General features: G+C 41.2%; 2 protein-coding genes and 2 long non-coding RNA genes across 7 annotated transcripts; 1 reads left to right on the top strand and 3 right to left on the bottom strand.

Annotated features, from left to right (window-relative positions):
- Nucleotides 1–44,223: 44,223 nt before the first annotated feature.
- LOC142073275 (uncharacterized) lies at nucleotides 44,224–126,836 on the top strand. 2 transcript variants are annotated; one of them, XR_012670078.1, is made up of 4 exons: nucleotides 44,224–44,345; nucleotides 46,079–46,166; nucleotides 125,719–125,865; nucleotides 126,662–126,836. It is a non-coding gene; the product is annotated as an uncharacterized LOC142073275 (long non-coding RNA). The 2 variants fall into 2 exon arrangements; XR_012670079.1 differs by lacking the exons at nucleotides 125,719–125,865; nucleotides 126,662–126,836 and adding exons at nucleotides 88,090–88,243; nucleotides 88,518–89,833.
- Nucleotides 126,837–177,613: 50,777 nt separating this feature from the next.
- Nucleotides 177,614–186,743, bottom strand: TRIM42 (tripartite motif containing 42). The gene is made up of 5 exons (XM_048864600.1): nucleotides 186,388–186,743; nucleotides 183,677–184,383; nucleotides 181,270–182,102; nucleotides 180,339–180,566; nucleotides 177,614–177,700 (listed from the first exon to the last, which is right to left on the bottom strand). Exons 1-5 carry the CDS (start codon nucleotides 186,741–186,743, stop codon nucleotides 177,614–177,616), a joined length of 2,211 nt encoding a protein of 736 aa, XP_048720557.1.
- A 92,068-nt stretch (nucleotides 186,744–278,811) lies between these two features.
- Nucleotides 278,812–973,041, bottom strand: CLSTN2 (calsyntenin 2). 2 transcript variants are annotated; one of them, XM_048863731.2, is made up of 17 exons: nucleotides 972,728–973,041; nucleotides 657,983–658,105; nucleotides 420,463–420,658; nucleotides 417,963–418,171; nucleotides 404,961–405,110; nucleotides 389,030–389,215; nucleotides 378,448–378,696; nucleotides 377,753–377,874; nucleotides 325,285–325,447; nucleotides 304,380–304,546; nucleotides 296,938–297,086; nucleotides 294,286–294,509; nucleotides 289,906–290,076; nucleotides 289,076–289,221; nucleotides 281,168–281,291; nucleotides 280,187–280,371; nucleotides 278,812–279,329 (listed from the first exon to the last, which is right to left on the bottom strand). In XM_048863731.2, exons 1-17 carry the CDS (start codon nucleotides 972,792–972,794, stop codon nucleotides 279,135–279,137), a joined length of 2,826 nt encoding a protein of 941 aa, XP_048719688.2. In that variant the 5' UTR covers nucleotides 972,795–973,041; the 3' UTR covers nucleotides 278,812–279,134. The 2 variants fall into 2 exon arrangements, with proteins under 2 accessions (XP_048719688.2, XP_074988333.1); XM_075132232.1 differs by lacking the exons at nucleotides 657,983–658,105; nucleotides 972,728–973,041 and adding an exon at nucleotides 471,055–471,112.
- On the bottom strand, nucleotides 498,366–500,594 carry LOC125642406 (uncharacterized). Of its 2 annotated transcripts, none has more exons than XR_007358390.2 (3): nucleotides 500,309–500,594; nucleotides 499,466–499,615; nucleotides 498,366–498,824 (listed from the first exon to the last, which is right to left on the bottom strand). It is a non-coding gene; the product is annotated as an uncharacterized LOC125642406 (long non-coding RNA). The 2 variants fall into 2 exon arrangements; XR_007358389.2 differs by having other exon boundaries at nucleotides 499,466–499,634.
- Nucleotides 973,042–1,153,433: the final 180,392 nt, after the last annotated feature.

A 1,153,433-nucleotide genomic window follows, 5' to 3' on the forward strand; every position in this document is an offset into this window, starting at 1 on the left:
TTTTATACACACAAAGCATGAAAAAAAACGATGGTCACATAAACACCTCCCTATACCGGAAACCTACTGACCACTATTCCTACCTATGCCACAGAGTGTGAGCAGACCTGCTCCACAGCTGTAACTCCTGTGTAAGACCTTGGGTAGGCTCTTTGGCCTTAGTGCCCCTGCCCTCGAGCAAGCGGAAGGAAAACAGGATCCATCTAGCAGTGGATCCTCTGATCCTGCCCCGAAGTGTGACAGCACTCTGGGATCCTCCACACAGACTCCCCAAATCATGTCCTCTGTGCACTGAGTGACCACACCAGTTCTGATGCATAGGTGGACATCTACTACTGCAGGTGGAAAGTGCAGGATTTGCCCTTAAAAAAAGCCCACCTGACTGGTTTGGACTAGTACTGTCTTAACAAAATCAGTGATTGCTGCAAAAATGTAGTTCCAATGACACGATCTACAGCTCTTGTGCCTTTCCCATTACTTCCGCCTGAGAAAAGGGGACAAAACAAAAAAATTAGGAAAAATGCTTAAGGAAATTGAGCAAAACCTAACATAAAAATTTTAAAAATAGCAGAACACATCTGAAGGAGTAAAAATGTTATTGAAGTTAGTGCAATAAAATTGCTTATGAGAGCAGAGACCTTGGCAACTAATTTACCTCCTTTCAGGCTCCACAGCTGATCAGTAGTATTGTTAAGATCAGCAGTCCACTGCATGAGAAGATGGCTGTTGACTAACATCAAGTAATCAGCTCATCATATGCAAAGCATCATTTATAGTGCCCCCGCATGCCTTTATTTCCAGCTCCAAAGGCTCCAGATAGGATGATCCTGGAACTCTGAGTCCTGGATGTTTCTTAACAAAGTGTTGAATCCTGTGAGTTGTTGAGCACCTCCTGCAAGCTCTGATGTCAATGGGAGCAGTAGCTATTTAGCACTTCTGAAAATCTGGCCCATTGTCATAAGAAGAGTGCAAAAATACTTAGTACTCTGCGGTATGCAATAAGTTTCTTTGTGGCAGTATATATAACTCCTTGAAAAAGCGCAACTTGCAGGAATGATTATGAAAAAAACCACTGAGCAATGGTGATGGAGCAGCCTGTATACACACTTTTTGTCACCTTGAGACTGTAGGCCAAATGAGCTGTGGTGTAAATAGCTGCAAACTTCAATTGAATTTAATGTAAGTTCAGTTTGCTTATGCCACAGCTGATTTTGGCCCTATATCTTTCATATATTGGGCCAAGGACTGCTCTTCTTTATACTGATGCAATTCGTTTGAAGCCAGCAGGGTTGTATCAATGTAAAAGAGCAGAATTTAACACCCTGTAGTTTTTTTTCTCTCTCTCTCTCTCTCCCCTTTTAAATACAGGTCAGACTAGATGATCACAATGAGTCCTTCTGGCCTTGAAATCTATGAAATAGTGCCATAGACTGCACTGCCATTTAAAGGCAGGCTTAAGCCCGTCATATCCCTATTCAAAATTTGGGCCTTTTATGGAACCAGGGTTCTGGGATTTGTGATTCCCAGAGGGAGCATCTGATAGCCTTCTGGAGGAAGAAACAGATTGCAATATAGAGAGGCTACAAGAAGACCACAAAAACCAGAAAGGATAAACTATGGCATAGGATTGTCCTGCGAACCACTTAGACCTATGTCACTCTGGCCATCAGTCACATTATTCAAAGATGACTTACAAAAAGCTTCAGCAAAAGGAAAAGGAATCTTCCATGTATATACAATGTACGCTTTACTGTAAAAAGAACTGATGCTGTTATACCAGTAAGTAAACACTCAAATTTAAACATCACCAACTTCTTTCTGTCTAACTATTTAACTCTTACTACATCAGAAAGAATGCAATTTTTCCTGGTTGATGATACATTTTCCATATTTCTCCATACTTCAGACATGACCCTTTCTTTCTGACTTATTGAAGTGGAAGTAACTATCAATGTTTCACATAAAGACAGAGAAGCCGAACATGAAAATTAAATGAAATATAAAATGCTTTAACAATCTTCAAAGGTGGCTCAAATTTGCTTCACAATATAGTTTCAAACCACAAAGTAAGGTTATCACAAAGATCTGAGCCATCTAAATGCTCAGACAAACCCAAACCTTTCTGATTTAATATTATTTTCACAAAACTCCATGTTTTCTATGAAGAATTGCATTATGCTTAATCAAAACACTTACTAGCATCTTAGTGCTGTCAGACAGCTTTTCTCCTTCAGCTTTCTGTTAAAATTCTCTTCTTTAAAAAGGTAGATTTAGAGACTACTTCTCTCAATTTGATCAAAATGTGTTCTAGTGTTTGAAAGGCAAATAAAACTATATTGAGTGATTGTATTAGAAGGCAAGAGAAACGTGTGGTCAGAGGCCAATACAGTGATGAGAAAAAGGGAATCCCTTCAGGTTTCTTTTTCACTGTAGAATGTCACAGAATCTGAAAATATATTTTCTACATCTATTTTTTTTTCTTTTTTGGTTTCTTTTTGGAAACATACTACAAGCAAAAGAACAGAGTAGAGAAAATGAATAAGATTTGTTTTAAAGCTCAAAACCATTTCAAATTCCTTAAAAATATCTTCTGCATTCTATTCCTCTGATAAATTATACACCTTTTGATCATCTGCATCTGCAGGCTTCTCTTTAATCTAGCACACAACTATCTACTGTTCTTTGCAAAATCAAATAAATTTCTTGCCTTGCTTTGGTTATCAGTTTTACCCCAAATAATTCAGTCTTTAAATTATCTACCTGTTTAGCTGTTCATTTTGTGTGAGTTTTATCACAAGGGTGAAACCCATAGAAAGGCTGGCAAGAGCTTGCTTTTTAATTTAATGGCTCCAGTTAATACATGTCAAGATAACAAACGGTTTTGCTAAGATCAAATGACCTGGGTTAGGGTCTGCAGGCTTCTGAGGTAAAATCCAAAATGTTCGCCCTATTATATATGTTTCATAATTTTCTCTTGACCACTTTGTATTGTGGCATCCTATTGTCTAATCATATCACATTCTTAATCAGACAAAATGTGGTAACTTTTCTTTTCTTTCACTCTGTAGGCAAATAGGTTAACAGTGAAGAATATGTCAGGAAAATGCTCTTCAGAACTGATCACCAGCCCCCGCCCTTTCATGAATTTTTCTAAAACTTACTGCAAGCTTTCTGTTGGCTTGCCTCATAAATGAATAGCTCGCTGCCTTTAGCCATTTCCCCTGTGAGTTTTTTTCCATTCTTCTTGCCATTTATCATCACTGCTTTCTACACTTGCACACATTCTTCTACAGTTTCTTTTTCTGTTCCTTTTGCTCTCTTTCCTTTCTTTGACTTAAAGTATTTCTTTTCATATTTAATTTATTTTCACTCCATATTTCACTTTGTAGTTTTACTTATCACTGCTAGAAACGACCATATTTTATTATAATAATTCCTTTTCTTCTTCGATGCCATTCACATTAATCCCCACAGCTCCTATTCCAAGTGCCCCAGTAATCTTTTGATCACTTATTTATTATACTTTTTTATTTTATATTTTACTTACTGCATCATTTGTTTCCTGATTAGATTCTCTGTATGTCTTTCTGTTGTTTTCCATTACCTCCTTCTGGTATTTCTCTTGCTCTCTCTGCTATCTTGTCAAAATTCACTCTGTAAAGTTTACTAACCCTTTAGATTTTTTTTGAAAATATCCCAGATGGTAACCAATTATGAACAGTGAAGTTGGCAGCTGTTAACATAACCACAATCCCTTTTGCTCTTGTCTGCAGTTTGACATAATTAAGCAGAGCCTGATTTGTCAGACAGATCAGAAAGTATTGTTTAAATTAAAAAAACAAACAAAAAAAACTATTACCATAGACTTACTGGACACACAATCCTTTCTAGTTCAGTTGAACAGTTTTTGTGCATTAGAAACCTTTTTACAACAAAGGTTTTATAATCAACTATTGATACTGGTGTGTGTGTGTGTGTGTATATATATATATATATTACCTACCCCACCCCCAAAAGTATTTTTTGGCTACTACTCAATGTAGCCAACCTAATTTTTTCTTTAAAATGTTATGATTAGGAAGACTCCACCCTGCTTGTACATGGGTGACTTTATTGAAGAGATGAACCCAAACCGATACTCTGGATCTGAACATTTGCAGAGTTAGCAAAGTTCAGGTCTGAATCTATAGACAAACTCTACATTTCACTACAGTGTACATATAACAGTCAAATGAACATTTATGGTTTGAACATTCCTGAACTTTGTGGAAGTTTGGATCTGGACCTGAACTGCACAGCTTTGCTCTGGCTGTGATGTATTAATTTACTGGACTCTTTTATTCGACTGGTGAAAAGCATATTTTTTTCCATAGCAACTTATTCATGTGACTCCTGGGAAACTAATGCTGGTGACAGGGAGAAAATTAAAGGCATTGAGATGTGGTGCTGGTGAAGACTCCTGTTTATTGCCTGGATGGAAAAGAAGACTAACATTATGTTAGAAATATTATTGGAGAGAAATGGACTCTGCTCTCAGAAATCAACAGGCTCAAACTTATGTACTTCAGTCACATCAGGTGTAGTAATGGATATAACTTTGACAAAGTTTATCATAGTAGGAATAGTTGTGGGTCACTGTGGTAGTGGACAACCAGAAAGGTAATGGATAGATGGACTGCAGCAGATTCGTGGGAGGTTAGCTGTGCAAAGTTAGCAATGGATCTAGAAGGCTTCTAAAAATTCTGCCAATAAGTCACCAGTAACCAGACAGGAATAAAATAAAGTCCATTCATTCATATCTGTTGTTCTTTATCTTGATTATACACTGGATGAGGAACCTTGTAAAATGCTCAACATTGTATGTTGAGCAAATATGGAGTGTCATTCTATAAAACACTTGACTGGTATATGCAGAGAGAGAAATTGCTATAGCAAATGGAAAAAATTCCTTAATCCTTCACTTATTTCTGAGCTCTCTTATTTTCTCTTACCCATAATTTCCCATCCTTTATTTCAACGCTTTTCTTTCTCCTCATCCATCTGACTATTCTTTCTTTTTGTGCTTTTTTTTATTGGGGAGTTCAGTCATCAAAATGTGCTTTTTTAAACTACTAAACAAGTTGTCCAGACAGATTGCTAGGTCCTGATTTCATTTGCATCAGGGAATCTTTGGCTCTGCTGATGTAACTGAGACCTGAATCTGTCCCAAAGATTGAAGGATTTTCCCCATCGTTTTGTTTTGGGTCCCTCATTGTCTCTCATTTTCTACTTCTCAACCCACAGGTATCTGGTAATCTTCAGGGATTTACCTCTGGTCAAAAGGACGATATTACAATCAGTGCTACTAACCCAGATTGCACTGCGCTGCTTGTCTGTAGCCCAGTAGAGTCTGCCCATCAGCCCACGGTCACATGGTGTTGTACTGACTTAGTACAGCTGAAGGTACTTTTGTGCTTTCTCCCACTGACTGATTGAAAGTGCTGCTTTCACCAAATGAATTCAGCTAAATGTATATAGAGAAGTCAGGGGCTAGGAAAAGCATCTGTTCTGTTGATTGCACAAAGACAGAAGACAGGTTTCAGAATGGTAGCCGTGTTAGTCTGTATCAGCAAAAAAACCAAGGAGTACTTGTGGCACCTTAGAGATTAACAAATTTATTTGGGCATAAGCTTGAAGAGTTTTGCAAAAGAGGGACAATAGCTTTTAAAAAATAAACCAAGACAAGATGGCAGGATGACTTTTTATAAGTATGGACACTACCTACATACATATTAGCTATTTTTCAGAATGGTGTTTAATCAATCGCACAAAACCCACCAATTTCATGTTACAGTAGAATTTAAATCATAGTTATTGAAACAAAAGTGAATCCGCTCTGAAGGAGTTATTACATTGTCAAGGAAACACACAATTCAATATTATGATTACTAAACTGGGGGCATCTTAATATGAAAACCTCTGGCCAAAATTTGCAAATGTGGGTGCCTAAAGTTGGACATCTTAACCCATATTTAGGCACTTAAATAAGTAGTCACCTTCAGAGGTGCTAAAGTGCTCTGCACTAGGTGTCGTATTCAGCAAGATATTTAAGCACTCATCTATCTTTAAGCAGGAGCAATCCCATGGACTTAAGGTCCTGTTCTAGTCAATAGGACTACTGTGCTTAAGTATCTTACTGAATTGGGACTTATATTAGACCACTTATTTAGTGGATTTAAATACTTAGTATTAGGCAGTCATGTATGAGATCTTGACCTATGTTTAAATCACATTATGGTTATAATTTAAGTTTGTGAAAGGAACTTCAGAGTTATTATCTCTATCAGACCAGTAATCATATATTTTAAAAAGGCATGCTTCCTTACTTTGGTAACATAGGAATCAGTTGGGCTGGCTTAAACACACTCGTGATCACTTAGTCATGCAAGCAGCTCTATTCACATTAATGCAAATACTCATCTGTGTAAGGGCTCCAGGACTGGGCAGTTGTGATATTAAAAGGGAAAGCACTGTAAAAAAAAATCTCATTTAAAATAATTTTCGTGTTTCTCTACCATTTTAATGATCTGTAGCAACAAAAACTGTCTAGTATATTTTATTTTGGTTTATGGTGGGTTTCTAGTTTCCTCATCAATTTCCTTGTTGTTTCTTTGATCTTTATACAACTTTAATAATAATAATACCTATCTCTTTTATATAGTGCTTTTCATCCATAGATCTCAAAGTGCTTTACAAAATGGTCAGTATCATTATCCCTATTATTCTTCATACTATGAATAAGAGGAAACACATTGACACAGGTGGGTTCCAAATAACTGCATTTATTAACTATATGCAAACATAGTTTGGCAAAGTTATAAACAACTGATATTGTGGTGTTACAAAGAGAAGTGTTCAGCAGCCTTAATAATAGTAGACCATGATACCAGCCTCTCCTTTAATGTACTTTGTCCTTTATGATGTACTCTTATCTACTGCAGGTTGGTGACGTAACTAGCAGCCTGCCAGATAATGAAGTAATAAGTTCTACACAAGTGGCTACTGCTCCTAATTGATTCTGGGATCACAGACTAGTGCATTGGAATTATAAATCTTACCCATGCAATTATTTAAACATATATCTTGTATTTTATAACCTATTTGTTCTGCAAATAACTTCCCTGTGTACTATAACTAATCCTGCAGTGTTTTTTCTTCTTTCCTCTTTTTTGTTCTCAGCAATCTCTCTCTAATTAAACATTGTTGGTTTGTTTGTTTATTTTTGGAAATATTCTGATTAATACACAACCTCCTTTGCAGACATTAAATAATGTGTAGGTATAAATGAAGCAGTATTTTAAAAACTGCTTAATAATGTCATGCAATTGGGCCGCCTTTGAGGGTGTTGCTCTGCGTACAGTCTGCTCTTGACATATACGGCATGACAGTCATTTGTGTATAGTTTTGCAGATAAATTTGTTTTATATTATTTGCAGGGAAACTAATGAGTTGCTCAGAATGCCAAGGAAGATAGACTGTCACAAAGGGAAGAGATGGTACTGTTTGCTCTCAGAATGTCTTTGCATACTTTCCCAATGCTGGTATAAAATTCAAATAACAAGCAGAAGCATTCTTACAGTCAGTCAGATGTACTGGGGGGAAGGAAAGAGGTCATGGGGGGAGGAGATATTGATTTCTGAAGATAGATTAAAAGAGTTATTTCCAAGCATGTTTAACATCCCAGATATTGAAGTGGGAAGGAAGGCAATATGATCCAGAAATAAACTAAAGCCAAATAGCATAGTTAAAAGTAGTACAGTTCTGTTTTCATAGGGTTATTTCCTAGCTCATATAGTTGTGCATAAATTGTCCCATAAAATATGTGCAGCCACGATCTCCACCACTACAAGGAGATGGTTACACAAAATAGTAACAAAAGGATGAACATATAAAGTGGATTTTCTTCTTGGTGTAAATTAGCAGAGTTCCACTGAATGAAGAATCTGTGCCATCTTACACTAGCAGGTAATCTGGCCCATTGTGTAGTGCCTGCAGTAAGATTAATGCTCCACATGTTTCCAAGAGTGCTTGGCCTCAATATTAGCTTCAGGATTTGGCATGAATTTATATCACAAATAATTAATGATGACCAACTTTCATCAATTAAAAACATATAATTCCCTCTAGCAATTAGAATGATGTGCCATGTTTTCTTAATAAATTTTAGTGATGGTGAACATCCTTGTCCTTCAGCTATCTTCTTCAAAAGGAAGAAACAGAGTAATAAATTGTCAATTGATTTTTCTGGATGGCAGAAGCTTGAGGTAGAGGGCTTTTTGGGTATTGGTCTGGTTTATATCCTTTGATATGGACTTGCAGTCTTTATTAGAATGTTCACAGATTCTTGTTTTGCAATATTCACCTCGCTCTACAAAATCCTTAATTTTACCAAATCCACATCAAATCCAAAAACAATGTACAGCACTAAATAGAGCTGGTTTGAAATTTTCAAGTGGAATGATTTTCCAATACAAAATCCAGTTTGGGATTTTGCTCTAAATTTTCAATTTTCCATTGGGAAATATCAATGAAATATTTTGTTATGAGTCTGTTCAACCTGAATCACAACATTTCAACATTTTATTGAAGTGGCCCGAAACCTTTTATTTCAAATTAATTCAACAAAATATTGACCAACATTTCCTTATCAGTGTATTGTTTTATAGGAGTTGCAGTTGGGCTCCCATTCTCTCCTGTGTCTGGGCTCCTTCGAAGACTATTATCTCACATAATGCAATGTGTTTTTCATCTGACCATGTGGTGTGCTGCATCATGGTAGTCATGTGACACTGGGTGTTTCATGAGCGATGGAGTCTGGACAGATAGTCTGAGGCATCGGGCTCCTGAATTACTATTCATGTGAGGCAATTCATCACCACGGAAAAAAGATGTTTAATGTGCAACTGATTCAAAATGAAGCATTTTGGGTCAGTTCAACAAACTGAATGGTAACTTAATTCTGATTTCAGAAATGTACCTAAGAACATAAGAATGGCCATGCTGGGTTACACCAAAAGTCCATCTAGCCCAGTATCCTATCTTCTGATAGTGGTCAGTGCCAGATGCTTCAGAGGGAATGACCAGAACAGGGCAATTATTGAGTGATCCATTCCATGTCATCCAGTCCCAGCTTCTGGCAGTCAGAGGATTAACAACCCCCAGAATATGGGATTGTGTTTCTGACTATCTTGGCTACTAGTCATTGATGGACCTATTTTCCATGAACTCATCTAATTCATTTTTGAACCCAGTTATAGTCTTGGCCTTCACAACATCCCTCTGGCAAAGGCTGACTGTGCATTGGTGAAGAAGTACATCCTTTTGTTTGTTTTAAACCTACTGCCTACTAATTCATTGGGTAACCCCTGATTTTTGCCTTATATGCAGGTGTAAATAACACTTACTTTCTCCACACCAGTCATGATCTTGTAGACCTCTATGTACTCTTCTTGTTTAAACTGAACAGTCCCCATATTTTTAATCTCTCCTCATATGGATGCTGTTCCATACCTCAAGTTATTTTCAGAGTAGCAGCCCTGTTAGACTGCATTCGCAAAAAGAAAAGGAGTACTTGTGGCACCTTAGAGACTAACAAATTTATTTGAGCATAAGATTTCGTGAGCTACAGGATGAAGTGAGCTGTAGCTCACGAAAGCTTATGCTCAAATAAATTTGTTAGTCTCTAAGGTGCCACAAGTACTCCTTTTCTTTTTTCTAATTATTTTGTTGCCCATCTCTATACTTTTTCCAGTTTTAATATATCTTTTTAGAGACGGGGCAAGCAGAACTGCACACAATATTCAAGGTGTGGGTGTACTGGTGATTTACATACTGGCATTATGATGATTTCTGTTTTATTATCTCTCTCTTTCCTAATGGCTCCTAATATTGTTAGTTTTTTTGACTGCAGCTGCACACTGAGCAGCTGTTTTCAGAGAACTATCCACAATGTCTCCAAGATCTCATTCTTGAGTTGTAACAGCTAATTTAGACCCCATCATTTTGTATGTATAGTTGGGATTATGTTTGCCAATGTGCATTACTTTGCATTTATTAACATTGAATTTCATCTGCTATTTTGTTGGCCAGTTACCCCGTTTTGTGAGATCCCTTTGTAACTCTTCATAGTCTGCTTTAGTCTTAACTATTTTGAGTAATTTTGTATCATCTGCAAATTTTGCCACCTTACTGTTTACCCTTTTTAACAGATAGTTTTTGAATCTGTTGAACGGCACAGGTCCCAGTACAGATCCTTCGGGGTCCTCTCTCCACTGAGAAAACTGACCATTTATTCCTTTGCTTTGTTTCCTATCTTTTAACCAGTTACTGATCCATGAGAAGACCTCCTCTCTTATCCCAGGACTCTTTACTTTGCTTAACAGCCTTCGGTCCTTGTCAAAGGCTTTCTGAAAGTCCGAGTACACTATATCCACTCTCTTGTCTATATGTTTGTTGACCCCATCAAAGAATTCTAATAGATTGTTGAGACATGATTTCCCTGTGCTGTCTCTTTACATATTGTGTTCATCTATGTAGAAATATATTGCTTTGATTTGATCAAAAAAGTAAAAAGAAAACATTTTGACATTTCTGAATTAATTTTGTCAGCATATACATTCCTCTAAAAATTTCAAACTTTTAGCTTTTCAACCCAGTGAGATCTAGGGGGCAGGGGAGGTGAAATGTTGGAATTTCCCATGGGACAGAAATCCCAATTTGTGAGAGAAGTAGTCAAAATATGCTGCAATTTTAAATTAATTCTGGATAACTAGAGCTATGACATTGTTTTGCCTGATATTGCAGACCTAGCCTTATTTGAATATAGTTTATTGCATATGTATTGGAAAATAGAATGGGAGAAGATGCATTGGGCTTGATTTGTTTTGCACCTTGTATAATTATTTACACCTGTGCAAACTTGTACCAAATCTGACTGTGATAGCATTTTACCCCCATTTGCACTCCCTTTACTCAGGTGTAATTGACTGCATAAGGTGCAAGGGCAGGAACTAAATGTAAGGTTCTTCATCCATTTTTAGGAATTTGAATACAAGTGACCTAATTTTTTTTAAATCTTGGAGAGCCTCAATGTCAATGCAACCTGTAGACTCTTAGTACCTTTAAATAAGACTACCTTTTGGGTGGCAGGCATCTAGGAGCCTAACCTGAGGCATTCCAATTATAAAAACATGTCTTAAAGTATTAGGACAAAATTATGTCTTCGAGCACAATAGTTGCGGGGTGTGTGTGTGTGTGTGTAGTTGCAGGTGTGAGAGGGAGAGAGGGAGGATTGCAGTAATGCCTGAAAGCTGGTGGTTTAAGGCAATCTTCTTATGCAATAAGAAATGGACAGACTGGCTCGGGGATTTGGGATGAGGACAGCACTATAGTGAGTGCTCACTACACATCCTTTAAAAATATGGCCAGGAACAAGTTCTTGTTGGAAATGAGAAGAAGGTTTCTAACTGTCAGAGGTGGAGGTTCTGAAACAGCTTTCCAAATGTTGGAGTCTGTAAAAACAGTTAGTGAGGAATATGTACTATTCCTAAATACCATGAAAACAAAATGTATGTAAATTGACATGGGAAACAAAAACAGGATTCAAGTGGACATCACAAATAACGGACAAGCTGTAGAGTCAGTAGATGAATTTAATTATCTGGGATTATATATCCAACCAAGGAGGCTGTTCAAAAGAAATTGGAAAAAAGGCTAGGGATTCCTTGCTCAGTTATGGCTTTCCTTAAAGTGTGGAAAAACAGTAGCATGTCAAAATATACGAAGCTGCAACTGCTGGAAAGCCTAATTTTTCCCCAGGGTGATTTTTGGATGTGAATTGTGGGAAGTCAATGTTGCTGATCGGAAGAAAATTGAATCTTTTGAAATGCGGTGCTGGCAAAGACTCTTTCATATCTCCGGGACAAAAAAAACCCCAAATGCCTATGTTTGAAATATTATTAAAGAGAAGCAAACCCCAATGTCAGAAATCAACAGATGTAAACATATGTACTTTGGTCAGATTAGTGTAGAAATAGAAGTAACCTTAAGAAAGTTATTTTGGAAGGAATAGTGGAGGTTTATCATAGTAGGAGATGACCAGCGAGAAGATGGATGGATGGTGGATGGGCAGGTCTATGGAAGGTCAGCTATTGATTGGTAAAATTAGTGCTGGATTGTGAAGTCTCTAGAAAATTCTGCTGTGATATCACCAATATTCAGTTATGAACAGAGGTGAAAGAAAGCCGGTACACCCCAGTATGGCATACCGGCAAGAGCCCGAGTGCCGTACCAGGGCAGATCGACTTCCCCAGGCGGCAATTTAAAGGGCCTGGGGCTCCCAGCAGTGGCTGGAGCCCTGGGCCCTTTAAATTGCCACCAGAGCCCTGCTGCCAGAGCCCTGGGGAAGTGGCGGCGGGGCTTGAATGGTGATTTAAAGGGCCCGGGGCTCCTGCCGCACCTACTAACCCGGGCTCTTTAAATAGCTGCCAGAGCGGCAGCAGGGCTCCGGGGATGATTTAAAGGGCCCTGGACTCTGGCCGCCGTTACCACCCCAGGCCCTATAAATAGCCGCCAGAGCCCCGCCGCCACTACTCCAGGGCTCCAGCAGGCTCCAGGGACAATTTAAAGGAACCCGGGGTGGTAGCAGCAATCGGAGCCCCGGACCCTTTAAATCGCCACCCAAGCCCCGCTGCTGGAGCCCTGGGGTAGCAGCAGCGGGGCTCCGGCGGTGAAAAGGCCCCACCTCTTCCGGTTGAGGCCCCTCCCCCTCCTAAGGACTCCGGAGTACCGGCAAGTCCTTTAAATTACTTTCACCCCTGGATATGAATACATGGATTTACTTACTTAAAGAGCTAAATTTTGATCCCGCACATGCCAATCCCTCCCCTGCAGAGGAGACAGATCTTGCTCACTCTGTGTCTTGTTAGCTTCAATCATTTTTGACCCTAGGTTTTCACTTTGAGCAGCAAGAAATGATAAAATCCTGTTTTAATATAAAGAGAGAAAATGGGCCAAATGTGGGTCTAACTACAGGTTGTGATTTTGTGGATCCCAGTTAAGATCCAGGTTTTGGTTGGAGCTCATATGTAATTCTTCAGAAGACTTTCCACTGTACCTGTCTGAACTTTATGCAATGGGTTGTGTTTCTTGCTTCAGTGGAAAGAAAAGGCCAGCTCACGAAAGCTTATGCTCAAATAAATTGGTTAGTCTCTAAGTTGCCACAAGTACTCCTTTTCTTTTTGCGAATACAGACTAACACGGCTGTTACTCTGAAACTTGCTTCAGTGGAGAGCCTTCGCCCTCTACATGCTCTCCATCCCTTACAGGAGTTAGCCACATTTGCAATCCCTCTGTTCCCTTGAATGCAAAGACTACTTTGTGCTAATACCACCTTGCTGAATGAGTCACCCCAAAAGGGGGTCAGAATAAGGAAGGATGATTACCCTACCATCCCTCTACAGTGGTCAGCAATTTTCCATGGAGAGAAACATACACAGTTCCTTCCTAAATGGGGGCACATGACACATTTCCCCAAGTGTGGGGCTCCCATAGTAGTGCCATAATTTAATTTTCCACACAATATGGATAGAATTACAGTAAGTTTGATCAAACTCTCCTCTCTCCATTTTCTGAACCCAATTTGCTGTCCTCTGTGCAGGTTTCCCATGTTCTTGGGCAGCTTGCTCATCCAGAGTCTAAGTATTTTTCTCACCCCAACAAAAATAGGACGTAAACTAGATTATTTTTAGAGTTATCCGTGGCTTTTTTCAATATCGCTGCTGGCAGTGAATGAAGGCTGAAACCCTGGGCTGTTTGTGATAAGAATGGAACTAAGTTACAGCTCTGATAGCTAACAAAATCAGATTGGGACAGGACTGCCGCAGGCTTTTTCTACTCTGTTAATCTTCCTACTTTTCTAGCTTTCTAGCTCTTACTTAGCTTCCTCTTATCTCTCTACCTTACATATATTTCTAAGATACATGCCCCCTTGGTACCTAACCAACAAGAGTGCTCACTTTCCCTAAGTGATTGGCTCTCAAATATACTGACTAGTTAAAGAGTCTAGTCAAAGTCCTGTCTTTCTTTGCTAGTTTTCAGCACCCCATTTGGGCAAGTTTCTATACATCTGGCACTACGGCTTTGAAGCTGCATGACAGATTTCTAAGGTACCTTTATTGTTTTACTAACTGACAACAACAGCTTTGATCTGAAAATAGCTATTAAAATTACCCAATGGAAAGTGTAAGCCTGGTGGTACAGGGGAAAACCAACAACCACACACTGGCCCAGTTTGGAATACTAGTATCCTTAGGAATCCTGCTTCTTAGAAGTCTGATTGTGCTCGTATAATTACTTTTCACTCCTGTGAGTATTCCCATTGAAGTCTAGGCTTTCAGCAGCTGTGGAATGCTTTGGGAACCACTAGCAACTCCCCCACAATTTACACAAATAGAGATGAGAGAATATTCAGCTGTTTGTTGATACCTTGATCCTACAGTGGAAAAAGACTCGAATTCTTAAAATTCAAAATAACAGAAAATCGTAACATTGAAAAATAATAATCTTGCTCTAATGATGACACACTTGCTAACATGGAAGGAACAAAGAGATAAAGGCTATATTTTCTCCATAGTTGACAATCACTGGTTGATGTACTAGAATAAACAAACTGTTTTTAAGTGTTGGAGGAAACTACTTTTTAAGTTTACTACCATCCCACTGAAGATGGGGAACAAAAGTGCTATGTAAGCTTTTCAGAAAGCAACCTTACCATTCCACCTTACTTTCCAAACTCGCCTGCCATCAATTTAGTTTTATTCTTTATAAATTACTTAAATGATTTATAAATCAGTGGCATGCTTTATGAAGCTGTTGGGTAACATATATTTTGTGAATGACCAATAAATTAGTTATCTGACCTATAAATTATTGCTATGATTTATAAATCAGCTGTATATTATATAAATCAAAAACTTACATGTGTGGTAGACATTTAAAAGTTCTGATTTATAAATCAGGGTATGATAAACTGGACCACATCATAAAGAGGAAAGCATCAAATATCAATCACTACCTGCCCTTACTTGTAGATATTCAATACGTGGCAGACTATGGAAAAGAATGGCAGCTAATCATTTAGGTCAGAGACATACAAATAATGAGACAAAATATGCTACTGGATTCCGTAAAACAAATTATTCATGAGCATTTTGACTTTTATCAACCTGCATTGACAGGATATAGGATATTAGCTGGAGTAAAATTTATATATCTAGTGCAATAACTTACAGTTCTTATCTGTTTTTCTTCCAGTGACTCAGATTAGCCAGTCACCATAGTTATAACTGTACCAAATTGTTAGGATGTGTTTTTTCTCCCCTCTTTTCTGATAACTCTACATTTTCTGCAATATCATTTTAACACCCTACTAGTTCCAGCATTTCCAGTTTGTGAGTCATTCTAAATGTGGTGCTTTCCATTAAAAATCATTTTATCAATTGCTCATAGATTGCATATTTTATATTAAAATATTCAGTAATCCTAATCCTCAAAGTTGTGCAGCAACACATGGCTTCTTAAATTACTGACACAGGGTGCATGCTAAGCTCCATTATGCTTTATAATCACCCAAGGCAATAGCTTTTGATGGCGCTATATAAAGTGTAACCATCATAATTAAATATGAAAATTTACTGGTTAGTACCATAGTGGCATGACAGTAATTATAAGCAAAAATACATGGTTAGAGAATAGCTCAAGATGCAGAACTGCTAGCCAACTATAAAACAAATTGCTGTATCACCCTTGATTTTCCAGGAGCATGTGCTTCACAGAGCTCCAGGATCAGGCGGTAGACAATATTAGATTGATTCAAGGTGGACCTTCTGACAACCATCTCAAGATAGGAAGAAGCAAGGCATTGCTAAACTATTAAAGAAAGGCATGGGGGGAGGTAAGGGGAACAACCAAATTTCCATTCTGGTCAGAGAAGAGGTTAAAAATGAAGTGAAGTCTTCACAGTGAAGTCTTCTGTCTCTAGCAGTAATCAATATCAGATGCTTTCAAGGAAGATGTCCATGCCCCCATAATACAGTTAATGGAAAAACCTGCCCAACCAAAGAAAGAGGAAGAAACAGAAATAATACCTGTGCACTGTAAAGAATCCCATCATCTAAGACTGCAGTAGCCAATTATATCTAGATGATGATGGGTATTAACATGTATTGTTTACTGGCAGTTATTAAGTGACAGCTATCAGTGGTATGCTCAGAAATGCATATGTAATTAAAAACTTTATTGTGAAATACATTTCATAGTTCATTCATGCTGGACTGAGCCAAATGAGTGCTGTTTTCTTGTGTTGTTCAAAGCACCATTTACAAGACTCACAGTAAAATGGAAATTGCTTATTCAAAAACTGGTAGCATTCATTATCAAGAGATCAAGGTCATAGATGAAATCTAAAACTTTGTTACAAGGGGAAATTAACTTGTGAATGATTGGTGTAGAAAGAGTTTAAGTTCAACTATTATACAGTCAGACTGCTTGAATTAAACAGTGTATATATAACTCATGATTCTGAGTCCATCAATAAAATTTGAGTCTTTGGGAAATTGCCTTTATTGGCAATGGCATTATTGTTGTTTATTGTTTCATTATTTTATAATTATATTATAAGTATATCATAATTATAGTATCTTGGCACACTTTACAGGGATGAGATTACCTACAACCAAACTGCCCCCCAAAATAGTGAGACAAGATGGATGGGGTAAAATATTTTATTGGACCGACTTCTGTTGGTGAGAGAGACAAGCTTTCGAACTTCTGCAGGTCTAAAGAAGAGCTCTGTGTAAAGCCTGAAAGCTTGTCTCTCTCTCCAACAAAAGTTGGTCCAATAAAAGATATTACCTCATCCACCTTGCCTCTCTAATATTCTGGGACCAACACAGCACACCAAAAAGAGTATGCAGTCAAAGAGGAGCCTACAGTATGACTTTCGTCTGCTAATAGTCTGTACTTCCTTATGTACCAAACATTCAGAACCTTTCCCATATAAAAGCCTGGGAGCTAATAATTTTATACTGGGTCATGAGAGATCTATTCCACTTCTGTGCCTGGAGGAACATTCATTCAAATAATGGGAGTTACCCATGTAAATACATTTCACATTGATGGGACAACAGACTTTTAAATATGTACTATGTAGTTAATCTAAAATATGTTTCTAATAACTCGTAGACATTTAAATAACACTCAGTAGAAATCCTGTCAAATGGATATAAAATGAGCCTTGTTTCAAAGGATTTCTTTCTACTGAATAAAATTAAAAATGATCACAAATCATATCCAATTGATCAAAGTGAATGTTAAGCAGCAAGTATATTTTGAAGTAAGTACATGTTGCCAACTGCACATTACAATGCATTTCACATTTTTTCTTTTAACTCTGCCAGGTGTGTACGTGATTACAATACATTTTTAGTCTTTAAAATAAACACAAAATATATAGGGAAAGGATTCCATTAAGTAAAAGAAACCTTTCTTGTTTTTTTAAAAAGCATTGCCCTTCTAAAACATTAACAGTCAAATTCACATGAACAAGTAGATAACATGTCAATACAGTATGTCACTGTGCAGGCTGATCCATTGTTTCTGGAACAAAATAAAGCTACTAAGTGAGCCTTTTGTGTAAATTAAACTTTACTTGTAATTACATGTATTTACAATTACATGTACTACAATTACATGCTTTGCTGGTGTAGAAAATGGCATTTTTCTTTGAGCTAAGTTACTTTTGAAAATTATTTGAATAAGGGTACCCTTGTACATCCAAATCAATTTCTTGTTAGAATAAAACATTCTTGAAACATAGTTTACTTGTATAAACATGTTTAATCATGGTGGAATATTCTCCCATTTTACCAGCACCATTCAGCCATGGAGTTCAATGATTAAATTAATGAACATGTCTGTGATCCTTTTTCTGGTGTCTAGAAAAATGGCAATAAATTTGTATAGCAAACAGTATAATATTTACCTTTGTTGTATCAAGAGAAAGTAAATAATAAAACTTCAATAAAAAGGAGGGTTTCTATACAATATTTTATATACATTTTTGTGAGAAATTGGAATATGTAATTGATAACTTGCAGTTGGTAATTGTATTATTTGTACTGCATTGTCAATCTCTCTGTCTAAGATCTGTTTATCCACTCTATCACAGTACTAACTATTTACTGATCTAATTGTAGAGACATTAAATTCTGTGGGTATTGAAAGTCGAATTAATACTGAAAACTCCTAGGGTGGAGAATAGAAATAAAATTAGTATATGACCACAGATAGCTTTCTAAGTGGTATCTGTTTTGTGTAATGAGAATGAGGTGCTTTCTTCATAAATGGCTTTATAACTTATTACATATATTTGGGGAATTTTTGTTACTATTTATTATAATTCATTTGATATCATGGTCGTTCTTAAACTGCTTATGTATTTTTGTTCTTCCATGTCTGTCAAATCCAGTAACATTTTTCAACTTTGAAGACGATGTGATGTGCTTCTTTGCTGTCCAGACAGTAAGGATGAGCTATCAAAGGTGGTGCCTGTCTTCGTAATTTATCTGAGAAACAGTACTAGCAAAAGTCAAAAGAATAGTACTGATGTGGGGTTGATGTGTCAGAGTGCAGACGGGTTTGTATAAGCATATAGGTTCGAGATAGTACTGTATGTTTAAAAATGATTGTACTGGTCTCTTAGGATCGACTACCGATAACCTTATTAATGCTGATTACTATCTCCCTCCACAAACGGTTCCACTGAAGTAACTGAGACAGTTTTGGAGTAAAATACTTATCCAACACAAGTAAAGGTAGCAAAACCTGGCCTCAAAATTTATTTTATTGTAAACTAATTTAATGCTTCTGAAAGTTGCCCCACTTGCTAGCCACATAGACTATATATACATTGTGATTTGACAAAGAACTTCTATTGTGATTAAACAGAGGACCTTATTGCAGCAGTTAGTGCAAGTTTACTTACATCATTATCCCCTCAGTTGTCTTGTCTGGCCTAGTGAAGGCACTATCTTTGGGAGTATGCCTACATTTGAGCTGGGAGGTGCGAATCCCAGCTGGTGTAGAGGTATCCATGCTAGCTCTGCTTGAGCCAGCACCTAGAAATAACAGTGTGTCTGCAGTGACACTGGCAGCCCCATATGCTAGCCACCCTGAGGATAATCCTGCTCAACCCCCGGGTGACTACTTGGGTGGCTAGCTCGAGCTGCTGCCTATGCCACCACTGACACACTGCTGTTTTTAGGTGCTATCTTGATCTTAGCTAGCATGGGTATGTCTATGCAAGCTGGAAATCAGACCGCCCAGCTCGAAATGTAAATGTATTCTAAAATGCACAGCGGCCAGTTCATTCTCTATCCATGCCCATTCTTAGCCACTCTGCTGAGTGTTTAACTTAGAGTGAATTATGATGGTGAGTTTTAGATGAGAACGCCTGCCCAGTTGGGAAATGGAATGCAATTGCCAGCTTTCATATAGTGTATTGAACAGCTATCAGTTGGTAATGACTTCCCATTGCTATTGAAATGAGATGATGTTGCACTGGTCATTTTCACCATCACTGGTATCTTGGTAATATCTAATCCATGAGAAATGGTCTGAAGAAAGAAAACCATTCAAAAGAAGTTCATATTTTGGTCCTAACAAGTATGATGATATGCCTTTTAATTTAAAAGAAAAGTAATATTTAGGGGTTGCACCTTAGTGTAGATAAAGATTTTTAATTCTTTTATTTTTGCATTTTGCAGAAAGACTAAGTTGTTGAGATTTATAAAACTCATCTACTGCAAATGCCTAGCATAGGAGCAACAGTAGTCTTCTTAATATTTTGTGGTGTTGACAATATGAAATCCAAGACATCAAGGCCTTCTAACTGGGGAGGCATTACAGTATCCACAAATGTGTCTGAAGTAATTGAAATGATACACAGTTTCATTGATAAAGTCAATTTCAGTGTCCTATATACTTTCAATAACATCGTAATGGCTGCAACGCTGCAACTGAGCCATTACAAGGTAAGTCAGAGTATTTCTTAAAGTGCTTCATTGTAACATCATTGGCAATATCCCCTATCCTTTATACTACATATAGTTTAATATCCCATATCATCTTAGAAAAGCATTAAATACAAAAATGCCTTGAAAATGACATTAAGGTTACAATTAAATAGACAAAAGCGAGGTACTGGATGAATATGCAGATCATTCATCATTTGGAAGTCCTTTACAGAAGATCATAGGAACTGCATTATAGTCTCACAAGAGGTGGAATGGATTTCGCCCCTATAAACCTCAGGTAATCTGGTATGCAGCTGAGTGCAGCGAGGCTTAGAAAAAGAAAACCACCCGCCAATCTGGGCCCAAAGCACATGGTTGCAGGGCTGTCCCATGATGCAAGCTAGAATAGTGGCTGCTGCTTCTCTACACCTGTTACATAGATTTTGTGTGCTATTGGAGCTATAAACATGACTACAGTGGTCCTCACCTACAGGTCACGTGCATTGTAGTTGGCATTGAGACACCTTCTGTAGCATGCAAAAAGTGCACCAGGTACCTCTGCAGGATATATGCAGTCTTCCTCTGTTGTTTCTTTGTGCAAAGGGCTTTGCATAGGGCATGTCACCCAAGAAGAATTACGGATGAGTGGCAGTCTCAACTATAAGTCTTCTTACTTAGTCATTTTAAATCAGTACATAATTTGCTTTAATATGGATTAGCCACCACAGTGATGGCTTCCATTATACTACTGTAATGTTATCGTTTTTGCATATCTTTTTTGTGGTCAAGCATGAGAGGGTCAGACAAAGTCTATAATTAGATAAGGGGTGATCAGTATCAGTTAGTAATATGCTAAATGCCATTTATGTACTATGGTATTTAAAAGGGGGCATTTTTCAGTAATACACTCAGAGCAATATTCTCTTGCAGGGGAAGAAGAGCAGAGGAGGTACCACATAGGAAAAAATAAATAGCAATGATATTTCTGGAGGTCGATAACTTCATTTGTATGGCATTTGGCTTATGGCCACTGAAAGTACAGTTCATCTGTTGTAGACTGATAAATCTGAACTAATGGAATGGAAAGAGGCTCTCCATAAGAATTAGCTGATGAATTTATATGTGTAATGAGCTAAGACCAAGATCAGGAGGGAACAATATTTTTATGTGCTATACTGATCCCATTCTGTCCTCCTTTTACAGTGAAACTTTTTGGGGGGTGAGGGGGAGGCAGGGAGGGAGAGCGGGAAATCCGTGGTCTTTATACCTGCAATAGTTTCCATAGAAACTCACTCTTTATAGTCCTTGACTGTTGTTTTCTTTGCAAAGTTTGTCACTTGTCAAGATAGGTTTCATTTTAAAACACTTATCCTTTTTTTTGTAATCCAATTGAGTGGATGGGTTCCCTAAAGAAGGCAAGAGATGAAAAGTTGGAACACTGAACTTCACTCGTAGACTAAAATTAGCCAACGGGTATTTGGGGGGTGGAGGGGAAGAGTTCTAAAGTTAGATGACTGAGAATATATAAAAATTACTTCTACGCTTGAAGTACTTCAAGTAAATCAAAAGCTCAGATGTTAACTGACAGCACTGTGAAGAGAAACTAATCTTTTCTCTGGGATTGAGTTGACCTTCAGAGTTCAGGTTGGGATATTGCAAATGAACTGGGATATTTAATCGGTCTCTCTCTTTAAATTCCAATACACTTGGTGAGATGTCCTGCACTAAGACCTGAAGTTTTACAGTAGGGATATTTCTCTTAATTAAGAGTGAGCATAAGGGAAGTGGAAATATATTACACTGACTTTTTCTCCTAATTAGTTGCAAAACACCAGGAGAAAATTCCTTCCAGCAAAGTGCCAGGTCCTGTCTTTTTACTCTGAACTTTTCCCTCGTAAATTTCATTTGTTGGAATCAAAAAGTGAAACACTGTGATTTCTTTAAATGAACAGGAAGAACTAAAATGTTTCATCATCATGGACTGGCGTGAGTGTTCAAGCTAATATGAGCTCTTTAGCCCTGCAGTTTTCTGAACAGCAGATTTTTTTTTAAATGAATTCACTTTGGTATTCATGAAAATGTCTTTGGTATTTCCATAGCTCTTCATTGTAATTCAGCATCAGTGGCTATGCCATTCAAATGAGTTACAGAACATTGGAAACAGCAGCCAAGCAAATAAAAATTATTTACTTCTTTGTGCTACTGAAATGCTTCTTGAATATCTGTGGAACAGCACTTCAGCACTCCAAGGGAAGATACTGGTATTGTCCTTAGTGATGTGAGGCCTGTAGTTGCTTGAGTTATCACATTGAGAAGTTTCATAACACTCAAATTAGCAGAATGTAACATATTCCACAGATGTTTCCTCATTATTTCATTTGTTAATATGGTAATAGGCATCTTAATACCACCTGGATAGATTAAATACTTATTTGTTAATAAATTGCATATCTTGATGAGCAATATGCTACCAAGGATCCATTAATACATCTCCAGCTAAAAATGGTTTAACCTATAGGAATAGAGTACTCTATTATATAAAACTCAATACAATTTCATGTTTGACCCAATCAGTGGTTTTCAATGGAGCCACAAATACAGCACTGCAGAGTAGTACAGAGATCATTGCACCTGGAACACTCCAAAATGTTCCAAAAGACCAATCACATCCATACAACACCTGCATAGGCACCTGTTTGGGAGGGCTATAGTGACATATTGGTATAGTGACATATTGGCTATAGTGACACATTGATATAGTGACATAGGTGTCACGAGAGAACCATAGCTTGGTTTGTCTGGCTATGCCGAAAGAATGACAGGAAATATTAGAAATGGATTTAATCAGGTAGCAACTTTATTATTAGATGTCTGGGACTAACCCGGTGGATAAAATGTGCAGTGCAGGTGAAAACCCCCACAATTCACTGGAGAAGGGGGGGGTGAGTGCTTTTTTCACCCCCCCCCTTCAGTTCATGTCTCTCCAGCAGATCCATTGCTGGGGATCCATTGCTGGAACCTGGGTGCAAATTACATTGCTGGTGCCTCACTGGGAAGTAATTCACTTATTTTGCATTGTTTTGGTTATATTTGTGTTGTTTTGGGTCGGAGATCCAACTTTGTAAGCTAAATCATAGAATATCAGAGTTGGAAGGGACCTCAGGAGGTCATCTAGTCCAACCCCCTGCTCAAAGCAGGGCCAATCCCCAATTTTTGCCCCAGATCCCTAAATGGCCCCCTCAAGGATTGAACTCACAACCCTGGGTTTAGCAGGCCAAAAAATGTGGCACAAGATCCTATGGACTTCAATGGGAGGCGAAAAAGAAAAAGAAAAAATGCGCAACCTTAAATGTATTGGGTTTTATATATTTCTGCCTAGCTCCCTTTCCCCCAAGTGCCTCCTGATTTTTGGCTCAGTTACAGAAGGAGAAAACGAACAGTAGTTTGGTTTTTACTAAACCTGTTGCGCAGTTTGGATCCAGGTCCTGTTTATGAAAACACCACAGCAAAAAGTTGAGTGATGAGAGGAATAATTTGAAGTGGAAACTAGGAAGATGTTAGTGCTTACTTGCACATAATCAATAGAATAAATAAAACATGCTGATTTACAGCATTTTCTAGAGGCATCACATTAGCTATCCTACAGTCATCTGGTACTGAAGCTGATTTAAATAAAAGGTAACATACCACAGTTAGTAGTTCTGCAAGCCTCTATTATGAGCCTCTTTTATGGTATTTTTTTAAAAGTTTCCACGTAGCTTGCAGGCGTCACTCTGTGAAGCACATACTCCTGGAAAACCAAGGGTGATACAGCAGTTTGTTTTATAGTTGGCTAGAAGTTCTGCATCTTGAGCTATTCTCTGACCATGTATTTTTGCTTATAACTACTGCCATGTCACTATGGAACTAACCAGTATGTTTTCATATTTAATTATGATGGTTACACTTTATATAGTGCCATTAAAAGCTATTCCCTTGGGTGATTATAAAGCATAATGGAGCTGAACATGCACCATGTGTCAGTAATTTAAGAAGCCATGTGTTGCTGCACAACTTTGAGGATTAGGATCACTGAATATTTTAATATAAAATCTGCAATCTATGAGCAATTGATAAAATGATTTTTAATGGAAAGCGCCACATTTAGAATGACTCACAAACTGGAAGTGCTGGAACTAGTAGGTGTTAAAATGATATTGCAGAAAATGTAGAGTTATCAGAAAAGAGGGGAGAAAAAACACATCCTAACAATTTGGTGCAATTTTAACATGGTGACTGATTCACTCGAAGGAAAACGGATAAGAACTTTGGCATTCCCCCTTTCCCCTCAGATGTTACATTTAATTATATTATGGTTGCTATTTCTGAGCAGTTCAGATATGTTCACCTCTTAGACCAGATACTGTGCTCCACTTAAGACTAAATCAAGAATAGCCTCTTCCCTTGTGGGTTCCAAGTGTAGCTGCTCCAAGAAGCAGTCATTAATGGTGTCTAGAAACTTTATCTCTGCATCCCATCCTGACGTGACATGTACCCAGTCAATATGGGGATAGTTGAAATCCTCCAGCATTATTGGGTTGTCTATTTTTATACCCTCTCTAATCTCTCTGTGCATTTCACAATCAGCATCACAATCCTGGTCATGTGGTCGGTAGTGTGTTCGTACTGCTACACTCTATGCAAGCAGGGAATGTCTATCTCTAGAGATTCTATGGTACAGTTTGATTCATTTAAGATTTTTACTGTGTTTGGCTATGCTTTCTTTCACATATAGTGCCATTCCCCCACCAGCATGACCTACTCTGTCATTCCTATATATTTTGTACCCTGTATTACCATGTCCCATTGATTGTCATCATTTTGACTAGCTATACCTATGTATATATTGAATAGGGATGAGTCAGAACCAAAAAGCTAGTTCCAAACTGTTCCAGACTTCAGGGAATTTGGGGTCCAGTTCTGAACTCTGTGGCTCTGGCACCTAATGTTGAGGGTTACAACTAGGAAATAATAGTTGAGATAAATATTGTCACACGTTTATTATTCCTTTTAGAACAATTATTGATCTTGGTAGACTTGAATGTCAGAGGTTAGTTTTTTTATGCTCTTTATTTTTTCCTAATGGAAAAATAGATATTTTTATTAAACAAGTGATGACATTCTCTACCTCTGAGCAATTATAAAAGTAAAGGAAGTTTTAAAGGTGCTGAAAACTCATAGAAGTAAGGACTTTAAAAGCTGTGCTACTGAACACAAAAGAACCCCCTAAGTCTCAACCACCTGTTTTCAAGCTATGCAACCAAAAACTGGAAAAAACTGAGACAGTGCATCACAACTTAATTGATCCCATTGTGCTCAGCTGGTGCAGAGCAGGGGTCATTTTTTGTAATATTTGAACAGCACCATCTAGACACAACTGAATAAACTAAGCGTGAAGTGGCGACTTTCATTCTGAATTTCCTTGCTCTGGTGGGTGAAGTCTGAACCTTAACACTATTTTAATATATTTTTGACATTACATGGATATTAAATTACATCCATATCCAGCTAGAGCACTAAGATTGTGAGGTATGGGATGCCTGGATCTTAATATGAGCATTCTGAGTCATGGGCATAATGCAGCGAAGGACAGAGTCTATGCTGAAGGCTTATTCATGTTTTTCTTGCATATTTGCAAAAAGAAAAGGAGTACTTGTGGCACCTTAGAGACTAACAAATTTATTTGAGCATAAGCTTTCGTGAGCTACAGCTCACTTCATCGGATGCATTCAGTGGAAAATCCCAAGATAGGACAGATTCTTCTGCTGAGCTAAGAGTATAGTTGGATAGATTAACAATATTGCTGGGTGGGTTAAGGGAACCACTGTTGTGGCCCCTTGTGGAATGTAGTAGTTTAGATAGTTTAGAGTCCTTTTTCTTTTGTAGAGAAGCAAAGTGTGTGTTGTAAATGGCTTGTCTAGTTTTTGTAAAGTCCAGCCACAAGGAAGTTTGTGTGGAAGGTTGGTTTTTTATGAGCGTATCCATTTTTGAGAGCTCGTTCTTAACCTTTCCCTGTTTGCTGTAGAGGATGTTGATCAGGTGATTCCGCAGTTTCTTTGAGAGCGTGTGGCACAAGCTGTCAGCATAGTCTGTGTGGTATGTAGATTGTAATGGATTTTTTACCTTCAGTCCTTTTGGTATGATGTCCATCTGTTTGCATTTGGGAAGGAAGATGATGTCTGTCTGTATCTGTACGAGTTTTTTCATGAAGTTGATAGATTTCCACTCCATACAGCTAAATGCAGTGCCTTGCATAATGACAGGTTTCAGAGTAGCAGCCGTGTTAGTCTGTATTTGCAAAAAGAAAAGGAGTACTTGTGGCACCTTAGAGACTAACAAATTTATTTGAGCATAAGCTTTCGTGAGCTACAGCTCACTTTATCAGATGCATTCAGTGGGAGGATGCATAAGCTCATGAAATCTTATGCTCAAATAAATTTGTTAGTCTCTAAGGTGCCACAAGTACTCTTTTTCTTTTACTGTAGCAGCAGTAGAGGTAAAATGACCTGACTGAAGTTGATGATTACTGTTTTGTCTTTTTTGTAGAAGGCATGACAGAGCTGAGCCTTAGGCACTGCTGGTTTAATAATAGCAATGGGCATTGCATTGCCTTTTGCTGTTACTTCTGGCTCATGCCTTGTTCCTTTTTTTTTTTTTCATTGGCAGTTTCTCTGCTCAAGTGAGGGCAAGGAGTGCAATAATTAGGATGATGTAGGTCATGATTGAGCTGCCCTGGCAGAGCTGTGTAGTGAAGCTTGAACAGCATCTACTTATACTATAACTGGCTCAGATAAATGCTATTTATCCCTCCATTTAATAAGAACTATATTCATGCACAATATAAAAATAAGCACATTATTTTTCAGACAGTTTTTTAAAATGGTTATGATGCTAATTCTATAGTACCAGGACCTGAACATGACAGTGACTCACAAGGCAAACTACATGGTTGTCCAGGAATTTGCCAATCCTCTCTACCAGTATGGATACCCACTCTCCACCAAAGAAAGTAGAACTCAGATAAAGTTTTTGAAGCTCTGTTCTAGCTTGTAAAAGCTTCTCAGAACATTGTCTAGTTTTCCAAGTGATTTTTCCAAATAAATGCAATAGGGCATACTTTCAGCAGGAGCATGCAAATTTTGAATGTTCACCAATTGCATGTGCATATTTGGTTACTCAGTGTGCTGTTACCCAATTGGTCATGCAGGTTTTCTGTACACAAATCGAAGGCCACTTGGAAATACAGCCCAAACTCATAGACTGTCAAATGAGGCCTGGAGACAAGAAAGTGAGTAGCCATAATGTGATTTTTTTTATTGCAAGATATCCTGAGACCTATGGGTCAGCTAAATTCTTCTGCTGATAACTCTGCATGTGCCTGAGTTTTTTTCTACAGAACCTTAGTGCAGAACTGAGGAAAAAAACAAAAAAAAAAATTGGGAGGGGGAGGAGGAAGAGGGCTTCATACCTGGTACATGAACAGCATCTGCTGTGAAATGCCAGCTGTCAAATTTTTTCTTGCTTATTTGGATTATTAAATTACAGATGGCTCGGCGAGTTGCAGGGCTCCATCTTCTTTCTCTGGTTTTAGTTTTAGTATGTAAATTTGTTGTCAATTTCTTCACACATTTTACAGGTTGCCAGAATGTATAGTTCTCGTACCCTTTTTTTAAATCCTACCTCACTGTAGGACACATTTCTGTCCCCATCTGTAATCAGTTGTACTGTCTTGTTGTAAGTAAATTCAGGCACATGTGCAGGAACAAATCCAACACAGTTTCACTGGCAGAGTCCCAGTAGCCTAGGCTACATTCAGCAGCAGGCTGTGCACTATTAACTGATTCTAGCAGAATTGCTGGGGTTCTCAGCTGTAGCTTGGTGACTTTAAAGAGACACACCATTATAAAATGCTGACCTCCTGTTGGCTCTTGCCTATATTTTCTCTTTCATTTTGCATTAAAATGTGCATTGATGTGTATAGAAAGATACACTAACAGATTTGCCTCTCCCGCTTTATAGCTCTTCCTCCTAAACTGGGGCATACACAAGTAGGGGCATGACTGCCCCAATATTCATCTAAAATATGTATTTCTGCATATCAAGTCACTGCCTTTTGTGCTTTCTATCACTGGCTCTCACAAACTGAAGTAAATGTATTTCCTCAATAACATGCAGCTATGAGCACGTGCAAACTCAATTAGGTTATACATGTGAGCTTATGGAAGTGTGCACACTTGGTTTGCACACATTCTCTCCATAATGTTAAGGATGTGGGCATTCATGGTCTATTTCATGATAGAGATCAGTTGTAGGGCAGAATGTGAAGAAAAATAAAAGAAAAAATCACCACAATGGACATAAGAAATTCTTTAAAATTGTGTCACCAACATCTGAGTTTCAGCCATCTGATTATCAAGAGTCTGGACCTTCCTCAACTTCCACTGAAGAAAACCAAGAGCTTTGCACACATGTTTCAGCGGAAGGCAGTGCTTCAACTAGCAGCTTCAGTGAGAGAACCGAATGTGTAGCAACTGAAATGACATTAATTACAGGGACTGAAGGCTTCTCTGAAAGTGAGTATTTGAGTAATTCTCATCATGGGCTGCCCTTTTCATATAACAAAATAGAACTCTTATGCATTCTAAAGCAAGGGCCACATCAGCTAGCGCTGAAGAGGTATCTCCAACAAATGTTTAGAAATAAAGTACAGTCATTTAATGCAGCATGATCTAAAATACCAGAAGCATCCTTTTGGTTTGAATATTCCAAAAAAAATGACAGAATGTTTTGTTTTTCATGTAGATTGTTTTCATGCAATTTAACGAGCAAAAATGACCTAGTTCAGATATCGATATCATCTGGCCGCTGCAACTGGAAAAAGGGACCTTAACGAATTAAAGAGCATGTGTCAAGGTTCCTTCCCCACTCTGAACTCTAGGGTACAGATGTGGGGACCTGCATGAAAACCTCCTAAGCTTACTTTTACCAGCTTAGGTTAAAATTTCCCCAAGGTACAAACTATTTTACCTTTTTCCCTTGGACTTTATTGCTGCCACCACCAAGCGTCTAACAAATATATAACAGGGAAAGAGCCCGCTTGGAAATGTCTTTTCCCCCAAAAATCCTCTCAAACCCTATACCCCCTTTCCTGGGGAAGGCTTGATAAAAATCCTCACCAATTTGCATAGGTGAACACAGACCCAAACCCTTGGATCTTAAGAACAATGAAAAAGCAATCAGGTTCTTAAAAGAAGAATTTTAATTAAAGAAAAAGTAAAAGAATCACCTCTGTAAAATCAGGATGGTAAATACCTTCAGGGTAATCAGATTCAAAACATAGAGAATCCCTCTAGGCAAAACCTTAAGTTACAAAAAGACACAAAAACAGGAATATACATTCCATTCAGCACAACTTATTTTCTCAGCCATTTAAACAAAACAGAATCTAACGCATATCTAGCTAGATTATTTACTAAATTCTAAGACTCCATTCCTTTCTGTTCCCAGCAAAAGCATCACACAGACAGAGAGAGCCTTTGTTTCTCCCCCCCCCCACTCCAGCTTTGAAAGTATCTTGTCTCCTCATTGGTCATTTTGGTCAGGTGCCAGCGAGGTTATCCTAGTTTCTTAACCCTTTACAGGTGAAAGGGTTTTTCCTCTGGCCAGGAGGGATTTTAAAGGTGTTTACCCTTCCCTTTATATTTATAACAGGGCTACTACTGAATTGGATCTGCAAATGCCAACTTACAGGAAAAGGCAACCGGCAAAACTCGGGATCATTTTTACAGGAGTTGCAGAGAATCCTACCTTTCTGAATCTTTAGAAGAGAAATATAAAGTCAATTTCTTTTTCTCTGTACTCGATGCTTCAAATAAGAGAAATCAACAGAGGATTTAATCAGAAAAGTACACAAATACTCAAAGCTGCAAAAAAAACTTGCTGCAAAAAACCTGAAAACTGTTAATATACCAAAAGGAAAAGAAGCACTTCTGATACTTTCGGTGTTGAGTTCCTGAAACATAGTACAATTTATTTGTATACCATATTGAGCCTATTTAAAATGCTCGGGGATTGGACAGTGCAATATCTTTTCTGGAACTCATGAAGGTCTGTAAAGAACATGACACTGAACTTTTGTATCCTGATGTATTGACCTTTTGGTGCTTTTGGCAATGCTGCTTGTTACAGTTGCAATTGCAGAAAAATGTTTTAGTGCTAAAAAGCATATCCTTAGTAGACTTCACAGCAGCCTGACAGAAGCTTGTTTTCAGCAACTGTTATTTCTTGCAGTAGACACTGACTTAACCAACACTGTTAACATAGAAGAGGCTGTGGATATCTTTATTTAGATGGCTCCATGGCGCATAGATTTTTGTTGAAATGGTGAGTGTACTGCTGTCTATTTCTATGCATATGATGAATGTGCATTTTTTATATGGTTTAATGTGTATAATATGTGTGTGTTTAACTTGGCCCTCCAAAAGAGGTCAAATTTAAATTCCTGCCCATGCCCCTGCTCCTAAAGGTAGTTTATTATTTTGAGGGCAACTGCTATACCTAGAGTGACCAGACAGCAAGTGTGAAAAATCGGGACAGGGGTTGCGGGTAATAGGAGCCTACATAAGAAAAAGCCCCAAATATCGGGAATGTCCCGATGAAATCGGGACATCTGATCACCCTAGTTGTATCTGGACCTTTCCTGCTTTTACCTTGAAAACGAGGTAGTGGCAAAAAAGCATGCCAGGAGTTGGAGTCCATTCCTCTCTAATGAGAACCTCACAGCCATAATCCATATGTTTATCACACCAAGACTGTATTACTCTAATTCCCTCTACCTAGGGATAACGATCAAAGCTACTCAGACTCCAATATGTGTAGTGGAGTCATAGGGTGGCAAGAGAATAGAGTAGTTCTGATTTTATTTTTCTGCTACTAGGCATGTTGCATAGATATTTTGGCAATTGGTCTCCTATAAATAGGATAGAGAGATGATTATATAATTAGTACTGAACAACCAAGAATTAGTCTGAGCCAATCATGCCTTCAGCCTGCGCTTCACTGCACACTCTACGGTGTGCACCTTATAGTCGTTAATTCATTAGGAGAGAACCTGTTCTATTTCAAAGATACTTGCCATCATTTATTGGACTGTCACGCAATCCAGCTCTTTTAAGATTTGATAGATGTTAGTCATCCTTTAAAGGAGCATTTTACTCATTCACCAATGTAAGTTTCATCAATGACTGTGGAAAATATTTGTTTCTAAGAGTTGGTATATTTTGAAAATGCGTAGTATTACATTTTTTGTTTTCCAAGTATCATTGGAAATATATTGTCTATTTGCCAGCTGATGCTTCATTTCACAGTCAAGATTGCCTAAGATGGAAATTAGCTTAGCAGTTTTCAAATGTTGCTCTGGGGACCAGTACACTTGGCAACTTGAATCCTTGCATCATTAGATACTGCAGAAACTGGAACTGGTGCAGCAAACAAAGGTGATTCCTCACTTGCTAAAACACCTTCTTTCATAGAAATAGCACATTCATAGTGCCCATATGGCATAAAAAGGAAGTACTTTGTCAGTAGGTTCCATGAGATAATTAGATTTCTTGGGTAGGGCTTCAAGGACAGTCTTTTCAGTATTTCTTATCTTTTGAGAGAGAGAGATTTTCAAGGTTTGTTTTCAGCATCTTACATGGATGGTCAATAGTTGTGATTTTTTCCCCCAAATTCAGCAAATCAACATATGAAACATGATTTTTCATTAGTTTTGTATATTGTGATAAGCCATCTCCATTTACTGTACCAGTGAAAATGGTGTACATGAGAACAGTTTGGAATGTTTGTGGTTGGTTGTCAAGGCAATGCAATTAGTAAATTGTCTTATCAAGTGGAAAACCAAAATTCCTTCCAGTAAAATTGATAAAATTAAAAGGAAAATGAGCTAATCTCATCCATTAGCTAAAGTTAATAAGAAAGTGAACCTGATTTTCAGAAGTGCTGAGCACTCACAACTTCAGTTGACATCCATGGCAGCTACAGGCACTCTGAAAATCAGGCTAAAATCTTTTAACACTACCATTAAAAGGTTTCTAAGAGTTCCTTGGGCATCTGAAAGAGGGAGCTGAAGGCCAGACTGCAGAGCCTTTACTTACATGGCTGAGCATCTACTCACACAAGTGGTCTCATTGAAGCTAATAGGTCAACATGTGTAATTGCTCACTAATGTGAGATAGGGCTCCTCTACTGGCCCAAACAAATCAAATCCTGGTTATAATGGACGGAAGAGCTAAAATTGCAGCCACTTGATGCCAATGTTATAAACGGAAAGCATGTAACCATAAACTAATCAGAGAGAGTGTGAAAATTTGGGGTTAGTAGAGGGAATAGAGCAATTTAAATGTAGAACCCAGCCTAAATAATATATATATTATATAAACTATATATTATTATATATATATTATTTAGGCTGGGTTCTACATTTAAATTGCTCTATTCCCTCTACTAACCCCAAATTTTCACACTCTCTCTGATTAGTTTATGGTTATTATTATTTATTACTTATTAGTTTATAGTATTCTTGTATACAATGGTCTTGGGAGAACTGCAAGAAAGTCTGATCCAGAATGGAGACATTCTAGAATTTTAGGCAAACAATCTTATACCATTCCCTGCTGGACTATATACATAGAGGAAATGCCTTCATTGCAAAATAAACTCATTGACATTCAGGGAGTCAGTGGAGTGACTGTAGCGCAAGAGTAATAAGTTCATCAAATATCATTGTTGTAAAAAGTCTTCCTACCACTAGAGAGACGATAGCATCAGGACCCGTTCACCATCTGTACTGGTGTTAAGCAGGGCTGTGTTATTGCCCCAATGCTTTTTTCCATCTCTCATGCTGTAATCTTCATTTCTTATTCATGATCGCCTTTCTTCTGGAATTGAGATTGAGTATCTCGTGGATGGCCAGCTCTTCAATCTGCAAAGTCTTCATTCTAAAACTAAAGCCACCAGGACTGTTATTACTGACCTCCAGTATGCTGATGACTGTGCTATCCTTGCACACACTGAAGCTGATTTGCAGTCCACCCTAGATCTTTTCTCAGGTGCCTATCATATCCTAGGACTTCCTCTCAACATTGGGAAGACTAAAGTGCTCCACCAGCCTGTCCCAGTACAAGTTGCCCCCGTTCTCCCAATAATTGTCATTGGTGGTGAACCTATGCAAAACATTGCGCCAGAGCAGCTGGCCCTGGGTTGCTCCAGCAGAAGCTGGTTGTGAAGTCAGCTGCACCAGCCACTGGGGAAGTCACAGAGGTTGCAGAAAGTCACAGAATCTGCGACCTCTGTGAAAGAATCACAGCCTTACCTATAACTCCATTGAAATCAGTTCCGTGAGGAAGTTAGGCACTCAGTTGAACATGTATTATTCAACACACAGTATGTACAATCTAAAATGGTTACTGCTGGCTTCCTTAGAAAAGTGGCTATGTTCTATTCACCCTTTCCTTAGAGTTAAAATAAAAACAGCCAGCCAAAGTCTCCTCTCAGTTATGCTGCTGCAAATCCAGAATGACCCTGTTGATATGAACAGTTACTCTATATTTACACCAGAATTTGGCCCATAATTTTAAATAAACCATGCTTCTATTTTTAAATAACTCTGGAAAACTGCTGTAGTTCATGGAATCTATAAATGCACTGATGCATGGGACTGAGTTGAAACACTAAACTAGTCTGCTACAGTTACAGGATTAATAGTATGAGCCAGCATATTTTGTATAGAATAGGGAATACCACTGATATTTTAATGGTAAAAAGGCATAACGATATTTTTGGATATACACTCTAGCATGGCAACTCTTAAATATGAAGTGTCTACAATGGTTCCACAATTGAAAACTAGAGATGGACCAGTTTGGATCCATATACAAACTTGCCCAAATTTCAGTAGTTTTGGGTTTGCGTTTTGGGTCATTCCTTAGGTTTTGTTTTGATTCTATTGAGTCACTTTGGCTGACTCTGTTAAAGGTAAAGACATGCAAAATAGGGCTTAGGAAAATAAAGTCAAGGAGTAATATAGATAGATTCCTTTGTGGATAATTTGTGCTAAAGAAGATATTTAAGATTAAACACAAAAGCACCCATACCTGCTGATGCCATATTGAGCATTCCAAAGAAGACTGTGAGAGTACATTTAAACTGTAACTAGAATGGGTGAGTCTTGTTTCATTTACCATTCTTACTAAAAGCTTTGCTGGAAGATTAGATTCACTTGGTACCAACTGCAGTTTTCATCACAATCTTCGATGAGGGGATGAGACATCAGAATTTCAATATCTAACACACATTGTGAAATATTTTTGATTATACTCTGAGATTTTTTAAAAAACATTTTATATTTTGACTGTTTGGCCTTTCCTATCTGTTAGCTGTAGTTTAGTAAGGCTGAAACATGAGAAAAGAAGGTAAATAGCCTTGGCAACAAATGAAATTACAGAATATTGAAAAGGTCAAAGCAGTACAGCACACCACAATAATTTACAAAACACATGAGGTCTTCAAATTCGAATGCATTATTTTTGTGACAGAAATTGCAAAGAGCACAGCAAATGACACAAAATGAATCCTTAGTGATTGACATAAGAATGGGAAAGAGTTCAAACTTAACCCATTCCTGATAAAAAAAACCATTTTGTATCATCCTCAAAAGTGAAACTTGAATTGCTGAGAAAAACAAAATCAAAACGAACCAACCAAACACTCCACACAATTGCCATTTATATTTGTATTCTCTTCAGTGTTAGCAGTCTTACTATTGTTTTATTCTATAGTGCCCTAATGTGTCATATAATACTTAATAAAAGTTTACTCTGAAACAGATGTCTAGGAGCAGAACAAAGTAATGCTGCAATTCTAGATGATGCTGACATTTCGGTGGGCTACACTTGCCTGCTAATCTCATGTTTCCAAATTAATTTCCTTAGCTGATTGCACTTCAGTGATTGGTGAAAACGTATGAGGTGGAAAATGTCATTTCTTTGTGAGGACACTCAAAAGATATGAACAGGAAGTGATAAGGTCAGGAAAATACCAAGGGGCAAATTAATATGGGGAGAGAGATGAAAATCACTGTCCGAATTGTTCTGTCAAGAGCCATTATGCCTTTATAGGGCACAAGACCTCCAGAGGCAACATGGAGATGAAGGGAAGAAGTTCTGGGCAATAGGAATTGCTACACTGTTAAAGCATGTAGTCAGGGATCCCGCCAGAACCCTCCCCCATGTGTTGGCTAGTACACAGGTGCGGGAGTGTTGTAAGCAGCACGAACTGGAAATCACTTGTGCTCCCGCACTTGTATGCAAATTATTGCTCTCTTTGTGCAATGCACTATAAGGGGATAGGGCTCCCTGCACTCTAATGCACCCTGGAAGACCTAGCCATAATTGGGTTCCATGATTTTAAAATCAAATGGGATATCATTTTTAATTGATCTGTAATGGCAAGTACATAATAATGGGTAATATTCTACCACCTTTATCCACAATGAGTAGGAACTTATTTTGTAAGTAGTCCTCTCACTGGGGCTACTCACAGAGTAAAGTGCTACCCCAGGTAAGTGTGGTTTAACATACCCAAATATTAGTACATGATGATGATATATTTACTGTGCTCAGCACCTGAAGACCTGATTTTTTTAAAAGTTTGCACTCGGATTGATTTGCATGATTCATTGATTGCTGCTGTTGAGGTATTATACTGCCTTCTTCGAGGAAACAGTTCTAGGTTGTTTCTTTTCCTAATAAAAAAATTTGTATCCATCCATCCTCTAATAAAACTTCAAGATTGCTAGGAAGCTGAAACCCTTCTGTAGAGATTTCTAGATAAATTTCTCTCTCTGCGTTAGATCTATATTTGCTAATTTGTGGGTGAGTTTTTATTTCCAGTTGATTTACGCATAAGCCCTTTCTCTGTTTTACTATCCAATTTCTGCTTCCAAACTACATATCTTTGTGTTACAACTAAGTGGCATAATTCCCCAAAGTACTCACTAAATAGGCTCCACTTTTTAATGTTATGATGGTTTTTAGGGGTATCTTTTTATAAGTATGTTCCTTAAACAACTGTCTTGTTGCTGTCAAATTTATTGGAAAGTCTCATCCATTTTCCAGTCATTCATTGCTAGGGATTGAACTAGTACTGCCTTTTGACATTAGCCTGAATAAAAAATGATCAGATCTCAGCTGGTATAAATTGGCATTATTCCATTCAAAGTTCTATGCCAATTTACACAATCTAAGGGCCTGGACCAAAATCTTTACTAAAATTAATAGTGACAATGTAACATAAAAGTAATGATGTGCCATACAAATTATTCCTTTTTTTTTTTTACAATATAAATTATACATCATGTTCTTCACAACTGGTGCATCACACTTTCAAAAAAGAAATTCAAACACTAGTTTAGTTAAAAGAAATGCATTATTCAGTTCATCACTTCAGAGAAAAAAAAGTACAAAGTATGGAGTAATCAATAGCTGGAGATGGGCAAAGTTGTATGGCGCTTAAAATTAGTTGTCTCATATATTTTTAAAGGAGAGCAAGCCTGTCCTGGAGCCCCATTGCAGGGCTCTCTAAAGAAGAGGAAAACTACCCATGCTACACTTGTTCTAGGAATAAACAGCACACTTCAGACACCAGAGTTCTTTGTCCAGGTAAAAGGTGCCAGAGTCAATACTCTTGATTTTAAAGGCATCTCAAACAACCCCTAAAATCTGAAGCATTTAACATGGAAGTAGCAGACTGTTTGATATTAGGCAGGACTGAAAGGAAGCAAGCGACGATTCAAAGAATGACACAGTTCCAAACTGGTTTGGGCAGACGATGATAAAATAATATGTCAACATCAGAACCTTTAGGCCAGGAGGAGGAGGTGCTTTGGGGAAGATAAAGGAGTTAGCTTTCCCCATAAAGCTCATAGACTTTGATGGAACAGACACACACTGGACCTGGACGTGTAGGGTGAAATTCTGGCTCCACTGATTGGCCCTCTGTCATTCATAGGTTTCTAAGGTATCAGACATTTTGCAAGATGGATTCAGAAAGTATGTGAAGTAAGATAAAAGAAGTGGGTTAGCCTCTTGAGAAATGTTTTTTCCTAGCAAAGTGTTGCTTCTTTATTCAATGGGGAATAGTGGTGTCCATTGGTGGATACAAGTGAATTCCTGAGTTCACCAGGATTTATAATGACAGGTTTCAGAGTAACAGCCGTGTTAGTCTGTATTCGCAAAAAGAAAAGGAATACTTGTGGCACCTTAGAGACTAACCAATTTATTTGAGCATGAGCTTTCGTGAGCTACAGCTCACTTCATTGGATGCATGCTGTGGAAACTGCAGCAGACTTTATTTATACACAGAGAATATGAAAAAATACCTCCTCCCACCCCACTGTCCTGCTGGTAATAGCTTATCTAAAGTGATCATCAGGTGGGCCATTTCCAGCACAAATCCAGGTTTTCTCACCCTCCACCCCCCCACACAAATTCACTCTCCTGCTGGTGATAGCCCATCCAAAGTGACAACTCTTTACACAATGTGCATGATAATAAAGTTGGGCCATTTCCTGCACAAATCCAGGTTCTCTCACCCCCTCACTCCCCTCCCAAAAACCACACACACAAACTCACTATCCTGCTGGTAATAGCTCATCCAAAGTGACCATTCTCCCTACAATGTGCATAATTAAGGTGGGCCATTTCCAGCACAAATCCAGGTTTTCTCACATCCCCCCCTCCCCCATACACACACAAACTCACTCTCCTGCTGGTAATAGCTCATCCAAACTGACCACTCTCCAAGTTTAAATCCAAGTTAAACCAGAACATCGGGGGGGGGGGGGGGGGGAGGAAAAAACAAGAGGAAATAGGCTACCTTGCATAATGACTTAGCCACTCCCAGTCTCTATTTAAGCCTAAATTAATAGTATCCAATTTGCAAATGAATTCCAATTCAGCAGTTTCTCGCTGGAGTCTGGATTTGAAGTTTTTTTGTTTTAAGATAGCGACCTTCATGTCTGTGATTGCGTGACCAGAGAGATTGAAGTGTTCTCCGACTGGTTTATGAATGTTATAATTCTTGACATCTGATTTGTGTCCATTTATTCTTTTACGTAGAGACTGTCCAGTTTGACCAATGTACATGGCAGAGGGGCATTGCTGGCACATGATGGCATATATCACATCGGTGGATGTGCAGGTATACGAGCCTCTGATAGTGTGGCTGATGTTATTAGGCCCTGTGATGGTGTCCCCTGAATAGATATGTGGGCACAATTGGCAATGGGCTTTGTTGCAAGGATAAGTTCCTGGGTTAGTGGTTCTGTAGTGTGGTATGTGGTTGTTGGTGAGTATTTGCTTCAGGTTGCATTTGCATTCATTTGCAAATTGGATACTATTAATTTAGGCTTAAATAGAGACTGGGAGTGGCTAAGTCATTATGCAAGGTAGCCTATTTCCTCTTGTTTTTTCCTACCCCCCCCCCCGATGTTCTGGTTTAACTTGGATTTAAACTTGGAGAGTGGTCAGTTTGGATGAGCTATTACCAGCAGGAGAGTGAGTTTGTGTGTGTATGGGGGTGGGGGGGGATGTGAGAAAACCTGGATTTGTGCTGGAAATGGCCCACCTTAATTATGCACATTGTAGGGAGAATGGTCACTTTGGATGAGCTATTACCAGCAGGATAGTGAGTTTGTGTGTGTGGTTTTTGGGAGGGGGGTGAGGGGGTGAGAGAACCTGGATTTGTGCAGGAAATGGCCCAACTTTATTATCATGCACATTGTGTAAAGAGTTGTCACTTTGGATGGGCTATCACCAGCAGGAGAGTGAATTTGTGTGGGGGGGTGGAGGGTGAGAAAACCTGGATTTGTGCTGGAAATGGCCCACCTGATGATCACTTTAGATAAGCTATTACCAGCAGGACAGTGGGGTGGGAGGAGGTATTTTATCATATTCTCTGTGTATAAATAAAGTCTGCTGCAGTTTCCATGGCATGCATCCGATGAAGTGAGCTGTAGCTCACGAAAGCTCATGCTCAAATAAATTGGTTAGTCTCTAAGGTGCCACAAGTACTCCTTTTCTTTTTGAGGATTTATAATGTAGCTTATAACAGAATTTTTTATATAATTTCTTCACTGACCTCCTTTTACTTTCTGGGTAAAGTTCAAGTTACTCAGCTTCACTCTTATTGCTCTGTACAGCTTAGTCTCATATGCATATTCATCTGCCACGTACACTTGAATGTTACTATACTACTGCCTAGGATTGTTTTGACAGCCTTTTTTCTGTGCACCAAACATCCTCAATCTCCATTTCAAATTCCTCCTCAAAACTTCACTCCTTTTGCCTGGCTTCCTACTGTTGTTTCCTCTCCTGCAGTGCCTGCTCCTCCCCTCTTCCATTACCTGATTCTCCTTTATAAACTATGTGAACTTGTCAACTTTGCTGGCAATATCATAAGAAGATTCTCACGATAGTTATCTATTTTAACGTGACCTTCCTTTCTTTCCTATTTCTTTTAGTGTGTGACTACTTCCTTGTTTAGCTCATACTATGTTTGCCTGTTTTTGACTGTAAGGTGTTGGGTGTGACTTTTAAAATTATCTGCACACTGCTGTGCAAAGTTATTTCATTATGTTAGGGTAAGATTGTGTCTTCAGGCACAGTCCCAAGTAGTAGGTCATGCATTGGCCCAGGAGGAATACAAGAGACTTTATGCCTCAGAGATATAATGCAGTGATGAGCTGGAGCCGGTTCGCACCGGTTCACTAGAACCGGTTATTAAATTTAGAAGCCCTTTTAGAACTGGTTGTTCTGCAAGGGACAACCAGTTCTAAAAGGGCTTCTAAATTTAACCAGCCAAAAGTGGCGCCTTAGGCACCGACTCCATGGGTGCTCCAGCCCTGGAGCACCCAAGGGGAAAATTTGGTGGGTGCAGAGCACCCACTGGCAGCTCCCCGCCCCGCGCCTGGCCCCAGCTCACCTCCGCTCCACCTCCTCCCCTGAACGCACCACCCCGCTCTGCTTCTCCGCCCCCCCAGGCTTCCCGTGAATCAGCTGTTCACGCGGGAAGCTGGGGCAGGCTGAGAAGCAGGCCGTGGCTTCCCACTCAGGCCCAGGGAGGTGGAGGTGAGCTGAGGCGGGGGGCACGAGGGCCGCCCGCACCGCAGCAGGTAACCCGGGGGGGGACACATGCAGGGGAACCGCTCCCCGCCCCAGCTCACCTCCACCACCCTCGGCCTGAGTGTGAAGCTGCCGCCTGCTTCTCAGCCCTCCCCGGCTTCCCGCGTGAACAGCTGATTTGCGGGAAGCCGGGGGAGGGGGCGGAGAAGCAGAGAGGGGCAGCGCGTTCAGCAGAGGAGGCAGAGCGGAGGTGAGGTGAGCTGGGCCCAGGCGTGGGGTGGGGAGCTGCCGGTGGGTACTCTGCACCCACCAAATTTTCCCCATGGGTGCTCCAGACCCAGAGCACCCAGGGAGTCAGCGCCTAAGGCGCCACTTTTGATGTGATCAGTGGGGGAGCGGCCGCTTCCCCTGCTCCCCCCCTAGCTACGCTCCCTCGCCCCTACGAGCCAGAGGGACCTGCCGGATGCTTCCTGGGAGCTGCCCCAGGTAAGCACCTCCAGGACTCCCCACCTCACCCCCCGGCAGGTCCCTCTGGCTCTTAGGGGCGGGGTGGGGTGGGCACCCACTACAGTGGCCCACGAGACCCTCCTGCCCGGTTCTGGGGGCAGTCAGGGGACGGGGGGGGTGGATGGGGTAGGGGTTCTGGGGGGGGGGAGGCTTCAATGAACGCAGGGGGGTTGGATGGGGCAGGAGTCCCGGGGGGTGGGGGTGGGCAACGACCCCCTCATGGGGTGAGGAGGGAACCCGTTGTTAAGATTTTGGCAGCTCATCACTGGATATATGTCATAGTTATAATCCTTTTTTCAATATGTAACATACTTCCCCAGAGCAGCCAGTCATTGGAACAATGCCATGGCTGCCTGCCTAGTACTCACCCACTTGCTCTTGAGCTTCCCTCAGCACCTGAAGCTAAGTTCTGGGTATCCCTAATGCAGCTGGGAAGCAGAGGGGGAGGATGTCCTTCCTTTTGCCTGCTTGCACAATCTATCCCTAAACATTTAATATAATGTCATTGTTACTTCTCATTTGGGTAAATGTCTTACTCACTTGAAAAGGAGTTTGTGTCTGAATTAGGACATCTGGATTGGTTCATGTAATAAACTCGTGCCATTGTGTGACTGAATGTGCAGTGTACATGAATATAAATTAGAAACTCTTTTGGGTAGATGAGGATAGAGTCAGATACACATGACTCATTAATGTTGAGGTATTATATCTCTGTGCTTTGTACTGGGAGTTCACAACATTGTGATGCATTTGTTATTTTGTTTCAGTGGGAGGAGGATGCTTTCAGCTGTCACTCTGAATTAAAGAAAGGGAAATCTCTCATCAATCTGTTTCCGTCCTCTAGGGACAGTAAGAATTGACTTTGAAAATTTCTGTACTTCATGGTGAATTGTTCTGTTGGGGCTGGAGGAGAGAAAGAAGAAAAAATGAAAGGCACGAGGAAGAGATCTAGATAAAAAGATTATGTAGTTCAAAGTAGAGGAAAACTGGAATCAAACTAAATTTGTTTTCTTTTTCCTCTCTATCTTAAGCCCAGATTCATCAAGGTACTAAATACGTGCCTAACTTTATGCATGTGAAGAGTCCCATTGACTTCATTGGGGCCACTCATGCTCAGAGTTGGGCATGGGCTTAAGTATCTTGCTCTACTCTCATGTCTAACAGAGGGTTTTTTAATTGTTAATAGTATTTAGTCCAGGCTTTGCAATAAATATATTTAAATTTCCTTCCCCCCTACTTTGTAATTCAGATTTTAAAGCTACCTGAAATTTATATAGAATGATACCTTTTCAGGTGTGAAACAATCATGTATTATGGACAGCTGCTAGAGTTTAATGACCGTAGGACTTGAAGATGATTGGCTGTAAGATGCATAAGGGGTATAATTAGTTTTCCATAGAAATTAAATTATCCCTTTTTTAGCACCCGACCAGATGTGCTCAGTAATTTCTCTGTGCATGTTTGATATATTATTTCTTGTACACAGATGGAAGCACTAAAATGGTGTTTTGTAAGATCATATTCCATAGGCAGTTCCTCAAATGACACATTCCTGTCTAGATCTTTAAGAGTCAGGCACATTTTTTGACTGAAATCACGATAGCATTTTGGTCCCATGCATGCTATCAGCTAGTGTTGTGTTGCACAGAGTAGGTTATTAGGAGAGAGTTTATTTTAAGGATGATTTAAAAAATATTTAATGGAAGAATCTTAGCTGACAGGACAGGACATGTCTTCTGTTTATATTTAGGGACAAATCCAGGAGCCTTAACTCAGTTTCTACTCCGTCCTTTCTCAGGCAAAGTCAGTGGGAATTAGATCAAGTAAGAACCACTAGCCCTTAGAAATTATGCCATCTAGAGTGAAGAGAAGGAACAAGAAGAGATGGGTAAATAATAGGTTTTTTTTGGTTTGCTGACAATTTAGAAAAATCAATCCGAATTTTTTGTTTTTGTTTTGTGTCAAACCAAAAGGCCAAACAGATGTTTTGTTTTGATTTAACCTTTTAAACTTTTTTAAAAGTTAAAAAAAATGAAATCAAGGGAAATTACTAAAAACAACCCCTCATTTTTCAAACAAAATTTTCCATTTAGAACATGTTGCAAATGCAATTATTTTAGGACTTCTCTTGTTTCAATAAAAAATATTTTTGTTTTTGCAAAATTGCCAAAAATTTGTGAGATGTTTCAGCAACGATGAATTGGCATTTTTTTTGCTGAAAAAGGTTTTGGTGAAAAAAACATTTGCCATGCTCTAAAAACAAGGCTCACTGAGCTGTAAATCTGGAGTAACTCCATGGAAGTGAGCAAGTTTTGCCATTGACTTAACTGGGGAGCAGGTTCAGCTCTCTGGGATATATTCTACCCTGGACCGGTGTAGAGCGCTGCACAAATATAAACACAAAGTCAATAGGGATGACTAGGATTTAGAGTAACTCCACAATCAATTCCTTAGTGAGTAACAAAAATCTCATGTGTTGTATATAAAATATATACACTTTTTTTCAGCACTGCTGGTACTGAAAAAATATTTTCTGTATGAAAGTTTTGATGTGAAATATTTCTATTTATATGAAAACATTTTGTATTTGCTATATTGTTTTTTATTGCCTTTAAATAGTAGGTATGAGCAAAACCTTAGCTAGAGAAAGGATCCTTTAGGAAGGAAGGTAATGCAGATATTGCCAAATATTTGATTGCAGCAGTTTGCTGCTACCTCCAAGTTTTCTTTTGAATTTCATCTTTAAAGAAACCCTCAAAATCAAAGTGACACTTATCTGAAACCAGCAGGTCTTGCCTGGTTTTATATCAAAACCAGAACTGAGGCAAGTTCTTTTGAAAACAGGCCCATGGTTACTCCAAAGTTCTGCAAACTTAAGCTTCTCTTTCTACAAACATGGAATTTGTGTGTAACAAACTAGAAAATATCCCCAAGAAATACAGTAACTCCTCATTTAACGTTGTAGTTATGTTCCTGAAAAATGTGACTATAAGCGAAACGATGTTAAGCGAACCCAATTTCCCCATAAGAATTCATGTAAATAGGAGGGGTTAGGCTTCAGGGAAATTTTTTTTTTGCCAGACAAAAGACTATATACACACACACTAAGTTTTAAACAAACAATTTAATACTGTACACAGCAATGATTATTGTGAAGCGTGGTTGAGGTGGTGGAGTCAGAGGGTGGGATATTTCCCAGGGGATGCCTTACTGCTAAATGATGAATTAGCAATTGGCTGAGCCCTCAAGGGTAAACTCATTGTTGTTAATTTAGCCTTACACTCTACAAGGTAGCACAAATGGAGGGAGGGGAAACAGCATGGCAGACAGAGACACACTCTGTGTGTGAGAGAGAGAGACACATTGTCCCTTTAAGTAAGCTGACCCACTCTTAAGTACACTGCCTTGTCAAGTTAGTCAGCAAGCTGAGACTGCAGCAGCTGCTGCCAGGAAGCTCCCTCTGTGTCCTGAGCCCTGTTGTGTGTCCCCTCTGCACTATGGAGAGGAGGTAAGCGGGGTGCAGGAGCAGGGGGAAGGGGGACACCCTGCCATTAGCCCCCATCTTTCCCCTCCCCCCCAGCAAGCAGGAGGCCCTGGAGAGCAGCAGTGGGGGGAGGGACAGCTGACGTGCTGGCAATTGATAGCCTGCTGGGCGGCTGCTGCACAGGGAACTTAGGGGAGCGGGGACCTGATAGGGGGGCTGCCAGTCCACCCTGGTTGCAAGCCCACACCAGCTAGCTGCAACGGGCTGCTCTTTCTGCAAGCAGTGGACAAAGCAGGCAGCTGCCAAGTTATAAGGGAGTATTGCACAAGTTGAAAGGAGCATGTTCCCTAATTGATCAGCAACGAAACAATGTTAACTGGGACAACTTTAAGTGAGGAGTTACTGTATGTCCAAATCCAAATCCACCTCAGATAGCTAGTTTAGGATCTGGATTTTGTAAATGATCCTTAATGTTATTTTGGGGTAAGAAACAATCACATCCTCACATCTGAACACTGTGCAAACTCTGGAATAGTTGAAAATGAGATATCTGTCTTGTAATTTGAGCCCATTTCCACAATAAAAGAAATCCAAAGCCCGGTAGGTTTTGCATGGTTTGGGGGTTTATTTGAGACATCTTGCACAACCCTTGTAATTGCATACAGATGTATTCATTTGCATGCACAACAGGTATGGACAGTTTCTTTTAGGGGCACCATGGGAATCCTCATTTCAAAACGTAGGCCTCTATATGACTATGAGACAGCATATGATGAACTTTTTGAACACTTCATATTGCATTAAATGTAATGCTGAGCAAAGATCATTTATACATTATGTATGATAATGCCTCAGGAACATTATTATGGAGTAAAATCAGAAAGGAGTGCAGAAGAATACTAAGAAATCATTTCAGATTAAATTCAACTTTATCACTTGTGGGAGATGCCTCCCACTTAGGTGAACAATGTTATCACACCATTAAATTTATTTCTGCCAACCTTTATGAAAAGTGTTCTCATGATTGCTTGAGCCACCTCTGCCTGTTCTATCTTTATGTATATATCTTTGCTCACATTTTTTCTAAAAGAAAACCACAGCCATGGTATGCTCTAGGGAGATGGTAAATGGATTTTTCAGGACTTTGGAATCCATTTCACTCTCTTTCTGTAGCACCACAAACAGATGGCCTTTCAGAGCCATCATACACTTCACCTTGACTTCAAAACAAAACAAAAGCAAGCAAACAAAAAATACAAGTGAAATATCTACTAGAAAACTCCTTGGAGGTTTACTTTACTCCCCTGACTGCCTCCTACCCTTCAGACCTTTTACATGCAGACATTTCTTACTATTCTGAAAACCCAGAGGTTTATTTTTTAGTGAAGATTGCTGAGTAGTAAGTGGCATTACAGGTCATATCATGTGCAAAACCCTAAGCACTTAATAGCAAGGAAAGGAGATAAATAGTTAAGGACATAATAATTCTTCCACTGAACACAATGGGCCAGATTCTTGGCCCCAGCTGCTTTGTGCTATTGAAAATTGCCCTATGTGGCAGGTGAGGATTCCTCCCTTAACCTCTCCGTTCATATGTCAGGGCAGGGACATGCCAGGAGCTGGCAAGGCAGAGTCATGCCTAATGCCCTAATGAGCCTGGTCTAGGGTCAGCACTGTTTTGGTCCAGGGAAAAGAGGTGATTTGGAAATGTTTAGAAGTTTATTTAAAATATACATTTTTTTTTCTTTATTTTACAGTGGAATTTAAAGAAGAAGAAAAATCGGCTACAGGATTGTCCTATTACACCGTACTGTAAGCAAGGTTTAGAAAGTCTCTTGCAACCAGGTAAACCAACCACTGTACAACAGCACCGGGAACAGCTTCTCAGGGAGCCCTGCCTTAGGAAATCTCCACTGTTACTGTGTCAGGAGACCGTCCGACTATAAGCAGGGCTCAGAGACAGGCCTGCATTTGCTAGGACGCAGCTGAGTCGGATCTATTTCTGCTCTGTAAGGCTCTGTTGAGTTTGTTCACTGTAGCCCCTGTTGTGAGCAAATCTAGCTTGTACAGAACTCGTGCCCGGAACTGGGTTACTGCCTTAGCCCTTCATTGTGTTGTCTTGTACCTAGACCACTTGAGAATGGTTTGTGGGAGGTCTTCCAGGTGGTCAGTGAGGACCTGGAACTGCACCATCATGTTGCTAGGCTAATAGGATATATAGCTGAGACTGAGGCATTCCTGTGAGACGTTTCCTTTAGTGACAGCTAGGGAGGTTGGCACATCCATTCTGAGCCACACTCATTGATTGCCTAGGGCTTTGAAGTATGAAGCCTAATGCTTACTTTTAAGTGATGGTATTGCCCTTAAATGGGAAAATGCTTTGGGGAAGAATTAAATAATGCCAAAATGTTCCTTGATCTCTCTCAATCCCAGCTCTCAAGCCTGTTTTGCAGAAATGTCCTCCAGGATATTCCGTGAAAAATTGATTTGTTTCACCAGGGAGTTTTCATTTCCTTGCTTTTGCAAGGTTGCAGCAGATGTGTAAAATTACCTGAACATCATTGTATGGCTGCATAATAGGCTGTATTGAGAAAAACAAGAATGCAGATTGAATCTTTTCAAAGCAAGACATGACCAAATTTAAAACAATATAATCCAACAGCATCTTTTAAAAGTTTTCACTTTAACATGTTTAATTCCTTCTGGTAAGCTTTTTCTAATGCAGATATTATCACCTGGTATAATATTTCCACAAGGTCAAATCTGCACTGAAGTTGAGAAAAAAATCAATATTTGTTAATAGATGTTATTGTTTATTCATCCTTTAATCAGTTAAACAAATAATCAGTATAGCAGCTTAAGCAGTTGTAGAAGGTTATCTCTTATTGCAGTCTACTCATGAGTGATGGTCTTTCTAAAATGAGAAAGCACAAGGAGATAAGAGAGAAGGGACACAAGAGAAGGGGAAATTCAGAAGCTGATGGAACATTTTCCAAATACTCTCAGCAACAGGATGAACATTATAAAAATGAGTTGTTTCTGGTTCCTGACTCTTTAAGCAAAGGTTTTTCAAACTGTGATGTCCTAGTAAAACTTGCACATAAAGGAGAAGCACAATGGTTTCCAGTCACACTATAACATGCCAGTAGTGAGCCTGAGTTCCATTATTTAGAACTTGGCTGATCACAGTAATATAGACCAAGGCCACTGGGCAGGTAACAAAATATTCATCTCCACTACTAGGTAAAAGTTGTCACACTTTGTTTTGAGCTCTATATAGGCGGCACATTAGATCTCTGTGGAAGGGATTTCAGAATTATCTGGTAGAGCCCCTTCTAAAATGCTCTCTTCCCCCGCACGGGACAGTAAGTGGTGTCACCCTAGTGTTATTAGTTTTGATATTAAATTCATTCTGCCATCAAATTGAACTCTAGGTTAAATGTTTGCACTTAGAATACTGGGGAAATCAGACTATGCAAAATTTGCTGACTTCTAACTGTTACCTTCCTCATTGAAGCATCTGGCTTTTCACCGACATTTTAAAGTTTTGCTCCTGTTTGTGCATTTGAACAACACTTCCTTCCTCACTCTGCCCTCTTTGAGCCCTAAAATCTCAATAGAGCAAAGCACTTGCTTAACTTTAAGCGCTTGGTTGGATTAGGATTTAAGTATGAATTTGGTATGAAATTCCTCTTCCACCTCATTTGATAGGAAAACTGTGCCACCACACTTTGATTTCTTCTCTCAGCAGTGCCAAAGGACCACTCAAAAATGAGGCCCCATTGTGCTGGGGCTGTACAAACACAGAATAGTAGACAGTCCCCTCCCTGAAGCACTTACAATCAACATAGGCAGGAGAGATGAAGAAAGTGATATAACATTGTTGGGAGGCTAGCCGGGGCTCGTCTCTCTCCGGGGCAGCAGGGAACCTTTGAGAATAGCTCTTGCGGGGGATTAGTCTGGCCACAGGAGCCTTCTTCTACGGCCTTAGTGAAGGTACGAATAATCACAGTGAGCCCTGGCCCTGGGTCAGGGTGGGGCACTGGTGAGTCAGGTACTCAGGCCCTCAGGCAGGGGCTGAACAACAACAGTATACAGTAACAGGCCCTAGGTCAGGGCGGGGCACTGGTGAGTCAGGTGCTCAGGCCCTCAGGCAGGGGCTGAGCAGTAACAGTATAGAGTAACAGTAGGTCCAGGCCCTACGTTCCAAAGGGCCCGGGAGAGGGGGAGACTGCCACCCGTGAGTTGGGTGGCATGGGGGGACTCAGGCCCTCCCACTCCACTGCATCCCAGCCCGGGACCCTAGCAGCAGCAGAAGACCCGTTGCTGAGTCAGTGGGGATCCTGGCCACAACACACTGACATGGGTTCGAGCAGGGCTGCAGCCAGACTAGGGTCAGCTGCCCCTGGGCTACTTGGACTCCCCGTCTTGAGGTACCTGGGTCAGGGTGGTGTCCTCAGGGGGATCCAGCACCATGGGTTCCTCGGGGTAGCTGGCCAGGGACAGACTCAGTAACTCCTCTGGGTAGCTGGCACGGGGCAGGTCGGGCCAGTCCTCAGGTCTTCCTCAGGCCACTGGGCTTTCCCACTTGTGAGCTATGCCAGAGGCGTCTGGCCTCCCCGGCGGCTGCTTCACCAGTGAGCCCTGAGGTCGGGCCTTTATACTCCCGGGGCAGCACCTGACTCTCTGAGGGGCAGTCCTCAGAGCTCCCTGGCTCCGCCCACTCTGGTGTCCAGAGGGGCTTGTCTCACTCCAAGGCGACAGGGAACCACGGCGCCTCACTACACACACACACCCCTCCTCAAGTCTGGCTCCCGCTCATCAGGGCCAGGCTCTTCCATCCCTCCTAGGCGGGACAGGACGTCAGCATTCGCATGGTCTTTGCTGGCTCTATGCCAGATGGTGAAAGCGGAGGGCTATAATGCCAGGTACCCACGCAGTAGTCTAGTATTGTTGGTTTTCATTCTTGTTAACCACTAGAGTGAGCCATGGTCCGTGACTAGTGTAAATGGGGCCCAGAGGAGGTAGTACCGCAGGGCATCACAGGCCCATTTCACCGCGAGTGCTTCTTTGTCTATTACTGCATAGTTCTTCTCGCAGGGGAATAATTTCTGGCTAAGATATAAGACCGGGTGGTCTTCTCCATTGATTTCTTGGGACAGGACGGCCCCGAGCCCTACCTCCAAGGTGTCCGTGTGGAGGATAAAGTCACGGTCAAAGTCCAGGCTATATAGGACTGGCTCCTGACAGAGGCACTCCTTGAGTGTCCAGAAGGCATCTTCATATTCTTGGGTCCACAGCACGCGCTGGGGGCTGTCCGTGGTTAAAAGTCCCATCAAGGGGGCTGCGATGGAAGTGAACTGGGGGATGAATCGCCGATAGTAGCTGGTGACCCCAGGAATTGTCGCACTTGGCGATTCGTGGTGGGTGGCGGGCAGGCCACCCGTGCTTGAACCTTCCCCACGATGGGTTTCACTCGTCCTCCCCCTATGGTGCATCCAAGGTACGTTGCCTCTTGCCACCCAATGCGATGCTTCTTTGGATTGGCCATTAGTCCTGCCTTTCGCATGGATCTCAGGACCGCAGCTACGCGTTCCAGGTGGTCCTCCCACTGGCGGCTGAAGACTATGATGTCATGCAAATACGCCACTGCATAGTCTTGATAGGGCTGTAGAAGGTGATCCATTAGTCGTTGGAACGTCGCTGGGGCCCCATAGAGGCCGAAGAGCATCCAGGTAAATTGATAAAGCGAATGCCGTCTTCTCCTTAGAGAGGGGTTGAGCGGGATCTGCCAGTACCCCTTACTGAGGTCGACGTTGGTGATGAAACGGGCCTCCCCTGGGTCTGGTCTGGATGGCATGATGGACCAGGGTCATGTTACCAGGTGAGACTGTAAAGGTTCTCCTGAAAGCCTGCAGGCCTGCTTTCACTGCTCCCCCATGAGCGTGTCGCCGAGATGGGGGCCTGCGGGGTCCTCTGTCAGGGGCGTGCGGGGACCCAACTCTGGTTCCGGTGGGTAGGGGTTAATTAATAGGCCCTCCCGCTCCCCTCATAGTTTCAATAGATTCACATGATATCGCTGCGTCTTCTTGTCAGGCTGGTGGACCTCAGAGGTGATGGGCCTGATCTTCTGGACCACCTCATAGGGTCCCTGCCAATGGGCCAGCAGCTTTGATTCACTCGATGGTAGGAGGAGCAGAACCTAATCACCCGGTTCAAAGGCACGGACCTGCGCTTCTTGGTTATAGGTTCATGCCTGGGTTTCCTGCATGGCTTTTAAGTTTTCACGTGCTAGGGCTCCGGCCTGAGAGAGGTGCTCCTGGAACTGGAGAACATACTTCTGGAGGCCCTGGCTTGGAGACAGAGACTGCCTCAATGTCTCCCTCATTAAGTTTAATAGGCCTCATGGGCGGCGGCCATATAGTAGCTCGAATGGGGAAAATTTTGTTGATGACTAGGGTACCTCATGGATCGCCAGCAATAAGGGCGGGAGTAGCTGATCCCACTGGTGTAGCTCCTCTGCAGGGAACTTGCGCAGCATCTCCTTCAGGGTCCGATTAAATTGTTCCACCAGTCCATCTGTCTGTGGGTAGTAGACAGAGGTGCATAACTGTTTAACTGCCAGGAGCTTGCATACCTGCTGCAACAGCCAGGAGGTGAAGTTGGTGCCCTGGTCCATTAAGATTTCACTTGAGTGGGCCTGCCCTGGGAAGTTTGCCGGCGATGGTCTGGGCGGTGGTGCTCTGCAATGGTAAGGCCTTGAGGAAACAGGTGGCATAATCAACGATGACCAGCACATACTGGAATCCAGCAGCACTTTTCGGAAGTGGACCCACTATAATTCTGTGAAGTCCATGGGCACCCACTCAAATGGCATCTCCACTATGGGCATGGGAACCAAAGGGGCCTTGGGTACCCGTGGGGGAGCTGCTAACTGGCACTCCGGGCAGGAGCTACAATAGCTCCTCACCTCCTGGTGAACCCTGGGCCAAAAGAACCGCATCAAAATCCGGGCGAGGGTCTTTTCATGGCCCAAGTGCCCTGCAGCAGGGATGTCGTGTGTGAGCTTCATTACTGCTCATCGGTGGCACTGAGGCACCAGCAGCTAGATGTGTGGTTCTCCCATGCTGGGATCCTGTTCCACCTGGTAAAGACAGTCACGGTGTAGCTCAAACTGGGGCCACTGATTTGCGCGATGCGGATCGATCACAGCCCCATCGACAGTGGCTAGTTGTCCATAGGCCCGACTAAGGGTGGGGTCTGCTCTTTGATTGTGGCAAAAGTCGGTGTTAAGTCAGGGTTCGATAGCCGACCCAGATGGGGCATCCTCGGGTTCCTTGGTACCTCCCTCAGGGTCTAGGGTCTCCTCGACCTCCTCCAGTTGGGCCTCAGGGCAATCTCCTTCCAGCACAGGGGTCAAGTGGAGGATCTCCTCGAACACTGGCCAGTCTCGCCCCAGAATCACCAGGTCGGCTAGTCAAGGAGCCAGGCCAACAACCATCCATCGTGTGACCTCGGCCACCATTAGTGGGACCCGGGCACTGGGGTATGGCTGCACATTGCCGTGGATACATTGCAGCCAGATTATCCCCAGGTGGGATTTGGCCCAGGGCACCAAGGTCTGATGGATTAGCATCTGTCCACAGCCCGAATCGATCAGGGCCAGGGTTGGATGGGCCCTGACAATTACCGGAACCGTGATCTTGGGGACCTGTGGCAGCCGGGCCCGGGTCTCTCCCGCACAGACATGGCCGAAGCTGCAGTCCATCTCAGTGAAGTCACACTGTAAGTGTCCATATTTCACACATACAAAGCAGGCCCTGAGTTCCAGGTGACCACTCCGGTGGGGGCTCCCATCAGGCCCCTGGGAGGATTCTGACAGGTCCTCGGGACACTCAGCACAGGGGGTGAGGATCCTTATCAAGGTGGGAGCTCAGGGCATCTAGCTCAAAGCCCCGAGCGAGCCTCTTGCCCGCGGGGGAGACTCTGCACTTTGGTCTGAGCGCCCCCTTTCTTTTCGAGGTTCGGACGCTCTGGTCCTGGGGGGGTGGGCTCTGGTAGCTGGCCCCATCAGTGCTTTGGCCGCAGGGAAGTCTTCTATCAAAGCTACGGCTGCGGCTAGTGTTGCTGGCTGATGGCGAAGCACCCAGGGCTTTCCTTGCGCCAAGAGGATGTGTACGAATTGTTCTAAAATAATTTGTTCCGTGACCTTGTCCACAGACCTCCTCTCTGGCTGTAGGCACCGCTTGCATGCTTCCTTCAGCTCTTGGGCCACCAACTGGGGTCTGGTGCCGGACGGATAGGTCTGGCTCTGGAACCGCTGCTGAAAGGTTTCTGGGCTGAAGTCCAAGGCATCCAGAATCGCTGCCTTTACCTGGTTATAGTCCTGTGTATCCTCCATAGACAGCCCTCTGTACGCTGTTTGGGCTGTCCCGGTTAAGTATGGGGCCAAGAGAGTGGCCCATTGGTCAGGGGCCCACCCTGCAACCAGTGCTACTCTCTCAAAAGTTACCAAAAAGTTACCAGGGTCATCATCGGGTCCCATCTTGGTCAGCTGCACTGGCGCAGTGGTGCGGGGTGACCCGTCCGCGTCTCCCGGCTGGGGCTCTGTAGGGCACGGCAGCGCTGTCGCCAGCTGCTGCCGGCATTGCCGCTGTTGTTCCTGGTTCTGAACCCCCAGGTCCCGAATCAGCTGCTGTTACTGTGCTCCCAGCCGCTGGATGAGCTCCTGCTGCTGTTGGAGTTGGGCTGCCTGCTGCTGCTGCTGCTGGAGCTGGGCTGCCTGCTGCCGCTCCTGGATCTCAATCAGGAGCAAGATAAGTTTGTCCATATCCATGGCTCATTCTGGGGTACATTCCCCCCCAGACCCCTTCTCACGCAGGTGTTGCGGGATTGTGCCCACGTTCTCCACCACGGATAGGAAGGCTAGTTGGGGCTCATCTCTCTCCGAGGCGGCAGGGGACCACACTGACTCGCTACCTTTGGGAATAGCTCTTGCGGGGAATTTGTCCGGCCACGAGAGTTTTCCTCTACGGCCTAGGTCAGGGCGGGGCACTGGTGAGTCAGGTGCTCAGGCCCTCAGGCAGGGGCTGAGCAGTAACAGTATAGAGTAACAGTAGGTCCAGGCCCTAGGTTCCAAAGGGCCCGGGAGAGGGGGAGACTGCCACCCGCGAGTTGGGTGGCAAGGGGGACACAGACCCTCCCACTCCACTGCGTCCCAGCCCGCTGCTGAGTCAGTGGGGATCCTGGCCGCAACACACTGACATGAGTTCTGGCAGGGCTGCAGCCAGACTAGGGTCAGCTGCCCCTGGGCTACTTCCAGACTTCCCCTCTTCAGGTACTTGGGTCAGGGTGGTGTCCCCAGGGGGATCCAGCACCATGTGTTCCTCGGGATAGCTGGCCAGGGGTAGACTCGGCAACTCCTCTGGGTAGCTGGCACGGGGCAGGTCAGAACAGTCCTCAGGTCTTCCGCAGGCCGCTGGGCGTTCCCACTCGCGAGCTATGCAGGAGGAGTCTGGTCTCCCCAGCGGCTGCTTCCCCAGTGAGCCCTGAGGTGGGGCCTTTATACTTCCGGGGCAACGCCTGACTCTCTGGCTCTGCCCACTCTGGTGTCCAGAGGGGCTCATATCTCTTTGGGGTGGCAGGGAACCACACCGTCTCACTACAAACATACAGTGCTGGTAAATGTCATGATAGTTCCATATTATTATTTTTTTGTGGGAGTGGGGAGTTGATTGGTGGGGGGTTGGCTTTTGTTTTTTTAATTTTTGGGAGGTGATTAGTTGTACGGAAAGAAAAAGGAAGAGAGCGGGGTCATTGAAGGGATTGTGTGCAAGGGGACAGGCCGATGAAAGGAAGTATGGAGAGCAGGTGGAATGAAACAGAGGTGAAGGGAGAGAGTGAGGCAGGGATGGTGCAAACAGCCAATTGGCACAGTGGAGAGAATGTCCAGTCGTAAAAATGTAGGAAGCTGTGTGATGACACCATCTGTGTCTGACAGCTCCTGCTTAAGCTGCTTCTGTAACTGCTGTTTCCAACTTCAGTCTCTGGCTGGTTCCTCCCTGTAGTTTCTTCCTTTTTTTCCCCCAGGGCCACATAGCTGGTAGGGCCACCATGTAGGTCGTAATGTCCCCAGTACATGGAGTCTCCCCTGCACAGTTCTAGATCCAGAGGATACTAGGAGGAGGGGTAAACCTGGCTGGAAGCCATCTTTCCTTTCCTCTCCAGGTGCTGCAGTATCTGCTTTAATTTCTTCTACACCTGCAGAGATTCAACTGGAGATCAACTCCCCTGAATTTAAGAATATCTTTGTACTCACCTCTAGCTCAGTTAGTAGAAATTTGGCATATTTCTGCTTTATGATATATTAGAGCTACATCTTTGTGTTAGTAAGAGCATTCATTATTGAAATGCCAAAGTTCTAACTACAGTAGTTCCACTGAAAGGCATTTCAAGCAGTTTTAGAGAGAGAAAATGGAAAATGAAGAAAGATAATGAACCTCAGCATTATCTTTATTTCACTGACAGGGAAGACTTAACATCAAGCTACAATCATAAATGGGATGTGAAAGATGTTTCATGAATAAAGACACACACAAATATTCACTTAAACTTGGGTGATAAATATTTTAAAGTTGTAGCATGTTGGCAAATGATTTAAAGCTGAATATATTGTACAATTATTATAATACGGTTCCAATTTCACGCTAAAAATCCAATGTATTAATGTGAATAGAATGAAAAAAATGCTGGAAACTTTAATCATAGCTTGTAGCCCGGAGAAGTTGACAATATTTCCATTTTTAACAAACATTGTGCTGTATGTAGAAAAATAATTTTTCTTATAATAAAATGTTTCCAATATTCTTGAGTAAAATTATAGTTAGGATGAGGTTTTGTATAATAAAAAATTAGTCAATGTGAAATACACTTAACTACAGAGTTGCCAAATTTCTTTGGGACATATTGTGCACTAATTTTTAGAAGTATTTCCTTTGAAGCAGAGAGTTGTTATTAGTAGTAATAATTATGTGCTACAGGAACTCCTTCAGCTAGACACCAAGGCACTGTACAAACCATAGTAATAGAAAGTGAAGAGTTTACTGTCTGACCAGAACAGACAGACAATAACTCCTCATTTTACAGATTGGGGAAGACAGAGGCACAAGAGGTCCAGATTTTCAAAATGTACTTAGATGCGTAAAAATTTAGATGGGGCCTAATGGGGTGTTCAGTGACAGAGCAGCCATTTTTGAAAATCCCACTGGGGGCTTATCTTCATCTGCTGAAAGCCTGGCCCAGAGAGATTAAATGACTTGCCTAAGGTTCCACAGGAAGGCTGTAGCATAGTCAGAAATTGAACCCAAATATCCTAGGGCCTAGTCTGGTGCCTTAATCAAAAGACCATCCCTTTTCTCTGTTGAATCCACTAGAGAGTTCTGCTTACAAAGAAGTTCTGAAATGTGGTTTGTTGTATTTGTTCTATATCCTAAATAGAGCTGTGTGAAATATGGGACTGAAAATGAAAAGCATTGATTGTTTACAAATATTAATAAGTGCCACAACATTATTAGGATTGTGAAATTTTCCATAGCTTGCCATTACATAATGTATCCCATAGCAACTCACAAGCAAAACAGAATATTTTTTTCAAAGACAGGGACTAAGGGTTGAGTGGCTAGACATCTCAAGGGGTTAATTACCAGTTGTTAATGGGAGATGGAATATTTCACTTCTAGGTTATTGATGTAAATCTATAAGAAATGCTCATTATCCTCTGATGCCTCTTCAGTGGTGTGTGTATGAAATGAATTGTTGGGATTGGTCCATTTCCTTCTGGACAGATGTCCACATCCTGAAATTCACTTCTACCAACTGACACCTTTGTTGGCAGTTTCAAGAGAAAACAAAGACCGAAAATGCATGGAAGCCAACTTACCATCTTACCCTTTGAGCTGGTCCCTCTAAGTTAGAGGTGAAGCGCATTCATGGGACAAGTGAGATGATTTCATATTGCTCTGTTAAAATAATATAAAATAAAAAAATGCATCAGGAAGCAAAAAGTTGAGCTTCTAAAATATTAAGTCAGAAACCATCTATTCCAGGAAGGGAATGTGAGATATTGCACACACTCCAGCCTCTTTATGCTGAGTAAAAGGGCCAGCTAAAAGAGATCCCCAAAGCCTTGTTTCTGACCATGGAAGGATTTCCCCAGCCCAGGCACTGTGGAAGATGGTTGTAAGTCTGTCTACCAGAGATACACTTTGCAAGCTATAGCATGGCAGGGGACGGGCCACAGCACTGGAAATACCAAGAAGTGATGAGACCCAGTGGGCAGCTCCGGGAGGCTGTTGTAACTTTTAGACAGGCACAGTGGGAGTTTCCAGACAAGCAGGATCATAAAGTTGGTGCTTAAAGCCACCTTAGCCCTGCCTCCCCCAGGCTGCTTATTCTAAGGGCTTGGTTACTTGGGGACACTCAGAATAGTTAAGATGAATAAACTAAAGGTGTGGAGTTAACGCATGTAAATTATAGTGCATTAAGCCCTTATGTGGACGCTCTCATTCAGAAGTAAAATTGAGTAAAATTATAATGTAAGAGGTTTAAGCTACAGTGAACGAAGGCCACTTTACTTCTGAATGAGATCACCCACACAGGGATTTAATGCGCTTTAATTTAAGCACATTAACATCACATTTTTAGTTAACTCAGCTTAACTTTTCTGACTGTCCCCATGTAGACAAGACCATAGTATTTCCACACTGACCCTAATAAAGGAAGGTCAGGTTATGATTACATTATGTTTACTAGCATCTTACTCAACAAGTTGTTCCAACGGGCCAGATCCTCAACTGGTGTGAATCATTATAGCTCCATTGACTTCATTAGAGCTGTGCCACTTGGAACCAGCTGTGTGGTGCTATTTATGGAGAAAGGTTCTATTCAGTGTGAATAAGAATAGCAGAATCTGTCCTCAAATTAAAAAAAACCTGTCATTTCAGCCACATGGACAACTGGCTGCCACACTCATGCTCCCTTAACTCATCCTTTCAAACGTACAAGAATGAAGTCACTCGAAAGGTATGTCTGCACTGCAGTCAGAGGTGTGACTGCAGCATGTGTAGACATATCCAAGCTAGCTAGCTCTAAAAACAATAATAATGAAGCTACGGTGAACACTCACTCATTCCTGGAATACGGGACATTCTGGTACTTCTGGGAATGGCATGGGCCTGCCCCTACAGGCATGACCTCACATGCACAGTACAGGCAAGGTCACACTGCATGGGGTGGGGAGCACCATTTTGAAAAGTATACTGCCTTACCTGTCTCCCAACCCCCAGTGTGACCTATCACTCTGGCAGGGGTGGAAAGGCATGCTCTCCATCGTGCCATTCCCTCATCTGATACTGGACAAAACCGGTCTGATTTTGTCTCAGGATGCAGGACAAGCAAGTAGGACTCTCTGATTGAAAACTGGATGTGTGGCCGGCCTAAGTGCAGCTGCAGCAGCACAGGCTGTACAAGCCCACCCAGAGCCCTGGTTATATACATGAATGGCTAGCCCCATGCTGCCACCTGCGCTCTCGCAGCTTCACGGCTATTGCTCTTCCGGCTATCTAAGTTAAAGCTAGCTCAGGTGCGGCTACACATGCTGCGGTCACACCTCTGACTGCAGTGTACTCATCCTCTAGAAGTAACAAGATTTAGAGTATGCAGTGTTGAAACCTGCTAAAGTCAAAACATAAGTAAGAAATTAGGGCCAAACTCTACTCTCAGTTGTACAGATGGAATTGAAAGCAGAAGTTGATCCATAAAGAGTGAGATCCATGCCTGGTAAGTGTAAAATGCAGTCATCTGCATTTACGTTGATGCAAGAAAAAAGAAGTAGGATTTTTTAAAAAATTAAAAATTCCATACAAAACAACTACAGTGACAGAACACTAAAAAAAACCCCATTCATATATCAATAAATGACAACATTAAGTTTGCACAGCCTCAGCTCTGCCCCCTTAATGTATGAATGACAGCTTTTAATTTTGTGATTATGTTTTATTTTTTCTTGAGCTCTACCTACACTTTCTCCTGAAGGTTGACAATGGCCCTCAATATAGAGCTAGAGCAATATAGAGCTCAATATGAGCTCTTTGGGTATGTCTGCAATGCAGTGTAAGCCCAGAATTCAAATTCAAGATCACGCCTACCGCTACTTCTATCTACACACAGATTGTGCTAACCAAGCGCTTGGATCCAGGGTCCCAAGACCGCATGAGAGTCGAGGGTCTGAGACTGAGTCAAGCTGGAACTTGGGGTTCAAGCCCTATTGCTTTGCAGTGTAGATGCTGGCCCACTGGACTTATGCTCTGATAGTCCTCCAAAAGCATCCCACAATCTCATGGGTTGACTCTTTTTGTCCTCTAGACAGTCAAGTTCGGTGGACAGTCAAGTTTTCCCACATTGCACCACATTAGAGGGGGAGGGGGCACTTGGTGTATGTTTACATTGCAGTCAAACACCTGCGACTGGACCATATCAGCTGAGTTGGGCTCACGGGACTTGGGCTACAGGGCTGTTTAATTATGGTGTCGAGTTTGGGCTTGGGCTGAAGCCCAGGCTCAGACTCCATCTACACAGCAATTTTTAGCCCTGCAGCCTGAACCCCACCAGCCAGAGTCAGCTGACCTGGGTTGGGCCTGGCCATGCTGCAGGTCTTTTATTCCAATATAGACACACCCTAGGAAATCTGGGATATAGATGGTTGGACTCAGGCCTGCATAATGCAGCATAGATGCTGGGCCCCCAGTTTGGGACCAAGGGTTCAACAATTCCTAACCTGGGTACAAATGAGTGTAGACTCTCAAGCACAAGGTTAACAAACCCAGGGTCTGCTAACTCGAGTTCCACTAATCCTGGGTTTATATTGCAATGTAGGCATACCCTTTATGTAGAACAGTGAGCATCCTCATTGTTTCATGACACCACTTGTCATGAGATCAAAGCCAGTATTTCAACCTATTCTTGTAGCTTCTTATATCATGTATGTCATTGTGATATGTAATTGTATGACTGTAAAGCTTCAAACACACACATGCCAATGTGCCTAAATTTATGGATAAAGTTAAGCACATGCACAAGCGTTTGCAGGGACAGATTTTTAAGAGGATAGAACACAGTTCCTATCTTTATATAGAAGGTGGTATATCAGATCTGCTCTCTTTTATGTTCTTTTCCTTTTTAATAAGAATTAATAATAAAGAATATGAAAAGTTAAATCAAAACCCTTTAAAGTGCTTAAAATAATTAACTTAATGAAAGAAATAACCTGAGTTGAACAAAATAAAATGTGCATCAAACTGAAGCTAACAGCAGGCTCATTGCCCATGGCAAAACTCTGCTAATGAGTGATCTGATGAAGGCAGCCAAATCTGAATCCTAATTGTTGCTCTAATTTCTGTCTACTAAATACATTAACCATGTCATCAATAACCACTGTTCTTCTTTTTGGCTTTGCCTGGTCTCTTTGCCATGGTGGCACCCACAGACTTAGAGGAGATCAGAGAGGGTAGCGCTGATTCATTACGAGTGCAATGGTAGATTTTATTTCTGGAGCCTATATAGTTGACAAAATGAGTGATTGTTCTGGAGGAAAATGGGTGATTGCCTGTGAAACCAAAAATTTAGGGAGTGATGCAAAGAATTCTGATGCTGAGAAAATACTATTAATGATTATGTCTGTTTTGGTCTTTTTACCACCACCAGTTTTCACTACAAAGGCTACTATGCCGGTTGTACTGTTGATTTTCATATTTAATTGGAAACCTACACATTTTCCATTCTGCAGAATCCAGAGACCTTGTATAAAAATTTGGCCTTGCTTGCCTGTGAATACATGGGGCCTTGTGTATATTTATTAACAGTACATCCCATCTTTCATAAAAGAAATAATTACTGCCTATTTTTTTCCCTGGCTATATTTTGGCTCTCATTTTTTGTAAGATATGCAAGGCATTTAATTGTAAAATGGCTCAAAGTAATCCCTGGTTAGATTAAGTTAGTATTTTATCAGATACTTTATCACATAGAAAAATACCAGGTTAATTCAGAAAAGAATCATTAATTTTATCTGCTGCAGTCAATGGACATTTGAAAATTATCTGTGATGTGGTTTTTTTAATCTCCTGCATCAATAATCTTCCTTTAAATGGACTTTAAATAAAATTAATTCTTCTTGGCTGACAAGGGATTCTTGCACAAATATTTGTGTTAATTTAAAAAAAATACAAAGTTAAATTTAAAAAAAATACAAAGTTATGCTTTTTTTGAAGTGTAAATTAAAGTCAGCTGTATTTTTTTCTCTCTTTCTCCTAGTAATTCTTGATACAAGCCCATAAAAGCTCCTTAGGAGACAAATGTCAATGCAGTTTGCCTTCAAACCAGTGTTCCTGGCCTGTAAAAGAAGTTTATCCCAACATAAAAGAAAAGATTCAAAATGTAAGCATACAATCTCCTGGGAACAGGTAGAGTTATTTGCATCCCCTAGGCAGCTCTTTTAATGTCACATGTCAACAGATTAGCCTGACACTGTTCTCAGCAGGGCTCTTTACCTTGCTTGAGAAACAAGATTGGAAACTGACACAAACTCTATCGACCCTTCACTACAGAGCAGTAGTGGGCAACCTGAGGCCCACGGGCCGCACGCAGTCTGTCAGGGTAATCCGCTGGCAGGCCACGAGACAGTTTGTTTACATTGACCACCCATGGCACAGCCGCCCGCAGCTTCCAGTGGCCACGGTTCACTGTTCCTGGCCAATGGAAGCTGCGGGAAGTGGCGGCCAGCACATCCCTGTTTATGTATTGCTTGCTATACATGTGATTTTGTACAGTTGATGCAGTTTTCTTTAAACTTTTGCCTTAAATTTAAATACTGGAGAAGACAGAAAAGAGATGTTGTTGACAGCATTAACTATCCCCTACACTTTGGGCATATTTCTGACACCCTCCCCTGTCCTCCTCTCCACACTGGTATAAATGTTGGATCATATTAAAGAAGTTCTATATTAAAATCACAAATGAGTTTGATTCCCCATAGTTTAAATCCCAGGGTATTACTAATTAAGAGGTCTCTTGGTTTTTGGTACTGTTTCTCTCCCTCTATGTGTGAAACTTGCAAGCTGCTAATTGTGTTAGTACATTCTAAGACAGAGTCTGTTCTCAAAGCAATTCTTTGTAACAACAACTACTCACACAGAGAGAGACTCAAAGCCATAGTCTGTATCAATAGAAACAGCACCCAGAGACTCCCCGCCCTTTTGTTGTATTCATCTCGCTTTGTTAACAATTGTGATTAAAATAGAGATAGAGGTATGTATGTGGATGGATGCTTGGTGTGGATAATAACTGAATGATCAGGGAGGAGCCAGCCTAAGAATCCAGTGTCCATCGGCTGAAGAAGGCGTCAAGTGGAAATAACCAGAGGACCCCCCGGAGGGCAGACTGGAATCCACCCAACAGCCTCAAGAATGGGAGAACCAAAGAACAAGATAACATCTGGCAACACGGAGCAATCACAGGAATGTGACATCTGCTGATTGATTCAGCAACAGCATTATGAAGCAATTCCCATAGACTGACATAGGAAGAAATTCCTATAAAAATGGACTCTGGAAAGTGAGAACTTTGAGGTCTGATTCTGCAAACCAACTTCCAGGAGCATCAGATGAGCATCTGACAAAGCCCTGCTCCCTCCTCATGTCCAGACCACCTGGCCAGTGGCTTGGCATGAGCAACTCTAAGGCTGGTAACTATGATAACAACCTTGCAGAACCTGTGTGTGTGTGTTTGTATGAATGAATGTGTGAATAAATATGAGATTGAATGGAATGTTATAGCTATAACTGCTTACTATGATTCTTTCTGTATTCACAATAAATGTGGTATTTTGCCTTTTCCCCTTTAATAAGATCCTGCTGGTTTTTATTTTATTGGTATAACATTTCTGAGTAACTCCAGTGAAGCCAATGGTGTCACACCATGTCAAAAAGGTGCAAATCTGGTCAGAATCAGACATCTCCTGTTCAGATGGTAGGCACTGAGCTGAAGTGCCATGCTGCATGAGACAATTTTGCACAAGAAGCAACAGGCTGCCTGATAAACTCTTCAGTTGGTGGTGTGGCCATCTTTGGGGTTGTCCATGTGCCTGCTGGTGGACTGTCCTCCTGTAGGCAACAGTAATAACTCCCTGTGACTCACCTTAGATTCTGCAAAATATCTCACACTGATCCTTGAAGATTTATGCACATCACATATATATTTGAAAAATTAAAGATCTTTGGTTTGAAGTACTATATGAAAAGAGCCAGAGATTCTTTGAATAGGGCACTGAACTGGAATTCAGGATACCACAGTTTTCTTCCCTGGGGAGCATGGATCAGCATATATGTTACACTACCCGTCAGTACCCAACCCAAAATTCAGTGATGAATCCTGGTTACCTGTCACCTGAGGCATGTTGTGCATACGCTAATAAGAAGTTGTTCTCTTCCCAGCTCTGTCACTGGCCATCTATGTGACCTTGAGCAAATTACTTTGTCTTGTCTATTTAGATTGTAAGATCTAAAGCAAAGGCTATATTTCACTGTGTGTCTGTACAGCGTCTAACACAATGGGACTTCTAGACGCTACTGTAATATTACTAATAGGGATGTCAAGCAATTAAAAATTCATCACACTGTTAAACAATAATAGAATACCATTTATTTAAATATTTTTGGATGTTTTCTACATTTTCAAATATATTTATTTCAGTTATAACAGACTACAAAGTGTACAGTGCTCACCTTGTATTTATTTTTGATTACAAATATTTGCACTGTAAAAAACAAAAGAAACAGAACTTTTCAATTCACCTAATACAAGTACTGTAGTGCAATCTCTTTATAATGAAAGTTGAACTCACAGATATAGAATTGCATTTTCAGGAGATAATGCTGTCCACTTATTGTTTACAAGGTCACCTGAAAGTAAGAACAGGTGTTCTTGTGGCACTGTTGTAGCCGGCATTGCAAGATATTTACGTGCCAGATGAGCTAAAGATTCATATGTCCTTTCATGCTTCAACCACCATTCCAGAGAACATGCGTCCATGATGATGACAGGCTCTGCTCGATAACAATCCAGAGCAGAGTGGACCGATGCATGTTCATTTTCATCATCTGAGTCAGATGCCACCAGCAGAAGGTTGACTTTCTTTTTTGGTGGTTTGGGTTCTGTAGTTTCCACATCGGAGTGTTGCTCTTTTAAGACTTCTGAAAGCATGCTCCGTACCTCGTCCCTCTCAGATTTTGGAAAGCACTTCAGATTCTTAAACCTTGGGTCAAGTGCTTTAGCTATCTTTAGAAGTCTCACATTTGTACCTTCTTTGCATTTTGTCAAATCTGCATCGAAACTGTTCTTAAAATGAACATGTGCTGAGTCATCATCCAAGACGACTATAACATGAAATATATGGCAGAATGCGGGTAAAATAGAGCCAGAGACATACAATTCCCCCCACAAGGAGTTGTCACAAATTTAATTAACACATTTTTTTAACAAGTTCATCACCATGGAAGCCTGTCCTCTGGAATGGGTGGCTGAAGCATGAAGGGGCGTATGAATATTTAGCGTATCTGGCACATAAATACTTTGCAATGCCGGCTACAAAAGTCCCATGTGAACGCCTGTTCTCACTTTCTGGTGACATTGTAAATAAGAAGTGGGCAGCAGTATCTCTCGTAAATGTTAACAAACTTGTTTGTCTTAGCGATTGGCTGAATGAGAAGTAGGACTGAGTGGACTTGTAGGCTCTAAAGTTTTGTATTATTTTGTTTTTGAGTGCAGTTATGTAACAAAAAAAATCTACATTTGTAAGTTGCACTTTCACAATAAACAGATTGCACTACAGTACTTGTGTGATGTGAATTGAAAAATACTGTTTCTTTTGTTTATCATTTTTACAGTGCAAATATTTGTAATAAAAAATAATAATATAAAGTGAGCAGTGTACACTTTGTATTCTGTGTTGTAACTGAAATCAATATATTTGAAAATGTAGGAAAACATCCAAAATATTTAATAAATTTCAAATGATATTCTATTGTTTAACAATGCAATTAAAACTGTGATTAATCACAATTAATTTTTGTAATTGCAATTAATTTTTGGGTTAATCGCATGAGTTAACTTCTATTAATTGACAGACTTAATTACTACTATTAGTTTACATACTATGGTTTTGGCATAATTTTTATTATTTACTTGTATTACTATCATGCGTGGGAACCGTAATCATGGAGCAGGATCCCATATGATGGTATGATTTTCTTTTTACCCATGCTGAGATAATCTCCTTTTCAACAAAATGTAGTCTTTTAACCAACAGATGTAGAAATGACAAGTGCTGGATCTTGTCAACCCATCAAACAGCAGTTGCAAACATTGCGGTCCGCTCTATCCTCTCAGGATTGTAGAGCCATCATGAGCTGTGAACTTTTCCAAGCTCCCAGGCATACCCTGACTTCAGATTATAGTTAGGTCAAAGCGGTAATGATTTTTATGTCAACATGATGATCATTCCACAAGTTTAAAAGGGGAATGTGTTATAGCTTGTTCATATTTGTTCATAAATATTTTTATTGAAAATTTTCAGTTTTTGCCTTTTTTTGTTTTTCATCCCTCTGTTTTTTTTTTAGATTCCAAGGTCAGACGGGACCATTGTGATAATCTAGTCTGACCTCTTGTATAACACAGGTTATAGAACTTCCCCAAAATAATTCCTAGAGGATGTTTGTTAGAAAAACATCCAATCTTAATGTAAAAGTTGTCAGTGATGGAGAATCCACCATGACCCTTGGAAAGTTGTTCCAATGGTTAATTAGTTTCACTGTTAAAAATGTATTCCTTATTTCCAGACTGAATTTGTCTAGCTTCAGCTTCCGGCTATTGGATCATGTTATACCTTTCTTTGCTAGACTGAAGCAGCCATTATTAAATTTGTTCCCCATAGGTTTTCTGTTCTTTTTTTTCTTCCTCTCACCATTCCTCTTGCCCCCCCCCTTTTTTTTTCCATAGTAAAAAGAAGGCAGGGTAGGGAAATGGAGGAAAAAGGACAGAAATATAAAATCTGAAATTTTGTTGTTGTTGTAAGGTTTGGTTGAAACAAATTATTTATTTTTTAAATTCAAATTCTCCTGAAATTTTTCATTTTGATAAAAAGCTATTTTTTTTTATTTTTTATTAAATCTTTTTAACTAGCTCGAATTCAGAATTGTGGAGGTTTAATTTGTGGAAATGATAGTCGTGTCTCTGCATGACCTGTGTGAATACTTTTTGCTAGCACAAAATGATGGCTTTCTGAAAAGAAGTGCCCATATGTTAACATGCAGAACCAAGAACACTTCAATGAGGCTGGAAGATGTTTCCTGGTAGAAGAACAGCTGGGAATAATAATGATTTAAAAAAATACACCAGAGAATTGTTGGGTGCTTAGTGCCTGATTATATGAATGGTGATATACATCCATCTTAAATAATTTCTCACAAGCTCCTATATTTAGGGATTCAACACATAGAGTCTGCATATGCCAACCAAGCTACAAGATAATGGAAAATATTTGTAAATGAATTGCATTATTCATCACCAATATCAGTTTGATATTATCATGGACAATACAATGCGTATAGCCATTCATTTCTTACCAGTGTGTTGTTTACAAATAGAAGAGCATCTCTAACTAATAAAGACAGGCCAGAGAGAATATGTGAACATGGAGAATGGATTTGAAAACAGACTATGGGTCAGTTGCAGGAACATCTGGAGGGATGGTGTTCTACACAGAGGATGGGGTTTTGATAATGGGCAACAAAGGTTTTTAACTAGGTATCTCAATCCTAACTAATAGGACTAACAAACCAGCAGCTAAAGATCTTATAGCCCATCCTGGGCTATAAGGAATGAGAAGAAACAACGCAAAGTTGTGAGAAGGTCAAAGTCTCAGAGTCCATTCTAAATTCAATAATTAAAATTTCTAAACATGTTGAAGCCTTACAAGACACCACTGGAGGGAAAGTTAAAACACAGTGTTCTGTGATAGTTTAGAACAGGCAACTTGCACCATTTTGACCAAACTGAGGCCAGTGAACTCATCTGTAGTATACTACCAAGGATATGCAATAATGAAAGTATCTACTTCAATAAATAACAATCACATTCTTATATATAACAAGACAGGAGAATCTAATTTAATGCATTAACTAAAATGGAAGCAGCTAGGGCTGTTGTGTATACTGTCTTGTCTATAAGACAGCCAAACTTTCTCTAGTCTTTTTCTAGATGAGTTAAAAAAAAATGTGAACTATCAAAATTTGAACCTTTGCCAGTCCCTGCAAGAAAAAGAATGGCTTTTGATGAAGTATGAGGAGTGCTTAGGAGAGTAAATTCTTCCCAAGAGTACTAGACTGCAGTCTGCTCTCTAAAATCAAACCTTATTGGCATCTATTTTTCAGTCCATTCCAATTGACTTCTAAACCCTAACTTTGGATCCCAGAAGTATTAAAGAAGATCAATATCTCTTCTTTGTATTAATGTTTTAATTGAATACATTTTAATAGTATTTAATACATTTAATACAACAAAGTATCTGAATTATATCACCAGAACTTAATTATGTCATTCTGAGATATTTTGATGGAGAGTGTCAGAGATTTCCCTCCTTTTTGTTAATCTTTCACAGCTGTAAACATTGACCAAAGAGTTAAGATTTCACCAAATAGATTGGATTGCCACTATATATTCCACTAGCCACTTTTTTATTGGAGTGCTTATGGAAATTTACGCCGGAAAGCCTATAAAGTGTTTCAAGATAGTTTTGCATTAAAAGCTATTGAAATGCTAGAGAAAGAATATGTGTAATATGACTTCCTTTGGACTGACACTTGCAAAATCTGTTTCTAAAGAACTGCACTGGAATCAGCCTTTCATAAATTCTTCTCTATATTAATTTTGGGGGGTAAAAATTGGCAGTTCATACATGTTTATCTTTAGTAAAATGCTGACAAAATGTGATAATATTTGATTAATGTGAGAATGTTTGATAGGTTAATTATTGTACTCATAATTGTTGACTGCTTGAAAACAAGTAATTATGTCACTAATTCATAAAATACTTCTAATTATATTTAACACATTTAATTTTTGTTTCAATACCTAGATATATTGATTGTCTTTGGGATTTTTTTGAATATGCAAGTAGTTAATATAGCACTCTTGTGAATTTAGTATGCTTAGAGAGGTTATTATGAATGAAAAAGAACATATTATTTTAGTAAAAACAATGTGCTTTTATTCTATCCCACCAATAGAAAAATAACCTGTTAAAAATAAAACACCAAAAAGCTTTCATGGAAGATGTTTTTAAGGCACAAAACAAACTATTATATTAAGATAAAATGTCACAGGATTTACTGTCATGGCTCAATCAGACATTTATAGATTTACAGTCATAGGCATTTTTCTGAAACCAATAAGTATTTGTTAAGGTAGCCAATGACCAAACTAAGCTAGGTATGTTATGGAAAGACAAAGTGAACTACATTTCATTTTTGTAATGGGCCAGCACTGTTAAATTATGTGAAGGCTTCAAATGGAATTCAGTATTCCAGTGAGTAATAGTCTGCTGTTTGAAAATAGAGTAGATTTCAGCTAGCCACTAACAGAGGAGTACATTGTGGGTGAAATCCTGATCCCACTGTAACCAATGGGAGTTTTGCCATTTGAAGACATCAAGAGATGGAGACTCCTCCACTTCCCTTGGTAATTTGTTCCAGTGGATAATCACACTCACTGTTAAAAAAACATGTCTTATTTCTAATTTGAATTTGTGTGGTGTCAACTTGCAACCATTAGTTCATATTCTGCCTTTCCCCACTAGATTAAAGAACCCTTTATAACCTTGTATTTTCTTCATATAGAGGTGCTTATAGGCTATAATCATGCCCTTCTCAATCCTCTTTTGATAAGCTAAATAGATTGAGCTCTTTAAGTCTTTCACTGCAGTGCAATTTCTCCAACCCTTGAATCATTTCTGCAGCTCTTTCTTGTACCCTCTCTAATTTTTCAATGTTCCTTTAAAAATATGTATATCAGAACTATATGCAATATTCCACTGTCAGTCTCACCAATGCCTTATGTAGAAGAAGTATCACTTTCATACCCCTAACTGCTACTCCCTTCTTTATACATCCAGAGATCACATTAGCCCTTTCTGCGACAGCATCACACTGGGAGATCTTGTTCAATTGCATGTCCACTATAATCCCCAAAATCCTTTCCAGAGACATCACTTTTTGGAATACAGTCCTCCTTTTTACAAGTATGGCCTGAATTTACTCCTAGATCATTGATGAAAATATTGAATAGTCTCATGCCCAGAACTGAGTCCTGTGAAATCCCACTAGAAACACCCCCCTTCAATTGTGATTCTCCCTTGACTACTACTTTTTGTGCTTTGTCAGTTAGCCAGTTCTTAATTCACTTCACATGTGGTTTATTGATGTTCTATAGTGCTACTTTTTAAAAAATCAGAATATCGAGTGCTACTAAGTCAAATACCTTACAAAAGTCTAAATTTATTATAGCTAAACAGTTGCCTTTTTTCAACCAAACTTGAAATTTCATCAAAGAATGAAATCAGGTGTGTTTGACAAGACCTATTTTCTCTAAAACTATGTTGCCTCACATTAATTGTTTTAGTAACCTTTACTTCATTATCAGTTGAATCCTGTACCACCTTTTGCATTGTTTTGCCCAAGGTTACTGAGTTTTGTCTTTTTTTGAACATTGGCACAAGATTAGCACTCTTCCAGTCTTCGGGAATTTTTCTGGTATAGAAAGATTTATTTAAAAATTAATATCAGCAATCCAGAGACCTCCTCGGCCAACTTTTTTAGGATTCTTGGGTGTAGGTAACCAGGGCTATTGATTTAAAAATGTTTATTGCTGGTAGATGTTGTTTTATATCCTCCTTGGTTACTAATTAACAAGAAAGTACTTCATTATCCTCGTGTGACATGACTACATCATCCTGCTTCTTTACAAATACAAAAAAGAAATATTTATTGAACATTTTTGCCTTTTCACATAATTATTAACAGTTTTACCATCTTCATCTAGTAATGGGCCTATACCGGTGTTAGGATTTCCTTCATTTCTAATATACTTCTTAGCCAGCCTCTCATGGAGTTCTCCCATAAGCTTCCCTTATAAATGTTCTATACTTCATAACTCCTAATTTATATCAATTTCTATCTATTTCCTTCTTTTAACATTTGTTAATATATTGCTTATTTATTTCTAATTGTTGCCTTCACCATAGAACGAGGCTAAGCTTTTAACCAGAATTGTCTTTCTTCTTGATTGTCAAATTGTGCTTTTTTGGCCATCCAATAAACTCTACATAAAGAAGTCCCTATTTTCAAATTTTTCCTTCTAAATTTTTGCTCCCAATCAATTTTGCTCATAATTTTCCTCTGCTTTGTAAAATTAGCCTTTTAAAAATACTTAGTAGATCTGCCTCAACTGTTAAACATTGCATCAACAGAGAACAGTTTGTATCATAGGCTTACTAAACACGTGGCAACCTCTGGATCTGCATCACCTTGGATCAGTCATGCCACCAAAAATGTGTACTTTAATGTTGAAGCTGGAATCAGTGTATTGGTATTGAAAGGTGAATGAGGAAATGAAAGGTGAAATTCACTGTAGTGCATAGGGCTCGCGTAGAGCCCTATGAACCATATAAGCCCCACATAAACTTTGTTAAATCTTCATCCTACTGAAATCAATGGCAAAATGTCTACAGTTTTCAGTGGGATCAAGGCTTTGATCCTAAGGGCTTAAATTGATATGCAAAGATAGGCATGCTGGGTTGGATTTTACGACCAGCAGCATCAGAATAAAAAATGGGTTTGACATATTAAAATACCTAGTGCAGTGGTTCTCAAACTAGGGGTGCTGCTTGTTCAGGGAGAGCCCCTGGCTGGCCAGGCCGGTTTACCTGCCACATCAGCAGGTTTGACCAATCGTGGCTCCCACCGGCTGCGGTTCACCAATCCAGGCCAATGGGGGCTGCGGGAAGGGCAGCCAGCACATACCTCAGCCCGTGCCACTTCCCACAGCCCCCATTGGCCTGGAGTGGCGAACCGCAGCCAGTGGGAGCCGTGATCAGCCGAACCTGTGGACGCGGCAGGTAAACAAACTGTCCCGGCCATCCAGGGGCTTTCCCTGAACAAGCGGTGCCCCTAGTTTGAGAACCACTGACCTAGTGTGACAAAGTCAGATTGGACAGCTATAAGAGCATGGTGGAAGGGAGGTATATCAGCCCTAGGTTAGTAAAGGTCCGTTTTCCTATGAGCTGAAAAGAGGTTACTTCAGGTTAGTTAGGGACATCTGAGTCCAATTAAGGGCTGCCTGAGCCCTTTAAAGCCCCCTCTTCTTGTGAGGGAGAAGGAGGAGACATGAGAGACAAGCTGTAGTAGGGCTAGTGGCAGTGGGGAGAAAAGGCATCTTCTGGGTGGAAGGCTGCTCTCCTCCCTACAGGGAAAGCAACCAAGCTGAGTGACTGTGTGGGGAAGGATTGGCACCCCAAAGCCAGCATAACAAGGCAACATCCCATAGAGGGGCAGGGAAAGGTATTCCCTTCTTGTGTTATGAATTTGTTTCTTTTGTTTGGCTGAAGAGTAATACTTAGTTTTCCCTGAGGCCCACCTTGTAATATTGAAAAATAAACCCAGGTGAGGAATAAAAACTCTCCTGAGTGGGACTGATTTATTCCAGCCCCCGCCAGAGGGGGAAACACTGAGCCTGATGAGGTGAAGGAGGTGCCTTGCCTCTCTCGGTGATGTAAACAAAGGGAACATATTTGCTTGGGACATACTGGTGAAAGGAGAAAGCACAAGTAATAGTATCCTAGAAATAAGATGTATGATAAAAAATGCAGGTCTTAATTATTAAGCAATAGTAATTTATTTACATCCCCCAGCATAACTCATCAATTTGGAATTTTAAGGTGTAAATTATAAAGGTCAATTAAAACAAGATCCCAATAGTCAAATAAAGACACTATCATTGCCAAAACTACTCTTCTGAGATAGCCACTAGGCCACTTGGATGATGCCTTTAAACTAAGCAAGCAGTGACACATACAACTTCTGTGTTCCACTGAAGTCCCTGAGACTGTCCTTTGGAATAACAAACTCTATCACTGTCAATTTTCAAGATTGCACAGATCAAACAATTTGTCCAGGAGGGGGATCTTACAAGGGAAGAAAAACTGCTTGTATTACTGACTAATGGACAGCAATGAAGCAGAGCTCTGCTATGTGCAACTGGTAACTTTCTATCATAAATAGGAATATCCATGGGATCTCCTGAGAAAATAGTAGGGAGAGTCTACAAAGGACAGAGATTGGGGCAAAACCATTATTATAACAACTGTCAACAATTTATTATGGTTTGTATCAAGTTGGATTCCTCAGTACTTGTATCCCCACCACTGAGAATCACTCAAATTGCATTTTGTTTTCCCTTAGTGAACTTGCAAATAACACCATTTTTGCATTAATTTTACAGTGATGCGTAACCTACAAATATGACAGATGGATAGCCAAAGATAGCATCAGACCCGGTACAACACCCATTAATGTCAATGGTGTTCTTTTCATTCTCTTCAGTGGGTATTTAATCACTCCTGAATTTATAGAAATACACAACAAATACGAACCAAATATTTCATAGCATAGGAGAGCAGATTGTAGCTCAAGTCCAAAATTAATAGGTCAGCTGGTTTTAACCAACAGAAAAAGGACAATGAGAAATGTGTTAACTTTTGAAAAGTCCATATAGATGCATCCTAACATATTCAGCACTTTACTTGTGGTGGCTTCATATTCTCGTTAGAGATGGGGTAACTCAGTGGTGTCCAGATCCAAATTCAGTTCTAGCATCTGAATCAGAAAGAAGCTGTTCTCAATTCAGTTACTAAGGAATCACACAACCATTTCTGTAGTGGTGTACCTATGTTGGTCCTAGGATATTAGAGAGACAAGGTGGGAGAGGTAATATCTTACATTTGCTCAGGAAGTAGATGTCACTGTAAGAAATAAAACATCCCAAAGACCCAGAGGTCTTACTATCTATAAGACCATTACATACAATTTCAAATATGCCGAACAGCTCTGCAGACACGAAATTGGTCCAATAAAAGATATTAGCTCACCTACCTTGTCTCACAAAAGTTTCTGTGATGTGATTCTGTGAAGTTTTGGTGGCCCCCACTATCAGTAGAAAGTGAACTATATCACTCTCCCTTACCCATGTGTGTGAGATGAGGAAATGGCGAGAGGAAGGTGTGGAAGCCAGACTGGATAGTAGCCACAAAGCAGAAACTAGAGCGGTGGTCAGCTAGCACTCTCTAAAGAACTAAGCAAGGACTGGATGCCTGTGAATCTCTTCCCAGAAGTAAGCAATGATAAGTGGGGACCCCAAAAAGGGGGTTGCATGGGGAGAGGGAGTAGAGTGAGAACTGGCCAGGGCTGGGGCCATGGCTTCTTCTGAACCACGGAAATAGAAATTAGCCACTATAAAATTTGGATATAAAACCAGGAAGGTAGATTTCAATCTATAATCCCAGTTCTGAATGCTTGAAAAGTTTGAGGATGTTCAGTTCCAAGTTTCCAGTTCATACCCATTTCTAATCACCACCACTGAGCCTGCCAAGCTATTGCAGAGCTTTGACTTTTCTAGGTTAATGGCAGGTTAAATATATAGTAGGTATCTGGGGATCTGCTTCAGTGTCTCCAAAGCTACTCAAACTGGAACAGATGGATTTTGGGACTGTCAAGGTTCCTCCCCCACTCTGAACTCTAGGGTACAGATGTGGGGACCTGCATGAAAAACCTCCTAAGCTTATCTTTACCAGCTTAGGTCAAAACTTCCCCAAGGTACAAAATATTCCACCCGTTGTCCTTGGACTGGCCGCTACCACCACCAAACTAATACTGGTTACTGGGGAAGAGCTGTTTGGATGCGTCCTTCCCCCCAAAATACTTCCCAAAACCTTGCACCCCACTTCCTGGACAAGGTTTGGTAAAAAGCCTCACCAATTTGCCTAGGTGACCACAGACCCAAACCCTTGGATCTTAAGAACAATGAACAATCCTCCCAACACTTGCACCCCCCCTTTCCTGGGAAATGTTGGATAAAAAGCCTCACCAATTTGCATAGGTGACCAAACCCTTGGATCTGAGAACAATGAAAAAGCATTCAGTTTCTTACAAGAGACTTTTAATAAAAATAGAAGTAAATAGAAATGAAGAAATCCCCCCTGTAAAATCAGGATGGTCGATATCTTACAGGGTAATTAGATTCAAAAACATAGAGAACCCCTCTAGGCAAAACCTTAAGTTACAAAAAAGATACACAGACAGAAATAATTATTCTATTCAGCACAATTCTTTTCTCAGCCATTTAAAGAAATCATAATCTAACACATACCTAGCTAGATTACTTACTAAAAGTTCTAAGACTCCATTCCTGGTCTATCCCTGGCAGAAACCAGCATATAGACAGACACAGACCCTTTGTTTCTCTCCCTCCTCCCAGCTTTTGAAAGTATCTTGTCTCCTCGTTGGTCATTTTGGTCAGGTGCCAGCGAGGTTACCTTTAGCTTCTTAACCCTTTACAGGTGAGAGGAGCTTTCCCCTGGCCAGGAGGGATTTCAAAGGGGTTTACCCTTCCCTTTATATTTATGACAGGGACAAATATATTCTTGCTATAAACCCACCACTATATCTCTTTCACCTGTTCATGAGGTCTGATGTCGAGGCTTTCTTTTTTACTTGTTGCCTGTTCTGAATTTTTCCATTTAATCTTTATATGCTTTCCATTGCTTCTGATTATGCCGAGTACACCTTTAAAACCTACATTGTCCCTTTACAAGTGAGGTAAACAAAAATGACAAAACAGCATGCAGTAAGATGAAATATTGTACTTTATACAATTGTCTTCATTTCCACTAGAGTTGGTTGGTTAGTATTTGCCACAAACAAAATTTAGAAAAAGTTGGCTATTTTTGGCTTTGTTTCATTATTTTGCAAATACCTTTGATGTTTGAAGATATAACAAGTGAATAAATGTCACTTTATTGATTATTTGTAAAATATCCAGTTTTGTTGTTCATATTCAGGCTTTAAAATTGCTCACACATGTATTCTACTGGTTAGACTGTATTTATTTGACTTTTTGTTTTGAAGAACAGTTACTAAGCTTTGCAAATTTATGAATACTAAAGGGCATTAATACAGTCAAATTGAACCAAAGCCCTAGTATATGTGAAATATTCACTGTTCCCCCCCCTAGTATTCAAACAACTACCTCTGTGAATATCATCTTATATCATTCTGTCTTCATCTCTGTCCTCCCCCCCACCCACATGTAATAAAGGTTGGACACACAACAGCACTGGACACAGACTGCTCTTTATTTCCTGGCCCCAGTCACATGGTATGTGTCAAGGTTTCATACCCTTGTCACATAGCAAAAGGTTATATCCCATGATATGTGCTAGGGTTGCAAAAGGCTATGATCCTGTCATATGGCAAAATGTTATATTCCTTACAAAAGATTATATCTCTGTCTTACAAGACAAGAAAAACTGTCTGTATTACTGACTAGTAGACAGCAATTCAACAGAATTCTGTGCAACTGGTTACCTTCTGTCATAAGTGGATATGGGGCCTGTCACTGAGAAACTTGTGGTGAGAGAATAAAAATGACAAAGGAAGGAAAGTCACTTCAGAATAATGAAGCTGTTGACTCCAGTGGCTACTCTTACAGCTTTGCCCTTAAAAAATTAAATGAAAACAAATCATACTATATGTAACAAGAGCAATCACAATCTAATAAAGCCAAGTGATAAAAATTCACAAATGGTGACTTCTCAGATGAGTGCCGGGGAAGTTACCTGAATGCCCTTAAGAGGTGAAAAGATTATTTTGTCTTAGAAATCCCACTGGCTTTCTGATCACATTTACTTGTTCCCCAGACAATTCCTTTCTGCGGCTGTCTGCCCAGCTGCTGAGAAGAATCTGCCACCTAGGGTCTGTATATGCTGGTCTTGATGTTTTGCATTGCTATGGATTGGCTGGTGGACAGTTGTTTTTGTTAGTGCCACCCTGAATGACCTCAAGAAACAGAGAGCCAGTGTCCTCTTTGATTTTGTTTCTCTTTTGTTTTCTTTCTATTATATGGCTGATCATGGCACTAGATCTTGGAATGCATGGTTTAGCTGTTAATATACAAGCCTGCCAGCCATTTTCTGTTTAAAATCTGCTATTCTCTACACTTGTAAAGGGAGTGACTGATTAGCATTCTTGTCAGAGCATTTCTTCTGTTCTAGTTTCCTAGCATGTTGCTTTGTCCTACCTACTCCAGGATTAATTTTCTTAAGAAGCTCATTAGGTGTGGACACTGAGATTTTTGCCTGTCTGTCAATAAATCAGCTTCCTGCAATCTGATTGTCTGATCGAGGGAGTGGGAAAGTAAGATCCTGTGACATTTCAGCTTTAGAGGGGTAGTAAGGAGAATTATATTCACACCTCAGAAAATTCCTCTTGGAAAATGTTCAGGAGATGGGAAACCCTTTCCAGACCTAGATCTGTTTATTGTCCAGGACAGAGGTTCTCAAATTGGGGGGCCCCCAGGGACACACAGAATGTATTCTTGGAGGGCATGAGAAGGTTTTGGGGGGTGGGAAACGTACTGCACACATTTTACCCACAGCAAAGAATAACAAGCAAAGCTGATTTGTCCAGACATATCAGACACTGTGCATTTGGCTCTATATGGTGCTGTGCATTTTGACTTTTCTGTTAAGCTTGCATAGCATTATACAAAGTTGTTGTCATCTGTATGTTAATCCGTTTGCTACAATGCCATCTGCACATTTAATTGTAAGCACTGACCTCAATCACAGTTTTGCTTTTGCTTTTATTACAATGGATGGTTGGCTCTGTTTGAATCAGCGCCTTACTGTTTTTAATATTTAATTAGAGTTGCATGTTGATTTTTTTTTATTGGTATATGTACTTGGATGGACGTAAACTACTACAGACACAAAGAAGCGGGGAGTGATTAAATAAGTTTGAGAACCACTGGTCTAGGAGTTGTGGGTATGTGGTTCATATGAGGAGATTATTTATTATTTGTGTTGCAGTAGCTGCTAGGCACCGCAGTCATGGACCAGAACTTCACTGCGCTGGTTGCTGTACGGACACAGAACAAAAAGACGGGCTCTGCCCAATAACTGACAGTAGTTTGAAAATTATCTGGTGGTTGATTTTTTCAAATTTTTTACAGGGGAAAAGAGGTGAGTACTTTTGACTGCGGTATTTAAATGACTGGCTTTGTATTTAGGAGTCTTTCTGAGGTGTGGGCGAATTAAAGAGGATTTATTAAATATTTGGCCCACTAGCTTTTAATGGAACTCGGCATTTTATTCTCTCTCTATTTATTTAGTTTGATAGTGCAGAGGGTCACTTTTCACTATTCTAGCAGAGGAAGGAATTTGTTTCCATTTGGACTCTTTGCCTCAGAGGAGACAGCTGAAGGACACAGACAAATACATTTTTGAGGCATATCTTTCTGGCCACAAGGTGCCACCGTAGTGCTAGTGGAGTAACAGAGCTAGAGCAGCTGAAAATGCGTCTCACAGAGATTAGTCTGAATATGAGCGATTTCAACCTAGTTTTTAAGCTCTAATGTTTATACACTGATATGTTATAATCACGTAATGATAATTTGCTATCTTTCAGAGTTCCAGAGGACATGTAATCTATTTGAATTAGGCAAGGCTTTTTCTTCAAAGTGGTCCCCAATGAACTAACAATTTTTTAATCGCTCAGAAACTAATCCTCTGTATTTTAGCATTTGTCATGTAGCTTGGCCCAAGTCTGCACAAACTGTTTATATGCTGACCACAGAAACAGCTTGGCATTTCAAATAAATAAATGTGATTATATACTTGCTGTGAAGTGGCTGTGGCAAAGAATAATTGTAGCCCTGTACACTTCATCATATTACACACAGACTGTAGCCGCGAGAATTAGGTGAACTTGCTCAACTATTATTTGGCTGTTCATTAGTGTTATGAGATACAAATAGTGGGCCAAATTGTGCTATTACACCAGCACAAGCCCAAAGAAATCAATAGGTTTGCACAGGAATACCTGACAGTTGAATGTGGTACAGTGTGTTCAGTTTCTCTGAGGGCTCACTTCTGATCTCAGTTACAATTGTATAGATACAGGGTGACCCTACTGAAGTTAATGAAGTTATTCTGGGTTTACACCTGTATAACTGAGAACAGAATTTGGGCCACATGGGGTGATTTAAATCAATAAAGGATGGGGAATTCAGAAAAGCAGAAAACCCTGGTAGGACTACTTAATTAAGAATGGGGAGGAAGTGGATGGGTGTTTCTAAAGGTCCTGTTTCAGCTTATTGATTATTTGCTTTTGGGAATGCAATTTCAATTCTTGTGTGCAGAAGATGGGGTATAATTCTATTTTAAATCCTTAGGAATACAAACAGACAGATTCAAAACTAAGCAATAGAGAACTTCTTCACACAGGCCTACTTAATTTGCTGGTTCCTATATTATCGGTAGGTCAGTAGTTGAGATGGTAGAACAGATTCACCCAGAATGGCATGTGGACTGTTCTGACATCCCTGGAAACCAAAATGGAGGAAATCTGTTCTAAAATAAAGAAAATGGATGATCACTTAGAAAAAGTGAAGGCCATGCTTGATAATATACCACTCTGACCAGAAAATGACTTAACAGGCTTGCTAGCATATCACTGCCTGACATATCTGGAAACTCATGAACTCCCTCCCAGTAAATAAAGAACATCCTGATTCCCTTTAAATAATTAATACTTCTATATATTCCAATAGTGCAGAAAAGTGCCAGTCAGGATTGGGACCCAGTGTACCAGGCACTGAACATAAACACACGGAAAGACAGCTAGAAAACGAAGTGGGGGAGACAAAGTGGGATACAAAACAAAGTGATTGGGGCAACCATTGACACGTCTCATTAGTTTCATGTATTCTGGTATTTTTGTTGTTAAATATAAGCTGTCTCCAGCTACTTAGCTAAGCAGCCATTGCTGTTGCCTGTATATATCTAGTTAGTTAAATAGGAAAGGTACCAGTATAAGATTATGTACATAGTTCCCAGGTTTTGTAGGACCAATACAACTTGTTGAGCACTATCATTGTCTTCTTCTGGAAGGCTGGGGTCCTGGGCATGTCAAAGTCCAAAGAGATCAGAATCCAACTGCACAAAGTTCCTCTCCCTCCCGCCACAGTAGCAGCTCCTGCTGCCTCCTATCCTCGTCTTGTTGCCTCAATTGCTAAATTTATTGTTAAAGAAAATCCCATTGACACTGAGAGGGCATCTTGGAGTGTTATGAAGAGAAATATTAAGGACAATCGGGTGGGAAGTGTGATCCTGATTGCCACTTCTGACCAATAGGCCACGAGGATCTAATGCACACTGGCCAATTGATTAAAGCAACATTTCCCCCCAGGCACCTTGCCCAGAGAGAGGAGCTTGCTGTTTAGAGAAATAATTTGATGATAAAGGTCTCAAGGCATTTATCCTAGGAACAGCAAAATTGGGAATTGGTCACAAACAGAAGCACTGATTCTCCTGGGTCACACTCCTGAGAGCAACATAAGGAAGAACAAGCCAGCTGGACTTTCAGAGACTAAAGATAATGACAACACTTAGTTTGAACTGTTGCCACAGGTTTTATCTAATGACACCAACCTTTTTCTTTCTTGATTGTGCTACAGTGGTCTCCAACAGTTGTATATCAAAGTAATCTTATGTGTAGTATTTGAGATGGATTGAATAACTCTCCCGTTCAAATTCAACAAAGCTATGACTCTGTTTCTGTTATATACTGTGGTCTTCTTACAGATCAATGCTGTATTGGTAGAAGCTGTGTGAAAATGAAATTAAAAAATGGGTTTTTGCTTTATTTAAATGTGACTTGGGAAATCTGCAGCAGTTTGAAGAAAAGGCTAACCCTTCTCTAACTCTGTATCACTGTTGTTTGGGCCTGGACTCTCCAGTTTGCACGTTGCCAGAGGAGAATCTGACTTGCACAAAGGAACTCTTCAGAGGCCTAAGTCTGGTAAAGGTAGCAGAGGTGGCTCCTGTGCCATCTGCCCTAGCTGCAGGGTGGGTGGTTTGAGGATATGGCAGAGCTATGCCAGTTCTTCACTGGAATTAGATTCTAATTAGATTAGAGACATAAGTTAGGGCAGTACTCAATGTTGGGACAAGGTGAAACAGGAATGAGGAGCTCCAGTTGGCAAGCACCCCAATCCATTGCTGTGAGCGGAGCTCTAGTGTTAGGCAGAATTGAGCCCCTGGAATTTTTAATCCCTTCTGTCTTTTAGGAAGGGATTTTTCTTTGTTATAGGAGCTCAGTGTTATTGAATTGGATTCACCCTATAGGACAGGAACCTCTTTACAGGAGAGCTGGAATGTTAAAGGTTGTGGTTTGTACATGGCTCCCATTCATCTCACACTCAGAACAGGACAGTATTGGTATTGACACTTTCAGGGCTCTTGCCCTGTTGAGGGAGAGATTCTGGAGTAAATTTGCTGACAGCGTGAGGTATATTTTATATGCTCCACTGAATTTTTAGCTGCTTGTTTTAATGCCCCAGCTTGTGACTGCAGAAGGGAGGCTGGCTTTCTGAGAAGTTAAGGCTCCCTGTGTTATAGAGAGGCACGGTCAAATGGTCAGTACCTGATTTCTAATCCTGGGTTTAATTCCTGTCTCAGAGGGGGATTAATGAATAGGAACATAGGATCAGACCTGTGGTCTTGTCTCAGATATTGGCAAGTATCAGGTACTTCAGGGGAAGATGCACGTAACTCTGTAGTAGACAATTGTGTAATAATCTACTCACAGGGAAAGTTTCCATCCTAACCTTGATTGCTTAGAGGTTAGCCTATGCCTGGGAGCATGAAAACCTACGTCCTTTTGAATGCTTATTTATTTTTGTTTGGTTTTTAATTCTTGCTGTTATAGCTCTGGCTGTTATCCATCTAAGTGTCTAGTTGTCATAGGGCTGCCCCAGCTGGAGCTCCTTCTTACTGAAGGCCATGCCATGATAGGTGAGCCTACCTCAGTTTTCCCTTCTTAAGTCCCCAGTAACGCCACTTGAGGCTCTGTTGGTTAAATAACAACTCTCCTTGGGGGAGGTTTATTACAAAAACATTGTGCAAATAGCCTAAAACACATAATCTTTGTATCACCCTAGTGCAAGCAGTCATTAAAATCCAAAGGTATCACATCACTCAGTGCCTCATGTACCACACACCAGTGCCTTTGGTCACACACAGTCTCTCTGTGAGTCCCTCTGCCAGCTCAGCCCCCCACACCTCACCATCCCAAGCGCCTCCAGGTGGAGTGTAATCCTGCTCTTCATAAGAACCATAAGAATGGCCGTACAAAGTCAGATCAATGGGCCATCTTGCCCAGTATCCTGTCTCATCACAGTGACCAATGCCAGGTACTTCAGAGGGAATGAACAGAATAGGGCAATTATCAAGTAATTCATCTCCTCTTGTGCACTCCCAACTTCAGGCAACAGAGGCTAGGGACACTCAGAGGATGGTGTTCCATCCCTGGCCATTTTGGCTAATAGCCATTGATAGATCTATCCTCTATGAATTTATCTAGTACTTTTTTTGAATCTTGTTATCATTTAGCCTTCACAATATTCCCTGGCAACGAGTTCCACAGGTTGACTATGCACTGTGTGAAGAAGTACTTCCTTTTGTTTGTTTTATACCCACTGCCTATTAATTTCATTGGGTGACCCCTGATTCTTGTGTTATGTGAAGGAGTAAATAACACCTATATATTTACTTTCTCCATACCAGTTAAGATTTTATAGACCTCTATCATATTCCCTCTTAGTCATCTGTTTTGCAAGCTGAAAAGTCCCAGTCTTTTTAATTTCTCCTCATATGGAAGCTGTTCCATACTCTCAATCATTTTTGTTGCCCTTCTCTGTACCTTTTCCAATTCTAATATTTCTTCCCAGTGGGAAGCCCCGCAGCCTCTCTGCTGTGAGATCATCTTTACCAGGAGAGTGTCCCTCATTCCCCTGACTCTCTTGCTCCTTCCCGGGTCCAGTTCTTTGGCCCTGGAGATGTCAGTGGGTAAGCTCCTCCACTGCTCCTTCAGTCCTCTCTGGCCCTCAACTTTACCTCTCTGGTTTAGAGCCAGCAGTCACCTCACTCTGCTGCTCTCTTGCCTTAAGCTCTCTTCAGTCCTGGCTCTGTGGCTTTGGGATGCCAATCAGCAAACCTCTCTGCTGCTCTCTTGCTTTCATCCTTCTCCCAGCAACCCTTCCCCAACTGAGTCAATCTGTGCTCTAAGGCAGCTTCCACTCACCACATCTCTCTTGCCTCTAGGGCCCAGGTGCACTCTTAACCCCAACTGGAGTGAAATGATGAGGCATGGGTACAGTGGCCCTGCTCCCACTTACAGGGCCTGTGTCACCCTGTGACACCAATCCTTTTTTGCATCTTGCTTTCTTTGAATAAATCTATATGAAGTGCAGCTAGATATTTAGGCAGGTAACTGCTACACCTGTTTTCCAAACCTAACTGCCTATTTGTGTATGCAGATGTGGGATTTGCACATGTAATCTGAATAGATACTTTTAAAATTGGCACATTGCAGATTAATCACTTGCCAGTTTAATTTGTAATTATTTTTATATATATATACTGTTTTGGAATTTCAGCAGGGAGAGAGAGAAAAGCATCTAAAACCCAATAATTTGGCTTTCTGCTATTTGGCTTGTCATATCCTAAAATAGCTGAACCACATTGTAAATTTTCAGAAAGAATTTACATCTGAGCTAAGTAGCCATTTTTAAAATTCAGCCTGGAGGAACTTTTTTTTATGGCCAAATTATAAATCGGTGGAAAATAGATTTTCTAATGAAAATGCTGATTCAGCCTTCAGGGATGCTACTAGTGCTACTGTACTTTGATTTTCCATATAATAACATAATGAACCATAGATGCCAAGTTTCTTAAAGCATTTCTTGGAGGAACATTTTCTGCGCCGGACATCCTAGGATTTATTATTATCACTGAGCTGAAAGTGACTTTGATAAAGCTTTGACTAAAGACTTTTCTACAGTAGGTAGCAGAAACTCACAGCTACGGTTGACAAAAACTATTAGGTGTAGAGCTGTGAAGTTCAGATCCAGACCTAAACTTGGCCCAGCTATAGGGGAGTTTGGATGAGGTCCCCTCTCTAATTAATTCAAATTTGTCCACCGAAACCTGGGCCACCTGCTTTTTCATTTTGTTCAATTGCCTCTCTAGGGTGTAACATTGCATTTGCTGTCTGTATAAACAAGTGCAGTCTCCAAACCCATACAAATGTTAGTCTCTTTCATGAGACTAGCAACCAGAATGCCAGTCATGGTGGCGGCTTCATGATTAGGTACACTCTCCAGGAACTTGGACAGAAGTCATCAACTAGTTTCACACAGGCCACCATACAGTCATCAGATGGCAATAACAGTTAGTTACTACCTTCTTCAGCTTTGTTTGAATTAGTAACTGAGAAATGAAAGTCTCCATATCTTATATCAATCCCATTAGCCATTCAGTCTCCCATCAGATAGCATACGACCTGTGCAACTTATTGAAATAAATTACTCCTGGGGGAATTTAGTGCCACCGTGCATGTGCAGAATTCATGTCCCCTACAGAGTCTTTGCTTCCCCACCGAAAAATGACTTCTAACAGAGAAGCAAAGGAAGCTGCAAGAGCCAACACATGCAGTGTGGGTGTGTCATTTTGTGTGCCCGGAGCAGCCAGCGGAGAGGTAAATCACAGTGGGGCTAGGGATGCTCTGGCCAGTGGCTCCTACCCTGTGCTAGGCTCATCTGTTAGTCCTGGCTGGGCTGGAAATGGGTGAGGATGGGACTGCCTCTTTCCCAGCAAGGAGTGATTGGGCTGGGTCAGACCCACTCCCGGCTGCAGGAATTTCTGCACTCCCCCACTGCTTCCTGCCCCCCATGGCTCCTCAGCCATAGGAGGAGGGGTCACTGTATGGGGAGCTGTTCCCCCATTTACCCAACCCCTGTGGATCCAGGGCCCCCTGCACCTGGACCACCCCAAATCCCCACCTTCCCTGCATCCGGACCCCCCACTGATCCCCTCTGCCCTGCATCCGGACCACCAGCTCTGCACCCAGACCATTTCTCACTGAGCCCCTGCCTTCAGCCCCCAACCCTAATGACCCATCTCCCTTCCTGCACCTGGACCACCCTGATGAGCCCCCTCACTTGGATCCCCATCCCACTGAGCCCCAGACAGCTTCACCTGGACCCCCACCCCACCAAGTCCCACTCTTCTAGCACCCAGACCCCTGCCGAGCCCCCCACACCCCATCCCCCACACAAGACCCCCCCACTAAGACTCAACCATCTTTACCTAGACTCTCCTGGAAAGTCCAATTGCCCCTGCACCCTGAACCCCCCAATGAACACCCCTCCCCCAGCACCTCTACCCCCCACCAAGCTGCCTGCACCCAAACAGAATCCTGTCACCCCACACCTGGATCCCTCCACATTAAACCTCTGCGTTTTGTCAGAGTTATGTGCAGCTTCAATGCCGAGTCTATGTCCAGGAGGACAGGAGGGGACACTACAGGATGATCTCCCACCTTCATGCAGCCAGTGGCCTGTGGTCCCAACTGCTATGCTAGAGCCTCCACATGTATTTATTGACAAATAATATATGCAGAATTATGCATATAATATTAATATTTAAAATATTGTGTGTAAAAATTTTATTTTTGGTGCAGATTTTTTTTTAAACTCAGGAGTAATAAATAGATCACGCAGCTAAAATGAGCAACTGTTAAAATAAATATTTGTGCCAGTATATGTTTTCTTTCTGATAGCTGCAGAACACCTTTCCTGATTTTAATGGAGTATGATAATATATAATCCGTCCTAGGAGCTATAGGTTGTATCCTATATAGATAAGTGGTTCAACCTCAGAATGATAACTCATGTCAAGATATCAAAGTCATTTCATTTCCTTAAAAATGAAAAGAAGATGTAATTTTTAAAATGTCATATTTGGGGGATATATGAGCAGGATTCCTGTAATCAGTCATCCAAAATGAATTATATTACTTAGGATCTAGTTGAAGGTCGATAAGCCAAAAATATCTTTTTTTTTTCCAATGCCAAATAGGTTTACACATCTAAGTTGATTTTTTTTCATATGCATACACATTGATTTTTGTTTTATATTTATTTTTTACGGTGTAACTCAGCACCATCACAAGGCAGTGCAAATGTTATAGGGAGGGAATATTTTTTCTCTCATCTATACCCCTGCAGCCTCATTGAAGTCAATGAGGGCTACACTGGTGTAAATGTGTGCCTAATTTTCCTCAGCTGGGTGCAGTAAGTGAATGGCATCCAGTAGAGGATAACTATCAGATGAGGGAATACACTAATAAAACTGCTTATATTCATTCAGTGGGAATTTTGACATTGACTGCAGTGGGAGCCTGATCAAGCCCTAACTAGGGCTCAGTCCTGAAGCGTGACTAATCTGTGCATTAGGGATGCACACAGTACAATACATGGTGAACTAACCTCCATGGGTGCTTGGCAGCCTGGAAGAATTGTCTTTGCTCTGGTAAATTAAGGTAATCCCTGCTCCCTATGTCCCAAGCTATCTTTTGTTCTGTGTTTGTACAGCACCTAGCACAATGGGATCCTAGTCCATGACTGCAGCGCCTAGGCGTAACAGGTTACAAATAATAAAGATACATACAGTGAGAGTAGATATCCTAGCCCATCTTCCCCATGAGTGAGGGAAAATGGCTGTTACAAAGTTAGTCTCTCACACTGTGATTCCTCATAGAGACTTTGTAATTATTCCTTTTCTTCCTTTGTTTCCGTTAATCAGTCATGGGCACTTCTTTATCAAAGGGTCATATAGAGGTGCACAGTCCCTAGAAATATTGCATCTAGGGATGATAGGGATAATACAGTCATAACTAATGCCTGGAATATGAACAACCTGGTTTTTTTTTTTCAATTGACCTGTTTCAAAAACCCTTTAATATACATAACTCCTTGGTATCAATGAGTATTACCCTGCTGGGACTCCAAAGCCCCTTAGTTGGGTTTTGGATCCACCAGAGAAATCTCAGCTCACCTCCCTCACCTGATTGTTTATCTCAATATGGCCTCACTGTGGAGATGCCACCAAGAAAAAATACCCCTGTATAAAGAGAATCCTCTGATGGCATAGGGCTGATGGAGCACAGAAGGGATGGTGGCCAAAGTGTGCTAGTGGAGTGGTCCCTAGGTGACTGTGGAAAGCTACTATTTTCACAGGGCTGTTGTACATTGTGCTGGGGCCAGGCCCAATACTAGTAGGTGCAAAAATGATTGAAAACCTTCTTTGTCAACACCTTGTCTGTCTCATGCAACTTGACCTGTGCCAGAATCAGGGCCTCTGCTCTGAAGGCATGTAAAAACAGACAGGGAAGGGTTCAAGTATGTGGGGTATATGCAGCTGGTCTTGATATCCCATCAGGCACAGCTAAAAGCTGTAAAAGATGAAGGAAGTGAGCAGCAGTAGCCTGTAATAAGACCAGTCATTGCGTATGATGCTGGGCTTTCAGTTCAGCATCAAAAACAAATTTGAGAAAGCTTGATTCAATCCAAGCACAGATGTTGTGAATTGCATGTGGTGCCTTCATCATAATGCCACTGTGCGTACTGCAGATAGCTGCAGGTGAAATGCCTATTATTTTTAAAATGAGGCTTTTAGACTTAACCTTTTGGGCTAAAGTAATTGGAAACAGTGAAGTTGGAAACACTAAGCTAATATATGATGAAGGCTGGGAATTATGTGGTCAACATGTAAGGAAAAAACTCAGAATGCCTCATGTAAGTAAGATTAAAGCATGGTCAAAGAATCTGACTGAAAAGAGAAAGGGAGTACTGAAAAGAGTCACCTAAAAGGTTAAAAATCTATAGTTTGGGGAAAATGCATTATAATCGGACAATTATACCTCCTGAGGTAGGTATGAAATCATAAAATGCAATTAAGGGGGAAAGGAGTGTTAAAAGTGCAAGATATCACAAACATATTGATCTGCTATAAGTGGGGAACCTACTGCCAAATGTATACTGACAGCTCCAAAGATGTAAGAACAGGAAGAGTGGAAACAGCATTCTGCATTCCTTCACTAGGAAACAAGAAAGCTATAAGGCTAACAAATTTTGTAGCCATTTTGATTATGCTCCCATTAAATTGAGGGATTATGCTCCCATTAAATTGGATCCTAAATGCGCACCAAGCCAGTGTGGTCACCCTGACTGATTGCTTATCAGGACTACTAGCGATCAGAAATGGCATTTCAATCAGTAGAAATGATATACGTTATGAAATATTACTGTTAACAACAGAATTGATGGGATTGGATATCATCTATAGTATGGATATTAACAGTAATAGCATGAATCTCCGTGCATGTAGGGGTTGTGGGAAATGAGCTGGCAGGCAAATTGGCAAAAACTATGTCAAACAGGAGCAAGTTGATCTAGAGATCCCTTTAAGTAAACTGGAGTTTAAACATCTAGTTAAAAATAAGTTGAGAGGAATGACAAGAAATATGGGCAAAAGAATCATAGGGGAAAAGATTCTATGAAACATGCCTAAGAGTCAAAAATGATGGTATACTCCAAGGCCCTGAAGGAAAGAGTGAAATGGCTCTGTTTAGAATTTTAATTGGTCATTGTGGCTTAAATAGTAATTTGTTTCTAATAAACAAAAATGAAGATGTATTACGTGGGATGTGCAAGGTCCGGGAAACAGCTGATCATCTTCTGTGGGAGTGCAAAGAGTGTACCGTTGAAAGAGGGTATTTATAAGAAAAACGTAGAGTTCTTAGAGTATCACATTTTTTTCTGTAACACATAGTAAGAGCACCAGAAAATGTGGCCCTATTTAAAAAACAACTACAACAAACAATATTGCAAATCTTTAAAAATACTTGGAAAGGTGAAAGACTTTAATTCAAGAATTAATCTGTGGTGTGCAGTGCTTGGCAGTCATAGACGAGCAGATGAGTCTGCTTAGCCATAAAGCACAACAAGAAGCAGCAACAGAAGCCTGACAGATAGGAGAGCCTAGATGTGGGAATGTTGGGCTCTTGTTGGAGTTTAAAAAACGTTGCCTAAATCCGACAGAGGGAAGACTATTTTATATAGACATTCTGAGGCTGTGTATGTGGTGTGGTCTACTTAGTGTCCCCTGCTGGAGTCTTCTGTTGGATATTTGATCCCACAGAGTCTTCCTGTCTGTCTGCTCTGACTCCTCCTCTTTCTCATTGAAGGGATAACCATTGTTGTGCTCAGGGAAGGCCTTTTCTAGGGCCCTTCTAGACTCTTATTGAGCTCAGATAGAAGGAATGGGAAATGGGAAGGAAACATTGTCTATTGTTTCATTGTTGGACTGCCTCTTACATCCCATGCAAGGGAAGACTTCTGAAGTTGTCTTTCTTTTGCTTTGGTGTAGGCTGCTCGCTGCTATTACAAGGATATGTCAGACAGTAAAATGTTAAGAACAGATCGTATCAAAAGGCTGAAGAACAAAAGCTCTGATTATCTCTCCCACAAATGCTGACAGAAAAAATGACCTGTGCTGAATTCCCGCTCCACCCACTTAAGCAGTAAGTCCAACACTCCAGACTTTGTCCCTTGATTCTTCCATGACACCACAGTTAATTGATAATGGGGGAGGAGGGTAAATGTATCTTGATTGACTCAGATTTCAAACTTGAAATCTTTGAATTACTTGACCAGGAAGATGCCATTCAATTTTTTATATCTGTCACCCGTTCTCCTCTGTAACAGAGTGGACTGACATGCAGCAACCTATGTCCACGTATGAAAATGAATTACAAGGAGGTAGATCAAAATGAAAAATTTCCATTCTCTCTGCAGGTTTGAATAGCACCTGGGGACATGGTGGAGGTGCAAGACTCAGCACAGAAGGGCAAAATGGGAAGCAGAATTTCAGAGTGCCACAGTAAACTGAACAGTCAGTCTCTAAATGCACACACCATAACCTCTGCTCCGCCAGGGAGATAAATTCATTCAAAAGCAACCACCCACTTTTCCTACACCCTAATAATCATCTGTACAATGAACTCAAACAGTTTAACCTCTGCTGGAATGGGTAAAGGAAAGTGGCTCAAAGATCCTCAAAATGATGCATTTCCTACAGTGGAATGGTTTTAGACTTACACTACACTGTTTCCTACCTTCCTGAAATGGAAGGCAATACATTTAATCAGATTAGACATTGATTCTAAATTGATCTGTGGAAATGAAAACCGGGTGTACTATGCATGGAAGACTTATACATGGAATGTATATAGGAGCCAAAGTGGGTTGGAATACTGCCTATACTGGGTTAAGATTAGGCACAGCATTGAGCACAGACCATATCCTTCTCCAGATGCAGGTGTAGGAAATGGCAAAGTAACCTAACAATCCCCTGAAAAGTTGCAAATTCTAGTGCTCTGTAAAGCACAGACACACATGTTAGGGCATAAGGGGAATGTACATTGTAACTCAAGAAGGCTAATAATTAGATCTAATAACCTGTCTCTTTGTATGGTTCCAGACCTAACTATGTACACAGTGGGCTTACCTTTACACTAAGCCTCCTTTGCACCACTCTGACAGCGTAAACAGCCCTTAAAATGGGTATAACTGTAATTTATGCCCACTTTAAAGTCCTTTGCACTGCTAGAATGGTGTAAATGTGAATCAGCCCCAAATATGTTGTGTCAGTGACCCAAATTTTCAAAGTTTATGTCAAGGCTCTTGCAGATAGGCAATAAATCTCTGTACAAACTTGTCTATTCAAATATTTAGTTCTCAGCAAGCTGTGTGTGTGTGTGTGTTGGGCGTGGGGTAAATCTACCTCACAGTAGCCTGCTGTGCACTGTGTGTACTATGATCTATGCTGCTTTGAAACGGGAATAGATACCAGTTCATTAGGGAACTTTTACAGTACGTCCCAGCCTGGGTAACCAGACTACTGTAAGCTGGGTTTGAGCTAGTATACTAAAAATAGCACTGGGGACGTTGTGGCTCTGGCAGAGACTTGAGCTAGCCACCTAAGCTCAGACCCAGGGCTGGGTGCATTTATAGGCCTGAGCGGCTGCCTGAGCTGCAACATCCACACGGCTATTGAGGCCAGCTAGCACAAATCTGTCTAGCCAGGCTGGGAGACTTGCTTCTAGCTGCAATGTAGACATAAGTAGATCAAAGCACACTACAGAACTTGTGTGGCAGCAGAGTCCACACAGACACTTAATACGCGGCTGGCTAGTGTGCGGAAGATTTATACCCCAGCTTGCCACGAATTATGTGCCAAATACATTGCATGGGTAAAATCTTGTACTTTCCCACTAGGGATATGGGGATTATCACTTTTTTAAAAGTATATTTTAAAAGCTGTGTTTAACCTCTAGCCTTTTGGTGGTTTGAAGCCAGATTTTGAAAGCTGTTTATAATCGTGTTGGTGCTTTTGTGAAGAGCAATGTGGTGTTCTGCATGAAAGATGTTATGTAAGATACATAATATGTTGAAATGCAGAGTAGACTATGTTTGTTGCCAAAACTCTGATGCTATATAACACAAGGGCCAAAATGTATTTTACTTGAGTTTGTAGATGAGTGATTGGTATCTGAGCCCCTGAAAGCAGCATTAGTCAGAAGCTTAGCTCCGGTTCATTTCTAGTAAGGGCCTGAATGGAAAGAAGGCATCTCCATAGAGCCTTCAGTAGTCTGAGGCAGGGAGGAAGAGGCATTTGTGGGGGAGGGAGGACAGAAAAGGAGGTTTTTCTAAATTCTGAAAGCATTTTAGCCTCTGACTTTAGTGAAGAATGTGTGTCAAGTCTAATGAAACAAGGAGACAGATCTGAAAGAGTCACTTTTTAAAAAGACAGATGACAAAGAAGCTGTCTTTGCTCTATGGAACCCGACAGTAATTTCACTTTTCTCAAAAATGGCAACTTGCTGCAGCAAAAATAAAAATGGTAATGAACATATTTAATCCCAACTGGCTCCTGAAACAGAAACATGAGGAAATGGCAGTGCCGGCTGATTTCCCATCATTTAATAAAACATCATACTTGTCTTGTTTCTTTTTAATTCCATTCTTTTATTTTTTCTTCTGTTTTCTCACTAGTGATCACTTTTTCAACAGTATTTCTCTGGGAAATTGACAGAGCTATTCCCCATCAGGAGATATTATACCATAAATTGCCTGCTTTAAACCAAATCTACATTTTCTTAAAACAGACTCATCAGTAGAATATTTAATCTATAAAATAAGTGATTTTTTTCTGTCGTTCATTCCTTGTGCTCTGTGCATTGATTTACTTTTCTTCTTTACAAATCATTGAAGCTGAGTGTTGCTGTAATATCTGCCTTGTGTATTTCTACCTCTGAGCTGGTGTTACACAGAATTCTTTTTAATACTGCAGTAAGCTCAGTTGATATCAAACAAAATAATTCCTCTGTGACCAAATCTACTAATTCTGCACCCATATCCAAGAAGTGGACAGATTTGAGATCTTGTTAGTCTTTTTAGTTATCTCAAAATTACAACCCACCGATTCTCACTTTTGTTGCCAAACCTTCAGCATTCTGAGATTAGCTGCCACGGAAGAGGCATTTTATGTGAAAGTGTGATCAGAATTTGAGGCCACAAATCTTAAAATGATTCTGAGTCAACAGCTTAGGGCCCTCAGAAATGGAACAGCCCCGAGACAGAAAAAGCCATCGGTATTCTCAGGAAGAGGAGGAGCTAGTGTAGTTCCATTTAAATAAGAGATGATGATTGTGAATAAAGTAACTTTGCTAAACTCTGTCTTTTGACATTAGAGAATAACTCGAGTCAAATGTAGAGAAAAAAAAATGAGGCGACTGATATGAGGGAGACTAATGATGACACTGTTATAAAATAATAGCTTCACTGTCTGATATTTTTCCTTTATGGAAACTGGCAGAAATGTCATTTTTCACAGAAATAACAACTTGTTGCAACCAAAAATACAAATTGTAATTAGAGATGGTGTCAAAACAAGACAAACCCCTCAAACATCAGGTAGGGGAGTTCAGAATAGATTGGGATCCTTTTTTCTTGTTAGCGTCTGAATAACCTAGACTTTGGAGATCCAGGTCTTTAACTACAACAACATTTTTGTGGCCATAATATGTTGAGGGATCAAAAGACATTATTAATCCCTATGTTACCCAGTCTGAATTTATTGTAAAGCCAGTGGACAGATTGATTTTATGAAAATTGACGATGAAGTTAATATTGGAACAATTTGGAAATCCAGCTGGTCAAATATTGCTGGCCCTCTTCCTTGTCTACAGCTATCAAATTGTATTAAAGCTAAAAAAAATGTTAAAAGACAACCTTTACTTTCCCAGGTAAACAGTTGTGTAGTTGCTACAAGAATGCTATGCAATCATGGTGGGTAGAGAAGAGAAGTACTTGCAATCACAAATAGAGATTGCAGTTGGTCCACAAGACAATCTTTCTAGTAAAGTGATGTTCAAGCTATGAAAGTTTTGTGAACCCTTGCTTTAGAGCTAATTTCAAGCTAATATCGGAAGCCTGCATCCCAAGAAAGGGGAAAAAAATCATAGGCAGGAGTTGTAGACCAAGCTGGATGAGCAAGCATCTCAGAGAGGTGATTAAGAAAAAGCAGAAAGCATACAGGGAGTGGAAGAAAGGAGGGATCAGCAAGGAAAGCTACCTTATTGAGGTCAGAACATGTAGGGATAAAGTGAGACAGGCTAAAAGTCAAGTAGAGTTGGACCTTGCAAAGGGAATTAAAACCAATAGTAAAAGGTTCTATAGCCATATAATTAAGAAGAAAACAAAGAAAGAAGAAGTGGGACCGCTAAACACTGAGGATGGAGTGGAGGTCAAGGATAATCTAGGCATGGCCCAATATCTAAACAAATACTTTACCTCAGTCTTTAATAAGACTAAAGAGGATCTTAGGGATAATGGTAGCATGACAAATGGGAATGAGGATATGGAGGTAGACATTACCATATTTGAGGTAGAAGCAAAACTCAAACAGCTTAATGGGACTAAATCGGGGGGCCCAGATAATCTTCATCCAAGAGTATTAAAGGAATTGGCACATGAAATTGCAAGCCCATTAGCAAGAATTTTTAATGAATCTGTAAACTCAGGGGTTGTACCATATGATTGGAGAATTGCTAACATAGTTCCTATTTTTAAGAAAGGGAAAAAAAGTGATCCGGGTAATTATAGGCCTGTTAGTTTGACGTCTGTAGTATGCAAGGTCTTGGAAAAAATTTTGAAGGAGAAGGTAGTTAAGGACATTGAAGACAATGGTAAATGGGACAAAATACAACATGGTTTTACAAAAGGTAGATTGTGCCAAACCAACCTGATCTCCTTCTTTGAGAAAGTAACAGATTTTTTAGACAAAGGAAACGCAGTGGATCTAATTTACCTAGATTTCAGTAAGGCATTTGATACCGTGCCACATGGGGAATTATTAGTTAAATTGGAAAAGATGGGGATCAATAGGAAAATTGAAAGGGGGATAAGGAATTGGTTAAAGGGGAGACTACAATGGGTCCTACTGAAAGGTGAACTGTCAGCCTGGAGGGAGGTTACCAGTGGAGTTCCTCAAGGATCGGTTTTGGGACCAATCTTATTTAATCTTTTTATTACTGACCTCGGCACAAAAAGTGGGAGTGTGCTAATAAAGTTTGCGGATGATACAAAGCTGGGAGGTATTGCCAATTTAGAGAAGGACAGGGATATCCTACAGGAGGATCTGGATGACCTTGTAAACTGGAGTAATAGTAATAGGATGAAATTTAATAGTGAGAAGTGTAAGGTCATGCATTTAGGGATTAATAACAAGAAATTTAGTTATAAGCTAGGGACGCATCAATTAGAAGTAACGGAGGAGGAAAAGGACCTTGGAGTATTGGTTGATCATAGGATGACTATGGGCTGCCAATGTGATGTGGCCGTGAAAAAAGCTAATGCGGTCTTGGGATGCATCAGGAGAGGTATTTCCAGTAGGGATAAGGAGGTTTTAGTACCGTTATACAAGGCACTGGTGAGACCTCACCTGGAATGCTGTGTGCAGTTCTGGTCTCCCATGTTTAAGAAGGATGGATTCAGGCTGGAACAGGTACAGAGAAGGGCTACTAGGATGATCTGAGGAAAGGAAAACTTGTCTTATGAAAGGAGACTCAAGGAGCTTGGCTTGTTTAGCCTAACTAAAAGAAGGTTGAGGGGAGATATGATTGCTCTCTATAAATATATCAGAGGCATAAATACCGGAGAGGGAGAGGAATTATTTAAGCTCAGTACCAATGTGGACACAAGAACAAATGGATATAAACTGGCCAGCAGGAAATTTAGACTAGAAATTAGATGAAGGTTTCTAACCATCAGAGGAGTGAAGTTTTGGAATAGCCTTCCAAGGGAAGCAGTGGGGGCAAAAGGCCTATCTGGCTTTAAGAATAAACTCGATAAGTTTATGGAGGAGATGGTATGATGGGATAACATGGTTTTGGTAATTAAATATCCATGGTAAATAGGCCCAATGGCCTGTGATTAGATGGGGAGGGATCTGAGTTACCCAGGAAAGAATTTTCTATAGTATCTGGCTGATGAATCTTGCCCATATGCTCAAGGTTTAGCTGATCGCCATATTTGGGGTCGGGAAGGAATTTTCCTCCAGGGCAGATTGGAAGAGGCCCTGGAGGTTTTTCACCTTCCTCTGTAGCATGGGGCACGGGTCACTTGCTGGAGGATTCTCTGCTCCTTGAAGTCTTTAAACTACGATTTGAGGACTTCAATAGCACAGATATAGGTGTGAGGTTTTCTGCAGGAGTGGTGGGTGAAATTCTGTGGCCTGCGCTTCGCAGGAGGTCAGACTAGATGATCATAATGGTCCCTTCTGACCTAAATATCTATGAATCTATGAATCTAAGTCTGTTAGTAAAAAACTTGATACATTTTGTTTTTTTCCATATAAGAAGAGAGCTGTAATATTCTTGGGATTCCTCAGATGGTGTTATTACAGATAATGTTGTAAGATTTATTTTCCTTAATGTTTGTCTTAGATCTTGAAGATATGCTTCATTGTCGGCTGGGATGTGGTTGGTTGGTGTGGAGGGTTTGTTTGGTTTTGTTTTTTCTTAATGGCTGATTATCTCTTTAGTAAAATCTGCTCTTCTTTAGTGTATCACTCGACAGCTCATTATTAGAGTGTAATTGCTGCCTACAGGTTATAGTTAAAGCAAGCAAACAAAATATTACAAAACTGTTAAACCATAGTATAATGTCAAAATGATGGTAAATGTTAGACAAAACAAGAACATCAAGCCAATCAATAGGTATTTGTTACAAAAAAGGAATTGTCTGAACAATTAAAAAGTGACCATCCTTCCTGCTCCCACCCTCTACTCTGTCTCTAAAAGCAGTTGTGCTTTTAGTCCTGCATCTACTAAAAGAAAGTTGTGACCTAAACAACTGTTACTCTCACTGTATGGGTATTCATTTTAAAAACATTCAAGATTTAAGACTTTTCTGAAGAGGGTTTAAATGTTCTCAGCAGAATAGTAATATCAATAAACGCTTTGGAAAGAAATTATTACAATTTTTTTTAAAAGTTCAGGAAAAAGGCCCTTTGAGACTTGAGAAAGGACAAGTTGTCCTTAACTCATCATACTCTTGAAGGCTACTCCCTGCAAACTTTTCTCTATCTTTAAGGGCCTAGTAAAATGTACTTTAAAAGAAAATAGATTTTTAATTGTAAGCCCTGATATAGAACAATATTATCAGATATCCTAGAGAGACAAAGTGGGTGATCAGGTCATATCTTTTATTGGAACAACTTCTGCTAGGGAAAGACAAACTTTCAAGCTACAAAACAAACAAACAAACAAACAAAAAAATCAGATATCCTGTCAGTCATCAAACAATTTGAAATCCTGCATGCTTTAATTTCCCAGAACACTGAGTTTTATTTCTCTACTGTTTTGTTACAACATAATTTCTTGTATGAAGATATGCATGATGTATTACAATATTAGCTAGAGATTGGCCTGTAAGATTCAGAAAAGCATGGGTATTTACAGATACAGGACTCTATTCAGATTCACAGGCACAGCTCTCGGAGGACTGGCACTGTCATAAGCAAACCAGACTGACTACTTGCAGAGACAGGAAGTCATACTGAGAGCATATGACATAGAAATGGGATTATAAATCAAATATAAAAATTTATAAGCTTCTTATAGGCTGTTTCCTCATTTCCATAAAGACCAGATTTACCATTGACTTTAATGGGGTTTGGATTAGGCCTTTAAATGAACTAACCAACAGAGCTGGCAATGGAGGAAGAGCATGGGATATATAGACGTTTAATAACTGTGATAACTTTTGTGGTTGCTTCATCTTTATGGTCTTGAATATTGTGGGCTGATAGAATTCAGAGCGACAGGCCACATGGAAGCAGCTGAAGCTGGAGTCTGAACCCGAAAATGAGGTGCGAGGTATGTACTTTGTAAATAAGTAGCCATTCACTGTGCTAGGTCAGCTTAGAATTGTTAGAGTTGTATGAAATCTTTTTACCAAAACTTTCTTTGGCAAAAAATGAATATTCGGTGACTCCAAAACACTTTGTGAATATGTACTGATTTTGCTGAATTGTTTGGATCATGAAATTCACTGTACAAGATTGTCCTCACAAATTTTCACCTTGAATCTGGGCCTATAGACCACGAAAGCCTATGATGATGGCCAAGCTACCAAGCTAGGGCTTAACCAACCAACCAGTCACCTCTTTTAGCTACCATATGAAGATAATAATGAGAAATTTTCACACATAAATAATTCCTTAGTCAACTAGACGTAAAACTATAAAGACACTAAAATGTAACAATTCTCTACCTTTCTACAAAGTTGATCCAGCACCAGACACTAGTAGTGGTTTGTTTATATAATCAGCTGATCTGAGAGGACACGTTCATCATGGTCTAATCTTGTGCCATCAGAACCGATTATTTTTATTAATATTTATGAACATTTTAAACTCTTTAATATGACAAAATCTATATCAGTTAACAAAAAAATTATGCCTTTTACCAAATCGCATCTCTTATTTGCTTAAATTTGCAGCTCTAAGATGAGAGAGTGTGTCACATTTTGGTCCAACAGGGATGTGCATAAAAACAAGTTGCAAAACTTATCAAATGCCAGAAAATTAACAAGTGTCTAAATTTGAGGCCCAGGCCAAATGGCCCTCCTGCACACACACGCACACGCACACGCACACGCACACACACACGCACACACACACACACCCGCCCGATTGGCCCTGGGTCTTGTCTTACAACACAGGAGCAAGAGGAGCTCTTCTATGCCATTTATATTGACTTATGCCATTGTAGTAGCTGTCTGCTGTGGAAAGAAGAAAAATGAAAGTGAGAAAAAAGCAAACCACATCTCAATGTGCCATGGGAGCAGGGCTATTTTGTTTTATTACAATCATTTTATTAAAGTTAGTTGACTTAAAAAAATAAGAGGAAAATTTGATGTCTTTCCTAGGGTCTAAGTCACTATCACTGATTTCATTTCGATTGCTCTGCACAGTTAGAAAAGTAATTTACCTGTAAGTTTGTAAAAAAATAGATTAAAAAAAAGAATCTTTGTTGCTTTTTAAAAGTTCTTCATTGCCAAGGTGCTAGTCATATTGACCCATTTGACTGTCACTGCTTTGCACCGACACTAAAGTTAAGTTACAAAACAAAAAGAATAGAAGAAAAATACTTTCAAGTTTGAAAAATCCTGTTGTGACTATGTTTTTAAGACTAATTTTCATGTAACCTTATCATAACAAGCTATCTTAATGATAATACTATTCTTTCCATGTCACATAAACAAGTTAGCAATAATCACTTGGCCTTCGTCACATATTCTATGCATTCTATGCAATAAGAATATCTCATTTTACCAGTTCCTCTCACATAGCAAAGTTCAGCTGCAAAAAGAATGACAAAAAGAGAAATTAGAAAGTTGGCTATGGGGTCTTACAATACTGCGGTTTGTAGGTTCTACAGATTTTTCTGCTTCAGTCAGGCTCTGATCCATGAATGAGCTCTATGCAGACAGACGCTGAGGACCTCATTGTAACATAAGTTAGAAGGCTCATGTTATCATCACCACTCTTGCCTCTGATAGTGCATTTGTGTCCAGTACTTGTTAACTGTCCATTAAAAGAACATTTCATATGAGACAGTAATGCTGGCTGACAACTGGAAAACATCCCCAAACTCCCAATTAGAGATGAGTGAAACTGGAACCTCATCTCTCCTTTCCTTTGAATTTTTGGGAAAAAGGCTCAAAGTCTAATCGGAGCATCCAACCCCAGACCAGGTAGAGCTAAACTAATAGCCCATGACACATAATTATATTCAAATTATTTGGTCATTGTTTCTGTTGGTGGATTAACCATGAGTAGATTGCAATTCTAACCACTGTATCCATTTATTTATTTAGTGAAAATCTTTGATTTTTTTTAAGGATTGAATCAGAATAGTCAAGTGTTGAGCTCAATTGCTTATTTGTAATTAGATAACTCAGTCTGTTCACTGCAAGCACTTCTATTGTTGCTGTTTGTGTGTGTGTGAATTTAAATTAGTTTCCACAAATCTGCATGTATGGCAGTAGAGCTGGTTGGAAAAAATATGATAACTTTTGTTTGCCAGAATTTGCTAGTTCATCAAAATTGCAGTGTTATATGCTGATGGTTCGATTTTGATGGAGTTCCTGGTTTCCTGAGCAGTTTGCCTCCTGAACTGCCCCAGCCCAGAGAACAAAAGGTCCAAAGGTCTGCAGCAGCCCACCAGCAGATTGCCAAGGAGTTGGGGACCCCAGGACTTCCAGAGTTCACAGTTCCAGGCAGCCTGCCAGGCACAACTCCACAGAGACACAACTCCATTCCTATTTGAAGTTTTTTATTTTCATTCTGAACTGGAACAAAACCAACTTTCAAATGATCAAAGCCCTCCATGAAATGGAATTACCTTTATCTGCATCTTGACATATCACCTTGAAATTAATTTCTTGTAAACATTTATGTCTGCAAAAGTGAAATGGTGAAATGTTCACAGAAAGCAAGCACAAAAGGATTATTGATATGGATTAAAGAAATTTATTTTAAAAGTTGAAATAATAGTCACTGAAATATGTTTGTAGGATCGATCCTAGAACTTGAGCTGGATAAATAAAAGGCTCAAATGGGACTCTTCTACTGATCCAGTTAGAATGGTTCCAGTCAGAAATCTCAGAAGAACAGTTATAATTGTAATAATTGGGTTTGGCTGAAAACTTTAGCTTAAAAGTTTTTTCAATTAATGTTTAAAAAAAAAACTTCAGAAATTTTCATGGAAAATGTTCACGTTCAAAATTTTTCCTCAGAATGAAAATTTTCATATTATTTCAAAATTTTAATTTTTTATTTATTATCCCCTTTGTTCTTTCTTTTTTTCTCCATTAGGAAAGGGGTGTTACGAATTACACCTGATAGGACACGCACACAACTGCTGTGAATTATACCTGGTAGGACACGCACACAAATGCTACGAATTACACCTGGTAGGACACGCACACAAATGCTACAAATTACACCTGGTAGGACACGCACACAAATGCTACGAATTATACCTGATAGGTCACGCACAGTTCGAATCTAGGCTGAGGCACATAAACAAAGTCCACAACTGCAGAGTTCCCAAAAGACACTAAGTTTATTACGCTCGAGCGTGGTGCCCCCCTGCTAGCCAGGAGGGGACCCCGAATACAGATTATACAAAGGTTATATACTTTTTAGCAAAGCATGTTGCCCTCGTGCATCGGAAACCTTAGCCAATAAACAAACCCTTTTCTTATCTACCACCTATCCCTGCTTGGTGCATTCCTCGTGCTAAACTAGTATGTTAATTACACAGCATGGTCCTAAAGCCATGCATCAGTAACTTTTATTATCAGGATGGGAGGCCTCACATCAAAGGCCAGAAGATAGGGAGTTAGAGACTGACAAAAAACAGATACTGGGAGTCAAGGCAGGCTGGAGACAAGGAGGAGGATTTTCACAGGGATGTAGTGTCTAAGGAACACTCCTTCTGGTGCATGATGTGCTTGCTTTTAGACAATGGTGGGCCCCAAACCAAAATGGAGTCACATGTGCTAACTTTTTCTTAACAGAGGGTGGGGGAAAATGGGGGGAATCCAACATGAAAATTGTTCCTTTCAAATCTATCTGAAACTAAATTTTTTGTTTAAATCAAAACTTGAAAAACACTGGAAAAATTCAAGAAAAATATTTTTCCCCATTTCTCTTCAAAACATTGGTTGATGGTACTTAACATTTTTTGACCAGTCCTAGTGATATTTTAGTCCAAGATAAATGTTCTTTTCTCCAAGTTTCCCAAGATTTCCACCATTCAAATTTTCAGGAATTTGCAGTATTTTCAGAGACATTTCTGTCACTGTGAACTGAAATCTCATGAGATCAGCCTACTACATTTCAATATTGCAGAATTCAAACCTAAACCCAAGTCCTATATTGGCTTTGAATGGCAACCACGGAGGGCAAGCTGGAAAATAACAATTCCATTTAACAAAAAATTTTGAGGTTTCAAAATTTGGTTTTAGTCTGAGGCAGAACAAAATCAAGGTGCTTTGAAATTTTTTGCAAAAAGAGAGAGAGAGAGAGAGAGAGAGAGAGAGAGATCACAAAATATCTAGTAGCCTGTTAGGGTATGTCTACACTTCACACTAAGCCTGAGTTCTGACTCAGGTTTGAGCCCAAGCTCCCCTTCCCTCTATATACACACCAGTCTGACTTGGGTCAGCAAGCACTCAGGCCCTAGGACCTTGCTGGGAGGTGGGTCAGAACCTGCTGTGACTCAGGTCTAAGCCCTGTTATCTTGCAGTGTGGATGCAGCTCATGCCGCAGTCCCGAGTCAGAAGGTCTGCATGGTGCAGTGTGGATGTGTTAGAATGGCTGTGAGACCCGGGTCCAGCAAATATAAGCCTGGGTTTACAATGCAACGTGGATGTTGAAGGGCAGGCTTAGAAATATCAAATCCACAAGTGTGGGTCCCACAGACCAGGGTTTACAATGCAGTGCAGACATATCCTTAGTTAGATGCTCATTTGGGAGTGTCCTAACTGCTACACTATAGAGTTGTGCTCTCTCGCTCTCACTGTTTTTCTCTCTCTCTCCTGTTGGAGCTGTCAAGCTATCTGGAGTGGCTCAAAAGCATGGATACCAACCTCAGGGTAGACTGTTACAAACCAGGGCACAAACCCCAAACAGGTTGTGAGTTCCATACTAAGATTTCACCAACCAAGCACCAAGTGTGAACTCCTCAAACACTAGAAAACCCTTAACATGGCATCACAGACAGTCCCGTTGGGTACACTAGTTTATCTTGCTACTTAGGTCAGCTTGCCTACGTGATAGATGGTCCGTTACACCAAAATCACAACAATATACAGGTTACTCCCAGTCCCAAAGGGCCAGTCACTTACCCTAGGACAATTGCACCTTTGATCTCATACCAAAAACAATGCTTAGCGCCAGTCCTATAATAGATTATTTAAAGATTTATTAACTAAGAAAAGGAAACAAGAAAGCTGCTGTAATATGCAAGCTCTTTATTTCCTTTAGGGCGAACCCAGGCTAAGCAGCTGGGGATCCCTTGCTTATGCTTAGACATCTTGCCCTCTCAACATCCAAGCAGCTTGGAGATGCAGTTTCTTCCTGTCAAGGATTTTTATTCCCTTCCCCCAGAGTATGGGTCAAGTCCATATGCATGTCTCTTCTTCATAGGTGGGGCGGAGGAGCAATCAACAAAGTCTTTTGTCCTCTCATGTTCCACAATGGCTCATTTGGTTTCCATAGTCCTTCTTATGGGCAGGACCTAATTCCTTCTGTAGGAAGCCAGCATTTTACGTTAGTTAATGCTTCTTTCCTGTTTGGTGAGTTACACAGTTACAGAGGTTTACCATGCAAACTCTCAGTATAACCTTGTAACATGGGGTACAGATGTTATAAGTGAGATTACTACATAAAGCATCCTACAAGCATTTCCTAATGTCTAAACACTAAACACATTCTTATAAACTTAACATTTATTTTAACTATGCTAACACAGGTGAGCCAAACTGGTTTCCAATTATGCATTGTTCAGTTGAGGCCTAGAGGCCTTGGAATGAGCTGGCATTGCAGGAGCTGTTCTACTTTGTATAAATAATATTCATTGGGCCCAACAGAGAAACTGAGTCTATAGTCTGGTTGTTAGGGCACTCCTGTGGGATATCGGAGACCCAGGTTCAAGTGCCTGTATTTCCAGAATGGTGTTGAATAACAACGATAAAAACATGGCACCAACCTGGGAAGGGTACACTGGGTTAATAACGTAGGTATTAAACTCGCAACCAATAACTTTTTGTGTTTGTGGAGCAGGCAGATCTACCTGACTACCCACTGGTATGTTTTGGTTCCCCATGGCTTTGAAAATAAGTAATTTGTTTGTGATCCATAGTGGCTTGTTGTATAAGTACTCTGCTGGCGTGAAAAAAGAAAAAAAGCAAAATCATGAAGTGATGGAACAGGCTGATGACTAAATATAACTACAGAAAATCTCTTATTGCAGTAATAAGTGTCACTGCAATTCATGGAAATTCTGTTAATAAAAGCAAAGATACTTTAAAACAAAACACTAATGTAATTAGTTTAGACAAGGGAAGTCAACATGAGAGCTCCACAAAAGAAAAGTTTATCTTCATTTATTTTACAATAAATTTTCCGGGCCACTAAAAAATCTTTGGAGCCTGGCAACCTGTGAATCACCTATGGATGTTTCACCTAGATGTTGTACAGATACATTAGAGTGCCAACCTTTCTCTATATAATTCCCCATGGTTTTTCTTTTGAGAAAGGTATGAATAAGCACATGACTGACAGGAAAGAACTCTTAAATCCTAATCTTAAATCTGACACTGGCTTCCTCTGTGACTTTGGACAAATTTCTTAACTTCTGTCTCCGCTTCTGCAAAATAAGGATGCAATTTTGGTTACACTGGATACCTATATCATAATGGCAGGGTGAGGCCTGATCAGATAATGTTTGCAGTTGAACCTTTGCAAAGGAGAACAAAATTTAGCGCAGTATTTGTTGAGCACTTCAAAACATGCACACTGCTATGTAAGTAATACATTTATTATTATAAAGTTGTGGTGGACATACAGTAGCTACTATAATTCCCACTAGTAGTGAGATTTGTATAAATCTCTTTCAGATAAGCCAGAGAAGCAGGAAGTATTTGAAAGAGAGAGTCAAGAAGAGATGTGTGGCATTTTAATTTCCTTATCAAACTTCTCATTGTATTGATTTGAATTTGATTAAGTTACAAGACTCTACAGAGAATGATGAGATCTCACTGTATAATCTCACCCTGGAGTTTCTTGGTATAATTAAAAATAGATCTCTTAAATAAAATCACAGAGGGAAAAGCACAAAATAGTTCCACTAAACATATATATTCTGAGCTGAAATGCTAATGCAAACCCAAGAGAACTTGAACAGCGGAGTGTTTTGCCAATAAAAGTTTCCCAAACTAGTAAGGAGATGTCCTTACGTCAGAATACATAGCAACTCTGAAGTATGGCTATCGAAGGAGCCCAGCACCATATGAAATGTTTATGAATGTTTAGTTATTATTAAATGACAGCAATGTGTTCAGACTGTAAAATGTAAACAGCCACTGGACTAATGTCTGAGAAGGACAAAAAGATACAACAGGGAATAATATGGGACATTTTCCCCTTTCCTCCTATAAATATAATAAAAATAATTTCCTATGGGAATCAAATCAGGGGGTTGTGAGAAAAGAGTCTGTTGGCTGGTTCAGTGATTTGGGATTGAGAAGCTCTTCTGAACATAGAAGGAGAACTGCTCCAGTGGAGTGGCTACCAGAACCTCTACAGGCTACAGCTTCCCTTCAGATCTTCATTGAAAGGTGGGGGAGAGGCCTATGCAGGAAAGTCAGTACAGCCCCAAACTTCATTTGATCTTTTTCTTTATCTCCTTCATGGCCATGGGGTGACTTTGTGTTTTCCATTGGCCCTGTCTATGGCTTGGCCCAGCGCCGGTCAGATCCCTTTCCCTCCCAGCTTCCTTTCCTTCTCCCTATTGATCCAGACCCTAAAGAAGTTCAAAAGAGCGAAGATGGATGTTGCTGCACAGGCGATACAGGACAAAGAAGATGCACAGGCAGAGAGTTGCTCAGTGTGAATCAGCGCAGAAGCAGCTTGGCAAAGAGCTGATTGTATGCACTTGATTATTTGGTGCACTTTTTAAAAAAAAATGAGTGAGCACACTTGCTTGGTGTGTTAAGGTCTTATTTTCTCCAAAATATTTTTATTAGGGTTGTGTCATTAACTTTTTAGGATCCTGACACCTTTAAGAACTACATCTTATTCCAGGCACTGGAAGTTGGAACCATGGGGATGGAATGGGCTCTGCTTTGGATGATAGCTGGAAATGAAGGCTGGAGGCCGCGGCAGGTGTTCGGATGTGATTGTTCTTGGTACTAGCAAGAGAGCATCCACATGCTTCTATGTGCGCATTAGAAATAGAAAAATAAGTCTCTGCATAATGATATCCCTAACATGCTCAAAACCAAACAGTCAATTTATTATTTAGAGACCTTTCAAAATAGCGTGGTAAAATCCATGTATAATGATGGTGTTTGATTGCTTGTTTAACCTTCAGCTTCAAGAGGATTAACTAGTTTACAGTTCAATGCACGCTATGGGTATAAAACCAAAAGAAATGCAAAACATTGTTAAACTTGCAACTTAGTCTTGCAACTTAGTCAGAAATATTTGAATATATGGTGTATTGTTCTTGAATACTTTCACAGCCTCCAAGTAAGTTTATTTATTGCAAGAAAGGCAGAAAGCTGTAAACCATATTGTAAAAAAAATGTAGTGATTTTGTTGAAAGTGTATGAAATGTTAGGATTTGTAAGAGAGTTTGAGGTCACAGATACAGGAGTGCACCCAGCACTGGGCTGGTGGGGGCAAAGTTATCTTCGCTAGGAGCCAGATTCTCAAAAGAACTCAGCATCCAGTAGGTCATGTTGTGACATTTCTGGTCAGAATTTAAAGATGTGAGCACCCAACATGCTCACATCTTTTTAAAATCTGGCCCCTTATTTGGTGCCTAAATGGGAGCTGAGTGGTCTTCAAAAATCTAGCCTCAGCTGTAAATTGAAAACCTGGGTATGAATTACTAAGGATTTGCATGAGTATGCAGGATAAACATGGTGCACGGGCAGTGCAATTTGAGGAAACTGTATCTCTTCTTTGGATAAACTGAAGATTTCTTTGTTCTGGGTTTTCAGTCTGATACCTTTTATGAGCATCAAAATCAGACACATCAAAAGACTGTGTTTTACAAAAGCATCTGAAAAATACCAACAGCCTTTATTTCTTGACCTCTGATAAACTCATACCAAACTGAATTATTTCAACATGACTGTGGTGGGTTTTTTGGGATTGCAGAGCCTTTTGTTTTCCTTTGAGGTTTGTCTCAAATATGTCTCTTCCAACTATGAAAATTGAAGATCAAGATGTTCACAGAAACACTGTTATTTCTTGCACGACTTTGGCTGTCTGTACTATGATTTTTTTTAAAAGCTGAAAGATCATTTGGAAATGTTTCCTTAGAGCTTCTAATGTTAATATTTATACACCCTAGTGAAGAGAGGAAAACTTTTGGGGCCATACATTTTCAGGGTTTGAATTTAGCTGTGGGTGAACGTCAAAGTTCAGAGACTTACAAAAGCTTCCAAAGTTTTGAAAGGGCATTGGAAGGTTATCATACTTAACCAAACTTCCTGTGTCTTAGCAATTTAGAGTGGATATCTTCCAAGTTTAAATTTTGTCACAACATTTTCTGCCTTTGGTGAGGGTAGAACTACCACCAGAACAGCCTTCTTAGGAATATTTTAGTAAATCTGCTTTCAGTCTCTTCCAAATCCAGGATGTGGCTTAAACAAAATAGCATACATGAACTTCTTTGACCTCAGAAAGGGCTTGGGTTCAGGTCTGAATTGAGTTTTTGGCAAATGGTCTTACTGTAGGTAAACTAGTTCATCTAACCCTAGATGAAACACAGCCTAGTGTTTCTTGAGTACCTTACAACATCACTTGGATGATACTCCTACGTACTTTTGCCATGGAATTGTTGTATGTGTTTTGTGAAGGGAATTAATGAAGAAATGGAAGTTCTGGATTCTAGGTTGATGTGGGGTATTGTCTTTCTCACACATTTGATTCTTTGTATTTTGAGTTGTGTTTTTGTGGACCTTTTGCCTGTTACATCCATAGTGGACACTCAACAGGATGCTGATATGGACTGACATCTTGGGTCCCATGTGCTGTGGTCTTTCTGGGGCTGGTCAGATTTTCAGCACTATCTCTCTGACTCTGGGCCTCTAGGCTCATGTGGTGTTCAGTGATCACTCAGTGCTTGCCACTGTTTTATTTGGAGTTTCATTCCATAATATGCACATAACGGGAGTTTCAAAGTACCCTGCCCAGACTCAGTCTAGAAGCTCAGCCCTCAAAGGCACTATCCCCAATACCACTGTACATATGCATATACATACACATGCCACTACACTCCAGGTGCAAACCCCATGCCTGACACCCATCTTGGCATTTAGGATGCTGTGGTCCAATTGCCTAGGCCCTGATATTAGTGTCAGCTCTTCCAAGCCTCCCAAGGTAGCTATTGCATGCTCTCAGAGCTCCATCGAAGCTGTGGACCCCCTGATTTACTGCTTCTGTCTTTGGAGAATATGTGACAATAAAAGCAAGTAACACAGAGACTCTGCAAAAGAATTTCTAAACACGCACACACTTTGCTCTTATGACAGGTTTCAGAGTAGTGGTCTTGTTAGTCTGTATCTGCAAAAAGAAAAGGAGTACTTGTGGCACCTTAGAGACTAACAAATTTATTTGAGCATAAGCTTTCATGAGCTACAGCATCTGATGAAATGAGCTGTAGCTCATGAAAGCTTATGCTCAAATAAATTTGTTAGTCTCTAAGGTGCCACAAATACTCCTTCACTTTGCTCTTTCATAGAATCATAGAATATCAGAGTTGGAAGGGACCTCAGGAGGTCATCTAGTCCAACCCCCTGCCCAGAGCAGGACCAATCCCCAACTAAATCATCCCAGCCAGGGCTTTGTCAAGCCTGACCTTAAAAACTTCTAAGGAAGGGGATTCCACCACCTCCCTAGGTAACGCATTCCAGTGTTTCAGCACCCTCCTTGTGAAAAAGTTTTTCCTAATATCCAACCTAAATCTCCCCCACTGAAACTTGAGACCATTACTCCTTGTCCTGTCATCTGCTATCACTGAGAATAGTCTAGATCCATCCTTTTTGGATCCACCTTTCAGGTAGTTAAAAGAAGCTATCAAATCCCCCCTCATTCTTCTCTTTCACAAACTAAACAATCCCAGTTCCCTCAGCCTCTCCTTATAAGTCATGTGTTCCAGACCCCTAATCATTTTTGTTGCCCTTCGCTGGACTCTCTCCAATTTCTCCACATCCTTCTTGTAGTGTGGGGCCCAAAACTGGACACAGTATTCTAGATGAGGCCTCAACAAAGTCAAATAGAGGGGAACGATCACGTCCCTCAATCTGCTGGCAATGCCCCTACTTATACACCCCAAAATGCCATTGGCCTTCTTGGCAAAAGGGCACACTGTTGACTCATATCCAGCTTCTCGTCCACTGTCACCCATAGGTCCTTCTCTGCAGAACTGTTGCCTAGCCATTCGGTCCCTAGTCTGTAGCAGTGCATTGGATTCTTCCATCCTAAGTTCAGGACTCTGCACTTGTCCTTGTCGAACCTCATCAGATTTCTTTTGGCCCAATCCTCCAATTTGTCTAGGGCCCTCTGTATCCTATCCTTACCCTCCAGCATATCTACCACTCCTCCCAGTTTAGTGTCATCCGCAAACTTGCTGAGGGTGCAATCCACACCATCCTCCAGATCATTAATGAAGATATTGAACAAAACTGGCCCCAGGACCGACCCTTGGGGCACTCCGCTAGATACCGGCTGCCAATTAGACATGGAGCCATTGATCACTACCCACTGAGCCCGACAATCTAGCCAACTTTCTACCCACCTTGTAGTGAATCCATCCAGCCCATACTTCTTTAACTTGCTGACAAAAATACTGTGGGAGACCGTGTCAAAAGCTTTGCTAAAGTCAAGGAATAACACGTCCACTGCTTTCCCTTCATCCACAGAACCAGTTATCTCATCATAGAAGGCAATTAGATTAGTCAGGTATGACTTTCCCTTGGTGAATCCATTCTGACTGTTCCTGATCATTTTCCTCTCCTCTAAGTGCTTCAGAATTGATTCCTTGAGGACATGCTCCATGATTTTTCCGGGGACTGAGGTGAGGCTGACTGGCCTGTAGTTCCCAGGATCCTCCTTCTTCCCTTTTTTAAAAATTGGCACTACATTAGCCTTTTTCCAGTCTTCCAGTACTTCCCCCGATCGCCATGAGTTTTCAAAGATAAAGGCCAATGGCTCTGCAATCACATCTGCCAACTCCTTTAGCACTCTCGGATGCAATGCATCCGGCCCCATGGACTTGTGCTCGTCCAGCTTTTCTAAATAGTCCCGAACCACTTCTTTCTTCACAGAGGGCTGGTCACCTCCTCCCCATGCTGTGCTGCCCAGTGCAGTAGTCTGGGAGCTGACCTTGTTCGTGAAGACAGAGGCAAAAAAAGCATTGAGTACATTAGCTTTTTCCACATCCTCTGTCACTAGGTTGCCTCCCTCATTCAGTAAGGGGCCCACACTTTCCTTGGCTTTCTTCTTGTTGCCAACATACCTGAAGAAACCCTTCTTGTTACTCTTAACATCTCTCGCTAGCTGCAACTCCAGGTGTGATTTAGCCTTCCTGATTTCATTCCTACATGCCCGAGCAATATTTTTATACTCATCCCTGGTCATTTGTCCAATCTTCCACTTCTTGTAAGCCTCTTTTTTGTGTTTAAGATCAGCAAGATAGCAGAAGAGATATACAGATCTATGGAAAAACAACAAAATCTCCACACAAATCCCTGCCTTGGTTTCCTTATCACTGCAGGAGGTCTTTGGGATGTGGTCAGTCTCTTTATCGGCAGTCCAGAATTCCTCTGCTCCTCCAGTTCAGCCTCATCAGCTCCCCACACCTCATCTTGCAGAGGTAAGTCCTTTTTATAATGTTGCAGTCACTGTTGTCAGGTGACCACCTCATTGACTTGAAGTCATTCATCAGACGATCCATTGCTTGGTTATCAGCCTCCTGGAAGAACAACTTCCCCTGGGCATTAGTCAGCTCATTGTCTGACATTGTTCAGTTGTTGATGGTCCTTAACAACTGTCCCATAAAGGGGCAGACACCCCAGATGCCAGTTTCCCTCCCATGAACACAAGAGGTATGATATAATGATACAGTGAAAGACAACCATTCCAGTATAATTCAAAGTTCATAAAATCATACTGGAATTAATAACTTTAATAACTTTTTTAATAACTTTTTTAGATTCTTAAACTGTGCCAGATTCTTAAAGTGTTTTATCAATAAAATTTGTGGTGGTGTTGCAGGTATAGTGTCTCCACCTCCATTATCTCTGGTAGCAGCTTGGGAGTCATGAGTAGTCCTAAATTCACTGCTTTGTGATTTCTATCCATCTGACAATATAATCAGCCAGACTCACTCAGGGCATGATTCACAGCACATTAAAGTCCATGGATAGACTCCCATTGACTTTAAATGGCTTTGGACCAGGAATCTGTAGGACAGATTCTTTCCTTTCTTGACCTTTGGGCCTGTATTATTTTTACTTATTTATACCCAGATTTCCAAAGACTTTCTCCTGTAGAACATCTTCAATAATTTCAGTAACTCAGGCTTTTTTTGTCTTTAATATCTAATTTTATGAAAGGAGGCAGCATTTTGCTTATTACAGAAGATTGCTGAATTTCTTTTCCATACATATTGTATGCTATACAGGTTGTATTTTGTGTGTGCTGTTATTGCAAAGTATTGGCAATTTTCAGTAAAAATAATATTTTCTGGATTTTTTTCTAGGAAAGAACAGTCTAAGCAAACAAACTTAAGTTGCTAGAATAAAGAAAATAGAATACTGTTACAGGGTATTCAAATTTTAAAAAATCAGTTTATTTCTCAAGCAAGACAGCAGCCAGCATGATGCGATCACTTGGCCCCAAGTCAGCCAAAATGTAATGATTAACTCCATTGCTGCCAGTACAATTTCAAAAAATTGCTGAATGATCAATAAACAGACTAATGACATCAGAGGATATCTAGTTACAATAAAAATCACAATCAAGACCTAAATGTACAGTGTCAAACAATGCAATAAATAAATGGTAATAATCTTCCCTTCAGTCATTTTTATTTTAATTAATTATTATTAATATTATTATATTATGTATTTTTATTTATCAATTTACAGTAGTGATAAGTAAAAGTATTGCCATTCTACAGATGGGTAAGACAAGGCATGGAATGGCTGAATACCCTGCTTATTGTTTTAGAGATTTATATTGTGCTCATAACTATAATATCTGAGCACCGATGAACCCATTTGCAGAGTTGGTACAGAACACAGCCTCCTGAGACAAGAGGTCACCAGACCACACTACCCAGCTACCAGACCATCCTAATTTTCACACATTATCTATACCTACAATATTGAATAGAAAAGATCCTTAATGATGGACACCATTCATATTACAATAACCAAATTAAACATCCTGTATCACTGAAGACAAAAGCTGTTGCTAACGTTAATTTACATTAATGCATTATAAGTCTGAAACAGTTATTCTACTGACCCTTAGGGAGAAAATATCCTCTACCCCCAGCACTAATGTAAATAATTAATTATTCACATAGAGAGAGAAATGTTATGAATGATTATCTATAGATAGAGATCAATATTAATATTCCAAGGTAACCATAAAAATGTCACCACTATAATTAATTGTCTGTGAAATTAAAATTTGGGAGGAGGATCATGTTCAGAAGAGCCAGACTCTTTTTTTTTTTCCGCCCTCTGAGAAAAATCTTGTTCAGAGTGGAACAAGCTAAATATGTATGGAATCAAACAGGCATGATTAAATTATTCATCAACTCCACAGGCAGTTTGCTGAGAAAGTGGAGATAAATGCAGGATATTATAGATCTTGCACCCAGTAGTGAAAATAAGAGCACTTGGCAGGCTTGCCATAGTTGTCCTGTGAAGGGTAGGTAAAGCACTTCATGTGAGTAAGCACACTGTAATCCTATGGCACTCAGACATTGTACTGATGAGTGGCTAAATGCTTACACAGACTGATCTGAGTTAAACAATCATACACAACTGTTAGTTATAGTAGGGAATGCCCAGGGGAGTACCAGACAGTTCAGGCTGAGCCCCGACAGGAAGGAAAAAGTACTGGTAAAATAGCCTGGCACTACAAAGGGAAAATCTCCACTCCAAAAGAGAACACTGTATCAGTGTCTCTACCATTCAAAGACCACACTTATGGAAAATGTAGCATGCATGCTACATGCATCCACACCCTCTTGCATTTCACAATTTAGAAGTCCCAGGTCACAGCCTACCCTGATTTAGTAGGCTGATCGCTGAATCTCTATAATCTCTAGAATATCTATCTCATCCCCATCTATCATCACCATGAACTCGTAAGATCTGGTTATGCCTCATCTGCACCTACAACACACCTCTTTCTAAAAGTATGTAGGCTCCAGTCATGTTCCTGAACACAGCTTAGATGAAGCCCAGAATCTGGCCTTTCTTTGTGTCACTTATATCAGTGACTCGTACCCTCCCTAGGTACTGTCGAATACCATGGAAATTGGTGTTGCATAAGAACCTGAATAGAACAGAGCAGCTGAGCTAAATAGTATCTAAATTTATATACCTGGAAGCTTAGAGTCCTCAGTGGAAGACCTTGGATGCTGGAATTCACTTTCTTTGCTGGTCTAACATAGCCCAAAACTCCTGCCCAGAACTGAGAGGCCCACCTCCTTTCTCATACATTTTCCTGAGTGGGAATTGCTTGCTTTTGATGAACATCATCGTATCTTTTCACTTTGATAAAAAGAGCAAAAAATGTGTGTGTGTTATCTTGTGATCTCATAAGTGGAGACATTTTCAATAAGTTACACTTTATAAAACCGAGAAAGTGAAATAAGTATTTATACACTTGCATGGCTCTTAAAGAATATAAAGTCTTTTAAAAATAATACATTCTGCCAGTTTCTAGAACTAGACTATCACAGATTACATGGCCACCTCATAAAAAGACAGTCTAGTAAAACCGGAAGGCTCTTGTCTGGGTATACCATAAGGACAGGAGATGTGTTATGGGTTTTAATCAGGCCACAACTTTATTATATAGATGTTTGGGACTATCCAGCAGATAAAGTGTACAGTGCAGGCAAATCCATGCTTATTCAAATCAATTTTCTGGGGCTTTCACCAGCCCTGCTTTGTTTAATCCATGCTTATTCATGGAGCCCTGGGGTAGCAGTGGCAGCTGGGAGCTCCGGTGGCAATTTAAAGGGTCTGTGGCGGCGGGGGCTCTGGCAGCTATTTAAAGGGCCTGGGGTGGTAACGGTGGCCGGAGTCCAGGGCCCTTTAAATCATCCCCGGAGCCCTGCTGCCGCTCTGGCAGCTATTTAAAGGGCCCAGGTCAGTAGCTGCGGCAGGAGCCCCGGGCCCTTTAAATCGCCACTCGAGCCCCGCTGCCGCTTCCCCAGGGCTCTGGCAGCAGGGCTCTGGCAGCAATTTAAAGGGCCTGGGGCTCCAGCCGCTGCTGGGAGCCCCAGGCCCTTTAAATTGCCGCCTGGGGAAGCCAATCTGCCCCAGTACGGCACTCAGGCTCTTGCCGGTACACCATACTGGGGCGTACCGGCTTACTTTCACCTCTGACCATACTTCAAATATTCACAATAACAGGAAATCTCTAGAGATGAAAATCTTAAATTCTAAGAAAAAACAAAAAAAAACAATAGGGACTTTAAGGGTCCTCGTATTTGGTATGTGTGATCTCTTTTGTCCTTTGTAATACCCCATTGTGAAAACTGAAATAGACAATTTTTTGCCGTCTATCTCTCTCAATAAAATATAGAAAAGAAGAAAAAAATATATGTACTATCTTTAAGAGGCTCCATTATTGACCTCTTCTTCCTTAGAGCTTGACATTTTTCTTAGTTTATCTTGTGCAATATTCCTTCCATTTTCCACCTTTGATTTATTTAAAGGCTGTTTTTTCTTAACTGAAAATAATTGTACATCTGTGTGCTCCTTCTTGGGGAGGCAAATCCTTTATATCTCATATATGCCTCTTTCTTTACCTTCCTAACTTTTTCTACACCCTTTATTTTCCACTATTGCTTTTTATTTTATTTTAAGTGTCTCACATAATCCTCGACACAAAATGAATCTTTTAACATTTTCTATGTCCTCTTTATGTCTTTACATTTGTCATTTTCAGGCTCAACTGAGAATTTCCCATTTAATACTAAAATTGGCTCTGTGGAAGTTTAGTATCTCCCTAGATCCACTGCATAGTTTCCCCTAGCCCCCCATTTTAGTGCTAATTAGAAATGTAGGTCTGGATTCTGGATGCTTCTGGACTTCACATCACAGGATTGGGTTCTTTACTAAATGGTCACTGAGGGCCAGATGCTTCTATCTCCTACGCTGTCAATCACATCCTCTGTCAAACTTGAAACTAAGCGAAAAGATGAGATCCAGGTGTACTTCTAAATTGTGAGCCTTGTGGACAAATTTAAAGAAGCACGTTAATCACAGTGCCAGGTGCCATTCTCACACTAGTATCTGAATTGTTAGAATCAATTATTAATATTAAATCTTCACTCCTGATTGAAACGGTCAATCTGACATTTAATACACATGTTCTGAGATTAGGATTTTATTAGTTCTTGGACTGCTCCTGGATGCTCATCTGCATCTGACAGACAGTGTGACCTTGTCTTTTGGAGGCAGACCTTGCTGCTGTCATCCATGCTATTGTTATCTTGACTTTGTACTGTTGAAATATGCTGGATAGGGGATCATACATTTGCACTACTCAAGGTTGTGTGCTCCCCCTGCCCAGAAAATTAGCTTTTTGTTTGTTTGTTTGTTTTTGTTTTGTAAAACTAGAAACTTCCATAGGAAATATCCACTTTTAACAAAACTTTTTTGGGAGGGAGGGCTTTTTGACAACCCAGACTGAACAATGTAACTGGAAAATAAACATTTTGAGTTGATTTCAATGGGAGTTTAGTTTCTAGGCACTGTTAGATCCCTCTAGAACAGTGGTTCCCAAACTTGTTCCACCGCTTCTACAGGTGTCATAAATATAAAGGGAAGGGTAAACCCCTTTAAAATCCCTCCTGGCCAGAGGAAAAATCCTCTCACCAGTAAAGGGTTAAGAAGCTAAAGGTAACCTCGCTGGCACCTGACCAAAATGACCAATGAGGAGACAAGATACTTTCAAAAGCTGGGAGGAGGGAGAGAAACAAAGGGTCTGTGTCTGTCTGTATGCTGTTGTTGCCAGGGACAGAACAGGAATGGAGTCTTAGACCTTTTAGTAAGTAATCTAGCTAGGTATATGTTAGATTATGATTTCTTTAAATGGCTGAGAAAAGAACTGTGCTGAATAGAATGACTATTCCTGTCTGTGTACCTTTTTTGTAACTTAAGGTTTTGCCTAGAGGGATTCTCTATGTTTTGAATCTAATTACCCTGTAAGGTATCTACCATCCTGATTTTACAGAGGTGATTCCTTTACTTCTATTAAAAGTCTTCTTGTAAGAAAACTGAATGTTTTTTCACTGTTCTAAGATCCAAGGGTTTGGGTCTGTGGTCATCTATGCAAATTGGTGAGGATTTTTACCAAACCTTCCCCAGGAAGTGGGGTGCAAGGGTTGGGAGGATTTTGTGGGGAAAGACATGTCCACACTATGTTTTCCAGTAAACCCATTTAAAGTTTGGTGGTGGCAGTGGAAATTCCAAGGGCAAGGGGTAAAATTAATTTGTACCTTAGGGAAGTTTTAACCTGAGCTGGTAAAAGTAAGCTTAGGAGGTTTTCATGCAGGTCCCCACATCTGTATCCTAGAGTTCAGAGTGGGGGAGGAACCTTGACAACAGGGAAAGCCCCTGCCGGGCCGGGCCAGTTTGTTTACCTGCCACGTCCGCAGGTTCAGCCGATCGCAGCTCCCAGTGGCCGCAGTTCACCGCTCCAGGGCAATGGGGCCTGCAGGAAGCAGCGCGGGCCGAAGGACATACGGGCCACCACTTCCAGCAGCTCCCATTGGCCTGGAGCAGCGAACCGCGGCTACTGGGAGCCGCAATCGGCTGAACCTGCGGATGTGGCAGGTAAACAAACCGGCCCAGCCCACCAGGGGCTTTCCCTGCACAAGCGGTGGAACAAGTTTGGGAACCACTGCTAGAAGACAATCTACATACCTTTGAAAATCTGGTCTTTACTATATTGTCTGTACTAATGCTGTGTAAATAATATCCCAATCCAGAACTTCACTTGAACAAAGACTTCCAAAGTCTAAACTAAAATAGTTCTGCGATGTTACCCACAGTGCACTGGAGACGAGAAAAAGATAATCAAAGTCATTTGGGTCTGCAGAGAAGAATGGCTAGTGAGTTAAGTCCCTGTGCCCGTTAGCTAGTAACCTAGCGTTGTGCAAGCAAACTATTCAACCCTCCACATAAAAGTGCCAAGACCACAATGATTTAGAAATGGATCCAAAGGATGTGTAATATATCACACATTCATAAAATGGACACTATTCAGAGCCTCTCAGCAGGAGTTTGATATATGACATTAGAATCACACTGTGGCATAAATCAGATAATCTACTTGATATCTTGAAAATGCTGTGTAGGTACAATATGTCAGGGAAACAAATAATGTACAGTACTGATGACCCATTTTAATAAGCACCTTTCATCATTCCTACACTGGAAACCTGCACTGCTAAGTGTTTCCATCACCAAGCCACAAAATCTATAGGATTTGATCATAACTGCTACATACTAGGTAGAGAAAACATCTAGATTCCTCAGCATAATACAATTTAGGTAATCAACTACTCAGGCATTTTCTCCAGCCCTCAGACCATTTTTGTGGCTCTTTTCTGAACCCTCTTCAGTTTTTTCAACATCCTTTTTTAAAATATGGACATCAGAACTGTATGGCGCATTAATTTGAATATTAGGAAAAACTATTTCACGAGGAGGGTGATGAAGCATTGGAATAGGCTACCTAGGGAGGTGGTGGAATCTCCTTCCTTAGAAGTTTTTAAGGTCAGGCTTGATAAAGCCCAGGCTGGGATGATTTTGTTGGGGATTGGTCCTGCTTTGAGCAGGGGGTTGGACTAGATGACCTCCTGAGGTCCCTTCCAACCCTGAGATTCTATGATTCCAGTGCCCTCTACAGAGGTAAAATCACCTCTGTGCTCCTACTTGCTATTCCCCTGTCCATACAACCCAGGACAGCATTAGTTGGGATGTAAGAAAGTTGTGATATTTGATTCAAAAGTTGTAGCCACAGTTGTTAAAATTGCAGTTTTGGTGCGGTCAGTTCAGGTACCATATTCTGCCTTCAGGGCAGAGGCATGGGGGTGGAGGTGTGGATGGGTGTCTTGGGAGCTGTAGAACCTAAACTTTTCTTTGTAAATGACTAGATGTCAAGTTGGCAGCAGGGTTTTTCCCAGCAATGGGGGCTGAATACCCTCCCATTCCACCAATCCCCAAGTGGGGTGTGGGGTCCAAGCCCCTGCACCTTAGAGCCAACCCCAGCTCAGAAACTCCTGGAGACTCTGTGTGGAGGGCTGGCACCACCAGGGCTCCTCTGTCTCAGCCCCATGCCCTCTGGGAGGCACAAGCCCAGCCCTCACCCAGCTCCACTCACTGGTAGCTGTGGAAGGTGAAGTCCTCGAGGTTGTGCAGGAGTTGCTTCTGTTCGGCAGGCCTGGCACAGGCTAAACTGCACCTGGATGAAGTGCAAGGTCAACACCAGCAGTGCTGAGTGTAAGTGGTGGCACTCGACCCAGAGCCAAGACAGCTAGCGGGGCAAGCCTCCAGGGGAGCCCAGCCCTGTCCATCTACGTGCCACCTCCAGCATTTGCCCCAGGTTGCCAGGCCACTCTCTGAAATTTGGCCCAGCCACCCCTCCATCAGGTATTGGAGAAAATGTTGCAATGAGCCTTGCAAGCTGAGGTGAATGCTGGAAATTGAGATGAGCATTGGAAGTTGTAGTTTCAGCAACAAAATCATGGCCTGTGATTTTCATATTGCCTTATATATTATGCTACATAATTGCATTAGGAGTGCATGTTGAGTTGCTTGTCCACTATGACCCCTAAGTCTATTTCAGAGTCACTTTTTTCCAGGATACAGTCCCCCATGCTGTAGGTATGGCCTGCATTCCTTATTCCTAGATGTATATCTTTGGATTACTATTAAAGCACATTTTGTTTGAGTAGGCTCTATATAACAGCTGCAGGGGAGAAACCACAGTATTGATGGAAAATAGTTTTGAATTAAATTAGTATTATTTTATTCTTATTTTAGGTCATTGCAAACTTATATGAATCTTTAAGCGATAACTACAATTATGTTTATACCCATAATACTTGGAGAATATCACATACTTCTGTTTTTGGTTACTCGTTTTATTAAATTAAATATCAGGCTTATTTAAAGAAATTCCAGGAGGCTTCTGCTTTCTGTCAACTAGTGACAGGCTCCCAAAGTGTAAAAGAAGATGACACCCTTAGTCATAAAACACAGATGTGTTGTATAGTGTGATGGGGTATCTGCCCCCACAGGTGATGAAAGGGTTAACCTCAGCGGGAGAAGTGGAGCTAAGTCCTCCAAGCTGCCTGGAGAGGCTGTGTGAGGCTCAGCCAATCCGGGGGGGAGTTGCAGAAAGCAACCAATCCAGGTCTGGCCAGCTCAGATAAGAGGAGCTGCAAGGCAGAGCAGGGTCAGGAGCTGTTTGGGGCTCAGGGAGTGAACTCTGGGCTCCCAGCAGGTGGAAGAAGCACTAGCACCATGGACAGCATAATGCTTGAAGGCCCTGAGCTAAGGGTGAAGTCGGTACAGGGGAAATGGGGAAAAGGCCCAGGGAAAAGTAGTGAGCAGTTGCAAGAAGAGCAGCATGGAAGAGCAGAGTTGCAAGAAGAGCCATGGACAGGGTCTCTTGTTCAGGACCTGGAGTAGTGTGTGGGCCTGGTGAAGGGGCATGATTATTGAACTGTGATATTGATCCCCGGAAGGGGAAAACACACATGATGACATGGCCAGAGGGCTGAGCCATGAAGAAGACGTTGCTGTTCTTGAGGCTGCGAGAGTAGATGCTGAGCCAGAGTGACACAAACCACAGATGGGGTACATTAGCTCGAGCTCATCCCCAGTGAAAAGGAGGAGGCACCAGCCCCGCGGTGAGTGTTGTGCCCTGTGATATATAGGTTTAAAAATGCAGTTTTCATAACTTCTGTTAAGTGTGTACTCTATCGTATTTTCTTTTATGCTATGTTTTGAAACTGTATAAAAGCATTGGTGCTTTGTGCTATGTATACAATATTTAATAAGAAATCTCTAGCTGCAAGTTGTAAATACACTGCAAATGACAGGTCTTAAACCCCTGGACACCAAAGGTAACCAAACCCCAAAAGGTATTATCTTGTATAAGATACCAGTTCATGTAGATATTATCTTACCTTGAAAAACAAACTTTGTAAAATATTACGGTTTAGAAAATCCTGAATTTAAAAAAAATGCAAGGTTGTCCTCTTTTAGGAGCAAAGAGGAATGTAGGCATCCTTATCAGAAGCCATAAAACTAAATTACAAAAGTGAGCTTTCTTTTACCACCCATCTCTGCCTGTTGCAAGAGAGAGCCTCTAATTTAAACCTACTCCAAAGGTGCTAAATAACTTTCTTACTGAAAGTAATTTCTTTTGCAAGCAGCATAGAGTCATCTTTAAGAAAAACATTGATGGCTGGAAAATAATTTATGGGAGATGTGGGTTACTTCTGTCTAACTCCTATTTCTGCTTGATGGCGCAAGCCTTAAATGTTTGAATATGGCATCAGAGTCTTTTGAAATATATATTTGCAAATATCTTATCTAAATGCAAAGCTTCTAATGTAGTAACTTCCTAATATCATTGCTATGTAAATAGTAAGTAGCTTCATGTACCCGCATGGACTCCAATGACTTGGTTAGACTGATTACTAACACAAAAAGCAATCATAACATAGGATATTTTATAATGAGGAATTAATTAGTTATCTGATAATGCCTATGCGGCTTCCTTACCAAACTCAAAAAAACAGAGCCATCTTTCCAAAGACTCTTAGGAAGAAGAGCAAATAGCTGGGCACAGTGGCATTTTCATTTAAAGACCCTCTTTAAAATTAAGTTTAAAAAGATTATTTTGAGAACAAAACCCCTTTTATATAGAAAGTAGGAGTGTTTGAACTTACTTGAAACAGAATTTGAACTCCTATTAAACACTGATGTAAGTGAAGGAATCTCTCAGAAAATGGGCTACATAAAAGAGAGAATTAAAAATTTAACACTTTAAAATGTTCTGAGAATTTCCTGTGACAAACCCAATATACCAATTTAAGTTAAGGGGAAAATTACAACCCTGCTGCATATGCATTCACAGACTAAATATTCATGAGCTGAAAATATTACTAAGGCCAACCCACAAAGACATTAAGCCAGTGAAAGGATCTTAAAATTTGAATCAAGACAAACACCTGAAAAAGGTGCAGTTTTTCCCCTTCATTCTATGTGATTAGAGGAAATTGAGGATGTGATGGGGTGTTCACCCTGCACAAGTGATGAATGGGTTAAGGTGGCCAGGTGGGCCAGTTAATTCCCAAGGCTGCACCTGCAGGAGGAGCCAGGGAGCTGGGATTGACTAAATGAAACTCAGCTGGGCAGGAACAGGACTGGCCTGTATAAAGCCCAGGAGCTGAGCACAGAAGTAGTCTGCAGTTACCCCTTAGGAGTTTGGGGCTATAGCAATAGGCAGCCTGCAGTTACTCCCTGGGAGGAGGGACTTTGGGCTAGAAAACCAAGTGACAGAGGAGAGCCAGAAAGGTAAGAAAGGCTTATGGGGAAAGCAGCAAGGTACGGGATTGGGAAGATCTTGGCTGCTGATGAGAGGGCTCCTGAGCTGGAACCTACAGTAGAGGGGAGGCAGGTTCCCCTTCCAGCTACTGGAGAAGTGACATAGATCAGGCAGAGGAGAGTGGACTGCCTAGAACAGTTGCCCCAAAAGACTTTAGTACCCCAGAGTGGGGAAACGCATATAGTGGCTTGGGCAGCAGCTCATGGAGCAAACGAGAGAGAGGTAGAGATGGTGCGCAACCGCGGGAAGGGCTGTAGACCTCGCAAAACTAATCCCCCAAAACTGCCAGAAGGAGGTGCCATCCAGCACTGAGTACAGCATTCTGTGATAATTGGTGAGTGGATGCCATGACAGAGGGTTATAAAAACCCTCTGAATTCAGCATCACTCTCCAATCCATGCAACACCCTCTATCTCAGCCACATAGAAGCTTCAAGAAGCAGTGACCTTCCAAATCAGATGACTGCATCAGCACAACTTCAACATGGATTGGTGAAATGGAAGTTTGCTAAAGCACTGCCAAGAAATAGCAAGTGTGTACTGTGGGTCCCAGGATAAGAGAGACAAGGTGGGTGAGGTAATACCTTTTATTGGACCAACAGACAAGTTGTCTCTTCCATCAAACTTGTCTACATAAAGCTTGGTTTTTCCACCAAGAGAAGTTGGTCCAAGAAAATAAATTAGATTTATTTTTTTCTTGTAATGATTTTTATGGAATAGTGATATACTATTGTAACTTAAGATACTAAAGGCTTCTTCTATTAGACATGAAATAGTTTAGACCATGTATTCTGGAACAAGAGACTTGGATCTATAAAGATAAATAGTTGGATTTAATTTCAGATTTAGAATTCTTAATGTTCATTGATTCATTTATTGACAACTCCTTGAATGGCTTCTTTTAAGTAACGAATTTAACTAAGTCCTATGAAACAAGAAGAAATTTCTAAGAATAAGATTATAGAACACCCCCCCCCCCCCCCACCAGAGGCAGGCCTACTCTCAAAGGTGTAATCTCTGTTAAAAGCTCTCCCCAGTAGCATACAGAACAAACTGAAACTAAAGTAACCATTGCTTAGTATTTGTGTTCTATTCTGTTTTTGTTTTTTTAATTTCTTTTCCTTTCTTTGCTAATAAAATAGTCATAGTTAATTGTGGTTATTTTGCTTGTTTATAATCATAGTTTTCCCTAAGAAATGGGGGGGGGGGAACTTATGTAACCAAAATAGTGGGAGTCATGTCCCTGAAATTAACAGTGAGACAATTATTAAGATTTGGGCCCTACCATTTCTTTTTTACTTAGACTATGAATTTTAGTAATTTGGGGGATGAAATTGCTTGGTGCTCAACCACTTGAAATACCCCTTTTACTCCTACGCTGCCCTGTCCTCCTCATCATTTACCATTCCGTCAATCTTTGTCATATGCAAACTTTAACAGGGGGGAATTTATATTTAGTTCCAGATCATTGATGAAAATGTTTAATCATATCAGTACCTCTACCTCCAAGTGTAGGATGTGCAGCTACACCCTCTGGAACTCCCCTGTTTGTCACTCCTGTTCCGTTCCTTACCTTACAGGGGTGTTGTAAGAATAAATGGAAAGAAGTGCTATTATCCCCATCTTACAGATGGGTTATAGAAGCAAGGCAGACTAAGGCCCAGATCCACAAAGGATGCCTTTGTGGATCTGGGACTAAGTATGTGCTGGAGCAGGGAATTTAATCCAGTATCCCAAGTTAGCACCTCAACTAGTGGACATTCCCTTTCCCTGGTGAGGCAGTGATTCACCCTTTTGCAAACCTTCCTTACTCCTCCCCACAACAGCCACTGTCTTTGTTTCCCTGTCCCCTAGCTTTTTAAAAGTGTCCTGCTACAAGTAGTGGAGACTTGTAGCCCTAGCCTTCCTCAGGCCTCGGCCTGACCTCTATCAGACCCGCCCCCCAAGCCTTCCTGGAGTAGAGGAGTGAGGCATACTGAAATGAGCAGCCACAGGAGAGGATGGGCAATGAAACAAGCCATCATTGATCTCGCTCTCTGGCTCAGAAACAGGGTTAGGACAGGGTGACACTGAGGTTTTATTTCCCTTGCAGTTGTGCTTTCTAATCATTAATTGGCTGCTCTCATGGTGCCTGAGCAATAACTATCTGTCCCCTCTTCTTCCTTCCCTCTCATTGTGCTCCTAAAGACCCCTGTGCAGCATAGTAAGAAACCAGCTAGAGAAGAAAGTATTGCTCATGGTGAGCAGAGCCAGAAAGAGATTTATTCCTGCAACCTCAGTATCTCTCTGTCTTAGAGCAGGGAGAAGAGACCTACTGCTTAAGTTCAATGGCAAGTAATCTTTTTTGAGTAGCACTGCACTAAGGGTGGGATGGAACATGAGAAACTGAGCATCTGTAAATCACTTGGAGGTTATGCTGATGAATATGAGATGGATAGATGACAGATTAGATGCAAAGCCTAGGGATAAATACAGAGCAGCTGAAATGGGAGGAATTAGGATTTCAGCCTACCCTTGGGTATAAATGTCACTTGCAGAGTTGTTGAAGCCATATTGGTCCAGGATATTGAAGAGACAAGGTGTGGGTGAAGTAATATCTGTTGGAGCAACTTCTTCTGGTGAAAGACAAGCTTTCGAGCTTACACACAGCTCTTCAGGTCCACAAGAAAAGCTTGTCTCTTGCACCAACAGAAATTGTCCAATAAAAGATATCACCTCACCCACATCTTGTCTCTACTCTACTTTTTTCCCCTTCAAGTCCTGGGATTCCTCACTTAGGGAAAATACAAATGGTTTAATGTGTGTTGTTAAGTGATTTGAGTTTTACAGTGCTCTTTTGGCACCTGTAAATTCTAGGGAGGGATTTCCTGAGTTTCTAATGAGACAGCAGAGACTTGTTCGTTTCTTTATAAAAATTTATCTAGCTCACTTTTCCTCATAGCGCTTAGAAATACAGCAAAAGTGGTTATTGCTAAATGCTACGTCCTTCCCTGAGGGCTACACTTTGACCTGGTGGGAAGGCTTGTGAGCGCTAATGATCCTGACAGCTATGCCGGCAGGAGTTTAACTCCTAGTAGGGCCACCCCAGCAGACAAGTCAAAAGGTAGGGATCAGACAAAAAGCAATCCATCATTGGGGAAGACTAGACTCCTCAGCCCTGGTAGGCGGCTGTGCTAGGAGAAGGCATGCTCTAAATTCAAACTGGGACTGCCTGGCCCACTAGCCAGTTATGGACTTCAGTGGAGCAGCTGCTTTTTGCTTTAGTCTGCAGTGGCATTAGCAAGCCCCCTTCGGCACTGCTACACAGACTAGGCGGTGGGCTGTGGTCAGCTTGGCCTTCAATGGGTTCTACATGTGACTGTCTTGCAGGCACCACACAAAAGGCTGCATCTTTATTTGTTACCTATTTGTTGTAACTTTCTGCACCAGTGGACAAAATGGCCATGAAGGCTGAGAGGGTGATGGCTCGTGCACAGCCCAATGCCACTTTAAACAACTTTGTGCAGGCCTGGAGTCCTTATGACCCACAATAAGTGACACTAGCTCATCCATCGATCTCAACAGCGTACTCTATCTGTTCCTTCAACTTAACAATCATTATGTGTACAAAGAAACACATGCCTCTTTTTTTCTCTGTGCTAATAAATAAAAGGTTAAGAGCTATCATGTAAAATTACAGAGGAGACGCTACCAGAACTGCTGAATATATATTTGGTTCTCATAGTAGTGATAAACATTTGTCTGAGCTATGGAATATTTAGGTGGATTCATATTACTGGTATAAAGTTTACTTCTAAGATTAACTATTTAAAGCTTCAAATATTTGAAAGATCACAAAAACCAGTCTGTCTTCTAACTTTGCATCTAGTTTCCTGATGGTGAGAGATTATTTCTAATATTCCGAAGCTGGCTGGTTTTTCTTGCCACAGTGTAATTGCAACACACAACTTTTTCCATCTGGCCAGGACCAGCAAATCTCTCTGTAGCACAGCATGCTGCCATGGGGAGGAACTTTGAGCCCAATTAAGAAGGGACATAAATGGTGGAAAGACATGGTTATAACTGGAAAGAAACCAGTTTATGGAAGGCAAAGGAGGCCTACACAACTGATCCTTTTCATAGGGAATAGGGTTATAGGCTATACGGTTACCACTTGGATACTACTGGGTGGTAATAGCCCCCAGTATAATACGGGAAATGTTTGTAGTAACTGTTGGGGGCAAATGATGATTTTATAGCTGACCAATAGTTAGTCTGTCAAAGCTGGCTGCTCCTTAAGGGGAGTCTGGCTCAGCCTTGCTGGTGATGTAGCAGTTGATCCTGGTGCAGTGACTCTACAATTAGTGATTCCATCTGTGAAAAGGTCATTGGGGTGAGGAGACCCAGGAGAGAGGAAACTTCCCTGTTTCCCTCTCTGGGAAGGCCTGGTGAAGGCTGGCTGGAGAGAACCAGGGGCAGGCTAGGCTCCTGTGAGGGGCCCTGCAGATAGGGCCCGACAGAAGTAGGGAGGCCCTGATAGTAGCTTACAGAGTTTCTGGGGAGGAGGGGCAGTGGGGAAATCTGCTAGGAAGAGGGGCCTCCAGAGAAAATGTCCACAGAACTGGAAAGAGGAGACCTGGCAGGAGGGCTGGGCCACAGAAGATATAACTTGACAAACCATTGCAGGGTCAAAGTGGTTAAAAAGGGGTGCTGGTAATGAGCCCTGCAGTGCTCTGATGCTATGGCAGTGAATACAGCCACTTACATAGTCCAACACAAAAGAGAGAAAAGAGCTGCATATATGGTAAGCCATTGCCTATGAGAATAGGAAGTATCCTTACATATATTTAGCTGAAGGCCTCAAATATCTAACTTTTTTTTTTAGGAATTCTGCTTTTCCCTTCCTAGTTGAGAACTTCAGAAAAGTTGTTCTCAGCATATTATTGATCTTAATTCTCCTAAATAAAATCAAAAGGTTTATGTGTAAGTATAGATTAAGTAGTAAAGTTACATAACTAAGCATGAATTTAATTGATCATATTAATCAAGTAAATATGAACATTTTCAAATGGGTGCCCAAATCTAGGAACTCAAATGGAAAAGACCTATTCTTTTAATGTCAGCAATACAAAGTAGACTAACGTAAATGTCGGACTGGATTAGACTATTGCTCCATCTAATTCACTATCCTGGCATCACCAATAGTCAATATGAGCTGCTTCAGAAAAAGGTGCAAAAGCCTGCAGTACAAAATTATAGGCTAACCTTCCCTTGGGGAATATTTCCTCCTATTCCCCCCAATAGCTAGAGGTTGACTTATGGCCGGAAGCATGAGGGCTGATATCCCTCCCAAAACTCTTGATTCTTAATCTTTGGATATTCTTGTTAGTGGTATAAATATCCATTTCATCTTTTTTTAATCCTGCTAAACTCTGGACAGCAGATCCTGAGTTGGTCTAAATTGTCAGTTGAAATGTCAGTTTAAATTGTCTCTTCAATCGAGCTATAGAAATTTACACCAATTGGGACTTGGCCCCTTGGTCTCAAAGACATCCCATGACAAATAGTTTTACAGGCTAATAGTGCATTTTGTGGGAAAAGGATGTATTTTTATCAATTAAATTTGCTTTCTTTTAATTGCATTGCATGTTCCCTTGTTTTGTATTATGAGAGAGGGTGAATAGAAATCCCTGATCTATCTTCTGTGCTATTCATAATTTTGTATAGTTTTAATCATGTCACCTTTCATTTGTTTCAGGACTGTTCACATTGAAGATATTTCCAATCTGTCTTCCTGGAAATTTTAATAATCTCTAATCACTATTGTCACCCGTCTCTGAACCTCATCTGTTTTAAGCCATATCCTTTTGAGATGGCTCTTCCAGAACTGAATCCAGTATTTCAGGTTTGTGTGTACAACTGATTAATATTGCTCCTTTATTATCTTCGTATAGTCTCCATCCTTTCTTTATATGGCCAAACATTCTGTTTGCTGTTTTGACAGCACATTGAGTATTGAAGGTAATCAGAGGAAAACCAATAGCCTTGACTGCTTTCAAAGTGTTAGCTCAAATCAAACTACAATTCAGTTTGTCTATTTCAGACAAAGCCTTGAATGGTCTTTCCCATCCAGAATGTAAGTACGTGCAGCAGGGTTGGTAGAACTTAATGTATTAGGAGTTGGAGGAATGTTTAACTCGTGAGACTGTAAGCCTTTGAAACAATTGAGCAGATGGAGAATAAGATATCAAGGGCAGATCCAAAACTTCAATTTTATTTTCATTTTTATTGTATTATGGTTCTTTTTGTTGAATTTGTTTCATTCACTGTTTCAGTCAAAGATGTATCTTTGTGTTCCTCTGACAGACGTTGTGGTGATTAGATGAGTTATAGAAAAAGAATGGCAACATACGTGGGAAAGTCTGGGTTGGAGCAAGCCAGGAAATGACTTGGGCAGGTGACACTTCAAGATCAGACATGGCCATCAGTGGCTACCTGAATGATGACTTGTGCTTTTTAAAGCTCTGAGTGTCTAGTGTGCCAAGCACAGTTTCATACCTGTTTCTATTAGGAGGGGGATTTTGAAATCTCCATTTTGTGGGTTACATCTTAACAGAAACACTGTCTTCTGGACCAAACTCCCCTCCCTTTCATGATCATACCAGTCACTTTCCCTCCCACCTTGGATCACTTCCTTTCAGATGGCAACCTTGTATCAAGTGATATGGAAAAAGATGATGATGGGAAAATATTTAATGGATCTCTAGTGGTCGTTAATGGAAGTATGCAGCTGGAAACAAAGGAGAGTCAACACAATCTGACAAGCCAGCCCTCCAGAGATCGTCCGACTCCAGCTAGTGATCCTTGGACCGCTGTTTGGGAACTGCTGTATAAAGATACAATGGAGTAATATTGCGGAGAGCAATAAAGTAACTACCATAGATGACTTGTTCTGATTTCATTTTCCCACTAGTGGTACACTAGCACAGGGTTCTCAAACTGTAGGTCAGGACCCCAAAGTGGGTCACAACCCCATTTTAATGGGGGTCACCAAGGGCTGGTGTTGGCGCTGGGCCCCAGTAGGACGGAAGCCCAAGCTCCACCACCCAGGGATAAGGTTACATGCCCTCCTGACCAGGACAGAAGCCTTTGGGTTTCAGCTTTGCCACCACCCCCCAGCCTGGGGCGGTGGGGCTCAGGCAGGCTGGGTCTTCAGTCCCCACTCCTGGGATCATGCAGTAATTTTTGTTGTCAAAAGGGGGGTCACAATGTAATGAAGTTTGAGAACTGCTGCATTAGTATTTAAATTTAGTCTTTTTATATTCATCAACTTTTTAATATCTTTAACTGGCACCTTGAGCAAATTGTCAGGAACTATGTTTAGGGCAGAATGATGGAGGGAGGAGCACAGTCAAAGCCCAAAGGTGCCATGTCATAGTTGTAATGCTTGTCTAACAGCCTAGTCCAAAAGAACCATTAATTTTTGGCGTTCAGATATTTTTGTGTGTATAAACATTTATTGCTGAATGATGATATTTAACAATGTTCTCCACAAACAAAAAACTCAGCCTTGTGAGTCAGAGTGGACAGAAGGTGAAAGTCAAGGAGGGAATATTGGTTGCTGTGGCAGCTTTTCAAGAGTAGAGTCAATGCCTGCATGGTAGCAGGACTCTCACTTCACTGTAGGACAGCAACAAAAGGGAGGTGAAGGGAGAGACTTTGAAACCAGGTGGTAAACCCTGAAATGCCCAAACCAGTGAGTTGTACTTGAAGTGCTTCTTCCCTCGCTCCTTTTCTTTCAGCTACTATCCAAAAACAACAACGATTTGTTTTGTAAGCCAAAGGGAAGGGAAAGACAGCATCATTTCTACTGGCACCAATTCAAAAAAACTGGGGAAAGCAGCTAGGGCAGATGACACTTGTAGTAGCACTAAAGCGATGATTGGATGAGGATGCTGAAGTGGCAGTAACAACTCCTGTATTATAGCCTTTTCACCTGCAACTTGGCAGAGCCACAGATCTACCTTCTTGAGCATTCGCAGGGCTGTGGTTCACCACAGTCTGCTGTGGTGGGTTCTTCAACCTCAGTATCATGCATAGCAACATTACCTTTGGGAGGTGGGGGAGGAGTGGGCAGAGTTCTCTGGATGCAGTTAGGCTGATGCAGGTTCTTACGTTCTTCCTCCAAAACCAGTCATTAGTGTAAGGTGAGTGCAGGGGTCCTAGGTCATTGGGAGAACAGGTTCCTTCACCCTCAAAGGTTAGTCTGGTCTTCTCTTGCTTAGTCAATTGTTCTTCTCTCCCCCCCCCCCCCCCCCCACCACCACCACCACTTTTTTAAATCAGGAGGAGCAGCGGTTGGAAAGAGCAGGTACACATGGTGCATCCTAGTGGGACTCTTCCAGTTGGTTAATCCAAAATGTCAGCCTTCAGGAGTTTCTCAGATTTTTTTCATTTAAAAAAATAGTCCTTATAGTTTTGAAGACACATCCTAAATAGGAGGCAAAGACATTCAGTGGCACAGAATTTCAACTGAAGCAATACCTCTAGTGAATATCCCTCCATCTCAATGGATGATGATTCTCAAGCCTAATGAAGGCAACATAAATTATCAATCTAGCAAGCTAATACTGATCACTTTAGCAGAATCTAGGGCAGATTGGGAAAGCAATTTTCTGTGGGGGGGGGGGGGGAATTAAAGGTTTTAAAATTAGGTTTTGATCTGATGCAGACCTTGCAAATTTTTTTTGTAGGGGGAAAAAATGGCCCAGAGTAGCCAAGGCATGTGCCTGGAATGTGGGATCCACAGCTACAAGTCCCTGCTTTGCCTGAGTTAGCCAAGGGACTAGTCAGTCTGTTAACCTTCCTGACAGAGCTTTTGTCAAAACCAATATATGTCAATGAAACGTTTGTTTTGACAAAATCGTATTTTTAGATGGGGGATGAGGGGAGTTTCTGCTAGAGCTAGCTGATTTTTTTTTTTTTTTTTGTAATGAAACTATCCTGGGAATGTGGGCAGAGCTCAAATAGTGACAGCATTTGTTTCCTCCCTCTTTTTTTACATCTAAAAATGGTGTAATTATCAAGAGGATATACACTTTGGGAATAATTCTGTTCTTTCTTACACTGGTTAAATCAGGAATCTGATGGTTTACTTTTTTGGTTTTGTTTTAAATATGAAATTCAGAATGAGGATTGTCTCCCAATGGTTCTCTGTTGCTTATGGCTCAGTCATCTTGAAATTTGTTTCAGCTTTGTAGAGGCATTGCTTCTTGCCTCCCTCTTCCTGCTGCAGTTGTTGAAGAATTTACATTGTGAATTTTGTGGGCAATTTCCAGTTTACTGGGCTAGAAGAGCAAGTCTCTCTTGTATTTTAAACCATCACTTTAGATCTGTTGGTTACTATTTCAGTTGTTGGACAATAGCTGTAGCTTGTTTACATTTAGAGCCAAATTCTGGTACACTGGTGGCACTTCCATTCATAAAAATGACAGTAGGAGTTGGTCCTTAAAGGATTGTTCTACAATCAACTATTCCTTAGCACTGGGGGCGACAAATTCATCTCTGATATAACTCTATTGACATCAGCATAGTTACATCAAGCATGAATATGGCCTAGTATGACTACCATCTGTTTATCTCAAGCAGTTTTATTTTTAAAACTTCCCCCTGACAATCTATGTCAGCATCTGGTCGGTGACAATTAAGGTTGCTGGAGAATTGCATGAGCTATCTATTCAGCATCAAAGGTCTGACTCTCCTTTAGCCAGAAGGAGAGAGGTTAGGTGGTTGTTGTCCTGTAGTGAGAACAGCTTTATCATGGAGAGTTAGATAAATGTCCTGTATAATCAGAGTTGTCTATGGCTCAGTTCAGCACTGTAAATCTGAGCCTCACCCCTATTTCTTGAGCTGACATGTGTCAGCATTTAATTTGCATTGATTTAATTTTTTGTCTATTTATGGTTTGAATACTCTTAACACATGTACCATTTTGGTTTTTGGCTTATTAATTTTTAATCACTATTCTGAAAGGCATTGTAATTGTTCTGCTGCCAGCTACAGAAATGCATTAAGAGTGCAGGATTCTTATAACAAGCTGATAATTCTATAGTCTACATTCAGAATGACGTTCTTCTACAGAAGGCCTGCAAACCTAGCTGGGCAACAAAAGCATTGTCAAGACTCTGACCTAGTTTCTAAATCAGTAACTAGGATCATGTATACTTGCTAGTATAGGTGATACATTAAACTGGTGTATTGTGTCTCTGAAAGTCAGTATTGTTTCTGATCCTCTTCTACTAAAAACTGTAGAAGGATTTAACACACTAGGATTTGAATTTAAATAGAATCTGCTAAGGGGATTAATCTCCCACTAGTTCTGACACAAATTCTTAATAGAAGGTCTACAGAGACTTCTGATTTCCTTGTTGGATAAAAGGACCCAGACAGCAACCTGACTAGATATAGTCATGTTTGCCTGAAGTTATAGTAACTTTCTCATTCCCAGATATTCTACCAAAATTAAATACCTAAACAAATTGGATACAAGTGCATAGCATGCTAACAAGAAGGCAGCAAAACCAGATTTCCAACAGGTGATCCTCAAACAGCCCCACCAATCACAGGGAGAGAGGAAAGGGCAATAGGTTAGAGAAAAATGGAATAGTTATTTGCAGATTTACTTCTGCAACCCAGTAAAGAGGAAGTGTGACTTTACACAGCTTTAAAGAACATTATCCAAAATTCTCATAGTCTTCAGTGCTAACCTATGTATAAATAAGGTTCTGTATAGGATATTTGACAAAGGGAAAAGAACTCGTGTGTTAACTAATTTAGAACACCTAAGAACTCTGGATCTGATCCTGCCACCCTTAGTCAGGCAAAATGAGCATTAAATGCAATGGGATGATTATCTGATTATTACAGCACTGGATCCTTCATAGATTCAGCTCCTGATCGTGCAGCTGATCAACATACATGGATCTCTGCACCCTCACATTCACCCTGGGTACCTGGACAGATGGGTGTACAGGGTCAGAGGCTAAATTATTTATTTTAAATTGAGCTTAACTCAACTGACTCCATTGAAATTAGACTTGTGCCTTACTTTTATTTGAGCATTCATGCACAAGGGTTTGCCTGCAGAAAGCATGCACTTATGCTTACACTGACTAATTGCAGGTATGAACAGCTCTTAAACTGTAGACATTGTGGACCCTTGGACAAATCTGTGAGATAGATGTTAAGATCACCTTTTGTATTACTTTAGGAGGATTTCTTTTCTGGAACAATTATTGCTTCTGACTGCTTTACCTGAGAGGCAATCAAATTAGAAAATGAAAAGCTGCATTGACAAGTCTTCCTGAGGACATTCCAAGGGATCAAAATGCAGCAAACAACTTATGTGGCCAAAATAGCCCAAGAGTTCCCACGTGGAGAAAGATTGACAGTGTCTCACTAAGGAGTGTATTGCTTGCAGATTACACGTTTTACATATACACTTTTGCATGCTTGTCTCCTTTCAAGTTTGAGCAAGTTTGCAATTTCCTGTTTGCTCAGCCACACCAAACCTCTTATATTGTAATAGTTCTAGCCTATCTCAAAGTCTCTTAATTCACACACAGCCTAACACATTCCTTGCTCCCCACCTTGATTTTTCCCCCTAATTAAAGTTGGTAATATTGCCTTTGCAAGTGTTAAAATTACAAATTTAAGAGGCCTTCAAGAGTCAATGTTAGCTATCTCCATGGCTTTCTAGGAAGCCACATCAAACTTGTATAGGTACACTAACTTTTTGGCAGGAGCCATCGTCCCATTGGCTGAGTCCCCCTGCAGTTGCTAAGCAGCAATCACTGAGGAGACTCTGCTGGAGTTAATGTTGCTTCAAGTAACATCCTGCAGGAATTCCAGTCAGGTATATAGGGGCCTAGCATGGGATAATGTTGTAGAGCCTCGATTCATCTTCTCCCATCCCCAAGCCCCCACAAAGATTCTTCTATGGAGGGGTTTCTGTAAGCAGCAAGGAGCCTCAGAGGGTGATGGGAGAAATGTTGTATCCACCTTTCCATCAGAGCCAGGACAATTTGTGGCCATGTGGGATCCCTTGTGCATGATAGCAGAGAGGCTGCTCTGGCCTTATGATTCTATACAAATAGACTGTTGCCTGAAATCAAACTGTCTAAAAGAAATTTAGTCACCACAAACATATTAGTTTACACTTCCAAGGATGATTAAAGGAATATGAAATACAAAGGACCACACCAAGTTTGTAGTTCAATGCACTGAATACTTAAGCCAAATCCTTTTCCTTTCACCACAGTAACTGATGAAAACACTACACATCGTACAAACAAATGATACAGCATGCTTGAATAATCACTCCCAAAGCCCAAGAAAGCCTCAAATGAACACACCATCTGAGCATACTGATGTGCTTCTTTGTCATGACAAATGAAGTCTCCCCACCACACAAGGTAGTTCAAAGCATTCAGTCGATATCTGCAGAACTATCTTGTGCAGCAGTCAGTTTACAATCCCAAGAAGGAACTGTACATGTAGACAGTGACGGAACAGCAATTCAAGATAGGCAACTTCGTCTTGGTCACTTCCCCTAGGGCACCTTGTTTGCTGACTTGTTAATGTCTTTTACTCTTAACAATTTCACACTTGGGTTACTCTTCACATTTATTACATATATTGAAGTAAAGATAAGAAATATTCCACCCTGCAAAGTTCTAGTCTCAGTGCAGCACTTGAGGATAGATCATTTACTTTAATATTACTAACCATATTTAGCTGTTAAACAGCACTTTTCATTCATAGATGTCAGTGTTCTACAACAGAGGGTAAGAGTCGCTATCCCCTTTTTACAGACAGAGGTTAAGTGACTCGCCTAAGGTAACACAGGAAGTCAGTGGTAAGTGAAAGAATAAAAACTATCTAAGAGAAACAAAAAATAGGTCAAAAGGGTGTCCTCAGAATGGGATGGAATTGTTGGGTATTCCAAGCTATTCATACTGAGCCTGGTGTTTAGTGTTAATTTATTACATTAAAAAAATTTAAACTCATTCAGGTTTCAAAGGGAAATGCTTGAGTTAACAAATGTCAGATTTATGGCTGCCCATGCATCCTTAATTCTGTCCCCTTGTGTGTCCAACCTATGCAATGAAAAGACCAAGGGGTCCTGTGGAAAATGTGATCAAGTAATTAAAGATTAATGTGTACCGGGGCAAATTAAAAATCAACATTTTTACTTGTGTGCAATAAAACATTAAAGAGGAAAAGTATATTCAACAATTGAATCTCAGCACTATATTAATCTCAACCTGAAGAATAACTCAGCTGTATTCCTCTTGCTCAGTTTTTTTGTCCATTCTGTAGCTACCTTAGCTGAGGATTTCCAATATCTCTTGAGGCGTTCCAAGTGTGCCCAATACTCATTTCAGTATATTTTCACTCTGTACTAGTAAGGGCACACTTTGAAGTCAGCTGTGGTTATTGACTGACTTTAGTAAATCTACTGCTTAAATGACATAAGAACCTTCTCTATAGCAAAGCAGGAGACTGATACCTTGGGAATCAACAAATGAGGTAATAAAGTAATTTCTTCAAGTATTGGAAAAACTCTTTCCTGCTAATTAATATCTCCTGATTATTTTTGAGTTCAAATCTTTTTCCATCTTGAATCAGGACAAAAAGTCAATATCTTAAATATTTGTAAACCAAAATCATTTATTTTTGGATCATTTGAAACCCTTAGTTTCTATATTGACCTTTTTTCTTTTCCTACCTTTTTCAGTGCAATAGTTAAATTTCAGAACAAATCATTTTGGACCAGAAAATTGGAATTTATTTAAAAATTTCATAAATAAATAGAGAATGTTAGCCTTTTTCTAGTCTTTTTTTGAGTCCAGAAATTTGTCGAACCTAACCTGGTTTTGGAAACAGTTTTCGTTTCAATGAATTGGCATTTTCTTCAATGAAAATCTATTTTGTCAAAATTCCAATGAGCTCTGTTAATTTTACTTTTTCCCCCTTAAATAACATTTTTGGAAAGAAAGTTCTTTGAAATATTAGGCCAGATCCGCAGTTGGTGTAAACCTTCATTGCTCTGTTGAAGCCAATGGCTGAATCTGAATGGAAGTTTCATTAGATTCCAAAGCCGGAAGGGACTACTGTGAGAATCTAGTTTGACCTTTTTATAACACGGGCCATAGGACTTCTTTAAAATAATTCCTGTTTGAACTAGAACATATCTTTTTAGAAAAAAAGTAATCCAATCTTGGTTTAAAAATTGCTAGTGATGGAGAATCCACCAGTCTTGGGTAGATTGTTCTAGTTGTTGACTACCTTTACTGAAGACCTGAATAACTGACAATATAACTATCATGCATGATATACTTGCATGTGTGTTTTTTATAGGCATGTTGCCCCTTTTAAAATCTATAGGTTGCAAAATTGCCTTCAAAATAGATGCCATTGTGCCTCAGAAGTTACTCCATAATTACATGTAACTAGCTTTCCAGTATGAGCCAGATTTTTATTTATTTGTTTTTGGCCACTCATCCATTTCTCTCCCCTGCCACCCAAAAAGTCATTTCTGATTAAAATCTTGAATATAAACTTCTTACCAGAGGATATTGGGCCAGATCCACAACTATGGCTACACTGAACAGAAGCCTGGTAAGTGGTCAGCAGCTGAAGTTGCTTTTATATATCTTTTCCCCCGATGCTGGTCTTACTGCTGCTTTATGAGGGACTCTGCAACAAGACAGAGCAACCTAAGGGCTTAGTATGGTTTAAGAGATGTCTTGGCCATACCATCTCTCCTTCCACCTTGCTCCACCGGTACCATAACAGGGAGGAGGGGAGTCGTGTAAGAATCCCTACTTTGGCTCTATACCACTGGAGGAGATTACATTGGCTTTTGGGATGATTGCATTTTTAGTGCAGCACAAAGGCAGCGTTGAATAGGAGAACATAGATGAGCATTTTAGTAGACTTTGAAGTGTATTGGTCAAAATGTTTCTAAGATATGGAACTCTGAAAATAGTTCCTTTCATAAGTCCTTTCATGTGTTGTTATGAAGACTTGTCTAAAAAACTTCACCCCAGTTTGGTCTAGAAGCTTCACATCTCTTTTATTTGACTGCTTGAGGTCTAATTCACAAGACTTTTTTCAGATATTCCACCTCACCAAGCTCCTCAGAAGCAAGCTCTCTACTAACCAGCACACACCAACTCAAAGCAACATTAGACTCTTCCATAACAGATGCAAAATCTGTCGACATATTTCTGTTGCTACAATGATCAATACACCCTACAAGATCCATGGGTCCTAAACATGCTTATCACAACATGCGGTGTACCTCTTCCACTACACCTAATGCTCCAATATCAGCTATGTGGATGAAATGAGTCAATTAATATGCCCTTGAATGAACTCTCACAGACAAATATGCTATCACCCATGGGCAAATGCTTTTCACAAAACAATCACTCCATATCTGACTTCTCAGTCCTTATCCTCAAAGGAAATCTACATACCTTCAAAAGATGAACTTGGGAATTTACATTCATAACTCTGCCAGCCACTAACATTCATGGATTAAAGAAAGAGACTGGATTTATGGCTCATTAAAACAACCTGTAATCCACTAACCCTCCTTTGTCCTATGATTGTAGAGGTGTTAACAGCCCGCTTCACCTTGAATAGTCTCTTGCAACATATGTTAACACCTTTATCTGTTTCACCCTTGTATTTGGCTGTGAGACCCTGAGGGAAAGTCTAAACTAAAAATTAAATTGACTTAATTTACATTGATGTACAGTCTCCGTAGCAATTAAATCACTTTTGCATGCCCACACAATGCTCCTTGTGTCGGCAGTGCGCATCCTCACGAGGAGCGCTTGCACCGATTTAACAATCGGCATGGGGCATTGTGGGATGGTTTCTGAAAGGCAGCAACAATCACTGTAAGCAATGCATTGTCTACACTGATACTGTATCGACCTAAATGCTACGTCTCTCACGGCAGTGGAGTTTTTAAGTGAGAGTAGTGGGTGAGTAGTTACATCGGTGGGAGCTACATTTTAGTGTCAATGCTTAGGTCAACATAAGGCAGCTAACTTTGTAGTGTAGACCAGGGCTGAATACCTTTCCCATACCTGAAGAAGAGCTCTATATAAGCTCAAAAACGTGTCCTTTTTTCCACCAAAAGCTTGCCAGTGAAAATGGGAGCATCAAAAGCGTTATTAAATCACTGACCATAATTAATGAAACTTTATCTTGAGATTGCTTGGCTTTAAGCATCAAAGTGAGCAGTAAAATAAGTTTAATTCAAAATGAAATAATTTCACTTTCTTCAAAAATTTTCCCTTGGTACAAAAGGAAACCAAACAATCTCAGCTGGGTAAATTGCCAACTGAGCTTTAAGAAAATCTGTGCTGTTCCTGCTTTTGTCTATATGGAGAAACTAACGTAATTTCAGAGAAACTGAGTGAAATTCTGACCCCGTTGGGATCAATAGAAAAACTCCCATTGACTTCAATGGGGCCACGATTTCACCCTATCTTTCAGAGTAAGCAAAGCATGGTGCAGGGGACTAAGGGATTCTAGGGACTAAGGGTATGTCTACACAGCCAGAAAGAAATCCCACAGTAGCAAGTCTCAGAGCCAGGTTAACTGACTCCAGCTCATGCTTTGGGGCTAAAAATAGCAGTCTATATCAAACCCAGCGACTGGGGGTGGAGGAACGGGAGGGAATTCTTGGAGCCAGGGCTCCAGCCCGAGCCAAGATGTCTACACTACCATTTTTAGCTCCACAGCATGAACCAGTCAGTTGACCTGGACTCAGGCTGGAGTCTGATCTCTGAAACCTGGCAAGGTGGGGAGGGTCCCAGGGCCCGGACTCCAGACCAAGCCTGAGCATCTACATCTCTTGTTTTATAGCCTGCAGCCCAAGCCCTGCAAGTCCCAATCAGCTGACACAGATCAGCCATGGGTCTTGTAGACCTGTGGCAGTGCTTCTCAGGGTGTTTTTGTTGTTTAGATATACCTCAAGAGACTGAAGTAAATCAACTTTTCAGTGCTTGCTTTGATAGCCGTTATGAAGGGCCTAATCCAAGGTCCATTGAAATTGAAGTCAATAGACTCCTATTGACGTCAATGCACTTTAGATCAGACCCTAAATGCAGCTGTTATAAACATGCAGGGACTTAATCAATTGCCATTTAATGAAATTTGAAGACATTGACAAGTCATTTATGAATATATGACTAATTGTGTAAATGTTGGAATGAAACCTTTAAATTTGTTTCCTGTTATAAGATCTACATCAAATGTAATTATCTCTTAATCAATCTGGAGCAACAAAGTGTATAATGGAAAACAAGATCAATTAAAAAGTTGGATCACTTCATCAATACAGCTTTAAAAGATTATTTTAACTCTGATCTATTTTCTTTTGTGTTGTCTACTTTATATGTATGATGCAAAACTGAGGTCAGACCTAAATTATTCAGGAAAATATATTATCAAAATGGCAGTCACTACCGAACCAGCAAAATCAAACTGAACATAATACAAATAAATTCCATGGCATAACTCATTTATTTCTATGTGGTATTTACACCAACCATTTGTTTGCTCTAACCCACAATTAAAATCCAGGAACTTATACAGTACCCAAGTCCATCTTTCTTACCTAGAGCTTCACCCCTTAAAAGGATATATGCAATGTATCAAAGTGTGCCAGGTGGTCTATTAAGAAACAAAGAGATGAATTGTTTGTGAATTAACTGAAAGGTGGTATCTGCTGTTGCATATTAAGGAAAATTTCAAGCAAATGTAATGCTGACTGGGACAAAAGTAGAGCGCTCTGGAAAGGAAGAGATTTTAAATTGCTGCAAATCTGTGAATGGCTTCTAGAACTAATATTGGCAATGACATGCTGTCTCTTTGTATGTTCTCACTATAGTAATTAATCTTATTTTAAAATCCACTGATAACTTTTGTGATGGTTCTTCACTTTGAAATAATTGCAATGACTTCTTTTTTAAAAAAATCAGACATCCAAATTAAATGCAAGCCATATATAACTAAACACATGCACAAACAAACCTACAGGAAAATGTGACATTTCTAGCAGAAACCAATGCAAGTAAGAGAAAAATCAGCTAAGGCAGCAATAGCTGCTATATCGACCAATAGCAGCAGAGGAAGTCTTCTATGAAGAGGTCTTACAACAGTGAGATGCGCCATATATCATGCTATGGGCCTGATTGATTTAAATGGGTTTTCAATGGAAGCCTTTCCATGGACTTCAATGGACTGTGGCTCAGGCCCATATGAATCAAAGGGGGGGGCTTAGTGGGGCTCAGACTTCAGCCCTGGGGTGGTTGGGCAGTGGGGACTTAGGGCTTGTCTACACTACAAAATTAAGTTGACTTTATCTAATTCGACCTCAAGTCCCCAAATTAATTAAGTCGATTGTGCGTGGCCACACCATGCTCATTGTCTTGATGGCATGCATCCTTACTAGCAGCACCTGCAGCGATGCACAAAGCAGTGCATCATGGATAGCTATTCAAAAGTAAAACTTGCCTCTGTGTGCTTTGGGAAGTTTGTGCAATGCCTCATGGGACCAAAACATTGTCACAGGGGAGAATGGGAACATTGCATCAGCATCCCATGATGCACTATGCTCCCTCCCTCACATCAACAGCAAACAACCCAGTGGTTTTTGCACCTTAAAACCACCATGCATATGCCATAACCCCAGAAGCATGGAGCCTGCTCACCTGTGCACTCTTGCTGTGAGCATCTCAAACACCTTGCACCTTCTCATGCAGTATTTCCAGAGCTGATGTAGGGTCTGCCGCGCAGAACACAGCAATGTCCTGCAAGCAGCCTTGCAACAAGCCATTGAAAAAAACAATTCACAGTTACTGATGGCAGTCACAAAGCAGCTGCACTTGAGCACCATTTCTGGTCCCGTGAAACAAGCACTGACTGGTGGGACCATGTTGTTTTGCAGGTCTGGGATGATGAGCAGTGGCTGCAGAACTTTCAAATGCAGAAGGCCACCTTCCAGGAACTTTGTGCAGAGCTTTCCCCTGCCCTGCAGTTCAGCAATACAAAAATGAGAGCTGCTCTGACAGTGGAGAAGTGAGTGGCAATCACTGTTTGAAAGCTTGCAATGCCAGAGAGTTACTGGTCAGTGGGGAATCAATTTGGAGTAGGTAAATCAACTTTGGGAGCTGCTGTGCTCCAAGTATGCAGGGTCATTAATCGACTTCTCCTACAAAGGGTAGTGAGTCTGGGAAATGTGCAAGACATAGTGGATGGTTTTGCCGCGATGGTGTTCTCTATTTGCGGTGGGGCAATAGATGGCATGCATATCCCCATCTTGGCACCAGACCACCTTGCCAAAAAGTACATAAACCAAAAGGGATACTTTTCAATGGTGTTGCAAGCACTAGTGGATCACGGGGCATTTCACAAACATCAATGTAGGACAGTGGGGAAAGGTTCATGACACGTGCATCTTTAGGAATTAGAGTTTGTTCAGAAAGCTGCAATCCGTGACTTTCTTTCCAGACCACAGAATTAACACTGACGATGTTGAGATGCCTATAGTTATCCTGGGGGACCCAGCCTATCCCTTGCTCCTATGGCTCATGAAGCCATACACCGGCCATCTGGACAGCAGTAAGGAACAGTTCAACTATAGGCTTAGCCAGTGCAGAATGGTTGAATGTGCCTTTGGTCACTTGAAAGGGTGCTAGAGAAGTTTCCTAACAAGGTTGGACCTTAGTGAGGAGAACATCTCCATGGTTATAGCTGCCTGCTGTGTGCTCCATAATATCTGTGGGGGAAAAAAGGGGGGGAAATTTTTCCCAGGTATGGGCACTTGAGACAGATCGCATGGCAGCTATTTTTGAGCAGCCAGACACCAGAGCAATAAGAAGAGCACAGCAAGGGGCGCTGCATTTCCGTGAGGCTTTGAAAAGCCATTTCAATAATGAGTCACAACTACAATACCCACCTGCAGAAGTAAAGAAACAGATTGATAGAGCCAGAAGAGTTCCCAGAAGTTACCTACTACAGGACAGGCCTAACAAAGAAAATAACAGAACGCCACTAGCGGTCACCTTCAGCCCCCAACTAAAACCCCTCCAACGCATTATTAAGGATCTACAACCTATCCTAAAGGATGACCCAACACTCTCACAAGTCTTGGGAGACAGGCCAGTCCTTGCCTACAGACAGCCCCGCAACCTGAAGCAAATACTCACCAACAACCACATACCACACAACAGAACCGCTAACCCAGGAACTTATCCTTGCAACAAAGCCCGTTGCCAATTGTGCCCACATATCTATTCAGGGGACACCATCACAGGGCCTAATAACATCAGCCACACTATCAGAGGCTCGTTCACCTGCACATCCACCAATGTGATATATGCCATCATGTGCCAGCAATGCCCCTCTGCCATGTACATTGGTCAAACTGGACAGTCTCTACGTAAAAGAATAAATGGACACAAATCAGATGTCAAGAATTATAACATTCATAAACCAGTCGGAGAACACTTCAATCTCTCTGGTCACTCAATCAGACATGAAGGTCGCTATCTTAAAACAAAAAAACTTCAAATCCAGACTCCAGCGAGAAACTGCTGAATTGGAATTCATTTGCAAATTGGATACTATTAATTTAGGCTTAAATAGAGACTGGGAGTGGCTAAGTCATTATGCAAGGTAGCCTGTTTCCTCTTGTTTTTTCCTACCCCCCCCCCCAGATGTTCTGGTTTAACTTGGATTTAAACTTGGAGAGTGGTCAGTTTAGATGAGCTATTACCAGCAGGAGAGTGAGTTTGTGTGTGTATGGGGGTGGGGGGGATGTGAGAAAACCTGGATCTATGCAGGAAATAGCCCGACTTGATTATGTAAAGAGTTGTCACTTTGGATGGGCTAGCACCAGCAGGAGAGTGAATTTGTGTGGGGGGGGTGGAGGGTGAGAAAACCTGGATTTGTGCTGGAAATGGCCCACCTGTTGATCACTTTAGATAAGCTACTACCAGCAGGACAGTGGGGTGGGAGGAGGTATTGTTTCATATTCTCTGTGTGTATATAAAGTCTGCTGCAGTTTCCACGGTATACATCTGATGAAGTGAGCTGTAGCTCACGAAAGCTCATGCTCAAATAAATTGGTTAGTCTCTAAGGTGCCACAAGTACTCCTTTTCTTTTTGCGAATACAGACTAACACGGCTGTTCCTCTGAAACCTAACAGTAATGTGAGCTGCTTGTTTGCACTGTGCTTTCCCAAACCTTCGCTTGGCTTGTATCACTGTCCCTGCAAAGCCAACCCCTTCTACTCAGTAAAGAACATTTATTTCTCAAATCCATTTAGTTTATTTAACAACCATAAGTAAAGAGAGAGAGAGCAGAAAGAAAAGGCAACCTTGGGGAAAGGGGGTTGTAAAGTTGGAACGGGAGAAACATTTTCAGCTGTGTAACCTAACACCACATTACAGACCATCAAAGGTCTGTGAATGGTTCCTTGTACCCCCTCCACCCACCCCCCTGAGTAAAGAGAAAGGGATAATGGACTTTTTGCCCACACCTCATGGAATGCTTGGGGAGGGTGATTCTGCGCCAGGCGATGCTGGCTGGCTGTCCACCAGACTGCAGAGGAACACTACCCTCCTACTTCTGTTCCTGCAGTTCAACCAGACACCTCAACATGTCTGCTTAGTAACCTCAGAATCCAAAGCATCTCATCCTGCACCGCATGCTCTCGCTCATTGGAAGCTTTCCTGCTCTCCATGTCCCTCTCTAACTTCTCAGACAGTGAAATCCTCCATGCTCTCAGCTCTCTATCAGTTGTCCTGGAGGTGTTCATTATCTTGGTGAACATGTCCGCCCGCGTTCTCTTTCTCCTCCTTCTAATCAGCGAAAGTCTACTTTCATATGTAGACATGCCGAAGGTCACATTTGCAGCTGTCAGTCAGCCGGAAAAAAATAAAGGAGCCATTGTACATGAATAAAATGTTTCCATAGCAAAGCTGTTTTCATAAATAAAACCCCCTTATTACACGAGGTGCAAGCCTTAACATAATCAGAATTCGTAACCGTTCACTGTGCCGCTTTGCTGATCCAGCCACGGTGAGTAGGCCCCCCCGGGTTATCGAGAATCACATGCAGCTCGTCGTAGAACCGGCACGTGTGGGGTTCAGCACCAGAACGACTGTTCACCTCCCTTGCCTTCTGGTACGCCTGGCAAAGTTCTTTTATTTTCACAGGGCACTGCTGTGTAGCCCTCGTGTAACCCTTCTCCCCCATTCCACGAGCAATATTTGCATAGATGTCAGCGTTTCTTCTGCTGGATCGGAGCTTTGCCTGCACAGCCTCTTCTCCCCACACAGCGATGAGATCCACCACCTGTGCAGACCAGGCTGGAGCACGTTTGGGGCGTGTAGTCTCCATGATCAGCTGTGCTCAAGCTGGCAAACTCCCAATGCTGATCAAACAGGAAATGGAAATTCAAAAGTTCCCAGGGCTTTAGCAGGGGAGGGGTTGTTTCCTGTGTACCTGGATGCAGTGCAGCAGTTGAAAATGATCTCCAGAGCGGTCACAGATGAGCATTGCGGGACACCACCTGGAGGCCAATTAAGTCGAATTACACAACACTGCATCTGTTACCTCACAGTTGGCCCATGAAAATCAAACTAAGTGCTACACTTCTCACAGAGGTGGATTACAGAAGTTGACATCAGAGGTGACTTAGGTTGTCGTAAAGGACTCAGTAGTGTAGACACATACATTAACAAGTCGACTTAAGGCGGCTTCCTTCGACCTAACTCTCCAGTGTAGACCAGGCCGGAAGCCTGGCTGCAGACTAGGGCTCCAGCCATGGGGCTTCAGACTCCAACCCCTGGCTGCGCGGCAGCAGCAGGCTCTGATCTCTGGTTTGGGCTGGGTGGTGCCAACCCCCAATCCCACCAGTGGCTGCTGGCCTCAGGTGCTGACCCCCATCTGTGCACTCTGACCCCCAGCCCTAGTCACTGACCCTGGGTGCCAGCCCCAGACGCCAACCCTAAGCTCTAGCAGCTGCTGGCCCTGGGTGCAGATCTCTGGCACTGGCCTTGGGCTCCGGTGAGTGCTGGCTCTGGATGCTGACCCCTAGCCATGGCTGTGAGGCAGCAAGCGCAGACCCCAAGTGCCAGCCCCAAATTCGGCAGCAGTCAAACCTCAACTGCATGCACTGACCCCGGGCACTGCTTCTGGATGTCAATCCTGGGTTCTGCCAGGTGCTGGCCATGGGCACTGATCCCCAGTCATACAGCAGCAGACTCCAACCCCAGGGTCTGCCAGGTGCTGACCCTGAATGCCAATTTCCAGTCTCCGTTGTGCAGCAGCTGGCTCCGGCAGGTGCTGGCCCAAAACTCTGACTCTTAGGCCTGGCTGTGCAGCACTGGGCACTGACCCCAAGCGCCAACCTCCCCAACAGCCCCAGTTACACAGCAGCAGCAGGTGCTGACCCCCGGCTACATGGCAGTGGGTGCTGATCCTTGGCCCTGGCCACACAGCTGTGGGTGCTGACCCTGGGCTCCAGTGAGTGCTGGCCCATGGCACCAACCGCCAGCCCCAGGTGCTGACCCACACTTCTGACCATGTGGTGGTAGGGCCCAGCCATCTATTGTCCCTGGCCTCTGCTGCCTCACCCGCCCCCACATCCATCCTCCCTGGCCCTTGCTGCTGCAGCCCCCACCCCTCCATCCAGGTTTTAACTTGCCAGGACTTGCTGTGAAAAGTGATATTAACAAACATACAGATATTACTTTTCATAGCATTATTTTTATTGAGCCTGCAAAAATCAAAACCCTACATAAATAAATTACAATGATCTGGATGTGTATACATGCATATTCATTTGTTTTTCCTAAAGTTAATTAAGTATTTAAGGAAAAAGTATCAGTGTGGCCACCAGCAAGAGTTGGTGGCCGCACTCTGAGGCCACCAAAAATTTTGTTGTGAGAACTCCTGGCCTAGCACATGTTTGGGTACTATAAAAATAATACCAATATTGATAGCATAGCACCATTTTTAACATTTTTTTTCTTTACATTGTTTGTCAGTAGCAGAGTAAAACTTCCTGTATTGACTTGGATAGAATGTTTCTCATTTAAATGGGTGTTTTTCTTTAGACTTTTTTTCAAATGTTTGGTTCCCTACCTCTTGGTATCCTTACATCATGACATATCTTCATTGGATTATAACAGGGTTCCTTTGGTAATCACACACTTCAACATCTAAAAGGATATTATAAATAGAATTGCCTTAGTTATCTCCTATTTGTACTGTACCTAGGCTTGGCAGGATTAGATTTTTATTGGTAAATGTGAATTTCACCATATTCATACAAACCAATAATACTGAAATTTACACATAGGTCAAGTAAGAAAACTATTGCTTGGGAACTTATCAAAGTTAGATTTAAGCATATTTACTTTGTATATTTTTACATGTGGTGTCAACAGTTTGTTAGCTTATAAACTTTTTGAAGGTCATTAAATATCTGACCCCCCTCGCTATTTTCTGACATCTCCACTAGTTTTCTGCAACTGTGAATTTAAATCCATAGAAGAAAATGCTTAAAAATAAACATTGATATTATCCATCAAAATAATTAAACTAATTCTGCCAAACTCTATCACAGATAAGAAAGTGAACAGGGCCAATGCAGCATGAAAAAGTCCTTCCCTAAGAACCCAATCCAAAACACAAAGCCAAAGCTTCTCAATTGTAGTCAATGGAGATTGGATTGGATTTTTCCATCTGAGGTTCTATCTATATTCAGCTCTGAGGTCTCTACAGCTGTACCCCCACTCAGCAGGAATGGATTCCAGCTCAATCCTCTAATTATGCTCCACCTTTTCATTCTCTTTCTCGGATGAGCTTGAGAGAGTGTTTAATTCTAAGCAACTAACTTGTCTAATTATCATCCAACAGTCTGACCTGATTATCCTAGACAGGAAGTTAACTCTAGCAGGGCTTCAGCACCCTTTCAGGTGTCATTAAAATTCCCCTTCTTAATTTGACACTGAAACACACCGCAGTGAGATCTGTACTATGAAACAATCACAATTGTTTTGTCATTAAACAATAGGAGCTATAGTTATTTTTGAAAATAATATTCCATCTGCTTAAATCTAAGTAACCATTCTCCATAAGACTTGTAAAATCTTAATTTTAATGCAAAGCCACAGCATCCCCCCCAAATATTTAATCTGTGGAAAGGTTTCCTTTTCCAATGTTTATGTGTACAGCTGGTTTATACTGGTGCCTGCACTGCAAAATTCTGGGGGAGGGTGAGGAGAGGTATGAAATAATACCCAACTTCTCTGTACACAACAAGCCCATGATTAAGGGAGTGTAAAGGTGAACCCCTGGGCTGCAGTTTGTCTGGACACCTCAGGATGTGGCCTGGATAAGCAGTACCACCCAGAGGATTCAGGGGGCCTGGGGCAAAGCAATTTTGGGGGCCCCTTCCATAAAGAAAAGTTAGCTTTGCTGCCCGAAGAGGCGAAGGAAAAAAAAAAAAAAGAAAGAAAAACCCAAGTCATGCCAGAGAAGAAAGAAGAGGACAGGAGGACCCGCTGCCAAATTGCCGTAGAAGACTGAAGCGGAGCGATTGAGCTCCCACCAAAGTGCCGCCAATGAGGAAGAGAAGGACTGAAAGACTCGCTGCCGAATTACCGTAGAAGACTGAAGCGGAGCGATTGAGCTCCCACCAAAGTGCCGCCAATGAGGAAGAGAAGGACTGAAAGACTCGCTGCCGAATTGCCGCCAAAATTGCCCCCGCCCTGTTTGCGGGGCCCTGGGCAAATTGCCCCACTCGCCCTCCCTTCTGGGCGGTGCTGTGGATAAGAGGAAGCAGAAGTATTGGCATCCTTGATTAGGGAGTTTAGCCAAAATTTAGGGGTATTGACTGCTACCTGGGCATTTTGTCATCTGCTTTTGATGAAGCTGGTACTTTTTCTTCAGAACATGTACTTTGCTACATGATTGTCATGCTTTTGTCACCTTAGATTAGATTTCTATGATGCATTCTACACAGGGCTGCAGCTGGAGGCAACATGGAAATTGAAGCTGATGCAGAATTTCAGTGGCCTGTTTGGTGTTCCAGTATCTGCACCATTTAACAATGAATTTAGGTCTCAGTTTCAACCTTTTGAAACCCTAAATGATTCATTAAATCATCACCATTGGCCTCTCTCCAACAGACAGCAGAAGCACTTGAGCTGGAACTCCATCTCTGTAAATGGGAGTGGGCTGCTAGCAGGACAGCCTCCATGAAGGCCCATTTATTATGGATCTTCTTTCCCTCTGGGTCTACCTCAGTCTGGATGTGTTAGTTTTCCAGGCACAAAGCAAGGCCCTTCTTTTCTACCAAGTTCTCAGAGAGGAAGCAGTTCAAGGGAGCTGGGATTGATTGTTGGGAGCAGAGAGAGACATTATCTATTTAGCTACCTATGATGGAATAAGCTGTTCTCATACTTGCTGTATTAGATTATGGTTATTTTTCATTAATGTAAGGATGCCCAGAATATAGGATGGATACCTGTTCGTGGGGAAATTATTTCTGTTAAATAAAGCAAAAGTATCAACTACATCAAATCCAAATTCTGTTTTTAAAACCCAATAAACTTTGGATCCAGATGTAAAATTTGAAGTTCTGGCCCATCTCTTATAAACACCCAACCCCAGATTTTATCACTGATATACTAACAGCGCCCTACAGTAGTAGTGCTAGATATGCTTCTAAAATACTGAACGAGGAAATGCTAATTATACGGGGTTCAAGTGTTGTGAGCGTAATGCCTTTTGCTTTCCAGCGTTTTGATCTATTCCAACATTCATTACACTGACAGCATGATGGCCTGTTCAATAAAACCTAATCTAATCCATTCACGGAAATGTAATAATTTGTAAAGACTAAATTACAGGAAACACCATTTTTTTCCTCAGTGAATCACATTTAGTTAAGAGAAAAAGCTTTATACAAATAAAGAATAGTAAGAGTGGTTTGGAACTTGCTGTTGGCTTCACATATGTGTTCTGCAAGCAGAATTATTGAAATGCTGAACAAAAAATAAAGGTAAAACCTACTAAATTAAACCTGGCAGTCAAAGTGCCATGTGACCACATACTATGTGAATGATTTCATTGTTGTGTAGGCTTTTATATAAAGAAAGGATTGGACAACCATGCGTCTAGGAGAATTGACAGACATATGAAAGGAACATATCGAAGTTTACAAATTTGTTTTCAAGAACAGATACATGAGAACATTTTAGATTGAATTTATAATAAAATTATATAGTTGCCCAGCAACATAATACCTTATGAAGTTTGATACCATATGTCACAGACAACAGCTAGCTGGACTCAAGGTTGAATAATATACTGATTTAAACTTTTTAAAAACAGCTTGAAAGCACCCTTACAAAACTGCAAACCGCTCTTATTTTTAGATTTTAATACACAAAGTATGACCTGCCAATTGTGAAGGAATGGGATCCAGAAAGCATTAGCATTTCAGAATGAAATATTCCTCTGAAGATTCAAAATGACAGCAGCTTCCCTTTTGAATCTTATAGTATCCCTGTTAATATAAGCCGTGGATTCAATGATATTAACATTTCAAACAAAGATAAATATTTGAAAGGAAACTCCTACTTCTTAAAATGAGAAACACTGTGTATTATCTTTACCAGTAGTTTGTCAAAGAAATTATGACAAATCACTTTTAGCTCAAAGCAGGAAAGTGTGATTAAACGATCCGAACGCCTAGTGGCAATATCAATGCCAATTACTTCACTCTGTGGCTGCACAGGAACTTGTCAAAGCTCTGCCTGGGTCACAACTTGTTTACAGACCCATAACTTTTATATTTGACTAAAACTGCAAAATGGGGTGCCTAAAGCCAAGCTCCAAAATCCATATTTAGGTACTGAAATAGATGGCCTGGTTTTAGAAGGTATTGAGCACCTGCACTACAGTGTGGGTGCATGGAAACATTAGAAGTCTACATCAACCAGATGGGCCTTCCATTTTGTCCTAAAGGTGGTCAGGTTTGGTCTTATCCGTGGCTTTTTGGGAAGAGAGTTCCACAGTCATGTGCCAACGATTGAAAAGACTGTCTTCCACCCTTACCCGGCCCATTGAGAGTGTCATTGCTCCTGGGGAAGGTGGCTGCCTTGGAATGTCATGGCCTGGAAGGAATGGTGGTCTTTGAGATAGCTCAGCTGCAGCTTATATGCTTCAGCAATCATGACTAGGACTATGAATTTGATGTGATAGCTGGTGGGCAACAAGTGAAATGGGCTGAACATCAGAGTGATATACTCATGTTGACCTGCGTTTGCCAACAGTCAGGGTGATAACATTCTGTACTGGCTGGGGCTTCTTTCATGTTTTGTGGATGCATTTCCAAGTGCAGTGTGTTCCGGCAATCAAACCTGGAGGCCACAAGTACATGAGTTGCTCCAGACAGATCTTTCAGCAGTAACTGCATTTAAAGTAGGCTGTCATCAAGTATATTGGGTAGTGCTGGGCAATCATTTTGCCTAGCCTTTCTGGAGAACCAGCTGGCACTGATGTGATTAAGTGCATTGACATTAGAGCTGCTCAAAAAATGAGATGCAATTTTCACAAAACTTCTCATCCCTCTTTTTCATGAAAAAATGTCAAAATTGCAAACTTCGAAAATTTTCAACCAGCTCTAATAGTGTATCCCTGGTATAATTTCATTGTCAGCGAAACTACACCAGGGATATAAAAGCCAGTCTTATTAGCATGTACTCTTTTATTTGATCTACAGTTTCTGTACATGTGAATGGTGCCATACCCAACATTTGATTCAAAAGTGGTGCAGCCAGTCTCTAAATGGATTCCAAAACTCATACAGGAATGAAATACCATCTTAGAGGCATAGATGTAAAATATACAACAAAGAAAAGAAAAGAAATAATTGTTTGCTGAACCGGGATTACTTGTTGTCTTTGACTTTCTATAAACACAATTTTAAAGATAACATTGAGGTCATCCAGTTATCCTAAATTAATTCCTGGTTTACTACCAAATCTTTCACTGAAGAGTAACTCTCTTATTTTATCTTCCTACTCCTGATGGATTAATCCAAGAAGCATAAATCCAAGTGTCATTTGCCCTATGATACATTGACTAGCATTGCTTGTCATCCTATGACATCTTTTGTCTAAATCTACTTTTTGTTTCTAGTATATGAGTTTGTTGTACTCAAGATAACTTGCTCAGTCCACACTGTCAAACTACTTACTGTATATCATATACATAACATTGGTAGTCACATGGGGGCCTGTTTGCTGTGGTATGTTGACCCCAAATGAGCGCTCTGATTCTTTTTTTTAACTACTGATATCACAAATTACCTGTGCTTGTTGTATCCTTAACATAGCTAGTTACTGCTTATTGTTCCATCTCCCTATGACCAGCTCCGTAACGTTGTATAATAAGTGCTTCGTAAACACTGTAGTTATTTATTAGGTGGTGGTTGTTGCTGAGACCATGTTAGTTTTTAATCCATGATTGGCACTAGTGGCTATATTCACAAGTTTCAGAGGAACAGCCGTGTTAGTCTGTATTCGCAAAAAGAAAAGGAGTACTTGTGGCACCTTAGCGACTAACCAATTTATTTGAGCATGAGCTTTCGTGAGCTACAGCTCAAATAAATTGGTTAGTCTCTAAGGTGCCACAAGTACTCCTTTTCTTATATTCACAAGGGGGATTTGGGTGTTGCAGTGCTCAGCATAGGCAGAAAAGGTGGTTTCACCTGGTCTGCTGAATGCTGTGTAAATGTCCTGCCCTCTGGGCTACTGGGTGGGGGCAGTGGTGCTCCCTCCAGTAAATTTGTGCAGGGCTCAATTTGGTAAGTATATTCTAAGGTGACCTCTGAGCATGCCTACGGACTGAAGCTCACAGGTGGGCAGATGCTTAGTTTGAGGACCTTGCTGGTCACAGGACTTAGCTTTGCATATGCCCACTGGCATTAAGCCACCTGGGGACTTCAGAGTCTAGGGGATGTTCAAGCACCTAAGAAACTTAGGTGCCCACAGGTTTAGGCAGCAGCTGAACAGGAAGGCTTTGAGGCATCTAAATGCCTTCCATGGACCAACCCTATGTGTGATGTCTCTGACAACAAGGTTAAACTACTCTCAGGTTGTACAATTTCAGATTAGGACAGAATAAAGAGAAATATGAGGTTATATGGCATGTTATCAAAATCTATGGTGGCAGTAAGTCATGGGGAAGTTATTTTACTTGTAAAGAATTAGATACCAAATTAAATTAATTTGTAAATGAACCATGTGCATAAACTGTAAAATTACCTCTGAATGCTAATCCTATGGAATTGACTGGAAAATGAGTAACTACTCCATAGCAAACTGAGTTTCTTTTTGCATGAAATGATCAGTCAAAAAACGAGTTGCAAAAGATAATGGAGCCACATTCTTATATCACAGATGTCCTCTTACTAAACTAATATTTTTCATGGTCAGATATTGCTTGATCTGCAAGACTGATTTGAGTTACAGATTAATTGTCACTGAGCTCCATGTACAGTATTTGGGCAGTCTCAGGGGTCAAGCACTGCTGTGCTGTTTTGTGGATTTTCAGATCAACACACAAGAGTGATGCAGCCAACTAGTGTCAATAACTTAACAAATTACCAAATTATAAATCAATTTAGAGGCTGCAGCTCATGTCTGCATCACATCAATAAAACTCTGCTCCAGCCAGTTTGCTGTCAATCTGTGACATGCCCAGACAGCTTTGGCTCAAGCAACGTCTCACAGAATGACTTAACTAAACATTAAATTGAATCTCATTTTTTCTCTCCTTTGCTATCAGGTAATCATTTTTTGCTGTGGGTACAGAGAATTAATTCTTGTTCTAAGGAGGAACACAAACTGTGACCTAAATTAATCAAGAGTTTTGTAGCAAGTGGTGTGCATGGTGTGGTAGAGGTTGGGAGAAGGAGGAGGTTGGTATTTGATGGTTCTGCTTCTTGACGGTAAGTCATGTAATAAACCCAAATATCTTCACCCTTTGTACTCCTGGCTGCTACACAGTAGCCTTTCTGCATTTACAGTATTGGACTATACTTTCTGTCCACTGCATCAGTGTCATCTAATTGATCAAACAATACATTAATCAGTTTCACTGAGTTAGGCCTAATTGCTACCCAGTATGGCACAGACAGGTATATGGTATTGAGCAGTAAGTGAAACTAAGACTGGTTTGGTATCTGCTGAACAGTGTGACCCTTGCAAGCACTTCACTAAATCCAGCTCAGCCTAAACAGAGTACGTGATCTCTAGCCTCGCAAAAGATTTGTGTGGCAATCACACTTTCATTTCTCTGTAAAACAATCCGCAGCCTTATTAGTTAACAGATTGGATTATTTAAACAGTTCAGCTGAGATTGTTTTTGAGATTTTTGATAATTTAAGTAGAATAAAGTGACCACAAGTTGAAGTCAGCCTGAATACTAATATAGGGTATGTCTACCATGTGTTTTAAAAACCTGTGGCTGTGAGTCTCACAGCCAAGGTCTGAAGACTCAGGTTTGCACTACGCTGCTAAAATCAGCTATTTAGACATTGGAGCTCAGGCTCTGAGTCCCAGGGAAAAGCCTGGGTTTCAGTGCCCAAATGTCTGCATGGCTGTTTTTAGCACTGTAGTGCAATCCTGAGTCTGTTGACCCGGACTCCGAGATTCACTGCAAGTGCCACAGGTTTTAAAACACAGAATAAACATAACCGTAGCGGCTTCATCTTTTGCCTTTCATGTTTCTGAAAACTATAATATTTAGACAGTGTATATAAGAGGCTTAGAGTCTTATTCGTTTTGAAAGTTCTTAGGGCTCTGTTTACTAAAAAGGCTTACATAGCTAAATGAAAAGGGTATACGTTCATAGCCTCACATAATAGGATTTGTGTAGAACTTAGGCCAGCACAAACAGCTTAATGCAATCAACATTCAGATCTAGGAACTTTTAAAAAATCCTTCCATGTGTTCAAGGAACAAGGAAGACTGGGGGGAGGTTACAGAACAGAGAGCATATTAAAATAGCCTGGAAGAACTGTTGCTGCTAGTGATACAGGAATTAGGATCTTTTCTAATGTCGCATTGGCAAGTTTTACTTGTAATGCTTTTGAATATGATAACTTAATGTACGTCCCCAAATAAAAACTGGGTATATAATAACACTTTCAATGGACAAATATAGACATTTTCAAAGTGCAATACAGCGTGGCTTTCCCAAGTATGAAGTGACTTTGCTCCCTACTGCACACAATCATCTGTTTGCCATTCTAAATTCAGTCACTGACCATTACACTGGGGAGCATTCCCAGAGGAAACTCCTAGTCCTAGTTTCGCACATCTCTTTCCAGGTTCCATTAATTATTGGTTTTATTATCTATATTACAGAAATGCTTAGGGAACCCAATCAAAATCAGGGCCCTAGTTCATTAGGCACTGCACCATCAGAGATTAAGAGGCAATTCCTGCCCTAAAGGGCTGACATTTTAAACAAACAAGCTAGGCAGACAACGGGCAGGGGGAAAGATGTACAATACAAACAGCATGAACAATGTTTCAGAGTAGCAGCCGTGTTAGTCTGTATTCGCAAAAAGAAAAAGGAGGACTTGGGGCACCTTAGAGACTAACCAATTTATTTGAGCATCAGCATCCGATGAAGTGAGCTGTAGCTCACGAAAGCTTATGCTCAAATAAATGTGTTAGTCTCTAAGGTAGCATGAACAATGTGATGGTTTACAAACATCTTAGTGCCATAGTTTTATTAATAATAATAATTAATACAATAGAGTTTTGTTAGTGATTTGGCTAAACAGAGGAGAGGGTAGGTGTAATTGAGTGGGCAGGTGTCCCAAGCCAGACTCTGAAGTGAAGGGTCCGCTGGGTGTGGGGGCAAAAAATAAATCAGAACAGAAGAGAGAATGACTAGGGTAAAAACTTTAAAAAGCCCTGTTCGACATGAACATCTGTGTTTAAGGTCTCTGCTGCAGCTGCTTGTCTCTGCTCCTCCCAGCTGAGTTTGAGTGTTCCCTTCCAACAGTTTGGTCCATAAATATCATGCATTGTTACCTATTGGCTTATTTTTATTCTTTTGGGGCAAATTCAGAGCAAGTGTGAGTGAGTGCAACTCCATTCAGCTCCCCCAGCTTACACAGGTCTGGGTCTATCAGCAAGCACCAGAGCTCAGCTGGTGAAAGTTGGCATAACTCCATTGACTTTAGTTGCTCAATATCCCTAGATCAAAGACAACATTAGCATTTTAAAATGTAGACCCCCTCCCTGAGATGTGGCACAAGCCCTCCTCCCTGTTGCTTGCACCTGTCCCATTTCCTCGCATGTGTTGGGTCCTGGGTTCCTTTTAAGGGATGTCTGGTACCTCCACCCAAGGTGAGTCCTCTGTGCCCAGGACACAAGGGGTACTGTCCTTTGGGGAAATAAATACTGCTACCACTGCTGGCAAGGAGTATAACATCCAGTACACAATAAAGTACCTCAACACAAACCCCAACAAAGTAATGATACACTCCAAAATAATATAATAAAGAGGGATTCTATTGGAAGCAAGAAAATATGGCTAGGGTTCACTAATAAGTACTAAAATATCAATGTTTCCCATTTCCCAACACTCCAAACTCATCCCAACCCCCCAGACTCCCTGGCACATTCCCAGAATAATGGCATGCCAAGGATGGAGATGAGTGCTGCAGTGCTGTGAACGTTGGCTGGCTTAAACCAAAAGATTCCCCTTACCGTGTCTTTGCCCCTGGATTGAAAAGTATCCTTGTGACGCTTCCTGGGGTTATCCCGGGACTTTGGGTGAGCTTTATTCTACAGGACATGAAGGTATCTAGTTAAGTAAGTACAGGCTCTGGAACGTGTTATGCTTTTACTTTATACATAACCATTTGTTTCCAATACATCTACTTGCTATCACATGAATCTCTATGCTTTGTTAAAACTTATACTTGACTTCTCTATTGAGGTATGTCCATGCTGTGTGTTAAGCGGAGCAGTGATTTGAGCTGGAAATGGTAAACGCAGGAAACATTTCTTTGGAAGCAACCAGTTTGTGAATACTGCAAGTCAGAGACAACCTGTGCCAGTTGGTAGTTGAGGGGGGAGGCGGGGCGGGGCAGCGTGAGGGCAGCCAGCTTCAGCAGTGTTACTGAGATGCTCACTCCATGTGAGCATGCGCCGTACAAGGCAAGCAGCAAACCTAGGAGAGCACATGACTCCCTCATGCTCCTCCCATGCATTGCCTCTGCGGCAAGTGTCCAGTGAATCAGGGGCTGGACACTCCAGGGGAGATGCTCTGGGAGCTTTAGGGTTGGAATGTGCCAGTTTTAACCTGTAGAGAGAGAGTGGGGCTTGGGGAGGTCTGGAAGGCAGTGCTTATGTTGCCTATGGCTGAGGGGGTAGGGACCCTCTAGAGGCTCAGTGCAGCGTTCCAGGAGCTGGAAACCTCTACCTGGGAGTTGCACAATATTCCCAAAGCGGAAACAAATTGGACAAAGCTGATTTCTTTACGTCATGTTCCTTTTCTGTTGAGCCCTGATTCTTCAGTGTCTTCTTCACCACCATTGTGGAGGGTCTCCAACTCTCTCCAAAAGACGAGATGAAGCCAGGAATTTTGCCTTTTGTTGTAATTTTTAATAACTTAGTAATGATTGAGATGGAAAAGGAACACTGGTAAAATATGAAAATTAAGCACAATCAAAGTTACATTTTAAAAGTGTTATTTTATTTAAAGTCTAATTACCTTAACAGTTCCTCTCTAATTACCCTCAAATATCTGCTGGCAAGCTCTTTTGGGTGGGGCCTCGTATAGTGAGGTTCTGGCCCCTGATTGGTGGGCCCAAAAAGCTACTGCAATACTATTACTAATAAATTCACACTTCCTTGCAGCTAGAAGATGGAGCAATACATACATCTTGATAAAAATAAATGAAATACAAATAATTATAAAACAGAAAAAAGCAAAAGCCCATTGTAACAAGGCTTATAGCATAACCAGTTCAATGCCTTGATTCTGTATTTCCTGTACTCCCTCGTTAGGCTAATACATAACAATGCCAGTCTGAAAAGGTTCTGGAGTAATACAAATAATTTATTTGAATGTTAAGCACTTCTCTCCCTTAAAAGCTTTATTCTGTTATATCCTGTTGCAAAAAATCAGTTTGTTCCTCACACTGTGTGACTAACATTTTAGGGCATGAGTGTTATCACTGCATTTTGCATGAAATATCATTTGTCATGATTCATTATTCTCTTATTCCTTACATAAGTGCTACTTCATTCTTCATTCAAATGCTTCATAGTCTTAATAGAGAAGTGTTTTTTGTCCATAGTGCCCAATTTGCATATTCATTTTGAAGAAAGATATGAAAAGTACATTTCTATTCAGGCTATAGAAGCAAAAGCGTGAATGAAAAGATTTTTCCCAAGTTCACCATACTCACAAGCCAGTGCAAAGTTAATTAGTATCAATGGAGAAAGAAAAGAAAGCCTTTAAGGACTACACTTTCCAAAGCTCACAGGTAACTCATTTTCTCCAAGTCATTTTAAAAGAACAAGACCATTATGAAAAGGGGTTTGAAGATCTTACTTTGCACACAACATAACTATCCACTAGGAAACCTAGAGGATAACTGATTGCCCATCATAATGGACTTGTCAAAATACAGATTCTTAAAGGGAAGTATTAGTGGGTACAAAGCTGGAATGACTGCTTCTCTAATTCATGGGCCATGGTGCTAGAATAAACTTCTGTGCAGGCTTCTAGTAAAGTTAAATTTGGTCCAACTGAAACCAATGGGAGTTTTCCCATAGATTAGGAGAAGGGTTGCTGGGGTTTGGGCCAAGGTCATTTATTATTATTTTTGTCATTAAAGTGTAATTTTACCTTGAAAAAGAACTCTGTAAAAATCAGATGGTTGGTCTTTTAATGTCTTCCATATCTAATACACTCAATTTCCAAAGAAAAAGATGGTGTTTTTTTCTGACTCCCAATCCTACAAACATAACCCGGGCTCTAACTCATACTGAGTTCTTTCCTTCTCATTTATAATCACCAGTAATAGAGGGTCTTTGGGTAAAAGTTTGCCCTCAGCTACATCAGTGCAACCTTATTATCAGTGGGGTTGCCCTGGTGTAACTGACAGGAAACTACTGACTGTATAATCTGTCTCTCTCTCTTACCTGTATCAGTTCTTCCATGCTAACAGGAGAAATGAGCAGTACAAACTAATTTTTGTCACTCAAATAAGCGCACTTGCCTTTAAACACTCACAAGAGGCAGATCTGTTTTATTTGTACACTGTCACTTCCCAAAGTGCAACTGCCTCCTGCTAATTTAGAGCCCTACCCAGCAAAGCACTTAAGTATATGCTTAACTTTCCATTAGCTTCAATAGGTCAATTCATGCTTAAAGTTAAACGTGATTTTCTGCTTTAGATGATCAGCACTATAAGTTCTGCAGGGACTGGTCTTAGTGCCGATGCAGTGGTAATCACTCAAAATAATCAACACTTATTGCCAGCACAATTATTTCCTGTTCAACAAAAATAATGGAACATCTTGAATACTGTTGCAGCCTAACTTTGAGGAAATGTGTTTCATGAAGTCCATTGCAAACATACTACATTATGGATGTTTGAGAAGTCCATTCTCTTGACTGTTAGTCACCTTCTGTTGAAATCCAGATCACTCGCATGTGAATTCATCCTTTTCAGAATCATATTGTGCAGTCTGTGTGTTCATTTGTAATGAATTACCTAACTATGTGAAGGACGTTACACTTGAATATGAAAGATCATGTATGTATGGAAAAATCTGTTAGCAACTTGATGCAGTGCAATTCTTCTTTACATTATGCAAAAGCAATAATTTCAGCTTGTTTCCTTTCAAATCACTATTTGTTTTTTGATGATGGATGATAGGAATCCTGTTCAAGCATGACATTTTAATTAAAATCTTCTCTTCATTTTCATGGAATGCAGTGAGTTGAGAAGATTTATCATTTGGCAATTGTTAGCAGATAGCTATAGTGTATTAATTTTGTCTTGTAGAGCCTAAAACTGATACTATATTGTGTGTTGTTACGGATGCCTTGCAATTGAGGTTATATAGCAAAAGGGAAATATGTATTGCGCCATATAATACCCCCTTGAAGGCAAACCTAGTTCAAAATGATCTGTAACCCTTTTAAACACAAATACAAATGGGTCCCATTGAAGTCAATGGGTTTTTTTTGCTGTTGATTTGATTAGGATCCTGAGGCTGTGTGTGACTTAGCAGCTGAGACTCAGGGTAGCTCAATTGTTCTGAACCAAGATTTGCCTCGGACAGAGAACGCTGGTGGACTTAAAAATATTTTGTTTTGAAATATTTGAAGATTTTTTTTCTGGCTTCTTTCTGTTATCTCACGAAATGACTGTCAGTCTCTTGGGCATCCTCCCCCTAGAGAAGTCTTACATCCCCAAGGAGGTTCTAAATTCTCTCTCATCTGTATCCTTTGGGATATATTGTGCCTTGCCATGCCCTGCCCTGCCCTGCGCAGGAGCATGGGAAAGAAGATGCAAGGAGCTGCCCCTCACTGCAGCATCAAATGGGGACACACTACAACTGTAGTCACCCCTAATTCTCATTTTAAATCAGTGGGAATTAGGTGCTTAAATACATTTTGGGGTGTGGGGCCCAAATCTCTGTGCTTACCTACCTCACAGGGGAATTGAAAAGACAAGTTAGTTACTGTTAATGAGGTGATCAGATACAACACTATTGGGGAGCTTGGTAAGTCTCTAGATAGTTAAAAATGAGGCACAGTATAAATTTAAAGTATTGCCATGGGCTTCCCTTCCCCCACTGGCTGGACTGCAGGTGGGAGGGTTTAAGAGACGTTAGGGGAATGGGAATTGACACAAAGCATGTGGGGCTGCCTGTGGCCAGCTTTAAGGGAAACAGATACTGCTGGGAGTGGCTCTGGCTGCATTAAAATTTTGCTGGATTCTTTTAGACATTGAGGCTTCAAGTCCATTCCCTTAGATATCCCAATGTTACAATGTCTATTTGTTTTTTAATGTCTAGATGTCTTATTCTGGTGTCAAAGTACAAAATGGACTCTCTAAGTGATTTTCCTGCTTGAATTTATGCTCATTTTCTTCCTTGCAAGGACCAGGATGATCTGAGTTCAATGTGTATCAATCTGAAATAGTGTTTCATGGCAGGTTCTCTCATATGTACTTATATAATTACCCATCTGTAATGAGAAAGCTGCCTATGGCAGCATAATATTAGAAGGATTACCATGTTCCTTTAGCAGGCCTAGAATGCCAACGCAAGAGGAAATAGGAAACCAAAGTGCTTTCAAAGAGACTTTTGACTGACATTATTTACCTTCAAAAATGTACAAAATAAAGAAAGCAAAATGGTTCTTCCTCCTTCCAGAAAAAGTCAGGAAACTTTTTTTTTAATCGGTTGCTACCCTACATAAAGGATAAGTGCAGCTGTAATAGAAACAACCACTAGAAGTATTTTGTTTTCTTCCTTCGACCAACTCCTCAAGCCAAAAAGCAGCAGGCTGCTTTCTACCAGTCTGGTGGCTTATGCACCACAGAACACCTGGTGACCACTTGCTGGCTGAATATAATTAGCTTTCAATTAGCACCAAGTAAATTGTCACCTGTTCCTTTCCAAATCCCCAGCATTTTTAGCTTTTCCAATTAGTGGTGGTCTGATTCACTCCCCACTGGCAGAATGTGAGGATGCAGCCCTTCAACTAAGGAATGACTATTTATTGAATGCTAATGGTTACATTCTAAATTAGACTGATACAGCTGAGACGCACATGATACAGTAGACACACAATGGCTAGAAACTGGTCGTATCACAAAATGGTAAAGTAATAAATTATATAGCCTACTCTATTGTACCCCTTGTTCAGGATTAGAGACAGGTTCAGGATAGTAGATATTGTGTCAAGGTTCCTCCCCCACTCTGAACTCTAGGGTACAGATGTGGGGACCTGCATGAAAACCTCCTAAGCTTACTTTCACCAGCTTAGGTTAAAACTTCCCCAAGGTACAAATTAATTTTATCCTTTGTCCCTGGATCTCCACTGCTACCACCAAACTCTAACTGGGTTTACTGGGAAATGTAGTTTGGACACGTCTTTCCCCCCCAAAATCCTCCCAACCCTTGCACCCCACATCCTGGGGAAGGTTTGGTAAAAATCCTCACCAATTTGCATAGGTGACCACAGACCCAAACCCTTGGATCTGAGAACAATGAAAAAGCATTCAGTTTTCTTACAAGAAGACATTTAATAGAAGTAAAGAAATCACTTCTGTAAAATCAGGATGGTAGATACCTTACAGGGTAATTAGATTCAAAACATAGAGAATCCCTCTAGGCAAAACCTTAAGTTACAAAAAGGACACACAGACAGGAATAGTCATTCTATTCAGCACAGTTCTTTTCTCAGCCATTTAAAGAAATCATAATCTAACACATACCTAGCTAGATTACTTACTAAAAGTTCTAAGACTCCATTCCTGGTCTATCCCCGGCAAAGATAGAATATAGACAGACCCATAGACCCTTTGTTTCTCTCCCTCCTCCCAGCTTTTGAAAGTATCTTGTCTCCTCATTGGTCATTTTGGTCAGGTGCCAGCGAGGTTACCTTTAGCTTCTTAACCCTTTACAGGTGAGAGGATTTTTCCTCTGGCCAGGAGGGATTTTAAAGGGATTTACCCTTCTCTTTATATTTATGACACATTGTGACTAGGGATGCTCAAATTCTACATGTTAATGTTCCTCCTGCATAGAGTTTGCTAGAAATTTTTTGTGATTTTTTTTGGGGGGGGGTGTCAGAAAATGCCAATTCATTGATGGGGAAACATTTCACAGAAACAGTTTAGCTGGGAAAGGTTTCTCGGGTCCAAGATGGAATTTTGGAGGGAAAGACAGAGACTCCAAAATAACCCACAGAGCAGAGCACCCTAAACACAGTTGTGATGGGGGCAACCCAGGTTCAAGTCTCTGCTCAGCCTATTTTGAACCAGGGACTTGGACATGGGTCCCCTACAACCCAAGTGGAGGCAGTTTGGGCTAGTAGGTAGTGGAAGTCAGGAAACCCGGGTTCTAATATCTGCATTACAACTAACCTGCTGTGTGATCTACTACAAGTCACTTAACCTCTCTGGGCCTCTCTCCCCTTCCACCATCTGTCTTGTAGTATGAGTCTGTTTATATTGTAAGATCGATCTGTGTGCACACTACCTAGCACAGTGGGACCCTTGATCCTGGTTGGGATCACTAGGCACCAGTGTAGTACAGATAATAATAAATGGCCTGAATCTTCACCCAAAAGTCACATTTGAACCAGTTTAACACAACAGAGACCTTCGTGTGCTGGCAGTGGCATTTCCCTGTGTGCATTGGGGGATAGTCCTGGTTGGTATTGCCAGAATTGGAGACCTTCTGGGTCGGACTGTGACACTTGGCTGGTGCATGTGGTTGCCCACCCATGTGTCCCCTGTTTTGTGCTCTTCAAGGTGAGGCAGCCTTGCCCCCTACTTCTCTCAAGTGGGTCCTGTGAGAGGGTACTCTGCACCCACTCTTCACCCTGGTCCTCTGAGTTGCTGCCTTGAGCCCTCACCCCAACCCCCAGCTGCCTCATGGATCACTAGAGCAGGCTGAATGGCATCCAGATGGTCTGTCTCTGAACTGCACTCTGCAAAGATCTCCATATTTTCATGCTCCATACCATCCACTTCCTCGCCCTCATGTTCAACTTAAACACCAAGTGGTTAGATGTGTTGCCCCTGCAGAGGGGAGGGAGCCCCAGTGGGCCAACTCTACTCCACTTGCCAGGCATTTGGCAGCTCTTCCATGGAGCTGAGAGCACGGGTGTGTGGTTGGCATGATTGATAGAATCTCTTGATACCTACTGTGTTTTGCAGTGAGGAGACCCTGGAGCACATCTGCAGAGTGTTCCAGGTTGCAGCCCCTTTTCTGGCTCCTCCAGAACCACCTGAATAGATTCTGGTTGCACTTTGACCCACTTCTCCTTATATTTGGACATCCCATTTGTGCCCCACAAAGGGTCAAGGAGAAAGCATGATGAGGGCATGCTCTATGGCTGTGGGGCCTGCTTCAGTTCCTTCATTGCTTCATGTTTTTGAGTAGAGTTCCTCTGGGTAGCATCTACTGGCTTCTTGGATATCTTTTGAGGAACGGTGGGTGCTGTACAGGTTCTATGTTGGTGTCATCTACTGGATCCCTAGTTCTGGCCCTCTGACCTTCTCTCCTGTCAGTATTACACTTTTTGTCCCCAGAACTCAGTTGTGGTCTGGGCTTTGTGGTCCCTTCTCCTCAGTTGAGTGGGTGGGCCTTTAGGTTTGGGCAGGCCTAGGCAATAGGTAAATAGGCAATATCTGCAATAGGTAAATCACAGGTAAGTTGTTGGGAGTTGTTCTAGTTTGTTTAATGAATTAATTAATTAATTGTTCATTGGGCCAGAGAGAGACTGACGATAGCCCTGTGGTTCAGGCACTCTGCTGTGAGCTGTGTAAGGGTGAGTCAGTTTCTTTTCTCACATTTTTAATGGAAAAATTCCAGAGGGTCTCAGTTTCACCCCAATATGGAATGAAACCAAATGTTGAAACCTTTCCTCCCCAACTTTTTCCCTCAAAATAGGATTCTTGTTTTCTGGCCAGGCCTACTCCTGAGATCCAGTAAGATCCTCCGAACTCCCTCTGCAGCGTTGCTGCTCTGCACCTCACCATTTGGCTGGCCAGCATTTACACAGGGTGGCCTATAGGCCACATCACCCTTGTCATGGTCACAGCATATACACAGAGAAGTTAGATTAACCATAAGGAAGGTTGCAACCTAATGCTACTTTTAATCTTAGAAGCCAGAATGATAGCTCAAGGTAACCCTAAACAGAGAGACAAAACGCAATTTTCCCTAAGGCAAACAGGCACAACTCACTCCACCTGGTACTAGGCTGGCTTTTTCCACAGTGCCTCTGATTGCAAGCTTCACTACACAGCCCCCTAACCAGCAAGTAGGACTAAGACCATACCCCCCCACCCCCAACCTTTAAACTCATAGCTTGCAATTTCAACACAGTCTTTGGTGCACCACAAGCCTGATAATGTAGCCCTAAATGTATCATTTTCAAGTGCTCCATTAACCAAAATGAATGCAGCTTTCTGTCAAATGAATTTGCCAGCAGGGAATAGGATGTGATCTGAGTCTGAGATGGGCAAAAATATCCAGCACTGAGCTGGATTAACTTCAACTTTTCTAATAATGCAGTCTCTTCCACACTCTCAAAAAAACCATATTTAGCTCTCCAGAGCAAGGCCCAGAGCAGATTAGGGGTAAAGAATCTCATTATATAAATCTTCTATCCCTGACTGACTATCTAAAGATGGTACTTATAAAAATGTAAAGCATAACACTTCTGTAGCCAGGCTGAATTCCTGCTGGATTACACAGTGATACGCAGAAATCTATTCTACAGCTTTACATAGCCTCTGAAGACTCCTGCAGTACATAATTCACCACAACAGACCCACCCACTGAGTTAAGAGGGAGCTGAGAGGAGACTTTTGTTACAAATATTTTTAATATACTTAGCTAACTTAGACAAGTAGAGGTTCGTTTGTATGGATGGATATAATCAAGTTTGTGGCTGCCAGGCCTGGATTTAACAATAGAGGTACAGCAGGCAATGAACTAGGGAGCCATTGGTTGGCACCTTTTGAAATTTGTTCATGAGAGGGTGATTCCTCAGAAGAGACTATGATGGGCAAAATCTGCACAGAGAACCCAGCAGAGTTTCCCCAAATTGTTCGGTTGGATAATGGGTTCCCTCATCCCCACCCCCAGTGGACAGGGCACTGTTTCATCCTTTAGTCCCTGAAAGTAGCAGAAAATCACTTTCTCTCTGGCCCTGCTTCCCTGGCAGCATGACTTCAATGTTGCTGTGATTTCAGGGCTTCCCCCTACCGCTGGATCCCTACACATTGGCTCCTGAAGTGTTGTTAGAGTTCTGTTATATTTGTAGCATAGAAATAGAAGTTAGATTTTAAAAAAACATAGTACTCCTTTTGAAATGTGGCAGTATAACACTATTTGCTTTCTTATAACCCAGAAGCATAACATGCTGTAACCAAAAAAATGAGAGAAAGAAAGCAGGCTGCTCCCTAAGGCAGAATGACACAGTTTACCGTACCTTGTTCTAAACTGATTCTTCCCAGACTGATTGCTGTTCCCGCATTGCATGGTTCACTATAGAATCCCTTGCCAGTAAGCAGGACAGGAACACTCTTAAAGTGATAGCTTGTAATTCCAGCACAGTCCTCAATACACCACATTCTCCACTATTGCAGTTTCCCCTCCTCAATGAATACAGCTGGTGCAGGAACATATGCATATCTTCCTGGCTCTGCTCCAACTTTCATCTCCGTATCCCCTTCCACATGCCAATACTAATGATTCCTCCCTCCCAGAGTGGAGAGAGGTATCAATGAGTTATTTGAGCATGGAGGGAAATCTTCACACACAATCTTGGGAGCATCATTGTCTCCTCAGGGTAAGATCCAGGAGGGAGCCATCAGATTCATCAACATTACTGACCTTGTCCAGGATTTTTGTTGGCTTCTTACTGGTCAAGTAAACTGCTTCAGTTGTATGAGAGTTGTAAAATGTTAGTGTCATTCTAGTCTACAAAGTGCCATCATATGCTTTCATGTTTATTGTGATTCAGTGATTTCTAGATCAAGTTTGATCATTTTACAGTTGGAAAAGAATTGTTATGCTTGAATATAAGATGGTGTTATATGTACACATACATATATGTCTATATACACTATATCATATCCATATTATTCATATGTATTAATTATTTGAGAGTGCCTCTAAGGCTCAATCATAAAACTACATTCCCCAGTCATGGTCCTGGGCCTAACTTTCCCAGGCCCAGCATAAGGGACTACACATGATTGGACAATAAAATCTGTCCATCAGTTGTACGAGGGAATGTGCAAACTAAGGGACAGATGGGGCACGAATGTATGGATGGTAAAGTAAGGTGACCACATAACAGTGTTTAGCCCACTAGGTCATCTTCAGTCCATGCATTATGAAGGGTAAACATCCTCCCAATAAAAAGACAAAACATGGGGGGTAAGAAAAGGGCCTGAAATATAAGCCAATGCATCGGAGGCCTGGTATGAGGCCTGGGCTAAAGTAGTAAAAACTTTGCTGATATAAAGCAAAGCTATGTTGTGAGCAAGAGGCAGGCCCTGCTCCCAGAATTTGGCAAGCAGAGGGTTGATATTGCAAAAACACATATTCCTAAGAGGTGCTAGGCACAAAACACTCACACCAGCACATTCCAGAAGGGTGGGACCCAGAACACCCCGATAAGCACATTCCCCAAAGATAACAGGAACACACTGACCCATCCTTAAGGATAAGGTCAGGCTGACAGCATGATGGATAGAGATGTTTTGATCAAACCAACCGCAATGGGTGGCATCCTAATACGTCAGGGATGATACATAATTTGTTTGTATTGATATATAAAGATGTATCTCAGAGGGAGTGTCTTTGTCCAGCCTAAGGGGCAGTGGAAAGTCCCGCCACTGACTGAGCTGCATCCATTGTCACATGTGCTAGTATAACTGTAGACACTGATACGGGGAACTAGGACTGTCCTTCATTGACAATAAACCTGAGCAAGTGCCTTCGTACCTTAACAGATTTTGTGGTCATTGGGCGATTCACTCGAGGTCTGCTGTGCCAGCTGTTTGCACAGAGCTGAGGCAGCACACAGGGAGAACACACACATGCAGCTGAACATCTGATGATATATTCTTTCCGGCTTCACCACCACCAGTAACTAAGAGCTTTAGGTTAAATTCTGCACATACTATGCAGAATTTGTATATATGTATACTGTGCAACACCATTGTCATTAAAAAAAAAAAGGACCAAAAATTTTAACTTTAGGTTTTGATGACAGAATAGCTTATAGGAGTAAAGTATATAAAAGCTTATTATTATCACTGAAATAAGCAGAAGTTCCACTGAATAAACATAGAGATCCACACACTTTTGAAAAGTTGGGCCTAGAGGTATTTACAATGCATGTGTCACCTCTATTGATACAATCACTCTCAACTTTAAAACAATAGGACAAATCTTCAGATAGTGTTAACTGGAATAGCTCCACTGAAGTCAATGGAATCATACGACAGTATACCGTCTAGCTCTTATACAATGCTTCCTACCAGTAGATCTCAAAGCGCTTCACAAAGGCAGTCAATATCATCATTTCACAGATGGGGAAACTGAGGCACTTGACCTGTCTTGGCCAAAGTTACACAGCAGATCAGTGGCAGAGCTGAGAATTGAATCCGGGTCTCTTGAGTCACAGTACAGTGTATGATTCACTAGGTCGCATGGCTCAAATATATGCAGCCCCCCACTAATATTTTTGTTTACTTTTCCCTTAATTTGGACCCTGAAAATCAGTGATGGTTATGGTTTGAGTTCTGAGATTTTATGTATCAAACACTTCTGTAGGGGGATGTATGTGGCTTGGGGGGGGGGGGTTATTTGTTTATTTTTTAATCTATATTCCTTATAATTTTAAAGTGGTGGCAACATTTCCATTGGTCTTGAGTCTAATAAAATCTTCCTTTAGAAAGATTACATTTTGTGTGGATTTTTTTAGCTGCAAAACCCTAATAGAGCTCTACTGTACAATTTTTTAACTGTGATTTTTGTTCAAAAGCTTATAACTAGCTTAAAATTGGGCAGATTTTCACAGGGATGACAGAAGGCACATTGCAGACAAAGGCCATCCTTTGTCCAAAGGGATGAAATTCGGCAGTGTATGGCAGTGCTCAAGCTGTTCAATAAAAAGGTCACCAGGTTTTTTTGTTCACTCTATAGATAAAATGTGTCTTTTTCCTAACCTCATTTCTAGGAATGGCTGAAAAATTCCAAAAATTCCTGAGGCAGATACCTGACATGCAAAATTTTAGTCCAAAAGGTTCGAGCTTGGCAAAGGTTTTTGGGGTTTTTTTTAATAAGCAATTGAATGCAGGTCTTACGATGGGAAGTGTCAGACAATCAGCCCACCTGTGCGCTAGTTGCACTTGTATTAATACATATATTTTGAAATGGCTAGTTTGAACAATTTTTGATTTTTAGTAACCAATTTAAGCTATTTGCCAAATTCATGACTAGTTTTCGGGTATTAGTTATCATGTCCATGGGAAACTCTTGTATTTTACCCCATGCTATGTTTACGTAGAACCATCCTCCAATGCAATTCTAATAAAAAAATATATGGGCTCTGCAATAAAAGTCCATTGAGAAGATATTTTTTACAGTAATAAAATATATAACAAATAAATCACATGCACATAAATGCAGACCTACAGTATGTTTGCTCTTACATAGGAAAATACAATACAAGTAGCATCAACTCTACCTGGAATACTGTGTCTAAGTCTGAGCATCACACTACCTGAAAGATGACAATAAATTGCAGGGAGTTGAGACCTACAGAAATTACATGGCAGGTAGAGGGATTTATTTTTACGTGATGATTAGAATAACCATGGGACTGTTCCTGTGTGATTCAGAGCACCTGCAACTCCCACTGTTTATTTTTACTTGGTGTTGATATCAAGACAAAACTGTGTATAATTTTAATTAAGAAACAACAAAGGGAGGACATAACATCCTACAAGCACTGGAAGGATGTAAACACCAAAGAGGGAAAGGAATTATTTATTGTCACTTAACATTTATATTGTGGTCATGCCTACAGGCTACAATTAGGTTGAGCCCCATTGTGCTAGGTGCTGTACAAATATATAAGTAATCACGGTCCCTGCCCCAAAGAGCTTGTGATCTTGGATGAAAACAGGGGAATAGTTAGAAGCAATGGGATGAAAATTGAGAGAGGAAATTAGACTGAATATCAGGAAACACTGGCTGATAGTGAAGTGTATTAGACAGTGGGAGTTTCTCAAAAAAGTGGTGGCACTCTTAAAACTGAACTGGTCAAAATAGTCAACAATGTACTGTAAAGAATAATGCTGTAGGGCAGGGAACTGGACCAGCTTCTCCAGTGGTTGTTTCATATGAACATAGGAACTGCCATACTGGTCCACCAAGTCCAGTATCCTATCTCCAACAGTGGTTGCTACACTTTGATGTAAGATAATTAGAGACCCTTTACAGTATATTTCCTGTTTGGTTTGGGTAGATATCCCAGTTCTGTCTTCACTGTTAACTGGAATGGAGCAACATACTCACTAACTGTCCTTATGAATCAAATTCTACCACCTATGACAAGCCCAAACAACCAGGCTGGGTGAATGGATTAGGTCCTGTTGTGGTTCAGTTGTAGGAAGAGGAAGGACCTCTTCTCTTCAAGCCATGGAGATAGGCTTCAACATGTGCATCTGTTGATTTGGCAGCCCTCTCCTTCCCCTGAGTCTGACCTTTGTTGTAATAGTACCTAGCTCCTATGTAGCACTCTTCAACAGTAGATCTCAAAGCACTTTACAAATGTGCCATGTGACTATCTCCATTTTACAGATGTGGAACCTGAGGCACTCAGCTGAGAAGTGAGTTGTCTAAGGTCACCCAGTGGCAGAATTAGGAATGGAACCAAAGTCTTCTAAGTGCTAGTCCAGTGCTCTGTCCACTAGGCCACACACAGCCTCTCTATATAGAGTGGACGAGTCTCTGCTGTGTAGTACACAGCTCCCAGGTAGTGTGGGCCCTCTGCTTGGGATCCACACAGAAAACCTGCACTACTTCTGCCATCAATTTATTCTTCTACTTCAGAGGGAATGGTGAAGTTTGATTTGGCCCTGAATGCATAGCCATACACCTTACCTATAGTTTTTGACTTTATTCCCCTACATAATTTCTAGTTTCTTTTAAAGTTGGAAGTTGCATGTTCTCAATTACATAGAATTTGTGCTTCAATCATCTCGTTATTTTACTAGTTTCAAAATTCATAGGGAAATTTGCATCCTTCCCTGCCATCTTTTTGCTATATATATATATGTTAAGCAACCTTTCAGAAGAACAGCTTGAATGTCAGTAACTCTCCCAGCAATGCATCAATCTTTTTAATAGAGTTCAGAGAGGTTTTTTCCCCCTCTACACTAGTAACTAACACAGACTCTATAAATTCTTGGGACTTTCAGGCTACAAATAACAATCTCCTGGATATGCACTTGCATTTATAAAGGTGTTAGTTGCTCAGGGAGTTTCCTGCTATTCAGCATCACCAGCTCATGACAGGAAGAACGCCTCTTACCCATTCAAAATCAAGTTACTATCTCTGCTGGGGCACATTAATGGCTGTTCAAATACTTCAAAAAATGTAAGGACCAAGGTTTTAAAATTGCCCTCAAAAATATGAATACCCATAATCACACACCACAAACATGGGCAGCCACTGTGTTGCCAAGCTATCAAGTGGGGTTGGCTGAAAAATGGTATATTTTGCTGTGGAAAAATTTTGACAAAAACAATTTTTGTTCTCATCATCAACATTTTCCTTTGAAACTTTTCAGGTGTTGTGACTGGAAATTTTCAGCCAGCTCTGCTGTCTGCTCAGTTTTGCATGTGAACGATGTAGCTGATTTGTATGAGCAAATCTTATTTTGGAGGCAAAGAAAAACATATTCATGCAAAGGTACCTGCTTAAATTCTAGGGTGGGCTCTTCTATAGTTTTAGGAGGAGGATGTGGGCATTTGGAAAATATAACCATCCAGAGAGGAATTTTACCTTTAAACACTTTTTGAAGCTTGGAAGAAGATGTAAGCTAAGAGTCTGGTTGCTCCCTGCCCAATCACATTAGTTCTTGGTGCCTCGATCAACTGCTTAATCAACTACACATATACTCATACATTTGTGACGTTGCACTCTATAAGTTTATGGAAATATGTTTCTGAGTATAAATATGACATAACTGGAATATGCTTTGTGCTAGATATGTCATCTAACATATTTTTGCAAAGGTTATGATCTACTGAATATATTCATCCTATTTATAGGCATGTATCATTTTTATATCTGAATTTATGAGCATTTTCTCTATGCTTTTATCTGAAGTGTTTGCTGTAGGAAACACATAAGGGAGGTTTGACCAACATATTGTGAAGGGTCTATTCAAGTAATGGGGAGTACTGAACTAACAAGGGACTTTGGGAGAAGCTAATCCACAATTGCGCTTTCCTGGGAACGTTCAAACTAACATGTAAACAATGGTGTCAGTTTGCAAAAAGCTGAATCATTCATGGACATGTGACTTGCCCAGGTGGCTACAAACTCCATCTTGTTGCTGTGATTTTGCACAGAAAAACAAAGGGTTTCCGCCCACAAGAGGGAGCATATAAAAGACCCTGGAAGCCTCTCCATTTTGTCTTCAGCTGGCTCAAGAAATGGCTTTTCTACTGCAAAGAAATGTCTGAAAGAAACTGGAACAAAGGACCATAACTACGGGGGTGTGAGTGATTGCTGGACCAAGGCCATAAACTACAACGTTGGTCTTTAAAGGATTGTACCTGAGATAACATCTAGGGTGAGAAGTTAGTATGTGTAACTAGATCCTTCTGTGTTTTGTTTTATTTTGCTTGGTGACTTACTTTGTTCTGTCTGTTATTACTTGGAACAACTTAAATCCTACTTTTTGTATGTAATAACTCAATTTTGTTTATTAATTAACCCAGAGTAAGTAATTAATACTTGGGGGAGCAAACAGCTGTGCATATCTCGATCAATGTTATAGAGGGCGGACAATTTATGAATTTACCCTGTATAAGCTTTATACAGAGTAAAATGAATTTATTTGGGGTTTGGATCCCTTTGGGAGCTGGGTGTCTGGGTGCTAGGAGCACTTCTTAAGCCGTTTTCAGTTAAATCTGCAGCTTTGGGGGTGTGGTTCAGACCCTGGGTCTGTGTTGCAGCAGGCTAGAATGTCTGGCTCGACAAAGCAGGATTCTGAAGGGCCAAACCGGCAGAGAAAACAGGCTCAGAGGTAGTCTTGAGCACATCAGGTGACAGTCCCAAGGGGGTCTCTGTGACCGAACCCATCACAGCGTTGTTTCTGACTGAACATATATTCTCCTTCCAAAAAAAATCCTAAAACCAGGTAAAAAGAGTATTTTCATAGATTCATAGATTCATAGATATTTAGGCCAGAAGGGACCATTATGATCATCTAGTCTGACCTCCTGCACAATGCAGGCCACAGAATTTCACCCACCACTCCTAAAAAAGACCTCACATCTATATCTGTGCTATTGAAGTCCCCAAATTGTAGTTTGAAGACCTCAAGGAGCAGAGAATCCTCCAGCAAGTGACCCGTGCCCCATGCTACAGAGGAAGGCGAAAAACCTCCAGGGCCTTCCAATCTGCCCTGGAGGAAAATTCCTTCCCGACCCCAAATATGGCGATCAGCTAAACCCTGAGCATATGGGCAAGATTCATCAGCCAGATACTACAGAAAATTCCTTCCCGGGTAACTTGGATCTTACCCCATCTAAAAACCCATCACAGGCCATTGGGCCTATTTACCATGAATATTTAATTACCAAAACCATGTTATCCCATCATACCATCTCCTCCATAAACTTATCGAGTTTAATCTTAAAGCAAGATAGATCTTTTGTCCCCACTACTTCCCTCGGAAGGCTATTCCAAAACTTCACTCCTCTGATGGTTAGAAACCTTCGTCTAATTTCTAATCTAAATTTCCTAGTGGCCAGTTTATATCCATTTGTTCTTGTGTCCACATTGGTACTGAGTTTAAATAATTCCTCTCCCTCTCTGGTATTTATCCCTCTGATATATTTATAGAGAGCAATCATATCTCCCCTCAACCTTCTTTTAGTTAGGCTAAACAAGCCAAGCTCCCTGAGTCTCCTTTCATAAGACAAGTTTTCCATTCCTCGGATCATCCTAGTAGCCCTTCTCTGTACCTGTTCCAGTTTGAATTCATCCTTCTTAAACATGGGAGACCAGAACTGCACACAGTATTCCAGGTGAGGTCTCACCAGTGCCTTATATAATGGTACTAAAACCTCCTTATCCCTACTGGAAATACCTCTCCTGATGCATCCCAAGATGACATTAGCTTTTTTCACAGCCATATCACATTGGCAGCTCATAGTCATCCTATGATCAACCAATACTCCAAGGTCCTAAACTCCAGCAAAAAATCATGTATTAGTTAATGTAAACCTTTCACAGTGCCTAATAGGAGGACCAAGTGAATCTAGGCATTTCTATTATTAAAAACCTGATAGCCTGAATTTGTTCTGTTATATTAAAATCTGTGTCTTCTTGAGAGAAGAAATAATGATAATAAAAATACGTAAATGCCAAGAACCATGTCCGTTGCTGGCAGTTTCTTCAGCACACTCAGTACTGTTTCATTTCTAGTGTCCTGCACTATGGACTCTGTGATTTCACTAGACCTATTCACATAGTTATAGTTTAGCATGCTATTTGGTGCTTTGCTGAACTGGTGGTAGGAAGCTCAACTCAATGCAAGATTGCTCCCTAAACTGTGCTGCAGTGATGTATGCTGTAATACTATAACATTCTTGATGTTTATTGATTTATTCTAGTGTAACTAACAGTAGAATTTGACTCATGTACCATTTCAATGGGGGGAAAGTGTGTGTGTGTGTGGGGGGGAGTTTACTTTGTTTATTGATAGAATTCTGTATCAGTGTTCTATCATTATTCCTGGGATTGATATCAAGCTAAATGGCCTATCATTGTCTTAGTGAACCAGTTTACTCTTCAAATATTCACACCACTTTTGCTTTCTTTCAGTCTACTGGCACCTTCCCAATTTTCAAAGATTTACTCAAATTTAACATCAATGGTGCAGAGCACTCCTTAGCCAAGTCTCTGAAATAATTACCTTTAATACATGCTGTTATCAACTTCCATAATTACTACTGAAAAAAATATTTTGTCCTCATCATGTTATATGGACACATTGTTCAGATTGGTTCCATTTACAGAAAAGAAATATTTGTTTTACACTTCTGCCATTCTGTTTAATTTTACCATCTCCAGGTATTAATGGACCTATACCATGATTAGGTTTCCTTTTCCTGATTTATTTAAAAAAATCCTTATTAACTGTAACACTATTGGCCATCTGTATTTCATTGATATCTGTAGCTTCTTATAATGACCTGCATTTCTTAACTGTTTATGGATTACAATCTACCACCTCACTTCCATTTGTGGTGTAATAATTTTACTTTTACCAAGGCTTTCCCATCCCCTATATCCCTGGATGGTTTTTTTAACCAAAGTCAAAATTTTTGCAAATTAATTTTGGCTTTTCAAGTATCTAGCAAATATTCTTAACCAATTCCCAGTTTTCACTTTTTCTCTCAATCAATGTTGATAATCATTCTAGTTCTGGGATGTTTTCCTTAAACTGTGGAGTGTGCCTGGGTGCATCCTTCTTTGTTAGGACTGTTTACTGCATAAACGAAGTAATCCCAGGTCATAATCACTTGAGTTTAGGCAACTTTTTAATTCAGTAATCAAGTCATCTTTATTTATTAGCATGTCCGCTAATATGGACTCCCCATATACTGGGTACAATATCAGTATTAGAAAATTATTGGAGGTGTTCGAAGGCACAAGTGACAGTTAGGTACTTAACATCATTGACTTTTATAGCAATTAGGCCTGGTCTACACTAAAAAGGTATGTTGATCAGATACATCACTGAGAGGTATGAAAAATCCACACCGCTAAGCCAACCTAACCCTTAGTGTAGACAGCACTAGTTCAATGGAAGAAGTCTTCCATTAATCTAGTTACCGCCTCTCAGGTGATTACCTACGCTGATGGGAGACCCTCTTCCATAGGCATAGGTATTGTCTACACGGAAGTGCGAGAGTGGGGCTGCTGAAGCATTTCAAGTGTAGACAAGCCCTTAGTTGTGCCTAGGAGAGTTATGCAGAAGTTGTGATAATAGAATCCTTTCCTACTCTTGGCTGTAATGGGGCAGCAGATATGCCCTACTGTATTGTTGAGTTGTAATAGCATCCACAGAAATTTTACTTTCGCCAGTGGATATGGGTAGTCACAGATTAGTCAGTCATATGCTTTCCATCCCACCCTATCTTCCAGAGGCCTTGTAGACTAGGAGAGATGGTGATCCCATTAAGAGTAGCTCTGTGCATAAACTGTGGCTTATCTCACCTACAAAGTGGGGGTCGGGGGGAGACATTGTGAATAGACAAATCTTAAAACTATAAACACAGAACTGAATTCCTCAGATTTATTTTCTTTCAAACTAGTGTTAATTGATTCAGGCCAGCTGTTTCCTCTGGTAAGCTCTTGGCTTTGAAGAAGGTGATTTGACAGCCACCTTCATTACCTGATGTCTTGTTCAGCATGGTTGGTTATAGATATTTCAAATGACAAATGGTTATGAAACAAAACGATGGCTCATCTGATATTCAATTATATATACATCTTTCATTTTTTCACCTTGGCAACTCGCCCAACACGAATGGTTGCTCATTGTTCCCTAAAAAATTACATTGGTTCTAAACTGCAATGCAATTTGATACTTACAGGACCTCTGTGTTTATTTACCGGCACAGACTGCTTTAAAGATATTCAACTTCTGTGTTTCGGCTTCTGTCACACTCATTACCTTGAGAAGTAATTATGTAAATATTGTACTGCATTAAATTCAAATGGGGTTTTATTTATTTATAAATCTAAATTTCAATTTCAGGGCATGCATCTGGAAAACCTGTGCGCAAGATGGGAGAGTGCGCCACTCTCTCCCACCCCCGCTGAAATTGAGCAGTAAGCAGTATATAAGCAAAAGTGTCCCATTCTTTGCCTTGCCTGTTTATAGAGGGAAGGAATGCAATAAATTGGGCTGTAGACATCCAATCACTATGGGATTTGGCTATACTTGCAGAAGGCAGGCACTGAGCGATGTGTAAGGAATTTAACACATTTTTCTATTTAAAAGAGGCAACCCTGGGGAAAAAAAAGAGAATGGAACCGAGATAGAATAAGTGAAAGGTTTTCATTTTTAAAGAAACTAATGCCTCCACAAGCCCCACAAAATTAATCAAAAACATTAAAGCCTGCGGGGTACCGCACATGGGTATAAATCAGATGTGGCTGCTATAAAAATCAGTGGAGTTACTCAGGTATAAAACTGGTTTAAGTTAGCTCAGAATTGGGCCTCTGTTTGGTTGTGCTTTTGCATATTATGTGAGGCCCGATGCTGCAAGGTGCATCTCTTGTGAACTGCTAAGTGCATGAGTCTCTATGGGAGCCAAGGGCTTCCAGGAGCTCAAAGAAGATTTTCAGCATCTTCCAGGCTTGTCAGGTCTTTTTGGTGTAATTTATACACTTGAGTCTCCTAATAAATGATCTCTTACTCTCCTGTAGTGAAATCTGCTCACCTCATTATGTGCCCTAGGCTACAGAAGCTATGCAGTGAGTACCACTGATAAACAGAAGAGATGGAGGGAAAATAGTTTAAAATTGAAGTTACATTTATTTCCTGACCTGTGCATCTAATTGCCCTTCAATTAGCATGTTGTACCCATGCATCTTGGAAAAACAGACTCCCTTCATGTTTGCAGGCTAAAAATCAAGGGGCTATAGCTCCATCGACTTAAAACCATTGAAAATCTGGTGCAAAAAAGTGTTACTGGGTCAGCTTCAAGCTCTGATGGAATGGTTATGTGTTGTCCTTGCTCTTAATGTCCAACTCATCTGTACAAATAAATGTAGTGCACAGATTGAAGAAAAACATGGAACCTGTGGAGTGGATTCCCCTGTTTCCATCTAGCAGTAACATATAAAACAAAACCCATGTCGGGAAAACACTAAGGCTGCAAAGTGAAGCACTCAAGTTAAGAAACAACAAAGTTACAGTTGCATGCTCAATTGTCGCTGTGTCCTATCGTGCAGAGGCATTATAATGCAATCTCTAATTATCTGACTGTATAGCCTTTCCACAGGATACTAGCCTCGTTCATTGCACATAAATGGTGCATAGTCAGTTTTGCCACCTCTTAGCGAAAATGTATTCTCCATCAAAATTCATAAAAAGCAAAAGCTAACTCTTTTTCATTCCTAGTTGTAATTAATATATAACTTAGGCCGAATATATGCACTGAATTACAGGGACATCAAAAGAAATTATAAATGTCTAATTGCAGTACAGAAAAGTACATTGAATTAGTATGATCTTTACTTTTTTTCCTCCCCTTGCAAAAATCACTTTTGAATTTTGTTTTTCAGGACCTTTCTTCTGTGAATCCTAACAGTATGTGGTCTATGCCTTTCACAACATCTTATGCACACACAGCAGGAGGAAAATAATGTTATGGGACTAAAACAAGTATTTTTTTGTTAAATATCCATTGACTTTCAACCCTCTGTAATGGGAACATGCATGTTATTACCAAATTTTTACATTTCAATTCAGCTGTGCAGTACACTCTGGGTTCTGCTACGTGAACTTGAAAAGGAAATGAAGCTTTGTACATAAAATTTACTCCTACTTCTTCTTTTTTATAAAGACATTTTAAAAATATAAAGAGGAAGTTTGGAGAAGGATAGATGTAGATAATTACTGGGGTGGCAGGAACCCGGGAAGTCATATGCCACTGGAGAGGGTAACAAGTAACATCAGTACTGCGGATGATGGGTGCTTAAAGGGTTTTAATTAAAGGAAGGATAGTTATGTTGTAGTATCAGAGGGGGCGGGGGAATGAATAATAGTCCTCAGTGGTCCAGTGAGGGACCATATTTAACACCTCCACTACTCCCTTTGACTTCAAATCCTGCTTCAATGAGGGCTGTATGAATAAGAAAAACCTGTTTTGGCACCTTGTCTTAATATACATTACAGAACATAATGACCTGGTTGATGCAGGTCAAGTGATAAAGAATGCATTCGTATCTTTTATAGGCCTTTAGCCTATATTTTCTAGAGTAATTAGGGATTTTAGAGGCCTCAATTTTTTGGATGCACATCCTGAAACATCGCTGAGGGCAGGTGCTCAACACTTCTTACTGGAGCCTGATTTTTAGAAGTTTTGCAGTGAGAACCCAAAAGCAGAGGCGCTCCAAATTACTAGTCTCTTTTGAAAATGTAAATGTTTGCAAGTAGTATCTCTAGACTTGTCCAAGTTGAAATTATCTGTCAGTAAGGGGATGAGCCCAGATCATGTACATTACATGAAGTATCACTAATAGTTTAGTGACTGGCAAAGAGGATGAGAAGATGGATTTGCTGGGGTCAGTTTTTGGCTTTGCCACGGACCATATGTGACCTTTGGAGACACTTGCGCATGGTTTGCAGCTCAGTTTATACATCTGTAAAGTGGGTATAGTGTTACTGTAATGAAGTGAAGGTAGTTAAAGTTTCACTGTACTTGACTCTGATGAAAGGTGCAATAGAAATACAAAATATTAACCATACATACGAATAAGTTATTGTTTGCCTTAAGGTAAAGCCAGACAGCTGCATGGGATGAAATAGGCATAGTAGATACCTGGGAGTTGTGTACCCGTGTGGTGAATGATATTTGTTACTCCAGTGCTGTAACCTGCTGTGTTAATTGGTGTATAGTTTCTCTTGCTGCTGGTATTTTCCAGGAGTAACTATTTTTTTTTTCAACAATATACTAGTTGCCAGTCTTTTGTGACCCTCAGGTAAAAGACCTTCAGGTAAAGTGAGCATGATCCTCAGCATGTGACTGAAGTGCAGAAGGACATATTCCCCCTTTGTCCCTGCTTTTGTTACTAGGGATGAGTACCTTTGTGGTCATGCGCTTCTACATTCATTAATACCAACCCTGTGTAGCCTGTCACCTTTTATCTTGCACCTAACGCTCTCACTCTGCACTGTGCATGATCAAGGTCCAGGAATAGAGGCGGCAGGGTGAGATATGAACTCCTGGCACAAATTACAGATATTTGTAGAATGGGCTTTATGAGGTGCATTAGTACCATGTAAAGTGTGTTGATGGCCCATATAGCTATTTATAAACAAGTTCAGAATTGGCCGCTTAGGAAGTAATAATCAAAGTATTAACGTAGGAGATTCCTGCGATGAAAATGAAGTCAGTTTGTATTAGTTTTTCTTTAAAGGTGCTATGCACTACAGAGCTGGCTTCTGAGATTTGCACTCTATATTTTCATGTAGAGCACAAAATTTTCTTCATGTTTTGGTGCTATTTCTAGGCTAAAGAAGGCAAAAGACAATGTTGAGATATTTATTTATTAGAAAGATGTTATTTTGAAGAGTTTACTTTCAGATCTTAGGCTGCATGCTAGCTTCAGTCAAAAATATAGTAGATTTTTTCAGACCTTTTCTTTAAAACCAAAACATACTGTCTTGTTTCTTTGAAGCTTAGAGCTGTTTAAAGAAAGCAGATTGAATACTCCGCAGCAAGCCCCATCTGCCTCTGGCTTTCCCATGCCCACCTGGAGTAACTACCTGGAATTGGGGAAAAAGAACACAAATTCAGAGTTAGGAATATTTTAAAATACATACAATTTGCAGGGACTTGGTATCTCAGGTGTTAAATGATGGGGTAATAGTTCTTCAAAATGTGGTCTACATTTTCAGTGGAGCTCAGAGTCAGATTTTCAAGTACTCAGTACCCACAATAGAGGGTAGATTTTTCAGAACAGCTCAGCTATCACTTATGGCCAGATTTTCAAAAGAACCCATTTTGAGCTCTTTTGAAAAATCTAGTCACTTACTTTGCTGCCTAAATGGAAGTGGATCTCTTGAAAATCTGGCTCTCAGGGTAAGTGGAAAGTAAGCAAAAGCCAATGCATCCGATGAAGTGAGCTGTAGCTCATGAAAGCTTATGCTCAAGTAAATTTGTTAGTCTCTAAGGTGCCACAAGTACTCCTTTTCTTATCACCAGATGGTGGCTGTTTGGTAGTCTGTGTACAATGTAATTATTTGTGAGATGTACCTAGCACCAGCCTTTAAGTGCCAGTTGCAAGTCAGCTAGGGAGCGATTTTTAAAAGCACTTAGTCCCAGTTCCCCAAAGGTATTTAGGCACCTATTGGCTATTGAAGTCAATGGGAATTAGGTACCCAAATGCCTTTAAAGCTCTAGGCCCTCTGGCATTTAGGAGCATAAATCCCATTGAAAGTCATTGAGACTTGTGATCCTAAATTCCTGAGGGGCTTTTGAAAAGCTCCTCCCTAGTTCTTCGTGGACAAGTGTCCAATCACAAAAAATACCATCAGAACTCAAACGAATTAGTTGTCAAGTTAGCCGTCTCATCAGTCAAGTTTAAAAATGGGCATGGCAATTGACCTTCATCCCTAGAAGCAGCCTTGCTAGAATGGGGTTGAGTCACATCTGCAGCCTCCCTTACACTACCTTGGGCTGCATTGCAGTTGTTCCGTTCACAGAGCAAAATTAATTTTCATTGTTAACCTAGGAACTTTCTCAAGGACGAAAATAACTTAAACAAGCCACATTTCTAATTAGGGACTAGACTGGGCAATTAAAGCACAGCTGTGATTGGTGGCAATACAGAGTGATCCCTCCCCATGGTTCCTAATGTACAGGGGTAGTATGCAGTCTGTGCCATCCTTCAGGACCCGCAGCGTGCCCAACCTGCGCCATCGGCTTGAGGTGGGAGAGGAATGCCTCACCTCTGGGCCAATGTGCTTCCCAGAAAAGATGTCTGAAAGGAGCAGATCCTGTGCTCCTACAGCTTAGAGACTGTAATTATCTGTGACGCTTGTGTGCGTATAGAGCCTGGGACAATCTGGCCCTGATATAATAATGTCTTTGATCAATTCTTTTTGGATAATTGGATATGTCAGAAAATATTTTATTATTTTGTATAAATAAAACGTCTTATTTAATGTAAATGCACCATGAGAATGTAACTCTTCTGAAGTTTCCATGCAGTTGGTAAAGTAAAACATTCTAATTTTATGCAAAAAGAATGGCGGTAAGTTTTTTTTTTTTTAAAAAGATCTATAAATGTCTGTAAAACATGCTTTCTCATTTTCATTTACCATGGAACTCTTTGCTTATGTAAATTACAGCAGATGTTAAGCAAGCCTGTGTTTCTCTGGAATATTAATACAACTCTGCTGCCTGGAGAAAGAACTGTTTTCAAAAGAAAAATCAATATAGTACTCCAGTGTGTCAGATAAAAAAGAAAATACTGTGTTGAATATGTTAAGTATGGGAAGTAGAGCTGTTCTGGTGGTCCAGAGGTAGTGTTATTATTAGCACTCACGTAGTGAGTTATCTGAGTGCCATTTCAAAGCTAGACTCTTACTAAATCCAGGTGACAAGGGACTAGGAGCCTTGGAAGGATAAAACTCTGTGAAGTGAAACTGGGAAGCAAGAAGGGAGATTGTTCTGCATGGAACTACAGAGTGAAATCCACCCTTTCACAGAGCACTTACGCAAAGGGCTATGTATTGAAGTCCCACATAAACCCTTTATTGGGACTCAAATGGTGCATAGAGCCTTTTACTGGCTCTCTGTGCTGGGATGATTTGCTCTTGTATGTATAATGGTTCCTAGTGGAAAAATAAATGGATTGAATACATGTTTTTGGCCAAGATTTAGAACACAGAGGTGACATCTGTGTGTGGTGCTGGGTGCTCAGCACTTGTGACAATTAGGTGTTTGTTTTTGAAAATCTTGCTTTTTTTTTTTCTTCTTTAAAACCGTAATAAGAGAGGCATTTGACAAGGGTGCTGAGGGACATTCTGAAACTGTCAGTCTAATTCTTTTTGATTGTAAACACTTTGGCGACCGGGACTATCTCTTACTGTATGGCCATACGGCACGTAGGACACTGGGCCCCTCGTCACAGTGTTAGTTAAAAGATATTATGTACTTGCATGAAGATTGTAACCATGGTGCTGCTCTACTGTTGACAAATTTGGATGAGAAAAAATAATCTGTGGAGAAACCCAGTACCTTTCAGGATTATGGACTAGTATGCTGAATCACTTTCCTGTGACAGCACCCCATGATATGTGTTCTTCTTCATGGATAGAGACAAAGAAGAATTGGAATTGAATATAGGAGGATGGAAAGGCAAAATAACTACAGAAAGAGGGACAGATTTTACTGTACCTTACAAATGTCACTCCATTGACCTGGACCATTTATATTGATGGCACGAACTTTAAAGAGATATTCCGTGTTTGGATCCAGATTATGTATCTCAAGGTTCTGATGCTTTATCCCATGCAGTTCTCCAGCTAATTGTGTCTGGACAATGTTATCAGGACTAACAGAAACCACTTCATAGAACTCTACATCAAAGAAATCCACGTCTTCTGTGGGACATGTCCAGTAAATCTATGGAGGAAAAAAAGATCTATATTGTCCAATTATATGTTCTTTGTTTTATTTTCTTACATTTTCATTTCAATTTTTTTTTTTTTTTGGAAACAGGCCACCATCTTACTGCTGCTTCTGCATTTAAAAATTAAAACATGCCTAACAAAGCATGTAATAAGTGAAAGGCAATGACATGTGGGATTGCATTTTGAAAAATGGTAAGCAGCTTCTGGGAAGTTCAGAGCACACTCATCTCTCACACTGAAATTGATGTCTGGTGTAAGCATTTAGCGCTTTCTATGACTTATTTGGCAACTCATTTAATTGGCTTCTAATAGGCGCTGAGAGCCGATTAATATATAAACGTAAAAAAAAAACAATTTTTTTAAATATCACTCAAATAGGACCCAGTTCTGAGAGATGCTAAGCAAAACATAACTTGATTTTGTATAATCCACACCCACAATGCCCTCTTATGCCAGTATTTAATATTAAAATACATCTACTTCCTTTGTACTGGACCTTTCATATAGTAAATACTCATAATGGCCCGATTGACTGCAATGGGTTCAGTGTCTTATTTATTATTTCCCAATGAACTTTATCAGCATTACTCATTCACAAAATAAATGTTTTAAGCTATATTAAAAGGAAAACCAATTTGACCAAGACCAACCAGAACCTAGTCTACATACATTTTAAATATAAACACAAGTCTTACTTTGGCCGCCCTTGGATATACAAGAGTCTGGTAGATGATAACTAGGCCTGGAACCATAGATGATCCATTGTCAAAAGGTTCTGGATTGTGAATGATACTGCAGCTTTGATGGTTTCTTTCTTTTCTTGGAACTTGAGTAGATGCATCCCAAAATGCAAACATTTCATTACGCTCTTTACGATGAGGGGGAGGTGTGGAATTTGGTCTTCCACACATTTCTTTCCTCATCACTCTTGTTTCATATTGTGAATTTAAGTTTGATAAAGATGGACTTCGGAGCATGGTTGAATATTTTTCTGAATGGGTACTGGAAATTTTCTTTAGAACCATTATGTCTGAATTACAGGGATAAGGAGCTTTGTTTGCTTTATCCGCTGATTGCTTCATTCTGACAGGTGATTGGAAAAGATCATGCAAGTTGGCTGAAAGATCTTCAAAGTTGAGTTTAAGGTTCTGAATGGGGTCTTCTTTGAGTCGTGCGCTGGGCTGATAAATATTAGTAACTACAACTTCTATTTCATTTACCAAAAGGTTTGCAGACTGCAGAAATGCAATCTGGTTTTCCTCCTTCAAAGCCTCCTTAGAATACTGAATAAGGCTATCCATTTGAGAGATTTTTCTGGATGTTTGTGCCACATACTCTATAATTCCCTGCTCTTTTTTAAGTTCAATGTTCTCAAGCAATTCCATCATCTCCTTTTCTTTTTCATGGAGAATGTTCCGTAATTTGAGAAATCCATTTCTGATCTCCTTTCTCTTAGTTTCTTTGTAGGTCTTAAAATTGTTCTTTAGCAAAAGGATTTCCATTAGGTCATTATCGACCCCATATCGGACTGTAAAACAAAATCAAGCCAATTATTTCAACATCCCATTGAAATGTTGTGTAGCAGTTAGCAGGACTCAAGCTTGCCTAGTATAGCATAGAGGAACTTCAGGATTGGTAGAACATAAGACAAGGAATCAGAATTCTGATGCTTTACTCTCAGTTGTGCCACTGCTTGCTAAGTGTCCTTATAGTAATGATTGATTACTTTTCAAATTTGAATGGATAAAGTTAGGGGCCTCAATAGACATGACCTACTTTCGAGAGGTGACAGAGCTCGGCACTTCTGAAAATTAGGTGGCCATTTCTTTAGATGCCAAAGTAGGGATTTAGGTGCATAAATTTACATATCCAAATTCAAAAAATTTGGCCTCATCCTCTTAGCGCCTCAATTTGGTCTTCTGTAAAATACATCTGATAATGCTTATATACCTCACCTTCAAGCTTAATTTATGAGTGATCATAAAGCCCAGAGTAATCTTTGTGAAATTTACCACGTTAGTGCAAAGTATTACTTATTATGAAAACCATACTAGCAAACAGCAGCAGTTATCTGAGTTTCTTGTTTTGCTTTTTATTCCACCCGTCTGTCTTTTCAAAGGTTGTTATAGGGATTTAGCCATGCAACTCCCTTTGAATTTAGAATCTGGTGCCAGGGTAATATCCTGGTTAAAAAGTTTATACATATAAATTCACTTGTAAGCAGGAGGGAAAAGGGGAGGGGCAGGATTCTGGGAGAGGGTCTGATGAGGAAAACAGTAACTGGGAGGGAGAGGCATAGAGTATCTGGTCTCGAAGTGGGGAGCACTGGGTAGGCAAAGGAAAGGGATGAATGGAGGGGAATGTCAGAGATGCAGGGTACCTGATGAGGGGTGCTGAGGATTATGAGGTGGATGGAGGGTGATGCAAGGAAATGTGAGAAGGTGGGAAATCCATAAACTCCTATGTCTTTTAAACTGTAAGGGTCAATTTCTGGCCCATACTATAAGCCCTTTGTGGTACTTTGGCAGTGTAAAGTGACTGGAGAGATGCCACACCTGTACAGCTAAAGAGTCCCCCGTGTGAGGGAATATCTGACTTAGCTGGCTCTGGACCACCCCAGGACAGAAGGCACATCTGTGAGAGAGAGCACAGCCATAGTGCTGTGGAACTTCAATAAATCCTGACCGGTACAGCACCCAGGCAGGACTTGCTAATGACTGCAGCAGTGAAGTCTTGTGTTGATTTCATATCTATCACAGCACATCCTTTCAGTGGCTGTCATGTGTTAATGTGCTTTAAACTTGTATATATCTCTATTTTTGTATAGATGGGGTAATATTGTTTCAGCTGGACTCCCCGAAACACTTTCAGCAACAACTATTTTAATGAAGTTCTTTGCATATTTCCTATCTCTCTATCATCTATCAATCGGAAATGTGCAAAGAACTTCATTAAAATCGTTGTTGCTGAAAGTGTGTTTCGTGGAGTCCAGCTGAAACAATAAATATTACACTATCTATACAAAAATCACACAGCCAGTTAAAGACAAACATCAGAGTTTTTAAAAACAGTGCAAACAAGCAGAAAAGCTGACATAGGAACCTTTTTTAAACTTGGCAATAGCACTGAAGAGTGAAGCAGCCTCATTTGAGCACGCCACTGGCAAGGATAGTATCTCATGACCATTGTGCAGGGAGGCACTGCAGAACTCACAGATTAGCTCGTGGTCATCTAGACAGTATTTAGAAAGGTTTGAGTTGGGATGGAGTAAACAACAGCACTCTCCTTGATCTTCTCGATAGGCTTTGGTAAATATGTGGTCTTGAGTGGTGATCTCACTGTGATATAACCTTAGACACTCGTTACAAAAATTCAGCCGGCATGTGAGACATCTCTTGGATGCCTTCTTTGTCTTCTCTTTGCAAACTTGACAATAGATTGGTGCTTGGGTTTTGTCAAATCTCCACCTCAGAAAGCCATGTCTGCGCATGTATCTCCTAGCCAGTTTGGCTCTCAGGTAATTCATCCTCAGATGAGTTTTATTAGTGTAGGGGAGGCAGTGTGCTTTGACACACACTGGGCATACAATGATGAAGAAATTCTCAGTTACTTCAGCCTGGGCTTTGCTTTTACTTATACACTTCTCACAAATGCAGTGGTTGCATGGTAGCATAAATGGGTAGAGATAGAGTTGTTTACACAATGGACAAATGAGTTGGTCACGAAAAGCATGTCCTGATGCGTCCCTCTCCAGTGTAATGATTGATGTGTCACTTTTACTTCCAAAGGTTGGCAAGCTAACTCTTGAACTGAAAACAAAAAAAAAAATTGGATACTCACTAAGAAATAGATTCTAATGTACACAATTCTGCTGTACAACCTCATCCATTTTTATTTTTCCAAGATTTTGATTTCAAGAAACAGGTCATGACTGTGTTCTGTTCTGCCAGCATTGCACACAAGTGAGTGATTCTGTTCATGGTAGTAGTTGCACATTTACTACAGATTTGTACAATGCATGCAAAGCTGCCTGTTTTATTTTTCAAGATGTTAATTTCCCCACCACCACAAGTGTTGCAGCTATTACACAAATGTCACCATCCAGCACCTATTTTTTGCTCCACCTCTTTTTCTTGTTTATATGCTTTGCCTGTTGAATCATAACTCATTATAGTAATTTTATGTGAATAGTAGAATAAACAGGTACCTTAACCACTGTATCTAACTATCCTTTGCCTTACAAGGGGAATCAAAATCGGCCTCCTAATGGAACCCTATTGCCAGCTCAAGGATCTTTGTGGACAAAAGTTTTAAAAAGTGGCTGGTGACTTTGGGTGTCTCAATTTTTGCAGTGCCCAGCTTGGGATGCCTTAACGGGGCCTGATTTTCAGAAAGTGCTCTTTAAATCTCTCTGCTCTGTAAGTGCTTTTGAAAATCTTGGTCAACTGTCTCTCCATCATAATTCCAATGAAGATGACACAAGCTCAAGTGGTTAACATAGTCACCAGAAACATGAGATAAAATCATTGCCTCATCATTCAATTTTTGCTGTAGACCTAGTTGGGTTGGACAGTCTTGTACCCACTCCCTGCTTCCATAATACTGCCTTCACCACTACATTTCTTGTTGCTGCTGTTTTCAATCTCATATCTCCTACTCTACACACTCCAAAACTGCTGCTCCTCCCCCCTGAGGTGTTGCCCATCCCCTCCCCTGTATATAAGTTAATGTGTGTAATATCATTAATTAAATAGATTCTTCCCAGCGCTGCCCTTGTTCTATCCACTTGTCTCCCCCACTTTCAGAGCCAGAGTTACATATTTTAAAGGCAAGAATCACTTATGGGTCATGTATCTCTGAAGATCAATCAGTTCTTCTCCACTCACAGTCTAAATCTTTATAATCATTACCACTTCTTTGGTCTGGCTAGTTTCTTAGAGCCCTAGGCATACCATTGCAGTAATTTCTTTTCACTGTATGCTCTTCAATTTAACCTATATTTAATACTTACATTTTCCCATCCCTCCCCCACCCCAAGATTATTATCATCCCATCTTTCCACTCTTTTCAGAACATTTTTATGCAGTTGACTTTCAGTTTCCTCTACTCCCCTACCCTGACCACCATTTTCCATTAGTCAGCATTTTTTCTCTTACTCTCACTTCACTTTCCTCTTTATCAAGCATGTGTCCCTTCTAATTGTACAGTCCTTTCTTTCCTTTTCTCAGGCTTTTACTCAATTAAAGCTTGTGGGAATTTTTCAGTTAAACATTTTTTTCACTTAAAATGTCAATTTGTCAAAACCAAAACTGTTCACAGATCAATAAATGTCCTGTCTTGAAAAAATGTCAAGAAAATGTTTTGAAATTGTCAAAACATTTCGTGCTTATATTTTCTAAATGAAAAATTCCAGTTTCCTGGAACAAAATAACTTTGTTTTGAAATTTTATGCTTAACGGGGGTTAAAAGAAAGGGGGGGGGAGTCAACAATAAAATGGAGCATTTTGAAATTATTGAAGCAAAACATTTCAATTGATCCAAACTGAATTAAATCTTCAGGGTCTGGGTTTTGGTTTTGGATTCACAAATATTTTTTGATTTTTTTCTTTTTTAACTTTCTTCCTGATTCAGGCATGGACATTTTTTTTTCTGGATGGGAACACTGTCCTCCCACTACTTCAGCTCTACTTTCCATGCCCAGCTTGGTCACACTGAGAATAAGTGACAATTTTTGATCCCCCCCCCCCCCCCCATGCAGCATATCCATTGTAATGTAATATGTAGAAAAAGACTCCTTCTTTGAATGCACTTACTGACGTCTCCTTCTGACTCTGGGAAAGTATGATGCGTAGGTGGTATTCCTGCAGCATCTGCTCTCATAATACTGACAGCTGGTGTTCTCATCAGTGGTACAGCAACAGCACTTGCAGTCTGGGTCATTTGAACAGGAGCAGCAGCACCAACGGCAATTTGGGCTCTCTGAACATGAGCAGTGACAACATTGGCAAGCTCTGCCTTCTGCATATGGGCAGGGGAAACAGTTGCAATTCCGCTCCGCAGTAAAAAGGAAACGCCAACATGAACAGCATCCTTCATTAGTCCTTTCCAGTGGTGGGCAGCAACGGCAGCCCAGACAACATGGCCAATTTAGGCATAAAGTATTGGCCATGGCTCCACAAGACACTCGGAAGAAGGTTCCCTGATCCTTTGAACCCTATCCTCACTTTACACGGTAGCACTTCTAAAACACATGAGACTGGTTTGACGACTCAGGCTTTGTGTTGGGATAAATGGTTCGCATTCCAGTTAGGAATAATGATGTCACAAGGAGCTATTTAACTAAGGACAATCATATTTGCATATGTAAGTGATGTGCTGATTACATCATGTATATGTCACAATTACTAAGATCTACCTTTGCTGTTTCTTGTATTGGCACCCAACACAACAGTCTCTGAGCTGGCAAAAGTTACATCTTCATCCAGCAGCCAATGGCGCTTATGAATTTCCAACAGAAAATTCTCTAGTGTGTTGAAAATTTGGGAGCCACATTAAATAGAATACAGTATAAAATAAACACAAGTAATATTGTGCTGGTTGTATATTCATGCACATATTTAGAGTTCGTAAAAGCCTATATTTTGAAATTTGCCTCAGAATTTTTAAGGTACTGCGGGAACACAGGGTGTCTTGCTGCACAATGTAGATCCAGCGTGCGACAGAAAACATGAGGATTTTCCACCTACCTTCTCAAAGGTATATATGAGAGAAGCATTTTCTGAAGGCTTCTCTTTTTCAGGGCAGATGACCAGCCACTCTACCCCTACCCGACTCTCCAAAAATAAGGCAGAGTCTGATCCTGTTTAACTTCCTCTTCTTGCAGTTTCTTCCCATCACTTTGGATGGTGATATAAAGGCTTTGGAAAGAGAAGAGTGCCCTGCACTTTTCCAGAGGGGACAATTTCAGCTTCTGCCTTTTATATCTGCATGATACCCAGTCATTTCAGTGCCTCATATTGACAATTAGCATTCCTTTGCCATCTATCGAAGAATAATCCCACACACTGTTTGATACCAAAAAAGCAAGGGCAGTATGGTCTAGCCTATTAAAAAATTTGATACAACAATGCAAGGAGCTCTGGAACCAGCCAGCTTCAGTTCTTACAATTTATTGCTTGCATTAAAGGTCTCCTCTAGGGACCACATCCAAATATGGGGCCCCATTATGCTGGGTGCTGTACACATACAAAACAAGAGACCCTGAAGACCTTACAGACTAAATAGGAAAACAGGCAAAGGGCGGGAGAAAGAGATATCAGTATTTTACCTATTTTTACAGATGGAGAATGGCTGGATTTTCAGAGTGATTAAGTGTTTTATCCGAGTTCATGCAGGAAGTCTGTGGCAAAGCAGTAAATGAACGTAGGTCTCCTAAGTGCTGGCTCTGTGCCCTCACCACAAGACCATTCTGTTGTAGAAAACTTTTCCTGGCAAACTTTACAAAGCTGATGATTTTTTATCATAGTTCCCGTCCTGAAATTTGGTTTCTTCTTTAGCTATCCTGCCCCAACCTCCTGGAAGGACCCTGCTGCCAGACAGACCCCGGAGAAGGTCTTCAGTTCTGGCGCAACTTATATCCATTGAGGCTGCAGAAATGTTGTGATTTCACACAAATATTTAACAGATTGATCTACACATTTAATGAATATGCATTCTTTTTTACATAAATAGCAAAGATCCTGATTACCTGCCATTAAGACTGTACTGCTCTTACAAACACAGGAATAGCTTTGCTCCTGACAGGCTCCTGGTCATTATGGTGTCTCCTGAAGACTCTGCACCTGCCCTACTTTTCCAAAATGGATGGAGACCTGTGGCTAGATCAATGAGCTTGGTGAAACATGCTTTTGACAATGTATGATAACTTTGATGCTGATGTCATTCACTGGCATGGGAAGGGAATGGTTGACTTTGCATTGACAGCATCTCTCAGGAAATACAGAAAAATGTCAACCTCATCCCCCATAAACCCATGCCAGGGACCTTCTACTTGCTTCCCAAGATACAAAAACAAGGGAACCCTAGCCAAGACACTCCTACGGAAGGAATATTAGGACTCATAAAAACCATCCTCAAGCCATTCAACACACAAAGGGACAGCTTCCTCCAGGACACAACTGACTTCCTCCAGAAACTCTGCAACATTAACAGCCTCCCTCAGAACACCATACTTGCTACCATGGATGTCTCACGTTGCCAAACTCCTCCATTCCATCCTCACCCATAACAATTTTATATTCAACAACAAACACTTCGTCCAAACCAAGGAAACAGCCATGGAGACTATGATGGCTCCCCAATATGTCCACTCTTGAATGAACTGAAACAAAAAAATGCTAAAAGACCAAAACATCCCATATCACTTGTGGGTGAGTTCTTTTCAGAATGCAATCACTCTATAACTGACTTCTCAGTCCTCATCCTCAAAAGAATCCTTCAAAAGATGGCTTTGCTAGACACTAAAAATCATTAACTGAATAGGGACATTGAATTTATGGCTTTTTACAACAATCTGTAACCCACTCCACTCCCCTTCCCTAGCCTCCCCCACCTCTTTTCCCTCTATGACTGAAGTGGTGTTAACTGGCCCCTTCACCTTGAATGGTCCCTTGAAATGTAACTGCTTGTGCTAAACAATCTGTTCCAACCTGTATTTAGCTGTGACGTGCTGAGTACATTTCCCAGACCTGAAAAGGAGCTCTGTGTTCGCTCGAAAGCTTGTCTATGTCACCAACAGATGTTGGTCAAATAAAAGATATTACCTCCCCCCACCTGGTCTCTCTAGGTAAATACAACGGTTACCATTAAACAATCAATAGCGTCTAACAATTACCGCACAGACATCTGAGATAGCGCCGTCTTTTCCCTTTACTTGAAAGTGAAGACAACAGTAAGAACAGTATAGTATATGTTGATTTTTTAATGGCACCTATTGTGCTGTAGGTAATTAAGAGTTTCTTTTAACATGCAGAATATTCATCAGCTTGGATTAATGGGCTAATGAATAATTTGGGCGTAATTAAGACAGAAGTCTTGACAAAGTTTGTTATTACGGCTACTTTTGAGTCATTGTAGGCTATTTGCTTAAAGCCTAATCTACTTAGAGATTTTTCTGATTCACTGAACCACAACCCAATAGACCATAATGGTGCATCCGTATGGGAGGCCATTTACATGATGGACCATAACTGATCCTATGGAATGATTATGGTCAATTTTGTCAATAGATTTTCATAAATAAGCCTTAAGTCAGCAGCTTAAAAAAAAATCGTTCTAGACTGTGGGGAGGGGTGAGAAGAATGTTGCTACAAATACTTTGGACCGCCCCACTACTAGATATTCCTTCCCTAATGCAATTCAAGCTTCTCATCTTTGCATTCAGGCCCCCATATGGTAACCCCTGCCTGTCTTCCCTTGTCTTTTACTGTTCTACTTTGAATGCCACCCTCTCCAGCACCCCCAGTTTGGTGCAGCCTCCAAAATCATTTAATTTTTTTTCTACCCTAGACCCTGCATTTGGACAACACTTTCTATGATCTTTGTTTGGATATACAGCCAGTTCTGCCAAGAATGGCCCATTTTTGATTAACAAGTTTGTTCACCTCTAGCAGATACTGAATGATCAGATCATTTTGGCTGCCAGAGGAACTGAATCAGAGGCAGCAACTGCAGCCAGGCTGACAGAATTTTAGCAGTTTCCAGCAATGTTTCTTTTTTTCTGTTGTGACTTGGCCCAGCTGCCACTTATATCACATGGCATAGTAGGCAGGCTGTAGTTTTGATGGTTTCACCCACTAATAGGTCCAATCCTGCAAGATGCTGAACACCTCACAGGTTGAGGACTTGCAGGGGGTTTTGTGTGTGTGTGTGTTACCTAGCTATTACCCCAGTCAAGCAAAAAGAAGAGAGGATAATATAAAGGTTGAGAAAACAGAATAGTACAGGAATAGAATTTCAATGTAATTTAAACTAAATGAATTAGGAATAACCATTCATTAAGGCTTCATTAGCTATCAATTGGTTTATTTTAATCTGATGTCTTCCACCCTTTGAATCATCTTGTTCATTGCCCCTCCCCCCCCCCACCACCACTTTTAAGAGTGCTGGTTTTTTTTCTTCCTCCCCAAACATCTCATTGATATTTACAGATGTAGGAAAAGAGGCTGACTGAAATGCACACGTTATCCAGGGCTTTACACATGACCAGTATGTATATTGACATCAGATGAACTCAGCTGAAAAATACATTATTCAGGGGTGTGCCTGCTGTTTCCATGTTTATACAGCTTAGACTAAGCAAAGCACACTAAATAAAGAGGGGAAAAATACTGAACTCAGAATTGCTTTTGATTTTAGCCTGGATTACTTTATATAGTGTAGAAAGACAGCCCAGCATTACTGCCCTTCCACACCTGGGCAAATTTCCCTAATAGGCCCCAGTTTGTTATCCTTTGTCATCAGTCCCAATTCTCAGTCCATGCAGTTCAGCAGGGTTGGCTATTTACATACGACTCTCAGCATTTTTACAGTTGTTTTCCTTGGCCGGTGGTGGTAGGGTGTTAGACGCTTCTGTGTCCTCGGGGTGTGGGACATTTGCCCTTCTTGTTTCAATATTCATCTTATCACCATTTTAACGTGTTTTCTCTAATGTTGTAATGTATGTTTTAGCTTAGCAACAGGGATAGTTGTGGTGGGGCACGTCTGGACAAGCTGTATATGTGCATGTGACCATCACAAGGCACATGAGTAACTTGGGCGAGGGGGAAGGGTGTTAAGAGCTTCTCTTTGGGGTGGAGAGGTGACCGACTCTGAACAAAGAGGTTCATCTGTCCGCAACTGGTACATCTCGCTGCTGGCAGGGAGTGAGATTGTTTACTTTACTTGCTGTACTGTAGCTTACAATCACATATTTGGATTCTATTGTAGTTTTCAATAAATGGTTAAAATCCAGCTGGTCTCTTGAACCTAACTGAATTGCTTGTAGTAGGAAGGGCAGTTCATAATAATTGGTGCCCCACGTGAGGACCAATGGATCTTGCTAGATTTGAAAACTACAACACTTGGAGTCAGGGAATCACAATCTTGCATTTCAAGTGGGGGAAGCTATCTTAATCTCTTGAAGAGAGATGGTGGTGGGCTAAAGCCTGTACAGAAAAGAGAATGGTGGAGGAAGAGGTACACTGTTACATCTCCTTACTGGTCCTTAGATGCCTTCATGGCAGACTCTCAATTATTCCCTTGGAATTTGCTCCAAGAGCAATGGGAAAAGTTGATGGCTACTAAGCCTAAAGGCATCATTAGGAAAAAGGCCCTAATTCAAGGATGCTGGAAAGACAGCTCTGAAATTCTTGAAAGACTGTGTCAGATCCAGGGAGCCTTCAAGGATATACAAGTACAATAGGCAGGAGAACAGCAAGCCCACCAGTTCCTTGATAGCAATCTGCAGACTGCTCAAGCCTCCATCTTGATCTCCTTAGTGACACTGGGAATGGTCACTAATGAAAAGGAGGCATTGTCTGAGAAGTGCCAACAACTTGGGCAAAAAGCAGGGGAATTAGAGAGAGAATTGGAAGATGCTCAATCTGCCCTTCGAGCTGTAAAGCAGGAGAACCAGGAATGGAAAAGGGCAGCCTCCCATGATCACTGCAATTGAATAATTGCTAAATTACATGCCCAGTTACAAGTGAGGCAGGATAAGATGGCTGCCATTACAGGTTGCTGTGCAACTCAGTACTCACCCTTCTCCTCAGAGGAAGAGCTTGATGAGGGAGATTTATGTCCCCTGTATTAGTGTGGTTTATGGCATCATGATCCAGATCAGGGAGATAGGATTAGGGTGAGTATGTCCCTACTCATTAGAGACCTGCCAAGGGAAGCAATCAAAATGGCAATCAAATGGGAAGCAATCAAATGGTAGGTTGCTAAAGAAGTGGTAAATGAAACCACAACTACTTCACTTTCCAACAAACAAATCTGAGCCATTGCTCAGTCCATGGGACCTTCAACAGGGAAACCATTTGCAGCTGGATTCCATAATGGGAAAGGGAAGCTAAAGTAAATGGGTGGACAAATCAAAATCATTGCCACCCAATCTCAAATCACCTATTCCCACCGAGGTTATAGATAAGCATATAGATGAGGAACCACGATCAAGAGAAGCTAAAAAGAACCTAGCTGCCACACTCTTAGGGGAAAATCATTTGTACCCTAGTGTGATGCTGTATGATTGAATATGGCCACTTTTATAATTGATATTACCACTGTTATACAATTGCAACAATTCTTATACAGTGTTTGTCATGTAAGGTATCAATGGAAAAATTGTAATCTGGTAGGTATGATCTTATTTATATGGATGTATCATTTTTGCATCTGAAGTTATGAATATGTATTTGTATCTCAAATGTGCTTTGTTCAAGGGTGACACCCACAGGCTAGTTTAACATCCAGTCTAGCTAGCATCTTGTTGCAGAACCATTAAATTGTTTGATGGACCATTCAGGTGGTGATGGGCCATTAAGGGAAATCAGCTCAATAATGAGTCTTCCTGTGGATGTCTCAGACAGCATGGGGCCAATGGCTATCCCTGTGATTCAGCAAAACCTGTAAAGACATGTGAAGTGGACATGTGACCTAAGACACCATCTTTGCCAGTAACTTTCCATGCACATGGGCTACGGGCATTGTTTGGGACTGTAACTTTCCATGCACCTGGGAGAGGGGGTAACTTGTAACTGGACCATCTCCATTTTGCCTCATTCCTGCTCCAACTCTCTGGACTGTGGATTTACAACAAAAAGGAGTATTTTGAACTAGGGACTGAGGACCTTCCAATCTTTTGGAAATTACCAAAGAGACTTTTGCACGCCAGCAGTCTATTCCATCATTGCTACAAACCTGACCTAAGGCTTTGCAATTATTTGCATGTATATGCTCTTCTAACCATTTTAACTCTATTCTTGTCTTTTATTAATTCTTAGTTTGTTTACAAAGGATTGGCTGACAGCATGATATTTTGGTGAGATCTGAAATCTGTATTGACCTAGATATATATTGGGGTAAGTGTCTGATTCTTCTGGACTGGTAGAACCTCATGTATGGTGAATTGGGTTTTCAGTAACCTCTCGCTGTACAAGACCAATTTGTCTGCATGGGAATCGTGGGCTCCATGGAATGCCTAAAGGGGACTGTGTTTTGGCTTCTTCTCAAGCAGTGTGGTACTGCAGAAGCTCTTTTGTCACTGGTTTGCTGAATCTAATTGTAGTATAAACGACCAGTTTTCAGGTGTGCCTGCCTTGTTTCTTCAGTCTGCCCTGAGTGTGGCATTCTCGGTGTGGTCCATTCTAGACACCTGGTCACACCTAGCATCATGAATATAAAACAAAGGGAGCCTGAGATCTCCTCAGGGTTTTGAAACTCACTTTTTTTGGATATTATGATTTAATCTTCCTGGGTGCCTCACTGTGTGGAGGCATAGTGCTCTAGGCTGCAGTACCTGGGGGAGGGGCTGAGCTGCCCTCAACACAGGGCTATGCCTGACTTTGAGTGCCCAACTTGCAATATATTAGTGTCTCACATTGCATACCCAAAAAGGGAGGCACCCCACATTAGCAGTCACTTTTGAAAACTTGGTTGCCTGTGGCTCACCCTCAGCACCTGTGACTGAGCCAAGAATAGAACCAATGTCTTTTGCCAATAAACAGGATCTCTATTTTTTTACCCTGTCAATTTCACTAATACTTTACCACTGGCGTAGCAGTGTCTGTTACGTGGCTGCTCCCTGGCAATGAGCCTACCTGGAAGATAGCTGGTTTTATTTCATTTGTTTTTAACTTGTTCGCCAGCCCTGCTTGCTTCAGCACCTGATTGGGAACCGGCCCTTTCCTCCCAATATCTGTGATGTGTCAGCCCCATTTAGCTTAACTCCCACATGATAGAAATGTTTTGCTGGCTCAGCTGCTGTTAAATGAGAGAGATTTGAAGTATTGGACCTTTCCAATTTCTTGCTCTTATAATATAAAATTAAAATTCAAGATGACTCAGTTGCCAGTGAGGTGCATTGGAAATAGCTAGACCAAAGTTGGGCTCCTGAGGAGAGGAAGGCTCCAGCTAAAGATTAGCAGCTGGATAAAGCAAGAGAGCAAAAACCATATTGTGAACTTAAGACTGCTTCATTGCCCTAAAGCTACAGCAGGAGTTTGTTGCACTGAGCATCATACACCACTGAGTAAATAAATAGGAGGAAAAAATAACATGGTTTCCTTTACAACATTTTTCCTTCTGGTTACAAGAGAATGTAATTTGCCTCATTTAATGTACAACCACCCAATGGATTAAGTTGCACTATGACACATCTGGCAGTCATTCAGCTTGTCCTTCCCATCAATGTTAATTTCTGAATACTATGTAAATGCTAGAACTGGACGAAGTACCAGGGATAAGTATTTGTCGAGTAATTTATTTGACCGTTATTGCAGTTACCTGCAGAACAGATTATATGCAGACAATGTTCAGCCAGCTTTAAAGCTGGTTGAATCATGCCAAAAATTAATTGTCAAATCATGGCAATATTCATCATGAAAGAATATAATTGACAAATGAGCTTTACTTGTATAATCATGTGGTCATGATGATGCTGTGAAATCAGACTTTCAAAGTAATATACAGGTGATTTATAAGGTTAAAAATATCAAACATAGAAACTGCCATACTGAATTTGATTGGATGGCCATCGAGTCCAATATCCTGTCTCCGACAGTGGTCCATATCCTATGCTTTGGAGGAAGGTGTTGGAAACCCTGTGAGAGAGAAAACCATTTAATAATTTGTCCATAAGGGAAGTTTCTTGCTAAATCCAGGCATTTAGGCATCAGTCCTGCCACATGCAACATGCTCTGGCCTTGATGCACCAAAATACTCATGCACATACTTAACTTTACACATGAAAGTATACGTATTTGTGCTTAAAGTTAAGCACATGCTTAAGTTCTTTGCTGTATTAGGGCTGAGGTGCTCCGTACTTTGCAGGATTGCTCCCTTAGTTGGTGATACATGAGCTGAAGCACAAGGGTTTATGGACCTCCTATTTCTTACCCTATCTTTATATAACTTCATCCGTTTTCATTATGCACGTGTCCAATCCTTAAAAATCTTGGCCTAATGATTTCTTGTGGAGGGGAGTCCTGCATGTTAATTATGCACTGTTTAAAAATGCATTTCCTTTGAGTTTCATTTTGTTGTATTTCAGTTTCATTAGCTGCTTCTTGTATCAATTGAGAGGGTAAATAGAAATACCTGATTTACCTTCTCCATACCAGACATCTTTTTTTTATATCCTACCTTTTAATCCCCACTTATTCCTCTCCTTTCCAAATTAAACAACCCTAATCTTGTCACTCTTCTTACACAGACTGTTTCAGCCTTCTAACCCTTTTTGTCACCCTGTCTATTGCAGCTGTTATTAGGGTTACCATATTTCAGATTCCCAAAAAGAGGACAGGGGAGGGAGGAGGAGCTGAAGGGGGGTACAGTTGGAGGGTGCTAGGGGGGCACCTGTGGCAGGGGTACTCACTGGACATGAGGGGGCAGTTTCGCTCCCTGTCATGGTGGTAGGTCAACTGGCATAAGCCCAGGACACAGCAATAGCTGTCGGTCAGCACCTCCTTGTGGGACCGCCTTCCCAGGGCTTGGAGCTGGCGCCTGGGTGGGCAGGATCCAGCAACGGTGGCTGCAGGGGAATGGACCAATCAGCTGTGGATGCAGGGGAGGGACCAATAAGGAAGTGGACCAATTGGGTCTCTTCTGCAGCGTCTGCTCTTCAAAAAATCTCAGACGTTTCCTGTTCCAAAAATCTGCCCAGACAGAGGATGGAGCCACAAAAAAGAGGCAATGTCAGGGAAAACCTGGACGTATGATAATCCTAACTGTTGTATGACCTAGCTGCTCCCCTGTGTGTAGGAGGCAATCATCCTATGGAAGATGTCCCTCTCTCTGGTGCTGTTGAGGCAGTAAAATGGTAGCATTTTGTGCCTTTCCCTTGCTATGTGTTGGATAGTTGTGCCTCATCCATACTGTAGCTATAAAGAACTTTAAAACCCCTTTTTCTTTCTTCAGTGTTGCCAACTCTTGTGATTTTTATTATGAGCACTGTTCCCTCTAAGCTGTGTGTGAGTGTGCACGCACACAGAGATCCTAAATCCCACGCACACGGCAAAACACCACGCACACAACAATTTGCACAGAAGAAATATTTTGCGCACACAGCCTGTCAAAAATTAGAGGGAACATTGATCATGAGTCTTGCAATATAGTGTTTTTCTTTAAGCCTCAGATGCTGGAGTTATGAGATTGTGTACAGCTTTCATTTAAAAAAAACCCAAAAGGTAAGTTGCTAGCTCTCATGGTTGCGAAGAAAAGCTTGAGAATATGACAAGTGCACCCTAAAGATACAGAAACCAGAAAGCCAATACCAAAAATCTAAATTTTTTTATTAGAAACAAACAAACCCCATGATTTTTAAGCCAGTCGCATGATTTTGGGGGCCTGCCTCATGGTGTTTGAACATATGGGCTTCCCAATAATATAATCCTTCATTTCATAATACCAGCATGATACTACAGGACATAGTAATGCTGTCCATATATCTAGGCTGAAGACACTGAGGCCAAGTTTCTCAAAAATAGGAGCCCAACTTTTAACTTATTGAAAAATCAAGAGTCCACATAAGCATTTAAGGGCCGAACATTTGACACCCAGTTTTGAAATTCTTGGCCAAAGGCTCCAAATTATTTGGTGTTTTTCTGTTTGAGTCTTTCACAGACTGATCCTTATTCATTAGTTGTATTTTCCAAATAGCTTATACAAACAATTGTCAGCCTGTGGTCTGTTTGCAAACTATTGAGTTGCAAGTTCGTTCGTTCATTCATTCATTTATGTATGTGCTTTGCAATAATTCGTCTTTGACATATGTTATAGCTTCTGATCCCTGGTTGGATAATTGAAATGTTAAAACAGAAGACTAGTGAACAGCAAATGTTAATAAAAAAGAATAGCAAACACACTTGCTTGCGTATGAAGCTGCTTATTCTGGTGCAAATGTTGGCATTCATACAAGGAACAGACATTTGCGTGACCACGGACTAGTTTACTCTAATGTTCATTAACAGCAAACAGTAAGGGGTATGAACATGGTCAAACCACCACACAGTCAGAATTCAAATGACCACTCACAAATGCTGTTTTGCAGCTTTCAATCATCTCTATTGACAAGACCTCTTTGATTTCGTGGTATTATCCATCAGCACAGCCGTTTAAGTGTTACTAAGTTACTTTCAAGCAAAAAAAAAAATCATAAAGCAATCTTAAATAATACCAATCCAAAGCTCCCAAACATTTTACAGTAAGATCCATAATCAAGATGTCAGCAAATCCATTGTGTTGTTGTCCTAGAGATAGGAAAGGTTCTTGATGGGACAAATAACTTGTAGATTTAAGCTTTTAAAAAACCGACAGTTACCAGATCATGGTACAGCTACAACACTACAGAACAGCATATAGCCCATACATTTATACAAATGTAATCCGCTATAATAGCAATCGGCTAAAGAAAAACTTAGAGAAGTGGAGAAATTAACTGATGTTATAGTTTGTGAGTTAGTAGTTTGTGGAGAGGGATAGGGAAGTAGGATTCTGGTTTTATTCGTGGCCCTGGGCAAGTCACTGTCTGTGCCTTGGGTATGGTTCTTACTGTTTTTCTCAGTGATGTTGCTGCTGAGGCTTAATGAATTAATAATAATTGTAAATCACTATTAGCTCCACAGATTAAAGAGTCTCTATATGTGCGGTTATAGCATGCGTAAGTATAAATTGTACTATGAAAGTTCCTCATGCTGTTGAATCATCCTCCACCTCCCATATGTAATGATGAATCCAGGCATTAGGCAATTTCATGTAATTAAAATGTTGTGCACTAAAATTGCCCCCTGAGTTGCAGCTCTTGTTTTCATGGGGATTCCCGTGGAAGGCAATAGTCTTCCAATGTTAGCTGAGCACACATGAGCAGAATACCAACAGTGTCATGGAGGGCATTGTCTAAAATAGCACCAGGCACTTTAAGCAGCCACAATTTCAGTGAAATGACAGAGGACTTTTCAAGACTCAGGACTAACCTGTCTTTGAACGGGTGTGAATGCTCTTCTTACCTAACAACCCAGACACATTCAAAGGCTGCATCATGTTGTTTTTTAATATTAGTAGATTGAATTCAGAATTTTGCATTGTTGCGTTTTTTGTTGCTCCATTTATAATCTTAGCACGTCGCACACTATTAAGCAGTTTCACATATTCTTAGCCTTCAGCCATTCCATTTTGTGTGACCCCCATTAGCGCATACAAAAACTGACTAGGTTTGAGTCCAGGGCACAACTAGCTATACATTTGTGGGGGGGGGGGGAGGAATTCAGTTTAACTATATACACCCCCCCGCTGGTCTCCTCACATCACCACAACCCACCAGTCCTTTCTAGACTTTCCAGCAACAAAGGAGCTGGATTCTAAAAGATATGCTCTAGGAATTATTTGTTTGTGTTATGCAGGAGGTCAGATTAGATGATCACAAGGGTCCTTTTCTGGCCTTGGAATCTATGAATTTCCCTTTCCTCCCAAACCATCATCCCTTACCTGACTTTCCTCCCTTTCCTCCATCCAATTCTCAGCCTTAGGCCATACAACACTAATGGCTTCAGCACAGCGTCTGGCTGGTTGACCAGGACTTGTAGCAGAATTGACTGGGATCTGTGATTATTTACTCTTTGTGATAGAAGATTGGCTCCTTACTCCCCTCTGCCATATATCTGTCATATGGGAGACCTTTTTCTTCACTACAGAGGGTGAGGGTTGGGGGTAGGACTCATGATTCCATTAGCAGCAACTCCTCCCTCCCCTGAGTACAGCAGTACTAGCAGTGTGGAGATGCTCTCTCCTTTCCTCACCTCAGTTCCTGTGCTTGGCTAACATTCTCTGATGATGATGATGATGATGATTCCTGAAGTGAGAGCATTGCAGACCAAGCAAAGGAGGAGTCATGGTACTGAGAGAGGCCTCACTAACCCCCAGGCAACAGCAGATCTGTAACAAGGAGGCCTGTCATACTACAAGCCAGTGACTGACATGTGAGAGGTTTATGCTCCCCAAACATTTGATCAGTGCCACCCTCATTGGACTCTGGAGGTCAGCATTTGAATGGGATGCCTCCAGGGGATGCCTACAATGAAGTCTCCCAGAAGCATTGTTGGTGATCCAGGAGCTTCAGACTTCCCTGTCAATAAGGATGGTATCAGCGCTGCAAGACTGAACTCTGCGGCTGAGCCTGCAGTATTTTGAGTGAAATGTAAAGACTACATCTACCCTCCCTTGATTTAGTCATCTACGATTCCATAGCACTGTTAGTCCTGGTCACAATGCCAAGCTGAATAAAATACATTATGCCTATCTAAATTATCCCAGTGTTTTCAGTTGGATTTGTTTTCATTTCATTGTCTAGCATTGATGTATGCCACTGAAAAGCGGCCACATTTCACCCCAGAAATAGCTTCATTTTGATGCTATTGAAGCAATCCCTTTGTATAAGCTGTATTTTAGCATGTAAAGCTCTTTTGGAGCCTGTAAGTTGAAAGCTGCTGCACAAATGGAAAAACAACATGCTTTCATCAATACCCTCATTATCATGATTAACTTGCCACAAATCATCAAGGGAAACATGGGAATGTCATGGAAGTTCTAAGTAAGTCATGATTCTTATGTCAAATCGAATAAGAAGAGCATGAGAGGACAGTTCCGCTAGCTATGATAAAATCACGAGAAGAAAAGACTCAATCCTCATGCTTCATGTGGTAAGAATAGTTGTGGTCAGGAAGACTTTTCCATCTATTGTATAATAGGGCACAATTAGATACATTAAATCTCTGAGGCATTTGATAATAGCCATTGTGGAAAACAGGATATGGGACCTGTATGACAATTTCTGTGGTCCTGCAGTTACCTATCTGGCCTATGCTAGATATAAATATAGACCAATATTTGATCTTCTTCCTCTTCTTTCAGTACTTACTTATTTCTTCAACTGCAAATATTTAATCCCAGCACCGAGGTATCATAAATAACTTATTATTTTAACCAGTTATGTTGGTTACAAGCTACCTTGGTTATATCGTGGGCACTTGGTAAAGAAAAAATTCGCCATCAATCCAAGAACATAAAGTCCTCCTCAGTATCATCATTGTATGGTTCTTGAAGATGAATGTTAGGACAGAGTACTCATTCGCTGACATAAATAACAGACCTAAAGACTGGCCAATAGCAGTAATACATGACTGCCAGAGGCCTTCTTGAAAATGGGTGTGTCTAGTTACCACGTTCTAGTTGGAAAATTAAATAGGTCCAGCTAAAGAAATAGATTGAAATGACTGTTCAGTCACATCTCAGAATTTTCCGAGTCTTTTAGTTATCTCCTTGGGAATAACATACCTGAGGACAGAGGCTTGGTCTACAGTACCAACTTATGTTGGTATAACTAGATCGCTCAGGGATGTGGAAAATCCATACCCTTGAGCAATGTACTTATAACGCTCTAACTCCCAGTGTTGTCAGAGGACTTCTTCCATTGACATAGCTACTGCCTGTCAGGAAGTGGCGTCTTCACTAAGTGCTAGAGCACTGCAGCTGCACCCATGCAGCTGCAAGTGTAGACAAACCCTCCCAGCCTGCAACTGCTTTATTTCTTATCAAACAAAACACACAAACAAGGTGTAAACCAAGAGATCTTTTTTATGCAGAATGAAGTGAGAAGTAAACAGTTGCTCTGCCTCTATAACGCACACCTGCTCTTTGGAAACTTTCAACAGGAGTGGACCAGTTTTAATAGTATCTGCCCATGCTGCTGCTTAAACTGTGCTTGTTTTCCTTCAAAAATGCTGTTTTACTACAAATTTTCACTGTTTATGGCTAAATGGCCCACAAGCGGTTTGAGAATTTTGTTGTTGTTGTCTATAGAAATATACATAATAGCAGGAGGGCACACGGCCTGTCATTCTAAATGAATGACCATATGCCACCCCTCACATGTGGGAAGTAGCTGTCAGTGCAACTGTAGATCTGGTCTCTGGGTTCCTCTCAGAATGTGCTGCCAGTGAGTTAAACTAGCCAGTCCAGAAACGTAAGACTGTCCTTCCTGTTCTGACACAGCACTATTAAGGGACTGGCTGGAGATTGAGTTCAGTTCCCAGCTCTGTCCCAGGCTTTCTCTATAACCATAGGCAAGTCACTTTATCTCTCTGTGCCTTAATTCCCCAACTGTAAAATCTGGATGATCATAAACCCTCCTTTGTCTGACTTGTCTATCTCCTACTGTGTTTGTACAGCTCCTAGGACATTAGGGTCTCTATCTTTGCTATTGTAATACAAACAATTTTTAGCTCCATGCAGAGAAGATAGTGTCCTAACAAATACGATGTATATCTAAAACTGAAAAATATTTGTTTAGCAGGCTATATGTAAAACCCCATGATGAGCTCAGCTGAGGATGTCTTACAGTGTTAGACTGAACCACAGCTGTTCCTGCATATTGTCCTTTCAGAAATCTAATTATCACTTTAAAAACAAGATCTGAATATGGAAAAAGGTAACACTGAGCTGGGTGGCATAGGATACTTCTGCACCATACTTCTGCAGCCCTGTCATTTTTGTGGAGAATGAGAGCTGAATTGTGAATTGTTTTGCAATGTGTGTGATACATAGGAAAACAGCTAATCATTTTTAGGATTTAAATGTAGATGACAGTATTGATAGCAGAGCTGGGCAAATGTTTTTGACTGAAATTTTTTCCACAGAAGAAATGCAGATTCAGGCCAACCAAAACAATTCACAGATTCATGTCATTTAAAAAAAAAAAAAAATCAAAGCTTTTCATTTTGACATTTTCAAAACTAAATATTTTAATTTTTTATTCAAAATGACTTTTCATTTTAAAATTTACTTCAAATTTACAAAAAATAAAAAAAATTTAAAAAGCTAAAGAAGAAATGAAAAGTTTTGTTTGACCCAAAGCAAAATTTGCTACTTTTCAGTTTGCCAAAAAAATTAAACTTTTTGTATCAGGTTGACTCAAAATGTTGTTTTTTCCTTTTTGCTTTTTGTTTTGTTTTTGGAACAGCCACTGAAATGAAAAAAAAATCAGTTATACACATAGCTTTGTTTCTGGAGTTAACGGATACAGGATTGAACAGCCCAGGGTAGAAACATGTAGACAGCTCTTGGCAAGTTCAGGTGCCATCTTCTCATTGTATGTTTCACAGTAAGTTTCAGTTTATGGTACAGAAAACATAAATGTCACTTGTGATACACCATACATCTTTTATACAAATTATTCAAAGGTCAGTCTGCAGTTCTTATCTCTCAAAACAATATAGACATACTAGAGTGGTTTGAAAAGGGGAGAGATTTGAGAGTATATTGGCTAATCTTTGCCAAAAGGAAGTGCAAATTCCAGTGCACTGAGCTATTACAAATTTGTGATAGATTACAACTCTTATACTTCAGCTTTCTATTATGGAAAGTAGAGTAACTAAATTAGGGAATAAGGTCACCTGCTGCTTGAGGAAAACCATTTAGCTTTTCCATATGCTAGTATTTTAATATTAAAAGACTTTATCTGGTCTCCTTAGAAGGTGGGTACCCTTAGGCAATCGTCAGTAAAGCAGTATTTAAAATCACTGTCTACTTTTGTCATTCTCAGATGAGTATCTTTTTTTGGCCTGTGGCCCCAGTTAAAGCTTGCATTACAAGAAAGGAGAATGAACCTAAAGAGCCTAAGGTGTCTTTACAAAACACATGTGACATGCTGGCAGACCAGGTGCCATCTCTTGCCAAATGCTTCAGCCGAGCACTGACAAATTCATTGCTGGAAATCAGTCTGTTATAAATTCAAAAATCTTAACTATACTAACACACGGGTGAAACAATGTGTTTAATTTTTATGAAATACTTGTAAATTGCTGCCTACATTAATATCTTCTCTCAAATCTGTATCTCACGTTATAAGGTAATATTTAAGTTTTTGCTTTATGACTGTAAAAAATGTTTGCTCTGAAACTGTGAACCCAGTCAGGAGGAATCATCTCCTAACCACCAAGAAGGCTGGTTTGGGGAGATGAAAACTGTACATGCACCTTTGTCAGGCTGTCCCTTTGTGACCCAGTGTGAATTCATCTCAAAGGTGGGCACCTGCCTTTCCTGAGGGGTTCTATAAGGTGGTGGCAACTTCAAACCTTCCAGCATTTCCATAGAAGCCATTCTGATGGAGGTCTGGTGGGACAATAACAGAGAAATTTTTCCACTGCTTTCTGGTGTGTTTAAAATTTCATTAACAACAATAAGATAATTCTGAGGAATTGGTCCCACCTTCTGAGTATGGCACCCTCATTAAAAACAGGGCCTTCTGCCTTCCTGTGTGTAAGGACAGGAATAATTGGCATGCCTTAATTTACAGTAAAGAATGCTTAGACACTAGGGCCCACATCTTCAAGTGTACAGTTTTCACCTCCCAAATTAAAAGGAGCTAGGTACCTAATACCTTTTGAGGATCTGGCAAGAGCCAAATTCTACACTCAGCTGCACCGCTGTAACCCACTGATATCAATGGTGCTGGCTAACAGTAATACAGAGCAAATAATCTGATATATTCATGACCAGAGTTTAGCTTGTACAATTTATCCCCAAACCGGGCTTATGGTGAATTGCCATTTTCCCTATGCATTCAATTGCTAAGAAGGCTTTGAAGAACACATACAGATAATTTTAAAAGACCACTGCAGTGTGCAAAATCATCTCATTTATTTTACCTTAAAATGAAATAAATTTCCTGCTTTAAAATAATTTTCATGTTAAAATGGTCATTCATTGCATATTAGTAATTAGGCTACCGGCCAAAATTTTCATATGTGGGTGCTTAAACTTAGGTGCACAAATATGGACTTAAATGTCTAAATGCCTTAGGCTTTGGTTCAGCACAGCATTTTAAAATATATTTAATGCCTATTGATGTCAGTGGGAATAGACTACTTACATTGAGTATATGTTCAGAAGCTTTTGTGAATCAGGGCCACCTTCCTGATTTTGAGAAGTACTGAGCAAGCATTGCTTCCATTAATTTAGGTGCTTAAAAGACATCTAACCCTTTATGACAGTCTGACCCCATTTGTGAGCAATAAACTTTTCTTGAAAATGTAACCCATTGACTTTGGTGGGATGTGGGTGTTCAGCACCTGTGAAAATAATTTCACTTCCTGAGATACCTCGTTGTGGGTTTTACTGCTCAGACTATATACATCACCATTACATTTACTTAAAGTATTGTTACAGCCTACTGAAAATGGCTGCTATTCAGACCAGTGTTCAGTTCACTTTTCTGAAGTATTTGTACAAATACAAATAGCTAGAAAATAGCACAAATTGAATACAGTGACACAAATCAAATACTAATTGAATTTTCTTCCTATCATTACCAAGAAAACAGTCATATTTCTTTCCTAAACTGCTGTCAACTATCTGGCAAGGAGACTATAGACTGCACACCAAACAACTGGAAAAGAGCCAGTTCTGACTTTCCTAGGTTCTCAGACTGTGGGTCGGGACCCCAGTGTGGGTCATGACCCCCTTTGAATGAGGTCACCAGGGCTGGTTTAGACTTGCTGGGGCCCGAGCTGAAGCCCAAGTCCCACTATCTAGAACAGAAGCAAAAGCCCGAGGGGCTTCAGCCCTGGGCAACAGGACGCAGGTTGCAGGTCCTCTTCCTGGGGCTGAAGCCCTTGGCTCCCCCACCCAGGGCAGTGGGGTTTGGGTGGGTTCAGGCTTCGGTCCCCCCTCCTGGGGTCATGAAGTAATTTTGTTGTCAGAAGGGGGTTGCGGTGTAATGAAGTTTGAGAACCCCTGTCCTAGGTATTATTATTCAGCCAGTGGAAACATCTCTGAATGTTAGTGGGGATAGTATGGGGACAAAAGCCCACCAATCATTATTGTACCTGGCTACAGAAGGCAGGAAAGAACATATATTCTGTTTATTTTCACCTATCAAATGTCTTTGTTTTGCACTGAAATGTGTGGATTCCATTCCTTTTGGATTCCATCCTCTGCCCCCCATGATAATCAGTTAACCTGTCTTGGATATTGATGACAGTTTACTTTCCACCAGACTTGATTTTAAATATTTGTCATGGACAAGGGTAAGGCCTGGAGCAAGCTTCACAACAAAACATTTTAGCTTCTAGATGCGGAAGTTCTGATGCCCATTTGTGATGGACATGCTTGTCTGAAATATGTATCAGCTGCTTCATCCAAGCCCAGTAATTCACAACCACAGCGACAGCAGCACTCTCTCTCAGCATTAGTAGACAGTTGTAAAATTCAAACAAACAATCTCAAACTGGAATAAGTCAGCTGAAATATTAAAGATAACCTTTGGCTTTTTAAGCAGGGTCCAAAGACAGGTTTTGACTTGTGAGTCTAAGCTCCTTAGCTTTTAGTGTCTGGTGGTTTTTTTTTTTCTTGTCATCAATATAATTAAATTTGCATCTGACTGAACAGGAGTGAGATCCTGCTTCATTTGCAGATTCAATCCTACTAATTCCTTGTGCCCCGAATGGAACAATATAAGACATAACCTCCCTCTCCCCCTGCAACTGTAGGAGATTCTTTCATAACAGCCTGCATGATGTTTTTAACTTTTGAAAAGTCTTTCCATGTGGCACCCACTGAGTATCACAAGGCAGCTAAGGCCTAGATGAATCTTTGTTATCATTGGTACCACAGTACTGCCAGGAGGCAACGGTGTGAATGGCTCTACTGGGCTAAGTGCTGTACAACCACTTAAGAAAAAGTCCCTATTCCAAAGATCTTACAACCTTAATAGACGAGACAGACAAAGGGAAGTATTATTATCCCCACTATACAGTTGGGAAACAAAGAGACCAGGAGATTAAGTGACTCACACAAGGATACACAGGAAGCCTGTGGCAGAGCCCAAAATGGAATTCAGATCTTCTAAGCTTTAGCCCAGTGCCTTTAACCACAAGATCATCTTTCCTTTTAAACTCTTTACTCTGTTCTACAGCCACCAGTCTGATGAGCAAACAAGGTATTGTAATGTGACTTTGTTATATTTTTGTTCTAATGTAGGTGAGAGAGTGTGTTCTCATGTAGCTGAGAAAATTGAGGAGTTGTTTAAAAATAAAATGCCATTGTTTTCACTTGGATCAATACCATTCCCTGAACCTAAAAGAACCACTAAAAGGGTTTCTCACAATAGAAGGCACAAGTTATTGTTTTGTATTAAGCCCTCTGACGTTTGACTTTCTGTATATAAAAGACCATACAACGTAAGCCACCCCTCCGCATACTCACAAAATGCAGTGGTAAAAAAACAAGGGGGGAGAGAGTAGAAAATGCTATGGAATATAGCTAACATCCACAGTATTAAATACTACATGTACTTTGGTTAATTATATATACACATGTTGCCCGACTATTTTATTTCCATGTATTATAAAAGTATGAGGATGTGTACAGTACCTGCAAAAAACCAAGCAATCCAATGCTACTTAGCATGAATTTAGCCAGGCTATAATTTACATAATACATTTAATCTGTGTTTTGTCACCATTGAACTGTTTCCATCTCCCTTCTGGGTTCATGCAGCTGAGACATTCGACTTATATCCACATAGTCACCAGAAAAATACACTACTAGACATTCAAATCCCAAGTCAATGTCAAATAAAATTAACATGGCACATGTCACATCGAATAAAAGTTGTCTGATAGGTCTCAAAACATAATTGTAAATGGGGAATTTTCATTGAGCGGATGTGTTATTAGTGGGGACCCATAGGGGTCAGTTCTTGGTCCTATGCTATTTAACATTTTTATCAATGACCTGGAAGAAACCATAAAATGATCACTAATAAAGTTGTAAATAATGAAGAGCCCAGGTCACTGATACAGCGCAATGTGGATTGCTTGGTAAGCTGGGCACAAACAAACAAGTTATGTGTTTTAATACAGCCAAATATAAGGATGTGTCTACATTAGGAGCTAGGACAGAGGTGAGCAAACTGTGGCCCGTGGGCCACATCTGGCCCGTGGGACGGTCCTGCCCGGCTCTAAGCTCCCACCCCGCAGCCGTGCCGCCATGCTGGCAGCGCTCTGGGCGGCAGGGCTGCGTGCTCATGCAGGGCAGGACAGCAGCATGTCTGGCTCCGGACAGGCGGTGCGGCAGCCAGACACGCTGCTCTGAGTGGCCTGGTAAAGGGACCAGTCAGGGGACAGGGAGCAGGGGGCAGTTGGATGGGGTGGAGGTTCGGAGGGGGAAGAACGGGGGGGTTAGATAGGGGATGGGGTCCTGGGGGGGGCGGTTAGGGGTGGAGGTCCCGGGAGGGGGGCAAGGAGCAGGGGCGGTTGGCTGGGTCAAGGGTTCTGAGGGGGACAGTCAGAGGACGGGAAGTGCGAGGGGACAGATAGGGGGCAGGGGCTAGGCTGTTTCAGGAGGCACAGCCTTCCCTACCCAGCCCTCCATACAGTTCCGTACCCTGATGTGGCCCTCGGGCCAAAAAGTTTGCCCACCGCTGAGCTAGGATTTGATTCCCCGGCTTTTGTACACATACTTACCCTAGCACTCATGCAGCTAGTGCACATATAAATAACGTAGCAGGAGTAGCACGGACAGTGGCAGTGGACACACAGCTGAGCCATGCTGAGTATATACCTACTGGTTTCCCAATTACATTTCAACACTTTGCTAATAAAAATCACAATAGTTATCCCTTAAAGAGAGTCTTTTTGATTTATGAAGAGCAAAGAAACTGTAGACTGAATCTCAGCGCCGTGATATTGTGGAGTTGCACACAGTAGTAGTTTGGTTTCACCTGTCTGCTCTTTCTTCCCCCCTCTGATTCACTGTAGCTAATTATGTTTTTTCAAGTTAGGATCACTAGATTCTTTGAATGTTTAGTGTTGCTTTCCTGGTAATTTACACGCAATCTGTTCGCTCAAGCTGATAGCCTAAAGTTAGATACAGTAAATTCCTAATTGTCTGCAAAATAATAAACCAGAGCTGCATAAGATTTTAACTCACAACATTTAACTGGAAACAGTACATACATTCTACTTTATCTTCTGACAGAGCTAGTAAACCAGAGCTAAAAAGCCTTTCCTAAGTTACTTCAAGAGGAATTTAACTTCCCTGAGGTTTATGTTTACTCAGATAAATTAAAAACAAACTCTCATTCACGTCTTACTTGACTGAGGTCACTCCTCTAGACCCCATATCATATGCCAGCTACTGCATAGGGAAAAGTGATGTATCTGCCGCTGCTGCTGTGACTTCTGCCCCTGCCTCATGCAGTTTTGAAGACGTTGCTGAAACACTTTCCTCTCTCCTTTCCCCATTCCTACCTGAACTTTTATTCGCTTTGGGGCACAGCCATAGCTGAAGTCCTGGAAGTCAATGGACATATGACACTTTATACCAGAGTGGTGTCCTAGATACACACAGTTCATGGATGAAAAAATAGTCAGTCTGGAAATTAGAGCAAATGTCAGGTTCGCTCCAGGGCCAGAGAGGTAGCTGGATACACAGCCCATAGACCCATACTGTGAACCCAGACTCCCAATAGATTATAGCAAAGCCTCAAAAATCTTCTTATGAGGTTCGGGATCTGAAACTAGATGGCTCTACAGATTGGTAACAAGATACCAGTGCTTAACCTCTTGCTCATCGGCTTCAATCAAGACCAGTTCTCTCATGATCAAAAGTCCTATAAAAGTTGTTTGGGGACCAGTGTGGAATGAATACAACCGGTCACTGGAATTTAAAATGTAACCCTTCTGCCAGGTGGAGTTGGCAGCAACCAGGGCCAGTTCAATATCTAGGGGTTCCTTTTCAACAATATAACACAGAACCGGCTCAAGCCCCTACCCAGTAATCTGGGAAAATTACACACCACGCTGGGTGCATCTGCGAGGCAATACTTCCCCTCTCATAAGCACAGAGTCTGAATGTAGAAAAGTAACTAGTGGTGTTCCCCGAGGGTCAGTCCTAGGACCGATCCTATTCAACTTATTCATAAATGATTTGTAGAAAGGGGTAAACAGTGAGGTGGCAAAGTTTGCAGATGATACGAAACTGCTCAAGATAGTTTTGTGAGATCTTTTTGAAGTTCTTCACAGTCTGCTTTGGTTTTAACTAAGTGATTGGGCAACAAAATGGCAAATGAAATTTCATATGGATAAATGTAAAGTAATGCACATTGGAAAAAATAACCCCAACTATACATACAATATGATGGGGGCTAATTTAGCTACAACTAATCAGGAGAAAGATCTTGGAGTCATCGTGGATAGTTCTCTGAAGATGTCCACACAGTGTGCAGCGGCAGTCAAAAAAGCAAACGGGATGTTAGGAATCATTAAAAAAGGGATAGAGAATAAGACGGAGAATATTTTATTGCCCTTATATAAATCCATGGTACGCCCACATCTTGAGTACTGCATACAGACGTGGTCTCCTCATCTCAAAAAAAGATATACTGGCATTAGAAAAAGTTCAGAAAAGTGAAACTAAAATGATTAGGGGTTTGGAACAGGTCCCATATGAGGAGAGATTAAAGAGGCTAGGACTTTTCATCTCGGAAAAGAGGAGACTAAGGGGAGATATGATACAGGTATATAAAATCATGAGTGGTGTGGAGAAAGTGAATAAGGAAAAGTTATTTACTTGTTCCCATAATACAAGAACTAGGGGCCACGAAATGAAATTAATGGGCAGCAGGTTTAAAACAAATAAAAGGAAGTTCTTCTTCACACAGTGCACAGTCAACCTGTGGAACTCCTTGCCTGAGGAGGTTGTGAAGGCTAGGACTATAACAGGGTTTAAAAGAAAACTGGATAAATTCATGGAGGTTAAATCCATTAATGGCTTTTAGCCAGGATGGGTAAGGAATGGTGTCCCTAGCCTCTGTTTGTCAGAGGGTGGAGATGGATGGCAGGAGAGAGATCACTTGATCATTACCTGTTAGGTTCACTCCCTCTGGGGGCACCTGGCATTGGCCACTGTCGGTAGACAGGATACTGGGCTGGATGGACCTTTGGTCTGACCCAGTATGGCCTTTCTTATGTTCTTAAGGACAAAAATGGGCTTTGAGCTTCCCAATAGTCTACGAGGAATATGAGGAATATTGGAGTTTGGATTTGGGAGCTTGCTGGTTTCACAACAGACCTGCATTTCTTCACTGATCAGAGCAGAGAACTTGATAGTATTCATATTATCCAAATGTGCACAGAAATTCAGAAGAACAATTCATCCATTATCACTGTCTCCGTGAATCCTGCAAAGAAAAGATTTAGGTGTGGATGATTTAATTGTTGTTATCATGACACTGAACCTCATTAGATCACATGGCCTATATTATTTCTAGTTGTTATTATTTGTATTTCAGTAGCAGTTGGGGAGGGTCCAATTGAGATAATGGACTCATTGCGCCAGGCTCTATAAAACATACAGTCCCTGCTCTGCAGCGCTTACAATCTAAATACTGTAGACACGACAGACAACAGGTGGGAGGGAAAACAGAGGAACAAAGAGGTAAGTGACTTGTCTATAGTTATATAGCAGGTATGTGGTAGATCCAGAGTCAGAACCTAGATTTCTTGATTGCCAGTCCAGAGCCCTTATGCACAAGCCCATGGATTTCCTTGTTGAACTCACATCTGAAAAGAGTGATTTGCTGTGCTACTCTGAAATTAGACATTTAAAAGGAAGGAACACTTTTGTAAAATTTCTTGTATTTCTAGAAGAGATCAAAGATTTTTAACTGGGAATGGGAAATCTGTTGATATGTCTGAAAATTAAAAGTAGCTCTTTGATCTTGAAGGGCTCATGGATATTAAATCACATCTATATCAAAAAATGTAAATTTCCCTTTTCAGGGTTAGAATCTGAGGCTGAATTTCAGGTTCAGATCCACCTTCCAAACAAAGCAGACTTATTTCAAGCACACCTTCAGCAGAATGACATTTCTTACTTATGCCTAAAGACTCAAAAATATCAGTGAGATCACACATTCCAATACTGAACATGGATCAACAAGTTTAATGATTCATGTGTTTGATGGTTCAGGACAGAGATAAGAACATTTTGTTTTTAGTGGAATCGGATGTTGTTGAGACCAAAGCAGAACTCAGATACATTTAATACTCTGAAATTTATTAAGGAAATTCACAAATGCTAATCCTATTGGGAGTTATGAAATTCAGTGGGAGGGGACTGGGACCTTAATGAATTCCTATAAATGCCTGCTGAGTACAGATAACAAGAGTTAACATACAGGAGATGCCATTTCTGCAAGCAACTTTAGAAAGACTTGTAATGGTGACCAGGGCTTTTCTATTACAAATGGGAACAAATAAAATCACTGCAATCCCCTAACAGACTCAAACCTACATTTTAAAAAGTGTATAGCCACCTCAAAGATACAACCACATATCAATAAGTTGGTTTCAAAGGAGCCGTGCCAATCTTCCTATCTATACTACTTCTCCTGTCGCCTCCAGCAGCACTGGAGCTAGGCACAAACAGACTAAGCAATTGTTTGGAGCCCCAAGCAGCTCAAAGGGAGGGGGTCCCCTATTCAGTTTTTATGTTGTGGTGTGGGCTGAGGGCCCAAAATATTCCTGCTTAGGGCCCCCAATGGGCTAGCATCGACTCTGGGCTCCAGTCAGTATTTTGCTATTTTGTGTGTTTTGAAATCTTTGTATACTCTTCCAGCTCTTTGAGGTTGCAGGAACAAACCATCTCAATGTGTAGAAAAAAGAGTAAATATGGCAGGCGACCAGCTTGGCTTAACAGTGAAATCCTTGCTGATCTTAAACACAAAAAAGAAGCTTACAAGGAGTGGAAGATTGGACAAATGACCAGGGAAGAGTATAAAAATATTGCTCAGGCATGCAGGAGTGAAATCAGGAAGACCAAATCACACTTGGAGTTGCAGCTACCAAGGGATGTTAAGAGTAACAAGAAGGGTTTCTACAGGTATGTTAGCAACAAGAAGAAGGTCAGGGAAAGTGTGGGCCCCTTACTGAATGGGGGAGGCAACCTAGTGACAGAGAATGTGGAAAAAGCTAATGTACTCAATGCTTTTTTTGCCTCTGTCTTCATGAACAAGGTCAGCTCCCAGACTACTGCACTGGGCAGCACAGCATGGGGAGGAGGTGACCAGCCCTCTGTGAAGAAAGAAGTGGTTCAGGACTATTTAGAAAAGCTGGACGAGCACAAGTCCATGGGGCCGGATGCGCTGCATCCGAAGGTGCTAAAGGAGTTGGCAGATATGATTGCAGAGCCATTGGCCATTATCTTTGAAAACTCATGGCCATCGGGGGAGGTCCTGGATGACTGGAAAAAGGCTAATGTAGTGCCCATCTTTAAAAAAGGGAAGAAGGAAGATCCGGGGAACTACAGGCCAGTCAACCTCACCTCAGTCCCTGGAAAAAATCATGGAGCAGGTCCTCAAGGAAGCAATTTTGAAGCACTTCGAGGAGAGGAAAGTGATCAGGAACAGTCAGCATGGATTCACCAAGGGCAAGTCATACCTGACTAACCTAATTGCCTTCTATGATTAGATAACTGGCTCTATGGATGAGGGGAAAGCAGTGGACGTGTTATTCCTTGACTTTAGCAAAGCTTTTGATACGGTCTCCCACAGTATTCTTGCCAGTAAGTTAAAGAAGTATGGGCTGGCTGAGTGGGCTATAAGGTGGATAGAAAGCTGGCTAGATCATCGGGCTCAGTGGGTAGTGATCAATGGCTCCATGTCCGGTTGGCAGCCGGTATCAAGCGGAGTGCCCCAAGGGTTGGTTTTGTTCAATATCTTCATTAATGATCTGGAGGATGGCGTGAATTGCACCATCAGAAAGTTTGTAGATTATACTAACTGGGAGGAGTGGTAGATATGCTGGAGGGTAGCAATAGGATACAGAGGGCCCTAGACAAATTAGAGGATTGGGCCAAAAGGAATCTGATGAGGTTCAACAAGGAGAAGTGCAGAGTCCTGCACTTAGAAAGGAAGAATCCCATGCACCATTACAGACTAGGGACTGAGTGGCTAGGCAGCAGTTCTGCAGAAAAGGATCTCGGGGTTACGGTGGATGAGAAGCTGGATATGAATCAACAGTGTGCCCTTGTTGCCAAGAAGGCTAACGGCATTTTAGGCTGTATAAGTAGGAGCATTGCCAACAGATCGAGGGACGTGATCATTCCCATCTATTTGGCATTGGTGAGGCCTCATCTGGACTACTGTGTCCAATTTTGGGCCCCACACTACAAGAAGGATGTGGAAAAATTGGAAAGAGCCCAGTGGAGGGCAACAAAAATGATTAGGGGGCTGGAGCACATGATTTATTAGGAGAGGCTGAGGGAACTGAGATTATTTAGTCTGCAGAAGAGAAGAACGAAGGGGGATTTGATAGCTGCTTTCAACTACCTGAAAGGAGGTTCCACAGAGGATGGATCTAGACTGTTCTCAGTGGTAGCAGATGACAGAGCAAGGAGTAATGGTCTCAAGTTGCAGTGGGGGAGGTTTAGGTTGGATATTAGGAGAAACTTTTTCACTAGGAAGGTGGTGATGCACTGCAATGGGTTATCTTGGGAGGTGGTGGAATCTCCTTCCTTTGAGTTTTTCAGGTCAGTCTTGACAAAGCCCTGTCTGGGATGATTTAGTTTGGGATTAGGTTCTGCTTTGAGCAGGGGGTTGGACTAGATGACCTCCTGAGGTCCCTTCCAACCCTGATAGTCTATGATTCTATATTTTGTTTAAATGTGCAGTTATTTTTGCTTAAAATCCTACGCATGTTTAGTTGTGGCCCTCAGACTCTTAGTAAGTTGTCTACACAGCTCTCAGCACTGCCAAGATTGTGCACTGCTGACATAACATATGGATTATTTTAAGTAATCACATTATGTGACTAGAAATAGGATGAAATCTCAAGCATAACTCTGAACCTTTCATCTTATATTATACTCTCTCAGTTCCAACTGCTTTATTGAAACATCAAGGTTAATATATAAAACATGTTGTTTTGTCCAGTGTATATGTGTCTTCATACAATTCAATTGTTTTAACAACCCTTCCTCTTCTAGCAAATTCTAGCCTCTTCTGCTACGTCCTATCTATCTCCATTTGTTACTCAGATTGTGTCCTGAGAATACACAACTTCATACCACTATTGTATGTTTCACCCTTGTAATTATTCCAGCTGGCACACTCAAAGGAGCCAAAGAGAGTTAGATACCCACATACCTTTAAGATTCCATAGAAGTTAGATATCTAGCTACCTTTGGCCACTTCGAAAACCTAGGCCTATAATACTGAATATTACTATTATTTATTAGAGTAGCCTAGACATCCCAGCTGAGAACAAGGCTCCACTGCTCTAGGCACTGTACAAACACATAATAAATTCCAGCACTCCGTAATGTGTAATCTAAACAGACAACAAAGGGTAGGAAAGAGGAGGAATAATTCCCCATTTCAAAGATGGGGAATTGAGGTTGAGATTTTCAAAGCTATCTAGGGGATTTAGACAAAGATTTTTCAGTGGAAATTCATGGAAGATCTGTGCCTAAATACCCTCCTTGTCTTTGAAAATGTCAACATGAGAGATTATGTGACTTGACCGTGGTCACAGAAGAAGCCTGTGGCAGAGCAGAACAGCACCCCAAACTTCTGGGTCCCTTTACCACGCAACCGTAACAATGCAACCATCTTCTCTCTTAGCAGCAGAGCTTTGAATAAAACAGAGAATGTTTTTCTTCATATGTTTACTCTTTAAAAAGGAAACTAAAAATTCCTAATCAATTCCCTGACCAGAACTAATAAAGCAAATATAAAAACTGCAGTGAAAACTCATCTCTTTTAAAATATCTGTGCTTTAGCTACAGAAATGAGAACCAAACCTTCCAAGAAAGGACAGTGTCCCCCATCCCCCTTTTGTGTGTGCATGTGGCAGGGGCAGGGGCAAGGGCCGCTTTCCCTTTTAGAAAAAGCAGTCAAAAAGGTAAGTCCCAGCCATCATGATAGCCAATGAAATGGATACTTTCTTAGACCAACTCTATTTTATTGCAATTGCAATTAATACCGTTATAATATTATTATCTTAAAATAATCTCTGAGTGAGGAAATAAATGGTGGCTACAGATGGCATCACTGTCAGTGGAGTGACACGCATTCCCTCTTCTCTTTTCAGGCTAATTGACCAGCTTGTGCCTGTCTCTCTTGTGGCAGCTCAATTGTTTCCCTATTGCTCTCTGACCTTTCTTTCTCTATGCCTGCTCTCTCTTCCTTGCTTGTCCATTTTTTCTCCTCAATCTTTCCTTCAGTTGTAAAACAAGGACATTTTTTCACTGTCAGACTCAGCATTATCATGCACAAGAGGAGCTGAGCCCAAGGCACACTGCAGGGAAGTGATTGCATGAAGCTGGACACAAGATAGTGATTTGCTTGCTTCTGGTACTGCAGGAAGCATGAACAAACATCTCAGTGACAGCAGCTGAAAGCATTGCAGCAGAAGGACTGAGAGTGCTCACCTCCATGTAGCTGTGAAGAAACAAAGCGTTTCTACTTTGTACTGAGTCCAAAAAACCCCACTCCATTTTCTGTGTGGGCTAGACAGGAACATTCAGTCATTTTCATTTCATTTCATTCACACTGGCAATTGAGTGGAATGTGATGTTTTGGTTTTTTTTAAAAAAATTCCTGTCCATTAATGTATTCATTTCTTTCTCAGATGGAAAGACACTGGTTTCTCTTAATTCGTCCAGCAGAAACTCTCAATTCTGGGCTGTTTAATACGGGAAGAATTATTACTATGCAAAGGAACTTGGCACCTTTTGATTATTTCTGTTTTAAGAAAGAAGCAGACAACAGGATTAAACTGAATTCTTTATTCAAGCAAATTCATATGCTGTAAGTGAAAGAGCTACCAAACATCGTGCCCATCTTCTCTTGATTCTGTTGTTTAGAACCACAGGAATCACCAGACTGGATCAGAACAGTGGTCCATCTAGTTCAGCATCCTTTTTCTGACAATGACCAGAAAGAAATAAAACTGGGCAGGAAAAGGTTTTCCCATCCTGAGAGACTTTTTGAGATTTCTAATTTTTTTCCCCATTCTGAAGCAAGATGAAAAATTGAAATCTCAAATACTTCCATGAAGCATAAATCAATTAAAAGAAAGAACAACTTAGTCTCAGGTCAATTCAAATGTTTCACGTCAATAATTTCGATCTTTTAAATTTGTTTTTCATTTTTTACTATAAAGTAACTTAAATTTCAAAATGAGAGGACTTTTCAACAAAAAAATGGAACAGTTTAGTTTAGGAAAATGTCAAAATGATATTTCTTGACAACTTAGGGTATGTCTACACTGCAGTTAGACACCCACGGCAGACCCACACCGTCTGACTGAGGCTTGGGGGCTGTTTAATTGTGATGTAGACTCTCAGGCTTGGGCTGCAGCCCAAGCTTTGGTACCCTCCCACCTCGCAGGGTCCTAAAGTCCAGGCTGCAGCCTAAGCCTAAATGTCTATGCTGCAATTAAACAGTCCATTAGCCTGATCCCCATGATCCCAAGTAAGCTGGCACAGGCAAGTTTTTTATTGCAGTGTAGACATACCCTGAGAACCAATCCTGTCCTGCAAACAGTTATGGTTTTTCCATCACAAAAACATTTTGTTGAAAAATGCCCAACCAGCTCCTGTACCAGCTGCTGCAGAGGGAGGTCCACGAAGCACCGCAGTAAGAAGTTATGGGAACAATCTGCCTCCAGGTAAAGTTCTCTCCTAATACGTAATAGTTAGAGGTTGGTTTATACCCTGAGGCATGAGAAGATACAGCCAAATCTTTTGTTTGTTTCTTTAGGTCCCTACAGCACCTAAAGTATGTGTTGAATTTATTCACTCTTGTTCTATACCAAGGGTGGCCAAACCACTGCTTGTGAGCCACATGCAGCTATTTTACATTTACAATGTGGCTTGCAGAGCCCCTCAGCTCTTCACCATTCTCACCTACCAGATTGTGGGGGAGCTCGGGGCTTCTACCCTGCAGCAGGGTGGTGGGGTTAGGGGCTTCTTCTGCCCAGCAAGGAGGGAGGTCTTGGGGCTTGAGCCCCGCTGGGGCACCTATCAGAGCAGGGCTGAAGCCCCAAGCCCTGGCAGGTGTCTCCTGCCAGGCTGAAACCCCAAGACTTCCCACCCCTCAGGGCAGAAGCCCCCAGCCCCAGCAGATGCCTGCCACGGAGCTAAAGCCCCAAGACCCCGCCCCCCCACCGTTCGGGGTTGGGACCCTGAGCCCCAGCAGGCATACCCCAACTCTCTAACTTCTGAAGACTGTCATATGCGGCTGAGAGGGTCAGTAAGTTTGGCCATCCCTGCTCTGTTCAATCAGCATTAGATTCAACATGTGACAACTAGATAGTGATGAATATCAAACGATTAAATAAATCACAAAAAAGGTGAGTCAAATTTGTTGGAAATGGTGTTAAAAACTGCTTTATGTTTGGTCCCATAGTACAACACTGACATATTTTGATCTTTATATTAAAAGTAATTAAAAGTAACACAGCAATTGTTATTGCCATCATAACATATAGCAGTGAGAAATGGCAACTTACCAAGAAAGATATGCAAAAGCTGGATGCATTTCATCACAAATGTCTGAGAACAATATTGGGAATAACATATAGAGATAGGAAGACTAATGAAGAAGTCAGAAAAATGACTGGACAAGGCACCCTCTCACAAATCATCTACAGAAGAAGACATTAGTGGCTGGGACATGTGCTGAGAATGGAAAAAGAATGCTTACTAAATACACCCTTGAATGGAAACCAGAAAATGCAAGAAGAAAGAGAGGAAGACCATGAATAACATGGAAATGAACAGTTCTGAACGACATCAAGCACCTCAATATGAAATGGGAAGATTTGGAGAGAAGAGCAGTTAGATGTGCCTCCGACCCCCAGACCTCTATAACACAACATCCCTGCTGGCTTATCATGACCCATGACACCACATCTTGCAATATAAATTTTAGGTCTGAGCTTCCTAGCAACATCCCAGTGACGAACATCCCCCAGTCCAAACTCTACTGCCTACCAACCATCCCCACACCTACAGTGGCAAACCCACCAATCGCTGTGCCATCAGAAAAAATTCCTCCATTTTTCCCATGTGGATTAAAGGAGCCCAATTAGGGCCTCTGGAAATCTTACTTCATAATGAGCCCTGAAAACCTAGAGGTCAGAAGTGGATTTATTTACATACACGGTCTCTAGTCCTGCAAAGACATCAAATTCAAAGTGTAACTACTCACAGTATATACCATTAAGGATGTGTGTAATTTGTTGCAGGACTGAAGCCTATGTCACTAACATCTGTATATGAGATTAATTAGTACAGCTTGTCCAAAAGGTTCCCTCAAAACATTTTTTTCAAAGAAAAAAAGCTTTTTTGACAAAATGGACATTTTTGTAAAAAAGCTTCCATTTTCATTCTGTGTGTATGTGCGTGTGTGTGTTTTGCTTTTCAGGATCCGAATCCCTCTTCCTCCTAAATTTAAAGATTTTAACCAAGGCCAGACATTTTTCAGCTTTTGACTATAAAAACATGAAGTGTTTGTTGTTCTGGATTTCAGTTCTTTTAAAACCCCTAAAATGTTAACAAAACCTGAAAAAACAAAAGTTTTCATCAAAAATGTTTTACAGAGAAAAAAAATTATTTCCTGGTAAGCTCTGTTAATTTGCCTTATGTTATTTAATATATCATAAAAAAATTACTTTCCCTATTTTATTTATCTCCTTTTCCTCCCCCGACTGCATCTCAAGTCTCATTTGGACACTCTGCATATATAAGAGTAAATACGACAACGTGTCTCGTGATGCAGAGTCGGCAAAGAGGAGGACATAAACTTCCTAGTCACAGTTTAGTACTGTTTTCCTGCAGGAGTTTGCAAGATATTAAAATAACAGAAACATGTCGCTATAAAATCATATGTTTCCTCATCCTGAGTGTGTATTGTATTTTATCCAGTTTTGGAAGTACCAGTTATAAAGAAAACCTATAGGAGATTCCCCACCCCTCACCCCCCACCCCAGTCATTTAAAACACAAAGTTTGATTTCAAGACAGAAAAGGGCAGTTTGTTGTCAGGGCAGATGTCTAGTGAGGCTGATTGAAGAGTTTTGGAGAAGGGAAAATGAGGCTAGTGGATACTAATTGTATGAACTTCAGGGCAAGGGCTGGATCTGCATATGTTTAAAAAGCACTTTGTGTGCTGTGGATGTTATCGCAAATAAATAATAGATAATTTTGGAGCTATTGGAGAGATGTGTGGAAACAAGTTGTGGGCTGTTGGGGCCTGCGGGAAGGCTGTGACAAGGGCTGAGCAAGCCTGAAAGGCTATTGGAGGCCTATGCTGAGGGGCTGCCACAGTTTGGGATCTATTAGAGTGTTCTGCAGAGGGTAAGGGAAGGCTGGCTGGCCTACTGGAGGGTTATGTGGATGGGATAGTGAGGCTGGTGACATCTATGGAATGGTATTTAGAGGGCTTGGCAGAGAAACTGGTGAAGGGCCACACAGAAAGGAGGACACAGTTAATGGGGCCTGTATTAGGGTTGGATAGACAGGACCATTGTGATTATCTAGTCTGCTCTTCTGTATAACACAGGCCATAGATCTTCCCCAAAATATTGTAATATAATAATAATGACCACATAGAAGCCCTTTCATCTCCTCCTTGAAGAATGCCTCTTTGAACTTTCCCAAGCCTTGTAAAACATTTAGTTTCACTTGAGTCTCTGATCTGTTTAGGGTGACCAGATGTCCCGGTTTTATAGAGACAGTCCTGATATTTGGGGCTTTGTCTTATATAGGTGCCTATTACCCCCCACCCCCATCCTGATTTTTTACACTTGCTGCCTGGTCACCCTAGATCTGTTGTTTATCACCTAATATAATATAATATAATGATAATATAGGGTTTCATATATACAGCACTGAACTGACCAATGTGTATTTTGTCAGTGTACCATTGCTATCTGCTGTATCAGGGTCATTCAGCTCTGTGGTATGGGCCCCATATTAATAAAAACTAAGGAATAGAAGGACATGATATGCAAGTAGAATACCAAGATGTGATGGAACACTATGGAGAGGTTGATTGATTGAATGGGGTGCCAGAGAGACACAGATAGACAGAAGTACACAGCCAGAGAGGGATACAGATGCAGTCAGCTGGGGGGAAAAATGGCAGAATACATTACAAGAAGAGAATGGAGTAATCCCAAGAAAAGCAGTACCTGATAATGATTTACATTTCCACAGCACTTTTCACCCAGGACTCTTTACAAACATTTTACAAAGGGATCTCTCCACTCATCCCAGAAAAACAGTTACCTCTTGGGTGAAGGTGTTAAAAAAAAAACAGGTTAGAGGAATGTCACAAAACAAGGAGAGAGAGAGAGAGAATGATAACATAGAGAAAGAGAGGGAGGCAGAATAGTTAAGGCTGATATTTCATTTAAAATATATCCTATTCAAAACAAAGTCATGCCCTTGGACCAAAGTAAAATACACTTCAATCAAAACAGCATGATAATGAACTTATAATCGTGTGCTGATTAATGTCTATATTGTAACAGACAAACAGCATTATCATTTCAGTTACCCTCTGAACTTTTATATTTAATTAGTATGTTTTATCATTCAAAATGAGAAAAATATTAAATCATCAGTAACTTTTGCCTATTGTTTCTCTATCAATAAGAAATAGAACTGATATTTAAGGTTGGAAGGCCTAATTTTAAAACCAAATATCTAGTTTTGCAGTTTTCATCCTTGGTTAATTTTATCCACAACTTTGAACTTGCAGTGAATTGCTAGGTAGAAGCATAAGTGAATGGCAGATCCAAAAAAATGGTGGCCCAGTTTGAAAAATAAGCATATGTACACACCTACACCCACCCACCCACACACCTTCTAAATCTGTTCATTGAACACAAGCAGAAGGACTCTTTTCCTCTTTGAACTATTGTCTTACATTCATTATGCATGTTTGTATTTTGCAACCACAAAGACCATCAGTCTGCCCTACACTAAAAGCAAGAGAGAACATTATATTACAAGAAACAGCACTTTAGCATCTATCAATACAAACAGAACATAGCTGGAATATTACACATTTTACTGAGAACTGCTGACTATAGCTGCACACTGCCATGATGGCATATGTTGGGGGTACACTACTGATCTCCAGCTATACAGATTTTGTATTTGTGGTGTGCAGTGTGTTGCGTGTGTGGGGTTGCTGTAGAAAATTCTCTCTCAGCTGTTGTACAGTCACATCTGAAAGCTGACTGATTATAGTGTCCACATTTCATTTTCAGATAGGTTTACATGACCTTTCTCCACTACGAAGTGTGGTCCCATTTCACTGTGTATCTGATTATGTTCCTAATTATGTTACCCTCATCAAAAAGTAGAATGAGATAGTATATAGCAAGCTGATGCAATGAGATCTGAATCTTCTCCACATGTCCCCTTGTACCTTCCACCCTAAACAGACACCACCACTCCTCCACCATCAAGACATATTCTGGTGAGTAATTCCATTTTTAAAAAGTAGAAGATGCGCAGCTCTCAGCTATCTGTGGCTACATGAAATAAAGATGCATGAGCAGCTCAGGAGATGCATGCACAATCCTTTGTAAACTGCACCAGAGAAAAGCAAACACCTCATACTGACTGACCCCTAAACTTCCAAATTACATTTCACTCTTAACACATTCAGATTAAAATACTCCCCTCCAACTTTATACTTGGCTTCACAATAGGTGTGCTTGATCTTGTCTGTGCTGTATCTATTTCAGCCTTGCTTCTTGATTCTGGGATTTATTCCCTTTATCTCATATACTCTTGTTTTTTGGTATTGGTACTCTACATCATTTGAGCTGACATCCCATTTCTTTGTTCTGCTGTAGTTCATTTTTGTTGATTTCATTCTTATACCCACATCCGTCTATACGCTTAACTGAGCATTTCCTTGCCTACCAATGATTCAGAATCTTTTAAAAGTTAAAACCATGACATTAGCCTTTCTCAACATTTGCAAAGTTTAGATGTTTTAAAGCAACACAAATAAATGTCTAAGGCACTGGGTGGGGTAGAAAGTGGCCCAGAGGAAGATGAGTAGGAGGTGGGCTAAGTATAGACCATCCCATGCTATCATACTTTCAGGGCCCTGGACCAGGACACAATGGAGTAGGAAGGCCCAGGTCCCCCTACCCTCTCCACATTCCCCTATCCACCCCAGATTCCCCTATGCCTAGCTCTTTAATGGGCAGACTAAGGGGATTGCTGACAAGGAAGCTGACCCAGCTGAGCCCCATTTAGGGGTTCTTGCCACATTGAGGTAAGAGAGAGACCCTGCTGACCAAACAAACCATTCCACATCAGTCAGGAAGCTGTTAACAGTCTCGGTTACCTCTTCACTCTCTAGAGCAGTTGGTTTATGTTTTATTCTTTCTTTCTTTCCTAATATATAGATTCTGTGGGTTCTTCTGAGGAGTCTAAATATGTGTTTATGAAGAGAACAAAAGCCTATTTTTTTTCTTAGACATTTAAATGTTGTTTGGGTTTATTCAGATGCTCGGCCAGAACACCTGAAGGGAGGTCAAGAGTGTGAACCAATGAAGGACTCCACATGTCAGAGAAATGACAATACTGATGTAGTATGATGAGAAATCACCTCAGGAAAAATACAACTGAATCTTTTGAAAAATAGCCAGAAATTATACTTGCATCTGAAGTGGAGGAGTTTTATCATTATTCCTGCGACAGCAGGAAAGCTTCGTTATGTATTTTAGATGTTTGTTATCTTGAGTAAATCTGCTTATTACTGCAAAAAAGATCACATTCAGTTGTTCAGGGATGTGTTTTCTAGTAGACTCATGGTTGTGTAGCAAATTGTGATGTGAGATTACTTTTAATTCAGACCTATTTTAGCTTGTAAATAGATATGGATAAAGCCTTTTTAGATGCTACCCCATGAGCAGAGCAATGTCTGTAAGCTTCAGTTGAGTGCAGTGAAAAAGAAGAGTCTTGTATTCACAAACAACTAGATCAGAGCTAACATACACATAAAGTTACCAATATCGTCAATAGGGTGTGTTTTATTGCGGGCAAATAATCAACATTTGTCAGAGCATTCAGAAGAAAGCAAGTGAGCATGGATAGACTGGTGGTTATTGTCACATGCAGAGATTACTTCTAGTACAGAATGGAGTACTGTGACCTCAAGTTCTAGGTTAGTGAAATAAAGAAGTTGGACGAAAATGAGTGAAATAACTGATTTAAAAATCATACACACAGACACACACACACACACAGATATATACGTTTATTTGTTGTGGCACTAATGAATCTACTAGTCAATGAAGATTACAGGAACTGAAGTGACAAGTATCTTCTTGGTTAACGGGACTTTTAACTGAGTTCAGAAACATCTACAAAAAAGGATGCTAATGAGTCACCAAATGCTGTGTCAGGGTCAGTAAAGCCATTCACAGACTCAGAACCAGACAACCGAATTTGTTTCACTGACTGAAAATCAAACTGTTGTTACAGAATTTATAAAGGGAACAATCATTATCAGCGTGACCTACTCAGTAGCCACATTCACCAGCCTGTTAAGTCTGATTTGAATCACTCCAGTAGAGTGGAACAGACAAAGTCAATGTAAGCGATTATCTGGGAAGTGCTGCAGCACAGGGGAATCCACTGTTGTTGTGGTGTTAGCAGCTTGACTTCTTTGCCAGAGAATGACTGGAGAGCCACTACTGTTGCCTGATACCCAGCTGCTGCAAGCGACCCTTGGACACATAAGCAGCCTAAGTAAGATGCAGCACCCGTGAGGCTGCTCAATTGTTTATACCGGTGGCCCAGGTCTTAAGTCATGTCAGTGCCATGATCAGGACTTAATGCCAGCTTTGAACTACACAACTTGTACCAAGAGCAGCATGACCAGTGTCGTGTATCTGGCCCTCTGTCACGTGGATTCATCATTACAGGATTACCATTAGTGGTGCTGGAACGCTTTTAGTAGTGGAGGTGCTGAAAGCCAGCCCCCTCGCCCGTGTGTGCATCCACCCCCCACCAAGCTGAGGCTGGGAGCAGGTCTGTGTCTCTGGGAGGGGGAGGAACGGGGACAGTGGTAAGGGGGCCAAGGCTGTGGCCACAGCTCGGGGTGGGCGTGGGGCCAGGAGAGGCCCTGGGAAGAGGCCGGGAGCCAGGACCCCACATGAGGGGCCAGGAGCAGAACCCTGGCTGTGGGGCTGGGCGTGGGGCCCTGGGAGTGGAGTCCTGGGAGTAGCAGGCTGGGTGCAACACCACAGGACTAGAGTCCTGAGAGCCGGGGATGGAGCCAGGCAGGGGCCCCGGGCATGGTTAGGCTCCAAAAAATCATTAGATTCACTGAAAAAATCAGGAGATTTTTTTTTAAAAATCATTAATTTGGGGTTCTTTTAATTTGTCTTCTACTTTGAGTCTTTAGGTTACACTTGCTTCATATTTTCAGTCTTTTTGCGGCAACCATAAGGATTAGAAATTTACTCTTTTTTTTTAAAATGAAAGCCAATATTCTTATGTAATCTACTCACTCCAGCATTGGGAGGCTTTATGGAAAAACACCAAATATAATAAAAAATTCGGATAGATGGCAACACTGGATCTATTTCCATGTTCCACGATCATATTTTTTCATATATAAAACTGCATTGGCTTTTTTGTAATATATCCTGTATAAATTGCAAACTCTTAGATTTTTTTCTTCTGATGCCAGCCTTAAAAACTGTAGATGATTCTATTTGCTGGTCAGGTCTTATAGAATAGTAACAGAAGCTAAGACTCATTGGTCTCCTGTCAATGTTCTTGGGGATATGGACATGAATGATGATGCTATTGATGACCCACAAAACTGAAGACTCAAGATTTATATTCTATTCACTTTTTCAGCTATTGCCAGTAACAATACATTACATAAAATCTGATAAAATAACAAAACTTCAAAAGATCATCCACTTTTAAACTGGTCTTTAGCTCTTGCTTATACTTCTATTCTTCACCTGCTCCCTAGGTGTTACTATTACTGACTTAATTATCATTTGTGAATAAGTTAATTTACTTGGGGGGGAAGGGTTTTGTTTAAAAAACCTACAATGATTTCTCCAAATATATGCATTATTCACAACTTTATGCAAACCAGTCTAAGTGGGTTGGAAAACTATTCATTTGAATTATTTGTGATCCTTCTTTCATTACATAGCTTGATCACTCAAGCCACATGGCATAGTTTTAGTTTCGCTGAAGACTGAATGCTTCTGTACATCCAGTAGTCTTGAAAATGACTGACAGCTACAGGCTTGATTTTCAAAATTGTACACGAGCAATTATAAATCCAATGTGTGTCTGCAATTTTGTGCCTAAACTGCAGGTGCAATTAATATGACTGCACATGCAATCAGATCAGTTCATGTTCAAATGGCCCTGCCCATATAACTCATGATCTGAACACACACTTATCCATTTATGTGCCTATTCGTTACACAAGTGCATGCACAGTTTTACGTATGTTGCACTGCGAGGCAATGGTCTTTTTTAAACTGGAACATTTTATTAAAGCTTTTGTCAAAATGCAAACAAATACAACATGCACAAGCCCTGCTACTAGAGAGTTTTCAGGGGGCATGAAACTCTGCTTGCCACCCTGCTCTGTAGAGCTTCGTGTCTGACTTCTTCAGCATGGTCTCATCCCTCAAATGGACCATAAGGAAAACTTCCTCACAAGGAAACTTGCCCCGGCTGGCATTTCAGCCTGTTCATTTTCTCTCTCTCATACACACACACACACACTCAAATACTTGCATTTACATTAACATACTCTAACATTTATATTCTAAAGTGTGAGAGCAACACATACAAAACAATGCATCTAGTTTTGAGACTCATCTGCCTAGCTCTCAGCAGCTGTATTTGTCTGACTGCTCAAGGAACTGGTTTTTTCCTTGGGACACTGGTCTCATCTAGCCCTCTTTTCTTCATCCACGTTTCTGGAACAAAGCTGTTCCAAGTGGATCATTTTAGCCTTCTGATAAGGAGACATTGTACTGACCTTTCAGGATAAAAAATCAGCTAAGCCTTTTATAACTCAGTTTACAAATAAATTTTATCCTGTACTTTGGCAGTCGGGGGGGGGGGGGCATGTACAGTTCAAAATATCCCTAGGGCATCAAACAGAGAGAAGGTTAAACTAAAGAGCTACTCGAATGGCAGTGGGAATTGCTACCACCATTCTGTCAGCATCCTGTCAGCAGGAAGGGCTAGAATGCAAAGTGCAAAAATGCCTCTTATTGTGTAGCTCAGCAATCTCTGTGACCAAAGAATGAGACAGTTTGTAGGGAATTTACTGTTTTGATAACCCTCATTGCCTAAGCAGAAGATTTTAATGCCTTCATCTGTTTGTGTCTGTCTGCTTTCAACCTCAGCAAACAGAGCAACTATAGGAAATGGGGGCCGGGGGGGGGGAGGGGAGGCAGAATCCTGAAATAATAAATGCTACTTTCTTTCAGAATCCCAAGAGACTTGTAATTGGTTTGTGTTCTTAGAAAGTCTCTGATGAGCTGCAAGGTATGTTTAGACTAATGTCTTACCTGAAATGACTTTTGTAACTCTCCTAAGCACTTACAGTGCAGGAAGAGTTTTATAAAGTTGGTGTTCTTTGCCCAGCAGATGATTTGAGAGCGAGAGAGTGAAAAGAGAGACTTCAGGGGAGAGTAACAGTCAGCAATCTTGCTAGTACACTCAGGAAAATATCAATGAATTCCTCTAGCATTAACTATTGATATACCAACCAGCCATACGATCCCCTTAGAGTCTAAAAACATTCCTACTAATATAGCAGAGCTTGGGTTCTGCTATGTACCTTACCTTTTGCTCACCCCAACAGCCTAAGCATAAAGTTATGTGAACCAGTCAGGAAAAGATCCCCTGCTGCCTCTGTGCACAGAATCTGCAAGGAAAGAGCACTAAAGATGAACTGAATGTGGAGAAATAAATCATGTGTTTAACATACAGTTGTGCACACTGAGGTCTCCTATTTCAAAATGAACGAGGAACTCAGACTGTGCTTTTGACAACTTTAGACACGTTTCAAATATTTTATTATCCAGTTGCTGTAAAAATCTGCTAGAATAATCAGTTTGTAGAATGATTCCATTTGACATGGGTGAAGCTTCAGGCCATTATTTGTGTTACACTGGTGCCTAACTGCCTCAGTCAGAGTTGTGGCCCTGTTGTGCTAGGTACTATGTGTACACATATTGAGAGAGAGTCTCTGTCCCATAGATCTTGCAATATAAATAAAACAGCCAAAAGGAGGGAGATGAAAACAGAAGCAAAGTGACCTGCAGGTTAGTGGTAGGGCAGGGATTAGAACCCAGGTTTCCTGCTTCTCCATATTGTGTTCTATCCATTAGATGAAAGTACCCCCACTTCTTATTTTATCCCAATCATTTCACTTCTTTCTCTTATAAATCCTGAACTCAGTTTGGCGCTTACCCTTAGGGTACCCTCAGGGTGACAGTGTGTAGCATGCAGGTTCTACTCCACCTCTGCACACACATGTTGAGCAGCACCCAGGCAGTTCTTGTTCATAGCTCAGGACCTGGGATAATTTTTCCATTTGATTTGATTTTGCTGTGGTCCACTGGATGGCTTCCTCATCACTTGGACAAGCTTTAAACATTTCCAGCTAGACCCCACTTGTGTAGTACAAGCCTAGAAGGGGGATGTCCCTTTCATAAATCTCACTTACAATTGTATAAATTGCTATGGGCCAATGAGTGAAGTCCTTACTTTGGTTTTGCTAGGTCCTTACTGAAGTCAATGGGAGTTTGTGACAGTAACGTTTCAGTAGCAGTTAATAAAATATTTTAAAAGACATCAGGATATGCCCTGTGTAATTATAGTACTTTGTATACTGTACAATGGATGCCATTTGCTATTCAACATTCACCACAACGTGGCATTGGACTTTACTGTGGTAATTTCTATAGTAATTACTATGGTGAAGCCAAATCAGTATTTTTCACATCACAGTAAGTAACATACAGTGTATTTCCTTTAAGGCTCTCAAAGCAATTTATAAATTTAAAGAAGTCCCCTGGGAGGTAGGTATTATTACATTAATTGTACCAGAAAAGAAAAGCAAGAAACAATCACAATAGGAATTACATAACACCACACAATGCAGCGGAAGCAGCGCAGAAAACAGAATGCAGGAATCGTTCCTCACAGTCCTCTGCCCTCACAAACCTCCATTCTCCTACAACATTCATTACAGAGTCCTGCATTGCCAGGTTGATGAACTAACTACGTAGCCTGCTAGCATTTCATGTCTAATATCTCTGATTTTAATGTGCAAATGCAAGCGCAGTTGATAATTTTCACTTGGTAATGACTGAAATTGTGGGTTTGGTTAGCCACACAGTTGTGTGCACTAGACTCTCCTACATCCGTTTGTACTAGGAGCTTAAATTGCTTTTCTGAAAATGCTTCTATTGTTTCATGTGTGCATCTGCAGCTCACTAGATGCTTTACTGGAGGGTTTGAAACATGTGGATAGAAATTTGTGGCATCATCTTGGTCTGTCCATTTGATTTCTGTTCCTTTCTTATGTGTTAACCAGAACATTAATGAAACTTTGAATCTTTTTCTTACCATAATGAACAACACTACTATGGTACCAACAAGTGAAAAATGTAAAATAAACAATACTTGGAGTGTAGGAGTCTATGGGCCATATCATGCAAGGTTCCAAGCCCCATTTGACTTTCATGGTATCCAAGCTTTCAGGAGTCCCTAAGCCAGGCCTGAATGCACAAAAGGCATTAGGTGTCTAAGTCCCAGTTTCAGGACCACTGCAATTCACACAACTTCCGTTGAACTCTGTAGGTGCCTAAACTTAGTTAATGTCTAAGTTTTTGTAGTAAAAGTTCCCTATTCATCTATGTTTCTGCCTCTGGGCATGCGCACTGCTACCTCTTTCTAGGCGTCTGAATGCCTATGTCCTGCCTATGCCGCAGAGCAATTCACAAACTGAGGAAATTAGGTATTTGTCTGCCAAAGTCATGTGCAGGGCCTGAACCAGTAGGCACTCTCTGAGCATGTCTACCAGATCAGATCCCTCAGGTGAGTTCACATAAAACAGCCTTGCGTAGTGAAGGGCAGTGTGATGGGGTGCCCCCCCATACTTGCCCGGAAGGGGTTAATGTAGGCTAGAAAGACAGCCAATTAACCAGACAGGCTACACCTGTGGGGAATCAGATGGTTTATGTAATCCCCTGATTTAATAATGAGGGAGTCCAGCTGAGGAGGAATGAGCTGGACTGAGATTATACAGACATGAAATGGGCAGAAGAGAAGTAGGCTGCAGTCATTCCTTATAAGATGGGGAGCTATGGAGCTAAAGTAGCTCACAGTTACTTCCTGAAAGGAGGAAGTTTTGGGGCTGGAAAACCCAGAAAAGTGGGGAGAGGCAGAAGGTTAGAAAAGTCTCAGGGAAAAGGCAATAAGGTCTGGGATGGAACAGACCTTGGCTGCCGACTAGAAGGTCCCTGAGCTGGTGCCCGGAGTGTAGGGAAGGCCTTGGTTCCCCTACCAGCCATTGGGGAAGTAGCACTGGCTGGGTAGTAAGCTATGCCTGCTTGTAAGAAGAGACCTTCCTATCCTGGACAGGGAGAACACATATGACTTGGGTGGAGGACTAAGTCATGAGCAGAGGGTATCTTGCCTTGCAGAGATCTAGGAAGAGACAGTAGGGTATGTGGCGAGAGGTGAAAAGGTGGAATCAGACCTGGAATCAGCGAATCCTCAAAGAGACCAGGAGCAGGTACACTAGTGGTGAGCAGGCCTGTGACAGGGAGGAAGTGGACTCTTAGCTCAGGTGTTAGAGTACTGGAGAGACCCCAGGTCCAATCCCCCCTCTGCAGAGTTCTCCCACCTCTCAGGTGAGTGACCTAACCACTGGGCTATGGGATATTCTCAAACTCTCCTGCTGTAGCTGTGGCACTCTGGATAAATAGTTAAAAAGTCGTTGGAGCAGGGGGAGCGTCCCACCTCTCAGGTAACTGCTCTCGCCACGAAGCTGCAGACATTCTTTATGCTTCTGCATGTTCACTCTCTCTGGCCCTAATGAGAGAGAGAGAGAGAATGTCACAATGCCTAACTCCTGTGAATCCAGGCATAAGCCCCTTGCTGGATTGGATCGGACGATGTTAAAAGTGAGAGCTTGTACAGTAATACAAAATGTAATGGATCTGACAGATTCTGGGCTAAATTCTGCTCTCATTTGCATTGGTGTAAACCTAGAGTAACTCCACGTAGTTCAGTGAAATTGTTCTGAATTTACACAACAGCACACAAGGAAAAAGTTACTGCTGTCTACTGTCTCTTGAAATAAAACTTCAGACAGAAGGATAGCCCCCAAGTACAAGTTAATCAAGTAAAGCTTTGATATGGAAGACTCATACTCTCTGAAGCCCACTCTCCTCCAGTATGAAAGTGTAAAATCACTGACTTTTTCCTATTCTGTTTAGTAGCTGTTTTATTATGATGTTACAGCATCATCTTCATTATCAAAATCTGACAGCCTGGCTCACCAAGAGTGTGTCTTGTGTCTTTCTTGGCACACCTGATTTAGTAGGGCATGTTCCTAACATAACTCCTTTGACATCATATAGGATGTTGTTTTTGAGTCTTAATGCTATATCCATAGTCGAGACCAGATTCTCCACTGGTGTAAAGCAATATAGTTATATTGACTTCAAATTATTTGAAGTTCTGGCCCTATGTATTGACTTGGAGCTCAATCGCTAACACTGAGCTATATCCCTACATTTCTTGCACACAGAACTCCTCTGTAATTTGGAGGAAAATGTGGGTAAGTAAGGAGTGTGGGACGAAGTACACTATGTGTACAGAACCTGATGAAAAATATAGCATATACTGACTTGTCAATATAAAGGAAAAATACTTATATACATTTTCAAAGTTTTTATACAGTTTTCATCACTATTGCCCTGGTGCAGCAAACAAAACAAGCAGATGCTTAATTCAAGCAAGTAAATATTCCCATTTTAGTCAAAAAGACATAAAAATGTAAAGCTAAACTTACTCCATGTTTCGGTTCAACAATCAAAATGTGGTAAGATGATGAAACTGAAAAATGAAAATCTGGCTATGGTAGCGGTATAGGTGACAATCCAGCAAAGCAATTAAGAATGTGCTTAACATTTTAAGTACATGAGCAGTCCCACTGACGTTTTCTGACGTCTTCATTTTGGCAGAACTGTAAGTGCAGATATGGCCTTAAGTAGGATTTACTAATCCATGCTTGGGGAACATACCACTATTCAATGCAAATCTATGGCTTGTCCAGGTCTGAGTCTTCATTTCAGCATTATTTTCCACCATATGTGTCTCTCACTATCCAGAAGATTTCCCAGTCATTTCTTTACAAGAGCAACTGTAGCAACTGTGAATGATGAACCCACTGAAGAGTTATGATCCCAGTCCTCCAAGGCCTCTACACATGGATCTTTCATTCTGTTCACAGCGGGTTTATAGTATTGGACCCTGTATCTGAAATAAACAATCTTAGCCACAAATGCTGAGTTCCAACATCTTAGATGACTTAAGATAACTTTTAGAATATATATCCTACTTAGCTTTAGTATTGTAAAATAGAGAACCCAGAGTATTACTTGCCTTTTACTGAATTGAGAGGCATGTCACATAGCAAAAATGTTGCAATGGCTTTTCACATTTTGTATAAGCAATTTTCATTTGGTTGTGGTCTCATATATGCTATTCTGAAACAAGGAAATCAAAGAATATTTTAACTTGAACTAACTTGCTTTATATTGAATTATTTTGGGATTTACCTATCTTAGCTTACAATATACCTGTCACAGACTTAGACAAAAACCAGGTAAAGGCTACATAGATGAAAGAGTATAATCAGTTCATTGGTTTATGGACACTGAAACCCCAAGAGTAATCCATGTAATAATCCCAAGTGCTGGATTTTCCATTTGGATCTGAGTTAGCTGAAAATTACAAAGACACAGACAGCCAAACAGCTCCTCTTGACTACTCATCTGGCTCATATACACAGTTTATCCCAGCTAGTGTAGAAAATGTGCACACATGAAACATTGGCAAACTACTTTCAGAAGTGACTGTATGACTCTCTTATGGACAGGGATAAAAACTCCCTTTTATTTGTTTCCAGTTCCTCACTTTGGATATTGTCAAACACAGATACAGTACACAGGGAAACACTAACCGAACAGGGCTTTTTGATAGCTGAATCAAGGCAGACCACTTTGTGAGGCGGGGAATTTGCAGCAGGGAGAAGAGGCTGCTGGGATCCATTCATATGTATAGATAACTCTGCTATTTAGTGCTGTGCTATTTACATACTTAAGACAGAGAACAAGCCATGTGTGCTTTTGCTCTGTATTTAGGGTCCAATCGTTTAAGCACAGGGCTGTAATCAGGAAGTCCTGTATTCTAATCCCAATTCTAATGTGGTGTCTCTCTCTAGCCTTGGTCAAGTCACTTTGGTCCCTAAATTTCTCCATCTATAAAGTGAGATTGGGAGGCTTTATAAAATTAAGACCTAATTCTTCCCTTGGTTATTCTGGTTTCTAGAAGCACTAGGACCAAGGCTGGCTGCCAGCTAGGAAAAGTTTTTTGAGCTAGAGCTAACGTCTACTGACAGAGCCGCACAAGGGAGGTTGGCTATGAAAACACTATCTGCTATGCTCTTGGGTTGAATCTCATCTCCTAAGGTGCCATGGCTGGTGGGGACTCAAGGGTACAGTATCAGCAGGGGTGGATTGAGACCACTAAGTACCTTGAATGTGAAAAATGTGAATGTGCTATAAACTACAAGCTATCCATATCCTTTCAACTCTCATTAACAATAAACACCCATAGGTGTCCTCTTAATATATCCCCCTATCAATGTTATAAATCCTGGACTGTATGAGAAACCACGGGAATCAAAACCAAAGAATAAACTCTTGAAAACACCTAGGAATCAAAATGGCCACGTTTAACGCGGATTTAATTAAAATTCTGTAGCACAACAGGGGCTTAGACTCAGAGAACCTGAGTTAGTTTGGGGGCTGACTTAACACACTGTTCCAGCGTTGATGCTGGCTTAACCATGAATAATGGGTTTTCTGTTTGTTATTTAGATAGACGATTTAATGTTTAAACAATAAATAAAGTTCTACCAGCTATTCAACCAACCTAGTGCCACACAAACCACACAAGATTCAATGAATATCTAAACTCTTGGGTATACAAAAGCAGGACGGGAAATCTAATGTATCCTTCTACTCCCAGCCCTGGCCAGAACTAGAAAGAACAAATTATACACCATTGGGAGAAATAAATTTTTCAAACATTTTAAATATCTCAAAAACAAGTTTCAGGTCAAGTTTTGTTCTGTGCATGGGGGAGAAGTTGGGATTGAGGTGTTTGATTTCATGATTACCAATTCACTCTTCCTCATCTAAAATCTTAAATTCAGAAATGTTTCATAGTTTACATATGGAGAAATAGGCTTCTCACCACTTGCCATTTCAGAATCATGTGAGCAAAATATCTTTAAAATATTATTTAGATTCACCTACAATGTTTTTCTATATACAAAGAACAGCCGTATGTGCTCTGTCTGAATGACTTAGGCAGAGCTAGCATTAGCATTCTGAGGTGGCCCTATCCTTTTTGCTCCAAAGCTAACAAATTCTTGTCCCCTGTTATCGTACCACTGTGCATAGGGCTGATCTAAGGCCTTGTCTATACTACAAAGTTTTGTCACTGCTGTTGCATGTCCTCACTAGCTCCTTGTGTCAGCAGAGTGCATCCACAGTAACAGCTCTTGCAACCGCACAGAGAGCAGTAGACTGTAGTAGCTATCCCACCCTGCACCTGGTGCTTTGGGAAGGGTTGCAGTGCCTCATGGGGTAGGCACAGCATCACATGATGCAGGTTTCTCAGTCCCATCATTCTAGGGGCATCCTAGTAGATTGTCCACAGCTTTTTCAACTGAAGCGGGGGAGTGGGAGGAGGGAGAGGAGAGTGGTGTGTCTGGGGTGGGGGAGACAGCAGCCTGCTGCCTGACTGACCTATCCGAAGGCAGGGTGAACCCCCCGCCTCCCCCCAACACACACACACACACACACACGTCAGGCCCCAGCTCTGCTCAGCACAGCAGGCTCTCCCAGAGCAGTTCATTCTGCCTGCCTGCGGTTCTGTGATTCCCTACAAGTTCTCCCATACCCTCCTCAGCTGCTGGGGGAGCGGCATCCTGAGCAACCCTGTGAGCTCTTGGTGCTGGGGAATGTCAAAGCAGCACAGCAGTGCCCCCCCCCCCCACACACACACACCCCACTCCCTGCAGCAGCAGTCTGCCTGCCGCAGTGTTCCTAGTGCAGGGCAGAACAGGAGCATTCCACGCTAATGATTTGTTCTTTGTTCCCCAAATGGCGCAGCATGCTCAGCTGTCAGATATTTCAGGGAGCTTTGAAAAGTGAGGGCCGCATGCCTGCAGGGCAGCAGAGATCAACACAATGAGCAGAGCGGACACGGCAGGCATTGTGGGATACTGGTGGAAGCCAGTTATGTCAACAAAAGAAACAGCAGCGTCTACCCTGATGCTTTGTCACTTTAACTTTGTGGCAAAAATCTTTATGCCTCTCATTGAGGTGGTTTTATTTTGTTGGCAATACAGCAGAGTTTTGCCACCAAAAGCAGCTTTGCAGTGCGTACACCTTCCCTGTTCTGTTGGCAAAAGCTGCCTGTTGCCGACAAAACTTTGTAGTGTAGACAAGGCCTGAGGATTTGGGGGAAGTTCACAGGACGAGTCTTTCAGATACACCCCCCTAACTTAACAAGCATGTCACATAAAGAGCTTCATCCAGAAAAAGAGAGAGAGTTCTATTTACCTGTTCCTGGATGGCCAATTAACGAACGTCTCCTTTCTGACAAAGTTGCTCTGAAAGTATCAGCATGATTACATCCATTGGCTCTCTGTTCTTTCTGAGGCATGGCATGGAGGGCAGGAAACCCATAGAAAAGCCGTGGTACTGGTGCTGAGGCATCCACACAGAGGACAAATTGATACTCTCCTCACCCTTTCCCTGGGGCCACCACTTTCCCTCCCACAGGAAAAAAAAAGCTGTCGAGGGTGCAGTCAGCACACTGCCCCTCATAGGGACATAGTTCCACATAACACTGCTCAGCTTCCACAATCAATAAGACAGAGTTAGCTTAATAGCTGGTTAACATAGTTCATCCTGTAGGCTGTCTGATGGCTACGACATGAAGATAAAAAGAAAAGGAGGACTTGTGGCACCTTAGAGACTAACAAATTTATTAGAGCATAAGCTTTTGTGAGCTACAGCTCAGCGCATCCAATGAAGTGAGCTGTAGCTCATGAAAGCTTATGCTCAAATAAATTTGTGAGTCTCTAAGGTGCCACAAGTACTCCTTTTCTTTTTACGGAAACAGACTAACACGGCTGCTACTCTGAGACATGTAGATAGTCAAGCCAGCTAGGCTGCCTTTGGGGATTGGTCCTGCTTTGAGCAGGGGGTTGGACTAGATGACCTCCTGAGGTCCCTTCCAACCCTGATATTCTATGATTCTATGATACAATGGCGTGTCCGCTTTAGACAGACAGCCACAGACTGCAGATTGGGTTCCCCTCTGATCCTTGGCTATTTCAGCTCCATTCCTTCTACTTCCCAGCTAGGCCTCCCCTGTAGAGGGACAAAGGGGAAGCTGCCCAACAGCCATGGAGATTTTGGACGATGAGGTTTTACATAAAACAGGCAGACAGGAGAATATTGTTGGGTTTGTGTAACCATTTGTTTCAGATTAGACAGATTTTCTAATTTTCCTCAGAAACTGTCCCCCACAGGTACAAGTACAAAGCTGTTCCTCTGAAATTGTTTTTCAGAGAAGGGATCATCTGTTCCAGTGTGATGCATAAGTGTGTGTGTCTGTTTATGACCAGAGAGTGGCATTTTAAAAAATATAAAAATTGGAAAAATAATTATATGACCGATTACACCATTCACTGCTGCTTTTTAAAAAGTTCTCTAGTGAAGATCCTACCTCTGTTGAAAGCAATGATGGTTTTGCCACTGATGTTAATGGAAGTAGGTTTGACAATAGAGCCAGATCTTCAGGCTGGTACAAATCAACGTACCTCCAATGACTACAATGATTTAACCCCATAAGGATTTTATGTCATGTTGATTTATATCATGTCTCTATACATTTAGTTTCCCCACCCAATTTTTGGCATCTCCAGTCCTTTTAGAAGTGGTAGACACATATTGTGCTGGTTGTTAACTTTTATAAAAAGGATAGTACTACAGAAAAACTTCTCACGGTTTCCCAAATCCCTTGCTCTCATACATTAATGTTTTCATCCAAATTTTCAAGAAAACTATGTGTTTCCAAATTCTGGACTCTATGGTCTTGAGTTCCTGGGAAAATAAAAACAGGGAGCCTGGGGAAATGTTCATTACTGAACTGATTTGCGCTGGCAGCTTCTTTTAAATACAGCTGAAATGCTGCTAATGGTATGGAGATTTCTTTCTCTCTCTCAGAGAAAGGCAGTTTTCTTTTCCAACAAGAAAATCCACAACATGATGCAAAATGTCAGGAGTAATTAATTAATTAGTTGTGTCAACCATTAGCAAAATCTCTCTCTGAGAAGGTCATTGGTTAGCTAAAGCAATCACAAAGGAAACCACAAGGGTATTGTAACTAGAGCTGGACTAATTTATAAGTTGTATTTAGCCTTATTTTGCTTATGGAATACCTCTGTGTCACCATGATTTCCTTGAACCTGTTCATTTCCTGAATGTCTTAGACAAATTTGGTTTGTTTTTTCCCCTCTGTGGGCTTACTGCAAGCAGTCCTCTGTGTATTTAATATGTGCTATTTGAACTGTGTTGACTAGTTATCATTATTCAGAGACATCACATGATACTGTTTCTCTTGCTTGATTGGATGAGTGCATTTGTGGTGAAAATACATGCATGTGCAAATTTAAACTTTGGTTTCCATCACCATTCAGACCAATAAGATCTCATTCCTTCAAATATTCATGGAAAGCCATTGTGCTAATACAAAAGAGGGATGAGCCCAGTCCAAAGGGAATTAACTTAAAAAGCTGGAATGAATATTTGTAGGGAAAAACTTGCAACATTCACTCACTTTCACCCACTTGTAATAGTGATTTCACAGCACTGGCAAAAAAATAATGTGATTTCTTTTTTTACCCTTTTCGTCTGTTAGAGGAATAACTGGCAATTTCATTTCTGATAAACAAATTTTTAATAGAATCTAGGTGCTACTTGTTTTTCGATTGTATGTGTCCACCTCTGGAATATTCATCTCACTAATTTTAGATAATTTGAATTAAAAAAAATTACAGGTTAGGTCCTTAGGTATGAACCACCTCTGAAGGGAGGACAAAAGTGGCTGTGTGTCACCTTTATGCCCCCTAATTCTGATTCCAGCACCCCCAAGCACATCTTAGGCCAGCCTCAGGGCTACTTTAATTGGCAACAGCTTCCAAGGAGCCATTGTAGAAACTGAGAGTCATTGAAGCATAGCAGTGTTCTGGTCATGCCACAAGAGGATTCTGCTTGCTGTGCTAAGGAAATCTTCAGTTTGGCCACTTAAACCAGCACTGGAGCAGCAGAAAATGCTTATTCTGGCCCAGGATCTGGACCTCTGGATCCAAATACCTCTTAGAATCTGATGCATTAGAAGTGTGGACAGGATCCTGGAGTACATCATTATACAAGCTTAGGCGAATCTAAGGACTTGGCCTCCATTCCTTCTGAATGTGTTATTAGAGGCAAGGGCACATGGGTCCTAGCAACCAGGGCAGACCACCAGAGTAAATCCTCCCTCTCCCTGCCCATAATGCCTGAGGTAATACTAGGAGAATGGATTGGTTGTTGCACATTTCTTTGTGAATGTGACATCACTATCCAGTGTTTCTGTGGATGCTCAAGGATGGCTTCTACAGCATTATTAGAAGTTCAGCTGGGAGAGAGGACCAGAGGTGAAAGTAAGCCGGTACGCCCCAGTACCGCGTACCGGCAAGAGCCGGTGCGCCATACCGGGGTGGATCGGCTTCCCCAGGCTCAATTTAAAGGGCCTGCAGCTCCCAGCAGTGGCTGGAGTCCCCGGCCCTTTAAATTGCTGCCAGAACCGCATTGCCAGAGACCCGGGGTAGCAGTGGTGGGGCTGGGGTGGCGATTTAAAGGGCCTTGGGCAGTCGCAGCGGCTGAGCCCTGGGCCCTTTAAATCATCCCCGGAGCCCCGCTGCCACTTCCCCAGGGCTCCAGCAGGCTCCGGGGATGATGTAAAGGGCCCGGGGCGGTAGTGGCGACCGGAGCCCCGTCCCCAGAACCCTGCTGCCAGAGCCCTGGGGAAGCAGCAGCGGGGCTCCGGGGATGATTTAAAGGGCCCAGGGCTCCGGCCGCCGCTACCGCCCAGGGCACTTTAAACCACTGCCAGAGGCCCCGGCTGCCACTGTTACCCCGGGGAGGGGGGAGGAGGCACTTGCCGGTACACGGTGGGCTGGGGACGGTTCTGACGTCCCCCAGCCCCGCCCCTTCTGCCCGAGGCCCCGCCCCTTCTGGGGGCCAGAGCCGGCCCCAGCCTAGCCCTGTACTGGTAAGTCCCAAGACTTACTTTCACCCCTGGAGAGGACATCCATTCCCAAACAAGAAGAGGAGAGAGAATGTCATATGACTTATCTGACCAATTGCAACTCACCATTGCAGCCCAGATAGATAGTAAATATTGTCTACTCAGTGAACTTTTCATAATCTATAGAGTTAACACTTTTTCAAATTAATTTCTAATGACTAGGTTAAAGGAAACTGAAATATTCCATAGGGGAAATAAAATGTCAAAGACTAAATTCACTCTGAGATTTAATAGATTTGATCTATAGAAGAAAATATAAAAGAAAAAGAGCACGCATTTTGATGCTACTCTGGCTTTACAGTCCAGCACCGACTGCTTTGAACCAAAACCTTTTTTATTTAGATAGCTTATTTAAAACAGTCTGCTCTAAATCAGCTATTGTAGATTTTCACTTTGAGTCTGTAACAATATAAAAGATTGTTGAGTTACAGACTCAGGGTGACAGTACAAAAATCTTTGATTGGTGTCTTAAGAGCAGCGCTTTTGTTCATACAAAACTTGAATAAAGAATTATGTATATTGATTCTCTCTGAAAATAATAGGAAGCATTATATTTCAGAATAAGAAGGTATTTGATATATATTACCATCAGCACAGTTACCCAGACAAGAACCTCTTTACACAGAATTTTTATCTCCAGGTATCAAGCTTCTATTTCTCAGGAAAATGTACAATTTTATAAGCATATGGAATAATTTCATTACAACTTTTCAGGATCCCAAATGGGTAAAGAGGATGATTTGCAAAGTGGAGAAAGTGGCAATTATCTTGATGATGATTTATCGACTAGCTGTGCTGCTCGATTATGAATAATTATCCAGTTAATTGCTATACGTGTCAGTGACTAAGTTTACTTTTCAAAATATAGGTTTATAGTTCATAATGCTAAAATGGGTATAATCACTACAGATACTCACCTATTTATTTTCTTTCTTTATTCCATGGTGACTATCAGATTTTGTGACAAGAATGACAAAGCTTTCTCTTTTCCTTGTGTAAGTAGTTAAAAAAATTAACATAATTATCACTTGTCTGAATCAGTTTTATATGTTAATTTTTATTTAAAAGATACATATTTTTGAAGAGAGAAGTAAAGAGAACGTTGCCATTTTAGAGTGTCCTAATGAACTTTAATACTTGTAAGTGAAGAAATAAAGTTCAAAACAACTGTTGACATGTTAGTCTGATTTTACTCTGAGGCCCCTTTACATCACTCTGGCAGTATAAAGGGGCCTTTAAAATGAGTGATAATTATAGCTATAACTACTTTAAGGTCAGTTTTCACTAGCATTAAAAGCCTTACTGTAAATGAAAACCTGTTGAACACGATCATACCGTATTAGTAACTTGTTTAAATACAGAAGTTCTATTGCATAAACTTTACCAATATAGTTAAAGTGGGACCACCCTCCTAGTGCTGATGCAACCATATTGGTATAAGATATGTATGCCAGTATTACTTATTTCCATACGGGAAAAGAAATAAATTACACTAGTATAAGGCATTTTTATGCCAGGGTAATAGTGTCCACTGTAGAGGTTGTACTAGTTTAACTATTTTGGTTAAAAATAAAATACATCCCTATCCAAAATACCAGCACAAAAATTGTGTGTGGTTCAGTCCCAAGGAGTGCAATGGAAAGAGATTGCAATTACAGTACTCAAAGTAACTCTGACCACCTGTCAAAGTCATTAGCTAATAAGGTAGCCTGTTCAATTGAGTAAGATTTTAATAGTGCTATTAACAAAAAAAAAAAAAGAATTATGCTATTAAATAATTAGCCTCCCAAAGTTTCTGATTGTGAGGTAGTTTAGTAGATAGGTCAAGAAGGTACAAACTGCTTAGGAATTTTCTTCAAACCAGGATGATATTAAGCAGTATACTTGAAAGCTGGTTGAAACCATAGATTGATTAATAGTTCAGGGCTCTTCATAATGCTACCTTCACTTTGATTCAGACCCAGACATTAGATTCAAGGTAAAGCAGACTCTTGTGAAGAAAATAGTTGTAAAATGAAATAATATTTTCTTTTCAGAAGAAATTAATCTAGTAGTGGTTGGTCCTAATGGATTCTGCCTCTGCTGCTTCACGCACCCTTATCTGGTCTGCTAATTACAGTACATGTCATGAAGAGATGATCAACTCTGCTTCTGAAAAGAGTCCCCCGTGGAGACTGCCTACGGTTTTGACGTTTTCAATGCCAAAAATGAAAACTGACAATTAAGTCAACCTTTCACTGAACCAAAAGAAAGGATAAAAGGTCCTGTCAGTCATAGTCCAATACATATATGAATGTTTCAGAAACAACTGGGGAGAATGGAGCAAAATAAAAGGAACAGAGATGTGAATGAGCAAATAGGGAAATGGATTGTCAAGCAGTTTGTCCTGAAATCTGGGCTTCATGAAATGTTTCACTAAACTGCAAATGAACAGAAATGTTTTCATGAATTCCCTTTTTAAGGATGTGATCCTGTGGGTATTGAAGTCAAAGGTGCAAGATGAGGCTCTAAGGGCAGATTATTAAAGATATTTAGATGCCTAAAGATGTAGATAGGTGCTTATGGGAGTTGGGCACCTAGGCCTCTTGAAAATCCCACTAGGCACCTATGCACCTAAATATCTTTACAAATCTGACCCTAAATCAATTAGAAGAGTGTTCTTTTGCATTTCCATTTCCCCTGGGTGGATGAAACCTACCAGGACAGGAGTTTAGTGAATCAGTTCTAACAGCTTGGAACCTCAAAATCCTGTTACTACTAAAACAACTAAACTGATGTATGAATAAAGTAAAGAGTTAGTGTACAATTAACCTCATCTGCTTGAGGACAAAGATGAAGCTGGCAGCATAGGCTTCTTCAGATTTTGGCCCGCACTAGACCCAATGGAGACAATAGAGGAAGACCGTGTCCAGTCACTACATGAGTGAAAAGTAGGGACAGGGTGCAAGGATCCTCCTCCACTGTATGCTGTATCAGTACCGGCCTCAGTGTCAGTCCTTCTATTCTTGGGCTGAGATTCTGAGAGCTACTGGAGAACTTATACACCCATTTTCCATTCAAATTAATGGGAATTGTTTGTTCAAATCCCTTACGTGACTTTAAAGATCTTATCCTTGAAGTGCAAAGACTTTGTAGGGCTTGTATCCCTGCTGGCACTAACCTCTCCAGGGCAGGTAGGGAGAAGAGCCATGGTCCCACACTTGTCAGCAGAGATGGCCATGGAAAGTTGGAAGTGAATACCATACCTACTTGAAGGGTGGCACAGCCACCATGCCCTTCTAGTGCCCCTTGCAGCCAAGGAAACGTTGTGCCTCCTGCAGGTCCATTGCTTTCCAGAGCAACTCCTGGGGTGGTTGCACTTCTGCACCTCCCTCACCAAGAGACTGGTTCTACCTGCCAGAACCCACACCAGAGACTCTGCCAGCTCATACTGCCAGCACTTCAAAGACAGTTGCTGAAAATAGCCACTCTGTAAAAGAAATGCTGGAGCTGATCTCTCTTTGGACAAATTAAATTTAAAGCTTCCTAGAAGGGGAAGATTAATTCCTTTGTGTCCAAACAAGCAGAAGACGCCACCCTGTAATGTTGTAGGGAAAGTAATTACCCCAAACACTAGTGAGAAAAATCATCTGAAATGAAAATTCTTTACCCAAAAGAACAAAGCTTCTCCCATTTGACAGGAGTCTAAAAGGATAGAAAATAAAGTCCAGTTACAGAATATAGAAGGTCTTGTGCTCCTCTACTCTATTCTGGTTCTGATGCCATAACTAGCATTATGGTATTTTAGCACCTTAGCATCTGTTACCTACAATTCTTTCCTTCTTACTCTCTTCTTACCCACAAGGGAAAATTTAATGTGGATTTTCTTGATTTGCATTTTTTTGAATTTTGTTTTTTAAGTGTGCTGTTTTATGAGTTATTAGTGAAGGCAAGGTCAAAGTAGCACACTTTGCATTCAGTCCTCAGATCTTTCTGTCTTCATGGAAAAGTCTCTGACTGGTCTATCCGGTCTTGAGTGCTATAAAATTCTTATTGTACACACAGAGATGGAGTGCATTACAAAGTTATCTGTGCAGAAAGATCAGAAAAGAAAAGAAAAAATATGACAGACCTAATCACATATGGTTGCAATGAACATGCTGGTCACATGTTTTTGTTTTGTCTAAACAGTTGTCACTGTTACACAGTCAAGTTTCTCTTCTCTTACCCCCTTCTTCCCTCCCTTCCCCGCCCCCCCAACCCGCCGACCAAAGGAGACAGTTTTGTTATGAGTTAGGGGTTAGTATAGTCAGACACAGTTTGGATATATTGGGCCTGATTCTTATACCAGGATGAAACTGGTATGATGGGGTGAATTCCCCGATACAGTCATAGAATGGAGAATAAGGGTCCTTGTTTAAATCTTGGCAGTGCCCCTTTAAGATAACTGCATTAGATTTATATCACTTTGAGGCAGAAGTCTCATTTTTGGTCTATATTATGTGAAAGTTTCTTTGGTCTGCTTGACAACACATACATGTCAAGGGATTAAGAGCATTCCTTAGAGAGCAATGATGACTTTTAAATTTGCCTGGAAGCAGTGCCACTTGAATCACCGAATTAATTCTTACCAGTACATCTTACATACCAATGTTGAGTCCCCAGATACTGTATTTTCATTATCAGTCAGTTTGTGTACACAATGAATGCAACCTATGCACAAGAATTAAGCAGCATACTTATTATTCTTTAGCAAAGACATTTTCAGAGCTGAAACAAATAGAAGCCTATCTCAGCACTAGAGGGCACTCTGTAGTTAGGCACCAAGGGCCTGATTTGTAAAGGTACTTAGGAGCATAAAGATGCACATAGTTGCTCTGTGGGATTTTCAGAAGTGGCTGGCTGTGTATCTGTATATTTAGGAACCTGAAATACCTTTAAAAATCTGGCCTGAAACACCAACTACTATCTTTAAATTGTTTAAATGTTTAAATTGAAAAAAAAAAAAAAAAAAAAAGCAGTGCAATGCAGAAACACCCAGGTGCTGGCAGGACAGGGATTAATTAGAATGTTACTTCTAATGTGGCAAATGAAAATGACTCAGCCTTTTTTGGAAAGTGGGTCTCCATATAAAGCTGATCCAAACAGTTGTGAAGTGCAGTATGTTACAATGCTGTTCCTGCACAAAAGAATCCTCTCTGACTTGACACAACTTCACAAATAAGAATTGTCATCGTGTATAAAAGACAGGGAGTTCAAGAATGCTTAGAGCTTCCCTCATAAAAGACCTGATTTTGATCTCAGCCATGCCCATTTAGAGCTCTTGACCTCAGTGGCATTCACACTAATGTGAGGTAAGAATTGGGTCACAAACTGGGTTTAGAAAAAGGATCTGAAAAAGGACTACAGAAGAAATGGGAATATTTGCTGTGTACAAATATATGGAGAAGTTTGGCAATTTCTCAACTACTGAACAAGGCTAAGCCTGTCCTGGCTGGAGCTACCTTTTTTAGAGTCCCTTTATACCATTGCAACCCTTTCACCCACTGCAAAGGGGCTAGAGCAGGGATGAGGATTTCACAGGTATTTTCAGAGATCCAACCTATCTAGGAAAGGCTGCCAGAAGAATTAAACAATGAAGCTTATCTACACGATTATCAGGTAAATTCTGACTAAAATGAATATTTGGCCATCATGACAAAATGGAAAAGAGGTAGAATAAATATTTAATTTTCAGAAGAGAGAGAGGTAAGTAGCAGGAGAAAATAGTTATCCTGGTTGTTAGTAATGGAGTGGAGTTGTCTGCAGGTGCTATTTTTCCCCTTAGAGTAAGTAGTTGCAAGCAACACATAATAAATATGAGCACTTGAGTTGTGAAAGTGATGAGAGCCCTGGTGAATTAATAAGGAAAGTTTTTGCCCGTGAAAAAAAATTTCTCTCATGATTTCACTCTTTCCCACTTACAAATCTTGGTATCAGAGTAGCAGCCGTGTTAGTCTGTATTCGCAAAAAGAAAAGGAGTACTTGTGGCACCTTAGAGACTAACAAATTTATTTGAGCATAAGCTTTCGTGAGCTACAGCTCACTTCATTGGATGCATTCAGTGGAAAATACAGTGGGGAGATTTATATACATAGAGAACATGAAACAATGGGTGTTACCATACACACTGTAAGGAGAGTGATCACTTAAGGTGAGTTATTACCAGCAGGAGAGCGGGGGGGTGGGGTGGAGGGGGAACCTTTTGTTGTGATAATCAAGGTGAGCCATTTCCAGCAGTTGACAAGAACATCTGAGGAACAGCGGGGGGTGGGGGGGTGGAATAAACATGGGAAAATAGAAAAGGAGTAGATGAAGTTACAGATGAAGTGAGCTGTAGCTCACGAAAGTTCATGCTCAAATAAATTGGTTAGTCTCTAAGGTGCCACAAGTACTCCTTTTCTTTTTGCAAATACAGACTAACACGGCTGTTCCTCTGAAACCTGTCATGGGAAAATAGTTTTACTTTGTGTAATGACATCAGGAACAGTATCCCCGATAATGTCACGGCAAACCTGGTGGCTGAACTTTGTGACTTTTTCGGGACAATGTATACCTTCAAGTCAGCGGCACTGCCCCACAGTATGTCAACATTTTTATGTCTGACTTAGAACAAAGCTTCCTCAGCTCTCGTCCCCTAATGCCCCTACTCTACTTGCACTACATTGATGACATCATCTTCATCATCTGGAACCATGGAAAAGAAGCCCTTGAGGAATTCCACCATGATTTCAACAATTTCCATCCCACCATCAACCTCAGCCTGGACCAGTCCACACAAGAGATCCACTTCCTGGACACTACAGTGCTAATAAGCGATGGTCACATAAACACCACCCTATACCAGAAACCTACTGACCGCTATTCCTACCTACATGCCACCAGCTTTCATCCAGACCACACCACACGATCCACTGTCTACAGCCAAGCTCTACGATACAACCGCATTTGATCCAACCCCTCAGACAGAGACAAACACCTACAAGATCTCTTTCAAGCATTCTTACAACTACAATACCCACCTGCTGAAAAGAAACAGATTGACAGAGCCAGAAGAGTACCCAGAAGTCACCTACTACAGGACAGGCCCAACAAAGAAAATAACAGAACACCACTAGCCATCACCTTCAGCCCCCAACTAAAACCTCTCTAACGCATCATCAAGGAGCTGCAGCCTATCCTGAAGGACGACCCATCACTTTCACAGATCTTGGGAGACAGGCCAGTCCTTGCTTACAGACAGGCCCCCAACAACCACATACCACACAACAGAACCACAAACCCAGGAACCTATCCTTGCAACAAAGCCCGTTGCCAACTGTGTCCACATATCTATTCAGGGGACACCATCATAGGGCCTAATCACATCAGCCACACTATCAGAGACTCGTTCACCTGCACATCTATCAATGTGATATATGCCATCATGTGCCAGCAATGCCCCTCTGCCATGTACATTGGTCAAACTGGACAGTCTCTACGTAAAAGAATAAATGGACACAAATAATAACATTCAAAAAACAGTTGGAGAACACTTCAGTCTCTTTGGTCACTCGATTTGGTCACTCTAAGGTGCCACAAGTTCTCGAAATCTTGGTATGTTTGTTCCATCTCCCCTTACTTCCAGCTCAAGTAGCTTATCAAGTACATTACACACTGTTCTTGCAACCTTGTTATGGTCTTTTTGCTTCGGAGGTTTAACATAAGAAATGTCAAAAAAAAATGCTACACATTAGACCTGGGTCTAGTACTATGACTGACTGATGAATGATCAGACCTATGCAAACATGATGAAAACATTTGATTAATCAGTTCTAGATTTATGAACTCCAGCCTAATCATGAACGTACATCCTTAAGAAACACAGTAAATCATTCCTAACTTCTATACCTCAATGCAATGAGCATGTAGTTAGAGTGGAGTTGATTTAGACATTACCTGTTTTTTAGGAGCCACATAGTTTTGGTTGTAATGTTGATTCCTTCAAGTCCCTCCTCAAAGGTCACCTCTACCTTAACACATGCAGAAAACTGCCATCAACCAAGCAGGTGGTGAGTGTGATCAGGGCTACTGATTAGCTAATACAATTAGCCTGTGCTAAAACACCCTATCTTTTTTGTTACCCCAAAACCTGTTTCTCACTCACCAGTTCTGTTGGGTCTTAAGCTCTAATCCTCTGTTGACTTCAGTGGGGTTACATGTATGGGCAGCAGTTAGCTCATATTTTATCAATTGCAGGATCAGAGCCATAGATTGTAAGATGTTTTGGGGGTAGGGACTATCATTCACTATAGCTTTATACAGTGCCTCTGTTTGAGGCCTCAAGGCAGTGCAACAATTTAAATGTTAAACAACAAAATAATAATGGTACCCATGATTCCCAGCCTTTTACATATCTCAATTCCAAATACGCACAAGTTTCAGCACACAAAGGAATTATGCAACTGACTTGGCTTTAAGGCTAGTGAATGTTTCTTTTCTGAGAATTCACTAAATGGAAGCATGTATATTAGGGTATGCCTACTCTGTTCTCGAGAGGTGCAATTACAGCTATCTTTGATGTAGCTTGATGCCAATTGCAGTGTAGACACACTCTTAAGTATCTATCTCCTTTTTTGTCTTCCTTGACATGTTTTTATTTAATAGGCTAGTTTCTCCATCACCACAATCTATCAGACTTTATTTTATGCTAAACAATCCTAACGGGTGGTTCCTTTCTTTTCCATTATTTAGCCCTATTTAATGCTTGATTTCCTAATCCTCTCTGCTGACCACTGATGCTGTTATGGATAATTTTGCAGCCTAATGACATAGCTTGTAGGTAAAGTACCATATTCGGGGACCCTTGGTGCCTAAGAATTTGAGCTCTCTGTCTAATTTGGCAACAGGATTACCTATATTACATATATATATATACACACCTATATGGCAAGTCACTTAATCAGCTTGTATTACAGATTACTCATTTGGAAAGTTGTGATAATTGTGGAGCTAATACCGCACAGTTCTCATAGAGGATATGTTGTATGAGGCTCTTAATAAAGCGATGGTCTTCAGGGTAATAAAAAATAAAGTATAAAAAAATTAATCATATTGAACTACCTGCCTTGCTATGGTATGATGGGTGATGTGGAGATCTGAGTATTATTAGTGCATTTCCATAGGCAAGGGAGTATGACCAGGACATGCAAGGTGACATTTGTATAACACTATAGATGAAGTATTAGAATGAGAGAACAGGCATTATGACAAATGTATGCTATAAGAAAGTCCAAATTGGTTTGAAGTGCTTGAATTTAGTGTGTAATGAGTGAGGTTACTTTATAATACAAGGTAGTATTAAACTAGAAAAAGAGAGACAGCACTTTTATGGGATAGCTTGTAGGTATTAGTGCAATGAAACAGAGAGATGCAGTATCTGAAAAGATGCACATCAGAAGATATTGGTATTTGGCCCATTTAAGTGTAAAAAATTCTCTTACAGCTATAATAAAATGAGTGATTTGAGTCAAGTGTTCCATTAAAATAGATCATAAATCTTCCTCAGCTCACAAGAGAGAAAGTTAGACATAGCTGAAGGAAGTGTCATCCCACATAAATGGGATCTGGTGAACTTGATGTGGATTTGGCACTTTAATGACTAAGCAGGAGGGGGACAAAGTAGAAAATATTCTGATACTTATAAAAGCTTTCTGCAGAAAGTGCCCTGTAAATAAGCAAGGCAGAACCCACTGACATTGCCTCTTGTCTCTAGCCTTCATGTGATAAACTGATAAGTTTATCCCAGCAAATACATCTTGACAAACTAGATAAATAGAGATGTGAAATGAGGCTGTATGGGAAGGAAGGGCTTTCTTTTGCTTAAGGCACAGTTCTGGGAACCCAGAGAGCTAGTTTGTGTTCCCACTTCTGCAACAGATTTCATGTGTGTCCTTGGGCAAATCACTTAACCTCTCTATGCCTAGGTTTTGTCACGTGACTCCTTGAAAACTCAGGGCCACTCTTTGTATACAAAATCAAAGCAGGAGTGCATTCATTCTTAAAAAGAAAACTTGATGATTTGATTAATCAGGTCTAGATACATGAACTCCAGCCTAATCATGAAGATACATCTTTAAGAGACACAGTAAATTATTCCTAACTTCTGTACCTCAATGCAATCAGCATGCAGTTAGAGTGGAGTTGATTTTCCAGTCCTTTAAATCCTACCTTTTTTCCTGTGACATCTCTAGAGAACTGTTAGATATTCAAGGTGTAAATGAGGTGAATTTGTTTCTAAAATTCTGAATGTCAATCTCCCTCTCCTCTAATTTTATTAAAGAAAGGTGTTTTTATATCAGTGATCTTCTGTCTATTCATATCCATAGGCTAGCAGCACTCACCGATCATAATAGCAAAATTTGTTGTGAGGACTTTCTCAGGTTGACACCATTCTTACTGTATATGTTATGGAACAAAAAGAAAAAAGCTGAGATAAAGATTGTCTTGAGTTTATCTGCGCCACAGGCCACCAGAGGCTGCAGCATTAGGATGAAGACTGTCTTGGACTGTAGGTGTTCACACATATACATGTGAGAACAAGGCGGCAGATTACTGAATGTAACGGATTGAGGCCTCATGATGTCCCTTGTAGCATGTATGCCCCCTGCAGGTCTCACAAATCACCACTGAAGCGATTCTTTCAAAGAGCAAGCCATGTTGGAACTCCTTCATTAGCTAAGAGCGTTCCAGTCCAACCCCAAACCACAGCTTTAATGAAAAGTCCACAACAGCAATGGCGGATTTAGAGTTAGTGGGGTCCTGTGCGCAGCTTCATTTTCAAGGGGCTCCCCTCAGGACCTAGCCAAGAAAAAGAACATTCTCCCCCCTGTTTTTCATTCTTTTTTTCTTCATCCTCCTCCTATATTACAAGTAATGGGAAGTAAATGAAAATAAAGTGAGGTACCTTGATTGGGGCAGGGGGTTGGGGTACAGGAGGGGGTGGGCTCTGGGAGGAAGTTTGGGTGCTGGATGAGGGCTCTAAGATGGGGCAGAGGGTTGGCGTGTGGGAGTGGGTGAGGAGTGTAGACTCTGGGAGGAAGTAATACTGATTGTGTGTATCTAAGATGCTACTCATAAACAGACAGTTCCTGTCCATCAATGTAACTATTGATTCAGAGATCAAAAGGAAATATTAACATTTGAATGAATCTTGGGTAAAATAATGTCATTGTCTGTAAGTCTCTTTGAAGTTTGTAATAGACTGTCTAATGGATAAATTGACCTATGTTCATTTGTGTAACTAATTACTGGTGGTGTTTAGAAAGCAAAAGGTCACATCAAAAACCTATTGTTTAACCAGGACTGTGTGGTCAAGTGGATGCTAGGACACTCTAGAAAAAGACCCTTGAGTCCTGATCCCATTAATCTCAGATCTGCTTAGGCTTCATCAGGGGACATTTGAGTTGCATGACTGGGGATCCCAGTTATGCTGATGCCCTGAATATGATATTTGGATATTGGACTATAACCTATGAACTATTTCTGAAAGAACTCTCTGCAACTACAAAGCTCACCATCTGTGCTATGAATCTGCACCTCAATGAATTGAACTCATGTCTGTATGTATATTAATCTTTTAACCATACTCTCTCTCTTTTACTTTTTAATAAATTTTAGTTTAGTTAATAAGAAATGGCTGTAGTGTGTATTTGGGTAAGATCTGAAACATTCATTAACCTGGGAGGTAATGTGTCTAATCCCTTGGGATTGGTAGACCCTTTTCTTTTATATGCTGAAATATGATTTACAGAAATTTTCATCAGATTTGTCATGGGTACCAGGATGGGGACCTGAGGCTGGATCACTTTATGTTGTTTGAACTTCTGAGTAACCAGTAAGGTAATAAAAAAGCAGTTTTGTGCTGGTTTGTTAAATATAAGTATTGGAATATCCACCAGCTTTTTGGGTATTATCTGCCTCATTCTTTGCAGTTCACCCTAATTGAATGACCACAGCTGGCTATTAATTTTTAATAATTTGAAAATACACGAAATACATTATTTAAAACATTAAATGCTTTAATGGTACGTATACATTTGCAATTATGTAATGCATCTTATGAAATCTTATTTTTACAAATTGTTCTGAACATTAATTATAGAGCCGCAATTTTTTCCCTCGCTTTCATTTTGGCGAACTCATTAATAATGTCATCAAAACCTGCGTCTTTGGCTATTTCATATTCTATGCTCAAAGTGAGCAAATGGTTCGGCCTTTCTTCCCAGTGGCTGAACGCAAACAATTTTTAATCAATGTTAGCTTACTAAATGCACGCTCGCCCGATGCTACCGACACTGACAACACTGTTAGTAGGCGTAAACAAATACAAATCTGAGGAAACATTTTCCAACCCTTTTTTGAAGAGAGCATTAAGAAGTGTAAGTGCAGAGGTTATATGTATATCAACTCTTAAGTTGGAATCTTCTTTTATTTTCCAAAAGATTCTAAGTTCCTCTTTACAATCTTCTCTGTGGAGGTCTTTAGGATATGCTGTGGCCAAAGTGTCAACAAAATTTTCTATAGAAGATTCATCCTCTTTATCTGGTGGACACAAAATGGTTGAAAATAAATTTGAGACTTCAGCCATTCTTTCACCAAGACTTCCTAGCTCTGATAGAAGCAAATCCATTGTCGGGAAGAACACCTGTATTTTGAACTGAATATCGGGAGAGTCAAACATGCCAAATCGGTCCCCACAAGAGGCAGTTACCTAGTCACAGATACTGGTCTTGATCCCTCTTAAAGGGACCATGTACCCTGTGACACTACACCAGCAATTATTCCCTACCAATTGATCTAAGGAGTAGCTAGGGATTTGTAGAAGATTTCTATTTACTTCCCTTCTGGGTGAGATTTTCAAAGGTGCCCAAGGGATTTAGGCATCTAACTCCCACTGACTTTTGAAGGGCATTGGGTGCCTATCTCCTTTGGGTTCTTTGGAAAATCTCAGGCTTTGTCATTCATAGCAGCATGGAGGAGAAAAAAAACTTCAGTCTTAAGTACATGAGACCTGGTGCAAAGCTTATGGTGAGTAAAAAACTTATGAACCCACTCAGAGCACCCTAGGCATATGTATTATGTTCATGGCATATACACAGAGGAGTTCAAAAACGAACACAACAATACTCTTTCTGAAAGGTTGCAAAGTAATATTGCTTTATTTCTTAGAATCCAGAACTGTAAGCCTACCTTGCTGCAGCCTACCTTGCCGCAGTCCCACTGAAGACTCAGAGCACAGGGTGTCCCTCAGACCATACAATTCTACAAACAGGACCAGGCTACGCCTTACAAATTAAAGTGATCACTTGTAATTTTCACACAGCTTTCAATACACCACAATATGCTTTTAGTCAGGGTGGTGAGCAAGGGCTAACTCTTGTTCAGATGCCTTAAAGTGTCTGACAGCATCTGTGTGCACTCAGAAAAATCTTAATATGCTACTGCAAAAATAGCTACTGTATGATTTCACATAAGGAGGGTTATGACCTTTCTGTGTGAGCAAGTGATAGCTGAAGTGCAAAACAAGATTGGAAGGAAGGACTTTCTATGATCGGGACTGGCAAGGAATCATAAGTGAGAAAATAGGTTTGTATCTCAATGCCATTTTCATTGCCCTTTGACTGAGCCTGAAAGAAGATAAGTTTATTTAAAAAAAAAAATCAATCCATGAGGATATTATCATTCTAAAAAGGCCTCTTCGGGCTCAGGTGGATGCACTGTGGAAACCAATGTCCTTTCCCAGCCTGCTTACACCTCGAGGAATAAAAATAGTCGTTCTATTTGTCCTTCAGCTCTTTATTGAACCAGGCCTTCAGAGTATGGTTCACTTTGAATTCATGCTTAATGAAGCATAAGTTGTATTAATAGCAGCTATTAAATCTACATAGCTAAATAGGTTATTTGGACTTAACACACTGAGTCAGACAATGCTAAGAGTGGCCACGTCCAGTTTGTGATGCACTCCAGAAATTTCATTTCAATTCCTAATGCTCCTGGCTATGAATCATAGTCCGCCACAGAAGCCTCATTCTGTAGAAGTAGTCTTGTTTACAGGGAAGAACTCTTAGCAATAGTTATCAGTGAATGATGAAGCCCACAGCTGCTAGAAGAAGCAGGATGGAAAATAGGAAAGAAAAACTCAAACAAATATTGTGATGTTGCACTACATAATGTTTTATGAAAATATGCTTATGAGTGTGAATATAATGTAACTGGAATATGCTTTATGCAAAAGGTCTCTTGTAAGGCATCATTACAAATAGTCTACTGAGTGTGTTTATCCTATTTCTATGAATGTATCATTCTTGTATCTGAAGCTAGAAATATAAAGTACAACTCAGGTCCTATCGTAATTATGCAAAGTGTGGGCCATTGATGGTAGTTTAGAATCTTGATGGCTCCCATTGACTAGGACAATTGGTTATAAATGGCTCTGTTGACTTTCAAGCCTTCCTGTGTTCATGTAAGCCAGCCCAAGAAGCATGGTGGAATCCATCTTAAACCTGGTGCTTTTCCATTTAGAAAAAGGGGTGGGGATCCAATGAGACAAAGATTCCCGCCTTGTGCCAAAGCTATAAAAGGGGGTGGAAGAGAACAAAGGAGACTGCTAGTTCTAGACTGCTAGGAGAACACCTCTAGTTTCCACCTAATATGCCTGCTGGAACTCACAAGGACTGTGCCGAGGAAAGGATTGGCCCAGACTAGGAAGGAGTCTAGTCTGTGAAAGAAGCTTATTGGAACATCCCTTAGGGTGTGATATTACCTGTATCAGTTTCATAATGTATTAGGCTTAGACTTGCATGTTTTTGCTTTATTTTACTTGGTGACTTACTTTGTTCTGTCTGTTATTACTTGGAACAACTTAAATCCTACTTTTTATTCTCAATAAAATACTTTTGTTTATTATTGAACCCAGAGTAAGTGATTCATAAGAACATAATAGTGGCCACACTGGGTCAGACCAAAGGTCCATCCAGCCCAGTATCCTGTCTACTGACAGTGGCCAATGCCAGGTGCCCCAGAGGGAGTGAACATAACAGGTAATGATCTAGTGATCTCTCTCCTGCCATCCATCCCCACCCTCTGACAAACAAAGGCTATGAACACCATTCCTAACCCATCCTGGCTAATAGCCATTAATGGACTTAACCTCCATGAATTTATCCAGTTCTCTTTTAAACCCTGTTATATTCCCACCCTTCACAGGCAAGGAGTTCCACAGGTTGACTATGCGCTGAGTGAAGAAGAAGTTCCTTTTATTTGTTTTAAACCTGCTACCCATCGATTTCATTTGATTAATATCCGGGGGAGCAAACAGCTCTGCATATCTCTATATCAGTGTTATAGAGGGTGGACAATTTATGAGTTTACCCAGTATAGGCTTTATACAGAGTAAAATGGATTTATTTGGTGTTTGGATGCCATGGGGAGCTGGGTGCTGGAGACAGGTAATCTGCTGAGCTGTTTTCAGTTAAGTCTGCAGCTTTGGGGGAGTGGATCAGACCCCGGGTCTGTGTTGCAGCAGGCTAGCATGTCTGGCTCAACAAAACAGGGTTCTGGAGTCCCAAGCTGGCAGGGAAAATGGGCTCAGAGGTAATTTCAGCACATCAGGTGACAGTCCCAAGGAGGTCTCTGTGACCAAATATCTTGCCAGCTAAGAAAAGGTAGGATATTTTTAACTATCCAAATAATATAACAACTGCCATGGCACATTCACATTGTCCCTTCTACTCAAATGGTCCAAAAATGTTGGACAGCATTAACAAAAAATATATAAACTGCATTATACAATCTGTATGCAAAACTCACTTCCTCCACTACTGAAGTGATATGGAACATACCTAATGCTACACTATACTTAGTGGTATGAAACATACCTGCATGAAACATACTGAACGCTACACTATACTTAGGACCCTAACAAATTCATGGGCCATTTTGTTCAGTTTCATGGTCATCAGATTTTAAAATTCATAAATTTTATGATTTCAGCTATTTAAATCTGAAATTTCACAGTGTTGTAATTGTAGAGGTCCTGACCCAAAAAGGGGTTTTGGTGGGGGGTGGGTGGGTCGCAAGGTTATGGCGGGGGGGTTGCAGTACTTCTACCTTTACTTCTGTGCTGCTGCTGGCAGCAGCTCTGCCTCAGAGCTCAATATTTATGGTATTGCCACCCTTACTTCTGCGCTGCTGACTGCAGAACTGGGCCCTCAGTCAGCAGCCACCACTCTCCAGCTGCCCAGCTCTAAAGGCAGCACAGAGCTAAGGGTGCCAATACCACAACCCCCCCTAAAATAACCTTGTGACACCCCCCCCACAACTCCCTTTTGGGTCAGGACCCCCAATTTGAGAAATGCTGGTCTCCCCCCTGAAATCTGTATAGTATAGGGTTAAAGCACACCAAAGACCCTGATTTCATGGGGAAGACCGGATTTCATGGTCCGTGATGTGTTTTTCATGGCCGTTAATTTGGTAAGGCCCTAACTATATTATTTGATTGGATGGCAAGAAGAATAGCATATAAAACAGCTGAACCTGCCAGGGGACTTTAGGTAGGCAGAATGTCATTTCCCCAACAGATATTGTTTCCACATTGCTAAGGTTAACATCTCCTAGATCCACCAAGTCCAATATGCTGCCTCTCAGAGTCACATATGCCTGCTGCTTTAGAGGAAGAAAATAATACAGTGATCTGAGCATAGGCCTGGGAACAAGGACTTTATTGGGTGAAATCTTGGCCCTATTGCATTGGTGAGAGTTTTGCCATTGACGTCACTGAAGCCAGAATTTCATCCCAAACTTTAATCCCTGCTCTGAGACTGACTCCCATTGTGAGATTGCATGAGTCATTAAACATCTCGGCTTCATTTCCTCATCTTTAATAACCCCTATTTACCTCAGAGAAGCAAAGGGAAAATGATTGGGAATTACACGAAAACTACATATGCGACTAAATTCTAAGTATAATGAATGATTATAGGATTAACAACACTCCATCATGCTTCTGACCAATTGTTCAGTGGTGTACAATAAACGTTGAACAATAGTAGCTGTGGTGCATATTCTCTCTTGACAAAGCTAGCTAAGCCCTGAAGCAAGAGAATTATTATTTTCTTAAAACCTTTTAACTGTCCTCTTAGTTTCCCAGTGTGGTTTGATCAGACTTTTGTCTCTCTTTCAAATTGCATTACAGCTCTGAGGAGCCACCTTAAACAGCTCTGAGATTTAGCCCATAACAAATGGATATGAATAAAAATAATTAGAATGGAAAATCCACAATGACTAATTCACCTAACAAATTTAGACATTTTTTCTGCTCCTGAAAAATTATTCTTAGTGAATTTTACCATTATTCACATTTTTTCATTAAAGTTTTTTACTCTGCAGATCGATCGAAGTTACTGTGCTTCCTTGTTTCAAATTTGAGCTATAATGTCAAGTTGTGATTGTTTCTGCTTCCTAATTGGATACATATCACGTTTGGAGAGGCCACTGGGACAGGCAGAAAATAAGCATGATAAAGGAATTTTAGAAATATAAACAATTTTCCTTTTTGGTCCTTTGTCCTGGTATAACTCCTTCCACAGGGTTTCTTGGCAGAGCATAAATTTAGCCATTTAGAAGAAGTAGCTGCATGTGATCATAATTGCTAAGGGGCCAGTCACATGCATGTGGGGGTCCCATCTCATTTCTGCATTCTGGAGTTGGCTTTTGGGAACCCTGTCCCCCTCCTGTGTCAAGCAGCATCACACCCCGTATAGAGTACATCACTCCAAGTGCAAATATTTCCAGTTTAAGCTTAACACTGCTTTCATGTAAGCAAAACTTATTTGCTTGAATGTTGCACAAAAGGGATGTGAATGAGATCTGAGCAAAATTCACTTTTTAATCAGATTGAATTGTCATGGAAAATTCTTTGCTATATAAGCCCTACTCAAATAACAATGAATATAAGCTGTAATATCAGTCCATTTATTTAAAGCCAAGCTGTGCTATGTATGTTGCTAAAGAAGCTTAAGAAAGTAAAGGAGAGTCTTCCCTAACACAGAGTTACATTAGCATAGCCACATGGGCCACTATGTTATGTCAGTAAGTCTGCTCCCTAGTGCTAGCCCCACTTTCCCCTCCCCAGATCTCCAGCTTATCTCCCTTGTGCAGATTCTTTGCCTCTAAAGAGGCACATTCTTTCCTCCTTTAAACCCCCAAACATCCAGCTCCCCAGTAAAGCCAGGCATCTACCTTTATTTCTTCCTAAGTGCTGGTCCTGACTGTCTCTGGATGGTGGTGAGAGGTGATGAGATAAGGTGGTTAGGAGGCAAGCATGAGATGTGTGTCTCAGTGCTGACCTAGCCTGTGGCCCTCTCCTAGAGCTGGAGCTCACTAAGGGATAGTGAATGCACTGCAACTATAAATGCCTATATCTGCATCTACCTAGTGGTCAGAGCTGCCCAAAGCCCAGACTGTTACTATCTTCCATATTTTATAGTTATAAGACAAAGATTTTGGGAGGGGAGTAATGATTTTGGGTGCTCAACTTGAGACACCTAAAAGGGACCTGATTTTCAGAGGGTGTGCACTGAGCATTTTCTGAACATCAGCCCCTTTAAGGTGTCTCACTTTGGGCACCTAAAAATCATTACACCCTAAATCACTAGTCACTTCTGAAAATCTTAGCCACCCCTCCCATACCATTATTAGCTACCTTTTAAGAAAAGCTGTGCTTAGAATCGATTTGCCTGAACACAAAGATGCTATTCACAGCAGAGATCTTTACTAAATGGTACAATGAACATCTGTCTTTCACTTCACTAAAGCCCAACAGACAACATAACATTAGACTTTTGATATAACAGAAATGAAGTTGATGTTTCTCACTTGAAAAGGCTTTGCCTCAACATTTATTTTGGCTAAATGCCTCAGCTTCGCCTTGGCATTTTACCGAAGCAGCGGAGGAGCAATATTCTATGTCACTGTTCTGTTCCACTGACTAACTCTTAATTATTATTCCAAATGGAACTGAGACCAGCTAATCAGGGAGCTAGAGGATGACTGACCTTTATTTATTGCTGAAAGGAACCCAAAACCACACTGATACCATTAAACAGGGGCAATCTCTAGGATATAGCCTTAGATATCTGATAGCTTTTCCTAATAGTAATAAAAGCATTTCTATAACACTTCTCATCTTCTGAGCACTTCACCAACTATAATTCTTTTGGCAGCCATGAGGTTGTTAGTGTCCCCTAAGCTGGAAATGCATTTGGCTAGTGGACAAAAAAAAAATGTTACTTTTAGAAGTGAATTCTGCTACTAACATTTCAGCGAACTCACTATACTGGTGTGCCAAGCATATTCCTTCCTCCTCCTCCCCACAACCCACCCAGGATTGGCTCTAGGTGTACTGTGTCCTAGTCAAAGGCATGAATTTTCCATGTCCTGTTGCTCCCCAGAATAATGAGCCCTGTCTGCAGTGGGGAATCTCACTCTCAGGTATAAAGAATCAGTTGATATTTAAACTTTGCTTTTAATTTTTGTTATGAGAGGCCAGTAAAGAGCAAGTTCATGAGAAGTATCCAGATCTGTCCCTGTCCCCCTGCTGTTTTGCCTATAGCTCATCATTTGTGTCTCTGCTGAATTTTTGCATACCAGCAGACTGTCATCTTTCCCCTCTTGAGATCATGTTCTTTTGATTTCTTGTTGATCCAGCTTGCCAGAAGGTAAGAAACCTCCCAGTCCTAATACTATTCCAGTAGTATTATTCCTTATTAGGTGCACCCTAAGCAGTCACCCATATACCCTACACAATATTCAACACAAAATATTGTGGGTTGAACCTTTTTTGAAAATGTTTTAGCAAATAGAAAGTTGAAAAAATTTGTTTCAGGTTGAAATGGTTCAAAACCTTCTCCCTCTTACAGTGGTGTAATTCCACAGTGTGAGAGTGCACTACATGGCTTACAATGTTCCAGCTAGTCCTGGCAGATCTGAATATGCAGTAGCGGTGTCAGTCCCAGGATATTAGAGCGACAAGGTGGGTGAGGGGATCTCTTTTATTTGACCAACTTTTGTTGGTGAGAGAGAGAGAAACAAGCTTTTGAGCTTACACAGAGCTCTTTGACAGAGAGACAAGCCTTGTGGATGGGGAAAGCGGTAGATGTGGTATATCTTGATTTTAGTAAGGCTTTTGATACTATCTTGCATAGCCATCTCATAAACAAACTACGGGAATACAACCTAGATGGAGCTACTATAAGTTGGGGGCATAACGGGTTAGAAAACCATTCCCAGAGAGTAATCATCAGTGGTTCACAGTCAAGCTGGAAGGACATATTGAGTGGGGTCCTGCAGGTATTGGTTCTGGGTCTGGTTCTGTTCAATAGCTTCATGAATGATTTAGCTAATGGCATAGAGAGTACACTTACAAAGTTTGTGGATGATACCAAGCTGGGAAGGGTTGCAAGTGCTTTGGAGAACAGGATTATAATTCAAAATGATCTGGACAAACCGGAAAAATGATCTGAAGTAAATAGGATGTAATTCAATAAGGACAAATGCAAAGTGCTTTACTTGGGGTGGGGGGGGGGGACAATCAATTGCATGCATACAAAGTGAGAAATGACTACCTAGGAAGGAGTACTGCAGAGAGGGATCTGAAGGTCACAGTGGACCACAAGCTGAATATGAGTCAACAATAAAACATTGTTGCAAAAAAAGCTAACATCATTCTGGGATGTATTACCAGGAGTGTAGTAAGCAAGACACATGAAGTAATTCTTCCATCCTACTCCATGCTGATAAGGCCTCAGCTGGAGTACTGTGTCCAGTTCTGAGTGCCACATTTCAGGAAAGATGTGGACAAATTGGAGAAAGTCCAGAGACGAGCAACAAAAATGATTAAAGGTCTAGAAAACATGGCCTATGAAGAAAGATCGGGAAAAAAATGGGTTTGTTTAGTCTGGAGAAGAGAAGACCGATGGGGGACATGATAACACTTCTCAAGTACATAAAAGGTTCTTACAAGGAGGAGAGTGATAAATTGTTCTCCTTAACCTCTGAGGATAGGACAAGAAGCAATGGGCTTAAATTGCAGCAAGACAGGTTTAGGCAGGACATTAGAAATAGCTTCCTAACCATCAGGGCAGTTAAGCACTGGCACACGTTGCCTAGGAAGGTTGTAGATTCTCCATCATTGGAGGTTTTTAAGGACAGGTTAGACAAACACCTGTCAGGAATGGTGTAGTTATTATGTAATCCTGCCTTGAGTGCAGGTGACTGGACTAGGTGACCCACTGAGGTTCCTTTTGATCCTACACTTCTATGATTCAGGTCTGGGAAACTTACTCAGAGTGTCACAGCTAAATACAAAGTGGAACAGATTGTTTAATACAAGTAAACACATATTTCAAAGGACCATTCAAGGGGAAGTGGCCAGTGAACACCCCTCCAGTCATGGGGAGAAAAGAAGAGAGGGGAGCAGGGACCAGCTGGGAGGGGAGATTACAATTGAGTTATACATGATTGTAGTAACCCATAAATCCAGTGTCTGTTCAGTCCATTATTTTTATGACCGTGATAGAGCGCTGGATGTTTACAGGTGAGGCAGCGCTCTGATTACTTTGGGGCGAGTCTACACTTAAAATGCTGCCTCAGTGCAACTGCACTTTTGCATCTTTGCTGCTACAGTGCTTTAATGAAGATGCTCTAAGCCAGTGGGACAGAGCTCTCCCATCAGCATAGTTAATCCACCTCCCAAAGAGGCGGTAGCTATGTTGGCAGGAGAAGCTCTCTTGCCAACATAGTGCTGTCTCCTCAGGCGTTAGGTCAGAATAACTATCTCGCTCAGGGGAGTGGATTTTTCACACCTGAGTGATGTAGTTATACCGAGACAGTGCTGTAGTGTAGGCCAGACCTTAGGCACCAATCAGTTCCCCTGGAGAAGGCAGAGTGAGGGTATGCAGCTAATTAGCTGATCAGGCAGGATAGGCTGATGAATCAATTAGCCATCAGCTGAGGGATATAAAGGACGATTCTGGGGCATCCCAAGGACGAGGATAGAGCTTGCCCCATTACAATGACACATTTGGGATGGAGTCAGCTAACTAGTATGGGTGAAACAAGCTCCAGTCTTGAGCTCTCTCACTCTCTGCCATATCGATCTCTTATCTTGTCTTAAACTTAGATTATAAACTCTTTTGGGAATGGCCCTTTGTGATATGTTTTCACAGTGCCTTTTGGGGCTCTGGCCTCTAGGCACTACTCTTATACAAAACAGTGCCCGTGCTAGCCCACTGGGGGGCCCAAACAGGGATATTTTGACCCCCATCCCCAATCAATACTAATAATTAATAGGGGGGCCCCTCGAGCTACTTGGAGTCCTAAACAATTGCTTAGTCTGCCGGCTCTGTGTATAAATAAATACGTAAAAACTTTCAAAAATGCCACCTTTTTTTCAGTGATTTTTCTCCTTTCCTTGCTACCATGGCTCGAGTTTGTAGAGGGGGCTGGGAAGCACACTCTGGAAACATTGTGAGTCTGTCTCAGGAACTTTCCACCTCCTAAACTATCAGAGTTCAACATCTTAGCATCTGAATAACTAAGGCTCATTTTTAAACGGAACCAAACTTCTGAATCTGGTGAGAATCGCCCAGAGCCAGGAAGGGTGAACACTGATTGTGTTAACATGGTTCATACAGCCGTCATAAAAGTGTTGATAATAATTAACAGAAATAGGTTTCTGATTGAGGATATATGTTGCTTCCTGCACAGATATCTATAGCTGTATATTAAAAAAATACTTACTAGATCATATTACAGCTGTTGGTTCAGATTCACTCAAATTTTGCACAGAATAGAATTAATATATCTTCATGCAACATGCTATGACATCACCTCTTACCTTTTATTAGGAAACAAAATTAGTTCTGGTAATCACTTCTAAATCATCAATTAGGATGAGAATTTCACACACATTTCAATGGGAGCAGTTAGGCTGAGGGCTTTTGATCATTTCACTCTGAAGAACTCATACATGTTACCAAAAAATTTAAAGTGTTGCCGATAAAATGGGTTCAGAGTTTGAGTTAGGTTCATATTTTCTCTGAGTTCATTGCTCAATGGGCTAAATATGTTTTATTAAGCAGGAACAGAAAGAGTTAAAGGTTATTCTGGGGTGGGTTGGGATGCAATTCTGTATTTTTTAAAAAACTAATGAAAAAAGGAATAAAACCCAATTGCTTTCAAGGGATTGAGCAGGGAAAAGGAGGAAGGAACTGCTTTATAAGGAGGGGAGGCTCATTCGTTTTTAGGAGGGGCTTTTTCTGTTAGAAAAACACACTTTGGAGCTATGTCCTTATGCCAGCTTACAAGGCTTTGTTCAGGTGATATTATAGCCAGCCAGTACAGCGACTGCTAACTAATATTCCAGGCCCTCATGATGTTTTATCATTAAAAATTATAAGGATTTATTTTAATCATGCGGTGTCCTGAAGGGAATAAGCTTTCAGGAATGCAGAAAAGAGCTACATATGCCACACCTTCATAACTAACGAGAAAATGGAATCTTAAACCAGTAAGCTTGGCCAAGCCTAGGTTACGTGAATTAGAGTATGAAGGAACCCATCTAGCTCTGGCTACTGTAACACCAGGCCCTATGTAGGTTATCAGCATCGGGATTGAAGCTTGGACTTCTGGATCTTAAAGCGTGAGTCTTTACTACCTGAGCTAAAAGACTCACTGTGTTAGCCACAGCTGTAGCTGGCCTGTTGACCTCTGTGTGGCCCATCTGGAGAGGGTGTGGGATACAACCCATAGCAGCCTTCATTAATCTATTGCCTGCCTATCACAAACCCGAAGATGTGATGATCCGCTCCCCCACTCACTTTTATGTGAGGCTCAATAGCCTCTGCAGAAAACACTGGTGGTTGAAGGCAGCAGCCAGAATATCAACTAGGATTTAGAAGACAGGATTAGAAAATAACCAATTGAGAGAACAACCCAGAGAAAAAAACTACAACATAATTGGAGACATTGTGGCTGACAAACCAGGTGTTAATGTATAAAACCCTAGAAAAAGCAGGAACCTGGGTCATCCCACGAACAACATAGCCCACAGTTGATGCTGCTGCTAGTATCATTTTGTTTAAAACATGAAAAATGTGGATATTGTGAAAACTGAAGAGCTTTAAAAAGTAAAACAATTGGAGTTTTACAGGTCCTTTAAGGTCTCTTCAAAATTGGAAGCAATTGCTCAGATATATTTTTCTCTTCCTTTTACCTACAAAATAGGCTTTATTATGTAGCCTAAATAACAGCAAATCAATATAACAATGGAACTAGTATCCCTGAATTGATTATACAAGCGTGTTTGCTCCAAATGAACCATTAACTATTTTCACTGTTTACTGTGGGAGCTTGAAGTATGGGGAGGGGGTGGATAAGTGGAGAGTGGTGTGTTCTGGGGTTGTTGTAGATGTTTGTTTATTCTTAAGTGGTGGCTTATGAGAGTTACACACGTAACTATAGTTGGTAATTTTAATCTTCTTTGTGTCCCATAACTGTGTAAGCAAATGGAATTTTATATTTTAATCAAATGGTTCTCTCACTACAGGAATCACCTGGTGTTACTATTTTTATTTATTTATCTGGGGTTATCAGTCCATCTTTTACAGTCTTGGCCCCTTTGTCAGTCAGATATCTGTTGTGTAGTGTGCCATCTTTCAAAAAAAAGAAAGAAAGAACGAACAATGGATCCAAAATGTTCATCAAAACAGTTGTCTTTAATCTCTAATCCTTTACATTTCATCACTCAAGTAAAATGGGATACATAACAGGACCCTGTTGAGAATAGTTTGTATAGATTATACTCTAAATAAATTTGTTAGTCTCTAATTTTCCAACAGTAGGTTTTGCCAGCTCTCAGGGCTTCTAGGTTCCTCACTCTGTGGGAGGGAGCCTGACAGCTCCAAAACTGTGAAAGTCCTGTCTCAAGCCTGGGTTTCAGGCTCCGAGCTGCGCTGCAGGGATCCTAGAAGCAGATCTCCAGGCTGCTTGGAGAGCCTCATCAATTTCATTTTGAAAAGTCAAAACAAAGTGTTGTTTTGATTATTTCTAAATGAAATGTTGGAATTCCCATTCAATGGAAAATGTCAATGTTTCATTTGGATTTTTTTTTCGGGTTCCATCCCACCATAGCACCAACCCTTCAACAGACCCTCCACATTACCACCTCATATCCTCCCCAAATTCACAAAAAATTGTTGAAGTATTTTATAACCATGAGTCTTTTCATAAAGGCCCCATTACTCCATAATATAGACTAAAAGGTATAGCCAATTGTTTGACTAGCTACATTTGTGGTTCTTCTTAAAAGTGTTCAAGAGAACAAATACCCAAACTCAGACAATAAATTTGGCTAAAGACAAAACTGTACAATATGAAAAGGAGACATCCATACCCCTTCTTCTGAGAAGAATTTTTTATTCACAGCATGCTCACCTTATGCAGAAGATGTGCTTCAAAGATATGCATTTGAGTTAGTAGTATTTATAGTAAGAGTTTACAAGTTATAAAACTTTACACATCACTGAAAGTTTAACCCACTAATTGTGCCAGTTTTGTCCTTGATATCTCCCCCTCTATTTTTCCCATCTCTCATTTTGAATATTACATTCAAAGCGTTGACGAGTCATGAAAGTATTCCCTAACTCTACTTGATATCAAATATTCATGCATCTTTGTTTTGACAAGTTTCCTATTTTCTAACGGCAAAACAGACTTCAGCTTTTCAACGTATTGTGGGATGTTTGACATAGATGAACAGAATTGTGGGAAGAGCATAATACATTCAGTTAGCATAACTTCCCAACACACACACACACACACAACATACATACACACACACACATACACATAACACCTATCAATGTGGTGTTTACTATGCCTAATATATAGGCATACAATGTATATGGCTAACATATAACAATATGGTTAAGGACCGTAGAGATACAAACCTATTCTTTTTTCTTGCCATAAAGGTCCCTCATTTTCCTCTTGAATGGGGGTTCCTGCTCATGCAGTGAGACAATCCAAATCTTTATTTGGTGAAATAAAGACTACAGAACATTACCTTTTATGTGAAATTCTAAAATCATATTTATTGGCCAATTCACAGAAAGTGCCATAGTGACCACAAAAATTAATCTGTTTTTAATACATGTACAGGCCAAGTTTTAAAATAACAGGTCTATTTTCAATATGCATTTAACAAATCATGTGGAAAATGCCAGGATTTTAGCAATCTCAAAATCAGAAACGATTGTTCAAAGTGACATGGTTTCCATGGATTATACCACAATGTCGATGCGGGGAGGGAACACAACTTATTCCCACTACATATAAAGTTCATTTTCAATGCACTTTTCTGTGTATCAATTTTTACTGAACAATTTATTAAAGAAAAAATGGGAAAAAAATCAGTAATCAGATTTGTAGTAAATGTTCAAAAAATCAATAAAAACAAAAATGAGGAGTCCTTAAAGGAGGAGCACCTTAAAGACTAACAGCTTTATTTGGGCATAACCTTTCATGGGTTAAAAAACCCCGCTTCTTCAGATGCATGGAAGAAGTGGGTTTTTTACCCATAAAAGCTTATGCCCAAATAAATCTGTTAGTCTTTAAGGTGCCACCGGCCTCCACATTGTTTTTGTGGATACAGACTAACATGGCTACCCCTCTGATACAAAAAATCAATGTCAGTTCATATTCACCTTTTTAATTGCATATTAATTTCAACATCCTGCAAAAATTGTATAGATCCTCTCTTCCATACACATTTAGCACTTGCAACAAGACATTTCTAGGTGTGGCTTTGATCACTTCACGTGTACAATAATATATATAATATAATGAGCATCTCTCCTATGCTGAAGAGATTGTTTGAGACACAATAAAAGGCTTAGAACAATCATACAATATGTGTCTGATTCATTTGTATCCCATCTGGTATATTCTGTATTGCCTATAAATATGGTCACAGTTACACAGAGATTAAATTGTCTAATTGCTAGGAAACCTCCCGAAACTGGAAAAAAATTGCTACTGGCTAGAATTATTGCTTACAAGCAAGAACTAAAGCACCAATATGGAAGCAAATCTTGCAAATTAAAAGTGCATTTTCCAACAAGGAAAGGTATCTTTTCCACTATTCAGTTATTATAAAATGTAGTGACTAGAGAGAATATGAAATATAGTGAAATGAACTGACCCAGTCAGCCAATTAGAGAAAAGGGATATTGAACTCAAAACGGTGTGGTTATTTCCTGGCTGTGCAAAATCCTGAACTCTGATTGGCTTATAGGTATGATTTGCATAACTATATTGTTATATCTGAATAAAAAATGCCCACAACAAGCACAGATGCCTGAACTTTTGCCTCTCAACCTATCCATTCATCCCAGTTAACCCCATTCTTTGCTGTTCCTCCCCCTTGTCCACTTACAACCCCTCATCAAATAAGATTAATCCTTTTTAAATTGTATTTAATGTGTGGGGTCAGATGGGGGTGAAGAGCCATAAGAAGCTGGAAAATGAAAACAAACACTGTTGAGAATTTGCTTACCATTTTCCAGCCAGCTCAAAAAGTGGCCACGTTTGTTGTAACTTGGGAATTCGGAAGCCAATAGCAACTGTGGGAAATATAACAGCCAGAGGTGATTTGCACTTTCACTGCAAAAGGACCACCCATGGCTAGATCTTGCCTGTTAGGTACAGACCTGCACTAAGGGAAGAACAGAGCCACTTCACACCCAGATGAGCAGTGGAAGGCCTTCTGCTTCACTGAGGCACAATGCCACCCTGACCTCCCAAGCAACCAATGGGGTGTGAATCCACTAATGTAGCCTTTATGAGGTGCTCTCTACTTCCCCATTTCACACCACAGATCATAATGAGGGTAGCATGGTTCTACCTCCTCCTTTCTGCCCCTTTTGGAGCTCTATATGCACCTGGAGAAGTGGGGATATGGCAATCTCTACTCTCCCCTGAACACAGACCGCAGAATTGGGTCACACAAGGTTGGGGTGGGAGGAAAAGCTCCTTGTGCCCTGCCTTCTCCCCTGTAGACTCAAATAAAAGCCAGGCACAATTTAGCCCATGATGATTATACACAACACTTGAATCTGATTGGCTAATAACTCCAAACTAGAGAACAGGGAGTTGCACATTCCATGGTTGAAAAATAACCATACAATTACGATGCCATGTTTATAGATTTGGGCCTGTGGTAGTGTCCCAGAGCTCCAACAGGTTGACACAATTCCATTTCACGGAGCAACCTCAAGTACTTATCTACATAACCAAGCACATTCAGCCAATCAAATCACATGAATGGATGAAAGTTCTAGTGTCTCAAAGAAATAAAAACCATGCACCAGTAATGACAACTCTTGACGGTTATTGTTCAGAGGGCAGGGTATTTCTTTCATCCCTTTTACAAATTAGAGTGTTTAATAACATAGTCATGTGCACCAATGATGCCTCTCTTTGTATTTCAGAGTCTAAGCTGTGACAAGCTACAACTGCTTAAGCTTGCCTCCTGACTCTTTCAGTCTTGCATCAAATACACATTGATATGAAGAGAGACTGTCAAGTTCATATCTGGCCATTATATATATATATAAGCAGTATCAGAGATCATCAGTCTGTTACTGTCTAGCTTGTTAAAAGAGAGTTTCATTATAGGTTTTGTATTTGTTTATCTCTGAGATACTACACAGAAGTACACAGCACTGAGAGAGTGAACTGACCATAAGTAACAAAGGGAAATTTTTTTTTTTAAAGATTTTGTGGTAAATAGAAATTCATAAAAAAGGCAACAAAAATGATCTAGGGATTGAAGACCATGAATAAAGAGACATAATTAAAAGAACTGTGAATGACTTGTCTGATAAATGACCAATGGAGGAAAAGTGATAACCATCTACAAATATGTGGAGGGTATAAATCATAGTTAGGGAGAAGATTGATTTAGCTTAGGGTAAGAGGGTGTAACAAAGAGTAATGGGGGGAAATTAAGAAAAGGAGAATTTAAACTGAATACCAGGAAAAGCTTCCTAATGATGAATTCTATTAGACTCTGAAACAGTCTCCCAGGGGAAGCAGTGGAAGCCTCAGCCTTAGAATCATTAAAAAAAAACTAAACTCAGGGGAGGGGGAAGCATTAGAAAATATATTATAAGGAACAATCCTGCACTGCTAGGATAATAGACTAGCTAGACTATTTTTTTTTCCTCATCTTCTGATTTCTATGACTAAGATTTGATGAGCTAATATATGTTCTAAAAGTAACCTTTAAACATTGTGGTATTTTTCTTTCTTTCCTACAGTTTGGTATCTTTGTACAGGGCCACGTATATCAACAGGAATCACTTGAATGTCTGTTACTCTCTAAAGCAATGATCCACTTCAAATCCATGCTCTTTTGTTAACACTGTTCTTATTTTCTGAACTACTGAATTCCCAATTAGGTACAAACTGATATTACTCAGATTGTGGTGGTGCACTATATACATCGTAGCATGGCCATTTCAAACATTTTCAGAAGTGACCACTTATTTTTGATGCCTCAGTTTTTGGGTGCCCTAATGCAAGACATTTAGGGGCCTTATTTTGTGAGGTGCAAACTATCTTCAGTTTCCCCTGGAATTGTGGGTAATCAATATCCCTGGAAAAAAATATTACACCTAAGGTTTTCAAAATTGTAGCACCCAAAATGAGTGGATACTTGGACATTTGTAGCAACTCTAGAACGGTTTAATGTAGTAGTTAAGACCTTTGTATTATTGAATGCAATCTTTATACGGTGCCCCCTGTTCTTTATGTAACATGATTTTTTTCCACAGCTCTCTGAAATATCTTAACACAAATCAGAGTGCTGAAATGTCTCTGAATCTTCCCTTAATTTTAATAACACAATCACTGGAAATTTTAATTATCTGTGAATACCTACAGAATTTGCATTCTCACAAATCAGAGAAGACCTACTTTGACCATAAAGCATTCCCCACACAATGCAGGCGTAGCACAGTGACATTTGTCATGGTTCTTTTGCCTTCCTGTCTCTGCTGGAGGTGTTGTAACTAATGTACCAAACAAGCCACAGGCAGCAGCAACCAACTTAAATCACTCACAGTTTTAGTTCATTACCACAATAGCCTCCATGCTGTGAATGATTAAATATTAAGCAGAAATGTATGTATTGTCATCTTAGAACACCTGTCAATTTGACATTCAGCTTCCTTCCTAAAACTGCTAAATGCAGATAATGGTCAATCCAGAAAGGATTATAGGAGATGTTTCTATTCTCTCACCATTTGATACTCTGAGGATTTGAGCCTCCAATGCTTGTCTCTTTTACACCAACCTGATAACCCGCTTTAGCTCTGTGTCCACTATTTACTTTCATCTCTGCTGTGTCACCACTCACCATTCATTTCTTAAATATTAATCCTCTGTTTCCTACATTGCTCACCTAACATTAGCCTATATTCTTTTCACATTCCAAAAGATCATACAGCCAAAACATCCATATAAATCTTTCCCAGCACCACAGGGCCTCACTCTTTGCAGCCTACTGAAAATGATGTATCGCCAGTTTTATTTCCAATGTGAAACTTCACTCTAGTGACTAACATGGTCAAAATCATCTGAGTAAGCCTTTTATTCAACTGAGATGTGTTTAATACTTTGGAAGGAATGGAAGGGGAAAGACACCGGGGAAAAAAAAAACTAATCAAGCCCTGGAAAACTTAGCAAAAGGTCTGATAAAGGATAAGATAGTCAAAGGAACCTAAAGAAGCTAGGTGCCCAACTCCCAGAGAAAGGTTAAATTCTTTTGAAAATCCCATCCAAAACCAATGGGTCAGAAATTTGCTCTATATTCAGACACATTTCTAAAAATGCACCCTGTCATTTTACAGACATATAACACACTGCACAGCCTGACAGGTTCTGCTACATGAAAAAGGTCACCGAATTTGCCACCTAAAATGAAATCAGATATTTAGCTGACAAAATTAAAGTCACACTTCTATGAAAGAAGCATGTAAAACTTATGCTTCTTCCCTAAAAATTCTTACCGTACAAATACAGCTGTACCTATTGGCCTGGATGGAAGTTTTGGGCCCATATTGGGACCAATATTTTCTAGCTCAGGTGCCTAAAGTTTATTGTCTAAATCTATACTTAGGCACAAAAGGGCTAGATTGCTGCTTGCCTTCAGGGAGCTGCACAAAGGAATTCAGGAGTGCAAGGTTCCCTGTCCTTCTCCATTAGGCTACCCAGATCTTGGGCTGGGGTCCTGTGCACAGTGTAACACAGTCATTGCTCTCCCTCACAAGCGGAATATGAATGGAGTCATCTGTCTTCTGGAGCTGGCTGGATCGGTGTTGGGGGTGGGGGTGCAAACTGCATCCATTCCAGTGTCCTAAGAGGAAAAGTGACTCTGCAGGGCTGATTGTCCACTACCTCATGCATCCATTTATACCAGTGCAAAATGAACACACTGTGGGTATAAAGCACTACCAAGTCAGAACTGTACTGTTTTGCATTCATTTTGTAACAGTGGAAATGACTGCAGCAGGCACAGGACTAAGAGAATCAGGCCCGATGACTCATAGAACCTTCTGGAACTCCCCTGGGACCAGCACCCTGTATTCAGAGCTTCATAGGTGGCTAGATTTTCAGTGGTGCCCATAAATCTTTATCTTCCACAAAAGGAAAAAAATCCATGAGACATTCCTTTTAAAACAACCCCCCATTTCCCCCCCCCCCAATGTTTATCTTTTTCTACAGGATCAGTAGAAGCTTTTAGCATTACATACTTTCTCTCTGTTTTTATTAGTATTTTAAGTGTATTTCATTTTATTAAATATCCTCTTCAGAAAATCCAATTAAAATGGACAAGAGAATAGACCAAGGACACACACTCTCTCTCTCTCTCTCTCACACACACACTCTCTCTCTCTCTCTCCCCCCCTTGTTTTTGGCAGGATTTGTGCCTACTGTGCCCAGAAAAAAGTTTTTTCATCACACAACATACATAATTGCAAATTCATTCCTCTGTCCCTCCTCCACACTTAGCAGACAGACACACTCCAACATGTATGCAGTAAACAGAGACCTTATATCTGCAGCTGGTAAATGTAAAACCTCTAAAGAAATTAGGAAGGTTAAAAAAAATGGTTTTTAGTTAACTTTGTTGTAAATGTGCATTTGCTACCAAGGTTTCAATAGCCCAAGTTTGTCCGGTTTTTGGTTTCCTTTCAGAGAGCATAAAATTACTTCAAAACAATTATTATTTTCCCCTATAGTAATAATTAAAGAATCAACAGTGCTAGCAGGGGCAGGGGCTTTCTTTCATTGTGTGTGCATACAGCAGTGCCTAGCACAATCAGACGCCCTCCCTGATTGAGGCTTCTAAGTGCTTCTGGAACACAAGTATTAAATAATAAATTATAATAACTAAGTTCTCATGAGGCCTGTTCCAACACCTATTGAAGTCAACAGAAAGACTCCCAATAAATACTGCATATCAGGTCCATGCGCGACCCACTTTTTCAATCACCAGGACTCTTGCAAACTCTTGTAATCCCTGTGTGAGAATGTTGACAAAGCCTGTGTCATTTTTCTACTTGTTATATAACAGAAGCTTCACATAAGATGGTGGCGGGTTTTTTTTTAAAGTATTTTCTGTGGTATCTTTCACCCTTAATTACAGTCAAGAACTTTGTGGAATGAATATGAACTGTTTTTATGCAATTCAGGCTCTATTAATTTCTGTTTAATCATCATGGCTCTTTTCCAGAAAAATAAAACACAGCAGCTTGCTAAGTCATTCAGAAACAAGGAAGCTTAGCTGACTTGCTAGACATCACTGGTGAAGTTTTGCTGCTACATCAATGTTATTTTAGCAAAAATATTTCTCAGGTCTGATGGAATGTGCTGTAACAATAGCGGTTGTCTCTTGGACAACACAGTCCAACTGGATGTCTTTCCGCCACTCTCCAATCAAAAAGGATTGCGCCTACAGCTGGCATGGTCTAAAAGAAGAGTTAAACCATTACAGCATGGTCACAAACTTGCATTCATTCCAGGATGGCATTTCCTTTACTAAAAATATTATAATATCCTACAGCAATGGTCCTAGGCCACTCTGGCTTACAACTGTTTTCCAGCTGTGTTTACACTGTAAACTGCAGGAAACATAGCAATTCTTAAAGAACACCCTGGCTCCCTATTTGTTTTGAGTGCAATTCAAGGCGCTGATGCTGATTTGGGAATCTCTATGGTGGTTGGGCATAGGCATAGAAGTCAAGGTTAGCTGGGGATTCTTTTGTTGTCAGTCCTTAGACATGGATTTCTGAGGGCTAGTAATTGAAGGGGTCCTCAGTGGAAAGCAGTTGGATTGGGAATTTTTATGATGTCGGGTGTGCAGAGCCAGAGTCTCTGGTGGACATTCAGGCTTTGGTGTACAGTTCATATCTTTCCCTTGGCCTTATCCTATGAAGACAGCATGACTGTGACGGTCCTACATAGTTTAAAGTGGTCAAAAGGTGAGGTACACTATCTTTAAATAGCATAGAGCAGTACGACACTGGCCATCGCTGAACCCTCTGACCAAGTCACAGTCAAAATGGAGCCCTTTCAGGATATAAAGAGTTCACCAAACTGTCTACCCTTACCAGGGTCTTCAGCCTCATCTATGAGCCCTTTAAATCCAGTCCTTTGCTCAGTTCTCTAAAAAGGCCTTGTCCCATTCTCCTGACTTAGGCCACCTGGTCAGTGATGAGGGGAACCCAGACTTGTCCACTACTCTGGGTTCCAACCCAGGGACCCTACAAACAGCATCCACATACTGCTTCCTTGAATTAGTTGCTGTTGAATTCCTTGGATCTGGTCCCTTTACCTGAGGCTTAAAGTTCTCAGGTCCTCTGTCTCCCCCAGTCCAAGTCTAGTAAATGCACCCCATCAAGATCCTTTGGTCAGAGGGAAGCACTCCTCTTCATTCCCTCTGGCTCCAGCCTGGAACTGAGCTGCTAACCCCCGCAGCTCCTTTTATCTGAGCCTGCTGAGATCTGATTGGCTGCTTCCATGAGGCTCTCCAGGCAGGCCTAGAGGACTCACCTCCACTGCTCCTTTCTGGGGTGGGGTGTAGTAGAACTACAGAGCCTTCAAACATATACTAGGGAATAATCAACAGTTACACCGACTGGCCATCAATCCCAAAGCTTGTTATCAGCCTGAATCTCCTACACTGCACAGCAGTAAGAACTGAACCATCAGAGAGATGGTTCAATATGTTTTAAAATGCATATGAATCTGACACCATTAGTAACAGACAGAGTGAGTACTATAATTCCAAAAACTCCAATAACAAAAGGCTTACATGAGTCATAGTGGTTTACTTATCAGTTGCAAATATCCAACTATGAAATGCCTCCGCTGAGAAAGCTAAAATGAGAAATCACCAGGATTTCACCTGCTGTATAACTGGCAGAGGACAAATACCTAACTATATTTAAAGTGGTAAAGTACACACTATGACACCTTTATTTCCTATCCAAAGTTTAATTCTCTTGTTGTTGCTTCTGCCATTATTGGCTTGTTTTGGAAGGGGAGTGGAAAACCACTATACAGAAAACAGAGGAAAAACATGACCCATAAAGGTGAAACAATTACAGTTGGAGAAACTAAGATGTTAATCATGTGTTAGACATCAAGATTTACAGCACTCTGTTTCTTTCCCTCAAGCTAGATTCCTACAAATTGGGTACATGAAAATTAAATTGTGCTACAAGGTTTATATTGTCATTTTCAATAAACATACAACTGGCACAGATATGCTTAATCTAATCAATTATGTATTGTAGTAGGGAAGATGGGATTTCTACTGGCTTATAGATCATCAAGACCTGTATTTCTCCTCTCTATAAACAATCAAATGCTTTCTAGATGTTTTTAATTTTTGTGATTTATGGTATATTTCCCAGATATCATCATATTTGAATAAATGAATATTCAGAACAAACACTAACATTTTATTTGAGTTAATACGAAGATTTAATGAACCCTTATTTGAACTGGTGTCAGCTGGTGCAGTACATCTTGATATTGATCTCAGCAGCCATATGTCTTTAGAATCATTTGTATAGATATCATACGTGTGGTATGGGTGGAAGTGAAAAAGAAATCTGAGCTATTGACCATGAAAAGCAACGTAAGCAGCAATATTAGTGCAGATAACACATTGTGCAACTGGACTGAATTGGCATTAGTAAATTTTGCAGCTTTTTCCAAGCTGCCTCTATCCTCCAAATGTCAGAAGAGAAAACGTAGGTATCTATCTTGGGGCATTTTTAACACCCCATCTCCACAACAGCCAGATGCCATATGAGGAGGTCTTGCTTTTGCGGTTTTTCAGGGACTTTTGGGGCCTAATCCTGCTGCTTTTAATAAGGTAAAGCTCTCATCTTAATGACATCAGTGTGAGTTTGGCTGAGTAAGGGTTACAAGACTGGGTCCATTTTAACACTTGCTACTGGAAAATGAGGACTTTTATGGGGCTTGATGATCCAGATCTGTATTTGGAGCAAGGGGATATGCCTCAGGCAGCTAGATTATTCAGGGGAGTGCAAAAGAGTAAGGATATTATACTGCCCTTTTAAGAGGTTGTACAACAGTTCCTACAGCAGGGGGTGGGGAGTGGGCACCACATAGCTTCTTGAGTGTAAAGACTGCAGTTTACCTGTTTTCTAATAGGAGATACATGGATGCTCCTTGTATACATTCTCCTCCCTTGTCATGAACCTGTTCAGGGCTGGGTACAATCTGGCCTTGAATGAAATATAGTCTCTAGTCTAGCCATATGATCAAAGTGATAAGATTGAGGGTCAAGGGAAATACACTTTGAAATCTCTAAGGAAGTGAAACAGAGACCCCCCTATTAGAAATATTACATAGTATTTTTCATTATTCAACCAGTACAGTCATGTAAATTGTAGTGTGTTGTAGAACTGGTTGAAAGTTTTTAATGTAAGCATATTTTTGACAAATACTTTTTCAAGCAAAGTGATTCTCCCCCCCCATTTTGGGTGGAAAAAATGGCAATTGAAAAAAAACAAAACAATTCAGTAAAAATGTTCTGGCTTTCATAAAGATTTTTTACCTTTAGGAAAAAAAAACATCTAGTTTTGGTTTCAGCAAAAGTGAAATATTTTTACTAAAAATGCTTTTTGAAAACCAAATGTGTTTGGTTTTTATTCATTAAAAGAACCTGAAAAAATTGTAGAAATGTTTGGAAAAAAAATGAAATAATGAAAAACAATTCCTTCAGAAATAGATTGTAAAATGACAGTGTTCCAGTGTTTTGGGCCATTGCTACAGAAAACTGTAGTGATGTTTCATATGTGTGTACATTTTATAAAGGAATATCCAGTTCTCACTGAAATTTTGTAAAAATGACCTTCCTGATTATTTGAATGAAAAATGCTTCATAACCTGCTCAGATGATTAACCTAAAATAAGAACATTTTAGTGTATAGACTACAATCTTGTAAAACCAATAACAGAGGCTCTGCTTTTACTCATCTTACTTCTACAAATTAGACATTTACAAATATAAAATTATTCATGTTTCCTCCTTCTGTAATGTACCAGCATGATCTGAATAGATTTGCATCCAATAACCAAAATGTAAATATTTAATGAATGTTCATATATTTATCAAGCCATGAATAAGTTATAAAATAATTAGACCATTAATAATGTTGTAAGTTGCTGTTTTAAAAAAAATGGTGAAAATCATTTGACAAAAGTTGAATTTTTCAATACAATTTTAATTTCGAGATTGATTTTTAAATCTCTAATTTTTACTTTCTGTCTGAGCAGAAAGCTTTGTTTAGTTGTGTGCTGAAAATAAAACCACAAATGAAAGGCCTGCTTCATATTATTATTAAAAAAAAAAAAAGAATTATGCCTTTTCACCAGATTTCCTTACATCATACTCTGGAAGGAAGAAAACACAATATATATACACACTTTAATAATGAGTTGTTTGTACATACACCATCTAAAATACAAAACAGTAAGTGGCCTAAAGAAATATCTTGCTATTCAAAATAATTAGTGAGTATAAAAATAAATTAGGGGACCAATCCTGCTGTTCTTACACCCTCAAGTAAATGGGACTGTAACGCATGAGAAAAGTTCCATATTGCCAACACCAAGCATTCAAAAATCATGAGTCAGGTTCCCCAAAATCGTGAGGTCAGTCTAAAAACCATGATTTTTTTTTAAAAAAAGGAATAAATTTGGGACTGTCTTCATTTACCTTCCAATTTTTTAAGCTTGTAGGGCCCACTCGGGTCTCATTTTCAACCTTTTTTTGCACCCATAAGAGCTAGAAACTTGATTTTAAAAAAATGAAAGCTGAGATTTTCTGTATTCACATTACTGTAAGAGCTGAGGCTTTAAGAAATATACCAAGTAGCAAGAGAGCTGGCAACCCTGGAAGTTATCCATATGAACCCAGAGTGAGTAAGGGTTGCCCCCTGCAGGATTAAGTGCCATGACTGTGCATGGAGCCATGGCACCCTAGCAAAGAAAAAAGATTGACACATGTATTTTTTGTTCTGTTACGCTCAACACTGTACTGCTACTGAGCTTCTTGGGGGCACACAGAAAAGATAGGAGGAATGGCTCACTCCAAACAGCAAATTACAAAGCCAAATCCAACAAACAAAATCTAAAGGAAAGAAGAGGGTTGGAAACAGGTGAAAAGCCACAGGGCAGCATTCATGGTCATGCCAGTTGGTTTGTCTGTTATACATTAAAAGAGTTACCCTAGGAAGTGCTGCCTCATTTGTTGTTCATGTCATTTTGAAGATGCAGAGGATATTAAAGGGAGGAGGAAAAAAAAAACAGAAACAGACTTACCAGCATATTTTGTGTATTTTTTTCTTTGAACAGTGTTTAGGAAAAAACATGCTGCATTAAACTAATACTTGCTCAAGCTCTCATTGTACTTTTACTTCTTTTGGTTCCAGGTGGATTCTCTTTCCTTGTTCCTATTTTATTTTACAGACCCCTTTTCTCAAAGAATAAAGGGTTCAGGAAGAGGAGAAAAAGGACAGTTATAAATGCAAAGGAGAGCTGGAGAGTCTAGGTGATGTCAGTTTTTTCCTGTGCCACTGTTTGGTTGCTAAAAGCATAGCAAAAATGTGGGACGATATTTTACAGAATAAAGCCAGACAAATTCCAGCTGGCATCATTTAATCAGTCTTTCTACAGGCAGAAGGGAACATTTCCCCAAGACTGTATTTCATTTTCATGCATACATGTAAGTACCTGTCTAAGTCCCAACCAGAAGGAACTTGAGTATACTGGGGTTCACTGATTTCCTGTTACTGCAGTAAGATACTGCATCAAGATAATGATTTACAATGCAGATTACAAAACACTGATTTGCAGCAAATTACTGAATCCATGGCTAATGATCAGCCCCACAGGTTTCAGCCGAAGCCAAGTTGAATTAGAATTTATGTTTCACATAAGAAAACATTGCTTAATCTGTGGGCAGAAGATCTCTGAGACTTAACAAAAGAAAAAAAAATTTCTGGTGGTTTTACATGATAGTAGTCAGATTTCAATAGGTGGACTGGTTAAAGATTATCTTCAAGGTCATGACACATTAGCAGATAAATGTATTACCCATTCCTATTCTCACATACACCCTACATGTGAAGTCTTAAATATCCCTCTGCAGAATGCAACTAACATCCAAGAAGGCCAAAAAAAAAAAAAAAAAGGGGGGAGGTGGTAAATGGCATTCAGCCTTGACACCTGTAGCACTAAACCTCTGCTTCCCCCCCCCCCACCCCACTCCTGGAGACACTTCAATACCAGGTCAATCTGAAGGCAGATTTTTTTTAGACACAAGAAAGTGAAGCCAAATGGCAACAGCATTATTTGGATCCACAGAAATAATCATCATAACAAGCTGAAATCTCTCCTATATGAAAAAATAGCAAAGGCAAACCTCTATGGATTGAGTGACAGGACTTTTATTGGATTATTTGGAACAGAAACTGGAAATTGAGGGACTAAATTGACAGACCAAGCTCCAGACTAGTGTCATTACCATAGAGGACATTAAAGTTGGTACCCTGTATTTCACAAGGCATTGTAAGGAAAGGGACAATTCTATCAATAGCAACTGATACAACGATATCAATTTGGGCAATAGAACTATATCTATTTTAGGCAATAAATTCAAATCCTGTCAGTTAATTCATAGACAGAAATTAACTTGACTCAGAAATAAATTGTATTGCTGTTTACAAAAGGAGCAATAGGACTGGCAGGTTCTAGTAAGGGAGTGTTGAATCATCCCACTCCAACTGCTCTTGCCTGGTGGCATTCTGTTTGTCTCCCGCATTTCCAATTTCTTCTTCCTCCTCCTCTTCTTCACTTTCACCTGATTCATCACTGGTTGTATCTTCCTCCTCTTCTACCTCCTCCTCCTCACTCTCCTCTTCTACATGGTGAGGCTCTTCATATTTCTACATTATGTTAGAAAACGCAGAAGGAAAGGGACTTGTTCATTAATCTAGCTAGGGGAACATAAAGCAATTGAACCAATAGTTTAATACCTCCTGTAACACCCATGAAAATACATAATGTAGCTATATAATGGCTTGCTTCAGAAATTAATTGCTAATATATTGGGAAAGCGTGATTTACGTGGCTACCTGGTTACTAGAGATATATATAGATAGAGTAGAATAAAGTAGCAAGTAAATTCTAAAGCTTGAAGCTATTGTAACAAAAATGGAATATTTGTAAATGATTGTCCTTGTTTAGCAAAGCTACCCATAGTTAGCTCTTAACTTTTGCTCATGTGTCAGTTTCTCTAGACAGGTGTTCAATTTTGTTGCTGTTTTCTGAACCTCTGCCCTGGACTTCCCCTTGCCTTCAGTTTGTCAATATTTGGTACCAGCACATTTTAAAATGGACAAATTGCATTGTTGTGGGTGCTTCAAATTGCAAGAGTCTATGCTGGGCAGGAAGTGAGAGGGCAATGCTCCTCTCCCCCTTAAGCCAATTCTTCACGATCCCATCAAACAACAATCAGACGTAGGAGAACAAATAAAATAATAAATAATCAGAAGCATAATCATCACCATCTGTATTATAGCCATGCCTACAGGCCTCACCTTAGATCGGGGACCAATTGTGCTAGATGCTGTACATACACATAGTAAGAGACAGACCCTGCCCTGAAGAGTGATCACACAAACAAAGTAGCAATCTAAATAAATCCATCTTTAAAGTGTTTTTAAAAAACAGTAACTAAACAAGCTACCACCCAAAATGCTAACTCCTGGAAGTGCCATGGCAATCCAACTTTTTCGCATACCTCCATGGGGTTGACAGTAATGGTTAGAGCAGAATCATCCCAATCCATTTCATTTTCTTTACTTCCTTCATTTTCTGTAGAGCTGGGCTGATGAGAAGTCCGAATTCTGTAGATGCCCAAGGCTATGATGAAGACTAGTATGCTGACACAGATTATTATAACAATAGTAGCCACGCTTGGAACAACTGAAAAAAATAATGGAATAATTTCTCTACAGATTTGCCTAAACACCACTAAAAACATTCTTTCCTTCTGTTTTTTTCTTTTCTTATGCTGAGATTCTGCAATCTGCACATCACTGGTAATATTTCCAATAATTACATTCAGTGATCACAAATGGTAAGAACAATGCAGAACAACTCAATGTTAGACAGTTGTCTGTTGCTGCCAGAAGGTTAAACTGTCCTTCATCCATATTGTCCCTTTCTGCTAAGGGCAGCCAGCACGTCCCTTGGCCCGTGCCGCTTCCCACAGCCCCCATTGGCTTGGAGCGGCGAACCATGGCTAGTGAGAGCTGCGATCGACCGAACCTGCGGATGTGGCAGGTAAACAAACCTGTTCGGCCCACCAGGGGCTTTCCCTGAACAAGTGGCGGACCGGCTTTGAGAACTACTGTGCTAAGGGACAAATATTCCCAGGATTACAATTAGAGAATTAACTTCATTTGTGAAAATCACTGGTGTCTGGAATTCTGCCATTTGCCAGTTTTAAATTTTTCAACTTTCTGGTCTCTATTTAAAAAAAAACCAAAAAAACCTGGCCACACAATTTCCAATAGTGTATTTTTTAACTAAAGCACAACTCCTCAGGAAGACAGAGGGGGACAAATGTTACTTTCTTTTACACCTATGCAATGACTTCTTTTGGGTTGCCCAGGGTATAAGTGGGGATTCTATGTCTTCATTGATTGACTGAACTGAATCACAACAGAAACACTGACAACACCTTAAGTATTATGAGCAATCTCTGTATAGTTAATACCTGAGCCAGGAATGCTGTTTATGTTTTCTTCTGGGTGATGGATAGACTGGAGAAACGGTGGCTGTATTACCATGTGATTTACATGCTCCATAAAATTAGAGTTCGAGTTGTGTAGGATATTGACCTGGAACAAAAGAACAAGCAGCATGATACTACAAAGTGCTGTAAATTCCAATACCATGCCTTCTGGTGTCTGAAACTGGTCTGATGATGAACTTCACAGCAAAGATTATAGTATATTGATCTTAGTAGAAGATTCATGTTCATTTTGTAGGCACTGGAGACGAGATCAAATGTCTCCCAAGTCAGTTAACCTATCCTGCGTTATTTTATGGTTTAGCTGGGCCACTTTGTTATTGGTAGCTCTTGAACAGACTCAGAGAATAAAGAAGCTCTCTCTCTCTCACCTGTGTGAACCAGCTCTCTTTTTTCATCTTTCTATCATAAGTTAGATGCACTATTGGAGTCAATAAGAGTTTTATCATTGTATTTAACTGGAGCAGGTTTGGGCATTTGTAGAGCCCTTATTAATTTGATGGAATTTTCTAAAGTATTCTAGAGAACTGTCTTGAGGGCATTCTGTTCTCTGTCCTACTCTAAGTGCAAGCACAGCCTCTTGTTTGAATGTGATGCTATCTCTGTTCTACTCCAGGTTAAGTAACAAATGTGGAATGTTTCTTTGGGGCTCACTGAGCTCTTTTCTATTCTGCTTCTATGGGGAACGCTATGGCAAGTTGGGAGTCTTGCAGTGTGGGGAGTCACCCAGTTATTCAGTCTGCTCCCTGTATGTATATCTGCTGACATTAGTGACTGATACATTTTATTACTCTTGCTTCTGGTAGCAATATAGAGCCATGCCAGCTGTGGGAGAGTGGGCTGAATTCTATTTTGGCTCATGCATTAACGTAATTGTTAATTAAGTTGCAAAGGCATGGTCAAATTCAGTCTTCGTTTACACCTGTGCCACAACACTAAAGGTAATGGAGTTAGGCACACAAGAAACTCTAGAGAATCTGGCCTAGAAAATCTTTATGGAGATGATCAATGAGCCAGAAGGAACAAAGCTGGATTTTCAGAACCCAGATTACATTTATAGGACCAGCAACTAAACTCAACCTTTTTTCTTGTAAACCAAGACAAACTGTTCTGAAAATCATTGAAACCCCAACACAGAACTCTCCAATGACAGATTTAATGTCAATTTGCACAGTGCAACGGCATTTGAAAAATGTCCAGATGAAAACCCAAAGAATCATCAACATGGTGCTCAAGAAAATGTTTCACAAAAGTAAGTATTCATGGCAGTCCTGACTATGCAATGTAGCAGGTGTGCACTATGCTTGTGTTCTTCCTCCTTGCCCGAAAATGAGATCTGAGCCCAAGTTAACAATTTTCAAAACACTGAGTAAGATGAGCAATATATTCAAATATTGATTATATGTTTCATTTACCCGTGGCAAATAGCATCCTTTGTAATAAGTCCCCAGGTTTTAGAAAGGACAAAGATTTCTCACATGACAGCACATGTACATGAAAAATTCTATTTGTTTCCTCACAGAACTTACTTCTCTAAAGGTTCCTTCAAAGGAAGGAAGGAAGGAATGTAATTCATAGCACAACACAACTCTAACCCCTTCTTTTCTCATAGTCTATATAAATACCAATAATAGGCCAGGAGGAAAGCTGAGAAAGGAAAGCAAAAGGCAGAGCAGAGGTGACAGGAATTTGTTTTTTTCATAGCTCATGCATGCATTTTTAAAAATTTTAATTTACTATTTTATTTTTAAGGGCCTAATTATAGGATCTCTGGGCTTGGACCTCTATTACTTTGCAGTATGTCCAGTCATTTACACCAGTGCAAACTGGATATAAAATGATATCAATGCCAAAAAAGTCACTCTGCAACAGGGTGCACTCACCCTTTAAGGAAAACTACAGGCTCAACACAACATACTTCTACTTTTATCCCCAGAAAAAGAGAATTCTGGGAGAGGAAGCACCCAGATGGATTCTGGGAATTGTAAATTGGACAGAATATAAGAGGCAGCCTTTCCTCACTCAGTGTGAGAAATAGAGATGTGGAGTGAGGAAGGGAAGGTGGCAGGCATGCTGGGGAGATTCAGCAGAAGCTGGTGAAGCTAGCAATTTAGAAGGAGCTATGGAAGCAATCTAGAAGAGGTGGGTGGATAAAAAAGTGTAAAGAACCCAAGGGAGATGGAAGTTCTGTGACTTTTGTAAAGAGCCTTGGGGTGGACAGAAGTAGAGGATGGTACCCAAGGGTTGTGAAGTACACACAAGGAGGGGTGCTATTAGAAATAGCCAAGTCCCATCTGGAAAAATCAAGGGATTACCAGAGTGAAAGAAAAAGCTGTGGGCAAAGGGAACATACAGGGAATGGGGCACCAACTGATTGATAACTTATTGATTTGGGACCCACCACTGGAGCTTCCAGACAGTGAGAGCACTCCCTGGCTTCAGTTCCCTGCAACATGAGAAGGGAAGAATGGTAGACCCTCAAAGAAGGCCTGTGGCTCAAAAGGAGAGGCTGGATGAAGTGCTATTACATTCCAGAGAATGGAAAGATGGACAGAAAGGCTCATGACCCAGTAATGGGACTGCATGGAGCTTTTGTGTTGGTTTTTAATTTGAACTCCAGTTTGGGACTTCAGTTACCCCAGGAGATATGGAATCTTTCTGAGTTAGCTGGAGGACTTAATTTAATCATTGTACCTGCTTAGAGAGAAATTGAGGCACAGCTAGGAAAGGGAAACTGATGCAGTAACCACATTATAATAGGACACCTCTGACCACAAACACCAGTCCTGATTGCATTCCTCCCTCCCCTCAAAAGCCTACGTGAATAAATATGTCTTGTAGAGTGACCTACAGGGAAACAAATATGGGCTATTTCAGATGAAGGGTGGGTGTTAGTTGCAATTTAAGGCCCCTTGTGAAAAATAGCATGCGGGTAGTTCCCTTTCATGTATACCGAGTGGGCTCCAGCTCTTTAATCTCCACTGACCAACTTTAGCTCTGTTGTGCAGGAAGAAAGGCAGTGTGTCACGTAGGCAGTCCTCATACCATTCAAGATCAATGCCAATACTTTAATTTCCTTTCAGAAAGGAAGAGATATCTATTGCAAATCATAGCACAGAATTATCCTGTCCGCTAGCTTTGTCTCCAATTTGGTTGAAGGTGTAGCTCCAATGCTGACTGTATTGCAGTAATCTAATTTTGAGGTGATGTGGCCATGGATAACCACCACAAAGTCTGCCTCCCACCAATAAGGCCACATTCTCCTGACTAAGTTGAAAACTGACCTTCCTAGACATGTTATATGTTACATGTTTTGGGAGGAGTGGTAGATACGCTGGAGGGCAGGGATAGGATACAGAGGGACCTAGACAAATTGGAGGATTGGGCCAAAAGAAATCTGATGAGGTTCAATAAGGATAAGTGCAGGGTCCTGCACTTAGGACGGAAGAACCCAATGCACAGCTACAGACTAGGGACCGAATGGCTAGGCAGCAGTTCTGCAGAAAAGGACCTAGGGGTGACAGTGGACGAGAAGCTGGATATGAGTCAGCTGTGTGCCCTTGTTGCCAAGAAGGCCAATGGCATTTTGGGATGTATAAGTAGGGGCATAGCGAGCAGATCGAGGGACGTGATTGTCCCCCTCTATTCGACATTGGTGAGGCCTCATCTGGAGTACTGTGTCCAGTTTTGGGCCCCACACTACAAGAAGGATGTGGATAAATTGGAGAGAGTCCAGCGAAGGGCAACAAAAATGATTAGGGGTCTGGAACACATGACTTATGAGGAGAGGCTGAGGGAACTGGGATTGTTTAGTCTGCAGAAGAGAAGAATGAGGGGGGATTTGATAGCTGCTTTCAACTACCTGAGAGGTGGTTCCAGAGAGGATGGTTCTAGACTATTCTCAGTGGTGGAAGAGGACAGGACAAGGAGTAATGGTCTCAAGTTGCAGTGGGGGAGGTTTAGGTTGGATATTAAGGAAAACTTTTTCACTAGGAGGGTGGTGAAACACTGGAATGCGTTGCCTAGGGAGGTGGTGGAATCTCCTTCCTTAGAAGTTTTTAAGGTCAGGCCTGACAAAGCCCTGGCTGGGATGATTTAGTTGGGGATTGGTCCTGCTTTTGAGCAGGGGGTTGGACTAGATGACCTCCTGAGGTCCCTTCCAACCCTGATATTCTATGATTCTATGATTCTATATGGCTGTTTAGTAGCAGCTGGGGATCCAGTAGTTCCCCCAAATTCTATTTAAAAAAAGTAGGCATACAACATGAATAAGAAGGGCAGGTATAATCCTTGTTCTAACTTCCAACGGCTTCCCCCAACCTACCAATAGCAAATCAGTTAGCTAGCTGTTACCCATTCTCCTTTGCCAGAGGGTGCAACAGTCAAGAGCTGCTGCTGTTCTTAACTGAGAGCAGGGAGTGGCATAGAAATGCTTAAAGAGAAGTGTTGAAGCAGTTCAGTGTCTGAGAAAAGCACTTGCGAAGCTTTTGAGAAGAGGTGAAGCTGTAAACTCAGCCAGACTTGATAAAAGAGAAAAAAACCACAACAGAATATAAGCACAGCAGCAGTCCGAATTCGCCACATTTTCTAAATGCAGGATTTCATAAGAGCTTAAAAATTAAAAGGAAACTATGCCAATTGTGCCATGAGCTGAAAGAAATGAAGTTCTTCGTGGCATTACAACAGCCATACAAAGGAGACACTGGAGAACCATGTATGTGATTGATTAGATGAACATATGGGAGCATCCTGCGGCATATTTTGCCATAGAAACCCACTGTCAGGCTAAACAGGCATTCAGAATTCCAATAGAGAGGACGCATTCCATAGACATAAGGAAGAGAATGGGACAGTCATCCCAGGAAATGGGAGATAAGTGGTGAGCAGAAATGATTTCAAGTATACAGCACTTGTGGAATTACTCCCAGCAGCTGTTGCCCCACTCAGTTTGGTTGACTGTGGAGCAGACAATCAGTCACCAGCTGAACAGCTCACTTGTGTGAATGTAGTGCCTCTAGGTCTGGTTTTAGTATGCAGCCTCCAACTCTGTAGCTGAAATTTTTGCTAGCCATTTTGAATCCATTTCAGTTGGAGGCACAATTTGTTCCATTTCTACATTTAACAGATTTATGGGTGCAAAAGCAGGAGCAAGTGTTTGTAGGTGAAAAAATATGTGCTCAAAAGTGGAGTGAATTATTTTTTAAAGTATTGACCTTTCCCATAGTACTGACTATTTAACCTATTTTATAGGTGTAATTTGAGATCCTAATGCGGGAAAACAAAAATGGAAATACCCAGCCCTGAAACAGCTGTGAATTACATCTATAACTGTCAAATAAAGGTGTATCTTTCAAAGTGCATGAAGTCAAAATCCAAAGGTTCAAAAAATATGCATTTTAGAAGGGAAAAGGATCAAATAGAGTGACCTGGCCCAATGCAACTGCTAGTGTAATTCATATTATCTCTATTAAAACAGATAGTTATTAAATGCAATATTTTTGTTGGCAGGATTGGACTTTTTCTGTGAAATTTCATTCCAAGGAATACTGCCTCCATTTGTAGTAGATAAACTTGGATATACACGTAAGCAGAACCTTTTCTACAATGCTATTAATCCAATTCCAGTTCTTAATGAACAGGTGGCCATCTATGTTATAAGTTGCCATATCAGATTGGACCGGAATTGCATCTGGTTTTATATCCTGACTCTAGCAATCTCTAATACCGGATTAGACCATGTAAAAAAGCACCACCACAACTGGCACCCAGGTTCAGACGAAAGAGGATTACATCAGCATGGAAACTGAGCAAAACTGCCCCTCTCACTTGTGAAAGGTTGACTTGAGCCCCATTACTGGGATAGAGTAAGGAGGCTTACACCACCACGCTTGTTTTGTGCCTCCACAGAGAACTTAAGCCCTGGGATATCAATCTGGCATATTATATCAGCATGCAGTTCACTTTAAAGAAAAAAATTGTTAACTAGAACAGGTGCTAGCGGTGTTGAGTGAGGTCTTTGAAGTAATGCCGCATACAAGAATGAAAAGGGCTCTTTCGTGCTGGAACAGCACGCTGGTTACTAGGCAGAGCTCGCTTGCCTGTGATTTGTGGAGACACCTGCAGTATCTCACATCGCTGTGCATAGGAAGCAATAGTGTTCTGCCTCATTTGCTGGAGACAAAAATATGTGGACTCTCTGCTTTATATGCAGTTATTTAATTGTGACTATGTGTGAGCAGCAAATGCTGTAGAACAGAGTGTTGATCCTGAGGTTGAAAGATGCAGTACATCTGATGCGTTAGACTATGAAAGTGAAGATCCTCTATAAAAAACTGAATTGAACCCTATCCTCATACTGACTTAGGAGGTGCAACTTAATCTGGAATGATTTTCTACTGATGAAGAATACATCATTTCACTTACCGCAAGTCGGTAACACTTGGTGGCACACAAAAAAGCAGCACTGACAAAAAAGAAACCGTACGTGAAGTTGGAAAGCAATGAGCTTGCAGCATGGTGCTTTCAAGCCGCAGTATAATAGCTGGGACATAGGTTGGAGCTTGAATGTGGGAGGCAGTTCATGGAAAAATATTCATGGTAAATAGGCCCAATGTTAGATGGGGTGGATCTGAGTTACTACAGAGAATTCTTTCCTGGGTATCTGGCTGGTGAATCTTGCCCATATGCTCAGGGTTCAGCTGATCGCCATATTTGGCATCAGGAAGGAATTTTCCTCCAGAGCAGATTGGAAGAGGCCCTGGGGTTTTTTCGCCTTCCTCTGTAGCATGGGTCACAGGTCACTTGCTGGAGGATTCTCTGCACCTTGAAGTCTTTAAAACCATGATTTGAGGACTTCAATAAGCTCAGACATAGGTGAGAAGTTTATTGCAGGAGTGGGTGGGTGAGATTCTGTGGCCTGCATGGTGCAGGTCAGTCTAGATGATCATAATGGTCCCTTCTGACCTTAATATCTATGAAAAGGTAAGGATGACCTACACCTCTACTATGCATGGGAAGATTGTGGTTTTGTATATTATGTGATACAGCATGGCCAGAGGGCAACAGGAGAGTACTAAAAGGGAGCCTTATTCCTTGTAGAGGGAAGAAAGTTTGCAAGAGACTAATTAAAGCATCTGAAGCCAGTCGCATGATAAAAAATCCCTGCTTCAATCAGACCAGGAGGAGTTGGAGCAGAGAGCAGTTTGGAGAAGTGCCATGGCCGGCTAGAAGACCAAGACCCTAGGTAAAGAGACACCCGGCTTGTGGGGGAGGGGAGAGGAGAGAGGGAGGGGGCGGGAGCAGGAAGCCCCACAAGCTGAAGAGCAGGAGAAGGAAGTAGCCCAGGGGAAGGAAGCACTAGTTCAAGTGGTTTACCACTATCCCTAGGGCCCCTGGGTTGGGACCTGGAGTAGAGGGTGGGCCCGGGTCCCTCCCTCTCCACTACCCTTCTCTGGGTTACTAGTGGGACAGTAGATACCCTAGTTTAGGGGCAGGAAACTGCCCTGAACCACTGCCCCACTCCCCAAGCAGAGGAAGTGTGGGACCCATCATAATTGTACTGGCAATTTGCCACAATTAGCATCAAGTGAGAGTTCATCTTGTCGTTACATACCACTGAGTAGGCTAGGCAGAGCAACATCCATTCAGTATTCCCAGCTAGAGATGCCATACAAAATGAAAGTGACCTATGACATATGTAGAAGTTTTCCTCTCATAAGTTATTACTACTCTTTCATTATAGCACCCAAAATGTGGTAGGTACTGTACAAACACAGGAACACTCAATCCCTGCCCTGAAGGATGAGGGAAGAAATGTAGTTCATCAATAACAGAGGGAAAGTTTTGGTAACAATGCATCTTTTCATTACTCACCTCCAAGTTAAAGTCATTACTGGTGTATCGGCCATTCAGCTCTGAGCACTTGATCCTGAACTTTCTATCAAAGATGTTGAAAGTGTGCCAATTGCGATATCGAACCTGTCGAAGCACCAGTTCATAGTTTCTCATTGTGTCCACACCTGAATCAGTAACACAACATGAAAAAATACCAAAAGATGCGTAAGAGGCAAGCATTGTAGAAACCTTTGTGTTTACTACAAGAGTACTGAACAGGGAAATCACATGTTCTAAATAATAAAATAAAGTGGATAGAACAATCTGAATTTGTCAAAGATTCCAGTTCATATCAAGTGAAGTAAGCAATGTTAGGACTTCAGGAACTGTAACAAAAAAAACCCCTTATTTTCATACTAGAGAAAAAAATATACAGATGTGGCACTAATAATTTAGTAACTTCAAAAATTACAGTGTGGTCTTCAGTGGGTCAGGAATTGATCAGCACTTGTGTGAGAGCACCAAGGAATCCTCTCACTGACATATGCCATAAGGGCTTGTCAAAGGGAGAATATGTTCTGTGTCCCCATATGCTCCTGGGGGTTCACTTCACCACATAGGGGTATAAAAGGTGGGGCTATGGACATGCTGAGTTCTACAGGATGAACCAGTTACCTGGTGGAGCAGGCTTTCATCCGGGAGCTGAGGTGGAATTGTGCTTTTTTGAGGCACAATCCCTTATTCAGCTTCCTCTGGATAGTGTGATTCAGGTCTGCTCTGTCCCTAACACAGAGTGGTACCTTAAAGGCAAAAACCTGGCCCTTTCCTTTTAAGAATGTAATTAAAATGTAAATGACTCATTAGCATACCATAGATAGAATACCCTGCTGTGGAGTTGGTGGCATCTAGATGTTTTCCTTGGTGCTCCTTACGATCCAGTTCTAAACACTCCTGTCTGGGATCTAGTTCCACACCAATGACCAAAATGTCACAGAAATCCAGGTTGTGAACCATTTCCTCTAACACAACTGGCTTATGGACTGTAAACACAGGGAATAGACCATACAGAAATAAGAAACAAAATCAGAGAAAAAACAGTCATAAAACAGATTTATACTTTAACATGGTTTGTACAGTGCTGTCAGCTTCCAAAGGGAATTGCTGAATAGTTCTAAGCATGTATTAAACATTGACTATAGCATGCAAGTCAAAAGCAAGAAATCTCCAGTACTCAGATGTGACTATGAGGGAGGCATATCAGTACTTAGATGAATCCAAAATATAGCAAACCATAATAAAAAGTACTCAAGAATATGTGAGAAATATAACATTGAAACATGATTTTGGAAGTAACTTCACAGCTTAACAATTTCGCTTTTCAATACTGTATTGACATCAGCCTGGTACTACTTCATTCAGTACATTACTACATGTGCCAAGGAGCTGTGAACATAAGTCTTTCTTTCTGTGATTGCACGATTCTCTCAATTCTTCTATGGCCCATAAAGAATTTTGTATTAGAGAGGATGCTATACTAATCTATCCAAGAACTAGCAGTCATAAACTGGAATATCAAATGATCACGCGTTTTCCAAGCTCAAAGTAATTGAGTTGTAAACTGACTGTTCTTCAGTGAGTAGTATAAAATCTATCCTGTCTCAGAAGAGAGTTAGATGCATATTTAATATTTTAATTCTCTGGTCTACTTGGCACAAAGTGGCTGGAACACTGGCTTAACTGGCTCCCTGCGGACAACCTTTGCATAATATAAATCTCTGGAATCACAGCAACTGTCAACTCTCCTTAGGGTCCCAATTTAGAGGCCACTCCCAGGAGGAAGGGATTAAAGTCAGAACCACCCTATTCCCTGGCAATCTTCAGCTGCTGGAATAGCCCATGAGGGCTGTGGATTGCTGGGCACAGCCTTAACTGTTTTGCCTGAGATGCATCCAGCCCCCAGTCAGCTGCAGAACTGGGGGGTGGAGCAGAAAGACAGATAGCAGAGTTACCTTTGCCCCAACTCCCTCAGCTGTGCCAAGTGTATCTCTGCTGCAGCTGGGGATCTAGCTTTACAGAGTCTGTGAGGCAACTTTTCTAAAATCAGTGAAAAACTTCCTTAAATTAGCAAGAATTCACAGGTTTCATAGTGGTAGCCATGTTAATCTGTATCAGCAAAAACAACGAGGAGGCCTTGTGGCACCTTAGAGACTAACAAATTTATTTGGGCATAAGCTTTTGTGGGCTAGAACGCAGAAAGCTTATGCCCAAATAAATTTGCTACTCTCTAAGGTGCCACAAGGACTCCTCGTTGTTTTTTCAAGAATTCAGTTACCTTTGCTCTTTGATCCATGGATGAAAGTGTCCAAATGCAAGAATGATTCAAACCACAAAACATGGTACTTATAATTCAATATTTTTTGCAAAACCAGAATCTTTTCCAATAAGAGTTGCAACAATTTAACAGATACTTTATCCAACCATTTTTTTTTACTACTGTTAATAGATAATGGTATGAGGTAACATTTTCAAAAATGCCTAAGTGATTTGGGGACCTAAATCAATTGGACCTAGATTCCTGAGTCACTTATGGACAGGGTGCATTAAAACTGAGGAGTTTTTAAAAAATTAAATCTGATTTTTTTATTTAAATTAAAAGCAGGATTATTTTAAAAATATTTAAAAATTAAATTTGAAGTTGACAACCTATATTAATCCCTACATTTAATATATTAAAATTTAAATTAAATACAAAAAATAATAAGCAGTAAATGTTTGCTCACAAGTTCCAAAGAAAGTCAAACCACTGAACTGGTCAAAGCCACTGACTGAACACCTGAAATCAGAGTTTGCTGAAATATTAAACAAGCTTTTGACAGCAGTAGCCTCTTCTACATGTGCAGAGAGAATATTTTCTTCATTTTAGTTTATTCAACTAGTTCCATGCAATGACTAGTTCATTCAAAGTTAAGAAACCCACTGGAAGCTGAAAAAACAGGGAAGCTTGTTTTCCTCTTCCAATCTATGAAGAGCAATTTAGTGGGAGAGAATGAGATCTACTAGTTCTAAAATATTGAAGGACATGGTAATCCATTTACTAATGACAGATAATACTTCATTTGTTTAACACATCAGTTTTAAATGCAAAATGTCTCGATAAATAATTTTTTTCCTTACTTATCTAGCACATTCAAGATAGTATAAGAACAATATTTTTTAAAACCATTGAATTGGATTTGAATTTCCATCCATATACAGATGGACAGAAATTACAAGTTAAAATGAAGCATCTAATCTAGTAAAAATGTAAGATATATTACTCAAATAAATGTGTATCAATATAGTGCATCCTCCTGATTATTATGAAGCACAATGTTTCATTAATGTTGCAAATCAAAAATTCTATTGGTTACCCATCAGTGTGGATCAATCTTCCCTTAGCAAAATAACTAAAAAGTACAAATGCAAAACACAATTAAAATCAATTACTTAAAACAAGGTTTTCTGCTTGTTGATTTAAATTACAATTAAAACTGGTGATTTAAATTGCTTTGATTTAAATCAGGGGTCTCAAACGCAAATGACCACGAGGGCCACATCACTGACACCCCACTCTCGCTGCCCCCCACCCTGCCTCTTCCATGAGGCCCCACCCCTGTCCCACCTCTTCCCACCCCTTCCCTGCCCCCATTCCAACCCCTTCCCCAAAGTCCCCACCCCATCTCCGCCCCCTCCCTGCCCCCAGGGGGTGCAGGAGGGGTGCGGGGTGTGGCAGGGCGCTCAGGGCCGTTAGGGTGCAGGAGGGGTTCGGGGTGCAGGGTCTGGGGTGGCAGCAGTGCGCACTGGGGCCAGGGCAGGCTCCCTGCCTGCCTACCCTGGCCCTTGCGCCGCTCTGCTCCAGGAAGCAGCCGGAACCATGTCCCTGTGGCCCCGGGGGGGGGGGGGGGGGGGCGGCGAGGGCACAGGGCTCTGAGAGCCCGAAGCTCCCTGTTCCCGGCCAATGGGAGATGTGTGTGCGGGGGCAGTGCCTGACAGCCATGGCAACGCACGGAGCCCTCTGCCTCTCCCCTGGGCCACAGGGATGTTGTGCTGGCCGCTTCAGGGAGCGGTGCGGGGCTCGCAGGTCAATCCCGTGGGCCGGATCCGGCCTGCAGGCTGTAATTTGCCCACCCCTGGCCTGGAGGTAGGCTGGGGGCGGGCTGCAGGAAATAGCTCCGCGGGCCGTGTGTTTGAGACCCCTGATTTAAATCAATCTGTCCTGTTTAGGACTAGATTTTTAATGGTATTTTGGTGCCTAAAGATGCAAATACATGCCTAGTGGGATTTTCAAAAGCATCTAGGCACTTAACTCCCAATGGGAGTTAGGCACTGAAGTACTTTTGAAAATCCCTTTGATCACCTAAATACATTTAAAAATCCGGCACTTAGGCATTTTTACTCATAATGCACAGGGATCGGAATGAAATCTCAGAGGCCCTAACATGCAAAGTGACTGATCACCTCTTCTGAACAGGTATCCTTTTACATATTACATTGCATGCAGTGACTGTAGCTCACAAAAGCTTATGCTCAAATAAATTGGTTAGTCTCTAAGGTGCCACAAGTACTCCTTTTCTTTTCACTACGATCTAGAATACTTTCTGGCCTTTGGAGGGCAGATATAGTTTAAGGCAACCGATAATTAGGATTGTTACAGAAAGAAGCTTTAGAGAATCAGTGCCCCTATATATCATTACCAATTTCAGCTTTTCTGAGAGATGTAGAAATAGTTGCCTATTATTCTGGTCTGAGAAATGTAGCTGAGGAGGATTCCTAAGACAGCTGGTTAATGGCTTTTTAATTAAACTTCGTAACAGCAGCCAAAAGGAAGACTTTTTTTAAGAAATTTTTGGTGATGCCTTATTAATATTTCCTAGTGTTTGCCTACCACTGAAAGAGTCAGGATATTTCACGTTAACTCTGTTGAGCACTTCTAATAAGAAGTAGGCTCTTCAAAAGCACAATGTAAAAAAAAATTAAATGGTTTAGAGAAACTGTACTTAATGAACATACACACAGTAGGCCTGTAAACTTGTGCCTGAGGATCTGCCCGTTTGTTTCAAAAATTGTTTGAAATACACAGTAAAATAGTCTAAATCCAAGACTGTGAGCTCTCTGGAGCAGAGATTGTCTGTGTTATTTCTGTGTACTGTATCTTGTAAATAAGGCCTTAACTCCAGCTTGGGGCAAATGTGGAAAACAAATACACAAACCTCCATCATTTTCTTTAAAGTCCACAGAATGTTCCACTTTGGTGACTGTGCTGACAATTCTGATATCTGGTAACAGAGTCACTCCTCTTTCACTTTCAAATTGCGTAGCTGGTCTAGCAAAGTGGTCCATTCCACTTATTGTGATCTTGGGCTCATTGGCCTGAAACACCATTACATAGGCTTCTATATCTGGGATGTTAATGCAGACATCTTCACCAAAACACCTGAAAAATATATTTCTTTAATTGTATGGAATAGTTGTCAGGTGAAATTCCTCCCTTGCTAGAGGCATGCAGTATAAAGCAAGCAAGCATGGCTACTTCACCCACTCTTTCTGTGCATGTTTCTGACTTTGCTTTCTTTTGCCCAATGCCCAACTAGTTAATTTTTGTGCTTATTTCTCCATGTTATTTAAGCTGTCTTTGCCCCCAGATAAGTCCATTTCATACTGTGATCCGCCAGTACATATGCACATCTTTCTGTACTCTGCCATCTGTAAAAGTTAGCAATGGTACGAACAGTTCTGGGTTGCAAAGTTCACGTGGGCCTATATACAAATGTTCACAATTACTGGAATTACCTTTGAGTAGTTTAACACTTCAGTGGCAAGTGCAATCATTAGTAAGGTCAGTAGGCAAGAAACATTTAGACACTTAATTAACATTTAACAAAAGAGTCAATGGTTAAAAAATAAAGTTAATTAGATAACTAATCATTGTAAGCTTAACATAAGGGACCTATAATAACCATACAGCTAAGGGTAGCCTAGAATTCCTCCTAACTTGTAAGGGGTTAAGAAGCTCAAATAACCTGGTTGGCACCTGACCAAGAGGACCAATGGGGAAAGAAGATACTTTCAAATCGGGGGGGGTGGCACGCGCAGAACGCTTTGTTGTGTGTGTTCTGTTGGGAAGCAGAGAAGCATCAGGTCAGAAAACTCCTTCTCCTATAAACCATCCTAAAAGTCTCTCATATTACAAAAATTGAGAGTAAAAGCCAGGCAAGGCATGTTAGATTATCTTTTGTTTTGCTTGTGAATTTTTCCTTTACTGGAGGGAGGTTTATTCCTGTGTTTTTGTACCTTTGAAACTATGCCTAGAGGAAGTTCTGCTGTGTGTTTGAATCTTTTGTTACTCTGTAAAGTTATTTTCCATCCTGATTTTATAGAGGTGATTTTTACCTTTCTTTTAAGAACCCAACTGATTTCTCTATTGTCTTAAGACCCAGGCGTTTGGATCTGTGATCAGTTTGTAACCAATTGGTTAGGATATTATTCTCAAGCCTCCCCAGGAAAGGGGGTGTAAGGGCTTTGGGGAATAGTAACTCCAAGTGGTCCTTTCCCTGATCATCACTTGGTGGTGGCAGTGTACTCTCCAAGGGTAAAGAATTTGTGCCTTGGGGAAGTTTTAACCTAAGATAATAGAAATAAGCTTAGGGGGTCTTTCATGCAGGTCCCCACATCTGTACCCTAGAGTTCAGAGTGGGGAGGGAACCCTGACAGGACCAAATTGATATAACATATGTGGCAAAATACCTTGTTTGCCTCAGTCCTTTTTAGCCTTGGAGACTCAAGTTTAGGGCAAGACAAATCCCTATAGGTTGCACAGGGCCCTGCTACTCCTCTCCTGTGTCAGTCCCTTGTGCTTGTTTTCCTTCCCTTCTGGGGAGCAAGTGCAGCCTCCCTACTGGGAAGGTTTGGTGTCTTGCTGCAAACAGCCTACTAGCAGTTTCCCTACTCCCTCAGTCTCCTCCTCCTGCTACCCAGCAGAGGGTTTAAAAAGGTCCCAAGTAGATGGAGTCAGCTGAAGCTAATTGGTTCCCTAGCAACCCCTTTTCCAGCTGAACCCTATTGCCCAGTGGCTATCTCTCCTCAGTGGATAGGGAGGGGCCTTTTAATCCCCTGGGACTAATTACTACCCCCTTTTGTATCTTTGTCCTGGGTTTACCACACATAGTTGTCTTGTTAAATGTGAATCAAGAACCTAACTATCCACTTAAATGGAATGCATCATGGGCTCAGTGCTGCTCTTCCTGGACACCAACAACTCCAACTGAAGTCTGTGTGTACAAGGAATGGAAGACTGTTCCTTTACCATGGAGGAATGTTATCATTGTTGTTTACGCTATTCTGTGATAGTTGTATGATAATAGTAGGACACAGTAATTTCTACTTTGTCCAAGATGCCACAATTTTGCAGTGATTGTGGCCCTATCACAATATAGGCAAAGGCTATTTCTAGCAGAGAGGCATTGTTCCTGTAGATGTACCCTCTTGTCATTATAAAAGGCCTGATTTAAAAGTTATGGCTATAAGTATGTCAGAAGAAAGCTTAAGCAATTGGTCAAATGGGAATAATACTGACCTTCTACTGATATATAACATACACACAGACACTTCAATATAGACCAAATGCTTCACAAATGGTACACAACTAAATTACATTTACAAGAAAGACACCATAAAAGCAAAACATAAGAAACCCACAAAGTAATTCAGTATAAAAGCAAATGCAGCTCATGCCTTATGCTTGATAGTGTAAAGGTATAGTTTATCATATATTTTAAATCAAATTCTATTTTTACATTTCCAAAGAAAAAATAATGTATTTAAAAATATAACTGATCTAATCAGTTTAACTGAATGTAACTTACTGGACTTTAGACGAGACTTTAAGACGCCGTACGCCCGCGGTAGGGAACTGTCTAGAGTTGATATATGAGACCTTTTGGAGAGCTTGATTTATATTCTCAATATCATCTCCTTCTATGACAAGGACTGACTGGGAAGGGTTGAAGTGATACTGGGGAAAATGCATATAATTAGTATTTAGGGTAACAGATGGATAACACACTTCTAAGGAATTATTTAGAGAGACTGGCTAAAATCTAATAATTTAAGAAACAAATGCTGTGAGTAGTCAATATTAGTTAAGTACATATATAGCTTTTAGGAACAAGTACCCACCAGATGCTCATCTATCACACATTTTAGAAATTGTTATTGCTATAGTTAACCGTATAGTAAATGAGGAGCTAGTCGAACTACTGTGAATCTACACTATTTACTCAGCTGCTCATATTTTTGAAATGCGACTTTTCATAAATGCATCATATTATTATTATTATTACAGGATATGCTAGGGAAAAATTATTGCTAGTAGAAAATCATTGACTTTAATAAGAGTTATACATGAAGAAAATTTGTCCTGCCTTGTTTTTACTGCCTCTGTGTATTTTTATGCCAGTCCATCTTTGAGATATTTTTCCACATGAGTGAACAAAGCAATTAAACTTTCCTTACCACAACCCCAGGAATGACAGTCACAACCAAGGGTATTCTCCTCCCTCTATCTCATGATCACTGGAGGGATCACTATGTAAACTGGGGCTTCCTCCTGCATAAAACCCGCTGCTCATTTGAACGGATAAGTCTTATTAGAGAATCATCAGTTGTCTTTGTAGCTGTGCTAACCTTTCCAAAGCTCATAAGACTGAAAACAAAAATGTAGCAGCCCGCTGAGAGAGGCCAGCCCATCTATGTGAACTGTAAATGCTGATTGGTTTTATCACCACCAAGACCGTGAGGCTTTTCCACAGTAGTGACACTGCAGGGGTGTGATTTCTAAAGCACACTAATGCATTACACATGTAGCTCCCACTCACGTGCACTAAATCTTCCTGACTGCGCTTTAATGTCATGCTGTGTGAAACAGCACGATGGTAAAGCACACTAGACAACCTGTTATGTGCAGCAGCAGGGTCTACACGGACCAATTAATGTGTTACACATCAGTGCACTGTGGAAATCACACCCCACTATGTAGACAAGCCCTAATTCTGAGCTTCATTTACAGACAAATAAGTTTGTTTTCTACCTTTGTTAGTTTGGTGTAGGTGTGTGAGAGAGTGAGAGTTTGTTGTTAATTTCCTTCTGAAAGATGTCTGTTAATCAGGTCAGTGAGCCATCTGTGCTGCACAGAAAACCAGATCAACCTTCTGAGTTTACATCCTCCCACTTAGGCTCCATAAAATGTAAGGAAACTAATACCAAACGCACTTTCATTCCATGCAGTCATTTCCTGAGGCTGACTGTTGATTATGGGAACATATTTTATAGTTCATGTCACACAAACGTCTACATTTTAAAAGAAAAAGGTTTAAAAGATGAAGATTAAATAGAATGTGCGCATGAGAGAGGCAGGGCAAGCTTCGAGCTGAGTAGGACAGGGAGACGTAGGTTCAAGCCTTGTGAATACACATCATGAAAAATTTAAGAGATTTTCTGCAGAAGAATGTACTAAGACTACACATGATCATGCATATCACTCTTTTTACCTGTAGACTAGCAACAGCAAAGAATGACATTAGCAAGGGGTGACTCAAGCTAGCTAGTTAACTTAATGTCTCAGGTGCAAGAGTTCTGGAATGCCGCCAAAGGGAGTGGAAGAAAATCCTAGCCCTAGTCTACACTACAGAGTTAGGTCAACATAAGGCAGCGTTGACTATGGAGTTGCTTACACTACAATATTCCTCCCGCCACTTTAACTCCCGCCCGCTATGCCAATCTAATAAATATGCGTTAACCTAAGTGGCCACCATGAGGTGTCCCACAATGCCCTACCATGTTTGCTCTAGTCACCATTTGAACTCTGCTGCCCTGTGGCCAGATACACGGGTGCACGCCCCTCCCCTTTTAAGGCCCGGGGAATTTTTGAAATTGCTCTTTCTATTTACTTGGTGTGGAAAGCGAATATAACTGCCCAGCTGACCATGCTGGCTCCATGCAGCACTGCAGGTGCTGGATCTCCTGGGTGCAGGCATAGCTCTGATCCAGCCATAGGAACATTGACATCTATGGCCAGATCGCTCGGGGCATGGAGGAGAAGGGCTACAATAGGGATACGCAGCAGTGCCATGTAAAAATCAAGGACTTGCACCGGGCATACCAGAAGGCAAAAGAGGCAAATAGTTGCTTGGTGTGGAGCTGCAGACATGCCAATTCTACAGGTAGCTGCATGCCATCCTTGGTGCCTACCCCACCTCCACGACGAAGTGCCAGTAGATACTTTGGGAGGACCTGGAGTCACAGGTCACCAGAGTGAACCCTGAAGATGAGGTGCTGGACAAGGAGGAGGAGGAGGAGGAGGATGGAGGACGGGCAATACGGGCATCTGGTGGAGTGGCAAGCCAAGATCTCATTTTGACTCCTGAGCAGTTAAGCCACTCCCAGCAGTCCAGCACTGGAGAGCCTGATGCAAGGGAAGGAACCTCGGGTAAGTACTCAGTTTGCTTCAATATTGCAGGGCCACATCTGTGAAATAACCAGTAGAGGTAGAGTCACTATTTGCTTCTCATTCCCCTGTACAGCTGGGCAGAGGTGGCCCTGCCGAACAGTTTGTCTATGTGCACTGGATGTCCCATGAATCCTCCATAGAGGTCTTTAGGAAACTTTCCTGGAGGTAGTCTGCAATCCTTTGCCAAAGATTTCTTGGGAGGGCTGCCTTCTGTCTTCCCCTGGAGTAGGACAGCTTGCAGCTTTCTGTACAGGCCTGTGTTCTTAAAGATGCATGCTTCATGCACTTTCCCTGACCAGTTCATATTATGTCAGTGAAACAAACCCGGTGATCCACCAGCACTTGCAATACTGTAGAAAAGTAGCCCTTTCTGTTGATGTATTCCGTCGCAAGGTGGTCTGGTGTCAAAATAGGGATGTGCGTGCCATTGATTGCCCCACTGCAGTTCAGCAACTCCATTTCTGCAAAACCATCCACTATTTCCTGTACATTGCCCTGAGTCACAGTCCTTTGTAGCAGGACATGATTAATGGCCCTACATACTTGCATCCACAAATGGTGGATTTCCCAACACCAAACTGATTCCCCACTGACCTGTAGCAGTCTGACATTGCAAACTTCCACAAAACAATCGCCACTCACTTCTCCACTGTGAGTTCAGCTCCCATTTTGGTGTCGCTGCACCAGAGGGTTGGGGCGAGCGCCGCACACAGTTCCAGGAAGGTGGCCTTGCACATCCAAAAGTTCTGCAGCCACTGCTTTTCATCCCATACCTGCATAACGATGCAATCCCACCACTTGTTTCTCAGGCCCAGAACAGACGGTCCACCATGTGCAGCTGCTCTGTGAATGGCAACAGCAATCTTGAATTGTTTATTTTCCTGGTGCATAGCAAGGCAGAAACCAAGGCACCATCATCAAACTCACAGTTCAGTAAATACTGCTGGATCAGGCATGTTGTGTTTGTGCTGCTCAGCACAATACTGAAGAGCAGTGCAGGATCCATGTTTTCTAACAGAGATGGTGGGCACTCAGGTTACCACAGCTGTTGAAAAGTGGCACAAAACATACTAGAATGCCGATGGAATGGAGTAAACCTAATCAGGAGATGCTGAACCTGCCCCCATGAGGCATTACAAACCCTTCCCAAAACACCCTGTGGTAGATTGTGGTGAGTTGCACAGTGGGATAGCTACCCAAGGTGCATTGCTCTCTGAGTCAATGCAAGAGCTGCTACTGTGGATGCACTCCACCAACACAAGACGGTAGTGTTGACATGCAACAGTGGTTTAATTACATTGATATAACTTAAGTCGACTTAACTTTGTAGTGTAGACAAGCCCTAGGCTGTTTACATCTTGCTCTTGGAGGGTGTGGAGAGGGGAGAGATAAGTTAAAAATAGCATAGACAGTGTCTGCAAGATTTGTTGTGTATATCTGAAAATTAGACCATGGAAGAAGCATAAGATAAAAATTGCAACATAAGAAATCTTGTGACAGTATTAAACTGTTCTTTTCTAGATAAATATAAAGAGATCAAAGGGACCAACTGACAATCCTACTAACTTTTAACATTCGCTAGTCATTTTCCTTCCGGCGGTGGTACCATTCAAATATCCATATTGTACATATCCATGGCAGTCACATACAATATCTGATGTCACCAGGTGTGTTTATTTTGGGACAATGGACACTATCTTCCTCTATTAATTTTCAACCCAAGGTCAGGCACCAACTGTGCCTCTTCTATCTGTTCCTCTCCCTCTTGGCACAACCAGAAAACTCTGCCTGGTGTCTCTCCGACTGCTTTTTTCCATTTTTGCCTCCTGCTGTCAACTCGGACTGTCAGACTGGTTGGGGAGGTAAAAATGAAAGAAGCACCTTTAAAGAAACACCATGCCACTGTTGTAATTCTGAAATTGAAAACGTTTTGAAGTTCAGTGTGGGAAGGAAAAAAAATTCCCTGGACTTCATTTTTCTTCCACCCACTGCTGGTTCATAGAGAGAACCATTCATCCGTGCGGGAGCAGCAGTGGGAGGCAAAACTGAAGAGAGGTTTTTCCACCCACACCTGAAACCACAGGCTACTATAATAATGTCAATTTCAAAATGACAACAGGGGTGCAACGACTAGGTATGTTTTTAATAAGCATGAGCCAAGTATAAGCTGACTTATGACATACAAATTCCAACATACATGTATTGGTATATATTTGTGAGGAAACAGGATTTTCTAGTAAACAGCCTTATGTTACATTCATAATCTTAATTTGTAAAGGACATTGCTAAGAAGCATGCCATCAAAATTTACTGAATTGCTGGGGTGGAAGTCCTATGAAATCATTTACGTTCTCACTATAATAAATAAAACATGAAAATAGAGTACTTTTGGGGCTCTTTGTTCAGTATATAAAGGTAGTACCACAAAAAAAGAAGGTTTCATGCAATAGGTTTTACCCAGGAAAGAATGAGGTGGTGAAATAGAGCCACTCAATACTGACACGAGGGTTAAAGTAGAACAAGGTGAATAACTGGGGTTTTTTTAGGTCTCCGGAAGTTCCACAAAAAACATTCGTTTGTCCGAAACTGAAACCGATTTTTTTCAGTATTTTCAGCTAATCAGAAAAGTTGACAAATTTCATTTTGGGTTAAATGAAACAAAATATTTCATTTCTGGGTATTTTTAATAAAAGCAAAGGAAAATGAAGGGCTAGATTTTAAAAAACTACTGGAGGAAGTGGTGGTAGTGGTGGAAGTAGGGGTGTTCCACTTTATATAAAATGCTTGAATAGTTTTTGGTCCAAAGAAAGTGAGAATGAGGACACTCATCTGGAATGTGGGAGACCCAAACTCAAGTCCCTGATTCTATGCCTACGTAATTATGTATGCAACAGGAAAGACAGAGAGTGCCACCCCAGAATAGCCAGTAGCCTAGTGGTTAGGGGCACTCACCTAGGAAATGGGAGGCCAGCTTTCAAGGTTACTGAGTATAAGGGGCTACGACTACCTCCTCCTCTGGTACTTTTGTGATTGGCATCTAAATTCCCTTGTCAATCTAGGGTCCCCTTCCAAAAAAATGTGTTTTGTTGGAAACTAATCAGCAAATTTATATCAAATTTGTTAATAGCTTCAGCCAACCTGAAACTTCATTTTTCAGCGAATAAATTATTTGTCCAAAAACTTTAATCAAACTCAAGTTTAAAGACAGTGAAACAATCTTATCTTTACCACATAAAGCTAACTCCTGCAGCTGTTACTCATGTTGAGTATTACCTATTTTCACAAGTAAAGGTTGAAGAATCTGGTCCTAAGCTTGCACATGCAACTTAAATTTTGCCCTCTTGTCTGCAGATACCATAAATCAAGAGTACAACATAACCTCTTGTCTAGATTCACATGTGTATCTTCTTGCAGCTCTGTGTATTACTTAGTATATGCCACATTTGGCATATGTCAAAACCCACTCAAATAATTTCCCTGAAAAATACACATAAACAGTACCTTCACAACATTCTCTAGATTAAAATATAACAACACAGAGTAACAATGACAATTTGTTGCCAGGTGGAGGCCACATAAATTTGCAGTTAAATTACCTCCCTAGTTAATTGTTTAATTCTCTGTTCTGTTCCAAAGGAAGGTTGTACTGTGATTATCTATACTGCTAAAATAACTCAATATTAGTGAACTGGCTGACTCCCCAAAATATGCCAAAGCAAGATTGTGCTGCTGATTAAAAAGAAAATGTATAATACTTGGGAACTGACAAATTTGTTAAAATATGCAGTTTAGAGAGGAGTATTTGTTACCTAACAAGTCTCTTAGTAACTAGAGCTGTTCTGGAATATTCTGACAAATTTGTGTCAGCATAAAAGGGTGAAAATTACATTCAAGAGGCTACGTATGCATATCCAAGAAAGTAGAGAAAACTATGAGTGAAGTCTTGGCCCCACTGAAGTCCTAGCAATTTGGCCATTGACTTCTATGGGGCCAGGAGTTTGCCCTATATTGTATTACTTTATAACGTGATTATGTCATTAAAGACCATAAGATAATGGATATATACAAACACAGTTAAAGTTGCACATGCAAATTTAATCTTTGCATTTCCTGACTTTTGCATACTTAATAGTCCCATCTTAATGTCCTATTAATGTAGTTTGCCTTGTGAAATATATGTTAAATCTAACACACAACCCAGTTTGCAGAGCTGCCACCAGATGAAATGATATTTCACTTATGTTTCCTGTTACTTTAAGGCTATTTCAGATCAAAATTCAATAAAATACAGCAGTCTGTAGAAGCATGCCTATTTTTGTAAAGGTTTCAGAGTAGCAGCCATGTTAGTCTGTATTCACAAAAAGAAAAGGAGTACTTGTGGCACCTTAGAGACTAACAAATTTATTTGAGCATAAGCTTTTGTGAGCTACAGCGAAGTGAGCTGTGGCTCACAGAAGCTTATGCTCAAATAAATTTGTTAGTCTCTAAGGTGCCACAAGTACTCCTTTTCTTTTTGTAAAGAGTACCAAAACAGGGCTTTTACAACATGACCTGGAAATCCTTAGGGACTGTGAAATAGCTGCGGCACCTTACTTTCTAAGTGTATATTGTTGAAATAATGGAAATATTTTTCTTTGCATTATCACAGCTCCTCTCCTTTATGCTTTTTCTTTGCATGACTTTATGGGAAATTATATTGCTTCTAGGAGTATATTTGTACTGTGTGTACTTTACCTCTGGCTCTCCACTTCATAAATCAGGTCTAAATTTTATCAAAGATGATGTCAGTTCATCCCTCACCTTTATTCCTTGGCCAAGACTCTCAAGAGAATTAATATCCAGACCTTCCTTGCAGGCCTGCAAACAGGAAATCACTTTCTGACTTTCAATTTTGCCTGGACGGATAGTGAGACTGGCAAGGCTGCCATGGAAATACTGAGCAAATCTGGGCTTAGCGACTTCCCCTCCTAGAAGAAACAGAATGCAAAATTATTCTGTTGATAATACCCAAATACAGATATTCTAATAACTCATCTTACAATATTGTAACATACAAATATAGGTTTGATATCCAATTTAGTCAAACACTGTTAAACTCCTGCAATCCCAGTTACCACAATCAAGTGAACAGAATCCCAACTAGAATACACTTTAGGCATTGTTGTGATGGCATCCAGGAACACCACTATATTTAAGGTTTTGTCAGCATTTCCATTATCGTAAACTACTATTTTCAAGGGTTTCAAACATGTACTTGTTGTTGAAACATAGCACACAAAATCCCTGCCCAGGAATGTATTGTTATTTCAGAATATGTGAATAAAAAGGTATTTGACTATTTTTTAATTTAAACAGGATGCAAACAATCTAAATTAAATATAACATTTTTATGAGATTTTGTACACCATTTTATGCTTGCACAGACTAAACACAGGTTTCAATGTATTTGTTTGTACATATATTTATTTGTCCTTTTTCTAAACACTTGTCCATCACAACAATCTCTGGCAGCATGTGCATTTCTTTAAAAAAACAATGCAACTTTATACAATGTTAAGTAAAAGTAGACTCCATCCAGAAATTTAGCTTAGCTATAGATTAACATAAGCATTGCCTGACCTCATCCCCTCAGGCAAATCCTAAAGAAAAGATAGGGCTATCACTGTATCCTGGAAGTCAACAAGACTTGGCCTCTTGGGAACTAACATGAGAAGTGAATTCTAGAGTTGAGGTCCTTCCTCTGTGTACAGCCCGCCTCTAGCCTCCAAACATTCTAACTATCACTGGATTTCATTGAGTTGGCTAACCAACTGCCATGAACGTGAGGAAATGAACAGAGCAAAAAGAGGCAGCTTCTCCAAATTCAAATCCTACAGGGTTTCAAACATCATGAATTGCCACCAGAAGTGAACAGGAAGTCATAGATGCATTGGCATACTACAGTCAACTCATTAGGCAAACGGGCTACTTTATTCAAATGCAGCATCTGAACGGTATTCAAGTATAGCATCATTTTTCGTGGTCAATAATAAATGTTAACATCCACCACTTGCAAGCAATTGGAGTTACTGAGCTACTGCCCGCGAGCACTTTGTATAAATCTCCTTATTCTCTTCTGGGTACACTTCTAGACATTGATGAGTAAACCCCTGAGAACTCCCTTCCCCACTCTCTCTCAACACTGTACTCACTACAGAAAAAACAGTTATTTCATATATATATATTATATATATATATATATATATATATAATGTGACAATACACACTGGAGTAATGGGGTTGGGGGAAGGTTTTGTAGACATAGGTTTGGGATTGCTTCATTCCCCAGTCACGGAAGCAGACATGTCACCATGTACTCTTAGATGCGTTCCTCAGCCAAAGAGCATCCCCTTTTGTCTTCTCTGATGGCATCACATTTGGCATCACTATTTATCTCAAAGAAAACTCCCCACAGTGAGAAAAAAAAATCAGTCTTTTTCTCCAAGCTGTCCATCATGTAGAAAAGTTTCTCTGGGTGGATTTTTGCAGAGTACAAGAAAACCTTCATTTTTTCAACATCTCTAATTCAGGATTAGTTTCTACTGGACATTAGGCCTTTCAGTATTTACCGAGTTCATAACACCATTTGGAAAATGGTTAGTGTACCAAAGCCACATTCAATTCCCCCCCCCCAAAAAAAACCTAGTAATAGCGACAAAGTAATAGTAGGTGTTCTTTAAAATTAGCAGTTAAGTATTTATGTACAGTAGATATTTTTAAAATATAAATTACAGTACATAAGAACACATTAAACTGAATTAACATTCATTTTCCTTTTGTCAGGAATATCCTCAAACAGAATATAAAATCAAACAAAATACCCTTCACACCCTTCCCCCAAAACCAGACAAGAGCTCAAAAAAAAAAAAAAAAAAAAAAAAGGAGGGCCTCTAATTGTGCTTTGAAGTTGTGCATGTTCAGGCTTTAGCAGACTCCCTAAGAGACCAAGCTCCACAGATGAGGGCCTCTGGCTAAACCCCTGACACTGATCCTGGAGTTTTAAACTTCAGAAACCAATAGCAAGAGCTTGCCAACTGATCTGAATTGTTGTAACGTGATGCAGGATGAGAAGTACACAATTCAAGGATTTAAAGATTACAGCCTACTCCTTAAATTGTATCAGGAAACGAACATGAAGTTAGGGCAATGGTTTCAGTGTAGGTGATCTCCACTCACAGGGCCTCAGTCGGTAGGCATTCATTCTACACTATATGGTGTTTCTGGGGAGATTTCAAGGAAAGCCATGACAACTAATTAGGGTGAACCACCGTAGTCTTGTCTGAAGGTGACAACACTAAAGATGATCATTGTGTGGTCAGTGTTATAGAGGGATGATTCAAGCATCTTGGCCAGGCTGTAGAGAATAGAGTGATGCACAGATATTTTTTGCTTCTTATTAATCTGGGTTCAGGCCTTTCACTTTGTAGTTGGTCACTTAACTGGTTTGCCAGTTTCCCGGGGATTCATCATACAGCTTCATCGTCCTGGCCCACACTGAAATGTAGACATTGAAGGGAAACAATAATGAACCTGCAGGACCAAGTGGGAGGATACAGAAGAGGATGAAGAAGGCATGATAGAATCATATTTCCCATAATCTTTTCCTGTTAGATTAGCTGGAATGTCTCACTGGGGTCCTTCCTTGATATTCCCTTACTCCCTAAGTATATATAAGGAAATACAGTAGTAACATCTACAATACAACTGAAGCTACATATTGTGGTTGATTACAACATATCATTTGAAGAAGTCTTTATTGTGTCATTTAAAATGACATAATTGACCATGGACCATACTGAATACACATAAAGAGAATATTATTGTGCCAAAAACCCACTTGTAAAATCCATTTAAACTGGTTTACAAGAAAGCAGAATGACCATCTGGAGCTGTTACAATCTCTGAAGTATAAAATTCTTGTTTTAAAAATTATCTGACATGCTGGGAATCAATGAACTTCCACAAACCTTATATGATTTGCCCATCACTATTAAAATACTTATTGTACTGCAACTCTACAGTCAGTAAGTGCACGAATCTGACAGCCAGCCAGTGATTAGCTTCTGAAGGGGCAGTAGGGGTGAGAGGAGCATTTCCCCCTTTAACCTCTCCTTTTCCTCTATGCAGGAGCTGCTCGCAATGGCAGTGATTGCATTCACTTGATTGCATGGGGCTATGATTATTAATGGAGCTAACCACCCCAAAAGGGAGACAGGGAAGGCCCAGCAAAAGAGGGGGTCATGTTCCCCCCACTATGAACTGGCCAGCTGTGAAAGGAAGCTTGTGTTTTCCCTGTTGGACGTAGCAATGTTCTACCCTGAATGCTGGGGAGTTTCAGGATGGGTTGAGAGTTTGCACAACTCCCTCTCCCCCCACTCCCCCGCCACCTCCCACTCGATTTATAAAGGCGTAAAACCAGGAAGCTGATTTTCATATAAGAAGCCATGACCATTTCCTAGAAATGGTCTACTAGAATGCTTGGTGGATGAAGAAATAACCAGAGACACCAAAAATATCTGAAACAACATGCTCAGATACTACTCTGGTGCTTACACACAATGATGTCGGTGTCTATACAAGTATATAGTATTGTATAGTTGGTGTCTATGCAAGTATATAGCTATTTCAGATAGATCATTTCTAAACTTTACAGAGGTATGCTGTTTTCTTCATAGGGTGAGGTAACTTCCACTAGAATAAACAGGAATGATTGTACACGCATGCTTAGAAAGAAGAATGCATCTCATAGTTTGCTGAAATAGGCCAATAAATAAGCCTTCCATATAGCACTATTTAGCAGAGATAAAGAGAAAATGATGTACCTGTCATTCTTGTCCTTTTATGGTAAATACCAGTAATTTTAACTGACCACCATCATGGGTCTCATAGCACATGGACATTTTGCAATGTTTATAGCTCAGTGTTTCAACTCGGATATCTTCTCAGACCAATGAGCCTATATCAATTTATTGTGCACTTCAACAGCCAGTAACTGCCACCACCATGCAAAATGAACAAAATATACAGTAAAACAAGAATCGAAAACCAAAGCTTTCCCCAATTTTGAAGGCAAAATTGACAGGATAGATGAGTGCTGATCTGTTATAACTCAGTAATTTTCTGTTTTCCAAAGGTACAAAATAAGAGATCCCCACTCTGTGAAGAATAAAAAAAGTGTCCTGCGTTTTTATAAAATATTGCTAACTGATAACACATAAAAAACTTGTTGCAAATGAAATTTCCAATAGCAGTATAGAATCAGTATGTGATTATGGACAGTAATGTTAATAAGAACAAGCGTTTTTATTTGGGAGCAGGATATTCTTCTTCTAAAGACACCGCTAACTCCTCTGGGGCTCATTCTGATCTAGTTTTATCCTTGTGTAACTCCATTTAACTTTGGTGCTTTTGCTCGATTATACCGGTACAACTTACATCAGAATCAGACCTATTTACTTCAACAGAGTTGTATCCAGTTACCTGATGACTGAATTTGACCCATAATACCTAAAATAAACACATGCTAAGAAACATCCCCTCAAAATAAAATTTAAGGGGTAGAAGGGTGAGTTGCTTCCAAGAAAGTTCTCTGTCTGTGACACTTTTAACCAAAATTTGAATTTCTGTTACAGTGCTGAGTCCAAGCAATAATCTTTTGCATTTGTATGTAGGGTACTCAGATGCCTTTAGCTGGAAATCTCCTGAATGATAATATATATATATGGGGCTAGCAGTAACCAGGAAGAAAGGCAAAAGCTTTGGTGATAGAGGTCTGGTGATGAACCAGCTCACCTTCAATATAAGGAATTTTTAAACTCATATGCCATTGTGTGGCAGAAACTAAAACATTCTTCTTCTCTGGCATAGCACGTGCAAATTCCTGTCCTTCAGAGCTGTCCTTCAAAGCAAGCCATCTAATTGATCTAGAAATCAGTGATTCTCAAACTTTTTTTTTTTTGCGGGCCACTTGAACATTGCTGCGGGTCTTGGCGGACCACTTAATGATATTTACAATAGTTAGCTAATGGTACAAACAACATTTGGAAAGTGCTTTGGATAAAAGTGCTATATTTAAAAAAAAACAAACCCTTAATAATTAACTTTTTTGTTCTACAAATAAAAGCACAACTCATATTTTAATATCAGTAGTCTTACCTTTCTAATGCGATGGATGTGCCCTCTCTCCCCCACTCGGCAGCCCCCGAGCTGGTACTTGGAAGGAGGGGGGGTCTCTCCCTCTCTCCCCTGCCGCGGCAGCCCCCGAGCTGGGGCTGGGAAGGGGGGGGGGTTCTCCCCTGCCCTGGCAGCTCCTTAGCTGGGGAAAGTTGCCTCTTTCTCTGGCCACCTCAGCCCTGCATGGCCCAAATTCCCCGCAACCCCTCTTTTCACCCCACTTCCCCCTCCCACCTACCCCTCTATTCCCTCCAAGGCCACCACCTCACCTTACATTTGTGTCTTCTCCAGGGTCCAGGCACCTAATTAGTGGAACCATGCCAGTGCAGCTCTACTGATTAGGTGGGTGGCCCTTCATTCTCTTGTGTGCGGTCACCCAGGCATGCACCTTAGCGGGAACTATCAGCGGGAACTATTTATCACTATGAATGGAGCTCGCAGACCACTGGTGGTCCACGGACCACAGTTTGAGAACCTCTGATCTAGATTATCTCAACCAATTTCAGTGTCAGCTGTTCCTCATAGTCAGCCACTTCACAGTTAAACTCAATCAGATATTGATATGCTTTTCTAAGAGTCTGTAGTAGTATCAAGGACTGAGAGAATAAGGACACTATCTTCTCTGATAGAGTTTCATTTAGTGTCCCAGCTGGAAACTCTACAGAGGGAGATGATGAATCAGATTCATGCCTCAATGCACTAATTCACTTAGGGAAATAGTTACGCTTGGGTGCTGTATGCTGGGTTGCATGACAGCGAATGATGAGGGGAACTCTTGCAATTAGCTTCCATGCTGTCAGCCATGGAGTGCTGTTGATATATCTGCAATCCATGGAGAAATGGAATAACCTGAGAGTGCCTCTGCTTATTCCCCAGAGAATGGTGACAGGCAACTCTCCAAGTGCTTTTAGTTTCAGAATGTCAACTCCTCTTCTTTAATGTGTATGTTCAGTTCAGTGAGGCAGCAGGGGTCACAGTATCTTTAATATGCTGATAATACAAGTGTGCATTGCTTTTTTATCAGACCCAGATGGAGGCAATTACTTGCTTTCCCAATGTCTGGCAGAAACAAATAGATGGATGAAGGCTATCTGGCATAAACTCAACTCATATAAAATGGAGGAGACAATTGGCTATCGGAGGCATCTGAAGAAACTGCCAAAGTCTATTATTGCTCCCTGTATTGAGCATGTCAGAGTGGGTTGCAATCTCAAGTATGCCAGACACCTCCCAACTCCTGGATTCCCAGATAGCCAGAAGCACTTTTTTCTATATTGGGACATGCAAAAAAATCTTACTTTCTTTGCTCTGGTCCAGATCTTGCCACAATCATCCATGCCTTTACTGCCTTAAGCTAGACCAGTGCACTGCAAGAATCCATGCCATCAAAACAGTTGGTGCATTACTGGTGTGTGTCTCGAATGAGGCCAAAACCACTGACACAAATGATGTCTGATGTTTCAAGAGCACAACACAATGTGGTGGAGGACCTTCGTATAACAAGCATTTTGGTAATGTGGACCCACCAGTAGGTTCTGCTGAAAATAGAATCAGAGGGTCTGGAGAGAACTGAAGGTCCTTGAAGTCTCAAGTGCAGACATCAAGACATATAAGCCGTTAAAATGAGGCTCATCATCAATACGGGTAGGTCTCTACACATATTTCAAGGAAGGTTCAATTGCTTTACCTTTTGAATTAGAATCAAGTGACACACTGTGAAGGTAAGAGCACTGATGTGTCCAGGCAGTTGCTTCAAGACTGTCAAAGTGCCACTTTTTTCTAAAATGCCAAATTTGCACTAAAGTGCCAGCTTCCAATGCCTAGCCTCAGCCCTCAACCAAAATTTTTGATTCATCTAATCTCAAGGACCTTCTCTTTGGGGCTGCCAGATGTGCTGAAAGCATCAGGGAAGGCCAGACACAATGATAGGTTATTGCCTGAGTTGATGGCTCAAGACAACATCCAGCTGAGTTGTGATTCTTTTGAGGTATTATAATGACTGGTCGTGCTGTCAGTGTCAGGCATCTTCCAGGTTCATGGGGGGCAGGGGCAGGGGAAACAGAGGGAGGAGAGCTACAACCAGACAGCAAATGTAAATAGAAAAGGAACTTGAATTGAAACTTATTTATGAGTCAACAGACAAGACAAAACAACTTGCCTCATAAAAAGAAAATGGTGAGTCAAAGAATTAATGCGCCAGCGGAGCCCAGGCAAACTTGGTAATACTTTTAAGGGGGCTTTTAAACAAAAAGGAAGTCAAGAAAAAACAAATAAGACAACTTCAGCAGCTAGCTGATGGTCTGGGATGCTGAAACACCTGACAGGGAAAACTGAACAACAGTATTAGCTGAGAGGAGTATCCAATTTTGTCCATGAAGAGAAAAGAAATAAGGAGCAGCTATTTGTGGCCCTGACAGGGATGATTCTAGCAAATATGAGGCCTGCTGCAAAGCTTTCTGATTGTGGATTGGAGTTTGATGTTTAATTCCATAGTGAGAGAACTAGCTGTTGACTATTGTGTCAACAATGGTGTATTTGTGAAGGGATTTAGAGAACTAATAGATAGAGGCTTCTACTAAACAAGAAGAGGAGGAACCTACAGTGTATCCCAAGAAGGGTCCCAATAAGGGAATAAGATTCCCCAGCAGTGTAATTTACCACCCCAGATCTCTCAGTCAGCACAAAATAGAGTGTGTGCCATAGCACTCAACGCAAGAGCTAATTTCATGAACATTATGCTACCATTTCAACCTGTCTTTGGTGTGGTGTCGGGGCCTTCATGGCTTGAAGTCTGAAAGCAATATCCGAACTAGTCCTAGGTCCACAGAACGCTTAAGGGCTACCTGCCATCAGCTATACAAATTCCAGCCTGTCTATATGCCATACATGAGATCCACAGAACGAAGGTTTGTTGCAACCCTTGCCCTTTCAGGAAGACAATGTTCTTCCAAATAAGATACTGGGCAACTTGCTATGGAGTTGTAACCTCATGCTGTAACTTATCTTTCTTAATTACTGGGGAGGCTGGGGGGACGAACAAAAAACCCCCTCACAATTTCTAATTTTTGTATTCTGTTTCTCAAAGTAAATCACAATTCATGCTAAATTAATTAATGCTGTACACAGAACCATTGTACTATAAGCCTACTGCTGGAATAACATCCCAGAGCCTGATGCACATCCCCAGGAGAGAAAATACAATTAAATAAGAGGCAAGTATCCACACCGAATTAACCATTGAACATGAATTCAGCTCTGACAGAAAATACCCACGCTCTATTCTATTTTTGCTGTGTATATAATGCTAACAAAGATTTGTGAAGAGAGGCTGCATTTTTCTGCATCTTGTCTAGTCCTGATGTGATGAAAGTTGAGCAACACAAAAGGAGAGTGTAGAGACTCCCCTACTATTGTAGCAAATGCACCTGTGTACATATGTGCAGGGTCATACTCTCTGCTGCATCTGAAATCTGTTTGACACAAAAGGAAAAAAAGAAGGGTTTATGACTCTTTGATTCTTTTCCAGCTTCACCTCAGCCCCAGTTTGGAGCAACCTAATATCTGTTCTAACATACATCAGCTGGCAATGACCCTCAAGTCATTGTCCATCAAGATGGAAATAGAAGGAATGCACCATTCTCCAACACATGCTGTACGCCAGGGCTACAGGGAGGGGGCTAGAAGCTGGCTCTACACCCATTGGGATCTCCCTAAACACTTAGGAAATCCTGAGAGATGCAGGCAGTTTCTTCTCCCTTCTCTCAGTATTCTTAGTCCGCCTTCTATTGCACTGTTCCTAACATACTTTCACTGACTTGTGTAATTAGAAATCAGTTCTCATACTGCATATACATTTTGGTGATTGTTTTGCCAATTGGATTTCTTGGAAGGTGAGATTATTCCACAAAAGGATTCTATAACAACAATTCAGGTATTCATCTGAACTATGGGAAAAGGAAGAAATAAGAGAACACAAAACAAAAGAACCAAAATTACTTCAGTCCTGGCTTTCTATTGTATTTATGCTTACATAGTTTGCTTGGTGACAGGCTTGTCCTAAAGAATTTACCCTTCTTAAAATGTACAATGCAGTCAACCCAAGTTAATTACCTCATCTCTCACCATGGATTCCAAGACACCACAACAAGAATAGGTTGTAATATTGAAAATAATGACTTTCAGCTATGACAAACTACAATATAACCTTGTGGCAGTAATTAACTTGTGTCACCACTTTACTGACAAGAGGTGGGGAATGATACATAAAGAAACAATCAATTCCTGAGAAGAGTATGAAAATTGGGACCTTATCTTTTCAAAGAAACCTGGCTGAAGTTCAAGTCTGTGGTACAATGGCTGATTAGATTACCAAGTTTTATAACTTGCTCACTTTTCTCACAGAATGATTGCTAGCAAAGAGGGGATCAAAGTGAGAACCTATAAACCTTTGTTTAATGGAAGTAATTTCTCACCCTGTAAAAGGGTTCATTTGCAGCATCCTCAGATAAATTGAATCACAATATAATGGGCTCATTCAGAAGAAACTTCTTACCAGGGCAGAATGCTAGAAAATGTAACTACAGGACAATCTAACCTCATTTGTTTGGACTGCTTAGGAGCAAGAAACAGCAATTGTAGAACCTGAAAGGGGGAAGAAGAATTATCTTGTTGTTAAAGACCAGGACTGGGAGTCAGGCAATCTGGTTCTATTCTCTGTTGTGACGAAGATTTGCTTTGTGACCTTGGGCAAAACACCTTTTTTCTCTGTGCCTCAACTCTCCCCCCTATAAAGTGGGGCAAATTATAATTCTCTGCCATGGAAGGATGTCATGAGGCTTAATTCACTGGTGTTTGTAAAGTGCTTAGAGAGCTTTGGGTGGATGAGTGTCAAGGTTCCTTCCCCACTCTGAACTCTAGGGTACAGATGTGGGGACCTGCATGAAAAAAACCCTAAGCTTATTTTTACCAGCTTAGGTTAAAACTTCCCCAAGGAACAAACTATTTTACCTTTTGCCCTTGGGCTTTATTGCTGCCACCCCGAAGCGTCTAACAAATATATAACAGGGAAAGAGCCCGCTTGGAAAAGTCTTTCTCCCCAAAATCCTCCCAAACCCTACATCCCCTTTCCTGGGGAAGGCTTGATTAAAAATCCTCACCAATTTGCATAGGTGAACCCAGACCCAAACCCTTGGATCTTAAGAACAATGAAAAAGCAATCAGGTTCTTAAAAGAAGAATTTTAATTGAAGAAAAAGTAAAAGAATCACCTCTGTAAAATCAGGATGGTAAATATCTTACAGGGTAATCAGATTCAAAACATAGAGACAGGTTTCAGAGGAACAGCCGTGTTAGTCTGTATTCGCAAAAAGAAAAGGAGTACTTGTGGCACCTTAGAGACTAACCAATTTATTTGAGCATGAGCTTTCGTGAGCCACAGCTCACTTCATCAGATGTGTACCGTGGAAACTGCAGCAGACTTTATATACACACAGAGAATATGAAACAATACCTCCTCCCACCCCACTGTCCTGCTGGTAATAGCTTATCTAAAGTGATCAACAGGTGGGCCATTTCCAGCACAAATCCAGGTTTTCTCAGGTGAGAAATCTAATGCATATCTAGCTAGATTACTTACTAAGTTCTAAGACTCCATTCCTTCTCTGTTCCTGGCAAAAACAACACACACACAGAGAGAACCTTTGTTTCTCCCCCAACTCCAGCTTTGAAAGTATCTTGTCTCCTCATTGGTCATTTTGGTCAGGTGCCAGCAAGGTTATCCTAGCTTCTTAACCCTTTACAGGTGAAAGGGTTTTTCCTCTGGCCAGGAGGGATTTTAAAGGTGTTTACTCTTCCCTACCCTTCCCTTTATATTTATGACAAGGCTATATAAGTACAAAGCATTTATTATTATTATAGGAGAGGAGACTGGCACGGACACTGCAAGCTCATGAGCAGTAAGTGATTGGTGGGATGGCTCATCAGCCATAAAACCCACCTTCTTTGCTTATAAAGTAACACATCAACAGAAGTAAGACTAAATTTCCAATTTAGAAAACCCCAGACACTTCAGGTCCTCAAGAACCTGCACCACACAAGAAATTACACCCCCAGTCCTAGGAAATCAAGCCATATTAATATCATGAACTGTTTTTTTAAAATAAATCTTTCTCCAGTCACTGCACCCTCCATTGCTTCTAGGATTTATTTTGGGTTTGAGAGGGCATCAGTTTTTACTTGCATGCAGTTAAGTTTGGCTTGCATATTTTAGCCTAATAATTATTATAATTAGTCAAACAATTTTTCAGATGCATAGTATTTTAGATGTTTTAAAATGGTTATTTTGTATGTCTGTTAGTTGAAAGATATTTTTAATCCAGTCTGATTTAAATATGGCTAAATTCTAAAATTAGCACTGTGCCCCGAAACTTCCATGGTGTAATTTCATAAAGGGCTCTAGCGTTGCTTTATGGTGCCAGTCTGCAATGTGCAGCTGAAGGGGTGCTCTCCGTTATGCAAGGAAAACACGCCTACTGCTACACCCCTACAGAGTGGCTGGTGGTGTGTTGGGAGCCGAGCCATAGCCACATCTCCTTCCTGGTTGAAGCAGTGGTCCTCACTGAGGTCTCTCTTGTGCCCCTAAAAGCCTGTAAGATGTCAATCTTGCCCTCAGTGAGAAAAGTGAAATGGATTTCCTTTAACATTAAAGGCATAACAGCACTTTAGACTTAAAATGATAACACCACCACTTACATCAAAGTCACAGCTTTGACAAAAATTCATCCGACCACGGCTTCATACAGGAACAGCCTTTTGAAGAGTTGCAATTGAGTTAAATCCCCTTCCCTAAATGTTGACAGGGAAAGCTACTACAAGTACACAAATGTATCATTTAAGGAACAGGTATATTATTATTGAAACATATTCACCTTCATATTCACAATTTATCATTAGGGTCCAATTTAGTCACCCTTATATTGAGTAGTACTTTACTTCATGCATATTCTCACTGAAATCAATGATCCTACCTAAGAAGGAAGGTACTATTCATCACTAGGGCCCTACCAAATTCACAGCCCATTTTGGTCCATTTCACAGACATAGGATTTTAAAAATCATCAATTTCATGATTTCAGCTATTTAAATCTGAAATTTCATGGTGTTGTAATTGTAGGGGTCCTGACCCCAAAAGGATTTTTTGGGAGGGTGGGGCGGGGGGTGCTGCGGTGCTGCTGCTGGCAGCGGCACTGCCTTCAAAGCTGAGCAGCTGGACAGGGCGGCTGCTGGCTGGGAGCCCAGCTCTGAAGGCAGAGCCACCACCAATAGCAGTGAAGAAGTAAGGATGGCATGGTATGGTATTGCCACCTTTACTTCTGCGCTGCTGCTGCTGCTGAGACCAGATTTCGTGGTCCGTGATGCGTTTTTCATGGCCATGAATTTAGTAGGGCCCTACTCGTCATCAATAAGGGAGTCAGGAGTGGCCTCTTTTCAACTGCAAAATAGTAAAAATAGCTGCTAAGAAGTTACTTATTTGCAGATAATTCTGACTATATTTTGGACAAGCGGAAATAAAAGTATAAAGGGAATCTTTATATGTTCTTATAATGTCCTCATTGCCATAATATCTGACCACCATCAATACAACATACAGCAGCATGAGGGACAGAAAGGACTGGTTAGTTTTTGCTTTGTAATTCTCTTTAAGATATGGGACAGATGTATTTGCAACTACACTAATGGTCTACAGCAGTGGTTCTCAAACTTTTTTTTCCCGCGGACCACTTAAAAATTGCTCAGGATCTCAGCGGATCACTTAATGATCTTTCCAAATGTTGTTTGTACCATTAGCTAACAATTGTAAAGCGCTTTGGATAAAAGCGCTATATAAAAAAAAACCTTAATAATAATTAACTTATTTTTTTATCTACAAATAAAAGTACAACTCATATTTTAATATCAGTAGTCTTACCCTTCTAATGCAATGAATGTGCCCTTTCTCTCCCAACACGGCAGCCCCGAGCTGGGACTGGGAAAGAGAGGGATCTCTCCCAGGCAACCATAGCCCTGGAGCTGGAGAAAGTCACCTCTTTCTCTGGCCACCACAGCCCTGCAAGTCCCAAATTCCCCCCAACCCCTCTTCTCATCCCCTCCCACCTACCCCCTATTCATCCTAGGACCACCACCTCACCTTACATGTACGTCTTCTCCAGGGTCCAGGCACCTAATTAGTGGAGCCACACCTGAACGGCCCCACTAATTAGGTGGGTGGCCCTTCATTCTCTTGTGTGTGGCCACCCAGACACACACCTTAGAGGGAACCATCCATGGACCACAGTTTGAGAACCACTGGTCTACAGCATCATCATTTGGAAAATGTAGTGAACTCATCATTTTGCATGAATTCTCACTGCAAATGCTCAGAAGGATTCAGCAACAATTCTCAGTAGAAACTGGATCAAATCTTGTTAGAAATCCAATCACACTTGTCAGGACTTCATACAGAGCACTTCAGGATTCCACCTTTTTTTAGCTGTTGATATGATTGCACCCACTAAAAGAATCCTGGAAAAAGCATATGGACACAAACAGACTAGCATAAAAATATCATGGAAGTTTACTTAATTTCTCTGTGCACTTTGGCAATAATAAAAACAAAATTTGGATGGTGTACATTGCAAAAGATTAGTGTATTTGATGAAGAAAGTGAAAAGCAAACATGGAAGTGAACTGCTGAGAATAAAAGCTCCTACTTTGGTACTAAGAGATCCCCACTCAGTGAAGAATAAAAAGTGTCCTACATTTCTATAAAATATTGTGAAATAGTAACATATAAAAGACTTGTTGCAAATGGAATTTCAAATAGCAGTATAGTATCAGTATGTGATTATGGACAGTAATGGTAATAAGAACAAGCGTTTTTATTTGGGAGCAGGATAATATTCTTCAACTGAGAATAGAAGCCCCTACTTAGGTGCTAGTTCTTAAAGCACTATTAAAATTACTCATAATTCTCCCATGATTTCTCACTGGAATGCAAAATTAAATGAAATTCCTGAAGACTGACAAAAGCAGGGAATATAGTAGTATTCATTTACACTATGAGGATGCTTTGGACACAGTTCTCACTTATACTCTAGTAAAGCGGGAGTAATTTCTCTGATGTCACTGGAGTTTTGTTAGAGTCAACCTGGTGTAAGATGAGAATCCCAGTCAGGCCCATGATGGTCTTCCATCCCAATGAAGACCTAAAGGAATACAAATTCTGGAAATTTGATCTAAAGTATTCTAGTTGGTGCAGATAGGACACTTGACGTGTCCAAGTCTCAAGCTTAACTTTATCATATAGTTAAGTCCAAGAGAGCATAAATTTAGAAGATGTACAGCTGCTTTTGAAGGAAGACTTAAGAGGAATCCAGAATGGAACTTTGGCATTTCCTGTATTCCATCTGAACAGCTGAAGGGAGAAAGAAGATTCTGCGAGTGTCTGTAAGGACAAATAACTCCCCTAACTCCTCAGAATGGATGTGATAAACAATGCCATAAAAGCAGGGGGAAAGAATTATTGTGAAACTGAAATGTTATTTATGACAAAAAGCAAAATTCTCTCTGTCTGAGTCTCCTACATCAGATCCTACTGTACACCTTTCAGGAATCTGATTTGTCTTGCATATCTCACATTTCACCTCACTGAAAATCTACTTGCTTACAAAATCAGACATAAAAATACAAAAGTGTCACCGCACACTATTACTGAAAAATTGCTTACTTTCTTATTTTAAACATATAATTATAAAATAAATCAACTGGAATATAAATATTGTGCTTACATTTCAGTGTATGTATATAGAGCAGTATAAACAAGTCATTGTCTGTATGAAATTTTAGTTTGTACTGACTTTGCTAGTGCTTTAAAACTAGGCAAATATCTGCATGAGTTGACGTACCCTCTGGAAGACCTCTGCGTACCCCTAGGGGTATACGTACCCCTGGTTGAGAACCACTGTCCTACATGATGTTCCTCAAGGGAAGACAAGACTAGCAAGCGAGTGGTTCAATTTTAAGCAAGCTCAACATGGATTCCAAAGCAGATGATGAAAAAAACTGTGGCTGAAAGAGATTCCCATCTCTTATAACCTGGAACAAGCTCAGAAGAACAGCTCCCATTTCAGGAATTTCTGATTCAGATTCCTCACCTTGCAACAGGTTCTCTTGTGTGGCCTTTAGCAAGGCACCAACCTCTCTGCCTTCTCCCATCTGTTCTTAAGTACATCATGCAGTGCTATGAGACTATGTCTTGCAAATGCTTTGAAAATGAAAAGCACTACATTTAAGGTCAGGCTTGACAAAGCCCTGGCTGGGATGATTTAATTGGGGATCGGTCCTGCTTTGAGCAGGGGGTTGGACTAGATGACCTCCTGAGGTCCCTTCCAACCCTGATATTCTATGATTCTGTTCTAAGGTCAAGCAATTTTTGTTATTGGTATAAATACAGGGGTGAAAGTGAGCCGGTACGGGCCAGTACTTCATACTGGTAAGAACCCGCACTAGTCCATTCCCAGCCTGCCCCTTTTGCCTCCCCTGTCGGCACCCCTGCTGGTAGGGTCTGTACAGGCCGGGGGAGGCAAAGGGAGCAGCTGCCCTGGGGCCGGCAATTTAAAAGGGCCTGGAGCTCCGGACGCTGCTGCCGCTACGGCAACAGCGGAGTCCAGAGCCCCAGGCCCTTTAAATCAACACGGGAGCCCTAGGCAGCATGGGCCAGCGGTTCTGGAAGGGCTGGCTGGGGGATGCTGACCCCCCAGCCCCGCCCCTTCCACTCGAGGCGCCGCCTCGCCCTGTACCGGTAAGTGGCCTCAGTTACTTTCCCCCCTGTATAAATGGATTATTCTTAGCTCATTCACAGTAGCAATACTTTGGTCTTGAAGTGAACATTAACAAGCGTGGTAGAAGCAGCAGTTGACTTTATAATATTAGCAGGTGCTTCACTGAACAAAAGGATGAACATTGGCAGTCAGAAATGGAGTGCCTCTTAATTCCACTTACAATCCACTGAGCCATCAAGTTTCACAAGTCACTGGATAAAATCCAGTCCAAGCCAGAAATAACTGAAAACTGTTTCCACTTGCTGTTTGTGTGGTGGTCTAATGTATGTGAAATAACTCTGTGGTCTCAACAGAGCTGTTGGGAGGTTGGACAAATGCCTCCATCAAAAATCCAGAATGACATTGCACGTTAATTTTCACCCTTACCAGCAATCTCAGACAAGGGGTCAAGATGGTCAGGAGACTGACCTATTCTCATTGCTACAGGTGGCCAGACTGGAACTAGGTTGAGGCACATGAATTACTTCTGGAGGAATTCTACGTTCCTGTGAGGGCACAGAATTCATACCTTCTGCAGATTTCTTGGCTCCCCCGCAGAAAAATGGAGGAGCAAAGAAATCTGTGGGGAACACACGCCTCTTCCCCGGCAGCCTGGGCACGTCTGCTGTGAGCAGCTAGCAGCAGAGAGCAGCTCACAATGGGGGGGGATCAGGGAGGCTGGGCATGCTTGCGTGCGTCCATGGAGAGATGTTAAGGGGATGGAGCTGGGCCCGTGCCTGCGTGCGAATGAATGAGAGACACACACTCTGTCCCTCTTGCTTGCTGTTCCTGGATCCCAGCTTGGAGGCATAGGGCTGTCTGAAGCAAGCTCTGTCCCTAAGGCAGAGCAGAAATGTAACAATTAAGCAGGCAGGCTGCTAACGTTCCCATTGTTAGTTAATTGTTCCCATTCTTAGTTGATTAAGGCTCGTTTACCTTGCCAGAGAGGGGTAAAGGAGCCTTATTGTAAATGACAGTAACGAAATCCTAAACTAGGAAGATCTATGTCAAGGGATCTCAAACTGGGGATTACCCTGAGGGGGTAATGAGGTTATTATATGGGGGGTCGCAAGCTGTCAGCCTCAACCCCAAACTCCACTTTGCATCCAGCATTTATAATGGTGTTAAATATATAAAAAAGTGTTTTTAATTCATAAGGGGGTTGCATTCAGAGGCTTGCTATGTGAAAGGGGTCGCCAGTACAAAAATTTGAGCGCTACTGGTCTATGTGCTTTCTGTCTTTTTTTCCTGTGCCAGAGAGCCACAATGGAGTTAGATTACAGCTCAGGATCTATTTTACTTATCCATTAAAAAAAAAAAAAGCAGGACAATGATTAGCAAAACTGTATGACTTTCACGTGTGAAAATCTGCGCAATTAAAAGCGACGTTGTACGTTACAGAACACCAAACACCAAAATAAAAGTAATGTAATTTAAATGAAAATCCACGATTATAACTGGAATGCTGGATATTGGTTACCAAGTATTTGTAATTTAACTTTCATGTATTTAGGAAATGCTGAACAGTTATTGTGATTTTTTTCTGTATATCAGTTTAAATACATTACCAAAATAAGTGAAACTGGTGTGATTATATTGCAGTATTTCGACAAATTAAATATGCAGGATTTTGCAGAATTTTGCATTTTTGGTGCAGAATTTTGGGGGTTTGGGCACAGAATTCCCCCCAGGACCAATGGATATAAGAGTGTGAAGATCCCTGCATGCCTGCTACTCATGCAGTATCTCTTCTGTGGACAAACATAGGATTTCATTTTCCAGAACTATTAACATTTAATTTTCTTGATGAGCACAAAGGATGGAATTTTAGGGAAAGAGACAAAGTAGTAGAAGAAACTAATGAAGCGATAACTGAAAAAGGATAAAAGCAATTAAGGGGATGCACAAAAACATAAAAAGAAAAGGAGTACTTGTGGCACCTTGGAGACTAACCAATTTATTTGAGCATGAGCTTTCGTGAGCTACAGCTCACTTCATCGGATGCATACTGTGGAAACTGCAGAAGACATTATATACACACAGAGACCATGAAACAATACCTCCTCCCACCCCACTGTCCTGCTGGTAATAGCTTATCTAAAGCTTATCTAAAGTGATCATCAAGTTGTGAATCAAACAAACTGTTGACTCTTCCATTTTGCTTCATAGATATTGTACAAAGACTACAGAAGAAACAGAAATCAGACCTAACCAAAACCCCCTCACTTAAGCTAAGCCATTACCCCTCCAAACAACCAGTTGAATTGAGGATCTAATTTCTGAAAACCTTGATAGATTTTTCACCACATATTCCTAACTAGAAAAAAAATAAGATAGAATAAAAGTGTAATAATTTAGTTATGTTAATTAATGCTAATGAAATAAAAAAATATATAAATTGCATGGGTGTGAGTGGGAAGAAAGAATCGCATTCTCAAATACCAGGCAGATACACATAAGATTCAATCCTGTACTCCTGACCCCGGTTCTAAAGGAGCTCTGCAAAGGATCAGGTGCACAGGATTGGGCCCTGTAATAATGAGTTGATTATCATAATATTTATCTGATCAATATGCAGCACACAAAATCTTGACTATCATTATGATCTTGTTGTGTATGGTACTATACACATAAATATAAAGATAGGATCCCTGCCTCAAGGAGTTTACAATCTAAAGGCTGGTTTCAGAGTAGCAGCTGTGTTAGTCTATATTCGCAAAAAGAAAAGGAGTACTTCTGGCACCTTAGAGACTAACAAATTTATTTGAGCATAAGCTTCCGTGAGCTACAGCTCACTTCATCGGATGCATTCAGTGGAAAATACAGTGGGGAGATTTATATACATAGAGAACATGAAACAATGGGTGTTACCATACACACTGTAAGGAGAGTGATCACTTAAGGTGAGCTATTACCAGCAAGAGAGCAAGGGGGTGGGGGTGGGGGGGGACCTTTTGTAGTGATAATCAAGGTGGGCCATTTCCAGCAGTTGAAAAGAACGTCTGCGGAACAGTGTGGGGTGGACGGTGGGGGGGGGGGGGGATAAATATGGGGAAATAATTTTACTTTGTGTAATGACCCATCCACTCCCAGTCTCAAAACTCCAAGTTATGGAGTTTTGCCCCATAACTTGACATTACTGCAGTCAGCCATTTTGTGTGTTTAACCACTACTAGCTAAAAACCAAATACCAGATAGCTAGAAATAATTTTAGGGCTCTAAAAGGCAAGGCCAAACAACTACATAAATGCAGTTTTTCTAATTGAAATAAATAAATAAATAAAAACCAAAAAAGTTAATATGCCATAAAAATAAAAGAAAATGTTTAAACAGACAATCTTGGTTTTAAGTACCATTGTCATATACATTTTATTATGGTTATAACTATAAATACTAAAAATGTTTTAATAATAAAAAATAACATGTAATTTCCTACATTAAAAAAAATTGGTAACCCACTAGGGGTGGCTATAATAACCCACTGAAATTATTATAAATGATGTGCTTTATTTAAACTAGCTATATAAAAAAATCAGCAAAAAAATACACTTTAGAGCAGTCCAAAAAAGCTTTTCTTAGGGCAGGGAGCTAATACCTAAACTCCCCATCGGCTGGACAGAAGGCGGGCCCCTGGAAGACCGGCTGGTAATTACTCAAGACCATCTCAAACTTAGGGTAACTATAATGTTTGTGGTGCTCTAAACTATTGCTATTGCATATATGCAGGTGTGCTTAAAGCCTAATAAAATAGTATTATTATTAAACAAAGAAGTTGTGTCCCCATTGATTTATTCCTAATGCCACCTTAAAAAAACAAACCAGTTACGTTACCATTGCTTTGGGTTCAAAAAACTCTGGGTAATGGGAGAGAGAAAACATTTAACAACAGAAAGGGAATACATCCCCTGGGAAAGTATTTTTCCCTATTTTGAGCACATTGTACACATTGTTCTATTTCATATTAGGAAGTTGTTTTTGTTTTAATGGTTATTTTAAAGTTACGTTCCTGTGCATGAGTAGATGGCAACAGAGGGAAGATTAACAATGAAAATCTAATTGAAAGAAGTGAACTTTAGAGGAAATCGGATGGAGGAAGTTTCCAGTGCATGAAAAAAATGTGAAATAAGAGACAGAAGTACAAGTGGCATAAGGACAGGAAGGAGGACTGGGAAGAATTCACGGCATAAGAAGGGGAGCAAGAGGCAAGTAAGGCTAAAATATTAGCAGGGCAAGCTGTGTAGGGTTTTGAGGACATGAACAATATTTGGATGGGCTTGAAGCTGGAGACCAAAAAGAAGAAGGTTAGAGAAGTCAAGACAAAAGGTAATGAAGATTAGCCTCATCTCAGTACATGCACAATGCAAGCCAAGTACATTATTGCATAATGGAAATATAGGGCCTGCTTCTGCTCTCAATTCCACTACTTTTACCACTGTGGAACTTCATTGATTTCAGTGGGGCTTCTTCTGTTTTATACCAGTGAAAGTGAAAGCAGAATCAGCTTTCCGTCAGTCCCATAATTCCTTAAAAAAATTATTCTTAGTGCACTTCACATGAGAGAGGCAGACAGGGGAAAAAATACTCTTTATATGGGATTTAAATACTTTCTCTCAGTTTATGTACCCTTGATCGTGTTACCTTGCCAGCAAGCACCAACAGTTAGCTGCATGGCTATGTGTGATGGATGGATAGGCCAATCATTTGTCACAAGGTAAGGCTCATACGTCGTGCCGTCCATATATAAGGTAACCACAGGAAACTCAACATTGACGACGTAGTAGTGCCATTCTTTATCACAAATCTGAATAATAAAAGAAATAAAAGAAGATCTTTAGACCCCTTTGTTCTGCTCCTATTTTCATGCAGAATAAATTCTTTTGATCATGTTATTTCCAAGACGTGGAATTCTACTGGTAGAAGCAGATAACAATTACTGCACTTTAGGCTGAAAAAGAACAATGTTAACATTTTCATGGATAAATTTTTGACACAATGCTATGGTATTTAGCCTGTACCTCTGTGGTTACATCTCTACACACGCTGGTCAAAAAGGAGGCATCTCACTGAAATTAACAAAAGTCAAACCAATGTTGACAAATATCACAACTGGCACACATGTGTAACACATTTTAAACAAATTCCTCTTAAAACACATTCTTTAAAGGGATGGAGCAGAGTGAAAATTCAATGGATTTTGCACTTGTTGTGCATCCTTACATTACTTAAGTCAGATTAACTAGTTAATACATCAGAATAGTTAATGTTTGTACAGCCTTTCAAGAATACAAAGTTCTATAGAAGTGCTCAATAGTGGTTTTTGTATCTGACCATGATTATTCTAGACCACGAATCAGCAACCTTTGGCATGCAGCCCGCCAGGGTAAGCCCCTTGCGGGCCGGGCTGGTTTGTTTACCTGCTGTGTCTGCAGGTTCGGCCGATTGCAGCTCCCACTGGGAGTTCATCAGCAGTTCATCGCTACAGACCAATGTGGGGTGCGGGAAGCAGCAGCCAGCACATCCCTCAGCCTGCACCGCTTCCCGCACCCCCCATTGGCTTGGGACACGAACCATGGCCAGTGGGAGCTGCGATCAGCTGAACCTGCAGACGTGGTAGATAAACAAACCAGCCCGGCCTGCCAGGGGGCTTACCCTGGTGGGCTGCATGCCAAAGGTTGCCAATCCCTGTTCTAGATATCCCTTTTTCCCCTAAATTAGGAAAGAATTTATTGCTCAGGGCGTTGATGAATTATTAGCACTTGTTTGACCCAAACATTATTATTTATTATTATTATAAATTGTATTGCCTCGGTGCCTAAGGTCCTCAGTCCAGGAGTTCATTGCCCTAGGCACTGTACAAATGGAACAAAAGAATGGGCCCTGCCTCAATGAGCTTTCAATCATGGTTTGGGCAGGTAACATGAAAGTTTCCTCACGCAAATCTATCAATGAAACTCAACGCTGGCCAACATTTTTGCTGCTATTTCAAATGTGAGATCCTATTCTGTTATGCCAATGTACCTTTGTCTTGAACACCAGTGCCCACAGCTAATTCCATACCAGCCATGCCAAATTTTGTGTGATCATTTGTGAGATGGACAGGGGTTAAAATGAGACCACCACACCCATTTTCACTTGTAACACAAATACAGATTTGAAACAGGTCTTCAGATATGAAAGACTATGCAAACCCCATTGCATTCCTAGCTCCCTGATCCCTTCATGAAATCTTGCAGATTTTCAAGTTCAAAGGCGTAACTCACAATAAAGTGAGAATGCAAAAATGTGTTTTTAAAGATGAAACAGTTTCAATCATCACTTGCAACTTTGAAGTCTATACAGATAATTGTTTTCATGTTTTAAGACAGTGACACACTTGAATGCAGATATTGTCCCTGTTTCTCTAAGGCGAGCAGAAAGGTAAGCGATGTTAAAGGGTAACAACTTTGTCCTCAGTTGGGTTAAATGTTATCTGTAGCAATATCTGCCCTTTGAGAGAAAAGCTAATGTTTTGTTCCAGAAGACATTTCAACAGAGCTTAATCGCTTCCATTTCAAATGGATACATTTATTATTGCAGACATTGTAGCCAAACAGCAAGAGATAAACGCAACAACATGCTGCTGAAGCCTTCCTTTTCCCAAGCAATATAGAGCACAAATGTTTTCTGAAGGTTAAATGAACTAAAAGCAAAACTGAAAGTAAATAAATTGGAAAACTGAGAACTCTTTTGAACAAACAGCAACAACAAATAGGATTATTCAGTCTGTCCCTTCAGGGAAAAGCAGCGTTTCAAGAGTCCTGAACTAATTGTGATGCATCATACCTACACATGTCTATCTTGTTACATAAAAGAAAATGACTGATATGGCTGAATATGGGATACTGTCAACACATGACACAAGCCTCAGAGGTTATAGTCTATACATTTCTGAGGCCTCCCCACGGGTGCCTCTTTTTGCTGTTATAAATAATACTCTTTGGGAGATACCAAGTACCACTGCAGATGAGCAATCCTTGCTACATCCAAACAAAGAACAAGGACATTTTAAAAAGACAAACTCTCGGGGGGAACTCTTGTGTGTATATTATAACAACCTGTGAACGGGCAGCTAGCTGGATTGCTCAATTGACTGAACAATCTGATAATTATACAGGAACACAAGATTAAATCACTGCACTGAACCAGGAGATGATTCCACTTAGTCTAGTGCTATTGGATTCTTCAGAGAAATATGTAGGTGTCTGTCATGTACAAATTAACATTTCTATAGGGAAATTTATAGACCGTATGATGTGTTAGTCCTTTACCCCTAAGGTATTAAAAATAATAGTTAAAAGAAACCATGGCCTAAGTAACAGCATCTGCTTCTTCACTATACCAACAGGAGTGGAACCAGCTCTGATCCTAAATTTGAACTGGAACACAAAGTATACACTTTGGTAGTCTATGTATTTTGTGTCCCTGATTCCGATCTCACAAAGTTATGACCGTATAAAACAGCCATGAAATGACAATGGGGCCCAGCATGCCTCACACTCATGCTCTCAACTTAGAATTGTGTCATTCTCACTGCAGTGGGAAATCACAGTGGAGAAGGCCTCCTAGGACTACAGACTTGACAATGTGCTAGACAGGGGTGGACGAGGCAGAAAGGTCAAATGGGCTCACAGAAGTAAATGGGCTTCCATAGAATTTGGTCAAAAGAACTTTATAGCAGTTTAGCACAATATGAAAGTTTCTTACATTTCCAAACAAAACAAAGACACCACATTTTGTTTTTTTATATATATATATTAACACTTTTTAGTCTCTGGACTACATCAGTCACTGATTCTTATGGCTAATTTTATTTCTGCTGCATTCTGTTGTGAGCCTAGAACTGACATGTGCCACACTGGCTGTGCAGAACTTAAGGAACACCCACCCACCCTTTCTGAGGGCCATTTAAATGCTACTACTTTGGCAAGTACCAATATTATGGTCATTTTTGTCAGAGACAAAGACACACTAGCACCCTGCCAGGTGTTAAAGAGCTATCATTGGCTTAAATAGCCCTTCCTCAGCAACAAGAAGGTTTAAACAAGAAATTTAAATTTCATCACAGAGAAAGTTCAACCCTCACATCCACAAGAGACTACTTGTCGCTTGCACCCCAGTTTGGGGTAATCCTCAAAGAGAGGACAGTGGTCTGAGAGAGAGAGAGACAGTGCCCTCCATTTCACCTCTCCTCCTCCCAACTCTCTGCTCAGCTCTCAAACAGCTGAATTAAGGGGGAGTGATCCCAGGCTGGGAAGAGACCCAGCCTGTGAAATTTACAGCAGTGTATGGTGAGACAAAACCTTTGCTTTTAAATTCACTTAGCTTAAGTTAGATTTTAGTTTGCACATCACTCTTATTTTCTTTTGTAGCCAACCTGACTTTTATGTATCATCATTTATAATTACTTAAAATCTATCTTTCTGTAGTTAATAAACTTTTCTTATTGTTTTATCTTAGCTAGTGTGTTTGGAATGAAGTGTGTGGGAAACTCTATTTGGGATTATAAGGCTGGAGCATACATCATTTTCCTTTGATGAAATGATGGACTTTCTATGTGCTTGCACTGTTCTGTAGTGTGCTGGACAATACAAGACACACATGTTTGGGGAACAAGGCTGGGAATAAGAATTTGCAGGTGTCTTCCTGTATGTAATTCAGAGAGTGCTGGTCAGAGTGCTTGTGGTTTTAGCTGGGAGTGAATTTGAATGCTGAAGGTTGTGTGAGCAGACCAGCAGTGGATGTTCTGATAGCAAAGCAGTGTAAAAGGCACCCCAGGCTAGAGAGTTAAGGGAACACCACTGTTCAGTGGTACAGATTGTGCCCTGAGGAATGTCACAACCACCTACCTACACTACAGAACATTAGATGGCATATTTTATATAGCCTGGACAAATCCCAGCATCATCAGATGCACCTATTTCATTGCACTAACAAATTTAAGGGCCTAGGGCCAGATTTTCACAGGTATTTAGACACCTAAAAATGCAGGTTGGTGCTTAGTGAAATTTTCAAAAACATCGGAGCAGGTTAGGTGCCTAACTCCTGTATTATTTCAATGGGAGTTAGGTGCCTAGGTGCTTTTGAAAATCCTACTAGGCACTTATTTGCATCTTCAGACCCCTAATAACCTTTGAAAACTTGCTCTGGGTCCTTTATAGAAGTGGATACATTTGAAAACGCTAATGGAATTGTCCAAGACAACAGGACTTAATTCCAATCACTCAGAGAGCAGCCGCAGTGGGTATTTCATGCCTGGCCATGTCTCAAGAAATAAAATGATGAAATAAATAATGGCAGCATGTAATTTGTTGTGTAACCACTTCAGACACCTTTTTTGAACCTGTTGACCACAGGAAGCCAATATGTTTTCCCATATGCATCTACTGTGGCAGCAGAACATAATGCAACCACTACAGTGAAGCTGTTAAAGTAAAATGACAAAATGTATTGGCAAATCAAGATTTTTTTAATCAGATCTGGTAAGAAATTTTTAAATACCCTAATTTATAAAGCTATCCTAGTGAGATGTTACAGATGAGCAAACTTGACCTTAAAAGACTGCTGGGTGGCCAGGGTGGTCTAATCACTTTATCATGTCAGTCTGCCTCTCCAGTGCATTAATCAAATCATAACTAAATAATCAGCTTGGAGGCTCCGTGGTATTTATAGCCATCAGGATGCATTTTATATAATAGATGCAAATAATGTGATATACTTTAATGGAATAATCTCTACATTCATACACAGCTTTTCAAGCTATAAAATACCCACCCTCTTCTGATGGAGTTATCGAATGCCAAAGATTTTGCTAACTGATATTGGTGTGATCTGGACCAAAACCAAAGTACTTTTACCTTGCCCTTTGCAGTCTGCAAAATAGCCAGGTACTTTCTTGCCCATTACATGCAGATAGTTCTTATACACATACAAAAGTAGACTTCAGTGCAGTTGGACTGCTTGCATTATCAAGGAGTAAGAGTTGCAGGATCCAGCCTTGTTTACTTCAATGGGGCTACTCACATGAATAAGGAGTGTTCACATGCTCTGTATAATGGTTTGCAGAACTGGATTTAACATTTACCATTGTGGCAAAATAAGAGGAAAAATTAGCATAATATTCCTCTTATGCTAGTGTAACTTCATTGGCTTCAGAATCAGGCCCATTGGGAGTTTCATAGATACTAAGGTCAGAAGGGACTATTATGATCATCTAGTCTGACCTCCTGCAGAACGCAGGCCACAGAATTTCACCCACCCACTCCTGCGAAAAACCTCTCACCTTTGTCTGAGCTATTGAAGTCCTCAAATCGTGGTTTAAAGATTTCAAGGAGCAGAGAATCCTCCAGCAAGTGACCCATGCCCCATGCTACAGAGGAAGGTGAAAAACCTCCAGGGCCTCTTCCAATCTTCCCTCGAGGAAAATTCCTTCCCGACCCCAAATATGGTGACCAGCTAAACCCTGAGCATATGGGCAAGGTTCACCAGCCAGATACTACAGAAAATTCTTTCCTGGGTAACTCAGATCCCACCCCATCTAATATCCCATCACAGGCCATTGGGCCTATTTACCATGAATATTTAATTACCAAAACCATGTTATCCCATCATACCATCTCCTCCATAAACTTATCGAGTTTAATCTTAAAGCCAGATAGATCTTTTGCCCCCACTGCTTCCCTTGGAAGGCTATTCCAAAACTCCTCTCCTCTGATGGTTAGAAACCTTCGTCTAATTTCAAGTCTAAACTTCCTGGTGGCCAGTTCATATCCATTTGTTCTTGTGTCCACTCCCTTAAATAATTTCTTTAAATAATTCCTTAAATAAGTTGCGCGCGTTCGGCAGAATCAGGCCCCTATGGAGGTTATGAAAAATGCAGTCTGTTTTCTTTTAAGAAAATTTCCATCATACAATGGTTAGTAGATATTTTATGAACTTCATACCAGCTTCCTTCTCTTGCTTTTTTTCATCTCATAATGCACATCATAATCCTCCATTTTGTGACAATGACTTCAGCACATCCTGTGATTGCACACAATATTCTGAGCTCTGAGGTACTATATAAAGAAGTCACAAATATCTTTTCACTGATTTTTCGATACTCTGTGGGCAAAACGGTGGGGACGTGTGACTGTGCTGCTGCCCTGTTTTCTATGTGCAGATACTCTGCAAACAGAGTTGGATGAAGAAAAATGCTGCATCATTGATGTTTAAATTGCACATATTTTTGAAGTTGCACAAGGTACAACCAATGTTATCAGCACTGATTTACACATAGAGGGCAGATTCCACCATCAGCTATTCCTGTGTAACTCTACAGTATACCCACTGAGATCAGTGGAGAGGTTCCAGATTCACAGCAGCGTAACTGAACAGAATTCAGCCCAGTCACTTTAAACTGATGTTTTACTCTTTCAGTCAATAAAAGACATTTATCTCCGCTTCCCTAGTAACTGCTGCATTCTTTGTCCTTGAGATGTAACCCACTTTTCCAAACACATGCATACAATGCAGCATCTTTGTGGAAAATCAGTAACATTTAAGGGACACCCACTTTGCTTTTTTTTTTTTTTTAACCCTACTATTCCTAGTCCAACTAAAATTACTGCCAAGGAAGTGAGGTAGAAATAGAAAATAATCCCTTTTTGAAAGATGTTTACTTTGTGCATTTGATAGCACTTTGTGTTTGGTTAGTATCTCTGTTCCCTTATATGGTCAGTCACTCATGCCTCCTCCCACACTTTATTTGTATGGGCATTTCCAGTACAGGGAGTCCTGGGACTTACAACACAATTCGTTCCTCAGAATTGCATTGTAAATCGAAACGGTGCAGGTTGAAACTGCTTTTCCCATAGGAATCAATGGTATAAAGGGGGGATTGGTTGATACACAATTTTCACCACAATAACCTAGATTTTTGTACTAAATGAATTATAGATGACTAATGTAGCAACATCAGTGTATTTATTTGGTAAACATCATTCAAATAAACATACAAAATCACATATGCTTTGAGTTTCCAGAACTTTTTGAAGGGCTCTTGGCTGGGGGCTTCTCTGAAATCTGGGCTGCAGTCTTCTCTGGACTCTTCTCTGCAATCTTAAAGAATGTGTCCCAGGAACTTTGTACAGATGAATTGGGCTTGCTTTTTACAGAATTGCTTGTACATAACTTTGTGGTCATGTTGTAATGAATGGAGCTGGAACGGGGTCCCTTGAAGTCGCTTGTCTCATTGGCTTTCAGGGCCAGAGCAGCTTGTTGCCAGGTAGCCTTGCTGCTTGTTTTTGATTGGCTCCCAACCCCAGGCTCAGCCAATCAGAAAGCTTGAACAGTGAAATCAGTGATTGGCTGAGGCTCAGCATGTGTTGTGTGCTGTCCTCCCTGCCGGCTTTCCTCGTAAGGGTGAAACAAGCATCATAGGGGCGAAATGGGCAGTCAATTGAAAAGTGTTGTACGTCCAAGGACTCCCTGTATTAGGGGAGGGAACAATAATGAAAAACGAAGGGAAGTGGGGCCTCCTCCGTTAAACCTTCTGGTTTGTGCTTGACTCTGCCTGATGCCTTCATCTTGCTAATGCCCATCAGCCTGTTGCTTCTCCTCTCCTTCCCCTACAGCACAGGACTTTGCTGTCTCTCCAAATCCGTGGAAAGCAGGCTTCCTTTCAAACTTTCTCCTCTGGATACTTCCTCAGGTTTACCTCCATGGACAGCATCATTTAGGGATGGGGTGGGGGAGCTGGGTAGCAGAGTAGGACAAATGATTGAAAACACTCTAGCATGATTAACTTTATCTACAAAGATTTGTGAAAACTACTTTTCAATGTGTAAATATTTTAAAATAAATCACTGGAACACTCAACTTTAAAAATATTTAATATCATAAAAAGAATTTTTCAAAGAAACTTTCCTTTTTCCCTACTTGTTGTCCATCAACAGCTTTTTTGGCTTGTCCAGAGGATGACTTGCTTGAAGTCCTCAGGTCCAGCTATTCTCTTCTGAGTACTTGTGATTCCTTTGTGCTGCTACTTGGTCAGATAAGTAGTTAAGTCCAAAAAGAGACTAAATAGGTTACACATTAATTTCAGAGGGACTTAATTCCACAAACCCTCTGGATCAATTGTTCTCTTACCTCCTGGGATGTGCCACCACTGACCATTTTAGGGACTGCACTGGCTATTCTCTGACACAGATGGGTTTGTGTACTAATGCAAGGGCTCCCAGAAACAAGTTTTCTGACACTGGCCAGGCTATGCATTGGTGGAAGTAGAACAAGTTCTGGGTGAATCTGGTCTCTGACTTGCTTATCTCCACCTCCAGGCTTGTTTTTTTTCTCCTCCCCTCTCTGCTTTTTCACCTCTCTGCTTTATTTAGTGCCAGCTTCCTTACAGTCCTTTTTCATTATCTTCTGACTATTGATATGAAAGCTAGAGCTGTGCAGGGAATGGAAATTCCATTTTACGGAGGATGTCAAGATTTTGAAATTTGTTTTCATCCCAAATGGGAACAAAACCCCCCCAAATTTGAAATTTTCTGTGAAAGGAAGTTCTTGAAAAAATCATTTGGAGTTAAATTGGGTTTCTTTGACAAAATCAAAATGGTTCCATTTTGAATTTTTTAAATGTTATAAAATAAAATATAAAATGAAAAAAATTCCCAATGAAATCATTTTCAAAAGAAAAAGAAAAATATTTCATTCCAAAAATATCAAAAAGGGGCATTTCAGCATTGTTGGAACTTTCTCTCTGAATAGGGTGACTATATTTCCCTATGCTGTATATGGGACGTGGTAAAATTACTTGTATTCAAACAAGTTCAATGGGAATCAATCAGAACTATGCAGTACAAATGTTCAAATTAACATCAAGTTGACTAAGCCCCTGTTAAAAAGAAATTCTGCGTAGTTGGATTCTTTTTATTTACCTTCTTATCTTTAAAGCTTTCAAGTTCACATGAGGAGGGGTGACACACACACCCCTACCCTCCATATACACACACTCCCATACACCTCTCTCACAAAGGTGGGGTGACTGACCGTCTGACCCACCCTGACACTCTCCGCCCTTCACGCCTGGCTGGGCCCCCAGGACAGACCCGCCTCTCCTGGTACTTGGTGCCGCGTCTTCCCAAGGCAACACATGGGGGTGTGGCACACAGGGTCACATGCCCCTCCCCCCCCAAATTTCTTCCAGTGTTCACACCAGAATGTGGCCAGCAGCAGCCATGGGGGGGATGTGTCTTTGCAGAGCTCATCTCTTCCCTTTCACACACATAGCCCCCGCCACCTCCTGTGGCTGGAAGCAGCTTTTCCCTTTCTGTCCGCACAATGTTGAAAGGCAGCTAACACCTTCAGTCTGCTGCTGGCCACTGACATAACCTGGCCGCAGACATAACCCAGCAGCCTCCAGCACAGGCAGGAAGGGGTTAATCCCTAAGGATGCATTGTGCACAAGGGCCCAGGGAACCTGACTGCAGAGGCTTCATTGAACCTGGCCAGAGAGGTGTCTCAGTAGGGGAGGGTGCCTAGGAAACGGACTTATAAGTAAGGCTAAGATTATGTCATGGAGGTCATGGAAGTCATGGAATCTGTGACTTCCAGAGACCTTTTCTGCTTTAGCCCGGGGATAGTGGGGCTAGAGCTGTCAACCAGCATGGGCCCTGAAGCTCTCACCTACCATGGGCCGCAGGGTCCCTGCAACTCCCAGCTGCCGTACCCTGGAGCTCTGAGCAATGGTGAGGGGCTCCACACAGCTCCGAGCTGCTGTGGGCGGCAAGGGACCCCAGCATTCTCAGCCACCACAGGGTGCCAGGGGGACTCCGGAACTGCAGCAAGGGTCGGTGCTGGATCCCCCCATACCCATTTTGTCACAGTTATTTTTGATAAAAGTCAGGAAAAGGTCACAGGCTTCCATGCATTTTTATTGCCTGTGACCTGTCCGTGACTTTTACTAAAAATAACTGTGACAAAATTTTAACCTTATTTATAAGAGGTGGATTATAATAATCTCTACTTCATCCAAAAATATTGGTCAATCATCATCCACACATGCTGCATGTAAATATTAAACTGAGTTACAATTTTAAAAATAATGTGGTTATTCGGGGCTAGCCTAGCCATTAAAGCAAAGGACTGGGGAGGTCAGAACATTTGGGTTCTAGTTTCACCTCTGCCATTGACTTGCTGTGTGATCCTGAGCAAGTCACTTAACCTCTCTGACCTACATCCACAAAGGGATTTAGGCATTACAATGCTCAGCCACTGGAATATAGAAACATTCTCAAGCTGTGTCTAGCCCAGGGCATATATGTACGAAGTCCACCAGCTTCAACGGGAGGGATAGATAAAGACCCACACCATAATATCCCTTAGTCCAGTGGCTAAGGCACTCACCCGAGAGATGGGAAATCCCTGTTTAAATCCCTTCTCCACATCAGGCAGGGAACTGAACTGGGGTCTCCCACATCCTCAATCAGAACCCTAACCCCAGGACTAAAGGTAATAAAGGAGGTCACCTCCAGTGTCATGCTGTCCTGCAGAGAGGCTCAAGAATGTGAGTACCAACCTCAGGGCAGGCTGTTAAGAAACAGGGCACAAACCCCAAATTGACTATTATAACATTCATAAACCAGTCGGAGAACACTTCAATCTCTCTGGTCACGCAATCACAGACATGAAGGTCGCTATCTTAAAACAAAAAAACTTCAAATCCAGACTCCAGCGAGAAACTGCTGAATTGGAATTCATTTGCAAATTGGATACTATTAATTTAGGCTTATATAGAGACTGGGAGTGGCTAAGTCATTATGCAAGGTAGCCTGTTTCCTCTTGTTTTTTCCTACCCCCCCTCCCCAGATGTTCTGGTTTAACTTGGATTTAAACTTGGAGAGTGGTCAGTTTAGATGAGCTATTACCAGCAGGAGAGTGAGTTTGTGTGTGTATGGGGGTGGGGGGGGGGATGTGAGAAAACCTGGATTTATGCAGGAAATAGCCCGACTTGATTATGTAAAGAGTTGTCACTTTGGATGGGCTAGCATCAGCAGGAAAGTGAATTTGTGTGGGGGGGTGGAGGGCGAGAAAACCTGGATTTGTGCTGGAAATGGCCCACCTGTTGATCACTTTAGATAAGCTATTACCAGCAGGACAGTGGGGTGCGAGGAGGTATTGTTTCATATTCTCTGTGTATATATAAAGTCTGCTGCAGTTTCCACGGTATGCATCCAATGAAGTGAGCTGTAGCTCACGAAAGCTCATGCTCAAATAAATTGGTTAGTCTCTAAGGTGCCACAAGTCCTCCTTTTCTTTTTGCGAATACAGACTAACACGGCTGTTCCTCTGAAACCTGTCAAATTGACTATGAGTTCTATATTTAGATTTCACCAACCAAGTACCAAGCATAAACTCCTCAAGCACTACAACAGCCTAACCATGGAGTCACAGACTGTCCTTCTTGGGTACCTCAATCTATCTTGTCACCTAGGCAAACTTGCCTTTGAGATAGATGGTCCCTTACATCAAAAATCACAACAATATTCAGGTTATTCCCAGTGCCAAAGGACCAATCACTTACCCCAGATCAATTGCACCTTAGATCTCACACCAAAGACAACGCTCAAAGCCAATCCTACAATAAACTATCTAAAGATTTATTAATTAGGAAAAGGAAATAAGAGTAATTTACAAGGTTAATGCAGGTAAACATATACAAACAAATGAGTTACGGTCTTAAGTTTCAAAAGGTTATAGAAGCTTCTCTAATAACCAAGTTCTATATATTTCTCAGCGCAAACCCAGGCTAATCACAGGATCTCTTGCTTATGCCTAGAAAACCTTGCCCTTGAGATTCCAAGCAGCACAGAGATACAGTTCCTTCTTATTAAGGCTTTTTATTCCTGCTTTCAAGTTGCAATCTTAGCTGATGGGAGAAATTCACTTACATGTGAATTCATGAGAGAGCACTCAACAAAGTCTTTTGTCCTGATGTTCTACAATAGTGTCCATGGGCCTTCTCTGTTGGGCAGGACCCAAAACCTTTTGGAAGCCAGCGTTTCACACTAATTCATGTCTCTTTCCTGTCTGGTGAGCTACAGAGGTTTACAATGCAAATGCTCAAGTATTACCTTACCATATGGGATAGATATGTTATAAGTGAGATTAATACAAGCACCAACTTACAAGCATTCATAAAGTCTAAGCACTAAGCACATTTTTATAACTCTGATACCTATTTTAGCAATACTAACACACAGGTGAGCCAGACTAATTCCAGCTATGTATTTATTGGTGTTCAGTTGAGACATCAGGGCTTTGGCATGATCTGGCACCTGGTTTGCCAGCATCACTTCCACTTCCTCCTCTGCCACCACCCTCCCCCACCCAAGCTGTTTTATACAGTGTTCAGTGTGATCAGAGCATACCTACCAGATCAGGGATCCACAGGCAAGACAAGCATTTCCCTGATTGTTCTTCACCTGAAGATCATGCGGGGGCTTAGGCATGAGATAGATATCTGGGTGCCTGCTTGAGGCAGCAGTGCACATGCCCACAGGCAGAAATTTAGGTGCCTATGGAACATTTACAATAAAAAATTAGGTGCATAGTGATTTTAAGCACTTACAGGGTTAGGCAGCAGTTGAACAGGGGTTTTATGGATTACAGTAGTACCTAAATCTATAGGTCTATTACGGGAGTTGGTGGGTGAGGTTCTGTTGCCTGAGATTTGCAGCAGGTCACACGAGATGGTCCCTTCTGGTCTTAATGTCTATGAGTCTAATTTTGGGGTTTAGGTAACTAAGTCCCTTTGTGGACCTGGTCCTATGTGCTTTAATTTAGCCATCTGTAAAATGAATATAGGAATAATACCTATTCACATGGGAGAAGTTATGAAGTTTAACTAATGTTCCAAAAGCAGTTCCTTTAAGATAATTGGGTGAAAGTGCTATATACAAGAATTATCATTATTCAGGCTATGAATTAATCATGGGTAGGTCATGGGCAGAAAAAAAAAATGACAGCCCCTGACCTGTCCATGATTTATACCATAGATACCCCTGATTGAATCTTGGGGCTGTAGGGGGGCCCACTGCCACTCCAGCCATCACCAGAGGGGAAGCCCGCTGCCTCTCTGGTCCCCACCGTGATGGGGGAGTTCCGGGTGGCCCACTGCTGCTCCAGCCACCGCCAGGGTTGGGGAACCCTAAGGGGCCCACTGCCACTCCAGCCGCTGCTCAAGGAGCGAGGGAGCCCTGGGGCCTGCCATTGCTCCAGGACTGCTGCCAGGAGCCGCGGCTCCTCCTGCCATCCCCAGGACCGCTGCTCAGGCAGTCTCCGGGGCCAGCTGCATCAGCAGCTGCTCAGGTGGTCTCTGGGGCCAGCCACATGGGGCCACCACAGCAGCGGCCAGTGTAGTTGGCCCCAGGGCCAGGGCCACTCCAGCAGCAGCTAGTAAGGCTGGCTGTGGGGCTGGCTGCAGAGCTGCTCTAGCAGTGGTCCATGTGACTGTCCCCGGGCCTCCTGGGCAACTGGTCCTGGGGACAGCTGCTTGGGTGGCTGTTGGATCAGCCACACTGGCAGCTGCAGAAGTCACAGAGATCGCAGGAAGTCACGTAATCTGTGCCTTCCGCAAACTCCGTGACAGACACGGAGCCCTAATCATTATTAAACATGACCATTCTTTATTGAAATAGTTTATTTTTACAACCTCATTGACATCAACACAGATGGGCCTGTCTAGTTCAGGAAAGTTTCGGTACTTTTAACTGGGTAGTCCCACCTAACCCTACAGAATGTAGGTCATATCTCCCAACTGATGTATATCACCACCTGGAATGTCACTCCAAGATTTATTAGCCTTATAGCAGCCTGTCTGTTTACAAGATCATGCAGTATGTCACTAGCACTTTTCTTCCATCATTGTCACATTCTTTTTGGTGACCTTTCAAGCTCCTGATTTTCTACTGCTCAGCAGTATTGCAAACTTTTGTATTTTAGGCCACTGTTTACTATCAAGACTATAATGGAGAAGGTTATTATTGTCAAGTTACAACAAATCAAGATCATTAATAAAGGAGCAACCAGAAACAGATAGGCATTGGGATGCCTAAACTGCTTGAATAATGATAGATATCTGTACTTCTCAGTAAAACAGGTATGCTTGGGACTATGATAATGAATTACATCATTTCCGACAGTAACACATTAGAAAAGGGGAAGTGCTGGGAGTAACGTTGCCTTATAACCCTGAAAATGCTATTCTCCCTGGATCAGCATCATAGGCTCTTTCAATATTTTTGCACATCTCTAGAAGAGCTTGTAAATTGTATTGAAAGGGAGGAAAGTCTTTAATGGCTTTGTTACTAAAGAGTTAGAGGTATCAAGCCTTTTCTTCATCAATAGGATAAATATTGATCTTAATAATGTTAACATGTTCTCTTAACTCCATACATTTACTGTATTTATTATGCAGCGGGTCATACAGTGAATAATATATTTTCCTGAATCCTGCTAGATTTCACTATACGGTACATGTACATGGCTTATACATAAATTTCCACTGTTGTACAGTTTTCCACTTTGTAAGCATGTCTCTATAGAGTTTATAGAGGTCACTATTGTGAAAAGTTAGTAAACATGCAGGGATGGTTCAGGCTCTGCATTTTTATTTGACTTTACTAGAGAGGATAACAAATGCAGCTAGGAGAATTTCCCTTTGATCTTTTGCTTATGGGCATTAGCATTATCCGCTCAGCCACAGCACCCAAATCAAACATTTTGCCCTGCTATGGAAGAGGTGACATGCTTTGTAAATCTACTTCACAGTTTTTCACCCATTACCATTATACAGAATATGGACCATAGATGTTGGGTGGGTGCGGGGAAGAGATATTAATCTGGGCTTAAAAAGAAATATCACTTTTTTCAACTTATAAAACAATCCTTTTTGAAAGAGCTTTGTTAAAATGTACATATTCTGACACCATCCTTTTATGCAGATGACAGAAGATGGATAGTTAAATGGATCCAATATATTTTAATGAAGAAAGATCTCATTGTTAGAACACTCAGCACCAAGTACATACTATGTGTCATCACTGTACTGTATACAAAATATGGCTCCCAAGGTAATAGAGTCTGAAGGTTCCAAAAGACAGCTTCATCTGTATCTTCGGTGGGTAGTGTGGTAAACCCAGGACAAACAGCTACAAAAAGGGGGGGGGCAGTAATCAGTCCCAGAAGGTTAAAAGGCCCCTCCCTATCCACTGAGGAGAGGTAACCACAGATTAATAAGGTTCAGCTGAAAAGGGGTTGCTAGAGAACCAATTAGGTTCAGCTGACTCCAACTGCTTGAGCCCTTTTTAAACCCTCCCCTGTTAGGCCAGCAGGGGAGTGAGAGAAGCAGGGAAGCTGCCAGTAGGCTGTGTGCTGCAAAACACTGAACCTTTCCAGGAAGGAAAGAAGTACTTGTGGCACCTTAGAGACTAACCAATTTATTTGAGCATAAGCTTTCGTGAGCTACAGCTCACTTCATCGAATGCATACTGTGGAAACTGCAAAAGACATTATATACACAGAGACCATGAAACAATACCTCCTCCCACCCCACTCTCCTGCTGGTAATAGCTTATCTAAAGTGATCACTCTCCTTACAATGTGTATGATAATCAAGGTGGGCCATTTCCAGCACAAATCCAGGGTTTAACAAGAACGTCTGGCGGGCGGGGTAGGAAAAAACAAGGGGAAATAGGCTACCTTGCATAATGACTTAGCCACTCCCAGTCTCTATTTAAGCCTAAATTAAAAGTATCCAATTTGCAAATGAATTCCAATTCAGCAGTTTCTCACTGGAGTCTGGATTTGAAGTTTTTTTGTTGTAAGATAGCGACCTTCATGTCTGTAATTGCGTGACCAGAGAGATTGAAGTGTTCTCCGACTGGTTTATGAATGTTATAATTCTTGACATCTGATTTGTGTCCATTTATTCTTTTACGTAGAGACTGTCCAGTTTGACCAATGTACATGGCAGAGGGGCATTGCTGGCACATAATGGCATATACAACATTGGTGGATGTGCAGGTGAACGAGCCTCTGATAGTGTGGCTGATGTTATTAGGCCCTGTGATGGTGTCCCCTGAATAGATATGTGGGCACAGTTGGCAACGGGCTTTGTTGCAAGGATAGGTTCCTGGGTTAGTGGTTCTGTTGTGTGGTATGTGGTTGTTGGTGAGTATTTGCTTCAGGTTGGGGGGCTGTCTGTAGGCAAGGACTGGCCTGTCTCCCAAGATTTGTGAGAGTGTTGGGTCATCGTTCAGGATAGGCTGTAGATCCTTAATAATGTGTATGATAATCAATGTGGGCCATTTCCAATACAAATCCAGGTTTTCTCACCCCCCGCCCCCACACACACAAACTCACTCTCCTGCTGGCAATAGCTCATCCAAACTGACCACTCTCCTTACAATGTGTATGATAATCAAGGTGGGCCATTTCCAGCATAAATCCAAGTTTAACCAGAACGTCTTGGGGGGGGGGGGTGTAGGTTTTTTCCTACCCACCCACCCCCAGACATTCTGGTTAAACTTGGATTTATTCTGGAAATGGCCCACCTTGATTATCATACACATTGTAAGGAGAGTGATCACTTTAGATAAGCTATTACCAGCAGGAGAGTGGGGTGGGAGGAGGTATTGTTTCATGGTCTCTGTGTATATAATGTCTTTTGCAGTTTCCACAGTATGCATCCGATGAAGTGAGCTGTAGCTCACGAAAGCTTATGCTCAAATAAATTGGTTAGTCTCTAAGGTGCCATAAGTACTCCTTTTCTTTTTGCGAATACAGACTAACACGGCTGTTACTCTGAAACCTTTCCAGGAAGGGAGGCTGTATTCCCTCCCCAGAAGGGAAAGGAAAACAGGCACAAGGGACTGACAGAGGAAAGGTATGGCCTGACCTTGTGCCACCTAGAAGGACTGCCTTGCCCAAACTTGTGTCTCCAAGGCTAAAAAGAACTGAGCCTGATGAGGTGAACAAGGTACTTTGCCACAGTAGTTTGTGCCTAAAGCACAGAACCAGTATTTGAAAAGTAATTCAAAGGAGGAAATACTTGTTAGTTCAGAAATTCCTGTGTCTCTGGATTTAAATTGAATTTTCCAGACTGAAAATATTTTTTCTACATATGCCACCTAAGTCAAATGTGAGAAGAACTGTGGGTATTCTATTTGGGAAGTAATTCATTGTGCATGAGATTGATGAATTCTGCATGAATGTGACCCAAAAGGTGAGCATACAAAAGGCTTTCCCTCCATCCTGCTGTGGATTAAATCTATTGTTCCTTATGAATAGAAAACACTTTCAAAGAAATCAAATGAGCTTTTTAGATTTTATTTTTGAAAATAATTTATTTTCTTAATTCTTTTCTTATTGTTGAATCTCATCTAATAGAAACCTGTTACTGTTGAAGCATGTTAGTGTAAAATGAGCTGATGAATATCCAACTGTCCCTAGCTGATAATCACAAGGGGTTAATTATATAAATATCTACAGGTCTTCCGTTTGTTGCAATCCTTTTGTTGTGCTACTCTTTCTTTACACAAATCTCTTCTGTAAAATCTCCTTAGCAGAGAGGTTCATGGGTAATGCTGACTGATTAATGGGAGCAAATAAGTTATTCAAATTTCACCTCTATTTTCTTCCCTGTATGGTCAGTGAGCAGCTTATGATTTCCTCTGATCTGTTTCAGAAATATTTGCTGAATATTTTTGGCAAATACTTCTCAGTCTGTAGATTTCTGTGAGTAATTCACTGCATGTAGTCTGTAGTCAAGCTGACCAACAGGTTAATTTTTATTGGAGATGGGTCACATGGTATATTTCTATCCTCTAATAGGATGAGCATAGCTATTAAAATCATGTTCCAGGGATGAATAGACAGGAATATATATACTAAATTCATTTTTCAGAGCATTACTCAATACACAATTGGCTGGCAAGTATGTTCATTTTCTGGAGGAGTCACTGAAAGTAAACACAAGAAGGGTGCAAACAGTCTAATCAAATCCATCTAACAATATTAATCATCGCAGAAGTGTTTCTTTGTTTCAGTAACTGTTCTGTGTCTATTCCCTTTCTGCCTGCACATTTAACATCCAGTTATTGGCTGCATATGCCAACCTTATTTAATCCAAACATTACTGCCCTGAAAAGAATTTTAACTGACTTTTGAGGCAAAGCATCAGCCCACTATTCATGACTGCAAAAAACCCAACAACTAATAGCTCTACAGCCTCTTCATAACATTTATAATAACTGTAAAATTGATTTTTTGTTGCTTTTTAAAAAATTTCCCTTTGGTTTTCCCTTCACTAAATTTACATTTTTGCACTTACCTAACATGCCACTTTGCTTCTAGAACTGTGAAATGAATATACCTGCCCCTCCACTGACAACAGATAATGTATGAAGGCAATTGTTAAGAGAGGCTGGAAGAAAAATATCTCTATATGGAAAAGAGAATCCATATACCCAAACCTGTTAAGTTAATGGACTGTGGACTGAAAAGTGGCATCATATTCGGCAAGTTCAATGGTTTTCCATAATAAAGGATACTGTCATGTACTTATCCTCCACATCAAACTTCAATTAGAATCTTAGCTGCTTGGATTCATACAATCTCTTTGAGCAAGTTTCTGAATCCTGACAGCTGGTGGCAGGCAGTGAAAGGAAAAGCCAGATTGCTTTGCTCTGGACCAGTGCTTATGAGACTGCAATAACAATTCTGTTCCAAATGTTAGCAGCAGAGGGGGTTATTAGGTGGTGCAGTTTGTACCTCCCTCTTAGGAGATGTTTCATTTTTGCTTTGCCCATAACTGGTATCTTGGGGCCATACCACAACCTAGATTTCAACAATACTGCAGCAGCACAATAAGCTGATGTTGTACAAGCTTCACATATATGCAGTCAATGTGGGAAATAAACTTATTTCTGGGTTCATGGACTGTTTCAAAAATTTCCAAATCCAGCTCTTAAAAAATTGCAGGTAGCATGATTACTGTTGCCCTTTCTTCTGACAACCTGTTTTACTCTGATACCAGTGTTGCTCTTCTGCAGTGTCCCCCTCCAATCCTGGAACAGAGGCAATCAAACAGCATGCAGGGCAATCTTTCTTTTTAGGAATCTCAGCCCAACACCAATGCCCTGTTCCCAAAGAGCAACTCTCATCAGAGAGCAAACTCATTCTTTCCACCACTCTCCAAGGACCACCGCCACTACACAGCACTTAGTGTAACATAACTAATACCACAGTATGTCAAGTTCCTCACCTTATATAGTATTACAATTCCTTGCTACAGTACAGAAATAAGCTGACTGAGTTGGAAGTTATGTAAATCAAACAGCATCTAGAACAGCCTCACATTCTGAAGAGGAGAAACTGAAGATGTGGGGCAGGGTAGGCCTGTGTCACCATCTTGATCTCACTAACTGAAAAGGGTAGTGCAGCTTTACATTTCTGAACAGGAATTTGAATAATTATTAGTTATTCCATACACATTATAAAAAATGTGCAGGATTGTAGCAGCGTAGTCATCTGCTCCTGCCCTGAAGGGCTTGAAATTGGTCCTAGGAGAGGGCTGTGGCTGGGAGCAAGCAGTTCCCAGGCTGATTGGGGGAGGCAGGCTCAGCTGTGGCCATGTCCCAATCAGGGCTCAGCTGGCCCTTACAAGAGGGCAGTGGGCCAGGAGCAGAGTGTCTCCTCTAGCTGTGGAGGGAGATGGGCCTGGCTGCTGGGGAGTATACCAGAGTATGTAAGGTAGAGCAGGACTGGGGGAAGGTCCGAGGAGCTCCGGCCTGGAAACTCCCCAGGCTGCAGGCCTAGTGAAAGGCCAAAAAGGGTACTAGGGTTGCAGAGGGCAGCCCACGGGTAGGAAGAGGCAGCAGGTCCAAACCCCCCTTGCCTGTGATGATTGGCTTATACACTGCAGTCTGCCCCAGTGAGTGGGGGCTCAATGGTGACTGGAAGTAGCCAAAGACTGAGGAGGTGGGGATAGTGGGTGTGGGTTCCCTGGGGAGGGGAGACCCAGAGATGGGGAGGGAGGGTACTGCCAGGGGGCAGCACCCCAGGGAAAGGGGCACTGGGGTCCAGGAGGGACACGGGGGGGCAAGCAGGACACTGGCCTACAGAGGGCACTCCGGAGGCTGGAAGAGCTAATTCCCTGAGACCAGCAGGAGGCGCTGTAAGGGTGAGTCCTGCACCGTTACAAGGATTTTATTGTATACGGTGCTCAGGTAAGTTTTGTATGCAGACTGTATTTCTGCTTTCTCTCAAGGAATATCTGTCCTCTTGAAGTTTATCATTTTTAAATTAGTTACCTTACTCAATACAGGATTAGAGTATGCTCTTTCCTTACTGTTTCATATGTATACTATTTAGGCATTTAGTTTAATTTAAAACTAATATGCATCCTTGCTCTCATTTTTAATGTATATTCCCTAGTGTTATCTGGAATACCCATCTAACGTGTTTATGGGATGTTTAGAAGACAACCCTAAGGCTTGTTCCTTATCATTTTGGAAGGAATGATTAGAAAAAATTGAGATGGCTCTAGCTGATGTATGTTTGTCTTATGTAGTAATGATTTACCTTACCAATCCAGAAACTGCATCTTTCAAAACTGAATTCTCCTCTCCTAACAGTACTGCATATTTCTTTGCCACAGTGTGGATGTCCGCTGCATGTTTTGAAAATACTCTGATGCACTACCATCCATGGATGTTCCACTTGTTAAATAAGTAAAGATTATACGATGATATAGCACTGAGAAATTTACTGTAAATATTATCATTGGTCCATATTTATTCTACACACACCTGTTGATTACACTGGATATTTCTCCCCATATCTACCTGATTTTTTTTGCAGGCAATACATGGTTAATATTTTTTTAGTCATTTAGTGATCTACCAAAGAAGTCATTCTCTGTCCCCACCACACATCCAAGCAACCTTTCCACAGAGATTTAATCACATTTTTGCTAATTTAAGTTTCAGTGAAACCGCATTTACTGATGGAAGAAAGTGTCGTCATATTTTTTTTACCAGCTCTAGTAACTACCCAAGTAAGTTGGCTCTAACTTTGATATCAGAGTCGTACAAAAAAGACGTTCTATGATTTTTTTTCTGTGATAAAGACATGATTGAATCCAACAACTTTCTGTCATATTTTCAATGATGAGTGACATAGCAAATCTTTTCTAGAGAAGGAGATAAATAAAAATATTGCAGTCGCCTGGTGTCAATTGGGGCAAATATTTTATTACTGAAATTAAGGTTTAATCTGATCTGTGCACTGTTCTCAATTTACAAGTACCAAAAATAGATTTAGTTTCTTGCTTTGTCTAAACTGCCTGCCTTACATGCTATAGGAGAGAAGGTTAATTGTAGTATTGACCTCTTTGCTAGATAGTCTCTTAATCTTCATTCTCCTGATGACATTCAGCCAGACTGATTTGATAACTGTCTTCCAACACAGGGCTCTGTGCCCCCCTTTGTTAATCACTCTACCCATCAGAAGGGGTGTGTGTGTGTGTGTGTGTATATATATATATATGCTCTTACTTTGCCATTTAATAAAGAACACTTTACTTCAACCCTAGATCATCTGGAACATGGAGGTCAGAACTTAAGAACTTCAAGAAATTCAAAGATAGATCTCATCTATTCATTCTCAACATTAGAAGAAAAGAAAATCAAGCACAACTCATACCTCCAAAATGGGTCCTCCTTATTATGCCCTAGGTCCCATTACTTCAATGCCAGGCAGCCTTTCTTCCATCAGGGACTGTTCCAGATTGACATATAACTGGTAATCCATATTTTGGAGAGGATCCCCAGCTTGCCCTGCTCATAAGGGAATAGACTATCACACCCTACAAATACAGTAGACCCAAGGACTTCTTTTAATAGTATCTACACCACTGACAAGAGAACGTATGCCTGATTATTTATTTAAATATATTTTTCAGAGTCATTTTTATTGTAACATAATGTAAATGGATTTAAAATCGGGTTGTACAGCAGTTCTGGATTTGCAATACATTCCTGCCTTTTTTCACACCCTAAAAATTCCGACAGTATAATTTCTTTTCTCTCCCCCCTTCCCTCCCCCCCGATATAATGAATTAAAATTACTGTCAAAATGCTGCCTTTGTCAGACAATTTTCTTCCAGCTAGAGGAAGAATAAGAAAAGTGATAAGAACATCAAAAAGTTCAGGATTTGGATCAAATAAGGATCTGGACCATTAAATGGTCACTTCTTTTCAACAAACATCATTTCCACAAAGAGGTCTGATAGCAATTTAAGTCCCTTGATACTTGATGATCTCCTTCATTTAGCCCTTTGTAAACTGGTTTTTTTTTTTTTAAGTTCCCACCCATGGAAAAATGCCGAATCCATTACACTAAGCATGAGTGATTCAAATTTCATGTCACATAGGTTTAAGATGGAGAATGTGGTATTCCAGAACATACAAACAAGTGTTACTCAAGCTAAATATTGAGCAACTGAAGTGTTTAATATTGAAATTAAACTGAAATATACTGGACAAGTAGTCATGTTTACTGGTAGTTAATAAAAGTAGTTATTGAAGTTCCTTCTGTGTCAAATAACACAGATTAGGTAATTGATAGAAGGCTAAATGATTCCCATGAACTGGTAATTAATATAAAAAAATGACTTTGGGATTACAAACAACACATTGGTTGACTGCTTCTTGGTTTTTTTTTTTTATTTTAATTATACTCAAGGGTAAAATAGTAAATCTAATCTATGATTTCTCTTAAATACCCTTTGAACTGCGTTTGGACGCAAGAGCTGAGGCACTCCAATGCTCTATGCAAATGATCTCTAACGCAAGAGACCCCTAATCTCCATGCTATGCCTTATGAAAAAAAGGTACATCCCGGATGCTTTCACATGGAGATGTTCATTCTTCACTCAAAGAGCGTCAGCCCTGCTGAGAACACAGGACTGATTTCAGCAAAAGTTGGAAGGTGTGAGGATAAAGTCGGTACTCAGCCACAGGTTTTCCAACAAAAAGGGTGAGATTTTTGGCTGAAGTCTGTGTTGTGAAGTATTTGTTATCCATAATACTCTAGCTTTAACTAGGAGCACTAGGGGATGTTGACTTAGATTGTGGTTGTGTGTGTCTTTTTGTTAGCACACAGTCTGATCCATAAGCTTAGTCTGTCAGCAAAAGGTAACTGACACTGAGGCCTACTGGAGGTTTACCACTCTGTGTCCTCAGCTCTTGTGAGGCCCGATGTATTTATTACACCTCACACACTACAGTTAATCTGTATCTAAAATGTGTCATGTAAGAGATCACGGGAAAACTAATTGATCATTAATAGTCATGTGTGGGGTGTGTGTGTACAAAGTTATGGATGTGTTAGAATTATCTACCAAAAATGTACTTGGCAAGCAACACATAAACCCAATCTGCCTGAGACAAAGGAATGTGTATTTGTTTCTGACCAGCCTAGCTATCAAAGACAATGAGGGTACATTTACATAAAAGGTGAATAAAGCCATCAACCTAGTGAGTGGGGGAAATAGCATCTTGAGAAGGTCAGAACCTCAAATGCTAAGTAATTTAAAACCAATTGTAGACAATATTATCATATTAAAGTTTATCAAGTTGTTTTATGAAAACTAATGATACACTGGTAATCATTGTTAAATCTATACATTAACATTATATGAGAAATTATGAATAACCAATGATATGCTTTGTCTGTGACCAAATTTTTCTCCCCAGGCAGGAGTGAAGGTAGCATTATTGAATGTAAAGAACAGCAGCCTCATTTACATACGTATCAGCAGGGGAATGGGATGCCCACAGGAAGGGGAGAACAGCATGAGGTCATCCTGCCTCTTAAAACAGGGCCAATGAATATTGAGCGTGAAGGGCCAAACTGCCATTAATATGTATGTAAGATCTTGACCACTCTGTCTGTCTGTTAAGAATCTTTTACATATGCCTCAGACCAAGCTGTGGAATTTGGGCCTGAGGCCTAGTTAACAATGGACAATATATGGCTAAAGAAAGCTGGGATAAGCAGGAGCCAGCCTTGTTTGTTTCAACTATACATAAAATAAGCTGAGACGGCATAACTCCAGGTGGAGAGCAGTAATTGGAAGGCTTATCAGGAGTCATAGGCACATAACTGACTGAGAGGAGTCTTGAAGTCTGCTCACTGGTTCTGGAAAAGATAACAGTACATACTCCTCTAGAGCCAACCTGAGTTCAGGGAGAGACCTAAGATGATAGCATGAGTTATGGCATCCTCCCTCACAGATGCCGACCCCCATTCGCAGAAATGCAGGGGCTAGTTTGACACGATTGTCATTGCTGTGTACTGTTTTTTGCTTTAAACCCTCCAGGAATGTACCTGTGGGCCAACCTGTCTGGAAAGGGCTACCGTCATTTCTATGGACATGAAATCAGGATTTAACTTGCACGTTACACAGGTATTATCCCTCAAAATTCTCCTCTTGCATTAGCAAACATGTTAACCTGAGCGATAGGTGGAGCTATGATGTAATCTTTTAGACTATTGGCTTATTGTGCTAGTTTAGTCTTGCTGCTCAAAACTATCCAGGGGCTCAAGAACTCCCACCCCATCACTTCTCTCTGTCCATTGGCAGCCTATATAATCTATTGTAATCCATTGTTTAGCAGTGTCTCACTAAGCCTAATAAGTGAAGTGACACTCCACCAGCACTGCGCGTAATAAACCCGCATGCTTGACTCTACACGGTGTCGAACTTATCTTCCTTCAGAGAGATATAAGGGGAAACAGAGAGCCATTCTGGTATCTTTCACCTAGGAAGACAAGGGAAATCACGCTTCAGAGTTCGGTGGCAGCTCCTGACTAGGCAAAAGTCAGCCATGGCAGGAAAGAAGAAATCTATCTTGAACCAAGACTGTAGCCTGTTTGGTTAAATTCTAGCCACTAGAAAGTATATTTTACGTTCGTATGTTTGTAATTCTTTCTCCCTTGAACTTGAATTCACTTAAAACATCTATTTTTGATTGATAAGCTTGTTTTACTTTTAATCTAAACCAACCCTGTGCTGTGTTTGAACTGAAGTGATTGACGACTCCAGGTAATGGACTAAGCTGTGCTTTTGTCCCTTAAAAAGGGCAGTAAACCTTGTTACTTCTCTGAGTATTCCAGCAGAGGGTTGGACACTTCAAGGTACATTGTTTTGGGGCAAGTCAGGCCTGGGAGTTTGTTGGGGTCAACCTGCAAGTAGTAACCTGCTATAGGCAGGCTTTTGGGGTCAGAGCGCTGAAGCAAGGTTGCACAGCACAGACACAAAGGAACTGAATGTTTGCCAGCTGTTGGTGTCTGGGTTGTGATGCAGAGCATTTAAGGCATCCAAAGTTAGAGGGCAGGTAGTGACACAAATTCTTACATTAACATAGCATCCTGAAGTTAGCTGGCAGTGTGGTCAAGCAATCTCAAACAGGCAGAGTGTTTGATACTGCTGACAACTTTTCATTGTCACAGCAAAATGTCCACTGAATATTAAAAAAAAATCTGTCACGTGGAGAATTCCCGCATTGGACTGTCTGTCTTATGATATTATGTAATGCTCCCTTTAGTATTTCATAAAGACACTAAACCCACCCAGCAATTCAAATTCAACTTTTCCATACTGTGCAGATTTCCTGTCACCCATGCGGAAAGCAGTTCAAAGTGTCTGTTCTACCATAACTATGAATGCCCAGAAAACGTAAGTGCTATACCCCTCAAACCACTCCCCCAAAGGCCTATGCCTTGTTAGACATTTAGATAAATAAAACAAGACAAGCTAAAATTAGCCAGTTGAGCATTGGATAACAATCCCCACCTCCTACAATTTTGTCCTTAATAAGCCTGAATTTTTCAGTCTAGGATTACTCAGAATAATGTTCTTGAACAGTTGGCGATTCAGTCATTTACACTGTATATTTCTATTATATTAAGGATAAAAGTGTTTGGACCACAATTTGTATATTGCATACTTCCTTCTCTTGGAGTATAAAAATGAATCAGAGGTCACAAATTTTTTCCCTTTCCTCTTGAACAAGTAGACTGTAGAATGAAGAAATTAAATCGTCTGTTTACATTCATTACACAATGAGGAAGCTTCTTGCTATTCAGTTTTAGAATTAAGGCATGCTTGTGAATAACGAATATGCCACTATCTGCAAAACAAACAGAAGGAGCCTTTTTCACTTTCATATTGGCATATTTGAACAGAATGGAAAAATTATTACCCTGGTTAAATATAACATGTGCAGTCCTAACAACAACATGGTCTTAACAGGTCACAGAAATACAACGTAGCTCAAGTTTTCAAACTAGATTCTTTTCTTTTAAATGCCAACTGAGTGGCATGATGATTTTTAGGTTAGGAAAAGATATAAGGCTTCAAATCCCCCCATGGGATGCTTCATATCCTGAACCACCTCAAAGTTTTCACCGATTTAACAAAATCCTAGCAATGCATGGTCCTTTTCTGTCTTTAGTGTTGTCCTGATTATCCTGGTAATGTCTGCTCCATTACTTCTACGTACTTTATAAATGATATCATTAGTACTGATATGGCAATTTCCTGCAATAAACTTAATTCAATGAGATTTTTCAAGGATAAGAATCTTTGGAGTCCATTTATTAAATGCAAAGGTTATGTAACATTGAAAGCCCCAAGAAGTGTTATAAATTTCAGAGGACTATACTGAACAATGGGTCAAACAAGAAGGGACTTTGAGACATTCTCAAGTGATTTGCTTGAGGAATCTCCAGGCAGAGGTGAATGCAAATTCCCACCTCCAGTTATGCGAGACCCAGCCTTGGAAGCTACATCCCGAGGAGGGGACCATTGTCTGCTGAATAGCTTCTTCCTGGATTCTGAAGATCAAAGGCCCAAGATGTATTCAAGGGGGTGCTTATTCTGAGCTAGAGCTGTTATTAACTTGTAACTGCAGAAAATCCCCTCAGTGGGGTTTAAAGGACAGACTCCTGCCAGAGCCTTTATTGGAGTTGAGGTAATCTCTGGTAAGCTTATTAGCATGTGTTTACATTCCTTCATTGTTTTCAATTTTTTTTTCTGGAACACTTTCACCTTCAGAATAAATGTGCTTGCTTAGAAAGTGCTGTGTAGTAACTGCTAGCAATTATGTTGTTCATAGCTTCAAAGATTAAACAAAAGTACAGATGCTGGCCTGTTGGGAATATCACAATGTAGGCAGGGAACTGTGCAGTCTGGAAAGAAGTCAGTAAGGAGGGAGAGAGACATGTCTCCACCCAAGAGAGGTGACAACTGGGATTCTAAAAGTGGGTGCTCGTCGTGGACCATGGAGGGGAATACAACTGCCCTGAAGTGTGACACACTTTAACAGAAATCATTATAATGATGTGAGGCTCTGAAATTTCATCTTACCCAGTCACTTAAATGCAATTCTGGCTAAATGTTTTAGAGATAATCAACATCAGTATATTTCAGGAAAGGGGGAAAAAAAGCCAAGTTGTGACTACACTGGATTTATGATGTTTAGGAAAAAAACAATTGATGCTGCACAGTATATAAGGTTATTACTAGAATTGGTAAAATCTGAAAGAAAAAAACACTTTTTATGGTTAATGAATACCAAGTTTTTGATTAAACTCAAATAACTTGTTGTTGATTTATTTGTGGAGCTAAGAAGGCAAAAGTATCATACAAAATGAATATGCATTTTAGAACACCAGTTCTCTTCAGTGCTTCAAAGACACACACACACACATATTCCTATCCTTAGTTTATATATCCATCATTTGGAAGCCCTATTCAGGACACAACTTAAGTATGTATTTAACTTTAAGTTTCAAATAAACACATACTTAAGTTGTGTCCTGAATAGCAGGCACTTAAGTTCTTTCCTGTATCAGGTATCCTATATTTTATATACTGACCCTGGGCCTGATTCACCACATTTCATTGAAGCCTATGCAATTATTCACACTAGTGCAAGTGGGAATCTTAAAACAGACTTCTTTCCTTTGAAAGTTTCCACTGGATTTTTCTGTGGGAGGGGATGATCTTGGTCCATGGGAGCTGGACTATAAATTTCAAATCACACATGAGGGTGAAGTCCACCTGCTTTTCCAATAACCCAGTATTTTTCCTCTTGTTTGATTTTACTATTCTGGGCATATTTTCTAATGTGGAACACATTCAGTAAAACGGGTCTTGACCGGAGAAGGATTTACCACTGGCCAAAGAAGTAGTTGACCAATACTAATTATTGCTGTCACTAATACTAGTACTTTGATTAAAATACCAATCTGTATGTTTCTCCCATGGTGCAGACAATAGTATTTGTCAGAACTGTCAGTTCATTTGTCAAATAGTATTTATGGGTTAAAATAACTTAGTTTGATTACTTTCGGATGTTAAATTATAGCCTGGTCAGTTATACAGTTTAAAAAAAAAAATAAAAACAAAACTGTGGTCCTATTTATTCACACATTGTCAAGAGCTATACTAAAATTGTTATCCTATCAAATACAGTCTCTCTATTTGAACTGCAGAGCATTTCAACAGCCTGCAAATGAATTATTGATGTATGTGGCAAAATTATCTCTCAGTACAAAGCTAAAAAAGATAATTCAATTTCCCTCCCTTTGAAATGTAGCATGGCAGTCTTTAATGTGGATTCTCCTTTAAAAATCTATTTCTTTAGGGGTGGGGGAGAAGAAGAATTCTACCTGTCATTCATATATACTTGCACAGTTTGCTAAACACAACAGAATATCTCCATGGTCCCTCCTCGATGTTACTCTCTGAATGAAAAGAGTGCTCAATATTGTGAAATGAAGGTGTGCTCTGCTTATTAATTAATCTTGATAACATTATTTTTTAAATCCAATTGAACCACGTCTCCCACTGCATTTGGGAGGGGGGAGAAATTACCCTTAGTAAACGCTGCAGGTTTTGATTTTCTGTCTCTGTTTTAAAAGGCTGTTTAGCCTTTCAGCATTTTAAAAATTATATTCCAGATGATGGACTACATCATGATTTATTTGTTAAAACAACTTTCCCGTCAAATGCCTTAAGGTTTAAATTCTGGAGAGCACTATGGTATATGGTATTATCCTATTGCTTATGTGTGATCTGTATGAGACACAAGATCTTAAGATTCACAGCGAAAGCTTTTCTGAAACATAACATCTGAACAGATTATTGGCACTTAAATAATAGTAATGTAGAGTAAAGAAAACAACTCCAGAATTAGAGCCTCTAAATAGTCCCTATTCCTCCTGTCTAACTCTAATCTAAAAAGTATTTGGCTTAGATCACACAAGACTTTACATTTAACCAATATTACTGAAACATGCCATTTTCCCCTGGATATTTTATTTTATCATCTCTTAAAAAAAACATTTTATGGTCAGAAATATGTTGAAAAGGAATGCTGAGAATAATTTATTCATGTAAACTATACTGAAAAATGTACTAGGCTCTTATATTCTCTTATTATTAATGCATATACTAAACTTGATGTACAAGCAAAATGGAACAGCAGTTTGGGCTTAGAGTAAAACATCTCTGAAGGTAACTGGAATGAGCCTTTATCTACATATTTATTCTCATTTAATAGTGAGCAAATATGGAATTCCACTTTATTTCATTCATAGGCTATATAATTCATCTTTGAAACCAGCTGGCATTTAAAACACTTTCCATGATGCATGGGATCTGTCTTCTACTCAGCTGATATCTCTAGGGATTCTTCCTGTAGACACCATTATTAAGGGATTTATGATAACATTATTTTTCACTCTTTAGAGGCTTCAGTAAAATATATAGTCTACAAATTGTTTTTTGGTGGTAAACTAAATAAATACTTATTTAAGTAGCTTTCAGAAACATGTATTATTCACCCCATAGGCTGGGAGAGACTCTTTCAAGTCTACTATATAATAGTTACTTAGAATATATAATGTGAATATTAAAACTGTAGATTGCCCTCATGCAAACTAGCCCCTCGCATATTATGCAAGTGGTGAGTTTTGCAGACAGATGTCTATGGGATGATCTGGGCTAATGATACAACTTTTAAATCCTGATGCCAGGCCATAAGTAACCAATAAACAGGCTATAGTGACCAGTACTTTGTTTTGGGGAGAGGGTTTGTTTGTTTGTTAAATAAGCACTAATTTTCTTTTTATTAATAACACATCCTTTTAGTTGCTGAGAGTTTGTAGGCAAGACAGACAAATGATGCTACGTTCTCCAAATTCTCCTGACTTCACAGAGAGTATGCTTATCAACGGAATATCTTATCTGGGCCTCATCGTACTCTGCTCTACAGATAACCAAGTCTTATCTGTACAACATGGTCACTCCTAAAGAAAGAATACTAATGCTATGATTTATTTAAGGAGTCTGTGTAGGTTATTAGCCATATGTTAAACAAAGAGATTACTCAGATAACATTATATATTTTGTAGATGTATTCTAGGAAATTTTCTATTTAACCTCCCACGTTATGGAACCTAGCTATACATAAATATAATTTTAGAAACAATATAACGTGAATTGTCTTACTCTTCCTTACAAAAGCAAATCTTTCCAATTAAATATATCCTGGGTAATATAATAATAAATTAGTTGGCATATCACAGATCTTTGTACATGTATATAAGCCTCCCATGAATAATTTAAATAATAAATTCTGCCCCTTTGGAAAATAGAACTCATTCCACTGGATTTGTTAAATGTTTTCATTTCCAGAAACATGTGCTTGGAAATAATGCTATAAATTTGAAACCTTGCTATTATTTCTTCAGGTATTAGTTATGCAAATCCACACAAGCAGGGTTAGCAGAGACATTTCCGATACTTGGCTAATGCACGTGTTTACTTGCTCACTTTCTGGAGAATATTCTGGGGAGCAAAATCAGAATTTTGTCCTGAGATTTAGCTACTCCTCTTCTGAAACAGAATATACATGCAGCTTCCCATTTAGGGGCTTTGAGAACAAAATCTTTAAATAAAAGACTGGATATAGCAAGGCAGACGTTATGGGTTATAAGCTCCCCTTTTGCATAAACTGGTGCAGAGGGAGCAGATATCTGCCAAAAAATTCTGCTCTCAATGCTGGCTATCAAATATCAAAGGATTAAGCTTAAAACCAGAATGCCTTGATCTCCGGTGCTCTCAGGGCTTAATCCTTAAATTGCTAAGAACTCTGGCCCCAATCCTGCAAAGCACTTAAGCAAATGCTTCTCTCCCTGAGCACAGCAGTAGCACCACTGAAGGGAAGCTTCACCACAAGGGAAGTAAGTTGCTGTAACCCCAGTGAAAGTTCAGTCTGTTCTGCCCCAGATGGTCGTACATAGGTGAAAGATGGAAAATCCCTGGCTTCTTTATGAGCGGGAAGACCTGGGATATATCTTCTGCTCTCCCCATACCTCCCAGAGCTATGATCCAGGCAGCATTACCATAACTGTGCAGTACTCTTAAGATTTTGCGCTCTCCCACCCCCACCACTTCAGGGTGCAGCTGTGTCAGTCTGGGGCACAGACTTGCCTTATATTTGTTAAAACCCTATTGGAAGTACGGCATGCTCCTTTTCATCCCTTTGATAAGTATCTAGTCGTTATGTCTCAGTTCTCACCTGGTAATCTGAAAATATTTAGATTCCCACTTTAGTAACAGGTACACAGAAAAAAAGAGCTTCAGTAATAGCCGGTGGGGATGATGACCTCTCTCACTGTAAATTATATTTGCTGCTTCTTTGATGACTTTACATCATTTGTCGGGGCCTTCGGCAAAGACTTGCTATCTCTTAAGGTGACACTGACTTTGCCTGAGAGGGTTCCTTTGAATACCTCACAGAAGGAATGTGGAGTTCAGACAGGCAATGAACACACGCCCTTTTACAATTTTCACATGATTGGGAAGGTGATTTACTTGAAGGAAGTGCATATCAGCGATAAAGGCTTCCCTGCTCCTTTAAAACTGTAATGTTATATTGAGAGAAAGTCCCCTGAGAAACCGAATAGTTCTTCATGTGGGAAGCCTTATTCTAATTCTAAATGATACTTTTGTCTAGATGAGATGAAGATATGCAGAGAGAGACATGTACATGATATGTGCACCTACCCTCCCAAATTAGTGTTATACATTCCTCTGAAGATTGGGCCCTAGAGTTCCATATTTGCAAAGAGACCGTGAATGCTAGTTTGTTTTGAGCAGACTTTGATCTTTAGTGACAGGAGGTGGCAAAGATTCATATTTTGCCACCTTCTTAGTTTCTGTAAATTGAAAAATGATCGTATTTTCATCCTTCTGTGTTTATAATAAAAGATAAATGTGTAAGTTACCCAGCCCAAATATTATGCATTGTCTCTCGACTTAAATGGGAACTGCTGGCCATTTAATTACACAGCTGGCATTATGTAGAGACAGATTATATGTTAGGTAACATACAGAGACAAGTTAATTAAGTACCTGTTATGCCTGAGATATAGTCAGAGAATAGTGTTGTTTAGTCAGCAGATGGCATTCTTTCAGTGCTAACTATAACCATGATAGCTTTGCTTTTGTGAGAAACTGAGTTAGCAGTAAGGGTCACATTCTGTCCTCCTCAGAGCTACTCTGGATTTGTATCAGTGTAATTGAAGGTAGAATTTATCTCGAGCGTCTAGATTAGTTTAAAGAAAAGGAGTACTTGTGGCACCTTAGAGACTAACAAATTTATTACAGCATAAGCTTTCGTGTGCTACAGCTCACTTCATCGGATAGGCAAACTTTAGAAGGTTTATAGATTTGGTTAGGTTAAATATCCAAAAGTTCTAATGCTTATCCACAGAGTTGAGCTGGCTGAAGTTTTGCTACTGAAATGTTATTCAACAGATACTGGCTTTTTTAATCAGATAGACATTTTTATGAAAAAAATTCTATTTTTGTCAAACATCTTGGGGGGTCTTCTGAAAAAACAACAACAAAACAATAGTTTGGGGGGTTTCACTACAAATTTTTTTAAAAATCAAAATAAAATTTTTAATGAGATTGAAAGAAAACATTCATCCACATTTTTCATGGATGAAAAACCATCTCCCAACCAACTCTACTAAAGCATATACAAATGTATCTCAAACTTTTTGGTCTGGAAATCTTGCAAAGTGAAAATTCTCTCAAAATTTCTAGAACCTATGGCTTGATCAGAAGTTTTATTGGTGTGAAAGCAATCTTTTTTGCAATAGAAGTACAGAGATGAAGTTCAAACACTAAAACTACCCTTCCAGAACATTTTCTTGATTTCTCCAACATCAAAAATATTTTTTTCTTCTTAATTTATTATGCTGCTCCTGGTCACAACTGCCTAGTTATGGTCAGGTTCTCTTTTTTCCATTGAGTGATTCAACCACTTGATTCTGTATGAATAATACACTGTGTCGTCCCCAAATTTACAACACCAAATTTGTGAGTAAAAACTTACTTTTTGGAGGATTTTCAGCTGTTACTTAGTTTAATAGTTAAAGTTGGCCCTAAGATATCTTTAAGAAATCCCTTTGAGTGCCACATTCTTATTGTCCTTCTAACAAACAAAGGGCTCATTAATGACACTTTAAATTTCCCAAATAAATTACATCTAATTGAAAAGGCTGGAAATGGACACATTTGAAGATATTGTAATTAAACCATGTTATTAACTGTTGTTGTCTATAATTGTTACACTCACAGTCAAGGACAGTTCAACAGATCAGGTCAGCCTTGAGCAGTGCTGCTGTTACATTAGAGGTAATCAATCAATCATCAGACCCCTACCGTTATATTTGCATGCTGTAGTTTTCTTGGTTGAAATGAGTCTGTGCAATGAGGGAAACACTACAAATGCACGAAGAATTTTCTTTGGCTGATTGCTTGTTGCCTGTTGACAGATCAAAAGCACACTGGAATTGCAACATGCTCCTTGGTCTGAAAAAACACTCCTAACCTCTTCCCATCTACATCTTTGTCTCAACAGGGTCCCATCAGAAGCTGATGCCCATCTCTAATGGCAGAGTTTTCAGCTGCTCACCTTGTGAGGGTATGCACTGATAGTAAACCTATTGCTACAGAGAGGCAGGAGGTGCTTGCTCCTCAACAGCCTCCTAGTCAGTGAACTGACCCTGCAAGAGCTCAGGGCAATGCTTTTCTCCATATTACAATAGGGCTGCCCTGATACCTCTAGCTGATAATCTGCCATTGGCAGCCTTCAGCTCTGTCCACTGGGACCATCCCCACTTTCTGATGGTCAGCATCTCCCCTCCAGTCTGTTCTACCAGCAGTCCCCAGCCCTACCCCACCTTTCTTCCTTCTGTGCCCTCAGCCCTGTCCTTCAACCTCCAGCAGCTCCTCTCCCTCTCTAGCTGCCACATACAAGGAACATAAAAGGCCCCCCATATCTATTTTATATTCTTCCCCTTTCCCTACCTCTTTCTCGCCCACTCAGACCCCCCCCCCTCAACACACTCCGTCAAGACACTTGAGAGAGCTGTTTGTTATGATAGGAATTCAGGCAGCACCAGAGATGAGGATCCCTTACACAACAGCATCTCCTTTCATAAAGGACGAGATCTTAGTGAAAGAGCCCTCCTTGTTCAGCAGCTTTGATAATATTTTAGTTTTTGCTATAATGTCTCATTCTTTGTGTACAGCTAGCTGAGCCTGATAATACATTTATCAACACCTATCAAGTGCACACAGGGATAAGAAGAATAAGAGGTTATGAAACTGCATGTGTATCACACAACGGAGCATTCATCCCATTAGGTAATAAAAAGTAATGATGATCATATGTTTAGAGGTCAAAATTAATCCTGACCGGTAACTTCCCCACACACCATGAAGCATGTACCCATCTTACATATCAAAGGGGGTAAATTACATGCCAATTGAGCATTTCCCTAGTCATCAAGAACAGGCATCCCATAAAGCATGATGTGTACTAGTCCAAAGGATAATTTTGGGCCCTTGGGTTCCAATTCTAATCTTAGATACGGGATTTGCAAGCATACCCCATATACCCTACCTCATAAAATCAGGTACCACACGTGCATGAGATAAAGTTTTTAGTTAGATGACCTTCTTCCTCTATGCAACTGAGATTAGAATCAGATTTAAGTATTTACAATATTATGTAAATGTAGAGCACATGCTACAACTGACGTATATTTAAAATACCTGTGTTTAAAGAACCATCTTGGAATTTTCTGTAATTGCCATAGTGTTATCAGTGCTCTTCAGGTTTATTATTAATGTCCACAGCAGAAGAACCAAGCTTTAGATAAACATTCCAAGGAGTAGTTCTGATCAATGGCCTCAAGATCTTTCCACCATCTCACAGGAAATAAATATTTCTTAAATCTAGCTAGGGCCTCATGCTCTTTACTCAGCTTTTATTTTATAAACAGAAGTAATGTAATATTGCTGAGGTCTTTGATAATGATGTAGAAAAGATTTTTAAAAATAAATAATAGAATGTGTTAACTACACAAAGTTAAGCTTATCAAATATTTTGGAAATATTACACAAATTATTTTCATATATAAAACATATACTCCCTATCTGTACACAAACTCACTCATGTGTATGCACACACATCAGCATGCACACAAAATGTAGCTGAGATATTACAGATAAATGCATATTGATGAAAAAACAAAACTTCCTCAACGACAAATGGAACTTTGCTCTCTTCTTCTTGAAGTTTTCATAGTCCTGCCATTTAAGAAACATGGTAAAAACTGTAATGATTTAAACTGCCAGTACATATTTAGACTGGTAGAGTCTATACAATAATGTACTTTAAAGAGACACATATTGTATAGTTTTCTGCCACCAAACTACAATTATATAACTGGCTTTTGGTTTATGGATCTCATATTGATATTTATTTTTCCATGTAATTACTCTTGAAACATGACAGGGTATATTGTGAACTATGACATTATATTAATATTTTTATTTTATACTTTTTTCCTCATTCCTCATTCCTTATTCCTTTTTTCCTTACAAAAAGCAGATACATTCTGGGTTTATAGAAAAAAAAATCTGAAGTCCCTGAATGGGTTAGCGTATCAAGTGTTTTCTCAAACACTTTTCACAATGGTGACTAAAAGTGTCTGTAGGGTGTGAAGACAGGATGCACACAGTGTGAGAAATCACATTTACGCTACATCTCTCATACAAAAATCACAGTTGAGGACATAGCTAATTTATTATCTGAGAAAAGGCAATTCTCCAGGGCAGACAACTATCAAAGTGAATCTACAACAGCATCAAATAGAGTTGGACTCTTCTATTCCCTCAAGTGCACAGCAGACATAAACCCATTCATTAGCACATAGGAATTGTTCACTTTCATGTAACATTTCCATCTTCATTTAGGTTACATTAAGAGAATGCCAAAACTGGCAAAGTGAATTAACAATTTATTTTGAATTTAGTCTACACTGCGCACCCTAACATTTTAAAAAAATATCACTTGTGCTATCTTGCTGATGAAATTTTTTAGTGAATTAGGAATTTCAAATAACTGACTAGGGGTCAAGATAGCACTAATATTATTATTACGTGAGCAGATTTGAAATGCTAGGCTACTCTCAAGATAATCTGCATTTTCAGTGTGTATGAATCCATTTCATACATTAAAAGACACATTGGGTAATGTAGTGATAAAGCTTACATTAAGTTTTCTAAATTGATAATTAAGATAATCAGATACACTACAACAGCAAACGATTGGCAATAAAGTAAAAATTCTTCATACTATAACTGATCTGTTATATTTTATATAAAATAGGCTTGTGGAAAATATTCTACAAGGTTCAATCTGAATATACAGTTCCAAAATTTAATCCTTATACATCCTATGTTCACAGTTCATAGCAACTGCATTTGTATTCCCCCTCCTTGGTCCAGCAAGGGCCCACTGCTTCCGGTTCCTTAGCCATCACCTCTCTTGGGCAAAGACATGTTTCTCTCTCCCTCTTGACCAAGTTTCGAGTTTGCACAGTTCCCTGCCTACACTGTGATATTCCCAGCAAGCTAGACTACCTAAACAGGCCAGCATTTGCACTTTGCTTACTCTTCAAAGGCTATGAACAACCGAATTGTCAGCAGTTATAAGTTACCATACAGTTCTTTCTAAGCAAGCACATTTATTCTTAAGGTGAAAGCACTCCATAGAAAACATATTAAAAAGAATAAAAGAACCTACACGCATTCTAATAAGCTTGCCAGAGATCATCCCCAACTCCAGCAGGGGCTCAGGTAGGAGTCAGTCCTTCAAACCCCAGCAAAAAGTTTTCTTGTAGTAATAAGTTCATAACAGCCTCAGCTCAGAGTAAGCATGCTGACTGTTTCTTTATACAGCTTAGGCTTTTGATAGCTCAATTTTGGGAACAAGTAATCAGCAGGCAATGGTTCTCTTCTCAGGGTGTCAAAAGGTAGAGTTTTTGAAAAACTGGGGGGAGCAGAAGGGATTTGCTTTGCACCTCTCCCCAGCTATTTCCCAGGAATTCACTTTATAGGCATTGTCCCAAAAGACGCTTCTTGTCTGCCACATTGTTCAATATAGTCCTCTGATCAACCAGGCCCACAATACTACATAACCTTTAACTTTAATACAATGGACTCCAAAGATACTTAAATTTAATTCAATAAGTATATTGCAGTAAATTGCCACATTGGTCATACATATATGTGATTTATTTGACTATTATTTCATTTTAAATTAATTTTGTAAGATGCCCTAAACAATAATTATTTAAATAATTTTGCTGTTGACCAATGTACCTTGACACTGGAAGTTGATAGGTAGGATTTACCAAGGTACAAAGTCAAGAACTACATTTTTCAATCAATTGGGATCAATAGGGATCAGACATTCAAAATGTTGATAAGAAAAAGTGGCTGTGATCGGCCCATTGTGACTTGGAAACCACGTGTTTTCATGAGAATTCAAATGCCTCTAGTATGTGTTAGCAGCCGGGATGTAGGAAGTCTGGCCAACTGGTGAGAGCAGGAAACAGGTCTAGTGGTCAGAGCAGGCATCCACACTGGGGAACAGAAGCAGGGGTCAGAGCCGGAGTCAACAGCCAAGTATCAGAGCCAGGAGGTTGAGCCAAAGTCAGGACTAGCCATCAAAGCTGAGGATTGCAGCTGGCTCAGATACCTAATGCCAAGACCAAAGGGTTGAGCCAGAGTAAAAAGTCAGGGCTGGAGGTCAGAGCCAGGATTGGGAGCTGATGGTCAGAGCAAGGGAAAAGGGCAGGAACCAGAGAGAGGCAAGGATCAGGCATTGAGCAAGAGCAAGGTGGGAGCTATAACTGAGGAGCAGGTCAGGAGCAGAGCAGGAATCAGGAATAGGGCTGGATCAGGACTGGAGGAGGCGGGCAAGTGCAGGGTCCAATGTGGCAGTAGCAGAGGTCTGCACAGTTGCTCAAATGGCTGACACAGGTCACTTCCTGGCTTAAGTAGTGAGTGTGAGCCAATTACATGGTTGCAGGCCTTGAGTGCTACAGTAGAACTGCCTGTGGTGTCTGACCTTCCAGGTACAGTGAGATGCTTCTTCACCCATCTCCCTTGGTGGTGACAAGGGAGTGCCAGAGATCCAGAAACCCCAAAGGCCCGGGCTCCATACAGTTTCATAATATTATAAAACCAGTGACCTATATTTCATGAAACCATTAACAGTTACAATAACATATTTCAAAATATTATCCATTAATATAGTATACAGAGGCAACATGTTTTAGTGGTTTGAACACAGAAACGGGGAGTTAGAAGACCCAAGTTCTGCACCCTGCTCTAATGCACAGGGTGACCTTTGGCAAGTCATTTAACTTCTCTATGCTTCAGTTTTTCAAGCTGTGAAATGGGGATGGTGGTCATATATAATTAAGTGGCAGAGGGAAAATTCGAAGCAGACTAGTAAGCTTTCTGTGTTACATATCCCTTGAACAAGCCATTCCAACTGAGCTGTTCCACTGAGTTCATTGGAATTTGGACCAGACCCTTAACATGGTCTGTCACTTCCCTCTTCATTTACAAGAATTTCATTATTATTAGTACTATGCTCTCTTCCCTCATAGCACCCAGCACTGTCACACCTGTCCTCTTGCTGTGAAAAAGTATGTCTACCCTCTGCAATGAAAACCCTGTGGCTGGCCAGTGCCTACTGAGGTTGGAGGGTCCCAAAGCTCAGGTACAGCCCAAGCCAGAACATCTGCACCACAATTAAATAGACCCACAGCCCAAGCCCTGCGAGCCCGAGTCAGTGGGCACAGGTCTCACCCGGGGGTGTCTAACTGCAGTATAGACATTGTACCCAAAGTGGCCTTCTGATGCGTTAATTCTGCTTTTGAAAAAATTGATGAGCAGGAATTATACTACAAGGTCATAAATCATCTTCTTACCGACCACCAGTCTCTCTCTGCCATGAGTTGAGACTTTACTAACCTGAGAGGAATACAAACACTCTTGAATGAAAGCACCTACATGACAATGTTACTTTCCATGTCCTGAGGCTGAATGGATTTCAATAATTGGACAAACTTCATGATATTCATAGCTATGGCTCTTATCTAGCACTCCCTCAGCACAGTGTGGGAGCCTTGACATGAGACAAAGAGTCAACGGTGGCAAGCAAATAAATGCAAAGCTTATAATAACTTATATATATATAGTGCTACTTCACAGCAATTATAAGTTATTATAAGCTTATTATATATATATATATAATATATATATTCACTGGTAAACGTTAGTGCAACTGTCAAATACAAGAGTTTGCAAACTTGTTTCCAGGTGAATTGTGAATCATTTTTGTAAGACTTAAGAATTGTAATATGCAGATAGCACAGTAAGTTCACATTCCCTTTCAAAAAATATGGATGGTTTAATTACAGCTTTAAATAATTAAACTGCTTTATCATATTGACAGTCAAAGCGCCTGAAAGCCCAGATTATTATGTACTATAACTGCAGCATGTCTATATGCTGTCACACTAGAACTTCAATATGTCCTGCTAAATTAGGTCCATAGTTCACACATGAGGAAATAATGTTATAATCCACTTTTCTTGTCACTAAATTGCAAAAAGGCCATTAACATTTGATTAATTCATATAGGTAGGGCCCTGTGTATTTTGCAATTCTGTAGCTACAAAGATAACCAAGAAATACACCCTTGACACAGAATTTGTACGAGGAGCTACAAATTTACATTGCTAGGCCTTATTGTTGCCAAGAAAATCTTCCAGACATGGAAAAAGTGGAAAACCAATATACAATTTTCTTTCTGAGCCTGGAGACATTAAAAAACAATAGCTCTAAGACAGGTGTAAACTGCTCCCCTTCATATAAATGCAAAACCATACTCTGAAGTGTCCCCAGTCTCTGTTTACCAGAAGTTGGGAATAGGTGACGGAGGATGGATCACTTTATGATTACCTGTTCTGTTCCTTCCTTCTGGATCACGTGGCACTGGCCACTGTCAGAGGACAGGATACTGGGCTGGATGGACCACTGGTCTAACCCAGTATGGCCGTTCTTAGGTTATCATGTAAATGGATTAACACAGACTTATTGATTACAGTTTAAATACCAACATTGTTCGTTGTTTCAACGTTACAAAAAAATCCAGTTCCAGTAAGATATCTAACCATTATATCTATAGAAAATAGCAGATAGTTGTCTGATTAGTGACTATGGTAAAGAACCACACAATTGCTTTCATCTAACATTGAACAAAGGAACTTTATTTAGTAGAATTTGGATAACAGTATTCTTCCTAAAAAGAAAAGGAGTACTTGTGGCACCTTAGAGACTAACAAATTTATTTGAGCATAAGCTTTCGTGAGCTACAGCTCACTTCATTGGATGTAGCTCACGAAAGCTTATGCTCAAATAAATTTGTTAGTCTCTAAGGTGCCACAAGTACTCCTTTTCTTTTTGCGAATACAGACTAACATGGCTGCTACTCTGAAACCTGTCAGTATTCTTCCTGAAACTTCTTTGTATCTGATTCATGGTAGATTTTCTACCTAAAACTTTCCCCATTCTGTTCCTTTCTAATATCCTGCCAGAGTTTTAAAGAAAAATACACATTTTCAAACCTTATGCCCAAACTAGAATTTAACATCACTTCTGTTATTAATCACAAATGGGAGGGGGAAAAAATCTATCATTTCCCCCTTGCAAAATAAATAAATAAATAAATAAATAAAAATGCCTCTTGAATCTCCAAAAGCTAAACTGACTTTCTGTGAGCCAAAAGTCACAGATGTTCCCTACCCAGCTGCCCAGCTCTCCAACTTTGCCCGATAACTTCCGCAATATAGTCATGCACGTTCTATAAAAACTTCAGTGGCATAACTGGAAATCAAGGGACAGCACAAAATAAATGCAAATAAGAAAAATGGACTGAGTCTATTTTTCACATTCATATTTAAACAAACAAAAATCTTTAAAAAACAATTTCTGAAGCTCCAGGAGAATTTCTACATGAATACTTCAGAAAAAAACAAGGCAACTTGATGTGGTAGGTCCAGCTTGCTGCAGCATATACAGGTCCCAACATATAGGGTCTGCTTGTGCACAATTCTCCATGTATGGAACACCCATTGACTTCCATAGAGCTATTTGGAGAGTTTGCAGGAGCTGATCCATACTGTGTTTTTCCTCCATTGTTTCCCATTTAATTTCCATGGGAGTTTTACCTCTGACTTCAATGGGACCAAAGTTAAACCAACACTGGTTGCTTTTGAAAATCCTGCCCTGTAATAAAATTACACGAATATTTATATCCCTGAAAAAAAAAAGCGGGGGGCGGGGGTCAGTCTCAAAAGGCAGCACACAAACATCCATAGAAATATCTCCTGATCACTGAAATTAAATGCAAAGAGGGGTATTTCTGAATGCAGCTCAATGCCTCTTCAAGGGTCATAGCAGGTTTACAACGGCACAATGCAATATTATAGAAATCAGTTGGCATAAAAAGAGTTTTCAGGCTCATGTAGCACAATTGGTCTTGCGCAGCACAAAATTTAATCCATTTGTCAAGACTGGCTGTTAACTGGGATAGTACAATTACATTAAAAATACCTTAAATTGGGATTTCAAAGGACATTTTTGTGCTGGCAAAGGCTGCTTTGAAGCAAGATGCTACATATAATGGATCAAAATAGCATTCAGAGTGAGAAAGAAAAATGGTAAATAAACTGTGTCAGATAAGATATTAGAGGGTTAGAATGTAGTAGACTAGGGGTGCTTTGGATGCCGCAGAGGCTGTTTGAGGCCTGGGATGTGTCACAGGATTAGCATGATTCATCTATCATTTTTCTCCTGCTGGCTGTGTAGGATGCAAGTTAGGTGTTTTCTAATTTTCTGTCTGTGGGAGGCTTATTAAGGATGTATGCACAGTGCTCTACAGGCCTGCATACCAATTGGTGAAGAAGTAGTTATGTGCTTACGAATTGAAACTCTTTTGTGCATGATTAATTAAAGTCACTAACTTTTTTTTTTAAACTGGCAATGAAAGGTGCCAGATTTACACACACACAGAGAGAGACACACACAGACACAGAAACTCACACAAACACACAGACACTCATGTAATGGGCAGTGCAAGTTTATGCCACACTATTCCATCAATACACCCCAGCATTCTAGGGTTCAGAGTATAGTTCAGTCATAGTCCTCTCTGCTGACTCTGTCAATAAAGATCCCTTTTATGATTTTCATGTTATGGTCACTTGTCCTCTAGGAAGTAGTCTCAGTCTATTTCCTAATTTCATATAGAACAGCCATCATATAATAACAACTTTCAGCTACTACTGACAAAACTAATTCAAACTATTACCCTGGATATGAAAGGCTATATATCCGATTCTAACCCCTTAATTTTGCCCTATGATAACACAGCATGCATAGCTGCATATCTTGGAAAATCAGCTAAAGCACTATCATACACACGCACAGTTGCTTACTTTCCAAAGTAAATAGAAATGCAGTGTATTAAAGGACAAGCACTATCAACTGTAAGCTCCTATTCTACATCGTCAATGAGTCAGTTGCATGTAAATGGAGGCCTACTCAACACCATGTGCACGTGTGTAGAGGCAGACAGATAGAACACATTATATTCGGATTCACTTGAATAACCTACTCTCTTACTATGAACAATCACTGTTTTCTGTATGATAAAACTAACCTTGAGGCTGTTTTAGTACAATTTGTGCTTTACACTCAGTTTGGATTATTCAGAGCAGCTTATCTTGACTTTGAAAAGAAACTATTTTCTGCATCTTTATCCATTTTTGCCAATTTAGCATGACTGCATCATGCTCCTAGATCCTGCAGTGCAGCCATTTTTGCAGGGACTCAATGAAGATTTTGCCAGGGGGCTCCAGGACCAGATTCAATATGAGCGAAATAGCAAGAGACAGAAAATAATTAGAGTTTGAATTAAAAATTCTTGTGTCCCTGGCTGAAAGGTCAAAATAAGATTACAGCTTTAGATGTTGATTTAGGGGGAAAATGTCTTGGCTTTGATTAAGTCTTGCATACTAGTATGAAAAATGTAATATCCATGGTGCACAGAGTGTGAAATATATTGTGCATTGGCCTGTTTAATGCCTTGTCCTCCACTATTACCAAAAGGCTTTGAAACTATGGCTTATTATACAAATCATTATTTGGACTCAGTGCTGTATGGGTCAGAGGAAGTCAGGAAGGAGCAGTAGTATAAAGTAGATTGAGATAGAAGGGAACTCTTCCCACACCAGCCAAGGAGGATGGGGATCCCTATCTCTTCATATAGCTGAGGAGGAGGAGCTGTAACCTTGCTCCCCCTTAATGCTGCCCCACCACAGGGGAGGTACTATATGGGTGAGAGGAGCATTTATCTCCTTGCAGATCTCCATGGCCAACTGTAGTGTTGGCGACAGAGTTGGTATTAGCAGTTTTGGGAAACAATTTTTTGCCACCCCTTCTCTAAATTAACTAACTCTTGTTCACTATGGACTCACCACTATATCAGGGCCAGCACAAAGTTTTTGAGGAGGGTTAGAGAGCTGATCTTTTGAGGGTATATGTCAAGCTTAGTTAAATTATTTTACATAAGAAGAGGGATGAGTGTGTGAGTAAGAGAGGATTTAGCCCTTTCCAAACCCCAGTTCCCTGCACTCACCCCTCATTTTCCTACATTCCTTCTCCACCAATATAGTCTCAACAAAGCAGATTAACAATGTATCCTAACACCTGCAATAACCACTTACAACACACTTACTGACAGGTTAATGCTGAACTGCAGAGAAAGGGGTTGTTATAAACATAGCTTTGAAAGGAATATTGGTTAAGCATTCATGAAACATGTACCTTGATATGAATGTAGGTATTTGTGTGGTGGAGGAGGCCTAAGGATGTCCTCCTCAGCTATGCCACACATTCAAGACGATTTCTTTCCCTTTGGACTCCTGATGTTGATTTCATCATCAGATTGTTTCTTGTGCTAGTTGTGACAATCTAAGCAATATAAGTGTCTGCAGACTTTTGGGATTTAGAGTCTCTGGGTGTGCTATCTCATGTGTGTTGTATCAACCAGGCAAGGTACTAACAAGCTTCAACAGGACTTTATTTTCAAAGTGTAAACCTCTTTACCAAGCTGCTGCTGCACCCTCTGAAGCTCTCTCCCAGCCTCTCAACTCCTCCCCCCTCCTTCCTGTTTCCTGTCCTTTCAGACTCCCAACAGCCAGTGCCCCAATTCTAATAATTACAAGCAACATCTAAACACCACATTCCCGCCTCTCTTAAGAAACTCTCCCAATTAAATAAACATTATTGTTCTAACCACAGAAACAAATATGAAACAAGACACTATACTGTTGGCAGAAATATTACACTGAAAATACTGTAGATACTACATAACAGTCTCTGGTCCAGACAGGTGGTCGTCTGGGTCTGACAGGCCGTCTCTCAAGCCCCAGTTCCAGTGCAATGTCTTGTTGTGTTGGTACTACGGTGAAGTCATCCAATGCAGACTGGGTGTTGGCATAATCTCCCCTTGGTGCACAGGCAGGTGCAAGGTAAGAAGCATTCCATACCCGCCCATTAGAAAGTCGATAGGTGTAAGTTGTGGTTCTAGAAGTAAGCGTTCTCTTACATGAAGCATGGTTGTTTTCTCAATGAGCTCTTCTCTAATCATCTCATCTGCCATATTCCCAAAGTCACAAATTACAATCAGACTCCTCAGGGAAGCAATATACTGCATTATAGTTTCCCCTGGTTTCTGCTCATGCTGGCGAAATCTGCAGCGATTAGCTACTACATTCACTTTTGACACAAAAAAATTCTTTAACGCAGTGAGAGCAGTCTCATATTTATCATCTGGAAGGGGAAAAGTGTAAAATATACGCTGCCGTTCTGCTCCAAGGCAGTGGATTAGCAGAGCATGCTTTCTTACTTCAGAAATCTCTGTAGCACTGATTGCAAGCAGATAAGTCTCAAACATATAGATCCAAGTTGTAAAAGCAATTGGAGGCTCACTGGGTTTTGCAGAAAGGATGCAGGTGGGTTCAGAGGCAGAAGATCCATCCTCGTCGCCAAAAGGTTGTATCAACCAGGCAAGGTACTAACAAGCTTCAACAGGACTATATTTTCAAAGTATGAACCTCTTTACCAAGCTGCTGCTGCACCCTCTGTAGCTCTCTCCCAGCCTCTCAACTCTCCCCCCTTCCTGTTTCCTGTCCTTTCAGAATTCCAACAACCAGTGCTCCCAATTCTAATAATTACAAGCAACATCTAAACACCACAATGTGCTGTATCCATGTTTGAAAGGAATCCATTTACCTACTGAGATCAAGGGATATAGCTAAATTTTGGGCCTTTAGATGACTGGGTAGTAGAACTTCCTTCGAATCTCCTTAAACCCCACTGCAGGGATGCAATCCAGCCACTAACAAAGGCTATCCTGACAGAGTTTGTAACCTCCTTGAACATAAGCCATTTTGACAATCTATAATGGCAGTAGTTCTGTTGATGGAAATATATATGACACAGCCATAAGGAAGCAGAAATTATAAGACCTTTGGGGAGGGAACTTTCAAAGGCTTAAAAATTGTAGCCTATAACTCTAATATTAAGCACCTAACCTCCCCAAAATAACTGCAACTGCATGACACACATTAGACACATATGGAGTTTCTAAGACATATGATGTGATAGATAAATAAAACCTCTTATAGACCTTTTTCAAATGAGAAAAGGATTCATTTCAAACTCTTGGATCTCCAAAAACCCATCTCTGATTAACTTCAATGTTTCAGAGAAGTATTTATCTCTTGGCAGGAGACTAAGCTTCAGAAATATCAGGTGGAAAGGAGTTTTTCTGAGGAAAAGGAAGAAAGTTACTTGCAAACTCTACAGTAGAGCTGTAAACACAATCACCTACTGTGCTTTAAGAAACAATCTTACATTGGCAGGAAGAGAGACTAGAAAATTTAACTGGTTTTACATTTCTAGGGTGAAATTCTGGTTTCACTGAAGTCAATGAGAGTTTTCCTATTGATTTAAAGAAGATCAGGATTTCACCCCAAATATCTATTCCAACTATGACAAGTTGGCCCTTTGAAGGGCACTTGGTTAAAAAACCTTGTGTAGAGAAAGTTTACTGAGACTGTAGGCAGCACCAGTGGCCCCTGGGAACTTGAGGGATATCTACTAGAACTTCATTAACAGCAGATCACTGGTTACAAATACTCTGGGGGATACTCCACTGGCTCAGCTATACCCAAAGGGAATTTAAAAAGTTCAAATTCTACAATAACCAGCCTCACCAATTATTCCCAAATAACTCAACTAAAGAACAACTCTACACTCATTCGCCAATAACCTCACAAGTTGAAGAGGAAAAATATTAAGGAAAAACTTTTCAGATTCCTTTCCAAGAGATCATTATTTGTAGAGCCCAATTTTCATATTTGGGTGCCTAAAGTTAGGATCTTAAATATGGATTTAAACTTCCATATAGCCATTTTAGGCAACTAAGTGCCAATTTAGATGCCATTTCTCATAAATATAAAGGGAAGGGGTTAAGAAGCTCTGATACAGTACTATAAAATCTTCTTACCTGTAAAGGGTTAAGAAGCTCAAGTAACCTGGCTGGCACCTGACCAAAATGACCAATAAGGGGACAAGATACTTTCAAATCTGGGGTTGGGGAAAGGCTTTGTCTGTCTGTCTGTGTGATGCCTCTGCCAGGGACAGATCAAGAAAGCAAGCAATCCAACTCCTATAGAGTTAGTAAAAGTAATCTAGCTAGAAAATGCGTTAGATTTTCTTTTGTTTTTGGCTTGTGAAATTCGCTGTGCTGGAGAGAATGTATATCCCTCTTTTTGTGTGTCTTTTTGTAACTTAAGGTTTTGCCTAGAGGGATCTCTATGTTTTGAATCTGACTGCCTGTGAGATTATCTTCCATTCTAATCTTACAGAGTGTTTCTTTTATCTTCTTTTGCTCTTTTAATAACGTTCTGTTTTTTAAGAATCTGATGGGGCTTTTAGGGTCCTAAAAACACAAGGCTGGTCTGTGCTCATCTTGTTTATTCTCAAGCCTCCCCAGGAAAGGGGGTGTAAGGCTTGGGGGGATATTTTGGGGGAAGACATCTCCAGGTGGTCTCTTCCCTGATTCTTTGTTAAATGGCTTGGTGGTCGCAGCATACTGAATCCCAGATATGAGGAATTTTGTGTCTTGGGGAAGTTTTAACCTAAGCTGGTAGAAATAAGCTTAGGGGGTCTTTCATGTGGGTCCCCACATCGGTACCCCAGAGTTCAGAGTGGGGAAGGAACCCTGACACCATTATATGGACTATGGTGATAAATCAGCTCCTAATATATACTAAAGTTTGAAAATTGGGCTCTATAATTAACTATGAGAAAAGAAATGATTTAAAAAGCTCTGGCAAATGCCTCACAAATGTCCTTTTAAACTTCTGTACAGGAAATTTACAAAAACAAAAAAATAAATGGTTTGATTTTGCACATTGAAATGAAGGAAACACCTATGCTTCACAATAAACTATAGTTGCCAGAAGATAGGGAAGCTGCTACCTATGGGGCATCTGTCGCTCAGTTGCTTAGGAAATGTTGCAGCTATGCTAACAGTGTGTGCATATGAGATACACACTGTTTTTCTTGAAAGTTATCTGAACCTTATCTTCTGGGTCATTACTAAGGGGCTCACTTGGAAACTATACTGGCAGCTGCAATCAATTTCAGAGATGATTAAAGTGGGGATTAAAAAGAATCAGTGGTAGTCTGTATTCATTTTTTTAATGTTTCTTATGAATAACAAGGGTCCCTTCAGTTTAAAGTCCTACAGTCTTAACTATTAGTGTTTTGGCACATATACAGCTAAGAGGTTAAATGTGCTCTGCAGGTACAGGCCCAACGTTATGACACTTTCAGGTCAGTGGAGGACTATAGGGTGAATGTTTAGCACCATGTGCAAAAATTTAGCTTTGTGACTCTTCCATTAACTTTAATGGAAGGTATAGGGTAAATACATACCATACTGAAAAGAACCCCATCAACCTATGAATAGATTTAGCAGCCTGCCCACAGCTGCTCACAGCTAACTTTGCAGCTCCTACTGTGTGGAGGTCTCCCCATGTATTATAACTGCAGGCTGCATCATATTCGAAAAGGAGGAAACACTACAAGAAGAGTAGCCATATAATATCTGACATGGCAACCTGTGCTGTGCCTTTACCCGAGGATGGAATTTGGGACTCAGTTATGTCTTCCTGCTATAGATATAAATGAAGTATAAGAAATTATATTCAAGATGAAAACAAGCTGCCTTCTGTGATCTTTGCCTCAGAACATCAAACATCTTGTGGGCTAAACAGGGAACCCTAAGAATCTGGTATCATGAATTCTATTGCTCCACAGTACTCGTGAAAAATAATCCATGCTCCTGAGGTCACTGGACTCCTCTCAGCTCAAACAAGCACCAAATTGTTGTCAGAGTCACGCAGTAATTTATGCCCAATAAAGTACCCACCCACTGTTTACTTTCAATTAACAGATGCTCTGTGCTGGGCCCACTGCATCAACCTCTGGTTTTTCTTCTTGAACCGTGTACATGCCATGAAGTCTGCAGATTTCCACATTACAGCATGCTCCAGGTTGTGAGAATCTGGTTAATAATCTGAAACAGCCAGGTTCCATCACACTAGCACTTAAACTATTCATTTCAAAGACTGAGAGGTCATGTACTAGATCCTGGCCTAACTAAACTCAGAGGGCCAGATTTTCAAAGATATTCAGGTGCCTTAAAAAAGCAGAAAGGCACCTACTGGGATTTTCACCATACATCTGATGAAGTGAGCTGTAGCTCACGAAAGCTCATGCTCAAATAAATTGGTTAGTCTCTAAGGTGCCACAAGTACTCCTTTTCTTTTTGTGAATACAGACTAACACGGCTGTTCCTCTGAAACCTGTCACCTTAGTAGATTAGGCACTTACATTCCATTGGAATTATCTTTGAAAAGCTTTCCCAGAGTTTCAGTCTGGTTGGGTTCAGGAAAAATTTGCAGACGGTGCTGGAAGGCCAGAGGGAATAGCAACAGAGAGTGCATTTACATGAGAAGTGACCTTTCCTAGTTGCCAAAGCCTCCTGCAGTATGACTGGGACAACAGTAACTAAGGGTCACAAAAACCTAGTCGCTCTAACCATAACAAACTTTATGTACACTTTACACTTAGCCTGTTGTTTCAGCATGGAAGAGCACTAGAAAATATATTGTGAGTATTATCCTACACTAGCAGAGAAAAGAAAAATGAACTAATTGATCTAATAAATCTTTTCTATCATTGAATGGTTTTTAAGTAATAGGGTCCCAGTCCCCTACATAAAAATTTTCAGTCCATCTTCAATGTTGGTCAATGCCTGATACTATATGATAATATGGAGGGCATATTTTAAGTATAAAAGTGGTTCTCTAGTGACAATCAGGCCAATATTATTTCACTAAATATGGAAATATAATATGCCAATTACTGGTTTGGATTCCCTTCTAATGGTATCTGCTCCTGCAGAGATTCCTTCAACTGAGTGAAGCTCTTCATCTCTCACCAGAGATATAACTCAGAGCATGGCCATGTTAATCTCAAACTGTCTCTAAGGGCTCATTCATTTGTCTCTAGATGAAATCTTCAGGAATCTTCAAGATACACACCAAAGAACTATAGCTAAATAGCTGGGATGACGTTTAAACTTCAGTTAAAGATGTGAGACCAGTCTGCTCGTGTAAACTGTCATAGCTCCATTGACTTCACAGAGAATTTGGCTCACAGCCTCAGGCCCTCATTCACCCCTTACTGGACACTGGATAGCAGTTGTATTTATCAAGTTTTGACACAGACACTCTGATTTGGCTCTATGTATTGTTCTGAAACAGTAGCATATCATACCTAAAATCCAAAAGGAAAGGTGTACCAAAGCAACTGGGAGGTGAGCAGCACTCTGCACGAGACAGAGGGAGGAAATGTTAGTATCAAAATATAAACCCGGAGAATGTATGTTGCCTGCTAATCATCATCTATATTAATCACAAGCAAAAATATGACTAGACACGAAAAAAAGAAAAGAATCCAGAGTCCAGTTAAAGATATACATTGGTTTTGAACGTAAGAGGGAAAATATAATTGTAAAGCTGTTGCCATTTCTATATTTCCAAGTGTGTCTAATTTTTAGCCTCATATCTGAAAAAGTGTGGAAATGACAGAGAGAAAGCACGTGAAGGAAAAAAATCACAGACTGTAGTAGAGATGAAAAAGTTCTGTCAGGCTGTTAGACATCTCCCTATCAATGGAGTATTGTCCCCTACTTCACATTTTCCAGTGCTTTGTCATGGCTAAGTTACTGGAATTTCATGCTAGTTTACTTATTCAAAGACACTGTTTCTCCCTCTTCAAAAGAAAAAAAAAAATAACCCTGCTTCAAAATCACAAGGTGATTTTAATTCAGCTTTCCAGCTCAAAATGGTACACATACGTTTTGAATAAATATCTCTAAAATGTTGAATGCTTATCAAAACTTATCTTTTACTGTAGCAATTCAGTTTCCTGGCATTGATTTATAAATATTTCTATTGCACTCAACACAATAGTATCAAACTAAATCATTTTTACAAGACCTTTAAGGTTCACCATTCATTAGTGTAAATTCATCCTTTGAGGCATTTTAAGGCTTCTTCATTTCAAGTATACCGGAACTAACCCTCATCTGGATACCAGAAGTGAAAAACAAGTGCTATGTCCATTAAATGGGTTCCTGTTACATATATTTGACAATCAGGATTCAAGGCAACCTTCTGGTCCATTTTAACAGGAAAGTAAGGGATTAAACAATTAGCATAATGCTGTACCTGTATGTGAACTTTACATTTTGTGCTCAAAAATATGTCACAAAAACTTGGTTTAAGCAAATATTAGTCTGTAAAAATGTGTCTTTGCATCATCCTTATCGTGACTAGAATTAATAATTCTCTGGAAAGCAACCTTCGGTTACTTAATATTTTCTCCATAAAGTGTTCTTCGTAATCAAGCAAAATTAAATATAACAGCAACTGAATGTAGGAGTCTACAGACTAGGAAGGACAAGTCAACACACACCATCAAGTACTTGTCTCCACATCAGCAAAGTCCTTATTGGAAAGGTCTAAATCAGTTCTATTGTGCAAATAAAACAGGCTTCTGATGGTGAACGGAGGACTTTTTAGGAACTACATGTAATGTGATGCCCCTGCGTGGTTGTCATCAATGGGAATCAAACCCAGGAGCTCTGGATCTAAAATTACAAGCCTCTATCGCAACGAGATAAAAACAGTTAGCTCAAAGCCTGCAGCAAACTCTTCAACGTTGATGAGTGGAACAGAGAGCCATCCCTCGTAAGTATAGGTTATATACAGATAACAAAAGGAGCCCAAGTACCTGATCCAGCTTCCAGTGGAACTCTGCTGGGCGAAATGTATCAGCCTGGTCAAAATCTTTACGCAGCAGAAACACAAGACGACAGTTGTGCACATAAAGTGCATAATGGTGCCGATTCATTTCTGAAAATATATAACAAATAAAGAGGCTTAGACCACTGAAGTGTCATAATTGCTTTGTCTAGCTGAATTTGCCTCAAATAAAAATTCTGCCTGTATAAGCAATATACACTTCAAACAAACCAACAAACATAACATTCTATTTTATTTCAGAATTGTACCTCCTCATGAGTTTAGTGAAAGCTGCAGGTGCTTACCATCATCGAGGATTAGGTCCTATCCATTTAGTTTATGGATTAATTAGGTCAGCAGTTTTCCAATTAATATTTAATCTGATTTCAATTAACACTTAAAACTAATTTCCCAAATCTAAATCATGAAAAATTAAAAACTAATTTTCCCCATTTTGTCAACCACTCTCCACAAAATCCTCAGATGAATTTTGAGAAATGCAAAAGTATTGCGGAAACTTTCACTGAGCTCAGTTACCACCCAACTAAGGAATGTGTAAAACTTTCAGAGACACAATACTCAAGATTTATGGCTTCCTTTCAAAATATATTAACTGATGGGAAGAAAAACTCCACTCATGCCACCGTGATCTCTGCCAAAAAGATTTAAAATAAATAGACTCACCTGTCTTGTCAGAGTTGCAAAGAATGGTTTCTTTTTCAGCTCTCAGTCCTGGACTAGGTCCATGTTTCATCCACATAGTGATAGTGAATTGATCAGTTAAATTCTTTGGTACTATTCCATCAGGAATTTTGGCTCCTTGTTTTCCATCAAATTTAAAAATCATGTCATTGTTGTCTATCAGAAGCCCAGCTGTCCAGTTAGTTGCTGGACTAGGAGTGGGTAATAAGTCAATGGCACCTGAGGATGCTCCTGCAGATGACATATAATGAAGAGGTAGTGATGAGAAAGCTATTCCATTAAATTCATTATAGGCCAGATTCTGACACCTTTGCTCCTGTTTAGCAACATCTTACTCCACAAATGGTCCCATTGACTTCACAGTCGGAATACCTTTATACAGTATCAACACACAGTGTATAGAAAGGTGTATTATGTTTTAGAGGTTTTGTTTTTGATGTTGTGGTTTTTTTTAAATTGGTGCTATTAATGAAATCTCTTCCCTCCTCCCCCCGCCCCCGATATATTGGTCACACTGAGTACAACTTTACAAGTACTGGGGGAGATGAATGTCTTAGAATGGTCTCGTTATCTTAAATAGCTTTAACATTATCTTATGTTTCACATCTGGCATTTCAGAAACTACAAGAAGCAAATACTCTGTCCCAATGGAAAGCTCAAAATCTCCCCTTCCTGCTGGTGTGTGTACATAGTTCATGGTGATGTGTTGTGATACAAGGTTTTATAAGCATGCGTTTGAGACGACTGCATGAATTTCCTTCCATCAACACATCATAGAAATTCACAATGATAGTAGAATGTTAGTAATGCTATCTCTAGAAAACAGGTAAAGATTCATATAACTGCAGGATGACCAGATGTCCCATTTTTAAAGGGACAGTCCCACGTTTAAGCCCTCCTGCAGGTGTCCTGACTTTTTCTTAAAAATGGGCAAATTGCCCTGTATTTTTTGTCTCCCCCGCATCAGTAGTGGTGGGTCCTACTGCTGGCCAGATCCTGCTCACCAGCCACCTGCGGTGAGTCGGGGGGTCCAGTGGCCAATGATGGGGGTGGGGATATAAGGCTGGTAGCGGGGTGAAGATGCAGTGCACAGGGCCAGCCACTCCCCCCGAAGCATGCCAGCTCTTGGCCTGCAGGGCCCCGCCCCCCATCCCCTTTCTGGCTGGCACTGGCTGCGAGCTGCGGTGGTTGGTGAATGCAGGCAGGCGCCAGGCGGTGGCCGGTAACATGTTGCCTCTGCTGCCCACCCATTGGCCCTTTACGTGCTTCCCCTCTCACTGTCCTTTCTCTACTTTGCCTCTTTGCCCCCACCCCTTCCACTCAGCCCCACTACTCCAACATATCCCACCCCCCAGCGGCGTGCATCCCGCTCCCAGCACTGTGCGGAGAACCAGCCCCTGGTTGAAGCGCTGAGCTCACCAACAGCCTGGCTGGCAGGCTCCTTCCTTCCCCCACTGCCTCTGGCTGGGCCGGTGCCCTGGGAAAGCCCAAGACCCTCTGGGCCAGGGCACTGAGCAAGAGGAGCGGAGCCATGCATGTGCCAAAGCCCACACAGCGCTGGCAAGGGGAAACCTCCCTGCCCCTCAGTTAAGCTCTGGAGTGGATGGGGGGTGGGGGGGGGGAGAGAAGCGATTTCCAGCCTGTTCATGCCCATAACCTGCAGGATCCACAGCAGCCCCTGGGCCAGGGCTTAGCACCCTCCTCACCCCTTCCCCTGCCCTGAGTCCTGCCCCCAAGGGGCAAAGGGCTGCTCCATCCCCTGCTGAGCCACCTTTCTGGCCGGGTTTGCCAAAGCCCCTGAAGTCAGGTTCCCTGGGCCCCTGTGCATAATGCATCCTTAGGGCTTAACCCCTTCCTGCCCGAGCTGTAGCCGGGGGCGGCTAGGTTATGTTGGTGGCCAGCAGCAACCTGGAGGGGTTAGCTGCCTTTTGACACTATGTGTGCAGGAAGGGACAAACTGCTTCCAGCCACATGGGAGTGGTGGGGGGAGGTGGGGAAGAGATGAGCTCTGCAAGGACACAGGCCAGGTCATCCCTTCCCCTCCCCCACATCCTCCTTCCCTGCAGCTGGAAGCAGCTCCCATCCTTTCCCTCCCTCACAGTGAGAAAAAGCTGCTGCTGGCCACATTCTGGTGGCAGAAATCTGGAGGGGAGGGCATGTGACTGCATGTGTCCCCCGCCCCGTGTTGTCTCAGGACGGCGCCCCGTGTTGTCTCAGACAGCATCGGGCAGGGAGGTGTGTGAGAGGTGTGCGGGAGCGTGTGTGTGTCACCCCTCCCCATGTGTGTGTATGAGGGGTAGGGGTGTGTGTGTTACCCCTCTCTACGTGAGCCCTAAAGCCCTAAAGATAAGAAGGTAAATAAAAGAATCCAACTACACAGTATTTGTTTTTAACAGGGGCTCAGTCAATTTGATGTTAATTTGAACGTTTCTATGACTGATTGCCATTGGACTCGCTTGAATACGAGTAATTTTACCAGGCGTCCCATATTCAGCATAGGGAAACATGGTCACCCTATATCACTGTAATAGACTCTTGTAGTCCCCTCGTAAAACCCTTGGGCCCCATCTACACCTAAAGTAAATAAGAAAAATGTTGTGTCCGTTGTGATGTAATTAAGTGGAGCTGACCCCCACAATAGCTGTAAGTAGGTTGATGGAAGAATTCTTCCACTGACATAGCTACCAAGTGGATATACCAACAGAACGCCCCCTTTCATCGCTGTATGAAGTATCTGTACTACAGTGGCATAGCTGCAATGCTGTAGCTATAGCACTTGTAGCATAGACTTACCCTCAGTATCATACAATACATCCTTGATAGCTGTTACCCTAAGTACCCTAATGACTGCAGAGAGAGTGAAGGGGTGCTCATGACGGAGGTCAATCAGTCGCTTTCTAAAAAGTGAATGTTTAATGAAGTGGCTATAAGCTACCCAGCATTTTTTGGAGAGACAATTTGAAAAACAAACATGGAAAATGCTACAGCGTAGAAGATCTTAATAAGTTAGCAAAATTCTTTAGAGTTGGGTGGTCATGGAAACATAGCATCCTTCTTAAGGTTTACCATTATCAGGCAGCTTTTTGAGATAACTAATGGTCTGTTGTGGTGGAGCCTTTACTTGGTAAGGTTAGCAAGGTTAGTATTTAGCGTGGGTTAGGCATCCCAGAAGAATTTGTACATTCCTGATGGTGCCTTGGTCAAGAAAAAGTGTCAAGAAGAAATCCCAGAATGAACCAAAACAACTCAAACTAATGAGATACCACCAACTAGCAGAGAAACACCCTAACCTCTAGTGTTGCATTCGGTGTTTAGCTGTATGTGGGGACTGTATCCTAGCCAATTTTTTTTAATGTAATTACCATACTGTAATAATCAACATGCACCTTTGTGGTGGAATTTGTCACATTTAATAACTCTGAAGTTCTTGGATATTTTCCCCACCCTTACGTTATTTCTAACAAGTTTTCTTTTTTAAAACAAATCTCATTTAAAAGTCATTTCCAAGTGGCAGCATCATCAAACCTAAAAATATATATTTGGAAGCTGTGCACAAGGACAAACTGTGTTTGTTTTATAAGCAGTAATTGTGGATAACACACCAGGTTGCACTGCCTAATACACAGATGTTATCTATTGGAAAACAACAAACTCAATTTATCCAGATGGCACAATCTATAATAAACTTTGTAAATTTGTTTTTTTATTGCTCAAGCCACTTAAAAATACTTTACTTGCACACAGCACAAGTAACACTATCTTTTTCTAAAGGAATCAGCCTTTGTTTCTTTTTAAACTTAAAAAAGGCCACAGAAGTAATTTGCAAAGAACTGTGTATTAAAGAAAAAATATGTTTTTAAACTAAAACAGATTTGTACTAAATAATTTATGGGATCATGGAGAAACATTTCTGTCTCTTTATTAATCCTGCACCATGGTCAGAGGCAGCAATAAACATTTAGTAGGGTAATCATGCTAAGATCTAATTTTTCAGTTAGAGTGAAACTGTGAGAAAGTTCCCAAATGAACAAATAAGCTTCCTAAATAGCTTGCTAAGACTCCAGTTCAGCAAGGTACTTAAGCAGGAGCCTGACTTTAAGTGTCTGATAGCACTGTTTGGCTTCTCCAATGCTTAAAGTCAGACTCCTGCTTAAGTACCTTGGAGAATCAGGCCCCAAACTGGGAGGTTCCTACTCAATTCCTACATAATTGTGTTCCAGAGTAGCAGCCGTGTTAGTCTGTATCCTCAAAAAGAAAATGAGTACTTGTGGCACCTTAGAGACTAACAAGCTCAAATAAATTTGTTAGTCTCTAAGGTGCCACAAGTACTCCTTTTCTTTTTACATAATTGTGCGGAGATTTACTCCAAAAACAATGTTGGATTTGGATGTTCAATACGTGGCATCTCATGGAGCTTTACTGAGTTTTGGCACAGTTTATACAGGGTCCCTGCTAAGTAACTGTTGGACCCACATTCCTGAGATGTTCCCTTCTTCAGTATGAGATATTTAATTCTCAACTATGACTTTGTCAGTAGCCTGGAATCACCTGATTTTAATTTAACCCTAGAAAATACAAAAAAATGACTGGTGATATGACTTATATGCAAATTCATATGTAATTACCATTTGAAGCACTCCCTTTTTCAAATTTAATTTTTGTTTCTATATTAGAGAAAACAAACTAAAGTTATAAAACTTTAACCATTTGGGAGCAAATCCTGTCTGTGCTTATGCAACCATGTCAGGAATAGCGAATCAAATAAGGAGGGCAAAGTCAACATGCAGGCAAGAATATATGGGTTGAAGGGACACAGATGCAATCCTGTCACATTGTTTTTGAGAGCATTAGCAACTGCTCTCTCCTACAGTAACATGATGCTCACCATAACTACAGTGTGTGAGGTGGAATAAAAAAAGGGGTGTGTCTTCCCCAAAACAGCATAAAGTATGTTATCATCTATTGCAACAGCTAGCACCTTCTGAAAATCACAAAGCACTTTGTTTCACAAGGCAACAGCAGCAGACAGCTGCTCATTGAAGCACCTCAATATTCTGCTCAGGGTATCTTTTGTAGCAGATTTACCTCACAGAGAGCCCACAATGCACTGCTGCCTAGGGTTTGGCAATATTTAATATGAACCTTTTAAATACTTTTTGCTGTTTTTCTGGGGGGCGAGGGAAGGGTATTTCAGTTTATTGATTAAAATAGATGTAAATGGTTTCATGCTATGCAAATGTCAAGAGATGTCATTCCTCCCTTTATTAACGCTGTCTTAAAGGCCTAATTCCCTCCTCTGGTGTCCATAGATCTCGTTGACTTTAGTGGGTGCTGCACAAGAGCCACAGAGTTTAAGATCAGAAAGGACCAGCAGATCATCAAGTCTGACCTCTTGCATATCACAGGCCACCCACAGCACCCACACACTAAGCCCAAAATTAAACCATAGTGTTACGGCCCACAGGAGATTAGACTATTATGTGCCACAGGCAGAGAATAGGAGGGACCAACGTGCACCAGTGCCTGGTGCCGAAATGATTAAATGAGAAACACCCAGCTAATCCTGGCAAGTCACTCACACTCACACGTGGCAGAGGATGGTGAAAAATGCCAATCTGACCTGGGGACAAACTCCTTTCTGACTCCACATATGGTGATCAGTTAGACCCTGAGTACATGTGCAAAAACCAACCAGCCAGGCCTTTGAGACAGAGAACGCTCAGTGCCTTGTTCAATGTCCTATCTTCAGCCGTGGCCATCCCTTATTCTTCAGAGGAAGGAGATTAAAACAAACAAAACCAGAATACATTTGGGGTATGTGTGTGGCAGTGGGGAGTCCCTTCCTGACCCCTGCAAGTGACCAGCTGAAACCCTGAAGCATGGGCTTTTAGGAACTTACGATATAAACCAGAAGTGAACCGCAGGACTGCTGGGCCTTGCCTCTTTCCATCACAAGCAACTTCATTGTACTCACAGATTTCTCCAGCTCTTTCTTAAAACTAATTAAGTTGTTTCCCCTCACAACTCCTATAGGGGGGTTGTTCCAGTACCTCACCCCTTTGATGGTTAGAAACCTTCTTCTAGTTTCCAGCCTGACTTTGTTCACAACCAGTTTATATCAATTTGTTCTTGTGCCAACGCTGACCTTTAGCATATAAAGGATGCCCTAGTGGTTAGGGCACCAACTGGGACTTGAGAGGCCTGGGTACAACTCCCTGCTCTGCCACAGACTTCTTGGGTGGTCTTAGGCAAATCCCTTAATATCTCTGTGCTTCAGCTCCCGATCTGTCAAATGGGGATGTTAGCAGTTCCCTATGATTTTATTTTTATACAAATATATTGGGAGAAGGGAAATAGCAGCATGATCATTCATCCCGTTGTCCAGCCTTAACTGATTTGTTTAGTCTAAACGTTATTTTAGTAGCGGGTGGGGTGGGAAGGAGTACTGTACTTTTGCAGAAGACTATAGTTTTTTTTTCCAAATTCCCTATATTTTAAAATGAGTCAAGAAGCATAATTTCATCATCTGAGCTGAGGATTCCCTTTTTTTTTTAAAGCTCCTGTTACACCGATCTTTTCTGGAAATTACATTGCATACCTTGATTGTCAAAGTGGGAGTGAATCACTGGCACATTGAATGGCAGGTATAAATGAACAGAAAGATAAATGACTGCATTTTAATGTCTTGTCCTTCTTCAGCAGTTGAATTCACTGGATGTCCACCAGATAAGCTAAGCAGTGAACACATGATTTATCAATTGGGGCCTTAATTACAAAGGCTTGAGAGAGTCTTGTGCTCTATGTGGCACAAGTGATCATTTCTCTGTAATCACTCAACATTGCACTCTCCCTGCAATTGCATGGTACTTCACTGACATCAAGATATGCAGGTTGTTCCTTTCAAAGAATTTGTTCCTCAAACTATTACACACGATCAGATCATTTCTGGGAGAAAACAGTTTTCTAAACATAATTAACCTGCTTTCCTATGAGCCGTCTCTGAAGTAGGGACAGGCAGTAAATACTAAATACAGGCATTTAAACCACTCCAAATGCAATTCTGATGCAAAACTCATTTTCTTTTATAACCCTTTCAAGCAAACTCCTGTCATCAGTATCTGTCTGTCTGTCTTTCACATCTACTCTTCTCTATGAACACAGGAAATCCAGACACAGGAGCATATCCTTGAGTCCATTTGAATTTTTCCCATTTTACAATGATATTTTGCATTCCATCTATTTTCTCTTCTGGATTTAAAGATTCTATTCCTCTATAGATGTGCTGAGAATAGCTCTCACCTAAGCAATAATACAGTATTGTTAGTCATTGTGTCTGTCCATCTTCCAAAACACTTTCCTCTACTGGATACACTAACACTATAAGACCTGCTGAAGTATTTATGATCGTGCCTCTCTCTATCAGTTTTAACCTGCAGATATTCTTCCTAGGAAAAATGTTAACCCTGAATTAAGGCTGTAAATACTTATCAGTTACTCAAGGGGAAAAAGTAGCCCTTTAAAAACGTAGTTTACTCAAAAAGCAAACATTAGAAAGATTGGAATTTCTTTTTCAAGTGTCACCTGAACGAGAAAGCCTAGAAACTCACATCTAACCTTAACTCTGCCCCTTAAATCTACCAACCTTCCACCTTGAGTAAAGTTCTTATCAAAACCTAGTTTAAGTCTAAAGTCTTGCTTGCTGAAGTAGTTTCCTCAGAGTGTTGAGCTGAGAATCTCTGCTTTTGTATACATGTATCAGTGATACTGCATGTATGTATGATCCCTGTCATCCCACATTCCTGGCATATAACTTACTTAGTTTGGGTCCTGCCCTTAAAAGATTCATATCCCCAGATATGGTTGCTACATATCTTTTCTAAATCTTACAGAGTAACCCTTCTTCATCTGAAACCATATGTATTTTGGTGAAATTGTCCTGAATGATTACCCAAATGAAGTCAATTTTTGTTGAAGAGACATATAAACCTATGTTTTTCTGATGCCTGCAATGGGTCTTGAAAAAGGCAAGAGTATTTTACTGCAATGTGAAGACACGTTTAGTTTTATTTAAAAGCTAAAGTGGTACACAATCGTCTATCAATATGGTTTTCAAACTTTTTCTTTTGCAAAAACACTAACAAATTTTGAATGGCGAACTCCTTTGGAAATCTCAGACATGGTGTCCACAGACCACAGGTTGAAAACTACTGTTCTATGTTAATGACAACCTTTCACAGACCCCGAGACATAATCTGCAGACCCTTGGGGGTCCGTGGACCACAGGTTGAAAACCACTGATCTATGAACAGGTTGCCCAGATAGATCAATGTCTCAGTTTTAATATCACTAATATGATGAAGATGAGTGCTGCTTGTAGACAGATTTTCTCATGCTTTTGTGGTATCTCTGTTAGTTGGATTATGATACAGGAGTAAAATTATGGTTGTTTGTGTTACCTTAGCTGTGCAATTTCCAAGCTAATATCTGTAGATTTTATGAGGACAATAACATTCTTTTACTTCTTGTTTACGCTCCAAGTAACTGATAGATATTTATAATCTTAATCCCAAATTAAAGTTTTTGGCCTGGGAAATGTTTTAGATTTTTAAAAAATGTTTGGTAAAGTTGCCTGAGACATTTTCAGGCCCAAAATTATTTTCTAAAGGGTTAGTTTATTGATCTGTACATCTGTGCAGCATTGCAGTGGTGTTATCAAAGCAAATTTAAGCCAATTAATAGAGTACAACAGAAAAGTTATGAATTCAAATGGAAAAGTTGTATTGATTGTAGGTATCCTAGAACACATGTCATGGAAGCTTAGACATGGGTCTTAGGAAAGATGCACTCTGGAGCTGTAGACTGCCTAACCGCACACTGATGACAGTTCAGATACAAGTCTTAGGAATGACACACCCTGGGGTTGCAGACATCACAAGGTAAAGTGTACATGGCTCTACAGTGTGGCTTGACAGTCTGTTGACATCCTGAAGTGAAAATCTTACACAAGCCTTTAGCTGGAGTGCTGGCCACTCCAATGCTCAGGAACTATACCAGAGTCCACACATAGAAATAAAAATTTCAGGTCATAGGTGTATCAAAATACTTTTTTTCTTAACTAACTAATAACTAACTAAATAGTCCTCTTGCCTTCCAAGAATAGCAGGACACTTTTCCTGTTGGTGATACCTGCACAGCAAAACAAATTTGGAGCATCTAGTTCAAGCCTATATTGAGTTACTGAATAAAGGGGCAAAACACATTTGGAAACTCTTCACTGAGTCAGAATATCTTTTGTAGAAACTATCCATCTCTGAAATACCTTTTGTCCATATTTCAGAGTAATAGTCGTGTTAGTCTGTATTCGCAAAAAGAAAAGGAGTACTTGTGGCACCTTAGAGACTAACCAATTTATTTGAGCATCAGCTTTCGTGAGCTACAGCTCACTTCATCGGATGCATACTGTGGAAAATACAGGAGATGTTTTTATACACACAGACCATGAAAAAATGGGTGTTTATCACTACAAAAGGTTTTCTCTCCCTCCACCCAACTCTCCTGCTGGTAATAGCTTATTTAAAGTGATCACTCTCCTTACAATGTGTATGATAATCAAGGTAGGCCATTTCCAGCACAAATCCAGGTTTTCTCCCCACCCCACCCCCTAAACCCACTCTCCTGTTGGTAATAGCTTATCTAAAGTGATCACTCTCCTTACAATGTGTATGATAATCAAGGTGGGCCATTTCCAGCACAAATCCAGGTTTTCTCTCCCCACCAGGAGGAGAGTGGGGTGGGGGGAGAGAAAACCTTTTGTAGTGATAAACACCCATTTTTTCATGGTCTGTGTGTATAAAAACATCTTCTGTATTTTCCACATCTTCTATATTCCACATCTTCTGTATTTTCCACATTGCATCCGATGAAGTGAGCTGTAGCTCACAAAAGCTTATGCTCAAATAAATTGGTTAGTCTCTAAGGTGCCACAAGTACTCCTTTCCTTTTGTCCATAGTCTCCCAAACTTTCCAATTTTTTTTTTAAACTCTGGCAAAGGACTGCATGACATTTCTTAGGTGGATTTGTTTGGTGCAATGAAATTAGAAAGTGTCATTGGAATAGGAGTTACAGTTTCATGTGGGTGAAGTGCTAAGGTCTTCATAATAATCTGTTATTTGTTTGTACAGCTCCTGGTCTGATAAACACGGATCAGAGCCCTAGGTGCCGCCAAAATAGAAATAATAAATCATCCACATCATGAATGAAGGGAAGGGAGAAGGATGAGAAGAAGAAAAGAAGATAAAGAGGGGAAGAGAGGAAGGAGAGGAGAATTGAAAATAAGATCGGAATACGTAATGAAAAGAGAGTGGAAAAGAGAAGCAGGAACTACCTCTGATGTCACATCATGCCATCTTGTTAATTCCTATGGGTACCAGTCAGTTAGCTATAATGGGCATTGTGCATCTGTAAAACCACATATACAGTAGCTACTTGGTCTCTGTGTTTATGGGAAAAGTGCTTTATCTGGACAAAAGGAATTAATAAGTAAACTGAAAACCAAGCACATACCACATAATTTTTGCAGTGATTTCTCAGAGTATGTCTCTCGGTCACAACCCTTGCCAATGTAATTGGTTTGCAATTCAATAGTGGTCTGGATTGAGGAAACAGGTCCATCACAGGTTTCCAGATGAATGCTGGGAAACAAAGGTATGCTGCCAGAGCCAGGCTTATACTCAATACGCTTGTTCCAGTCTGCAAGATAAAAATAAATCCACAGTACAAAGTAATTAAAAAAAGAGGAGTATGGTGATTAACATTAGAAGAATTTCCTGAATTGCACTGGATAAGAGCAGAGAGAATAGAGAGGAGGCAGTTGGAGAACAGTGTTGGAGACACTGAGCTCTGGTGCTATGGAGACAATATTGTGCCTAAGATACTTGGTTTAGCAGAAAATAAATGCACCGGGTTGTGCAGTGGAGATCCAGGAAGAGCTGTTTCATGGCAGGGTTGTCAGCTCAGGAGAAAAGAACTTCAGATTTGTTTGCTTAACCCAGAGTCGTGTTTTAGTTGAGTTATACTGAACCACATGTCACAGGCACCTAACTGGAGACCCGAATGGACAACGAATGAATAATGTGACGTGCACATTTAAAATAAGCCACATTTTCTAGTATTGACCAGGTAAGCTTGATGGGCTTCGAAGACTGAATTCTCATTGATTTGTAAAATGCCACTGCTTTGCCCCGCCAGTTCAATAAGTTCATTGCTGGGACAGAGACCATAAAGTTTGGACCCAAGCATCAATGAGTTAATTGCTCTATTTTTTTTTTAAAGATGTTACTCTATTTGTAAAAGTATTTTGTGCTCAGTGAAGTAATAACATTGCTGGCTAGTGCTAGGCAAGCACTATGTAAGTTTCCTGACAAGAATTGTTAATACATCTCATTCCTGATCTGCAATGGCATTGCTTATATCATATTCCTGGGAATAATATTGTCAATCATGCCAAATTATGACAGATTATGAAGTTCTGTGATATGAGCAAATGTCCGCTAAGGACTAGGATATGACCACCAGCTTCATTTGACTCATGATTAAAAGCTTTTCAACTCTAGTCTGGAGATGTGAAAGGCCAGTGTACCCATCCACAGCACCACCTTTCTCTCTCCAAATGTTGTCTTAGTTCTGTGAACTACTAATGACAGAAAGCTACAGATGAAGGCGCTCTGCAGGCTTACAGCCAGACCTAGCTGATCCATGCTTTGTTTATCCAGCTGTCTCACAACTGAGAAGATTTGAGAAGTTACCAATCTTATAGCACATGCTGTCTGTGCCACTGACCTTTTCAACTGGAATGTTTAGTTTCTAAATCTGAATAAATATGGTGTTTTCAAGCTGTTTTAGGGATTAGGTAGTTCTGATTTACTGATCCCACCAAAGGAATGCTGTATTAAAATTAAGAAAAATGAGTGTGTTTCAGCTATATTTCCAATTTACATTTCAGCCAATACACTTGTTTTAGGTACATAATTTATTACAAAACAAAGCAAAGGTGCCACATTAATATTGAGATTAAACCATTAATTCTTTTAAAGTCATGGGCCTGCTTAATGTGTGTCTGCCTAATCTGTACATCTGGGTATTTGGAAGATTTTTCAGACAGATCAATCTTGTAATGTGCATAGCTCCAGCTTCTCTGGAGTATTTTTAGCCAAAGTGGGTCTTTGCTAGTAGAATAAACTAAATAAGTCTGAACATTCAATCAAACCTGATTAAAGGGAACGTACCATCCAAGGAAGTTCTCTTGATCGGGTGGTAGAAACAAAAGTCTCCAATTCAGTAATTAAATAGACTTCCACTTGCTTTATAGTGAATCTTCACCCTGCTCATGCTGAGGTTTTACTCCACTGTAAATAGGTTGTACCAAGACAACTCCTTGGCACCAGGTCTCACTGCAATTGTTTCCAGACGGTGAGTAAAGAAGAACTGAGCCTAGAACTGCTCTTCACTACATACTCTCCAGAGAGCCTCTTGCTACTGCTGATTTGGGATGCCCAATTTGAGACACCTTAAAAGACCTTTCAGAAAGTTCTGAGCATTCACCCTCTGAAAAGCTAACCCTTTCAAGGTGTCTCAAATTGGGCACCCAAAAATCACTGGCCACTTTCAAAAATTTGGCTTAGTCTATCCGATTATCTGTCAAATACTTGTTTTCTTGCCAGAGACAGAGATTAATCATTTAATACTTTGTTATTAATTGTCTGAAGCTGTGCCTGTGGGAAAATGAAGGTTGCACATGATGTTCCATACTTACTGTAACAAAAGCTTTTAGGATGTGTTGGTCACTATTCAAAATTATTAGAAGGCAATCATGCCTTGCTCACTATACCTATTCTATAGGATGTTTAAAATAACTACATTTGCCTGAAACTCCTTCCTCTAACAGATAACTAATTCCGTGGAATGTCTTAAGATGTTGTCAATTGTATAACAGTATATCAACAGATTTGCATTCTCCACCCTTTCCAAAATACTTCAGGTTTACACTCTCAGACTGCTTAGAAAATAATGTAATTTACTTCCTAACATTTCACTTCAAAAATATGAGCATTTGCTGTTATATATGTGCTGTGAGAACAGACGAATCATGGCTCCTTCTATTCTCACATTCTCTAGTTACTTACAGACTATTCCCACACCCACAAATCATCAAACAGTGTGAGTTTCAAACTATTTAAAATGTTTCAGACTAGTTCTGCACTTCTCTGATTTTGGCCACTTTATGGTTTCTTAGCTATCTTAGATGAATTGGCACTCATGCAAAATATTCATCACTGGATGTGTGAAAAATGACTGAACAATTAAGGTTGACACATCTGTCTGCAAATCCACAATCTTTAAACTTGTGTGAGGTGTTGCTTATAAAATAGGCCATAAAAATGTCAATACTCATATTGTAGAATAATGGAGGGCTTCTGTTCTTCTGTTTTGTTTTGTTTTTAATTGTCACCTCAATGTCTCTTGGGATTTAAAGAGGTGCAGCTTCATTTATTCCTGTTACTTTTCCACTTGGCAAATGAGATCACTTATGACTAGAACTATACCAACCTCATAGTCTTAGGTATTCACATTTGTCCAAGCTCCACTGTAAAATCCCAACTAGAATTCAGCCACTGCTTTTTCATGCTGTATGTACATTTGCATCACAGTATGTGTTGCTGCTAGTATTTTCATCCGCGTTTGACATTGGGGCCTCAGCCCTGCCTAAGTCCAAGCTGCACTGCCTGCGCAGACACAAAAGGGATTTAATGCCGACGTATTAAGGTCAGCATGGCATTTGCCCTCAGTGTAGGTGGCATTCTGGGACAGGAAAGGGGCAGTGCTGGAGTGCAATGTAATCCTGAGCACCCAGGCTCTAAGGTGATGGCTATGTTAAAAATAGATTGGGTTGTTTACATAGTCCTCATTCCTATGGTATTTCCATACCCCGGAGGTGTTAAAATGGAAGTTAACACTCTTACCCCACCTCACAGTAAGAGGCAACTTGAAAAGTACATAGAAGTTGTGAATGTGAGAGAATGAGTGAAGTATCTGTGTGAAGAGGTGACTGCGAGAAAGCTAAGTCAAAGAGATGAGTGTTGCATTTCATTCTGAATGGGGCAAGATGTATGCTTGTTCTGATCTCTTGCAGAAGAAAGCTCCATTGATTAGGTCCCAGGTCCTGTAAAAATCCCATCCCTTGTCCTCAATACGCCTGGTTGGCATGGAAAAGTTACTGCAGGAAGTCATGGGGGAAGAGGGGATCACTTATATATCTTGAACCCAGGCCAGGGAAGCTTTTGAATAGCAGGACAGACATTTTAAATTGGGATAGACAAAATGCAACTAATTTCTGAGGCTGAATAAACAATTAGACAAATTAAGATATCTGAACCCATCTGAAATGGATGGGTTGGTATCCAATAAGCTAAATCCAAATCTCCTGGGTTCTCCTTTGGTAAACTCTGATCTGTGACAACATATTTCCAAGGTAACACTCTGCAAACCCATACCAGCCACGGTAAAGAGTCTGGACAAGAATAAGTCTGCCCAGTTCCAGAGAATGAGGACACTGTCTGCACTTCCTCATTCACCTGGCCCTATCCTGCCATCTGTGCTATAAAGCACTGGCAGGTAGTCCTGGGCAGGCCTCACACCTAAACATCACCATGTCATATATTTGGGTGTGAGGTTCCATGGACTATGCAACTAAAATTTGAGCCTAGATCCAAACTCTGAGTACCTCAAACTAACCCAGTGTGATCCTGTTCAGATCAAATTTCAATGACAAGCCAATCTTTAAAAATAAATAATAACGATCCCCATGCACAATGATGGAATGATTTTTCCTTTGAAATGATAGGTAACGTAAATGTTTTAAATAAAATATGGGGTGCTTATCTTGACCTTTATATGGGTATTATCTGTTTTTTCTTTCCTTTTGGTATATACTGTAATACAATATATTTCTAATTTCTATTTACTCTATCTGCCAAAAAAGGCAAATTCTGCCTCTACCTTAGTGGCTAGAGAGGGAGCCCTGGCACACTAACCAGTACAGTTCCCCCTGTGCCAGGGAAGATGCACAGAACTCAGCTCCCACTGAAATTGTTTCTGTGCCTATGTGGAAGAGGGCAGTGGGAGCTATGTGCAAGGGTGGGGTGGGGTACAGCTACCTGGTGAATCTCCCCAATCTCCCCTGTGGAAGGGCTGTCCCTGCAGGCAAGCGGGGCCTATTGCAGCCTCAAGGGTTTGGAGCTGCATTTGGCAGAGTAGAAGGGGATGTTTGATTCTCTCTGTGCGCCACCCCAGCACTCTTCTCAGCTACTGGCCCCTAACTGATTTGTTTGACAAGTATCATCTGTATTTAAATATTTTATTGTTTATGCACTGAAAACCAATACCATGTGAGAACAAATAAAAAAAGCCAGCACAGCCAAATAGAGTTACAAACCGAACAACTGTGAACAGCTCAGCATCCTCACTAAGTGGCCTAGAAAGCTCATGACTGATGTATGGAGCGATACTTAGATGAAAAGAAGCCCAAGGGCTAAATAAATGACATCTCTGGACACTTACCATATGGAATCTGGGACGTACAATACAGTACAGTCAGGCAAGGCATGATTTTGTTACAACACCATTTATTTCAATGGAACGTAGAGACATACTACCACGTCACAAGCTGGTGCTGCTTTGCTTAACTTGTACACTCAGGGAATGCTTAAAAGCTTAATGTTCAATAAAGATGCAACATTTCTGAGGCGGCCCTACTTTTGATACCTGTGTTGCCCTTTAGCCTTTGAATACTGTGCTCCATGGAATGTCATTTTAAAGGCATAACATATATTGTCAAAATTATAACATCCCAGTTTACACAAATAAGATACAAGGTCCCTTCCTTTGTTTTTCAAACACTGAAGTGAATGCACCAAGCCATTCAAAGGATTAAGAGAGGAAAATGGCGTTTTTTTTCTCTGCAGTAATTTGTTTTGTTACTGTTAACCTGCTCTGAATTCTCAATATCCGAAATAGTCTCTGAATGCTAGAAAGCCTCACTTATATTAGCATTCAAGGTCTTTCCTAGTTCTATTAGTGAATTATACTTTTCCATTAATATTCTGTCTTCAGGTTACACATGCATTTGTGTGACAATAATTCCTTTGTATATATGTTGTGCACGTACACACACATACGCACACACACACACAGAATAACTTCCCCTTCCACAGTTTTCCATTCATTTTATAATCATTTGGTAATGTAATTCAGTTGTTCTTTATAGTTAAAAGTTAATTTTGAGAGAGATCTTGAAATTCCACATCATAATGATTGGAATAAATAAACTGCAATTTACTTAAAGAATTTGTACACGTATATCTTTATGACTCTGCTCCTGAAATCTGATCTGTATAGATGGATCCCAGCAGAGCCCCATCGATTTCAATGGCATTCTTCAGGATTTCACCAGGCAGATCCAACTGCAGGACCAGGGCCTGAGTTGCCAGAGTTCAGACTAGTGCAAGCATAGGAGTTAAGTTTCAGAGTAACAGCCGTATTAGTCTGTATTCGCAAAAAGAAAAGGAGTACTTGTGGCACCTTAGAGACTAACCAATTTATTTGAGCATAAGCTTTTGTGAGCTACAGCTCCGATGAAGTGAGCTGTAGCTCACGAAAGCTTATGCTCAAATAAATTGGTTAGTCTCTAAGGTGCCACAAGTACTCCTTTTCTTCATAGGAGTTAAAACGTCAGATTTGGCCATAGTAAATTTCACTTTTGCCATGGCCTCATTTCATAGAACATTTAAGAACTGGCATTCTGTTGCACTCACACATCAGCAAGAAAGAGTGGTTAGTGATGTCACTGTTCCTGTCTTCCCTTTCATGTTTTCTTTGTCTATTCCTCCATCCCCCTCCTCCCCGTAACAAATAATTTAGCTTGCTTTTTGTTTTATACTCACAAAATTAGTTTAATGTTTAAAAAAGGGCTTCTCTCATCTGTATTTTATGCTGCCAGGTAAGTCTTTGAATATCACTGGAAGCTGGTTTGAAGAACAGTGATTGGTTATAGTTTAGGCCTTGTCTACACCTAAAACTTGTGTTGACCTAGCTACATGGCTCAGGGGTGTGAAAAATTCACATCTTTTAGAGATTTAGTTAAACCAACCTAAGCCCTGGTATAGACAGCTCTAGGTCACCAGAAAAATTCTTCTGTCAACCTCGCCATGGCCTCTCAAGGGGGTGGATTTATGACAGCAAAGAAAAAACACTTCCATCACTGTAACAAGTGTTTACACTACAGCGGCATACCTGCAGTGCTGCAGCTGTGCCACCATAGAGTTTGTAGCGTAGATGTAGCCTTACAAACATATCCTTAGAAACGTATGATCACATCTTTTCCAAAATGCCAGTCCAATTTCACAGGGTCCTGAAGGACTTCATTTCCACGGAGTGTCAACAACTGGCTTAGTATTTTTGACTGCTAATGTTGGCTTTGTGATGTTAATGCTACCAGAACTGTGGATATATGACTCACATTTTTGAATCTGCAGAGACTTCTGAGAACCATTTAATCCACCTAAGGATGGAGATTGTGGTTACACATTTTGAGGAGGTAGAATCAGTGTGGAAAAGTTAAAAAGATGCCTTTTTAGACTGACTGTATTTCCCTTTTAGTGACCAAGTGAGGCCAATGCATTCTGCCGGCTTGAGCACAAAAGCATTGGCAGAAGACATACTACATGGCAATCTATACACGTTGACTCAGATGCTCTTATTTCATACCTGCACTGATCTCAACGGATTGTCAAAACTGGGTAAAGTCAGTTTCTTATAATCTGTGAAAGAAAGGATGGACTAGCATCGCATTGAAAACACCACCTCAGCCTAAATAGTGTGCTATTCACACATTCAGTGACCTGCCTCATTCAGCATTGGTTGTGCTACCCAGGGAAGTAAAAACATACTGAATAGTTCTTATCCTCTATTACATACCTTTTATAGTACACAAGTACCTACAGTTTGGATGTTGGCCATGTATAGAACCATATTAAGGAGCTTCTAAACCTCAACATGCCCTGTAAAAGATGCTCAGTATTCTTATAGAAAGCATCATGGTGATAGCACACAACTCAGACAAAACCTAACATAAAGTGCAGCCACACAGCATACATGCACCTGGCCACTGCCTGAAAATCTGAATCCAACTGCTCCATGACACACATGTTAGCCCCGAGCAGCAGGGTGCTTCAGATACACATAAGTTCACAGCAGCTGCTCACAACTCCCACAGTCAAGATGCCAAACAGCCAAGACATTCTAACAAGTTAGACACTGTAATTATTCCAATAGATCACACTAACTTCTTTGTCTTTCACCTGAAATGGTATTTTCAAAGTGGTTTTGTACATTAGTCATATCATACACATCAGGTAGTCATTCTGCACCCCTTTTTTTTGTCTGAGTACATGGTATTTAGCCAGCTGCTGTACTGCCTCATTTATTTCCACAGAAATATTGTAGAGTTCCCTCTAGAGTTGTGTATATATAGACGTAGGTTTGCGTATGGCCATTTCCATTTTTGTGGGTTTGCCTTCTCCAGCAGTGGATGTATTTGTCCCCTCCTCACCCCAAAAGCACATACAGGGAGAATGAAAAGTTATTTTAATGGCACAACTCTGTATGATGGCCCATGCCATTCTGCCTTTGCCAGCATTCTCTGCATGGGGTTGCAAACAAATGTAGATAAAAGTGCAGCTCAGAGAGAGTTATTTCCAAAGCATTTTCAGCTCCATTTTGGAAACGGATATATGAAAATAAGAGCCATCCCACCTGATCATCTCATCTGTTCCCCCTCCTCTTGGCATAAATGCAAAAAACTTTTGAAGGGGAGAACTTTTCTCTTTTACCACTTTCAAAGGCCATGCATGTGAAGTGGCCTTTCTGGGGAACTCTGGATAGAACTTCTTACAGGATCCATCAACATCATCACTGTACCCTTGCCAGAGTTTCATTTTTTGAGATCATGCTTTAAACAGATATAAGCCCCTGACAGTGGTTGAGAGAACCTTCTCCTTCCTAAGGACCTGAGTGTGCTGCCTGCCAAGGACTCCCAGCAACTTCAACTTCCAGCATCTGATGGATAGCAGGGATTATGCCAAAATGAAGCAAAATTTAAGTTGCAGCTGGGCCTCCAAAGGAACCCTGCCACCGGTGGTTGCCCCCAACAGGAAAGGGCCCGAGACCCAACGGAGCTGGGGATGAGAGGTTTGGGGTGTGGGAGGGGTTCAGGGCTGGGTCAGAGAATTTGGGTGCGGGGGTGAGGGTTGTGGGGTGGGGCCAGGAATGAGGGGTTCAGGGTGTGGGAGGGGGTTCTGAGCTGGGGCAGGGCATTGGGGTGTGGGAGGGGGTCAGTGATCTGGGCAATGGGTACTGGCTCTGGGGAGTTTGGGGTGCAGAAGGGGGCTCTGGGTTTTGGGGGGCTCGGGGCTTGGGCAGAGGATTGGGGTGCGGTCTCTGGAGTGGGGCCAGGGATGAAAGGTTTGTGGTACAGGAAGGGCTCTGGGTTTGGGGGAGGCTCAGGGCTGGGGCTTGTGGCGTGGGGTTGGGGCATGGACTTACCTCAGGTGGCTCCCAGTCAGCAGCCCAGCGGGAGTGTTAAGGCAGGCTTCCTGCCTGTCCTGGAACCGTGGGTGGCGCTGCGCCCCAGAAGTGGCCAGCTGCAGGTCTGGCTGCTAGGCGGAGGCACACAAGCAGCTCCACGTGGCTCTCGCCTGCAGGCACCATCCCCTCCCAGCTCATGTGCGGAACTGGTGCTCGGGGAGGGGGTAGCATGCACAGCCCCATTATCCACCCCTCCTAGAAGCTGGACCTGCTGCTGGCCGCTTCTGGGGCGCAGCACGGTGTCAGAAGAGGTAGGGACTAGTAGCCTGACTTAGCAAGGCAGCACCACCGGCGGGACTTTTAATGGCCTGGTTGGCAGTGCTGACCAGAGCCGCCATGACCCAGTGCCTTACATTCTGCAACCCAGTAGTGGGTCGCGACCCGCAGTTTGAAAACCACTGGCCTAGGAGGAAAAAGGACCAAAAAAGTGCCACCATGGCTAAATAACAAAGTAAAAGAAGCAGTTAGAGGCAAAAAGGCATCCTTTAAAAAGTGGAAGTTAGAACATATTAAGGAAAATAGAAAGGAGCATAAACTCTGGCAAGTGAAGTATAAAAATATAATTAGGAAGGCAAAAAAAGAATTTGAGGAATGGCTAGTCAAAGACAAAAAAAGTAACAGCAAAGTTTTTTTTAAGTACATCAGAAGCAGGAAACCTGCTAAACAACCAGTGGGACCACTGGATGATCAAGATGCTAAAGGAGCACTCAAGGAAAATAAGGCCATTGCCGAGAAACTAAACTTATTAAAATCTGAGGAACTGTCCCAGATTGAGGTGCCATTAGAGGAGGTTTTGAAATAAATTGATAAATTAAACAGTAATCAATCACCAGGACCAGATGGTATTCACTCAAGAGTTCTGAAGGAACCAACTGTGAAATTGCAGAACTAACAACTGTGGTATGTAACCTATCATTTAAATCAACTTCTGTACCAGATGAGTGGAGAATAGTTAACGTGATGCCAATTTTTGAAAAAGGCTCCAGAGGCGATCCTGGCAATCACAGGCTGTCAAGGTACCCTCTCCACTCTGAACTCTAGGGTACAGATGTGGGGACCCGCATCAAAAAAACCCCTAAGATAATTTTTACCAGCTTAGGTTAAAAACTTTCCCAAGGCACAAATTTTGCCTTATCTTTGAACAGTATGCTGCCACCACCAAGTGATTTAGACAAAGAACAGGGAAAGGACCACTTGGAGTTCCTATTTCCCCAAAATATCCCCCCCAGGCCCTTACACCACCTTTCCTGGGGAGGCTTGAGAATAAACAAGATGAGTACAAACCAGCCTTTGTTTGTTTTTTAAGACCCAAAAAACCCAATCAGATTCTTAAAAAACAGAACTTTATTAAAAGAACAAAAAAAGATAAGAGAACAGCTTTGTAAGATCAGAATGAAAGATAATCTTACAGGCAGTCAGATTCAAGACATAAAGAATCCCTCTAGGAAAAACCTTAAGTTACAGAAAGACACAAAAACAGGAATATACATTTCCTCCAGCACAGTGAATTTCCAAGCCAAAACAAAGAAAACCTAACACATTTTCTTTACTTACTAGATTACTTACTACCTTCACAGGAGTTGGAGGGCTTGCATCCTTGATCTGTTCCTGACAAAGGTATCACACAGACAGACAAAAGCCTTTTCCTCCCTCCAGATTTGAAAGTATCTTGTTCCCTCATTGGTCATTTTGGGTCAGGTGCCAGCCAGGTTACCTGAGCTTCTTAACCCTTTACAGGTAAAAGGACTTTGCCTCTGGTCAGGAGGGCTTTTATAGCACTGTATACAGAAAGGTGGTTACCCTTCCCTTTATATTTATGACACAGGCTGGTAAGTCTAACTTAAGTATTAGGCAAATTGGTTGAAACAATAGTAAAGAATAGAATTATCAGACACCTAGATGAACCCAATATGTTGGGGAAGAAGCAACACAGCTTTTGTAAAGCGAAATCCTGTCTCACCAATCTACAAGAATTCTTTGAGCGGGGTTAACAAGCATGTGAACAAGGGTGATCCAGTGCATATAGTGTACTTAGGCTCACCAAAGGCTCTTAAGCAAAGTAATCTGTCATGGGATTAGAGGGAAGGTCCTCTCTTGGTTAAAGATAGGAAAGCAAGGGTAGGAATAAATGGTCAGTTTTCAGAATGGAGAGAGATAAATAGTGGTATCCTCCAGGGGTCTGTGCTGGGACCAGTACTGTTCAACATATTCATAAATGATCTGGAAAAAAGGGTCAAGACGGAGGTGGCAAAATTTGCAAATGATACAAAACTACTCAAGATAGTTCAGTCCAAAGCAGACTATGAAGAGTTACAAAGGGATCTCACAAAACTGGATGACTGGGTGATAAAATGGCAGATGAAATTCAGTGTTGATAAATGCAAAGTAATGCACATGGGAAAACATAATCCCAACCATACATATAAAATGATATTAGCTGTTACCATCCAAGAAAAAGGTCTTGGAGTCCTTGTGGATAGTTCTCTGAAAACATCTTCTCAATGTGCAGCAGCAGTCAAAAAAGCTAACAGAATGTTGGGAATCATTAAGAAAGGGATAGATAATTAGACAGAAAATATCGTATTGTCTCTATATAAATCTATGGTACACCCACATTTTGAATACTGCGTGAAGATGTGGTTGCCCCATCTCAAAAAAAGATATATTGGAATTGGAAAAGGTATAGAAAAGGGCAACAAAAATTATTAGGGGCATGGAACAGCTTCCATCTGAGGACACATCAATAAGACTGGGACTTTTCATCTTGGAAAAAAGACGAATAACGGGGGAATATGATCAAGGTGTATAAAATCATGACTGGTGTGGAGAAAGTAAATAAGGAAGTGTTATTTACTCCTCCTAATAATACAAGAATTAGGGGTCACCAAATTAAGTTAATAGGCAGCAGGTTTAAAACAAACAAAAGGAAGGATTTCTTGACACAGCACGCAGTCAAGCTGTGGAACTCTTTGCCAGAGGATGTTGTGAAGACCAAGACTATAACAGGGTTCAAAAAAGAACTAAATAAGTTCATGGAGGATAGGGCCATCAATGGCTATTAGCCAGGATGGGCAGGGATGCAAAATTGTGCTCTGAATTGTCCCTAGCCTCTGTTTGCCAGAAGCTGGGAATGGGCAACATGGGATGGATCATTTGATGATTACATTCCCTCTGAAGCACCTGGCATTGGCCACTGTCGGTAGACAGGATACTGGGCTAGATGAACCTTTGGTCTGACCCAGTATGGCCATTCTCATGTTCTTACTTGCAACCTTAATTCATTTTTAACTATGTATTTTGGGAAGAGACAGACTATTCAGATGAGTTCCTTGAATTCTGAGCAGACTGGTTTGTTTACAGCAGCTCAGTAGCCCGGTAGCCTTAGTGATTGTTATCCCTTTGGAATCATTCTGTTCTTGTGAAGTAAAATAAAAACCTGATTTGTGGTTTAATTGGTCAATAACTGATCAGATCTTTGTCAACCTGAAGGTGAGATTTAGGAGGTCTTTGTACCTGTGTTTTTCTTTCTTTCTTTTTGGCACACTCTCTACTCAAGAATACTAAATTCCCCTTTCCTTTTTTCCCCCCAGCATAATTTATAATGGAACATAATTCACCACAGGCCTCAACATGCTAGTAATGATTTTTTTTTCTCCCCCCACCTCACTGTTGCCTATGTTGTATCTTTTCTTATTATACTACTGGGTCTGACAAGCAGAAATTAGTTACTTCTATCAGTTTTTGAAAATAACACCTTTCATGTCTTCATTGCAATAAGCATTAATAATACAATACATACTCCTATTTTAGTTCTTTTTTTAAATGTGACCTTTGAAATTTATTACTTATCAGATGTTTTTAAAATACCATATATAATCAAACAAGTTTCTAACCATTATCTGTAAAAAAACAAATTATAATTTTTAAAACTTTAAATGGTACTCGATTTCAAAGAGAAAGCAATTTACAGCAGAAAATGAAACAGCAATTCAAAACACTGATAGAAAAACACAAAGAAGGGAACAGAGATGCACTCTGATATTTAGATTTTTGCACATTCATTTAAAAAGGTGGTCATGTTGCCTTAGTGTCACAAAGACTAGGAGCCTGATCAAAAAGCTGATGGAGTTTTGTTTGAGTAAGGAGTGAAGGTTTGGCTCATCAGTTCCTTTATTAAAGGCAGTGATTCTAACCTTAACACAAGTCCAGTGTGGTGATTTATTCCAGTGTGAAACCTGGTCAGGCACAATCTCTTCAGTATCAAAGGGAGGACAGTAATTTGTAATGACATTCCACAATTTCTAAGAAATCTGTAATGATGTTTTATAATCCTCTGCTATATGTAAAAAGGACATGGGTAATTGAACAAACAACCAAAACAATCTCATTCAACTGAGTGAAGATTCTGAGAACCAACTACCTGAAGCAAATATACAAAATTCGAGATAAGCTTCTATCATTTTACATTAAAAATCCACGGTACCACAGGTGAGTGGATTATTGGTCTATATAAAATATAGGAGAAACTCAACTTGATTAGAAAAATGTGCTGTCTGTTTGAAACTCAGCTAGTGCTTTCTTCAAAGAAACTATGATTCTATGCTTATTATTTGGTGAGTGCCAAAGATGCACTATACTCATGTAAACCAAGATCCCAAGGAGCTTACAATATACAATGCAATCACATACCATTTCAAGTGATCTGAAGAAACGTAGATACAATTAAAGAGATTCTGTTATCCATTTCTCTGATGTAAAAACCAGACTAACTCCATCAAATGAACTAATTTGGAAGTACCTTGGTATAATTGAGAGCAGAATCTAGTGCAGTTTACTAATACAGATTTTCTCCATGGCCTATGCCAAAGACTCATAATAGACTCTTGAACAACCTCAGACCATAAACAACAAAGAACACAATTGTGCAGCATATCCTACAAAAACAAAATTCAGAGTTAAAATAAATATTACGTACAGGCTTAATAAACGCTATCAGGCCACATCATTTCCAACTGCCCATAGATGTCTCAGATGAGCTATTCTCTTCTTATACCACATAGTGTACAAATTTTTTTAAAATGTGATTTTTGTCTACATACTTTAGATAAGTTCTGCCTCAGTTTAATGCAGTTCCCACCCTCCTCCCCATTTTATTTTCCATTCCAAACATATGGGCCTCTAAATTCTCTCAATGTCACTACATTAAAATAACAATCCAGGGAATGATCCCTACTATACATCAAGAGTTAAACAAAGCATCAGTCACACACAACTCTGATTTCTAGGCGGAGAATAACTTCTGCATGTGGGAAGAATCAGAACTCATGTCCAGCCTTTTGCCAAGATCATAAATAGATTATATCCATTTTACGTAATATTAAAGAAGGAGAATGTAAGCAAGAAGGGTTGTTTGCATCTTTTATCACCTATCAGTTTTTTTAATTACCTGAAATATGTTCCAATGAGCAACTGTATTGTAATTGATGTCTGAACTGTCAAATAAAATTGCTGTAAGTATGATGTTATTGGGCAATATAATTGTGCTTTGAGCATGATTTCTTCACAAAGATTACCCAGTCTATAGAATACCTTTATGGAAATAATGAAATAGTTAACAACCGGGGATTGCAACATTTTAATACTAGTTCCTGAGCTTACATTTTGATGCATTTAATCTTCCAGCAAATGATCTCACAAAATAGAGTATTTGCACAAGTAAAATCTCTCTAAAGAATTCTCTTGGATCTTATAACAAGAATAGTAAGTTTTTTAGACCAACATACATAGCTAAGAAAATGTAGAACTATTTCAAATTTGTTTCTTTCATACGCTTATTTTTATAAAATCTGTCTCTCAAATATTCTGGACACATGCACAATGAAAACTATGTATGGCCTCTGACAACTAACATGTGGTTTTCTCCTCTGAATGGTGAGTATAAAAATGGAATCCTGGTGCTCCACGTTTATTGCATCTCACTGACTTCCAGAACCATTGTGCTCAGTTTACAAGTAGTTTCTTCTGTCAGCCGGCTCCACAACCTAGGTGATGACAACGAAGGCAAGATTTTTCCTCCATAAGCATCCACACTAACCATTAGGTGTTAACCCCATTTTAGGGACGGCAGATTGCTGCCTGCGGATTGTGCCCTCTTTGGTACTGTGCAAATACACTAATAACACTAACAGACTGTCCATGTAGGTGGAACTTAGTAAACAACTCTGTTGATGACTCATGAAAAAGAATCCTGCTTGCTCTATCCCAGCGGTTCTCAAACTGTGGGTCGGGACCCCAAAGTGGGTTGCGACCCCATTTTAATGGGGTCATCAGAGCCAGTATTAGACTTGCTGGGGTCTGGGGCTGAAGCCAAAACCCAAGGGCTCCAGTCTGGGGCAGCAGGGCTCGGGCTCTGCCCCTGCCCTGCCACCTGCCTGGGGTCATGAAGTAATTTTTGTTGTCTGAAGGGGGTCATGGTGCAATGAAGTTTGAGAACTGCTGCTTTATCCTAGCTCTATTGGCTCTGAACAGTTTACTAAAAAGGATTTAAAATAAACCAAAACCCAAACCATCACCATTTTTGAACTCCATAGAATGTTTGACTAAGTTTTGGAAAGGTTTTTAAATGATGCTTTTATTCTGCGTTGATTTGATCAGTCCTTCGTTCTGAGCTTTGCCACAAGTAAAAAATACCAGTAAAAAATAGTAATCATTTTACACATAACTGTAAAGAATACCAGACATTATATATTGTGAAAGAAAGAAAAAAAAATAAATGATATCAAATATTAAACCCTACCTTGCCAGCCTGGTTTGCACACTGGTTTGATATCAACTTGTACTAAGACATCTTCTGTTGCACGTTTTTGTCCACAGTCAAAAGCAGTTACCATTATCTCATACTCGTGCTGTTTATCGTAGTTCAGCTTCTCGGTGTTTCTAATATTACCTGCAGATTTAATATAACATCCAGGAATTATTTATTGGTCAAGCTTATTTCTTTGACAATTATGTATTGTATCCAGGTACCAGCCCACAATAGCGAGGGCCAGATAAAGCAAGCCCTCAGTGGGCAGAATTCCCATTCAGGAGTTTTACAAGCAGAAGATTGTGGGACAGGGCCCAAATGAAAGGAACCCATCAATGTCATATAAGATTTCATTTTACAGCTATGTATTTGCACAGACTTGATTACATGCAAAAGTATCTTTTTAAGTAATATTGAACATGTAATTACAGGCAACACTATCCTCATCTGCATACACTTCTTATAGAGCATCCACATCATCTCTCCTTTCCTTTAGACCTTGTAGACTGAAAACCATTGGCCCATGTTTGGGAAAGGAGTAGGAGGAGGGTAGACTATGCGTCAGGGCTAGGAAAAAAATCACACTGTTTGCCCTCTAGTCCTGTGGAGATCATGGAGGGAAGATAGTTTAGCTTTGGCTGTACTATCTTGTCACTCATTCCCTCTACAGTTAGTTCCTATCTAAATGGTGAATATCTTCTTCCTTTTAGTCCCCTCCCTTGGGCTTTAGCCACAGGAAGAGAGGATTGGGGCCAGGATCATCATAATCTACATAACAAAGCTCACCAGCATTTTATATGACACCTCTGTGCTACCAGATGGAAAATAAAATTCAACAACAAAACTCATCTGCCAAACCTGACAGATACATAAAGGTGACAAATTACCTGTTCTAGTTATAAAAAAAATTACACATTTCACAAGAAAATGGAAAGATCTCTCTCAGTCACCATATTCTGTAGTGTTTTAGGACTGCTGTCATAATGAATGAGTTCAGCATTTTAATTCAGTCCTTTTCTGCAGAAATACAGTTGTCGCTCAACCTGCACCTCAGAAATGTTTAATATACCCTTTGCTCCAACATATTAACGCATTCTTTAGCCAGGAATATATCTAATCATACACACATCCTAAAGTTATATTCATTCTAGATGGCAACTCCTGTCTCAAGTCATCATATCATACCAAATGACAATCTTGATCTGACAATCAAGTAGTTTGACCAAAATTTGCAAACTTGGGCACCAAAATACATACATTATTTATGCACATAAAAAGTGGCTGATTATCAAAAGGTACAGAGAAGGCAGAGCTGCCTCCTTTAAACATGCTGGCCTTTGCTAATTCTTTTCATCAAGTTTAAACTTGAGAAAAAAACAACCCCAAACTGCTATACATACATGGCCAATTTCCAAATCCAGTCTTTAGTTCACAACTGTGCAGGAGACAGACCTTGAACCCACAGATAGTGTTTTCAGGGAAACTATATGCAAGTGCCATATTGGTCATTTGGCCATTTTGGTCAGAGTCAATCATTTCTGAGCACAAACAATAGCACGTACAGAACGGCACACACAGAATTAGAGCTCTTGCACTCTGGGGGAAGTACACTATCCGGGTGCATTGTGCTGTCCCTTCTCTCCTCATAGCAGGGGGAAACAGGGAAGATGATTGTGACCAAGTCACATTCTGGTTCCTGCTCCTGAGGCAGTGCAGTAAGCATTGCACTATACTGATCCTTAGTATTTAGCTAGGACTATATATTTTCCAAATGATGCATCTTAATGAAACCCTCATAAAACTCCTACAAAGTAGGCAAGATCATTATCCAGTCAATATCCCTCTCTGGTTAATTGTCCCTCACTTGGTTAGTAACCCCTGTAAAAGGTCACACTGAGCTTTTTCTGACCACTCTCTGACCTAAAAATAGCTTGCTATTTTACTTCCCCACCCTTATTGCAACTTATACTAAAACTATGTTATTGGTACATTTTTTTCACAGGTTTTGTCCATATGCAAAATACCTGTTTCCTTCTAGATCAACCAACCAATAACACTCAGGAAAAGTATACTCTAGCCACCCTTCACTGTAAACACAGCTTTACAAACCTCATCTAAAGCCCACTGACATCTCCTACTCTCTGCTGGATCTAACACCATCTTCTGGTCCACATCTTTGTGGGTTCCTTCAGTTTGTGCTAAATTGAATCTTGCTGCTCAAGCTCCCAGTGAGATACCCCACCCATTATTAAACCCCTTTCTTATGATTAAACACAAAAGAACACAACACCTTGTTGAATACTTGCAGCAATAAGTGTGACATTTCCTGTTTTGCTTTTGTCCTTCCTTAACCCCTTCCGTTCCAATTGAGGGTGAGGGTGTACACACTTCACAGAAAGGGGAACAGAGCAGTGCAGTGACTTGAAGGTCATGCAGGAAGGCAGGGACAGGATTAGAATTCCTTTATTCTAGACCATTGCCCACGTTGAAATGTATTCTGATATTCAGAACACTAGATTCTTCTATCCGATAAGAATGAAAACTCAAACATATACTTCTCAGTTATTTTTTGGCATTATAATGAGTATCAGGAATTCACTGTTTTTGTTTATAACTCACATTGCTTAGTGCTTCCTTAGTAGAAGTTCAGCGTGTTGGGGTGCCATTAAAACAACTAAATATCAAGGCCCTAAAAAACAAGCCCTTCCGAATAGTAACAGGGAAAATTACTAACCAAGTATTCACAAACACAAGGCTTTGGACTTGGAGTGACGAAAGTCCCCTGGAAACCCCATGTTTGCAGCAGATACACAAATGTTGACATTCAAGGGTCATAGTGTGCTCTCCAAACCCAAACAGATTAAGGGATAGAATTGGACACACTAAATATTCTGACTTATAATACCGAAATATAAAGATGATGAATTGTTAAATGGTAAGATTAGGATGAGTGTTGTTAGTTTATTTTAATAATTTGTAATTATGGATAATTTAGATGAGGTAATGGCTAGGCTAAAGATTTACTTGGTAGGGCTGTTTTGCCATTTCTTCTCCTTTTACATAAAAATTATTGATTTGCTTAAAATGACATTATTGCTGATAGGATAAATACAACATTGTGCTGGAAATTTTGAGATTAAAAAAACCCTACACAAACCTGTAATGACAAGAAGTCCTTTTACTTGGAAAAACTAGGGGCAGGATGACAAGGAATAGAAAGATAGCAATGGTTTAAACAGCAAAAATTGTGTAAATTGCAGGAAATGTATAAAAAGACTCAATGAACACGGCCCAAATTGGTGAAACTCTGGATCAGAAGCTGAAGGAATGGGACTGAAGGACAAGACCAAGGGGTCAAAGGAGGCGATGACGGCCATCATAGAGTACAGGAGAACTTCCCTGTGCCCTGGAATGCAGCAACTTGGGTCCTCTATATAATCTATTTATTGTCTGGCATAAACATGTGTTCAGACACTATAAGTGGTAATTCTGTCTTAAATTGTATAAATAAAACCAAAAATTGATTAAGCCTAAAATTGGGTGGATTCGTAAATCAGTTTCCCACCATTACATCCCTAAGAAGTGCAATGTTGCCATTATATACTTACTTGTGCATTTATTATCTGTTCATACTTTACTTACTGTCTGCATTTTATTATTTCTTTCCTGCATATTCCTTTGTGTATGCTTCTTTTGTTCTCTGTACCATTGCTTTACTCCATGATATGTGGAGATAATTCTCAAGACACTGAAGTTGGCTAAATCAACATTAGCAGCCTACAGGAATTTGCTTGGGATGATAGCTATAATGAAATACAAATACATTATAATGATTTATAAATCTCAGAACACAGTTATCTTCTAAGATTTGTACTCCTAAGATTCTGAATATTTAGGGTATTTTTTAATTTTAGAGGTCATTTGAATGTCTTCTACATATTACTGTGTAGTTTACTGATCTAATTATTCTGTGTGTTTCTGTTACATCTGCTGTTTGTAGCTTTATATTACTTTGTTATTTTACAATTTAATCAATGAGACTTTTTTTAATAAGCAAAGGGGAAACATTATAAATAGACAAAATAATGAACGGCTTACAGGTGATATAGTGGGAATTTCTGTTCTCTGTCTCATCCTACACAAACAAAGGGATAGTCAATGAAACTGAAAGGAAGGAAAGTTAAACCTAATAGAAGTAAATACTTTTCCACATGCTTCACAGAAAGCTCATGGAACTCATTGTAACAATATACCATTGAAGCCAAGCACCAAGCAGGATTCAGAAAAGGAATTAAACATTTATACAGGTAATAAGAATACCCAGAGTTATAATAATACATATTAAAAATAATAAGGATATAAACCCTCCTGCTTCAGAGCATAAACCAACCTCTAACTATTAAGGGTCAAATATTAGAAACTATTTATTGGGACAGGCTAACCCATAACTGCCTGTTGTACGGTTTCTTGCACCTTCCTTTGCAATAACTGATGCAATCCACTGCTGATGACAGGATACTGAATGAACTGGACCACTGATTTAATCAAATAGTGTCACAATAAAATGCCCCCCCATGGGGTCCCCTGGGTAAGCACCAGTGTTGTATATTGCTAACGCCTTTATATGCATTGGAAAGTATCTTGGGAAGGGTTGAAGGTGTAAGTGGGGAGTGGAAGATTCCTTTGCAGGTTATGAGAGGCCGAAGAGGGAGGAAGGGAGAAAGGAACGGGTTAACTCGACGATCCAGCTAGGCCCAAAGATAAGGAACGAAACTGCAGCCCAAGGCCAGCGTACACAAACAAGCTCTCTGCTGCCAAACAGCCAGAAGCCTCTATCTCAACCCCGGCCAGCCGTGAGAAAGAAGAACTGAGCCAGACAGAACTGAAGGGGTTGCAAAACTAGTAAGATTGCGAAGGTCAGTGAGTGGAAAAACAACAGTCATGCGACCCTGAAACCGGTGTGTTTTGGGGAAACTAAGGGAGCTGCGGAAGGCTGGTTTGGACTGGGGACGAGGGTCCCTGGACGAAAATGCCCCCGGAAGAACCCAGGGCTTAAAACCCTCCTGAGAGCTGAAGCAAGTCGGAGATTTACAGCGGACCCTAGATGACCTGTGCACAGGGCAGGACTCTCATCTACCCTTCCTCCCCTCTTCTTCTTCCCAGGGTTGGCCAGCCTTGTGTTGTGCATGTGTAAGTATAAAAGTGGGTTAGGGCTCAGGCACTAACACTTTCTTCCTCCCTCTGAGTGACGTGGGGTGCGTCCAGCACTCACCACTGTTATTTGGTTAATAAAGCTTTAAACTTAGTCACTTGGTGTGCTCCTTCATCTCCTCCCCTAAAGATCCTGCAGCCTCAGCCTGATCAACTGAAGCCCCAGGCAGATTGGTAACATAAATGTGTCACACGAGGGCAATTCCTGTGTTAGCACACCAGATGAACTAGAATTGCCCCTTAAGTTTTATCCATGCCTCCTGTGATAAAAAAAAGCAATTCATGACTCCTATGGAGGGTGAAAGGTTCTTTTTGCTGCATCAGTGGCCTCTCACCTCTACTATCTGTCCTGGGGCACAGGGGCTGAACTTTGAAATTGAAGTCTCTTTCCATCCTCTCTACAGTAGAGGGCTATGGGAGGCTGCATCTGGCTACCTGCTGGGGTATTAATAGGATTCCCAGATGTCCCAATTTTATAGGGACAGTCCCAATATTTGGGGCTTTTTTATATAGGTGCCTAATACCCCCCCACCCCCTGTCCTGATTTTTCTCACTTCCTATCTGGTCACCCTAAGTATTAGAATAATGCCTTGTGAGGAAGCAGAACGCTTTAATGGCAGTGAACACAGAGGGTGATTTAAAACACACACACAGAGAATTCATGATGTCTTAACACTAAATTCTCATCTTCTTCTGACAGCCCATATTCTATGTTCTCTTCAAGGACATGCGAGCTGGTGGAGACTACGTTGTGGAGAGTCAAGTTAACAAAGAAGCCAACAGGCAGCTACAAGCTGCACAGCTTTCTAAATCATATCTTACAGTACTTTTCATATAAAGATCTGAAAATGCCTCACAAAAGCAGAGACTATTTCTACACTATGAGCTTGGGGGTGGGATTCCAGGCTCATGTAGACATACGTGTGCTAGGTCTCATCAAGGTAGTGCACAAATAATAGTAGTGTAGCAGCAGTGGCATGGGCTAACCACTTCAAGTACGTATCCCAGGATTCAGGCAGGTTTGTACTCAGGGCAACTAGCTCATGTTGCTGCTGCTGCTCCCCATGCTACTGCAGCTAAATTACTATTTTTAGTGCACTAGCCTGACAAGCGCTAGCACAAGTATGTCTACATGAGCTGGGAATCACACCCCTTGCTCGTAACGCAGATGTAGCCACAGAAGTGAAGTGACTTGCCCAAGTTTACCCAGTAGCTCAGTGGCAATGCTGGAATAGAACCCTGGTCTACTCACAGCCCCGTGCTCTGTTCACCAAACCATGTCCCCGGCCAAATGAGGTAGAAAATGCAGTAAACATAAAGTTCTGATAAAACCTTATTTTGTGACAGAACTCTGCATTACAACATAATTGTTACTAATATTGTCTAATTTTATTTTAAATAAATAACTATTGAATTGGTCATTGAAGATCTCTGCTAGGAGGAAAACTCTACTAGGCTGCATGCCACAATCAGTTTTAAAAAAAAGTCAGATCTTGTGCCTTCATTTCCAGTTCTTCATGCGGACACGCATGAATTTGCCCCTTCCTGTTAAGTGATTTTATTTTATGGCCAGTAGTTCATTACCGACAAAGTTAAGCTCATTACATACAAAAAAATCCATTTTATGAGCATTATGGTCTCATCACATGGATGGAATTTTATTCAGCAGAAAATTACAGACACACACCCAAGCCATTGTATGTAAGGGATATACAGAATCAGGCTCTCAGCTGGTGTGAACTGGCTTCACCATAGCTTCACTGACTTCGATGGAGCTCTGATGGTTTACACCAGTTGAAAATTCAGTGTGTAGTATTCCGTCCCTTGGGGGACTTGGATCTCACATGGCAAATGGCACCTCGTTCTTCCCAAGGTTTGATTGAACTGGTAATTTCAAAGGTGGTTTAAAAGAGAGTCTAATGATTAGATTAACAAATAAATTTGCTAGTCTCTAAGGTGCGACAAGTACTCCTTTTTTAATGATTAGTGGTTCCTAACAACCCTGCATCTCACACACACACCCCTCTTTCATCTGAGAAAGGAAAGGTATCACACAGCATCTCATAAGCACTGAATACACATTCCATAATCCTGAGATTCATCACAATACAGTTAATAGACTCAATGCACCTCTCCTTAAGTTAGGTCTGTGCTACCTAGCTTATGATCCAAATCAGGATCCAAAACAAATTCTGCTCTATTGGATATTTTCCCAATCTATCTCACAGATGTAGTGTCTGTGACACTCCTTCATACTTCCCCTTTGCATTTTTCAAATACCAGATGTCATCTTGGATCTTTTTACCACAAATTTCATCTCTGCTACAAAAAAGAGTAGACACAATGGGCATCTCTGGATAGACTGGGTGAACATTCTAAAGATAATTCAATGACTAGAGTGAACTCTCTCTCTCTCCTTTTCTACCAATAAACACTGTTGCCAATTCTTGCAATTTAATCATGACTGTCATGGTATTTGGTGTTTACCGTTAAGCTGCAACTCCTGGAATCATGTAATTATTTGAGAATGTTTCATTGTTTACTTTCTAGCCCTCTTGCTGTGGAGAAAAACTTGAAAACATGAGGCCTAAAAGCTTAAAAACCAAAAATCAAATACCTCCCCCCCAAATTATGATTTTTAAAAGTCATAATTTTTTGCAGCCTCACTTTTGAATGCTTTTGGCTGGGAATAATGAGTAAAATTACCTGTGATTTAAGTGCCCTAAAATAACCCATTACTTGGCTAGTAAGAAAAACTAACGGGGGTAGAAAGTGGTGAGCAACAAGCAGCTCACCATGCAATTTTTAACTACACCACTCTAGCGGCTTGCTTTGTTGTTATATATTTACCTGGGTTTCTTGCTTCTCCTGTATCCCACTCTGGGAAATTTACACTACCCAAGTACTGTTTGGCTTGGGTTTCTTTTTTGCTGAGCATGGAGCAATAACATACAAGCACCATAGCTCAGCCTATGAAGGAAAGCGTGACTAGAGTGACTGTGTGATATGTGTCAGTGCAGAGAGTTGTAATCTGCTACTTGTTTATGCTGATGGCAGGTTACAAGTCTCTGCAGTGGCATATTTCTGCTGTCTGGTGTTTTGGGAGGCTGGAGTGAAGGCTTTTCCTATGCCCTGCCCCACAGACGGTCACATCCTGTCCACTGTTAAAACTTCTTTCTGGCAATGCAGAACTGATTTAAAGCTGAGATACATGTTTTTGTTGTTGGTGGTGGTGGTGTGCCCCAATTTCTCCCTGTTGGCTGCATAGAATAGAGGTGTTCTCCATTTTGAAAGCAAAGCAATGATTTTTCATGGGAACAAAATATTCAGATGTTTCTTGAATTAGTCAGGTACATGATACTAGGCCTGTGTAAAAAAAATGAAGCCTCTGCAGTAAGCGCGTAAGCTGCTGTGTATTGTCTGGCAAAGCCATACATCAGGGGGCGGGCAACCTTTTAGAAGTGGTGGGCCGAGTCTTCATTTATTCACTCTAATTTAAGATTTTCCATGCCACTAATACATTTTAACATTTGTAGAAGGACTCTTTCTATAAGTCTTTAATATATAAGTAAGCTATTGTTGTATGTAAAGTATATATGGTTTTTAAAATGTTTAAGAAGCTTCATTTAAAATTAAATTAAAATGCAGAGCCCCCTGGATTGGTGGCCAGGACCCTGGCAGTGTGAGTGCCATTGAAAATCAGCTTGCATGCAGCCTTTGGCACGCATGCCATAGGTTGCCTACCCCTGCTATACACTGTTACAGATGCAAGTGCTATGGGATTTTTTTCATATTTTTGTGAAGATGGGGGGTTGCACGTCCTAGATTGTAAAACAGCGTCTTCTCTGCACAGAACTCATATATTTGGGCTGAGTACAATATATAGGTTTTGTTTCTTAGGGTCTGATCCAAAGCTCATTGTAGTCAATGAAAAAATTTCCATTGGCAACATTGAGCTTTGGATCCCATCCAAAAAGAATAGCTTCTAAAAAAAAATTCCCCCCTGCTTACCATTAAATATGTGAAATACTCATCCCTTTTGTAAAGCATGACAACAGGTTTATCCATTAGAACTAAAACATCTGGACACAGTTTGTACATTAAGCAAACCTATATGTGAACACTTAATTAGCACAACACACCTTAATAGGCACAGTTGCAGATATCTCCTAGATCTTATTTAAAGCATCCCACAGCTAAATAAATAGTGGGGCACAGATGCTAGAACTAGGGGTTCTGGTGGTGATGACGCATCCCTTGGTTTGAAGTGGTTTGCATCATATATAGGGTTTACAGTTTGGTTCAATGGCTCTCTAGCACCCCCACTATAAAAATTGTTCCAGCATCCCAGAACGTGGACTCTACCCTGAGCCCTAATGCCTACACAGCAATTTTTAGCCCTGCAGCTCAAGCCCTGTGATCCTGAGTCAGCTGACCTGGGCCAGCTGTGGCCATGCCGCTGGTTTTTTACTGCAGTTTAAACATACCCTTCATGTCCTGTTCAGTAAGTCAAACTCCCTTAGGGCTTTCAACTCCCAAAGAAGAGGGGAAGGGGAGATCCCAGTCCCTGCTGCTAGAGCAGCCTTCACAAAGCCATTGCCAGTCCTGGCACAGCTCTCACCTTGCTTCCTGGTGCCACATGCAGTTCATTTCCCCTTTCTCTTTGCCTACCAGGGTCCTTTAAACTGTTCCTCCACTGGGAGCATACCATGCGCCTGTTGAGGAGAGGGGCCCCCAGCCCCGTATTCCGCCTTGTTCAGTGTGGAGCCTGTAGACCCTGTCACATTACCCAACAATCCTGACATTCCTCCTTATTCACACCAACCATCCAAGCACTACACAGCTACTTGTTACACCACTTTTGAAAGATAATGGATAAAAACTGAAACCTATAGAATTTCCTAATATCTCAAACTCGGGAAATAGAAATCAGTAAATCTGGCAGAGTTGGAGGGAATTGCATGCACATGCCTATCTCGCTGTATAAAATCTCCTGTTCTAGCACTCTCTCTGAGAAAAGATTACTGCGCCAATTGACTCCCATTTACTTGAACACAATCATAACCATTATGATTACGCCTCCATATGATATCTAAAATGCTTGCTATGATGATATTATAATGGGGGGGATTCCCCCCCTCCCCGCATGCCATTTACGTTTTTATTGATGCTAACTGGTGATTATCTTTTGATGCTCAGCTATGCATTATGTGAAAGCAGCACAAATAAAGACAAATCAGTTTTGAACAGGGGAAAGGTTTTCTCTAAAGCATCCCAGCATGAAAATGGCTGCTAGGAGAAGACAGCTGCTTTCCATATGTAATTTTGCCAAAAATCAGATTAAACTTCAGAAAAAAAGTGCTCTCCTCCTAAACACAACATGGATTAACTGATTCCGTGGGGCAAGATAAGTTGGAGCTCACATACGACACATTTCTTTGTAGAGTTTCTTCTGAGCACAGACATTAACCTTTTTTTTAAATTACTTTATGCAAAAAAAGTATTTTTTGTCAAGATCAATAGCAAAAAGTTGATAAAATGTCAATGGCCAGGCCTGGATGTTTCTTGAAAGATCTCAGCATGATGTCTCTCATGACCTTAGGGTAACACAACTGCTCAGTTTTCCATCATAGTTCTCTTCCCTCAAGAATGCAAGAGGTAGCACATTTGATCTACAAGGCGATGCCAGAGTGGATCTGCTGAAATACCCTACTCAGAGAGCTGCTGGTTTGTATTATATGTGCAGCGGGGGAAGTCTTCAAAGTGTTTTAATGTGACCCTGCCACCCGCAACTCTGGTGACAAGTGCTGTGTTGCTCCCCAGTGTGAAGTGGACTGGAAGTTGCAAGAAGCTGACAAGCAAGTAGGGCAGCCAAGGGTCGGGCTGCGGCATATGGAAAACATAAAGTGTTTTTTCCAGCGTAAACTAAGGTATTTTTTCATAAAATACCTTTTCATTTTGTTTTTATATCAGCAAATATGTACCAGGAAACCAATTTAAACCTAGGACTAGAGGGCGAATTAGTGTTTGCCCAGAGCCGTCTTTATTCCTTGTTACTCCACAAGGAAGTGCGCTTCAGTTCCACTCATCAGGGACCACCAGTAGAGAGGTGAATTAGTCATTCTTCCTGCTGATCCATGCCAGGAAAATCTGGGCTATCAGAAACACTGGGAGCAGGTGCTCCAGTCAGCGTTTAGACCTTGATTCATCAAGGTTCTTAAGCATGGGACTAACTTTAAGCAAGTGAGTAGTCCCCTTGACTTCAGTGGTATTACTCCCATGCTTAAAGTTAGGCATGTAGTTAAGTAATTTACTGAAGCAGGACCTTAGACACCAAGTTGATAGGCACTGTGGGTAATATTTTCAAAGGTACCTAAGCCACTTAGGTATTTTTGAAAATGTGATTTAGGACCCTAAAGTATTTAGGCACATTAAAAACGTATTAGTCTTTGTAAACATCTTGGATTAGAATCCACATTTAGGGGAACAGAATTGAACTATTTGATAAATTGTTCCTCCTTCCTGGAACATTCTATTAGGACTTTAGTAATGTGCAGGACAAGATTAAGGTAGGCAAACCACTGCTCAAAGCAGGGATGCACCACCCTCACTGGAGATCATGGATGCATAGTGCCTGCCTGCTACACTCTTCCAAAGGATGCACAGTGTCCTCCCCTCTCTTCCCTGCACATGAGGTCATGTCTGCTGGCTGGTGCAGAGAAGAGCGAGGGCCATACCCCCCATTTTGTTTTTCCACGCTTTTTTGGGAGGCCAGCACCAGTGGTGGCACTAGCTTCACACAGTCCTTGTGTCCTCTCTTCCCCTTGTGCACTGCTAGTTACAATCTAGCCCTACACTAAAAAACCATACAATAATAAACCTCAAATGACAGGATGAATAAAGCAGCATAATTATATATACAGAATACAGATTTTTATTTATTGCAGCTAGACTGCTCATGGGAGAGAATATATCTCAAGGAGGCAAGATTACATGGGGTCCAAATTGGTTTTATCATGAATAGTGCCACAGAAGAACTCAGAAAAAAAATGGCACATAGTAGGCTCAAGCTATCACTGCTACAATGCAAGCCTCAACAAAGCTATCTTTAAAAAAACTGATTCAATCAAAAACTAGAATTTCAGGCCCCTGGTCAACAACCCTTACACTTTCCCCCAAGATCCTTCTCCCACTTGTGCAGCAGAAACAGTGCTGTTCCACTGTATTTTGGTCCTGTACTTTCATGGATTTGCAGGCTGGATCTGGCCCTTCATGTCTATATTGTAGAGAGATTTTAAAACTTACTTACAGAACACAAAGTAGTAACAATACATAGCACTGACTGGAAATATCACTTTTAATCTTCAAAGTGCCTTTTCAGCATTAACTAAAGAATTCCCACTACCCTAGTGAGTTGAGTAAGTATTATTAGCTCAGTTTTATAGAATGGGAAAGTAAAGCAGAGAGGCCAAATCTGGTCTTAAAAAAGCAGAGCACATAGTCTGGCGTAGCAGCATTTCCGGCATCCCACAATGTTGTACAATGAATTACCAACTGGTAGTGCACTGAGCCTACGGGTGTGGAAGTATTTAATGCAAAGACTCAGGCACACAAGTAATAAATATTATTTCAATTTAAATTCAAATCCTCAGCTGATGTAAATCAGGGTAGCTCCATTGTCCACAGGACCCACTATTTAGCAGAAATCACTGCAGCTACGCTGACATACACCAATTGAAGGCGTGGCCCAGAATTCCTAATTGCATCTTGCCCAGGACTCACCATTTCTGTCAATGGCAAAAGGAACATCCGGGGTGACAATTTCATAATTGCATATCTGGCTGTACTGTGGAGAACAGTCCTCATCCACGGCTTCCACCTGCAGTATACTGTCATAGATCTTTCCCTCTGTCACTGTGGTCTTATACGAGGTCTCTTTGAAGGTAGGTGCAAACTCATTAACATCCTTCACCTGGATATGGACCACTGCCCTAAAAATATAGAAACAAAGAATTTGGAGAGAGATATCCATTCATCTTGACTTCAAACTGAGATGTCAATCTCCGTTCATTATCCAAACACATGACAGATTAACACCAAAGAGGGCTTGGAAAATAAAAACCTATGCACTGTGAGTAAAGTGCTCTTGTATCATTTTACTTCGTGTTTCATTTCCATTTTTAATCTGCACTACTTAATACTTTAATATGACATTTCTGTTACGAAAATGTGCAACAAAGTTATCATGGAGAAAGCCTAATTCTCCTCTTGCTTAACACCAGTGTAAATCAAGAGTCAGTCAGTGGAGTAAACCCTTTGTAAAAAAAAAAAGAAAAAAGGCATAAGAGGAGAATCAGGCTTAAAATGCTCCCTTAGACACCAATTGCTTAGACTCTGAAAATATAAATATCTTGAAAAATCCCAGTTACTAAGTAAGCACCTTCCCTTCTTTCCAGGGCAAAAGTTAATTGTTTATCCACTCCCTAAGTTCCTAAAATACTCCAGATTCCATGTTCATTTCCCCAGATTCTTGCATGACATTTAGAGCTTGTGAAAGATGCTGCATTGAGAGCAATAAGGGCTGAATTCATCGACAGTATTTAAAAACAAGTCGTACATGGGCACTGGTAGGGACATCTTTCTCTTCATACCACGTGACTGCACCTGAGCCTTGTTCTGGAAGGCAGTGTGCTGCAACCCTCCTCAGAAGGGCTCAGCTCTAGAGATTGGGAGAGTAGTTCAAGTTCCACGTTGATTCAGCGCTTAGCTGCTCCGGTGACTGACGATTATACAGCCCTCTGGCAACAAGTGTGACGCTGGATTGTTGTGTGATGTGGATATCTGTTAATAGGACCTGAACTAGGAGCACCAACTCATTTCACAGATAGCTAGCCACTAATCAACCATCTTCATGATTATTACTTAAATTAGAGTAGACCCTAGCAGGCCCAGCCAAGAGCACGCCCCCTTTGTGACAAGCACTTGACACATATGAGACAGTTCCTGCCAAAAGAGCATACAATCTGAATAGACAGCGATGGAAAGGGAAAAGAGGGATAGAGAGGTGAAGTGACTGTTATACAGTAGGTCCGTGGCAGAGGCAAGAACAGAACTCCAGCTTCAGTTCGGTGCCCAATCCAGTACCCCACACTGCCCTGCATTAAATAATAACAACTTCTAGTCACAGCTAACCAGACTTGGTTTTGATCACAGCCAGACCACAAAGTCCCAAAGTCTAATAACTGCTAGACTGCTACTGAAGTTTGAAAGAGAGAGACCATAGCATTTCATATGAAACTCCCAAAATTGTTACAGTGGAAAAACTAGCTGTGACTTGAAACTTGTTCTATTTTTCAGGTTGTGCCTTAAGAAAAACATGATTAAAAAAAAAATAACAAACCCACCCCCCCCCAAAAAACCAGATCATGATGCAGCTCACATTATATAGTAAAATAAATTCTTAAATTCCTGTATATCCGATATAAACAAAACGGTGCATTGTTTAAATGGCTCATACAGTAAATTGGGCAGTTTATATGGCAATTTCATGGTCTGTATCAGGGCAAATTTCATCTTTACTGACAATTGGTTTCATGTATCAGACAAAAGGCAGCACCATATCTGGGGCATTGGTTCTATATTGTCTCAGTAAAGAGTGCCACCTACTGACCCACCAACAACACTTCTTGCAGCCTCTGAATCTTTGGAAGATTCCCACCAAATGCTGAGCCAGGCAGGTCTGCTGAGCTTCTAGGGGCTAATAAAATCTCAGTGGAAAGGCAATAAAGCTGCAGCACATAAATGAAAATTAAAAAAGGTGATTTTCCCCCCTCCTAGTAGCTCTTCTCTACCATTTGAAATTGGCTGAATAAAGTTAGAGAAAAATAAATTCAGCATAGTTTGGTTACATAGATATCAGTTAATTCTAGTTTCCAAGGCTCTGATTATTTGATTTAGCTGATCTGTTTAATGTGGGAAAATATTTAGTATGGAAAAAATAATTTAAAATCATTATTTTATTGTAGTCCATTTGATCAGTAGTTCTATTAAAACAGTTCCATTGAAATTACTGAAAATCAGGTCAATTTGAGTGAAATGTTTTTTAAACCAAAAAAAAAAAAAAAAAAAGACACCAACAATGCACAATCAATTCCAGTGATAAAGCATTTTGTTTCCATTTGCTTCCCACAGACTATAGCATAAAAAGCTCTTCCACCTGAACTACATCTTTGAGTAAATACATGCCACAGCCAATGCATTTTTTTCCCTTATTGTCACTCACTTGTGAGATTTCTTCCAGTTTGTTCCACTAGGTCCCGCTCCACAGTCGTATGCCTGGATGATAAATGTGTACTCCTTCTGCAGTTCACAGTCAATTGGACTTTTTGCTCGGAGACGACCTTCTCCAGATGTCTTGTTTAGCACAACAGCTTCAAAGGGCATTTCCTGTCCATGGATTTTAAAAGCACAGATTTCGCCTGTAACGAATAAAACATGGGGAATATTATTGTTGGTTAGAACCGATTCAGACATGTTTGAGTGACATCTGATGTGCAGGCAACCACCTGTATTTCACAATCTGTGACAGATAAGTGATGTGGACTATTCGCTGAACAGCATACCATCACAAACTACCACTGAAATAAACAGAACCTCATGTAAATGAGTGAGAGGTAAAGGGACAGGCAGAAGGAAAAATAGAGAAAGTCTTTATACTAGGTCTCATCTTCTTTCGTTGCTATTCTTTCTTCTGACACCCGCACTGCCTCTGTTCCAAGTGGCAGCATGTCGATTTCACCAAATTGTTTTGGTTGGGGAAAAAAAAAATCAGGGAAAACAAAACCCAAACATTTCATTTTGAAATTTTTTCCAATTTTATTTCAAAATTTAAAAGGTTAAAAAAGTTCAAAATTGACACGAAATGTTTTGTTTCAGGTCAAACAAAATGTGTTGCTTGACGCAAAGTGATTTTTTTTTAACCTGCCAGTGAACTGAAAAATGTGCACTGCTCTACTCTCGGTACATTGTAAGTGTAACTTGTTCTATTTACACATATATACCAGTTCTGGAACAGAGGCAGTCACCTCTTTTCAAAATCTCAGCACTCACCCAAACATCTTATTCCCAGGAAACTATACTGTCCCAAGACTTACTTCCAAATATAGAGAATAAAAAGAGAACCAACTCTGTGCTATTTGCCACAGCTTCTCTCAAAGGACTACTATATAACAAAACTGACAAAACAGCATAGACTAAAAATTGCTTGCTTACTAACAAAAAATTGCAAGAATATATGTAAGAGCACCATCTGGTGACTCTTCCTATAACATTTTTAAACACACTTTTAATTAATGGCAAGTAGGCTACACTATGGCTCTTTGCCCATTTCACAGGTCGTCTATAGCTTCAACCTCTGTCTTGACAAACATGCCGCAGCTTTAGAGTGTAATCATTATGCTTCACCTCTGTAGGTAGGAAATAAGAAAATGTGGAGGCTATTGAACATTGTAAGGGAGGGTGTATTAGAGTCTGGTACTGTGGATTTCTCTACAGGATCAGCACCAGTTATTTAGCATTTGTGTTCATCCATACTTATGGCACAGCAGGAGAATACATACAATACATGTTTAGTTGGGGTCAGTGGCCCCACCACCTTACACAATAGCATGGATGGGATGCAACTTCTATACGAGTACATAGGCTGGAATGGTGGCTGCAGGTAGCCTGCACAGCTCTCATGGCCCTGGGCTGAACATAAGATTTCACCTTCCCAGACTCTGCTTGCTCCGCCTGCAAAAAACCTGAATGTTAGGGCTTTATGCAGGTGGATTTCACCAAATGGTCAAATCCCAAAAGGGGCTAAGTATCTGCATTTCGGTGTATTACTGTGGGAGTTGTGGGTGCTCAGCAATACCCAGGATCAGGCCCATTGCTGTGTATGAACTGTAATGGTATAAATAAAGGGGTGAAATTAATAAGATGCCAAGGATGATGAAGCTTGCTGAGTGCTGATCATGGGTGTTGATCATTGTGAATATATACTAGACATCAACTGAATGCCATATTCATCTCTGAGCAGATAATTTTCACTCCATGCATCTGAAGAATTGGGGGTTTTTACACATGAAAGCTTATGCCCAAACAAATCTGTTAGTCTTTAAGGTGCCACCAGACTTCTTTTTGTTTTTGAGGATACAGACTAACACGGCTGCCCCTCTGATCTCTGAGCAGAGTGTTATCCTTATTTTTCTGCAACAAAAAATTCTGAAATAATACTGTGGACTTTGATTTTAATTTAATGCCTTTTCTGATACATCTAAGTGATATTGTTATATAACAACTGAAGTTTAATGGAGAAATATTATTCACGGCATTCTGTAACAATGGCTTTCCCACAGTTCTTAATAATAAAGTTTCCCCACAGATGTACAGTCCATCAATACAAATCATACCTTTAGGTTTTTGTGGTTATTACTATATTGATCTCATCTGATTATGAATAATACAACATTTTTAGTCATCCGATTCTGGCCTTTTAAAAAATAAAATAAAAATAGTTTACTGCAGTAAAGAAGAAAATTAGCTGAATCTCACACACTCACACACACACACACACACGTTTGTCAGGGTCAAACCTGAGTGATGCTGTGACCACTTGCACCAGGGTGCAATGCTACTTGCTCAAATTTGGCCCAGCAGCCCCTTCACCATAACGGAAGGGCAGTCAGGCCAAACCTGAGCAGCACTGCATCCCCAAGTACTAGAGCATATATTTGCCTAGGGTCCAGGGATGGATTAATCTGGCCCTGTTTGTGATTATCCTGTTTTTCTTTCATTTCCTCATTGCGTTGTACAAGCAATTCTCTACAAAGGGAGAGGTTGACTTTAGTTCCTGGGTTGGCCTTACAGAGACCCATGGGAAGGTTGGAAAGACAGGAACAAATCCTTGTACAGAGATTCACATAGGGCATCCACATGGCACATGCTAGTGTAGGCTTAGGAGGAGCTCCTAGTGGGAGCAGGTGTTACTCTTTCTTCCATGCCAGCAACTTGAAGTTCTCCCTCCCCATCCTTCTCTAGGCATGCCTGAGAAAGGGACCTTTGTCCTGGACCTGTAAGTAAAGATATGCTTTAAATTTTGTGGGACAACTGCTTTCACAACTCTGGCATCATTCAGACTTATCCTCACTCATGCACATGCCTATCTCGCTGTATAAAATCTCCTGTTCTAGCACTCTCTCTGAGAAAAGATTACTGTGCCAATTGAAAAGGAGTACTTGTGGCACCTTAGAGACTAACCAATTTATTTGAGCATGAGCTTTCGTGAGCTACAGCTCACTTCATCAGATGCATACCGTGGAAACTGCAGCAGACTTTATATACACACAGAGAATATGAAACAATACCTCCGTGTTGTTTCATATTCTCTGTGTGTATATAAAGTCTGCTGCAGTTTCCACGGTATGCATCTGATGAAGTGAGCTGTAGCTCACGAAAGCTCATGCTCAAATAAATTGGTTAGTCTCTAAGGTGCCACAAGTACTCCTTTTCTTTTTGCGAATACAGACTAACACGGCTGTTACTCAGAAACCTGTGCCAATTGACTCACATTTACTTGAACACAATAATAATCATTATGATTATGCCTCTAGATGATATCTAAAATGCTTGCTTAAGGCTTAAGTTGAAACTGATCACCAGAGAAGAGGCTGAGGATATGATTCCCTCATCCCACCCCTACAAGAAATATTAGTCAAGGTAATTAACTTTAGTTTTGTTTGGGGCTTTTTGCCTCCCTTCAAAACATACTGCAGTATGATCTGAAGGGACCAGAAGGGTGAAGGGCTGCTTTACAAAGTCTTCAAAGACAGGGGATGAAGGCGGCGCTACCAAAAAAAAAAGCATTTGCCCCATTTAGGATAAGTTCCTTTTTATGGTGCCTTTCAGCTCCAAAGCTTGGGCATTTGTGGATAGGTGGAAGTCTCTTGCAGTAGAAGTTGGTTGTAATGAATGCCCATAAAACAGGCATGAGAACAGGTATCCTGAGGATGCTGTGTGGAGGGAGTGGTGGTGGAAATAGGGCATGGAGGAGGGTCTATACAGAGCTACAGAGACCCCCTCGGGAAAAAAAACATTTTTCCACAATATTGATATGGGTGGGGAATTGCCTCTTGGGGACCCCCTTGGGTTTATGAGTACTTGCTACAACATTAGCTATTGACTACATGGTTACATCTCAGTCTGCATTCCTGTAATTCAATAAAAGTTGTGGCCATTGACATTAACCTATTTATGAGTGTTGTGTTCTCTCTGCACATCATCCAGATTGGCTTCAGCAATATACACTTACTAAATTTGAGACCTATGTTACTTGAAGTGTGAACTTTGGTAGAGATCCGTGGATTACTACTGTAGGGCAATCAATCATATCATTTCCCATTTAGGAGTTATGCTGAACTGAAAAACAGTACTGGTAACTCGCCATTCTTGGCGTATAATTAACAAATCTCCTCAACACTTTGAAATTCTTATTAAAACAAAATCTGATATTCAGCAACCTCTACATGCAAGGCTTAGGATATCAATTATTGCTCAAAATCAACCAGACTGTCCTAAAAGTGACTCCCATTTCAGGGAATTGGCACTGATTTTAGTGGCAGAGGATCACGCCCCTAATTTATTTAATCTACAAACCAGGGGTGAAAGTAACTTAAAGGATTTACCAGTATTCCAGAGTCCTGAGCAGGGGGGCGTGGCCTCAACCGGAAGAGGCATGGCCTCAACTGGAAGAGGTGGGGCCTTTAAATACCTGGGCCCTGTAAATCAAGATTTAAAGGCCCAGGGCTCCAGCTGCGGCTGGGAGCCCCAGGTCCTTTAAATCACCCCCGGAGCTACCAGCTGCAGAGGCGGCTGGGAGCCCCTCAGGGATGATTTAAAGGGCCCAGGGCTCCGGCCGCCGCTACCACAGAGGAGCTCTGGGCCCTTTAAATCACCACCAGAGCCCTGCCACCGCTACCCCAGGGCTCCAGCAGTGCGGCTCTGGAGGTAATTTAAAGGGCCAGGGGCTCCGGCCGCTGTGGGGAGCCCCAGGCCTTTTAAATCACTGCCAGAGCCCTGCTGCTGCTACCCCGGGGTTCCAGCAGCAGGGCTCAGGAGGTGATTTAAAGGGCCCAGGGCTCAGCCACTGCAGGGAGCTTTAAATCGCCAGCCTGGGGAAGCCAGTCCAGTCCGGCACGGTGTACTGGCTCTTGCCGGTATGCCGGACCGGACCAGACCCGCTCACTTTCACCTCTGCTACAAAATCAATTGTTGGACTTGCATTGACAGCTACAGAGAGGAAGCTACTTTAGTTTATAAATACAAAGGAAAACAGTTTATTTAATTAATTTCAGAAGGAGCCAACAGATGAAAATGTGTTATGCCCTTTTCCCCCCTGCTTACAGATGACCCTTAATGCTCTGTTTACTTTTTCGTCAATTGACACGTATAACACCAAAGATGATGTGTCTCAAGCCTCACTCAAAAGGAGTGATATAAAAAGGTAGTTCAGTCTGCATGCCCATTCATCTGTTAGCGCCTGCTAAGGCTTATATATGGGCTCCAACAATAATTTTTGCTTACATGGAACTTTTAAGAACTAGATTGAGCAGATGGATTAAGATTAATCATGTCACACAGGGTATTTGAAAGCCTTCAGTATCTACTTTTAGTTATTACCATCCTGGACTGAACTCAAAAAAGGGTCCATGAAGCAAAAAAAGTTTGTTATTTTTTATCCCTTTACCCATCACCTGAGCCATTTAGTCCTCCAAGAGTTTTAGAAAGGTTCATTCTAAATTGGCTAGTAGATATAATTCTGCTCTCAGCATAAATCAGGAATGGCTCCCCCAAAGTTAATTAAAAGTATACCAGTGTAAAAGGGGGATAAATCAGAATCAGGTTCTAAATCCCTTTTTAACTTATTGCACGCACTCCGTCTATACACATTGATTTAGATACATTGCGCGCGCACACACACAAGAAGTATGCAAGCAAACAACACCGTTAGTATTGTACGATTAACTCAGTACCCACTTTCTCAGTAACCCAGCATGGAGCCGCTGTAAATAGATTTTGTTGGTTTTAAAAGTTTTTAAAAATTGAAACCTTCCAGTGTAATAAACTGCAGGAAAGTGTGAGAGCTTGGATTCTGCAAACATCTCCTGCAGTGCACAGTTCTGTGTTCTTGGGAGTTTCTCAGTGGCAGGGGAAAGGCTTATTGCCCCGACCTGTTTTTCTGCTGTGCTAGCGCTCAAACAATTACAAGCTATTTTTTTAAAGCAAAAGTAATAATTTGTATTACTGAAGAAAATGTTGTTGCGAGCAGTAGTACTTTTACTGTGTATGCCTTTCTAGCTCAGTGAACTCAACATTATTGAAGCTCGGCGAACTACTGCAACTTAGCAAGCTATACTGAAATCACAAAGGAAGAAGCGGGTAGCTTAATAAAATATGCTGATTATGTTTAATTTTATGAGCAAGAAACTCAGCCAACTGGAATTCAAAACTACTGCTATGCGCACTGCTGTGTTCACTTACTCTTCAAAAGGTGAAAATTTGAGAAAGCCATTCAGCTGCAATAACGTAGAGAAGTAGCCCTTTGCTTTGATGTACTCCATTGCAAGATGGTCTAGTGCCAAAATTGGGATATGCGTGCCATCTATCTCCCCAACGCAGTTAGGGAATCTCATTGCCGCAAAGCCACCCACCATTTCCCGTACATTGCCCAGAGCCACAGTCCTTCGTAGCAGGAGGCAATTAATGACCCTGCACACTTGCATCACTACAACTCCCACAGTGGACTTCCCAACTCCAAACTGATTCGCAGATGATCTGTAACAGTCAAGAGTTTCCAGTTTCCACAAAGCAATCACCACTCACTTACCTACCATTATGGCAGCTCTCATTTTGGTGTCCTTGTGCCACGGGGCAGAGGCAAGCTCTGCACACAGTTCTAGGAATATGGCTTTGCTCATATGAAAGTTCTGCAGCCACTGCTTGTCATTTCATATTTTAATCACACTCCAATCCCCAGAACCAATCAGAAGGGGGGCCAGGAGGGCCAGTTGGCCTGGGCCTCAAGCTCAAAGGGGACCTCAGATTTAGACACTTGTTAATTTTTTGGCATTTGATAAGTTTCGCAACTTGTTTTTATGCGCATCCCTATCGGACCAAAATGTGACACACACTCTCAGCTTAGAGCTGAAAATTTAAGAAAATAAGAGATGTGATTTGATAAAAGACATAATTTTTTGGTTAACTGATATAGGTTTTGTCATATTAAAGTGTTAAAAATGTTCATAAATATTAATAAAAATAATCGGTTCTGATGGCACAAGATTAGACCATGATGAACGTGTCCTCTCAGATCAGCTGATAATATAAACAAACCACTACTAGTGTCTGGTGCTGGATCAACTTTGTAGAAAGGTAGAGAATTGTTACATTTTAGTGTCTTTATAGTTTTACATCTAGTTGACTAAGGAATTATTTATGTGCGAGAATTCCTCATTATTATCTTCATATGGTAGCTAAAAGAGGTGACTGGTTGGTTGGTTGAGCCCTAGCTTGGTAGCTTGGCCATCATCATAGGCTTTCGTAGGCTATAGGCCCAGATTCAAGATGAAAATTTGTGAGGACAATCTTGTACAGTGTGTTTCACGAGGACCCACGTTTGAAATTTTTGGACATTATCCCTCTGTCTGTATCTGTGTCTGTGTTTACTATATATATGTGATCCCTTTGTCTTCAGCTCAGCCTGTTATACCTTGAGCGCTTGAGTTTTGATTCAGTGATAAGGATAATAACATGTCTGACTGTTTCATTTTGTGTTCTTAATTAGTATTCCTTCATTTTAAGTCTTTTCAGCATTTGTGTACCATTCAGCATTTTTGTATATGTTTACAGTAGAAGATTTCAAGTGTAGATAAGCTACTTATTAACATCAGAATATTTCAAGTGTGGATAGGCTACATATTGACCAGATAGATCACTACGAAGAGGAGATTTGAAAGTGGTGCAAGCAAGAGACAGCAAAAACAACTGATTGAAGCAGCAGCTAAGAGCTCAAAGCCAATAACTTCATTTCTCAAACCACTGGAAAACACACCTTACCCAACAAACAATGCTACAGATAATGAAAACTCCGCAACTGCAACAGGTGATATTTCAGTGCCAATACCCAAACATGAGGACAGTAGTCAAGAAGGAGATGTGCCAACAGTAACAGATGCAGCAGATGCGTACGATCAAGAAACTCAACAGCAACAGGAAATGTAGATCTTATGTAGCAAGAGCAATTCATGGGTACTACAGGTTTGACTGTGACTGACACTGGAATTATTGACAAAAGCAATACTGCCCAAACGCAACCTTTTCTTCAAATTAGTTGTTTTGAAATTCCAAGTAACATTCTACGAGATGCTGATAATCATGCGTTCCCTACTTGTCTGCTGATAAAAACTCTTCCAAATGGTGACACCTGCAAAAGGGACTGGTTATGCTGGAGTACGGAAAAACAATCTCTGTACTGTGCACCCTGCTTCATTTTGAACAAAGGTGGTGCAAATGCATCAGTTCTCTCTGATCAATCAGGATGGAGCATCAACTGAGGTTGGAGGAAATTGAAAGACCGAATACCATCACATGAGAGTTCAACGTCATACAAAGAAAACTATGTTGCATGGAAATCAGCCAGTGGGGCAGCATCAGCTGAAAGTTCCGTTAAGAATTTGCTCTTGATTGAACTCTCTACAGAAACTAATAACTGGAAAAAACTTCTTGAGTGCATCCTGAATGTCATCCTTTTTCTTTCTGAGCGGGGATTGGCTTTCTTTGGTTCCAGTCAATGTATTGGTGATTGTGCAAATGGAAACTTTCTAGGCATAATTGAGCTCCTCAGCAAATATGACCTACTTTTAACAGAGCATGTTAAACGTGTTTGAGAATCGCAAGAGAATAAAAAGCGCAAGCAAGTCCATTATCTCTCCACACACATACAAAACAAGTTTATTGAGCTATGTGGGTCATTCGTTCAAATACCAATTCTTCATGAGATTTGAAATGCCAAGTATTTTTCAATCATTGTTGATGCCACTCCAGATTGTTCTCACAAGTAACAAAACTACTATGGTTATTTGATATGTTAAGATTGTAGACAGCTCAAAATTTTCAACTGAAGAAAGGTTTATTTTGTTCGATAATTTCATGAGAAAAACTGGAAAAGAAATTGCTGCTTGAGTACTAGCAAGTCTACAAGGTTTTAAGTTAGATTTTCAAGTCTGCATTGGTCAAGCCTATGACAATGAATCTAGTATGGCTGGGAATACAAAGGCGTACAAGCAGTTCTGCTTGAGCATAATTCAAACTGTATTTTCTCCATCTGTGGAAACCACACACTAAACCTTGTAGGTGTTGACTGTGCTGAATCATGCAAGGAGGCAGTTACTTACTTTGGCACTACTCAGCAAATGTACAATCTCTCCAGTAGCAGTCCACAAAGGTGGGGAATTCTGAAGCAATATCTTCCTGTTTCGCTGCATGGGATGTCCAAAACTAGAAGGTCTGCATGGATTGTTTTTAAGTTTTTAAGGTTTTTAAGGTCAGGCTTGACAAAGCCCTGGCTGGGATGATTTAATTGGGGATCGGTCCTGCTTTGAGCAGGGGGTTGGACTAGATGACCTCCTGAGGTCCCTTCCAACCCTGATATTCTATGATTCTATGATTGATGGTGTTCAACCAGTTATGCAGCATTTGCATTCAGTGAGAAAAGCTTTAAATGAGCTTGGATCTCTCAATCTCACTGCACAGGCTCGAACTGAACTTCAGTTTATTCAGAAGCACATGTCCAAATTTGAATGAATTCTGATGTCATCTTTGTAGATGAAGCTACTTACAATGGTCCACCAAACTAATCTGGTAACTGAAGCACACAATGCTACAGTTGCTGTTGAGAGGGATAACTTTGAAAGTCTTATCAATGACATTCAACAGATTCGTGAACAATGGGATGCGATCCTGAGTGAGTCCAAATTAGTAGCACAGAATATTGGCATTTCATCTGAGTTCTCCACCAATCGCAACTTACCTACTGAATCCGATGCCGAGCAGCATTATAGGGTAAATGTCTTCCTTGTCATCATTGACTCTATTCAATCAGGTCTTACACGTCGATTTGTGTCACTGCAACTAATTTGTACCCTTTTGGGGTTTCTTTGGCAGTTCAACAGACTGAGTAGTGAAGATCTACTTTCTGCAGCTGAACAATTTCAGCAACAGTACAACAAAGAAATCTCAAAAGATCTCAGTGACAAGGTCATCTTCCTCAAATGAATATATTCCACGAACTTTAAATTGGATTGCAAGCAAAAAGAATTGCTTGCAGAAATACTCCAACTTGGACTCTCTGGGGTGTTTCCAAATATCACAATTGCGTTGCGTATTTTTGTCAGTTTGCCTGCATCAGTGGCTTCAGGTGAACGCACCTTCAATGTGTTGAAGCAAGTAAAGAACTATCACCGTTCAACTATGAGACAAATGCATTTGAATGGGCTCGCCATGCTTAATATTAACTGTGACATTGCACAAAAGCTAGATTTTTCCTCAATAATTAGTGCGTTTGCATAGAAAAAGGCTAGAAAAGCATTTGTTAAATAAAAAAAATATTCAAATTATGTCTCATGCTTTTTTTGGTGCCTTCTTTTGTTTTCATGTGTCATCATTTTTTATTTTTCTTATGGCTAGGGGCCTCAAAAGCTGGAAGTGGCCCGGGCCTTTCTGGACCTCTGAGAGGGCCCACCGATCCCACCACTCGGTGCTTGTTTCCCGAGCCCAGTAATGAGTGTCCACTGTGTGAAGCTGCTCCAGGAATGCCAACATCCACCTTGAATGGTTTCTTTCCATGGCACACAACAGGGAAGGCAGCACAAATTCCTGTTCAGATTCGAAGCTCATGAAATACTACAGGTTCAGTTGTATTAACACTTATCAGAAAACTGGTGAACAGTACAGGATCCATGGTTTTATGGAGAGATGGCAGTCGCAAAGTTTATAGGGGAAGTTGAAAAACCATGTGAAATGCAGTCAGAAGCCCTTGGCATTATGGGACAGCGAAAACTGTCCCCTCCCCCCATGATCCACTGCGATCCATTCCTAGAACTCCTAGTAGGAGAAGGTGGCAATTCGCACAGTGGAATAGCTACCCATGATGCACGGCTCTCTTTGTCAGTGCTAGAGCACCAACTGTGGACACGCTCCGTTGACACAAGGAGTGTTGCGTGAACAAGCACAAGCAATGTAATTACAGCAGTTTATGATTGTCAATGTACCTTAAGTCAACTTAACTGTGTAGTGTAGACATGGCCAGGAGTGGCAGCTCTTACAGCAAAGCAGTGTAAAAGACACCCCAGGTAGGAGAACTGAGGGGATACAGCTGTTCATCAGTGCAGACTGTACCCTAGGTAATGTCACACTGAGATCCTGGGGTGTAAAGCAGTATGAAAATAGAAAATATTGCATTTCTTTTTTCTCAGCAATCAATACTTACCAAATTCAATTTTCTGTTAATTTATTATGGATAAACCTTAAGTAGCCCTCAATGTATCTTAACCAACAAACTTTCCCTCATCCTCAGATCTTCATGATTCAGCAGAATAAAGCAAGAAAGGTGTAAATTTTGAGAACAATGCCAAGGAGTTCCAGAGCACAATCAATAAAAGGAGTGCCAGAAAAACCTATGGGTGCTGAAAATGTATTCCTAACCACATTAAGCTTGCTCCAACCACAGTATGTTGACTTCCTAACCTTTGTTAGTTTCATGTTTACAATAGTTACATAGCTGTAACAGTGCATATGAGTATTGCATTGACACAGAGACAGGGATTAGGGGCACATTCGTGATGTGGCATGTGGAGACCTTGGATTGATATCCCTCTACCTCTGCTCTAACTGTTCCCGCATTGCCAGCTCTTGTGATTTTATCATTTAATCTCATGATATTTGCTGTCTGCCTTAAACAACAACCTCCTAGGTTCATGATTATGTGTAATTCTCAGCTTTTGTTTAAGAAAAAATGTTTCTACCCCTAGTGGTTGCACTTTTGCATTCCCTGATTTTAACTGTGTGACCTTAACATTACATTAACAGAAGGAAAAGGAGTACTTGTGGCACCTTAGAGACTAACAAATTTATTTGAGCATAAGCTTTCATGAGCTACAGCTCACTTCATCAGATGAAAGCTTATGCTCAAATAAATTTGTTAGTCTCTAAGGTGCCACAAGTACTCCTTTTCTTTTTGCGAATACAGACTAACACGGCTGTTACTCTGAAACCTGTCATTAACAGAAGGGTTGTTTTTATGCTATGACTATATAAAGGACACACAAACAATGTCTTAATTAAGTCATAATGCTTAGGGAAGAAGAAATAGCATAGACTCTATAACAGCTATATAAATCATTAAGGAAATATACTGGTATTGTCACATTCTGCAGGTTTTGAAGATATAATGCAATATTCAGAAAATATTGAAAACTGTATAGTTAAAAAGTGCAGATAGTAACATTAACAAGAAACCGTTATTCTCTGGGGACTAACTAGGACATAATTATTCTGGTTCCAATGGCATCTCTTTCTGATTCATTTTTTAATGAGTGTCAATAAAAGTCATAATTGGATGTACAAATCCTTTTGGCTTTTATACACAGCCTACCTTCACTGGATGCCTATTGTTTAGTCTAAGCACATACTGCAGCCTCTACACTCATGATCAATGATTGCATATTTTTATTTACATATCAGAAATCTGTAGTAGATGACACATCAATTCATTTCAGCCAGTCATCTTTTAGTAAACACTGGCACCCAGATGCTGCAAATGCCCTAATTCCATGTGTGTCTGAAAGATGGATCATGGAATGATTTCTCCTCTAGATTAGTAAGGTCCACATTGATGAAAATAGGCGATAATTTGCTCTACAAGGCACTGACCCATTTTAGTGTGTATATCCTTTGAAAAAGGTGAAACCGTTATTATAATAGAGACCTAGAGGACTTTATGTGTAAGATTAAAAAGCGTATTACAATGGCTGCAGTAATTTGTAGTCACTTTAAGTATTGCTGAGCTGTTAAAGGACAAATGCTAATAAAATATATAAAAGTAGCTTATCATATTAAGAAGCTAATGATGTACAATGTGACTGGAATTTCAAATTAAGCAAAGATCAAGAATTATGAACATTTGCTGGCAAACACCTAGTGCTTACTGAATAGTTACTCCACAATAGTCAATTAAACGCGACAAAAAATACAAAGCAGCAGGATTACACCAACAGATCTGTTCCACTCAGATTCCTTGTGAGATGTACAAATCACTCCTGTAAGGCACAGAGACAAATAAGAAACTAACAGTAACATTTCATGTTTGGAATAGAAAACTAGCAGCTGTTTATCTTTTGAGGACTCAGAAGACTGACAGAAAAAATTACTTTTTAATTAAACTACTTTCTCCAGGGCCCAGCACCAAGACAGAAGAATTTCCTGAAGCAGGAAGCTTGTGACACTGTGCATTTATTTAAATTATTCTTCTGAGTTTTTTTAAAATGCATTATTTTAGGGTACTATTAGCTTATTCAGTGAGGTAAACATGGCAGGTGGCCAAGTTTTGTTTTCTAGTCTATTATTACTTAGAGTTCAGAGGAGCCATACAACTTTAATACCACAATTCCATATAAGGCATTCTGGGCCAGATTCGGACCTGATGTAAGCAGGTGAACACTCCATTTAAGTCAATGGAGAGGCATCTGCTTGCAGCAAGACTGAATTTGGCCCCCTATTTGTGAGATTCACCATGGCTCAGATTGGGCAATCAGAGCTGGAGGAATGGACTTCTGCACACGCAGAGTGGTGGAGGCTAGAGGATCCAATTCCAGGATCAGGGTTCCCCCCCCTTTAGTATTTGGAGAGTTAATGCCTATTTGCTCTTTTTTATTAAAACATGACTTACATTAAAATCAATCACTTTAATTCGAAAGGTGCCGAGTGTTTCATTTCAGGCTCAAGCCTGCAAGGAGCTGAGCACTCTGGCTCCAATCCAGCAAAGCACTTTAGCCTGCGTTTAACTTTCAACACGGGAATAGTCCCATTGACCTCAACAGCTCTTTGTTGACTTGAGCTGAGCCAGTCACATGCTTCAAGGTAAGCAGGTATTTAAATGCTTTGCTGGCTCAGGGTCAACATGCTCAACATGTTGCAGCATCAAGCCCTAATACTGGATAGCCATGCTATGAAAATGAAGACTATATATGCCTATTGCCATTTATAAGAAGCAGGCTTCTTCCATATTTTCTTGTCTGAGAAAGGCATGTATGCTTCCCAGTTATCCTAAGCTCTTGTAACTACCACCTGACTCCACAGAACTCTCCTGCTTGGCGAGCATTACAGTATGTAAGGTTTCCTCTGAAACCAGATTATGTCACTCCATGTATCACAGGCACCTCTTGCCTCCGGACCAAAATATTGTAAATGGTGTGTGCCTTGTTTAAGCATATATTTAAAAGGAACTCCCCCCCCCCCCCTTGCTGACTGAAATGCATGAAAAGCATTGAAGCTAACACATAGAGCCAAATCCTGCCCCAGTTCCCCTTTCTTTCCCTCTCCCCCCACTCCTGGTAGACACAAAAGGCCCTGAATTTGCAGAAGCATCAGGATTCCTCTGTGTGTGGAGGAGAATGAGTCTGGGAAGTGTTACAGAGAACTTCTGGCAGACCATGAACGTCTGTGAGGGGAGGGCTCCTACCTCATACTGAGAATGAGGGGCGATCAGCAGGTTATCTCAAGTGCCTATATACAAATGCACAAAGCCTTGGAAACAAGCAGGGAGAACTGGAGGTCCTGATGATGTCAAGGAATTATGATGTGATTGGAATAACAGAGACTTGGTGGGATAACTCACATGACTGGAGTACTGTCATGGATGGTTATAAACTGTTCAGGAAGGACAGGCAGGGCAGAAAAGGTGGGGGAGTAGCACTGTATGCAAGGGAGCAGTATGACTGCTCAGAGCTCCGCTATGAAACTGCAGAAAAACCTGAGTGTCTCTGGATTAAGTTTAGAAGTGTGAGCAACAAAAGTGATGTAGTGGTGGGAGTCTGCTATAGACCACCGGACCACGGGGATGAGGTGGATGAGGCTTTCTTCCGGCAACTCGCAGAAGCTACTAGATTGCACACCCTGGTCCTCATGGACGACTTTAATCATCCTGATATCTGCTGGGAGAGCACTACAGCAGTGCACAGACAATCCAGGAAGTTTTTGGAAAATGTAGGGGACAATTTCCTGGTGCAAGTGCTGGAGGAGCCAACTAGGGGGAGAGCTTTTCTTGACCTGCTGCTCACAAACCGGGAAGAATTAGTAGGGGAAGCAAAAGTGGATGGGAATCTGGGAGGCAGTGAACATGAGTTGGTCGAGTTCAGGATCCTGACACAGGGAAGAAAGGTAAGCAGCAGAATACGGACCCTGGACTTCAGGAAAGCAGACTTCGACTCCCTCAGGGAACTGATGGGTAGGATCCCCTGGGGGAATAACATCAGGGGGAAAGGAGTCCAGGAGAGCTGGCTGTATTTCAAAGAATCCCTATTGAGATTACAGGGACAAACCATCCCGATGTGTAGAACGAATAGTAAATATGGCAGGCGACCAGCTTGGCTTAACAGTGAAATCCTTGTGGATCTTAAACATAAAAAAGAAGCGTACAAGAAGTGGAAGATTGGACAAATGACCAGGGAAGAGTATAAAAATGTTGCTCGGGCACGTAGGAATGAAATCAGGAGGGCCAAATCGCACCTGGAGCTGCAGCTAGCAAGAGATGTTAAGAGTAACAAGAAGGGTTTCTTCAGGTATGTTGGCAACAAGAAGAAAGCCAAGGAAAGAGTGGGCCCCTTACTGAATGAGGGAGGCAACCTAGTGACAGAGGATGTGGAAAAAGCTAATGTACTCAATGCTTTTTTTGCCTCTGTCTTCACGAACAAGGTCAGCTCCCAGACTGCTGAGCTGGGCAACACAGCATGGGGAATAGGTGGCCAGCCCTCTGTGGAGAAAGAAGTGGTTAGGGACTATTTAGAAAAGCTGGACGTGCACAAGTCCATGGGGCCGGATGCGTTGCAACCGAGAGTGCTAAAGGAGTTGGCGGCTGTGATTGCAGAGCTATTGGCCATTATCTTTGAAAACTCATGGCGATCGGGGGAAGTCCCGGACGACTGGAAAAAGGCTAATGTACTGCCCATCTTTAAAAAAGGGAAGAAGGAGGATCCTGGGAACTACAGGCCAGTCAGCCTCACCTCAGTCCCCAGAAAAATCATGGAGCAGGTCCTCAAGGAATCAATCCTGAAGCACTTACACGAGAGGAAAGTGATCAGGAACAGTCAGCATGGATTCACCAAGGGAAGGTCATGCCTGACTAATCTAATCGCCTTCCATGATGAGGTTACTGGTTCTGTGGATGATGGGAAAGCAGTGGATGTATTGTTTCTTGACTTTAGCAAAGCTTTTGACATGGTCTCCCACAGTATTCTTGTCAGCAAGTTAAAGAAGTATGGGCTGGATGAATGCACTATAAGGTGGGTAGAAAGTTGGCTAGATTGTCGGGCTCAATGGGTAGTGATCAATGGCTCCATGTCTAGATGGCAGCCGGTATCAAGTGGAGTGCCCCAAGGGTCGGTTCTGGGGCCGGTTTTGTTCAATACCTTCATAAATGATCTGGAGGATGGTGTGGATTGCACTCTCAGCAAATTTGCGGATGATACTAAACTAGGAGGAGTGGTAGATACAGTGGCAGGTAGGGATAGGATACGGAAGGACCTAGACAAGTTGGAGGATTGGGCCAAAAGAAATCTGATGAGGTTCAACAAGGATAAGTGCAGGGTCCTGCACTTAGGACGGAAGAATCCAATGCACCGCTACAGACTAGGGACCGAATGGCTAGGCAGCAGTTCTGCGGAAAAGGACCTAGAGGTGACAGTGGACGAGAAGCTGGATATGAGTCAACAGTGTGCCCTGGTTGCCAAGAAGGCCAATGGCATTTTGGGATGTATAAGTAGGGGCAAAGCTAGCAGATCGAGGGACGTGATCGTTCCCCTCTATTCGACATTGGTGAGGCCTCATCTGGAGTACTGTGTCCAGTTTTGGGCCCCATACTAGAAGAAGGATGTGGAGAAATTGGAGAGAGTCCAGCGAAGGGCAACAAAAATGATTAGGGGTCTGGAACACATGACTTATGAAGAGAGGCTGAGCAAACTGGGATTGTTTAGTCTGCGGAAGAGAAGAATGAGGGGGGATTTGATAGCTGCTTTCAACTACCTGAGAGGTAGTTCCAGAGAGGATGGTTCTAGACTATTCTCAGTGGTAGAAGAGGACAGGACAAGGAGTAATGGTCTCAAGTTGCAGTGGGGGAGGTTTAGGTTGGATATTAGGAAAAACTTTTTCACTAGGAGGGTGGTGAAACACTGGAATGCGTTACCTAGGGAGGTGGTAGAATCTCCTTCCTTAGAAGTTTTTAAGGTCAGGCCTGACAAAGCCCTGGCTGGGATGATTTAACTGGGGATTGGTCCTGCTTTGAGCAGGGGGTTGGACTAGATGACCTCCTGAGGTCCCTTCCAACCCTGATATTCTATGATTCTATGAGGCTGTGATTCACTGGGGCTCCCTCCATCCTAGCACAAAGGGTTAGTACAATGGGTTTCAACTTTTTCTATACTGGCAACACCTCAAAGCCCCTCTCCCATAAAACCATATGGGAAGGACACAGTGGTCATAACTCCTGGTCAAAAACCTCTGTGCAAGGGAGTTCACAAATATTTGAATCCCCTGATTAACTGTATCTATCCCCCACTGCAAATGGTGCAAAGACAAAAGCAGAGGTTACTAATTTTCTAATGGTGTGTGGACTGTACATGCAAAACTGATCATCAGAGAATCAAAGCATTTTATCATGAATCATTCTGTGGTAATTCACTTATACTGTATATTGTACATGGCAGATTGTGGTCTGTATAGACAACCAATTTAGTTTTGTATTGTTGCTTGTGCAAACATTGGGATATTCTGGATAATCTACAGTCTTTCTTATTTTATCTTTAAAAATTCTGAAAATGCCTCAATATTTTTGATAATTAATTTTGAATGTATATCCCACAGTTCCTCTCCACAATCAAAAGTGATATTGTTAATGTGCAAAACTGAGAACATTCTAGGTGATGATCCTGAATGGAATGGAATTGATTCACATTCTGAGCTCTGGCAACCTGATTCATGCTACAGGAGTCAGATAAGGAAGACAGATTTATTGCTAACCCCAAACAAACTCATTAGGTGTGTATAGAAATATGGGCCTGGTGCATGGGAGTTGCTTGGGAGGGAACATTGTGAGGCTACATGGGCTCATTTCGAAAATGGAATGTCTCCATTTACTGAGATACAACCTTTTGGTGTGATCATATGGGATCTCACACACTAGCAGACTCGGCACAGGTGAGTATTTGGATGGGAAACTACCAACCCTACATTTCTATAATTCTATGATTTCTCTCTCCAGGTTCTGTGCCTGAGGGACAGGTGAGGAACCGAGAGCCAGATTACTTTCAGAGGGGAGAAACAGAGTGAGCAAGCTTCAGCTTGCCCTGGAGCCCTGAGTCAACCATCCTTTCCAGAAGCCAAAAACCCATTGTCCAATGTGCAGGAGCTCTGACTAGATCAGAGGGGGGCAAACTATGGCCCACAGGCCACATCCAGCCTGCAGGACCCTTCCCTCTGGCCCCTGAGCTTCTGCCAGAGAGTGGTGTCAGGACAGGAGGAGGAGCCAGCCCAACTCCCCGGCAGCGCGGTGAGTGGGGTGGAGGCTAGCCCCGGCCCCTCCCCTTCTGTTCCCCTCCCTCCCTCGCAGTCACAGTTCCCCCAGTGCCTGGGCAGTGTGGCTGCAGCTCTGGCCGGGCGGCACGGCTATAGCGCCGCCATGGAGCTCCAGGGCGGCGCGGTCAGGGGGTGGGGAGCAGGGGAGTTCCAGGGGTGGGGGCAAGGAGCAGGGGGATGGTTAAGGGGCCTGGGCCCTGCTGCCGGGGGCAGGGGCAGAGCAAGCCAGGGCCCCCCTCCACCCCCAGCATGCTTGGCCCCTGTCCCCAGCAGCCAAGCCCAGCCAGGGAGCGAGCCCTGCCTGACTGCCAGGGAGAGCAGCAAAATGAGCAGGGGAAACACACAGGGAAAGGACTGAGCCCCCCTTTTCCCCACCCCATAGGTAACGTGGGGTGGGGAGAGCAGGGAGGGTTGGATAGGGGACGAGTGTCCCATGGGGATGGTCAGGGGGCAGAGAGCAGGGGTGTTTGGATAGGATGCAGGAGTCCTGGGGGGCAGTCGGGGGGGGGGTTGGATGGGGGGGGTTTCCGGGGGGCTGGATGGGGGCAGGGGCCAGGCCACACCTTACTGTTTTGGGAGGCATAGCCTCCCCCAGCCTTCCCTACCTGGCCCTCCATACAATTTCTGTACCCGATGTGGCCCTAGGGCCAAAAAGTTTGCCCACTCCTGGACTAGATGATCACAATAGACCCTTCTGACCTTAAAGTCTACAAGTTTATGAATCATCAACTAAATCATATGGTGTTGTTTCTACTTCTTGACTGAATGACTGAAACATTATAAATAGGGGGAAAACACTTCTGGGACAGATAGCAAGTTTCTGCTCTATGAATCTCCATTTCAACCACATCCTGCAGGTTAAACAGCATTCCTATGATAAGTGACTATCCTTCCAGAAACATCTGCATGAGCTTTTGAACTTCTTCACCAATTATTCTAACTAAATTTCTTATCATATCTTCCTTTGCATATTTAATCAGCTTGAAGGTATACGATACAGTAGAACCTCAGACTTACGAACACCAAAGTTATGAACTGACCAGTCAACCACACACGTCATTTGGAACCAGAAGTATGCAAACAGGCAGCACCAGAGACCAAAAAAAGAAAAAAGAAAAAAAAAAAGAAGCAGCAAATACAGTACAGTAATGTGTTAAACATAAACTACTAGAAAAATAAAGGAAAAGTAGCACTTTTCTTCTGCATAGTAAAGTTTCAAACCTGTATTAAGTGTATGTTCACTTGTAAACTTTTGAAAGAACAACCATAACATTTTGTTCAGAGTTATGAACATTTCAGAGTTAAGAACAACCTCCATCCCCGAGGTGTTCGTAACTCAGAGGTTCTACTGTACGTAGGTTTATCAGGGGTTCTCTCAGTAGGTGTATTGGGGGTTCTCTCAACTCATGTTCATAAAAATGTAAGAGAGGCAAACAAACAAGAGGGAAGATATAAATACAGATACAAAAATAAATGGCTCACCAAGATTGTAATCGACCGATTTGTCATTTCCAAGAGAAGCAGCTTAAAATAAAAAGCTTAGGAACATTATTTGAATTTGGCATGGAGCCTGAGCCTGTGGACTTAATACCTACATCTAGCAGATATACAGTACAGTAAAGCAGAACATATATTTTAACTGTTACGAGCACCATATGGACCCTCCTGATCATGTTTTTTTTCCCTTAATTTGCTTTAACTTGTTTGGGTTTTTTAGAGAATTTGAAGATGTTCATTTCCAGGTATAGATTCACGTTTCAAACTAGATTGATAGACATGATGAGTTACTTTGCACTAGAGACTCTCTGAGTCTAAATTATCACCACCAATTTAAAATAACTAAGGTAAAATGATAGCGGCTGGCTCTGCATGAAAAAGAATATCACACAGTCAAGATAATAAATACATATATCAAAGGGAAAGAAAATATGGATCTCCCAAACTCAGACACTAAATTATTATCTGCAATCTAATTTATGCTTGAGCTATTGCTGATTTTTTTGTAAATTCAAATTAACTTATGCTTCTGAGCCTTTCATTCATTCTCCTTATTAGTTTATTTATGCATTTATTTTTATTTCCTGACTGCTTTTTTCTACAAAGCCTCTGGAAAAGACCAATAAAAGCACCATTAATACACCCTCTATTGGCTTGCCCCACCAACCATATATACAATCTGCCTCTTTCTTCTTTAGATCGAGTGGTAAAGGCATGTATTTTTGACGCTGAATACCCCAGCTATAATCCTCACTCATGACTGTGATGTCCATGTCCATGCAGCCATAGTTCATTAGATTACACTTTTTTTCAACACAGTTATTTAAGAGCTGCCCGCCATATTTTCAATGAGATCTTTTTTACAACCAAACCATGCTTAGTGCTTTATTCATTATTGATGTGAGAACCTTGGCCAGAACAGCCAATTTCTATGTTTCTGAGCATATTCTAAAATCAGTAGCAATGTTTTCTATGTCTTCCTTACTTCCTAGTTTTGTCTGTGTTATGGGCTTTTTGCTTGTTTGTTTGTCTTTGTGCGGACACATTTTTAAAGAATTCAGTATCTCAGTCATATGAATCATCACTAAGTTAATTCTCATCATTTATTATTGAGCCTATTGCTCCCCACTGCAGGAATGTCAAATACTAGGGCCATTTGATGGGTTTTTATCATGTGGATAGCATATTTAGGATTTGTGTTCAATTCAATAACTGCACAAGTGTAACCTGCTGGTGTAGATACTATCTACACTGTCATGGAATGACTTGTACCAGTGTAACTTAGCCTAGTTACAAAATTATGCTGCAGTGGTATAGACAGTGTTCACAATAGGCTATACTACTGGCTGAAATCCCAATGCAGAATCTAAGAATCTAAGCTTCCATTAAAAAACAAACAAAAAAACCCCTAAATTTGTAGCATTTGTAGTGATGAAAAAAATTGAATGTAGATAGAGAGAACAAATGCAGTGTTCTGACTGAATCTTCAGAAAGCCTTAAAAAATGACTCAAAGATGTGAAACTCACTGCCCCCCATTAATCTCACTGGGATACCAATTCTATAGTCAATGATGACTTGATCTATTTAATTGCTGATCCTTTTAGTGGATGGTTCGAGGAAGGATTGTGATTGAAACCTCTGGATTGTGAGAATTGAAACTTGCTGCAGGATAGGAAATACAGAAGGAAGATAGAAAAGACAGGGAAGCAGAGAACAGAGAATGGGGAAGGAATAGAAATGTATGGCAGAAATAATGCTGGTCCTAGAGAGAAACATATCATTTTTATTAAGAGATACTGAATACGTATAAAATAAGGCCTAGAAAAGTTGTACCAATATAACTATACGAGAATGGTTAAAGCAATACAACCTCTGATAGTGAACACAGCTATACTAGTATATAGATGCTTTATACCACTATAGGTATTCCCATATAGGAAGGGGAATCTTCTTATATGAGTTTAGCTTTTTTATACAGTAGAAATGCATCTAGACCAGAGGTTGTTCTTGTATTACTATTTTGCTTAAAACAATTACATCCCTAACTGAAATAATTAAACAAGTACAACAAACTGCGCATCCTAGGCCTAAGGTATCAAGCAAATAAATAACTAGAAGATTAATTACTCGATAAAAGCCATATTTGATCTTGATTAAAATCTCCCATTGTGATCAGTGGGAGAGCTGCTATATATTCAGGGGAGCACGGAGTCCAAAATGTTTCCCTGAGCCAAGGGACCATAATTAAAAACAGAATTCAGCTCTCACCATAAAGGGTGTGTCTTCACTGCAAAAAAAAGGGAAGATGGGAGGAGTCAGAGCAACATAAATAACACAGTTATCTAACTGTAAAATCCTAGTAGATACAAAACACTGGTAGTTTATATCTTGAGGTAGCTAGGCGAGGTCAACATCCTGGCCATCCTCAACTGGTTTATCACGTGGTAAAACTACAGATGTCTTGTCTCCACTAGGCTGTTACATCTGGATAGCTAACACATTAGTAATCCTGTGCTAAAAAACACACTTGTTTTAACCAGTGAAGACAAACATAAAATGAGTTATCTAACATCCTACTGCAGTGCTTCTTTATCAACTGATATATTTGTATATGCGACCAGCTCTACTGCAAACCGTTAACAACCTTGTGATCTCTTATTCGATTCCCTCTCCTCTTCTTTAGTGCTAGTACAATTTGGGTCATATGTTGAGCCTGAGATCTTTAAGTAGTCAATCCCTTTCAATGCTATGGTACATTAGCTGCTTCTTGTTCCTCGCTTTCTGCCTTTTAGAAGAATTGTTGATTGTTGTCTCTCCTGTTTTCTATACATTTCCTAGCTCCTTCTGCACAGTGGATGAAATCCTGGCCCTACTGACGTCAATGGGAGAGCTGTCACTGACTTCAATGGATCCAGAATTTCACCCTTGGATTTTAATACTTCCTATCATTGCATATTACTCACTAGGCTGCTTAAGGCATCAAAACACATATAAGGATCAGGTTGAATGGTGTAAATATCTGGGATATGCTTGGATTTCTTTTCCTGCATGCTGACATTCAACATGAGAATAAGCCACTTGCTTTCTGTGGCATATAAAGCTTCAGTGAGTGACCTGTGCAGAGATTAAGGGTGTGATCCAAACCTCATTGAACTCAATGGAAAGACTCCCATTGACTTAAATGGGCTATGAATCAGGCTAAGGTTTTTGTCTTCATGTTGAAATACTCTTGGATATATCATCTCTTCTTTTATAACTTTTACAACCTTTGATTCTTTGACACCCTTTGTGTTTTATGATTCCAGGATGTAGAACTTTGAGTGCTCAGATAAGTAAGTGTACTAATGTGCTCAAGTATTTGGATGATCAAGCCCTTAAAAGTTAACAGGAAAACACATATTGTAAGATTCCTATAAACAAACCTTGAGAAAGGAGATGCTGCAGCAACTTAAAAAAAATAACCACTGAAAATAGGGATTTTTAACAAAAACAATAAATGGATTAGAGCTGGTCCTATTCCCACTAAAGTTAAGAGCAAAACTCCCATTGACATCACTGGCAAAAGGATCAGGACTTTGCTGAGTGTTAGTAAAATACAGCATTACAGACCACTTAAGATGCAGCATTACAGATCACTAGTGGCTATATTATTCTTAATAAGTAACCATATTAAAACTAACTCCTTTAACACAGGAAATGTACACAGAGAACACAATTACCAGATAATCTTATGCATAATAGCAAGGATTTTAAAGACAGAACAGATTTTTCCCCTCTCTAGTCTGTATTCCATCATCACCTTCATTTTAGAAAGTGAAGATGAAGGCTTATTTTTTACGCTTTAGAAGCTATGATTGAACTTTCATTGCAATTTAATATTTAATTTGAAATTAATGGAATGAAGGATGCAACTATTTAAACTCAACATGTGCAGCATAAAGCAATAAAAACATAGTGCTGTAAAAACATACCATAATAATAAATCGTTTCAGGCAATTTAGAAAGAGAAAATAAATATCTATATAATTTTAATTAACTACTCCTCAATAATGTAAAAAAACCAAATTACATTTGCAGCTTCTGAAGTAAATTACAACTGTAACTTGAATATATCTGGTAGGAAATTTAAATAAAGCATTTTATCAAGATGTACAATTAATTCAAAGCCATTTCTATTGGGTGATCTTTGCATTTATATCCTCAAGACTGGACAAAGAGCATTTGCATTACTGGGCAATACTGTTTTGTTAATGTTTAAATAGCACAGGCAGCTGTGAGCTAACTTTAAAGAGAACAGATACTTGGGAATCTTTCAAGGTTTGAACTTTGGGAAAAAAATATTTGATACCATGACATTTTTCAAAAATAGCTACTTCATTACACGCTCAACCACCATTGGAACGGCAGTTGTACAAGAAGGCTGTTGGAATTTACCGTGGCATTTAGCCACAAGTCCTGTGAAGGGGGAAGAGGAAGAGTGCGCCCCAACCCTAGCAGAGCACAAGAGATAGCTCAGCCATTAGGGTAGCATAGAACGCTTCCTCTAGCATGCCAGTCTCTCTCCCATTGGGGTGCTTTAGGAATCAGTCCTTGCACTTCTCCGAGCAGGGGAAGAGCAAGGATAGCAACTGTGAGCAGCTCGTACAGGGCTGCAGAAGTGGGAGGGGTGTGTCTTGTTTCTCTCTGTGGTCAATCAATGGCCAGAATCAAACTAATTCTTAGCAAATATCTAGTATCACAGTACATTGGGAAATTATTAGAATTAGTAGAAGAAGGTGGGCAGGAGAAACTGTAAGAACGTGGGGAGATGGTTGCATCAGCATATGGAAGGTTAAATCAGTCAAGTGATGAGTTTATCATCACTTTCAGCATCAGCATGCTCCGAGATGACACATTAGTACTCATCACTGTACAAAAATGCCTGCACTGTGGTGAGGGAATACTCAACATCTCTCAGAGACTAGGCTGAGTTTGCAGATTTAGCAGTTAGAAAAAAATATTTTTACTTGTAAACTGAGCACATCAATGAATTGAGAAACCATATGCAGGTGAAGTTCCCACAGTACTGCAACAGAACACATGCACATTAAACACACCATTCAAACTTGCCCCTTTCCTAGTGTTTGGCTTTATTTGCAATGCAAACACCATCATTAGCAAAATATAAACTTCAGTCTGTATTGTTCCAGTGAGGCTGTTCTAAGGGTTTCCCTGTAGTGCCTCCTCTGTCTCAAAACCTAGTTTCCTCTGTCCCTTGAGAGAGACTCCTTGATCTACATGCCAGCATGAGCCACTGATTATATCTTTATGCAGAGGTCTAGCATCTCAGAGTGGCTCTGCATGCATTCCTCCTCTGCAGGATCCACCCGGTGACAGAGACTATAACAGGGAGCCCCACCGTGCCTTTATTTGAAAGTCTCTTTTCAGTATAGAACTGCACTTTAATATTTCAAAATGCAGTATCAGCAATCTGTGTAGCATCATACACCATGGCAAAGAGATGAAAGCACCTCCACTGCTGCTCTATAACACATAGTCCATCATATTATCTGGACTAGTAGGCTTAAACCATGACAGTTCCTCTGATAGGATTATATCCATGAAACAGTAAGGAAGAACCCAGACATGTGTTACTCACAATGTATTAAAACATTATAGATGTGATAATTAAGTCAGTTAGTCAAAGGGAACTATGCTGAAGGATTCATGAAAGAAAAAATATGGTCAAAGATGTATCAATATTTATATTTAAATTTTATTTCCTGTGAAGGGCTTAGATAGAAAAAACCCCAAACGGTGGGTGTGGTATAGGTCTCCTTCAAATTCTCCTGTCTGTCCGTGTTCTGAATCACCCATAGCACCTTAATGTATGCCTCAGATTACTATTTAGCCTATCAAAGGTGCTCACATCTTAGTCAGAATTCTTAAAAGTGTATGTGAGCATGTGGGGGTGGGGGGAGAGTGTACCCATGTTTTAGTGGGAGAAAGAAGGTTGAAAAATAGCACAGAAGACGTCAAATGGTACTACTGGTGACAACAAAGATAACAATTAAACAGACCAAAAACCCCAAAGCAGGTAAACCCTCGAGATCCAGATAACTTCAGCAAGTAGTAGCACTCATCCTCTTTGCCCCTCCCTCCTATGGAGTGAAATCCACTGGTCTCCACTGAAGTCAGTGGGAGTCCTGTAAAGGATGTCTAGAATGTATAAAGAGACATAGAAGGAAAACATAGATGGGCCCTTTCCATCTGAGATGTTTAATGCTGATGTAAATTAAGTTTTGTCTATGCAAGTAGACAGAAGCGGGGGGGAGGGAGGGGTAAAGAAAGAGAGTATAAGAAAAGGCAAAAAGAAACATGTAAAAATAAAACTAAACATAGTCTTCAAAGTAACAGTTAGTCTGTATTCGCAAAAAGAAAAAGAGGACTTGTGGCACCTTAGAGACGAACCAATTTATTCGAGCATAAGCTTTTGTGAGCTACAGCTCACTTCATCGGATGCATACTGCGAAAAGTGTAGAAGATCTTTTTATACACACAATGCATGAAAAAATACCTCCCCCCACCCCACTCTCCTGCTGGTAATAGCTTATCTAAATTGATCATTCTCCTTACAATGTGTATGATAATCAAGTTGGGCCATTTCCAGCACAAATCCAGGGTTTAACAAGAACGTCTGAGGGGGGGGGGGGCAGGAAAAAACAAGGGGAAATAGGTTACCTTACATAATGACTTAGCCACTCCCAGTCTCTATTCAAGCCTAAGTTAATTGTATCCAATTTGCAAATGAATTCCAATTCAACAGTTTCTCGCTGGAGTCTGGATTTGAAGTTTTTTTGTTGTAATATTGCAACTTTCATGTCTCTAATCGCGTGACCAGAGAGATTGAAGTGTTCTCCGACTGGTTTATGAATGTTATAATTCTTGTTATAATCCATTACAATCTACATACCACACAGACTATGCTGACAGCTTGTGCCACACGCTCTCAAAGAAACTGTGGAACCACCTGATCAACATCCTCTACAGCAAACAGGGAAAGATTAAGAACGAGCTCTCAAAAATGGATACTCTCATAAAAAAACAACCTTCCACACAAACTTCCTCGTGGCTGGACTTTACTAAAACTAGACAAGCCATTTACAACACACACTTTGCTTCTCTACAAAAGAAAAAGGACACTAAACTTTCTAAACTACTAAATACTACAAGGGGCCACAGCAATGGTTCCCTCAACCCATCCAGCAATATTGTTAACCTATCCAACTATACTCTCAGCCCAGCAGAAGCAGCTGTCCTATCTCGGGGCCTCTCCTTCTGCCCCTCCACCCCCATGAACATGATACAGTTCTGTGGTGACCTAGAATCCTATTTTCGACATCTCCGACTCAAGGAATAATCCAACATACCTCTGAACAACATACTAATCCACAGAGACCTCCCTACCAACACTACAAAAAGAAGGATTCTAGGTGGACTCCTCCTGAAGGTCGAAACAGCAGACTGGACTTCTACATAGAGTGCTTCCGCCGACGTGCACGGGCTGAAATTGTGGAAAAGCAGCATCACTTGCCCCATAACCTCAGCCGTGAGGAACACAATGCCATCCACAGCCTCAGAAACAACTCTGACATCATAATCAAAAAGGCTGACAAAGGAGGTGCTGTTGTCATCATGAATAGGTCGGAATATGAACAAGAGGCTGCTCGGCAGCTCTCCAACACCACTTTCTACAAGCCATTACCCTCTGATCCCACTGAGAGTTACCAAAAGAAACTACAGCATTTGCTCAAGAAACTCCCTGAAAAAGCACAAGATCAAATCTGCACAGACACACCCCTGGAACCCCGACCTTGGATATTCTATCTACTACCCAAGATCCATAAACCTGGAAATCCTGGATGCCCCATCATCTCAGGCATTGGCACCCTGACAGCAGGATTGTCTGGCTATGTAGACTCCCTCCTCAGGCCCTACGCTACCAGCAATCCCAGCTACCTTCGAGACACCACTGACTTCCTGAGGAAACTACAGTCCATCGGTGATCTTCCTGATAACACCATCCTGGCCACTATGGATGTAGAAGCCCTCTACACCAACATTCCACACAAAGATGGACTACAAGCCGTCAAGAACACTATCCCCGATAATGTCAAGGCTAACCTGGTGGCTGAACTTTGTGGCTTTGTCCTTACCCATAACTATTTTATATTTGGGGACAATGTATACCTTCAGATCAGCGGCACTGCTATGGGTACCCGCATGGCCCCACAGTATGCCAACATTTTTATGGCTGACTTAGAACAACGCTTCCTCAGCTCTCGTCCCCTAACGCCCCTACTCTACTTGTGCTATATTGATGACATCTTCATCATCTGGACCCATGGAAAAGAAGCCCTTGAGGAATTCCACCGTGATTTCAACAATTTCCATCCCACCATCAACCTCAGCCTGGTCCAGTCCACACAAGAGATCCACTTCCTGGACACTACAGTGCTAATAAACGATGGTCACATAAACATCACCCTATACCGGAAACCTACTGACCGCTATTCCTACCTACATGCCTCCAGCTTTCACCCTGACCACACCACACAATCCATCGTCTACAGCCAAGCTCTGCGATACAACTGCATTTGCTCCAACCCCTCAGACAGAGACAAACACCTACAAGATCTCTATCAAGCATTCTTACAACTACAATACCCACCTGCGGAAGTGAAGAAACAGATTGATAGAGCCAGAAGAGTTCCCAGAAGTCACCTACTACAGGATAGGCCTAACAAAGAAAATAACAGAATGCCACTAGCCGTCACCTTCAGCCCCCAACGAAAACCCCTCCAACGCATTATTAAGGATCTACAACCTATCCTGAAGGATGACCCAACACTCTCACAAATCTTGGGAGACAGGCCAGTCCTTGCTTACAGACAGGCCCCCAACCTGAAGCAAATACTCACCAGCAACCACAGACCACACAATGGAACCACTAACCCAGGAACCTATCCTTGCAACAAAGCCCGTTGTCAACTGTGCCAACATAACTATTCAGGGGACACCATCACAGGGCCTAATAACATCAGCCACACTATTAGAGGCTCGTTTACCTGCACATCCACCAATGTGATATATGCCATCATGTGCCAGCAATGCCCCTCTGCCATGTACATTGGTCAAACTGGACAGTCTCTACGTAAAAGGACACAAATCAGATGTCAAGAATTATAACATTCATAAACCAGTCGGAGAACACTTCAATCTCTCTGGTCACGCGATTAAAGACATGAAAGTTGCAGTATTACAACAAAAAAACTTCAAATCCAGACTCCAGCGAGAAACTGTTGAATTGGAATTCATTTGCAAATTGGATACAATTAACTTAGGCTTGAATAGAGACTGGGAGTGGCTAAGTCATTATGTAAGGTAACCTATTTCCCCTTGTTTTTTCCGACCCGCCCCCCGACGTTCTTGTTAAACCCTGGATTTGTGCTGGAAATGGCCCACCTTGATTATCATGCACATTGTAAGGAGAGTGGTCACTTTAGATAAGCTATTACCAACAGGAGAGTGGGTTTGTGGGGGGTGTGTGTGTGTGAGAAAACCTGGATTTGTGCTGGAAATGGCCCAACTTGATTATCATACACATTGTAAGGAGAGTGATCACTTTAGATAAGCTATTACCAGCAGGAGAGTGGGGTGGGGGGAGGTATTTTTTCATGCTTTGTGTGTATAAAAAGATCTTCTACACTTTCCACAGTATGCATCCGATGAAGTGAGCTGTAGCTCACAAAAGCTTATGCTCAAATAAACTGGTTCGTCTCTAAGGTGCCACAAGTACTCCTTTTCTTACAGTCTTCAAAGCTATCCACCTGCCATCAGGTACCTGCCCGATAGAAGACTGTGAGCTTCAGTGTAGCTTTCAATGGGATATAAGCTGTTCTGGGAACTGGAAGGAGATACCGTTGTATTCATTTATACGGAATAACATGGGCCCAATGAGTTAAAGGTGTTAAAATGACCCTGCAAGTTTTCAGCATTAAAGAATTCTAAACAAGGTTTGGCATACAGAGACCTCAGCCTGCTTAGTACCATGGCAAATGCCATGAAGAAGGAAAAATAGTTAAAGCATTTGAAATGTGAAGTATTAAATAAGGCTCTTAATTTAACAACATCCCTCGTTCCCTTTAGCTTTAAAGAGTTTTTAGAACAAAACCCCCAAGTTTGACAGTCTTTTAGATGGTATTAAAGATGGTAATAACTGTACTTTCTGGGTGGGAAAGAACTTAGTTGAAATGCGTTGGAGCTGTTGTTATTGCTGTCATTGCTTGAAGTCTGATCCCCCCCCGCCTTTTTTTAAGATGACAAAATTAGATACACACACACAAAAGGAGAGAGAGAAAAGAATAGCAAAGATGGAAAATGAAGCTTCTATCTCTGGTGTTGACTTGCACTTGCAATCACACTGCTGGAAAAACTCAGGCACAGCACATGGTTTTATTAGCCACTCTTGAGACGTGGCAAACTTGTGGCACTGATTAATGCATTGCTTTAATTTGCCTTTCAGGTCACAGGCTTACATTGGTGTTGCAAAATAGACAATCCTGGCTGGCTACGCCAGACTCTTATTGGACAGAAGAAAAAGGAGATAAGAAAAAGAAGAAATAATGTAGGGAAGAAAAAGGATACAAACTTTGAGTGAAACTGATTTATGCTTTAATTTTGATAGAAATGAAAGTTTCAGACAAGAAAACCCTGCTTTTATTCAAGAATATACGTTTTTAGATATTATAGAAGAATTTTTAAAAGGGGGCTTAATGCAAGAGTGCATGTTGCATATAAAAATGAGTTAAGAGTATAAATTGATCATTAATCACTAGTATTTCACTATGTAGAACCAATGTTATAGCATAAAGTAAGTGATAACTAGAAGTGAAAACACATATTCAAAAGTAAATGATTCCACTCGGCATGATCTAGGAATAAATCTCTTTATAAATAAAGTTCCATACTTTTCTGATAGGATTCTAGTCCATCAATCTGAAAATTAAAAGAAAATCCCTTTGCACACAAGGGAAAAATTGAGACAGATCTAAAAAACACCGCCATTCCTAAAGTAGGTCTAGAAATTCCTTTTACGGAATGCTGTTTCCATGAAATCATGGGAGATCAGAGTTGTGTGTGACATTGTAGATTCGGTGACACTGAAATATTTCATGAATTTGTGTCCATTTCAGTGAATTGTTTCATTAAAAAACTTTCTTAAAAAATCCCCTCCCCAAATGAATTGTTTCATTATTTAAAAAATATAGAATATTTTGATTTTCCATTTGAAATGACTTTTCATTTCAAAACTTTCTTTAATTGTATTAAAAACAATCAAACATGTTTAAAAATGGTCAAAATCCAAAACAAAACTTTCAACTGTCAAAACAAAACACATTTTTTCAACCTTTTGATTTGCTGAAAACTAAAAGTTTTTGGTTCAATCCAATACTTTTTTTGGACGGGTGTGTGTGTGTGGGGGGGTGAATATAGGGGATTGCCAGTGAACTGAAATATCCATTATTCACACAGCTATACTTGCAGGTACCAATTACAATTGAGCCCATTATGTTAACATGGTTGGAAACAGGGGCTACCACCTCCAGTCTCAGAATGTCATAACTAAGGGTTCCAGACAGACAGATGAAGGTAGTTAAACCTGTCACATCAGAGAGTGAACTGGTGAGATATTACAAAGGGACATAAGCCACCCCTCACTCTGTAACCATAACAGTACAGTAGGGATAGGGGGTGCAGTAGCCTGGTAATCCAGTCTAAGCAGGGTGAACTGCAGAGTTCCACTCTAGAACTAGCGTAGGTAGAGGCCTGTCACTGGGAAAAAGCCCAGAGAAACTGTAGATCTCAGAGGGGCAGCTCATACCTGCAGTATCACTCGATCATGAGCAGAAAACTCATTGAAGTAACAGGTCACATCTCCCATTTTTTACTCTCTTTAATTTTTTTAATTGAAGAGAAGAGATTTGAGGGATCAGAATGAGTGTGTTGGTTTTAGTGATCCAACATGAGCACATCTATTCTGGTCTGCAAATGTAAGATTTATTATTAAATATGATGCAATCCTCAAAAGCTCACAATGCTGTTTCCCTTAACTAATAAGTAATTTCTCTACTATGTAATTTCTTTTTTTGCCCTTTGTAGATGATCACTATTACATTCTTTGAAGAGCCCATTTTCTCAAAGCATTTTCTGTGGCCCTTGATCAAGCTCAGTAGTATTCAGCCATATGAATAGTCCCATTGACTCAGGACTACTCTATGTGAGTAAGAGTTGCAGAATCTGGTTCTGAGTGAGATGCAATTAAGTTCCATAACCTATTCATGCTAGGGAATCCTCCTCAGAGTGCCATGAACCAATTCTATAGAAAGCAAAAATAGTAATACACTAAATCAAATGGTCAGGTTAGACCAACATGACCCTCATTCACAGTTCTCACTGTAAGGTTTTATCTACAGAGTGTATGAAAAAACTCAACAATATAAATTTTTGGAATAAATTAATAGATTTATGCTCTATACATTAGAGAAACGAGTGCATATTTGCACAGTTTTGAACTAGGACCCTACATCTGAACTTTAGGGGCAGTGATGCAACCTTTAATTATGCCCCACTGGAAATCTATTGAATGGTATACAGAAAGACTGGCCTTTGGTTGAAATATATTCAGGACGGGTTATGCCACTCAAAACAAATTTAAAAATCTCCTGAGATGAATAAAAAAATAGTCTCTTTGTTGTTATTGCATCAGCTTTGCTTGGTATGCTGCTAAATCCAGGAAAGTTCCAGCAAAACTTTGATATTATGATATTTAGACCTCGAGAGCCTAGGAAATCCATTCAGATCTTGATATCAATGACTAATTCTGTCTGTACATTATTCCATGCTGATCGATATCCTTTTCTGTGATCCTGTGGCAGGTAAATTAATCTCAGATAATTTTATACCACTGATGAGGTATGGTCAGTGAGGGGACCTCAATTCTCTAGCGCCTTTCTCCCCTTGTTTAAAAAGTGGCAGAGTATTTTGGCCTTCCAGAAACACAGCAACGCCTTTTCCTCTTTCCTTCCCCGGGTTAGATCTTCAAGGAAGGGGTTAGGGGTAATTTTTTTTCTTTTGGTTAATTTTCTGAATAGCTAATTGGATAAGTAGCAGTTTAAGTAAATGTTGCTGATTTGGGGCTGAGGGGTTTTTGTTTTAGCGTGAACACAATTAGAGCAATGGAGGGATTCATTTTATAAAATAAATATAAATCTCAAATCTTCAAGTCACAATGATAGATAGTCCAAAGCTGCAGAATGGCTACATACTGCACCATATAAATGCCAGTTCTACTTTCAAGTTCCTTCAAAACACAGAGCTACATTTGGCAACAAAAGAATAATAAAATAATAATGACATTTTTTCAAAGGTTTTGACCCTACAAAGTACAATGTGCAAATCTAGAGATGTGCCAAAGAGATAAGAGTCTTCAGGGGAAAACCTCAGTGAAGGAAAATTATGCTCTAAAATGAAAGGAGTTTAGGAATGTGAAAATCTTTATGAAGATGTCATTTCTGCACTGAAAGAAAAATGTTGCAAGGGTAAACACTATTCAGGCAGATGTATACCATCAATAGCATGCTGTTCTTTAAAGAACATATTAGAGTCCATATGCTGTGAAGTCTCTGAAATCATAACAACGATTATCCACTAAAGAAAGAAACAGTGTACATTATACATAATACAAAGGCAGGATCATGACTATACAGAAAGATACTGATATAGGTAAGAATAGAAGAAGAAGGCTTCCATTGTCTACTGCAGTACCTATTAACTCAAGCTAGGGTCTGATTCTTTCCCTTTCATTTTCCTACAGGTTTAATTTATATGGAAATGCTTGTACAATAATTAACACTGGATAATGTGCACAAGACACAATGAGCTCTCCTGCCAGAGAGGAATGTTAAAGCTATACAATCAGCACTCCAGCCTTGAGGGGTTACCCTATTTTTTGTGGAATAAATGGAGTTAACAGCCAGCCACTTCTACAAGTGTATTCCTAATTGTCTTTCCTTCTGCCTCTGCAAACTCTCTCATCTGCCTCTTTTTCACTGTCAAAGCAATCTTTGCCCCTTTTTTGGCTGCCACTGCCCAGCCACCCTAACTATGTCAGTATAGTGCCAGGTGCACTCACTAATACTACCCACCTCTGTCTGCAGGACCCTTCTCTTTCCCTTTATACTGTCTATCCCACCCTCCTCCAGTCACATATCAGTGAGGGCAGATAGAGAAATGGTGCGAGGAGGACCTTCTACCTACTGTCCTAAGTTACACGTTCACTGCATGACAGGTTACATATCCCTTAAGCCATCCTTCTGCCCACTATCCTTGTGACATGTGTCCATCCCCTGTACTATTCCAGCTCACCCCTGGAAACAACTCTTGTTCCTTCTCCACTGCCATATGCCTCATTGTCCCAACACAACCATCTTCCACAGCCATTATGCTATGAGCCACAACACACCCACATCCTACCCAAAAGACCCCATCCCATTTACCACTTTCCCACTGCCATTCAATCACAATTTTAAGAGAGGTACTAGTTTGGGGACTCAAAAAATCTCAACACCCTTTCAAGGTGAAGGGGTGGGAGAAAGAGAAGTAAAATTTTGTCTGGTCACAGAATTATATAATTTTTAGGTGAACAGACTTCATTCCCTCCCACAATAAATATCTTGAAAATGTGGTTCTATTCTGGAAAAAAATGACTGTGTGATAATTATACCAACAACAAATCTGCTCAGTCTATATGAAAACATCTTTTCTTTCTGCCAGCCCTGTTCTTGGAGAACCAGGATGCAGTATCAAGCCTGCCTGACTCATGAAGGACACCCCCAACCCCAGCCTCTGCTTGAACCAAAACCAATCAGAGAAAAGACTTGCAAAGAGCAGTGAAGGGCAGTGGGAGACACACCTAGACCCTTCCTGACAAGGGTGATAGGATTAAGGCAACTCCCCTAGCCTCATTTGCATCAAAGATGGGACAGGGAGGCATCTCCATTAGCATACAGAATGGAAAACAGAGATTCCAAGGCAAGAACGGCACTGAACTCTGTGACCAGAAAAGCAGGGAAGCACTGCATCCTGGGGGATCTCTGCTCCAGATGTTAATGAACCTATGCCTGCACACACCTAGCTCAGCAGTTATCAGACCAATTCTAGTAATAAATCTTTGATTGATATCCAAAATACTGAAGCAGTCTAATTGCATTGTGAGCTCCCTGGAAGGAAGGAACACCACCCATAGCTAGGAGTGATCAGCCCCTATTGTCTAGCCCAAAGAAAACCCTTGAGTCATCAGTTTACCCATAAACAAATCTAGTGTTCTCCCTTGAACCATTGTTGTTTCTCTACAAAAACCTCTACCTATGTTCAAGTAAGTGTTCTGATGCATGGATCCATACTCTGTACCAGTTCCACTGGGATTTCATCTTCTCCTGACTGATCATGCTGGGGGCTCTATCTGTCTCCAGCACTCAGGACCCTGAGCTACCACCATCACCTGGGAACCCCGACCAGTTCAAGCTTCATGGAGTGATGAGATCCCTCTCTTTCTCTCTCTCTTTTCTTTTCTACTTCAGGTATAACTTTCTAACCCTGACTTGTTTGATCAGTTTTCTATATATGACTTTTGTAACCTTTAATAATGTAACTGTTATGTTTGTTTAGGCTCTCCTTGTGTAGTTATCACTGTTATTCAATAAATAACTTTTATGGTTAAGCTGGTTGCTTCTCTCTCTCTCTGAACTTTATTCTTTTGTGTTTTCAGCTTCCCCATTTGCTCTGCAGCAACACTTCTCTTACCTAAGCTACAGATTCCTGTAGCGCCCAAAAATACAGTGGGGTTTGCTCATCCAGTGGGTTACTACTAGTACAGTTGTAACGTGAAAGTGGGGATAGGGACATGCTGAACCTGTGACGTACGAGGGTGGCAGCTTGAAAGTGCTGCTTGACCCCGTCCGCTGAGTCCAGCGGCATAGAAGGGTGGCAGCCTGAAAGTGCTGTTCAACCCAGCCTGCTCAGGCTTACTCTATTCCAGTGCGGTGCCCGTGGCATAGGAGGGTGGCAGCTTGAAAGTGCTGCTTGACCCAGCCCACGGAGTCTAGGGAAATATAAGGGGTCAGCTTGAAAGTGCTGCTTGACCTGGTCCACTCAGCCTTGCTCTGTTAATATGTGTGTGTGTGTGTGTGTGTGTGTGTTCATCTGGTTATGGGGCTGGAGGAACCCAGCCCTGGGGAACCTAGGTCCTGCAGGATAGCTCCATTGGGAGGGGACTTGCAGAAGGGAGGAGGGGAGCTCCATATGAAAACACAAATGACACAAGCAGTACATGAATAGAATTATAGAACCCCCTCCCCAGAAGAGTAACCCTAATAAATGAGCATACCCCAAAGTAACGGGAAAATCTGGTAACACTCCGCCTGCGATCTGAAAGATGAGTTGGAGTCATGTGCAAGACTCTGCTGGCCAGATTCTGCCTGTAGTTAACAAGCACAACTCCATTGTCAATAGTGAGGATAGATATAGGTATAACTGGAAACAGAATGTGTCTGTGAAACTGGAAATTAGCTGTTGTCAAGGCCAAAGCCAAACCTTCCCATAGGTTATACTGGCTGTGTATGTGCTAACAGGGGTCAACAGCAGTAAAAACAAACAAACAAACAACACAACTATTTCTTACTCTAAAATAAGCACATGACTGAATATGTACAAGAAACACAAAGTAAAGGGTTGTCACCAAAAGAGAACCTGTGGTTCCCACCAGTTTGTTCCTGTGATATAAATGTGTCACTCATACACCTTTTGCTTTCAGCCTGATGCTAAAAAATCCTTTTGTAGCAAGGAAGAGGGTGAGATGAAATGATTGACCTTGCCTTATATCCCAGGCATTTAAACTGCAAATCTGGTCACTTTATGAAATGCTGGTATATTTACATATTAATTCAAATTCAGGAAAGGAAGAGCAAAATCCATTTTCTGTACAAAAGCAAGTGAAGTTAATTCAATCAATAATACAGTTGTATATGGACTCTTTTACTGTTCTTATATAGTAATTTGCTATTTCATGGAATCACTTTACAACCACCATACATTGGTTCAGAGGATTAAGTAAAAAGAAATCCTGACAAGTTCTCTGCTGTGCTGAAACAGTGGAAAAATTCCATTTAACCCACCATTAGCATTTATTGCATTTCCAACTTGTTCCCAAGTGGTACAAAGGGACACCTCAGTACACAGTTTGGAGGTGGAATGAAGGGATGCAAAAAGGGTTCTCACACTCTAATGTAGCCCCAGAATGAACAGGAAGGGAGGAAGTAGGACCCATCTCCTTTCAGCAGCCCATAAAGGGCAGTAAGAATCTCTCCATAAAGGGATGTAGTAGCATGCATATGTCCATGGAAATCAGGAAGAGATGCATGCATTCTGTTTCTGGTACTTTGTTGGGAGGGGAGCAGACCATCCCCATTGCAGGGCTCTGCCTTCCTGACACAACTGGCTTCATATATTAGAAGGAGAAAGCACATATTATTACTGGTGTGAAAATGGATATATATTTTATTTTCCTCTTTATGAGCCTCTCTTTAAAAAAATATCATACAGAAAATGTGGATTTAAATATTAATTCAAACATAGAACCAAAATTTCAGTATCATCTTCTAGCAGCAGAAGAAAAGCAAAAGATCATTAAGAGTAGTAATTTACAGATTCAGCTGCTATATTATCAGTTTTTGTACCAAAAACAGATTAGTACTTCAGCGGATTATTGTGCAATCTATGAACCATACATTTCAAACAATTATTTTGTGTTCTGTTTCAGCTATTTAAAAAGGCATTTGCTGACACACACACCCTGTTGTGCCAAAAGAGTCAGCCAATTGGCACTAAATAACTTTTCAATTTACTTTTCATGTTCAATTTCATCTGGCAACACAAAAGCAATGAAAATATACATGGTTTAGTTCTTTGAAGGTTACTGTAAATAACTTGGGAGAGATATAAATTATTATTGCCTCATTTCATATCAGGAGCTAATGACTTTTAAATGCAAAAATGTTTCCACTCACACAGAACTCTACGTTGACATTTCTGTTTCAACTATCACATATATTTTTATGATCAGGGCACTGAATGATCTGTAATTTGTCTATTGTTATTAAAACAGCCCAGCAGTATTAGGATAAAACCTCATTTCCCACACAGTATTATGCAAGATAAATTATCTGTTAATGATGCATTTCAGCATAGAGTAAATATATCCGATACTTCATCCTTTAGAAATAAATTATATTTCAATATGATTCATGATATAAACCTGCTTGGAGGAATATAGCATTTCCATTTTTAGGGATAGATGTTCTGTGTGATAGGGAATTTAGATATGAGATTCCCAATAGAGTTAACAGAAGCATGATTATACCACCCAAGCAGGTTAAACATGTGGGGCCCAATTTTATCCTCAGTTCCCATTGAAGTCACTGGCAAAGCTCCCTTTGATTTAAATGGGAGCAGAACTACACTCTTTCCCCTAAGTGACACTACACTGGATAATTACCATGCAACATTTGTGGGCTTAACTGTGCCTGTAGGGAGCCAGGGTGGCTCCCCTCCGAACCAGAGGGTAAAGAGCCATCCTCTTGGCCTGAGTGGGCGGGGCCAGGCCAAGCTTCCGCCAATCTCCGGGAGGGGAGGGGTGGGACAAGAAGTACAAAGGGCGGGGCCCTTTGCCCAGTGAGGAGAGCACCAGGGAGGGAGACAGATGCAGGCTGCTCCCTTGCGATCCTGCTGCTGTCCCAGGTGAGGCCCTGGGCAAGGAGGAACCGGACCGGGAGGAAGGCCTGTGGCAACCAGGACTGCCAGCTGCTGAATACCTGGAGGGGCCCGGCTGCAGCCCAGGCCGGCGTGAGTCCGACACAGAGCTGGAGCTGTAGCTGCCAGCAGCGGAATACCCGGACGAGCTGGAGGGACTGGAGAGACCGGGTAGGAAGTAGCCCAGGGGCAGAACTGCACCATGGGGTGGGTGTGTTTGGTCAGCGGGCACGGACAGCCCCGCTGGCCCAGCGGCAGGACCTTCGCCTCCCGCCACTGACCGGGCCCAGGGGCTGGAACGCAGTGGAGTCGGGTGGGCCTGAGTTCCGCTACCCCGGCCAGCCTGCCTTGGGTAGCAGAACTGTGAGCTACAGACTCGTGCCGGTGCCCCCCTGCCTGAGGGGCGCGCTGCAGACTCGTGCCGGCACACCTCCGTAATTCCCCAGCGCCCGAAAGGTGTGACTGAGGCCTGCCAGTGGGATCATAGCTCTCCATTGCCCCTAGGGGCTCGGAGGACCGACTGAAACCTGTCACAGTGCCATATTGAACCAGATTGGGTGGGACCTTCCTTGTTTTTTGATTGGGGAGGGGGCCAAAGGGGCAAATAAGCTGTTATTCAGAGGAAGGCAAAAAATAACATCTTAACTACAGGTATCTTCTCATCTCTTTCTCAGGGCCTACCTGAAATCAGCTCAGACTACTAGGTAGCAGCCACCAGAAGCCTTTCCAAATTCAGCCAGCTGAGAGAAGCACAGACACATTCTTCCTCTGTTGCAACCTGCTTTGGTACCAGCTTCCCCTTCCATTTCATAATCAGATCAGCCATGTGATAGGCAGGAACCCAACCATCCTTTGTATGCCAAAGCACCGTTATATCCTGTCTTAGTATATAACATGTTCCAAACTTTGGCCCATTTCACACACTAGTCACTTTTTATACCAACTCATGTCAAGCAGAATAAAATCTGACCAGACAAATGAATGCTGCTTCCTTTACAGTTTCTGACACCAGCTAACATGGGGTGGGTTTGGGTACATGTGCCAGCTTGTTGCCCTAAGGCAACATGTATATCAAATGTAAAGCCCACCAAACTAGGTTTTCATTTCTTAGAAAAAGGAAACGCTTAACCAGTGATGTTCACCAAAACTTTTCCCCAATAAGGGCTCACTGCCAACTTGCCAGTTTGAACATACTTTGCATAACACTGAACTGCACTCTGCTTTATTTTTAGTACCAAGACACAGCCCACAAAGAATACATGTAACAGGGAGTGCTCTGACATGATCCATTAAGCTTGCTGCCAAGATCAGGATAAATCATCACAGGCTGTGATCTGTAGTCTTTGCAGGCTGTATATCCGTACTGAAAATGAAGGCAGAATAGGCTGCTTGAAAAAGTCCATGAACCAAGCCAATGGGCTGGATGCCCTTGGTCTTATATGGGCAAACATCAGACGGTGCCAAGGCACTTTTGGAGATGGTGGTAATTTCAGCTAAGTTTCCATATCTGAAAAATTTAAAGACAAAAGCAGATACTAATATAAGGAAATAAATTATTGATCATCTATGAAACAGCATGGAATAGTTTGGGAGTATAATTCCCAAGAGTATTTTTATTCCTATCCTTTTAAAATGAAATATTTGATCCTTCTGTCATTTGAATTTCATTTCCTCATACCCTATAAGGAACAGCTGTACTGTTTGTATTATGTATCCTAATAAAGGAGGGCCATATCATTCCCTCTCTCTGATACAAATTAGGCATAAAGGGCTGGAGTGTTGGTTCTGCGGTGTCATCTCCCACTCCCTTTTGGAAGCCTCTTCATTAAAACTCTATAAGGATTGGGTTCTGTACTATTGGAAGGATGTCCTAGAAAGGGGCAGAATTGTAAAGGGAAGGGTAAACCCCTTTGAAATCCCTCCTGGCCAGGGGAAAGCTCCTCTCACCTGTAAAGGGTTAAGAAGCTAAAGGTAACCTCGCTGGCACCTGACCAAAATGACCAATGAGGAGACAAGATACTTTCAAAAGCTGGGAGGAGGGAGAGAAACAAAGGGTCTGTGTGTCTGTCTGTATGCTGGTTTCTGCAGGGGATAGACCAGGAATGGAGTCTTAGAACTTTTAGTAAGTAATCTAGCTAGGTATGTGTTAGATTATGATTTCTCTAAATGGCTGAGAAAAGAATTGTGCTGAATAGAATAACTATTTCTGTCTGTGTATCTTTTTTGTAACTTAAGGTTTTGCCTAGAGGGGTTCTCTATGTTTTTGAATCTAATTACCCTGTAAGATATCTACCATCCTGATTTTACAGGGGGGATTTCTTTATTTCTATTTACTTCTATTTTTTATTAAAAGTCTTCTTGTAAGAAACTGAATGCTTTTTTCATTGTTCTCAGATCCAAGGGTTTGGGTCTGTAGTCACCTAGGCAAATTGGTGAGGCTTTTTACCAAACCTTGTCCAGGAAGTGGGGTACAAGGTTTTGGGAAGTATTTTGGGGGGAAAGACGCGTCCAAACAGCTCTTCCCCAGTAACCAGTATTAGTTTGGTGGTGGTAGCGGCCAATACAAGGACGACGGGTGTAATATTTTGTACCTTGGGGAAGTTTTGACCTAAGCTGGTAAAGATAAGCTTAGGAGGTTTTTCATGCAGGTCCCCACATCTGTACCCTAGAGTTCAGAGTGGGGGAGGAACCTTGACAGGGCTGGAGTGTTGGTTCTGCGGTGTCATCTCCCACTCCCTTTTGGAAGCCTCTTCATTAAAACTCTATAAGGACTGGGTTCTGTACTATTGGAAGGATGTCCTAGAAAGGGGCAGAATTGTTTGTGTGTGTGTGTGTCTGTCTGTCTGTGTCTGTTCTTCCTAGCATTGTCCACCCACAAACAGTAAGTATATACCAAGTGTTGTCATTAATCCTTGATGTGAAATCCACCCCAACCTCCAATAGAAGGTTCCACAAGTAGTAAGAGGTAGCCCCCCTAAAGCACAGATCCTTCAGGTGTTATTCTGCCAAAGGTCCAGATGTGTGGAAGGAGCCAGGAGCCAGTGCAGAGACATAGGGTTTCTAGAACTCTGCAGAGCCCCTGTGAGCCAGGCAGCCTTGAGAGCGTCACTGTTAATGGAGCCCTAACCCCTCGTTTCTTCCTCAGGTTGGGAAACAAAACTCACCCTCAAATGCAAAGGAAACTCTATGAGTGGAAATTTATTGAATTTCATATTCTCTTCATCTGCCCAGGTAGCAGATGAAATAGCTCTTAAATAGATGGATTGGGCCTTACTCTTTGTTTGCACTCAGAAACATAGGATGCCAGGCGTCTATGACATGGTGACAAATAATTCTCTTCTCCCCCTACCCTGCAAACCTCATGCTGGCCAGTGAAGCTAGCCTCCCTTGAGGGAAATTGCACTTTGCAGCCTTCCACGCGATGGCCATTCTTCCTCTGTGCTCTGGGAGAAGGTAGCACTTCGGTGGTACTTCTCTCTACTACCCTTACCTAAAACTGTGGCTGTGCCTTAAAGGCACAACATAGACCAATAGATGGACCACAGCCACATACAAATACTTTACAATCCAATTAACGTTCAGAGCCTCTTACAATATGTACATTCTAAGACAGCATCTTTAATATTATTTCTTTTCAAGAGTAGCATCCTTTCTGTATTTACTCCACAAAAGCATAACTCTAGTAAGCTGGATGGTACAGTATTGACAAAAGCAGTAGTCAACGAATATTGACTAAACTTCATGCAACATAACTTGGTTTGAAATATCCTTGAAGGTCTATGGTTTAACTTTGCCCACCTTATTGAAAAACATATATCAAAATCATTCTCCACACCCTAAAGAACAGTCCATCATGTAAATGAACAAATTAATGGCAGCTGAAGCAGGGCCTGCCAATTACTGTGAAAATTAATTATTCCGTTAATAACTACATTGATTAAATCTTACTTTAAAGTCATGTTGGACAATGTGATTCATTAATTTCACTTGAGATCTCAGCCATTTGTGCTAATTGTGTGTGTGTGTGTTTGTTCGATTAGCGCACACAGCTGAGGTAGATAGATGCGAGATACGGATGGATGATGGCAGGCCTTCCAAGTATGTTTCCATTCCATCTACGGCTGATCTGTTTCAAAATAGCCTGCTAGTCCGTTTCAAAACAGTATCCTTTGAAAGTAACAATGCACACTAAAATATATATCATTGTGCAGCCTGTAATGTTCAGAAATGGAGAAAGCAAATATTTTAAAAAATGCTATTTTTGAACTCTGGATATTGTGACCATAAGAATGGCCCTACTGGGTCAGACCAAAGATCCATCTAGCCCAATATCCTGTCTTCCGACACTAGCTAGTGCCAGGTGTCCCAGAGGGAATGAACAGAACAGGTAATCATCAAGTGATCCATCCCCTGTCGCTCATTCCCAGCTTCTGGCAAACAGAGCTAGAGACACCATTCCTGCCCATCCCAGCTAATAGCCATTGATGGACCTATCCTCCATGAATTTATCTAGTTGTTTTTTGAACTCTGTTATAATGTTGGCCTTCACAACCTCCTCTAGCAAAGAGTTCCACAGGTTGACTCTGCATTGTGTGAAGAAATACTTCCTTTTGTCTGTTTTAAACCTGCTGCCTATTAATTTCATTTGGTGACACCTAGTTCTTGTGTTATGAGAAGTAGTAAACAACACTTCCTTATCTACTTTCTCTACACCACTCATGATTTTATAGATCCCAATCATATCTCCCCTTAGCCATCTCTTTTCCAAGCTGAAAAGTCCCAGCCTTATTAATCTCTCCTCAGATGGAAGCTATTCAATACCCCTAATCATTTTTGTTGCCCTTTTCTGAAACTTTTCCAATTCCAATACATCTTTTTTGAGATGGGGCGACCACATCTGCAGACAGTATTCAAGATGTGGATGTACCATGGATTTATATAGCGGCAACATGATATTTTCTGTCCTATTTTCTATCCCCTTCTTAATTATGCCCAGCATTCTGTTTGCTTTTTTCATTGCTGCTGCACATTGAGTGAATGTTTTCAGAGAACTATCCACAGTGACTCCAAGATCTCTTTCTTTAGTGGTAACAGCTAATTCAGACCCCATCATTGTATACGTATAGTTGGGATTATGTTTTCCAATGTGCATTCCTTTGCATTTATCAATATTAAATTTCATCTGCCATTTTGTTGCCCAGTCACATTGTTTCTTTATTGCACTGCATATTTCATCTCAAGGTTCTTTATGAAGTAGGTACTTGAATTTTTAATGAAAATCGGACCAAGTTAATGAGGAAATACATTCCATTTCATACCATATTGTACATTTTCATAACTTGCTCTTTGGTCCATGTTCTAAGAGCTATTCTGTGCAGACAAAAAATCCCCAGTTTTTACAAACCAAGAAAAAAAAAAAAAGCAGCAGTTGAAAACGTACTAGCTGAGACCAAATTAATTGAACATATACATTTCTCCAAGGTCTTCTTTCAACCCTTATAGATCTTAGTCACTCTTTGTCATATGTTCCCATTGGATGTTTGCTCCACCAAAGAGTTCAAAATTGAACTTTCTGCTCATAAGCCCTGTTAGAAAAGTAAAAGCACTTTCTCATTTTTCCACTGTATAGTATATGATGAAAATACATGAATCCATTGTGATTTATAGACAGGTTCAGCAGTCTTTTCATATTTTCTTGAGCCATGAATCAAGTTTCAGGCTCACTCTTCAGGAATAAATTATTTACTTGAATAAGTACAGTGTTAGCTGATCCAAACCAGTTGAAGTGTTTCTATCATAACTATGTTTCTTAGGATTGATTTATAGTTTTCTATATTGTTTATACCAGTTGTTCATATTTGATTGCTTTATTTGTTCTGTAATGAGTTGGGGTTTTGCTTCCTATTCAAACACACTTCTTTCTTTGGACCAACTCTTCCCTCAGCTTTCTGCAGTCGTAAAATACCTCATGTGCTAGTGAAAGTTGTTAATAGATCATAGACAATTTGTGAACAAGTGCTTTCTTATGACAAATTACCTTATGGACATCTCCTCATTCAACATCCTAAAAAGAATATGGTCAGAATCTTGACTAAACAAGTTTGGATCCTCAAATGATGATGTTTGAAGAATGGTGATTAACATTGTCTTTAGGGAATATACAAGTCACTCCTGAGCCTGATGATATCAAAGGTTTATATCTACCTCTATTTCTTCACTGCCAGATGACTCTCAGATCCTCTCTTTCTCTTCTTCTGACGATTTGAAGACATTTCAGGAGATGGTAGCATGTTTGGGTCCAGATTCTTGACAACTCTGTCTTGTCCATTCAAAAAAAGACCCATATACTCTTCATCATGTTGAATTTTCCCAGAGTCAAAGAGTTTTTAGACTTGTCCAAGAAACTGTACTCACAATCTGCTTCTAGTACCATCATGGTGAGAACTGTACGAAGTGCCCCAGCATTATTCCAGTTTATTTTTCTATTACCAGGATCCTTAGTGGTCTCCAGTGCCTCCAGCACATCCTACTGGGGCAGGTCTTTGAGAGAAGAGTGATAATCTGGGTCCTGGGAGCCTCAAGTGCAATTGCCTGTGCCACAACAGATTCGCTGTGTGGTCTGGGGTAAATGAGTTAGTCTCTCTGTGTTTCAGTTCCCCGTCTGTAAAATGCAGATGATAGCACATCGCTATCTGATAGGGATGTTATGAGGATGAATACATTAAAGCAGGGGGAAGTCAATTATTTTTGTCAAGGTCCAAATTTCTTGGTCAAGATATAGTCAAGGTCTAGACTCCAGAAAAAGTAATAATAATGATAATAAATAGATTTCGGGGTCCGTTCAAAAGCATCTGACGGTCCAGATCTGGCCCGTGATCCGCCTATTGGCTACCCCTGCATTAAAAAGAGTGTGATGTGCTTAGTTACAATGCTAATAGAGATCATACAAATAGCTTAGATAGAAAGGGATCTACTCAAGAGAGGCTGTCTAAATCCATATACATAGCAAATTATCAAGCCATTATGACATAAGATTTCCCAGCTCTGAGGTAAGATTCTTAATGTATTTGATCCCCTCTTGGATTCTAATGAAGGGAACATTAAATCCACAGTGCAAGAGGGCTACAAATTAGTAAACAATTGCTTGAGAGAAGTTTATGGTGCTTCGGATCAACTAGGTGAGTCACAAGGTGGATGAAGCACGATAAGCAGAAGAAATACATGCACACAACTTCAGTTACTGTTAGACCCTATTTTAGGGACTTTTTATTTTTTAGATATGTGAAATACACTGTTAGGCTAACACTAATTCCCATAAAACAATGTACCTGAGTGCTGAAAAAGCACCATGGTAAATATCATCTGGAAAATAAAGAGGGTGGGGGGGAGGAGTAACAGCATCCTCCCAGCCATATTTAAATATATTATAAGACAAAGAGATAGAGAAACAGCATGAAGCAGATGTGTTTGGGCACATTTTATGAATCCCAACAGTGGGATATCAGACAAAAGATGCACTGTGTCACAGCCATTCTAAGGCAGGTGTTTTCTGCCCCAAGCAAAAAACACCAACCAACTCTCACACTGAAAGGTTTCCATCACTTATCATGGTTGCCAATTTCCTATCCCGGGAAACATGTTTGCTTATAAGCGAGATGCATGTTGCTGTCATTCCCCCAAACCTCTCCCTCTCTTCCTCCCTCCCCCCACTGCACTCACAGGATTATTAATTGGGGGGAAATACCTTTTTTTTAAAAAAAATAAATCTAAACTTTAATGCATGAGTTCTCATTCTAGTCAGTGTAGACTTGATGAAGGAGAAAATGAGTAATCTGTGTCACTCGGCTGTGACTGCTTTATAGTCTGTGTGTGTGTGTGTGCACGTTTAAAAAAATGCTTCTTCATTAGAAGCTCTCATTCCCATCAGCCAGAGCAGATTGAAAACTAATGGTGAGGTCCAACTACTAAATTAATGCTGGCAGTGAACAAAATCATTTCAGAGTAGTCAAGTACATTTCTCTGTAATCTGATTCAATGCGCTTGGAAAGAGACACATTGTTCCTATTCAGCACAAGTGAGAACACAGTGGCATAAATATGAAATACTGTAAGAAGTCAGGCTCCTAGAAGAAAGAATCTTCATTTCTTCAAACTTCATTGAATCTTCATTTCAACTACCCAGCCCATTAATTGTATTTACTGTTTTGAATTTTTCTAGCACTAAAATTGTTTTGGGAAAAAGCTTCATAAGGTTATAAAAAGTACAATAGACACCTAAAAAGAAAAGGAGTACTTGTGGCACCTTAGAGAATAACCAATTTATTTGAGCATAAGCTTTCGTGAGCTACAGCTCACTTCATCAGATGCAATAGACACCTAAATAGTGTATGCAAGTTGCATTTCATCCAGTTATTTCATTCATTGCTTATGATCAGCCACTCCAATTCAATTCTTTTCCTCACAGTCATTAGTTTGATCCTTTGTCTGACTCCAGACAAAGGAGTGGCAGATCTGGAAAAGTATGTATCGGCAGGAGAGAAGAATGAGCTATCAAGTCAGACACCATGTGGAAAAAAACAAAACAAAACCCAAACCAACCCAGCATACAGGTGTGACTGTGCAATCTATCAAACAGAATCTGTGAGAGTCAGCAAGTTATTTTTTTTTTTTGCTACCTTCTTTTTCCAGTTACTAACTTATTTTTCTGGCTCTTTTCTCTATTTTGAACCAGAATTTAAAGAGATATGCCTCACTTCTGAAAGAGTCACTTACCAACAGGAAGTGAGACAGGGTAGGTCAGTGTGATTGTCCTCTCACCCAGAACAGAGAATATTATGTCTATGCTATTGAAATGCTCCTTCTCAATGGGAAAGAAAGAGTTCCTTACACGATCCTAGATTCAGTTCCCCAGGTGACAGCATATCCTTGTCTGGCAGAGCATCAACCAGCACCCATGCATATAGATTTTGGGATTAGTTCTAGTCTTTTAATCTCCGATCCTAGGGAAAGATTTGACAGCTACCGTGACACAATGACAAAACATCTCTTTTCTTTAGTAAAGGTAGGACTGAGCACGTGTGTTGCAAAATTCAGCAGCAGTGCTGTCTATATATTACACACACAAAATGCCTTGAACATTAAGGTTACAGGTCAAGCATGCAAAAGGTAGGGAATGCCAATATTAAGGTTGCTCATGAAGGGAGCATTGAGAACACAGGGGAGCCTGTTTCCCTGTTCTCAGTTCTGGCCCCTGGAAGCCAGGAATAGCAATCGCACAGAAAGTCTCCTTGCAGCTGTGGGATAAGAACATGGTCATTAAAAATGGAGTATTCAGAGAATTTAGCTGCCAAACACTATCAAGACTCTTGAGCATGTGCAAATTCGGCTTATAAAAGGCTTATAACTTGGTCAATTTTGGATAGATTTTTGCAGAGACAGGAAAAGGGACAGCACTTACATGAGAGCAACCCACCACAAACACCATAGTACTGTTTACTAAAAAGAATGACACTTGTGTTGTGACTATATGACACGCTCTGATATTGGGGATGTAAACCCACGCAGTTTGTGTATCAGCCCAACCTAGGAAGTCACACCGGTTCTGGTGTAATATGCACTTAAGAGCATAATACAGTGACGCCCAAATTTTTCCTGTTGAGCCCAACCCAGGCCAGTAATGGAATCTGTATGCACCCCCTCTCCATTACTGCACGGGTGGCTCAGCAGAGGAGCTTGAGCTGAAGGTAGAGCTGGGAGAGGAGCTGGGGCTAGAGGCAGAGCTGGGCTGGGGGCGGAGTGGAGCTGTGGCTGGGACCAGAGCTGGGTTTGGGGGTGGGATGGGGGGCTGTGTGGCACTCCCTCCCCACTACCTCCATAGGGGTTGGCCTGGGCCCTGACGTGCACCCCCTCCCCAAATGTTCCTCCATGCCCCCCCAGGGGACCACGCCCCAGAGTTTGGAGATCACTAGCATGGTAAGTGAGGAAATGCCCTTGGAAGATTTGCTTCCAAATCAAAAAAGTTACTTAATAGTTCTCATGTGCATTTTAAATGTTAGAGTTAAAAGAAAGCCCCAACACAAGACGTTAATTAACCAGTTTAAACTACATATGTGACAGGGATAAATAGTGCAGGAAAAACGCCATCTAAGGAGAAACTTTTTTCTAATTCTTGTGATTTGGAAAGGCTCTGAATCACTAAAGAAATACTGTGGAAACAGAAAAAGAAATATGAATACATTGATCTTTAATTTTCTGGTACTTAGAAAGCTTTGACAAAGTTGCTTTACACGTCAAATATTGAAAAAGTAAGGCAGAAAACAGGGTAAAACAAAAAAAGGCTTCAGGCATACTAAATACAGAAACACAACGAAAACAATTGCCAGAATTGTTTCCCTACTCCTCCCCCCCCCCCCCCCCAGACTAAAATTCAGCACTTATAAAAAATTCAGAGACAGGTCCTGAGCTAGGTGTAAATCAGCATCGCTCTCAATTAAGTCAATGAAGCTGCGCCAAATTAACTAGGTGATGCTCTGTCCTTCTTAGTGGAAACCTTTCACTTATACAGGATTATTATCTACTAGATGTGCTTGTTTTGCATGCAAGCTGTGTAGTACATTTAAAAAATACACATTTGATTTTAAAAGCACATAAAAGTAACTGCCCTAATAAAGCAAGGGTTTCTATTTCCTGACTCTTCTCTGAAAGATTTATAAAACAGCTTTAAATTCTAATTCAATAAATATTTGAGCAGGAATAATGGAAATGAGCCACATGTAAATAGTAATGGAACATTGCTGGAAGGCAGCCTGCACTAAAAAGAATGGTTAAGTCAAATCAGATCGGTATTTGTTCATCTTCAGCTGTTTGGCTCCAGAGAACCTGTTATTTAGACAGCTTATGTTAGCTACACAATAGTTTCCTTCAGCTCTGAAAACTGCAAATCAATGTGAGACATTATTTCTGGTCTTTCCCCTCTTCACTCCTAAGCTTTTTCAAGGTTATACTGATAGAGCCAATCTGTAGCATAATTTAACCAGTAAGAGATTCATCAGAGAAACCATACAAGTGAATGCAAAAACATAAATAAAGTGTGTTACGTGAAGATGCAACATTTAACAGTGATTCTGTAATCAACAGTGACCAGGGGCTTTTCTAAGGGCCATACATGTATTTGATTCACAAAGGAAGTTCGCATGTTTTCTTATAAGCGTGATATTAAGAAGCTTTATAAAGCTGTAATGATGGCATAAATAGTCTTTCCATCCACTTCACATCAACTGCTCCCACCGATGAGTTGCTTCAGACTCATACAAAAAATGTTGAGATTCCACAAGCAACTTTCTTATAGGATGACAGAGAAACTGAAATTTCAGACATTACACCCTAAAAAACCCAACCCAAACCAAACCCTCCTCCCAGAAAATAAGGAGCTAGATCAGGGGTCTCAAACATGCGGCCCATGTGGCTTGTGGGGTTTTTTTGTGTGGCCTGCCAAGCTCCCTGCACCCCCCCTCCCGCACGCCCCTCTGCCTACCCTGTGGCGCCGCGAGCCCCGCGCCTCTCCCTGAAGCGGCTGGAACCATGCCTCTGCGGCCCGAGCAGGGAGGGTGTGGGGGGGCAGAGGGCTCCATGAGTTCCTCTCGCTTCCAGGCACCGCCCCCCACAGCTCCCATTGGCCAGGAACGGGGAACCTCAGCCAATGGGAGCTTCGGGGGAGGTACCTAGAGGAGCAGCAAGAGCAGCACATGGAGCCGTGTGCCCCCCCCCCCCCCCCCGGGACGTGGTTCCAGCTGCTTCCTGGAGCGGAGCAGGGTGGCACGGGGTCAGGGCAGGCAGGCAGCGAGCCTGCCCTGGCCTCGGTGCACACCACTGCCACCCCAGAGCCGCTCTAGGTAAGCGGCGCCGGGCCGGAGCCCGCCCCCCAAACCCCTTCTGGAGAAATAATATGTCATTGTGGTTGTAGAGGGTTTTTTAAAAAAAATTTTAACTGCTTGGGCAGAGTTTATACCTACAGAGAGATCCAATTTATTTATTTAATTAAAAGTGAGATATACAGTACAATGCTTCTCTTTAATGTTTCATTTTGACAGGACATTTATCTTGGATCATTTGGATCCAACATCAGATGTAACTGATTTTGTATTAACCATTATTAAAATATCCAGTAATGTTAGCCATAATGCATGCAATGCCACAAAGGGAGCTAAGTAGCTGAATAAGTTACTTTTACATGGGCAGACCTAATTCTTATCAAACGTAAGCCAAAAATGAGTTTGTTGGTCTCAGCACATTTCATGGTGGGCATTTCGTCACACCGTGTTGGTCTCTCTTCAGGACAGACACAGGTTAAAATGGCAAGAGCACTGTATTTAAGGACTGAAGTGCTTTGTTAGGCGTGCTGGGAGAAAGAAATACTTGCAGACTGTCTGCCCACACTATGCTGGGTTTCGGCTAGTGCCATAAGGCCTAACATCACCAAAGGCACCCATGCCTCTTAAAGAAAGTATTTTCATCATTGACATTGTGGCTGGTCGCAGAAAAATCTTTATGGTAAAATATTAAGATTAAAAACCTAAAATGGTGTGTTGATAAATTAGGTTGGGATTTTTAAAAACGAGCCTAAGTGAGATAGGTGCCTAGTTCAATGGGACAGCTGAATTCTTAGGTTAGTTGGAAGACCCCAGCCTTTGTACACAGAGGAATCTGTAATGCTCCCACCTGAACGACACCCGCAGAAAGCGGTGACATTTAAAATGACAGTACATTATAAAATAGGGAGGAGCAAACTTGTTCTGACTAATTTCATAGCCACAAACAATCAGAGCTCAAAAATTTGACCAAAATGTATGGTGTATTCAGATTCTGCACTGGAGAAACTGTTAAAATGGAGCAGAGTGAAAAGCATTTAAGACAGAAAAAGGAGCAAAAAGACAAGACAGAAAAATTTGAATGTAAAAGCAAAGCCAGTACATTATGATACAATACTGCACAGAGCAGTGGTTCTCAACCACGGATACACATACCCCTGGGGATACTCAGAGGTCTTGCAGGGGGTACATTACCTAACCTAGATATTTGCCTAGTTTTACTACAGGCTGCATAGCAAAGTCAGTACAAACTATAATTTCATAGACAATGACTTGTTTATACTGTTCTGTACACTGAAATGTAAGTACAATATTTATATTCCAATAGATATATTTATAAGTATATGGTAAAAATGAGAAAGTAAGCAATTTTTCAGTAATAGTATGGTTATGACACTTTTGTATTTTTAGGTCTGATTTTGTAAACAAGTAGTTTTTTAAGTGAGGTGTAATTTGCGGGTATGCAAGACAAGTCAGACTCCTGAAAGGGATACAGTAATCTGGAAAGGTTGATAGCCACAGGCATAGAGGACACCCACTTGTGCTGGACTGCCTTTCCAGGGTTTTTCTATCCTTAATAGAAAACATAAACTTCTATTTAAAGTGTTAGAATAAAAGAACAGCCATACTGGGTCAGACCAATGGTGCATCTAACCCAATAACATTTCCTTATTCACTTTCTCCACACCATTTGCAACTTTGGATTTAATGTTTGAGGTCTGTTAGTACAACACTATAATAAAGTTGGACAGTGTAATTGATCATTCTGTTCCCTAGAAACTAATCCGATCTCCTGTCTCCTCTGTACAGATTTGGTTTTAGTATGTGATAAATAAAGTAATTAAGGTGATTACTCTAGATTTGAGATTCATCCTCCACATACATTTGTGATTGATTTACTACATTACAGAAAGAAGCAGCTCAGTACTGGAAAAAGGGTGCACGCTACTTCACTGATTATAGAGCAGTTCATGAAAATTTCGGAAAGATCTCAGATCTTTCATTGTTCACCTAGCCATCTGGATGGATAGAAAATACACAATGGGGGGAAAGGAGAGAAGACAGAAATTCAAGCTAAATGTTCCCATTCAAAAATAAAAATATTGGAGGAAAGAATACAAGTTTTTCTTTCATTGAATGTTAGAAAACCCCTGGGGGATTTTAAACAAAATGTTTCAGTTATGTGATATTGTACTGCAACATGTGAGATAAATGTGTTTTTATGATCACCCATGCTGTGAAAAAACTATGTTCAGTATCACATGTCAAGAATGCAATTGTACAAAGAATGTTAGCAATAAAAATTAGCATGTTTGGGGCTGGCAGGCTGTGCATGTCTGTCACAGGGTAACCACCTACACCAAGCACTCTTTTCTGGTTACTGGCCCATACCTGCCCAAAAGAAGTACAATCCAGGACCCTCTCTTCCTGACTTTGCTTTTTTATTTTCTCCATCAGAGTTATAAGATACAAAATTGACTTTGTGGAAAAACTGTTCCTTCCAAGCCAAAATACAAAATTTGAATTTTGCAATTTTAGTGTTTTTGATGTAAATTTTTTTTAAAAAAGCAATTTTGTAGAATTACACAGAAAAATGGAGTCTGAAGGCTGTAAAATTGCATGAAATACACTTTTTTGTGAAAAACTTTAGAAAAAAATATTTTCAGCTGTTTTACACAGCTCTTCTGACTAGCATAATGAAAGATAATGAAGCTCTGCAGTACAGACTCAATTGATCAAAAAACAAGTAGAAACATAAATCTTTTTTTTTTACCTTCTAGCTGAGAAAGGAAACTCATACTGGTCAAAAGATGACCCAATAAGAGATGTGCCGGAAATGGTTTTCCCATCCGGCACACATTTTTGAGACTAAAAATAAAAGGTGTGTGTGTGCCCACATGCACAGTCCCATGGTTAGGCATTCATCTGGTATATTGGAGACTCAGGTTTACGTTCCTGCTCCAAATCATGCATAGTAGGGACTTGAACTCTCTCTTTGGCCCAGTGAACATTTAACTATTTATACAACGTGGACAAGCTCAAACAGGATAAACTGAGATAGACACTCACTCTATATCCTTGTGGTTAGGGTACTCACTTGGGATATGAAAGCCCCAGATTCAAATCCCATCTCTGTGTGATTCAGGCTAGAGATTTGAACCTGGATCTCTGGGATCCCATGTGAATGCCTAGCTATTAGGCTGTTGTGGAGTGGGTGTCTCTGTCCAGAAATTCCATCCTGGATCTGAGAACCCTTCCCAACAAGAGTTTTGTTGAAACTGGCCCTTTCTGGCAAAAAGTCTTGGTTTTGACAAATTGGCATTTACAAATGAAAAAATGTTTTGTCAAAAAAATAAAAAATCCACAACCTGATCCACACAGAGCAGATACATTCCAGAAATGAGATCAAATCAAAACACAGCACAGGAGCTGCGGCATGAGGCATTACAAAGTACTGATTTAGTGGGACTGAAGAACTGCCTGCAAGAAAAAAAAAAATCCCACAGAAGTTTTCACATTATCTTTTCTGGATTTTAGCATGAAGGCCTAAAGGCAGACTTTATATTTGCTCAAACATGCTTTCCCAGAGAGAAGAAATTGGAACAACCATTGCTTTTCCAGCAAATCTCTATGTCTGATAGGCTCGTGAGACATTTTTTGACAGTGTCTTCTTGGTGAAATTACTGGATAACATTAAAGCATTCTCACCTATACAGCCAAAACTGTAGTACTGTTAAAAACAAGTGTTTAGTTTTATTTTGAGTAATTCTTGGAAAAAATCAAGCAGCATCCATAATACTGTATTGAACACATATTCCTGCCTCTATATGTAGGGTTATGTCATTTTATATATAATTTAAAAATATTAATTGTATATTTTAGAACGTAAGGACATAAGAATGGCCGTACTGGGTCAGACCAAAGTTCTATCTAGCACAGTATCCTGTCTTCTAACAGTGGCCAATGCACGGTGCCCCAGAGGGAATGAACGGAACAGGTAATCATCAAGTGATCCATTCCCTGTCGCCCATTCCCAGCTTCTGGCAAACGCTAGCGATTTTGTACATTTCTGGCTTTAGTCTTCCGATTTTTAGATCTTTGACATTTCTTTAACCCAAGACCAGTTCCCTAAATTCATGTTATTACATAATGAGCACACAACTCATACCTGTTCCACTGACTTACATATACTTTAATAATTCTCCTGCCCTGAATGGCTAATTACAGAATCTTATGTTTTGTATTCACAATATCTGAAGCTGCAGGATACATGGAAATAAACTGGCACCTGGAAGATGCTGTTTTCTTCTTCTACATCTGCTTTCACAGTGAACTGCAGTACAACAAAGAATCTGGAGTGGTTTTATTCTTATATGCCACAGGGCATAGAGTCAACATTGATGGAGTAACATCTTTTGCTTTATGTGCTGTGAACTACTTCACATTGTTTTGCCCTCCTCCTCTTGTCTGAGTCTGCTCATGGTATATTCATCTTTGTGTTTTCAGGAGGACCACCAAGTTTTATCAATTGACCAGGGAGCCACTTTTTTGATGATTTTCTATTGTTAGCTCCTCTTTACTTATTCTACTCACCCCTTCACTCTCCCACCCCAAAGGGAGAGCTGACAATTATGCTATTGAGGAGATGTGACGGATCGGATTGAGTTAGCAACATGAAAGGAGTACAAAATGATGGAAGTTTATAAAAGATAGAAAAAGTTTCTTTCACTTTTGTGATATATATTTTTTCTGCTATTTTTATCTTCTGCACCCTGCTGAATGATTCAACATAAATATGGCAGGTCTATAGATCTTTCTGTTCCCTGCTTTTGTGGGCCCTGGACCCTGCCACAGAACTCCAATATCCTGGTTTATAAATCCATTCCTATTCAGCAAAACACTTAGGCATATGTTTAACTTTCAGCATGTGCTAAAGTCCTGATAACTGATGGAGCTAAATGGTCCATTGTGTTTAAGTGCTGTTGTTAATAGACACCTACGTGCCTGGCTGAATAAGGATGGACGGAAGTGCATGTTTAAATGCTTTGGTGAATTTGGGGCCCAAATGAAGATAGGTACTTGATGTAAATGGTTATCTTCTTCACCAGTAAGTAAAACTCTGCTATGTATCCAAAGCCTAAGACGCTATAGCAGGGGTAATCTATTTTTATTAAGTTCCAAATTTGTTGGTCAAGATATAGTCAAGGTCCAGACTACAAAGAAAATAATAATAAAATAAAATAATAATAATAATATAAATAACAATAATGATAATCATAAGTAAATAAAAAGGTTTTGGGGTCTGGTCAAAAGTATCTGTGGGTCCAAGTTTGGCCTGTGATCTGCCTATTGATTATCCCTCTACTATCGGATGTGTATCAGTCTAATAAAATCAGCATCAACATTTTCTCTTCAACCATGGACGGAAAGTGACCATGGACCAAATATCACTACAGCGTGCCCCTATTTAGACCTGAAACCAAGGAAAGCTAAGGACTCCAGATAGTCAGACCGGTCTTGTTACAACACTCTCAGCCAATGTGCCCAAAAAGGAAGATTATGCATAGTTAAACTGACCTGTGATCAAAGGATCATGAAATATCTTCCTTTAACTCTTTACATGCTAAAACCATACAGCAGATAAATCAGAAAGAGACTTGACAGAATGATCTGAAAGTCATAAAATCCATTCAAAATCTTCCCAAACCATGGTTGATCTGGTAGGAGTAAAGGGGTCAATTAATCTGGATTACCCTACATCCCAAAAGACTGTCAACACAAATCCCTGTCTGGGCTTATGTTTGAAACTGAATTCAAAATCAACCCAGTATTTGTTTCTACGCATATTTATTAAAAGGTCCACAGGATATTGAACACTTTTACAGTGTAATCCAACAGTTTATTGTCCTTTAAGGGATCAATACATTTCTTGAATCAAGGCAGTTTCTGCCTGCACTGAAACCTCAGAAAAAAGAACAAGGTCATAGCTCAAGTTGGCCTTTTGTCTCCCATGATAGTGAAGCATTTTGTTGCATTAATCTTCAAATAATTTCTTATTTTTAGGGGTGTCAGTGGGGTGCCTGGTGATACAGAGATGCAGAGACAGATAGAGACAGCAACCAGTGTCAGTGGCTGTGAGGAGTGTGTGTTTGAACAAGTGCTGCATCCAAGGAACAAATAAAGCCTGTGTCCTCACATCATAAAATAACCAGTGCCACTGATCATCCTTTCTATGCAATAGTGGTGGGTGGCATCGACATCTCTTAAGAAGCACAATACAGGCTTCAATAGCTTGGCTCCTACTTGTCTTAGAAACCTGTCCTGTGTCTTGACATCCCCTTTGACTATAATACCAAACTGGTCATGAACACGTTGCCTATGCTTATTCAAAGAAGATGTTTGTGATCAGATTTTGAAGGAGCAGCATAGCTAGGCAACATTTGTTCTTAGCAGCAGAGGACAAAGATTAATTTGACTGTTCTCTGAAACCTCAGAGTGTTGTATCCAGGTTGAATGATGAGAAAAAAAAACCTCACTAAGGTGCGACAGCATTGTTGTTCTCTTCTCCAGATGCTGAATGCTGAAAACATGCAGTACATAATATGAAAGGGTAGACTTCTTTACTTTGGTGGGTTGCAGCTATTTTGTGAAGAGGATTTACTTGCCTGTAAGACTGGTTCTAACGGAAAATAATAAGAAAAGGATGCTTTTCCCCACAGGAAAAAGATGACAGTTATTTCCATGGTACATGCTGTACTTTTGTGCTTCATGCCTAAAATCTTAGAGAAGCAGGGCACCCTGTAGCGAGCAGATTCATATTTACATAAATAGACATTCTTTCTTGCCCCATTTTTATATATACGGACCCCTGGAGAGTCACAATGCTAAATATCAAGCTGTCAGGCATAGCCGGAGCCCTTAGTGTGTCGGTTTGTTGCCATCTGTCTGCATTTGATTTTCAAACCGGCACCTGGTTTTGATGGGTGCAATTCAGGTCTGTTTATGTCAACAATCTGTTTGTTAGTTGAGATTTGCATGGGACACGACCCCAACATCCTACTTTCATGTATTCCCCTTTAATCTACGTACCCATCAATCTGTTATGCTGTGAGATTGCTCACGTACTGCGCTTTTGCAACTGCCAGTCAGCTTTTTTCCCCTCTCTCTCTTTCTCATGTACACACACACAGACTTAATTTACCAGTCTCTCCCAGAATGAGGGGGTTACTTACCTGTAACTGAGGGTTCTTTGAGATGTGTGATCCCTATCTATATTCCACTGAGGGGCTATGCATGCACACCATGCATTGAGAGTCAGAGATTTTTCAAGTAGTAGTGTCCATTGGTCCGTGCATGTGCCCTTGTCTTGCCCTGTGGTTTCATCCGAGGTGATAAAGGGTGGGGCGGACCCCGTGGCTGGTACATAGTCTCTTTTTTCTGCCCTCTTTGGGGTAGGCTTACATGTGGCCAGCGTATGCCAAACTGTGCAAGCTGGCTCAAGGATGGCATCACTGATTGGTAGAGCGACTCTGCTTGGCCCCAATGAGTGAAGCATATCTAGCAGCTTATGCTGAGTGCCTTGGATCTGCTCCAGGGGAACGTGAAGTTCCCCTGGCATTCTATGCAGGAGACCATGGAATTGGTACTAGTCATCAGGAGATGGGGAGGGGGCTGTTGAAGTCACAGCTACATCAGGAGAGGACGACGGGAATCTCTCCTGTTTTGGCAGTACTGTCAGAGCTGGACTAAATGGCTCATCTTCCATTACCGGTTCCGAGTGTTTACTTGAAGGAGCCCAAGACAGTAAAAAAGGTGAAGCCTCCCTGACAGAATAGACAGGTTCTGAGGGAGGGTATTGGGGCCAGGATTCCCAACAGGGCCAGTAGGACGGATCCAGAGGGTGCTGAGGAGGGCCCCATGGTGTAAGAAACTAGTGGCTGTGCAGCAGCTGGAGTGGAGGATACTGCCAAGATGTAGAAGGCCTCCGTTGGTATTTGTGGTAGTGGGAAGGGATGCATGGTCCCTGACCCTCAACCAAGCCCTCCAAAGATGAATCCTTGGAGACTGGTTCCATCAGCAGTACCTTCGGAGCTGGCAGAAGCATGTACACTGCCAGAATGGGGTGAGGAGTGCCTCAGATGTCGCATGTCTGGTGCTGGTGATGATGTCTCCCTGGAAATAGAGGACCCCAGAAGGCATGGGGACCTTGACTCTCCCAGGGCAAACACTTCCTGGGGCTCTGGTGCTTTTCCCAACTTCCCTGGAGCGAAGGCACTTTCTCAGTCCCCGGAACTGGAGCGATGGTCTTCCCTGGAATGGATGGCTTTCTGGCTCTGAGGGATGCCGATATGTTGACTGTGCATGCAGGTCTGCATTCGGTATCAGCGGATCCATCGATTTGTGCAGCTTCTTTTCATGTCTGTGCACTTTAGGGCGCATTCCGTCCCCATGACTGGAAAGCATGGAAGGAGTCTCTCCCTTCTTAGGCTTACAGGAAGACTTACTGCGATGCTTATGTGCGTGCTTCCTTACCTCCTGACTAGGCCCTGGTATGGGGTCCATAGTGGTGCTACCACCAGTGCTGGCCTCGGACTCCATAGTTGGAGACACACTCCTGGCAGCCTCAGGCCAATGCACACAGGGGTTTGCCCGGCTAGTGTCTGAATGAGGTCTCATTGAGACTTCCACAAGGTGCTTCTGGAGGTGGAGAGCCTGGCCTTCCCAGGCTTGGGAAGGACGGGCAGACACTGTACCTGGCTGAAATGTGCGCTTCTCGCAAGCAATAGAGGCAATGATGAAACAAGAAGCAATGTGGACAGAAGGCACAGATTTTGAAGCCTGGGGTTTTTGGCAGAGCCCAGTACCTGCATGTAAGTACGGAGGCGGTGTGTTCACAGGGAACAAAACTCCACAAAAGGGAAGCCCAATCCTACTCCTAAAACTAGCAAACAACTAAAAACTACTATAAAAACAATAAAAACAGTAAAAATAATGATGTGCAAATGTATATTTTTTAAAGTGCATCACATGCAAGAGGACGCTAATAGTTCTGACCTGGACCGTGCGGAGATGAGAAGAAACTGGAGATGTGGTTGGCCCGCCCCGACCTTTACTACCTCAGATGAAACCATGAAGCGAGCCAAGGACACATGTGCAGTCCAGCTTGAAAAATCTCCAACTCTGGATGTGTGGTATGAGCCCCCAGTGAAATATAGATAGGGGCCATCAACCGAAGAAGTTATGCTTCAAGTTGTCACTACTGAGAAAGGATTATCCAGTAGAGTAACAGAAGGCAACTGAGTACTGTCCTGCTTTGCAGATTCTGAGCACCATACAGGAATTACAGGTAAAAACATTGCACCAGACTGCAAACTCTTTTTTCATCTTAGTGAGCAGAGGATTAATCTTTTCCAGTCAGTTGGACTTGCAAATAACTGCTCATCACTCTAAGGGTTCACAATCTGGCACTTTGACTTTTCATAATCATTCACTATGTTAAAGTGCATTAGGGAACTTTTAATGCTCACCAGCAGGGTCTACAGGAACCAATTAATGGGCAACATTAGAAATCACACCCCCATGGTGCACACTGATGCACCATGTAGACACACCCTTACACAAGAACAGAAAGTTTTTCGTCCTGCCCTGCAATATATATTTTCCAGCCTGTCTCACACTGCCCATTTCATCAAAAGTCAACCCTATAATATTCTGCATGTATATGTACAGTTTAATTTGAATTCACTTTTCATTTATAGCTCTTTTGTTTTTTGTGGGGGAGTAAATTGTGTCAAAAAGCAAAACTAAAACCTTTTTGTACATAAAGAAATCAGGTTTTGTGAAGACATATTACACTCTGACTTCATTTAGTGTTAGAGTATTATCCACAATAAATGACATCAATAAAAAAATGTGAAGGTCGTGGTTTACCAGTGAGTAAATAAAGCAAACAACTCCCTGATTTAATTTAGAAAAAAAAATCTAGAGGGAACAATAAATTCCAGATATGAAGCAATGAGCAAAAAGCAGGATGTATTTTCTTACTACTGGGATTTCTTTCAGCAATATAAGGCAGTTTCAAGTTTTTAGGTCCCTTGTCCATAAAGATTAATGTGGCTGAATTCCATCTTCTCTTCAGAATCATAATGGCATGGGGAAAACATTGTTAGATTTTTACTAACCCCAGCAAATGTTATAGAGGCAGATCTCAAACTTGGGTGGCAACTTTCCCACTATCACTTCATCAAAGTATATCTTAAATGTTTCAGGAATAAGATCTCTTTTCACTTACTAAAATATTTCTTTGAACTTTTAGACTCCATCTTTACATTTTTAAACACCCAAATTGAACATATTGAAAGCAAGATTTATTTTGCAAATCTAATCTTTAACTAAAAAGGACCATGTTTCTAAGACATTTCTCTGCATCTATTTGCTTAATCTTGTTAAAGCTGGGATTTATGGAACTTTTTCATGTGAACAATTTTGAATTAAAATAAGATTGGCCTTGTTAGGAATCAAGAATTTAACCAAAAGAGACAAGATAAACTATATCAGCAAAGCAGTACATGCTATGAAGGGCTGTCACTATGGCACTAACTAAATTTTGTTCATTATTTGAGACTTCTCCAGTTTGAATGCTCCTGACATCATGTGTTACTTTCTGAACAAATCAGATAGCAATGGAGTAGAGTATTTTATAAGAGTTTCCAATTGTCTTCAAATAAATAGAAAAATTCTGGCTTTTTGGGGGCTAGACAATAATTCTTGCTCTGTGGGAGTAATACAGTATTTCCAACTCATGACAATAAAATCTTTATTACACACCATGTGTTCTCATTCTTGTATGTTATGGTCACAGTTCTCCACATTTTTGCATCAGTTAGATGCAGCTGTAACAATGGAATTACATTGGCCTAAAACTGATGTAACGGAATGGGGAATCAGCCCCAACTTTGAACTCTTCTCTGATCAGAAATTAATTATGAGAACTGTAGCTGGTTAACAACAGTAGTTTTCGGGTAAAAGCAGTTCCTTTACCATCTGCCTTTGCTTTGGGACCCATCCCACAATTTTAACCACTTTTCCCCCTTTGTACAGTATTTTACTACTACTGAATTAGAATACCATCAACATGTTGGTCCCTTGACTTCAATAAGGCTCCATGGTGGCACAGGGGGCCCACCTGACCTGAGTCATTTGCTGGATCAGAGCCTTAGATAATAACAATACACCATTTCTACACTTTTCACTTCTTCCACTCCAACCCCCCCTTCGCTGATATTTTAAGATGCCAGTTCAGATTAAAATAACTCTACTGAGTCCAAACCTGCTCCCAGTGAAGTAAATTGGAGCTGGATTAAGCCAAAAGGGAGGGAAATCTTGAAAGTATCTTGGAAAATTAAATGCAGAATTCACTATGTAGTCCTGCATAGATAATATTATATGGAACTTGATTACTATCATCAGAGTTCAGATACTGTAGTGATGCACATGATAGACAGACAGACAGACCCAATTAATAACCTGAGAAATTGAGTGGGGGCAGCATTTGTCTTCTTCTGGTTAAAACAGTCTAACAGAGAGGAAAGCTTTTACAATTAATACTTTGATGGTTAAAAAGGAGAAGACAGGCACCATACATAAAATATAGCCGAAGCAAGACAAATTACACAGACAAAAAGCACATCAAAAACTATTTCAACACAAAAAAAAAAGAAGAAGAAATCATTCTTTTCATGCTTTAAGAGTTGCCATGACACTGGAAGATCTAGCAAAGGAAAAACGCTGTATACAATTGCAGCATAGCATTTATTTTCTAAATCTGAACAAGTGAGCTGTACTCAGTCTTGGTCTGCTGGTGATAAATTAAGGTTAGAAATATAATCAAAGTAATTTTTCATGTTGGAGTGGCAGCACTAGATACATTTAAGGCCAGAAAGTCTGAAATGATTACGTTACCTGTAGAGTAAGTTTTGTTGTGAATGCTGAATGCTGAGAAAATTTAGAGGATTTAGAGCATATTATGCCATAAAACAGTGGTTCTCAAACTTTTTTTTCCGCAAATCACTTGAAAATTGCCGAGGGTCTCAGCGGACCACTTAATGATCTTTCCAGATGTTGTCTGTACTGTTAGCTAACTATTGTAAAGCGCTTTAGATAAAAGTGCTATATAAAAGAAACCCTTAATAATAATTAACGTTTTTTGTTCTCCAAATAAAAGCACACAACTCATATTTTAATATCAGTAGTCTTATCTTTCTAATGTGGTGGATGTGCCCTCTCTCCACCGCCGTGCCAGCTCCCGAGCTGGGGCTGGGAAGGAGAGGGGGTCTCTCCCCGATAGCCACAGCCCTAGAGCTGGGGAAAGTCGCCTCTTTTTCTGGCCCCCTCAGCCCTGCATGTCTCAAATTTGCCCCACCTCCTCTTCTCACCCCACTGCCCCCTCCCACCTACCCTGTATTTCCCCCAAGGCCACCACCTCACCTTACATGTGGGTCTTCTCCAGGATCCACCTAATTAGTGAAGGCACCTAATTAGTGAAGCCAGGCCTGCGCGGCTCCACTAATTAGGGGGGTTGCCCTTCATTCTCTCATGTGCAGCCACCCAAGCCCGCACCTTTGAGGGAACTATCACGGACCTCCTGAATGGAGCTCACGGACCACTGGTGGTCCACGGACCACAGTTTGAGAACCTCTGCCATAAAATTTATTGTGTAGTTCTATAGTTTCATGTCTAAAAGCCAGGCCTGCCGACGGGAGGGGGGCAAAAGGGGCAATTGCCCAGGGCCCAGCAATTCAAAAGTGCCTGGGGGTCCCCAGCCACCACCGCTGCTGCGGTAGCGGTGGCGATGGCCAGGAGCCCCCGGGCCCTTTTAAATTGCCCAGGTGGGCCGCAGGGCTCCTAGGCGCGCTTGGGGTGGTACTGGTAGTGGCGGCAGCAGCTGGGCAGATATGTGGAAGCCCTGGCCATGCCAGAAGTGCGTGCCCAGCAGCGGAACCAGCAGGAGATCCTTGGGCACCAGCCAGCGCAGGTGCAGTAGTGCCCAAAAACGTCAGCCATCCCTTTCTAGGGGGCCCATTGACCGTTCTGCCCTGGGTCCCAGAATTGCAGTCAGTGGGCCTGCAAAGAGCTACAGTTTTAGACCCTTAACCAACAAGATGTTTAAGCATGTTCCTACATTTGCAAATGTGAATAATTCCATTTAAGATATTTATTTTCAAAAGATATAGTATACAGTAACAGGTTTTCCTTCCCTTGAAACTACACCAGAATATTAAAAAAATGAACCTGCTGTAGTCATTTGACTCTTTAACTGCAGGAAATATCATCGTATTCCTCCACACAAAATAATCATGGTTTTATAGTTTACAATGGGTTCTCCTAATGTGCCCAGTGTGGTATCTGATATCAATCCATTAAATTCTAAGATACATAATCCAACCTATTGAACAGTTATGGATTTGACTGGACCCTAGACACTATACAGTAATCATAGGCCTAAAAGCAGCATCAATATTTCAAACTCAGAATGGACTAAGAATAAAATTATGGTTTGAAGAGGACACCTGCTAATACATGAGCCACTACTCTGTTTATGTTCACCTGCACTGTATATACTTCTCTTTCTTTAAACAAGGAGGAGAAATCAAGCTAGTCAGGGCACTGTGACTGTCAATGAATAAAAGTAGTCACTTATTTTTATTTCTCTGTCTCCCACCATATTCAGAACTCTTGACACCTCCCCAGATCCAGAGCTATGTAGTTTGGTTCTCTTAATTCCTAATGGCAAAAATCCAATTTAAAAACTCTCCCCAAAGAAAATTCAAGATACTCTAACCAAATTCAGTCATCCTGCCATCACCTTCTCACCTGCCCAAATGTCTGTTAGGAAAAAGATGGGCCTTGCATGCTCCTGAAAGGCTGATAAATCCAAGCTCTAGAGGACCAAGAGGAAAGTATTCTGAACGCAGAGCTGGAGACCCCTCCAAGAAGAAAGCTCTCTCACCAGCTCCCCTTTGTTCCTGTTGAAGGACTTCCAGTTCTACTGCCTCTACTAATCTCAGTTATGGCAGCGTGGGCAGAGGAGAGATGCAGTCCTACTGGGTCCCAAATCATTCAGTGCTTTACAGGGTATACGGAGTACCTTCCATGTCACCCAGAAACTAATTTGAAACCAATGCAAATCTTGGAGTATTGCTGTTGTGTATACCCTGTACGTTATACCACTCAAGGAGCACGTGCTACATTCTGCACTCATTTAAACTTCTGAGCAGCCCAATGTACAGCCCCCTGAATCACCACAATCTACTCTTGAATCGAGAATGGCATGAATGATAGTAGCGAGATCCACATCTGAAAGGAAAGGTCACTTTCTTTTGCCTACGGCTACTATACGATTTTATGAAAGTAGCCCTGGGTTTAATAAATCCCTAAGTCTGTGAACTTGGGTCACAAATGGAAGGTGCTCCTCCCCTGGTAGTTTTTCAAATAAATATCACTTCAGTCTTGCCTCAATTAAGCCTCAGCTGAATCACCCTCATCTAGTCTCCAAATTTACAAACAGAGTCGGCTATTTGTGTTACTGCACCAACTGGATAGGATGTGATGAGAATGTGGAACAAACATTAACAGCACACCGAACATGCTGGAGCCTATATTTCCTCACTCAGGGTCTGACATAAAGCCCACTGAAGTTACTCGGATTCTTTCAATTGATTTCAATTGTTTTGGATCAGGTCTGATTTCTCCTAACGGTCTCAAATACACCCTGAAAAGGGATGAAAAAGAACTGACCCTCCCCCCCACAAGAGATCTCTGAGTAAAATAGCAGTTGCACAATTTCAATATTTGAGACATTCCAGCTAGAAATGAATAGAACAACCAAAAAAGTAAATCCATCCCCTGCTACTAGTGACCTCTCACACATCCCAATAAAACCTCAGGCTCCATGGTACCAAAAGCATGTGAGAGATCTAAAAATCTGCACAGATACTTTATCCTCCTCCATTGCTAACAGCAGATAGTTTACATTGATATATAATGTATATTTGTGCACTAGCAAACTACCGGAGAATGAGAGATGAATTGTGCCAACTACGTCTTCCACTTTTCTTGCTTTCGAAATATAAATAAGCTGAGCAAGTAAAATGTTTACAGCAGTTTAACATACATAAAGAGGGGTTTGGTTCTTGTAAAGGCAGAGGCTGGAAATGTCAATTAATATCAACAAATTCATTTAGGGCTGTAGTTCGTCAATAACTGAGCTCCTCAGTTTCTTCTGTCAATCTCTGGGACCACATAAAAACATGCTTTTCTGTATAAGTAGCCTGCCATGTGCACGCCAGTGAAGAAATCACTCTTGTGTATGGCCACCAGATTACTATAGATATGGTTAGGGAATAGAAGCAAATCTCAACTATGTAAAAATACCCACTGTGATAATGTACATTTAGGCAATGTATAATTAATAGTTCCAAGAATATGCTACTAAAACGGCAGGCTAACCCTGGGGGGAAAGTTATAAGAAAAACTGCAAATGAAGCACAGAGTTGAATGCAAACACGTGCAAATGTAATCCACTGGTTAGTGTGTTTCAGAGGAACAGCCGTGTTAGTCTGTATTCGCAAAAAGAAAAGGAGTACTTGTGGCACCTTAGAGACTAACCAATTTATTTGAGCATGAGCTTTCGTGAGCTACAGCTCACTTCATCAGATGTATACCGTGGAAACTGCAGCAGACTTTCTATACACACACAGAATATGAAACAATACCTCCTCCCACCCCACTGTCCTGCTGGTAATAGCTTATCTAAAGTGATCAACAGGTGGGCCATTTCCAGCACAAATCCAGGTTTTCTCACCCTCCACCCCCCCAAATTCACTCTCCTGCTGGTGCTAGCCCATCCAAAGTGACAACTCTTTACATAATCAAGTCGGGCTATTTCCTGCATAGATCCAGGTTTTCTCACATCCCCCCCACCCCCATACACACACAAACTCACTCTCCTGCTGGTAATAGCTCATCTAAACTGACCACTCTCCAAGTTTAAATCCAAGTTAAACCAGAACATCTGGGGGGGGGGGTAGGAAAAAACAGGAGGAAACAGACTACCTTGCATAATGACTTAGCCACTCCCAGTCTCTATTTAAGCCTAAATTAATAGTATCCAATTTGCAAATGAATTCCAATTCAGCAGTTTCTCGCTGGAGTCTGGATTTGAAGTTTTTTTGTTTTAAGATAGCGACCTTCATGTCTGTGATTGCGTGACCAGAGAGATTGAAGTGTTCTCCGACTGGTTTATGAATGTTATAATTCTTGACATCTGATTTGTGTCCATTTATTCTTTTACGTAGAGACTGTCCAGTTTGACCAATGTACATGGCAGAGGGGCATTGCTGGCACATGATGGCATATATCACATTGGTGGATGTGCAGGTGAACGAGCCTCTGATAGTGTGGCTGATGTTATTAGGCCCTGTGATGGTGTCCCCTGAATAGATATGTGGGCACAATTGGCAACGGGCTTTGTTGCAAGGATAAGTTCCTGGGTTAGTGGTTCTGTTGTGTGGTATGTGGTTGTTGGTGAGTATTTGCTTCAGGTTGCGGGGCTGTCTGTAGGCAAGGACTGGCCTGTCTCCCAAGGCTTGTGAGAGTGTTGGGTCATCCTTTAGGATAGGTTGTAGATCCTTAATAATGCGTTGGAGGGGTTTTAGTTGGGGGCTGAAGGTGACCGCTAGTGGCGTTCTGTTATTTTCTTTGTTAGGCCTGTCCTGTAGTAGGTAACTTCTGGGAACTCTTCTGGCTCTATCAATCTGTTTCTTTACTTCTGCAGGTGGGTATTGTAGTTGTAAGAAAGCTTGACAGAGATCTTGTAGGTGTTTGTCTCTGTCTGAGGGGTTGGAGCAAATGCGGTTGTATCGCAGAGCTTGGCTGTAGACGATGGATCGTGTGGTGTGGTCAGGGTGAAAGCTGGAGGCATGCAGGTCAAGAACACTATCCCCGATAATGTCACGGCTAACCTGGTGGCTGAACTTTGTGACTTTGTCCTTACCCATAACTATTTCACATTTGGGGACAATGTATACCTTCAAATTAGCGGCACTGCTATGGGTACCCGCATGGCCCCACAGTATGCCAACATTTTTATGGCTGATTTAGAACAACGCTTCCTCAGCTCTCGTCCCCTAAAGCCCCTACTCTACTTGCGCTATATTGATGACATCTTCATCATCTGGACCCATGGAAAAGAAGCCCTTGAGGAATTCCACCATGATTTCAACAATTTCCATCCCACCACCAACCTCAGCCTGGTCCAGTCCACACAAGAGATCCACTTCCTGGACACTACAGTGCTAATAAACAATGGCCACATAAACACCACCCTATACCGGAAACCTACTGACCGCTATTCCTACCTGCATGCCTCCAGCTTTCACCCTGACCACACCACACGATCCATCGTCTACAGCCAAGCTCTGCGATACAACCGCATTTGCTCCAACCCCTCAGACAGAGACAAACACCTACAAGATCTCTGTCAAGCTTTCTTACAACTACAATACCCACCTGCAGAAGTAAAGAAACAGATTGATAGAGCCAGAAGAGTTCCCAGAAGTTACCTACTACAGGACAGGCCTAACAAAGAAAATAACAGAACGCCACTAGCGGTCACCTTCAGCCCCCAACTAAAACCCCTCCAACGCATTATTAAGGATCTACAACCTATCCTAAAGGATGACCCAACACTCTCACAAGTCTTGGGAGACAGGCCAGTCCTTGCCTACAGACAGCCCCGCAACCTGAAGCAAATACTCACCAACAACCACATACCACACAACAGAACCACTAACCCAGGAACTTATCCTTGCAACAAAGCTCGTTGCCAATTGTGCCCACATATCTATTCAGGGGACACCATCACAGCGCCTAATAACATCAGCCACACTATCAGAGGCTCGTTCACCTGCACACCCACCAATGTGATATATGCCATCATGTGCCAGCAATGCCCCTCTGCCATGTACATTGGTCAAACTGGACAGTCTCTACGTAAAAGAATAAATGGACACAAATCAGATGTCAAGAATTATAACATTCATAAACCAGTCGGAGAACACTTCAATCTCTCTGGTCACGCAATCACAGACATGAAGGTCGCTATCTTAAAACAAAAAAACTTCAAATCCAGACTCCAGCGAGAAACTGCTGAATTGGAATTCATTTGCAAATTGGATACTATTAATTTAGGCTTAAATAGAGACTGGGAGTGGCTAAGTCATTATGCAAGGTAGTCTGTTTCCTCCTGTTTTTTCCTACCCCCCCCCCCAGATGTTCTGGTTTAACTTGGATTTAAACTTGGAGAGTGGTCAGTTTAGATGAGCTATTACCAGCAGGAGAGTGAGTTTGTGTGTGTATGGGGGTGGGGGGGATGTGAGAAAACCTGGATCTATGCAGGAAATAGCCCGACTTGATTATGTAAAGAGTTGTCACTTTGGATGGGCTAGCACCAGCAGGAGAGTGAATTTGGGGGGGTGGAGGGTGAGAAAACCTGGATTTGTGCTGGAAATGGCCCACCTGTTGATCACTTTAGATAAGCTATTACCAGCAGGACAGTGGGGTGGGAGGAGGTATTGTTTCATATTCTGTGTGTGTATAGAAAGTCTGCTGCAGTTTCCACGGTATACATCTGATGAAGTGAGCTGTAGCTCACGAAAGCTCATGCTCAAATAAATTGGTTAGTCTCTAAGGTGCCACAAGTACTCCTTTTCTTTTTGGTTAGTGTGTGTTATACATCCCCCTCTCTGCCTGAACCACAGAAGTTACATCTCTAGCTATGGAGCCTGACTCTTTAGCTCAAGCTAGAAAGATTCATGCTTTTAACTCTTGAGACCCGCAGTTCAATTCCCATGATGTTTCCCAGCATTTCATTAGCATCTGACTTAGAATGCTAATAGATTCCTACTGTATGACATACAATACACAATAGTCCTCCATGGAGATAAGTCCTCCCTTTTTGGAGGAGACTGTTTCAAGATACACTGCCTTTGAGTGACTGGTTTTTAAAAGACACACTTAGACAACATAATATTTAGTACATATACATAACTCTACACATTTTTTCTCCATACAGATATCTTGCAATGGTTATGATGATCAGTGTTCCACAAGTTTTCATTAGAGACTTTACACAACATTCTTTCGGTGAACCTAAGGGATCCCTGTACCCCACTGCCCACTGCCAATTTGCATCAAGAGGTTTTGGGGTCACAATTCCCAATGGCAGCCAGATCTTCTAATTTCATTATACCTCTATTAATGTTGTTGTAAATATTAATATTGTTCAAATGGTAATAATTGAAACTTGTTACCATCTGGTGGCTATTTGGTAGTCTACAAGAAATGTCTGTTTTGTAAGGGACAAGTATGTACATTGCAAAACTAACACCATAATTAATACAGATCAATTTAGGACTATGGGAGTTCCACTTTGGAGGCAGTTCTCATACTAAAGCTCTACTACTGCTATCTTCAAAGAACAACAGTTACAGATAAGTAATTATCTCTCTTTTGGACACGCACAAATTACACCTAGTGTCTGTAATTATATGAAAATATAGCTGTACATTTCTATGCATGCTAGATGAATGATAGCCAAGTTTATCGGGAATAACGTGCACATCTCAGAACAAATAGAAAATCCTTGGAATAAACAGGCATACTTGTGAAAGCACAAATGTTCTGAAGACAGACCTAGTATATTAATATAGCAAAATACATTGCAGGTTTGTTACGTCATTTGGTAAATCCTCTCTGAATGTTCTCTCCTTTCTCATTACATATTTATATCTGCAGAGTAGGATAAAAAAAAATGTACCCTGGTATTTTCTACCTCTCTACCCTCTCCATGTTACCGTTACACTATACTTCACTATAATTATTCTTAAGAGACAATGCGTTTTACAGACTAATTCACAGATACTCTGAAACTGTTAAATTATTTACAAAGTCAAAGGAAAGACCTTAAATTGTGTTCCCACTCTGAAATACTTTGGCATTTTAAGCTTCACGATGTGTGAAAGTCAGTGCATGCTCAACAATTCAGGGAACTCAAGTACAAAAAAAGTCCACCAATCAATCAACGTACTCTGTTTTAGTAACATTAAGGCTCTGATTGAAATCCCCAAATGCAAGGAAATTCACAGTGAAGGCTGAAAATTCTGGCTGGAACTCCAATAGTAAGACATTACATTGCCTTTCAGATTTCTCTCTCTCTTTTTTGGGGTGCGAGGGGGGGCACAAAGAAGATAAAATATAGGTATCAGTCTAGATTTTCAGATGTACAGTATTTTTGCCTTTTGGGACTTGAAGTTGGAGCAAAAGTTATGACATTCTTCATGAGGTAATGTAAGGCAATCTTTAGCTGCTGCCAAAAGTTACCAAAGGGTGAGCTTCTTGGGGAGCCCAGAATACATAAACTTTTTAGATGGCCTGAAAAGCTAATCTGAGCAATTCCTTTGAGTTTTAACTGCTCTAATAAATCAACTATAGGGTCAGATGTTTCTATAAAATCCTATAAAAATATTTAGCACAATGTACTGTACTGCAAGCAATGCTCCTTGAACTTATTGCACATATATATTGCAGATTATAAATTTTCTGGAGCCCTGTAACAGTGCTCTCTCTCCCTCTTGTATCTTTTGCTAGTAGGGTCCGACAAGAGGGAAGATTTTCAGTAATTAGGGTTGTGAATTTGTTTTATGACCTTTTGTATTGTGTATCCTAGTCAGACTCTTCAGTTTCAACTAACTCCTGGGGCCCCTGCATGCCTGAGCAGGCCCCTAAGTAGCATAATAGATATGTACTGGTTGTGCTGAGGCATAGCAGGAGCAGAGATCCCAAAAAATAAGACCGTGTATCCTCCCATGTGCCATGAAGATGATCCTGAAGGTTAACCTTCATAGCTTCCCTACAGATGGGTAATGTGGGGAGGCTGGAACATGACCAATGGTACCGTCCATTACACGGACTGATTGGGCCAAACATTGCATAGGTAGGAAGAGCAATCTGCATTCATTATTTCTCTTAGCATGCTCAAGCCTGGCAGCGTAGGCAGCTTGTCTGGTTGGGCTAAGGACTCAGTCCTCACCCTACCATACATTTCTGTCTGAGGCTCCTTCCAGAGGATCTGACTCTAAAGGTCAAATACACAAAATGTGGAGGTTGCAGACACTGTCCAAGTAATGCAGACATGCATAAGCATCCAGTTACAGTGGCTTTAGTGCATTGTGCATGAAACGTCAAAGCAAGTCAAAACATGGGTGCTCATGTTTGCACGCATATTTTGCACAACCAGAGCCATTCCTTGGGTACAGCAAATCGGGATGGCTGTCCAGGGTCCCGCACTTTTTGGGGCCCTGTGGTGACTGCCCAGAATCACCGTACGCTAGGGATGGCTCTGTGTGCATGCCATACTGTGGGGGCTAGGCTGGCCCAGGGACTTAGCGGGGGGCCTGATGGTGGCAGTGAGGGTCAGGCTCCTGGCATCGCTTGAGGGAGGGGACGGAAGCCGGAAAGAGGTGGGGCAGGGGCAGAGTGAGGGCAGAAGAGGCGGGGTGAGGGCTTGAGGAAGGGGTGGAGTGGGGGCAGGGCCTAGGGTGAAGGGGGGTTTGTCCCAGGCCCCACATCCCCCCTAGTGACGGGCCCTGCTGAAAACTGAAGTATTCTACACAGGAGTTTTTTGAACCGATCCAGTGGTGCAAAGCAGTCACATATCTAGCTTCACTGGCTACTCAGAGATTCACCTAATGGAAGGTGAATCCATACGTGGTGCTGTCCTGTGCCATCCTGATCTGGGATAGGGGACATGTTGAAGGTGTATCTAAGTAAGCAGAGGTATGCTGCTGTGGTCCTCCATTTATCTTCATCTGCTGGAATGTCCCTTTGGCAGTAGTTGCAGTTGGATGAAACTTAAAGGAGCCCCGAAGCCTGAACTACTTAGTGGATTTTGTTTGTTGGTTGTGTTTTTTTCCTTTAACTTTTCACTAATTTTTATTGAAGTAATTTTTCATTTACACAACAATGACCAGAAGAAAAACAAAGTACATACATGAATCCTGCAGGAGACAGAAGAGTCTGAATGTATGGAAAAGACAATTAAACATATATTTCACTATTTTATTAAACTGAGAAGAAAAAACAATGAAAACAGCTTTCGGGGTCATTGATCTATGGCAACAGAGAAATAGCAAGGAAAGGCTAATGTAACAGCCTCAGCTAACTTATCACAAATAACACCAGATTTTATTGTACATTCTTTTAACCCTCCATATAATGAGAGTTTCTCCATCAAACTGATGTTAACTACTTCAGACTTATGGGTTGGGAGCACAAGCTTTTTTTTTTAAATGCCTTTGGTCACAGCTCAGGCCATAGAGACAGAAGAGGTGGTATGTAAATTATTCTTCACTAGGCCAAGAAGGCCAAAATGTAGCCATAAGAGCAAAAAGAGAAATACCAAGAAATGTAGCAATATCTTTGCAAATATCAGGCTAGCACTTCTTTACCTTCAGGCATAAGAACTGAATGTGTGATGTCTTCACAGGCTGTGTTGTGGATTAACAACACCAACCTTTCCTTCTAGAGAGAAACTACAAACTTGCAAGATTCCCAGGCTGGGGAGATAAACTCATGCTAGTGGGGCTCAAGCTAGCTCACTAAAAATAGGAGTGTGGATGTTGCAGCTTGGGAAGAAACTCCACCTGACATCCCGGCTCTGAGCTTGGGTGGCTAGCCCAATCTCTGCCAGAGACACAACATCCGTATTATTTTTTAGTGTGCTAACCCAAGCCTGCTTGCTAGTGTGAGTCTGTCTACTTGGTCTGGAAGGTTCACTCTCAGCAGCAGTGGAGACATAACTAGTTTTACTGAACCTTGAGGGCAAGAATTTTGTTTTGACAGAATATGAAGAACAATGAGTTAGATATGCTCTTACTGCAAGGACAAATATTTTCTACTCAGTGTCAGATAAACTCATTTTTCAGGCACCCATTTACATTTCACCTTTGTAAACAAGTTGTATAGCAGATGTGCCCTCTTCCAATCTGTACTATAACATCCATTTGATACGTTGCAAAGTTGTAAACTGCCATAAGCTCTGGTGATGGGAGGAGATCAAGTAAGACCATGCACTGTTCTAGACTAATTTTTGTTGTTTGTTTATCAGTAATGAGATGACTCAATGAATATCTATATTTTATTATTTCAGAGCAATATTACAATTATTCCAGCTAGAAGTATTTAATAAGCCACATATATTGGGCCCAGAAAAGACAGAACATTTTTACAGAGACAACAAGCAAATTATTTTCAGGTCAATTTTTATTTCTGCTCTGCTAATCAGAGATTCTGATCTACTACAATATGGCAAAACAGTCTCATAATTTGTCCAGTAATATAGGCTACTTTAGAGCTGACAAAAACTAGCCTGCATTTTAACAGTAAACTAAACCCTCACCCCTCTTCCAAGCCCAAACAGCTGATCTTATCTCAGAAGAGAAAATGGTGGGGAAAGGAATCCTCCCTAACATTTAACAGTAATCACAAGAGTTAGTGAAAAATTCTCTCTGCCGTGAAAAAGGGATATTAATCCTTTACAATCTTCTTATCAGGTGACTGGGGCCAAGAAATAAAGAGGAGTCTCTTTCCAGCACTTCTGTGTATCAACTTTCACATTTATAACACCAAGTGCCCATGGAGTGTCTCTGTAACTGCTACTGCAATCCAGAAACAGCAATAGTTCCTACTGATTCTGTGCATGATTCAAGGGTCAGAGGGTCATTATAACAGTGGATCTACCAACACTGCCTTCCACTAAATCTGGATCTCTGGAGATATACAGCGCCTTCGCTGCCAACCCCTCCCTACACACCAGTTCCACTGCCTCTATGCTTTCTGTGACCACAGAAGAGGGGGCAGGATTTGCCCCAATTCATTTCATTTTAAAAATAAAGAAGTCTTTTGTATACTAACTGGAAAGGAGCAGTGATGTCCTAAGCAAATCCTTTGGGATGAGAAGGCTTTATTTCCTCTACAGCTTTCTTAGCACTCTGTGCCACACTTGGTGACTGAAGATACAATCAGACTTGTAATTCCCTATCCACCATGTTATGTTATCTGCTGCCACTCCTTTCCTATAGGCAAAGGTAACCACCATTGATTTCTGAAATGTTTGTCCTTCAAACTGTGGATTTGAGATTCCTGTGCATAAAGAAAAGGGCAAACTAAAATAACAACTTTCCTGGGCCGTCAAACTGGGATTCACCAGCATTTAATGTTGAGTTACATTGTGATAAACAGTGGAGGGTTTTGATTTCAGTAAAAGAAATAACAGACGGCAGAAGTCTTTGCTCACTCATCTGGGGTTTTTCCCAGAAGGGACAACTGGTGAGGCACACCCTTTGCTGTAAAATGGTGGGAGCTTTTTCAAAGGCAGCCCAACCCACCACATTAATTTGAGAGGGGGAGAGAGAAACTTTATCAAAACATCAACACTGACAGAGTTACTTTGATTGTTTTGTTATTTCACTGTTTAAATACTTGTCAAGTATTTAAATACAACAAGTGGCTATGATTTCAGAAACAAACGTAACTGGCTACATTCACCCCAGCTCCCAACAAGAACATAGTTTTCCTCTTCTTCCCCACACCCCCCTCTTATTTTTTAGAAAAGATCATATGCAGAGATTGTATCTGAAACAGGAGTGTAGGCAAATCAAAGGGAATTTGCTGATAATTATAATAATGCCTTATTTTGTTTCCTGATTTGAGAAACAGACTAGATCATCTACCTATTCCTATGAAATGAAAGCAGTCAGAGAGCATATCTTACCCACGTTCAATTAGAGAATTTGTACATATTATTCTATATTTCTATACTAATGAGATCTACTAGAAATTAGCAGAAAAGCATATGTTGTATACATGGCTATTACTCAATTCTAGACATTGTTAACAATTACTGCTTTTATACATTGGGTATTACATGCCATAATATAGTGTATACAACCTTTTACATAGTCTTACAATTATATCGACACCTCTATTATTTCGTGGTCTTCACATTTTAAATGTAAGGGGAAAAAGAAGATTTTTGGGGGGAGGGAGGAAGAGGAGGAGAATTTGTGATATTCTACACTCAGGGCTTGTCTACACTGGCAAGTTTTATCGATGAAACTAATGCTGACAAGGAAAAATCAACGAAAGCAAAGTCGCCAAAGCATGTCTACATTTGCTCCCTCTGTCGACAGATCATGTCCACATCCGGGGCACCTTTGTCGACAGCAAGAGCAATGGAATGTGGGTATGTATCCCACAGTGTCTGGCGACACTATCCGTCGCTAGGTGTTGTGGGAATGTGGAAACGGAGTGAAGTGCATCCTGGGATGTGCAAAATGTACAGTCATGCACAGCTTTGTGTTCCACCTCTCCAATGCTTTCTGGCTTCCTTTCACACCGTTTTCCCAACTGTCATTCTTTTGTAGTGCGCGCCGCATCTGCAGTGAGAGAGGATGGATCCCACACTTCTCTCCTATGAGCTGTTAGCTGTCATGAGGACATCGCGCATGGCAGCACAATTACTCGCAGAGTTACTCACAAAGTTAACAGAGGATGAATCGCAGGCAGCTGAGTGTGATATGGACGGCAGCAATGTATCAGTGCTTTGTGTATTCACAGAACAGCTGCATATGGTAGACCGTCGCTTTTGGGCTAGCGAAACAAGCACTGATTGGTGGGATCGCATTGTAATACAGGTGTGGGATGACGACCAGTGGGTACAGAACTTTAGGATGCATAAAGCAACCTTCATGGAGCTGTGTGCTGAGCTGTCCTCCAACCTGTGGAGCAAGGACACCAGATTGAGAGCTGCCCTTTCAGCAGAGAAGCGTGTTGCAATCGCTGTGTGGAAGCTGACGAATCCAGACTGCTACCGGTCAGCTGCAAATCAATTTGGAGTAGGAAAGTCCACTGTTGGGGCTGTATTACTCCAAGTGTGCAGGGCAATAAATCGCATCCTGCTGCGGAGGACCATGACTCTGTGAAATGTGCATGAAATAATGGATGGTTTTGCAGACCATGGTTTCCCTAACTCTGGCGGGGTGATTGATGGCATACACATTCCAAATTTAGCGCCAGACCACCTTGCCTCTGAATACATCAATAGGAAGGGATACTTCTTCATGGTGTTGCAGGTGCTTGTGGCTCAACGGGGACATTTCACAGACATCATTACAGGCTGGTCTGAAAAGATGCATGACACAAGCATCTTCAGGAACAGTGGCCTGTACAGAAAGCTGCAGGCAGGGACTTTCTTTCCAGACCACAAGATCACAGTGGGGAATGGGGAAATGCCCAAGTAATCCTGGGAGACCCAGCTTACCCCTTACAGCCCTGGCTGATGAAATCTTACACAGGGCACCTGGACAGCAGCAAGGAGAGTTTTTAACAACAGGATGAGCAGGTGCCGCATGGTAGTCAAATGTACCTTTGGCCATTTGAAAGCTCACTGGAGGTGTTTCAATAGCAGGATAGACCTTACTGAGGATAATATTCCCGTGGTCATAGCTGCGTGCTGCACTTTGCATAATCTGTGTGAATCTAAGGGTGAAATGTTTGCTCAGGTGTGGAGCACTGAGGCAGGGCGCTTGGCTGCACAGTTTGAACAGCCAGATGCTAGGGCTGTCAGAGGAGCCCAGAGTGCTGCTATTAAATCAGAGAGGCTTTGAGGAACCACTTTGACAATGAGGGGCAGTAACACGTCTGCTTTGGAGCTGCTTCCCTGGTGCATCCATGTACAATTTTGGGGCCCAAGATCCATGCAACAAAATGTCTTGGAAGCCTGGTCCCGGAGTGAATTGACTGCTATACGCTTTTGTAGAACACAGAATAAAAACACTGAACCATTAAATACCTTCGCATTTATTTATTGTTAAAAAGAGTAAAACCTCACAAGTGTGTGCAGCTCCAGCTATCATTGTGCAAGCTGGGAGAGGGGGTTGGAGTGATGGGGAAACTCAGGAGGGCTGTGAAGTGAAAAGGAATGTGTGGGCATAGAGGGGGGTGGGATTGGCAAAGAATTGTGCATGTGCATCTTCTGCAGTGGAGGTCGACCACAGATCTGCTCAGTCTGCAGCTGTATCACAGACCTGAGCATCTCTGTCTGATCCTCCATAACTTTTATCATCCATTCTGTCGCTTGCCTAGCAAATGCAGCATTCTCTTTTCTATCCTGCCTTTCAACTTCCCAGCACTCTTTGCGTTCCCTGGTCTGTCTCTCATCACGCTGCAGCACCTCCCGGAACATGTCTTCTTTGCTGCGCCTAGGGTTTCTCCTTATCTGGCGAAGTCGGTCTGCGTGGTGTGTTCCTCCAGGTGTGTGCTGAACAGAAGAGGGATTGTTACATTTCAGCAAATGATTGAAACATTTTCATAATAGGGGCCTTTTGCTAGTAGAAATCACTTTCTCTGTGAGGCTCTGGGCAGGTGCACAGCTCCACGAGCACCCCAATCATGGTGAGTGTTGGGAGTGGGGAGAAGGCGGTTGTGTGTATGGACAAAATGTTCATGGCTTGAAGGGCAGCTTTGCAGGGAACTCATTCTAAAATTATCACACATTTTTTCACAGGCAGCCAACCTGCTGGCTGACCTCTCGCTGCTGTGGGTTACCAGTTAAACCGGGGCACAACTGCTGAATGCTTGCGGCTTTCACCCCTGTCTATATGCAGCTTAAGTATGTGCCGCTTTGGTCCCAGCTCCAGTGATTGCTACACAGGATGATACAGTTTCCCACAATGGGGGAAACTAACAAGGCTGCAATCCCTTGGAATCTGCAGCAGAGGATTAACAAGTACTTCTTGGAAACTTTCCAGAGCCTCTCTTTGGAGGATTCCCTGCAGGTCTTGATGTCCATCGACACCCTGCTTGGCCATGCAGATTAACTACACAGAGGAATGTCCAGCTCACAGAAAACACTACCTGCCTCCCACTTTTCGATTCCCTATACAAGCCACAGAAACTTACCCAGCATCTCATCTGCTTCCTGCTCCCCATTGAGCACTTCTGGAGTGGAGAAAAGTTCCTAGATGCCTGCCCCACCGGGTGACCCTGCTGGGAGCACACATCCTCTTCTAGCTTGACTTCTTCATCCAGGTTACCCCCTCTTTCTGCTGCCTGCGAAGTATCCACGGGGCTTTTGACAATGGAGGTGGGGTCACCACCGAGGATAGCATTCAGCTCCTTATAGAAGCAGCAGGTCTTAGGTGCACCACCGGAGCGATGGTTCACCTCCTGCACCTTATGTTACGCCTGCCTCAGCTCCTTTATCTTCGCTCTGCACTGCTGCGTGTCCTGATCATAGCCCTTTTCATGCAAGCCTCGAGAAATCTGCCCATATGTGTCCTGATTCCTACAGGTCACTCGCAGCTGCAACTGAACAGACTCCTCTGCCCATATACTGATCAGATCCAACAACTCAGTGGTGGTCCAAGCAGGAGCACATTTGGTGCGATAGCCAGCCATGCTCACCTGGGAAGCCACCTAGGAAGCTCCTCTGGGAAGCCACCAAGCAGGAAATGAGATTTAAAATTCCCGGGCTTGCAAGGGGGAGGGGTGGGTTGGCTGCAGGGCAGCAGAGTTCAAACCTCTGACCAGAGTGGCAGCATGGGAATTGTGGGACACTTTCTGGAGGCCAATAAAATTGGGGGGGGGGGGGGGGGGAAGCTGTGGTGTCTACACTGGCTGTTTGTTGACAATAAAGGGAGGGGAAAAGACAAAAGTCTCTCGCAGGGGTGGAAGTTTTTTATTACCAAAACTAGGCAAAAAAAGTCACATTGCAGTGTGTATGTGTAATAGAGCCGGACTCACCCAGTGGTGCTTCCTGCTGGTCGTCCTTGAGAATTAGCTCACCAGCCTCCGCAGCGCCCTCTGCCATCTGGTGATCCGCTTGTCACTGGCCCCCATGTCCCTCCTGGACCTAGTGCCCTTTTGTCTGGGGTGCTGCCCCTCTGGCAGCAACCCTTCAGTCTCGGGATCTCCCCACCCAGGGGAACCCTCCACGCACTATCCCCACTTTGCCTCAGTCTTGGCTTAGCCCCACTCCCCGGGGCAGTCCATCATCGCTTAGCCCCACTCCCTGGGGCAGACTGCAGTGTATCAGCCACTCATCACAGGCGAGGGGGTTTGGATCTGCTGCCTCTGTCTACCCACGGGCTGCCCCCTTGCAACCCCAGTACCTAATAGGCCCTAATCTAGGCCTCACAGCCTGGAAGTTTCCAGGCCAGAGCTCCCCTACTCCCCTGGCCTTTCCCCCTCAGCCCTTCTCCAATCTAGGTATTCTCGCAGGTCCCTGCAGCCAGGCCCTTCCCTCTCCGAACACAGAGAGAGACTCTGGCTAAGCTTCAGCCTAGCAGCCCCTTTATAGGCCCAGTTGTGGCCATTTCCCGAATCAGGCTAGCTTCTCGTGCCCTCAGCCCTGGCTCTCTCCCAGGGCTGGCTTTTAAGCCCCACAGAGCAGGAGCGGGTAACCACCCTGCTACAGTACGCTATCGCTGTTTTGTCGCCAAAAGGCATTTTTTGGCGACAAAACGTGGCAGTGCAGACAAGCCATCGGTGTTAACCTTTGACAAGGTGCAAGAAAAGATTCACACAAGGGAAAACATCATTCCCTCTGAAGTGTGTGCTTCATACGTTATTAGAGGGAGGAGAGAGATGTACTTTTTTAAAAGCAGTGAAATGAGGATTTACATGAGAAAGGCAGCATAAGTACGGGAAACAATACCCAATACCTACAGACCTTACATATGCAGTGAAACAGCAGTTCTTCCATGAAACAGAAGATCTCTACTCAACAGCTTCCACTGCATTCGAGTCCTCCTGCATGGGAGTTAATGGTGCTTGCAAAAGCATTAACTTTGTTTTCAAGATTTACACTGGTTTGGGAGTGTATAATTTGGTGCATTTGCTGCCGGCTTTAACACATTTGGCACCCCAGTTTACCCACTGTGTGCACTCCAATGGAATTTGCATGCTGATGCTTCACTGATGCATCTCGCAATCTGCAAGTATGCCATGTCACTGAATTTTCCTCATGCTGAAGGATTCTGAATTATCTCGTAATAAGTTACTACAGATTGTTTACCTCTTTGTTATTTAGTAATCAGGAGCATATGGGCCATTGTCTATTAGCAAAGACTGTCTGACATGCTGCTACTCCTACATATTATATTAATGAGATGCTGATTTAAAATTTCAAACTAGAAAGATTTAAAAAACAAATAAAAAATATACAGCTTGCCATGTCTTTTTTAAATTAATACAGAACATTTAAGTACCGTACTTAAAAATGGCTTGCAACAAGACCAAATTAAAAGCAAGGCCTATAGAATAATAATCCAGGGTTTGTAAATTTGAATAATAGAAATGTGGGGCTGGAAGGGACTTCAAAAGGTCATCTACTCTATCTCCTCATGTAGAGGCAGGACCATATATACCTATATCATCCATGACAGGTATTTGTCTAACTCATTCTTCAGTTCCTCCAATAACAGTGATTCCACAACCTTCCAAGGTAACCTGTTCCAGTGCTTAACTATCCTTATAGTTAAAGATTTTCATAACATCTAACCTAACTCTTCCTTACTGAAAATTAAACTGTACAGATTCTTGCTCCTGCCTAAGGTATTATCCAGTATAGTAGTAGCTCATTAAACACTGAGCACTCCATCACGTTGTACAGAGACCCTGTACTCTCCATAGCCTGTGGTCCCATAATCCAATAAGATTGCAATGGAAGTCTTGCCAATCACTGTCACTGTAGAAGGGCCAGTCCTTAAATCATTTCCCTCAAAAAAACCCCTCATACTATATGTACCTTTAACAGTTCAGAAACTTCAGCTCACATTTATTTCAAACCCGAGTAGCTACAGGAGCAGTTCCAGCAAGTGGCATCGTAAACAAGGCATGTACAAATTAAATCATAACTATCATGATTATCAACAAGCGGATTTACCAATCAATTCAAGAGAATGCAGAATTGCCAGCAGTCTTTCAAGTTTGCAGAAATATTCAAAAGAATGATATAATTAGACCTGAGTCTAAAGTTAAAAGAGTAACAAATAATGAATTGTCTATTTAGAGTACGCTAGAAGCAATTTCAAGGACAAAATCCAAGTCTCAGGAAATTAGAAGTTGTTATATTTCTGGAGCCAGCAGAGACAGAGATGGACAGTCAGATGCAGAGGTAGCTGATAGACACACAGCTGTCTGCTGTGTTGATTTTATTGTTCTGGTTGCAAAACTGAAACAAATAGGAAAATGAGGCTTTTCACTGGGAAGGGGGAAATGCTCAAACATTTAAAGGGACAGAACATCACAGAACCTGTGTCCAGCAGCCACTGAAGTCACACAAGTAGATATACAAATGCCCAGCCAACAATCTCAAGACACAGAGAACGGTGGAATACTAAAATCCATTTCAACTGCATCAAAAACTTGATGCCATGTTAATCCATCTATAAGAACTGACTTCTGATGCCCAGATGTCAACCTCATCACCAAGGTGAAATGCAAGCAGTGTCTTTATGACATTTGCTTTCAAAAACAAAAACAAAACAAAACAGAAGGGGCATACTCTAGATGCTTGAGGCTTGTTCAGAAGGGAAGGAAAAAGTGGCAATCACACAAATGAAAACATGTCTATAGAATCGCCCTCTTTCAGCAGAAGCATTGGGATAGTAGTCTGGAAACAAAGGCCCTGATTCACTATAACAACCCAGGAGCGCAAAACAGCCATAAACCCATCTTCACTGTCCACCCTGCAAGATATCACCCTGTATAGGGAAGTCCTCTGTCGGCCTAATAGTGGCATCTGTGCTACTCCGCTCGAATCCTCTGGTGACAAGGCTAAACAGGGGCTTGGCTGGAATGCCTTTGCACCCAGATGATCTCCGGCTACCAAAACAGACCCCGGAGACCATGGACAGCTAGGAATAAGGTAAATCAGGCAGCTTTAAATTATTCTGGGGACCAGCCCAGCCCTAGGTATCAGGGGAGAATAAAGATAGTTTAAAGTCAGCTTTGTTCCTCCATGCCCACTGGTTTTGCATGCAGTGTAACTCACACACCTCCTGGGTGTGGCGTTCTGGCCCATCTAGTGGCACTGAGACCACTTAGAGAGAGAGTTAAATGGGTCTGTTATACAGCCTTAGCTAATAGCCAGTTTGTTTTTAGCTCATGCCGTAGAGGCTCATGAACTAAACTCCAGAGATCCTCGGTTCAATCCTGCCCGCCGACGACCGGGATCTGTCGGCATTACAGCAGCACAACACAGCAATCTGGGTGAAGATCTCGAGTGAGATCACCCTCTCCTCTTTTTGAGTTCAGTTGTTATAATAAAGTTAAAAAAAAATTCCAGTACATTTCTGAAGTGCTGTGGATGCCACTCTATAGAGAAAAGAAAAGGAGGACTTGTGGCACCTTAGAGACTAACCAATTTATTTGAGCATAAGCTTTCATGAGCTACAGCTCACTTCATCGGATGCATAAAGTGGAAAGTACAGTGAGGAGATTTTATATATACACACAGACCATGAAAAAATATAAAACATTGTAAGGAGAGTGATCGCTTAAGATGAGCTATTACCAGCAGGAGAGTGGGGTTGGGGGAGAGAAAATCTTTTGAAGTGATAATCAAGGTGGGTCATTTCCAGCACATTTCCAGAAGTTAACAAGAACGTCTGAGGAACAGTGGGGGGGGGGGGAGGGAATAAACAAGGGGGAATAGTTTCACTTAGTATAATGACTCAACCACTCCCAGTCTCTATTCAAGCCTAAGTTAATTGTATCCAATTTGCAAATTAATTCTAATTCAGCAGTCTCTCCTTGGAGTCTGTTTTCGAAGTTTTTTTGTTGAAGGATAGTCACTTTGAGATCAGAAATCGAGTGTCCAGAGAGATTGAAGTGTTCTCCGACTGGTTTATGACTGTTATAATTCTTGACGTCTGATTTGTGTCCATTTATTCTTTTACGTAGAGACTGTCCAGTTTGACCAATGTACATGGCAGAGGGGCATTGCTGGCACATGATGGCATATATCACATTGGTGGATGTGCAGGTGAACGAGCCTCTGATAGTGTGGCTGATGTGATTAGGCCCTATGATGGTGTCCCCTGAATAGAGATCAGGTCTGGGAATAACATAGGGAAGGCACTAAGGAAATGAGGGGTTCTTCTCACAACGTAAGAAGGAAAGTGTCTCAGTTCTTTAGGAAAAAGGATACTTTGCCCCATTGCCTCTGTGGTTGGTTTGTATGATTTAAAATGTAGCCTCCTTTATATATCAAACATCAAGATATGGAGCTAAGGCCAATTACTTTGACTCCCCATCAAGAAAAATTGCATTATCTCACTCTTTCTACTTCAGATCTCGTATGCTATACTTTTTTTTTTTCAACTTAGGGCACAGTTCTGCCACCCTTATCCTTTCTGAGTAGTACTTTACTCCATGAATAGTCTGCATTTCAGTCAGAGGGCTATTTGCAGAGTAAGATACGACCCAATGGATAACGGAACCTGACCCTTAATGTTAGAACTGTACTTTCCTTTAGCTGTCCATCACTCTGTAGCTCCATCAGCATCTGAATTTCAATCAGATGAGCCCCTTTCATCCACTCTTCTTCATTTCTCTACGTGTGATATTTAGTTAAAAAATAACCTGACAAATCAATTGTCTTTATTAAAAGTAGGGTTTCTTGGAGCAAGGTAGATAAGTGTGTACATGTGTTGTCTAATTTGACTTTAATTATTTTGGCTCACAAGTTTCTGTGTGGAGACCTCAGGAGACGCCTATCTGAAGCGATCTTTTTGGCACTGCCATAAAATAGAAACGATGGAATTTTCAAAAAAGCTCGTCATTGGCCTAACTTTGGTCTCACTGAAGTCACTGGGCATTTTACCCATTGACACTGAATGTTTAAGAAAGTCTTGCTCAAAAAACAGTTTCATGACCGATTCATAGATAAGGCCAGAAGGGACCATTGTGATCATTTAGTCTGTCGTCCTGTATAACACAGGCTTCCCTGAATTAATTCCTGTTTGAACTAGAGAAGATAATCACACACACTCAGCAGAAGTCCAAGTGCAGAGGCTAACAGTATGAGGAGAATTGCCCAGATCATACACATACTAGGTTCATGACGATATGTGAAAATTATCAGTATTTTAGGAGCAACCTAAAATTGAGTGAAAACAAGCAGCCAGCACACTGTGGGCTAGCCCCTCACAGCACAGGTGTGGAGTGTTACACATAAAAACTCAAGGTAAAAAGAGCAACACAAGAAAATCTGATTCTGTATTAATGAAGTTACCACTATCTACCACCAGAAATAAGGCCAAAGATGGGAGCACGTCATTTGCCTGATGAGGCATTATACTTGAGGAGAAGGCACACTGATGGCATAACACTTCTTTCCATTCAGTGCAGAGAACTGCAGTATTGTCTATTTTCAAGCAGAGAGTCTATTCATGCTTGCTTCCACGAGCAACAACCTGTGATCTGTGTTGCATGTCACACAGAGATTCACAGGAACAAAGCCTTTGTGTGGATATGTCTGGAGACCACAGGAATTCAAGAGCAGGGGTTTTTTTCCCCCAGTTCTCTTTCTCCTAGACCATGGACTTCTGCAAAAAAACCTATACTCAGTGACTTGCGAGTTTACAATATATTTTCTTCTGTTCTTATTCCCTGCTCATCACTGTGGGTTAGGAGGGCCTAATGGTATTTTAATGGTATTTCCTCCGACTGGTTTGGGAAGAAGAGGAGCCTTAATATCCAGTCTATCTTTCCCCAGGCCCCCAATATTAGTGTAAGAAAAAGAAAAATAGACGTAATCCCTGTTGGAGTTTGTCAGTTCGTGGAATGCTGGGCTGAGCCTCCAGGGGACCTACTCTATGGGCTAAAACAAGGACTCCAGAGTCTCTCGATGCCATTTCCTAGCATGCTTAGAGTCTGGGGCAGCAACAAAATAAACTGAAAATACCTACAAAAGCCAATAGGGAAGCTTCTGATGGGGTAATTTATACAGAGTTTGTTGGGCCAACAAGGAGCCAGGGCTGCTCTGTCCCTGAGGCTGGCGGGGCAGTGGGGGCCAGGGAGAAGAGCAGCCTGACTCAGAGACAAAGGGACTAGTCTTAATTTTACTTGGATCTGTTGAGTTTGGAGCTGAGAAAGAAGCACACCTACAGAGTCTCTGCTTAGCTCCCAACCCCGACAAAGGGAGACTTTGAATTGTTGCAGGATCCCGCGTGTGGCTGGACAGTTCAAGTCCTGCAGAGACCAGGGTCCACAGAGGCAGAGAATCAATCTGGAACTAGCTCTTCAGAGCCTGCGAAGACCTCCACAGCACTCTGAATCAGGAAGCCAGGAGAAGACCCTGTCCCAGCTACGATGAAAACCCTTTTGCTTTCCTTCAGGCAGCCAATGTTTGCAGCACTGCTACCTCCATCTCTGGACTCATCCTTTACATTCCATCTGGCTGGAAGATGCCAGGGAGAGTTGTGGTACAGTTGTGAATGTTAGGAGAGGGAGAATTTGTTGTATTAATATTTTAGTATCTACTTAACCTTAACACTTTTCTTCCCTAGAGCCTCAGTTTCCTGTCCCCAATAAAGTCCCCTTGTTCAGTCTTGGCAGAATTTGATTTTCACTTTTTTATAATTTTGATCGATAATATCAATGTTTATTTTAAAGCATATTTTACTGATTTAACTGCTCATAGTTCTGCAAAGTTATGGTGATCAAACTTTTTTATTTTCTATTTATTTAAATTGTCACAGTTATGGGAAATTGGGGGGGGGCAGATGATAATTATTTAATGACACTAGGTATTGAGACTCAATAATTGCAAACTTTGTACCCATTCTAACAAGTTGTGAATATCACATATCAAAATAGACAAAATAAATATGTTTAAATCAAACTCCAATTACTTCTCAAGAAGTATTTTTCTTATTTTGCCTATTTATAAATTGATTATTATCAAGGGAAATATTTTTCTGATGGGGTGTGTGTGTGTGTGTTTATGATGAAATAGACATTTGCTGAGAAAAAACCTAATCCTTTCAAGTCTACTTTTGTAATTTTTGGGTGTGACATTTCATTTGTTGGGGTTTATATTAGTACATTTTGTTTCTTGTATACTGGGTCCTACTTCTTGTTAAGAGTAGTAGTACTAGTCATTTTCCCATGGGACAGCATCTTTTGTGTCCCCGGCACAGAGAGGAGTCATCTTGGGTGGAGGCACCAGGCATGGCAACAAAGAACCCAAGAGCCAATTTATGCAAGGAGGAGGGGGAAGTCACTCCAAGTAGCTAGCACCGATGAGGATGCTTAAGCCATGCCTTAGGGCAGGGGCAACATAGGACGTCACATGTTCAGGAGCAGTGACACTGATTTTGGGCAGGTCATATCCCAAATTGAATCATCTTAGATCTTCCATAATATTTATTTACATGAGACACTCTGTTCATCTTTGCACCTTCAATATAAAGGTGAACGTTTAAATGCTGTATTTCAGCTATCCTATTTATGGCAAACTTAATCTATATATCAATGATAATGCAATGTGATAGCCTCTCCTAAACCATTACAATGTATCATATTAGCATATACTTACAGGATCCTTAGCGTACTAGTTCTGATTCTGTACACATTGGTTATTTGGGAGTTAGTGTGATGTATCATATAAATTCCATAGTTGAGATGCCTTTAATACACTAATGACATCCAACAGAAAATTAAACACATTAGAGTTTTCCTAGTGAAAGAGGTACATAAATAAATTAAAGTACTGCACATGCATAGTAAGTCAGGTAGTTTTATTTTCGGGGTGGAGGTAGGGTGAAAGGGCAAAAATCTAAATAGATAGATTTAAAAAGAAGTCTACAGGTCTATATATCATCATCATCAGAGCTGGCCAAATACTGCAAAAACAGTGTTTGAATTCCAAACAGCAGTTCTGTTCAGCCATTCCCACTACATGGCTTATTCCAAAGACCAATGAAGTCAATGGGAACATTTCTAATGAGAAGTGGCACACCAGTTGTTCTATCAAAAGAAATATCTTGCAGAACCTGTCTCTGTAGTTAGTGGGAGAAGAGAGACATTCCCCTTGGAAGTATTAGACATCAGGCAACAAAAGAATTATCTCATTGCTATTTGTATCAATATTCTGTAGTCTGGCATTATATATACATACACACAGACTGATTGTGGTTGCAGGTCAACCCATAGTGCACTTATAGCCCTAATGGGGTCATGTCTTACTGTATTTAATGATTAACCTTTCATGATATTTTATGCTCTCTATAGGACCAAGTAACCATATTAACAATAACAAATATTAACACCAATTACTGCTAGTCAAAAAAATTCATTAATATGTACATTTTTGTGCAATGGCTTTTCAAAACCATTTGTAGAGAATATTTTCATTTTAGTCAACATTTTCTGTTATATTTTTATGAAAAATAAAAAGGAAGGGGATTTTGGAGTGAGGTCTCCCTTGGCTCTTCTTCACATTTGCAAATGAAAAAAGTATGGGAAGGGGTGTGAAGCAGGAGCAGGATTTTTGATTTTTTTTTCCTCCTGAAAAACCAGAAGACATCTATAAAAAACTTAGAAAGAAATGAAAAAAAATTAATTTCATTTGAAATTTCACAGAGAACAGCATTTTTTCATTCGGCTCTAACACCAAAGGTTCATGTCTTTATTATGAAATAGCCTGCAAATGTTCTTGTAAAACTTGAAATACAAAATTACTTGCAAGTTGTGGAAGTATATAATAAGCTACTGATAGCATAAAATGTTTTTTTTGCTGTTTGCACCACTCTCACTGCCATTTAATTTATCATACTTTATAAATAAAATCAGAATTAAATACATATTCTCACTTAGAAAGGGATTAGTCAGCATGAAGTTCCTCAATCCATTTGACCTGCTGAAATCACACCTCAAGTAATACCAGTGGAGTTAGCAAAGCAGCCTAGAATGTCTTGTTTGCCAATTAGCAATGTCTGATGCTCTGACTAACTTCACTCTCAAAAGTATCACTCCAAGGGAAAGTGTATACTGGAGTGACATTCCCAAACAACTCAAGGTCAGAAATAACTTGAGTTGTTTTGGACTGATGTTAAATATCCAACAAACGCATGCTTCTCTGAATGTATATATATTTCCCCAAACCAATTATATATATATTTATTTATAATTCTGTGTTAAAACCTTAAGATTCAAATTAAGGGTCTAAAATATCTATATATGCCATTCAGTTTTAAACCCCAAAAATAGAGGTTTGCAAAGGAAACACTGGCAAGGCAAACCTTGAACAATAGCAGATCAGACAACACCTCCATAATACATCTGATTGCTATTGATTTAGAGCTGCTATGTATTCTCTCCTTAGCCATGTGTCTTCTTTTGAGTTTCTTGCACTAGTCTCATTAATGAAGCTGTTTTCAGAGTTAGTTCAAAGACAGCTGAGCTGCATCTTATGAATACACAAAATATATCACCCAACCTTACTGCTTTGTTTCCATGACTGCTAGCAACCAAGTTTTGAGCTAGTGCTCGCTTTTGTATCACTGCAACACAATTTGTACTGCTGTTGTCTTCCAGTGTGTCTATCATAAATCCCTCCATCTTCATTGGCTTTTACACTGAGTTGTCTGTAAGAAGTTAGTCTCAGATGAAATTTGGCACTTTGTTTCTTTGACATTTAAAAACAATCATTTTTAAATGTTTATAATAGGTCATTTTCCATACAACTAAACATATCACAAGAATATTACCTATCATTCTAATGTACGTTCATGGCAGATGCACTGAGTTAATGGACAGACATGAAGTCTATTGTCCTCACAAACATGAAATAGAATATTCCCAAAGCAGAGCTAAGCTAGGACTAGACCATGAAAATCTCTCTTCCCCAACTGAGTAGATGATGCGGTTTTCCATCCCTTTTTAATCCTCCCCAACAACATGATTTCAGGTGGGAAAATACAGGCTTTTGAGCAAATTTTATTTTTGAGGGTATATCAATGGTGACCCAAGTCACTTTTCCTGCCAAGTATAAACTCTCAGGCTTTAGTTCTGTGTATCCTGGTGGTTCTACCCTTGATTAGTACCATTCAGTTAACCATTGTCAGTGATTTCGCACATCCTAGTGTTGTACAACTGAAAGGATATAGTGGATCACAAGCTAAACATGAATCAACAGTGTAACACTGTTGTAAAAATAGGAAACATCACCAGCACCTCCCTTGGCCCACACCGCTTCCCGCAGCCCCCATTAGTTTGGAGCGGCGAACCGCGGCCAGTGGGAGCCGCGATCGGCCGAACCTGCGGACGCGCCAGGTAAACAAACCGGTCCAGCGCATCAGGGGCTTTCCCTGAACAAGTGGCGGACCGGCTTTGAGAACCATTGGTCTAGATAGGTTTCAGAGTAGCAGCCGTGTTAGTCTGTATTTGCAAAAAGAAAAGGAGTACTTGTGGCACCTTAGAGACTAACCAATTTATTTGAGCATAAGCTTTTGTGAGCTACAGCTCACTTCATCGGATGCATTATCTAGTGGTGGGTTGTTTAGCCAGGCTAAACAAGCTGTGATGCCTAGCTCTGTTCCGGAAACTTCTATCAGGACCCAGTCAGAGGTGATGGACCTGGACCCCAGGCCAATGTCTGCAACTGCAGTAGTGGATCCAGTCCCAGAGACCCAGATGGAACCAGTCCCAGAACCAGCGGAACAACCAGCACCAGACCCATTTCCAGCACTGAATCAGTACTTGCAACCTCAACCCGAGAGAGCCCCACCGAACCTGAACCGGCAGCAGCCCATAACCCTACACAAGAGGCTCAGCCAGAGCCTGAACCCCAACATAGTGTCCCAGCAGAGAGCGGTTCACAGTCAACGGAAACAGCCCCATCCCCTACATCGCTTCCAGAGGGACCAAGCATAGGTCCATAATCCAATGAGGAACTGATGTCTTCAGCATCAAGGGAACAGTTCCAGATCGAACAGGAAGCAGATGAAAGCCTCCAGAGAGCTTGGACGGTGGCACGGAGCAACCCACCGCCTCTCAGCTCTTCTAATCGATCCAGGTTTGTTGTAGAAAAAGGACTTTTATACAAGGAAACTCTTTCTGGTGGACACCAGGAAGACTGGCATCCTCAGAGACAGTTGGTAGTTCCAACTAAATACCGGGCCAAGCTCTTGAGATTAGCCCACAATCATCCTAGTGGCCATGCTGGGGTGAACAGGACCAAAGACCGTTTCGGGGGGTCATTCCACTGGGAGGGAATGGGCAAGGATGTTTCTACCTATGTCCGGTCTTGTGAAGTATGCCAAAGAGTGGGAAAACCCCAAGACCAGGTCAAAGCCCCTCTCCAACCACTCCCCATCATTGAAGTTCCATTTCAGCGAGCAGCTGTGGATATTCTGGGTCCTTTTCTGAAAAAGACACCCAGAGGAAATAGTTCTGCTTTGAGTGTCAGGGACTGGACTACAAGACCTCTCAAGGTCCTTTCCAGACCTACAATTCTATGATATTTAGAGTTGTACAGAATCAGAAGTTAGAGACAGAAAAGATCTGTTAGCGCATCAAGTCCAAGCTATCTCTAGGTACAGGAAACTTATTGATTGACTTTTTTTCCAGAATACTGAAGTAAAGATTTTAATCCGTTTGCATCCAGCTAATGGACGTGTCAGATATTGACTTGATATTACATTTGACCTTTTGGTGCTGGCAGTTTGTGAACCTGTTTCTGCCCTCTGCCATAAAGAAACAGATTACAAGCAGCTTATGCCACAGCAAATCTTTCCCAGCCCCCAATCCTACCACCTCCAGAATTTCTACCATAATACAAGCAGTGCTGTAGACTGATGCTACATTATCATGTCAGGTTTAGAGATTTTTGTGAATTGATTACTATCTACAGCCTTATAAAGTATTGCCAACTCTCAGGGTTTTATCAAGAGTCTCACAACATTCAATGTCTCTTCAAATCCCCTGCTTCTGGAGGCAAGTAATGACATGAGAATCTCAGCTTTCATTAAGAAAAAGTAAATTTCTCACCCCAGTGGTTTCAGTGAAAAGCTTGAAAACATGACCTGAGTGTTCCCAGAAACCAGAAACCAATAAAATCCCAGATTGTATTATTTTTAAAATCTCATGATTTTGAGGCCTATCTCATGACTGTTGAGCGCTTCAAGTTGGCTGCTTTTGTTTAAGGATAACTGATAGAGCATATAATCAGCACACCTGAGGGACCCACCATTACTTGTATGGAGGTACAGAAGTCCTTAGTAGCCTCTGTGCTGCTCCTGGATTCTCAGGTAGGAGCCATAGTTAAGAGCACTATGTTTAGTTTAATCTGTGTCTGGTGAGAAGAATGCAGGCTTTTATTTCAGTTGGCCATGTATGGGTTTTCTGGATACTAGACTACTGTTTATGATCTATATGGGGCTACACTTTAAAATCGTTTGAGAGAGGAGGTTAATGCAGGCTGCAGCTGCTCATTTACTGAGCAGCGCTTCTCAGAGCATCATCTGCATTGGCTTCCGATTAGCTTTAAGGTAGAGGTTAAGATGCTGTTTAGGTCTGGGACCTGAGAGACCATCTGTCTTCTACAGCAGCAGCAATCACTCAGGTTATCAGCATCCTGGACTGCAAGGGAGGAACTGAGAGACAATTTTCTGTGACTGGTCCTCAACCCTGAAACTTGTTCCCTTCCTTAATCCCATAGAGCCTGGATTTGATGGTTTGTAGGTGGTGTTTTTTTTTGGTTATGTTTTATATTGGGGTGAGGGGATAAGAAATCGGTGGGTTAACGATGCAAGTACTGCAATATATAATCCTACATTCCTGCATATGTGATGCACGGTGGTTATATTTCCCCGCTTCTGGTTTTTGGTATATTTTAAATTATTGGACAAGTATCTAGAGCTTTAACTAAAATAAAAAATACACAAGCTTTTCATGACACCTTAATTACCAGTTTTGTAGGGAGCTTTTACCACTGGATACATTAAGTACAGTGAGTTATAATTAGTGACATGCTAACACTGTGGTAATAAAAATATTGATGTCCAACATTCCAGAGATATTCATAGTCTAGGCAGCAGGAACACCTATTTAAAATGGAGGCATCTGCAATAAAGCAATCATACTTCAAGGCCAAAAGGGAAAGGTGGAACTGGTAAATGGAAGTAATGAGAACTAGGGCACATGACACTAGGTGTTAACGGCAAAAATGTATGTGTGTAACCTGAGAATCAGATGCTGAGGAAAGATTGCTTTCACACCAACAAAGCATTCAGTAAATGATTAATACTTACTGCTTAATACTTGTATGACCTAATCCTTCATGGAGCTGTGTGGAATGTGCAAGGGTTCACTCATTCAGAGGTTACTACAGGATCGGGGACTTGGACTGTAAGCATTTCAGGACAGACTGTTTTCCTTTCATGTCTCAGAAGCACCTAGCACTTTGTGGGTGCTGCTGCAGTTAAAAGTAATAATCTTTTGCTGATGCTACAGGAGGGATAGTTTGATTTCCAAATTCAAGCATCTGGACTGAAGATCTGCTTTTCAAAAGTGCCTCAGTACCTAGCAATTCTCATTGGGACACTTATGGCTGACCTGTTTTGAAAATCTGGCCATGTATTTTGGTGGAAGCTGAGCTTTTCTGGAAATCTAGTCCTTAGTAACTATGAGGATGCATCTAGGAAATAACAACGTTGTAGACAATTTGGAATACTACATGGAAAAGAAGAAAAAAATGCATTCATCTGGAGGAAGAGGCAACTAGGATTTGCTTTTTCAAACTCTTTTCTCATTTTGTGGCAGCTCCTGCAATCATAGATTAGATTAGATACATAGAGAGCTCACTATAAAGTTTTATTTTCCCCTTCTCCTTTTTGTACAAAGCAAAAGTTTATATCCTGGATATGCCTAGCTAATCATTGTCATCTATAGATAGGTCAATACTTGTCCGTTTATATAGCAAATAAAAGACTATGACTATAATGATTATAGACATATTAATTATGGGCCAGATTCTTCTACCCTTACTTTATGTAGTATTTAACTCCAGCAGCATCCCATCTGATTTAATTGAGACTACTTATGGAAGATTTTAAATTCTATTTACAATTTGAGCAAGGGTGGAAGAATCAGGCCCTTAATTAGAGCCAGATTATGAATCTCCTGTTGAATAGTCCTTCATTCACACTGCTTTTGAAGTCAGTGGCATTACTCATAGAGTAAGGGGATACTAACTGTAAGGCAGGTATTACAACCACAGGTGGAAGTGACTGCAGTATCATTTCAGAATGAATGAATATTGTGTGATGGTGCTGATGCTTTCCAATAACTGTTGAGAAGCCAGGAGCTTGGACATCATATCTGAATTATGAGGTAGAAGACAGCATGCATAAAAACTGGCCAGAACTGAAGACAATACACCACTATCAGTGTGCTCTAGTTTACTAGACTGATTCATTTAAAAGTAGTTGTAAGCTATCATTTGTCCAATGCCACACTTAGCATTCTTAGTTCCTTCTTGATTCTACCCAACTTCCAGTTAGTCTCCCTAAAATAAGTGATATGAAGCCAAAAGCATTTATATAAATCACAAAACCCCAGACTGGTACGCTGGGAAACTGTGTAATTGTGTGAAAAGGCTTGAAAAAAAAGAAATCTAAAATGCCCTGAAACGATTTTCATAATTAATTTACTCCTAAATAGGACCCCTTAAAAACACTGTATAGAATGGCTCTCTCCCTTCAAAACATCTTATTCTCTTAGCACCAATACAAAATATAACTTACTCAATTAAGAGCTACTAATTAAACAAACAAACAAAAAAACCCATGAGAAAAAGGATTTTAAAAAAACCACAAGAACAACTTGATGTTGATAATACAGAACTAAATATGTACATAGACCCTTATCCTGCCACCAGATCTGCAGTTAATGAAGTGTGTGAGAGAGCGAGAGACAGAGAGAGAGACTTCAACTTTTTCCCCAGAAAGAATATGAAAGAATTCAGAGTAACAGCCGTGTTAGTCTGTATTCGCAAAAAGAGAAGGAGTACTTGTGGCACCTTAGAGACTAACCAATTTATTTAAGCATAAGCTTTCGTGAGCTACAGTTCACTTCATCTGATGAAGTGAGCTGTAGCTCACAAAAGCTTATGCTGAAGTGAGCTGTAGCTCACGAAAGCTTATGCTCAAATAAATTGGTTAGTCTCTAAGGTGCCACAAGTACTCCTTTTCTTAATATGAAAGAAGTGGTAGAAGGAAAATTAATGGATTTTGCACTAGACCAAGTCAGACTTTATAGGAAAGAATATAATGCATCATAAATAACGTAAAGGTAATTAAAGTCTAATTTAAAAGTGCATTGATATTATATGAAATATTTAAAATTGCTGAAAAAATTGAAGCTTACTCCAGAAACAAATATCTTTCTCATTCTGCTGTGTGGGGAAAGTCCTGGCGACATCTTGTTTATGAAGAAGTTCTTATCTAAGAGTATCACTGGACTTTAAGAACCTTCTATATAACACTGAAATATGCCACAGAATTTCTATAAAGAGGTCATACCTGAGTAATAAATCAAGAGGGACTATGCTATTTTACTTTACCAACCACTCAAAAAAGGTAGAATACTTTAGGTACTAGGAAGAAGTCCTGTACGTAGGCTTTTTCCTGAATGAAAATAAAGGTACTAAGTTAAAAAGAACTCTCTTGAGTTCCTCTGTGGGTCAGACCTATGTTTTCTGAAACAGGATCGCATAAACTTCTGTCAAAAATATCAAAAGAAGAGACGAAGGAGGACTTAAAAAAAAAAACAACAGAGAATGAAAATGTCATGTAGACAGATTCATGTCCCCCTCTATTTTCCCTGGTCTCAGGGTTGAGCTGGAATTCCATATTAATATATTGTTCAAGAAAACGGACAACATGATCACAGTAGATGATACTTAGGCACATCAGCGTGTTGACTGCTAGTTTTGCTCAATGGCCCAAATTTAGCCATAGTATAAAAACACTGGACCTGGTTCTTAGAAATAACTGTGGTAAATGTGATAGTCATTGGCAAATGTTCACTTATTAATGGCGGCCACCGTAGATAGAACCATTACAGCATATGGGTCAAATTGTGGAATTTTTACCTGCATTGGTATATACACCTCATATGCAGGCATAAGTATTTTCTTTCTGAAACAGCCTGGCAAAGAGTTTCAGCTTCAAGAAAACAGTACTTCTTAGTATAATCTTATAGCTATAACAGACAAACCTTTTTCTTGGGGTGTCCTTTTGAAGCCACCTATTCCTTGTGCTGCTGTAAAGCTGTCATGTTTGCTCTATTTTCTTGTGGCCTACATTTATGTTCCAGGACAGGAATCCCAAAAGCTGCATTTAAAGGTAATATGCCCATGAGCATATCTGAGCATTTATTCACCACTTTCATATTTTTTCCTGCATTGTGTCCAAATTAATTTAAAAAAAAAAAAAGTACAGATGCTGTCTCTTTCTTTCAAATGTTACCACCAAACCAACCTGCTTTTGCAGGGAATTGCCCAGTTCTGAAGACTCAGCTTGTATTTGTCAGAATATGCATAATCAAAAGGTGGTCAAGATCACCCAGGGAAGAATAAAAAGCATGCATTACATAAATTTGAGGCACTTCTCTCACACACACGTTCTGTTATACAGAATCACCCCTCAACCAACATCATTATACTGTCACAGTCAAACTGTGAAAGGACGATTGCTTTACTGCAGTGAAGGTCACAGGAAAATAACCTTTACTTGGGTTCAGAAGTTCAGATTCAATCTGAACTGAATCCAACCTGAACTCAAGCATTTTCATATTAACTCCCTTGTCCTAGAGCACTCTTCATACTTGACTAATTAAAGAATGAAATAACTACACCACAGAAAAAGAAAAGAAAGAAAGAACTTAAACTTTGTATACTTTATATTTTTCCCTGACATAGCAATGTATTACATTTTGTTAGTTAAACCAATCATTAACATCTGTGGTGCCTATACGTCATGGCATGAAGAAAAGGCAAAAAAAGACATTAATCCAGATCAAAGCTTGCAATCAATTCGATTCAGCTTCAGTGAAGTAGGAGGGTCTTGAATCCAATGTGCAGGATCTCTGCATCACTCCCCTCTCCCCCCGGGGTGATCGTGAGGAGGGGGAAGAATTGTAACTCCCATCATTCCTCTGTTTACTCAGCATGGCCAGCAGTCAGGAGGCAGCAGCCAGAGCTTGTGGAGAGCAGCATGGGAGAAAGACAATGGGAATGGGCAGAGAAAGTCAGTATCAAAAGGAATTTTTTAAATGAGATGCTATATTCTATATTTCACATGGGAAAAACTAACGTCTTAATTTGTTTTCTAAACATTTTTGGATAGGAAGGAAAAAACAACCTGAAGACAAAATACAAGCATTGACAGCAGCTTGCACTATGGTCATGACTGCTCTGTTTACAGAATTGTGGGATCTAGAGGTTCAGTGGAAGCTTTGTGGGGGGAGCTGGAATAAATGGCTGAGCAAAGGGATAGGATGGCTAGCATCAAGTTGAAGAGCATTTCAGAATTCAGGGAAGAAGAAAAGTGTGTAATGCAGGAAGAGAAGTCCTCTCAGGAGTACCAATACATCTTGAACTATCAAATGAAGCTCATAACACACAATGCAGCTGCTGTTGAAGGAAATAGATTGGATGCACCACCATTCCCATTAGGGGAGTTGATGCAATAGCAGCTAAAAAAAAGGGATAAAGCAAAAACACAAGGAGAAGATGGAGTTTTACAGTGGTGAGCTGCTCCTGGCATTCACGTTTTGCACATGCTGACTTGCTACGTTTGTGATTAAAGCTTGCTGTTGTACAAAGAAAACTGAAGCTTTTTTTATTTTCAATTTTTTGGTGTGGCACTAAATCAATGAAGACTAAGGCAAGGGGTTGGAACATGTCACGGTTAAAAATAAATTTTAGAGATACCAGGCATCCATTATCTCTGTTCATGCATCTGGTTAACTCCAGCATCTTTAGCTCAAAAGAGCTATACATGAATCAACATTCTCCACATACTTCTGCATGAATATTAAACATCTTACTTATCTTTTCGTAAAAAACTGCAGCAAAGGCTGGCATTGAACAGTTTTGTATAAATAGGAAACTGGGCATATTTACTAAGCACACAATGTAAACACTTATTTCTCATCTGCAAACTGGTGTGGGTGGGGTAGGAGAGGAGGAGGAGGAGGAAGAGCACTGTCATGACTCACAGATTATAAGGCAGAGCATAAGAACACACAAAAAGAAAATTGCATTTGTTGCCCGTCCCTGGAATGGCTTCTATTACCATAGCATTTTTGAGATGAGATGACCAGAACTGAACACAATACACCAGGTATGGGGTGCCATCAATTTATGTACTGGAATTAATCACTGCAATTTTTCCATGCCCCTGTACAGAGCAGCAAAAGGAATGGGGTGGTTTACAGAATCATGGAAGTATTGAGTGTAATGGAACCTCCTTTGTAACACATGTAACTTGCACCTCAAAAAATATCAGCAATAAAGCAATTAGCAAATATTAGGATATAACAACCGACTGAGCATTTTAGTTCCCATTGCTTTCATGGACTTGTGGGTGTCATCTCTTGAAGAGGGCACTCAGTGTTATACAAAATTGGGTCTTATGTCTCCCAGTAATAGTAATTATGGATGAGAACAGGTATCTTTATCTAAACCCGAGGAGATACACTTCACTCTGGAAACCTTTAGTGACTGACTATAACTATCATTTGCAGATCCAATAAGATATGCCTGATTAATATTTGAGCTTGAAGAATGTGACAGTTCTTGTCAACTGTCTAAATGGGCCATCTTGATGATCACTACAAAAGTTTTTTTTTTCCTGCTGATAATAACTCAACTAATTAGCCTCTCACAGTTTGTATGGTAACTTCCAACTTGTCTGTGTGTGTGTATATATATATATATATATATATATATATATATATATATCCAGTAAAATTAAGCAAGGTATGACCAAAAACAATAGAAGCCCTACTTATGCAGGGATCTGCAGGGGGATGGGAAGTCCACAGGAAGGGAAGAACAATACGTGGTCACCCTGACTGACTCTGGGGACAAATCAGTAAATTGGGGAGGTAAGGAAAGGGAAGAAACCATTTTGGAAACCATCACCGGAGAGACACACGGGACCAGAGCTCTTGGAAGCTGAGAAAGATGATCCTTCAACCAAGGCAGTTGAAGTCTCTAGGAACAGAAGATTGGTGAGAAAAATGAACAAAGATTATAAGTTGCTGAAGGTAGGTCTTTGCAATTAGAAAGTGTATTTTTACTTTGTTTATTTCTAACCCTTTCTAACTGTATTCCGTCTACTTGGTATCACTTAACTCATGTCTTTTTGTTAATAAACATGATTTCTTTTTACAATAAACCCACCCAGTGCTTGAAGGGAAGGCTATATTTACCCCAGTTAAATTAATAAACTGTATTGTGCTTTTCTCTCTTTAAAGGAGCAAACAAACCAAATTAATTCTTTGAATGGCCTAGGAGATGGCTGGACATTTCAGGGCAGACAGTTCTGGGGAAATTTGGGACTGGGGGTGTGTTAGGGTCACTTGGGCAGTAGTAACTAAGATTGGTGGAGACCAGAGTATGGCTGCGATATAACAAGCAGACTGTTGGGGTCAGATTTGCTAACCCAGGGCTGCTTATCATAGACACTCAGTGCATGCTTGCAAGCTGGGTGGGAGCTTCCAAACAGAAAACTACAGCAGCAGAGTATTTTAAGGTACTCAGGGTTACAGGGCACCTGGACTGCACCCCAAAATGTGACAGTTGAAATTTAGTAAGTAACAGGTGTCACAAAATATGGTCCAGATACGCATTAGGGAAAGGATATGGATCCCTGATAAACAGGAGTTAGAAGTGGATTTAGGGGGAGGCATCCACCCAACGAAGAAGGGCAGTTGAGGCTCCCTATACCTGGTACAGCAGGTAAACAACCTCCCTTCTTTCCCAGTCCCCCTTAGCCCTGATACAAGGAGGGAGGTCCGAGCAGATTGGGACGGACCCATGGCTTCCCACCCACGTTGGAAGAAACTATTGAGGAAGAATAAATGACCTGTACTGTGTGATTTATTGCAAAGTATTCCCAGAGCTGATAAATGAATAAAGTTGAAGCCTAATTAAACCACATCCTTTGCATCTTGTCTTTCTTCCTGCATGAAAATGAAAGGAGAGAGATAATCTTTGGACCTTGCGCAGGGTTGGGGAATGGTTCCTTGCCCCTTCTACTCCCTCCTTGTTCACCAGGGCAGGACTAAGCACAATCTAGACTGTAATGTAAGATGGACTGGTAAAGCTTGAGAAAATTAATGAAGCTTGCAGTCTTATTGGTTAGTACTGAAGAATGAGAAATAACATTACAAATAATAAAAAAATCAGTTTGCTGTGGAAAAGGAATGATTCATAGTGCTCTGATGTTAGGAAAGTATAATATTTAACAATTCTTAATCCTTCCCATACATTATGTACTAGTTACAATGGTATTTAATATTTCAAAAGGAAGATTTGAATTTAAAAATGTAACATTTTCTATCTTGAGGGCTTGGCATTTCTGTGCCATTTGAGAAGAAAGATTTTTTTTTTAAAAATTAGGCCACTGGCATGACAGTTCTGCAAAGTGAGACAAGTCCAACTGTTTCCTACAAGTGCTGTGGTTTGCCATGCTTCCTCTCTCATGAAAGAGACCTTTGCTTTGTTGTGACAGTTTTACAAATTGGCATTTCCTGCTTACATGCATTCTCACTGGTGATTACTGGCTTAAGAACCAACACTGTTTATTTGCACTGTACACATGCTTGGTAATGTTACAATTTTTTTCTGTATACAAAAAAAGCAACCATACACTTAGGATGAGATTTTCAAAGCAATTAGGGGGATGCAGACCCTATATTCCATTAGTTTCAATGAAAGGGATATATGTTTCAATCTCCTAGACCATTTTCAAAATCTTTACCTTAAGTCTAAGGGTTTGATTATACTAGGTGCGGAGCATGCTGACCCAGATCCAGCAAAGCGCTGAAGCACATGCTAAGCTCCAAAAAGATTTAGAAAGTGACTTAATTAAATCAGTGCCATTTCTTTGCATAGCCCACCCCTCACATAATTAGGCTCCAATATCCTTTAAGAAAAAGAGTGGAATATTTGATGGGTTTTTGGCCTTGGTGCAAGGTCTACCCTATAAGATACAAACTTATATACCATGTAGGATGTACTTGGATTTAAAAACAGATTTAAAATGAAATCCTTTAAGCAATCAAAAACCCAGACGTTACCTTTACAGGCTTATATCCTGAGTGCCAGAGGTTCTGAATTATGTGCAATCTTTTAATTCCTGTCAAGAAGTTATGAGCCCCATGAGTTGCATGCCAGTGGAGTTTGTCATAGCCATTAGCCCCACAGTCTATAGGGCTTGACTACATGGGGGTTTAATCTGTAGTGAGATAATGTGTTAACGCATAGTATGCATGCCACACTAATAGCATGCACATAGAACAGGTGTGCCTCTTTCAGTTCACAGAAAATTACGGAATTGAAAATTTGAGAAGCCATAAGCATGTCAGGCATCACTTAAAAGTGGCCAAAGGAAAGCATTCATTGTCCCCTACAACTCCCCTCAGAATTCTCAGGTAAAGATTACTATAACCTTCCTCACATTCTTTCAAAGCCCTTTCCTGAGCTATCACCTGTAGATTTGGCGGGGGGAAGGGAACATTTTGAATAGTTTATTAATTGAAAAACCCAGTTTGGGGGATGACCAAAATTATTTGTGAATTCAGGTAAAGTTTGGTGAATAGTTTCAGTGGGGAAAAAAAGGGGGTAGGAGAATTGGAAGAAGTCAAAACTTCGTTTCAACATGTTCTAAAGGAGAGATTTTGACTGCTTATTTTGAAATGATGTTTCATGTAGAAGATAAACTTGATTTTTTTAAAGGATTAAAAAACTGAAACTGGAAAATAAATCAGTTCAGTTCAAATGACCCAAACGGATTCATTTTTGTTTTGTTTTGGTGAGAAAACCTCCAAAAATTTCAGTTTTAATTTGACCTAAAACTAATTCTTTTTCAATTCTTTGGTTGCACCACCATTCTGAAAAAAATACCTGCTCAGCTCTAGCCACCAGCAAAGGAAGTCTCAGAGGTGCAGATTCACCAGAGATGTCCTCTCATGAGAATTTAACTGAGCACAAAATACCCAATACTAAAGAACTATTTTTTGTGTGACAATGAGACACTGCCTTGGACCTGCAGGTGGGAAAGAGGTGGAAATGCGGACTGCGTTAAGGATGGTGTTCAAAATTGTATTGCTAATTTTCTAAGTTTCTACTCTATAGTGCACAGTGTTGTAGTTTATAAATACACACGCAAAGACACCGCAACAGCATTTTAGCCATTTAAAGACATATTTTCAACCTTAACATTCTTAATGATTTATATCTGAGAACATTTGATACACTTTGTATTTACCCCAGCCTAACAAAATTTTTATTAGTGCAGACACCCACACCATGATGAGGCTTATGAAAAGAGTAATGATATTTACTCACCTGAAATTATATAAATAAATAAGCAAGCAAGCAAATTCATCAGGTAGCATTTTGCCAACCTTGTTTTACTCTGTGAGGAAGCACCTCGTAGTAGTTTCTATAATATTCTTGAAGCAAAAGAACCTACTGGGTTAGTAAGCCTATAGCCTTGCTAAAGAAAAGAGGTGGGAAGCAATGTCTTTTACTGGACCAACTTCTGTTAGCGAAAGAGATAAGCCTTCAAGCTTACACAGATCCAGGGGTAGTCAATAGGCAGACTGCAGGCCAAATCCGGACTGCCAGACACTTTTGAATCTTTTCATTTACTTATACTTACATCGTACTACACAGGCAAAGAGAGCCTGAGACATAAGCCCTTGTATCAGAGGCCTGGTATGAGGCAGAATCTGGCAAGAACCGGGCTGATATTGCAAAAATACACATTCCTAAGAAGTGCTAAGCACAGAGTACTCATGCAAACACATCCCAATATCAAAGATGGTACAAAAACATTCCCCAAGTATAACATGAACACACTGACCCCTCCTAAAAGATAAGGTCAGGATAACACTACACAATAAAGATGTTTTAATCGAACCAATATGTACAAGGTGATGGGTGATAACTAACCATGTCAGGGGGCAGTAACTATGTCAGAGGCTTGTTTGTATCAGGGAATAAAGACGTATCTCAGAGGGAGTATCTTTGTCCAGCTGAAGGGGGAATAAAAGTCCCCCCATTCACTGAGCTGCATCCATTCTCACGAGCATTCATGTCTTAGTATCCTCGAAGAGTCTGCCAGGTGCTATTACCGTGCTTTATCAACAATAAACCTGGCTTTGTGCCTTCATACCTTAACAGCTCTTGTGGTCATTGGGCTGTTCACTGAAGGTCTGCTGTGCCAAGTGTCTGCGCAGAGCTGGGGCAGCACACCGGGAGAACACACACACAGCCGAACATCTAACCACAGCCTGTTGCTGCGTTTGACAACCCGGGGCTGATGGCTTGGGCTATCAAAGGCAGCAACAGGTGATATAAGTGCGGGACTGACCGCCAGAGCCCCGCTGCCACGGGGCTTTGGGGTGCAGTGCCCCACAATGCCCAACGCTGTCAGTGGTGGAAGCGCTCCTGGTGAGGACACGCACCACCAACAGAGGGGGCATAGTGTGGACAAGAAAAACTGTGGTAATTACTGCGGTGGCTGAACATCAATCTAACTTATGTTGACTTAATTTTGTAACATATACTTGCCCTTATTATCATCATATTGCTAGTGTGGTGCAAAAAAATGTTCCTCTGGAGTCTGGACCTTGACTATACCTTGACCAAGAAATTTGGCCCTTGACAAAAAAATTAATTGACTACGTCAGCACAGAGCTCCTAATCAATTATTTTTTTGTCAAGCTCTTCCTTGGGTCTGGGAAAGGTAACCAGAGGGTCACAGCTAAATACAAGATGGAACAGATTGCTTAGCATAAGTAGTCAACATATACTGTAAAGAGAATATACAAGTGAAGTGACCTACTCCTCTGCAGTCATAGGAGAAAAGAAAAGAAAAGAAAAGAAAAAAGGGTGGGGCGGGGTATTAGTGTGTTACAGATTGTTGTAATAAACCATAAATCCAGTGTCTTTATTAAATCCATGTTTTTTAGTATCCATCAAAATTATAAATTTAAGCTCCCAGGGTTGTGTTTTAAAGGTGTTGCCTGTCTCACCAACAGAAGTTGATCCAAGGAAAGATATTACCTCATCCACCTTGTCTCTCTAATATCCTGGTACCAACATGGCTACAACAACACTGCATACAACATATAGCATTACTGACATCTGGACTTACTTTTTTCCATAAATACTGGTGCAAGTTATGTTACTATTGCTCTCATACATGCTAGGTCTACTCATTTGGCCTGCTCTCATGCCTTCTAATACTGTAACTCTATGCCTCTTTTCAATGACTTGACATGTGGGAAATTATTTATCTCATATGTTCAATACAACTTTCTTGCTATGCATGATTTATATAGTTTAAGTATTTTGTTGACTTTTCAGTTATTTGTTTCTAATAGTTCATCTTAGGAAATATGCATAACTGTATGTTTCACTAACATAATTATCTAGCCAGGATAATAAAAAAAAGGCAGAGGCACTAAAGGCATGTGCCCAGCACCACAGCTCCTGGAGTCATGTGATTATTTTAGAATCTCAGCTTTCATTTAAAATTAAAGTGTATCCTTCATGGCTGCAGAGAAAAACTTGAAAATATGGTTGAAGTTTTACTGACCCAGTAACATCTGAGCCTGACTCTGCAAACAACCCAAAACAAATGCTTGGGAGTTATGAACTGCCTCAGTCATCGCAGTGTAGAACTGCTCTGCGGGTACCACCAATATAACCCCAGCAGAGGATTAGGTGTGTAATGTGCAAAAGGCCAGTCTGCTCATCTAAGATGATATACCCTGGCTCCTGAAGTAACTACTGAGAGGCTCACTGCTGCCACACTGACTGCTCCAGGTGGAAGAGGCCACGGCTGATATTTCTGGAGAACAGGGCACCATACTACTTCCCTGCCACAAGGGATGGGAGGGGGTTCCCCTTCCAATGCTACTCCAAATCAGTGGGAGAAGTGAGGACAGTCATGGAAGACCATTTGTCACAGGGCCCCAGACTGCCTTATTGCCTAGAACTGGGAGCACCAATGTGCCACAAACTGTTCCAGTGTATTTCCAGCCCTGTTTTATAGATAGCTCAAAATCCAAACTTTTGGGTACTTGTGGAAAGAATCTCAGTATTCTGAGGTTTGCCCAAAATACGTTTTTGCTACCACAATGCAAATTATAAATAATTACATACATCAAATGACACATATAGTCAGCTTTAATTCCACCTCTACAGCTTTTATATCATGGTCTGAGCTATCTCAAGGAGTGTTTAGTGGAAATTACACAATCTTACTGTAATTTTACTTACAAGGCTCTATATTTTTAATAGCACACTCCACACTTACTATATTGAGTCATGAGGCTGCCAGTACAGCACATGTTGAGGTCACAATGTCACTAGAGGTTTATAACATGATTTGTACACAGGTTATTTTAATGTATCTATTTTTGCCCTCAGACCAAAAGGAAACTGTTTTCTCTATACAAAGAAGTCTCACTCCAAAGGCTGTAATGTGAGGTTTCTGCACCTTAATTGCTTGTTTTCATTAGAAATGTATCCTTGTCAAGTTTCACCATACTTGGAAGTCATGTAATTTTGGACACTATTGATTAGTACGTAATATAATGGTATTTAAACCATTTTAACAAAAAATGGAGAAAGTTCCATTATTGGTCATAAAAATGTCCTTTATGAAACACAACATTTTACATTCTGATTGATTTTCTTTTCTTTTTGTTTTAAACCCAGTAATGGGGAAGACCAGGAGAAGAGGAGGAGTACTTTAGCAATAATACTGTCCTGGGTATTGTTCCATTAAAAATACACCACTATCTAGGGAAAGGAGCACACTGTATTTTATTGCTGTTTTCCAATACAGTGAACGTATAAGAGAGTATTTTAACAGCATTAATGCTTGTTTCATATAGTTTGAGCTGGTTTAAAAAAAAAAACCTCTAGTGAAAAATGTATACCAGTTTCTCAGAAAATTTTGACATTTCTTGATCTGTTCTACACATCATTCTGGCAAAAAAAAGGCCCTAATATATTCAAGTAACTTTGGTTTCTACTATTAAGTTCAGAAATACAATTGGCATTGAATACCAGAGCAGAAAGGGTTTTATCCTCTGAGATGCTGAGCACCTTCACCTTCCATAGAATTCAATGGGAAATTGAGGGTGGATAGCACTTGGCAAGTTCAAGCCCTACTGTCCTAAGTATCAGTCATGCTATTCTGAACATTAGAGAAGTACCTTGAATAGAATGTATATCCTGGAAAACAAAATAAAAGACAAAAACCAATATATAAACACAGTTACTTCAAAACAAAGGGCCATGGCAGTATTTCAAACACTTCATCACCGTTTCCCACCTCTGACCTGGAAGTTTGTAATTTGAAGCCTCTCACCAGGATATGGGTTCATACCCAGTACCATCACCACATTTTAATACCAACAAGTGCTTCTACACTATATAAAGTAGCATCCATTCAACTAGCTGTGAAGCCAAACTCCTTCCTGACTATCCATCAGACATGGGCAGGAAGAAGTTAACCAACTGTCTAATATTTTTATAAAGTGGAGAGGATTACGCTGGTGCCCCTGCCAAAATTCCCTTCTCTCAATAGAAACTAGTTTCAAATGTCCAAGGATGTGCATAAGGCATATTCATATTGTTGAACTGCCCCATTTTCTTAAGACTGACACCGCAGTACACACTATGTAACCCATTACTGTAAATTGTGTCAGGAAACCTTGAGAGTGCAAGGATCTGTATAAAAACCAAGTTCTGTGCAATTCAATATGGTCCATCATAAATTACTCACTGCTCTCCCTGTGCACTTGTCCCACTCTAATTCTCTCATTGTTCTGCTTTGCTTACAGCTACATAAAACCCCAAGCTATATAGGGCAATCCTGTTTCTAGAAACAGACCCTCTATTTATTCCATCCCGTCTGCTTTGTGGCAGAGGGTCCTGAACTACTACTATTTCCAACCAAGTTACAGAACAGTAACAGCTCAGCTGACCCCCTTTTTACTCTGTAATCTCAAAGGATAAGAAACAAAACAGTCATTTCAAGAAGGATCTTCTATTTAAAGCCATTACTTATTTTCATTACAACCTACTTTTTGTAATTTTATTTAATTTATTTATTAAAAATAAAGGGAACTGACTAGGAATATCCCTGCAAAATAACCCTGGTACCACTACTAATTCATGCCATTTCTTAAATTCAGACTAGTGCAAAGGAAAGATAGTTTCAGCTGAATGGCAGATCATTTAGCCACTAATCCTAAAATATGTTAATTACAATGAGACAGTTTGTTACCAAGGGTTTACAGTTCTTATAAACAAGCATAGTAGTAGGTTACACATCATAGATTTTCACTCCAGGCATGCTATACCTTTCATGGAATGGAAACAGGGAAACACCCCCCCCCCCAATGTCTCAGAAAACACACAGAAAAGAAACGTATGCACAATCAATATCAACATTCTTTTTGGCACTTCTGTGCCAGTAAAATCCATGGGGAAAAAACCTAATTCACAGATTATTAAAACACATGGGCAGTGACACAATTTGCCCTACTTTGTTTTGTCTAGCCCCCAAAAGCAACTGAAATACAGTGGTGTAATTTAAATATTATCAACCATTTGAGGGGAGTATAAATATTTTGATAGAAAGGAAAACTAAAAAAAAAAAATAGATAAAATAATTTGAGCTGCATTCTTTACTCAAGGAAACCTGATGGTGATGTCAATCAGGCCCTGATTCAGCGAAGCACATAAGCATGATTTCAAAGTATGTGCTTACATGCTTTGCTGAACCAGGGCCTCAGCTTTTGCACTGGATGGATATTCATAAATATAGGGGAAAATAAGAGAGAGATGGACAGAAGGGGTGAATATACTCACTGGTGTGATCCTTGCACAAGAGGAGAGACAGTGTTTCCAACTAACACAATATTTTTGTGGGTCCTGTAATTTTGCAGCATTAATAATAATAATTATTATTATTATTATTATTGCATCTCATAAATTCATGAGAAGCTCCTGATCTGGCAGCTCAGGTTTTCTGCCTGAATTAGTCCCGATACAGCAGTTCTGGCTTCGGCCATTAGATGCTGCTGCTGACAGTCTGAGCTTCTGGCATTGGACTGCAATTCTGGCTGCCAGCCCCTGCAGTCTGCTCCTGGCTTCCAGACTGCAGGTGCTGAGTCTGGAGGCAGTACACCATGTGGAACACCTGTAGAGGTACTGTCACTGGCTCAGGCTGAAGCCCCTTTGTTGTGTTCAGTAACTCTCTCTATAGTCTTGTATGCCTCCTTCTGTGGGGCCAAGAGGGTAATCCAGTCCCACCCTTGACTCTGGGTTCCAGCCCAGGGCCCTGTACCAAATAGCTAGGTTTGCTCCTTTACTGTGGTTTTCCCTGGGCCACTACCTCCCTCTCTTCTCAAGTTCCCCTGTTAGTCTCCCGGTCTCTTTCCTGGTTAGTCAGGCTCTCTCCCAGGCTTCCCACCCCAGAGAGCTTTCTGTACTCTATCCCTGCTTAGAGCTCCCTCACAGCTTCCACCTGGCACTCTCTCTCCAGCTGGGCTTTATCATCACTTAAACCTGGCTCATTACTGCAGCTTTACGGGGAGTTGCCTGATTCTCCTCAGATGAGGCTCATTCTGTAATCAGGTTGGCTGAGGCCCAGGCCCTGCAAGCAACAGGCCAAGCCACCCGGTTACATGTCTGATGGGGAGGAAGTTGGGCAGGAATTTTGTGCAGTGAAGGAGGAGAGATGGCAAGGGACTGAGCCCTTCAGAAAGGGGGGTAAGTAGAAGGCAAGGCCCAGGGTAGAGAATGGGGAAGGGGCAACATCCTGATGGGGAGGAAGTTGGTCTGAAGACAACATCTGGAGGGAGTGAGTAGGGCAGGCAGCAGTATCCAGTAGAAAGAGCACCTGAAAGTCCCCAGGACAGAAATGGGAGGCTTTGGGGGAGGCTGTTCATTAGAATCATAGAAGATTAGGGTTAAAAGAGATCTCAGGAGGTCATCTAGTCCAACCCCCTGCTCAAAGCAGGACCAACCCCAACTATATCATCCCAGCCTGGTCTTTGTCAGTCTGGGCCTTAAAAACCTCTAAGGATGGAAATTCCACCACTTTCCTAGGTAACCCATTCCAGTGCTTTACCATCCTCCAAGTAAAACAATTTTTCCTAGTATCCAACCTAGACCTTTCCCACTGCAACTTGAGACCATTACTCCTCATTCTGTCATCTGCCACCACTGAGAACAGCCTAGCTCCATCCTCTCTGGAAACCCCCTTCAGGTAGTTGAAGGCTGCTATCAAATCCTCCCTCACTCTTCTCTTCTGCAGACTAAAGAAGCCCACTTTTCTCAGCCTCTCCTCGTAAGTCTTGTGCCCCAGCCCCCTAATTATTTTCATTGCCCTCTGCTGGATTCTCTCCAATCTGTCCACATCCTTCTGTAGTGGGGGTACGCAATACTCCAGATGTGGCCCCACCAGTACCAAATAGACGGGAATAATCAGTTCTCTCGATCTGCTGGCAATGCTCCTACTAACGCAGCCCAATATGCTGTTAGCCTTCTTAGCAACACTGTTGAATCATATCCAGCTTCTCGTCCACTGTAATCCCAGGTCCTTTTCTGCAGAATTGCCACTTAGCCAGTTGGTCCCCAGCCTGTAGCAGTGCATGGGATTCTTCTGTCCTAAGTGCAGGACTCTGCACTTGTCCTTGTTGAACCTCATCAAATTTCTTTTAGCCCGATCCTCCAATTTGTCTAGGTCACTCTGGACCCTATCTCTACCGTCCAGTGTATCTACCTCTCCCCCCAGCATAGTGTCATCCACAAACTTGCTGAGAGTGCAATCCATCATCCAACTCATTAATGAAGATGTTGAACAAAACGAGCCCCAGGACAGACCTCTGAGGCACTCCGCTTGATACTGGCTGCCAATTAGACATCAAGCCGTTGATCACTACCCATTGAGCCTGATGATCTAGCCAGCTTTCTATCCACCTTATAGTCCATTCAACCAGTCAGGATGTAAAAAGGTATTGGGGAAGGATCCTTCTGATCAGTCAGAAGTTAAAGTGTACACAGGTGTTTCTAACATTACAGGTGGAGTTTTCTGAAATGCATGTGTCTTTCTCCCTGAGAGTTCAAAAATCAAACCAGCCCTCCCTTGCAAAAAAAAAAAAAAATTTTTTTGAAAAAATTAAATATCATGATTTTTCAAGCCAATTTCATAATGGCTCATCTGTCTCATGAAGTTGAACCAGTGGGTTTGACAACACTGGAGGCACGACTCAAGTGCAGTAGATACAAGAGGATTCTTTATTTGGGAGTCTGGGCACAAATCCCTGGCTTACTGACTGAGAATCACAGCTTGTGGTACACACTGCCTGGAATAAGCAATCATGGAACAAATTGAACACTACTGTGCATACTCAGATTGCCTTAAATCAGCCCTCCATTCAACATAACAACTAGGAAGAAAACTCTGCAATGAGAGGCAGGAGGAGATTTCCTGCTATTTATCTCCCTCATGCAGGAGGGACAGTTGTTCTCCATATTTTTGTACTGCCTGTTTTGGGGGCGGGGGTCGTTTTTTTGTTTTAACTGATTTTGGTCCCTATTACATTGTAACCAATTGAAATCAATGGGAGTTTGCCTGAGTAAAGAATGCCAGACTTAGTGCTAACATATCTTGTTCCAAATGTGCTTGCACCAAAGAAAGTTCATATTGTGCAATAAAAGAAATCATAATGTAGTGCAACTGCAAGAGTGAATGCCACATAACACTGTGATGATTCCCTTTATTATACAAATATTTCTTTGGCTCTGCTGCTAGTGATCAAGTTTAGTAGAAACTCAGTCCTAGACTATGTATACAGATTTTTCTTTAACTTGACCTACTCCACTTCAGTGCTTACCAGAGATATAGGAATATGATTTTTTGAAGAACTGTTTTTGACTGAGGAATTGATTAACCTACAGAAAACACAGAGAACCTGCTTATGATTAACACAACTGGCAGACAGCATCTGCAGGTATAGGAGCCCTTTCAGGCAAAGAGTGCTATATCCTGCTAAATGAAGCCTACTTTATCTTGAGTACACACATGAAAAGGGGTCTTACATGCTCAAGTAACAAGCAGCTGAAACTAGCAAAGGTTTTAAAAGTTATAAGCAACTGAAAATAGGGAGTTCAAATGGAAACCAATATTATATGTAACCTTAACTGTGATAGCTTCTGCTGTCCCCACTATGACTTTCCAACACTAACTTAAATGCTAAAATAGAGACAAGGTGGGTGAGCCCAGATCTGAGGAAGAGCTCTGTGTAAGCTCAAAAGCTTGTCTCTCTTACCAGCAGAAGTTGGTTCAATAAAAGATATTACTTCACTGACCGTGTCTTTCTAATATCCTGGGACAAATATGGCTACAACAACAGTGTTAAAATAACTTCATTTAAAACTCAAAAATAATTTTGAAACTGACAATACCAGGAACTCAACCTGTGACCTGAAAATCAGTCTGTGTTCATTTCTGTTTCTAACATGATCTCCAGTTCAGTTGGAAACGAACAATTGGTTCTGATGGAGATACATAAAGGGAAACAGAAGCCAGCTTATGCCCTATGGTTGTTTTAGCTATGTGGTTCTTTCAGTTGTTAATACCTGGAACTCAGTCTTGAAGCTCGGACACATGAGCTTCCTTGATCTAACTGAGACTGCTCAAGTAGTATCAGAGATTTGATTTGCCAGTAAAATAAATAGATAGGAATGGATCTGCGGGAAAATAAGATGATATTTTAATATAGTATTTTTCTGACTACAACCTCACTGAAAAACAGAAGACTTACTTTTCTGATTATTAAGGTTATTCTATTAGTATGCTGCAGGTTTGCACTAACACTTGGCCCCTAAATTTACTCTACTCTAGATCACTTTAAAATAGCCCCTTCATCCAAAGCACTGGCCCTTGCATGATGGTTCAGAATTCAATTCAGTATTTCCCATATGATCTTATGTGACAGAACATGCTAACAATCTAACCAGAGCTGGTAACAATCTACTCTTGGAGAGGGAAGAATGAAGATGGATGACATAAGGATTAAATTAAAAAATCACAAGAAAATAAAAATTAAAAAGTGGTAATGGTATGTACTTCACAGTTCCACCAGAATAAAAGTAATTTCTGTGTGTGGTGGGGCGGTGCCCAACCCCCTGAGAAAAAAGGCTGAGCCAGGCTGAGAGGCGGCGCAGACCAGCAGCCAATCAGAACAGGGAAAGAGGCAGCCAATCAGGGCCAGGCTAGGTCTTATATAAAGGCTGCTTAGCAGAGAAGAAGGCAGTCACTCCCTGACTAATGAGGGAGAAGGACTGGCTCCTGAGCTAAGGAGCGGCGTCTTGGATAGAGCAGTGTGGGGCAAGCTTGGGGAAGCAGAGCAGGACTCTGGCCCAGATACCTGCCAGGCTGTGGCCCTTGCTAAGAGGGGTCAAGAAGGTGCATAGGGCCAAAGGGGAAATGGCCCAGGGAAATAAGCAGGAGAGAGGAGGGCAGAAGGAGGCTGCTGCTAGAGGCATTGTTAACATATCACTATCCAGGAGATAGACATTTTAGGAACAATAATAAAGGTGGTGAAAAAAAACCAACAGAACTTCCCCTCTTCTTAAGTGACCCAGCAAGGGGAAGAAGTATGGCGATTGTCCAGTGGCTTAGTATTATCCAATGCCCTATTAACTACCACATAGGCATAGGTGCTGGAACTAGGAGTGGGGGGGGGGGGGGAGGGGAGACATGCTGCAACACCCCCTAGCTTGAAGTGGTTTCCATTATATACAGGGTTTACAGTTTGGTTCAACGGCTCTTAGCCACCCCCACTATAAAAATTGTTCCAGCTTTTATAATTGTTTTATATTATAATTATAATATAATTGTTTGTAAGCAATATAATTGGAAATGAACAGCTGCATCATACAGACATTAAAATCTGCATCAGCTGTGAAATCTGAAGGTAAATCAGTAAATCTCAAGAAGGAATATCATGTAAATTAATTGGGAGCTCGTGCTTGCTATGTGAACATGGTGAGAACATCTCTGCTTTCTATGCTGAACCCTTGACAGGTGTAAATGAGAGCTGTTCTATTTATAGGACATAGACAATGGAAGAGTATTCCTGGTTCCTCCTATACTCCAGTTTCCTTCATTCTATAATAGACTCATATGAAGATGTAGATGAGAAGGTGATTAGTAGAAATTTATCCAGAAATCTGAAACAGAGGAGAACAAGCAGGAGTCCTCAGTTCTCATAAGTATCTGACTTTCTGAAGTTATCCAGGCCCAAGTTATTTCAAAACTGTACTCCAGCTTCCACTTATCCAACTTCTACATTTGCTGCAAGCAATGAAAGGAAAAGGAAAATCCTTTTGAAAAATATGAAAAGTTAAAGGTGACCAGTTCTGAGTGGAAAAGACCTGGTAGTTATTTAGTCAGTGAAGGGAGTGCAATAAAACAGGTGAGGTTGGAAAGATCAAGGGCAACTATAGCAGAACTTCAATGTGGTAGGTGACAAATTTACTTTTATTAAGACCACCTGTCAGACTCCTGCAGCAACTGAAAATAACTTGATTCAATTCCTGCTTTTTTCTTTGTCTTTTTTGCTGATTTCTACATTGTCTTTTCCCTCCATCCCAAAATGCCCCTGTGCTGAGACTTTCTACAAATACAATAGATTGAGAAAAACATTACTATTATTTATGGCTGTAATAACATCACTCAGAGTACAGAAGATTGGCCGAGACCATTAAATAAAGAAAATAAAAACAGCCAGCTAGTGGTGGTTTTGTTTTTATTTTCAATTTGTGGTTCAGCCTATATATATTTTTTTTTTCTAGGAGTAAGAGAATATTATTTTGTATCAATGAAGAAGACTGTATTGTGAGAAATATCGTAGCCAGTGAATTCTCTGCAGCTCATCATAACTGCTCGTTTGCAAGCAGGAGATTTATTTGATGTATTTTTTGATTTGCCAATTCCATCAAGGCATTTTTACTCACTTTTTGCTAAGAAATTCCCAGGAGCTTTTAGGACTATTCCTCACAGAGTAAGGGGTAAAATCTCATTTTGGTGCACCAAGAATTAGCCATGTAAATCCCTGAACATCAAGGAAAAAAATGTTTTAAAAGAGATTTTAGAGGAAAATATATTTTCATATTTTTATTTTGTGAAAATTATAAACAGAATACTATTACTATTTAAACTGCAATAGCAGCGCCTGCCATGCTCAGGGCCCCATCATGGTAGGGGGCAGTACGTACAGACTGGGACAACATAGTCATGGCCTTAAAGAATTTACAGTCTCAACAATTAAGAGACAGAGTAGGAGAAATATTACTTCTATTTTATCTGGGAAACTGAGGCACAGATTATGTAATTTATGCAAGATCACACTGGAAGTTTGTAGCAAAACCAGGAATTGATCCCAGTTCTCTTGGGGGCCCAGACCAGTGCTTTAAACTCTAGATTAACCTTTATATCAAATCAGAATAAGTTTTAGCAATCTGCTAAGTATTTTTCCAATTGTTGGGAGTTAATAGCATAAATGTCAAAAGCTAAAGAATAGGCCAGAAAACTCTGGATTCTGGGGCCTCAAATAAGACACTTCTCCTTCCAATGCTTTTTTCATGCCAGTTTTCAAGATTAGGAGAAGGACATCTTATTATATGTTAAACCTCAGATTTACTACCCTGGTCAGCTACTGTAAATACAGTAATCTAATCTGTATTTAAAATGATGTGATCATGTCCCAGGAAAACAATAAGATTATCAAGAGGGATGGACCATTAATAATGTAGTTGCTTAGTAGAAAGTCTGCAAAAATAGGAGGAAACAGAGAAGGAATCTGAGGTCAAACTACAGCTGGTGGTTTGATGGAAGTAATTCTACAAGTCAAGCATAAGGAAGCAGCTCTGATGCCCACAGTGTCTAATGGCTGACATAAGGAACTTTGCATTTTACAGATGGTCATGTTGCACACAGGGGGTTGGCTAGAGTACACTTCAATTGAACTGAAAGCCATGATACAGTCATGTGGAAGGCAATGTTTATAGAGGATGCACCTTAATAATCTAACAGTAAATTGTGTATAAAACAGCATGCAAGCTCTTTAATGTGTTTTTTTTTTTAGAAATGGCCTTCATTGTCAAGGTTCAGTAACGAGCCCATTCATCTTCAGAAAGGGTTGGTCCTATCTGAAGAAATACAGAAAACATGGGATGTAAATTTTCTAATTTCATTATCTTGTAGCTATTAAGAAATTGAACTATATTATATGAAAAACAAAACCACTGAGATGCCAGGATGGGTATTACTGAAGGAGGAATGTGTTTCCCTTAACCTCCTTTTGGCAGCTCTTAGCTTGTCAAAATTATAATAAAAGTGGTCCTTCATTGAAACTGAATGAATGTTTGATTGAAACATTGTTTAAATCTTCCTCCATGAACAATCTACACTATAGGGCATTCCAGCTATAAACTTTGGAGGCTATATTTTTCTGAACTAACAAGATGGCCCAGAGTACATTTCATCTAGAGTAGGTTAATTTAAAGATGGTTGCTAGCTCTCATTCTCACCTCTCAGTTAATGTACAAATCAGTGTTTACAATATTGCAGAATAAAAATTTGATAAAAAAGATGCCAAATGTAAACAAGAACCCAAATCAGTGGTGTGTTTGATTTTTGGGTTCTCCTATTTTTTATATAAACTATCAGTGTTCCAAAACATACAATTATGCTTTGAAATGTTCCAAAAAACCCACAGGGAAGAAAAGATGGTTTAACTTGGAGTAAGGCTTTAATTAGACTTAAATTAATTAAATTGGGTGAATTTACGTCACTATTAATATTAATATTTATTCAACATCTTTCAACAAATTCCCTGCAGACTATACCAGATGCAATGCAGAAGAAATCTGTAACAGTAATATTTGCTGGAAATGTAGGAATGCAAATCTTTTGCATGTTGTTGTGGCATTGTACTAAAGGAGGGGGTAATAAGAAGCTGTGTTTCTAAGCAAGGAGTTTGCTGTTGACTCAAGGAACTTTGTGCTGAATGCTTTGAAACTTAACAAGAGCCTGCGTAATCCTCATGAATAGTTTTCGGTAGAGCTTCAGTCTACGAAACTGGAAATTGACAAGCCAGTTGAAAACTGAGTAGCATTATGAGTAAACTAAATTGCCTGAACAAATTCATATTTTAATCAAAGGAAATGGCAAAACATTTTAAGATCTGGCTACTGTTTCTAGATCACTAACATTAAGATGCCCAGTAAAGTCATTTTTTCTTGGATAATTTTTACCACCTTTTTTGCTGTTTGTATTTGTCACAGAAACCCCATTACTGCAGCCATTACCTACTCCTTTTCTGCCTTTTTAACAGACATTTAAACAGACAGAAAATGTTTTGGTGGGAATAACTGATGTCTTCGTTATCTGCTAGGTTCCCCCTGTATGCAAACCAATATATTTATGCACAATGACCTGCATGTGTATGGTTATCAAACGTGGCTATCATCTTAGCAGCTCTGACTCTGAGAAAGATTGAACTGGATATTTTGTGATTCCAGCCATCTGTCTTTTTTTTTTTTTTTTTTTTTTTTGTTAGACCTCACTTAAAGGACATAAAAACTGACAGAGGTCAAAAGCAATGGGATGAAATTAACCAATGGAATTAGGCTACAAATCAGAATTTTTTTTTAATCAGTAAAGTTTTTTAGACAATGGAGTATGTGCAAAGCCAAGTAGTGGCTTCAGCATCATCCAGCACTAGACTGCACAAAGCTGACAATATAATGCAGGGAACAATCTTGCATTAATTGAAGAATGTACTGGATAATCTTATACAACATTGCTATAGAAAGAAGATGTCTAGAAATGTTCCATAACTGCTTTGGAAGCAGAATATATCTTAGTACTTTACTTGGAAGTGGACTACACCTCAACTCCACCTGGAGTCTAGAACCAGAGGACAAGTGGAAGGATAAGTGGAAATAAATGTGATTGAGAAGAGTTCCAATTTGAAACCAAGTCTTGATGAACTATATTCCAGTGCTGTATTTTAGTTGGTCATAACACATGATTCTTCCAAGATCCTTTAAGAGTAAAGAGGCAGAATGTATTCAGTAACTCATGCTAGATGAGTGTTTTGAATGCAAAAATGTAAATTTCTTGCTCTGCACTGAAGGAATTTATATTTGTCAGATAATTTCTCAACTTAAGAGCTCATTGTATTTGTAATTATCTCCCACCCCGCATAGTTATCTTTCTCACACTTTCTACTTAGATCACCTAAAAGCATTTTATTTATTGTCCACTGTGGGTGATATCAGGAGTCCTTATGACTACTAGTGTAGGTAGCCTGAGTCAAGAGGCTGTTCTTTCACAGAAATCTTACACACACACACACACACACACACTAACCTCATGGGTAAAGCTATGTCACTTAAGACAATATTAGTATACTGAAAAGTAAATTCCCCAGAATATAGAGATAAAGAGCAAGTGAAGAGTGAATGTATTATGAGCAGTGAATCATTATTTGACTTCTGCTACTCTAGAATATTTTTGTAATTTCTTTCTAAACTACATGTCAATACAGAGGTCAGGCACACCTTCATGTTAAAGAGGACTAATTAAAGATGAAAAATTGCACTTCCCATGAAAGGGAAAAGTATGAAAAAAATCTAACCTGGGAGTACAAATGCTCAAATGCCTTGATCACAATCATCTGTTTATTACATAGCATCACTACTGGGCAGAGTTAAGGGTGTTGGGTGCCTAACAGTGCATTTCTTACCTTAGCTTGTTTGTATTTCTCTCAAGTGGAGTGATAACTCTGAATTTCCTGGGTTTATAATACTTGGTTTGGGGATGATTACAACATCCCTAACATGTTTTTAATCTCATAGGTACTCAGCCTTAACTCCACATTAACATAGTTATTTGTTTAGGGATATTTTAAGTGATTCCAATTAATGCCCTTATTTCATCTGTCCAGTTCCAAGTAGATAATATCCAGATTAAAAAAAAAAAAATTACCACCCACAACTGGAACTCATATATGCAGTCTACAGAAAGAGGCCAAGGACTGCCTTGCCACAAAGAATGGTCTTCTCCCTCATTGATACTGGTATTCTGTCCCTCCAGCTTAAGAATGAGGCATACAGGGAGAGGATTGTTGAAAACCTGCAGTGCCACTACCTTTCTTAGGTCTGGCTCTATAGATAAAAAAGAGGGTGTGATTCTCAAAGACCATCAATCCAATACTTTTTAGGACCCTGAAGGCCTGAACCAAACATCACACTGAAATCAACAGAGATTCCCATTGAATTCAATGACTTTTGCATCAGGCTCTAAGGCCCAGATCCACAAGGCGACTTAAGTGCTTAACTACCACTTTAGGTACCTAAGGTCAAAATTTAGGGGCCACTGAAAACCCTTGCTCAGCTTCCATCTAACTCTGGAGGTGCCTGAAAATCCCTCGGCATTTACATTTTTGCTCTAAAAGACCTGTGGGAACCCAGGTACTGTTTTATACCTGGGCCTCAACAGGATCCTCAAAGCAGGAGAAGGTAGGTGTTCCCCCACCTATACTCCCAAATGGTTGGGTGGAAGGAGAGAAGCAGGAGAGTTCCTCCCATATAACCTTTAGCTCAGAATTTAGGGAACTCCCTTGGGATGTGGAAGACACCAGTTCAAGTTCCCCCCTCCCTAATGTAGACAAGCGATTTGAACATGGGTCTCCCATATTGCAGCAGTGCCCTCACTCTTGGGCTGTGGGATATTCTGATTTGAGTCACTCAAACTCTCCTGCTGTAGCTGATCCACTTTATATACATAAAATAAATATGCACTGGCCCAAAGAGAGTGAAAATGATTTTATAGCTCAGTGGTTCGAGCACTCTCCTGAGAAGTGGGAGACTTATGTTCAGATCGCTTCTCCTCATCTGGCAGATGGTGAAAATGAACCTGGGTCTCCTACATCTTGCCACTTTTTTTTTTATTTTAATTTTTTTTTCATTCTGCCACCAAACGAAAGAATTGGATGTTCACACAACTCCCTACTCAAGTGCTCGTCTTTCTGCAGATGTATAATCTTTTGCAGGATCAGGGCCTGAGTAACAAATAGCAGAAATTGGCTCAGTAAATTTCATAGCATTATTTAAAGATTTCAGTCATTGATTTTGATCTTTGTTTTGAAAAAGATTAAAAACCAGGGAACCAAAACCCTTGCAGGTTTTCATCTGAACATTTCCAACCAGCTACTACATATTGTTTGATTAACTGCCTACAGCTAACTATGGTTCCATTTACATGATGCTATAATATGTTGATGTTGATTTATAGCAGCACACAATAAAAATGTAGTCAATGAAGGAGTAATTATGAGCTGCATTTTAATTTCACACAACAAAGCAAGTTCTGCATTACAAGTGGAGGAAAATTAGATACTAGAAAATTACTGTGAATGCCAAAAAAATTAGAATATAGTATTCATTCACACTATTCCAACACCAGCTCACAAGAAACTTGTTCTCTACATGTACTCAAATATGTAACAGATTGCTTAAAAATGCAATTCTGAATTTACAAGCCATATAAAAGTGTATGGTTGTGAGACATTTCAAATAGCAGAAGTCAAATGACGGTTAAAGGAAAAAAAAAGCCCACTAAAATACATACCATGCTGATTGTAACCCTCATACAAGTTCAATAAGACTAAAAGCTAGCTTGTTCTTTTAAGTTAGAAAGATCATTGGTTAAATTATTTAATAAATCTGCTGTATACAACTACATGAAGGCCGGGAACCAAAATCCACTGAAGTTAATGACAGTCTTTTCATGCATTATAATTTAAGCATTTGATCAGGCCCTACAAGCATTTTTAAACCATGAACCCTGATCAGTCTCCTACATATTCTAGTAATAAAAGGTCTGATAACTAAAATTTTTATTAAGGTAAACCATTGAAAGTAAAACCTGAAGACAGGTTACCACATCAAAGTATTATACTAACAAGTAGATGTCGTTGAAGCAACTATAAAAAAAATGTTCCTCTTCTTACTAAACAAATCTCCCTAGGTTAAGTTGTGACAGCTAGGGGACGTGAGCCCTCACAATTTCCACTGACTTCAATGGGAAATGAGGGAGGCCACCAGGGTGTGGTCTCCTCCATGGTTTTAAAGTTGTATCTGTTTGCTACAGCTACAAAAATCCATCTGTACTACTGTTTACTCTGCTAGCTCTGCAGAGCCAATTCTATTATGGCTGAATGAGCTGGATTCCATTCATGAATAACCAACGGAACTGTCAGTTAAGTTCCACTTGCAGAATCACTTTTAGTGGTGATGATGCATGAATCAGAATGAATACAGCTCATCTCACATCCCAAGCTGACTCGGTAGCACTGGCAGTTACAACTCCCTCCCCTTGGGGAAAAAATTGTGTACTCTTTTTTTTTGTATACTAAGCAAATATATTTTAGAAGCCCTGGACGGACAGAAACATGGAACCCCATGATGTTCTTGAGTCAATTTCCAGAATATCTTAAGTATATTCAATAACAAAAGATTATATTTCATATCAGAAATCATTCTTCTACATTGCAGTGATTAATCATATAGGCTTTCAAAATTAAACCAGCACAGAAAGAGAGCAGAACAATAAAACAGAAAATAGCCTGACTGACTCAAACAAAGACAGCAGATAAAATAACCCCTTAAAGGAAAAAGTCTGTTCCATAATTTTAACTACTTTCTGATTTTTAAATCTCAAAAGAAAGTACAATAATAATTCATTCTGAATGGTGACTCACAGTCTAGCATGAGCACATATTAAAAGGTGTAGTTAAGTTACCAATTCTGGCTGAAAGTAGGAAATGTAAGAATTAAAAAAAAAAAAAAGAAATTTGGAGAGAGAGGTAAAAGTAAAAACTAAACTGATGAACTTTTTGAGCCTGATAAAAAGGTTTAGGTTAGTTTCTGGTTTATCCAAACAGCCCTAAGAAAACACAGCTTTTCAATGGGATCAAGAATAGCATGTTCATCCTCAGAGTTTGTAGAGTGGCACAGGTATAGACATGCAACCATGGCTTCTTTTCCAATCTACTCAGCAAGGGAAATGCAATGACAATATTCAGAGTAAAAAGAAAAGGAGTACTTGTGGCACCTTAGAGACTAACCAATTTATTTGAGCATAAGCTTTCGTGAGCTACAGCTCACTTCATCAGATGCATACTGTGGAAAGTATAGAAGACCTTTTATATACACAAAGCATGAAAAAATGGGTGTTTACCACTACAAAAGGTTTTTTCTCCCCCCACAAACCCACTCTCCTGCTGGTAACAGCTTATCTAAAGTGATCACTCTCCTTACAATGTGTACGATAATCAAGTTGGGCCATTTCCAGCACAAATCCAGGGTTTAACAAGAACGTTGGGGGGTGGGGGGGAGGGTAGGAAAAAACAAGGAGAAATAGGTTACCTTGCATAATGACTTAGCCACTCCCAGTCTCTATTCAAGCCTAAGTTAATTGTATCCAATTTGCAAATGAATTCCAATTCAACAGTCTCTCGCTGGAGTCTGGTTATGAAGTTTTTTTGTTGTAATATCGCAACTTTCATGTCTGTAATCGCGTGACCAGAGAGATTGAAGTGTTCTCCGATTGGTTAATGAATGTTATAATTCTTGACATCTGATTTGTGTCCATTTATTCTTTTACGTAGAGACTGTCCAGTTTGACCAATGTACATGGCAAAGGGGCATTGCTGGCACATGATGGCATATATCACATTGGTGGATGTGCAGGTGAACGAGCCTCTGATAGTGTGGCTGATGTTATTAGGCCCTGTGATGGTGTCCCCTGAATAGATATGTGGGCACAGTTGGCAACGGCCTTTGTTGCAAGGATAGGTTCCTGGGTTAGTGGTTCTGTTGTGTGGTCTGTGGTTGTTGGTCAGTATTTGCTTCAGGTTGGGGGGCTGTCTGTAGGAAAGGACTGGCCTGTCTCCCAAGATTTGTGAGAGTGTTGGGTCATCCTTCAGGATAGGTTGGAGATCCTTGATAATGCGTTGGAGGGGTTTTAGTTGGGGGCCGAAGGTGACAGCTAGTGGCGTTCTGTTATTTTCCTTGTTAGGCCTGTCCTGTAGTAGGTGACTTCTGGGAACTCTTCTGGCACTATCAATCTGTTTCTTCACTTCCGCAGGTGGGTACTGTAGTTGTAAGAACGCTTGATAGAGATCTTGTAGGTGTTTGTCTCTGTCTGAGGGGTTAGAGCAAATGCGGTTGTATCGCAGAGCTTGGCTGTAGACGATGGATTGTGTGGTGTGGTCAGGGTGAAAGCTGGAGGTATGTAGGTAGGAATACCAGTCAGAAGGTTTCCGGAATAGGGTGGTGTTTATGTGACCATCGTTTATTAGCACTGTAGTGTCCAGGGGGCGGGAGAAAACCTGGATTTGTGCTGGAAATGGCACACCTTGATTATCATACACATTGTAAGGAGAGTGATCACTTTAGATAAGCTATTACCAACAGGAGAGTGGGTTTGTGTGTGTGTTGGGGGAGAACACCTGGATTTGTGCTGGAAATGGCCCAACTTGATTATCATACACATTGTAAGGAGAGTGATCACTTTAGATAAGCTATTACCAGCAGGAGAGTGGGGTGGGGGAAGAGAAAACCTTTTGTAGTGGTAAACACCCATTTTTTCATGCTTTGTGTGTATAAAAGATCTTCTGTACTTTCCACAGTATACATCCGATGAAGTGAGCTGTAGCTCACGAAAGCTTATGCTCAAATAAATTGGTTAGTCTCTAAGGTGCCACAAGTACTCCTTTTCTTTTTGCGAATACAGACTAACACGGCTGTCACTCTGAAACCTGTCAATATTCAGAGTAGCAGCCGTGTTAGTCTGTAAATTGGTTAGTCTCTAAGGTGCCACAAGTACTCTTTTTCTTTTTACAATGACAATACTCAGTAGGATTGACTATTTTATTATACACGTGTAAGAAGTTCTCAATCCAAGGCCATACTGAAGAGCTGTTCAATATACTTCCTTCCATCAGCTACCTTCTAAGAAAGGAAACAATTTCAAAGGAATGATAAGTTTTATAACAGGTGTTTCCCTACACCTAGTTGCTAGCTAATATCAATTGCTTTATATGTGAGCACCACACTCCGTTATTAGCCACCTTGTCTCTCCTTCCTGCAGCAACTTTACATTATGTATCTTTGAGCACTCTCCTCTCCTCCCCTCAACCCTTCTTCAGCTAACTTTGCTTTCCTTTCACACTACCCTTATCATACACTTTTCTGCTTCCTGTTAACTTCTCCTCTCTGATCTCTCTCACACCTTTCAGCGGAAGTGTTGCTGCAATCACTATTTTCTTCAGTTTGCAGTTTATCCACAGAGAACTGTCACATTTCTTCCCTATTGTGGGGTTAGAACTGTTAGTGGATTTGGGGTTTTTTGGGGGGGTCAAGCACTAAAAGGATTACTTTGGCTGATGGCACACATCTCCCTGGGTGGAAGCTTCAATCAGAAAACACACACATACCCTCTTTACGATTTGATTCTCATTCTAGAGTGAAGCATTCAGTGTATGAGCTAAGTCTTCGATTTGTCTTAAGTGCATTATGAGGAGGGGATTGTTGCCTATGAGGCAGCTGGCATCTGGCCACTGATAGACAACATGATGGATTATTGCCTTGCTCCAGTGCTTAATTTGTAATGAAAGAGGTGCCAGGGCTCAAGCAATATTTTTTTACTTTCATAACAGATGCAGCAAGCCCAGAGGTGCCAGGGCTATGAACTGCCAAGCCTAGAGGTGCTGGGGCTCAGCCCTGGCACAAATTAAGCCCTGCCTTGCTCTGGTTCCAGTGTTCCAATATGGTTCCTGGTTATATATAGATTTTTCATGTCTTTTATGTCTTTTGGGTGAAACATAATAAAAGTTTTGGGTAGTAGTGGTCTTGCCCTTTTAAAATGATCAAAGTGCAAGCTAAATAGATGATACTCTCAGCACATATTAAGAATAAGGGAAAGCTATTTTCTTTCCCTTGGAAAACTTTTTCTGCTATACCTTATGGGACTTTTTTTAGTGCATTAATACTTTACACTGAACCTGGAATCCACCAGCAGGTCTTTCTAGTGATTCTGAGAGGAATCAGCAGTCTCAGCTAAACAAATCAGAAGCATTAAGAAGCTGGAGTAAAAGGGAAAAGAAATTGGATGCCTGTGAAAAGAAGGTTCACTCTCCAACAAGTCTGCCACGTTGGCATGAGAACCTATAATGAGAGGTTGCTCCCTCTCTCCTGTAGAATGGAAGCTCACTCCCAGCTGATACATGTCAATGGAGAAAGAAAAAGCAAGCTCTGATGATGACCCTACACTGATTCCTATCCTGATACATTTGGGCATTTCAGCAGAGATTAGAGTTGGAAAGTAATTCTAGTTGCTCAGATACTACAATAATACACATTAAGATAAATCTGTAAACAGACAGACTAATGCTGGTAATTTAGGATTATGAGATTTTTTTTTAGTCCCATTCAAACTACTCTCTCAAGAAAAACTTTGAAAAAGAAAACTTTGTTTCTTATGTTTGTGGCACCTTAGAGACTAACCAATTTATTTGAGCATGAGCTTTCGTGAGCTACAGCTCACTTCATCGGATGCATACCGTGGAAACTGCAGCAGACTTTATATACACACATATTCTCTGTGTGTATATAAAGTCTGCTGCAGTTTCCACGGTATGCATCCGATGAAGTGAGCTGTAGCTCACGAAAGCTCATGCTCAAATAAATTGGTTAGTCTCTAAGGTGCCACAAGTACTCCTTTTCTTTTTGCGAATACAGACTAACACGGCTGTTACTCTGAAACCTTTCTTATGTTTGTGACCCATTTTTATCATCATCATTTTGACCAACATCCTTGAGAGTAGGTAGAAGGGAGAAATGAAATAAAATTTTAATGACAGGGAAAAAGAAAAATTAAATTTAGTTTTTCTCCAAATTCCACTCCGTGATTAATATTTTACAGTATTTTCTTAGTGGAATAAGCTGGAATCAAAATTGACTTAATAAACAAAGAAGAAACATTATGTTTTAAAGACTGCACAAAAATGTTTTAAAACCCTACCAAGAAGAACAAACATTACTAGCACTTGGTTGGTTTCATTAGTTTTAAAAAAGAACAGTGGCCATGACTAATGTAATAGAAAGTTTGAAACTACAGTATGTGATCGATATGAAAACTGCTTCTTTTTGATGCCAGCTGTTGCTGGTTCTGATATCTTCATTGGTACATGTCTGTGAGCTATTTAATTGAATAAAGACTGGTTTATAGGAGCAAAAGAAATGGAGAATAACCATGTTCATTTAATTCACTTGAGATTCAGCTTGTTTTCTGCTTCCTTAATATTAATGAAAAGAAATCCAATTTGTTCTACATGGCAAGATATGTAATTTAGATGCTCATTAATTCAAGGTTCAGGTAGCAGCTCCCTGAGAATGTTGTCTTTAAAGTGTTTATTTTCTAAGCTAAGTAAGTTTGGCTGGAACAAAAAAAGTCTTGCACCAAATACAGTAAAATTGGAGATGTCTTTTCACTTTTTCCATTGCAAGTTTACATATTTTTGCATTTTATTTTAATTTTGAAAGCTACAATATGTCTTTGGCATACCAGTCTTTTGATAATATGTCTCTAAAATATTATTATAGGACTGATATGCATCATACATAAGCTTATATCAAGATATGTATGACAAACAATATGCCATGTAATATATATCAAAATTATTTACATTTACTAGGGTCTCAGAAACAATCCTCCTTTGCTAAAGGGTAAAGCTGCTTTCATGTTTTGGTTCCCAGCTATGTTAATTGCATTATGAGCTCCCTTATTAAGGTATTTCTTTGACACCTCTGTAGTAGGAAGAGGGCCTGAAACATAAGACCTTGTATCAGAGGCCTGGTATGAGGTCTGAGGCTTGGGCTAAAGTAGCAGTCAAAACTTTGCTGCTATAAAGCAAAGTTAAGTTGTGAGCAAAAGGCAGGCCCTGCTCACAGAATCTGGCAATAACAGGGCTGATATTGCAGAAACACACATTCCTAAGAAGTGCTAGGCACAAAACACACAAGCAAACACATTCCAGAAGGGTGGTGCCAGAACACCCCATACCAAGAATGGCACACACACATTTCCCAAATATAACAGGAATACACTGACCCCTCCTAAAGGTAAGGTCAGGATGACAGCGAGATGGATAGAGATGTACAAGGTGATGGGTAGTAACCAGCTACATCAGAGGGTGTTAACTAACTACATCAGAGGGGCAATACATAACTTGTTTGTACTGATGTATAAAATGGAGTCTCAGAGGGAGTGTCTTTGGCCAGTCTAGGGGGCAGTTAAAAGCCCTGACTCAGCTGCGTCCATTGTTACGGGCATATATGTATTAGTGATCTGGTAGAGTCTGCCAGATACTAGTACCGTGCTTGGTTGACAATAAACCTGTCTGGGTGCCTTCATACCTTAACGGATCCTGTGGTCATTGGGCAGTTCGGTCGAGATCTGCTGTGCTTTCTGCGCAGAGCTGGGACAGCACCCAGAGAGAACACAGACACGCAGCCAAATATCTAACAACCACCTTAGGATACTTCTGTGACCTCTAACTTTTGCCCACTGTGTTTAAACAAGGGGATATTGATTAATGCTTAAACTAGGCTGTGTTTTTCCAAAAATTAAGCAAATGGGGAGCTATTATCTAACAGCTCCAGACTCTGATCAACACAAAACAACATGGAACCACAAAAGTCCCTATAAGTCTGCACAACTGTTCGTTGCCTGCAAACAATATGTATGTATTTTAAATTCTATCTAGAATCATAGAATATCAGGGTTGGAAGGGACCCCAGAAGGTCATCTAGTCCAACCCCCTGCTCATAGCAGGACCAATTCCCAGTTAAATCATCCCAGCCAGGGCTTTGTCAAGCCTGACCTTAAAAACCTCTAAGGAAGGAGATTCTACCACCTCCCTAGGTAACGCATTCCAGTGTTTCACCACCCTCTTAGTGAAAAAGTTATTCCTAATATCCAATCTAAACCTCCCCCACTGCAACTTGAGACCATTACTCCTCGTTCTGTCATCTGCTACAATTGAGAACAGTCTAGAGCCATCCTCTTTGGAACCCCCTTTTAGGTAGTTGAAAGCAGCTATCAAATCCCCCCTCATTCTTCTCTTCTGCAGGCTAAACAATCCCAGCTCCCTCAGCCTCTCCTCATAACTCATGTGTTCCAGTCCCCTAATCATTTTTGTTGCCCTTCGCTGGACTCTCTCCAATTTATCCACATCCTTCTTGAAGTGTGGGGCCCAAAACTGGACACAGTACTCCAGATGAGGCCTCACCAATGTCGAATAGGATGAGAATCAAATTCTCAAGTGTGGATTTAATAAACAATGATTAGTTCACAGGTTTTTCAATTTCTCTAACATTCACAGTTGAGCAAAGGTAGCAGTCCAAGGAGTCTATGCTGGGAAAGAAAAGGAAAGGAAAGGACATTCCACTAGATATACTTTCGCATAATGCAACTACAAGAATGAACACACAGGTATTTGGAACTATTGGACATGGGGTGGGCCGAAATTCTTCCTTCTCCCACTTTACCATCTAAAGCAGTTATAGATCAAAAGGCTTGGTTCTCCACTGCCGTAAGCCCTGTAAAAAGTAAGTTCTACCATTTGTACATTCAGAATTCTGATTAGGCAGAGTTCTGCACAGGCATAAGTGACCATACATGGCAGTCGAGAATCAGACACCAGTAGTTTTGTGACATTTTACACTACGTTAACAGAAGCCCGCCATGTTATTAGGAAATAGTAAATTAGTTTGGATATAACGAGAACTGACAACCTCCTTAGGAACTCAAACCAAACCCTTTTTTCCCCCAGGAAATTCAGATGACACTCCCACCTCTCCTCTCTTTCATTTCTGCTCACCTCTGCCAACTCCCCTTGGTTCCAGACATGTAAAACATTGGGAGGAAGTCTGGGCTTGTTACATTTCTACTACATGCAAAGCAGGAAGTACCAAAAAACTTGAGCTTTCTATAGTGCCTCATGAGCAGGGCTGGTTGATAAATTTTACCAAAACATTTTCCTTTTCAGAAAATGGGGTTTTGTCAAAATTGAAAGTTTCCACAGCAAGGGGCAGATTTTGGCAAACGTTTTCCACAATGGAAAATAAAAACTTACATTTTTGTTTTGCTCAGCGCTAATCTTTGCTCCTGCCTGAGCTGCCATTGTGCCTCATCAGAGTTGTCGTTCCAGGACTCGTATGACCCCATTCTCCCCTATGTACAAAGCTTCCCGGCTGAACTACTTTTCCTATGAGACACTGTGATCTCTCCCTGTGGATGAGCTTCCTATTGTGCCTCATGAGCAGGGTCCAGAGGGGCAAACAGGGGCATGAGAGACTCAGAGCACCTATGAGGAACTGTGGTAGCTAATGTAGATGCAGTAATTAATGTTGACTCGACCTGAAATTAAATGTTTCACTGTGGGACAACAAATTGAAACAAAATGTTCTGAAATATGGGAATGCCGAAACTTTTGGTTTTAACTGAAAATGTCAAAATGAAATGTTTCAACCTTTCTGAATCAAAAGCTTTGCTATTTTGAATTTCTGATCCTAATCAGGAGGGAAACAAAATTCAAACAATAAATAAATCAGAATTTCCTGCGTAACGAGAAATGGAATGTCCAATCAGCTCTGCTCAGGAACTTCTCAACCAAGTTTTGCACATCTAAGTGGTTATTTATAATATTTCAGATAAGATTCAGATAACTATGGGTTTTTGGAGCCTATATGCTCTGCTGATGTAGAGAAATTGTCAATATTCTACCATTAATACAAGCACCTCTTTTGCAAGCTTTTCTGAAACACTTTCCTCTCCTCTCTTCCGTAGCCTGCAGTGGTGGGTGGCATATGGCCTAATGTTTGAGAAAACACAACAATTTCTAAATTATTGTTTCATTATATCAGGCTATTGGTGTCTTGTTGGCCGAATTTTCAATGTACAGTACTTACAAACCTTCTATGCATCTCAAAGCCAGAATGATTTGTCTTTGCAATGTATTTTCAGTTTTGCTGCAGAAGAGAATTGCTACATTGAGGTCATTTTCTGGGAATGTGCATTAAGGAAATGAGTCCTGTCTCTTCTCAAACATTTTTGCTTGTGAAGTGTCAGCTATAGGAAGTGAAAGTACAAAGATTATAATGAAGCAGTATTTTTATCTTGCTTCCAGGTTCCTATGCTGGGGTCTTTCAGATTCTTGTATTATCACTGTTCTGCTGGTGCCAGGGTTTCCCCATCATTTTGCCCATAACCCTTAGAAATTTTAAAATGAACATAAACTCATATTGGACCACTGGCCACATCCAACAGCAAGACTTCAGCATCCCACTGACAAATTTTAAGTCATGCCACCTTCTCTCTCTGACATGAATAAAATCCTATTACGAATCTGAACTTGATTATCATGGTCTTCTATAAAATTAAGGAACAATTTAATTTCTGTTATTACGATGATAGTAGTGGATTCAATAGCCACAAATTTAGTTTCTAGCTTTTTGACTGAGCTATTTAGGGAGTGCAATTATCTGTTACCCTTGAGCTCTTCAGCCTGAATGCTTGGCTTGCAATCAGCTTGCCATGCACATTGTAGTCCATTATGCGTTGAGATTTCTTTTTAAAGAAAAGCTTTGGAGAAATCTACTGGTTACAAAAGCAAAACTGCACTTAATAAAGTGAATAGAAATATAGACAGTAGAAAGTATGAGGTTCGAAAGTCACAAGAAACTGATTGTGTGGGACACTCCCACCTGATCCTAACAGATGTTCACTGATCAATGCTTAAGAGAAAGGAAAATTAAAAATAAGAAGGTCCTGACTACATTATTCTAGAGGGGAAGAAATCCTTCTTGGCTGTAATCTGACAATCAGTTTAATCATGCACAAGAGATAGCATAGTTAATCTCCTTTTCCCTTGCAGTTTTATAGAAAGTTACATAAAGCCCCATGTAAACTGGGTTACCACATAGATAGGGGCCCACATTTTCAAAAGGGATGCTTCAATTAAAATCAGCAATATTTACAAATGGATTCATTTGTACAGCAAAAACCCATATTTGTTCTTAAAAATCCGGCAATTGCACAAGAAAACCAGTACTTAAGAGTAGTTACACAAGCTGTGCATGGAAGTGGAGGATTTCAAGTGTCAATTTTATTTTATTTTTTTTGTGTGCACAAATGTGTTACCTTGCCAATATTTTGTGTACAGTGTAGGCTGCTTCCCATGCGAATCCTTACGGCCAGGGTGCCTCTGTGGTGCCTCAAAGGGTTCCTTACACAGATTCCACACTCTTTTTCTGAGGTCAAAATATCCCTCCCTGGGGTCTGAGTTATTCATGGAAAATAACTCAAAATAAAATTCAAAGCCCTGACTTAAAGTCCCACAAACAAATGTTTCTCTTCCTGCTCCCAGGCTTCCCTGCCTGCAGAGTTTTGAACTCTTTCCCTTGGCTGCTCATTAGCAGGCTACTCCCAGCCCTTCCTTAGAATACATCTACACTGCAATAAAAAACCCAGCGCATCATGTCCCAGAGCCCAGGTCAATTGACTCAAGCTTGCAGTGGAGACTCCAGGCTTGGGCTGGAGTCTGGGCTTTGAGACCCTCTCTTCCCATGGGTGCCACTCCAGCCCGAGTGTCTACGTTGCAGTTTTTAGCTACTCTGCCCACGCCCCAAAAGCTGGGGTCATCTGACTCAGGCCAGCCGCAACTGTGCCATGGGTCTTTTATTGCTGTGTGAACAAATCCTAAATCCCAAATCCCAGAACTCTGCTAGAGCCTGCCTGTTCCTAGCAGTCTCTGTTCTCCCTGAGCATTTACCCCCTCACTGGAGCTTCCAGCTGGTTGTTATAGGGGAAAATTACCTCATCCCTCTCAGGTAGGGTGCAGCCTGTAATCAGGGTGGCCAGGGTTGCCAAGGGCAAGCCACACTATTACATACAGTTAAAGGGAATCTTATGAAATGTTGAGCCTTTATATGCCACACTATTGTTTTTATTTGTTTGTGGGATTTTTAAAATGGAGGCGTTTCACTGAACAGATATCCAAGAAAAAAAAAGATTTCATTTGTGTTTCTTTGTTAGTTTTTTTCTCTGATGTCATATGGGATATAGATACCAGACTTGTTAATTGTATACACTTGAGTAATGTAGTTTGTTTAATAGAGTGCTATTATTGATTTGACCAGATTTTGATTTGTGCTCAATTTACTTTTTAAAAACAATATTCTCTGGTCATTTGTGCACTGCATTTCACATCACTTACATCAGTCAGGTGCTTATTCCTGTGATGTCCTATGGAATCAAATGGAAGTTCTGTTACTCCTCACTGGAGACTGGTCAACATAGTCTCCAACTCTTGGTGCACTAGTTATGAAAAATACACCCAGTGCTTATTAATAATCACCTGCCCCACCCCCATTCATTGTAGTACTTGTAGATGAAAGTCTGATATATCACCCCTATATTAAATTAATAGTAAAATTTGTCATAGCATAGGCCTTTGTAGAATGCTATTATGCACTCATCCATCATATACATAATGCTCAGATCCTGCAAACGCTTAGGTGCAGAAGAATAGGACTGATCTGAAGCTTAAAGTCAATGGACTTCAGTTGGCTTTAGATCAGGCCCTATATGCATAAGAATGGTTCCACTGATTTCAGTGGGACTACGCATGCGCACAAAGTTATTCATATGCCATGTTTTCAGGCCCAAAGACAGCAGAACACTTTTCATGGTACACATTGCTGTAGGTAGGGTTGCCGATTTTGGTTGGACATATTCCTGGGGGTTACATTAAATGATATAATCTCTAATTAAAGATTAACCTTTAATTTCTGAAGACTCCAGGACAATCCTGGAGGATTGGCACCCCTAGATAGCCTATCAGACACTGGACTGTTTGAGAGGATGTCATTTAGATGAGATGTAAAAGCAGGGCCATGGTAGTAAGTGGTCATTAAAGATCCCATGGCTCTTTGTGGAAGAATTGGGAGCTGGGACATGCTCCCTACTTCTTCATGGTGAACTCCAGGTGGGGAGAGGGAGAGAAGGCAATAACATTAAAAACTGCAGCAAAATACAAAATACAAAAAACACTTATTCCTAGTGTATCTGAGGACCACAGAAAACAAAGCAACAGCCACTGCACTGGAGATGTTCTTTGCACCTTCACTCAAAGGCAGGAAACAAACTGGAGAAGAGGCTTATGGGAGAGGGCCTTTGCTGTTAGAGGGCATCATAACAGCTGCTGAGCCTGAACTAGGTTGTCTTGCCTCCTGCAAGCATATGTTACTTTCCTTTTGTAAATCATGAAATAATTAATATAATCTAATACGTTTTAATCAGCATGGTTGCTCCTGCAATGTAAAATAATTTCCATCTTAGAATAAATTCTGAGTTTTATAGTGTAATCACTTAATTTGAACTAATTAGAAACTAAACTATAAATGCAATTATAATATAATTAAGAATAAAAAAACATATGTTTTGCATCATAGTTTCCATAACATTTTTGATGTTTTGTTTACCAGCTACTTCATCTTCAACAGAAGCCAGGATCAAGTATGTAGCCTCCTCATGAATAAAATGTGAACTGAATATATTTTAAACCTGCAGTCTTATCACAGCATCATCATCTTCAAACTGATACAGTCACATTCCAAAATAACGGAGGCAAAAATGAAATCAGATTAAAAAAATATACATCAAGAAGTTATGACAAGCATGTCAAGTACAGTAGTGTGGTGTTGAACTTATGAATCAGACACCTGGCATTCTGAAGGAAATAAAAACAGTCTGCAATTTTTGAAAAAGATTTAAGATTCAGATTTTTTTCCTAGGTATGCTAATATTCTATTTTAATGTATTCATATGGGAAATTAGCAGATTACCATTTCTGATTTTATTTTGCAAACTCATAAGCCTAAAATAATATATTAAACCTACACATATGGAAACCTATTGTATCTTTTAGCACATTTTCAATTCTTACTGTAACTGTATTGCAACATTCATCTTGTGAATACAGTCTTTAGTGACCTTAGTTTGGGGTTTTCATATTGAGATGGGGGAGAAGAGTTACCATTGCTTGATGGAACAATTATTGCAAAAGATTGTGATTCACTGTTCGCACAAACACAAAAAATACTATCTTAAATCATGAACCAAATAATTCAGAGAAGATCATATTCATGCCTTCAAGGCAGACAGTGTAAATATTCAGGGAAGTTCTCCATGCTTGTGGAGGAGGAATTTGGCTTACACTAAACTGAAGGCTTACAGCTGAGTATTGTGCAGTGAGGGTACAAAACTTTACATGAGAGTGGAGAACAAGTTTTCCAGATTGCCTTGCTGGGCATTATCCTTTTAATGTCGGACCAAGAGTGACCCTACTGTGATCTCAGATGTGAAGCAAACATTGGACTTGTAACTTTTGTAAAATCTACTATATGGATACACTGCAAAATATGTCCACATATTTGAGATTATAACAGCATTCTATGTGGTGAAGTAAAGCAGGCAGAATGAGACCAGACTCAGGCAAAAAATAAAAGGAACTGATTACTGTGTTCTAGTTTGCAAATACAAAAATACACAGATTCCACCTATTAGGAATCGCTTTGTTGCCAGCATAAAGTTGCTATTATTTGGCAGTTGCGAATATGCGGAAGGCACGTTTGCAAGGCAGCAGTCAGGGAAGGAAGTGCTGGGATGTGCTTTCACTGGCTGCATCCCTGCAAACCTGCCTGAGGCTAGTGCTCAATCTGTCCCACATCTTCCGTCTGGGGTGCTAGCCTGGCAAACCTCCCTGCACAGGACAACATAGGAGGGGCCTTTCTTTAAAAAAGTTGCTAATAAGTGGCATGTTGTTGCTAAAATCTGAATCCCATTAACACTGATGTTAATACTGGATAAGTTCCCAGCAATAAGTTTCCATTAACCTGAAGTTGATAGTATCAGGATTGTTACTAAGCAGAATCTACGGTGTTGCCCAAAATGAATCATATTGAACCTGACGAACTGGAAGGAGGTCAGAAAACTGCTGCACATGCATAAAGACAAAGAGGTTTGAGGGTATGATGTATGAGAAAAATTTTAAAAAGCAATAGATGGGCTAAAATGGGGCAGTCTATGTCTGAAGATCATAGGAAGAAAAGTAGGAGTTAAGGGATGCATATCCCTGTTATGATATATATGTGATATGGAATAGTCTCCCATGAGATGTGGTAGGAGCCTTATAGACTGAAGCATTTAAAACAAAGATGGATGAAATGCTACATGACATACCCTAGGGAGGAAAGATGGGCCTTTTAGCTTGAGACTCAGCAGCCCTAGGTTCAATTCCCTGGTCCCATGTGACTTGGGGAAAGCCACTTTAAGTCACCTTCTCCCCTCCATAAAATGGGGATAATAACGCCTCCCTACTTCATAGGAGGTTGTAATAAGGATTGGGAGGTTCTCAGATACTTCAGTGATAGGGGAACACCTATAATACTTTGGTGAATATTCCTGAATCCATTACTTTTCCATCTCTAACCTCTATAATTCTATGACATTAGAAATATTCTATAACAGTAGGGGGGGAATCTATCATTTGAATCTTACTGATAAGACAAATTGGAAAAGACATATTGAATCTAAAAATAAGGAAGAAATGGAGTCTAGAGGAAAAGTCAATGAAACTTTGTAAAATATATATATATTGCTGTGTGCTTGGTATAGGATATTAATATTAACTGGAATAAGAGAATACATCTTCTGTAACAGAGGATCAAAGTCCTCTGAATACAAATAAGAAAATATCTTTCTAAAATCAGAATACCTTAGTCTCATGTGCATGAGGAAAAGCAAAGGAAAAGGCCATTAAGAATTCAGAACAGAGGGTCATAGGCTGGCACGATGAATTACTTTGTGGCAAGTACTTTGTGAATCTACAGCATACCACATTTCTGTGCGGTAATATCACATGTAGACATGGCTACAGCGCACTGAGGAGTTTCAGTTCACTATAGCATTGTCCAAATGGGATGTTACTGCACAGCAAGCAGGTGTGCTGTAGATTCAAAGGCCTGCCATGATTCACTTGGCTTACCATGCAGTAACTTGCTGGGTAGACAAGCTCCAAGATTGTACGCTCTCTGGGACTGTGACTGTCATGGAGCCCTGAACCCTGACTGGGGTTCCAGGGAACTACTGTATAACAAACAAATGTCCTACCAACATCAGGGGCCTTTTGAAAGCTGCAGATGACAATTCCAAACTAGACTGCCCTGATTAGATAAGAGGTCTGACTGATGCCCATCACAATAACAATACTTTGTGCTCTGCAAACGTTAACTATTTATGCCTCACCATATCCATGTAAGGTAGAAAATAAAGGGATCCTTTCACTTCCCACAAAAATGCAGTCACCTCTAGAGTGGAACATGTGCCACTACACAATGCAAAACAGGGTAGGACTGGAAGGGGACGAGATACTTTACCTGACTCAGGGGCATGCACAGGAATTTAAATTTAAACATTTAAATTTGAATACTTTTGGAGAGGCATAAATGAAAGGTTCATGTAACTCTACCACCCATTTTTCCGGACGACTCTGGCGAGGATGCCCAGCAGCCTCAAGCAGGCAGCAGCTCCCCTTGCTGCGGCACTCTCCGTGTCCCTGCAACCTGGAGAGAGAGGAAGCAGCAGGGCGGTGTGCTGCCGGTGTACCTTATCTGCTGCTTCTCCTTCCCTGCTGCTGGAGTCCAAGCGCTGCTGCCTGCTTTGCAGACGCCCGCTGAGGTGAGTTAGGGGCTGGCAGCAGAGGCAACATGTGGGACTCCAACAGCAGGGAAGGAGAGGCAGCAGGCTGCAGCTGTAGAGGAAAGAGGAGCTGAGCAGCCAGATGCCCTATTACTTCCTCCCTTCCCAGGCTGGTGCCCCTGCTTGCCCCCTCTTGTGCACACCCCTGATCTGACTGAAATTATAGAAATAATTTAGGTAGAAGAATGCAATTATCTGAGTAAGTACTTGGCCAGTACTTCAGGGTTGTATCTCACTATTCTTGCAAAAAGTGGCATGGGGTTTTTTATAACCGAGAGTGGTCAGGACTCTTAGTTTTAGGTGTCATGTGTGAAAGATAGGAGGCTCTCCACTGCTAGAGGTACTAACACCATTCTGGGGCATTGGGTCAGAACCACTTACTGAATCACCATCATCACTTCTTGCAGCATCTATTCTTTTCTTGGAAGTCCCTCACCCAGGTACTCACCTGATTCAATCTTCTTTAGATTCTGAGAGCTCATCGAAACACAAAAAGGTGGTCTGGCCACAGGGAAGGAAAATTGAGCTACGTGGAAGCTGCTGAAGGGCCAGATTTTAAAAAATATTTAAGTGCCAAACTCCCATTGAAACCAATGGGAATTAGGTGCCTAAGTATCTTTAAATATCTGGCCCAAAGTAACTAACCTCAATGTAAGTGTCCTACGCCCTTCAGTGCACTATTCCTCTTTTGGGGACTTTTAGTTCTCTGGCTTATGGCTGAAAACAAATGAAAATACATGCAGTATGTGTCTGGGGCAATTTTTTTGTTTGGGTGTTGGTGGAGAAATTGATGGACTCAGTGTGACTTCTTTTAAATGGCTTCTTTAAATTGACCCTGAAATAAGAGGACCTCCTCTCCTTAACTGCTATTGTGTTTTGAGGGAGTGGTGTTCTTTTCTTCATGAATTATACGGGTGTCCCTTGCTTTTCCCATTGATAACCTCCCTGAACGCCATTTATTTTTAAACACAAAAACATTCAGGTCACTGGGATCCCACCTTGCGTTCCGATGCTGACCTCCAAATGAGGACATGTTCATTTTTGTATGGAGAAACCGGTCCCCAAGTTGGTGCACTGGAAGACCATACAGTTATGTTGAGTGAATTCTCCCAATGTCACTCCCCAGGGTCCAAACAGCACAGTTGTTGTATTCCATACTCGTAGAAGAGGGCAATATTTCTCTGGCCCTATTTGAGCCTAAAACTGGAAGCCTTCACAAATTCTTGTTGTTAGCACTTCAAAGCTCATGCTCAAATAAATTGGTTAGTCTCTAAGATGCCACAAGTACTCCTTTTCTTTTTGCGAATACAGACTAACACGGCTGTTACTCTGAAACACTTCAAGTATGTTGCAGTACATATTGCTGATGCAATCTTAAAACCCAAAATACTACATATCAACTACTGTTACCATTTCTTGCATCTAAGTAGCAGCCTGGTTACCTGAAGATATCATTACATGCATCTCAAAATTTTTTAATTTATCTCTGTCATTTTTTAAAATTAATTCATCAATATGTAAAAGCCCCCCCCCCCCCCCCGATCAGTGCCTTTGCACTAGTTGAAGTTTAGTGACAGAAACAGCATTCTTGGCATTCAAGTTATGACTTGTTTAGGAAATTGATATTGGCATTTTCTGCACGATTTGCTATTTCTCTAGTGAATTACTTTCCCGTCTTTGATTGTCCTATAGAAATTCTAACCTTATAGGAGACCCAACTAATTAAAAAAAAAAATTGGCACATTTAACTTCAGGCAGAGTCTGGGTTTTCTGTGAGAATTAACGCACGTATTGATCTGTTAAAACAATAAACTGACCACAGCAGTCTATTACAGAAAACAGCCAGGTGGTTGAGGTTAAATATTCATCACCTAGAGATGAACTTAATCTCTCTCATACCTATAGGCTAATGTCACAGGTTTCAAAGAGAAGATGTATGCACAGGAGACAGGATTTTATATAAAAAGATTTGTTAACAAGTAGAATAAAGAATTTACCCATTAAAGCAAGTAGTGGGGCATTCCTATTCACCACATTCCCTTCTGTTTTACTCAGAAGAATGCTGCTATGTTATTGCCTGTATCAACCCTGAGCACCTTTCTGGTGGAATTGTTTTTGCAAGAGTGACTTGAGCAAAACGTCACGCAAAAGCAACAGAACTGAATAATACTGAGGATAAGATCTGCAGTCATTCAGCTGTTAGGTACCTGTAGTATCAACAAATTCCAAGTGCTGGGTAAAACTTAGAACAGCACATAAAGTCTAAATAATATCTGGATTTCCAAATGAAGGATCTTAATAATCCATGTTAGCCCGATCCAGACAAATAATCTTTCTGATGGGGTTGCTTTTTTCCTATGAATGGTGTGCTTTTACGTGATTCTTCAGCCACTCCCTCCCCTCCAGCCCCTTGCCCTTATAACAGAGTTGTCAAAAACATCTCTCAGAAGCCATTTTGTGATTATGAATTTGAAGATGAATATCAAAATGAGCCTTGAGACATTTTTGACCATGTTATGTAATAGCATTAACTCTAAAGCCTACATTATACTCTACAACTTAGCCAGTAGCTTCTGTTGATATATGTTAGCTAAAATCAGCCTGGCTTCATCTTGTTGTTACCTGAGACAATTGACTCAACAAAACCTGGTCACTTTAATCATCTCTGATGCTGTGATATATCTGTGCTTAAGAGCGGCATCCTTGACATTTTCCCATAACTGTAGGTGCCACCATTGCACATCTCAGGGAGAAAAGGTGCACTCTGGATTTTCACTATCAAAGAGAAAACAAATCAATTTTATTCACCCAAGAGATTAAACTGCTGATGCAGAAGGTTATTAAAATACTGTCTGCTTCTCTGTGGCTCTGGAGTCTAGGATAATGGATCTTACAAAATGACAGTCTGTGCGGGGAACCCTGTGTTCTCTACTGACATACAGGTATTATCACAGAAGAATAAGAGGAAGGTTCACAAATCTTAACAGACAACAACATTCTCATGTTAACCACAATGCACATAATTTATTCCTTGAGTGAGCAGGCACTACTCTGTTGATTTCAGTGGTATTTAAGCCTGGGCAGAATTTGACCAAATAAACTGAGTTGAAAGGGAAGAAAACAGCAAAATTCTTCCTTAGAATTATTATACCCCACCATCCCCACGAGACCAAAACAAAACAAAACCCATAAAATTAGGGTCTCCTTCAAAATAATGTTATCACAGTAATGTAGACCTCCCTTGTGCACAGGATGACTTTTTCCCCAAGTTTGGAGTTTATGAATTGGAAAACTAGCTCATTTGATTTAATTTCCTCAAACTCCTTTTATTCTCCATTTTGGAGATGGGAACTCTGTCACAATGATTTGGTATAACTGCTTGCAGTTGGTTCATCAGTCATTATACCCATCCACTTCCAAACACATTGCATGGAAATTACTGTGTAAATGCCTTGAAAGTTGATGAATTGATCCTAAAATGTGGAACTAATAATAAAAGAGCATTATCCTCACTGCAGTTGTTAACACTGCTCTAATTAGGATTTTAACAATTACGATTACTAGCTAAGATTGTCTTCCTTTTACAGATACATTAATTAGAAGGAAAAGAAGGGAAGAAGAACATATGCCTTCACTGAACAATCACTTTAATCAATAAAGGTGTGTTGCCTTCAGTACATTACATGGAATGTACAGAAATAGCTTCTTCGAAAAAATTGCCTACCAACCCAGTTACAAATTACAAAGACTTCTTTGTGAGATGTTGAATAGAGCACTCTTTAGCACAATTATTTTTAAAAATGGATGTTTTGCTACAGGACACCACAGTAATTTCTATAAACTTATTTCTTTGCTGTATCATTAAGTGGCACAATAGACCTGTATGCACAGTTTACATAGTCCTTAGCTGAAAAATGCAAATGTGCAACTATTTTAGAGGGCCACTTTCTCCACCCCCCATCACTCCCAACTCACAAAGCAGAAAGGCATGGGCAATTTTAGATCCCCTTTAAATATGTCATCCATGTCTAAAACTACATGCAACCATGTTGACATGCAGATGTGAAGAGGATGCACTGCCAGGATCACAACAAGCTAAGATGTTGTGACACAGGCCAAGGCTGTAGTGAGCGTGCCTGCTCCAAAGTGAGCTTTTTCCAAGCTATGCACTTCCCAATTTCCCTAGTACAAATTCATTCCACCTTTAGTGTCTAACTACTCACCTCACCCGTGCAGGCAGACACCCCCCCCTCATTGATTTCCACTTTGACATTTCTAATTTTTTTTTCAGCTGAAACTATTTGCCAACTTTGACCCAAATTTGCTGAATTTTTTTTTGCAAATTTACTATTTGCTGAAAAAATTTCACCCTGCTGTATCTAATCCTTAAACTGAAAGTAAACCAGTTTACTTCTTTGTAGCTGTTAGGGGGACTCTTCCTCTTTTGGAATCTGAAGCGATCTGTCTGGTACATGGTTAGTATTTTTCCCCCTGGCTGAGTCTAATTCTGGACTGTGTGCAGTTACGCAACTTACAGCTCATTTACCAGACAGGTAAGAATGCTTTCAGCATCTCAGACATTTTGGGCCAGTCCTTGTTCATGGGCTCATTTCCTATGATTTAGTTGCAGGGTCAGCAAAAAGCTTTCAAACTTGAGCCAATAACTAGAAGATTCTTTGTTCAAGGGTTCATGCATACTGCCTTTCATTTTGATCTTCATCACTTTCCCCCTTCAGGCCTAACAAAGAAAATAACAGAACGCCACTAGCGGTCACCTTCAGCCCCCAACTAAAACCCCTCCAACGCATTATTAAGGATCTACAACCTATCCTAAAGGATGACCCAACACTCTCACAAGTCTTGGGAGACAGGCCAGTCCTTGCCTACAGACAGCCCCGCAACCTGAAGCAAATACTCACCAACAACCACATACCACACAACAGAACCACTAACCCAGGAACTTATCCTTGCAACAAAGCCCGTTGCCAATTGTGCCCACATATCTATTCAGGGGACACCATCATAGGGCCTAATCACATCAGCCACACTATCAGAGGCTCGTTCACCTGCACATCCACCAATGTGATATATGCCATCATGTGCCAGCAATGCCCCTCTGCCATGTACATTGGTCAAACTGGACAGTCTCTACGTAAAAGAATAAATGTACACAAATCAGATGTCAAGAATTATAACATTCATAAACCAGTCGGAGAACACTTCAATCTCTCTGGTCACGCAATCACAGACATGAAGGTCGCTATCTTAAAACAAAAAAACTTCAAATCCAGACTCCAGCGAGAAACTGCTGAATTGGAATTCATTTGCAAATTGGATACTATTAATTTAGGCTTAAATAGAGACTGGGAGTGGCTAAGTCATTATGCAAGGTAGCCTGTGTCCTCTTGTTTTTTCCTACCCCCCCCCCCAGATGTTCTGGTTTAACTTGGATTTAAACTTGGAGAGTGGTCAGTTTAGATGAGCTATTACCAGCAGGAGAGTGAGTTTGTGTGTGTATGGGGGTGGGGGGGATGTGAGAAAACCTAGATTTATGCAGGAAATAGCCCGACTTGATTATGTAAAGAGTTGTCACTTTGGATGGGCTAGCACCAGCAGGAGAGTGAATTTGTGTGGGGGGGTGGAGGGTGAGAAAACCTGGATTTGTGCTGGAAATGGCCCACCTGTTGATCACTTTAGATAAGCTATTACCAGCAGGACAGTGGGGTGGGAGGAGGTATTGTTTCATATTCTCTGTGTATATATAAAGTCTGCTGCAGTTTCCACGGTATACATCTGATGAAGTGAGCTGTAGCTCACGAAAGCTCATGCTCAAATAAATTGGTTAGTCTCTAAGGTGCTACAAGTACTCCTCCCCTTTTCTATGTTTCTTTGAATTCCAAGTTCAATTAAACCTAACATCTCAAACTTGAAAGTCAACAGCACTGAATGTCACTTAGTTTCTAATCAAAATCAAGAGAACAAAACACTTTAACTAGCTAAGGTTCACTTGCAACTGGTTCAGTTAAATTGTTTGTCTTACGGTTACCTTTTGAAAAAAGAACATACACTGAGATTTGAAGTAAATTCAAAACCAGGGAAGTTTCACATATCTTCAGATTTCATTGTCAATATTTCATACAGCACTATTCATTAATTTACTTATTGGTCTAACTATTTTTAGATTAGTTTGAATACTTTACTACCTGGTAATGAGAAGTGAATGTGAATATAGGTCAGTGCATAAGTTAAAGCTGAACCTGAGCAATTGTAATGTGGTAAGATAGAAGGGTACAGAAAAAATTAAATGCAATGAAACTGTTTTAAGTGCTGCCCTTGGGACCGGCAAAACTCAGTAACTACTAGAGGTTGGGCAATGTGTAAAAGTCAAACAAACTATACTGGAATTCTTGGGGATGATATAAAGTGGTTGCTATAGAGTACAGACAGTACTAAATAAATATCCAAATAATATAATGTTATATCATTTTAGAATTTCAGATAGTACATTTTAAAACGTATATACAAATGAATCCTTATAATCCACACATATCAATACTTATTTTGCATTATACTATCCAGATACAGGGTAACTGCCTAGTACAGGTCTGCAATGCTGTTAAATGTCTGATAAAATACAGAATTACATGTGTTTTTGTTATATCTATATATTCATATTTGTAATTTGTTTTTTATATATGAGACAAATATTAGAAAAGCATTGAGAGGAGGCATTCCCTAAGATTCCCCTTTTATTGCTGGAAAATACATCTTTGTGCTATTGTGACAGATGGATTTTAATTACTAAGTAATTCATGTTTGGAGTAGAGGTATTTATAAGAGACAACTCTACAAAAAATGCAAATACTGTAGCTTTAAGGATAAGCCAAATGTGACTCAGTCTAACACTTTTAGGTAGGGACAATTGATGTGGAAAGTAGCATCCAGTCCCTGAACAGTAGGAATGATCAAAATAGGCATTTTAAATGTTAGATTTTGAGAGAGGAAATTGTAGTAATACTGCCAAATCTACACAGCTGAGAATGTTTAAAAATACAGGGGACAAATCACCATTACATGGAGAACAGAAACTATTACACTTCCCTAACAATGATCAAACACAACATTGTGGAAATGCTGATGTAAACTTGACCAGTATGCTTAATATAAAGTATGCTTTAAACTAAAAGGACTTATGAAGGACTGGAGGATCCAATGAGGAATGGGAACTGAATAACCTGAAGCTAAAGATGCTGCCTCACCAAGAAAGTCAGTGTGGGGGGTCAGAAAGCTCAGATAGAAAATAGGAGAAGGAAATGACTTGGAATTGTAAGCTATTTTTATTATTAACTGTAACAGAACTCAAGGTGAACCTCTCTAGATGACCTTTTGCAGAGTGTTGTACTATATGTATATGATGTCTTTTGTTTTTAATCAGATCTTCTCTATCTGATAATAAATCTGGTTATTAAACTGGCTGCTTGGATCTCATACCGGTTGGGAATTTCCCACCGTCTGTCTTGGAGAGGTGTGACAACCATCAGGAAGATGCAAGGCTGTCTGAAGCCTATTCAGCTTGGGATTCCTGGTCAAATGGGAATGGACTAAAGAATATTCTCCTGAAGTACCATGGCCACCACCAGCTTCTATTTCCCCTTCATCAAGATCCCTTTAAAAACTCAGTTTCCAGTGGCCATCTCAGTCCAACATTCTTTAATTCACTCTGCACCAGACTGGCAACAGAGTAAACTGTCAAAAACAAAACTCAGAAGCAAACACAAAGTCTTTCAACAGTTCTAGCTTCACAATCTCCAATTTCCTGGGGTTCCCTAGCTCAGGGGTTCTCAACCTTTTCTTTCTGAGGCCCCCGCAATATGTTATAAAAACTCCACGGCCCACCTGTGCCACAACAACTTTTTTCTGCATATAAAAGCCAGAGCCGACATTAGGGAGTAGCAAGCTGGGCTACTGGCCAGGACCCCACACCACAGGGGTCCCCACAAAGCTAAGTTGCTCAGGCTTCGACTTCAGCCCCAGGTGGCAGGATTCACGGCCCCAGGCTTCAGCCCCGCATGGCAGGGCTTCAGCTTTCTGCCCTGGGCCACAGCGAGTCTAACACTGGCTTTGCTTGGCGGACCCTCTAAAACCTGTTCGCAGCTCCCCAGGGGGCCCTGGACCCTTGGTAGAGAACCACTGCTCTAGCTCACTGCCAGGCTTCCTGCCTTTGGCAGTCTTCTACTTTCGGACATATTTTATTCTGTCTAATTCCATTTGAGACTTCTGTGTTCTAGAAATGATTTTTCCTAACAAAGTGGGATGGGGGCAGAGATGTGTATTTTATATATTAATGTCACCAGTGATTGTCATATCAATGTCATTGCAGTCTGATGGATGTATGGGAAACATCATGGATGAACACTGAATGACATTAATATAATTAAGACAATAATGACATTAATATGACAATCACTGGTGACATTAATATAAAAAAAATACACATCTCTGCCCCCATACCACTTTGTCAGGGAAAAACTCTAGAAAACAGAGGTCTCAACTGGAATTAGACAGAATAAAATAATATGACTGAAAGAATAAGCCTTTGGAAAAAGTTGTTAAGTATAGCCCTGATCCTGCAGTTGCTTGTATACTGAAATACCTATATGCCCACCTGCATTCAGTTGATAGATTGGGGCCCATTTCTTGTGGTGTCAAACACTGCAACAATTCAACTTGTGTAGTATGATAGATGACAACTTTTTATTGAAGTTGGTTTGCAATTGTAGAACCCAGTCATACATGACATCTGATTAAAATATATGTAATTATATTTTTTTTAAAAATCAGTGCTGTTTTAATTTACCACTAGTGATAAACCAATAGAATAATACTTGTCCTATGAGCTAAGATTGGAGCATTAATCTGTGTAATGTGATAACAAAGCACTTATTACTAGAGAAAGGCCTTCAGTAGTAGCCTCAGTCTGTTAGGAAACAACTGCCATAAGAACCTAGTAGCTATACCATGGCCAGCCAATGCCGATGTGCAACATAAAACTCAGTAGGATTTCCTAATGCACATGATCAAAAGTGATTTCAATAGCATACCCTCATTCAATATTTTGCCCCCAAGCATAACCAGTAACTAGTGCTGACTATTAACCACACTGAAAGTTTTAAAGACTATTTGTTCAGCTATTTTTGCTTATTGGTAAAGAAAAAGTTTTCTCCCCATTCAAAATGAATAAAAATTATATCCCCACAACCAGTAAATCTAAAACTGCTATACAATTTAGTTCTTTTAAAAAGTCAAATTTAGATGGAGATTAAGCATCTGGCCCCCTTGAAGTCAGTGTCAACATTCCCGTCAACTTCAGTGAGGCCAGGATTTCACCCAGAATAGTTTTGGAGCAAGCTATAAGCAACTGACACCAGTGATTTATTGCCAGTTTGACAACAGCATTTGCTAGGGCAAACACTATAATTATGCCAAATAATATTTTAATTGTTTTGTTAGCCTTGTTAAGCAACAAGAGTTTCAATTAAAAAAGAAAAAAACCTTCAGCAAATCTGACATTTAAGTCAAAGGGTTTTAAATGTACTGTACTATTACAGATTAGCTCATCTCTGATTGGCTAAAGGACAGAATAAATGCGATATCTAAGACAATCAAAACACAACATTTCTATTATTTTAACCATGTATACACACATATTTTGCACACAGACTATATGAAGAGCAATTGTCACTCCACTGCACCAATATCCATCAAATCAAATGACAGCATCTTCCCTCATGAATCATTTGGTATAATGGAAATGAAGTCAGTTGAATACAGCACTGTTGCAGGATAAATGACTCCCATTTCAAAAATAAACATCTCAGCTTCATCTCAACGTTTATTTCCAATAAATGTCTGAGCATCTCCTTGGCATTTATCTCATAGAGGGAGACCATTATCTTGTTGCAACATTCTATTCCACTGACATTATCTCTTAAATCATCCAAAGCCTATTATCAACATCTCCTGATGTAATTTATTGCTTTCTTGCACCCACAGTTTAAAAGCACCTTTCACTGACGTAACATTGTCAGTTAAGGAAATGGGGAAAGAGTTCATGATGAGATCAGAAATGCTGTACCTTCTGCACTGAACTAGGAAAGAGACACATGACAGAACAAAGGGCCTCATCCTGCAAGATGCCAAGCATCTCCACATCCCACTGAAACGCCTGGGAATAGAAAATGCTGAGCGCCTCCCCAGAAGGAACTTAGCAACTAACAGGACTGGGCTCCTTAGGTGCTGAATCAGGAAAACTTTATCTTAAATAAAGATGCCTTCTTAGGGTCTGGGGGCCTGATCCAAAGCTCACTTATATCAATGGAAAGATTCCCACTGACTTCAATGGGCTTTGGATCAAACCCTTGCTTAATAATCAGGATGTTGAGCTATTTGGTGAATTTGCATTTTGAATACTGCCAAGCCTGTTCAGTTTTTAAGCTCACGAACTTCAAAGACAAGTACAGTATTTATTTCAGTTCTGTATTGTTTCACTGTCTAATTTCGGCTCAGAAAGCCATTTTATGACTACAATGGTTCAGCCAGGAGCCAGCATTTAGCTTAGTTCTGTCCTATTGCATGCAATGTGCCTACCTGGCAGAACGTTGGAAGCATCCTCAACATTTAAAGAAACATCATCAATCCATTTTCATGTGGGAAACAGCCAGTGACTTTTCTTTTCATACCAGCCAGCTTTTGAGAACATAGCCTGTCCCTGACTGGGTATGAGGCACAAAGCCACAAAATGAAATATATACATTTATCCTAAAATGTAAAAAAACCCAACAGCACAGCAGCCTTCTGCAGCAAAGAGATCATGCGTGCTGCTGCTCTTGCTTCAGCAGTGCCCCCTGGCATCAGGTCATGGCATTGCAGTGGGCCTCATTTGTAATAGTTTCTGGTGGCCCCGTGATGGCCTGTTTCTACCTGGGTCTTCCCTCCTGCCAGGTCACCTAAAAGTGCAGTCCCCGCCCAGGATAATGTCCAGTTGTAAGTCCAGATAAATATCTAAACTAATAATTCTTCTGCCACACTAGGGCTACACTTAAGTTCTCTAAAAAAGGAGTACTTGTGGCACCTTAGCGACTAACCAGTTTATTTGAGCATAAGCTTTTGTGAGCTACAGCTCACTTCATCGGATGCATTAAGTTCTCTGTTTCTTGGCCCCTACTCCTGGGCCCTGCAGTTTCTCCTAAGCTGCTTCCTCCTAGCAGGTTCCTCCCCTTCCCCACTCCATTAAGTACCATCTCTGAGGATTCTAGCAACTTGCCTCAGAGAGCTTCCTGCTCCTTACAGGTTCTATCTCAGCAGCCCATCCCCCACAGGAGCCTAACCTGTTCTTAGTAGGTCTCTTCCAGCCTGACTTCTTTAGGTCCTTCCTAGAGAGGGAACTCCCCTTGGTCCTCTCGCTCCTGGTCTTCTCCCTCACGGAGTTCACAGTTCTGTTTAAGCAGTCCTTGCTCTGATCCCGCACAGCAGGAATCAGTCATGATCATTAAGTCTCCATCACACTCATCTGGGGGATAGCTGTCTGGTCACAAAGAAGGCTTATTAAAATGATGCTATATTTTAGCTTCTTTTCCATGTTCATTATTCTGTCTATAAAAGAAAGTGTGTCAGGTCTGTGTTTTGGGGCTTAATACCAAATGACAATTACAAACACATAATTAAGAATTAATTACACATCTGTCAGATACTAAGGAGTTGAGGACCATATAGGGATATCCACGATATAGATGTATAGCTTTGGGAGATTCCCCCTCTCCCAGTGGCAAAACACTACATTAATGCAGAGTTAAAGTTGCTTGGTGGTATGTCATCCCTTTGAAGAATGCTGAGTTGAGAAAAAAAAAAAACAACCTTCTGAAAACCAGGAAATGGCCATTTTACTGCATTGGTACATGTACAGTGAAAAAAATTTACATTTTCTTAAAATTTTCTTTCTGTGAGTACCCTAAAGATTTACTGAGTACCATACACTACCTAGGATAAAACTTCATAGATTTGAGATCATTTGACCTGCATCACATCGCATCACATCAATAGTTTGATCTCCAGCTCAGACAGGGCAAGATGGTGGTGGTGAAGACCTCAATTTTTTTAATGACACTTTTTGAGGGACTTATATCTACAGAACTTCATGCTCAAATGACTCCAAATTTGGGCCACTGACTGAGCCTCCTGAGGCACACCAAATTTAAAAGTAATCTGACTAAGCATGTCAATTTTAAAGGACTTAGCAAGGTCAATATTTAAACACAGGTCATAATGCAATCTTAATTATAGTGGTGGCTTCTGTAATGCAGACAGATCCCGGTCGTCAGTGGGCAGGATCGAACCTGGGACCTCAGTGCATGAGATCGCTACCGCATTAGCTAAAAGCCAACTGGCTGTTAGCTAAAGCTGTAGAGCAGACTCATTTTATCTTTCTCTAAGTGGTCTCGGTGCCACTAGATGGGACAGAACACCACACTCACAAGGTGTGAGAGTTACACTCCCATGACACTATAATATATATATAAATAAAATCATTAGGGTCAATATAGTAAAAATGGTAAATATGCATCGTGTTGGTCAGAGCCAGGAGATGATATAACTGTTTACAAATAGATGAAGGGTATAAACGTCAAGGAGTGAGAGGATAGGATGGATGCCAGAAGCATTCTCCATCTCTCATTTCTATGAATCTATAATCATCATCATCGTTATTATTACATACACACACCTCACCTTTCCAGGACTGACATATTGAATACTTGCAATGGGTGACATTCTCCCATCTGTTCATGCTTTGATTGATACTCCTCATTTACTGTTTAAACTTTGGTTTTGGGCAAAATCACAGCATTAAAGTGCTGTGTACTATAACTATGTCCCCACTCGTACTGCTAAAATTAAGGTTGAATTAGTATTCACAGCAGTTTCATACAAAACTGAAGTTAAAATGTGATCATAAAATTTTACTCTCAGCCTGGAATTCATTTTTATTATCAGTTAAAAACAAAAACAAAAAATGAAAACTCCAGAGTCACACTGGAAGATACATGCTAAGAGCCTGATCCTGCTGCTATTCTAGTCAATGTCAAAATCCCCATTAACTTCAGTGGTGCAAGGTCAAGTCCTACACATATGTCTTCAGATTTGAAATGTATGTATTCCATTTTGTGAAAGGAACTACACATTTCTACAGGAACGAGGTTTGGAAAGTGAATATATGGAACTTTTCTCTAGCACATTGCTAGGGATCACTGTGCTACTGCTGGGGATAACATCTTTCCACTGGGATGGACCAATCCCTTGCAGTCAATAAAGACCCCAGGTCACTTTTCATAAGAGTAAGGGTATTAGCTAGAGCGGTGTGGAAAGTTTTACAATGCTTGCAGTCATATACTACTGATTTTTTTCTGATCATTATATTAAGTTTTACGTATAGACTGCAACACTTTACAGAGCTAATGTTCAACTCAGCATAGCATACTAGCACTTGGCAGTCAAGTAAGATTATGCAGCAAGTTCTACAGGTGGTACTATAAAGCAAAGTCATAAAAACCTTGCTGGTATAAATTACACTCTTATGCTTGGAGGTGCCTGTGCACCCTTAAGAATGAGAACAAAAGCGTACCATTTATAAACCTGCTTTATCCTACTCAAACTTATTCTTAGAGTACATCTTATTAGCTATTCCAACATAATTATACTATGAATTAAATATATTACACAAAGCAATTTAAAGCATTATGGCTCCATAGTGTAAAATATGTACATTAATAATGCACATTCAAGGAGTGCACTACAATACTTATAGAAGGAACACAAACATGTAAGATTTATAACCCCTCTTATATATAGATATAGATATTTTACAACTGAACAATACTATACTGAGTTATTGCATTTTTTAGGTTTAATTATGACCCTCAAAATTTAGAATTTAAAATTGTATGTACAAGATAGATATGGGCAATAGCAGTAAACAATAACAATACTTTGCACTTTCAGAGTATCTTTAACAATAGACTCTCAAAGAGCCTTAAACAAGTGATTAAGTCTCACAATATTTCTAAGACACAGTTAAGGACTAAATGGGGATCATTTTGCCACTGAAATGCAGTCACCTCAGGAGTGGAAAGTGGCAGCTATTTAACAGAACATAGACACACAGCACAACAGTTAATATTTGAAATGCTAGAGGGAAATGGGTTAGGCAAACTAACCAGAATTTGGGCCTGCACCTGTATTCTTCAAAATGAGACACCATTTTGCATTCATGTGAAAGATTACTTCATATGTTTCTCAGTCTAGACCTATATATTATAATATTATTAATTATTATTATATATTTTATAAATATTATATATTGATCTTATTATTATATATTTATAATATATATATATTTATTGTATATTTATAAATATGTAAATGAGACACCATTTTGCATTTATGTGAAAGATTACTTCATATGTTTGTCAGTCTAAACCGATATATAAAGGAGGCTTTATTTCTCCAGCATTGTCAGTTCTAAGACTGAGATGTATCCAGCAGAAAACTTCATTCACCTCTGAAAGCATACAATAGGCTGGCCTATATCTAGTGGTTAACAATAATAGTGCCATTGTTACAATGCTTGGATACAGTTATACTCAAGTTACCTCAGGTGAGGAGTGCTGAATAAGCATACACATGCTCCTTTCATAATCAGTGGAACAAAAAGAAAAAAATGACTAAAAAAGTAACATATCAAGGTCATATTGTCTTTAACTGGCTGAGAATGCTGATTTCAGTATTTCAGTTGCTCTGTTACTGTAATAGAGAAACTAAAGAAATCATGCACCAAACTCTCACTTCAAGAAATAGATTTGCTTTTCCATACCTGTTGGCTTTTCAGAAAGAAAATAGGAGGGATAAATAAAATCCAGAGAAAACAGGGATCAAATTCTGCTCTCAGTTATGCAAGTGTAAATGTAGCTTTGCTGAAGAAAATGGAGTTGCTACAGATTTAACACTCAGAGAATAGAATTTGGCCCTGGTTGTGGAGCACAGACAATTTTTAGTTTTATTTCTTATAAAAAACCACCCAACAATTATTAAATTGTGGATTCAGAATACTTCTTTAAAGCAAACTTTCTATTACATAACAAGGCAGATTTTTGCTTCATTCTTTCCCTTCTCTTGCTATACTTCGCTTTTCTTTCTATATTTTGATGCAATTCATACAATCTTTTTCATAATTGCCTTCTCTCAGACTAATATTCTACGGCCTCAACAGTAGGTTCTTATCCTCTATGAATATACCTAAATTGCAATTGGGAGGTGTGACTGCAGCACATGTAGGCATACCCAAGTGAGCATTGATCAACCTAGCTTGCTAAAAATAGCAGCGTAGCCATGGCAGCACAGGCGATGACATGGGCTAGCCACTTGGGGACTTTTCGAGGGTCCATGGCAGTCCTATAATTACACAGCTAGCCCACGCTGCCTCTGAAGGTTCACTGCTATAAGCAATGGTCACATAAACACCACCCTATACCGGAAACCTGCTGACCACTATACTTACCTACATGCCTCCAGCTTTCATCCAGACCACACCACATGATCCATTGTCTACAGCCAAGCTCTACGATACAACCGCATTTGCTCCAACCCCTCAGACAATGACAAACACCTACAAGATCTCTATCAAGCGTTCTTACAACTACAGTACCCACCTGCTGAAGTGAAGAAACAGATTGACAGAGCCAGAAAAGTACCCAGAAGTTACCTACTACAGGACAGGCCCAACAAAGAAAATAACAGAACGCCACTAGCCATCACCGTCAGCCCCCAACTAAAACCTCTCCAGCGCATCATCAAGGATCTACAACCTATCCTGAAGGACGACCTATCATTCTCACAGATCTTGGGTGACAAGCCAGTCCTTACTTACAGACAGCCCCCCCCCCCAACCTGAAGCAAATACTCACCAGCAACCACACACCACACAACAAAACCACGAATCCAGGAACCTATCCTTGCAACAAAGCCCGTTGCCAACTGTGTCCACATATCTATTCAGGGGACACCATCATAGGGCCTAATCACATCAGCCACACTATCAGCGGCTCGTTCACCTGCACATCTACCAATGTGATATATGCCGTCATGTGCCAGCAATGCCCCTCTGCCATGTACATTGGCCAAACCAGACAGTCTCTACGTAAAAGAAAAAATGGACACAAATCAGACGTCAAGAATTATAACATTCAAAAACCAGTCGGAGAACACTTCAATCTCTCTGGTCACTCGATTACAGACCTAAAAGTCACAATTCTTCAACAAAAAAAACTTCAAAAACAGACTCCAACGAGAGACTGCTGAATTGGAATTAATTTGCAAACTGGACATCATTACATTAGGCTTGAATAAAGACTGGGAGTGGATGTGTCGTTACACAAAGTAAAACTATTCCCCCCCACACACACACTGTTCCTCACACATACTTGTCAACTGCTGGAAATGGCCCACCTTGATTATCACTACAAAAGTTTTTTCTCTCTCCTGCTGGTAATAGCTCACCCTACCTGATCACTCTCATTACAGTGTGTATGGTAACACCCATTGTTTCATGTTCTCTGTGTATATGAAATCTCCCCACTGTATTTTCCACTGCATGCATCCGATGAAGTGAGCTATAGCTCAAATAAATACGTTAGTGTCTAAGGTGCCACAAGTACTCCTTTTCTTTTTGCTATTTTAGTGAGTTAGTTTCATCAAAGCTATGCAGCTGCGGGACTGGAATCATGTTACTTCATTCAGGAGGTATGACTGCAATGTAGACGTACCCTTAACGGACTAGTCCCTTGTGGGAGGGCACAAAACACTCAGCTACTATGATACACATTCCCATTGTCATCTCAAGAGTTTTAGGTATGCAGGCATTCGGATTCCTGTACGGGCCACTACTTATCGTAATCGGGGACAGAACCCTGCTCCTTCACATCCAAAGTGCATGCTTTCATAGAATATCAGGGTTGGAAGGGACCTCAGGAGGTCATCTAGTCCAACCCCCTGCTGAAACCAGGACTAATCCCCAATTTTTTCCCCAGATCCCTAAATGGCCCCCTCAAGGATTGAACTCACAACACTGGGTTTAGCAGGCCAATGCTCAAACCACTGAGCTATCCTTCCCCCCCCCTTAGAAGAGCGGTTCTGAAAGCCAGTCCGCCGCTTGTTCAGGGAAAGCCCCTGGCGCACTGGACCATTTGTTTACCTGCCGTGTCCGCTGGTTTGGCCGATTGCGGCTCCCACTGGCCGCAGTTCACCGCTCCAAGCCAATGCGGGCTGTGGGAAGGGCGGCCAGCACGTCCCTTGGCCCGCGCCACTTCCCGCAGCCCGCATTGGCTTGGAGCGATGAACTGTGGCCAGTGGGAGCCGCGATCGGCCGAACCAGCGGACACGGCAGGTAAACAAACTGGTCCAGTGGGCCAGGGGCTTTCCCTGAACAAGCGGCGGACCGGCTTTGAGAACCACTGCTTTAGAAGAATTAAAAGCCAAGACTGACATTTGTGCAATGTTTTAGAATTTATGTCTGCTACGTTTGTATCAAAAAGAAATAATTGTTTTTGATAACATCTGAGGTACAAGTATTGTGGTTCTCTGCATGACTATGAAAGGCCAAAGTGTAGTGGAAACATAACTTTTGTCATGTGCAAGAGGTCTAGAAAGCATAGAGTCCAGGGGGCCTTGTCATAAATATAAAGAGAAGGGTAACCACCTTTCTGTATACAGAACTATAAAATCCCGCCTGGCCAGAGGCAAAACCCTTTCACCTGTAAAGGGTTAAGAAACTAGGATAACCTCGCTGGCACCTGACCAAAATGACCAATGAAGAGACAAGTACTTTCAAAGCTGGGGTGGCGTGGGGGAACAAAGAGTCTGTCTGTCTGTGTGATGCTTTTGCTGGGAACAGAAAAGGGAGTCTTAGAACTTAGTAAGTAATCTAGCTAGAAATGCATTAGATTTCTGTTTTGTTTAAATGGCTGGTAAAATAGTGGTGCTGAATGGAATGTATATTCCTGTTTTTGTGTCTTTTTGTAACTTAAGGTTTTGCCTAGAGGGATTCTCTATGTTTTGAATCTGATTACCCTGTAAGGTATTTACCATCCTGATTTTACAGAGGTGATTCTTTTACTTTTTCTTTAATTAAAATTCTCCTTTTAAGAACCTGATTGGTTTCTTTCATTGTTCTTAAGATCCAAGGGTTTGGGTCTGTGTTCACCTATGCAAATTGGTGAGGATTTTTATCAGGCTTTCCCCAGGAAAGGGGGTGTAGGACTTGGGGGGATATTTGGGGGAGGGGGAATGTCTCCAAGTGGGCTCTTTCCCTGTTCTTTGTTTAACACGCTTGGTGGTGGCAGCATAGGGTTCAAGGACAAGGCAAAGTTTGTACCTTGAGGAAGTTTTTAACCTAAGCTGGTAAGAATAAGCTTAGGGGGTCTTTCATGCAGGTCCCCGCATCTGTACCCTAGAGTTCAGAGTGGGGAAGGATCCTTGACAGGCCTCCACAGACCTTTACACACTAGATAACAGAGCTGACAGAGACTCACTTTGCAAAAGTAAAGAGTGCATGTGAGAGAGAAGGGAAGGCTGTGGATTTACTGTTGGAGTAGTAGGGATATTACATAAATGATGTAGCTCCAGCTGACCACAGCTTAAAGTAACCAGCTGGACACGGCCAGTCCTACGTTATGTGGCCCACAGAATCAGCAATATGCAAGCTACACAGATGGTCCATGTACTACTTGCAAGTTGGGGGGTTGATTATATCCCCAATATCTGCACAGTTTTCCCTGTAAAGCTGTGCTTAGGGACTAGAATTATGACCCTCCAGCATCAGTTAACACGCAATCACTGTTTTGCCAAACTCATATTTGAGACATCTGAAGAATGGCCCAGGGCAGGAAATGTCTAGTTCCCAGGTCTTCCCTTTCTATTGTCCTTCCATTGAGATCAGTGAGCTTTGGACCTGGTTTTGGATGAGTGTGTCTTTTCAGTTACGCCAGAAAGCAGCCAATCTGCATGAAAACTCATCATTATAATGTGATACTGTCATTAATAATTATCATAGAATCATAGAATATCAGGGTTGGAAGGGACCTCAGGAGGTCATCTAGTCCAACCCCCTGCTCAAAGCAGGACCAATCCCCAATTAAATCATCCCAGTCAGGGCTTTGTGAAGCCTGACCTTAAAAACGTCTAAGGAAGGAGATTCTACCAGCTCCCTAGGTAACGCATTCCAGTGTATGGTGGTAATTCTATAAATGCAAATTGTTCCTACAACAGTTTGTAAATGATTTCCCCCCTAATTTTAAAGCACTGGGTAACTGTACTGTGAATTACACTAGTAATTCTGTACAATACCTCCAGGAGTATATACAATATGTTTTTTATAACTCAATTCAGATCAATAAGGCTTGAATAATAATTTGGCCGTAGCAACATACAGAGCCTTCAGGAAGGCCTGTTTTGACTGTTAAGAATCTGCTTTTTGAACTGAATTTAAATATACAATTGGCAAACTACTGAATTGCAAGATTTTTTTGTTACATATTATGATATATAATTTCTACTTTACTGGTGCTCAGAACTGGACAATTAAGTATGGGTTGCCTGTTTGAAAATGCAGATTAATCATTCTTTGGGAAATAAGCTAAAGATATCTGACTAAGAATTATAACTTGTCCACGTATATTTATTTTCCATTTAATGAAGCATTTCCTAATGTACTGTAGAAGTGCCTTAATTTTAACTCCCATTATTTACTCAGTGTCTGCAAGGTGAATAATAAGTCATTAAAATCAATATCAATGGATGAAGCCCCTCTAGATAAATAATATTTCTTACATTGTCTGCTGCTATTGCCATTCCACTTAATAAAGTAGAGAAGTGTATTATTAAAAAACCAATGTGTTGCAAACAAAATTAAATTAAAATGAATCATCAATGTAATTCAATTATATATTCCATTAGGACTTTGTAAAATCCTATTAATTACAAAAGAACTAAAAAGAATGCTCTCTTTGGTCTTAACCTTCCTGTTCGTCAAGGTGATCTGGAGTTAAACAAGTTTCAGGGTAACCCTTCGTATACTTGTAGCGGGGTTTGGAAAATTTACCCAACAACAAGAAGTCTAAGTGAGAAGTATGTGCACTGCCCATCCCCTTGCAATTTAAGGGGATAAAACAATGATTGAGGTTTATTATATGCTATGATTATATTTGTAATCAGGCTCTGAATGAGCTCACCCCTGACATTTAGTGATGACCTGGGGGAAAAGATTTCAGGAGAAAACCATGTTTTCATAGATACGCCTACTTTGCCTACATGCCTAGCAGGTGAAACTGCTTTACCAAAATTATCAATTTTGGCTGGTTTTGGGTTACAGATCACTCTAGTATTTGAATGCAGGGTTAATGAAAGGTCACCTTTATGTACAAGTAAAGGGCACCAGGATTTTGCTTAGTATGCTCTGATTGGGGGTGGGGGGAGGTCACCATAAACTGAATCTCACTTGCTAAGCAGGGGATGGGGTTACCAAATCCCAATGAAGATAAGAGTGGGTAGAGACAGATGTTCCTACCTGGTGGTGTGGACTTTGCCCAAAGAGTGCTGGACCCTATTTAATCTATTCCTTTCCAGTGTTTAATGACAGAACTGATTAGATTCAATTTATAATCCTTGTTTGTGGTTGGTACTTCCCAGCGATCACATTACTGCTGAGCAGGTCTGGGGCAAAGCCGTGCGGGGGGGGGGGGGGGACAGTGAAAGGCAACACAGAAACTGCACTGGCTGTGAGGTTCCTCACAACCTGCTGAACTCACTAAGAGCTGGGTTAAGTGGTGGAATCTCAGAACGTGCTGTCACAGGAGCAAAAAGCAGTGGTGGCTTGTGGCAGCAGAGAAATAGCAGCACCAGAGAGCAGCTGCTGGGAGTAGCAGAGAAGCAGCAGCAGCTGTGAGCCGGTTGCAGAGCCAGGTGGGAGGTGAACTCCTATGAAAATACCTCTGAACTCTGGGTCTTCACTAACCAAGACCAGCCAACTCTGAGCAGGGTGCAACGGAGGGAGAGGGGAGTGATGTGTTAAAGAGACATTTGTGGCACCTTAGAGACTAACCAATTTATTTGAGCATCAGCTTTCGTAAGCTACAGCTCACTTCATCGGATGCTGTAGCTCACGAAAGCTGATGCTCAAATAAATTGGTTAGTCTCTAAGGTGCCACAAGTATTCCTTTTCTTTTTGCGAATACAGACTAACACGGCTGTTACTCTGAAAAGAGACATTTGTTTGTCACACTTTCCCACCACATGGTGGGAAACTGAGGCAAAGGACACTGCTCGATGCACTGTGGGGTCAGGTTTGTTTATGGTCATGTGCTTTTGGATGTGGTTGTGGGGTTTTCCCAAATTAATGCTTGGTTCCCTTTCCCTTTTATTAAAAGTTCTCTTTTATTATGCACAGACTCAGTGCTTGTGACTGGGGAAGTACGGTCTCTTAGAGGCACCCAGTGGTGGCATTACATTCTCCCACTTTATTGGGTAGGGGCTTGAGCCAGTTTGATTGTACTATTAAGAGGAACCCCTAGATATTGAATCCAGCCCTTGTTGCTGCTAGCTCCACCTCACTGAAGGGTTACATATTATTCAACAGAAAGTTGTTTGAGAAGCTTTTTATAAACTCTGTAATACTCTACATCTCTCTTGCTTTTATTCCACCCTCTTTTCATTTTATTCTATCTGCCTGGCTTCACACCACCTTCTCTGTTCTTTGCCCTATACTCATAGAGTATGGTGCATATTTTATTGTATTGTCTTCAATGTTCATTTCATCTCCTTTTTCACTCTTGCCCACACACTTATGCAGTCTAGCTGTCTCTTTCACTACATTGTGCTCTTCCTCTATATTTTCTCCCATTTTGTCCTACTTCTGAACATTTCTCTTTCTCTTCTAACTTATCTCTTTCATCTCTCTCGCTCACCCAAATGCACCACCCACAGATAGGGCACTAGGAGAGAGGTGCCTCTCAAATGCGTCCACCCACAAACAGGGCTTGGAAATTTTACCAGATACATATTCAAATGACTTAACCACTAGCCAAATATGAATGTGGCTCTCCCACTCCAGGGTAACAGCTACTTGAGAAGGTAGCCTCTCCACCAACCCCATACATGGATATTTTCTCAGGGGGCTTGTTCCAGTCCCTGCTTGAGAGCTCCAGCATTCATACTAGTGACTGCGTAGTACTGGAGGTGCCTGATAAATCTGAAGCTCAGTTCCCTTTTGTTGCTGGAAGGGACCAAAAATATTTTCTCTCTCTGTCCACCCCCAGAACCTCCTGGCTGCTATGAGGGGAGTCTCCATTACTGTCCCTTCAGGATCAATATTTGTGTCCTTCTCCTCAGTAAATAGCACTAATGTTTGGCACTGCTGCTGCTCATGGATTTTCCAAGCAATAGCAGAGTAAAACTAACCTAATTCTTGTCAGGTTAACTTCTGTCCACAAGCTTCTGAAGAGCAGCAATTAAAACTGACAAAACTACAATGATTTTTTAACTTTACTGCACCTTGGCAAGGCTATGAGCAGCAAGAGATGCCGGGGGGCTGACTCTCTGCAGGCTCAAGATAGTTCACAATTTGGAGATTATCTGCTCAAATATAAAGGCTAAACATTTAATCTAAGGAAAATTATATTTTACTACTAGATTATGCCAATTTACATCAGCAAAGATTGTTGTCCTTGGATTCTGTAGACATAATATATACTCTCCTCAGAAGTTTTCTACTTACTTTCCACAAACCCCAGTTTATAAATACTGCTTACATAGTTCAGCAAAAATAAATAAACAAATAAAATTAAATAAATCATTCCAGTATAAACTAGTCTGAAGCTAATGTTTTGAAGGAAAGGAAAGCTGCATAATTGATAGTCTCCCAATCATTGTCATTGATAGTCTCCCAATATTTCAAAGATCACCATTATCAAAGTGCAATATTGAGACGTCTACTGAGTAAGCACCAGATGCAGTCATATAAACTAAGTCATAAAGGACTTCAAACAATAGTGTGGAATACAGTAAGTGGTAATTTTTAGAATGTATTTATTAGTTAGCAATTGGAAAACCTCAAAAGTTTTATCAGTTCAATTAAGTTTGAACACAGCAGTTCAGTTACTTTGGGATAAACACTCCAAAAATCTAGATGTCTTTCTATACCTCTTCAGTCCGCAAAACTGGGCAGAAAATACTGGAAAAGCAGCCTCCTCCCTGGGTTTTGGGAGCTTCTAATGCTGGTTTTGGCCAGAACCCAGCAGTACCAGGTGTGCACAAAGGAAACCTGTGGGGCAGGAGGGAGAATTATGCGCCAGACCTTCAGACACAAATATATTCAGTCTGGATTTTGGTTGAGTTTTGGGCAAGGGTTGGTGAGGTTTCTTTTTTACCTACAACTATTCACCCGTCTTTAATTACAGTTATAAGAGGGTAATATGCCACCACTATAACTTTTGAGGGTGGCATCCCATGAATGGAGAATATACACGATACAATATTCAAATGATATTGTGAATTAAACTTCAGAGTTCTTTCAAAATAAATCATTTCAGCATAAAGGGACAGCATACACAGATGCCCCACTATATTCAATGGTGTTACCATGATGACAAGTTCTAGAGAATCTTTTGATCTATTGCAAGATGATTATTTCACTGCTATTATTATTATTTGTATTACAGGAGCACTCAGAAGTCCCAGTCAGGATTGGGGCCCTGTACAAACACAAAGGGAGTGTTCCTACATAGTCAAAGTCAAATATTACAGCCTCAGTAACTGATTTCTGCTTAAAATGCCCATGTGCAAAGTTTAGTCACTTAGCGCCATACATAACTGAATCTATACTTTTGTAAAAAGAAAAGGAGTACTTGTGGCACCTTAGAGACTAACCTTAGTCTCTAAGGTGCCACAAGTACTCCTTTTCTTTTTGCGAATACAGACTAACACGGCTGTTCCTCTGAAACCTATACTTTTGTAGTTGCTCAAACCAAAATGCTAAATCTGCTGCAAATTAAATTAAAAAGAAAATGTAAGACCATTTTAAACTGTTCTCCCTCCTCCTCAGATTAGACATAAAAGCATTTAACTCCAACACACCAACTCTTCTCCTTAAAGTGTGTTCCACTGTAAACTAGGGTTTCCAAGATGTAGAGAAGGTTGCAGAAAGTGCAAAGCGATGACACGTTTATCTTTAAAGCAATTCAAAATTTCAGACGCAGTTCTTCATGCACTTTAATAACAGCTTTAGGAAACTGGAGGGAAAGTGACTCACAAAACAAGCAAGACTTTTTAAATTAAAATTTCTTTATAACTTAAAAATTCTGCCACAATAGTTGCCATTTCTTACTAATCTGAATAAGCAAACTATGGGGATTATTTTTAAAAAACGGACACATACATTAAATTAATGAGAAATCCTTCGAATTCCTCTGTAGCTCTATTTTACCCTTTCATTTGATTTCTATTTAGCATATTACCTGTCACCCTTCCTTCTCATGCAGGGAAGACATTGACCTACTCATGTTTTTAAATCTATTTTTTTTTATTTAAAAAACAGCCAACCAAAAAACAAAAACAACCAACACTGAAAGGCAGACATAGGTGATAGAACTAGGGGTGCTACTGCACCCCCTGGCTTGAAGTGGTTTCTATTACATATAGGGTTTACAGTTGGGTTCAACGGCTCTCAGCACTCCCACTATAAAAATTGTTTCAGCACCCTTGAATGCATGGACCACTCTCCCCATTCATTGCTAGAATTGCTTCCATAATATAGTGGGCCTGCTTCTGTGCTGCACCTTGTAGAAAGAGCAGGCCTGGATGGGGTACAAAGGTGACATAACTGGGGAGAAGGCAGTTCTGGTTTGGGGAAAAGGCAGTCTCCAAAGTTAGAAAAGAAACAGGGCTGCTCTACCATGCAGAGGCAACCTACAGCTGACAATGGGCTGTTCTGGAGTGCAGAGCATTCTGGCCATTCTCCCTCACACATTCAATGCTCCCCACTATGCACCTACAGTAATGTGGGCTACTGAGGGAAAAGAGGGAAAGTGCATGGCTGCCTACATTGGATTTATGGAATTCCTGTTTGCGAGGTATTCTCCAAAGGCCAGCTGAACCAGTTTTGTGGCACCTGTATGGCAGCTGAGCGACTGTTAACAGGATGAAGAAGAGTCCAGAATTGTTTCCAGTGTCTTCATTCTTCATTTAAACCATCAAGTTTCTGATTGACAGTGGATACCATTAACTGGAAGAGGAAGGACAAGGCTATCATGTTGAAGCAACAACACTGTTGTTGTGAACCAAGAGCACTATTAATCTCCCCCACCTCTTCTCATCTCAGTCTTGAATAAAAGTGACCGCACTATGGGGCTTGATTTTCCTCCTACTGACACTAACAGGAGCATGATTGGCATCTATTACATCCTTCTGAATATGAGAAGTGCAAGACATTGGAATGTCTTTTCTGTTAAAAGCAATGACAGAACATGGACCCAAAGGCCCGTGCATCAAAAGACACAGAAAAAGTGGATGCTACAACCAAAAGCTTTTCAACCATTTATACTTCCCACTTCATCTCCTCTGAAATGCAAATAAGAGCAAACATTTTCCCATATGTAGTTTTACCTTAATGTCCTCTAATTAATAGAGTTCTAAATGTTTTTTTCAACAACAAACATTAATTTTCTGTGGTACCTACTCATTTCAGCTTAAGTATGTTTCAATGCCAAAATACTTAATATTAGTCAGCCCCAGAGGAAAGGTGAAATGAAACATTAGAGAAGCCCCTAATTTACGGTCAATTTAATTAACATAAATGCTCTGCTTGGTTCATTTGGTCCAATAATACTTTGCAATAAAGCTGCCAGTGACAAACACTTCTTTATTGTTTGCTGGGGGAAGGGCAGAGTAGGGAGGAGACCAAAGGCAATAAAGCAATCTGCTTTTAGGTGGTGCCTCTTCTGATGGAAGGTGGTTTGAACTTAAAGCAATTTGCTCAGCTCAGATTTTGGAATCTAATTCCTCCCTGATTTGGAATTCAGGTGTTATACTACAAATAAACTAATGGAGAGGACAATGAAAAACAGTGATTATCTGCCCTTGCCCCCCTTGGAAATGTCACCAGGTCGCAGATTCAGGCATCGTTTTGTAAACGTGTAATCCAGAATTCATGAATAGAGTGGGATACATTCTGTTTTATATTCTGATCCCACGTGCCATTCTGCTGTCATATGGAGCTGGAGCTGTGCCTCAACGGATCAGGTGAGAACTTCCCCTGCATAAGGCCACCCCAAGTGACTCAATGTAACCCCTTTCATAGGGGGATGCAGGGAAGTCTCTACAGGACATGCTGCTATGGAGATTCTGGCCTGCACTGAACTGCAGAGCAGCCCATATATAGGCTTTGGGAGGCTACCATAAACTAGAGTTCTCCTGAGGCTGCTCTTATTTATGCCGGACGGGGAGGGGGCGTGATGCAGCTCCTCAAGAACCCCAGAATTCTTTGGGTGAGAAGATAAAATATTTTTCTCAAAAACAGTATTTTCAAGAACCGTTGCTTCCTTCCTGCTCTTGAGCTGCACCTCCTGGAGCACAAAATCTCAGCCAGTATGTCTTACTTAGCCAATGCTGCTGCTTGGAGCCCAGCACTCCGTGCAAGCGCTCAGCTTCCTTGAATCTTCATTTAAATCAATGGGAGTTTAGAGTCACCTGCACATTGCAACAGGTGCTCAGCATCTTGCAGGTTCAAGCCTAACATTAAGCAACTCCAGCTTTTAGTGCTGAGATACCCATGCTGAACAACATATCATAGGCATAATCTGAAAAGAGCCAAAGACATTTAACAGCTTCCACAAAATGATTTAGACTGGGATTAAGGGATTTGGACACTAACTTCTCATTCCTTGGCAGCGTGCCATCTAACTCCCTTAATCTCCTTGGAAAATCTCAGCCTTAGATTTCTGTGTATATGTTTTATCTTCTCTAACCAGTATCAGAGGGGTAGCCATGTCAGTCTGTATCCACAAAAACAACAACGAGGAGTTTGGTACCTTAAACAGATTTATTTGGGCATAAACTTTCGTGGGTAAAAAACTCCACTTTTTCACCCCATGCATCTGAAGAAGTGGGTTTTTTTACCCACGAAAGCTTACGCCCAGATAAATCTGTTAGTCTTTAAGGTTCTCTAACCAGTGGCACTTGCTGGGTGAACACAGGCAAGCGCCATGATCACAGCCAGAATGCAGTGTTTTACTATATCTAATTGAAGCAGGTGTATAATTTGAATTTATAAAGTGGGTTGGATGGTTGGCTATCTAAATGATCATAGGGGTAGTAAAGTGGTTCTTTGTTATTTTATTTGTATAGAATGCCGCTGCCCTTTTAGTGTACCCAAAGTGCTGTTTTGTTACCTATGTTTATGGCACAATATTCATTCTGCAATAACTAACTTCCACAAAATATATATCTTAGACCATTTGCCAGCTCACACTATTTGAAACAGGGTTGATAACACAGTCCCCAAGAAGAGGCTGAAAATATTACCCTACTAAACTTTGCCAGCTCATCTTTTTTCAATAGGAACCCTCTGCCAGGGAACTGTTTGACCTCTGCATTTGTCAGAAACTGTTCTCTCGCTTTCCAGGATTATTTTTATTTCCAGTTTAGCCAAGGATAAAAATCATTGAGTCTTGGAAGGTCTTTTTTTGGTTTGTTTCCTGTTACTTTTGTCTTTTTTGTGATTCACATCCTTGACCGCTTTTGCTACTGATGTACTGTGGGGTTTCACATATGCCCAGCAACCCTGTGGATGTCTGCTCCTCACTACAGCATGCCATCCATTGCCTTTGTCAGAGAGCTGGGAATTTAGAGCTACTTTGTACTTGTGCTAAACTTAATGGGAATTGAGCCTGAGTAAAGGAGCGCAGAACAGAACTCTCAAATACAGAGATAACTGTGTCCTTCAGAGATTGGGCCAAGCAACACAGTGAAGGAGACACATTCAGTCAAGAGCTCACAGAGTGGCCAGTATTAGCATAGAAGAGGATGTGAGGGAGCATATCCCTGCTTCTGACGGAGTTCGCCCTTCTTTCTGTGCATGACTAAGCTGATCTGACAGTGTTCAAAAGTCTTCTAGTGAGCAGCAAGTATGCCTTTGGAATGCAGATAACTGCATGCATTTTTTTAAAAATATCCCTATGAGAAGATATCTGATAGCTTAGGACACACCCTCCCTCCTCCAGACCAACCCCACTGCAAAGGCTTGATATCTTTCTGCTGCTTACCCTAGATCGTAGTTCATCCTGTGCCACTGACAAATCAGATAGTCGACTTCTTTTATTGACTATGGTCACTCGCTAGTTGTGATACTTCCCGCCTGATGCCAGTGCATTTAATAATCCTCCATCACTGTCTTCTGCCAGTTCTTCCTTGGCCTTCCTACTTTTCTTTTTCTTCTGTTGGGTACTCAACTCAGTGCATACTTAGCTCCTCTCCCATCTTCCATAGAGCATGTAAGTCCTAACCACTTGACCTCTCTTTTTTTTTTTTTTATGATATTTCTAACATGTTCTGATCTGTCAGGTCCCTTACTCTTATTTCCTTTTTTCCATTAAATCTGTAGTATCTTCCTCAGCTACCTGTGACAGAAAGGCTCCAATCTCTTTTTGTTAACCACAGTCATTGGCAAGTCTCTGCTCCACATAGTAATATGCTCAGTGCAGTCACAGGGTACAATCTGAGCTTTGTTTGGTGCAGAGACCTCTGTTTGACCAGACATTGTACATCCTTCCAATAGTGGTGTTGGCTTTTCCTAATCTTGTATGAATATTTTTATTGCCGCCTCCTTCAAATGCCATCACGCTCCCCAGATAGGAGAACTCTTCTTCCTATTCCATTTCTTTTCTAACCACATATATCTTTGTATTGGTTCTCCTGTTTCCTACCTTCATAATCTTGGTTTTCTGTGCATTTACTCTCACACCAATTTTTGTTGTTTTGTTGTTATCTAAATCCAGTCACAATATCAAACCACTCACCAAAACCTGTATCCAATTTTACTGAGCATCTACTTCCATTATATAAACTCCTCAATATGTTGATCAGCTTGTCTGACGTCCCACAGCTTCTGCAATATTCCACCGGGTTCCTCTGTGAAAACTATCAAACACGGTCTTAAGGATGATCAAGTTGATTAAGATCCTACTCTTTGCAAATGTTTTCATTCAAAAGTGGGAGTGACTGTTAATATGACTGGAGTAAAAATATTATTCACCATATAATATGTCAGGCAAACAAGACACTCAGAGTTGTAGGGAGTATATGAAGTTTTTGCTGCTGTTAGTGCTCAGCCAGCGGGTGGAGGTGGCTGTTTACAGCAGTAAAGTACAGGATTAAAAGTTAGCAAGCTTGTAACTGTGTGGATGATTGTGTGGTGGAATTTGTTTATTTTCAAGAACAAGAGCATTCAGAAATAACTAATTCCCAAAAACACATTTTCTATTAGAAGCACACTCAAAACTAACTCATAAAATTCAATTAACTTTTGCTATTTCAACTTGCCATCTGTAACAGGGCATGCTCCATCTCCATCCTTAGATGCTGCAGATGCCCCATCCCAGTCCTTAGATGCTCCATCCCCATCCTTAGACTCTGTCTGTTGAGTGGTAATTTCATGTGATTTATTTACATTTCTATCATCAACACCAATACAGTCCCATGAGGCGCTATAATATATAGTGCTTTTCTACCTTTGCCATAGGGCTGAGGAGGAACAGATGTACCCCTTCCAGGGCTGTCCCTACCCATATGCAAAGTACGCAGCTGCGTAGGGAACCAGGAAATTTGGGGCACCACATTTCCTGGTGCCCTGCGTGCTGCTCCAGACCCTGCCCCGCCTCTTCCCCATGGCCCCTGCCCCCATCCCTCCTCTTCCCGCCCCCACTCCAGCCCCGCCCCTACTCCATCCCTTCCCAAGCCCCCTCCCCGGCCCCACCTCTTCCCTCCCCTGCTCTGCCCCGCCCCACCTCTTCCCACCCCTGCTCCATCCCCACTCCCCTGAGGACTGCTGCAGGGGTCAGCACTTGGTAAGTGGAGCAACCCGGCCCCAGCCTGCTCCGCTCCCCTGGCTCCCAGCTGCACCGCTGGCGAGTGCTGGGATGTGGTTCTCCCCTGCCCTCCAAGGCTGGGAGCCAGGGGAGGAGAGCTGAGTGGGCTGGGGGGCGGTTTCCCCCCTGCCCCTAAGCCCCCCTTCTGCAGAGGCCTGGGGCCTGCCCCCCTCGGAGGCCTGGGGTGCTGCTTAGGGCACCAAAATGGCTAGGGATGGCCCTGACCCCTTCCTTGTGATCTCTTCATGTACTAGGCTCAGCTAGCCCTGGTTACTCTTACTCCTACTCCCTCTCCCCAGTACTTCCTTCCTGTGTCTTTCTTATGCCCCTCAGCTGAAGAACTAATTGGTCCATCCATCCTCCCAGCCTGATCAGCCAATTAGCTTGCACATCCCCAGTCAGCCTTCTCCAGGGGATCTGATTGATGCCTATGTGATCAGAGTGCTGAGTCACCTGCTAGCTCCCAGCACTCTGTCATACCATCCACCATTTAGAATGATATAGTCCTTTGTCTAAAGCCATTATTTCAGGACATTTTAGGAGTCACAAAATTTAATGTGCTCCAATTCTTGGGTGAACTAAATAATTGACACACTACTCCAATTGAAGCCTTATCAGTGCTGAGTAGAGTGGAAGAAGTACTTCTCATGTCTTGCTTACAACACTCCTGACAATACATCCCAGAATGATTTTCACTTTTTTTTTTGCAACAGTATTACACTGTTGACTCATATTTCATTTGTGATCCACTTTAACCCTCTGATCCTTTCCTGAAGTACTCCTTCCTAGGCAGTCAGTTCCCATTTTGTACTTGAGCAATTGATTGTTCCTTCCTAAGTGTAGTACTTTGCATTTGTCCTTATTGAATTTCATCCTGTTTATTTCAGAGTGAGACGGGGCGTGACCTGGAAGGCATCTATAGACTAGGGATTTTCAGATAAGACTTGACCAGACTTATAGATCTTGGCCTGACACATTTAGCAGCTTTGTCATTGGTTTATTCCTATCTCTGTTACCCCTACTACAGGAAATACTGGTAGACAGGAGACACAACCGCTGCGTGGAAGGTACCCCTGTCTGGGAGCGTGCAAGATGCTTGCACAGACTAGCGCAACCAGGGACAGCTGCCGGGAAGCCTGGTGCCCAGCCTATTGGGCAGGGCTTGGGTTGGTACAGCCATGCCAGAGGAGCTGCCCGCATGGGGCACTGGCTCCTGTGAGTGGCAGCCCAACATGCTGCAGCTTTCGCTGCTGAGGTTCCCGGCAGAGTCCTCCAGTTCCATGGATAGCTGCTTTATATCCATGGATATAAATTTTGTAACCACGCAGGGCTCTACGTGTCACCTGAGGGGTGCACGCAGAAGGATTATGAGGGGATCCCCTTGTAATTGTGACATAGGGGTTAAAGTAGGCCCTGCATCCCATCCACACTTTAATTATTATGCTCTGTATGCATACACATGCAGGGCCACAGTGCTTATCAAACCTTGTGAACCTATTGATTGTGCCACCTTCCTGTTGAGACGCCTGTGCTGGCTGAATAAGAAGGTTAATATAATATTGTTTCTTCTCCTACCTCAAATTACCACTACTTCCGTCTTATGCAGTTTAACAATCAAGCATTTTAAAGCTTTCAGGTGCTTCAGCAGTACCATATTTTTACAGAATGTCTCAAACCAGTTGTAAACACCAAATGCAACTGCATAATATTTGTTCAATGGGTTGTAGCACCTGCTAATAAGCAGTGAGTAAATCATACTGCAAATCTGTTGCAAACAGGTGATTAAATGACTTAGCTTCAAGAATGATTGTTTAGTGAACGCAAAATGAACTAACTTCTCCAGCAACTATTGTCAGTGTGAGCTCTGACAATACATAAAAACAAAGCGAAGATTAGAGTTACTACATTTTCTAATATATAGCCCCTCTTGAAGAGATTCTACAGTCCTACAAATATAAATTAATATACAGAGAGAGAGAGAGACAGACAGGATGAATACCTGTGAAGTGACCTCAGTATCACAGTTTATAAAACATTTTCTCTATTCCTCTTTCCTTTGAATAACTTCCCTCTCATGAATGTGCCAATTTGATCGGCATGAACATCTATCTGAGTTTAAAAGAGGAAATATCCAGTTTCTGTGACATTAAAAAAATGTATCTTGCTGCCTTTCACAACTTTAATTGAAATGGTAGCTATGTTTTATCTTTTTCCTCTATAATTTTCACTTTGCTATTGTCTTGTGTCTTTCTATTTTCTGCTTGATTTTTTTCCCTGCTTAAGTTTCTTTTATCTGTTTTATCTTTCTATAAATCTATAATTTACATTCTTTGATTCCAATAGCAGTAATTTTGTATATCTGGGTTCTCTTTTGGCAGGTCTAGCATTAGTAGTCACAGGAAAATGGGTAGAAACATAATTACAGTGCTAGGCAGATGATATAGTCTGAAGATTATAGACTGATAGACCAAGTCAACATTAGTAAAAAATATTAGTTGTGATCTGTGTATTAAGCTTCTGGTGGACTCCAGATGTAGCATCAGAACAATTATGAAAGATTATGCCATGACTAAGGCATAGTTTAATGAACGAAAATATTGAAATCCTGTAAAGTAAGTATTTAAAAAATACCTTGAGCAAACAGAGCAGGGGCAGGTTGCAGGGGAGAGAAGCTACTAATTTTCAGTGTATTTGACTAGTACATTTAAACTTTAAAGGTGGGATTTTCAGAAGTGCTCACATTTGCCTAACTCTGCTCCAAGTTATGACAATGATAAAACATCCTTGGACTTCAATAGGAGCAGAATTAAGCAAATGCTGATACTTTTTTGAAAGTTATGTCCTTAATATGAAGAGCTGCCAGCTAGAAACCCATCTGGAGAAACACTCAGGTTTCCATGTACCTTAGGAATCTGCAGTACATTCATGAACATATAGCCAAAATCCATCTTTTGTTAACATGATAAAGGGAAGACTTGCCCTGCTGTGACTGAAGAAAAGGATGTAGGCCCCTATATTTCAGATCCAGCAGAGAGGCAGGTACCAGGTTAACAGCTTAACAGGCTTTGCCCTGGACCAGGACTTGGCTCACACTCACAAACAATAGAAAGATGTTCAGATTTAGCTGTGAGTTACTATTGTAGAATGCTTCATCCTTTCTGACCAAACAAGAGCCCATATTCCATGTCTCCTGAAAAAGTAGCCTGTCTCCTTGGTCTTTGAATCTTAGCTGTTTGTTTATTATTACTAAACGGTTATCCCCTTCCCCTCTTTTCAACACAGAAGACGGAAAGGAAAATACAAGTGTCTAGGTCCCATTTTGAAATGTGACATTGGCACTTAGAGGCCTAGGTCCTGTTGATTTCAATGAGACTTAAATCCCGTGTTTTCAAAGGTATTTAGCCATTGTGGTATTTAGTGCTGCAACACTTAGCTGACTTAAAAGCTTAAATCTCATTATCAAAAGGGATTTAGCTATGTAGGAGCCTTAATCTCATCAACTGTCAATGCATTTTTGCGCCTAAGTGCCTAAATCGCTTTTGGAAATGAGATGTAGGCTCCTAAATCAGTTAGGCATTGCAACACTGAGTGCAGAAATGCCTGAATATCCTTAAAAATCTGGTCTCTGTGATTAAGTCACTTTTAAAAAATTAATCCTATACCTAAATTGTGGTGGTGTTTTTTGAAATAAGAATACTGTGAAAATGGAGATGGGAAGTCAGAATGGAGAGGGGAGGCTCATTTGATAGTTCATATGATATTCCATGATTCTAAACAGCAACAACATGACCGAACAAACTTGAAAAATATGTACCTACAAACAGAAGTTATACAATTTATTTCTGAAATTTTAAAATGCCTCTATTGAACAAAGAAATTGATATGGCTCATTAGGTCATACCATAGATCCTTTTTTGCAACAACAATTCCTATTGCTGATATCCCTTCATTCAATATTCACCAAGGTGCTTAACATAACATCATTAATTCAATGGATAAGGCAGTAGACATCAGTCTGCTTGCTTTTATTTTTCTTAGTTTTTGAATTTAAAGTGAGTTAAATAGTAATTATATTAATTTAATAATCTCATAAAATAGAATGTAATTTTTTTCAAGTTAATTAAACTCTACTAAACTCAACTGCTGCCACATCAGCAAGGCTTCCAGAGTTCATAAAGCAGCTGACACAGAGTTACTTGTAAACAATAGCTGTTCATAATCGGACTGCATTAAGCTTTCCCTCCCACTGAATTAGGAAGCCTGAAATCACTTTAATGACAAAGGTTAAAGTTTGAGCACAATTATTACACTAGCTTTTCCCATCAGTGATCCCTCTAGTCTAGTTTGTGTCTCAGTTCCCATTTCCTGTTTGTTTAATCACAGTGCAGTGTGGTGCTTAAATGAGATGTGCAATATGAAGATGTACAGCTTAGAAATGAATGAAGACAGAAGCATTAAAAAATTCATATAAAGGCTGTTGTCTTTCAAGAAGATTATTGCACATGAAATTAGCTCTTAATAGCCTCATCACAATCTGGAAGTTTAGTGACAAGGCAAATTATTGAAACTGGGGATATAAAACCAGAATGGATATCGTAGTCTGAAGAATAAAATAAAGAGTACAATTTGTATAATGTATTAGTGGTTCATTCAGTTCGAAGAAAGGAGAGTGGCTGAACTGAAGCTGAGGGGTTGATATGTAATGTTAATCTAATTTAAAATAAGGTTTTTAAACAGAGTTCAAATGTTATTCTAATCAAACGAATGGTGTGGTACACTAATAAGCGCATGCCAAAAAGGAAACATTTGTATTAAAATATTTATTTGCTACAGAGGGCTGGCAGGACATCAGTAAAATCTTGGAGCAACCAATATGCAAGAGACTGTCCCAATAATGGTATCTGGGCTGGTTGTATAACTAAGGCTGAATGTATTTTCCTCTGTAGCAATGTCTTGCCAGGACAGAACATCATTATGCCTTAGGCTCCACTCCTGTCATTATTATTTATTTGTTAATCATCAGCAATAAGGACACAAATAAAAACACAATCCCTGTTCTCAGGAGCTTACAGTCTAAAAGACAGACTCAAAGGCTCACCTCATGGTATGAATAGCTATAAACCACAATTACTTCCATTTTTAAGCACCAAGGGGTTCTTCATTTAAGCTTTTTCTTAACATGTTGTGAATCTTCCAGCTTTTAATGCCTTGGAAGCACTTATCAGGAGGCTAGTAGTCATCAGAAACTCATTATTCAACCAGTCGGACTCCTGATTGTTATTATCCAACGATTTACTAAGTCAGATACAAACATTTAGTGAACCACTATCACATAAGTGCAAGCCTTGTGGGAAACATACCCACAGCATTTATGATATATTGAAGAAATGGGTTCCCTTTTCCCTTAAATAGCCAGTGGCTTCCAAGTCAGGTGTTTCTAATGTTTTATAATCTATGAGCAATGGGGCCAGCTGGCAGCTAGCAGCAGTTTGACTGTGCTGTAACAGCAAGAAAAATCTAATCAACTCTCCAACTTATATCAGTTAATAGCAGGAAGGGAAGAGCTACAATCTCTGACACTGGTTGCTAAAAGTATGGAAAGAATAGGAGTTCAGAAGAACACTAATAGTGATAAAACACTGTATTACTTAATAGTTAATTCATAAGAAATTCAGTCAGATAGTTGCAACAAACAAGAAATTTTAATTGTGAACGGAATAAGCCTGTGCAACAAAAGGGCTAGACTGTGGTTTCCATAACAAAGGATGGTGCAGAGCAACAGCACCCCCGAGAGAGTATGAGAAAAGATTTTACCTTAGAGTATGTTTTCCAGAGCTTCCCAGTTGCACTGTAACAGACCCAGTCTTTCAAATGCGAGCAAACTTTCTACCATGCCGGAGTGGTGCTTCACCAGTTTTGTACCTTGCACTTGCATAGTGCAGAGCTGAGCCTAGCTATCATGCCCTGACCATCAGGTGCATCCCCAGATCTCCCCCAACCATCACCCAACTCTCACACACTTCTTCTCCCTAATCTAAGATTTACCTAGATGAAATACCCACAATAAACGTAAGCCATGATGGTAGTCCAGGAAGCTGTTCACTATGGCCAATCAAATGCAATCATACAACAGCGACTTCCCACAATCATACAACAGGTGAAGACAAATACCAGTAATTTAAGCTTCCACTGATCAATTTAAGTGAGTGATCAGAAAACATCATCATCGACATCATCTCAAAAAAGGTCCTTAGTCTAGCCTGTATCTTAAAAACCTGGGTGGATGATCAGCAGGCCCAATGCTAGTACATTTTGTTCTCCACATCTCACCACACACCTAGACTGATAGAAGACAAGGATAAAGAGGAAACAGCCATCCTATTTCAGTCCAGCTTCAAACAACAGAGACCACTCTGAGGCAAAATCCTCCAGGGCATCCAGTTTCCCTGTAAATCCTCAGAGAATCACAGCATGTGCATCCTACTAAACTATAGTATTCCCCAAAGTAAAGGTTTCCTAAAGGAGCTGAGATGCTGATTAATCTAAGGCATTTTGTCCTGGAAGAAGATGTTGACATCCATATTGATAACACATCTGATGCAATGATCCAAAGCTTCCTCTCCATGCTTTCCACACTTATTGTCTGAAATAATAATTTCCAGACCTTCAGACTGGACATGAATTTAGGGATCACAAACACTCTCCTGTGCTGAACTAACTACAATCCCAAAATCAGAATCATCCCGTCTCCAAGACAGAAGCAGAAAAAATACTGGTCCACTCCTGGAAGACAATGGACCTAGTCAAATTTCAAAAGGTGGTTGCAAGCAATTCCATCAAACCACAAAGGCATGGAATAGATCTAATGAGTCACATGACCACTCCAACTCCAACTATTAATGCTGACATGAAAGTGTCCACTTTCCTCTACAGAGCTCTATAGTTTGATGAAAACTGGCAAAAGAGATAGCTGGAAGGAAGACAACATGACTATCAGTGGTGCAAAAAGGCCTGAAAAAGACAGGGTCTAGCACAAAGAATTTTTGCAGGATTATGCTCTGGTTGTGCAGGAAGCAGAGGAAAAACCTCTCCTGAATCATAATAGCAGCTCAATCATACCTCATGGAACTATTCCTGACCATGAATTGCTTTAGTAACCTGCAATGACTCCAGTCAGTTCCAGAACCCATCACCTTCTACTCTAAAGAAATATCAGCCTACTTCTCAGAGAAAAGTCACGCCCATACTAAACAGCTTAAGGATCCATAAGAAGGACTAGGTCTGCTTACACAACAACACCTTCCATGTCAGATTCCAGATCACTCAGACAACTCAGAAAGACCTGGGAATAGAGATGCTTGAACAGTTTTGACATTTCAGCAACAACAAAACTGTTGCCATTGTTCACCCGATGTATAGAAAGAGGTCAACATGTTTTGAATATTCTAAATTTTGACATAACATTTTTGGTAAAAAAAAAATTGAAAATGTTATTTTTTTCCTGCATTTTCAACCAGCTCTGGTGTAGCTGATGTGCTCAGTAACACCGGGAGCTCAGAGCACATCACACCAGTACTCTGATCCCTCACAAGCTTCCTGCTGAAAACTGACAAATTCAAGAGTTTTAGTTTTTGTCTTTAAAGACCTCCATTGGACTGGCCCAATATTCCTGAGGGACCAGCTCCCCTTTCATGATCAAGGTATCCCAAGACATTTATATTGTACTGAAACAATAGACCCATCAACCACAAGAACGTGATTCATGTGTACAGGAGACAGATCTTTATTAGTGAATGACCTAGAAACCTGGATCTCACTCCTAGAAAAGATCAGAATGAACCCCATGGCCTCCACAGAAAAATGAAAAACCTGTTTCTTTGACATAGCCATCTCACACCACCACCTTTAGGAAAAAGCCCTGGTGAATGGTGGAGACAAAGGGGAGAAAAATAGATCTTGTGTGGACCCTTCAAATTTTGGAAACCACTCTGATACCACAATGATGGACACCATTTAAATATATTTATATATAATGATTAGATTATTTCATTCCCTAGCTTCTCTCAAAGCATGTAAAAGCAAAATTCTAATTTCAAAAAATTGTTTTAAGTACATATGAAAAGCAAGTTTAGAACTGTAAAACTGAGTCCGAACTTGAAGTTTTTTTTTCCTGTTGCTGAAGATTATACTGTTTATAACCAAGATTTTAAACTTTCAAGTTGTAAAGAAAAGAGATTAATTAGTGATGCAGGTTTTTTTTTCCTGTTTGAGTTTAAATATCCATTTGGTTTAACTGTTCCAGGCAGTTTGCACATCAAATCATAATCTCTTTTTGAAGAAAAGGAAAACAGCTTGTCTCAACGGAGAATAGGCTACCCAAATTAGCAACTACATAAAAGAACTGTATTATACAGATATGGGAACTGAAGCTTTAAAATTATTCCTGGGACAAGGAACACCACATCAAATTATTAAGTAAATGAAATCTATTTCTCTTCTTTTTCCCCTTGATATGTAAACTTTATGAAACATTAACCTACGGAGAAAAAAAACCTATGAATGGTATTTTACTTAACTATTATCAATTAGATGCTGAAACATTCAAACAGTCTCTTATTAATAAATTACATTTTCAATACTGTGTGTATGTGGGAAGCAGGTCACAAAACTCAGAGGAAGTTATTTTTAAAAAAGGGGTTATGTGTGTTTCTCATGCTATATTGACAATAACATCTAGTGCACACACACAAAAATGACGAGTCACACTCCAAACTGCTGATTTTGGGGTTTCTTTTTACAAGATGCTGAATGCCACACAAGAGTTGCTCTGCCATAATGTTTGATGCTAGTAGCATAATGTTCTTCAAATTTTTCAATACAAGGTCAAATACGTTCTTTCAAAAGCAGTGAAACCTGAACTGACACTCAATCAATCCAGAGCTGTTGCTTAATGAATGTGGTTTCATACAGGTCTAGCAGAATTATACTCATATCCTTGGGGGTGTTCTTTTAAAATGGAAATTTGCCTGTTGTAATACAAATAAAGATGGCCTCTTATGCAATAGTATTCTTTCATTACATTAATAAGTTATAACTAATAGTACTTATTTGTTGTTCTAACCTTTAAACCAACATTTTAAAATGAGTCTATACATGTAGATTTAACACTCATTTGAAATTATAATGGTTATGCAATGCTGAATCATTTGCATATATTATGGTTGTAAATTGGCCCTCCTGGGGTGGGGTGGGGCATGTGGAACATAGACTGTGTGTGGGGGGGAGGGAACATAACAGAGTGTGAGTGTGTGGTTGTGTGTGTGCGGAGGGGGGAACATAGCAGAAACATACAGATGATGCAATTCCAAACTACTGAAATATGCCGTGCAAGAAGATTCTGATGCAGAATTGGGGCTTTTTGTAAAATTGCAGTACTGCTCCATGTAGAGAATCATTTCAATAAAGCAATGCCTTTAAAAAAAAGTAATTATAAACACATAAGTTTGACGTTAAAAAAAAAAAGTAGGAGGACACCCACTTACCCTGAGACTTGCGTTTGGGGGGTAAATTTTGGATGTGTTTGTTTGGTAATCCCATGGCCACAACTTTAAGACGCATCAGTTGTCTTTTTACTGAAAGAAGATAATTTTGGTGCTAGTTTAATCATCAGCTCTGCAGTCTATTTCCAAAGAATGGGGCATTTGAATGCAATGCTCCCTTAGATTTGATAACCTGTGACATATATCAGCCTGTACATTGAAAATTTGCCTTGCAAAGTGGAATGTAGCACTTGTATAGTCTCCACCGAAACATGTCTTACCACTTGAAACTTCTTAAAAGCAAAAAGTGCACAATATGTTTCCAACACCAGAATACTCCATCATGTGGACTGTTTTACTGAAGCACCTAATCAAGACTAGTGCATTTGCATATCTGAAAATACTGGAAGAAATTATCTGTCCACTCAAGAATTACTCTTCTACTTACAAAAAACAGCACACACAACAACAAACAGATCTATTGTAGCGTAGGTTTCTCTTTTAGATTAATAGTTGATGCATGTGTTAGATAGTATGGGGAGCAGGAAAAGAATCCAAATTATAGACTTATTAGAATACCAAAGAAAACCCGGGGGGAGGGAAGGGTTTCTCTATTCATCACCAACAGACCATTACCCCTTGGTCATTTGTCTTCACTGTTGCAATTACACAGCACATTTTATTTCTATGTGAAGATTAAAGGGCGAAATCCTCAAGGTGCTGTGATCCTTCCACTCCCCCCTCACCCCGCAGCTGACAAACTACCAACTACAGTGTATTGCAACAGTGAAAATGTTAATCATCTCTTCACAGGGCTTGTGACACTAGTAGATGCATCTGAAGATAGACTGTGTCAGAGACTTGCTTTTTAAACTAGACCTAACAACAAGTTTGTGTTTAATTGTCTTCTGACATTTTGATAAAATATTTTCCTCTCCTGTATAAGGAATCTGAATAATATTTTTCATGTTTCCTTATCATTCCTCCTAACTCTGTAGTAGCTTGTGGCCAAGACTTTGTATATAAAAGTCATTTAGTGTAGCCACATTCACATCTTCTCTGACCTCCATTGTCAGTTGAATTCTTGCACTTTAGTTCTCTGGTACATTTGAACTAATACATTTTAAATAAATCAAGGTAATCTACAGTCTATACTCAAACATCCTGGCTTCTTTGGTGTCCACTGAGAAACAGAGAAAAGCCATTTAGCCAAAACATAGAGTGTTGAGTTTTCAAAAGCACTCAGCACTGGTCTATGTTCCCACTGAAGTGAATGGTAAGCAGGATTTTCAAAAGCATTCATCGCTGGTCTTACTCTGCTTTCATTAAAGTCAATGGTAAAACTCCCATTGACTTCACTGAGAACAGAGTTAGGCTAATGCTAACTCATTGACTTCAATGGGCATCCTTAAAGAGATATTTCTATAGTGTTTCTGTAACCCACAAACCTCCTGGGTGTGGTGTTCTGTCCCATCTAGTGGTACCGAGACCACTTAGAGACAAAACGAGTCTGCTCGACAGCCTCAGCTAACAGCAAGTTGGCTTTTATCGCATGTGGTAGAGGCTCACACACCAAGCTCCAGAGGCCCCAGGTTCAATCCCGCCCACTGACGACCGGGGTCTGTTGGTGTTACATTTCTACAATAATGTTTCTCCAGAAGAGCCAAGGTGTGTGAAATAATTTCTACTGAACCAACTTCTGTTGGTGAGAGAGACAAGCTTCTGAGCCACAAAGAGCTCTTCTTCGGGTCTGGAAAAAGGTACTCTGAGCATCACAGCTAAATGGAACAGATTGCTTAGCATAAGTAGTTTAAAAAATCTTTTCCATCTTGCATTTAGCTGTGACACTCGGAGTACTTTTCCCATACCTGCAGAAGAGCTCTGTGTGGCTTAAAGCTTCTCTCTCTGACCAACAGAAATTCGTCTAATCAAAGATATTACCTCACCCATCTTGTGTGTCTAATATCTTGGGACCAACATGGCTATAACTACACTGCATCTCCAGAAAAGCAGCACATCACCAGTGGAAAAAAGTCACAATAGGAAAGCAATTTTCACAATTTCAATCTCCCACATTATCTCCTGCTGCTATATATCATCTTCGGTGTATTTGCCTAATTTATATAAGGTCCAAATTTTCAAATCTGTGCACCTAAAATTAGGCCCGTAGATCCCTATCTAGAAAGTTGGGGTCCTGATTATTTGTCCACTCTAATCATTAGAACACGCTCAAAGGTCAAGCAGCAATGATTATTTTATACTTGGGTGTTTATTTTTCCCCCCATCCTGAAAAATAAGCTAAGAGGAAAATCACCCTTTAAAAACAAATATTTAAAATGCAGTTTAGAAAATGCACACAGAAAATTTCCCCTAGGGAGAAAACTATATTGTTAAACTTATTTTAACTATAATTTCAAACACCTTTTACTAGGTGATTTTTTTAAAACATAGGGGTTAAAATCCTCAAATGTGCTTGTTTTAAAATTGGTTTCTAATCACTTATAACTCTTTATAATAGAGTCCTAAATAGCTAAAATTGATACAACATGCCTTTTGAGGATTATAATGTTTTATCTGTAACTATATGACAAATCACATGTCACATAATTCAACAGCCTTTAGTTTATATTACTATACCAGGTACCCAGGTATTTACGCACATGAGGTAGGGTATAATAGCTCTATAAGCCAGATTTAACCTTTTTTACACGTTATCTTCCTTGGAAAAATTAATGGGTGAAGGTCAAAAGTGTGACCATTTGATTATACAAGCTAAATGACATTTAATACTTTTAAAGGTAGCAAATTGATTTTTGCCAAAGATCTTCTAACAGTGGGTATGGCTGGGTGCAACCGAAGTTCAAACAATCAAGAAGACCGAATACTGGAAGAATTGTGGGCTTATATGAGATAGAAAATAGAGGTTAGGTAATTTATCATCTTGAAATTGGATTTGATTGCTCAGTCATATATACAGGTTGGATAATATTGGTAAGACGGATATCAGCCGCAATATCTTCATGATCCACTTCTAAAGCGGATTTCAACAGATTGTGATATAAAACATTGGACTGCTTTTCTTCATTTGAAAGCCTTTGTACACATGGCACAGGATGCAGGGCCTATATTTTTTTCACTTAATGAAAGTATGTAATGAAATGAAGGTTGGTAGAATCGAGTAACATATTGTGGTTGGCTGCATTTAAATGGCAAATATATATATAAAAAGAAAAACTAATTAACCTGAATTAGTTTGAGCTAGGTAGTGAAATTGTATTTGATTTTGGGATGCATCCTGGTGCTTTGGGGGATGTAGTTATGAAGAGATGCAATGTCATAAGGGAGACTTCACTGATCCTAGTGAGCATTTATACATATGAGCAGTCCTGTTGAAATCAAAGAGAGGGGTACTCATCCATGTAAGTGTTCCATAATCTAGAGCAATAATCACTGAAGTTTTTGACAGAATTTCTCGAAGCACATCAATTCAGGAAAGAAGGAAAAGTTTGGGGGAAGAAAGCAGATAGTTCAATACAGAGTAAAAATATAATTGGCCACATTTTGTACTGACTCATGAACTTCAATGGTGTTCCTCAGAGTAATGGCTCCAAATTCTGTTTTCAGTTAAATCTGCATAATTCAGGAGTAATTCCACTGATTTCAGTGTCATTAGTCCAGATTTAATTCCACTGAATTATTCCTAATTTATAAAGCTGTTACTGAGAACAGAATTTAGCATGGAGAGTTTACATGCGGTCATTGCAGAGTTTGGGCCAATGGTTTAATTTTCCGATTACAAGCACATAACATTTATACTGAGAAGAAGTCATTTTGCATTTATTCAATGTTATGGGTTGTCTTAGTTTAAGGCTGCTGAACTGGATCTTAATTCAAATGGAGAAGTATTTACTCTTGTGACTAGCAATGAGACAATACATAAGCCATATACATTTTGAACAAATAGGCAACTGAGTTTGATTATTTAATTAAAACCTTTCTGAGAGTTTTCACTAGCTACCAGAACCAGGTGAAGAACTAAGGCCCTGAAGAGTGGATGGGTTTATTCTTATATCCATTTGTTTGAAGTGCTTTGTATACTCAACAAATAGTGCCAAAAAGATGAACCAATCAGGTCATTAATACTACAGCGTCAAGTTTATAATAAAAACGAATATACACATTTAAGCAATAACACATTGTGAAAATGTTTTCCTGAACAAATGGATGTATGGAATTCCAACACTGAACATGCTTTACTGCACCATGGTTATGTAAGTATTTGGAATTGAATTAATGCTGTAGGCCTGAAAAGGCCAAAGCAAAATCATTCACAGGTACAATGTTTGTTGTCTGAATGTTGCTTTCTTATTTAAAAATAGTACTTGCATTTTCAACAGTTGTCTTTTCTGCAGCATGTTATATGTGGTCACTAAGCCAGAGTTATCAGCATCCTCTAAAGATCAAACAGTGTAGAGGATTTACAGTGGGGGGAAAGAAGAATAAAGAAAATAACATTTAATTAGGAAATGGAGGAACTTTTTGTTCCAACTTAGTTTTTCTTCCTTCCCTCACTTCCCCCAGTAAATGGATTCAATTCTGTCTTTACATTTAATTTTAGAGGGAGAAAGAGGTTGTACTTTCAGCTATTAAGAGCAGAAGAAATGCTGAAACAAAACTCCAAATTTCAAAATCTACTGCCTTGACTTATGCTTTCATTGTTTTTACATCTCAACTTATTTTCAGCCACACCAAATAGCTTAAAGGAATTCAAATTATATTTTTAATTTAAAGGAAGAATTATAAATCATCCTGAAATGTGATTAACATTTTTGAGCCTGCTGATTATTATTTTCATATTTTGATGCTTTGTACAGCCCAACAATTTATATTTTTAAAGAAAATAATTAAATGCATTTTGCTCACTTCTGGAGTAATTATGTTTATATGTTTTCACCTGAAAGCCTTGGCTATAAAAGGAAACTTTCCAGTTGTAGAAAAAATTGGAAAGTAGGAATAGTAAATAAGATATTTTGATACCTTCTTAGTAAAACTGATTAGCTGTAAGCTGTTTTATCTAATACAAGGAAAGATGGAGAATCTATGGAGAATTTCTTTGACAGTATAGATATTTTCTCCTGCCACTAGCAAGTATGTAAGAGAAGCAAATAGAGTATTACCAAAGAGAAAGTTATACATAATTTAGGATTCAGATTGAAATTTCATCTTTTTTATACTGTTTGGGAAAATGTTTTATGTTTGTGAAAGCTAAGGGAGTTTCCATGGAGCATTCAAAACAGAAATGATGCTTTGATTCTCAGACATGTGCAGTATAATAAGTGAATCAGAAGTAGGCAAGTAGAGATCAAATATTGTAGAGCATCAGTCAAGTCTACAGTACAGTTCCAGAAGGGAAGACATCATATTTAAAGATGGACAGAAAAAGCCTTAATGGAAATGCTTGTGGTGAGTACTCATGAAATTTGTCTCATCATAAAAGGGACTGGAGAATCTCTAAGAATTTCTGAGGAGGAAGAGCTATTAGAATACAAACCAACTGGTAAAGGCTTCTGAGTTTTTCCTACCTCGTTCTTAGAATCAAACACATTAGGATCTTTACTTGCTATTGCAAGTTAGCTCTGAATGCTCTATACCTTAAGAGGTCAATTTCACCTCCACACTTTCAATTGTCACCAGTGTCCCATGCAATCTATGAAACACTTATTTTCCCCTCACTTTTTTCCTGATAACAAAGATAGCTTGAACCTGAAAGCCACAAAACAGAAGAATAAATCTGAATATGTTGCCTGCAGCATAGGTAGAAGAGTAAAAAATAATAAAATAAAAATAATAATGATAAAAATCAACATCACAGTCAATGTCAGCATCCAAGAAAAGAAACCAATCCATCAAAGTAATTATTATTGACAGCTCACATGCACTGTGGAAACAGTGGGCATTTCTTTAGAGCTGTGATAGAGTTTCCTTTCCATACATTTTTTTTTAATTCTACAGTACTATAAAGTTGCCTAAAAACACTATGCCAATTTAGAATACCCTTACTCATACATGAATGGCTCCTTGACCCCAAATTAATCTTGTGGACTAAGGTACTGCTCAGTGTGAATAATTGTATTAGAATCTGACCCACCTCCAGCAGACTTTTTTACTCCTGTACTGCTGGTATACGGAACTGTGTGTCAAGGATGGCGCAGAGCATCTTACCAGAGTGTCCTCATCAATTCCTCATGTCCCTTCAGCTAAAAAGGATACCAAGTCCACTACACTTTAGGGCAGCTGGGGCATAAGTCTCCCTATAACATAGTGATGCAACAATTTCTCAAATGTCCATGTCATTTTGTGCACTAGATGCACAGGCTTGCCTAATGTTTCTGGTCATCATTTCCCTGGTTAGGCACCGAGATGCTTGCACCTAACCTTCCTAGAGGAGCACCCACCCACACACTTCAGAAGCAGAGGGAAGCTTCTGTCTCAATCACACAAACACAAACTCTACAGAGAATGAATGAGGTGGTTAGGTGGGTCCTAAATACTAACATTGGGCTGTAATGCTAGTACAAGAAATCTGAAACTCAGCTCCCTTAAAAGCCCATGTCCTACAATGGGCTATGTCACTGCAAGAGGATGTTGGTATATGCAGCACATTACTGGGTTTACAGGATGGATATCTAGCATGCTTTTAAGAGATAAATAAGTTTCATAACAACTATGTTATAATGTGCTGTTTTTATGTAAAAACAACTGGCTTTTCCCAAGTCAGTCTTAGGATATGTGAAATCTGAACCCTGGACACTTCAGTCGTCCAAGGGAATTCCTGATACAAAGGCCCCCTACCCGTAGTCGCTCCCAACATATTATGATACCCACTTAGTACCACTGGAGTCATTCAAGGGGCTTAGCGTCTCCTCCTCCCTTCCTCTGCATCCTAAATTGTTCCCTCCATGGGTTCTTTGATGTGCTAGCTGGCTGCACCTCCGCCATCTCTCTTTTCGAGTGGGATCTGCTAGTAAGAGCCATGGCTTCAACTAATCCCTAGCCTGAAGACCACAATGCTAAGGAGGAGGGTTCTGGGCTGGTGGTAGTTGCTAAGGATGAAGGGGATGCAGCTACAGAGGACGATGGACTATCTATTTAAGATAAGAAGTTTCCACGGTTTCCATGTTTTGTGAATGTCATCCCTCCTGATTGACAAAATGTCACAAACCTCTATGGTGTACTGAGAACTGTATTGGAATGTACAAGTTATTTACTTTAAGAGTGGGAGCATTTCCTGGTCTTGCTTTGTGGCTAGGGGGCTCTGTAGGGAAGTGTGCCATCTGGGTGCAGAAGTCAGTCTGGAAAATGCCAGCCTAGAACAAGGTGGGGCAAGTAGTGTCTCTCTAGATTTAGGGAGTAGTCTGCTTTGTCTGTCTGCTTTGGGGTTCTTGGGTGTTATTGTTCTGACTTGTAAGAAATAAAGTAGTGTTACAATGGAATTTTCCAGCAAGAGAACATTATGTTTTTTATCTAACTCCTCTGTGTGCATGCCATGAACATATCCCCAAACCCAGGCTTACCTGGAACAGCTGAACAGTTTGCAGAGCTCTACTCACTGTTGTTACTTTAAGCACATTCAGTCATGTGAATTAACTTGGATTTTCACATAGGTCCCTGAGGCAAAAAGTCAACTTCAATCTTCCCTCTGCCTGCCTAAGGGAGGGAATTTCCTAGCCTAAGAAGGGACAGATTAGAACCTGTTTCAAATTTCTTTGGAAAATGGAGAGTTGGTCTATTACAGATTGTTTCCATGTGTAGAATAAATGTGTCTCTCTCTGGAATTCATGTTTTATACAAGAATGTGGGAGAACATTTGTTCAGAAAAAACTCTCCTTGCAGGAGTTCTTGTTACACTAGGGCTGACCGCTGGTTTCAGTGCAACCCTGCAAACCCAGAAGCAGCTGTCATGATATTAACACAGAAGTTAGTATCACAATAGTTGGCCAAGAGCACCGTTGCCTCCCCTTGACCTCTCCATTAGATTGTTCTTGGTTGCAGCAGTAGAGAGATACTGGTGATAAAGATTAGCCTTTCTGCAACAGCAGCTATTGAGACAGTCTGCTCTGTAGGCCATTGACATATATATTAATACATACATATATTAAAGCTGACCAGTGCCACCAGCATCTCCAAGGGGGACAGGTTAGAGTAGTACCTCTCACCCTGGGTCAGCAGAGAGAGTGGGAGGATGGATCTCCTTCCTTTGTGCATACAGACAGGACTTTCCATTAGCAGCAAGATACATCTGGGGATGTGATAAGGGGAGTGTGAAGTGGGGTGCAACCTGATCTATTGCTTACCAGATATGTCAGTGCAAGGCTTGAGACTGTCTCTTTCTCTAGATAGATTAGATAAAATAAGACAGATGTAACATCTAATGTTCCGTGTGTATTTTTACAGAAATTAAATTTTCTCTATCTACAGCACTAACAGTTATTTATATGCTGCCAAAATACTGTTCTCATCATAGTGAGAGTTACAGTGACCCTAGAGTAAGTTTTCAGATTTTTTTTTCCCTTGGACTCCAACATTTAGGGCCTCTTCTCAGAAAGCCTATGGAGTTGAGAAAACTGTACATCATTTTAGCTCATGTCATATTTTCTAGAAGTGCCTGCAGTAAACATTCATATTTATTTTTGCAATAAAACATTCGAGTCTTCTTTATGTACTACTGAGACAATTAATTCTCTCAGGAAAACTGGAGGTAGGTCATTTAAACAGGCAAGAGAAGCTGTCTGGCATTTCAAAGAACCAAATGGACGAAGAAGAAAATCCACAAACTCCCCAACAATCTTGTCTGAGGAAGAGGTTCACTGAAATCAGAGGTGACCAGGTTATTCTTTATCATCAAATTATATGGCAAATGTAACTTTGTTAAATAAATGCAACTTTTGTCATTAGAAATTTCTTCTGAGGGACTTTCTGAAATCAAGCAACTTTCCTGATGAGAAGGGAAACTCAATATAAAAGTTATTATTCCAGATCCTTAGCTGGTGCTAGTCAGCCTCAGTTACATCCATGGAGCTATGCTGATTTACACAAGCTGAAGATCTGGTCCATTTTCTCCTACTTACTATCTGTGCCCCTTTTAGGAAGCTGAGTTTTATACAAAATGCAGTATCTAGCTTTCAGAGAAGAGAGAGAATTTTAGGACTGACTATGGAGAGTGTTCTTGCCTACCTGTGCCGCAAGGTGAGTCTGAGACTGCTCCATCTTCAGAATGTTTCTTTTTTACTTCTATTTTTCTCACAGCACTAGCCATTACTGTACAGTGTATTAGGATGTCAGTAGCAGTCAATAGTCACTGCTTTGATATGAGTGAGCATGCTTCAGATATATGGCTGTAGAAATCAATGGGTCTTCCAATACTGTCATCAGTTTCATTCCATCATCAGAGAAAGGACAGAAATTCTATGAACACCGTGTTACTGTATTTGTGAGAAAGGACACCGATAATGGCATATAATCAGTACAAGTTAATTTACATTGCCTAGTTGAGGAAGTGGAAGCTGCTATGCTAAAATAGCAATGCATAATTAAAATGCTATTGGTAAGCATTATATTATAATGGAGACAGGATAGTATTATGATTACAATGATGATGGTTACTCAAATTCAAAAAGATCTCTTGTAATACAATGTCAATAGATGCAATAGTGCATTGAATTACAATAGCATTTAGATATGTTGTCTGCAATTTAGTCTCATTAAGTATGAGATAGCTTGTTTTGATATATGAAAGAAAACAGTACATTACTCTTGTAATTAACCTGGTGAAGTTAGAAGTTTCTGTCTGTCGAACTTCACCTTGGTCTAATATATAGGAGCTGATATCCATTGGGGAAGCATAAACAGTCCAAATTCTGACTAGTTCATTAAAGGCCCCGTCATCACAGCACTTAAACATATGCTTAAATCCAATTGACAACAATGCTTTCTTGAATGTGGATTTAAAATGTGCTTAAAGTTAAGTGCCTGCTTAAGTGCTTAGAGAAATTAAGGTCTAAACCCATACATAGATTGATGCATATATTTTAAGACCAGAAGGGACCATTTTGATCTAATTTGACTTGTACAGCACAGGCCATTGAATTAAACTTGTATCTGGTACATGCATTAAACATATAGCAGGATAACAAATTATAAAAGAATATTAAAAAAAATTAGGTGAAATAACTGCTTTCTGCTAGAGAACAAACAGCAGACAATTGAGCAAACAGAGCTCTTTTCATTACTCTAACACTATCTAATGACTGCAATATTTGCATTTCAATCATTAGTTAAAAGTAATTTAAATATATTATAGGCCAAGTTTTCAGAGTGGTCCCCTAACTTAGGGTTGCCACCTTTCTAGTTGCTAGTAACTGGATGCCTAGGGCCCCGCCCTTGCCTCCCCCACCCCCTCCAATGCCACACCCTATCACTCACTCTTCTCCCTGTCACTCACTGGATTGTCTCAAGGAGACTGCCTGCAGGTAGGAAGAGGCCCTGGCTGACCAGGGACTAGCGCAGGTTAATGACCCAGCGCCTCCTCCCGTCCTGTGGTAACTGGACTTTTGGTTCAGGAGCCATTTAGGGTTGCCAGGTCCCCTTTTTGACCAGACTTTCTGGTCAAAAACTGGGCACCTGGTAAGCCTAAATTTAGTGGCACCTGCACACACAAGCCAAAAACTGGACTGTCCGGGTAAAACCCAGAAGAGTGGCAATCCTACCCTTAAGTTGCAACTGCAAAAATGTGCACACAGTGCTGCATGTCCAAAACCTCATTTTCATGCACAAAACAGGGAATTACACACAGACATTATGTCACCAGACACACATTAGGCACCCTCTTCTGGATAGTTGACCGTAAATTTTGCTTAAAGAGCAATAAAACCTGAATTATTGGCAAATACAGACTAGTTAGCCATTGATAGTGAAGGAGACAATGGGATCACTTAGCACAACAATCAAAACAACTAAGAAACATGCAACCTTTCAAAAACTCAATTATTTCTGCAGCCAAGAAGAGAAAACACAAGCCATGCAATGCCCATATAAAAGGCCAGCATGGAGCTGCACTCTTGCAGGGGAGCACCAGAAGACAAATGGCGCTCCCTGGTGTGAACTAGGAGCACACCTATTACTGAATCCCTTTGTGGTTTTCAGCCACCTTCTTCTGTATGCGAATCCTGATCCTTGGGCCAATGCAGAGAAAGATGGGGCTATGGTCCTAGCTTTTCTCTTCCCGCTTTGGGGTACACAGTGTACTCTGTGGAGAGTAGGAACAGTGCAAACCCACTGGATGTAGGGACTGTAATTCTGCCTGGCTCTTGCATAGGGCACTCAAGAGCGACAAGGCCCCTTCCATCTTCCCCAGTTCCACCTTCCTCACAGGTAAAGGGCCTGTAGAATCTGGCCCATCCTGCCTGGCAAGTAAGAAGAATCAGATTCTTCATAAAATAAAATTAAAAAATTGCTGACCTGAGAAAAGACCCATCTCGTAGGTATTTTTGCATCTTTTGTTTGTTGGGGGGGGGGTCATTACATGAAAAACCTAAATAAAAAAAAATTGCAAAGAGCAGACTGCTTTAAAAACATTAAACAAAGTAATAAAGCTAGGGCCTTGAGTCATCAAATCACTTTAGCACATGCTTAACTTTAAATTTATGGGACATAAGCACATAGTTAAATGTGTCTTCATTTGGATGGACTTTCGCTTGTTAAATCACCATGAAAGCACATGGTTAATTTTAAGCCCATGAGCAGTTCCCCTGAATTCAAAGGGAATGCTCATGTGCTTAAAGTTAAGCACATGCTGAAGTGCTTTGCTGGCTCAGATTTTTAATTGTTTCCTTAGAACATTCTGATTATGCATTGTTAGGATTTTTCCATTCTGAGATTTAATAAATGTGCCGCCTTGTTTGTTATAATCATATTTTAGTTAATTTTGTGAAAGTGCCTTGAGTCCTTTGGGAATGAGGATCTAGTTTTCAATCATTAGTATAGCGCAGAAAGTCCTCTCTAGTTTTGATAATTCTCCCGATGTATTGCTTGAAGGAATTTCTCTGCTAAGTTTGAACATGTACCCATATATCCTTAATTAAAACTTTAGCTCTGCGGAAAAACAGAACTGTATCAGAGTATGCTGTAAATGAATTATTGTAAATCTAATCAGAAATACAAGCAGCTTGGAGTAATTGGAAGGGGGGAATAATCTCTCTGTTACAGTTATATAGGGCAGGAGTTGTGTTTCATTTCAGTTGTATGTGGCATAAGGTTATTATAAAATGAAATGTGTCTGATGTATTGAAAATAGTTTGCTTTGATTGGCAAGATTACATTTAGCGAGTACAGTTAGGGCAAAACTGTTTTGATAGCATAATGAAATGCAGTTGTCTAAACTGAGATGTCAATGAGTATAATAGCAGTGAAAGTAAAAATAGATCTGTTTGTAAATAAAGGGATTATAAGGATTACGTTCACTTGCACAAACAGTTTGAGTTTTGAAGATTTTTATTATTTGAAGGATTCTTTGTGGATTGGAGTTTTGGTAGCAAGAAACACTGGAAAATATTTTTTCCTTGAGAACACTAATTATAGAGTAAGATACTACTCAACATGGGTATGAAGGTAAGAATGAGCCCCTTAGAGAATACTTGTCTTGCTGTGGTTTTACTGCTTGTAGACTACTATTATTTTCTGGGTATAGTATTATTATTGTTTCATTACAATGGTTTCCTTAATCACTTGATACTAATCAAAAGACCACTTAGCCCCTTATCTGAGTAAGTCCCAATAGTGAAGGAAGAGTAGAATCCACAGGAAAGTTTGTTCCCATAGCTTGTGTCCAGCACTGCTTCCCTCCTCTATTTGTTGTTCTAGCAGTATGTGCTTAGGTTACAAGAACAACAACAAACAGGATTTAAATAATCTAAAATGCTCTTGAATGGTAAATTTTCATTAACCTAAAAATCTCCATGTAATATAAAAACAGGCCCAAATATTCCCATGTACCCTTAAATGTTGACCACTTCAGAAGATCTTTTACCATTCCTAACAGTCTTGTGAAGCATTTTGTCACTGATAACTCAAGACATTGACAGATCCAAGGCCCAGTCCTGTGAGGTACTGAGCAAATGAAACTAACAACAAATCAACGGGAGCTGAGAACCCAGCATTTCACAGGAAGTGCTCAGTACTTTGCAGGATCTGACCCTCCTTCACCGAGAGAACTAAGAACTCAAGGCTTTTCACAAGTTTTTAATATAATATGTTTCCAGGAGTGTATGATCAAAAGTGGAAAAAGAAACTACACTACAAAATTAGGTTGATTTAAATTAGGTTGACCTACAGCCACCACAGCAATTAAATCGGCTGTTGGTGTTCACACTATTCTCCTTCTGCCGGTGGTGCATGTCCTCACCAGGAGCACTTGCACTGATGGAAGTGGGGCATTGTGGGGCACTGGCAATCACGAGGGGCTCACAGCTGGAACCACCCCTCCCCAGGGTTGACAGCCCAAGTTGTCAGCCCTATGCAGGGCTCAATTTCACTGCAGGGCTCAATTTCACAGCAGAGAGCCTACCAACATTGAAAGTTGACATTCTTGTCAGTTTCATGGCTGCTGTTATTTCACATTTCCTCTCTGGCTCCAGCTATCAGCCCCATGCAGGGCTCACAGTTGGAGCCCCCTGCCCGGGAACCGACAGCTCCAGCCAGAGATGAAATGTGAAAAAATAGAAGCTGTGAAACTGACAAAAATACCAATTTCACTGCTGGTAAGCTCCCTACTGTGAAATTGAGCCCAGCTCAAGGCTGACAACTTGAGCTGTCAGCCCTGGGGTGGGGGGAAGGGGCAGGGGGGCAGGCTCCCGCTGTGAGCCCCATGCCAGCATGACAGGTCAGGGTGTCAGCATGGGAGCGGGCTCCAGCTGCCTGTCCCATGCTGGGCTGAAAGCCAACAGGCAATGTAAGTAAAGCAGTGTCTACATGGACACTGCGTTGCCCTAACTATATCCACCTAAGCACTACACCTCTCGTTGTGGTGGAGATATTAACTCGATGTAGTTGGTGATTTAAGTCGGCGGGAGCACCATTGTACTGAAGACACTAACAGAATTATGTCAACATAAGCTATCTTAGGTCGACCTAACTCTGTAGTGTAGACCAGACCTCAGTCTCTGGGTATTTTCAAAGCTTATAAGCCTCCTAAAACTTCAAATCTAATTGAAAAAGCTTGGAGGAGGGAGTTGATACAAAAGGGCTTTCTTTAATTGATGGTTCTATCAGTATTTTATTGGCACTGAGCACAAAACTAGCTTGGTATCTTAATTGAAAATGCGGCCTATTTTAGCACAGTGTGTGAAATTGAGCCCTCAAGATTCAAGGCCCAGTCCTGTGAAGTACTGAACATTTTGTTTAGGGTAATGTTAATAAGAGGAAAGAAAATGGGCTGGATTCCCCAAAATAGAGGAGGAGGTGGCTGTTTCCACCCCCCCCCGCCCCACCCCCATAGCCTAGTGGTAAGAGCACTCACCAGAATCTGCAAGACCAAGGTTCAAATCCCTGCTGTGGAGCAAGGATTTGAACCCAGGGCCAGGTCATCTCCCAGTGGAGATGGCTTCAACCCCCAACTCTCCATCTGGCTTATGACTCTCGTTGACCCTCAGCTCTGGCATTCGGCTTCTATCTCTCCAGTACTGATACCTGGCTCCACCTCTAACTGGTCTGGTTAGAGTCTGGTTTACCCCCATTTTGGCTCTGGCATTTGGCTGCTGCCCCTCAGGTACTGACCCTCTGCTCATTTCCTGGACTCCTCTTACTCTGGACCACACTCTAAATGGGAGGTTGAACTCTTGCCTTTACCATTAGGCCTGACCACCCAGGGCCTAGCTGGCAACAGCTCCTACCTTTTCCCATGGTCTCATGAGCAGCTCCCCAGTAATGAGTGGCAGGTGTTACACCCTTCCATCCAGGAGCAGAGTTTTGCATTCATTCCCAGACAGTAAACATAAACTCAAGCCCATCTAAGACAGCAGTCCATCCCAGGAATGAGACACACGTTTTTTGCATGACATCCTTTCATACTGAGGGGGGGCAATCACTCTCTGTCCTGAAGATACGATTCCATCCTGCACATTCAGCTCATCTTTAATTTGAAAATCTAGTTCTGCTCCTACTGGATTTGGCTTTTGTTTTCTGGCCACCCTGCTAGTATTGCTGTCCTGACTGCCTGTCACTGGCTGCCCTTTTCTTTAGCCAATTTTGATTTCTGTCAACTTCATTGTTGAAACTGGGTGATTGAATCCACTGTGTCCTGGTCCCCTCTCCGCAATTTGACATATGCCTTGCTCAGGGTGTCAGCTAACACCAATAATCATCCTAGACAATAGCTGATCTCTGCCTGGTAGCACTGGAGGTGCATGAATATGCGCTGCAGTCTCTTTGGAGCAGAAAAAAGGGGCTGTGCCATTATTTTCTCCAGCAGTATGTTGTCTGATTGCTCTATTACTTGGTAACCATAGGAATACCAAAGGAATCACTCCACTCTCAATACCATAACCAGAATCTCCTTTTCTCTTTGGGCATGCGCCTGTTCGGTCTCTGACAGGGCTCTGCTGGCATAAGTAACCAGCTGCTCCTTTCTCTGATACATGATGCTGGAGTGGCAGTGGCTCGCCTGGTCAGGAGTACTTCAGAACAGGGCCGTCTGTTACCATTTGTTTTGGGGTGTCAAACATTAGCTGTTGGAGACCTGCCCAGTCCCACTCAACATCATGGCTTGTGAGCTGACATATGGGTTCCTCTACTGTATCCAGGAGTAGACAAAACTTGGACAGAACATTTTATCATTCCTATGAAGCGCTGTACCCCTTTCACATCCACTCGAACTGGCAGTCTCTGACTGCCTTGAGTTTGTTGGGAACTGCTTTCAATCCTTCTGCTGTGAGCAGATGTCCAATGTATGTCATCTCATTCTGAGTCATGCTTTCTGAGGTTGAGTTTTATGTTCTTGTACTATTCATTGATGTATAAAACCTTGTAGTTTTCTGTCATGGTCTCGTTCAGCTTCTGTATCACTGCTCCCTTTACCTAGAGTGAGGATATCAGCAATTATTTTCACCGCAGGCAGTGCTTCCAGTGCATGGGTGAGTCTTCTCTGGAAAACCTCTGGTGCTGGATGAATGCCCATGGGCATGCCCAGCCATCTGCAGCAACCAAATGGTGTTGCAAAGGTTGCAACATGCTGGTCTCTCTTTATCCAGCCTTATATGCCAAAAGCCATTTCTCATATCACAGACCATGATGATTCTGGCTTTGAAAAGTTCTGGGAACATATCATCAATTGTGGGCAGTGAATAGTGGTATCTTTTCAATGCTTGGTTTAATGGCTTTAATTCAATGCAGATGCATAATTTTCATGATGGCTTCTTTACCACCACATGCTGCTTGCACAGGCTGTCCTGGCCTCTACAGTTGCTATGATACCCCTGCTCTGCAGACTTTCAAGTTCCTTGCAAACTGGATTATGTAGCGCGACTGGCATTTTTCTTCATGGTAAACCTATAGCTTCCACTGTGGAGTTTGATTCCATCTCTTTCCTTTAAGGCACCTGTTGCGTTTGAAAACAACCCTTTTAAAATGGTCTCCATCGTCCATGGGACTCTTCCTTTTGTATCTTGTACTGCAGCTATAAAATTCTGGTGGTGCACCCTGATTAAATCCTTGGCTTGTATGGCTGTATTTCCCAAGAGGAGTCTACGGTCCACCACCACAAACTTCAGTTGGTACCATTCAGGTTAGTTACTATGAGGTCACATTTTCTTACAGACTGCATTATGCTCTTTTTGTACATTATTAGATGGTGCCTGCCTCATGTAATGGATGTGCTCAAGTCCAAATCACCCCGAGGAATCACAATGCAGGAGGTCTTGCTATCCAGCTGAATTTGCAGAGAGCATTTCTGTGAATGGTGTAAAAATCCTCTTGTGAATCTATGCAGAAAGTTAGAATGTTTTCATAATGTCAAAACAGTTCATTTTGACAATTCCACATTTTTTTCTTTTTGTGTTTCAACTGAAATTGACACAGTTTGTGAAATGTTTCAGTCAACTCAAATCTGCATTTTTTTGTTTTTAAGTGTTTTTCCCCAAACAAACAAATCTTCACCCCATTCTATTCCCGAGCACTTCCTTTTAAGTCTCTTCAACACCTTACCTCTGCCCCCAATAGGTACCAAACTTCTAAGAACAGTGAGAAAGTAGTTAAAAAAGAAACTATCTTACCATACAGGCAATCCCTTTGAACCTTGGTCTTCCACATCCTGGGATGATTTAGTTGGGGATTGGTCCTGCTTTGAGCAGGGGGTTGGACTAGATGACCTCCTGAGGTCCCTTCCAACCCTGATATTCTAGGATTTTATGAGTCCTCTTACCACTAGGCTATTGGGTTGGGTGGAGGGCATCCACCTCCTCCTCTGTTTTGGGAAATCTAGCCCATTTTCTTCGCTTTTATTAACAATACCCTAAACAAAATGTTTTGTTTGATCCAAATTGATATGTTTCTAACTTTTTCATTTTACGAAAAATTCTGAAATATTTCAGTGTTGGTTCAACTTGAACCATTTTTTCCACCTTTTTTTTGAATTTCGGTTTCAAAATCAAAATCATAATTCAAACTATTCCACTCAAGAGGAAATATTAGTTTCCCCACAAACTTATTATTTATTTGCATTCTCATAGCATCTAGAAGCCCTAGTCATGGACCAGGATCCCATTGTGCTAGCTGCCTGTCTGTTGAAGACCTTTTGTCGTCAGTTTCCTGAGGTTTTTTATTTTTTTTTTATAATGTCTTCCTGAATTTAGAATGGAGCATCACAGCACCAGAGACTTCAGCTTTTTGCCCCCTTAGAGATGCACTGTGCAGACAAATCGCTAACAACTTAAATATTGGGTGGAATTATGATCAGGGTCTGTGAAGCAGCTGAAGGGGTCACACTTCATTCTGGAGCTGAGAGACTGATCCCGAATGATGACTGGGAAAGCCAGCAAAGTACAAGAACTGTTGCAAATTTTTTTCGTGCTTAATAACATTAATAAAACATAACAAAAGAATGCTAAAAAAACGCTCCCCTAAGATTGAAGAATTGAGACAGCTGTGGTAAGTGCTCCCCAAAGTAAAACTTACTAACTTAAGGTTTACAATGCCTTTGTGGAGCTTCCAGAGCATTGCAATGTTGTAAGGTAGTTAGGGACAATCAGGACTTTGTAAACACCTTCATTTAATTGCAAAGCTGTTCTCTGTTTGGAGGACAAAATCAAGAACTGCTAGCTTTCCTATACTGCATCTTGCAGACAAAACAAAAACAAAATAATAATTTGATGATGATGCACAACCCAAGAGGAAGATTTAAACATTAGAGGTTATCCTGAAACCTACCTACGTGACCACTGAACATCTGGTGTTTGAATAAAGGTGATTTTCTAACACAATTATAATCAGTATGCTTGGGGTGATCCTTCAAGGCAGCAGATCACTTGATAAGGGTTGACTATTATACAGATTTTCACTCTATTTAGACAGACACAAAATTAATGAATTCCCAATCAAAAAGAGGCAAATAAAAACTTTCATCATATCTTTTTAATAGTAGAAATTTAAAGAGGTCAGAACAAAGTGCATAAGTGGAACAAAAGAAGAAAAGATCTGTTAATTGTGAAAGGGATTGAGAAGAAAACCACAGTAGAGCCTTCTGGAGAAGAAAAAGGTCACAAAATGGAGTGAACAGACGTTGGGTCAGGAGAGCTAACTTCAGTTTTCATACTCTCCTCAGGGGTAAATGGTATAGTATCAATTGATGTTCTGGATTTTCAGACTATAACTTTAGTGTCTCTGCCATGATACTATCATGTTGATAGAATTTCCATCTTTTTTTTGCTCATGATTCAGTAATAATGGCTCAATGGAATTTTACCAGTCCTATTCAACTGGATGCTTTCAATTATGATGAAGGTATGCAGGCAGGGCCACATTTCCACGACTGTTTAGCACCTATGTAGGAATCTAAATTAAGTGCTCACCAACCAGCTGTTATCAAGTGGGTGCTGAGCACTTCTGAAAATCAGGCAAGTGGTGAAAGAGAAGAGGGGGAAAGTCAAGACCAAGTTTGTAGCAATTACAGTTCCGCTTGAATGGAGAAATAGAGAGAGAAAGAAAAAATAAAAACTATTGTACGTCTATGAGCATTAGGTCAGATTCTCAAGAAAGTAAAGAGGCAAAGTCACATTGACATTAATGCTATATTAGCTAAGAATTTGGCTTTTTCATTCCAGAAATTTCTCCCATTAGAGACTGGGCAGCCCTCCTCTTACCCAACCTGTAATCTGTGACTGAAGACATAATAGCTGTAAAATGATAAAATATTAAGAAGTTTAAACAGGTTTTGTGTGTTTTGTCTAGGGACATTATGGAAAGAACAACTGCACTATTGTAATTGCACTTCTACATTGATTTGTTCTGTGTAAAGTGCCTTGTGATAAATTCATCACAGAAGCTGCTAGACAGACATTTGTGGCTTCCTAGGCAAGAATTCGTAGCTAGTCTCTCACAGCACCAAGCTGACCATTTCAGACATGTTCCAAGAGTGAAGTGATGGTGATGCGTTTGCTGGGAATGAGTTGGAAATGGCCTTGCAGAAATCATAAGCACATCGGGGAAATATAACAAATTGCAAATGGAGGAAGGGATTATGAAAGATGAAGGATCCTATTGTAAAATGAATTGCCATAGGCAGTACCGGATTTACCATGGCACGAATGGCTCCATAGCGCTGGGCCCAAGCTCAGAAGGGGTCCATAACACTCACTTCCTCCCCTCTCGCAGCATTGCAGAAGCAGAGGCCCTGAGAGCGAGCCTCAAAGCAGCAGGGATCCAGCATGGGAGCTGAGAACCAAAGGGGCCCTGGGAGCTGTAGTTCCTTGGCCAGCTCCCTGCCCATAGAACTGGCCCTGGAACAGGGAAGGAACTACATTTCCCAGCATTCCCTTGGCAGCTATCAACAGAAAAGGGAGTGGGAAGGAGTGGGGAATCTGAGACCCCATGTTCTGCAGCTTGCTGTGAATGGAGAACTGGCTGCTAGAAGGGGGTGACACTGTGAATGGGGAACAAATATGCCCAAGGAGTAGAAGGCTTTGGCCCAGATATCACCCTCCGAAGACTTCCCCAGACTGGCTTAGGGATGCTGGTGTGACCTCGCCTGGCAGCCCCCAAAGAAGGAATTGGGTGGACTAAATGGACAGTGCACCTCTTTATCTGAAGCCTAGCAAGGACCCCCCAAAAGTTAAAATGATAAGTAAGGGAGGGAACGCTCTATTAGAGGACCTGGGCAGTACCAGGCGTAGGAGGATTTCCACGTCTGAGCCATGGAAGCAGAAATTGGCTTTTCCTTTCCAGATTTATTAAATATTCAGAAAGGGAATCTAGCACCTGCCTTCCAGATTTGAACACTCTCAAACTTCAGAAGTGTTCAAGCTCAATTTAGGCAGCTTTTACTTCATTTCTCCCAAATCAAATATGCTGATCCACTGTAACTTGCTGTAGAAAAGGTAGGATAAAATTGAGCAACAAATGCTGGCTAACTAGAACTGGAATTGCTATTTTCAACAGCCATTACCATTTTTGTTTTAGTTTTGTTTGTTTAAAAGGAAGACAGTAATATTGCATTGGCTAATTCTTCATAGAAATGAAGCGTGGAACAAAAGAATAACAAAGGCACCTCAACTTTTCCTCATTTATGTAGGACAGTCTTATAATATGGATCCAGATATCCTCTAATCACACAAGCTGAAAATTGTTCCCCTGTACTGCAGTTCTGTAACCATGCGGGAACCAGTCGTGTCTGTGTTCTGTGCACATCCAAAATTCCTGGTGAATTCAGAAGTGCCTTGCTTTTGTGACCATACTACCTGATATTTTCAGCCCTGGTAAGCGAAGCAGGTTTACATTTAGTAATTGGGCAGGAGGCCTCTCAGAAAAAGTTAGGTGCTGTAGGAGGTGTTGCTTATTCACTAGGTAACGTGAGACCTTCCTGTTACAATAGTAAACCAGGTTTCAGAGTAACAGCCGTGTTAGTCTGTATTCGCAAAAAGAAAAGGAGTACTTGTGGCACCTTAGAGACTAACCAATTTATTTGAGCATGAGCTTTCTTGAGCATGAGCTTTCGTGAGCTACAGCTCACTTCATCGGATGCATCCGATGAAGTGAGCTGTAGCTCACGAAAGCTCATGCTCAAATAAATTGGTTAGTCTCTAAGGTGCCACAAGTACTCCTTTTCTTTTTGCGAATAGTGCATCCGATGAAGTGAGCTGTAGCTCACGAAAGCTCATGCTCAAATAAATTGGTTAGTCTCTAAGGTGCCACAAGTACTCCTTTTCTTTTTGCGAATAGTAAACCAGTGCAGCATAGAATGCACTTTGCTCCTAGAGACTAGAATAGGGTCCTTTGCTTCTATACACAGCCCATTAAAGATAATGAAAAGACTCCCACGCACTTCAACAGGTTTTGGACAGAACTGGTTATACACAGGGTAACTCCACTGTCTTCACAGGGTCCTGGTCCCACAGTGGAGGGTGGCCATGTGAGGTTGTTGCAGAGCTGCTGCTTAGGGATGGGAACCTCCTGGCACCCCAGCCTCCAAAATCATTCAGGCTGCACTTTCCTCACAACTATGTGATAGCTGAGGGGTGCGTGGGAATTGGTGGCCTCTGCTGCAGGTGATGGGCATCTCAGGTACTTAAAGCCATGGCCTAGAGGAGGGAGGTGCTTAACTGCAGAGTCTGCAGCTGCTTAGTGCCAGTGTTAAGATTTTAGAGTCCCTAGTGCCGCCATTGCAAGGTTTAAGCATGCTCAGCCTTGGAATTGCCACCCCTCCCTTGACTAGTAGCTGCAGCTATCTAATCCCTGGTCTACATTATGGGGTTAGGTCACATTTAGCCGTGTTTGGTCGATTTTAAAATGGATGCGTCCACACAACCAACCACGTTCTGTCGAATTAAAGGGCTCTTAAAATCGACTTCTGTACTCCTCCCCAGCGAGGGGAGTAGCGCTAAAATCGACTTTGCTGGGTCAAATTTAGGGTAGTGCGGACGCAAATCGACGGTATTGGCCTCCGGGAGCTTTCCCAGAGTGCTCCAATGTGACCACTCTGGACAGCACTTTGAACTCTGATGCACTAGCCAGGTACATAGGAAAAGCCCCGGGAACTTTTGAATTTCATTTCCTGTTTGGTCAGCATGGCGAGCTCAGCGGCACAGGTGACCATGCAGTCCCCCCAGAATCGCAAACAAGCTCCAGCATGGACCGAAAGGGAGACACTGGATCTGATTGCTGTATGGGGAGAAGCATCTGTGCAGGCAGAACTCAGAGCAAAAAGAAGAAATGCCAATATATATATATATGCCAAAATCGCACAGGGCATGGTGGAGAGAGGCTACACCAGGGACACACAGTAGTGCCACGTGAAAGTTAAGGAGCTCAGGCAAGCCTACCAAAAGACAAAGGAGGCAAACGGGCACTCCGGGTCAGACCCCCCAATACATGCCGCTTCTATGATCAGCTGCATGGCATTCTGGGGGGGACCCTACCACTACCCCACCACTGTCCATGGACACCTGCGGGGAGGGGAGGGGGAAGAGTCTCACGCAACAGGGAGGAGGATTTTGTGGATGAGGAAGAGGAGGAGGAGAATGTGCAGCAGGCAAGCAGTGAATCCGTTCTCCCCGGCAGCCAGGACCTTTTAATCACCCTGGAGCCAATCCCTGACGCTGAAACCAGAGAAGGCACCTCTGGTGAGTGCACATTTGTAACTGCAGTACAGGGTTCAAAAGCAATAGTGTTTAATGTTTGATTTGCCCTGAAGAATTGGGATGCATTCATGGCCAGTACAGCTACTGGAAAAGTCTGTTCACATGTCTGGGGATGGAGCGGGAATCCTTCAGGGACATCTCCATGAAGCTCTCCTGGAGGTACTCTGAAAGCCTTTGCAGAAGGTTTCTGGGGAGAGCTGCCTTATTTTGTCCTCCACAGTAGGACACTTTACCATGGCAAGCCAGTTGCAAGTATTCTGGAATCACTGCAGCACAAAGCATGGCAGCGAATGGTGCTGGGTTTTGGTCGCATTCAAGGAACATTCGGTCTCTCTCTTTCTGTGTTAGCCTCAGGAGAGTGATATCATTCATGGTCACCTGGTTAAAATAGGGAAATTTTTGAAAGGGGACAGTAAAAGGATCCCGTTCAGGCTGGGCTATTTGCACTTGGCTAAAAGGGATTATCCCGGAGAATAGCCACGCGGCGGGGGGGAGTGGTGAAGGGATCATCCTAGAGAATAGACATGTGTGAGGTGGGGGGAGGTGTGTGTTGCACATCCACCCGAAAACTGCAGACCCTCCTTTTAAATGTGAAACCCAACCCATTGCTTGCTATGGGAAAGGATGGTGCTGCAGTTTGAAACCATTCCCACATGTTATGCATAAGAAGCCAACCCCGCGTACCCTGTGTCTTACCATGGCTGCCTGGAAACCGAATTCTGTTGCTCAGCCATGTGTGATATGTCACCATACTGGCAGGTGCTCAATATAAACGGCAAAATGCGACCTTGTACCTAAAGCACATGTGCTATCTGCTGTGAATTGCTTGACTCACTGTGAAAGAGTATCCCTTTTGTTCTCAGAAATGTATCTTAAATTTTATTCTCCCTTTTTATCTCCCCCACATGTGCAAAGTTTCTACGCTCCCCCTATCATCTCTGTCCCTGAGGTTATCGCAGATTAGAAGGCGAAAAAAATGCACTCACGATGACACGTTTTCCGAGCTCATGCAGTCCTCCCGCACTGATAGGGCACAGCTTAATGCATGGAGGCATTCAATGTTAGAGGCCAGGAAAGCATTAAGTGAGCACAAAGAGCAGAGGCAGGAGCATGAAGAGCGGATGCAGGAGGCGATGCTGAGGCTAATGGGGGAGCAAACGGACATGATGACGTGTCTGGTGGAGCTGCAGGAAAGCCAACAGGAGCACAGACCCCCACCGCATCCATTGTATAACTGCCTGACCTCCTCCCCAAGTTCCCTATTCTCCTCACTCAGACACCGAAGAACGCGGTGTCTCCGGGCACCCAGCCACTGCACTCCAGAGGATGGCCCAAACAAGAGAAGGCTGTCATTCAAACAGCTTTGATTTGCAGTGTGGCTACAAAAAGCAATGTGGCCTTGTCCTTCCCTCCTCCCCCCCCCACCAGGGCTACCTTGTCAGTTATCTCACTTTTTAAAAAAATTAATAAAGAAAGAATGCATGGTTTCAAAACAATAGTTACTTTATTTCGAAGAAAGGAGTGTGGTTTGGTTACAGGGAATTAGAATCAACCAAAGGGGGTGGGTTTGCATCAAGGAGAAACACACACAACGGTCACACCGTAGCCTGGCCAGTCGTGAAACTGGTTTTCAAAGCCTCTCTGATGCGCAGTGCGCCTAGCTATGCTCTTCTAATCACCCTGGTGTCTAGCTGCTCAAAATCGGACGCCAGGCGATTTGCCTCAACCTCCCACTCCGCCATAAATGTCTCCCCCTTACTCTCACAGACATTACTGAGCACACAGCAAGCAGCAATAACAATGGGAATGTTGCCTGTGCTGAGGTGTAACCTAGTCAGCAAACAGCACCAGCAAGCTTTTAAATGTCCGAAGGCACATTCTACCACCGTTCTGCACTTGCTCAGCCTATAGTTGACCTGCTCCTTACTACTGTCCAGGCTGCCTGTGTAAGGCTTCATGAGCTATGGGAGCAAGGGATAGGCTGGGTCCCCAAGGATAACTATTGGCATTTCAATATCCCCAACGGTAATTTTGTGGTCTGGGAAGTAAGTCCCTGCTTGCAACTGCTCAAACAGCCCGGAGTTCCTAAATATGCGAGAGTCATGAACCTTTCCCAGCCATTCCACGCTGATGTCGGTGAAACGTCCCTTGTGATCCACCAGTGCTTGCAGCACCATTGAGAAGTACCCCTTGCAGTTTATGTACTGGTTGGCAAGGTGGTCCGGTGCCAAGATGGGGATATGGGTTCCGTCTATGGCCCCACCACAGTTAGGGAATCCCATTGCAGCAAAGCCATCCACTATGACCTGCACATTTCCCAGAGTCACTACCCTTGATAACAGAACGTCAATGATTGCATTGGCTACTTGGATTACAGCAACCCCCGCAGTAGACTTGCCCACTCCAAATTGATTCCCAACTGACCGGTAGAAGTCAGGTGTTGCAAGCTTCCGCAGGGTTATTGCCACTCGATTCTCAACTGTTAGGGCAGCTCTCATCTTGGTATTCCTGTGCTTCAGGGTTGGGGAAAGCAACTCACAGAGTTCCAGGAAAATGGCCTTACGCATGCGAAAGTTTCGCAGCCACAGTGAATCATCCCATTCCTGCAACACTCTGCAGTCCCACCAGTCCGTGCTTGTTTGCCAGGCCCAGAAGCAGCAATCCACAGTATCAACCAGCCCCACTGCCACCATGATGTCCCAACTGCCACAGCCCGTGCTTTCAGGAACGTCTGTGTCCATGTCCTCATCAAAATCATCCTCGTGCTGGCATCTCTTAGTCTGGTTTTGCATATACTCCAGGATAACGCGTGAGGTGTTTACAATGCTCACAACACCAGCAGTGACGGCGAGCTGAGTGGGCTCCATGCTTGCCATGGTATGCCATCTGCATTAGAGCAGAGTTGCAGCAGAAGCGGTGGATGCCGACGGATGCCACAAGAATAGATACTTACACAGAACGACAAGAGGATCTGCGAGGTGGATTCATGGCACCAGGAGAGCAGAGTTGCAGCAGAAGCGGTGGATGATGACAACATAAAGAAATTTGCTATTGAGACTGAGCTCATTAACAAGAGCAGGAGAGCAGAGTTGCAGCAGAAGCAGTGGATGAGGACAGTTAGCGACTAAGTCATACTGCATCGTCTGCTGACAGCAGCACCCAGGACACAACAGCAGCGGTGATGGTGAGCTGAGCTGGTTCCATGCTTGCCGTGGTATGGTGTCTGCACAGAAAAAAGGTGCGAAACGATTGTTTGCCGTTGCTTTCACAGAGTGAGGGGCAACTGACGACATGTACCCAAAACCACCCACGACAACGTTTTTGCCCCAACAGGCATTGGGAGCTTAACCCAGAATTCCAATGGGTGGCGGAGACTGCAGGAACTGTGGGATAGCTGCCCACAATGCACCGCTCCATAAGTCGATGCTAGCCACGGTAGTGAGGATGCACTCCACCAACTTAATGCACTTAGTGTGGACATATGCAATCCACTGTATAAAATCGATTTCTAAAAATCAACTTCTATAAAATGGACCTAATTTCGTAGTGCAGACATCCTGGCCTCTGGCAATTGTCCCCATGTCTATAGCCAGAGAAGCTGCAGGTGGCTCTGTGACTTCTGGGGGCCATTAAGCTAGAGCAGATAAAGGAACTGAAATTAACCTCAAGGAACAAGAGATCACCAGTAGGAAAGGAATGTCAATGGAAGTAGGGAAAGAGGAAGCAAGTCAGGCCTGCAGCAGGAGAATAGCCCCAGCTGGTTGGGGAACATGTCCAAAGTAGAAAGGAAACAAGTGTAGCACCCCCTTTTCACCTGGTTACCTCCTTTAATGCCAGTCCGCTTACAGGTTTTGATGGACAAGTCTGGGTTCTTTTGGATCCCGCCACCCACTCAGCGGCGTGTACCTTCATTCTTTTTTTCCTATGAAATTATTTGGCGGTGCCTCCACCCCCTCGCTCCTTCCTGGAAGGGTCACCAGAGCAGCTTGGGCGGAAAATTCTAACTACAGAGTAATCCCCACTTACTTGCCAGATAGTTGGAGACTTCCAAGAAATAACACATAAAAATATACTCAACACAATAATTATATTAAACAGGAGACAAATACAACATAACAGGGTAAAACACTATTTTTAGGGTCACCGGTGCCCACACTGCAAATACCCGTGACTTGATATAGCAAATGTGAAATTAGTGTCCCGTTGGTATGTGTACTTTGCTGGGGCCCTTGATGACCTATAACCACAAAATTCTTCTCTGCAGTGGTTTAGCTGCGTGGCTGACTGGGTTCAGTACAGCCCAAAGGACTCAAGTGGGAGAAGGTGGTAAATCCCTTCACAGATGTAATATGCAGCAGGTTATAAAATCCTCAAACCCTTACTCCCTGGCTTGAGGACACAGTTCAGGGAGTAGGGGGTCCCCGAAACAAATTCCCTGACTAACTAACTAAAAGATGGTGCACTCACAAAGTCCATGATTCTCAGGTTCAAAGATGACTCTGGACTCCTCAGTCACTGCAGAGGGGCTGATCTCTGCTGGCAGGGATCCTCCTCAGGCAGGAATCAGGCTGTGTCGGTCCCAGGATTTCCCCTCACCACAAAGGGGTGCAGGGCTCAAGGTGTAGGTTACACAACTACACTAACATCCAAACGGAAGCCTCCTAGCCCAGCCTCCAGTCACACACTCAGCAAGCAGCTTCCCTGGACTAGCAGACAGAGCAGAGCTGACCATGTGGTGACTGGTCTCACCTAGGGAGCTGGAGGGCGAACTCAGCCTGGCTGGGAAGTTTCCCAGCAAACACTACAAATTGGGAATCATCAGTGGGGAAGGAAAAACCCAGCTGAGGGGTCTGCTGACAGGTCCCTAGAGGCCTGTTCTCAGGGCAACTCACCAGATCCCCACACAGCCAGTCCTGCCCTTTTCCTGACTGGCTCCAGACTGACTACAAAATGGCCTCTCCCTGGGAGGGCCTCTCACTCCCTATTGGTTGCTGGGCGGACTCTGAGTCTGCCTTGGCTGCCTCTCTCTGAGCTGCCAGCAGACAGAGTCCCATGTAATCTATGTAATCTCCTTGGGGGTTACAAAAGCATGGAGAGAGATGGTGGTGATGAGGTAGTAGACTAGCATGTAGATGGCAGCAGAGGGAGAAAGGCTGGTGTCTTCAGATTCCCAAGGGCTAAGTCCTCACTTTGGGGAAATGGTGTTTGCAAGTGGCTTGCTCAAATGGCAGGATGGGTGCTGAGGGAGGGATTTGTCAGAATTGATCAGGTTATCTGCTGGCTTTGGAACTTTGAGCTGAGACTAGGATCACATACTGTGAAGTGAGCTGTAGCTCACGAAAGCTTTTGCTCAAATAAATTGGTTAGTCTCTAAGGTGCCACAAGTACTCCTTTTCTTTTTGCGAATACAGACTAACACGGCTGTTACTCTGAAACTGGAGACATGGCTATAGAAGGTCTGAATGAGGAAGAAGATAAATCTGTGGGGAGTTTCCCCTGATCATTATGGAAGTTCTACTCACTTTGGACACTGGTAAACTGACAGAGGTGTACAGCTCAATGGGAAAGCTGGGGGCTGTGGGAGCTGTGTATGGCAATGCATATAGTCATGTAGAGGTGTGTGATCAAAATGAAAAATGTCTCAGATTCAATACCGGGTATACTATGGCAACCTCCACACCAGGCTCACACTTGGAGCCCACAGTGACTACATAGGGGCCCACAAATATGTTTGGCTCTGGAGCCCACAAAAGGTTAATTCAGCCCTGGCCATAGGCAGTAAACACGATGAGAGAAGACAGTGATAGGAACAATAATATTCATCTGCTCCCAACAGACTCACTACCTCTACCTATCTATCTGAGCACCTCACAATCTAACGTATTGATCACCACAACACCTCCGTGAGGTAGGTAAGTGCTATTATCCCCAAGTGATTGCTGGAAGTCACCCTGGAAATGCGTGGTAGAGCAATGATTTGAACTGGGGTTTCCCTGAGTCCTAAGCTCTTGCCCTAACCACTGGAATATTCTTCCTTTCCAGCACATTTAGAAAACTGGACACACATGCATATAGGACACCTTCTATGACAACAGAGAGTGAATTTTAACACTAACCATTCTAAGATAGAGGAGTCTACTACATAAAATAAAATGAGCGTTACATAAAACTGGCTAACGGGAAGTGGAAAGAACAGTTATCAGAGCATCTACTTCTTTAGTCAGATCAAATTGTTGTAAGTTTGAGTAATGGAAGAAACAAAAATCTGTCCCCTTTTTTCCCATTCAGAGCTGTGTTTTCATTGTCACTGGCAAAGCTACATGTAATAGCTTAAGTGCAGAATACTAAAATATTAATTCCTGTGCCCTAGTTTCACATTCTTGTGCACTACCCATAAGTGTGAGTAGTTACTTATTTTGGTTGCTTATTAAAAAAGTGATCAATTCTGATCACTGCTAACTTTTTAAAAAGCCTATTTTTACTAAAGTGTAAGAACTTAAAAGACAAAAAACATCACAGCCTTTTTATGTACAAAAATAACAAGCACACTATTAAGTGTGATAGAGCAAAAGAAATATAGTATTCATTAAATTATACTGTTACCAGTCCATTTTTTTAAATATAAAGCATTATAAATTTTGACAATAGCACACCAAGTGAGGACTAACTCAGAATAAATATTATAGCTTGTCAGTGCATTTGCTATTCTCAGATATTATCTGAAACATGTAACATTTCCTTTTGTCTGTTCAAGCTTCTGTTTTATGAAGTTTGCCCACTGAATTATGAACGTCAAAAAATTAATTAGAAAGTTAAAATCAATAAAGCTTAATCTGGCATTTTAAATTACTTCCCAGTATTTTTAGCTGGCCTTCATTTCACATTCACAGTTTAACCAGCACCCTAAAATATGCTTTTATTTTACCTGTGATGTTTGGATTTTTCGCATCTTTATTCACAATAGAGACAGACTTCACAATCTCACATCACATTCTTGTATTAAAGAGAAATGATCCTGACAACAGTTTGATAAGACCTTTGTCATATTTTCTATTTTATTTCACTCTCATTTAGCTTTGTTTATCACTGAAAGGGAATGTGGGCAACCAGATCTTCTATGACTAAGAGTCAGGCTCAACGTTGATTCTTATGCTCAGCCTTATCTTCAATGTAACAGACTCAAGGAATGGTTGCTGAAATGATAACTGCTATTTAAGCAAAATAAAACAGGCCAAAATACAGTTCTTTAATTTTGGATCAGTCAGACTCATACTTGCAGTAATGGCAACATGGGTAAAATATTCGAGAAAATTCATAGGAAATTAGATGATGTTGAAAGATTAACTATTGAAGTCTTCTTACCTTTCCCTTTCACCATTCCATTCACTGTCCTTGCCACCTGTTAGGCTATTGTTAAAAACTATAAAATGTGCCTACTCTGTGGCTTCAGAGGTTTTAAAACTTTCAGCTAGTTATTTGATTCCACGTTCACTAAGCATTATTTCACGGGCTGGGGAACTTGCACAGTGTGAGTCTGTTTAAAGTACATAAAAAGACTACTGTCCAGAAAAAGAGGGTTCAAAGTTATTGCTTAATTTTGTTGTTCCAAAATGTCCTCTAACTAGTTTGGGAAATCTGGGTAGTGTTGCTTAAAAGTTCTAAGGGCTTGTGTAAACATAAGAGTTGTACCATTTTAACAATACCACTACAGTTAAAGTGTTACAACCCCATAGTGTAGACAAGTGGTCCTCAAAGCCGGTCCACCACTTGTTCAGGGAAAACCACTGGCGGCTGGGCCGGTTTGTTTACCTGCTGTGTCTAGAGGTTCGGCCCATCGTGGCTCTCATTGGCCACGGTTCGCTGCTCCAGGCCAGTGGGGGCTGCAGGAAGGGCGGCCAGCATATCCCTCAGCCCGCGCTGCTTCCCGCAGCCCCCATTAGCCTGGAGCAGTGAACCGTGGCCAGTGGGAGCCACGATCGGCTGAACCTGTGGACGCGGCAGGTAAACAAACCGGCCCAGCCCACCAGGGGCTTTCCCTAAACAAGCAGCAGACTGGCTTTGAGAACCACTGGTGTAGACAGAGTCATCAGCATAAAAGTGTTTACACCTGTACAACCCATCCATGAAGGGAAACAGCTATACTGGTATAAGTGACCTTTATACTATATAACTGCTTCCGCACTAGGCAGGGTGACCAGATAGCAAGTATGAAAAATCAGGACTGAGTGCGTGTGGGGTAATAGGCTCCTATATAAGAAAAACCCTGAATATCGGAACTGTCCCTGTAAAATCACGACATCTGGTCACCCTAGGACTAGAGCTTTTATTATTATAATCATTTCATTTACCTCCCTCAACCCCACTCCAGCCAACAATTTATACTGGTAACATTTTTAACTGTAGACCAGGCCATAGAAATCACCAGAGATCACACACTGACCAAGAAAATGTCAGTTTGATTTATTTTTTGTTTTGTCCTGTTCTGGTTTTTTTACACGAAACATCAAAGCACATTTTCCTATAATCAATAGGTAATGTTCTCCTACTTAATTCTTAACATTTAATTTTGACTATAGGACCGGATCTTCTCACCATTACTTATGCAGAGTACTGCTTTACTCCTTGAATAGACCCAGCATTTTAATGTGCCTGCTCGAGGAGTAAGGTAATGCCTCTTTGTGAGAAAGGGTAACGGAATCTGGCCCAGAGTTATCAGTTACCCCACGATGCATTCCATATTATTCTGCTCTCTTGTACATTGACTACACCTATTAACAACAATTCCTCAAAACAGTAGAACCCTTAATGCTGTAAGTAAAATCACAATCCAGGCCAATAATAAAATTGTGCATTCACAGTATATTTTTCTGTTGTATTTTTTGCTAACACTTCCAGATGGAAGGCAGGGGCTCTGGTTGCTATGTGGAGCAAAACAACACTCCAGGGCAGACACGTAATGTCCAGCCTAGACTGGGAGGGGACACTGATAAGTGGGGGGAGAAGTGGCCCCCCTCTCTGCATCTTGTGGCCAACCCCCTACTTCTGTTAAGGTGTAGTGAGGACTGAGCGGTAGGTGAGTACTGGAGGGTTGTGGGACACGAGGCAAAGTAGGGAGCAGTGAGGAAGGACAAAAGGATCAACAGAGTGAGCAAAACAATCAGGGAGAAGCAGCGAATAGATGGCTGGGCAGCTGCTTCTCCAGCCTTTATTCTGGAGCATCCCTTGCCTGTAGGGTGACCAGACAGCAAGTGTGAAAAAAGGGGGGTGGATGGTAATAGGAGCTTATATAAGACAAAGCCCCAAATATCGGGACTGTCCCTATAAAATCGGGACATCTGGTCACCCTACTTGCCTGGGACTACAGCCAGGAGCTGCCTCCTCCCCCCAGCTTATTTTCCTGATAGCAGTGTGACCTCCCACACATGCTTCTAATTTACTTTAGCCCTGAGACAGGCACTCAGTGAGAGGGGAGCCAGTGGGGGAGGATATATATACACACAACCACCTCCCCAGAAAGGATAATAAAGCAATACCTTTGATCAACTCATATCCTGCAAACAACGCTGCTCCCCAGAAACCTGAGAAACAGTTTTTGCAGCATGCCCTAGACATTAACAAACCAGGTTTTGCAATAGCCATGATCATTTACTGTACAGAACATTACTTATTTTCTTATTAATAAAGGCACATCAGAAATTAACAGACTCAAAACAATAAAAAAATAACATGTGTTAAGCACCATTCTTCATTGAGCTGCACAAATGAAAACCCCAATAAAGTCTATAGATGTGAAGTGGGGGGTCGACCCCCATTGGCCAAGCATTCTCCATAGTCTCTGGACTCCTTCCAAGAAGGCTTCCTGTGTTAGGGGATTCTTTTATACAGAGTTCCTGTGTTAGGGGATTCTTTTTCTGATGGGTGTTGACAGCAACTAACACTGTCTGGTTACTCCATTGTTGTGCCTGCAAGGCTAGTTTTGGGTGTTTCCAGCATCACATCATACTTTAGTAACTCACACATAGTAAGATTTCATAACTTCATATACAATAATAGTACATGCAATCCAATGATATACTAATGTTTAGCAGATTGAGACTTTTAGAATGATACCTCACAAGGCATACTTTATACAAAACATATCATAATTACATCACCATGTAAATATGGGGTACTTTGGGGTGTGGAGCACCACAGGAATAATCCTGTACTAGCAGGAAGTCCTGATGGACTTCAGTTGAGAACCTGAAAGGTCTTCAACTATAAATTCCAACTATAAATTCTTTTGCCTTTGGTCCAGAGTGATGCCAATGATGTGGCCATGCTTAGATTCAAAAGGGTCCCCCATGCATCCTTCAAGTGCTGTCCCTTTTGAAAATAGGTGTAGGTACATTTCACAATTTGATCATTATTCTTTTTCCTGTGTAAGGACTGAATAGGGATTTCAGGAGCAGATGCTAAGTGAATTTAGGGTGAGGTTTTTACAGGAGCTTAAGGGAATTAGATGTTCCATTCCTATTGACTTTCCTTCCTACCTCCCTTCTGCCCCTTTGAAAATCCAAGCCATGATATTTAAGTAAACTGCCATTTTGTCATCTTTGGACTCTCTCTTTGCCCACAAGGAACATATAGCAGAGGTAGCAAAAGTGTAGATGTCCACAGTATGTGCCAGCCAAGTGCCTCAATCCTGATGCAGAAGTAATCATCTGCAAGGAATTATCTGCAGAGATAAGTTTATAGTTCAGTCTCCATGCCCATTTAATCTTTGGCTTCTCTGCTGACACTAAGATGCCAGTTGCTGTGGCATGCGGTGTGGCTATAGATCCTAAAGGAATTGGACCAAGAGCACCAACTCATTTCACAATGGCCACAGAACAGCTGACAGATGGCAACAATAGGGCTAGATTTGAAAAACACTCCCTTTTATATCAAAGGTTTTATATAAAAGTTATGAGATCGGGTTCTCTCTCCCTTATACTAAATTTACATTGACATTAGTGGAATTACTCCTGATTTACACCAGCAAAAGTGAGAGAAGAGAATGAGGTCCATGACATTTAAAAGAATTTCTATAAAATGTTCAGCTTTAAATACACTCAGCCAATTCTGCACTGACATAAGTGGGCAAAGCTCCACTGAGAGCAATGCTTTAGTCAATGAAGCAGCAATGAATTTGACTTTGTGGCCTATATACGACAAATAGGCTGCTGCGTCCAGGAAAAGAGAGTAACAGAGCATCAATTAAAGAACCTGCAAGAGCAGATCCAGAGGAGCGTTCTCAGAGCATAAGTAGAGCTGTGACCTGGACAGTCAATCCTTCATTGTCCTATAGAATGCTCAGTCCCCAAAGCCTCCAGTAGTCTAGTGTTAATTTACTGTCATCTTTTCTAGTCTAGTTTGACAATTAAACACAATGTTATATTTCATTTAATTTCTATACCCCAGATCCACATCAAATAAAACATTCGTCTTTTCTGTTTTTGTTCATAGCTTTCTTCATTAGCACACCTGGAACCTCTCCAAGGCAAGAATCTTAGTAAGGAGCGTAATCATGTCAGAAAAGTCCATTAGATCTGTTGAGCTTACTAACAAATCAATCATGTACCTGGGGGTCTTTCAAACGTTTGATTAGTGCTTGGTTAAAAAAAAATCCATTGTGAATTTACTACAAAACAAACATCTATGTTTGAAATATTAAGTCTATTTACTTATAAACATTGTAGCAAAGTCATCAATCATTTGAATTTCTTTTTAGTCTGGTAGGTATACTCTACCAGTGGTTCTCAGACTGTGACTCGTGACTCCAAACAGGGTCGCCAGGGCTGGCTTAGACTTGCTGGGACACAGGACTAAAGCCAGAGCCCCATCATACAGGGCCATAGCCCCACTGCCAAGTGCCAAAGCCAAAGCCTGAGGACCTTAGCCCTGGGCGGTGAGACTCAGGTTATAAGCCCTTTCCCTTCGGCTTCAGCTGTGCCCCCCCCCCCCCCCCCCGGATGGCGGAGCTCGGGTGGGTTCAGGCTTCAATCCCCCATCCTGGGGTCGTGTAGTAGTTTTTGTTGTCAGAAGGGGGGTCGCGGTGCAATGAAGTTTGAGAACCACTGCACTACACACATTAATTTTTATTAATATGTATTTCTGTAATACACTGATAATCATTCATATTTTCTCACGACTTTTCTCTTGTTTTAAAAGTAAAGGAAGTAAATTAAAAAGCAACTGTTTTAAATTGACAAAAATCAATGAGTTAAAACTGAAATTGAGTCTTCAGCTCACTCTGCTTTTCATAGATACTAAGGTCAGAAGGGACCATTATGATCATCTAGTCCGACCTCCTGCACAACGCAAGCCACAGAATTTCACCCACCCACTCCTGCGAAAAACCTCTCATCTATATCTGAGCTATTGAAGTCTTCCAAACTGCCATGTATGACTAGACTCACACTATCTCAGCATTTGCATTCTTTTCATACTTAGAATAGGAAATAATTTTCCTCAGTATTAGCACTAATTTAAAATCTCCATCTCTCCTTGTATTTCACGATAAGGTGGACAAAATAGTTTCTAATGTCAAAGATGTTTGTTTATTATTTTAAATATATGCAGATTTATTTCTTCATTATTGTTTTAGCATATAGAGAATTTTTTTTAATTTCTTTCAGTTGCTTATACCATGCACATCATCTCGGCATAGCATACATACTACCATAAATCAATTTATAACTACCTATAGTTTGCAGGGAAATTACACTGTGATAGCATCCCAAAGTCCCAACGGATAAAGACTGCATCACTCTGGGTTTTGTACAAATGCATGGGAAGACAGTCCCTGTCTTACAATCTAATTTGAAACAAGACACAACAATAGAAAACAACAGGAAATGGGGCAGGGAGGATGAGGGTAGCAATAACATGATCATGGTTACGGGGATTGCACAATCTGAAGGTTTCAAATCATTCCGAAAAATCTTGCCTTTCATAAATACATAGATACCTGTTCAACCTAGTCATCCTCAGTTGGATGGTTTCTAGTCAGCATCACAGGAGAAGTGGATGTTGAGGAGGGATTTGAAGTGCCACCTTGAAATGGTAGAGCTTAGTGGGGCAATGCAAAGGACAGCAAGTGATACAAGTATGTGATGGTAGAGATGGGAAAGATCTTGAAAGTGAACATTACCTCAGAGCTAACCTTAGCATTTTCCCACCCTTACTGATAACCAACTCATGTCTACTGTGATCACACTTCTATGAAGAAGGAAGGCTGCCCTTAAAATCTGGGGGGACAGCAAGGGGACAATTCTTTTGGACGTCCCTAAACTCATGCATTTCCTATTAAAACATGCATATGGGGTTGGAGCGTAGGGAGCTGAGGATTCAGCACTTCCTTCAGCCTTAGCAGGAGAAATGGTGTTAAACTGTATGAGATGGGGCACATGTGCAGTAGTCAACATTTTTTAAAAATGTTTTGCAATGAAGAGAAGCCCAAATAAGCTGGAGGTCAGCTACTACAGTACAGTGTCCATTCTGGTGAATTGTAGCACTTAGAGAGATAACCAACATTTAATAATGGTCACAACACCCTTGTGAAACAAATATCATCATCTCCAATTTTACAGATGGAAGACTATCTATATAGTCTTACAACAAAGTAGAGTTATTTTTATTTATATCAACTAGAGTTATGCAAGCTGAGTACCCCTGAGTGTCTACAGATGAGCTCTAAAAAACTGAGGAACCAAAAATCAGAGATCTCTTCTGAAAAATGTGATTTCACCCAAACCACCCATGTCGGAATCCAAGACAGGATGAGAATATAGGAATACCTTAATTTTAGCCTCATGACTAAATTAGACTGTTTAAACTGGAGGTAGCTGTCTGTGAGGGAACTTGCAATGGCCTTACTCTGGGTGGCAGCTTTACTAGCACAAACCCCTACAATCACATTTCTTGATTATAGGGCAGCTGTGGATGGGCCTGCAGCTATTTATGTTGCAGTTCACAAACAACGAGCCTAATTAACCACTCACCCACCACTGGGTGGGAGGAGAGGGAGAACACTAGAAGAAAAGATACCAAGATGAGATATTCAGGTTCTCATAACTGCCCTAAGTTTGAGCCCAGTTCGGTGAGTGGTGATACCCTCACTCAGTGATGAGCGGCCGAAATCTTAACAACCGGTTCCTTCCTCACCCCACAAGGGGGTCGTAGCCCACCCCCGCCCCCAAGACTCCTGCCCAATCCAACCCCCTGCTTTTCTTGACGCCCCCCCACCCCCCCGGGACCCCTACCCTGTTCCCTGACTGCCCCCAGAACCAGGCAGGAGGGTCTCATGGGCCACCGTAGTGGGAGCCCACCCCACCCCTAAGAGCCAGAAGGACCTGCCGGGGGGCAAGGTGGGGAGTCCTGGCGTTGCTTTCCTGGGGCAGCTCCCAGGAAGCATCCGGCAGGTCCCTCTGGCTCCTAGGGGCGGGGTAGCATAGCTACGGGGGGAGCAGAGGGAGCGGCCGCTCACCGCACTGATCACATCAAAAGTGGCACCTTAGGCACTTGCTCCGTGGGTGCTCTGGGGCTGGAGCACCCACGGGGAAAATTTGGTGGGTGCAGAGCAGCCACCGGCAGCTCCCTGTCCCGCGCTCGACCCCAGCTCACCTCCGCTCTGCTTCCCCGGGCCTGAGTGCGAAGCCACCGCCTGCTTCTCAGCCCTCCCAGGCTTCCTGCACGAACAGCTGATTCACGGGAAGCTGGGGGGACGGAGAAGCAGAGCGGGCCGGCGCGTTCAGGGGAGGAGGTGGAGGCGGAGGCGGAGCGGAGGTGAGCTGGGGCCGGGCACGGAGCTGCCAGTGGGTGCTCTGCACTCACCAAATTTTCCCTGTGGGTGCTCCAGTCCCGGAGTACCCACGGAGTCAGCGCCTAAGGCGCTACTTTTGGCCGGTTGTTAAATTTAGAAGCCCTTTTAGAACCTGTTGTCCCGGCTTCTAAATTTAACAACCGGTTCCAGCGAACTGGTGTGAACCGGCTCCAGCTCACCACTGCCCTCACTACCTTCTACAGGAGGAGAGTCAGGCCTACAATGAGTGTTTTTGAAAAGCTCACCACTAGTGCATACCTATTTGGCAATGTGTTATCTGCAAGACATGTCTACTAGATTAACACAATTACTGCTTCTACGTTCAGCCTCATCTGTACATTTTAGGATATGTCCTATTGTTTTAATAGAGTATGCTTACTCTTTCCCTGACTTAGGCGATAATTGTGAAACGTTAAATTTACATTACAATACATTAACCTCTGTGAATGTAAGTCATCTTTAGATATGATGGTTTTGAGTAAGAATGCTAGACTTATGGAAAACTTCTTGGGAATAGTCTCATAACTTTTATGCTTACTCCGCAAGACATTTTTGACCTGACTTTTCTGCATCAAGAACCTTCAACTGAACAAAAAGAATGCTTTTGAACATGAATAGATGCTCAAATCAAGTTTATTTTTTTAAAATATATAGGAAGAAACAGAGCTTAATATTTGTGTCTATCACCACTTCATTAAAAAGACTAGTGCAATTTCTAAAACTCCATTTGACTTTTATAAAAATCGCCTTAAGGTCTAATTAAATGTTCCATGAATGCTAACCATAGAAGATCTATTTAATATTGAAGCACTGTTATTAGGAATAATCTATTTTATTCTCAAAGTGTCTGGAGTGACACAGATCTTTCTGATGGTGTAAACAGATAACTAATTTAACCTACTGCCGTACAATTATTTCTAAATAACAACATGTTTTTCTTGTTCAGTGTAGAATACAATGCAGAAACATCTGAGATGCTGACTGAATAATAGTTACCATATTGTAAATTTCTGGGATTGCTAGTTAAAGACAACAGGGAAGTTACATGTCTCAGGAAGACAATTGCTGGCAATAAGATTCTGTGCACTCTTCGTGCTCATTGGTTTTGCTTCTCTAGCTCCAGGTGATATATGCCTTTTTTTCTTTTGGCAAGGAAAGAAAGTGAATAGAGAAGGGGGGGGGGGGGGGACAATTTCCATATGGCTTCCTGAAAAGCCAAATATGGATCTCACAAAGCACAGATGATGGGAACTACTCACAGAAAAAAATGAAGTAGGTACTTGTGTTCCGTTGTTGGGACATCAATACCAGTACTGTTAAACTAGATTTCAGCAAGGGGCACTAGGATGATAAATTGCTTAATCTAAAGTAGCCAAACTGCTCAATTATTTCTGACTATACATACCTTCTGCTTCTCCAAGAAACAAGATCTATATCTACATACCTGCTTCAGGACTGTTCTGAAGTTATTGCACATAGATGCAATTAAAGACTTTCAACAAATCACCCATATCTCTAGCAGAGATATTTCTTCCAAGGATTTAGCCTTTGATGCACCTCTTGATTTAATAAATCCCTCCACATAGGAAAGTAACAGCTAATGAATTTAGTCATTCATTGATATTGGAACAAGAATTCTTCTTTGAGGACCATTGATTCCAAAAAGTTTCCCACATCAGTGTCAACAGAAATAAAATGTAAAATTTTTGTTATGAAACAATTCAGTACCAACAGACATCAGACATTTAATACTACAAAACAGGGTAACCCTTCGTCTGTTCCTCTTCCTGGACTAGTTTAGTTGACTCACCAACCAAAAAGCTGCTGCAATGTCTTCATGTACACATGTGCTGGAGTGAGAAAGGATACCCATTATTATGGTAGTATAAGAAATCTACGTAAATGCCCATAGAAAGTGAGTTAAAAAGGACATACTTGGTTTGACCCAAGAGAAACAGACAGACAATCTGATTGCTAATCAAGTCTGCTAAAGGAGAACAGGGAGAAAGTCAAAAACTCTTTCCCTGACTTAATTACATGAAATAGCTCATATGTATGGCTTACCTTACCAGAGGGGGAGCATTAAAACTTTGTTTCCATTTCATTTTCTTGGGAACAGTTCCAAGGAAAGAAGCCTTTCCTGACAAGACTAGAATGATAATCCTGTGAAGGAGGAAGGATCATTTTACTTTGGCCTCTAAGTCTGAGCATTAAGGATCATCTAGATAACCAGTTTTATGTTTAAAGTAGCACCAAGATTTGATCTATTAAAGCACAGAGATATCAGGCTTAGCTTACATGGGGAGGCTATTTCCAAACTGTGATACAATAAGGCCCTGTGCACCTTCCTAGTATAACTGAAGAAGAGCTATCTCTCAATGAAGCTACCTAGAGCATCTGCAGATATCTTGGAATTTTTTTTTAAAATAGAGAATATTCTTTTTGAGTTTAGTATCAAATTGATAGCCAGTATAATGGTCAATTAATTCTTCCAGTACTGCTTCATAAGCAGGAGAAAAAGATACTATACTTGGTTACACCAGGATGAAACACTGCCAATTTATGAAAGAATTCTTACAACTTTCCTATTCAATAAATCTTTAGGAAAGGCATGTTCCTCCAAGATGATGGCTGAAGAACAGAAGCACATGGTCATTATCATTAGATAGATCACATTGCAGCTCTTGAGAAGATTCAGGATTTTTTTCAAATGAGATGGGAAACCAAGTTTCTGACAATTTGTTGCAATTAATGATTCTATGACAAAGTCCTGACCAAATTCCAAATACCTAAAACTTTTCCTTTTGGTTTCAATTTGTTCACGTACTCTTCATTTCCTGTCCTATGGCCTGATCCAAAGTTCAACTGCTGTGCAGTGCTGTTGTGGGCTGGAAGTGACAGCAGTATAGTAAGGGTAAAATTATTAAAATACTTTTTTTTAATTTGTTCTTTATATGCAAAGCTCTTTGGAGTCTTTCACGATAAAGGGTACTATATATAAACATAACATCAACAATACAAAAATATTAGTTGGTGGAAACCTTACTCAGCTCCATACAAGAGCTACGTACATTGTAATATCCAAAAAAATGCTATTTCTGCAGTCTGGTTTTATTAACCAGATAAACCAGCATTAAGAAGCTAGACTCAGTCAAACCCAGCCTAACCTTCTGCCAAGGCTTGGCTACTCATTGGACTCTTTTTCCTCAGGGCCTCTAATTTGTGGACATTAGCCCTCTCTACTAGAGGCCTCCCTTTAAATTTTCTTTATGATCAGGATGCAGTCTAATGAGCTCCAATGAGTTAGCTCTCTGCAGTGCCCACACACCTGCTAACGTGACGTGTCAATATGGAAACCTACCGAACATCACATTTCACTCTTAAAGTTGTACAACTCAGACCGTCCTTTCTACATATCTATTTGCAATGCTTCATTCCTGATATCTGTTTGCAAAGCTTATATACATGATATACCCACAGAAATCACTGAGAATGCAAAATGAATATTAGTGTAACGTTGCAAGTGAAATTTTAGATGGCGTTTCTGAATTGATAGCCCATAGCAGCCAACAAGGTCCTTGTCCTGACTGAGGTGTTTGGCTGCTATTGCAATATAATATTATTATTAAAATGATAGTTGATATAATTCTCTTCTAAAAGCTCACAGAGTATTATTTTGTCATAAAAGCAAGAAAAAGGGGAATATTTCAGCAGTCTTCAAATGAAGTGAAGTTGTCATTACTAGTCAGGAAAACAAAGTTTAAAATTTTTGCTATAATCGCTCTGACACTCTGGCGCCCAAATATTTACCACTATCATGTAATTAGGATACATTTTGTACAAAGTATGCCTTGTGAGGTATCATTCTAAAACTCTTGATCTGTTAGACAGTACTATCTTGTTGCATTCTATGTACTATTGTCGTATGTGAAGTCATGAAGTTTGGCTATGTATGTGTTACTGAAATATGTTGTGAGGTTGAAAACACTCACAAGCAGCCTTTCAGGTACAACAGTAAAAAGGCCAAACAATGTTAACGGCTTGTGGAGGAAATGCACACAAGCACAAGGACTACCCCAAGAACTGTGTACAACAGAAACCTCTCAGAGATAGCACTACACAATGGGAACTGTTTGACCGAGATCACAGCAAAAGAGCTTTCCAGCAAGTGGGAAGAAGATATAAAAGGGGGACAATGACATCACTCTCCCTACAACAACATACCTGGAAACACCTGAGGGGCAAGGACTAAACTGTGGGAAGTGATGGTTCCAGTCTAGAGGGATTTTAAGCCTGTGTACGAAAACCTGGGAAAGCCAAGGCAACTTGTGCCTTAAGAATCTGCCAGCCTGTTTATCACTCAGGGTGAGAATTTGCTAATTTATATCCTATCTAGTGTGTTAAGCTCAGTTTGCAGTTTTGTTTATTTACTAAGGTAGTCTGCTTTGATCTGTTTGCTATCTTTATAATCACTTAAGAACTATCCTTTTGTAGTTAATAAACTTATTTTTGTTCTGTCTAAAACAAGTGTGTCTGGAAGTCATAACTGGAGGGGGAAGTTGTTGCAAATCTCTCTTCACATGGAGGGATAAGGCGAATTTTATGAACTTACGCTGTACAATTCCCTGTGCAGCGGAAGACGGTATAATTTTGGCTTTACACTCCAGAGGGGGATGCATGCCTTAGCAACTGGGAGGTACCTTAGCTGAGCCTTCCCATGCAGAGCTGATCTCAGCATGTGTGTGTGAAGCTGCATCTGGGTGTGTCCCTGCCTGTATGTGTGCTGGTTAAGTGTGCAGCCTGAAACCTGAGGGAGGGCTTGGCTGGCTTTTCTCAGCAATACAGTTTAAAGGGTCAGGCAGGCTCAGAGGTACCCCAGTTCCAAGTGGCACCCCGGTGGAAACCTGTCACAATCGCCAACATTCTTTTATATTCAGGCACTATCTATAATAATAGTACAGTAAAATTCAATCTCAGCTAATCTAATCACATTTATTATTAGAACTCATTCAGAAAATTAAGTCTTCACATATTAAGGGTTATGGCAAATGAATGGTAACAACAAAAATAGGTTTTAGAGTATTAATGGCAGCAAACAAATGATACACAACTATATGCAAGTCCTCATTTTGAATGTTAATTTATTTATACAAAGTGATAGAAAATACTCTTTCTTATAGATCACACAATATGATATGACAATGTATTGGCTTCATGACAGCAGATGAGGGGAGTGGGCATTGGTTAGCAAATCTTTAAGAGAACTGGCCAAATCATGAATATAAAAATATGTGGACCAGGAGAGAGACAGTGGTCCAGTTTCCGGCCGACAAACCCTCAGTTAATTTTCATTCTAACTTTGGCAAGCAATTTCAGACTTAAACATTGTTGAATGCAAGTTGTAGTAGCACTGTTTTCTAATTCACAGGCTTTAACTTTTCCAAATCAGTGTTCTGGGTTGAACTGTTATTTTCTTTTTAGATAAGCTGTATAAAATAAGAATATTTTTTTTAAAAAAAGCTGATGAAATATAAGGAGCAAATAGTTAGCTCATCAATGTATTTTCTTTTTTAAAAAGAGCAGTAATACAGCTGATATAAACAACACTGGGCTCTTCTGACTGAAATTGAAGAGCTTATTTTATTTAATTATAAAAGAGGGGGAAAAGCAGCAAATCTATAGTCAGAGCTCTAGAAAGGAGGCTGACAAGGTGTTTTTTACATTTGTCCTCCTGTCTCTATTTTCCCTGTCATCTCTACAGATGAAATAAATGAAGAAAACCTAGAGACAGCATATTGCAGTACAGAGATCAAAGCACCAATCCCATTTTATTTTTCAGTAAATTCTTTAAGCCTTAAAGAGATCACTCAGATTTAAAGGTAAATGTGGACAAATAGCAATTAACTTGAAATACACACGTGCGCTCTGTTTGAAATCCAAATCAATTTCCTTCAAAAGTCTTTCTTCCAACAGTTTCCACAGCAAAATTAAACAGGAAAATAAGTTCTGAGACAACAAAAAAAAAAAGCTTCCTGACAAAACAGCATTAAACTGTTCATTTAAAAATATTGGATTTTAATTAATTTAACGGCCTATAAGTGCAAAAATTGTGGCTATCAAGATATTCTATGAAGACAGACAGCTGGAGTTTTTATAAACAACAATAAAATATTGTCATACTACTATTTAATACATTCTTTCAAAAATACTGAAAGAACAGCAAATAAATGTATATATGCTGTCAAGGTTCACAAGGGACATCTGGCCTTTCATGACTATTATGTGATTACAGTCACCACAGAGTAGCTATACAAGATAATAAAATCTGCCTCTGAACTACTGCCAAGGTGTTCTCTCAACACAAATTTGGACATCTTGCCAAGAAGAGTTAACTAAAAGAACCAGTTTGCTCTTAACTGTCCAGATTGCACTTCCTCATTTAAAGTCTCTGCAGCCACATAAAAGTAAAATAATTGACCTTAGGAACTGATATTCATACTTAATATCTGTGGTAAATCTCTATTTCTATGTATATTAAATATGGATACTGTTGGAAAACAGAAAAGAATGGTTTGCATAAAAAAATTAAGTTTTTTTTTAAATAGCATTAATCTTGAGAGAATATTATTTGCCTAAATCAGTTCAAAAAGCAATATACTTTTTGGATATTAGACTTATTCTATTTCCCCCCTTTTCTTTGTTTTGTGTAATAATAAATAAATACATTTTAGACTTTTTTAAAAAAATAATAGTTCCCCTATTTGCTAATCATCCATCCCCTGATCATTCCCCAAGAAACATTCCTGTGCCCTTCCCTACTTGTGTTTTCTTCTATTTCCATGTGACCGCATTATTTTCACAGCCTCCTGTCCAGGTCCATATATCCCAAGCCAGTTGCATTTTCAGATAAATCACATAAATCACCCCAGCTCACTTTTCCTTCAGTAGCTTAGTTGGCAAGTTCCAAAATTCAGTGCTGAAATTAGCATCTAAAGGCATCATTCTATACACAAGAAGTGCTATTAATTTCTATGTGGGGAAAACCCCAACATTTGGGGGAAATAATATCCAATTTAGGGACAATCTGTGATCTCCTTACTTATCCAAGTAGCCCCATTGAGTTAAACTCCCATTTTGGCCCAGAGATTCTGCTTTTGTGTGCTTTGATATATTCCACAACGTATTAAATAATTCTGTCAGGCTTGATCACAAAAGCACATTGAGTCTGGGGCAAGCAGAGTAGCCAGAACTGTCTGCACTGTGGGGGCAAAGTCATTCAAAAAGGGAGAGGTGAATACAATTCAACAGCCTAATTTTCCATGGCTTTGTACCTTGTACCTTTACAATTCTACAAAATGATTGTAAAGTGAGTATAAAACATTACGGAAAGGTAGCATTTTACACCCACTTGTGCATTCACTAGGCAGTGAAGTGCAAAAATGCCAGGCAGTAGAAAACTAGAACTCAATAATTTAGGGAAAAAAGGATTCTGACTTTCCCCTTTCTTCCAAGACCCTGAGGGTTTTTTTGTCCTCTGCTGTATCTGAAAGGTTCAGTTCCCGCTCAAGCAGCTAAAACAAGGATCCTACCATGAAAACTAAGACCTACCTTCATCAAACAGAGAAGGAAAAAGAACACGAATTTAGAAGAGGAATCTACCTTCCCAGTTTCCCCTGAGCAAATAGCAACTTATTGTTGTAAATGCCTGTTTTCTCTTCTCTTTTCCCCCTGCTGTTCTCAGTAGTATGGGCGTCAGAGTCAGACCTACTGCTGTAAAACTCCACTCCCAGACAACTCTTTGTACTCTCACCTGTACCTCAGTGACATCAATAACATCCACATCACTCAGACATCTTTCTGTGCAAAATGTGCAAGGAATGGAAAAAACTGGTGAAAAGTTTGAACTTTTCTCCCCCAAAGGAGTATTATGTTTTCCCTGCAAACAGTAAATTTACCTTCTTAGATTAAATCCACAATTACCATGAACCATTACAGCCTTAAATCAATGATGTTACCTATGCCTCTGTGCCATATTTCTAGCAAGAAAACCAAAGCATGTCTGTTTCCCTGTACTTGTGATTGAATGCCAAGACCACACTTACTTCTTGAATTGTAAAGACAAAGAATCAGCACAATCAAAAGATTAAGGGCGCCAAAAATGGTCATGACATTATTTCTTATGTGTTTTATGTTAACTGCAACCAGATTCCCACACAACTCCTGTCCCAAAGAGCTTACAATATAAACAGACAAGACAGACAAAGGATGGGAATCAAAACACTGGGACAGAGACAAAATGGCTTAACAAGATCACACAAGTTAGTGGCGGAACTGAAAGAGAACCCAGGTTTCTTGACTCCCTGTCCAGTGTCCTAGCTATTCAACCAGGCTTTCTTCCCTACCCCAGCCCCTCCCACAGATAGTATATTTATGGGAGATATAGGAGTTTGCGTATTTTTTAAGCATCATTTGTTAGTCTGTAGCAAAGGGGGTGATGGCTTAAACAGGTTATTGAGAGAACATATTCCAGCCCAGGAGAATAATGCCTCTGAAGATATGAGTCAGGGGTGGGGGATGAATACAGGGAAGAGGATAGGATGGGAGGAGAGGCTGAGGTTCCTGACTAACAAATAAAATGTTTGTTCATTAACAGGTACAGACTATACCTCTTGCCAAAGATTATCAAGAAAACATAACTCAGTGACCCATTAATGCTTTATGTGAAAAATGGCTTTCATGCTCAGAAACCATTTGAGACAAATTACATTTATCTAAGCTGATTTGTGTTAACCTGAGTACTCCTCTTGTCATTTTTAATGTATTCTACTGACATTTTCCTATCATAATTGTCTTATTAATTTTATTTTTTAAAGCAAACTGAACAGGACTCTCTGAGAAGTGTCAATTTTGTTGCAATAAACTCATAAGTAGTGAAAATTTCAGATCATGTGCTGTTACTAATACTGCATGTTATTACAAATGATTTTTCAAAGTCATTGTTCCTCACTTAAGAACACAGCTAAAAAGGAGCACAGACACAAAGAAGTCTGTGTGATGAGGAAATGATCAAGTTATCAATCTTTCAGACATACAGGTGAAAATACAAAGAGATGGTTGGAGTTTTGCATGGACTGGTCTGATCCTGAAGTTCACCACCTATACACCCATCTCTGAGAACCCATTCCATTTTAGTCAGCTTTCCCACTATATTGTTCAAGTGTTGAGAGTAAAACCATGTCTACACTGGCATCTGGGTCTGAGCACCTGCTTAGCCTAGCATATTCCATGGTTCTTTGTGCTAAGATGCTCTAGGATTCTTTTCCAGTCAGTAGTGTCAATTGTGGCAGAACATGTCTGCCCTTCGGGGGCAGGGGGGGAACTGTAGGAATGCAATGTTGAACTGCAAGTACTTGAGTGATTTAGCTTGCATCTTCACTGCAAAAAGGATGAGTCAGATTGATGGGTGATTCTTGATCACCACATGCTAGAGAGAACCAAACCACCTTCCCCATTGCCCCATGCAGCAAGATAGAGCGCATGCAACGATATCACCCTGTTCATTTCTCATAATTTTTTCTGCTGACCCTCCTTTGGACTTGCCGTCCTCTACCAACTTTTTATTATTCACTTGAAATCAATGAAATATCAGAACACACCTAGATCATCGACCAGCACAGAGCTACATTTCATTCTGCTTAGGTGTACCTGCTATGCTCTGAAGCAATCAAGCCCCAACTGATATTGTGCTTTTCAATGATCACCAAGAAATCTGATTGCAGAGTTCTTTTTATTACTTTTTATTATTCTTTTATTAATTATTTTCACAGGCTCACACACTTTTGGCAAGCACTTAGAGGAGAAGAAAGTGATCAGGAACAGTCAGCATGGATTCACCAAGGGCAAGTCATGCCTGACTAATCTAATTGCCTTCTATGACGAGATAACTGGCTCTGTGGATGAGGGGAGAGCAGTGGATGTGTTATTCCTTGACTTTAGCAAAGCTTGTGATACAGTCTCCCACAGTATTCTTGACAGCAAGTTAAAGAAGTATGGGCTGGATGAATGGACTATAAGGTGGACAGAATGCTGGCTAGATTGTCAGGCTCAGCGGGTAGTGATCAATGGCTCCATGTCTAGTTGGCAGCCGGTATCAAGTGGAGTGCTCCAAGGGTCGGTCCTGGGGCCAGTTTTGTTCAATATCTTCATTAATGATCTGGAGGATGGCGTGGACTGCACGCTCAGCAAATCTGCAGATGACACTAAACTGGGAGGAGTGGTAGATATGCTGGAGGGTAGGGATAGAATACAGAGGGATCTAGACAAATTAGAGGATTGGGCCAAAAGAAATCTTATGAGGTTCAACAAGGACAAGTGCAGAGTCCCATGCTCCACTACAGACTAAGGACCGAATGGATAGGCAGCAGTTCTGCAGAAAAGGACCTAGGGGTGACAGTGGACGAGAAGCTGGATATGAGTCAGCAGTGTGCCCTTGTTGCCAAGAAGGCCAATGGCATTTTGGGATGTATAAGTAGGGGCATTGCCAGCAGATCGAGGGACGTGATCGTTCCCCTCTATTCGACACTGGTGAGGCCTCATCTGGAGTACTGTGTCCAGTTTTGGGCCCCACACTACAAGAAGGATGTGGAAAAATTGGAAAGAGTCCAGCGGAGGGCAACAAAAATGATTAGGGGACTGGAACACATGACTTATGAAGAGAGGCTGAGCAAACTGGGATTGTTTAGTCTGCAGAAGAGAAGAATGAGGGGGGATTTGATAGCTGTCTTCAACTACCTGAAAGGAGGTTACAAAGAGGATGGATCTAGACTGTTCTCAGTCGTAGCAGATGACAGAACAAGGAGTAATAGTCTCAAGTTGCAGTGGGGAAGGTTTAGGTTGGATATTAGGAAAAAAAATTTCACCAGAAGGGTGGTGAAGCACTGGAATGCGTTACCTAGGGAGGTGGTGGAATCTCCTTCCTTAAAGGTTTTTAAGGTCAGGCTTGACAAAGCCCTGGCTGGGATGATTTAATTGGGGATTGGTCCTGCTTTGAGCAGGGGGTTGGACTAGATGACCTCCTGAGGTCCCTTCCAACCCTGAGATTCTATTATTCTATTTTAAGCACATCTGAATTCCTTCCATGCGCAAAATTCATACTGACTTCAAAGGGAGTTCCACACACAAAACTGGTCCCCATACTTTTCCATCACTAAGCATAGGGGCTTACTCAGGAAGCTATTTATTAGAAGTAGTTTGAGTTACGCTCTAAAATCAAGACATGATTACTACCATCCAATAGTAGCTCGAATCTTATCTAGACCTTGAGTTCGCAGACCTGATTTGTGCATAAACACCTTATTTGAGCGTGCAATTTTGTACATTAACAGTAGGACTTGAGAGTAAAGTTTAATAGTGCTTTAGAAAATACCATTATATAATGCTTCTAATCATGTGTTTAAAAGTACACACACAAAAAATCATAATGTGAGCTTCTGACATTTCCCTCTCAAACTTTTAGAATTTAAATTCTCTTAACAATAGATTATAACCAGAACTGTGGGTGATATGCTGGCCCCTTTGACATCAATGAGAGTTTTTCTCATTTATTCAAACTACAACCCACTCAAATTTTGGAGGGCTGGGATAAAATGAGCCAAGAAACCAAGTGTTCCTATCAATTATCATTTCTATTTTTGCCCATTTCTCCTTGTAGAATCAGTATCTGAACCTTGTACTAAGAATGCCTTCCAACACTTCCTATGTTAAACAATCACTTTAAAATGTCTCCTTGCTTTCCAGGGCAATTTTGTTCTGCCTTTGACATACACCTCAATTAGGTAAATTATTTTTGTGTACACGTGGAGGACATTTAAGGTGTTTTACTGCAAAGAAATATTGTAATACAGGCAATTCACTGAAATTAATAGTTTGATATTTCAAGTACAAATTCAGATACAGTTACTTTGTTCATAATGAGAAAATTATTTTTCCAACATGAACAGGATATCATAATTGGCTAATCCTGTTGTGTTGTGTCATTTTTTGCATCTATGTCCTTTGAAAAGGACATAACATGCACAATGTATGGAAATTACTACAATTCCATTATCTCTGAGCATTTAACACATTTGATTGAAGATTTAAAATCTTTTAAAATTGCCTAATTGCCTACTGCCCCTAAATAGGTCTTGCATTTTGGTTAGTAGGGCCATGTCCAAGCCTAAATTATTTTAACAAGTTTTCTGGAATTTACTGTACAAGATTAGTATTATCTGAAAATATCCATTTATTGATGGTTTTCACTTTATTTTCAAAAAATTCCATAAATACTTATAAACTGAGAACAAATAGTTGTGCTTCAAACCTGACCTTGGAAAGTCTGTAGCTTAAGTGTTGACTCATTTAGCAGGAATAGCTTGTTACTGGACTGATTCCCAGCTTTACATGTCAAAATCAAATTCACCTTCACTCTCACTGAGCACTAAAGCGAACCGTGTGGATATCAAACCTAATATGGAATCTCTAAAAAACCAAAAACACAGTAAATTAAAAATGTTAACCTTCTTCTATGTGAGCAAGCATAGAGTCTTAAAGAAAAAAAGGAACAAGTAATGACTCTTGTTTTTTTTAGGTTCATATCTCTATCTCCAGTTATGGGAGTCTTGGTTGTACAAATGTATGATTGCTATAGGATTCTTCTGTTCTAATCACTATACTACACCATTGTTGATTCCCAGCCTTCCATTTTTCCATTTACCCTTGCTGAAGAAATTTAGATTATTGAGCAAATTCAGTAGCATCCACATGGCGCAAGGCTGATCACCCTGCACCTTTAAGTGGGGGGTGGGGGGAGGGAGGGGTGTTGGCTGGCTGGCTGCCCGAATGAAAGGATGAAAGTGCTTTATGGCTTGGGGGCAGGGGTGATGTGGGGCAGGGGTGAGAAATGAAAACTGCTGCAAAAGGGTCAGCATGGTCACTGACTCATCCCCTAGGAATGCAGGGTTTAAAAGAGGAAGCCCTGGGCCTGAAGCCTCCCTTTTACACAGAACAGTCTGAAGCAGGACCCAACTGCCCTCACCTTTATGTGGTACAATACCAGGTTTGGTCAAGACCTGCTGTGAGCATTATGCTAGCCGCCCCTTTTTAGGGAGACTGGGAAATAAGTTTTCCCTTACCACCATATTGGCTTGGATGCAGTTGGGGTTTTTTCACCTTTCCCACAGCAGGTTCAGGAAGGACTTTGTTCATGCATGGCATGATGGGTGGTAGGCCATATGTCTCAATTCATTATTTAAGTGTAAGGTGGATGTCCAGTGCAGGTACTCCATAGGAAAGGTATACAGTGACTGGATAAATGGTTTGGAAAAGGACTTAAAAAGAGGTGTTCGTTAAAGGAACGAATTGGGGGTGGTTGTGGACTTCTATGATTGATATGGCAGGGAGCCAACCCCCCATTCTTTAAGCTCACCTTAACCCTCCTGTGAGGGGGTGAATGGAAAGGTCCTGGCAATAAATTTGCTAGAGAGACCTGGATGAAAGAAGAGGGGGAGCTGGTAAGAGTCCTGGGTAATTATGGTAAACATGGGGTTACCTGCACTGTATACTTTTATCTGCCAGGTAGTCCCAGACATCTAATTATAAAGTTGCAACCTGATTAAACCCATGTCAAATGTCTCCTGTTCTTCTTTTGGTATAGCCAGACAACTCCCCATTTTCAATGAAGCTGCACAAGACTGACATAATGCAGAATCTTGAGCCACAAATGGAGCATGACAACAATTCCTAAGTGTGTTACCAACAGAGATGAATGGCTTTGGTCCATGCATGGATCAAGTCCCATCTTACTGTTGCATGGCTTCTGAACAGCTCACAAATTCCATGACAAGATTGCCCAAAGATTCCATGATGACAAGATCACAAATGCCATAGGTCAAATGCAAAAAAAGTATTGCAAATTAGACCTCCAAATCCTGTTTCTGTATTAGTTTGTGGCTTAATACTAGCAAGAATTATTCTATATTAGTTTCCTGTATAAAACTTTTATTTGTAAAAAACTAACTCAAATAGAATGATTTCAACTTCACATAGTAACACTTTTGTTTTTAAAAAGTGCAAAAGAATAATATAGGTGGAAGTGAATACATGAAATGATATTTTACTAGAGCAGTTTTTTTAAGCTGATTGTTGTACAACTCACTGAGTATTTAAACCAATTATACACACAGCTGACCCTCACACTAATGAATTTACTCATTCCTTTTTTTTTCTTGTAATACTAAAAGCACAAGAACATTTCATTCCTATGCATTGCACTGCATTATACAAGCAGTTGTATTCATTTAGCAGCATTCCCTAAACAGGAGATATCATTACAGATTAAGTTAAAGGGACACACTGTCATACAGCTTAGACCCAACATTTGGGTTTTGCTCGAACAAGTTTTTATGAAACCTAATATTAATAAAAAACATGATATTTTAAATTTTATTTTTAAATTGAAAAGTTTTCACAGGGAATGTTTAATCTCACCATATTTTGCAACCCAAAAACTGTAGCATTATGTTGGCGCACAAGAACCAGAAAGTGACTAACTTATGGCATCTTGTTATTGTCAAAGATGAGCAAACACAGTGAAAAATAAAACAATATTTTTTTAAAAAAATTTGTAGTTTGTATCATCTAAGCTATTATTAATAACATCAATACATTTGTTTTTTAATAAATACAATGTCTAACATGGTATTATTCCTTTGAGTGAAAGTTAATGTACAAGGCTGATTGCATAACATCCAAAAAGTTCCTTCATATCATGAGTAAAGAGCCTTTAAATCAATCACCAACCTATTAACTTCCTTACTTCTTCAAATAATTTGACATTTTAAGGTAAAATACACTGTACTCCACTATTATCATTACTTAGCGTTATCCTTTAGAATACAAGAAGCATCTCACTTATTTTCACAGCACAGGATCTAGAAATGTAAGTCTAAATTCCTTCATGACCACTCAAGTTCTACACTAGACACAGACCACTGGGCAACAACTAAAAGGCTTGTGAGAACAATCTGAGTGGGTTGAACCTTTTAGACTTCAAGCAAAGTCATTAAAATACCCTATTTTTGACTACTGCCATGGCAACTAAAAAGACAGTTAAACTCAGCAGGCAAGGAGAGATTCACAAGCTAGCCAACAGAGGTCACTATAAGAGAGAGATTGCTAGATTTCTCTGTTTCTGGAGCCTAAGCATCTCCTGTCACGCCTAACCTTACTGCATGGAAAACAGTAGCCTTGAGGTCATTCCTAATCCTGTATCTTCTGCAGCTGATTGTGCTACTGCCAAATCTTCAGGGCACTTTTATTCTCCATGGGCTGTGTTCCCCGTCAAGAGCATTGTATTTTGGATTTTAAGGGCTACACTGAGGCTATGTCTATACTTGCAAAGTTTTTGCGGTGTCAATTTCACTGGTGATAGGGAACTGGTGAAAGAAAAGCGCTGGTTTGTGTTCTCACTTACTTCCACAGGCGTCACATCGCGTTCACATTTGCAGCACTTCCATCACTGATGAGAGCAGCACACTGAGGGCAGCTATCCCACAGTGCAGCTCTCTCCATTTTGAGGATAGGTCTTCGAGTGGCGGAGGGGGTGATCATGGGGCATCCTGGGTCCCTGCACAGCCTCCTCTCCCCAAACACTGATCAGCTTCAGTAGCTCAGCATTGCTCCAAGCAGGGGATTGTTTGCTCCATGGAGCAGCCATTGTCACCTGGTCAGATAAGTGAGCACTTGCCAAGAAAACATGAAGGGAAGTTTCAAAGTTCCCAGGGCTTAACAGGGGGAGGGGTGGATGTCTGTTTACCTGGCATCAGTGCAGCTGGCCAGAGTGGTCACCTAGGCACCGTGAGATATCCTCCAGAGGCTAAAAGCTGTGTAAACAGGAAGAACGTGTCTTAACTTGCACATCACCGCAAAAGTATCACCGGTAAGAACGGTATGCCTCTCATGGAGGTGGGTTTCTGTTTGTGGTGAAACTTCTGAGTTTCACTGCAAAAAGTCACTGGCAAATGTAGATGCTCCCGTGGTTTTTGCTTGAAAAGGGACTTTTTGCCCTTTAAATGGCAAGTGTAGACATGTCCTAAATTATGCTGTACCAATTATGCTATACTAAAAACTTCTAAAATAAAAGCTATTCAGCAGGTGATTCGTTACAAACACCTCCAAGACTTAATTTAAGGTTCAAACTTTTGGTCATGCTTTACTATAAGGTTAAAATATTTAAAAACAATATATTCTGAGCCCCATATATCTGACAGCATGTTTTATGCCTTACTGCCAGTGAAAGGTAAAAAGAGATTATTCAGAATCTCAATTTGAAGACATCCACATTTAACATCCCACATTTTTCAGGTTAAGAATTAAAAAAAAAAAAAATTGTGCTCTGTTACTGCTGAGCTCTGTTTACCAGTTGATAAACCACCACTACTAGGAATGGTACACTTTTTGAAAGTCTGTAAACATCTTAGGAGGGTCCTACAGAAAAATGGAGTTTTGTGTCCAAGCTCTGGATCAAGTGGGCTACTACAGCTGGACTTGTCAGGGTACACTTGGGCATAAGAATTCTCCTATTAACTGTGAAAATGTCAATGATTTGCTTGAGAGGGTGAAAGTGTATGTGAGTGATCAAACAACCGTACATTTTTATTTCATTATAATTCACTTTCCTTTTCAGTGGTCCGGGTCAGATGGTAAAGTCAGTCAGAGATTAGGATTTCATTTGCAAAGGAAGTCTGATTTGCAAGCCGTGAACTATATAGCACTACTTAGGTGAAGACGTGCACACATGGATCACATGTGTGTGTGGTGCCAAGAGGGCAAGCATCTGAGAACCAAAATGACCATTTTTAAACAGGTGACCTGAAAACCTATTGATAAAGCCAGAGAAATTTCAGAGTTAATGGCCCTGATTCACTACAGCATGCCTCCAATTTTACCTCGGTGTAACATCAAGTTCAGTGGAAGCCCACCAGCAGAAAAACGTAGTAATAAATCAGACTCTACGTTCTGAATGCTTCAAGGAAAAGAAGAACATTCCCCACTATCCTGTTCTAAATGTTATCTTTTTCTTCTTCAGTTCTGCAATAGCTAGAAACACAACACACAGCCAAGCTCCTACTCAGTACAACACTCCAGCATTCTCTTCGGTGGGGACATGATGCTCAGCAGTAAATTCTGCTGGAAAATGCAGCTAAACTATAAGGATTAAAAAAGGCTTCCTCCCCTTACTTCCTATCCTTTCAAAAACAAACAAAACAAACAACACCCCCTCAAAAATATTGCACAGTTTTGTAAGTTTTTTTAAAAAAATTATCGAGATAAGTTACTGTCATATTGATTCAGTTGAGCTCTCCATATCAGCAGCTAGAGTGACTCTGTGCTATGACTAACCTTACTGCTAGAAAACCTGATCCCTGAGGTCATCCCAGATCAGGTGTCTTGTGTGCAGCAGCTGATTGTGTTCTACTGCCAATCCTCAGGCCAATGCAACTCTAATTTGGAACTATGTGTTTTTTGGGAAGAACTCAAAGGTTTTCCTTGAAGGCATGTCATTATAGTATTTTTTGGGAAGGGTGGGGAGGGGGGTGTTAAAAATTTTTTAAAAAGAAAAAATTAACCAAGGTGGGGGGGCGGTGGACAATAACCTACCCTGAGATGACAGTTCATGTCTCCATATAGATTCAAAGATGGTGTGATAACATTAGCACAATGCATACTGTGGAGGGAAAGAAATCACAGCAGGCTGTAACCAGAGAGCCACAGAAGTTAATGTTTAAGAGCTTGGTTGTGCCTGAGACACACAGTTATTCTTGAAGCTTCCAGGCACAGGTATGCATTAGGAGCATTCTCAGTGTATGTTTGTTAGGGTACAGTATTACCAGACACAAGTATGCAAAAAAGATTAGTTGGACTCCAAAAATTATATGATTTGACTTAAAATCATCCTGAGATTTTTTTTAAAACAATACATGTGGGATCTTTTAATTTTCCTTCTCGCACCTGAGCCTTTAGTAGTCACATTTTCAAGCTTTTTTACCCCACAGTCATGAGGGCCACAAATGTTCTTTCTGTGAAAATAAAAAAACAATATTCTCACATAGGAATTGGGGCTTTAAGAAAATCCCCAAATATTGCAAGGCTTGTGATAAAATCATGAGAATTGGCAACTCTGAATAGTATCCATGATCTATCCCCATCCCATCACAGAGGCCCATCTTAGTAACATCACTTCTAGGCACCAGCTTTTACCACCACCCAATGCTGAAAGAAAGGAGAGATTTTCAGAATACTGCAAACATATTTACCTGTGACCACACCATAAGAAAAATCACATGCAGTTCAGAGTCTATGTATTAATAGAAGGAGTTAATGTCATGAATAAAACTTTCGCCTTATTGTTCTCAAAAGAGAAAAAGAAACAGATGCCAGGAACAACATTAAAGTTCCCAAGAAAGGAGGCAGAAATCCCAGCAGAAGTAAAGACTATGCCACTGCTGATGTTTAAAAAGCAAGAAAGTCTGAATATGGACAGAACTCCATAGCCAGATATTTATGACCAATGAATAGAAAGTTGTTCTTCATAGCACTAATCCCAAATTAAATAGCCAATGTGTTAATAATAGCTTAGCTCTACAGTTGTGTGCTTTCCTACAGAGAAGCAGGAGACAAGTTCTTTGCTGTGCCCCACAGAAAGCATAGCCCAGAGCAGATGGAGGAACAGCAGTGCTTAAAGCCACCTTTGTGCCACTCAGCTTTTGGCTAGCAGGGACCAATGTGTCCCTGTAGAAGTCAGAGCTGATCTAATTTACAGCAGCCTGATCCATGCTCCTCTGCATCCTCAAGTAAGCCAATAATCCCATAGTGCTCAGTGTGATAGAACCCCTTCCTCCACCCCATCCCCTCTTCCAGGGGCTGTACGACAGCCCTACACTGCACCTGCACTGAAGTTTTCTGCCCTAGCTGAATCTGGCATATTTACAGCCATTAAGCACCACTGGACTTGCTCTGATCTCTGAACCTGCTCTCACACAGGCTCCAGTGTAAGTGAGCTCCTAAAGGCTGCTCTAACTTACACTGCCTGCATATGTTTCCCAAAGAATCAGACCCTAGTGAAAACTGGTAAAGCAGATCTGTGCCCATCCCGCCTTACCATGATCTGCCCCCTTGTCCAATGGAATGTGTCAGAAGTGGGGGACTGGCATAGGAGTTGGCTTCACCAACCTGATGCCCACTGAGACCTCCTCCCCCACCAGGGGAATTCTCAGGTGGGCAGTGCAAATGGGTTGGAGAAAAAAGAGTGAGAATCTGGCCCATTTACATACATAGAAGAAACTCTGAAAATTGTAGAAAGCAAAAATGGAAAAATTCCAAAAGGAAAAAGGGCTTTGCTTCCTAAACCAGTTTGATGGGATAGGTATGAAACCCTCTGAGGAAACCCAACTACTTAAAAGCAAGAAAGTGAGTAGTGAAGGGCACCATAACACTTACATAGCCCATGAAATACAATGTTGGGGGGTGGTGTTTTGTTTTGTAAATATAAAAGTAACTAGAGATGTATGGGATTTATGCCAGCCAGAATTCCAAAAAGCAAGGAAGATGTACCCGTAACTAGCATCCATACATGCACCCTATATATATACACACACACACATATTCATATATAAATACATATCTGCACACACACTTTTAAAAGAATAAATGCTTAGCTCTTAAAAGCTATTTGAAAACTGATGCATTAGAATGAACTACGTGAAAGCTAATGCAACAGCTATGGCCCTGATTCAGGAAAGCATTTAAGCACATGTTTAATTTTAGCAATGCTTCTAGGATACCTAAGTGCAGCACAGAGTCAATCTCCTGAATAGGGATGCTTTCCTGAATCTGGACTATATGATCTTAGAGCTTTTGAAGAAAATATCCCAGAAAACTACAAAATTTACAAGTGGGCTACAGCAATAGGGAAAGATACTGGAATGGAATCAAACGGAATGTAGAACCTCAAAATCTCTAATCGGATTGAAGCCAGAAGGACAATTTCACAAATGGGAAATTCCATACCTAACACATCTTTTTAAAAAGCCATAAACATAATTTAACTGGACTTCAGGAAATCTTTTGATATGCCCATAAATACAATAAATCTATAAAGGTAATTGTAAGAAATGAGGCAAGCTATTTAGGCGGATACAGGCCTGATTTGTGAATGGCAACAGTTTGTTCGTAAGTGAGCAGTGGACTGCCACAAGGATCAATACCAGGATAGATCTAACTCATTTATTTACATCAGTGGAGGAGTTAGAAGTATTTTGCACTCAGATTAGCACACAGTTGGTTCACAACTAAATCAATAAAAAAGGAGGAGCGTGATGTAATTGAAAATAGATTTGAGGTGTAACAACTGTAGGTAAGTGGTTTCTGCAAATAATTGTAGAAAAAGGCAAGGGCAAATGAACAAATATATTAAATTAAAACTTAGTATTAATATTTGTACAGTGCAAAACACTGGATAGGAGAAGCATATAGGGATAGTGATGGATAATACGCTAAAAACTTCAGTACAGTGCTCAGTAGTATTTGCTTACTGTATACTTTCAATTTGCACCTTTCAAAATTCACTCTAGGCTCTTGTACAAAATGCAAATTATAAAATAAAATTCAAAATGACACAATGTCAAACTCCCCATTCATCTTCCTCTCATTATACTCACAGATGAGCCAACAGGCTGTGTAACACGCTATGAAGATCAGATGATTTAAACTCTGTTTAGCCAATGTTTTGATGAAAACGTTTTGGATGAAGGGAACTCTAGAGTCAATTCCATTAACTATTGGAAATGCCCTGCCACCATCCTACAGTCTCACAAGACAAGCAAATAAACCAAACAAACTTCTGGGATATTAAAGCAGAAATTTTCTAGATAAGCGTAAGGAAATTTCTCTGTCATGATATACAGAACCAGTGAAACTGGATTCAGAATACCACATAAGGTTAGTTGTTTGGGTTTGCTTTTTGTTATGGAATTGGAGACAAAGTGAATGCTAGCAACCAATACAGGGAATTAAATATTTTGGTTATTCAAACTTCTACGGAATCTAGGCTCTTATTCTTTGAAAGTAAAAGAAAAATTAAGAATACAGCTCAATAAGAAATGTAGAGTTTTGGATAGACTAGAAAGCAGCTCTGTTACAAGGCTATTTGAGCTAGTGCCAAATATTATACAATATTAACTGGGCATGAACTTAGAAGTGAAACTGGCAAGATATTGGCACAAAAACCTGCATATTGTTTTCCTCATGTTCACCTCTTATATAACACATCAAATATATTACATGCAATAGATACAAAATGAAAGAAGACAAACAAGTTAAATGAATGAATACATTAAAGCCATTTTTAAAAATCAACATAAACAACCAGTACTCCTGAGCAACTTTATCAAAACAAATAAGTCTGTCTGTTTGATAGAGAAAGATTTCAAATCCAATCTTCCAGAGGACAGTCATAAATGGCATAAAACCAAACAAACCATAAGCATTAAGGAATTAAACTAAATATCAGTCATCAAGGAGTTAATAACATATAAATGAGAAGAGTACGTGTGACTAATATTTCTACCTTATTTCAAAGAGGAGTTAGGTAAGTGAAGAAAATATAAAGCAGGTAAACCAACTTTAAGGGGAATCTTGGGCTCTTTCCATTCTAAAACACCTTCTATTCCTAAATAACTTTACAAGTAGATGGTGAAAGATGTGTTTTTCAATTAATGCAATTGCACATTGGACTGTATTATCACTTTTAAATGTATGACTAGAAGAATTAATTGCACATCTGTGAAAAGATATCTAATTTTGCAGAGGAAGGTAATATCACACAAAATGAGTGATGCTCATACCACACACAAGTAACTGTTAATCATGTAGGGTATATTTTCCTGGTTTTTAAGGAGTCGTTGACAAATTCGTAAAAATACAAGTTTCAGAGTAGCAGCCGTGTTAGTCTGTATTCGCAAAAAGAAAAGGAGTACTTGTGGCACCTTAGAGACTAACCAATTTATTTGAGCATAAGCTTTCGTGAGCAGCTTATGCTCAAATAAACTGGTTAGTCACGCCACAAGTACTCCTTTTCTTTTTGTAAAAATATAAGTTGCTTGTTTAGAACAAAACATTCTTGTGATCAAAAAATTGGCACTTCAATCACAGCTAATTAGTCCTAAAAGCATCTTTGTAGGACAAATTCCCTGAGTCTTATTACAGCGAGTATCTCCTAAGGAGAGGCAGCCTCAAAGAAGCAAACTAATTTCCTAATTCTACAAAGAGATCCATCTTAGCATAAGAGTCCATCCACATGAATCACTTTGCAAGCATTGGTTCCCAATCTGTGTCCTAGGGACCATATGCTAGCAGCCTATGGAGGTCTGGCTGGTCAGGTGGTACTGGATCTCTCTAATATCATGTAGCAGCTGAAAATAAAGACAGCTGAGATGGATTACATTTTTATACTTCATTTCCTATAATTGCCAATTGCTATATGGTTGCTTAAGTGACAAGAGAGAATATGTGCAATTGTGGATGAGAGGGGTTCAAGACAACCTCTCTATTAAAATGGGATTCACACTGTGAAAATATTTGAGAATTCCCATTTTGCAGGAGCAGAGCATAAAGTATCGTAACAGCACAGTCATGGGGGGAAATGGTTTATTGTGACTGAAGGTACTGTCACATCGGAGGTCAAGGATTGAGAGTTGTTATTTAACTGAACATGGACCTATACTTCAGGATAATGCTTGCCCATGTGCACCCAGGCTAAAACACTGGAAAACAGCTCAATCTCATGTACAGTGCATGCATTTTTAATAAGCGCATCTTTTAATGATCTCTATACCACCATTATTTCTTATTATTCTTCCATCTTTTTGCAAGTTTTTTTATTTTTTTTTTAATGCAACAACCACTTTAGCTCTTTTGCACTTCAAGGAGCTTATCTGTTATTTTTCTGCTCCAGTAGCTCATAATGTGACAGACTAAGTGTACGGGGAAAAAGACTGTATATGGGAAAAATCCTCAATATTGCATAATCTATCATAAAGCAATCTTATCAGAAATCTTCATTAAATTTCCTGTCTTGGTTCTGACTGTTATGAAGTACTAGCATCATTACATAATATGGAAGTGTCTTTGAATACTACTTACATAGTTTACTGCACAGCTGGTTTTTAACTACCTACCAGTAAAACAGCTTAGTTATATAGAATTTGTTTAGGCAAACAGAATGGTAATTAATATTATCAAATCAAGTTTCCTCATATATCACCCGTTTTTATTAAAAAAGCCCAATGTTAGCAGCACAAGCTTACTACAATGCACATGTATAGTCTCTCCTGCCTCCACAACAAATCAGCAGACACATTCATTCTGAAACATCTCATTTCAAGGTTTATGGACCCAATATCCAAATCCAATAGACGGACAATAGAACCTTTGATGGTATTAGTATCACTTAGATGATACTATCATTGTGCTGCACACAATCTGCTTGCAGCTGTTCTCTAGTAAGTTATCATGCCTTAAGCAAACACAAGTTATATTGTTTGTGTATCTTCCTACCTGCAAAGGGAACAGGAGCATCCTTATCCAAAGCAACAAGAGGAGGATCCAAAATGACAGTATCGTTGTTTTCAGTAATGACTCCGTGATAGGAAGTTTCTATCCATGGCTTGTGTTTGTTCACTAGAAAACAAAATAAAGAATGTATTTAACTCATTTGATACATTTCTTATCCTCAGCCTGCTCACTTAATATATTTTTAAAAGGAAACAGTACTGTAGTATGTCACTCATTATAATATTAACACTATTAATACATGACCACTTTATGTCATACAACCCATGCACTGTAGATATCATATCCAGTTTACCAGTGAGGAAATAAAACAACTAGGAACACAATAGTCCAGATTTTCAGTTGAGCACAGCTCCAATTTAGGTATGAAGAAAAATAGCAAGATTTTCTATACAGCACATTGGGTGCTGAGTCCTGTTGAAATCCTGGCTGTACCTGACACAATGAGAACTCCTGGATGCTAAGTACATCCAGTCAAAGATTTTCTGATGGAACAGTTTTTCCGGTTGGAAAATGCTGATTTGATAGAATCTAAAACGTTCCATGGGAACGTGTCAATTCTGTTAAACCTTCCAATGGAAACTAGGAAGGCAGCAACCCACAACTAGCCTCAGTGCCTAGATTTATTTGAAAATTCCTTTTTGTGGGCAATTTTAAAGATTTTTCAGACTTCACTCACACTCAGACCAAAACACAAATATTGAAGTTTTTATTACAACAAAATTTCTTTTTTCAACCAGTTCTAGCACTTTTGAAAATCTGCCCCTCATTTAGATGGCTCCGTGGGTGCAGAGGTCTTTCTGAACATCTGGGCCCCAACTATTATTAAGCATTTCACATTCCGATCCCACTGGAAGCTTATGACTAAGTGGGAAGACAACATGAAGTACCTGACTTGGGAGTCAGAAGGTTTACCTAACTGAACATGCATCTACCACACACTTTCTTCTCCGCTATTTGGTATAAAGAAAATAATGATCATTCACTTTTGCTTTTTAATATATAAAAGAAGTGTTACTAATAACGTTTGTCTACAAACAGTATTTAGCCTCCTAAACCAAAATCAGAATGTTCTGTTTTGGGAGCTTCTACAGAAGAATTCCAGTGGAACTCAACTAAATTAATAACTATTAGAAGATATTTCCCAAGCAACAAGTAACAACACATTTCATCTTTGGACTTTGCAAGTTCTGATACCAGTTACTTTTCGCACATATTATTTGTGTACCAGATATTAGTGAGGACATCTGGTGGGCTAACAGAATTGCCTTCAACCAAAATCTAGGGTTGACTTGTAAAGCAAATGCAAATAGGACCAAATGGGATCATTTACAATAAATCTACTGCCAAAAAAAAAAAATCCCTAATTTTACAAATAAAAGGTCCTAAATGCCTTGTCCTATGGTAAAACACACAGGCAGGAAAAAGTGCCTGGGGAGGTTGCCCTAATACATTTCCTTCAAATCAAGAGAGTGAGTTTTAGACACCTGTACTCAGTGTTACATTGAATAGGTGCTGGTCCACAAAACGTATAGGGTACAGAAGAGGCCTGGGGCACCCATGCCTCCACACCAGCTTTGGGGTCTGGCTGGCACAATGAACCATTTCCAGGGCTTCCTCACATCCCCATAAAAGATTATCTCAAAATGTGAAAGGGGAGGGGAGGAGCGATGGGAAACACTATGATATGCAATTAGATTATGATCACCTAACCCCCTGGACCAGTCTACTTTTCACCCACCACTTGTCACCTCCCTCCACATGGATCCACATTCTGACAGATAACTTCAGGGGTGCCAGAAACAGAGCCAAAGAGGCAGTTAACCCCCATCCCCATGCCTCTTCCAAGCAAGGGTACATTCAAGCTCTAAGGATGATATGAGCAGGTTAGCAATCCTTAGAGTATTAAAAATAAGCTGTCAACAGTCCACTTCTTGAAAACATTATGGTCTGCTAAAGATTGTTCCCGCTGACATATTCATTAGAAAGTCTTCATGGTTACAACCTCATTCTTCATTGTTTTTGATGTATTAACTTAAAATTTTGTTTTGTTTCATTAGAAAAATAATATGCCTTACTACTTTAAAGTCAACAATGTCACACAAAATGGAATGAGTTTGTGAGCACTGCTTCTTAGTTAATGTATCATCAATGTTTTAAAAATAAGCCTTTCCACTAGAACTGTGAAAATAATGGAATTTTTTTATCACTAACAATTTGGAAGAGTCAAAAAAACCAAAACAAAAACAAAACAAAAACAAAACAAAAAGAAAACAAAAACCTTCAGGTCAAAACATTTAGTTCAACCCAAGACAAAACATTTTAACTGAGTTTTATATATAGAATTAAGGTAGTTTTAAAACAAAGTCAATCAAAGAATCAAAAAACTTTTGAAAATGCTAAAACAAAAAAAATATTTTTTTGAGAATTTTTTTTTTTACTTAAACAATTTGGTTAAATTAATTTTAATTCACAAAATGTTCTGGTGTCATTGATGAAAAAAGCAGATTCAAAAATTTTTTTCGCCAAAATTTTTTTTGCCCATCTCTACTTTCCACCTTGGTTGGGTGCAAGACTGCAAATAGCCTTGCAGGTACAAAACCATAATCATTCACAATGTGCCAATTTGTAGAGTAGTATGTTTTCCTTTACAATGTTTGATTACACAGTTTGAAACTGAAGGACCAATTGATTCAGATCCCTTTCTACCTCAATGTCTGCAACCCAGACGCAACTCATAAAATGCCAAATTAATTGTGTGGGTAGCCTGGCTCCTTGGAATTAGACTGGTTAGTTGACTTGACCAAAAATGGGATGAAGGCCAAGAGGCCAGTAGGGGTTACAATGTGAGAGGTAAGAGTTTTATTATATGTGTACCACCCATTTGGACTCCAAAATGTATGATATTGGAATTATACTGTATTTTTATCTGAATTTGTGATTTCAACAATTTCCATCCCACCATCAACCTCAGCCTGGTCCAGTCCACACAAGAGATTCACTTCCTGGGCACTACAGTGCTAATAAACAATGGTCACATAAACACCACCCTATACCGGAAACCTACTGACCGCTATTCCTACCTACATGCCTCCAGCTTTCACCCTGACCACATCACACGATCCATCGTCTACAGCCAAGCTCTGCGATACAACCGCATTTGCTCCAACCCCTCAGACAGAGACAAACACCTACAAGATCTCTATCAAGCATTCTTACAACTACAATACCCACCTGCGGAAGCGAAGAAACAGATTGATAGAGCCAGAAGAGTTCCCAGAAGTCACCTACTACAGGACAGGCCTAACAAAGAAAATAACAGAACGCCACTAGCGGTCACCTTCAGCCCCCAACTAAAACCCCTCCAACGCATTATTAAGGATCTACAACCTATCCTGAAGGATGACCCAACACTCTCACAAATCTTGGGAGACAGGCAAGTCCTTGCCTACAGACAGCCCCCCAACCTGAAGCAAATACTCACCAGCAACCACAGACCACACAACAGAACCACTAACCCAGGAACCTATCCTTGCAACAAAGCCCGTTGCCAACTGTGCCCACATATCTATTCAGGGGACACCATCATAGGGCCTAATAACATCAGCCACACTATCAGAGGCTCGTTCACCTGCACATCCACCAATGTGATATATGCCATCATGTGCCAGCAATGCCCCTCTGCCATGTACATTGGTCAAACTGGACAGTCTCTACGTAAAAGAATAAATGGATACAAATCAGATGTCAAGAATTATAACATTCATAAACCAGTCGGAGAACACTTCAATCTCTCTGGTCACGTGATTACAGACATGAAAGTTGCTATATTACAACAAAAAGCTTCATAACCAGACTCCAGCGAGAAACTGTTGAATTGGAATTCATTTGCAAATTGGATACAATTAACTTAGGCTTTAATAGAGACTGGGAGTGGCTAAGTCATTATGCAAAGTAACCTATTTCCCCTTGTTTTTTCCTATCCCCCCCCCTCAGACGTTTTTGTTAAATCCTGGATTTGTGCTGGAAATGGCCCACCTTGATTGTCATACACATTGTAAGGAGAGTGATCACTTTAGATAAGCTATTACCAGCGGGAGAGTGGGGTGGGAGGAGGTATTTTTTCATGCTTTGTGTGTATATAAAAAGATCTTCTACACTTTCCACAGTATGCATCCGATGAAGTCAGCTGTAGCTCACGAAAGCTTATGCTCAAATAAATTGGTTAGTCTCTAAGGTGCCACAAGTACTCCTTTTCTTTTTGCAAATACAGACTAACACGGCTGTTACTCTGAAACCTGACATACAGCCATAAATATTAATTATTATTATGATAGCATCCAAAGGCCTTGACAGGCATTGGGGGCCCCTCTCTGTAGGCACTATACAAAAAAAGGAGATGCTTCTTGATTGACACCAGATAAAATATATCAATAACCACTAGAGTGGGAGTTCACATGAAAAATGAAGTCTCTGTTCACTTTTCTGAGAATGTGTGTACCAAAGCCTTACGTAGAAAACCACCCAGTCTGGATAATTTTGTTGTTATTAAATTGCTGTCTGAGTTCCTGTAAAATAAATCTTCCTCTTTCAGCTCTTCTATGCACAGGTTTGGGCACATATTTTTGATGGAGTATTTAACACATTGTCCTATAATCAGTTGCATTACTCAAGTGATTGGAAATCTATAGCCTTTCACTTTCCCCTTTGTATCTGCCAGTATTGACAAGTTTCAGAGTAGCAGCCATGTTAGTCTGTATTCACAAAAAGAAAAGGAGTACTTGTGGCACCTTAGAGACTAACCAATTTATTTGAGCATAAGCTTTCATGAGCTACAGCTCACTTCATCGGATGCATTCAGTGGAAAATACAATGGAGAGATTTATATACACAGAGAACATGAAACAAAAGGTGTTACCATACACACTAAGGAGAGTGATCACTTAAGATGAGCTAATACCAGCAGGAGAGCCGGGGTGGGGGGGGGGGGGGGAGAAAACCTTTTGTAGTGATAATCAAGGTGGGCCATTTCCAGCAGTTGACAAGAACGTCTGAGGAACAGTGGGGGTTGGGGGAATAAACATGGGGAAATAGTTTTACTTTGTGTAATGACACATCCACTCCCAGTCTCTGAGATTAAAGTGTTCTCCGACTGGTTTTTGAATGTTATAATTCTTGACGTCTGATTTGTGTCCATGATCTTGGGTAGCAGATAGAATACCCCAGGTCGAGGTTCCAGGGGTGTGTCTATGCGGATTTGTTCTTGTGCTTTTTCAGGGAGTTACTTGAGCAAATGCTGTAGTTTCTTTTGGTAACCCTCAGTGGGATCAGAGGGTAATGGCTTGTAGAAAGTGGTGTTGGAGAGATGCCTAGCAGCCTCTTGTTCATATTCCGACCTATTCATGATGGACGACAGCACCTCCTTTGTCAGCCTTTTTGATTATGATGTCAGAGTTGTTTCTGAGGCTGTGGATGGCATTGTGTTCTGCACGGCTGAGGTTATGGGGCAAGTGATGCTGCTTTTCCACAATTTCAGCCCGTGCACATCGGCGGAAACACTCTATGTAGAAGTCCAGTCTGTTGTTTCGACCTTCAGGAGGAGTCCACCTAGAATCCTTCTTTTTGTAGTGTTGGTAGGAAGGTCTCTGTGGATTAGTATGTTGTTCAGAGGTGTGTTGGAAATATTCTTTGAGTTGGAAACGTCGAAAATAGGATTCTAGGTCACCACAGAACTGTATCATGTTCGTGGGAGTGGAGAGGCAGAAGGAGAGGCCCCAAGGTAGGACAGATTCTTCTGCTGGGCTAAGAGTATAGCTGGATAGATTAACAATATTGCTGGGTGGGTTAAGGGAAAAAAAAATTCCAAAACAGACTCCAAGGAGAGACTGCTGAATTGGAATTAAGTTGCAAACTGGATACAATTAATTTAGGCTTGAATAGAGACTGGGAGTGGATGGGTCATTACACAAAGTCAAACTATTTCCCCATGTTTATTTCCCCCACGCCCTCCCACCCCCACTGTTCCTCAGATGTTCTTGTCAACTGCTGGAAATGGCCCACCTTGATTATCACTACAAAAAGTTTTCTCTCCTCTCTCCACTACCCCCACCCCACTCCCCCCGGCTCTCCTGCTGGTATTAGCTCATCTTAAGTGATCACTCTCTTTACAGTGTGTATGGTAACACCCATCGTTTCATGTTCTCTGTGTATATAAATCTCCCCACTGTATTTTCCACTGAATGCATCTGATGAAGTGAGCTGTAGCTCACGAAAGATTATGCTCAAATAAATTTGTTAGTCTCTAAGGTGCCACAAGTACTCCTGTTCTTAAAACAAAAACACTACTTCAAAATTATTTGCAGGCAGTTTACAATGTGCATCTTGTTAAAAGCATTCTAAGAACTTCAGATAATATACCTTTTATGAATCTGAAAATAAATTATTTAATCTAGCTACTTTAAAGCAAAATTATTCTTCAGTAGCAGAAGACCTATACTTCTAAAACAGTTCCCTGTAACTAAAAACAAGCAAGCCTTTTCTACTATTTGTGCAATTCTAGTTCTAGAGTATGGAATACATAATATTGAAATTACCAGTTGGTATCTGAGTGTAGCTTTTTTCTCTTTTCTAGGCAAAGATGTCTCATTCAGTAGTGAACATGTACTCCAATACACCTTCATAATATGTGGTATTTAAAAAATGTCATTTTTCTTAATTTGTGATCAGTGAATAGATTTATTTCTCCAATATGCAAAAATCAGTTTCAGAATATCAGAATAATACTAGCCCCAACGTAATGTACACATTTCAGACATATTTGAGAGTTTCCCATTCACATACAGCATCCTTGTGGAAATGGGATTTTTTTTTTAAACAATGAACAGATTTTCATTTAAAGCCTTGAGAAATGCATATGTTTAATTATATATTTTCTTTTCTTCCAATTTCCCTTATCTTCCAGGTACACAATGTTTCCCACCTTCATTTCATACTACATTTTCTTTTACTTTAATAATATTAATATATTTGAAACAAAAATCTCCAAAATAAGTCATCTGCCTACTATTCCCTCTCAGCAATTCCAGCATGTATTCTAAATCATGATTTTTACGTATCATTTAAACAATATTTCCTTTTAGCCTCTAGTTTCCCTGTGTCATATTTTCTAGATTGGATCCTTCTGACCAATATTGGAAAAATAATATGAATTTAAACTACAAACAAAAGAAGAATTTTTTTCCAATGTAAGTCTCATCCCATTTACAGATTTACCAGAGTACCCAGAGTGCTGCGACAGCAAACAGAACAGGGTTTTAAGAGTCTTCCCAATAGTGCAAGTTTCTTTTATTAAATGAAATTCTATTAAAAAGTCTTACCATCTGAAAGAGCAGAAGAATCCAATATGGTACAGGAATATGTAGTAATCTTAGTTAATGCTACTACTTAATTTTCAGAGAAAAACATATGCCTGAAAGAGCCCACTAGTATTACAAGAAAAAAAATTTAATCAGTCCACTGATTAAAAAATTAATGAGATGCAGTATATAATCCAACAATTAATTTAAATACATCTCTTTTATGTTATGAGATTGGGAACCTTTATGTATAAAATAGCCTGAACCAACCTTTCAAGTTCATCCATGTCAAAACTGTAATGTGCCTTAGTAATCCTTCCGACATATTTACTGATAAAGTTAATTACAGCACCACTGGAATAAAATGAAAAAACAAACACAAGCAGCACTTTCAAAAATACAGCTACCATATCTTATCTGCCTTTGAGTTGAGTGGATAGTGTGCTTTCAAGATGGCATCTGCAAATTTCAAGTTTAGTGTACATTATAGTATTGCATATATAGTCAATTTTTATTGTATCTGCTCTGACAAGCAATTAAATCACATTTTGCTCCAGACTTTTTATGAGTTTCTGTAGCCTTGTGCTATCTGGCTAACCGATTAATCAAGGAGATTATAAACTATACATAAATATGAATGGATGATTAGTCAAGCAGATAGTATCTCACTGGTAAGGGGCCTTTAAGTAGTCTACTAAGAGAATCTATGTATGACTCAGTATGGCTGTTCTTATGTTCTGACAGTATTGCCTCTTAATATGAAAGATACATGGAAACTGCTTCCTCTAAAATGAAGTTAAACTACTAGTAAGATTCAGAAAGAGGCTTTTTAACAGAATTCCTTCCACAGCCTGCCCAAAAAACACATTTGGAAGTGAATGACTCCCATCGAAGGCATCATCTTAAGAAGACTAAAAACAAATTATTCAAAACTCCAGCACTACACTGCACAGCACTGCACTGTTCCACAGACAGCAGTAAAATTTGAGGAAAAGTCATTTCCTTGTTGTGCTCCATCCAGGACTCCAGATGTCTGAGAGAAATGCAATTCTCTACATTATAGAAGCGCACAAATAATTACTGGTATTGTGGTTATGCCCCTACTATCGTAGGCAGTATTACCTGGGGTTGTAAACATTAATGCAAGGTAGGGTGTGCTACAAATAGAGAGCAAAAAGGGATAAAACTAAAGTGGGGGGGAAGGGGGAAGAGTACTGCATTATTAAAATATTCATTTATAACTACAGATACTACAATTAACTGTGTAAACTTTCTGGAGATACTCTAAGCACAAGGTGTTTCAGAACCAGATTATGTTTACGCTTTGGGTGCAGAGATTATGTTTTAGGCTAAGCAGGTTTGACTCCATTGAAGTTTCATGAGCTGGTGCCAGGAGATTTTGGCAGAAAGTGACAGAAATCCTGTGGGATCAGTTGATGTTCCTTGTGAGTCCTACCATCCTGGCACACATACAAAACACATGCTAAAAGCAGGCCCCTTCAGTATCTTGAATCCAATCCAGGCCCTAAATTGTACAGGAGAGTTCAGAGCCAGAGGTTTGAATATAAACTCTCAGACCTGAGATTTTGGTTTTGACCCATGTCTGGTTATGAATGCACTGACTATGTTGATGTAACATTGTCTGGCTATACCGAAACAAGGACAGGAGACATTACATATGGTTTTAATCAGGCCACAACTTTATTATTAGATGTCTGGGACTACCCGGCAGAAAAAGTAAACCCCATGTTAATTCAATAACTTCTCAGGGTGCTTCTGCCAGCCCCCCCTCCCTGCCATCTTTTTCCATCCAGGTCCTCCAGACAACTCATTCCTGGGACCGTACCATCTGCCCTCCCTCATAGGAGGGTTAAGGTGGGCAAAAAGAAAGGGGGGTTGGTTTCCTGCCATGCCAGTCATAGGAGTCCTGTCCCGTTTCCTCCCCTCCCCCACACTCCCCTGTTCCATTCCTTTAATCAACATCTCCTTTTTAAGTTCTTTTCCAAGTCATTTATCCAGTCACTGTGTCCCTTCCCTATGGAGTACCTGCACTGGACATCCACCCCACTTATATAACGAGTTGTGACATACAGCCTACCTCCCTTCATGCCACGCACGAACAAAGCCCTCCCTCAACCTGCTGTAGGGAAGGCAAAAACCCGCAACTTCACCTAGGCCAACTGGTCGGAAGAAAAAAATTCCTTCCCAGCCCCCCCCTAAAAAGAGGCAGCTAGTGTAATACCAACAGCAGGTCTTGACCAAACCTGGTATTTCACCACATAAAAGCGGGGACAGTGGGTGCTGCCTCAGCCTGCTCTGTGTGAAAGGAGGCTTCACTGCACAGGCTGCCCCTTTTAAATCCTTCTACCCACCTGGATTCCAGGGGATAAGTCAGTGTCGCCCCTTATCCCCTTTTGCAGCACTTTGCCTCTTTCTCTCCCCTCCCCAACCATAAAGCACTATTTCCTTTATTCGGACAGCCAGCCAAATCCTGCGTCCCACCTCTCCCCCAAAGATGTGGTGAGGTCATTAGGGCTGCACAGCTGAAATCATAAAGTCAAACTAAAAAAAGTTTCCAAAGGCAGTTTTAATGTAGCTGCATTATACTTTTATACTTTATGCTATATACTTTATGACACATAGTAATACACTGACATATACATTTAAAACAGAGAAACATTGGAAATTAATAATAGAAATCTGCAATCATTCTGAGCTTGTGTTGCTGTTAGAATCTTAACTTCTGAATTTTCAGAGTCCTTGTGATTTTAACATTGATAGTGTGTTTTTAGTTAAAGAGGAAAAAAGGAGCAAATGCCTGTATTCAGTAATATTCACATTTCAATGTTCTCAATGAGTGTTTAAAATTAATGCTGCAGTGAAGGAGGCGGAGAAAAAAATATTTTTAGCCCCCCCCCAGTCTCCAAAAGTCAGCGGATGGAATTTTGTTCAAACTTTCAAAGAAAAGAATGTTCAGTGCATGAAGAATTCCAGCAAAATAGTGTGACTAGATGGAAATTTATCAACAAGTAAAAACAAAAGTTCAGAAAGACAACCATTTTCCAGCCTTTAATATACTAGGTTCTACCATGCACCAATTATAATAATTTTTAAAAGCCTAAAAATAAGGCAGTTTATATTGTCAATCCTTTCTTTACAGAAGGCCTCCTATGAAAACACTTCTAATAAAATTACATGCATAGCCATGAAGATTAGATTTTCCTACTAAAGGAATAACTGGGCAGCAGTGAAATCCATAGCAGAATTTCTGAATTCATACCTGTATTCAATTAAGCCACAGAAGAATTATAGCCACACTCAATGTTTTTCTTGCCCTCCCTTCTATTACTTTATTAATCGTCGACATAAAAATGCAATGCAAATAATTTGCAGCACCTAGGATAAGACCATTAATCTTTTTTGTTAATTATACTTAGGGGCTGATTCATTAATTGTATGCATCATTAACACTGCATTCTCACACTCTGTACCTGCAATGTTCGTGATTACAAGCCTCTGAATTCCATGAAACCCTCTTCCAAAAATGTTTCACCCTCTGTTGTCCACTGAAAGTGCATTCAACATGCAAAACCCCAGAGTAAAAGCAAGAGCATTCACTCTTCATGAAGTCTGCAAGAACTGCTGTGAGCAACAGTAGCGTATTCAGCAGGCCCATACTTTCTGCTGTCCTATTAAGGACCACGAAGGAATCCATGGACTTTAAGGTAAGGTTTGGATCAGGAATGAATTCATGGAATCAGGGAAACAGAGGAAGACTGGGAGATGGGGTTGGGAGATATCTTGGAAGCCAGAAATCATGCAGGGATCCTACATGCTACAGCAGGGGTTCTCAATGTTTTTCTTTCTGAGCCCACTCCCCGCAACATGCTATAAAAACTCCATGGCCCAACTGTGCCACAATAACTGGTTTTCTGCATATAAAAGCCAGGGCTGGCATTAGATGATAGGAAGCAGGGCAATTGCCTGGGGCCCCATGCCCCAGTGGTCCCCTCAAAACTAAGTTGTTCAGGCTTCGGTTTCAACCCTGGATGGTGGGGCCAGAGCCCAGGGGTTCACCCCATGCTGCAGGGCTTCGGCTTTCTGCTGAGGGCCCCAGTGAGTCTAATGCTGGCCCTGCTTGGTGGACGCCCTGAAGCCTGCTCGCAGCCCCCTAGAGGGCCCCTTGGTGAGAACCACTGAGCTACGGGGTCCCATGAGCCTGTCCGCTGCAGAGCTTCCTATCCTCCATTTCCTTTGTGCCATATGGTGCTTAGCAGCTTCACATGGTATCTTGCTATCTACCTCCTAATACATGTCAGAAGGTGGGAAATTCCCAGACAAAAAACCCTTTGCTCAATGGAGTTAATTATAGATCAGTCAGCTAAGAATTAAAAAAAAAAATCTAAGAAGAACATTGCCATTAAAAAGAAAAGAAATAAAACTATTAAAACCCTGGGAAATTAAGAGTTGAGGTTAAAAACTTAAAAGAAGTAAACATTTTAAACTATGAAAAACAGATGAACATAGACCACCTTAACTCTGACCTGAAAAACGAAGTTTTCAGACAACCTTACCCATCTGTAATTATTTAATCCAACAGTTACAATGCCTTAAATCATGCAGAGATCATGCAGACTCCATCGTCCCTATGGCTACACTGTCCCCATCTTCACTAAAATTTCGTACTTCCAACAATTATCATGAAAGCTAGAGTTTCTATATCTAGATGCCTCCTTGCTGCAGATAATGACACTATACACATGAAAAGAGCAAAAGATAAAAGCTTTCAAACCTCAGCATCTAAACTTTGGCTCCTCAACCCATATTAAAATTACCTAATTTTCAGAGGTACTGAGGATGCACATGTCCCACTGAAGTCCAAGGAAATTATAGGTGGTAATGCACTTTGAAAATGAGGCCAGTTTTATCTGGGTGTTTAAACATAGAATTAAGAGCCCAACCTCAGGCACACAGGTTCAGATTTGCAAAAAAGCTCAACAAATTGGGTGCTGACTTGTCATGGCTAGACATTAATAAATATTAAAATAGGAACTGCTGGGTTCTTCTAACAACATGCATCTAGTAGAGTAGAGTAGAGTAGAGAACTGAGTAGAACTGACCAGAAGATCACAATTCCTTTTTGTGGCAACTTTCAAGATTTGATCATTTGTTTTCATTCCAACTGGAATGAAAACAAAACCCTTCAGAAGTTGTCACAAAAACAGAGTGGTTTCAATGTGTCCGTTTTTCAGATCAACACATGGAGCTTTTTGATTCAGAAAGTCAGAATGTGACTGGTCTGGGATAAGGGAGACCCAGATGCAAGTTCCCAACTCTGCCAACTCAAGTGCAGGGTTTTCCAACTCGCGTAATTCTGAAATGGGCAGAGGAATGTCTTGAACCTGGATTTCCCAAATTACTGCCATAACAACCTGGCTGGACAGTAAACATCTCTTTCATTGCCCCCTCTCTTTATTTTAGCATAATATCTGACCAGCTGTAGTGGTAGGCCTTTGAAAATGTGGCCCCCGTTTTGAACATGTTGAGCAAAAGCTATTGTGGCCACAAAGCATCATACCAAACACTGGAAACATATGTATAAAACAGTCCTCTAGTGATCACTTTCAACATTCCACATGCAAACTATACACATACAGTATCTCCTCTAAACTGAAAATGGATGTAGACATTCTGAAAGCCCTTAATCAGGGGAGGGGGAGAAATGGCAACCAAAGGAAGATTGGTGAAAGGCAACAGTTCAGTATAATGGTACTTCCAAATGTAAGATGACTGCAGATTTCATAAAGCCCTTGGAAAGTATGCTTGATCTAAAATAGCACCTTACAAACCAGGCATAAAAGGAACACTGAAGTGAGGATTAAAGGCTGGCACTGTGTGGTGTTTAGATGTTGCTTGTAATTATTAGAATGGGAAGCACAGGCTGTTGGGAGTCTGAAAGGACAGGAAACAGGAAGGAGGGGGGAGGAGTTGAAGAGGCTGAGGGAGAGCTACTGAGGGTGCAGTAACAGCTTGGAAAAGAGGTTTCTACTTTAAAAAATAAAGTCCTGTTGAAGTTTGTTAGTACCTTGCCTGGCTACTACAACACACTGATACAGGGGCAGAGTTAATATTGTCTAGGTGACTTAACTCTTAATTTCCATACCTGTGAAAAGTTTAGATGTACTTCAAGTTTTCTGAGTTTTCTACTTTTTTAAAAAAAATTAGCTGCAACAGGGCATATATTTTTTCTTTAAAATTACTGATCCAGCATGTTCTCCCAATCGAAGGGTTGTTTTTAATCTGAGACTGTCTAACCCCAGTTATCAACTCATCTGCCTTAAGGCTGTTAGTGCACTGACTTCAAGGAGCTTCAGATTAGGCCCTTAGAACCCAATGCTAATTTGGCCTTCAACTCCCAACTCAACAGAAATTGAGGATGTTCAGAACCTTTCAGCACTGGGCCTCCAGGCCCCAATTCAAGAAAGCACTTTAAGCCTGTTCTTGAAGTCCCATTGATCTCAATGAAACTGAAGCTCGTGTTTAGAAGGTTTCCTGAGGATGGATGTTTTTCTGAATCTGGGTCTTAGAGGCTCTGCACTCTATCAAACTGGTTCTTTATTTTGCTACCTTACAGAGTACAAGAAAGAAAGAGGGTCTTTCTAATGCCTCATTAGGCTACTGAATAAGCAATAAGTTATAAATCCCCCAGCAAGCTGATAGTGTACTGGAGGCTGCAATACATGTGCATTAGGATACTTTTTACGTTGCAGAGCTATATATAAAAGGCTGGCTCGGCAAATTTCAGAAATCAACTTTGAAACAGACAATTAGTTTGAACTTGCAATTGCACATTCCAAGCGAGATGAAGTAAACATAACCAGTGTTAAGTGTTTATTCAGGGGGAATAAAGGAGAGCCTCAAACAAAGCAATATAAATATATCTGTGACACAGAAAGGACAGGAGTCCAGTAGAAGACTGAAATATAATCGAGTACTCTGTTTTCAAATACACTAAAATTACATTCAAATTAGAAACAAGGCAAGTCAACCCAAATACAAAAACATAAAAGGTGAAGAAATAACATCTGAAAATTGGCATAACTCAGTATTTCATCCATTGTCAAATTAGTCCACTAACCCTTTATGGATTTTAGATTGAGAGAAAATTAGATTACATTATTGGTATTTCAAAAATGTATGCCTCTTTCAGTATGAGGAAAACAATAATCTGTGACTAAATTAACATCAAGACAGAATGGTGCAATATCCTGAATTCTAGAGAGAGGCTTATCATACATACACGTTTTATACATACTGACAAAGTGAACAGAAACAATTTCGTTCTGCTGGTCACAGTCTCTCACAGCATACTTGCTTTCACGTGTTATACAGTTCACTGAACTATGAAGTACTGATACCCAAATAGGTACTTTTTGTTGCTGTCAGTGATCCCATGTTTTACTTCTAATATGATACATTAATAGTAACTTATTTTGTACATTTTACATACAATTATAGGGTGAAATCCAGGCCCCAGTGAAATCAATGGGAATTATATATATCTCCATATATCCAGTACAGAATAATCCACTGAAAGTTGTGATCTTTATAAGGCACCAAGATCGCTGATCTACAAAATAATCAGGCCACGTATAGAGGAAGGTGGCTAGAGACCCACATCTGTTCCAGGAGTGAGGTTCTCAAAATGGGGCTTCTCTCCCCCTGCCAAACTTTTCTTGTGGATCCCAATCCCTTGGTCCCCATTCATCGACTTCTAAGATAGTGTTTCCTCCTGGCTCTGTGAAGATTGCAGACATGATAAAAGTTATGTTTATTCATAAAACTTTTAGAAACTCTCCTTGCAGTGGGGTGGTCACCCCGTTCTGTCCCTGAAGGGGTTAAAACAGCCCTGGGAGAGGGCTGCCCTGGGGGAGCCAAAAGTAAAAGCAGCCCTGGAGAGGGCCGTGGCTGGGGGAAGAGGAGTGAGAACAGCTAGGGGAAGCTGACAATGTAGCTGACGACAGGTGTGGCTGGCTTAATTAGGGCCCAGCTGGCCCTTATAAGAGGGCTGTGGGCCAGAAGCTGTAGGAGTCTTGCTCTAGCCTGGGAGTGGCAAGGGCTAGCTGCCTGGGAGCAAGGTACCTGAAGTAGAACAGTGCTGGGGAAGGACAAAGGGAGCTGCGGAGCTCCAGCCTGGTAAAACCACAGGCTGCAGGCCTTGTGGAAGGCCTATGAAGGTACTGGGGCTACACAGGTGCAGCCCAGGGATAGGCAAAGGCAGCAGGTCCTAACCCCTTACAATGATGAGTGGCCATTACAGATTGAGTCTGCCCCAGTGAGCGGGGGGCCAGATGATGACTGGCAGTAGCCACTGACGCAAGGTGGGTTTAGAGGGTTGGGGGTTCCCCTGGGAGGCAAGATTCAGAGTGTGGGGACACTGCCAGGGGGCAGGACCCCAAGGTAAAGGGGCACTGGGGTCCGGGAGGGACATGGAGGCTAGCGGCAGGCGAGCCACTGGCCTGCAGAGGGCATGCTGGGCTGGAAGAGCTAATTCCCAAGATGACCAGCAGGAGGCGCCATGCCAGTGAGTTGTCACATTGAAACCTCAAAAGGGAGTGTAGCAATGTAGCTCACGTAGCTCACAAAAGCTTATGCTCGAATAAATTTGTTAGTCTCTAAGGTGCCACAGATACTCCTTTTCTTTTATCAGAGGCTCATTCACCTGCACATCTACCAATGTGATATATGCCATCATGTGCCAGCAATGCCCCTCTGCCATGTACATTGGGCAAACTGGACAGTCTCTACGTAAAAGAATAAATGGACACAAATCAGACGTCAAGAATTATTACATTCAAAAACCAGTCAGAGAACACTTCAATCTCTTTGGTCACTCGATTACAGACCTAAAAGTTGCAATTCCTCAACAAAAAAACTTCAAAAACAGACTCCACTGAGAGACTGCTGAATTGGAATGAATGTGCAAACTGGATCCAATTAACTTAGGCTTGAATAGAGACTGGGAGTGGATGGGTCATTACACAAAGTAAAACTATTTCCCCATGTTTATCCCCCACTCTTCCTCAGACGTTCTTGTCAACTGCTGGAAATGGCCCACTTTGATTATTACTACAAAAGGCTTTCCCCGCGCCCGCCCCCCCTTCTCCTGCTGGTAATAGCTCACCTTACCTGATCACTCTCCTTACAGTGTTTATGGTAACACCCATTGTTTCATGTTCTCTGCGTATACAAAATCTTCCTACTGTATTTTCCACTGCATGCATCCGATGAAGTGAGCTGTAGCTCATGAAAGCTTATGCTCAAATAAATTTGTTAGTCTCTAAGGTGCCACAAGAACTCCTTTTCTTTAATTATGAGTAACTATGAGGAAGTCATGACTTACCCACAGTTATCCCTTGAACAGAAAAGGATGGTAATCAGATAAGGTTATCCTTTCTAACCAATTAATTCAGCTCTACTCAAAATCGATTTCAGCCACCTTTCTTTCTACTGCTGACATTTTGTCCAGTGAAATCTGCTCCTCCTCTCTTCATTACCTTATTTAGTGTACTTGTCAGATGTAGACTGTAAGCTCCTAAGTGTCAGTATTGTATCTGCATAAGTACTTTAAGACGAATTGCAAAGATAGGACACCATAAATAATCCATTATACCACCATATATGGCCACTTATTTATTTTACATTACTGCCTAGAGGCCCCAATCAGGATCAGGACTCAGTTACGGTAAGTACTATACAAACAGAATAGAAATGAGATTTCTGTGATCATTTTGTCCATCGGTCCGCTTGTCAGTGCAGAATAGGTCTGAAGGATGGTGGTGATATTAAAGCACTGGAATGGAACTCCAGAGATCTGGATTCGTTTCCTGGCTCTGCCCTAGACTTTTGGTGTGACTTTGAGAAAGTTGCTTCATCTCTCTGTTTCAATTCCCCATGTATAAAATGGGGATACCACCTCCTTTTCTCCCACCTTTTGACTGTCTTTCCATTTAGATTATAAGCTCTACAGGGAAAAGAATATCCCTCACTATGTGCATACACAGTGCCTTACCCAATGAGCCCGACTATGACTGGTGCCTCTAGAGGCTATTGTAATAAACATTATTTAATAACAGTTTCTGACCTGGAGAGGATACAATCTAATGTTTCTACCACAGGTTAACTAGACAGGGCCACAAAATAGTCTATGTCATAGATCACACATTAATGCATTATAAATAACATAGTCATCCCTACTGAAATGGTGAAGAGCATGTAGAGAACAGACATATCTCCAAACAGACACAGTGTGTTGCCAGAGGAAGTAGAATAACATTAATTTTGTATGGAAGCATGTACAGACCCCTAACTGTACCAAAGTTCTGTAAGTCTTTAGTGACAGCTAACTAAAAGCATTCATATACATGATGCCTCTTATTGCTTTAAATATTAAAACCATCCTAGGGAATTTTGATTGCTGGTATTGCTTCTTGTAGAGCTTGTATCAATGAGACTGTTACAGAATAAACAAAGTAAGTATTCCAGAACACTACACTCTGTCCAACAAATGGCAAACTCTCTAAAGATAAAGAAACAGGTTGTTAAATCAAATCATTGTTCATGCAACTTCAATTCTACACCATATGCATCATGCAAGCACTATTTGTAGTCCCTTAGTTAAGGTTGAATTGAGTTGTGCACTTAAAGCAGGGATTCAAAAATTTTGCATAAAGTACAGTTCATCCCCAAAGCTATAACAGCTACTCGGTGTTCAGAATGAGTTTTTGAAAATTTACAAGTAAATTAATCCATTTGTGAGTTAAAATTACACCTAAAAATAGATGGGTTTGGGGGGCAGGGGAGGGAGGTAATTTATATTTTTAACTCAGATGCTCTTAATAACACAGACTCTTCAAACTTTGACTTCCAATATAATTTAAACTCACTGAAAACTCACTACATTCTCAGGACAATTGGAGTCAGGGGCCGGGATTTGACCTTTTTTTAAAATTTATTTTAAAATGTTCATTTTCTAGCATGTCTCTTTTTGAGAGTTTCTTCTTCACAGGGGCTGAAGAATAATGTTCTTCTGCGGGAGAACTTTTCAAAGTGGCTGCCGTCTATTGTTCCCAAAGGGACTGATGCGCCAGACTACTTGCAGGTCCTCTCTTTCAAAATGGCCACCACCTCTCAATGTTCCTAGTGGAAGTGAAGCCAAGCTGCACTCGAAGTGGTGGTAGCCTTTTTGAAAAAGGGGCCTCCATCTTCCCTGAAGACAGACTGCTGCCTCAATCCTGTTAAGAGAACTAAGAGATGTTTACCATTTAGATAAAGGACAATTCTTCATAGATGTCTCCGTAGAAGAACACTGTTCTACAACACAGGCTAAAGAATAAGTTTTCATTTTAAGAATAATAGCAAAAAGTTTAAATGTTTGGTATTAATTTTTCCCTCAAATTAAACATTACATCAGACCTACTCAACAGGCAAGGCAAGAAGAGAAAGCTTGGGGGTAGTATGAGGAAATAACTAAGGTGTGTAAGAGCAGGGGTGTGTGGGGGCAGAAGGGGGAGGAAACTGGGGTATGTGCACATGCGCACACAAGGAAACACGGAGTTGGCAGTTGGGGGCAACTTGCCAGTACACTCTGGATGTTTTGTGCTGCTTCAGAACAGGGTAAAACTGGTAAAGCATAACAGTGATTTTATTCTTTTTATTATTATTGTTAGGGCCAGATTCAGTGTGACATTTATTACATATCTTCAAATCCCGAGAGATACGTGGTGACATTATCCTAGAGTTTCTTGGTTCGTGTTCATGTATACAATTTTTAGTAATAATAAAATAAGCCCACACAACTCAAGGAAATTCCAAGACAAAAAATTATGTTAAGATTGAGTTTTAAATTGAGCGCACATGTCAAGAACTTAGGGACAAATGCATCACAGGAAAGGGCAGAATTAAGATTATTTCGGTGCCTTCACTGTGTATTTCCATATCTTAATATGTTTGGATTTATCTTAAATGTAGGAAATTCAGATTTAAAGTTAAATTTATGTTTGCTTTTGGGATAATTACAACACCTATGTAACGTATTTTATCCTAAATCATTGATATGTACTTTCCACCTTAATTCCATTTTAATGCAATTTCTCCCTCCCCTGGAATATATATTACAATACTGTATTTTATTATATTATCCCATACTTTATACACACACACAGAGGCTCCCTGCTGCATTGAGAGCACCAGATAGATAGTGAATGAGGTTGCTGTCCACTTTAGTCACAGGAGAAGTTGCAATACACATAGTGAATAAAGCAAGGGGAGACAAAAAGAGAAGGGATTGTCCTGTGGTAAAACATTCCATTAGGATCCAGGAGAACTGGATTGTATCCATGTCTCTGTTACAGACTTCATACGTGATGGATAAGTAACTTAAACCACGATTTTCAGAGGGTGCATCTTATTATAAGTTCCTAATTTTTTTGTTTTTAGAGTGTAAGTTCTTTGGGACAAGGCCTGTCATTTTGTTAGGGGTTTGTACAGTGGAGTCTTACTTGCTACCACAACACAAATAATTCTGCCAATCAAAGTCAATGTGAGGTGTTCAGTCCCTCTAAAAACTAGGTCCTAGGTATTTCAGCTTTCTATTGCTTAAGACATTGGCTAGAAGAATGTATAAGCTGTATATCCGGTGAATAGTTTCATTCTGAGTCATAAAGATATCCTGTTTTTCATAACAATGCTGCATTTTTTTCAACCGCATTCCATCTAATCTTTAATTTTTCTGTTCATTTATTTCAGATTAAATCATGGTTCAGACATAGAAACCACTCAAGATAAATATTTTCCCTCAGCTTTAAGTGTTTTTATGACTATAATAAGCTCTGACTTTTTAATGTGCTGTTTAATATAGTTTTTTTTTCCTTTTATGCTGCTCTTTATCGTCAGTACAGCTTTTTTATTTTTTTTAGGCAAATTCTTGTCTCCCACAGTATATTGCCCATGATTTCAAAACTAAAACTGTCATATTAATGGTTTAGTCTTTCTTCAGTACTATTTCACCTCTGCATTTCAGTCTGAAAATGCTCTCTTATCTCCTTTTTTTAGCTCACACTGAGCTCGTCTCAACTTCTATGTAATTTAAAACATACTAGTCTATTTACATAGAAATCAGGGTGCCACCAGACTTGTTTGGAAATGTAATGCACAGATTAACAAATATGCTGTACTCTTTTCTGTAATTTTGTTTTAAATTTTGAGTGAATTTGATGCTCGTGAAAATGAGGGATTAACAATATTTGATTACAATGTGAAATGGAATGAGCACACACTAAACAATCTTCCTCAGAGTTATGGCAATGAAATTTTAATAGTTATCTAACATCCTCTTGCCCTCACATAATTCCAATCCTAGGTTCCCTTCCCCAACCAGCCTCTCTGAATTATGTCAAATTGTACCCCTCCAAAATCATGTGACAAACAGACTTCATTGTCTCCAGGGGGTACTCCCAATAAAACACTTCTTGCAGCACTGTTCACCTGACACCAATAGAATAATGAACTATAACACAGGTTGGATGATGGCCCGAGAAGATCTCAGACAACCTCCTCTTTTTTGTCCAATCAGTGGAGGCAAGAGAAGAGACTTACACAGCTAGAAAGCAAGGTTTTCCTTTTTCCTTTGTTACTAAATTAAGGGGTGTCCAGCACACTGGGCTTTGCAAAGTATTCAGATGCAAACAGAGATGTTAGAAAAACAGTTTAATTTAATTTTCTCTCTATTTTTAATAAACCACAATTTTAAAATACAATTATATGACTTGCATGTTGGCAAGGTAACTTCATGCAGATAGCCCTGAAAGAAAGCAACGACCTTCAGATTCTAAGGAGAGGTAGAAAAGGTAAAAGGTGTTTCTGAAGCCAAACCCTTCGTCCATGATCTTGGTTAAACAGAGCAGGTTCTCATTCACAGTATGGCAGAGGAGTCTTCTCCCTTAAGGTATCTCACCAAGGGCTGCAGCAGTGGGACACAGGGGAGAGACGTGAGCTGAGGGGTGTGTGGATGATAGACAATAATATTACCCGCATACTTATGGCTGGAGTTACTTGAACAGTTATCAGATCACATATTAAGAAGAAATTATAATTATTTCCAATGGTGTTATTTCATTGGTACTATGCCAAATCATGCATTATTTCACAGTGACTATGGAATTAGCTTGTGACACCTCTGTAAATCCCTTTTCTTCTAACATTACAAAGCTTAGGCTATTTAAGAAAGCATGTATAGCAAAGACACAAGTTTTCATCTGCATTCCTGAGATCACAGAGTAGCTCTTATAAAAACAGAGCTATTGTGTGATGTAGTGTGATATCTTTAGATATAGCATGAGGTAACTCAGTAGTATGGCATTACTGGAGATGTAAACTACCCTGATCAATGCAGATGACTAGTTATTAACGGGTATAAAGCAGGGGTGGGCAAACTTTTTGGCCTAAGGGCCACATCTGGGTGGGGAAATTGCAAGCAGGACCATGAATGTAGGCCTGGGGCAGCGGGTTGGGATGCGGGAGGGAGTGGAGGGTGTAGGAGGGGGTGCAGTGTGCAGGAAGGGGCTCGGGGCAAGGGGTTGGGGTGAGGGAGGAGGCTCAGGGCATGGTGCAGGGAGGGGTGCGGGGTGCGCTAAGGGCAGGGGGTTGGGGTTCAGGAGGGATGCAGGGTGCAGCAGTGGGTTGGGGTGCAGGCAGGGGGCTCAGGGCAGGGAGTTGGGGTGCAGGAGGGTGCACACTGCCCTAGCCTGTGGGTACCTCCCCTGAAGCTCCCATTGGCCACGGTTCCCCATTCCCAGCCAATGGGAGCTTCGGGAGAGGTACCCACAGACAAGAGCAGCGCACTCAGCCCTCTGCCTCCCCTCCCCCAGGGACGTGGTGCTGGACACTTCCCGTAGTGGCGCAGGGCCAGGCCCAATTACTAGCACACACATATCTCATCTATGGTTAGGCACACAACTGGGCATGTATCAGAGACAGGGGGGCCACGTTCCCTGGAAGAATGGTTATTGATGGGACACCAGGAAAATGGGGAGTTAGGCTGAAATCAACTTAGTCACATGCACAGAGTTTAATCAAGTTCCACTTGTTCAACTTAATGTGCTTCCAACTTCAGTCTTTGCAAATAAAATCTGGTGGAAGGGTCTGAGCTGTGAGTGAGGGTCTGAGCTGTCTGAAGTGCAGCAGATGTCAGCATGAGCCATGGAATTCAGTCTGAAGCCCTTTTGGATTTTGCAGACACAAACCTAGTCCAGTGATGCACACAGTGGACACTGGTGTTCAAGCAGTACGTACACTTGGCCATACAGGAGAACAGAAGCAGCTGGAAAGTAAAACTATTATTTTACCTTATTGGGGAACACAGCAGTGACATATGCACCACTCTGAAGCTCACCATGGCCTCAAGCCTCACAGCAATCCTAGGAGCTCTGGGGAACTATTGCTCCTCCAAAGCACAACAAAACTGTGAGGGGATACACAGTTTTCACTAGAGACCAATCCAAAGGGGAAGGTATAGACCCCTATGTTACAGCCATATGCACACTGGGTGCTACATGCAATTGTGGGGACTTGACAGACCCTGTAATTCAGGAAGGATAGTCTGCAGCACTTGGGATAACCACCCATGAAAGCCTCGAGAGAAAGGATAAAAGTCCTAAGAGACACAATGCTGCCAGAAGTACATGTAGTGAGAAAACAGTCAAGGACAGCCAGGTGGTGGACCGTAGACCCCTCTTGGGAAATACAGCCATACAAGCCAAGGATTTAATCAGGGTGCACCACCAGAATTTTATAGCTGCAGTACAAGTTACAAAAGGAGGAGTCCCATGGACGATGGAGACCATTTTAAAAGGGTTGTTTTCAAAAGCAACAGGTGCCTTAAAGGAAAGAGATGGAATCAAACTCCACAGTGGAAGCTATAGGTTTACCATGAAGAAAAATGCCAGTCGCGCTACATAATCCAGTTTGCAAGGAACTTGAAAGTCTGCAGAGCAGGGGTATCATAGCAACTTGTAGAGGCCAGGACAGCCTGTGCAAGCAGCATGTGGTGGTAAAGAAGCCATCATGAAAATTATGCATCTGCACTGAATTAAAGCCATTGAACCAAGCATTGAAAAGATACCACTATCCACTGCCCACAATTGATGATATGTTCCCAGAACTTTTCAAAGCCAGAATCATCATGGTCTGTGATATGAGAAATGGCTTTTGGCATATAAGGCTGGATAAAGAGAGACCAGCATGTTGCAACCTTTGCAACACCATTTGGTTGCTGCAGATGGCTGGGCATGCCCATGGGCATTCATCCAGCACCAGAGGTGTTCCAGAGAAGACTCACCCATGCACTAGAAGCACTGCCTGGGGTGGAAATAATTGCTGATATCCTCACTCTAGGTAAAGGGAGCAGTGATACAGAAGCTGAACGAGACCATGACAGAAAACTACAAGCTTTTATACATCAATGAATAATTCAAGAACATAAAACTCAACCTCAAAAAGCATGACTCAGAATGAGATGACATACATTGGACATCTGCTCACAGCAGAAGGATTGAAAGCAGTTCCCAACAAACTCAAGGCAGTCAGAGACTGCCAGTTCGAGTGGATGTGAAAGGGGTACAGCGCTTCATAGGAATGATAAAATGTTCTGTCCAAGTTTTGTCTACTCCTGGATACAGTAGAGGAACCCATATGTCAGCTCACAAGCCATGATGTTGAGTGGGACTGGGCAGGTCTCCAACAGCTAATGTTTGACACCCCAAAACAAATGGTAACAGACGGCCCTGTTCTGAAGTACTCCTGACCAGGCGAGCCACTGCCACTCCAGCATCATGTATCAGAGAAAGGAGCAGCTGGTTACTTATGCCAGCAGAGCCCTGTCAGAGACCGAACAGGCGCATGCCCAAAGAGAAAAGGAGATTCTGGTTATGGTATTGAGAGTGGAGTGATTCCTTTGGTACTCCTATGGCTACCAAGTAATAGAGCAATCAGACAACATACTGCTGGAGAAAATAATGGCACAGCCCCTTTTTTCTGCTCCAAAGAGACTGCAGCGCATATTCATCCACCTCTAGTGCTACCAGGCAGAGATCAGCTATTGTCTAGGATGATTATTGGTGTTAGCTGACACCCTGAGCAAGGCATATGTCAAACTGGGGAGAGGGGACCAGGATACAGTGGATTCAGTCACCCGGTTTCCACAATGAAGTTGACAGAAATCAAAATTGGCTAAAGAAAAGGGCAGCCAGTGACAGGCAGTCAGGACAGCAATACTAGCAGGGTGGCCAGAAAACAAAAGCCAAATCCAGTAGGAGCAGAACTAGATTTTCAAATTAAAGATGAGCTGAATGTGCAGGATGGAATCGTATCTTCAGGACAGAGAGTGATTGCCCCCCTCAGTACGAAAGGATGTCATGCAAAAAACTTGTGCCTCATATCTAGGATGGACAGCTGTCTTAGATGGGCTTGAGTTTATGTTTACTATCTGGGAATGAATGCAAAACTCTGCTCCTGGATAGAAGGGTGTAACACCTGCCAGTCATTACCATGGGAGCTGCTCATGAGACCATGGGAAAAGGTGAGAGCTGTTGCTAGCTAGGCCGTGGGTGGTCAGGCCTAATGGTAAATGCAAGAGTTCAGCCTTCCACTTAGAGTGTGGTCCAGAGTAAGAGGAGTCCAGGAAATGAGCAGAGGGTCAGTACCAGAGGGGCAGCAGCCAAATGCCAGAGCCAAAGTGGGGGTAAACCAGACTCTTAAGTCAGAGGCGGAGCCAGGTATCAATACTGGAGAGACAGAAGCTGAATGCCAGAGCTGAGGGTCAACCAGAGTCATAGCCAGAAGCAGAGTTGGGGGTTGAAGCCAGACTGCTGAAGCCAGAAGGGGAGCAGGGACTGGAACAAGGACAAACCCAGATGAGGGTGTGGTGAGCAGTTCAGCGGCTGCTCAACACAGTTGGGGCCAGGTTTATAAGCAAAGCTGCTAAACCAGCAGCCCCTCAGGGGCTGTGTCCGAGACAGTGCAGCTGAGCTCATTGCTAGCCTAGCAGTGAAGTTAGTCAGGGAGCAGGCCAGTCGCTGCTCCTAGCTGGCCTGTCCTTGACAGGAGTGGACTTATTTACATTCAAAGAGAAGTGGTATTTGATTACAATGGACTACTACTCATTCTTCTGAGCAGGGGCAGCAGGTTTGTATAATTTTTGGTGGTGCTCAGAATGGGTCCAAGTCCCACCCCGCCTGCCCCCCACAGCCCCCCACCTGCCTAAGGTTCTGGGCGGGAGTTTGGGTACAGGAGGGGGTTTGGGGTGCAGGCTCTGGGAGGAAGTTTGGGTGCAAGAGGGGTGTGGGCTCTGGGAGGGAGTTTGGGTGCTGGCTCTGGGCTGGGGCAGGGGGTTGGACTGCAGGAGGGAGTGTGGGATGTGGTCTGGGGTGCTGGGTGCAGGAGGGGGTTTCAGTGCTGGGTGCAGACTCTGGGCTGGGACAGAGGGTTGGGGTGTGGGGTGTGGGCCGGGGATGAGGAGTTTGGGGTGCAGCAGGCAGGCTACCCCGGGGCTGGGACGGAGGGGTCAGAGAGGAGGACTCCCCTCAGCCCTCTCCCTACTGGCAGCAGCGAGCTCCAGGGAAGAGGGAGGGGGACACTCTCCCTGGCCCGACACTCACTCAAGCCCCCCCAGGCTGCTGCTGAAGAGGTCCAACCAGTATAAACCCACACACACCCCGGTGGGGGAGTGGCTGCCATGCGCCTCCTCCCTCCGCAGGTGCAGCAGCCGCCTCAGCCTGTCCCTGGAGCCGCTCCCTTGTAGCTGGCAGCAGCCAGTGAGGAAGCACAGGGTAGAGCTGCAGAGGGCAGCCGCCCGCTGCCCAGGGCAGGCAGGGATGCTCAGGGGAGGTGTGTGGGGTCGGCAGGCAGGGCCAGGGGACATGCCAGGGGAGGCACATGGGGGCGGCAGGTGGGGCCAGGGGAAAGACCCATCCCCGAACATTGGTGGAGCTGGGTCCCCTGGGTCCTGAATTTCCCGGAGCCTGGGCACCACAGGCCCATACAACTTGCTGCCCCTGCTTCTGGGAGGTCGATGCCCTGCCTGATACAAGAAGCAAGTCAGTATTTGGCCCATTTTGTGAGATATGGCATTCCATCCACTGTATTCATTGAAAACAGACCCCAATTTTCTTTGGAAGTATTCAAGGAATTTGCTCACAAACAGGAGTTTGACCACCACACCTCCTTCCCAGCATAGTTACAGAGTAATGGTAAGATGGAATCAGCTGTGAACACAGCTAAAAGACTGATATACATGGCTGTTTCATTCAGCTCAGACCCCTTGTTAGTATTTTTGGCACATCGGAATACCCCAACAGAGGGGTGGCAAAACAGTCCAACACAGGCACTGATAGGATGAAGGACCAAAACCCTGCTACCAGTGAGGGGAGATCTGTCACAGCCAGAAGGATAGAAATACTGCTGAGAGGAGATGAGGAACCATCAGAGAAAGCACGCACTGGAGTATGACAGGTCAGCCAAGGACCAACCAGCCTGAGACAGGCATTCCTGTGAGGATCCACCCATTAGAGAGACACCAAAAGGAGTGGATCAAAGGAGTTGTGAAGGGTGCAATGGCATCCAGGTCATAAGAGGTGACTACACCGAGGGACAAGTGATCTGAAGGAACAGGAAAAATTTACTAGCCAGCAGACACAATACCCAGAGAAAGCCTACAGAGATCATCACAGATCAGAGAGAAAACCATCCAGAGGCCAATCCCCCAGACACAGTTTGCTACACTCGAGGCAGGTGAAGGAAGACAGAAAGTGGTCACTCCCAGTATGGTCACCTGTTGAGGAGACAAAACTATCGCAAAGACTACATAACCAGCCAAGTCTGTGGTAAACACAAGACTCCATTTTGGCTATGTGCTAGCAATCTCTGGCAAAGGGGGCAGGGGGTGGGGATCTGGAACTCAATTATGTTTTTTAACATTTATATTGAAGGGTTTCTACAATAGGGAAGATGATCAGGGGAACTGGAGTCAGAGGACCCATGTTCCCTGGAGAAAATGTTGTTGATTGGTCTCTGGAAAATCAGGGAATGCATGGAGTTAAGTTGAAAGCAACTCAGCCATATGGACAAAGCACTGCTCAGGGTTAATGAAGTTCATCTTTACCTGCATTCAGCTCACTCTGCAAATGAAACAGGATGCTTAATTATGTTGAAAATGCAGTTACACACCTACAGTAAACAAGTAACCATGTTCCAGATTGACACAGTTGCTTTGGTGCTCTCGCTTAGATGCACACTAGTTTCTTGAATCTCAAGTACCACCTTTCGAAAATGTTGAACCATGTGCAAATGCAGTGTCACTCAGATAGGTGATTACATTTTACACACAGAACACAGATGCTTTTGAACATTTTGTGCACTGCACAATAGAGCTCATGTCAAAAATATGCTATAGGGTCTAATTGACAGGACTAAAGTGACAACAGCACTGCAGTCCAACACTGCAAAACTAATTCACTTTTCAATTGTTGTTTTATTCCATGTTAGAAAAGTTTTACCAGTCTGATACCAGAGGATATCCAAACAGCTAAGTAACAAGCATGAACTAACATGATGGCATTTAGACACCCGGAAGATCCCAGCGATTAGGGACTGGAAAGTCTAGCATATGCATTATATGTGGGAGCTGAAGACACTGCTACATAGCCCTTCAAAGATAGAACGTGTCTCAAAGAAACATTCAGTCATGGGAAGCAATATTTTTCTAGGAATAATAGCACATTCTATAACAGCTGAATAAAATGAGATCAGAGTTGATTGATATCAGTATTTCCACAGGAATTTTATTAGTTTTTATGGGTTTGGAGTGCATTTCCTTTTTGCCATTTTTCTTGTACTCCATTCTTTGTGAATCTGGAACTTCAGTGCTTCTCAACTCTCTTTACTATGATTCCTGCATAAGCACAGTATTCACCTATTAATTAGCCACAGGAGTAAGGGATAAGAACCCAGCTTTTTGGCCAATGTATGGGCAAGTTCTTGCCTGTGCCCGACGTGTGACAAAGTGATTAAGGAAGAATGAAATTGGATCTATTAGTTATACATTTCTAATTATTTTAGCGAATTTGTTAGGTTTGATGTCTATCAGATAATATTTTTTTCCAGACTACATCACTAAATTCTCCCTCAATTATCAACTACTCCATGAACAGCTAATAAACAAGATTAATTTTGACCCACAGCATATCAGCTTTTGTCCTAGAGTGTTGCAAATGGGATACATTTTATGGCAAATTTCATTTCATGCTTTTTATTGCAAAATGTTTGGAACAATGAATGGTAATTATATATTTTATAGTTCATTCACTGCAAACTAATCATTTGGTTCTCATTACTCCAGTAAAAGCATGCCCTGTCCTCTCATTTATGCATATTATCGGTATTTATTCAGATTTTTACTTTGAGTGAGTTGTTGAACTTTGAAACAATATTTCTACTAAATTTCCTTTTTTAAAAGAAAAAAAGATGAAGAAAAATGTCAGTGTATCATGTTATATTAACTTTAGTGGCTACTGTCAAAAGAATAATTGACTAAAATCAAACTTCTCATATCTCTTATAACGTGGCTCAGAAATGCAGTCATAAGAGAGAGACACTCTATAAATCACTCCTACAGAAGTCAGGAAAGGTTAAAACCACCTTGATGTATTTTATAGAAATCAACTTTAACTATTTTTTTCCACAGTATTTCTGATCTTGTAGGAGTCACAACACAGAAATAATTATTTCTGGTATTTCAAGAGATCACACTATTGCATATCCAATGATTGCGCTAAAAGATAGGTAAGCATTAAGGGAATCAAGTGTATATTGGTCTTCTAAGAACAACATCTCTAACTACAGATGGATAAGTTCAAAGCAATTTGGCTATTCTATTCTGGGTCTGTTGCCCTCAGTAATCATATCTGATTATCACAGTCTGTCACTAGCCAAGACTCTTGTTAATGTATTCAAAGGACACTGCTCTCAAAAAAAATTGGGCTGTTAATGGAAGAAAGAAATCTTGATTCTGTTCCCTTTGGAGACAGTGGCAGTTTTCCCAAAAAGAACAGGATCAGGCCCCGAGTTGGCCAAATACAGGATAAAATAGGACTATTTACAGTGCCAAAGAATGTGCAGTGTGAGAGCACACAGTCCACAAGTTCACTGTTCAAAGGCAAGATAATGGTAGGAAATGGTAAAAGAAAATAAGTATGAATCATTAGTGTCCAAGATACACCTGAGCCAAGAACCACTATCTGCCAGTCAGAGATGAACAATATCAACAAGTGAACACTGCAGGAGGGATTACATAATGGCAGAACTCAAATAGTAATGATAATAAAGACAAACTGTTAACATGCAAGTTCCTCAGAGAAGCACCTCTGCTTATTCACTTGGTAGGGTCTGTGGTAAGAATAAAATGGCAGGTAGCCCACAGATCACCAAAGTTGTAACTCCTATTATCATTTCTATTGGTATAAGCAAGAGGCACACATTCCCCTGAAAGAGATTTGCAACTTTGTTGTAGCCAGGTTGGTCCCAGGATATTCGCGAAAGAGATGGTTCAAATATTTTTGCCCCATGTGTCCAACATTACCAATTTCTTTTTGCACATTGTGCATGGGCTAGTTTCTTTATAAGGATATGGGACTGGGGATGGAGTGACTATGTCCCGTGTTACATTTACAATTACTATTATTAAATATTTACATTACATAGCACCCAAATGCCCCAATCCCGATTGCACAGATTGCTGTGCAAACATAAAAGAGAGACAATCCCTGCTCTAAATAATCTAACAGTGTTTCTAAAGTCTAAAAAAGTACAAGTTCCACAGATGTGAATCTGAATCACACTTCCTATTGCAGCCAAAACCATTGATCTCCGGGGGGTTTTATGGCTAGAAACCATTTATTTAAGATCCATGTACATTAATCTGACAACACCACTTCTAAAACAACAAGCTTGCTACTTGTAAAGGTGCAACTAGAAATAGCAGGGCTAACAGAGAATGTTTGTATCAAGCTTGAGAATCCAGGAAACTGCTTGCAACTATACAAATGCAGAAATTACATGACATCATTATGTAAACAGGGATATAACAAGACTGATGAACGGTTTCAGAGTAACAGCCGTGTTAGTCTGTATTCGCAAAAAGAAAAGGAGTACTTGTAGCACCTTAGAGACTAACCAATTTATTTGAGCATGAGCTTTCGTGAGCTACAGCTCACTTCATCAGATGTATACCGTGGAAACTGCAGCAGACTTTATATACACACAGAGATCATGAAACAATACCTCCTCCCACCCCACTGTCCTACTGGTAATAGCTTATCTAAAGTGATCATCAGGTGGGCCATTTCCAGCACAAATCCAGGTTTTCTCACCCTCCACCCCCCCACACAAATTCACTCTCCTGCTGGTGCTAGCCCATCCAAAGTGACAACTCTTTACATAATCAAGTCGGGCTATTTCCTGCATAAATCCAGGTTTTCTCACATCCCCCCCACCCCCATACACACACAAACTCACTCTCCTGCTGGTAATAGCTCAAAATAGCTGGCAACTGTCTGTACAAAGTTTAAAGTAGTGCATCGTCAATACTGTTTGTCAACTTTTAGTGTTATAGCAACAATTTCAAATAGTTAGTATTCCATAATCCAAATAGAATGAGAAATTTTAACTCCATTTCTTCATGAGTAGAGCTGGCCAGGCATTTTTTTTGGTCAAAAAATGCTTATTCATTAAAACCAAAATTGTTTGCAAAAGAGGTTCAGATATGTTAAATTTCCCAACTCAAAAAAAAAAGTGTGGGAAACAAGTTATGAAATTATCAAAGTGTTTTGAATCACCCAAATTGATTGGGGATGGGGGGGGGGTCAGGGGGATTCACAAAGATTTTGACTTCTTATCCTGATTTGAGAAAAAAAATTCAAAAGCTCAAAAATATTGAAGGGACAGGAAAAAAAAGTTTCTCACTCAGTTCAATTCATGACCCCACGTGAAGTGACCAGGAATGACTGGAGGTTTTCAAGAACAGCTTAGTTAAACACCCGCCAAGGACAATCTAGATAATGCTTAGTCCTGCCTCAGTGCAGGGGACTGATCTAGATGACCTTTTGAGATCCCCTTCAGTGCTCTGATTCTATGATTTAATGATTCAGGTGTGTTTACTGGAGCTTGTATCAGTTAAAAATCTACAAGATATATTCCTTCACAGGTTTTGACCAGTACATGCTAGTGGAACATAGAATCTAAGGTTTCAGAGGAACAGCCGTGTTAGTCTGTATTCGCAAAAAGAAAAGGAGTACTTGTGGCACCTTAGAGACTAACCAATTTATTTGAGCATGAGCTTTCGTGAGCCACATCTGATGAAGTGAGCTGTGGCTCACGAAAGCTCATGCTCAAATAAATTGGTTAGTCTCTAAGGTGCCACAAGTACTCCTTTTCTTTTTTCATAGAATCTAAAACTCCCTGCCACACAGTCTTTGCCCTGAAGGTCAAAAGGTTGCAGTGATGTAATATAGCCAGTGCACTCATATGAGCAGCTAGTGATGGCCACAGCATACAGAAAGGATTGTTATTTGTATTGTGTTAGTTTTCAGATGTGCAAGTTGCTTTCCAAACACAATCTATTTGAGCTGCAGCTCACGAAAGCTTATGCTCAAATAAATTGGTTAGTCTCTAAGGTGCCACAAGTACTCCTTTTCTTTTTGCGAATACAGACTAACACGGCTGTTCCTCTGAAACACAATCTCTACTCTGAAAAACATACAATCCACAGTACATTATGAAGCATATCCCTGTGTTACCAGCATCATTTGCAAATGAATGCTGCCTTCTGGAAGAAATGTAAATTCAATGCGGACACACTGTAAATGAGCACAGAAAAAGGGGACATTCTTACTGGATGATGGAAAACAAGAGCTGCATACATAAGCCCTGATCCTAAAAACACTTAAACCCATCCTTAACTTTATAAACACAAGTTGGTCCATTGAAATTAGACTACTCAAATACATGAAGTTAAGAATGAGTGTTTGCATGGACCTTAGAGCAAAACAATGGCAATCGACATCAACTTTAACAAACCTAGTGCCTGTTTTTCAGCAGTTTCACACCACCAGTGCTGTGAGGTTTACATGACAGTACATGATACACCTAAGCATGTGGCCCAAAAAGGTGACAAAAGCCTAGGAAAAATATAAACCCCAAAACATAGATGACCTGAATGCTTTGTAAATAGTCTCCCATGAATTGCTCTCCCAAGCTGTTTTTCTTGACTTTCACCTCCTCTTCTCTCTACCACCAATACTTGGGGGGTGTCATCATTTCATAGTATGGCCATTTACATTTTATTTCCTTGGGGCAAAGAACCGTTCTTGTCTGTAAAGCACCATTCACAGTAACAGTCTCTTAAGATATCTTAATTTGGTGATTTACAAGTCAAAATAGCTTTCAGCAACCTCAGTCGTTCTGGCCACAGGGAGCCCCAGTAATCAAGGTGAGCTGGTGATGTGAAAGTGCTGTCCTCAGGCCTTCAGAAGGAAGCCCTCTGCTTCCTTTTCCACTACATTGTGGTGTTTCACTGGCATGCAGTGATGCAGAAGACAATGTAAGGGTAATACAAATACTACTTAGTGGAACGGACCTGGGAACCCCCAAACTAAATTCACTAGGTGCCCTCAAAATCCTAAATTCGGGACAGGGATAGGAAAAGGCAGTGCTAGTGATTCTAGTGTCATTTTCCCAAAACTGAAAGTGCAGCTTCTAGCCTTGTGTGTCTCTGACTAAGGAACATCATCATAGGCAGATAGGTTAAAAGGAACAAAATGCATGTCACATCAAATCAGTCAAGACCACTGGGTTTTTATAAGGGTGGGGGGGGGGAAGAAACTATTTGTAGAACTGGCTTCATTTAGGTTGTTTTGCAATTACAATTATATAACACATATTTATGTGTTGGGATGATTTAACTGGGAATTGGTCCTGCTTTGAGCAGGGGGTTGGACTAGATGACCTTCTGGGGTCCCTTCCAACCCTTATATTCTATGATTCTATACTTTTGCCAAGAGAATTCAGTGCTTATATAAAAAGGCGCAGAATAGAAAATATAAAGTCCTCGGTCCATCCTTATAATAGACAGCGTGGGGGGCAACAGCCCTGCAAGCTTTCTCTGCCAACACCCTGTCAATGCTCTTAAACCTAGACTTAGAAAGAGGTAGGCAAGGATGGTTGTGAGGCTCATTCCCCTGACAGGGGTGCTGGCAATTTTTTTAAATGCAAAGATTTACCAATTTAACCTCTAAAATATTAAAAATTGTTATAAATAATATTAATCTCCTTAGGGCATAGCACAGGGATTTCATTGGCTGCTATCACAGGGGAAATGCAACCTATATGGAACTACTATTAGGTGGGTGCAAAACTGGTTGGAAAACTGTTCCCAAAGAGTAGTTATCAATGGTTCACAGTCATGCTGGAAGGTAATAATGAGTGTGTTGGTGACACTGGGCACTACACTAGGTAACTCGGGAGGGTGGAAGACCATGAGTGTTGATGAAGCCCTCTTGCTCTAGGCCCGGATAAACTGAGGCCCCTCTGCTCCTTGAACTTTCTGTGATCCTGCATAACTCTGAGGAAGCTAGCACACAAACAGACAGGTTTGCACACGGCTCGCCAGCCAAGGCCAGCTTCGGCCTGGGAAACAGACAGATAAGGCAGAAATGTTTAGCAAAAACCAGTAACAAATAGGACCAAATAAGGCAAGGCTCGGGCAATGCTACTGAGGAAAAACACAACTGGCTGCTTTAGCTGATTGGCTATGGTATTGTACGGGGCAACAGGTAATTGGTTGCATAAGCTTGTGTAGTGAAGTAGGCAAAGGTATAAAATGTATACTGGAATTTGCTGCACTGCTGCAGGATTTGAGACAGCTCAGTCTCCCTGCGCCCTATTTGAAGCTTCAAATAAATCTCTCTGCTTCTCCACCCCGTTGTGGTCATTGGCGCGACGCATACCGGGCAACGAACCCAGCTGTTGCTTGCCTCGGGCACTCTGTGCTGGCAACAAGTGGGGTCCCACAGGGATCAGTTCTGGATCCCATTCTGTTCAATATCTCCATCAATGATTTTGATAATGGCATACGGAGTACACTTATAAAGTTTGCAGACAATACGAAGCTGGGAGGGGTCAAAAGTGCTTTGGAGGATAGGATTAAAATTCAAAATGATCTAGACAAACTGGAGAAATAGGCTGCAGTAAATAGGATGAAATTCAATAAGGACAAATACAAAGTACTCCATTGAAGAAGGAACAGTTACACACATACAACACGGGAAATGACTGCCTAGGAAGGAGTATTGTGGAAAGGAATCTGGGGGTCATAGTGGACCACAAGCTAAATATGAGTCAACAGTGTAACCCTGTTGCAAAAAAAGTGAACATCCTTCTGGGATGTATTAGCAGAAGTGTTGTAAGCAAGACATGAGAAGTAATTCTTCCGCTCTACTCTGTGCTGATTAGGCCTCAACTGGATTATTGTGTCCAGTTCTGGGTGCCACATTTCAAGGAAGATGTGGACAAATTGGAGAGTCCAGAGAAGAGCAACAAAAGTGATTAAAGAACTAGAAAACATGACCTCTGAGGGAAGATTGAAAAAACTGGGTTTGTTTAGTTTGGAAAAGAGAAGACTGAGAGGGGACATGATAAACGTTTTCAAATATGTAAAAGGTTGTTACAAGGAGGAGGGAGAATTTTTTTTCTTAACCTCTGAGGATAGGACAAGAAGCAATGGGCTTAAATTGCAGCAAGGGAGGTTTAGGTTGGACATCAGGAAAAACTTCCTGCCAGGGTGGTTAAGCACTGGAATAATTTGCCTAGGGAGGTTGTTGAATCTCCGTCATTGGAGATTTTTAAGAGCAGGTTAGACAAAAACCTGTCAGGAATAGTCTGGATAATACTTAGTCCTGCCACGAGTGCAGGGGTCTGGATTAGATGACCTCTCAAGGTCCCTTCCAGTTCCATGACTCTATGATTATAATATAGGCTCTTCTTATTATGGAAAGATCACTCCTGTGCAGAGGGCCAGCACAAGACATATGCATCATTTAATGGAGGTCACAACTTGAGAGTCTTCCTGTTTTTTAGCTGACCCCTCTGCTCTAGGATATGTAGTTTCTTCGGTGTGCTTCAGTCTAAGTGCAATTCTCCCTCTGTTCCTTGGGCACAGGTTCAGAATGCACTAATGATGCCAGAGCAAAGATGGTTTTCCTAATGATGCTGGACTCAGTCCTATGTCCTTTTTTGATTTGTTTTTAATGCTTTATCAATTGTAGGTTTTAAAGATTTGCAAATGCAATTCTTCTGGTTTTTATTCAGAGACTATAATAGGGCAGGTTCTCATTTTTTTACTTTTGTTTTAATAAGTTTTTATAAGGAGCTAAGTAGAGCTGGGTGGAAAATGCAGTTTCAGTACTGCAGGAAAATCTGATATTTGGGCACGGGGTCAGGGTGGGGATTCTTTACCATCAGTCCAAAAGTCTCAAAGTATTTCATGGAATGGAAGATCTGAAATATTTCGAATTGGAAATAATGAAATGACCTAATTGAAATGTTAAATTTGGGTAACATCAAGACATTAGAATATAAATATTGCATATAATTATAGAATATTAAACATTTATAGTTATGTTTAATATAGGTCATATATTTTTAAAAGTTTTAAAAAGTAAAACCAAAAAGGCAAAATGAAAGACTCCATTTTGATGAAGTGAGCTGTAGCTCACAAAAGCTCATGCTCAAATAAATTGGTTAGTCTCTAAGGTGCCACAAGTACTCCTTTTCATTTTGATTCTGACTCATTTCAAAATCTTTTCAGTGAAAAATGACACCTTCCCATGAAACATTTTGGCTTCAATGTGCTGGATCATATTAAAGAAGTTCTGTATTAAAATCACAAATGAGTTTGATTCCCCATAGTTTAAATTCCAGGGTATTACTAATTAAGAGGTCTCTTGGTTTTTAGTACTGTTTCTCTCCCTCTATGTGTGAAAATTGCAAGCTGCTAATTGTGTTAGTACATTCTAAGACAGAGTCTGTTCTCAAAGCAATTCTTTGTAACAACCACCACTCACACAGAGAGAGAGACGCAAGTTCAATCCTTGAGGGGGCCATTTAGGGATCTGGGGCAAAAATTGCAGATTGGTCCTGCTTTGAGCAGGGAGTTGGACTAGATGACCTCCTGAGGTCCCTTCCAGCCCTGATATTCTATGAAAGCAATACTCTGTAACAACAGAAACAGCACCCAGAGACTCACCGCCCTTTTGTTATATTCATCTCGCTTTGTTAACAATTGTGATTAAAATAGAGATAGAGGATGTATGTGGATGGATGCCTGGTGTGGATAATAACTGAATGATCAGGGAGGTGCCAGCCTAAGAATCCAGTGTCCATCGGCTGAAGAAGGTGTCAAGTAGAAATAACCAGAGGACCCCCGGAGGGCAGACTGGAATCCACCCAACAGCCTCAAGAATGGAGAACCAAAGAACAAGATGACATCTAGCAGCACGGAGCCATCAGGAATGTGCTATCTGCTGATTGATTCAGCAACAGCATGATGAAGCAATTCCCATAGACTGACATAGGAAGAAATTCCTATAAAAATGGACTCTAGAAAGTGAGAACTTTGGGGTCTGATTCTGCAAACCAACTTCCAGGAGCATCAGATGTGCATCTGACGAGGCCCTGCTCCCTCCTCATGTCCAGGCCACCTGGCCAGTGGCTTGGCATGAGCAACTCTAAGGCTGGTAACTCTGATAACAACCTTGCAGAACATGTGTGTGTGTGTGTATGAATGAATGTGTGAATAAATATGAGATGGAATGGAATGTTATAGCTATAACTAACTGCTTACTATGATTCTTTCTGTATTCGCAATAAATGTGGTATTTTGCCTTTTCCCCTTTAATAAGATCCTGCTGGTTTTTATATTATTGGTATAACAAATGAAGCAGCATTTTCTGTCAGAAAACCATTCGCTCTAAAATTTTCCATCAGCTCAAGTGCCAACCCTCCTTTCCTCAAAAGCAGGAACAGCAGAGATATTTTTGGAGAGCCAGGGCAACAAGAGAGGCCTAAATTTTCATGGTTAGGCAGCAGTGGTACCAATTTAGATATTTCTTGTGGGGTGCAGGGAGAAATTCTCGTGCATGCCCCCGTGCCCCTGCCAGACCATGGTTTTCCTTCAGCTGGGAAAAACTCCACAGTTTCTTACCCATTCAATGCATGAGCCAGTGCTGCCAGGAGTCGATTTCTTGGCAGACGCGCCTGCACTCTACCATACAGGAACAGACTCCCTGTACACCAGGTTCCAATGCTATTTGGCCCGACCACCCTTCCATCAGGACAAAGGAATGGCTGAACCAAATTTGAGAGGCATTGGAAACACATGCGCCAGGTCACAATACCATTCACTGAAGTTTGGCCTGGCCGTCCCTTCTTCTGTACATAGAGGCATCCAGCTCACATTTGAATGATGTTGTGAGTATGCAAGCTGGAGTGACACTCTGGACAGCAGCTATACTGATTTAGTACAGGACCTTTGCTTAAAAGTGGTTGGGCTTGGCATTACCACTTTTAAGCCATGGTCATTCATCTCCCCCCGCATCCAAATCCCTGCTAATTGGTGCTGCTGTTAGGCAGGGAGCAGGGAAGTCAAGCCCCAAAAGAAAGTTGAAGCCCAAACCCTGAAACCCCACGTGGTAGAACTATAGACTCCATAATGAGATTGTATTTCTATACAAGATGCAAGATATCTGGAGAATTCTGGAGGGATCAGCAAACTTTTGGGCCACAGAAGCAATGTCAAAACCTGCCTCTCAGTTACATCAGCCTAAACCCACAGTAACTTCACTGAGTTCTGTGAAGTTACTCTAGATTTAGACCTGCAAGTGAGAGCAAATTTTGCACCATGATGTTTTGACCTTGGTTCATATAGTTTTGTGGAGTATGAGGTCTGAGAGAGAATTAATGCATCCAATGAAGTGAGCTGTAGCTCACGAAAGATTATGCTCAAATAAATTTGTTAGTCTCGAAGGTGCCACAAGTACTCCTTTTCTTTTTGAGAATTAGCAGTGTTACTATAATGTCTTTGTTGTATCAATCATGATAAGATTCCAGTGTTGTATTTCTAAGTTAACTGGCACGTTGATTCCTACATTTTTCCAACCCCAGAGAGTTGTCTGTAGTTTTATCCTACATTCCTGTCTGCCTGCAAACGACACATCTGTGGGAAAGACAATACGGATTATTCTTCACCTATAAGATCCAAGCTCTGCTGTGTGTTTTTGAGATACATTGTAGGGTTTTTGTCACCTTACCCCTGCACCAATATATTCCCTGAGTGTAATGAGAATATTGCTTCAGAAGTTCTCTTTGCAGAGCATAATATGACAAAGAACTGAATTAGGAATCAGGTGTCTTGCATGCTTCTCCCCGACCCCCCATCACCTTTTTTTTTTTTTTTAAAACAGAGCTTTTCTTTGACAGATGGACAGAAGCAGTTTGCTTTTATTATCATGTGGGTAATAAAAATGCACAAGTAAATGTGGTAGCTTAACAATTCTCTCAGAGCTTTGCACTAAATATATTACACTAATTCTTTTAGTCCTTGGACAAGAAATCATTAGGTATGGGCTATTAGTTGCATTATCATTACATTACTGTATCATTATGAAAAATAAAAGTTCTAATCATCATGAACATTTATAAAGTACAGTGGTATCAAACCACTAGAATATCCAAAACACTAAACTAACCAGAATGAATAATAGATTTTGAACCAAACAAGGTTAAAAAAAGATTCATTATGAGAACTGAGATTATGGATGATTGCACGTGGATGGGATTGTATCCAGGGGACCTCAAAAGGACCATCAATGTCATTCAGTGGAACATCTGGATTGTACAGAGAGACAAGTCTACAAGAGTAGAAAATTTCTACTCAGCTGAAATCTTATCTCCCCACACAAATGGAATAACCCTGCCATCAGCTCAAGATGTCACTGCATCTGAAATATCACTTCCCTGCGATGGCTCTCACAGGACACCGAATGTGCCTACACTGCATTTAACCATAAATCAACATTTATATGTAGTAGTAATTCAGCAGGTTAAAACCTAGCAAGGTTTTGCATTTTTTGTGTGCATATAACTCTATGGTGGAGCTGTGTAACTCTTCTGTGTGAATATGGCAGTTTTATATATTACACACACATATACTTATTTTGGACTAATCTTCATATAATACTGATCCATCACTGTGAAACTGTGTACTTACCTTTTCCTTTTTTATTATTCTTTTAGATCAATATTTCCATTAATTTTTATACCAGGGATGGTACAGTGTTATATTAATATCATATAACAGCCACTATACATAACATGGGTTTCTCATCCACCGTGGATGTTGCACATTCAAAGGGAGTTGGCTAGAAATGTATTAAGGACATACTACAAATAGAATTATGGGGGATGACATTCATTGTAATTTTAGGCTCTCATTACACTACCATACCAGTCTGGATGCTTGGAGTATAGTTCCTCCTAAAAAGCGTGTGGAGACAGTACACTATGCTTTTTGATGCCATATCCTCCTATATAAGGGCCAAACCATTTTTCAGGCTTCAGTGGTTTCCGTCTGTACCTAGTCAGTGGAAGTCATACATCCAGTAGTGCAACAGCTAGAAGAAACAGGCCTAGAGACCTAGAAGACCTTTGCTGTATATGTGTACAGTTCCTACAGCAGCCTGCATGAGTCACCAAGGGCCAGATTTTTAAAGGCATTTAGACGCAGATTCCCAAAATACAAGATAAATGTAAAGATGCAGATAAGTGATTAAATACTATGAAAAATCCGTTCCCAGCTGCCTTCTAGTCCTTGATCCTATGTTCACTAAAGAGCAACACTTTCAGTGCTTCACATTCAGGTAGCAAGCAGCAAAGCAACTGGTTGTACGTAGGCTCCATGCGCTGCCTAGTACAAGCCACACACACACCAAAAATTATTAGATTTTCTGATAATGAAATATGGTATATTCAAAGCTGTATCTTTAAGATCACCCCACATGCAAATCTGTGCCCTCAAACTAATTTTTAATTCCTAAAGAAATACATTTAGGATTAATAAGATTCATTTATGGAAGAAAGTTCATAAAAATAACCACACTATATATTTCACTGCCACAGAGTTTTCCTTTCAAATTCAAACAAGACAAGACACAAAACAGTCACCTGTAGAAATACCCATGGATAGATGGAGCCACAAAAAACTCATATTTGCAGGTTCAAAATGGAATGCTATATAGTTATCCACTTCTCTCCCTCTTAATGCAGGTTTTTGTGGGTTCAAATGTATTTTTCTGGTACACATACTGCCCCCACATTATTGTTACATTAATAAATAATAATGGCCAAATGTTTAAAGTAGCAAACAACAGGAAATGTATGCAAGAAGAGGAGAGGCCCTAGAAGTTGGCATTTGGTTAATTCTGCTGGGGAGCCCTGGTCCTTGGTATCTAAAGTAGGAAGGAGACATTGGTGGTAGTCCAAAACGTTATTCTAGATCAATTATTACTGGTGAGGTATAGTGGCACTTGTACAATGCCTGGAGAAAAGTGGGGGAGGGGGACCAAAAAGGATCCCTCGGTGTTCCCATGACTTATTTTTCACTAGGTTGTGCTATTGCTGCCCTTTGAAATGAGCAAATAAACTTTATTCTAGATGTAAAAGAATTTCACTTAAATTCTTCTGCTGCACAGCCCTATCTGAACTCAACCATATGTTTCCATGCTCTGTTTGACAACACCTCAAATAGCTTTGTAGCAATAGTTTTCACTATTCCCTCAGTATTTTGTAGACCTCACTCAGAACTACCTTAATTTCTCTCTCCACCTCCTCCCCACAAGAATACATAACCTCTTTCTTTAACCTTTTGGAATATGTCCCTGTACTATGCTTATTGTCCTTTGCACCTTTTCCTTTTTAGACTAATACAGCCAGAAATGTTGTATCAGTTCTCTTGTGTGCTATTGTAGAACACACAATATACTCAGCAACTTTTATTTGTGACAGTAAATATGGTGGACCCAGTTCTGCTCCTACATGGGTTTTATACCAGTGTAATTCCTTTCACTTCCACATAGTTACAAATTTGAAATAAAGACAATATAAATATAAATTTGAAGAAAGACAGGAATCAGGCTCATGCAATCTACTAACTCATGATCTGATTCTAACATATTGAAATAATAGTCCCTCATTAGAATCAGGCGAGCTGCTGAAACAACTAAAACCTTGTTTTTAATGTTTATTTGTTCTCTTGCTTTCCTATTCTGAATTCTATGCAACTACTAAAGATGGAACAAAGCCATGAATCTTGCATCTGAATTCATTTCTGAAGTTCAGAGAGGTTTGTATCAGGCATTTTGGGTCAGCTCCATCTTACACAGATGTATGAAAGCTAGCACAAAGGGGTCCTGATCTTTTATTATGTGTTCATAGGTGTTACCATCACACAAATAAAAAAGTCGTAGTAGTAGTAATAGATCCAGATCCAAATAACCCCAAAATTCAAGAGGGGATTATTCAGGGTCTGGAATCCTGGTTGGAGCCCAACCATAAGGCTTGCACCAATATTGTGCAGCACAAGCAGAAAATACAGAAAACCAGAACAGTGGAAGAATAAGTGATCAGATCTCATGCCAGTGGGAAAAGGACAATTCGGCACATAGACTAAGGGCATTATAAAGATGAGATTTTGATTTACATTCTATTGAAGCACCATATACAAGCTGTTACTGAAAGTGAGATTTCTGCATTTGATCAATCAGTGGTTTATATCTGTTTTGGCAAATCCTATGGGCCATATGATACTCCTCAAGTGATACTACCCATCGCAACTAAGGCTTTGAGGCTCCGGTCACAAGTTCCCAGAAAAGGTGCCATCTTTTACCAGGGTCCAAGGCACTGTGGTCAACTTTTCAAAACTAGAACCCTAAAGTTAGCCTCCGAAAGTCCATATTTAAATAACTAATATCTAAGTGACTTAATTCAATGGGACCTTTTTCCTTAAATTATTCAGGTGCTTTTCAAAATCCCACTCTCAAGCATCTACATGGGGACTTACGCTTCTGTTTTTGAAAATTTTGATCTCCGCTATTGTCCTCTAAACTTCTCACTGCTCCTTCAGCAAGAATATTTCTTACACTGGCCAATATTTACCGATTTTATGCACCAGATTGTAAACACCTTATTCACACTTGTGAGCAGTTATTCACATGGAGTAGTCAACTTAACATCAATGGAGTGAACTGTGGGAATAAATGCTTACCAATGTAAGACGTTCACAGTCTCATCTTATCCAAGAAAACTAGAGGCAACTACAAGCATCAGGTTCTTACTTCCCCACCAAGCTTACTGAAGAAGTGTATAAACCGTAGTTCTATAAAAATATGTGCTGTTGTATAGTCCTACCCAGAAAAAAAAAATCCTCTACACTGGAAGTAAAAAGAAAGCACTTGATGCTGGCTCTAGAAAGAGTTCCAGATTTGGATAGCCAATGTAACAGGTGCCCAATTTGCTGCTGTTGCCTCTATTTGCAGGTTCAGTATATCCCAGGCTATTGATAATTCCTCCAGAACAAGTTTCTTTCTCCCTTCACGCCCTTAACAGAAGCTGCCTGACTTCAAAAGGCTCCTTCTGAACAGTAATTTGAAGAACAAAAAATCACCCCCGTTATTATATTTCACAAAGCAGAATGTAAGAATATCACTAGACTTGCAGTTGTTACCTGACACTTACTTGAGGTCTTGACACTTTTACCTAATTATAAAATTTCAGGCTGAATATTTTACGTATTTCTGAAGATCACAAGCAGCCAATAATTGGTAAGAAAAAACTGCAGGTTTTGGGGGTTTTTTGTTTTGGTTTTTTTAACTTTAGCGGGTTTTTTTGTTTCTAGAGGACTGGTCAGAATTTTGATTTTTTTTTTCAGAAGCTTGTGATATGAAATTACAAAGAGCATAAGCTTTGTAGCAGCTGAAGTGGATTTTAAAATTTTAAATTACTATATGACAAACCTCTATAGCAGTCTTCTTAAAATTACAACCCTCTAAGCTGTGTATATTGTAGGCACCCAGTGTTGGTTCTAGTGATTCCCAAGTGACCTTTCCTCGTAGTTAATTTTCTTTTCTTTCACTTGCAAAGTTGAGCAGCAGCAGAAAGTCTTCACTGCCAAGTTTCCAATGTTGTGTTTTCAATGCATTCAAAACAGTAGCCCCCAGAAACAACCTGTAGTTAAATGTCTATGAAATTACAACACTGCAGGACCTGCTGAAAAACTATAGCCAGAAATCCCCAAATGACACTTGTATAAGCTCTTGATAACTGGTAACTTCTCACTTTCCTGGACAAATGACAGGTTAGAGGAAATAGGATTTAAAAACCCTCTCCTTACCACATTACAATTCTAATGACATCCTCAGACATTTTTATCTGATATTGGCCAGCCTTGTATGAAACGCCCCCAGACATTAATTTCTAGTTTTCAAGATGCTAGAAGCTGACAAACAACAGGGCTTCATGATGGAATCTTTCTAAGGAAGCACAACATTGAGAAAAAGTGTTTGCTTCGCTTGATGCAAACACTGACCCAGAAAGTGCCCCCAGGATCCACACACTTCCTGTTTGGAAACCGGGAAACCGGTTGGAGTCAGTTGCCTCAATGGTACTGTCCCCGCACTCTCCTGGGCACACTCAATTCCAAGATTTACAGGGAAAACTGGAGAATGAATGTGTCTGAGACAGGAGGGAGCAGAATCAAATGGACAAATGTACTGCAGCCAGCCTGTATAAGTTACTCAGAAAGGCAGTTCAACCCATGAAAATTTTGCAGAGCTTCTTCCAGGCAGAGGATACCCATTAAGGGGGTTTCAAGAACAGCTGTGGATAAAAGTCAGCATGGCAGTGGGGCTGATTTGGAGCTACGTTGCCAAAGAGCCAAGGGAGATAGAATTAGGGGCAATATGAGGTGAATGGCCTCACACAGATGACCATGCCCCTTAGACATATCATAGAATCATAGAATATCAGGGTTGGAAGGGACCTCAGGAGGTCATCTAGTCCAACCCCCTGCTCAAAGCAGGACCAATCCCCAATTAAATCATCCCAGTCAGGGCTTTGTCAAGCCTGACCTTAAAAACCTCTAAGGAAGGAGATTCTACCACCTCCCTAGGTAACGCATTCCAGTGTTTCACCATCCTCCTAATGAAAAAGTTTTTCCTAATATCCAACACTGCAACTTGAGACCATTACTCCTTGTTCTGTCATCTGCTACCACTGAGAACAGTCTAGAACCATCCTCTCTGGAACCACCTCTCAGGTAGTTGAAAGCAGCTATCAAATCCCCCCTCATTCTTCTCTTCCGCAGACTAAACAATCCCAGCTCCCTCAGCCTCTCCTCATAACTCATGTGTTCCAGTCCCCTAATCATTTTTGTTGCCCTTCGCTGGACTCTTTCCAATTTTTCCACATCCTTCTTGTAGTGTGGGACCCAAAACTGGACACAGTACTCCAGATGAGGCCTCACCAGTGTCGAATAGAGGGGAACGATCACATCCCTCGATCTGCTGGCAATGCCCCTACTTATACATCCCAAAATGCCATTGGCCTTCTTGACAACAAGGGCACACTGTTGACTCATATCCAGCTTCTTGTCCACTGTAACCCCTAGGTCCTTTTCTGCAGAACTGCTGCCCAGCCATTCGGTCCCTAGTCTGTAGCGGTGCATTGGATTCTTCCATCCTAAGTGCAGGACTCTGCACTTGTCCTTGTTGAACTTCATCAGATTTCTTTTGGCCCAATCCTCCAATTTGTCTAGGTCCCTCTGTATCCTATCCCTACCCTCCAGCATATTTACCTCTCCTCCCAGTTTAGTGTCATCTGCAAACTTGCTGAGGGTGCAATCCACACCATCCTCCAGATCATTTATGAAGATATTGAACAAAACCGGCCCCAGGACCGACCCTTGGGGCACTCCACTTGATACCGGCTGCCAACTAGACATGGAGCCATTGATCACTACCCGTTGAGCCCAACAATCTAGCCAGCTTTCTATCCACCTTATAGTCCATTCATCCAGCCCATACTTCTTTAACTTGCTGGCAAGAATACTGTGGGAGAGCGTGTCAAAGGCTTTGCTAAAGTCAAGGAACAACACGTCCACTGCTTTCCCTTCATCCAAAGAGTCAGTTATCTCGTCATAGAAGGCAATTAGATTAGTCAGGCATGACTTTCCCTTGGTGAATCCATGCTGACTGTTCCTGATCACTTTCCTCTCCTCTAAGTGCTTCAGAATTGATTCCTTGAGGACCTGCTCCATGATTTTTCCCACAGGATAAACAATCAGGGATGTTCTGTGTCCTGGAGACAGAATCTCTTGTTTGCTCTTACCCCAGGTCAAAAAGTCATAGCATTTAAAGCCAGAAGGGACCACCAGAACATCTAGTCTGACCTCCCGTATATCACAGGCCACCAACCCTATTCAGCACCCGCACTCTAACCCCAACAACTAAAATTAGACCAAATTACTGCAGCCTTCAGGAGACTAGACTTTTATGTGTCACAGGCAAAGAATGGGGGGCGGGCAGGACTGAGGTGCACTTGTGCTGGAGGACCCCACAATGGTGGGGAAATGATTAAGTGAGATATGCCCAGACAATCCTGGCAAGCGACCTGAACCCACACACTGGAGAGGAAGGCAAACAACCCTTGAGGTTTCTGCCAATCTGACCTGGGGGAAAATTCCTTCCCAACCTCACATAGGGCAACCAGTTAGACCCTCAGCATGTGAACAAGAATCAGGAAGTCAAGCACCTGACAGAGAATGAGTGCTGGGTGTCACCTCATAGCTCTGGCACTCCCCATCCAATGTCCTATCACCTGCTGTAGCTGTTCCTGATACTTCAGAGGAAAGATTAAAAAAATCTTTCGAGAATATAATGGGTGACGCCGGGGGGGGGATTCCTTCCTGACCCCCTGCTGGTGGCTGGTTGGAACCCTGAAGCAATGGCTTTAGGAACATAAGATATAAACCAGAAATGAATGACTTTAATAGGATTTACGCAGATGCTGGTCTGTTTTCCTGAATTGGGATGCTTTCCTGAATCTGGGCCTCTGAAAGGAAGACAAACTCCATTCCACCCCAGCAGTGGAGCTTCCTATGCTTCCCCTCCCACAGGGCTGCCTCCTGGGGAAGGGATGTTTAACCTGAGAAAAACAGACTATATGATTCAGAATGACCTCATTCATCTAAACTGTTCTTGGGTGATCATCCAGTAGCGTTATTAATAGAGCTGAGGGAACAACTTTTTTTTTTTTTTGGTTCAGTCACTGAAAAATAAATAAATCTGGGGGTTTTAAAAGTTTTTAAATTGTTTCTAAAATAAAATTGAGGGAAATTCTGAAACAAAATCTCTTTCCAAAACAAGAAGTCAAAACTTTTTTTTTTGAAATCCCAAAATCAACTGTTCTGACATTTCCAGCATTGTCTCTCTTTTTTTCCCCCAACTGATACAATTTGAAGTCAACCCAGATCTTCATTTTTCAGCAAGAAAAGGTACCACAAGAAAATTTTCACTCAGCTCTAGTTTTAAGCTTCTGTGAAATTATCCTGAGAGGAAGAAAAATGAGAGCACAGAGAAAAATTGTTTTAAAAGAGCAAGTCATCCATTAAAGTGAAGTGTTAATTTTGCCATAGTAGTTATGGTAGCTTGAGGTCTAATGTAAAGTCAGCTAATTTAGGGATAAACAGCTTCCATCCTTATTTGACAAAGCAGTGGTGACTTTTCAGCTGTATAAGATTACAAATTAGGAGAACATTCAAGTCCACTTATTTTAATTTTACCACAATGGAAAAGGAAGAGCTGTCATTTCTGAGGAAAACATCTATTAAGTTGTCAGTCATGATATCATTTGCCTCAACAGTGTGTAGTAACTGCTAGCTCAAAACTGACAGACAACACAAAAGCATTTCAGAAGTGAAAAACAGAACAGCAATTAGCATGGCATGAAGGAATCTATGAGGCACTGGAATAAGGAGAGAGAAACAGCTATCCATATAAGTAATTGATGCTAAAAAGCAGTGTGGGACAAATCATGACCTTGGTTGTGAATTTGTGCAGAGGAGACAGGGAATGTAAGGAGTCTCCTTCTCATGAGAAGCTAGGCAGGAGCTGTGGCACTGGGGACTGTGCCTTTAAGGGCTGAGCTTCCCATACAGTGTGTGAATGGGCATTATGAAGGTCCTGTTAGGCATAGCTAAATTGGAACCCAAGCTCTTACAAGCACCTTAAGCACTGAGTGATCACAACACCACAGGGGGTAGTATAGCTGCTATTCTTACATAATCATTCCCCTCCAAGTACACACACTCTGGGGTGGGGGCAGGGGTGGAGAGTGGGTCCTGAGCATGGCCTTGGCTTTACCCCCTCCAACTCACCAGCCAGAAAGGTCTGGTGCAGATTACCTCCCCTATGCTGCAAGCGGGAAGCAGGAGCCAAAATGCAACTCCAACTCAGAATTTGGTCCCTTCTCTGCTCCTTTGGGAATCTCAGTTATGTGCCCTTCTGCCAGACAGTGCAAGATTAGGATCTAGTGCTGTGTATTTAAGAGTGAGCTATTAGTAGTTTTGGACATATTCTCCACTCCTTTCTTCCAGATTCTGTACATAGGTTCCTCTCAACTCCAAACCGGGCTTTGATATGACAAAACTGTATAGTTTCTTCTTACAAGGTGCAGGAGATCCTGGTCAAGATGAGATTCATATGCATATAACAGAGTGCTAGAAATTCTGGGCAGACTGGTATGTTCTACGTTATAGATTTATTCTTGGATGGAAGAATTTTGCCCTCAAGGTCAATTTGAGGTATAAAAAACCCTCACGTTATAAGCTTATTATTATAACAACAATTTAAAACTAGTGAATTCAGTTGAAATTAAAGCTACTAACTTTCCTTGAGGCAGTATTTTTTATCAAAGTTGTGAGAGATAGGTTGCCTGTGACTTGTTTTATCAACCTTTATCCCAGGTCTTCTTTTCTAAAACGTAATTGATGTAGAATGAAATGCTAAGATGACTAAAAGAGCTGACATGCTTTTTCAAATGAGGAAAGGATTGAGCTGAGAGGAAAAGATGACCACACTGTTTGCTTTCTACTGAACCTAATTTAATGATCCCAGTCATTTTTAATTATTTTGTAAATGAGAAAATAATAAACTACAAATGCACACAAGGATACAAAACACATGACATTTATAGTTTTTGAGCTGAAAATTAATATTTAGCAAATATGCTTCATATTAACTGAAGAACTATGACAATAAAACTGTTATGTAATTTCTATCTCTATCATGCATTAGAAACTGGGCTGACAACACTATAGTAGTTTTTGGGTCACAGGGAGGAAATAATCTGATATGGGATTTACAAGAGATGACTGAATGTATTAAGTTGAATAGATGTGCTTTGAAACATCACAGATGGCCAAAAAAAGAGGGTAGAATAGGCTCCGTTTTTTGATTCTGCCAACCTTAAGGCTTTCATATCAGCTAATTGACTCACGGACACAAGTATTTTTTCACACAGATCATCCACACGCATTAAGACAGATGAATTTGTTGGATCGGTATCGACATGGATTATCTGCCATGTAATGCTAAATTGACAACTGCAGAAGATAAAGTTGCCATAGGCAACACTAGCTGCAGAAACTGTTTATGAGACGCCTGTTCTCACTTTCAGGTGACATTGTAAACAAGAAGCGGGCAGCATTATCTCCTGAAAATGTAAACAAACTTGTTTGTCTGAGCGATTGGCTAAACAAGAAGTAGGACTAAGTGGACTTGCAGGCTCTAAAATTTTACATTGTTTTATTTTAATACAGTTTTTTGTACATAATTCTACATTTGTAAGTTCAACTTTCATGATAAAGAAATTGCACTACAGTACTTGTATTAGGTGAATTGAAAAATACTATTTCTTTTATAATGACAGCTTTCAGAGTAGCAGTCGTGATAGTCTGTATTCACAAAAAGAAAAGGAGGACTTGTGGCACCTTAGAGACTAACAAATTTATTTGAGCATAAGCTTTTGTGAGCTACAGCTCACTTCGTCGGATGCATCCGATACCAGTCATAGGGTAGGTTCCTGCGAGCTGCCCATCTACTACAAGCTACACTCTCTTTGTAAGTTCCCTGATTAAGAACCCATTACAGCTGCCTTTAGTGAACCATGCTCAAAGTGTTCAAGCGTTCTCTCTACTCCCCTGGGTCCTTGCTTCCACCAGAACTCTTTTCCTAAATATAGGCTGATGTCACTTCCCTTTGTTAGGAATGGTGTGAATCAAGACCTTAAGAGCTCCCTTTGGGATCCCAAAGTGTCTGCACATCCCCCTTCATAAGTACCCTTCCGAGAACTGATTAACGGTGGCAATTGTGATTTGAAGATACTAAGTGCTATGGGCTAAACTGAGTGCTATGGGCACTCGTAAGGGGTGCTGTGAAACTGCACCACCCCAAGAGGAAATCCAGGAAGGAACTGGAATTCAGAGGGGCATTTATAGGGTGACCAGACAGCAAATGGGATGGGGTGGGGAGTAACAGAAGCCTATATATGAAAAAAAAAAAAAATCAGGACTGTCCCTATAAAATCGGGACATCTGGTCACCCTAGGCATTTACTCTGGGGGAATAAATTACTTCACCCCTATTTCAAGGTGCAGTTTACCTACCTGTATGTGCCTAGACACCTACTCTGGCTCCTCCCCTCCTCTCCTATTAGCATACAGTGAGGAGTCCCAAATGAGCAACCCCTTCCTCCCTTGCACCAGAACTTCAATGTGAGCAGCCCTTACTGTGCTAGGCAGGTGAGCAAGAGAAGACTTTATTCCCCTGCAAAGCTGCATAAGGGCCAAGGGCAATCTAGGGCTACAGAAGCAATAAAAAGGGCTGTGCTAAGCAGAGCAAGCTATTTTATTGCTTCCTCCTAAGAAGAGTAGCAACTGGTGTTACAGAGGCGAGTCTGCTGTGAGAACAATGTGTAATTTAGAAGAAAGCTGGTTTTCTATGGGGGCTGCCAGTAACCCAATTGTAGCATAGGCCTAAAACAAACACAGGAGGGCACATGGCTCATGGGTTCAGAAGTCGCCCTGGGACATGTCAAAGCCAGATATATAGATAGCATATTTTTTCCGCCCTACAACTGAAAGAATAAATGAAGCTTGATATTTCCCCCACTCTAACTACTGCACTCAATTAGATTTACCTCATGGATGACTGAGCTGCAGTTCAGCATCAAACCCCACTGACCTACCAGTCTAGAGAAGCCTCCACAAGAACACTATTTGCTCAAAATCCTAAGCAGTAAATCCTATCGCTGACAAAAGCCTGAGTTATTGCCCACCTGCCTGTGCTCTTGATTAATGGCCCAACCACAATGGTTAAAAACTGACAATGGAAAGAGTTATATTAAAATTGAGAATGATATTAAAAATGTTCCTGGAAGAGGAGGCTGTGTTTGCAAACAGCTAATTGAATTTCCCTCACACTGCCTTGTAAACCTAAGTTTGTTAAAGTGAGGTTTGTTTTCATGCGACAGTCCACTGGGAGGCTGATTACTTCAAACACTTCAATAAATGTTGGAGGAGCAAAGAGGAATATGAAGACTACATCAGTATATGAAAATTCTATTTCTAGTAACTCCCTAATCCTCCTGAAGGAATACTTTAAAATGTTAGGTACTTCTTAAAAAGCCAACTGAAATATATATAACGAGCCATGACTAATTACAGGGCAGCATGATGCCAACTCAGTCATCATATTTAAGGTTAAATTGAACAATGAAGACCTCGAGGAGGATTTCTTCCCTGCAATTTGGGTTTCTTTGACTCTACTCCACCACCGTGGTTGCTGGTTAGACAGCTGTGGCTCATGAATGACCCTCAGTCCAGTAAGTTCTCAGCTTTGAGTCAGCAGTGTGCCCTTGTTGCCAAGAAGGCCAATGGCATTTTGGGATGTATAAGTAGGGGCATTGCCAGCAGATCGAGGGACGTGATCGTTCCCCTCTATTCGACATTGGTGAGGCCTCATCTGGAGTACTGTGTCCAGTTTTGGGCCCCACACTTCAAGAAGGATGTGGATAAATTGGAGAGAGTCCAGCGAAGGGCAACAAAAATGATTAGGGGTCTGGAACACATGAGTTATGAGGAGAGGCTGAGGGAGCTGGGATTGTTTAGCCTGCAGAAGAGAAGAATGAGGGGGGATTTGATAGCTGCTTTCAACTACCTGAAAGGGGGTTCCAAAGAGGATGGCTCTAGACTGTTCTCAATGGTAGCAGATGACAGAACGAGGAGTAATGGTCTCAAGTTGCAGTGGGGGAGGTTTAGATTGGATATTAGGAAAAACTTTTTCACTAAGAGGGTGGTGAAACACTGGAATGCGTTACCTAGGGAGGTGGTAGAATCTCCTTCCTTAGAGGTTTTTAAGGTCAGGCTTGACAAAGCCCTGGCTGGGATGATTTAACTGGGAATTGGTCCTGCTTCGAGCAGGGGGTTGGACTAGATGACCTTCTGGGGTCCCTTCCAACCCTGATATTCTATGATTCTATGATTCTTTATTCTTACTACAATTCACAGATTAGTGATTTATTGTCTGTCAATTTCATCTGTAAACATAAACAATCAAATTTAAGATTAAGCAGAGCAGCGGAGATGCCAAGAAGGTTCATTTGAGTCAGAGAGATGGAATTTCCAGGTGAGAAATGAGCCCTTCTGTTCTTAGGTACCCACCAGCTGGGACCAAACTAGTAACATTATAAACTGCAGGGTGCAAAACCATTTAAATCTTATTCAAAAGAAATCTCTGAACAGATATGAGAAAATGGCATATCAAGTTTATAATTATTAAGGACTGGAGATTGCACATGGAGACAGAAGCAAAACCAGGCAAGGGATAAGGAAGAGGGACCAGCAACATTACTACATTTCTCCAGAGCCAATATGAGCTCCTCTGCAGGGGTTATGTGTGTGTGGGGTTCAGTGGTTGAAGGTACCATTGAGCAGTTTCTCTCTGCAGCAGACCTTCCACCCAGCCGACAGATATCCATTAGGAAATCCCCTCTCGTATCTCCTCGTTTTTTGAGATCTTTCTGAGGTAGCTGCATAACAGATTTCTTCAAATGAAACTTCATCCCCCAATAAGCCGTGATTAAAGGACATCAGGCCCTTGCTGGTGAACCGACGTCTTGAATTTGTGACTGTCTATTCTGCTGCAGCACCTTTAGAAAACCTGTCAGCTTCGCATGTAGATTTGAAGTCAAGACTTGGTCACGAAATATGCTTAGTTTAGGTCAATAAACATGAGGGGCACGAGCGGATACCATTGTCTCTCTTGTCAGACTAAGGGGCAAATTATGCCTGGTCCTTGCACAGGCATGCAAGGACAGATCACTGTGTGTGTGAAAGAAATGTTTCCCCCATTTCTTGCCTCCCTGCACATTGGCTAGCACAAAGACCGTAGACTCCTTCCCCACCCCTCCATCCACTAGGGGGAAGAAGTAGCAGTGCCATGGTCCTGGAGGAAAGAGCATCTTATAGCCTATAGAGGTGGTAGCATGTATTCCAGAGAGCTTCAGGAAGCACAGGGCTCCTCAAATCTTCTCCCTTGGAGCAGTGCAGCTTCACACCACCCTCAATGAAAGTTTGTGCTTTAAAGACAAAAAGTAGCAAATTAGAATAGGAAATCCATAGGAAAAACTCCTGGTTGCAAGAGACAGTACCTTAGAAATACTCTGCCACACTCTTCCTCATCATTTTCCCTGGCAACAGACTGCAAAGGGGAGATGTCACTGTACAGTAGGGACATCAGCTATGTTAGTATTAATAGTACATAACATGTGTACTGGCTAAGCTTTAGAAAGTTTTGTTAACTGCATGTATTATACTCTCCCCACAATTCTGTTCACTCATGTCAAGTATCTCATAGCACCTTGCAAAGAGATAAGAACTATGTCATAGTAACAGAAAAACAAGATAGAAAGCTGATTGATTAAATTACATTTCAGATGACCCATACAATAACTTTTTGTTTATAAACAGGGTGGGTAAAAACAATAGCTTTTGAGGTGTAGCTTTGGGAGCACACCTCCTGTGTAAGGTGAATTTAACAACACAGCATGAAACAGCTTCCCGGAAACTGGTATCGTAATGAACTTTTCCTTTTGTACGATACTATTATTGTACAATAAGCAATAAATCTGACATTGGTTATTTGGTCTCCTGAATATATTTCATACTGAACCAAAGTGTTATCCAGAGAATTATCAACAGCTCTTCCATTATCCTAGTTAAACAACCTGCCACTAGTTAAGTAGCTTTCAAAAATATAAAATAGAAATGAGAAGGGGGAAAAAAACCAAATTCAGGATCTACAGGGAAAAATGAGTGAGATTTTCAGAAGTATATAATCGAGTTAGAAGTAGAGCTAGGTGAAATTTTTCAGCTGAAACTTTTTGAAGGGGGCAAATGGGGGGCAAAAGAAGACTTAGCAACACCAAAATATTTCATGAATCCATGTTGGTTTCACCATTTTTTTGGGGGGGCGGAGGGTAGGGGGGAGATATTTTGCGTGAAAAAGTCAAAATGTGTTTTGACTTGACATTTTCAAAATGAAACATTTTGATTTTTCTATTTGCAATGACCATTTGTTTCTAAATATACTTCAATTTTATTTTTAAAAACAAACATTAAAAGACAATTGAAATAAAAAAACAAAAATCAAACATTTTGTTTGACCCAAAATGATTTCCCCTCCCCACATTTTTTGGTTTGCTGTTTTTTTGTTTTTTTTTTTTAATTTTTCAAAGCTGCCAGTAAACCAACCAACCAAAAACGTGTTATTCACACAGCCCTACTTAGCAACACAAGTCACCATGGAACTACATCCTTAGATGCTTCTGAAAATCTTAGCCCATGTGTCTATGAACATTGCTTTTAGGAATGTAATCACAGGCAAATGGACCTCATCCATGTGTTATTACTCTTAATCATATGGCTGTAACCTGAACCCAAAGGAAATCCAGGACAAGCCTTTGTCAAAGCTCCTTGTTAAACAATTCAAAAAAATGAATAAGCTAAAGGGGAGAATATCCCAAATCTTTCACTACTCAAGGAATGTATCCAAAACATACAGTCTGGCCCAGTTCCTTTCAGATGTGAGGGATAGGGATAAAATGACTTTCCCCTGCTGGGCTGCAGATGTATTGGACAGAGGGAGCCATCTCTTTCTTTTCTGCAATTTTCTTTCCAATGTTTGGCCATCTGTCCGCCATTAGGCCCCTTTGAATCCGAAAGCAGGTCCAAAAAAATGCAGTGGTTCTTGCAAGTATTCTCTTGTGGCAGAGGCTACGATAGATCACTGATGATGAAAGCTCCTGCTGGTTACCTACCAGTCATGGGGGGTGAAAAGAGATCTGGTTAGATTTGACTGATTGATAGCCAGGTTCAGACTACTAGCACCCATAATTACTGTATCTGCGGGAACAGAAGTAAACTATTTGCAAAGTATCTGACAGTGTTAAAATTAACAATGATTTGAGATACAATATGGAGTCACACACTGAATTTTCAGTTGAATGTTCAGTAATAATAGATTATTACTACAGGTGACAAGCACAGCAATGCTTGGAGTATAGGCTCCTATATCTTTATCAAGAGTAATTTGTTGCTTATATCTTACTCACCCATTCTACCTTTTTTTCTGAAATTTCATATGCTAGCTCTGAGTCAGGGAGCGTATTTTTTTCTGAAAGTTTCATGGAGGTCAACTGAGACAAATGCACTGGCAACAAACATTTCTATATAAATTGTGTGGAGGTTTCTATGGAATAGGCAATGTCTCAATATTCTGCTCAGTGTGCCACTGCATGAAGTGAGGTGGAATTTCACTGTAGTCGTTTATAGGCAGTGAACAGCCCTTTGGTGTCCTGCTTTCTTTCACAAGATACAGAAAAGTACACATGGAATGAGGCAGCAACTCCTGCGTTGTTGATTATACATACAGCACAGTAGAAATCATTCTACTTTTGCCTGGTGAATAGTTGGACATGCATCATCTTCTTCTCAGTACTCTTGAACTGTGTGCTTAAGGACATGAAAGATGGAGTGTATCACACAAGATCAGATGGGAAACTCTTCAACGTGTCCCAACTTAAGTCAAAGTAAAAAAGGTGCTAATCAGGGAACTTCTATTTGCTGATGATGCTGCCCTCATAGCCCACAATGAAGATCTATTACAAGAACTCATGGATTGCCTTTCAAGTCCCTGTCAGACATTTGCTTTCACCATCAGCATAAAGAAAATGGTTGTATTAGGGTAGGGACTTCCAAAAGATACTTCAATTACCTTAAAAACAAACCAGCTAGAAATAGTCCAAAAGTTCAGCTATTTAGGATCTACAGTGACCACCACCAACCTCTCACTGGATGAAGAACTAAATGTTTGCATCGGAAAGGCTGCCACCATCTTTAGCAGACTAACTAAAAGAGCACTGAACAACTCAAAGCTTACCATCAAGACCAAAATGCTAGTGTACCAAGTTTGCGTCCTCAGCAATCTCATGTATGGTGGGGAAACACGGACAATTTATGCTCATCAGGTGAAAAGGTTGAACAGTTTCCACCTATGTTGTTTACGCCACATATCCAACATCAGATGGCAAGATAAAGTCACCAACGCAGTGGTTCTTCAAAGGGCATATTTACCAACTGTGACTGCTCTGCTCAAGCAAAGATGATTGTGCTGGCTGGGCCATCTGAGTAGGTTGGAAGACGGATGCATACCCAAGGACATGCTTTATGGGGAGCTATCAGAGGGAATAAGAACAACAGGACAACCCAAATTTCACTATAAAGACACATGCAAGAGAGATATGAAGGAATTTGGAATTGATCTTGACCAACGGGAAATCTTGGCAAGTGATCATAACAAGTGACACCATCGTCTCCATCAGGGTATCAAAGTCCATGACAGGAGCTGGCTCCTACAGCTTGAAGATAAAAGAGCCTATAGGAAGCAAACAGCTCCCAACCAAAATACATACATTTGCAATAACTGCCAAAAATCATGAAAATCTCAGATTGGCCTATTCAGTTACATGAGACATTGCAAACCACCTACATCATAGGCTGCAGTTCCCACCATCTCTCACAGACGAAAGGATGCCAACAAAAAGCACTTTAAAAAATCATAGAAAATTTAGTCCAAGCAAACCCCGCCCTCCACAAGAATAATAAGAAGTATCTAAAGGGAAGCAATCAGAGAAATTGTGCATGCTGGCACAGAATGAAGCAGGATTGTATAGAAGATTGTGTAGTCTAGGGATTCAAAGCACCCCACCTCTCTCACTGAACAAGTTTTATAGTCTATAGTGAATGAAGCGGACAAGGAAGAATGGTCTAGAACAGTGGTTCTCAACCAGATGTCCAGGGCCCACTGCGGGACCGTGAGCAGGTTGCAGGGGGGCCACCAAGCAGGGCCAGCATTAGACTCACTGGGACCCAGAGTAGAAAGTTGAAGCCCCATGGATGGGGCTGAAGCCCAGCATCCTGAGTCCCACTACCCAGGGCTAAAGCCGAAGCCTGAGCAATGTAGCTTTGTGGGGGGCACTGCGAAATGGGGCCCCTTGCAGTTGCCCTGCTTGCAACCCCCTGATACTGGTCCTGGCTTTTATATGCAGAAAACCAGTTATTGTGGCAAAGGTGGTCCGTGGAGTTTTTATAACATGGGGGGCCTCAGAAAGAAAAAGGTTGAGAACCCCTAGTTTAGTAGTTAAATATTGCCATGGGACGCAAGTGATCTGGGTTCTGTCTCCGCCACAACCTTCCTATGTCACCTTGGACAACTCACCTAATTGTTCTGTGCCTTGGATCAGCATCTGCAGATTGGGCTTTTAATATTTGCTACATTCACAAAGCTGTTCAGAGGATAAAGTCTGAGTGAACCCAAGGTTTGTGAGGGCCTTAGATACTAAGGCACAGAAAGGTTTATAGGAAACATTCTGTGTTCACTGCAGGGTTTGTGGAGGGAGCAGTAAATGACGCACAGGCCACACACTGAATGATACTGTTCAAGTGAAATACTGAACAGCTGCCTCATTTGTTGAACGCTGCCACACCCACACACCTAGTGAGGTGGGGTCCTGTTAAAAAAAAGTTCATTGTTTAATACAAGGCTGCTTCATAATACATGCAGACATACTTAATTTAGTCATTTCCTGACTTTCAATTACTTCACTCTGCAACCTTCTTTTAATGTAGGGGTTTGTATCTCAAATTATATTTGATAGTGAGCAAGGAGTTTATTGTACCACTATAATCTGATACATCAATTTCAGGAGTGAGGGTGGCACAATTGGTTCTTACTCACTTTTCAGAGCTGGAAAATTTAGCAATCTCCCCTTTTTCTTCATTTGTCCATAACACAAAACCATTCTTTGATGGGCAGCCTCCCTCCCACCTGTGATAATCTCTTTATAAATGTTAAATAGACAAGCCAGCTCATAACTGGTAAAGCAAAGAAGTTTCAGGTTAGGATCAAAGGACATGGACACAGCTACATGGAAAACCTTGCACAGCATCCATCTGCATTAGGAATGGCTCTAGCTAGTGTTATTTTTTAAAAGCAAAAATTACACTAATAAATTAAAATCGTTCACCCTTCAGTGTATGTACGGTGACCGCTGATGATTATACAGTGAGAGATGAACAGTGACAAATTAATTTTAGAACACAGAGTAAGATGAATCACTTTACAAAATATAGTTATTAGAGTTCTAGAGAACACATATAGAGTGACAGCTAATTGTCTGCTCCACCATGTATGAATTTAGATATGTACAGTGGTAACAACAATTCCCAACAATATATATTTGTTAACTGTTTAGGGAGTTTTACATACAGTTTATGCTTCTCTCGCTCTCAATTATTTCTCATAAGACAGAGCGCTCCACCAGGATGCTATTTGTATTATATGCTATAGTAGTTAACTAAAACTACTCAAAGGTTGCTTCCATGTCCTCATGCTCTTTGCTGTCAAATCAATTCTAGCTGCAGTACAGGATATGGTAAATGTTACTAACTACTGCAGATCTTAAGGACAAAATACATTAATCATACAAAAAAATCACTCACTACCCCTTTGTGTCATATCAATTTCAGGTGTAAAGTACCTTCTCAAAGAGTTAATAGAAAAAAGAACTGGAACAGTTTGGAATTCTAAGTAGTTCTCAGAGTCATCCTACAGAATTAAGGTAATGCTGTTGCTGAAACAGTTGTATGTTTGCAAACCATTCCACAGACTTCCAAGTATTGTGTATTTGAGTCAGAACGAGTCATCTGCTATTATTGAAACTCTCACTGGCAAGTAAATAGCAAGGGTTTAATAATTTAAGAACAAGTCTTTGTGATATCCACTGGTGCAAAGGAATGTGGTTCTTATCGATCTGCTGTAGAAGGTAGGACCTAATATTATTCTCCAAATTTATCAGTCATTTGCAAGCAATGGGCAACACTTTAGACTACTCAATTAAGTATACTATTTCATTAAAAAATTTGCTGCTAGACCAAGGCAGTAAAATTTTATGTATAATTGTTTCCTCCTCTTAGACGCTGATCTAAAACCCATTGAAGTCAATGTTAGTCCTTCCATTGACTTCAGCGAGCCCTTATCTCTTGTCCCATCATGATACAACACACACAGAGCAAAGAGCCCTTCTGCAAGAATACTTTAACTGAGGCCTGACCTACACCTAAAAATCTTGGGTCAACCTATCTATGTAGCTCAGGGCTGTGAAAAATTGTGTGCTGAGCAATGTAGTTAGATCAATCTAATTCCTGGTCTAGACACAGGTAGGTTGGTGGAAGGCTCTTCAATCACTCTCTTTACCACCTCTTGGAGAGATGGATTAACAAAATTGATGGAAAAACCCCTTCCACTGATGGAAGTGTTTACACTGCAGTGTTACAGCAGTATAGCTGCAGCGTAGACATAGGCAGAGTCTTTTTACAGCTAGGGCTTGTCTACACTACCACGCGGGGTCGATCTAAGATGTGCAACTTCAGCTATGTGAATAGCATAGCTGAAGTCGATGTCTTCACTGCGGTAAGTCGACAGCTGACGCTCTCTTGTCAACTCGCTTACGCTCCTTGTTCTGGTGGAGTACCAGAGTCGACCGGACAGCACTCAGCATCTATACTAGACATGATAAATCGACCGCCGCTCGATCGATCACTGCCCGCTGATCCGGCAGGTAGTGTAGAGAAGCCCTTACTTTTGATAATTGTGGCAGTGCATTTTGGAGTGGGCGGGAAGTGAGTGTAGAGAAGCTTAGGTACTTTTAAAACTGCCACCACCGGTATAGTATTACTTAGCCTAAAGGTCACAGACATGGTGCTCAGCAGTTATTTTTAAGGGAGATTTTCAAAGGCACAAGTAGCACCAAGGCACCACACTCCTATTGACTTGAATTGGAAATTAGGAGCCTAACTATTCTGTGTGCCTTTGAAAATCTCTCCTTACTTTTCTAAAGTGTATCAAATGACACATTGCAGGATGCATTGTTTAAAACCACACCCAGTATTTGGTGTCCTTTAGATCTCAGAAGAGATTTATTTCTGTTACAGGAGAAACTAAGCAGATACCAGAGCCAGGATTGTTAGACTCTGACCACAAAGGTTTTCAACAGCAAAAAGCACCATAACTCTCATCCAGTCTCCTTGCCCAATTCTCCATTTCCTTCTCTCAGCAGAGCTAAGGAGCCCTTCCTTTTCCTCACGAAAGTCATTTTTTAAAGATTGCAATTTCTTATACTCCATGGGACATATTCACTACATCTAGCACAGGTAGGATACTTTGATAAACCAGCTACTTGTCTTGCACTGTGAGGGGGATTCACAGTGAGGGAAACTGAGGGAAAGCAGGTGATTTCCCACGTAGGGCACTTGCTATGGACACTGATTTTTCTAGCCTTCTAAAGGCTTCATAGTCGAGGGGTGTGACATTATTGACATGAACTCTGACCGTATAGATCATTGTTGCAACCAAGGTCCTATAGTTGCACCAAATCTTGTACAAAGGAGGTCCAGCAAGGTGTCTATGGAAAGGTTATGATTTGCTGGTTATGATCTATATATGTGTATCATTTTTGTAGTTGAAGTTATGAATATTGGCTATGTACTTGTATCTCAATGTGTTTTGATTCTAAGCAGCCTCAGTGAAGCATTTGGTCAGCTTCATGAGAAAGGACTATTCTCAGAAAGTGCCCAATCAAGAAACACTTAACTGACCATGAACTTTGGGAGAAGCCAATCCACATCTGAGCTTTCCTGGGAAAGCTCAAACTAACATGTAAACAATGGTGTCGACCTGTAAAGAACTGAGTCATGCATGGACATGTGACTTGCCCATGTGACTCCAAACTCCATCTTGTTGCTGAGATTTTGCACAAGAGAACCAAGGGGTTTCCACCCACAAGAGAGAATATAAAAGGCCCTGGAAACCCCTCCATTTGTCTTCAATCCTGCTTCTTACTTCTGGAGGAACCTTGCTACAAAATGAAGCTCTGAACAAAGGACTGATTGACCCATCCCAGCTGCGGATGTACTCCAGAGACTTGATTTGAACCTGCAGTTTATTCCATCACTGCTACAAGCCTAAACCAAGAACTTGGCCATTACTGTATGTAATTGATTCCATTTAACCAATTTTAACTCTCATCTATATTTCTTTCTTTTATGAATAAACCTTTAGATTTTAGATTCTAAAGGATTGGCAACAGCGTGATTTGTGGGTAAGATCTGACTTGTATATTGACCTGGGTCTGGGGCTTGGTCCTTTGGGACCGAGAGAATCTTTTTTCTTTTACTGGGGTATTGGTTTTCATAACCATTCATCCCCATAATGAGTGGCACTGGTGGTGATACTGGGAAACTGGAGTGTCAAGGGAATTGCTTATGTGACTTCTGGTTAGCCAGCGGGGTAAAACCAAAGTCCTCTCTGTTTGGTTGGTTTGGTGTGCCTTAATAATAAAGGAAACCCAGCCTCGGGCTGTAACTGCCCTACTCTAAGTAATTTGTCCTGAATTGATATTCTCAGTTGTGTCCCGCCAGAGGCAGCATCGTTACAAGGGGGTTATTACATCATTGTAGTTTCATACTGGTGGACTTTCCATTCTGAGGCCCTGTGCTTGTCTGTCTGATGGAATACAGCAAAATACCTGTTTCTGAAATTACATTCCAAACCTTCAAGAGGAAAATTTACAAAAGTGCCTAAAGGATACATGACTGAAAGTCAATGTGCTCCTAACCCCTTACACTTTCTAAAAATCTCCCCCTAAACTCTTCGATCCTTATGCTCAAGTTACATGCTCTCCAAAACCGTTCAGATGTAGAAAACCCACTCTGATGTTTAAAACCATCACCTCTAGAGTTGTTTTGAAGATAGGAGATCATTTCTCACTCAGAAAAGTGAATCAATTGAGCTATGCAGCAAATAAATTCCTTGCGATTTCAAAATACCATTTTTGTAAATTCATTGGTTTAAACTCAAGGAACCATATCATGAAGTATGTCTTTCTGTAAAGCTATGAAACACAGTTCGATTATATGGGCTAAACTACACTACGGGGCTAAGTCAACCTATGTTACGCAACTCCAGCTACGTAAATAACACAGCTGGAGTCAATGTACCTTAGGTCGACTTATTGTGGTATCTACACCACACAGCGTCGAAGGGAGAAACTCTCCCGTCGACTTACCTTATGCTTCTCATTCCGGTGGAGTACCGGAATCGACGGGAGAGCAATCGGTGGTTAAGACCACCCGCTATATCAACCCCCGGTGGATCGACCGCCGTGCGTCGATTCCCTGGTAAGTGGAGACAAGCCCTAGGATTCATTGTCCACGTGCTGCAGCAGCAGTAGAGGGCTGCCCAGTATTCAGGTGACTGCTACACTAGAGGCAGGATAAAGAATAGGAATTCAGTACAGACTCACATTCTTGGTACCTCTAGTGAAAAATGCTAGTGCCACATGGAATTATAGTCATAACCATGAAGTCTAGCATTTTTTATCTGCAGAACTCAAAACACTTTGCAAAGGTGCATAAGCATTCTTACCCCATTTTGCAAATGGGGTGCAAAGAAGTAAAGTAAGTTGCCCAAGATCCCAGAGTTTGTCAATGGCATAACCAAGAATAGAATCTACATCCACCTGAGCTGAGAGCCAGATTCTCAAGAGGTATAAACTCTCATAGCTCCATTGACTTTGATGGAGCTATGACAAACCTACATAAGCTGAAGGTCAAGTCCTAGGCCTTCTGATTCCCATCGCATACCCTATCTGCTGGACCAGAATATCTATCAAGAACACTAGCCTCTCAAAAAAAAAAAAAAAAACTACATCTGCACAGATGGTAAGGCTTTGTCTACATTGGAAAGTGAAAGACACAACTTTTGTCATTCAGAAGTGTTAAAAAAACATCCTGCCTCCCCCCTGCAAAAGACAAGAGTTTTGTGGACAAGCACTGGTGTGAACAGTGCTGACGGCAGGAGCGCTCTCCTGCCAACAACGTTAATGCCACTCGTTGGGGGTGGACTTTCTTTTGTCAGCAGGAGAGCTCTCTCCTGCTGACAAACAGCGGCTACACTGCGTGCCTTTTAGCAGCACAGCTATAGCAGCATAGCCGCGTCGCTAAAAGCTGCGTAGTGTAGACAGTGCCTGAGCAGAGAAGGGGAAAAGACACCACAGATATTTAAGAATTTATGTAAAAGTGGTGCAAACTGACTTTCTAGCGGTTATTTAATTTTTGTTTGATACTTACTTTTATGGTAATAATAAAGTTATTGATAAGCTGAGCCCTCAGTTCACACACTGTAGAGAGGTCCACAGACCATTTCAACAGAACACAAAATCTATCAGTCATGACTGGTGTACACAGAGTGATATATAACTATTTCCTTTAGCATACTTTGAAACCCACAGTTTCAGTCCCTCATGTAAATGTATTCTGAGCCTCATTTATCAAGAAGCAGCACGGTCCTCTTCTGCTAAACTAAACTGCCTAATGTACAGCGAATATCAGCTCTCTCCATAGAATACTGAATAATTTTAAGACAGCACTTTCTAAAAGACTTGATACCCCAATGGAGAAAATGTTTACTTCTGACACTATGAAGATAAAACCATTTAACATTACAAAGCCATTATCAGCTCGATAGAGAATTTTGCATAGTTTTTTTCTGTACATTTGTGTGGATGAGATATAGATCGAGAGATGAATGTGAACAAAAATGATATAGGACTGAAATACTCATTTTTTCTACTTTTAAAAATATCAAATCTAATCTAATTTCAATATCTAATATCTAATCTAATATCAAATCTAATTTCAAAGTTTGTAGAACAAGATTCCAATCTACAAGGTAAGGTCTTTTTGAAGCAAAGAAGGTAATATTCAATGGTCTTAAAAAGCGGATAAAAACACTTTTACATTATATTTGAATGGCACAATATTAAAATGATGTCAGTGCATCTTGTCTGAATACATATCTATTCCATATTCAGTATTTGCTTTCTTGGAGTCACTTAGGATATGTTTTTACTTCCCTGGAACAAAACAGAATTGTATTAAAATGCTTCTACTCACATTTCACAGCTTGATTGTGACCTACTTTTCAGCATTTGGACTAAAAAGAATATTTCCAATGAACTTTCCATGCATCAAGATCAACAATGGTGTTTTGGAGAGGGTATAAAATGCTAGGAGACTGATTGTCCCTTATCTGCTACAGATATAAGGCAAGATGCAATCTGACTATGAAATGCTGCTGCTCTGATATGGTGGTGTTTATACCCACGTTATATGCGTGTGTGATGGCACAAATCCCAGGCTATGTTTAATGAGGCAGCACTTTTTGAAAAAATTCCCTAAGGAATGTACCAGTCCAAGTCCCATGTCAAAATCAGTGACTTCTGATGAGACTTAGGCTCCTATGGGTTTAGGGTTGCTAACCCTCAAAGACATAATCCTGGCACCTCCAGGAATTAAAGATTAATGTTTAAAGATTATGTCCCATGATGAAAGCTCCAGAAATACATCCAACCAAAATTGGCAACTCTATACAGGCTAGATTTTTAAAAGCACCCGTTTAGGGATCTAAAAATGCTGATAGGTGCCTAGTGGGATTTTCAAGAATGCCTAGGTGGCTAACGCCCACTGATTTTAAATACTTGGCCTTAAGTGCCTAAATCACTTTTTGAACATTTCTACCCACTGGTGTATTATTTGTCTAATAGAGCTGTTTTTTTAAAAAGTGTCCTCCATCACCTTGGTGGGGAATTTTGATTTTTCAGAACTTTGAACACTGCCTCATGGGAATTTTAGTTCAGGTGCCTTATGATCTATTCTCCTCTAAAGGCCAAGCTATCTGGTCACATTACATCTCCTGTGAAACACCTCAGTCTACCCTCTTGGAAAGGAGAGATGAGAGATCATGAGGGATGGTAGTCTATACAGGAAGCCTAGCCCATAGAGAAGAATCAGGACACGAGGCAACCAAACTACAACTCCCATGAGGCATCATTTCCAAATCAAAATACTCTACTTTGTGGGTGTTCAATTTGTAATTTAAAAATAAAAATTATAAAAGAAAAAAAAACTTTCCATGGAAATTAGATATTTTGGGAGAAATTTTGTTTAGTCAAAGACCAATATTCTGTGGGGAAACAGTTTCAGCGGAAACTTCAATGAGCCCTACTGTGCAAGCAGCTCAGTGTCAGTTCTATCAGTAATGCTGTCATATAGACATAATGCTTTCATAATTTTCTGTATGCTCTCTAATATTGATTCAAGTTTTTTTAAAAGCACAACTTTCCACTTGTTTCTCTCTATAAAAAAATATACAGTGTTTATACCATCGATACCAAAAATTACACTGTAGATGTAGCCTTTGCCAAGTTGATATGAAAAACATAGAAGTATTTTTCAGGGGTTCCAAAAGTAATGTTTTGCCATTGATTAGCACAGCCCTGATTTTGCTAGGAGATTTGTAATGATACGGTATGTGAGCTGATTCATACTCCTGTTATCATCAAGTGCAAAAAGTCTTTTGAAGGTTTGCCTATGGGAACTTTGGATTTCATATTATCTCCAAAAACAAAACATACCAAAACATTGACTTTAATCTTCATCTTCTAGATATTCAAAGCTGAAATCCAGCACACTGATCAAAGAGATTGTAGGATCTTAAAAAACTTTTGCTAATGGAAAAAGTCTGCCTAGCAGCCTTTTAGCACCATGGTGATACAAATTGCTATGCACAACCACAGTGGACTGAATGACTTATTAATAGCTCAGGCTCTCTTTTGTCCTGTATCTAACCATAACAAAATCTATACAGGACTGCAAATCATAATGACCCTATGACTAAAACCCAAGGACAATCCTGTCACTTTTAAAGATACATAAATGATTAATAATTGAAAAAAAGAAAGAAATGCAGGTATTATTTAGTAGGTTAAATCACGTCTCTAAAGAATGTTCTATTATAGTTTGGAAAAAGTGAAATTATAGAGGAATACAAAAAAAAATTAAGTCTAAAATTCTTTAACTGCAATGTAGGAGGACAGTTTACAGACCAGACAATATTGACATGTGAAACAAAACCTGAGAGATATGCAAAATGTAATGAAATATCAATCCACCTGAATTATACTCACTATAAACATATATTTATCTTTTTTCTTTACTACTCATTTCAAGTCTCCTTTCCACTTGTTTTTATTCAAGCAACATATTTCGAACTGGCTTGAGAAAACAGACTTTGCATAGATAGTTTCTCAAAGATCAGTGGCCACTTCATGTTATGGTCTCTGGTCTTAAACTATTCCTGTTTTCATGGGTGGGGAGGCGGAGAAAAATAAAAAAATAAAAGAACACAACACTCACATTCCTTCTCCTGTCTGTCCCTCTTCCCCTCCCCCACAAAAAAAAAAAAAAAAAGAAAGAAACCCCGCAAGACAGGGAGTGTAAAAGCACATTAAAGATTTAGCAGGGTGGATTTTCATTCCAACTTGTGCAATACCAACATATGCAGATGATATGCAACATTGTTATTTTGACTCTCATCACTAAATGTCTGAATTTCCTTTGTTTCTTTAAGAGATTGTCTGGAAAAAAGATTATAAAGTAAACTGACATGCTGTAACAAAGACAAGGAATATTTCTTCCATTTCCAGCACAATAAAAAGAACACGTTGTGTTGCTTCACATTTCATAAAGTGGTTTATTCTAAAGAGAATTTAGCTTCATACCAGTACTCTTCATTTCTCTCTTTACAAGTTACACAATGTAAAAACAAATGTCCAAATTCAAGACTCCTGCAAAACTTCAAAATCTGAATGAAAGGAAAAGAATCAAGATCCAAATTTACTTAATGTTTTGCCTCACTTTTTTGTGCTTTTCTGTATTGTCAACAGAGGTAGCAAATTCAAAACGAAGTTAAAACTAGAAAGTCGTCTGACTTTAGTAATAGCTTTTACACTATAACTAAGTTGTTCCATGCAAAGTCACTTCTCTTGCAACTAACTATATGTAATATAAATCCTATTAAGCTGCTATACAAAGTTTCTTTCAAACTCAAGAGCCACTTTATTCTGAATTCAGCAGAAGTTTGTTTACCAAGATCAATCAAGATCCTGATAAAAACAAATAGACTCACAGACTTGAAGGTCAGAAGAGACCATTGTGATAATCTAGTCTCACTTCCTGCACGTTGCAGGCCACAGACCTTCAGACCTATATACTCCTGTAATAGACCCCTAACTTCTGGCTGAGTTACTGAAGTCCTCAGATCATGGTTTAAAGACTTCAAGTTACAGAGAATCCACCATTTACACTACTTTAAACTTGCAAGTGACCTATGCTGCAGAGGAAGACAAACTGCCCTCCCTCTCCCCAGTCTCTGTCAATCTGACCCAGTGGAAAATTCCTTCCCAACCCCAAATATGATGATCAGTTAGAACTTGAGCATGTGGGCAAGACCCAGCAGCCAGACATCTAGGAAAGATTTTTCTGAGGTAATTCAGAGCCATCCCCATCTTGATGTCCCAACACCATCTGTTGAGGATATTTGCTGCTGGCAGTCAGAGATCGGCTACATGCCATTGTAGGCAGTCTCATCATACTATCCCCTCCATAAACTTATCAAGCTCAGTCTTGAGGCCAGTTAGGTTTGTTGCCCCCACTGCTCCCCTTGGAAGGCTGTCCAAGAACTTCACTCCTCTGATGGTTAGAAACCTTCACCTGATTTAAAATAACCCACAGTATTAAAAAAAAAAATGGAATAGTCCAAACATCCAAGTTAAAGTGTTTCCCTTAAAATCAGAGTTTCCATAGAAACATGGCCTGCACACGAGAAAGTCAGAGTTTTTAATCAGTTCTTTTTCGGTGCAGATAGTTACCACTTAGCATCAACTACTGCAACAGGTAACATGACACTTGCTGAGCAGCTTCATTATAGATTTCTCCAGACTCAGCACAGCCTATATCAGGCAATAAATTGCACAGATCACATCCTACTGCTCACAAGCAGGGGTCGGATGAGCAACATTTACACAGCACATAAGATCCATGAGCTGTCACTCCACTAATCAGTATAGGAACATCATATTAATCAAAAGACCAGCATCAAGGTATCCTTCAGGCAAGCAGCCAGATGGTAACTTTCCAGAACATTTCCAAACTGTACGGTCCACTTACAGGGTAATATTGCAACATAATAGTCAGGCACATAATTAAAATGGGTTTAGGATGAAATTTGAAATGTTTTTAAGTGAAAGAGCACAAAGGTAAACACAAGCACACAGTAGTTACTCACTAGCAGTTCTGTTTGTAAGTGTCATCTTTTCCCCAAACTCCTCAGCATACTAGGGAACAAGAGGTTAAGCCTGTCAAATATCCCTGTTTCACAAAAGAACTGCTCCACCCTTTCCTATCAATCCAAACACCCCAAGTAGTAATCCCTAAATAAATAGTATAGATTAGAACAGCAGGATGAAGTGATATAGGACGGGAGGAGAGGACTATGGCAAATAGAAACAAAATCACTCATTGGTACCTCCACTCAACCCACTCTGACTTCCTAGAGGATCGTTGGTATCAAAGGCAGAGGACGACATATGTAAAGTCCTAGCTATCCACATGAGAGAAAGAGGTAACTTCTACCAGCAAAACCAGTTAGGTTTGGCTGACCTCCTGGTTATAAACGAGATGATGGATGGCACCCATACAACCAAGTCAGGAGGGTTTAGATAACATTCCCCTACTCCAAGCTCTTGCCTGCTAAACCATTTTATGTAGTGATTGTCCATCCCAGACAGAATCAAGCCCTTGGTGCCTGAAACGGGAAAAAGGAATTAGGGAGCCTGTCCCATATCTGATCTTTCCCATTCTCTCTTTTCCCTCACTTATTCTGTCATTTTTTCTCCTTTCATCGGGACCCAGACATCACCACACTAGAACATGATGATCTTTGATACCCCGAGGCTCGGATGACTGCACTGTGGTTTATTTGGAGTTCCCCTTAGAAAAATAAACACAGGGCCCAATTCTGCTCCCATTTAGTCCAGGACAAAACCCCCACCAACTTCAATGGGCACAAAAGCATTCCGATACATTGCACCTACTAGAAAAGGTACAATCCTGAGAAGTAATGATTTGTTTCTGAAAGGTAATCGAGAAATCTCAGTAGCAGAACCTGAAGTGTGCAAGGCCCTTGGGACTCAATAACACCAGCAGTTCCCAACCCACAGAGGCATGCAATGGATCCCTGTGGGCTTGCTGGGAGATGGAAGGACACTAAGTGCTGATGCAGTAATGGAGCACAGAAGTCCTCTAGGTTTAAAGCCATCCATGGGGGTGGAACAACTCCATATATACCTTTGAAGTCTTGTTGATTCTCATTTTCTGGCATGTGGAGACAGAAGGCCAGATTCTCTAGTCTGGCTGAGATGCACACTATGTGGGGGAGGAGGGAGAAGAGAGAGCATGCGAGAAAAGTGAGAAGAGCTGGTGTGCAGAGGTACTCTGACCCCACTTGCATTTACCACATACGGAACTTTTCCTGTTGGATCAGGGGAAAGTAATGACAAATGACGATAGTACTGAACCTGAAGATTCTGCTAAGACATTTTTTTCTTTAATTCTGATAGCAATGGAAATCTACTGAGGATCATTTTTACTGACTACTTGAATTTGTAAGTCATAGATGTCTTGTTCAGAGTTTCCAGATGGCTTACACATACAACTAGGATCAGGCTTTCAAAAGGAGCTCGGTTCCTATTTATGCACCTAACAAATGACCTGATTTTCCTGTGCATCCAGCACTCAATAGTTGCTCATGAAAGCTTCTGGGAGTTAAGCGGTTTTGAAAATCTGGCTTCACATGTGAGTGCTGAAAAATCGGCTGAGCACTTTCGAAAATGTTCTCTTCTTCAACACTTAGCCAGACAGTTGGCCATAGCGATCATTCACCATTGGGTCCGTTCCCATGCAACCGCAAAGGCTTGACAGCCTGAGAGTCCCACATCAGAACAGACTTGATGAACCCATGTAATAGGGGGGTTTGCCTCTGGGCCGCCTCCACCCCTTGGTTGGTGGAATTTTATCCCAAATGTTACAAGTCACCCGGAGCATGGCATTCACTGGAACGTCCTGTGGCATCCTTGCGACATGTCCAAAAAGCATAAGGCACCACCTGCGGACAATGGTCCCAGTAGTCAGTTGACCCAAACAACCATAAACATCCTCATTACAGATGAAGTCATTCCACTTTATGCCCAATACATGATGTTGACATTTTGTGTGGAAAGCCTCCAGCTTTGTCCAGCTCGAATAAATCCTGAACTTGGTTGTCATACTAAGATGTTTATTCCGTATCCGCTGTAAATGGCCCATGGTAGATGCTGTGATGCCACTCCAATGGAGAACCTCTGTGTGAGAATTGGAGGAGCTGGTAAGTAATAGAGCCCAGATAGCAAAAGCTGGAAACTGATTTGACCGTTTCATTGTTCAAAGAGATTTGAGTCACAGGTGAACCTGGTCCTAGATTTTGCAGTTTTGTCTTTGACCACAAAACATGGAGACCAATCTATGCTGGAGTGCCTCATTAAACCTGTCAAGGCTCTGTACTAAAAGAACAGTGTCATCAGTGTAGTCAAGGTCTGTGAGCAAGAGATCACTGATCACAATGCCTATGGACCTGATGGAATGCTGCATTATGAAATCCATTGCCTGACAAAGGAGTGCAGGGGCCAAAAAGCAACCCTGCCTAACACTAGATACTGATTTAAAAGGCGCTGACATCCAGTTCCCCCAGACGAACACAGGCTGCGGTTCCATTATGTAGCTCTCTAATCAAGTCTAGCTGAGTGGTAGAGACACCTATGCCCTTTAAGGCCTTCCATAACAAGACATGGCCTACTGAATCAAATGCAGCTTTAAGATCAACACACGCTACGTGCAGGGGCTTCCTGAACTCACGATGTATCTCAGACAACAAGCGAAGGGCCAAAATGGTGTCTAATGTGGACCTGTTCCTCCTAAAGCCTGACTGCTGGCAACAATGCTTCCAATGTAGCAAAGGCATCAGACAGGCCAGTGAAACATGCATAAACACCTTCCCTGGAACGGAGAGCAAGGGGACATTCACTGAGCGGTCCCTTACCCTTATAGAGTGAGATCACAATACTGTCCTTCCAGGTGGTTGGCAGCATTCCAGTTCTCCACACCAGATGAAAGATGGCCAGAAATGATTTTGCTACAGGATCAATAGCACATTCTAGCAGCTCTGAGGGGATGCCATCAGCACCACCTGCCTGTCCATTTTTCAGTTTAGAGATGGCACACTTCATCCAATGTTGGTGCATCCGTACAAATGTCTGGATCTGGAACCGCAGTGATTGCCAAATCATCCAGCTCTGAACAAGCAGCAGCTGGACAATGATTCAGGACACTGTGATAATGTTCCACCCAGTGTGAGAGAATGTAACACCTGACTTACATTGATGGTCTTGGCTGTTGTTCAGGATGCCATTTGTTGTGACTACCTCTTGACCACTGAGGTTGCGAATGGTGCGGAATGCTGGCTTCCAGTGGGCCCTGGCTAAGCCAAATTCGACAACATCCGCCACTTGGTTATAATATGCCTCACGATTGTGGAGTGCCAGGGTGTTAAATTTTCGTTTGAGCTGATTACAAGTGCGCTGATCACCACACTGGTGGGCTGCGGCCTTCAATTTAACTATCTGGAAAGCCTCCTCTGATAGCCATGGTTAGTGTTCTGGATGCCTATAGCCAATCATCTGCTCAGCTGATTGGTTGAGGGTAGAAGTGAACAGGGACCAGGCAACCTCCATGTCGTCTGGAAGTTTAGGTAGAGCCAAGAATCTGTTGCAGACATGAATACAAAACGCATTGGCTAAACCTGGCACATGGGGTGCCTCAATGTCAAACTTCTTCATCATCGCAGAGTGCTCTCCTGCTCATTGGAGCATCAACACTATAAGGGTGACCACTAGATGATGATCTGTGTTCGCTGCACATTCCGCACCATGATATACTCTCCAGGAGGCAAAGAGATACCTATCACATGTAATGATGTGTTCCAACTCCTTCTGAGTGATGCCATCATGAGAGATCCATATCATCTGTTATATGATACCATGACCCAAGAATGGAAAGCCACTTAAACCATGACCCAAGAATGGAAAGATTCTGGGAGGCACAGAATGTAAGCAAGTGGTGAGAGTTATTATTGGGTGTGCCTGAACCATAATGACCCATGACTTGTTCAAACCCAGTTTTCAGGGAGTCAGTAACTGCATTTAGGTTACCCAGGATCATGAGATTATCATGCGGAGGGACTGTGCATATTAGATGTTCCAGTTGATCGTAGAAATGATCTTTAACTGAATCAACAGATTCCTGTGTCAGCGCATAGACCACTATGACAGTGAGGTAACCGTGCCGATGTTTAAGATGTGCAATAAAGTAAACGAGGAGACATGGGCATCCAGGTTGTCAGGGAGGATTTGGCCTCGCCTCGCAGTAGTATTGCTACCCCATAAAAATGGTTGGGGCTGCCAGAATACAGAAGTAAAGAATCTTCTACCTCGTGACATCCATGATCTATCAGCATTGCTTCTATTAGTCCTGTGATTGATATATCAGGATGATCCATTTTGCATGAAACAGTGACCTGATGACCATGCCTGTGAAGAGTTAAAACATTCCAAGTTGCAATTTTGGTGGACTGTTGGAGATCCCAGATACAATTGAATGCATTGTCACAATGTATTGCAGACGTGCCTGCTGACATCAGGATGTGCCTTCCCGGGGGGAGCTTTGGCACAAACCCGTCATGTTTGCACCGAGGGGAGATAGCACTGACAAGGCATCTACAGCTGAAAGTAATGCAGGGGCTTTAACCCTGGTGCTGAGTACTAGGTTATGCATCGTCAAAAAAACCCAACAACCCAAGAGCAAGCAATTATCCAGGGAAATACCTCGTCCCACTGGGATGAGACGGAGGCGCAGTAACACAACTCTTTTCCTGGTCTACCAGTACTGGCTTCATGCTGTGCGATCCGAGCCGTTGAGTCTCTCTCAGCGACTTCCTTCATCTCGGGTAGCTAGGTGCAGCTGCTGCCCTGCACCTTTTGCCCTTGGACTTTATTGCTGCCACCACCAAACGTCTAACAAATATATAACTGGGAAAGAGCCCGCTTGGAAACGTCTTTCCCCCTCCAAAATCCTCCCAAACCCTACACCCCCTTTCCTGGGGAAGGCTTGATAAAAATCCTCACCAATTTGCATAGGTGAACACAGACCCAAACCCTTGGATCTTAAGAACAAGGAAAAAGCAATCAGGTTCTTAAAAGAAGAATTTTAATTAAAGTAAAAAAATCACCTCTGTAAAATCAGGATGGTAAATACCTTACAGGGTAATCAGATTCAAAACACAGAGAATCCCTCTAGGCAAAACCTTAAGTTACAAAAAGACACAAAAACAGGAATATACATTTCATTCAGCACAACTTATTTTATCAGCCATTTAAACAAAACAGAATCTAACGCATATCTAACTAGATTGCTTACTAACTCTTTACAGGAGTTCTGACCTGCATTCCTGCTCTGGTCCCAGCGAAAACATCACACAGACAGAGAGAACCTTTGTTTCTCCCCCCCCCGCAGCTTTGAAAGTATCTTGTCTCCTCACTGGTCATTTTGGTCAGGTGCCAGTTATCTTAGCTTCTTAACCCTTTACAGGTGAAAGGGTTTTTCCTCTGGCCAGGAGAGATTTAAAGGTGTTTACCCTTCCCTTTATATTTATGACACAAACCATTGTGGAACATAAATGGACAAAAAACTTTGTTGATTGCTCCACCCCACACACACACATACTCACACACACACACACACCCCATGAACAGAAGACATGTGCAAACACTCACCCCACAAGTTAGAGCTCTGGGGGAAGGGAATAAAAATCCCTGTCAAGAAGGAATGGTTATCCCTATGCTACTTGAGCTACAGGGAAAGGGCAATATTTCTAAGCACAAGCAAAGGATCCTCAGCTGCTTTGCGTGAGTTAGCCCTAAAGGACATATAGAGCTTGCACATTACAGCAGCTTATATTACTTTCTGAAACCCAAGCCTGTAACTCATTTGTGCGTTTCTGTTTACCTGCTTTAACCTTATAAATAACTCTTGTATTTCTTTTCTTAGTTTATAAATCTTTCGGGGTTTTTATTAATTATTAATTATTATTATTATTGGATTAGCTACAAGCATTGTCTTTGGTGAGAAATCTAGTGCACCTGACCTGGGGTAAGTGACTGGTCCTTTGGGACTGGGAATAATCTGAATACTGTTGTGATGTTTGGTTGTAAGGGAGCATCTATCACATAGCTTACCTGGGTGGCAATACAGATCAGAGTACCCAAGGGGCTGACTGTGACTGCATGTTCAGGCTGTGATAGTTCTTAAGGAGTTCACACTTGATACTTGGTTGGTGACATCTAAACATAGAACACACAACTAGTTTGGGGTTTGTGCCCTGATTTGTAACAGTCTGAGGTTGGCACTCACAGTCATGAGCAATTCTAGACAGCTTAACACTTACCAACTAACAGAAAGAGACGGAGCAACCTAACTAACTACACATTGGCCTAGGCCCTCTTTGAAGGGGCAGGTACATGTTTGGAAAGGTTTCTAAAAGAGACTGACCTTGCACTGGGGAGCATCTGTAAAGATTAATTACTAAGAGACAGATTTTAATGGAGTAAGGTGTCAGAATCTGTTCCAAACAAGTTGGTTCCTAGAGTCAGAAAAGAATCCCCCTCTCTCAGTGCAGGGGCCTGGTGTTTGGGATAGTTAGGCCTTTCTATTTTCCTTATTACATTTCTGAAACATTTCTCAGGACATACATTATTCAGGCAAGGCATAGAAAATTTATGCCTTGAAAAATCTATTTTAAATCTGTTGCATTGTCTTTAACTGGCTTTTACAGATACCTTATGACATAGGCAAGCTAAGCTATACTGAATAACATTTGTACAGATCAGATCAATGTTGCCTTACGGAAAAATATCTGATTGGCTCCAAAATCTGCAATGCAATGCAATGCAATATAAGCAGTTCGTACATAGTGTCCTTTATAAAAGTATCCCAGGGCATCAGACAGCATGTCAAAACAAGCTCCTGTTAATTAAAAGCAAGGTCAAATGGATAATTTTTCCAGCCCCTTTTATAAATACATTTTGTATCAGATTTTCTAACACTAGCGTATTGAGTAACCAAAAAGACAGGCTGCAACACAAGCTAGAGAATCCACTGAATTTCAACGAACATTGCCACTCTGGCATCTAGCCAATTTAAAATAATGATTCAAGAGTGTTTCTGCTACTACACTTGCTCCTGAATTGATCAGCCAATTTTTGTGGTTTCATAATTTCCTTTTAAAATGGTTCTCTTATCTCTATTGCCCTGTCAAAGACCCAAACAAACAGGAGATATAGCACTGTCTCTTCTGAAGAGCAAGTGCTATCAAATGCACAAAGTAAACAAGCTGAAAGAAGAGAGGGTTATTTGGTTTCCTCTTATCTCCTCAGTTATACTTGACAATAGTAGAAAAAAATGATCCAACAGAAGTGATATTTTAAAGTTGATTGGGTCCCTTTAATTTACTGCATTGCACTTACAGGGGTATATTTACAGCTGGGCTTAGAGCTAGTCTTTGTGTGAGCACATCACCATTCAGTTATTTATCCATGGTACTTCTGTGGCCCCCAACACTGTAGAAAAGTAGAACCTCCGAGTTACAAACCTCTCAGGAATGGAGGTTGTTCGTAACTCTGAACATAACGTTTCAAAAGTTTACAACTGAACATTGACTTAATACAGCTTTGAAAGTTTAGCATGCAGAAGAAAAATGCTACTTTCAACCATCTTAATTTAAATGAAACTAGCACAGAAGCAGTTTCCTTACCTTGACAAATCTCTTCTGTAAAACTTTCCTTTTTTTAAAAAAAGTCTGCTACTCCCTGATTGCGTACTTCTGGTTTCAAATGAGGCATGTGGTTGACTGATCAGTTCATAACTCTGAGGTTCTTCTGTATCTGAGCACTGAAAATGTTTTTGATATATTTATTCACACAACATCCCAGTGAGGTGGGATAATAGTATTTCCCATTTTACAGATAAAGCACAAAGAGAGAAAGGCCTGGCCTACACTAGAAAATTAGCTCAGCTTATTTAACAATCCATTCATCCCATCCCAGATGGTAACGTGACATGGCATATCCTGTTTCCTGCTGTGACCCAAGAGCAGTTTTTAATCCTTCTGCAACCAGTGGGTAATAATGCAAAGTACAGAGGGAAACTGAGGCATGCATAGGAATCATAAAAATGTGACAGAAAATTTCACTTCATCTCACTAAATGACTTGCCCAAGGTCACACTGGAAGTTTAAAGGAGCAGGAATTGAAGCCAAGCCTTAAGTTCAGGCTAGCACTCAAACCATCCTTCTCACTGGACCAGTTACACAATTGGACCAATTACACAATTGAGTACCTTTGCCTTCATGAGTTGGTTGTGGGTGCAAGCCAGGAACTGAGTTCTCCAAAAAGATTTGCACCTGAAATGCATTTTGTGGGCACAAGTCTTGCAGGAGCAGCTTGCACCCACTGAAGGGAGCCTGTCCTTTTGGAATTTTTTCCCCAAGAGTAAGGATTAAATGTTTCCCTTCAGGAAACACGATGGATAAATGCTACAATAGTAGTTAGGTCTTCAAATGTGCATCAAGTTATATAAGATATGTAATGCAAGGCAAGTTATTTTCGCAGTTAGAACGTTTTTATTTCTTGGAATTTTGTGATACTAACTGTGCAGCCTTAGCATTGCATTAACATATTATATTTAATTTAATTTATACTAGCAATGTAATGATATCCTAAAATATCTCAGTTCTATATATTTCACAGTTTGGAAACAGTTTAAAATTCAAGAGAGTTTGGAGGCAGTGGGCTAAAATTCAACATTTGAAACAGAGAGGTGAAAAAACAAAGAATGTACGACTGTCAGAGCTTCCATTCTGGGGGATGATTAGTGTTTATTATCTGGGAAATCATAGTAAATAGGATAGTGTAATGTATCCTAGTGCTCAAAGTTAACCTCCCGGTCTGATGCACATTGGAGTTCTCTCAAGAGCCTAGCTGTAAAGAGACACAAATGCTTTCACATTACAGCTTGAGTTTGGCTGGAAAAAGGATGGTGGCCTCAACTTCCTCCTTGATAAAGCCTTTCTTTATTCGTACTAATGAATGATACTTCACCAGGGTGCCCATGAAAAGAAGAAAATCTAGTGCTTTCTCATAGAGAATGCCCTCCAGTGACCCGGTTACTATTAAGCTGTGAGCTCCTTAACCATAAGTCTATAATAGTAAAAATAATGCCCCTGAAAGGTCCAGGATCATTAGTTTTGACGTGGACATGCTCATGGTATGATAGACCCTCTTCTGTCCATAGTGGCTCTCTAGCTGCATCCAGATTGACAGCCCATGGGATTCATGTCTCCAAGAAGGCTTGAATATCCCTACAACTGCCTACTCCAGCAGTCCTAACAGATTAATGGTGTTACTGAAGCCAGCTTCTCTAATGTCTCATTTCAGTGGATATGGCTTTGTTAACAATCACTCCAGTGTTATCCCTGTAGACAAATGATCCGTCTTCCTGTCTAAGAGTATTACCAGTGCTGAAACTGCTGCAGCCTTTCCCTCCCATCCCTTCACACGGCTTACCCATCATATTAATTCATCAGGTTTGTTTGGGGTGCTATGCCAATTTTTCCACTGCTCCTTCAAAGGAATCCTGGGGAAAAAAACAAACAAGTGCCCTCCCCTTTACTCTTTTGTTTTATTCCCACTTCAGCTGTTCATCGGGTTTCTGTACATCAGGTAAGAGTGGTGACTCATCAGCTTTCTTATTCACTTTTGTTTAGAAGTTATTTACAGGGGCTGATTTCTTTTTGTTCAGGATGTTTTAGTTTCCCTGTTGGGCACTCTAATAGCCAGACATGTCAGTTTACATGACTGTTTTCTTGCCTAATGAATTATCCAATATGAAACTCATCACTTCCAAATTTAGGGTGAAATCCTGGACTCACTGATGTTAATGGATTTTACAGTTAGTTCTATTGCATGCTACTTTCACCAAAATATGTTATTTTGGTATGGTTTGAAAGAGACACACCAGTGTTTCTGCTCGAATCTCAAATATTCTTTGAGACATCTATCAGAACCATTTCACCATTCCACTAACTACATCAGCTCAATGGTGCTTACCCAGTTTCCTAACAAGCTTTTCTAAAAAGTGTAAGCTGTTGCATGTAATGTTCATTGGGTTTTGATCCTACAAATAAAAAAAGGACAAACATTTAAATTTGTCAAGAATTTACTATTTACGTGCATGACCCCATCTACTACTTGAAATGCTATCCAAAAATTTCAAGTAATCCAACAACACAGCCAATCCCATCTCACCATGATCAACACACAACTACAAATACCGACTACATCTATCAGAAAGGTACAATGTGTTTAGTTTCTTTAATGCTCTGCAACTGTTTGAAACGTTGCAAAGATAACAGAGAATCCACTAATTCTGAGCCATATGCCTCTGTTTGAAGGTGGCATAAGCAGATGCCAAGATTGGGGCTGGCCAGAAATTTTCCAACAAAACAGAGCGTCATCAGAAAATGCAAAGTCTTCAAACCCAAGATATTTTGCAAAAATAGTTCGGGTTGATGAATTTTGGGTGAATTGCAGGCAGGATCTGATGGAACCTTGTCTGCCAAGCAGGATTCCATCAGGAATATGACTGGTTCCCTGGCAGGCTACTGGGCAGCCCAGGCTTCCAGGGTCTGTAACTACAGGGCAGCCCTGCCATGTAGATTGCCCCAGGGCTTGGAACCCCAGTGCTGTCAGGCAGCCAGGCCAACTGGCTCCTCATGATGGCTAACTTGTGAGCAACTCTGGGTGCCAGCTGGCTCAGAGTCTGGAAGCATTGGGGTCTCTGGCCCGAGGGCAGTGCATATTGTAGGGCTGCCCCTATGTGGCAGATCCTGGAAGTCTTGGCAGCTGTGATGGAAATTTACATTCTTGTCAGTTTCACCGCTGTTCTCTGAATAGCATCAGGGAACCTGCCAAGAATGTCAATTTCAGTCTGCAACTGCTGGGGTCCCCAGATGCATATTTTGTTTCAGAAACACCAGGTGTCAGTGTTTGTGAAACAAGATGTGTGTGTGGTGGGTTTGTTGCTTTTTTGGGGGGATCGTTTTGTGTTTTTCTTTGGGGGGGCAGGATGTTGAGATTTCCAATTCATGGGAAATTAACACAAATTTGGTTTCATTTCAAATCAGAATGAAACCAAGTTTCAATATATTACAAATTTCCCTGATCTGGAAATCCCTAGTTCTGACCAGCTCTAGCCAATAAATCCTTCTGGCACTGCTCTGAAAAAAAAAGAATGCATTTTACTAAGAAATCTGATGAGAGAGGAGAAATCCCTCCTCTTGGCCTCCAAAACTACCAAAAATTCCTGAGAAAATGTCCACAATCTGAGTTCACCATGAGCACTCTCCAGTCTGATGAGCCTTCCTAGAGCCACCTGATTAAATATTTTGGCACCAAATCATTCTTTCACTGGCAGCAGCACTGACAAAGGGTGAAAGTTGGAGCTTTCCCAATATGAGTGAAGGCAGGAAAATCCCAGAGTGGTCCTGGGGGCTTTGACTCTCTACTGCCTAAGAATACTTTCATTTTCCACAGAGACAAGGTGGGGAAGGCAATATCTTTTACTTGGATCAACTTGGTTTGGTGACAGAGACAAACTTTCAAGCTTACACAGGGCTCTTCTTTAGGTCTGAGAAATATACCCAAAGTGTCAGAGCTAAATAGGGTGCAACAGAGGAGAACTTCTGATTCATACTGAGAAAGCAGGGCAATCAGCTAGTTATCTTAGGTGCCTCTACACGAACGCAAGAAGCCTGAGAAACAAGCAGGAAGAATTGGAAATCCTGGCACAGTCAAGGAACTATGATGTGATTGGAACAACAGATGTGGTGGGGTAACTCACATGACTGGAGCACTGCCATGGATGGGTATAAACTGTTCAGGAATGACAGGCAGGGGAGAAAAGGTAGAGGAATTGCACTGTATGTAAGAGAGCCATATGATTGCTCAGAGTTCCAGTATGAAACTGGAGAAAAGCCTGTTGAGAGTCTTTGGGTTAAGGGTGATGTTGCGAGAGAGCAATACAGCAGTTCACACACAATCCAGGAAGTTTTTGGAGAGTGTTGGGGACAACTTCCTGGTGCAAGTGCTGGAGGAACCAACTAGGGGCCATGCTCCTCTTGACCTGCTGCTCACAAACAGGGAAGAATTGGTAGGGGAAGTAGAAGTGGGTGGCAACCTGGGAAGCAGTGATCATGAGATGGTCGAGTTCAGGATCCTGATAAAAGAAAGAAAGAAGAGTAGCAGAATATGGACCCTGGACTTCAGAAAAGCAGACTGACTCCCTCTTGGAACTGATGGACAGGATCCCCTGGGAGGCTAATATGAGGGAGAAAGAGTCCAGGAAAGCTGACTGTATTTTAAAGAAGCCTTATTGAGGATGTAGGAATAAACCATCCCAACGTGCAGAAAGAATAGCAAATATGGCAGGTGACCAGCTTGGCTTAACAGAGAAATCTTCGGTGAGCTTAAACAGAAAAAGGAAGATTTCCAGAAGTGGAAACTTGGACAGATGACTAGGGAAGAGTATAAAAATATTGCTCGAGCATGCCAAAGTATAATCAGGAAGGCCAAAGCACAATTGGAGATGCAGCTAGCAAGGGATGTGAAGGCTAACAAGACGGGTTTCTACAGGTACGTTAGCAACAAGAAGGTCAGGGAAAGTGTGGGGCCCTTACTGAATGGGGGAGGCAACCTAGTCACAGATGATGTGGAAAAAGCTGAAGTACTCTATGCTTTTGATGCCTTGGTCTTCACAGACAAGGTCAGCTCCCAGACTGCTGCACTGGGCAGCACAGCATAGGGAGGAGGTCAGCAGCCCTCAGTAGTGAAAGAATAGGTTAAGGACTATTTAGAAAAGGTGGACATGCACAAGTCCATGGGGCTGGATGCAATGCATCCGAGGGTGCAAAGGGAGTTGGCTGATGTGATTGCAGAGCCATTGGCCCTTATCTTTAAAAACGCGTGGCGACTGGGGAAGGTCCCAGATGATTGGAAAAAAGCAAATATAGTGCCCATCTTTAAAAGGAAGAAGGAGAATCCAAGGAACTACAGACTCACCTCAGTCCCTGGAAAAATCATGGAGCAGGTCCTCAAGGAATCCATTTTGAAACACTTGGAGGAGAGGAAGGTGATCAGGATTCACCAATGGCAAGTAATGCCTGACCAACCTGATTGCCTTCTATGATGAGATAACTGGCTCTGTGTATATAAGGAAAGCAGTGGATGTAATATACCTTGACTTTAGCAAAGATTTTGATAAAAAAAGGTCTATAAAGATGGATAGAAAGCTGGCTAGATCAACAGGCTCAACGGGCAGTGATCAATGGCTCGATGTCTAGCTGGCAGCCAGCACCAAGTGGAGTGCCCCAGGGGTCGGTCCTGAGGCCAGTTTTGTTCAACCTCTTCATTAATGAGCTGGATGATGGGATGGATTGCACCCTCAGCAAGTTCGCGGATGACACTAAGCTAGGGGGAAAGGTAGATATGCTGGAGGATAGGGATAGAGTCCAGAGTGACCTAGACAAATTGGAGGATTGGGCCAAAAGATATCTATGAGGTTCAACAAGGACAAGTGCAGAGTCCCGCACTTAGGACGGAAGAATCCCATGTACTGCTACAAGCTGGGACCGACTGGCTAAGCGGCAGTTCTGCAGAAAAGAACACGGAGATTACAGTGGATGAGAATTTGGATATGAGTCAACAGTGTGCCCTTGTTGCCAAGGATGCTAATGGCATATTGGGCTGCATTAGTAGGAGCATTGCCAGCAGATCAAGGGAAGTGATTATTCCGGTCTATTCGGCACTGGTGAGGCCACATCTGGAGTGTCCAGTTTTGGGTCCCCACACTACAGAAATGATGTGGACAAATTGGAAAGAGTCCAGTGGAGGGCCATGAAAATGATTAGGGGGCTGGGGCACATGACTTATAAGGAGAGGCTGAGGGAACCGGGCTTATTTAGTCTGCAGAAAAAAAGAGTGAGGGGGGATTTGATAGCAGCCTTCAACTACATGAAGGGAGGTTCCAAAGAGGATGAAGCTAGGCTGTTCTCAGTGGTTACAGATGACAGAACAAAAAGCAATGGTCTCAAGTTGCAGTGGGGGTGGTCTAGGTTGGATATTAGGAAAAATTATTTCACTAGGGGAAGCACTGGAATGGGTTACCAAGGGAGGTGGTGGAATCTCCATCCTTAGAGGCCCAGCTTGACAAAGCTGGGATGATTTAGTTGGGGTTGGTCCTGCTTTGAGCAGTGGGTTGGACTAGATAACCTCCTGAGATCTCTTCCAACCCTAATCTTCTATGAAAAACAAGGTGGAACAGGTTATTTAGCATAAGTAGTTAACAGACATTTCAAGGGACCACTCAAGCTGAAGTGACCAGTTAGCACCTCTCCAGTCATAAGCAGGAAAGAGAACAAAAAGCTGAGGGAGGGGTTTAGTGGGTTATATATTGTTTAAATAAGCAATAAATCCAGTGTCTCTGTTCAGTCCATGATTTTTAGTGTCTAGTAAAGTTATTAATTTAAGCTCCCAGGCTCATCTTTTGAAAGTGTTGTGCAGGTTTCCGTTGAGGACTGAGAGGTCAGATATAGAATGATCATTTTGTGAAAAAAGTGTTCACCCAGAGGTTATAGGGTGTTTTTGTCTTTTATAGTTTTTCTGCGAGAGTTTCTTCAAGAGCAGAGTGATTGTCTCATTTCACCTACATAACTGTTATTGGGGCATTTAATGCACTGGACGAGGTATACCACTCATTGTGACAGGCCTGCGTAGGATCCATGGATCTTGAAAGGTGTGTTGTGGGGGGAAATTGATCAACACTTTCCCCTTTGGCCCCCTCTAAGTAATTTATCTGCTTCTTTGTTTACACTCAACTATTTGTACTGTTATGTAAACTCAAACTATGCATATTTAGCTCTTCTTATGTCTCCTCATTAGTCAGTCCTTCTACCCAATGAAGTCATTTTGTTCTTTTCCTTCTCAAAATATTTGTTAATATCTTTCTGGTCTTGAAGAGTCCAGAACTGAATATAGGATTCCAGGTTTGGACTCAGATCTGTATAGAATGGGTCGATTATCTCCTTGCCCTACAATTTCATTATGGATGGCTTCACTGCCTATTCTCCATATTCCATTGAAAATTACATTGGTCTTTTTTGCTGCCATACTTCACTGAGGTTCGCATGTCTGTTGCCTATCCCATATTCCATTTTCTTGGTCTCTCTTTCTCACTTGAGTATTTTGGATTATTTCTTCTCCTTTCCCAAGCCCATATCTACCATCTAGTATTTACTTATTTTGGTTTCCTCCTCTGCCATATTTCTAGCCACTTGCAGTCACTATTGTCATTTGTCTAACCACAATACAACAGCTCCCAGTTTACATTCACCAGTAAATTTGACTAGTGTGATGTTTACTCCTGCTTGGAGAGAACTAACAAGGGTATTAAAGAGGACAAAACCCAACAAAACCTAATAGATCCCTGTAGCATCTCATCCTTCCTTGATCAACAGCCTCTTTCTCTGACTCTGTGCTCTTTCAGCTAGTTTTCAGAGAACTGAAGCTTCCAGTTACTGAACAGAAAATGATGGAGGCAGAATGCTGGGAGCTTAGCAAAGGAGAAATTCTAAGGACTCCAAATGCAGTGGAAGTTATTTGTGACTATAGGCTGACCACTGGCAAACTGTCAGGCCATCAGTATGGACTGGTACCTCTGAAGTACACCAAATAGGAGGGAATTTTTGGATAGAAAGTAAGTAAATTAAGAAGAAGGAAGAAACAATTGATGCAGACAAAATAAAAAAAGAACCAAGGACAATCAGATGGTTATTACTCCTAAATTTGTTGCATCAGATGTTAATTTCCTCTCCTTTAAGCCCTGAAAATGATGGAGGCTGGGTTTTAATGTACATTTTCATTTTAAAATTGCTACTCTTCCTTTCAGAGATTATTTTGAATTGTTGGGAAATTATGCATTTCTGCTAGGTAAATGGAGAATGGCATCTACCAATTTAGATTGACCTTTTCCCCCTTTATCGTTATGATCCTAGTTTCTCCTCATTCTCTACAAGCAGAATTTGAATAAAGTTATAGTCACTCTAGTAATGTATTTTTCAGCAAATCTGCCTATTACATTTTGCAATATTGTGTTTCTTATGGATTCCAATTTCATACACAAATGATTTTTTGCACAACTATAAACAGTTTTTTAAATAGACTTGTTAAATTTAATTTGTAAAGTTAACCTTCCATTTACTTTGGGAAGGTATTCAAACACATTGGACACACAGGTAGATCTTATGATTTTTTAAATGAGGAAAAAACAAATGACTGTATTATTTCCTTATCTTATACTGCAACACTGCATGACTGTTTACTACAATAGCTGGTAAACCTCCATATATACTCAGTGCTTGAATCTTCTATTAAAGTAGGAGTCTTAGCCTAAATTACCCCAGCAATTAAAGTGATGAAAAACAATTCACACCCACTAAGTGCTATGTGATTTCACAGGAAAGACTGTCAAGGTACACCCTTTATTAAATCCACTCTAATGGAAAAGATCCCACAAGTGACCTTGGTGGACAAGCAGAACTTACTGATGGGATAATCTTTATCCTTCCCACAGTTAGAAGAATTAAAGTACCATCACAGCCAGTGAAGCAAGGCTGTTCTCCACACCTGCTTAAAATGAAACAAGAACATAATGTGAAAAAACAGTTGTCATGCTTTCAAATTTGATCCAAAGTCCTTAGCTCCACCCCTTTGGTGGAACTTGTTGGCTTATTTAAACAATTGACTCTTCACAGCCAGGGAAGTTATACTGGGGAGCAGATGTTAATCACCATCCAAACTATCTATTCCACTCATATAGGCCCTGATGCTGTGGACATTTATGTGGATGTGTCACTTTATGCATGTGAATAAAGTTATACACCTGCAAAGTGTTTGCAGAATTGGGGCCATACTCACTAGTCCTTGTCTCCAGATACATTTTAGGCTTTGTCCACACTAGCACTTTTGTCGGACAGGGGTGTGAAAAAAAACACCCCTGATAAGTTTCACTGACAGAAGTGCCAGTGTGGACAGTGCTATGTCAGTGGGACACGCTCTCCTGCTCAGCATAAAGCAGCTACACAGGAGACCTTACAGTGGCTCAGCTACAGCGATACAGCTGTGCCGCTGAAAGGTCTGTAGTGTAGACATAGACAAAGTCTGTGACGTGGTGGAGTAGAAACCCAGACAGCATTCTGCAGCCAAGAAGAGGACACATTTGAGTTCCTATCCTGCTGTCTATTGAAGGACCAGTAGCCAAAGGAAGCAGTGGAGCAACAAGAGATCTATTGCTCTGTTCAAACACCGACTGGCTCAGCTGAAACCTGCTAAAAATGTTTAACTGAAATTTCAGGTCACTTCCACTATGAGTCTGCAATAAATATGCAAGTAACATATCTACTGAGATCTTGGCATTCTGTATATCAATATCCACCTTCAAACTATGGGATGTCAGTATAGCAGCCAGATCCTGTGCTCTGTAAAAACAAAAACAAACCTAAGTGTTTGCTGATCTGCAGGCTAGTGTGTTCTTATTTTTGAAAAAGTCTAAGGCCCCAATTCAGTAGACATTTACATGTGTTTAATTTACTCATACAGCCTGTCTCATTGGATTTATGAAATTACTTGCATGCCTAAAGTTAAGAATGTGCTTAAGTGTTTACAAAATTCCAAACAGACTTTTTATGTAGGTTCAGTGGTATGTGATGTTAATTCCCAATCCATCCCAGATTTTGTTTGAATTATTTCCTGTGGGTGACGCAAATACAGTGCAAGTTCCAGTATTTTGTACACAGGACAGACAGACACAGTATATAGCTAGATAATGTAGTTTAATTAATTCAAGTAATTTAGTGTAATTAATTAGTTTAAATAGATTAATGTAAAATTACAAAATGTAACAATGTCTCTTGTATGCTTTATTTCTTGTACTTCCTTCTTTTCTGGCAAAGTCATATAATTGGGTTTACTGAACTCAGTTACTGAAGCATAAAATACAAAATTGTCTGAGATTATAATGTTTTGGGGGGGAAAGCGTTGTAAATTAATCAGTAATAAAACATTTGTGTGAGGAGCATTTTAATAAAAATGAATAATAGATACTAAAAAACTACTTTAAATAGTCCCTTTTTTGTCTGGAATGCAGTTTGCGATTATACTAAAACCACCACCAATGTCAAAATGCCATCCGGATGACTTATTTATAGTAGTTCTAGAATTAGTCTACAGAAAAAGTCAAATGTGGAGAGTAGATTCCTGGAGCAGAAAAACGGTAAATTGGAAAGATTGCTGCTATTACTGACCAATTAAAATAACGACTACATAATACTCTCCTACCGCCCCGCCACAACTCTAACTGCTGCAAGCAGGAAACATTGTCCTCCCACCCAGTTTCTCCCCAACACCCATACACACTGTCAGAAAGTAAACTCCACACTAGCACTTTTGTCAGCAAAAAACACACCCCAGCCAACAAAAGCGCCAGTGTGGACAGTGAAATGTCAGCAGGAGAGCCACTAATTGGGGATGGTTTTAGTTATGCCGGCAGGACAGCTCTTGCCTGTTGGCATAGAGCGGCTACACAGGAGACCTTACAGCCGTGCAGCTGCTGCTGTAAGGTCTGTAGTGCAGACAGCCTTAGTTACCTAACTGAACAAACCCTTGTCCTTCCTCAAACCCTCTGTGTACTTTTGTCTCCTCTAGTAGTATTGGTCTAACCTAGATTGCAGAAGCGTCAAGGGAAAGACTCCATATTTCTTGGTCTTGTAAAGCACAGTGCACATCTACAACCCTATACGATAAATACGCCAGCAAAGAAGTCTACCTAGCCTTAGAACGAATGTTAAGAGCACCATCTTCTCAAGTAGAAAAATCATAACATTTTTAAGAGAACTCTCTGATGTACTGCAATGAGGCCTCCATCCACAATTGGTGATATGATCAGATGGGTTCAGAGTGCATCATAGACTTAAGATTCCATAGATTTTTCTCAAACTATATCACCATGTTCACATACGTAGGGCAAGAATTAAGATTAAGATTAAGTGATTTTGAATGTGTACATTGTTCGGAGCCCAACTTGAAACACCTTTTGAAAAAGGAGCCCCATTTCTATGAGAAGTATTCAACATCTCCCGAAAATCAGGCTCGTTTTAAAGGAGTCAAGTTGGGCTCTGCGAAACTGAGGCACTCCTAATCACAACGTCATTTCTGAAAATCTTGGCAGTTTTCCTTATGGAAAATACAGTGTATGAGCTAATCTGGTTGTGATGCTCACTATCTTTACAGATTTGTCAAAACTTAAAAAACTTTGATTATAGGATGGCAGTCTAGTTTACAAGCATTTCTAATTTGCTACTGTCAATATCTTTAAACAATATACTGTAAGTGATACAGGCAGATGGGCAATTAAGATTCCAATTTACATTGTGTTGTAAGGTCTACATAAGGAAAATGTATCATTGTGAAAGGCTCATTTCCTTGAGGGGACCACATGAAATGTACCTCTAGGGTATGAAGATGAAAGCCCCGTTACCGACAGACTCCTTTAATGTAGCTCCTCCCAGAATCTCAGGGAGATTTAGAGCTTGTCAAGAAGATATCATTGGGCTGTTTTCTTTTATAAAGATTTTAGTTAGGACCAGCTGGAAGGGGAAAAAAATCAGCTACAAATGGAAGCCAATTTTGTTCATCACCAATTTTGTCTTTGTTTAGCAGAGAGTTTTCTGGAAACCAAGTAAGCTGCTTAATTCATCTTTGTATAGTGTCAAGCAAATGTCCTTTGATAATACACTAATTAGGACGCTCTTAATATTCTTTCCACAATATCCCACCCTTTTATGGGGATATGCAACCCTCAGACTAAAGCCATCTGGGTAATACCAGGCACGCAGTAACAGGGGAGAATTTGTGTGTAGCTTTGTTGCAGAAATATTGACAATACATCTTGTGAAAAGCCAACCAAATGGATAAAAAAGGGGGTATCTAAGATAGTCATACTATTGTTCCATCCAAATGTGATGGCAGCATAAATAGTGTTTATGTATTTGCTGAGTTTACAAATAAAATTATTGGAGATTTTTAAATAGACAGTGAAATATAGCAATTTTCATCTCTACCACACAATAATTTAGATTCACGCATGAAGCTGTTCTCCCATGATTCACAAGATGTTTATTGCTAATTCTTTAATGTACAGTCAGATGTTCCTCATTCAAATTTGTGGCTAGAAATACAAGGAAATATTTTCCCCCCCTAACAGACTTCAGCAATTGGATTTTGTATCTATCTAGCTGTTCACAAAGGGTACATCTACACTGCAACTAAAAACCTGTGGCTGGCCCACATCAGTGGACTTGGGCTGACAAGGCTGAGGCGAAAGGTTGTTTAACTGTGGTGAAGGTGTTTGGCCTGGGGCTGGAGCCTGGGCACTGGGACCCCACGATGGGGAAGGGTCCCAGGGCCCAAGTGTCTACTCCACAGTTAAACAGCCCCTTAGCCCAAGCTCACTGACACAGGCCAGCCATGTATGTTTAATTGCATTGTAGATACACAAAGTGCCTAATCACTATGGTATCTAAACCCAGAACACATCTCCTTAATTACACGATTCTCTGTCTAGCACAATATTTAATTTAGTTGCAGTGCTGCTCACATCTTTTCGAAGGTATGCTTACTTTTAATAATGCTTTGTAGGTTATTTCTACAGGGCATACCATGGAGAAATAAGGGTCTCAAGGCAATGGAACTTGTAAATCAACTCAAGACATGTTTTACTTTACTCTTTGAAGGGGAATTTGCACACATTCCAGATGACTACTTGAGTTAGGGCTATATTTCTTTCCTATAGGTTTTTTCTGTGGGTGGAGAGAACTTCTGACAACTCAGCAAGTTGAAAATCTTCATGGAGGGGTCAGTAGGATTGGCCTTAAAGATCAGAATCTATTCTCTACAACCTTGAAACCTCCACGCAGACCAGCCCCTCTTTGTTCCTTGCCAGCATAACCTTTCCACCAGTGGGCTGATTCACACAGAGGTGTGCTAGGACTGGCTTCCTCACTTGTGCCTTCAAAGCACTGACCTCTCATAATGGGTAAAGTGTAAGGCGGTGACATTAATGTCACATTGAGAAACATTAACCCAACACATATATTTTTAGTTGGAAATATCTGAATTGCTCCATCCCAGACTACTCCCACAGAGCCCCAACCAAACACTGTTCATAGGGGAAGATACACATGAGCACATGGGAAAGGGAAGCATTCTGTTTTAGCTCTACTCCCCATCTCTGACATTTCCCCTTCCTCGCTCTCCCTCCCCCACCCCAACTCCTTCACTCCCTGCTGTATTGCACAGTACAGAAGGGAGTCCTAAAAATTAGATTAAACCCTCAGCATGGAGTGGGGGAGAGAGGGGAGACAAAATACCCAACACATCCTGGGCTGTTCTCCTCCATAGAGAGTCTTCTGATTGACCTTGGACAAAATGCCAGTCTATTTCAAGTCACCAAAAAGAAGATCATGCACTCTAAAGCTGTGACAGCGGATGCCAGTTCTGACATGTGCGCAGAGGATCAGGATCTTCCTAAGATTGATTGTTTGAGACTATATCTTGGACTGGGTGTTGAACCCTGTCTGGTTCAGGGCACATACCCATAAGCACTAACACAAGCAGAGAAAGATACAAAGAATCAGAAGGTTGGCCACCTATGTCATAGTCACACTTTGCATTAAATATACAGCTTCCAACTTCCACTTCTTTATACCATCGTACCACAGATTAGCCAAATTAGTCAGCAGGTGATTTTATTCAACCCTTTCCAACTAAAAGCATCCCTCTGCTATAAAACAAGAGGCCAACCTCAGCACTGAATTTAAACCACAAGCAACCCTACTTATGTTTTGCACATGGCCTAAGGCTGTGCAGAATTTGGTCCACTGTGTATTCCTACTGAAAGGAGATAGTAGTGTCAACACATACTGCTAAAACCTGGTGACCTGTTCATTTATCTGAGCAGTAAGTGTCCATGAATTTCACAGATTGAATTGCACAGAAAAATTCCCCAGGCTATTTCTTCCTGAGTATCTCTCTCAACCTGTCATATGCAGACTATGAGTCAAAGATCCAAAATGAGGGACACAAGGAAAAATAGCAGTGCAAGAAATGAACTCATGCAGTGAAGAATTTCTCTACCCACCTCAATAGTAAAGAATACACCAGGCATGGGAGACAAAATACAGCTGGTAATGCATCTTTAAGTGTTGGTGCTTTTCAAAAGGACACTAATGTGTTCCACCACTGCAAATAATCCATAAGGGGAAGCTGCAGGGACTGGGTTAACAACCAATAAGTTCTATAAACTTCAGTTTCATATTTTGGCATTTCTGATATAAGCGATTTCCAACAATACTAGTGAGATAACACAAGGTTTGTGGGAAGATGGAGGTATGATGGGGTACCTGTCCCACACTGGGCTCTAAGGGGTTAATAGAGCCCTTGGGAGGTGTGCAGGAGGCAGCCAATCAGAGAGGGGCTGCAAGGACCAGCCAATCAGGGCTGGGCTGGCCCATATAAGAAGGGCTGTAGAGCAGAGCAGTTTCAGTCACTCCCTGGAGCTTGTGGAAGGAGGAGAATTAGCTGCCTTGCAGGTTGAAGGCAACAAGCACCCTGGACAAAGCAATGCTGCAGACTAAAGGCAGCTCCGGGAAGGCTGCAGGGATCTGCAGGCTAAGGCCCTGAGACAAGGGCATAGAGGGTGCTGGGGCCACAGGGAAGTGGCCCAAGGAGATCTACAGAGGAGTCAGAGGGGACGTAGTAAGTGGCGGCATCTAGAGGGTCCCTGGGCTGGGACCCAGAGTAGTGGGCAGGTCTGGTTCCCCCAGTCAACACTGGGGAAGTGGAAGAACTCTGGACTGCACTTGCCACTGAGGGAAGTAGCTGGATAAATATTGCAGAGCCCCCGGAAGGGGGGAAACCCAGAGCATAACATGACTGGAGGGCTGTGTCACTGAAGAGGACACCATTGTCCTGGGAGTGATGGGGATCCCAGAGCAGAAGTGATGGCGGTGAGGCACCACCAGAAGAGGGTGCACTGGTGAGAAGAGCTAATCCCTGTGACAGCTGGCAGGAGGTGCTGGAGTGGTGAGTCACACCCCCTCATAGAAGGCCAATTAAGAGGCATGCTCCCACACAGCAAACACCCTTGGAGTCAGGGTTGACCCTAGTCTTCATAGGGCACAACGCAAAATAATATGTTCAGGGGCCCATCCATCTCCCCGATTCCTCCTAATCTTCCTCATTACACACCACCATCATTTCAGCTACCTCCTGACTGCCTGTGATCTTCTTGGGGTATAATAATCTCCCTCTTCACCAATCTGTTTGTTAGGATCAGATTAGACCATAGACAAGGAATCCCTCCTAGAGCTTTGCTGGATGGGGGGCTGGGCCCTGGAAGCACAATGTCCTATGCAGATGCATAATTTGCATGTACATAAGTACACAGTGATGGCAGTTCATCGGCTCTGCCTTCTTTGTGTGCAACTACATATTGTTCCGGGACATGGCTGAGGAAAGCATTGTTAAGTAGTTCAGGAAAACAGAGTGGAATAAGCACAAGCAGAATTATGGAAGCAACATAGAATAATTTTCTGAAAATTTACTGCACAGGTTACATTAAATGCAGGCAAGTCTAACCTCTGAAGAAAGGACAATAAGCAGAAACTGACCCTTTAAAAATATTACTTCTGTAATTTCAAAGTACCTGCTTCTTGCATCATTTCTGCAGTTTGCCAGGTTATACCCGGTTTTAATTCAGCACCAGGAATTGAAAAGAAATCTGATGAGGTTCAATAAGGATAAGTGCAGGGTCCTGCACTTAGGACGGAAGAACCCAATGCACAGCTACAGACTAGGGACCGAATGGCTAGGCAGCAGTTCTGCGGAAAAGGACCTAGGGGTGACAGTGGACGAGAAGCTGGATATGAGTCAGCAGTGTGCCCTTGTTGCCAAGAAGGCCAATGGCATTTTGGGATGTATAAGTAGGGGCATAGCGAGCAGATCGAGGGACGTGATCGTTCCCCTCTATTCGACATTGGTGAGGCCTCATCTGGAGTACTGTGTCCAGTTTTGGGCCCCACACTTCAAGAAGGATGTGGATAAATTGGAGTCCAGCGAAGGGCAACAAAAATGATTAGGGGTCTGGAACACATGAGTTATGAGGAGAGGCTGAGGGAGCTGGGATTGTTTAGCCTGCAGAAGAGAAGAATGAGGGGGGATTTGATAGCTGCTTTCAACTACCTGAAAGGGGGTTCCAAAGAGGATGGCTCTAGACTGTTCTCAATGGTAGCAGATGACAGAACGAGGAGTAATGGTCTCAAGCTGCAGTGGGGGAGGTTTAGATTGGATATTAGGAAAAACTTTTTCACTAAGAGGGTGGTGAAACACTGGAATGCGTTACCTAGGGAGGTGGTAGAATCTCCTTCCTTAGAGGTTTTTAAGGTCAGGCTTGACAAAGCCCTGGCTGGGATGATTTAACTGGGAATTGGTCCTGCTTCGAGCAGGGGGTTGGACTAGATGACCTTCTGGGGTCCCTTCCAACCCTTATATTCTATGATTCTATGAATTGCCATGTAATATTAAAGGGTCAAGAGAACATACTGTATTCCAGGTGCTAGTGTTTAATGGACATCTGCATGAGTACAGCAGTTCTGTTGCCAGAGCTGGAAATATATATATTCTCCAATTTACAGTGTAAACAAAAAGAATCCTATGTGTCCCTTGCCCGGTACTCTATAATGACCCAGGAACACAGGATGGGACAGAAGCAACTTTTAGAACATCTGAATAGTACATTGAGCTATGGTACTGGATCAGAGGAAGACTTCAGCCTTCATCATGCCAATTGCCTGTATGTATGGGCAGAGTTCAGGTCAGACTTCAATTTTATGTTCACCGGCTAGACTTACATAATATTCAGGTACCCACTTTAACTTAGTTTCAACACAACCCTTACAGGCCATTTTGTCTGAACAACAGGAAGAAAAGAAAAAAAGGTAGTTAAACGCACAACTCAAGGAATCACTAGTTCTGCACAATATTGGAAAGGTAGCGAGCATTGCAGCATGGTAGAAAATTGTCTCCTTTCTGGTCCTGTTGGGAAAGATAGTTCTGCCTGTTATGAGGCTGAGTGGGAGCTGGTAAAGCCCTTTCCATTCAATTAAAGACCTTCTCCATAGGAAGGGAGAAAGTATCTGCCTTTACACAAGATTCCACAAAGTGATGGCCTCTAACAGTGAAACAGAACACAGCTATTACGGTTTTAATACAGTAGCACCCTGATATGCTACATACTGGCCACACAGAGCAAGTCATAAGCCCTATCCTAAACTGCTTGCAACTGGTTCCAAACCACTTCTTGCCTCACTCCATTATATTCAGTGAAGTTGTACGAGGAGTGAATCTGGCTGCCAGTCTTCTGGGTATAATTTTTCTGCTACCTGCTACTTCTTCCTGTCCCAAATATTCATAGATGTTAAGCAATATTCTCTGGGAATACCCATCTCCTCGTTTACCAGCCTCTCCTAAAGTCTTGTATCCATTAGCATCCATATCCATTTGCATTGTTAATTCTTCTAAAACAGACAATGTAAAAAGAAAAGGCGTACTTGTGGCACCTTAGACTAACAAATTTATTTGAGCATAAGCTTTCATGAGCTACAGCTCACTTCATCGAATGCATTCAGTGGAAAACACAGTGGGGAGATTTATATACATAGAGAACATGAAACAATGGGTGTTACCATACACACTGTAAGGAGAGTGATCACTTAAGATGAGCTATTACCAGCAGGAGAGCAGGGGGTGGGGGAGAGGGGGAAAAAACTTTTGTAGTGATAATCAAGATGGGCCATTTCCAGCAGTTGACAAGAACGTCTGAGAAACAGTGGGGGATGTGTGTGGGGGGGGAATAAACATGGGGAAATAGTTTTACTTTGTGTAATGACCCATCCACTCCCAGTCTTTATTCAAGCCTAAGTTAATTGTATCCAGTTTGCAAATTAATTCCGATTCAGCAGTCTCTCAGTAGAGTCTGTTTTTGAAGTTTTTTTTTGTTCAAGAATTGCAACTTTTAGGTCTGTAATCGAGTGACCAAAGAGATTGAAGCATTCTCCGACTGGTTTTTGAATGTTATAATTCTTGACGTCTGATTTTTGTGTCCATTTATTCTTTTACATGGAGACTGTCCAGTTTGACCAATGTACATGGCAGAGGGGCATTGCTGGCACATGATGGCATATATCACATTGGGAGATGTGCAGGTGAACGAGCCTCTGATAGTGTTGCTGATGTGATTAGGCTCCACAGTATACCAACATTTTTATGGCTGACTTAGAACAACGCTTCCTCAGCTCTCATCCCCTAATGCCCCTACTCTACTTGCGCTACATTGATGACATCATCATCTGGACCCATGGAAAAGAAGTCCATGAGGAATTCCACCATGATTTCAACAATTTCCATCCCACCATCAACCTCAGCCTGAACCAGTCCACACAAGAGATCCAGTTCCTGGACACTACGGTGCTAATAAGCGATGGTCCCATAAACATCACCCTATACCGGAAACCTACTGACTGCTATTCCTACCTACATGCCTCCAGCTTTCATCCAGACCACACCACACGATCCATTGTCTACAGCCAAGCTCTACGATACAACCGCATTTGCTCCAACCCCTCAGACAGAGACAAACACCTACAAGATCTCTATCAAGCATTCTTACAACTACAATACCCACCTGCGGAAGTGAAGAAACAGATTGATAGAGCCAGAAGAGTTCCCAGAAGTCACCTACTACAGGACAGGCCCAACAAAGAAAATAACAGAACGCCACTAGCCGTCACCTTCAGCCCCCAACTAAAACCTCTCCAACACATCAGCAAGGATCTACAACCTATCCTGAAGGACGATCCATCACTCTCACAGATTTTGGGAGACAGGCCAGTCCTTGCTTACAGACAGCCCCCCAACCTGAAGCAAATATTCACCACACACCACACAACAGAACCACTAACCCAGGAACCTATCCTTGCAACAAAGCCCATTGCCAACTGTGTCCACATATCTATTCAGGGGACACCACCATAGGGCCTAATCACATCAGCCACACTATCAGAGGCTTGTTCACCTGCACATCTCCCAATGTGATATATGCCATCATGTGCCAGCAATGCCCCTCTGCCATGTACATTGGTCAAACTAGATAGCCTCCACGTAAAAGAATAAATGGACACAAAAATCAGACGTCAAGAATTATAACATTCAAAAACCAGTCAGAGAACACTTCAATCTCTCTGGTCACTCGATTACAGACCTAAAAGTTGCAGTTCTTCAACAAAAAAACTTCAAAAACAGACTCCACTGAGAGACTGCTGAATTGGAATTAATTTGCAAGCTGGATACAATTAACTTAGGCTTGAATAGAGACTGGGAGTGGATGGGTCATTACACAGGGTAAAACTATTTCCCCATGTTTATCCCCCTCCCCCACATCCCCCACTGTTCTTCAGATGTTCTTGTCAGCTGCTGGAAATGGCCCACCTTGATTATCAATACAAAAGATTTCCCCCCCCCCCCCCCGCCCGCTCTGCTGCTGGTAATAGCTCATCTTAAGTGATCACTCTCGTTACAGTGTGTATGGTAACACCCATTGTTTCATGTTCTCTGTGTATATAAATCGCCCTACTGTATTTTCCATTGAATGAATCCGATGAAGTGAGCTGTAGCTCATGAAAGCTTACACTCAAATAAATTTGTTAGTCTCTAAGGTGCCACTAGTATTCCTTTTCTTTTTGCGAATACAGACTAACACAGCTGCTACTCTGAAACTAGTAATGTAATCAGTCACAGAGCTTTTCACCCATATGTGTCAATGCACCTTATTAGAGTAGGGAAGTACGACTTTCCCTATTTTACAGACGGCATAGTGACACTTTACTTCAGCAAAGCTGAAGATGGGTGAAGCATCTTTAAGAGGCACACATACAAAACAAATTCAATTAATATTTATTCAGCAGGTAAACTTTGCTTCAAGAAGCTGAGTGGAATCAGGCAAGTCTCCGCCACCGGGATATGAAACCAACCTCTTCCTGTTTATTTCACAGTGAGAGAAGCTGCTCTTTGAATGATGATGAATAATATATACAGTACTTCTATCTGTATTAAGACTTGCATGGATAAAAAATACTACCTGGTCAAAAGGAAGCGATGTATTTCGTCCTTATTTAAAACCTGTATTCAAGCACAGAGTCAGCCAAAATCTATTCAGATGCTGTTATATTTAATATTACCAAACATACATAATCTCTAAAAATACCTTATATTCACTGTATATAAACCGGATGCATGCAAAGCGTGTAAGCATTTAATATTATCAGCACTATTAGAGGGACATAATCATGGCTGACATGACAAACATTTAACTTGAAAAGGAGTTGATCCTCAAAATTAAAGCTCCCACACTAATAAAAAAATCAATCATCAGCTGCCTTCAGTTATTTTCTTTGCCATTTCAGGTACAATCCCATACCTCTGCTCTGAACTGGTGGATATTAAAATATTCAAGATTCCTACAATCTGAAGTATTCTGAAAGATTTTTTTGTACATTTCACAACCTTTCCTGTTCAGAGCGATATAAAAGCTAAGAAGCATGATAAACATGAAAATGAAATACACACCCTCAAATCAGAAATTTAGTGTAACCCTTGAAAAATGTCCTATTAATGCTGTCAAAATGCTGTGCTATGAAAAACCTATTTCCAGGATATTAAAAATAGCATTGGTTGAAAGTCTTCCAACAGGAACTGTTTTTGATGCAAAATTGCGTTTTCTACTTCCCCCCCCCCCCCCATCATCATCGAAGTGTAGGACTGGTTGAACTTAACAGCCACAGTGTTGGTTGAAAGAAAAGGAGTACTTGTGGCATCTTAGAGACTAACAAATTTATTTGAGCATAAGCTTTCGTGAGCTACAGCTCACTTCATCAGATGCATCCGATGAAGTGAGCTGTAGCTCACGAAAGCTTATACTCAAATTTGTTAGTCGCTAAGGTGCCACAAGTCCTCCTTTTCTTTTTGAGAATACAGACTAACACGGCTGCTACTCTGAAACCTGTCATTATGCAAGGTGTTGGTTGAGTTTTTTTCCTCCCGAGGAAAACAGGTTCTGAACAATTCCAAGGGATAGATTCTGTTTGCTAGCTATCCCTTTCAATAGCCAAGAAGTAAAAGCAAAACTATTCCATTTTTAAGATAAGATTGGACCTTGACTCAGGACAGTCTTTGTACCGTGGAAGAGAATTTGGGAGACGGGCTATGTCCAGATACAATCAAAGAACCACAGTCTTCATAGCTTAAGTATAGCTACGAGGATGACAGAGTGCTGCCCTTTCTAAACTACACCCTTATTTTCTGAATCAGAAGAGGAATAAGTATAAGAAAGCCCTTTGGCCAGGGTTGCACGAAGAGCTAGGATCTCTAACTCCTTAAGGCTCGATTCAGTGATATACTGAAGAATATGCTTAACATTAAGTACATGAATAGTGCCACTAGCGGTGCTCTGTAGACTAGAACCCTGAAGCAGAAAGTTTGAGCTTTCTTTATTTTTTCTCACGGGATGCAAAGTTAGGGGGAAGATCTTTTAGATTAAATACACACACTGGAACTCCAGATCTTGGTGTTATTTCCTTGAACAATGAATAGCTCAGATTTTGGTCTCTGAGTTTACACAACCAAGGAATAGTTATTACCACCATGCTCAAATTCATATTTTATTTGAGAAAGGAATGTTTTTAAAGTAACCCTTACAGAAATGTTTTCCACTAACCCATAGGAAGGTGAAGGATCAGTTTATACATAAAACATTTATCTTTTGGTCTTAGCGACCATAAAGGAAAGAAAACTTTTAATATCTTTGTTACCCAAAATTAAAAGTGCAACATTTATTAAAAACAAAGAAAAAAACAGTTGGTGTATCTGTCTCTGTCAAACTATTCACATTTTATTTATTCCTGGGAAGTTCTAGCTTCTAATGTTAGGAAAACATCTTTCAATTTCTTGATATTTCTAAGCCTTTGACTTTATCTTAAATAAAAATCTTAAAGCATGGACCAGATTCCCATTTGACTACTACTTCATAGGACAAAGCGTAGTACTCAATAAAAGAAATTTTGTCTTCAGAACTAATGTCCAACAGAAGTTTTATAACTTTGGCTGAAATAAATACTTTTTTCATCTTCACACACAAACGTATGGCCTCCTGTTCTTTAAACGACCACCACACCTTGTTACACTAAAGCCAGGATTCCATTAACACCAACAAAATAAGGGCATGTTAAAAGTGAAATTCAAAAATCAGTCCACAAACTTGGAAGCAAGGAATCTGGAAAGTTATTTGTTCTACATTATGTTACCTTAATGGCAACAAGAGATGTGCAGACCTTTCGACATTAGTGTCAGGTATAGATAAATGCTGCTTGCAGTAGACTGTAGAAAATTCACTGATACTAAACACAGAAAAACACTTAGCATGCACTATTTTCCTGTGTGTGGTTGTTGATTTTCTATTGAAACGTGCTGTAGCAGCTCAAGAAGGAGAAGAAAAGACTTTCCAGAGATTAGGATGTTTTGATAATGTTTGATAATGAAGATCTTTTACATTAAATACATACATAAAATATTATTAAAAATGTCTTGATGAATCAGAATATTTATACCAACTATACCCTATCTACTTATTACTCAGACTTTTGAATTTTAAACTTGTACATACAAAACTATTAAAATTAGTTCTTTTACATTAATGGTCATGATTATAAAAACAGACTACATTAATGCCTCAAAGGAAGAGCATGCTTGGAAATAACTGTGGTATTTTTATGTTTAAAACCAGAATCTTACAGTAATGCCTGTGGAGTTATAACTTCAGAACAAGTGTCACTCCAGTTCTTCAGGATTAACCACCCTAATATCTAGAGGCAAGGAATCTTAATTTTGAAGCATGGTTTAAGAAAATCCCAGCTCACCTGAAACCCAATCCTACTCCCATGGCAACACTCACATTTACTTCAGTGGTGAAGGACAACACCATGAAAGAAAGTTACTACGATTCCCAAGGAACAGACTCTTTCTTTGGATTGTAAAACAACATTAGGAAATTCTGCCATAATAATGGAATAAAATGTACATATGTATACTAGTAACAGCTTTATGCAAAAAAAACCCCAAAAATACTTCTAGCCATTTATGTACCGATATGCCTTACCAAGGGAATACAAAAAAAAAAAAAAGTTTCTTGAAGAGAGCCATCTCATAGGTGGAAACATAAGATTTTTATTCCCTTACCACATTCTCAGTTTGCATAACTACAGATGTAAATTAATGGTTGAACATTTTTCAGCCTTTGGTAAAATCCAGCTACAGGGTTTGACCCAATGACCTTTAGAGACAATATTTCATTACACAGTTTGATGAATAAACATTTTCTTTTGTTGGTTCTAAGTGTGCTCCCCTTTTATCTTAGGATTCCCATGTTTTATTATGGAACAAAGATTTTAAAAAAAGAAAAAGAAAATAAAGAAGGGACTGATCAGATTTAATTTTGCCTTTTTTACTTTTCCTTCCAGAATAGAGATTCCCAGTCTGTGCAATCCTCATGTTGATGACATACCACAACTCTCTCATTATCTTTGTTGCTCTTGTCTGGGTCTGGTAAATCTCCTATCCATCTTTAGAATAGCAACCAAAACTGGATACTACATTCTAGATGAGCTCAATATAACAACAAAATAGATAAAGTTTTCAAAAGCACCTAATTTCAGAGCCAAACAATGTATAAATAGCTTCTATTTTTACCTTCAATATGCATTAACCTGCCTTTAACAAAGCACTGATATGCCGTCAAGTCTCTTAGGAAGAGATTACAGATAGTGCTTTGTTCTACAATACATGCAGCCAATAATCACACTGTGGAAACAAACAGAAAAATTTACCCTTGCAAATATTAATGTATTTAGTATCAGTACTTAAAGCAAATTAAGGTCCCAGTCCTGCATATACTTATGCATATGGAGTAGTTTTATTGAAGTCTTAATTCCAATAGAACTACTCATAGAAATATAGTTACTCTCACACATAAGTATTCCCAGGATAAGGCCCTCTAACATCCACAAATTCATAAATGTTAGGACCAGAAGGGACTACAATCATCTAGTCTGATTTTCTGCGCAACACAGCCCAGACAACCCCACCCAATAATTTTTGTATCAAGCCTGGAAACTTATGTTTGCGCTATACCTACTTTCATAAAGAGATCCAGTCTAGGTTTAGAGACTTGAAGTGATGGTGAATCCAGCAAATCTTAGTGTGGAATCACTAAAACTGCATGGAAAATATGAATTCTGTTTCTAAAGATTTTGAGGTTTGTTTTCATTCTGATTTGGAATAGCACCAAAAAAAAGTTGTTTAACAAATTGAAATGGTTCATTTAAATAGTTTCAAAATAAAATTCTGCTTGGCAGGCTAACAGGGAGCCAGGAAGCATCACCTTAGTCAGAACATCAGAGCTTGGGAGCCAGCGCTCTCTCCCCCCGACCAGCCCATCAGATGGACTAAACCGGAGCTAGGAGGCTGGAAGCCAAGTAGCCCACTAGGTGGGCTGACAGAGAAGCAAGCATGTTAGGAGGAAGCCACCCTCGTTTTGGTCAAAATTAGTCTAAATCGATATATCCTATGGATACATGGAATGTTCCAATTTTAACAAAATCAGCATTTTCCAACAGTAAAACATTGTCAGAGATTTTACTAACTACCCTCTCTGTTAAAACCATGCCTTCTTTCCAATCTGATTTTGTCTAGTTTCAGCTTCTAACCACTTGATCCCATTGTACCTTTTCTTCTAGATTAAAGAGCTATCAGCACAAATCTTTCCCCTGATGTTGGTAGTTGTAGACAGTGGTCAAGTCACCTCTTAACCTTCTCTTGGATAAACTCAGTAGATTGATCTTTTTGTCTCTTACAAAAACCACACATTTTCCAGACTTTCCTTACTAAATGTCAGTATTTGGATATGGGTACCACTTTTCCATAAAAACGCCATAGCTAGATAATTCTCAATTGTGCACACTCCTCCTTCCCCCAACCAGACACCACTACTTGTTTTTCCTCCCTTCCTAGCATCCATTTTTAATCAAAAATAATTTTTATCTAGTTTTCCATGTGTCAATTTAAAAAAATTAATAATGAACAAACAAGCTTTTCTACCTATAAGCTTGTTTGATTTCTTTCAATGAATGTAATAGAATTGATGCTGTTCATCGGCAAGAGCAAGATGCTAAGTATCTTCTATGAGGTGCTGAATGGACATAACTCTCATTCATTGTGGTTGGTAGCTGAGCAATTTCATTGCCCACCTATCCTGCAGGAGGTGCTTGTCATCTTGAAGGATCTATCCCCAAGTTACACAGCAAGAAAGTCTCCATGGCCAAGTCAGATTAGAAGCTCAAACTACCCAACCTTCCAATGCAGTATACAGAGGATGCCAAGGGAGGCACTTACTTAAGTTATCTGTTAGCCTACAGCCAATTTTCGTTTAACTATATCTTTCCACCTCTAACAAGTGCTGGGATACACAATACCGCAGTATAAAATTTTAGGAGTTTTTTGTCAACATCAGTGACCTAAAAAGCACATTTGTCTTAAAATATCTAAGACACACTGTTCATGCATCAAGAATATGCTAGCCCACCAAATATGAAAAACACGACAGTAATTTTAGAAAAATTGGTAGTTAAATTAGCTTCACTGATTCAACTCTGAGTGCCAAACATTTCTCATGTTCAATGCCATCATTCTCCAGCTGCCATCAAGTGTGTGATTTCCAGCCAGCAAGGCAATGCATGGATACAAAGCAGCAAGAAATATCCACTGACTTCATGTTTGGGTCAATATCAAGATAGTTAAGACTAATGACATCTTTTAATCAAAATGCACTTCTCAGGTCAATACTGATATTAACTTCACCAAAGATCCACTAGCCACCATATGTTTCTACTCTCTTTCTATAATGCATAATATTTATGGGCAAGAACCACAGCTGGTTTAAAATCTACTTGGCTCTATTAAAGGCAATGAAGCTATGCTAATTTATACCAGCTGAGGATCTGGAAATGTACCTACAAGCAGATAAAGATACAAAAGTGAAAATTATTTTATGCACCGTAACTCCTGTCATACATCTTAGAAATAAATGCATTCTTGCGAGTCATTTTTGTAGGAATCTTGCTGATAAAACCAGAGCAGCTAGTCTGTTGATAGGGGAGCGGTTTACTCGGTTACAAAACATAGAAAAAGGATTTTTGTATTACATATTTTCCCTTTCTCCATCTTTGGTACATTGGCTCCACAGAGCTATTTCCCAAACCTTGCGTTTTGTGGAAAGCAGGATTAGTACAAATAAGTATGTATTCCATGAAAACATTGATGTTTCTAGATTTTATGTTAGTTTCAACAAATTACTATAAAAGCCTTTGTTGTGGTCGTGGGTTTTTTGTTGTTGGGCATGCATTTGGTTTTTGGGAAAGTGTGTGGATTTCTTTTTGCTAAATACTCTACTGAACTAGTGGGCCTGCAGCATGTGAAATTAGACTTCACCTGCCCAGGTGACCTTATTGAATCTTTCTTTTTCTGGTAGCTTTTGAAATGGATACATGATCTTTTAAAAAGATATTTAAGGATTTAAATCTCAGAGGATTTTGTTTGGGGGGTGGGAGGGTTAAACTTATATGTTTAATAGTTAGAACTGAAGTATGATATCCTGATGAAACTGTAGCATTTTAAATAATTCCACATTGCAGGATCAGAACTAAGATTAGAAGATTATATGAATTGTGAGATATGGAATGGAATTGTGAGATATGGAAAAGGCAAAGGAGGGCCGGGTGTGAACCCAAAGGTAGTACTAAGAGGGAAGGGGTGAGGAGAAGTGTTGGTGAGGAAAGTGTCAAAACCAAAACTTCACAAGATACAAACATTCTGTCAGGAAAATGGTCAGTATATCAGTGATTCAATATGGCACTAAGAATAATACACTAGATTCTGAAATAGAGACGGATTACTTGGGTAGTTTCTGAAGTGTTAGAAATACAGAAGTTATACTCCTTTGCATTTAAATTGGGAAAGGCCAGATTTCCATGGGAAGGGGGAGAAAGGGGAATAACAACAGCAGAAATTGAAAAACAAGTGAACACAGTAAAGAAGATTTCAATGAAATAAAAATCTAGTATGTCATGTAGAGACCTGAGGGACCTACACAGATAATAATGAACAAGATTTATCTGTTCTGAGTCATGACAATTTTGCTGATGACTTGGCAGTCATGAATTTGTAAAATGAAAAAAAAAGTATATATTTCCAGCAATGCTGCTTTACAGCTATAGTGTGCTCTCTGCATTAGCCATGGTTCTCCAAAGTGAAATTAAATAAATAGCTTCATAAAATATTACTTATATTTCCTAGAAATACATAGGGCATGTTTGAGTACTATGAGGAGAACTCAGAAGGGTTCAGAAAATGTAATACAGTCAGTTATAGGGACAATAAAAGGCCTAGTAAAGTGAGGGAAATATAGTTTAAAAATTTACTTTACAAAAAAGTTACCTAATGATAAGATAGTATCCTCACCCATTCTTCCACACAGGACATAGAAACTCCACCAACCAGCAAGCAAGGATGCAGAAGCACTGTATCAAGACAGTTATATATTTCAGCCCACTTACTTCCTCTTTCATCATGAAACTTCCTAGCTAACTAATTAAACAACAAATCAACTTAACCACAAAAGGGAGGAAGGTGGAAGGGGAGGATAAAAAAAGAGACCTTGACAACTTTATTTATTAGTAAATAATTCTTCCTTGTTAAGCATCTTGTCTTCCTCCATCCCATGCACTACAAAGCTTCAGAGGATGCATCACTTCAACAGCTAGATATACATCATTCTACAGTTTGCACAATGTTTGACCAAGGACACTTCATCCAACTGCAAGCATTAGGTTAGAAGGGGAGGGTGTGCCTTGTACAATGTTTTACTTGATCCAGGAGCATGTAGTTCAGTGGAAACTCTTTCTGCTCTTCATAAATTTCCTATCTCATTCAATCGTGGTCTGGGAGATTAGTTAGCTGAAGTGAGAGATTCAATAGACTAAGATTATAAAAATCCCTAAAAGATGGTGGTCACCTAGCATATATACATACCTGCACCACTGGTCGTAGGCCTTGTGTATTTAGCTCTGCTAAATAGGTCGATGCTGAATGTTTTTGAAGTATAAACATTTACAGATTGATACCCATTCCATTGTATCTCACTTATCGTAGTTGCTGTGCATTATAGTAAAGTGAAGCACTGCAATATCACAAGTACTATGGTGTGGTAACTAAGGATGATCATTGAGGCCACGTCTACACTAGCAAGTTTACAGCTGTACTGCTGTACAATCGTTCATAAAGCTGCTCTATGTCGACAGGATAGAGCTTGCCCATCAACACAATAAAGCCACCTAACCGAGTGGCAGTAGCTATCTTGGCAGGAAAGTGTCTCCTCCTAACATATCACTGTGCACATGAGCGCTTATGCCGACAAAATTAATGTAGCTCGGGAGTGTATTAGGGGTGTGAAAAAACCACACCTGAGTTACATAAATTTTACCGACATAAGTGCAAGCGTAGACATAGCCTGAATTTGGAAGTGAACGGAAACATATCTCTTAGGATAAAAAAAAAAGCTGTACCAGTATTGGAGGTGTCACAGTCGAGGGGTTTGAGAGCGCCAACACTCCAAAATGGAGTTCTGCTTTTATCCATCCTTTTAAGCAACTCAGATATTCTCTCTGAGGAAGCAAAGAGGTAGTAGACTGACTTAGGGACATGATAAACCACTAGTCAAACTGATTTCAACATGCTACACGATGGCATACAGTGGTAAATTAGAGTCTACTCAGAATAGGGGGAAGGAGACATTTTGGGGCTGCAACTTTAAGGGAATCTAGGGTTTGACCTAGAACACCTAGAAATCAAAACAAAAACATCTAAAGAAACTGGGTGTGATGGGTTCTCCCCAGGGTGCCACCTGGAACTGGAGTACCACTGAGCTTGCCTGACCCACCAGCCTGGCCTCTCTTTACACTGTACTGCTCTGACAGGCCCTCAAACCCCCTCCAAACACACATACAGGTAGGGACACACCCAGCTGCAGCTACACACAGATGCTGAGATCAGCTCTGCATGGGAAGGCTTTGGCTAAGGCATCTTCCAGTTCCAAAGGCATGCCCCCCGCCCCTGGAGTGTAAACCCCAAACTCTACAGAAATCTGTACCGCATGAGCTAATGAAATTCACCCCCTCTCTCATGCGCAAAGGGAAAATATAACAGCTTTTTGCCCCAAGTTATAACTTCCACACACTGGTTTGTGATCAAGAAAAAACAAATTTATTAGCTACAAAAGATAGATTTTAAGTGATTATAAGGGATAGCAAACAGATCAAAGCAGATTACCTAGCAAATTAACAAAATGCAGTTTAAGCTTAATATACTAAAGAGATTCAATTCTCACCCTAAGTGATGATTTATGCCAGCTGCAGGCTCTTAAAGGGCAAGCTGCACTTGCTTGCAGTTTAAAACCCCAAGTATTCCCTTCAAAGGCTAGAAAGCCCTCTAGCTTGGGTCCAGCCCTTCCCATCAGTTCAGTCTCTCTGTTCCTCAGTTGTTTCCAGGAGTCTCTGTGGGCAGGGAAGTCAGTGAAGAACCACGATGATGTCAGTCCCCTGACTTAAATAGCTTTTTCATATGACTGGAACCCTTTGTCTCCAAGCTTGGTTCCCATGCCTTTCAGTGGAAAAAACATTGGTATTCCAAGATGGAGTCCAGTACCAGGTGATCTGGTCAAATGCCCCTGTCATGTCATAGTAGCTATGACTCAGAAGCTGTTTACAGTGTTCTCAGAAAGGCTCCCCAGTGGGAGATAAACTGCTTCTAAGGCCTATTGTTTTCTCTAATGGCCCTTCCCAGCCAGCCATCTAGACTGATTGCATTCTACCCAGTGGGCATACCTCAGGTGTAAACACATTTGTACTAGATCATCATCATGTTCCCATCATTCCTCTGGCATTTAGGGCAGAAACGAAGCTCCTCTACTCCTGTCAGTTTCTGGCAAGTCAATATTCCTAACTTCAGAAACCAGAATGATACATGCATACTGTGATATTACATTCCATATGCTTTATGGAAATATGCTTCTGATATGAATATGGCATAACAGATCTACTTTATGCAAGATGGCTCATGTAAGATATCATTGGAAAGGTTATGATTTACTGAATGTGATTATCCAAGTTGTATGTCTGTATCATTTCTGTATCTGAAGTTAGGAATATTGACTATGTATCTGTATTTCAAATGTCTTACTTTCAGTGTCACCCCCAACTAGCCTTTCAGATACAACAACTGAAAAAGCCAGACAGGGCTGATGGCCCATTAGCAAAGACAATGAACTGTGAAAGAGCTTAATTTTCCTGTGGACACTCCAGAGAGCCTGCAAGTAATGGCTGCCACAGCCCTCTTCTCCCCCAGTTCAGTTCTTGCTTCCAGGTGTTTTGGGTGGGGAGACAGAAGAGAACCACAATGATGTCACTCCCCTGCCTTATCTAGCTCATGTGTATGGTGGGAACCCTTTGTCTCAGAGTGGGAGAACACGGGCATTCCAAGGGATGGGTCCAGTGCCAGGTGACTCAGAGACATGGATCTGAGTCACCTGGCACTGGACCCACCCCTTGGAATGCCCGTGTTCTCCCACTCTGAGACAAAGGGTTCCCACCATACACATGAGCTAGATAAGGCAGGGGAGTGATATCATTGTGGTTCTCTTCTGTCTCCTCACCCAAAACACCCGGAAGCAAGAACTGAACTGGGGGAGAAGAGTTGAGCCCAAGCTGGAAGGGCGTCTAGCTTGTGAGTAATAATACCTGAGGTCTCAAGCTGCAGGCCAGTGCAGCTGCCTTTCAAGACTTTCTGTAATCTGCCTGTAACAATATCTAGGGTGGAAAATTACTATTTGTAACCAATTTCTTTAGTGAAACAAGCTTATTTTGCATGTTTTGTTTTATTTGCTTAGTAATCTGCATTGTTCTGTTTGCTATCTCTTTAACGACTTAAAATTTATCTTTTATAGTTAATAAACTTATTTCTTGTGTATAATATAACCCAGTTTGTGCATACCTTCCTCCACATTGAGGGAGGAGACAGATTTCATAATACACCTTTCATCTGCACTCCAAGGGAGGTGGGCACCTGAGTGCTGGGACAAGTCCCTTAAGCTGAGTCTTCCCAGAGCTGATCTCAGTGTCTGTGTCATTCTGCAGTTGGGTGTGGCCCTACCTGTGTGTATGCTGGAGGAGGTTCAGCAAGACAGGTAAAAAGGGGGCCCATGCTGGCAGAACAGGCGGGCTCAGTGGTATCTCAGCACATCAGGTGGCATCTTAAAGGGGGGCAACCCGTCAGACATTTTATTTTTGACTACAATATTTCTGAAAAATGTTGACAGATGCTCTCATCAATCACTTAAAATGCTAAAAATAATATACCAACTAAATTACAACAAAATTTTACAATGCACAAAAAAAGAGTTAATTTTTGTGATGGGGTGAGGTAGCCCTAGACATGAGCTTATTTTGGAAATCACTGAGACATCTGGGACTAGCTCATATTGGACTTAAAGCTATAACACACCATTTGATTGGCTCCTTAGCAGAAGGAAGCCAAAAAGAACACCCTGACAGGCACTAGTACACAAAAAGACTCCACAAACCCCAAACCTGCATAGAGCCACAGCAAACATTTGTATTTATTCCTACAGCACTCCTAAACCACCTAATCTTCCTACACCTTCCCCCCAGGGGCTGCTAGGAAACAGACCCAGCTGCTCAGAAGAATGTTAGTAGGTCACTTCACCTACACACAGACAGGCCAACACCAATGCTGGCAGGATGGGTGATAGTTCCTATCTGCCCCTATTGATACCAATAAAGAATTTGTCCCTTCTTCATTTTAGCATATCCTACCATATTATAGTCACAGACTTTTTCCCCCCTCCTTCTCAGTGTTTTGTTTTGTTTTGTTTTTTTGGCCTCTGGAACAACTGAAGCTCCAGAATTTCCCTCTCAGACTCAGATTCCATACTATTTAGTTCTTATAAGCAAAAAATTAAGAACAACAAGGAAAAAAGTTGCAAGGAAAAAAAATACCACAATACCTTGCAATAGATAGATTATATTTCACTACATTAAGATCAATACCAGTAGACCAGCCAATGGAGTTCTTAGCCTTTATTCCAATTATTTACAAACTTGGAAAACAGCTCTGCTCTAGGGCTTTGTCTATACTAATAGATAACTAAAAGTTTTTTATTTGGGAATTTGACATACAGATTGCAGCTGTAATATCACAGCCTTCTGGTGGCATATTGAAGAAAAAACTAACAAAAAACTAAACTGACATTAGGCTTTCAAAACCTTATATTTGAACTGTCAAGTTCACTAATTCTATCGCAAACATTCTAAATCTACCCAAGCGTTAGCTATTGTTCTTGAACTATCCAAGAGCTTTGAATTAGCACACTAGAGATCTCCCCAGGGTTCATAGATCATTCATTGTACCTAGACCTGTCTTGAGCACACTGATCAATAAGAAACATAATCAGAAGATTTCAAAGAAATACTGCAGTCTAGTGGTGTAGAGGCATATAAAAATATCAAAGCACAAATGGAGCATAAAGAAGTGCTCTATCTCCAATTGGAGAAGAATTATTTAAGACACTCATTTTTCACACAGAACATTTGCTTCATCATTTGTAGCTGGGAATTCCCTACTGTCCAATATTTTGCTGGGCAAATTTTTATTTCTCAAACTGAGACTATGAACATGAAACTTTCAGAATGCAAGGGGCTTAATTCTGTTTTCAGTTACACTGGATTAAATACAGAATAATTCCACTGATGTCAGTGAAATTTATTCTAGTGTGACTGTTCAGCATTTCAACCTCCAAGTTTTTCTTTGTAGACCTCCTCCTCCTGGACTATAATTCAACAGCTACTCAGTAATGGTCTGTGAAAACATTCCTGCTAAGAAAATAACTCCTAGATAGCCACTGAAGAGTTCCAGTTGCAATTCTAGCTTTTCTGAAATTAGTGGGAAAAGAGACTTTTTTGCTACAGATGTGACAGAATAAAGGTGCTTGAAAAAACAGAAAAGGATTGAGAAAGATGCTTTAAATAATTTTGTGGCAGTAAATTTCCAAAACACAGAATTGACATCTAGGTGAGGTAAGACTGCATGAGACCATAAGAAACCCAAACAAAAGTTTGGGTTATTGATGGGTTAGGTAGTGCCCTGGTCTGAAGCAGCTACACAGAGTTGTAAGGGGTAAAGGTGGCTGGAGACTGAATCTAGGTGTCTCGCATCCCAGGTACGTCCCCTAATCACAAGCCTCGTGGCTACTCTGTAGTGGGTCTCTCTCCCTCTCTGATTACTCAATTTTTTTTTCCCAAAAGTTCTTGGTTTTATACTGATGCAGAACAACAATAGTTTGAAATCCTGAAAATGTTCCCATGATGAAAAATCATTTCCTGCCCAGCTCTAGGAAGGGAGAGTAATTCTCACCTTCCCTCCTATGTGAAGGTTCAGAACTCACCGAGAACTCAGGCTTGGGCAAAGGAGAAAAGAATGGGATATGCTCCTGATCCATATGGGAGGGAATGTAAGTGGGGAGGGAGAGTGCAGAGGTGCAGCCAGGGTTCCATTCCTTTACGTGCCAGCCTGCAGAGTTGTCCTAATTCAGTGACATAGCATAGCACTCCAGTGGAAACTGGGAACTACTGATGAGGTGCTGCCAGATTCTCAGTGCTGTGCCTAAAAGCTCCATCTAGCTCAGGGGGTTCTCAAACTTTTTCTTTCTGAGGCCCCCTCAACATGCTGTAAAAACTCCACAGCCCGCCTGTGCCGCAACAACTATTTTTCTGCCTATAAAAGCCAGGGCCAGTGTTAGAAGGTAGCAAACAGGGCAGTCGCTTGGGGCCCCACACCACAGGGGGGCCCCCACAAAGCTACATTGCTCAGGCTTTGGATTCAACCTAAAATGATGGGGTTCAGGATCTTGAGCTTCAGACCCATGTGGTGGGGCTTTGGCTTTCTGCCCCAGGCCCCAGTGAGTTTAACACTGGCCCTGCTTAGCGGACCCCCTGAAGTCTGCTTGCGGATCCCCAGGGGACCCCAGACCCCTGGCTGAGAACCACTAATCTAGATCATAATTACGTTTAATCCTGTTATATCTTTAAAATTAAAAGTAAAAAGACAAAGCATAGGGGTTGACAGTTTCTTTTTCTGGTCATTAGCAATAGCTTCCTGAATGAGAAAGTCACTGCCCACCTGCATTACTTTTAGTACTTCACTAAAAATTTTGTTCTTTCCTCCACTGAAGCATCATGTTAGCATGCAGATAGTGAGAGATCTTCAAAATTTCCTGAAACAGATCAGAGTGCCATGCTCCTAGTTTACTTACCTGCAGACCTTCATTTGAAGTAGGAATTAGTGGTCAATGAAAGACCTACGCTTCAAGATAGACCATTTCAAGTTGAACAGTACGGCTTTGGTCTGACAAACGGTGGCAGCGAGGGAGAGGAGAAGAAAATTCCCCCATCAATGCAGTTAGAACAGTCTGGATCAGCTGACAGACAACAAAACACTGGTGCATGTTTCAGAATTTATTATGCTGGTTATTTTTAATAATGTGACCCACCCAAAAGGTAACAGTCAGAATTCATTGTGCTGGCCATTGTACAAACACATTCCCCATCCCAAAGAACTTACAGTCTAATATGATGTTTCCTTTCAATTGTAAATCCATGCTGACAGGATAGAGAATGTTTTTTTACGCTTGTGGCTCCAAAAGGGAGCCCTGTCCAGACTTCCTCCATCGGAAGCATTGCACTAGTAATTAAATGCCTTAAGCACAGCTGATTAAAAGTTGTTGTGGGTGGCAAGTGTTTCTCATTGGGCAGACAGGGACAAAAGGGGCCTGAAGAGGGTAGGCTGGCAGTGCTCGTTCACCACTCTTTAGATTTATAACAAATAAAGGGAAACACTGCTACAGCAATGAGAATGAGTTATAGTTCTACATAAGCCTGGATACGCTATTAAAAAAAGTGTATGGGGAGGAGAGAGGGACTACAAAGCCTTTAGTCAGATTTCAACTTCAGAACAAAGTACATTTTCACCTAAGGATGAACAAAGGATGTTCATCATCAGCTATAACTAAAAGCACAGAATTGAAATATTGTGCGGCATAGAACAGCAACTTAAAGCCCAAGATAAATGAAGATTGCTATAGAAGTCCTAATAGAGGGCAAACCATGCTCCAAGCTAAATTACACAGAAAAAAAAAGCTACATTGTAACATCAGACTGTCCAGAAACAGTGAAACCTGTTAGAACTTTGTCTTTTTATTCGTGTTGAACAATGAATTGTAGCTAAATGTATATGTCAGATATAACAATGTGATGCCTTAGGGTGCTTATCTGCTTTGCAGTAATAACATTTTTTCTTTGATAAAATAAATGACAGATTACACCAGATATTAAGATAACATGCAACAAAAAGTAAGTATTCCTTATGCAATCTTAAACGTGTCACATAAAAGATCTCATTCAGTATTGCTAGTGTTCAACAATAAGGCTTTGATTCAGCAGAGCACTTAAGTACATGCTTAAGTCACATGGATTTTAATGGGATTTAAGCAGATGCTTAATTACACCGCTGAGTCAGAGCCAGCAGTGTTTTTTCTATTAATAAAACAAGAAGATTTGGAAGCAACATTGAGATTCTCACACTACAAGGTTAGGTGTGTAATGGAGACAACTCCTAGGACACCTGGCTGGAAGATTAGACCCTGATCCCTATGCATGCCTGCAACCTGATCTCACTAGAAAATTAGGGAGAAAGGCAGGGTAGCGGGTTTTTTTTCCCCAATACCTCAACAGAGAAAGGGGGGAAAATGTTCTTTTTGATTCTTTTTAAAATGTGCTTGGTTAGGTGTTTTATTAAACTGTCAGAGTTCTTTAGAAATAGCATTTTTAGCATTGAGAGTTACACTGATAATAAAACAGCATGGCATGCTCATCTTGAAATTCCCTTATTTTTCATTTCTACCCTTCCTAAAAAACCAAGAAGTTGGTAACTAAAGCACAATATAGTTAGGAGGTTTGCAGCAAGAGGAAAGAAAACCAGGAATAGGAGTTAAAAAAATTACAAATATAGAAATATAATCTCTTTATTATGATTATGTCAAGTATTTTGAAATATTTAACACTAAAAAGAAAAAACCCTCAGATCTAATATATTGGCTTTGAAACCATAAACATGTAATATCTATATATTTTCTAACAAACGTATTTTATTTAGCCGTTACTGTCACTTTACAGCTTTCCTCTTCCTCTGATAGCTTTTAATGTCAAGCTATTTAACTGTGACAGCTGGCAAGAAATCAGCTTTGAGTTTTCTCATTAAAAGTAATGCTGTGTTAGTAGCCAAATACTTGAAAATGTGAAATGTTAAAATTTAATGATGTGGAAAAGACTTATTCTAACTTCGCAAATTTTAACATCTTTGCCAAAGTTTGTGAAAAACACCAGTTAGGCACTAGTTAGAGTATTACAAAGTGTTAATGAGGGAAAAAATAAAGTTAGGCAGAGTGATTTAAAGGGGTTTACTAGGCAGCTTTGAAGTTATGTAAAAATTGGCCTTCCCGCTGCAAAATAGTATTTGTCTCTTTCCTAGTTCTCCTAATTTCCTACAATCTCTTGTATTAGAATTTTGACTCTAAATTAGTCTTTAAAGGATTAGATTATCAGTATGTAGCAGTAAATGTCAATTTCACTGCACACACAAACTGACAAAATATTTCCATCAATAATAATTGAAATTTACAAAAAACTGGATTTACAGAAAAATGCTGCTCGAGAACTTACTAGATTTTGATTTAAGGATATTTACTTTATATATTTTGATTTGTGATGTTGGTAATTTGTGTTTTATCAGTTAAAGGTTAAGCTTTTTGACCTTTTGAACTTCAGAGTCTGTCATTCAGTAATTGTTTCCCCCATAATTTCTTGCAACTGTCAAATTTTAAGCTGATAAATACTGGAAAAAAATTCTTAGAAACAAACAGTGATGTTATCATGAAAATGATCAAATAAAATCAAATTGTGCCAAGTCTACTCAATTTACTGTTCATACACTGCTTATGTAGTTGATACAATGCCTGTTTTTGTACTAACACTGTTTGGGGACTCTGTTTGAAAAATATTGTACAAAATTAGAGGTTATTGTATTTGAAGGATCCAATTCTGCGAAGACTTATGCACATGCTTAAATGTATACACAATCCTGGCATTGCTAAATCAAAGCCAGTGGTATTGACTTTGCAGGATTGGGATCTAAAGTTATAATAAATATATCTGTCCCCTATATTACGCTCAATGCAGTGGACCTAATTCTCTGCTGGTGTAAATTTGCATAGTTGCAAGTTCAATATGAGCAAATATTTTCCTTTCCAGATAGATAGTTACAGTCTTCATTGTGCTACAAGGACAGCCTGTGTTTGGGGTAGTTCCAGGCTGCACCATCACTGGGGGATCATGCCTCCTTGAGGTGCAAACAGTGCAAACAAGGGCATGCAGACTACAATATATGAGGGATCATGCTGCTGCTCCATCTGATCCTCTCTGCATGGAGTTGGAACCACAGCCCTGCTTTCTCCCACTCCCTTTGGGGAGAAATATGTTCCTTCACATCTCTGAGTCCAAAAGCTATGCAAAGGCCAAAGACAGTGTAAAAGGGAGATACAGAGTGTCTCCTTGTACCCTAACCAATCAACACACACACACACACACCCATGCAAAGCCAGGGACACTATCCCCTAGTTATTTTAGGCTTTTTTAAAGTACAGTTTTGCATTATTAAAATCTACAAATACTTGCAGCACATAACATTCCTGCTCTTCCTTCCTGCTTATTATTTGGTAAGCGCCAACACTGCTTATGAGAACATGAAGGTCAACTTTTGCCTTTCTAATATATCTATTAGCTGTAGGCAGAGTGAGCCCGATTGTCAATACCGTGAATCATCACTGCATCATTCCCCGGGACTCAGGAAAGGCCAGTCTGCCCCAGAATGGAGTTTACACCAATACTAGGTACCTTCTTCCTGTTGCTCAGTTCTATTTATTTTCTGCTCTCTACCGACTTGAAGCAGCACTAGTGTACCCTAGAAGAATTTGCTCCTGTCAATCACAGTAAGCCAAATGGTCTCCTCAGCAGTGCTCATTCAGTTCCCACTGAAGTCAATGTTAGTATCCTAGGGCAGAGTTTGTCTTAGTGAGTACAGACGTAACAGCTTTCTGAGATGTAGCAGCAACAGGAAGCTGAAAATAAACAGGCTAAAGAGCTCCAGGATCACAAGGAGGACAGTAATCTAACTTGCAAATGATAAAAGGGCAAACATCCAGAAAAGAACCTTGCTGTAAGTGTGCTACACATAATTCAGCAAAAAAACCCATCATAGAATTCCTGGAATTTGAACTTCAAAACTGCAGCTATGGGCATGATCCAGCCCTAATTATGCGCTCAGGTGTTTTTTTCTATAAAATACTTCAATAAGTATCAAGTAAACAATTTCCATGGAGCGTTTTTGAAATCACTCAATCATCTCACTCTTTTGTGCTGATTCTTCTTAGTGCAGTTATTTCCAAGCAAAGATATCCTAATAACTGAAATTGAAAAGGCAAAGCCTCAATTTGTAAAGAGATTGTTCAGTGGCTGATTGGCCATATACCAATACACAAAACCATTTATTTGGATGACATCCAATAGACAAAAGATATTTTAATGACGAACTAAGAACAGATCCTACTAATTCCTAGTTTGAACCTCTGATTCAGCAATTCTCATCTAAACAGACTTGACTGGGGTTATTAGTTCCAACTGCTTCCTAACAGCTTTAAAAAATTAAATATTTAACTTAAATGTTGTCTGAAAGTGTTTTTCAGACAAGAAAAAAGGGACATGTTTTGAGGAACTGACACTAAACAATTGTTCTTCCATTATTTGAAACCAATGGCCATCTGTTATATTCAGTCTATTAAAATACCATCTTGTCACACTGTATAACAGAACATAGTCAGCTATAATAAAAATTAAAAAATGAAAAAAAAAACAGTTTAGCTGCCAATCTGAAAACCCATTACTCTCTCTGTTTCTAAACCTAATTTATACTGTCTAGAATGTTTTTGTTTATTCTGAAACAGCTTTAAAGAGTCACAGATGTTTGTTACTGATTGGTGCCATATTCCAGGCATCCCATGCATTTGTCCATGTACACTAAATCCTAATAAATCAGGTTTTAATGAAACAGCATTTAGCATTCTGAAGACATTCTCGCTCAAGTTCACCATAGTCTGCTAGATAAAGCAACACAAACTTTTTGTTTTAAAATGTAGTAGACTGTTTGGTTTATCAGCATGGATAACATTTGATTGAGATGTCAATCTACAATGAGCTTGCTACCTAGCCAGATAGGCAAGAGGAAAAACCCTCCTCAATAAAAAAAATGACAGATCAAAATCCTACACCAAACCTCTAAAATGAAAGGCAGCATTTCAGTCCTATGATTCAACCCACAACTAAAAATTGATTGTTGCTCCATGTATGAGTACATCTCTAGGACAATCTAGAAATTCCTACAATATAGTTATTAATATTTCACTTCTATCTCCATTAAGGTACTTGATGTTGGATATCATATTTTGACATTGCTAATTCTAATCAGGATTGTGTGCTCCCACACCAATTTTCCATGTAACATTTAGCTAGCTTCCTCCTTCAGAATGGGTTTTTCTCCTTTTGTTATATGGCAATTCATTTACTTGAATTTAAGGTATTGGTGCTAATTGATATGCTTGAGACAGTTAACACACCAGTTGGCACTAAGGAAAATGTAAAGTTGAATGTCTTTTAAAAGGGGCAAAGGAGAAAAAAGTCAACTGTTTATCCAAGCTGAATCAAGAAGGTAATTTACAATCATTTCACAGCCACTGCAGACATGGCCACTGGTGTAAACCAATTTTGTGTAAACCAGTTGTATATCACACAATTCAGTGAGCGGGAAGTCAAATGCACAAGGCAGCATGGAGACATTATCTGCTTTTTCCATTCTTTTGGATGGATTTTACATCTGCTACTTTCTGCCAGTTTGGACAATAGCATATAGCAAGTTTTGCTTACATGCTTGTGACTGGAACTTGAGATTAATCAGGTGAAGATCTGCCCGCTTTCATCAATTGACCAAGGAACCTGAACGCTAGCACAACTGACCCTGACTTCACTCTCCCTTCTCTTTTTTTCCTCCATGCCTACTCGCTTCAGGTGCCAGGCTTTAACTACAGCAGGTTCTCCTCACCATATGGATCATGGGCCACAACAACATGCATACGAAGGCGAAGCAATATGTCCACATAGAGTGCAGATGGGCTTCTCAGCCAGAGTGTAGTTTCTGTGGTTCATTTGGCCAGGTGTGTAGTGGGACTAGCTGATGTCTTGGATCCATGAGCTGCGGAAGAAGCTCCCTGCCCCAGTTATCCTCCTCACCAATCCTGAGTGCCAGTATCTGGTCAAGGACAAGGACATTGCTTGGGGGTGGGGCAAAGTGGAATTGGATAGATGTGAAGCAGCAGTTTCCCTCAACCTTGTTGGAGAGGTTAGGGTTGCTGCAGTGCAGGGCTTGTGTGTGTGGGTGGGTGGGGGGTGTTCCTGCACCATGGCCAACTGACCAAGTGAGGAAGCAGGTTAACAGGGCAACCTTCTCATTCATTTGGGACTGAAGATCATACACTCATGCACAAGGACATTTTATATAGGTCCTCCATATTTTTTACACACACTACAACTACCTGTCTTCTGCTTATTAGGAACTGCCAGATAATAGCAATTTTTGCTGGCAACTGAGGGGTTGCTATCTGGAATCTATGGTCAATACAAGCAAGTCCCGGTTCTTCCCCCACTTGATATCAGTCATCCCCATCCCTCCAGTTTTCTTGTCCAGTCTCAGTCCCTTTCTCCACACTCATTACTCCCCAGCTCCCAGTCCCCCTTGCCTTCTCCCATCCCCTGTCAGCCGCCTATCCCTATCTTACTCTCGGGGCTCCTTGTCCCAATCTCTTCCTCTGTCCCCCACCTCTGCCTCAGGCCTAGCTTTTATCCTTTCTGCATTTCATTTAGGTGCCATCTTCCTCTATAATGCCTGGGCCCAGCAGAGGGCCTGGGCTGGTGCTGAAATCACAGGAGAGAGACGATTCCTGCCGTCAGTTCCAGGGCCTGAGCCCAGGGTGGACATGGCCCCAAACAACCAGGAACAGCAACTGCAAGGGAAATCTTGCTTAATCACCTGCAGCCCCAGGCTGAACATTTTTAATGTAGACAGAATCTTCAGGGAATTTAGCCTGCAAATCTCTCAGAAGTCTCTAGTGAGCTCGTGTGAACTGAGATTTTTTCCCAAGGCTTATAACATACCCAAATTTGGGACTTTCATGGGGCAGCAAAAGGCACATCCCTGCCACAAAGAGACCTGCTGCCAAAATTCAAGTCTTTGCTAGGAAGCACAAGGGCACTAGAGCTTCTCAAAGAAAAGGGGGATCAATGTTGATTGTTTTCTCCATAATGTGTTTCTTCCCAAGTTTCATTCTAAAAAATGGCAGAACCATTTCAGCTGAATCTATATATCTATATCTAGTTTAAGAACTTCATCCTGAGCCAAACACTCAGCATGGAAAATTTTAGTTCAAAAGAGTTAAACTTTGGCAAAAAAGTTACAAGAAACTGAAAAAGGGGTCTTGTAATGGGAAGTGTCAGGCAACCTTAATTTAGACAGTGCTGACAGACCTGTCTACAATGTCCCTACAACTAATAGCCACAATCATTACTAGATCAATTCTGTTTGTGACCATGATGGTTTCAGTTTATCAGTTGGGCTTGAGTCTTTCAACTACTAAAACTGGTGCCTTAAGTGGTACCAATTTGTAATCTCAATAGAGATTTTAGTGACTTTATAGGCATGGAAAGCATGAATTATCCTTTCATTCCCAGAAACACCATCACACATTGGCTGGGTTGCATGGGAAAGATTGTGGGTTAAAAAAAAAAGGAGGAGGAATTTCGTCTTTGAAATCAACAATTTGGCACCTTTCAATATAAAAACAACAAGGAGCCCTTGTAGCACCTTAGAAATTAACAAATTTATCTGGGCATAAGCTTTCGTGGGCTACCACGCACTTCATCAGATGCATAGAATGGAAAATACAGTAGCAGGTATGAATACAAAGCACATGAAAAGATGGAAGTTCCCTTACCAAATGTGTCTTGGGAGTCAGTGCTAATGAGGCCAATTCAACTAGGGTGGATGTGGCCCGTTTGCAATAGTTAAAAAGAAGGGGTGAATATCAGAGGGAAAATAGCTTTTTGTAATGACCCATCCACTCCCAGTCTTTATTCAGGCCTAATTTGATGGTGTCAAATTTGCAAATTAATTCCAGTTCTGCAGTTTCTCGCTGAAGTCTGTTTAAGTTTTTTTGTTGAAGAATTGCCACTTCTAAGTCTGTTATTGAGTGTCCAGTGATGGTCGAAACAACAAACTGGACTTCTACATAGAGTGCTTCTGCCAATGTGCACAAGCTGAAAAGCAGCATCACTTGGCCTATAACCTCAGCCGTGCAGAACACAATGTGATCCACAGGCTCAGAAACAACTCTGACATTATGATCAAAAAGGCTGACAAGGCAGGTCCTGGAGTCATCATGAATAGGTCAGAGTATGAATGAGAGGCTGTTAGGCAACTCTCTGACACCACATTCTACAGGCCATTACCCCCTGATCCCACTGAGGGGTACCAAAAGAAACTGTATCATCTGCTCAAGAAACTCCCTGAAGCAGCACAGGAACAAATCTACACAGACACACCCCTAGAGCCCCGACCAGAGGTATTCTATCTGCTACCCATTATCCATAACCCTGGGAATCCGGGACGCCCCATCATCTCAGGCATTGGCACCCCAACAGCAGGATTGTCTGCTTATGTGGACTCTCTCCTATGCTACCAGCACTCCCAGCTATCTTTGAGACACCTTTCTCAGGAAACTACAATCCATTGGTGATCTTCCAGAAAACATCATGCTAGCCACTGTGGATGTAGAAGCTCTCTACACCAACATTCCACACAAAGATGGACTACAAGCTGCCGGAACACTATCCCCGATAATGTCACGGCAAACCTGGTGGCTGAGCTTTGTGACTGTCCTCATCCACAACTATTTCAGATTTGGGGACAATTTATGCCCTCAAGTCAGCAGCACTGCTATGGGTACTCGCCTGGCTGAACAGTATGCCAACATTTTTATGGCCAACTTAGAACAACGCTTCCTTAGCTCTCGTCCCCTAAGGCCCCTATTCTACTTGTGCTACATTGATGACATCTTCATCATCTGGACCCATGGGAAGGAGGTCCTCGAGGAATTCCACCTGAATTTCAACAATTTCCATCCTACCATCAACCTCAGTCTCAACCAGTCCACACAAGAGATCCACTTCCTGGACGCTACAGTACAACTAAGCGATGGTCACATAAACACCACCCTATATTGGAAACCTAGTGACCACTATACTTATCAACATGCCTCCAGCTTTCATCCAGACCACATCACACAATCCATTGTATACAGCCAAGCCCTCAGATACAACCGCATTTGCTCCAATCCCTCAAACAGAGACAAACACCTACAGGATCTCTATCAAGCAGTCTTAAAACTACAATACCCACCTGGTGAAGTGAAGAAACAGATTGACAGAGCCAGAAGGGTACCCAGAAGTCACCTACTACAGGACAGGCCCAACAAAGAAAGTAACAGAATGCCACTAGCCGTCACCCACGGCCCTCGACTAAAACCTTTCCAGCACATCATCAAGGATCTACAACCTATTCTGAAAGACGATCCCTCACTCTCACAGACCTTGGGAAACAGGCCAGTCTTTGCTTACAGACAGCACCCCAACATGAAGCAAATACTCACCAGCAACCACACACCACACAACAGAAACACTAACCCAGGAACCAATCCATGCAACAAACCGTGTTGCCAACTCTGTCTGCATATCTATTCAAGGAACACCACCATAGGACCTAACCACATCAGCAACACCATCAGGGGCTTATTCACCTGCACATCTACCAATGTGATATATGCCATCATGTGCCAGCTGTTAGGGGCTTATTCCTTCACCCACTTACTTCCCTGGTCCTTCTCACATGAACAGAGAGCAACAATACCCGAAGTCCAAAGGTGCAAACAATTTGATGTTTATTGGGGTGAACTTCCAGCAAGCATGATTCCAGTTTCCTTCCTTAGTGTCCCCCTTCCCAGCTCTGACAGCTTACCTGTGTCCCTATTCCCATTTCCGCCCCCTTAGCAAAACATGATTCCAATTTCCCCACCCCATTCTCTGTTCCCATTCCCCCCCTTACTTCCTGATTGACTGCAGACTATATAGTAAAACTTGAGTTCTGCTTAGCTATACCTTAACCAATCATTTTACTGAAATTTAATTAACCCATCCTAACATATTGTAACATGAGTATGTAACCAATTATATCCCACCACCTTAATTAGTTTACACCCAGCAAAATTAATTATACAAAAGACAGAAACAATCACAGAACCAGACAGAGACCATGCAAATAAACAATAGCAAAGTGGGAACTATAATGACAAAACAATACAGAAGTGAGGATTTCACAACTACATCTATTGATAAGTGAGTTCTTGCCAGACAGGATGCTATCAAACTAAGTTTCCTTTTACATCTGCTAGGCACTTCCCTTTCTCTGGAGGGGATAGGCATTATCAGGACAGGATTGTATTCCTAACAGCCCACTAGCACCTTCTTTCAATGTGACCAGTTTGGAATGTGAGGATGTGACCGCTCGCTTCCCAGGTTATGGCTGCCTCTGCTGCTTAGCCAAAGACCTTAACCTAAGAACAGGGCCTCAGGCTGTCACAGGAAGAGAAGGCCCTTACATCGGCAGACAGTGATTTTGACTCTTTTATACCTCTATAACTAGCTAAGTGATAAGAATACACCTAAATTCTTAGAGGATAGGCCTTTACAGACAGGCCTGAATATCTATACCCTAACACCAGCAATGCCCCTCTGCCATGTACATTGGACAAACTGGACAGTCTCTGTGCTAATAAATAAATGGACACAAATCAGACATCAAGAATTGTAACTTTCAAAAACCAGTAAAAGAGCACTTCCATCTCCCTTGACATTCAATAACAGACTTAAAAGTGGCAATTCTTCAATAAAAAAAAACTTCAAAACAGACCTCAACGACAGACTGCAGAACTGGAATTAATTTGTAAACTTGACATCATCAAATTAGGCCTGAATAAATACTGGGAGTGGCTGGGTCACTACAAAAAATAAATTTTCCCTCTGTTGATACTCACACCGCCTTGTCAACTGTTGAGAATGGACCACATCCACCCTAATTGAATTGGTCTTGTTAGCACTGACCCCCACTCAGTAAGGCAACTCGCATCTTTTCATGTGCTGTGTATTTATACCTACCTACTATTTTCCACTCCATGCATCTGATGAAGTGGGTTATAGCCCATGAAAGCTTATGCCCAAATAAATGTATTTGTCTCTAATGTGCCACAAGGACTCCTCGTTGTTTTTGCTGAAACAGACTAACATGGCTACCTCTCTGAAACCTTTCAATATAGTCATTTAAATTCCATTATTTACAGTATTTTTTAAAATTCATGTAACAACTGCATCAGACAATGATTCTAATATACATGTGAGAAACAACTGAATGCATTCTTGGAGGAAGGGATAGAGCAATGAGATATAAAAGCAGAAAGCTGAGGTTAAAGTCCATCAACCTAAAAGAGTTTGTTAGCCCACATTTTCCCTATCCATTTCTCAAATGACTTCAATTTACAAAAAATTTACAAAACTTAAACCTATAGCACAGCACACTTCTCCAGCAATAATACAGACCATAATATCATTTTGCACTTTGACATTTACCATTTATTTCTGAAAGCATGCTGGGTTTGGGACAGTTATGAAGAACAAGCAATCATGATCTCCTGAGATATGGTACGCTAAAAATCTCTCGAACTATAAAGAAAGATGGGGGTGAATTAAAATAGATTCTAGATTAGAAGTACAAGATTCTTAGAGAAATGCCATAGAGGACATATTAGAGCTTGTACAGGTGTCACATAAAAGTCAACCTTGATATATTTGTGCTACAGAAGACTGTCGATTATAAAAAGTGTCTGGAACTCATTGTCTAGCTATTATCAGAACAAATCCCATTCTTTTGCAATGGACATCTGTTAAATCTTCCACTCTTAATGGAAAATGTTGCCTCTGGGACACACACTTTTATGATAACACCATTTCTTCAGAGATAAAACTCTTCTCATTCTTATTTTAACAAAGCAATTGTATTTGTGTCTGGTTTTCTTCAGGGGAAAAGAATAATAGGCTACAGAAGTATCCAAACCATTAGGGACAACATAGTGTAATAAGTGCTAATTAGACTTGCACCACCTAGCACACAGCCCATCGTCCACAGAGAGCAAATGAAGTCATCTTGCATTAACCAAGCCTGCTATTGGCAGGCAACAGATCATACATTCAGTTAAATTAAACTGCTAAAGCTGAGAAAATGTTTAAGAGGCTAATTGACATTAAAAGTTGTTTTGACCACATCAATTCAATATTTATATGGAATGCAATTGGGGACATAGGACAGAGAAGATGACCCAGTTGGCATTCCATAGAACTGATATGTGGGAGGGAAACGGACAGCCAATATTTAATGTCAACACTCTATTCTAATATGGACAACTGCAACCCTAAAAAGATTAGGATTGTCATTCTCAGAAGTTGTTTGCAGTGTTGCTGTAGCCATGTTGATCACAGGATATGAGAGAGACAAGGTGAGCGAGATAACATCTTTTAGACTAACTTCTGTGGTGAAAGAGACAAGCTTTCGAGTTACGGAGTTGAAGAAGAGCTCTGTGTAGCCCAAAAGCTTGTCTCCGTCACCAAACAGAAGTTGGTCTAATAGAAGATATGACCTTACTTACTTTGTCCGCTTTCATAGGTGACACTGGAGCCCATATTAGTACTGTGTATGTGTCCAATAACAGAATTTTTTTCAATAGGAGCTATAGGAGCACTGAAATTCAAACAATGTATTTATGTGCCCAATTTTAGGCACATAAGCTCACTGGGGCTGCTGTTTCAAAGGAGATTCATACATCTTCCTAGTTCATTGGACCTGCTCACAATAGCAAGCAACATGCCTAGCAAAGAGTGTTTATAGGATAAAGACCGTGTTATACATTTTGAATGCTAAACGGCACATGTTATAATTAGCTCATACAGTGACCTCAGGTGACAAACAACTTCTGATTGCCTCTATTATGCAGACTTGATTTATAACATTGATTTTTCTCACTTTTTTGAAAAAAAATGTAAACTTTCATAGTGCAGCAGCTGCCTAAAACCTAATCAATTAACCATGATGGACAGCACTAATAAAAGATCATCATTGTCAGCCATCTGCCTTTTAAAAATCTAAATTGTTTCTGGGCTTGATAGTAAAGCCAGGCAAGCAGCTAAGATTATCTATCAGTCCTTAGGCCCCCTAATTGAGAATATACTCATTATACTGAGTTACTGATACATAGGATTGTGGTAATGCACTCACTGATTAAAAGTCACCTCCAATTTCCAACTATCCTAGCGGTGTATTTACCATTCCAGTCACATACTCGAAACAATAAGTGCCTGCCGCCACCACCTCTTCCTCCCCCAACACCCACTTCTGTTCCAATCCTATCGCTAAATAGATGCTAGTTTTATCTCTTACAAATAATGTGTCATTGTCCAGGAGGACTCGGACTATGAATGTAAACATATAGTACTAATTCACACAATGCAAAATATCAGCAAAGAGAAACATTAGACAAGAATAAAATTCTCCAGGGAAAGTATTTATTGAAAAGGAACAAGTTTAATCTACAGTTACAGTTCTCCATATCAGTTCTCAAGCTCTAGTCTCTGCAGTGTCTTTCCACATGGGGACAAAAAGTTACATTAGCTTAAGGAATCTGCCATGTGTTCCTTTTTTGGATTTGGCAGAGTATTAAATAACTCATTCACAGCTGGAACAGTATTTTTAATATTTGATTCATATTAAAACAGCTTTTTCAATTATGGAAATCTAGCAAGAGGGTGTGTACTTTAATAACCCTATGATGTGTTTGGTGTTTTCTGTAAGTGACAATATTCACAAACCCTTCTCTCCCTCACTCTCTGAGATCTTCTATCATGCTGCTAAATATGTGGGTTGTAAACTGTGTACTGTGGAGCAGGAGAAGGGATATTGCCATTAGTTTGAATATGGTTTCTAAATAGGTTATCTCCCCACCCCCCGCCCTTTGCCCACTGCTTCCCCAATTTCTGGCATTTGGTCATCTTGCTCTTCCTCTTGCAATGCAGATATGTTCCTTATTGCAAAGGATTTCATATATTCCAAAACCCTATCCACCCTAGTCTGAACTTATTCAAGAAGTGTTACTGCCACTAGTGTTCTTAAACAGGTATCCTACAGTCTAATAGACAGCAGTCTACTTGTTTTGTTAGTGAAGGTTGCCCTGGTATTTAACCAAAATGCCATTTGCTTAGTTCATTCCATTAGTTTTAGTTATATAATGACAAGCCAATCTAAATAATCTCCTTTTTTTCCTAGTACTTATTTCCTTGAAATACTTGTAGATGGCTATATCCCTCCTACGCACCCCATCCACCATTAGTCAATGGTTGGTAAAATTATATAAATTTACTTGGTATCATGATTAAATGGATGAGTAATTGAGGAAATATTATTTGCTCTTCTCTGGATTCTCTAACTTATCTACCTCAGGGACAGAAACATGTTATGAGAACGCCATATTCCAGCTACAAGATATGCACCCTATCGAAAGGCACATAGCTAATATAATCTTTTCTTATTGTAATTATTTCATCATTGCCTGTATTTAAAAAACTCATAAAAACATCAGTATCCTTTTCACTGGGAAGATATGTATAATTTAACTGGGATTGACATCTGTCCCATCATCATTATAATAAGTATAATCATGAATTAAGCCATCTGGACTAATAACTATCATCCCATGTAGGCACAGCCCTCTGCTACATTCCCAACGGAGCGCCAAAATCAATTATGTTTCAAGGAAGCTCTGTGTGGGGTGTAAAGGCCCACACAGATGGACAAATTTGCAGGATCATGCCTGTAGGTGCAAGGTCTTCATGTTGCACCTATCTGCCACAGAAAGATGTTGGCGGATCAGTAGGTAGTAGCCTTCCCCCTGAGCTATCACCAAATCAACATACCAAGTCTGACTGTCAAGTCAGGCACTACCATAGCACGTTTAACGTAGCTAAGCATTCGGTACACAAAGTTTATTACTGACTATAAGAAGCATAGGATGGCAACTGGACAAAACAAACTGCCCTTAAATTCAAAGGCCTAAAGGAATTTCTCTGCACTTCATAGCCATGCTCTTGGTACACAAAGGATTATGGATCCCCTCAAACTGTTAGAGGCAATAAACTCTGGTTCATATTTGAGTTTGTGAACCATGTTGCTGATGAGAAAAATTGTAGCTCTTGGGATCCAGGAAGAGGGCGGGCAGAAGCCCACCCACTGCTAAAGGACCCCCCCTCAGCCTAAGGGGAGGATCCACAGGACCTGGAAACCAAGTGATTTCGGGGAACAACTAATGAAACAACAGGGACAGGAGTGCGGTCAAAGGGTCAAACGAAGGGAACTTGACAGGGACACCGAGCAGAGAACCCCGGACAGTGCCCACTGCTCCTCGAAGGTGTCCAGGGAGTCAGTGGACGCCGCCCAGAGTAACTCTGCCAAGATGTGTGAACGGACGGAGGATCAGAAATAGGCCCCACAGCCACAGGAGACTCTGTCGGCCAACCTCCTCTCCCTTGTTTTATAGATGGTCATTTTAGCCAGGGCCAGGAGGAGGTCGACCAGGAGGTCCTGTGTCTTTGTGGGGCCACAGATAGGGAGTGCGTAGATAAGGAGGTGAGGGGAAAAGTGCAGCCAGAAATGTAACAGGATATCTGTGAGGAGCCGGAATAGGGGCTGCAGCCTGGCGCACTCCAAGTAAACGCCGCAAAAGGGGCAGGTGTCCGGGATGGGGGTAAACCGTGCCAAGTACACTCCCGTGCTCATGGCCCCTTGAAGGAGCTGCCAACTGATATCCCCGGCGGGCCTTGGAACTAAGGTAGAATATAGGTTGGCCCACCAGGGCTCCTCACCCTCTAGAGGTGGCAGGAGGTCCTGCCACTTTGTGTCGGGGCGAGACGCGAGAGTGAGGAAGTAAAGGGTTTGAAGTACCAGCACGTATAGATGTTTTCTTGGTGCGGTCTGGAAACGAACCGGCTGCAAGGGGCAGGGGGGCTGGTTGGATCCACAGGGCAGGGGCCCAATGAAAAGGTCTGGAGGGCCTGGGGTGGAGGGTGGGCGGGATGTGCCCTCTCGCAGGACGCGGTCGAGGTAGGCCCGAGCAGCGGGCGGTAAAGCGGCCCTCACGTCCTGAAGTACGTGCCGGGGAATATGAGGCCTGGAGAGCCCCATGCTCTGAGCGAGCGTCAGGGGATCCAGCCAGTCTCCCCAGACATAGTCCAGGAGGTCTCCGACTCTGATGACTTCTGCCAGGACCAATCTCTGGCACACGGAGGGGGACTCCGCCACCTGCACACGGAGCTGGGAGTTGTGTAGCAGGGTCTCCGCGAAGAGATCTGACCCTCTCAGTGGCTGCCGTGGACCTGGTCGCTAAGAACAGTTTCCAGGTCCGGAGGAGGTCCTAGTAGAAGACTGGCAGCCTGGAGAGGTCTCGCGGAGGATAAAGATGGAGATAAAGGAGCTGCCGGTCCTATTGGAGCCCTTGGAAGTGGCGCAGGAAGGCGTGCGCCAATACTCTCCATGCTGGACTACCTGCACTATAAAGGAGCCTCTGCAGGGCCTGGAGGCGGAAGACATGGACCTGAGTGTGTAGGCACTTCAGGCCCTGGCCTCCCTCCTCCAGGGGCAAGTGGAGGACCCCTGCAGAGAGCCAGTGCACTCCTGGCCAAAAGAACTCCAGAATTGCTGTCCGGAGGTTGGCCCGGAAGCCTGGGGCCGGGACCAGGGTGTTGAGCTGGTACCAGAGCATGGACAGAACTAAATTGATTGAGCACCAGTGCCCTCCCTCGAAGGGAGAGGCACCAGAGTAGTCCTGTCCATTTCTGGAGCCACTCTGTAGCTGGCAGGCAAAAGGAAGTAAGGCTAACACCATCTAAGTTTGTGTTGATTATCCCCTTTTGGTTGTAGATAAACTTTTTTAAACTGCAGTTCCTGCAGGAAATTAAGGCTAGCAGCTGCCTTTCCACTGTAAGTGCAACTCTCTGGTGAAAATCTACTGGTTAGGGTTCCTTTAGAAAATTCACTACCAAGTTACAGACTAAGAAAGAAAAGTGGGTAGGATAAAAACTACATTAAAAAAAAATGTAGGTAGACTAACATGCAACTCTTTGTAGCAACAAAGTCCAGTAGATTGCAGTTTTGTCTCCCCATGTAAGCTGTTGAGGGCCCACTCTTTGAGATATTTCAAAATTAGACTAGACGAAGTACTAGAGAACACTGTTTATTTGTAATATGATAGTGCTTAAGGCCCCAACAGAGCTAGGTGGTGTGCAAACATACAGTGAGGAAGAGTCCCTGCCCTGGAGAGTTTACAATCCAAAAGAGACAAAACAAAGGATGGGAGAAGAGAAAGTATTACAGCCTCATTTTAAAGACAGTGAACAGAAGCCTAGAGGGAGAGAGAGATGAAGTGAAGTGACTTGCCCAAGGTCCCACAGGAAATGTGACGCACAGCTGCTAATTCCACCCTGACCTCCTGACACAAACTCCAGTGCTTTAACCACACAACAATTCTCGGGGAAAATCCTGTGTTGGCAGAGTTATGGAAAAGATGAATTAGGAGGTCCTATGTCTATGTTCTCCAAAACTGTGTGGTAAAATATTTTAAATACTAAAAAGGGAACAAAATTTCAACAGCATTTTAAGTCTTCTGCAAAAAAGGAGGTGATAAGAGTGACGTATAACTAGTAATCTAGAATAATGGAGTAATGATAGGTCAGAATGGTCTCACGTGAAGGATAATTTCACAAAGTTCCTTCCAACTGTGCAAGCAAATAGTGGGAGGATGGTCTGACCCCTCTGAAGAACAGAGGAAGTCAGGCTATGTGCCAGGTGGCTCTATTGTATCCTGGCTGCCAGGACTTTCTGCAATAGTAGCTACTACTGCAGCACCCTCCAGGAATTCCATTGTGCACAATGGAGCCCCAGAAAAGGAAGGGTTACCAATGGGTACCGGAGGGACAATGCACATTTGCCCCAGCTCACCTCTCCCCATATCATGAGACCAATGAGGGGAAAGGGTGAGCGCTCTTGAGGTGGCCGATTCCACACACCAAGATAGGATGGCTGGGATCCACACAGAGAGAGTCCCTTCCGCAACCCAGGTCTATGGGGAATTTAACCCCTTCCCCTAAAATTAATATTTAGTATGTCTGTAGATGTTTCCAACTCCTCTCCAAGCACTTTCAGAACAATTAACAGTTCCTACCACTCCTGTGAGATAGTTTGTTATTAATCCCTCTTTTACAGATGAGGAAGGTTAATCAGCAATAGCTCCACTGACTTCACTCAAGGTGCATTGATTTAGGTGAGCTGAGGATCTGGCCCTAGAAAACCATAGAGAGGAATTAAGGGTCTGATTTTTGGAAGCTCTGAACACTTGCATCTCAAGCTTGATCTTCAGACAGCTGAAATCAAGAGAAGCTGCGGGAGCTCAGCAACTCTTAAAAAACTCAGGACCATTCAGGTGACTTGCCAAAAGTTGCACAGCCATCTGTGCCCGAGCCTGGAACAGAGTCCAGATCTCTGGCATGTGTTTTGACCACAAGACAATACTTCCTCCTCAACGCACAGCCCTACAGTCACTGCTGCTTTATACAGTGACTTGCAAGCGCTTTGTTACTTCCAGCTTTTAAAGAACACCATCCGTAGTGTGCCAAATGTGCACACATGGCGCTGTAGAATTTACAATGGCTTCAGAGCAATCTGCACAATCAGCACTCCATTACATAATTATGCTTTCCTGTGCAATTGCTACTTTTAGCAAATGTTTCAGCAAATTGTAGCAGTACAATTACAATACATTGACAAAACCATGATGTTCACACAAGGCATATATTAATTTTAACTGTTTCCAATTTTTATTTTGTAACTACATCCAATATATTTGCTTGATTTACATAATTTTTTCCAAACACTAGCCCAGTGCCTACAGGGCTGACAGTACATGTAATTGTAACCTACAGACCTTCTGGGTGTGGTGTTCTATCCCATCTAGAGGTGGGGCGGGGGGAAGGAGAGAGAGGAGACGAGACACTCTGCTCTACAGCTAACAGGCAGTTGGCTTTTAGCTCATGTAGTTAGAGGCTCATGCACTAAGCTCAAGAAGTTCCAGGTTCAATCCCGCCTGCTAACGACCGGCGTCTGTTGGCATTACACAATAGTTTAGTAATCTTTACTGATGGCAAACCTACTTTGGCAGAATTGAAGAGTGAACTTTGTCCCTGAATCTTTACCTAAAACTCAAATAGAAACCAACTAGCATCTTAATCGAAGAAGAATTTGGATATCTTGTTTTTCTATCTTCACATATTATGGCACTTCCTGGTTCTGGCTGCGACCTGATAATGACAGTGATCACAGAAAGCTATTGAAATATTTCTGCATTAACTGGAAGTACTATCTGAAGCATCTGAAGAAGTGGGTTTTTTACCCACGAAAACTTATGCCCAAATAAATCTGTTAGTCTTTAAGGTGCCACTTGACTCCTTGTCATCATTGTAATGGATCACAAGATAAATATGAGTCAACATGGAACACTGTTACAAAAAAAACCAAACATCGTTCTGGGATGTATTATCAGAAGTGCTGTAAGCAAGACACAAGAAGTAATTCTTCTGCTCTACTCCACGCTGATTAGGCCTCAACTAGAGTATTGTGTCCAGTTCTGGGCACCACATCTCAGGAAAGATCTGGACAAACTGGAAAAAGTCCATAGAAGAGCAACAAAAATTATTAAAGGTCTAGAAAGCATGACTTATGAAGGAAGATTGAAAAAATTGGGTTTGTTTAGTCTGGAGAAGAGAAGACAGAAGGGACATGATACAGGCAAAGGAAGTGTCTGTTCACCTGAAGCAGAAAGCAGACACACTTACATTCACAGAGAAGATACAGAGTGCTAATCTTACAGTCCCTAATGGATTCAATTGCATTATCAAGAAATTGATGTACTTGCAAAATGAAAGCTCTATTTTATTTTGCAGTTCCAATATTTTTATTCCCTTGTGGTGCGACCAGAAGTTTCTGGAAGGTCCGTACCACCATTTCTCCACCTTTTGAATGCTGAACCCCTCTTAGGAAAATGAAACCAATCACAGCCCTACCGCTCCTGCCATGTGTAAAATTAGCAGTCACTCATAGGTTTCAGAGGAACAGCCGTGTTAGTCTGTATTCGCAAAAAGAAAAGGAGTACTTGTGGCACCTTAGAGACTAACCAATTTATTTGAGCATGAGCTTTCGTGAGCTACAGCTCACTTCATCATCTGATGAAGTGAGCTGTAGCTCACGAAAGCTCATGCTCAAATAAATTGGTTAGTCTCTAAGGTGCCACAAGTACTCCTTTTCTTTTTGCAGTCACTCATAGTATATCGGGTTGATCTCCATAATATGGAATTTCCTCTCTTTTTTTAAACATACTTGAGTGAGCAATGAAATCATTCACCATGCAAATATTTGAATAACTGACACCCAAATTAGCAGCCTTTGAAAAGAAAGGGCAATTAACACCTCAGAGCTATTTTTCAGGTTCAGTGCAAACTCAGATGACATCACTGTTTTGGTCACACACTCTCCCCATGCCCCTCCACCCCAGCATTTCTTCACAACTATAACTTCCAGAGTCCCAGTTTTCAATTAAAAATAATGAAGTAAGAGGTCAATCTCTAGCTAATAGTTCAGGTCCTTCACCTCCTGTGGGGGAGCAGTCTCCACGACGGGAAACATTGGATTATAGCATTTTGCTTACTTAAACAGTCAGCCTTTTTCTTCAACATTTTTTTTTCTGATTCCCCTTATCTACTAGATGTAGTTTCAGCTATGAAATGTCAATGTGTTTCAGCTTGCCTTTATCAGAGCAGCATCTAATAGGGTGCTTTCACAGCCCTTTATGAGGATTAAACAAAATATTATACACATCAACAACACTGGGGAGATGTTGCAAAAATTAAATAAAAATCAGACTCAGTCTCACAGCCTTACACTGGTCTAAATTAGATAAAGATTACTTTTTTAAAGTCTGCACTTCGTTGGCATGCAGGTTTTCTGAAGGCATTTTGAAAGGCTAAACACCCAAATCACAATATTATTACATTCAAAATAAATATAGGTAGTAAACAGTATGTGGGAGTCAAGTACCGTTAGCAGAAGGGGAACTAAATAAACTCATGAAGGAGGCCTATAATTCCATCCACTCATGTGAAAGGAAGGCTTGAAAAGCACCTCTGGCTCAGTCTGTGGAGTCATTTAGTTCCACAGTGACACAGTTTTACAAAATATTTGCTCCTGTCCTCGAACAAAGCTCAAGGGTAAACAACTACTAGGCAACCTTTCTTCCTCATCTCTTACTTTGTTAAGGTTCAAGCATACAGAGGAAAGATTCACTTACATTGTACAGTGAAGTTTGGAAAATAGTAATTTTCTGTATGAGGCAAGAAAGGGTCTTCCAAATTATCCCTTGTATAAACTGCTATAAACAGCATGAAAGACATTTAACGAAAACTATACAGTTTGGTGAGCTAACTCCATTTACACATGTATTCCAGACAGACCCACATCAAGTTAAACCAGTATATTCACAGAGTAAACACCATCCCAATAATCAGACCAACATACAACTACTCATAAAATTACAGGACAGCCCCATATGCAAGAGCTGCATCCAGAAGCCACTCAAACCTAGCTGCACTAAATGGCATCCTGACTGTAACCTCAGCGACGATAAAAAGAGAGTTGACAGGTCACAACGAACAAATCATGGTTAGGCAGCTGGGGTGCTGTTTATCATGATCACCACTTTGTTACCTTGTTCCTTCCTTCCCCCTCCCCAGTCTGTTCAATCCAACCATTTCCACATCTTATACTTAAGGTTGTAAGAGATGGTACCTGCTCCAAAGAACTTGGTGATGTATTTGACAGTGCCTATCACCACAAGACAGGGGCCTTTAGGCACTAGAACAATAAATTACTATAATCGTAATCGTGTAAGAGATTTAGAGAGATTTCTCACTGAAAGCAAAGAACAGTTTTTCCTAGTTGAAGGAATCACTGGATGTCAGATTTCAGGTAAATTGAAGTAGAACACCTTCTAAAATGAGAGAAAAGTGACAGAAAAAAATACATTATAAGCGTGTTTAAGTCTACTGAGCTGGAAATTACTTTTCAGGGAAGGCAAGGTGGGTGAGGGAAAGGATGCGTTGCAGTTACAGCTAAAAATCACCCTCCTTTCCTCACCACCCTCCCCCCACCCCCTCAAAAAATCAAACAGGTGTTTTAAGCTAGTTATTTAATACATAAATGCTTTTCAGTCAAGGTAAATGGTAAAGTCCATATTTCTGGCTGTGCTATATTTTCAGGATATTTGTAGAAACACAAAGACTTGTCCTGTTTTTATTCAGGTGGCCAGCTTGGCAATGGGAAGGACCAGGGGCATGCGCAGAAATTTAACTTTTACCTCTTTTTGGGGGACGGGGGGGGGACACACATTCTGTGCACCTCCCACCCCAGTCCCAGGAGAAGCTCACTCTTCCCTTCCCCCAGCCCGGCCGGAGCTCACTTTTCCTTCTCCTGCCCCCACTACCTGGGGCTGGAGGAGTTCTGTACTCTCAACCATTATAGGGGTCCTGTGCCCCTGCTTGCCCCTCCTTGTGCACGCCCCTGGGAAGGACTATGGGCAGTTCTCAATTGGTTAGCACCTGAACTTGGACTTCTTGAAAAATATCCTTACACTGTGATTTTCTGCATCGTCTGACAGATCTAGTAGGGGACATCCAAATCCTATCAGCATTCTCAGGTAGATGTTGCGATTTACTGACTACTCCTCAGGGTTCAACCTTTTTCCCCCAAGCCAATCTGTTTTTATATTGGCTGTTCCCTTTAAATGAGGCCAACATGGGTATCAGTGAGGAGAATGTGCTGATGGGGTCTTGGAGAAGGACTAGACTGCAGGTTCCCCCAGATTTTTGAGGTAAACTATTGATACTGTTTTCAGTCCTAGCAAGCAAATGGGCTTAACTCAATTTATAAAAACATCACAAGAATTGGCATAGCAACTCAGGGACAGGGCACTACACTTTATTTATTTTAAACCGACTAGCTTCCAAGTTGACACTGTCTTTTTAAATGTCAAGGAACTTTACTGTCTTATTATTTCAATTATTACCATAAAAATACTACTATGGATAGGGAACTTCATCCTCCTGCCTCCCATATGCCAATCTTTGATTTTCTGCATTTTAAAGTTATCGCAGTAGTTGAAATTTCACTAGAATAAAAAATTAACTGGATTCTCTATATTCTAATAAGAGTACTTTTATATCTGAGAACATTTTGCTCTCTTTTTGTTTCTCTCATAATGCATATTTCATAAAATATTTTCTATTAAAACATAACTATTGTAAACTTCATAAAAATAAAGCAGAATACACAATTACAGCTCTCCAGAATTTATAACTGCAATTTCACATGACTTCTGCATGTTTTTAATAATGGTTATTTTGAGACAGAACAAACAGGCAGAGATGTTTTCCCCCTAAGGATTACATCATTTTAAGCCTTAGGGGAAATATATACCAGACAGCTAGGAAATTCTGGAACCACTTATGAATTGAGTACTTACACACCACGATATCTATACACATAAAGGGAAGTCAATATGCTACAAACCACAAATCAGTGGTTTCTCAGGCCAGCATACAGCAATATATATGATTAGCAGCAAAAAAAACATCACTAGTGGTTAGTGCTCTAGCCTGGGACCTGAAACACTTAGGTTCAATTATCTGCTCCACCAGAGATGCCCAGTGTTACACTGGGCATGTCATTTAGGGCCAGATGTTTAAAGGTATTTAGGAACCTAGTGGGATTTTCCAATCTGCATCTTTAGGTGCCTAAATACCATTCAAAATCTAGCCCTTAGTCTTCACACCCTCAGAGCTCCATGATACACGATGGAGATAACTGCATGTCTCTAAAGTCACAGGGGTATTGGGACAAAAATACATGAGACAGTGAAGCGCTCACACTCTGATAATGGGGGCCATAAATATATTTAAGATACACAGTAAAAGTCCAACACCAAAGAAAAAATGCTAAACAAAAGTCATACAGAGTTTTGGAGGGTTTCACAAAGTATTTTCATCAGGCTAGTTTTTCTGTTCAAAGGAATGTTCATAGTAAAACATCATTATATGAAAGTTCATAGCTCTGTTATATAAAAAGAATCATTGCTCAAATCTGTGTAGCAAGGTTAAATTAAGACACACTAATTTTGCCTTTCCAATGGGTTTCCTGTGCTAGCAACTCTTACCTAAGAAAGAACGGACCTAACAAATTATAACAGAACACTATAAAACCCACCTTTCTACAAGAAAGTGTATCTTTAGACTGTAAGCAGATTTTTTTATTTGGGGGACACAACTGCTATGCACAATGTTCCCTCTAATTTTTGACAGGCCACGTGTGCAAAAAATTTCTTCTGTGCAAATTTTTGTGCTTCTGTGCACATTTTTGTGTGTGCGCGGTGTTTTGCCGTGTGCGCGGGGTTTTGGATCTGTGTGCACGCGCACACGCACACAGCTTAGAGGGAACAGTGGCACTGGGGTGTTAGAGGAGAAAGGACTAATGGATCTGCTGCTGCATGAATAAAATAGCTTTTCCCCTCTACATGGGGCAGCAGTGCAAAAGAGCCAGTATCAGATAAACTCCAGCTCTTAAGCTTAAGTAGCAGCTGTGGAGTATCATAAGAGAGGATGATAGCCTTCCCCCAAGGCTTCAGAAGAAATTACCAGCATGCAATTCCAAGAGCTCAGGCTGTGTATTGAGATAGGACACTAAGGCTAAAATCTTAGTCAGTATAATTGCTAACTCAGGTGGCATAAGCAGAGGCATTCAAACTGGTAGTCATATTGAATCCAGATTCAGACAGGACAAAATGCCATGGGAAGCAGTCTCTGAATTTAAGAAAAATAGTCACGTGGCTCAGTCAAGCTTTCAGCACAGATTCCCTGAGCTTGGAAGCCAGATCAGTATCTTCAGCAGGTTCAGAACAATTTCATGACACTAGAGGCTCTGAGCTATTTCATTCAAACCAGGACATTATAGATTTAATGGGTACATAACACTTAACTATGAAGGCCACGAAACATTGAGTTGACATTATTACATTTACATGACATACCACAGGCTAGCTAATGAGAAAGTGATTAATTTCTCTCAGACACCATACACAAACAGGTGATCATTGAAAATGTTAGCAAATTAGATGGGCAGTAGATTGTGTGTGTGTCAGAGAGAGAATCTCACCAACATACCATCCTCGGGGAAAGATTGTGCTTCCATAATATGCATGTGGATGGGACCTTCTGACCAGAAATCTTTTTATTTAATGTAGAGATGGGGTCAGCCATCTGTACAACAACATTCCCTGTCCCTCTCAGATAGGGCAGTCCAAGTGATTCATGTGGGTGTGTTTGGGGTGGCAGTATGGTCACGAACTGGATGGGTGGATCAGCATTGGCTAGGTACCCACACCAGAGATTTAGGAAAATTAGTACAACTCCAAGCTGTAGTATCCATGCTATGGAACTTCCGCCAGAATGAGGAACTTTCTTTAGGGGATGGATAAGAAAGGATACATGGGACACCAAGGCTCCTGAGGAACCAGGCCACCAGGCAGATACTCTTAATAATATGAGGGAATTTGTGGGAGTAATTGTTTAACTCCCTAGAAATCCATTGTGCTTGGCACCTCATATGCAGGAAATAGACAGGCCCTGACCCAAAGAGATCACTGTCTAATTTAAAACAAGCTGCAACAAGAGGTTCTAAAAGTTGGTGGGACGAGGGAAGTAGGGCCAAGCTAAGTAATAGGGGAGCAAAAAGAATGTAAATGAAAATTGGAGAGGATTCAGAAAAGAGCCATGAGAAAGAGTAAAGGATTACAAAACATGCCTTATAATGAGAGACTCCAGGAACAAAGTCTGTTTAGTTTAACAAATAGAAGGCTAAAGAATGACTTGATCACAGCCTACAAATCCCTACATGGGAAACAAATATTTGATTATGGCCTCTTCAATCTAGCAGACAAAAAAGGTATAACAAGAGCCAATAGCTGGAAATTGAAGCTAGACAAATTCAGATTGGAAACAAGTCACAATTTTTATTTTTTAAACCCAAACAGTGAGGAACTTTTTAAACCCAATCTTTGGAACATCTTACCTACCATTGTGGTGAATTCCCCATCACTGGAAATAGACAAACATCAAATCTTGATTTAACAAAAAGATATACCCTGGTTCCAATAGGAATTACTCCAAGGAAGTCCTATGCTTTGTTTTACACAGGAGGTCTGAGCAGTTGATCACAATAGTCCCTTCTGGCCCTATAATCTCTGAAATGGGTATAATTAACAGGTTTCTAGTCCTCATTTTCATTTTACATGTAATTAAAGAAAAAAATATTATAGCTAGACATAATTCCTACTGGCCAGCTGCCTAGCCAAGCTTCAAGGTAGAGCCTTGGCTCCTTCTGCAGGGGGAGGGAGACAAGGGCAAATCCTCGACCCAATGGAAATGTAAGGAAGAAAACTTGGGAAGAGATCTTTGTGGTGTGTTCCTCCCCCTTAACTCGTTCCTGTTGGTTTTCCCCATGGGGGAGAGGGGCGCCTCTAAAACTCACACACAGCTCAACTACAAAGACAGAGCTACAGAAGCTAGATTTTCAGGCAAGTTAATAATCTTAACCAATTTACAAAAGGATTAATAAATTGTATTAAAGTCAAGAAAATGTGGCTTTAATCCCTTCATTGCTGAAATAGTTACAAAACATTCTAGTTCAAGGAGATTCAGGATTTAAAAATACAGTTTGATCCCAGTAATTATATGTAATCTATAATTTTGTATGTAATAATTAGCTCATAACTGCAGTGATAATTAAGCACTTCATTATAGCAACACAGCATATTTTTAAGAAAGCAGGTTACCTCCAACATGTTCTGATCAAGACCGTACTTGTTATATTAGGTTGTTTAAAGTGAGGAATAAACAGGAGGAATAACCAATAAATTTTCCTCCAAAGAGCCAATTAAAAAGATGTGCAAATATGATTAATGTGGCCATTTACATTTGTAGAAACATTATGTGGGAAATATATCATTAAAATGTATACTTTTTATGTTAGGGAACTTTGTACCATGGGCTTTGGATACAAAAGGAATTTAAGTAAAAGGCATCATTTGCTAATCTGTTTAGTCTAAACAGAAGGCAATAGTTCCTCTAGTAAGCAAAAGCCTCCATCTCACTATAATTAATCTTTTCTTAAGTGATCTCTGTCACGCAGAGCACAGCCAGTTACCCTTGAAAAGCAACAACCTCATTATTTTATTAGCACCACATTGTGACATTTTTACATAACAGCAGAACAGTTCAAACAAATGCTGTAGGGCGAACAGTTCTATTCTGTGTAAGTGCTGAGGGAATAAAGCATTATTATATTATATTAATTAGATTATATAATTATTATAAAGCATTGGATGTCAGATTAACAGCTGATCTGCAGTATAATTTCTAATTTAAGTAATAAACTTATCAAAAAGATTCATATTTAAACACTCTCACTTTCCTCTATTTGTATATTTGGCTAAAATTTTTCGAGACTTCAATTTATTTATTTTTAAGTTCAACACAGAAAACGTGTTAAAAGTTAACAGAAATGTCATGAAGTGTTCTTAATTTTAGTCCAGCTCTTTGTACTTTTTTATTATTATTTTCACTGCATTAGCACCTAGGAGGTCCCATTTGTGATTAGGGCCTGACTGTGCTAAGCACCCTATATAACCATGGTTAGAAACTCTGAAGAGCTCACAGCTGAACAGATGAATGATAGAGGGGAAGTAAAGGTACAGAATTGAAGTGATTTACCCAATATCACATAGCAGATCAGTGGCAGGGTAGGACTAGAGCCCAGGTTTCCTGACTCCCAGCCCAGTGCCCTAGCCACTAAACTAGACTGCCTCCTTTATATGCAAAGTTTTATGACTTTCTGTACACAAACAGCCATACCCTTATTTAAAGAAGAAAGCCATTATGAAAGACCATTGCTCGTCTCCCATGCACAGCCTACAGCAGCTGAGAGCACAAGTCTGCTACCCTCCATGCACACAGGCAGAGTATTCAGAAATTAAACCAAAGAGGCACTCAGTGTCATAGACACATATGCTACACCAGTGGTTCTCAGCCAAGAGTATGTGTGCCCCCATACTCAGAGGTCTTCTAGGGGTACATCAACTCATCTAGATATTTGCCTAGCTTTACAACAGGCTACACAAAAAGCACTAGGAAAGTCAGACAAAACTAAAATTTCATAGACAAGGATTTTTTATACTGCTTTGTATACTATACACCGATATGTAAGTACAATATTTATATTCCAATTGATTTATTTTACTATATGGTAAAAATGAGAAAGTATGCAATTTTTCAGAGACAGTGTGCTGTGACAGTTTTGTGTTTTTATGTCTGATTTTGTAAGTTAAGTGAGGTGAAACTGGGGGGTCACAAGACAAATCTGACTTTTGAAAGGGATACAGTAGTCTGCAAAGGTTTCATGCTACATAAAGCGATTATTTGAAGCCCCGCTGTTGCATGACCAAATATAAGATAGCAGATCTATAGGGGTCTCAGGGACCTACCAAATTCAAGTTGTGCCAGTTTATATCCACAGTGACTTTGGCACAGTCAGTCATACCGAGAGGACAGAGGATTATTACATGATTGTGGGGAGAAAGGAAAGAAGTGTATGTGATGCAGATGGGAGTTGAGATTATCTTCAAGTGTCTTCCAATACCTTGGAATAAAATTTTGGGACCCCCGATCTTGGTATTCGTATTATACACACTGTGGTGGTATCTGGTCAACTAAAATAAGTTAGGGTGGAGGATGGTGTTTTGAGAGGTTTCTAGGAGATGGAAGTGAGTTGTATGTTTAATGTATACTGATAGAAGTGTGGGTTACAGACAAACCCCACTCTGCCATTAGAATACAAAAGGAGTATTGAGTTAAAGTAACATTGATGATTATATGCTAATAAGTTACATACATATTCATGCTCCTATGTGAAAAAAGTCAGTATTGTATATTTTTATAAGTGATTTCTCTTAGTCTTCCCCCATTCTGGAATATTTTCTTGATTTTTAAATTGCATTCATCACTGTGGTATGATTGACTCATCTTTCCTGAATGGTCATTTAATAACAAGATCTCACCCCATTGCCAAATTCAATTTCTATATTCACTCACTAGAGGGCACTTTCCCCTCAGTCAGCACTCACCCCATTGCCCACATCACTCCTCCTTTGCCCTAAAAGATAAGTCTTCAGATAGTCTGTATTCGTGCCCATTTTCCTCAGGGGAAAAAAAAGTGTCCTTTGTTACCTCCATCTCAAAAAAGCTGGTTTTTAACAAGAGTTTAGTGGTCTTACCTTCCCCCATACTTTGTACGGATTAGCCTCCTCACACACAAAGCTCTGTGGAGAGTGGGATACAACTTGTATCTTCTCTCTGACAAGTTAGAGGGGAGATGAAACCACTGACCATTTTGGGTGGATGAATTATCTATCTTGCTCTTTATTTATTTTTAAGATTTTTCAAGCCCTGCATTCTCCACCCCCTGCTGAGTGTTGCCTTGTCATTGGAAAGAGCATATGCACCAATAGCAGAGCCAGAGGACAAAGACTGTTTTGCAGATAGAATTCAGCAAGTGGCTGCTGGCTGCCCCTTCACAAACAGAGCCATGTTGGAGGAGAAGGGGAACCCTAACCCCCACCTACAAAGAATCTAACAACCTGGGAGGGCAGGAGAGAACTCCCTATGAAATGATACGGGAGAGCAGGAGAGAAGTGGATTGGCAAGAGGGGATGGGATTAAGAAAGAGAGCACGCACACACTAGCTAGGAATCAGAAGCACTCCTCACAGCATGCACAAAGCCAGCCTTGAGCATATGTGCTGCAATCGACAACACTAAGTTTTCCTTTAGGCCATTTCCCTTTGCTCTGTTTTCAGGAGTGAGAGGAGAAATCAAAACATGGACTGTTTGTCTCTTCTGTTCCAAGTCTGGCATGAAGCAGATTGGCTGCGTTTCACCTGGAAATAGGGAGAAGTGGGCCTCCATTTTCTCTCCCCTTGGCAATTCGAGGGGCTTAGGACAAGGTTTAGCATCTGCCATGATGACCTCCTCAGAAACACTATACTCTCAGGTAGTTGGGAACAGGACATATACCATGCCTCCCCCACCCCATGACCTCCTACTTGTTTCCTTCCATGGCAAAGGAGCCTTTAAGTGCTCACCAAACTAGTGGATATGCAGTTACATGCCACCGTGCACATCATCTCTGGCATCCTGCATCCAACTCCACTCCCATGGCTTCCAGTTCTGAGCAATATTGCTCCTCCTCATATCAGATGAAAGGCTGACACTGGCAAGTTACTGGAGAAAGTACGTGACAACTCAAGCCTGCCGCTGCACAATGACCTTTTTAAGCCACCAGCTGCACGTTTGCGGTCACGTTGCCCATTATGCTCTCATCCGCCATGCCAGGATGTTAGGGAAGAAACACTCTGGCAAGAGGAATGGATATCTGTCATAATCCCCAACCAGTCCCTCGTCGCTGACCCCACAATCTGCCGGCCTGGTTTTGACCTGACCCATCAACAATGGTCCCTGTTGAACAGTTCCGGACCGGACACGGTCTCTGTGCAGCCAACCAGTATCTCTGAGGCCTTCGTGACCTCCCTTTGTGCAACTGCGGCACAACACAGACGATGACGAACATAGTCGACAAATGCCTGCTGACTACGTTCACCGGTGGCCTAGAAGAACTGCATCACGGCACTGAAGATGCCATTGCTTGGCTAGATGACTATGCACACGCTAAATAAATAATGGTCACACAGTGTGTGGGGACAGCCAGGGGAGAAGGAGGGGCAGATGAGGAGAGCAAGCAGTTTACGCACCTACCTCTTTGCAGCATCTTTTCTTCATGTGCTACTGTCTTTTAGAATATAATTAAAATAAACTGGCACTATTTCAGTGAGCAAGGACTCCTTGTTCCAGCCCCATAATGAACATTTCTTGTTCATAGGTAGGACTAGTCAAATTTTCTATAGTTTTTTTTTAATTAATAGAAAATTGGTTTTCAGCTAAATGCAAACATTGCAGAAAGTGCCATTTTTCCCCCCATCAGAAAAGCCTAAAAAGTTTGAGTGGTTTTGATTAAAAGCTGAAGAAGTTTTCCACTAAAAAAAATTCAATTTAAAAAAAAAAAAGTGTGTGTGTGGGGGGTCATTTTTATTGAACCTATTTTCTGGATTTCTCTACTTAGAAGGTTACTTTGTTTATTTCTGAAAAAATATTAAAACGACTAAGAATTAAGCATGGTACTTAATTAGCTGCTGGCCAGAGCCCAGATGAGATGCCAAAGGACAGAGTTATTTTCTAGTTCTACAACTTACAGATTTTATAGACATTTAAGTATTAAGCAGTTTGAAATAGGATCAACCAACCAACCAACCATATACATTGATTTAGTTGGGGATCGGTCCTGCTTTGAGCAGGGAGTTGGACTAGATGACCTCCTGAGGTCCCTTCCAACCCTGATATTCTAGGTTTCTATTATTACCGCGTCTGATCACCCACATTTTGTGACACTACTTCTTATCTCCTTCTCACTACAGTTCTTTAGTATTACCAGTGATGCGGTCTCAAATCACCCCCTTTAGTCTTCTATTTTTCTATCCAATTGTTTTCACTATTAGAGACTATTTTGGTCTCTAAGAAAAAAAAATATTTAAAATAAGTGTTTGTCTAAGTAACAACTTGGCCCCCAATTGACTAGAAGGCTAAAATTGAGTGCAGGCTTTGAAGACAATACAGTAGCACCAACAGGAAGAGTTTGTGGAAACACAGAAAATCCCATGCACTAAATTACGTTTTAAACACCATTGCTAGTGAAGATTATCTGAGTGATCACAATAATTTAAACAATGAAAAACAATATTTTTTCTGTCTTGTAACAGCAGTCTGGGTTTTAAAATGGGTACACCTGACATAAGATTGACACAAGAGTTTACCTTGAAAACAAAGACTGGCAAAGCTCTGGAGATAATTCCTGCATGTTTATCGATCAGTTCAACACCTATTACCTCTGCCTTCAGCAAACAGAGGACTGGGCATCAGAGACGTAAGCAGCTGCACGATCCATGAAATTCAGAACAAACTATCTAGAATCCTGATAGACATAGGAAAAACCTTGAAGACTTTCTAGCCAACATTAGCCATTCCACAATTGATAAATATTTGAATTTGAGATGTTGCTTTTAGAATGCAGGTTGTTTCAGTCATGTATTGTTGTGCTAAATAGTCTATTAGCACTATACTTCCATTTCTTCTCACATTTTTAGAATCTTCCCATATTTTACAATACTCTGGGCCAAATACAGCTGAGTTATAAGTCAAATAACTCCCACTGACTAAAAGGAGTGGCGACATCTCATGTCACGGCAGAATTTGGTCCTGAAATACATAGGGAATATGATTAAGGTAGATAGTGTTGAAATCAGTTTAATCATTAATACAAAAAATGTTACTTTAAGTGTCCTGTAATGCACTAGGCAATTAACTCCCAGTGCAGATGCAAGATATGATCCCTGCCTTAAGAAGCTGACCAACTAATTTCAAAACATGACAACGGTGGTGTCATGCTGTCTGGAGTGGCTCATGACTGTGAGCGCAAACCTCAGGGCAGACTGTCAAAAAGCAAGGCAGAAACCCCAGTCTGATTGTATAACGTATATCCCATGGTATGAAAGTTATATTGAGTGTTTGCAATATATGTCTCTCTAATTTGTGGAACTCACCAAACAGCAAAAGTAGCATTAATTAAGGTAAAGTACTCAGCCTGCATAGAAGGTGGCTCACTGATAGGCAAATTAAGTACTGTGTAGCATTAAAAGGACAGAGACCTTGTTGATTGCATTTCTCACTCCTTCTTGGAAGGGGAGGCCAGTGCATGAACTCATCCCTTCAGCTTGGTTTCCAGGGAGAAAAAGGATAAAAATTCCTGACAAGGAGACACTGGGTCTCTTTATGCGGTTTGGACTGTTGAGGGGCAAAGATTCCTAAACATAAGCTACTTCGCATGGGTCAGCCTTAAAGGACATATAGAGCTGGTATTTTTATTCCCCTGCCCCCAACCCAGAATCCAAGCTGATGGGATGAGTTCAAGCACAGGCCTCCCCCTTCCTGGAGAGAGTAAGGAACGCAATCAACAGACTGTCTTTTGGCGGTACACAATGTCTCATTTGCCTTCAATGGGCCATCTGGTGCACAGGCCAAGCTCTTTACCTTAATTAATGCTTTTTTTCTCCTGTTTGGGGAGTTACAAAAATACAGAGGCTTACAATGCCATCACTCCAAATAAGTTTATATCATGGGATACAGATAGTATAAATAGGATTATACAGGCAGCATCCTACAAGCATTCCACGAAGCCTAAACACTAAAACATTCTTATAAACACTAACATGCATTTTAACTATACTATCCCACAAGTAAGCCAGACCTGTTTCCAGCAATGCATTTGTCAGTGCTCAGAGAGGCACTGGGCCTTGGCACAAGCTGGCACCTGGTCTACCAGCATCACAGATGGTACCAACACAACAGAGGGAGAAGAGGAGGAGGAAAGACAGAGGCATCGCCAATATGTTTAAGACTAGTGCACAACACAAACAGGCTCAGAACACATGTTGAATAGAATGAATAAGTCTTGGCGCTGTGACAGAAGTGGATCTTTAGGGCAGATCAGTTTAGGAAGGGTGCTCTAGGCATAGAAGAAAGCATGAAGATGGTTATGGAAGAAATGGACAAACGGAGAATCAAGGCTAACATTGTCGGAGTAGAGTGAGTGGGTGACAATAAAACACTATCCAATAAATGGGGGGAGGGGGAGGAGAGAGAGAGTTAGGAAAATAATTAATGGAGGTTTTTTCCTAAAATTGTTCGGTTAGAAACTAGCCTAATTGAATTTACCCTAATGCTACAAAGTCAAAGCAATACACAACAACAGCAATTTAAATCGCCAATTTTGTTATACAGTGATTTTTTTATTCCTATATTGAAAGATGGAGACAAATTTAAGATATTCCTAAACTCAAGTTACCATCCTTGTGACGAGATGCTACTGCTCATATATGTGCACAAGCCTTAATTCCTTAAAGCAGCAGCCTCAGAAGAACAAGGGTTGTTTTACAAGTGTTAGATTTGTTTATAGCAGATAAAGGCTGTAGAATTTGCCTCAGGTTTTCCATTAGGACTTTTCAGAGACCAGAATCAGGACTATGGGGCACTTCAGACACTGTTTAGATCTTCTTGTTTTTAATAAATTTGGATTGAAACAACTTCTGATACAATGCAACAAAGAAAGTAGTTGGAACAGGATTACTGGTGAAATAGTCCTTCATTTTTTCCTGTTTAGTTTATGATCTGCTGCAGAAGAGTTTGGGGCAAAGCAATGAAATGTTGCTATGACTGTTCTGTTCTGACACACAGTGGTAGTATGGCGCTGGTTAGATAAACAATGCAGTGTTTCTAATCACATTAGTGAAGGCATGAGGAGGACACTCCTCTTAACCAAAGTGAGAGTGGCCATGAAAGGATACCCAGCTTAGTTTGTATGTGTGACTGGAAGGAGAGAAAGAGAAGAGATGAATTACAGTACGTCCTACACATTTTTGGGGAGTTCAGCCTCTGAACTAGAGTTTTTGTTTAAATAGTGTTTCTTTTTCCATTAAATGGGTCTCAAAATATTTTTCAGAATTGCTTTCTGGGTCTGGCTGGTCACTATAAATCAGGGTACCAACTACTCAGGAGTTAAATATGCTGTCAGAAAAAATTAGCAGGTTTCTCAAGTAATTACGTCAAGAATGTCTTCTCTGAAGGAAACCATTAATTGTATTCCATCAACCAGATGACAGGAAATCAACTTTTTCCCACAGAAACCCCAACTGTTAAGAAAGCAAGGAGCTATGATCTATTCGTCAACTTCATCTACTGATTTATAATTCAGCAAGGACTTCTGCTCTTCTAAGTGTTCTCTTACACTCATGGCACTTACAATATGTCAAACAACTGCCCAGTTTAGGAACATCATGATCCAGCACCTAGTCAGGTTGAAATATAGCCATTCAGAGATGTAAGGGAAAAGCAACAACCCTGGTTCCCTAGACACACACCCACACAAATAAACAAATGACATTAAAAAAAAAGAGAGAGAGAAAAGCCTGCTGTTTAGCAAGGCAGAGGACCATGTGTATGCATGCGCGCACACACACACACACACACACCCCTCTAATGAAATAAGGCCATGTCTACACTATGAGTGCGACGGCAACACAGCTGTAGCATTGCAGCTGTGCTGCTGTAGCACCATAGTGTAGATGTTTCCGACAGCGACGGAAGGGTTCCTCCACCCCACATAATCATTGTGGCTAATCCATTTCTCCAAGCAGCAATAGCTAGATGAAAGGGAGAATTCTTCTGTCGACTGAGCCACACCTGCACCAGTGGCTAGGACAGCTTAACTATGGCACTCAGGGGTGTGAGTTTTTCACAACCTGAGCACTGTAGCTAGGATCAAAAATTTTAAATGTAGTCCAGGCCTAAGTAAAATAAAAGAGGCTGTCACTCACTACTTACTGGTCTGTCCTATCACAGCTTCTGGCAGCTAGCCCAACACATATCTGGAGTATAAATCCAATTTAAAGTTTAAAAAAAAAAAAAAAAGTTAGAGGTCTGATCCTGCTACCCTGACTCATCCACCATTGAGTAAAATGAGATTATTTCTGCTCCTAAAGATTACTCTGCCTAATTTACAGAATTAGGGCCTACAAATTGTTCTACTTTCACAACAGGCTCTATGGAGTCTGAATCTTCTTACAAAAATACCCAGCATTTTTCCTATCAGTGTGCTTAACATTATTTATTTTTTAACATATATGCATACACAATGTTAAAACTTGCTCCTTAGCTCTCTTTTGTGTTATAAAGTGTTCCACTAGGCTATCTGGGAGATATCAACCAGTACAAACAGTGACATGTAGCAAGAATCTGCAGACACTTTGTAAATAGTTCCCTTTATACACTAATTTCAATAAAGAATTATTGTAAAAGCAATGCGGTTCAGGCCACCCCCCCCCCATCTCTGACTGAAACCAATAGCTCAGTTTTCATAGTCCATTACTTCGTATTCTGATGGGATTGGGTTTGTTCATTTTGATGAGACAAGCAGATTGAAAGTCGAGGCAGTTTGGTTGAGTAGACCAGACAAGGGATTAAGAGACTGGGTTCTATCTTTGATTCTTGTCATTGGCCTGCCTTGGGCAACTCCTCTTTTCACCTTTCTGTACCTCTGTTCCACTCCTCCCCTGAGTCTAAACAGACAAACCTCTTTGGGACAGGGCCCCAGGGCCGGTTCTTACTATGACAATCACAGAATCATAGAAATGTAGCTAGAAGGGATCTCAAGAAGTCATCTAGTCCATTCCCCTGAGCTGAGGCAGGACGAAGTATACCTAGACAATACCTGGTTTTCTACCCCGTTATTAAAAGCCTCCAATGATGGGGATTCCACAACCTCCCTTGGTAACTTACTTCAACAGGTAGCTGTCCTCATAATTATTAGAAAGTTTTTCCTAAGTCTTCTTTGCTACAAGCCAATTATTTCTTGCCCTACCTTCAGCGGACATGGAGAACAGTTAATCACGGTCCTCTTTAAAATAGTCCTTAATATATTTGAAGACTTATCAACTTCCCCGTCAATCGTCTTTTCTAAAAAGACTAAACATGCCCAGTTTTTAAAAACTCCCACTCAAAGGTCAGATTTTCAGAACTTTGAATCACTTTTGTTTTTCTCCTCCTCTTGCCAATTTGTCTACTACTGCTTAGGTAGTTATTTCCTATTTTGTGCTTGTGCAGTTGATTTTTTCCCCACCTTAGTGCAGTATTTTGCATTTGCATTTATCAAAGGTCATTTTGAACTCTAATCTTGTCCTCCAAAATACTTTCAATCCCTCCTATTTTAATGTCATCTGCAAATTTTATAAACGTATTCTCCACTCCATTATTAAAATCATTAACAAAAATATTGACTAGGACCAGACTGTGGACAGACTCCTGTAGGTTCACTCTAGACACATCTTGCCAGTTGGACAGCAAACCACTGATAACTATTTTTGGAGTACCTCCTTTCAACCAATTGTGCACCCAAATAGTAGTAGATTTATCGAAACCACACTTCCTCAGTTTGCATACAAGAATGTCATGTGGGACTTTGTGAAAAACTCTAGTAAAAAGCAACATATTAATTAGATCTACGAGTATGTAGAGCACCTCACACAGTTGGGTTTCTAGCTATTACTGTAATATAAAAATTAGAGTCCACCACTGAGCTGTACCCAAATATTTGCACCCACTATATCTAATAACAGTGAAAAACAAATCCGTTACTTACTGAACTGTGCACTTAAGGGTTACATTCTGGCTTTGCCATTAGCCCTGACTAGTGCACAGTGCATTGCTCTGCCTTGCATTCCCCAGTCCACAATCTAGCCCAAAAAGGAGTTACCAGAAGGGGGAGGGAGTGTGTGCATGCACTACGTATTTTATAGCACTCATTGTAAGCCTGGCAACTGGGAGAGGGAAAACACCCTCACCAAGTGGCTGCACCCTCAAAGCTACTTTTCTTGATTTACAATGCACTTAAAAAAAAGGAGCTACCAAAAGAAGGGTACGTTATATTCTGCATAATAAAATTTATGAAGTATATAAATTCAATTACATCACTGAAATTGTATTGTAATAAAGAAAAGAGCCATCATTCAAAGAACACACTGATGCATTTGACATTTTTCAGCCATGAATTACAATGTGATAAACTGATTCTTAGAAATAATAAATAAGCCTGATGATAATCACTGAAGAGGTACAAATCTTTTGAAATGTGCCATTTACGTTGCATAACACAAATGGTCACTAGTTGTTATTTTCGCTGCATTAAGAAACTTGTTTTTCAGCTCACATATTTCCTTCTCCTCCTATTATACATGCCCCCTGCAAGCAATTGATTTTGGACCCCTGGCTATATATTTTTGGCCTTTCATTTTTGATTGACAGCCAACTTTTTGCGGTCTTTTTACACTAGAATGATCTGTTCATGGCATACAGAGAAGTTAAATAAAAACAGAAAATACTCTTACTAGAAGCTTGCAATGACACTACTTTATTTCTTAGAAGTCAGAACAATAACGCACAACAGAAGTACCATCTCCAGAAAGATACATTACTACAGTGCTTCTAGGAACGGTTACTGCATAGTGCCCAACAACCTAGTGACTGTTTCATCATGCTGAGAAGTACTGCCTTTCAGAGGTACTCACAGGGATGTCAATGTTTTTATATTAATATCTTTACATTGCATAGGTTACAATTCTCAGCCAACTGGCAGAGCATGTTAAAAAAAAAAAAACACAACACACACAAAGTCATGATAAAGTCATTTAGACCCTTCCTTCCTTTCACCACAGACATACAGATTCTGCAGTGATTCATTCTGGACCACATCATCCTTCAGGGAAAAACAAGATGGGGCTCTCACCCCACATGAGAAAGGGTAGATATTTGTGATATGTCTACACTGGAGCTGGGATCATGGTTTCACGCTCACTGAGACACACACTAGCTCTGCTGGAGCTAGCATGTTAAATATAGCAGTGTAGCTAGGGGTAGTGGCACAGGTTAGCCACCCAAGTACGTATCCAGAGCCAGGAGGGTTTCTACTTAGGCAGTTTGAATGGGTCTGTCAGGTGTCTTCATGGCGCCATCTCCCTGTTACAACATGCAACATACACCCCACTCCTGATCAGCAGGGAATCTGCTGAAGAATTGGTACATGGTAGAACCTCTCTCTGAGATGATTCCAGGAACCAAAAGAATATGAAGTCATCCCGGGTAGCATAGCTCCAACAGAACCACCCATTCAGGAGCCAGAGTAGGGGACAGGGGTTTTGAAGTTAGCATGGACGCAGAAGGCTTTTGCTTAAATAGCCCTAGTGTCTGGAAGGAGGTAAAAATCTTTCCACCAGTTTCATGGGTGGGCCACACCACACCATCACAATGACCTGGGGAAGATCTCTGCGATTGCCTTCCTTCTACTGTAAGTTTGTCTCCTCCCAAGGGGAGAAAATTTGACCCTCTAAGTAAAAGCAGAAGTAAAATCTCTCGGTAGGCACATTTAGCCAAGGGTTAATAGAATCAGCAGGCGTGTGCAGTTGTTTGTTTGTTTTTGCATCAGTAACATCCGCATCCCCCAGACTGGATGATGGTATTTGTCAAAAGTAAAATTAGTCCATTTTAGAGTTAAAGTTAAAATGAAAGCATACTGTTTGCAATTCACCCTTTCCCTAGTCCATTGTGGGGGAGTGGTGGAACATATTTCAGTGACTAGCAGCTAAATGCCAATGATCTCTTAATTATGTCATCTTAGACAGAAAGTATATTTCAACCCTAGCACTTTATACTGTCATACTTTTGCAAGATTGATTGCCACAGTAATTCTTTTCATGTAAGCATGTGCAGTGGTTCACCAACAAAAATTATCCAATAATTCAATCAAAAATTCAGTTGGGTACTGTGTGAAATAATCACATTCCTGGAGCTTTAGACTACACAAGGCATAGTTGAGAGCTTCCTGTTCCCTGAGGTGCAATTGTCCCATATTTATATCCACTAGAGGGGCCTGGTTACTCTTTAGACTTCCTTTGCTTTTCTGTAAAATACGTTTACTCTGATCAATGACAAGTGTTGATTGTTCAAGTGAGAATCAATGGTGACATTAGTAAAAATTAGTCTCACTCTCGAAGGCTAACCAGACAATAAAAGTGATCTTTCAAACTAGGTGTTGAGTAGCATTTACTGAAATAAAGCTTGTGAATACAGTCCGCTTTGCTATGTTACAGATGCTCATTCTGTGAATGGAGCTAGTCAATGCTGACCAAGTTAAACTAGTATATCACAAAAAATCTAATAACTATAATAAATAACCTAATAACCTCCCTATCCTATATCAGTTTTCCCTCAGCCTACTCTCCCTTCCTAACTTTCTTCAGCTAATCTGAGTGTAAACAGCATTTAAGCACCATTGAGAAGAGTAGAGTTCAACATGATGCTAACTGTGAGTGGCCAGCCAGGGAAGACAGGACAACCTATGCTCTCCATCATGTCAACTGACTAGCGGTTAATCATTAGGCTTGTTCTACATTCATTAGTCAGCATCGTGTCATCTAATATAACTCTACTCAAACATCCACTGAAGACCCTGTGATGAGTGACAACTGGACCCCATGGAACAAGGGAGAGGAGCACCTATCTATGATCATTATAAATGACACAGACTTCCATGAAATTTAAAGTTGCAACCAAATCCACCACGATTTCAAACTGGGTTCTTTCTTTTTAGAGAACTTTCCACAAAGCTCAAATCAAGACAAACTGATTCTAAAACTCATTGCATTTGGGTTCGATGTGGCCTGGTCAAAGGATATATAACCAGCCCATAACATTCCAATACTGCAGAATGCAAGCTTTCATTTAACAATCCTTAGGTTTCTCACACTTGTAGCTATGAAAATAACCTTCCAAATGTGAGTCACTGACATGGTCTTAAACAACCTGAATCACCTCTAAAGTGAGTGTGTCATCTTAATTGGGTGTTACTGGACACCGGGTTGACAGATGACCGTTTCAAAACATAGGTATGCAACCGCACAAAATAGTTTTGGCATGCAAATCAAGCCATTAGCCATTTGTCCATGCAAATAAACGAAGGACAGAAATATCTGGGGTTGAGTTTTAAGTTCCTTGATTCATTCCCCTGCCCCCAGTAGAATGAAGCTGAATGAAATGATATTTGCTAAAGTAAGATTTTATTGCTTCACAGAGACCATATTTTAACCACAGTCATTGCCATCAGGAGGAGATCCACTGTGAACTGAGGGGGTGTGTGTGCGCACGCGCATATCCCTAGCTTTGCCATGGTTAAAAGTATAATTTGTCCCTTTTTACTGGTTAAGTCTGACAACCCTTCTAAAGAAGACTACTTTGTGTCAACTACAAAAACTGTCCTTGAATCTATGCTATTTACAGGGCAGGGGGGAGGGGGAGAGTGTTTAGAAAGTTGTGTGCAACAAGAGGTGTGGGCTGAATCTTGTACTTTACTTTGGGTAGAATTTGAGACCAGCAAATCATCAGGGATCAAACATTGGGCTTTTACTTTCAGTGTCAGCCAAACAAAAATATAATTATTTTGAGGCAGTTTGTAGAGCTGAAATTACATTTAATTAAAAGCCTCATCTAAAACAGGTTTCTCTTGTTGTGTTTGGAAGTTTGTCAAAATTTAGATCTGCAGTCTCATTCTCTCCATGAGGGATGGAAATTGCTTTTGTCCACTTCATCTTCAGAAATGACCCCAAAAGGAATAGGAGAGGTATTATTAATCAAAAGTGCACTGGCAAGAGATACAGAGTTGTCATAAATATAAAGGGAAGGGTAAACACCTTTAAATCCCTCCTGGCCAGAGGAAAAACCCTTTCACCTGTAAAGGGTTAAGAAGCTAGGATAACCTCGCTGGCATCTGACCAAAATGACCAATGAGGAGACAAGATACTTTCACAGCGGGAGGGGGGCGGGGGAAACAAATGTTCTCTCTTCTGTGTGATGCTTTTGCCGGGAACAGAAAAGGTAAGGAGTCTTAGAACTTAGTAAGTAATCTAGCTAGATATGCATTAGGTTCTGTTTTGTTTAAATGGCTGATAAAATAAGTTGTGCTGAATGGAATGTATATTCCTGTTTTTGTGTCTTTTTTGTAACTTAAGGTTTTGCCTAGAGGGTTCTCTATGTTTTTAATTTAATTACCCTGTAAAGTATTTACCATCCAGATTTTACAGAGGTGATTCTTTTACTTTTTCTTCAATTAAAATTCTTCTTTTAAGAACCTGATTGCTTTTTCCTTGTTCTTAAGATCCAAGGGTTTGGGTCTGTGTTCACCTATGCAAATTGGTGAGGATTTTTATCAAGCCTTCCCCAGGAAAGGGGGTGTAGGGTTTGGAGAATTTTGGAGGGGGAAAGACATTTCCAAGTGGGCTCTTTCCCAGTTATATATTTGTTAGACACTTGGTGGTGGCAGCAATAAAGTCCAAGGGCAAAAGGTAAAATAGTTTGTACCTTGGGGAAGTTTTAACCTAAGCTGGTAAAAATAAGCTTTGGGGGTTTTTCATGCAGGTCCCCACATCTGTACCCTAGAGTTCAGAGTGGGGAAGGAACCTTTACAAGAGTGCATGTGCCCACATTAATAGCAACCTTCAATAGGGTTGTGTCTCCCCAAAAGCAAAATATAGGGAAGGAGGGAATTTGAGACCTGTGCAGCTAGAAACTCAGTAAAAGCAGAGGGAACTGGCAAGGACTGAACTGAATTTCTGAACTTTGTGAGTAGATGAGTTAACTTAATGGGATTACTCACCTGCATAAGCATTTGCAGGATGGCAGCCCATAAATGTGTACTTGATTCTGATAGAGTTACTTAGGAAAACTAGTCTTCCCATCTCTAAGGGTACATCTACATTGCAGCTGAGATGTAATGAGAGATGTAATTCCCAGATCAGGTCAGTGTACATGCACTAGTTCTCAAGCTAGTGCCTAAAAATAGCACTGAGCCACAGTGGCAGTGGCTGGCAGCTCAGGCTAGCTGCTTGAGTATACAGTCACCCCTGGCTAGCCCGAGGTGTCACAGCCACACTGCTATTCTTAGGGTATGTCTACACTGCAGTTAGACACTTGCAGCTGGCTTGTGCCAGCTGACTCAGGCTCACAGGGCTGTTTAATGGTGGGATAGACAATCAGGCTCAAGCTGGAACCCAGGATCTGTGACCCCAATCCTGTGAGGTGAAAGGGTCCCAAAATCCAGGCTCCAGCCTGAGCCTGAACATCTACACCATAAACAAACAGCCCCTTAGCCCTAGCCCTATGAGTCTGAGTCAGTGGCCATGGAACGGTTGCCGGTTTTTAATTGCAGTGTAGACATACCTTTAGGAGCTAGCTTGAGCAAAGCTAGTGCATGTACATCTACCTGAGCTGATAGTTACATCTCCCAACTGCAATGTTGACATATCCTAAGGTTTGGGCCAAAGCACAATGAAGTCAGTGACAGGCTTTCCATTTACTTCAATGGATTTTTAATCAGGACCTACATGCACATAACTCCTGATGACTTCATTTACGTTTTCCAAACAACCAGCACAGGATTAGGTCGAAGGACAAATTAGAACAAACATTTCAATATTAATTCCAGACTATGCATTTATTTAAACAGCTGAAAGTTATTGATTAGTTTACATAATTAAAAAAAAAAACCCACCAGCATTCACAGTACTTTGATTGTTATTTTACATGGTAACATTAAGATGGTTACCAGAAGTCCTGGAAAGGATGCCACTTAATTTCCTTGTGATACATAAATAAAATTAAATCTGTTATTAAAACAATCATAGCCTGTACAGAAAGCCAATACTGGAAATGTAAAATTCTCTCTGCCCCACTACTCTGTTATAATATCGTAATACATTGCAACAAGAGGGCTTTAGGAGCCATAGAAAAAAGATAACTTTGTTAAAGGCCATGCTGTTGCTGAAAGCATGTACATTTGGCGCTTGTATTGTGGGTGGGTTTTTTTGTTTTAAGTTCGTTTATGAACTATCTTACCTTATCCTTCAGAAGGATCTGATGTCAAAAACCCTCATTTTCTGCATGATAATGCAGTATACTTCTTTATCACCATGATAAAAATAAAAGTACACTTTTCTTTAAAGTGTCTTCAAAGCTATGTAACACTTGAATTTTGTCACCACCATAGTAATAAGTACACTGCATTATAATACAGGTAAGCAAAGAAAGTGAGGCTTTTTGAAGTAGAAGATAAGGGTTTTTTTTTTTAATTAATTTATAAAACACCTTTCCCTTCTCCCCCTCACCTTTCAGCAGCAGTATGGCCTTTAACCTGGGCCAAAGCCCAGACCTTCCATTTTTACCAGTTCCCAGACACGGCTGCCCCACCCCCACCCCAGGACATGGATATTCACACTGCACCCCATCTTTCATATTCCTCCTTGATCATGTGACACCCCAAAGGGTGATATGTCAGAAGTACGTAAAACAATCTTATAATATTTGAATGTTATCACTACTGTAAAACAAAGCCCATATTAATGGAATTTCAATACCAGATATTATGCTCAGCAGTTTCATGAACCAAGCATACTTGAACATGTTTACTTTTGTTCTTTTTTTTTTTTAAATTAAGCAAGAACATAGCCCACCCTAAAAACCTTTACTTGCAATACAAATAAGTAATCTAAGCAAGGGATCCATCTTCCTGTATGTCAGAAATAGTTCACACACTTTGGGTGTTTAACTGTCCAATAACTAGTGAAAGAGATGGGGTAAAATGTGAATACCCACATCCTTGGTGGGGGTGTACTTGTGCAGTGGCCAGATAGCAGCATTCTAAAAGGTGGATTCTGTCCGGTACAATGAGATATTACATTAATCTGCTGAGAACCCAGACCAATGTTCTTTTACTGTTACAGACATTTATTTCTTCAGAGCTCTTTTGTTCATGAAATAACCAAGTGAACTTTTGATTACTGAGGATAAATGTGGGCTTTCCCAAAAGCATTGATGCTAGGTGAATTTGCTTGGGCACAGATTTAATGAAGTGATTTATTCTGACAAGAGATCAAAGCCCAAATAACCTGCCTTCTTTGGTTCACCCACAAGATGCTAGAGACAATAAAGCTAGACGCAAAAGAATCAGACTAGATCCTCTCTAAACTCCTAAAATGGCACATTATTGGATTATATGATGAAGGCAAAGTTGAGAGTAAGAGTATAAACCAATATAATTTACTCCTTCCAGCCCCCGTGTGAATCTGAAATAAGAGGAGGAATGTGCTTTTGAGGACCTATTGGTCACATCCCTTTTACTGGTATTTTTGATGTTTCCAAATCTACAACCTTGCCAGGGGATGTCAGCCTCTATGGTCTCAGTAGGGTTGCTACAAAGGTCAAGAATATTAGGATTGAAAATATTTGTTTTAAATCCATCAAAAATGTTATTTGGAGCATAACACCTGGTTTAGTTTCAGACCCAAGAGAACATTACCATATTTGTTCAAAGTAAACAATCTCAAGTCAAATTATTCACTTTCTTCTTGCATATTCTGCTCTGAAGTCCATAATTATATCTGAGTGAAAAGCCTGAGAACAATATCTCCAGCTAGTTAAAATGCTTCACTGTTGACTAACTTTTCAAATCTGTTTACTAGACATTTGTAGTCTTCTTCCCTAAACCCCATGTAATCCAACATCAGCACCATCTCTCAGGAGTGATGTATACACGACAAAAGCATTAAAATACAAAGAGAACAAGTTGGTTAAAACAAAGTTATTTGTGGTTAGATGGAACTGAAATAGTTGCGATGCTTCCTATTTCCTAACTAAAGCTTGGTCTACACTTAAAACTTATATCAGCATAGCTAGGTCAGTCAGAAATGTGACAAATCTAGTGATGTATCTCTGCGAACAAACCTCCTGTGTAGACACAGCTATGCTGACACAAAAATGTATCAAATAAAGAGTGCTTCTGTTGGCATAGCGAACATTGTTCAGGGAAATGGTGTTCCTGCACCAACAGAAAAATTCCTTAATCATGGCATGCACTGCATCTATACTAGGGACTATGCCAACATAGGCTATGTAGTGTGGACATAGTCTAAGTATACATTCAGTCTGACCAATGCTACATGGAAGCAGGTTTGTTGAAACAGCTTGGAGATGCATGTTAAGATTTATGATGTCCTTACCTCTTAATTTCCCAGCTTTGAAGTTCAGGAGTTTTGTAAGTGATGAGGTATGCAATCAACAGTTGACACTTAGAGAACCTAACTTTGCTTTTCCTTTAAGATTGTTCTTCATTTTTGAAATATTCTTTACGGTTCTGCAAAGGACGTCACTTTGTTCAGAGTCAAAGCTGGTTGAAAAACCATGAACAATTTCTCCAAAATGTTGACTTCTCATTTTTGTGTGTGAGAGTGTGTGTAAAGATTCAAAGTTTTCATGAAGAGTGCAACTGAAAAAAATCAGAATCTTGGAAAAATTTTGCCAGCTCCATTTAGGACAGACTGATGCATGCAGTTTTCACTTTTGCAAACAGAACTCAGTAAAACAGAAAGCTGTAAAATGGAGGGGCTGAGAGTCAAATAGATCCAACAGAAAGAGTTATGGTCCATTTTCTTGGATCAAAAACTGGCTAGGAGTCAGGAAACAGAGGGCATGATTAAATGGACAATTTTGATCATGGGAAAATGTTAGCAGCAGGTTGCCCCAAGATACAGTACTAGGTCCTGTGTTAATATATTTATTAAGTATATTTATTAATTATCTGGAAAATGGGAGTGATCAAGGGAGCAAGATTCACAGATAAGGTTATTTTGGTTTGTCAGGACCAAAAGGGGACTGAGAAACTTCAGAGAAACCTAAACAAGATAGGTTCCATGGGTATCACAATGACAAATGAAATTCAGTGTCAATAGAAATGAAAGAAATGCATATTGGAGAAGAGATTTAAAGTACCCGTACACCTTACAGGGTTCTAAATGAACTGAATCAAACCAAGAAAGGGACCCCGGGACAATGCACAGCTCTGGTTTAAAAAAAAAATCCAACAAGATGTTAGGATGCATAAGTAATGGGATTTGGAACACCACTGAAAACATTCTAATGGCTTTATATAAATCAGTGGGGCAATCTCACCCGGATACTGTGTGCAGTACTGGTCACCCAATCTCAAAAAAGAATATTGCAGAACTAGAAGGGGTTTGGACAAGAGCGACAAGAATAATCAAAGCTCTGGAAAAACAGATGTGTTAGGATATAGATATTCAGGCCTGTCTGTAAAGGCCTATACTCTAAGAATTTAGGTGTATTCTTATCACTTAGCTAGTTATAGAGGGATAAAAGAATCAAAATCACTGTCTGCCAGTGTAAGGGCCTTCTCTTACTGTGACAGTCTGAGGCCCTGTTCTTAGGTTAAGGCTTTTGACTAAGCAGCAGAGGCAGCCATAACCTGGGAAGCGAGCAGTCACATCCTCACATTCCAAACTGGTCACATTGAAAGAAGAAAAGGAGTACTTGTGGCACCTTAGAGACTAACCAATTTATAAATTGGTTAGTCTCTAAGGTGCCACAAGTACTCCTTTTCTTTTTGCGAATACAGACTAACACGGCTGTTCCTCTGAAACCTGTCACATTGAAAGAAGGTGCTAGTGGGCTGTTAGGAATACAATCCTGTCCTGATAATGCCTATCCCCTCCAGAGAAAGGGAAGTGCCTAGAAGATGTAAAAGGAAACTTAGTTTGATAGCATCCTGTCTGGCAAGTTTCAGAGGAACAGCCGTGTTAGTCTGTATTCGCAAAAAGAAAAGGAGTACTTGTGGCACCTTAGAGACTAACCAATTTATTTGAGCATGAGCTTTCGTGAGCCACAGCTCAACTCACTTATCAATAGATGTAGTTGTGAAATCTTCACTTCTGTATTGTTTTGTCATTATAGTTCCCACTTTGCTATTGTTTGTTTGCATGGTCTCTGTCTGGTTCTGTGATTGTTTCTGTCTGCTGTATAATTAATTTTGCTGGATGTAAACTAATTAAGGTGGTGGGATATAATTGGTTACATAATCATGTTACAATATGTTAGGATTGGTTAGTTAAATTTCAGTAAAATGATTGGTTAAGGTATAGCTAAGCAGAACTCAAGTTTTACTATATAGTCTGCAGTCAATCAGGAAGTAAGGGGGGGGAATGAGAACAGAGAATGGGGTGGAGAAATTGGAATCATGTTTTGCTAAGGGGGGGGGGGAAATGGGAATAGGGACATAGGTAAGGCTCTGTGGTGTCAGAGCTGGGAAGGAGGACACTAAGGAAGGAAACTGGACCCATGCTTGCTGGAAGTTCATCCCAGTAAACATCGAATTGTTTGCACCTTTGGACTTGGGTATTGTTGCTCTCTGTTCATGCGAGAAGGACCAGGGAAGTAGGTGGGTGAAGGAATAAGCCCCCTAACAAGATGAAGAGATTAATAGATTATAAAATCATGAGGGACCATTCTGATCATCAAGCCTGGGAGGAAGACAGTTTATTCCACATATGCCTACTGCAGTGTTCTTGTATCGTAGTCTAAAGCATCTAGTACTTTCAGAGACTGTGGTCTGGATATTGGACTAGATGAACCACTGATCTGATCCAGTCTGGTAATGCCTACATTCCTCTGCTGGGCCCATGGAGGCTGCTGAAGCTATTCCTGCCTCAGGCCTGTTCTTACCCCTTCCATGACTGCAATAGTGAGAGAGGGAGTGGTAATGACTAATTAAAAAAAAAAAGTTACCTGTATGTTTTGGGAACACCTCTCACCACACCTGGACCTACAGAAAAGCAAATCTTGCATTCCTATTACCAGTCAGGAATGAGAGCCTTTATGCCCTTGCCTTCACCTATTCTATTGAGGAGGAGGCAGCATCTAAGAGAATGAAATGCATACTGGGAGAAGAGAGGATCCATCAGACTGAAGCCTAGGAGCAATTTTTGAACCAAGTGGCCCTTTAACATTTCTTTGCTGAAAGATTTTTGTCCATCAAGATGGAACTATTTCAGTGTAATAGAATTTGGGGCATACTGAGACTCTTCAACGTCATTCCCAGGACCCACAGAAAATAAATCAAGGTGAGCAAAGTATGTAACTTTGTATTTGTAAAGGGCTTAGACTGGGCAGCCGCATAATATCAACAATGGCACCACAACATTGCTCTTCAGAAGGATGGACTGCTACATAACAAGGTGCAGGTTTCTCAGCAAGGCACCTCTGCCATTGCAAGCTAGGACAGGGAGGGAGAAATCTGGCCTAGAAAAAGCCTCAAGATTTAGATTCAAAGCTTACAATAAAACTAAAATCTGACTTTTTTTTTCCAATTCAATAATCTGGAAGTCTTTTTTTTTGCCAAAGTAGAACAATCATGTATAAAAGATGAAGTACAACAGAGTGCACTCTCCCAATGTATTTAATAACAATTAGATTCTTTAAGCAGCCATTCCATTAAATAAAATGTATGAGTATCTTACATATTTGTTTAAACCACAAAAGAACAATCATCTCTCTTGCTCTTTCAGACACTGTGTGCTTTTAAGCATACTTCTAGGTTTGAACAATTCAATACTGAAGTTAAAAAAAGAATAAAGATGAATAATGCCATGAATAAGTAATTAGAGGAGGACAATTTCTTTGAAGTAATAAAAGAACCCGTATAGATAGAATTCTGCAAAATATACCAAAACTGTTACCCAAGAATGTAACTGGTGCATAGGTACAACTATTCAGAAGGAAAACGAGATGGGTGTAGAGGAGGGAGAAAAGTAATACATAGTGGAGGGGCTGGAGGCATCTTCCCCTGGGAAAAATTTGGAATGCCCGGTTAAGTTTCCTGTATTTGACAGAATTTTAGTCCATTTAAACAGACACAAGTGCCTATGTATTTAATACCATGCTTTTATAGTCACTACCCATCTTTATCAATTAGTTTCAATAGTTAAAAAAACACAACCTGTTTCTTCCCTCATTTTCTCTTCAGAATTTTTAAATTTGTTTTTTACTCCAGCCTTCCCACTTTATAGATTCCCATCCCTGTCCTTATTGTCTTCTGGCTTCCCTTCACATGGTTTCCCCTCTCCATTTCTCCTTTCAGTATCTTCACTTTGACTTTCCCCACTGCCCATTTTACCCCTTTTCTATTTTTTTCCTCCCTAACCTCCGTTTGCCTCTCATTTAAGTCCTGAATTCTTCCTTTCCTCTCCTGCATCTCCAGTCAACCTTATTCTCTTTATTCCAGGATTGTACCCCTTTCCTCTGAATACCTAATGCTCTTAGTGGGGCTTCCCCTGCCAATACACTGTGGAAAGCCACCTCTCCAGCGCACTGTTCAAAGAACTTTCCATAGTGTCAGAAAGGAGTAGGAAGAGAGCAGCTCAAACACTATGTCCTAGTCTTCTCTAGGAAAAAAGGTTTCAGAGTAACAGCCGTGTTAGTCTGTATTCGCAAAAAGAAAAGGAGTACTTGTGGCACCTTAGCGACTAACCAATTTATTTGAGCATGAGCTTTCGTGAGCTACAGCTGATGCATCTGATGAAGTGAGCTGTAGCTCACGAAAGCTCATGCTCAAATAAATTGGTTAGTCTCTAAGGTGCCACAAGTACTCCTTTTCTTTCTAGGAAAAAAGGTTTTCCTTGACCTGCTAACATCGTAGAACTTCAGCTTCCTTTGTGAACACTAGGATTTTAACCCCTCAGCCAATATATGCTAAAAACACACACATTCTAGTGGAGACACTGCCTAACATTCCTCATTAACGCAGACAGGTGGTTCCAGTTTTGGTGTGTCAGGTGGAGCTTACAGCAGAAAAAAAAGAGACATCTTCCAAGTACATAGACAATTTTTTAATTTGGGGGAGGAGAGCCTACAGTTAGCAATAAAGTAGCTGTTGAATATTGCTTCAGTGTGTAGTTTCATACTATAACTAAGGCAATGTCTACACCAGCGCTTTTGTTGGTAAAACTTACATCGCTGAAGGGTGTGAAAACTCACCCCTGTGCGACATAAGCTACACTGACAGAAGCATCAGTGTGGACAGCGCTATGTTGGCGGGAGACGCTCTCCCGCCAACATATCTACTGCTGCCCATTGAAGGTGGTATAATTATGTCGATGGGAGAACTCTCTCTCATTGGCACAGAGCGGTTACACGGGGGATCTTACAACTGTGGAGTTATAGAAGTACAGCTGTGCACACCGCTAAACAAAGCGAAGACAATTCAATCAAAAGCATATTCTAAACAGCCGAACATGAAAGGAGGAGTCTGCCTAAAAACTGAAACACACACGTAGGCAGTAATTATAGTGTTTTATAACCCTCCCCTCTCCTCCTCCCCCCAACATCGTCCTATTGTAGAATCTTATGGCTCTGTTCTTTCATCTGCAGCTGTGTCTCAATTTTTGGCTTTGTTTTAATGAGATTCAAAAAATGCATCTTCTCATCATAAACTTATAAATGCTGGAAGGCATCTCCTGGATCACAGAATCCAGTCACCTACTATCACAAGCAACCCCCTTTATATAATCTTGTTCTTAAATTTATTAAGCTCCATTTTAAGACTAGTTAGATTGTTTGCCCACACTACTCCCATTAGAAGGCTGTTCCAGAACTTTACTCCAGGCTGTTCCAGAATTCCTCTCTGGTGGTTATAAAACTTCTAATTTCCAGCCTAAATTTATTCATGGTCTTTATACCAGTTTGTTCTCTTGGGCCAAAATTGTCCTTTAGTTTAAAGAGCTCTTAGAATCATAGAATATCAGGGTTGGAAGGGACCTCAGGAGGTCATCTAGTCCAACCCCCTGCTCAAAGCAGGACCGATCCCCAATTAAATCATCCCAGCCAGGGCTTTGTCAAGTCCGACCTTAAAAACTTCTAAGGAAAGAGATTCCACCACCTCCCTAGGTAACGCATTCCAGTGTTTCACCACCCTCCTAGTGAAAAAGTTTTTCCTAATATCCAACCTAAATCTCCCCCACTGCAACTTGAGACCATTACTCCTTGTTCTGTCATCTGCTACCACTGACAACAGTCTAGAGCCATCCTCTTTGGAACCCCTTTCAGGTAGTTGAAAGCAGCTATCAAATCCCCCCTCATTCTTCTCTTCGGTAGACTAAACATCCCCAGTTCCCTCAGCCTCTCCTCATAACTCATGTGTTCCAGTCCCCCAATCATTTTTGTTGCCCTCCGCTAGGCATTCTCACATGACCTCAGTTTTCCTAGCTGTAAAATGGGGACAATTATGCCTCCTTTGTAGAGCACTTTGAAAACTACCGATGAAGAGTGATACATAGGAGCTAGATATTATCATCACTAGCACTGGTACCTCATGGCAATTTTTCTTTAACTTCAGGTAGCAGAGGCTTGTGTTCTCAAAATGTAGGTTCCATGGCTACCTCATACATGAGGGCAGTGTAAGTGGCAATTGTCTTTATTCCCATCTATAACATAGTTACAATACGTCCATTGCGCAGCTTGCACAGCCCACAAAACGTATTTTTAGTTGGCCCAGGACAAAAGGGATATCCAAAGAAGGATACACACACACACACACACACACACACTCCATTGTAAATTATTTACATAAAACAGAGGTATACAAAAAAAAGTAATTGTATTCCTTTTACTACCCAAATTAGTGTGGAGTTATTTTTTGTATTTTTTCCTGTAGCAAAAATAAATTCTCAAATTCCATTACCACTCCTGTTGCTACATGGGTGGTACAGCTAAACCTTTTTTTTTTTTCTCCAGTCTTTACTTAGAGCCAATAGCTTGCTTTATCTTATTCTGATCTAGTCAGAACTGATAGTAAGGTTGGCAACAATATGCAGGAAGTTTCTTATGAGCAATATAACTCCCCAGCGCTTTCGGTAATTCAACAAGATTCAGATCTTAACAGATAGGTATATCCACTATTCAAGGCTTCTTAAAAATTAAGCGGAGAAATTAGAAACTGAGTTGTTGTTTAAACATGGCAGGGATATCATCATTTTAAAAATTAGATCATGAATGGAAAACCTATTAGCTATTACCCCTTATGATAGGACATGGTAGGGGTGATCACAGTACATCAGAGGGAGGCTGCATGTGAAATCCTCATAGGAAAAATTGAGGTTTCAAGAAGTATTTTAAAATAACGAGAGTAAGAGCCTGATGGAGTAGGAAGGTTATTCCATGTCTGGGAAGAAGGAATAAAAGACTAAACTCAAAGAAGGAATTTACATCTGCCAGTTTAGAATCCCACAATTGTATGCTACACTTTCTGTGCTAGTTAAACAAATCACGCCAATTTCCTTCATGCAGTAACTCCTAGATTCACCTATTGCATTTAAATTTGTAAACATTTTCAAAGTAATTGAGAAAGGGTTGAGAAGCTCCATAAAGCTATACACACACAACATTTTACAGTGGTCTTTGTTATAGAAGACAAATTGGGACCACCCATATTGTCAGTTGTGATCTTAGTTTGCTATGATTTATTGGACGCTGTGGATAAGATAGAGGTAGAGCTTGAACCCCAAAAATTCAGTTTAAAAAGGTTTCTTAACTCTCATACTGGATGAGGAAATAGAGTAGAGATTTCAAGCTATAGGGTAACATGGCTTGGATGCGTCAAGATAGATATGGAGTAGAAGGAGCTGGCTACTTCATGAGCTCTTCCTATCAGCTAGCTAAACAGCAACACGGCAGTTACTATTAAGAAGGTTCTGTGACCTGAACAGTGTCAGAAGGACAAACTGATTAGTGGCAGTTAGAGACAAAAGACACAACAAGCAAAAATAAAATTGAAGAGCTGAATAATGCACATTGTGGAATTTGGAAACAGGAGCGGCTGAGGAAACATTTTTTAATTTTAGAAGACGCTCAACGGGAATAATAATAATAAAAAAAGGCTTCTTTTCAGTAAAAGATAATTAACCAGGAAAATTGAATCCACCCCTCAGCTTGTTTGTTTTCTGTGCTTCAAGACACAATATATTAAAAAAAGGGGAAAGTTTTTATTGTGGTTTGAGGCATTAGATCTCCATGCTTGATAAATCCAATTGTAATAATTGAAAGTGTGTTTTGATTACATTGCTCTTCTGCCATATTAGATGCCAGAAATCATTTGCTTAATAGAAACTGGCCTCCATTTAGCTCAGCACAGCATTTGGAAAGTTTGTGTGATGAAATGTGCTTCTCTTCATTTCGATCAGTTACACCACTTTTAAAACATCAGCGTACACCTGTGAATCTCCAGCTAATGACAGCATCTTCAAAAGGTGACATGCCTCATAGTGAGCATTTTTTGGGGGGGGAGGAGGGGTGGCTGGTGGGGCAGGGAGAAGAGTTACTCTGTACTGCTTCTGAAATTCCTTTCATCCATGCTCATCTCTGTTCATGGGTGATCATTATAGAAAGAGTATGAAGAGAAGCAAGTCTCCAATGGCATTAGAAGGTGAGAGTGTTTAGTAGTCTAGTCTTCACATCACTACATGCAATGTACCTACATGGGAGTCCCAGGGGCTGGTCTATGCCCCAGCCTGTAATCAGTCTCCTGGGAGTGATCCCTTTACTGTTCTGGGCCCCCCGAGAACCACAGGGGCAGGCCTGTGGCTTCCAGACTGGGCCTTTGGCAACAGCAATGCCTCTCCATGCCTGCATGCAGACTCCTGTGGGAGGCTTTTCTGTGCCCCTTTCAGGGCACAATGCTCTCAGGGAGTATTTACAGTGAAACAGGCAACCTTTTCAAAACAAGGTAACCATTTATTAATCACCTGCCACACAGACTCTTATAATCCTTAGGTTAGAAGTCTCGGTCTCCCTCAGCCTCACCTCCTTAGTCAGTTCCCAGGTGAGAGAGCTTGTGGCTTCCTCTAGAAGCCAACACTTTATCCCCCACCTTACAAGTCCTTTGCTCTCAAGTTTCTGTTCAGCTTTTGTGTTTAGATTTCCCTGCCTCTATCTCTCTCTGGGTAGTTGGTTGCTAGGTGTCAGTGTCTGTTGATTCGGTTTTCCATTGTCTCCTCAGATTTTCTATCAATATAAAGTTGGCCTTGACCAGTCCTTTTAATGACCCATTTGGGCTCAGTGAGCTAGGTTTCTCTCTCTCACACACACAATGGCGATGTCTCTTATCCTGCTCTGAGAGCAAATTTAAGGCTTGTCTATATTTGAAACGCTACAGTGATGCAGCTGTGCGCTACCGTAGCACTTCAGTGTAGACACTACCTACACTGACAGAAGGGGCTCTCCCGTCAGCATAGATCATCCACCTCCCTAAGAGGTGGCTGCTCTGCCAATGGAAGAATTCTTCCATCAACCTAGAGCTGTCTACACCTGGAATTAGGTGGGCTTAACTACATCACTCAGGGAGTTGGATTTTTCATATCCCTGAGAGACATAGCTATGTTAACATAACTTTTAAAGTGTAGACCAGGCCATAGTCCTTTTCCCCTCCCACACTGGCTAGCCAAAAAAAAAATATATAGTGGAAACTGAGGCATACATAGGATTCATAAACATGTTACAGAAAAATCCCAATTCATCATAATATCCCTCCGGGTTGTATTGGTTTTCGTAATCTTTAATATTGGGGATAGTAGAGGAGACAAATCACTAAGTCTGAAGAGAGAAGAGGAAGAAAGGTAACGTATGCATGTGGAGAGCATTTGGATTGGATTCCCCCCCTGCCCCCCCGCCCATGCTCCTCAAAAAATGCCAATACAGCAACACAGTGTTTTTGCACAAAAGGATCAGTTTCAACAAGACTTTCTTCTGGAAGGGTTCTCAGGTCCAGGATGGAATTTCTGTTCAAAACTAGAGACACTGACCCCAGAATAGCCAATAGCCCATCAATTAGGATGCTTACCCAGGCTGTGGGAGACCAGTGTTTGAGTCCTTCATATGCCTGATCTAGCACAGGGACTCTAACCCAGGTCTCCCACATTCCTGGTGAGTGCCCTAACCACTGGGCTATGGTTAATCTGGGGGAAGTCTCTTGATTTGGGGGGCCAGGGAGGAGACAAGGGAGATTTCAGATGTGTCACATTATAGAATAGGAACATTTTTAAAAGTTTTCACAGGAGTGAAAAACCATTTCCCACCCAGCTCTACCCAGGACTTTAAAATGAGTGAGGCTAACCATTCAGACAGTGGTCCTCCCTTTGTTGTTTAAAGTTTGGAGATGACTGAGCAAACATCATCATAGAGATAACAGATCCATTTAAATAGAGAATAAATGCAGCTGAGAGACATAGGAAACTATGACCAAATTGTCTCCTGACTGAGAAACTACTCTCTAGAGAAGTTTGTATCTGTTGATTTTAACGAGAAAAATATTTTTTAAGTTCATAGCCCATGTGATAAACAGCATATATCATAAAACACATCAAGAGTAAACAGAGTACACAAAGGGGTTGAACACTCATTTTATCATTTACCACAGGTTTCTAAGATGTCCCCAATTCCAAATACATTCCATATTTGCTATGGTGACAGAAGTAAAAGCCCTTCAGCGTTGTCTAACATTACATCACAGCAGCACAAGTTCCCTGGCTTGTCAGAGACTTAAAAACAAGTGGAATCCCTTACCTGCCACAGCTACCATTTAAACATCCTGCTGGTTTGTTCCAGCTAACAAGAAGCAAACAGAGAAGGTGTAAGCCAAGTATGTCAAGAGGAGTCCCAAATAATCTTTCTTATGTACTCCACTCAGAGAGGATTTACTTATTTTGTGTGTGAGGGCACGCAAAATGAAGTAAATTAGCAAAACTATAGGATAGCTATAAGGGTTGGATAATACACCAGAAGTCTTAGTTATTGTTTTTTGCTCAGAACTTAAAAACAAAAAAGTTACCTATAACTAGAAACCAAGCAAACATAAACAATTTCCAGTTTGAGACACAAGTGAAAACACAGGATAAAATGGAAACCTTACCTATGAAGATTTCTTAAGGTGACCAGACAGCAAATGTGAAAAATCGGGACAGGGGGTGGAGGGTAGTAGTAGATCATATAAGAGAAAGACCCAAAAATCAGGACTATCCCTATAAAATCTGGTCCCCACCCTAAGATCTCTACAAAAAGCATTATCACCAGAGCTCCTTATCATGATTTCTATCAGAAAAACAATTCATATTCAGAAGTTACCTAGAGAGCACCCAGTTTATTTGCTAAGGCTCTCATCTTACTTAGGCTCAGCTGCATCCAGTTACTCAGGGGCAAGTACAATGCATAATTTCCCCCTCATTACTCACAGCTACAAGCGACACTCCCATATGGAACTCTAAAATCCTAGTTCAGACCACAGCTGGGATTTAATCCCAAATCCCTCTGGCATTGTCTCATTTAACAGGGCTTTGGTCAGGGGCTGCACTGGGGCAGGGTTTTACAAATTACTGCAGTGACTCACAATGCTCTAAAGTACCAGCACACCCCAGCACCTGGTGCTTACATTAGGCAAGGGCTTAAATCCTTCCAAAGAACCAGAAGATTATACTTCATTTCCAATATCTGTGGACAGACCTGCAGGTTCTACATTTTCAAAACACATGCACTGAGTCCTGCAGTATTTTCAAAGCTTCTCTCTCTAATTATGGGTTTTGCTGGTTTAATGAGACATGTAAAGCTTCACCATTATGCTGATTGGGTTTTGTTTTTTTTTAATAAATCTCATTCATTTAAGTACAGAAAGACCTAAAGCCTGACACCACTAAGATTCTCTTCTTGTGGGCTTTGATTTTTAAGGTAAGGCAGAGCAACTCCATTTTTTCCCCTGACACAGCAACATATACTAGAGGTATATGAGGTACATAAGGTATCCTCCTTAGACAATGATGGGAATGTGGTATTGAAACCATAACAAGCACTTGGGGAGTCCTGCACCAAGCAGTTGTCCCAAAATGATTCAACAAGCATCAGACACAAACAGTATTAAACAACTGGTGAACATTTCAGGAGCTACATCAGTCAACCCATGCTTCTAAAATTGCCCCCACATCCTAAAATACCTCATAAGGTTGTCCCATCTATTCCCTAATCTCCATCATCCAAGGAAGCTATGATTTTGTACAACATTTTTTGGAACAAAAAACAGAGCTCTAGTTATAGTTATTATTATACTATGTCAACTTGCCAGACTCTAAACTACAATAATCATGCATATATCTACCAAGATACAAATGTCTTGGATACTAGCATTTGGCATGGAGCTCAGCTGTGTAGTGAATTATGTAACTGTATTTCTAAATTTTAAAAGCCTTCCAATTTATTTCAGGCCTTCTATATTCACTTTTTCACAGTCGCATAACCTCTGGTAGTGGTGCCATTCATTATCATTTAAATCTTCAGGATGATTTTGGTCACCACTGCCTGTCAACTCCCTGGAGGTCACTCACTGACCCGAAGAAACGGCATTCTTGAATTATGCAGCAATGCACAAAGGTGCAATTCTAACATTCTGGCTGGTAGGGAACCAAGGTCTTACGCTTTAAACCACATAAATCAATGGAGCATTTTGAAATGCAATGCAAGAGATTTATTATCCAATTTGCAAGGCTCAGATATGTTGCTTCCAAACAGTAGTTTAACAGTGGCAGATAAAATCCAGTTTTTGAAAATAATTAATCATTTTCTGAAAAGGCATTGGTTTGTGTTCCAGTATGACTGAAGTCTCAGGTTCTACAAAAACACAACCCAGTGTAAACACCATCCTGATCCTCTTCAATCCATTTAATATATTTTATTTTGTAGGCCTTCTTGAAAAAATATTTTCATACAACAAATGCTCTCAGCTCAACAAGTACCCTCTGCAAGCTGTTTACAGAAAGCTGTCAACAATACCCTGGCTGAGAAACCACTAGAACTGATAGCATCCACAATACCCTAGAAGTGACGTGCAAGATCCCACTTGTTTTAATAATTGTTGACATCTCTCAACAAGGGTTTTTTAGTGACCAATATTGTTTCCTTCCATCCAGACATGCTGTACATCCAAATAAGCTGCTCCTTGTAATCTTTTGCATCAAAAGGGCAATAGCTATTATTTTTCTATGTATACTTGAATTGAAAGCATCAAAACAGTTTAACAGGGGAATCTCTAGCAATCATCAAATATATAACCCTGCAGCACTCAAATGATCTATCAATCATTCAAAATCAATTCAAAAGATGCACCAGCTTTTTAAATGTGGTTCAAAAAGCCTCACAGAGGAGTTGCATTAGGCTTCAGGTAAATACGTGAAATAGATTGGATTTTCTACAACAAAGCCCTTGGCCTATTATTTTTTCCTGACTTCCTCTCTATTAACAGATCAATTTACCTGTGCATACAAAAAAAATAACTGTCTCTCACTGTTATTACTCTGTTTGGTAGATTTGATCTTAACTCCTTTATTTGGAATAATAATGATGTACTTTGCACTTCGGTAGCCCTTCTCATCAGAGACTCTCAATGCACTTTCCAGGCATTAATGAACTAAGCCTCGCTAACCCACTGAGAGGGACCTCCTGGTTATTATTCATCTTTTACAGAGAGACACAAAAGACTTGGTTATGCCACATCCCACTGTAGGAAGTAGGGTGACCAGACAGCAAATGTGAAAAATCGGGACGGGGGTGAGGGGTGATAGGAACCTATATAAGAAAAAGACCCAAAAATCAGGACTGTCCCTATAAAATTGGGACATCTTGTCCCTCTAGTAGGAAGGGGAGTGTCAGTGTGGGGCTATTGTTTGCCTGAGGCACAATACCACTATGAATTTTGATGAGCCATTCCCTAGAAAGCAGGCCCAGCTCTACTACTTTGGAGCAGACCCTGATTGCATAGACTGTCTTGGTGTCTATCCTCTGTGTGGACACGGAAGGGGAAGAAGGCTCTTTATAGAACACTTACCCCACCTTGGGCACCACCACAGAGGTCCTCAGGCCACATGAGATGTCTGCGCAGACCTGGGAGAAGAACCCAGATCTCTCCTGACTCCCAGTTCTGTGCTTTGACTAGAACAGCATTCTTCTTTCCTATACATGGTATTTTAATATAAATATCATGCTATGCACTTACATATATTTTTGACTCAAAAAAAATAACTAAGAGGTAGACTTGCTTTGTACTGTTTAAGAACAGCAAAACTCCATCTGCACCCTAAAATGTTTTTATATATCTAGATAAAGTACTCCCAAAGCCTTTGCAATCATAGTCTCTGAGCACCTCACCATCCTTTATGTATTTATCCTCACAACACCCCATTTTTCATACAGGGAACTGGAGCACAGAGAGACTAGGGGATCTGCCCAAGATCACACAGAAAGTCTGTTGTAGAGTGAGCAATTGAATATGGGTCTCCTAAATCCCTAACCATGGGACCATCTTTCTATACTTCTCTAAATGACTTCTTCTTTCTATTTTCCCGGTAACTCTCTCCTTCCTCTGAAAGATGAGTAAAATAAATATACTATATGATGTCGTTAAGTAAAAGTCTAACTACTTTGTATACTTTTTAAACATAAGCCATCAAACCCTACTGGTATCTTACCACATGAGTATAGCAGTAATCAGGTACATTATTCTATTTATTCTTTTTCTTTCTTTTTTTTTTTTCTGTTTGTATGTGTGTTGCCTTATATAATTTTGTTAAAATACATCTAAAAAAACAATAAGGGAATTTCCCATTTATTTGATATTCAAAATCACTTTTTTAAAATTAAAAAAAGGCCAAATTCTTCCCTCAGATTTGCATGAAGGGCTTCCATGAAGGTAAACAGGAAATCTGCAAGCAGATTTTTGTTCAGAATTTGTCCTAAAGAAAATGTGTTTCGACAAAAAGCTTCAGGTAGGGAGCACTATATCATGATTATATCTAGGAATTCTATTTTCAGGAAGTGCTTAAGGAGAGAGAGAACAGTATATGTAGAAGGTATAAAGCCTGAATGTTGCATTTTTATGATTGAACATTGAACATGGCGTCAGTGGTAGGATTTGAACCCATGTCTCTACTGGGATGGCTATGGAGACAAATGCTTCTAAGAAGATGGAAAGCACATGTCTTGATCATTATAAAAATATTTACAAGTGTTGAAATAATGCACATTACTAAAAAAAAAAAGTAGAGTAAATCTGTTATAAAGCTCACTGGTATTCTTAGAACACACCAAGGGCCCAATTCTGCAATCACTAAGGCCCCAATTTACCAAGGTATTAAAGCACATACCGACTTTTAACCATCAATGTAGTCCCATTGTTTTTGAGATACTACACTTGCTTAAAGTTAGCCACGTGCTTAAGTACCTTCCTAAATTTGGCCTCACTATTGAGTGATATTGCTTACTGCCATGATTTTAATCCCATTTTCTTCTACTTGCAGTAATAAGAACAATACGTAGTAGTACTTCGTTGAAGGATTGGGGCATACCTTAGGCCTTGTCTACATTAGGAGGGTTTGTAACTATAACTATGTTGGTAAACCTTCTGAGGGCAGACACAGGTTATACTGGCAAATAAGTTATTTTGGCAAAATAAATTACACTAGTTTTCTGACTATACCGGCCAAAGAATTATTTTTCTGGTATAAGTACATCTACATTAATACGTTTGCCAGCACAGCTATATTGGTTAGGGGTGTGATTTTTTTCCCACCTCTTAACTGACAAAACTATGCTGGCAAAACTTTTAAGTGTAGACGAGACACATTTACGTTTTTGAAAGATGTGAAAATTTAACTTCTGATATGCTAGATTCCCAAAGCTATCATTATGGAAAGAAGATGCCGTGCTTCAGGTCAACTTTATTTTTCTTTCCATACCTTTTGAGATATGTATAAACTTGTAATACACTGGACAAGTCATAAAAGACCTGATGGTACATTATCACACTCTTTTGTATACTATTTCTTTTAACTAGTGAAATATTTCAATCTGGAAAAGATATTGAATATGGTTTGCTTTTATACCTTCAGCACTTTTGCCCAACAAAACCCTTTCCTATAACTCTGTGTTCCACTGCCTGACTTTTGAAAACACTGTATTACCGTACTTCATAATATCAGTATTTTTACAGCGACACATTGTAATGTCACAAATACCAAAGATGTGAGCCCTCAACTCATCAGTATAGAGTCTTTGACTGGAAAACTAATTTAGTTCAGGCATCAGCCAAATACTAATGGAAGAAAATAGTTCACGTGTGTGAATGGGCCTTTTATTTTCTTGTACATAAGAAATTAGAGTAACACTTCTAATTCTAACTGGCTACTATTGTGCATTCCTCTGCTTAGGTTCTGAATAAATATCTTGTCAGTGCATTCCCTCCATTTCTCTCCCCTTCCCCAGTGACTCTTTCAGATCAAAATATATTGTAGCTCTCATAACTAATCTACTTAATCCACCAGATACGGTCATTGTTTGTTAAGATCCGTTCCATATACTTCCACAAATCTTATTTACGCCAATGACAATTATTTTCCTTTCAACAGATAGGATTGAAGGGGACCAGAATTCTGCATTATGGAAAATAATAGCCATTCCATAGAATATGGTCCAATGACCCTCATGTCACAGTGAGGCAACAGAGATGTTTGAATTATTTAGTCTGTGCCGGTCACTTTCTGCACCCATGAGCCTTAGTGGATACTTCATTGCCCAATAGGTTTGTGAAAGGCTTCCTGGAGACTGACTCCTTCCCCACATTGCTCCTGTCCTCCTGCTAGGAGAGTCTGGGCAGCTTAACTGCTCATTTCCATACTTTCAAATGTTTAGATTTCTTGTAAATGGAACCTGAAGTCTGAATTTCTGGGTTTCTATTTTATTTTCCTTTTAACTTTTGCAGTGTTCTTGAAAGGTAATAAACACTCAAACCACTGATGTATACTAGCAACCTTAACTTCACCCCAGCAAAGTTTTTTATGTGACAGTATTTTATATAGAGCCTACCCCCCAACTCCATTTGCTAATTTCAAGCATAAAAACTAGACCCTATGGGACAGATCCTCAGTCAGTGACAACAACAGAGCTGCACTCATATACTAAGCTCCATATTTGATCACTGTGTTCTGTGGTTCAAAGCTTATAATTATGTTACAAGCAGGTTTTACAGAAAGAAGGAAAAGAATATAATGTTAGAGGGAGAGAAACAAAGGCCATTATAATGTGGTATAAAGATGCCCACAATCACATTAGGTAAATTATTTTAAGAACTAAAGCCACAGGGTATGCATGGAGAGTGCCACCGCATGAGGTAAACGATACTTTAGACCATATCACTTGGGAAACACTAGGGCGGCTCTTTCATTTGAGGCAGTCTTTCCACCTAAATAAACGTGACTGATTCGGTTAATCAGGCTCACCTGAGGCCAAGCTTTGGCAGGTAGAGCAGTTCTCTTGTGTTTCTACTTGATCTTGTTAAGTGGCACTTTAACATAGACAGAACAATAGGATTAATGGTTATTTTTCTCTTGCATGTCTCAGGGCAATACACGCAAAATACACATAACATAATTATTTTCGAATAACAGCAAAAGCTGTATCATATGTTGGAGTAAGACTAGGGTTTGAGACACATAGCGATAAAGGTTATCATAACATTTACATCGAACTAAGGTGTAAGTAATTCCCATAGATTTTATTCTCCAGTAATTATTTTGAGTAAATCAGCCTCAGTAAGCAGATGTTGGTTCACAGCATTATGAAGCCCCAAAGAATTTACACTTAAAACTCTGAATGAACATTCTGGCACTCATGTTTTTCCTCATTTGTCAATTTTATATTCCCATCAGTAACATTTTATATTAAATAAATCTTAAAATGCAAAGTGAAGACCAAAGATTCAGAAAGAAAGTTTTCATTTGGGAAGCATGTTTCATATCATATATCTTAAACTTGTCTTGGAATCCTGTGCTTGCTCTGTATCCAGGTCGCACAGGAAATTACAGTAATCTGTCTTCCTTTCTAAATGGCAAATCACTGTAAGAACCAATTTTATAGTTTTAATTGTCTGTAGTGACTAATTTACCATAGCTTTATATTACAGTAATGTATAAATGTACCTATCAAGCAAGACTATAACTGCTGGTAGAAATTTTTCATAGCTAAAATACAGTCTCTCAGGGATAACAAAATAAAATCAAAGCTTGATATTGGGCCAAAGGGAAAACTTATCATGGTTATTTTATCAGTCACTCTTTGCAAAAATGTTAAGCAAGTCAAAGGTAATATATTGCTGAAGCAAGATTTATTCACAAAAGCAATTCAGAAATGTATTACCCATTAAAGATGAAATGTGATTTTGCATTTTGTTGCTTAAAATCCATTCCCCTTCCTTCATCATGTAATTTCCTCAAGCTTTCTTTCCTTTGTCAACTAGTCAATATCTGTGTCTGGTGGTACCAAATAGTATTGGTGATCTCTGATACCCACAGAGGGTTTTTTTTTTTTTTTTTTTCTCTCCCCAGCAAGCATCCTGAAATGCATATGACTCAGCTTGCTGGCTCAGTAAAACAGGGGAGTTTAAATACTTTGCTTTCTGATATTTCCATTTCCCCCAAAATACCTCCCCAAACCCACCTGTGGCTGCTTGTACTGGAATTCAGAAAATTTTCTGCTCATTACCACAGCTGCTAGACCTAATTTGTGTGGTAGGCACAGCCTTAGTAGCATTTGTATTAATTCTACACCTTGATCCCTTGGTATTTTGAGCAGATAAGCTCTAAAAATCACTGCGCTTTTGCCCTACATTAAAAAGAGCAGAATTAACATCATGATAAATAATTGGCATTTTCTAATGAAGCTATGCACTAGTTAATAAGCCATCATCAAACATTGCCTATCACATTTTGTCAATTATTCTTGTCTGTTTAAAACTATATTTTTCTTGTCTTATGGGGCACAAATAATTTTTTAATCAGCTACAGCGGAAGAGTTTTTCCAGTTACATTTTTCAGCAATTCCATTAGGGTGAAAAATCACATCTTTTGTACATAGCTTTGTGCAAGGGACCTCTGGAATTCTCTCCCATCCTCCACCTCAGCTGAGAGCTAGCAATACCGGGCATGAGCACAATTACTTCAATGGCAATTGATGGCACTTGTGGGATTTAGCCTTTAATAAGTCATTTACTAGAAGCTGCAACAAATGCCATGAATTCAGAATATTTTGCCTTTTGAAAGCCTGTTCAGGGAAACCACCAACCATACACACACAGAGCAGTACCAATAATGACTTCATTTGTGTTTTCTCCACAGTCAGCCTGACTGAGATAACTTAACAATTGCCATTTATATCGGAGTACAAGGAAGTCACCTTCTTGTTTCAGGTTATTTCTGCACATAGTCTAGAAATAGCTAATCTAGTCATGCCAACTTGAAGCAGCACTTTGAGATCCAACTTTATGCACTTAGGGTTGCCAACTTCGTAATATTTAAAAAATGGACACTCCAACAGAAGTGTCGGAACCTTCCCTTCCCTGCCCCTATCCTCCCCAAGGACCTGCCCTAGCCCCGTCCCTTCCCCTGGGCCTCATCCCCCGCCCCTTCTCCTGAGGATGTGCTCCTGCCCCTGCCCCTTCCCCCTGAGGCCCCACCCCCCATTTGCTCCTCTTTCCCTGTCTATACATCACTTACTGCTTTTCCCCTCTCCCACCATCCTTGCATTGCTCAGGAGGGACTGCAAAGCCAGGGCTGGGAGCTGCAGCCTCACGCTGCAGGTAAGAAGTGGCTCTGGCTGAGTAGGGGCTTTCATGGGTGATGACTCAGCACCTCTCCCACCGTCAGTAATCAGACTTTAGGTGTCCGGTCAGTAGATCTCAGGTCTCATTTTCAACCTGACCTTCCGGTCAAAACCTAGACACTTGGCAACCCTATAATGCACTCCCTCTCAATATATGGCTATACTCCTAACATTGCTACCAAGCCATTTAAAAAAAAAAAAAAAGACAAAACAGATATATTTTTAAAAGCCCAATTTTCTTTGGCACATACTTTTTAAAAAGTTATAGGATTTCCCAATGAAATACACTAGACAGCAATGGTATGCAAAGATATCCTTTACCTTGCTCTTCTAAATTTACAGCTTTGTCTCCAGGACATTTTGAAATGTTGTGTAACAAATGGTCCCTGACTAAATGATATTTTAGCCTATCACAGGGGTTGAAGCTGAAGAGTCTAAGTTTTGCTGAGCCAGCCCATGGCTGCACTGAAGATTTAGTAATTCGGAGGTGTAAACCAAAGTTTAGTGTCATCTTTTAGTTTTAATTTGACTACAGCTGCTTGAGCTCTGGAGTGAAATACTGAGGCTAAGGAATTTTATTTTAAAGTTTGATTTGTGTATCTGTTAAAAATGCAAGTCAAGATTGCTTCAGAATGTTAAAGGAGATATATTGAGACAGTGCTGAATGGTCTGCATTTTAGGAGAGTTTGAAAATCAGCATGTTTTCCATGGGAGCTACAGTCCCTTAACCTTTCGAAGGAAGTGTGTTTTGCATTGTTTCAAGACCATTCATTTATTTTCTGTTTGAGCAAACTGCAAAATATGGAGACAGCTAACAAGGACGAGCACTCACTGCACTGTAATGATACTGTAATCAGAGTGCCAGACACTATTATCCAGGTGCAGCAAGAGGTGGTTTTTTTCTTGCTATCTACACATTATGCAGTTTGTTGAAACAGAAAACAAATGAATGGTGTGGGAGCAATGCACACTATACTTATTGCAAGTGGTTAAAGAACTGAAACTCCATGCAGAGCTGGCAATATCCCATTTTGGCTAGGTTTTAGATACTCAAGGTGAGTGTACAGATTCAGCCAGTACCCCAAAGTCTAGGACAGACATTCCATCACTGGGGACTAAAAGCAAGAGCCTGGCTGGTGAGGGCTTCCCACTGTCCTCTGTGCTCCCAATGGATCACAGCCACCACCACCACCACCAGCAGCAGCAGCCTTTGCCTAGTTCTGCAGTGTGAGGGATGAGATGCAGAGAGGGCTGTGTGGTGACCCCCTGGAGAGGAAAGCTGGTTCTACGGTGAGGGCACTAGTCTAGGACTTTGGAGACAGGCTATGGCTACACTACAGCTTAAGTCAACATAAGTTATGTCACTCAAGGGTGTGAGTTAGCCACCCCGTGAGTGACATAACTTATGCCGACTTAAACGCCGGTATGGACAGCGCAGTGTCAGTGGGAGAGTTTCTCCTGCCAACATAGCTACCACCGCTTGTCAGGGCTGGAATAATTAAGCCAAGGGAAGAGCTCTCTCCCGTTAGCTTAGAGCGGCTACACAGAGAGCTGACAGCAGTGCAGCCACAGCAATGCAGCTGTGCCTCTGCAAGCCCAATAGTGTAGCCACTGCCCAAGGTGCAATTCCCTGCTCCACTACAGACTTGCCGGGTGACCTTGGGCAAGTCATTTAGCGTCTCTATGCCCTAGTTCCCCATCTGTAAAACAGGAATAATAGCACTTCTTTATCTCCCAGAGTGTTGTGAGTCTAAATATATTAAAGACTGTGAGGTTCTCAGATACTATGGTAATAGGGCCATAAAAGTACCTTAGATAGACATATCACCTTTCCCATATCCTTAATGACCTGGTGAAATGGGCCACCGGGAATTTTATTAAATACAGTTTGAGAAAATGTGTGTATGCCAGAGTTGCTCACGTAAATTTGGTAGGTTCCATTAATTAACCAGTTTTCAAAATCTGGCCTTATGTATAGAAAAAAAATCAAATGTGAGAGAGAGATTGACATGGAAAAAAAAATAAAAGGCAGAGTTTGTAAAGCTACAAATGTGAACGGATAGGAAGAGGTGTTTGGAGAACATTTAAATATGGTTTTCTTTAAAGATATGTAAATACACAAGATTTAACTAGCACCAACTAGTGCTGACAACAGATGAAAGAGGTATTTGAAAAGGTATTAATTCTGGGTGCCACCTTGTACTCTAAATATCTGTAGGTATAAACCCTAGTGAAAACAATGTACTGTAGCCAGCTAAAAAGAATAAGCACGTTCCATACTGCGATAATACTACAATAATAGCACCAAGCTCTGTTATCACTGTGCAGTGAGTGCTCAGTCTTGCTACACCTGCCTACCTATTTTGTACCTTCTTCAAGCAGAAAATAAATGAATGGTTTGGAAGCAATGCTATTTTATGTAAGAAAGGTCAGCTTGGATTTGGTGCACTGCTTATATTGAAGATAAGCCTATTATACTGGGTTATATTGTTTTTACTTTTTCCACTGAAAATGGAGTTCCTCTTTCCCTATCCTTAAACCAACTCATCTGTCAACATTATCTATTCATAACTCTATGGTAACTGTTTGTAGGTTCCCAGGAATCGAACGCACAGTACAGCTATCATGGAGTCAGTGGGACTACTCATATAAAGTAAGACAAACCAGATTTGACATCATGACACCTTATAAATACATTATTTCTCACGCCAGCGAGACCATAGTTCTGTCAGAATTTTCTGTTTAACAGGGTCTGTACCTCAGTGTCTCACTGTTTTTCAGAATCCTTTTTTGTAAACATGCCATGAGGAATTTAACTTGCCCCTAATTAATATGTGCAGAATTGGTTTCCCCATGACAACATACAAAAATTGTTTTTTAAATGTATCTCTGTTTAACATATGCCCAGCATTCCATACATATTAACTTTCAGAAAAGGACTATGCCATGAAAGTTATGCCTTTACTGTCAAAAGGTCTGGATAAATGAGATTTATTTTTAAAAAAAACATCTATTTTGATTAAAGAATTGCACTAACAAATATATCAAAACACAAAGCAAAATAAAGAATACATGACTTCAAATATTTACCTACTTTAGATAAACCTAAATGTACTTATCCAATAAAAACAAATAGGAACAGGATCCACATATTGAAACTGACAACGAACATCAGAGCCAATATGCTCTGAGTTTAAAACCAGCTCAGTAATACTAAATAGCTTATCATATAAGCTATTACAGTAAGTGTACATGAAACTCTAAGTTGAAGTCAGTTACATAAAAAATGTACCTTAGTTAAGTAGGGTCACTTATGCATTTCGGAACTGGTTAAAACGCCATTGAAGTCAATGGAAAGACTACTAATGGCTTTGAATTATGCCTACAATATGGGAGTCCCTGAAATACAAGAAAATTGGCAAACCATCATAAAAGTATTGCTAGATATTGTAAATGCTGAACTACTCTTTACCTGTGCAATAAATATTCTGAATTTACTTACTGACAATCATGATATAAACTGTTTTGCATCATCAACATTATCACAGGCAAGATGAAGAATCACAATGAAGCATAAGAGAAAATCTGTTTTGAAATTCAAGCTACAGATAAAAGCCTTAATGGAGGCAACAATGATGGAATAAGCAATACATCAAAAATAGGCTAAGATATATAAATGTTACATACCTGGTCACATTGGACTATCTGGAAAGTGAAGCTCTAGCAGGGATTTTGTAGATTTATTCAAATTAAACCATGACAGATATTAGAAAAAGCAGTATAACTTGGAAATGAAATCTCCATTGTTACAGTTTATTGCCCCATTCGGTAATGTACTTAAGCACTTAAATAGCTGCATTGCCTTCAGTGGAAGTATTTATGTGCTTCAAGTTAGGTGTGTGCTTAAGTGGCACATGCTTGCTGAATTATGTGTTGTAGTTTAACACATTTTGTATTTTTACTTTCATTTCTAATGAAGAATATGTAGTGGTACAATCTGAACTTATTGCTTTCATACCCATATTAAACCATATAGTTTTTTGCTATTAAAGAGACTTGAGCATTTAGTAAGTGCAGATTATTTTAATAAATGAACTCATGCAAAGCCTGGGCACATTCTGTTTAGCAGTCCACCTCCACCACCACCACCAGTAAGACGTATATACCCAGCCCTACCAAACTAGGATTTTCCTACCACCCACTATAACCCTCTCAGTCTACTTTCCCAGCAAAAGCCACCGAAAAGGTGAGTTCTGTAGCATGATCTGAAATTCAACAAATTTGGGTTCCAGTAGATCAAGTGAGTTGCAGAGTCGCAAACCATTCCTGAAAACATTCAGCCTCCTTACAATTTAAGTAGAGGGCTGCTCTCGTGAGCACCTCTGCTGATCTCAAGTATTGCTGTATTAAATGAAGGGGAGAAAAAGCTGTCTCTGAAGCACCTACGAACTAAATCATTCAAGCTTAAGGTCACTGGTTCAAATTCAAGACCAGTTAGCACTAATTACACTTTGTTTCTCGTCAATTGTTTGATGACTTGGATGAAGCCACTTAGCAATCTCATTCGAGTCCACATCATAAAAAAGACCTTCACAACTGCACCAGTTGCCAACATCTTGGCAGTCTCAGAAGAGAAGCCCAGGACTGAATAGGCCTTGAGACTGAATTAGTCTAGAGAACCAACCAACTTCACATCCTTATTATTATTATTTGTATTGCATAGCACCTAGAAGCCCAGTTATGGACCAAGACCCCTCTGTTCAAGGACCCATACAGAAACAAAACAAAAAGATAGTCCCTAGATGAGGTCCCTACAAACCAAGTCAGATTTGTGGAAGTCTCTGGAAACCTGCAGTGATGCTGTACCTGTTCTGTGGATAAATAAAGGGCTGTATTTTTCAATACTATCATTGTGGGGCCTTTCCTTTACCACTAAGTTCATTTTATTTAAGAAACATGCCCCTTCCGAGGCAGATACGAGATAAACAGAATGAGTCAAGATATTGAAATGCAAAGGATCAAAGGATGGCACCAAAGTTTCAGTCGCTTCTACATAATTCCAATGTTGCTTTCAAGTTCCTTCTGTATAATATATGACAGGCCAATAAAAGACCTGTGCCAACTTACCTGACCAATAAATATAAGTTAGGATGTCCTAACCGACTGAGATTGTTTAACACTACTATATCAGATGGGGCAGACTCATCATCTGTTCATGTCCTTCTTCACTTATTATTTAGCATCATATGTGAGAAGACAGATTTGCTTTTTTTAAAAATCATTAGTTTCAAATGATAAAATTATTCCTAGTTAATAGGCAACACTGTTAAATACAAAAAACACTACACTTGGTTCATTTACAATTTCTTTTTAGCCCAAACAGACTTTTACAAAGTAGAGTGACAAGCCTACCTTCTAATCTAATCATTTTTGTTATTGCTTAAACAACACAATCTTCTTCTTAGCATACGCACAACATGCCTCAAGTGGCATGTGACCATGATTCATCATCGAATTTGGTCCGCTGGTTGGATCATTAGTTTCCCTGGGACAGGTACGGACAGGGAGTGCGACATGAATGCTGATCAACACAATGAACATACTAAGCCATGGTTTGGAATGTGCTTTAAGTAAACTCATTTCATTCACACTGCCCTTTACAATACAGATTTAGAGCCGCACATAAATGTAGCACTGCTAAAGCATGTCTGCATGTATATTTCTGCATGGTAAAAAACAAAATAATGGCTGTAAATCTGGTGTTGGAGCATTTGATGCAATTTCTATATGAATGTGGTAATTTAAAATGGCATATCCATTTTCTTTCATATCTTGTCTGCATGTTGAAATGCCTTCAGAATGACATTACCAGCTGGCATGTTGGCAATTCAATTTTGTACACGTGTTGTCTTTGGAAAATTGAAATGCAAGTGTTGAACTCTATCTTAGGATAAAGTTTGATTAGAATATTAAACTTGGCCTAAATTTCCAGAGGATTAGTGATTTTGGGAGCCCAACTTGAGAAACCTTATAGAAGTGTGATTTTCAGAAAGTGCTTGCCACCTGCTCTCTGGAAAGCAATCCCCTTTATGAACGTAAACTGAAATTATGACTGAAATGTGGCCACCGGATACAATTGCCAAGCCTCCAGGATTGTCCTGGAGTCTCCAGGAATTTAAGATTAATCTTTAATTAAATATTGTCATATGATGAAGCCTCCAGGAATACGTCCAACCAAAATTGGCAGCTCTACCATCAGATAAGTTTAGGGAGTGGGATAAACCTGTTCCTCCAAGACAAAAGACAAGCTGACACCTCTAGCCAGGTGTCATCAAAGATGATGGGCAAACAGCTGTCAAGTGGCCACTCTCTGGCAAAGACTGGGTAGGGGGCAGAAACAGATCGATCTACATTTTAGGAAACATCAGCATGAATCCTCTTTCACTGCAAGACTCCAGGACTCCAACCTCACAGCAGGAATGCACTTTATTTAGGGGTAACCCATGGGAAAATCCATTTCACTGGGTGACTGGACTAAGTGAGGAGCAAAACCACTCCAAGGTATCTCTCCCTGTTTATCTCTCTTTCTCTTTCGCCTAAGACAACAAAAGAAGCAGCCATCTGAGTTTGGAAGAGATCCTAACCTTAAATAGTCAGAAGCCGGGGAAAGAATTCTCTGTAGTACTGACTTCAGCTGTTGCAGGATCATGGCCTAAATTTGGAGTTTCTGGAATTTTGTAAATATGAGCTAGAAACAAGCTAGGAATATTTTTAAAAGTGAACAGGAAATTTTTCAACAAATCATAACTATAAAACTCCTCTTCTGATTGTTTCTGCACTTCTCAGAAAACCTCTAACCTGAAATAAGATGCTTTATGAAAAGTTTTTGTGAAATTGGCTCCTTTGGGGGGCAGTTGTGTGTGGGGAAGAAGGGCCATTAAAAATTGGGTTCATAATGGTAATTTGCTTGAACCTTAACTGTGGAACAAATGAGAGATTTCATCCTGGCATTAAAACTGAAACAAAATGGAAAATCTGTGCATCCCTTTGATATTAAACCTCTTGTGATATGTTGTTCAACATTGCAGAAGGTTCATAAAATGATTTCTGATTTATTTAATAGCTACAGAGTCAGAGGACAAGTCAGCTGATTTGTGTGACCTAGGGCTAGTCATGTAATCTTTCTGTGCCTCAGTCCCCCTTCTGTAAAATGGAATGATAATAATACTCCCTTTGTCTGTCTTGTCACCTTAGGCTAAGCTCTTCAGGATAGCAACTGACTCTTAATATCTATATGTACAGCATCTAACACAATGACACCCTGATGTCAGATGGGTCCCTCTAGACCAGGGGTTCTCAGACTTTTGTATTGGTGACCCCTTTCACACAGGAAGCCTCTGAGTGCGACCCCCCCCCTTATACATTAAAAACACTTTTTTTATATATTTAACACCATTATATATGCTGGAGGCAAAGTGGGGTTTGGTGTGGAGGCTGACAGCTCGTGACTCCCCCCATGTAATAACCTCACGGCCCCCTGAGGGGTCCCAACCCACAGTTTGAGAACCCCTGCTCTAGACAGTACTGAAATAAAAATAATCATCAAATATGGAAGGCATCAGTTCCTGAGTTGTGTCCAGCAACAAGATAAGATAATAAATCAGAAGTAACAGAGTTTATAATATAAAATATTAGTTTGCAGAATAGAGGAAAGAAACTATGCTTTTGTTGTTCATTTAAAAGTTTTCAGTTTGATGGTTCGGCAATAGTTTAGAGCACCAGACTTACCTACTCTACCTACAGTTAGCCATTGAAATTATTAAATCATAAACAAAATCCCTGACAATATAGGAACAAAACTGAGCAACAGCTGTGGATGATAGGGGGAAAAAAGCTCCCAAAAGACCCAACATTCATTAAATATTAGCAGAAACAAATGAGCTAACTGGGAAGGTAGGCAGCAAGAGATGAGGTACTGAACACCTTGGAAATAAAGGGTATGATATTTGGGAAACTGAATAAACTATGCATAGCAAGTAACATGCATGCTTTTACAGAAACTAATGATGCAAATGCAGCACTATATGAACTGGGTGTGGGAAGGAGTTGTATCACAGTATCATGTCAATGTTAGGAAAAATAGGGGACAAAAATTAACTTTGGAACCAAGCACAAAAGTTAAAACTTGGTAACACAGCCCAAGCCCATCCATGGCCAGAAATAGTGTACCAGAAAATCAAGAATAAAACTGGAACAGGAAAAAAAAACCCTACATAGAATTAGCTACATACAGTGGAAAGAATTACCAGCAATTGGATGTCAGTACTGATGTGCATGTGTGTGTGTGTATACACATACACACATATATATACACACACACACACACACACATTAGGGCTGTCAAGCAATTAAAAAAATTAATCACAATTAACCGCACTGTTAAACAATAATAGAATACCATTTATTTAAATATTTTTGGATGTTTTTTACATTTTCAAATATATTGATTTCTGTTGCAACACACAATACAAAAATGTACAGTGCTCACTTTGTTTTTGTTTTGAGTGCAGCTATGTAACTAAAATATCTACACTTGTAAGTTGCACTTTAATGACTAAGAGATTGCATTACAGAACTTTTATGAGGTAAATTGAAAAATACTATTTCTTGTTTATCATTTTTACAGTGCAAATATTTGTAATAAAAAATAATGTATACTTTGATTTCAATTACAACACAGAATATAGTATATATGAAAATGTAAAAAAACATCCAAAATATTTAATAAATTTCAATTGGTATTCTGTTTTTTAACAGTACGATTAAAATTTAATTGTGATTCTTTTTTTTTTTTAGTTACTCACATGAGTTAACTGTGATTAATTGACAGCCCTAATAGATATACACACATGCATATAGAAAACACACATACACCATATACATATGGGTCTAAATACCTTTCAAAATAGGATCTTAAAATCAATGTGTGGGCTTATCCAATTGTAATAATACAAAAGTCAAATAATATCCCCATGATGACACATGCATTGGTGTAGGGACAAGGGAAAGGTAGCTTGAGCCTTCTCTTCTATGCAGGGAAGAGTACACTCAGGGCCACCTTAATTAGCAACCCTACTTCAGTGGTCTCCGTTGGCCCCTGCAAAGGTGCAGAATGGTTGCGGCACAAATCAGTCCCAGCTACATCTTCTCCCACTCTCCCACCTATGTCCATAACACCTGGGGCTGTTGCAGAAATGCCACAAAGCTGGCAGAGCCAGTTCTCCTCCTGTGGCATTGGAGGAATCATGCCTGGACAGTAGCACAGCTAATTTGTCCCCAAATTTCAGTGAACTTAAAGCCATAAAGTGAGAGCATGTGTGAGAAAGTAGCAGAGATATTAGAGGAACAGATATCACTACCACTTACACTGATTAAGTCCTGGTCTGGAGCATAACCAGAGAGCAATGGGATATTAGACTAAGAACAGTTGTGAGTGTGGCTTGGCGAGAGGGCTTGAAATCTAACAATTACAAACGCAGAATAGCAACCCTTGTGCTAACAGTTTCAGAAAGTACATTGTGTGAAAAAGGCAGTCGACCAGCTAATATTGGAATAGATTTTATCCTGAAAATGCTACCACCTCAAAACAAACAGGAATTACAGAGATCCCAAGACATTGTAAACATACAGTACTTTTTAAAAAATCCCTGACATCAGGTCCACTATAATTCTGCCACTTAAGAAAGTTACTGCAAAAGACTGATAAATTGTAGGAAGTGAAACACACTAAAACATTACAGAACTCAAGGAACTCTTTTTTGTATTATTTTGATCGTAACATGCTGGTGTTAGGAAGGAATTAAAATTTAGCCAGCAGAAAAGGCAGAAACTGCTGAAAATCAAGGACACTAACAACTATAAACAATTAATAAGCTTATATGGTCAATGCCCACCTAGTAACTTGGTTTTTAAAACAAAATAAACCCTCCCTTCACAGCCCACCAGATATTTGTAAGCACTTATCCCTACCTCCCCCCACCCCGCCTCCTTCCCCAGCAAGGTAGCCATAAATGCTTAATGCAATAGAATGACCTCTATACGTATGTACTGTTCCTATTTTTATTTGGAGGGTTTTTTTAAATTTGTAACAATGTTTGCTTTTGTATGTACAAATACATGTAAATAAGAATGTATATAATTGGCCACTATGGCACCATGTTTTTGAAACTGCTTGTCAGTCTTCCTGGTACCGTCAATAAACCCCGTTCAGTATTGTCTGTGCTTTCCTGATTCCTGGGGAAAAGAATCTTTTTGCCTAACACTGGTTAAGCAGAATGCCTCACAAAGGGGATTGGGTGCTGTTTTATTACAGGATGGTTCTCCAATTACCTTTGATTGCAGAGACATCACTCACAATGGAAAGTACTAAGCCCGAAACAGAAAAAGAGGCACTTGCTGCAGTCTTTGGATATGACAGCCTTCACCAACATGTATCCATTGTTAAACAGTATTTTGTTAAACCACCCAGAGAATACAAGACACATTCTGTCATCTTTACTGACACTGGGGCTAATTATGAAGTAAGATACCAGTCAACATGACTGAAGGTGGCACAATCGGGCCCAGAGATTGTTGAAGATATTACAGAGGCACCAGCATAGCCTCAAGCATGTGATAGGCGAGACCTTAACTGTAGCAAATGCGGTATCTAGGCCACATTTGCAAGAAGCTGAATAGCATGGAACTGAATTACATAGACATAGAAGCACATATGCAAATACTTGCTGAGAACCCGATCAGTGCAGTTTCTACTGGCAAACTACAGGATTTGAGTGAACTATAAATTTGAAAGGCCTCCCGAAAGCTCATGCTCAAATAAATTGGTTAGTCTCTAAGGTGCCACAAGTACTCCTTTTCTTTTTGCGAATACAGACTAACACGGCTGTTCCTCTGAAACCTGTCATAATAGCTTTGAATACCTCCCTTGGGACAAGTGTCAAATTCATAGCTGTACTACGGCACCTTTGTCCCATAATTCCTCTAGTGCCACGGGGGTCCCAAAATCTGTAAAGATTTAAACTGGTTTTGTTTTGAGAACTTTTTTCAAAGATATCTCTGTAAACGCCATGCTCTTCAGTTTACATTACTTCCTATTTACACAGAAGTTGAGCTTGTAGAAAGGATATTTGCACTTTGTCATTTCAATGAGTCTGCCAAAAAGTCACCTTTTGTTAACTGGTAGCTTTATATAACATGTCTGTATCTATTTTGGTCCTAGATGTAGTTTCACTACCGACCTTCATTTGATGGATTCTAGGTGACAATGGAAAAAACTCTGATTCATTTTTTTTTTTTTTAACTTCATCATGAACTTTTGATCATTCTTTTCTGCATGCTTTCCTCATCTGGAAATAGACGTATTTTATGTCTATTGCCAGAAATCACTATTTGAGATATAGCTGAATTGTTTTTCACTAGTAGTAGGATTATTACTGTGTCTGTATGTTACCTTCCCTTCGATCCCATGAAAGACAAGTATAAGGAAATGACTGGCAATCCTAGAGCCACACAAAGCTGTCAGTGTTGAAAAGCTGTGTTATTAACTAAGCTAATCTATTAAAATGCTTCCTTGATTTTAACAAGGTGCAAAATATATGTCCATCGATACACTCTGGGCCATTTACAGTCATTTCAAAGCATAGAACTAAATAATGAAAGTTGACATAGGTTGACCTCTAAAGCAGACCTGCCCCACCATACAAGAGAAATTCACTCCCCTCACTATTTGCTCAGGAAATGCCAAAGTAAATAAATATCTTGCTGCTTGTGCTAATATTCAGTAATATCTAACTTTGTAGCATCAAGGAGAAAGTGATTTCAGAGCCAGGCCTACCTCTTACTCACATTGAGACACACTACCTAACACTCCTTCCCTTTACATTTCAAGTCTGGTGAATGATAATGAATGTCCTAGCAGATCTCAAATGCCAGGATGCACAGAGGAACAGGAAGTCTTTATAGTAACCAGGATCCAAAACATATAGGGATTTATATATTAAAAGCAACTAATTGAATTGCACCCAAAACCAAAAACAGATAGATAGTGCAATGTATGGAACACAGGTGTTAAAAGTGGTCTTTATATGGAACAAGTAAGTAAGTGGGTCAGCACATTCTGCACTAGTTGAAATTTCAGAGTAGCCTTCAAGGATAGCTTCAACTGGAGTCTACCACTGTAGTCCAGTCTGGATGATAGGAGGACATAGTTAAATGTGGTGTAGTCCTCATTTGAGAGGAGAGGTCACATAACCTCCTAGCTAAATGCCAATAAAAAAATAAGCATTCCTGGTTACTACTAATGAATATAGGAGCAGCAGATGATCCAAAAGAACCCTCAGATTGTGCATTTGCTTAAAGCAATTCTAATCCAAATGATGGTTGAAATACCAATCCACTTCTGGAAGCACTGTTATGTGTGGACAAAAAGTGTGTTCCAGATTTGCCACTTAGTGGTAGCTCACCAAATTTCTCTAGCACACACAGAGTTATAAAGAGACTTTTTTTTAAATGAAGTATTACATTCTGAAGCACAATTATGTGGGAATTTAAAAATAATCCATATTTATTCTGCAATTTACACAGCCACAAAACGACAGTATGTATATGGCCAAGCCAAGATTTTAGCCCTCAGAAACAAGGTCCCCAACACCCCAGTTCCTCACTTGTGTAACCCATTTGCAACAAATCCAGAAGGACAAAGTACATCATACTGCCTACCTACTGTGTGTGCTTTTCTGGCAAGTAGGTAAACTCTTTAAAATTCTTCCTACTCACAACACGAGGTAGCTGAAGGAACAACGTGTGGGTTGAGGATTCTTGGTTTATCACTGGGGCACAGATTATGAATTGTAGCCCTCATCCTGGAGGCACGATTTTTTAATGTATCTTAACATTTCATTTTTAAGTGGGTGATGGCCCATTCTCCTCTTGTTGCATGGAGGATTTACATGGACAATGTGAACGCTGATAGGTATTTAAAAATAAATTACCCACATCAAAAGGAAAAAACAAAGTCCCCAAAGTTTCCATGTATTTTTGCAGCTTCTGCTGTAGCTGAAAGACTAAACTTTCAGCATCAAGGCATGTAAATTAGGCAGTAGTTTTATTTACCAGTGTTTTACCAGGACATATTTTGCATTTTCAACACTCTAGTGACCTTTGTCAAAGCCACTGAATAATTAGTGGGAACTATTGGTTCCTAGTCTAATAATCTCATTAATAGCTCTGGCCAGATATTTGTTCATTGCTTGTACAAAGAAGAAAATTGTTTCTTTCATAAGTTATACTGTAGTTTTAATTTATAAAAAAGGGCCTTTATTTTTTCCTCACCTGTTTTAATGAGGCTTCCATTAGCTGATTCAATCTCAGAATTTTTCAATGGAGGGTTGAGAATCTGACTTCATATTCTTAATGCCACAATCTTTTTTTAAAGCCATGTAAGTTCTTGTTAGTCACATAAATCTAAGATATGTTTGTAAGTCTTTTCTATTAGTTTACAAATATTTCTTCAGTGTCACCTGCATTATGCCAAGGCTATGTAATTAACTTTCTGCCAACAAGTAAAGACTGGGATAAAAACATAGACCCATTAGCCATAAATACATGGCTCTTCCTTACTCTTATATCTGTTTCACCAGCAGAAATACTCATGAATTTCCATGTTACTGTTTACAGATTTCTGTGGTTGTTTGTATTCTCAAGTCCAGGTCTCCCACATAGACAGTCGCAATTTAGAACTGAGCTCACTCTGACTATTGTCAATATTGCAATGGCTTGTTTTGGTTGCAAACAACTTGCTAGACTATAAGTCTACTGTAACTGAAAGCAGGATGGAAAGGAAATGCTTTGAGTTGCAATGCAGCTTCTGCCCCCTTTCTGACAGAAAATTTAAATGGTGCCTTCTCAACTTAAATGGCAGTGCCATACAGCGAGCACACGTGGCACTATCTCAAAGGGCGAGGCCCAACCTGTGGTCCCCTAGAGAAGCATGAGGAATTCCTTTCACAATGCAGCCCCTCCTCCACCGCATTTCCAAAGCAGGCCATACTTTAAAGCCACAGTATGACCCACATACTGGGCTGGATCCTCACATATGTTCCGGCTCCTTTATGTTTCCTGAATAGTGCAAAGACAATGGACTTCAGACACCACTGCCAAGATGAGAATTCCCACAGTGCAGGAAGCATGCTGCGGTGGGAAGAGCAGGGCACAGCTCCACACTGCCTTGGAATGTCACAGCTACTGCACAGTCCCTTAGAGAACATAATTAAGGCTACATTTTAGTAAAAGTCATGGACAGGTCACAGGCAGTAAACAAAAATTCACAGCCCATGGCCTGTCCATGACTTTTACTATATATCCCTAATTAAAACTTGGGCAGGGGGCTACAGATCCTCTGGAGGGCAGTCTGGGGGCGCCGCGGGTACTGGGGAGGGCAGCAGCCCACTCAGGGACCCCTGCTGGTGCTGGGGGGAGGTTGGCAGGACTGGCAGGCTCCCTACCCGGCTCCAGCTGTCCCTGCAGCTCCTAGGTGGCAGAGGGGCCAGGGGACTCAGCACGCTGCTCCTGCCAGAAGCACCAGCTGCACAGCTCCCATTGACTGCATCGCAGGGGTGGGGCCTGCAGGAATGGGCAGTGTGCGGAGCTCCTTTACCCCTCCTCCTAGGAGCTTCAGGGCCATGCCAGGGGAGCTCCACACCCTGATGTAAGCACACACACACACACACACACACACACACCAGCACCCACTGTCCCTTTCCTGAGCCTCCCCTCCCTCCCCACACACACACATACACACACACAAACTGCTGCTGGTGGCCCAGGTGACTTCGGTGACCTCCATGACAGACTCGCAGCCTTAAACATAATCAATTATCAAAATTACAACAATGTTGGTGCTGCTAGAATTGACCGTGCAGCCTTGTTCTCAAACTGCCCTGAAGTCAGAACCAATAGCCTGATTTCCTGCTCTTCCCATTTCTCCTGTGCTGAGCAATATGTAATCTTTAAAATGGGGCTTGGCACAGCAGTGGGTTCTTACCAATTTGTATTCCATTTTCCCTATTACTGTTTTCAGTCTTGAATCTAAGGCTCTGTTTACTATATCTGAGCAGTAGCATATATACTTACCCATTTCTACCATTTCATTCGATTCAGCAGTTTAAGCAGATGACGCTCTCTTGCTCCGTTGTTTATGTGGCAGTGCAAAAACTGTCTGTTGAGTTTTGTTTACATCAAGGGCCATGGTCCTCGTGATACCCTGACTGAGTTAAGCTTTGATTTTTATTCCCCTGAATAAACTCAAGGCTGGCTATCCTGACTGACTTCCATCATTCAGTCAGTAATACTGAGGGACATTACTCAGTGTGAGACAGGGGCTTTCATTTTCAAAATACACTTACTTTGACTTTTTTGAAACATTTAGGCTGAATAGAATTGGCCTTGTCTACCTGCCCTAACTCCCTTCACACACTCAGGTTATCTTTCCTTTGAGACTCATACACTAATGCTAATCTCAAGAGTCAGGCCACAATACATTTTATTGCTTTAGCTGTGGTTGGGACAGAGTGACAACCTTCAAGCAATTCTAACCTGAGGTTTTATATATATTATTTAGACAAAATGGGCACATTATTGTCAAAAAATAAATGACAATGGTTCAGATAAGCAATCAGATTCTATCGTAATTTGTAGCTTTGAAGTCAAGAGGCTTGTTCAGGCTGGGAAGTCCTGGCATCTGGTTATTTAAATGAGGTACTCCTCTCCATGTCCTTATGCTGGTTTAATGGATGCTCTTCTGAGAATATGAAGAACGTTCTTTGCAATTTACAAGCCTGCTGTTCGATTTGTCTGTTGCTCAGAGGATTCCAGTGTTACTGATGGTACTGTGGGCAGCACTCAATATTTATCAGCTGTGGGTCAATCCAGCTGGGGTTCAGAGTTAGCTGCAAGGATTTGTTTGTGGACTTTTTCTTCACTACTACTTGGCAGGCACTTCTTTCTCTCATAACTTTTGCATATTCATAATACTAAACTGTATATTGTCATCTCAAACACTAATAATGACCATAAGTGTCACTGAATTAAAAAGCTAGTTTCTAGAATATTTCTAAGGCTAGTAATGCAATTACAAATTAAAACCTTCTACCAGGCAAACTAGATGCTACCTTGTATGTTCAAAAATTTACAAATGGAGAAGCATTATATTAGGAATTCATGCATATTTATTGCTACCCACTATGCAGCATGAATTAGGGGCATGCAATCTACTTGCTACTGGTATACAACCTTCACTGCGAAGCTGATCTGGCCAGCAGAAAATATAGAAAATTATTTTAATCACTTGTGAGATACTTTGACAATTAAGAATACCTGATATAAAACCATTTCTTGTTAGTATGTTGCAAAAGCTTGATACTCACCATTTTTGCAACATACTAATCAATGTCATTATTTCTAAAAAAAAAGGACACTTATAGATTCATAGATACTAAGGTCAGAAGGGACCATTATAATCATCTAATCCGACCTCATGCACAACGCAGGCCACAGAATCTCACCCACTCACCCCTGTGAAAAACCTCTCACCTATGTCTGAGCTACTAAAGTCCTCAAATCGTGGTTTAAAGACTTCAAGAAGCAGAGAATCCTCCAGCAAAATACCCATGCCCCACGCTACAGAGGAAGGCGAAAAACCTCCAGGGCCTCTTCCAATGTGCCCTGGAGGAAAATTCCTTCCCGACCCCAAATATGGCGATCAGCTAAACCCTGAGCATATGGGCAAGATTCACCAGCCAGATACCCAGGAAAGAATTTTCTGTAGTAACTCAGATCCCACCCCATCTAACATCCCATCATAGGCCATTAGGCCTATTTACCATGAATATTTAAAGATCAATTAATTACCAAAATCATGTTATCCCACCATCCCATCTTCTCCATAAATTTATCGAGTTTAATCTTAAAGCCAGAGAGATCTTTTTCCCCCACCGCTTCCCTTGGAAGGCTATTCCAAAACTTCACTCCTCTGATGGTTAGAAACCTTCGTCTAATTTCAAGTCTAAACTTCCCAATGACCAGTTTATATCCATTTGTTCTTGTGTCCACATTGGTGCTGAGCTTAAAAAATTCCTCTCCCTCTCCGGTATTTATCTCCCTCTGATATATTTATAGAGAGCAACCATATCTCCCCTCAACCTTCTTTTAGTTAGGCTAAACAAGCCAAGCTCCTTGAGTCTCCTTTCATAAGACAAATTTTCCATTCCTCGGATCATCCTAGTATCCCTTCTCTGTACCTGTTCCAGTTTGAATTCATCCTTCCTAAACATGGGAGACCAGAACTGTGCACAATATTCCAGGTGAGGTCTCACCAGTGCCTTGTATAACGGTACTAAAACCTCCTTATCTCTACTGGAAATACCTCGCCTGATGCATCCCAAGACCCCATTAGCTTTTTTCACGGCCATATCACATTGGCAGCTCATAGTCATCCTATGATCAACCAATACTCCAAGGTCCTTCTCCTCCTCCATTACTTCTAATTGATGCGTCCCCAGCTTATAACTAAAATTCTTGTTATTAATCCCTAAATGCATAACCTTACACTTCTCATTATTAAATTTCATCCTATTACTATTACTCCAGTTTACAAGATCATCCAGATCCTCCTGTAGGACATCCCGGTCCTTCTCTAAATTGGCATACCTCCCAGCTTTGTATCATCCGCAAACTTTATTAGCACACTCCCACTTTTTGTGCCGAGGTCAGTAATAAAAAAGATTAAATAAGATTGGTCCCAAAACTGATCCTTGAGGAACTCCACTGGTAACCTCCCTCCAGCCTGACAGTTCACCTTTCAGTAGGACCCATTGTAGTCTCCCTGTTAACCAATTTCTTATCCACCTTTCAATTTTCATATTGATCCCCATCTTTTCCAATTTAACTAATAATTCCCCATGTGGCACGGTATCAGACGCCTTACTGAAATCTAGGTAAATTAGATCCACTGCGTTTCCTTTGTCTAAAAAATCTGTTACTTTCTCAAAGAAGGAGATCAGGTTGGTTTGGCATGATCTACCTTTTGTAAAACCATGTTGTATTTTGTCCCAATTACCATTGACCTCAATGTCCTTAACTACTTTCTCCTTCAAAATTTTTTCCAAGACCTTGCATACTATAGATGTCAAACTAACAGGCCTGTAGTTACCCGGATCACTTTTTTTTCCTTTCTTAAAAATAGGAACTATGTTAGCAATTCTCCAATCATAAGGTACACACCCTGAGTTTACAGATTCATTAAAGATTCTTGCTAATGGGCTTGCAATTTCGTGTGCCAATTCGTTTAATATTCTTGGATGAAGCTTATCTGGGCCCCCCGATTTAGTCCCATTAAGATGTTTGAGTTTCGCTTCTACCTCAGATATGGTAATATCTACCTCCATATCCTCATTCCCATTTGTCATGCTACCATTATCCCTAAGATCCTCTTTAGCCTTATTAAAGACTGAGGCAAAGTATTTGTTTAGATATTGGACCATGCCTAGATTATCCTTGACCTCCACTCCATCCTCAGTATTTAGCGGTCTCACTTCTTTCTTTGTTTTCTTCTTATTTATATGGCTATAAAACCTTTTACTATTGGTTTTAATTCCCTTTGCAAGGTCCAACTCTACTTGACTTTTAGCCTGTCTCACTTTATCCCTACATGTTCTGACCTCAATAAGGTAGCTTTCCTTGCTGATCCCTCCCATCTTCCACTCCCTATATGCTTTCTGCTTTTTCTTAATCACCTCTCTGAGATGCTTGCTCATCTAGCTTGGTCTACAACTCCTGCCTATGAATTTTTTCCCCTTTCTTGGGATGCAGGCTTCCGATAGCTTCTGCAACTTTGATTTAAAGTAATCCCAGGCCTCCTCTGCCTTTAGATTCATAAGTTCTTCAGTCCAATCCACTTCCCTAACTAATTTCCTTAATTTTTGAAAGTCAGCCCTTTTGAAATCAAAAACCCTAGTTGCAGATTTATTTTTGTTAATCCTTCCATGCAAAACCAACATAAATTGTTTAATACATTGTGGTTTGGTAGCTTTGACCAGTAAACACCAAATTAAGGTGCTGAAATTTTTAAAAACTGTTGCAGTGTTCCTGGAACTGTGCAAAAAATGAAACATCCATTGTACCATTTTTTCACCTTGCCTACAAGCTTATGGTGTGTCTTGACAGCTCCACATCATTCCTAATCTAAATGTACATTAAAAAAAGCTTTAAAATTATATATGATGTAGAAGTTTGTAGGGTGGGTACATGAAACTCTAAACACTTAATAGTTTCCAAGTTCTTTGTTTAAGGTTTTCCACCTGAAAGGTCCCAGCCCTGTCCCACCTTGAGCAGAGACAAAACTTCAAAGGCCTTAACACCTGTAAATTTGATGCCCCCTTTGAGCTTGAGGCCCAGGCCAAATGGCTCTCCTGCCCCTCCACCCCTCACCTGATTGGCTCTGCTTTTCTGTCATTTCTGAGTGTGGTGAACCCAGCTGCTAGGTTCTAGATTCTGTGTGTGTGAGAATATATTATGTGACACTTTGCCATAAGAAGGAGATACTTGGGGATGCCAGACCTTTAAACTTGGGATTTCCACTGGAAAATATGGACACACTTTATATTAAGGTACAATTAATAAGTGGTTAATACATTATTAATAGATGTTATAAACATTTTACAGATCTGAATAGTACATACTGTAGGTGGTTATATGTACATCAGTGGACAGTGTAAAGGATCTATTTGGCCTATTGGATTCTATAACAATAGATTAATTATTCAATTAAACATCTGCTAAGCTGTTTACAAGCTGAACCTTAATATGAAATAGGTTACCAAACTATGATAGTAACACAGTTAGGCATAAAGAAAAGAAGTACTTGTGGCACCTTAGAGACTAACCAATTTATTTGAGCATAAGCTTTCGTGAGCTACAGCTCACTTCAGCTGTAGCTCACGAAAGCTTATGCTCAAATAAATTGGTTAGTCTCTAAGGTGCCACAAGTACTCCTTTTCTTTTTGCGAATACAGACTAACACGGCTGTTACTCTGAAACAGTTAGGCATAATCATTTAGGTTATCAGATGTTACCACAGTTCCTTCTCTATTATCCTCTTGCTCCAGGGTTGGGTTGCGAGAGTAAAGGGAAAAGTAACTGCAGCCCCTTACAAGTGCAATTTACTTCTCCCATCATGCTGGCTCAGCTTTACTAACCGGCATTTAAGAGGAGGCAGGAGGAGTGTAGTTAAAGCTCTGTTATGATAAATGGGCCTACAAATTTACCGTAATTGTGAGCAAAGTGTGTGAAAGTGGATAAAAGTTTATAAAGTGTCACGATAACCTATAACAATAAATGTTTATGGGAAAAGGTGCAAAAGCAAGCAAGATAGACTGAATTAGTTGAAGCAAAAAGGCTGACTTATGTACCTCCAAGACTGTGTTAAAATCATACTTGGTAAACAAGAAAATGTGGGACCAGAAATAAATGAACCAAAATTGACGTATCAGATATTATGCCTAATTGGTGGACAAAATAATGAAGGGATAGACTATTCCACTTATCTCTCTATTTTGGGGTCCTTAAAGATAGAGACTCAGAGAAAAATTGGCCACTAGAGCAAACTTCACCATCATGGCTGCCACCCACTTTTCCTGGGACCCTGGGTCCTTCTTTGTCCCAATCCTGAAAGATGTCCTGAACAGACTGGGCCACAGAGTGGGACCCAGATGACATCACCACCTCCAGCTAAATCCTAAACAGCACTTGGGATGTAAGACTTCATCTTCTTCCCTCTCTGCCCCAATGTGTCCTTTTTCCCCCCCACTTTGTTTCTTTCCTTTCCTGTCTCTCTCCTTTTACCTTCTGTTTACTAAAAGACTCAGGCTTGGCCAGCCAGGCTTCATGTTTTGCAACATTGCTGTAAGCCTGGGATAAGAGGGGGGCATATAAAAGCAATGTCCTAAACAACCTTTTGCTGGTATGAGTTTGCCAGGTGTTGAAGTGGTTATTAGGACCCTGTAGTGCCTGTGTGTCTTCAGCAGTAAGGTTGCAAGTTGGAGTCAACACGCGAGACAAGCTGCATTTTCTATCCTTCCAGTTCTTTTCTCTCCCCTATTGGGTGTTTGTCTTTTTTTTTTTTTTTTTTTTCCTTCTTAGGAAACAGAATCAGACTTTAACAACAAGAGCAACAATGACAGCTCCAGCCCATCTCTACTAACTTATTCTCTTTTCTCCAAAAAGACAGTTATTACCATCTTTGATACCATCCGGGAGACTGTCAGACAATGGGGTTTTCCTTCTAAAGACTCTCCCCAGCTGAAGGGAAAGGAAACAAGGGATGCTGTTAAAATGTTATTTAATACTTTACATTTCAGATACTTTAATTGTTTTTTCTCTTCCTTTCTGTATCTTTAATAAAAGATTTTTTAAAAATGTAATGGTGTTATCCAGGGTATTAAACAAACTGAGGCCTTGTGGATATGTCTACACAGGAATTAAACCCCCAGCTGGCCCATGTCTGCTGACTTGTGGGGTCCCAGAGTTCAGGCTCCAGCCCATTCCTGAACTAGCCTTTAGTTACTTCAAGTGCACAGGACTCTACCAAAAGAAATAGGGGGATTTTCTGACCTAAGTATTTTTATTTTTAGTAGATGGTTTCCCTACACACTCCATTTCTGACTGTAAGCTCTTTGGGGCACTGATTATAATTTATTTTGTTTGTACAGTGCTTAGCACAATAGGACCTAATCTGACGGAGGTCTTTATGTACTATGGCAATATAAATGATAGATGATGATGGATGATTAGTCATAGGGAATGTTAATATTCTGCCTAACATTTAAATCCATCTTACCTCCAGAAAAGCTTTCAGACCAAAGGAAGGGTGTCAGAAATCAATCTACGCTCAGGATCTGAGTGCCAGATGTACGAAGATGCAGATAGATGCCTAATGGGATTTTCAAAAGTCTTAAGTGAATTAAGTGCCTATTGCCCATTGATTTCAATGGGCGTTAGGCACCTAACTGCATAGGCAGGTTTGAAAATCCCACTAAGTGCTATCTGCAGCTTTAGGTGCCTAAATACCTTTGTACATCTGGCAAATCAAAGGAACCTCCATTGACTTCACTGGGCTTTGGCTCGCATCCCACATTTTTACTCTTCCCTCCAGCAGTTGATTAGAAAGGTAACCATATAAGCCAGCTCTGGCACTAAGGAAATACTGGAAAACCAATTTTTTCTTTCTTTTTTCTTAAGCTACTATTGAAGTATTTGTTATTAATATGACAGATGCTTTCACTTTTTATGTTTATGTGACACAGAGGCCCATTGGTGCCAGCTGGCAAAAGGCTCACTACTCTGCATCAGCAACTCCTAGCAGGCTTGACAAACGCATTACACCCAGCACACTGATGTCATAGTATTTATCTATAAAGAATGTTGTGTAAGCTCTTAAATGAAAGCCAGAATCATGCTGGTCATTAATATTGCTATGAAACGTACATACTGATGTTATTTTAAAAGTTATGTCTATATACTGAAAATAAGTTTGTATAGGTAGTATCACAGTGTTTGCATAGTTTGTACACCAGCAGAGGTGAAAAACCAGGTTCCTGCCAGAGTAGAGGTGTTTATCTGTTGAAATGTAAGTTGCGTATTGTCTCATTTGCAATCATCAGTCTGAGCTAAATGTGGATGGAGAACGGTAAGATTTAACAGGCAGAGAAGAACAGGAGAGGGGAAAGAGCCTTGTTTGGGGATGCACTGCAAAGGTTTATTGGACCATAACTAGGGGACAGAGACAGAACCCTGGTGTCCATCCCTAAGGGAGAAAATCTGACAGCATTTTTTGCATCTGTGAACAGTGGATCCTACCCATGTTGGTTGCTGACATTGGAAGAAAGCCGTAGGGGAGACACTACTTTAGACAAGGATTTTAGCCTGTTAAAGTTAAGTTTAAATTCTAAGAAGCATGTTATACCTTTTGTTTTATTTGTATCCATTTCTGCTTCCATCATGTTTACTCAGCATCTCTTAAATCTTAATTTTTGATATTAAACTTATGATTGTTTCACTATAACCATATCTCCATGCTGTGGTGTTATGAAGGACTTGATCCTGAGTTGCACCAATCAAGCTGTGTGCATACTGTTCCCTTGATAATAGTGAATCTGGTAGTTACTGTGAGAGTCCAGTGATAGAGGCTAGATACTACAGGGAGACACTTCAGAGGAGCTCAGGGTTTGGGGTACAACATGTAAGGCAAAGAAAGGGCTGGCAGTCTTGAGGATATTATTTGGGGTGGGTGTCAGGGAGCTGACACACAGTTAAGCACCAGTAAGTCTCTCTCTCTGACTGAGATGGGGGGGACGGGAACATGATGACTCACAGTCCTGTAAACCCCCAAGTAAGTTTACAGCTTATACGATATGAAAAACTATCTGCCAATATGGAGATATGTCAGGATGCAAGGAAAATAACATTATCGTCAGATCACTGATTATTTATGCTGTTATAGACTATTATACTATTATTTGTCTAACATGTGAATGCAACATATGAAGATGATTATTGCCGTATCGCTGCAGGAAAGTCAGCATGAAGATTTTTATACTTCTGTGGCAACCATTTATATGCAGTGTAAGTTGTGGCTCGAAAACTTGTATCTCTCACCAGCAGAGGTTGGTCCAATAAAAGATATTACCTCATCCACCTTGTCTTTCTAAACACCTGTACAGTATCTTTGCTCTTTTGAAGCAGACAGATTTGAATCCATAATTTTTGTCTTTTGGGCACTCTCTTTTTTCGGCTAAAAGTATAAAAAAAGTTAGAATTTCCAATTTCAGGTGATTGATACATCCTTTCCAAACAAGCATTCAAAAGAGAGCATTTAATCTAGTCAATTATTTTTATATTTATATAATCAATTGAAAAGGCTCTCTCAGTACCATAGCTGTGCCTCTCACTTGTACAGCTAGGTATTTCAGTTTTATAAATCCAGGGAATAGCAGTTTTTACTGCAATCATAACAGAGAGAGTGCTCTGAGTTTTCCAGTGTGTTTGTTTAATTATAATAAGAAATTCATATGAACACAGAGGCCAGCAGAGTTGAATAACCTAAAAGCTTGTCATTTTTAAGGATGATAGCACAGGTTTAGAAGTAATTTTATAGTCTCATTACTCTTGCAAGCATATATGTTATTGAAGAACCAGTACAACCTTATGGGAAGCATTGACTAATAGGGAAGATATAAATTTTCTGTTATAAAATATGTGCTTGCTATTGCATGCTTTATGAAGGACATATATTATTTCTGTTCAGTATTTTTCAGATATCCTGTAATTCTTTAATCAATATTAGTATATTCAAGTTAAAACTCTTAAGGCTATGAAGATCCAGAAACTAATTCACCTCTTTCTCACTGATAGAATTAACAAAAATCTCTAACTCCATTCAAAACCAGTGATGCATCTTTCCTAAGCTTTAGAATTCGATTGTGACAGAGGGCTAGCTGTAGCACCCTGGTCACTGAGATTGCTGCAGCACCGAGAAAGTTGCAAGCTTAAATGGAGCCCATTAACTTGTTTCTAGTGGAGATTGCTGACACTTTGTAGTAATTGTTGTGCTAATGACATCATTGGCTCAGTAATTGGGAGGCTACATACTTGAGAGGAACTTCCTGCTATATACCTGTGTCATGTCCTGTCCTGTTTGGAAACAGAGGATTAAAGATGCAGGTGATAGAAAAGAAAGGGTGTGTGTTTGTGGACTGAGAAACCACAAAAACGGGCTAGGCAGCACTGCTCATCAGGTAGCTGAAGTAGTGTCCTGTGACATGTGGAGGCTTTTCTGGGATTTTAACCCTCTTGGTTGAGAGAAGGTGACTAGAGAGGTGACCTGTATGAGGCCAGAGTATCCAAATGCAATGGATGAGATGCTGCGCAGGACCATTAAGCAACAGACAAACATGCAGAAGATGCAGCAGGTGGAAAGATAAGCATTTCTGGGATGGCAGGAGGAGTACCAGCAGGCATTGCAGGAGTTTATTAAGGAACAGTCTCAGGTACACCAACAATCCTGCAGAGGTTGGTGAGTTCCAGTGTGGGAACTGAAATCTGGCAGTGGGTCTGGGTGTTTGTAAGATGGCCCCAAAAGATAACCCTGATGCCTTTTTTGCTGATTTTTGAGTGGATGGTTATCAGTGCCAGATATGAGCTAGCCCCTCACTTAACAGGCACAGCTCAGGTGGTCTATATGGTCTTGAGCAAGCACCAAGACCAAGACTAAGATACCCTGAAGGCTGCTAATCGGAGCCTGTCAACAGAGAAATACCATCAAAAATTTAGAACAACCAGATGAAATGTTGGGATACATCCCAGGGCATTTGCACAGAAACTGTCAGACTGTGCCACTCAGTTCTTGAGACCAGATAGACAGGAGAGAGAGGCTATTATGGACTCAATTATTCTACAGGAGTTTTCGCTGAGCCTCCTTGAGGCTGTGAGAGTCTGGGTCCAGAAGCATTGGCCAGAATCACTGGAGGCCATTGTAAAACTAGAGGAGTATGTGGAAGCGGACATGCCACAGAAGGACTTTCATTGCTCTGCAATGAGGGCAGAGGGAAGGAAGATTAAGGAACAGATTTTATCAAATCCCTGGAAGGGGATGCAAGAGGCACACAAGGGTGCCTCAGGACCTGTTTGGTGGTTAGTTACCAATGCGGTAGCAAAGGACATATAAAAAAAAAAGACAGCCCATGCACAGACTATGGGCTTGTAGAGTTCTGTGAGTGGCCGGCATAAAAGGAGGGAATGGGATAAAGACTGTTCCTGTCAAAGTAGGCTGGAGAACCACCAGGGGTATGGTAGATTCAGCAGCCATGTATTTCCTTGCATGGAGCACTTTGGTTAGACTGCAGTGAGAACAGAAAGGGGTGATGATAACAACTGACTGTGTACGTGGGGAAAAAAAACAATTTACCACATAGCTGTTGTCCCATCGGAAGCAGGAAGAAAATTTAAGTGATAGAGGGTGGGTGTGATGAAGTCATTGCCCCATGTAGTGATGACAGAAGCTGACTGGACTCCATTACCCTCACATTAAAAGTGCACAAGACAGAGAGAGAGACCACAACAGTTGGGTCCGCGTAAAGAAATCTCAGGGGTTGGCCCTCCAGGTAGCCCTCTGGGTGCAGTGTTTAATAACAAGCTTGGAAAGAACTGACATGCTAAAGGAATTGGGAAGGAAAGTGAAATTCAAGAAGGGGGCAATGGATCTGGGAGTGATAGCTCAGAGACACCTATCAGAGAAGAGGGACAGAGGCTCCATCAACTCCCAGGAAGAGCAAACCCCGGGCAAAGTCCAAGATGAAAGACATACCGAGGAGGGAGAGAATGTTCCCGATAATGAGACTAGGGCAGGGGAAGTTACCCAGATAGTCCTAAGCCCAGGGCAAGAAAGGGATCCAGATATTGAAGCTTTGGAGGGACAACTTACTCAAGTAGATACAAGCCAGGGACAAAAGAGAAAAAGTCCAAGGGATAAGATGTGATGATGTATGGGCCAAGATGAAATTGTAGGAAAACCTCCACACTCTGAGTGTACTTTTTGTCACTAGAAGGCAGGAGACCCTCATCGGTGGCCCATGTCAGGCCAGGTCAGTCTGAAAGGGCCCAGGAAACCCCAATAGAACCCCAACCCTATTAAAAAGGCAGGGCTCGGACTGGGAAGAAGGCTTCCCCAGGAGGCCAGAGAAGACCTCAGTTGAAATAAGGGGGTGGGGACAGAAGTATGTGACAGAGTGTGAACTGTAGCACCCAGAGAAGGCTGCAGGGTTACCTGTAGCCAGTTAACCTCTTTGTCATGGGAATTGAGGACACTTCATGGTAATTGTTGGGCTAATGAGGTCATTGGCTCAGTAACTGGGAAGATCCATATTTTGAAGGAACAGGAACCAGGGAAAAGCTTAGAAGATGAGCGGGGTGTAAGAGAGGTGCTGTGTTCCTACATTATGTCCTGTCCTGTTCGAAAAATTTGTGTTTGTGACTGAGAGACCACAAAACCAGGCTAGGCTGTGCTACTCACTGGGTAGCTGAAGAAGCCCCCCGTGCCAGTGATATTATGAACAAGTTTAGCTAGCTGACAATGGTGGGCCAGACCATCAGTTGAGTGTAAACTGCTATATTTACACTGATTTACACCAGCTGAGGGTCTGGCCCATATTATGGAGGAGGAACAGCAACTTCCTTGATTAAGGTTCAGCAGAACTTAGTGTTTAAGAGCTGATTTTTCAAAGTACTCCAAAATGCACATGCATAGGTCTATTTGTCTTGAAATTCTCTATGCAACATCAGAGGCAGGGGTTGAATTAGTGTGGGGATTTGGAACTTGTGCTGAACAGACACGAAAAACAAAAAGATTAACCAAAAAGGTCTTTCTTGAAGAATGGATAAGTTAGTGTGGGATACTCTGAGTTATTGTTTCAGTCTTATTTATTTTCTTCATTAAAAATCAGGGTCCTGCACTTAGGACGGAAGAACCCAATGCACAGCTACAGACTAGGGACCGAATGGCTAGGCAGCAGTTCTGCGGAAAAGGACCTAGGGGTGACAGTGGACGAGAAGCTGGATATGAGTCAGCAGTGTGCCCTTGTTGCCAAGAAGGCCAATGGCATTTTGGGATGTATAGGTAGGGGCATAGCGAGCAGATCGAGGGACGTGATCGTTCCCCTCTATTCGACATTGGTGAGGCCTCATCTGGAGTACTGTGTCCAGTTTTGGGCCCCACACTTCAAGAAGGATGTGGAGAAATTGGAGAGAGTCCAGCGAAGGGCAACAAAAATGATTAGGGGACTGGAACACATGAGTTATGAGGAGAGGCTGAGGGAGCTGGGATTGTTTAGCCTGCAGAAGAGAAGAATGAGGGGGGATTTGATAGCTGCTTTCAACTACCTGAAAGGGGGTTCCAAAGAGGATGGCTCTAGACTGTTCTCAATGGTAGCAGATGACAGAACGAGGAGTAATGGTCTCAAGTTGCAGTGGGGGAGGTTTAGATTGGATATTAGGAAAAACTTTTTCACTAAGAGGGTGGTGAAACACTGGAATGCGTTACCTAGGGAGGTGGTAGAATCTCCTTCCTTAGAGGTTTTTAAGGTCAGTCTTGACAAAGCCCTGGCTTGGATGATTTAACTGGGAATTGGTCCTGCTTTGAGCAGGGGGTTGGACTAGATGACCTTCTGGGGTCCCTTCCAACCCTGATATTCTATGATTCTATGATCTCTTCTATGTATTTTCATGGAACGAATGAGAGCTTGCTCCAAATATTTTTCTTTCCCTTTCTAGTAGTCCTAAACAGAAGCAGCATGATACTACATTTTGACCTTCTGTCTACCAGAAACAGTGAAAGTTAACTAGATTAGGACTCTAATCCTGCAAATGAATCCACATGAGTGGACTCCTGTATCCACAAAGAGCTTCACTGACTTCAGTGTAGACAATGAAGTCAGTGTGAAACTCTGTGTGGATACAGTGCCTACAGGGGGGCACGGATGAGTGTTCATGTCATGCTCCTCATCAGTACCCGGCCTGCACTGTGGAAGCTAATGATCCAACTAGCAGACCAAATCCGGTGATGAATTCTGGTCATGTGCCACCTGAGATACATTGTGCATACACTAAGGAGTGCCAACAGGCATCTATGCACATAGAGCAGTTTGCAGGTTTTCTTTAGGTTTTATGCACATTTTCAACATATTCTGGGCCAAGGCTGGCCATGTTAGAATTGGGATGTTCGTTGTCTTTCAAATTGTTCTAGTTCTGGAGAGAAGATGAGTGTGGTCCAATATTACATTTTACACTGTGCAAAATTTAATGCTGGACTAAAATACCAAGTTACAATCTCTTCACCAAAATGCATATTAGACCGTTTTTATTTTCAGTTAAGTAGAAGGAACAACATTTGGGCATCTCTTCTAGGAGAAAATTTGCACATGCTCTCACCTTCAACACTTTCATACCATATAAATCAATAAATTCCTCCACTAAGGAACATTCATACCTTATTCTCTGAAACCTCTGCCATGCTCCCAGCCCCCTGCTGGCTCTGCGAACAAGACTTTTTAACATAAAAGTATGCAGTAATGAGCACATGCATACACTTCAGCATAACAAATAATTGCACAGTCTGACAAATCTTGATTGTAGTTACCCAGGCATCTCTACAAATAATTATAGAACAGGAGCCTAATCCTGCAAGCTCTCTATGTATTGTGGCTCGCATATAAATCAATAGGAGGTCTGCACACTAAGGACTTCAAGGATCACAGTCTTGTTATAACTCTAGGTGAATGCTATTGTAGATATAAACAGTTTCGACTTTTTCGATTACATGGTACCATCTCAAGTGGACTGGAAGTGTACAAAAGAGTAAGATAACTTTGTTTTGCACCATATTAAAATTTACTCATTGTTTCTAAGTCTTGCAAATTCTTTCTGCATAACATCTCTAAGATACAGTACCCTTTCCTACCTATCCACACAGCTAAAACTCTCATCCTGGCTCTCATCTTCATACATCTCAATTAATACTGCAACATCCTTTTCTATGGCCTTGATAAATGCAATCTTTCCCCGCTCATATACATTCACAATGCTGCTGCAAAGATCATTTTCCTAGATCATATCTGGATCTCATCTTTAGTTTTGGTTCATCTCCAATTTTTAAAGTCAAGTCATATTTTTATACCATTTCCTGGCCGCTTTCCACTTTCTTTCTTTTTTTTTTTTTTTTTTTTATGAAATCAGCACTTTCAACCAAGTTTTAAATCTTCATGGCTGATGTATAACTGGAGTTTTCGCACGTTTCACACTAATGACCCTGCAGTTATATAGGAGGAATCATTCCGATAGCCACACTGCTGCAAAAACTACTTTCAAATAATGACCCAGATGAATAATAGCTCTCAGTCAAGAGGCTGACATCTCTCCAAAGTGCCATTTTAGGAACCAGGGAAATGTTCGCTTGAATGGCAGAGAAAGTGAGAGTGAACAAATAAAGGCAATTGCTTGAAAAACATTTTTTTAAATAACTGACAGAATCATGAAAAGGGGTAATTTCTGACCTGAAATTTTGTTTCTAGAAGTATTTTCTATAACAATCCACCTAAGCTTGGAACATTTTTCCAGTCTTCTCACTGCAAACAGTGATGTCATTGTCAGAAACATCAGTACATGACATACACTTTACAGTACTGTTTCCTCCATTATAAATTCATCTGAGGATTTTTATTACTCAGAGACTCAGACTTTAAGGCCAGAAGAGACCATCATGATTATCTAGTCTGACCTTCTGCAAATTGCAGGCCACAGAACTTCATCCACCCACTCCTGAAATAGACCCCTAACTTCTGGCTGAGTTACTGAAGTCCTCAAATCTTGATTTAAAAAGACTGAGTTACAAAAAATCCACCATTTATTCTAGTTCAAACCAGCAAGTGACCAATATCCCACATTGCAGAGGAACACAAAAAACCCCAAAGTCTCAAAACACCAGTCGGACCTGGGAGAAAATGTCTTCCCAACCCAAATATGGCCATTTATATACAATGATGGTGTGGGGAAATTGGATCATCAGATTTATAGGAAGTATTTTCAGCAGCCAAATTTCAGACAGGAAACTATACCCTTTTTGCAATATTTCTGTATTCATATTCCTGGTTTCACATAAGCTGTTTGCTAGGAAGCAATATCCTAAAAATACAAATACGCTGAAATAGTACAATATATAGAGAATAAATCAGAATATATACATATAAGAATTATATCAACAAATCACAGATAATACCTTTTTATCCCAAAAGGACCCTAAGGTGCTTTATAAACAATACACACATACAACGCTACTGAAATACAGTTATCTCTGGAGGACAACCACCCCAATTATACGTGGTACATAGCACAATATTTGGGAGCAAGAAGTAATTTTGCCTAAGGTCATCTGGGCAACTCCCACTCTTACATAAGCATATAGAATCCTCAGTTTCCCACAGAGCAGACAAGAGCTCTGGGGCTTTTTTAAGTTCTGGGTGAAATTGACCAAAGTGCCTCAGTGTCTTAGGAACCCAAGTTCTATTTTCAAAATGGCAAAAGAGCCCAAATCCCCAGTGAGATTTAGGGCATGTCTAATGCATTCTACAGGAGTGTGATTTCTAAAGTGCACTAACATGTTGTCTATTAATTAGTCTGTGTAGACTGGGCTGGTGCACTTCAGGTTCACATAGCGCTGTTTGAAATACTGTTTTGTTAAAGTGCGCTAAGGAAACTTTACTTTTTTTTCAGCCCCAGACAAATGAGCTCAGGAGGATAATTAATTCTCTGTGATAAAGAAAAAAAACCCCACAATGTGATTAATTCCACAAATCCTCCAAATCCATCAGTCAGCTGAAGAGATGGTGGGAGAGAACTGACTCTAGTTCAGAAAAAGAGAGAGAGAGGGGGGTGCCACAGACTCTCCCAAATAAGAATTTTAGGTAAAGCTTTAAAAATATCTTCTTCTGACACTAGTAGACATTTAGAGGGTTTAGAAATAGTTCCTGAAAAGGATACTGAAGGAAGTGATATAAGTATGCTCCCAGTAGACTCTACTGTGTTCCCTTCATTCAATCCCTCGACACTAAACAAAAATTCTCATTTGCCTCCAAACATGTCCAACTTCCACAAGGTAAGACTTCTCTCTGCTGATATTTCCCCAAAATAAATTTATCAGACACCTCTGGGCCTAGCATATGCAGCCTGCCCCATAAGTCTAATAATGCAACACTTAAGGACATCATAGACCAGAGGTGTGCAACCTGAGGCCCACACGTGACCAGACAGGGTAATCCATTGGTGGCCCGCCAGACAGTTTGTTTACATTGGCACGGCCACCCGCAGCTCCCAGTGGCCTCGGTTCGCCATTCCCGGCCAATGGGAGCTGCAGGAAACAGCGTGCACCTCAAATAAGTCCCAAATAAGTCTGGGGTTGGAATCACGATTTAAAAGGCTTTTTAAACTGTGTAAACATTTTATGTGGTTTAGAAATGCATTATTCTTAGTTTTCTTCTAATTTTTAATAGCTATACATTATCACAGCACAGATCTTTTTTTAATTGATTTAAGCTTTTGCTTTGTCTCAGTTCAAAGACTGGGTTTTGTTTAGAATTGTTTCTATAGTATGATGCTACTTTAACTTTACTTGTTAAGCTGTAAACAATAAATGAAAAGTAAAATGGAGAATACTTGAAAAGGTGTTTCACATTTTGCTGAAAATATTGGAGTAGCATATTTTTTCGAAGATGCTTTATGCCTACATTGACATTAGTGACATACAAAGTAGCTGTTATATTGTCACCAATGTATGAACTCCAAGAATTCCAAGATATAAAGACTGGAATCTCAAATTTCTTCTCACAGGTTCGATTGCTGAATTTCCCAGACACTCAGAAGTCCCATGGTAGACAGTGGAGGCAAGATTGGACAAATGATGGGCCATTAAAACAGGAAAGTATTTTGATGAGTAATTCTGTTTATTACACATAATGATTGAAACTTATGACAGAGTGATTGAAATAAAATGACTGAAACTTTAGTGCAGGGCCCAGCTAAGGCCCCAATCCTGCACACACATCTGAATGTCTTCTACTTTATGCATGCAAGTATTCCCATTGACTTCAATCAGACTTTTCATCACTATAAAACTAAGCATGTGCAGAAGCGTCTGCAGTATCAGGGCTCTAAGTGGCATGAATGTGTGTGGTGCAGTGGAGGCAATGACATGGTTCCCACACTGTAGTGGTCCTGCACAGACCAGCACAGAGTGTGGCAATGGAGGCAGTCAATGCCTTAGCCACGATGCACCGGGGCTAAGAGGCAATTCATCTCAGGCAGAGAAAGGGGAGTGGAAGGGCTTGCAGTGAAACTCCATGCTTATTGAAATGCATATCTGAAGGTGAATTGTGCCTCCCCCAAACCCGAGAGCTTCACCCAAATAAAAGCTTAATAATAAATAATAATAATTCTTTATGCAGGTGACGAGATTTCACCCTACATGTCTTTATAGAGGCCCGAGTGGTGCAACTGCTATTCTCTCAAAGAAACCTTTAGGTAATTAGGCAAAGCACAACAGTTTGCAAAATCTCAGAAATATGACAAACTATCTTCCCCAGTTTTTAACCAGGGCTGCTTGAAAATTTTTCATCAACATTGTTTTTTGGATGGAGAATTGGGTTTTTGATTGAATGAAAAATTTCATAGAATTAGTTGCTTTGCACAGAAAACGTACTTTTTAATTGAAAAAGCCAAAACCAAAAAAAGTTTTGGATTTTAGCTGAAGACTTTTTAGTTTTGCACAAAGTGGTCTAAACTGTTCATGGAAAACATCAACAAAACTGGTTTGTTTGTTTTTTACATTGTTAATGAAATTTTCTATGGAAAAAAATACATTTTCCAAGCAGATCTATTTCAAACCCGCTTCCACAGCCCTGATTACAAAGTCCCACCTTTTCCTTCAGCAGCTGCTTTTACAATTCAGGTCTTCCTGGATTGTTATTACCCCAGTCCACCATTTGCCAGGCACAAATTAGTGCTTCTGCATCTTCCCATAGGGTATGTTAATGAGGCTGCAGTGTGACCTTAGATCATCACAGGAGTTGAGTACAGAGGCACTGGGAATCAGACACACCTCAGGGTCACAATTCCTCCCACTTCCTCCTGGCTCGTGGGAGGTAGTGAGTTATTGCTGCTCTGTATTAACAGAGCTGCCAGTCCCACGGTGGCGTAGTGGGTCTGGCCAATGAAAAATAGGGATAGAGACAAGGCTCCACCCATTCCTTCTTGTTCACTCACTCCAGGGAGGGTATAACCATACAAGTAGCCCAACTTATTCCTGCATGTCTAGACCCAAGATCTGGGTATCCACATAAGGCTGCAAAGGGGAATTCTTACTCCCCTTGCTTCTTTGCATGGGTATGTAGTCCAAGTCACAATGTAGCCCATAATGAATATTGCAGTATGAAGGTAACCAGCAAGTCTGAATTCCCTGTTCCAAATAGAATTCTGAAGAAAACAACTATTCCACCTATTAGTACTTCCAGTGTGCATGAACAAAATGATCAAATTTGCCCATAATTAAGCGGTGTGTGTGTGCCACAGAAGGAGAAATAATCTGAAGAAAAGCTAATTTTTATGACTTGGAAAATGATGCTGAATAATAATTACAGCACAGCACCTTTAACATGATTTCTCTCTCTCTCACACACACACACACACACAAAAGCTGGACCACAGGAAGGAAAATGAAGTTGTATTTTATTCAGAGAGGGAAAAGACGACAGGATAATGTGAAATAAGTAAAATGGCCTGTAGACAGCATTTTGATAAGGATTCTGCCAGGATCATAGTTCATATAAATTTCAAACCTATACTGCACATCTGCAAATTCAATTTTTAAAATAGTTCCACAAGGCTTCTTCCATTAGCACCATCAGAATAATCATTTTAATTTGGAGCTGAAGAGATCGGCGTAGAACAAAAGCATTCGAATTCTATTCCAGAAAAAAATAGAACATAAACAGTTAAAAATAGTCTGTCAAGAAATAATTACCTATAATTTTCGTCTGTCACTGCTAAATAATTAGTCTTTTCTTGTGCAATAAAGTTATCATTAATGAAGGACTTTCAGAACTTCTTTGCAGCAACGGTTCTGTCAAGCTTGCTTTATCTGCTGTCCTTGATTTCTGTGTCTGATTTCTTCCCATTTTTCTGTCAGGGTCCAGATGGTTACAGGGACCAATTTGTTATGATTCAATGACATTCTCAATAAGCACAGCCCATTCCAATCACTGTGTGTACTGTTAACAGCAGTACGTTCCTTGGATGGGAACTGTCATACGTTGACACCAAGGGTCTTATCAGACATCTGTTTAAATTAAGAGATCCAAATTCCTGCTGATTAATGACCTTTTTCTGTGAATAAACAGGAGGATCAGGAGTTAATTAAGGTACATGTTCAATTACTCTAATTGGTGTCAGGTGTACTATTTCATATCAGATACAAAGAGAACTGCTTTGCTGCTTTTGGACACATACAGTGCTACCTACTACACATACAGACAGGCTACAGTTTTGTCAACCCATTAATAACCTTTGGGAAAACACTATGAGGTTTACTTTCTTGCAAATCACAAAGCTAAGTGGTGGACAAACTGAACCACAATCTTCCTGGTGTAACTCCAAAGATTTCCCCAACGATGAATTTGGCCTGGAATCCTAGCATTCTAGTCGGTGTCATATTTCATGTACAAAATGCTGACCAGAAATAAAATGCTATGTAGCTTCCTGGTCAAAATTTTCAAGGAATTTTTAAATACAGGATTTGAAAACTGAATATAGTGACCTTGATCTATTGACCTCTAAGGATGAAAACTTTCCACCTCCATCCATGGACATGCAGGGTCTGAACCACAATGAATAGCCTCTCTGTACTAGACCCTGGAAGTTCCATGAAGGATTTTCTGCAATCCTCTACATGTCATAGAGTTGAGCAAGTGGCAAGAATCCTCCCACAATGTACACCGACTGGCTCCAAATGCTGCTTCCAAGAGTCAAACATCTGCTGCCTGCTACTCTGACCGCGTTTGAGCTCTGCCACGTTGGTCTAAATTTCCACCCCCACCAATAGCAGGTAGGTGATATAAATTTCACCCCAAGTTATTCTTTATCATTCTCCATCTATTCTATATATACACACAATGAAAAATGACAGATTTGCTGTTTGCTCAAGTTTATCCTCAAGTTTGTATTCTGAACAAAAATTAATTGATTAAATTAATTTAATTAATTTATTAAAAAGTTTTTTTCTTAAATGTCTTTTTATTTGATTGTTATCAAATATACAATGAAGCTTTGAGAAAGCTGCATTTGCCATCTGACGATTTGATCAAGAACTGCATTTCCAGAAATATTTATTGGATACATCAGAAATGTAATATGCAACCCCAGTGGGTTATGTCAATGTCCTCTGAGTGAAATAGCAGCAACTTGTAAAACAGGTCTACATTTTTTGTACAAGACTTAAACTCAATAGTGGAAGTTGATATATTTATTCACAGCTAGGAGAGCCATGAATGTCAGAGCAAGGAAGTCAGTCTGCTAAATGAAGTTTAGAGTTATGAGAGCTCGTGTGATAGTTTATGAAACTAGTGTGCAAGTTTAATAAAAGTTCACTTTACATCATCTCAGTATCATCAGAATGATTCGGGACTTGCAAGTCATCACAAGCATAAGCCTGGTGCTGCTGTGAAACATAGGATGTCACTGCTCTGCCTGTACCATCAATGAAACTAGCAGCAAATACTGAAGGATAACAAAAGGAAAGTATGATTGATTCCATGAAAAAACGGCAAATAAAAATCAAATGATTGAACCCCAAGTTAGAGGTAAGTACATTTCTTTGAATGTCATGTTTGCATCAGTGACAGACTCCATCTAGTTTGCGTCAAAGCAGATTAGTAAATATTTTATATCCCATCATATCTTGTATTGTACTGTATTTATCCAAGGATTATAAAATATTTCTCTCTAAAAATACTGCCTGTGCAGAATACTCACTCTTTGAGTCTTAACACTTGTGCACACCTCTAGCTCTGTAGGTTTCCAGACTAGGGGAAGCGCATGAGCCAGGTCTACCATTTGTCACTCTCTGCTACTCCCTGCCAAACATAAATGCTGCTGTTTGAACATTCCAGTCAGTTTCTTCTTGCCTGTGGATCACACTTTCATTGACTATTGCTGCAGACCTGGAGTTTTCCCTGGATCCCTTCAGTGCCTTGCTGGGTGCCTGTTTCTACACCATGTCTTCCAGTCAGTTATCTTAAATAATTGAAACCTTTGCCTCAGTCACTTTGGCACACTGTTGCAGTGTTTTCACACCTGTTTCTTCCTAGTTTTTTGACATACTCCTCAGTGCTCAGGCACCACTAGTCTTTGGCTTGATTTTGGCACTCCTACCCCCATTTCTCTTTTGGCTAACACTTCAGCATTCTTACAACATTTGTGTACTGATGTGCTGAGGACAATCTAGATGGTCTGGCACCAACGTTTGTTAGAGTCTGTGTTTGATCTTCGCACCTCACTGTTCACACTTGGCATTAAGTTTGTTGATTCTCATTGCAACTTGATGGTAGTTTTATTTTGGGGAAATCCCTTGAGAGTCTGACTCTCGGAGAGTGAGAATGCTGCACAAGTGATATTTTTAGGAAAGGGGAGCAATTACTTGCAATTCTTCATTACTGAAGATATCATTTTGCACAACTGCCACTCACTCATCTCCTCTCATAGTCTGCAGGCTTCCTTTTCTTAGCTGTCTCTCCTGCACTTTGTTTTCCATTTCTTTTTTTAACTGAGGCACTTTTTAAAAAAAAAAAGTCATATGTTGATCACCTAGAACTGGCTGTTACTTCTGGGAGATTTGCATCCAACGCAGTTACTGATTGGGATGCTGAGACTGCAGTCGGAGGCAGTGGACAACAGTAGAAGATCCAACTGAAGAAGTGCACACAGGAAGTCATCAGCAGTGCGCAACAACACATTTTATTGATCTGACAAAACCCAAGAATTATGTGAGATATTCTTGAGTGCCATCTACTGGCTCCTCAACAATTTACATATATACAGACGAGGAGCCCTCCTGCTAGTCAGCAGACAGCCTTACTCACCCACAAACCCATTGCCACTGTCATCAAAGATCAAAATACCTTATTACACAGTTTTAAGCTAAACGGCTTGGAGCCAAAAGTGAGAATCCTGCAAGATATCTTCAGACAAGCCGAATAAAAGAAAAGTAATGTTCCCCTCTTTATATATAGTATTTTCCTTACTGAAATTTAGAACTCTAGAAAATAAATGCATTGGGAGTTTGTTTGTTTTTTAAGGGGGGGGGGGAGGCGGCATTATTCTGCCGAAGTTTCTTGACTTTGTACTTATGTTGCTTCTCATAAAATAATGGCTTGTTGGAAAAACACCATGTTTCTGGCCTTACAGATGTCTTTTAGCTACTTTTCTGTATCTTTTGTTCACATTATGATAAACGTATGGTTTACTCATGTTGTCATTTTTTCCCCAATAAACAATAGGAGACATAATACAATCATCTGCTACATGCTGAGGCAGAGTGAGTTTTGCATTGTGTTCATGAAAACCAGAAAGTATTTTTCCGTTCTTAAAAGAACATTAAACAATGCTACTTTATTGGATTTAATTAGGTGAGAAGCATTCGTGGTTTCTATATTTGTATACAACTATTTTAAAATGCAGATGTATTTTAACATAACCTTTAAAAAGTAACTATTTTAATACCATCTTGTTACCATCATGCTTTCTTTATCTCACAGAGATATTCACGTATCGTCATTCTCACTTTTATATTACTGGACTGCAGGGTGGATTTGATTTAAATCACTAGTCAGGAAGACTCGATTTAATCATGAATTTCTACATACAAGTGCCTTCTTGTTGGTTGTTATAACCTTAATACATATTCTTCATAACTCAGAGATAGATGCAGGTTTTATTTTTAGAAGGCACACATTATACATTTTTAAGTGATTTATTTTGAAAACTTTTCAGATTAGTTTTACAGCTACATCAGAAAATGAATGATTGTTTGGTTATTTCATTTACCAAAGGTAATTGAAGCAGATATTTATGAAGTCATTGGGAGGTGATCTATCTCCAATTCAACAAGGACTACTTCCCACCATCAGGTCTGTTACCTGTTACACCTTGCCTTCTATGGAAAGGGTTGGATAAGGGGTGGGAGGCCAGGGCTGTGGAAACGGGTTTGAAATAGATCTGGTTGGAAAATGTATTTTTTTCTGTAGAAAATTTCATTAACAATGTAAAAAACAAACAAACCAGTTTTGTTGATGTTTTCCATGGACAGTATAGGTTTGAAATTTATATGCCTTCTATGGAACCTAGAAACAGAGCAACCTTGCTCCATACATAGCATTGCTTCAAGTGATGTGCTATCGAGAGGTCAGCTACACTACCACCATATGCAAGCAGCTACTGATCTGACCCAGCATGTGCCTTTATCTGTGCTCAATCTCTCCTGTACCACAAGCAAGCACTGGATTCTGGCAAGGCATGAGACTGTGGTAAACAAAAGAGAGCAAAACTTAGAACCCATGCTGCTGAGTGCAGAATATAAATTCAGACCAGAAACTGACAGCAGATATGATGGAGAAAGAATGAATATATGAGGAACTGAGTGAAAGGGAGGAGTGGGAACCCTTTTTGCTGTTCTCCAACAACTGCCAAAACCCTCCCATACATACTACCTTGCCCATCATCCTGTATGAATCCCTCCACTGTGCTTGTTTTTTCCACACTGAAAATCTGGAAAACTTTTCCCCCCAAAACTACTTCCTTTCCTCTCCCTTTACCCAAGTCACAAGCATGCTTCACTCTTCTGTGTCCTACCCAAATAAGATCTGGTTTCCTTGACCTCTCAGAAACCCCTTTCATGGGAGAATTTTGGAAAGGTTGCACAGCCCCTGTCCATGCCGCACCTGGGGAAATAGACGATTCTGTCTCTAAAGACATCAACCACCCATATTTTTCAAGGCCTAAATACACTAACAAAATAAAACAACAATCAGTAGGTTATATTGCTCTTTCCAATTTTGTGTTTGTTTGTTTTACGTATGAAGAAATATGATATGTCTTGAGTGTGTTGCCTGCAATTTTAAACTACTGCTTGGTTTTTCAAGCAGTAGTAAAGATTATAAATACTATTATTTTACTACATTTCAGCATACCGTGAATTGAGGCAAAAACAGAAATATATACATATTTCTCATGCAGCTACCAGAGCCATTTTTATTAGTAGTAAAAGCTCAAACCTTTAATGCAACAACTCAAAATTGGGCTTCTCCTCAATAAATCCATATTTCATACTAAAGAAGCAGGTTGCCTGTGCATTTAAGGTCTGGCTCTCATCAGGCTGCAATACTGAGTTGTAAAATCTCCATCTGGATGAAGGTTGAAAGTTGTGGTCACTGGGGCACAAAAAACAAAAAAATGAAGAACGTTATCTTTAACGAGTATTAGTGCTTTCTAAATCCTAGTTTGGGCTAATAAATCCTTCTCATTTCAAATGTGGGATGGATAAATAGTTTATGAAATAATATCTGCAACCATTAGAATATTTTTTTCTTATTTGTAAAGCACAGGTCAAAAATATCTGCTTTTATTCTTAAAATCTTATTGGCATTTATTCCAACAGAGGAAAAGGAACCAAACATCATATGTTTCCATCGTCCTTGTAGCATAAATGGCCTTTTCAGTTACTTTGACTATAATAAATTCAACATACAGCAAAGGAAAAAATAAGAAAAGCCACAAGGACTGAATTAGTGATACAATGATGCATATACTAATTCAGTCAAAATTACTCTGGAGGTAAGTAGGGCTACACATCAACAGCTGGTCAATAGAAGATACAGGTGGTGAGCACCTCTGGAAATCCAGACACTTATCCAGATGCCCATATACTATGTGTTAGTCCAGAGGTGGGCAAACTACGGCCCATGGGCCACATCCAGCCCACGGGACCGTCCTGCCCGGCCCCTGAGCTCCTGGCCCAGGAGGCTAGTCCCCCCGTAGCCACGCCGCCTCATGGGCAGCGTTCTGGGCATCAGGGCTGCATGCTCATGCAGGGCAGCATGTCTGGCTCTGGCCGGGCGGCACGGCTGCCAGACATGCTGCTCTGAGCAGCATAGTAAGAGGGCTGGGGCCGGTGGTTTGGATAAGGGGCAAGGAGTTCCAGGGGGCAATCAGGGGACAGAGGGCGGTTGGATAGGATGGAGGTTCGGGGAGGGGCAGTCAGGGGACGGGGAACAGGGGGTGGTTGGATAGGGGGTGGGGTCCCAGGGGGCATTTGGGAGTGGAGGTGTGGATAGGGGGCGGGGCAGTCAGGGAACAGGGAGCAGAGGGGGTTTGGATAGGGGCAGGGGTCCTGGGAGGGGGGCGGTCAGGGGACAAGGAGCAGGGGTGGGTTGGATGGGTGGGGAGGTCTGAGGGGGGCAGTCAAGGAGTGGGAATGGGAGGGTTTGGATAGGGCGTGGGGGGGCCAGGCTGTTTGGTGAGGCACAGACTTCCCTACCCGGCCCTCCATACAGTTTCGCACCCCAATGTGGTCCTCAGGCCAAAAAGTTTAACCACCCCTGTGTTAGTCATATTACCCCATTGTGCTAGGCATCGTTCAAACAAAGAACAAAAAAAAAAGACAGACAGTCTCCTGCTCCAAAGAGCTTGCAGCAATCTAAATTGCTTTAGGTATCTGGTTTAGGTGCCTGAATTTGAAAATTTGGGCCTGGTCTTATAAATCTTAATAGAAATACAGAAGTAGACAAGCTCTGCATACACTGTAAGGGTGTCTCAGTCAATGGAACTTTTCCATTTCTTATACTGTTTTATTTCTTGCTTGTGTTTCTAACAATCAGAAGGAATTTCTGCTTTAGCACCATTTTCTTTGACTCTTCTAAAAATTCATTACTTAGGGGTGATCACGAAGGATCCTAGAAGTACATTTGCCACAGAAAAATGCGGCATTTGCATTTTTTACAGAGCATTTTTAGTTTTTATATTATACAGCTGCGGTTTGCTGCTCCAGGCCAATGGTGGCCCCGGGGAAGCGGCACGGGCCAAGGGATGTGCTGGCCACCCTTCCCGCAGCCCACATTGGCCTGGAGCGGCGAACCACAGCCAGTGGGAGCCGCGATTGGCCAAACCTGCGGATGCGGCAGGTAAACAAACTGGCCCAGCCCGCCAGGGGCTTTCCCTGAACAAGCGGTGGACTGGCTTTGAGAACCCCTGGACTAGATGAAGGAAGTCCACAGCCTGATTATTAACCAAACAAATCTTTAAAATGCACTTCTACTCTGAACAGTTACTGTTTACATTGCACCTTCCAACTGCCTGTGCTTATTTAAAGTCTTATCTGATATGATACAGTGACAAAGATAGTTTACTTACTATTTTTCACGCCTTTTATCAGTTTTGTAGTATCAACTTCACTCTGGAAAAATGACCTGGATTCCATTCTGCCTCATGTGCAGACAGAGTTGTTAGCCAAGTTCCAATTACAGGGCCAAATTCTGTTCTTATTTTATACCTATTCAAATCTACTGAATATGCAGTTGCACAGGTACAAATTGAAGGCAGAATATTTGAAGGTAATAGAACAGAACAGGTCAGAGTATGACTTGCAAAGTCTTTACTATCTGTCATTAGAGTAATGATGAGTGATGATGAGCAAGCTAGGAAGAATGCAGTGTCATGTCCATATATCTCAGGTTGAGTTTGTCAGGTTGACAGAAAAAACACAATCTTTTTACTTGTAAGTTGAGAAAATTTGTTCTGGAAATCACTGAGAACAATACACAATGTATCCCATTTCAGAGTCATTTCAAGAGTGGCACTCTAAATCTGCTGATGTTTTTATTCTCATGGTGCTGACTCTGTCACTCTAAAATGCCAGTTTATTCCAGAGAATGTTAAAAATGATTTTGGAAAATCTGATTGAATATGTGAATAAGAGTGAGAAGTAGTGTGAGCCAACAGAGCTGAAATTTTTCTTGAAGATAAAAGGCATCTGATTCAAGCAGGACAGGCTATCAGGATACCAAAACGGGTCATAACTATCATGAGCCATGAAGAAGTGTAATTGTTCTCCAAAGGCAAGAACCAGGTCATTATGTATAGAAGGAAAAGAGCTTGACAATAGAGAAGCATATACAAGAGTCCTAGCCCTCCACACAGCCAACCTCTCATTAATGTTTTTGATGAAATCTGAGATTATTGTTCAATATGAAATCCATTATTTTATTTAGACTCCTGAAGAAGCTGGCAGGGTCCCTTTCTTTCTCTCTCTTTCCCTCACACACAACACACAAAGGTGGTTTTTTTTATTTATTGGGGGGGGGGGGTTGCTGTTCCTTATATTACAAGGATTTATGGCTCTCTTCTCCCTTTGAGAAGTTTCATGCACCTCTGTGAAAAATGTTCATGGCTTTCATGTGCATCTGGAATGTATAGGTTCAAAATACAAAAGAAAAACTTGATTAGGAGGGCACTTGCTTGAGATGGCAACTTTATCTCTCATATCTGAGTTGGCAGCTGCAATATCTACTTCCATCAGAACCCCTATCTTGCTATCTAAGTTGAAGAGTCACCTGGAGGTGTCACACAATCTGTACAGAAGATGGCAAACTAACTTCTAATTTCCTCAATGCCCACACACTAATCCTCATCAATTAAGGGCTCCCATATAATTAAACCATAACTTTCTGTCAAAAATGTATTAATTAGACAAGGGAGACCTTTTTTTTCCTGTGGATCCTGCTGGGAAAAATAAAAATGCCAAATGACCCAAGCTCAACTTTCCAAAGAAAAACGAGGCTGAGGAAACCCAGAAGTCTCTCACATAGGACTTCACAGCTATGAAGGACTTTCTAACTACCAAGGACTTTCTAACTGAAGGTGATTAAAATGGAGAATGCTCCTTAAATAAACGAGATTACCTCACCCACCTTGTGTCTCTAATATCCCGTGACTAGCAGGGCTACAACTACAGTCCTTAAGGCAAAGACTAACTTACTCTTGAGGAGAAACAAAAAGATCTTCAGAACAGATCACACAGGAATAATTTGTAGCTACTGGGGGTCCCTGAAGCACTGGAAGGAAAAAAACATGATTAACCTTCTCCAGAACATATTCTCTGAGGTCCCAGGATTGGGTCTGGTTTGCCTCCCTGGAAACTGAAAGGGCTCATCAAGTAGCAGGGGCCAAAAGGAGAGAGAACAACAACTCTAAATTTCAATGGCCAGGATTTAATGACAAAGTTAAGCTGATGTCTGCTGCTAGGCAAAAAGGAACTCTTAAGTATATGGATTTTAAACTCTCTTTGTATCCAGACTTCTCTGTAAATTTAAGCAAGAAGAGAACAGCATTTAATGGCATCAAACAAACTCTCAGGGGATTAGACATTAAATATAGCTTCATATATCCTGTGATCTTCATAATGAAGCTTACAGACTCTGAAATACTACAATACTCCTTCAGATGCTTGGCATACACTACAGGAATGAAGATTATAACCCCTGAAGAAAAGCAATTATGATTGGAAAAACCAGGCAACTCACATACATATATTTGAAATATAGGATATATTTAAGAGTTAGAGGATATAATTAGTACTGTTAGACAAGATATTTAATATAGTTTGATAATCAATATTTTCAATATATTGATAGCCAGCATGAGTATATGTATATATTCAACACAACTATATTACTCTTCTCTCCTTATTTTTACCTATATTTATAAGTCTATGTATATATTATATTCATGACGCTTATATATTCATGAATATTTTCTTGCATGTTATTTGTGACTCCCTATATAAACTATATGTGTGAACTTGTATATTTATTTTTACATTTCTACCCATACTTAAACCTTATCTATTTATAATAAGCATATGGTAATATATTCATATTCATTTATTTGGACACGTCATTTGTGTCACTTCATGTTTACCTTTCTTTATTAGTCTGTGAGTATGGATATGTATATACAATATTAGTATTTATATACCACCATATACTTTTGCATTCATATCTATGAAGCAATAGATTTAATTCATTTATATACCTTGGCACATGTAGGTATTTTGGTAAATTAAGGTATATTTCCGGCAAATTCCTAATTAATTCATATTGTGCGTGGGAAGGAGGGGGAAGGAGGAGGATGAAGGCATACACCGTTCAGGATTGGAACATGCCCAAACTGAAAGTTTGGGAAATGAAGGGTAAGGTGGGTGATGTATGGGGGCAGTGGGAGGTTGTTTCTTTGTTTAATGGGCAGCAGGTTGTTTTATTTTCTATGGAGCAGTGGTGCAAGTACGCTGGTATGGTATGCTGTACCAGTAAGCTATTTATAGCTGGTACGGCATACCGGAAAGACCGAGGAGCCTGCCCCCTGCCCCGTCCCCTGACCTTCCATGGAGCTGTCTCTCCTCTGTCTGTACAGCAACCCCACTGGAGGATAGGGCTGGGGGGGGAGGGGGCAGGGCTGCGGGTGGTACAGCTGTCAGAGGAGCTGCCGGTGGGAACGGCAGCGGGTAAAGGAGCAGAATGCTGACAGCTCCTGCAGCACAGCTTCTGTACCACCCCCCAAGCCCAGTCCTCCGGTGGGGCTCCTGTACAGAGTCCATGCAGAAGGACTCAGGAAATGGGGCTGTGTGGAAGGGCTCGGGGAGGCCCTGATCTCCTGGGAACCACAGCAGTGAAAGGAGCAGAATGTGTGGCGGCCTGGTGGCCCCACACTGGCATCTCCTCCAGCACTGCTGTACTGCCCCCAGCCTGGCCCCCAGCCCTTCCACACAGCTGCATCTCCTGAGTCCTCCTGCCTGGGGTCTGTACATCAGAAGTCTCCAGCGCAGGGGAAAGAGGACAGTATCTCCCCTCCCTGCCAGGTAACATGGAATGGATGTGGATCATGGGGAGGGGATGGGGAGAGTGTGGGGGCCTCGGGCTGGGTAGGAGGAGTCACATGGGGGGGGTCACGTGCCCCCCCCTTTTGTGTCCCTCCCATGAGTGCAGCATACCAGCAAGAAATGATTTCTACTTGCACCACTGGTACGGAGAGGCACTTGGAGTAATATCATCATTTCTCATCATGGTCATAGTGCTACAAGATCCTCGAAATAGAAGTTAAATACACTTCTACTTAGACACTCTAAATTTCTTCGGGTGGCTGAAACATCCATTACCAACTTCTTGAAGGAAAATACAAATACTGTCTCCTCTAATATAACTATATGGGACACACTAAAGGCTGCCCTAAGGGGAGAATGTATAAAAATTGCATCTGAAAAGAAGAAAGGAACAAATTACATAATTCTTTGGCACAAGCAGCTGCTAAGTTGGGGGGGGGAGAGGACATAAAGATCCTTACAATAATGAGCTGTTGCACTCTCTCATTACCACAAAATACAAATACAATGAATGTATGTCCACCCAGATTTAATTGATACTTACATAACTTAACAAAGGCATTATGAATGGAGGGATAAGTGGGCAAACTCCTAGTGAGGAGAATTAAAATGGCTTCATCCAGTAACACTATCCTCTTTACTGCAGGACAATGGTCATTTTGTACAAGAACCTGATAAAATTAAGAGGCAATTTAAAGACTTCTATGAATCCCTTTACACATCACATTGTGAGTTCAATTTCAATCTATTGGACCAATTTGGGGAAGGACTACCCTAAATATATTGTTGATAACTCCAACTGATTATATGAAGGAAGATATATCTCTACTATAAATTAAGCAGGAAATTGGCTTGCTCAATTATGGCAAAGCACTTGGATGTGATGGCTTTCCAGCAGAATTTTATAAGACATTTATCAATCCATTAGCACGGATACTGTCTGAAGTCTATGAAATATTTACAAAGGAAATAATCTCATGGGACATGAAGACAGTGATGATTATCCGCACTCTTCAAAAAGGCAAGAACATTCTTCATTGTAGGGATTACTGCTCCGTATTTCTTTTGAATACAGATGACAGAATTCTGACAAAGGTTCTCAGTTCATGGTTAAACAACATAGCTCTACCAATAATTCCCACAAACCAGGTAAATTTTATTTGAAGCAGATTAGCAGCAGACAATACTCAGAAGATATTCTACCGAATCCTTAGGGCCCTACCAATTCATGGCCGTGAAAAACATCACGGACTGTGAAATCTGGCCTCCCACCATGAAAGCTGGTCTTTTGCGTGCTTTTACCCTGTACCAGTAGTGGGCAACTTGCAGCCCACAGGCTGCATGCAGTCCATCAGGGTAATCTGATTGCGGGCCACGAGACATTTTGCTGACGTTGACCGTCTGTTGGCATGGCCCCCTACAGCTCCCAGTGGCCACTATTCACCATTCCTGGCAAACAGGAGCTGCGGGAAGCGGTGGGCCGCAGGGACGTGCTGGCTGCCACTTCCTGCAGCTCCCATTGGCTGGGAATGGCGAACCCCAGCCACTGGGAGCTGCAGGAGCCATGCCTGCAGATGGTCAACGTCAGCAAAATGTCTTGCAGCCCACAATCAGATTACCTTAATGGGCCACATACTGCCTGTGGGCCGCAGGTTACCTACCACTGCCCTATGGTATGCAGATTTCTCAGGGGAGACCAGCGTTTCTCAAATTGGGGTCCTGATCCAAAAGGGAGTTGAGGGCGGGGGGGTTGCAAGGTTATTTTAGGGGGGCTGCAGTATTGTCACCTTACCGCTGCGCTGCCTTCAGAGCTGGGTGGCCAGAGAGCAGCAGCTGGTGGCCGAGCACCCAGCTCTGAAGGCAGCGCCCCCCCAGCAGCAGCGCAGAAGTAAGGGTGGCAATACCATACCATGCCACCCTTACTTCTCTGCTGCTGCCTTCAGAGCTGGGCGACCGGAGAGTGGCGGCTGCTGACTGAGGGCCCAGCTGTGGAGGCAGCAGCGCAGAAGTAAGGGTGGCAATACCATACCAGGCCGTCCTTACTTCTCTGCTGCTGCTGGCAGTGACTCCGCCTTCAGAGCTGGGCTCCCAGCCAGCAGCTGCCACTCTCCAGCTGCCCAGCTCTGAAGGCAGCGCCGCCACCAGCAGCAGCACAGAAATAAGGTTAGCAATACCGCATCACCCCCCTACAATAATCTTGTGACCCCCCCACAACTCCTTTTGGGGTCAGGACCTCTCAGTTACAACACTGTGAAATTGTAGATTTAAATATCTGAAATCACTACATTTAGGATTTTTTAAATCATCTGACCATGAAATTGACCAAAATGGACCGTGAATTTGATAGGGCCCTACTAAGCCATCAGGCACAAACAACTTATGTTCCAGCTGTTATCCCATCATTAGATGCTAAAAAGGCCTTCAGTTGAGTGGAATGGCTTCAAGCGATCCTGGGAAAATTAGTATTTGGACCTAAATTTCTGACTTCAATTTATATTATTTACAAATCACCTCTTACCTCTGTTCTGACTAATGGTATTTTCTCCCCTACTTTTCACTTAAATCAAGGAATGCATTAGGGTACCCTCTATCCCTTCTACTATTTGATATAGACATGGAACTGCTAGCAGCATATAGCAGACAGACATCCTCCATTGAAGGAATTATTATCCGGAATGATGTGCACAAGATTAGTTTATATGCAAATAATATTCTGTTCACTCTAAAAAAAAATCCCTTCTTTTTGATTACACCACCACTCACTGAAGTAAACCACTTACATAAGAACGGCCATACTGGGTCACACCAAAGGTCCATCTAGCCCAGTATAAGGTCTTCTGACAGTGGCCAATGCCAGATGCTTCAGAGGGAATGAACAGAACAGATTATCAACAAGTGATCCATCCCCTGTCATCCATCCCGTCACCCATTCCCAGCATTCCCAGTGAGATAACAGGATTTTGGATAAATTGGAACAAGTCTCTGTGACACGCTAGCGTACAATCCAGACTGTGTCTACCCTGCCCTGCAATCTTGGGTACCATGCAATGCTTTGCTGAAGGAGTCCCCACCTAGGCCACTCACAAAGCGTCTTCCAGCATGCAAGCCACACCCTGAGGTGTTTGGGTGTAACTGCAACCTGCCAGCCACACTTGGGTTATATTCTGGCTCTCACCAGACTTGGTTATATTGCAGGGTGACCCCAAAACACCCCCAGTCCTAGATTTCCCCCCAGAAATGTATGTCCTGTACTACCCAGCCCACTCCTGGACAATACAAGCTATATTAGGTCAGTTTTTTTCTTTAAGAGGAACAGTATGCATACAACTTGCCACCCCAAATGGAGTTTTACATCAATTTAAACATGCTGTTTTAGGTAAACAATTAAATAAATTTATTAACTACAAAGGGATACATTTCAAGTGAGTACAAGTAATGAGTCATAAAAGTCAGAAATGGTTACAAGAAAAATAATGATAAAACGTGACTGGTGCCTAACTTTACAAATTTATGTTAAATTCAAAGCAAAGCAGTCCAAGTGAGTAAACTTCTTAGGTCAGGACCTCTCCCCCAGTCCAATGGCTGCTTCCTTCAGATGCAGTGAATTGATGGGCAGAGAGAGAGAGAGAAGGCTGCCTTGAGGTGTTTGTCCCTTTTTATAGGTTTCAGAGTGGTAGCCATGTTAGTCTGTATCAGCAAAAACAACGAGGAGTCCTTGTGGCATCTCAGAGACTAACAAATTTATTTGGGCATAAGCTTTCGTGGGCTTATCACTTCATCAGATGCATGGAGTAGAAAATACAGTAGCAGGTATAAATACCCAGCACATGAAAGGATGGGAGTTGCCTTACCAAGTGGGAGGTCAGTCTAACGAGACAATTCAATTAACAGTAGGATACCAAGGGAGGAAAAATCACTTTTGTAGTGGTAATGAGAGCGGCCCATTTCAAACAGTTGACAAGAAGGTGTGAGTAACAGTAGGGGAAAAATTAGGTTTAGGTTTTGTAATGACCCAACCACCCCCAGTCTTTATTCAGGCCTAATTTGTCCCTTTTTTATAGTCTCAGTCCCCTTCTTGAAAAACATTTCCATCTGGGTACCAGGAGACAAAAAGTCTAGGTGAAAGGATGTTCCCTGCTGCTTTTTCCTTATCTGTTTGAGCTTCCTTTGTTTCCCTTCCTGCTTGATGACTCTGTTTACTATTTAAATATAATTTAAGCACAGCATACGTTCCTTTGTTTAAGACAGACCTGTTTGCCAACTTCAGTTTGGAATATGTGTTAACACCACCATGAAGTGGAATCTTATAACTTCACATACAATGTCTCCACACGTATTTATCAGGACAACACTGATCAGCAAATTAGGACTTTTCAAATGATACCTTACACGGCATAATTTGAACAAAGATTATTACAATAATGCGTAGGGTGTGAATACAGGGGTATGTTCTGTCAAAGTCTCAAGAGATGGTTGTTTCTTACCGACCAAATCCATCATAAATACAATCATTCAATCAAAGAGATAATTTATTTAGGCACCCGGATATGCTCTGATTTATTAAAGATAGTATCTGTAAACATGGAGGTCATACTCAGAGAAGTGACAAAAGACATGGAGAAAGGGCAGTCCCTACCAACATCTTATTTTGGAAAGGTAAAGGCTATTAAAATGAATGTTGGACCAAGATTACTGTATATGTTTAGCTTTATTCCACTTAAATTTCCTCCTTCAACTTTCAGAAGTATAAATAGAGTTCTACAAGATCTACCCTGTTCGAGTAATGCCAGGAAACGGATGCCAGAAGAGTCACTTTACAAAAATGGAAATCTGCTATTCCCCCTCACCCCCCTTCCTTGACTGGTTAACTGAACTAACCAACATCACCTTCATGGAAAAATGGACATTAATCTATCCACAAGTTCCTATTTGAAGGCACTTAGTTTCCAATGCCCTCAGGAAAGACCAACTCCAGGTAGACTGGGCTTCTGATGCTTCTCTCTCATTCTTCCTTTTTTTTTTTTTTTTTTTTTTTTTAAAGAGTGCGAGAGAGGATTGTTAGGGAATTATCTATCTTAGAACACATAGGAGTATTTAACTATGAATATATCATACAACGTTATTGTTAAACTGTGTTTCTGCTCTGTTTTCTTTGTTATTTTATTTGAATATGTGTAAATGGATATGTTAAAACTTGAAACTTAAAAATTTAAAAAAGAGCCATAGCCAGGACCTATTTCCAAAAGGAAATAAAGAAAAATGGCATTCTGACAGCTCACAGGGATTCGTGTCACCTCCTTGAAGTAGACAAGATGGCAGCCAAGCATCTAAAGCAGAGAAAGGGAATAGGTTTCCTTCTTCTCGATCCAAAGCTGATACAAAAGAGCTCTAAGGCACTCAGGACAGAACTCCATTCCAGGCTACTAACTATAACAAACAGACATGGCTAACCTAGATGAGAGGGTCAGCACCACTGGAACTGGAATAGGACAGAATGCAGATGGAGTATTAAATCTGCAGGCCAGAATCAAGTTTGAAGAAACAGAAGCAAGATAGGATCTTTAAAGTTGATATGGAGAACAGGAAATAAGCAGGAATAAAGGTGAGAATAACATGACACTCTGAGAACTTGGAGAAAGATAATCTGACTATTAGCGCAGAATATCATTAAGGCGATTTTAAATCTGAAGAGAGCAGATGAGGTAGTTATAGACAGGAATGTCAGAGCCCTTATTCTCTCTCACACACATATATATATATATATGAAAATCACTCCAGGGATATAACTAAAATCACATCATTATCACCAACATTATCACCTGATAAAAAAACCGAGAGAGCAAAAGATCTGCTGCCAAGCTACGAAACCCAGATATTTCAAGGTTTATAAGCTACAACCCTGAGGTTGTGCAGAAAAATGGGAGAGGTAACCTAAGAAAAAGCAAAATGATACAGATTTGGCTTCCCATTTAAATTTATATACTTCTATCTCAATAAAGCTTTTGTTACTAAGGGTCTGAAATAAAGGAAAAAAGTTCTTAAAATCCCTGGGGCTGTTTCTGGAAAGACAAATTGAGTGTCAGTGGGACAATACAGAAGAGAAGCAAAAGAAAAATACATGGAAGGCTGCCAAGAAAAGGAAGCACAAAGAACTTTAGTGTCACTTTAGAACACTGAAAGGAATGAGGATTAGGAATGGGTTGGCTGTAATCACTGGGCATATGAATCACATGAACCTTAATTGTTCAAATCAAGAGACAATTAAAATATTAATGTAGAGGATACTAGATTATCTATTGTAAACAAACATGAATCAATTAAATGTTAAACAGTAAAGTTGGGGGGGGCAGGTAGGAAAGCATATAGGAGAGCACCCTCCTAAAAGGTGGGAAGGCGAGGGGCAGTTAACTAGTTTAGTTGGATAGGGTAGCTATGGGGAACAGTAAAATCCCTCACCTCTGGTCCACAGAAAGATAACAGACCTGCCTTTAATGGCTGTGGGTTCAGTGTCCCTAGTAGTGGTTAATGCCTCCCATGACCTGTGGCACTATGACCGATTCAATGGATTTGGGTGAGCATACCTCCTCATAAAAATCCTGGGTGGGAAGCTGGGAAGTGAAGAAGGGGTGTTTCTTTTTTCGTCTTGTTGCATTGGATCAAGATGAATCAGAATTTAAAACAAGCTTGGTATTGAGGAATACACCAGAATTGAAAACAGCAAGTAATATAAAAACTAGTTGTGTCAAGAAAACAAATCATAGTCTGTAAGATTTCTTATGTTCAGTAACACATGTTCAGTAAAACAGTGTCTCCCATTCATGGATATTATATGGCAAAAGTCTTGGTTGTTTAACCAAAATAGTAGCAATATAAAAACTGAATTGTTAAATTCAATTATAGTTAATAATGTACAATGACAGAAGGCCTTACATACAATTAAGAAAATGCAATGACATATTATCCTCTTGCAAAAAATGTTAAAAAAGAAAAGAGGTGTTGGGACACTTTTCCCCGTCACAGATAGGAGTTTAAATAAAAGAGCAATGAAAAGACAAGGAAGGCCCCTGAATGCTTTTAAAAAGAACCTTAGTGGCAAAAATGTTTGCCATATTATCCATACTTGTTCATAACCCAGTGTAGAAAAAAATTCTCCTACAGCTTCTTCTCGATGAGATGAACTTGTTATAGTCCTACACTGAAACAAAAATGTCATAGGTTTGATGACAACATTTCTGAGGGCAAAGGAATAAGTGCTATTTCAGTCAAATATATTAATCAGTCTTAGAAAGATGGCTAGAGTCCTAATGATAAAAAAAAAATACACTTTTCTCCTGCCTGCAAATAAATAAATGTGCAATGACATGTTTTCATCACATATTCTCTTACAGTTAGTTGAGAGTAGCACCTCTGGAAACAACAAATTGTCAGATCTCATACCGTTCCCATCTTACCTAACAAACTGACTTCAACCACTCACCATTTATTCATGGCAATCACACTTTGCCCTTTTACAGAATCTCCTAAAAGAAGACGTTAGTCAATAAAGAGACAACCTTAAGTACTTTAAACGTAACAATCAAGCTAACATTGAATGAGGCCTACTGTGGAATGCAGGCAAGATTGTAACAAAACATCAGTTAAAAATTAGCAGAGCTTTCCAATTAAAAAAAAGAGAGAGAGAGAGAGAGAGAGAGAGAGAGAGAGAGAGAAGGAAAACAGAATAGTTCTTAAGGAGGAAACAAATAGGCTAAAACGGTTATAAAATAGAATCAAAGAATATTTTTCAACAATTGCAAAATGCAAGAGGAAAGTTAAATAGCCCAAAAAAATCAAACTGGAAAACTACTTAGATATAGGGAGCAGAAATGATATGAGAAAGAAAATAAACGGGACAAACATCTGGCCCAGAAATTAAATGTTTCCTGAGGAAAAAAAATACTCTTCCCACATAGCAAGTGACCAGCATCAGATATCATGCACCCAAAAGAAGCAAGTACTATATATTTGTAGTACTATCACAATGTGTACAAGTCTCACCAGCCATAAGTAAGGCTACGAGTTTGTCACGGAGCTCACAGAAGTATCGGATTCCGTGACTTTCTGGGACCTCCAGGACTTCTGCAGTGGCCGATGCAGCTAGCCTGGGGGCCAGCCACACCAGCCGCTGCTGGGGCAGTCTCGGGCCACCACCCACCCCTCTCCTCAGCAGCAGCAGGAGTCTGGGTGTGGGAGGAGGCTCAGAGCTGGGAGTTGGGGCGCTTACCTTTGTCGGCTCCCTGGAAGCAGCGACATGTCCCTCCCTTAGCTCCTAGCAGATGGCTCCATGCGCTGCCCCACAGCTCCCATTGGCCATGGGTTCCTGCCTAATGGGAGCTGCGGAGCTGGCGCTTAGGGCAGAGGCAGAGCACGGAGCCGTCTGGCCGCATCTCTGCCTAGGGTGGAGCCAGGTAGAGAGCCTGCCAGCCCTGCCAACCCCTCCCCCCAGAGCACCCATGGCACGCCCAGGCCTCGCCCCCCCCCCCCCCCAGCACACACAATGCCACCAATCCACCACCCAAGATTTAGTCGGGGTATTTAGTACAAGTCATGGACTGGTCACAGAGCTGTGAATTTTTGTTTCTTGCCCGTGAACTGTCCATGACTTTTACTAAAAATACCCATTACTATACATAGCCTTATCCATAAGTAGCCAAAAGGTGGAATTTTCAAAAGCATTGACTGGACTCTGCTCCCATTGGCGTCAGTGGCAATTGGCTGCAATAGGAGCACAGTTTGATAATTACTGAGCACTTTTGAAAATCCCACCAAAAAAATCTATAACTATACAGACTGTTCATCTTTCAATATAGACTCAGATTAGAAAACCTTGAAGAAGACATCATGGAAGAAAAGGTAGAGGCTATTGCAGATTTAAATAGTCAGGTGAAGGCCTCAGTTTAGACAGGCTTCCTGCAAAATTTCATGAAGCATCTCAAGGATGTGCCCACTGAGAAAAATGTTCAATGTTACACTTATGAGACTTTCTAAATCAGAGTAAAAGAAGGTTTTCTAATATGCTCCTCCTACCAACCCATTTTGCTTATGAAACCACAATGTACAAATATTGGCAAAGGTTTTGGCTAACAGATTAAAAAAAATACTGCCCTCTTAAGATGATACAGGTTTCTTTCATGACAGACAGTAAAAACATGACGAGTGTTGGGGGATTATTCATTCTGCCTGATCAGAGGAAGACCCATGTATGTTATTACCATTAGATACAGAGAAAACCTTTGATCAAGTAGAGTAGAATTATTTCATGGAAGTCTTAGAACAATACAGAAGAGGGGTGTAACAGTCTTAGATGGATAAAAGCACTTTCATAACAGGAAATGAGGTTTAATGGATGCACTCTGTTTTCACTCTCTCTAGAGGCATATGACAGGGATGTCCTCTGTCCTGGAAGCTTTTTGCATTGGACATGGAACCATTCACCCAAATAATCCATTGCAATAAAAATGTTAAAGGAATAGGCGCAGCAGATAATCAAGTGAAACCAGAGTCTATGCTCTATTATTTTGATCTTTGCTAACTCCCAAAATTCCTGTAAGGAAGTAATTAAGAGTTTTGGAATTGCATTAGTGTACAGAGTTAATCCAACTGGGTGTGAAATATTGGGTACACATTTTTCAGTGACAGAAAAACAATGGGTACACGCGGAATTTGGGTTCAATATGGTCAAAAATTCTATTAGATTCCATGGGGGACAGATATAAAGTAACATATCTATCTATAAGATCTTTATTTGATCTTGTTATGGAAATTGATTTAAAACAATATGAAGAGTCTGAGAGTCTGTCTATACCACAGTCACGGGATGTGACTGTCAAAGATGAAGGCATTCCTAATCTAGTGTCAATCTAGTTAGCCAGGGTTCTAATAGCAGTGAAACCATGGCTCCCCAGAAATGCCTGGTAAAAGTACCAGACCTTGCTTAGTGTGTGAATTCTCACTCATTTAAAGAGAGATTTACACAAAAATGGTACTCTGTTACACAAGACATTGAGTCGAAACCCAGAGGCAACACACCGGCCCATGGAGTGAGCCAGATGCTCCTGTAAAGAAGAATATCTTCCACAAGTTGGCAAATTGGCATCAGCTTCTCCTTGGGCCCCACCTGTGAGATCAGAGAGGGGGTCAGCAGAGCCTCTGGGAAAGAGTGCAGCTACCTTGCTCAGCCAGAAAAAGTAGACAGAGCTAAATGCAGCTCTTTTCCCTCTCATCTAGTCATTTCCATTTCACAAGAAACAGATCAAAGGTCAGATTTTCCTTGTGTCTGGTTTGTGGTTTAGATCAGTTTGTTTTGTTTTTCTTAAGAGTTACTTTGGAGGAGAAAAATATAGTACATCAGCTCCCTTGCCTCACTTAGGCCAGAACATTCACGATAACGTACATTTCCTCTGGCTCCCAAGAGAAGTGTTAGAGTTAAGATCCCCTGAATTAAGGAAGTGCCAGTTTTGTAGTCTGTCTTTAATATTAATAAAGTTAATTAAGCAGAAAAAAGAGGGACTTAGCACACATTAAATAAAGGGCTTTTACTGGTATATTCGCAAAAAGAAAAGGAGTACTTGTGGCACCTTAGAGACTAACCAATTTATTTGAGCATGAGCTTTCGTGAGCTACAGCATCCGATGCATCCGATGAAGTGAGCTGTAGCTCACGAAAGCTCATGCTCAAATAAATTGGTTAGTCTCTAAGGTGCCACAAGTACTCCTTTTCTTTTTGCGAATACAGACTAACACGGCTGTTACTCTGAATACTGGTATATTGTCTCTGGAAATCCAGATTAACATCTCTCATTCTGTGCGACAATCTTCTTGTCATGTGTATAGCTGGAACACTTTAATGGAAAACACTGCAAATGTGGTAAAGATGGTGATAACTTTACAGGGACACATCAAAAGCAGCCAAAATTATATTATTTCAGCTAAAGGCAGCTCAGTGATTGAACTTTCTAGGAGGTTAGAATAATCTACCTATTGCTTTCAAAGATGGCAGTTCAGTTTCTGGTACTGATAGTCACCTAAGGAAATCTCAAATGAAATATCTAAGCAAGTTTCCTCAATTCTGGAGGTATTGGGTAGGGAGAATAGGGGCTTTGTCCTGTGCCCTGAAGAAAGATAAATTCTAATCTTTGAGATTCAATTACAATAGCACTGCATTGATCTTGTTTAATTTTTTTTTAATGGGGAGGTTAAAGAGGTGAAGGTTTTTGTGTTTGGTTCCTTTTTAAAAAGTTTCTTTTTAATGTACTGGTGTAAATTAAGGTTTGTCTACACTGACTTAGTGTACTGGGGTGTAAATCTACCTTGATACCACACATTAAAAATTCCAGTGTTCCAAACAACAGCTCATCAAAGCACACTACCAAGCTTGTAGTGCACATCAGCAGGGTCCACAATGCATTACGATCAGTAGAACTGGAGTCAGGGGAGATAACATTGTTGATGGTTGACACCAGTTGTAAGTTAAATTGCATTCAGCGTCACACTTTGTGGATGAAACATATATGACCAGTTAGTACATGGCAGGGTATTGGGCTGTAGATTGACCTCATCTTGCTGTGCAATAAATCTCAGTGTGTCTCTGAAGACAAGCCCTTTGACTGGCATACTGAAACTGGAACTGGACCTAAACTAGATCCTCAAGTTCAAATGCCTTTCAGAAGTTAAGCATTTATGTCTATTGCCTCCTCATCACTGAGTCTGACCTAGGCCATACAGTTTGGGGTCTGAATCATATTCAAAACTGGAAAAGGCCTATTTTCCAGTTACAAAAGAGTTCAATCTTGTGAAAACAGGTGTTCTCATGAAATATTGGCACAAGAAAGTGAAAATCTTGTGAGTAGAACTGTTATCATAAGATTTCTACCATTTGAGACATTTCTAGAACACTGAAACTGAGAACTAGTCTCGAGTGGGCTGGATCCATCTCTAATCGAAGAAAACATACAAATTCCTTTTTAAGTTACGCAGACTCTTAGAGGGCACAGCTTCATAATTCAAAACAGGGTGAGGTAGGAAGCTGTTTGTTTTATTCTTAAGGAGTTAAAATCCAGTCTTGGTTTTTTACATTCCCCCCTTTGCCCCTACAGCCACCCCCAAGAAATGGTTCGGGGTATAGTAATCAATTGTATATGTTTATGTAGTGCTGTGATTGGCGATTTGGAGTTATAAAAAATGCTAAAAAGGGCAATTATTCACATGTTTCAGGTGATATAACAAATACACCTTGGTGCAACAATTTAAAATATTCTACCACAAGTCTCCCTTCCACTTGAATAATTCCGCACCCTATCCTACATTTGGAAATGATTGGGGGGGGGGGGCTGGGGGGAGGGGCAGGGAGCCTGAATGTCATCGGATTCATGCCATGGGGCCCCCACTCACAGAAAGTACTCAGATGGCAGCCCCTCTCTTGTATGTACCAACAGGACTCCAGTTGGAGTGCCACTGCTGATCTCACCTTTGGCAGTATGGCACAGGGAGAGAAGCAACCCCTAAGGTAGGTAGCTCCTAAGCCATTTTGTGCTTGAAAAAGATATAAAAGCTCATTACTAGTATAGCAATCTCTCATAGCAATGCTATGTTCTACCCTACAGGTGATTATAACAGTTCCACATTAACAACAGTATCAAACAGTTTTTGAGAAGTGAAGAATAACTTCACTGTTTAAGCTTAGAGGGGGATTTTCCAGGAAGGCACACTTCATTAACTTCTCTACTCTTGTTAAAGGGGCTGTGAATTCTGTAATGAGATACTAATTTTTGATCTCATGTAAAGGACAGCATTTTCCACAGCACTGTACAGACTCAGACATTAGAGTACATCTACTGAATCACCAATATTACTTCCTATGGCGTCTTGCGTTTTCCTTAAAAGTCTTCAATCCAAATCCCAATCAGGACAGACTAAACATATTCCAGAATGGTATGGCTTTCAAGACGTGATGTCCTTCACATATATTTGGTTTAATGCCATAAAGTAATGAAACTGTAGAAAAATAAAGCCCCCACTGTATAAGAAAGGGAATTTGTTTGCCACGTATAATTGCCCATTATAAATGTGTATAGTGTGTTGGTTAAGTTAAGTAGTTTTTAAAAGAGATTTCCTGCTGGTCTTTATTCCATGACTAATCCAGCTAGTGGGGGTTGCAATATAATTATAATCACCATCGTGTGCGGGATGATTTTACCCAGAATGTGGATATTTTTGTTTTTAGAAGATATTCATTTATATAGCCCAATAGATTATATGAATGGGTTTAACAGTGCTAGCTCAGTAAGGCATGACTCCTATACACCTTACAAAGAACATGTAATCTCTCATTCTCTCCAGCACCTTCCTTTCCTTGGTGAGCAGATTCCCTTGCGATGCTTGATACGTGGGCAATTGGCATTCAAGTCTTAACTGAGTTAGCAACTTGACAGCTTGTACATCTTCTTTGTACATAGGAGAGTTAATAAAGACCTGCCCATGAGGAGGATTTTTAAGATGCCGTAGCCTTTAGGAATGCCTTGAATTTATTTTTTTTATTACTAGTATTAATTAATTCCTTCTCAATAATGCAGTTTTCTTTCACTAGTTCCTCTGGGTTTTTGTTTTGTTTTTGTTCCTCTTTTCCTTTGTGAGTAGTAGTGTAGAATACTATTTACCTCCTCATCATTGACTTGAACGATTCTCACAGTACCAAGGTATTATTTTGGATGGTAATTTGGTGAGCACACAGGAGATAGGTGGGGTTTTCCTAAGTGACTTTCCATTAACTTTCACTCCCTTGTTTTCTCTCTACAGCCAGGCCAAGATACTACCGTGGTGTTTGTTTTGCATTTTTCTGTGTTATAACAGAGCTTCCTAGCACAGAGAGGTTCTTTGGATGGCTAATAAGCATTTATTCCATTGACATAGCAACTCAGATCACTGGTACACATCATCCTGTTTTGGGTGACAATTTTATGAAGAAGGCCAGCATAAAAATATGTAACAGCCTCATTGGGTGAGTACAAATTAACCAGCGTGGCTCGCATGGGTTCTTTATCCCTTCCACAACTAGATGAGCTCATGAGGGCAAGATGTTCATTTTTCATTTTTCCACTCCAATGATTTATAAATCAATAGGCAAGCAACCCTTTTGTATTTGGGACGGAAGGGTTGACCGTTTTTAATTTAGATTGTTCTCTGACAGGAATACCAGTTGAAAGTTTTTTGCACTTTGACTCAATAGGCAATACAGGGGAATATGGGAATCACTCCCTCAATTTATTAATCAGATGGGAAAATGTTTGTGAGTGTGATCGCATAAGAAGATTATTGGATATTTTTAAGGTATTCAGTGAAGTATTGAGAGAGGACAAAAAATTAGATATTCAGTTGGGTTACCTTTAATCTACTTGCTGTGTAGTTAAACTACTAGGACAAATAATACAGAAGCTGATGCCACTATAGAAATAATCAAATTTGATTTTTTGAGTGTCCCTAGACAGCATATTCAGTAAGAGATTGGCAAGAACCACAGCTGGACTAAAACAAACACATCATTATATTATGGTCAAGAGTGAAATGAAACAGGATTTGAGGCCTCTTAAATCATAATAGAATTCCAATGAAGCATTTAACAAGGGTCTAGATGCCTACTTCTGAGCTGTTTTCTAAAACAGCAGGGGACTTGAGAAAAAGGAGTGCGTTTTCAAAGAACCATCAGAATGCCAAACATAGCCTCTTACTGGGGTTCAGGCACGATGAGTTAGGGACAAAACAGACAGATTTTCCCTATTTGATGGCACCACTGGACTATATTGAAAGACAGGCTCAGTGAAGAAGGCGTAAATTTTTTATGGTAAGAATAATTAGCCATTGGAACAATTTACCAAGGGTCATCATGGATTCTCCATCACTTACACGTTTACAATCAAGATGAGAGGTTTTTCGAACAAGTTTACCCTAGGAATTTTGGGGATGGAGGTGAGTTCTATGGCCTGTGTGATATGGGAAGTCAAACAAGATGAACACAATGGTCTCTTTTGGCCTTGGAATCTGTGGAATCTGTGAAAGCATAAAGAAATGCCTTTATTCGTTCAGGTAACAAAACAGCGGGGAGCCAACAAGCAGACTGCTAAATCCAAATGAAGTAATGAAGCTAGTGCATTACCCCCAATCTTTTTTTGATTGAGACCCAACCACGTGTCAGGGTGAAACATGTCCTGAGGAAAACCTAATGACATTGATGAGGATGAGGTCTTTTTTTCAGTTCATGAAGTTTTATGTCCTACAGTTGGAAACAGACAGTGAACCTTGGAGGTCATGGAAACATGGTAATCAAAAAAATGTCAGCTTTTATAGGGTCTATATCACAAGACACCTTTGAGAGCCACAAAAGCAGTTGGCTGGAAATATAAGACTTATGGCACATTTTTGGCTAGTACTGTTTGGACCTGTCATAAATATAAAGGGATGGGTAACAACCTTTATGTATGCAGTAACATCAAATCCCTCCTGGCCAGAGGTACAGAATCACTTACCTGTAAGGGGTTAATCAGTTCCACTAACCTATTTCGCACCTGACCAGAAGGACCAATGAGGAAAGAAGGTACTTTCAAATCTAGGGGGGGAAGGAGAGGGAAGGTTTTGTTTATGCTTTTTGTGTGTGCACCTTCTTATACAGAGAGAGGAACCAGGGCAGGAAAAAACATCTCCTAAAAAGATCCTGAACTGATACATCTTAAATTACAGAAATTGTAAGTAAAAGCAAGGAAATGCGTTAGAGTATCTTTTGTTTGAGCTTGTGAATTTTCCCTATGCTAAAGGGGAGGTTTATTCCTGTTTTGTAACTTTGAAGTTGAGCCTAGAGGAGAATCCTCTGTGTTTTAAATATTTTACAGAGGTACTTTATTTTTATATATATATATATATATATATATATAAAATAAAGTTCTTCTTTTAAGAACCTGATTGGTTTTTAGTGTCCTAAAAACCCAAGGGTCTGGTCTGTGCTCACCTTGTTAACCTATTGGTTGGTATATTATTCTCAAGCCTCCCCAGGAAAGGGGGTGAAGGGGCTTGGGGGGATATTTTGGGGGGGGGGGGGGGGGGGGAGAGGACAGAGCTCCAAGTGGTCCCTCCCTGAATGTTTGTTAAATCACTTGCTGGTGGCAGCAATACCATCCAAGGACAAAGAAAGGAATTTGGGCCATGGGGAAGTTTTTAAACCTAAGCTGGTGGACTGTAAGCTTAGGGGGTCTTTAATGTGGGTCCCCACAACTGTACCCCAGAGTTCAGAGTGGGGAGGGAACCATGACAGGGCCTATCCAAAGGAAAAAAAAGGGGGAGGGAGGAATATCTTACAATAGGGGTGAACGTAATGCTATATTTTGAAGTGATGAAGGGATAAATGTCTGGCGTTGTGCGTGAGTACATTCTGCTCAGTAACTGAATTGCCCATAAACCAGGCAGACCTTTTGAAGGCAATTGTAATAATGTCTATTGCACAGATGGATATTTACAGTATATACACACTAACAATGTCGACCAAGTGAGAGGAAAGATGTTAAAAGAAAGCAAACACTATTCACATGACAAAACAAAGAACTTATATAAAGGAGAATCATGAAAATCAGCAACAGCCATGCAAACACACAGATCCCTAACCCTAACAACTCAAGGAGGAAGTGAACTCATTCCCTTCATTTCCTCAATGCTTACAAAACACTGTGTGTCTCAGTGAAGCCTGGTTCTTTGAGCCCTGATCATTCACTCAGGCCGTCCCTTCCAGTCTTTGTTTTAAAGAGAATTTCCCAATTCTACTATCTCTGGGTCTTCATCGTGTTTTCAGAACTCCGCTCTTTCCAAGAGGCACCCTCTCGAACAAATTCATTCCTGCACTGACCTCAATACCAGCTCAAGGGTGTGGGAGAATGACAAGTTTGCATTCCTCACCCTCAATCATGTGGCAGATTAGGACAAATCAGAATGCTGCCTTAACTTGACCATGGCCCCCGTGGGCCTTGCAACATCAGGAACAGAGATGCTATGACCAAATCTCCTGCCAGCCCTGCGTGCCGCCAATATGCTCAAGGCCCACTCTGTATTTCCCCCTGCACCAGGGGCTCTTGCATGAAGTGGGGGCAAAGAGCTAGCGAAGCCGGTTCTACAGATCCCACAAAAGACTTCCTATTGTGGAGACGTTCTCTGAAGGGCTCTATGTAGCTGCTGTTTTGCCTATATGTACCAATAGGTCAGACATAAGAAAGACCCATTGAGCTCCAGATCCAAAAAGGAAATTTCACGTTGATCTCTTGAACTATAAATTAGCCAAATATTTCCCAAACTGACTCCAAATGATTCAAACAACATCCTGATGTTGCAGCTTTTTGGAACACCACATAGGTTAGAAAATTCTATGGCTGCACACAAACTCCATCACAGGCTCACTACAAACCTACTCCTTTAAGCCTTCCTGACTTTTTCTATTAATCATTTCATGGATCCAGTTCACTGACAACAAGAAACAGCTTTTTAATAGCAGGTTTTTTAATTAAGGTTAGCAGCCAGCAATAATTTTAACCGTTAGTAACTTAAAAATCCAAATATTTTAAACTTTAATATTTTAGAATTAGCTAATTATTCTACATAACAATTAACCAGACCCAGAAAAAAAATTGAACAATCTAGTTAATTACAATCTAGGGGACTACCAAAAAAGTCTGAACATTTTACAGCACAACAACAAATCTGTATATTTCTGTCCCTTGAATTATCCATACAGAGGCTATTTTTGTATTTGAAAAAGTCTGAAGTAGTTAATTACAGAAGTAGGTATCATTTGGCTATTTCTGAATAGTGCTGAAATAAAGTCTAGCAGAATTGCATAGCTTCTTGCTGTGCTGCAAAAGACTCAAAACTGTACTTCAGAGAAGATCCAGGACATCTTTATGAAACTAATTAAAATTGATTTGGCAAATGCAAGAACACAGTTTGGAAGAATGAACTATTTTCGTTCCTTTTATTTAGTCTCTCTAACCACTCTAACCATTTAATTCTAATTAGATAGAGCCAGAGAATTGAACTGGCAGGAACAGTCATTGACATTTCATTAATGTCTGGTGTTCCATTAGCAGAAAAAGAAAGCCAAAGTAATAGGAACCTAGGCTATACATTCCTTTAGCATTTAAAACTAACCATTAAAAAAGTTTAAAAGACTTCTCAAAAGAGGACAATTCTATGGATAAAAATAAAAAAAACAACAATGTGAATCTGCTCTATTCACAAATGTTTCATTTAGCTACTTGCATTTATTAAATCAGTGCAGTTTTCCATATTGCGGAATTGATGTGTTGACTGTTTATAATCAATGAACTCATCCCAAGTATATAGCAACATATTGCCTACGGAATTGTTTAATTTACTTTTGTAGAGATTTGAAAGATCCTGTGTCCACAATTGTTCCCTTATCTTCTGAGTTTTTTAACTGAACAAATCTCAAATAAAGATTGGAAACAGTTGAGATAGCACATCAGTACCAAAATACCATCCATCAGCATGCAGTTCAGCATGCAACTCCTACTGAAGTCAATGGAAAGATTCCCATTGATTTCTATGGCAATAGGATTGGCTCATTGGCCATGGGACCTTAATAGTCTATTCATTCAGCACCGGCTCCCCATGGTTTTGAAGGCATCCTTAGAAGTTGTTCTCATAACCATTACTGTTGGTATCACTGCACATACTCTGATTATTTAGGGTCTGATTCTGATACCCTTGCTCACAATGTGAAGTGCCTTTACTCCTAATAATTTCAGTGAGGCTACTCACTGCGCAAGATGCTATTCCATGTGCGTAAAGCTATCAAAATCTGGCAAAGTAATACAGGATACACTCTAGGTCTGTACACAAAAAACAGTATTAGCATTTTAAAAAACGGTGAAGGTAATCCTGGATATGTGCCAAAGTGATCTGTAGAGCACGGGAGTCACACTGGCAAATGTCAAAGTGGAATCTGAGTTTGGAACATATTGTCACACTTAACACCCTACCATGAGTCCCCTGTATCACAATGTCCCATTTCTCTGCCCCATGGGGGTTTTTCTTCAGGGATTAGTTCCCTCAATGGGGAAAAGAGATGAGCTCTCCTCCTCTAGGCCTCTGTAGGACCTGACCATAGGGCAACCGAACACCCACAGAGACCTTTGCAACACACATGCCACCATATTCAGGATTGGGCAGGTTGGTGTGAAGCTTCTTTTACCAGGACAGAGTAGGGAGGCTTCTCAGGCATCTGGGTTTGGTGCTAAGATTTTTATTGTTGTACTCTGACCCGTTCTTCACCCTACTTTCTAGTTTCCATATTTCTCCTGCCTTCCAACCATTTTCCTCATGATTGGAAAGAATCCCAGGCTGGCAAGAGTTTTACAGGAAGGCTGATGAATTATTTAAATGCAGGAAAAATGACCTTTTGCAGGACACACAGGGCATGTAGTAAGTCCTTCACAAATAGGGGTCTCAGTGTCCATTAGCTAATGCATGTTTAATGGTGAATTACGATGCAAGTGCTATGCTTCTTCACAGCACACTCACAGGAATATCAAATGATTATATTTAATACCCACTTTCACAACAATTTAAAAAAAAATTCCTAATGAATGGACACTCAACATTAACTAAACTCCTTAGGCATGGATAACATAATGAAAAGACAATTTTTTCCATCATACAATTGTTAAAAAAAATTTTTTGCAGAGAACATTAATCTTTTTGCCTCTGTTAAGTCTTTGATTATGTAAAAGTAATAAGTCCTAGAAGTTAAAAACCTTGATGTACTGAAGCAAAATGCATAGAATTTTTTTTTTAAAAAATCGTTTAGATAGGTAGATAGGCTGAGCTGATTAATGAAGCATCAAAATCAGTTAAATTTAAGAGATCATTTTTTCTTTAATTTTAGGCTTAACTGAGGCTCTATAGTCACACACTCTTATAACAGTGTTAAATATCACTCATCTGACATTTTAAAAAGAGGCAATTTGCTATCTGGGATTCCCACATTGGGATACAAGTTTTCTTATAGCACATTCCCAGGGGGAGCATTTGCTGGCAAGGTGTCTGTGGCAATGTACAGTGAAACCCCTAGGAAAGGGCAGCAATGCAAAAACTTCCTGGCCAACCCCTAGGTGTGCCTCATTATATCCTGGTGGTGCACGGGAATGTAGTTTGCTCTGCCTGTTGCAAAGGAGGTGAAGAGAGTGCATTCTGGGTTTGCCTACACCAGGAAAAGAGTTTGGATTAACTAACTCTAACCACATCACAATCATTTCCCTAATGTAGATCAGGTGAACATGTTGTACTTCAATTTCACTAGTCAAGCTTGACCCTAGTCTCCCATTAGGTTCTACCTCAATTAGCTAAATTGAAGCAAAAGGCATTAACCTGTCTAAATTAGGAAAATAGATAACGGCTAGGGCAGAGTTAGTCAACTCTTTCCCTAATTGAGACAAACCCTCTGTGGAATCTTGAGGGTGTTACAATGGGCCTAATTTTCAAAAGTACTGAGCCCCCAGAGCTGCCACTGACTTCAGTTGGGCCTGGTCTAGTGTAGGATTTAAAGGTGTAATGTCATCACATGCTGGCTAAGACATTGTGATAGTCTAGTATAGACAAGGCCCACTGCTTTTAACATGTGCTAAACATAGTCAGGTTAAAGCCCACGTATGAATTCAACCAGCTAATATTACGGCTTTAAATTCTACTCAAGACAAGGCCCTAGAGATCTGGGTGCTAAATACTTGTAAAAACCAGACCCTAACTGAATTCTTTGTGTCTCTGTTTCCCCGCTGTAAAAAGTTAAAAGCAATTTCTTCCCACAGATACCGCAAAGCATAGTTCGCCGACATTTGAAAAGAGCTTTAAGATTCTCAGGTGCAAAGTGTTATAGGATGGCAAAACATTATAAACTAAAGCAACATTTTTCTTGAGGTGGATGCTTCTGTCTGAAATCCCAGTGGCAGAACTAATACAAAAACAAAAAACGTGCTTATAAAAACAAAACCATTTTTCCTCCTTTTGAAGTAACTACTGTTCTTTTGTTGTACCGGTAGTTCCTTGCAGTATGCAGAGTATTGATCAGGCAGCCATGCCAAGAGTATTCCCTTCATATACCCAATATTTTGTATCCTTCCCCCAAAGCACTATTAACATGTGGTACAGTCCTTGTACAGCCCTCGATCTACATATGCATCTCCTAATGAGGTCAATAAGAGCTGCAGACACAGAGTGAGATGAAGACAGGGAGGGAAGTATATGCCCCTTAATTATTCAGGCAAGCTGTTACTTCCTATACTATCTAACGGATCACCAGGCATGAGGTGTTCCTCAATTCCAAGGCCAGAAGGGACCACTGTGATCATCTCGTCTGACCTCCAGTACAACACAGGCCATAAAACTTCCCTGAAAAAACTCCTAGAGCAGATCTTTTAGGGAAAAAACCATCCAGTTTTGATTTAAAAAAATCCCCAGTGATGAAGAATCCACCACAAAACACACCCTGGGTAACTTGTTCCAATGGTTAATTACCCTCACTTAAAAATTTCTGCCTTATTTCCCATCTAAATTGTCTAGCTTCAGCTTCCAGCCATTGGATTGCATTATACCTTTCTCTGCTAGATTGAAAAGCCCATTAACAAACATTTCCCCATGTAGGCACTTTACACTGTAATCAAGTCACCCCTTAATCATAGGTGCTGGAACTAGGCACCCCCCTGTCTTGAAGTGGCTTCTATCATATACAGCGTTTACAGTTTGGTTCAATGGCTCTCAGCACCCGCACTATACAAACTGTTCTAGCACCCCCGCCCTTAACCTTCTCTTTGTTAAACTAAATAGATTGAGCTTCTCAAGTTTATCACTATAAGGCATGTTCTCTAATCCTTTACTGAGACAGGAAGAATCCTATCCCCTTTCTTTTGTATGCCAAATGGCTGTGGTGTAACCCACTTCATGTTTCTTAGACAGCACTGCAATATGTACCACAACCCTATTAGATGTCTTGAATGAGAAATATAAACACTAGATGCTAGCACAGACAAAAATCAAGGTGAACTCTCATAATAACTTGGTAATTGTACATAAAAAATATTACTGAAATGCTTTTAGGAGAAAGGCTCAAGAGGCAGGTAATAGGATAAAAGACCTTGACCTCTAGGTAACTGATTCAAGTCTGACACAGCTCAGTAGTGGCAGAAAGTCATTATCAGCTGATGGCTGTTCAGCAGCCTCCGTGAAATGAGTTAATAATCTTGCCAGTGACAGGTCGCCATTTATTCCTTTGTTACCTAGTTAGCAGTTTTGGCAGAAAGGCTAAGAACTGAATCAGCATCTGCAGATGGACTCTCCTAAAGAAGCATGAAACACAGCGACAGCGAAAGGAGAGAGTCTGCATTGCTGCCACTGCATTTTTTTATATGGCTAAACAGAGTTCAATGTCTAGTGCTGTTAATCTACCACCTTTCCCGAGAATTAAATTCACCATGAAAAAAATTGCTTTTGGTTTTATTTCTCTTTAGGTTACTGCTGCAGACAAGGAATTGGTGATGTTCTTTCACTGACTTCACTTTGAGGGGCAACATATCCTTGTCTTGACATTTTCGACAGAAAAGACTTAAATCACTAATGGTTTAAAAGTTACAGTTTTAAAGTTTCCATTCCATGGAAACAGTTTTCCATTTTAAAAAGCTGAAACATTCAAGTTAAAAATATGTCCTGTGAAAATATATGGCCCCTTGAGTGCGTACAAGGATGATTTCCCTGGCTAGGCTGTGCTGCTGTATATGAAACGCAAGAACATGGAAAAGCCACTAATATGAATTACCAATTTGCACTCATTTAGGATATCTGTTGTCCTATATATAATGAGTTGGGAATTCAGTTGGTTTTTTTGGTATTACCACTGCCACTGAAAATTATATTAAATAGGTAACATTTTAATGGTTCATAACGACTATTTTTTTAAAAATTAAAGGATTTAAGTAAGTGATCACTAACTATAAAACACTAAGTAGCTGCACTTAGTTCATAGTATCAAAGAAACTAATTGGGGTCTTGCTTTTGTGTCATCAGTAAGATGAAAGGGACAGGCATAAACTCTATAAAACTATATTGTAGCTAATTATGTCCTGATAATTAGATTCAGTATAATGGTGAATAATGCAATTAGGAGCTCTGTCCATTGAGCTCAGTACAGTGTTTTTTATGCTGACAAAGTAGCTTCCATGACCAATTCAGGAGTCATCCATGAAGTTGCTCTCATATCCACTAAATCACAAAAAAGGGTCATATGCTCCTTCTGTCCCAAACCATCAAGCCCCACACAAAAGCTATGGCGCACCTTGTCTGTCTGTCCAAATGTCAACTATGTCTAGCCAAATATAAAAGAATTCAGGAGATCAAGCTCATTATTTGTTCTCTATGTAAGGGATAAAAAGTCTAAAAATCCTTTGATATTTAGATTGATCAGAGGGGGTGTGTGTGTGTATAGAGAGAAAGAGAGAGAGAGAGATGCAATATAAGGTAAAGAGTTGGGATTCTCCTGTACTCAGTCCATTCTAGCAGGTATTTTCATAGTTTAAGTTAACAATGTAATCATAAGTTTTTATTTGTTTAGGGAGATATAGTGTTCATGAGAGCCCTGGAAGTCATTTCAGTCAGCAGGCTCTGCAGCAGGAAGGGTATATCCTGGCCAATGATTGACAGTTTTGCTACCAAGACTGCGAACACACTGAAGACACAATGTAGGATTCTTACTATGCTAAAGAATATTGAGCTTGCTTAATTAAGCAACATTATTCACTAACTACTTCTTGAAAAATAAGCATGTCTGTGCAAAATTTCAGAATGGATTATCTGGGTTGCAAAGCTCTTTAAGCCTTGCCCAAAGGAAAGTTGAACTTTAACTTTTTGATAGAGTGATCAGAGTTATCTACATCCTACTGTTTCTACATGTTCTCCCTGCCCTTCCTCTCTGGGGATCACAAAACTAGTTGTAGCCTGTCTGTCTGAAGTGAGGTTCATGCTGCTCAGCTAGTGAAGCCATAGTTCTGACAAGTCTCTTTAGATAGCTTTAGAGGTCAAAAACCTTGCCTCTCCTGCCGCAGGCATCCTGTTTATTTTGTGCATGTAAGTCTGGGTCAGTATACTTCATTTCCTCTTCGAGAGAAAACAGGAAAGAGTTAACTTCACAACTAATAGAAATAACACACATGGTAAAGTTAGCAAAATAGGGTACAGTATGCCATATTTAACATTCCTTTGCAGCAAGACAACCACCTTTGTCATTCAACCTTAATATCCAGAAATCACCAACCCCTTTCTACTGCTAAGCATGACAAAGAAAACCTAGGAAAATGTCAATTTATTCTATTACTACACTCATTTCTCATGACAAATCACTCCATGCTGGTGCCACTGCATGTTCAAACAGACGTAGATATTTTACTTACTTACAAAAAAGGAAACATAGAATATCAGGGTTGGAAGGGACCTCAGGAGGTCATCTAGTCCAACCCCCTGCTCAAAGCAGGACCCATCCCCAATTAAATCATCCCAGCCAGGGCTTTGTCAAGCCTGACCTTAAAAACTTTTAAGGAAGGAGATTCCACCACCTCCCTAGGCAATGCATTCCAGTGTTTCACCACCCTCCTAGTGAAAAAGTTTTTCCTAATATCCAACCTAAACCTCCCCCACTGCAACTTGAGACCATTACTCCTTGTCCTGTCCTCTTCCACCACTGAGAATAGTCTAGAACCATCCTCTCTGGAACTACCTCTCAGGTAGTTGAAAGCAGCTATCAAATCCCCCCTCATTCTTCTCTTCTGCAGACTAAACAATCCCAATTCCCTCAGCCTCTCCTCATAACTCATGTGTTCCAGACCCCTAATCATTGTTCAGAGTAACAGCTGTGTTAGTCTGTATTCGCAAAAAGAAAAGGAGTACTTGTGGCACCTTAGAGACTAACCAATTTATTGTTTCATATTCTCTGTGTGTATATAAAGTCTGCTGCAGTTTCCACGGTATGCATCCGATGAAGTGAGCTGTAGCTCACGAAAGCTCATGCTCAAATAAATTGGTTAGTCTCTAAGGTGCCACAAGTACTCCTTTTCTTTTTGCTAATCATTTTTGTTGCCCTCCGCTGGACGCTTTCCAATTTATCCACATCCTTCTTGTAGTGTGGGGCCCAAAACTGGACACAGTACTCCAGATGAGGCCTCACCAATGTCGAACAGAGGGGAACGATCACGTCCCTCGATCTGCTCGCTATGCCCCTACTTATACATCCCAAAATGCCATTGGCCTTCTTGGCAACAAGGGCACACTGCTGGCTCATATCCAGCTTCTCGTCCACTGTCACCCCTAGGTCCTTTTCCGCAGAACTGCTGCCTAGCCATTCGGTCCCTAGTCTGTAGCTGTGCATTGGGTTCTTCCATCCTAAGTGCAGGACCCTGCACTTATCCTTATTGAACCTCATCAGATTTCTTTTGGCCCAATCCTCCAATTTGTCTAGGTCCTTCTGTATCCTATCCCTCCCCTCCAGCGTATCTACCACTCCTCCCAGTTTAGTATCATCCGCAAATTTGCTGAGAGTGCAATCCACACCATCCTCCAGATCATTTATGAAGATAATCTTTTATCCCTGTCACATGCAAAGTATTTTAATGCTTATTTTTTTAAGCAGAAGATGCACATTTTACCTTTGGCAACAGAAAATAGAATGAATAACCAAAGTGTTTATAACACATTAAAAACCAAGCAATAAGACATTAATACCCTTTGTGAGCGTGCACAGCAGTGTTCTTAAATTTGTTTAAATTAAATAGGCAAATAGTAGAGACTCTTCATATACTTCTGAAGCAGACATTTAAACAGAGACGTGAGAAACAAGTATTTTAGATTATCAAAATCTAACATATGGTATCGTACATAATAGGCTAAAGTTTAAAGAACACCGGTATTATTATTATTTGTATCACTGTAACCTAGGAGCATTAATCATGGACCAGGAGCCCATTGTGCTAAGCACCATTCAAACACAGAACAAAAAAGACAGTCACTGTCCTAAGAGTTTATGGGTACAAAACAAGAGAGAAGAGATGGATACAGACTGATAGGGGAGCATAAGGAAATAATGAGACAATATTGGTCAGTATGACAGGCTGTGGTACTGAAGGGCAGCTCATTTAGACACACAAGCTGTTCTCCTTTTATACACATTAGAAAGAGGCAACATTACTGGTACAGCTGTTTTCCATTTCCTTTCAGCTCTACTGGACTTTTTAGACAGCCCAGGTGAGACTTTGGACATCAGCACTATAACCACTGATTTCTCTATCACCAGCTGGGATACCCACCCCAAGGTCTCTTATCAAGCTATTATTGTGTTGTTGCCCCAGCACTGCTTTTGCCTAACTTTCCCTGTGTCATAATGACCTCCACACTCTACCCGAGGCCCTGTTTACCAGCCTCATGCCCACAAAGCCCATTTTAAGCACACAGCAAAGTTGAATTAAGTGTACATTAGCACACTGAATGAAAACTAGTATCTTCATAAATGGTGCATAAGACAATAGGCTTGCACTGGACACAAGTGAAAGGATTGCGCAATTCTAAGGGTATGTCTACACTACGGAATAAGGTCGAATTTATAGAAGTCGGTTTTTTAGAAATCGGTTTTATAAATTCGAGTGTGTGTGTCCCCACAGTAAATGCTCTAAGTGCATTAAGTGCATTAACTCGGCGGAGCGCTTCCACAGTACCGAGGCAAGCGTCGACTTCCGGAGCGTTGCACTGTGGGTAGCTATCCCACAGTTCCCGCAGTCTCCGCTGCCCATTGGAATTCTGGGTTGAGATCCCAATGCCTGATGGGGCTAAAACATTGTCGCGGGTGGTTCTGGGTACATATCGTCAGCCTCCCGTTCCCTCCCTCCCCCCGTGAAAGCAAGGGCAGACAATCATTTCGCGCCTTTTTTCCTGAGTTACCTGTGCAGACGCCATACCATGGCAAGCATGGAGCCCGCTCAGGTAACCGTCACCGTATGTCTCCTGGGTGCTGGCAGACGCGGTACGGCATTGCTACACAGTAGCAGCAACCCCTTGCCTTGTGGCAGCAGACGGTACAGTACGACTGGTAGCCGTCATCGTCATGTCTCAGGTGCTCCTGGTCGCCTCTGTGAGGTCGATCAGGAGCGCCTGGGCAGACATGGGCACAGGGACTAAATTTGGAGTGACTTGACCAGGTCATTCTCTTTAGTCCTGCAGTCAGTCCTATTGAACCGTCTTATGGTGAGCGGGCAGGCGATACGGACTGCTAGCAGTCGTGCTGTACCATCTTCTGCCGAGCAGTCATGAGATGTGGATGGCATGCAGTCCGTCTGCTGCCAGCCAAAGATGTAAAAGATAGATGGAGTGGGTCAAAACAAGAAATAGACCAGATTTGTTTTGTACTCATTTGCTTCCCCCCCCTCCCCTGTCTAGGGGACTCATTCTTCTAGATCACACTGCAGTCAAGGTGCAGCGAGGTAAATCTAGCCATGTATCAATCAGAGGCCAGGCTAACCTTCTTGCTCCAATAAGGACAATAACTTAGGTGCACCATTTCTTATTGGAACCCTCTGTGAAGTCCTGCCTGAAATACTCCTTGATGTAAAGCCACCCCCTTTGTTGATTTTAGCTCCCTGAAGCCAACCCTGTAAGCGCCCCTCCCAGCGTCAGAGCAATGGCAAACAATCGGGCATCTGAGAGTGCTGTCCAGAGCAGTCACAATGGAGCGCTCTGATGGGGCTAAAACATTGTCGCGGGTGGTTCTGGGTACGTGTCGTCAGGCCCCCGTTCCCTCCCTCCCTCCGTGAAAGCAAGGGCAGACAATCATTTCGCGCCTTTTTTCCTGAGTTACCTGTGCAGACGCCATACCACAGTAAGCATGGAGCCCGCTCAGGTAACCGTCACCCTATGTCTCCTGGGTGCTGGCAGACGCGGTACGGCTTTGCTGCACAGTAGCAGCAACCCCTTGCCTTCTGGCAGCAGACGGTGCAATACGATTGGTAGTCGTCCTCATCGTGTCCGAGGTGCTCCTGGCCGCGTCGGCTGGGAGCGCCTGGGCAGACATGGGCGCAGGGACTAAATTTGGAGTGACTTGACCAGGTCATTCTCTTTAGTCCTGCAGTCAGTCCTATTGAACCGTCTTATGGTGAGCAGGCAGGCGATACGGACTGCTAGCAGTCGTACTGTACCATCTTCTGCCAGGCAGGCAAGAGATGAGGATTGCTAGCAGTCGTATTGCACCATCTTCTGCCAGGCAGGCAAGAGATGGGGATGGCTAGCAGGCGTACTGTACCATCTTCTGCCAAGCAGCCATGAGATGTGGATGGCATGCAGTCCTTCTGCACCGTCTGCTGCCAGCCAAAGATGTAAAAGATAGATGGAGTGGGTCAAAACAAGAAATAGACCAGATTTGTTTTGTACTCATTTGCCTCCTCCCCTGTCTAGGGGACTCATTCCTCTAGGTCACACTGCAGTCACTCACAGAGAAGGTGCAGCGAGGTAAATCTAGCCATGTATCAATCAGAGGCCAGGCTAACCTCCTTGTTCCAATAACAACGATAACTTAGGTGCACCATTTCTTATTGGAACCCTCCGTGCAGTCCTGCCTGAAATACTCCTTGATGTACAGGCACCCCCTTTGTTGATTTTAGCTCCCTGAAGCCAACCCTGTAAGCCGTGTCGTCAGTCGCCCCTCCCTCCGTCAGAGCAACGGCAGACAATCGTTCCGCGCCTTTTTTCTGTGCGGACGCCATACCACGGCAAGCATGGAGCCCGCTCAGCTCACTTTGGCAATTAGGAGCACATTAACCACCACACGCATTATTCAGCAGTATATGCAGCACCAGAACATGGCAACGCGATACCGGGCGAGGAGGCGACGTCAGCGCGGTCCCGTGAGTGATCAGGACATGGACACAGATTTCTCTGAAAGCATGGGCCCTGACAATGCATGCATCATGGTGCTAATGGGGCAGGTTCATGCTGTGGAACGCCGATTCTGGGCTCGGGAAACAAGCACAGACTGGTGGGACCGCATAGTGTTGCAGGTCTGGGACGATTCCCAGTGGCTGCGAAACTTTCGCATGCGTAAGGGCACTTTCATGGAACTTTGTGACTTGCTTTCCCCTGTCCTGAAGCGCATGAATACCAAGATGAGAGCAGCCCTCACAGTTGAGAAGCGAGTGGCGATAGCCCTGTGGAAGCTTGCAACGCCAGACAGCTACCGGTCAGTTGGGAATCAATTTGGAGTGGGCAAATCTACTGTGGGGGCTGCTGTGATGCAAGTAGCCCACGCAATCAAAGATCTGCTGATATCAAGGGTAGTGACCCTGGGAAATGTGCAGGTCATAGTGGATGGCTTTGCTGCAATGGGATTCCCTAACTGTGGTGGGGCCATAGACGGAACCCATATCCCTATCTTGGCACCGGAGCACCAAGCCGCCGAGTACATAAACCGCAAGGGGTACTTTTCAATAGTGCTGCAAGCTCTGGTGGATCACAAGGGACGTTTCACCAACATCAACGTGGGATGGCCGGGAAAGGTGCATGATGCTCGCATCTTCAGGAACTCTGGTCTGTTTCAAAAGCTGCAGGAAGGGACTTTATTCCCAGACCAGAAAATAACTGTTGGGGATGTTGAAATGCCTATATGTATCCTTGGGGACCCAGCCTACCCCTTAATGCCATGGCTCATGAAGCCGTACACAGGCAGCCTGGACAGTGGTCAGGAGCTGTTCAACTACAGGCTGAGCAAGTGCAGAATGGTGGTAGAATGTGCATTTGGACGTTTAAAGGCGCGCTGGCGCAGTTTATTGACTCGCTTAGACCTCAGCGAAACCAATATTCCCACTGTTATTACTGCTTGCTGTGTGCTCCACAATATCTGTGAGAGTAAGGGGGAGACGTTTATGGCGGGGTGGGAGGTTGAGGCAAATCGCCTGGCTGCTGGTTACGTGCAGCCAGACACCAGGGCGGTTAGAAGAGCACAGGAGGGCGCGGTACGCATCAGAGAAGCTTTGAAAAACAGTTTCATGACTGGCCAGGCTACGGTGCAAAAGTTCTGTTTGTTTCTCCTTGATGAACCCCCCCGCCCCTTGGTTCACTCTACTTCCCTGTAAGCTAACCACCCTCCCCTCCTCCCTTTAATCATTGCTTGCAGAGCCAATAAAGTCATTGCTGCTTCACAGTCATGCATTCGTTATTCATTCATCACACAAATAGGGGGATGACTACCAAGGTATCCCAGGAGGGGTGGTGGAGGAGGGAAGGAAAATGCCACACAGCACTTTAAGCACAGCACTTTAAAAGTTTACAACTTTAAAATTTATTGAATGACAGCCTTCTTTTTTTTGGGCAATCCTCTGTGGGGGAGTGGCTGGTTGGCCGGAGGCCTCCCCACCGTGTTCTTGGGCGTCTGGGTGAGGAGGCTATGGAACTTGGGGAGGAGGGCGGTTGGTTACAGAGGGGCTGCAGTGGCAGTCTGTGCTCCAGCTGCCTTTGCTGCAGCTCAACCATACACTGGAGCATACTGGTTTGGTCCTGCAGCAGCCTCAGCATTGAATCCTGCCTCCTCTCATCACGCTGCCGCCACCTTTGAGCTTCAGCCCTGTCTTCAGCCCGCCACTTACTCTCTTCAGCCCGCCACTTACTCTCTTCAGCCCTCCACCTCTCCTCCCGGTCATTTTGTGCTTTCCTGCACTCTGACATTATTTGCCTCCACGCATTCGTCTGTGCTCTGTCAGTGTGGGAGGACAGCATGAGCTCGGAGAACATTTCATCGCGAGTGCGTTTTTTTTTCTTTCTAAGCTTCACTAGCCTCTGGGAAGGAGAAGATCCTGTGATCATTGAAACACATGCAGCTGGTGGAGAAAAAAAAAGGGACAGCGGTATTTAAAAAGACACATTTTATAAAACAGTGGCTACACTCTTTCAGGGTAAACCTTGAAAGTTAACATTACATACATAGCACATGTGCTTTCGTTACAAGGTCGCATTTTGCCTCCTCCCACCGCGTGAACGGATTTTGGTTGAATGCCAGCAAACATACACTGCAATGCTTTGTTCTACAGTGATTCCCCAGTACGTGTTGCTGGCCTGGAGTGGTAAAGTGTCCTACCATGAAGGACGAAATAAGGCTGCCCTCCCCAGAAACCTTTTGCAAAGGCAGAACCGCAAATGCCAGGGCAAAGTAATCCTTTCACATGCTTGCTTTTAAACCATGTATAGCATTTTAAAAGGTACACTCACCAGAGGTCCCTTCTCCGCCTGCTGAGTCCAGGAGGCAGCCTTGGGTGGGTTCGGGGGGTACTGGCTCCAGGTCTAGGGTGAGAAACAGTTCCTGGCTGTCGGGAAAACCGGTTTCTCCGCTTGCTTGCTGTGAGCTATCTACAACCTCCTCCTCATCATCTTCTTCGTCCCCAAAACCTACTTCTGTATTGCCTCCATCTCCATTGAAGGAGTCAAACAACACGGCTGGGGTAGTGGTGGCTGAACCCCCTAAAATGGCATGCAGCTCATCATAGAAGCGGCATGTTTGGGGCTCTGACCCAGAGCGGCCGTTCGCCTCTCTGGTTTTCTGGTAGGCTTGCCTCAGCTCCTTCAGTTTCACGCGGCACTGCTTCGGGTCCCTGTTATGGCCTCTGTCCTTCATGCCCTGGGAGATTTTCAGAAAGGTTTTGGCATTTCGAAAACTGGAACGGAGTTCTGATAGCACGGATTCCTCTCCCCAAACAGCGATCAGATCCCGTACCTCCCGTTCAGTCCATGCTGGAGCTCTTTTGCGATTCTGGGACTCCATCATGGTCACCTCTGCTGATGAGCTCTGCATGGTCACCTGCAGCTTGCCACGCTGGCCAAACAGGAAATGAGATTCAAAAGTTCGCGGTTCTTTTCCTGTCTACCTGGCCAGTGCATCTGAGTTGAGAGCGCTGTCCAGAGCGGTCAGAATGGAGCACTCTGGGATAGCTCCCGGAGGCCAATACCATCGAATTGTGTCCACAGTACCCCAAATTCGAGCCGGCAACGTCGATTTAAGCGCTAATCCACTTGTCAGGGGTGGAGTAAGGAAATCGATTTTAAGAGCCCTTTAAGTCGAAATAAAGGGCTTCATTGTGTGGACGGGTGCAGGTTTAAATCGATTTAACGCTGCTAAATTCGATCTAAAGTCCTAGTGTAGACCAGGGCTAAGCCTACTCCAATGGAGAATAGGATATCACAACAAAACCAGAAATCAGTAACACAAACAGGCTATTCTCTAGAAAGGTCCAGGGCTGAAAAAACAGCAGCCTTGCAAGACAGGAGAGGGATATGCTAGCAGAGCTTATTAAAGCATTAACTATGTCTGCCTTATACACTGTCACTTCATAAAAAAATAAAATTCAAAGCATTCACACAGATATTAGTTGAGAAGCAGTGTAATCTGGAATTCTGAGGAAACTGCCTTTCTCTCCCTCCTAAGTCCACTTTGGACTTTTTCTATGGAAAGGCATGATCCAATTGCTTATATATACAAACTACATTCAAAAGTAACAGGCTATTATTTTAATGGGAATATAAGAAACTGAATGAATTGATAACTTTCAAAAGAGGGCCCTAGTCATTTATAAGCCTATAAAGTTCCTCACTTTAATAAGTCCCTCTTCACTGTCCATTTCATTGCACAGAAATATTCTAACGACACTGCTAAAACAGTAATTCAGGAATTCTTTAATATCTAAAATAACATACTCTACTTGCTTTATTCATTGCCCCTGTGCAATGAAGTGCAATGCTATGTTAAAGTTATTGGACAAATCAAACAAATGTATTGCACCAGCTGGGGGGATATAAAAAAGGGCCAGGATAAGGATATACAGTTGTCTCCAATGTTCAAAGCTAGTTTTTGATTTTGTATGTGAAATTCTTTGAGTTGTGCTTCATCTCTATAAGGCTTTCTATTTGCTCTTCTATCAACCACATCTAAAATTTGTTTCATCACACTTAAATGGACAGAACTTATAGTTTTAGAAGGGAGGGGGGGAAGGATTGAAAACAATTCCAAGATTTTATAAATTTACAGTAAACAGTATAAAAATATTTAAGAGCAGTCTCCATAATGTAAAATGAAATGATTAGTTCCACCCATAAAAGAGAATATATTAGAAGCTTGAAGGGCTAATGAGTTAATCATAAATTATGCTGATCAATTATGTTAAACTTATTACAGGCTTCTTTCATTATAATACAATAAGAAAGCTCCAGGTTTCTCAGACTCACAATTCTGTGAGTGACAGGATAGTCTAAACTTAGTTACCACAAACCATTTCATGTATTATTGCTTACATAAAATAAATTTGCAAAATTACACCCAAAAGGAAAACTCAGGAGGAGAAGAGGAAAATTTTACTATATGGTTTACAGGTCCAAAACTGAAATGCATGGTGAGCTCAAGTTAGCTAACAAAGGCTGTAGATAACACCATGATGAAGCACTACAGCAGGGGTTCTCAAACTGGGGGTAGGGTCCCCTTAGGGGGTTGCGAGTTTATTACATTGGGGGTCACAAGCTGTCAGCCTCTACCCCAAACCCCGCTTTTCATCCAGCATTTATAATGGTGTTAAATAGATAAAGACTTTTTTTAATTTATAAGGGGGGGGGGTGGTCGCACTCAGAGGCTTGCTGTGTGAAAAGGGACACCAATACGAAAGTTTGAGCACCACTGCACTACAGTGTTCAACAAGGCAAACGTATTCCACAATCTGTATAAGCATATTCCATAAGCAAACCAAGGAACTATCCTAGCAACAGCTGAACAAACAATAATCATCACAATCTTTTGGAAGAGAGAACTAAAGGTTTGGTTTAAGGGCTTGGAATATCAGTGGATTCATCACCCAGCTGTTATTCTTATGTTTTAAGTTCAAGCTGAATTACTTTACAAGGTCTAAAATTACCCAGATTTGTTGATGTTGGCTAGGTTCCAATCTATTACAAACTACCAACATTTGACACACTTGATAGACCATACGTTTAAGAACCTTTAAAATGAATGAGCACTGGAAATAGATGATCCTTGCTTTTCACAAGATGGTCTCCCCAGTTCTGAGTTCAAGGAAATAGATACTAAATGCTAGTTCTGAAAATATAGACTCTAGTCTAGTCTATATATACAAGGCCCTTATTCTACAATCCGATCAGCACAGACAGGACCTTATGCCCACTGAACTGTGTTTGGCTTCACACAGATGCAGGGGTCTGCCCATGATAATCAGATTGCAGCATCAGGGCCAGACAATGTAGACTCGAGTTTTGTACACGAGACACTATGGTCTTAAAAAAAAAAAAAGCATGATTTAAACTAACATTCTAACCCTCTTTCCTGGGACAGATACATAATAGACTGTGTTGAGGAGAAAAAGACTGCCAATAACAACACTGACTTGACCATGTAGCATAAATTATAGCAGAATACATTAGATTTAATAGAGGAAAGTCAGTAACTGATTTTACATTTGGAAGCAGAAGATTATTATTGCACTTTTCTCCTACTATAGCTATTATCACTGCAAGAACCTCGTTTCTAGCTCTTAAAAATAAGTTACTTCTACTGACGAATTGGTTAAAAAGCTTTCTGTCCAATTTCAATTTACTTAATGTTACACACACTATAAAACAGCAATAATTTATATTTAGCTTCTGCAGGGAAAAGACTTATTTGCTTGGAGGCATACATCTGATACTTCTGATGTGCCCATCTATGTTCAATTGTGTGATCCCAGAACAGGCAGGATAAATAAGACTGAGTTGTGTTTGAGAAGATTCAACTTCACACCTTTGACTGACACATTGTGTTTATAACATTATACGGTAAGTTGTCCCAGTGCAACCATTATATAGCATACATTCAGATGTCTTTACCTCCAGAAAGAAAACTGTTCCAGGTTGAAACTGCACTAGGCTTTTGTGTCAGCACTGATTAAAGATATTGAGTAGCAGTTTCAAAAACACCCAAGTGTCTTAGGGCTCTAAGTCTCAGTGAAAGTCAATAGATTTAGGTTCCTAAATTACAAAGGGCTACATTCTTAGATGAGAGGATGAAGGCATTTAGTAGGTTCAGATGATTCCCCCCCCCACACACACACTTCTCAGAAAAAATTAAAATACAGATCTTCTACAAAACATCCTCCAAATTTGCCAGTAAGTTTGTCAGTATTTTGGACTGCTTTTGATATTTTAAAGTGATTGACTGAGCAATTGACACTTAGGGCCAAATTATGGCAGCACAGCTATGCTAGGAAAGGGAAGGGCACAGAACACTTCATCCCATCCCTTCTTCAATGCACCCACTTAAGGACAGCTATAATTAAACTACAGGACTAGATAGAATCTGGGGAAGGAGACAGCTAGCACTCCTACCAGAATTAGTAGCTCTGCATTGGTTGTGTTTGAGCAGCTACTCACGTTCAATGCACATATAGATGCATGCACACACAATGAAAATTTGACCATAAGAGATCTCCACTTTAAAATCTTGTTTTATGATATTTTGCTGAAGATATGTTGTTGTTTCCAAACTGTGTCTTCCTTGCTTTTCTGAGTTATCATGGTGTTATTAAAGTGAACTTCTTGTACATGAATATTATGTAAAATCTTCGTGTCAGTCTAAACTTGGCAATCCTTTCAATCCTGGTAGGAAAAATATTTTTCATTGTGTGTGTCTTAAAAGCTGATTGAAGTTTTGCTGTCTTTACAAGCAATACAGATACGCTGGGGGATTTTTCACTTCTTGTGTTCTGTTCTTCCACTTCCTTTGATCATGTCATGAAAAGTCATTCTTTGATCAATACATGATCCAAGAGGTCAAAAGAACTCAAAGCACAGGGTTATTTAGGCATATCAGATTGTATTAACCACCCTTTGGGAGCAATAAGAGAAGCCTGCTGTGCTACTGGCACAGCAGAGATAATATTGCATTATCCAGGTCAAAATTAAAATGTATCAATTCGTCCTTAATATAATTAATTGTTCCTTTATGCTGCCTACCAATTATTTTTCTCCTACCACAGTTGAGCACTGACAATCTACACTATTTCACATTATTTGAAATACTATTTATTTTTATGAGCATTTCATTCAGCAATGATAAAATTTAGTCTTTCATGGTCGCCTCATGATCTTGTTTCAGGGAGGAATGCTAATAGCCACACTTGCAAATGACTGTATTGCAGGGCGGGAGTAAGTGGGGAGGAGGAAGTGAGTGAGCTCCATCAGCTCAGTGAAAAGAAGAGGAGAAAAATGAATTAGAATGAGAAATCCTGAAAAATCCAAATTGGAGTCGTAACTTTTACAAGCTTTTGTTATGTCTATAACCAATGCTATTTAAGACAGCAGTTGTTATCCAAGTTTTTTAAAATGTCAGTGATCACCATGATATTAAGCAAGGCTTTTGATTGTGTCAAAAATTGCAGGTGTAAGACAGCATCCTAGAATACATCCCCAGAAGCTTAATTCGGTCATTACTTTCAAGAGCTATAAAAAAAATTATATTACATTTTTTCCAGCTAACAAAATGAATTTCTCCAGGCTCTCCATTTCAACATAGGAATTAATCATTTGTGCATTGAAAAGTTTGTTATTTTTGAAAAAAACTACAGGACAAGCACTAAATTACCTAATGTAAGATTGTCTAGATCAGATGAACAAACCTGACCTGAAACAAATCTCAATTAAAAAACACAAAAACATCAACTGTTAGGTTTTAGTTCCTGTTGGTACTCCTTGATGTTTATGAGAGAGAGAGTGTCATTTATTTCTTTGGCTTTATTTACATTTACATTTCAGTGGAGATTATGGTAATAAGTTTTAGATCACCTGTGCACCACAGATCAAGCCATGTCAATGTCGTAAAATTTTGATTTATATTCTCCCAACAGGAATTTTGACTTCAATGGAAGCAAAATTGGGTCCTTAATAATTCAACCAGCGATGCCAATTCTTTCTTAACCATTTTGCTGTTTTCCATTTAAGAACATTTCTCCACCACCACAACCATGTTTCTAGTGAGCTGAAATTAGCATGATCTATGGCTGTTCACTTCTACCAGTACCATCACTGGCATTGGCGGTGTTTTGGAATATTGATTGCCAGATAGATGCAGAGCCAGAAGTGTGAGCTCAAAATATTCTTTTAATGTAACTTCCACACAAAAATATCTTCTGAATAGTGGGATGGGGAGTAAGGGCTCAATCATACAAGGTGCTATGCACTCTGGACCAGTCCAGTGAAGCACTTAAGCACATGTAGGCCACGTCTACACTACCCACCGGATCGGCGGGTAGTGGTTGATCTATTGGGGATCAATTTATCTCGTCTAGCGTAGACGCGATAAATCGATCCCCGATCACTCCGCCGTCGTCTCCGGCACTCCACCACTGCAAGAGGCGGAAGCGGAGTTGACAGGGGAGCAGTGGCCACCGATCCTGCGCCGCGAGGATGCGAAGTAAGTGATTCTAAGTCGATCTAAGATACGTCGACTTCAGTTTACGCTATTCTCGTAGCTGAAGTTGCGTATCTTAGATCGATCCCCACCCCCAGCGTAGACCAGGCCTAAGTATATGTAGTCCAATTGCAGTCAATAGTACTACTTAAAGTTAAGAACATGCTTAATTGGTTTGCAGGATTGAGCTAAAGTGTTCCATGCCTTTAAAGATTGAGTCCTAAGAATGCTTTGAACAAGTTAGAGGATTTTTAAAAAAGCTATTTAGAATCCTAAGGACATTTCCCACCAGCTTCCATCATTTTGAAGAGATGATATATTTTGAATCTAAAATACTTTGACAGTATCTCCACATAGATAATCAGTCAGATGCTACACTGACAAGCAGAGGACAACTACATAGACAGAGCTTTCACTGTAACTCCTCTGAAAACTTTTCTGAAGATTTCCAGTCCTTTTCTCTTCTAGCCTTACAGAAGAACAGCAGACTCTTCGACCATGTGAACAAAAGATAAACCACATAAACCTGGGGGATGGGATACTCAGGGTGGATAAAAAAATCAATGATATTTTTAAAAAATTCAAAAAAATCAAATTATTTTGATAAAATGCTTTTTGAGGAAAAAACCTATCTAAAGATAGTTTTAATTAAGATACATTATAGCTCAAAGACCATGGAATAGGGATTATAAATTCTAATTCTATAGTATGAGACAATATATTCATGTAATGTTTAAGAAAAGTTTTGTAAATGAGTTCCAATAGTTTATTGATTAGGGACCCAATCTTATGGAGTTCCAGGGGCTTCTATATAGATTATTTAGGTTAATCTTTCTTATCTACCCAATGGGACTCAGGGCTCAGTCTAGAAGATACCATCAGAGATGCTTAGTTTTGCAGTTCTCAAACTGTGGATTTGTCTCTCCAGAGATAACATGCTTGTTAACAGCAAAAATCACTTTTTAAAATAAATAAATAATATATAGAGGTGAGAAATAACAGACCTCTACCCTATTGTCCCTCTGCAAATTTGAGTACACGGAGTCAATCCCTTACCTCTCTAAAAGTGCAAAGTTTCAAAAAGTTCAATGAATACAAGATTGTTGGGGGCGGACTAGATCTGGACAAGGAGAAGAAGTCTGGAGATAAATGTGAGAAGGGAGGGACAGGCAGTAGAAACAAAAGTGAAATTGTTTGAGCAGCATATTCCAGGAGTCCTGAGGTCTTTCTGAGCGTAGCCTTCATTGATTTGAGATCTACCATACCATTCTCTCACTTGAAGGGAAAACCTGTACTGGCAGCAGGCTGTAAAAGAGACCCAGTTTGGGAATAAGAACCATTCAAGAAATAGATGTTTGCTGATGATGTTTTAAAGAAAGTCACACCAGTGAACTGGTGGAAGTCACTTAAGCACTTGGATTCAGACACTGTTGAAGTGATAATCACAGCCTTCCCTACCCAGCCCTCCATAAAGTTTCGCAACCGCGAAGTGGCCTGCGGGCCAAAAAGTTTGCCCACCCCTGGGCTAAACTCTCACGCAAGGCAAGGGAAGTTTTGCCTGAAAACAACTGAAAGCAACCTCTTATATTAAATAACATATTGCAACACACATAATACCTCCTTGATCATTGCAATGCAGAACTCAAAGAAGAATAATTTTTTTCACTTTGATGTAGAACCACCATCAACAGCTGAGCATGTACATTATCTCATCAAATGAACAGAGATGCGAAAAGTTTAATACTATTAACACTGATCTTCATTTTACAATTGAAGAGTAAATATTCAGCAAAAGAAGTTAGCAGAGCGCCTTGTGGGAGCTGTACAGCTAAATCTCTGTGCACTGCACTGAATATTTAGCCCTAACGGTTCTATTTCGGGAAACTGAACTGCATATCTATTTTGTTTTCTCAAAGAAGTTCTCTGCTACAGGAATAATGGGTTTGTTGTCTGCATTCTGTTAATCAAAAGGAACACATAAAATACACAGCTTCGTATTGAAAAGGTATCTGACCCATTTACACAGGGATTTTGATGATGAGCAGCAGGATTTTTTTGTATTATTAAAAATGGAATTTAAAAGTCTGAACATGGATTGAGAATGTTTTTAAGAGACAACACCTCACAGTATTTCATTCATATCTCCAAATCCTACACAGTAGAGACATACTTGTATATCCCGTATATGATCTTTTACATAAGTACGGCTGGCATACATACTTAATATACGGCACAGAAACTAGGCACTTAAAATAAGGGCTTTTCTGCACTTGAAAGGCTGCAGCTGTAGCACTTCAGTGTAGACACTACCTACATCGATGGCTGGGATTATCCCTCTGGCGCAGGTAACCCACCTCCCAGAGAGGTGGTAGCGAGGTGAATGGAACAATTCTTCCATCAACGTAGTGCTGTCTACACAGGGGGTTAGGTTGGTATAACTTACAACACTCAAGGGTGTGGATTATTCACAACCCTGAGTGACATAAGTTATACTGAAGTAAATTGTAGTGCAGACAAGGTCAGAGAATGAATCAATTCCAGTCAAATATTCAATCTGAAAATCTTCACTGACTGAATGTTCTATTTTCACTCACATGCAACTAATACTGTAAGCTAGCCAATGGTAAAAACTTCTTTAAAAGATCGGACTTAAACATATTTATTCAAAAAGCCATATCTGGCAGGACTTCTGATGAGAAGAGAAGGTTACAAGCAGGTTATTATAATTAGAGATTCTATTTTCCTATTTTTATTCATTTTCAGTGTTTAGTTTTGATTATTTTACTGCAGAGGTCCCCAAACTGCAGCGGTCCCTGGCCTCAGCCCCCAGCCAGGCCTCCACTTCCAGCCGTGCCTCTGCCCCGAGCTGTGGCCCCAGCCTTTGCCCCCTTACTCCTGTCCCCCATCTCCAGAGCCACAGCCCCACTCTGAGCCCGGTCCGGGGGCGGGGGGGAGGGGCTGGGGTAAGAGGCACAACCCTAAAAAACTTTGGGGGACCACTGCTTTAGCGTTTTCTTATTTCCTAGAAAAATGTTTTTATAAGACGCCATAGCTACATTGCTGTAACGCCATAGCATAAATGCTTCCTGCAGCTCTGGAAGGGTTTTCTTCCATCACTGTAATTAATCCACCTCCCCACCATAGCTTCTTCCATCAGCCCAGCCATGTCTGCACCAGGGGTTAGGTCTGCATAGCTACGTTCTACGTGAATTTTTCTCATCCCTGAGCACCATAACCATGTTGTTTTAAACCTTTAAGTGTAAACCAGGCCATAATTATACAGGTATAGTTATACCAGTATTACCTCCTCAATGTGAGCACTTTTATTCCATTATAAGAATGGCTCTTTGGTTTAGCTTCAACCTCTTCCCAATGCACATAAATTAAACCAAAAAAAGCCACCCTTCTACTGGAATAAGAGTGTCCTGATTTGGAAAGAGGGGGAGGTTAGTACCCATATAATTACATCATTTAAATTCACACCTTTGGATATGCCTGGGGGGGAGAAAAAATACTTTCCCAACTAGACGAGGCTTAAGTCTTTGCAGGATAAGGACATTATTTATTGATTGCATTCTACATTTCCATGCTGTGCATAACTTACTACACTTCTTCTGTACACACCTAAGAAATGAACTGTGAAGAGAACAAACAGGGAATATTATTGTTAATCACGTTTATTACAATAGTTCCTAGGAATCAACCAAGAATGGGTCTCATTGTGCTAAGAGCTATACAAAGAAAGTAACAGACAGTCCCTGCCCTGAAGACATTACAGTCTAGACAGAGACAGGGTGAGGGGAAGGGATAAAACACACAAGCAGAGCAAACTATAATGATACCAGCAAACATCATGGTTAGTTCCAAACCTGGGGCGGGACAGGGACGGAAGGAAGGTAGGTAAATAGGAAAAGAAGAGACGAGAAAAAACAGAAAAGAAAAGGAAGGAGGCTAAAGGAGGACAGGGCTGACAAGAACAGGTTAAGAGACAGGTAACGGGTTATAATTTAAGACTGAAACATCCTGTTCATGTTGAATTACACTGAGCCCTGCTCTACACTAGGACTTTAGGTCAAATTTACCAGCATTAAATCTATGTAAACCTGCACCCTTCCACACGATGAAGCCCTTTATTTCGACTTAAAGGGCTCTTAAAATTGATTTCCGTACTCCACCCCTGACAAGTGGATTAGGCTTAAATCGGCCTTGCCGGGTCGAATTTGGGGTACTGTGGACGTAATTAGATGGTATTGGCCTCCGGGAGCTATCCCAGAGTGCTCCATTGTGACCGCTCTAGACAGCACTCTCAACTCAGATGCACTGGCCAGGTAGACAGGAAAAGAACCGCGAACTTTTGAATCTCATTTCCTGTTTGGCCAGCGTGGCAAGCTGCAGGTGATCATGCAGAGCTCATCAGCAGAGGTGACCATGATGGAGTCCCAGAATCACAAAAGAGCGCCAGCATGGACTGAACGGGAGGTACGGGATCTGATTGCTGTATGGGGAGAGGAATCCGTGCTATCAGAACTCCGTTCCAGTTTTCGAAATGCCAAAACCTTTGTCAAAATCTCCCAGGGCATGAAGGACAGAGGCCATAACAGGGATCCGAAGCAGTGCCGCGTGAAACTTAAGGAGCTGAGGCAAGCCTACCAGAAAACCAGGAGGGGCGAACGGCCGCTCCGGGTCAGAGCCCCAAACATGCCGCTTCTATGATGAGCTGCATGCCATTTTAGGGGGTTCAGCCACCATACCCCAGCCATGTTATTTGACTCCTTCAATGGAGATGGAGGCAACATGGAAGCAGGTTTTGGGGATGAACAAGATGATGATGATGATGATTAGGTTGTAGATAGCTCACAACAAGCAAGCAGAGAAACCGGTTTTCCCGACAGCCAGGAACCGTTTCTCACCCTGGACCTGGAGCCAGTACCCCCCAAACCCACCCAAGGCTGCCTCCTGGACCCGGCAGGCAGAGAAGGGACCTCCGGTGAGTGTACCTTTTAAAATACTATACATGGTTTAAAAGCAAGCATGTGAAAGGATTAATTTGCCCTGGCATTCGTGGCTCTCCTGGATGTACTCCCAAAGCCTTTTCAAAAGGTTTCTGGGGAGGGCAGCCTTATTGCGTCCTCCATGGTAGGACACTTTACCACTCCAGGCCGGTAACATGTACTCGGGAATCATTGTACAACAAAGCATTGCTGTGTATGTTTGCTGGCATTCAAACAACGTCCGTTCTTTATCTCTCTGTGTTATCCTCAGGAGAGTGAGATATTCATGGTCTCCTGGTTGAAATAGGGTGCTTTTCTTCAGGGGACATTCAGAGGAGCCCGTTCCTACTGAGCTGTTTGCCTGTGGCTGAACAGAAATGTTCCCCCCTGTTAGCCATGGGGAGGGGGAAGGGTTGAGGGGGTAGCCACGCGGTGGGGGGAGGCAAAATGCAACCTTGTAACGAAAGCACCTGTGCTATGTATTTAATGTTAACAGCAAGGTTTACCCTGAAAGAGTGTAGCCACTGTTTTATAAAATGTGTCTTTAAATACCACTGTCCCTTTTTTTTTTTCTCCACTAGCTGCATGTGTTTCAATGATCACAGGATCTTCTCCTTCCCAGAGGCTAGTGAAGATTAGAAAGAAAAAAAAATGCACTCGTGATGAAATGTTCTCTGAGCTCATGCTGTCCTCCCACACTGAAAGAGCACAGACGAATGCGTGGAGGCAAATAATGTCAGAGTGCAGGAAAGCACAAAATGACCGGGAGGAGAGGTGGCGGGCTGAAGAGAGGGCTGAAGCTCAAATGTGGTGGCAGAGTGATGAGAGGAGGCAGGATTCAATGCTGAGGCTGCTGGAGGATCAAACCAATATGCTCCAGTGTATGGTTGAGCTGCAGCAAAGGCAGCTGGAGCACAGACTGCCACTACAGCCCCTGTGTAACCAATCGCCCTCCTCCCCAAGAACACGGTGGGGGGGCCACCGGCCAACCAGCCACTCCGCCACAAAGGATTGCCCAAAAAAAAAAAAGAAGGCTGGCATTCAATGAATTTTGAAGTTGTAAACTTTTAAAGTGCTGTGCTTAAAGTGCTGTGTGGCATTTTCCTTCCCTCCTCCACCACCCCTCCTGGGCTACCTTGGTAGTCGTCCCCCTATTTGTGTGATGAATGAATAAAGAATGCATGAATATGAAGCAACAATGACTTTATTGCCTCTGCAAGCGGTGATCGAAGGGAGGAGAGGAGGGTGGTTAGCTTGCAGGGAAGTAGAGTGAACCAAGGGGTGGGGGGTTTCATCAAGAAGAAACAAACAGAACTTTCACACCGTAGCCTGGCCAGTCATGAAACTGGTTTTCAAAGCTTCTCTGATGCGTACCGCGCCCTCCTGTGCTCTTCTAACCGCCCTGGTGTCTGGCTGCGTGTAACCAACAGCCAGGAGATTTGCCTCAACCTCCCACCCTGCCATAAACGTCTCCCCCTTACTCTCACAGATATTGTGGAGCGCACAGCAAGCAGTAATAACAGTGGGAATATTGGTTTCGCTGAGGCCTAACCGAGTCAGTAAACTGCGCCAGCGCGCCTTTAAACGTCCAAATGCACATTCTACCACCATTCTGCACTTGCTCAGCCTGTAGTTGAACAGCTCCTGACTACTGTCCAGGCTGCCTGTGTACGGCTTCATGAGCCATGACATTAAGGGGTAGGCTGGGTCCCCAAGGATACATATAGGCATTTCAACGTCCCCAACAGTTATTTTCTGGTCTGGGAATAAAGTCCCTTCCTGCAGCTTTTGAAACAGACCAGAGTTCCTGAAGATGCAAGCGTCATGTACCTTTCCCGGCCATCCCACGTTGATGTTGGTGAAACGTCCCTGGTGATCCACCAGAGCTTGCAGAACTATTGAAAAGTACCCCTTGAGGTTTATGTACTCGCCGGCTTGGTGCTCTGGTGCCAAGATAGGGATATGGGTTCCGTCTATGGCCCCACCACAGTTAGGGAATCCCATTGCAGCAAAGCCATCCACTATGACCTGCACATTTCCCAGGGTCACTACCCTTGATATCAGCAGATCTTTGATTGCGTAGGCTACTTGCATCACAGCAGCCCCAACAGTAGATTTGCCCACTCCAAATTGATTCCCGACTGACCGGTAGCTGTCTGGCGTTGCAAGCTTCCACAGGGCTATCGCCACTCGCTTCTCAACTGTGAGGGCTGCTCTCATCTTGGTATTCATGCGCTTCAGGGCAGCGGAAAGCAAGTCACAAAGTTCCATGAAAGTGCCCTTACGCATGCGAAAGTTTCGCAGCCACTGGGAATCGTCCCAGACCTGCAACATTATGCATTATGGTCCCACCAGTCTGTGCTTGTTTCCCGAGCCCAGAATCGGCGTTCCACAGCATGAACCTGCACCATTAGCACCATGATGCATGCATTGGCAGGGCCCATGCTTTCAGAGAAATCTGTGTCCATGTCCTGATCACTCACGTGACCGCGCTGACGTCGCCTCCTCGCCCGGTATCGCTCTGCCAGGTTCTGGTGCTGCATATACTGCTGGATAATGCATGTGGTGTTTAATGTGCTCCTAATTGCCAAGGTGAGCTGAGCGGCCTCCATGCTTGCCTTGGTATGGAGTCTGCACAGAAAAAAGGCACGGAACGATTGTCTGTCGTTGCTCTGATGGAGGGAGGGGCGACTGACGACACGGCTTACAGGGTTGGCTTCAGGGAGCTAAAATCAACAAAGGGGGTGGCTTTACATCAAGGAGTATTTCAGGCAGGACTTCACGGAGGGTTCCAATAAGAAATGGTGCACCTAAGTTATTGTTCTTATTGGAACAAGGAGGTTCGTCTGGCCTCTGATTGATACATGGCTAGATTTACCTCGCTGCACCTTCTCTGTGAGTGACTGCAGTGTGATCTAGAGGAATGAGTCCCCTAGACGGGGGTGGGGGGGAAGCAAATGAGTACAAAACAAATCTGGTCTATTTCTTGTTTTGATCCACTCCATCTATCTTTTACATCTTTGGCTGGCAGCAGATGGTTCAGAAGGACTGCATGCCATCCACATTTCATGGCTGCTCGGCAGAAGATGGTGCAATATGACTGCTATCCATCCTCATCTCTTGCCTGCCCGGCAGAAGATGGTACAGTACGACTGCTAGCAATCCGTATCGCCTGCCTGCTCACCATAAGACGGTTCAATAGGACTGACTGCAGGACTAAAGAGAATGACCTGGTCAAGTCACTCCAAATTTAGTCCCTGCGCCCATTCTGTCCAGGCGCTCCCGGCCGATGCGGCCAGGAGCACCTCGGACATGACGATGATGGCTACCAGTCATATTGCACCATCTGCTGCCAGAAAGCAATGGGTTGCTGCTACTGTGTAGCAATGCAGTACCACGTCTGCCAGCACCCAGGAGACATACAGTGACGGCTACCTGAGCGGGCTCCATGCTTGCCATGGTATGGCGTCTGCACAGGTAACTCAGGAAAAAAGGCGCAAAACGATTGTCTGCCCTTGCTTTCACGGAGGGAGGGAGGGAGGGAACGGGGGCCTGACTATATGTACCCGGAACCAACCGCGACAATGTTTTAGCCCCATCAGGCATTGGGATCTCAACCCAGAATTCCAATGGGCAGCGGAGACTGCGGGAACTGTGGGATAGCTACCCACAGTGCAACACTTCGGAAGTCAACGCTTGCCTCGGTACTGTGGAAGCACCCCGCTGAGTTAATGCACTTAGAGCATTTTCTGTGGGGACACACACACTCGAATATATAAAACAGATTTCTAAAAAACCGACTTCTATAAATTCGACCTAATTCCGTAGTGTAGACATACCCTGAAAGTCCTTTTAAAATGGAATCTTTCAGGGGGCAAAAAACCCATCATTTGTGGCACTAAAAGATAAGAACATAAGAACGGCCACACAAGGTCAGACCAATGGTTCATCTAGCCCAGGATCCTGTCTTCCGACATTGGCCAATGTCAGATGCTTCAGAGGGAATGAATAAAACAGGGCAATTTATCAACTGTTCCATCCCCTGTCCTCCAGTCCTAGCTTCTAGCAGTCAGAGATTTAGGGACACCCAGACTGTTAGGTTGCAATCTGACCATCTTGGCTAATACCCATTGATGGATCTATCCTCCATGAACTTATCTAATTCTTTTTTAAGAGAGGTTACACTTTTGACCTTCACAACTTCTCCTGGCAACAAGTTCCACAGGCTGACTGTGTGTTGTGTGAAGAAATACTTCCTTTTGTTTGAAACCTGCTCTCTATTTCATTGGTTGAACCCTGGTAGGATAGATAACACCACATTAAAAAATATTATTCTTTTTCAAGTAAAATGTATGTGTTATATAAGGCATATTTTCAAAGAAAAATCAGGATAAAAAAGTGCATTACATTATTAAAATTGACTAAGAATGACAATTTTGCACCTATTAAGATTTTAAAAAATAAAATAAAATAAAATAAAAGCTTTTTCCTATGCTGCATGACAGCTCTTATAACTAAGGAACCCTATCCTTTGCCTCATGGCTATATTGCTCCCACTCTCTTTTTATGAGTTTTTTTAATTGAAATACATTATTTTTAGAACAGTTCACATACCAGCTATAGGCTCCTTTCTTTCTTGCTGGGATATTACCTACAATGCTTCCTTTCACAAAGGGACATAATCAGAGAGATAAAAAGGATAGGGAAATTTTGGCACTTAGATTAATGTATCAGTACAGCTAATTAAATTATGTTTAAGTTTTTCCCCCACCAACATACCCCTGAGAAAGCAGTGTGGTCGTTTCATATTAGCCACAGCTTCTGCTTGCTTTTTCCACATCACAATTTTATTATGTTTAAACATCAAAAACAAGAACACAGTCAGCAGTATTTGTTTTTGGGAAAAAAAAGCCTAAGAGTCATTTCTAGCCTTATTCTCTATTCATGGTGTGTAATTTAACAAATAACCTGTATGTTTGATTTTATTAAGTTACCCATGTGACCAGGGGAATCTCAAGAGAACAGCTGAAAAGAGACAGAGAGAGAAATATCCATTCCATTAGTGAGAAAAATCAATAACAGATAAAAGCTGAGAATTTCTTTTTTTATAAAACAGATAGTCTTAATCCAAAATGAAAGGAATAGACCAAAACAAAAAACAAACAAACCCCTTTCTAAACCTTAAAATAATATAAAATCTCTCAATGTCAGTTCTTACATTCCATTTGCAATCAGGCCCAAATTCTACATGAATTACTTTATATGCTCCCTATGCACCAACACATGAAATATACATAAAAATACCATGTGGCGCGGTTTTGGTTTTAAATCTTTATGACTAAGCTCGTGGGTATTAGGCATTAATATACTCTATTTTATCTACTTTAATCAGAAAGGCTAAGCTCAGGAAAGCTAAGCAAACAGAAAAAGAGGGGACAAGAGCCAATCAGTCTATACTGAATTTTTTTTAAAAATTTCTTGTTCACTTTTCCGCTCTGTTTTCTTTTACCCATTTGCTTCTGTTGTAAGAGTGGCTGTGTCTGGGCCTTTTGTATAGCACCCATATAGTGGGATGAGTGTTATGGGGAAAATCTCTGAATGGCTTCCATAATCACACAGCACCTAAACTGCAGTTACATGCTGTACTTCTGCTGTATGGAAGAGGTAGGCAACAGAAAATCCATGCATGGGAAATAATTTATTATTATTTAACATTTTTATTGCAATATCACCTAAAGGACCTAAGTTGAGGCCCACTGCACAAGGCACTGTACAAATATGTAATGCCCCCCAGAGCTTATGATCTAAAACTGTTCCCTCTACACTGAGATTGCAAGAAGAATGCAGAAGAAATGTGGGTAGGCCACCTCTGGCTAGCAAATATCTGCACGATGCAGATCCAGTGGGAGAAGGGAAGCAATGAGTGGCATCCATCCACTGCACATCCTTTACCCAGATGCATCTGAGCCACACACTGGAAATGGTAGGACAACTGATCAAAAAAACTACAGCTAAAATTTTTGTAAAGCTCCCTACCCCATTTTCTAACTGCAGGGTGACAACCGCATGGTGTAACTGAATATTTCATCCCCCAGCTCCAGTGCTTCTGCACTTTGTCATGGGCTTAAAGCTATGTACTCTTTCCCAGTCTGCCCTATGTGAATAAAACCATTTATTAAAAGACTGGATGTCAGTGGTTGGATTGGGTGGGTAGGGAAGAGTGTTGCTCTGGCCCATTTCTGGGCCATGATCACCCCCAAAATTCTCCCGACCCCCTAGCACTAATCAGCTTAAAGATTCCCCCTTGCCTTGGCTCTTGTTGCTTTTCAGTTTCAAGCAAGGGAGGTCATGGTTGGCAACCTTTCCAAATTCAGTAAAATGACAGCTGGTCTGCCACTTTGTTACATCTTACAGGGCCTAGGGAAGAGCCTGCATGCAAACACCCTCTCTGAGCAGCCTACATTGCAATATAATCATGCTAGTAGATGAGACAGGAAGTGAAAGTGACAATTAACCAGCTAGTGTAATTGGCTATGCACAAATAGTTATTGAATATACACAATAAACAACCTGGAAGAATAGAGAAAAGAATTCCTCATTAATTTCTTTCAGCTATTTTAACTACTACTTGTAAAAATACATGGTGCAAAAATGTCAGACAAATGTGATTTTCCAGTTGACAGTGTCCCTTTAAGAAAATGCCCCTGAAAAGCTGAAATTCTTCAGAGAGAATTAATGTAACCATCAGGGCCGGCTCTAGGATTTTTGCCGCCCCAAGCAAAAAACTTTTTGGCCGCCCCAGCTTTTTTTTTTTCGGGTCTCCCCGTCAGCTCCGCCCCAACTCTGCCCCGTCCCCAAATCCCTGGCCCCGCCTCCTCCCCCGGGCGTGCCGCATTCCCCCCTATTGCTTCCTGCAGCTCGCTCCCCCCCCGCAACCCTCCGACCTAGCTCACCTCCTCCCCACCTGCTTCCCTGAACATGCCGCCGCTCCGCTTCTCCCCCCTCCCTCTCAGGCGAGGGAGAGGCAGCGCGTTCAGGGGAGCAGGAGGAGCAGAGGTGAGTGAGGGTGGGGGGGAGCGCAGGAAGTAACAGGGTGGGGTAGAGGAATCGCTCCCTGCCCCAGCTCACCTCCGCTCCACCACCGCCGCCTCCCCTGCGCACCACTGCTCGGCTTCTCCCTCCCTCCCAGGCTTGCTGCACAAAACAGCTGTTTTGCCCCACAGCAAGCCTGGGAGGGATGGGGGAGAAGCAGAGCAGTGCACTCAGGGGAGCAGGCGGAGGCGGAACGGAGGCAAGCTGGGGCAGCGGGGGCACATTTCTTGGGGCGGCATGGCCGGCGCCGGAACGCTGCCCCTAGAAATGTGCCACCCCAAGCACCTGCTTGTTTTGCTGGTGCCTAGAGCCAGCCCTGGTAACCATAAAGCTTTCAGCCCTAAGAAACCTGTTCCATTAAGCATAACATACAATACATACTAAACTTATTTTGTTCCACTGAAAAAATAAGACGAATGATGCAATTAACTAGGACTGGTCTAAAGACTGGGTTCTCTCCCTCCTCAGAAGTCACTGCTGAATAGAGGGAAGTCCAGGGTTTTTTAGTTGAATTCAAGGATTCTAGGACACTATCAAAAATCATATTTGCAATTTTATATCATTATTTGAATTACAGTAATGCCTAAAGGCACCAATCACTGATGAGGGCCCAGTTGTACTAGACTCTGTAGCCTATTGTACTGTACCAAATTGTAGAGACATACTATAAAACAGAAATGAAAGATTGTGTCAATATATATGAACAAGGCACGAGTACTTAATTTGTATCATAGAGTTTGTTTTTAAATGACACTTGCAATGTGCACTGATAATGAAATTTAGTCAAATATTGCATCAGAGCTAAGAGAATAAATGAACACATTTCTTTGATGAGGTTAGTAATAGGGAGCAAACAAACAAAACTCCCAGAACAATGCAATTTGGACACAGGGAAAAAATGAAAGTCCACGGGGAAATCTTGGGTTGACTACACTACAGGGAACTTCATACACAAGTTAGGGAAAGAAACAAATGTAGCAGTCTAATTACCACTCCTCCTGCACCCACTTCCTCAGCTCACATTACAGGGCCATAATTTGTAAGGAGTTGCATCATCAGTGGATTGTTATGATGCCATATAAACAAGTCCACACAGCTCTCCTTTGCTGAACATGGAGCTAGACTGTCCCTTTAGGCTACAGCCCTAGAGCAGGCACAGAAATGTACGTCCCCACAAGTCACAGCCTGAGACAGACAATTCCTCAGGGAACTGAAAGAGCACAAGCTAGTGCAACTCCTGTTAAACCCCTTTACAGGTGCAGCATGTGCACCTCCACACTGAAATGAGCCAGTTTTGCTAGATGCTGCAGAGGAGAGGACAAGATGAAGACCCTTTTGGACAGTCTAGAACTACCGTTAATAGCCTCGAGCACATCATGATTGCAAGGACTAGAATGGTGTCTGCCCCCTCTTCAGGGGCACAAGTGCTAGGAGAAGGCTATTTATGAACTCTTCTCCTCTTGCAGAAAGTATACAAGTCTGGCCGTAATCTATAACCCAGGGTATGAACCCACATGCCAATCAGAAAGCATTTTTTGTCTAACAGGTTCTTCCACCCTCATATTTCTCAAGTAGGGTGGAAAGAAAGCATTTGTGTTTCTGTTACGTTTCCAGAAAATGAGCATTTCCAGGATATCCAACAGTTGTAGTCAAGCATCCAATTTCAATGAAAAATAGTTGGGGAGGGGGAGGGGGCAAGGGGGAGAAAAACATCTGTAGCAGTCCACAGGCTGCAAGAAAACTACAATAAAACTGCAGTGCCAGCAGCCACCTTACAGTATCCACATCACTGTTCAGAAAAAGCTATTTGATTTCGTTTCTGTGACAGTGAAACTCTCCAAGGTATGACTAAGGAAGAATCCTCCAGATAATAAGAGAGCATGAGGGGAGAAATAAAAACAAAACAGAGAAGTATCTACCAGCTGGAGTCCCTGAAAACCATAACTAAACCCTTTGGGACAAGCTGTTAGGTTGTGGAAGCTACTTCCCTTACAGGATATAGTACAAGATAAACAAATGTGCCTCACACTAGTCGATACATCAAGACACCTCCATCATGTTTGCTTTAATAAAGCACCAGGATCACGAACAGCTAATATAAATGTATTCACTTGAATCTTGCCAGTCACGTGGTGGTGCAGGAGGATTTAAACATTACTCTGGCCATTCACAAGAGCTAAGGCAGTTAGATTAATGTATCAATACAGCTAATTAAATTATGTTTAAGTTTTTCCCCCACCAACATACCCCTGAGAAAGCAGTTAAATTAATCACATGCTCTGGTTCAATATCAGCAAGTGTGTGCTACCTGGTTGGTTTTCAAACAGGATGCACAAAGTAAAAGCATCCATATAAATGGCCTGGTAGCATAAAATATCTCACAAGTAAATATTCAAAGAATGTGGTTTCCCTCTTTATGAAGTGAAGGGATTTCTGAGCAGATTAAAATAGTGGCACATCTTTCAGAAAGAGGGCCTGGGAGCAAACTAAACTACAGAAGAGTTTGATTGGTTTTCCTGCTACTGTGGAACATAGTTCAGGATCCTGACACAAGGAAGAAAGGAGAGCAGCAGAATACGGACCCTGGACTTCAGAAAAGCAGACTTTGACAACCTCAGGGAACTGATGGGCAGGATCCCCGGGAGAATAACATGAGGGGGAAAGGAGTCCAGGAGAGCTGGCTGTGTTTTAAAGAATCCTTATTGAGGTTACAGGGACAAACCATCCCGATGAGTAGAAGGAATAGTAAATATGGCAGGCGACCAGCTTGGCTTAACAGTGAAATCCTTGCTGATCTTAAACACAAAAAAGAAGCTTACAAGAAGTGGAAGATTGGACAAATGACCAGGGAAGAGTATAAAGATATTGCTCGGGCATGCAGGAGTGAAATCAGGAAGGCCAAATCACACCTGGAGTTGCAGCTAGCAAGAGATGTTAAGAGTAACAAGAAGGATTTCTTCGGCTATGTTAGCAACAAGAAGAAAGTCAAGGAAAGTGTGGGCCCCTTACCGAATGAAGGAGGCAACCTAGTGACAGAGGATGTGGAAAAAGCTAATGTACTCAATGCTTTTTTTGCCTCTGTCTTCACAAACTAGGTCATCTCCCAGACTACTACACTGGGCAGCACAGCATGGGGAGGAGGTGGCCATCCCTCAATGGAAAAAGAAGTGGTTTGGGACTATTTAGAAAAGCTGGACGAGCACAAGTCCATGGGGCCGGATGCGCTGCATTCGAGAGTGCTAAAGGAGTTGGCGGATGTGATTGCAGAGCCATTGGCCATTATCTTTGAAAACTCATGGCAATCGAGGGAGGTCCCGGACGACTGGAAAAAGGCTAATGTAGTGCCCATCTTTAAAAAAAGGGAAGGAGGAGGATCCTGGGAACTACAGGCCAGTCAGCCTCACCTCGGTCCCTGGAAAAATCATGCAGCAGGTCCTCAAGGAATCAATTCTGAAGCACTTAGATGAGAGGAAAGTGATCAGGAACAGTCAGCATGGATTCACCAAGGGAAAGTCATGCCTGACTAATCTAATTGCCTTCTTTGACAAGATAATTGGCTCTGTGGATGAGGGGAAAGCAGTGGACGTGTTATTCCTTGACTTTAGCAAAGCTTTTGACACAGTCTCCCACAGTATTCTTGCCAGGAAGTTAAAGAAGTATGGGCTGGATGAATGGATTATAAGGTGGATAGAAAGCTGGCTAGATTGTTGGGCTCAACGGGTAGTGATCAATGGCTCCATGTCTAGTTGGCAGCCGGTATCAAGCGGATTGCCCCAGGGGTTGGTCCTCGGGCCAGTTTTGTTCAATATCTTCATTAACGATCTGGAGGATGGTGTGGATTGGACCCTCAGCAAGTTTGCAGAGGACACTAAACTGGGAGGAGAGGTAGATACGCTAGAGGGTAGGGATAGGATACAGAGGGCCCTAGACAAATTAGAGGATTGGGCCGAAAGAAATCTGATGAGGTTCAACAAGGACAAGTGCAGAGTCCTGCACTTAGGACGGAAGAATCCCATGCACCGCGACAGACTAGGGACCTAGTGGCGAGGCAGCAGTTCTGCAGAGAAGGACCTAGGGGTTACAGTGGATGAGAAGCTGGATATAAGTCAACAGTTTGCCCTTGTTGCCAAGAAGGCCAATGGCATTTTGGGATGTATAAGTAGGGACATTGCCAGCAGATTGATCGTTCCCCTCTATTCGACATTGGTGAGGCCTCATCTGGAGTCCTATGTCCAGTTTTGGACCCCCACACTACAAGAAGGATGTGGAAAAATTGGAAAACGTGCTGCGGAGGGCAACAAAAATGATTAGGGGACTGGAACACATGACTTATGAGGAGAGGCTGAGGGAACTGTGATTGTTTAGTCTGTGGAAGAGAAGAATGAGGGGGGATTTGATAGTTGCTTTCAACTATCTGAAAGGGGGCTCCAAAGAGGATGAATCTAGACTGTTCTCAGTGGTAGCAGATGACAGAATGAGGAGTAATGGTCTCAAGTTGCAGTGGGGGAGGTTTAGGTTGGATATTAGGAAAAACTTTTTCACTAGAAGGGTGGTGAAACACTGGAATGCGTTACCTAGGGAAGTAGTGGAATCTCCTTCCTTAGGAGTTTTTACGGTCAGGCTTGACAAAGCCCTGGCTGGGATGATTTAGTTGGGAATAGTTGCTTTGAGCAGGGGGTTGGACTAGATGACCTCCTGGGGTCCCTTCCAACCCTGATATTCTATGATTCTATAGTGAGAGGCAGGAAGAGAAAGTGTGAGCGACAGGTGGAGCAAACGGATCAGAAGCACCAGGTGCAGGCCAGCTAGTAATGGAAGCAGAAAATAATGTCACCAATTTAAACTACACAGAGAAATTTAAGTCACTGCAACATAATTGCCCAAGTTTGAATTTGGCTAGAATCAATACTGGTCTTGTCTCCTGTTCCTCTCTTTTACTTATGACACTTTGCAGGAGTTACTGCATGTTGGGAAGGGTAAGAATGAAGAGCAGGAAGTGCCGAGACCCACTTGGATGGGGGAGAGGGGGGATAATCTTTCTCCCTCATGAACATTTCCTCAGCTATCACCCATAGAGAGATAAAGCTGCTTTGGGTCCCTTTTTTTACCAGAACTGACCTGCTGAGGATCAGTTGACCTTAGTGCAGTTAGTTTACATGGTAGCATGGGGCTTACATAGGCCTTATTTCCTCCTACACAGGATTCATCCCCAAACTGAAACATACTGTCTTGTAGAAACTTAGACCTGTGTCTTGTACAATACACACAGTGTTGTTGCTTAACACCTCTAGGCTAGATTTTGATACCTTTAATCCGCTTTAGTAACACTTGACTGCACAAAAGATCCCACTGGTTTCAATTAGACCAGTTATGGAGAAAGGTACTAGTCAACATGACTAAGGTGATCAGAACCTGGCACATATTAAATTACAAAGCCCAGCGGATTAAAAAAAGAACTTTAAATAAAAAATAAAATAGATGCATATTATGTGTGTTTGAAGAGCCAATTTCTGACTAAATTGTGAGTTTCATATCTGACATTTGGAACAAACACTATTTAAATGTATGCATATTCACACACTTTTTGCTGATAAGATTTTCACATTCAAAATTGTTACAGCCTGTGAAAGTCCACACATTTCTGTTTAACAAATGAGGTCTGGGAGATGTGCCAGTCAGGCATATCAGTCTGGTGCTATATAAGTACAGCAAGCCTGCCTGTTTGAAACATTGCTTACTATGTATTAAGGGTAACCGAGTTCAAATCTAGTGTCTTGCATTTTCACAAAAATACACAAAGTAAATAATCTACACATACTATGGAATGATGGCCTGCAATGTTTTCCATCTAAAAATAAAATTCTTGTTCAGTTACCCAAAACAAACACCCCTTTACTTTAAGTTAGCTCAAACATCAGAATATTTCCACACAGACTATTTCACAAAGTTGTTTTTAAAACATTAATTATGAAAACCTTCCCCCCATAGAAATCTGAATGCACAAGTTTGAGCCCATTCTTGCGAACATGCATGCACATAAGTAAACCCAAAACTGGCGCCATCACTAGAAATTTCCTACAACACATAGGTATATGTTGTGTGTCCATAAGAGATGCTTGGAAATGTTGTCATGACTTCTGTCACAAAAATAGCTGGATACACATGAACTGTGTTTAGCCCTGTCCAAATATATCATCTGCACTCAGATTTGTTGCTGATAAAAGGAGACTATTCATATTTTTTTAAACACATTTTCCCTTCTGGGCTCTCAACAGGGAGATCTATTTCTTGGCATTGTACGTCATTTTTTTAAAGCTCAAAGCACTTTCCTATTGATTAGAAGTAGACTAAAAAGGCAAAAAAGACATGAAAGGCTCACACTTTCCAAAACAAAAACAAAGCACTCAGTTTTAAGGGGGAAATTACTATAGGCCAGATTCTGATGCCCCCCAAATGGTAATTCTGAAATCAACAGGACTACTTTTTGAATAAGGTGCTACATACTGGAGTAAAGATGTCAGAATCTGGCCCTAAGAAATAAAAAAAGCCTCACTTAGCCACATTATATTTTAGATTTCAAAATTTTGGGGATTTCTTACCATAACATGAAATAATCTTGACTTGTAAATGAGATTCTACTGTATTCAGTCCATCAAGAATTTTCATTTTCAAACATCATGGTTTCATCACCAATGGCCACAGAAGTTAGAAAAGACTATTAGGTTATCTCTAGCTCCTGCCCTGTTTGTGCAAGATTGCTCCTTACACTAGAGATTCTATTGCTTTGTCTAGCCTAGTTTTAAATGTCCCAAGTAATACCGACTTTGAATTGGAGTTCAAAGAGCACACAGTTTTAATTATGTAGCTTCCTAGAAGTGAATTAGTACAATTCTGGACAAATTTTAATTATTTTTCATGAGTAATGCTTATACCTATTTTTTTCATATTTACCATACATTAGAGAGCCTACCTTAACTTCTATATGCCACATACTGTACGTAAATGAGCAATAAGGAAGAAGCTAGAGTACATGCTGTGATGAGCAAGACCTTTACAAGAAGTGTGGCGTATTTAGTAAACTTGAAGACAACAAGAATGTACAAAAAAAAAAAAAGAAGTGTTTCCTCTCCCCTTCTCCCCCGCCCTGCAAAAAAGGTTGGAAGAATGGCTTTTTAAAATGTTTTTAGTCTCTACTCCCCTCCATACATTCCTTCCCTGAAAACTTTTCCCAAACACAGCCATTCCTTTAACATAGCCTTTTTTCACCATCAAAGCAATTCTATTTGACAATCTTCCTTTAGAATGGTTTAAAGACAGCCGTGGCTGACACAAGATATCATGTGATTTGGTCAGCCAGAATGGACAGAACCAAATCATCTTGTAAACATGTTTAAAAACATGCTTTAGCTCAGAGACAAGTTAAACATGGTAACTGTGATAGCTGACATGGGACCTCACAGAGTCTAAGATAATACCAAACTCAAATTAAACTATGTGCAAGTGTAACAGGCGGTGACTATGTTTGGAACCCCTAAGGGCTGAGAGTTTATTTTATGCCACCATTGATGCCTATCTGCTGTCCCTGGCAGTTCTTAGGATAAGGATCATGAACTTCCCCCAACACACACACACACACACACACACACCTTGTGAACTCCATTTTTATGTCTCTTGGGGTATGTCTACACTACGAAATTAGATCAAATTTATAGAAGTCAGTTTTTTAGAAATCGTTTTTATATAGTCGATTCTGTGTGTCCCCACACAAAATGCTCTAAGTGCATTAACTTGGCAGAGTGCTTCCACAGTACCGAGGCTAGTTTTGACTTCTGGAGCATTGCACTGTGGGTAGCTATCCCACAGTTCCCGCAGTTGCCGCCGCCCGTTGGAATTCTGGGTTGAGATCCCAATGCCTGATGGGGCAAAAACATTGTCGCGGTTGGTTCCGGGTACATGTCGTCAGGTCCTCCCTCTCCCCATGAAAGGAACGGCAGACAATCGTTTTGCGCCTTTTTTCCTGAGTTACCTGTGCAGACGCCATACCACAGCAAGCATGGAGCCCACTCAGCTCACTGTCACCGTACGTCTCCTGGGTGCTGGCAGACATGGTACTGCATTGCTACGCAGCAGCAGCAACCCATTGCCTTGTGGCTGCAGACGGTGCAATAGGCCTGAAAACCATCGTCATCATGTCCGAGGTGCTCCTGGCCGCCTCGGTAAGGTAGGTCAGGAGCACCTGGGCAGACATGGGCGCAGGGACTAAATTAGGAGTGACTCAACCAGGTCATTCTCTTTAGTCCTGCAGGCAGTCCTATTGTACCATCTTATGGTAAGCAGGCAGGAGATGAGGATGGTTAGCAGTCCTACTGCACCATCTTCTGCCAAGCAGCCAGGAGATCTGAATGGCTTGCAGTCCAACTGCACCGTCTGCTGCCAGCCAAAGATGTAAAAGACAGATGGAGTGGATCAAAACAAGAAATAGATCAGATTTGTTTTGTACTCATTTGCTCCCCCCTCCCTCCGTGAAATCAACGGTCGACAATCGTTTTGGTGAGGTCTGTCAGGGGCACCTTGAAAACTTTAATGGAGATTCAGTCCTGCCTGAAATACCAGAGGGAGGGATAGCTTATTGGGTTCAGCATTGGCCTGCTAAACCCAGGGTTTTGAGTTCAATCCTTGAGGGGGCCATTATGTGTGACAGTTGTTTTTGTTTCTCCTTGATGTAAAGCCACCCTCTTTGTTGATTTTAATTCCCTGTAAGCTATGTCGTCAGTCGCCCTTCCCTCCATCAGAGCAACAGCAGACAATCATTCTGTGCCTTTTTTCTGTGCAGACGCAATACCACGGCAAGCATGGAGCCCGCTCAGATCATTTTGGCAATTAGGAGCACATTAAACACCACGCGCATTATCCAGCAGTATATGCAGCACCAGAACCTGGCAAAGCGAAACCGGGCAAGTAGGCGACATCAGCACAGTGATGACAGTGATGAGGACATGGACACAGACTTCTCTCAAAGCACGGCCCCGGCAATGTGATCATCATGGTGCTAATGGGGCAGGTTCATGCGGTGGAATGCCAATTCTGGGCCTGGGAAACAAGCACAGACTGGTGGGACCGCATAGTGTTGCGGGTCTGGGACAATTCCCAGTGGCTGCGAAACTTTCGCATGCGTAAGGGCACTTTCATGGAACTTTGTGACTTGCTTTCCCCTGCCCTGAAGCGCATGAATACCAAGATGAGAGCAGCCCTCACAGTTGAGAAGCGAGTGGCAATAGCCCTGTGGAAGCTTGCAACGCCAGACAGCTACCGGTCAGTCGGGAATCAATTTGGAGTGGGAAAATCTACTGTTGGGGCTGCTGTGATGCAAGTAGCCTACGCAATCAAAGATCTGCTGATATCAAGGGTAGTGACCCTGGGAAATGTGCAGGTCATAGTGGATGGCTTTGCTGCAATGGGATTCCCTAACTGTGGTGGGGCCATAGACGGAACCCATATCCCTATCTTGGCACCGGAGCACCAAGCCGCCGAGTACATAAACCGCAAGGGGTACTTTTCAATGGTGCTGCAAGCACTGGTAGATCACAAGAGACGTTTCACCAACATCAACATGGGATGGCCGGGAAAGGTACATGACGCTTGCATCTTCAGGAACTCTGGTCTGTTTCAAAAGCTGCAGGAAGGGACTTTATTCCCAGACCAGAAAATAACCACTGGGGATGCTGAAATGCCTATACTTATCCTTGGGGACCCAGCCTACCCCTTAATGCCATGGCTCATGAAGCCATACACAGGCAGCCTGGACAGTAGTCACAAGCTGTTCAACTACAGGCTGAGCAAGTGCAGAATGGTGGTAGAATGTGCATTTGGACATTTAAAGGCGCGCTGGCGCAGTTTACTGACTCGGTTAGGCCTCAGTGAAACCAATATTCCCACTGTTATTACTGCTTGCTATGCGCTCCAAAATATCTGTGAGAGTAAGGGGGAGACGTTTATGGCGGGGTGGGAGGTTGAGGCAAATTGGCTGGCTTCTGGTTACGTGCAGCCGGACACCAGGGTGGTTAGAAGAGCATATGAGGGCGTGGTGTGCATCAGAGAAGCTTTGAAAACCATGACTGGCCAGGCTATGGTGTGAAAGTTCTGTTTTTTTCTCCTTGATGAAACCCCCCGCCCCTTGGTTCACTCTACTTCCCTGTAAGCTAACCACCCTTCTCTCCTCCCTTTAATCACTGATTGCAGAGGCAATAAAATAATTGTTGCTTCACATTCATGCATTCTTTATTCATTCATCACACAAATAGGGGGATGACTACCAAGGTAGCCCAGGAGGGGTGGTGGAGGAGGGAAGGAAAATGCCACACAGCACTTTAAAAGTTTACAACTTCAAAATTTATTGAATGCCAGCCTTCTTTTTTGGGGGGCAATCCTTTGTGGCGGAGTGGCTGGTTGGCCGGTGGCCCCCCCACCGCGTTCTTGGGCGTCTGGGTGTGGAGGCTATGGAACTCGGGGAGGAGGGCGGTTGGTTACACAGGGGCTGTAGTGGCAGTCTGTGCTCCAGCTGTCTTTGCTGCAGCTCAACCATACACTGGAGCATATTGGTTTGATCCTCCAGCAGCCTCAGCATTGAATCCTGCCTCCTCTCATCACGCTGCCGCCACATTTGAGCTTCAGCCCTCTCTTCAGCCCGCCACTTGCTCTCTTCAGCCCGCCACCTCTTCTCCCGGTCATTTTGTGCTTTCCTGCACTCTGACATTATTTGCCTCCATACATTCGTCTGTGCTCTGTCAGTGTGGGAGGACAGCATGAGCTCAGAGAACATTTTCTTTCTAATCTTCACTAGCCTCTGGGAAGGAGAAGATCCTGTGATCATTGAAACACATGCAGCTGGTGGAGAAAAAAAAAAGGGACAGCGGTATTTAAAAAGACACATTTTATAAAACAGTGGCTACACTCTTTCAGGGTAAACCTTGCTGTTAACATTACATACATAGCACAGGTGCTTTCGTTACAAGGTCGCATTTTGCCTCCCCCCACCACGTGGCTACCCCCTCAACCCTCCCCGTGGCTAACAGCGGGGAACATTTCTGTTCAGCCGCAGGCAAACAGCTCAGTAGGAATGGGCTCCTCTGAATGTCCCCTGAAGAAAAGCACCCTATTTCAACCAGGAGACCATGAATGATATCTCACTCTCCTGAGGATAACACAGAGAGATAAAGAACAGACGTTGTTTGAATGCCAGCAAACATACACTGCAATGCTTTGTTGTACAATGATTCCCGTGTACGTGTTACTGGCCTGGAGTGGTAAAGTGTCCTACCATGGAGGACGCAATAAGGCTGCCCTCCCCAGAAACATTTTGAAAAGGCTTTGGGAGTACATCCAGGAGAGCCACGAATGCCAGGGCAAATTAATCCTTTCACATGCTTGCTTTTAAACCATGTATACTATTTTAAAAGGTACACTCACCAGAGGTCCCTTCTCCGCCTGGTGGATCCGGAAGGCACCCTTGGGTGGGTTTGGGGGGTACTGGCTCCAGGTCCAGGGTGAGAAACAGTTCCTGGCAGTCGGGAAAACCAGTTTCTCCGCTTGCTTGCTGTGAGCTATCTTCTTCTTTGTCCCCAAAACCTGCTTCCATGTTGCCTCCATCTTCATTGAAGGAGTCAAACATGGCTGGGGTATGGTGGCTGAACCCCCTAAAATGGCATGCAGCTCATCATAGAAGCGGCATGTTTGGGGCTCTGACCCGGAGCGGCCATTCGCCCCTCTGGTTTGCTGGTAGGCTTGCCTCAGCTCCTTAAGTTTCACGTGGCACTGCTTCGGGTCCCTGTTACAGCCTCTGTCCTTCATGCCCTGGGAGATTTTGACAAAGGTTTTGGCATTTCGAAAACTGGAACAGAGTTCTGATAGCACGGATTCCTCTCCCCATACAGCAATCAGATCCCGTACCTCCCGTTCAGTCCATGCTGGGAGCTCTTTTGCAATTCTAGGACTCCCATCATGGTCACCTCTGCTGATGAGCTCTGCATGGTCACCTGCAGCTTGCCACGCTGGCCAAACAGGAAATTGAAATTCAAAAGTTCGCGGGCCTTTTACTGTCTACCTGGCCAGTGCATCTGAGTTGAGAGTGCTGTCCAGAGCAGTCACAATGGAGTATTCTGGGATAGCTCCCGAAGGCCAATACCATCTAATTACGTCCACAGTACCCCAAATTCGACGCGGCAAGGCCAAATTCAGCGCTAATCCCCTTGTCGGGGGTGGAATAAAGAAATCGATTTTAAGAGCCCTTTAAGTCGGAAAAAAGGGCTTCGTCATGTGGACAGGTGCAAAGTTAAATCAATTTAACACTGCTAAATTCGACCTCAACTCCTAGTGTAGACCAGGGCTTGGTGTAGTGGTACTTTTTTCACCTTTGCTCTTCCTCTTTTGAGAGTGAAGATTTCCCAGGATGCATAACACCACTTCTTCCCTACAGGTAACAATCAACTGCATATTTTGGCTGCATTTAAATATTTGAACAACATACTGTTATTGATCTGAAAAAAGAAAGCAGACTAGCATGGCTGTGTTCAGAAGAAACTCTGTTGTTTGTCCTTCGAGTTCAAAGATGACTGATTGCTTTGGTTTCTTTGAAAAGATGAGTGGCTGATCAGGTCACCTTGAGCTTTGAACTGTCTGTGGCACACTGAACGAGAGATGTTGCTATGGGTTACTTGATAAACAGAGAATACTCTGCTGTTGTGAAATTTATGCCTCTGGTGCTTCTGCTCTGCCTCGGCAGTTCTCCTCTGCTCATAGACTGTAGCTCCAGTGTGGCTGAGACTTCATCAAGTGGAATGATTAGGCGTGAGATCTTCCCAAAACTCTGGGTCAATGTTGAAATACCTCAAGCATATCTTGAGGGAGTCTTTGAAATGTTTCTTCTGGCCTCCCTGAGAGTGCTTTCCCTCCTTTAGCTCACCTTAAAAGATCTTCTTTGGCAGTCACTCATCTGACGTGCTGCTGGCATGGCCTGCCCAGCCCAGTCCAGCCCATCTCCATCTGTGATTTCATCAGAGTATGGATGCTTAGAATACCTGCCCATATGAAAATCTCAGTATCTGGAACCCTGTCTTGCCATCTTATCCTCAGCCATTTCCTCAGGCAGCCCATGTGAAAGTGATGCAGCTTCATGACATGGCACCCTCTAGGTTTCACATGAACACATCAAAGTTGGCAACACAATGACTTGGTAGACCTTCAGTTTTGTTTGCTCGCTCACTAATGCCTCTGAGCTCCCACACATTTGGACATAGTCTGCCAAAGGCCACACTTGGTTTTCAGAAGAAACTAGGACAATTAGAAAGAGTGTGGGCTAGAATGAAAAGTCATCTTCTCTCCAATAAGTCCACAGTTGTTCCTTTAGATCCTGGGCTGCTTCTCTTGACATCTTAACAAAGTGCTCTGTCCTTTGATCTTCTAAGTCACGCATTTTTCTCACTAGCTAGTTTCCAAGTCCAATTTCAATAACTGCAATGGGAGGATTGCCTAGGCACCACACAGAGCATGTTTGGGCTTCTTTGTGCTCTTCAACCTTTGGGAGTCTCTCTGTACAGAATAGTTGCAGTTTCTCCTTAAAGTCACCTCATAAGCAAATATCATTCATCACAAATACCACAGTATGTCCAACCCCAAGTATTCACAAAAAAAAAAAAAAAAAAAAAAAATCAAGCCTGAAAAATCATGAGATTGGGTTAAAAATTATTTTAAAAATAAATGGTAGGTTCCTTTTATATGCCTTCTGGCTTCTGAGCCTTTACCGTTCACCTGAGTTGCATTTTCAACTATGGAGGCCAAAAACCTATTTTTTAAAAAATGTAACAGATTCTCAAATAATCAATTAGGACTTTAAGGGGAAAAAAAATGTATAACATCAGAAGACTCACAAACAAATCAGACGCTGGCAACACACAAAATGATAACTCATATATCCAGACATACATAACCATCAGAGTAACATTTCTAGAATTCTCCTGCCTCAGGGAAAGATTTGGGAGCCACTTGATGGCTTTCCATTACTAGCACAAACACACACACTTTTCTATGCTTGCTAAAAAGTATACTAAAATGTTCCACTTGTTCCGTGCAGGAAGTAAACCTCAAACAACAAAAGGTAACCACAATTTTGTGTTAAGAAAATTGCCAACCCATAGTTTTCAAAAATTATGAGTCAGACCCCCAAATAATCATGAAATATTTTTAAAAATCTCATTATTTTTAAGCCTAAGTGTTGGATTCTCTTTATTTGCCTTTGGATTTATAACATTTAGAATTCATATTTTCATAATTTAATCTGAGACTATGAGACTAGAAAATTCCTTCTCCTCCTTTCCTCCCCACAGCCCCAAATAATGAAAGCTTAAATTCTCACAAAATAAAATGATTCCAGAAGCAGAAGCTTTAAGAAAAAAAAAACAAAAAATATCACGACACATGCAATAAAAATCACAAGTGTTGACAACGAATCTATCTATACATAATTAACTTTTCTTCAGGTTTCTATATCAAATTAATTCTTTGACTATATCAGGGGTAGCCAAACTGACTGAGCCTCCAAGCCACATAATACAACTTTGAGACGCTTAAGAGCCGGGTGTGCCCGCCGGGGCTCCTGCCCTGAAGAGTGGGGAGGTCTCAGGGCATCGGCCCCACTCCTGCTGAAGCCCCATACCCTGGCAGGCATGCCCTGCAGAACTGAAGCCCTGAGACCCCCCTCCCCACTGGGCAGAAGCCAGAGGCGATGCATGGGGGGAGTCACATGCCCCCCCAGATTTTTGCCAGGGTTTGCTGGCCCTGCTCAGTCACATGGTGCCGTTGCACTCCCTCCCTGCAAGGCAGCTGCTGGAGCCAGCAAGCTGGGAGCTGCGGCTGTCGGCTGTCGGGGAAAGACAGTGGCAAACAGCTGGGAGCTGCAGGGAGAGCCGCTGCTTTTGCTGCTGCCTCTCCAGGTGGAACTAACACCCAGAAGCTGCAGGGAGGGGCCACTGAGGGTGAAAGGGCGGGCATACCTGGGGGGGCATGACTCAAGCTGTTGAGGGGAGGGGACGAACCTTTAAATTGTGTCACCTTCTCTGAGAAGGCACCAGTTGTCTCCGGCAGGAGCCCCGGGCTGCTCCCCCTCCTCAGCCTGGTATATGGAGAACAGGAGGGGGCATGAGGAGCTTCACTTTAATTATAAAAGAGCCACATGCAGCTCGTGAGCGGGGCTTTGGCCACCCCAGGTCTATATTAATACTCATGTACTTTCATATTATCAGATGAAAACAGATAGATGCAATATATGCACATATATTACCTCATAAAAGCAGAGTGTACATATCTTAAATACATTTGGTTTCATACTACTGCATGTTATACATTATACATAGTCTATTTGCACAAATTTGTAATATTTCATGAAGCTCCATCTGCACATTGTTGAATATATACACCATCTGTGTGCAACATATTGAATACAAATAATAGCTAGGAAATATTTGTTTGGGCTCTTTTTGTGTGCCAAAAACTTACCTTGACCATCAGGCAAACCCCAAGCGTTTCAAGCAGTGGTGGTAATGGCCTATGGAGCTGTGCAACATGCCATAATGCCTGGTTTCATTTAACACAATCAATGAAGAATCAAGGATATTAGACTGACTAGGGAGGGCAAGGAGGGATAGGGTGCTGGGAAATTTCTCCACATCATTCCTTTTGTCTTGTTGGGGTGACTATTCTAATCATCACAGCCTCCCATCTAGTTTTCTTACTTACAGAAATGAAAATATGGCCCTCAACCTGGATACAAGCTACAAATTTGATGGTTTCATGGGGCCCATATCATGCAGGCACTTACTACTAGGAGTAGTGCTCAATACTGGGCATAGCTTCTCTGATATCAATGACCCACGATGCCTTTATGAGTTCCTACAGGACTGAGACGTTGGTTTGTCTATATCAACCTGCATTTTCAGTATTTAAATCCAATTTAATTCTTCTTTTTATATTATCAAACCAAATTTTATTCTGTAATCTTGAGGGGCCTCGGAAACATACTCAAATGATCTTCCTCTCTGCCTACCTGAATTACAAGGAGCATTTGAACAAAAGCCCTGTGGGTTTCCTAGTTCACCTGTCCTGAGTCTCCAGTTAAGCAAGTACAGCTTGCAGGGTTTTGTTGAAAGCACACAAGGCTTGTTGTTTTAAAACCTCAAAACAAGGTCTAATTTTGGAATTTGGCAGGGAAAGGAAACATTAACCAGGGAAAATCAATTATGTATTTTTTTAAAATTAGCATTCCTATCTTTTCAGTGAATATTATCACTCATGAACAACAACGAATATTGCGCTCAAGTTATATGCTATGCAAATAAAACATTTCTTCAGCAATTTTATCCCATCCAAACAAAATTTAATATTCTTCGGAGGTTTAAAACACAACAGTTTGTCATTACCAAAGAAAGGGCAGGTATGGGGAACAGAAATACACTTAATACAATATACCTCTATTATCCAATCTTGTGACTTCATTCACAAAATGCAAGCATGTTTCCTAGCTCTTTAAAAATGCAAGTTTGGGGACCAGGGTATCCTAGGGATATGCTAATTTGCTATAGAACCTTTAATTTACAGGTTACTGGTATTAATCTGTCTCAGAATCACAGCAAACATCAGTCTGTTTGGTAGCTTATGTGAAACGAGTTGGTTGTCTCTGTACAGTTCCAAGGATAAAAGTGTCAACATTTTAAAACCCCAAATATAACTGACATTTATTGGAGACCAATCTGAATGCAGAAGTCAAAGGCAGAATGGACAGTTCTCCTCTATTCCTGCCAATACCTATGGTAAGATAATTTGGGAAACTTGGCCCTATAGCCGTTTCAAACTTGTTCTATGCATAGAGAAAATTCATTTTCAGTGCCGTCAGCCTGAACCTTCCATGAGCAGTTAGGGTCGGATTCGCAGCAGGACTCAGCATTGGTTTAAATCCCACCCTAAACATGCAGATGTATGTGTAAAAGAGCCAAATTGGGCCTTTGAATATGTGCCTGCAATTCCCAGTGACTCATGAAGACATTACTCAGTTATATATAGATTTACTAAATTCATCTGTCAGTTCATAGACAATACTGACAACATAATCTCAGTAACAGCTTAATTTGAGCTTCATGTATAAATACGTCTTCATTTTAAACTAATGTAATGCCAACACAATTTTGTTGTTGTTGCTGCTGGACTGAAGTTAATGGTGTTAAATGCATTCACATTCAGTGGCAAAAGAGAAGTGACAGTACAGGTCAGCCAGGGCTGGCCTTACTGTGAGGTGAACTGAGGCGGCCGCCTCAGGTGCCAGACTGGGGGGGAGAGGGCAGGGGGGGTTTGAGGAGCATCACTAGGACCCAGAGTGTAGAAAATTGTGTCCGCAGCTGGTGCATCTGTATTCTCTCTGCTCTAGATGCATAGAGATGGTGGAGTGCTGTGGTGAAGGAAGGATGGCACAAGAGACATAACAGGCAGGCAGGCGAAAAGGTGAGAGGGAATAACAGAAAGCAGCAGGAGCTGCAGGGAGAGAGAGGAGGAGGAGCCTCTTATGTACCTTTCTAGCACCCCCAGGAGCCTGGACTGATTAACACCAGCTTCTCAGGGAGCTTCCTGTTTCCTGCTGCTTCCCTGAACCCACTTGAAGGGAACTGGCAGTCAACTGAAGTACTAGGAGCCAGTTAGGCCCTTAAGACACAGATAGCTTCCCTCACTCAGGCCCTGCTACCAGCCTGCTTATTTGTCCCCTTCAATTTAGTGTTGAGAGCCACTATAGCTGGCACAGAACAGCAGTCATGAGTGAAAGAAGAAAACATGGGACAGCATTCAGAAAAACAAAGCAAGCAAAGGAAGCTTTTCTATCTAAGCAGGAAGGAGATCTCCTGAGATACATGGACACAAATGTTCACGGTGAGCCTTCCGGCCCCAGCGAGGATGTGAGTGGTTAGCAGATGCCTGATCGTCCAGTTAGCCAGAGTGCAGGTGACCTGGCACCTACTGCAGCATTCATATCTCCATCTCAAATGGCTGTAACCATGCAGATTCCTGAAGAAAAGTGTAGCTCAGAGAAGAGTGTGGTGGAGGCACAAGAAACCGCTGCTGAGTTTAGCTCCTTAAGTCTAGACGATCCAGGACTGTGGACCCACTTGAGCAGTAGCCTTAGGGACTTCCTTGTACTGCATGGGCCACAGCAAGTGAAAAACTTCATGTTCCCCAAAGACAATGAAAATAGAAGTTTCCATCCAACACATTACTGGCGTGAAATCCCCAATGGTAACAAAGTGGAGAGGCCATGGCTTATGTACTCAAAAACCCAGAATGCTGCAAACTGTTTTTCTTGCAAACTCTTCCAGACTAATGTTCCAGCCACATTGGGTTCTACAGGAACAAAGGCTAGAAATCTGGCATGCCATGAGAAGGCAGCAAATCACCAGAGAGCATTCCATAGGCAGAAAGAGCTTGAGATGAGACTAAGGTTAAAGGCCACCATAGATGATCAGCATCAAAAGATTGCATCAGAGTCTCTTTACTGGCAAAGTGTTCTGAAAAGGCTCATTGCCATTGTGAGAATGCTTGCTACCCAACACCTAGCACTGCGTGTGTCAGAAATATAAAGGGAAGGGTAACCACCTTTCTGTATACAGTGCTATAAAATCCTTCCTGGCCAGAGGCAAAATCCTTTCACCTGTAAAGGGTTAAGAAGATAAGGTAACCTCACTGGCACCTGACCCAAAATGATCAATAAAGGGACAAGATACTTTCAAATCTGGAGCAGGGAACAAAGGGTTTTGTCTGTCTGTGTGATACCTTTGCCGGGAACAGATCAAGGATGCAAGCCTTCCAACTCCTGTAAAGTTAGTAAGTAACCTAGTTAGAAAATGCGTTAGATTTTCTTTTGTTTTTTGGCTTGTAAAATTCGCTGTGCTGGAGGGAATGTGTATTCCTGTTTGTGTCTTTTTGTAACTTAAGGTTTTACCTAGAGGGATTCTCTATGTTTTGAATCCGATTACCCTGTAAAGTATTTACCATCCTGATTTTACAGAGGTGATTCTTTTACCTTTTCTTTAAATAAAATTCTTCTTTTAACAATCTGAGTGGTTTTTCATTGTTCTTAAGATCCAAGGGTTTGGGTCTGTGTTCACCTGACAGACCACCTGTACCAATTGGTGAGGATACTCTTATCAAGCCTTCCCCAGAAAAGGGGGTATAGGGCTTGAGGGGATATTTTGGGGGAAGACATCTCCAAGTGGTCTCTTTCCCTGTTCTTTGTTTAACACACTTGGTGGTGGCAGCATAGGGTTCAAGGAAAAAGGCAAAGTTTGTACCTTGGGGAAGTTTTTAACCTAAGTTGGTAAGAATAAGCTTAGGGGGTCTTTCATGCAGGTCCCCACATCTGTACCCTAGACTTCAGAGTGGGGAAGGAACCTTGACAGCATGGCACTTCAGATCAGTTGTATCTGCCAAACAATGGAAACTTCCTTAAAATTGTGGAGCTGATCGCTGAGCTTGATGCTGTATTCCAGGAGCATCCAAGAAGAGCCACCACCGAAGAAATGGACACACACCACTACCTTGGAAAAACAATTCCACATGAGATCATACAATTACTGGCAACAAAAGTCAAACAGAAGACTGTGGCAGATTTGAAGTCAGCAAGATATTACTCTGTTATTCTGGACTGCACACCTGACATCAGCCATACGGAACAAATTACTTTAATGGTGCGTTTTGTAACAACAGAACCTAGTGAAAATGTCCTGCAATGGTGACTGTCAGGAGAGCATTTTCTAGAATGTATTGACATTGATGATACTACAGGAGCTGGTATGACAAATGTGCTTCTTAAAAAGCTGGAAGATATGGGAATTGAGATAGCTGACATGAGATGTCAGGGCTACGATAATGGTGCTGACATGAGAGGAAAGAACAGAGGAGTGCAGACATGGATCCGAGAGCTAAACCCTCGATCTTTTTTTGTCCCATGCAGTTCTCATTCATTGAACTTGGTAGTCAGTGATGCAGCATCAGTTTCTAGTAAGGCTGCTAAATTTTTTAATATAGTTCAAAGCATCTATGTATTTTTCTCGGCATCAACTCATTGATGGCAAATTTTGAAGCAACATCTGGGAACATCCTCTCTGACACTGAAACCACCGAGTGCCACACGATGGGAAAGTAGAGTGGAGGCCATAAAGCCTATCCAACACCAAATTGGGAAGATAGATGATGCCACAGTTGCCATTATGGAGGATAATGCTATGACAGGAACTGTTTGTGGGAGAACAGTGGCAGAGGGAAATGGAATCACCAGAAACATACATAACTTCACATTGCTGTGTGGCTTAGTGTTGTGGCATGACATACTGTTTGAAATAAATGTTGTAAGCAAGAGACTCCAAGGTGTTGACCTTGATACATCTGCAGCAATGGAACAACTGGACAAAGCAAAGTCATACCTACAGTCTTACCGGTCAGATGAGGGATTTCAAAACGTTCTGAAGAGTGCACAGAAGTTGGCAGAGGAACTTCACACTGAAGCTATTTTTCCACCCATTCAAGAATACAAGTGTCACCGAAGAAGACATTTTGATTATGAGGCATGGGATAATCCCATGAGAGTCTCCAAACAACAATTCAAAGTTGAATTCTTTAAGCAGGTGCTAGTTTGTGCAATACAGCCAGCTGAAGAACGTTTCATGCAGCTCAAGGAACACAGCAGTATATTGGGGATGTTCTATGATATTCCAAAACGCCTCACTACACCTGAAGAAGACCTAACACCAGCAATGCAGGGCACTAGAGACAGCGTTGACACATGACATGCGCGATATTGATGCGAGTGATTTAGGTGATGAACTGAAAGCCCTTTCAAGATACATTTCAGTTGGATCAACTCCAAAGGCTGTTCTGGAATATCTGTGCACAAATAAGATGACCACCCTCTTTCCAAATGCTTTTGTTGCTCTGCGCATACTTCTAACACTTCCTGTAACAGTTGCAGCTTCTCCAAGCTGAAGTTAATAAAAACACATCTACACTCCACAATGACACAGGAGAGGCTGGTCGGCCTTGCAACCATCTCAATAGAGCATTAGCTGGCTCAGACTGTGGACTTTCAGGAAGCAGTTCAAATCTCTGCAACCAAGAAGGCACGGAAAGCACCACTTTGATTATTCAAACAGACAAAAATGCCAGTGTTTACAATGCAGACAAGGAAAGTTAACTTTCAAACGCCTGAACAGCAAATGTAAGTGTTACTTAAAATTTTTGAACAAAGCATTTTAAAGTTATTTCTCCTTTACTGGGGTAGGTAATAGAGCAGTACCATGAGAGGAGTGGAACAGGAAGAAGGCAGAATTGAGACCTTTCAAAGTTTTGGCCCAAGTGAGGGGGCATGGGGGAGTCATCTGAGCTCCCCGCCTGAGGTGTCAAAATGTTGTGGGCTGTCCCAGAGGTCAGCTGTTTTAATGGTTGCATAAAATGTTTTAACTTTGTTACATACAAAACTGAAAGTATAATGTTGCAAGTGCAGTATCATCGGTCCAAACACTCTGAGCCCGCAGATCCTGACTGGGGAAGTGCCAGCTTCAGTGTGGAATCTCTGTTGTCCCCAGAAAAGGTTGCAAGAGCAGGATGTACAGAGGCAACAGGAAGCCAGCACAGTTGGGAAGCAGTAAAGAGCCCCTGCCTAGTAGAACCCAGAAGACCCAGAGACACATTCCCTATTCTTCTGTTGTCGTCCCCCCACCCCACCCCACCCCACCCCAGTCAAAGACTACAAAGAAACTCTGCAAGTTCTCAATTTTCTATGGAAATTGCTTGTACAGGTGAAAATTTGGTCCACTGTTTGCCTAATTGAGTATTATAGAGGCTACCTGGTTAGTACCTGATCAGGTTAAGGTTGTAAAAAAGTGTCCATTAATCTAACCATGTTGAACATATGCAGCATTCCCCATTTCTGTTTTTTCTGGTTGAATGCATAGTGAAACGTATTACTGTTTTGTTTTGTAAAAACATAGACCATTTTTTAAGTCTAAACAGAGCAAAGTTAATTTCACTGTTGTCAATTAAAACAAAAACTGAATTTCCATTATGGTTTCACTGTGCACTTTTGAGATTCATAGATTTTTGTAATTAGGGCCTGAGCTAGCTCTACCGAAGTCAATGGAAAGTTGACTTCAGTGGGACTTGGATCACGTTCAATGTACCATTCATGTAATATTTCACCCTTCTAGCAAAAATAAAATCAATCACAAAACCTATTTTTTCCATTAATGTTTAAAATAAATACTGCCTTGAAATTTCCCTGAAGGGAACATGTCTTATGTTAAATAACAGCAATCAACAGAGCAGCAAATTTTCAGGGTCACTATTTTCCTAGAGATTGTTTGGATATGTAGGCTGACATTGACATCTCTGCTCCCTTTCAATAATTCAGCGATCATGTTTACTCTACAACACACACATTTTTAGGAGAAAATACTATTTGAATGTCTCATCTTAGAGCTCTAATGGAATTGTGCCAACTCATTTTACAAGGACTGTGTGGTAATTCTTCCCACTGAATTAGAGTCAACAATATGATACTGTTGCAAAAAATGCCTAATATCATTTTGGGGTGTATTGACAGGAGTGTTGTATGTAAGGCACAAGAGGTAATTGTCCTGCTCTCCTTGGCACTAGCAAGACCTCAGCAGGAGTACTGTGTCCAGTTCTGGGTACCACACATTAGGAAACGTGAATAAAATGGAAAGTCCAGAGGAGAGCACACACACACACACGCGTGCACACACACAAGTTTAGAAAACCTGACCTATGAAGAAAGGTTAAAAACTGGGTAGGTTTAGTCTTGAGAAAAGAAGACTGATAACAGTCTTAGGACTAGAAGCAGAGAAGGCAGTAGAGCCAACAATTTCTCTTGTAAGCTGGAGCCTGCTGGAAATATTTGCACAGTCTACAGATCCAGATGGAGTCCTCAGTTTTCTCCTGAGCTGCATCCTAGCTATGGCAACATGGCTAGTACAGGTAGTGCTTTGCTGCCATTGGCTAGGCCTCCACTTACTGAATTCTCATATTCCCTCAATTGTGAGTAAATTCTGAGAGAAGTAATTATTGCTCATCAGACCGGCACACAACATATGATGTATAGTGTATTGTAAATTACATTGCGCTGAGAGGGCATGCAAACTAAGTAGCTGTTTCCTTGACTCATCCAATGGGACTCAGGGCTCAGTCTAGAAGATATCATCAGAGATGCTTAGTTTTGCAGTTCTCAAACTGTGGATTTGTGTCTCCAGAAATAACATAATTGTTAACATCAAAAATGGTTTTAAAATAAATAATAATAGAATATAAATATAATACATAGAGGTGAGAAATAATAGACCTCAACCCTATTGTCCCTCTGCAAATTTGAGTACACGGAGTCAATCCCTTACCTCTCTCTAAAAATGCAAAGTTTCAAAAAGTTCAATGAATACAAGATTGTTGGGGGCGGAATAGATCTGGACAAGAAGAAGTCTGGAGATAAATGTGAGAAGGGAGGGACAGGCAGTAGAAACAAAAGTGAAACTGTTTGAGCAGCATATTCCAGAAGTCTTGATGTCTGAGTGTAGCCTTCATTGATTTGAGATCTACCATACCATTCTCTCACTAGAAGGGGAAAACCTGTACTGGCAGCAGGCCGTAAAAAGAGACCCAGTTTGGGAATATTTTAATGAAGTTCCTCTACCTGTGGGTAAGACAGGCACGCTTGCAAAATGCAAATAGTGCAACAACTAAATGCAAGGCCTGGTTGCCCGACTGAAACATCATGAGAAGTGTTCCTTCTCAGGAGGAAGCTGCATTGAAAATGATGAAAAGAACATGTCTGAACATGCAAGATCTTCAGGTTGGTAAACTTTTTTATTTCATACTTCATTCTTCAGGACTGCCTATTTTCCTTCTGGACTATTCTTGAATTCTCATGTTGGAGCAAAAAATATAATTGTTACTCTATGGTACTATCATTTTAGATGCAGTTGTGATAAAAAATAAATAGCTGAAATAGGCAGATCTTCCTTTTACAATTTCACCTTTAAAGTAGTACTGAGTGTCAATGAATGCAATGAGTAATACTAAATGAGCAGCATGGTAATAATAATTAAATAACTGCACTGACTTATTTTGTTTAGGAGAATTCATTCTCAACATACAGGATTCTGAAGACTATCCACCTTCAAGATCACCATCATTTTCTGTAGTTTCAGAGTTATCTGCCAATGATAGTGTTTCAGTTACATAATGTGTCACATAGCCACAGTATATCACCTGTGGCAAAAAGAAAAAAAAAATCTCCTTCATCTAGAAACAAACCATAGATAAGTCTGTGATAAGATTCAGCAGATTACAAAAAGAGGTAATTGATGAAAAAGTTGCCCGGATTATTTACGCAACACACTCTCCTTTCCGTATGACTGAGAACCCACACTTCATTAACATGGTTCAGTCAGGAAGACCAGGATACAGAGCAGATGTCTCAGGCAAATTGCTGGATAAAGTGTATGAAAAAGAAATTGAGCAGTGTACAAAAGGTCTAGACGGTGAAATTGTTAACCTGAGTCTTGATGGGTAGAGCAATGTCCAAGATGATCCTGTTGTATGTACTTGTGCGACAACAGAAGGTGGAATGTCTTCCTTACAGAAACTATTGATACATCAGGAAATGCACACACAGCAGAATATTTACAAGTAGCAGCAGTAAAAGCTATAACAAACCGTGAAAAAAAAAATCAAATTTTTGGTCACAGACGATGCTGCAAATGTATCCAAGATGAGAAGAAATTATTTAGAAGAGAGTGAAGACAGTCCCAAGCTAACAACATACGGTTGCAGTGCTCATTTGATGTATCTCCTAGCCAAAGACTTCAGTGTTCCAGAAATATAGGCTAATGTGATTGAAATTGCAAAATATTTCCATAACAACCACTTTGCAGCAGCTCCTCTGAAAAAAAAGTGGGAGTAATCAAGCTAACTCTCCCACAAGACGTGCGATGGAACTCAGTGGTGGACTGTTCTGAGCACTAGATCAAGAACTGGCCTAATCTGATGGAAGTTTGTGAACAAAACAGTGAAAAAACAGATGGCACTGTCACAGCCAAAGTTCTCAGCATTGGGCTTAAGAGACATGTTGAACACATGCCGAGTACCCTGAAGCCTATTTCTGTAGCCTTGAACAAAATGCAGGGGAATCGCTGTTTTATTACTGATGCTGTTGAAATTTGGAAGGAACTGAGTGAGATCTTAAAAAGAGAAATATGCAACGACAGAGTTAAATTACAAGCATTAAAAAAAACAATTGGGGCAAGCACTATCTCCAGCTCATTTTCATGCAAATATTCTCAATACTCAGTACCAGGGTCAAACCTTAACTGTTGGAGAAGAGAAGTTGGCTATGACATGGCCATCCAACAATCATCGAGCCATAATGCCAACTATAATAAACTTCAGAGCTAAGGATGAACCATTCAAGAAATATAGGTTTGCGGTTGATAGTTTTAAAGAAAGTCACACCAGTGAACTGGTGGAAGTCACTTAAGCACTTGGATTCAGACACTGTTGAAGTGCTAATCTCACTTTTAAGAGCAGTAGCTTCTTCTGCCAGTGTAGAAAGAATATTTTCTTCCTTTGGACTATTTCATTCCAAATTGAGAAATCGTTTGGGACCTGAAAAAGCAGGAAAGCTTGTTTTTCTTTTCCAGATTATGAACAAACAGGAAAATGAAGGTGAAGATGACTGAATTAGCTGCAGAAGCCAATATTTTAAGTTCTCATGTTGACCTGGCTGACAAAGTCAATTTAATTTTTGGTTTTTTGATATTTCATTTAACTATTTTAGTTAAAAACAATTTTAACAAAAACAAACCTAATTTTAAAAAACTTGAATGTTTAAATTCAAAAATCCATATGCTTGTTTTGTTAAAATATTATGTTTGCTGTTGAAGAAAAAAATCCAGAATACATAACATTGTTTTAGTTAAATAAAACAATTTAAATGTCTGTCTGGTGATGTTCTCCTCCTAATACAGCATGGGAAGAAAATCCTCCAAATATTAATGATTAACCTGTTGAATTGGAGACAGTTCACCTCCCAGTGACTTTATAAATATCTGCTTCAATTACCTTTGGTAAATTAAATAACCAATCAATCATTTTCTAATATAACTGTAAAACTAATCTGAAAATTTTTCAAAACAAATCAATTTAAAAATGTATAGTGTGTACCTTCTAAAAATGAAACCTACATATATCTCTGAGTTGTGAAGAATATGTATTACGGTTATAACAACCAACAAGAATGCACTTTTATGTAGAAATCCATGATTAAATAGAGTCTTCCTGACTAGTGATTTATATCATGGATTTAAATCCATTTGATTTAAACCAGATCCACCCTGCAGCTAGGATTCTATTTCAAGGCGTAGCTTTTAAGTCCATCACTCCTTCCTATAACCAAGTGAGGAGAGAAACACAATACGTAGCCCTATAGTCATAACACCATGAATTACATGTTAAAAAGGCTTTGGCCTGATACATGCTGTGGTAATTTGGGACATTCAATGTGTTTTAGTGTAGTTTCAAGTGCTGTTCCCCAAAGGTCAGTCCTAGGACCAATCCTATTCAACTTATTCATAAATGATCTGGAGAAAAGGGTAAACAGTGAGGTGGCAAAGTTTGCAGATGATACTAAACTGCTCAAGATAGTTAAGACCAAAGCAGACTGTGAAGATCAAAAAGATCTCACAAAACTAAGTGATTGGGCAACAAAATGGCAAATGAAATTTCATGTGGATAAATGTAAAGTAGTGCATGTTGGAAAACAATAATCTCAACTATACATACAATATGATGGGGGCTAATTTAGCTACAAGTAATCAGGAGAAAGATCTTGGAGTCATCGTGGATAGTTCTCTGAAGACTTCCACGCAGTGTGCAGCAGCAGTCAAACAAGCAAACAGGATGTTAGGAATCATTAAAAAAGGGATAGAGAATAAGACGGAGAATATTTTATTGCCCTTATATTAATCCATGATACGCCCACATCTTGAATACTGTGCACAGATGTGGTCTCCTCATCTCAAAAAAGATATACTGGCATTAGAAAAGGTTCAAAAAAGGGCAACTACAATGATTAGGGGTTTGGAATAGGTCCCATACGAGAAGAGATTAAAGAGGCTAGGACTTTTCATCTCAGAAAAGAGGAGACTAAGGGGGGGGATATGATAGAGGTATATAAAATCATGAGTGGTGTGGAGAAAGGGAATCAGGAAAAGTTAGTTACTTATTCCAATAATATAAGAAATAGGGGCCACCAAATGAAATTATTGGGCAGCAGGTTTAAAACAAATAAAAGGAAGTTCTTCTTCACACAGCGCACAGTCAACCTGTGAAAATCCTTGCCTGAGGAGGTTATGAAGACTAGACTATAACAGGGATTAAAAGAGAACTGGATAAATTCTTGGAGGTTAAGTCCATTAATAGCTATTAGCCAGGATGGGTAAGGAATGGTGTCCCTAGCCTCTGTTTGTCAGAGGGTGCAGATGGATGGCAGGAGAGAGATCACTTGATCATTACCTGTTAGGTTCACTCCCTCTGGGGCAGTTGGCATTGGCCACTGTCGGTAGACAGGATACTGGGCTGGTGGACCTTTGATCTGACCCAGTATGGCCATTCTTATGTTCTTATGTTATGTTCAAGGAATGACTAACTATACTAATACTAAACAAAGTCAAGGAGTTCTGTGGCTCTGGTAATCCTAATTCTGAAACTCAGCTGTTTCATTTTCTTGCTCAGAGGGCTCAGATTTCTGTCTTTGGATTCACTGTATGGAATATTGTGGGTAACATACCTATTATCTCATAATGATATATATAAAGAGGTACTCGTGGATGAACAGCAAAATAGTAAGCATCAACTCAGAGAACAGTGACTAGTTGATTATATTCCTTTAACAACAATCTATTGTGTTTGTAAATACCTGATTGGAGTCAAGACTTTTCTAGGCCATCAGTCACAATACATCTTCCATCATCACAAAACTACTTCAGTACAAAGGTTGGACTGACAATACATGATACCATCATTTCTCTGGTGGCCAAATGCATTTAAAAACAAAGGTGAATTCCATACTGTACAGAAAATTTTCAGAATGTGAATCAATACAGTGACAACTGTGAATCAGCAAGTACAAATAAGACCTGATTCTGATCTCATTCTCACCAGCTTCACATTGTGGTGACTCCATTGGCTTTGCTAGACCTACTCAGTATTTGCAAATGACATCAGAGTCAGGATTATTAGCTCTGAGAAAGGTGAGAACTTACCCTTTATAAACAAAAGAGTACTGACTCTGAAGCCCAGTGATTAGGATTTAAATGTAAAAATTGATAACTATTTCCCACCTGATCATTGTAGCAGAACTATCCTGCTATTCTGAGATATTATAGAAATATGGGGTCGTGAGTGATGTGCCATACCATTTTATCTCCCCAATATAGATACCCATCTAATATGCATTTTCTGACAGACTAAGAAATAACTGATCCCACCTTTTACTTTGTATATTTAGACAATCTTGGCATTGAAAAAGGTAAGAGTTGTGTCCAAGTGCCTTTCATCAGATACAAAAGCGTTTTGAACAGAACAGATCCTAGTTGTGTGTTCTTAAGCTGTTAGTTCGTTTCTCAGGATAGCCCAAAGCACAAGTTGTGCATTTTCTCCGACTCACTTTTTCCTTGAGATTGTCCCCTGACTATGTCCATCACACAAATTCATTCTCAGAGTGCTTGTGGGCATACTATACATGTTTTGACATGAATTGTTAAAGAAGTTCTCCAGACACATGTGAACCCCCATGTCTTGCTGCTTGCCTATTCAAGCGCAGTATTTTTGGGTCAACAGATATGCTCCACTGTGAAAGGGAAAGTGGCATCAATGTGACACTGTTGCCAGGAGCGTGCACTGGGGCAAAAGAGGGAAGTTGTCCTTGGCATTGCAATGTTATGAAGACTGACCATCTAAAACCATATTTTGTCGTCACCTGTGTCCTAATGAATCTTGCATGCCGCTTTATGAGCGGGCACAAATGTAACCAGCCAAGTCTGTGCATCAATCATGTGTGTTAAGTGTAGGATTTACAATCTGGAAATGGCAGCAGTGCTTCCTGTGCCTATTGCTTAAGGGGACATGCCACCACTAGTTTAGCCCACAATTGGACAGTTTAAGGTGAGTTCTTGTATCTTTTGAATCAAGCTCAGTCTCTAAAGAAAGGAATAAAGGACTGATATTAAAGTAAGTCTCCCCTTCTTTAGGCTTATCACACAAACAAACAAAAACCATGGAATTACCTAAGGAGCAGTTCTGTGAGGTTGTTACATTTCTGCTGAAAAGGGTGAAAGCAGGAGGAACCATTCTTGGAAACTTCTTACAAGAGTACTTTATCTTTCTGATCAGCAGAGCCCTGAATACAGGACCAGAGCTTCAGCTGGTATAATAAACTGGCATGGCTCCATTGAAGTCCATGGGGCAAAGCCAATTTATGCCAACTGATGATCTAACCCATTGTTTAAAATGCACATTTTCATATCTGATTATTGATAAAATACTAACTTCTTAATTTAAAATAAACCTCAGAAAAAACAGAACTGAAAAGAAGCATTTACAAACCTCTATAAAAAGGGTCACAACTCATCTGGGAATTCCAAACTAGTACATGATATTGGTATAACTGTATTAGTATTCACTGAGTGTCCAGTTACACACACTAAGAACTCCTTATATCCAAAGCTAAAAGTTATTTTTAAATTTTGACACAATAGAACTGCTCTGTGCCAGGACATAACTTCTTTTAATATCTGAAGCAGTAAATATTCAGTTGGTAAAAAGTCAGCATTATCTGAAATCTTTCAGCAGAAACGAACAGTCTCACCCCCAAAAGATATCAGCCTGTTAAACTAGAGAGAAGAACTTTTCACAACTGTGATGTTGTCCAGAATAAGCCTTGAACTGTTACCCCTCAGACTATTTACAGTCCCAGAAACAATTTGTCTGCCTACAAGTGCCTATGTCTTTAAAAGCAGTAAAACAATGGAAGTTACACTGTGACCTTTGCATTTTTATATACACAGCTGTTCTGTTTAAATTGATTTTAAAGAAAACAACCACTGAAAAAGCCTAACTACATTACCATGTGCTCTTTTCTATTTCTGACACCAAATGTACAATGTGAGGGTCTCCTATCTTAGCTAGGATTTATGCTCCACTTGGATAATGCAGACTTCCTAAAACAGCTCAGCATAAATCAGGCTAGTTTTAGAGTCTCTGTACTTCAGTTCACAATAAAAGATCTAGGTTGTATTAACCACGATCTTAAAAGTTTATTTCTTCTTCCTGAGATTGGCAAACAGTAGTGAGTATGTTGCTATTCAACTTCAGTTGTTGGGATATTTTAACTCTGTCCTTTAAAAAACTATTCTAAATAACATTGCCATGCAGCTGCCTCATAAATATCACTGCCTGTGGCTCTGGTGCATTCTGTCCTACATTTAACTCTGGCAGTATCCTGGAACAAATAAAGCTCAACAGAAGATGATAGCACCTTTTTCTGCTAACCATCTTGCAGTCCCTTTTAAATTGATTATGGCCCTTACATAGGCATATGCAAAACTTAAGAATTTGGTCACTGGAAAGTACATTTGCCACATATGGGTCAGTTCTAAAGGCCATTGAATCAGTGGAAAGAGTCTCATTGACTCCAGTAGGCACCAGCTCAAGCCCAAACTGAGCAGAACTTAATTTTGTAAATTAAGGTATTGTTGCGGGGTGGGATGCTGGCAAAAGAATGAGGCTCTTTCATTCTTGATAGAGGTGTCCCACTTTTATTTAATTATCCTAAAACCATACTGTATACAAAGATAACTCTACAATACCAACATTTACACATATGAAATGTCATTCATACTGATTACTTAAAAATCAAAATCCACTAACAGAGTGTTGTACAGACAAACATTCTAAAAATTCATGACCTCAGGAAAAAAAAAGTCAGATGGATAATATACAGGTACTTACAAATGAGATCTCATTAAATGACACTGTTGCTTTTTTTTTTTTTTATAACCATTCTTAGAATATTCAGTTAGCAACAGAAAGGAACTGGGGGAAATAACAGGTGCAAAAGTAGCAACAGCAGGAAGGCTGTGTTAACTTGTAAACATGCTTCTAATGACAACTACACTTTATTCTGTAGTCGAGCTACCTAGGTCAACACTTCATTTAATGTTCTCAAATTGGATTAAAACTACTTTTGGAAGAAAAAAGTAAAACAAGAACTTCTCCCACTGGCTTACTGAAAGCAGTTACATCAGCTAGAGGCACAGGGAGGTCAGTTGCAAAGGGCTGGTTCTCTACTTGTTGGCATTCCTGAAGCTACTTGGATAGCATGGAAAGCTTTGCAGTGAAGGAAGAACTGTTCATGTTTACACAGAGAAGCATAAACTACACATCTAGGGTGAAATCCTGGCCGCCCTGAAATCTGGAAAAATGCCCATTAATTTCAATGGGGCCAGGATTTTGTCCATGAATGCCAAACATCAAGAACCGATATAAATAATATAATTAATTCCTGCCATTCTGCCTGGCCATCCTTGGCGGCCATTATAGCCATTAAAATGAGTTGAAATTCAAAACATCTTTTATTATACCCAACTCATAAAAGTGCCTTAGAGTTTACTCCCGCAGAATTACAGGCTGGCTCCTGATCCAGGGCTCAATAGATACTGAGGATGTACATGGCCATGTATGCCAGCTGCTCACCAGTCTGAATGATGCTGAGGATGTTCAGGCCCAAAGCATGAGAAGGACAGAGGGAATCTGAACCCATTCTGCAGGCAAGTTAGATGTAGGTGTTTAGGGAGAGAACCAGTGCAAATATTCTCCCCACTCCATGCAATTACAGTCCTCCACTGATCCCAAGCTTCTGTTTTCCCGCACTGAGACCAAAGTGGGGTAGCCAGACTGCTCCTGTGTCCGTCAGCAAATCATTCAAACTCTGGCTGTCATTCAACTGGAAAGGAGTTTGACTCTGCTCCCAAGTCTGGAATGAGAAATGTGGTGTCTCTTCAGCAACACCCGTCAGCACCCGCAATGGCATATATGGCAGTCAGGGGCTGATTCACAACATCTGCAACCAGAAAGAAGCCACCCCAGGTGGGGAGTTAATCATCCTCCCTTAGAAGTCATAATTGCTTCCATGGCTACAGAACTTGGGCATGTCACCTAGTCCTGCAGGTTTCTCCTCCCCAGAAGCTACAGGGTTTGAGATCTGGCCATACAAAAGGCATGAACTAAAAGAAATATTATTAAATATACAAATATAAACACACAAAGACAGACTTTATCATATCTCAGTCACACTGGGTCAGATTTTCAAGGAAGCTGATGTTAGTGAGGACCCCAATTCCCATTAAAGATCAATGAGATTTGGGATCCAACTCCCTTTGGCTCTTTTGAAAACCTCAGCTTTTGAGAATTACAGGAGATTAACAGTTATTTTCGGGGCGGGGAGGGGGAGGTTAGTTGTTTTTACATTTTATTGATTTCTTATTGATTTTAACCTCACTATGAGATTGTCCATAGTTTTGATTCTATTCTAGCAATAATGTTTTAATGGTTTATACATTTTCTGCAAGTTTCCCCCAAACCAACTACTGTAGTCAACATGTAACCACACGTGGCATACTTGTGATGCAACATGTACATCAAAAACCAGAAATAAACTACTTAAAGCAAATTCCCCCTGAACTAAGTATAAGGAATTCATTTTTACATACACCTTTTAAATATTTAAATCAAGTAGCTATCTCCCACTCCCTTATTATTCCTTAATTCAACTTCTATCTAGCAAATGCACAATTCAAAAAAAAAAATCAATTCTTTCAAGTATTAGACCTCTACACAAAGCTTCATGCCAAGCAATGAACTGTGCTACTAACTGTCCAGCATAACTATTAGCATATTTAAAGAAAATCCACAACATAAAACTGAATATAAAGCACGAGTCCTCAGATTGCAGTTTCATAGTGATTCAGAGGAAACTGGATTACCTAACTAGAATTTACAAAGCAATACTGAAAAGCAGGCATAGAGCGTCATACCTTCAGTATGAGAGACTATTCTGAAGAAATATCACACATCTAAGCAATAAGTCCCCTGATACGTTCCCAATCAAATATTCTTTGCACAGCCAAGACTAGCACTTAAATCAATGAAACGTTTGAATGCACCATAGATATTGAACTCTTCTTTTGGATTTGGGCCATTTCCTATACACCTATACGTTATTTGTGTGTGCATACACTATATGTATACATATAGTATTGTGGTGCAAGAAGGAGCAAGAAGCACAGAGTTGCATATGTGGTTACAAATAAAACACTTCTGTAACAACATCGTACAAGTGACAGATATGTCACTCTACCCAGAAGTAGGGCTGCCTATACAAATTAACTCTTTAAACAGCTTGATTCTCATTTACTTCAATGGATTTTGAATCAGGCATTAAATGTCTTCCAACACAGCTCCCCTCTATTAACTTTAGAGACACTCCCCTCCCCCTCAAATCACAACCACTTACATATTTTTTTATTTTTAAAGAATCACAGCTAACATATTGAAATAGAAAATCCCAATGAGATCCAACCATAAACGTCTACTGAAAAACATTTCCTTTTGGTGGCAGAAACAGCTTTTTCCTATTTGATGTTAGTCTTGGTCTTTTTCTCCCTAGGTCTGTGGGTTTGGTTTGGGGTGGGATGATGTGGGGAGTTCAACCCTTTTGTGTTTATTATTTTTGTCTTACTTGACTTGCACTTTCCACATCCTCTGGCTCAGATTTCTCCTGAAGGGTTGATTCATAATTCACAGATTCTTAAAGTAACTAGACAGATTGTCGTCTTCTCCAAGATCACATTCATCATTAGATTGTCAATGGATCTGTATAGTACTTATTACAGTCTTGCCAATTTGCCACATGAGTTTCGGGTGTGTGTAAAGGAAGCATTCTGCAAGCTCTCAAATGAGCTGGACTTCTTTAAAACTCAGAGTGGAATTTAAATCTTTGCTAGGGACCCTCCAATTTGCATTCAGCAAATGAACTGCCTTTGCTCTCATAGGCCACAACTCCCACACTGCAAGAGGCTTTCCAATTAACGGAACAAGGATGCTTGGCTAGTGTCAAAGATCACCGATCTGTTCAATTTGTTGTTGTATCCACTATTAGGCAATGTTTACAATCTTCAGTAAACTGCTCCAGTATACAGAAGAAGAGAAGAGGCTACTTCATTCCCAACACTGCCACAGTCACATACTGATAATCTGCAACCACAGTTATTGCTGACCTCTCTCCCACGCCATATGTGCCACCTAGATCCCTTTTTACAGCTGTCAGATATTTAGTCTGAGCAGGAGCGCTGGGAAACTTTATCATATCTTCCAGATGCAGCTTCTTACTTACTGTTACCTGTCCCCAAAGTATTCTGTTGGAGTTGCTGTTTTGTTTGTTTTTGTTTTGAAATAAAACAAACTCAAACTCTTAAACATCATTGTATCAAAAGGGTAACTCAGTTAAAAGTGACTGAAGTGTCACTTCTGAGCATACTCAGTAACATCCACTGACATTTTTAGCAATGCCGAATAAAGCTCATCCCCATTTGTCACATCACAATTCAGTCTCTCTGTTTGGCGTGACCTAAGGGCTGCTGTGCTCAGGCTGCTATTGGACAATTTGCATGAAGGAAATTGTAAACATCTCATTTTTAAAAACTAAACATAATTCACAATCCTCCAGAGACAGACAACAGTGGTGAATTTGACTCAAGCCAAATCTCACTGTAATTGAGACTTTAGAATTAGTCTATTTTAAATTGGTTTCAGAGTAGCAGCTGTGTTAGTCTGTATTCGCAAAGAGAAAAGGAGTACTTGTGGCACCTTAGAGACTAACAAATTTGTTAGTCTCTGAGGTGCCACAAGTACTCCTTTTCTATTTTAAATTGTAGTTGTGCAGCTTTAAAATTGCATTAAACATATTTTGGAGGTTAGTAGTCAATTATTAGCTATACTTGCCAGGGAGGGAGGGAGGGGGGAAAATAGTTTAATATAGAAACACATTTTAGTCTCCATTTTTATACCACAGTAGGGAAGTTTTTCCATTTAATTAAGTGTTAGCCATTCCACGGAGCCACTCTGCATGTGCTGGGCAAGCTATACTTTGCCATTTTCTCAGTATAACCCTCTTGGATATAGTTAAAGCAGTAAAGAACCACTTTGAGGAAAATAAGGTGAGTTGGAGGTTAGAATCCAGGAAATAAAGAATACACAGCATAATGAAAAGGGCAAGGGAAAGGCTTTTGAAAGCTAGAACCAAGCTTTTTTAAGCATCATTCCAAAAATGTCTTCACCGTATGATACAGAAAAAGTCTACAAGATAATGCAGCTGACAAATTAAAGGATAGTTTTCTCTAATATTTCTTATCAGATATTTTCTCTGGTGTTCAGTAACACCAACTATGAATCTTATTTTTTTTGCAGAAACTATGAAGCAGGCAATTAGATGTATTCCTAACATAGGGTGAAGTGTTTTTACTCTTTACCAACTATACGTGCATAGAGCTAGTTTCCCCACTCTGCTTTGATTCCAGTGTCTAATGGTTGTGAGGGAGGATGTAACCGTTGATACATTTTTTCCAGCTAAGTGTTTCTCTGACAGTAAACTGCCAAAACAAGCGGACATTGTCTCTGACAACGGCTATGCAACTTCCATGCTTTTCTGCAAAGGGGCAAGTAGCTGATCTTTAAAAAGTGATGAAAGCAAGACTGAAACCAGTTTACCAAGGTTCAAGTGTGTAATTTAGAGATAGGCGACAAGGAGCTGTCCTCCAGGCTATAAATATTTTCCTTGTACTCCCATGAGTAACGCCATTACAAGAAAGGCAAGGCTGTGATCCCACACTGCATTCAACACCAACCAACAATGGCTGATGACAGGAGGGAGAGCACACTTGATCAAGTACAGCAATAGTTCATTCCTAGTATATGATTGGAAAGTACTGGTTCTTGGCTGTGATTATCTTCCAGTGTATGCAATAGGGATGATATAGGTATGAAATGGGTATCATGTAAACTGAAACAGGCTAAGCAGCATCAAATCTAGTCAGACTCAGAGAAATTAACTCCCTCTATATCATATGAAATTAAATGCTGTCATAAGAGTCACTTCTATTGAAATACCTAAACAATGGAAGTAGCATCAAATACTCTGATTTGTTTTCTGAGAATTCTCAATCATTTCAATATCCTAACATACACAGAATGTCATTATACAAATCTTTTAACCTTTGACATCTAAATTTGCTTTTATAGCCACCTTTTCCTCCAGAGATCTCAGTGTGCTTTATAAAATATTCTTATCCCCATTTTACTGATGGAGAAAATGAGGCAAGGAGCCTTTACATTACTTGCCCTAAGTCATAAGCAAATCACTGGCAGCATCAGGAATAGAACCAATCTTGGTTGGCTCCTAAGCCTCAGAGTTAATCGCTGTACCACTGCTGTTTCTAATGTATTTTGGATGGAGGAAAAGAAAGGATGTTTCTGTTTTGCATATGCATTTGTACTTTGAATTTGTATGATAAGAGAAAGTTTCACCATGACCTAGTACAACAACATCTAGAGTTGTGTAAAACCCATAGTTTCTGAATAATCCCATCAATATATTCATAGCACTGTACAAATATTGACTCATTCAGAAATTAGGATAAGAACACAAGAACAGCCATTCGGGTCAGACCAATGGTCCATCGAGCCCAGTATCCTATCTACCAGCAGTGGCCAGTGCCAGATGCTTCAAAGAGAACATGAAAATTATCAAGTGATCCAACCCCTGTCATCCAGTCTCAGTTTCTGGCAGTCAGGAGTTATGGGACACCCAGAGCATGAAGTTGCGTCCCTGACTGCTGCTGCACATTGAGCAAATGTTTTCAGAGAACTATCCACAATGACTCCAAAATTCTTTTTTGAGTAGAAACAGTTACTTTAGACACCAATACTTAATATGTATAGCTGGGATTAAATTTTGCTATGTGCATTACTTTGCACTTATCAACTTGGAATTTCACCTACCATTCTGTTGCCCATTGACCCAATTTCATGAGATCCCTTTGTAACTCTTCAAAGTCTGCTTTGAACTTAACTATCTTGAGTAGTTTTGTATCATCTGCAAACTTCACCACCTCACTATTTGCCCCCTTTTCCAGATCATTTATGAATACGTTGAACAAGACAGGTCCCAGTACAGACCTCTGGAGGACACTGCTGTTTACCTCTCTTGACTAGGAAAACAGAATTTATTCCTACCCTTTGTTTCCTATAATTTAACCAGTTACTGATCCATGAGAGGACCTTCCCTCCTATCCCATGACAGCTTACTTTGCTTAAGAGCCTTTGGAGTAGGACCTGGTCAAAGGCTTTCAAAAAGTCCAGCACCTTATATCCACTGGCTCACTTTTGCCCACATGCTTGTTGACCCACCTCCAAGGATTCTAGTAGATTGGTGAAGCACAATTTCCCTTTCCCATGTGGGCTCTTCCCCAAAATATCTATATGGGTCTGATAATTCTACTCTTTATTAGTTGAAATGACAATTTGTCTGGTACTGAAGTTAGGCTTACCAGCCTGTAATTGCCAAGATCGCCTCAGAGCCCTTTTTTAAAAATCAGCATCACATTAGCTATCCTCCAGTCATCTGCTACAGAGGCTGATTTAAGCAATCGGTTACACACCACAGTTACTCATTCTTCAATTTCATATTTGAGTTCCTTCCGAACTCTTGGGTGAATACCATCTGGTCCTGGTGACTTATTACTGCTTAATTTATCAATTTGTTCCAAAACCTCCTCCACTGACCCCTCAACCTGGGACAGTTACTCATATTTGTCAGCTAAAAAGAATGGCTCAGGTGTGAGAAACTCCCTCACATCCTCTGCAGCGAAGACTGATGCAAAGAATTCATTTAGCTTCTCTGAAACAGCCTTGTCTTCCTCGAGTGCTCCATTAGTACCTCAATTATCCAGTGGTTTCAATGACTGTTTGGCAGGCTTCCTGCTTCTGATGTACTTAAAATTATTTTTGCTGTTAGTTTCTAGTTGCTCTTCAAATTCTATTTTGGCCTGCCTTTACACTTTACTTGCCAGAGTTTATGTGCCTTTCTATTTTCCTCTGTAGGATTGGACTTCCAATTTTTAAAGGATGTCATTTTGCCTCTCACCGCTCCTTCTACTCTGTTGTTTAGCCATAGGGGTGTTTTTTTGGTCCTCTTACTGTTTTTTTAATTGAGGTATACATTTAGTTTGAGCCTCTATTACTGTGTTTTTAAATAGTTTCCATGCAGCTTGCAGGCATTTCACTCCTGGGACTGTTCCTTTTAATTTCTGTATAACTAGCTTCTTCATTTTTGTGTAGTCCTCCTTTTTGAAGTTAAATGCTCCTGTGGTGGATTTCTTTGGTATTTTCCTCTCTGTGAGGATGTTAAATTGGATTATGTTATGGTCACTACGACTGAGCAGCTCAACTATACTCAGCTCTTGGACCAGATCCTGTGCTCCATTTAGGATGGATCAAGAATTGCCTCTCCCCTCGTGAGTTCCAGCACTAGCTGGCCAAGATGAAGTCATTTATGGTGTCTATATATTTTATCTCTGCATCCCATCTTGAGGTGACATGTTCCCAGTTAACAGGGGGATAGCTGAAATCCCCATTATTAGGTTGTCCGTTTTGGTAACCATGCTAATATCCCTGAGCATTACACAATCACTATCTTCATCAGGTGGTCGGTAGTATACTCCTACTCTTATATTCTTAATATTCAAGCATGGACTGTCTGCCCAGAGAGATTCTAGAGTACAATCTGATTCATTTAAGATTTTTATGATATTTGACCCTGTGCTTTCTTTCACATTTAGTGCTACGCCCTCCCCCAGCATGAGCGTACTCTGGCATTTCTATATTGTGTACCATGTCCTATTTATCATCATCATTTCACCAAGTTTCTGAGGTGCCTATTATATGAATATCCTCATTTAATACCAGGAACTCAAGTTCATTCATCTTAATATTTAAGATATCTTCCTATGAAATTCTCAAACATTTCTGCTAGGGGAGATGCAGGGGGAAGAGTTCAGGCTTATATGTTTGTTGGAAGCAAAATATGAAGTATCTGTCCCTTTGGGTTTGCTGTTTTCATGTTGCTGGCAGTCATATCTGATGCCACATAATGCATTTGCCAAGTGGGACTCAATGTTCCATTGATTTGGAAGTGTTCTGAATAACTAAGGCTACAAGTTTTGCACATATAACTGATTTAATTTTGTATCAAATGTTCCCCTACTTATTTAGATCACTGAGATGCTTCCTGCTGTACTTAAAATTAGGATTAAAGTAGTGTTTATGTTACTCACAGATTCCAAATAAGAGTTGAATTTCAATAGTGCAACTAGTGAGATCCCACAAGATGTTCTGGATCTTTTATTAAGCTTAACTGAACATTTAAAACAACCAAATATTAAAATGAGAAATAATTTTAATGATCTGCCTTATGCACAGATTTGTGGGGGCCAGAGGGAGGAAGTGAAATGGCACTACATTTTTATTTGTTCCTACTTGTGGCCATGTGTGTTAAAATGTACTGAAAAACCCTTCCTAGGCGCTCAGTAATAACATTTGAAGGCTGCACAGATTAGGAAACAGGCCCTGCAGGGAACTTAGCGACAACTCAACTGTATGCATGCAACTCCAAATAATCCTAAAAGTGGCATCTATTAGTCTTACTGAATGAACAGGAGAGGGATTGCTGATTTCAATGATCTCCTCTCTCACTCCAAAACCTTCTGTGTTTTAATCTAAAAATCTGCCACTAGAATAGTTGAGTGATGGAGAAACTCTGAATAATTGTCCTGGATTGTCTGTGCTACCCCCTACAGCAAGATGCACAATCACAAAAGGCATACAAGCTGTGTACAAAGTACATGACATCTTACTAGTGCCTTAAACAAGAAAGCATTCAGCTTCAAGCTACCAAATAGCTTTAAGTTTGAAGCACTAACAAGCCTTTCAACTATGTGCACATAACTGCCTTTTGACTCCAAATCCTCCTCATATATAGAAATATATTGAGAAAGAAGAAAGCACCATGAATTTTTTTTTTAAAATCTACACAACCTTTATCTTTCCCCTCTTTATTGATGGAAATGAAAACCAGAATCTAAAGAGAGAAGTATATTAGATACTAGATGCATTACGTGTGATTATATGACACTTTACTGTGATATTTTACCCACAGATTAGACCACATTTTAAATACAAATATGGATTCAAAGTAGTAGAGGACAATGCAGGCCATGTAAAACAACAGAAGTGTCATTAGTATTTTTAATCAAGCATTAATCATTTATTTTTTAAATTATTGCAGTTCAAAAGTGCTCTTTGCAGCCCTCCAGTGGTTAAGTGGAAAGTAGAACTCTTGACAAAAATATAGAATTCAGATGTGCCTGTCTGTTGAACTGGCTACAACATTGTAAAAGATGCCTAAGAAGAAACAAAAGATAGCATATTTGCTAGAAGAAAATATCTAAAACAAGAGGTGGTTATCTTAAAGTTTATGCTAAGTAGGTAAAGAGAAAAACAGAGATATATCCTAGCATTAAAATACATCCCCTTATTGGTTATCAAACTTTATAATATGCAATATTTTCAGGACAAATGTACTGTAGTGCTCCAAATACATATACTGAATATGAAACAGAAAAACAAGTCCCTTTATGTGAACTAAGTTCCTTCAGGCTCCTCTATTTCTGTCTATTGAGAGAATCGTTTAGATTTTTTTCAAGTAATCGGAATCTTTTTCCAGAAAAATTGGTTCCATATTGAATACAATGTTCCTTGGATTTTACATGAGTCCAGTTGTAATTTAGCCACCAAAGAGCCCCCCACAAAAATAATACAAATGACAGGATTTCTTACATGAACACAGTAATTAGATCACTTTAAATTGATCTGAAAATAAACTAAAGCTAAAGACCTCAAAACTTCTGTTCTGAATCTCTTTGTAAGAGTGAAAAGAAGCAGAACTGCAAGAGAACAATGTCAGAAGGAAAATCAGATTATTTTTTAATGGGCCAAAACAATCCATAAGTGTCAACATGAGTAGCAGCAAAGGGTTGCCAGACCTACATAAAAGCAGAGGTTATTGAAGGATAAATCTAAATAAGCCTCCAACAATCTATATTTAATTACAACAACAGGATAAAAAGAGGGAGCAGACCCAGTTAATTTGGGATGGACCCAGCGGTTTGATGCTAGACAGCCTCCAAGAAGAAGTAATTGTTACTACCTTCTCCACACACATCCCAAAACACACACTTTCCTTTCAGTGTCCTAGTCAGCCCTGACCATTTGTTTACTTTGAACCAGGAGACATCCCAACCAATTTGAGATGCCTAAATACGACTGTGTCTTTTTAGCTAATAGATGCAATCGTGATCTCCAAACCGGAACGGTAATCGGAAAGTCGAGGTAAATCTCAGCAGAAATCAGCCTGACATCCTTTCATTTGTCACCACCTCCAGACACACACACACACACACACACACTCCCGTGCCGCCCATGGATGTTTATCTTGTCCAAAAAAAAAAAGAAAGTTGGAGTCAACAAGTTATTCAAACGTTGTCCCAGCTCTCCCGAGTACCCAGCAAGCTGTCCTCCCCCAGTGCCGAGGAACACCAGCCCCATGAGGCGGCTATTACCCACTCACTCCCTTGGGATTCACTGTAAGGCAGGCGGTGGGTGTCTCAGTCACACGAATAAGCTTTTTGATCCGGTCTGGCTCCCGAGCTAACGGCTTGGTCTCCAACCTCTCCCCTTGGAGTAAGCGACCCGAAGCCGGCAGACTCTTCCTGGAGAGCCAGAGCCCCTCAACCCCACATGCTGGTGACCCCCCCCCCCAAGCCCAGCGCCCCACCGGCTCCTTGTGCCTCCAACTTTCCGCAGCGTCCCCTTGGTGGTGGGTTACTCCCCACGCCGGCACTGACTTCACACCATGCACAAGCAACGTGAGGAGTTGGCGGGGGAAGCCATGTGCGCGGCATGATTAGCCCGGCTGGCTCCCTCCGAGCCACCCCAGCTCCTCCGAGCAGGAGCGCGACCCGCCTAGCTGCACCGGGCTCTCTCTCCCGGCACGCCTGGCTGCCGCCGCGAGCCCCCAAACTTGTGTCCGCTCTTTGCCAGAGCCTGGGCGCTCCCTACGCCGCAGGCTCGGGGCTCAGGGCAGCCAAGTGTCACCGTCCCCCCGCGCGGCCGGCAGGGCTCCCCCCAGGCCCGACAGGCTGCCGGGAAACTTCGCCGCGCCACCCACCTTTAGCGGCCAGGAGGGTCCCGACCCCCAGCAGGAGCACCGCCGACTCCCAGCGCAGCCTCAGCATCTCCGGGCTGCTCCAGGCAGGTGGGGACTCTCGGCTCCTGCCAAGACGTGAGCGCCACCAAACGCTGGCCCGCAGGGGGCTGCTGGGCGCGCCCCTCGGCTCCCTCCGCCCGCCTCTCCCGCGGGCAGCCTCCAGGTGCGAGCGGTTCTGGGCTGCTGCGGCGGCGGCGACGGCGGCGGCGGTTTCCTCGCTTGCTGCTCAGTCATTCACAGCCTCACTGGCAGGAGCAGAGCAGCGCCAGCTTTCACGCCGGGACTGCTGCGACGTCACAGGGAGGAGATTCATGAATATTCATGAGCAGAGTGAGTGAAAACAGCACAGGGTGAGGGGGCCACGTTCCAGCCCGGAGCCCTACACACCCCCACCCCCACCCGAGTGGGAGCGCCGAGACAGCCGGGGTCCACCCTTCCGTGCGCTCACCCACCCCGGGAGCTGGAGCAGAGAGAGGCAGGGTTCCAGGCTCTCCCTCCCATTTCCACCACCAGCCGCCAGGAGAACGAGCCTGGGGCTGAAGCAGAGAGAGCAGCAGTAGGTTTCCCCAAACTCCCCCTGCCACTTCCACCACCAGCCGCCAGGAGAACGAGCCTGGGGCTGAAGCAGAGAGAGCAGCAGTAGGGTTCCCCAAACTCCCCCTGCCACTTCCACCACCAGCCGCCAGGAGAACGAGCCTGGGGCTGAAGCAGAGAGAGCAGCAGTAGGGTTCCCCAAACTCCCCCTGCCACTTCCACCACCAGCCCCCACGTTAAGCAGTTTGGGGCTGGAGCAGAGAGAGCAGTAGGGTTCCAAAGGCAGAGCAGAAACACCTGGGGAATGGAATAGACAGTGCAGCAGAGACAGAGCCCTTGCACCTGTGCCCTTCCCACTCACACACACCCACCCACCTCCACACACGCAGGAGAAGCAGAGCAAGGGGTAAAACGGATAGACCAGGGCTCCAGTCCAAGCCCCTCTTCTACCCCCAGACACCGCTACAAGGATGGGATGGAGGATAGACTGGAGAGTGGGAGGATTCCACTCTCCTCCCCCCCAACAAAGGCTACAGAAGCATTCCCAGCCCTTCCCTTCCTACCCTTGCTCCCCTCAGGGAAGAGCAGGACCCAGAGAGTATCTGGTAGGGGACTGAGAAACATAAAAGGGATTTCATGGCACAGAACAATGGATGAAGGTTTCTGAGACCTTGGGGCTAGAGCCATATAAGAGAGACAGTAAATAAAACAGTGAGATTTTGGGGTGGGAAACTGGGCTGCTTTCAGGGAATGAGACCTGCTCTAGGATAGCCAAGGTACACGGTTGGAATGGGGGAGAATAGCTAAGAAGCTACTTGAACCTAAGACTCCCAACAACTCCACCACAACTGGGCTGTAGAATCAGCCTCTGGGCTGCTTTCAGGGAAGAAAGGGAGAATGGAGTTACAGAGGAGGGAAGAATGAGATAAAATGGGAATGGGCCTGGTCAGAAAGAGGAGCGTTTGGGGGAAAAGAGGAGAGGAGAGAGGGGAGCTAGATAGTAGGTGGAGGGTTCTCATGCTACAGGGGGAAGTTCTTTGTCCCTTCTTTCACCCCTCCCCCCAAAAAACCCCACCAACCCTCTATGACAACTTGATTCCTTCACTAGGTAGAAGACAGGATTCCAAACCCTTTTCCCCTTCCTCCTCCCCTTCCTGCACACCCAAGAAGACAGATGAAACACAGTACAGCAGGGTTCCGCATCCTTGGTTGAAACCTTCCACTACAGAGCTGGGATGAACGGTTATTCTACTGCTGCCTTTGGCTACTATATCTAGTGAAAATTAGGGCAGCTGTTCCCTTCTAATCTCCATCGTGGGGGTAGAAAAAGGAGAGAGATGGTGTAAGAAAAAAACCTAGCAGTGAAGTCATTTGACAGGAAAGACCTGGGTCTAGGGAAAATTCATTTTTACCAATATTTATTTGTCTCTCATCTTTTATTGAAAAAATGAACTATGACAGGGAATTGGGCTGTGGTAAGCCACTCTACTACTATTAGGTTGGAGGAAACCCCTTAGTCCCTGAATTGTTAACTGTTTCAAAATAGACTGTTCTGTATGCACAGTAAGATTTTCCTACAAACGTGTCAAAAGGGCTTTTAGTACATGCTATAAGACTTGATAATGCTTTCTGATATCCAACTGGGAGCACATCAATCCCTATCTTGTAAAATCAGCCAAATACACTACAGCTGATTTTTAAAAGATGTACTGTAATGCTTATCACCCATCCAGCCATCCCTTAGAAGTAAATATAAGTGTGGTGCAGAGAGGTTTGCCTGCATGATACCTGTTAACATTAATGGGAATCACATGGCAAATCTCTGTATCTTCCTGAAAATGTCCCCACATATGTGCATTTTCAGTAGTCAAACTGACCCAGACTACAAAGGCACAGAAGGAACAGATAAAATATACAGGGTCAGTGACCTACAAAATAAAAAGAAAGATTTATGCTACAAGGAGCATCACAAGAAGTCTGTAATGTAAACATTCCACTTTTTTCCAGAAAATATTAAATTATTAAAATATTAAGATTTTTGGATAATGTGGCAAATTGCCAGCAGTACTTTGATGGGTCCCGCACTCTCTCTTCTTGGGGAGGGCTGTTTCTCACCCCTGAACTGGGGAATTAACTGCCCCACTAGTGTCCTAGAGTAGGGGAGTGAAGAGGGAGAGACCCAGGCCCACCTTCTACTGTAGGTCCCAGCCCAGGGGCCCGAGGGATAGCCGTAAACCACTTGAACTAGCAGTTCCTTCCCCTGGGCTACTTCTCTCTCCTGCCCTCCCTCTGCACAAAACAGATGTCCCTTTACCTAGGGTCTTGGTCTTCTTAGCCCACCACAGCACTTCTCCAAACTCTCCTCTCTGCTTCAACTCCTTCCCTTGTCTGATTGAAGCATGGAGGTTTTATCAGGTGACTGGCTTCAGGTGCTTTAATTAATCTATAGCAAACAGTCTTCCCTCTACAGGGAATAAGGCTCCCTTCTCAACTCTCCTGCTGCCCTCTGGCCTGGGCTTTCCTTACTTTTTGTCCCTGTTTTCAGCTTCCCCCCGACCGGGCCAGACGCTCTCCCACCTTATCTCCCCCCTTTTTTTTGTTTTTCTGCTGCTGCTTGAGCGCTGGTTAGCTGCCGGCTGGCTGTCAGCCCCCGCCCTCGGACACTGAAACCCCCTGAGAGAGGGGGGGCCTGCTGACCCACTCCCAGGAGGCGGGGAGTGGAGGGACCCAGCCCCCAGACCCAGCCGCTTGCTGTTTGTTTGTGGACCCGTATCCGGCCGAGAGAGACTCTTATCATCTGTTCCGGCATCCCTGGAATGCTACAGCTGCAAAGAAAGCCCAGAAAAGAAAGGGAAAAAGCCATCTACCAGAGGAACACCACCCGGGGAATCTACAAATCGCTGTGGAGGGGGCCCTAAGACTGAGTAACTTTCGAACTGTGCTCTCATGTGGGGGGAGGCCTTGACTGTGTTTGTAGGGACACAGGGGGTGTGGCACGGAGCTGCCCCCCAATCCATCTGTGTCCTCCCAACCTCCACACTACTATCTTCATCACTGCCCCCCTCCACCATCTTTGCTGGCTGTTTAACATCTGCCTCTGGACTCAGCTGCTCGCCCTGATTCCACCGTGTGGGCCAGAAGCACCAGCCAACCAAACAGGACTCTCTGTACAAGCGTACTGTGGTTCATGTGCCCCCCCCCCAAATTGTCCACCCCACAGCTTGTCCCTTTTTACCTGACCCCCAACTCCTATTAACCATCTGCCACCACCCCCGCTGAGGCATCGGCAATGGAGGGCACCGGGGTGACCTCCGCCGCTGCCATGCCCATCGCCTCCCCCAATTCCGGGGAGCCCCTCCCAGCCGGCGGGAAAGTCCAGGGCAAGAAGAAGGGGAAGGGCCCTGCTAAAACCACCAGGCCCTCCATGGCAGGGGCCACCCCCACTGCTGCAGCCCTGCCCCCGACTACGGCATCCTTCCCTGCTGCCTCCTTCACCAGCTCTGCGGGTGTCCCTCCCTCAGCCCCCAGGACATATGCCCGGGCGGTGGCAGCCCCCCCCCCCACCTGCCGCTTCATCATCTCTCCTGCCCACCACCTCAGCCACCATCGATAGTGGCCAGGGCCCCTTTCCCACCATGACAAGGAAGCACGGTGTCCTATGCCTCCTGGTGCCCACCTCGCCCCACGTGGAGACCTACGTGCGGGCGTTGGCGAGGGTGGTGGGGCCCGCGGCCATTGTGGCGGCATCCAAAGTGTACGGGAAGGTCGTCTTCTTCTTAGCATCGGAGGCTGCTGCCCAGGAAGCAGTGGAGAGGGGCCTGGCAGTGGGGAGGGGGGTGTTTCTCCCCCTAGAGCCGCTAGACGACCTGGTCCTGACCTCTGTCCCTCCTTTTCTCCCCAATGCTGCCCTGTTACCCGCCCTTTCCACCCTGGGGAAACCAGTTTCTGTTATCAGCCCTCTCCCGTTGGGCTGCAAGGACCCCACCCTCCGACACATCTTTTCCTTCCGCCGGCAAGTGCAGCTTCTACTGCCATCGGCGCGTGACGGAGAGGCGCTCGAGGGATGCTTCCTAGTCCCTCACGAGGGGGCCCGTTACCGGATGTACTTCTCCACCGGGGAAGCCCGGTGCTACCCCTGCCAGTCGTCAGGGCATGTCCGGAGGGACTGCCCCTTAGCCCAGGAAGGAGGGGCACCTGGGATCCCCGAGACCCGGCAGGACATCGACCCCATCATTGCCAACGCCCCTGGCCGCCTGGTACCCGAACCCGCCCCCGCTCCTCTTCAGACCACCAATACTCCCGCTCAGGCCCAAGGGGCACCTCCCCTACAATGCCCAGACGAGCGGGAGAGCCCCACCCTCGCTGCTGACAATCTGGCGGGGCCTATGGAGGAGGGTGTGGTAGAGATACCACCAGGCATTGGAGAGAGCCTGCCCCAGGGAGAATCCTCCCTCCCTTATGCTGCTCCACCATTCCCCCCCCCAAGTCCCTGAGCCATCGCCTCTACCCCCTGACACGACCCCTGCTAACCAGCCCCCAGATGATGCCATAGAGGGCCGGGCCCTAGTCCAGGGGAAGTGAGGCAAGCGGAAGGCTCGAGCTGCGCCTCATCCACCCGAAGCGGAGGCCCCCCGGAAGACCAGGAAGGGGGGCACCGATGCCAAGCCTTCCACTTTGCCCATGACTGCGTCCCATCCACTGGTGTCACCCGGGAAAGACGTGGCAGCACCGGAAGGTAGTGTCTCCCCTCCAAGGGAGACCCTCGAGGAAGCCCCTTCTGTCCTGACACTACCCGAAGCCCCCGTGAACCCCAAGGCAACCGTCGTGGTGGGTGCCAGCGGGGAGAACCCCAGGGTGGCGGAAAGTGTCCTCTCCTCCATGTTCAAGGAGATTGAGACCCTAGATCTGACCCTGGTCACCCAGGGGGAGGACGACCTTTTGCCAGCAAACCTCAATCTGGGCAACCTCACTCCACCCCTCTTTTCCCCGTTCTCCCTCCCCCTAACTGCTGCTTCTGCTCCCACCTCTGAGGAGCCCCTGGACTCCTCCATCGACCCGGCCGCTGATGGCACCCCGCTGACGACCACCGAGCCTGCTCAGGTGACAGCCGGCGCCACGCGGCCTGGACAGGAGTCGCCAGGGGCAGCCCCCGTTGGTGCGGAGCAATCGACTTCCTTCCTGGGCGGGGGCCCTACAGAAGATAATCCACCTCCTGATGCTGTGGCCACTAAATCCACCATAGAGCCCGCGCCTGGTATCACTGAGACCCCCCTCTCCACCCCCTTAACCCTCGAGCCTGATCGGGAGGCGCCACCATCCAGCTGCTTGCCTCCCGAAACCCAGAACCTCGCCTCTGCCCCTTCCCCTACCCCTATCCAGTTTACCTCCTGCAATGTTATTGCTGCCCCCGGGCCTGTCTCCTTCCCTTTTCCAACTGATGACCCCCCAGGGAGCGGCCTTTGTGTTAGGGGCTATTTTCCCTCCACCGCCCCCTATTGCCCCAGGGCTTGAGGCGGGCCTAGAAGCTCCCGCCCATCAGGCACCCTGTCGGGGGTCCGCACCCTACTTGCCCGTTTTAGTGGGCCACAGGGCTGCACAAAGGGCCCGGCCGGGGAATAATCGGGAAACCGTAACCCCACCCCCCCATGAGCTGCGAGGAGCGCTGCGGAAGTTTTTAGAAGATGCCTGTGGTTCCCGCAACAAGGTAGAGCTTGCTCTCCAGCGATGGGGGGGGACTTTTCTCAAATCCTCCAGGCCACAAGGACCCTCATGAGGGAAGGTAAAGGGACGGGGAAGTAGGATTTCGCAGCCTACTGGCGGGTCCGCGTCTTCCGTGAACAATTACTCACCTACGGGATGGGTCAAGGACTGTTGCATGGCCCGCTGGGGGATGCGAGCATCCCTGCCAGTGAGGATCCCTCCCCGACGCCCCCCATGACACCTCTCACCATCGCAACATTGAACACCCGGGGTTGTAGGATGGCTCTCCGCAGGTCCCAGGTGCTCTCCTTCCTTCGGGAGGGAGGGTACCCTGTGGTTTTCCTAGAGGAGACCCATACGGATCCAACCGCCGAAGACAGTTGGCAGCTGGAGTGGGGGGACAGGGTCTACTTTAGCCATTCCACAGTTCGACAGGCTGGAGTGGCGACCCTGTTCTCCCCCCACCTATGGCCCGAGGTGCTAGAGGTCGCCGAGGCCATGCCGGGTCACCTGCTGCATCTCCAGGTCCATATGGAGGGGCTCGTGGTTAACCTCGTTAACGTCTATGCCCCAACATTGGGCCCGGAGCGGCTGCAATTCTATCAGCAGGCATCCGCCTTCCTCGGCACCTTAGATTCTCACGAGTGCCTGGTCCTGGGAGGGGATTTTAATACCACCCTCGAAGAGCGGGACCACTCTGGGACCAAGCAGAGCCCGGCCGCCGCGAACACCCTCCGGGAGATAGTCGAACATCACTCCCTAGTGGACATCTGATGTGACCATCACCCGGATGACACTTCCACGTTCACCTTTGTCAGGGTTGAGGCCCATCGGTCGCGCAACTCCCAGTTGGACCGCATTTATTTATCACGCTTCCATCTCTCACGAGCCCACTCCTCTAGCATTCGGCTGATCCCATTTTCTGACCATCACCTAGCCACCGTGACAGCCTCCCTCTGTGCGGAGAGGCCGGGGCCAGCCTATTGGCATTTTAACAACAACCTGTTGGAGGATGAGGGCTTCGTGACGTCCTTCCGGGAATTCTGGCTGGCCTGGCGAGGGCAGCGGCGTGCCTTTCCCTCGGCGCGACGATGGTGGGTCCTGGGGAAGGTGCGCGCCCGGCTTTTCTGCCGCGACTACACCCGGGGCACCAGCCGACGGAGAAATGCAATGATAGAGCAGTTGGAACGGGAGGTCTTAGACTGGAGAGGCGTCTGGCCGCCAGCCCCGAGGACCCGCTCCTCTGCGGAATGTGCCGGGAGAAGCGGGAGGAGCTCCGAGCCCTCCAGGACCATCGGGCCCGGGGCGCCTTTCTTCGATCCCGCATCTGCTTCCTTCGGGAGATGGATTGCGGCTCCCGCTTCTTCTATGCCCTGGAGAAAATGAGGGGGGCCAAGAAACACGTCCCCTGCCTCCTGGCAAAAATGGCACCCCCCTCACGGAACTGGTGGAGATGTGCGGGAGGGCCCGAGCCTTCTACGCAAGTCTTTTCTCCCCGGATCTGACCGACCCTAGTGCTTGCAGAGTGCTCTGGGAGGAGCTCCCTATGGTCAGCACGAGCGACCGAGACTGGCTAGAGCTGCCTCTCACTCTGGCCAGTTCTCGGAAGCCCTCCGTTGTATGCCCACTAATAAGTCTCCAGGCATGGACAGGCTGACCGTGGAGTTCTACCTCGTGTTTTGGGACGTCCTCCGCCCAGACCTAGTCACCATCTGGGCTGAGTCTCTGCAGAGCGGGGTCCTCCCTCTTTCGTGCAGGCGAGCTGTGCTCGCCTTATTGCCGAAGAAGGGGGACCTCCGCGATTTACAAAATTGGCATTCCGTCTCGCTCCTCAGCACGGACTACAAAATCGTAGCGAAAGCAATCTGGCTGCGGCTAGGGTCCATGATGGCAGACGTGATCCACCCAGACCAGACCTACACCATCCTGGACCACAGTATCTTTGATAACCTATTTCTAGTTCGGGACCTTTTGGAACTCGGGTGTAGAGACGGTCTGTCGTTTGCCCTCCTGTCCCTAGATCAGGAGAAGGCGTTCGATAGGGTGGACCACATGTACCTCCTGAGAACTCTGCAGGCGTTTGGCTTCGGACCCCAGTTTGTGGGTTTTCTCTGGGTGCTGTACTCTTCCGCGGAGTGTCTGGTTAAGCTCAACTGGACCCTGACCGAACCGGTCAGCTTCGGGCGAGGAGTACGGCAGGGGTGCCCCCTCTCGGGCCAGCTGTATGCTCTGGCAATCAAGCCCTTCCTCTGTCTCCTCCGCAGGAGGTTGACAGGGTTGGTGCTGTGGGAGCCGGAGCTGTGGCTGGTCCTGTCGGCGTATGCCGATGACGTGCTCCTCGTGGTCCAGGACCCGGGCGACTTCGCGCGGGTGGAGGCTTGCCAGGCCATCTATTCAGCAGCTTCCTCCGCCCGGGTCAACTGGGTCAAGAGCTCTGGCTTGGCAGTAGGAGACTGGCGGCAGGTGAGCTCCCTCCCACCGGTGCTTCAGACCATCCGGTGGAGCGTGGGTCCACTGCTCTACCTCGGCATTTATCTTTCTGCCACGCATCCCTCTCCACCGGAGAACTGGGAAAATTCAGAGGGCGGGGTGATAGAGCAGCTCCGGAAATGGATGGGACTACTCCGATGTCTCTCCCTCCGAAGGAGAGCGCGGGTGCTTAATCAACTAGTCCTGTCCATGCTCTGGTACCGGCTCAACACCCTGGTCCCGGCCCCGGGTTTCCTGACCAACCTCTGGACATTGATTCTGGCGTTCTTTTGGTCAGGAATGCAGTAGGCCCCTGTAGGGGTTCTTCATCTACCCCTGAAGGAAGGAGGACAGGGCCTGAAGTGTCTGCACACTCAGGTCCGCGTCTTCTACCTCCAGGCCCTACAGAGGCTCCTCTATGATACAGGCAGTTTGGCGTGGAGCATACTGGTGCATGACATCCTGCGCCGCATCCAAGGGCTCCGACATGATGGGCAACTCTTTTATCTCCGTCCGGGAGGTCTTCTACGAGGACCTCCTCCGGACTTGGAAACTGTTTTTAACGACCAGGTCCGTGGCGGCCACTGAGGGGGCAGATCTCCTCGCGGAGCCCCTGCTAAACAACCCCCAGCTCCATGTGCAGGTGGTGGAGTCCCACTCGGTGCGCCAGAGCTTGATCCTGGCAGAAGTCACGAGAGTTGGAGACCTCCTGGACTGCGACCGGGGAGACTGGCTGGATCTCCTGATGCTCGCTCGGCGCATGGGGCTCTCCAGACCTTGTACCCCTTGGCGCGTACTTCAGGAGGTGAAGGCCGCTTTGCCGCCCACTGCCCGAGCTTACCTCGACCGGGTCCTGCTTGAGGGCACGCCCCGCCCACCCTCTAACCCAGGCCCACCGGACCTTTTAATTGGACCCCTGCCCCGTAGACCCAATCGACCCACTCACCCCTTTACTGCGAGCCGGCTGCATGAACTGCAGCCGGTATGCTTCCAAACCGCGCCAAGGAAACATCTATACACGTTCTTGCTCCACACCCTTCACGCCCTCACCCTAGTGTTCCACCCTGACACAAAGTGGCGAGACCTTCTGCCACCTTTGGAGAGTGAGCAGCCCCGGTGGGCCAGCCTATATTCCACCTTGGTTCCGAGGCCTGTTGGGGACATCAGTTGGCGGCTCCTTCACAGAGCTGTGAACACGGGCATGTACTTGGCGCGGTTCACCCCCATCCCCGATACTTGTTCCTTTTGCGGTGTGAGGGAAACCCTGGCACACGTATATTTGGAATGCGCCAGGCTGCAGCCCCTGTTCCGGCTCCTCACAAATCTTCTATTACGTTTTTGGTTGCATTTTTCCCCTCACCTTTTTATTTATGCACTCCCTATCCGTGGCCTCACAAAGTCGCGGGATTTCCTCGTTAACCTCCTCCTGGACCTGGCTAAAATGGCCATCTATAAAACCAGAGAGAGGAGGTTGGCCGATGGAGTTTTCTGTGACTGTGGGGCCGTTTTCCGATCCTCGGTCTGTTCATGTATCCGGGCGGAGTTCCTCTGGGCAGCGTCCACCGACTCCCTTGATGCTTTTGAGGAGCGGTGGACGCTGTCCGAGGTTCTCTGCTTGGTGTCCCAGTCTGGTTCCCTTTGTTTGACCCTTTGATTTGGGCAAGAGAGTAAGGGACCCCAGCCCCAGCCATTGATGCTGTAGACACCACCACCTTAGAGGGGTCCTTTCACACGTAGGTGCACGTGCCCCCCCCGGGTTGTCCACCCCACAGCCTGCCCCTCTTGTTGGGTGCTTTCAAAGGAGGGAATTGTTGGTGACACTGGGTGTGGTGCCAGGTAACTCGAGGGGGTGGCAGACCTTGAGAGTCGATGAAGCCACCTCACTCTGGGCCACCAGGTAACTCGGAAGGGTGGAAGACCACATGAGTCGAGGAAGCCCCCCGCCCTGGTCCCAGGCAAGCTTGAACACTTCCCTCCCCTGAAATTAATGAGAAAACAATTGTGATTGGTTGCTGTGTTACACATTGTATATGCTGTTGTTTTCTAAGTGTGTTATGCAAATAAAAACACCTTTTTTGCTTCAAAATAAAAAAAAAACACTCTCCTTTTGCCCTCGCTGTATCACAATAACCAACACACAAAATGAATATATATCTAAATACCCTTTGTTTTGTTTCACCTGATGAATCAGATAGACTGTGAGGAAAGCATCATTGAAAAAATCTTATTTTAAACAAGAGCCTTAATGTGTATTTACCTTGGTTGTTGTTTATGTTATAGTAGTATATAGAGACCCTAACCAAGAGTTGGGCCTCATTATAGTAAGCCCTACACAAATGCACGGTAGACACAGCTCCTATTCAAACAAACTTAACATTTAAATAGACAAGACAGACAAAAGATAGGAGAAAGGAAGTGCTATTATCCCCTTTCTACAGACGGGGATCTGAAGTACAAATTAAGTAACTTGTCCAAGACTACATAAAGAAGTCTGTGACAGCCCTAGGAATTGAACCCACATCTGATGCCTTAGCCCCAAGACTGTCCTTCCCATTTCCCTGATGCTAATGATCTACTTACATGAAAGACTATGAGTCCTATAATCTGTTGTGACAGCTCTCATATACATTACTTCCATGCATAGCAAGCCAAGGTGTTTCCTGATGAAAAATATATATTTAAATAATGTTAATGAGGTGGCACCAATATGGAGATTGAAAGTTAAAACTGTCATTAGGAGCCAGATTTTGTGCTGATCAGCAGCACAGCATCCTCATTAATTTCCACAGGCTTTCCTAGGGTGTAAGTCAGCAAAGAATTGTGCCACAAGTCTTTTACTCACACCTGCATGCTTATATCTAATAATGGCATGATTTAGGGACTGTCCACTGGCACTCTGAATTTTTTTTTCCTTTTCTTGGTTTGTGTCACAACCATCATATTATGTAAATGTATTTGCTCCCAGGCAGGTCATTTCTTAGGGATTATTTCCCATTTGAGGCTCCTGCAGTCAACATACCTTCTACCACCTGAGACGAGCAATAGCCCGCACACAGAGAACTAAAAAAAACATGCCAAAACTTTGGCCTAACATATAGTATTGCTCTGGTGAAATGGAAATTATAAAATAAGGGGGAAAAGGTCATAGTCTTGCATTTACTGGGAATTACTGACGCGGGTCTGAAATCAGTGACAGACAGTCGCAAAGCTCCATTTGTGCCAAGAGATCTGAAGCTTATTTTTATCATAATTTCCCCGGTAGTGGATTCAGGATAGATGTTGGAGGAAGGGATTTGCTCTTAGGGATAGAGAGTCTGCTGTATAGATTTAGGTGGCTCCAAGGTCAAGATCAACTCTACTTTATTACCATCCTCTTATATATTTATAGGTTTGAGATGTTATGATTATCATTTTTCCTAAATAAAGTCAACAACAGACTTCCATAAGTGACAAATTTAAACAGGCTTTATATATAGTATATATATTCAAGCACAAAATATTGTTAGCACGGAGTTAAGGATGTGAACATTAAAAATACAAGGAACGGCGAGAAAGAACCTTAACTCAACATTTTAAAAAAACACTTCATCCTTAATATACAATATTTCAATAAATAAACTTGTATGCCTTTGTCTCAGGTGCAAGCCTGATCCTTTGTCTCAGGTGCGAGATCCATCGAGGTGCACCCAAGTAGTGCTCATGGCAGAATCTGGGTCTTTGACTACTTGGGTGGACTGACTATTGCTGTGTGTTTATACAGGATGTAGCTCAACGGGACCATGAGCTGACTGGTGCTTTTAGGCACAATATAAATAAATACTAAATAATAACAGCATGTAATTTAAAATAAAAAATCAACATAGCAAGCTAAATGTGACCATCTTTATGAGAAGTTTGAATGCCATGTTTATTGTTCATTTATTATCAAAGCATATGTCAAAATGTTTCCCCCGGGGAGAAGACAAGAGACAGAATGATCCACACATGACAGATGTTAGACAACATTGCTTAATGCGCTATTGGAAGGTGCTCAGATTCTCCAGTGAAAAGGGCAGTATAAGAGCCTATAGAGCTCTGGTGGTGGGCAACCTGCGGCCCATCAGGGTAATCCACTGGCAGGCCATGAGACACTTTTTGTTTACATTGACCGTCCACAGGCATGGCCGCCCGCAGCTTCCAGTGGCCATGGTTCGCAGTTCCCAGACAATGGGCCGCAGGTTGCCCACCACTGCTAAAGAAAGTAGAATAGATTTTGGATAGTGTAGGTGTTCCTATAAGGAAGAAAACGGGCTTAAAAATATAGCATTATGATGTATTCATTTTAATATTTGACATCTATTATAATAATCATATTATAGCACCAATCATTATCCACCTCTAGAAGAAATTGAAATGTCATTTTCTCTCTTTCCCTCCTCCCCGCAAGCAATATGGTAGAAAGTGTACCTGCCAGTCATATGTAGTCATTTGCTTTTTATCTGTGAGCCCAATTCACCTCTGCTATAAACAGATGCAATGGCATTGACTTCATTTACACTTACTTCCAACCAGTGCATTAGGCCCAATATCTTCCAAATTATCTTCTCTTACGCTCTATGCTTTTTAAATATGCAATGGATATTAGAGGAACTGAACAGAATGATGTAGTGCTCTGCCAGTGTACCACCAGGAACACAGCTACATGTAGTAGAGCATAAATGACTCAAGAGATTTATCCAGGTCAATAGATTTTAATAAATAAATAACGTGGCTATCGAATAGGAATCTGACAGACACTGGCTTGAGCAATGAGCATAAATATAAACTTTTCTTCCTATATATTTTGCAATTCCTAACGTGTTATTAAATACAAGAAAAAACTTATTTTATTTAAGATCAATTATTTAATGAACTACCTGAATACACATACATTTTATAATCTTCCGGAAACATTTTTAAAACAAAAGACGAAGCTCTACTGGGGGTAGGGAGAATCTGTATCTGCTTAAAGAGCATTAAGCCTCTAATTTACACCAAAATAGCTGAAACATTTGAAGTTAAGGCTGCCAATATTTCATGGACTTGTTCTTTATTTTATGGTGCGAATTAAGGACCTTCTAAGTTAAGGAAATTTCTGAAGATGTACCAGGGGATTTAATCACACCTCTTCTATTAAAATTAATGAAAGATGACTAAGTCCCTGACTTTGAAATTTTCAAACATAGCCTTAACGTTGAGTTTCTTTGCTTTTGACGGTCTCGTTCATTTTAACAGGTATTGTTGATCACATCTTGTGATCCACTTCAAGATTAATCTTGGGGATGAAGAACAGCCATTATTTTGGTTATTAATTTTATTTTTGTGCTCTCATTTTGTTTCCTCCCCAATCCATTTTTTTCTTCCTGGATCTAGAAAGAAGACCCTCTTCCATTACTGTTCTTGCTTCTGATATCATCAGCAGAAGGAGGCAGCACCAATTAATTAATTATATCAATTTCCAAACAAAAAGCACCTAGGCAACTTGTTGACGAAAACAGAAAACAGGCTGCTGCTGCTTTAGACCCTAGCTCAGGAAACATCCCTATTCAGAAAAGCACATAAGCACATCTCTATATTTAAGCATGTGCTTAAAATTAAGCATATGCTTAGGTGTTTTCTTAACTAGGGATGGGTGTAAGCATTATCTTATGTACTTTCCTAAATCTGAGGTTTAAACAATGCCAGTGGGGAAGGTGTGTGGGGGTGGGGGGGCAGCGGGTAACACCTGTAGAGGTTTCCTGCTTGGGATATCCAGGTATAAGCTCCCTCACCCACTCCAAATTTCCTGTTTGCTGGAAGAGGTACCCTGCTCGGAAAGAGATCCCAGATCCTGAGGGTCAGACCTAGCACTGTTCCCTCTCTACTCCCATAGCAGCAGGGGCACTTGATGGGAAAGAGAGGAGGTTTGGGAGCTTTTAAACTGAAATCTGCTGTTTATTCCTTCTTGAAGCCAGCCCACATTTCCAGGCCTCTTGAAGACGATTGGGCAGTGATTTTTTTCTGTGATTTTCCTCCCTGGTTCCACATCAGTGTATCTCTTTAGAAGGCCACTAGTGCTGTCCCCCTGTTCATCAAGTGCGAGGAATGTGAGTGTGTGCGCACACATACGTGCATGAGCACAAACAGGGTTATTTCTCCTCTGCCCGCCAGATTGGGAACGTTTTGCGGGGATGGTTAGGATGAGAGGGAGAGGGTATTTGAGGGGGCTTCTACCTGACATGTACTCCTAGTTTAAAGAATGAGGAGTACTTGTGGCACCTTAGAGACTAACACATTTATTTGAGCATAAGCTTTCGTGGGCTAAAACCCACTTCATCGGATGCATGCAGTGGAAAATACAGTAGAAAGATATAGATATAGATATATATACACACACACAGAGAACATGAAAAAATGGGTGTTGCCATACACACTATAAAGACAGTGATCAATTAAGGTGAGCTATTATCAGCAGGAGAAAAAAACCTTTTGTAGTGATAATCAGGATGGCCCATTTAAAACAGTTGACAAGAAGGTGAGAGTGCTCCTCGTTCTTTTTGCTGATACAGACTAACACGGCTACCACTCTGACTCCTAGTTTAGGTTGTTGAAGGAACTTCTGCCCAACAATTGTACATGGATGTTAAACAAGAGCAGTATTCCTTTTGGGAATGTGGATGTTAGATCTTTAGGGGTGAAGAAATAGTTGTCCACCATGGTCCTTTGGTGCATGTTAGAAAGGAATGTAGCTTGCCAGATCCTTAAAAGGACAGGAGTAATATTTGCAGAGAAATTCTGTCAGGCTTGGGGAATTTGCAGAGGAGCACACCATCCATGAAGCTGGCCATTGTGTGCTATACTCCAGGCTTCGCTCACAGTTCATAGCATGGTTCCCTTGGGATCTATGTTGTCTTTGTCCCAGGCCCCTCCTGGTTCATGGTTTCTTTTACCTCTTCCAATAATTCTACTTTTAAATGCTGTGTTTGAGATTTAGTTTTCTATTTTATCTTTGAACCTCAAAACTTTCCATCCTCAATACTCATTATATTTACCCTCTTCTTTTCTCAATTCAGTGTCTTTTCCTAGTGATACTTACTGCACTTTTAAAACAAAGTGCCAGATTTTCAGCTGGTACAAACCAGCATTATACCATTGAAATAAATGGAGGTATACAGATTTATACCAGCTGAGAATCTGGTGCTGAATTTATAGCATTCTTAGAAGTTGCTAGACTCACACCTGTGCAAACATAAGTCATCCCCTTATTCACTAAACCTGTACATGGAAGTGACACTTCTCCTCATCTCTTCACAAGTACAACTCAACCCTGAGTTGAAGGGGACACCTTTCGAGGAAGAGAATAGTTTAGTCCACATGTATAGTCAATCTTGGCATCTGTACAGACACTGCCAACAAGAGTTGTAATTGCAACATTTCTATAACAGATAACAGTTCAATTGGAAATGTACTGAGACCATCAAATAACTATCACAGGTACAATGACTTTTGATCACTAGCAATATAAGTATGGTATTTGATCCAGATTTGAACCAGAGACTTGAATATGACAGATTGTAAATTATATCATATTACCAATCCTCTAAACCAACTGGTTCTCCATTATTCCTGTTTTGAATTTCATTTTTCATAACCCTCTTTTTTCCTCTGTGCTGGATTTCTCCGGCATATTTTACTTTATACTTTTGTTATTTTGTTTTTTATTCATGCAAGTTTCTTGATGTTAAGCTTCTTAGATTTTACTCTGGTTGATTAGCTAGCAACTCCTGAAAGTTGCACTAGCTGATAATCAGTTGAGTAAGCACCTAGGTAAAAAGTTCCATCCAGAGACATAAGGAGTTCCAGGCATAGTAAGAGTGGAGAAGACCACTGGTGTTGTGACTAATAGCAATTGTGGATTTTTCTGCAACATGGTAAACCTTTGAGGATGGATGTGGTGCAACTTGGGAGATGTATGTGTTTTAAAAAGGTAGTGTGTCTGAATCACTGGGGATCAAAATACTTTATTTTTGTGTGGTTTTGTTTTCCAACAGTAACTGGAATTGTGTACTTCATAAGTTCCACTGTTCCAATTGCACTGATTGCCTTAGCGGTAGTTACACCTTTGTGTATACATTAGAAATTATAGTAATATTTGTAGCTATAGATACTGCAACTATATTGCATGAGTTAGCAAGAGGACAGATAGCAATGCATAGCAAGGAAAGCTCATACCAAAACATATGTATTTTGAAAGATTAGAAATACTAGAAAAATTGCATCACAGATAAATGGACTTCTGGACTGCAGGTGCTCAGCTATGTAGATGCATCTGTGAACTGTCACCTCTAATAAAAATCAAATAAAATTGAGCAAATCAGGTTCCTAGAAGAAATGTTTGATAGGTCCAGAGTGAAACACGTCAGAGAGGCATCACAAATAAGGCAGAGGTGGTGGATTCCACACTTAGGGTGGCAAGATGAGGTCTCAATAAAATACTCTTCTTCATCTGGTTTTCTGCACTAAAGAAAATAAAACCACCATACAGTGGACATTTCAATATGATATTATACGCTGCTGCATAGATTTAGCTGAAGTGGTAATCTAGTCATTCTCAGCTGAGACAGCACAAAGACAGACTTGCTCATAATTTAGTCAGAGGGTAACCTCAAACACACATTGCTTATATTTTTGCTTGATCACGGACACTGTTCTCACATTCCACTTCCTGGTATCATCCCTGGGCTTTGACCAAAGCTTACAATTTGCCCAGATACTAATCCTTTAAAGTCACAATTACTGTAATTATTATAACATCACCCCAAGATTATAGCTACTAATGTAGAAATGAAGTGTTAGAGAAAAATCCTAACTTTATCCTGAAGCCCAGTCTTGCCTTAGCCTATTCCTATCTGCCCAAAGGAAGGTGTTGGAGAGAAATGATGCTTCAACATGAGACATCCTGCAGTCACAGGGCAAGAGGGATTCTGCCAGATGTACTTTGAGACTAGTAGAGTTCATCACAGGCCGCTTTGTGCTGTTGATATGCGCTAACTGCTACGAGGCTCATAACAGTCCTTTACTGTAGACCATGCAATTCTGGGATGTAGTGTTCTGCAGAGCTCATCAGTCCCATTTCCTAGCATTCTAAGGAAAGATTATGTCTTGCTGCTTGAACAAGGTTAAATAGCTCACTGTGTTCTTTTCTTCCTCACACACCTTGGCAGCACAGGGTAGGGTATTGGACTCTATACTTTTCATTTTCCCAGTAGCATATCAATAGTGAAAGAGCTCTGGATTAGAAAATTATATTTTGCTAAAGTTTTTTTGAGCATTGGTTGGTCTTGTGGGTTATTGAACATTTCCTATTTTGAGGATTTTTAACTTCTACTGAACTTGTGATGTATGCTGAATGCAGAATGAGTGCATTAGCCTGCCAGTGACTGAGGTGCTAGAGTCAATGGACCAGCTAAATAAAAAGGACAAAGAAGCAGGGTGTTGTTCAGAGAGCTGCATTTTCTACCTCCCTTGTGAGAGTTTCTTTATTTGGGGGCTCTCAATTTTTCAGTGTGGTTTCTCACCGCCAGTAAACAATGGGCAAGCGCTGCTTAGCACGGTAGTCCAACACCACGATTGACACACACATTTCATCTGTCAATATCAATCATTATATGGCTTGTATGTTTTAGTCAATTTAAAGTTTTAAAAGGCAGCTATTTGGCTTTGATCATTCAAAAAAAGTCTTACCATCCGTAAGCTTCTAGATTTCAGTCAAACCCAGATAAAGCAAAAGACACAATTAAAAGACTAAAGCATTGAAGCGGTTTGAAGTTATTTCAGATGTTCATAAGTCAATGAGCGAGAATCCTGTACCTTGACTGGGTCAAAATTGCTGGTTAATCTCTGAAAATGATTGATTTTTCAAAATTGTTTTTTCATAAGTACATCGTTATTCTTCTTAACTTTAGATGGAGGTTTATAATGGCAATGGCAATGCTTCCAACTAAGCCGCAAAAGATCAAATCCTGCAGCTCTAATGCAGTTCTACCACAGCAGAGGTAGCAACTTAGGCTAGGCTGTGAGTGTGGGCACAGGAGCGTGGTCACACTTGTACAGCCCACGCTAATCCATTCTCATGGCTATTTTAGCAGTAACTTGATTAGAGAGAGTACAGGTACTCTCTATACAAACTCCAGTTACAGTATAGATGTAGTCTTAAGCACGAGGTGCCGCTCCACTCAGTCTAATATCTTTAAAAATCTGGGTCCAAGTGACTCGTGCATGGTCACAGAGGAGTCTGTTGCAGACCAGAGAATTGTACCCAAATTTTCTAAGACTACGTCCACACTGCACATGTCTTGCAGAAGTGTGTAGGGTATGTATAGCTACACACCACAGTGAAAAACAAGCTGTGTCCACACTGCAGTGTATAGCTACTCACGGCTGGGAATGGGGGGAGTAGGGAGGCAACGGGGAAATGATCCGGCAGCTCCCTGCTGCTGTAGCTTTTCCGCTGCACAGAAAGACTCCTGCACCAGAACACTCCACTGCTAAAAATAGCAGCATAGATGGTGAAGTCACTTCTTGGGCAAGTACAGAGCCCTGTAGGGCACATTCCCAGATACATACTCACAAGGTTCAGGACTGCCTTTACTCACCTAAGCAGTGCCTCACCGTCTACACTGCTTTTTAGACCCATGCTTAGGGGAGGACATGTAGTGTACCTACTCCACATGCCTACAAAAAGAGTGTGCAGTGTAGATGTACCTTCAGGTTAGCAACCTAAGCACAGGACCATATCCTGACTGTTAGTTGAAACATGCAAAAAAAAGGTCAGAAGGTTTGGTTATGTGGAAAACTGGGGATTGGGTTGAAATCTCCTTTATTTCATATGAAACCCAAAATAGATTAGAGTCCAGAAATGAAATCCTGGCTTCCCTGAAAATGGGAATTTTGCCACTGACTTCAATGAGGTTGGGATTTCAGCCTAGGATTCTAAATGTGAAAGGCTAGCGCACTAAAAGACCCAAAGCAAATTCTACTTAGGTCAATGAGTGGGTCTTTTCCTGGACTTCACTGGGTTTTGGATCCTCTCTCGTTACTTACTCCTCACAGCCCCATAGTAATTTTTTCTTCAGATTAAATAAAACCATTATGGCAAAAAATGCATTTGATCAGGACAGCGAATTAGCTCACAATCTAGGATTAAATGTCAAAGTTCCCAGTTATATTAACTGCTGGATGACAAAAGCAGAATTTTAATTGGAACAGGTCTTTTCTGGGGGATTGCACTATTTAACTTTTCTCTTCTTTTGTTCCTATTATTATAAGGCATCATGGGAAAGCAAAATCTAAAATGTTGATGTAATTCTCTCAGCAAAAACAACCTGGGTAATAGTTTCCTCTCAGAAACCTTAAATAATCAATATTATACATACTATATCTTATATAAACACAAAACCTATTATACATATTTATCTACCTTTGCTTTCATCTCTTAGTACTATGCCCCTACCACTTCATTCCACTTCTTCCTTTTCTCAGCCACCTCTGAGTTTAATTATTACACATGCTGTAATGCTTTGTGAAATTGAGTCTTCAAACAATGCCATGGACAAGTGCAAGCATTTCACGGAGGCTGAAATTTGCATGTGCTTTTAGCAGTAAGTCCTCATCATTCTGAGAATAGCCCAGATCTCTTTAGTATGAGGTTCCCCATAAAACTCTAATTATTATGGTCTAATGAGAATAACCATGAGTCTATAATTGATCATTTTGCATCAGAATCTGAGCATTTTCAAGTAGTTTTCCTGTTGACATGTGCCCAGGGCTATCATCACAAAAGAGCTACTGGCTTTGGAGCTCAGTTGAACAAAAGAAACACAACTCCTTTGGCATAAAAAGATGAAATACTGTTTGAAGACTTGGCCACATTCAGCATTACATCTTGGTCTTTTCTTTTCTACCTGATTGTATAAATTTACCTCCTCAAGGCCAGATCTCTCTCACAACTCCCTTTGATCTAGGAGAATTGCAGAAAATCTGAAAATCTCTTGACTGGGGCAGCAGGTTTGTGTAATTTTTGGTGGTCCAAGTCTCCCCCCGCCCCCACACACACCTGCCTAAGGCTCTGGGAGGAAGTTTGGGTGCAAGAGTGGGTTTCGGGTGCAAGCTCTGTGAGGAAGTTTGGGTGCAGGAGGGGTGTGGGCTCTTGGACAGAGTTTGGGTGCTGGGTGGGGCTGGGGCAGAGGGTTGGGGTGCAGAAGGGGGTGTGGGCTCTGTGAGGAAGTTTGGGTGCAGGAGGGGTGTGGGCTCTGGGACAGAGTTTGGGTGCTGGGTGGGGCTGGGGCAGAGGGTTGGGGTGCAGAAGGGGGTGTGGGCTCTGGGAGGGAGTTTGGGTGTAGGAGGGGGTTTGGGGTACAGGCTCTGGGAGAGAGTTTGGATGTGAGAGGGGTGCAGGCTCTGGGCTGGGACGGGGGTTGGGGTGCAGGAGGGAGTGTAGGGCATGGGGTTGGGCTGGGGATGAAGCGTTTGGGGCACAGCAGGCAGGCTGCCCTGGGGCTGGGGCCAGAGAGGAGGACTCCCCCAGCCCTCTCCCCACCAGCAGCAGCGAGCTCTGTGGGAAGAGGGCCCCTCCCCCACCCCGGCACCACACTCACTCACTCACTCAAGCCGCCCTAGGCTGCTGCTCAGGAGGTCCGCCCAGGATAAGCCCCCAACCCCCACGCCGACTCGGAATCACCTGCGGGGGGGGGGGGGGGGACACGGGCTGCCATGCTCCTCCTCCTTCCTCCGCAGATGTAGTAGCCGCCTCAGCCTGCCGCCGGCGCCACTCCCTTGTAGCCGGCAGCGGCCAGCGAGGGAGCGCAGCGCGGAGCTGCGGGGGGCGGGACACACTCGGGGAAGGCACGCAGGGGTGGCAAGTGGGGCCGGGGGACGCTCCGGGGGAGGTGCGTGGGAGTGGCACCTAGGGCCGGGGGAGAGACCCGGCCGCGAACATTGATGGAGCCAGGCCCCCCGGCCCTGAATTTGCTGGAGCCCGGGCACCACAGGCCCATACTACTCGCCACCCTGCTCTTTACCTCTGCAATTTCCTCATTTAGTTTCTTGTTTTTCCCTCTTTTTTTTCCTCCTGAATCTTTATGCATTTTGTCATTCCCAAGCTGATGAATTAACACAGAAATTAAATTGGTTTATCAAAGCTTTTAAGGTGTACTCTATGCCTTATGGTACATCTCTAGGATGCTGTGTCAGCAGTATTTTCCAAGTCTGTAATTACCTGACTTTTGGACCTAATTGTGAATCAGGGTTTATACACAATTCCACCATCTAAATACTCTACTTGTTTAAGGAATAATCTGAAGATACTGGGTATCAGAAGTATTTTGGGGGGAAAGACGCGTCCAAACAGCTCTTCCCCAGTAACCAGTATTAGTTTGGTGGTGGTAGCGGCCAGTCCAAGGACAACGGGGGGAATATTTTGTACCTTGGGGAAGTTTTGACCTAAGCTGGTAAAGATAAGCTTAGGAGGTTTTTTCATGCAGGTCCCCACATCTGTACCCTAGAGTTCAGAGTGGGGGAGGAACCTTGACATGGTGGCATAGTGGTGGGATTAACCTGAAATCATTTTGAGATCCAGTTGAGATTTTTTGAACTAGAAATACAGATTTTAAAAAGGAATTTTTTTTTCCTGTGGAAAGGAAGTCCAGAAAGCAGCTTTGAAACTGAAAGCAGCTTGGTTTTTCTCTGCTTTGTGGCCAAGCAGAGACAAAAGGGGATTATCTTTGTGAATTGCAGGTTTTCTTTGCCTGGAGGCAGGGTACTTAACTCCTGCAGGGAAATTCACAGTCTTCCAACCCAGAGTTTTTTTTTCTTTTCTTCCTAAAAGTAAATAGGGGGGGTGTGCTCTACCCATTTGCCTGGAGACAAAAGTGGCAGGGTTTTTTTTTTAGGATTTTGATTTTTTTTTTTGTTTTACAAGGAGCACAGGTTTGAAAAGTAATTTTTTTTCTTTGGGCTGGGTAAGCAGGTTTCCAAGTAGTTGGAGGTTTTTTGCTTTAATTTGGGCCCAGAGCAGAGACAAGGGAATTGTCTTTTTCTGTAGGCTGACAATCACTATCAGAGAATAGGTATTCTATTCCAGCACAGCAAAATTTTACAGCCAAGTTTTGTTTGTTTATTTCTAAACCTCGGGTGTAAAGTTAGTTAAAAACAGAGAGGTTAGAATGGCAAAATCCGCGGCTCGACTACAGCTCGAATTAGCCAAATTTCAGGCTGAGGAAAGACAAAGGGAACATGAAAGACAGATAGAACTCATGCGGCTGAAGAAGGAACAAGAAAGGGAGGCAGAACAACACCAAGCGGCTGCTCACAGGAGAGCTATGGAAGCGAGGGACAAAGAACTGGAGGAGAAGGAAAAAGAGAGGAAGTATGTCGAGGAGATGGAGAAGATAAAGGCTCAGCAGAATATCCCAACAAACCCTAGTAATCCTTCCCCAAGTACCACTTCCCATCCCAGAAAGTTCCCCACCTACAAGGCAGGCGATGATACTGAGGCCTTCCTAGAAAACTTCGAAAGGGCCTGCCTTGGGTACAACATCTCTACTGACCAATACATGGTAGAGCTGAGGCCGCAGCTCAGTGGACCCTTAGCTGAGGTGGCAGCTGAAATGCCTAAAGAACACATGAACAAGTATGAACTGTTTAAATCCAAGGCGAGAGTCAGAATGGGGATAACACCCGAGCAGTCTCGTCGGAGGTTCAGAGCCCTAAGGTGGAAACCAGACATGTCATTTACCCGACATGCCTACCACATTGTGAAACATTGGGATGCCTGGATATCAGGAGCAAGTGTTGAATCTCCAGTAAATTTGCCCTTCCTAATGCAAATGGAACAATTCTTAGAGGGTGTTCCTGAGGAAATAGAAAGATACATCCTAGATGGGAAACCCAAAACTGTAATTGAGGCAGGAGAGATTGGAGCCAGATGGGTGGAGGTGGCAGAGAAGAAGAAAACTGGTCGCAGTTGGAGCGGAGACCAGAAGGGACCACCCCAGACCACACCCTATTACCGGGGGCCGCCCAAAGCCCCACCTACCTCCCAAAGAACCCTCCAGACCCCTTATCGTCCCACCACCCCGTTCTCCAGCAACCCTCCTCGCCCCAGTGACCCGTCAGCTGGACGATGTTTTAAGTGTAACGAGCTGGGGCATGTAAAGGCCAACTGCCCCAAGAACCCCAACAGATTACAGTTCATTGCACCGGAATCACACCAGAGGTCCACAGGCCCAGATACCTCCCAGATACCCTTAGAGCGGAGGGAAACTGTGAGTGTGGGCGGGAAGAAGGTCACCGCGTGGAGGGACACCGGAGCACAAGTGTCAGCTATCCATGCTTCCTTAGTGGACCCCAATTTAATCAACCCAGAGATCCAAGTGACGATTCAACCCTTCAAGTCCAACTCTTTCAATTTGCCTACAGCCAAGTTGCCTGTCCAGTACAAGGGCTGGTCAGGAATGTGGACTTTTGCAGTCTATGATGATTATCCCATCCCCATGCTGTTGGGGGAAGACTTGGCCAATCATGTGAAGCAGGCCAAGAGGGTGGGAATGGTCACCCGCAGCCAGGCTAAACAAGCCGTGAGGCCTAGCTCTGTTCCGGAAGCTTCTATCAGGACCCAGTCAGAGGTGATGGACCCGGACCCCAGGCCAATGTCTGCAACAGCAGTAGTGGATCCAGTCCCAGAGACCCAGATGGAACCAGTCCCAGAACCGGAACCAGCCAAACAACCAACACCAGACCCCGTGCCAGCACTGAATCCAGTACTTGCAACCTCAACACCAGAGGGCCCCACTGAACCTGAACTGGCAGCAGCCAATAACCCTACACAAGAGGCTCAGCCGGAGCCTGAATCCCAACATAGTGCACCAGCGGAGAGCGGTTCACAGTCAACAGAAACAGCTCCATCCCCTATATCACTTCCAGAGGGACCAAGCCTAGGTCCACAATCCAATGAGGAACTGATGTCCCCAGCATCAAGGGAACAGTTCCAGACCGAACAGGAAGCAGATGAAAGCCTCCAGAGAGCTTGGACGGCGGCACGGAGCAACCCACCGCCTCTCAGCTCTTCTAATCGATCCAGGTTTGTTGTAGAAAGAGGACTTTTATACAAGGAAACTCTTTCTGGTGGACACCAGGAAGACTGGCATCCTCAGAGACAGTTGGTAGTTCCAACTAAATACCGGGCCAAGCTCTTGAGCTTAGCCCATGATCACCCTAGTGGCCATGCTGGGGTGAACAGGACCAAAGACCGTTTGGGGGGATCATTCCACTGGGAGGGAATGGGCAAGGATGTTTCTACCTATGTCCAGTCTTGTGAGGTGTGCCAAAGAGTGGGAAAACCCCAAGACCAGGTCAAAGCCCCTCTCCAGCCACTCCCCATCATTGAAGTTCCATTTCAGCGAGTAGCTGTGGATATTCTGGGTCCTTTTCCGAAAAAGACACCCAGAGGAAAGCAGTACATACTGACTTTCATGGATTTTGCCACCCGATGGCCGGAAGCAGTAGCTCTAAGCAACACCAGGGCTAAAAGTGTGTGCCAGGCACTAGCAGACATTTTTGCCAGGGTAGGTTGGCCCTCCGACATCCTCACAGATGCAGGGACTAATTTCCTGGCAGGAACTATGAAAAACCTTTGGGAAGCTCATGGGGTAAATCACTTGGTTGCCACTCCTTACCACCATCAAACAAATGGCATGGTGGAGAAGTTTAATGGAATTTTGGGGGCCATGATACGTAAATTTGTAAATGAGCACTCCAATGATTGGGACCTAGTGTTGCAGCAGTTGCTCTTTGCCTACAGAGCTGTACCACATCCCAGTTTAGGATTTTCCCCATTTGAACTTGTATATGGCCGTGAGGTTAAGGGGCCATTGCAGTTGGTGAAGCAGCAATGGGAGGGATTTACACCTTCTCCAGGAACTAACATTCTGGACTTTGTAACCAACCTACAAAACACCCTCCGAACCTCTTTAGCCCTTGCTAGAGAAAACTTACAGGATGCTCAAAAAGAGCAAAAAGCCTGGTATGATAAACATGCCAGAGAGCGTTCCTTCAAAGTAGGAGACCAGGTCATGGTCTTAAGGGCGCTCCAGGCCCATAAAATGGAAGCATCGTGGGAAGGGCCATTCACAGTCCAGGAGCGCCTGGGAGCTGTTAATTATCTCATAGCATTCCCCACCTCCAACCGGAAGCCTAAGGTGTACCATATTAATTCTCTAAAGCCCTTTTATTCCAGAGAATTAAAGGTTTGTCAGTTTACAGCCCAGGGAGGAGACGACGCTGAGTGGCCTGAAGGTGTCTACTACGAAGGGAAAAGTGCTGGTGGTGTGGAAGAGGTGAACCTCTCCATGACCCTTGGGCGTATGCAGCGACAGCAGATCCAGGAGCTGTGCACTAGCTACGCACCAACGTTCTCAGCCACTCCAGGACTGACTGAACGAGCATACCACTCCATTGACACAGGTAATGCTCACCCAATTAGGGTCCAACCTTACCGGGTGTCTCCTCAAGCTAAAACTGCTATAGAACGGGAGATCCAGGATATGTTACAGATGGGTGTAATCCGCCCCTCTGAAAGTGCATGGGCATCTCCAGTGGTTCTAGTTCCCAAACCAGATGGGGAAATACGTTTTTGCGTGGACTACCGTAAGCTAAATGCTGTAACTCGCCCAGACAACTATCCAATGCCACGCACAGATGAACTATTAGAGAAACTGGGACGGGCCCAGTTCATCTCTACCTTGGACTTAACCAAGGGGTACTGGCAGGTACCGCTAGATGAATCTGCCAAGGAAAGGTCAGCCTTCATCACACATCTCGGGCTGTATGAATTTAATGTACTCCCTTTCGGGCTGCGAAATGCACCCGCCACTTTCCAACGACTTGTAGATGGTCTCCTAGCGGGATTAGGAGAATATGCAGTCGCCTACCTTGACGACGTGGCCATATTTTCGGATTCCTGGGCAGACCACCTGGAACATCTACAAAAAGTCCTTGAGCGCATAAGGGAGGCAGGACTAACTGTTAAGGCTAAGAAGTGTCAAATAGGCCTAAACAGAGTGACTTACCTTGGACACCAGGTGGGTCAAGGAACTATCAGCCCCCTACAGGCCAAAGTGGATGCTATCCAAAAGTGGCCTGTCCCAAAGTCAAAGAAACAGGTTCAATCCTTCTTAGGCTTGGCCGGTTATTACAGACGATTTGTACCGCACTACAGCCAAATCGCTGCCCCACTAACAGACCTAACCAAAAAGAAACAGCCAAATGATGTTCAGTGGACCGAAAAGTGTCAGAAGGCCTTTAACAAGCTTAAAGCGACACTCATGTCTGACCCTGTACTAAGGGCCCCAGACTTTGACAAACCGTTCCTAGTAACCACAGATGCGTCCGAGCGTGGTGTGGGAGCAGTTTTAATGCAGAAAGGCCCTGATCAAGAATTCCACCCTGTAGTGTTTCTCAGTAAAAAACTGTCTGAGAGGGAAAGCAACTGGTCAGTCACTGAAAAAGAATGTTACGCCATTGTCTATGCTCTGGAAAAGCTACGCCCATATGTTTGGGGACGGCGTTTCCACCTGCAAACCGACCATGCTGCACTGAAGTGGCTTCACACCGTCAAGGAAACTAACAAAAAACTTCTTCGGTGGAGTTTAGCTCTCCAAGATTTTGATTTCGACATCCAACACATCTCAGGAGCTTCTAACAAAGTGGCTGATGCACTCTCCCGTGAAAGTTTCCCAGAATCAACTGGTTAAAATCGTCCTTGAGATGTGGAAAATATTGTTAGTCTTTATGTACTTGGTAGTATATTTAGAGATGCATGTGTCTTATTAACTCTGTTTTCCTAGAGCTCCAGGAAGAAATCCCAGCCAGTGTTTCACCCTAGCTGAGATTTGGGGGGCGTGTCATAAATATAAAGGGAAGGGTAAACCCCTTTAAAATCCCTCCTGGCCAGGGGAAAGCTCCTCTCACCTGTAAAGGGTTAAGAAGCTAAAGGTAACCTCGCTGGCACCTGACCAAAATGACCAATGAGGAGACAAGATACTTTCAAAAGCTGGGAGGAGGGAGAGAAACAAAGGGTCTGTGTCTGTCTGTAGTCGTCTTGGCCGGGGATAGACCAGGAATGGAGTCTTAGAACTTTTAGTAAGTAATCTAGCTAGGTATGTGTTAGATTATGATTTCTTTAAATGGCTGAGAAAAGCATTGTGCTGAATAGAATAACTATTTCTGTCTGTGTATCCTTTTTGTAACTTAAGGTTTTGCCTAGAGGGGTTCTCTATGTTTTTGAATCTAATTACCCTGTAAGATATCTACCATCCTGATTTTACAGGGGGGGTTTCTTTATTTCTATTTACTTCTATTTTTTATTAAAAGTCTTCTTGTAAAAAACTGAATGCTTTTTCATTGTTCTCAGATCCAAGGGTTTGGGTCTGTGGTCACCTATGCAAATTGGTGAGGCTTTTTATCCAACATTTCCCAGGAAAGGGGGGGTGCAAGTGTTGGGAGGATTGTTCATTGTTCTTAAGATCCAAGGGTCTGGGTCTGTAGTCACCTAGGCAAATTGGTGAGGCTTTTTACCAAACCTTGTCCAGGAAGTGGGGTGCAGGGTTTTGGGAAGTATTTTGGGGGGAAAGACGCGTCCAAACAGCTCTTCCCCAGTAACCAGTATTAGTTTGGTGGTGGTAGCGGCCAGTCCAAGGACAACGGGGGGAATATTTTGTACCGTGGGGAAGTTTTGACCTAAGCTGGTAAAGATAAGCTTAGGAGGTTTTTTCATGCAGGTCCCCACATCTGTACCCTAGAGTTCAGAGTGGGGGAGGAACCTTGACAGGGGGTCCCACTGAAGCAGTGCAATTCTGCTACTAGCATGGCCAGTGACTGAAAAGTCACCATCTGGCCCATAGCCTTGTTTTTTTCATTGTAGTTACAAAACTACACAATAACCTATATAGGGCCTATAGAACAGATCCTATCGGCTGATGGATCCCACTAAACTGCTTCCCTTCTCACAGAAATATACTGATATTTCAGATTAATGAAGCAGAAGTACAGGTTTCAGAGTAACAACCGTGTTAGTCTGTATTCGCAAAAAGAAAAGGAGTACTTGTGGCACCTTAGAGACTAACCAATTTATTTGAGCATAAGCTTTCGTGAGCTACAGCTCACGTCATCGGATGCATACTGTGGAAAGTTTAGAAAATCTTATTATATACACACAAAGCATGAAAAAATACCTCCTCCCACCCCACTCTCCTACTGGTAATAGCTTATCTAAAGTGATCACTCTCCTTACAATGTGTATGATAATCAAGGTGGGCCATTTCCAGCACAAATCCAGGGTTTAAGCAGAACGTCTGGGGGGGTGGGGGGGTAGGAAAAAACAAGGGGAAATAGGGTACCTTGCATAATGACTTAGCCACTCCCAGTCTCTATTTAAGCCTAAATTAATAGTATCCAATTTGCAAATGAATTCCAATTCAGCAGTTTCTCGCTGAAGTCTGGATTTGAAGTTTTTTTGTTGTAAGATAGCGACCTTTGTGTCTGTGATTGCGTGACCAGAGAGATTGAAGTGTTCTCCGACTGGTTTATGAATGTTATAATTCTTGACATCTGATTTGTGTCCATTTATTCTTTTACGTAGAGACTGTCCAGTTTGACCAATGTACATGGCAGAGGGGCATTGCTGGCTCATGATGGCATATATCACATTGGTGGATGTGCAGGTGAACGAGCCTCTGATAGTGTGGCTGATGTTATTAGGCCCTTTGATGGTGTCCCCTGAATATATATGTGGGCACAGTCGGCAACGGGCTTTGTTGCAAGGATAGGTTCCTGGGTTAGTGGTTCTGTTGTGTGGTATGTGGTTGTTGGTGAGTATTTGCTTCAGGTTGGGGGGCTGTCTGTAGGCAAATACTCACCAGCAACCACATACCACACAACAGAACCACTAACCCAGGAACCTATCCTTGCAACAAAGCCCGTTGCCAACTGTGCCCACATATATATTCAGGGGACACCATCAAAGGGCCTAATAACATCAGCCACACTATCAGAGGCTCGTTCACCTGCACATCCACCAATGTGATATAATCCATCATGTGCCAGCAATGCCCCTCTGCCATGTACATTGGTCAAACTGGACAGTCTCTACGTAAAAGAGTAAATGGACACAAATCAGATGTCAAGAATTCTAACATTCATAAACCAATCGGAGAACACTTCAATCTCTCTGGTCATGCGATTACAGACATGAAAGTCGCTATTTTACAACAAAAAAACTTCAAATCCAGACTCCAGCGAGAAACTGCTGAATTGGAATTCATTTGCAAATTGGATACAATTAACTTAGGCTTGAATAGAGACTGGGAGTGGCTTAGACATTTTGCAAGGTAGCCTATTTCCCCTTGTTTTTTCCTACCCCCCCCCACCCTCCCAGACGTTCTTGTTAAACCCTGGATTTGTGCTGGAAATGGCTCACCTTGATTATCATACACATTGTAAGGAGAGTGATCACTTTAGATAAGCTATTACCAGCAGGAGAGCGGGGTGGGAGGAGGTATTTTTTCATGCTTTGTGTGTATATAATAAGATCTTCTAAACTTTCCACAGTATGCATCCGATGAAGTGAGCTGTAGCTCACGAAAGCTTATGCTCAAATGAGGCAGAAGTAGTAATTCTGTTTATATAAGCATTTTTTGTGATTTATCTGCTACATGGTACAGAGCTAATTTGTGCAATTTACTGGTATAAGCAACAGTGTCTTGCATATAATTCCCAAACCAAGCCCCTGTACTGCTCAAAATATGGTAACCCTCTGTCACGGAGCTCAACATGACCAGCGGGGGACACCCCCATTTGCTCAGTGCGGGGTTGATACACCCCATCACACAGTTGTCAAGATTACCTGCTGAGTCAAGCGATCACAATCAGGAACTCTGGACCCCGGGCGGGGCAGAGCAAACAAGCAATCTATAGCCCCTCAGCCTCCTGGCTGGGGCAAACAATAGCCATTTGGGGGCACGAACTCTCCTGCGTGAGACAAGCAGTCTATATCAAGAATCCCCAGAAGCTACACCTAGTGGAAAGTGCAAGGCGGGGGTAGGGGAACCCAGACCAACCCTACTCCACTGGGTTCAGAACCATGGCCCTATGAAGCTGGTTAACTCCCTATTAAGGGTTCAAGCATCGGCTCCTAACATGTTCCCTTGGTCACTTCCTACCATAAAGCCCATCTCACGCATCCCCATCAGTCTCCGTGGTCAGCCGGTCTTCTGCAGCTTAGTCAGGGTCCACAGCCTCAGCAGTCTAGAGCATCGACAGTTCTTCTGGAGGAGCCTGCAGCACACATCCTTCATTTTCCTCAGCCAGCCCCAACTGAGCTGAACTGCCTCCTTTTTTCTGTTCACTCCCTATGGAGCATGCACAGCAGGGGCGAGGGGGTGTGGTCATTTGGGTTCACAATGATTGGTGAGACTCCGCTTGCCCAGTGCAGGGTTGATACACCCGATCACACTCTCCTTGTTTTATACATAGGGAATCTTTTATTCCTAGATAATAAATACAGGAGCTTTTAGCCCCTCTCTATGGATTCATCTCTTCAGCAAGTGTTCTTACAGACACACAATACAAATCCCTCCATCTGCATTAATCTAGAATAGCGAATACACAAAACAAAATGAATTGGCAACAGTATAACTTGTTCAGATGTTGCTCTGTTTATGTCTCACAGAGGCATAATGGGGAGAGCTGGACTCCTACCTCAAAAATATTCCCACCATTCTTCCCTTGAATTGAAAAATTAATTCACTTGGGCTTAGTGTGTACCCCTTGCATTTTTAATTTATGTGAACATTCTGGTGACTGAGTTTTGCTCACGCAAAAGCTCACAGAAAGTGAGCTTTAAACTTACACACGCAGGTAAGTATTAGGGGTGTATTTTGCATGGAATGGATGTGATAATGCTTCACACAGCAAGGGGACAAGACTATCAAAACCCTCTGCAAGGGACAGATCTGGCACAGAGGCAATTACCCAAACCAGACAAAGATTGGACTGTACCAGTTACAGCTATGACCATGAATAAACACACACTTGTTTTGCGTGTATGTGATGAGAGAAAAATAAATGTAATATCTGAATCCATCCAGTGAACGTTGCAATTTTTTTTCTAGTGATGATGCCTAAGGCAAGGGCATGTCTGGGGTTTTAAAGTGTAGGAGGAAGGATTACATGACAGAGTGAACTTTCTGAATCTCTTAATTGTTCATTTTCAAGCCTTTTAACAGTTGGCTCTTTGCAAAGGGTACCGTATTTTTGTAAAGAGGATGTCAAAAAGGGAGTGTGGGGTTAGCTAGACTCCATTAAATTTCACTTCTCCTCTTAGCTCTCTTTTAATAAATTATTTTTTGTTTGGAAATAATATTACTGTCTAATTTGCTGCAGATCTAAAATTAATAAGGTAACTCCAAAGAAATATCTATACAAATCATATCTAATGCAACCAAGCACATTTTGAGTTTTAAAAAAAATTGATTAGGGAGATCTCAACAGAGGTAAGAACAGCTGACAGATGGAAAGCTAGCTTTGAATGGTTCAAGCAATAAAACAAATGATTGGTTTACCTAATACTTACATGACAGCTTTCAGGGAATCACTCTCAAAGAAATATGTACCACAAGAAAAGAGGTATAACTCAAGATTCCACTTGTGTGTAATTCTGTCTTTAATGTGTTTCTGCTTATTTATTTCCAATGAATAAAAATGCTCGAGCACATAGTGGCATGTACACGCACATACACAGTCTATTATAAATATATATAGTATATGCATGTGTGAACACATATTATATTAATCATATTATAGTTAATTCTACAACATGTATCATTTATCACAACAAATGCTATTTGCCCATTCCTCATAGCATTTGATGATGTAAAGTATGGCCCAGTATATTCTCTGTGCTATCAAAAAATGAAACTCACTAAGGAAGCTAGGTAGATATTTCAGTAATAATTATGTCTTCTCCCATCACTGAATTTCTTGGTTAGATGCTTTCATATAACGAGAGATAGTATATTCATTATTTCTTGCCCTGGCTGCATAGATCAGGTTTGGAGCCTCATAGAAGTTCTATCTTAGCTGTGAGCACCTCTGGGTTTGAAGAAATCAAGATCACCTAGATTACTGTATGGCTGCTACTTCTGTTACAGCTAGAACAAAGCAGTCTCTCTCTGTTTTCCTTTCAACAGTTGTTTGGAATCCTCTTTTTCCTTGTAAGGAAGCTTATACTGTAATTTGTAAAATTATATTTTCTTTTTAAAAAAATGCAATTCACCAATGATCAGTCACTGAATATCAGTGTTTGGAAGGCTAATTACTGTATACAGAATAAGTTAATTATTTCACACTACATAATGGGAATGCAGAAAGTAAGATAGAAAGAAAATATAGGAAAACTTACATGTGCTATTTCATTCTTTTGAGGCAAAACAGTCAATGTACCAGCATGTAAGCTGCTGAATAATAAAAAAAAATATATAGTGGAATGTCATATTGGAATCAATGGGCCTCTCCTCATTTGTATAATTTTTACACAGGTATAAATCCATTGAGCTCCATCCTGAGCCCCACATCAATCCCATGACGCAAAGGGACCTTTGAGCAGCTAGATCTCTGCATCTGGGAATTCCCCTTGCATGAGAGATTTTCCAGCTGGTGTAGAACTAGGATTACCAATTCCTACACCAACAGCTATCTGTGCTAGGGGGCATTCTCGGGGGTAGGGAAAGGGTCAGTTAGGAGTGCTTGGTGCTGCAGCAAGCTGTAGATGGCAGACATCCCTTTCGGGGTTACAGTCAGCCATGCATATTACAGAGAAATCCCAGGGCTGCGCTGACCTATGCCAGACACTGAATCATCCTCTGGCTGGCTCTGGGATCTGGGAGTTACACAAACCTTATCAACACCACCCAGCTGAGTCAGTGAAGATACTGCTACTTTACTCCAGTGTGAGAGGAAAATCAAGCCAAATCTTACAGACGTGAGGATTTCTTTAGGCCAGATTCTGATTGTTACATTGGTGCAACCAGAAGCCAAGAAAGGAAGGTAGGAGTGGATCATTCCAACTACCCTGTTCCATACTCTCCCCTGAAGCCCTGGTACTAGCCACTGTCAGAGACAGCCTACTGGGCTAGATGGACCATGGTCTGAGCCAGTATGGCCATGCTTATGTTCTTAACCGGGGAGTAACTCCACTGATTCAGTGGAGTTATTCCTGATTTCACCGGTGTAAATAAGACCAAAATTTGACCCTTAGTTCATAGAAAAATAGAAAAAAGGGAAATGGGGGGGAAGAGTGAAGAGGAAAAGTTGAACTGGGGAAATTTAGGGTGGTGATGGTTACAGATCAGTTTGTGGTGCCACATTGTCTGCACCCGCAGACGATGAAACACCATTGAATTCAGTGGAGCTGTACCCACTGAAAGCAGCAGAAAAATTGGCCCATATTTTATTTCTTCAATAGAAGACTACTTTTTAATGCCATTTAGTGGAACAAAAGGTAAGGTTTCAAACTCTGCTAGGAATTAATTATAATATTAGGTAGCTGGGCTGGGGAAATGGGGAGAGAAAGGCTAGAAATTGGCTATAGGACAAATAAGTCACTTTGGCAAGTGGAGACTGTAAAGAATGTCTTTTAAGGTAAAACCAGATGAAAAAAAAGCTCAGAGTGTCAGCCAAGGGCAGACAAAGTTTGGAATTCCACTGCCATTAGTCCTTCCCAACCACCCCCTCGAATCCTCTCCACTGGCAGTACAGTTGCTGCAAAAAGTGACGTCAGCTTTCTCTGGTGCAAGGAGTATCTTTCTCTGGTCCTTGATTTTTCTAGATATTGTCTCGCTCTTCCTTCTCTTTGTTTCTGTGCCTCCTTCCTCTCATTTTTTTCTGTAAATTTCTTTTGTTTGCTCATTTTGGGCACAAGCCAGCAAGGTTCTGAGCACTTCATGAAGTGCCAAGAGTCCTAAAATCAGCCCACTTTTCCTCCAGAGCCAACCATGCAAAGTGCCAGGCCTCCAAAGACCTGGATGGGGAGGAGGGGACTCAGCACCTCCCAAGAGGTAATCAGTGCCTTGTAGCACTGGGCTTCAGAGAAAGTTCTCAGCAGCATTCAGGATGGAGTGCTTTGTTGCGCAATTTTCCTTCTTTTAATATTGCCCTATGCAGTTGCAGTGACGCTCTGAGGAGGGATTCAGAATTGTCTAAGCTTCTAGTCTCTTTCTACCGTTACACACACTATGCCTAAGGATGCAGAACTGACTGACTGGGATGCTAGTTTCTTTCTGAAGCCAGCTCCTGCTGAGTACCCTCTTTGATGTGGCATCCAAGGTGGCTTCCCAGATTTCCCATTTAAAAAATGCCTCTTAAAAAAGAGAGCACGTGGAGAAAACTAGAAGAGGTAGGTGCGGGGGAAGGATAATTATTTTGTTTTAAATGTCAGGGTGATAAGGTGATTGTGTAGATGTTTCTTTTTATCTGGTTTTCTGTTTCTCCTAATAATTGTTGCAAGGCAGAGATGTCAGAGTAGGAGTGATTTTATTACATAAAAAGGGAAATGTATGGCATAGCAGCTACTACCATTAACTTCTCTCTCCTTCCTCCCCACAACCCCTGCAGAGAATTAATTTTGGGACAAACTGTTTCCTCAGGTACATGAACCCTCCTATACAGATCTCCCCTGGATCCTGTATAGAAGAGGGGGCTCCAATGCTTCCATGGTGCTCTTCCCACTTGTACCTTGTGGAGGTCTCTCTGCTGTTCCAGGCTTGGTGTGGAAGGATGTGGAGGGATGATAATAAGTGAGGGTGAGGCTCAGAGGAGATATGCATCATTCCCACTGTGTCCAGCAGAGGTTACACATGTTAACACAGCCCCAGCATTCCTGTGGATCCTCCTTTAATGGGGAAGCCCAGGGCAGCTGCATGAAGGGAGGGCCTGGTGGAACTGTACTCCACGGGCCCAGCCACAGAATTTTGATATGAGTAGTACAGTGTACCATGTGACACACACCCCGCCCCATTCCCATGAGATGAAACTGGGGACATTTTATTAAGAGAACCTTACCGATTTTCCCTCCACTGAAAATTGATGGAAGGAGGTTATCAGGGGATATCACTGTTCAATAATTCTTTGCTCTTCTATAGCATCTTTCATTGAAAGATCTCAAAGCATTTTGTAAAGATTAAGTCTCAGAACAACCATAGGTATCATTAGCCTCATTGTACAGATGATTCTTAAGGCACTAAAAGATTAAATGGCTTATGCAAGATCACACAATAAGTCATCAAATTCCCATGGGACCCAGAAGAGGGACTGGCAGGAAAAACAGGAGACCATGTCTCTCCTGCCAACCATTGTCCCTGAATCAGTGGGCAATTACCATGGATGTACCCCATTAGAGCACAATTTGTCCGATATACTATACAAGGTCATACATCTAGAAAAAAAGAATAGGGGACTGGCTTACAAGAAGTATACTGTAATCATCTAAAACATGAGCTCCTAGTGTGATGCTGTGGCCGAAAGGGCTAACACAATTTGTGGTTGTATAAACATATGAAATTCAAATTGGAGTGAAGGAAATATTACCTCTGTGTATGGCATTAGTGAGACCACCCCTGGAATACCATGTCCTGTTCTGGTGTTCACAGTATAAAAAAGGACGTTGAAAACTGGAAGGATTCAGAGAAGAGTTACAAGAATTATTAGGGGTCTGAAAAATATGCCTTACAATGAGAGACTTAAGGAGCTGAGTTTATTTATTTACTCAAGCAGAAGGCTAAGTGGTAGGTCTGAAAGCACTTATGAAGGGAGAAGATATCTAAAGCTCTTTAATCAATAATAAGATCCAAAAGCTGGAAACTTAAGCTAGAAATATTTGAATTTGAAATAAGACAATTTTTAAAATGCTGTTAATTGAGTGAGTGGAACAGATTACCAAGGGAAGTGACAAATTCCTCATCACTTAAAGTCTTTAAATCAAGACTGGCTATGTTTCATAAAGATGTGCTCTAGTTCAACCACAAGTTATTAGCAAGATGCAGAAATCACTGGGTGAAATTCTATGGCCTGTGGTATACAGGAGAACAGACTAGATGATAACAGTGGTCCCTTCTGGACTTAAAAAAAAAAAAAAGAGATCTATGACCTAGAATGGAGTACATAGCATCTGTATGGATGGCTCCAGCCCACATAGATCTCAGTGGTCCATGGTTTCTTGGGGGTGGCCTGCTTTTTCAAAATTCAGTCCATTCCTACTCAGAAACTCCACATGGAGTTTCTTGACATGTTTCTCTCCTCATAGGGTTCCAAATTCCTTGCACACTCAGGGTGAGATTGTGAATCCCTTAGTCCCACTAGTGAGCCATTATTCATATGAGTAATTCCCACTGGAGTGAGCAGAATTTCTTGGGTGTGTAACTACTTAGCAAGCAAAGGGGTTCATATTCTAACCCAGGGGTCGGCGACCTTTGAGAAGTGGTGTGCCAAGACTTTATTAATTTAAGGTTCGTGTGTCAGTAATAAATTTTACATTTACAGGGGCCCACAACGGAACCCCAGACTGGCGGCGGGCTGAGTGGGGCCGGTGGCCAGGACCCTGGCTGGCAGGATGCCAGGCGGCTGGAACCCCAGACCAGCAGCGAGGTGAACAGAACCCCAGGCCACCAGCAGGCTGAGCGGGGCCGATGGTCAGGACCCTGCCTGGCAGGAGCCGGCGGACGGAACCCCAGACTGGCAGCAGGCTGAGCCTAGGGCGACCAGACAGCAAATATGAAAAATCAGGACAGGGGAGGGGAGGTAATAGGAGCCTATATAAGAAAAAAAGACCTAAAAATCAGGACTGTCCCTATAAAATCGGGACATCTGGTCACCCTAGCTGAGCCACTCAGCCCGCCGCCGATCTGGAGTTCTATTCGCAGGTCCCGGCCGCCGGCCCTGCTCAGCCCGCTGGTGGCCTGGGGTTCTGTTCACCCAGGCAGGCAGTGGGCTGAGTGGGGCCAGTGATTGGGACCCCAACTGGCAGCAGCATGCCAGTAAAAATTGGCTCACGTGCCACCTTTGGCACGTGTGTGGCAGGTTGCCGACCCCTGCTCTAACCCATAGGATATGGGGAAGAGTCACTATTTGATGTGGGGATTGAGGCTGCTGTTTTATAACTACACCATGTAGAACACTAAATAATTTTGCACTGAGAAGTAGACTGATTAGAAGGATTCTCTCACTCAGATTTTTATTATTGTTGCTTCTTTCTTTAAATTTACAGCAAAGTTTGGTCCATTTTCCTTCTGTGGAGCCTGATCCAGCTCCCACTGAACCCAACAGAAGTCTTGCCATTGACATCAGTGGAAGATGGATAAGGTTTTTAGACAACAAAACAGAAATGAAACCCAACAGCAAGTCTCTATATTTATGTTCATTTCTAGCAAAAATTCTCCTATAAATCTAAACGTTATATTTATGGTAGTCTCCAACAGACTATAGAAAGTGAAACCTATGGTCTTGCCCATACCAAGAACTCTCCTGGGTACCCAGTCAAGTACTGAGTGGCCCCCACAAGGACTGTACTCACCAAGAAATGTAATAGAGAGCAGAAAATAAAGAGTGGGACAGATAGAGAGAGACAGGGTGAGTAACACACTACAGTATTTTTTATGAAATCACAGTCTCCCTTACTAAAAGATCTGACCCACAAAAAGATAAAAATAGCATAGAGATTATTTAACAAAAACTAGTTTTAAGTTTGTGCTATTTTGGGCTCTCTAAATCTGCTATGCCTGAAGTGTTGATAATTAAAGAGTCACTCTATGCTGGGCTATGATGAAAAGCTGCATTCAGATTCCAATTTAACATTATTTTGTTCATGTGACAATATCAGACTTTCATACTGCAGGGTTCTCATGCATACGCAATAGTAATTCACTCATTTTTACTTGCAGCTCTTTTATTTTAGTTAACATAATCCACAAGTCAATTTTCTTTATAATAAAATATAGATGTTACAAATTTAACATGACTACTAGAAGAAATCCCAAATCACTCACTGCTATGTAAAATAATTGACACAGCTCTTTTCCTATTCCCTATTGCTGAACTAATCTATTTAGAAATGTTCTTGGGAAGCAGGAATAGTTGTCATTACTCCAATTCTTTTGTATTCAGGACAAATAGACAGTGTACAGGTGACACTGCCCAGAAAATGAAGTGTTGAGGACTTTACAGCTCCCAATTGTAATGTAAGGTTTCAGCTTGAGTCTTTATGAACTTGTGTTCATGATACAACCACCACTGTCCTTTAGAGGACAATTAGCAGGATTGTTTTGTTTGTCTGCACTTAAATTGGCGGAAGCTCTATTCAGGGTATGGCAACAGCAACAAAGTTGCCAAATGCAGAAGTGGCTTCTGGGTAGATGCAAGAGTTAAGCAAATTATTGGGCTTCTTTCAGAAAAAGAGAGATGAAAAGGCCTAGAGTAAAATTTTCAAAAGCACCTAAGTGACATATGAGCCCAGGGCAAGTTTTACAAATATATCTAGGCACCTAAAGATACAGGCAGATGCCTCATACAGTTAGAAATCTGGTCCTGAGTCACTTTTGTAAAAGACCTTAGGCTCCTAGCTCATTTAGATGTTTTTGAAAATTGTACTGAGTCCATTCCCTAGTCAAAGGAGAATCCTTGCCTACTGGACGGAAGGAACGTTTAAATGGCTTCATGCCAGCCTATCATTCCTCAATAAACCCCTCAAAAATGAAGAAAAGCTGTTCTTCAGTGTTTGAAAATTAAAAATAAAAGCAAGCTGCTTTCTCCACCCACCCTTTGTTGTGGGGGAAGAAAGAGTGGCAGGTGTCAGTGGGGTCTCTTGTGGGAGGAGGCAGAAGGCACACATGGCCAGTCTCTGCCATCTACAGTCACTGCCAGCATCTTCTGGCAGCTCTCTCTTCCCCCATATGGCTGAAGTGCCGGCAGGGAGGGAGGAGCTCAGTCACCCATTTTTCAGCAATTAAAAAAGAAAAATGAAGCAGCCAAATTGAAGCAATATATTGCCATAACGCCATCATATAAACTGGGATAAATACAGATGTCATATATGTTCTCTTTATATATAAACCATATGTTGCGTTTGTTTGTGAAGGTAAAGGCCAAAACACTTTCAGGTTTTATAAGATGAGCAGTTCTCTATGGGTGAAATTCACCATTGCTCAGGGGGCCAGAACAAAGCCTATGCAAAGCCCTCAACACAGGGTTTAAGTGGTGCTCAGGTCTTGGGCTGCACCTGTGCGCAGGAGAGAATTTCATCCCAAATTACTTAAGGACTGAGTGTCTACCATGTGCTTGCTAAGTGATGTGTCAGCACCCACTGCTCAGCATTCAAAGATAAACTGAGTGTGTTGCTCAAATACCAGGAAGGAGAAGAATCACAAAAGAGGCCACTTTACAAAAATGTAAACCAGAGCATCTAGAAACTTAACAGAGGACTTTATCTTCTGGTATTCCCAGTCCCTAATTTTTCATTAAGAAAGATATTAATCTGAAATAACTGAAAACAAAAGGGAAATGTTTGAAGTATTTCTGTCATACACAGCAGTGTTCTGCACCAAAGGCAATGGCTTATATTAGTCTTTGCAAGAGTGCTGGGACTTTCCTCTTTATATACATCTCCAGGCAATGTTTTCTGTAATTGGGACAAGATCTGAAGACTGTTTTCTGGAGTAACAAAGCTGAGGTTTTAATTCTTTTAGTTCCTTATTATTCCCTTCCACAGCTCTTTCAAACAACAAAGTGCACTTCAGTTTGGGTGGTCAATGCAAGAGCAACTCAGTTTCCATTAGATTGGGAGCTTTACAGGGTACAGAACATGTCTATTGGTATATATTCTGTGGGTACCTAGCACAAGTGTGGGTACTATGAATAAATAATAAAAACCCAATCGTAGTTTTAGCTTCTGCTTCAGGCCAGGACACAATGTTGCGCTCACCTATTTTTGAAACACCAACATAGTGTGCATCTGTATTCTGAAATTATTATTAGGAGGCACTAGATGAGGCCAAAACTAGCCTCAGTGTGTGTGAATTACCTTCATTTATTGTTTGTTAAGCACAAACACAGAAGACATGGATCTTGCCCAAGTGATTTTATCATCCCAGACCATACTGTACACAGCCTTTACACAGGAGGAAAAGCAAACAAGCAGCATGTAAAGTGGCCAGCCACAATTAGAGTTCCTTTGCTCATAGGAGTGCAAGGACCTATCTGTATGTCCTCCCCTAGGAGACATGGGAAGGAGGCAAGTCCATGGCTTCACCACCCCATCCACATGTCTGCAGAGCTGGTTGGCATGGGGTGGAATAAAGATTGTAACAGCTGGTGAACTACTTCTACACCTCCCAGGTGATTCACGATCTGCCTCCACCAGGCAAAATGTCTCCTAGTGCTATCCATTTCCCCCAATGAAGTGCTGTGCCTCTTAGTGAGCCCAGGGTAGGTTTGACAATAACCCATACAACCACACTCCTTTCCATCACTGTGGATGCCTGACCCATTTAAAGCCTTCTCTTTCCACTGCGTCCTGGGACCTCTACATCTAAACTCTTCACATCCAAAGAATCTCTTGTGCAATAGCCCATAGTTCCATTCTTTGCTTACAAAAGGGGCAAGGAATCAGGCCCCCAGACACTAAGATGGTATAACCTTAACCTGGGTTGCCAATTGCTAGATGTTAAGCTGATATTACAGAATTCACCATTTCCCCTAATGTCATCCTATAAACATATAGATTTACTTCATCTCTCACCTTAATTTGCCTCCTCTCTTTTAACGGCATTAGCCTCTATTAAAACCCCAGATGAGACCATCACTCTTGTGGTTATTATTAGAAATCATCTTCTCCATTCAAAATACTTAAGACTTCCTTTACCAATATGAAACCCTGGATGGGAGTAAGAGTTAAATATATTGAAAAATAAAATTAAGTCATCAGACCTTTTTGCCTTCTCACAATAACTAATGCCAGCCTGTCTGGGAAGATTTGGAAAGAGGTATAGATTTTAAAATAAGGGAAAGGAAACAGACCTGTCTATGAGAATAAAGATCTTTTTGATGGGTCTTCTTCAATTCCTGACTCATGGAAATGACTAATGTGCTTTTCAGACACCAGTGGAGATTTAATATTAAAGTGCTTCCATATGAATCTAGGGATTCATAAGTCCTCTGTCACAAAAATTTGTAAAAGCAAGCATTCTGAACACTAAGAATCCAGTCAATTTCACTACCAATAGGACTAATTTTAGAGTCTTAATTTTTTTTCATGATTTATAGTAGTCATAGCTGAGTGCAGACATTTGGACAAAACTACAAACATATAAATTGCAGATCCCTGAAAGAGTAAAAACAAATAAAGATTTTTGCAAATATTAAGCACAGCAGTGAATATGAATCCAAACCTTCCTTCTTTCTCATTATAGGTGGGGGCAAGTAGTGACTCTTTCAGATAAGGTTGCCTGAGACTATCTGCTATAAGACCCTGGTTTCAGTTGCTTATAACTTTGCCAAACATTAATTATTGGAGCTCTATTGTACTAAGCACTACACAAATATGTAAGGAGAGATGGTCCCTGTCCACAAAACCTTATCATCTAAAGGGACTTGGAAAACAGAGGCACAAAGAGGGGAAGGCCACACAGGATCTCAGTGGCAGAGCTGGGAACAGAATCCACGTCTCCGGACTCCTCATGCAGTGCTCTTTCCACTTATCCACAGTACCTCTCTCCTAATTTCATGCATGCTGTTGTAATTATATCAGTGAATTATTTATACATGCCTATACATTAATCCCGTATTACAATAAAACAGCAAAGGGTTAGAGCCATGTCTACCAAACTAAAGGCCCTGAACATTTGACTGAACACTCCTCACACCTACACCTTTATAAGCACGAATGTCCTGGCTGCTTGCCTCCCGAGCTTCTCTATTCTGCTGTGTTGTACATCTTCCTTTTCACCTGACTATTTTTGATAGAAAAAAAGAAAGCTGAGGCTACAGGTCATAGATGGAGATATTATGAGTTCTATGACATCTTACATGTTGATTCACACAAAGCTCTTAGGGAGCTACTTACAAAAGGTGGTACCTGAAGAAATGAACTTGCAGCCCTTGAAAATGAATGTCCTTTGCTCCTCTGTATAACCAAACGTGCTGCTTTCCAGAGGTGATGATTCCAGAAATGGCAGTGCAACATACAGAACATGCAGGATGTTGTCTCCTAGGCTACCCCCGTATGGAAAGGCACCTCAGTGTTTTGATGCATTCTGATCATCACCACCCACATGTCTACATCTACTGAAGTCAAATGGAAGTTTCACTTTTGACTTCAATGTATACAGTATTGCACCCTCTTTTTGTCACTCACTCCTCGTCCACATTAAGTTTTGCTGCATTAGCACACAGTGTGATGTCTTCTCTGATTTACAAAGATAAATATGCCTTCTTGTGCACAACAGCTGAATAAGTACCGTTACATTTTGTCAGAGTTAATAGGAAAGGTGCATGTCCGCATACTATGTTGAAAATATATTCTATAATATTATGCAACTTTCAGGGATGTTCTGCTACTAAAGTAACACGAAACAACATGACATAGACATATGAATTGGTGTCCCTATCTGTTAAGCTAAACAATGGATTTTCATTCGAAGGAGTGCCTTGGAAGATTAATGGTAATAATGAAACATTAAATATTTCCTTCCTGGGGTGCTTAATCTGAAACAGGGGGAAAGCAATCATTTCACCCAGGAGAGAAATCCCTGGAGGAAAGTTTTCAGTAAAATATTGTATTGCTATATTTCATCCCACATATGTCAACAAAGAAATTACATGTGTTGTGGTTAATGCAGGAAAGGCCAGTAAGCACAAGGAGAGTAAATGGAATCAGCACAGCGGAAAAGGAGATACACAGTAATATCAACAGGAGAAAGTGGAGAGGGTTGGAGAGATGGTAGCAGAGAAGGGAAGGGTAAACTGTGTGGACAAAGGGAGGTCAGAAATAAGATGAGTAGAGAAGAAAGGAGCAATCATTCAAGTTAAGAAGACAAGAGAAAAGAAGATGTTTCTGGAGCTCATCTCTAGAAGGCAATTTAAATATTAAGTTTATAAAATATTAAAGGTCGGTTGAGTAAAGGCTTGAAAAGTGCAATATAAGAGTTAGGTCTTATCATACGTTGAGGGGCATGGATCCATGTTCACATCATACTCCTCATCAGTACCTGGCTGGGGCTGGGGTAGCTCATGACCCAACCAACAGATCAAATTCAGTGATGAATCCTGGTCACGTGCCACCTGAGGCACACTGATCATATATTTTCTCTGTCACAAATGTATGCAGCCTGACTGTCCCTTATGTTACTCCAGTTGTATATTAGTGTAAAAAAGGGGTATAAAATTGGGGTAGAGCAGTTGCGAATCAGGACCTTTATGTATGCATGTGCGCACACACACTCGCTGTGTATACCAGATTCTCTACCATAATACGGTGCTTTTGTAGTTGTGCAAAAGGGGTGTAAAGCTGGTGGATTCAGCTAATTGGGCAGTCCTGCATGGCATAGTCACTGCATATCAAGCTCATTCCTGGTCCTTGATATGGGGTGTGGCTAGAGCACTGCTGCACTCCAGCGATCCTTAATTGATGCAACAGCCCTCTGAGGACTATCTAGCATGCACGATATCAGCCCTGAGGCCGCTTTACATTATTTCAAAGACTGGCTCAATATACAACAAACGGCAGCATTGGGGAAACCACAAAAGGCTTCTTGGGACTCCTTATTAACCTCACTGCAACAGCTCTGCCCAGGACATGTAGGCCACAGCTGAGAACCTAGAAAAACCTAGACCATGAGAAAAACAGATTTTTGAAAACACAGCTTTTTCCTTGTTCAATAGGGGTCTGATCCATTTGGGATCAATAAAATGATTCCCATTGATTTCAATGGGCTTGGAACACACATTAAAAGTCTTACTAGTACATTGATGCCCCATCTTCAAAGAACATTCTCAAGCCTTTCATGCTTGGAAGATAAGCAATGTAATCAATATTTTTCAACATTAATCAAGGCTAAGAGCAATTTTATTTCTACTCTTTTCTCCAAATTGTGTTGGATTCTTAGCAAGTGCATCACTTTTTACCAACGTATTCAGACTTGGCTGAAGGGGACAGAAGCTTTTAGCGGCTGCTAGTTCTGCTCAGCTGATAACACTTCATATTTATTATACCTACACACCAATAAAGCAGCAAATGCTAAATTTTTCACAAGGAAAAAGCACCATTAAATAACCATCATTCCTGATTCTGGTTTCTTACCTATAAGTGCCTTTTTATTATTTGAACTGATGACTTCCATTGTCCTGGCATTTTTTCCCTTTCAACTGTATTTTACACTCACCATTTCTTTTTCCAGTCAGAAGTGTTAATTAGGAATAGAAGAAAGCAGAGAGACACTGGATATAGGTTTCATCTTCTCTTTGCTGTCCATTCATCACAGGCAGTTTCTTTCAGATCTATTTTAGAGGTGGCACTATCCTTTAAAAAATGCACATAAAAACTATGTTCAGATAAAGTTAAGGGGTAACTACCATGCAGACAAGTCAGTAACTCAGAGTCCAGGCTGGATTTCTCTCCATATAAAACTTACCTCACAGTGCCGAGGTAAAGCAGCAGCACATGCAGTAAAGATCAGCTCGCTATTTAATCCACCCCTCCCCCCGCCAGGCACAAGGGGGTGAGCAAAGCACAGTTTCCTCTGTCAGAACTCAGAAGCCAAAATTGTGACTGGTCCTGCACACCTGTACATGAGCATAAACGTTGAGCTGGCAGAGGGGTGTCAGATAATATGGTAGCAGCCAGTTATTTCCCCTCCAATACAAGGAGTACGTGGAGAAAAATTGTGGATGTGTCTCTGAAGCACCAGTTAATTTTGGGCTGATGCAGCATCTATGGCAACCCTTGCCCAGGGCTCTGTGTAAAGTCTACCCATCTGTGGTTTGTTTTAATAATATCATACTAGTGGAAGATGCCTAAGAGCCTGAAAACCAAGTCCTGGACTCAGGAATGCAGCAGGTCAGCAATAGCATAAGCTTCCTCACCAATATGCACCAATCCTTTCCCACTGGGACAACTTTTAGAGGGAGAAATCAGTCAGTAAGTCTCCTATTCATCCCTTGGCAGGATAGGCTAGGTGTGATGGTCTGATGACACAGATGCTTATTCACAAGGAAGTTCTCCCATAGCAGGCCTTGTCTTTGTGCGTTGTGTTGAGATCAGTACATTGTTTATCACCAACAATGAATACTAATAATATGATCCAGGCTGCCAAAAAGCATCACATCTTCACTTTTGGCTAGACTAGTCTGGATCTGAACCAGTGACCGAGGGGTGGAAGAGATCTGCATCAATCCCATGAGTTATCCTTTGTTTCTGTGTTATGATAGAATAAAATATAAACAGATGGAAAAAATTCCCTTTCATAAATGTGTGGAGTTTACATGAGATCAAATTCTATCTGCTGTGAAAATACAAGTTTAAAAAACATTATAGAGTCTATTATTTACCCAAATTATAATGGCTCCTTTGTTAGAGGATGCCATTATAATTATCTGCTTTCATCATTAATACTTGGAGTCAGTGGTTAATGCAGAGGTGACAAATCACAAAAATGCCTCCAACAGTTGATGGCTTTTCTCTCTAAGCACCGTCTTTTTATTTCATATCCCCTGTGTGTGTATCATGCTTCCTTTAGAAGATGTCTTCTGTTCTCTCTCATACACATGATCACATTTATAATTAAACACTTCCAATCATATTTTATTCACACACAACCAATTACCAAATCCTCTATTGCTCAGTGCCGGTACACATTACATTAAAAACTTTGGGAAGTGGTAGAACTAGAGGGAAATTTCCAATTAACTCCAAGTGTCATGCAAACATCTTCAGCCTTTTCCATTGCACTCAGAAGCATCAACCAATAAAGAATCACTTACTCAGCTACTTAGCTATGTTAGCTACAAGGAGCATAAACTAATTCTCTGAAAACTGCGTTGGCTTTCTGTTTGCTCTGGGTGCAGTTACATTGATTAGAAAGACTATGCAATGCTGCTTCTTTCTCTGAGAACTGCTGCAAGTGATAGTTGAGGCCCTTGTGCTAATAGTCCCTGGATTTGAACATCTGATGGTAGAGGAAAGGTTCTCTCTGCAGGGCCTTTCATCCTGGAATTCACATCCTCATTGATCTGACAGAGCACAGGTCTGTTATCCTGTCAGCCCTGGGGTAAAGCCACTAGCTTTGCCCACTTCCTCAGCTAAATGCGGGCTGGGACAATCCAAATTTGGTGCTTACTATAGTGCGCCGAGTCTTTTTTTGCCAATACAATTTGTGAAGTGCTTTTACAATTTGCACATGTATCTAGAAAGCCATGTTATCTGGGATCTTTTATAAAAATTAAAAATAGAGAAAAGTGGGGCCTTATTCCAGCTCCCACTGGAGTCAGGCATGTCATTAAAATGTCCTTTTAACTGTGACACCCACAGCTGTACCCAGTTTTCAACTAACATGTTCTCACCCAATGCAAAACCTTTCTCCTCACTCCATTTCCTGTTTTCTCATTGCTTTTAAACCACAGTATTCCTGAGCTTTGCTTCATGAATCCTCATTGCAACTCCCCTCAGACAATTAGCTCCCATTCCCTTTGAGGATCTAGCCACAAAAGGGGGTCAGAGCCTCAGGAAGGCGAGATATCCAGTGGCTGCTGGAGGCGTTGAGCAGAGGTATCCTGCAAGTGTCCAGGCCAGAGACAGGAGAAAGCTCAGTGTTCAGTGTAGGCTCTGATATACTCGTCCTGATCCCGGTTATTATTTATCACATAGTGCCAAAGATTAAGTTGCACATACACTGTAGCACTGTCATCCAGGTCAATGAAAGTTCTGCATTCAAAAATACTGGAGGATCTTGGGGTTCTCCTCTGTGTGGTGCTGAGAAGCCTCTACCCCTATACACTTCAGGATCAGCATCTTGCAAAATTAGACTATATATTGGCATATATACATTGGGAACCAAATTATGGGCCATATTGTGACACCCATACTCACTCTGAATAGTATGTGACTACTGGTGGAGTAAGTTACTATTCAATGTGAGTAATCTGGCCCTATATAAGCATAACTCATCCCATATAAACATTCTCATTTTTCTCACCTTCCCACTCCTATCCTTCCAAAGACATACAGCTTTGTTTGCTTAAAGTCAAATATAACCCTTCTCTGTTTTCCAGGAAGATATAGCCATCTTTATGTAGAGCAAGTAGCAACTGTTAAAATAAAACGGCATATCAGTGACAGCATGGTTACTGTAGACCAAAAGAGAGCGAAATAGAAGTGACCTTAGCCATAAGGCTAGTTTGAATTCTTTCTGCGTAAAAAATAGAGGCTAACAACTGGCAAATGTCAGCCTCATTATCAGGAGCTTTATTTTTTTTTTCAATGAAAGAAAAATTAGCCGTTAGCTCTTTCTTCAACATAATAGACCATTGTTCCCATTAGAAGTCCACCATTTACTTTTGAATAACTATCAAATTATGGAAACCTTTTTTTTGCCAATCAGTATTAAAAGCATATCTTGCAGGCTTTAACAGCTATATTTATCTTTCCACCAACACTAGCTGTTTAAATAGTTTGGACATAGAGCTGTGATATACTAAGACAGGGGGCAGCTAAGCAAAAAGAACATTGAGTTCAAGGGTAATTGCTTCTCTGTGATATTTACAATACCCTCAAATTGTCTAGTAAAAAACCTCTGAAATGGAACATTCCAACTAGATAAAATGAAACCTGAAACACAGCTGTAATTTCAGTGCCCCTGTTGGAAACCAAGGCAACGTTCTGCAATCTCAAGTCTACAATAAGTGCTATATATATAAAAAAAAAAACATTGTGGTCCAAAACCTGATGGACCTCAGTGGGAGTTTGCCTAAGTCAAAATTTGGAAAAGAACCACAGGATTTGATCCACCTATTGTGCCAGCACCAGATGTAAATCAGTATAGCTTCATCAAAATTAATGCTGCTGTGCCATCTTACACCAGCTCAGGATCTGGCCCACTGGAATTTCACAGGACATTAAGTGACTGGATACCTCAAGTGTGATTATTAGACACTAAGGAATATTTTTACAAGAATCCGGTCATGGGGTCCACTCACCACAGGTGACACCTCCTCCTGGCTGCTCTGGGGATTAGCTCTTTCCAGGTCTGAGGTCCCCTTCTGCTGCTCTCTGCATGCCCTGCTGCCACTCTCTGCCACTCGCTATGCTTCTTCTTCAGGACTTGGCCCTTTGGCCAGGTTACTATGCATTTCCCCCTTCCAGGGTCTCAAAATCTTTCTGCACCAATGGGCTTATTCTTTTCTCCCCGCTCTGGTTTCCTTTTCCCCAACCTGGGATTTCTTACCTCACCTTGTTTCACTATTGGAAAGGGGCTCCGGTCAGTCCCCAATACAACCAGATAGAGCAGCTCCTCCACTTCCCCAACCTTTTTCCAATAAACCCTCCCCTGCTTTATAGAAGCCCTGCCCATTCCTTCACAGGTGAGCTTCCCCTATTTAGGGCTTTCCTCTCAGCCTTAATTCTCCCAATGTGCAGCCTAATAAGTTAGTTGGCCTTCATTAACTCTTTTGGGATGAGTGTGGGATAAACATCCAATCACAGGTCCCTTGTCCAAAATGCTGTGCAGTTTCATATCTTGCCCCATATGCTTCCTTGCTTCCTAAGATCATATAGGAGATAACACCACATTTATTTGACTCATCTCAGGATTGGTTCAAATATAGATAACCCACCTCTCCTCCCCCCATCACTGGAAAAAACAAATTTCAGTCTGTTCCATCCTCTTATGCCAGGCCAGTTTGGATCGAGGAATTCAGCCCCAATATGGGTAGGGAAAATGGGACCCAATTTGCTGTGTATTTGTGGAAGGTGTTAGGGGAATAGTAAACTGAGGTGTCTTGTTAAAAAAGGAGGATGGGAAACCCTGCAGTGTGCCCCAGCCAGAGATCAGACAAAAAGGAAGATGTCTCAAGCCCCTGGGACCACTATGGAGCTTCCAGTCAGCAAAGAGCATCTCATGCTTCACGCCCTCATGCTAGTGGAGCACAAGTAATAAGCATCACACTAGAATTTCATCCCATCCCTGGTGAGAGGGTACAAGAGGCCCACTCAGCTACAAGTTTAGCTGCAGCGTATGATGATCAAATCTAGCATCCCCCGAGATTAACTAAAAATTTACCTCTGTCTATATAATGGGAATACTGCACTCACAGCTCCACAGGGATATTGTGAAGCTCAACTTATTGTTTGTAAAATGCCTTGAGAGAGTCTCTGATGGGAAGTGCCTTTTTAATGCCAAGTACTATTAGCACTAAAGAAACAACCCTCCAGCCAATGCTATTGCCAGGTATAATTTACTGCCTGTGTCACAATGAGAGGTCAGATCTGATAGACACCCACTGTAAAACAACAGACTCTGCTACCACAGAATTGGGAGTCCATGCAGAGAGGTGCTATAGGAAAGCCAAAGCCACTGAGTTGAGTGGGGTGAATAATAGGTTTTTTGGTTCACTGGCAATTCCAAAATAAATAAATAAAAAAACAAATAAGTTTTATTTTGGTTTGAACTTAAAACCATTTTTTAAAAATATCAGGGAATCAAGAAGCCTAAAATACGAGCAAGGTTGTGATGAGCTGCTCTACTCACCTCTGGACGGGGCCTTCTCCTGGCCATTCTGGGGACTACCTTCAGGAGGTCGATACCCCTTCCCATGGTTACATGCCATCTGTCCGCCTCTCTCACTGGGTCTGCAGCTCCCCCACTCCTGCTCCAAAAGCTGCTACTGTCTCTTTGTGACTTAGCCCTCCGGCCATGTCCCTATATACATTTTCCCCTGCCAGGGTATCAAAGTCTTTCTTGAGGAATCTTAAGCAGGCTTCCCATTCACTGCCCTATTGCCACTCCATCAGTGGCTAGTAGGGGAACCCAGCTTTGCCCTCTACTCTGGGTTCCAGCTCAGGGACCGTTTTGTCAGCAGCCAAGGTTTGTTACCTTCTAGACGTTACTGCTTTCCTTACTATCCAGCACTCCCCCCTCTCTGGGTGGGTTGGTTGGTTGGTTGGTTGGTTTGCCTGCCTCTTGCCTCCTAACTTCTTTGCAGTGAGGAAGCATACAGGGTTTTGTTCTCCATTTCCACAGCTTCCAAAAGGCAGCTGTGGAACCCAAACATCTCTCTTACTGTAGCCACAAGTCTCTGAAATCATAGAGCCTGTAGACCACTGTGATAATCCCCTCGCATTTTTCTTTAAAACATTATCAAGACCGTATGATGTAATGTTTTCCATTGATGCTAATGGGATTCTGGGAAGCGCTAGTCAGAACAGAAATTAGTTTAGGAATTTTGTTCCTCCTTTTTGAAAAATCTCTCCCTTTCAAGGCACAGTATGATATTTAATTGATACCTATGAATGCTGTCACTCTTCATGAAAGTTTCAGGTTCTTACAAGATTTACTGTGTACTTAATCAAGATTTGTAAATGAGACTGTTATATCTGGAATCTCCCTGAGAAAACAGAGACAGCTGGTGTTTTGAATATACTAGATGCTATAAGATAAGGTAAAGAGAAATAACCATCATGATGACACAGCATTTACAGCTGCAACCATAAGAGATGGAAGATTCACAGTAGCCTAATTCATGATGAAACAGCTATCAGCAGCCCAATTTCATTCCTAAGAAGAGACATTATTAACTGGTGACCCAGTAAGCAGACAGGTGTGAAATAACGTTTCAGTTTAAAAAAAAATCTGAACATGTGGCTTGTAAAATGTTTACACCCAGTTCAACCATGTTTATAGTAATGATGCTTACAAGTGTGTTTCTTATGAATTGTTTGGAGATACTGAATGCAAAATCATAAAAGCTGAAAATGGAAAGCAGTTTATTCCTACATAAAATGACTATATCAGCATATTGTACACACCTACTTACAACTGGGGATGAGGTAAGGTCATGTGTAGTTTCAGCAATCTCTGTAAATTCCATTTTGTGCTTCTTCATAAGTTTAAGTTTTCAATTAAATGTTCCATGGCACAAAACTTGGACATACTAAGAATTAATTATGGTAAAATGGTAATTTTACTGCATTACTTTTGTAGAAACTAGCACAAATGCACAAATATCTCATATGATACCTTGATTTTAATAAAGCTTTTGATACTGTCCTGCATGACCGTCTCATAAATAAACAAGGATTAAAATTCAAAATGATCTGGAGAAATGGTCTGAAGTAAATAGGATGAAATTCAAAATAAGGACAAATGTAAAGTACTCCATTTAGGAAGGAACAATCAGTTGCACACATACAAAACGACTGCCTAGGAAGGAGTACTGCGGAAAGGGATCTGGGGGTCATAGTCAACCACAAGCTAAATATGAGTCAACAGTGTAACACTATTGCAAAAAAAGCAAACGTCATTCTGGGATGTGTTAGCAAGAGTGTTGTAAGCAAGACATAAGAAGTAATTCTTCTGCTCTACTCTGCTCTGATTAGGCCTCAACTGGAGTATTGTGTCCAGTTCTGGGCACCACATTTCAGGAAGGATGTGGACAAATTGGAGAGAGTCCAGAGAAGAGCAACAAAAGTGATTAAAGGTCTAGAAAACACAACCTATGAGGGAAGGTTTAAAAAAGTGGGTTTGTTTAGTCTGGAAAAGAGAAGACTGAGAGGGGACATGATACTTGAAAACTGTTATGTAAAAGGTTGTTACAAGGAGGAAGAAGAAACATTGTTTCTCTTAACCTCTGAGGATAGGATAAGAAGCGGTGGACTTAAATTGCAGCAAGGGTGGTTTAGGCAGGACATTAGGAAAAAATTCCTAATTGTCAGGGTGGTTAAGCACTGGAATAAATTGCTTAGGGAATTTCCATCTTTGTAGATTTTTAAGAGCAGGTTAGACAAAGTACCTGTCAGGAATGGTCTAGATACTTAGTCCTGCCTTGAGTGCAGGGGGCTGGGCTAGATGACCTCTCGAGGTCCCTTCCGGTTCTATGATTTACACAACCAAGACAGAAATTGGGTGGAAAGGTAACCAGTGCCACAGAGAAATAAACTGACTTGACTTAGGTCACACAGCAGCTTTACAGCACTGTTAGGAGTAGAATACAGGTGTCCTGAATCGCAGTCAACTGATATGCCCACTAGGACCATACTGCCTCCCCCTGGAGCCGGACAGATCATATCTTATTCCATTCTGAAACTCACGGGGCATAACAGAGACTGCAGAGAGAGTGAGAGAGAGAGATTGGGCCAAAGGGCTGGAAGTCACAGTGTTACGTCAGGATACTCACATCCAAATATTCATGTGCCAGACAGAACAGAGTGGATTGTAGCTTTCAGCCACTGAAAACTATGTTGAACAGAAACAGTTTTAAGAATTGGATGGATGGATGGCCTTGATCACCCTTCTTTAGCAGTAATGAACCAATTCCATTTTTACTACAAGTAAAGAAGTGGGCCAGGGTTGCTACTGCTGCATCAGAATTACAGTAATGAGCACAAAGAGGTGCCAAAAGGTAAAGACAAAAGGAAAGGACCAGATTCTACTCCATTTTATCTCATTGTACACTACCATATTCCTTGACTAGTTTTATTTAGTAAGGTGGTAGCATCTGATCCTTTCTAAACAGATACCTTCCTACTTAATGGTTTTTAAATCCATTTAAAATGAAGTCAAACAATGTTGCCAAAGATTTTAAAGATTTTATTGTTGTAAGAAACTCATTAGTCATAAATATTTGTAAGAGCAGAATCTTATGGCTATGTGCAAATGTTTGCCGATCATTTCAAGATGTAAAAATCCTTCAGTTATTGTTCAAGAAGGCTGGCACCAGCTTTGATAATCTTCAGTACACATTTTATTTATAAATTCACCTTACACAAATTCTATATCCAGGGCAATAATTGCAAGTGTACTTCGGCAGAGCTTGAGAACTGAGACCTTCTGCTCAAAATGACCCAGACAACCTGTTTATTTCATCTGATGGAAACAAAGGTGTGCCATAAAGATGGCCCATTGCAGTTTAGGACAGTGAATTGCTGTTCAGAATTGTACACTTACCAGTTTTCAAGCCTGGTTTATGAATGAAATGAACAAGATAGCAATATTTACTAAAGAATCCCTGCCACTGAGTTCGTTATTTGTCCCTGGTATTTATTATATTAATGTGGTTATCTCTGAAGGGGAAGAAAAGAAATATTTATTTTACATCTAAGTATTTTATATATATTTGTGCCAAGTTTAACCGTTGCCAGTTGCAAAACAGCAGAATATTTACAGCAGGCTCCAGCAGCAACCACATATTATGGAGATTGCCCCTGGAAATATGCTGGAGTTTCTCCTTGAATGGGCCTTAGCTAAATAGTGTTGCATAAAATCATACCTTCCCTGCATGACAATCCGCTTTTGTTCCGGTTTTGTCTTTTTTTAGTTTTTCTCGAACTTTTCAGCATTTAAGTTCTGCCTCTAAATTTATACAAACAAAAATCAGAGAGCTAGTGAGAGAGAGCCAAACAGCACATCAGACTGAAAGATTAAAAAATACACTTTGTTTCTGTGGCTAGGCTACACTGAGAGGTACCGGTGACCAATGCTCCCTCTAATTTTTGACAGGCCGTGTGCACAAAAAATTTCTTCTGGGCAAATTGTTGTGCTTTTGTGCAAATTTTTGTGTACGTGGTGTTTTGCCGTGTGCACAGGGTTTAGGATCTGTGTGTGTGTGCACACGTGCATAGCTTAGAGGGAACAGTGCTGGTGACTGATCACAAACCTCTTTGAGACTGGATGTGAACCTACCCCGCAATTAATGTAACTGTCAGAATAAGTCAATCACAAGCCCCTCACCTATGACAAAAAGGGTTGTGGACCAGCTCAGGAGTTTTGGCTTGGCTGAGTATTGTCTGGGTAAACATGGGCGGGGCAGGGTGGGGCTGGGGGGGGCAGAGGAGAGGACAGAACTGACCACCTGGGAGAGACTGAGTGGGGGGACAGGGGTGTGGAGGGGGAAAGAGTGGGAAATGGCCAAGCAGCAGTCTGTAAGCACCATGTGACCCTGGAGAAGGTTTGAGGAAGGTTCTGGATCTGATACTGGCTAAAGGGGCTTGGGGCTATAAGCAAAGATGATATCCCCTGTTTTCCGGTTCCTCCTCTGTTCAAGAAGCAGGACTTTATACATTCCTTGGAAATAAACAAGATTGCATCAAACAAATACCTGACTATCACCAATTTCTCCTCCCAACTGGAACATTCCCGCTCGGCTCGAAAAGGGGCAACAGTTATTTTAAATCACTTAAGCAGGGTCCGACAGAGTTCTGCTAAATGAAAAGTGATCAAGCAGCCAAAGATGAAAGCAGCGGTAGGAGAGAGTGAAAGGCTGAACAGTGGTCACAAGCAAGGGACAGACTGCATGCGCTGCTTCAAAGACAGCTCTCATATGTTTGTAACAATGATTTATAAAGCACTAAATATTCAGAGAAAAAGATGCAAAGTCAAAGATGCAAAATATGAATCCAATCCAAAGTCCATTGAAGTCAATGGTTGTCTTTCCATTGACTTCAGTAGCTTTTGACTAGTCCTTATACTGCAAAAGACATCTCCATCTATTTGGAGCTCTAAAAGCAACATGTCATCAGATACAGGCACACTGTTCCACTGATTGCAATGAATATCTGCACAACTGAGAATAGATTTTTGTCCCTCTGTGAATTAAATCCCATGCTTCAATACATTTCCAGAAGAGCCAGTGTATTGTTTTTAATAATATCTGTGTAAGACACTTCTCTCAGACATTTTTAATTGGCAATTTTAAAAAGTCATGGAAGATTTTTTTATTTGTTTAATTTAATTTTTTTAAAAAAAATCTAATACATTTCTTTTTAAAAATAAACCTATTTAAAATTAGGGCTACCTATGTTAAGGCATAAATTTAGTATAAGCTATTAAATTTAAAATAGTATTCCATCAGTACGTTTGCTGCTGAAAATGTAAAGAGAGTCAAACCACTGAACTGGGGGAAGTCACTGGCTAAGCACCTGGAATCAGTGTTTGTTGAAGAGCAAAACCAATTTTTGATAGCAGTAGCCTCTTCCATGGGTGCAGAGAGAATATTTTGTTCATCTCAGTTTATTCAACAAGTTCAGTTCAATGACCAGCCATTCAAAGTTGAGAAACCAATTGAAAATTAAAAGAAACAAACAGTAAAGATTGTTTTTCGCTCCCAATCAATGAATAAAAACAAGAATGTGATCTACTAGTTCTAAGTCTTGAAGGATATAGTTTCCAAAAACAATAAGTTTTATTCATTAACTACAGATATTTCCTTTTTAAATAAATCCATTAGTTTTAAATGCAAAACACATTTTGATAAACGTACTGTTTTTTCTTAGGTATCCAGCACATTTAAGAAATACTATTTGTGTGGATTTTTAATTGGATTTCAATTTCCATCCAAATACAACTGGACACAAATCACAAATAAACAATCATCATCTAGTAAATAGGAAATGAGTCATTCCCCATTTTCTAACATAATACAAAAAGGTAAAAAATAGGAATCTGAATACATGTATGTTAAGCTATATATTTGCTTAAATAAATATGTATATATTTTAGTATTTCACCTGAATAGCAAAAATTAGTGTAAAGTCTACATTTCGTTGCAATTAAATATGTTTTAGTGGTTTCTAGCCAATGAGAATCAACTTTTCTTTAGGAAAATACTTAAAAAGTACAAATGCAAAACAAGATTTAAATAATAAGTTTTAATCGAGGCTTCCTGCTTGCAAGTTTAAATCAGAACTAAAATGGGTGATTTAAATTAATCAACCCACCCTGACTTCTTACAGCAATCAGTCTTTGGGATCATTGATGGGAGTATGAGATAAAGATAACAAGATAAAGATTAGAGTACAGCTGAGAATAAATTATAAAACAAAGTTTAACAATGCTGTAAGATAGTAAAGTAGGCAGTACTGCAACATCCTAGCTGTTTCTAGTGGGGTCATACATCAATCAGAGAAACAATGCCATATCCAGGAGGCAACTTGACTTGTCAGAGTGGATTTAGCACAGGGAGAGTATAATGGTCAGTGTCAGCATCTGAGACTAACCAATAACCTCTATGTGACAAACATCACTACAAACTAGAGTCAACATTCCTAATTAAAGAAATCCCTGCGTATGTCAGGAGCAGAGCCCATGTGATATCTGTAGAGAGCTAAACTTGAATTGTTTTATTAATGTCTGGCTTATTTTAGATGTTTCTGTTAGTATGGTGGATGCAGTGTAAAATCAAATTGAATTTTATTATAAAATGGCATCAGTTGGTCAGTTGAATATGCTAAATTATTTTCCTTTTCAGTTGAAGCACCCTGACATTTTGCATCACTACCAGCCATTTTCCTCTTACGTCAAAGAACATTTACCTCAACCAGATGACCAGGACATTCCAGTGCAGCCTTTATAGAGCTAAACTGGAATCTGAGGATAATCTTCTGTCTGACACATGTTGAAAGAATTCAGACTCAAGAGACACAGGCACAGGAGGATTCCAGCAACAGTTATTGTTTTATTAACAAAGTATTTCTCAGAGGCCCTGATCCACCACTGCATTCTTCCAGTTTTATGCCAGGATAAATTAGGTGAAAATTTGACCCATAAGCTATAAACATTCACAGGCATATTCTACTCCAATTTACACAGTGGGTCACCTCAGTTAAAAGAAGGGAGAAATCCAGGTAAAGTTTGCACCTCAGACTCTAGCTTCCTTATTAAAACTATCTTCACAAGCTCATTCATAAAAGGCTAATGCAACATTAACATGCAAAATATCCCTCCCTAGCAAAGTAGTCATAAACATGTTACTGCAGAACAAGGAATTTATTTTCTAGACTGGGGGCCACATTCTTCTCCCGTTTACATTAATATAATTCCACTGAGTTTTATAGACTTGCTCATGTATAAATGGAAGTAGACATTATCCCCATGAGCATGTGTCCTATTTCAGCCTCCAAGGATACATAAACTACAGGGGCTGACAATACAGTATGGAGCAGATTCTCGGTTGGTGTAAATTGTCCTAGCTCAGTGTTTCTTAATTGAATTTTCTCAGAATCTATGGGACAATTTACCCCAGGTGAGAATATGCCCCAACATATCCCAAAAGGAATAGTTTATATTTTCCCTTTTGACAAAATAATCTTACTCAGTCTAGTAATGGTGTTTCCAGTTCTTCTCTTGAGCATCTCTCACAAGGTGGGTGGAAGAAAGAAAGTCAGTGGGCCAAGTTCTCCTCTGACAGAGCTGGTCAAAAAACTGGGGAAAAAGTTCATGAGACATTTCAAAATTCTGAAGTTTCCATTATGCAGGGAACAAAATGCAGCATTTCTTCACTATTTCAAAACTTCATGGTTTTTTTCCCACAGTTCCGCCCTTTTTTCCCTACTGCATGCAATAGAATTAATGATAAGTAGGAGTTACACCACACCCACATTTCCAATTTTCTTCTTTTCCTTTTGACACTTTAACTCTTAAAAAGTTGAAGTTTCAAAAAGTTACCGTAAGTGGAAAAAGAAGAAAACTGAAAACCTCTAGTTGTTTTTTTCTGTTGCATCCAATGGGGGAAAAGGAAAGAAAGGTGGAGAAAAAAGTAAAAGAAAAAACACTTCTTTTTTTTTTGGTTTTGAAGAAAAGCCATGGAAAATTAAAAAACAAAACAAAACAAAACAAAAAACCCCAAAACCGAAGTTTTTTCCATGGAAGTTTTCAGTTTAGAAAGAAGTTAAAAATTTTCCATTGGGAGAAAAAGTTTCAAATGAAAATGTCTCCCAGATTTACGCTCTCAGCTGAGGGACTGCATAAAGCCTTTTGTACTGCCCGCTATCCCTCTCTTTGGAAAGTTGTCCCTGCAATCTCCATGCAGAGATGCCCCCACCAGTGGCATCCACTGAGCAGGTGGATTCAGTAGCCTCTCTGAAAATGTCACTATGCAAGCGGGCTATGGGAGAGGTCAAGAGGGTGAACTAAAGAAGTAGTTACTGTATTTAGCAATTAAGATTCCTCACATTACAAAACAGAAGGGCAGGGGCTGCTATTTCAGTGCAGGTTCTGCTTCACATTCCAGCACAATTCTACAAAAGGCCTGTGGGACTGCCCAATGCCCTGCCTATGAAGCCTGGTCTACACTTAAAATTAGATTGACCTAGTTATGTTGCTCAGGGCTCTGAAAAATTTACCACCGAGTGCCATAGTTAGATCAACCTAACCCCCAGGGTAGATACGCTCAGATCGATGGGAAGAATTCTTCCATTGACCTAGCTACCACTGCTTGGAGAGATGGATTAGCAACTGCAATGGGAAAACTCCTTCCGTTGATGTAGGAAAGATCTACTCTACAGCACTTCAGCAGCTCAGCTGCAGCTCCAAAGCAGCGCTGCTGTAGAGACTGTACTGTAGGCCTGGCTTGAGTTGGGTTATAGATTCTGCCCCTGCAATCCCTTTAACTACTGAGAAGTTCTCTGCACACAGCCTATTTACATAGACTTTGTGCTGGTGTGTGAGAGAAAGGAATACATCCTAGAGGAACCATGGAGCAGATCTTTCACTGTTGCCTTACTCTGCTATCTTTCAGGCCCGAACAGCCACCTTGTTTTTGAAACAGCCTCTTAGCAGCAAATCTTCTCTTTTAAAATCACAATGAGCAAAGCAATGGCATGAAGTACAGGACAAATAGAAAAATGTGAAAGCAATAAGAATAAAGGTTTCAACTCCTAAAGAGCAGGTGTTAGACAGAGATTACACCAAAAGGGAGATGAGAAAGCAAAATAAATGTGCAATAGAAAAGGGACATCGTTCAGTAATAGATTTGTGATTGTGAATGGACAGTATTATGGTAGAGCTGTACAACAAAAGAGTTAGTCCACAATGGCAAAAACAGTATTACACTCTTAACATTTGGAAACATTATCTGTTATAGAAATTTCTGAGGAAAGCTCTTTGCATCTCTATTACATTGGGGATATAACTGGACAATTGCTCAACTGATTAATCCAGGCATGGTGCCTCTATTATGTTCTGCAATGAATACAGACGCTTCTATGCAAATGCTGCCCAAATAAAATTGTATGGGCTAAGCTGTGAGTTGGTGTGTTCCTACTGTACAAAAGGGTTTGAGAATAGACTACAGATTGTTGCAAGCTCGTCTTTAGAGCCAGGCTTTTAGGGGTCCTTGGCTGGCTGGAGAGAGATGAGCAAGAAGTCTCCCCCTGCTTGCCCAGCAGTGCTAAAGCCTCTCACTACTGCAGTCCCTCTGTGCTCTGAGTAGTACAGTGACAGCTCGTTACTACTGCCCTGCACAGTGATGATCAGAAGATTGAATTTCTGTTCCATGGGAAATTGCAGCTTTTCTTTCCAACCCAAAACAAAACAAATGTTGAAAAATTAAAATTTCACAATTTTTCATGGAATGGAAGTTCTGAAGAATGTTTATTCAGAAACAGTTTGTTTCAATAATGCTGAAACAATATCAAATATTATTTATAAGTTAATGTTTTAATAGAGTTGAAATTCTTAAGTCAAAACAAAACATTTTTACCTAACTGCTGACCTCATCACACGCTCTAGATCAGGGTCGGTGCCCCAAGGGGAGCAATCTGCTTCTCCCTAATGAATGGAGAGAACTGTGCAATCCCTCCCATATGCACGGGAAGCAGCACTGGGGGACATGGTACTTGCCACAGAGTTTAGCCTCTAGTGCACAAGCCCCTGCAGTTTAGCTCTTAAAGTCTCACTGCACCATTGTGTCTAAGTAGTCTTGAGAGAGCTGCACAAGGATAACAGAGACCAGTCTGGAAGCTGATTGTAATAAGATTGCTGTTTTAACCTCTCTGGCAATCTTTCCTTAAGGGAAGTTAAGCATTTTCTTAAGGATATCCAAGTTCATGCATTGCAGATCTTTCATGTACAAGTCTATCCATGCAATAGAATGGTGCAAGCTTTTGTGCTGTCTGCCCAGCCACGAGGAGTACCTGATTTCCAGGGAGATGTTTGTGCAATTATTTCATAAAAAATTATTCACTGACTGCCATCAAATTCTGTTTACAAATGGTCTATGAAAAAATTTCCCCTCACCTGTGTTTGTTTTTCATAATGATTTGCCAAGTAATTTCTTGGTCTGTAGTTCATTCACTAGTAGCATTTTGTTGCGAGTGTTCAATTTTTGAAACTGGATTGGACAAACAGGTAACACAGCCCGTTTTCTTTTAAAGGTCTGATTAGCTCATCTTTCAGTAATAGTTTTCCAGTATGAATATGCATGAATTTGGATTCAGAATATTTGCTTCTGAAAATATCGTCATAAAGTTTCAGCAAACATCCCTTCTGCTATACTCATTCCCTAGAATATTTGTGGAAAGCAAACATAAAAAGGAGCATGACACAGTCAACATGAATTTATTGAATGATTCAAGAGCACATTCAAGCAATTCAAGGTCCTTTAAACTAGCAGAGGAATAAGCATAGCAAAGCTCAGCTCTGTTACATCCCCTCCCATTCCCAATATACCCCCAACTCACACTTAACATTGCCTCTCCTCCTTATGCCAGGGAGCTGCTGGTGTAGGAGGCTGCCAATGCTACCACTGCACCAGCTAGGAATTCCCCCATGGTAGGGGAATCTCTGTCTGGTTTAAGGCCAGTTTAAGAGACAGCAAACAAAGAAGGAATATAGAACCAATTTTTAACACTGCAAACTGTTAAGACTGGATCATTAAATTTTTAATATATTTATTCAGCATATTAACTATTTACTATATTTTTAATGAACTGTCAAAGGGGGTAAACAGTAAGGTGGCAAAAATTACAGACAACACAAATGTAGGTTAGGTTAGTGAAGTTGCAAGGAACTCCAGAGTATCTTAGAGCCAGGAAATGGGGCAACATAATACCAGATGAAATCCTTTGTTAACAAATTCAAGGTAAAACACAAGGAATACCTTAAGCTATTCATATTCATTGATGTGTTCTAAGTTACAGTGTAACCACTCAGGAAATTCAGCCACTGCAGACAACTCAGTGAGAAAATCTACTCAGTGTGCAGCAGTGGTTAAAATTAATATAATATTAGGAAGTTGTACTGAAATGCAAAGATATAATTCTACAAACCACTGGTACACCCTTACCTTGAGTGTTATGTTCAGTTTTGGTTACCTACCACACAAAAGAACAGAAAAGTTTCAAAGATGGATGAAAAAGCTATTAGTCATGGAAGGACAAACATACGAAGAGAGCTTGAAAAGACTGCCAGGTATAGAGAAAAGACAAGAGTACATGGACAGCAGAATATACAATAAAGAATAGATTAGAGAAGGTAAAACAGGCTCTTCCATTTACCTTTTGTTATAAAACAAGGAGCCATCCGATAAAACCAAAAAGTGACAAGAGTAAAATTGACACAGGGAAGTATTTTCCTACAGGACCTAATTAACCTGTGGAACTCACTGCCAGAAGATATCTTTGAGACTATGATTTTAAAAAATGGTTAGACTTTTATATGAGTCATGAGACCAGTCACAGTGAAGGAAGGAGTTTATCCCATCTAATGTAAAGGACTGAACTCTCATGCTTCAGGACCCAAACAAATCTGCTTGGCATTAGGAAGAACCTTCCCCAGACCTGACAACTGCACTTGCACCTTCTGAAACAATTGGTGCATGCCACTGTCAAAGGCAGAATATTGGACCAGATGGAGCAGTGATCTGATCTGATCTGGTTATTCCTATATTCCGTGTTTGTGGACCTTCTGGTGCAGAATAAAATTAATGTTAAAGTTTCCTGTAGCTACTACAGCCTCAACATTTGGTAGCCAATTCCCATTAAAATCAGTGGGTCTACTTTAAAATACAGTACAGAAGAAACAACCCAGAGTTTATGGAAATGGCCTTTCATTATCTGATCAGTAGACTGTGAACTCTGCACATTCTTCAAGTTCTGATTGATTAGAGAATCTTGGAAATCCATATTAATCCTCAACATTTATGTTACATAAGGCACAAAAGTTAAGCTTCTTCCATGAAGCACGTACATAGCCTCTGATTGCTTTTCAGTTCCTCTGTCGTCAAAAATCTGATCCTTCTCATTTTTCCAATAGCCTATGCATTAAAAATTGTGGCCGTTTTCTATCAACACAGCAGCATCAGCACTATTTTTATTTACCTACGAGGTTAACAAGATATTTGTGGGCATGCTCATACTCCTTCAGCTTCTCGCTTTTTGATGGCACAAGATAGGTGGATTGTCACAGGCTGTGTTCTTGTTTCTCTGTCTCTGTGTCAGATTTGATGTGGAGGGATAGCTACACACTTGTCATACTCTTTCATACACTCCCTCCTTTTATCCTAACGCCCAGATGCCTTTCACTAGATTTTGCTTTCCCATGGCTTTGATCTCCACCTACAAGAGGCAGGATGCTATACTGTATGGAGCTGTGCAGAAAATCATGGAAAAGTATCTCTAATTTCTTTTTAGTGTCCTATTCTTTCAGCATTTTGCCATAGGGTTCCATCATGAATATTTTGCAGGAAATGTAAACATTTACAAATGAAATTCTCACACAGAAAAGTCCCTTTCCTTCCTATAACCCCAGGGCAATAATGGTATCTTTTTATGTATTCCTTCTTGTCTTCTCTTGCATTCATTAAATCTCTAGATCAAGGGTTCTTGGACTCAAGTTGCGCAATCTATTCATGATGTTTTCTGAATTTAAATGCTTGTCTTCACTCCAGAGTCTAATACCTTATCTGTTCAGTGCAACTTTCCTTAATTCATGAGTTAATTAAACCTCATATATATATTTTCACAAGGATAATTTTTGCCCATGACTCTAACTCTGGGGAAATATAAAGAAACAGCCAATGAAGTTGATTAAGTATAATTGTACATGCATTCCCCTCTCCCCGCACTACTAGCACCAGAATTATTTTGTTTAACTTTTCACTGGGTCAGACCAAAATATTTGGTCATTACTACACTAGGTTGGGTTTTTTTAAGCATTTCATTCGTGAGCTGTGCAAGCTGTAATAGTCTCAGGATCTAACTACTATCCCTGGCAATATAAGAAAACTCTGCTGCTTTTTGAAAAGTTGTTTGTTTTGTGTTTTGGGTCGTAGCAGTCAATAGTAGTACCAAAGTATGGTAAGTGCTCCCTAATCACCAACTGATATGGACGGTTGTTCCAAATACTATTTCAACTTGTACAGCCATCCTCTAGAGACTAGAATGAGAATACAAAACTCCAGGAAGTAATGTTGGCTAGTGACAAGAGCACTGGCCTGAACTCAGGAGACGAGGGGTCTATTCCCCAGTTTGGCCCACTGAGTAAATTTCAGCATGTCATTTCACCTCCCTGTGCTTCAGTTTTCCCATCTGTAAAATGGGGATAGTGACACTGACTTTCTTTGTAAAACACTTGGAGATCTACTACAAAAAGCACTATATAAAATTTAAGTAGTATTATTTTCACTTGTGTCCAGAGAAGGATCTGAAACCAGTTCTCCAGAGATGAATGCCCAATACATTGACATATTATAAGATTTAGAATAGTATTAATAGGAGACAATCAATGACATTATTACAGATAGACGTACATGTGCTGCTTAACTGAATCCATAGAAAGTTGGATCTTGAGAAGTGCTGTTTGTTAATTGTGGTGCATTCACCAACAGAGTCTGCTCACCACCTGAGTGACTCAAAAGAAACAAAAATATGGCATGGTGTCAAAACATTATACTTATATGAATTTAGTACATTTGAAGGGTTCCAAATTGACAGCCTGTAGACTACGGGCCTGATTCTCGTCAACCATACACCACTTGTACACTGGTAATAATCCATTGACTTCAATGAAGTTTCTTTTGATTTACATCAGTGAGAGGAAAATCAAGCCCTTAAGCCCATGAGATAAGAACACCATGGGCAGTAACAGTGCATGCTTTCCCTCCAATGTTTGTCAATAACTGGTCTCTATTCTCATTCATAACGTGAACTCTTTTAGAGAGGTTGCCAAGAAGGACACCACTAATTAGAACTGAATTGTGACACTGCAAGGGTAGAGGGAGTTCTGTGTGGACATCAATTCTTTAGGAACCAAACCAAGACCAACACTTCAAAAAATAAAATCACTGAACAAACCATTATCTGATAATTATGACTTTTGGCCTCTGTCAGTCTTCAACCAGCAACTAAAGGTAAAATGCTGTGTCCCCTTGACAGTCTCTTTAGCCATATATTTAGTGTATTTACTGGTTGATTATGGCTTTGGCTGTGGTTTCTGCACAGTCAGTGGACTCCAATTTGGAGTAGCTACAAAAAAAATGGTTCCACTGCAAGGACTGAGATTACCCTTATGACTAAATTTACGTGATCATGTTTATAGATCTTGACTAGGGATTGGAACAAGGCGAGTCATTTAATTACATATGTCTAGTCCCTAGCACAATGGTTCCTGATCAAAGACTGGGTTTTCTAGCAACTATCTCAATACAAACAACAATAAATACAAGTTAAATGGCTGATCAAAAAGAATCCAACCTGGGTAGGTTAGCTTTTAGAAAAGGCATCTGTTTTAAATTGCTCAAAGCTTTGAAATGTTAGAATAAGTTCCAGGGAGATGGATTCGTAGACAGAGGGCGGGTTAGGTGGATGTTATGTTTATTACATGGGTCTGCAATTTATCACTATTACATCCACATGTAAGATACTTTATTTGTATTATGGTAGCACCCAGAGGTTCCAACCACAATTGGGACCCCAATTTGTCTGGCACTGTAAAAATACACAGGGCCAGGTTGAAATTCACACTGAATAATACCTGATGAAGTCCACACTCACACAAGTAGTAGTCCCACTGCAATCAAGTGTGGGACAGTGCATCACAACCTAGCTTATTGCAAATGAAAGAGTTTAGAGTGTAAGTATATATGGAGAAACCTGAATATTTCTATATAAGGACACATGTAGGCATTCACAAGCATTTATACTGAACATATACAGATGTGTGTGTTGTCATGGCACAAACACAAACTACTCATTCAGCTAATCACAAACTGCAGGTATCCAGAAGAATCTACATTCTTGAATTTATAGATTCACAGATTCCAGGGCCAGAAGAGACCATTGTGATCATCTAGTCTGATCTGCTGTACAGCACAGGCCAAACATCCTCAAAATAATTCCTACATTTTAAGAATGAATAGACTTTACATTATTTACAAAAAACCCTGTCTAGAGATTTTTAAATGATTAATTTTAGAACAGAAATTCCCCAGAACAAGCCATTTCCCAGAAAGCTCCTACAGTCTGTCATCTAATTTCATAACTGGTACAGTCAGACAAAATTCCAATTAAGTTAATGGAACTAAACCAGGGCTAAATGTCATCCAGTCACAACATTTGAAGTGTTGCCATTTAAGGCCCTCATGCCTCCAACAGATCCAGCACAGGCTGACAATTCTGTCCACACAGATCTGAATTTGTCCTCAGAACTGAAGCATGAAGTCTTGCCTCTACTGAAGTCAAAGGGAGTTCTGTCAGGGAAGTCAATGGAAGTAAGATTTCACCTTAAGCGTTGTGCAATGCTTTTGTAATCTATGAGACATCAGCCTGACTGCTCTGCTTCCCCAGAATTGGCTATGAGATCAGCAATCACAGATCAGGTACTTTTAAATTATTAACCATCATTTTTATTAAAAATATCTGTTTTCAGTTTGTTTTTTAAACAAAACGCAGATTGGTGTACAACCTCTCATCGGGCCAGCAGCCTTTATTTCCCAGGCAGCTGCAGAAGCTGCTAGCAAGAGAAGAGCAAGAATCCTGTAGATTCCCATGGCTCTTCAGAAAGAAGGGTTCATGTTTGCAATGCCTCTTTCATCCCACCGGAAACTCCTGAAACCTAGCCTGCTAATGTTACTTTTTAAAAATAAAGTAAAGCTATAAAAATACATGGACAAGTCTAGACTTATTTACCCTGACACACATAATACATACACTTATGAAAAGGACCTATAAAAAAGTTTTAATTGAATAATGTGCATTAGGTATAGAGCTGGTCATGAATTTTCCATTAAAGTATTTAACAGAAAATGGCCTTTTTGTTCACACAGAATTTTTGATGAAAACAGAATTTTTGTGAGTTTTCATAAAAAATCCAAAAACTTTCAATACTAATCAATGGTTTGGTGTTGCTGAAAACAAAAACATAAATTTTGACAGAACCTGAAAAGAAAGAAAGGTTTCTAAGAAATCTTTTTGCAAAAAAGTTTTTGTAGGAATTTTTCATAGGAAATAGATCATTTCCCAGCCAGACTAATTATGGGAAAACTGAAGCTCCTTGACGCCTGGAGAATTATACATTACAGAATTTTACAGTAATAGACAAAAACAGCTCCAGTGTAGCTATGTTGCTCATAATCATCACTTCTAATTATTGCAGTAATTTTAAAATTGATCATCAAGGCTAAGGCTCGTGTGGTTCGTGAAAACTTCCAAATCTTGAGGGGTTTACATCTTATAACTATTACAACTCCACAAATATTTCTCTTCCACTCCTTCCCCATTCTCACTATCCCTGTTTGCTGTTGCAGTTCTCTCCCAGCTTCTTCCCCTCTCATCTCCTACTGATCTAAAACTGCAGATGCAGGTTTTGAAAGCTGAGTTTTTTCCCTCTTCAATCAAGAGCAAGCACAGCTGCAAGTTTCAATACCCATAGAGGCTTTTAACATCAAGTTTTTATTAGAAATGCTAAATTGGGAGCAATAAAAGCTCCCAATTTGATAGTTTAATAAAAAGAGAGGGTTAAAAGCAGGCATGGTTGTAGATGAGCAGTACGGAGACTGGCGGTGCCAAATATTTGTTTTTTAAATAGCTGGGCTCTCTTCTTCCAGCAAAGATTGTAGTTTATGAATGATGTCAGGGCCAATAGTACGGAGCTCTAGCTGATGGTGCAGGCATAAGCCACGGTTCTGCCTACATTAGCCAAGAGGGTCATGGTCTATGTAAACATTCCCATACATATTGCTCATTGACTGCTCTTAGAAGGGAATATACATGTACTGCTTAAAATGCATATTCCATAAATACACTTCCGTAGCTCCCACTGTTGTAGCATGTGAGCATCTTTTATGGTAGTGATAAATACTGTGTTGGTATTTATACCAAGGGCTCTCCCTCAGTGTATCAACATGTAGGCAGCCCTCCCCTAAACCAAGGGATTATGCTCAGTTAGATTTAGCACCTTTATCCAGCAAAACAGACTCCCCCTGCACCCTGATGATAAGATTTCTAATTTGTGTCAGATGCTTTCTGCCTGCTGGACCTCAGGGCTAGCTGCAACATCTTAAACCCCACAGTAGATCCTTGGAGTTCCATGAATCCTTCATGCCTCTGGCCCTGAAGGAGAGTTTACAAGGACTTTCTGTAAATTCCAGAACTGCCAGAGCATCCCTAGGATTTGCAGGCCACCAAATTCTGTACTATACACATAACTTGACAAAGATTGAAGTTAACCTCCGGTTCCTGGTTCATTCTAGGCAAGGATGGAGCTGAGCATGTGAGGAGGGCAAGAGGGAATTCACATTATTAAATATTTATATTGCAGTCATGTCAAGAGCCCCAATCAGATCAGACTCCTATTGTACTAGAGTGCTTTTTCTGACACCATCTTCCTCCAGTCCTTAGGAAGCCATGACCAGTCGGTGGTCCTGGTGTTCCTCCAGTCATGGCCTGAGGGAGACATCCATAAAGTAGCTTTTGGTTTCATGGTCTCTCTGCTTGATCAGTCAGTCGCAAGCCACTGGGTGTGAGCAGGGAAACGTCAGTCAACTGGAAGCTTTGTGGACCTGGGTCGAGACCCTCGGGGTCATGGCACAATTGCAAAGGAGAGAAGAACTGGCTAGGTTGTAGCAGTGCTGAAAAGGATCTAGGGGTACAGTGAATCACAGGTTGACTATGAATCAGAAAAGTCTGCAAAAAAAGACAAATATCATTCTGGGTGATATTAACAAGAGCATCGTACATAAAACACAAGAGGTAATTGTCCAGCTCTACTTGGCACTGGTGAGGCTTCATCTGAAGTACTGTGTCCAGTTCTGGGCACCACACATCAGGAAAGATATGGACAAATTGGAGAGATTCCAGAGTCGAGCAACAAAATCGATAAAAGATTTAGTAAAACCTGACCTGTGAGGCAAGGTTAAAAAAACTGGGCATGTTTAGTCTTAAGGAAAGACAACTGAAGGGGGGCTGTTATAAAAAGGACATGATCAATGTTCTCCCTGTCCACTGAAGTAATGGGCTTAATCTGCAGCAAGGGAGATTTAGGTTAGATATTTGGAAAAACTTCCTAACTATAAGGGTAGTTAAGGTCTGGAAAGGAGGTTGTGGAATCTGCACTATTGGAGGCTTTTAAGAGTGGATTGGACAAACTCCCCATTATGAGTGGTCTAGTTCACTTCTCCTACCTCAGCAAAGGCAGCTGGACTTAACCTCTTGAGTTCCCTACCAGCCTGACATTTCTCTGATTCTAAGAGCAATGGCTCTACTTTCCTGCACAGATACTCTCCCCTCTGAGGCTGAGGCAACATTGAAGTCATTTGCAGTAGAGGATGTTCAGCTAGGAGGTCTTTTTTAGTGTACTGATATTTCTTGATAAATATGTATAGGTTTACATCCTGTGATCATGTACAGTGTTGAGCAATAGGTGCAGATGCACAATGAGATCAGTATATACTACCCCTAGCCAATTTGGAACCTGGAGGAGTCCTCCTACATGAATAACAGTTAAAAGAGAATAAACTTCTTCAGAGAGAGATTGATGCGGTCTGGGGACAGGACTGGGACTTCTACTGCCAGCTCAAACACTGAGATACCCTATGGCTTTGATTAAATTGTTAAACCTCTCACTTCAGTTTCTCCATCTGTGAAGTGATGATAGTATCTACCCTGATTTTGTACTCCTCTAGCTAGGTACACCGTGACCTGAGCGCTTTCCATGAGAAATAAAAGCAAAAATTTATTTTCCCAGCCTTCCTGGCCAGAGCAAACTTTTAATTATTGTTGGAATTTATATATTTATACATAGTGTACAAAGATGTGTTCAAGAGAGCTTTCCCAGGAGAGGTAGGACAGGGAGATGGGGTTTACATTTCGTTCTGAATACAGGGAGTACTTAGTCTTATTTTTGCTGGCAGTAAGTTCCATTGTGAGTTTGTAAAGCTCTTTGAGACCCAAACAGCACTGTATATTAAAATATTTTTGGTGTAGCACAGCTATCCATTTATCAGGTTTCTGTTCATTTACATCCCATGTTTTAATTCACATACTCAATTTGTTCTGTGATTGGAAAACTACAGATTAAACACCATTGTATTCACTAGCTGCTAAAATTATTTTAACTATAAGTAGAATGAAACTGACACATAAAACCTTACAGCTCATTTCTGTACTAAATATAGATGTGAAAATACTGGCGAATAGACTGTAGAAAGTGATTTGTCACTTGATCCATACGGAGTAGCCAATCTTGTCAAGGGTAGAAATTTCTATAACAAAGCAACACATCTGCTTGCTCTCATGTAGGGTGAACAGACAGCAAGTGTGAAAAATCGGGGTGGGAGGGGGGGTAATAGGCGCCTATGTAAGACAAAGCCCCAAATATGGGATTGTCCGTATAAAATCGGGACATTTGGTCACCCTCATGAACTTCCCCATAAATTGTGAACTTCTCTTGTCTTTATTTCAATGGATGTAGAAAAATGATTCAAAAGTGTGGGTTAGAAATTTATTGTCTGTGCCCTTGAGTTCATAATCTGGGAGAAATTGAGTGGGAGGGATGATTTTAAATAATAAAGCTAGTTCTATTCTACTGCAGAAATACAGTCATCACCAACCATGATTTTATGCAACACTAGGACATCTCTGCTTGCTAACCTATTACCCCCTCTTGCTCTTCACATTGGTTATTGTGCCTCTGGTCATAGTTAGCTGCAATGCTGTTGCTATTTAATGCTTCAGTATTTCAGAGGATGGGAGGTGGGAAACAAACAAAGTTGTTGATGGATTACATCTGCTACACTGTGTATTTTTAAGGCCAAAAAACTTCCACCATTTCCTATTTAAGTCTATATCAAAACACCCAGAATTAACCTAATTTATCATAAACGAAAGGTACATTAATTACAATTGCTCCAGGAACAAGTTGTCTTCATTTCACAGTGGTACGCCCCTGTGGTGCTGACATAACTTGGAACTCTCAACTGAACAAACTATTGTGGAGCATGTGCACACATCAGCAGCAGTGCTGTGAAGGCTGACCCTGAAGCTGGAGCCCAGATTGGCCAGAGCAAGGGAAACACAAGAAGCTCATCTCTCCTCAGCCCCTTTCCAGAGCTCTGGTTGACTAGAGAGCTGGAAGGAAATCTCACCCCAACTTCCTGTTGCTGGCTCTCTTCTGATTGGATCGCCATTCGAGAAAGATGTACATGAGCCGTTAAAGAGGCATGTCACGTGCTGCTTCTGGGACACAGCAGGCTGAGTCTGAGGTCAAGGAGGAGCCCCTCTGTATGGCTATTGTGAACTTGCACATCATGTGTTGGGCAGCAAGAATCCACGGAGAAGGAGACCTCGGATCAGTGACTGACGAGGAGGAGTGATGCTGGGGCCCCCAAAAACTGTAGTGTTGCTGATAAACGTGTAGGAGTGACTTCTGGATGAATCTCTGTCTCCTTTGGCTATGTCTACACTACAAGCAAGGGGTGTGATTCCCAGCTTGCTTAGACATGCTTGGGCTAGCTCTCGTCTGAGCTAGCACACTAAAAACAGTAGCATAGCCATGGCAGCGTGGGCAGCAATGGCACAGCACATGCTAGTAGCCCTGAGTATGTACCCCTGGGGTTCAGGTGGGTTTGTACTCAGGGCTGTTAGCAAGGTGCTGTCATTGCCCATGCTACCGTGGCTACACTGCTATTTTTCGTGTGCTAGCTCAGATAAGAGTGAGCACAAGTATGTCTGCATGAACTGGAAATCACGCCTCTGCTCACAGTGACAAGAAGCTGTAAGAGGATTCTCACCCCAAGGCCGGGATATGACTTTGGCACCAACTACCTGCAAGCAGACCCCTGCTACGCTATTTAAAATTAAATGAAGAGCCTGCCCCGTATGTTAATTCACAACAGCTCAGGTGCCAGAATCACTATGATTTATCCTTCAAGTAATTTTATGATTCCTTGTATTGGTCTATATTCTACGCATAGGGAGGGTAATGAAGGCCTAAGATATCTACTCCAAGTCTGAGAGGCAGAGTAGATTTAGTCAAAATGAGTATATACCTTCAAACTAGTTATGTAACAAAGGACATCCCACTTCGATTATGGGAGGCAGTGGGAATGATGTTGCTTGGCTGGAATGTTGGTAGATTTCCTCTGCAGTATCAGGGAGTCTAGAATGAACGCCCAATCTACAGGCTTGGCTTGTTTCATGTTGCCAAGTTTTATTTTTATTTAAATTGTTTTCATGTGCTATATCAAGTCACTTCAGTATTCAAACACAGTTGCTTTTTCCACACTGTCATCTGTAATGATACATTTTTAGCCTTCCAATGGCCCCAGGTCAAGTGTTCAAAAGTAGGAAGGCTGGAATACGCTGTAGAAGGGAATTGTACAAGTTTATTTAATGATTCCTTTACAAAAGTGATTACCATAGCAGTTTACAAAAGTTATAGATATAAATTATTCAAAGCTACCCAGTGTGTAGTTTAAAGAGCTACTGCTGTATCAAACAACTGTCACTGCCAGCTGCCACCAGAAGCGTATCAGAAATCATCAGGGGAAAATGAAACCTACACAAGAACTAAACCAAAGAAATATGCCTTGTTTCATCGTTCTCTGAAGATCACGAAACTCTGAGGGGTGAATGAATTCCAAAGGCTGAAGCTCTACTTTGAGACAGCTCTTCTCCTGTTCTGCAAAGTTCACTTCCCGGAACCAGCAACAAGATCTTAACTGATTTAGCTCCACCTATGGCTTAATTGCTGGAATCTCTCAAGATTTTGCCCTGAGTTTCTTCCTCTGTACAGCATGTCATCCAAAGAGAGTAATTCCATAATTTCAATCACTATTTTTCTAAACAGATTCGGTCCGGGGTGGAATCTCTCTCAGTCCAGTCTTACAGCTGCAGCTGTTTCTAACATCTCCCATATTGTCCTGCTGCCACCATCTCAAACCAGGCCTATTCATGATTCCCCCTAACTCCTCGGTACTCCCTCCTGTCAGTATAACCACAGATACCTTCCACTATCCTTCCAGTCTCAGCTTCAGTGCCACATTCAACTCCTTACTCTCCAGATCTTCATGAAATCCTGTTGTTTCTCCCTGAAGAAGAGACCCAGATCTACCCTTTCCTCTTTGTACCCACTACTAAAAATCTTCACATCCACCCCCTAGTCACCCGTCCTTGATTACTGCAACCACTGAGTTGTCTGGCCATTTGATCACACATTCCCTATATCCTTTCACTGACTTCTTGTCTTGGTATCTCAAATTCAGGCTCCTTGTCCTCATATTCAACATATCTCTTACATATCTCTGCTCTCATTCCCATCCTCTTACTCCCTTTTCTCTGTTAAATTTATTCCTTACTTGTCCCATCCACATCTTACTCATGATTCTCCACATTCTGTCACATCCTCCCTCAACTCAAAACAACTTCCCAGTTCTTAAAAAGAAAAGGAGTACTTGTGGCACCTTAGAGACTAACCAATTTATTTGAGCATAAGCTTTTGTGAGCTACAGCTCACTTCATCGGATGCTGTAGCTTACGAAAGCTTATGCTCAAATACATTGGTTAGTCTCTAAGGTGCCACAAGTACTCCTTTTCTTTTTGCGAATACAGACTAACACGTCTGTTACTCTGTTCCCAGTTCTTGTCTACCAAAACAATACTCTGTGGATCCCACCTTAGAAACAATTTCTTCCAGCAAGCATCTCAGTTCTGTATTTCCCACCAGTAATATTCCTACACTCTCCTCTCCCTAATTGTCCTGGGTCCTATCTTTGCTAGTCTCATCTTAGACTGCAAAATCTTGTAGCAGGCAGGGAACATTTCTTAGGCTACATTTTGAAGAGTGCTATATGCATTGGCAACTAGAGCTGAGATTTTGGGCGAATAGTTTACCTGGGTCTCCCACGTCCTGCGTGAGTGCCCTAACCACTGAGATAAAGGTTATAAAGGGAGATGGCAGCACCTCTCTTTCAGCCCTTCTGAAAATCTATCCCTTTATTTCCTTTGCTTTTATTTTTAAAAGTTCCCAGAAACAAAACATTTCAGGTCAAGCAAAACACTTCATTTAATCCAAAACAAATTTGTCAACTTTTTGATTCCCCCAAATTTTCCAGAACATTTGGTTTTGGTTGGACACAAACTGATTTTTTTGTTTGATGTTGAGACTTGCCAGTGAACTGAAAAATCAGTTATTCTCTCAATGCTCTTAGCACCACCACACGAAAGATGAACAATAACAACAAGAATGAGGCAGAAGGCAAGAGGTAGCCTTTCAGCAGGGGAACAGACAATTCAGGGCCTTTAAGATAATTATAACATCTAACAGCATATGCAATTAGCGCAGATGCTAATACCCCCACCCCCATTATTTCTTCCACCTACTGAGTTCCTTTCAAATCCAGGTCAATGAAATGTTACCATAATTTCTTAAATTTGTGCATAGTCTCACTTATGAGAGACAAGTGACATTCTAATTGTTTTGCATAAATCCAGTTCTTACAACCAATCTTGTACATTTCATGTGTTAGGCTTTCATAAGATGAGTTACAGAAGTCGGTGTCCATATTCTGAATAGCATTGTATCCTTTTCTAGGAAATCTTAGCAAGCCTGCCTTTGGTGAGGGAGAGAGGATTTTCAGTAGCACACAAGGCGCTAAATCCCTTTTGGTGAGAGGTGGGCTCCTAACTGCCCTCTGTACATTTGAAAGTCCCCGTCCCACCCCGGCTTCTTCTCCCAGCCCCTCCTGTATCACTGTTCCTTGGGCCAGTATGATTTCTTAACTTGAGAAAGGATTTTGTTTCCTACAATCTCAAACCATAGCTTGCTTACAACATTTTCTGAAGCCTGGTGTGGATGGCAACTGCTAGATTTTTATCATTAAAATCTTGCAATCCTGGCAAGAAGAGCATTTAGTTGATGTGTGGTTATGAATCAGAGGCCAGGTGGGTCTGTCTGGAGTCGGTTCAATTTCCTGGTGATACAGAAATGCAAAGTATGGAGAAAGCCAAGGACAGCTAGTTCGGTGTGAGTAAATCCCAGAGCTATCTACAAATGATAGCGCACAATTAAAGATAGGACTGAACAGCTAGCAAACTGATCTCGATTTAGCATCCTGTTTGACAGTTTCCCTTCATGCAAGAGGAGATAAGGAAGTCCATTTTTTAAAACTTAGTTTCAATGGGTTTTTAAGGTCTTGTCAAATGCTATCCAGAAAGCGTGAGCTTCAGGCTCTGATCTCTGCTGTTATTTACAGCTCAGGCATTTTATTTACACATAACCAGAGCCCTCCCTACTCCCTTCCCTCTGGAACTGTTCCTATCCTGCTTGCAGGATGTTATAGTCTATTTTTGCTCATGTCAGTAATGTTTTGCTCAGGGGAGATAGAAGTATTCTGGAATCTGATTTAATTTGAATTAGTATTTGGAACAAGACTGGTCGGATGCCAGGCATACAATCCAAGCAAACTTGGGAGTTCCCTCACATGTATATTACACAGTACTGTGTTGAGCAGACTTACTGTGTAGCACATCCTGATACCCTGCAGTATATCAAAAGATAGCTAGGAATGCAATTTCTGTCTTGATCTCTACTCCAGCTTCCTTTTTCAGTGGACAGGTCTGATTCCAGAAACCAGTGACCTTCTCCCTGCTGGCCCAGATGCTAAGTATGTCTGTCTATAAGTGGCCCTTCTTGGAATGAAGATCTATCATAGTATTTTGGGACCAGATTTTGTTCTGTCTACCCACCCTCATAAGAAATTCTGCTCATAATACCATCAGAATAGTCAACTGCTGTTACTTGTGGCTAGTGAATGTTAGCAACAGAGTAAAAGAGGACCAGCGTGCTTTGCTCCTTGAAAATGTTTTTCTTAGATGAATGAGGAGGTACAGACATACTACAGAAAAAGTAACAGAGAGAGAAAAATTTCAGACACAGAAAACTCAACAGTAGTGCCACTAATGAAAAGTGAAATCTTTTATAAAAAATTTAGGATCCGTTCCTGTTTTCACAGGCAGCTTCCCCTGCATGTGCCGTGTCTATCATTTCACAGCTCCATAGGCAAATGAACTGCCCTTTATAGTCACTTACTTAGCTATTTACAGTGGTGTTTGAATGGTTCTGGTCAAGGTATGTGGACACTGAGCAGAATAAAGGTGAGCTTCACACTGGCTCCAAGTTTATGTTCATTATTTTAGAGATGTGTTAAACCATGAAGAACATGGATGTGGCATTCATCCTATCTCCAACCATTGTGGAAGGCAGTTATTCACACATAGGACTTAGACCAATTTTTCCCAATTTTTTTTTTCTAAATGGGCCTTTAAATGGGTTTTCTTCTAGGCATTTTCCATTTGCAATTTGTTAACACAGTGGTACATTGCATATGAAAATGCAAACTAGATGTAGTTATCTAAATTGTGTGGGCAAGTGTCCCACTGCTCATGCAAATAGGTGCGCAAGGACGATTTGCCAGTGTATTTTTAGAGGCCTATTCAGCAGTTCACCTTTATGTAGTAAAATGCAATAAAGATTTAAGACAAACCCCAAAACACTAAGTTACTAAAGAAAAATACTGAAACGTAATATTGGAAAAAGAGCTCTTTATTCTGTGTTTGGCTGCAAAATTTAACATTGGTTCTCTTCCATGTCACAGTAAGTTCATTGTATGTTTCTTCCCCCTTTTTAAATCCTCTCCTTATCTTTATAGCTAAGAGCCATCTAGAATTCATTTTGAAACCTATAAGTATTGCCTACCAGCTACCGCCCACTCACCAGCCTTGCAGATCAAGTATACTACTCTCACAGGAGCCCCAGCATATGCAGGCATGAGGCGCAAAAGGCTGTGAAGAGCTTTAATATGATGAGTCTGACAACCAAACTTCAATGGGTGTTGGGCATGGCAGCATGGAAATAGAGACCAGATACAAGTTTTGTAGCTCATACCCACCTCCTGTTCACATGACACCCTCATACAGACCAAAATCCCAAGTTTGACGCCACTCAAGTAAGCAGTTGATTATGGCCAGAATACATTCTACTCACATTACTCTTTCAATACAATTTCTGAGTTAAAACAACATATACCAATAAATAAAAAGCTTTTAAAAATTCACTCCTTTTTAGGCCTGTCTCTAGCATCTCTATCTTCCACACTGGACACTTTCCCCCAGACTCCTTGAGTTCTGCATCTTCATTACAGTCATGGACCTCCCTGGAATGTCCTTAATGTTTGTTTATTTCTCTTGCCATCCTTGCATCTCCCCTAATGAAGTTAGGTGCTTGCTCCTCATCCTTGCTGCTGAAATCTGCTAGTCTTTACAGTGAAACAGTGTGGTCCAATGAATAGAGCACTGCATTAGGACTCAGGAGAGCAGTGCTCTAGTCCTAAAGTGGTGACCAGCCCTGTTGTGTGACCTAGGGCAAGGCACTTCAGCTCTTTGCCTCTGTTTCTCCTCCTACTTTTTGAAAGCTCTTATGGACAAAGGCTGTGCTCTGTTTCTGTACAATACATAGCACAATGGGGCTCCAATCTCTGTTGGGACCTCATGGCACCATTGTAATACAAATAAATAAAAATGAGGGCTGCCAATTAGTCGCAGTTAACTCACGCGATTAACTCAAAAAAATTAATCGTGATTAATCGCACTTATAACAATAGAATACCAATTGAAATTTATTAAATATTTTGGATGTTTTTCTATTCTATTGTTATAAGTATGATTAATTGGGATTAATTTTTTTAATCGTGATTCATTTTTTTGAGTTAATCGCGTGAGTTAACTGTGATGAATTGTCAGCCCTAACAAATACATCAAAATGAGGATGCACCCTGCTACTGCAGTATCGACAGACCCTGGGTAGCTTGTGCATGCGTTACAGTATATTTTTAATATATGAATTAATCACATTATAAACAACATGAAAAATAGAATGTGTGCCAATGATTTTTTTGAACTGTCTCTGAAATAATGCTGTCTATTAGATTTGGCATAAGTGTAGGGTGACCAGATGTCCCGATAAAATCGGGACTGTCCCGACATTTAGTTGTTTGTCCCACGTCCCGACTGATGTACAGTTGGGACGCCATTTGTCCTGATATTTTGCTTCGGTGCCACTCCAGCTTTTTTTTTTTCTTGCTCCGGTGGCACTCCGGCTTTGGGGGGGGGGGGCGAGCCTGTGGCTGCCCCTCCTTCCCCCCCCCATATGTCCCAATATTTTGTTCTTGTCATCTGGTCACTCTACATAAGTGAAACATTTGATATTGAAGTCAAGGGGAGTATGATTTGGCCCTATGGATAAAAACACAAAGCATTTTCTAAGGATACAGTTCAGGACTTGGAAGAAGATGCTGCTGCTTCTGGCTCTGCTACCAACTGACAGACTTTGTGACAGTCTCTCAGCTGTGCATGAATTCCCCGGCCTGTAAAACAGGGATAATATCTCTACACCAAAGCTGTTTGATCAGGATTCATTTATTAATTTTGCAAAGCATTTAGTCCAGAAGGTGTCATAAAGCGCATAACCTTATCATGTTGACAACTCAGCCATTCAGAAATCATGCGTTAGCATCCTCCCCATCCAAAATTGAAATTGTTTAAAATAAATGTTGGGTTCTCTTCCTATTTGCTTTCTGTATTTTTTGCAAATGGAAGTTTGCAATGCAGGTTCATTGAAATTTTACAGATGATGCTCAATGGTCTTTATTAAATTCATTTTACTGTGGAAGCATTAGGCAAAAATCTTAAATGCATTTTATTATTCTTATGGCACTATGACAGAGTCAGAACAATGCCCCAAAGCATTCATATCCACCTGTTTTAAATATTGGTAGTCAAGGTTATTCTCAACTATGTATGTGTATGCTTGGTTCATCTTTTGTAATCAAATTTTGTACATATTGAATTCAAAACAAGTTTCTCAAAGTCCAATTAACAAACCAAAAAAACCAACAACAACAAAAAAAGTGTTTTGTCCAAGCAATTCAATTCTTTCTATGTAGAGCAGTCCAGAGTCATCTTGGAAAGGATTCACTCCAAACAGAACCAACACATGTTCCAGGAAATTGAAATAACTGATTCTCTCTTAAATTGAACATTGAATCCATCTCTTGGCATTTCTGCTGCACTCATATTATTCAACTCTCGTCTTAAATAACTAATCCATTTAATGAAAGATTAGGCATAGAGTCCAATATTACAGTCCAGATCCAGTAATGTAGGTATTTTATATATTTTAACAAATTAAAGCAATTTAAGTAAGAGCTGTGTAGCTGACCCATGCTTCATATAAAAGTCATTAAAATCTGGGGATCACACACAGTAACCACACTCACAGCAGAAGAAAAACTCCTCAACTAGTAGGTCACAGATCCCTATGTCCTCACTGTAAAAGGGTGGGCCTGCCCTGTCGCACCACCTTCTGGCCAAGTATGGCTCTGCTAAGGCCTGCCTCAGTTTCCTCCTTCAGTGGGCCAGCAATGGGTTCACTTTAACAGCCCAGGCAAGGAGAAGACAGATCCTCTAATTAACATAAGTGTCTCCTCAATCCTCAGGGGGCTGAGCCAGAAACCACCATCACTTGCTAGTTGTTCTGGTCCCCACCCACTTAACTTCCTCTTGCAGTTTTAATTAGGGAAGCCCTCCACTAGAACGGGGAGCCTCCTTGATGATACACCTGATTGCAGCTCCTGGAAAGATAGCACTTCATCACATTCACCACATCTTCTTTTACTTCGTAGCTGGATAAAATTCCACTGCATTAACTGTTTGCACCTCGTACTTGTATGTAAAAAAGAAAGAGCTAAATTTTGTGGTGGGTTTGAATGGACTAGCTCTTACCTGCTTTAGGGAATAATCCCTTGCTGGTATAAGAAAAAGCAAGATGAGCCTATAGGTGTTTCCTGTCTCTTTTGGGGGGCAGATTGTTCTTGGACTTTCTAGAGGTTTGCAAGCATGGGGAAGGAGGAGCAAGCAAGAAGCCTTCCCAGCTTGTGAGGTCCATGCAAGATTCAGCTACATTTGCAAACCCTGTACTCTCAAAAAATGCAGTGGCTGCTTCCTCCCCAGTCTGCAGTGGCAAGAGGCAGTCCAGACTGGGCACTGGGGAGCAAACTGTATCCCACGAAGGAGTGCAGTGGTGGGTGCAAAGTAGCTCTGAAAGGTATTGTGCCTTCCACTATTTCCCATCACAGAACTGTGGCAGAACTGTGCATGTTATATTATTCTGAAGTCCTGGGATTTTTATTTTTTAAAAGGCAACTGATTTCAGCACCTAGGTACTACAGCGACTGGAGCTGTATTTGCAGCTCCCCACAAAAAAGCTTCATTAAGGTTAAGGTAGGAAGTGTGTTTCAGGCGAGCCCGGCTCACATACAGAGCCAGCATGATACTTCCTTTACAAATATTCTGCACCTTTTCAAATAACCTGAAGATTAGAATGCCTGCAAATCTTCCCCACTGCCCTATTATCCTTCATCCCTCACTATCACCTAGCTGATTTATACTGCCTGTCCAAATTTAACTACAAAAATATTCTCTAAGATCAAAACAATATAAGGCTTTTGGGAAAGGATTCTTTGAATAGCAAATGGGATTTTTGAACCCCCTAGTAATTTGTGGTTTGGCACTTGGCATGTATTCTTGGCAAATTTTAGGTGGGTGGAGGTTAATTTGCATAGCCAGTGTATTTTGTTTTTGTTCTCTTAATGTACAACATTAAGAACATGAGGAAACATCATATATATGGTGGGGTTCTGTCGATAAATTTTATAGTTAATTGTTTGACCACACTTTGGTTCGTTATGCAATATACTTAAGAGACCAAATAACCAATGACAGTTAGGTTTATTAATAGGGTACAGTCTCCAAGGAGCCATCCCATGCAGCAATGGTACATCCACCGTACGCAGAATGTGTGCTCCCCCAAGCTACACATTTCAGCTGGCGTTATGTATACGATGATTTTAGAATTTACTCATCTCTTTACACGTCACTAACATCCAACCCATCAGTTTGTCCCAGTTGGTTAACTAGTGCTCTGTTCCTTCCTTGTCATTGTTTTAGATACTAGCATTGCAGGTACTGGTCCATGCAATACTAGTATCGCTACCTTGTACTACGACATAGAGCAAACGTATCTTGATTTTGACAAGTTTCCTATTTGCTTATGCCAATGCTTACTTCGGCAAATGCAAGGAGTTATGGGATTTTGAGCATAAGTGAACAGGATTATGGTCAGTTTGGCTATATCACGGTTACAATTTTTGTGTTTAATGCTAGTGGTTCTTAATGCACGCTAATTATATATATATATAGATAATACATAATTGTTAGTAGGATATATATTTATGAGTTAGCCAGTATACATTAGTCAACAGTTCCAAATAGCTCTGTTTATTAACTATATACAAGCATAAAAGGCATAGCTATGTACGTATGCTGTTTCTCTGTCAGGATTTAGTGTCTTCTGCAATAGAACACAGGGAGGTCCCACTAGAGGGCCTAAAGTTATTTAAGGGACTACTATGCAATTCCTATGTACTACACAGTATCAATCAGATGGGTAAAAGAGTCATGAGGGATTATAGGGCAGAGGGAATCCTTTAACTGTTCATTTCCAGACTTTGTGGGGTTTTATACGGTGCAGAATCTTTGTAAAGAAAGCTGTCTACAGTGTTAGTTGGAGTTCAAATGGAACACGTTTCACTGTAAGTTACATAGATGGATATGCTTCAAAGCACTGAAGTGACTCATCTTAGATCCACCTGCCAAAGTACCAGAGCTCTCTTTATGGCTGTTAATGTTTCCTGCCACAAAAGTTGTGCCTTTCCATTGCCATGTTCACTATGTGCTGAAGTGGTTATGTCACTTTCTTCTGTACATTAAGACAGTTGTTTTAGAGACATTTTTGGCTGAGGTTCTTGAGGTGCTAATAGGTGAGGGAACACACATAATTCCCACTGATTTCAGTCAGAGGTGGGTGCTTATCCCTGTGCAAGCAGTACATCGTACCATGCAGGGTTAGGTCCTTTGAGATGCCCATCTGAGTGCATCCTTCAAGACTCATGTCAATGCAAGGAGAGAAAATTGTGTATTAATCTTATTTGGCCTACTTTTGTAAGAATTACGCCTACAGCAAGGCTGCATGGCCTAGAAAGAAAAGATTTAAAGTGTGCTAACATTCCCTAATCCTGCTTTATCTGCTCTTTCCCTGACACATTCTAGGCCCCCATTGTTTTTCAGTCAAACTCTTTCCCTGACTGACTATTAGCCATTGTCATCCATCAAGGAACTGAAACCATGCCATGTGATTTGTGATGAATTGGAACTAAGATAGCTCAGGTGAATACCACATATCAGCTACTTCCAGGATACTATGAGACTAATCTAAAGGCTTAGAATTCTTCCAGAAATGAGTTAAGTAACATTTATTCAGTAATTAAACAGAAATTATAGCTTGTTCCCCAGACATTCTGCAAGCAGAGAAAGAAGCTAAATTCAGTAAATTCTTGTCAGGACTGATTAAGAACAAATAGCTTTAGTCTTTGCCATTTTGTTTCTAGATGTGGGGGCTATGCTCCCAACAGCCCTCTTCCATCAGATTTGAGAGTCTGTAAACAGTACACCAAGATTCGGTAGTAAGGTACAGAACTGGACACTACATCCTCTCTGGCTAGATGTCTACAGAGACCAGACTAAAGTGCCTGTCACAGAATGAAATGGGATTTGTGCAAGGTCCAAGAAGCTCTTACAATTGAGTTGAACAAGTTTAAGACAAACGGGTACTAAGATAACACACGCTGGGAAGGTAGAAAGTGTTCTTGAGAATTGTTTGACATCATTTGGCCCAATAAACAATAAAAAGCAACATAGCCACTAATGGCATGCAACAGAATGCCAGACTTTCTGTTAGTCTCAAGATCACAGAGGAGAGTACAACCATATAATGAGGTTTTGTCCCAATAAGGAGAATTTGTCCCACATTTTGCACAGAGATCTCTATTGAAAACTACTTATACACCCTAACCCCCTCCCAATCGTAGTAGTATTCGAGCACCTCACAATCTTTGTTTATCTTCACACACCCTTGAGAGGTAGGGAAGTGCTATTGACCATTTTACAAAACATGTAACATTTTACAGACAGTGAAACTGAGGCACAGATTAAGTGACTAGCCCATGAACATACCAGAAGTCCCTGGAAATGAACGCTGGCCTCTTGAGTCCCAGGTTAGGACCCTAACCATGAGAGTATCCTTCCTCTCTAGCTAGCCTACTTCATGAATGTGAGCTTTTCCTTCTGTTTGAAGGATATTACACCCAGAAAGCAGCAAGTGGAATTTTAAAAAATGCGTGGTTAAATATAAAAAATCATCTAAATGATCTTAGTGGATTAAATGATGGCATTCAATCTGGAAAATGCAGAGGCTGTTCTCCTTTGGCATGCTTAAGGCTTTGTAATGAGAGTGACTGAATTTCATTTGATCCTGAACTAAGGTTAAAAAAAGACAAAGTTAATGCTGCCCAGGAAGCAACTGAATAAGTTTCCACTACAAAGAACTGGGTAGCTCAGGGGACTGGCAGTGGGATATGGTACATAGCCTTTTAGCTCTAGGCACTGAACTGAATCCTACTCATGTCAGGAGTTTGGGCAGTTTGGTTAGATTTACTTATGGCCTCAGCCTATGCCCTTAGAGGATTAGTGTCCACATGACCAGCCCCAACATCACAGATGGTATTAATCCATGTGCTTGTTAACAATATCAACTGAGACTCCTTGCGCATGGACGCTGAACCTCACTAGTAGGAGTGAATATTCCTTGTCAAGGTTTCAGCTCAACAGTGCAGGAGAGTGGAGAGGCATGCATTGCAACTGCCCATGATGCAGTGGACCCATTCTAGAGCTTGAATCTACCACTCTTGCTTAGCATTCAGAAATTGCACAGGTGGCTGGATCAGTCCTCAGTTTATCACACTGTTAGTCTGGCAGTTTCCACAAAGACTTAAAAGTTACTTTAAAAAATCAGATTATGACACATGAAGGGTGTGTGCAGAAGAAAGACATTACCCTGACTCTTGTGCTGACAATGAGACATGGTTGGCCTATTAGCTTTGCACATGAAAGTTTAACTCTCAAGGCAGCAAATAAAAAGCTATGGAGTCATAACTAGGACCTCCATAGGAAGGATTCAGTTACATATGTATGTACAGCAGAAATTAAACTTCTGCTTTGTAAAAAATACAGTGTGTCCTCCTGAAACTTACAGCACTTACTCATTGAATACAGAATGAATTTTCTAGGAATTTACAAATAAATCAGTTAGTTTATGAGTTTACATTTATTAGAAACCTGTTACCTTTAAGAAATTCAGGATTTGTCTCAGTTTTCTTGGTGTCAGATGAGTTGAAGGTAAGAAATGCACAGGTTAGGCACCCAAACTACCTTAACTCTGCCATGTAGTGACAACAGGAAGAATAAGAAAATACCTAATGTCCTTAAGAATTAACTTAATCTAATCTGGGACCACAGATATTAAAATTCTTTCATCATGATCATTTGGTTATTGCATGATGTCACTACAGGGCAGAGTGAATGGTGCCCTAACTTTGTATTCCTAACCTCAAGAAGTTTGCAGTAAACTCTAAATTTCCTAGGTTTATAATCTTCGTCTAAGGATAATTACAACATCCCTGTAATGTTAGCCTTAAATTACTGATATGTACTGGATCATAACTCTCTATTAATTTAATTTTATTTGGGAATAAATATTGAAACTCGCTGAACAATGGCAACATTCTCGTACCATCACGAAGTGAAAGAAAACACTGAACTTCTTTGTTCCTGGTGAGAAAGCAAAAAATTAGAGATTAATATTTTAAATATAAAACTGAAAAAAAGAGTATTTGTACAGCCAGAAGAGGGGATGCATATCTCCAAGTCTTTCACTCCATGAGCTACAAGACTGAGCACTGGGAAGGCAGCTTTGCCAGTTCCAAGAGGAGGAAGAGCTTTGCACTTCCGCTAGAGTGATCCCCCTCTGGCCTAATTAAATGATTTGCATTGACAGGCTTCTAGGAAAAGCCATATTGTGTTCTCCCAGCTGAGGAGTGAAATTGCAATGCAGGCCTGCTTGAAGGAGAAAAGGTGGAAAATGCCTACCAGAAAGCTAGCATGTTTGTTTGTTTTTAAATGCAGGAGCAGTAAGTGGGTAAAATATCCAGGGAAACATCCCCAGGTTCATAAAAAATAGATGACCCATTTTCTGACTCATCGCTTAGGGTGGCAACAGTACATGCAAGTCTATGCCTTTGTCAATGGTAAAGGCTAGTAAGGGGTCAACAAGAGAGAAATGGCTTTTCCTGGAGAATAAAGGGATACAGTGAAGTGGAACATGAAGAGTGTTGAATAAAAAGCAAAGTGTGGGTAAGAACATAATGAACGGATGGGCAGCAGAGCAATGTGGTTGATCAAAAAAGTAACTATGGCAAATGCCAGAGTATGCAATGTTACCAGTTCCAAGCATTCAAAAACACCACCAAAAACAAAACAAAACAAAGAGTCAGCCCCATTCCCCCCACTAAAGTCATAACATTTGAAAAAAGAGGGTTTTTTTTCATTTGGCTTCTGGTTTCTAAGCATGGAGGGGAAGGGGGGAAAGGAGGTTTACGTTTTCTGGCTTTTCTCTGCCACCATGAGGTCTAGAGGCTTGCTATTTTACAAGTGAAAGCTGAGATTCTCAAGTAATCACATGACTCCAGGAAGGGCTGGAAGGAAAAAAAAACCTCATAAGAATCAAAATAAAATCATGTGTTGGCATGATTTTATCAGTACAACGGCACACAACATTACCACCCAGAAAAAGCCAGCTTGAAACAAGCCATTTCCCCCATGTGCCTTAAATAACCATCCCTATGAAAAGGTAAGCAGAACATGAGAAATGGAGTGCCTAGGAGGTTCTTTAAAGAGGCTCTGAGTCAGCAATTTAGCAAGGTATAGTCATATAGACCGTGCAGTTCCCTCTCCTACTCCTATTGTAATGCATTTAGATTGAATAGCATGCTAGCCTTATCCTGATGCAGATGTTTGGAACTTTCCCTACCCTGTAGCAGTCTGAGTAAGGGAAACCATAGTTAGTCCTTGTCCTTCAGGCATCCTCCAAAGGCCCAAGACACCACAAAAAGCAAGAAGGCAACAGGCCTGTGGCCCAGAGCTCAATATAAACCTACAGTTTGGGTTGAGTGTACCACAGGGAGCAAACTGGATGATAACATCTTGTCACTGTTGAGCATTTTGAAATATGACCACTTATTACAACCCCTCTCCTGATTCACTAGCCAGGTGACAGTGAAACCACTTTCACTGAAATTCATTTTTTTAAATAAAAACTTCCCACTAATATTGTGTTATGGAACATAATTAGATAGGAGGTACATATGTTATGTCTGTATCAGTGTCTGTATTAGCCATATACCTTGCTATTATGCCCTTTTCTGCCCCAGCCCCCGAAACAAGACACAAGACATATTTTTATACTCTCAGAGCAGGCACACTTAAATTGTTACATATTCACTCATGAGAATTAATTTTCAAATACTGGACAATTACAGACACTAACAGATTATAAACCAAACACACAATCACTCGTTTTCTTTATTCACTTTTTGCTTTCTTTTATGCGTCTCATTGTTTAGTTTCCATACTAGCTACCACTACCTAGTTGCACTACCTAGTAGGCCTGTTCACAGTACTCTTCACTGGGTATGTTTTATCTTTTAAAATAATTTGGTTAGACTAATATGGACATGTTTAATCTGTTTTATCATTGTATTACCTGGAATCTATTCAGGTAACATCTTAGAGCCATTCATGAAAGGTGAGCATATCATGCTCTATGTTGCAGGAATATGGAATAATATATGGAGTGAAATGTACATAGAAACCACCTTCATACGGTATGTCCATGACCATGGTGGCATCTTCGGGATCACTTTGGCACCAGAGACTATCAAGACTTGGGGTCTTAGCCTCTACATATGCAGCTGGTGGAAGATATTGCAAACAGAAATGACACTAATGAGGCACAGATTCAAAAGAGCCACAAAGAAGAAATGAAGTCAAGGATTGTGGCAGGTGCAATGGGCAGAGAAGCTGTTAATAAGAATCTAGAGCTGTGTATCAACCCCTTAAACCCCAGTAAGCACCCCAGTGGCAAAAGTTAATACTATCAAGGATAGAGTGGTACTCCCAGCAGTCAATATAAAATGTAGCTGTCCCTCAGGGTTCTCTGACAACAGCAAGGATAGCAGAGACACGGACAGTGATAGAAAAGCATGCACAGGTTGATCCAACAAAGGTACTTTTCACTAACCTTGTCTATTCCTGAGTGATAGGTCTACAAGCAAGTTCACGAGAGGCAGAGGTCAAGAATATTTTGTTCACTGACTCTGGTGACCTGAGGATTGCCCAGGCTAAGTCTGACCTAAAGAAGTAGCTGCAAACTGAGGTATCAACTATACATACATCACAAGAAGTCCCTGCACAGTTATTGATGGTTCTACAGTTCTTTGGATAGTACACTGTCCATCAAATGGTACCATGAAGGACTTTGTGACCAGTTTCAAAGTCTATACCAAACATAAGCTAGCAGTGGGTAATGTATACCCTCTCTGACAGATACAAAGAGACTTCAGCACTAACAGGGACAGAAGATCTAGCAGGGCTAAGGAAGCAAGCAGAGTGCATCCGCTGAGAACAAGCGCACAACTACCTCCATAGAACGTCGTTTTGATAGTTACTCAAAGAAACAGTTAATTGACACCACATGTACGGCATTCATTCAAGACAAGAAGTTTCACTAACATGTAGTAAAGCACAAGCTAGTCATCACAGGCAGAGACAAAACCCCAGTTGAATTAAAACAAGGAGGTATGGTGATCAATAGACAAGATATGGCCACCTCATATGAGAAAGCCAATAACATCCTTGTACAACAAATGGTGATGGCTGCAAACCAGAAACCAGATGGAATATCAGTATTATCAGATGACCAATATATTTGTCTTATTCTTGCACCATTACCTTAAACAGAGTCTAATATCTTTAGTGGTTATGGAATCTCCAGTCCAAGAGAAAGCTGTGACATCCATGCTGCTGCTGAGCATCACCGAAACATTGTACCAGGACTGTCAGCTGCCCATGCTCTGTAGGGCTGTAATACAATAGCTTCCTATTTTTGCCTCGGCAAAGGCACTGCCTTGAATATTCTGAAAGCTGGATACTCCCTCTGTCTGCTGGGTGACATCAGTGCAGCAGGGCCTGATATCATTGAACTGGCAACCGAATTCATGGCTGCATCCCATGGACAATGAAATTGTGCCACCATGTCAGAAGATGGCAGAACTCATGGGCAGCAAAAATTGGCAAAGATACTATGTGAATGCCAAAGCTCAGCTCCTTATCACCACCAACGGAAGCATTTATAGAAAATGTAGAACAAGCACAACTTCAGGCATGTGTGTGAGAAAAGTACATTGGATCCAGATGCACCACCACTTGATCCAGTGCAGTATGAATGGGTAAATGATGACAGTTCCAACTCTCCATTTCTAAAAACTGTACCAGACAATGTTGTGCTTGCTCCTCCAGATATTTTGAAGATAATCAAGTGCTCCTGTGAGAGTGATGCCCTTTGTAAATCTGAGACATAGATGTAACAATGTCACAGTACCATGTGCCATATTCCATGTATGCCAAGAAGGTGTGTTTTGTTCTAATGACCTGACATCAGCTTTAACATTTGCTGATGAAAATGGCAACGACATGTAAGGACCTGTGTTACTCATATTAGGACACTTGACTGTAGTTTGAGTGAGATAGAACGCTAATAATCATTAATAATGATTCCAAAATGAAGTATTTGGTTAAAATAGTTAAAATTGTAATTTTGTTTCTTTATATATGATTAACATTTTTCACATTAAAGAGTAGTCAGTGTATCAAATGAAAACTGAGGTCTGTGCTAGCCCTCCAACCCTCCTCCTCACATTCCCCTATTATTCAAATATGTATCATTATTGTATTGTAAATGTTAAATACATGCATTTCACATATTAGAACGCATTTGCCTTGATTGGTGGTATGCCCCAACTCATGCGGACTCTTACTGAAATGTTGATAATTCAAAATGCTCAAAAGGGATGGAGTGTGACCAGGCAAATTCTTAGAAGGTATGGTCTTAAGATACAAAATCCACAAAAAAACCCTTTGTATGGCTCCTAAAGCAAGGTTGACCAAAGTGGCTGCAGGACTATCAGTCACATCTTGGACCCTTTTCTTTGTGGCTCTAACAAAGGGATACGCCTCCCCAATGCCAGTCAGAGTCACCAAGTGTAACTAGAGACTTAGGAATGCTTCCATATGAATGACTGAAAACATTAGGCCTATTACTTCAAAGAATATGGCCAAGGTGGGACATGGTAAAGTACTGAATGACAGAGAAGGTAAATCAGGCTCTCCCATTTATCTGTTACAATGGAAGAGGCAAAATTTTAAGATTGACCAAAGCAAAATTGATTTTATTACACAATACCTAATTAATCTGTGGCATTCAAAACTAATGGGGCAAAGAGCTTAGTAGGAATCAAGAGGATTTGACATTTATGTGAGTAATGAGAACTTCAGAACGGAAACAAGTAGAATTAAAAAAAAAACTGTAGAAAGGCCATCAGTGCTCACACTTCAGAGCCTCAACCAGCTAGTGACTCACTAGTGGGATTAGAAAGACACTTCACCCAGTCAGCTACAACAAAGGGTTTTACATCTATGTAACATATGCTGCTGTCTCAGCTTCTCCTTGTTGGTTGATAGCTTAATCATCTTGCTTTATGAAAACTTCACCTATTAAGGTAATGGTAATCCAAACAAGAGTCCAAGTGAGAGTCCAGAATCTTCACCAAGTCTCTTTCTCCAGATCACAGCTCTTCCCCAGGGATCAATCAGTTCTCACTTTTCTCCCATGTCCAGGAATAATAATGGCCCATGAGGGTATGTCTGCACCGCAACATAAGCCTGCACTTGAGCCCAGACTCAAGCCTAACACCCCTTGTGTGTCTACACTGCAGTTGTGCTAATTTACGGCTCATACACAGGGGCCCAGGACCCTGCAGGGCTGGAGGGTCCAAGCTCGAGTTAAGCCAGGACCCAGTTAATGGGTTAAGCCAGCCCTATTGCTTTGCAGTGTAGATGCAGCCCTGCTTGACTCAGGTCCCAGGAGCTGGCCAGAAGTATCCCACAATTCCATAGGACAACTTCCTTAGTCCGCTTTATCCCAACAATCTGCAATCCACTCCACTGAAAAAAGAAGCCACAGCCCTTTGAAAATGGCAGCAGCTCAGGTCAGTGTTAACCCTTTCTTTTCTGATCACCTATCTGCAAGCACACGGTCAGATAGCCTCCTGGATTTGCAATGGAGAGCAAACTGATTAAGCCTTTTGCAAAGCAAGCTGCTTCCTGGTAATAGGCAGGGTCTATAGTAAAGTTTTCCACGGTGCAGCACGGTTCTAGGGCCAGAGTGACCACATATAGCGGTAGGGGGAGGCATTAGGGACTATTGATATGGTTACTTTGACTTGGATCTGCGCATTGCAGTGTGGATGCCAGAGCCCTAGTTCTGAGCATGGGTCAGAAAAGTCTTAACATAGAGTTACAATGCAATGTAGATGCTCAAGACCAGGGTTCCCTAACATGGATCAGCTGACTTGAATCCCACTAAACCTGGGCTTACATTGCAATGTAGACATGCCCTCTCAGTGTAATATATGCCCTCCCTCTATCATAAGCACCAGCCTTGAACCTGCAATAATGAAGCAGGCATCAGGTCTGCTTGCCAGCTAATGGCTATTCTTCCTCCCACTAGTCACTTATTTCCCCTCTAAGTATTGGCTATTTCTGGTTTTCCAAACCCTCAGTATATCTCACTCAGTCATCTGGCTGTCTTTGCCGGACTTTTCCTGGACTATTTCCACCAGCTTCTTCTTCAAAAGCTACCCCCGTCCCAAGCTTTCTCAGGTCCTTGCGTTAGAAAGATGTAGAGCTCCTGTTGATTTCCAGGTCGATCCCCAGTAGAGAGCTCCACAACAGATCTTTGACCTTCCCCATCCTCTCATCTCCTTACTAGAGAAACCTACTGGTAGCCTTAGTCACTTCTTTGTATCAGAGAGCACCACAGGAAGACTCACTTCTGAAGGTCTTATGCTGTATGTAAAGGGTAGCTAGCTACTTCTGTACCTGTCCCTTCTCCCTTGCTACCCTAGATTCCAACACCCTGGCATCCCTCAGGACAACTTCCAGAATGTCTCCATTCTGAGTTTAAAAACAGTAACATGACCACTCATTTTGTTAAATTGGGTTATTCCATAACTGTCTGCTAGAGTTTCCTGTACTTTCCAGTGATTACAGCTGTCATGCAGGTCATCAGACTAGATGCATCATCTGGCATGTCATTTCTATGTTCCTAGGTACAGTTGGCACACCTTGTTCTGGTTTGGTACTACAATTATTGCTGCTGCTCAGTGCTGGAGTACACCAAACACCTTGGGTGCCAGTAGCATGCCAGCTGTATTGCAATTCAGAGGCAAGCACTGTAGGTGCCTTAGCAGTGCGGCCTTGTAGGTGCTAGCCCTGGTGAGTCCCTATAACCACTCAGACAAATGGCTAAGGGGAAGGGTATTTTACTAGGGCGGACAGGAAACGAAAAGGTTGCAGATATCCTAGGCAAAGGTTCAAACAGTTACAGTTCAAAGTGAGCAAGAGCGGTAATGTAATGTTTGGGTCTCTGGGGCAGTCCACTCAAGAGTCATGATTCGTCAGGCCTATTGCCTGGGGTGCCCTCTCCAATCCAGTCTCTATTCAAGCAAATAGAAGCTCACAGATTTCCAAGCTAGGCTCAGTTAGTCTCTCTCATTGAAGCCTCTCTGCACTGGCTCCCTGCCCGCCTGCTCCACCATAAGTCCCACAAATCCCAGCACCCAGCTATAACGTCCAGCCACCACAGCCTGTCCCAAACAAAGCTCTGTACCCACTCCTACTTCCAGCTCCCTGCTGGCCATGCAGCCACTGCTTCAATTTCCCTGCAGCTCCTGGCTCCCATGAAGCCTGTGGCTCCCAAACTGAGCTCATTTACTTCCTGGTTCAGGACCTCTCTCCTTATCTGGCCAGGGGAAAGAGAAGTACAGTCAGTACAGAATTTACAATGGCACCAAGCCCACACTCAGAAGAAGTCCAGGCACCTGGACCATGGCCCTACACTTCTGCTCCACCCCAAGGCCCTGCCCCTCTCAGCCTCTTCCACCCAAGGCCCTGCCCATCATGTATTCCTCTCTGCCCCCTCCCCACCTCACTCCACCGCTCGCTCCTCTCCATCCCTCCCCCCCGCTCACCCCCCCAGTGCAAGTGGCAGGTGGGGCCTCGAGGTGAAGAGGTCAAGCAGGGGTGGGGCCTCAGGGTGGAGCATGGGCGGAGTGAGGGGCAGGGCTATGGTCCAGGTACCAAGGCCCACAAAAGGTTAATCCAGCCCTGAGTGCAGTGAGGAGGGGATGGGAAAGATGGGCGCTATAGTCCCATGATTTGCAGATCCATCACAGTACTGTATTCATCAGGCACCAAGAGAGGCACGAACAGGAACAGGAGTGGCTGTGCTTTTTGCAGCTAATCTCAAAGGCTACCAGCTCCAAAACTAGATCTACTTGAGTGTGTCTTCTAGGAAGACAGGTTAGTCCTAGGCTGGGGGTAGAGTATGTCTACTAATAGTGTACAGATTACCCTACTATACTACACAGGTCCTGACTGCATTTCTCTGGTTCCTGTCTGTAGTGGCATCATAGACAGCAAGGCTAGTCGGGCTCACTACATTCTCTGTCAATGCAAATGATGGTTTTCCCCATTGACTCAGGAATTTGTAGCTGCCTGGACGATCTTGGGATTGTCCCAGGTGCTTTCTGGTTCTACCTATAGAGCTTATTGTACTCTGGACCTAATATTTAGAATGGAATAAAGGTAAAGGTAATGTTTACACTGTTGTCATGGCTGACTACTGCTATTTGAGGTTGGAGCATTCTTATCCCTTTGGCGTGAGGGACCTGTTTTAGATTATCCTCCTCAGGAGAGTAGAGTGGGCTTAAGGTGTACAGTGACAGCAACAGATCTCTGTCCATACCTCATGATTTTTTGTTCACACCCTTTAGTACAGTGGTCCATAGATATTCTGTCTGCTACTTCACCTTGATAGGACACCGTTGTTTACAGATGACCTGCGACAGATGAAGCAAGAATAAAGATTCTACTCGCTCACATCATGTGCTGAATCCAACCCATTACATCATAATGAATTCTCCGTTTTATTCCTCAGCAGCATATGTGGCAAATAAAGGGTGCATTGCAGAGTGTAGGGAAAGCGATGCACAATAGATCTCTAGTGGATGATTGAAAGCTTGGTTAACCCAGGCTGCCACCACCTGGTTACAGTATTGTTTTTCTTGTGCTGAGGAGTTTTCAAGTTACTTTGCAGATAAGAATCATTCAGATCCAAACCAAACTTTTTGCTTCCTTAATATAGCTTAATTTTTAATGGTTACCTATAGATAGGAGAAATATGTGCTGCAGGAATTTAGACTTATGACTCTTTCTAACCCATTTTGTTATGATACCACCGCAGCTTCACACCAAAGACAAACATCTTGAGGTGTATACGAAGGGAGAGTAAAAGGGTGTGCGCTTGGCATTAAGGATAAGAAGGTACTATGGGGATTCAATTGTACCTTTCTTCACAGGGGCAGTGCTGAGCAGCAGCAGCAGCAGCCCTGAGAGAGGCAAAATGCCAGCCACAAAAAAATGAATGAGCCACCAGAGAAATAGGGATGGGGCAGACCCCATATTCCGCAGACTGCAAAGTCTGCAATTCTGTCAGGACCTATGCAGCTCTCACAGAAAGGGGGACATTAATGCTCATTTCTCCATACTGTGTAAGGGCCAGGAAGAATCTAGCCCTGAGAAATGAGTATAAACTTAGAGGCTGATTTTCTAATCGTTAACTCACATGAGTTCCTCACTCTTATGAGTAACCCCCTGGACATGAATGAGGATGGTGGAAATGAGCCCCTGTTCAAAACAAGCAGATAGAAATTGAGGATGAAATTTTCAAAAGCCTATCAGGCCCAGTTTCTTAAAGGTATTTAGGCTCCTAACTTTCACTTATTTCCATAGACGTTAGGAGCCTAAATGCCTTTAATGATCTCGGCCTCAGTGACTTAGCAGGACAATTCCCATTGAAAACAAAGTTCTCTGAAAGACTTTCCATGGGATGTGTGCTCTTAGAACTTCCATACCATGGGGAATTCCAACATTCTGAAAATAAAAATTGTTATGAATTGAAACAAAAAGTCAAAATGTTAATGTTTCCCATACAACGAAAATTCCAAAATGTTTTGTTTGAATAGTGTCAAAACATTTCATTTTATGTTGACATTTATATTGTATTAAATATATTATATATACTCATAAGCTTAATATATGTACATATATATTTATATTCATTTTAATATGAAAAATGAACTGAAATGACACTAAACGTTTTAAATGTTTCCCAAAGCAAAAATATCAAAATTGACATTTGCCATCAAAACATTTAGATTTCGATGAAATAGAACAGTTTTCCATCAAAAAATTCAGTCTGCAATTATATTTTTTTCCAGCTTTAATGCTTACTACTTGGTATCAATGCCAAACTAAAATCATCCTTGGATTTCAACAGAATTACATAAGGGATGAATTTGGATCCCTGTGTCTATAAAGCATTTATATTGGATACCTGAAATATTCGTTGGACCATGATATCTGAGAAAAAGAGAACATTAAAAATAGACCCCATTCAAACATGTATTCACGCTTCTCAAGCAGCACAGTGGTTATTGCTGAGAATACTTCCCTGTGCTGCGTACTATATTTGAATATCGACTCAAGACTGCCAGGTGCTGAGCACCCTCAACTTCACTGGAAGTTGTGGATACTCAGTATATCTCGGGATCCATCTCCAAGTATTTTTTTTTATACACCACAGTATAATTAGATATTTGTAATGTCCGGTATTGACATATTTAGATTGTGCTGCTTTCAGAGTGACATCAACACCTGCTTAGTTATTATAATAATAACAACATCAAAATACATTTCTGTGACTGAATTAAGACAAGAAAAATTGTTCTTGGTCTTTCCTATTTATAAGTACCTTGCTCTTGTAAGTAATTCCTGTCAAATTTGATTATTATAAAATGCTTTGGAAAAAGTCCAGAATACCACAGCCTCTGTTTAGATTCAGATACACTAGATTTATTTGTGAAATGTTGCAGAAGGCCAATGCCTTTTCCATTTATACTAAACGAAATAAAACTGTTCTATTTGGAGGACAAAATAAAACAGTAAGGCATTGTAACTAGGAAAGTAGAAGTGATGAAATCCTGTTCTGGAGAATCATATTAAGCTTAAAGCAAGGATTTTGAATTTGCCCACTTATCTTAGAGCCTTCTTACCCCTACAAATGAAAGCTCCGAACTCTGGAGTCAGTCTTGTCACTTCATCTCTTAATATCCTTGCATTGGCCCCTGGCCACACAAATAACTCCTTACCAATGACCTCTGTATTAATGTGGCATGCTTGAGCTATGTTTGCATCATCCCTTTTCATTCTCTCCTGTGTTTAATGTGATGTAACTCCCTATAGTCTTCTGAGATAAATTAATCTATGTTAAGGCAGGCAATTTTAGAATGGGTTCAGTTTTCTCCATCTATAATTCACTCAAACAGTGAGAGTTCTATCCGCGGGTTACAGAAATGAACAACATGATACCACCTTCGGTAGCCCTTTTACTTCTGCTAATAGCAAGCAGGAACATCAGCTTCTATAAGAGGTAAGCTGCAAGTTTCATCAACTGCCATCAACTCAAAGGCAAGATGTCAGCAAATATTTCATATTGAGACGTAAAATTTGCATATGACATTTCTTTTTAACTGTATTTGACAAGCAACTAAGTTTAGCTCTAAATCAGATTATATGCTCCTCTAAATATGCAATACAAACACAGTTACAGACAGATGTAATATGGCCACCAATAGTAAAAGAATTTGAACCAAATATGATTATATTAAAAAAAAATCATCATGGCACTATAAAACAAGAGATTTGCTATAATAGAAAAGTATTAATAATTTAAATCAAAATCTATTGGGCCAGGTCCTAAGTTGGTGTAAATCAACAAAGCTCCATTGAAGTTGTAACAGTTTACGCCAACTGAGATCTGGCCCATTTTACTCATCTAAGATTCTATTTTAGTTTATATAAGTTCCTATATCACGTATATCACCTTAGTTTCTGAGCACTTTGCCCATCATCATGGTATCTAAATTGATAGATATATTATATTGCTTATCTATTTAAAATCTGAGAAATGAAACATCAGAAACTACAATAAATGGTACTTTTCACTGTATGAGTGCTGTAATGTATTTTTTTGCACTTCGGTAACTCTATAATTTCCTACAGTATCAAATCTGCCATGGACATAGAGCTCAATCCAGCAAAGTGCTCACAACTCCCATTGAGTCAAAATCAAAATCAAAATGTTCTACAGAAATGTGTTCATTTTGCAGAAACTTCATTTTAAAAAAAATTAAGATCAAATTATTTTGATATCAAAATTTTATGAATATAAAATTAAAGGTTTCAATTTTTAGAACAAGGAAAGGTGTGATTCACCCCCCAAAATTTTTTTATCAAAAGTTTCATTCCATGGGGGAAATTTTGACTTTAATTCCAATTCGGAATAAAAAATAAACTAAAAATGTCAATTTCCTGACAATGGAAATTCTGAGTTCTCTATAATTAAAACAAAACAAAACAAAAACCCCTCATACCAGTGTGAGATGCCCCAGATATACTGAGATACAAGCGCACTGATTACTTATTCTTAAAAACGTTTCAGCTCATGAACACAGGTGATGAATATATGATATTGCAGTTATTCAGATAAAAGAACTCTGGACCAAATATTTGCAAATTTGCATGCACATTTTACTCCTGTCTTATTAGTTATAATTACCATAAATACTTAGTCATGGACGAGGACCCCACTGTGCTAGAGGCTGAACAAACAGAACAAAAAGAGTCTCTGCACCAAAGACAGGTTTCAGAGGAACAGCCGTGTTAGTCTGTATTCGCAAAAAGAAAAGGAGTACTTGTGGCACCTTAGAGACTAACCAATTTATTTGAGCATGAGCTTTCGTGAGCTACAGCTCACTTAAGAGTTTACAATCTAGAGTATAGGCAATTTGCACATGCTCAGGTTTTGCAAGGATTATTTAGCCTCCATTTATAGAAAAGTGTCCTTTTGTATTTATTGGAATCACACACTGCATCTATTTGAATATCTGGTCAATCACAGCTCTCTCGTGGCCTTTAATCGGTGGCCTTCTCTTCACTAGGAAAAAAAGATGTGTGTTCTACTTCTTCGCTTTAGTTAGCTAACTCAAGGTAAAATCCTAATAAATACAAGGCTGCTTGTTAACTGCTACACCCCCCCCCCCAATATATGAAATACAAAACACAGGAAATTTGAATGTATTATTCCAACTGTAAATTGGCTACATTACTCACATGACGCTGATCTAAAGCTCATGGCAGTCAGTGGAAAAACATAGAAATAGAAATCCAAGCTGCAAGATTTGGATCCTGATCCCTTGTTGTCTCAAAACTCAGTGGTGTTCAGGGCTGAGATTTTGGATTATTTTGTATTAGAGTTAAGATTAAAAGTGCAGCTACACTTTGGAAAAATGACTCTAATCATGCCATTGTGCTGTTCCATATTTATTGTATCAGCGATTCCAGATTAAATTTGCTTTCTTTACAAGTATTAAGATCTTTTCTCCCTACCTGTATCAGGGGGGTAGCCATGTTAGTCTGGATCTGTAAAAGCGGCAAAGAGACCTGCGGCATCTTATAGACTAACAGACGTATTGGAGCATAAGCTTTCGTTGGTGAATACCCACTTCGTCGGAGGCACGATCCGACGAAGTGGGTATTCACCCATGAAAGCTAATGCTCCAATACATCTGTTAGTCTGTAAGGTGCCACAGGACTCTTTGCCACTCTCCCTACTTGCTGACCCAGTAAACTCCAACTGAGATTCAAAACTCAAGGAATGCTTTTTTCTTGGCTAACATTGCACCACTAGTAATAAATATTCTGCAGCTAGAACTCAGTTAATAATTCTGTTTATGATTCCTAAACCACAACAGAACTAACTTCATTCTCCCTTAGCAGTCTTGGTCTTATAGATCAAAAAGGAATAAAAAGAACAAAAAAGAAAATATTTGTCATTACAGTCAACCTGTGGGACTCATTGTTAGGGGATGTTGTGAAGGCCAAAACGATAACTAGGTTCAAAAAAGTATTAGATAAATTCCTGGAAATTTGCTATTAGCCAAGGTGGCAAGGGAACATCATGCTTTGGGCGTCCTAAGTCTCTAACCGCCATAAGCTGGGAATGGACGACACGGGATGGATCACTTGATAATTCCCCTGTTCATTCCCTCTGAAGCATCTGGCATTGGCCACTGTTGGAAGACAGGATACTTGGCTAGATGGATCATTAGTCTGACCCAGTATGGCTGTTCTTACATTAAAAAGATGTGACTCTGGTAATGATATTCACAGCAAACAGATCTGTTGAGAAAGTAGTTCCCATTTTTACAGCCATTTTCTGACTATAACTATACCTTAGGCTATTAAAAAGTTGACATATACAGTATTATAAACTTAATTGAATCTAGAGCAGATACTCCCACTCCTGTTAGTTCCTGTGTTGCTCTCTAACTGCTAGGGAAAGACCAATATATAAACAGAAACCCATGTCTATGGCAACATGTAATTCATCCTTGAAGTTCTCTACACACACACACAAAAATTCATATATTCTTTCTTTCCCTTTAAAATACTTTAAAGGGTTATAATAGCAATAATGACTTCCAGGTCAGACATTTCCTGTCATTTAATGACTGGCTAGGTTAAACGCCTGAGGCAAAACCACAGGTCCTCAACTCCTCCAGCAAGTGAGGAATTGCCAGGAAATGCCTGTCCCTGAAAGGTATTATGCTTCAGTACAAAGTGCTTCACAAGGCATGAAGTGAGGATGGAGATACCAGTGTTGGGAGAGCTCTAACTTTGAATTTCCTGACACGTGTTTTAAAACTTCCAATATATATTCCACATGGGCCAGTCAGAAATTGGAGGTGGCACAGAATGCGACAGCCCGTTTATTGAGGAGAATCTCTGTAGCGGAGATTTGCAATAAAGACACAAGCACAATCCTTTCATTAAGGTTCATACCATGACATCAGGAGCTCTGTGATCTGCCTCTCAGATCAAAGCTGGAATTTGAAGATGCTGGTTTTAACCTAACAAGCTTTAAGCGATTTGGAACCTGGATATCTCAGAGACTGCCCTTCTCCCCATCTTACTGCATTTCCAGTCAGAAGGAGCAACTGAGCTGAAGCCTTTTCAGTTCAGCTGAGAGTGAGCTGCTGGAAAGACATTTTTCATGATGACTCTTCGCCTGGAATTTGTTCCATCCTTGGTCTGAAATAACCCAGATTTGTTAAAGTTCAAAACATGCTGCAAAGTCCATAACTTACACACACAGGCTTTTGGGGAAGATTTATTCTGAGGGGGAATACAATCTAAACCTCAATGGTATATATAGATGGCAATGGGGTGAAATTCAATTGTACAAAGTACAAGGCCATGCACTTAGGATCTAATAAGAATTTATGCTTTAAACTAGAGGCTCATCAGTTAGAAGAGATGGTGGGGGAGAAACACCTTGGTGTATGAGTCGATCATAGGATGACTATGAGCCATCAATGTGATGCAGCTGTGAAAATGGCAAATACAGTTGTCAAGGTTCCTTCCCCACTCTGAACTCTAGGGTACAGATGTGGGGACCTGCATGAAAAACCCCCTAAGCTTATTTTTATCAGCTTAGGTTAAAACTTCCCCAAGGTACAAACTATTTTACCTTTTGTCCCTGGACTTTTTTGCTGCCACCACCAAGCGTCTAACAAATATAACAGGGAAAGAGCCCGCTTGGAAACATCTTTCCCCCCAAAATCCCTCCAAACACTACACCATCTTTCCTGGGGAAGGCTTGATAAAAATCCTCACCAATTTGCATAGGTGAACACAGACCCAAACCCTTGGATCTTAAGAACAATGAAAAAGCAATCAGGTTCTTAAAAGAAGAATTTTAATGAAAGAAAAAGTAAAAGAATCACCTTTGTAAAATAAGGATGGTAAATATCTTACAGGGTAATCAGATTCAAAACATACAGAATCCCTCTAGGCTAAACCTTAAGTTACAAAAAGACACAAAAACAGGAATATACATTCCATTCAGCTCAACTTATTTTATCAGCCATTTAAACAAAACAGAATCTAAACATATTTAACTAGATTGCTTTCTGACTTTTTACAGGAGTTCTGACCTGCATTCCTGCTCTGGTCCCAGCAAAAACACAAAACAAAACAAAACACACACAGACTGAGAGAACCCTTTGTTCCCCACCCTCCCCTCCAGCTTTGAAAGTATCTTGTCTCCTCATTGGTCATTTTGGTCAGGTGCCAGCGAGGTTGTCTTAGCTTCTTAACTCTTTACAGGTGAAAGGGTTTTTCCTCTGGCCAGGAGGGATTTAAAGGTGTTTACCCTTCCCTTTATATTTATGACAGCAGTCTTAGGATGTATTAGGCTAGGTATTTCCAGTAGAGATAGAGAAGTATTATTGCCATTGTAAATGGCACTGGTAAGACCTCATTTGGAATACTGTGTACAATTCTAATCACCTGTGTTCAAGAAAGATTAATTCACACCGGAACAAGTTCAGAGAAGAGCAACTAGGGTAATCAAGGGAATGGAGGGCCTATCCTACGAAGAGTCTGGCTTGTTTAGTTTAGCAAAAAGAAGGTTATGAAGGGATATGATTGTTCTCTATAAATACATTAGGGGGCTAAATACCAGGGAAGATGAAGAGCTCTTTAAGCTTAAGGACAATGTTGGCATAAGAACAAATGGCTATAGAGTGGCCATGAACAAATTCAGGCTGGAAATTAGAAGATGCTTTCTAACCATCAGAGGGGTGAGGTTTTGGAACAGACTCCCCATAGAATTCATGGGAGCAAACAACTTAGTTGGGTTTACAAGAGATGAATGAATTTATTAATGTGATTGCATGACCAGATACTTGTGGTGGTAGGGAGCAGGGGGCTCAGGAACTCTGGGGCTCACTTCCAATTTGTGTTTTGTTCCTAACAGCTCATGTTTCACAGCTTCATCCAGCCATCTGCAATGGTCAGGAAGGGATTCCACCACATGATGTATTCTATGTGTGCATGTGTGGCTGGGGGGGAGGGGTGTTCTCTGAAGCATCAGGGATGACCATGGTTGGAGATGGAACACTGGACAGGATGAGCCCGTGTGTGCTCTGAGGTGCCATTGAACATTCTGTCTCTCAGGTGCTTGGCTGAATGGTTATTTCAGTCATGCTCAGGGTCTAACTAATCACCATATCTAGGGTGGGGAAGGGATTTTCCCCTAGGTCAGTTTGGCAATGACCTTGTGGGGGTTTCGCATTCCTCTGCAACATAGGGTATAGGTCACTTGCCTGGATTATCTGGGCCTCTCTCACTTAATCAATTCCCTGCCATTACAGGGGCTTGGGCATTGGTGCACCTTGATCCCTCCTATTCTCTCCACGTACTAGTCTAGACTCTTATGAGCTGTAACACTTAGGTTTAAATTTTGGATTTAGTGTGTGGGTGCTGAGTGGTTTTAGTGGTCTGTCATATGCAGGAGATGAGACTGGCTGATCTGGTGGTCCCTTCTGGCTATAAACTACATGAATCTATGAGCCAACTTGGTTATGGGTTGCTGTTTGTTATTATACTTTACGGATTGTATGGATTTTAAGTTGTGTAAATGATTAGCCCCTACATTAGGTGCAGAAAAGCTAAATACATTAATTCATTTAATACCAACCATAATGCTGCATTAACATGAACATAATTTTTTTTTGCATTTAATTAATGAATAAAGTATGAGAGTGCTCTTTCCCAGTTTAATGCCATGAGGCAATAGTATTTTTTTAGCATTATCCTGCAAACACTACTTTTTAAAGACCAAAAGAATACTTAATTATTGGAGATATTTACAGTACCATCCCACAGAAGCACAGCTGCTAGGTAGCATCTGATTACCCAGGTTCATATTGAGAAAGTAGATCCAACAGTTTATATGGCACTGATTATGTGAAAATGAAAATAACTGCTATTTTCGTGGTTCAATGAAGGTGCAACACCAGCTATTGTAAAAGTGCCCTGATTGGAGCCTGATTGGCTCTTCAGCATTCCAAAGGGGTCGCCTAATCTGTGTGAACCCCAAAGCACAGCTGAATTTGCAGTCCAGGTTTCTAAACTGCCATCTGTTCAACATTCTAAACTGCCAGACTCATCTCCTTCCAGCACAAAAATACATTTTTATGGCACAAAGTTACTTTATATAAGCAATAAGGCAACTCCAGGAGGTGGATTATTATCACAAGATGAATACATGTCACTGAATGTTAATCAGTGATCAAGTCCTGGATTAAACCAGGATAACACAACCACTTTTTCCAAAATAAAACTGATTTAGGGATAAGGTATAACCAGCCACCCCCCCGCCACACACACACACTGCCCCTCAAAATAAACCTGAACCCCAGCCTCCAACAGAACAAAGTCTTGTTCTGCATGATGACTTATGCATGCAATTACATATCAGTGGTGTCGGAGACCAGACCAGCTACTGGCTTGCTCCCTAACTAACTTCGCTGCTAGGCAACCAATGTGCCCAGCTGTACCACCTTGGAACTGACAGAGTGGCCATAGCCCCTGGCTGCCTGCTGATTTTACAGTCCTGCTTATAAGCCTGGCCCCACTCAATATGTATCATGCCTGTAGCTACCTTTGCCCTTGTCCCAGCTCTGCTCTAGCCTGCTTCCAGTCCCTGATCCCCTTCAGCTTCAAACTTCTGGCTTTGATTCCTGCCTCTGCCTTATGACTCAAATGAAAAAAGACCAAAAAAGTGTCACTGTGGCTGAACAACAAAGTAAAAGAAGCAGTTAGAGGCAAAAGAGCATCCTTTAAAAAGTAAAAGTTAAATCCTATTGTGGAAATAGAAAGGAGCATAAACTCTGGCAAGTGAATTGTAAAAATATAATTAGGAAGGCCAAAAAAGAATTTGACGAATACCTAGCCCAAAGACTCAAAAAGTAAGAGCAAAAACATTTAAGTACTTCAGAAACAGGAAGCCTGCTAAACAACCAGTGGGGCCACTGGACGATCAGGATGCTAAAGGAGCACTCAAGGAAGATAAGGCCATTGTGGAGAAACTAAATGAATTCTTTGCATCAGTCTTCATGGCTCAGGATGTGACGGAGATTCCCAAACCTGAACCATTCCTTTTAGGTGACAGATCTGAGGAACTGTCCAAAATAGAGGTGTCATTAAAGGTGGTTTTGGAACAAATTGATAAATTAAACAGTAATATTCACCAGGACCAGATGGTATTCACTCAAGAGTTCTGAAGGAACTCAAATGTGAAATTGCAGAAGTACTAACTGTGGTATGTAATGTATCATTTAAATCAGTTTTTGTACCAGATGACTGGAGGATAGCTAATATAATGCCAATTTTTTTTGAAAGACTCCAGAGGTGATCCTGCCAATTATAGGCCAGTAAGCCTACTTTCAATACCAGACAAATTGGTTGAAACAATACTAAAGAACAGAATTATCAGACTGTGACAGGGTCGGGCCAGATGGCTATAGGAGAGTAATTTTTTTTTTAAGCAAAAAAAGGTATTTTTTTATTTGCATAACACACTTACAAAACAAAACAACAGCATATGCAATGTGTAACACAGCAACCAATCACAATTGTTTTCTCATTAGCTTCAGGGAAGGAAAGTGTTCAAGCTTGCTTGGGCCCAGAGCGGGGGGCTTCCTCGACTCTCGTGGTCTTCCACCCTTCTGAGTTACCTGGTGGTCCAAAGCGAGGGGGCTTCATCGATTCTCAAGGTCTGCCACCCCCTTGAGTTACCTGGCGCCATGCCTGAGTGTCACCAACAATTCCCTCCTCTGAAAGCACCCCACAAAAGGGGCAGGCTGTGGGGGGGGGCACGTGCACCCACGTGTGAAAGGACCCCTCTAAGGTGGTGGTGTCCGCAGCAGCAATGGTTGGGGCTGGGGTCCCTTACTCTCTCCCCCAATCAAAGGGTCAAAACAAAGGGAGCCGGACAGGGACACCGAGCAGAGAGCCTTGGACAGCACCCACCACTCCTCAAAAGCATCAAGGGAGTCGGTGGACGCCGCCCAGAGGAACTCCGCCCGGATACATGAATGTACTGAGGATCGGAAAACGGCCCTACAATCGCAGGATGTTTCATGGGCCAACCTCCTCTCTGGTTTTATAAATGGCTGTTTTAGCCAAGGCTAGGAGGAGGTTGACCAGGAGATCCCGCAATTTTGTGGGGCCACGGATGGGAAGTGTATAGATAAAACGGTGAGGGGAAAAATGAAGCCAGAAGCGCAATAAAATATTTGTGAGGAGCCGGAAAAGGGGCTGCAATCTGGCACACTCTAAATATACGTGTGCCAGGGTTTCCCTCACATTACAAAAAGGGCAAGTATCCGGGATGGGGGTAAACCATGTCAGAAACACGCCCATGCTCACAGCTCCGTGAAGGAGCCACCAACTGATGTCCCCGACGGGCCTCGGGACCAAGGTGGAATACAGGCTGGCCCATCGAGGTTGCTCACCCTCCAAAGGTGGCAGGAGGTCCCGCCACTTTGTATCGGGGCGGGACACCAGGGTGTGGGCGTGAAGGGTGTGAAGCATGAGTGTGTATAAATATTTTTGTGGTGCAATTTGAAAACTGACCGGCTGCAGTTCATGCAGCTGGCTTGCAGTGAAAGGGTGAGGGGTTTGTTGGGATCGGCAGGGTAGGAGCCCAATGGAAAGGTCCGGCGGGCCTGGGGTAGAGGATGGGCGGGGTGTGCCCTCGCGCAAGGCTCGGTTGGCATAAGCTCGAGCAGCGGGGGTCAAGGCAGCCTTCACCTCCTGATGTACGTGCGGGGGGGTACGAGGGCTGGAGAGCCCCATGCGCCGAGTGAGTGTCAGGGGATCCAGCCAGTCTCTCCGGTCATAGTCCAGGAGGTCTCCGACCCTCGTGACTTCCTCCAGGACCAACATCTGGCGCACCGAGCGGGACTCCGCCACCTGCACACGGAGTTGGGGATTGTGCAGCAGGGGCTCTGTGAGGAGATCTGCTCCCACGGTGGCCGCCACGGACCTGGTTGTTAGAAACAGTTTCCAGGTCCGGAGGAGGTCCTGGTAGAAGACCGGCAGCCCGGAGAGGTCTCGCGGAAAACCTCTCGGACAAAGATAAAAGAGCTGCCGGTCGTATCGGAGCCCTTGGAAGCGGCGCAGGAAGGCGTACGCCAGTATGCTCCACGCCAAACTACTTGCACTATAAAAGAGCCTCTGCAGGGCCTAGAGGCGGAAAACGCGGACCTGAGTGTGCAGACACTTCAGGCCCTGCCCTCCTTCCTTCAGGGGTAAATGAAGAACTCCAACAGGGGCCCAGTGCATTCCTGACCAGAAGAACTCTAGAATCAATCTCCGGAGGTGGGTCAGGAAACCCGGGGCCGGGGCCAGGGTGTTGAGCTGGTACCAGAGCGTGGACAGGACTAGTTGGTTAAGCACCAGTGCTCTCCCTCGGAGGGAGAGACATCGGAGTAGCCTCGTCCACTTCTGGATCCGCTCTATCACCCCGCCCTCTAAATTTTGCCAGTTCTTCGGCAGGGAAGGGTGCGTGGCGGAAAGGTAAACGCCGAGATAGAGCAGTGGACCCGCACTCCACCGGATGGTCTGAAGTGAGGGTGGGAGGGAGCTTACCTGCCGCCAGTCCCCCACCGCCAAGCCAGAGCTCTTGACCCAGTTGACTCGGGCGGAGGAGGCTGCCGAATAGATGGCCTGGCATGCCTCCACTCACGCCAAGTCGCCCGGGTCCTGGACCACGAGGAGCACGTCATCAGCGTACGCCGACAGGACCAGCCACAGCTCCGGCTCCCACAGCACCAACCCTTTCATCCTCCTGCGGAGGAGACAGAGGAAAGGCTTGATCGCCAGAGCGTACAACTGGCCCAAGAGGGGGCACCCCTGCCGCACTCCTTGCCCGAAGCTGACCGGTTCAGTCAGGGTCCAGTTGAGCCTAACCAAACACTCCGCAGCGGCATACAGCACCCGGAGAAAACTCACAAACTGAGGTCCGAATCCAAATGCCTGCAGAGTGCTCAGGAGGTACCCATGGTCTACTCTATCGAACGCCTTCTCCTGATCAAGAGACAGGAGGGCGAACGACAGACCATCTCTCCGCCCGAGTTCCAAAAGGTCTCGGACTAGAAATAGGTTGTCAAAAATGCTGCGACCCGGGAGAGTATAGGTCTGGTCTGGTCGGATCACCTCCGCCATCACGGACCCTAGCCGCAGCGAGATTGCTTTCGCTACGATTTTGTAATCCGTGCTAAGGAGTGAGACGGGACGCCAGTTTCGTAAATCGCAGAGGTCCCCCTTCTTCGGCAGCAAGACGAGCACTGCTCGCCTGCACGACAGAGGGAGGACCCCGCTCTGCAAGGACTCAGCCCAGACAGTGACTAGGTCTGGGCCGTGGATGTCCCAGAACGTGCGGTAAAACTCCACGGTCAGCCCGTCCATGCCCAGAGATTTATTGGTGGGCATGCGATGGAGGGCTTCCAAGAACTTGGCCAGGGTGAGAGGCAGCTCTAGTCGGTCTTGGTCGCCCACGCTGACCGTGGGGTGTTCCTCCCAGAGCACCCCGCAAGCGCCAGGATCGGTCGGATCCGGGGAGAAAAGGCTTGTGTAGAAGTCACAGGCCCTCCCACACATCTCCTCCGGATCCGTGAAGGGGGTGCCGTCTTCCGCAAGAAGGCAGGTGACGTGTTTCTTGGCCCCCCTCGTTTTCTCCAGGGCATAGAAGAAGCGGGAGCCGCGGTCCATCTCCCGAAGGAGGCAGATGCGGGACCGAACGAAGGCACCTCGGGCCCGGTGGTCCTCGAGGGCCCGGAGCTCCTTCCGCTTCTCCCGGCACGCTCCGCAGAGGGACGGGTCCTTGGGGTTGGCGGCCAGGCACCTCTCCATCTCTAAGACCTCCTGTTCCAACTGCTCTATCGCCGCATTTCTCCGTTGGCTGGTGCCCCGAGCGTAGTCACGGCAGAAGAGCTTGGCGCGCACCTTCCCGAGATCCCACCATCGCCGCACCGAGGGAAAGGCACGCCACTGCTCTCGCCAGGCCAGCCAAAACTCCCGGAAGGACGTCACGAAACTCTCGTCCTCCAACAGGTTGTTGTTAAAGTGCCAATAGGCCGGCCCCGGTCTGTCTGCACGGAGGGAGACCGTTATGGTGAGTAAATGGTGGTCGGAGAATGGGGCCGGCCGAATGGCGGAGAAGTGGGCCTGTGAAAGATGGAAACAGGATAAGTAAATACGGTCCAACTGAGAGTGGTGTGACCGATGGGCCTCCACCCGGACAAAAGCGAACGTGGAAGTGTCATCTGGGTGATGGTCGCGCCAGACGTCCACTAGGGAGTGATGTTCGAATATTCCTCGGAGAATGTTCGCAGTGGCCTGGCTTGGCTCGGCCCCTGAGCGGTCCTGTTCCTCGAGGGTGGTGTTAAAGTCCCCTCCCAGGACCAGGCACTCATGCGAATCTAGGGTGCCGAGAAAGTCGGACACCCGCTGATAGAATTGTGGCCGCCTTGGGCTCGTTTGCGGGGCATAGATGTTAACAAGGTTGACCACGAGCCCCTCCATATGGACTCGAAGGTGCAGCAGGTGGCCCGGCACGGCCTCAGTGACCCCTAGCACCTCGGGCCGTAGGTTGGGGGAGAACAGGGTCGCCACTCCAGCTTGCCAAGTCGTGAAGTGGCTAAAGTATACCCCGTCCCCCCACTCCAGCCGCCACCTGTCCTTGGCGGTCGGGTCCGTATGGGTCTCCTGCAGGAAAACTACAGAGTACCCCCCTTACCGAAGGTAAGAGAGCACCTGGGACCTGCGGAGAGCCATCCTACAGCCCCTGGTATTCAGGGTTGCAATAATAAGAGGCGTCATGGTAGGGGGGGAGGTGGGGGAGGAACAACTGATATTGGTAAAGGGGCCTCGCCCCTCTCATTCCCCGCCATTGTGAGCAGGGAGAGACGGGGAGACACCGGAAGGAGGAGGGGGGAGGGGGAAGCAGATTAACCGCTCCTCCCTGCTGGGCTGCAGGTGGGGGGGGGATGGTACCAAATGGGTTGGACTGGAAGGGGGGGAAAAACAGGAATCAGGGTCCGGTGATAGGGGCAAGCTGTGGGATAAACAGTCCGGAAGGGGGGGTGTGGACCCACGCACGTTTGTCCAAAGAGTCTCGTTTGGTCGGCTGTTATGTCCGGTCCAAAAGGCAAAGTTCAAAGCAAACAGCTGGATCCGAGGCAGATGGCAGGTTGCCAGCAGGGACGGACGGTGGGGGGGCCGTGACAGTTGTAATAATGTTGGGAGGGACACCGGTGGATCGGGGGGCAGCTCCGTGCCACACCCCCTGTGCCACTACAAACGCAATTAAGCCACAGTCAAACTCCCCCCCATGAGAGTATAATTCAAAAAGTTACTCAGTCTTATGGCCCCCTCCAAGATGATTTGTAGCTTCTCTGGGTGATTTCTTCTGTCTGCTATCTTCTTCTTCTCCAGCTGTGTTGGCTGTGTTCCAAGGCTTCCGGCAGGCCGAGAAAAATTGCAAAATAAGCTGACAGCAAAACGGCTGGGTCTGGGGGCTTCCACTCCCCACTCCGGATAGCGGGTCGGCAATCTTCCCCCCCTCCTCCGGGGGTTTCAGCTGAGGCAAATAGCTGTGCCCAGGAGCCGGCGTGGGGGGGGGTGCTGGCGGCAAGTTGGCAGCTGACCAGCACTCAGCGGCAGCAAAAAAAACGGCAGAAAGACAAAACGAAACGAAAAAGCATCTGGCCTGGTCAGGGGGGAGAACTAAGGCAGGTTCAAAAAGTAAGAAAAATCCAGGCCAGGGGGTTTTAGGAAAGAATAGAAAGCAGATAGCTAAGGAGCAAGCGAGGGACGTTCCGTTTCCCAACAGGGAAGGTTCCAGAACAATGAGGAACCTTCTGGAGACCATTAAGACAGACAGGCTGATTAGAACACCTGCAGCCAATCAAGAAGCTGCTAGAATTAATTAAGGCAGGCTAATCAGGGTTTAAAAAGGAGCTCACTTCAGTTTGTGGTGTGCGTGTGAGGAGCTGAGAGCAAGAGGCACTAGGAGCTAAGAGTGAGAACGTGTACTGTTGGAGTACTGAGGAGTACAAGCATTATCAGATACCAGAAGGAAGGTCCTATGGTGAGAATAAAGAAGGGGTTGGGAGGAGGCCATGGGGAAGTAGCCCAGGGAGTTGTAGCTGTCACACAGCTGTTCCAGGAGGCACTTAGACAGCTGCATTCCACAGGGCCCTGGGCTGGAACCTGAAGTAAAGGGTGGGCCTGGGTTCCCCCCAAACCTCCCAACTCCTGGTTAGACACAGGAGGAGTTGACCTGGACTGTGGGTTCACGAAAATGGCCAAACTGAGGGCTGCCGTGAAGCTCCAAGGCGAGCAAATCCACCAATAAGTGCAAGACCCACCAAGGTAGAGGAGGAACTTTGTCACAAGACACGTAGTTGAACACAATTTGTTGCGGAAGAGTCAACATGGTTTTTGTAAAGAGAAATCATGCCTCACCAATCTACTAACATTCTTTGAGGGGGTCAACAAGCTTGTGGGCAAGGGTGATCCAGTGGATGTAGTGTACTTAGATTTTCAGAAAGCCTTTGGCAAAGTCCCTTACCAAAGGCTCTTAAGCAAAGCCAGATGTGAAGGGACAAGAGGGATGGGTCCTCTCATGGATCAAAACTGGTTAAAAGATAGGAAACAAAGCATAGGAATAAATGATCAGTTTTCAGAATGGAGAGAGGTAAATAGTGGTGTCCCCCAAGGGTCTGTAGTGGGACCAGTACTGTTCAACATATTCACCAGTGATCTGGAAAAAGGAGTAAAAAGGGAGGTGGCAAAATTTGCAGATGATACAAAACTACTCAAGATAGTTAAGTCCAAAGCAGATTATGAAGAGTTACAAAGGGATCTCACAAAACTGGGTGACTGCACAACAAGATGGCAGATGAAATTCAATGTTGATAAATGCAAATTAATGCACATTAGAAAACAATCCCAACTATACATATAAAATGATGTTAGCTATTACCACTCAAGAAAGAGATCTTGGAGTCATTGTGGATAATTCTTTGCAAACATCCACTCAATGTTTAGTGGCAGTCAAAAAAACCCTAACAGAATGTTGGGAATCATTAGAAAAGGATAATATCATATTGCCTCTATATAAATCCATGGTACGCCCACATCTTGAATACTGCATGCAGATGTGGTCGCCCCATCTAAGAAAAGATATACTAGAATTGGAAAAAGTTCAGAAAAGGGCAACAAAAATGATTAGGGGTATGGAACAGCTTCCATTTGAGGAGATAATAAGACTGGGACTTTTCAGCTTGGAAAAAAGACAACTAAGGGGAATATGATCAAGATCTATAAAATCATGACTGGCGAGGAGAAAGTAAATAAGAAAGTGTTATTTACTCCTTCTCATAACACAAGAACTAGGGGTAACCAAATGAAATTAATAGCCAGCAGATTTAAAACAAACAAAAGGAAGTACTTCTTCACACAATGCATAGTCAACCTGTGGAACTCTTTGCCAGAGGAGTTTATTGTGAAGGCCAAGACTGTAACAGGGTTAAAAAAAAACTAGATATGCTCATGGAAGATAGGTCCATCAATGGCTATTAGCCAGGCTGGGTAGGGGTGCAAAACCATGCTCTGAAGTGTCCCTGGCCTTGTTTTGCCAGAAGCTGGGAATGGGCAACAGGGGATGGATCACTTGATGATTACCTGTTCTGTTCATTCCCTTTGTGGCACCTGGCATTGACCACTCAGAAGACAAGATACTGAGCTAGATGGACCATTGGTTTGACCCGGTATGGCCACTCTTATGATCACCCTCCCGATGTGGCATTTGGCATTTGTCCTGCTGGTACTGTCCCTTGGCTCATGTCTTGGACTCTTCCTACCTTGGGATCTAGCTCTAACTGGTAGGCTGAACTCTTTCATCACAAGGCCTGACTGCCCACAGCCTGATTGGCTACACATTTGCATCATGAATTTATTGGGGCATTAGAACACATGCAACAGAAACGGATTTAGCAATGACTAGTGCATCCATCACATAGGGCTTTCTATAGAAATTGCCTGGTATACTTTGGGAACAAGAAATGAGGCTGGAGCAAGAAGGAATAACGAATTGGGATGGAAACAGCACACTATCAGTAGAATGAGCCAGCCTACTTCAGTTTGCCAATATGAGCATTTAACTAGTCAGGAAACATTTACTACAGCAAAATTTATAGTACAAGGCTAGCATGCTATAGTGTTTTTATAGTTTTATTTATTTTAGTGTAAGTTTGCTGTAATACAAATATAAAATTTGTGGCATTATCTCTATTTTTACAGAATGTAGTGGTGCTCTATTCAGTGTGCAAATTCACTACAGTATTTACAAATATAATGCAACATTTCCCATGGTCTACAGTACTATGATATTTACTACAGACCGCAGAACCATGCACCTTTGTCACAATGGGCTAAAACCTCTCCCTGTGCAAAATGTATCCAAACGGACTGTGTGCTGGGACACCCCATGGCAGCTATGGCCACTGGAATCATTCAGCCCACTTGTGAAGCCATTCCACTCTTACATGGTTGCTGTGCTGCAATACATGGGGTAGGAGGAGGATTTTGGGACAGCAAGATGTGAGGAAGTGTCAGCCAATACTTCCACATAGTCACAGATCCACTCCAAATCCTTTTCTGCACCCACCCACCCACAGATGGGTGAAACTCATGTTCTGTGGCATACCAAAGGTCATAGAATCATAGAATCTCTGGGTTGGAAAGGACCTCAGGAGGTCATCTAGTCCAACCCCCTGCTCAAAGCAGGACCAATCCCCAACTAAATCATCCCAGCCAGAGCTTTATAAAGCCTGACCTTAAAAACCTCTAAGGAAGGAGATTCCACCATCTCCCTAGGTAACCCATTCCAGTGCTTCACCACCCTCATAGTGAAAAAGTTTTTCCTAATATCCAACCTAAACCTCCCCCACTGCAACTTGAGACCATTACTCCTCGTTCTGTCATCTGCTACCCCTGAGAACGGTCTAGATCCATCCTCTTTGGAACCCCCTTTCAGGTAATTGAAAGCAGATATCAAATCCCCCCTCATTCTTCTCTTCTGCAGGCTAAATAATCCCAGATCCCTCAGTCTCTCCTCATAAGTCATGTGTTCCAATCATTTTTGTTGCCCTCCGCTGGACTCTTTCCAATTTTTCCACATCCTTCTTGTAGTGTGGGGCCCAAAACTGGACACAGTACTCCAGATGAGGCCTCACCAATGCTGAATAGAGGGGAATGATCACATCCCTTGATCTACTGGCAGTGCTCCTACTTATACAGCCCAAAATGCCGTTAGCCTTCTTGGCAACAAGGCACACTGTTGACTCATATCCAGCTTCTCGTCCACTGTGACCCCTAGGTCCTTCTCTGCAGAACTGCTGCCTAGCCACTTGGTCCATAGGCTGTAGCTATGCATGGGATTCTTCCGTCCTAAGTGCGGGACTCTCCACTTGACCTTGTTGAACCTCATCAGATTTCTTTTGGTCCAATCCTCTAAGTTGTCTATCTTCTGTATCCTATCCCTACCCTTCAGCATATCTACCACTCCTCCCAGTTTAGTGTCATCTGCAAACTTGCTGAGGGTACAATCCATGACATCCTCCAGAATCTGGAGTCCAGATCATTAATGAAGATACTGAACAAATCTGGCCCCAGGACTGACCCTTGGGGCACTCCGCTTGATACCGATTACCAACGAGACATGGAGCCATTGATCACTATCTGTTGAGCCTGACAATCTAGCCATCTTTCTATCCACCATTAGTCCATTCATCAAGCCTATAATTCTTTAACTTGTTGGCAAGAATACTGTGGGAGACCATATCAAAAGCTTTGCTAAAGTCAAGGAATAACACGTCTACTGCTTTCCCCTCATCCACAGAGCCAGTTATTTCATCATAGAAGGCAATTAGGTTAGTCAGGCATAACTTGCCCTCGGTGAATCCATGCTCACTGTTCCTGATCACTTTCCTCTCCTCTAAGTCCTTCAAAATTGATTCCTTGAGGACCTGCTCCATGAGGAGTAGGTCTGCAACCTACTCCCTCTCCCATCCATACCTGGCAAATCCATGGCTGTTCCACTGAGATCAGGACCTTCTGAGGCCTTTACTGGGGCTTGAAGTCTTGGTATCAAGTCATAACTTGGGTTATTTAACATATAGTTAACAGCATGTGGCAGTATAACACCTATCCACCAAACCCTGCAATCTTTACTTAGTTAGTGGGAATTTCTTCCATTGGGTTCTCTCCAGCTTCAGTAAGTATTTATTTGTTGTGGTTTTGCTTCCTTTTCTGCAAGAAAAGGCACAAACCTGCATTCCTTTTGTACCAAGGCACAAAGCTGCCACTGTACATTGTGTTGTAGATTGAAAGGGAGTTAGCCTGACTAAATCACCCAGGGCCTCCCAGGTTACAGAAGGTCATGGTAAAACTGACCGAGACTGGTCAGAGCCAGCCAGAGGGGAAAGGGGGAGAATGTAACAAACAAGATAGAAAAGGTTCCAGAAAACTGTGGGGAGAAGCATGCATAACAGTGTGGTTGCCAAGACAACACAGCCTGCACAGAAGAGTATATAGGAGAGACTGAGAAGTTTTGGACTCTGCAGGACCACAGAGACTGTGCCAAGCAGCCTTCAGGATCTGTCAATGCAGACCCAGAGGACTTGTTCTGGTGCCTGACCAGCACTGTTATGGGACTTCAGTACTAGGACTGTCTAAGCTAAAGCTAGACTGTTAACAGTTAATATTTGCTTGCTTATGTATTCAATAAATTTTGCTTAGCCAGAGTCTGTCAGGCTCTTGTCAGATTACTGGTGTGCCCAAAACACCCACAAAACTCAGTCAAGTGTACTGTACAAGTTAGAGCAATTCTTGCCACTTATTCTTCTGGGGTACTTAGAAAGTCTCTGAGCCCATCTGGGCAGGATGAAATAGGGGCTGGGGGAGCAATGCAACTCCAAAATGGAGCTGTGTCTCTGTTACCTCCAGGTCCTATTGGCAATAGCACCATCTCCACCAAAGGTGGGGTCACGCCCCCATGCTGGCTGACTACAACCTTTTGGGACTGTGAAGCATTGCTGTTCCAGCTCATGGTCTGCTCCTTTATGCATGCACTGTGTGTGGTGATATAAGAGCTTCCCTCTATACCCCAGTGTAAAACTGGGTAGGAAAGCCCAGGATTTTGCCCATAGGTTCCACTTCAATTTCCACAATTAGTGCTTTTTTGCTGTGGAGCCCATGGTCAAGATTTGCAGAAGAGGCTACTGATTTTGAAGGCCAAATGTGACACTTTAAAGGGGGCTGATTTTAACAGGGCAGGTGCTTGGCCCATTCAGAAAATCTAGCCCCTTTAAGTCATCTCAAGTTGGGCATCAAAAACATGAGACACCCAACAGTACCAGTCACTGCTGAAATAAGGAATAAATAAATAATTTGGGAGAGTAAATATTAGATGAGGGTGTGACAGATAACAATACCCTGGGCAAGGCTTATGGAATTAAATGGAACTTTATTGAATTAAGTTTAACATCTGTGAAGTCCATTGCATTAAAAATACATATGGATATGTACTATTGTGGGATTTTATGGAATTTCTTTAGCCCGATGACAGCATCAATGCAATCTCTAGAAGATATTTCAAAGGACTTTTTGAGACAATACATGTGAAGTGAATTTCCTAGGAAATACATGGGGGTAAGGGGAATGCAAATGACCCACTTCAAATCCATTATATTGAAGCTAAACCCTGGGGAAAGAAGCCAATTTTCCACTGATTACCTGCTCCTGACAATACCCATTCAAAACCTCCATACTGTATGGGGGTGGGGGGGGAAGCTAACTTTTCATGTGCGCTAGCTCTAAGCTGAGACTATTAGGGACTTGTGACCACAAAAGAGATTCTTTCAGATGGGCTGAAGGACTCACTTGCCAGAATCGATATTGGAGACAGCTGGGGAGGGTGAGGGATCTCTAGTAAGAATTCTTATAAGAATGCATGTTCACTCTTTTATTGTTATTGTTTTCCTTGTAATGCTTATTTTTAAACCTTAAGAATTAGGGCTGTCAAGTGATTTAAAAAAATTAATTGCGATTAATCACACTGTTAAACAATAATAGAAAACCATTTATGTAAATCTTTTTGGATGTTTTCTACATTTTCAGATATATTGATTTCAATTACAACACAGAATACAAAGTGCACAGTGCTCACTTTATATTTATTTTTTATTACAAATATTTGCACTATGGAAAAAAATGTAACTTTTTACAAGTACAATTACTGTAGTGCAATCTCTTTATCATGAAAGTTGAATTTACGAATGTAGATTTTTTTGTTACATACTGCATTTAAAAATAAAAATGTAAAACTTTAGAGCCCACAAGTCCACTGAGTCCTACTTCTTGTTCAGCCAATTGCTGAGACAAACAAGTTTGTTTACATTTGCAGGAGATAATGCTGCCCTCTACTTGCTTACAACATCACCTGGAAAGTGACAACAGGCATTCTAATGGCATTGTTGTAGCTGGCATTGCAAGATATTTATGTGCCAGATGCACTAAAGATTCATATGTCCTTCATGCTTCAACCACCATTCCAGAGGACATGTGTCCATGCTTATGACTGGTTCTACTCAATAACAATCCAAAGCAGTGTGGACCGACTCATGTTCATTTTTGTTATCCGAGTCAGATACCACCAGCAGAAGGCTGATTTTATTTTCTAGTTGTTCAGGTTCTGTAGTTTTTGCATCTGAGTGTTGCTCTTTTAAGACTTCCGAAAGCATGCTCCACACCTCGTCCCTCTCAGATTTTGGAAGGCACTTCAGATTCTTAAACATCTTTTTATTGGTCTGTGGGTAGTAGGTGTCTCAAATATGAAGCCACCTGCTCCTTCCCATTGTCTGGTTGCTGGAAAGGGGAAGCAGCTTTACTATTTTCTCCCCTCCTCTGCTCCCCTTATAAAAAGCTTTCTAGCTGCCTGGGAAAATCTATTACTGTAGCCTTTCCTCAGCCTCCTGGCTGCTGTGAGTGTGTATGTTGGGGTCACTAATAGTGCTCTACCAGTTCTAGTTTTTGTGTCCTCTTCCCCATTGCATAGCTTCAATGCAAGAAGCCCTAGCTGCTGCTCAAGAATTTGCCAAGCAGCAATAGAGTGAAACTGACATGATGCTTTTTAGTTTCACTACTACCCCACCAGGCTCTGATTAGAAGCAAGGGAAACTGACAAGTCTTGTTATCTCCTTTGCTGCTCAGAGCATAACCAAGCTAATGGAAGCGTCTGTCTGCAGACACAGAAAGATTTGGTTCATATTTGGAATCTATCTTTGCAACAAGAAGGGCTACGTAGCCCTTCATTTTCAGACCCAGGTTTCAAAGATGTGAAGACTTTTACCTTAATTTGTTAAAATGAAAGTTTGAAATTGACAACTTAACATTCCCCTATGCCCAACACAACAAAAACATTCCCATTTCATATGAAAAAATGGGAATTTCATTGCATTTTTGTTTACAATTTAAACTTCTCTTTTTACTTTCAGTGTTTCAGACCCTAAAGCATGGAGGTGCTGTTTGCAAAAATTGGAGTTTCAGCTGTCACTTAATAGCCAGTGCTGAGTCTAACAAGGGGAATTTCGAACTCCCCCACTCAAAAACTTGTCTCTCTCACCAACAGATGTCAGTTCAATAAAAGATATTTCCTCACCCCACTTCGTTTCTCTGATATCCTGGGGCCAACATGGCTGCAAACACTAGATACAGGATCAGTTGTCAGAGTTACAAAAACTAAGTGCTTTAAAATAATCATTCTTTCCCAACTTTCACTTGCTCTGTTTTCAGCAGGCTGAACCTGTTGCCATGGTAACAGGCATTGAGTACATCCACCAGGCAGGAGCAGGGACATTAGATCCCCTGTTTAATTTCAGCTCTGGACAAAAGCTGAGAACTGAAAATACTATTTAACACACAACACCCATTGGACCATATCCCACTCTGACTTATGCCCTGTGCAAACCCATTACCTTAAAAAACAAGTTACCAGGGATGTAACTCAGGGCGAAACATGGTCCATAGGCTCAGGATTCTACGGACTATAGCACTTCAACTTAAATTAAAGAAAACATCTCAAAGACGTGTCCTTTCTATTTATTGCCCCTGTTATGGTGGGTGAAACCTGTTAGAATCTGGGGTGGGGGGGGTGTAACAACTACCTTCATGATAAATGTCAGAAGTAGCTAAGGGTTTTTTTGGAGGTGGGTGGGGGGAGGTTGGAATAAGACAGCTGAAACAATAGGAGCCACCTTCTAAAACAGGCCATGTGTAAGGTCATTTAGAAACTGAGCTATGTGTGCAGGGAACGTCACTGGGTGTTGTGCATATCTGTGAACAGAAGCAGCAGAGAACAGAGAGAGAAGCAGTCAAAAAGCTAAGCAGATAGCCAGAGAAGCACTTGCAGCATGACTTTGGGAGAAAGCCAAGCATGTGAGCTTCTTGGGCAGAGCACTGGCTGGAAAGAGGCTTGGACCTGCGAGCAAAGAAATTGCCTTCAGTTTGATTCCTACTGCATTCAGGTAAACAAAACTTTGTACATTATTTGTAAATAAATAGGACTGCATCAAAGAAATACCCAATTCCAACATCAATTTTTCCTCATAAGGAAACAATCTTCAAAACCCTGAATGTTGGCTAAATGCTCAGGTCAAAAGACTAACAGCATCTTAGACAATAAACAAAAATAGCTAGGAACTTGCAACCTCTGTGATTGTACCAGTTAGTCTTACAACCGGACATTAGTTTGATCTGATCTGCCTGTCTCTGATCTGTGAACTGGATTCTCATGTCCCATTTACACTAGCAAACTTTAATGACTCCCGTGGGCTAGGCTGTTTGGCAACGTTAACAGAGATTTCTGGGTGGAAGTAACATAAAATTGACATATAATGCATTGCACTGGATAAATATATACAGGCATGATATATGCATTACGTCCACGCGTGGATGCTATGCACTGATTCAGGGGCAGCTCTGCAGCCAAGTAAAGCTACATCTATACTGCAAGCAAAGGGTTTGATTCCCAGCAAACATACTGGTACGTACTCAGTGAGAGCTAGCACCAGTACAAATAATAATGTAGCCCTGGTAGCAGGGGCAGCAGTAGCAGGGGCACAGGTTAGCTGAGCACAAACCTGCCTGAGCCCCAGGGGTATGTACTTGGCGTGGCTGGTAGCATCGATGTAGCCTAAGGGTTAGGTTCTTTAGTGCCCAAGTGCCGCAGAGGCTGGAGGGAATACTGTGTGCGAACATACTGTCATGGTTTACACAAACCAGGCCGACAGGTGAGAACTGTTGCAGGATCAAAGAATACTAGAGAGCCTTAGCTGTGATACCCACATTATCAGACCCGATGTGCACTGGTGACTCATTTGAAGCTTCTTTACCAAGCGTGCCAGAAGGGCATCTCCCTCTAGCCTAGTCAATAGGGGCCGTGCTAAGTTGGTCTCAGCTGGGAATCTCTCTGCATATCTTACACTTACTCAGCTGGACCTTTTGCTTGTAATCAGCTGCCTTTTTTCATTATGGCTATTTTATATCGTTAAGATCTGAACAAATCCATAACTGAGCTAACCAAACAGAATCAAGGAGCTCACAGGTGGTCACTGAAGTATTGCTATCACTAGGGAATGGAGCGGAAGCAATTGCCCAGAGTACAAATTAACCTCGTCTTGAGTCAGACTATGACCAGAAATTCAGATACCAATGCTGGAATAACTTTTGCCATCTCTTCTATACCAAAGGCGTCAATATCTTTAAATATTCACTAAGTAAATCTTTAATATTTTAAATTCTACATATCAGTAATTATTCTGAGCTTTTGATTACAAGCTTTTATTTGTGTCTAGTTTGAGACACCATATTTCCATAATGGCTCAAGAGATTTGTACCTCAATTTTAAGTGTTAAATTACTAGGAGATCTCAGGGCATTAATCTATATTTTCCATATCATTCGCAAAAATGCAAGACTCACAGTTTAGGGTGTTTGGGGTTTTGTTTTGTTTTTGAAAATAGGCTGTTAATTTCATGTACAGTGTCATTTAAAGTGCTCAGACTTGGAAAACGCCACCTGGCGATTAATAGGACTCTAAGGCTGATAGGCCTACAATTAGATCTGTGATACTAGCTACCCTTGGTGAGCAGGTTTGTCCACACCCCACATTTTCCCTCTGCCGTGGTTGTGAAGAGACAGGACTATGAATATATAAAATCCAAGCAGTGTGATCTCCAAGCACCACAGAGAGCAGGATGATTGGATAATTCGTATGAAAATCCCATCCTGGATTTATTGTTGGGATACTCAGAGAAACTAATTTTTTTCCAAGGTTTCATTCATTAGATATTCAGGATCGGAAAGGCTTATACAAAAAACCCTGTGTTCCACCTAGGCTATATTTTGTGCTTTGCAGATGATCACAGAGACACTCTCAGGAGGCTTGCTAAACCAGTTAAAAGGTCACCACACTTGTGAACCCAGGTTCAAGTAATTAAATAGAGGATCTTAAAGTCAAGAAAAATATTGGGCATCAATAATACATAAAACCCATTAGGTCAGTCTAGAAGTCAGTAAGGCTTCATGCCAGCCACTGAACAATAACAAGGAAAGGGAATGCCAACCCACAATGGGGAATTCTAGACAGAAACAGGACATCAGGTCCATTTTCTCCACTTTCACAGCAGAACAAAAAAAAAGGATGCAGCTTGCTTGTGCATTGTCACTTACAGTTACTGACCAACATGCTCAAAAGTGCCTCTTCCTGTCTTAGTGTGTTTCACCTTTGCCGCTCTCCAGGCAATGGGAAGCAATGTTGCCTCATGGCTAGAGTAGTGGAGGGGAATTCAGGAGACGTACATTCTATTTTCATCTGCCTCGGGTCTGCTGCGTGATGTTGGGCAAGTCACGTCACTGGTATGTCTCAGTTTTCCCCTCTGTAAAATGGGGATAATGGTACTGACACCGTAAGTGTGCTATCCAGAATCATAAGTTGTTTCAGTTGTACATTTCTCAGGGTAGGGACTACGTTTTCAAACACCAAGCTCACCATCTGCACACAACTAACAAGAATACTAATCAGAATTAATAGACTAGATCAGCATCTGCTTCTGCAGCAGCAGCTACTGGATGGAACGAACAGAAGATAGCAGCACAATATTAATAAGAAAAAGGTCTTAATTGTTCTGTAATAATTCCCGTCTTTCTGTTACCCACTCTTTGAAAAGGACCTGGCAAGTGGCCAGTTCAGTAGATGGAGCAACATGCAGTCTCTTTCTCCTCTCTGTCTAACAAACAGAGGAATATCTGATTTTTTTGCTTAAGAACTAGCTGGATTCATCATGTTGAGAATTGCCCACTATTGATATTTAGAAAGACAGAGAGAAAGGCCACTGATATAACGAATGATATATTTCCCCTTTACGGGCTCATTGCTGGAGCCAGAGTCACCCCTCCCTCTTTCTGCCTCTGCCACTGAACCATAACCATATTTTAATCTTCTCCATAACTAGGGGACATCAGAGGGAGGTGAAGAGATTGCTTTTCTGGAGTGTGACAGCACTAGTAAATGTGATAAAAGTAATTAAATCCTATTCAGTTGGCTTCTGACTTTCCCCATCCTGAACATTCTTCTTGCAACTTCCAAAAATAGGTTTCCCAGTCGCTGGCTACACTAATTCACCCCACCCTAAAATGGGCCTTATTATATATTTACTTATTTGTATTGTGGTAGCAACTAGGAGCCCCAGTCATGGACCAGGACCACATTATACTAGGTATTCTACAAACACAGAACAAAAAGATGGTCCATCCCTGCCCTAAATAGGTTGCAATTTAGGTAATTTTGCTTGGGTGCATGCTGGCCATAGGATAACTTGTCAATGTCGAGTGTAAATGGATGCTATCTGTACGAATTATTGCACCTACTTTTCTTCAAGATTTTATTTGCTGCCATTTGATTGCCCTTCCTTTAATGATTCTCCTCTGCTTATATGAACTCTATGAAGAGTTTTGTTATTTGTACTGTATTCTGCTAGTGCCTACAAGCTCCAGCCAAGGTTGAGTCCTTTGTGTATGAGGCATTGCACAGACACAAGATCGAAGGCATTTTCTGCCCTAAAGAGTTCACAGTCTAAGACAAGACAGATACTCCAATGTAGACAACAACTTATAAGTAAAGTTAAACTGTAAAAAACTGATCATGATCAATTCATAGAGGAAATAAACAACCCAGAGAAACCAAAGTGTTGAATTATTCAAATATCTAAGACGTTTAAAGTAAGCATAATCTGCTCTTGGACTCTGTGAGAGAGTTGAAAGAGACTAAATTTGCACAATAAATTTGATGTTCACTATTGGCTCAGATTATGTAGCAACCTGTGTGTCATGTATTTGTTTGTTTATGGTACTGCTCATGAAGTGGTGGGTGCTTTCCAAACTTCAAGAGATAATGCCTGTTCCTAGGGGGTCACAGACATGAATCAGAGGGAAGGGAAAACAATAGTCAATTTATATACAAGTCACTAAGCAACATGGCAGAAATGGGGCAGTGAAGGATTTATGTGTGGTCAGGGTAGTGATCTTTCAGATGAGCTCAGGTAGTTTATACAGCGCCTGGATGGGTGCTTGGAAAAAATGCAGAGAGGTGACTGTGCAAGAAGCTGAGAAATGGGCAGACAAGATGGGACTGTTGTGGAGCAGAGGGGACTTTTCCATTCAGCTGCACTTTTACATCTTATTTTAAATAGGGTATGATTAACTCACAAGAGGTGATGATGGGGCTAGTCATGGCATGGTAGCTCTGAAGGGGGCTCAGGAGACATGGGTTGTGTTCTGTCTGTAAACTGGAGATAATGATGCTAAACTTCCTTTGTAAAGGACTTTGAAATCTACAGATGAAAAACACTATATAAGAGCTAGTCAGTATTATTATAGTCAGTCTGTCTCTGCAACCAAGGAACTGCTTCAGAAAGGAAACAGTCTTCTTCCCCAACCCCCGTAGCCTTGAGAAAATAATTCCATATTTCACCCAGTAAAACCTCAGCACTAAATACAACAGAAGCATGAACTATACTTTTTTGTAAAGATACCTCAAACTGATACTGTTTTATAGGGAACAAATAATAGTTTACATGTTGTATTCTTTAGTTATAGATATTCTTTAGCCATTCTTTGCTTTCTCTCTACTAGTAGGTACAGCACAGCAATTACTAGCTACCTCCAGGCTCCCTAAAACATGCACAAAGGGTAAATGAGCACAAAGCCATATTAAGCCTTCTCCCTAGGAGGCCTTGAGGCATCTGTCATTACTTGAGAGTGTCTCATGGAGATATTTGCATTGTACAGTAGGAGTGTCTATCTGAATGACGACATCACCAAAGGGAAGAAGGAGCTCTTGTTGGATGGGAGGGATTTTTCCACCTCTCCAGCTGCAAAAAATGAATTCTGCTTCATTGTCTTCCATCTGAAGCCAGATGATATAGGAGAACAAATGTTTCACATTCTGGCATCCAGCCAAGAGGCAAGACTGCTCCATACATTCAAAGCCAGCCCAGTAAAACTAGCCTATCTGGTAGTGAGCTATAGCCATACCAAATCAGGCCATTCTAGCTAGTCCGGTAATTTCTCTAGCAGCAGGCAGCACCAAGTGTTTCAGAGGGAGATATACCCCTCCTCCTTAATCCACCTACTAAATTGCATTTCTTTAGGGGGAGACTCTCTCCCCAGACTGCAGCATGAGATCAGTTTATGCCCTGAAGAGTGGGGCTTGATTTTCACTGTTTAATCTTGCGTGACTGCAAATGTTATTACTGTCCATGGGATTCTTAAATCCTTTCCAACATCCAGCTAAGTTATTTGTCAGGAAAGGAAACACTTCTTTACACACCATGCAGTGAACCTGTCCTTTACATTGTTGAAATGAATAACCTAGAACTGACGGACTACATGGAGTATACAAAGAGCAGTTCCTTTCATCCCTTTACCTTTCACCGCTTTGGAAGTTTGAGCATCTTTTTGATCATGAAATGGGGATTTCCAGTGAGTGGTTTATTATCCCCTTTGTTATGTCTCAGTAAAGTCCCAGTCCTTGTAGTCTCTCTTCATATGAGAGACCGCCTATGCGTTGAATAATTTTCTCTGCCAGTCCAGGGACCTTTTCAGGCTCTGGTATATTAATCACTGTGGGCTAGACTCATCACTGATTGACTTTAATGGAGTTACACTGCTCAATGGCTACATGCAGTACTTCCAACTCCACAAGCACAGGGAGGAGGCTAAACGGCCTCGTGTAATAGCTCTGCATTTGAAAGAACCAACTCCTCCACAGCCAATTCCTTTGAGCTAAGTAGTAGTAGTAGTAATCAGGATTACTACTTAATAGCAGGGCCAGTTTCCCCTACCCCCAGTGGCTGAACAAATCACTGTATTGACGATAGGGGTCTGGAAATTCTGTTTCTACCTTAGGGCTCAACCTGGATTCCCCCCATGCAACACTGCTGGTTGCACAGTGGAGATGCACACTGTAAATGAGATCAGAATTTGACCTCTAGACTTCAATTTTCAGTTAGTGATGCAATTTTCTGGACTCTTTCTTGAAATCTTGGAGGCTCAGCATGAAGGAGAAGTGCAACTGCCCCATGTTCTCCCAAGGGCTCCAATGGTTCCTTGAGTAAAGAGTGTCTGGAAACCTACTGTGATCAATGATGGTCTAGTATTTGCCATCTGCTCATGAGGCTTTGGATTGCCCTCCCTCTACCAGCAAACATTGTGCAGGTCCCCAGGAATGCTGCCTCACTGAATGTCCATCTGGGACTTGAGTTCTTAGTATCATTAAGTAGGAGGGGGAATATAATGCCTGCAAGTGGGGAGACATGCATGTGCAGCGCCATCTCCTTTGAGCAGACTATAAGGAAAATTAACAGATCTATTTTTTAAAAAATAATAAAGTAGGTGCATTGCCATCTGTCCCCATTATAAAATATTCATGTGAAAGTCAGTATATTGTCTGAGGTCTAGGATATTTTTTTAAGGGAGCAAAGAGAAAATTTTCAATTACATTCTGTCAAAGCACATGGCGTGTTTTTAATTTTAAATTCCCTCTGCTTGCATTTTTGGGGGATCAGACTCTTGAAGTTAATCACTGTACAGGGAAGTTAACTCCTGCTGATTCTATAGGTTGGCATTTCTTTCTCCATATTCACAAGCATCTGAATCTCTCCCACTGATTGGCTAGTATGTCTCTAGTTTAAAAAAAAAAAACATTAGGAGTGGGAGATGGTCCCAAAATATAGATTCTTGCTTCCAGAAGCAAGAGACTTGGCAGCACTAAATGGTGGTATTTGCTGGTTCAGGACTAAATGAATGTTGGCAGTAATGCTCTCTGTGCCCTACTTAAAAAACTGTCATTTTCTCAGCAGATGATGTTCTGTCTTGTGTCACATCATGAAGTGATTCAGTGTATGTAAATCACCATCAGTCTGCAGCAGTTTCATGGGGAGGGAATATTTTGTCTTTGTTTGGAATTAAGTACCTGCTACAACACTCAGGGCATTTATGAAAGGGGAAAGTGGAAGAGATACATGTGAAAATAAGCAGTTACTCTAATTTTACAGGTAGATAAACACTGCTAACATTTATTTTCCATTGAAACACAGGTGAATAAAGCAAGGCACCTAAATAAGTAAGCCCTGGTCTACACTAGGACTTTAGGTCAAATTTAGCAGCGTTAAATCGATGTAAACCTGCACCCATCCACACGATGAAGCCCTTCATTTCGACTAAAGGGCTCTTAAAATCGATTTCCTTACTCCACCCCTGACAAGTGGATTAGCACTTAAATCGGCCTTGCCAGGTCGAATTTGGGGTACTGTGGACACAGTTTGACGGTATTGGCCTCCGGGAGCTATCCCAGAGTGCTCCATTGTGACCGCTCTGGACCGTACTTTCAACTCAGATGCACTGGCCAGGTAGACAGGAAAAGAACTGCGAACTTTTGAATCTCATTTCCTGTTTGGCCAGCGTGGCAAGCTGCAGGTGACCATGCAGAGCTCATCAGCACAGGTGACCATGATGGAGTTCCAGAATCGCAAAAGAGCTCCAGCATGGACCGAACGGGAGGTACGGGATCTGATCGCTGTTTGGGGAGAGGAATCCATGCTATCAGAACTCCGTTCCAGTTTTTGAAATGCCAAAACCTTTGTCAAAATCTCCCAGGGCATGAAGGACAGAGGCTATAACAGGGATCCAAAACAGTGCCACGTGAAACTTAAGAAGCTGAGGCAAGCCTACCAGAAAACCAGAGGGGCGAACGGCCGCTCCGGGTCAGAGCCCCAAACATGCCGCTTCTATGATGAGCTGCATGCCATTTTAGGGGGTTCAGCCACCACTACCCCAGCTGTGTTGTTTGACTCCTTCCATGAAGATGGAGGCCACACGGAAGCAGGTTTTGGGGACGAAGAAGAAGATGAGGTTGTAGATAGCTCACAGCAAGCAAGCAGAGAAACCGGTTTTCCCGACAGCCAGGAACTGTTTCTCACCCTGGACCTGGAGCCAGTACCCCCCGAACCCACCCAAGGCTGCCTCCTGGACCCGGCAGGCAGAGAAGGGACCTCCGGTGAGTGTACCTTTTAAAATACTATACATAGTTTAAAAGCAAGCATGTGAAAGGATTAATTTGCCCTGGCATTCGCGGCTCTCCTGGATGTACTCCCAAAGCCTTTTCAAAATGTTTCTGGGGAGGGCAGCCTTATTGCGTCCTCCATGGTAGGACACTTTACCACTCCAGGCCAGTAACATGTACTTGGGAATCATTGTACAACAAAGCATTGCTGTGTATGTTTGCTGGCATTCAAACATCTGTTCTTTATCTCTCTGTGTTTTATCCTCAAGAGAGTGAGATATCATTCATGGTCACCTGGTTGAAAGAGGGTGCTTTTCCTCAGGGGACACTCAGGAGGTGCCTGTTCCTGCTGGGCTGTTTGCCTGTGGCTAAACAGAAATGTTCCCCGCTGTTAGCCACAGGGAGGGGGGAAGGTTGAGGGGGTAGCCACGCGATGGGGGGAGGCAGAATGCAACCTTGTAACGAAAGCACATGTGCTATGTATGTAATGTTAACAGCAAGGGTTACCCTGAAAGAGTGTAGCCACTGTTTTATAAAATGTGTCTTTTTAAATACCACTGTCCCTTTTTTTTCCTCCACCAGCTGCATGTGTTTCCCTGATCACAGGATCTTCTCCTTCCCAGAGGCTAGTGAAGATTAGAAAGAAAGAAAAAAACGCACTCGAGATGAAATGTTCTCTGAGCTCATGCTGTCCTCCCACACTGACAGAGCACAGACGAATGTGTGGAGGCAAATAATGTCAGAGTGCAGGAAAGCACAAAATGACCGGGAGGAGAGGTGGCGGGCTGAAGAGAGGGCTGAAGCTCAAATGTGGTGGCAGCGTGATGAGAGGAGGCAGGATTCAATGCTGAGGCTGCTGGAGGATCAAACCAGTATGCTCCAGTGTATGGCTGAGCTGCAGCAAAGGCAGCTGGAGCACAGACTGCCACTGCAGCCCCTGTGTAACCAACTGCCCTCCTCCCCGAGTTCCATAGCCTCCACACCCAGATGCCCAAGAACGCGGTGGGGGGGCCTCCAGCCAACCAGCCACTCCACCACAGAGGATTGCCCAAAAAACAGAAGGCTGGCATTCAATAAATTTTGAAGTTGTAAACTTTTAAAGCGCTGTGTGGCATTTTCCTTCCCTCCTCCACAACTCCTCTTGGGCTACCTTAGTAGTCATCCCCCTATTTATGTGATGAATGAATAAAGAATGCATGACTGTGAAGCAACAATGACTTTATTGCCTCTGCCAGCGGTGATCGAAGGGAGGAGGGGAGGGTGGTTAGCTTACAGGGAAGTAGAGTGAACCAAGGGGCGGGGGGTTTCATCAAGGAGAAACAAACAGAACTTTCACACCGTAGCCTGGCCAGTCATGAAACTGGTTTTCAAAGCTTCTCTGATGCGTATCGCGCCCTCCTGTGCTCTTCTAACTGCCCTGGTGTCTGGCTGCGCGTAACCAGCAGCCAGACGATTTGCCTCAACCTCCCACCCCGCCATAAACGTCTCCCCCTTACTCTCACAGATATTGTGGAGCATGCAGCAAGCAGTAATAACAGCGGGAATATTGGTTTCGCTGAGGTCTAAGCGAGTACGTAAACTGCGCCAGCGCGCCTTTAAACGTCCAAATGCACATTCTACCACCATTCTGCACTTGCTCAGCCTGTAGTTGAACAGCTCCTGACTACTGTCCAGGCTGCCTGTGTACGGCTTCATGAGCCATGGCATTAAGGGGTAGGCTGGGTCCCCAAGGATACATATAGGCATTTCAACATCCCCAACAGTTATTTTCTGGTCTGGGAATAAAGTCCCTTCCCGCAGCTTTTGAAACAGACCAGAGTTCCTGAAGATGCAAGCGTCATGTACCTTTCCCGGCCATCCCACGTTGATGTTGGTGAAACGTCCCTTGTGATCCACCAGAGCTTGCAGCACTATTGAAAAGTACCCCTTGCGGTTTATGTACTCGGCGGCTTGGTGCTCCGGTGCCAAGATAGGGATATGGGTTCCATCTATGGCCCCACCACAGTTAGGGAATCCCATTGCAGCAAAGCCATCCACTATGACCTGCACATTTCCCAGGGTCACTACCCTTGATAGCAGCATATCTTTGATTGCGTGGGCTACTTGCATCACAGCAGCCTCCACAGTAGATTTGCCCACTCCAAATTGATTCCCAACTGACCGGTAGCTGTCTGGCATTGCAAGCTTCCACAGGGCTATTGCCACTCGCTTCTCAACTGTGAGGGCTGCTCTCATCTTGGTATTCATGCGCCTCAGGGCAGGGGAAAGCAAGTCACAAAGTTCCATGAAAGTGCCCTTACGCATGCGAAAGTTTCGCAGCCACTGGGAATCGTCCCAGACCTGCAATGCTGTGCGGTCCCACCAGTCTGTGCTTGTTTCCCGAGCCCAGAATCGGCATTCCACAGCATGAACCTGCCCCATTAGCACCATGATGCATGCATTGGCAGGGCCCATGCTTTGAGAGAAATCTGTGTCCATGTCCTGATCACTCACGTGACCGCGCTGACATCGCCTCCTCGCCTGGTGTCGCTTTGCCAGGTTCTGGTGCTGCATATACTGCTGGATAATGAGTGTGGTGTTTAATGTGCTCCTAATTGCCAAAGTGAGCTGAGCGGCCTCCATGCTTGCCTTGGTATGGCGTCCGCACAGAAAAAAGGCGCGGAACGATTGTCTGCCGTTGCTCTGACGGAGGGAGGGGCGACTGACGACATGGCTTACAGGGTTGGCTTCAGGGAGCTAAAATCAACGAAGGGGGTGGCTTTACATCAAGGAGTATTTCAGGCAGTACTTCACGGAGGGTTCCAATAAGAAATGGTTCACTTAAGTAATTGTTCTTGTTGGAACAAGGAGGTTAGTCTGGCCTCTGATTGATACATGGCTAGATTTACCTCGCTGCACCTTCTCTGTGAGTGACTGCAGTGTGACCTAGAGGAATGAGTCCCCTAGACGGGGGTGGGGGGAAAGCAAATGAGTACAAAACAAATCTGGTGTATTTCTTGTTTTGATCCACTCCATCTCTCTTTTACATCTTTGGCTGGCAGCAGATGGTGCAGAAGGACTGCAAGCCATCCAAATCTCATGGCTGCTCGGCCGAAGACGGTGCTGTAGGACTCCTAGCCATCCTCATCTCTTGCCTGCCTGGCAGAAGATGGTACAGTAGGACTGCTAGCAATCCGTATCGCCTGCCTGCTTACCAGAAGATGGTTCAATAGGACTGACTTCAGGAGTCAAGAGAATGACCTGGTCAAGTCACTTCACATGGCCAGGAGCACCTCGGACATGACTATGACGGCTACCAGTCCTACTGCACCATCTGCTGCCACAAGGCAAGGGGTTCCTGCTGCTGTGTAGCAATGCAGTACCACGTCTGCCAGCACCCAGGAGACATACGGTGACGGTTACCTGAGCTTGCCGTGGTATGGCGTCTGCACAGGTAACTCAGGAAAAAAGGCGCGAAACGATTGTCTGTCCTTGCTTTCACGGAGGGAGGGAGGGAAGGGGGGCCTGATGATATGTACCCAGAACCACCCGTGACAATGTTTTAGCCCCATCAGGCATTGGGATCTCAACCCAGAATTCCAATGGGCAGCGGAGACTGCGGGAACTGTGGGACAGCTACCCACAGTGCAACACTCCGGAAGTTGACGGTTGCCTCGGTACTGTGGAAGCACTCCGCCAAGTTAATGCACTTAGAGCATTTTCTGTGGGGACACACACACACTCGAATATATAAAACCAATTTCTAAAAAACCAACTTCTATAAATTCGACCTAATTTCATAGTGTAGACATGCCCTAAGCGGGTTGATTTTTTTCAGAGACACTGAGCAGTCCTGGTTCCAACTGACATCACCAGGAGATAGAGGTTCTCAAAACCCTTGAAACTCCCCACATATTTAGATGCCAAATTCTGGCTTTAGATGCTTAACTCTAAGCCTGCAAGTTTGAAAATTTTCACCATAGTTCTTTGTATTGCCCCCTAAATCCTGTCCATCAATAATTGCTCTAGTAGCCATGTAACAAACTCCATACTGAGCATGGGCAGAAGGGGAAGAAGAATCTTTCCTGGTTACAGGCAAGCAATGCGATCCCACCCCTACACAGTTGCCAGAACTGCCAATCATAGAGACAGGCACCCACAGCTGTGGTCAATAGAGAAAACAAGACCTGTCAAGGGGAGAGAACAGAGAGGGAGGAGACAGAATGGCCTGAGACAGCAGAGGAATAATAGTTCTGCACCAGACTGCCTCTGGAAGAGCAACCAGGAGACAGACAGACAGAAAGGCTGCAAGCCTTGGAGCTGAAGGGCAGATAGACTCTATTTAAGGGGAGGGTTCATGAACTGATCTGATTGAAAACAAACTGAAGAGGGTCACTTTGGAGAAGCTGGGACCCCTAGAAAGATCACACCAAGTAGTGTTGACAGGCCAAAGCCACAAGATTTTTAGCTGTCCCCAAACCTCTCTCACCATCCAGCATTATCAATATCATTCTTTGTAGTCCCCTCTTCTCCTTCACATTATAAATGCTTAGGGCTCTGCAAAGATGCCAAGTTTCACTTTGTTTATGTACATCCAGAACTTCTATTCCCCCTTCCCCCAAATCAAATCCAGGATGAAATTTTGTCCGTTTCACTACTTGACAGCAAAAGCTCAGATTCTAAGGCCAGAAGAGACCATTCTGATCAACTAGTCTGACCTCCTGTAAAATGTGTGCTATAGATCTTAGCCAGGATCATTTGTAGAGAATATCTTTAAAAAAAAAGAAACAAAAAAACTAATCTTGATTTAAAAATAGTTGATGAAGATTCCACCATGACCTTGGTAAGTTGTTCCAATGGTTAGTTACTCTCAGTTAAAAATGCATATTTTATTTCCAGTCTGACTTTTTCTAGCTTCAATTTCCAGCCATAGGATCATGTTATACCTTTTAGGCTGAAGAGCTCATTATTAAATATGTTTTCCTTGTATAGATACTTATAGACTGATGATCCTGCATTGACAGTTACATTTTGAGACCTGTCAGTTTTTAATCTATTTAAAGTGTGCTCATTAAAAAAACTAGAATGATATAAAATTAATCAAAATGAGGCGCAGCATCAAGTCAAATGCCTTACAGAAGCCCTTATATTGCATCAACACTATTATCTTTATCATCCAAGCTTGAAATCTCATTAAAAAGTTAGTTTGACAGGATGTATTTTCCATAAACCCACACTGATTTGCATTAATTATGAACTAGAGGAATGTAACATAACCAAATTCTGTATCAGTCACTCCATGATCTTGCCCAGGATCAATGTCAGGTGGATAGCTCTATAATTATCAGGATCATCCTGTTTTCCTTTTTTAAAGAAGTGGCACATTAGCTTTTTTACAGTCTTCGAAAAACTTTCACCAATGCTCCTGGACTCATTGAAAATCAACATGAATGGCCCAGCAGGCTCCTCGGGCAGCTCTTTAAAAACTCTTGGATGCAAGACTTGCAATTTATAAATGTTTAATTTTAGTAACTTCTGTTTAACATTCTCCAGAGATACTAGTGGAATGGAAAGAGTTGAGATGGCTTCATATGTGTTTTCCCCAAATACAGAATAGAAATATTTATTGAATACCTCTGCCATTTCTGCATTGATAGTTCTACCCTTTCCATCTAGTAATGGGCCAATACCATTGTCAGGATCCTTTTTGCTCCTAATATATTTTTAAAACTCCTTCTTATAGTCCTAACTCTATTGGACATAAATTTATCCTCGTGTCCCTTTGCTTCCTTTGTCAATTTTCTACAATTCCTAATGATTTATATTCATAACTATCAACTTTCTCTTTCATTTATTTACAGATATCTTTATTTGCCCTCTAAATCACAGTTTTTTAAAACTAGAATAGCCTTCTTCCCCAAGTGTGACTTTTGAAGCATCTAGTAAGGTGTTCTTAAATTATTCCCAATTATCATACACAATTTCTGATTAAATTCTTCCCCGCAGCTGATTTGCCTTGTAACTGTTTTCAGTTTGTGAAATTGGCTCTAGTAAAGCACCAGGTATATATAATAATGGTCAGGACTTCATTCCGTTTGCACATTATAAATGTGATCAAGTCACGATCACTTGTACCTAAGCTACAATTAACTTAGTTGTGTGATCAGTTCCTCTGTCAGTTAGGACAGAATCCAGTATAGAATTGCCCTATGTTAGCAACAAAACTTTGAGTTAGAAAATCATCTAATAATATTTAAAAATTCCAAAGATGTTTTAGCGCTGCAGCGTGAGATCATTCAGCTCACTGGCCAAGCATCCATCACTCAGATTGAAGCCCCCCATGATCACTGAATATTTTTCCTTACACATTGTAATAAGTATCTAAGGAATCAGTCACTCTGTTCCCTAGTACCATTTGGTAGTTTGTAGCAGACACCAGCTAATACCCCATCATGTGCTTTATCTGCTAGGAGATTGATAACTCGGAAGAAAACAGCAACTCAGGAACTGGTAATGCCATTTTTGACAGAGTGCCATTTCCTTTTTTGCCCACTCAATCCTTCCTAGATAGGTTGTAACCATTGATTTTTAACATTCCAGTTGTGTGAATCATCCCACCAGATTTCAGTAATACCAATGAGGTTGAATTTATGCTTATAAATGAACAATTCCAATATCTCGTTTGTTACCCAGGCTCCTAACAGTGTATAGGCAACTCAAGAAATTTCTCCTCCATGGCCTTTGGTTCCTTGATTAATTTTGTTCTTAACATCTCAATTTTGTGTTAACTGAGTACTCATCTCTTCCCTCTTTTTACCCTCCTTTTTTTCCTGTTACTTTAACCTTCTCCTGACTACTCTAGCCAGCCTGTCCCCATGGAGATTGCCACCCATCTTCTACTGTGGTGGTGGTCACCTAACCTATAGAACCCTTTTCTCCCCATAGAAGGTGTACCAATGTTCCACAAAACCAAAGCCCTCTACACTACACCACTTACCTAGCCAGTGATTTGCTTCCAGACTCTTCTGCCTGCTTTTGCTCATAGGATAGGAAGGATCTCAGAAGATTGTTTGGATATTTTTCAGCACTCTGAGTTCCCAGAAATCATTTACTATTTGTCAGAGCTGCTGTGATGCAGTGTCAGTGCTGATATGAACCATCACTAATGGATCCTTGCCTGTAGGCTTCAGAAGCCTATCCATTCTTAGATGGCTGTCTCTTGTCTTGGCTCTGGCAAGGCAGCATACTGACCTGTTGTCCACCTGTCCCTTGCAGAATGTTCTTTTGATTCTTCTGAGTATTTAACATTCAACAAGGATAGTCTATCTTGGACAGCTGGAGAACTCTTGGGTAAGCTTGATTTTCTTACATGTAGGGCCAAGCTGCCATCCACACATGTTCCATATATCTCCCCCTTCCACTGGGGCTGTTGGAGCTTGATATGTATCTTCTATAATTTCCATGCTGAGTACCTGAAACTTCTATTTGAAACTTCTGGCCGTTGAATTCTTCCTGCTTCTCTTCCCTCTGATGGCCAGTCTGCTCATCCTCTGTCTCCAGCCATGTAAAATGCTGCTATGACCATTTGCATCTGGTGGTTACAAATTGCCAGGCCTCTTCTCTGACTTCCGGTTGAAGGAAAAATGGAGCTGCCCACAAAGGAATCAGTGAGACAGGGAGTACTGGTGTTTCCTGAACCTATTCTCTAGGAACTCTTCAGCTTCTCTTTCTTTGCCCATCCAATCCAATTTTTTTTTCCCTGTGCCACAACTACCAACTTGCACTTCATACACAGGAAATCCCTAGTGTTTTCAGGTAGGAAGAACATGGCATTTCCATTGCAGCTCACCAAAGAGTGAAGTTTTGATTTGAACAAGCATATGACATTCTTAAAGTTTTACCCTAGGTTAAAATTTTGCGTTTTTACAGATAATTTTGCCCTTTTCCTAGAAAAAACTTTCCGCACTTAAAAGGCAGTTTTCTTCTTAGGTGTATGATGTTTCACTTCAAACTAGCAAAAAAGCTGAAGTGGAAAAATTACTTTGGGGAATTTTTCAAGTTTCACTAGTGCTGAAGATTTCTTCTCACTGGTGTAGCCATTTCTGAGTCTGTGGTGCCATGATTGAACTGGTCATTAGCTAGTACTAAAGAGTGATGCATAATTCCTCACTCCTACTTCCTTGGAGTCTGAAAGTCATTTCTGTGATAGAATGTCAGCCTGTTGCAGGAACAAAGGATCTATGGGCATAAAGGAGGGGATCTCTCTTGCAGTTCTCCTCCCAGAGATTGCTCTCAAAGTGTTCAGTTGTCACACACCTTCCCTACCAACTCCCCATGGAACAGGCTGCTGGACTTTCCTAGAAGATCCATAGGTTTTGCAGGCTAGAGTCCAGGATTCCCATGCATGGCAAAGGATTCCTATGCACAAGCTTAGTGCCTATACAGAAGTGCTCGGTCCCTCTAGCTCTGACACTTATCCTTGTCAGCCCTTCTACCAGGAACTCTCCTGGCTGCAGCTCCCCAAGGGGCCTGTTTAAAAGACCACAGTGGAGGGTGATGCCACGGACAACAACACACTGTATCTCAATGCCTCACTTGTGGTCTGCCCATTTCCCACCACCTCCCTTGCACAGATTTCCAGACCTATGGGGGACACTCTGCAGTGTCTGTACATGGTGTCAGATGACTGAGCTCCCTGAGGTGGTCTTATGCAGGGGTCCCCTCCACTCCCATGGGGGGTGGGGGGCGTCACAGTGATATGATTGGACCCTGGGATTGTCTCTGCTGATACAACACTGCCTTGTTTAGGGATAATGTCCACCTGACGCTGTGTGAGATGATCAGCAGCATCATGTTCCTATTACGCTTCTGGCATTTAGGGCAGTAATGAAGCTCCTCCACTCCCGTCTGTTTCTGGCAAGTCCTTCAATGGTTCCCCAGCTGTGCCCCAGGTTTTTCAGCTCTGCTTCCACAGCTCTTTGCCATGTTGTCTTTGGACAGCCTTGTTTTCACTAGCATTCAGGTATCCATCTTATTGCTACTCTGGTGGTGGAATCAGTTTCCATCTGAAGCACATGGCCAATCCATCTCCAATGCCTGCTGGCAATGATGGTGCTCATATCCTCTTGGCTGCACTGTGTCAATAGATCTTGGTTTGAGATTGTTCTGGGCCAAAAGATATGGAGGATTTTTCTGAGGCAGGTTTTATGGAATGAACACAGTTTGGCCATGTCATACTTTCTTATTCCCCAGCATTCTGTGCTAAAGTAGTGTTGAAAGTATGCAGCTCTGATAAATCTTGAGTTTGGCTTTGGTGTTGTATTTTGAGGATTTCCAGACTATATTTAAGCTCCTGAAGGTGTTCCTGGCTTTATTGATTTTGTTCTGGATGTCTTGGCTTGTTCCACCATCTGTTGCTGCCCAAGTATGTGAATATTTCTACATTATGTTCTCACCAATCTTCTGTCCATACCGGTGATGGTGAAGCAATATTAAAAAGGTCATGATATCTGTCTTATTGCGATTTATTTTCAGTCCAATTTGCTGGCTGAATGCATTGAGTCGAGTTGTTTATGGTGTTGGATATGTGATAGGAGAGCGACATCAGCTGTGAAGTCCAGGTCTTCAAGGGATGAGAAGAGTGTCCATTTAATGTGTCTTGGCATGTCTTCTGTTGTATGCCACATTAGCCAGTTGATGGCAATGTTGAAGAGGACTGCAGACATGACATACCCCTGACGTACTCCTGTTTTGATGTCGAAACTGAGCTCACTGTGATCAACACTGCATGTAAAGTTGAAATAGAAGCTTTTGATGACGATTATATGGAAAGGAATTCCATATGCCCAGAATGTGCCATCCTGTGAATGCTATCAAAAGCCTTCTCAAAGTCTATGAAATTTATGTAGACTTGCCATTGCCATTCTAAGTACTGTTCTATTATGTTTCATAGTGTGAAGATCTGGTCTGTACATCCATGCCCTTTCCGAAAACCAGCTTGCTCTTTTCTAAGAATGCTATCAACTGCCTCTGATATACGCTGGACTAAAAATCTTACACAGTGCTTTGCTTGGCACAGATAAAAGTGTGATACCACACCAGTTGTTACCAAAGAAAGGAACTCTGCGATTGATTGTATCTTCACTATAACCCCATTGATCCACTTATCTGGCACTTTTTTCCTTTCCCAGACTGATATAAATAGAGGGGCCAGGATAGATGCTGCTAATTTTGAATTTACCTTGAACAATTCTACGTTCAAGTTATCCTTGCCAGGAGCTTTCCCATTTAAGGATTTGATGGCTTGAATGATCTCTTAGTTGAGGTATCTGTGTTGATATCAAGATAGCCTTCTGCCTCCTGGATGTTTGCTTCCTCTTTAGGTGGCTCCCTGTTCAGCCATTCTTTGAAATGCTCTGTCCAGTGCATTTCTTGTTCTTTTTCAGTTGTTAGTAGGTATTCTTGTTTGTTCCTGATGAGAATGTTTGTTGGTATCTGCTGTGTCATTTTGTAGACTGTTCCATGAGCAGCTGCTTGTGTTGCCAGATTATCAATGTAATGCCATTTGTCTGCTCTCACAAGGCATTTGACCTCCCGGTGTGCCTTGCTATACTGCTGCTGGTATTTGTCCTTTAGCTTCTGGGATTTAGGATCTAAAACTTTTTTCTTCAAGGCTCATCTGGTTTCTATGGCATTCCAGATGCTGGGTGTAATCCACTCCTTCCTTCTCTTCTGCCTGTAGCCTAGACAGGCTTCACTGCTCTGTTTATAAATTGCTGTTACTTTGTCCCACTTCTTGTTGATCTCATCTGCATACCCCACCTCTTCATCAAGGTCTGCAAGTGCTTGAAACCAGTTCTTTAACTGCAGAATGAAGGCTCTGTATTTCAAGGGAATTTAGCTTGCCAATATCATAAAGTCTATGTCCCTTGTTTGGTGGCCCCACACTTCTCAGTTTTAGCTTGATGGATGCTGTCACAAGGTGGTGGTCGCTGCCAACATCTGCACCCCTTCTCACTTTCACATCTGGCAGAGAATGTTGCCATTGATCATGATATGGTCAATCTGGTTCTTATCTCTGCCATTTGGAGAACACCATGTGAGCTTGTGAATTTTGCAATGTTCAAATAGGGTTCCGCTGACGACTAGGTCATTCAAATTACAGAAATCAACAAGCTTCTCTCAGTTTTCATTCATGGTGCCACACCCATGTCTTCCCATTCCTCTGGGATTGTTTGTGTTGTCCTTACCAACTTTGGCATTCAGGTCTCCCATGGCGATAGTTAGGTTGTGGCGTGGTACTCTCTCTAACTCCGCCTGTAATGTAAGGTAGAATTTGTCCTTTATTTCTTCATCACTGTCATTTGTCAGAGCATAGCACTGAATCAGGGTGATATTATGATGTTTCCCTTTCAGTCTGGCACTCATAAGTCTGCTGCTGCTGGATTTCCGTTCAAGCAGGGAATACTCCACTCCGTTCTTCAAAAAGATGGCAACACCCTCATGGTGTTGTCCATCCTCCCACCCAGAAAACAGCAAAGTTTCTCCCCAGGCTGTTGTTAATCTTCCAGATTTCACTTGTAGCCTAATCCAAATCTGATCTTGGACTTCAAGAGCCATTGTGCATTCATCTACTATGGAAACTAGTTCCTTTTTGCTCTGTTAGATGAAATAGAGAAGTTATTTCATTTACATACAAAGTGTATAGTAGAATGCTGGCCAGTTTCTCCTCCAGATACATGGCTGTAACTCATTGATTCTATGGGAGTAGTATCCGTTAACCTAAAGTCAGGACTGGGCCCTTGTGTCTAAAGTGGAAATCACATGTTTGTTGAACAGCTGAAAATCTGGGAACTTTCCTTTTACTACAAAGAGAAACTGATTCACAAGTTCCCCTTACAGAGGATCCCAAATGGCTCTACAAAGGGCCAGTAATATCAGTTCTAGATGCCACAGAGAAATGTTATTACTTGATGCTCGGACTCAGAGTTATGTTTTCCACACACTACAAATTCAGTCCTACATTGGGTTGAGCATTCTTACCCTGATCCAGCACAGTTTATGCCAGATTGGGAATGTGGTGCTCGACACCTTGTGAGATCAAGCCCCCAATGCTTTTCCTGGCCAGCACAAAGAGCAAAGAATCTTCCTATAGCTTCTCTTTTTAAAGGATTCCTGCTCACCAGGGTAGATAACATGGATGTACTGCACTGACTATACATACGGACTAGCTAGTTGCAGGGCTGGGCAATCCCTCTTGCCCCACAGTATGAACCTTCTTGAGGCTGTAATTTATGGTCCCACCCACTCACTGAATTCAGGTCCTAGCACTCTTTTAGTGTTAGGGAGATATTCCACCCTGTTGCATGTGCAGACAAATAGGTTCCCTAAACCTGCTTCTCTGCTTAGGCACCTGCACAAGAGAAGGCAGCAGGATTTAGCACTAGTGTTCCAGAACTAGATTCTATGGACAAGATTTAGTGCAAAAATTCCTGTTTCAAATGCTGCAGTTTGCACACAATGTACCTACTTAGCCCTATGAAGATAGGGTAATATTACAGGGTATGTCTACAAGCATCTAGGAACGAGGCTCCCAGACTGGCTAGACAGCCTCATGTTAGGTGGGATTGATCTAGCACCCTAAAACTAGCAGAGTGAGCATTGTGGTTCTGGAGAAGACTCTGGTTAGCCACCCAAGCTCAGGCCAAAGGGTTTGGGGGGTGGGGGAGGCGTAAGAGACTGAGCTGCCACCTGAGCCATCCTTGCTGCTAATTTTAGTGCACTAGCTCCAGCCCAGCTCATGCAAGTCTGTTTTCCTGGGCTGGGGGGTTCACACTCAGCAGCAATGTGCACATACTGTAAGTGACCCTCGTATGTAACGGAGAAATCCTGAGGATTTACCCTATTGCTGAAACAAAGTAGTCAAAGCCTAGCTGAAATAGGGCTTTAGAATTAACACTGAAGAGGCCATATTGTCATTGTGGCTTTACTTTAATATGATTGACATCCAGGGACCTTCTCGTGTGTACTTTATAGGGCCCTATTCATGAACGTATAATGTTGACAATTGGGTCACCTTTCTGCTGATTTTCTTTACATGCAACATGACCCTGTATTCTATGCATAATTAAACAGTCAGTGATCTATAGGTATAGAGAGTGTGTGCAGGGTCTTGGCTGGTGAAGAGCCACCCAAAATAAGATTAAGCTAGGAGACATCTTTTTCAACACAGAAATGCCATTTTATAATGGATCATATCTATAACAAGAACTGTTTGAGAATTTGAAAGAGGAGGGCAATTGGGTGAAAGATTATGAAATGGTAGAGTTCATGATTCTAAGAAATGGTAGGAGGGAGACCACCACAATAAAGACAATGGATTTCAAGAAGGCAGACTTCAGCAAACTCAGTGAGGTGGTAGGTAAAATCCCATGGGAAGCAAGTCTAAGGGGAAAAACAATTGAAGACAGTTGTCAGTTTTTCAGAGACATTAAAAGCACAAAAGCAAACTATCCCACTATGTAGGAAAGAAAGTATGGCAAGAGACCACCATGGCTTAACCAGGAGATCTTCAATGATCTAAAACTCAAAAAAGTCCTACAAAAAGTGGAAACTCTGCCAAATTACATAGGATGAATATAAACAAACACCACAAATATGTAGGGACAAAATTAGGAAAGACAAGGCACAAAACGAGGTCAGAATAGCTAGGGACATAAAAGGAATCAAGAAAACATTCTACAAATACATTAGAAGCAAGAGGAAGACCAAGGACAGAGTAGGCCCATTACTCAATGAGGAGGGGAAAAACAATAACAGAAAATGTGGAAATGGCAGAGGTACTGAATGACTTCTTTGTTTCTGTTTTCACCAAGAAGGTTGGTGGTGATTGGACGTCTAACATAGTGAATGCCAGTGAAAAGGAGGTAGGATCAGAGTATAAAATAAGGAAAGAACAAGTCAAAAATTACTTAGACAAGTTAGATGTCTTCAAATCACCTGGGCCTGATGAAATGCATCCTAAAATACTCAAGGAGCTGACTGAAGAGATATCTGAGCCATTAGCGATTATCTTTGAAAAGTCATGGAAGATGGGAGACATTCCAGAAGACTGGAAAAGGGCAAATATAGTGCCCACCTATAAAAAGAGGAATAAGGACAACCAGGGGAATTAAAGATGAGTCAGCTTAACTTTGTACCCGGAAAGATAATGAAGCAAATAATTAAGCAATCAATTTGCAAACACCGAGAAGACAATAAGGTGATAAGTAATAGTCAGCATGGATTTGTCAAGAACAAATAGAGTCAAACCAACTGGATAGCTTTCTTTGACAGGGTAACATGCCTTGTGGATAGTGGGAAGCGGTAGATGTGGTATATCTTGACTTTAGTAAGATTTTTGATATCTCACATGACCTTCTCATAAACAAACTAGAGAAACACAACTTAGATGGAGCTACTATAAGGTGGGTGCATAATTGGTTGGAAAACCATTCCCAGAGAGTAGTTATCAGTGGTTCATAGTCATGCTGGAAGGGCATAATGAGTGGGCTCCCATAGGGATTGGTTCTGGGTCCAGTTCTGTTCAATATCTCCATCAATGATTTAGATAGTGGCATAGAGTACACTTATAAAGTTTGGGAGGGGTTGCAAGTGCTTTGGACAATAGGATTATAGTTCAAAATGATCTGGACAAACTGGAGAAATGGTCTGAAGTAAATAGGATGAAATTCAATAAGGACAAATGCAAAGTACTCCACTTAGGAAGGAACAATCAGTTGCACACATACAAAATGGGAAATGACTGCCTAGGAAGGAGTACTGCAGAAAGGGATTTGCGGGTCATAGTGGATCAGAAGCTAAATATGAGTCAACAGTGTAACCCTGTTGCAAAAACACACAAACATGCTGGGATGTATTAGCAGGAGTATTGTAAGCAAGACACGAGAAGTAATTCTTCCGTTATACTCCACGCTGATTAGGACTCAATTGTATCCAGTTATGGGTGCCACATTTCAGGAAAGAGGTAGATAAATTGGAGAAGTCCAGAGAAGAGCAACAAAAATGATTAAAGGTCTACAAAACATGACTTATGAGGGAAGATTGAAATAATTGGGTTTGTTTAGTCTGGAAAAGAGAAGACTGAGAGGGGACATAACAGTTTTCAAGTACATAAAAGGTTGTTACAAGGAGAAGGGAGAAAAATTGTTCTTCTCAGCCTCTGAGGATAGGACAAGAAGCAATGGGTTTAAATTGCAGCAAAGGCAGTTTAGGTTGGACATTAGGAAAAACTTCCTAACTGTCAGAGTGGTTAAGCACTGAAATAAATTGCCTAGGGAGGTGTGGAATCTCCATCATTGGGGATTTTTAAGAGCAGGTTGGACAGACACCTGTCAGGGATGATCTAGATAATACTTAGTCCTGCCTTGAGTGCAGGGGACTGAACTAGATGACCTCTCGAGGTCCTTTCCAGTTCTATGATTTTATGTCAACACATACAATACTTAGAGCCTTAAAGTTGCTGATAAAATAATTGAATAAAGCACAAATATCCCACCTAGACCCGTTTATCATATTCTACCTCTTTTTCAAAATATGAAACATTTCAAACAACTCCATTAAAAAAAATCTAAATTCTTCTTTCAAATTTCCAAGATCTTGAAACAACTAAAATTTCAGAATTGGAGAAGTTTTGTATAGCTCTTGTCCAGCTTACAATTTCTCAAGCTCATAAGAAGGCATCATGGGCTAAATATTTCTGGTCTTACTCACATGACTAATTCCAAAAGAGTCTGTGGGATTACTTCTTGAGTAAGGTAATGAGGACATTATCCCCATATGCGATGGGTAGTAGGTCCAAATGTTTAAAAGCCCCAAGATTTTCCACCAGAAAAATCATGTTACAGATGGGCAGTTTTAAAACTAATTCAGATGTAAAGGCCTTTGTTGCATACAAAAGTAGCCTGATTTCATCCCCCCCCCACAAAAGAACTTGAAACTCAGCACAGGTTCATCCAAAGACTTGCTAAATTTCAATTAATTTTTGTGTGAATCTTGTCTCAATTTCAAGTGCAGGTTTGAGTTTCAGAAAAACTTCCTTGGAGGATCCAAGAGGTGAAGGCACTGTAGATACCACTAGCCAATGGCCTGTTAAGCATAGATTTCCCTGAAGAGTGGAACTGTAGGGTTGGTCTACAAAGTTAGGTTGGCTTAACTACATCACTCAGGGGTACAAAAAATGTCACACCCTGTGAAATATACTGGCGGGGGGAATCAACCTAAGCCCCATTGTAGACACTACTAGGTCTTCCATCAACCGATCTACTGCTTCTCTGATAGGGGATTTACTAGAGTGATGGAAGAACCCCGTCACTGTATTACTTATCTACACTGCAGCAGTAGCATTTCTAGTGTAGATATAGCATAAGGTCCAAAAGAACGGAGATCCACAGAACCACCTGGAGGCCAGGATGCTACTGGAGAGGAGTGTGGCAAGGATACATGGGGAAATTAGTCAGCTGGTAGCAGGGATTGGCCCTGGGTTCTGTCTATTGCCTCCTGTGTTTCAATGTAGGATTTTACTATTCTGTATTATGGGGCATGTTCTCAGACACTCCATAATGCACAGCATGGTAACCTGCACACATGGCAGGCCAAGCACTGAAGGAGCTGGGGCCCACCAAAGAACAGCAAGAAGCAAGGGCAGTGGTGCTTCCAACCAGAAGGTTGAAAAACATTTTTTCCAACCAAACAAAATGGCTTTAAGATTAAGCACCAATTGAGGAAAATCCATTAAAAAAAAAAAGATTTTCACTTAAAAAAAATTAAGTCAAAATGTCAAAAAAAATGTTTATAAAAAATTGGGGGGGGAGAGCATTTTCCTTGTATCTATTTCCAGCCCCTCCCATTACTGTAGTAAGCATCTACACAGAAGCACTATAGTGGCAGTAGCTGCAGCTGTGCCCCATAGCATTTTAAGTGTACACCTAGCTTACACCTGAGCAGCTCTGTCCAGATGGCCATCAGAGATCTCTCCCCGGTTGCTTTTCCAGCCTGAAATGTTCTAGCAAAGCTGGGCCAATTTATTATTGTAATTCAAAAGCAAAAAAGCTTTTTATTTGGTGGTGGGGAAAGGTGCAGGGGAAAAGGGCTGGATACAGCAGCAAAAGTGACCAAATTAATGGGAATTAAATTAATTTATAAAATAGTATTTCTGAGTAGGACCAGGTGAAACTGGTGGGAAAAGATTGTGAGAAGTTATTAAAATGTTTTCACTAACTAATTTCACACTCTTCTCCCTCTTATTTGTGTGTTTCTGGAATTTCAAGTGTGTGATTTACAACAGTGTCCCAAAATCTGGGAAAGCCACCTTTTCTTGAAAAGTTGCACTTGTGAATTATGAAAGCTTCTGGAAGAGGTGTTCTGCAAAGACACAGTGATAGAGAGGTTCTAAGCTCTACTCCTTCTGTTGTCTCCAACAATGCTTTTCATTTATACACATTTCTGCACACAGTGGCTCTGATCCCATAGCTTCAGTGTCACTCCATGCAGGAGTAAAGGTGCATGTGTGCAGATGCAGTTCCAGAAGGAAGGTGTACAGAATCCAAGAGAAGTGCCAAAAAACACAACCACATATCCCCCTTTAAGGACTCCAACACCAGTCAGAACTCCAAGTTTCCTTAATATTCTAGGAAGGAGTTTTACAGGGTGGCTGGCTTTCTCCCTTTACCTTAAGCATCAGGCCAAGAGCCGTTTAACACAGTTCAAAAGGCCCTTACCTCAGCCTTGAGTCAGAGCAACCAAATTTATAGTAAAATTTTACACACAAATAATGGGGGAGCGGAGGGGGAAGTGTGGAATTGCATCAAATCAAATAGTGGAAACATTTAAGTAAATTCTCAATCTTTTCTCAGCAGTTTCACCTAGCCCTGCTCAAATACTATTTAACATTACATTGATTCCTGTTGATTTATAGTTAAAAAAATTTTATATAAAACTTTTATGCTGAGTTTGGTTGCTCTGAGATAAGGGCCTTATGAACTGGGTTATGTGGCTCTTAGTCTGAGGCCTAAGCTAGAAATATATATATTAGAATACAGATCAGACTAGTGACCTGAATCCTACATGTATGACTTCTAATCTTTCCCTCTGTTCAATTTCCTTTGTATTTATATAGTCCAGCCCCAGAGCTTAGCATGAATCCTTGACTGCACCCAGACTGTTAGGTCCAGACTGTCCCTTAACAGGATAGAAACCCCTTCACACAGGGCCCTTATCTGGTTATATTAAGAAGGTAAATCATTATCCTATTTATCAGATTGTAAAATGAAGTGCTTTCTAGGCAAGTCAATTAACCTGTCTCAATTTCTCTGCCTTGTTGTAACAGGAGAGTGATTATAGTTATTCGAAAGAAAATGTGAAAAATATACTGGATATAAGAGGTCCACAACCACAAGTAGATCGATAAATAACAATCCTAATACTCAGAAAGGTTAAGTGGCTTACACAGGAGGCATTGTGGTCTAGTAGATTAGGTATAGGCCTAGCAATAGGACAGATGATGGTCCCTCCTAATCTTGGCTCTAGCAGTTGTTTGACCTTAGGCAAATAATTTAACACCAGCCCTCCATTTCTCCAGCTACAAAATGATTATTTACCTGACTACTAAATATTTAGTACTACATAACCAAAAAGCAGTTTAAGGTCTATTCCTGTCTCGGCCAGGGAGTGAAGTAGGAATCTCCTGGTTTAGACTAGGTTTTTGGGTGACACCAACAACTCTTATTTAGGGAGCTTTTTACAAAATCTGGAATGGGACTTTGAGTGAAGGTAGCTTTTTGATTTTTTCTCACCCACATGCAGATCATGGAGAAAAAAAATCACTAAAATTGTCAATGAAAATTTTTGAAGTGTTGTGGAATTGCACCAGTTTCAGGAAGATTTACAGACTTAGATAAATTGCATGAAAACCCTAAAAAAAAAAAAAGAGGGTTATACAATGACTGTCTCCTATCTCATTTGGATAACAGGAGAATACACTCAAACTCCTCCCTTCTTTTGTTTGAGGGTTTTGTTTTTGTAAATTGACAAAATGAAATATTCAGATTTCTAAAATTCATTCCTGGTGTGAAAGCTTCTGTGCAAAGTTTCAGTGAAGTTGAATTTTTATATCTAGGTTATAAACCCTTGCAAACTAAAGCCTATAATGCTGACAGCAGTTGTAACAGGAAAAATGTGAGTATTAACACTAATAAAATACTGATCTTTTGCTGCATCTCCCCAAAGGGCATCAAGTGGAAGAAATTATAAAAGCATCATATATAATCCATTAAAAGATCTTTCAGCATGTGATAGACACAAGTTTTTATTTGGTTCATTGTGAAGTTTCAAGGTGGATGTGGCTTAAAACTAACTGATTACTACAATGGGAGGGAGAGAAATGAGTGGTTGAAGTAGTAGATTGGCAAGCAAGAGAGGTGGGTTACATTCCTGCCTCTACCACAAACATCCTGTATTATGTACAGCAAGACATTTAGAGAGATTTTTGAAGGTATTTGGGTGCTTGATGCCCATTGAAATCAATGCCTAAATACCTTTAAAAAAATCTGGCCCTTAATCACTCAGTTCCCCATCTGTTACATAGGAATGCTCTGTTTCTTAGAGTCTGGATGGTCTTTTTTGACAGTAAGCACCTCAGGCCAAGGACTGTGTGTATGTGCATTGTCTAGGTGTTACTGTCATACAAGTAATAGCTGCCTTCCAGGAGGGAAATCAGACCTCTCTGTTTCATAGGTTCTTTAGGAGCAGACTCAGGACAAGCAAAATTTACAAAGCACTGATAACTGGAATGTGGTGTCCTTCATCTCATCAACCTAGGTCAGGTCAACAGGCACAGATTAAAGTGGTCTTTGACATTCAGTTGTTTTGCAGTATTGTTGTAGCTGTGTTGGGCCCTGGATAAGAGACAAGCTGAGTGAGGCAATGTTTTTTCTTGGACCAATAACCCCCAAACCTTGCTAAACTCATCAGAACCAAGCTCCACACAAACCAGGACCCAACAGCTCAAAGAGTCATGAGACTCTGAATATTCCTCCCACAGACATAGGCGCTGACTCTATGGGTGCTCTGGGGCTGGAGCACCCACAGGGAAAAATTAGTGGGTGCTCTGCACCCACTGGCAGCCAAGCTCCCCTCACCCCCCACCACCTCTTCTCCCTCCCCTGAGTGCACCGCATCTCCGCTCCTCTGCCTACCTCCCAGCGTTTCCCACCCAGCTGCTTGACAGTGTTACCATGCTCCAGGAGGGAGGGGGGAGGAGGAATGGGAACATGGTGCACTCAGGGGAGGAGGTGTGGAAGAGGCAGGGCTGGGCCAGAGATTTGGGGAAGGAGCTGAAATGGGGGTGGGAAGAGGCAGGGCAGGGCCTCATAGAAAGGGTGGAGTGGGGGCAGGGCCAATGGCAGATGGGGGGCGGGTCGAGCACCCACAGGAAAGAGGGGAAATCAGCCCCTATGCCCACAGACATACCTCCCAAGACTCATGGAGCCTACGCATGCCTATCACAAAATACCGTATACTGCATCCAGTGCAACAAATGGTGAAGCCAGTTAAGCACTACACTCTTGAATGAAGTCACAAACATAAAGACAAAAACCTATCACCTCTGGATGAACACTTTCCTCAAGGAATCACTCCTTATCGGACCTCAGTCTTCAGCCTCAAAGGAAACCTATGCACAACATTTTCAAGAGATGAACCTGGGAAACTGAATTCATAACTCTGCTAGACACTAAAAATCACAGGCTCAGAGACACTAATTTTATGTCTTATTACAAGATTTTATAACCTACTAATCCTCCTTTGTCCTATGACAGCAGAGGTGTCAATTGCCCACTTCATTTTAAGTGGTCTCCTGCAACATGTTAGCCTCTCATGCTTAATCTGTCCAGACCTGAATAAGAGCTCTGTGAAGTTCATAAGCTTGTCTCTTCCACCAACAGAAGTTGGTCCAGTAAAAGATATTACCTCACCCACCATGTCTGTTGTTTTGACATTCAGGTCAGCCTACTGAGTCTTCATTTTTCCCCCCATAATCTATCAATTTCCTATAATACTTTTTTCCTTTAAATACAGTAAAATATACAGGAGTTCACCTTGTTGTATATCCTGTTGGACATATAGACTCTTCATCATATGTGGTAGTAATGGAGCTGACATGTGACAATATACAAGATCATTGCATATTTTTTTTAAACAGTGGAATAAAACTTATGAGCCAACAATTACCATTGACAAGTTGCAATCATATTGGGAACTAATTTTATGAAAAGTGATTGCCTTTCTCTGTAACCAAATCCAAATATATGTCAGAGTTAAGCTCACATTTTATCAAGTGGCTCAGCATCCTTCTATAGTCCAACCCGCTTTTCCAGTCAGGCACCCACTTATATAAGGGAGAAGGAGGATTCATGCATCATTGATATGGCATAGTACATTTGGTATTCTTCAGCAGCAGGAATGCCACATTCCCATCATAGTAACCCAAATATATTTTTATTAAAAGGCCCATAAAATCTCCTGCTAATTATTAAAGAAGATGGGGAGAAAAAAATATGAAGTCTAAGTACAAGCTGGGAAATGTAATGTTGAAGCCGCTAGTACTTTGGTAGGCATTTAATCATTTTAAATGGAGTGGATTTACAAATGAATTAGGTCATCCCTTAGGGTTTATGAATTCTACATTTTTAGGTTCTCCTCACCTAGAAAATAACCTCAATGAAAATTTAATTTGCTGGGGGGGGGGGGGGGGGGGGGAGTAAGCTTTAGTAAGCTGTTCTCTAATTTCCTTTCAAAGTTTAGCTATGCCCACACTATCAGTTTCCTAGTCTGTCATTTGGAGAGAAAGTGAAATATTATTTGGAAAATTTATAACCCAGCAATTTAAGTGTTCCCTCTGCATGAAACATATACATAATTGCTATTTCATAAAAGTTTGATAATGAGATAAAATGCATGCAGACTTGCCTGTAACAATACGTAGGGCATTATTCCAAAGGTCATTTTAAATAATGAAGTGGATTGAGTGCATCTGAGAAAACAAAAAGATAACTAACACTGCAAAAAGATCTAAGATGAATACTATCCAAGGTCTAACATTTCTTAGCATCTTGCACTTAAACATGGGATTGTTGTGGTTTCATTCTAATCCTCTTCGGGAACCTCAGAGCCGGCATTTGACTGAGAAGCCAGCACCCTCCCCTGCAGAGGCTGCATCTGTCACTTCCAAAACAGAATTTCTTTGGAAAAATCAGTAAACAGCATCACCTTTTACAATCTGTTAGATATATTCCCAGGGTACTATCTATTCTGTTTCATGTGTGATCATTGTCCAATTTGTTATATTATGAGTGCTAAAAGATGGTTTCCATTGTACGTAGACTTTCATGTTCTTACTGGATAAAATAGGACATTACAGGCTTTCAGATTTTGAGGGACAGATTTACAAATGTTTAGTTTTCACTGAACAGATTTTGCAATGACTGCTTGGGTTTTACATATCTACATGAAGTGACACTCCTGGCCTGATCCTAATTTGACTTAAAATGTCCTGTTAAATGCTTAATCCTTAAAAAGCGAGAAACTCAATTTATTTTAAATCATAACTTAAAAAATTGCTGGGATAAATTAAACAGCATCACTAACAGCAGGGACAGAAAGGAATATGATGTACAGTGCATGTGCAAGGCTGTTTGCTTCATTACAAGAAAGCATCTAGGTGGCTGATTCAAAAGAGGGCCAAGATAGTAATGACTGATAGACAATCAAATGGCAATGAATGACTATGTGAAATGAGTTGGTGTCTAGGTCGGTTCATAGCAGACAGGTGTCTGCAATACAAAAATCATCATCACAGTGGGCACCCTTGTTGTCAGTCTCATTATGGAAGCCAAGCATTAGCTGGGCATGGAGAATGAATTAGAAATAGTCCCTCAGTGAGGATTGAGGCATATTGGCAGTATGGGATTGTTTATATTGCCACTGCCATTACTATTCTTGCTTGAAGCATAAATAAGACTTCAGTCTCCAGTGTTAATCCGGCATCTATCACAAGCTATGAACTAGAGAACTAAACATAGGCCTAAAATGTGTATGCTTAACTGGGGTAGTGATTTACATGTGCAATCATACATCAAGATTGGAATTTACTCCATAGATTTCATTAAAGTAAAAAATAGACAAAGTAAAACCTTTAGTATGCCAGTACTTACACTTTGTATTACAGAGCACTGCTGATCAATGGAGCTTAAAGCCCTGTACAAAGATAGTTAAGTATTAATTCCACATGTTATAAATGAGGGCTCAAGTGGCTTACCCAATATTACACCAGACCTCAGTTGCAGAGGTAGGACTAGAAACAAGATCTCCAATCTATGGTGCAAGCCTGCTCCAGTACATATCCACAGTGGATGGCTTAGCACAAGCCGTGCCACACCACTGCATTTTAAACACGATTATGAGGACTACCATACATCATGGGAAGTGTTTAATCAATAGTATAATACACATTGAAGTCTTCATGGGCCATGCACTTATGTAATTGTATGGTTAGTGAGTTACGCTTGGTGAGGGGGAGAGAGAGATTCAGTTTTCCACCTTTTAATGAAAAGAACGATTTCTATACAGTTTATTGAATCTTTGACCACATAAAACACGGACAAGTAACAGAGCAAGTCATAGCACACACAGATACTGTGGACGCACCACTGTATAGGACGTGTAACTCATTGTTGACACTCAGCATTCCTCCCGATCAAAAGTTAACAGCTATGCTGATTTGTGTGATGAGGATAAACATCCCCTGGGCATCAGGTTTTAGACCTCCAACAAAGCAATATTGCCCATTCAATTTCAAACCGAGATTTTTCAAGCTTCAGAGGATGAATTTCAAGCATTACTACATGTGATAGAGATATCAATTGAGTATGCACATCAGCTTTTTCAAACTTTCAAAACGTATAATTTTTCTAACCTTTATAGAAGTTTGCTGTTACTTTACAAACTTTTATATTATTCTTACAGGATTAGAAATAACCCAGCATGAGATGGAAAGTTATTCTTTAGCATAATAAAACAATTAGAAGACCATTTCCAGCAATCAGATACAGTAGAATCAGCGTTTTTCAGACCTTACAATGCAGCCTCCAAACATCCGCCCCCCTCACTATCACCGAAGTAAAAAATTCTGATGTTGCAATTTCCAGAATTTATCATTCTGCCAAATACTAGTATATGTGTGACCGACTGCCACATATGCTGGGGGTGAGGGTATATGCACAAACACACACCTTATCTTAAATACCATCCAATTAGTTTAAATGAAAATATAACTATTATGTTGCCATTATTCCCCTACAAATTTTGGGGTTATTGCTTATTGTTGCTAGTGTTATGTTCTTCAGAACTTACAATTTCTAGATCCATTGTTTCTTTTGATCTCCATATAATCATAGTACTGTATTCTCTTGCCCTCTTCATTTATTCCATTAGTACCAATAACCTTCTCCTTACTAGAAATATTGTAATTTTTAAAAAGGTATTTTTGTTGTAGGATTTTTTACATTGCCAAGTAAGATCCACAGCAACATGATTGGAAAGGCCCCAAGTAGCAGCCAAGAGCTACTAGTAGGCCCCACTGGGATAATAGTTTCCTAGATATCACTGTATTTAAACACATTGGGCCAATTTCCCTCATTGCAATTCCACTGAGTCAATACAATTACACCAAGAATAAATGTGGCCTGTAGTTGCTAAGAGAGTTCTAGAAAGGTTTAAAATAGATATGTAGAGCAGGAAACAAACCCATCTATAAGACCAGTTGGATGGGAGAGGGGTAAAACATAGCTGTAGAACACCATAGAAGGGATCCTAGAACAGATACTTGTTTAGATTTAGGATTAAATTCTGAACCCTACCCTCACCAGGTCTCCATTTTGGTAGACAATATATTGATGTCCAAGTATCTGATTGCTACTGTAGCCATCTGAGGTTACCTAAATTGCACCTGTCAATAACTGTGGATGTAAAAATGAGGTCATTGTTTGAAAAAGTAGGTGCTGAGTATATGCTGAGATCCACAAGAGCCAATTTAAAAAAAATTGGCAATTTTTGGAAAATCTTTTTCATCTAATTGCTTTGATGTAGCAACGTGGAACACCTTATTTTTAATAAGGCTTCAACTAGTAGTTTTTCCAATAGGGAAACTTTATTCTTTTTAAATTAAAAACTCTTTAAGTGTTACAGTGGTTAATTATAAGCAATAACCCACTTTATGATGGGTGTTATTATACACTCTCACTTCATGGTTATTGCTTAATAAGCCTTATATTCATAGTTATTTGGAAGGAAGGATGAACATGTGGTCCAAAGGTGCTGGCCTGGGACTCAGGATATGTGGGTTTCGTTCCTAGTTCTGCTAGAAGTTTCCAGTGTGTCCTGGAACAAGTTGGTTAATTACTCTTTGCCTCAGCTTCCAAATAAATAAAGTCATAAAAAAGATTAACTGATTTTGCCAGTGTTACACAAGGAATCTGCTGTAAAGTCAGATTTAAATCCAGCTAACCTCACAGGAATGTTGTGAGGATAAATCCATAACTATTTTGAAGGTGCTATGGTCCATATAACTAGCTATAATCTAATCATGCAGTGCAGTCTGGATTTGATTCTACTTCCAATGAAGACAGTGGAAAGCCTCCCATTGATTTAAATAAGAGTTGAACCAGGCACTATTTGGTATAACAATACACTGTTGTGTGTTTGTGTTATTGCTTCTTTATAGAACTGCCTATGGTACATGGTAAAACTGCAATATAGTAGGAATGAATGTAATCATCATTCTTCTGAAGGTAGCCCAGAGGGGTCAAGAGAGTTATAACTGCAGAACCAAGTCTTACCTGCACACTAATTGTATTTTTGCATAAATTACATCAGTAATCAGATAGTGCATTGCATAAAGTTGTCCTGTTCCCAGAGGGAGCAGTCCACCCCAGGTTTTTTGGGATCTTTAAAATCACTTGTAATGGGGTACACTACAGCCTCATCCTTTGCTACCCCAGACACCTTTCAGTCTCTGTCCAGTAAGTGGCAATGTCATTTGACTTTTACATTCCCATCACCAACAGTCTTGTACAAAGTACTTACAGTGTTTCTTACCCTTTAGCACAGGGCCAGATCCCAGCACACACTGGACTCAGTTAGCCCAAGTCCTCCTCACTCACAGCATTCCTGTGTCTTCTTTTATAACCCTCAGTTGATGGCTAATTGGTTCATTTGTGCTCTGAGCCTCATCAGCTAATTAGCTGCATATCCCCTCTGCCTTCTCCAGGGGAACTGATTGGTGCCTTTGTGATCAGTGTGCTGGCTCACCTGTTAGCTTCCAGCACTCTGTCATATCTCCCCTCTTTGAGCATGAATACCATCAGGGAATGTCTTTTTTCTTGGCCATTTCTGCCTCCAGTTCAGTATTTAGAAAGCAGAAGGTATAAATATTCAAACATGTTTACATGTTCTACAATTTAGAGATTTTTTTTTAAATTAAGCACACTTAATAAAAAGCATTTATGAGGTATTCCAAACTGTCATAAAGTAGCATCATTTAGAGATTTGCAAGGAAGTTTATTTGCAGCTTCATATACAGATTATATATATAAGCAATGCCCTATAATGCATCTTCCAGCTGCAATAAAATTTGAAATGGGCACTTGAGTCACTGCCCTATATGACAGCAGGTATCAGACAAAAAAGGGCTCTTATTTTAATTTTTTATGCATTATCTGAGTCATGTTCTAAGATGGCTACACTAGCGAGCTTACAGCAGCACAGCTATACTAATGCAGCTGTGCAACTGTAAGATCCCTCATGTAGCTGCTCTATGCCAACAGGAGAGAGCTCTCCCATCAACATAATTAAACCACCCCCATAGCAGCAGTAGCTATGTCAGCAAGAGAGCGGTCTCCCACCAACATAGTGCTGTCCACCCCATGGCTTCTGTAGATGTAAGTGTGTTTTTCACACCCCTAAGGAACATATTTTGTACTGACCGAAGTGCCAGTGTAGACATAGCCTAATGGAAATCCATGAAACCTGGAAAAAAAAACCCACACCTCTTCCCCCACAACAACTGTAAATTCTGAGGATTTAAGGATTTCTTTCAGATTTTGCGGTGTTGTCCAGAATCTAATCTTTCACTTAAAACAAATGAAGTTTGAGACCTCTTTAGTTGTGAAGATAGCTTTACATTGTCAAGGCTGTTACCTTTGTGATACTTCAGTCTGAAACAATAGATTTATAGGACATGTCAACTCCCTGCTAATCATTGTAATGGAGAGTCAAATCTGAAGGCTAATTATGACTCCTTAAATTTCAAAATCATTAACCCTTTACTGGCAATACTTGGACCCAAAAGACATTCAATTGTATGTATTCTAGTTCAGCACTGAGAATCTTTGAGCATGGCAGATAATTGAAGTTATAAAACTGTATAAGTTATGTTGCACATTGGAGCACACACATTTGAATTTGAAACAGGAAGTGGTATGTGGATATTACAGTTATAAGTTGCAGGATAGATAAGTGACCAAATAGCACTGGAGATCAACATAGGTAGGACTGAATTCATCATTAAAGTAACATTGCGAGGAGATCACTGACTAAAGGAGAAGAGGCATGAGGGATTTAGTGGAGGTGGGGGAACAGGTTGCTATTGCCAAGATTTTAGTTAAAAGGCTGAGAACCACTGCAATAGAATGTGCATCTGTGTGCATATTCCAGATATTCAGTTTAACAAACTCAGGATGCACCCATAAGTGAAGCATATTACAACTGTATTGAAAGTGTTGATCCTACAGGTTTGCACTTACTCAAGAAGAAATGTAGCAAATTAAATTTGATAATTTAATCTAGGAGTGTGGTGGATAGAGGATAGAAATTACAAATAGAGAATCTTTCCAATCATTTATAGTGTACAAAAACACACAGTGGATTTGTATTGTGTAGCTATTAACATTGTGCCACTTTGTAAATCCTATGGTCCATTAGGAATTCAACAGTTAGAGGTAGCTGAATACTGGAAGAAGGGTTGTTAATTTCCTCTGCTAGCTACAAGCTACAAAATATGCTGTCAAGGTTTGCTGTTACTGCTTCCCTAACCTATGTGGGAAAGATTAGTGGTTTGGCAGTTGTACAAAGGGAAAGCTTCACTGTCACTAAGCACGGGAACTATCCCCGGTGCTGAAAATCCTTCGGAGCGTTTATGTGGTAGGGACTGATAAATATTTCCAGATCCCAAAGGCAGGCTTAGGTTTAGAGAACCCTTCCAGCTCTGGCTGAAAAGTGTCAGGCTGTGATATAGGACATTTGGGGCTGTTACGTAATTGCACAGTTTCAGAAGCTTCCTTAATTGTCAGACTGGTCATCAGTTTTCATCGGAAATAGATTGCATCCTGCGCTAGTCTCATGAGTAAAGAACTGGTTGGTACCACTGTGAAATGGAATGGTCATTCCACATCTGTGCTTCTACATAAAACGGATTGAAAAACCCAGAATTTACTCCACAATTGTCAAGGTCCAAGTATGGCCTGTTAGAATTTGCATGTTTAATCTTAACTAACTGTTCTCAATTGTCTTAGCTGTTCAAACTCCTTATAGTCTATAGGAGAGATTGTGAACCCTTTACTCATGCTGCTGAGCACTTTCCCACTTACATAGCACTATTGAAGTCAATGGAACTATTTATGTGAATAATTGCTCCCCACTGGGACTAAGAGGATATAATCTGACTCTAAATTTTCTGAAAAAATCCTTGCAAAAATATTTAGATTTGTTAACACATTGCATGAGAAAAACAATGACTTAACATGATATGGGAACACATTACCCCCTTTGTCTAACACCATCTCTTGGCAACTAATTACAGAGAATGTTATAATGCAGAGCCTGATCAGACCCTTTATAAAAGATTATATACTGTAATGGTTCAAAACACATTGCTTATAGTAGTGTTAGTACAGTGCATTGGACCACTATTTTTGGCAAGACAGGTAGTGATACCTTTAATTAAGGTTGCCTGGCACGTCCCATTGTAAGACCCAGTTTTTAGTTGCTTATAACTAAGTCAGATTCTAACCATTCAGGCTGAAATTTTCCAAATTGGATGTTTTCCAGATGCTCAGTTGTTTGATGTTTGGAAATTTTCAGCAAAAATTGTTCAGCCATTTCTGGAAACAAGATTAAGGAAAATTATGTTTGGCTTATGTTAAATTGGTTGTAAAGCTTTGGGGTTTTGTTCATTTTAAGAAGCTCTTACACCTATATCCTTCAGAGCCAGGACTTAAAATTTGGAAAAGGGGTGCTCTCAAGGGTGTGCCTTTTACTGTTCCCATGAAAAACTGCCTTAATCGGTCAAGTTACGCAACAGCAGCTTCATATGGCTTTGTTGTTGTCATAGTGGCATGTACAATGGATTTCCATCTTGAAAGGTCCTTTGCAAGTGTTTCCTTAGTCAACAGTCAGGATGAGAGGATTTAGCCTCCTTAAATCCCTCAAAATTGTATCTTCCAACCTCAGTCGTGGCTAGTCTCATGCTCTGCTTCCTTCAACCTCAGCTCTATAAACCTTCTGTAAAAGTGTCAAGTAATGAGCCTTAAAAAAACCCTCACTTCACACATGGGCAATAGAGACTTGTTCGATGTTGGTGACCTTAAATGTGAATTTCTGAAATTGTGAATGCTCGACTTCACAACTGTGTTCTTTTAACGTAGTTTAAATGTCATTGCAGAATACAGTGGGCTTTTTATAAGGAAAGCGTGGAGGATCAATGTGTTCCCAAATACATGTCTTGATCCTACAGAAACAATCCACTTATGTCTATAGATATTTGTAATGGAACACCCACTGGCCACCTGGACTCAGCTTGGAATGGGTCAGCCTCTGGTAGAATGAAAATTAGACAACTGAGCTTCCTCTAAGTACAGAGCAAACTTTGTAACACCAAAACTGAACAGTGAGTATTACAAGAAAACTTTTAATAGGTTATAGCTAATGGGCTTCCCAGACATCTTTCAAAATATAAAAGACAGACCAAATCGTCCTCACATTAGTAATTTCTAAGCTATTCAAAGCAATATTGTGAACATTAAGATCTGAGAAACAATGAATTTGTGATTGATTCACCATGTGCTTCAGTTCATAAATTCATTCTACATCATCAGAGATGTGCAAGAAATTCACACCCTCTGATCAATAGTTTTTATAGCTTCAGTGAACTACCTGAATTAGATTTTGGAAGAAAAGATCACTGTCTCCAATAGTGATAAAGTTTAGTTTATCAAGTTTTTGACCACAAAGGCTGAGATGAATTTTGATCAATGGTTTTGATAATCACATGTGATGTGTTGCAACATAGAAATAACACATCCAGATAAGGTTGGCATTTTTAGCTTCAAAACAATGAATGCTTCCCTATTTGGCCTAGCCAGTGTGATGAACTCACAGAGTGAGGTCTAGTTAGTGAGAGGGAAGGGACATCTTGTGGCTGAGGCCCATGCTTGAGACTCAAGAGACCTGTTTTCCATTCCAGGATCTGCCAAATACTTCCTGTGTGACCTCATGCAAGTTATTTCATCTGTGTGTGCACTCCAGTCTCCCCATCTGTAAAATGGGAAAGTTGCACTATCCTACAGGGATTTCATAAGGTCACATTCATTAGAGCTGGGAAAGTGTAAGTCAGTAGCAGCTTTACCTCCTGTGAAGCATTTTGATGGAATAATCCAGAGGACTCCACAATGATAAACCCACTACTGCCTAGCTGCAGTGTATTCTGAAAGAAGGGAGACTTCTCATTTACCCTAGGTTCTCTTTTTATCTATATTCTGGAGAAGATTTTCATGCCTGCTATTGATTCTGTATTTAAAACAATCCCCTTCTTCCTGCTCCCAACAACCTATCATTTATAAGCAGCTGATCTCTCTTTCTTACTAGTATGACATTTACAGAACGCTCAGGGTGCAAACAACATATATACTGTATTACAGGCACTGACATTTTCCTAACAGCAAAGGTTTTAGAATCCAAATATGCTTTAAATGTCTGTAGTGTGTTGTCTAAGACAATCCAATACATTAGGTTGCGAGTGATCAAAATCTATTACCATCTGACAGCTCTAAGGCCCTATATTAAAGGAGATAGGAGGGAGCTGATGGGTTCAGTTCCCCATGGATGTCTCCACAAACTCACCATCACAGCTGGCTCTACTGTTTCCCTTGCTAGCAGTCTCATCACAGAGACCAAGGAATGAATAAGCATAGAGAATGAACTACTCTCCCATCACTATAGGTGGGATTCCTCTCAGGGCACGTCTCACAGTCAAAAGCGGTGCATGGGCCGACCCACCAGAGCTAGCTTGAATCCAGCTAGCACAGGTAATGGCCGCACAGACCGTGCGGCATGGGCTTCAAAACAGGTAGTGCAAGACCAGCACATGCCCTTGGTACGTACTCGGCTCATAAGCCTGATCTGAAGCCCTTGTTGCTCTGTCTTCACTACTGTGGTTCCCTTCAGTAGCTGGATTCAAGCTAGCTCAGCTTGGCTAGGCCATACACAGCTTCTGCTTGTAGACATACCCTTAGTCTCAGGGCTGAGAAGCTTGAACTGACAGCTTGTGTTTTACCGGTTCCATTGATAAATAGAGGGTGTCAGTCTATAAAGAGGTCCACCCAGGACTTTTCATGAATATCAAGGGCTTGATCCAAAGCTCACTGAAGTAAAGGTTTCCATCAACTTCCGTGGGCATTGACCCTGAAATTCACTAAAACAAGCTTGAAAAGAGTTAGAATACACATTATTGATATTTATCTCACCACAATTCTATCACTTTATATTGCATTTCTTTTCAGAGCACCTGGATGTGAGGCAAGATGCCAAGAGTGAGCACTAGCAAAATATGCAATCTGTAGCTTTTATTAATAAGTGTAATGATGAGCCAAGCAATCTTTGTATTCAGCTTCTTTAAGACAAAGCCAACACAGCCATGGATAACACCATGAAACTGTGGTTGGCAGGAAAGTTCACTTTTTTAAAAAAGAGGACTTTTTCCTTATCTGTGTGGAGCAAGATTGCAAAAACAATTACAAATCCTGATTGAGCTTTTAAAAAAAAAAAGGGTATAGACAGCCCTGCCATAGGTAATCACTATGGGAATCTGCTGCTAATCAGAGGTTTCGCTTTTGAAAAAGGATTTTCCCCTCTGGTTCCCCCCACCGCAGTAAAATCTTCTGTTGACCTCACAGTTGTGGAAATAACCGCTGTCACGAAATGGCTAGGATTTACTGGCTCAATATGTAAAAAGATGCATAGATGTTGAGGGATACCAGTGATATCATAAGTCACAAAAGGAGAATTTCAAGTAGCATATGACATAACAGGAACTATGAGTTTGAGCTAGTTCCATACAACTCACTGCAATTCATTTATGGGGTTTCTTCACCCTTAAGATTCAAGACTCTAAAATCAGATTGCAATTGTTAAGGGTGAACTGCTGGGCTTAAAGTATTCAAAGAGGCACTCTCTAGACAAATTGTCTACAATTACTGTCCTACCCAGACAAAAATGTTTAAAGTTTTTATCTTTGTCAACAGAATTTTATAGTCTATTGTGGAACAATAATTTGTTATTTTGCCTTGAGTGGCTCTCATCTTTAGTAAATTAAGTACTCCAATACCATGAAATCAATGAAGTTACAGCAGGGGTAATTCAGTGTTGAATTAGGTGCCATATTTTCATGAAAACTGCCTTGCAATTTATACTCACCATCACTAAATTTGCCCCTTATTAGGAATAAGGAATCACCTTATTGGTAACATGGGAATTACAGAAAGTCCATGAAAGATTTTAAAATCAGCTGACACGTTTTATTTCATTTGCTAAAAATCAACTCTATTTGCACTTCTTGAGATGAAGTTTTACTCCCAAAATCCCTTTTCTGTCTCACCTGATGGCAACATTCTCATAGCCCTAGTTGATGTAATTTGAATAGCGTTAGTTTCTCATATTTCTGCCTTTTCCCCCCCAGCGTTTTCAGTCAGCACTAAACGAAACTTCTACAAAGCTCTCTCAATAATGGAATTATGACCTTGCTTTTCTTCCACAGCAGCGGAAAAAGGTCTGTGCTAAAGTGACATAAAAGAAAAAAACACATGTAGTTTTGCACTAATGTAAAATGACACTCACTCACAGAGGCATAGAAATGTCCTGTGCTACATGGGGAAATACAGTCCCTATAAAAACCATGTGCCCTCTGAAAACTTGAAAATTTCCATAAGATCAGGACAGCATTTGTCTAAGAATAACTGACCTTGTCATAGCCTAGCCCAAGAGCTTGATGTGTTGTTAATGTTTCAACACCAAGGTAAAAACAAAAAACAAAAAAAAACCCACGAACACTAACATTACTAATATACAGTGGGACCATCTTAGATGAAGTTTGGATAAATACAGTTAAGGGGGATCCTGAACTGTTTGAATAGACTTTCACCACCCTTAAACTGAAGCTTCACTCTGCATATGGGGACAAAAATCTTCCTGCCTCTTGACACGGTCAGCATGAATATTGGTTTGGCATATGGGCAATGGGTGGGGAGGCTCCATGGGAGATAGGGAAATTAATCCATCGCAGGCTGCAGAAAGGAAACAGAGCTACTTCATGGTCATTGACTTCAGTTGGAGCAGATGCAGGACCCTCGTTAGCAAAAGATTAACCATTTAAAAGCCCAGGCTAAGAATGACACACACAGGACCATGCTGGTCCCTATAACCAGTTCAGAGCTATTGTGTGTGAGTAATATTCTCTAGGGTCCTGGTTCAAAGCTCATTGAGGGAAAGACTCCCTTTGGCTTTAATGTGCTTTGGATGTGGTTCAAGGAGCTAGATTGTGCTAACAATTATAGCTTTGCAATTTCATACAGTAAAAGGCAGAATCTGGCCCTAGAAGGAGAAGTTAATCCTAATTCTGCTTTGCTTAGCTCCTCCAACAACACTCATCTAGCATGGCTTCATATAGATAGCTACTCTTATTTTTCCTGACTTGGCATTTTTGAACATGTGAGATGACTTGTCTCAGAATTGCATTTAGAAAACAGAAATCACAAATCCTTCTACAGAGAACTACAGATGCCTTATCCAGATGATTGTGTGTGGATTACAGCATCTTATTTGTAAAAGACACATTTCTATCAAGAATTTCTAACATTGTGCTAGGAAGATGAGCAATGCCCTTTCGAGATAACTAGCAACTTCCTTTTAAGAAAAAAAACTCCTAAAATATTGTGTGGAGATCAAAGTAATATAAATGACTTTTTCCCCTTGGTGACACAGGTAAAAAAAACAAAATAAATTAACAGCCAGTTATAGCAAAACCAAAACCTTTTGTTTAAATTTCATATTAAACACTTATACTTAAATTATTGACTGAGGCTGAAGTCTAAAATAAAAGACTATTCCTTAGGAGTGAAATTCACCCCATGACAGAGGGCCCTTCAAAGGTTTCATCTGTGGCAGAGATGTACAAACAATAGAAATAAAGCGTTAGATTCACAAGGGGCCTAGGCACCATTCACAAAATAGAGAAGGAGGAGATGGTGCCCTTATACCCAGTAACATGGTGATTAGGGCACTCATCTGGGATATGGGAGCCCCAGATTTGAATCCCCACTCTGGAACAAGGTGTGGAACTCATCTCCCCCCATCCCATACGAGTGCCTTAACCACCCAGAAATTAGCTACGCTGAGGTGGAGCTATCATAGTCTCTTCTATTGAATCAGTTCCACTTTGTGTCAATAATTAAATATTCCTTGGACAAGAGAGTGAGTGACTCTGTAATCTAGTGGTTCAGGCACTACCCTGGAAGGGGGGCACCCAGGTTCTGGTCCCTATTCTGAGGAATATTTCTACAAAGTGAAACTACTTCAACAGAAGAACCCGAGAAAGCCCTGTAGCTTAAGCACATCCTCCCCTAGAACTCAAGGAGTTGGAGTACTCTGTGTTTTCAATTCAGCCCTCTAGGGGCACAAGATGGGGAAACAAACAGACACACAGATAGACCCCACAGAAGATTCTAAAACAAATTATTCTACTTAGATAGCACAGAAGATACACAGATCTAGACAAAAAAACAAACAACTATATGCATTACCCTATCTCAGTTTCCTTTCTGTTCAAGAGAGTTCTTTGGGCTTAGGACAGGCTCCTCTGGGGTATTCAGGATCCTTTCTCTATTCCTTACCCTCCTGCCCAGAGCTTCTCATCCAGGGCCTTACAGACAACCAGTTTAACTCTTTTTGTTACCCTTTCCCTTCAAAGTGGGTAGGGAAATTTCCTTTCTTTTATAACCGTCTGTCCCCTTTGTCAGATGACTCCCTGATTAGCCTCAGTAGGTGATCAAAATCCCCTCCCAGGCGATTACGAAGTGATCTGTGGCTTAGTTACTAGCCCCTTAGAGTTCAGATTTGAAAAACTGGTTTTCCACGGGCAGCAGACATCTCTTCATCCAAGGCTGCTCCATTTGAATGGACAATCATCCAGGTTTATCAATCCTCTGGTGTCTGGGTGTGAGGTATTCTACATCATCTAAAGATGTATAGCAGCAGCTCCACTCCTTCTGTACCTGCCACAATGCATATGCCTAAATGGCAAGGCTGACCCCTTAATAATTATCTATTTCAGCTGGTGAATGTTGTGAAGTTTGGCTTCTGGACCCAACAATCAAGGAACTAGGCAGCTCAAAAGCACACAGAGTGGGATTCACAAAGTGGGATTCATATTTGGTCACCTAACGGAGTTAGGCATGTAAATCCTTTTGTGAACCTCACCCATGGAGAAGTAATATTAACTAAAGATTTTTAGAACCTGAAAGCTTTTGCATGAAAGTTGAAATCTCTTCTTACTTTACTGCTCTAGCCATTGCTGATGGGCCTGCTTCAGCAATTTCCTGAGAAGGTGCGTTATGGAGATTCGGTTTTTACAACTGTTAATTTGAATCCGATAACTTGTACTGAGTAAGTGAAAATATTAAAAGCTTCCATGGCATTTAAAATGCTTCGTGCAGTTTGGTTCAGTAAAAGCTCATCTTTAAAACACTTACAATGAAAGGAAAAGCAAAGGGAATTTAGCCACTCTAGCTGCCCATGTTTTAACTGAGGTCATCTGAACTACAATTCCCAGAATACTGAGAACAGTTATGTACAGTAAGTGAATATTAGGGCTGAGGAGAGAGAAGGAATATCAAATCTGATTAATATGATATCCAACTGATAGCCTGATTTTTTAAAAGTCCATAAAATGTAATAATTACTATACAGTATTTCATATTAATAATATGTAGATGGTAACAATAATTATTAAGCAATGGTAAAATTCGGGTTGCTAAAGTTAGACCATATTTAAAAAGTACCAAGTTTTCTAGGCTTTTATGGAGGAACTGTTCCATGTACCTAGCTGAATAAACAAGCAACGACTGAGAATGCTTCTAAATTAAAGCTCACCTAATTGATTGCACTTCTGATGAGAGAGAGAGAAGAATTAGTTGGTATGCTCACTACCAAGCAGACCCAACTATTGCAACAGTGACAGGAGATAAAATAAGTTGTCTTTTCCAGTAAAATAATGAGGAGTTTTGAACACTGGTATTTCTCTGTAATGAGAAGGAAGTGACAGCAATGAATACATCAGCGACAGTCACTGCCTGTCTTATTTTCAGATTTAAAATTCTGCCATACACGTACTGTGCACAGTGTTGGCTTGATCAAAACACCACAACATTGTTATGTCAGAGGGAGTCCCAGATCTCATGTGAGGAGAATCTTTTCCTTGTACAGGCTTCACAGCATTAAAACAGATAAACAGATTGTCTTTTTATTAACTGTTGTCTTGGGTCTCTGTGGGAAGTCAACATCAAAAAGGAGAAAAATCACCTTCGGATCAGTATACGACCATAAATCCATACAAAACTGCAAAAAGGAACAATTTGTTACCTATTTCATGCCATAATGCTGCTGAAACAGATGGAAATCAGAATTGCTAATGCTATAGTCCTCTGTATGATGCGATAAAGGCAGGTTACCATTGGCTCTACTTAAAAGGCTCCCTCTGCCGATACAAACAAAACAGTTCCCAGGCTTTAACCAGTCTCAGTTGTTTGGCTAATCTGAACTTCTGGCTGTATTTCCAGCTATGTAAATTTAGGCAGCCAGATCCATGGAGTACCTTCCCTCTTCTGGTCAATGGATAATCCATCCCTTTAAAGGTAATATTTGTAGAAGATTTTATTTTCTTTTTGTGCACCTTAAATTATGATAGACATTAGGGGCTGGATCCTGGACCCCAGCTTTTTTCTGTTTGTGCTGCTCTAAAGAGCTGCCCTAATAGATTTGAGTACTTAAGTAGCTCAGCCAGAGGAAAAAGGCCCATTACAGGACTGGGTGGGTTAGGTTCTATGGCCTATGATGTACAGATCAGACTACATGATCATGATGGTCCCTTCTGGCCTTAAAGTCTATGAGAACTGGGGAATCTACTGATGTAAGGGGCACCCTTAGGTAGGGTAAAGATGTGCTGCCCTGCAGGCATAGGGAGAGTTTCTAGATGTGGCCAGGCTGTGGAGAAGATGAACTATATGGTGTTCCAGTATCCTCTGGCCAGATCCCTTTAGGATCACTCTAGCCAAAATGATTTAGAATAGTGCCCTCCTGAGCCTCCTGCATGCCATGAAACAGCTGATTGGGAGGTGCGGGGCGGGAGTGGGAGGCGCTCATCGGCAGGGCTGCTGGTGCGTGGAAGGCGCCGGGAGCGGTGGGGGAGCTGATGTGGGGCTGCTGACTTATTACTGTGGCTCTCTGGCAATGTACATTGGTAAATTCTGGCTCCTTCTCAGGCTCAGGTTGGCCACCCCTGGGCTAGGATATAATCTCTTAGCACTCATTGCCAAATTATCTTGTGTGATTTGGAAGAAGGTAGGAGACAGTCTGACCCACTCTTCAAACCATTTCCTGTCAGACAGGAGAGGGTAGGAGCTATGGAAAACACAGACAATTATCAGGAGAAATACATGGCCTGTGAGGCGTGAGTTACTTGACTATTTAAAAATAAATGCCTCTATTTCTTGTTACAGCTCTAGAGATTACTCCAAGTCAGGAAGCTCCATCCCCATTTCTAACTGAGTGCAATGGTTTGTGTCCAACCTAACTTTTGGGTTGGTTGTTTTTGTTTTGTCTCAGGACTTAACATTTTTCTCTCCCTCTGATCTTGTGCAAAGGAAAGTTCCCACTGAGTTGAGGGGGTGGTTTGACTGTGTTAGGACTGACTGACAACTGGTATCCTGTCTCCCTGCCTGACTATATGAGTAACTCCCAATCAAGTCAATGGGAGCTCCTCAAATCTGACAGGAGGTATAAGACCCCCATGGTTGGGCCCAGTCTCTTTGGTTTGTGCCATGTTCTGTTCCTCCGTCTCCTGTTCTCAGCCCCAGTTCAGCTGTGTTATATGCAGCACTGTTACAGCCCAGCACTGCTATCCTTTTAGAAATGTTTCCCGTCTCATCTTTATGGGAAAGATTAAATAACGTTAGACAAAGTGAAGCTGTACAGTTACAATTTAGAAAAAACACAATTGTCAGGGATCAGAGTAGCAGCAGTGTTAGTCTGTATTCGCAAACAGAAAAGGAGGACTTGTGGCACCTTAGAGACTAACCAATTTATTTGAGCATAAGCTTTCGTGAGCTACAGCTCACTTCATCGGATGCATCCGATGCATCCGATGAAGTGAGCTGTAGCTCACGAAAGCTTATGCTCAAATAAATGGGTTAGTCTCTAAAAGCTTATGCTCAAATAAATTGGTTAGTCTCTAAGGTGCCACAAGTCCTCCTTTTCTAATTGTCAGGGAGTTACCAATGTGCATACTGATGTGCAAGAGAGATTAAGAACGATGCAAGATTTCAAAATGTTGGCATAGGGAATTTCTTAACATAACCTCAATGTCAGGTCTTAAACACTGATGTACCAGTAATCTGCCACAGCAAAGTCCCCCCTCCTCCATTCCAGATGGCAGTCCTCTTATATATCTCATCTATTTCTAACACACCCCACTCAGTGTAGTATTTAGGAAGTGCTACACAACTAAGCAGCATATGTCCAGAGTTGGATTTCACTGGTCCCTGAATGTGGACACTATATCTTATTCATCAGGCTCTGTTTAATTAAAAGTATGGTGGTACAATCCAGAAAAAATAACTGATTTAATGTGGGAATCTCACATTAATTGGGACAGTGTTTTCCACCGCAGTTTTGTTTTTCAGAATGTGCTGTAAGGGGAATGTTCTCCCTGGTATGGCAGAACGGCATACGGTCCTCAGTGCCACTGGTGGCCTGCGCTTGTGCTGTGCAGGGCTGCGGACAGAGCAGCTGTACAGGCCTAGGTAAGTGGTTTTCGCACCACCCCTAGACAGGAGGGAGGGAAGGGGATAGGCTAGGATAGGGAGCACAGGATTTGGATGCACCAGGATCCAGTGACCATGACACCACACAAGCGGCTGAAGTAGCAGCTGCAAGGAGGGCTCTGTGCCACACTGCTGCACTCTGATCCCTGAAGTGAGGGTGAATTTCACCTTCTCGCCTTGTGCCCACATAGAGCCCATTACTTGGGTTTTCAATTGACTCGACAATACAGTTTTGTTTATAACAGCATCTTAGTCCCTAAGAGATATGTAAATCACACTCTTCTATTACTACATACCTCATCGTTGTCTGTCATTAATTTATTTTTCAATAAACCTGCAGATGCACATGGCTTTATACAATGGGTAAAATGTGCCACCCAAATAACAGACTCATCTCAGTCATACCTGTGTAAATTGACATCTGTGGAATTACACCAGGTTTACACTGGTGTAAATGAGATCAGAATTTGGCCCCAAGTTCTTTCTCCCACAGGACGCACAATACCAGCTTCACTGATACACTGACAATTTGTACCACTCTGGCAATGCAAAGCAGCCATAAACCCCAGTTAACTGGCTAGTTAAACCAGCTTTATGGCTGCTTTGTGTCTGGAGTGGTGCAAACTGCAAAGTAGCTATATAGAGCATGCTGGTGCATCTAGCCTATAATCTAAAGTCCCACAGCTATAGAATACAATTGAAACCACACAGAGCGGGAGCTGTGACCTTTATAACCAGAACTTTTCTCTTGTTTGATTATTTGGGATCTATAACTGGAACATTTCTTATATTTTCTTATTTGGGCTCTCTATTGAGTTTTGTGGTTGTGAGATTGTATCCTGTTTTCTTTCTGTGTATCCTTTCCATAGCAGGAGGGATTTATTCTCAGCACACAGCTGTGAGGGAGAGACCAATGTGCATAATGATGTGCGGGAGAGATTGAGAAAGATGTAGATTTTCGAAATACGGGCACAGGGAATTTGTTAACAGGACCCCATAAACTGTGATACGCTTTTTAGCAGCACAGCACAGAACAACATTTCCCCACAATAAGGAAGTCCTTTCCCTCCGCCATGTCAGTGGGTAGTTGTGGTGATGTCGTGGGCTTGAAAGGAGTTAATAGTAGGGTGACCAGATGTCCCAATTTTATAGGGACAGTCCCGATTTTTTGGGGCTTTGTCTTATATAAGTGCCTATTACCCCCCACCCGCTGTCCCCATTTTTCACACTTGCTGTCTGCTCACCCTAGTTAATAGGCAATTAATTACGGCACAGGTGTAATAGATGGACCTAATTAGTTGCTTCTTAGCCAGGGGGGTGGGACTGGGAAACATCAGCTGATAATGTAATGGACACCTGGTGCCCATAAAAGGGGGAGAGAATTCAGTCTGGAAGGACAAACTCCCATGAAAGACCTGAACAAGAGTCTACAAGAGAGCAGAGACTTTAGTAAGAGTGGTTCTGAGGGACCAGTGCTCATTGTTGTAACTGAGAAGAAGATCCTGGAGTAGTAGAGGAAGGAGATTCCCATTTTAGAATGAGAAGTGGAACTACCAATCCCCTCTGCTTAAATTCAGGAACACATATGCAATTGGTAATATTGCTAGAGCTAGTGTGAACTTTTTCAATGTGCCTATTGTATGTAGCTAACCTTTCTAGTGTTTCTAATAATTTAGTGCCATATTCAAAATTAAAAGGCATATGTCAGAATATGGCCCTATATCTCCTTTCTACATGGAGCTGCCTTCTCAGTTTGGATTAGTTGTGGAAAAGAATATTTCCCATGGAAAAAAACTGCTATCCTACTATTCTGTGGGGAAAGATGTGTTTAAAGACAGGAGTCTGTCACTGCACTTTAATAGTGACAAGACCGTGTCCTTCTAATCTCTTGTAGTAGTTAGTCTGCATCCAAAGTTCCTTGTCCCTGTTTAACATAACTGCCATAACAGATTGCAAAGAGTCAGTCAGTGAAACAGCTTGTCTCTTACCTAGCTTTAAAAATGAACTCCAGAACCTTGAAATGGATCCAGGATCAGACAGCATGCTAGCCTAGTGCAGGGAACTCTATTGTGATCAATTAGCCTAATTCATCAGCTGATCACAACATGTTGTACTAGCTGTTACTTTCACATGGCTTTCATGGTCAGCCAGAAGTAGAGCATGTGTAATAATCTAATATGGGGAGGAGAAAAGGAATATTTCCAAGCTGAAATGACTGGATGCATGGGGGAAAAAGGAGGGTGAACTACTTCAGCACAATCTACCCTTGCTACTTGTTTTATTCTGGTGCTATTGTTTCAGATGTGCAGCAACCTGGAGGCTACACCTACTTGTGATGTTAGTGTGAATGTATTAGGAAGGAGACAACACGAGAAGCATATTCCAGCTCTCCACATTCCTAGATGGAAAAATTAACATTAATCTTCTCAAAAAGGAAGGAGAGCAAGATGTGTCAGACAGCTGTGGAACACTGAAAGCTGATCCCCTAAAACAGGAGTCTGCATGCTCACTACCATATATAGATATTAAAAGAGGGACCTATTGGGGAAATTCTGGTACTGACTAAGTGAAATTGTAAGCAGAATGGCCACACTCTTTGTTGGGAGTGGAATATTACATTTGCCTGTTCAAGTTTGAAGGGGGTGGAGAATAATTTCATAGCTGGAAAAAAATCCTGCTTGTGACTACTGGGGTTGGGGTAGAAATGGCAAAGAACAATTCAAATTAAAAATGACAATTTTGCCAAGATTACTAGCTGCAGGGCTATCAACAGTGCAAATTTAAGTAGCCTCACACTTTATACAATAGTAGAAATAATATGTGGTAGAGAATAGCTCAGTTCTGTAGCTTTCCTGGAACTACAATCATGTCTGCCAGAGATGCATAGCTGAACCAGCCACAGAATCAGATTCAGTATGTTTGACTTGTACTTTGGACAGCAGTATCCCCCTTCTTCAATTGACTTGCACTTTGGACAGCAGTATCCCCCTTCTTCAATTCTTTGACCCCTTTTAAATATGTACCTCCCCTCCCACCCAAAGGCAGGGATTTATGAATGAGTAGTGTATGATCTTTCCCTGAAGTCACACCAATAGGCTGAGGCCAAATATGTGAGTAATCCCACTGAAACAATTCATGTGCTGAAAGTTAGAATTGGGGCCTAAGCACAATCTGAAAGAATCAACTGCTCATTGGGCTGAAAGCTTGCTGGGTCATCCTCCAAGTCCAGGAAGGGCTAATACACACCAAAGTCTCTGTCAGGCCCTTCCCTCAGGGCAGGGTTATTAATTCATATAAAACACTTGCAAAGTATCACAGCACAGAAGTGTTTCCTCTCACAAGGCTGTAGGGGCCCAGAAGCCTTTCACTGTACACTTTTCTCCAGTCACAGGAGCCAACCTCCTTCCAACAGCTCTCCTTCCAAATAAGCTCTCTCAGCCCTTTATAGGCATCATCTGTCCCCTTCCCAGCAGGGTCTGATATTGAACAGGCTGGCTTGGCCAGGATTCTGGCCCTTAGAGCAGACCACTCTGTTACAAGGGCAAATGCATTTTTCAGACTTATGTTTCTCATTCACTCTTGCTTCTCTCCAGAGCAAATTATTATTGTTCTGTTGTACAATTTGAGAAATTTGGCTTTTCCCACCCTTCATATTTTCTTTAAAGCCAGGACTTTTTAATGATGATTGTAAGGATTTCTTATTAGTGGTGCTGATGTTTCATTTAAAGTATCATTAAATTCTATTCTAAACATACCAAGATCAAACTGTGTAGTTCCCTCCTATGCTACTCCAATGATATTATCTGAAGAGGAAATAATCACTCAGCCTTTTCTGTATGAGATGCACTTCTGGCACAATTTCAATGGTAACGAGAGTTTTATTTTATTTTTAAACTTTAACAAGCAGTTAGACACATAGTCCATTATAGATGCTACAAAGATTTATTCACAGTGCTTTTGTGTGTGTGGTTTCTGAGTCAGTCCAGCTTGCGGATATGTGAGCTGAATTCAGTTTCCTCAGATGATTCTGTCTGGTTGGCAGTATACAAAGGTGCAGAGAGGTACATCTTTTAAATGTTATTTCCTACAAATGTAACATAGTAGCTGTGAACTGGTTTAATAAATTAAAATAAATAACTAACTAAATAAAATATAAATAAATAAATAGTATAAAATAAATAAATAAACCACATAAATTGGTTTACTTTTAAGACTCTTTTATTGTATTGAGTGCCACAGAGAGCACAGCTAAAGGATGAGTATTCAAGTGAGATGGGTGGGGACTTCATTGCATAAGTCATTCATTTTAAAGGGAATTATATGACTAAATTTTTTTGCCTTGTGTTGCATACTTACCTCTCAGTAACTGCTATTCAAAAATGCTCTTCTCATAACCTGGGTAAAGCAAGGATAATGCTATGTTCAGAGTAGCTAGATCCTTTCTTGCTGGAGCTGCTTCTGATCTATACTAACACTGTTTCTTAGAACATTTACAGTTTACAGATGTACTTAAAGTTGTCTCCAAAACATGGTCATTCCTTTGGTCCAAAGTTTATATATATATTAGGGCTGTCGATTAATCACAGTTAACTCACTTGATTAACTCAAAAAAATTAACTGCGATTAAAAAAATTAATTACAATTAATCTTACTGTTAAACAATAGAATACCAATTGAAATTTATGAAATATTTTTGGGTGTTTTTCTACATTTTCAAATATATTGATTTCTATTACAACACAGAATACAAAGTGTACAGTGCTCACTTTATATTATTATTGTTGTTACAAATATTTGCACTGTAAAAATGATAACCAAAGAAATAGTATTTTTCAATTCACCTCATACAAGTACTGTAGTGCAATTGCTTTATAGTGAAAGTGTAACTTACAAATGTAGATTTTTTTTTGTTACATAACTGCATTCAAAAACAAAACAATGTAAAACGTTAGAGCCCACAAGTCCACTCAGTTCTACTTCTTGTTCAGCCAATTGCTAAGACAAACAAGTTTGTTTACATTTACGGGAGATACTGCTGCCTGCTTCTTATTTACAATGTCACCTGAAAGTGAGAACAGGCATTCGCATGACACTTTTGTAGCCGGCGTTGCAAGGTATTTGTGTGCCTGATATGCTAAACATTCATATGCCCCTTCATGCTTCAGCCACCATTCCAGAGGGTATGCTTCCATGCTGATGATGCTCATTAAAAAAATAATGCATTAATTAAATTTGTGACTGAACTCCTTCGGGGAGAATTGTATGTCTCCTGTTCTGTTTTACTCACATTCTGCCATATATTTCATGTTATAGCAGTCTCTGATGATGACCCAGCACATATTCATTTTAAGATACTTTCATAGCAGATTTGACAAAACGCAAAGAAAGTAAGAATGTGAGATTTCTAAGGATAGATACAGCACAGTTTACGAATCTGAAGTGCCTTCCAAAATCTGAGAGGGAAGAGGTGTGGAGTGTGCTTTCAGATGTCTTAAGAGAGCAACACTCTGATACAGAAACTACAGAATCTGAACCACCAAAAAAGAAAATCAACCTTCTGCTGGTGGCATCTGACTCAGATGATGAAAATGAACATGCGTTGGTCCGCTCTGCTTTGAATTATTATCGATCAGAACCTGTCATCAGCATGGACACATGTTTTCTGGAGTAGTGGTTGAAGCATGAAGGGACATATGAATCTTTAGCACATCTAGAACATAAATATCTTGCATCGCCGGCTAAAACAGTGCCATGCAAATGCCTGTTCTCACTTTCAGGTGACATAAACAAGACTTGGGCAGCATTATCTCCTGCAAATTGTAACCAAACTTGTTTGAGCGATTGGCTGAAGTAGGACTGAGTGGACTTGTAGGTTCTAAAGTTTTACATTGTTTTGTTTTTGAGTGCAGTTATGTAATAAAAAAAATTCTACATTTGTAAGTTACACTTTCACAGTAAAGAGATTGCACTTCCTGTAAGTATGGCCTGCATTTCTTGTTCGAGCTAGCTAGATTAAAGCTTGCTTGGAAATGTCTATACATGCTGCCATCACACCTCTGACTACAGTGTAAGATGTACCCTAAGTCTCTCAATGCCTTAATTCCTCATCTGTAAAATAAGGATATTAACACCTCCCAACCTCACAGAGGTGTTATGAAGATAAATATATTAAAGATTGTGAGGTGTTCAGATACAGTAATAAGTGACAAACATAGAGGATAGGCACAGTTTGGTTTTTTTTGGGGGGGGGGGAGGGGAGTTCTGAAGGTTTCTAAAAATACCTCTTCTGTCATAGGGACAAATTCTGTCCTGATATACGTTCACAACTGCCATTAACTTCTATGACTATTGAGAGTCTTGATAGAAAAAGAGCACTGCTCATACGAACTTTGATGCAAATTATTCACATTTAAAATAAACCGAATTTGGGGGTGGGGGAAGCAAACTCAGTTGCATAGCCTAGTTTTTTTCAGAGGTGATGAGCACCTGCTTGCAGGACTGGTCCTCCAATCCTCGCCGCACAGCTGGAGTTCCTATGTGTGGATTCATCAAACTTACGAAGGGAGTAACGTGACTCCTGAGTGTTGTCTCTGAACGTGACGCTTTTCTATTGCAGCTGTTTTGATGGACAGCATATCTGGATGGCTGAACTATTCGTCTGTTAAGTTGCCTTCTTTGGAGGTAAGTTATTTGGATTAGATATTATACACCCTAGCAATACTTCTCATTTTTTAAAATGCCTGCCTCTTGTTTTAGATTTCCATGATCATTCTAAGAACACGGTGCAGTTCTCGCTACTCTTGTTCAATCCTTTTCACTTCATGCTGCCATTTCTTGCAAATTGCAAACAAATGGAGTTGTTCTAAATATGGCATTATTCAATTTCACTCACCACTTCTCAGTCTGGAGACACAGCAAAGTTCTTTTTTTCTTTTCCCTAATTACTGCTATCTTCCCCTGTGATTCCCTTTCCCTTCTGAAAAGGCTTGACCATTCTGCAGTTCTTTCTGTCTTTATCATCTCTACATAAATAGGAATGCTCGAGATCCAAATGTGCTAACCCTGTTGCATATGTAAGTAATGCTACACCCAATTAGATATTGTTCCTATCACAAATAATCTTTTTAACCAGTTTTTTATTCACTGCCATGCACTACCCTGGAGCTTTGTAGCTTATAGCTTAAGTAGAAAGCTGTCATTGTTTCCACTGGGATTTGCAGTATTAGATGCAAGAAGACTAATCACACTCGAGGTGGCCCACAAGTTATAGGAATAAGAATTTGTTTTGCAGGTTTTAAAGGAGCTGTGCACTTTAACGCATACTGCTATGGGGATGAGCATAGGGATGCTAAATGCAAGGAGGAATTGGATAAAAATCCCTGCAGAAAATGAGGGGAGCAAAGTGTTTTGTCATCTTGAACAAAAATCAACATCTGTTTGTTACACTTCTATGTGCCAGACAATTGAGGTTTTCTAAAAGCTGTTTGCAGAAAACTCTGGATTGGGTGAAAGACACACAAGAAAAATGCCAAGCTAATCTCCTCTTCTCCTTTATTGTGGCACCAACAGCAAAGTAACAAGTCAATTGTACAACTCTACAGTATTCTATAGTAATGTTCCACCACACTGCAATATACAGTGTAAAATCAATTGGATGCAAACAGGCAGACCTTCAGGAGTGATGGAAGTCTGTGGGACTCCATGTGGGCACAAAGGCCTGCTCAGGTGGAACCAAGTGCAAGACTGTGGCTGTGACAATGTGAAGGTGCTGCAGCCAGTAAAGAGTTAAATAGCTCCCTGCCTGTGTCATTGCTGCTGGGGGCAGCACATATAAGCCCTGGTCTACACTAGGACTTTAGGTCGAATTTAGCAGAGTTAAATCAATGTAAACCTGCACCCGTCCACACAATGAAGCCCTTTATTTCGACTTAAAGGGCTCTTAAAATCGATTTCCTTACTCCACCCCTGACAAGTGGATTAGCGCTTAAATCGACGTTGCCAGCTCGAATTTGGGGTACTGTGGACACAATTCGATGGTATTGGCCTCCGGGAGCTATCCCAGAGTGCTCCATTGTGACTGCTCTGGACAGCACTCTGAACTCAGATGCACTGGCCAGGTAGACAGGAAAAGAACCGCGAACTTTTGAATCTCATTTCCTGTTTGGCCAGCGTGGCAAGCTGCAGGTGACCATGCAGAGCTCATCAGCACAGGTGACCATGATGGAGTTCCAGAATCGCAAAAGAGCTCCAGCATGGACCGAACGGGAGGTACGGGATCTGATCGCTGTTTGGGGAGAGGAATCCGTGCTATCAGAACTCCGTTCCAGTTTTCGAAATGCCAAAACCTTTGTCAAAATCTCCCAGGGCATGAAGGACAGAGGCCATAACAGGGACCCGAAGCAGTGCCGCGTGAAACTGAAGGAGCTGAGGCAAGCCTACCAGAAAACCAGAGAGGCGAACAGCCGCTCTGGGTCAGAGCCCCAAACATGCCGCTTCTATGATGAGCTGCATGCCAGTTTAGGGGGTTCAGCCACCACTACCCCAGCCGTGTTGTTTGACTCCTTCAATGGAGATGGAGGCAATACGTAAGCAGGTTTTGGGGACGAAGAAGATGATGATGATGAGGAGGTTGTAGATAGCTCACAGCAAGCAAGCGGAGAAACCGGTTTTCCCGACAGCCAGGAACTGTTTCTCACCCTGGACCTGGAGCCAGTACCCCCCAAACCCACCCAAGGCTGCCTCCTGGACCCAGCAGGCGGAGAAGGGACCTCTGGTGAGTGTACCTTTTAAAATGCTATACATGGTTTAAAAGCAAGCATGTGAAAGGATTACTTTGCCCTGGCATTTGCGGTTCTCCTAGATGTAGTCCTAAAGCCTTTGCAAAAGGTTTCTGGGGAGGGCAGCCTTATTGCGTCCTTCATGGTAGGACACTTTACCACTCCAGGCCAGTAACACGTACTCGGGAATCATTGTAGAACAAAGCATTGCAGTTTATGTTTGCTGGCATTCAAACAACATCCGTTCTTTATCTCTCTGTGTTATCCTCAGGAGAGTGAGATATAATTCATGGTCACCTGGTTGAAATAGAGTGCTTTTCTTCAGGGGACACTCAGAGGAGCCCATTCCTGCTGGGCTGTTTGCCTGTGGCTAAATAGAAATGTTCCCCGCTGTTAGCCACACGGAGGGGGGAAGGTTGAGGGGGTAGTCACGCGGTGGGAGGAGGCAAAATGCGACCTTGTAACGAAAGCACATGTGCTATGTATGTAATGTTAACAGCAAGGTTTACCCTGAAAGAGTGTAGCCACTGTTTTATAAAATGTGTCTTTTTAAATACCGCTGTCCCTTTTTTTTTCCTCCACCAGCTGCATGTGTTTCAATGATCACAGGATCTTCTCCTTCCCAGAGGCTAGTGAAGCTTAGAAAGAAAAAAAAATGCACTCACGATGAAATGTTCTCCGAGCTCATGCTGTCCTCCCACACTGACAGAGCACAGACGAATGCGTGGAGGCAAATAATGTCAGAGTGCAGGAAAGCACAAAATGACCGGGAGGAGAGGTGGCGGGCTGAAGAGAGTAAGTGGCGGGCTGAAGACAGGGCTGAAGCTCAAATGTGGCGGCAGCGTGATGAGAGGAGGCAGGATTCAATGCTGAGGCTGCTGCAGGACCAAACCAGTATGCTCCAGTGTATGGTTGAGCTGCAGCAAAGGCAGCTGGAGCACAGACTGCCACTGCTGCCCCTCTGTAACCAACCGCCCTCCTCCCCAAGTTCCATAGTCTCCACACCCAGACGCCCAAGAACGCGGTGAGGGGGCCTCCGGCCAACCAGCCACTCCACCACAGAGGATTGCCCCAAAAAAAGAAGGCTGTCATTCAATAAATTTTAAAGTTGTAAACTTTTAAAGTGCTGTGCTTAAAGTGCTGTGTGGCATTTTCCTTCCCTCCTCCACCACCCCTCCTGGGCTACCTTGGTAGTCATCCCCCTATTTGTGTGATGAATGAATAAAGAATGCATGAATGTGAAGCAACAATGACTTTATTGCCTCTGCAAGCGGTGATTGAAGGGAGGAGGGGCGGGTGGTTAGCTTACAGGGAAGTAGAGTGAACCAAGGGGTGGGGGGTTTCATCAAGGAGAAACAAACAGAACTTTTACACCGTAGCCTGGCCAGTCATGAAACTGGTTTTCAAAGCTTCTCTGATGCGTACCGCGCCCTCCTGTGCTCTTCTAACCGCCCTGGTGTCTGGCTGCGCGTAACCAGCAGCCAGGCGATTTGCCTCAACCTCCCACCCCACTATAAATGTCTCCCCCTTACTCTCACAGATATTGTGGAGCATGCAGCAAGCAGTAATAACAGTGGGAATATTGGTTTCGCTGAGGTCTAAGCGAGTCAGTAAACTGCGCCAGTGCGGCTTTAAACGTCCAAATGCACATTCTACCACCATTCTGCACTTGCTCAGCCTGTAGTTGAACAGCTCCTGACTACTGTCCAGGCTGCCTGTGTACGGCTTCATGAGCCATGGCATTAAGGGGTAGGCTGGGTCCCCAAGGATACATATAGGCATTTCAACATCCCCAACAGTTTTTTTCTGGTCTGGGAATAAAGTCCCTTTCTGCAGCTTTTGAAACAGACCAGAGTTCCTGAAGATGCGAGCATCATGCACCTTTCCCGGCCATCCCACGTTGATGTTGGTGAAACGTCCCTTGTGATCCACCAGAGCTTGCAGCACTATCGAAAAGTACCCCTTGCGGTTTATGTGCTCGGCGGCTTGGTGCTCCGGTGCCAAGATAGGGATATGGGTTCCGTCTATAGCCCCACCACAGTTAGGGAATCCCATTGCAGCAAAGCCATCCACTATGACCTGCACATTTCCCAGGGTCACTACCCTTGATATCAGCAGATCTTTGATTGCGTGGGCTACTTGCATCACAGCAGCCCCCACAGTAGATTTGCGCACTCCAAATTGATTCCCAACTGACCGGTAGCTGTCTGGCGTTGCAAGCTTCCACAGGGCTATCGCCACTCACTTCTCAACTGTGAGGGCTGCTCTCATCTTGGTATTCATGCGCCTCAGGGCAGGGGAAAGCAAGTCACAAAGTTCCATGAAAGTGCCCTTACGCATGCGAAAGTTTCGCAGCCACTGGGAATCATCCCAGACCTGCAACACTATGCGGTCCCACCAGTCTGTGCTTGTTTCCCGAGCCCAGAATCGGCGTTCCACAGCATGAACCTGCCCCATTAGCACCATGATGCATGCATTGGCAGGGCCCATGCTTTCAGAGAAATCTGTGTCCATGTCCTGATCACTCACGTGACTGCGCTGACATCGCCTCCTCGCCCGGTATCGCTTTGCCAGGTTCTGGTGCTGCATATACTGCTGGATAATGAGTGTGGTGTTTAATGTGCTCCTAATTGCCAAAGTGAGCTGAGCGGCCTCCATGCTTGCCTTGGTATGGCGTCCGCACAGAAAAAAGGTGCGGAACGATTGTCTGCCGTTGCTCTGACGGAGGGAGGGGCGACTGACGACACGGCTTACAGGGTTGGCTTCAGGGAGCTAAAATCAACAAAGGGAGTGCCTGTACATCTAGGAGTATTTCAGGCAGGACTTCACGGAGGGTTCCAATAAGAAATGGTGCACCTAAGTTATCGTTCTTATTGGAACAAGGAGGTTAGCCTGGCCTCTGACTGATACATGCCTAGATTTACCTCGCTGCACCTTCTCTGTGAGTGACTGCAGTGTGACCTAGAGGAATGAGTCCCCTAGACAGGGGAGGAGGCAAATGAGTACAAAACAAATCTGGTCTATTTCTTGTTTTGACCCACTCCATCTATCTTTTACATCTTTGGCTGGCAGCAGACGGTGCAGAAGGACTGCATGCCATCCACATCTCATGGCTGCTCGGCAGAAGATGGTACAGTACGACTGCTAGCAGTCCTCATCTCTTGCCTGCCTGGCAGAAGATGGTACAGTACGACTGCTAGCAATCCTCATCTCTTGCCTGCCCGGCAGAAGATGGTACAGTACGACTGCTAGCAATCCGTATCGCCTGCCCGCTCACCATAAGACGGTTCAATAGGACTGACTGCAGGACTAAAGAGAATGACCTGGTCAAGTCACTCCAAATTTAGTCCCTGCGCCCATGTCTGCCCAGGCGCTCCCAGCTGACGTGGCCAGGAGCACCTCGGACACGACGAGGACGACTACCAATCGTATTGCACCGTCTGCTGCCAGAAGGCAATGGGTTGCTGCTACTGTGCAGCAAAGCCGTACCGCGTCTGCCAGCACCAAGGAGACATAGGGTGACGGTTACCTGAGCGGGCTCCATGCTTGCCGTGGTACGGCGTCTGCACAGGTAACTCAGGAAAAAAGGCGCGAAATGATTGTCTGCCCTTGCTTTCACGGAGGGAGGGAGGGAACGGGGGCCTGACGATACGTACCCAGAACCACCCGCGACAATGTTTTAGCCCCATCAGAGTGCTCCATTGTGACTGCTCTGGACAGCACTCTCAGAAGCCCGATTGTTTGCCGTTGCTCTGACGCCAGGAGGGGCGCTTACAGGGTTGGCTTCAGGGAGCTAAAATCAACAAAGGGGGTGGCTTTACATCTAGGAGTATTTCAGGCAGGACTTCACGGAGGGTTCCAATAAGAAATGGTGCACCTAAGTTATTGTCCTTATTGGAACAAGAAGGTTAGCCTGGCCTCTGATTGATACATGGCTAGATTTACCTCGCTGCACCTTCTCTGTGAGTGACTGCAGTGTGATCTAGAAGAATGAGTCCCCTAGACAGGGGAGGGGGGGAAGCAAATGAGTACAAAACAAATCTGGTCTATTTCTTGTTTTGATCCACTCCATCTATCTTTTACATCTTTGGCTGGCAGCAGACGGTGCAGAAGGACTGCATGCCATCCACATCTCATGGCTGCTCGGCAGAAGATGGTACAGTACGACTGCTAGCAGTCCGTATCGCCTGCCCGCTCACCATAAGACGGTTCAATAGGACTGACTGCAGGCAGGACTAAAGAGAATGACCTGGTCAAGTCACTCCAAATTTAGTCCCTGCACCCATGTCTGCCCAGGCGCTCCCAGCCGACGTGGCCAGGAGCACCTCGGACATGACGATGACGGCTACCAGTCGTACTGTACCGTCTGCTGCCACAAGGCAAGGGGTTGCTGCTACTGTGTAGCAATGCCGTACCGCGTCTGCCAGCACCCAGGAGACATACGGTGACGGTTACCTGAGCGGGCTCCATGCTTGCCGTGGTATGGCGTCTGCACAGGTAACTCAGGAAAAAAGGCGCGAAATGATTGTCTGCCCTTGCTTTCATGGAGGGAGGGAGGGAACGGGGGCCTGACGATATGTACCCAGAACCACCCGCGACAATGTTTTAGCCCCATCAGGCATTGGGATCTCAACCCAGAATTCCAATGGGCAGCGGAGACTGCGGGAACTGTGGGATAGCTACCCACAGTGCAACGCTCCGGAAGTCGACTCTAGCCTCGGTACTGTGGAAGCGCTCCGCCGAGTTAATGCACTTAATGCACTTAGAGCATTTTCTGTGGGGACACACACACTCGAATATATAAAACCGATTTCTAAAAAACCGACTTCTATAAATTCGACCTTATTCCGTAGTGTAGACATACCCTAAGAAAGAGGAAACCAGCAGCATCTGCTTTCCTGGGGTAGTTGAAGCAGGGAAAGCTGCTGGGGATTACTTCTAACTAGCATTTTCAACTGAGTTGTTTGTATTGTGTGACCTAGTGAACAGTAAACAAATCCCTAAGAAAGGGACTTTAAAAGGACTTTGGCATGGAGATGGATTCCCGTCCCTGGCTGGTGAAAGAGCCACCAGTTTGCAGGGCTGTTAGCCTCCAATATGTGGCAGAGTAAATACTCACTCAAAAAGCCCAGTAAGCACCAGCTGGCTGGGAGCAGGATTTGTCAGCAGGAGCAGCTTTTTCCTTCAAATAGAAATGTTTCTTTGCTTCACAGATTAACAAACAGTCTTCAGATGTATGTTTTAAGAAAGGCTCTGACTGGCAAAAGGATGGTTGCTCACTGTACCAGATGAGAAAGAGAGGGGCAGCCTAGGAGAGAGAATTGGCTAGGCATAAGAAATGGGTTAAGCAAAGGCACTGAGGGGGGTCAGGTTGGAAGAAATGAGACCTGAATTGTAAGCAGGAAAAACAATGTTACTCAGTGATTAGGGCCACTACTGTGGAATATTTGCACTTGTTAATAGGGGGATAATGGCACACTGGAGTACATTCTCAGTACCTTTGTCTCCAACTCTGATATGCACCCACCCACCCACACACACATTGTTCACAGTGTATTGGCTCCTAGGTACTATCCCTTTCTTCCCCCAGGACCCACCTGAGCCTTCTCAGTACATACAGGGTCCATGCTGGGTGAAAAGGAAGTGACTGGGAAGGCTGAGGTGATGTTTGAGAGGGTGGACGTTGTCCCGTATCTAGTCTCACTGAATTTGTTTGAAAAAAGGTACATAAGAATGGCCATACTGGATCAGACCAATGGTCCATCTAGCCCAGTATCCTGTCTTCCAACAGTGGCCAGTGCCAGGTGCCCCAGAGAGAATGAACAGTAAAAGGTAATACAGTAGAGCACTAAGACGTATTACCTTTTACACACACACACTGGAGTGCTGAGGCCTGCTGTGACCAGCAGGATGTCACTGTT

This window comes from Caretta caretta, chromosome 9, assembly GCF_965140235.1.
Source record: "Caretta caretta isolate rCarCar2 chromosome 9, rCarCar1.hap1, whole genome shotgun sequence".
Taxonomy (NCBI): domain Eukaryota; kingdom Metazoa; phylum Chordata; order Testudines; family Cheloniidae; genus Caretta; species Caretta caretta.

Bases quoted from the DNA above. Each gene is read 5' to 3' on its own strand.
- TRIM42 (XM_048864600.1), bottom strand. From the start codon at position 186,743: ATGGCCAATACTTTATGCCTAAATTGGCCATGTTGTCTGGGCTGCCGT. The intron at 182,103-183,676 runs GTTCCTATGTCA...TTTGTTTTACAG, and splicing joins TATTGCCAAGTTTAAAAAAG to TCCGATATGGGGTCGATAAT. The intron at 177,701-180,338 runs GTACAGTAAAAT...CCCCAATTCCAG, and splicing joins AATGGAGTGACATTTGTAAG to GTAGTTACTCCAGGTGGGCA.
- CLSTN2 (XM_048863731.2), bottom strand. From the start codon at position 972,794: ATGCTGAGGCTGCGCTGGGAGTCGGCGGTGCTCCTGCTGGGGGTCGGG. The intron at 418,172-420,462 runs GTGAGTGACAAT...CTATATTTTTAG, and splicing joins AACTGGAAGAAATCTCACAA to GGCAGTGGTCCATATCCAGG. The intron at 280,372-281,167 runs GTATTAACTATA...TATTTTTTTCAG, and splicing joins AAACAGCATTCCTGGCTCAG to TTGTTCCAAGCGTGGCTACT.